The sequence below is a fragment of the Homo sapiens genome, chromosome 17 (genome assembly GCF_000001405.40).
Source record: "Homo sapiens chromosome 17, GRCh38.p14 Primary Assembly".
In the NCBI taxonomy this organism is placed as follows: Eukaryota; Metazoa; Chordata; class Mammalia; order Primates; family Hominidae; genus Homo; species Homo sapiens.
Genome location: NC_000017.11, coordinates 55,583,013 through 56,736,445, shown reverse-complemented (window position 1 = coordinate 56,736,445; position 1,153,433 = coordinate 55,583,013). Strand labels below are relative to the sequence as shown.

The window sequence follows — 1,153,433 nt, the reverse complement described above, 5'->3', positions numbered from 1 at the left end:
GTGGATCACATCTGTCCCTCTACCTGGTTTCCTGTGGCCCAAGAGCCAAGAAAGTTTTTGTATTTTCATTTTTAAGCATCAGGTTGGTGAAAAATGTATTTTTTAATGGCCGAAAAAATACCAGAAGAAAAATGACGTTTCATGACTCATGAAAGTTATAGAGAATTTAAATTTCTGTGTCCATAAATAATGTCATTTTGGTGCACAGTTGCACCCATTCATTTATCTATTGTCTATGGCTGACCTCGTGTTACAGTGGCAGAGTTGAGTAGTTGCAGCAGAGACTGTACGGCCTGCAAAGCTTCAGATATTTACTGTATGGTCCTTTACAGAAAAAAACCCAAGATTCAGTTCAGAGGTTGCTTCTACCTTGAGGTCTTATCTGGCTTCTCTGGCAGTTAGCCATTTCCTCCTCTGCACCTGTGTCACCTTCTTCCATTACAGCGATCACCACCAGTAGTTATTTGTTCACACATCTATCAGCCCAAAGCATGGTTGTTGGAGAGTCTTAGCCAACTTGATATCGCTTGCGTCTAGCATCGTGCTTAAGAACATAATAGGTGCTCAACCAATATCAGCTGCATGAATGAAAAAAAACAAGTGGTGTCTTTTTTCATCCTTTTCACCAGCCATAGAATAAAATGCCATCTTTCATATTCCATTCTGTAATTTTACAGAGTTGGAAGACATGTTAAACATGAAACAGCTCAGATGAATGTTGTCAAACATCATGAGATGGCTGCTTTGGCATTCTTGCTGGACCCCCATCTGCCTCCACTGAAGCTCTGGGAAGTGTAAAAGAAAAAAAAGAATAAATGTGTGGTACCAACTTCACTTGTTATTAACCCCCTATTTGAGCCCAGGGTTTGCCCCACATGGGTGAAGCTCCATCCTGATTCCATGTCTTTGTTCCTGTGGGCTCTCCTCATTGAATTTTCTCCCTGCTTTTTCTCTGTTTTACTATGCTTCCTTCAGAATCTAGCTCAAAAGCCTTTTCTTCCAGGAAGCCCTCATGGCTTTTCTCTACCCAACTTTGAGGGCTTTCTTTGGGCCAAATATCTATGAAACTTAAAAGAGATATAAAACTAAAAACTATGCGTTTGCTCATGTGCTTTGTGATGATGATTCTTCAGGTATTTCACAAGAGATTGAAATCTTTCAATCTTTCACTGAAAGAATCAACCAATACATACATATATTCTGTATTGAGCTGGGGGCTGGGGACAGAAAGATGAAAAAGACATAAACTTGCCCATAGGGCACTCATGGTCCGAGATGGTGGGTTTCAAACGGGGATCTATGGGGTCCTATGGTTTCTGTGCAGAGCCTGATTCTCCTGGGGGTGGGGGATGGCAAGGCCTGGAAGGATAAACAGATGAACAGAGGACCCCCCCACCTCCATCTCTTGCTTCAACCATCCCCTGATCACCATCATGAGCTGTTTTACACTTAGGCCTCAGCAGAAAGGCTTCTGCCACTAGAACAAACTTGGAAATAATATAGTTGGTTGTAAGCTCTCTGAGGGCAAGCATCAGGCCTCCTATATAATTGACTTCCTCCATCCTGCTTCTCAAAGAGTAATAGATACAATAGCAGCACTGGTGATTCAACAACAGCAGACACTTACTAAAGTGTCCTACTGAAAGGCAAGCACGGTGCTAGACTTTTCTGGGGTATGCAAGGGTTGCTAAGACTTAAGGTCACTGGTTTATCATGGGCATCTCTGGGCTTGTCTGCCCAGCTTCCCCTCCCCCCATGCCCTCATCTTTTGGGCACTATCCTTCCCTCCCTCCCTTATTCACATGAAGGCTGTGGCACTGCCCCGGCCCACAGTTGATTGGTCCAGGGATGGATGCCTGACCTGAGCAGCATGCATCAGTTTTCTTCCTTGGGATTTTTGGAAATGAAACTGAGTGACTTATTCTCTGGCAGCTCAAGCTATTAGATATAAACCTTGAGAATTGCCACCTTCTGTATCTCCTGCCATGTGGACTCTGTCTATGGATTCCTTGAGCCAATCCATGTCCCTTCTTGTTTGGGCTAGTTTAAATTGGCTTTCTGTCCTGGCAAGCCAAAATATTTCTTACTAACATCATATAGTGAGGGGAAACAGATGTGTGCATCATTCATTCATTCACTCCACAATAATAACTGGGCATCTCCTATGAGCCAAGTGCTGTTTTTGGCCCTGGAAAAAACAGCTAATAAAATGAGGTCTCTGCTCTCAGGGAGCTGAAACTCTGATCCCCGTCAACAAACACTAAGAGAGAAACACATAGCATATTAGGGGCTGTAGGCGCTGTGGAGAACTAAGCAGGAAAGTGGAGTATGAGGGGAGGGTTGAGGAGAAATGCGGTAAAGCCTCTCTTACGATGCATGAGAATGAATGACTCAGAGGAGCAGCAAGAAGAGGAGTCAGGACTTGCCAGGTGGAGGGAACAGCAAACATCAAGGCTCTGAAGTGGTAGCGTGATCATGTTGGTGTGGTTGAGGACTCACCCAGGGGCTAAGGGTCCACATGAATGAGTTGGGGCTGGATGGAGGCAGGAGCTGAGGTCAGAGAGATGGCTGGCCCTTGCTGAGGAGAAGCCTGTAGAGAGGTGACAGGGCCCTGTCCCGTAGGACCTTGTAGAGAGGTGACAGGGCCCTGTCCTATAGGACCCTGTAGACAGGTGACAGGGCCCATCCCATAGGACCTTGTAGACAAGTGACAGGGCCCATCCCATAGGACCTTGTAGAGAGGTGACAGGGCCCTGTCCCATAGGACCTTGTAGACAGGTGACAGGGCCCTGTCCCATAGGACCTTGTAGAGAGGTGACAGGGCCCTGTCCCATAGGACTTTGTAGAGAGGTGACAGGGCCCTGTCCCATAGGACTTTGTAGACAAGTGACAGGGCCCTGTCCCATAGGACCCTGTAGACAGGTGATAGGGCTCTGTCCCATAGGACCTTGTAGAGAGGTGACAGAGCCCTGTCCCATAGGACTTTGTAGAGAGGTGACAGGGCCCTGTCCCATAGGACTTTGTAGACAAGTGACAGGGCGCTGTCCCATAGGACGTTGTAGACAGGTGACAGGGCCCATCCCATAGGACTTTGCAGAGAGGTGACAGGGCCCTGTCTCATAGGACCTTGTAGACAGGTGACAGGGCCCATCCCATAAGACCTTGTAGAGAGGTGACAGAGCCCTATCCCATAGGACCTTGTAAACAGGTGACAGGGCTTATCCCATAGGACTTTGTAGAGAGGTGACTAGGCCCATCCCATAAGACCTTGTAGTGAGGTGATAGGAACCCATCCCATGGGACCTTGGAGACAGGCCACAGGGCCCCTTCCTGTAGGACCTTGCAGAGAGATGACTGGGCCCTGTCTCACAGGACCTTGTAGAGAGGTGACTGGGCCCCTTCCTTTAGGACCTTATAGAGAGGTGATAGGAACCCATCCCATAGGACCTTGGAGACAGGTAACAAGGACCTGTCCTATAGGACCTTGTAGAGAGGTGATAGGGACCTGTCCCATAGGACCTCATAGAGATGTGACTGGGTCCTGTTCTATAGGACCTTGTAGAGAGGTGACTGGGCCCATCCCATGGGACCTTGTAGAGAGGTGACTGGGCTCTGTCTCATAGGACCTTGTAGAGAAGTGACTGGACCCATCCTATAGGACCTTGTGGAAAGGTAACTGGGCCCATCCTACAGGATCTTGTAGAGAGGTGAGTGGGACCCATCCTTGGAGAGAAGTGACTGGACCCATCCTATAGGACCTTGTGGAAAGGTAACTGGGCCCATCCTATAGGATCTTGTAGAGAGGTGAGTGGCACCCATCCTTGGAGAGAAGTGACTGGACCCATCCTATAGGATGAAATGGGGCTGGGTGGAGGCAGGAGCTGAGGTCAGAGAGATGGCTGGCCCTTGCTGAGGAGAAGCCTGTAGAGAGGTGACAGGGCCCTGTCCCATAGGACCTTGTAGAGAGGTGACAGGACCCTGTCCTATAGGACCCTGTAGACAGGTGACAGGGCCCATCCCATAGGACCTTGTAGACAAGCGACAGGGCCCATCCCATAGGACCTTGTAGAGAGGTGACAGGGCCCTGTCCCATAGGACCTTGGAGACAGGTGACCATCCTATAGGACCTTGTGGAAAGGTAACTGGGACCCATCCTATAGGACCTTGGAGAGAGGTGACTGGGACCCATCCTGTAGGACCTTGGAGAGAGTTGCCTTGGTTTTGGTTTATGGATCCAGGAACCTTGCATCCCATGGTGAGGACTTGGGATTTTATTCTGAGAGAGACTTTGCACTGAAGATTAATATGCCCTGAGATCTTTAGCAGCACCAGTCTTTAAAGAAGAGATCTTGTGGAAGAGGAGGCCAGAATAAAAGGAGAACAATTAGGGGACAATTGTGAAAATCCCAGCAAGAGATGTGATGGCTTGGACAGAGTGTCCAGCAGTCTTGGAAGTGGCTGGAAAGGTCCAGCTTCTGGAACTATCTTGTAGGGAGACCCAGCTGGTGTTTCTGATTGTGTAACAATCATGGCAAGACAAGGCAAAATGGTATTAAAGGACTACCAGCATGTGGTAGATGCTGAGTGAAGAGGCAATTAAGGCTGACCAAGGGATTAGGGAAGGCTTCTCAAAGGAGGTCACTTCTGAGCAGAGCACTGGAGGCTGAGGGAAGTGTCAAAAGATGGGGAAGTGGGGAGAGTATCTGGTATTGGAAGAATAGTGTGAGCCAAGTCATGGAAATAAAAATGTATTACATGTCCATGGGGGAGTGGAGAGTGGCCCATAATAGTCAGTGGTAGGTGAATGGAGGAATGCAGTGGGAGGTGCACTTGGATCACGAAGGGCCTTGTTGGCAAGTAAAGGGATGTAGACCCTCTCCCCATGGGCAGTCAGGAGGCATTGATGGTCTTGGATGATGAATGACCCTATCTCTGATGATGGCATAGGAAGTTGTATTAGTCCATTCTCATGCTGCTAATAAAGATATACCTGAGACTGGGTAATTTATAAAGGAAAGAGGTTTAAATGACTCACAGATCCACATGGCTGGGGAGGCCTCACAACCATGGTGGAAGGCGAAGGAAGAGTAAAGTTATGTCTTACGTGGCAGCAGGCAAAGAGAATATGTGCAGGGGAACTCCCCTTTATAAAACCGTCAGATCTTGTGAGACTTATTCACCATCACGAGAACAGCACGGGAAAGACCTGCCCCCATGACACAATTACCTCCCACTGAGTCCCTCCCACAACATGTGGAAATTATGGGAGCTATAACTCAAGATGAGATTTGGGTGGGGACACAGCCAAACCATATCAGAGGTCATCTTCAAGGCCATGAAGGCTGCAGACAGAGATACAAGGTAGGAGGCCACTGTAATGACCCATGTGTGAGAGTATGAGGGACACGCCCTGCGGTTGGAGAGGAAGAGATGGAGTCTGATGAATTTTCCAAAGCAGAATTTGGAGCATAACTGATTGGTTCTTGTAAACCAGGAAGGTGGGGTAGACTAGAGGTGGAATCACAACTCCTGGACTCTGTGTCTGGGTAGATGGTGATGTATTGGCTCATGGAGGTCAGGCAGGTTTCAGGGTAAGGGATGGGGAGTCCAGTTTAGCATCTGATGAGTATAAACATGTGGTGCATATAAACATGTGAAATGAATGAAAGAATGAATCAAGGTCAGACTCTGAGTTTTGTAGTGAAAGAGTAAGATATCCCATGGGAGTCCTGACTGGCCTGACCCAATCTCTCGATAACTTGGATTAAACTGGACAATTTATAGCCAGGCATGCTGGCATGCACCTGTAGTCCCAGCCACTTTGGAGGCTGAGATGGGAGGATCGCTTGAGCCCAGGAGTTTGAGGCTGCAGTGAGCTATGCACTCCAGCCTAGGCAACAGAATGGGATTCTGTTTCTTAAGTAGATCAATAAACAAACTGGACAATTTACAGCAACAGCTGCAAGGATGCTCATCTCTGCCTAGCAGGTTGGGTGCAGGGAAGAATCCAGAGGTTGGGTGCAGGGAAGAATCCAGAGGTTGTGTGGGAGGGTATTTGGTTTTTGGTGATTTTTAAAAAGAAATCTTTAATCAAAGTGTAAGTGCAGAAAACTGCACAAATCCTAAATATACAACCTGAGGATTTTTTAGAAAGTTATCACACCTTTGTAACCAGCACCCAGATTGAGAACAGAACATTACTAGCTCCCTGGAACCCAGCTCTTTAATATACCTGGTGGCTTCCTCTGCATAGCCCAGGTGCTCTGCTATTCATCTTGCCCTTAGCCAGCCTGGACTGGGGAAAGTCTAAACTTCTGTCCCTGGGATCTGGGGAGGGTCAAAGTCATAAATAAGAGTAGGCAGCTCTCTTCTGAACTGTGCCTGCCCTCCTCTATCCCCTGCCCTCTTCCACAACACCTGGGACTGCAGTCCACCAATGAGACTGCTAGTGACTGGGGATTCTGGCCCCAGCCATGGAATTGAGTGACAAGCTGTGAATGTCAGGCCGTTTCTCTGCATCCCTGGACGCTGATGTGAGTGGGGTAAGACACAGCCCTGGGAAAGTCCCTTTTAACTTCTATGATGTTTAAAGCAGAGTCATTATAAACTTCATTTTGATAAAAATAATAATTGCAGCTACTTTTTGAGCATTCACTCAAAGCCAGGAGCCTTGGGCACCTGTCTCCTTTAACCCTCTCATCCCTCTCTGAGGTTGCTGCTTGTGTGTTTTCAGTGGGGGCATACATTTTCTTGTACTAAAATTATATATGCAGTGAAATTATAGTTCAAGGACAATTCTGTATAATAGATTTTCTCTTCCTCATGAGGCCCTTTTATTCCTGGAAGGTGGGGTTGGACAGAAACCATACATTTTAGTTCAATCAGGTAACCTTAGCCCAAGCCAGCAACTAACAGTCTCTTTGGGAACTAACCTTCTGCCTGGATGATTTAGGCACCTACTCTATCCGTTAGGGTGACCCCCCACCCCCACCTCCTTGTTCCTTTCTAACATGTCCCTGGGTGAAGAGCCTGCAGGGAAGGTGGAGGGCCTGGCAAACCACAGGATCACTTGGCGGTGATGTGTTTGCAAGGGGAGTGGGTGTGCTTATCACAGAGATGGGCTCCAGGTTAAACTGGATGGAAGTGATTCCAGAGCAGTGCACCTACCTTCATGTCCTTATAAAATGCATGTTTTTCTGGAACCGACAGCACAGAGGTGGCATCCAGGAGAAGGCAGCACTGAAGCAGAGGTAATGGAATTCCTGGGAGAAGGTTGGATCAGGGCCTCTGGGAAAGAGAAGCCAGTGACAAAGGTAAAGTGAGTAGCAAGTGACATGACATCAGCCTCTGGATATGCTTCAAATGCATGGTATAGGGGATAACTCATGACTGACAAGCTGCCTTTTCCCTAAGCCAGGGCTGCTTGTCATCAGTGTCTGTCTGCACAGACCTGACCTTCAGCCAGGTGAGAGCTGATGCCCTCCCATTAAATCTATAATTGCTAATTAGCATCCTACTACCCAGAACTCTTATGAAACATAGGCTGTTCTTTCCAGAAACTGAGGCTGGGATGTTAAAAGAGACAAAGACCCATTAATGCCACCACAGTCTAAACCTGGCCTCAGTATTATCCCCAGTTGTGGGAAAAAAAGCCAAGTCCACGTTTCTATCTTCCCCACCAGGTATAAAACTGGGAGGGTGACATGCACGATCCCCTGAGAACTTGGACCTGAGGTTTTCTTGGTATTGCTGCATCTGTAAGAGGAAGGGGGCAGACTCTCTAAGGTATCAGGTAGATTTTCTGCGACTGGTCATGGTGAGAGCAGTCTATGATGGTATATTGGTGGGTGCATGACTGTGCCAGACTGGCAGCCCTGACCTTGGGAATCCAGCTATACCTGTTGCAGCTGGAGGACTGCATTGGCTTCTAGGAAGCCATCGCATGCCATGGCTCCATGCTCTGCTGGAGCCACTGCCAATGGAGGGCGACAGAGCCTCAGGCTGGGTTTGCTCCTGGCTCCTGTGTAGGCAGAACACAGAGCACTTAGGACTGTGCATGAAACAACCTCAGTGCGTGGCTGGAGTCTGGCCATGGAATGCCAAGACACACAGGAACCACTGTTCCAGCCCAGGTCTCCAGGGACCAGGGCTTCAGGGAATGCATACCTGGACATTACCTCCTTCCCAACAGCCGTACCACACTGTGCACAGGCTGGGGTTTTGGAGGATAGTACTGGGAACTGGGATGGAACTGGCCCATGGATGTAGAGTGTGGCTCTAAAACTGTTCAGAGGAAGAGCAAGAGTCAAGAACTACCAGATAGTGGAACAATGCATCATTGCAAAGGGGCTGAGGAGACAGACAACAACGAGGTTATCTGGCAGGATGAGTCACGGGTTTGAAAGAATGAGGAGGAGTCAAAGACTGGAGTGTTCCTTGAGGTGTTGAAATGAGACATGTAGAGGTGTATGATGGAATATTTTATAAGGAGTTGACAAATTTAGACCATCCATCTATCTGTCCATCTGTCCATTTGTCCATTCATCTATCCATCCATCCATCCATCCATCCATCCATCCATCCATCCATCCATCCATCTTCCCACCAATTGAGCCATCCACGAATCATTCATTCAACAGCACTTGCTATGTGCATGGAAATGTGTTGAGAGCAGTGAGGGATATGAAACAAAGTAAGGCCAGTTGCTCTGATGGTCTCCATCTCCCAAATAGAGCCACTCTGAGGCTCAAGGAATAGCCCATAATGGCACCACATCTTGCTTGAACATCTTACAACATGCTGCCTCTTGTACGCATCTTAATAACAATTGCTGTATTTTTGAATACCTACTGTAATGCTGCACTAGGTGTTGTGCATACATTATCTCATTTAACATTCACAGAAGCCCTATGAAGGAAACAAGATCTGGAAAGTTTAAGAAGTTTGCTGAAGTAACTTCCCCTATTGTTGAGGGATGGAGTTGGAATATGAGTGAGATCTGACTCTGAAGTGAATGCTCAATCTACCCTGTCCCACTGCCTCCCTACTAGCAGGCCCCTGGCAGTGGAGCCTCCTAGGGGCATGGAGTGGTGTCCACAAAGCAAGTCCTTTTATTTCCAACACTGAGATCCTAGAGTGAGAGCTGTGAGGTGGAGCAGACCCACCCTTTCATCCACAAAAGGAGCTGTGCTATTATCTGGTTCCTTAACTGGCTTTTTGGGTATGTGACTTATTATTTAACGTTTGCTTATCTGTAGTACAGTAGTCTTCCCTTATTCATGGGTTTGCTTTCCACGGTTTCAGTTATCCTTGATCAACTGTGATCCAAAAATATTAAATGGAAAATTCCAGAAATAAACAGTTTGTAAGTTTTAAATTGTGTGCCATTCTGAGTAGTGTGATGAAATCTCGCACTCTCCCGCTCAGTTCACCCTGAATCATCCCCTCGTCCAGCTTATTTGTGCTGTAGACACTCCCTGCCCGTTATTCATTTAGAAGCTGTCTTGGTTATCAGATTGACAGGTCACAAGAAGAAGGGTGAGTCCAGTACAATAAGATATTTTGAGAGAGAGAAAGAGAGAGAGAGAGACAGAAAGAGATAGATACAAAGAGAGAGAGACCACATTCATGTAATTTTTATTACAGTATATTGATATAATTCTCCTATTAATTATTGTTGTTAATCTCTTACTGTGCCAATTTATAAATTAAACTTTGTCATAGTTATGTATGTATAGGAAAAAACATTGTATACAGAGTTCGGTACTATCCAAGGTTTCAGGTATCCACTGGGGTCTTGCAACGTGTCCCCCGTGGATGGCTATAAGTACCTGTTATGGGGTTGCTGTGAGGATTAAGTGAATTAACACATGTGAAACACGTAGACCTGTGCCTAATGTGTAGTAAGTGCTCAGTAAATGTGGGCCACTAACACCGCCCAAGATGCTTCCACAGAGGTTCTTATGGCTAACACATGTGCAGACCTGGTGGGGCAGCCCCTTCTGATTAGAAATGAGGAAACCCAGAGAAGCAGATCCCTCCCAGGGGTGTTCAGTGAACCCTGTGACCATATACCTTTGCAGTCTGTGTGTTGGGAGAAGTGTTTTGGGACAGGGGAGCCAGACCTGCTGGATAGATGAAGGCACAGAGTGGCTGGACCCATGAGTGGAGCTGGGTTACTTCCAGGAGCTGTCCCCTTCCTTCTAGCTCTCCTTGGAGGGCACCTGGAACCACAGCCAGCTTCCCTCACCTGGGAGCAAGTGTCTCCTTTGTGGTTTATCTGCAGTCCCGTTCCTCTTCCTCCTCTGCTGGGTCCAGGCTGAGTTCTTGCAGAGCAAGGGCAATGTCTCAGGATCTCCAATCCACAGGCATTGGCACCAAGTAGGTATCCGGTAAATCTGTCTTTGGGGACAAGAGGGAATTTCTCCAGCACTAAAGAAGTGACTGGGTGGCATGTTTACATGTGATGTCAATTTGAGGTTAAACCAATGGTAGCTAATTGGGGTGCATCCAATATTTGGGATTCTCCTTCAACAGAGAGAATGACAAAAGTGAGTTGATAGACAGGATCCAGACGCCTAACCAAGGGTCAGGTGGGGCAAGAAGGACCTTAAGACAATTTGATTGGAATTGCTTGTTTCTGTTGCTCTTTCATTGAATTCCAGGGTTCTTGGAATCATGGAGCATTGGCAATGTGTCTCTGTGTCCCAGCACCTTAACACAGGGCCAGGCACAGGATGGGCAAGTCCATGAATGGCTGTGGCCTGGAAAACCGCATGTGAGTCTGCAGCCCCCAAGCCAGTAGAGACCCCTCTGTTGTCCCTCAAGTGTTGTTTCTAATCCAACCAGACAGGCCTCTTCTTTCCAAGCCATCCCTGGCTACTTCATTATCCTTTCTGTCCCCTCTCCCTGAGTACCCCCTCAATCCCTAATAGAAACACAGGGAGACAGGGCTCTGAAGAAAAAGTCGCCTGCCCAGATTTGATCAAGACACAAGTGAGAGGCAATGATTTGTGAAGAAATCCCAGTGCTGTCTAATGGAATTTTCCCAAAATAAATTCATGTAAACAACTTCCCACAAAGAGGCAGTCAGCGGAGCTGGGTGTGTAAACAGCGTGAACAGTCACAAGTACTATGGGCTCCAGGGGTGCTGTGTCGTCTGGAGTGGGGGCTGTGGGGAGACTCCCTTTAGCAAAACACCTTTGGCTCCAGTCCTTCTGACATCATAATGTCAGCCAATTCATTAACTTTAAAAAAAAAAGTCCTTATTTTACTATCATCTCCAAAACATAGCAATACCACTTTGTAGCTAAAATGTCTGCAGGATGGAGTCTGTTTAAAATTTTTATTCCACTTCAAACCCAATCAGGCAGGAGACCATCTTCATGTCTAGAGAAAGTGGGAGGGGGCAGGAATGGGGTGGGTGGAGAGCAAGGGCGGCTGGAGAAAAGGCCCTGGAGAAATGGAAAACAACGCCGCTTTGGGCCTAGTGATGGACGTGAATAAACTCATACAGTTCCTAGAATTCAGATGCAAATCGGCTCTTCTTAAGACACTCAGAAGGACACTGAATTCTTGTAGCCCAGATGCTTCTGGCCACGTCCCAGTGGAGGACTTTGAGAGCTGGACTATGTTCAGCTGTGCCGACCAAACTTCCGGAGGGAAGTGTGTGCAGGGAATCTTCGTGGGACACACCTTTTCCCAGACGTTTCTCCCAACCGAGTCTGACTTGTCCAAACCCTAGCTGTTTTCAGGATCTGGGTTTGATGATTTTTCCTTCCTCCCATTACCAGGGCCTGGAGAGAGAAGAACTGTATTCAAGTTTGGGCTGGGCACTTTGACGCTCCCATGAGACTTTTAGCAAATCGTATCTTCTCTGAGCTTCAATATTCCCACCCATACAGTGGGAACCTGGAAAACAAGTCCAGCCCTGCGTACTTCATACAGTTATGAAGTTTAAGTCAGGAAATAGCTGCACAGCTGAGGGACTCTATTTACTTTGTGAATTGGCTTTTGAATTTTGCTGCAGTCCTGTTTTGGGTCAACTGGGTTTTGATGAGAACCTGTCTCTGCAATAGCCAGAGCCAAGGAAAGGGAAGGAGTTGAGAGGAGGGTGCCTGGAGGCAGAGGGAGAAGCCAAGATATCACTGGGAAGGAGGAGGAGGTGGAAGGGAGGAGGCCATCTGTAATCTCTTAGGCTGATGTATCCCCTGCAGCCCTCAGAAGGATATCAGGACTGCTCTCTGCCAACCTATTAACCAAGCTAGAAGCCTGCTGGTAATGATGGTGAAGACACTGACTGTGGCTGACTGGCTCTGGGTCTTATTTTTTTACCCCCTGCAATAGGATTGTATATCTCTACCTTTTTCCATGTGACTTTACAGTGCCCCCCAACTGTGAGTGGAGTACACGTTCCCACCTCATTGATGTCAGCTTGGCTAGCTGACTTGTTTTGCCCAATGGGATGCTAAGAGTGTTCGGAGGCCTTAAATGTTCTAGAACAACTTGGCCTCTTGTACAGAACTCCTAGGATCTTCCACGAGAAGAATACGCCCTGCTACCTGCTGGTCCAAGAAGAAGGTGCAGACACACGCATAGGTATGAACCCAACCCAGAGTTTGGAGCCAAGCACAGCTGCCCTGCAGCCTGACACAGAGCTGCCCCAGCCACCTCAGACACCCAAGAGTGACACAGATCAAATGCTTTCGGTGGTAGGTCACTGAGTTTTGGAAAGGCCTGTTATGCAGCATGATTGCAGTCTGATACTCTGATAATGGCAACGAGGATAACACAGGCTGTTCTCACTTTGCACAGCTCCATGGCAACTGAAAATTGTAAAGTGAGAGCATGGTGATGATATCCGTGAGTTTCAGTTAACATGGTACCATGCAAAACAAGGAGGCCGATGAGACTTGATAATAATGTTTCTCTTTTAAAAAGCATCAGATGCCCTACATGTGTAGAACAGATGGCCGATGCCTGTAACAACATAAACAGAAAATAAGATGCCATATAGCTTACTGAGTAAAAGAGCTTGGCCTCTGAAGTCAAGCAGTCATAGATTTGAATTCTGACTTTGCCACAATCAAGCTTTGTGATTTAGGACAAATCACCTGGCCTCTCTGAGTCTTAGGTGCTTCATCTTTGAAATGAGGATAATAAGGGCAAGCGCAGTGCCTCACGCCTATAATCCCAGCACTTTGGGAGGCCAAGGCGGGCGGATCACTTGAGGTCAGGAGTTCGAGACCAGCCTGGCCAACATGGTGAAACCCCTTCTCTACTAAAAATACAAAAATTTGCCTGGCCATTGTGGTGAGTGCCTGTAATCCCAGCTACTCAGGAGGCTGAGACAGAAGAGTCGCTTGAACCTCGGAGGTGGAGGTTGCAGTGAGCCGAGATCATGCTACTGCACTCCAACCTGGGTGACTGAGTGAGACTGTCTCAAAAGAAAAAAAAAAAAGAAATGAGGATAATGATAATTTTTGTGAGGACACATGGTATTAACATTTTTAATAAAGTCCCTGCCACCCAGTGAGTGCTTAATAAATGTACTAATTATTTTAAGCTATGATTATGGATGTGAAATAATTATTGTTTATTTCCATAAAGCAATGTCTCCATTAAGGACCAAATATAGTGAAGAAGGTAAGTTGCCATGGGGGGATGTAGGTCCCATTTGCTGAGAGCCTCCTTTGGAGGGGGAGATCAGCTTGTTCCTACGTGGGGCGTGGGCTCCAGGCAGCCTGGACTGAGTGAAGTGGACTCAGCCCTGCCTCCTGGGTGAGGTGGTAACACCCTTCACGTTCTCGGGTTCTGTTCTCCATCAGAAGTCCTCTTTCTCTTTTGTCATCAGGAGCATCTGACAGATCTCTAGGAAACAAGGCTGCTTTTGCTTGAGGAAGGGCATAGGGGTTGAGGAATAGAGAAGGAGCCATTTCTTCAGGATTTGTGAATTGGGATTATAGGCCTTTATCCAAGGAGTGGACATTCCCCCTTTTCCTTGGGCTGGCAGAAGGGTCTGGCCTTCCTGCTATAAATGTCCCCTGATCTGGACCCTTGAGATTCCTTCCCCATCAACTTTGGCCAAAGTTAATAATGATGATGACAGTAATGATATATTATATTTCAGAATAATTTACAGTTTACTATGAAGTACATTATTTGGTTTTGATTCTTACAACTCTCTGAGGAAGGAAGGACCACATTTTTAGCTCCATTATTGGAGAAGCAGCAAGAAAAAAATCTTAGTCCACAGACTCCAATGTGCAAATAGTCAACTTCAATTTCTATTTTGAGCTCCCATCGTTTTGTGGGGATAAAACTGGAATGTTGGCCAGTTCTATTTCCCTGTGGCCGCCTGCACTGCCTTGCAGTGTTTCCCTTGGGGTTTCGTCTCAAATTGTATTATTGAAGGCAGTATTAGATGCGAACGCCAAGAACATATGATAGTTTAAACACTGTAGAAGCTTCTTCATCAGTCATATGAAAGCCAAAATGGGTGTTCCTAATTGGCAGGTGGCTCTCTAGATACCTTCCATCTGTAGCTCCCTCATCCTCAACACGTGGCTTTCAAAGTTGCTGGGTATAACGGCATCAGGTCCTGAATTAAGCAAGAGTGTGGAAGAATCGAACTTGGAACACTTTCCAGGTCCAAGCCTGAAAGAAGTGCACACATCGGTGCCAATCACGTTCTGTTGGCTGGAACTCAGTCCCATGGCTATGTCTACCTGCAAAGGTATCTGGGAAGTGTAGTCTACCTGCACGCCCAGGACCATGGAGAAAATGAACTTGGTAAACAGCTGGTCTGTCTTTGCCTGGCATTGATTGATTGATTGATTGATTGAGATAGGGTCTCACTTTGTTGCCCAGGAAAGAGTGCAGTGGCATGATCATAGTTCACTACAGCCTCCGAATTCTTGGGCTCAAGCAATCCTCCAGCCTCAGACTCTAGAGTAGCTGTTATTCTGAATGTGAAATAATGGTTGCAACTACAGGTGCATGGCCAATTTTTTTCTTTTTTGCACAGATGAGGTCTTGCTATGTTACCCAGGCTGGTCTCCAACTCCTGGCTTCAAGTGATCCTCTTGCCTCCACCTCCCAAAGTGCGTGAGCCACCATGGCTGGCTCCACCATTTCTTCTTCATATGGAGGGATTCTTTAATCAATCTTGGCTCAATAACCTAATTCTGATGTATCATGTAATTGCTATGTCCTGAGATTCCAGGGTCTATCTATTTTTGAAAATCAAAAATGTTTGCTTTGCTTCTGATGTAGCTTTCTTTCTCTGAAGAAATAGATGCTGCAAAATCCTGTGTCTAATGGGATAATGGACCTGACAGACAGGAAATACTAGAGGAAAACCCGTCAATGAGTGTTTCATAATCTTAGAGATAAAGTGAGCTGGTGACAACTACAGAGCTAGCGAGTGATAGAGCTGGAGCTTGATCCAGAATCCAGGGCTGCATAATACCGGGGGGCCTCTACCTCTGCTGGGAATTCCCAATCCGTGACATCTGGCAAGCTAGGAATCCAGCGGAACCCCAGGTCATCTGTATTCTGGTGTGTGGTGTCTGGATCAAGGATGTCTAGGAAGTGTAGTCTACCTGCATGCCCAGGACCAAGGGAAAATGGGCTTGGCAAACAGCTAGCCTGTCTCTGCCCCACTGTTACTTTTTAGTGTAGTGGGATGAAAGAGGTGAGCTCAGAGACCGGAGAATTTCCAGAGGCCTTAGTGGAGATCTGCATCCCAGTGGATTTATGCTGGTCGGTTCCTCTTTTACCCACCTTTCCACCCTGGTCTCATCTTAGCTCTCCCTACTCCTTTCTAAGCAACCCCTCTCTACCAGCCCCTCTTATTCCCTGGGGATTCCATGCTCTGCTGCTGCCAAGATCCAGATCAACATCAAAACAGTTTGGGGTCAGTTTGTGCTTATAACTAAGACTTCATCCAACGAACACTTAGTGAGCTCCCCCTCTGTAATGAGTACTTTTTTGTGAGCTTTTCAGGGTAACATGCTGAAGAAGGCAGAGTCTTTTAAGTTGGACAAAGTCCAGTTTGAATTCTGGTTCGGCTACTCAACAACAGGACAATGGGCCAAGCAACTTAACATTCCTGGGCTGCGTCCCCCTCATTTCTCAAGTTGGGGAAATAAAGCCAATTTCCTAGGATATATGTTGAGGATTAAATGTGAAAGGACCGGCCTGGCCCGGTGGATCATGCCTGTAATCCCAGCACTTTGGCAGGCCGAGGCAGGCGGATCACGAGGTCAGGAGACCGAGACCATCCTGGCTAACACGTTGAAACCCCGTCTTTACTGAAAAATACAAAAAGTTAGCCAGGCATGGTGGCGGGATCTTGTAGTCCCAGCTACCTGGGAGGCTAAGGCAGGAGAACGGGGTGAACCCGGGAGGCGGAGCTTGCAGCCAAGATCGCGCCACTGCACTCTAGCCTAGGCGACAGAGCGAGACTCCGTCTCAAAAAAAAAAAAAATGTAGAAGGGCCTTGCACAGAGCTGGGGTCTCACTTCTCTACAGTTCAATTTGACAGACCTATCTCCATCGGCCACCAGCTTCTCCTCTATCTCCTTATAGGCCCATCCGCCCACACGTGCTCTGGACCCAGCCCCATATGACCTCTCAGGCCCTCTCTCTACTATTATCTCCTCTTTTGCTGTGTTGTTCTTTTGCTTTCTCTAATAGATCATCCCAGCCAGTGCTCTAACAACTGCTGAATTTTTTGAACTTTTTAAAGGGGTGAAAAACAGCTTTTGACCCCTTCCATCCCTATCTAGCTACTACCCTTCTTTTACTCCCTACCCATGCCAGACTCAAGCTGCTACACAGAACTGCCCACACATCTGCCCCTGTACCCACCCAGTCTAATCTAGCATCCACTCTGCCACTCCATGAGGCTGCTCTTTCCGAGGTCATCAACAACTGCCGTGATGCCAAATACAGTGGCTCCTTCTCTCTCTGTCTTTTTAAAAGTAGAGAAAGTGGTCTTGCTATGTTGTCCAGGCTGGCTCTCAAACGCCTGGGCTGAAGCCTCCTAAAGTGCTGGGATTACAGGCGTCAGCCAACATACCCATCCAATAGCTTCTTATTTGTCTTCATCTTACTTAACGTGGAAGTAGCTATAGACCCTGTGGCCCATTGCCTCCTTTTTGAAACATGAGTTTCTCCTGGTTTTCCTTATCTCTTTGGCTTCTCCTCGATCTCTTTTGCCAGTTCTTGTTTCTCTACTTGCTTTCTAAATGTTGAAGTCTTTAATCCTGATCCCACTTCTATTCTCTCTCTATAATTTCTCCCCAAGTAATTTTGTTCATTCCCATGACTTGACATGAAATCTATGTGCTCTCACTCTTAGACGTATTGCTCCTAAATGTACATTTCTTTGGAATTCCACATTTGCATCTCTAAAGTTGATTCTTGGTCTTGCTTGACATCTGTGCCTCCTTCAGTCTCTCCCCAGGTTAAATGTGATCTTCATCCTCCCTCTCCCTTATCTCTGGTATCTGTTCTGTCACCATATTCATTGATTATATCTGCAGGTGTATCTCCAGTGTCCCTGCACTAGCCCTGGCCACCTCCCTATTTATAATCACTTCACTTCTGATGCCCCCAGTTCTATTCTTATGGTAATCAGCAGAGTGATCTTCTGAAAATGTAAATTAAGTCACGTGTGAAAGTATACCTTGTCAGGAAACACGTCACTGGTTTCCCACTGACTGAGAGTAAAGTGCTCATTTCCTCGAGCCTTAGGGCCCAGGTGCAGCCGACTTCTACCTGCCTCTCCAGCCCTAGCTGGAGGGTCCTTTCTCTCTTGTTCACTGCAAGGCAGCCACACTGGCCCTCTCCCTCCAGTTCCTGATGGCTCAGTGTTCTTGGCTGCCTCAGGACCTTGGCATCCATTCCTACAGCTCCTCATTTCATTCCTACACATCCTTTCGGTCTCAGCTTAAATTTCACTACCCCCAAAATATTAACAATTCCATTGCCTCTCTTTATTCCTTTTATTTTCTCCATTAATACTACCCATTTTCTTCATAACGCCCATCACAGTGGTGATTATAGCAACATTTGTGTCTTACTTTCATGGCTTGTCTCTCGACCAGGTCTTTTTGGTTCACAGCTGCAGCTTCAGTCCTGGCTCATGGTAGATGCTCAAGAAATAATTATTGTTGTACAATAGCTAATGGTTAATGAGCTCTTGCTCTGTACCAGGCAGCCTTCTAAGTACTTTATGTTATTTAATCTTCACAAAAGCCCTAGTCTACACTTTACAGAAAAAGAAATGGAGGCACTGAGAGTCGAAGTGACTTATCCAAGCCCACCCAGCCAGGAAGTGATACAACTTGGATGTGAAATCCAGGCCCTAAGCCCTTAATTGCCTTGCTCGGCTGCCACTGAAGAGTGAATGAACACAGTAGGCTCTCAGGAAATGAAGCTGCCTGGGTGGTAGTTTCCACTCACTTCTCTTGGAACTGATCAGCAAGGGCACCTAGAACCTGTGGGCCCCTCTTCTACCATAGCACCCTTATAACATGGCCCTCCATCCCAGCCTCCTCCAGCTGGTAGGGCAGAAGGACACTGGAGCCTCAGGTAGTTTGGGGGTTGAGGGAGGACAGTGGTGTAGACACTTGGGGAAGCTGTCCCAGGCCATTGGTGAGAAGTTCACCTTGGAGAGAGGATTCACAACCGAGGGGGTTGGGGATGGAGGTGTCGCCCGTGCCAGGGCAACATAAGTAGGGAGTGGGCTTGCCTGGGCATGTTCTGGGTGATGTGATTCAGGCCTTGCACATCTGCAACCCCAGGGAAAAGGGACCAGAGTGGAGGATAAGCAGGCTTAAAAAATGGCATTGAATTTTAAAAATTGCATTTCCTGAATCCCAAAGCAGAGGAAGCACCTCAGAAGACACAAAGGATGAGTGTGGAGAAGGCACTTGGTGGACACTGCTCCGTCTCTACTCTAAGTCTTTCTTTGCTCAGGCTGTTCACTTTGCCTCAAGCTCCCCTAACCAACACCCCTGCAGTCCCAGACCACACATCATGTTCTCTCTGCATCTTTCCCTTACCCGGGTTGACCACAACCTCTTTGGGCAAGGGATTGGGTTTTACTCATCCTTGAATCTCCAGGTCCTCCCATTGTGCTCCACGCTTGGTAGGTTCTTTCCTGTGTTTGTTGAAATGTTCGATCCATCAGACTCCCCCAGGATGAATTGGCTACTTTCTCCTCTGTGCTATCTTTCTAAACAGTACACATTTCTGTCAGAGTACCTGGCCTGTCGCAATTCAATATTTCTTTCTCTCTCTCTCTCTCTCTTTCTTTCTTTCTTTTTTTTTTTTTTTTTTTGAGACAGAGTTTCACTCTTGTTGCCCAGGCTGGAGTGCAATGGCGCAATCTCTGCTCACCACAACCTCGGTCTCCCGGGTTCAAGCGATTCTCCTACCTCAGCCTCCCGAGTAGCTGGGATTACAGGCATGCGCCACCACGCCCAGCTAATTTTTTGTATTTTTATTGGAGACGGGGTTTCTCCATGGTGATCAGGCTGGTCTCAACTCCCAACCTCAGGTGATCCGCCCACCTTGGCCTCTCAAAGTACTGGAATTACAGGTGCGAGCCACTGCGCCTGGTCAGCAATTAAGTATTTCTTTATTATTCTGCTGTCTCGGTTAGAATGCAAGCTCCTTGGGGACAGGAGCCATGTCAAAACCATCCTTGTATCTCAAATGTTCAGTGCTTTTGTTAGATGAATGAATGAATGGGTGATCTCCTTCTTTGCCAGTGCCCGAGAACCCTAGCTTCTCACAGGTGCTCCCCAAGCAGGTCTGACCCTGAAGCAGTGGCCCCAGAGGCAGAGGGTGGCTTCAGAGGTAGGGAGCTGGGCCCAGGAGAGGGCTCGCTACTGAGTGTTTCTTCTTGAAAACTTGCCCCAAACACACAAGACATAATGTTGTCTAAAGATTAGGTAAAGCTTTTAGGGATCAGACACATGCAGTTGCTTCCTAAACATAAAAAATTGCCATGAGTGTTCACTAGATGCCTGCCACTAGACCTAGATTTATTTCATTTTTGATACTTACAAATAAAGTATCATTGTTTTCATTATACAAATAAAGAAATGGAAGCTCAGAGAAGTGAAATGTCTTACCTAAGGTGGATGGAACCCAGTGTTCAGTTTCTTGGACACTACCAGGTTTTCTTCTCTTAGGGAAGAAAATAGGTCAGGTTATGCTTCCTTCCTGACTGTGGGGCCTCTTTCAACCAGGTTCCTCTTTATGGGACAGTCTTTTTTTGTGTGTGTGACGCCAGCCTCCCTAGGACCAGACTAGGTCTGAAGCCCCGGGCGAGATTTGCCAGATCTTATACTGACCACCAGGTGGTGCTGTTGGCCCAACGTATAGTCTTACAGCATCGGCCTGGGAAACGCTAGACTTGATCAGGAAAAAAGCTTGCCCTGTTGAAATAAGAGCTACCAGTCCTTGAGTCCTGCCATCTGTCTAAACTGTGTTTCCACAAGTCACCTCATTTGGGCTCTAAACAGCCCAAGAAAGTTGTCATCTCCATTCAACTGAGGGCTCAGAGAATTTATTATAAATAATTGGAGCTAGGTTCTCAGTTACAGGTTGAAGAGCCAGGGACTTGAAGCCAGGTCTGCTTGATTCCAAATCTTCAGATTCTTGGGGTTCAAAGGAAGTGAGGCCTCGCCTGTGAGTTGCACAGCTCCCTTCCAGCCTCTACCTTACCTGGACTGGGTGGGGATAGATTGTCTGGAAAATGCCTGTGCAATGACAGGCCCCTGGGCCAAGTTTTAAAGAACTCGGGTTTGCCAGGGTCCTGTGAGGGATGTGGGCCCCTCTATGCTACCGTAGGGCACTGTACCATTTCTTTTCTTGAGAGATGACATTATGCATTGACCTTTACCCACCTCAGCGATTCTCTAGGTGGAAACAGTATGCTCACCTTATAGTTATGGGATAATTCATGTGGCCCCTCTGGTAAATATCACCTGCATCTTCTTGTTTCTGGACTTATAAGTCATCTTTTCATTTTCCTCATTTTTCAAGCATGTTTTGGCCTGGATTGACTGTTGTCATTGCATAAATGGAAATTTAAAAAATCAATATTTTTTGGCCCTGTGTAAGACAATGGGAGATATAGGAAAGGCATTACCATTTAGTAGAATGAGAGTATAACACAGCATTAACAAAGTGAGTGCCCAGCCATTGACATCCTGGGAGACAATATGAGGCTGTTCTTGTGTTGCTATAAAGAAGTATCTGTGACTGGGTAATTTATGAAGAAAAGAGTTTTAATTGGCTCCCAGTTCCACAGGCTTTACAGGAGGCATGGGAATGCCTTAGGAAGCTTACAGTCATGGCGGAAGACGAAGAGGGAGCAGGTATTTCACATGGTGAAAGCAGGAGCCAGAGAGTGAGAGTGCGGGGAAGGAGGTGTCGCACGCTTTTAAATGACTGGACTCTCCTGTGAACTCGGAGAGGAGCACACTTAGCACCAAAGGGATGGCCTAAACCATGCATGAGGGATCCACCGCTATGATCCAAACACCTCCCACCAGGCTCTACTTCCAACATTGGGGATTACATTTCAACATGATATTTGGGTGGGGACAAATATCCAAATTATAGCAGAAACTGATGGGAATGTGGCCCAGGCATGGTCCCACTGGCCATGATGAAAGCTTTGGTGTATGGTCTAGGATGTGCTAGGGAAGGTGAGTGGGTTGTTTCTAATTCCCAAAACAGCCTGTGAGAAAGGTGTTATTGTCCTCATTTTATAGATGAGGAGGGAACACCCAGTATCCTTGTTCAGAGTATGGGATCTGGAGTTGGGTACCTAGATTTAAACCTACCTCTTCCACTGATTGACAGGCTGAGGTCTGCCTGGCCCATCTCTGTACTTGTAGGTGCTCCAAGGTGCCTCCTACTTCTGCAGCCATCAGCCTCGGACCCTCAGGAGCCCCAAGGGGGTTACTTAGAAGGGGAGGTCCAGGCAAGAGAGGGGTCAGCCTGGCGAAGATCAGACTTGAGCTGAGTGTTTTCAGGTGCCCTCAGGGCGGCCTTTGGGATCTGGGACTTTTGACTGCCTGTTTTGCATCCTACACATTTCCCACCTCCTGTGGCCCCTGGATTCTTAGCCTTCCTATGTCTCTTTGCCCAGACTGGTAATTCCCATCTTCTTTTCCCAACTACCTGGAATCCCTACGACTTCTTGCTCTTTATACTCTTCCCTGCAACCTCAAAAAAGGGGCTGGGTATGGTAGCTCATGCCTGTAATCCTAGCACTTTGGGAGGCCGAGGCGAGAGGATCACTTGAGGCCAAGAGTTCAAGACCAACCTGGGCAACATGGTGGGATGTCATCTGTATGAAACATGAAAACAATAACCTGGTGTGGTGATGCATGCTTGTGGTCCCAGCTACTTGGGAGGCTGAGGCAGGAGGATCGCTCGATTCCAGGAGTTTGAGGCTGCAGTGAGCTATAATTGTGCCCCTGCACTCCAGCCTCGGTGACAGAGCAAGAGCTTGTCCCCCCATAAATGGAAAAAAGAGTCACTTGAGGTTGTCCTGCCCATCCTGTGGCCTCTTTGCGGGTCTGACCCTTCTGCTGGGACTTCATGAAGATGCTCTTCCTTCTCTTCCCTCAACTCCCCATATTCTCTTTGTCTAAATAATCAAATAGAAAATATCTGAAAAGAATCAAATGTTTGCTTGATTTTTCGGAAGAAAGTGGACCCCAGGTTTTTTCCAAGGGGACTCCTGGATGCTCCAGGCCTTTTGGCCAAGATGAACACTGCCTCCTAGTTGGGAATCTTTCTCAAATTCACTCCCTTTAGAGCTGGCTCCTCTCCTCAAAACTCCAGGCATCCCATCTTGTCCCCAAATGTCAGGACCAGGCTACACAGGAATCTGAGCAAGGAAGAGGCCTGTGTTCGGCTCAATTCCTGGAGCCCAACAGGACTTGATGATTCCCTCTGTTGTTAAACCCGAGCTAGGCATTTTCTAGTTATTATTTCTAATCCTCTAAACAACCCTGTAAGGTAGAGATAGTTGTCCCCATTTTACATATGAGTTAATAGGGTACAGAAAAGTATGGTTCTAGGAATCACACAAGGGTTTGCCAGGGTTTCTGTGGGGGGTATGTGGACATCTCTATGCCACTATAGAGCACTGTACCATTTTTTTTTCTTGAGAGATGATGTTATTCATTGGCCTTTTCCCACCTCAGCGACTCTCTTGGTGCAAACAACATGTTCACCTTATACTTACGGGATAATTCATGTGACCCTTCTGGAAAATATCACTTGCATTTTCTTGTTTCTGGACTTATAAGTCATCTTTCCTTTTAATTTTCCTTCTTTTTCAAGGAGATACATGTTGGCCTAGATTGTCAGTTGTAATTACATAAATGGAAATAAAAAATTCAATACTTTTTTATCCCTTGTAGGACAATTTACTCAGATACTCACTGGCAGAGTCAGATTCAGAGCCTACTTTGAAGCGCTTGTTCTTTCTACAGCTCCACAAGGCAGGAGCCTGGGGCAGGAGCACTGTGGAATGGACGATATATTTGTTTCCTAGGGCTGTTGTGACAAATAACTGCAGATCGAGTGGCTTACAACAGAAATTTGTTCCCTCACAGTTCAGGAGGCCAGAAGTCTGAAATCAAGGTGTCGGCAAGGCCAGACTCCCTCCAATGGCTCCAGCAGGATGTGTTAGTCTCTGCTAACTGCTCTAAAGAACTACCTGAAACTGGGTAATTTATGAAGAAATGAGGTTTCATTGACTCACAGTTCCACCGGCTTAACAGGAAGCATGACTGGGAGGCCTCAGGAAACTTACAATCATGACGGAAGGTGAAGGGAACCCAGCACCTTCTTCACATGGCGGTAGGAGAGAGTGAAGGGGGAAGTGCCACACACTTTTAAACCATCCGATGTTGTGAGAACTCGCTATCATGAGAACAGCAAGGGGGAAATCTGTGATCCAGTCACCTCCCACCTGGCCACTCCTCCAATTTGACATGAGATTTGGGTGGGGACGCAAATCCAAACCATCTCGGCAGGGATCCTTCCTTGCTTCTTCCAGCCTCTGGTGGCTGCAGGCCTTGCTTGGCTTGAGGCTGCATCACTCCAGTCTCTGCCTCCATCTTTACAGCGTCTTGTCTTCTCCCAGCATGCCTTCTCTGTGTGTTTCTTATACATGTATTGTCATTGGATTTAGGGCCTACCTGGATAATCTCAGGATGATTTCACATGGGGATACTTAATTATATCTTTGGAGACCCTTTTTCCAAATATGGCAACATTCAGATGTTCTGGGACGTGGACATATCTTTGGGGGCCACCATTCCACCCACTACAGACAGCTGACCTCCTACAGGACAGCAGGAGCTTTCTTTTCTCTGTACTTAAGATTGGGGCCAAAGACAGTGGAAGCTCAAGGGACACACGTTTTTCTCACTGTAAAGAATGGTAGACCCAGTGCGGTGGCTTGCACCTATAATCCCAGCACCTTGGAAGACTGAGGAAGGAGGATCGTTCAGGGTCAGGAGTTTGAGACCAGCCTAGGCAACATAAAAAGACCCCATCTCTGAAAAAAAAAAAAATAGCCAACCATGGTAGTGCACACCTGTAGTCCCAGCTACTGGGGAGGCTGAGGCGGGAGGATTGCTTGGGCCCAGGAATTGAAGGCTGCAGTGAGCCATGATGGTGCCACAGGATGGGCAACAGAGCAAGATCCTGTCTGTAAACAAACAAACAAAAACAACACACAAATTATGTTCTAAGTCAGAGTTGATCAATACAGAGCTGGCCTGCCCTGTGGAAGAGGTGAGCAAAGGGAGGCTGGAGCAGGGCCAAATTATCCCTTGGGTACCACACACAGGCACAGTGCTCAGAGGATATAAGAATAGTTTTAGGGTCCCATGAATGTATTTTAATTTCTTTTAAAATCAGAAAAAAAATGAACTTTTAGGTCAAAGAAAATGTTTTATGATATATTGACTTTTGTCTCTATACCAAGGCAGTTGTAAAATACGTGCGTTCATGTTAGTTTCATGAAGGAAGGAGCCCACAGGAGTCATCCTGTGGTTCCAGCTAGACTGCACCTTAGTGGGAAAGGGAGGGGGAAATCAGACCCTCCGCACTGGAAGGGGGCCTGTCACCATTCCTGAGCAGCTCATTCACGTTCTGACACCTGCATGGTTGCTTTAGTGTCTCATCGCGCTGGAATGAGTGCCCTCCACCTCAGAGGACAGAGTTCCCCTTGCAGGGACAGCTGTTCCGGAGTGCCTGGAGCTGACACTGGAAGATGATGCCTCCTGGCTGGCTTGTCAGTGAAGACATCTGAACAGTGTCCATCCTCTGTGGGCACTGGTTAAAGATGAAACCACAATAATAATGCATAAAACTCTTGGCAGAAAGCATAAGAGAATCAACATTTCCTGAGAACCTACTTTCTTCTGGGCACTTTACAGAGGTATTTTATTTATTTATTTATTTATTTATTTATTTATTTTTGAGAAGGAGTCTCACTCTGTCACCCAGGCTGGAGTGCAGCGGTGCGATCTGGGCTCACTGCAACCTCGGCCTCCTGGGTTCAAGCATTTCTCCTGCCTCAGCCTCCTGAGTACCTGGGACTACAGGCACCCACCACCACACCCAGCTAATTTTTGTATTTTTAGTAAAGACAGGGTTTCACCATATTGGCCAGGATGGTCTTCATCTCCTGTCCTCGTGATCCACCCACCTTGGCCTCCCAAAGTGCTGGGATTACAGGCATGAGCCACTGTGCCCGGCCAGAGCTATTTTATTTATAAGCTCCATTTTACAGGTGAGGAAAGTGAAGCTCAGAGAGATTAAGAGACATGCCTAAGCTTCCTGGTTCATAAGGAATAGACACAGGCCTATTGGAAGCCAGTTGTGTCTGATTCTTGAGCTGGCTATCTTTCTACTACATGGCATTGCCTGTAAATTCCCGGACAGAGCAGGGGGTGGGGAGGGTGAGGCTAGAATTAGGATGGACTTTCCTGCCCTGGATTTTTGGAGTTAGGGGCCCAAATGCATTTGGGTTGAAAGGAAACTGACTGAGACTCAGTGTGCCCAAAGCTGTCATTTGGGCTGAAAGGAGAGAGAGCTTGTCCCCAGGAGGCGGGACGTGGGGTTCTGCTGTGACTTCTGCTGCTGGCCGCTCTGTGGCCTGGGAGAAGTCACTTCTGCCCTCTGGGCTGCGGCATTCTTATTGGTGAAACGAGAGGAGGCGGACGTGATCTCCAACATTCTGGGACACGATTCGTCCTTTCTTTAGCCCTTCTGCAGCTAGTTTCACCAGCTAGCTTGAAGGTTCCACAAGAGCAGGGAATATTTATGTCCCCAAGTTTAGTATTTCAATATCCCCATCTTTATGATTTTTGCCTCACTGGGTACCTCTTGTATTACTATTTACTTAATATGTTCCTTTAAATTTACTCACTTTTAAGAAATGTTGCTTCTGTCCTAAACAATAATATTCATGAAATCATGGGCTCACTAATTCATTCATCCATTTGTTCAACAAATATTGATTGTATGACTATGGGGTACAGGCACTGTTCTATGTGCTGGGGATGCAGCAAAGAAAAAAGGAACAGGCAAAGTCTGTCTCTTAGGGAGATTACGTTTGCTTGGAGGAGATGGAGAATAAATATATACAGAAGAGAGTTTCAGATAACATCCGCTGCTCTGAAGAAAACTCAGCAGGGTAATGTATTAGGTCAAAATTTTTGATTCCTAGTAAGAAACTGATTTTACACTGCAGCCCAATGTACACACAAGCATACAAAAAAGAAAAATGAAAATGTGAAGAAACACTACTTACCTTTATTACACATGATGTGTTCTGATATTTTCTCTTCTGTTTTATTGTAGAAGATGCTGGTTATGGGCCACATTAGATAGGTTGTACAGTCTAGGAATGGATTGCAGCCTGCAGTTTGAAAAACACTGGAACAGCTAGGGAGTGGTGGTGACATGCATGGCACAATTTTAGATGGAGCATCCAGAAAAGGGTCTTTGAGGACCTGAAGCTTGAGCAGAAATCACAGAGGTGAAAGGAGGGAGCTGTGTGACGATTTAGGGGAAGAGCTTTCCTGGCAGAGGGAACAGCGTGTGCAAAGACCTTGAGTGGAATCAAATTGGGTTGATGTGTTGTTCTGTATACAGATACATGTGTCTTTTACCTGGCCCATGTGCTGTAATAGAGTTAAAACATCCTAAGTCTGCTGTAACAAACCGCCACCAACTTAGTGGCTTCGAACAACACGGATTTATTCTCTTACAGTTCTGGAGGTCAGAAGTCCAAAATAAGTTAGCAGGGCTGTGTTCCTTTTGAAGGCTCTAGGGGAAAATCTGTCCCTTTATCCTTTCCAGCTTCTAGAGGCTCATGTCCTGCATACTCCGACCTCCGACCTCTGCTTCCAGCATCACGTGGCCTTCTCTGACTGATCCTTCCACCTCCCTCTTTATCAGGACCCTTGTGATTATATTGGGCCCACCTGGAGAGTCCAAGATAACTGATTACAAATGTTAATCACATCTACAAAGTTGCCTTTTGCTAGGTAAGGTAACAGATCCACAGGTTCTGGGTATTAGGATGTGGATTGCTTTGGGGGGCATATTCAGCCTCCCACACCATGCTCACCGATATATCTGACCCCCCAGAGCACTTCTAGAAGGGCTTGCCATGGGAAAGAATGATCCATTGTGTTTGTGTCATGCCAAGGAGTAAAAGTGAAAAGTTTTAAGGAGACAAATTTAATTCAACATATGGGGGAGCAGTCTAAGAATCAGTAATGTCCAAACTAATAGGACTGGCTTCCCAGGGAGAAACAGGGAACTGATTCCTTGCCACTGGACATTTCTTAGCAGAGGCTGGACTTGGAAATTGTTAACCTTATTTCTATTGTCTTTGAGTTAAAGGTTTAGCCACAGGCTTTTGAGAGCTTAAAAGTGCACACCCCCACACTGAACATTCCATTGCCTTCTCCAACTGGAGCTGGTTGTAGGGCTTTGGAGGAGGGGAAGGGGGAAAGGGGGACAGAAAATGGAGCCTTGAGTCTTACAATGGGGGGGCGGGGGCTGATGTAAAAGGAAACTTTGAGCAAGGAGCCCTTCCCCATAGGAGATAACAATCAAATTATATACATTTTAAATGGCATTCTGGGGTCTTAGTGATTTTCATAAGAAAGCTCAGCTTGGAGTCCTTGGCATCTGTTTCTCCTTTTAGGACAGAAACCAAGAGACTATTTACATATTCTTAGGGCCCTATCACCAATTAAATCTTTTCAGAACCTCAGCCCTCCCTGTCCCCCAACCCCCATCAACTCTCTCCACATTCAGGATTAAATTTCTTGGCAGACAGTGGTTGCTGCTCTCTTTGGTGATTTATTTATTCAGTTGGATTATTTTTCATCTCGAGCCTGGGCATTTCAGGCCCCAGCGTCCACCTTCTGATCATCGGGAAGTGACCTGCTTGAGGACCCTCCCCAAACTCGGCCAGGCTAGAACGCATTCCTTCAGGCGCCAAGAGGCGGCCTGTCTCCGTGCCATCCCTCTGCACCCCCGCCCGTCCCTCCCCCTTCCTGACTGTGACAGAGCTTCCTTCGGGAGATGAGGGAGCACAGCTGGGTGACGTCACCAGGAATGCACAGGGGCCTGTGCAGGGGCCCGGAAGGAGCAGAAGTAAGATGTCGCTGGGAGCAACTGGACGGTTCATGTCATCATTTGCCGTAGAGACAATATGGTCCTACAGGGACTGAGGAATCCGTTGAAATGTCTGAGAAAGTTGTATCTGATGGAATGCTTCTCATAGCCTCCCCCTCCCCTCTGCCCCGCACCATCCCCTCCCCACCTCTGTCTCTGGTGCTTCTATTCTCAGTGTAGAAGAGAGCCTGGGAACACAGCCCCCAAAGAGCAGGGCTCCTCCACTGGCCCTGCTTCTAGCCAGCTCTGTGACCTGGGGCACATCACACAACCTCTCCGAGTCTCTGTGAGACATCTGAAAAATGAGTCAAACAATGGGCCCTGCCCCAGTGGGTTTTGAGAATAAACAAATTGATGCCAATGGAGCCCTCAGCACAACTCCTGGCACATAGTAGGGAGGTAATAGCTCCTAGTTATTGGAAGTTGCAATCTTGTATTAATAGGTTGTATTAGAACTCAAATGTAGAGGCCTACAATGAGACACTCAGATTAATCAAACAGATCATTGAGTCTTGACTTTGCATCTTGACTGTGCTAAGTAGTGGAGAATTTAGGGTAGGGGTGGGTGACTTTGGGTGTTAACTTCACAAAGCCTATAGATAAATCAGATTATTTATAAAGTAAAAATAATACACGTCCTCCTGTGGTTGTTGAGTTATAGAGAAGATAATGCATTTACACACACAGAGAGAATAATCCATACATATGTGAGAGTAATTGTAATTTCTACTAATGTAGTGATCTATTAATAATACTGAATAATAATACTTAGACTATTGTAATACTTATAATAATAAAAGACAACTCCTGCATTCAAGGAGCTTGGTGTTTGGTGGGTAAGATTTCCTTTTTGGTTTTTCTTTTTTCTCTATTTCTCTACAATCGAGGAAGAAAAGAAAAGGTAGCACTATGCGGTGGCCTATAGCACAGTGGATTCTGGACCCAGGAGGCTGGGGTTCAAGCCTTCCTTCATCAGTCATTAGCCGTGTGATCTTGAGCAAGTAATTTCATGTCTCCTTGCCTCTGTTTACTCATCTGTAAAGTGTGGATGATACTAATACTTACCTTGAAGTGTTGTGGTGAGGATGAAATGAATTAAAATATGTAAAATTACCATTTATGTGGCAACTACCTCATGGTGAATGCTATTGAAGGATGGGTTTTGACTATCACCAGGAAACAATGAATACGGTGTGGGGCAAGAGAGACATTCATGTTGAGCATTGAAAGTTAAGGAAAACTTTCCTAGGTATGGGTGGGAGCAAGGTTCGGCATTCCAGGCAGATGGAATAGTTGGAGCCCCAAAGTCAAAAGAGGTGGTTTGTTTAGAAAATGAACATCCAGCCTGGTCGCAGTGGCTCAGGCCTGCAATTATGGTACTTTGGGAGCCAAGGAGGGTGGATCACCTGAGGTCAGGAATTTGAGACCAGCCTGGCCAACGTGGGGAAACCTCGTTTCTATTAAAAACAAAAAAAATTAGCCAGGAGTGGCGGTGGGCACCTGTAATCCCAGCTATTCGGGAGGCTGAGGCAGGAGAATCACTTGAACCCAGGGGGCAGAGTTTGCAGTGAGCCAAGATAGCGCCACTGCACTCCAGCCTGGGCAATACAGTGAAACTCCATCTCAAAAAGAAAAAAAAAAAAAAAGAAAGAAAATGAAGATCCAACCAAGCTAGGTGGGTCACGCCTGTAATCCTAGTACTTTGGGAGGCTGCGGCGGGCAGATGGCTTGAGCTCAGGAGTTTGAGACCAGCCGGGGCAACATGGCAAAACCTCATTTCTTCTAAAAATACAAAAAAATAGATGGGTGTGGTGGTGTACGCCTGTGGTCCCAGCTACTCGGGAGACTGAGGTGGGAGAATCGCTTAAACCTGGGAGGCGGAGGTTGCAGTGAGCCGAGATCGCACCATTGCACTCCAGCCTGGGTAACAGAGCCAGAGCCAGTCTCAATTAAAAAAAAAGACGGAAAAAAAAAAAAAAAAAACCAGGCCAATGACTAGAGTGTAAGGAGGAGTGAAAGCAGATGGGGCAGAAGTGGAGGACTAGGTCAGTGGAGAAGGAAATTGGACCCCAAGGGAAGGAGTTGGGGTCCCTCCCCTTGGATGTGTTAACAGATCCGTGCTTTGGAGAGAACAGTCTGGCTGCAGTGTGAAGGGTGGATTGACTGCAGAAGAGGCTCCCACCATGGCTGCTCACTGCTGTCTCCTGCGGGGGGGGGCGGTTTGAAAAAACACCAGTGTCAAGATTCTGGACCTGGGCAGCATCCCAAGTTTAGCCCAAGTTGGGGACCCCTGGATGAAAGGGAGAGCAAGTTCTGAGCTATTTTAGCAAGTGGGATTGAGAGGGCTAGTGGCTGGGAACCCACCTGCCTTCCCCATGGATGCCTTTGACCTCCTCTCTGGGGCTTGGGATCCCACTCTGTAGGAGTGTAGGAGGCAAGAGATTTGCTGTCAAGACCCAGAAGTTCTGGGCATAGGCATTGTGACAAGCAACTGGGAGTGTGAGCTAAGCCAGGGAGTCCCGAATTCTCCCCAGTTGATGAGGTTGTAACTCCATCCTCCGCCTCTGTAGATAGTGCTAATTTACCAGACTATCTCCCCAGGGCAGGCTCTGATGTCACGGGTTAGTTGTTCTGGTGGGATGGGCTGGGCCTGGGTGGGTAGGGGAGCAGGGGCAGCCTTGTCAGCCTTTGAAATTGGAGCTGATGGTTTTTAATAATGTCAAATTTAAACATTCATTTCTCATGTTGGTGCTTTGGTGAACATTTCTTAGGCAGGGCAGGTGGTCTGCTTTGGGGACCTCAAGGCCGTAACGGCTCAGCCTTAAACACTGGCCTAATCCCCTTTCTCTTTCAAGGCCCACAGACACCCGCCATTCTTATGACGTCGTGGTTTAAAGGCTCCTTTCCTTAATAACTCCCAAGTCACTCTTGTTATAGCTAAGCCATGGGCTTGGCTCTGTGAGGGACAAGGCTGTGGGCCTGCTTGTTGCTGCTTTCCCGCCGTCTCTGGGGCTGTTTTTCTTTCCCCTTTCAGTTTGCCTCAAAGTCTTTGCTTTTAATTCTTCACAGGGATGGTTCTGCTAGCACAAGTGTGGGCGTGAGTGTATTTGATGACTAGAGAAAGGGAACTTCAGATGGAGAAATCTACTGAGGGCAAATAAAGTGTGGCATAAACATTGGACTGGGAATCAGGAGAGGCAGGGTCTTGTTTCTGGGTTGGCCCCTTTCTCACATGGGTCTATTACCTCTTATCATTGGCCTCAGTTTCCCCCATCTGTAAATGATAAGGTCAGTGGGACTCCAAGTTTCCTACCTATTCTACCATCTTATGGCTTCTTGAGGATGAGTTTTTAGCCAATGATTGGTTCCAAGAGCCAAAGGGATGAGCTCTTTATAGGATACTTCTAGAGGTACCTTATGGGGAGGAGAATGGCTTTTTAGGAAAACAGTCAAGGGGCACCTCATAAAGAATGAGGGAGAAAAGAGTAAGCATTTGTTAATATTAGTGTCTACCAGGTACTGCTTGAGATCGCTGCATACATTAGCATTTGCACCAGTCCTGCAAGGAAGGTGTTAGAAGTACCTTGGCATAGATGTAGAAACTGAGGCTTAAAGAGTTCTCAAATGGGATTTGAGCTGATTCTACCCAACTCTGAATTGTATTAATGGCAATCGCAATAAATAGCAACTTGTAGGTGTTGAGTGTTTGCTATGTTTTAGGCTGTGTTCCGATAATCTTATTTACTCCACATCACAACCCTTTGAGGTTGATACTATGAGGATCACTATTCACAGATACGAAATCTGAGAGTCGGAAAGAATTCTTGCTTGAAACAAAGCAGCTGGTCAGTGGTGGGGCTGGGATTTGTGTCCCAAGTCTAGACCCTGAGGGCAAAGCGTAAGTACAGGTGGAGACTGCAGGAAGGCCACTTGGGAGTGCCAAGGTATCCCCACATGTCAACCACGGGGCCTCCCTGTTAGGGGAAAGCCATATCTCTCATATCCCTGCTCAAGGGGCAGCCAAATAGGTGGCTGATTACTCCATGTTCTGTCCCCATCCCAACTCTTTGGCCCCATAGAATCCCCAAGGGTGGGACTCAGTGGCATCCCTTATAGAGTCCACCATTAGGACACAGGTTCAGAGAAGGATGAGTGTATGCCATCATATTTCTTCCTTAGAGAATTTGACCTAGGAAATGATAGGAGAAGGAGGCCGGTGGCAGAGGTGGCTGAAGCTGAAGGTTTATGACACACAGACAGGGTGTCATAGCCCCCTGGGCCCTCTGGAACCCAAGAAGCAGGCTGTAGAAACCATAAGAAAACAGAAGCATACAGATGGAAGAGAGGGTGGGCCAGCTGGGAGCAGGAGAACAGCACATGCAGGAAAAGCTGGTCGCTGAGACCATGTCCCCATGAGAGAACCTGGTCAGTGGCTATCGAAAGGAAGACCAAGCCATCAGCTCCTGGAAGTGCCCTGGCATGGCAAAGGTTCCCTACTTCCTGTAGGTCTCAATCTTGCATCCCAAGCAAGATCCCTCTTTCCTCACTGGTGTCCTTTCCACACCTACCCCCATGCCCCACCTTCCTTAATATTCAAGAGATTCTGCAGTCAAAGAGCTTGACAACAACTTCAACCTAGCTGCAGAGTCTGGGAAAAACAGTCCTCATTTTAGTATTACAGTTGTTTGGTTTTTTTGACCTGCTCTGCTCCACAATATTAAGGTGGATTGCAACTCCCTCCCACAAACCTCACAAACACATACTACCATAAGATGAAAAGTAAAAAGATAGAGATTCTGTGAAATAGAAAAAGAAAGGTAGTTGAATGAAATGCAGTAAAAGAAAATTTAGTGGTCGGGCACAGTGGCTCACGCCTGTAATCCCAGCACTTTGGGAGGACCAGGTGGGTGGATCACTAGGTCAGGAGATTGAGACCATCCTTGCTAACACGGTGAAACCCCATCTCTACCAAAAATACAAAAAATTAGCTGGGCGTGGTGGCGGGCGCCTGTAGTCCCAGCTACTTGGGAGGCTGAGGCAGGAGAATGGTGTGAATCCGGGAGACGGAGCTTGCAGTGAGCCAAGATGGCACCACTGCACTCCAGTGTGGGTGACAGAGCGAGACTCCATCTCAAAAAAAAAAAAAAAAAAAAAAGAAAATTTAGTATACATAGTGTGTCAGGGTGCTGCTGTGGATAATAGTAACACCACCTATCATTTATTGATGACCTATTATATGCTAGGCACATGTGATCTATCTATCTATCTATCTATCTATCTATCTATCTATCTATCATCTATCTATCTATTATCTATCATCTAAATTTCACTTCCACATCTGCCGTATGAGGCAAGTGGTAATTAACTCTCTTTTACAGATAAGGTTCACAGAGTTTAAATGACTTGCCCAAGGTCCCATGTCTTGTCAGTGGGGACACTTGCAGGAGAACCTACATTCACATTGTGAGATCCTGAAAGGAAAGATGCAAAATCCACTCTCAACATTTTCAGTGACCAACGCAAACATGAGGACATGACCCTCTAACACGCTCGCTCACATCACCTACCGGGTAAAAGCAGCCACTTGCTGTTTGCCTTGACACTGAGGTCTGAGAGGAGACTCCTCACAGGTCTTCTAGGGAGACACTGAGTGATGTTGGGAATACTAGTGATATCCTAAGCCCTAGCAGTGATGCTGGGGGTGATATCCCTGGGAGAAGGAGAGAGAGGAATGGTGAGAAGTCTCTTGGGTTTTAGCTTGGCCGAGGAGGCAGTAGGATGACCTTCCTATGAGTGCACAGAGAAAAGAGTTCATGGTCTGCAGTTTGAGGATGTTGAGACTCAACATCAGTGGTAGCCTGCCTGCCTCTCTTCTTCCCCCCTACCTCCTTCCTCCCTTTCTCACCCTCTCCTTCCTTCCTGAGGGTGAATTAAAGAAGACAATAATTGACTTTAAGAGCCATCTTTTGTTTTCTGCTTAAAACAAAATAACTGTATCAAGTCCTACGAGGGGATTAAAAGTGATTTCTCGAGAGTTAGATCACTTACGTAAGAGAAGGATGCTAATGAGTGAAGTAACACTGAATTTAACAACAAGAAATATCATCACTATCAGAATTTTTTGAGAGGCAGTACACGTTGATGGCCTCTTACTATTCATCCCCAAATTAAATCATGGACCCAATGACACTAGGTGGGCCACGTGTGGCCTGTGGGGTGGGTTGCTCATCATGGCTTTACATATTTTGGGTAGAATTCACCCAATGACTTTGCGCTGAGTCCCTAGGAGCACCCACCCAAACCAGCTGTTTAAAAAGTGAGAAATAAGCCTATCTACAGATGGTTAGTTGCCTCATTCTCTCTTCCAATCAGATGAGCGGATTCTGACTTTTAAGTGCACCCCCCCTTCCCTGCCCCAGCAATCCACCATATTGCCGTAAGCATGTTTGTACCAAGTGTGGACAGCTGCCAGGGTTCCAGGCTCCAGCCCCTGGTGCTTTCCCTGCTCCTTCAACTTGCTGCTCTGCATCTGAACCCTGGCTCCGCCTCCGATTTCTTTATCTGTTCTGCTCCTTCCCCTCCCTCTGGCTCCCCAGTTCGTGCCTGGCCCAGCGCACTGCCTTGATCTTGTTCTCCTGCTGGGTACAGGCCCAGGCTGAGGGTTCCCAGCACAGGGATTTGAAAAGTGGGCTTCCATAAAAAATGATGAGTTCATGTCCTTTGTAGGGACATGGATGAAGCTGGAAACCATCATTCTCAGCAAACTATTGCAAGGACAAAAAACCAAACACCGCATGTTCTTACTCATAGGTGGAAACTGAGCAATGAGAACACACGGACACAGGAAGGGGAACATCACACACCGGGGACTGTTGTGGGGTGGTGGGAGGGGGGAGGGATAACATTAGGAGATATACCTAATGCTAAATGACGAGTTAATGGGTGCAGCACACCAACATGGCACATGTATACATATGTAACAAACCTGCACGTTGTGCACATGTACCCTAAAACTTAAAGTATAATAATAATTAAAAAAAAAAAAAAGAAAAGTGGGCTTCAGAGTTGGGGGAGCTGGAGTCTAATGTCAGCCTACCATCTGTTAGCTCTGTGACCTTAGGCAGCCCATGCCACCTCTCTGAGCCTCAGTATACTTGTCTAGAAGGTGGAAACGATTAGATCTACCTCACAGAACTATTGAGAGGGTTGGATGTGAGAGAAGTTGGCACAAGCCTGGTAAGTAAGAAGCACTCAATAGGTACTGGTTATTATTGTTACCAGTGTGAGATTTTTTTTTTGACCAAATCTCGCTCTGTTGCCCAGCCTGGGGTGCCGTGGTGCAATCTCGGCTCACTGCAACCACTGCCTCCCAGGTTTAAGCTATTCTCGTGCCTCAGCCTCCCCAGTAGCTGGGATTACAGGCGTGCACCTATTTATCATGCCTGGCTAATTTTTGTATTTTTGGTGGAGACAGGGTTTCACCATGTTGGCCACACTGGTCTCGAACTCCTGACCTCAGGTGATCCACCCACCTTTGCCTCCCAAAGTGCTGGGATTACAGGCGTGAGCCACTGCACGTGGCCACCAGTGTGAGATTTTGAGTCCATCTGCATATGGGGTACTGGGAGCAATACAGAAAACCAATGCTTTTAAACACTGCATTCTCAAGGTTTTTTTTTCCAAATGTACAACCTCATAATAATAATTCCAAGGTGTTATAATACTCTCAATTTGGTGATGAGGAAACTGAGGCATAAAGGGAGAAATGAGGACACTTAATGTCACAGCCGGCAAATGGTGAAGCCTGGACTTGAACCCAGGCCTCCTGAGTCCCAGTTCCGGAAAGCAACACAGGCGGCTGCTTTGATCTTCCAAAGCTGCTGTCCAACAATGTGCCAAGAGGAAGACAGAGCAGAGCTGCTCCTCTGGCCCGGCCCCTCCGCCCTGATTGCCGGGTGGCGGGCCTTGCAGGAGGAATTCGAGCGGCTGGCTTGTGCTCATGCCTGAGGAATGTCTTGAGAAGTCGTGCCTAAGCCCTCTGTATCTGACTCATCATCTCCCCGTCTCCAGGAGTGTCAGAGAAGAGCTCCCTTTATCCCTCCTGTCCTCGGTCCCAGGCTTTCATTTGTCAAACTAAAAATATTCCCTCCGGGAACCTCCTTTTGCCAGAGGCTGAACGAGGTATAAGGGGAAAGGCATTTTAGTGTCACTTCCTGACAGCGCCTTGTTATTGTTCCTGGGCCAGAGGAGCAGAGCCGGGTGGCAGGAGCAAGGCGCCTCTGTCATTCTTGGGCCGGGGCCAACCTGTTCACCTTTCTCCTGCAAGCAGCCTTCCCTTTTTCCTCTCTCAAAGCTCCAGACAATAGTCCATCAGTCTGACATGTAGCCTTGTCCCGGTCCCTTGGGGCTGTGTGTGATTCATGCCAGGTGAGGACTACAGAATGCCAACTTCATTTCCTTTGCAGCCTAAGGGCTGGCACAGTTTGCACTTGTCTGCAAGGCTAGTTTACTGATAAAGAGACGTAGAGCTCGAAGGTAAAGGAAAAAAAGGGTAAAACAGATGAAGGTGGAACTCCCCAAGTAGGACAATGGCAATATGGGGAAGCCATCAAGATTTGTCTCCTGTTTCTCTCCTTCCTTTCCTTTCTTCGTTCTGTCACTTCTGGCAGCCTGTTGGCCCCAGGGCTGATCCCAAGAGTCCATGACCTTGACTTGGCCTAAAATCTTGGCTCATAGCCATAGAGCCACCTCCCTGGCCCCACCAGGGAACCCACTTCCTCGGTGGAAATAGAGCATAGTGAAATCAAAGGAGCACAGAATTTGGATCCAGGCCCCCCTTACCAACTAGCTGTGTGAATTTGAGTAAGGTATCTCATTCTCTGAGCCTGTTTCCTCATCTATATGGGTGGATAATAGTACCCATTATACCAGGCTATTGTGAAGAATAAATAAGGTGGTGTGTATAAAATAAGTCATACTATGCCTGTCAAACAGTAGGGTCTTGAATCATCATCACCATCATTGTTCCTCCAAGACCTTGCAATGGTGCCACTGCACCACTGGAATCAGAAGACCTTGTTCTAGTTTCAGCTCTGCCATTAACCAGCTGTATGGCTCCAGGCAAATCCCCTAATGTCTCGGAATCACATGTATTAATTTGTAAAATAAAGAAGAATTTAGGCTTGATTTCCTCTAAGATGCTTCTAAGATCTAAAGTCTGTGGTCATCGAGATACCTGAGAGTAGACATTCATGGAAAATTTCATTCTTTTAAAGAATATAAGAATAACCTTAGTCTAGGCAACATAACAAAACCCCATCTCTAAAAAAATACAAAAATTAGACAAGCATGGTGGCACGTGCCTGTACTTTCCGCTACTCAGAAGGCTGAGGTGGGATGATCACTTGAGCCCAGGAGGCAGAGGCAGTAAGTTGAGATTGCACTACTGTACTCTGGCCTGGGTGACAGAGTGAGACCCTGTCTCAAAAAAAAAAAAAAAGAGTAAATTGGCCAGGTGCAGTGGGTCCTGCCTGTAATCTCAGCACTTTGGGAGGCTGAGGTGGGACGATCAATTGAGCCCAGGAGGCACAAGCAGTAAGTCGAGATCACACTACTGTGCTCTGGCCTGGGCACTTTGGGAGGCTGAGGTAGGAGGATTGCTTGAGCTCAGGAGTCCAAGACCAGCCTGGGCAACATAGGGAGACTCTGTTTCTACAAAAAATAAAAAAATTAGCTGGGCATGGTGGTGCCCTCCTGTAGTCTCAGCTACTTGTAAGGCTGAGGCAGGAAGGTTGCTTGAGCTGGGGAGGTCAAGGCTACAGTGAGCCGCGATCATGCCACTGCACTGTAGCCTGGGTGACAGAGTGAGGCCCTGTCTCAAAAAAAAAAAAAAAGAAAAAAGAAAAAAGAAAAAAAAAGTAACTGCTTGCTGTGGACTAAATTGTGTCCCCTCCAAATTCATAAGTTAAAGCCCTAACCCCCAATGTGACTATATCTTAAGATAAGATCTTTAGGACATAATTAAGGTTAAATGAGGTGGTACCCTAATTTAATAGGACTGTGGCCTTATAAAAAGAGGAAGAGCAAGAAATCTTCCCCTCTCCTGCCATGTGAGGACCCAGAGAGAAGGCAGCTGTCTGCAGGCCAGGTGGAGAGTCCTCACCAGGATCCGAACTTTGCCAGACTTTCGTCTTGGCTTTCCAGCCTCCAGACTGTCAGGAAATAAATTTCTGTTGTCTAGGCCACCCAATCTATGGTATTTTGTTCTGGCAGCCCAACTTGACTAATATACTGCTGAAGGAAGGCCATCTGGCAAGGGAGCATTGAGGCAGAGAACGTAGTATCCAGCAAATCCTGGATAACCCTCATTGAACTAAAGAGGAATGATGGAGTTTCTACAGGCAGAGGGAGAAGCCACACACACCCAGCCAACTTTGCAGTCAGAAACCAGCTGAAACACTGCTATTAAAAGAAGAAATTTGGTCGGGCTCAGTGGCTCATGCCTGTAATCCTAGCACTTTGGGAGGCTGAGGTGGGCAGATCACTTGAGGTCGGGAGTTTGAGACCAGCCTGACCAACATGGAGAAACCCCATCTCTACAAAAAATACAAAATTAGCTGGGCGTGGTGATGCATGCCTATAATCCCAGCTACTCGGGAGGCTGAGGCAGGAGAATCGCTTGAACCCAGGAGGCAGAGGTTGCTTAGGCAATAAGAGCGAAACTCTGTTTCAAAAAGAAGAAGAAGAAGAAGAGGAAGAAGAAGAAGAAGAAGAAGAAGAAGAAGAAGAAGAAGAAGAAGAAGAAGAAGAAGAAGAAGAAGAAACTCTATTTTCAAACATGAATAGTGATTAACTCAGGCTCTGGAGTGAGACAAGTTGAGTTTGAACCTGAGCCCTGTTGCATGCTGGCAGAGTGACTATAGAAAACTTAATTGACCTCTTTGGGTCTCATTTCCTCAGCTGTCAAATGAGTCGTTGCTGCTACTTCCTAGCTCTGTAGAGTAAATGTGATAATCTACACAACGTGCATAGTCCAGTGCTCCACACATAGTAGTACTTGATAAGTGTCGGCTGCTACTGGTAATAATGTCATATTGTAAATAATAATTATTAATTAATAATAGTTTCATTCATATAACTTGCTTCACGTGCTTAAGCTAAAAAATAAGCCCACGCTTCCTGTGTTATTCAAGCTGAAACTGATCATAACCCTGTCTCTCCATCAGAAGATTGCCTTTCCTTCCTGGTGTCTACGCTCCCACATTGAACTGAAGAGGAATGATGGAGTTTCAACTTATAGTTGCAACCCTCCAAATGCTTATTCATATTAGATCCAGTCCCACTGGGGATTCTATCAGATGCAGGTGTGCCACCAGGAAGCTGGTGAGGCCCTAGCTGTCCTGGGTCCACCTTTGCCACGTTAGTTGCTGGAGCAATGAATCTCCACCTGACATTCTCAGCTCCGGCTCTAGTCAAAGTCACGGCACGTTTTTCTGCTCCTTCTTGGGAGGGCCTTCATGTCCTTTCTGCTCAAGTGACCTCACTGTACAACCTCAATTCTTTAGGTTTTTGAATAATCTAAAATCCAAAAGCATTGATCTAATAGCCTTTTCAACAAATGATGCTGGAAAACTGGACACCCACATGCAAGAAACTGAAACTAGTGAGAGGCCTCCCACTCTTCATAAAAAATTAACTCAAATTGGATCCTAGATCTCAATGTAAAATATAAAATTATAAAACTCCTGGAAGGTAACACAGAATAAAATCTAGATAACCTTGAGTATGGTGATGACTTTTTAGATACCACAATAAAAGCATGATCTGTGAAATAAGTAACAGATAAGCTGGCTTTCATTAAAATTAAAAACTTCTGCTCTGTGAAAGACAATGTCTAAAGAAAGAGAAGACAAGTCACAAACTGGGAGAAAATATTTGCAAGAGACACATCTGATAAAGGAATGTTATTCAAAATATACAAAGAACACTTAAAACTCAGCAATAAAAAAGCAAACAACCTGATTAAAAAATGGTCCAAAGACTTTAACAGACACCCCATCAAAGAAGATATACAGATGGCAAATAAGCACATACAAAAAGGCTCTGCATTATATGTCATCAGGGAAATGCAAATTGAAATGACAATGAGATGCCACTACATACCTATTAGAATGGCGGAAATCCAAAACACTGATAACACCAAATGCTGGTGAGGATGTGGAGTGACAGGAACTTTCATTCATTGCTGGTGGGAATGCAAAATAGTATAGCCACTTTGGAAGATGGTTTGGCAGTTTCTTACAAAACTAAACATACTCTTACCATGCGATCCAGCAACCACACTCCTTGGTTTTTAACTAAATGAATTGAAAACTTATGTCCACACAAAAACTTGCACACAAATGTTTGCAGCAGCTTTATTCAAAATTGACAAAACTTGGAAGCAACCAAGATGTCCTTCAGGAGGTGAATGGATAAATAAACTGGGGTACATCCAGACAGTGGAATATTATTCATCGCTAAAAAGAAATGAGCTATCAAGCCACAGAAAGACATGGAGTAACCTTAAATGCATACTACTAAGGGAGAGAAGCCAAACTGAAAAGGCTACATACTGTAGGATTCCAACTACATGACATTCTGGGAAAGGCGCAACTCTGGAGACAGTGAAAAGATCATTGGTTGCCAGGGGTTAGGGGAGGGGGAAGGATGACTAGGCAGAGCACAGAGGATTTTTAGGCCAGTGAAACTATTCAGTATGATATGGTAATGGTGGATACATATCATTATGTATTTATCAGAGCCCACAGAATGTACACCAAGAGTGAACCTTCATGTAGACTGTGGACTCTGGGTGAGAATGATGTGTCAATGTAGGTTCATTGATTGTAATGAATGCTTCACTGTGGTGAGGGATGTTGATAGTGGGAGGGTCTAAACATGTGTGGGGGCAGGGGGTATAGAGGAAGTCTCTGCACCTTTCTCTCAATTTTGTTGTGAACCTAAAATTTCTCTAAAAAAGTAAAGTCTTTAAAAAGCATTGATTTCCATTTGGATCTGCTGATCTGCTACACAAATTTACCCGTTCCTTCACCAGAGCCTTTGAGCTCCACAAACAAAAGGTATGGGATAGGGTGGCCTTTGACAAACCTTCAAAACTCCTTCCCCAGTGACAATGAGGTGCCTATTTGCTTTATATATCTTTATGTCTACAGGACTACATAAGTGGCCCTTTTCACAGCAAGGAGATCTGCTCCAATAATAATTCCACACTTTGTCAGATCAAGGATATTGCAGGTTGTAAAAGCAAATCACCCAGAAAAAAATGATTCCAGTTACCTATGACACATACTATTCTCTGAAAAACATCATGGTTTGAGGGATGGTAAAAATATGAGCTGAACTATTCAGAACAGCAAATACATGGAAGCAATCTAAATGCCCACCAATGGTGGACTGGATAAAGAAAATATGGTACATATATACCATGTAATACTATGCAGCTATGAAAAAGGATGAGATCATGTCCTTTGCAGTAACATGGAAGGAGCTGCAGGCCATTATTCTAAGTGAATTATTGCAGGAACAGAAAACCAAATACTACATATTCTCACGTATAAGTGAGAGCTAAATGTTGAGTACACATGGACACAATCAAGGGAACAATGGACACTGGGGCCTACCCGAGGGTGGAGGTTGGGAGGAGGGTGAGGACTGAAAAACTATCAAATACAATGCTTATTACCTGTGTGAGGAAATAATCTGTACACCAAATCCCCATGACACGCAATTTGCCTATAAACCAAACTTGTACATGTACCCCCAGACCTAAAATAAAAGTTGGAAAGAACAAAATCCCTGAAAGTTCTGTGGAGTTACAAAAAGGGGGCCCAATGAGCTGTAAGTCAACCGTGAGGAGGTTTTGAAAGTGCCTGTCACAATGCTGAATGTAAAGTGTGTGCGTAAGTTGTACTTATATACTTATCTGGATGCTTTGTAGACACCAGATTTTCTCTGCTCATTCATCAACAGGCAGTTAAATGTTCTTGATTTCCACTTAACACATTAATGTATTTTAGAAATTTAAATACTGGAATAAAATTCAAAATCAATGTCTAAAAAAATAGTCTGGGTGTGGTGGCTTATGCCTATAATCCCAGCACTTTGGGAGGCTGAGGCTTGTGGATCACTTGAGGCCAGGAGTTCGAGACCAGCCTGGGCAACATAGAGAGACCCTGTCTCTACAAAAAAAAAAAAAAAAAAAAAAAAGGTAGCTTGGCATGGTAGTTCATGCCTGTGGTTGCAGCTACTCAGGAGGCTGAGGTGAGATGATTGCCTGAGCCTGGGAAGTTGAGGCTATAGTGAGCTATAATTGTGCCATTGCACTGCAGCCTGAGTGACAGAGGGAGACCCTGTCTCCAAAACACAAAACAAAACAAAACAAAACAAACACCCTAAGACAAACCTATGTGCATCTCAGAATCAATGAAAACATTAGGTAATATTTCTTGGGGATCTATCATGTGCTGGGCACTTGTTCTAAGACTTAATTCTAAATAAGAATTAATCTATTTACTCCTCACATTAACTCTATGAAGTAGAAGCTATTACAGATGAGAAAAGTGAGGCACATATAGGTTTTACAACTTAATTTCATATGGTTAGGGAGTAGCTAGATTTGAACCCTGGCAGTTGTTGAATGCCGTTATTAGACATGAAGCAATAGCAATTTTTAAACAGCAACTTTCTTCTCTCTCTCTCTTTCACACACACACACACACACACACACACACACACAAACACACACAGGATTTAAAGTCCCAACTTACTGATTCCTCCAAATGCAATTATAATACCAACTTGTATTGAAGAACAAGAAATTGGGGTTGGAATGATTTAGTAAGTCCTCTTCAGGAAGGAATTTTGGTGCTAAAGTCCCTCCAGTGGGAAGGGGTGGTATACATACCCTTAGCACCATACATACCTTTAGCACCTAATAGAGAACAGATCACCCAGGAGACCACTTCGTTTAAAAAAGAAGTGTGGTTGGCCGGGCGCGGTGGCTCATGCCTGTAATCCCAGCACTTTGGGAGGCCGAGGTGGGCGGATCTCCTGAGGTCGGGAGTTCAAGACCAGCCTGACCAACATGGAGAAACCCCGTCTCTACTAAAAATACAAAATTAGCTGGGCATGGTGGCACATGCCTGTAATCCCAGCTACTAGGGAGGCTGAGGCAGGAGAATCACTTGAACCTGGGAGGCGGAGGTTGCGGTGAGCTGAGATAGCGTCATTGCACTGCAGCCTGGGCAACAAGAGCGAAACTCCGTCTCAAAAAAAAAAAAAAAAAAAAGTGTGGTTGAGCTCTTTGTTTCCCAGCTCTTTCCAATGGCTCTTCTTGGAGCGGGGGCCTGTTTATGCCCTGCAACATGGCTTTCTCATGATAATACTAGTAACATCCTCTCTCAGATGCTTTAGGAATATTCTCAGCTGTAAGTAACGGAAAAACCCAATTAAAAGCAGCTTCAACAAATAGGGCATTTTATATCTATCTATCTGTCTGTCTGTCTATCTATCTATCTGTCTGTCTGTCTATCTATCTATCTATCTGTATATATATGTCAGAACTAAGAGAAACAGCCTGTGTGTTTGACACACTGAGCCAGAGCTGGACTGCCTGCCTTTAGACACTCATCAGATGAGACAAAAATATATATATTATTTATAAATAGACATTATATAAATAGATATTTATTTAATAAATGTATAGTATAAATATAGATTTCTATTTGGTCTCACCTGATGAATGTCTGAAGGCAGGCATTCCAACTCTGGTGCAATGGCTCGGTGCTGTCAAACATGCGGGCTCTTTCTCTTAGTCCTGCCATCTTAGCTTGTTGACATGTTGCCTCTTGGTTTTCAAATGGATTTGACACCTCTGACCCTTATGTCCATGTTCTAGTAAGAAGAAAGGGGAAGGGCAAAAGAGCTTAGCTCTCCCAGGAGAATTCTTATAGCTTTTTAGCTAAAACTGGGTCACATGTGTAGACCTTCAGGCCAATTACTAACCAAAGGTAATGAGGTGACCACAATTATTTTGGACCTGTTATGATGCATCCCCTAAGACTGGGAAGGTGTCTCCTCTCCCCAAGATCAAGGGATCCCTGACTGCTGCCTGAGCAAGAGCAAAAGCAGGAAGTATGGATGGGTGATAGGTGGGGAGCCACCAGTGTCTGCTACATGTCTCCTTACCCTTTGCTCTCCTTCCCTAGCCCATCGCCTACTCTTCTCTACTTAGGCTCAGATAAAAAGGGGGGACCTGCATCCCCTACCATTGTATGGCCCTGAGGAACGTCAGTACTGGGAAGGGAGGGGCCGCCTCTGCTCCCCACACCATCTGTGAGCTTCTGACTTGCCTGCTGCGTCGTAGGCACTCAGTGAATACAGGAGTGCACAGATGAATGAACATTGGCCTGGAGCCCGCGTGTGTTGGCCAACCCCTCAGGAGCCACCAAGGGAAGATCAGGCCTCCTGTGGCCACTGGCCTGTGCAGGCAGTATGTGTGTGCGAGTGTGTGTGAGTGTGCATGTGTGCACGCTTGCAGCTCCTCCCTGCTTCAGACTGAATTACTTATAAACAGGCCTGTGCCAACCCTGGCAGTGTCTGCATTTCAACACAACAGTTCCCGCAATTTCTTGAATTCTTTTGATTTGGCAAAATCCAAAAATAAAACAAAACCCCACCATCTTCCGCTCAGCATGCCTCTGGAGCCCAGTGCCCTGCTTGAGCAATGGGTTCCGGATGTTTGGGATGTCTCCCCAGAGCTGGCCAATTCGCCTTTCCTCCTCCACATGTTCCTGCCCTGGATCCCAGCCTCCGTCCTGGCCTCTCTCCGGAGCTCCATGTGCAGGACCAGGACTTGGAGCTTTGAGGGCTCCCTGGGCCCCTATTCCTTGTGGGCACTATTCCATTACGCATCCTGAGTGTCTCTATCTGGGACATCTGTTGACGTAAGTCTCTCGACAAAGGAATTGAGAACATTTTTCCCTTTGTCTTCAAGAATCCCACTGGCCCTGAAATGGAGGCTGCTGAAATCTCTCCAGCCTCTGGACTCAGGAAGCGGTGTGTGGTTGGGTAATTTCATGTACCTTAATTCCTAGACACCAGGATGTGCAAACCACCTTTTATTATTATCTCACCCATGTCCAGGATTGTATACAAATGGATTTGTGAGCTCCTTATCTATCTAATTAGTGGGTTAGATTAGAGTTTTCCCACAATTGTGAGTAGGTGGAATAGCAGGTGCTGTGATACTTAATATAACTGAGGAAACTGAGGCTCTGAGAGGTTAAGGGAAAGATTCAAGGTCACACAATAAGACAGGAGCAGAACCAAAGCTTAACTGAATTTTTGTCTGACGAGCTTTCTGGTATACCACCTTACCTTTCAAGTTAGCTTCCTCGTCAATCCCCAGTGCAGCTAGGAACAGAATCCAGCCTCTCTCCAGGAAGATTCCTCTCGTCTTCCAGCCCCTAAAATGTTGGTCAGGCAGGGCATGTCCTCCAGCCTGTGCCACGGTGGCGGATGTCATGTGGACGGGCCCCTATGACAAAAAGCATCTGGAACTTGGAGCCTGGCACAGTCAGTGACCTGGAAATCCCTTCTGAAACTCCCCCCTGCCACATCACCTGCCCAGCCCATGCCTCCTCTGTGTCTATGTTAATTAAAGCAATCCCTTTCTCAATGTCCATTCCCCTGTCCCAACCCCAAATGCATGGGCAAACAGCAAGTTCAGCACTCTACTGCTAGAAAGGAAAGAGCACAAGCCTGGGAGTTGAGAGGCAGGGGTCAAGGCTGACCTGACATGGCCACTCACTAGATGTGGGACTTTCTCACATCCTTTACTCCTTTAGGACCTCAACTTTCTCCTCTGTGAAATGGGTGGGTAGGGGTGTGTTGGATTAGTTGGCCTCTCGGCTTTCTTTTCTTTTTCTTTCTTTCTTTCTTTCTTTCTTTCTTTCTTTCTTTCTTTCTTTCTTTCTTTCTTTCTTTCTTTCTTCTTTCTTTCTTTCTTTCTTTCTTTCTTTCTTTCTTTCTTTCTTTCTTTCTTCCTTTCTTTCCTTTTTTTTTTTTTGAGACAGGGTTTCACTCTGTTGCACAGACTGGAGTGCAGTGGCTCGATCTTGGCTCACTGCAACTTCTGCCTCCTGGGTTCAAGCGATTCTCTTGCCTCAGCCTCCTAGGTAGTTGGGACTACAAGCGTGTGCCACCACGCCTGGCTAATTTTTTGCATTTTTAGTAGAGACAGGGTTTCACTATGTTGGCCAGTCTGATCTCGAACTCCTGACCTCAGGTGATCCGCCTGCCTGCCTCAGCCTCCCAAAGTGCTGGGATTACAGGTGTGAATCACGGTGCCCGGCCTCTTTTCTATCAGTATTATACTATAGTGTGTCTTTGTGGTGCTATTTAGCATAGAAATGCACAGACATACATGGAACCAGGAAGAGAATATTATCTATGCTGTTTGTTTCCATGTAGTTTGAAAACCTGGAAATATGGAAGGAGTTTATTAGGTGCAACCTGTGTGTATGAACCACAGCATTGTTAGAGAGAGTGGACACTAAGAAAGTGAACAGTTACGAACTGCTTTGTATGTGCTGGGCACATCATATCTAATCCTCATTATAACCTCACATGGTGGAACCTGAACCTGGCTCCCTTGTTCTTTCTGTAACTTCACACGGCCATGTATTAATGGTATCTTCTATTTACTGAGCATTTACTGTGTTTCAGAGCCTACTCCAAGTAATTTTTTTTTTTTTTTTTTTTTTGAGATGGAGTCTCGCTCTGTCTCTCAGGCTGGAGTGCAGTGGCGCGATCTTGGCTCACTGCGACCTCCACCTCCTGGGTTCAAGTGATTCTTGTGCCTCAGCCTCCTGAGTAGCTGGGATTACAGGTGTATGCCACCATGCCTGGCCAATTTTTGTATTTTTTTTAGTAGAGATGGGGTTTCGCCACACTGGCCAGGCTGGTCTCAAACTCCTGGCCTCAAGTGATCTGCCCGCCTTGGCCTCTCAAAGTGCTGGGATTACAGGCATAAGCCACCATGCCCAGCCCTACTCCAAGTAATTTAAATACAGTATTTTATTGAATCCTCACAATAATCCTGAAAAGGTGAGGATTATCCCTTTTATGGATGTGGAAATGGAGGCACAGAGAAAGGAAGTCACTTGCCTAGGGTCACAGGGCTAAGGAGTGTCAGAGCCTGATTCTCACCCAGTTCTGCTTGATTGCAACACCCGTGTTCTTAACCACTGGACTACCTTACCTCCACTCTGCTGTAGGGACAGCTGACAACCCTCAGCAGGGTGTCTGCTATGTACTTCCTACTATGTCTACTATGTACTTGCTACTTGCTACTATGTCTACTATGTACTTGCTACTTGCTGCTGCATCTACTATGTACTTGTCTACCTTGTACTACTATGTCTACTATGTACTTGTCTGCTATGTACTCTACTATGTCTACTATATACTTGTCTACTATGTACTACTATGTCTACTATGTACTACTATGTCTACTATGTACTTGTCTACTGTGTACCACTATGTACTTGGAGGGAGGTGTACAAACAATCTGTGAACATTTAAAAACAAGCACCATCCACCCTCTGTCCACTAATGATTTATATTCCCCCCACATGCAAAATACACTCACTCATCTCCCAAGGACACCCAAATATCATTTCATCACAGCATCAGAGCGAGTTCCAACATTTTTCATCTAATTTAGGAGCTGATGAGATGCCTCAGGTGTAATTCCTTAAATTCAGCTCTTTAAGGAAGACCTGTGAACACACACACTTAAAATGTAATGATGGAATGGGCATAGGATAATCACTATAGACATTTATGTTCAAAAATGTGGAAAATGGGAGGCATAAAAGTCACCAGTCCATAGAATGTCTGAAATACACTTAGAAAAATGTTGGAAGTTCTCTGATTAAGACTTGATTTACTCCTGACTGGAAATAACTTTTCATGGCTCTTTGCCTTGCCATCTGGGGTCTTAGTTTGCCCTCTGAGTCCCTTTTCCTTTTCCATGAGAAGTAGTCTTGTCTACGACTGTGTAGTTTTCTCAGCTTATTTCACACCAGGTTTTATTTGTAGGAGGTGGTGGGGTTGGGGGAGGAAGGTTCAAAGTTGTTTTCCATTTTGTACTGTTACTGTCTAAGCCAGTGGTGTTTCTGCAAATATAATTTTCTTAAAAAGTTTGTGAGTCTCTTCTGAAACATGTTGGAGTCATTCCATTAAACAAAAGTCATACCTAGAAATGTCTTTGAGGTAAACTCATGGTCTTCTGCTAAAATGGCTGAGGGACATTAAGCTTCTTAGAATCTCTATTATTTGAGAGTATCTGTGAGGTACACACACATTTTTTAGAGGTGTTTTGTCTGATTGAATAGTACTCTGAAATATTACCTTAGAGCCTTCCGAGGTCTTAACAAAGGGCTTTAACTGCTAGACTCTTGGCTTCATCTTCTGACCATTTTTTCCTGCAGTGTCCTGAAAGTGATCATGGATGGAAGACATTTCTTTTTATTTATTTTTTCCTTCAATATATTACCAAGTTAGGAAGCCTTTTTTTTTTTTTTTTTTTTTTTTTTTTGGAGGCAGAGTCTTGCTCTTGTTGCCCAGGCTGGAGTGCAATGGCATGACCTTGGCTCACTGCAACCTCTGCCTCCAGGGTTCAAGCCATTCTCCTGCCTCAGCATCCCGGGTAGCTGGGATTACAGGCGCCCACCACCATGCCTGGCTAATTTTTGTATTTTTAGTAGAGACAGGGTTTCGCCATGTTGGCCAGGCTGGTCTCAAACTCCTGACCTTGTGATGCACCTGCCTTGGCCTCCCAAAGTGCTGGGATTATAGGTGTGAGCCACCGCACCTGCCCAGGAAGTCATTTCTTAATTTTAGCTTTGATTGCCATCTTGGGAGGTTGAAAAATTTTAAGACTATCAAGTGCTGGCACCTCCATGTGTAGCAGTCCTTCTTTTAGCTTATCTGTCTCCCCTCACATTTTACTCTAAGCAGCAAGAAACCAGGTGGCACCTTTAACACATAGCTTAGTAATCTCTTTAGCTAGATCCAGTTCATTAAGTACAGGTGACAGTGTTGCTAAACTTTTTGCCACAATACAACAAGGACCCTCCTTTCTTCTACTTTCCAGTAAGTTTTTCCTCAATTTCCTTTATGCTCTCATCTGAAGCCTCCTCAAAGATAATCATGCATCCACCAGCAGTTTTGTTGAAGCTCTTCAGGCCTTCGCTAACACTGTCCTCGATATCCTTCTATTTTCTGCTTATTGCTTGGTTCTAAAGCCACGCCTACATTTCTAGATATTACTTTTGACAGCACCTCACTTCTGGTACCAAAATCTGTATCTATTGATGCATAACAAATTGCCCCCCCTGCCCCTAAACCCACATTTTAATCTCACCAGTTAAGGGCCAAGGAATCCAAAAATAGCTTAGTGGGAGGGTTCTGACTCAGGGTCTCTCATGAGGTTGCAGTCAAGATGTTGGCCAGGCCTGGAGGAACCACTTCCACAATGGCTCATTCACATGGCTGTTGGCTAGAGGACTCAGTTCCTAAAGGGCTACTGGCAGGAGGCCTCAGTTTCTCACCACATGGACTTCTTTACAGAGTTCCAAATGCGTCCTTTTAACATGGCAGCTGACTTCACCCAGAGTGAGTGGGTCAGGGAGAGCAAATATGAAGCTTCAGCACCTTTTGGTTTTGGAAATGACAAACCATAACTTCTGCTATGTCCCATTGGTCACACAGACTAACCCTGATACAGTGTGAGAGGGGACTACTCAAAAGTGTGATTATCAGGAGATGGGGGATCACTGGGATCTATCTTGAGGCTGCCTACCATTGACCTCCATTGATTCATCTTTCTGGGTATGGAAAATACTGTTGTGAGCTGGATTACAAGGGGAAGGAGAGGGAGATTGATTTTTTTATGCTTTGTGACAAGAGCCCTGCTTTCATGCAGAATTTCAGCAACATTTTTTTTTAAATTTTTTATTCAAAGCCTATCATTTCCTAGGATCTAGGCATGAGCCTATGAGGGAGGCTGGCAAGGAGACAAATCCAAGAGGCAGATGCTATTCTACAGTCAGAGCCACACTTCCTCCGAGCATAAGGATTTGTTTAGGTCCTGCTCCTCTGTCCAACTTCCTGTTCTTGTTGGGTGAGTTATTTCTTAGGAGTCCCCCTCAGCTTTGGATGTGAATAAGTAAACTCCAGGTAGGACTCTAGAGCATCCTGGATGCATGTTTGAGTCCTAGCTACAGACACAACTTAGGCACCAGCTGGGACTTTGTTAAAAAGGTCAAGAATCAGGATAGTATAAGAATGTGACCTAGGGGAGAAAAAGAAGCAGAATCCACCCTAAACATGCACTGTGTAGGCACACAGTCCCTCAGTTGAAAGGGGGCTTTGGGGTACATTTCTTGGGTAGAGAAGCCATGATGTCTCCAGGTGGTCAACTAGAATCCACTCTGGCAGCAAACAAAAGGTGTGATAAAATAATCTGGACTTCTCAATAGGTATAGTGACTTCCTGCATTTGTATCAATCCTTGGGTCCTCATTCCTTTTGTGGCCTTCTGCTTCGAACTTAAGATTTCTGATTTTTTCTTTTCTTTTCTTCTTCTTCTTTTTTTCTTTTTTTTTTTTTTTGAGACAGGGTCTTGCTCTGTTGCCTGGGCTGGAGTGCAGTGGTGTGATCATAGCTCATTGCAGCCTCGACCTCCTGGGCTCAAGCAATGCTCCATCTCAGCCTCAGGTCCAAGTAGCTTGGGCCACAGGTGTGTGCCACAACACCTGGCTAATTTTTAAAAATTTGTTGTAGAGACAGGGTCTCATTATGTTGCTCAGGCTGGTCTTGAACTCCTGGGCTCAAGCCATCCTTCTGCCTTGGACTCCCGAAGTGTTGGGATTACAGGTGTGAGTCATTGCACCTGGCCAAGATTCCTGATTTATTTCCTAGTCCAATGACCCCCTTCTGGAATGACCCTGGGTACCCTCTGTGAATGAATACAATCATTATTGACCTAGTGGCCCACTTCTGGTGCCATTTTTTGGATCTTGACATAATTTTTCCCTGTACCATGGTGAAATCTGATTACACCCTCAGTCTGGCCTCAGACTGCCTCTCTACCCGGGCCTGTTACACCAGGGTATAGTATTAAAGAGGGTAGTTCTAGATGTTTTGAAGAAATCTCAACTCAAGACTCACCCACCATCATGCTAACAGGCATAAGCTAGTGGAAGGAGCCCCCTCGCTCCAGGGAGGGACAGATGTATTACGGGAATGAGCACTCTCCTCCTGAGAGGCAATGTGGAATTTTCTGTGGGTAGAGCTGCAGCAACTTCACTGGAAAGTATTCTGTCTTTAATGTGTGCACCAGGCATGTTGAATAACCTGCCAAGAGTCATCTTGAAGACCTACCAGTCGCTACCTGCTTTTGGTGAGTTCCCTGAAGTCACTGGTGCAGTGAGCAGAGGTCTACACGACCATGACTATTTGGATGTTTTAATACTGTAGATTAAAAAACAGGACAACTTGAAGGCATATTCATCTCTATTTCTCTCTTCTTTTCTCTCCTGAAATTGGTGCTTTCAATTGCAAAGAAACAGAGACCTTTACAAAAAAATGAAATAAAATAGCGTTTGGTATCTGGGACCATGCTTATGGTAACAAGAGTGCCTGTTATAAAAACAACAACATATATGAGAGGAAACTTGCCTATCTGATCAAAACTCTTTAAACTAAGAAAAAAAAGCTAAGATAAAAGGTATGAATGATATGAATGAATGAAAACTTTCTGACGTCTTGAACCAGAAGTCCTCTTAAGAAAGGAACTGTTTTGATCAGGAAAATCCCTCGATAAGCAGTTTGCAATTGAAGGTAGGGTGCAGTAGAAATAATCTAGCATGCTTCAAGGGAAAAAAAGAATCAGCTAAAACCTCTGTATGTTAATAAAAAACAGGAATTTGCAGCAAGTGGAAGAGAGTGGGGATGAGAGCAGAAGGTAGACAGAGGACAGTACAACATTATGGCAGGGTAGATGAAGGACTTTTGAAATGAAGATGCTTCACGTTCATATGTAGTTGTTTTTCTGTTGTGCTTAGAAATACCTCGCGTGAGTATTTTCGTGTAGAAAATAAGTATAAGAACTTGGCTTTAAACGTGGGTCAATGTGATGAAGTAAGAGAAAGTGTAAACAAGATAGAGAGATGATCCATAAGCTGAATGCATGAGGCATAGCAAAACCTCTGAGCCAGGCTCTCCAGCAAAGGTAACAGTGAAACAGAGGTGTTCGGGAGTCTGCACAAGGCAAACTTGACATGTAACATGAAGAAGCAAGTATGATTTCAGAGAATTGGACATGTGCTGGGATCATGCTCATCTGGCAATGGAAGGAAGGAGTGGACGGTTTAAAAGGCAACCAGTCTGGGCAACAAAGCGAGACCCTGTTTCTACAAAAAATAAAACAAATAGCCTGGCATGGTGATGCACCTTTGGTCCTAGCTACACAAGAAGCTGAAGCAGGAGCATCACTTGAGCCCAGGAGGTCAAGGCTGTAGTGAGCCATGTTTGTGCCACTGCACTCTGGCCTGGGCGGCAGAGCAAGACTCTGTCTCAAAAAATATATATAAAATAAAATAAAAGAGAGTTCTAATAAACTCTAATAACTCAGTAGCTGGGATTACAGGCACACACCACCACATGCGTCTAATTTTTGTATTTTTAGTAGAGACAGGGTTTCACCATATTGGCCAGGCAGGTCTCAAGATCCTAACCACAGATGATCCACCTGCCTCTGCCTCCCAAAGTGCTGGGATTACAGGCATGAGCCACTGCATCCAGTCGGGCCTGATTTTTTAATGTGTCAACATTCCTCCCCCATGTCTGAGATGCAGTGATCCCAGAAGATCACTGTGGTTCCATTCTCCTCATCATGGATTGGCTTAAGGATGGGCATGAGACTTACTTCTGACCAAAGAGATAGGGGAATTGTCCGCCTGCCTGGGTTTCTGAAAATGTGTCCTTTCTTCTAAGTAGAAGACACATGAAACCAGAAGTCCTTTTATTGCTGGACGTTGTTGTATTTGCATGGCGTAGGTGGAGCTGTAAAAACTGTTTTGAGAATATGAGGGAATTCAACTGACAATTGACCACCTGAGGATGGTGGAACAAAAGGGTAGAGAAGTATACTTGGAGATGCAATCCACCTACTGAAGTAATCAATCTTGAAGCCCCTCTTCCTAGCCCCTCTCATTTCATGAGACAACCAATTTTCCTTATACTTTAAGCCAGTTGAGCCTAGGGTTTCTGCTCTTTGCAGCCCAAGGTGTCTTGGCTGGCTCAGAGCTCAAGAAAGCTGAGGAGATCAGATAGGAAGAGGGCAAGAAGCTGATTTAATTGGGTCTCAGGAACTGGCCTGATGACTCACATCTCGAGGTGTGGAAAGAACTTTCCGGTGGGGCTGGGGAGCCACAGTCAGTAACTTTTAAGTAATTGTGGAGAATAGAAGGTGGTGCCAGAATCAGGAACTGGTCAGAGATTATCCTGATTTTCATAAAAAGAAAAGAAATTGTTTCTGGAAACTTTAGACAAGTAGATTTGAGGTAGGTGACAACAGAGAAGCAGGATGCATTAAAAAGCAGATGGTGAGTGAGCATTTAGGAAGGAATGCAGTGGTCAGTTGAAAGCAACATGACTTCATTGAGCACAAGTTATTCCAAAGTAACCTCATTTCCTTTTTTGATAAAGTTACTATGTTTGTGAATCAGGTGTCTGCCATAAACATTGCAGGTCTTGATTTCAGCTTAGGGTTAACAGTTTCTCTCATGGTTTCCTTGTGGTTAAGATGGTGAAATGTGGGTTGGATGAGAGCAGTGGTTTTGTGTATTTGCAGCTGTCTCAACAGCTGAATCCAAAGAGTGTTGAGTATTGAATGGATGTCACAGACCAGGTGCTGAGCCCCATCAGGGTGGTAGGGAGAGAAGTCACACATTGGCCTGGGCCAAGGGCTTGGCTGGGAGCGAAAGTCTGACACTCTGGGTGAAATAGTCTAGAAATGGGCAGGACTAGTGCCAGCAAACCCCAGACCTGTCACCCAGGGACCAAGGGTTAAGCAGCGTGGATCAGGTGGACACAGGATGGGGGTAGAAGTGAGAAAGATCATGGAGAAGACCTAGAGAGGAGGATGCAGACAAAGACATGGATTTCAGGAGGGAGGAAGAGGAAGGCGGGATCAGAGGGAAGTCAAAGGAAGTCATAGGAGTGGGTGTGCATAGAGTCCTGCTCCAGGTTCCTGCTCCTTGCTTCTTGAAGGTGCATGGGTCCAACTCATGACAATGGATATCAACCTTCAAGGAGGTTTCTTACAAAGTGCCAGCAGCTCTAACCTTGATCCTGTCTGATTTATCATTAGATGAAAATTCAGGAGGCAAACTGATCAAAGGTGTAGATGTCACACATCTGAGAGGGAGAGTTAATACCAGAGGTGACAGAATGAGGGCCCAGAGTGGTCCTGACAGGTTGGAATGTTGGGTCAAAAACAATAAGACACAACTGAACAGGCCTGAATGGAAAGTCTGGCATTTACATGCAAAAAACAAGCGACAAAAAAACCAGAGGAGGGCTCATCGCCTTGGCAGGAAATCACGTGAAAAATATCTGAGGCTTTTCCATGACCACCAGCTCAGAATAAGCCAAGAGTGTGATATGATTGCTAACAATCCAATGCAACAAGAGACAGAAGTATTCAGAGAAATCTTCTGTACTCATGGGAAGGAGTGTTCTCATTATATTTTTAGTCAGATGATATCTGGAGTATCATATTCAATTTGGGGCATCAGATTTTGGGAATGGCATTGATGAATCAGAGTGTGCTCAGAGATAGACTGCTTAAGATGAAGAAAGTTCAAGAAATTATGTGGTGTGAGGAGAGGCTGAAGGATCAGAGAACATTCTGCCTGGAAATGCAAACAGGATTTGTGAGAGAGATGCATGCCATTGAGGAAGAAGCTGAGGTAGAACTAAAACCAAAGGGTGCAAGATATAGGGAATACACCTTCCTGTAAATAAAGACAACCTTTCTGATCATTATAATCAAGAGAAATAGTGTCAGTTGTATACCACTTACAAGTGTCAAAAGCAGGAGCCCATTTGTAAGGTGAGCTATTATTTCCATGCTATGGATCCAGGTAATTGGAACGATCAAGAAATTGCATCCTGCTGTATCTTCAGCACCTAGACCATGACCTGGTAAATACTTGTTGAATGAGTGAGATATCACAGACATTGAATGCCTTCCCCAAGATTGCACAAATGGATTCTCAGGGTTTCTGCCTTTCTGGCTCCACTGCATGCCTTGGAGCAACTCTCAGATGCCCCAGGCTGTCTTGGGGGGTTGAGGTGTCTTGTCTTCAGAGACCACGTGGACATCTGCCGGCATGTATTAGAGAGCTTCCTGGCATAGGGTGGCGGGGGTAGGGGGAACCAGAGTATCTAAAAAACCCTTCCAACTCAGAGGCTTCCCCCAGAATATTCCTAATCTAAGGAACTCTTAGTTGCTGCTTATGAACCCAGGAAGGGTGTGGAATCCGTCTTCACACAGACCCAGCCAGCGGCTGTGGTTGATGCTATCTTCCCCTGGAATCTCTTCAGTGCTCTCCCTCTAGATCCCTATCTGGGTGTGGGTGTGTGTATGTAGTGCTTCTAAATCCAGACACATAGGGTAAAATTTATACATACAAGTTACCAAGAAAGACAGAATTTCAGCTTACTGGGCTGCCTGATGCATGCTTTTGATTTGTCTTTGTTGCCAACCTCTGTAAAAAGTGTAAGTCTTCATATCTGCTTTGTTAAAGGCGAAAACTCCTTTTCTCCAGAACATGGATTCTACAGAGTTGAGGCCATGATCATCTTAAGTGAATTCAAATATATATTCTTTTTACACTGACCTCCAGGATGGGCCAAGGAAAGTGTTTTTCCCTCTTATAGCAAAAGTATAAATTATGATACACCTAGAAAGTCCTCACCCCTTTAATTGTGATGGGGATGAGGTGATCAGACCGAGGGTCATAAAATCGACAATGTCAGCCTATGTTTGCATCAAGTTCTTCTTTCTCCTCCAGGAGAAGTGCAAAAGAAGTCTCCAGTGAATGGAGGGTCCCAGTGGACCACCTTCCAATCCGCAGAGGCTTGGCTGCCTGTCCTGCAGCCGCGTGTATTACTAAGTGGTGTCCAAAATCTCCACTAGGTGGAGAAAAAGAGCGGTTACGAAACGTACAAAGCCCCAAATCAAAAACACAGTCCAAAGAGTAAAATCCAATTCTAAATGGAACTCGAAAACTTGAGAAGTAATTTAAAGGAACCACATTAAATACTAGAATGTTTAATGGGGCCCATGTGTCCTGAGCAGAGAAAGAGAGTGCGAGAAATGGAACAGAGGAAATCAGGGAGACAATATGTCTGTGCGACTTGTTCTAATTAGGGGCACAGCGCTGCTGAGGATCATTCATTATAATTTGGTTAAATCTTCAGTATGGCCAAGGCACCTCTGCTGAGTGGTGTAAAACAAAGGGCTCCGTCGTAAACGGGGTGAGCGTCTCTCCGTTGGAGGTTAACGCCAGTCACTCGGGAGGGCCCAGGGCTGTACATCACTCTCCTGCCAGCTCTTCTTTATGACTCCAACGCTGGGCTCCAGCTAGCAGATGTCTGCAAATTTCGGGGAGGAGGGGGGAGGGGAGCCGGGGGAGGGAGGGGGCCCCCGGCGCTCATTGTCTCCAACTTGTCTGTCGCTTAATTCAGTATCTCTGTCTGCCGCTGGAGCGGGATAGGAAGAGTTCAAAGGAGGAAATCAAAACAATCCATAGATCAGAGCTTGGGAGTGATCGGTGTGGCACCCAGAAATCACCGGCACTCCTCCGGCTCCGCTTTGAAATGTGGACGCCAGCGATGATTTAGTGCGCCGCGCCGGCGCTCGCACCAGCAGCACGTGGAGCGCTTCCTGGGGGGTTATTTTTTTAGAAAGGAGAAGGTAGCCAGAGGCTTGGGGGGTGGGGGGTGTGGTGGTGTGGGTCAGGTTCAGGTTTGTCCCAGGCTAGAGGCGGTGTTTTTAGCTCAGAGCTAACCGTGAGGTGTGCGTGATAAGAAATATCTGAGGTGGAGTTGAATTCCCCCCTGCGCTGCCCTCAGTGCGCACACAGTGCAGCTCAGTCGGGTTTTGAACACTGCAGCTCAGTTCCTTTGGCATGGGTGCTTCACCCAGGCCTCCTACCAAGCTCTCCAGCTTGGGAAGGTGCCGTTGTCTGGTTTATGCTGTTGCCTTCTATCCCACCCCCAGCCAACCAGCTGCTTTGCTGTGACACAGACAGGGCCTCTGCCAGCCTACGGGGTATCCTTAAGTACAACGTGCCCCCTCTGGAAATAAGGGCAGAGCTTGGCCAGGCTGATAGTGCCTTTCTTGAGCTGACACAGCCTTGAGTCAGGCACATGGCTTGTCAATTAAAACGCAGGTTGGATTTCTACCCCTGCTTAACCTTGCCACTAGGTATCTTTGTGCAAAACACAGACTACCCATCCTTAGGCATCTGTCCTGGGGATGGGCAGACTACTAGGCTAGGGCATTTTCCCAGTTACACTTGTGGGTTTGAGCCCCAGACTGATTGTACAAACAAATATTCCCGGCTGTTAGATCTTATGCTGGTTATTGACTGGGCCTGTTTCATTGGATGAGGAGGAGCTGCATTTCCTGGCTTCACCTCCACACCTAGGTGGTCTACCTGCAACTGGATGCTATTGATCAGGTTGAGGAGGAGGGAGAGAATAGATGAGTCAGAGTGACCTGTTCTGTGACTAGTGAAAAGCAGAGGTGCAATAACTTCTAAAGGTAGAATAAATGCTTCAATCCATGTTTCCACCTCCCCAGTTGGGCTAGATACCCTTGTTCTGTGATGTGTATTTGTCCATTCACTTGTTTGACTTCCCCCTCTTAGACTTAACTGTGTAGTCCCTGTTCACTTTTAGGTCCCGATACCCTTTGAGGTGCCAGATTCAATAAGTCCTTGCCTCTTCATATGCGAAGAAAGTACTTTCTACTCTCTTGGCTCTTATTTAGCTGAGTAATTGTAATTTAATTTATTGATCATTTATTGAGCACCTGTGATGCTGGCACTGTGCTATGTGCTAGGAACATAAAGATGATTAAAATTGGTACCTGACCCTAAAGAATTTATACTCAACGGTAAAGTAAGGAGAGAGCTATCTGGGGAGAACTGACAAGTACCCTGCTAAGTTGCAATGTGTAAGCCTAAGAATGCTTATGCACTAGCTACAGTGGGGTCCTAAACAAGGGAGTGATCCAGTTTGAGACAGCCCTAGCGGTAGCCCTGAAGGGGCTCTGGAATTGTCTTATCCAGAGTTCAAGCATGGAGAGGTGTCCTGCTTGGAAAATTGCATGCAGCAACCAGACCTATACTATACTATCCCAAATACTTGGATAGGACAAACTTGGTCGCTTTCTCTGAAGACTCTTAGAAGAGAGGTTCTTCTCTGCTAACCAAATCCAGAAAGCCACCCTGTGGCAGCACCAGGACATAAACCACTGGGTGCCAGACTAGCTAGAAAGGCTGATTCATAGCTATCTTTGGACAAGAACAGCATAAGTGTTTCTCTATTACCCCAGTTGAGATTGTCAACATAAAGACCTGAACTGCCCTGACTTCCACCTCTAAGGTCTACAATTGGTCCAGTCTTGGGCTTCTGATGAATGAGTGAACATGGGAAGAAAGGAATGAATAAACAGTGCATGCATCTGTAAAAATTGCATGCATAACTACAGAGGAGATGAGGAGCAGAGGACTGGGGGTGAAGAGTTCTGTGCTCAAGTTCTGCCTCTGTCTCCCTGACTTTGATCAAGTCATCTCATGCCTTTGAATCTGTTTCTCTTCTGCAAAGGGAAGGGGTTTAAAGAGATAAGCATGAATTAAACAGGGAAGTTGACACAGATGAGGTGGGCACTATCTGTGTTTTGCTTGGAAACCTTCTGGCTGTGGTTAGTGAGGGCAGCATATTGTGGAGGTTCTGGTAACCCAAACCATCCCCCCAGCATATACACATCTCATCAGAGCCTTTACTGATTGACATGCTGGCTGCAAGTCATCATGAGCAGCCCTCACTTTGTCTGACTTAATTTGTCTCTCCTTAGGGGACAGGGATTCAACCACATAGTCTTCTAATATTTATTCAACATCTACGGTATACTAGCCACAATGCTGAGTGTGAAGGAAACAAAGTTGAGAAAGATGTGGTCTCTCACCTGTACAAACCCACAGACCAGAGAATGTGACAGATAACAGATAAGCAAGAACTTTCACACATTTGCATTTTATTTGCTGCATCTAATTATAAATTTCTCAAGGATAGATAGGGATTAGGAGTGTTGAGAGCACCAACTCCAAGGTCAGGTTATCTGGATTCATACCCCAACATCATCTTTTGTTGCTGAATGAGCTTGGGCAATACACTTTTATCTCTGGAAGTCCTGATTCCTTTAGTCATAAGTTGAGGCTGATAATAATGTTTTCCTCAAAGGACTGATGTAAACATTAAATGAGATAATGCATGAAAGATACCTAGTATGCAGTAGACACTCAATAAATGTTAGCAAATATTATTTTTTGGTTTCCTTGATGCCTTTTTTGCAGCAACTTTAAAGATTCTCTGCAATTAAATGTTAAAGGGATGATTTCTTGATGGTTTCAGAAGTAAAGATTAGTTCATAAGGGCACCAAGATTCCTGTAATTCTTATAGCATGTATAAATTATACTGCACAATCTAGCTCCATAATTACATAGTAATTCATTCTACAAACACTCTGCACCTACTCAGTGCCAGGCCCTGTGCTAAATGATGAAGATAAATAAGAAGGGAAAACCTCAAAACATGTGGTTCCTTGCCATTAAGGAACTCAAAGTTCAGAAGGTGAGGCAGATGAGCAAGAAGATGTAATGTCCTGTAGTACCCGCTGTGATGGAGATCCATGTCGTAATGATGGGGACATCAAGAAGGAGTGACCGACCTGCTGGGGTGGCCAGAGGGGGATTCCTAGTGCAGGAGCTGCTGAGCTGCATCCTGAAGACTGAAGAGGGGTTTGGGTTGTTTTATGCCCTGACTCATCAATAGACTTGGAAGCTGCGATGTCTCATGTCAGTCTCCTAGCTATACCTGGCATGAGGCAGTGCATGGTAGTGCAAAGACCCAGGAGAGCTGGATTCAACCTTGAGCTCTTAGAGTGACTTGCTCCATAGCTTTGAGCAAATTATTTATCCTCTCTGGACTGGAGGTAGCTTGTTGATCCAGTTGGCAGGAGCCTCTCAGATTGAATTCTTTCATTTTATATCCAAGAAATATTGGATATTAAATATTGTTAAGTACCTACTGTATGTGAGATATGATTAAGTACCAAGGAATCAAAAGAGCTTGTTACCATTAGGGGTGGCTAGAACTTAATCCCATGGTGGAGAGAGAGAGAGAGAGAGAAGGAAGAAGAGGAAGAAGAAGAAGAGAAGAAGAAGAGGAGGAGGAGGAGGAAGAAGAAGAAGAAGAGGAGGAGGAGGAGAACAAGAATGAGAACAAGAACAAGAACAAGAAGAACAAGAACGAGAACAAGAACAAGAACAGGAACAACAAGAAGAGGAGAAAGTTAGAATTGCCTGTCTCTGGGCAGAGGAAGAGTACAGTTTTTGCTCTTGATGCAGCCTGTTGTACCCCATGATATTACTGCAGGTATGGAGAAAGATCTTCCACTTTTTCTTTGTCACCTGAGACATGTGGTTCCTGAATGTACTTGTGATCTTCAATGACTCATAAGAAAAATGAAGGGTGCATATATCAGTTTACCCACTGAGCCAAAGGTCTGTGAGACTGTCTCATTTTCTTCCTTTCAGAGCTTGGAGGAAAAGATCAGATTTACTGGCAATTTCTCTGGGTTGCTCCAGGATGGATGGGTTACTATGGGTGTGGTGGTGAAAACCCCAGGCAATTACACATAAAGAAATGCCCCCAACAAGTGTCCCCAAAATTCCCTGTCAGTAGATTTTGTGGGTAAGAAGTACAGGTCCTCAGGCCATTTTCTGGGACTGAATCCCTGTGTTAACACTTAGTCACTGCGTGACCTTCAGCAAGTTACTTAACTTCTCTAAACCTCAGTTTGTTCTTATCTGTAAGAATCAGGGGCTTACTGTTGAGTATTAAAGGAGATAATCCATATCATATACCTGGCATCTAGGATATATAAATGTTAGCAACTAGCATCCTGGCAAGGTTGAGGCTCAGCATGAGCTCTTCACAAAAGGATTGTCATTACATCCAGCCTTCAGATGGGTACACTGAGGCCTTAGAATTGTCAAGGAATGTGACAGAACATCTGAAAGTAAAATGGTCTCTCCTTATTCTATCTTTTGCAAACATCTGACCTTCAAGGGATGAAAAGGGCCTAGAGATTAATAGAACACAGTGAAAGTGATGCTGTGAGGCCAGGTCAGAAAAGGCAATATGGCTTTCCCTGGCTCTCTCTTTCCGTGCTCCATCTTTCTTACCATCCAGTCACCATGTGGTGAGGAGGCCCAGGCCTCATTGCAGGGCTTCTTAAACCCCCAAAACCAGAAGGCAAGATTTTGGTACATGGATTATCCCTGGAAGGGAGTGAGGGAGAGGGGTAGAGAAAAGACCTTACCACAAACACAGGAAGTGTCTTTGAAGTCTTATTTATTTCCTTAAAAATTAATGTGGGTTTTAAAATCTGACTTTATAATAAATCTTTTTTAAATCTAAAAATAATTTTTAAATGACATATTGTCCAAACAGACCCTCTGAGATGTGCCCTGTTTATTCTGTGGCTTTAGTTACTCCCAAGCATATTGGCATGTACCCTGGGGCCACATGGACTCCAGTGTGAGAAGAAGGGTGCCCTGTGCACAGCCTTTACCCTGTTTCACTTGCTTTCTTCACCACCCTCCTTCTTCTCCCCAGATTGCTCTTTCTTTTCCCCCTGTCCATTCCTTCACTTTGGTCGATAGCACCTAGGATGTTTTTGAACTTTACTTAACTGTGCTGATGATGTTCAGAACTGAGGAGATAAGCCACAGCTATAATATGTCCCCCATAAAGCATGCTTTGGAAACTTAATCCCCAATGCAACAATGCTGAGGGTTGGAGCCTAAGGAGAGATGCTTCGGCCATGAGGGCTCTCCCCTCATGAATTGATTAATGCCATTATTGCAGGAATGGGTTCCATTATCATGGGAGTGGGCTCCTTATAAAAGGATGAGTTTAGCCCACTTGCTCTCTCTCACCCTCTCTTTGCTCTTCCACTCTTCTGCCTTGCCTCAGAGGGCTAAAACATTCAAGGCGCCATTTTGGAAGTGTAGACCATGACCCATGACCCCTACTAGACACCAAACCCACTGGTATCTTGGTCTTGGACTTCCCAGCCCCCAGAACTGTGAGAAATACATTTCTGTTCTTTATAAATTACCCAGTCTTAGATATTTTGTTAGAGCAGCACAAACAGACTAAGACAGCCAGTGATTCTGGTTAGGAGTGATATATCTCCTCCAGTTTCATTCATCCAAGCATTGTCTGTGTGCCACGCTTGATGCTGTTCTTAGGGGATACTGTGACAAACAGGACAGACATAGACACAGTTCTGCCCTTGCCAAACTTAAGGTGGGGGCGGTGGAAGAAGACAAACAACTTATATCAAGTAATTACAGTAGTTTGTGCTGAGAGTTACAAGAGGAAAATGCAGGGCATAAAGAGAACATAAAGCCAAGATAACTAATGTTACTGAAGGGTCAAGAAAGGCTTTCCTGGAAAGTGCCTTCCAAGCTGAGAGCTGAATATTGAGGGGAAAGGGAAAGAATGCTCTGGTTGGAGGGAATTGTATGAATAAGGTAAGAGAGAACACAGACCATTTAAGGAGCCAAAAGAAGCTCAGCCTGTCTTAACGTGAAAGAAGAGTGACAAGAGATGAAGCTGGAGACACCCGCAGGACAAGACCTCAGAGCTGTTCATAAGTCAGGTTAAGGAGTTTGGGCTTTACCTTGAGGCAGTGAGAAGTCAACTAAGGGAGCATGTGAGTGTGTGCACTTGTGTGTGTGTGTGAGGGAATGTGTGAGTGTATGCACTTGTGTGTGCATGTGAGGGAGTGTGTGCATGCGAGGGAGTGTGTAAGTGTATGCCCTTCTGTGTGTGTGAGGGAGTGTGTGAGTGTGTGCACTTGTGTGTGCATATGAGGGAGTGTGTGCATACGATGGAGTGTGAGTGTATGCACTTGCGTGTGTGCGAGGGAGCGTGTGAGTGTATGCACAAGTGCGTGTGTGTACGACAGAAAGAGAGAGAACAGGGGGTGGACTTTTCCAGTGGCTGCCCCTTGAGCTCCATGATATAAGCTGGAACCTCATGACCAGCAGGAACATAATAAAAAATGAAGACGCTGATATTTCATTATTGTTGCAGAATGTAATTAAGGACAACACAGACCTAATGAGTCAGAGAACAAATTCAGATGAATCAGAAGGGATGGCCGGGCGCGGTGGCTCACGCCTGTAATCCCAGCACTTTGGGAGGCCGAGGCGGGCGGATCACGAGGTCAGGAGATCGAGACCATCCCGGCTAAAACGGTGAAACCCCGTCTCTACTAAAAATACAAAAAAAAAAAAAAATTAGCCGGGCGTAGTGGCGGGCGCCTGCAGTCCCAGCTACTTGGGAGGCTGAGGCAGGAGAATGGCGTGAACCCGGGAGGCGGAGCTTGCAGTGAGCCGAGATCCCGCCACTGCACTCCAGCCTGGGCGACAGAGCGAGACTCCGTCTCAAAAAAAAAAAAAAAAAAAAAAAAAAAAAAAAAAAGGAGGGATGTGTGAAAAACAACATGGTTTGGGGAAAGAGGGTTAATGTTCTTCAGATGGTTCCTGCAGTGAACTAGATGACTTGTTGAGTATTTGACCATTAAGTGGCCTTTGTCAGCTGGGAAGATTGACTAGGTCCTCCTACCAGTCTCTGGAACCACAGTGGGGTGAAGAAGTATGGGTTGAGGACACCAGGTTCATAATCAACTAACTCAGGCTGGAAGACTATCTTTCTAAGCCTGGAGGGTTTACCCATCACCAAAGATTAAGCAGAGGAAAGTGGCAGGGGGCAGAGTGCAGGGAGGAGTGGATGGGTAGGGAGCAAGAGGTTCACCTACGCATGGGCCAGGTGGCTGCCTGGGATTCAAGGCTGAAGGGTGTGAGAAACTCACCAGTCACCCACTCTGCCTCCCTCCTCCCTCCCAATTTGGTTCATTCCTCTCTCTGAAGTTCCCAAGGGTTGACCTCCTGGATCCATTAGTGGTGTAAGAGGGGCAGCCTTTCTCTCTCTTTCTTTTCTTTCTTTCTTCCTTTCCTTTCCCTTTCTTTTCTTTTCTTCTCTTTCTTTCTTTCTTCTCTTTCTTTCTTTCTTTCTTTCTTTCTTTCTTTCTTTCTTTCTTTCTTTCTTTCTTTCTTTCTTTCTTTCTTCTTTTTGAGTAGTTGGGATTATACATGCATGCCACCATGCCCAGCTATTTTTTTTTCATTTTTGTCGATACAGGGTCTTGCTATGTTACCCAGTCTGATCTCAAACTCTTGGCCTCAAGTGATCCTCCCACTTCAGCCTCCCAAAGTGCAGAGATTACAGGTATGAGTCACCATGCTTGGCCTAAGCCACCTGTGCCTAGCCACTTTTCTACAGCCTAAGAAGAGCCCTCTAGCTAAGCTAGTACTGTGTTAGAAATTGGTTTATCTATTAATCTATTACATCAACTCTTCTCTTGCAAAAGGCAGGGCTATGATAGATTGGGATGGAGACTGGTACATTTTGAATGAGGAAGCTAGAGAAGATCTACAGCATGAGGCTGTGCAATGAAAGACTTGTAGAGAGAGGCTTGAACAATGCTGAAAGGCAGTGAGGAAAGGTTCATTTGTTCAGAAAATGTATCAAGTACTATGGGAAATGGTCTTCTCCAAAAATGGCCACAGCAATATTTTCAGGCCCACATATTCTTCCAGAACCTTGCCATTTCCCCTCCAAAGGCTGAGCCTATTTTCCCCATCCTTGAACCTTTGTGATGCTTAATTAATAGCATGCTGTGGAAGTGATGCTGCAAGGCCAGGTCATAAAACGCAGTATGACTTTCCCTGGTTTGTTCTCGGTGGCCTCCATCTTGGAATCCAATCTCCATGGTGTGAGGAAGCCCAGGCCATATGGAGAGGCCACATGTGGGTGTTGTGGCCAATGGGTCCACTAAGATCTTAGCTGACCTGCAGCATCAACTGCCTGACCTGTGAGTATATTTTCCTACACTTCCAGTCCCCAGCCTTGGAGCTGCCTCGGTGGGTGCCTGAGTGGAACAGAGATGATCTACCTCACTGAGTCCTGACCAGTTACAATTTCTGAGTAAAATAAATGTTATTATTGTTTTAAGACACTAAGTTTTGGGGGTAATTTATTATGTAGCCACAGCAACTGAAAAAGTATCTGCTGCAAAATGCCTGAGAATGATGGGTAGCATTCGTAAGAACACTTTAGAGTTTACAGAAGGCCTTCACACAGTGATCTCAGCCAGATCTCTGAAGAAGCCTGTGAGGCAGGCATTGTTATGTCAGGTTCACAGAAGGGAAGCTGAGGCTTGGAGGGATGGAGTGAATGGCTCAGAGGCATATAGCCAGGAACTAGCAAAGGAGGGAAGTTGAGTCCAGGTTTTCTTTTTACAAAGGCATCTTCTCCTAGTTCATCTGACCAAAGCCCAGTACTAGGGTCTGTGATAGCTACCTCACAAAAGCCCTGCATGAAAGCATCCTGCAGATAGTGGAGGTTACACCTACATTACAAGGTACAAAGTAATAAGAACCCCCCAGAGATGCATTCATTTAAAAAAAATAGTTACTGAGCCCCTACCATGTGCTGGGCACAAACCCCTGTCCTCCTGGATTTTCATTCTAGTGAGCAATGGATAGATTGCAGTTACATGTAGAATTGCGTATCTCACCAAATTCATATGAGGAAGTCCTACTCGCAGGAACTTAGAATGTGACTGTATTTAGAGGCATTTAAAATGGTAATTAAGGTAAAGTGAGATCATATGCATGGGCCCCAGTGCAATCTGAATGGGGTCCTTATAAGAAGAAATTAGGGGCCGGGCCTGGTGGCTCATTCCTGCAATCCCAGCACTTTGGGAGGGCAAGGTGGGTGGATCAGCTGAGGTCAGGAGTTTTAGACCAGCCTGGCCAACATGGTGAAACCCCATCTCTACTGAAAACACAAAAATTAGCCGGGCGTGGTGGTGAGTGCCTGTAATCCCGGCTACTTGGGAGGCTGAGGTAGGGAGAATTGTTTGAACTCAGGAGGTGGAGGTTGCAGTGAGCCAAGATTATTCCACTGCACTCCAGCCTGTGAGACAGAAGAGGAAATTGGGACACAGACAGGCACAGAGTGAAGATACAGGGAGAAGACGGCCGTCTTCAAGTCAAGGAGAGACACCTCAGAAGAAACCAACCCTGCTGTCACCTTGATCTCTGACTTCCAGCCTCCAGAACTGTGAGAAAATAAATTTCTGGTGTTTAAGCTAAGAGTCCCCAGCCTTTTTGACACAGGGGACCGGTTTCTTGGAAGACAATTCTTCCAAGACCAGGGGTGGGGATTGGGGAGATGGTTTTGAGATGATTCAAGTACATGACATTTATGGTGCACTTTACTTCTATTATTATTACGTTGTAATATATAATGAAATAATTATACAACTCACCATAATGTAGAATCAGTGGGAGCCCTGAGTTTGTTTTCCTGCAACTAGATGTTCCCCTCTGGGGGTGATGGGAGATAGTATCACCTGAAGTGTGTTGCTTATAATCTCATTTTGTTTGCTATCACTGCAGAAAACCCTGCTTTACAAAGATAGGATGTAGGAAATGAAAGCAGGCTTTTCAGCACTTTTGTGGCAATCTCAGGATACTCTGCCTTGACTTTAATCCAGAATGTATAGAGATTTGAAGTTGTCTTAAACATACCTTTAAGGGCACCAGCTGCAGCTGTACAGTTGAAGTACATCAACTCACTTGCCACTATAAAGCCTGCCACGAGATGCTGCAGCTTAATTGTCACATGCCACTCACGGATAGAGTTTTGATATGAGTCTGCAAGCAACTGATTTATTATGATCTCTGTCCAGTCAAACCTCTCTGCTAATGTTAATCTGTATTTGCAGCCACTCCCCGGCATAAGCATTACTGCTTCAGCTCCACCTCAGATAATCAGGCATTAGATTCTTATAAGGAGTGTGCAACCTAGATTCCTTGCATGCACAATTCACAATAGGGTTTGTGTTTCCTATGAGAAGCTAGTGCCACCACTGATCTGATAGGAGGTGGAGCTCAGGTGGTAATGTGAGCAATGGGGAGTGGCTGTAAATACAGATGAAGCTTGCCTACCACTCACCTCCAGCTGTGTGGCCTGGTTCCTAACAGGCCACAGACTGGTACTGGTTCATGACCCAGGGGTTGGGGACCCCTGGTTTAAGCCATCCGGTCTGTAGAATTCTGTTATGGCAGATTAATATTGTTGCTGAGGGAGTTTGTGGTGGGTCACGATTACTTCTTCCAGGACAATGGTGGAGGTAGCATTTGAATTAGTTTTAAAAGGATGGATCTGAGAGTCACTATGACTTGGGAACACTGGCCTTACCTCCTTGGAAAACACATCAATACATGAATAAATAAGTGGATAGCTCCAAAGATACTAGGTTAGGATAAGAGCAGGGCTGGGGGAGTTAGCTGGGAAGGGGATGATTTACTAGATTAGGGACACAGAGAATTGCAATATTATATAGCCCGATTGTATAATTTTGTTAAAGGAGAGGAAGGGGCATTAGGAATTATGCCAGACTAGGCCAGGTATGGTGGCTCATGCCTGTAATCCCAGCACTTTGGGAGGCTGAGGTGGATGGATCATTTGAGGTCAGGAGTTTGAGACCAGCCTAGGCAACATGGTGAAACCCTCTCTCTACCAAAAATACAAAAAAAATAGCTAAGCATGGTGGTCCCAGCTACTTGAGAGGCTGGGGATGGAGGATCTCTTGAGACCTCAAAGCAGAAGTTGCAGTGAGCTGATATTGTGCCACCGCACTCCAGCCTGGATGATAGAGTGAGACCCCATCTCAAAAAATAAATAAATAAATAAAAGCAAATAAATTATGCCAGACTGTCTAAATTTATTCCTAGAAACTACCTACAAATTATCTTGGCTCAGCCCATCACTATTTAGGGGACAGGCACTTGAAAATTTCCTCCTTCTATCTATACAAATATAAGCAAGTAGGCACTCATTATTCTGGACAAGGCGATAATAAGACCTGGGGTTCCTCTGTATGCAGATCTGATTGCTGGGAGGAAAGGCATCAATTTCCTAAGGGTCCATGGCCTTCAGAGAAGGAAAAGAACAGACATGCCATCCTCTGTTCCCCTTAGTTCAAAGTGAAGTTGTTCCAACCAAGTTCCAGTGGCCAGATAGATAGGGGGCAAACTCCTTAAAATAAAATTATTTTAAGAAAGCAGAGCGTTTTTCCTGGGGCCTGGGGTCACCACATGGCTTCAAGTTTCCCAGGGAGGGCTGGTCTAGCAAGGCTTGTTGCTGGCACTGCTAGAAACATGTGTGTTCCAAGTTTCCCAACTCAGTGGTTGGCTCTAGACAATACTGGGGAGGGAATGTGAACTACAAAGAATTATCTTGGTGCATCATAGTAATGTGAGCAGGGGTCTGAACCAACAAGGACATTTGCTAACTGTGGATCCATCCCCAGTAACCACACCACTGGGCTGTGGGAACTAAAAGTAATGATGAACTGACCAAATCCTAGGAGTCTTTGGCTTGCAAGTTTAGATGGAGACTAGGCACTCTGGTTTGAGTAAGTTCTCAGTATTTTAGAGCAAATTGGAGTTGGGGGTGGTTCTCAAGAATGAGATACTGAACCTCTGTTGTTGAGGCATTGGGTACTTGAGCTCTTAATTGGAAAAAAAACTAAATAAAGTAAAATAAATTGAAATTAAGACAAGATCTATCGTTGTGTACACCTTGATTATGTGGAGCAAGACATAAAGCTGGGAGAAACTACTGAGTCTCTTGTCCCTTGAAAATTATTGACCCTCCCCACTTTGCAGCAGAGGACACTAAAGTTTAACTCCATGTGTTTCTCATTGGGGTGGGAATTCATGGAGGGCAGAGTGAAATCTGGCTCCCATGGGCAGCCCCCACAGCCCGCGTGCCTCATAGGGATGGGACTGTGCTGTCTGCATGGAACAGATCATTCTCCCCACTCCCCGTGTTGCCTTATCTTGAAGTGGCTCCCCTCCTGCCACCGAAGCTTGAGCCCCGGGATCGCCTTACAGTGTGATTCTCAGAATCTCCCAGCCAGGAATAGCCTTTCCTGGATTTCTCTCTCTCCACTGTCCAGATGGCTGCAGCACTGGGAGCAGGAAGCCAGGTGGCCCAAACACATGTGTGTGTGTGTGTGTGTGTATGTGCGTGTGCACGTGTGTGTGTGTGTATTTCAGTGTTGGCTTAATTCTTTCTTTGCCACAGCCTGATTCCTTTATTGGCATGTCTCTCTGTGCCCCCAGCCCAGGCTGGATCTCTGTGTGTTGGAGATGGGAGCTGAGGGGAGGAAGTAGGCTCCGTGTTCGCATCCTTGGCAGGCTTAGGACATTGGGTTCGGGAATCACCTCCACATTTCTCAGAGCTCAGAGTTTATTCAAACTAAGCGGTGTCTTGCCAGGATGTACACAAAGAAAGAAGCAGCCCTGGAAATAAATAAAACATAACAAATAAACACATACATAAATACATAGATAAATAAATAAATGGGTCTGAAGATACTAGATTGGGGTAAGGTCAGGGCTGGGGGTGTTAGCTGGGAAGGGGAGTGGTTTATAGGGTTAAGGATATAAAGAATTACAATGTTATATATCCCCCTTGTATAATTTTGTTAAAGAAAGAACTCCCAGAGTGTGGAATGGGCTCAGGATGGTCTGGTCTTGTAAATGATAGTTCTTGTCTTGGGCTGACATTTATTATCTCATCATTTTTCATTGTTTTCACAGTCTCTCTTGAGTGGAGATTTGTGACTTTTAACAGTACAGCATCAAAAGAGTAATAAATTTCACCTGCTTTTGATAGTCCTACTTCATTTCTTACCATTATTGTTTTTCTCCCTCTGGGATATTACAGTATGATGTTGGGGGGCTCACTGGCCCCTCAGCCCCCTACCTCATCTCTTTACTCAAGGGATGTCTATTTGGCAAGAGAAGACGACCTGTCTTAGCCTTGTGCTGGCTACCCTACATTTTACTTGAAGCATCTCATCTCATTCTCCAAGCATCTTTCGTGACAGGATTCTTACATAGGATATGGGAGGAGATGAAACGACAAGCCTGAGATCATGCAGGGAGTTTCGTGGAGGAGCCTAGATTCAAGCTGAGGTGGTTCTGACTTTAGAGCTCATGTTCTGTGCCCATCAACTCCACAGCCTGCCTGGGCACCGGTTGGGGGTGGGCATGGAGGTGCTGCAGCTGGATCCCTCCTGGGTGGGTGGTGTTGTGGGAGGGATGCAGAAGCCACAGTGCCCCCGGGCTTTGTCTCTGATTGGAAGAACCTGAACACCATATTCACATCTCTCTGCAAAGCAATGGCAGTGTCTACTCTGGTCTGAATGTTTGTGGCCCCACCAAATTCGTGTGTTGAAATCCTAAACCCCAGGAAGATGGTATTAGTAGGTGGGGTCTTTGGGAGATGATTAGGTCACAAGGGCTCCACCCTCATGGGATTAGTGACCTTGTAATGGGATTAGTGCATTTATAAAATGGGCCCTAAAAAGAGCCCTCACCTTTTCCACTCTAAAGGGCGCAGTGAGAATATGGACCTCAATAATGAATGAGCCCTCACCAGGTACTGAATCTGCCAGTATTTTGATCTTGGACTTCGCAGCCTCCAGAACTGTTGAGAAATAAATTTCTGTTGCTTGTAAGCAACGTTCGTGTATGACATTTTGTTATAGCAGCCTGAATGGACTAAGACAGTGCCCTTGGATTCTTCTGTAGCCTTCCCACTGGGTCTGGCCTAAGCCCCACCCATCCCCACCTCCTGGTGCTCATCTTCTTGGGACAAGTAGAGGCAGGTGGGTGAAAAGCCAAGAAAAAGATTTGCAGGGTGAGAAACCTCACAATTGCATCTCCCTCCTCTTTGGAAGTTGGTGTATTTTTATTGGAGTTATACTGGATGATAAATCACGTCCTATGTGTGGTTTCTCAAATGCGGAATAGGTATGCTGAAGGGAGTGAGTGCCCTCCCTCTAGGGTCTTCTCAGAGCCGCCTGTCCCCACCTGTTTTTGGCCAAGTTTCCAAAAGGAAGAAAGTTCACATTCAAAGCCAACCTGCAGAGGAGCAGCTGCTTGGGTTGGCAATCCTGGCCTCCTTCTCTGGGCAGGGTGTCTCGGAAGCTCTGATGTGGCTGATTTTTGTTGAAATGGGTGAGTTGGGGTGGACTGGGAAGATGGGGGGAAGGGAACTTGTATGAGTTGTCTCCCATCCTCTCCCCACCGTATGACGTTATGAGCAGTGCTGGGTAACCATTTACTTTGCACATCTCTGGGAGAGTTAGAGGGTGGGGGCTGGGTTTTGGCTGGCTGGCTGAGGTCCAGGAGGAGAATGACTTGGCTAAGGTCACTCAGCCAAATGTGGCCCCAGGCCCCTTGGCACCTGGCTCAGTGTCCTGCCCTTCTGGCAGTGCTGCCTGTGGATCCCACCTGAGGAGGCAGCAGGCTGTGCGGAGGACAGGATTTGGCCCCCCCGTCATTCTCCTGGGCATCCAGTCTGGTCCATCAGGTCCATGGAGCAGCGGGGAGCTGGACACCCTGGGGACAAGCCAGAGAAATGAGAGAGTCCTTGCTGGGGTAGTGGGTGGGGGGCAGTGTCCTGGGCTCATGGAGTCTGTGTGAAAGAAACAGCCAAAAAGCATTTACTAAGTAACTGGATAACAGACACATAATTAATCTAGGTTACCCTGAGTTTAGTGCCCCAGCTGGGTCAGCACTGAAGCAGAATCTGAAATTAGGTCAAGGACTTACCTGATTTCACACCTGGGGAGACACCTACCCTCAGTGCATTTAGCATTCTGGTGACACATTTTGGAGAGTCGTAGGACAGGTGGGGGCCTCAGCGTTGGCTCTTTGGGCAAGTGACCCACCTTCCCCAAGTCTTACTTTCCTCATCTGTAAAATGAGGTTCACATACATTTCTTCCTCAGGGAAAGTAGCGTTAACATCATGTCTGGCACATGGTGAGGCCTCCAGGTTGTTGTTGTTGATTATTGGGACCCTCTAAGGATGAAATGAAATAGGGGATAAGCTAAGTCATGTTGTAGTGTGTGGAACTCAGTAACCACCAACCTCAGCATCTCCCTGTTTCCAACATCCCTCTCTGCCCCTGCCTCTTCCGTATCCTCAGCTTCACACACCCCACATGCCATGCCTTATCCTGCCAGACAGGTGGAATGCAGCAGCCCCTGCGATTGACCCTGCCTGGGGAAATGCCCTTCAATAGGACCCTCTGAAGCCTAAGAGGCCTTCTCAGCCCTAAAGACACTAATCACATAGATGAGGAGGAGGGCTTCCTGCACCCTCAGATCCTACCTCTGGTTCACAATGACTTCCACAGATAGGCCGGTATATGTCAACTGTGGGAGGATTTTGCTCCCTCCCACCCACCTGGAGACATTTGGAAATATTTTTGGTTGTCACAAATGGAGGAGTGCTACTTGCATCTAGTGAGTAGAGGCCAGGGATGCAGCTAAACATCACACAATACACAGGATGGCCCCCCTGCAATAAAGAATGATTCGGACCAAAATGTCCATGATGCAGAGGGTGAGAAACCCTGAGATAGACCGTAACAGGGAGCTATCCACAGACACAGGAGCACCACCAGAAGCCAGTACGCAGGGACACATGGTTGGAGGAAACAGGACTGGGCATAAAGATTTGTGTCTATTAGGAAAAGGGCGGGGGGTGCCTGGAAGGAGTGCTGTTGGAAGGAAGATGCTGGAGTTGAGTCTTGAGTGTTCTAGGCGCTCCAGGCACAGAAAGCTTGGGAGAGAAAAGTGGGGAGGGTCCCCACGTCCAGCATGGGCCACAATAACCAGGCCCTGGGTACCATTCCTGTTAATGGCAAAGGTTGGCCCCAAACACCCCAGGCTGCTGGTCAGGACCCGGAAGCTGTGCTCCGTGGACTCTGCTGTCGTGTGGCAGCTTGGGCTGGGCTGAGGGGCTTCCTTGAATGGCATTGCTTTGGCATCAGGGCCTTGTGGACACAGCCGGAATTAATTGACCATTGTTTGGTGTGGGTGTGCCTCTGCGTGTGTGTGTGTGTGTGTGTGTGTGTGTGTTCTTTGTTGTTTTTCTAAATCCACTAGAGGGCATGTCAATGCTAAGATCTGGCAGGTTGGACAAATGACATTTGTGTGAACTGAGGCTCCTGGCCCTGGGTGGTGAGGGGAGTGAAGAAGGGGCAGGTGACAGAAAATGGGGTTATTGATTTTGGCCCCTCCCCACCACAGCCTTCCCCTACCCAGTGATGACAACAAGATGATTTGCGAATTCATAGAGAAAGCCAGCCGTGATTCTCCCCTCAGTGACATACACCATTAGGGAAGTTAAGCTGGGAAGAAGACAGGGATGGCAGAGGCAGGTTCTTGGAATAGAATCTAACCATGGTGTGACTCTGGGAAGGGAATTCCTCCTTCCAGCCCCCTCTCTCACTTCCCCAGGGGCCATGTCGCCATGGTGGCCCGGCCTGGCATGGCCAGGTGGCCTTCACCCCTTTGGGCCAAGCAGAGAGGAGCACGTAGCTGCTGAACCTCCAGAGGTCTCCAAAGGTTCTAAGTGCAGGAGCCAAGAGCGCTTCTGAAAACCCTCATTCTGCACAGCCTGGCCCACCCTCAGCCTTCTCTTGTGCATGTGGCTGCCTGGAGAGCTTGGCAGAAAGGCCCAGAGAGTGGGGTGACTGAGCCGGGGGCGGGCTAGGGTGAAGGTAAATGGAACTGTGTTGTTTTACTGTCCACCTTGATGTCAGGAGGGATAAGGGGGTGTCATCTGGGTGGAGTGAGTGGTGTGGGGTTGGGGAGGTGGGAGGCAGTGAGGAGAGGCTGGGCCAACGGTCATCTGCTTTAGGAGAGGAAATCACAGGCATCCTGGGGTTTGGACAAGAGAAACAAGCACCTCTGAAGGTAGTAGGTTTGGGCTGAGTCAGGAACAAAACTTGCTGTTTTTAATTCGGATACACAGTTGGGAGGGAGCATTTGCCCTTGAGGTCTGTATTCAGATGTAGCAGGCTCTTTTCTCTTGCTTCTACTGACACAGCCCAGAGAGAAGTAAACGTTAGACTATATACTTACATATACAAGATCTGGTTCCAGAGCCCCGCTCAGCCACTGGCTTGCTCTGTGACTGAGGGCAAGTCATTTAACTTCTCTGAACTTGAGTTTTCTCATCTATATATCTGAAGGGTTGCTATGCAGATTAACTGAGATAATGCATGGAAGTACCCATCCCACAGTGTAGTTTAAAAAAAGTCCCAGTAAATATTCATTCCCTCCTATTAACAATCTCCAGTCTATAAAGGGGTCACTTGGTCACCAGGAAATAGGTAAGAGGCCAAACCAGGCTCAAGGATCATAGAAGAACCAGCAGCCAGTAGGGTTGCATTGGTGCCTAACAATAGCACAAGCACTAGTACAGGTGGTGGGGGATGCTTATTGAAAACTCCTTGACAACTCACAAATAATGAAACTGAGTCTCAGAGAGGTTCAGCAATTTCCCCAAGGCCACACAGGCAAGCAGGGATTTTAAGAAGTGTGTGTGTGTGTGTGTGTGTGTGTGTGTGTGTGTCTGTCTGTCTGTCTACGAGTCTCCCAGATCTGCTTAAAATGACAGATGACTGTTGTTCTGGACTATTGCAGAATCCTACTGGAGCCTGAGGCCACTGAAAAAATCACTAATACCAATCCTGTCTATTTGAAATTTTGTATTAAAATTGTGGACTTTTTGCATTAATTTTGATTTTCAAAAATACTGCATTTGATCCTACATATCTATCTTGATAATTGAATTTTTGGCATCCCCAAGGTGAGCTCTTCCCTCGTCTTCCCCTGGTCCTAACGTACCACTGCTATTACGCCTACAATTCTGGGTGGTCTGGCCGGGGGATTGTGACTCTCAAAAAGGCAGTGCACAACAGCTAGAGGTCACTGCTCACTAAAGGAACAAAAAATCCCCCCCTGTCAATATTGAAAGAGGTCTTCCTGGGAGGGGCCAGGGCCTGTGGCTAATGAACACCATGGTGAAACCTACTGGCAGGCAATAAAGGATCATCCTTCTCTGCAATCAGGCAAGTGCCGAGGCAACCTCATAATAAGCCAATATTGCACGTCTGTTAATATAAAATTCTTCAATCTATAAGTCATCAACATTTCTTAACAAAAAAAAGATCAGAACCTATATATTGTTGATGCAAGTATAAGTTGGTATGGCTTCTTTCTTTAGCAATTTGGCAGTTTCTATTGAAACTAAAAATATGCAAATCCTTTGAAGCAGATAGTTCCTTTTCAGGTATCCATCCTAGAGAAATACTGGCTTGTGTACACAAAGGGGCATTCCAAGCATGTTCATTACAGTTTCAAAACACTATATATGTCTACCAATGGGGAAGTCATTACATAAATTATGGTACCTCCATACTGTGGAGAGCTGTGCAGCAATAAAAAGGCATTAAGTTGACCAAACATGTTGAAATACATCAAAAGTCAGAAAAGAAACAAGTCATAAAGTCAAAGAACAACAGGGCAGAATGGTACCTGCTGTTTGGCCCATTTGTGCCTCAGGACCAAAAGTACACTGAAGACTCAAAGCAAAACTATGTACCTTTATATGGATATAAATGCAAAGAACAGCCTGGAACAATAAAGAAAGGTGGCCCAGTGTGGTTATTCTAGGAAAGTGGAAGGAACTTCCCTTCAACTCTTTGGTTTGATCTAAAAAATATATAAATATATTGTAACGAGAAAATAATATTCATATATCTGTTTTTTAAAGGAAGAAATAATTTTAAAGGAAGAAAGTTAATTGTCTTGGAAGTCCTTTCTGGATATGTTAGAGCATATGGGTGGAAGGGGTACACTCCTGTTGCATAAAAATTCAGGCAGTCTGTGATCTGACTCTCCCAGATTGTCCACCGGAAGACTGAGATAGGCCATCTTTTCTCTTTCCCTGTCTCCAGGAGCAATAAGTCTGTTCTCTCAGGAGGAAGAGGATTAGTCTCTTCCAAGATTTGTTAACTGCAAATGACTGATGAGCTGAGCCACCTTTAAGCATCATTACCTTCACCCAGGTTGTTGCTGCTCTAAAGGTTTTTATTTCTCCACCACACTATGTTGACAATCATTATGATGGTTATTTCGGAATTTTAGCAAGAATGTCAGAATAAGATCAGCTCAGTTGTGGTAACAAAGAAAGGCCCAAAACTCAGTGGTTTAACCATATCAAGATTTATATCTATCGTACAACATCCCCATGTGAGTCAAGTGAATCTCTAGAGCACCTCTCTTCCGGGTGGTGACTCAGGGTCTTGGCTGTTCCTGTCTTACAGCTATACCAGGTCATCGTATAACGTGATCACTGCAGCATGGAAAGAGAAAGCTGGAGGACTACATAGGGGCTGATAGCACTAGGTTTGGAAGTTGCATACATCACTTTCTCCCATGTTCCATTGGTCAGAAATGGTCACATGGTTCTAATCCAACTGCAAGGGAACCTGGGAAAGGTAGGAGAGCCCATGGCCATTTAGTGAGAATTTAATGTCTCTGTCACAATAAGAGGAAATGAAAAATATTAATTAGACACTTCATAAATGCCATTTCTGTTAATGTAGCCAACATGGGAGGCCATTCAGTAGTTCATAGGTTCCTTGAGGGCAGTGACTCTTGTTACTTTTTACCTGCATCCGAGTCCTGTTGATGAAAACAATGACATCTTTGCAGAGAGTCTTCATTTAGTGTTAGCCAAATTGAACTACTACTCTTACTCAAAATCTTTTTTACAACTTCTTTTTGGGGAAATTTTCTTCTCAGCCAGTTTACAATTGCACAAGGAAATCAATTGCATTTTTTGTTGTTCTTTACTTTTTAATTTCCTGTACCTCCAAGTTAGATCTTTGAAAAGACTTTAAAGTAAGACAAACTAGCAATATTGGTCAAGATGAAGTGAGCAAAGGTGCAGATAAATAATATGAATGAAGAATGAGATATCATTACACATATAGCAGAGATGATAAAGATAAGAAAACACTCTCACTCACTTTGTCTCAATGTATTTCTTCCAAGTCCCACCTGTTTTGTTTATTTGTTTGTTTTAACCCAAAGGGCCATTACCTAGCTTGAGTGATTATCTCTTTCTCTACCAGATTTGGCTTGTGGTTATTTCTTAAAACAACAACAACAGCAATATTGTTAAAATATGATATGGCTATGTTTAAAATGGATATATTGAAGACTCTGAAGGTAGTCCCCAAAGAAATATGAAGACTTGATTGTTTGATTATTTGTCATTGGAACATGGCCTCCTTAGAGTCCAGGTTTGAAAGATGACTCTGTTCTTGGAGGCTTAAGGACCCATAGGTTTGTTTAAATAATTACTAGTCCCCATTAATCTTCATCTATGTCTTGAACAACCTTGGATTTAACCCACCTTACTCCCTCTCCTAAGAATGTGGAGTTTTAGAAGCTGGAAAGACAGTTCAAGAGGGACTTAGAGTCCCAGAAAAGATGGTTCTTAGGAAATAGTTTAGAAATATCATTGTTCCAAAGATGAAAAGGCTTGCAGTAAAATCTGAGCCTGGCTGAATACATGTGCCATTTTCCTTTATGCCTTTCTCATGGAGAGAGACCACCAGCTCCTCCTTCTTCCCCTCACAGCTTCATGGCTGTGAAAACTCCATAGCTGCTGTCCCTGTCTCAATACTGTCCTCAGGTGCTTCTACCAGATTAATCTTCCAAAAACTCCTCTTTGATCATGCTCCTCTTGGAGGAAAAACATCTTGGCCTGCAAAAGTGGCCCCACCCTACCTGGCCAACTTTATGTTCACCTGCTTCCTGACACAAGAGTCTCTTCCCTAGGCATGTTCATTCCCTCCACTTTCCATAAACATGCTGTCCTTGTCCTACTGCTTCTTTGCATTTGTTCATGTTACTCAGCAGGCCTGGGATGCAGTGCCAGGTCCACATCATAGGAATGCTTGACTTTACATAATGAATGGGTTCCCGGTTTGTCATTTAAAGCGTACGCGCATGTGTGTAAAGCTAATCCCACTTCCACAATGCTGGGTGTTTAGCTTCAGAAGTTAGTCTTGATTTGTGATTCGTCCTTGATTGGCTGTGAGCCCAATTCTTAGTTTTATATTTTTCTGCCTCTTAGTTGCTGCCAATTTATAAACCAACACTTAAATCCTTCAAGGAAGTTCCTTTAATAAAAGCATCATTTTTGATAGAAAGTGAGGAAGTCACCCCTGCATTTAAAAAATTTGTGGTTAAAAGCTTGGATTATTGCCAACTGGATTTTCTTCAAATGGGGCCTACTTCTATATGTCAAACAACTTCTTTCCAATTTGAGATTCCCAGGGTGCTATGCACTAAAGCCATCTTTAGGGTTTTATGTAGCCACATCCTCAAAGACTTTCCTCCTCACTTGACTTCACTTGTGCAGGCCTGGGCTTCAGCCAATTCATATATATCTGGTATACACCAGAGGGGTGGCCAGGTGAGTCTACTAGGGTTTTGCTTTGTTTTGTTTTGTCTTAATGGGAAAGGCTTATGTGCCTTAACATTTTGGGGCTGATAATGAGCTTTTGGACTAAGACTTCTTAGATAGTGATAAAAAAGGGTTACCTTGTCCTCCTAAGACTTTGTACTGGATGTGGGGAATGGGAACAGTTTGGTGGGAGAAGATGTCATAACTTGATGTGTAAATGACTTAGGAACAAGTTTGGGGAGTGCTAGTGATACTCTGGCCTGGTTCCCATGAAATAAGTTCCACAGTCCTCTGGGGGTGGGAGCTGTGAAAAGAGAGAAGAACACTCTTCGTGGTATCAGTGGCCCAAAGACCACTTGTGACCCAGCATAAAATGGATGGGTTGTGACTATAGCAGAAATGATGGCATGTGACTCAAGGCTTGGCTCTTTTGGAAGGCTAACTCCTGGGATCCAGGCACCATGATGTGAGGAAGCCCAAGCAGCCACATGGAAAGGCCATGTGTAGGTGTTCCTGCTGACATCCACTGCTGAAGTCCCAGTCTACAGCCAGCATTACCTACCAGATACGCTTTAAGATGATTCCACCTGCCAGCCTTCAAGTCAGCTCCAACATGAATCTTTTCGGCTGAGACCCTAGAGACATGAAAAAGAGTCATTTACTCTATGTGTCCTTTAAAAACTTCTGACTTAGAGAGAATCCCTGGACATAACAAAACCATTGGTATTTTTAAAAAGCTATATATACCACTGAGCTTGGGGAGATGTGTTATGCAGCAACAGTAAGTGGGACAGAGAACTACTTCTCTGAGATGGACAGAAGGGATTTGGAAGGTAATGGATGAATTATCCAGGGAATGAGGCTGGCAGTTACAATGATATCTGAATTCTCTGAGCACCTCAAATTATCCAGGTCCTACCCTTAAGACCCAGAAACCTAGAGATCAAATGGGAATAGAAGAAAACGAGGGCAATTTGTGAGACCCCCATGACTTTAACCTCTTGATCTAGAGAGGAGATTTGGATTGGGGCTGCAATTTCAATGATCTTTCTCTTGAGAGGGGGCCAAGGAAGAACTGCTTCCTTCCTGCCTTCATGATCCTAGTGTTTTCCAGGCTGGAGACCTTAGAAACACTGGTAACATCTGTTACATTTAGTGTAGAGTCAAAGAGGCTTGCAGGGCTTGTTCCTTATTGCTACAACAGCCAGGGGAGAAAACCTTGCAAAATAATGTAAAACTTTGGTTGATACTCATGAGTCTCTCTGGAAAATTCAAAGTAGCTAATACAGTGAGAGAGAAGAAATGACCTCAACTCCTTCCTGTGTTTTGCTTGCTGGTTTGGCATATCACTATCTGTGCCTCTTTTAGGGAACTTCCCTATATAGGAAGGACTGAAGATTTTGCAGGATTATGTTGGGTATGGGGTGCAGTAAAAACTAATACGCTTTGTCTCTACTAACCTCCTCTCAACTCTTCTCCTCAGCCATTCCCAAATGCGTTACGTAGGTGGAAGCTGGGTGAGTGTCAGGAAACTAAACTCTGCAAAATAAGATGACACCCTCTTGGAAGATTCGGAAAAGTGTATCAGACTTCAAGAGCCAGCTCAGCTACTACTTCAAGCTAACCTTTCTTGAGACCTCCCCTTTACCTGCTTTCATCTGTGCTGCCCGTTGACTTAACTGAATCACCTAGTGGACTGTGAGTTCCTTAGCATGCTGTCTTTAATCTTCGTATCTTGAATGCACACTCAGTTCTGAGCACATTCTACTCAAGAAATTTTTGCTGGGGGAAAAAACAACTCGTTGTCAGCATTTGATGTATATCTTTCAGAAGTTTTCTTCCTATGTTTCTTTCTTTGTTTTGCATAGTGAACATACTATTTTGCTGTTTTCTCTTTGCTTACTGTGGTTTCAGATGTATTTTTCCTGTTGTAACATAATTTTAAAGCTTAGGAATAACAGTAGTAACAATTCCATTTATTATATATCTGCTGTGTGCCCAGTATGGTGCTAGGGACTCTGCACACAGTTTCTTACCTAATCTTTTCCATTTTCAAGGTGGGTGTCATTAGCTCTATTTTATAGATGAGAAACTGAGGCTCAGAGGGCTTAAGTAGCTTGTCAGCAGTAACCAACTGATAGAAACCAAATTGGTCCCTCTTAATTTCCATATTCATATCCCTGCTATTTTACCATGCCACTTCCCATCATTTTAAGTGGCTTCATAATACTTACTCTTTTGTGTAGAGGTGCCATAATTTGCTTAACCATTTCCCTATTTTTGGTCACTTAGGATATTTACTAATTTTAGATATTATAAACAATGAGGCAATGAACATCATTGTGCTAACAGACTTTGCCTTTATTTTTGGATTATCACCTTGGAATAGAGTCCCAGAAGTGGAATTACTGGGTTAAAGGGTAGGACTGTGTTTATGGCTTTTGATACTTATTGCCAAATTGCTTTCCCAGAGGACTGTGTTTAGTAAAACAGGCTCACTTTATAGGCCCAGGGGAGTCACCTCATTCCTCCAGGATGTCGGGTTGCCCTCTAACCACTAGAGGGTGTGAAAGGATATTATTGCTGAAGTGACAAGAGCCTGGCCCCCTCTGGGAAATCCCCAAATTTGCTTGAGGAGCCTTCAGAGTTGCCTGAGAGGGAGAGAAAGATGCTTAATTAGTTAGACGCTCCATGCCAGGACAAGCTGACTTTCTTGGATTTCCACCAAAGGCAGGATGGTTTACTGTCTGGACTCAGGAGGAGAGGGCAGTAAATAGGGCCTCTGAGGCCTAGGGTTCGAGTTTGGCCATGCCACCTCCTGCTCTGTAACTTTGGGTGACTGACCTTCCTCTGCATGTCTCTGTCTAAGGACTTTGAGCCTCAAATCTCAGTGCCAATTAGACTGGCAGAAACTCTAAGCTTCTCCAGTGCAGAGAGTGTGTCTTGCATGTTTGTTATGTCCACAACAGAAGCACTTAATAAGAGCAGAGTAAATGGTGGCTGAATTAATAGATAAAATGAAACCGGAAATCAAGAGTGGACATGGCAAGGTTGGCATGGAGGCTTCCAGTCTGGGCTTCCAGTCGTCACAGATGGTTTATTAAAGAAGGGATGTTGATTGCTTAACTCCAAGGCATTGAAAATGGGAAGATACTTAGAGATCATCTTGTTCACATTCCTGGGACAAAACAGAGGCCCATACAGTTACAACGATGACAGGGCCATCATTTCCACTTTTTTTTTCATTTAACCAACATTTATTGGGCACCTATTGTATGCTAGGCTCTGTGCCAGGCATTGGGCATAGAAAGATGATCTTGAAAAGTTCTTGCCTTCAGGGAGCTTTAGTTTGTGCAGGGAGATCAGCTGCCCATATTAAACACTAAGCAAAGGCTGTGCCCTTTGAATGGTGAGGCTAAGGAAGGCACATAAAGCTGGGAATGCTGGACTTGCCTCAGATATTCCTAGAGGAGCACTTCTTAAAATGTGCTCCTTGGAACATTTGTTCAATTGGCCATTTAATAGATGTTAACTAAAATATGGTTTGGTGGTATATCAGTTAGCTATTGCTGCAATAATGCTGAGTAACAAAGCAGCCCCAAACTGAGTTGCTGACAATAATATTTATGACTATTTTTAAAGTATGCCTACAGACCTGTGGGGCAGCTGGATGGAATGCCTCTGCTCCACAAGTCTCTCATTCTTCTGGGATCAGTAGGCTTCCCAGGGCATGGTTTTCTCATGGTTATGGAAGAATAAGTGGGCAAACTAACCTGCATAAATATATTTCAAGCCTTTTCTCAGGTCATGCCCATTAACATCCCATTGCCCAGACTAAGTCACATGGCCAAGCCCAGTATTAACAAAGCAGGGAAATATACTCCACCTCTAGTGGCAGGAACTGCAAAGTCATGGCAGAGATTGTGGATACAGGGAGGGGTGAAAAATTGGGAGCAATAATGCAATCTACCACCGTGGTCATTTTTAGTTTAGGGAATCCTGGTGAGTTAGTTCGATTTATTGCAGGACTTTTCAGAATCTTTATAGATGATTCAATGTAGAGCCCTCATTTGAAAAGAAGGAAACTTAAACCCAGAGAGGAAAATAACTTGCTCAGGATTTGTAGCCACTTAGTAGCAGTCCTGCAGTGAGACCCTAGACCTTGTAATTATCAGACAAGGGCTCTTTCTCTCTCCCGACACTTGCTAAGGTGCCTTGACTACACTAGGCTAGGCAGAGAGGGATGAAGCAGTGCTCGAGTGACCCTCAGAAATATGACCCTGAGTGGGGCAGAGAAAATAGGCAGACAGAGTCTTGAGGAAAACTGTCATGAGGCCAAAATGAAGGACATATACTCTGGTGTCAGGTTGTCTGTCTGGGTAACCCTGGGCAAGTTATTTCACCTCTCTGTGCTTCCGTTTCCTAATCTGTAAAATAGGGGAAGTAGATATACCTACCCTGAAGAGCAGTTGAGTTATAACTTGTATAGTGCTTAGAACAGGACCATAGGTCTGCTATTATTATTATTGTATTACTATTGTGCAGGGAGATGAGCCACCCATATTAAACACTAAACAAAGGCCGTGCCCTCTGAACGGTGAGGCTAAGGAGGCACATAAAGCTGGGAATGCTGGACTTGCCTCAGATATTCCTAGAGAAGCACTTTCTAAAATGTATTCCTTGAAATGTTTGTTCAATTGGCTATTAAATAGATGTTAACTAAAACATGGTTTGGTGATATGTCAGTCAGCTATTGCTGCAATAATGCTGAGTAACAAAGAAGCCCCAAACTCAGTTATCTCCTCTACTGTTGTTTTCCCTGTTTCCCGGTTGTTCCCACCCCACCAACCTCCTTTTTAATACTCTATTCTTGGCCAGGTGTGGTGGCTCACACCTGTAATCCCAACACTTTCGGAGGCCGATGCAGGCAGATCACTTGAGGTCAGAAGTTCAAGACCAGCCTGGTCAGCATGGTGAAACCCTGTCTCTACTAAAAATACAAAAGTTATCTGGGTGTGGTGGCAGGTACCTGTGATCCCAGCTACTGAGAGGCTGAGGCATGAGAATTGCTTGAACCCAGGAGATGGAGGTTGTAGTGAGCTGAGATCACTACACTGCAGTCCAGCCTGGGTGACAGAGTGAGATTCCATCTTAACAACAACAACAACAACAACAACAACAACAATAACAACAACAAACTCTATTCTTGTTATTGGTTGGCAGCTAGTACCCACTAAGATGCATCAGAATAATTAGGTATCATTTAATATTAAAAAATGGGGACACTGGAAACATTCAAGGTCTAAAGGAAAGGCAGGGAGTGGAGTTACACTTTGGAAATGGGAATCTTGTCTGAGGCCATATCAAATTTCACTCTGGCTGAACACCTGTCTCTTTGGATATTTGGAAGGAAATGGGTTGAGTGTGACTAGGATGGCAATTCACCCAGGTCTGTGGTTCTTAACCCTGGATGCACATTGGAACTACCAGGGAAGATTTCAAACAATAACGAAAACCCTGATGCCCAATGCTACCCCAAACAAGTTAAATAAATATCTCTGTGAGAGGCACAGGTATGGATATGATTTAAAACCTCTGCAGGTTAGTCCAGCATACAACCAGGTTTGACAATCACTGGCTTAAGGCATAGGGTGGGTCCACAGGAGACTGTGAAGTCAGACACAAGTGGGTTTGCATCCCAGTCCTGCCATTTATTAGCTGTATGACCTTGAGCAAATGACCTAGTCTCTCTGAGCCTCAGTTTACTTCCTTACAAAATGGGAATAATAATTATTATCTTGCTGAGATTTTGTAAGAAGCAAATGAAAACCTACTCAATTTACTTCATGTAGCTGGTATATGGAATGGGCTCATTAATTATTTGTTAATTAAATGCATGATGATGGTCAATAACAGCAGCACTAAAGAGCAGGGTTTGTAGCATCTAATCCCAGACTGGAGCCATTTGGCCTCCTCCCTGTTTGGGGTTGTTGACTCCTATGCTCATAGGCCTAAGTCCTCTGCAAGAAGAATAACTGTGACCTGAAGGGGAGGCTTGCTCCCAGGTTATTCAGTCTATTAACTGATCAAAAGCACCAGGTCTTGGGGAGCACAAAGGCTGAAATTCAGTCCTTCTGATTGTCAAGTCGTGTGCCTTCCGGGTTGGGGCAGGCTAGTTGGACTACCTTTTCTAATCAGTTCTCCCAGAGGAGGCATCTTATTCTAAGTCACAGTGATCCCATTACTGGGTATATACCCAAAGGATTATAAATCATGCTACTATAAAGACACATGTACTCGTATGTTTATTGTGGTACTATTCACAATAGCAAAGACTTGGAACCAACCCAAATATCCATCAGTGATAGACTAGATTAAGAAAATGTGGCATATATACACCGTGGAATACTATGCAGCCTTAAAAAAGGATGAGTTCATGTCCTTTGCAGGGACATGGATGAAGCTGGAAACCATCATTCTAAGCAAACTATCACAAGGACAGAGAACCAAACACCACATGTTCTTACTCATAGGTGGGAGTTGAACAACGAGAACACATGGACAGAGGGTGGGGAACATTACACACTGGGGCCTGTCGGGGGGTTGGAGGGATAGCATTAGGAGAATTACCTAATGTAAATGACGAGTTGATGGGTGCAGCAAACCAACATGGCACACGTATACTTATATAACAAACCTGCACGTTGTGCACATGTACCCTAGAACTTAAAGTATAATAATAATAATAATAATAATAATAATAATAAGGTACTGTATAGGTGAGCTCTGGCCCTGGACTCTCCATCTGAGGCTGGAGACAAAGATACAGGAGGTCCTTAAGCTGTCCACTTTGCCTACTTTTCATTCTGGCCCTGACCACATTCAGCCAACAGCCCAGCTGGGCAGAAGGCTGGGATGCAGTGAGCAAAGATGGGGTAGCGCTTTGGAGCAGAGATATTAGGCAATGTGTAAGTGGTGGTCCAGTAGGTTCTTCCAGGTGGTAAGAGGCTTGGATTCTGGCCAGGTTCATATTTAGCCTGTGACAGCATCCATGCCTTCGTTCTGATAATCTATTAATAATTCAGAATATTTGGTAAAACAATTGGGTTCTTTAATTTCATAGCCTCCCACTCAAAGATAGAGGACTAGGAAACTAACATTGGGATAGACACTTCAAATCATTATCTCAGCAGTTAAGAAATCATTAAAATAAAACTTCATGGCCAGGTACAGTGGCTCATGCCTGTAATCTCAGCACTTTGGGAGGCCGAGGCAGGCGGATCACATGAAGTCGGGACTTCGAGACCAGCCTGGCTAACATGGTGAAACCCTGTCTCTACTAAAAATACAAAAAATTAGCCAGGCTTGGTGGCATGTGTCTGTAATCCCAGCTACTTGGGAGGCTGAGGCAGGAGAATTGCTTGAACCTGGGAGGCGGAGGTTGCAGTGAGCTGGGATTGTGCCACTGCACTCCAACCTGGATGACAGAGTGAGACTCTGTCTCAAAAAAACAAAACAAAACAACTCCTGCTACCTGAAACTCTTTCTTATTCTATCTTCTGCTCAGTGCCACTAGTCTGGAATATTTTGTAGCTTGACTCCTCTTTGTAGTTTGTTTTATGGAAACAATAGGTATACTGAAATGTGTTCCAAGATACTGACATGCCCGCTGGGGACTAGGAGGAGAATCCTAGTGTGACTCATGAAATCCTCTGGACCTTCCCTGTAGGTGTTTGGCGATGGTAGCATCCAGATGCCAGCCCAGCCCTTTGAATGCAGCCTGTGATCTTTCCACATTAATAGTAAAACAAACAAACAATACAAAGAAATTAACAGCAACAAGTTAGTTTTACAAATATAACAAATAGAATCTAAATTTTCAAAGTGCAATTTAATATGCAGGGTGGATGAAAATTAAGATTTGAGAGCAGCAAGTCAAAATACATTTCTTGTGAGCCAGGTTGACAACATATTTTTTTTTGTATGAAAGTGAAGTGGGTGACAAGTTTACTAAGTTGTCAAATGAGAGACAGATTTGAAAATACTTTGTAAACCAAAGAGCCATGCAAGTGTTGGTTATTTAGATCAGAGATATTTAAGCTGGGGTTCATAGATCCTTGAGAAAGTCATGGATGAGTAATTCACCACCAAGAACCACCTATATTTGCAAGCAAAACTTCGCGCATATTCACATATCTAGTTTTCTTTAGTGAGAGAACACATAGTTCTCGTCGGATTCTCAAAAGTGTGTGTGGCTCAAAAATGATTAAAACCACTACTCTAGTCTGAACCTTTATGTCATTTGCTAGTGAGAACAAAGCAATGATTTCAGAATCCAAAGTGCCGCCTAAACTCTCTGCAATTTTCTTTCCATGTCATAGGAACCCAGGGAAGAAGTAAAAGAAAATTTTCCAGGGGAAGGAAGATTGAGTAAAGATCCTGTTTTCCCAGTGGCCATAGGCCTTGGAATTCACCCTAGTGTTCACATACTTAGCTGGAGAGAGAGAGAGAGAGAGAGAGAGAGGAGAGGGAGATTTTTTTCCTTTTCATGAAGGCATTGCTGCTTAAGCAGATGGCAGAGACACCATCCCTTTCAAAGTGATGAAGTGAGATTGCTCAGACAAATGCTTTTCAAAATCTTGAACCTGTGAGGTTTTGCTCTGAGTTCAGGAAATAACAGGATATAAATCTCCCTGAATCATCTCAGCTCACGCAAATTCAATGCTGGGCCATAGTGGCTCTGGCAACATCTTGTTCTTTCTGTGTAATGACTTTTGATGCTGTGGATTTAGACAGATTAGGCCATTTAGGGGAAGGAGGGCAATATTAATATACAAAATTGTTAAATGTCAAATGAAATCCCTTAATAATGTGTGTGTTTAAGGTGAGTATACAGGCACTTTGAAAACACTTCTAGCACCAGCTCAAACATTTCAGAAATCCATTTTGCAAGTTCAAACAAATAATCCTCCACCAATTATGCCATACCTGTGTGAGTCCGATGGGTAATTCTGCACAGTCTCAGTTGGGAGTGAAGGCACATTCTCTTATTATTGTCAGTATCATTGGCACACCTAATTCTTCATCCAACGGGCTGAATGCTTAAATTCCACAGATAAGTGTACAGCTTCCAACCAAGAGTAGGTTTTAATATTTCCCACAAATTAATTACCTAAGTAGTTATTTTTACTTGTTTTAAAGGCCAATATGTGCTAGATCTGGGCAGTCTCTACCCTGAATATCCCTACCTTTTGGTCTTGACAAATAATGCCTGGGATTTGGAATAATTTTTGGAGGTTGGGGAAGATATTGAGAAGGGGTAAAAAAGTAGTTATGAGAATGTAATAATTTGTATTATATTATATTATATTATATTATATTATATCATATTTTCTAACACAAGTGCAGGCTAAAAACATGACCATTCTTTCATTTATTAATTAAAAAAAGTCATACCATCACAAAGCTGGAGACAGGAATGCATAAAATCATCTATGATTTAAGACTGAGCCTGGTAACTCCTTTAATAGATATTAATGAAGGTCTATGAGACACAGAGGGGTAAGATTCTGTGTCTTACGGGTTTGGGACAGTCAGAGGCTAGTCGTGGAAAGCATCTTCAAGGTAGTAATATTTGGACTGGGCTGTGGTAGAGATGTAAGGTTTAGAAATATCTTAATTCCCGTCCTGTAGTAGACGTTGGCTGAATCTAATGATCTCAATAGAAAAGCAACAGAACTACCTTAGAAGCCATTTAGAAAATAGAATAAAGAAGAAATATTACTCACATTTTCATACCACCAACTTTAGTTTGGTTGGCATTTGGCCGCTTTTCTTGTCAGCTTTTTCTCTGCTATTGCTTCTTCATAACTATTGTTTGTCACATCATGTGCTATCATATTAAGCAGACATTCTTGTGTTTTTTTTTAAGTGAATCATTAATTGGAAGCATTTTTCTTTTCTTACTGAGTCTCGCTCTGTCACCCAGGCTGGAGTGCAGTGGCACAATCTCTGCTCACTGCAACCTCAACCTCTGAGGTTCAAGTGATTCTCCTGCCTCAGCCTCCTGAGTAGCTGGGACTACATGCCAGCATCAAGCCCGACTAATTTTTGTATTTTTAGTAGAGATGGGGTTTCACCATGTTGGCCACGCTGGTCTCGAACTCCTGTCCTCAAGTGATCCACCCACCTCGGCCTCCCAAAGGGGTTACAGGCATGAGCCATCGCTCCTGGCCAGAAGCATTTCCATGTTGTCACAAGAACGTGCATATTTAAACGAGGAAGAGATGGGGAATCAGGATTCCTAGGGAAGGAGAAAGTGAAGGCAAAGTTCTCATTGTAGAAAGTGGCTGATTGGCAGGCAGTCCACTGTGGCTGTACCTTGGATTTTATGGAGGGTTGGGAATAGCCTGCTACGGAGCTGCAATTTTTTCATGTAGGTGATGGAGAGCCATAGGGGCTCTGAGCGAGATGGTGACATAATTAGAATTTCATCCTCTCTAGGGATGGCTTTGGAAGTTCTGAGATTCCATGGGGAACTTTGGGAATTCCAGAGTTTCTTGTGGAAATAAGTAAGCAATCCATTAATCAATAAATAGGACAAAAATCATTAACTAGCATCTGGATGCAAATGCCAATGTATTTTGTAAGTACTTCTTAGTGTCAGCTCCAATAGCACAGGACTGTTCATTGAAGACTTCATTTTAGGAGCATCAAACCTGTCATTTGATTTCAGTGATCTATCAGAGCCTAACCTCTGCCTCCCCTTGCCAAATCTGATCTCCTAGTTCATGGATGGCAAACAAGCTTTAACATACCTAACACTTTTAGTGGTAGGCTGCAAATGTCCTATGAACTGTGTTAAGAAGGACTCTGAGGGCATGTCCGGACTTAGCAGGCCACTGGTGTGGGAGTAAGAAGCCTCAGCCTGTATGCCATACACTGCTTTTTCCATCGTTATGCTCCCTCAGATGTTCAGTTTAGACGTCTTATATTTAAAATTCATATGGCCTAAATCTGTATAGTAGAGCCAAACCAAATGGAGTCCACAAAAGAAGCAGATAGAAGAAAACTCATACTAGTCAAGATCTCCATAAAGTACTTGATCCATCCATCTATTTATCCACCCATTATCCATCGATCCATCTATCCATTCACCCATTTATCTTTATTCTACATCTACAATGGGCCAGTCAATGTACCAAGCTCTGGGGATACAGAAATGATTCTTGTCTCCAGAATTCAGAATCTAGTAGGGGAGCCACTGAAGAGATGGTTAAGTATAAAATGGTGTTACAAGCTAGGCCAGAGGTTTGAACATAGTGCTATAGCACAGAGGCAGTACCTACAGAAGCAGACTACAGCAGGGGAGGGGATGAGGGCAGAGGTGGGGCTGTGGTTTACTTATTGAACTGAGAGCTCCATGTATTTTCTTCACATTGCATCCCCAGCACATAGCCTAGTGCCTGGCACATAGTAGGTGTTCAGCATATTTTTTTTGAATGAATGAGGTGTCCAAGGAGGGTACAAGACTCCCACAGGTCATCTAGTCCATCCACCTGCCTCTGGGCTGAGCCACACCTAAATCATCCCAAGTACTATTTTGGGTGCAGTTATTCTTAGCTGGCCTCTCTGACAGCTGGAAAGAATCAGAGAATCAACCTCTTCTCTGAGGCTTTAGTGCTACAGCCCACATTCAGGAGAAGCTCTGTTTGGTGGAAACAAGAGCTGGGAAGAGAAAGAGAGGCAAGTGGGTCCCAAGCCTGAAGCTTGGCTGGATGTAACTCAGAGGTGGGCCAGTCTCCTTTTCGTGGGCAATCAGAAGGTGAAGCTGAGACACTCTGATTCAGGAGAGGCTTGGAAGTTTGCAGTTGGGGTTCCTGAGGGACTGGGTTGTTGCTGGGTGCCTGGCTTGGCCCTGTCAAATGGGAGGAGGAATTTTCAAGGGCCGGAGTCCCCCCATGTGCAGCTTACATTAGGGCAGAGGTCTGCAATGTGCAGAGGACCTAGGAAGGGCTACTTCCAGATCCCCCTTCTTCCAGGTCAACTCAATCCCTATATTCCCTCCCCCCAACCCCACCAATATCATTGGTGAAATAGGAGTTTGAGGCTGCAGCTCCTTAAGGAGATCTTTTTTTTTTTCCAGGACCTGTTTTTTCCAGGGTATTTCGCAGTGGCTGGAGAGTGTCGGGGCCTAACACAGTCAGGCTGTACCAGGAGCCAGAGCCCAGGGTATTATAATCTCATGGGAAGATAGGAAGAAATGATTAGTGGGTGTTGAATGGCCCTGCTGTGAGCATTCTGAGCTGGACCGGTCCTGGGGCAAAATCAAGGGCAAGTTCTAATCTCATTTTCAGGTAGGGGAAGGGTAGAGAAGTGACTTTCTGGGGCAGTCTCTTGAAAAGCAGGCATAAACAGGGAACAATGGTACCATTCCTTTCTGACCTACTCAACCTGGTGCTTGATACGAAAGGGGTGTGTGCTTGTGTGTGTGTGTGCGTGTATGTGTGTGTGTCAGAGAGAGAGAGAAAAAGAGAGAGAGAGAGACTAAGTATAAACTTGTGAACCCTCTTAGGAGGCTAATGCTTGCTCCCAAATCCCCCCGGGATAGGGATGGATTTGCCCCTTGTTTTCTTATAAAAACCTATGTTTTCTAAATGCAATACAAAAAGTGGCTCAGAGGAGCCACCCCTGAGCTTCAGACCCCTTGATGACTGCACTGTCCCTATCCTTGCTTCTCTTGGCCCCACCCCCTGCCACCAAAGCTTCTTAACTAAAAATAAAAGTTACAGAACAAGATCAGAAAGACTTCTTCTGACCTGGGACAGTGGGAGATAAAGCAGTGACAGCTGGCTGAGCCCCAGCACCTAGGAGGATGGAAGTGAAGAGATAGCTGGCATTGGATTTGGCAGACATGATTGAACAGTGGCCTCCTACCTAGAATTGTGCTATGACCTGTAGACACCACAGAGAAGAATGTGATATCCTCTCTGCCTACAAGGAACTTCTACAACCCTGCTCACCTCATGCTTTTCTGCAGAAGGTCTTTAAAGACAAAGCCAGAGGCACCTGCTTTATTTAGGATGACAGTGAATATTAAGTGCTTCCTTTACTAGGAGCCTGACAATGTGTACACAGTAAAACCCTCCACGGTTGGCATTTCTGAGGTTCTAAGATATCCCTCACCAAACCTGCCCTCATCTGACCTACTCATAGGGGAGGCTTAAACATATTGGACTCATCCTCATTTCCTTACTCTTTAAATGGCATTGAACATATTCTGGCTTTGATACTTTCTCTGTGGCTGTGCAAAAATCACGCACCCTCTTTAAGTTCGATTTCCTCCTTGATATTAGGTTGGACCATATGAAATTGCTATATTCTGAGGTTAAAAACGACCAAATATCAGTAATTTCATATGGTCCAACTGAACAAAATGAAGGGGCTGTTTTGCTGTCTAAAATCCCTTCTGTGTCTGATGTTTGAGACTCTTGGCATAATACTCGATTCTTCCCTACTCTGCTTTCGACAAGGTGAGTTCACCACTGCTAGTCACTTACCTATCGATGCCCCTGGCTAAGGTGTACTCACTGTCATAACAGCTTTCAGGCAAGTCCCACTCCTGGATTAGGGGCTTATTCTGTTTTCTGGATCTAAAACAGCCTTATCACACTCCTATGCTGAAGAACTTATTTTTCAATGCCAGCTCCATGTTACCTGCCTTTAGGTGCTCTGGCTCTCTCAGCCAGAAATAATTTCCCCCTTTTTCATGCCCCAAGGCCCTTCTCATATTTTTAGTAACATTTTTTTCTTACTTTAAATGAAAACACAATCATTGTAGAATATTTGGAGATAGAAAAAACATAAAGAAGGAATAGGGATCATGTGTAATCCCCCATCACCCAGTGTCTACGTTTGATACATTTCCTCCCAGGCTCCCTTTTATGCCAAATTAAATGTATGTATGTTTGTTCTTCTAAACTGCCATAGGCCTTTAGAGTAGATTGCATTTCAGGTTCTAATTCCTCATTCCTTCCTGTAGCTATATTCTTTGTCACGTGACTTTGCAGTTCCTCCCACCAAAGAGGTGGGAATATATTTCCCTTCCCCTTAACTTTGGGTTTGGCCATGTGACTTGCCTTGTTTGTTTACTCTGCCAATGAATAACAACTTTACCATAATTTTTAGGTGAATTATAATGATCTATTCTTACTAGCTGACTCACAGATTGAAAATATTTAGAGGAGACGGAGTGGATCATCTCTCTTTTCTCTTAGAGTTATTGGCAAAGAGCAAATGTTCAGTAGGTATCAGATTAGTTGTTAGTATTAGATATCTATGCTGGTGTGGTTATTTACGCTGGTATAATAAATTACCCCCCTCCTTTAAATTCAGTGGTTAAAGGAACAAACACTTATTATTTCACAGTTTCTGTGGGGCAGGATTCTGGGTGTGGCTTAGCAGAGTCCTCTGGCCCAGGGTCTTGGGTGCTGGGGCTATCATCATCTCAAGCCTCAGGGGGAAGAATCTGCTTCCAATCTCACTCGGGAGGTTGTTGGCAGGGTTCAGTTCCTTTCAGGCTGTTGGACTGAGAGTCTCAGTTCCTCACTGTCTGGTGGCTGAGGCTGCCCTGCTTCATAAACATGGCAGCTGGCCTGCAATGAGAGCGAGCAAGCAAGAAGGCAAAGGAGGTGAACAAAGCAGAAGCCAGAATCTTTTGGTAACCTAATCTTGGAAGAGACATCCACACTCTATTCACTAGAAGAAAGTCACTAGATCCAACTCATGCTCAAGGGGAGGGAATTTTAAAAGGTCATAAATTTCAGGAGGCAAGACCTTTGGGAGACTTCTTAGAAGCTGCATACCATGCTCACAAAGATAGAGTCAGAGTTTGTATGACTTTGTGGAGCCCAGGCATTGGACTATGAAGAGTTGACACATGCAAAACAGTGAATATCACAACACAATGAATTAGACCACTTGTTCTCTGGGGGAATAAATCAGCTATGGTATCTGTTCTCATGAAGCTTACAATCAATAAAAGCAAAATTATGTACACACATGGAGTCTGTGTGTGTACATAATTTTGCATTTATGTGCATTTGGGGTATGGAGATCAGAATCAGGATCAGAGTAGCAGAAAGCTGAGCTGACAGACCACTGGGACACTGCCCTTACTTATATGATTTGGTTTTGTGTTAGAAAGACTTCATGCCCTGCCTTACCCAGCCTGGTCCATTCATCTCTGAGGGACAAGAGGTGTTAGTTGGAATATTCCAGAAAAGAAATGTGATGTATCAAGGAGTGTAAATGAATGTTATTAGAAAAGATACTGACTGTGCCTGTGTCCTTGAGGGTGGAGCAGATATTGGGGCTCAGATGTTCAGGGTTAAGTTTAAGTAGAAAATGCTGTGGAATGCCCCCAGGTAAATGCTCAGCCTCTTTAGCATGCTAGTACAGTGGAGAGAGTTTTGGGTCAACTTATACAGATCAAGATTTGGAACCTGGCTGGGCCCCTTCCTAGCTAGAAAAGAGGTGACCTTGCACAAGATGTTTTGCCTCTCAGAGTCATGGGTTCCCCATCTGAATTACAGGATAATCATAATACTTAACTCACAGAGCTAATGAGGGATAGTTTTCTTGTTTAAACCACTACTTTGTTCAAAGGGAATTCAAGGCAGTGTTTGAAGCATAAAAAGACATAAATGAACAAAAAAAAGGGCCTAGCATTTCATCCATCCCCTGACCCATCTATCGACCCATCCATCCATTAACCCATTGATGTACACGACTGTTCATCATCCTTTCATCCGTTCACCTACTGACTCTCCATCAATTCATCCATCCATCCATCCATCCATCCATCTACTCATCCATCCACATGTCCATCCATCTACATGTACACCTATGCATCCACCAGCTATCAGTCCATCTGTTCCCCCATCCATAATATTTATTGAGCACCTATAGTATATCAGGCATTGCACGGGCTGCCTTGGTTGCCTTAGACTCCGGGGGAATAAGTCAGCTATGGTCTCTGTCCTCATGAAGCTTACAATCAATTAAAAGCAAAATGAATGTTTTTCCTTTCTTCTGTCCCCCCTTTCCTTCCTCCCATCTGCCCTCCATCCTGTTTCCTCCCCCTCTCTCCTTTCCTTTTTCACCTCTGGTTTTGGGAAAGAATTGATCCCACACCAAGGTTGGGGGAAAAGCCAAAGTTGTGGGAGGCCTAGCTTCGCATAGAGAGAGATTTGCTGTGGTGGAGAGTGCAGTGGCCAGTAGCCGGAGTAAGACCTCGTGATGAAAATTAAGTCCTTGTTTGAACCACTGCGAGAAGCCAGCAGGGGTCCCTAAGATCTAGCTCCAGGCCTCTCTATGTATTGCCTCTCTGGGATTGGCCTGACCCATGGGTGGGGCAGGTAAATGCCTTATCTCTTCTGTCCCCAGCACCCCTCCTCATCTACTCTTTGATGCCTAAAGGGCCAACAAGTGAAGTGTATTTCTTGAGCTTAAAGCTTTGATCTCTGTGAAAATGAAAATCCCTGTGGGAGGGTCACAGTTTAAACTGGTACTGATTATTCACACTTGGTTGTGAATGAATATCACTTTTTGTTCCCCAATGGAATTAAATCAACAGGTATTTACAAGCCTGCTTGAGATCAGATTAGGTAGGCAATGGCATATTTGGAGAGAGCCCTAGATGGGGACACAGGTATGTTGGGGATGGTCCCTGCCAGACCACCTATGAGCTCCTAAGCCTTGTGCAGTCCCTCTGGGCTTCTGGGACTGGATGATCTGCAAGGTGGCTCCTAGGCTCTGAAGTGGATATGGAGGGAGTCACCGAGGGCCTGCTTCACGGGCATCCTCCTGAGCAGCTACACAGGGCTCTGTGCTTGGTTAATGTTCTCCTGTCACCATCCTGAATAGAATAGTTTTTGAACATGAGGCCCCACATTTTCATTTGGCATTATGCCAGGAAATGATGTAGCCAGTCTTGGTGGCAGCGGTGGTGGTGGTGACTCGGGAAAGGGGTCTCAAAGACAAATACTGCTCACTTTAGCCGCTTGCCCTCAGTGGCTGCTGCTCCCCATCCTCCACAGTCCAGCCTAGGACTCACCTCCTTGGGAAAGCCATTTCCAGATAAACTCACCTGCCGGGAATGCTCAATTCCTCCCTGGCAAGTAGATAGATAACAGGCTTGGCTTGGTGAATCTTTTGCTTGTTTGTGATGCTCAGGGGAAATATTGGGTGGTTTTAAGTGCGTGCCCCCATTTCCCTGCTAGCGGCTCTTGGGGTGCTCCCCACCTTCTCTGGATGCCCTGCTGCACGGTAGAAAAAAATTCTTTGGAATCACATAGTCCTGGGTTTGAGTTCAGACTTCACTTTTTACAAGCTGTGTGATGAAGGGAAGATGGCACCCCCTTGGAAGCTGCCACCTGCCCTCCTGGATTACTGTGAGGATGGAGAGATGTGTATGTATAGCACTCAGCACATAGTAGGCGCTAAATAAATAAAGGGGTCTTAAACTCTCAGAGTCTCACTTACTTGCCTATAAAGTGGAGAAATCACTCCTACCTCTAGGCCGAAGGCTCAAGGCCATTTAAAATCATTATCAACTAAAAATACCCAGATCCTAGTGCAGTCTCCCCCTGCCCCCACCCCACCCTCTGGCAGGCAGAGAGCTGCGCCCAGCGGGAGTCCCGACAGCAGAGCGCTGCATCTCTAGGGTGATCGTGCCTTGCGAGTTTCTAGAGGCTGTTGAGCCCTTTGAGGTTTGAGTTACATTTTCACTTGGCAGAGTCTAGTTCTCTGATTCAAAGAGAAAAGCTGTCAGAGAGAGGGATAGGAAGAGAAGGGGGGTGTGTGTAAAAAAATAAAAAAGGCTCCCACAGCTTCTCGGACTTGGAATGGCTCTGTGGAGACCAGGCGGGATGCATGCAAATCAGAAACACATGCATGAGGCTTTCCTCCCAGCACATGCGGGCTCCGGAATGAAGGCGCCAAGCCCTTGACATGCTGGCTCAAGACTGGCCAGGCTTGGGCTGGATTGGGATGTGGAGTTGGAGCCTGCACCTGTGTCCTCTTGTCCTGTCCTGGTGAAAGGGGAGAAGATGGGAGCAGTGGCTGGTTCTATGCTCGACTCTTGGACTCTGAAAGGTCCTGAGGCCTTGAGACCTCCTAGATCAAGAGGCCAGGGAAAGCTTTGGGGGTAATATCTGGCAGCACAGGGCAGTGGAAAGAGCATGGGCTTTTAAGTCAGAAAAACATGAGTTAGCATCTTGGCCATGTCCCTTATTAGCTGTGTGACTTTGGGTAAGTTACTTAAGCTCTCTGTGCCAGAATCTTCTCAGCCAAAACTTGAGGACAATGATCACTGTCCCAACAGGCTTTGTGAGAATAAAACCAAAGTTTGCATTTTGTTTATTTATTTAATGGAAGATTGATTTGATCCCTTATACTTCTTTTCTTTCCAGACAGGAGACAAGACAGCTCTTTTAAAAAATGTAGTGTATTAAAGAAACCATGGCAAAAAGAAAAGAAGGGCTGAACAGAAATATGAAGCGAAGGCAGGGTTAGTACACAGGCATGCACAACTTGGAATCTTGCACAATTATTAAAGTTGTTTAGTAAATTTGTTTCTGAGCTTTTAGTTGGCCAGAATAAAGCAGAAGACATCATTGAGAAGATTCATGTTGTCTATTAAAAAAATGGCTTTGGCTGGGTGCAGTGGCTCATGCCTGTAATCCCAGCACTTTGGGAGGCTGAGGTGGGTGGATCATCTGAGGTCAGGAGCTCAAGACCAGCCTGGCCAACATGGTGAAACCCCATCTCTACTAAATATACAAAAATTAGCTGGGCATGGTGGTGCACGCCTGCAGTTTCAGCTACTTGGGAGGCTGAGGCAAGGAGAATCGCTTGCATCTGGGAGGTGGAGGTTGCAGTGAGCCGAGATCATGCCACTATGCTCTAGCCTGGGTGAAAGAGAGATACTCTGTCTCAAAAAATATAAAATAAAATAATAAAATAAAATAAAATAAAATAAAATAAAATAAAATAAAGTAAATGGTTTCTCTGGAGAGCAACTTTCCTTGACATTGAAGTCGCTCGCAGTCTTTTTTCCCAGGGGTCCTCTCTTCCGGGTCATAGACTGGGAATAAGTGGAGAGCAGTTCCTTGTTGCGCTGGACTGTGCTTCTTATACTGACTCCCAGTGGAAGGCATTGGGAGGATTGCAATGCATGTGCCTGTCTTGGGACCCGGTACATAGCGGGTGCTCTCTCTAATGGGCTGCTTATGGTGTTGGGGCGATTGTCTCCTTGCAGGAGAAGGGCTGGAATCTAATACAGCTTTTATCCCACAGCTTTCCTCTGTGGCTTGATTTCACCTTCTGCCAAGCCAACCCGCTCCTCTCTCTCTGCTTTTCTGAAGCTTCTATCAGGGGTGCCTCTTGGTGGCTCTGAGATGGAGATGATGCAGACAGATTGGGCTGTTCTCAGGAAGCCCAAATCCTCCTCCTGGAACTCTGCATAGTTGGCTCAGTGACATTTCATCTCTCTGGGTTCTGTCCCAGGGAGAAAACATGTGGGCATTCTCTAATAACTTGAGCATAGCTCCCTCCTGCCTTCCTTTGTTTTTCCTTCCTGGGCAAATGAAAGGCAGAATGAATGAAAGTTTCTATTCTGATGGGAAAACTCACTCTGGCCTTGTAATGAGCTAGAATAATTGATTTGTCGATGAAAACCAAGTCTGTGGAATTGATGCTTAGTGTCAAAACAGTCCAGATCACTTTGGTACCAATTCAGCGTCGCTGGAGGGAAGCTGTTAGCCAGGAGCCCAGTGAGAAAGGAGTAGGCTGAGTTGAAACATGAAAAGATTTGATTGTACTAAAGCTCCCCAGCACAGAATTGCCCTGTTGGGATCTGATTTCAGCGCTCCAGATCGAAGGTCCCGGCTAATATTTTCTTTCTTTCCTTTCTCATGAGGGTAGAAATAACTTGGCAATTGCCCCATTGCAGCTACTGTTTGAACGTGGATATTAATTTAATCTGGAGTTCTGTTACTCTTTAAATATTTAGGGGTTTGGCTGAAGCCTTTATGCTTTTACAATGCAATAGACAGTAAAAATGGAATTGGAATGTTTCTACTCATTTCAGAAAGGACAGGGATTCTTGGCCCCGTTTCCCACACACCCTACCCCGCCCCATTTTCATTCCTTCATCTTCTGACTGCAGCTCCTGATGAGAATGAAAAGTTATTTCAACATACAAGGACAGAGGCCATGGGGTGGAGGAGAAAGAGAATATACTTTAGAATCAGACAGATCCACAAGGGAATGTTCAAATCCTGGCTCTTTCACCATGAGCTGTGCAAATTTGGGTGAGTGTTTAAGAACTCTGTCCCCTCTTCTATGGACACCTACTCCATAGAACTGATACAAATATTCAATGAGATATAATGTATATTTAAAGCAACCACCAGAATACTGTTATTATTTTATGAAAATGCCATTGACTTAAAACCATATATCCCCAAAGTGTTCCTGCAAAATTCTGAAAGGGTATATTTCTTATAGGATGAAGCTAGTTACTTCTTGGGTGACCTGGTGTTCTTTTAGTTTCCTGAGTTTGTTGAAGGAGTTGGGCTCTGTGCTGTTGTTATCTAGAGAAAGGCACAGAAAAGAAGGGTGCTAGATAGAGCCCTTCTATGCTTCAAGTGCCACCATCTAATTCTCTTGTTTCCCCCTTCCAACAACTGTGGAGTATATTTTTATTTGAAAGATGAGGAAACAAACTCATATATCTGGAGTCACTTGTCCCAGTCACACAGTGACTCAGAGATCACAGTGTGATTGCCTCCACAGTTCAAGTTCTTTTGGCTTGACTAAGATGCTGCTCACAGTTTCTGATGGTGATGGGAGATAAGGGGGGTCTTCCCCGTCTCCACTAGAGACCTGCACCTGGGACTCTCATTGTTTTGTTGTTGGCTTATTTTCCAGATATCTATCTATTGATCTATCTATGTATCTATCTATCTATCTATCTATCTATCTATCTATCTATCTATCTATCATCTGTCTATCAAGATAGGTTCTTGTTCTGTGGCCCAGGCTAGAGTGCAGTGGCCCCATCAAGGCTCACTGCAGCCTCAACTTTCTGGGCTCAAGAGATCCTTCTACTGGCTGGGCGCGGTGGCTCACACCTGTAATTCCAGTACTTTGGGAGGCCAAGGCGGGTGGGTCACCTGAGATCAAGAGTTCGAGACCAGCCTGGCCAACATGGTGAAACCTCGTCTCTCCCAAGAAATACAAAAGTTAGCCAGGCGTGGTGGCAGATGACCCCTATAATCCCAGCTACTCGGGAGGCTGAGGCAAGAGAATCGCTTGAATCCAAGAGGCAGAGGTTGCAGTGAGCCGAGATCATGCCATTGCACTCCAGCCTGGGCAACAGAGCAAAAACTCCGTCTTAAAAAAAAAAAAAAAGAAAAGAAAAAAGAAAAGAAAAGGGAGAGAGATCCTCCTACCTCAGCTTCCTGAGTAGTTGGGGCCATAGGGCCATCACACTCAGTTTTTTTTTTTGTTTGTTTGTTTGTTTGTTTGTTTTTTTTTTTTTTAGAGACAAGGGCTTGCTATGTTGCCCAGGCTGGTGTTGAACTCCTGGCCTCAAGCGATCCTCCCACCTTGGCCTCGCACTGTACTGGGAATACAGGCTTGAACCACCTTGCCCATCCCCAGATATTTATTAAGTGTCTATTCTGTGCCACATGTTGTGGGAAGTAAAAAGGAGCAAGACATAGTCCCTGGCCTCAAGGAACTAACAGTTTATTTAGAGAGACAGAGAGACACATAAGTAATTTTTTAAAAAGAGAAAGGAGGAAGAAAAGTTTTGGAAGGAGTGTTGGGTGCTTCACTGCGTCCCGTGTTTGTACTGGCACTGCTGAGCATGTGGATAGGAGTGTGCACAGAGTAGGTCTGCAATAAATGTCCTCTAAGTGAATACAGTCTTTCTCCCCCATCATCAGCCCCCAAATGCCAGAAATCCCATATCTGGTTTCCTTAGACTTAAGACCTGGAGTCTTCAGTGCACAGTCAGCTTGAGACTGACAACCCAGGAACCTTGCTGCATAATGAAAGAAAGCCATAGCTATGCAAACCAGACGAAGTGGATTCAGCCCAGGTAATAATAAGAACAACAAGGGCTGGTAGCTATTGAGACTGACTCAGAGCCAAGTTGTGTCTGCACGTTCATTTACTCTTCATGACTTCTGATGTGGAGGATACTTGCTATGGATGGAATCTTTATGTCTCCTCCAAAAATTCATGTAGAAAATGAATCCCCAATGTTATGGTATGAGAAGATGGGGCCTTGGGCAGGTGATTAGGCCGTGATATTGGAGCCCTCGTGAATGGTATTAGTGCCCTTGTAAAAGAGACCCCAGAGAGTTCCCTTGTCCCTTCCACCATGTGTAGACACAGCAAGAAGGTGGTTGTGTAGAAACCAGGAAGTGGGCCCAAATTAGATCCTGGATCTGTAAATGTCTACTGTGTTTAAGCCACCCAGTTGATGGTATTCTCTTATAACAGTCTGCACAATCCAAGATAGTAATCCCAAAGCCCAAGCTACAGATGGGGAAACAGACATGATGAGGTTGCCAGGCTACATCTCCGGGTATACAGAGAGGGTGGGGAAGAAGCCCCTTAGGCCAGGCCCAGGGAGAAACTGATGACATTTGGACACCTGGACATGAGGTGCCTGGGTTGGAGGGTGCCCTGAACAGCTTCAGGAAGGGAGGGTCGGAGCAGGCAGCTGTCCAGCATTCCTGAACTGGGCTGAGTACACACCTTCTCCATCAGCCACACCCAAGTCATCTCCACCTTCTGGCATACATGGAACAAGGGTCTCGGAGTCTGTGGCTCTTGAGACAAAACTGGCTTCGAGGAGTCCTCACTGGCTGAACCTGCTTTCTTGGGCCCAAGGAGCCTCCTGAGAATTTCTGGCAAGTTAATGGCCTCAGAGTGGGTACGGCTATTTATTTTGCTGAGAAGAGATGTCTTCATCTTCACTTTCTCTATTTCCTCTTCTGGCAATTCTTTCACTCACCCACCCCTCTCTTTTTCTTTTGACTCCTCCTCTTACTTTTCTACCCCCTTTTTCTTCTCTTCCTCCCTCACACACTTCCTCTTCTGCATTCTCTTTTCCTTTTTCCTCCTTCTCATTTCCAAACAGTTGTCTTTTATACACTCACATTTGTAGGCATACGTATAAGATGTAAGATTTTTGAAACAGATATTACATATGTGTATATGTATTATATACATATTTAAATATACAAATATATATTACAGATGTGTATATGTGTGCATACACACATATATGCATATATATGTACATATACATATAATCAGTGTAATTATACATCCAGACATGTTTTTCTGCTAAGAATATCGAAAATCCAGAAGCCAGTCTGACCAGAGCCCCATTAGGAGTCTCAAGGGGAGGCAGAAGAATGGTGGAGAAAGCAAGGACTTTTAGTGTTAGAGGCCACTTGGGCTAGAAGTTTCCGATACTAAGTTGCTACATGATGCTGGGAAAATGACCGTATCTCTGTTTTCTCTTCACATGGAAAACAAAAGCTACATACGACATAAAGTTGGAGTGATGCTCCAATTAGAGAATAGTATTACAAAAACTATGAATGTGTCATCCTTTTAATTATGTGTTGTTTCATTCTCTCCCTCATTTGAAACAACTGCAGAACAATTGTGTGTATGTGGGGAGGGGGCAGGGAGGAAAGAGGAAAGAAAAGGGAGGAAAGACTTATTTTCACAAAAAAGTAGAGTAGTTTTTACATAATTCCTATTGGATTACTTATCCCCACTGTCTAAAGAAAGATTTCTTAATTTTCTTTTCACTGATGTTCAATACCACATTTGTCTAACTTTTAGTAATTTGTATAATTGAAATGAAACCTATTTTTCTTTTTGCTAGGTATAACCTTATTTTGCAACACCCAGTATGCTTTTCTGTTTGTTTGTTTGTTTTTTGAGACAGAGTTTCACTCTTTCACCCAGGCTGGAGTGCAGTGGCGTGATTTGGCTCACTGCAATCTCCTCCTCCCTGGTTCAAGTGATTATTCTGCCTCAGCCCCCCGAGCAGCTGGGATTACCGACATGCACCAGTACGCCCAAGTAATTTTTGTATTTTGTAGATGGGGTTTCACCATGTTGGCCAGGCTGGTCTTGAACTCCTGACCTCAGGTGATCTGCCCGCCTCAGCCTCCCAAAGTGCTGGGATTATAGGCATGAGCCACTGTGCCCAGCCTACACCCAGTGTACTTTATCAAACTTTCCTTTCTGGAACTGTGGATCTGCCCCAGTCTTGGGGGAATAGAGTATTGATCTCGAATCGTTTTGTGAACTTGGCTTGGTTACTCACCTTTTCTGAGCCTCAGTTTCCCCTTCTGTGAGATGGGGGATGAGATGATTCCTCAGCACCTAGCAGGCCTGTTGTGAGGAATTGAAGTCCCTGCAGTTAATGATGCTTCATTGCAGAGGCGTTTCCTGCCACAATACTCAGGTCAGACCAGCAGAGGCAAGGCAGGGGTCCCTCAGTAACAACAGTTTCTCTTTGGGGACTGTCTCCTGGACATTCAATGTGATGTTTTTTCTCCCTCTCAGGAATCTGGCCAAACTCCAGGGCCACCTATCATGAGCAGCCTTGTTTGCTGGCAATTTGCAGAGTTGCAAGGGGTAAAGGACTGGCTTTGACTATTCAGTCTTTCAGGTGAGTGTGGGGAGCTGCCTTAGACCGGAGGTGTGGACTTTTCCTTCCCTTTTAGGAAGAAGGCATTCCCGTATGTGATTCAGTGGAAGCGTGTGTGCATGTGTGTGTGTGGTGATGGCAGTGGGGCAGGGGGGAGTGTAACAATTTTTTGAGTGACTGCTTAGTGCCTACACTGTCTTGCAAGGTGTCCTCTTATTTAATATCTCTTATTTAATCATGCTGCTTCTGGCCAGGCGCAAGCGGCTCACACCTGTAATCCCAGCACTTTGGGAGGCCAAGGCAGGCAGATCACATGAGGTCAGGAGTTTGAGACCAGCCTGGCCAACACGGTGAAACATCATCTCTACTAAAAATACAAAAATTACCCGGGTGTGGTGGTGGGCACCTGTAATCCCAGCTACTCGGGAGGCTGAGGCGATTCAAGGAGAATTGCTTGAACCCAAGAGGCAGAGGTTGCAGTGAGCCGAGATCATGCCACTGCACTCCAGCCTGGGCGACAGAGAGAGACTCCATCTAAAAAAAAAAAAAAAAAGATTGTCTCCTGGAGGCCTGATTATCCCCATTTTACAGAGGAGGCCCCAGAGGCTCAGAGATGGTATGTAATTGTTCCCAGTCATGTACCTAGGTCTGTAGCCTCAGAAGCCCAGGTGGGAATATAGGAGGGAGGGAGGAATGTTTCCAGAGGACAACAGGGCAAGGGCCTAAGCTATTTCCTCTCTGCTATTTCCTCTGCCCATTTTCTTGAGCAGAATGAATTTGAGGAGGGGATGACAATAGCAGCTGATCTCTGATTGTGCCCAACAAGTGTCTTGGAATTTTGGATCCTGCTATAGAGGAAGCCAGCAGTTCAGAATGGGCTCTGCTCTGCCCGAGCTGTGGACGGCCATCCTTCCTAAGAACCACAGGTTTTAATAGATGAGCCCCTGCTTGTCTTCTTTGATGTTCACAGGCCTTGAGTCCTTGTCAGCATAATGGCCCATAAAGCCAGAAAATGCAAGAGAAGGGAGCAAAAAAGAGTATAGACTTTATTATTATTATTTTTTTGAGACAGGGTCTCGCTCTTGCTGCCCAGGCTGGAGTTCAGTGGCGTGATCTCGGCTCACTGCAACCTCTGCCTCCTTGGTTCAAGCAATTCTCCTGCCTCAGCCTCCCCAGTAGCTGGGATTACAGGCGCCCACCACCACACCCAGCTATTTTTTGTATTTTTAGTACAGACAGGTTTTCACCGTGTTGGCCAGGCTGGTCTGGAACTCCTGACCTCAGGTGATCTGCCTGCCTCGGCCTCCCAAAGTGCTGGAATTACAGGTGTGAGCCACTGCACCCGGTCAAGAGTGTAGACTTTAGAGTCCAACCAATCCATGCTCAAGTCTTATTCTGCCACCTTCCAACTATATGGCTTCAGACCAACCCTGGCTCATCTTTAAGCCTCAGTTTTCTCCTCTGTAAAATGGAGATGAATCTCATTTACTGTAGGAGTGAACCAAGATGAGGAATGAGGAAGTGCCCTGCATGCAGCCTGGCACATGGTAGGGATCCAGGAGATGCTGGATTGTTTTCTTCCCGGTAGAGAAGATGTGTAGTCGGGAAACCCTTGGCAAAGGACAGTCTCAGTCTTCCCTGACCCCAGCTGCTCAGACCCAGGAGATGCTGGACTGTTTTATTCCTGGGAGAGAAATGTGCGGTCAGGAGACACCTTATCAAAGGACAGTCTCACCCTTCCCTGCCCCCAGCTGCTCAGAGTTAAAAGCAAGAGACATGCACCTCACAAGCACTAAACATCACATGGAGAGAAAAAAAACAAGTAAGAAAGGGAGAAGGCAAGACAGATGGATGAGTCCGGATCTGCAGAGCTTTGGTCATCACCAGAGTGATGCTCAGAGCTAGCTGCCCCCAGTGGCTGCTCTGCAACAGAACACACCCAGAGGCATAGAGGATGTTTCTTATCGCTCCAAGCTCTGCACTGGGCCTGAAGGGGGCTGGGATCCAGTTTTGATGAAGGGACACGAGGCCCTTGCCTTGCTGGCTGCAGAGGCAGGAAGAGCCCACCGGGGTGGGGCTCCCCATGAGGCTGTCTGGAATTGAGGAACACAGCCCACTGCGGATTCCAAGAGCCAAAGAAACGAAACTCTCCAAGCTTACAACTGTGGAGAAACACTTCTTCAGTCTGTTTTAAATCAAAATCCCCACGCTGACACTTGGACTCCATTCAACCATTAAAAAGTTCCACTAGCAAATAAACACTTAGCCAAATATTTGCTCCTATGTGTTTTCAATAGTAAATGCCAGCTATATTGCTCATCTCTGTATATCACCCTGGTGGCCCACCCCTGGTTGTCTGGAGCTAAGTGGCTTCTTTAAAGACAGGTGGAAACTCCTTCCAAACTTCCCACCATGGCAGCCAAGAGGGGTGGACTCAGACCCTGGTGGAAAAGAAAAAGTTCCCTCCCACCCTAAAGGGCAGACCAACTTAGGATCGTTCCGTGAGATTTGTACTTACATGTAGCACAGACCCCACAGCCCCCGGGCCCCAGAAACGTATTTCTGCTTTCCCCTCCTCTCGTGGGTCGTGCTCCTACCTTCCCCAGTGCTCAGTCACCAGCCCTATAATTGCCAGCACACCTCTGAGAGGTGGGTCAGGTTTTATAGCTGCTTCCCACCCCATCTTCTGGCCCCCGAGGACTTTAGGGGAAGGTTTAGAAACTGGGAAGGCAGAATGGAGATGAGAGTGAGAAGGCAAAGAAGGGCTTCAGCTTTCACAGGTACAAGGGTGTTTGGGACCTTAAGTTACACAAAACACAAACACACACACACACACACACACACACACACACACACACACACTACCATGCATCATGCCACACAGCAACCACAGAATTGGCTAGCGTTCCTTGGTTGTAAGCAGCAGATACTGATGGGTTAACTTAAATGAAAAAGAGAATTTATTGGAGACATTAAAGGGAGCTTATAAGAGAAGAGGTGACAAACTTAGGTTTGGAAAAGACAAGGCCAGACAGGAGCTTCAGAGGGTGTCAGCAGCAGGAACTCCTCAGCAGCCTCATCCAGGTGCTGCCACTGGAGAAAATGTTCTTAGTCCCGGACACTGCTCATGAATCAAGTTCTAGTAAGGGAATTTTCTGTTGACCTTGATCGGGTTCTATCCTTGATCGGGTTCCCTCCCTGTCGACCATTGAGGTCAGGATGCCTTGATAAATAGTCCTTCAGGGATTGGTTGCCTTTTTTCTCAACTGTTTTTGTATTCTGACATGCAAAGGATACTACGCTTATAAGACATGATGGAGTGAAAGGATAAGTTGTTCTTCCTTATCGTAAGGCTACTTCTGGTCATAAGTGACTGCTAAACACTGCCTCCCCAACCAGGACAGAGGGGATCAGTGTCTCACTCACCTGAACCTTTTATGGAAATCACTGGGAGATTCAACTGTTTCCAAGAAGGGGAGGTAATCACCAAAATATTATCAAGATGCCACCAAAGATGGCAAATGGAATGGTTCCTGAAGACTCACTCCCCTCCCTAACATGCACTAAAGCCTCCAGCATCATCAATAAAGCAATGGGAGGTTCTCTTCTGCCTCTACCTCTGCCTCCCACTCCTCCCCATCTCATTCCAGCCACAGTATATTGAATTTTCCCACCTAATTCGTTTCTCAGTACAGGGATAGCAAACACATACACTTTTTTTTTTGAGACAGAGTCTTACTCTGTCACCCAGGCTGGAGTGCAGTGGCACGATCTTGGCTCACTGCAGCCTCCACCTCCAGGGTTCAAGCGTTTCTTCTGCCTCAGCCTCCCAAGTAGCTGAGACTACAGGTGCACGCCACCATGCCTGGCTAATTTTTGTATTCATGGTAGAGATGGGGTTTTACCATGTTGGCTAGGCTATTCTTGAACTCCTGACCTCGTGATCTGCCCACTTCGGCCTCCCAGAGTGCTGGGATTACAAGCGTGAGCCACCGCGCCAGGCCTAACAAATGCATTTATATCTCTGCTCGCACATCACAATCTCTCCTTCAAAAGACTGTGGGCACTTGAGGGCCCAGGCTCCTTGGTATTTCACTGGCACCTAGACAAGTGCTCTGTACACAAGTCAGCCTTCAAAACAGACCCCAAGCTTAGACAAAATTTATACTCCAGATACATCAAATGCTTACATAGCTCCCAACATGCTCTGCTGTTTACAGGTCTCCTTGGAGGGCTTTCTTCAGTATTCACGATGTCTCTTGAAAGGGACTTTTGATGTACATTTATGGAATGAATGGAGAGAGTGGTAGAGTGGATTCCCCCCGAATAGTAATGAGACCAAAGCATCAGATCATACAAAGATGTTCATGATAGTCTTGTCTTTTTTTTTTTTTTTTTTTTTTTCTGGAATCTCTTAGGAAAACTTGATCCAGTCGGCTATATTCTTGGACTGGCAAAACTGTAATGTTGAGTGCTTCTACCAACTGATAATCTATGGGAAATCAAGACAGAGCTGCTCTGGGATGACTATGCACATTGAAGGAGGAGTGGAATTTCATTTACAAGACATTTTGATGAAGTCTCAGTAGGGAAGAAAACTAACTTCTGGAGAGAGCTTACCTGTGCTAGATAATTGTACTTGCATTATTTCACTGAATCTTTTTGGCAAAGCTTTGAGGTAGGCATTATAGCTCCCTTTGCACAGATAGAAATACCAAGGAGAGATGTAGACATATGCCTAAATTTATTTTTAAATAACTGGTGTGAGGCAGAGCTGGGAGTCAAACTCAGGTGTTCTCCCTCTGACCCAGAGCACTTTCTTTCTTTTCTTTTTCTTTCTTTTTTTTTTTTTTTTTTGAGACGGAGTCTCACACTATTGCACAGGCTAGAGTGCAGTGGCGCGATCTCGGCTCACTGCAACCTCTGCCTCCCAGGTTCAAGCAATTCTGCCTCAGCCTCCCATGTAGCTGGGATTACAGGTGCGTGCCACCATGCCTGGCTAATTTTTTTGGTGTGTGTATTTTTAGTAAAGACAGGGTTTCACCATGCTGGCCAGGCTGGTCTCAAACTCCTGACCTCAGGTGATCTTCCTGCCTCGGCCTCCCAAAGTGCTGGGATTACAGGCGTGAGCCACCGCATCTGGCCCAGAGCACTTTCTGCTCCACCTCTGCACCTCTTTGCCTGCTCTATCATTAATATCACTGGTTTTCTTTTGGGCTAGTTTTTAGTTCTGGCTTATGCTGAAACTAACGGACATGCCACCTGATGTGGACAGAGGTAGCTTAGAGGATGTGGTCATGTTTTGGGAATCCAGTATTGAGACTGAGATCCAGCATTAACTGTGGCTGAGATCTGTCTCGAACACATGCACACATGTACACCCATGTGCATTTAAGTAGAAACAATTGAGGGCTGATAAGCCAATCAAACGGTTGATCTCTTCCAGTCACTGGAAAGGCAGCAGAGAGGGCGTGGAGACAGACACATCTGGATGAGAAACTCCAGCTCCACCCACTTAACAGCTGTGTGATCTTGGATGTGCCATTTACTCTCTTGCCTCAGTTCGTTCATCTGTGAAATGGAGCAAACATCACATCCTTGGTGGTTGTGAAGATTAACCATGATCATGTGTATGTGGCATGTACTGTTACCTACCTGTTATCCCTTAAGTCACGGGTGAAGGTTTGAAAACAATTGTGAAAGAGGGTAGTGTCAGCTGATGTATACATGTCTCTGTTTATCTTTCATTTTTCTTACTGTTCAAGTGAAATGCCAGAAGGTTGAGCTTCAGTCTGGTGCCCAGGAGGACAAGGGGCACATGCTAGAAATAGAAGACAATGGTGCCTTGGTCCCTATTGGTAGATTGAATGATTTGTTCAAAACATATTCATGGTGCCTTTCTGTAGGACCCCGGCTCCTGCCACTTCACGGGAGAGGAGAGCACTCCCATGCCATTCAATCCGGCATGGCCGTGTGTCTTGCATTAGCCAGTGGGTTGTGAGCAGAAGTGACTATGCCCTGCTTGAGAAGAAGTTCAGTGCCATCCCATGATTTTACCTTTCCTTTGACATGAGGCCGCAAGTCCCAGAGAGGGGCTGCTCCTTCTGCTTGGACCTCAGAAAGAAGATAATAGGGGCAGAACTGCAGCTGACTTGTGAAGGGCATTTAATGGGAGCAAAGAGACCTTTGAGATTTGGGGTTATTCCTTATGGCAGCACAGCTGGGAAAGCTGACTAATTAATAGCATCGCTGATGGCATACTGGGGCTGCCACACTAGCTGTCACTGGTTTTACCTCCAGACTTCTTACTACATGAGAAAAAACAACTCCTACTTGGCTAAGCCACCATTTTTGGTGACTGTGGTCATGATATCCAGTATCATGAAAGTACCAGGCACATTCGCACTTAATAAATTAATGTTAGCTATTATTAGGGTAATATACAGACATGTATTTTAGAAAATACTCAACTTATGCAGTCTACATTTATGAGATAAATTGATGGTGGATTTTTAAAATGAAATTCGGCTTTGTTAATAACCTAATGAATTCACTTATTTTTATTTAAAAATTGAACATTACAAAACGCCGTAAAGTGAAGATTTCTACCTGCCATTCTTTCAACACTTCTCTCCATTGATAACCTGTGTTATCAAAACATTTTTCTGTGTAAGGGCCAGATTAAGGTGAGGCAAGTGAGGCACCTTGGGCACAAAATTTAAGGAGGCCCTCACTCTCTCGCCTGTGCAGGGCAGAGTTGATACTTCCATAAGCCTGAGAATGAGGGCCTCCTTAAATTTTGCTCCCTGGGTGTCCTTATTGCCTCACCCCAGTCCTGGCCTTGCTAAGCATTGCATACATTCACGCAGGTACTTACGTAGTTATTTTTCAAAACTAAAATCACTTTTAATGAACTGTGACTTGCTTTTTTGTTTTTTACACAATGAATCAGAACAATTTGTGTCAATTCCTACGAGTCTATCACAAACTTTTAATTGTTGTGTAGTATTCTGTACTATGAGTGAACCGTAGTTTAGCCATTTCCCTACTGATGAGCATTTAAATTTTAATCTTGCTCTTGCAGTGAATGCTACCAAAAACATAACCTAGCTCATATGTGCTTTCCAGTATTTCCAGGGGATACATTTCTAGAGGTGGCAATGCTGGGTAAAGGGATGTTTTAAAACTATGAAAGCTACAACCAAAGCACCTTTCAAAAGTTTCAAACCAATTGATGTTCCTACAAACAGTGCAGAAGGATATAATGGGAAACACTTTACATTAGAATTATCTGCATGATTTCTTTAAATAGCCAGCTTTCTTGGTACTTACGACTTCCCCAAATTAAAGTCACATGCAGTTTTCCAGCAGTCTGTTATTGCATAAATCCAGACAGGCTGCTGAAGTGTGTGTGCTGCCTTAAGAGCCAGCTTTTTCCCTGCTGTGTAGCTCAGCTGGGAAGTGGTTGCTCTGACTTCTCCTATAGGCCTGGAGCTGGTCTGTGTTGGAAATGGGGTGCTGGGCAATCTGTAAGGTTACACCCTGGGTCAATGTCTCACAACTGCTCTCCAATCTCTCCAAAGATGGGAGCAGGATCGTGAGTCCTGTGGGGCATCAACAGCTGTAGAAAAAAAACTTTCCAACACAGAGGAGTTTGTTGAATCTGAATCTCTACATTTTTGAGGAACATAACTTGATGTGGAATACTGCTAGGCCTTCTGGCAAGGAAGAAGTGCTGGACCTGGTGACCATTCGAGATAGTTGTATAGGATTCTGTATTATGAATGAACATAGTTTAGCCATTAGCCATAGCAACAGAGTGCTGGACCTGGTGACCACTTGAGGTTCTTGAAATCCTCCACCCTGGCCCTCCTCCTACACTTTCCCTACATTCCAGGATGGATGTGGATTCCTGTCCATTTGCCTTCAAATCAGGAGCTGGCAAACTCTGGCTTGTGGGTCCAATCTGGCCTGCAGCCTCCTTTTGTAATATAAAGTTTTATTGGAACACAGCCACGCTCATTTGTTTGCAAATTGTCTATGGCTGCTTTTGCAACAGAGGAGTTGAGGAGTTGCGGCAGGTTGTTTGGTCTGCAAAATCTGAAATACTTATTATCTGGCCTTTTACAGGTAAAGTATGCCAACCTTCTGCTCTAAATGTCTTTCAAGTTTGTTCCTTCTTTTTCCTTATCTTAGTTCATCACATCTTGCCTGGATGACTGCAGTGGCCACTAAGCTGGTCACAGAGTGAGCTTTCTTAAATGCAAGTGTAAGGATGGCAGAGCCTCAAGTGCTTCAGTTTCTCCAAGTGCCTGTTCCCTGAGTGGCATACCATTGAAGGCCATCTGAGTCTGCAGCTATGTTTCCACTCTCACTGGTGTGTGCACCTGGAGCTGTCACTTTTTCAATAATGCATTTCTGACTCCCTCATCAACAAAGGTATTTACTCCTTCCTCTTTGCTGCCAGTAACCACTGAGAACATGCCTTCCTTTGGTATTTCAACGGCATTTGTAATTATGTGTCTTTCCCTGTCTTTCTCACTGATCTGTGGACTCCAGCGTGCAGGAAACTTGTCTTATTCTCTTTCACATCTAACAAGGTCTGGCCCAAATAAGTACTAAAGAAATGTTTGCTGAATGAATAAACACTAATATTTCTTGAGCTCTTCTTGCTTTTTCTCAATACTATCTCTTAGAATCCTCACAACAGCCTTGTGGCATAGACACTGTTATATCCCCACTTTATAGATGTGGCAGCTGAGGGCACAGAGAAGTTAAGTCACTTGCCCAAGGTACAGAACTTGACAGGATTTGAACCCTGGCAGTTAGGCTTTATGGTATATATCAAACTCTAACTCCCATAGTAATAATGAGCAAATGAATGAATGAATGAATGAATGAATGAATGAATGCAGTGAGATTCCATGAACTGAAGATAGGAAAGGGAAATGCTACGTGACCTTATAAAACCCATTGGTAGCGTTTATAAAAGAAAAACACAAAGATTCCAGGAGACCTGGCAGGGATGGAAGCTATGGAGGATCAACAGCCCACAGAGTTCAGGCAGAGTTTAAAGCAAGTGGAAAATCAGACCCTCTTGTGAACTGCTGGGAGTGCTCAAAGAAGAAGCCATAGGGCTGGGCATGGTGGCTCATGCCTGTAATCCCAGCACTTTGGGAGGCCGAGGAGGGTGGATTGCCTGAGCTCAGGAGTTCAAGACCAGCCTGGGCTACATCATGAAACCCCATCTCTATTAAAATACAAAAAATTAGCTGGGTGTGGTGGTGCATGCCTGTAATTCCAGCTACTCAGGAGGCTGAGGTGGGAGAATTGCTTGAACTTGGGAGGCAGATGTTGCAGTGAGATGAGATTGCACCACTGCACTCCAGCCTGGGTGACAGAGCAAGACTCTGTCACAAAAAAAAAAAAAAGCCATAGGGCCACAATTAAACTAAACAAACAAAGCCTGCCCCTTGGTGCATTCGGTGAAGGTAAAAAAGCACCAGCCTTAACATTTATGGCAAGCCTCCTGTACGCGTAACACCACGCCAGTGAGCTGTACATATGCTGGCTCAATGAATGAAAATTACCTCCCCAAGCCCCACCACAAAACCTTTCTTATTCAATACATTTTCATTGATCAGCTATTATGTGCCAAGCCATTGAACTAGATGCCGAGAGAACAAAAATAAACAGAACTCTAGGAGCTCCCAGTCTAGCAGGGGAGAGTGTATAATTCTAACAAAGTGCTGGGCGTTATCAGAGAGATACAACCAAGAGAACAGAGGGGACCTAACTCTGCCTGGAGATATGGGGAAGATTTCAAGACAGTCATGACTGAGGTGGGTTTTGAAGGATGAATAGAATTTTGCCAGGTGGACAAGGCAGAGATGGGCTCCTTGAGAGAAAGCACAGTTAGTGCCAAAGCACAAAGGCAAGAATGCCAGGATGCACTTGGGGATCTAGGAGCAATTCAGTGGGGAGAAACAAAGAGTGGAGGCCCATCAGGAAGTCTTGTAAGGCATGCTGTAGAGCTTGGCTTCCTTCTGTGGAGTGACTGGGTTTTTAAAGCAGATGTTTTAAAAAAATGAGATGGTATTTGCATGACACTAACGTGGAAGAAACAGAAAGGTGCAACTGGAAGTCAGGAAACCAGCTAGGAAGCTGTTGCTATAGTCCAGTGGGGAAAAATTCGGGTCTGAGCTGAAGACATGGACAGGGGAGGTGAAAAGCAAGCCAAAGATCAAGAAGTGTTGGTCTTGAAATGTTAAAATATACACTAACCACTTGCTTTTTGAAAAGGCTGGTTATTAGAATCCTCCTTTGAGGGGGCTACACACACACAGAAGTGATAGTGTTGCCTTTATCTGGAAAGTGAACAAACACACCCTACAGAAAAATGGTAGAATAAAAGTATCCAACAAAAGAGTAAATATGTATAATAATTACAGTATTGGGCCGGGCACAGTGGCTCATGCCTGTAATCCCAGCACTTTGGGAGGCCGAGGCGGGTGGATCACTTGAGGCCAGGAGTTTGAGACCAGCCTGGCCACCATGATGAAACACCATCTCTACTAAAAATACAAAAATTAACTGGGTGTGGTGGCACATGCCTGTAATCCCAGCTACTTGGGAGGCTGAGCCATGAGAATCACTTGAACCTGGGAGGTGGAGGTTGCAGTGAGCTGAGATCATGACACTGCACTCCAGCCTGGGTGACAGAGCGAGAATCTGTCTCAAAAAACAAAACAAAACAAATTATAGCACTGGTGTAGTCTGAAATAAATGCATGTATTGTGTAGGATGCAAGTAGGTAGGTATGTAAGAGTTGGATGGTTTTAGCTTGGGGATCTCTTGTGAGGTTGTAGTCAGGATTAGGTGGAAGTTTTGGTTTTTGGCTGGAGAGTCTGCTTCCAAGATGGCTCGGTCCTGTGGCTGGCAAATTTATTTTGGTGTTAGGCAGAAAGCCTCAGTGTCTCACCACAAGAACCTCTCCATAGGGCTACTTGAGTGTCGTACCAACAGGCTTCCCCCATGGGGAGTGATCGAGAGAGCAAGGTAGAAGTAGCGATGTCTGTTATGATCTCGCCTTGGAGGTCACATGCTGTCACTTCCACAATATCCTTTTGGCTATTCAGGTCTGTCCTCTTCGCTATGGGAGAAGACTGTACTAGCATATGAACCCAGAAGGGGGGATCACTGAGAGCCATCTTGGAGGCACAAATGGGCCTTGGTCTACCTGAGAGTGGGCTAGGTAATGTGGTGCAAAGGAATGCAAGCAAGATTTGGAGGCAGAAATTGGTTGATTGACCAGTAGGATCCATGCCTTAGATCCTCATCTGTAAAATGAGGTGCATAATCAAAACCCTGATGGCTAGTGAAGGTCATTTGAGACAAGGCTTGTAAAATGCTTTTTGGGAACCATAAAGCATGATAGTATGACATACAGTGACTGCATAAATAAAAGGGATCATTATGAAGTCCCATATTTTATCTGGATGGGAGGTTTAGCCTTGATGAATCTCAGACCTTCAAGAAAGATACTTGATCCTTTATTTCTGTGGCTGTAGAAATCCAATAAATAACATTTATTGATCTTCTACTTCTACATGCCAGGAATGGCACCATAATAATTTCATTTCATTCCCTCAATGATGCTGAGAAATGGAATCTATAAACCACATTTTATAAGTGAGAAAACCAAGGCTCAGTGAGATTAAATAACTTGCTCTGAACATGGGAGAGCTGGGGACACCAGCCCAGTCCTGCTGGACCCCAACGCATAAGCATGAGGCAAATGGGAGATGGGCTTGGTGGGACCTGAAAAAAGTGTCCCCACCCTGCCCAGATCTGGGGCCTGGGATGTCCTCATGGCTGGGGTTTTGCAGGTCTCTGGCAAGGGAGGGTGAACGGTGAGTGACAGGCCTCTCCTACCCCTGCACATTCTTGGTCTTGAACTGATGAGGGGTCTTCTTGTGTGTGTCTGTGTGTGTGTATGTGTGTGTATGTGTGACCACACTGGCAACCGCTGCCATCCCAAAGCTGGGGATTAGGGTGACGAGTCCTACAGTGCCCTCCAGAGTTGGACGTAGGCCAGGGCTGCATTGGGCCTTGGCCTCCTTGGAGGACGGCTCCCAGACCATTCTCGGAAAAGCATTTGCAGCAAGGCTACTCCAGGTGCCAGGCCGGGCCATCAATCCCTCACTCTTCGGAGCAGTGAGTTTATAAAGTAGCAATTAAATAAGAGCTCTGTAAGTGCTTCTGGGAACTGCCCTGAATGCATTTTCCAAACATAAATAACGGGGACCTCCACTCTGAGCAAAGCACATACAGAGCAGAGAAGCAGTGCCAAAAAGAAGGGAGCCCTGTTGTGCTAACGAGTTGGGCTACGTGCCCCTGGTGTGCACGTGTGCTCCGTGTAGGTGGCAAGTCCATTTGTCTTGCCTGCCTGGGTGGCATGTCAGCCTGTCCGGACAGTTCGTGGTGAGGAGATGGTGGCTGTGACACTTGTTCCCCTGGGAAGGCAAAACATTGTTATTTCAGAGATAGTGATAATGATGGTGGAAGCAATGATGACAGCTGTTATTCATTGAGCACCTATGGTGAACCAAGAGCCCGCAGATCCCCTATTACTGGGAGGATTAGAGACTTGTCCAAGGTGGAAAAGCCTATAAGGTGGAGGGAAAGATAAATGAGAACTCTTCAGCAGCTTACATGTATTAGGCTCTTATTATACGCCACAAAGTGTTCCAAGAGTTTTACTTGCATAAGCTTACTTAGATCTCCCAACAAACCTGTGTACTAGGTACTCTTCTTATCCTATTTTGAAGGGGAGAAACTGAGGCATGGAGAAGTCATGTCTCTTTCCCAGGGTCACACTAAGCCAACATTCAGGTGCAGGCAGACTTGCTCCAGAAACCCTACTCCTAACCATTTCTGTGCTGCATTGGTCCTGAGCCCTGGTACCGGGTGCCATCCTATCTTTTCAGTTCAGGTTTGATTATTGTCAACAGTCTGTCCCTCCCCAAGTATGGGCAGCAATGTCTTTCTCAGAAAACAATACTCCCCTAAGTCCCCCTGCCTGTCTCAGTGAGCCCTCCTGGTCTTAGGCCTAGCCTTGGCCCGAGTCTTCCTCCTGTCCCCAAGAGCTGGCTCTCCCAGCCATGAAGGGATCCCGAAGGGCCATGCTCACTCTGCTCTCCCACTTCGTGCCTTTGCCCATGCTGGTCCTTGCCCCTGGATGCTCTTTCCCTGCTTGTCCACCTTGGGATTTTAAGTCATAGATGAAAGCTCACTCACTCTTAGAAGTATTTCCTGACCTCACCTCCACTTTAACCCCCACCGTCCAGCTGAATGCGTCCATCAGAACATATATCAAATTCTTATTATTGTTGATTTTCTAGTCTGTCTCCCCTGAAACAGTGTTGCATGTCCTGGGATGTATAGCTCCTCACATGGTGCCTGGCACATAGTAGGGATTCAATAGATATTGATAGGTAGGTGGAGCCATTTTCCAGAAAGAGTGGACACATCAGATCACACCTGATCCTGAGTTGCTAAGAGCTCCAGCCATGACTATGCCTGCTCCCCCCAGAGCAATGTGCAAGGAACAGGACTGAATAGAATGAGCCCTGACCTTGGCTCTGCCATGAACTTGCTGAGTGGCCTTGACCAAGTCATTCCACTTCTCTAGGCTTCCATTTTCTCATCTGTATAACAGGAACAATTATATCTTTTTGGCAGATCACCTGAGGCTTGAATAGGATACAGAAAACAAAGGCACCCAGCACATCATTGGAACTTGATAAATATTAATTTTCCTCCCCCTTCCCCTTACCGTGAAATGGGCTCTTGGTTTGGGGATAATTGAGTGGCACTGTAAGACACCCTTTGCAACAGATGCCTCTGCAGGTTTACCATTTTCCCTCCACGTCACTAGGGTATTGTCTCATTGTTTTCTGCAGAAGACCCTGCCACCACTAAGCTTCTTCCCTGCCTTTCTTGGGGTTCTGAAGCAGCCTCTGGCCACCAACTCTGTCATGCCACACCTGAATGCTGTCTTCCCTGCAGTCACTCACCAGAGAATCCCATCGCAAAAACCCCATCAAGAATCTAGCCCCTGTTCATTCCAGAGTCAGGAGTCAGTGATTTCCCTGTCTTGGACTCCATCTAAGTTGCCAGTGATTAAGAAACTCATATATTTTCACACACATTAAAAGAAACATGATGTTCACTTTTCCAAGAAAAGCCATCCTTGTTTGTAGACCCTGTAATATATTGGGAACGCCTCTTAATTGGCTTCTAGGTCTGAGTGTCAGAAGTCAGACCCAAGTTTGTTTATTGACACAAGAAAAAAAATAAAACGTCGTATAATTAGTTGAGTGACTGACTCTAAATTCAGTAACTCCCATTGGTATGTGGCCTTGTCAGGGTTTAAGATTCCATTTTGGGTTATGAAAGAGGCCGGGTCCTAGGTAGTCCAGACGCGGGCCGCACTGCATCATAGCTATTGTACAAATGGGCTCAGTGTGCTGTTTGTGTTAAGATGGAAAACTTTTACATGTTTGATTTTTATGCAAGTCAATTAACTTGTTTTTTATAACTGTAAGGGCTTGCTTTGCAAATAAGATTACTTACCACTATAAATTATGGGAACATAGGGGCCTATTCAGACAAAATGTTACACACCCCTAACCCGTGCACCAGGCTGCATGCCGGCCTTCTGCAGGGGGGACAGCCAAGGCGAATGGGACAGGGAGGTGAAGGAGGAGGGAGGGGTTATTTTGGTGGATTCTGAGGGGCCCTTCCAAGAAAGATGCAAAGGGGGAGTGGGGAGATCTGGGGGCAGAGATTAGGAGTGAACCGCAATACTCTTCTCTGTGCTCACCCCCACCCCAACTCTCCCAGGTTGACCAGAGCTGGCCAAGACCTTTCCTTACATGGCAACACAGGAATCTCCTTTGAGGATTTTTTTTCCCCCAAATGTTTGCTTCTTGGTGACAGCATATCCCCCTGAAGTTGGAAAGTTGGAGAGGGCTAAGTCTGGGCTTTATCCTCACTGTCATTTGTTGTCCTTCCTGCATGGTGGTTCCACGCCCATTCCAGCATTCAGTGGGCAGCCCCCTCCCAAAGCACAGGGAAGGAGCAAGGTTAGGACAGAGGGAGGGAGAGGAAGAGGAGCAGGCATTCCTGGGGGGCTGCCACTCAATGGTGGAGAGGGGGCTGGGAGGGTTTCAGGCAGGACTGGGAAAGAGCAGGGCCAGTCTTTGGTCCCTCTGACTTACTCCTTCCCTTCAGGTCCTTAGCAGAGGGCACTGCAGTTCTATACATAGGTGTTCTGGAAAGCCAAGTTGGGACTCTTGTTTCTCAAGCCCTTTTGTGAACTTGGATGGATTCCTTCCTGTTCTAGGTCTCAGGTTTTTTCATCTGTGAAATGTGAGCAGAAACCCCAGCCCGGCATACCTCCTACGGGTAGGTTGTGATCCTGATGTGATCCTCAACAAGGTAATTTTGCAATTTTGCATTCCAATCCCATGGACATGTAGCAATGTCCAGAAACATTGTAGCTGTTACAACTAAGGGGTGGGTATGGGCATCTAGGAGTTAGAGGCCAGGAATTCTGCTAAACACCCTGCAAGATACAGGACAGCCCCTGCTCCTTGCCTTCCAACAAACAATTGTCTGGCCCAAAATGTCAAGAGTGTCAAGGTTGAGAAATTCTGTTTATCCAAAGCATGTGAAGGAAAAGGAGACCTTCTTGGTGTGATCAGTATTTGGGACAAGATTTAATTTACTGAAGAATCAATATAGAATGTCTAGTCACTCAGAAATAAAGGGATGTCTTCAACAGTGGCAACAATACAATCCTTCACAAATAAATAGGACATTGCTGCTGATTCAGTGCTTTTAGATGCAAATTTCACCATTAGAGTTCCACAGTAACTGTATGGCGGTAGCTAGAGAAATAATAATTATTTGAATAATCCTAATAAGGATTATGATATTATTCCTATTCTGCTGATAAAGAGACTGAAACTTAAACATATGAAATCGGTGGGGCGAAGTGGCTCACGCCTGTAATCTCAGCACTTTGGGAGGCAAGGCGGGCAGATCACCTGAGGTCAGGAGTTCGACACCAGCCTGGCCAACATGGTGAAATCCCGTCTCTACTGAAAATACAAAAAATAGCCAGATGTGGTGGTGGGCACTTGTAATCCCAGCTACTCGAGAGGCTAAGGCAAGGTAATTGCTTGAACCTGAGAGGTGGAGGTTGCAGTGGGCTGAGATCACACCGTTGTACTCAGCCTGGGCAAACAGAGCAAGACTCTGTCCCAAAAAAACAAAAAGCAAAAAAGTATGAAATCATTAGTCTAAAATCACACAGCAAAATCTTCAAGCACAGGGTCTTTTTACATATTTGTTGAAGAAATCAGGACGCATATAATCATATTATCATGAAAAAACTGATTTGAGGCAAAGCCAAATGACATTGTCAGGCATGACTTCACTGCACTTGAAAATGCTTCCCAAAGGGAGGCCTTCCTTTTTAAGATAATTGTGCTGTCCTCCACACACCTTGAGTACTTTGTACCCACTCTTATTGGGTCATAGGTTGTGGCTTCTATGTCTGTCACTTCTATTGAATTGGGGGCCCTTTCAGGGTAGGGGCCGTATCTTAATCATGTTGACAGGCCTCTTCAAGCTGCAGTTTCCTCTTCCAGAAAATGAGACAATGGCTGCAACCTTACCAGATAGACCTCCATTAAATGTCTGTGGAGCACTGGGGTGAAATAAGAACGCTGGCTTTCCCCAGTGCCCCAAGCTTCTGTGCCCACCCCTTCATTCTTTCCCTTGGCTTGTTTGATATTGTGCCAAGTGGCAGAGAAGGCAAAAGATTTGTAAAGAGTATGAGAAGAGTCATTGAACTCTGAGGACCGTATTTTATTTTTTGAAATCTGGCTTATGGAAAACTGAGAATCACAGGTGTTAAGGGGAACTGATCTTTGAGAATCCAATTTTCATAAGAAATAGAAACCAGTGGTGAGATTTCAACTTGAAAATAAACTTCAGCTCTGGCTCATCAGATCATCCAAGGAATCAAGTGTCCCCAAAGAGATGAAAAATCAAGCTGTTACTTGGCAGATCTGGAACTCACAGAACTGTTAGCACTCAGCCTCTGCATTTGGAAATGGCAAGATTCAAATCTGGCCTGATGTGTTCTCCCTTAGGCTGCTCATGATGTGTGTCTGCTGGATGGAGGCCTCAGAAAACTCATTTGACATCTTGGCTGTAACTTTGTCCAAGTCTGTGTCTGATGTCATTATGCAATCAATTCTATACTAGATTCTGCCGGGTAAGATCTTAAAAGACAAAAGCTTTGTTCTCCAGATCGTCACTGGTTTTGAGGACGTACCTTGTTCATTCATTCATTCATTCATTCTGCAAATTATTTATTAGAGCAAATTAACTTCTGTGACTCTCAATCTTCTCTTCTACATAACAGGAATAATAAACCTTGCTTCATAGGGTTAAGTTTTAGGCATATGGCTGGTACTCAAGAAATGATTATTATTAGATTATTATTATTATTAGATTCTTCACAGAAGTCTTAGTAGTAGTCAAAGCATAAAAGACATTTAAAGGCTGGACGCTGTGGCTCACATCTGAAATCCCAGCACTTTGGGAGGCAGATGTGGGAGGATCACCTGAGGTCAGGAGATCAAGACCATCCTGGCTAACACGGTGAAACCCCATCTCTACTAAAAATACAAAAAATTAGCCAGGCATGGTGGCGGGCGCCTGTAGTCCCAGCTCCTCGGGAGGCTGAAGCAGGAGAATGTCGTGAACCCAGGAAGCAGAGCTTGTAGTGAGCCGAGATCGCACCACTGCACTCCAGCCTGGGCGACAGAGCGAGACTCCGTCTCAAAAAAAAAAAAAAAAAAAAAAAAAAGATTAAGTAGGGTCTACCCCTTGCCTCTAGTCTGGCATAGTAGAATTACTGTTATTTTCTCATTTTTTTAGTTGAAGAAACTGAAAGTGAGGTAAAGAGTCTTATACCCATGAACTGGACATTATTATTTCTTTCCTTTCACAAATGAGAAAACTGAGGCATAGAGATGATATTTAACTCTCCCCTAGGGACATATCACTAATCAGCAGTAGATCCCAAATAGGACTGCAGGTAGCCTGGCTCCAGAGACTAGGATTGTAGCCTCTAGACTCAATGGGATTAGAGGCTATAGTGAGAAGAATATTGGATTTGGAGTTAGAGCAATCTGGCTTCTAATCTCTGCTCCAGCACAGACTATCTTGAACCTGGGAAAGCCACTTAACTGTCTGAGCTCTGGTTTCCTTATCTGGGAACTGGAAATAATGATAATACCTACTCTGTAGGAATCTTGTAAGAAAGAGAAGTAACATATGTCATTCCTTAGGTAGTGTAAATTCTATCTTAGACCATCATAGACATTTTTGCTTAAAGACAGGGTCTCACTCTGTCTCCCAGGCTGGAGTGCAGTGGTGCAATCATAGCTCACGGCAACCTTGAACTCCTGGGCTCAAGTGATCCTCCTGTCTAGGCCTCCCACAGTGCTGGGATTACAGGCATGAGCTCCCATGCCCGGCCAGGTCACCACAGACTCTTAAACATCACAAGAACTTTTGCAAACATGACTGTATGGAATTAGTGCAGTCACATGAGGAGGAATATAGGAGAGAGATTTTTTATCCCTGTTTGCAGATAAGGAAAGTAAGCCAGAGAGGAAGAGAAAGGGGGAAGGGAACTCTTTTAAATGCTTTCATTTATTCAATCAATATCAGTTAAGCAGCTATTCAATTTATGTTGACTGATATCATTTATTTAATAAATGTCAGTTGAGCAGTATCACATCATGAGGGGTACAAGGATTGACCCTATTTTTTTCTGGATGAGGAACTGAGGCTCAGATAAAGCATAACTTGCACATAGTCACAGAACTAATCATGAGCAACACTGCAATTTAAACTAAGGTATGTGTGGACCCAGACATGCTCACAGTGGAGTGAATTTCCCCCAGGTCTCAGATGTAAGGGGCAAAGTCAAGGAAGGCTCTAACCCTAATCTTCTGGGTCCAGATCTAGTCCACTTTCATCCCACCATGTGGTGTAGCCCTACAAATAAGTTGAATTCCAAATTCTAAGCAAGCATTGACTAATGCAAAAATGGTTAAAAGGCCAGAACCCTAGAGGCAGGAAATGTCACCTTCCTTGATTAAACCTGGGAAATGTACCCATTATGGATAAGATTTGCTGTCTACAGGAAACCGTCTTAGACATAAACTGATCCTATCTTCCAGCCAAAGTGATTTGAAGATGGCTTAACTAAGGAGATTTAAGTAGCTGACTACCTTGAAGGTAATCTATGAAAAGGGACCTCTGTCTTCGGAAAGTGCGTCTACCACAAAAGTCTGTGAGGATGATGGGTGTGGTTCTGTGATAAGTGCAATCAGAAAGTCCATATGAGTTCTGAAAAAGTGCAGGTGACCTTGGAGCCAGAGAGATGGGGTTCAAATCCTAGTTTCTCTCCCACTTTGGACTTATTTGTGTTTAACCATCTTCATCTGTAAAATGGAGAGAGCATTGTTTTGTTTGTTTGCTTGAGAATCTAGAGACATTAGGATGATTAAACCATACTGTACACATCTCTGCTAATCTTTTAAGGAAAAATCATGGAGAATGGAAAAAAAATCAGTGAGTGAAAAGATTTCTCTGTATCTTCGTCACAATCCAGAGAAAAGAAGTTCAGAATCCAATGGTTTTGGACAACTTGGTCATCAGAAAAATGAAGTGTGTCCTGTCTTTGGTGTATTTCACTAGGTTCTACCTTATGAACATGATGACAATAATAATAAAAAAGTACTTTGCTGTTTACTGCGTGCCTGCACATACGGTTCTTATTTTCAATTTCCTGAGTTGATCCTGTACTCTCTTACTTTTTGACCTTTGTACAATGTTGTTACTGCTGGAACATCTCTCCTCTCTCTTTGCCAGACCAACTGTTTATCCTTCAATATCAATTTAGATCTTTTATTCTCAGTTCCCGATCCACTCTACCACCAACCTGAGCGAAGAGCCCTTCTGAACACCTTCTAATCCTGCAGCTCATGTTGCAATTGCATATTTGTCTGTATCTTCACTTCTTCTCTCCATGAGAGCTGGGGTTGGGTCTATTTGCCTTTGAACTCCCAGAGTCTAGCACAAAGCTAGGCACATGGAAGGTGCCTAATGGATAATGCTGTATGAACAAATGAATTTGATTTTCATAACAATTGCATTAGGAAGGTAATAGGGCTAGAAGACACTGGAGAGATGGTCCAGGCCAACTCTCTATTTCAGATGAGGGAATCAAGGCCCCAAATTAAATAACAGTCCTGACAGCACTTTTCCTATTGGTAGCAGAGCCGTTTGACTGGTACCAGGCTGTTCTTTTTGTCCCAAGTCTGTGGTCTCCAAGCAGCCTCAAGATAATTATACAGATTTAGATACCTTTGTATTGGACTGGGAACGCTCCAGACAGTAGTCATTATGCAATGGAAAGAACATTGGAGCTATCCTTGACTCCTCCCTTCTGTTTATCTTCTGTATCTAATCAAGTCCTGTCAGTCTAACCAAGTCCTGCCAATTTTAGCTCCTAAGTTCTTTCATCAATTACTACCTCTCCATCTAAATCCTTCCATGATAAAGAACCACCCAATCTTGAACCCAGGCATTGAAGAGTTTTGCTTATTTGTCTCTTCCCTGCTGCTGATTTACCCTCTACAATGACATACAGAGCTTTTTCATGACTTCACATGAACGCTTCAATGATCTACATGAAAGTCCTCTCCCATGAACTAGAGCACTTTAATAACTTCCAGTGGCCTTGCAAGTAAAGTCAAAATCCTGAACATGGATTACAAGGCCCTCCATTGCATGGCCCTTGACTTCTACTCTAGTTTTTATTTGTCCACCATTCTCAGGCTCCTGTTCTATGCTGCAGGGGCCTTGAATTGTGCAGCATTCCCAGTACACACCAATCTATTTTAGATCTCCATGCCTATGGTCATGCCAGTCTCCCTTTCAGGAGTGCCTCTTTTCTTCTCTGCCTCCCCATTTTGCCCAGCTCACTCTTACTCATCCTTCAACTTGTTGAAGCTCCTGGGCTGGACCAACAGTTGACATAGCAATACTTGTCCACCTTAAGATCAAGGACCATTTCTGATGTATCTCTGTGGCTCCAGCACTTAAACTGGAGTTTTAATCTCACCGTCTTACTAGCTGTGTGGTCTTGAGCATATCGCTTGCCCTCTTTGGACTTCAATGGATAGGTATTGTGTAGCTACTATGTTGTGTGCATGATGTAAGTCTTGACTTCCTCCAGTGTGAAATGGAGAAGGAAGGATAACTGCATTACATAATCTTTAAGGTCCCCTCAAATTCTAAACGATATAGTTCCTGCATCAATTTCACTGGCATAATATTACCCCATTGTAATATGGTGTTAAATGTAAGTGATGGCTTTGGAACAGGATTGACTGTAGCACAGTGGTCAAGAAACCAGATTTGAAATCAGATGAAGAGGTTGTGAACAGCTGATTGGTATTTTCTGGGAAGAATAATCTTGGACCACTTGGATACTCAGTTTCCTCATCTCAAAAAAATGGCAGTGATAATAAGGCTCTCTTTTGGTTGATGAGATCAATTGAGATGCTATGTATAATGTGCTTTGTGCACCCACATGCTCAGAATAACTGTAAGGAATGGCTATTATTGGCTGGGTGCAGTGGCTCCCTCCTGTAATCCCAGCAATTTGGGAGGCTGAGGCAGGTGGATTACTTGAGGCCAGGAGTTTGAGACCAACCTGGCCAACATGGCAAAAACCCATCTGTACTAAAAATACAAAATTTAGCCAGGCGTGGTGGTGCAGGCCTGTAATCCCAGCTACTTGGGTGGCTGAGGCATGAAAATCACTTGAACCTGGGGGTGGAGGTTACAATGAGCCTAGGTCAAGCCACTGGACTCCAGCATGGGCAACAGAATGAGAAACCCAAACACACCAAAACCAAACGAATTGAAACCAAACGAAACGAAACCAAAATAAAAAGAATGACTATTACTGACCTGTCTTACATAAGAAGGAACCACATGAGCTGGGAGGGTCAATATCTGATAGCTGGTGCATGGAGCGGATTCTACGATTCCAGATTTACAGGGACTGGGCTCAGATTTTTTATCCAGGGAAGCCCACCAGCCAAAAATGCTAGAAATAGCTGGTTTCCCTTAGTCATAGCATACTACTGGGGCAAGAGCTCCTCAGTGGCACCCATGCATGGAAAAGGCCAAGGTGGGTGGATCACTTGAGGCCAGGAGTTTGAGACGAGCCTGACCAACGTGGTGAAACCCCATCACTACTAAAAAGACAAAAATTAGCCAGGCGTGGTGGCCAACTCCTGTAATCCCAGCTACTCAGGTAGCACCTTCAAGGGCTTTGATTCTTTTGCTCTGTCTCCATCCTAGAAAGAGTTTTGTTGCGTTTGTTTGTTTGTTTAAGTGGAGATTCTACATCCTCTTTACCTTTGCCCCTCTCTTTTGGGAAAATGTCCTCTTGCCTTTGGGCAAGGCCAGCCCGGCCCTCTGAGCAACACTTTTAAGTTAGATGGGCAGCCTTGATCAGCAAAATAGGGGTGTGAGGGAAACAGCAACTGTGTCACCTCTTCATTGCTGCTGGGATGCGTTGCTATGGATACCAAATTCAGGGAAGCAAAGACAGCAGCAGAAGAAAAAAAAAGCTATAGTGTGTATATTGATGTGGCCACGTGTGTGCTCCTGCATGCTTGCACACTTGTGTATGAGAACCAGAGAAAAAGGAAAGGTGTTCATTGAGGAGGAGGCCTGATATTTTAGCAATTAGATTGGCATTACCAAAGGTGGATTAGCATTTCCAGATACTATATTAGTGATCCGCCCCTATACGATACTCCATAGTCAGAACAGGCCCCAGAAACTTGGCCTCTGTCTCTCCCCTTCTTGTTTCTTATTCGTGGTCCCAGCCCCAACAGGGGACAGAGAATATATTTCTTAAGTGCCCACATGTGGCAGACATTGTGCCAGGCACTTACATTTCTTACCTGCCTTTATCCTTGCAGTAACCTTGTAAGATAAATAATGTTACTGCTATTGCATAGATGAGGAGGTTAAGGAGGCTAAGGGTATAGGCTGTGAAGTCAGAATGCTTGAGTACATCCCAAATCTACCAATCACTAGCTGTGTAACCTTTGATCTCTGCTGTGTCTCAGTTTCCTCATCTGTAATTGGTAGCACCACCACCAGCATGGTGAAGGGTGAGTTGAGACATGCTTAGCTCAGTGCCTGACACATCATAAGTGCCCGACACATCATAAGTGCCCAATAAATGATAGTTGCTATTATCGATTGTGCCCATGGACAAACAGCTGGAAAGGAGGGGGTTTCTCATTTGTTGACACTATACAATACCTGCCATGGGGTAAGTGCTTAACAGATGGATGAAAGTATCACAGTACCTTGGTTTTGCCACTGTCAGGGAGGAGAAGGACTGATGAGATCATGGCTAGGTTATGAGTGGGCTGTCAATCTAGATGTCTCTTATTTCAATCCCAGGCATGGTGGCTCACACCTGTAATTCCAGCACTTTGGGAGGCCAAGGAGGGAGGACCACCTGAGGTCAGGAGTTTGAGACCAGCCTGGCCAACATGGTGAAACCTCGTCTCTACTGAAAATACAAAAGTTAGATGGGAGTGGTTGTGTGCACCTGTAATCCCAGCTACTTGGGAAGCTGAGGCAGGAGAATCACTTGAACCTGGGAGGCAGAGATTGCAGTGAGCCGAGATCGCCCCACTGTACTCCAGCCTGGGTGACAGGGTGAGACGCTGTCCCAAAACACACACACACACGCACGCGCGTGCACACACACCCACACACCATGGGCTCTTTCTACTCATCATGTTGGCCTGATTCAGAAACTAGACTGATTTCCCAGCCTCAGGAAGGTTGTATCCTTGGAAATGTTTAAGGGTAGGAGTGACAACATCCTGTCTTTGACAGCCAAACTGCCGTCTGGCCTGCAAGGAGAAGGTGTTGGTCCTAGGAACCTGCAGAGTACTGGTTCTTTCAATGCCTTCTGGGCTCCTCTCACAGCTTTCAGGGCTTTGGAGATGACAGATGTCTCTCTGACATTTGTGGTACAGTGGAGGTCTAATCGGCACATTCTTTAAAGAAATGCTTCATTTGGGAACCAAGAAAGAAGAGAATCATATAGAGCATTTTAAAAGAGTGATTTTAAGGCCAGGCGCGGTTGCTCACACCTGTAATCCCAGCACTTTGGGAGGTTGAGGTGGGTGGATCACCTGAGGCAGGAGTTCGAGACCAGCCTGGCCAACGTGATGAAAACCTCTACTAAAAACACAAAAAATTAGCTGAGTGTGGTGGTGCATGCGTGTAATCCCAGCTACTTGGGTGGCTGAGGCATGTGAATTACTTGAACCTAGGAGGTGGAGGTTGCAGTGAGCTGAGATTGCACCACTGCACTCCAGCCTGGGTGACAGACTGAGACTCTGTCTAAAAAAAAAAAAAAAAAAAAAGAAAGAAAAAAGATAAGAAATTGACTTTAATATTGGGAGGATGATTATCAGGCATTCCATGGGTGTTACTTGAATCTGGTCCCAGCTCCAGTGCCAACCAGCTTTGTTACTTTAGACAAGTCTGTGCACCTCTCTGGGTCTTGATTTCCTTACCTGTAATGAAGCAATGACTGGGACAAATGGCAACCACTTTGCTCTCATGTCCCCTTGGCTCTATTCTTCTATGACTTCACCCCCAGCTTCTCTGGGTACAAATAGGTCACAATTCCTCATTATTCCAGCTTTTGCTGAACCTGCTCCTTCTGGGACAGTAGTGACTATGGAAAGGCATCCCTCCCTGGTATTCACAGGCTTTTCCAAACAAGAGTCCAATGATCTCCAGGGTTATCTGCCTCCACTTTCCCTCTCTGTCTCAGAGGAAACAGCTTGAGTCCTCTTTGGAGAAGCACGTATTATTAATAACAATGGCTTGTGTTTGTTCAGGGTTTTAGAGCTTACAATGGAATTAATATTATCAGTCACACAGCTGGGATGGGATAGAGCCTAGAGCTTAGGTCCAACTTCAAAGTCCCTGCTTTTAACAACCCCACGTTACCTATGTCTTCAAAAGGTCTCCTTAAGTTAAAGTTGAAATTAACTGATGTTCATGAAACAAACAAACCATTGTATTTGGATTTAATTTTAAAAGAAAAAACTGGAGCCCCTTCTCATATCTAGTCACTGAGTTCCTGATTTACCACACATTTATTAAACGCCTACTATCTACAGGCACTATTTTGGATAATATGGTTACAAATTATAATCAAAAACAGTAGCTGCCTCAAAGGGCTTTGAAACCCAGAGGTAGCCAGATATGGTTCCATACACAGGTAGTGCAAAGTTATAAGTGCTGGACACACTGTAATGGGAAAAAGTATTCAAGGTTGGAAAGAGCATGGCTTTTGAATCCTGGTTTTGAGTCCTGGCTTTGCCATTAACTAATTAGGAGTCTTTGGGTAAGTCACACAATCTCTGTGAATCTATTACATAGTAAGAGTAATACCACATAGGATTACTGTTGAAGTTTAAGTGATACAATGTACATAAAGTACCGAGGACAGTGCTCATCACATGTGGGCAGTTCATATCTATTCGTATTATTATTAGTGACCAGTACTGTGGGAGGAAAGCATTGCTTGATTAATTCCACCCTGGCCAAGGGTTGAGGAGGTGCCATGAAGCTGGGCCCTGAAGTATGAGTAGGTCTCCCCTGGTTTGGGGTGATGGGGCAAGCAAGGGTGGGGCAGGAGGTCTTTCAGGGAGAGCAAATAGTGTGAATAAAAGCTCAGAAGCATCAAAGGGTTGGCAAGTTTGGGCAGCCATGAGTAAGTTGGTGTGGCTTGTTGGTGGGGGTGGGTGGAGCAGAAAATAGTGGCAGATTATAGTGGTAGGTAAATTGGGGTCATAGATTGTAAAGGGTTTTGGTGCCATGCTAAGGAACTTAGCCAGGGTTTTATAGAAAAGGGGAGACACTGAAAGTTTGGAGTGTGTGTTAGGGAAATGGCCACTCAAGTGGCAATGTTGAAGCTGGGGCAAGGCTGGAGGTGAAGACATGGACTATCAGGCTCAAAGGCCAAGGCAAAAGAGGACAGAGGCCTGAGGGCGAGGATGGAAGATGGACTGACAGACAATTTAGGAGCTATTGGCGGATACTTTGTTTGTGATAAAAGGATGCTGACAAGGATGAAAGACCAGAGATTTTTTATTTTTTTCGGTCTGTATACCTGGGTGAACAGTGGGGCCATTACTCAAGAATAAGAAAACTGAAAACAGATCAGAAGGTTTGGGGATAGGGTTAGGATTCAACTTTGAAAACGTATTTGATGTGGTGAAGTCCAGGAGGCAGTTGGCTCTGCAAGTGTGGAACTCAGGAGAGACATCTGCCTCGGGGGTGAGATTTGGGTGCTGGCCATCCAGTGGTGATGGCTCCCACTGTGGAAGGCCCTGAGTTTCTTTTCAGGCAAAGAGATGGGAAGAGCCTGACCAGAACTCTGGGGAACATCAAGCTCCAAGTGTCCAGCCAGAAAGAAGAATTGCACTGAGCATGACCCTGGGGACCCCAGGGGTTGGAGCTGCAGAGCAGGCCTATCCATGGTGCTTGCCTTTGAAAGGAAGAGGAAACAGCAGCAGAGGCCCAAGCCCTTGGTTAACCTGTCTCAGAATGTGACATTTTGGGGAAGTTGTCCGACCTTGAGGGTGTGAGGCCCTTGAGTCCACAAGTTAGTTACCAGCAGCCCATACTCTCATCAAAGTTTCTCCATTACCCTTGGTCTCTAACTTGAGGTTTGATATTGACTAGGTCACTTTTCCTCTATGGGTCTCAATTTCCTCATTCTCCACTGTGGTAGTCATGGGTAGACAGATGTCCTTTAAGGCACTGCATTGCTGTCATTGCATGTTGACTCTCTTGGGGCCCTTGGTCCTCTGTGGCTGTGATGATCTCACTGACAACCAGGTCTCTGCCCTTGAAGTGAGGCTGGAATGACACCAGTCAAGGCTGTTTCTGGGAGGGAGTCACTTCTGCATATTTCCAGTAAAGAGCCAATCACTAGAAATGAAGAATTTTTAGATTTAGAGCAAATTAGGGCTAGTTTCCCTAGGCTGGATTCCTGCCTTTGCTCAAGTAAAACCAACTCTCTGTTTTCCCAGTTTCCTCCCATCCTGATTTAACTTTTTGTCTTTTCTCTCAGCTTTGCCTTTGGTCATTGGTTTTCCCATCCTCACCCATTCTTTGTCTTATAATTTAAAAGAACAACAACAACAACAACCGCCACCAAAAAAATAACTGGAGCTAAATTAAAAGCCTTTGTCACCTGAAAAAAAGGTAGCAATACATTCCGATGGAGAAGAGCGCAGCACAGGCCTTGGAATTGGGAGAGAGGAGGAAACCATCATTGGCTGGGCAGGGGCTACACGTTTGGAAGATACTAGAACATCCCAATAGCCTGGTAAGATAGGTGTCATTATGCCCATTTTAGGTATGGAGAAACAGTCTCAGGAGATCAGGTGCCTTAACCAAGGTCCACAGTTAATAGAGCCAGGATTCAAACCCAGGCGGTTCTCACTCCAAAGTCCAAGGTGTTCTGTTTTGTTTTCCTCCATATTATCAAGCTCCCTCTCCGCAGAAAGGTTTTTGCCTCACGGGCAAGTTACTCTTCATGTCTCAGTTTCCTTATCTTTCAAATGATAATCCAAATTCTAGCCATGAGCTGTTGTGTGGGTTTGAAAGAGATAACAGATGTGAAAGTGGTTTGTCAACTGTAAAGCATTAGACGTGAGTTAGTCATTGCTTAATTTTATTATTCCCTGGGCAGGAAAGATCAAGTTTTAACTGTATAGCAGATAAGGCAATTTCTCCCATTTTTAAAGGATTTCAGATGTGGGGGCAGGTGATTCTTCTGCCCATTCCCTGGAGTCTTCTTAGAATTTTCTCTATGAAATCATTCAGTGCTATCTAGCTTCTGATGGGGAAGCTTGGACTCTCTCTGACTGGGAGGGTTCTTGATTGGCTAAAAGGGTTTATCTGGCAACTCAGCTCTCCCTCTCCGCCTATTGAAGGAGACGGGGGGTTTCGGGTTCAGTAACCTGGGAGTTCCTGTAATCCCCAGAACTGATAGTCACTTTAGGGTCTTCTGCTCCCTGCCCTGCATTTCACATGTGGGCACATTCTTAAATTCCCTCTGGATCACTATTTAACAGCAGCTGGACTCTGAACTCTTGGTATGCTTGGAGCCCCAGATAGAACCTGGCTTATACCAGGAAGGTAATTAATTAATATTTTTTCTTTTATACAGTGTATTCATTTATCTCTCTCTATATATTGTCTACATGTGCCCCAAACAGCACCAGTGATCAGGGATATCATAATGAGTACAATGGAGACAGGTGATCCATGTATTCGGAGAGAGAAGGCACACAAATAATTGTAAATTGTGCATTCCAACTACAAACCATAATACGGCCTATGAAGAAAAAGCACAGAGAGCTGAGAGATCATGCATCAGAGGGGACCCGATATGCTTCCCCTAAGACTGATCTGAAGGACAGGGTGACATTTAGGGGAGCTGGTGGCAGAGGAATTACCCCAGACTGAAGGTGGGGCATGTGCAAAGGCCCTGAAGCAGTGGGGAACTTGGCATGTGAGGGGACCTGAAAAGAAGGCTGAGCCCAGAGCCAGGGGAGAGAGGGCCTCAACTTGGTAAGGATCCTGGCTTTTATTCTCAAAGCAATGGGAAGCCATTGAGAGGTTTTAAGCAGGGGAGTGACAAGACCACATGTGTGTCTTAAGGTCACTCGGGCTACAGCGTGGAGAATGGATTGGAGCTGGGGTGAGCAGGGAATCAGGGAGAGTGGCTGGGATTATGAACTCAGGGAGCACTAAACCCTCTGCCTCTCCCAACAGCCCAGCAGAGTGCTAGTGCTAGAGCTAGAGCTGTCTGAATCTTGGCTCCACCACCGACGAGCTGTTTGATCTTGGGCGAGTCCCTTAGGCTTCCTGTTTTGCAAGTCTCTGCGTCTGCAAAATGAGGGGAGGTCTCCTTGCTTAACAATTTTTTTCCCCTCAATTGAATAAGTTGAACACCAGTCAGGAGTCCTTTACAACACTGGGTGGGAAGACGCTGACAAAAACAGCGACTATAAGGCCTGTTTTGTTTGGCAGGTGTAGACTCCCACCATCTTCCTTTTGTTGCATAGACTTACTGGGCAATCTGCAGATGTGTGGTTGGTTTCTGGAGCTCAACCCTGACCATAGAGAAATAGCAGCTGCTGGATCTCCCAGTGCTGATGGCACCAGCTCCTCCTGCCTCCAGCAACAGGAATGAACTCTGTGACCATCTGTCCTTAACTGAACTTCTCTGAGCTTCAGTTTTCTTATCTGTAAAATGAACCTATGTGCATTTATTCCTGCAGTTAATGTTTGTTAAGTGCTGCTATGGGCCAGGCCCTGTGCTAGGCTCTGGGGATATTAGACAAGCCTATTTCCTATCCTTGGGAGTTCTCATGCCTCATTTTACATAAAATTATGCATGTGAAAGTGCTTTTTAAATTCTAATGCTGTTTAAACCTATAACAACTATAAAGGGAGGGTTGAACTGAAAATCTGGAAACATTGCTTCTGGTGCCATTTCTGTTCCAAAGTAAATAAAACTGAGACAAGTCAATTGGCCTTGATAAGCCTTAGTTTCTGCAGTCAAATTAATGGGTAAAGAACTTTAAGGACACCCCAGCTTAAATATTGTGATTCTATCCTCTTTCCCTCAAAATTTGAATCTATTTTTAAAATTCTGTATATGGTTTCTTTTGGGGCCCCCTTTTCTCTTATTTCAAAAGAATAAAAATTTGCAGTCTCCTCACTATATCTAATCCAGAAGTCCCAATTGCAAATGTCTACAAAGGTCATGGTAGGTGATATAATGACTGAAGTATGCAATAGAGAGAGGTGGAGGCTGTGGCAAAACAAAGAGGGCACACCCTATTCAAAGGGGGCCATTTCTTTTCAGCTGCAGCAAATTATTGCTTCATACAAAAATGCAAGCTGGATCCAACTTCTGTTTTCCTTTAAATCATCTGTCAGTTTTGTCCTTTTATCTCTTCTTCCTGATTATCTGTCCTTCAGGATTAGATGCAATCTCTTACGTGGACTTCCAGTCTGGAGTTTTACCTTTCTAATAGTTTTGTTTGTTTGTTTGTTCGTTTTTATATAGTTTTAATCCAGAAAGTCTTCCCACCTCATCCTTTGCTCAATGACCTAGCATGACACCCTGTGGACCCCCAAATCAGTCCATATTTCTTTACCTAGTATTTAGTGAAGACTTACTATGTCAAGCACTATGTCAGGGACTTATATGAATGGCCACACGAGGGTCTAGCTATCTCTTAGTCTCAATGTCCTGTGTATGTGTGGGTTGGGGGTAAAGGAGGGACAGAACTCCTACATCTGAAATTCCTCTTCTGTGCGTGGTCCATTGCAGGCCTGAAGCATCAGGGGTCCTTTAAAATCTGTTCCTCAGCCTCGCACCCAGTCAGTGACCAGGTCCTCTCTAGTCTTCTGAGAAATGATCTCTGTATTTGTTGGTATTGATGCTCCTCAGGTATAGACTCTTATTTGACTCTTTTTTTTTTTGAGACAGGATCTCACTCTGTCACCTAGGCTGGAGTGCAGTGGCGCGATCTCGGCTCACTGCAACCTTTGCCTCCTGGGTTCAAGTGATTCTCCCATCTCAGCCCCCCGAGTAGCTGGGATTACAGGTGTGCACTACCACTCCCAGGTAATTTTTTTTTTTTTTTGTATTTTTAGTAGAGACGGGGTTTCATCATGTTGGCCAGGCTGGTCTGGAACTCCTGACCTCAAGTGATCCACCCGCCTCGGCCTCCCAAAGTGCTGGGATTGCAGGCATGAGCCACCACGTCTGGCCTTGACTCTTTCTTGACCATAGCAAGGCTCTCCTTAACTAATCTCCTGGCAGCCACTATTCCCATCTCCAATCTATTCAGGACACCGGCACCAAATTTAAATGGAAAATCACTGCATCGTTTCATTTGTGTGTCCTAGACATACAGTATAGAACCTGGACTTCAGAAGTGCCCACCATAAGATAGATTAAAGATGGGTGCCAATTATTTGCTACTCCTCCCATTGAGAGGTGATGTCTAATTTCCTTCCTCTTGAATCTGGGCTGGTCTTAGAGACTTGCTTAACCAGTAGGCTGAAGTGGAAACAATATTTTGGGACTTTTGGAGTCTATGTCACAAGAAGCCCTGCAGCTTCCCTTCAGGCCTCTTGGAACACTTTCTCTCAGGGCCATGAGCTACCATGTAGGTCCAATTAGCCTGAGCCACCAGACTGTGGGAAAATCCAAGCCGCATGGAGAAGTCCCTTGTAGAGGCTCTGGCCAATATTCCTTCTGAGCTCCTAGTTGGCAGCTGGGTGCTAGAAGCCATTTTGGAAGTGGATCCTCCAGCTCTCAGCTGACATAATGAGTATAAGAGATGAACTGCCCAGCAGATCCCTTCCCAAATTGCTCACTCACAGAATCATGAATAAAATAAAATGGTTTTTAAAGATTATTCATTTTGGGGTAGCACGTTATACACCAATGGATAACCAGAACAGTGCTCAAAAATATTTATTGAGTGAATAAATAATTCATTTTGCAGCAGTGCCCTAATGGGGGTCCCTGCCCTATTTAAGAACTCTCAATGGCTTCCTGTCACTATTCCCTTAGTTGGCATTCAACATCCTCCATAATCTGGCTTCAACCTGCTTTTCAAATCTTATTGCTTGCTCTTCTCAGCATGGATCCATCCTATGCTAAAGTTTGTTTGAGCTATTTCCCAAACACACACATACTTTTCCAGCACCATGTCTTCACTGATATTAATATATACTGCTTTCTCCATCCTCACATCTCCTCCTCCATCCTCACTTCAGTGGGTTGACATTCAGTCTGTTCTTTGAGGCTTCTGTCAAATGCCTTCTCTGGCTGTGAGCCCTCCTTTTTCCGGCCCAGGTTTATTTGATGCTTTACCTCCTCTTTTATCTCTTACCCAGTTCTTATTTATTTATTTATTTATTTTTTTAAGAGACAGGGCCTCACTCTGTTGCCCAGGCTGGAGCACAGTCAGGTCACAGCTCACTGCAGCCTTGAATTCCTGGACTCAAGAGATCCTCCTGCTTCAGTCTCCTGAGTAGCTAGGACTACAGGAATGTGCCACCATCCCTGGCTAGTTTTTAAATTTTTTGTAGACATGAAGTTGCCCAGGCTGATTTTGAACTCTGGCCTCAAGCAATCCTCCTGCCTCGGCCTCCCAAATTGCTGAGATTGCAGGTGTGTGCCACTGCACCCAGCCACCAGTTCTTCATTTCTTATCTCCTCTATTGCATTGCAACTTCCTTGTGGGGGTGTGGGGGAGGAAGTGGGGGGTGCTGGCACATAACAGGGTGTGCAAATATTTTTTTGTGTGGCTTACCAGGCATGAACCCCTACAGAACTTGACTTGAGACTTACCAGCTCACAGCGTGGCATGCATTTTGTCTCCCAAGATCGGTGTTCAAGTCCTTAAAGGAAGGAAGATTATTTGGAAGAAGCATAGGCTTTGGTGGTGTCAGCTTGGATTTTGAACTGTAACCGTGTCACTTACTATGAGGCTTTGGGGAAGATGCTTAAACTCTCTGAGCTTCAGTTTCCTTATTTGGACACTAGAGGCCTTAGTTGAAAATGAGTGTAAAGGCCTAACACACCGCTTGGCACATCACAAACCATTAATAAACACCTGCTAAACAGGTACAACAGAAGGATTGATCCGCTTGCTGATGATCAGTTGTTATAATGTCAACTTTAGGGAGAACTCGCTCCCATCAATTAAAAAAAAAAGCAAAGAAAAAAGAGAACAAGAAAAAGAGAATCATGATGAGGCTCACTAGAGAGGCACCACCTAGCCAATCTCAACTGTATTAATCTGTGTGATCTTCAGCAAGTGGCTGCTGAGGTCTTAGTCTTCTCATCGGTAAATTGAGCGGTGGACATTGGAATCCAAGCTCCCCTCTAGCTCTGACATTCCAAGAGCATTAAAGAAAAAGGATGAATCACCCCCTTCAAAATACCAATATGGGCTGGGCCCTCCCCCTGTAGTCCCCATCGAGCACAGCTAAGAGCTCTTAATACGCAGCCAGCTTCTTCTTGCAGCTGCCACCAAACTTCAACCCCCTTTCCCAGGGAGTCTCAGAAGCAAGACTGATAATGGACCCCTGGCCTTCTCCATCTCAACAGAGAACTAAATCCCGTTCCCAGACTCTGGGGGCCAGAGGACCCTCCATTGAGAGGGCTGGCTTTCCCTCTCAGTTTGGTCATTGGGCCTCAGTTTGCTCTTGTGTGCAGAGAGAGAGAGAGAGATTGTGTGCGGTGTGTGTGTGTGTGTGGTGGGGGGGGACATTGAAAGTGGAAGGAAAGAATAAAGGGGAGGCTTGCAAATAGGAGGTTGATGAGTGAATTCTCGAAATTCTAGTGGGAGGAATGGGTTGGTGGAAACCTTGCCATTCTCTTCCAGTATTTGAAAAAGTTGACACGTATGTATCTGTAATAGTTATAAATCTCCACTCTGGGGAGACACAGCCCCCCAGCAGCCGCATAAATTCATAGACACAGGTGTCAGAACCGCAGAAGTCACTAGATCAATTGTCCTCCTTACAGGAGATAGGCACTGGATGACCGAAGAGGACAGTTTTCTTGCCTCTTTACCCAGAGCTCTCTCCTCCTTTCCGCATTGATGCTATTATTAGTATTATCGGCATTAATAATAATGGAGAGGTAACCAGCTGCGCATTAGGCACAATGTTCCAGGACCAGCACTTCCTTCGTTAGCTTCTGGGACTGCCTGGGTCCCGCTGGGTCCTCTCCCGCGGCCGCAGCGGCTTCGGGCCTGCTCTCTGGTTCTGTGCATCCGGTGGTCTGTCTGTCGCCGGTCACGTCTGCAACCCGCGTCCTCCCAGCTCACACCGGCTCCTGCTCTGAAAGCCGAGAAGCTCGCCGGCTGCGGGCGGGTTTTCCAAGTGGGCAGGGGTGGGGAGGAGGGGCGCGGGCGGGCGGGCCCGCGGAGGGAGGAGGGGGCGTCGCGGAGGGGAAGACCTCGCATTGTAATCCAATGACATTGCCAACGTGGGGGTGGGGGCGCTGGCCTCGGCGCGCTCTCCGAGTTTTGGCTGCCCGCCCAGCTGGGAATAACTCTCTTCGCATAATTCGCGTGTTTACCAGGCATGAAAATTCTTGCTTTCGCCCCCCTCGCATAAGACCCCTCCTCTTCCCCACTCCCCACCACCTCCGCCCCTCGCAAGTGAAACTCTGTCTAAAAAAATATTGGCCCGGGGCACAGAAAGTTTTGCATAAATTCATAAGTGATGAATGGCTGATTTTAACGTTATTTGGGTATTTGTCAGAACTTAACAAATATACATGGGGACGGCAGTTCATAAACTTAAACATCTCAATATCCCCTTTCTTCTGGAAATAAATTACGTTTGTTTGCCCAGCTTGGAGTCTTAAGGTAGCCGACATTAGGAATATTTTAAAAGCCATCATCCATCGAGCATGTCTCCCAGGCGCCAGGAAGATTAAATGAAAGAATCATAAGATGGAGGTCTTTAACTTTTAATCCTTTTACAATGAAGCCTCAGATAGTCGCGGGGGCAGGGTGCCCTCTCTGGGGGGAATAATGCCGTTATTCCTCGGCTCTCAGTTAATGAATACCCTAACGTCTGTCCCACGGCTGACGGAGGCAGCGCCGGGGAGGGGGCTCGGCTCCGGGGCCAGGCTATTGAAATGAGGAGCCATCGAGGCTGCGTCGGGAGGGAAGAAAGCGCCGGGCTGGAGGGACAGGGCGGGCGGGGCCGGGGGCATTGAGACTGCGCTGGGGACCAGGCGCAGGTTTGAAATAATTAGCATAGATTCGCCGGGACTCCGGACTTGGGGGGTTGGGGGGGGTGGGGGGTGGGGTGGAAGGAACGCCGGGAGGGAGGCGCGGAGAGGTGGCAGGGAGGTGGGGAGGGAGCAAAGGAGAGCGACTTTGGAGTCCAAGATAAATAAAGAGAGCGCTGAGCAGTGTCAGGAGGCTGGCCCACGTGGAGCTGTGAGGACGGGCGCCACTGGGGACTGAGGCGGAGGGACGCATGCGAGAGTCAGGCGTCGGTCCCAAGGAGTTGGCTTTTTAAGGGGTGGGGTGGGAGTGATGTTTTGCACGTCCCTTTAATGGGTTACGTGCCTTCTGCCCCTATCTAATCTTAAAGCGCAAAGATTCCGGTTCCGATTTCTCCCTCCTCCCCACCCCTCAAGGGGAGAAAGTGCCCGAGCACAGGCATACTCTCTTCCCAAAAGCAGATGCCAGAGGTGGTGATTTTCACCCAGATTCGGACCCCTCCGAAACCATGGCCCTTAGTCTTCCTTAGGTCCCCGGGGAGAGGGGAGGCCAGTGTCAAATCTCCCTGATATCCCCAGCACCTCCGGCCGAGGGCCTGGGATTTCGGGGCTCGGACCTGCAAGATCCCGGAGGCTGTGAGCCTTGTTGATTCCAAGGGATTGCCTCAGTTCGTACCACCGTAGCTTCCGGGCATGCAAAGGGTTAACATGGGCTGGATATTGAGGTGGGGGGTACGAGGCGGGAGGGGTGGCGGGATCTGGGTGGGCGCGCTCTGATCTCCCCCCCTCCCCATTCCTCGGGGGTCAAGTTTCAGCGGCACTCCGCCCCCAGGGTAGGTGTGAAAGACACGTGTCCCCATTGTGAAGGGCCTGTCAGGCAGGACAAAGCGGCCGCCCACCCTCCCCCCGCCCCTCGGCCCAGCCTGGGGTCAGCTCCAGGGGGCCGGCTGGGTGTCGAGGTCACTACAGGCCCGAGCTTTGGTGACATAGGGGGAAAAGCTAGGAGACTAGGCGGAGGCCACGTGATGTTTTAGTGAGGGGTTAGAGAATATCGCCCCCCCCCCCAACGCCCTCAAAAAACTAAGTCACCTCCATCATACCACAGGAGGGGAGTCCGAGGGGATGAGCCCCTTCCCCAACGGGGTAGGAGGCACAGCAGCATCCCCTACCCGCCCCCTCCCACGCCCTCCCACCCCCATCAATCACCAACACAGAAAATCAGTGTGGAGCGCAGTCGGTTTTAGTGGTTTTCTTTAATCCTGCTCTGCACTTCTTTCTCATTTACTACACGGGATATTATAAAGAATAAATAGCAGATACTCTTAATTTACAATGATTAGTCATTCCATTTGTTCTCTATATTTACAATAACTGTAAAATAACATTGAACTCTATAGCTTCTTCGAGGTCCAAGGAAAACCAAAACACTTTCCGAAGAATGGAAAATAGCTTTTAAAAAGTCCTCTACAAAAGTTCCCCCGTCTCTTTGTACTTCAAGAAAAAAATAACTTTTCCCCCCTGCTTCGCCATGCGAAGGGCACTGGAATATAAATAGCAGGTTAACATTATTAGCAACAACCAGAATAAGTCTCTCTTTTCTCTGTTCTTTTTTTTTTCTTTTGCTTACTTTTTTTTAAAAATACAGTAGAAGCCGGTAACTTTTAACGTATAATACTGACCTTTTAATAAGTAAATTAAAACTGGGACCGTATATACACACACATATACATTCCTACACAGTTAAACAGTGCATTACAGGAACCAGAAAGCTAGGTCTCTGTAGCCCAGAAAAAAAAAAAAAAAAAAAAAAAAAAGTTCATTGAAAACCCTCGCTAGAGGGTGGTGGAACTGGTTGGAGGCGGTGCAGGGGGCGTCGGTGGGGATCGATCAAGTGTCCGGGTGCGGGCAGGGGGCCCCCGAGTTCTAGCACGAGCACTTGCACTCGGAAATGATGGGGTACTGGATGGGAATCCAGCCGCAGCGCTGGCCCCCGCGCCGCTGACAGCGCCACCGCAGCACCGTGAGGTGCACGGACTTGGACGGCTTGCACACCATGCCCTCGGGCACGGAGCACGAGCGCTTACTGAAGCAGCTGCCCACCTTCACGTAGCGCGGCCAAAAGCGGCTGCCCAGGTCGTTCCACGCGTACAGCACGGGGCAGAATGTCTGCGACCACAGCCACATCTGTAACTTCCTCCGCAGCTTCTTGCTTAGGCGCTGCTTCTTGCCCTGGGCCAAGCCCTCGGAGAACTCTAGCCCTTTGATCTCGCTCGGCATGGCCCCCGACGGCCGCTGCCGCAGCAGCTGGTCCAGCTCCGCCAGGTCCTCCGCGCCCCCAGCTGCACCCCCGCCCCCGCCGGGCCGGTCCTCGGGGGGCGAGGTGGCCATGAAGCCTGGGTCGTAGTGGCCCCCGAGCAGCGAGCGCAGCAGCGTCTCGTTCAGATCCTTTTCCTTGGGGTCAAAGATAGGGTCTGGGTGTTCGATGAGGTCCACCAGGGGCAGGTTGTCGCTGGGTGCCGGGCGGATGTGGAGATAGTGCTGGCCGCCGGCCGGTGTCGCCCGCAGCCCCAGGACCACCACCAGGGCGTAGAGGGTGACCCCTAGGCTGGGGCAGCGCTCCATGCCTCTGGCGCGCGCCCGGGGCTGCTGCTTCGTCCCGCGTCCCCGGAGGAGAGCACGCCGAGCCCGCGGCGCCGCCGCGCTCCCCCGTCTCTCCGGAGGCGGCTCACCCGAGGCTGGGCAGGCGCAGGGCCGGCAGCATGAGCCGCCGGGAGAGCCCTTCGCGCAGCGCCGGCTCCCACCGGGGCGGAAGAAAGGCACACAAGTTGGCCGCAACTCCTCTCCCGGGTCTACTGGGGAAGGCGGCCGCGGCTGGGCATCCGAAATTACTCCAGGGCGACCGCGGGGCGCGGGAGGCGCCGGCTCCTCGCTGCCTTCCCGGGCCGGCGGCGGCGCAGGGCGCGTGGACGAGCCGCTCTCCCCTCCTCCTCTCGCTGCTCTTCGTCCGGCCGCTCTGTGCAAGCGCCGCTGGCTGAGCTGGTTCTAGGGGCACTTCCCTCCGCCTGCTCCGGGCTCCGCGGCCGGCTCTGCCCGGCGGACTCCAGCGGCGGCGGCGGCGGCGGCGTCCGCGCACGTTGGCACCGGTTTGTCTGTCTCGCAGGGTCCAAGCCTTTAAATTTCCTGCACTTTCAGCTCCATCACCATGGAAACCACTGACTCTCTCGGCGTTGCCCCCTCCCCCTTCTTCCCCCCAAACAACAACCCCACCCCCCACTTCTCCACCCCCGAGGAGCTGGAGCTGCACAGGCTCCGGGGGAAGCCGCCTGTACTCGCCGCGGAGGCGGCGGCGGCGGCTTCGGCAGCGCCCAGGGCTGTGCCCCGCCGGACCCAGATGCCCCGGGAAGCCGACAGTCCGGCTGCCCGCCGGAGCTCACAGGCGGCGGCGGCGGCGGCGGCAGCGGCGGTGGCGGCGGCGGTGGCGCTTGGCAGGTCTCCGCGCAATTTTCTCTCTCCCCCACCACCCACCCCCCTTCTCCTCCTCCTGCAAAATGCACCGCCCCCCTCCTTTCTCCTGGAGCAATGCAACTGGGGCTCTAGGCGCCCCGCCAGGGCCAGTCCTGGGGAAAGCTCGCGGCGGCGCTGGAGCCGGGCTGGAGGGTGCAGAGCCGGTGTTTGGGGAGGGGGGGCGGTGCTTGAGGTGGGGCTGGAGGGTTTCTCACTAGCTGGGTGCTTTGCACTGGGAGGGGAGCAGCGGGGAAGTGCTGGGGGCTCGTTTCTCGGTGCATGCAGTTCGGAGCAAGAAATTTCTCCATGTGCATGGAGCGTTTTCCCCGAGCGCGTCTTCTTCTCTCCCGGGCTCTTGCTCTAAGTCCCCTCCCCCCAACACACATATATACACACACACACACACACACACACACAGCCCCTACCCCACCCCCCTTTGCACCAGGGAGTCCGAGAGCCGCAGCGTTGCGCAGCGTGATGTAATTCTTAGGAAGCACTCCTGTCTGTCTGCCCCTCGGGCCCACGAGGGGGTTCCGCTCCTCACCATCCTCCTCCTCCTTGGCCGGGTCCTGCACCCTGAGTGGCCTAGCCTCAGGGGCGCGACTGGCTCGCCTGCGGCTCCCCTAGCCCGCCCGGCTCCGCGCGGCCGCCGCTCGGCTCCCTGGGGGCGGCGCGCCCTCTGCTGGCCCGCTATGAGCCCTGCACCTGGCGCTGGCGGGGGCGGCCGTGCGAGGTGGGTCGGCCGCTGCCCGCTCTGCCCAGTTCAGCTTCTGCTTCTGTGTCCCTGTCACTTTGTGTGTGTCTGCGTCTGCTGACTGGTCCGTTTTGGTTCTGGCTATTTTCCCGAAGGTCTCCAGGCCCCCAGTGTAAACAAACTTCCTGAGATTCCTTCTCGGTCCCCTCAAATTTCACAAGAATGCGTGCAGCACCTTCTGCCTCAGGTAAATCGGTCTCTGGTCTCAGTGGGTGCGAGTGGGGACCAGAAACTTGAAAGGTGAGCTGACAGCAGAGGCACCTGAGTCTTGCCCGGGGTCCACCCTGATATAACTCGGACAAGTCATTTTTCTCACTTTTCGCATTAGTGACGTAACTATTAATAGATTTCTCTTCCAGCCCTACCTTTCTGTGATTTTAAATAAACCTCCACGATGCTTTCTCTTGTTCAGAAGCAGTTTCTCTTTGATGGGAGATGGGTACTGAAGGGACACCTCCGGTTAATTTCCCCTTGGACGAGGAACTCAATCTCAGCTTTAAAATGCAAACTCAGTTTTCTTTGTGGTGAATGTGATTGGAATCTGGAAAAAGCTGGAGAAGAGAGACTTGGAGTGGATGACTCAAGTATTTGCCAGTCTTCCATGGAGTGGGAGTTAAGAGGTCCCATTGTGACAACCTAAATCGCTTAACTTTCTTTCCCCAAAGATCTGGTTTTTCCTTTCAACCTGCCCCACCCCAACTCCCAAAGTTTATCATCTGTCTAAGGAAGAAAACACTTTGTTGCATACTACAGTCTTTCTGCAAAACCTCTATTAAAAGGGGTGGGCAGTTTCCGCTGAAAGCGTTTCCCTCAATTTTAAAGTCTAGACAACTAGAATTAGACTATCAAGGGACTGCTCAAAAGGAGATCTTGCTTTGATGGATACTGGAGTTAACAACAACCCATTGGTTGTTTGAATTGGGCTGACTTTGAAATAATGTGTGATTAGAACCTGGTACAGGCCGGGCACGGTGGCTCATGCCTGTAATACCAGCACTTTGGGAGGCTGAGGCAGGCGGATCACTTGAGGTCAGGAGTTGGAAACCAGCCTGCCCAACATGCTGAAACCCTGTCTCTACTAAAAATACAAAAAAAAAAAAAAAAAAAAAAAATTAGCTGGGCGTGGTGGCAGGCTCCTGTAATCCCAAGTACTTGGGAGGCCGAGGCACGAGAATCACTTGAACCTGGGAGGCAAAGGTTGCAGTGAGTTGAGATTGCACCACTGTACTCCAGCCTGAATAACAGAGTGAGACTCTGTTCCCACCTCCCCAACTCCTCCCCCTCCAAAAAAAGAACCTAGCACATAGTAGGCTCCTAAGCATACCTCTTTCTTTTTTATGTGCTTTATGGGGATTCAGCACTAGTTTGTTTCCTTATGAAGATTACATGTTCCAGAGCAATTTTGTCACTGATGTGAATTAACTAAGAAAATTATTTAGTGGAGTTCAAGGGCTAAACTCTAGCTCAGCCCTCCTGAGATGGTAGGTTCCAATTAATGACATTATATCATGCTGGTTTCTGTTCTTTTAATCCCCCTCTTCTCTCCTTCAAATCACCTATTTTTGCTTGAAAACCAACCCAGATCCTTTATTTAGTTGGGCTGAGCAGATTTGACTGAACAGCAAAAAAGGTCCCTCAGGAACCAGAAACAAATCATGCTTGAGAACAGATTGGGTGACCTGTTTATGGAGTATCTACTGGGTGAAGACCATCAGGAAAAATACAAAGAAGAAAAAATTCATAGTCAGTCTCCATCCTGCAAGACTTTTGTAGTACAGTTAGGGGAGATATGACAACCACAAGAAGAAATAGTAAAAGGACATCAGAAAAATTTATAAATTCCCATAACAGTGTGGACTAGTTTTTTATAACCTTTTCTTTTTAAAATCCATGTCCCCTTTTGATAGATATAACAATATCATGCTCTTCTTTGAATGTTGTTTAAAGTTTTTAAAATACATTATTATAACCAAAAAGAAGCCCAAGCAATTATGTTAGCTATACTGTTTTCAAACCATATCTACCCCTCTTCAATGTGAAGTTCTGAAATGCCACATTTGGGAAGCTTGCAACTCCTAACTCTGTGCCACACTGGAGTAGCCCATGCGCTTAGGTACTGAGTGAACCTGGGGATGTTGGTATCAGAGACTAGGAAGTACTAAGACCTTAATGGTAGAGCTGAATTTTAGCTGAGCTTCATGAAGAAGGATGTATTTATCTGAGTATGGAGAGGAAGAGATTTGAGAGATAGGATATACATCTACATGAAGAAGGGAACCACACTTGTATGAGGGACAGCCAGAAAATCTGGGGATATGAGAGGTGGAAGAGGAAATGTCCCAGACAGGGAAGCACCACGACTTTTGGACCAGGTGGATTTAAGTTGGAATTCTGGCTGTGCCCCTCACCGGCTGTGTTACCTTTTTAAAACAGTCATCTTAACCACCCCGTTTCCATTCTCTCATCTGTAAGATGGGGATGATACACACCTCTCAGAATCATGCCACGTAAAAGAGGTAAGGAATGCCTAGCCTAGTAAGGTGCCTGGGGCAGAGCCTATATCGGGCAATGGTTTTACAACACGTTACTTCTTCAGAGAACCCCACTGCCCTCAACTGGCCAACCATCTCAGGTTTGAGCAGAAGAGGGTTGAAGGGGTGAGGATGCTGCTGAAATCAACTCCAACACCTTTGGACTTGCTTTCTGTCCACTCCATCTGTGCAACTTGAGGGCTGCCAGGCTTCAGGAGTTTGAGGGAGGGAGGACTGTAGTTTCTTAGGAGATTCTGTAGTCAACCCATTTTGATGCTTCTGTGGTTCTGTTGAAGAGGGAGCTTGACAAAACTGGACAAAGAGGGTTGTATTTCTTGCAAAGGAAGCTGTGGGCGGAAGATGGGCCAATGGAAGTACGGCTATCAGCTTGACTCTCGCTGTGGGCGGTGCTTGGACTGTAGTGGGGCTTGGTTGGGGACTTAGGCCTCAGGAGGCTACATAGGAAGAGTTAATGAACAACATAAATGGAGGCCTGTCCCTGGGTAGCCCCATCCCAGGTTTCTGTCCCTGCAAAATTCTCTGGGCAAGGTAAATGGAAGCACTCCTTTAAACAGTCGCTGGGGCAACTCCAGGTCAAAGGCAAGAGGAGCCTGAGGGTGCTTTTATGTATCTTCTCTTATTTCTATCATGATTCGAAGAACAACTTGACAATCTTCTTGCTTCTTTGGCCCTGGAAACATAGACCTAAGGCAACTGTGGGTGACGCCTAAAGGGCATGGGGCTTGAGGTCAGAAAACTTGCAATCTACCAGCTGTGCGACCTTGGGTGAGACACTCTACCTTTCAAGGACCATGAGACGTCCTTGGAGAATGCATGAGAACTGCCATCTTTTACAGCTGGTGTCATCCCAGGCATTGAAATTCTCTACCCTCTGTTTCTGACAATCTCTTGGGACCCATAAATATAGAATCTGATGGGCTTTCTCTTAATGAGACCCCAAAATGGCATTCTTGGGCTTGACTTAAGTTAGCAAAGGGAGACCAAGTCAGCCATGAGGCTTGTCACATATCTCTCTTGACTGCCAGAAGGTGACAGTAGAGGTGGCACTGAGGTCAGAGGGTGGTGAACTCCATGTAGCCTCCTGGGTGCTGGGGAGCCCTGGCCAGTTCAGAACTCACAGTGAGGGTAGAAAGAACCCAGTTCAGCTTCACAGGGCATTATAATTGTGTGTGTGTGTGTGTCCCATTGGTGGTTAGATTCTGGTGAGAAGTAACTAAAATGGGCATGCTGGGCAAAAGAGGGAAACTAGGAGAGAAAGAGGAGGGAGAGAGTGGGAAATCACTCTAAAACGTGGTCTGGGGTGGGAACGTGGGCAAATACATGTGAAATACATTTCCCAAAATAGAGACGAAGTTTAAGACCAAAGGAGGAAAGGAGCTTCAGCGAGCTTATTCCAGCCCCGACAGCCCCTTCCCTTCCTCAGTCTGGCTCCTGCTCCGCCTGTAGCCCCCTCCCCATCTGGCTCCGCACTGGGGAAGGGGAGACGTCTCTGGAGCCCGGTGGCTCATTCATCTCCTGATAAACTGTTTATCTGAGTTTTAACGAGGGCGCCTCTCTCCAGCCCTGGAGACAGAAGCCTCGGCATGTTTAGCCTGCCCTGATGTGGGGGGCCTGGGGGTGGGTGGGGGCGACGCCAGCAGGCATATCTTCTCCGCTTTCCTGCCCTCAGCTCTCCTGGGCTTCACATTGCATTTCCTTGGCTGAAGTCTGGGTCTAGGATGGACCCAACGTTTTCCTATGGAAAGGAAATCCTTGTACAATCCTTCTCTCTCTAGCCACTGCTTCACACACACACACACACACACACACACACACACACATTCTAAATAAAATTTAAAGACCAACAACACTTGGTTCTGAGTTAACGGACTTTTACCATATGTGACCCAGTATTTCAAAAGGGGAATGAATGGAATACTACAGATACAGTATTGCTAGTGTGGGACAAGAATCTCCAAAATGATGGGGGGGCTATGATGTGAACGGATAACTGTCATCGAATAGAAACACAAACTCTAAATGCTCTAGGACTTGCTTCCCGCTCCCCACCATACACTGTCATAGGTTTGCACAGGCACACAATTTTCAGATATTGAAAGCCTACCTGTACTGAAGAGCCTACCTTCCCGACCCCAATACATATGTAGTTATTCAATACAAACACATGAGTGCACGTGCACACACATGCATATACACACATATCACACACACTCGCTATGCACTGCTCCCCAACAACACACCACACATACCACACACACAGACATACACACCACACCACACACACACCACACACCACACACACCACACGCACACACACACCACACCACACACACCACACGTGCACACACACACACACACAAACCACACACATACCCATACTTCTGCCTCTTCTGTTCCTATCTAGGCTTAAAGGTTTCTGAAGGCAGTTCCCTTTAGCGACCTGCCATGGGAAATTGATACACTGCCTCCTCCTGCCAAAAACACACAAACACCCATCTCAGTGTACACTTGCATTTCCCCCACATCCTCTCATCCCACTGCCTCAGATAGATGTGTATTGAGATAATAAGGTCTAGTCTCCCTTATCCCGTCAAAGGCTCAAGATAACAAGCAGACAGAAGCTCAATGGAGTGAAAAATAAGGTGAAAAATGACCCCATTTCAGGTGGGTGGGATGAATCACGGGTTCCAGCTACCGAATCCACCTAACACAAAACCTTCACGTCTCTGACTTTTTTCCTAGCCCCTACTCCGTCTCCTCACCATTCAAGTCATGGTGCAGCCTTGGATATGACTTGCTGTGACCACCTACTGTCATCCATCAGTCTTTTTCATTTATCTCATCACCAGGCATGTACCCCAATTATAGACACATTGCTCAACAAGAGAGAAGATGGAGTCTCATCTCTTGAGGAGGTCACAGATGATTGGGGAAAAAAATAAAGATTACAATTCAGGATGTCAGCTGCCATGAAGAGGCATAGAAATGTTGGGCTGGGGGATCCGAAACGGCTCCCTAAAAGATTTGATGTCCAAGTTGATTTTTTAATTTCTTTTTTTTTTTTTTTTCCAGAAAGAGTCTCATTCTGTCATCCAGGCTGGAGTGCAGTGGCATCATTCTCGGCTCACTGCAGCCTCTGCTGTCCAGGTTCAGGTGATTCTCCTGCCTCAGCCTCCCAAGTAGCTGGGATTACAGGCATGCGCCACCACGTCTGGCTAATTTTTGTATTTTTGGTAGAGACAGGGTTTCACCATGTTGGCCAGGTTGGTCTCGAACTCCTAACCTCAAGAGATCCTCCTGCCTCAGCCTCCTAAAGTGCTGGGATTACAGGCTTGAGCCACCATGCCTGGCTTGATGTCCAGGTTGAAAGACCTGAAAAATCAAGAGGTGGTTACAGAACAAATGGGTGAGGAGAGGCCACTGACTGGATGACATTTGGGGTAGTGGGGAGGAGGTGTGACATAATCCAAATTCTGGGGGTGGGTTGGCAGTGCCCAGAGTTAGGGCTTGAGGAATAGACTGGAAGACCAGAGGCCTTGCATGGTGGACCACTGAAGGGTCTTAAGCTGTTTTAAATAGGATTTGAATTTAGACTTGACCTTAGAAATATTTGAAACAAACCTTAGAAACCATCTAAATATGGCGATTATAGGTCTTAAATATTTCAAGACAGTCCCTATTAAGAAGTGGCTGGGCGCGGTGGCTCACGCCTGTAATCCCAGCACTTTGGGAGGCCGAGGTGGGCGGATCACGAGGTCAGGAGATCGAGACCATCCTGGCCAACATCGTGAAACCCTGTCTCTACTAAAAATACAAAAAATTAGCCGGGTGTGGTGGTGGGCACCTGTGGTCCCAGCTACTCGGGAGGCTGAGGCAGGAGAATGGCGTGAACCTGGGAGGTGGAGCTTGCAGTGAGCCGAGATCACACCACTGAACTCTAGCCTGGGTGACAGAGCGAGACTCTGTCAAAAAAAAAAAAAAAAAAAAAAGAAAAAAAGAAAAAAAAGAAAAAAAAAGAAGTGAAAACAAAAATTCATTATGTGTTACATCAAGTTTGAAATCTAGGATTTCAACTCTAGAGCCCTTGATTTTAGTCTCTATGCAGGGATTATTTTACGTACGAGGAAATATGTCAAAAAATGTTTGTAAGTCATTAATTGTAATGATTATCCTTAAAGAATGGGGTTATTACCCTTAAAGTGTGAGGTGACGAAGAGAGAGAAGCTCACTTTTTACTTTATGTAAATCTGATTTAAAAAAAGATGGCAATCAGTATTTTTGTATTTAAGGAAAAAATCAGTAAAAGATTAAAGTCAGTGAATTTAGAAGAAACAATTTGCCCCAAAGTTACTATTAGGCACTAGTAAAACTGAAAATGGTGCTTAAAGTTCTAAATGTTAAAAAGATTTTTGAAGCCAGCAGCAGGCTGCAGGGTAGGCACGATTCTTATTCTTAGGTGATCTTCATTTTTTGTTGAGTTAAATGGTGCAGTGCTCACCTATGATGGTAAAGTGAAGAAGCACATTTGTGGAACTTTCGTATGCATATGTGCGTGTGCATGTGTGTGTGCGTGTGCGCACACATATAAGTAAGTGACAGACACTGTTTCATGACACTTTGATTTCCTGTCTCAGGCATCTACAGAGAAATCAGATTGCTTTCCAAATAAAGTGAAAACCCACTGCTGGGCTGGGAAATAAAACTAAAATGAACCAAAAACCACTCTCATGCTTGATTGAAAAACATCTATGCAGTCTGGAATGAGTTTGGTGTGGAAGCAAATGATTGGAAATAAGTTACCTAAGTTGAGGGTTTGGAGGATGAGGTCCCTAAATAAGTACCAAAGGAACTTATCCTTTGGTAAAATGGGGAGGTAGGGACAACTACCTGCCCATTTTATAGATAGAGAGATTGAGGGCCAGAGAAATGAGGGGGTGTCTCAATGCTCTGCTCTTGACTCAAGGTTCATCTATGGAGGCAGAGAGAGGCTTGTTAGCTCAGAGCCGTGAGCCCAAAGCGGGCTTCTTAATGCATCTGATGTCTTGCTTTGAATCCACGTTTGACTCCGGAGATCATCAGTACCAGCAGGCAAGGGAGGTTTACTTGTGGGCAGTGACTTTTGGCAACCTGGTTGAGTAGAAGAGAGGGCTCGTTTCATCTTCCTTCCACTCCCCCGACCCCATCCTCATCCCCACCTCCCATAATGGAGCATGACTGTAGTAAAACAAGGCTTTTGATCAAGCTTCTCCACCTCACTCTTAAGACAAACAATGTCTCTGAAACCCCCAACTGTTTTTTTATTTTTCTTATAGCTAAGGTTTCATCTTAGTGTCTTTACTCAGCTTCATTTAAAAATGCCCTCAATTAAGGAAAAAAAAATTGCTTTTTTATTTTAATTCACAAAACATACCTACAACATATGAAAGGAAGGCTTCAAAGTTACACAAAAAACCACCTTAAAATTCTAAAAGGGGTTCTTACTTTTCCTGTAACCCACTGGGCAACCACAAATGTTTTACAATCTGTTCTTTGGCATAATAGGTTAAGATCATAAGTAAATTTATTAATTAAAATATGAATAAAAATAAATAAAGCAGTGGCCAGTCCTTTACCAGCATGGCTTGTGTTTCAACACAGGACTTTTTTTGAGATATGATTCATTATTCATTGGAGTTTTGGAAAAAAATTAGTTTTATAAATTGTTGGTATGCTTATAAATTTAAAGAAAAAAATTTTTTTTCACTCATGATAGAGAGAATGGATAAGGTTAGAGCTGGTAGCCAGGCTTGGGCCTCTTTGTCCCTTCCCTACAAAATGAATTCAGTACACTACAATTTCAGACAAATGTCTCTTTTCTCACACAAAAGCTTAACCATGTTAACTGGTTAATGTAAAGCTTGATTAAACTCGCAAAGATAATCCCTAAAATGCTGGGAGAAGGGCCCTTAAAGTGCCTGGAGGTGGCAGGGAGGAGGCGGGCCAGTAATGAGGCAAGGTGGTGATTCCAATCTCATTTTCCCTTTGCATTGTTTCAAAAGTGAATTACTGCAGTGGTTCAGCAGAATACGTTGAGAAAAATGCAAAGCTGCTTCCCGCACCTCCTCAAGGATTTGAGTCACCTCGGATAAGGCTTTAAATATAATAAGAGACATCGTAATGATCATGCCACGGGGGTAAGAAAATCCTGGCAGATCACATTTTATAGAACTCTGCTTTTCTTTCAAACCCTAGCCCAGAAGGAGAGGCAGCTACATTTTAGACTAAATGTTTATGGTTTAAGCTTCTTCAACAGTGTGAACGTTTACTGCTGAGCTAGTCCTATTGTTCCGTCTGTGATTTAAATATGCTTCTTCTAAATATTTTGACAGCAAAGCAAGTCTTGGGGGCACTTGTACATTTTCTAGGGACTTCAGGGCCGTCATTGGTTGCAGGGTAGGGGTTTGATGAGATCTCTGACTTGTCATTTGTAGCAGCTATTCTTCATCTCACAGGTATGAGATCCTAGATGGGGTCTTTATCTCTCACCAAATTTACCCTAAGGTCACCACTGAGAAGTAAGGCTTGCAGATGGTACTGGCCCACCCAAGACAGATAGCTTCCTGCTGAAGTTTAGTGAGGTGCCCTCATTTCTCCCAAAGTCTTAGTATTCCTGAAGAAGAAACAGGCTAAAATAAACTGCTGTATAGGATGGGAATTGTAATTATTCAAAAACCTCTAAGGATTCTTCTGGTTACTCTCAAGATAAAGTTATGACATTTGGTGCCATTTCCAACCTGACCACAATCTACCTTTCTCCTATTACCTTGTTCTACTCTTTGCTGCTTGCTGTATATTTAGCTTGGAGGTCTCTACACATAGCCTGCACCTCCTCACTGTTACGTGTGCTGTTTACTCACTTTCTCCCTTTTGCAAAATCACTTGCCACCCTCCGGATCCTGCTTAAACATTGCTTCCTCCATTCTTGATTCTGTCTGGGAAGATAAATTGCTCCCTCCTCTCAGTCCTACCCCTTCTCATTCCTTCCTCTAGCTCATCCATTAGTGACTGCATTCAGGCTGATGGCTGTCCTGCCTGCTGGACAACGAGCTCTTTATGGGAGTTCAACTCCTTATTCCCAGTGCCTGGCCTTGTGTTTATTATACAGTAGGTGCCTAGTAAATGAGCGAACATCTGAACTTGTTTAATTACTTCTGGTTACCATATTGGATGCTGGTAGTGGGTAGATGGAAGCGATGGTGGTCAAAACAATGCCCATTTCTTAATTAACAGCTTATGATGTTTGATCTTCTCTTATAAATCACATCCTTCTTCTTGGCTGAGTCTGTCTATTTACAGAAAAAAGTTTAATCAGATTCCTCATAGGTGTCTGGAAAATAAAAAGACCAGTTTGACCCAAATAGATGCTTTACAATTTAACTGGTACACACCAATGTCTTATCCATGTTGAACTAGAGATGGCCTGGTTGTTGTACCAACACCCTCAGCAGCCTGAATCCTCACAAATTAGCAGCTCTGTATCTTGAAGTCAGCTGATTTTGGCAGCAGAAGCAATTCAGGGCAGGGGAGAGGGTGAGGGATGGTTGGCTATATCCCAGGAAGCTGCAGCTTGGGCTGTTGTTGGGGTGGGGTGGGGAGTAGTTGAATGATCCCAGCTCATTCTGGAGAGGCAGCAGCTGCTGTGAGATGTCAGGCTAACCTCAGCCCATGTCCTCCGAAAGGAAGATGGTGCAGGCTGCCACTCCCATCCTTGGGACCCCAGGATCTAGTTTTTGCTGGAACTATTTTTCTTCCCTTCCACCCCACCGCTCCCAGTCCCTGCCATGTTCTTGGAGAGGTGGACTCAGAAGCCATTTTCCAAAAGGGCAGAATAGCACTAATCTCTCTGAAGACAGCTCTCCTTGGTGTCCAATTCCTCTTTGTGTAGCCAAAGAGCCTTGCTCACCATCTGGCATGGTCAGCACTCACTGGGGGTGGCTGGATCAATGGCTGGGTTCACTGTCAACACCGACTGGGTGCAATTCCCTAAACATCTTTTAGGTCCTCTAAACTGTCATTCCCCAGTCACAATTGTCCAGATAACCAGGTCAAAGGTGCACCTTTGAGTATTCTTTTCCCAGCCTGAATGACGCAGCCCAATGCAAGAGCTTCTCAGGAACAGCTCCATGTTATTCGGGCTCTGTCCACCTGGCACAAAGGGCAATGCTTTGAAGAAGAAATGGATTAAGATATTAGATTACAGTTTCTCTAGCCAGGCTCAGGGCCTGTGCTGAATGTTCTCTCCCAAGTAGAGTGACTTGGCAGAGTGGGTCAGGCCTCCTGCCTTCCTTACTTTCCTCCACTCTCCAGTGCCTTCTGGGTGGGAGGTGGAAGGGGAGAGGGGGACACTCACTCTCCATTACTTACATCAACATTTTTGTAAAAGTCAAACAGGGCTGCATTTTTTTTGTCTTATACTTTTGCACATGTTCTGTCCTACCTCGGGGCAGCATGAAGATGCAGGCAAAAATAGTCAGTGGATCATGGATGAGAAATGGCTGTGGAGAGGCAACAACTCAACAAGAACATTTAATTTATTTATTTATTTATTTTGAGACAGGGTCTTGCTGTGTTGGCCAGGCTGGAGTGCAGTATCATGATCATGGCTCACTGCAGCCTCAACTTCCCAGGCTCAAGTGATCCTCCCATTTCAGTTTCCCGAGTAGCTGGGATTATAGGTGGCACCACCATGCCAGGCTAATTTTTGAATTTTTTTGTAGAGAAGGGGTTTTGCTATGTTTCCCAGGTTGGTCTCGAACTCCTGGACTCAAGTGATCTGCCTGCTTTGGCCTCCCAAAATGCTGGGAATACAGGTGTGAACCATTGCACCTGGCCCAAGAAAATTAATGTTAACCTCTTTCTTCTCTTCCCCCTCCACCTTCCCAATTACTGAACTCTTACTATGTGCTGATATAGTGCATTATATTTGTTGTCTTATTCAGTCCTGCAGACATCTCAGTTTATAATCAAGGACACTAAAGCTCAGAGAGGTCAAGTGACCTGACCAAGGTCACACAAGTAGGAAGTAACACAGCTGAGGTTTAGCTCTCTGACTAACTCCAAAGCTCCTGATTTATTCCATGTGGCCTTTTTTGGTTTCATATGGAATTCTGCTTTTGGTATTCTTTGTACAACTTATAGATGTGGAAGGTAGTGATGGGGGTGGAGAAGGACACAAAAGTGGAATCCAATGTGACCCACAAAATAGTAGTATAAATTATTAATGAATGCAAATAGGCCTGGTAAATTTATACATGAATTGCAATCATACACACCAACTTGGGGACAGTGCTTGCCTCTGGGGAGAGGGACAGAATGTAAAGTACTTGGTGGATACTTACGTATATCTATACCATATTATTTCTTTGAAAAAGGAAAGAGATCAAAGAAAACATAAAATAAATACAAATCTTTGGTGTTCAAAAACCACAATGTGATAGCACTCATACCCATTAGAATAGTTGATATCAAAAAAAGGGAAGGAAAATAACAAATGTGATGAGGATGTGGAGAGACGCAAACCCTGTGTGCTGCTGGTGGGAATGTAAAATAATGCAGCCTCAGTGGAAAACAGTATGGCACTCCCACACAAAATTAAAAATGGAAATAGCATATAAACCATCAATTCCACTGCTGGGTATATCCTTCACATAACTAAAACAGGGACTCAGATATTTATACATCTTTTTTTTCATAGCAGCATTATTCACAATAGCTAAAAGGTGGAAGTAGCCCATGTGTTCATTGATGAATGGATAAATAAAATGTGGTATATCCATACAATGGGGTATTATTCAGCTTTAACAAGGAAAGAAATTCTGATGGCCTCAACATGGGTAAATCTTGAAGACATTATGCTAAGTGAAACAAGCATAAGTCACAAAAGGACAAATACCGTATAATTTCACTTATATGAGGTACCTAGAGTGGTCACATTCATAGAGATGGAAAGTAGAATGATGGTTGCCAAGGGCTGGGAGGAGGGGAAATGGGAAGTTACTGTGTAATGGATATGGAGTTTTAGTTGGTGTATTAGTGTGTTCTCACATTGCTAATAAAGACATATTTGAGACTGGGTAATTTATGAACGAAAGAGGTTTAATTGACGCACAGTTCCACATGGCTGGGGAGGCCTTACAATCATGGCTGAAGGCGAACAAGGAGCAAAGTCATGTCTTACATGGCGGCAGGCAACAGAGCTTGTGTAGGGGAGCTTCCATTTATAAAGTCATCAGATCTTGAGAGACTTATTCACTATCACAAGAACAGCACAGGAAAGACCTGCTCCCATGATTCAATTACCTCCCACCAGGTCCCTACCATGACACATGGGAAATATGGAAGTCACAACTCAGGATGAGATTTGGGTGGGGACACAGTCACAGCGTATCAGTTGGGATAATGAAAAAGTTCTGGTGATGGATGCTGGTGATGACTGCATAACAATGAGAATGTACTTAATGCCACTCAACTGTACACTTACAAATGGTTAAAATGGTGAATTTTACTTTATGTATATTTTACCACAACACAAAAATTAAAACTTTTAGTGGTGTCCATTGAGGGAGGAGCAGAACTTTGTAAAGAGTTCTCCCTCATAGGCCACCTTTCCATGGCTTGTTCCCCACCAGGAGTCCCGAAGTGAAGGGAGAGGCTCCCTTCCCTTGGGACTCTTAACAGGCAGCTTTCTTGCCTCTGGTAGGCCAGTAGCTGTGTGCAAAACGCATTTCTCCATTCTTTTGTCGCTCAGCCAAGCCCTGGATGCTTTCAGGCTCAGAGGAAGTTCATCTGAAAATAAAAGCGGTCCTTCAAGGGTCCATTTGGACTGAAAGACTCCCTTCCTGGTAGCCTCTGAGGCTGAAGCACGACTCCAGCCAGCCCCCTGGGTATAGTAACAGCCCTGTCAGCCAAGGCAAAGCTGCCGAACCTCAGAATCCCAAATTAGCACCTGGCCCTTCAATAGGGCAACTTTGGTTTAAAGTTTAAGTGAAACCTTGACAGTCCTACTGACTTGAGGGGAGGCCCTGGCCGGCTCTCATAGGATGCTCTTTCTTCAGAGGAATGTGAAGGTGTGTACAGTGCGGTGTCTGCAAACAGTCAGTGCCTACAACTGCAATTAGGGCCTTTCAATGGAGGTGTTAGCCACATTCAAAGTCTGACCGGTCTCACCCATGAAATTCATAATGGGATAAAAGTTCCATTCCGGGACTGACAACTTCAAATGGAATTTGGTGTAATCTTTTATTTATTTACAGGGTTGTGGGAGTGGGGGATGGGGGTTATGAAAATCCCACCTCACCCTGCACTCCACCCCCCAAGCTTCCAAGGATGAAATGAGGGTTGGGATTACATTTCGAGGGAAGCGAGGCTATATTTAAATATGCTTTGGAAAGTGTGGCTCCATGTCTGAGGCTGCCCTGGGTGACAGCTTCATCCAGCCTGGCCGGGGACATTCCAAAGAATCATATTGAGACCTTGTTGCTAATTGGTTCCAATTTATCAGTTCCAATTTCTCCCATACCAGGGCCAGCCTGAATGCTTGATAATTTCAGAGGGAAGCAACACACTGGATTTACTCCAGGAGCTCAAGACGGAGTCCATGCTTTGCCTCCGTCTGTGGTTTTCACTGATGACGATGGCTGTTTAATTAATTCCTGAATGTCCCTTCTTTTTAACCTAAGCTTACCCAAGTCATTATTCTATTAGCTGCCTCTTGGTAGATCTTTCAGTAACTTAAGTTCCTCGTATTTACGCAAAAGCAGCGGCTTTTTGTGGTATTAAGCGAGCTGGGAGAGCCAGGGGGTGGGGGTGGGTGGCGGATTTATTTGTAATTACAGTAGGGTTCTTGCTCCCATCCCACCATTCTGCCCATTCACAGGCTCCGGCCAGAGCTGGCGCCAAGATCTCCAAGTTGCCCTGTGTTTATGTCATTGAGACGAGGACAATATTTCAGTGTGGAGCCAAGCCACAGGGATCCACTCTATAAAACCCTCACTAAAAATAGACGTTCCAACCTCTGCCCAGCCCCCCTCCCCGCCTCCGCGACTCCCCCACGCCTGCCCCCAGCACTAGCAGCACCCAGCTTCAATTCGCAGGGAGACAAGCGTGCCAAATCGGTCGAATCTGGGGGCCCGGCGAGCTCTTTTCTTCCTGAGGAGTTTTAACCCAGAATAAAAGGCGTCAATTAGCAGCCTTTAGAGCTGACAGGGCAATTAAAGTTAAATTGCAAGACAGAGGGAGAGCTGGAAGAAGAAGGAAGGAAGGGAAAGGAGAGAGAGAGAGTGAGGAAGAGAGAGATTTCAAATGTATTTTTGGTGACAGCTGCATTTTTGAGGAGGGAGAGCCTCTCAAACTACAACTGGCTGTTTGGATATATTTTCACTTGTGAAGTGATATTTTCAGTGGACACTGATACTCCCAGTTTATTGCACTTTTCATGTTAGATCTGAGCTGCTTGGGAAAATTAAAACAAACACAAAGCAAAAGGATCTTGTCTTTACAAAGGCTCCCAACTGGCTGGGTCCCAACACACCCGTTGCTTTGCAGGGTGAGTTAGATGCAACATGGAATTGTGAGGGTAGATGTGTGGGTGGGTGAGGGCGGTTGGGATAGTCAGCCCTAATTCGGGTTTTGGGGCTCTCAGAGCTTAGAGCTGGTGACTTGGTCATAATGCTTCTGCACACCCCTGGGCTTTCAGCTCAGTTTCCTAGTCCAGGACACCAAGTCAGATTATAAAACTCTTGGGAAATAAAACCTTTTTTGGTCTACTTCTAGGTGACTTTCCTTCACTGATGACGATGGCTGTTTAATTCTTGAATGCTCCTTCTTTTTAACCTAAGCTTACCCAAGCCATTATTCCATTAGCTGCCTCTTGGTAGATCTTTCAGGAACTTAATTTCCTCATATTTACGCAAAAGCAGCAGCTTTTTGTGGTATTAAGCGAGCTGCGAGAGCCAGGGGTTGGGGGTAGGACCTGGGAGGGCTTTGGTTTGGGACCTGGGAGGGCCTGCAACTTTTTGAATGCAGATTGGAATTCATAACAAGAGCAGTATTGATTTGTGATTCAATCTTGCAACATGCCAGCTCAGGGCAATGAAGCCCATTGGAGCTGTGCACAGGGCTGGACCCAAGAGAGAAATGTAACATAATCAGAGCAGGGGTCAGCCTGGGGAAGCTAGAGCTTTGCCCACTTCCACAGCCTCCTACCCCACCACCACTCCCAGCCCCCAACCCCTGGAGGAAACAGGAACTACAGTTCCTGAGAGGGTGTTCTCAAAGTCACCCTTGCTTTGTCGGACCTCAAATTTCAGTCTCCCATCCTACATCTATAGTCCTTTTTTCATGACCCTCCTTCACTGTTTAGGGAAACTACCATTTCTGTCCATGCATTGAATGCAAGCTGGATCCCATTATTATACCTATTTGATGTAAGAGGAAACTGAGGCTAACAAAGATTCAGTAACTTGCTCAGTGTCGCCTAGTTCATAAGAGATGGTGCTGGGATTGGAACTAAGTCTAAATCTCAAGGCTGTGCTCCTTGGGCTGGGCACAGTGGGATTTGTAATCCCAGCAATTCAGGAGGCTGAAGTGGGAGGATTGCTTGAGCCCAGGAGTTTGAGACCAGCTGAGCAACATGGAGAGATCCTGTCCCTACCAAAAAAAAAAAAAATTAGTTGGGTGTCGTGGCACAAGTATGTAGTAGTCCTAGCTACTGGGGAAGCTGAAGTGGGAGGATCCCTTGAGCCCGGGAGGTCAAGGCTGCAGTGAGCCATCACGGTGCCACTGCACTCCAGCCTACACAACAGAGGGAGACCCCATCTCAAAAATAAAAAATAAAATAGGCTGTGATCCTAATCTTCACATGAATCTTCAGAAAAACCTTTTTATTATTTATTTATTTATGAGACAGAGTCTTGCTCTGTCACCCAGGCTGGAGTGCAATGGTGCAATCTTGGCCCACTGCAACCTCGGCCTCCCGAGTTCAAGCGATTATCCTGCCTCAGCCTCCCTAGTAGGTGGGTATTACAGGTGCCCGTCACCATGCCCAGCTAATTTTTTTGTTTTTTTTTAGTGGAGATGGGGTTTTGCCATTCTGGCCAAGCTGGTCTTGAACTTCTGACCTCAGGCGATCCGCCCACCTCAGCCTCCCAAAGTGCTGGAATTACAAGCATGAGCCACTGTGCCCAGCCTGTTATTTATTTATCTTTATTTTTCAAGAAAAAATTTAATGTCAGATTAGGAGAAAGAAAGAAAACTGCATTAAGTACAACTAATCAACTTGAAGGAAATAAAGAAGTGTAACATAAAGAAACCAGAATCAAACGCAATAATCTTACTTTCAGTATGTTTCTTTTTTGTCATTCTTATTACTAAACATAACTATTATATAAATGAATAATAATAAACTTGTGGTAAGTACTAATTGCTTAATAAAGTTTGAGATATGCGTGGTTCATGATTTCAAGAAGCTTATAACCTAGCAGAAGTAATCACCATAATTAAAGCTAGAACTTACTGAACATTTACTATCTAATAAATATTCAACCCATGTTAATTAATTCAAGATTAATTAAATTCTTATTTAATCTGCATAACAATTCTATGTAGTAGGAACTGTTATTATTCCCATTTTACTGACAAGGAAACAGAATTACAGAGTTTTAGTAACTTACCTAGTATCATGGAGGGCTATCTCACCTCTGAGGCTGCACTCTTACCCACAGACAATAAAAGGAAATGGAGCAATATAGGATAATGTATATCTTGATTATCTCAATACCAACCTAAATTCATGACATTAGTTCAATGACAAACAGAGAGAATGCTAGCTTGGTAAGAAAACCTTTTTAATCTAGAATCAGTGCTCACTTTGGAAGTTTTGAAGCTCTTAGTAGAGTGGGACTTGCTGGTCTTAGGACACTTTAAAGACAAAAGTCAACATGCCTGGAATCAGCACTTGTGAGCTGAAAGGACTTGAGAGTGATGTTTAGTGGAAGGTCTCTCCAACTGGGGTCTAGGGTTCCCGGATTTTGGAGAACCTGTTCTCAGGAGTATAATGAGATTAGATATTTGAGACATATCTATCTGGCTCAAGCCCTGCCATTTTGACAGCTCAGGAAGGTGAGAGGCCAAAGGTCACACAGTTAGTTATGGCAGATGAAGTCTTAGCCAGGACTCTATCTTTGTCCAGGACTATTTCTGCTAACTAGTATTTTTCTGACACTGGATTTATAGGTTTACTCACACAGCTTGATGGAAACCCCTTAAGGGCAGGGACTGATTCTTGGAGCTTTAATAGATATTTGGAGAGTGAATGCGTAAAAGCAATTTAGGAGTAGTTATAGGTACGTAAACATTTGATATGCTAATTACAGACCAGTGTTACTTGCACTCAGGGGTATTGATATTTGGCCACAGATCAGTTTCCTAATGTCAATTGCTTAAATCAAGTAAAATCACCTGTCTTTGTATACCCTGAGTTCCTCTCGATTCATTCCACATTCAATAATATTTTATGGAATACCTAATATAGGCCAGGCACTGTTCCAGGTTATAAACAAAATAGACTAATTCCTCACTTCCCTTCCCTATTAACTTTCTTCGTAAGATATTGACAGCCATATACACATGTACTTTTAATGAGATGGGGTCTTGCTATGTTGCATAGGTTGGTCTTGAACTCCTGGGCTCAAAACTATCATTCTGCCTCAGCCTCCCAAATACCAAATAGCTGGGATTACAGGTGTGCACCACCGAGCCTGGCTGATATGCCATATTGCTATTAAATGGGATTTGGTTTGGTTAGAGTTTGATAGAGAGAAGTCCAGTTTGATTTTTCCAACGTGGAGACAATGACTCATCTGATGTATTTTGTTGGCTTGTTTTTTCATATTTTCTTCTATTATGCCTAAATGAATGTTTCTTTCATTTAAAAAATTTAAAAATCACAAAGTAATACACTAAAAAAGTAAATGCAGGAATATAAAAGTAAAAATATGAACGTCTCCCTCATCTCTCCCTTGAGTAACCAGTGTTAATGATGTGGTGGTATATGTTCTTCCCTCATGGTACGTATATACAACAGTCATACAATACACAATATCTACTCATATATAAAGTGGACAACCATCCCTAGAGGGTACAGGGTTGGGGCAATTCAGTCAGTGGGGCTGGCCAGGATAATTATGCTTGATATGGTTCTGCACTTGTAGGCATTTTTTACAAGCCTCTTAGGACATCATTAAGAACAGAAATTTCAAAATTAAATTTTAATGATATTCAGAAAAGAGTAGTCAAATGTAGCACCTTACAGCTCCCTCTCCTTGCCCCACCTTCCCCAAAAGCCTAGGCCCAGAACAGCCTGCACTCTATTTGAGGCCCAAGGGGTAGGTCCCAATTTGAGTTTTCCTTTGTTTCTTTTTCATCTTCTTTTTTTAAACAAAAATGTTTGATCCTATTATCGATGTTATTTTTTTCAACTTGCTTTATTTTTAACACATTTAACCACATGAGTGTTTGTCCATAGGATTACAAGCAGAGTAGCACACTCTTTGTAATGGTTGCATGCTTTTCCGTAGCATGGAGGCATCATGATTATTTATTTATTTATTGAAACGAAAGGTCTCACATATTTATTACTGAACCCAGCCAACCAATGCATTCATAACAGATTCACAAGAGAAAAAAATGTATTCCTGATAAAACATGTCCAACTGTCCAGATAGTGACATTTTCAGCTTGATATGATAAGATGGTAGTGACTTTGACACAGCATAAATATGTGTGGCATCTCATGTGCAATTCCTTATAGACCCAGCTTCCTTCTTCTCCAATGTCTCCTTTTGGAGTTGTATCTGATTTTATTACCAGTTTTCATCCAAATCCACTGGAGAATGAGACGATTCTGCTTTTGTTTCTTGGCCAGGAAACATTTAGTCCTGAAAGTCTTGTGAGAAGACTTGATGAGAAGCGGAGTCAAGCATATACCACGATGGTGGAGAAAGGAGCATGATTTTTTAAAAAACAGTTTTCCTGATAAGAAGCATTTGGCTCTCTACGTTTTTTTCTTTTTATTGTTGTAATAGATAGAGCTGCAGTAGAACAGCTTTGACACATGTCTTCTGCTCACTCGTGAATATTTCTTTAGAATAGAGTCTTAGAAGTGAATTGTTGGATCTGAGGGCTTGTGCATTTGTAATTTTGGTACTGCCAATTTCCCTTTAAAAAGTTCCAATTTGCACACCAACCAGAAGAGTGCCCTTTACCTACTCATACTACACTGGGCATTTTTTGCTATTCATTATGCTAACTCCAGTCGACCATATTCAGTGGGATATGATCAGTGATAGGTCCTCAAGTGAGTAAGAGTGACAAACCAAGACTGTCCTGAGAGTTTACCTTTGTTAAGTTTCCCTTAAACAACCCTTCCCAGCAGAAGTGGAGCTGAAATAGTAATAAACAAAATAAACAAATTAGACTTCAGAGACTCATGGGTATTTGTCAAGTTCTGAAGCAAATGGATTACATCATCTGAGCTGGTACAAGAAGACCTATCCTCCTTGCTGGCCTTAATCCTGCTGAATTCTATCTGGATTCTGTCCTTGGAGCTCTAGGAAGCCTCTGAGGGCTGGAAGGGTACCTTTGGTTCACAGTTCCCCAAATAGTGAGGGCTGATCCCTAAGCAAGCCTATCTTTTTGAACATAGCACATGATGATTTTTCACCTATAAGAAGATAGTTCATAAAAGGTGCCCTTGGCCTTTGACAGGTAGCCTACTTCAGGAGAAAGGCACTAGAATTAGAAGGAAGTATTAGAAGACTGGCTTCCTGCTGGTGTTTGCCATTTACTAGCTGTAGCATCTGGAGCTGTGGCACCTGTATTCACTACCTAGAATTCCAAGAACCTCAGGTCCCTAACCCACTGAACAGGATTTTGTCATATAGTCTTCACACTTCACGGGGTTGCTATGAAGAGAGCATGCCTCAGTGTCCCAGTGTGGTATGGAAAAGTTTTATAAAAAGGTATGTCATTTTGACAACTGCAGATTTGATGGATCTTTGGTAGGAGGACTACTGCTTTGATACAAATACACAGAGCAGCTTGGATAGTATTTAAGTCTATGCATAGATATTAACGGACCCTGATATGTGAGTGCTTTGGGAGAAAGGGTCTTGGATTGAGTTTCTAAACCATGTTTCTTTGGGCTTCAGATAAGCTTTTGAGAAATTTGAGGAGTAGCAAGGAGCTCCTGGGGATGCTTTTGTAATACTGTGAGACATTTGGAAAGAGGATGACAGAATGGTGTGTAATTGCCCAAGACGATAAGGTTAACTTTTAGCTGTTGGGCTTGGCACATGGTAGGAGCTTAAGACATAATGGAGTGAATGCATGAATAGTGCTCATACTTACAACCCAATAGTGTGAGTATTCTCTTTGACCTTGAGTTGGAGATCACATGCCAGTCCCTGACATTTTGCTCACTGCTTTAATGACATGATGCTATGTTATAGCATAGCTATGTTATTAATAGCTATGTTAATACCTGGCATTGTGCTTGACTTATTGGAGGGGCCCATTTAATGTTTTCGTTTGGCTCCCTCTGTCTTCGTGGTCCTGCTGTCTTCATTGCACAGTTCGCATAGATTCCCCATTCCCTTCCCCCTTTTTTTTTTTGGCATATGGGATAATTATGTATCTTTATTGCAGCCAGATACAATGTGTTTCAGTTTCAACTTTGCCATGTGCCTTGTTTAATGACAGTGAGTAAAGTACTTAATGTAGCTCTGCCTCAATTTCCCCATCTGTAGAATAGATAATAAATGGTTCAGGATTCTTGTGAGGTTTACATAAAATGATGGTGCAGGGCGCTACTCCCAGGTTTACAACCCAGTATAGTGAGACATTTGAGATGGTTATCCTTCACATGATTTTAGTTTTGATGACAACAACAACTAACATTTTGGTGTGTAATTGCTTACAAGCCCCTGTAACCACTTTAATTCCATTCTTATAAGAAGTCATGGAATTATGTCTCAGAGAGGTGAGGCAGCTTCTCCAATGTCCCACCACTAGAAATGGTGGAGCTATATTTCTGCACCAGGCTGAATCCCTAAGGCTAATTCAATGGTGCATTCCTGACTTGGCTCCTACTCCAGTTTCAGAGACCCATGGGTATTTGTCAAGTTCTGAAGCAAATACACTGCATCATCTGAGCTAGTATAGGAAGACCTATACTTCTTGCTGGCCTTAATCCTGCTGAATTCTACCTGGATTCTGTCCTTGGAGCTCTAGGAAGCCCCAGGGAGCTGGAAGGGTATGGGTCCCCTCAGTTCACAGTTCTCAAAATAGTGAGGGCTGATCCTCGAGCAAGCCCATTTTTTTTGAAGTCTGTAGTGGGACGTGATCTCATGGGGGAGCAGGTCCCCAGGGAAGAGTGAGGTTAAAGAAAGCCAGACTGGGAATGACCTCCGAACACTGGCCTCTCCCTCTTGACCTCCATCCATCACTGCTTCCCTCTCCCGGTGTCTCCAATCTCCTGGGGGATGGCTGTCTCCTCCTTTCTTTTCTCTTTAGCATCAGGGAGGATGACTCAAACACTGCCTAAGGGCACCAAAGGCATCCACAAATTGGTCCCAATCCCAGCTAATGAGGAAGGCAAGAGAGGAGACAGGCAGGCTGGGTCCTGTGGCTTTGGGCTGTGAGAGGAGGGGAGATGGGGGCAGCCAGCTAGGCCCTCCTCTGACCCCACACAGCCCCGAGGCCTGAGGCCTGAGGCCCCATACCCTGGGCATGTGGATCAGACTTCTCTGAAATATCTTCTGTTCCAAACCAGTAAATAAACAGATCTGTCTCCAACCTTCCTCCCTCTTCTCATAGTCACACTTACCCACATGAGATCAAGTGGCTCTGGTGGTATAGAGGAGAAGTTAAAAGCACATCTTTCATTCAGAGCCCAGAAGGTCTTAGTGTCTATTCCAGCTTGCGGGTCCCAGCATAAGCCACTCGACGTCTCTAAGCTTCAGTCTTCTCATCTGTGGAATGGACCCAGTATTACCTGTTTTGGAGAGCTGTGAAGTAAAGGTTAGTTCAGACATGTGAATTGCCTGGAACCCAATCCTTCAGGAAGTGGTGTCTTTTATTAATTTAAACAACCTCCTTCCCCTGACACCACCTCTATCCCCCAACACACACATTTAGAGCAGGCAACTACAGCACTGACACAAATCCCAAGATCCATTTTTCAAATCATTGCCTTTCTTTTAAAATTGATCCTAATATGACTTCTTGTAGTGTTGGGACCCTGCCCTCCCAGGCCAAACTGCAACACCAGCATCACTGATTAAATGCTCTTAGTGTCAAATTGGCGCAGCCCACTCCCTTGAATGACATGGGTGTGGGGGAGGGGAAATACTAACCAAATAATGGCCAAGGGTGTTCTGAGGTCTTCCATGCTAACTCTTTCCTTTCCCCATCACTAAGTAATCTCTTCTAATTTAAGGTGGTCTCCTCGGTTGATAAACTCAGCTGACTTCCGTTTTTTTTCACTCCTGGCTTGAAGTCGGAAATTATATTGGTAAGTCTTACTACAGTGGATGTTATTAATGTGCTTAATGGGCACTCAAGGCAGTTTAAAGATCTTAGCCTTTGCGCTGTGCCTTTATCCCACCCTGGGGGTAAATAATGGAGATGCTAACACAGTCTGTAAAGGGGAAAGAGCAGAGGTGGCCTGCCTGCTTCACAGGGGCAGGATGCTTTGATGGCCTGTCTGTAGGCGGGTGATGAAATCAGCTTCCCTCATTTTTATATCCCTTTCAAAAGGCCAATTCTCCCAACACAATGCCCATTTCCAAGTCATTTTTAATTTGGCATGAAAATGTCTTCTTTATTCCAGACTAGAGGCAGCAGAGTTAATGGGAAACACACATCTGGGCAGCTGTGCTCTCCCAAGTGAGGAGGTGAGCACTGGGGGCAGGAGTGTGGTGAAGGATTAAAGATAATGGCACTCAGGCCCCATCAACCTACAGTGTTTAATCACACTGGAATTGTAAGTTTTCAGTGCTATCTGTGGCTCCTATGAGTGGCCATAGATGCCTTCTTTTCCCTCATGGAGGTGAGGTATGGGGTGGTGGGAGTGTCAGTTAACTTTTTGGTGGTCTTTAGTTCTTGATCCCAGGCAATGGAGGGCATTCTCCTTGAGCTCCCTACTAGGGGAGTCCAAACTGTTTCCTAGATGGCCCCTCTTTTGCTGTAGACATTCCCCATGTCTGATGCGGATAGTGGGCATGAGTGCTAAGATGGGGGCATTTGGCAATAGGATAATGGTGTAGGCTCTGAACACGTCCATGCCAGGCTTTCAGGATTCTTCCTAGTCTGTTTTCATTCCCTTCTCTGATGAGATTCTTTGTGTATGAATTCAAATTTAGTACGCATTTGTATCCAAGATGAGCAGGCAATGGCCCTGATAGACAACTTTATGTTGATAGTGGCCTTGTCCATGAATGCCTTGAGTTCTCTGCATAAACTTGCTCCATCATTATGTTGGCCTCAAGTTTTAGGCATACTTTTACCATATTTCAGTTTGTATATTATTTTTTAAAACTGTTCCTTAAGGCTGACATGTGTAGCCTAAGGAAACTTGGGGTCTATGAATCCCTTGGAATTGTCTATAAAAAATGTGTGTGCTCATGGCTTTCATCAGATTCTTAAAGGAATCTCAAAAGCTAAAATTAGGGTGTCATACATCCCCATTTGCTTGAGAAAGTCCAGTTTATGCCAGTTGTCCTGGTGTAATTGTTAATAACAACTCTTCAGTCATAAAAGTGTCTTGGTATGGATGATAAGTTACAGTCTATCCTCATTATTTGCAGATTTCCTATTTGTGAATTTCCCATTGCTAAAATTTATTTGCAGTTCCAAAGACAACACCCACAGTGCTTTTGTGGCCACTCACTGACCTATGCAGAATGGCAAAAAATTGAGTTGTCTGACATGCATGTTTCAACTGAGGTCGAACTGGGTGATACTTTATGTTCTTGTTTCAGTGCTCATATTGTAAACAAGTGTTTCTTTCATGGTCTATCTATTACCACGTTTTTTTGCATTAGCCGTTGTTGGTGATTTTGCTGTTTGAAATGGCCTTCAGGCATAATGCTGAAGGTACAGGAAAGTGTGATGTACCTTGCAAAGAAAACAAATCTGTTAGATAAACTTCATTCAGGCATGAATTATAGTGTTTTTGGCCATGAGCTCAATGTTAATGAGTCAACAATATATTAAACGAGGTGTCTGTATTGGTCAATGTTCTCCAGAGAAATGGAACCAATAGGATAGCAAGCTAGCTAGCTTAGATAGATAGATAGATAGATAGAGGAGATTTAGTATAGGAATTGTCTCATGTAGTTATGAAAGCCAAGAAGTCCCATGATCTGCTGTAATTCAGTCTGAGACTGAAGGCCCGAGAATTCCAGGGGCCAATGGTGTAAGTCTGAGTCTGCCTGAAAGCTGGAGAACCAGGAGTGATGATGACCAAGGGCAAGAGAAGATGGATGTCTCAGTACAAGCAGAGAGAGCAAATTCACCATTCAGCCAACACCATAACTACTTTCTTTGCCTGTTGACTCAGAGGCATGAGGAGCCCAAAGTGGCCAGGTGGCAGGCAGTTTCAACTTCAAGTTCAATGGAATCACTGTTGTGTCTCCTGGTGAAAGTATTCCTGTCTCTGGAACTAAGACCTCTAGGCCAGCAAGGCATAAAAGGTGTGGGAACGGTGTGCAAAAAGCAAAAATTTTGTTAGGTAGTCACTCTGGGTAATAGTGAGTGGTGCTACTCCCATTTTCACCCCTTGATTCTTGGACTCATGAATCCTGGCTATCAACTAACAGCACCATATATCAGACATTGATTCAAAGCATAGACAGCTTTCTGAAGAACGTTGTTCTATCCCTGCAAAGTACTACTACCTGGTTGGCACTGTAACTGAGTCTTCAAAATGTCATTCCCTTGTTCAATCAAGCAAACTGCTTAAGATGGTGGGAAAGATGGTAAGACCAGTGAATTGCATGAGCCTAGGCCCATTGCCAAACTTCTTTTGCTGTGAAGTAAATTCTTTGATCAGAAGCAATGCTGTGTGGAATCCTTGATAAGAAGCAATGCTGTGTGGAATACTATGACAGTGTGTAAGGCATTCTGTAAGCCCACGGATGGTAGTTTTGGCAGAAGCATTTCATGCAGAGAAGACAAAGTCGTAACCAGAGTAAGTGTTTATTCCAGTAAGGACAAAAAACTGCCTCTTCCATGATGGAAGCAGTCCAGTGTAATCAACCTGATGCTGGATAGCTCGCTGATCACTCCAGGAAATAGTGCCATATCTTGGGGTTCCGTGTTAGCCTCTATTTCTGCCAGATTGAACAACAGTGGTGGCCACAGGCAGGTCAGCCTTGGTGAGTGGAAGTCTATGTTGCTGAGCCCATGCATAAGCTCCATCTCTACCACCATGGCTATTTTGGTCATAAGCCTATTGGGCAATGACAGAGGTGGCTGGTATCACAGAATGGGTCATCCTATCTACCTGATTATTTAAATCCTCCTTTGCTAAGCCCACCCTTTGGTGTACATTCATGTGGGATACAAATATCCTCATGTTTTGCTCTTTCAGAGAGGTCTATCTACATACCTCTTCCCCCAATTTTTTCGTCACCAATTTTTCAATCATGTTTCTTCCAAGTCCCTGACTATACAGCCAAACCATTGGCTATAGTCCATGAATTAGTATATTACTGCGTGAAGGCCATTTCTCCTTCCAAGTAAACTGCACAACTAGGTGCACTGGCAGAATTTCCCTTCATCACAGTCCTTCAGGGGTGTCCCAAAGATGGACTGTAGTGCTGCTGTATGGTCTGCACAACATGCAAGCACCACCCAAAGTTGACAGCTTTTGAGTGGTGTTTGCATATTGTGCAGAACCAGCTGTAAAGCAGGCCCAAGTTTTTTCTTCCCCAGTCAACAGATTATAGGGAACTCCTCATGAGGCTGTAGGGGCAGCCTGGTAGAGAGACAGGAGTGTAGCAGGAGTGGGGATCATGAGCATTTGGGCAATTCCTTCATGTAAACTACCCGTTCCTTCAAGGCCTTCTCAGGCCTGATCATGTATGTATTACCTCCATTTGATGGTGAAGTATTGCAGTGCATGCCCAACTTTATGGTTTTGTGGATCAGCTAACACGCAGTTCATGATGGGCAACTCAGGTTATATGGTAACTTGGTGGCCCATGGTTAAGCACTCAGTTTCTACTAAGGCTCAGTAGTAGGTCAAGAACTATCTCTTAAAAGGTGAGTAGTTATCTGTGGATAATGGCTGAGCTTTGCTCCAAAATCCTAGAAGCCTGCACTTCAGTTCACCAATGAGGGCTTGCTAAAGGCTCCAAACAGCATTCCTATCTGCCACTGATACTTTTAAGCACCATTGGATCTGCTGGATCATATACCCTCAAGTGTCAGAGCAGTTTGCCCAGCAATCTGGACCTGTTGCAGAGCCTTCTCTTGCTCTGAGTTCCACTCAAAACTAGAAATTTTTCAGGTCACATGTAAATGGGCCAGAGTAACACATCCAAATGAGGAATATGTTGCCTCCAACATTCAAAGAGGCCCACTAGGCATGCTCTTTCTTGTCTGTAGGAGGGGCCAGATACAACACCTTATCCTTCACTTTAGAAGGGGTATCTTGACATGCCCCACACAACTGGACCCCAAGAAATTTCACTGGGGTGGAAGGCCCTGAAGTTTTTTGAATTTATTTCCCAAACTCTGCTGCAAAAATTTCTTACCAATAAACTAGAGTAGTTGCTAATTTCTTGCTCACTAGAGCCAATCAACATAATGTCATCAATATAATGGGTCAGTGTGATATCTTGTGGAAGGGAAAGGTGATCAAGATCCCTGAGAACTAAGTTATGTCATAGGGCTGCAGAGTTGATACACCTGAGATAGAACAGTGAAGGTGTACTGCTGGCCTTGCCAGCTGAAAGGAAACTACTTTTGGTGGTCCTTATAGACAGGGATAGAGAGAGAGGCATTTGCCAGATCAATAACTGCCAGGTAATAGGGGATGTGTTAATTTGCTCAAGGAATAAAACCACATCTGGCACAGCACCTGCAACTGAAGTCACCACTTGGTTAAGCTTAAAGTAATCCACTATCTTTCTCCAAGATCGTCTGTCTTCTGCACAGGCTGAGTAGGGAGGGTGAAATGGAGATGTGGTGGGAATCACTATTCCTGCATCTGTCAAGTCCTTGATGTTAGTACTAATCTCTACAGTACTTCCAAGGATGTAGTATTGCTTTTGATTTACTATTTTCCGTGATGTTAGTACTAATCTCTACAATACTTCCAAGGATGTAGTATTGCATTTGATTTACTATTTTCCTAGGTAGAAGCAGTTTTAGTGGCTTCCATTTGGTCATTCCCATGATACTAGCCCTCACTGCAGAGGTCAGGGAACCAATGTAGGGATTCTGCCAGGTGCTAAGTGTGTCTATTCCCATTATGCATCTGAAACTGTGGATATAACAACAGGATGGATTCTGGGGCCCAATGGACTCACTGGACCCACTGTAAGATGAACCTGAGCTAAAACTCCATTAATCGCCTGACCTCCATAAGCTCCTACTCTAACTGGAGAATCACAGTGATGTTTTGGGTTTCCTGGAATCAGTGTCCGTTCAGAGCCAGTGTCTAATCGCTCCCAAAAGAACTGATCATTTCCTTTCCCCCAGTGCACAGTTACCCTGATAAAAGGCTGTGAGCCCATTGTGGGAAGGCTGGGAGTAAGATTAATAGTGTGTGTGTTCAGTGGTGAACTAGGCTTTTCTTTGACGGGACTCTACCTCCTCTTCACTCAAGAAGTTTTGTGTTTGTAAACTAGCTCAAGTCTGGGAATTGATTGAGGGGCTGTGACTCTGTTTTTATGATTTGAGTTACACTGAGTTACACTTTTGTTCACTTGACCTAGAGCCTTTCTGCTTATATGGATCAAGTAAGAGCATTGTAGGCTTCTTATTTATTTCACTTCTAGGAACACCATGATGAACCAGCGAATACCATGGATCTGCATGAGTCAGACTATCCTGATTGTTGCATCTACTCTGCTATCCATGTTGGTAACTATGTCCATCTGCCTTTGACAGTTGAGTGCCACACTTGGATCCAATTACACAAATTGCATTTAGATTTTCCAACTGAATGGCTACAGTTCCTACTGTAAGGTCTGGTCTCAGAGAATAGTGATCATGAAGCTCTTCAAGGATGCTGGGGCTCCCCTCAGAAATTTACTTCTCAAAGTATTGGTGAAATTTATGTCTTCTGGACTCTCCTGGTGTGGGTAAGCAGGTCTTAAATGACAAATCCACTCTAACATTCCAGTCTCCCTAATTCTTTGAATCCCTTCCTCTACATTAAACCACAGGAGGCTGGAAATTTCCAATTTGCTCATGGTAGCCCATCTTTTGATCCAGGTTTCAGCCAACCAACCAAATTATTAGAGCTCTTTCTAACTTCTTGAGCTGCAACATTAAATGCAGAATCACTGCTTGGTGAGTTCATATCAATCAATTCAGCTTCATCTGACTTTGTTTCTTCCATCATTATCCCACACCCTTAATAACCATTCTTACACATGTTCCCCAGATTTCTGATTGCATAAATTGGAAAACTCAAGTACAGTTATGTGTTGCTTAAGGATGGGGACACGTTCTGAGAAATGCATTTTAGGAGATTTTGTCATTGTGTGAACATCGTAGAGTGTATTTACACAAAATTCTATATGGTACAGCCTATTGCTCCTAGACTACACACCTGTACAGCATGTTACTGTCCTGAAAACTGTAGGCAATTATAACACGATGTTAAGTACTCATGTGTCTAAACATATCTAAACAAAAAGTACAGTAAAATATGGTAGAAAAGACAAAAAAAAGGTACACCTGTATAGGGCCCTTACCATAAGTACATAAGTAGAGCTTGCAGGACTAGAAATGGCTCTGGATGAGTCTGTGAGTGAGTAGTAAATGAATGTGAAGGCCAAGGACATTTACTATACACTACTATGGACTTTATAAACACTGTAAACTTAGGTTACACTAAATTTATACTTTTTTCTTCAATAATAAATTAATTTAGCTTATTATAACTTTTTTACTTTGTAAACTTTTAGTTTTCTTTCAACTTTTTGACACATTTCTAATAACTTTTCTTTTTCTTTCTTTTTTTTTTTTTTTTGAGACAGAGTCTTGCCCTGTCGCTCAGGCTGGAGTGCAGTGGCATGATCCCAGCTCATTGAAACCTCCGCCTCCTGGGATCAAGTACCTCCTGCCTGAGCCTCCTGAGTAGCTGGGATTACAGGCACCTGCCACCATGCCCAGCTAATTTTTGTGTTTTTAGTAGAGATGAGGTTTTGCCAGGCTGGTCTTGAACTCCTGACCTTAGGTGATCTACCTGCCTCTGCTTCCCAAAGTGCTGGGATTACAGGCGTAAGCCACTGCGCCCAGTCTTTAATAACTCTTAACTTAAAGCACAAACATTTTACAACCGTACAAAAACAGTTCTTTCTTTATATCCTTATTATATAAGGTCTTTTCTATTTTTAAATATTTTTAATTTTTTTACTTTTTAAGCTTTTTAATTAAAAACTAAGACACATATACACATATTAGCCTAGGCCTACTCAGGGTCAGGATCATCAATATTGCTGTCTTCCATCTCTGCATCTTGTCCGATTGGAAGGCCTTCAGGGGCAATAACACACATGGAGCTGTCATCTATGATAACAATGCCTTTTTCTGGAATACCTCTGAAAGATCTACCTGAGGTTGTTTTACAGTTAACTATCTTTTTTATAAGTAGAAGGGGCACACTCTAAAATAATGATAAAAAGTTTAGTATAATAAATACATAAACCAGTAACATAATTGTTTACTATCATTATCAACTATGATGTACTGTACATGATTGTTATATGCTATACTTTTATACAACTGGCAGCACAGTAGGCTTGTTTACCCCAGCATCACCACAGACATGTGAGCAATGCATTGCTCTATGATGTCAAGACATTAAGATGGCAACATTAAGGTGTCACTAGGCGATAGAAATTCTTCAGCTTTATTATAATCTTATGGGACCACCATTGTATATGTGGTCCATGGTTGACCAAAATGTTATGTGGGGCATGACTGTAGTTCCTTTGGAGTGTAGCACACCTCCTCACAGCTTCATACTTTGTCTTTAGGGGCAAAGTATGTCCCCTCCTGGGACATGAGTCTGGTTATAGGTCTAGAAGAAAAGAAGAGTGATGGGGAAAGGTTCTGAGGAGAGCTAGCATCATATTGCATGGTAGCTGCCTCAGGAGAGGTTATTATCACTTCCTAAGGTAATGCAGGATTAACCCCTCAGATAGAGATGGAAAGGCTGTAGCTATTGGGAGTGGACAGATCACTTCCACTGCGGGTGAGGAGAACCTTTCTACTGGCAAAGAAGACTCATTTAGGGACTTAATGTCCCCATGTTCATCAAGGTCTTCCCACATATCCCCATTTCAACTTAAAGGATTCCATTTTTTCCCCCAATGAATGCCATCACTTTAACAGTGGACACCCTGTGATGCTGGGAGTTCAACTTGCATTGTAATTCAGCAAATTGCAAGATGAGGTTCTGCATTTGATTTTCAGAAATTTCAGCCCTATGGCTACAGGAGATAAGACTTTCTTTCAGGGCATACCCAGAAGCTCTTAGGTCATTTATGCAATGCTTGAGCTTTGAATTCACATCCTTAAGCTCATACTTTTCTTTCACCACTTTGCCCAGTGACATTAGGAGCAACCCACCAACATCATTATATTCCTTGGCTTTCAAAAAATGTTTGAAAGTATCACATATAGAGTTACTAGCACCTTACTTCTTCTTTTGTATTTTTTTAAACTTGGTACTTATTTTATTTGAATAATATATGAGGAATCACAATTGCTTCAAAGCTTCAGGCCTTTCTAAATGAAGCTTCCCTTGCATTCCTAATCTTGAGGAGATTAAAAGTCTCTGAGATCTTATTCTGTTTCGTAAACTTTATTACTCCCTTGGAGATAGCAGTCTTATGATCAGAAACCTGAAAGTTTGTCAGACTCCCCTTGGGATAAAGTCTCACTTAGATTCAGATAGTCAGACGCTGATGGCAATGAATTCAATTCTGTCTTGATGGTCTAACTATATAGTAGGGCTGCTTTCAATTTCTGTCTTTTTTCTTGATGGCTTTGTTCCTAAAGAGTTTACTGGTTCATTATAAAGAACATTGCAAAGGATACAGATGAAGAGATGTGGAGGGCAAGGTATAGGGGAAAAGGCATGGAGCTTCCATGCCCTCCCTGGGCATGCCACCCTCCAGGAACCTCCATGTGTTCAGCTATCTGGAAGCTCTGCACCTCGCTTCTTGTAAATAGGTGATTAGAAGTATCCCATGCAGACTTTTTTGTGTTTCTAAATAATTCACTCCATGGATTATCAGTGCTCATTTTACATTGGAAACATAGTCATCAGTGTCTTTAAATCTAATCAGATTGGAGAGTCCGTTTCAGAAACCCCAGAACCAATTCAGAAAACTTATCCTTAAAATTTTGTTCCTCTAGAACCATTCTCAGTACCGAACAAAATCTGTATTCGTCAGGGTTCTCCAGAGAAATAGAACAAATATTATATATTGGATAATATACATATGTTGGATACATATATATATAATATATATATCTCCTGTCCTTCAGATAAATCCTATTCTTCACATATGTATGTGTGTGTTCATGTGTGTGTGTGTGTGTGTATATATATATATATATATATATATATTTATAATCCTATAAAGATTTATTATAGGAATTGGATCATGCAGTTATGGAGACTGAGAAGTCCCATGATCTGCCATCTGCAAACTGAACAACCAGGAAACCCAGTGGTGAGTCTGATTCAGGAGGCAGAAGGCCTGAGAATTGGGGGTTGGGGGTGGAGTCGGGATGATGGTGTTAGTCTTGATCTGAGTCTAAAAGTCTGAAAATCAGGAGGATTGATGGCTGACAATAGGAAAAGATGGCTGTCTCAGCTCAAGCAGAGAGAGTAAATTTGCCCTTCCTCTGCCTTTTTGTTCTATTTGAGCCCTCAACAGATTGGTAATGTCCACCCACATTGGTGAGAACAATAATCTTTACTCAGTCTACCAATTCAAATGCTAATCTCTTCCAGAAATATCCATGCAGACACACCCAGATTTAATATTTTACCAGCTATATGGGCATTTCTTAGCCCAGTCAAGTTGACACATAAAATTAACCGTCATGGTGTCTTTAAACAGAAACACTCATAAAACAACATTATAAATTGATGGGATGATGGAGATCTTGTGACCAGAGGCTTGCAGGAACCTAATCTTGTATTTTGTTTAGGTGCAATGATTCAGTACTTGCTAATTCAGGTGACTTTATAGAACATAAAATGTGAATTGAGTGTGTTTTGTTACCCTTGTTAAAATTCTTTTTTTTTTTTTTATGAGACAACCAGTTTGCAATCAGTCAGACTTGGTTCCAGAACACTGCTCTGCTTCATGCTAGTTGTGACACCTTGAGTGGTCACTTCCCATGGGCAGACATCAGATTTCTTCTCAGTAGGATAAGAAGAATGCACTTGGGGTTCCCTTTCTTTTTGCCTTAAGTTGTACAGCTTGTTATTGTCTTGGAGAAGTAGATTATCTCTTGGAAGCCTGTTCCAGATGACAGTTGAAGGTTCCTTCTTGTATCTGGAACAGACTAGCCTGTCTGTTGAGTCCTCTTGTAATTATGACTGGAGTGGGCCCTTCCTAGGGCCTCTCGTTGGGAATACTGGTAATTGCACATCCATCCCCTCCCTTTCATTGCCTCCCTTCTCTATCACTTCCTCCTTTCATGGAGTATCCTTAAATCGAGAGAAGTTTTCAGTCCCAGGGAGCCCAACAAATAGACCTTCCATACTGGCAGCATCCTGATCTATTTTATAGGTACACAATAAAGCCTAGTAGAGAACATCTAAATGACCCAGTAAAAAACAAGAAAACAAAAGGAGTCAGAAGTTTCATGTACAGAGTGCCCACAAAGAGTTGGGCATTGTACTGTGTACTTCGATAAATTACTCTATTTCCCACAACAACTTTGATAGTTAGATATTATTATGTCCATTTTAAAAACAGATGTGGAAACTGAAGCTGAGAGAGTTAAGAACACTCAGTAAGTAAGTAGCAGTGTGAACAATTCAAATGCAAGTTTTTCTCACTCCAAATCCTATCATTTTCACTTGTTTGTGGTGTTTTCCAATAAAGGCTACTTTGGGGGAGTTTGAGGGGGAGCTTCGAAGTCACAGGATCTCTGACTCCCTGGGGAACTTTGAGAAAGAAAGCAGATCATCTTGTATAATGGAAACTCCAAGGGGTTCAGCAGTTTCTTAGGAACCCTGGATTCCAGTGGCCCATCTTCAGACCCTGGTGTAGGATCAATAGTGGACCTCCAAATTAGTTGTTTCCCAGACTGGCCACCCATGTCCTGTGGGCTGCTATTTGTGGAAGGTCATTCTCTTAGCTCTGCTTGCTTTTTGCTGCTTTCGAGCACCCTTTTTCAGAACAGGAGCTTGGTTGCAACACTCTCTTTTGCTTGGCCCTAGGACAATTTTTCCACTGTCACCGCCCTGTAGCCTCAGCTGGCACAGAAATTCCAAAATAAATGAACGTGTTGTAAATCGGGAGAAAATATTGTGTCCTTGTGGTGTTGATGTTGATTGCAGCTCAGCGGCTCAGGCAGCAATGACCACAGCTCAAGCTGCATATTTCTTTACCCAAACACGCAGAGGGGCTGCCGAGCCCAGAAGGTCTGCAGACGCCTCCATTCAGTATGCACTTCAGCTTCTTAGAGGTGTGTTGGGCTGACAAAGTGCCGTTGATCTGCAGCCACCAGCTAGGCCAGGGGCCCAGCCTGTCAAAGCCAGGCTGAGACAAGACGCACCAGTCTTCCCAATGTGGCGTTTGGGAACAGAGGCCTGCCGATAACACCTTGGCAGGAGGTACCCCCTGGAGCAGCGTGGTGCTGGCCTTGGGAATGGCCCTCGGGCTTGCATTTGATTGGGACTGGCACAGCACAGCCAGTAGCTAACTGAGGCCCTGTGGTAAGAGGCTTCATGAGCCAAGGGTGGGGCCTGGGTTTGCTTGTCAGAGTCTGGCTGCAGGTTCTGAGGGGTCTTGAAAGTTTGACCACCCAGCGTCATTTTGGTAGGGACAGGAATAAGAGAGAAACAAAATCTTCTTTGAAGAGGGTTATGAGCAGGCAGAAGGAGAAACTGATCGGTCACATGATTTTTTTTTTTCCCCCTACCCCAAAGATTGAGACTGAATTTTCCAGGCAACAATGGGAATTCTTGTATGGGTTACTTTCCCAGAGTGTTTCGGAGAGACATCTATTATTTTTTTCTGTCCAGCAACCCCCATACCCTGCTTTAAGACATTGTTCCCACTTCCCAATCATGGGACTCGGTGGTACAGCCAATCAGTTTCTCATGCTCCTGAGTGTAAGGGTGGGACATGGTCATGACCTGCCAATCACAGGACTGCATTTCACTGTCAGGAATGGACATTTAACTGCAGTCAGACCCATCAGAATCTTTCCCTGGAACTTTTTTTCTTTTTTTGAGATAGTCTCTCTGTCGTCCAGTCTGGAGTGTAGTGGTACAATGATAGCTCACTGCAGCCTCAAACTCTTGGGCTCAAGCCGTGCTCCTACCTTAGCCTCCTGAGTAGCTGAGACTACAGGTATGCCACCACACCTGGCTAATTTTTAAATTTTTTGTAGAGAGAGGATCTTGCTATGTTGCCCAGGCTGGTCTTGAACTCCTGGCCTCAAGTAATCTTCCCACCTTGGTCTCCCAAAATGCTATGATTACAGCCGTGAGCTACCACACCAAGCCTTTTTTCCTCTTTTTCTTAGGGACTTTGGATTTGAAGGAGAAAGTGGTGCCTTTTATGACAGAGAGCTAGGAGGATATGAATTGGGGATGGCAGGTGGCCATCTTTTTTACAATTTGGTGATGACCTATTTGCAGAATAGGAGAGAATAAGGCAATATGCGGAAAAAGCATCAGTACCAAGCAACGGGGAAAAAGGTGAGAGAGGGTCTTGAGGATTGTGCTTGAATTCCTGGACCTAGGCATGCCTGGAGCCAGGTTCATCCGTGATTTCCCGCTTTGACGGACCAATATAGTCTCCTCATCCTTCTTCTTTAATCCTAAATTAGTCTGAGAGTTCTATCTCAAATAAGGGTCATGGCTTGTGGCCCATCCTCAGGCAAATCAAAACTGTGTTTCTGAGGGGGAGAAGACAGAAACTGGGAAAGAAATTATGAACAGTCATTTTATGAAACCCATGCATGATAATGGTCTGTGGTCCCACCTCTATTCCTTCTCATTAATTTGTTCAGCATACATACATACATTAAATGCCCACTGTGTGCTAAGCTTGTGCCAGGGCTGGGGATATTAAAATGAAGAAGGTGAAATCTCTTGCCCTCAAGGATTTCACAGTCCAATTGGAAGAACAAACAAATAAACAGGCAACAATAACACACGGTGATATGATACAGTACTAGGATTAGACTACAATGCTAGGAAGGAACATTGGCACCCGGGGAACATGGGAAAAGGCAGCTAACTCAGCAGTGAAGGGAGATCAGAGACTTCCAGAAGGAGGCAGCACCTAAGCTGAGCCCTAAGGGACAAAGTCTCCTGGAGATGGAGGTGCAGATGTAGCTGGATGTTCACCAGTAGCTCACCACTCCAAGCACCTTCTGATGGGTTATTATTTCTGAGAATAATGTGGGAGTGCTAGAGAGGAGCAGATATGGTGCTATCCTGAGTTGCACTAAGTAAGTTACAACAGATTTGGTCCCTCTTGAAGTGAAAAATATCCAACAGACTAATTTGGTGAAGACAAAAGAGAGAAAAGACAAAGGAACATACAGCTATAGAATCAAATTTGGCAAATGTGTATCATAGTTTTTGTATCCTCTCTGGTGAGTTCTGAAATGATTGAATGGCCAAACCCCAGGCAGCAATAACCAAGGGTCAGTGGGGGAGAAGGTTGGGAACCATTTGCTTATATGAGAGTGGAACTAACCATAGAATGAGTTTTAAAGGTAGCTTTATTGTTTATTTTTAAAGTTTATTGATTTTTTTTAAATCAGAAAAAAACCCTCAAATCACTCAAAATACGATTACCCAGAGATTTCTACTACTAAGATTTTGCTGAGCTTCACCTAGGCATTTTTCTAAGGATATATTTACATAGATTATTCATACATAGAGATATATGGCTATAATTTAATAAAAATGGGATCGTACTGTGTGTCCATTTACATAATCTTTTTATTACTTGATGACATGCTGTGTTAATCTTTACATTCTAACAAATACAGAACTACACTATCATTTTTAATGGCTGCATAATATTCCATTAAATGGAAGTATTGCACATCAATAAACCCTACTGAACTACTGATGGACACTTAGAGGGTTCCCAAATTTTCACTCGGTTTTGATAGCAGTGCTGTGATAAGCCTCTCTGTAAACACAGTGGAGTTCCTTAGGTTATGCCACACTGGGGACCAGCACAGCATTTTTCAGAAGGTCACTTTATCCTGTGTCTCCTCGAGCGTTGGAACATATTGATTTTCTGCTTGGCTTGCATGTAGGGATTATGTTATAGGTCATGTATCTTTAAACACTAGCCTCACACGCAGCAGGAAGAGATACTTATTCTATGAGAGGCAGTTGGGAACTGAGGCCAGTTTGAGAGATCAAGAGATTCTTTGTCCCCCACATCAAGCTTGCCTTGGACTTAGGCTTATTGGGTGGAAGTATTTCAGAATGACACACACACTACTTAAATGATTTCTCTTTGTCCCTTTTATTTATTTTTATTATTACTATTTTCAAAACTTTAAGCCTGGGTCTCACTATGTTGCCCAATCTCGTCTAAAACCCCTGGGCTCAAGCAATCCTCCTGCCTCAGCCTCTTGAGTAACTGGGATTACCGGCACATGCCACTGTGCCCAGCCTACTTAAATGATTTCTTTTCCTCTCTATGTTGCCGTCATATATTTTTGAGTTCATATTTGTTAAATGTTCATGTAATGTAATCTTCCTTATCTGCTGCACATCATTTTGCACTTGTCCAATTATCTCTTTGGTGTAAATTCCTAGAAGTGAGATTACAGGCCAAAAGTCTGCACAGTTTACATGTTGATACATACTGTCCAACATCCCTCCAGAGATATTGTATCAATTTAGTGATCCCTTTTAACCATGGGGAAATAGTTTTTCTGTTCATGCTTCGTTTGGGGGGTTTTTCAACGTTTCTTCCTTGTGGAAAGCTTCATTTAAAAGCAACCCCTTTAGGCAGTGCTAATGAGGATGACTTGAATTGGGTGGCCCCAATGGACATTTGCATCCAAGGGCTAGGTAAATGACAGAATATCTTTGTGGGAAGGGCTCTGCAATAGATGCTTATGATGTAGAGATTAGCCGTCCCTAATCCTTGGCTTGGAGCTTATTCTGGGGTTGGGGCTGAAAAGAGTTGAGAAGGAGACTACAGCAGAAATTATGGTAACACATGACTGGCTGGGGAGGCACTGGGGGCCATGACTCATTACCAATCAGGAGCTATGGACACTCACAGACGTTCAGATGTTCCCATCAGGAAATGATATTTCCAGGTCACAATTCATGTGCTCTATGCCTTCCTCACCTGCCCTTTTGGCCACTGCCTTTGCTATCTGTCTGCTATTTCCAACAGTGATTTTCAAATATTTTTGATCATACCTTTCACTGGTAAAGTAATTTTGATGAGGTACCCACAATATTTGTTTATTTATTGATGTACTGGTGAATAATATATATAAATAAAAGCTGTTGTGTCAATAAATTATGCAATTATAAAATATATTCAGAAGCAAGAAATTTTAAAGCATCAGATAAAAATGAAATAGTGTTTTAAAAGTCTCCCTAACTGTACTAGCCAAATACACATCAGCAGCTACACAATCAACCTTTAGAGTAAGGTTAATTGTAAATGCAAGTGGATTTGTAGCCACCCATTTTTCAAGTAGATTTTATTTTATTTTATTTGTGATAGAGTCTCTCTTTTTCATACAGGCTGGAGTGCAGTAGTGTGATCGTGGCTCACTGGAAGCTCTGCTTCCCAGGTTCAAGCAATTATCTTGCTTCAGCCTCTGGAGTAGCTGCGACTACAGGTGTGTATCACCACACCCACTAATTTTTGTATTTTTAGCGGAGACAAGTTTTGCCATGTTGGCCAAGCTGGTCTCGAACTCCTGGTCTTAAGTGATCTGCCCGCTATGGCCTCCCAAAGTGCTGATATTACAGGAGTAAGCCACCATGCCCAGCCTCAAATAGTCTCAATAATTTGATTTGTTGGACAATTTTCTTATCATATTTGATAATTTAGTTGATGGAGAGCTCACTGGAAGTAGGAAAAGCAGGATTGTCATTTTCCCTTTTTTTGTTGTCACTTGTGCTTGTGTTATCAGTATTATCCTTCGTCCATACTTTCTTTGCAAAAATTCTTTTAAAAACCGTTTGTTGATTTTGTGATGAGTTTGGTTAAAATTAGGTAATATAAAACATTAATCTACTTAACTGGGTACATGTAAACTGCAATACACATAGAAATGCACTGAAATCAGGCAAACCAGGAAAGGCATGGCTGTCAGTCATCTGTATTTTGAGAGCCCCACTGAACCCTCAATACACCTTGCATGCTGTTTGTGCTACGTTTCCTCTGTCATATGGACCAAGGAAGACCACAAGTGACAACTTAGACATTAAATAACATAAAGCTCAATTAATTCATTTTTAAGAGAAAATAAATATGTATTGCAATGTTAATATTTTCTCTCAGTTTTCGGGATTGTTGTGTGCATCCTCTGGAATGTTAAAACTAATTGTGTTGACTGTTGACTGATATGGTGAGGTAGACAAAAGGTGGCTGCAAATTCTTCGTTCCTCCTCCCATTGAGCAGTGGAATCTTATTTCCTATTTCCTGAATCTGAGCTGGTCTAAGCGACTTGCTTGGCAGAAAGAACAGGTGTGGAAGTGACATTCTGGAATTTCAAAAGCATGATCATATGAAGCCTTGAAGCTTTGGACTGAACCTCTTGAGACACTCTCCGTGAGATCCCTAAGCGGCTGCATAAGAAGTTTGGTTACCCTGCCTGATACTGCAGGCTGAGCCTAGCCTTCTGGCAATCCCAGTGCAGATGTTAGAAGTGAGAGTGAAGCTGTCTTCTGTCCATCCACCCAGGTGAATTCTTTGTTGACACCATGTGGAACAGAATAACCAGCCAGCTGTGCCCTGCCCAAATTCCTGACCCACAAACACATGAGATATAATAAAATGGTGTTGTTTAAGACACCACATTTAAAGGCTATTTGAAGCAACAGAGAGCCTTAACTTGTGGCTTTACCCTTCCAGCTAGATGCATATATAGTCCCTCTTGACTTTAGTGAGAACTTCTTTTCTAGCCTTATTTTTTTAAATCTCTGAATATACTTCCCAGTAGTATTTATAGATTATAAATTACCATCTCTGGGAGAGAGGGCATCACCAGGAAAACTCACAGGGAGGTGTGATCATTCCTGTCTTATCCATGCCTATGGTTGGATTTGATCTGTAGCCGCTTCTCTGGATCTAATTCTGCTCAGAGATTTTCAGTCCCAGGGTGACATGATTTGGCTCTGTGTCTCCACCCAAATCTCATGTGAAATTGTAATCGCTGGTGTTGGAGGAGGGACCTGGTGGAAGACGATTAAATCATGGGAATGGACTTCCCCTTTGCTGTTCTCGTGATAGAGTTCTCATGGGACCTGGTTATTTAAAATGAGTAACACTTCCTCCTTCATTCTCTCTCTTTCCTGCTGCCATGTGAAGATGTGCCTGCTTCCCCTTCACCTTCCACCATGATTGTAAGTTTACTGAGGCCTTCCCAGCCATGCTTTCTGTACAGCCTGTAGACCTGTGAGCCAATTAAACCTCTTAATTTATGTCTTAGGTATGTCTTTATAGCAGTGTGAGAATGCACTAATACACAGGGCTTTTCCCCCTCCTCAGCCTACTGACCACGTGGAAAGGTTTGTCTGAGATCCTCAGCCAGTGGGGTAGAATCTGTATCCACTCTGGCTTTTCTTACCAGTGCCTAGTCCCATGGGTATTGCTCTTGCATTGACAGAATTCTCAGAACAACCTCATTTGAAACCTGACCTTCAGTGCTTCTCTGCCCAGGAGCCTCAAAGTTGTGCTCCTGTCTCCTCCCTAGAGAGTGACTTTCTTAGGCCCCCTAATACTTGACTTAGATCTGGTTTGGGCCGAGGAAGTTTATCAGGACCAGGTCTTTGGGCTGTTGGTCTTTCTTTGAGGGAGTGGAAACTTGTCCCTTAACGTCATAAAACAGGGACTTCTTGCCAACTCCTCCCTAACCAGGTTCCCTTTCCTCCTTACCACAAAGCCAACCTGGCTGGGCAGGCTTTACTTTCTCCCTGAAATGAAAACTAATTGAAACGTTGTATCGGTTACCTGCTGCCACAATGATGTTGGTAGAAAGTCACCCCAAAGCTCAGTGCTTAAAACAATACATAGTTCTTTACTTTTTTTTTTTTTAAGGCAGAGTCCCTCTCTGTTGCTCAGGCTGGAGTGCAGTGGTATGATTTCGGCTCACTGCAACTTCTGCCTCCTGGGTTCAAGTGATTCTTGTGCCTCAGCCTCCCAACTAGTTGGGATTACACGTGTTTCCACCACACACCAGCTAATTTTCATATTTTTAGTAGAGACGGGGTTTCATCATGTTGGCCAGGCGGGTCTTGAACCCCTGGCCTCAAGGGATCCACCCTCCTTGGCCTCCCAAAGTGTTGGAATTACAGGCATGAGCCACTGCACCCAGCCAACAATATATATTTCTTATCGCTCATGAATTGAGGGTTTACCAAATAGTCCTTGTGGTCTCAGTTGGGGTCACTTTTGTTCTGTAGTCAGCTGTGGGTCTGGAAGGTGGCTCTGCTGTTCTTGGTTGAGCATTCTCATATGCTTGGGACTTGGCTAGCTATAGGCTGGTACATGAAGCCTTGGTTGAGAAAACCGGACTCTCCTTATGATCCTCCTGCAGGCTCTTTCAGTCATATTGTGAGGCTATCACCATCTCATGGTAGAAGTAGAAACATGCAAGTGTTTTTGTTTTTGTTTTTGTTTTGTGGAGCTGTTTTCCCACATAGCCAAGGCAACATACAGAGTAGGAGAGGACTATGAAGTCACAGGCAAAAGATAGCCATAGGGAGGCCATTAATTGGCCATTAATGTAATTAACCTAACAATACGATCAACTCTCTTTTCTACCAAGCGGTTGCTGAAATCTCACCTGGAACAATACAAAGGCAATCATTTGGTGGGAGCTGTAGTCACGAGAAAATGTGAATATTGGCAGATACACAGGGGTGAAGCAGGGAAAGGTGACGAAGAAATGTCCTGCTCACAATCTCTCCCTAATGGACAATCTCCTATTAGTGCCTTCCATGAGCCAAACCCAACCTGAAGCCAGCCAGTAGAAAAGCCCAGAAGACACAGGCCAGAAAGGTCAGCCTCCCTGGTCACAGAGCATATAGATGAGGGCAGAGGGTATATCTGGGTGTATGTATCAAGCAGGTCATTCTTTCTTTAGCCATACCACAGGGACAGAACCAAAAAACCTTCCTCCCAACTCCAAGCTCAGGAACTTTGAGATGGGCTAGTTTCAAACAAAGCCACACTCAGCAACCCCCATCTTTCTCTTAATCCCTCTGTCCTTATATTGGCTAGGTACTCTGAGATGCAGATGCCAAGACAGGTTTAGACCTACTGGGAGAAATTACTGTAAGTAACAAAAGGAGAGGGAGCCAGAGGAGACTGGAAGAGCCATTAGACCATGATGCAGGTCTGACACCTTTGAAGGGAGAGGAGAGAGGGTTGGATACATAGAGTCTCAGACAGCAATGCACTTCTAAAAAAGTTTCAGCTAGGCCAAAGGAAAGTCCTTGAACCAAAGTCCATATTAAAAGAGTCCCATGTTTTGCAGGAACTATATGCCCAAGTATCACTGCCATGCTTACCCTTTGACTGAGAGCAGCTGTGAGATGTGTGGTCTGTACACAGAGTGCTGCATTTGGAGCTCGGCAGCTGGAGCCATCAGTCAATTATGCACTTGGTAGTAGTAGATCTGAGAGGCAAATTTTCATGGCTTCTACTCTTCTTTCCTCCTTCTCTCCCTTTCTTTCTTCCTTCTTTTTTTCCTTCAGTTAATATTTTTGGAGTGCTGTTTAAGTTCAGGCTTGGTGCCAGGTACTGGTCATAAATAACAAATAAGACAAACATGATCTCTGCCCTTATGGAGCTTACGTTGGTTCTTTTTATGATTTTTTTTGCTAGGGTTCTGTTGAGTGATCTCAACTGAAAGCATTTTTGAGTGGAAGGAGGGAAATTTGTCTAGCTGTATGCACTTTCTCCCCATCCTTTCACCCCACAGAGCCTAGCCAACTGCTTGGTACATCATTCAGAGAACCATATTACCTAAGCCCAAACCCAGGCCATTCTTATTTGTGAATTTACTTACAGCAAAAGTCATAAAAAAGTGTGAAAACTAAATCACATTTTTTCACAGTTTTAATGCATGCCCTTCAAGAATTAGGACAAATTCATGGAATTGAGCTGATCCTAGGAAATCCAGGTTATATGTTAAATAAAACAAAGAGGTTGACTTAATCAGACTTGTTTGGATGCAAACAGAGATTCATCTAAGTTACTCATAGGTTTGTCATAAGTTTACATGTGCATGGGAACTCAGGGAAAGCTATTTAGCTGGCCTTGGTAAGATGAAGAAGTCCAGCAGAATCTGAGCCATACAGAGACAGAAGTGGAATTCAACGTCATTTGGATCCTGGCTGGTTCCAGGAATGTTGGTCTCAGGAGTTGGTCTTGGATCTTGACTCTGGTTGTCCACCATTTTGATGACTCATCTCTTCCCCATGGCTTGGTCTTCTCTTCGTACTGACTGATTTCCTCAGCCTCTGTCCTTTATGTTCTTGACCTCATCTTTTATTTTGTATTTTTGAGACAGGGTCTCACTCTGTTGCCCAGGCTGGAGTGCAGTGGTGTGATCACGGCTCATTGCAGCCTCGACCTCCCAAGGCTCAGGTGATCATCCTGCCTCAGCCTCCCAAATACCTGGGACTATGGGCACATGCTACCACACCCAGCTAATTTTTGTCTTTTTAGTAGATACGGGGTTTTGCCATGTTGTCTAGGCTGATCTCTAACTCCTGGACTCAAGTGATCTACCCACATCCGCATCCCAAAGTGCTGGGATTATAGACTTGAGCCACCACACCTGGCCTCAACTTCATCATTTCTTTTGTTTTTTAGACTGAGTCTCGCTCTGTCACCTGGGTTGGAGTGCAATGGCGTGATCTCCACTCACTGCAACCTCCACGTCCCGGGTTCCAGTGATTCTCCTGCCTCAGCCTCCCGAGTAGTTGGGATTACAGGCACGTGTCATTGCGCCCTGCTAATTTTTTGTATTTTTAGTAGAGATGGGGTTCCCCCATGTTGGCCAGGATGGTCTCTCTCTCCTGACCTCGTGATCCGCCTGCCTCAGCCTCCCAAAGTGCTGGGTTACAAGTGTGAGCCACCACACCTGGCCCATCATTTCTGACTCTCATAATTTCACTTTGTTTGTGATGCATCATGGTCCCTCTGGTTTCTTTCTGTCTCATGATCTCTGGCTATCTGTTGCTAAATGCTTTACTCTCCTGGTATTTCTATTGTTCAAATACTAGACAGAAAAAATCTGATTGGCCCAGGTCTTCTTTTATGACAGTCCACCTAATTGGTGCTGGACTGAGGAACCTTGTTCAGAAGTCTGATTGTGGTTCAATCGACTGACTGAACAGATTACAAAACCGAGACCCAGAGAAGTTAAATAACTTGCCACAGGTCATAGAACTAGCAAACAGCTGGCCCAGGGTTCACACCTATATTCTTGACCCCAGGTCTGTACTGTTTCTTCTTCAGCACCCCACTTCCCTTGCCCTTCAAGAGAGACACTTATGCCTGGCTTACATACAACTCAAAACACTCACTTCTCTGCCTCCTTTAGCCTGACACACAGGTTTCCCCAGAATCCAGGGAATGCATGTATGTGCCTCTCTTTGTCCTTTACTTATCTCAGAATCCCAGTGACCATCTAGTCCATGAGAGTGATGACTGTATGCTGTCTACTCCCTTCTTCATGTTATGTTGGCCTCTACCACACACCTTCTTCTGGGGTAGTAAAAATAATTTTGGATAAGAAGGTGTCAGAAGGCCTGAGTTTAAGTCTTGGCTCTGCTACTAATGAGCTGGGTGACCTTGGGCCACATTTTTCTGGTGACAAATGAGAAAAGATTTTAAGTTTCTTGGAGTCTCCATAGGCCATGCCCCAAATAAAGCATGGGTTCTTTCAGCTTATCTCCATGTGTGAAAGCTCATTGGCTTTGGCTTAGGATCCTGAATCTCTGGTCCTTCCAGGTGGATCAAAGTTCTTTCATAGCCTTCTGCTGACCACAGCCACCATGTGTAGTTGTTTGGGAAATTGGAGGAGGCTGGGTTGCCCCTAAAGATGGCTTGAACTTTGAGTAAATGCTACTTTCCATCTGATTCAGGGCCTTTCACGTGGTTGGAATGTGAAATATAGCTGAGTGGGAGAAAATAATTCTCCATAGTATGAATTCATTTTCTTCAGCTGTTTCCCAAGACCATGCTTTTGATTCAGCAAAGCCCCACAGTTTCACATGTTATCATCCTAGTCTGTCTGGAGTCCCAGTCTGCAGATACAGAAGTCTAATCAATGGAGCGTTCATTGTCATCTCTTTCATTCATTAAAAATTGAGTGCCATGGCATAGTTCTTGGGTACTAGGCTTGGAATAGTGAGTAAAACAAATATGACCTTTTCTTTTGGATTTTTGGATTCCAGAAGAGAGATAGTCAATAAATAAGCGATACATATGTGGTTCTGACTTCTCAGATGACTCTTCTTTAGAAATCCCATAGGGAGTAAATCAAACGGCGCTAGTATCTTTTTTTTTTTTTAAACTGCCTCTTAGTGTTATGCATAACAAATAAGATCTCATTATGAATAATTTCTCCAAATATCCCAATGGCTTTGTCATAGTAAAATTTACTTACAAGGAGACCCAGTGAATCACAGTCCCATCTTAGGAGCTGATGCTATATTGAAGCAGACACACCCTCATGATCACCTGAGAAGCAGCAGGACACAGTCATATTTTCTTGGTTATATAGTCAGATAGGTTTGTGTTTAAATTCCCATTTCTCCACTTATTAGCAGTGTAACTATGGGCAAGTTACTTAACCTCTCTCAGCATGTGTGTATCATTTATCAAATAGTTTGGGTTATCATGTGGTTTTACATGAGATAAAAAGTCAAAATACTTGGTACATAGTAGGTGTTCATTAAATGTTCATTTTCAGTCTTTTCCCTAAAAGTAAATTAGTGACAAAATGGCTTCTGAACCAAACAGTGGAAGAAGGAAACTGTCATATAGACAATTTTGAACTAAGCCTATTTCTCCATTTATTAGATCATTTTTGCATATATTCCCATTATCATTAAATAATTAATTCTTGTTATGTACCAGGGCTACTAGGCCTGCTAGGTTATGGGAATGTAGTGGCAAGCAGGACACAGTCCTTGTCCCTGTAGAGCTGTTTTAAAATTTTTTCTTTGTCTTTGACTTCTTCCTCTCTCCCTCCTCCCCACCCTGCTCCCCTCCCCCACCCTCCTCCCCTCCCCCCACCCTCCTCCCCTTCCCCCCTTCCTCTTTCCCTCCCTCTCTTCCTTCCCTTCCTCCCTCCTGCCTCCTTCCCTTCCCTTCCTCTCGCCCTTCCTTTCTTCTTTCCTTGTGTCCACCAGTGGGCTTTTCATGTAGGGTTATATTTTAGAAAGCATGATTAAAATGATGTTTGAAATTACATGGGAAGTAGTAACTATAGAGATGTAGAAAATGGTAGGAAAATAATGGCGAGGAGGGGCAGTTTTGCTTTCTTCACCTTTTTTTCTTGTATGATGAAGAGCCCATAATCAGGATACTATTACTATAGAGAGTGACTCTTACATAGAAAGGATCCAGAGAGAGTGTTTATTGTATAGGAGCATTAATTATAACCATCCAGGCCAACAGCCTGTCATGGAAATAATCCTTTTATTTGTAGCTCTTTACAGCTCTTTACAGCAATGGGATGTGCCATCCTGGAAGCTGACTTGTGTTACTCTCTGCAGGGATGCAGGCCAGTGACAATTTACAAGTCTATATTCTAAGGTTGCTCTAAACAACTGGTAACTGAGGTGATGAAGGGATAGGGGCTTTGCATAAATAGAAAAGCAAATGTATATTTGTCGGCATTGCTCTCTTCTCCTTTGCTTTTCCCTCTTTCCAAAAATAAAGTACATTGTTCCCAGGGAGTGGAATTTGCAGTGGCAGCTGTCTGCCTGGCTGACTCCTTCTCAGAGAGCAGAGCTCAAGGAAGTAACTAGGGTTAATTTGAGTTTGTTCTGTCCTCCATAGACACTGGGATTGATGCTGCCAAAATAGCTGCATTCACAGGGTGTGTCAGACTGAGCTTGAAATGCCCATTCCTCGCACATTTACAAGTGACACACAAGCTCTGTTGGTACCTGGGTCCTTGGGTTCTACACAAGTGTTCCCCGTTGGAAAGTCGGCTCCAAATTGGTGCCATTTGTCAAGAGTGGCATAGCATTCCTTCTGCCCTTCTCCACTCTCTGAAAATCACCTCTCTTGCTCTGGGTCAACAACTCAAATGAGGTTTGATTTTGCCTTTGCTATTGTTTGTCCACCTGTTAAGCTGAGAGGCTAATCAAAATTGTGAAGGAAGACATGAACTTTGTACCATGCTATAGGGCTGGCTTTAAGTAAAATTTAGGATTTATGAGATGACAGCTCAGGGTTGCTGATCTAGGTTGTTTGCCCAGGAGAGGAAACAATTTATTCAGGCAAGTTCTGTGGGCAAAATTCAGGTGCATAGTCAATGTTTCTGGAATTGAGTTAAGCTGATTTGAATCAATTCAACAAACGCTTGGTGTAGTTACTACCCCAAGACATTTGTGTAAAACACTCTAGCCTTTCTTCAAATGGCTGCTTCAGTGTTTTACATTAGTAGAGATATTATGGAGGGATAATGTGGATGTGATCCCAGGAGTATCAATCTTAAGTGGTCGTGGGAGAAAAGATAGCATTGGCACTTGGGAAAAATTGTTCTCAGCCACATTTTGTTAGCAGGCACTAACTAAGTGTGTTAGGGGTTATGGGTAGTGACAGAACACCCGTCCATCCATTCATCCATCCATCCAACCCATTTAAAAAATTGACTCCCCAGCACTTTGGGAGGCCGAGGCGGATGGATCACGAGGTCAGGAGATCGAGACCATCCTGGCTAACATGGTGAAACCCCGTCTCTACTAAAAATACAAAAAATTAGCCGGGCGTGATGGTGGACACCTGTAGTCCCAGCTACTCGGGAGGCTGAGGCAGGAGAGTGGTGTGAACCTGGGAGGCGGAGCTTGCAGTGAGCCGAGATGGCGCCGCTGCACTCCAGCCTGGGCAACAGAGCGAGACTCCATCTCAAAAAAAAAAAAAAAAATTGACTGTATGCTAGCTGTTACAGTGAGAATAAAATATATCTTTACCATAATAAGTGCACTTATTGGATTGTATGGTAAACCTCCCCCCTACCGCAAAGACGTATATACATCTTAATCCCTGGAATCTGTGAATGTGTCCTCATTTGGAAACAAGGCCTTTACATATGTAATTAAGTTAAAGATCTCAAGATGAGATAATTCTGGATTATCTAGGTGGTCCTAAATCCAATGACAAGTGTTCTCATAAAAGACACACAGAGAAGAGACACAGAGAGAAAAGAAAAAGACCATGTGAAGATGAAGACAGTGATTGGAGTTATGCAGCCAGATGCCAAGGATGCCTGAAGCCACTAGAAGCTGGAACAGGCAAGGAAGGATTCTCTTCTAGAGCTTTTGGCAGGTCCTGCTAATCCCTTGATTTTAGACTTCTGACCTCCAGTACTGTGTGAAAATAAATTTCTGTTGTTTTAAGCCACCAAGTTTGTGGCAATTTGTTGCATTAGCTCTAGTAAACGAATACAGGGCATTAGCAAGTAATTTTATTATGGAAATCCATAGTTGGAAGCCAGCTCTTTCTGAGCTTTCACAGGCCTTTATAATTCATTCATTCACTCCCTCTCGAAGCACAAAACTCAGGGCCACTATGTGCCGGGCACTGTTCTTGGTGCTGAGTAAACAAAGACAGTAAGATACAGCTTGGCCCTCTAATGAGCTCACAGAGTGAGGCAAAGCAGTAACTTAGCCAACAGAGAAAGGCACTTAGAGGTGTGTGCTGTGAGAGCACAAAGTGGGGCTGGACACCTCAGTATTTTTGCAGGGAGATGATGAATAGCTTATTAAAACAGAGACACATGCTTTATGGCATGGATGTGCTCAAAACTAGGGCAAATCTGCTTCCACAGAAAGCACTTCTGGGTCAGGCACAGTGGCTCACGCCTGTAATCCCAGCACTTTGGGAGGTTGAGGCAGGTGGATCATCTGAGGTCAGTAGTTCAAGACCCTCCTGGCCAACATGGTGAAACCCCATCTCTACTAAAAATATAAAATTAGCCGGGCATGTGATGAGGTGCACCTGTAATCCCAGCTACTCAGGAGGCTGAGGCAGGAGAATCACTTGAACTCGGGAGGTGGAAGTTGCAGTGAGCTGAGATCACACCACTACACTCCAGCCTGGGCGACAGAGAGAGACTGTGTCTCAGAAAAAAAAAAAAAAGAAAGAAAGAAAGCACTTCTGCGGGGTGAGCGATGATTTCTCTACCCTAAACTTAGGCTCACTTAATAAAGAAAGGCTGTAACTTATAATTTATGGGGGCCCATGGGGAAGAAAACAAAAGCGTCCTTTCTTGAGTAGGCTGATTGTGTGTGGAGTTTATGTGTCAATCTCCCTCTGACATTGCCAGCCCTGATTTGAAATCCTTGTGAGCTGGAGATGGTAAGTGGTGGTGGGTGGGTGGGGATGAGAGGGTGTGAGAGGTTGGAGTGGAGGGAGGGAAATTTGTCTGCACAGAAAAGACAGCCCCATCATGAGCTGGGCCTCAGCTAGACGTAGAATGAAATTTCCCAAAGATGCTGTTTTGTCTTAGAGACTTGTTCAGATACAGTTACTCTTTTATTCACTAATAAAACATTCATTTACCGTTATGAGATTAACAAGATGGACTGTGTTAGGGGTCAAGATGGGATGATCCTGGAAGGCAATAAAATCATATCAGGAATGATTAGTTATATGGGGCATAAGACAAGACCTTGAGCCTGAGGAGCACTGTAAGGCCAGGCGTGTTTAGCCCCATATGTGAGTGTAGAGCCAGATGTGATGATAATGAATATCGATGGTTAGAAAAGGGAGATCAGAGATGGCCACCATGACCAGGAAAGGCATTGTGAGGAATGAATGACTTGAGGTGGAGAGATAGGTAGGATTGATTTATTGTTATTATTTCTTATTTTTTTGAGACAGGATCTTACTCTGTCACCCAGCTAGAGTGCAGTGGAATGGTCACGGCTCACTGAAGCCTCTACCTCCTGGGCTCAAGTGATCCTCCCACCTGAGTAGCTGGAACCACAGGATTGCACCACCATGTCTGGCTAATTTTTAACATTTTTTTTTTTGTAGATAGAAAGTCTTGCTATGTTGCCCAGGCTGGTCTTGAACTCCTGGGCTCAAGTGATCCTCCTGCTTCGGCCTCCCAAAGTGCTGGGAGTATAGGCGTGAACCACTGCACCAGTTGACATGGGTAGGATTTAGATGAGAGCAGGTGGAGGTTGATAGGTCTTCCTCCCTCCCTCCCTCCCTTCCTTGAACCCCAGGTAGGAAGAAGATAGCATGCTTAAATGTCTATTGTCAAAAAAATTGTCTTCTGGGGAAGCAGATGAAACATGTGTTAGCTGAAACATCAAATTCTGGTAAAGGAAAAAAATCTTGGGAGACAAGAAACAAATCTAATTTTTTAAAGTAGAAAATATAATTCATTGCCAGATTGTGAAGTCCTTGACTGCCTGCTTAGATGTTTAGATATGATCCTAAAGGCAGTGGGAAGCCATTGCTGTTTCTTTTTTCTTTTTCCTTAAAAAGAATAAAATTTATTTTTTATTCTAAAAGTAATAATCCTCATTATGGGAAGTAGAAGGATTATAGAAAAGAAGGAAAAATAAATAACCTGTAATTTCACCTTAAATAAATGATTACTGTCAGCATTGTTTCCTGCATATAATTTTTTAAATAGTTGAAGAAATCGTATATATACTATTTTATATCCTCTTTTTAATCTTACTATTATAACACAAGCCTTTCCTGTTATTTTAGTCTTTCAGCCACATAGTTTTTAATGCCCACATCTAGAAGATGCACATTAATTTACTTAATCTTTCCCCTATGGTTGAATATTTGATTTACTAGCACTTTTTCATTATTATAAATCATGCTGGGATAATCTTCTTCCATATTTATGATTATTTCTTTTGGCTAGATCCCTAGATGGGGAATCACTGGATCAAAGGGCATGAACATCTTTAAGGTTCTTTGAACGTTCTGCCAAATTGCTTCCTTGGGGGTTGTTGAGCTTTGGAAGTACATGATGAAAGATAAGTCTCATAGCCGAGGACAGGCAGAGCCAGGCCAGAGAGAAAGAGCATTCCAAACATTCTAGCAGGAAGAGACATTCCAGAGTCACCGAAGCCGCAGTCCTGGTGGTGTGCTGTCCTGATATGAAAGCATTGCTGGTGCCCCTGCCATTTATAGAAAGCTGGCTTTGAATTCTTCCCTACAAGGACAGTAGTACTCCAGCCACGATGGTCTTCTGTTCTGCTCTTGGAGCACACCAAGCTGACTTCCACCACAGGGCCTTTGCATTTGCTGTGTTCTACTGGGAATGCTCATTCCTCAGATTTTGCCATGCCTCATGCTTTTGTATCATCCTCTGCCTCCAGCCACTTCTATCAGGTTGATTTTATTCATAGCGCTTATTTTTCCTGACCCATAGTCAATGTTCAGTATGTATCCATAGAATGATTGAAGCCATTCACTCGTTCATTTAATCTATGAATATTTTCTGAGGGCCACTTAAAAATATTCTCATTGCTTTTCAGGTAAAGAACAAAATATTTAGCATAGCCTATAGAAGGGTTTCCAGAATGAATTTCTACTCAAACTCTCCTGTTTTATTTTTATTTTTTATTTTTTTAGACAGAGTCTCACTTTGTCATTCAGGCTGGAGTGCAGTGGTGTGATCTTGGCTCACTGCAACCTCTGCTTCCTGGGTTCAAGTTAGTCTCCTGCCTCAGCCTCCCGAGTAGCTGGGATTACAGGCACCCACTACCACACTCAGCTGATTTTTGTATTTTTAGTAGAGATGGGGTTTCACCATGTTGGCCAGGCTGGTCTTGAACTCCTGACCTCAGGTGATCTGCCCACTTTGGCCTCCCAAAGTGCTGGGATTACAGGCATGAGCCACTATGCCCAGCCTCTCCTGTTTTATCTTGTCTCGCATCCTGCCTTAGTCTCTGTTCATCAGCTCTACTCTCTTTATATTCTTGAATGTGTCCTGCTGCTCACTGCCACAGGGACTTTGCACATACTGTTCCCTCTGCCTGGAACATACTTCTTGTTTTTATCTCATTAATTTCAACTCAACTCTTATATCTCAGAGCAATGGCACTTTCTTGGAAACTTTCCTTGACCCCCCCAAACTAGATCATTTCCTCTATTTCAAAATTTTTGTGGGAGTTAATTTCCAAAGATGATCCCCAATGAACCATACATTCCAGCATTCATGTACTTTTGTGGTTCCCCTTCCTTGAGTCTACTCTGACCTTCTTTTTTTTTTTTTTGCCAATAGAATGTGGCAGATGTAACACTGTGCAGTTTCTGAGACAGTCATGAGAAGTCTTGCATCTTCCACTTGGTTCTCTTAGAGTGCTTGCTCTTGGGACACCTCCCCTTCTAGGAATCCAGCCACCATGTTCTGAGAAGCCCATGTTACATGGAGAGGCCATGGGTAGGTGCTGTAGTCAAAAGGCCCCGCTTGAGTTCCAGCCGACAGCCAATGTCAACTGACCATGATGCTGAACTTTCATGTGCCTCCACCTCCAGCTGCTATCTGACTGCAACTGCATGACAGAGGCCAAGTCAGAACCACCCAGTTGAGCCCAGTCAGTCCATAGAGCCATGAGAGACAAAAATACATGTTTGTCTTAAACTACTAGTTTCGGGATTGTTTGTTACACAGCAACGGATACCTGAAACACATTTGCAGTATTATATTCCTTGGGGTACATCATTCCTCTCCTTCGTTGTACTCATCACAGCTGTGACTGTTTCTTGCCTAATTATTTAATTAATGATTCTCTATGGATTCTTTTCTTACTAATCTATAAGCTGTATGAGGGCAAAGACCATGTTGACCATGTATTTTGCTTTTATTTTGGGGCTTTGTTTTGGCTCATCATTGACAATTGTCACTTCATGGCCACATAAGAAATATTTGGGGAGCCTTTTTTGGTGTAAGTTTCAGGAGAGGCAGGGATTTGCCTTCCAATAAGAAAGATGGAAAGTCTTTATGTGTCAGAGAATATCTGACAGATAGGGCACAGCGTGTCCCCAGAGCTCAGCCAGTCAGATGCTCCTGCCTGGGTCTTAGAATCTGGAATCAGTGATGCAGAGAAGCAGGGAGGGCTGAGGATTCTTTTCGGTGGCCCTGGTAGCAGCGTCTGGTGTCCAGTAGTGTCAGCCTCAATGCCCTAACTGACTCATCTGAGGTATAACCTTGGCTGTGCTATGGCTGCCCAAATTCCTTTAGTTCCTGCCTATCCATTTTACAAGTTGGTTCTCCAACCTTGCTGGTGATCCTCTGGGCTACTTGATATCCCTTCAGAATTTCATTTATGTTTAAGTTAGCCAGAGTTGCTTTCTGTTGTGTCTAACTGGTGATGTTGACTAGTCACATAGTACCCAGCATGTAAGTATTCCTAAAGAAATGAATATGAATGAGTGTCAGGGGCCAAGGTGGATATCAGAGATTCCAGGATAAATAAACTTCTAATTCAGAGATGCCTATTTCTTTTTTTTTTAGATGGAGTCTTGCTCTGTTGCCCAGGCTGGAGTGCAGTGGTATGATATTGGCTCACTGCAACCTCCACCTCCTGGTTCAAGCAATTCTCCTGCCTCATCCTCCTGAGTAACTGGGATTACAGGCAAAAGCCACAAAGCCTGGCAAAGTTTTGTAGTTTTAGCAGAGATGGGGTTTCACCATGTTATGGCCAGGCTGGTCTGGAACTCCTGACCTCAAGTGATCCTTGGCCTCCCAAAGTGCTGGGATTATAGGCGTGAGCCACTGTGCCCACCCAGCCAGAGAAGCCTATGTTTTGCTAAGTTATAGATATCCATGTAGAGTAATTAGAGGTAAGTGCTGCAAGAATGATGGGCACATAATTATGGGAACCAACTATAGCTAAGAGAGGAACGGGGAGGGGATCACCTTGACTTATGTCAGTGACTGTAATTAGATAAACTGTAAATATTTATTTGTTGAATAAATTGATGAATAAATAAATGCAATATTGAAGTAATTAAATGAAAAGCTTTGGCAATTGTACAGTAGTACATAAATGGAAAGTATTATTCTTAGACTAACACGTTGAATTCTGTATTATTTATGTTGCAAATATCAGAAAACCCAAGTCAAACTAGCTTCAGTAAAAAGAGAATTGACTGGCTCATATATCAGAAAAGTCCCGGAAGTGTAATAATTTCAGGTGCTTGGGTATTGTTACCAATATCTTCTCAGCTTTGATCTTATCTGCATTGGCATTATTCTTAGGTTCTCTCTAAATGGTGGTTCCCAGACATTCAAGACTTCCTGTCTCAGGTCCAGGCTCAGAAGACACAAACAAACAAGAAACTACGTTTGGTTGTTCCAGCATAAAACCTTGGGTTTGCATTGGACAAGATTGGCTTACTTTGGGTAATATATGATGCTTGAATTGGCCAGACCTAGTTCATGAGCCTGAAGTTGTGTTAGAGTTCAGCCCTACTGCAACTACTAGTGGTTAGGATCACAGGCACTGCATGCAGTCTACCTGGATTTGTAAATCTCAGTTCTGCCATTTAAGAGCAAATTACATATTTATTTGTAAGTTATCTGAGACATCTCTCAAATGGGAATAATAATAGTACCTGTACCAAAGAGTTGGTATGAGGATTAAATGAGTTAATTATGCAAAATGCTCAGATCAGTGCCTGCCATGTGGTTAGAGCTTAATGTATGTTAGTTACCATTCTTAGCTATTACTGCATGGACTGAGAATAGTGAAGAGATGGTTTCCAAAGGAAATTCAGGGGGCTGTTACCAGAAGACGGTACGAATGAATGCTCGAAAGGCAAGAACAACAAATGTCCACTACACTTCATCCCCAAGTTCTAACAACCAACTACTGGAGGTGGGCAGCCAATAAGCTCTTGCATGAAGCCAGCTGGGATTCACAGCTGCCTGTTGGTGTCAATCTTATCCCCCAAGGTGAAGTTCCAAAGCACAGTCATGACCACCTGATCAACACCCCAGGAGGGCTGAATGTCTCTCTGGCAATCAGCCCTCATTTTTCTAGGCTTCACCTTTGTGGCAGTCTTAGAAAATCCATGGCTTGGCCAGCCTGAGTGCACATTAAACCATTTCAAAATGTTGGAAGAGGAAGTCTGCATGCTTAATGTGTAATTTAGCTGAAAGAACTGGAACAACTTTCATTTTGGTATGTTCCTCATTTTGCAAATGAACGTTATTTTCATAATGGACCATAATGGCTTGCTCAGAGTTATTCTGGTCTGTCATATTAATGTGGATTACAGTGCTTTAATAAGAGTTGACTTTTGAGTCTTTGGTCTGTGCATCCCATATACCAAATCATCAGTCATTATTCTTGTGAACTGATATCTATTTCTTATTTCATTACGTCCATGGGATGAGAAAGAACATGAATAATACATCAACAAGCCCCAAGCACGTCAATGGGTTGAAGTGACAAAGGACTGTTTTTTTTTGTTGTTGTTGTTGTTGTTGTTGTTTTTCCATTTGTTTGTTTCTTTAGAGACAGGGTCTCACTGTGTTGCCCAGGCTGGAGTGCAGAGGAGAGATCACAGATGATTCCAGTCTTGACCTCCTGGGCTCAAGTTATCCTCCCACTTCAGCCTCTTGAGTAGTTGGGACTACAAGTATGCATCACACACCTGGCTAAGCTTTTTAAATTTTTTATAGGAATGAATCTCACTATGTTGCCCAGGCTGGTCTTGAACTCCTGGGCTCAAGGAATACTCCCATTTCAGCCTCCCAAAATGCTGGGATTACAGGCATGAGCCACTGCCCCTGGCCTAGAACTGGTTTTTAAGTCCTTCCAAAATTCCAGTTGAGGAATAATTGTGTTCATTTTGTCCAATTTTATCTGGAATCTCCATGTCTTCATCATTCTTCTTGTCCCTGGAGGTAGGCTCAAGAGATGATCCAGACTTCTAATTTTGCCTAATTCAATCTGTTTCAAGATGGGGGTGCTTATGCCATAAATTAACTGGGTGAGAAGGATATTCACAGTCAAGAATTCCTGGAGAGCACGTCTGGCAGAGAATTGGTTTTAAGCTAGGTTTCTGGAAAGAAAACTTAAGCCCTTGAAACAATTTCTTCGAGGAGTGCTGGAAAATCCACAGACTGCTCTGTGCTAAGAGTCCCACAGTATTGCTTGGAGACACCTGGGTGGTGACTGTGACAATCTACAGCTACAAGGCTTCTGTGACACACTCTTTCCTTTGCCTGGCATACAGCAAGATTCAAGGCTTCCTTTGGCTTCTCGGTGTAGCATCTCATGAGTTCTAGACTCACTGTTACAGGGTAACCATTAGCTCCTGTCTCTCCCCAGCACCCAATCTCTCCTCTCCCTCTCCACTTGGAAATGCATTCCCAAGTTCCATTCATCCCTTGCTTGTCCTGTTGCTTTCTACCTCAGCCTTACCCTCTTGTAGGGCAACCATTTATTTTATATATTCTAGGCAGACTCAATATCAAATGTTACACGGCTTTGTTATAACGTGTGTCCAGCTCTATATCGATTCTTAGTTTAGAACATACGATCCCATGATTTTCCCCTCATCAACTCCATTACTGAACAGTCCTCAAATGCTGCCCCAAGGAACAGTAGACAGCACACATTCAGCAGAGCCAGAGAGACTTGGGTTCTCACCTCAGCTGGACAAACTTGCTAGCTATGCAATTTAGGGCAGGTTATATCACCTCTCTGATTCTCAGTGTCCTCATCTGCAAAATGGTCATAATCACATATACTGCAGGGGGATTCAGATGAAAATAAATAAAGCTGGGTGTGGTGGTGTGAGCCTGTAGTCCTGGCTACTTGGGAGGCTGAGGTGGGAGAATGGTTTGAGCCCAGGAGTTCAAGTCCAGCCTGGGCAACATAGCGAGATTCCATCTCTTAAAAAATCTAATTAATTAAATGAGACCATGTCAGTAACACATTTAGTGTACTGTTTGGCACACAGCAGATTTGCAGTAAATATCTGCTGTTGTTATTTGTGAAATCATTCAGGAAGATAGGAGGTAGATTTGCTTCATTTGTGGAGGACACTGGTTCCTATTCTTCTCCTTCTTTTCTAAACTTCCTTGGAGCCTTCCCTGTCTTTTTCTTTTCCTTCCGTTTTCTTCATGCTGTAGTCTCTTCCACCTTTTTCAATCCCACCCACAACTTTGAGATGATGGAAAAGGATAGAGTTGTTTATTTTGAGAGTAAATTCAACATTGACCCTCAGAAAAAAAGACCCCTGCAATACGCTCTATTACCACATAAGTGTCACATTTAAACAAAGCCTTTTGGCCTGAACTGAAAATTACTGTCCCACTGGGAAGTATAAACTGGAGGGGCTGCCTGCATGAAGGAGGGATGCCTAGCAGCTGGCAGGGCTATGTCTGCAGGAAGGAGGAGCCGAGCTCTTTGCTTTATGCATTGATTTCATTTGGAAAATTGTGTTCCCCATTTTCCCTCCAAAGACAGGGAAAACAAGAGCAATCTGTTAAAATGTTGGAAAGGAGGAAAGCAACAACTACCATATAATAAAATCAGTGAAACCCGCCCCCCACCTCCCCCTTCAACTAGCAGCGGGAGAATTCTGTTAGGACTGCAGAAAAGGTCCAATGATACAGTCTAAAAATGGCATGTTGATAGGACTTTGCACAAAATATCAAACAAACAAAAAATGGCGGAGCAGAGGAACTTCCTTTGGCCTGGATAATAATAATGTTAATATTGATAAAAGCAGACATTTACTGAGTACTTTTCATGTACCAGGCATGAAACTAGGTGGTGACTTCACATATATAAACTCATTTACTCTTCGCAGCCACCTTGTGAGAGATGTGCTATTTTTATCCTCATTTTCGCAAATGAGGAAACTGAGGCAAGGTTCAGTAACTTATCCAAAGTCACACAGTTGATGATTTGAGCCCCAGCATTCTGGTTCTAGAACCCGTTCCCTTCACCCCCTTCTTATGCTGCCTCATTTGGTGGGAGATGGAAGTGAGTTTGCACACACTATATGTGCATACCTCCACACACCTAGCCAAGGACACTGAACAAACATCTCTAAAACTGCATGGATCTTTCTCATGGACCTGACACTATGCTGTCTTGGATAAAGTACAGTCATTTGCATGCACATCTTGTCGTCCCCTTAGAGATTGCAGAAACCTTGAGGATCTTTCCATTTCAGTGTTCTCTACAGGTCTGAATACTGCACCTGGCATAGAGCAGGGGCTCAATAAATAAATGCTTGTTGAGTTGAGAACAGGTAAGTGTTAGACAAGGCAATGCTGACTCTAAGTGTGAACTAGACATTTCAGAGAAGATTTAGATCCGTGCGGGACAGAGAAGCTGAAGAAAGTTATGGGGAAGAAATGGACCTTTAACATTTAGATAGATAGATGGCTCAAAAAAAGATGCTCAGGGTGGGGAAGGCACATGGGAAAAAAAGATGTTCAGGGTGGGGAAGGCACATGGGAAAAGGACAGATACAGGAGAGAGAATGGCATGGCAGGAGCTAATAGGGAGATCTGGTCAACCAGAGTGAGCACTTGAACCTGGTGCAGCTGGTGGTCACCTGGGCTGGCAGAGAGGTTCTTGAGCTAGGACAGTGCCTTGGGGAAGGCAATGCTTTCAGGATCCCAGGGAGCCAGTATGGCCCAGTGGTTAAGTGCATGAAGCCCTTGTCCAGGGCTCTTGGGTGTGAGGGACGTTACAGGAAGATATGTATATGTTTAAAAAATAAACCAATCTCTGCTTTATTTTTTTAAACATTAATATTTTCCTGGCACTGCTGGTTAGAATTACTTGTCTGAGTGTCTTCAACTCAGCCATTTTCCAGTTGTGGGATCTTGAGCGAATCACAAGCCATACATCCCTTTGAGGGTGTTGAGAGGATTAAATGAGATGATGTGTGGGCAGTGTCTAGCGCTGTCCCATAGTAAACAGTGCTGCCCTTATCTGTCTAAAGCCGTGAGGTCGAGGATGGTGTTGTGTGGGGGGTAAGTCTGAAGCCAACAGCAATTACAAGAAGAAGAGGAAGAAGAAGAAGGAAGAGGAGGAGGAGGAGGAGAAGAACAAGAAGAAGGAGGAGGAGGAGAAGGAGAAGGAGAAGAATCGTTAAGTAGCAGCTTTATACCCAGGCTTCTTGTTACATAATGGGGAGGTGAGTGGTTACCCTACAATTTTATAGGAGTTAATGAACTATTTGGGCTTACATGCACTCTGTCTGGCTTCCAGGCCAATGGGCTTTCTCCCACCATATCTTGCCAATGTGGTTCAGGATATGATGGGAGAGGGAATTTTACTGGTGGAAATATCCCTAGGCTACTAGTTGGAGGACATCAGGTAAGTGCCCTAACTTTAAGGAGGCCTCTTTTAATTCCTTCTGCCTTTTGAGAAACACACCAGCCTCCACCATCCTACCTCCTAAAGATTCTGCCAAAGGCACCTGTCCTCTTCTTTCTAAAGAATCACCATCTTCTGTGTTTCCCCAGTAAATGAGAAGCTTTGTGTGAAGCTTAACTTTCTGTAGTTTGTTTTACATTTCATTCCCGTTTTCAAACAAATTTGTAACATTGGGTTTTAAAATTTCTAGTACTAGAAGGTAAACGCCATGAAGGCAGGGCCTTTGTCCAGCTTGTTGACTGTTTTATCCTCTTCACTTAGAACAACACTTGGCACAGGGTGGAAGCACTATAAACACTTGTTGAATGAATGAACATCCGTTTTCAAACAACACATTATCCTTGGGGATTCTGTGTATCCCTGGCACATATCCGGAAGATGATAGCTAGTATTATTAGTATAGCAATACACTTGCTCATTTTCCCAGCCCCTACTCCACAGCTAGACTGTTCATTCTGTATGGTCAGTGTCCTGGGGTCTTTGGAATCTTTTATATCTTATTACTGAATTTTGTAAGGGGCACTGCACCAGCTAAGTGCTCAGTCAATGCTGAGAGATTGATTTGTTGGTGTTGTGTAAGTGCATGTGTATGTGTGCAGGTGTGTGTGTGTGCAGGTGTGTGTGAGTGTGCACACAGGTGGATATGGGTGTGGTTTCCATACCAGTCTGCCTTCCATGGGCTTGGAGGACATTTGCTAAAGTTAGTCAGAATGGCTGGGACCCAGGACTCTTGGGTTCTCTTCCTATGATTCATGGGCATTCTGGGGAAGTCTGTGAAGCCCTTAAACTGCAGTGAAAGCTGGTATTTAAAAAAAGAGGATGACTTAGTTCCTCGTTCCCTTTTGTACATTTTTCCACTAGCATACAGGCTCCTCCAGGAAATTTTGGATCTTTTGCCATCCTTAGAACAAGTCATTTCATTATTAGTATTTATTTTTGCTTTTTTTTTTTTTTTGCATTAGCTGTCTACTAATTAGGCATTTGCTTATAACGTTTCATTCATTGTTTAACACTCACTTACTCTGCCCCTACTGTGTGCCAGACACTGGCTGACACTACAGAAATGAGACACATCGCTGCCCCTGAAGGGCTCCTGAGGTGGGGTGACTGACAAGGGCCTGGGAGCAGGGACCCAGTAGAGAGGTTGGGAGGGTGGGGCAGGTTGAGGGTCAGGGTTCAGGGACGATTTCCAGAGGCGGGAGAACTCTCTGAATGAGAGCTCACGAGGTGCCAGGAATCATGCTAAGCACGTTACAGACATTATCTCATTCACTCCTCACCACTCTATGAGGTAAGTGCTATTATCCCTGTTTTCATGTCACTTTGGATGAATTACTTCACCTCTGTAAGTCTTAGTTTCCTCATCTGTAAAATGGGTTTCATAAAACCTCAGAGAGTTATGGTTTAAAATGTACACAAGGCATTTAACAACATGTTAAGCTGGAGTTACTAGATGGCTCATAAATGTTACCTACTGTTATTATGATGAGGGCATGGGGCCTGCAGAAGGTGAGTGGCTTCCCCAAGTTCCCCTAGAGAGTGAGGGTCAGAAGCCAGGTTTAGATTCTGTGCTCTTGGGTGCAGGCCACACCGCCTTGTATGTCTGCTTGGAAGTTTAGGAAGGGTTTGGAGAGTTTGTCCTGGATGGAAAGGTGTATTACTGAAAGATTTTCAGGAGGGAGTGGCCGTCCCACATCTAATCTACTCTACTCCATGATCCCATTCATAGAAGATGTGTTAGTTATCTGGTTAGCCTCTAACATGGACATGGCACCTCTTCCCTTGACTTCTAAACACTATAGCCCTTGAGCTAACGTTTCCTCTTTCTTTTGCATTGTCCAGGAATTATCTACAGTGGAAACAATGAAGCCAATAGAAGACTAGGGATTCTCGCCATGGAGTTTCTGGGTGGCAAATAACAAAAAGAAGTCATTTTTATGGGGGTGGAGGGTGGGTGGAGAGTAAAAAAATAAAATAGAAATAAAAGCAATCTGTTTCTGGCACTGGATTTGCTCATTGAAGTCATTTTTTATCCTCCGTACAGAGTCACTACCGAGTTCTTCTTGGAGCCACCTCCCAGGGCAGTTGTAAGGAGCCCTGATAAAGATTTATGTGGTTTGTTTTCTTTCCCCAAACTTTTGAAGATCAACAGAGGAGGTAATGTTTATGGTTGGTTGGTTAACCCTATGGCTCTCTGGGGTCTCCTTCTGCGACCCCTGGGCTGTTTCTCAAGGCAGGAGGCAGCAGGCCTTGGCTGCCGTATCTGGGGAACTGGCTGTTTAAAGGCCAGGGTTGGAGAGAGTTTCAGGCCCAATAGTTCCGGAGGCTTTGCTCACCACAACGGCGTCATCCCAGCCGAACGCCCCCACCATCTTCGGAATAGAACCAATTTATCTCACAGGGGAGTGAAGGCTTGAAAATCAGCGTCAAGAGGAAAAAAGAGGTTGGGGGTGATGCTTACAAGGTTGGGTTAGTGAGACACGAATAGATTTGGCTCTGAACTTGTTAATCCTGCTCAGGTGAAAGCAGAATTGTCCAGGGCTGTTGGGTGTGAGGGACGTTATAGGAAGATATGTACATGTTTAAAAAATAAACAAATCTCTGCTTTATTTTTTTAAACATTAATATTTTCCTGGCACTGCTGGTTAGAATTACTTGTCTGGGTGTCCTGAACTTCGTTTCTGAGACCCAGCTGAAAACCCTGGACAGCTGGAGGGAAGCAGACACCTTGGAGAACCGAAATAATTTGGTATGCCTTTCAGACCTTATTAAAAAACGAATCCATTTGGTTTTTTTTTCACATGTTCCTCTACATCCTAGGATAGCTACTGAGAGAACATTGGAAAAACATGTCTTTTTGGAGTTTCATTGGCCTACAGTTCAGGAAAACATAGTTCTTTGCTTCATGCAGGAAACTCTGATCTTAAAGATCCAAATCTTCCATTGCTGTTCAGGAACTCAGGAGCTAGCAGTGGGAGTCTTTAGATTACTCTCCTAACAGTCATAGGGGTTCCTTTGGGAACTTACACTCAGAAGAAATGTTAGTTTACCTATTTATTGATTCATTTATTGCTATTCTTTCAGTCAACAAACTGTCCACGAGGTACTCAGTAAATTTTCAAGTCATATCTAAGATTTCAGCTGGCCCACAGCAGTCCTATTAAGGGTAATGGTAGTAATTCTAACATATTATGGCCAAGGAAACTGAGGCAAGGTGAGGTTGAATAACTGGGTTGCACAGTATTTATGACTCTTTTCACTGCTCCAGGCTGCTTTTCCCAGAACCTATGGTAGAACAGTTCTAAACTTGGGAGCCAGAAAGACCTGAGCTCAAATTCCGTGCCTTCTATTTACTTCAGGTGAGGCCCTGGGCAAGTTGCTTAATTTATTCAAGCCTCAATCCATGCATCTGTAGAATGGGGATCAAAGCAACAATAGCAACTTTGCCAGGGTGGTGGTGAGAATCAAACCAGATGAGGTGTTCAGAGTCCTGTACAGATAGGTTCTCCATTGGAGTATGAATATTGTCATTATTAGGTTGAAGCTGTTATCTTTTGCTCTCCTCCTACAGTCCCAGAGGAGTGCTGCAAGTTGACAGAAAGCTTAACTGGCCTTTCTAAGGGGTAGATCCAATCTCGGGTGCTGTGCTGTCTGTGTTGGGCAGTGGTGGTCTTGAGAACTGTCAGCTTTGGTTTCTCCACCAGGAGGTAGAAATACTTAACATAACACAGTGACCTAATCAGGGGCATACCAGATGCTATCATCCATAAACAGCCATTTATTCAAGTCAAGCAGGCCCCACATGCCACAGGTAAGCTGGGAAAGAGAGATTGAATTGTTCAGTCCTGCAGGAGTGGAGGTCAAATAGAAAAGCAACACAACCCTTACTCATAACTTCCAATTGCTGCAATTTTTTTAAAGCAGGTTAAACAGGCTTTCCACTGGAAAGGTGTGGAAAAGACCCAAGGCGGGACAATGACAAAATTTTATTTTTTAAACAATCATCTTCCTCCTGGCTTTCTGCAAATTCTCTCATCTCAAACCATTCTGCCCCATCCCACATTTTAGCATTTGTCACTGCTCCTGTTTCCCACTCCTGAAGAAACATGGAAGGCACAAGTTAGCCTGATTCAACTCCAAAAAGGCACAGTCTTCCCAAATGAGCAAAAATATTGCCACCTAAAACTATACACAAAATGTTTATGAAACGAGAAGGGGGAGATTCAGAAGTTATAGGAGCCGGCAAAAAGTAAATAGTGCCCAATGTATGTGAGAGCACCTCTGATTGTTTCCTTTGCAATTGCCACTTAAAATGTGTAGACATGTTCTTGCTTCCTCCCTGGAAGGCCCCACCCTCCCCACCCCCAGTCCCAGCTGCACATGCACACAAGAACCCACATATATATGCATGCTCGCTCTGACTGAGGAATCCGGCAAAACACGGGGCTGTTCTTTATAGACCAGGGAGCTTGTTGTTTTAGTCTGTTGTTTTCATTTCTGTGCACCTGCACCCCTTGCCTAAGACCCCCACCACATTGCCTCTGCCTTGGCCAACAACACGGGGATGTGTGTTTCTGAATAAGTCACACATTATGCAATTTGGTTTCCTCAGGAATTTGGTAGAAAAACTCTGGATCCCGGTGAATTGGGCTTAATTGCATCCTTCAGGTCCTGGGCATGTTTCACCTGCCTTGGGTTTACTCTTTGGGATTCCCCAGTCCCCATCAGTTCCCTCCATCCCTCCCTCCCCCCAGGAGCTGCATGCATGATGAGGCTGAGGTCTTTACCTTTAGCAAGGCAATGAGCTGGGTATGTGGGTGGTAAGGACAGCCTGGGCTGCCCGGCATTCTGGTGGCCAAAGGGTGGGTGGAGGGTGGGCCCCAGACTCCAGGTTGATGAAGAGTTATTTCCATGTATTTGACATCCAGTCACCATGGGATCCTGTTTGCAAATGATAAGTAACCCAGTCAATATGGTACAAATTATCAATAGCAGCAGGGGGAATGCTGACTGCTGCAGCTTGGGCTTTGAAGAGATTACTGTGCTCTTGGTGCAATCCAGGGCCAATAAGGTCTTAAATCCAATTTCAACTTGGTAGGTCTCTAAATCATGGTGGAGGTGCCATTGCAAAAACAAAGCAATGGCTCCTCCATGGTGGGAGCAAGCCAGTCAGGCCCCAAATAAGATCCAGAGGAAAATCATGCCAGGGTTGCTTTGCATTGCTATGAAGGTGACCTTACTTTCTTAACCAGAGAGAAGATTGAAGGTTAGGAAATCAATGGTGGCTGGTTGGAATATGAAGAATGAGATGAAAAATAAAGAATTTGGGTTCTAAGCTCATGCTCATGCACCCAGTGTAGATATCACCTTCACAGTATCCTGAGAATTGGTGGTCCTGCTTCTGGTTGAACATAGGGATCTCACTGCTTCAGCTGTGAGTGGTACCATTCCACTCTTAGACAAAAGTTTTCATTTGCAATTATTTTTTCTGTTAAGGTTAAATTGGTTTCCTTCTCAGATGAATCTTTTGGTCACTGTATTGCTTATCTATCGCTGAATAACAAATTAACCTACAAATTTAGCAGCTTAAAAACAACAAACATTTATTATCTCACACAGTTTCTGTGGTTCAGGAATTCAGGAGCAGCTTAGCTGGTCGGTTTTGGATAAGAATAGCTCATGATGTTGAAGTCAACCTGTTGGTTAAGACTGTTGTCAAACAAGGCTTGACTGGAAGCTGGACAATTGCTTCCAAAATGGTTTGCTCATATGGCTGTTGGCAGGAGACCTCAGTTCCTTACCAGGTGAGCCTCTCCATAGGGCTGCTTGAGTATCCCTAGGACATGGCAGCTGGCTTCCCCCAGAGAAAGAGCATGGAGGAATCCACGATGCCTTCTATGACCTAGTCTTGGAAGTCACACATAATCATTTCTGCCACATTTTTAGTCAATAGAAGCGTGTCACTAAGTCTAACCCGCATTCAAGGGAAGGGGAATTAGGCTCCATCTTTTGAAGGGTATCACAGAATTTCTAAACATGTTTTTAAACTATCACGGTCAATTCTCCTAAATGATGCTACATAAAGTAAATCTACTTAACAATTGTCACAGTAATCCTTCAGATATTTCACTGCAGTTATCATACCTTAACACCTCTGGCTAGACAGCTTCAATTTCTTTGACTATTCTGTGCCTGACTTGGTATATATCTATTATCCTTGTATAGTGTGACAATGAAGATAAAACATGGTATCCCGGATTGAACATAAGACTCAAACTATGAATAAAGAGTACTATGTAACTCTTAGAGCTCATTAACACATTCTAAGCACAGTGCCAGGCATGTAATAGGTATTCAGTTAATGTTTGCTATTGAAAGAATGAACAAAAGAATGACTATATGAATGGATCTATTTCTGTTAAAATATCTAGAGATTGCACTAGTGGACTTTTTTAAAAAGCAGCTTTTTATACTGTGATTAATTCGAGCTTGTTAACTAAAACACCTGAATTAATTCTTTTTATCCCCCCAATCCTTTGCCCAGCTAAAATTCTCTCATCTTGTTCTTAGATTAACCAAATACAGAAATTATCTTTAATCTCTATTAAATGAAATCTGCTGGTCAAGACCATTTTGAATAATAGTCTATCATCTAGCATAAGCTATCTCTCAGATTTATATGGTCTAAAAGTGTAATCTAGGAGTTGTCCATACAAGTCATTGATCAAATATTGCTTCATCAGGCAACCAATTTATTTCTTCTGTGCAGGTCTGCTCTGCCACCAGGGCTCCTGATTTCCTGCCCCTCTCTGTCACTGGGCTCTGTATGCAATCAGCACTCCAAAAATGACAAACCACCCATAACTAACTTGTTCTAACTGCACTTAAATCCAAGCCATCCTCAACAGATGTGACTCGCTCCCTCAGTAAAGTCCTTTGGAGAGGGAGATTCCACTGCCTCCCACAGTTATCCATTTCCAGAGTCCAACATCTGGAGGTTAGGGAGAAAAGAGTAGGGAAAATGATGTATTGGTAGAATAATTGGGGTGGAGAGGATTTATTCTTGGCCTTTTTAGCAGGAACCAAAGTCTTTTTGGGGGTGAGTGTGTGGAGGGAAAAGTGGGAGTGGGAGGATAGTTCACAACCAAAATCTTAACATCCAGCAGAAGTGGCCATTTTAGAAACCAATATAGAGAGTAAAGAGGGGATGAGTCTCACACAGATGTCAGTGTCTGGGGCCAATTAAGAGAGTTCATTTGGATGAACCCAAAGATGTAAGGGAGGAATCTGAGTTTTCTTTGTTCAAATTAGACATGGCAAAATTCTGGGCTTAGTTTATTTTCTTTTTGACTTACTTTATTATTGTTTTAAATTACAGAAATAATATATGCTTTTAAAAATAAAAAGTCAAATAATTCAGAATCATATAAAAATGTTACTAATTTCTCCCTTCCTTTTCCTAGCTCAAACTCTGAAGTTAACAACTTATATTTCTTTTCATATTTATTTCTGTGTATGTTTATATATATACACACACATACACACACACACACACACACACATATATATATATATATATATATAAACATACATATGCATATAATAGAACTTAAAACAATGCTTATAGCAGGCTGGATTACAAAAATACATTTTATTCTCCCACTTTCCTTCCTTACCTTCTTCCAACCCATCATAGAGATCTTTCTATGTCAATGTAAATGGCTTTTACCCGTTCTTCATAACAATACTAAAGATGCAGCAGAATTTGTCCAATTGTTTCGCTATTTGTGGGCACTCAGGTTGTCTCCAGGTAGTTGTGTCACGCCCAGCAACTTTGCAATAAGCATGTTGTACAAATTTCTTTATCTACTACTGATTTTCTCTCTATTGGATACATTTCCTAATGTATTGGTTTTACCTGGTAGCAAGTTTTACATTCTTTTATGCTAGTCAATGGTGTGATAAACAACGTACTGTCTTCTCTCTCTTCTCTTTTTTGTTTTTTTTTGAGATGGAGTCTCATTCTGTCACCCAGGCTGGAGTGCAGTGGTGGGATCTCGGCTCACTGCAAGCTCCACCTCCTGGGTTCACGCCATTCTCCTGCCTCAGCCTCCCAAGTAGCTGGGACTACAGGTGCCCACCAACACGCAAGGCTAATTTTTTGTATGTTTAGTAGAGACAGAGTTTCACCATGTTAGCCAGGATGGTCTTGATCTCCTGACCTCGTGATCCGCCTGCCTTGGCCTCCCAAAGTGCTGGGATTACAGGCATAAGCTACCGCGCCCGCCCTCTCCCTCCTCTTTTAATTTGCTAAGTCATTATTTTATTTTGTTATGCAGCATTTTCTTTTTCTATTATTATTATTATTATTATACTTTAAGTTCTAGGGTACATGTGCACAACGCGCAGGTTTGTTACATATGTATACATGTGCTATATTGGTGTGCTGCACCCATTAACTCGTCATTTACATTAGGTATCTCTCCTAATGCTATCCCTCCCTTCTCCACCACCCCACAACAGGCCCCAGTGTGTGATGTTCCCCTTCCTATGTCCAAGTGTTCTCATTGTTCAATTCCCACCTATGAGTGAGAACATGCGATGTTTGGTTTTTTGTCCTTGTGATAGTTTGCTGAGAATGATGGTTTCCAGCTTCATCCATGTCCCTACAAAGGACACGAACTCATCATTTTTTATGGCTGCATAGTATTACATGGTGTATATGCAGCGTTTTACTTTTCAAAGTGACTATTTGTCTGAAGTAAAATCCAGGAAAATGCATCTGTTCACTGTTTGGGTCGGGGAGTGAGGTGGGTTAGTTTATTTGGATGCAGTTTTGAGATTGGTCTATATGTGTTGGTGAGTGTGTGTATATGTGTGTGTTTGTGTGTGTTTTAAATGACTCAGCTGAAATGCAAGGACTAACCATATCTAAATATCACTCCATGTTAAATAAAATAAACGGGTTTTAATATTGAGGCATGGTATAGGATTTAAAGTCAGAAGACCTGCATCTGAATTTTCTGTTTTTTTTTATTCCTACTGGCTATATTCTCTTAGAGTTGGTATCTTCATTAAAAAAAATGGGCACAATGACACTGCCCACCTTATACGTAGTGAGAATGAAGAGCAAGATTACATTGTAAACCATACGGCCTTTCCCATGTGTTTTAAATTTACTTAATGCTAGCAAAACACTCCAGAGGAAGGTGCTATTCTTTTTAAACAAGCCAGCCAGCAAGCAAACAGACAAACAAAAACATAAAATTAGAAAAAGGTCACCAAGACCTTATGTTGGAGGGGTCTTCCAGAGACCCAGGAAGGCACATTCCAGAGGCATCCAGGGACCACAGAGGGGATGGCCAGGTTGAGTGGAAGGAACCAGAGGCTTAAGAGTAAGAGTGTATTTCAAAACAGTCACACACAAAATGCTGTTCAAGCATTTTCCGCATTTGAAAGTTCTTAAATCACCTGGCTGACCAGGATTACTTTCTTTTGGGGAGCTGTCTGGTTTTGGTAATGGGTCTAAAGATGATTGCTGATAGATTGAGGCTGTTTGCTGGTTTCGTGCTAAGGAATCCTTGTATACTTTTCAGGTGTTTTCTTCTTTCATTGAGGCAACCAGTTCCTTGGTGTGCCCAGGACCATTCTGGTTTTAAAACTGAAAGTCCAATGTCCTCAATGCTAGGCACATTGGACAGTTGGGCATCTTATGTCTTGATCTTCATACGTGAATAATTAAAACTGTTTAAAGAAAATATGTCATGATCATGAGAGTTGTCCTCCATCTCTCACTTCCCTAGGGACTATTCTTGATTCTTTAATTTTGCTTTTGTAGAATATTAATGTTCTGTGAGATGAAAGAAGGGGCTTTTCCATTAAAATGGAATAACAGCTATTTTTTTCCAATTAACAGAAAAAATTAAGATGACAGAATTTTCTCAATTTTAAGTCCTGTATTCATAATATCATTTACCATATTATATTATAACATATGATTATATGTTAAATAAGAATTTTATATATAGATATGGCATACTATAAAAGACTGTGGCTTTTAATGGGCTTTATGCAATAGAGTAAACTTTAGGGCCATTTTAGAAGAGATTACCTTGATGGAGTGTTAAATAGGAACTTTTTGAAAGGCTATAAAAGAAGGGGATCCTATGTCCCAGTTTTCCCAGGTAGTCCCTGGTAAGCCAGTGTCCCAGGATTCTGCCCAGGTAGCACCCATTCTCACTATCAAAAGTCTGATTGATAAATTTTATTTTCTCCCCCTTTATAAGGGACCTGGCAGGATGGAACAATCTTTCTTTCTGGCTAACATTTGCCAGTGACACACCAGGCATTGGTTTGATCACTTTCCATACATTTTGATCATTTAGCCCTTAAGACCATAAGTAGGTGCTGTCAGAGACAAAGAACCTAAGTCCCAGAAAGGTTAAGTAACCTGCCCATGTTCAAAATGCTCTTAAGGGACAGAGTCAGGAGTAGAACCCCCGTCTGGCAAACTCCAGAGCCTGTGTGTTTAGCTGATATACTGGTCAGAGATGTTGGACTTGAGACCTACCTAGCCACCTGAAACCCTCAAGAATTCCAAGATGTAACCTCAAGTGGCCAGCAGGGCTTCCTTCTGGGGAAGCCGTGTTCCTTGGTTGAGAAAATGAAGTGTTTGTACTCATCTGAGTATTTCAGATAATCCCGAGGGACGCCTTGTCCATCCCTCATGGGTAGGGCTGGCTGTTTACAGGCATGCTTTTTTTTTTTTCTTTCGCAATTAGAGTATAAGGAATCTGCTAAGACCTTGTCCCACATAGCCCTGCCAGTTGGGTGTTTCAGGGTAGATAAAATGAAGAAGTAGGAGTCCAGTGGCCTGCCCCAGGGTGAGAAGAGAAAAGGGTAAATCTGTGTGCGCCCTAGCAGCCGGCAGCTCTCCCTGTGCTGTGGCCTGTTCTGGGACTGCCAGCCGAAGGAGGCTTGGAATGGCTTAGACCTGCCTCTGTGCCTTTCGCCGTCCGGGTAAAAACATCACCTCTCTGGAGGCCTGTGCTGGAGCACAAACCCACGTATTGTCTGGCCCCTGGCAGGCTGGTCTGTGGAGGGGACACTCTAAGAGCTCTATTTTAATCTTTTGGAGCTGGGCCAGGGTAGGAATTCAGCTGCCAGCCCCAGGCTCCCCACCCCCCTGCTCTCACCCTGCCCCCCACCCCCTTCTCCTGGTTTCATTCGCTCTGACCTCCCATCATGAGAGGTGCTGGTGTTCTTTCTTTCTCCCTTTCTCTTTTTTCAACTACCAGGGCTCTTTCATTGATTTGACCTCCCAAAGTGAGGCAGACCAGGGCTCCTCAGTGGGCTACTCGGGGCTCAGGGCTGGCATGAGGCCAACCCTTGAATCCTGAGATTTACCTCCAGATGTGTGTGCCTCTGTGCTTGTATGGACGTGCGTACTTGTGTTGTGTGTGAGTGAGAGATCTGCGTGTGTTTGTGCGTTTACGTGTGTTTTTTGTATCTCTATGACTTTTCTCTCCATGTGAAGAAAATGTATGGATGGAAAAGTTGAGGAGAGGAGCAATTAGAGGCAAAGAAAAAGGGTGGCCTAAGTCCATAAACCTCCTCTTCTCCCTCTGCCAACAGTGCTTTCCCTGCCAGGAGTCAGATAATTTCAGCTGTCCCTCAACGGGGTCTTCTTATCCCCAAGTTTCTTGGGTCTGCTTTTCTGCGTAGGCCTGAATCCTGCAGAGAGACCACGTAGTAGAATGGGCATTGGACTCCTATATTAAACTTGAATTCCAGGCTTGGCTCTGCCAGTTGCTGGTTGTGTGATGCTGGGCATGCAGTTTTGCTTCCTTTGAGCCTCAGTTTCTCAGTCTGTAAAATGTGGATGATAATGCTGTTGCTTTTCACAAAAAGTATAAGGTAGAAGATTAAATGGTACTCAAAAGATGACCCATAAATGTTAGCTCCTTTTCTGCTTGCCTATTTCTCCCAGGATCAAGTCCTAAGGCAGCAGTTGGGCCTGGCTCCTGGTCCCCGTGAGGAAGCCCTCAGCTGGTAAGGAGGGGCTATGTTCTTCCTAAAAGGGTGGAAGGGGGAAGAGGGTGTGGTCTTTCTCCCCCACTGGGAATCTCCCATCTTCCCTCACCCCCATCCTTCTGGCCTCTGCCAATGATGTGCATTTTCCCCTCTGCACCGGCCTCCCAAACTGACTCATTACCTCGACAGGGTAGCAACTTCCAAAACAAAACTCTTTCAACCAAGGAAAATATAACTATGGAGAGGAAAACATTTCAATATCAGGCCTCCTGGGACCCAGGGAAATGTACTGAATGTTTGTCAGAGAATGATGATGTCCTGACTTCACAGACTCTGCTGAGGGCAGAGGGAGAACAATGCCTGACACTTGGATCTAGCCAAGCCAAAATGGCCCAAGCAAAGTCCAAGCTGGTGCTCAAGTTGGCCCAAACTTGGAAGAGTCAGATGTGTGTCCAACACTGAGCTGCTAAACAGACCCACTGTGGGCTGATAAACATCCTTCATAAAGTGGGGCCCGGTGCCTTGTTCTATACCAGGCTCTCATCTTCCCCTTGACCCCAAAGGAGATGCCCAATTCAGGCTTGCTGTCTGGCAAAGGGCCAGCTTGCTTCATGCCTGGGTTCTGGGAAGTGGCTAATAGAGCACATTCCACACTTAATAATAGTGCCCCCTGGAGTTGTGCAATGCCTTGACCCTTTCTGGGACACTCCAGGGAAGTGATCTTACAGCAGCGATCAGGCAAAATCTAAGAGAACAGCTGGTGGGCGGTGCTGGTGTCAGATTAGATGCTGGGGAAGGTCCAAGGGATATTCCAGACCATAACCACTGTGATCCCAGTGACTTGGACAGCAAGGAGAGGGGAACTGAAATAGGTGAAATTGTTTTCTGAGAGAGACGGGGGTCAGGTGAGGCAGAAGCCTGATCTAAATCTTTCTGCGATGAAAGATTTCTTGCAGGGCAGGGGAATACTGGGGACACTGAGCATGGACTTCCCACAGTTTCTTTCTCTATAATAGATTCAATGTCATCTACGTAGCTCCCACAACCTATGCACCCCCAAAAAACAACAATAACACAAAACGCATCCCGAAAATAGAAACATTCTGAGAATCCCTGCTTATCTCTGATAGGTAATCAATGTGAGTGTAAATTCATGGAATTTCAAAGCTGAAATAGAGCTTACACATTTTATAAACGCCTTTATCTGTAAGTTCAGAGAGGAAAAACACACAACTCTTTCCCATGAGGCCCAGGTTCTAGCTCAGAGTCAGGCCCTCTGTGACTGCAAGAAAAAGTGTCTTGATTGCAGTCACAGAGTGCCTGACTTTGCCTTGGGGGAAAGGGTTTGTGTGCTTTGTTGTCTTGTTTGGCTTCATTTGCCATCGTTATCTGTGTCTGTGTAAATGTCGCTCGCATGTCTGGCTGTTCAGGGTGTCTTCCACAGAGACAGCTTCCAGTGGCCTTTTTAATTTTTTTTTTTTTTTTTTTTTCTCAAAGGACCTAACTCAATGGCACGTGGCACTCTGGAAAGTGAGGAGTCCTGGGCCCTAGTTTTCACTCTACTGAGCCTCACTCTTTTTATTTGTAAAGCAGAGATATACGTTCTTGTCCTGATAATCTCACAGGGCTATTTGTTAGGCTCAGAAAGGATGGTGCTTGTGAAAAGTGTTTTCTAAACATATAGAAAATTGCAGTTATTAAAGCTGGATGAGGAAAATGGTGTGTGCAAAAGCAGCCATACTGGGCACGAGGACGAGACTTTTGCAGGTTTTCTGGGTATTCAGTGGGTGTGGCTGAGCTGAGTGATCTGCATGTCAATTCAGTGGTACCCAATCACTGGGCAAGATATCATGACACTCTGAAAACTGCTGGCCATCTGGAGGTGCATCTTGCACCACAAGAAAGGGCAGGTTTCTCCTCAGACCCTTGGCTTCCATCAGGTGGGCCAGCTCCAGATTGGACGGTACATTCCCACCCAATCAAGGTTCTCTGGAGGTGATGTGTGGGGTAAGTGGTGCAAGTTTTCAGGAAATCATAGAGAAATACTTTCAAGGTACCCTGAGGGGACAAATTGAGCTTCATCTGAGCCACTTTAGAGAGTTGCAGGCTGGTAGGCATGTGAAAAAGTCTTAATGTCCATTCTTTATGGAGAAATTAAGCAAGGTATGGGATTTAACCTGATTTTAAGTGCGCGCTCTACAATTTCTGGTGGTCATCGGTTTATTACCCATTTAACAGATATTTATGTCAGGTGCTATAAAATGTGCTGGGGTGGGGTGACGGGTAACAAAGCAGCCAGTTGTTTTTCTCTTAGAGCATCGGATCTAGTCTAGTATGGAACTGGTACCTGAATTCCTGTAGTCAGTATCTAACACTAGTATTTTCTTTGGCAAAATATCTTAATGCAACGTTTGACAGGACAGGCCACTAGAAGGAGCATCATGTAAAGACGGGAATGCCACATGCTACCTGAAGAGGAAATGCATTTGCATAGTCAAAAAATCATTGCAAAGATCTAACTTGCTTGATATTATGATAATATCAGGTAAGATAATTTTCTTATGAATGTTTTTCTCCTGTCTAGGAGTCACTTTAAATTGATAAGAAACTGTTGGTTTAAACTTGCTTACTTCCCTAAAATGATTTGTTTTTATTATAGAGAAGAAGGAGTGATTTCTTGTTGGCAAACGGAAATACTGCATATTGCTTGGCATAACTTATCGAAAGGGTTAGGCATTCACTGAAGGCATACTTCTTACTTAGCAGGTTACATTTGAAAAGGCTCCTCTTACTCTTTACCTCATTCTGTCCCTACTCCAATACCACCCCAAGAGTGCTCATAGAAGACAGGGGATACTAGAGAAGAATGTCATCTGTTTGGTTTGAAAAAGAAGGTAAACTTTTATTTAGAGAAAGAATTAGGAAAATAAAGTAATGGTTTGCTTAGAAAGATGACAATTTACAGAGGGAAAACAGCATATTTGGCCAGGACAACAAAACAGCCCTCTGAGACTGTCAAGAAAGCCGACCACAAACATGCCAATAAAGAGTTGAATTCGTCTGTGTGTAAAAGAATTCTGTAAAACAGCATAAGACAAATGTGGTCCAAAGCAGCACATTTCCCACCCTTGGGAATTCAGGGGAAACTTTGTACAGGTTCCTAGGGTGGAAGCAATCTCTTTGTAGTGTTCTCAAACACAGAAGAAATCTCAGATCTCAGCCAGCGGGAGTGGGGGTAGAAGGAGCTTCATGGGTGTGGAAACAGAAGGGATGGAGAAATTGAGATGGGATAGCGCATGCAGCAATGCACCAAAGACATTTAAACGTGCATGCAGTGGAGGAAGACGCGAGATTATCATGGCCAAGCTCCTGGGTGCAACTTGGTGAGAGTATTTGCTGTGGCAACCTGCTGCTGTATTTTCAATTCTTGGCAATAACCAATTATGAAAGAGAAATAACTTGAATGGTACAGATTAATCAAGAGCCAGCTGGTCAGACTTTGCTGATAATTGCCAAAGCAATGCCACAAATGATAATTCTTCCAAAGTTTCAGTGAGGAGATTTTAAAAGCTCAGGATGAAAAATTTGTGTCTTTTTCATGACATGAAAAAGCATTAAGTAAGCCAAGTATTAAGAATTCTATTTGTTTATTATTGAATCAACATTTTTCCACACTTAAGACAAATGGGCTTGGAAACTGTCCCTTAAACAGCAAAAAATCTAATGAAGAATAAAAAATATTTTTTGACTTCATGCTTGACTTAGATATCAACAATATTAGGTAAGACATAAAGTATAATTAATGCTTATGAAATAAAGTCATTCCCTCTGATAGCTTAGATTTCTTCTGTCGACAATTTTTCTTGAAAATACACTTAGGCAGGTAAGAAATTACCAAAAATACTTGCCATTAGAAAAATTAACTTAATTCTCATTTATCCCTGACCTCTTATAAATTGGTAGGTTGAAGAGGCATACATTTTACCAGTGCTGTTTTTGATTGAGGGTACTGGACATTTACAGTACACATTTAGATTGTTCAAATAGTTTTCAAATGTACATACAAAAAAATTATTGTTTCAAGAGTGGAAGTCACATTTAACACACCATACATGATTCATCTGCATGTTTACAGAGGTTTAAAGCACACAAAATTGTGCAGATAGCGTACTGAAGTCTAAACTTTAACATACACTCAGTTGCATACATAGCAATAAGACACAATAAATTCTGAACAAGTAACAACCAATAATCAGCCAGATTGCTATGTACACATTAGGAAGGAAGCAATTAAATACTGCCAAATGAGAATGTCACTTAAATTACTTTTTCTATGAAACATCTCTCTGACACCACCACACACGCACACACACACACACACACACACACTTTTTTAAAAATCACAAACATCAAACTGATGCTTGTGGTCACATACATGGATACCCCCAAACATCTGATTTTCACAAGGCAAGAGGCAATACAGCGACTCAGAGTGACTTACTATAATTTGCCACACTTGGCTTTTGAAAATCAGTCACTGGAGGGTGATTACTGTGAAAGTATATTCAGACTTTCATGGCATGGACTGCAGGAAGAGGAGCAAAGAGCCTTAACTAATAGCTTCGTAACCTTTGCCACTAAGTTAAACATTGGCTTTTGCTAAAATAAAAAAAAATCTGTAGGAGAAAGACCCTATGATAATATTTAAAACAACAACAAATCTACTTCCTTTATCACAATAGAATATTTTTCACAGCCCACCTATCCAATTGTTAAACAAAGCCAACCATCCTTTTGAATAACTGTTTTACAAAGTCATTATTAGTGGAAATAGAAGAAATAATTGAAAAAACAAATATAACTACTGTGTGCAGATGCAGTGGAAAAAGCAGAGACCCGAAATATGGCAAAATCAGTGCTTCATAAACAGTCAATGGATTTTTCTAAAAATACTTTTTGCTAATGGCAAAGTTCAACACCTCAGAAAAAGTCTGAATTAAGATCTTAGAATAAGTTTCCAAGTGGTACAACATGGTTTCAAATACACTACCCTTGTTGTTTGTAAGGCCGCATTGAAGTTTAGCTTAACAGTCATAAGCCATGTGTTTGAACATCTTATGAGAGGTGACCAGCAAAGAAAACAGTTTTTTTCCTTGCTCACCCTATTACCTATGAAGAGATACCATTGCTTTCCAAATAGCTATTTTAAAAATTTCCTTGAAGATACGACCTTGAAGAAAAAAGTCCAGGTTTGCTTCATTAAATCATCTGGAAAAATATTTAGACTTTGTAAAGTGACCATGCAACAGTTTAAATTCTCAGAGAGTGTTCCTTTGTTAATCTACAGCTACCTTCTCTAATTGGTATGTGATAGCTTAATAAGCACATATACCAAGAAATACACACTCTTTGCTGTAGCTCTGCTACATACGAAGTTGAGAGAGCTGTAGAAAAATGTCATCACCTTCCTAACATGTGTACATTTTCAGAAGCCAGTGAATTCTGTGTCTTGTTGACATAACTAGGCAACTTAAATGCGTTGCAGACATACCTTCTCTTGGAGAACTCACTTAAGCTGTTAAGTGAGTTCTCCAAGAGAAGGTAAGTACATCTTGGTTGCAGGATGAAGAACCAGAGGAGGCCAAGCAGGTATTTTCTGGGATGCCTCCTCGTCTAACAGAGTTATCTTCAAGGGAAGAGCTCCAAACTCACCAGGGCGCACATTTGTGTGGCAGGATAACAATGAACGAGGGTCCAGTCCTCTTTTCCACTTCTCTGGCATGATCTCCTGGCAAGGACACAGTAGGTGTTTGCCAGGTGGCTCCTGGACAAGGTTTCTTTAGGGGAGTACAACAAGGCTTCAGTCATTGCTTTTCATAAAGTGCTTTGGGATCCTTCAGGAAAGAGGACTGGCGAAATATTATTACTAACTTGCTTCAATTTTCAAACCAAATGAAACAATTTCTCCAGTGTAATTATTGCTTCGAGCATTAGTGAATGTTCTTTAAAGGGAATGGCTCTCATCTTTAAGTACCTACTTCTTAAAATACTCATTCCCTGGAGTGAATGTTTTTAATTACTGTCTCCCAGGCACCCTCGCCAATTAAGAGGATGTTTTAGCTTTGTTAAGTAGTTGCCAAACATATACTTCCATGACTTGCATTTTCCAGGTTGTACTCCCTCAGGAGTCTGTACAGCAAGAAGAAATCAAAGATGTAGCCCAACATGCACTATGTCTGCCTGGCTGAGGAGACAGGCTCCTGCCTCTTCTAAGAGATTGTTGAGAAGATGTATGGTGAATGTATGGCTACATTCTTAGATCAGATTGTGAGCTTCTTGTGGCCTAGGACTATGTTTCACACTTGATTCTTTGGATCTCAATGGGACTTAGAATTGAGATAGACATATGGGAGAACCTCAGTCAAGGATTTTTGAGGATTTTCACAAATGATGAAAGCTGATCAAGCATGTTAGAAAACCCTGGAAAAGAAGACCTGGGACAGTTTCCTTCAGAGGCTCTCATATTGGATTAAAAAAAGAGTGAAAGACAAAAATCCATTGTATCCAAAATTAAACAAAACAAAAACAATAAAATAAAACAAAATATCCTCAGACATTGTAAAGTCTCTGTAAGTAGAAGGTCGGCCAAATGAATAAAGGACTGTGAATTAGAGAACACAGTTGTCTCTCACAAGAATGTATTAATTTAAACTGGGCTCACAAAATATTGCAAAGTGAAGGTATGGGGAAACCTACCTGAATAATAGCTAATTATGGAAGCTACAACATACCCACTTTTATTTAAGAATGTTGCTAAGAAAATGCATTTTCAATTGATTTAACTATGCCCATTAAAATGTAACATGCATTATTCTTTTTGTGGGCATGCCTTCTTTCCTCACAGAAGATGAAAAAGTAACCTTATGTCCCCAATATAAAATAGCAGGTTTAAAATTAATGCAGTTTTGGTCCAGTATGCCAGAACTTACTGACCAAATGAGGGGTCAGAAGGGTGGGTCAGTTTCTGCCTCTCCTGTTTGTTGAATGCCTCCCACCTGATTCAGTCACAAACTTCCTCCTATGCCACCAGAATGATCAGGATCAGGAAATACCTTGGATTCTTAGTTTTTCACAATCCTAGAATCTCATCTCACAAACTCATTGAACAAAGTAATCCATTTTATAATTAGAAATAAGTAGAAACTGAGTGCAAATGACTCTGCCATTCTTGTTATTAACTAAGAGGCATAATTTGAAATGATGTTTTTCCCAAATTTGCTGTTTAATTAAGTTAACTTAGATGTGTATTACATGAAGTCTGTATTCCTTGGCAACAAGCAGCTCTGTAATATTGGAAACTTGTTAGGTAAAGGTTGAATTTGAAATCAGAAGTAGGTAGATGATCTACAAAATAGGAGATTCCCTGTAGATAACAATCAAGAGGTAACTAGGTGTGGACCAATTCCCAATGGGACGGCCTGCTATAAAGGGAATAATTCTAGTTCTGACCCTAACTCTGAGACTAAACCAGCTCCGTGACCTTGAGCATGTTACTTAACCTCTCTGGGTCTTAATTGCCCTACCTGCAAACCCACGGACTTAGATAAATTTTATGGGCCCGTCTAGTTCTAACACTCTCCATGCACATAGAATTCACTTAGACAGAAGAAAATTGCATTTTAAAATCCTCCCAGTCATGAAAAAGGAGCTGTAGTGATTCTGATCAAGATTCTTTGAGGGTTTCATTGAGTATAAAATCTCTTAAAAAAATAAAGTCTGAGCTCTGGGCTTTAGTTTTCTAATGACCATAGGCCATGGGCCAAATCTGTACCTTTGCAGCAGGGTAATTATTTATGTTTAAATCAAATGTTTTTAAAATGGAAGGGATCAGAATAACATTGTGAACAGGGGACTTTGTATGAACTCCCATGAGGAGGAATGGTAGAACTCTGTGGACAAGGATAGGGCCATAAAGAGCAATATTTAACTGAAATGCCTGTGAAGCAGAAAAGGATCATTTAGAATGTCAGTGAAGTGAATGGGTCTTGGCTCCAGGAGATGAGGAAACTTGTGCCTTTTCTGAATATGCAGTGTGATTTGTCTAATTTGGATTCCTGTGAGAAATTCAGATAGGAGGTAATGAGACCAAAGCAAGATTTCCAGATGTTTTTAGCACATCCTTGGAATTAACCACTTGTAAAGGCTTCTGAGCATATTTTCCCTGATGCCAATTGGGCCAGATGATTTTGAGGCAAATTTGACCTAAGGAGAGGTAGGTTGAAAGGGAAAGGCAGCCACCCTAGCCCTGGACAATCTGCCCCTTGATCTATGATGTAGGGTGAGTGGATAAGCCTGTGGGGTTGTGAGGAGCCCATTGCTGACTGACCGTATCTGCAGGGCACTTTCTGGTTCAATGACAATTTCATCACCAAAGAATCTGGAGCTGATCCACTATGATTTTCAGAGACACAGCCCCCATGGACTTACTTTGCTTAACTTAGAATTGTAAAGGAAATATATTTCTGCCCATGTCTCTCTCCCTCCCCTGTCTTATCTGTAATTCAGGCTTTCACTTTGCTTAGCCATCTCCTTGACCCCTGTAAAAATCTATGGATCATTTTCATGCTTGGATGGGAGCTGAGTATACAGGAAGGGCTACTTTCTGTCCTATTCTATCTTTGCAAGGTAGAGCTGAAAGAGAATTCTCCACTTTTGTTTCTGGTGGTCTCCACACAGCACTATACGAAGAAAAAAAGGCCTGTCAAGGCCTATTTAATCAGATAAGTACTGATGGATAAATTGGATAAGGTGAGCCCTGAGAATTCTGCACTTTGGAATGACCTAGTTTAGCTGACAGGGAACCAAGGTCAAGCCCACCTGACCCCGTGCCCTAGAGACACAACCTGGTGTCTTTCCCTCAAACTCTTCTTAAGGTTTGGAATGGAGGGAGAAATGATGCTAATCTTATTTTCATTTATAGAACTTCTCTTCATCAATCACAAATTCATGAAAGAGCCCTAAACTAGGGGTCAGATTACAGAACCAGCTGCAGAACAGAGGGTCTCTCTTTGGGATGGCCAGCTTCAGTCATAGGTGCCACCAACAGGGTGGCATGTTTGAGTCACTGTATGTCGTATTCCATGTTGACACAACTCCCCCATGCCCTTTCTAGGCTGAAGTGGGAATGGCACTGGCAACTCTGGCCTCCACCCACCACTCTGTTCCAAAAAAAGAGGACCTTGAACTTGTAACCTTTGTATTTATAACATTCAAAACGCTTGAAAATGAGTGGGTACACAGTGGGGCAGGATGGGGGTAAGGGTGATGTAAAACGCAGGTAGCAGCCATGGAGGGGTGGACAGCCGGGATGGGCCTCCCTAAAGCATGCTGCTGAGTATTTCTGACATGGGAGAGGCGGTGGGGCCCTCCTGACTCACATCGGGGCCAGTGGGGCTGGGCAGGGTGATGCGGCCTCCAGAGGGCGGGCTCAAGCTTGCCCATGGTTTTTCGTCCTGGGCCACCACGGCCGCTGCGTAGGGCTCCACGTAGAGGCGGCGGACGGAAGGCCTCGCGTCCTGGAGACTGCTGTTCCGCTCCTCAGGAAGGCTGGCAGCGTGGGCCAGAGTTAGGCCCCTGGGATCATCAAGGGCAGGGCCGGCCCGCTTGGCCTCCTTGGGCTCCTGGGCCAGACCACAGGCCTGGGACAGGTGCTGTGTATAAATGCCCTCAGAGAGCGATAGCGACTGGGTCTCGCTGTGGATGCGCAACCAGCGATGATGGCGGCTGAAGCCGCCATAGTGGGGGTGCTTGCCTGGCTTCCGCTTTCCCAGGAAGCCTAGCGGGGGCCGCCCACCGGACACAGTCTTGGCGTGGTTCTTGGGTGTGAACCCCGTGAGGGTCAGGCTATGGAGAAACTCGGCACATGAGTGATCGGGATTTGGGCCCTCGCCCTGGGGATCCTGGCCCGGCCCCAGAGGGGTTTTCACGTCGTGCACTTGCAGGACGTCGGGGGCGCTGCCGCTTAGGCCGCTAAGGGTCTGCTGCGCAATGTCGTGAGATGATAGGTAGACCAGGTCCAGGTCTCTGGGGCTCAGGGCATCGCTGGAGTCGTAGTCACTGTTGGTGGGGAGGAAGACTTCTGAGCAGGCTTCTTCATCAGAGCAGGGCTGTGAATCTGCGAAGCCAGAAACTGAGGTTAGGAAAAATATAGTCTTAGCTAGAGCCTGCTTCACAGGCATAGGAACAGTGCATTTGACCCCGCACTTAGAAGGGGCCTGTGCTTCGTTTAATGCCCTGCTGTCACCTCCTGAAATGCTGACACATTTTGAACTAGGGGCCCCACATTTTCATTTTGCACAGGACCCCACAAATTATGTAGTGGGCTCTGGTCTTAGCGTAAGGGAAAGGAAAGAGAGGAACTCTGACAGGTTCAGCCCAGATAGAAGTAGAGGAACCTTCCCTCATTTCCCACACACGCTTTTATTATTAGCTGGGCAGCTGTGGAGAGGATGAAACAGGCTAGAAAGCTAAATGTTATTCATTTCTTCATTCCCTATTATTTCAGAGATGATTTTTGCATTTGACAAAGTAGCAGGAATTTAAAAGGGTGAACGAAGAAGAGGAGACTCCAGTGGTGGAAGTTGGTAAACCTGGTTTCAAATCCTAGCTGCCGTCCACCTCCATATTCTGAAGGACTACCTTGCTCATTAAAAAATACAACAGTTAATCGAAGAAAAAGCCCACATTCTAACCAGGTTACAGTTAGTCTGTTGATGGTGGAAAATCAGACGTGATTATCATCGGAATATTGCAAAATTCATGGATAAAGTCTGATTTGTTAGGGAGTCAGTATCAAGGTTTCTTCTATTTTAGGGACTAGAACTAGAAGGAATGCTTTTCTTCCTTACTGTAGGAGATGATGTGCGTACTTGCTCTTAATTGGCAGGGCAAGATGTCAGTTTTGCCTTTTCACTCCTTGTTGTTACCCAGTATCCATTATCCAGTATCCATTATTGTTTGTTTAGTTACAAAATCTTAATTTTAATTGGGACACCAACGCACTTATGTAAAAGACCGCCTTTTTTCAGCTTCCCCTGCAGCTAAGCATGGCGATATAATTAAGTTCTGGCCACTGAAATGGAAATGGAAGTATGGTATGAAACTTCTGGAAAGCTACATAAAGGGACCTGGCTTAGCTGGGTCATTACATTCTTTCTCTTTCCTTCCAGTTTGCCTGTAACTAGATGTGTTGGATGAGGTCATGGAGCAACCTTGGAGATAGAAGCCACATGCTAGGATGGTGGGGCTGAAAAATAGAGCTTGTTGCCTGAAGACCATTACGTCTGCATATCAACCTTGAATTGTCTCCTTTTGAGCTTCTTTCACACAAGAGAGAAAGTATCTTGTGTTTATGACATTCTTATTTGGGTCTTTGGTAACACGAACCCAAAATTTATCCTAACCAATAGGAGTACGGTTAAATAAATTGTGGCGCATCTGTATATGGAATATTATCCAGCAGCTACAAAGGATGAGATAAATTTATATGTTCTTTAAATAATGGCTACCAATAAAAGGATTCCCTCTTCTGCCTTTTTGAGCTCCACTGATCTGTTCAAGGTTTTCCTCAAACATAACCTCCATTAGGAAGGAGCTGCCCCAGCTGTTGGGGCAGAGATATTTAATTACTCTTGGGGCAGAGATATTTAATTCATCCATTCATTCACAATGAAGATTCTATATTACTTGAGATCCTGCTCTAATAGAAGCACTGTACTTGGTGCTTGAGTGGATATAAAATTAATAAGAAATTATATCTGTCTCTAGGGAGTTTACTGTTTTAATGGATGTATAAAGAAAGTATGCATCTGTGAGACTGTGGCAGAACATAGGTTTTATAAGAGAAGTTCAGCAAATAAGTGTAGGTATATAGGAAAGAGGGATTATATTTTATCGGGACAGGATTGATGAAATACTCTATCATCATTTCATTTATTTTTCTCCCTCCATTCATTCATCTCTATGTCTGTATTAATTTATGTCTTCATCCACTTTTAAAAATGACTGGAGGTAGCTTTTAATAGTAAATATACAAACGATAAGAGGATTAGAAACAAAGAGGATAAAGAAAGAGCACAAGTAGTCCCGTTTTGATATTATATGAGTTGTATAAAATGTTAAAATTGTGGGGGGCTGGAGGAAGGGTGCATGGGATTTCCTGTACATTTCTTTGTAATCTTCAGGGTCTATAATTATTTCAAAAAACATATTTTTAAAAACAGCATTTAATTTTTAAAAAGGTAGGGTGGAACCAGAGGAGGGTACTGAATGCTTAGATAAGGAGTTTGTACCTTATTTTGTAGCCAGTGGGTAGTCATCAAAGAATTTTGAAGAATTGACAAGATGAGAGCTATGATTTAGGATAGCAACTAGGATGTAAGATGAACATGCTGAGGAAGAGATAGCAGGGAGGCCAGCTGGGAAGCTGTGGTCCAAGCTACATTTTCCCTCCAAATATTTACCTTGTTCAGGCTGTGGGGCTAAGCAAGAGCTGTGGTTGTGTGGAAGAAAATAGAAGTCCAGGAAAGTCATTCATTGAAAGATGTTTATGGAACAGTTATTTTGTGCTAGACAGACATGGTCTCTGCTTTCAAATAGCTCAAAGAGAGTGGGTTAGACAATAAGTCAGAAAACACATAAGATTAATTTTGGGTAGTATGAAGTTCTGTGAAGACAATGAAAGTGGATTTTAATGAAAGAGTGACTTAGGAGGAAGATGCTTTCGATAAGGTGGCCAGGGGAGGAAGCATCACTGTACAAAGGGGAGTCTGGGTAAGAACCCAATGATCAGAAGGAACCAGCTATGTGATAGTTTTAGGGACAAGTGTTCCAGATAACTGGGAGAAGCGAGTGTATAGGCCTCAAAGTTATTAGTAGATATCAAACTGTGATTCCTGGGAAGATAGGAAATTAAACTAAAGGAGTTAAATTTCAGTCCTGATTTGGGTTGGGTGGTAGAATCGATGGTTTAATTTGGGACAGGTTGAGCTGAGGGGAAGCCAAAACATCAAGGAGGGGATGAACTGAGAGCATGTGGGTAGCAAAGCTGAAGGAAGGTATTTGTGAGTGTGGAGAAGAAGAAACTATTGGAGAGAGAATGGTTGAATATATGAGTGGTGAGGTTGATAATATAATAAGGAGGGGTGATCAATTGTGAGCACCAGTGCTGGCATTGGTGCTTAGTGAGAAAGATGGAAGGACACATTGTCCTCAGAGGTAAGGGGTTAGGAAAGAAGAAACATATATTTCCAGGTTAAAAGGAGAGAAATGTATAAAGACCTGGGCTAAATAACTTTGATATTCTTTAAAAAAGCCTTAGTACTTTTTCCAATCTTTAGTGGGAAAATTAGGACACTGCAAGTAATAGGATTTCAAAATTGTTGATTGTTTTTGATGATAGCAGGGGCAGGTGCCTTAAGAGTGAGGAAGAAGAGAACATAACTGAGGATTTGAAATTGCTCTTGAAATAGGACCCATGCAAAGAATTCATAATTGACTGTAGTTGAACTCCCTTCTTCATTTATCTGATCAGTGTGTTCAGCTGTGTGCATGTATCCACAATGGTAATAACAATATCTGATATTTACCTAGTGCTTACTGTGAGCCAGCCATGATGCTAAGAACTCTGAATGCTTTATTTTGTTTAACACTTACAGCAATTCTCATTTTGCAGATCAGAATACTGAAGCTTAGGCTTATCAAATTTTCCAATTTGTATTCTTGATAAGTGGTAGCATAGGCAGCCAAATGTAAATCTGTCTCACTACAAAGACTTGCTATGCTGCCATCCACCTTAGCATTTCCATGACTCTCTGTGGAAACTTCCTGAGGAGTGGCACTTAGTTCATCTAATTCACTTTTTGTGGTACACAGAGTTAAATTACTTAAACTCTTAGGGCTTCTTGACATTGCTGCTACTAGAGAAACATACTAGATCTTGTATTAGTTTCCTGTGGCTGCTGGAACAAATTACCACATACTGGGTGGCTTAAAACAACAGAAATTTATTCTTTTACAGCTCTGGAAGCCAAGAGTTTGAAATCAAGGTGTCAGCAAGGCCACACTCCCTCTGGAGGTTCTAGGGGGAGAATACTTTCTCTTGCCTCTTCTAGCTTCTGGTGGCTGTCAGCATTTCTTGTGAGCATGCCACTGCTATCTCTGCTTCTGACTTCTCATGGCCTCTCTTCTGTGTCTGTGCCTTCTTTTCTGTCTCTTATAAGGGAACTTTTCATTGGGTGTAGGATCCACCCATATAATCCAGGATGATCTCATCACAAGATCTTTAATTTCATCTGCAATGACCCTTTTTTCAAATAATGTCACATTCACAGGAAGGGGAACATCACACACTGGGGCCTGTCATGGGGTGGTGGGAGGGGGGAGGGATAGCATCAGGAGATATAACTAATATAAATGACGAGTTAATGGGTGCAGCACACCAACATGGCGCATGTATACATATGTAACAAACTTGCACGTCGTGCACATGTACCCTAGAACTTAAAGTATAATAAAAAACAAATAAACAAACAAACAAAAAAAACAAATAATGTCACTTTCATAGGTTATGAGGGTTCAGACATGGACATAGTTTTTGGGGGCCAGTAGAAGACTGATAGTAAAAATTACTAGAACTGGAAGCAACCACTGAAGTTTGCAACACTTTCAGTCCATAGTCAAGCACTTTGCAAAATCTGTCTGTATTTTGATCTCCCAACATACGAATAGTGAGAACATACTGTTTGGAGGGGACTAAGGAGTATACGAAATGTGCCTTAAATGAGCTGACAGTGTAATATTTTAATGGAGTATCATATTTTAAGACCCAGTCTCTCAAGGAAAGCCTGTATTGTTTTCCCCAGGTGGAGTTAGTTGCTCAGTTCTTTTGCCTCTTAGAGCATTGTATTTATATCTCTGTAACTGCATTTACCAAGTTTTATTATAAATTATCCATTTTCCTATTTGTCTTCCTCATTGGACCATGAACTCTAGAGAGCATGCAGTATGTATGTCTTACTCATCTCTGCTTAGTAAATATTGAATAAGTCAGTCAACAAAGGAATGGACTAAGGAACAAATTAAGCAAAGGGATGTGTAGAATCTTTTGTATTTCCCAGATCATATAGTCTGAACATGGACATATGAGTGGACTATGAAGACCTCCCAACTACACTGTGTCTTAATCATCATTGTATTAGTAACCTCTTGTGCTATAAATGGTACATAGAAGGCTCTCAGTAAAGCATGTTGAGTGGAATTGAAACTGAAACAAATATTGAAATCTGGGAGCATAACGAATAGTGATATTTGACTGTCTCTTAGAAATAATACTAAAAGCAACGCATCCTGAAAGGATCTAATTTACTTAATCTACCATTGATTCCTGAAACAATCACCCAGATAATTTTGCTTTATCTTTGCTGATATTTGACTGAAGAGCCAGCCCAAATATAGCAGAAAGAACAATTGTCTTAAAATTAGAGAAACCTGGACTGAAGTCCTGTCTTGCTAACTACTGCATATATGATCTTGAGCAAATCATTTAGCTTCTGTGAACTGGTACTATGAATAAGTACTATGAGGAGTAATTTAGTTTGTCAAAGATACTTTAAGTGGGCTGGGTGCGGTGGCTCACACCTGTAATCCCAGCACTTTGGGAGGCCGAGGCGGGTGGATCACTTGAGGTCAGGAGTTCGAGACCAGCCTGGCCAACCTGATGCAACCCTGTGTTTACTAAAAAAAAAAAAAAAAAAAAAAATCCAAAAATTAGCCAGGTGTGGTGGTGGGCACCTGTAATCCCAGCTACTCGGGAGGCTGAGCACGAGAATCACTTGAACCTGGGAGTCAGAGGTTGCAGTGAGCCAAATTTGTGCCACTGCACTCCAGCCTGGGCAACAGAGTAAATCTCTGCCTCATAAAAAAGAAAAAAAAGATGCTTTAAGTGCCTTAAAAACAGAAGATATTAATATTGAAATTCTCTTCACCCTAAATAGAGAATAACATATTAAGATCATTAAAATATAAACCAGTAATCAGATATACTTCAAGGTGAGAATGCTGTTGATAATAAAGGTGAATAATAATTTCTTGTATGGTATCTTCTGCTGGTGATGATCTAGTCCAGTAGATTTCCTAAACTACATTTTAGAGTGAATTAGTGAGTGATATAACTGATTTCCTGTAGCTCCCAGAACATGAGAGATAGGAGATTTCATTTCAGGAAAGATGGGGAGATGACATTTCAGGAAAGACTATTGACTTAAAGCTTCTCTTGATTTCAAGAGAAGACCTAGTTATAATCATGGTAACCTAGGAAGGAGATACAAAAGAGCTTGAATATTAAGGGGTAAATATTATCTCCTTGGTTCATGGACCCACACTTGGGAAACACTGCTGTAGTGGGAATCTAAATATTTGACTTGCATGGTGATTGTATTATTTATTAGAAGACTTAGTGGAACCTATTGCTTAGAGTGGGATACCCCTCCCAGAACAGTCTGGGAAAATCTCCAGGATGCCAGCCAGGGCACTGAGGAGAGTTTCCAAGGACTTAGGCCACTGCTGCTCCCTCCCTTCCTGGAAAAGAATGCAAAGTGCAGCTTCCATCCCCAGATTCAGGCCATATGCTCCATTAACCACTGTAGGCACCTTGCCCAGTTGTTATTTTAATAAACTTGCTTATGCTCCTCAATTTCCCTGAGAGGGCCCACTGGGCAGGCCAGGACTGGTAAAACCTTGAATTTCCCCTCTGGTTGACCCAGGAGCTGTTTGATGAAAGTTCTGCTCATAGTATTAGTGCTGGCTTAGGAAGCTTGGCTTTCTTGCCATTGTAATGAGTGTTGTAACTCCTGGTCTCTGTGGGTCAGGCCAACAACAGCAGAGTAGAGTTGATGTGGATTTTGAGGGCGTTATGGGGAGATGACATTTCAGGAAAGAATAATTGACTTAAAGCTATTGCTTTTTTCTTAAAGGCAGGGGGCATGGCAGAACAGAAAGAAAAGAATAATAATCCATATTTGCCCAAAAATCTATCTTCACAGTTTTAATGTACCACTGTCTATATATATATATATATATATATATATATATATATATATATATGAAATTTGTGCTTCAGTGAATTTATTTCCACTGTGTTTGAGTAGACTTTAAATAATTTATAAATGAAGACTTTTATTGAATCTTTCATCAGGCCTTCAGTAGAACCTCCGGGGTTTGTTCACCTTCTGATATCCCAAGAGAAATAATATCTCCAGATTCTTGTTGATTTTTTTGAGCTGTGTATTTTATGCCATAGTACTCTTAACATCATCTGGAAAAAGGTTACCAAGATTTACATTTGGAAGATCAGGATAACCTTCAAATGCATCTGAAGGAAACAACACCCCCCTCCCCTCTATTGCCTCACCCATGTGTCACTAGGAGAAACAGCAGTATTGGAAAAAAAAAAAATTGCTGCTGCCTGTGACCACTATATCCACAGAAAAGGAGCGGGAGAGAAAACACCAAAATACCCATGTGATGGACCAAATCATTCCACTCCCTGCCTTGAGCTGCATTTTCTAGAAGCCAACTTTCCCCCTTGGGTCCTTGAGAGATGCTTAATTTTAATTGACGCACAGGAGTTCTACTTTGTGTTTTGAAAACCACACAGAAATGGGAAGTAAGCGAAAGAGTTCCATTCTCCATCCACCTACTCCCAAAAGATATACACAAACCAATTCAAGATACTCAACAGCCTTAAAACAGAATCTTGGGCTGGCATCAGAGGCTAGGTTTGTGATAGGCTCTATATTTCTAGCAGGCTCCTTTGAAGTTAGTGAATCCTATACACACAGAATGGAATTATGCTGCAAACTTTGCCCTCTGGGTAACCCAGCAGGTATGTTCTTCTAAATTGCATTTCCCCCTTTTCATAAATGGCTTTTGAACAATTCAAAGTGGTCACACTTGTGGGAAGGACAGAGAATGCAGTGACAGATTTCATTGCTCTGAAATGCTTCTGCTTTTGTGAGGGGTAGGACACTAAATGTTTCTCCCCAGTTTTCAACAGCACTTCCCCATCATTAGGTTCCATTTGTCATTTGCTGCTTTCCACATCTTTGTGTTTCATAGCTCATGGAATCTTGGCTTCCAAGAAGTAAATGGACCCAAGAGAGCGTTATATTTTAAGAAACAGAATGATGATCGCTCACATTTTAAGTTAATAATAAAATCTGAATGTAATTGGCCAGATCCTCTTAGCAGGGAGTGGTGCAACCCGTCTTCAGGCCAACGTGAGAGTTTGGCACTTCTGTGGCATAGAGAAGGCCACCCTCATACAGCCAGGGAGGAATCCACTAAGAACCCTGTGGCCAAGAGAAGATTAAACACTGGGAAGGTTCTGTGAGCTGAGAGGGCAGACAGGGGCTGCGAAGGTGGAAATAGAAATGAAGAGTTGTTTGTAGAGTTAAACAAATTGTGGGACATCGTAGCATACATAGCTTTCCTGCCTTAAAAAATGCCCTTTCAACCCTACACTTCTCTAGCTACTACCTTCCCTCCTTCTTCCCTTTTGCAGCCAAGATTTTAAAAGAGTGAAAATTCCTGTCCTACTTCTTTACCTCTCATTTAATCCCTGATTAGCTTCTGTTCAGTTTCTATTTCTTTCTTTTCAAAAACTGCTCTCATCTAGATCACTGATGACTTCCTTGTTGAGAAAAGCAAAACAACTGAAGCTTTTCAGGTTTTGAATTTAACCTTTCTCTACACATTTTGATTCTGTGCCACTACTCTCTTGTTTTTTTAATCTTCTTTCTCTGGTTGTTCCTTCTTAGTCTAATAGGTCTTGATGCTCCATTCCACAGGGATCCTTCCACAGTCTCCTCTTCTTATTCTACCTCCTCTTTCCAGGGAATCCCAAGCATTTTCCTAGCTTCAAACATCATTCACATGTAAACAAATTCTTAAATCTATAATATTAGCTCAGTTTTCTTTCCTGAGTTCTAGACTCCATGCAGCTTGTTTTCTCCTGAATGTTTCTTTTTTACGGAATGTTCCAAAGCCAACGCAAATTCAACATGCCCAACCACCCAAGCTTGTTTTTCCTTCTCTCTTACCTTTTTTTTTGGCAAGTGCCATCATGATACCATGAGGCACCCAAGCCAGAAAACTTGGTGTCTCCTTTGTTAATAACTTTCTAAGTTGCCTCCCTGCTTCAATAATTTTCCCTTATGGTCTCTTCATACAGCAACCAGATTTGATTTTACAGATCAGATTATATCAATCCTTGCTTAAAAGTTTCCAATGGCTTTCCATCACAAGCGGGATAAAATCCAGACTTTTTACTATGACCAGCAGAACCCTGCCTACTCTGGCTTCTGGCTTCTGTCTTGCTCTCTACCCTGTCTCTCACGATCCGCCCTTTTGTTCACTGTGTGTCAAAGATCTTGGCCTTCTTTCTGTCCCTCACCTACCTCAGGGCCTTTTGCTGTTTTATTGTCTGGAATATTCCAACTCCAGAACTCTGCATTACTAGCTTCTTCTTCTGGGGTTGGTTCAAATGTCATCTTTCCAGATAGGTCTCTGCTGATCATCATCCTAGTGAATTCAACACACTTCCTGCCTACTCCCACCCCTACTGCTGTTTTGTATTATACACTGGAATTTTCACGATCTGAAATTATCTTGTTTGTTTATGTTTTCACTCTTTGTCCCTGTTTCTAGAATGTAAGTATGCTCTATGGGAGCAGATATTTTGCTTTATGTATCACTGTATCCCTGTTACTTCGAAGAGAGCCTGGCACATAGAGGGTGGCCAGTAAATATATAGTTTTTAAATAGAAAGAAAAGAATGAACAATGTTCTTAGATCCTGAGTTTCAGCCAAACTGCTTGCAATTCCCTAAACTACAAACAGTTGTACAATCTGCTTTCTCTGCCTATAATGCTCTTCTCTTTCCTGTTTTTCTGCTCAACTCCTGCTTATCCTTCATACCAGATTCTGTCATCTCCTCCAGGAGGCTCTCTTTGATCATAAGAGTTTAATACTGATAACTTCATAGCAGGTAGGCAATTACCAGGTAATTTTTTGTTAATATATCTGTTTCTCTTATTAGCCTAACTTCTGGCAGAGATGATATTTGATTTGTATCTCTAGCCCAGTGGCAGTCTATAAAAATGCACTCTAGAAACTCTACTTAAATATTTTGTTATTTGGTAAGTCATAGACTCCTTTGGTAATGTAAATTAGCTGTCTCCTAAGTTCTTCCACTTGCCAAGTTTTGACTTTACACATTGGAGTTTTAAAAATATAGGTGCAGACACAAACTTACTCATAGAAAAGGCTCAGATTCCCAGTAAAGTTTTCTATAATAAAAATAACATTAAATAGGGTATTGACAATATATTGTCTATTATATGACATGCATCATTGATATAGTTTACCTTATTCACAAGTAACTCTTCAAGGTATAGGTATTATTCTCATTTTACATACATGGAAACTGAGTGTCAGATGTAGTAATCTGTTCAAGCTCATACAGCTAGTAAAACAAAGCTGGGATTTGAATCCAGGTCTCTGATTTCTAAGTGCAAGCTCTTTCTGTTACACCATGCTGCCCCCTATGGGACAAATCCACAAATCAGGCCTATTTATTAAAAATATTATGAAGCTTACAAAATTGGAGCTCTTGCAAACTATAGAATCAAGAAAGATGCTTTGAATCGCCATTACTTTAATTGACTAGAAAATGGCACTAGCCTTAGCATGGCTAAGAGCTTTTTATTGCCTTTACCTAGTATGCTTTCTTTCTGCTTATAAGCATAGAGGTATTTTGTAGAAATTCATATTAACCCAGTCAGGTTTTTGCTGTTAGACTTCATACTCAAGGGTGGAGAGGTGCCTTGCTAGGTATCTTCTCCAGCTTGTTTAAAGTTCATTATGTCCATGATGAGGCCAAGCTACTTACATGGACTCAGTTTCAGGATTCTAGTTTATCCAAGGTTTCTCTCTTTCCCACCTTCCACTCTAGAACATTGTGCTATATGGATGGGAAGTTTTTCCCAAACTCTCACCCAGGTTTGGGCCTGTTTCCTGCCTCGTTCTTGTCAGATGCTATTTAATAGAGGTTGGGCCTGTTCTCTTTCCTTAGTTTGTCTTGCTCAGATTCCCTTGGCTTTTGTGGCCCTCACTTGGCATCACAGTGGTCCCCAGTCTGCATCTTTGAAGCTGTATCCCTGTTTTATATCCTTTTGCATCTTGTAAGTGTGACCTAGAACTGGAATGACTCTTCCCTGTCCCTAAATGGCATTGATCTTAGGTTACTGCTCTAGTTTTCCTATTCCTCTACTATTCTGATTTTGTTTCCTCTATGCTGTTAGACTCTTACCCCTGAGCAGTGTTTTCATCCACTTTCTGGAACCAATACCTCAGCATAAAAGTCCTCATCAGTGAAGAGAGGATCAAAAGTCCAGGGACTAAACAACAGAACTTCAGATCTCATTGCTTACCACTCACTGTCTTTCTTCTGTGCATCTCTGGGGATGGGGGTGGGGATGGAAGACAGTCTATATGTGATGATGATGTAGAATTGATCTTCTTTAGGCTCTGCTCATCTGAGGGGTCTATCAGCTTAGTGATGGGCAAGCCAGAAACTGGTTGTTTGTATCTTGCATACTGTAGAGCATCCATGATCCATCTCATTTCACGCCAGACTTCATCTATTTGCTTTGGAATAAAATGGTAAAAGACACTAAGTTATCAAGCAGTGATTAAAAAGGAATACATTTCCCTGAGAGTCCAAGATGATCCATTTTCCGCAATATTGGCTTTGAGCAAGAGTAAAATATTTTTAACATAGATTTGTTAAGCCAGAAAATACCTCTCTTTTTGTAATATTTTTTGTTTTGCGTATTTTTACCAGAGAAGCTCTGTCATTTAGTGAAAATAGTAGAAGACTTAGATGCTAGCTGGAATATATCACTTATTAGCACTATACTAACTCATAGCAAGTCACTTGACCTTTTTGAGCCTTAGTTGCTTTATTTGTAAAATGTGGCCAAAACATTTTCCATTTATACCTCCCAGGGTTGCTGGGATGATTAGTTGAAATAATGAATTCGAAAGTGCTTTGTGATGCCTCAGGGTACATTGCTCATACATATAAAGGGTTATTATATCCCAGATTATAATTAAATATTCCTCATTAAGATATTGTGAAGGCATATGATAAAGCCTGAATTTCAGAATATCTTAAGAAAGAAATGTAGTCCTAGTTCTTATATGTGAACTAGAAAAGCAAAGCTCTACTGGAATATTTTTGCTAAGTAGAGGTTTTTGGACCTATGTTAATAGAAAATAATTAACTTCATATATTAGACTTACTACTTTCTTACATATAGAGTAAGGGCTTCTAAAGTTCAAAACGGCCTTAACAGTTTAATCTTAAATAATTTAAACATCCTTACATTTCTAGAGTAGTCCATTTTAGGTTGTTCCATTTTGATTTTTGGGTTATCAAAGTCATTTTAATGATATTTTCATTATAAAGTACAATAGTAGTTTCCTTGAAGCCTATTTGCATAAAATTCACTCAGATTTTTGTGTCTCTCTGTATATATAGATGACGAAAGTTTTCCAGATCTTGATAGACATGGGCCATGAGCTTTTTTGTTATTCCATCTCAAGGAGGGGCTGTTGGTTAAACATATTTTTTCTTATGACCCTGGAATTTGTAGTAGGCTTTCTATTTAATTTCACTCGATGACTTGGGCAAGCCATTAACTTCTTGGGGCCCATTTACTCAACTGTAAGAAGAGGTAGTTAGTCTACATGATGCTTAAGTTCCCTTCCAGCTCTGAAACTTTAGGATTTATTTTTCAGGAACATTTGGAAATTTGGTATTACCTAACTTCCAGATAGAAGGTATTCATTATGTGAGTCATGCAAGGTTAATCTCTCTCTCTGATTGTGGAAGTTTTAAAACTAAAACACTACCCAGTGTTATATTTTATTTTCAAAATTTCTTGATAGGCCTTTAATCTGTACTTAAAACCTACTCATTAAGAATATCCACAAACCTGGTCCTCCCAACAAACACACAGTAGGTCTGACATTCAGTCCGCCAAGTTGAGTGAAAAGCTAGCTAGAGTGAACTAGTGAATGGCAGTGTATGGTCTTACAGCCGTTTTCCCCTGCTTTCTAGTTCTTGCCACTCCTGTGGTGACAAGACTCAGCAGAGTATTCAGGGCCAGTGATGAAAGCATGAGATTGAGCTTCAGGCTTTTTTAGCTTGGTCAGTTGGGCAGGAAGTTCAGCAGTAGGCAGGCCCATGAGGAGACACTAAGCCATTTTGAAGGGAGAAATCTAAAGTCTGGGGATAAAGCCAAAGTGGGAATCCCAGATGAGACTCAGATGAATTTTCCCAGTGAGATTGTTGTTCTCTCAGCTGGCTTTTACTGGCCCTACCTCATGCAACATAAGCTTGTTGAAAGTTATTTTAAAGGCACCGCATGACTGTGGATAGCTTTTAGAGTGCCCGACAAGGACAGGGATTGTGTTTTGGTATTTTTTTGCTTTCAGCTTTGCAGAGTAGGTATGTACTCAAAAAATGACTGTTTAATGAATGAATGAATGATCTAATTCTTTAGATCTCTACCCACAAACAGAGTTATTATAAGGATTAAGTAAGATAATATAGATAAGTGTACTTTATCAATTACATATTATAAAATTTTCAGTTTTTATAATGACAATCATGATTACTGTAGTGGGCTGAATATGGAACCCCCCATAATACATCCATATCTTAAGCTCCAGAACCTGTGAATATTATTTGATATGATACGAAGTAAATATTACTTTATATGGCAAAAGATATGATTAAGTTTAGGATTTTGAGAGGAGGCGTTTATCTTGGATTTTCTCTGTGGATCCTAATTCTAACAACAGATGTCCTCATAAGGACATTCTTATAAGAGTGAGGCAGAGGGAGATTTGTCAGACATAAGAGAAGGAGGCAACGTGAGTACAGAAAGAGTGAAATGATGTGGCCAGAAGTCAAGGAATGCTAACAGCCATCAGAAACTGAAGAGGCAGAGACTAGATTCTCCTCTAGAGCCTCCAGAGGGAGTGTGGCCTTGCCAACACTTTAATTTCAAACCTCTGGTCTCCAGAGCTGTGAGGGAATACATTTCTGTTATTTTAAGCCACCCAGTTTATGGGAATTTGTTACAGCAACCCTAGGAGGCCAATATAATTATTAATAAATAATCTACCTGCTCTCTTTGGATAAGATTGTTTCAGCTTTATTGCTGAGGATGAATAGAGGGATTTAGCGTAGAAATTTTTTTAAAAGTATGTAGAAACAATATTTACTTCTTAATTTTTCTCAGTGACGTGAAGAGGTCTTAACTGAAGAAAAAACTTAAAAACCATATGGGTATAGGGAGGCCTGTGGATTGAGTTTAATGAGACTTAGCTAATTGCTCCAAAAGAAGGCCAATTTTCACCCATTTTACCTTATACTGCTGATCTAAAAGTAACTGACAACATAATCCCCCTGATTTTAAGGTCCAAATTCACCTTCTAAAGACTTGCTGACACATTTTAAAAAAGAAAGACCATGAATTCCCTAGGTCTGTTGATTAAAAGTTATGCATCCATTTCTCACCCTGCCCCTTAAAAATTTCAGTTTTCATCTCGTAAATTATATTCCTTTCTCTTTACTCAGGCAAGATAATATTTTTATTAAAATGTAAAGGTGATTGGTTTTCTCACAGCACAGCTACAAGGTGCTCAAGGGGATGATAGATTGGCTATATTTAATGAGCTGTGTTTCTATTACAGCTTAGGAGCATTTGAAGCATTACAGTATATAAATTATAGCCTAATTGCCCTTTAGGCTTTAGCAGCTCAAAATATGCCAAGCTCCAGGTCTTCACACTTTGACATTTCTGCTGCATGTGCTGTCTATAAAGCCTGTATGCCTTATCTATGATTTTCTACACCTCCCGTGGCCCAGGCCTCCCCCTTTCTGGCCGCACTCCTTGGCTTCTTTTCCTAACTGTATTTACATAGACTCCCTTGCTCTTTACAATGTTTGGTTTGTGTAGTGACTTCAACACTGTCTTAGATCTGGAATCATACAAATGCTCTCACAACTGGCGGTCACTTCTGCAGGTTATGGTGTGTGGTGGGCTGAGCTGTGAACACCAATGGGTGAGTGGCTACAGCTGGTTTTCATTTTGAGAGACAGAGTGAGTGAGTGAGTGAGAGAGAGAGAGAGAGAGAGAGACCACAAAGTCAACATAAAGGGAGAGATGATATTGAATTGTCTCCACTCAGTGAAGTTATCCATGTTGGGAGAAGCAAGGTGGTTCATTGAAGGCTATGGGTGTAGGGAGATGGTCTTGTTTTACCCAGACCAAGAAGTTATATTTTGAACCCTTTGAGAATTGGCTTTTATCCAAGTCTGTGTGTACCTGGCTGACTGGAAGGGAAGTATGTAGAGAGGGCTCTCAAGTTACCTGCTTTGGGAGACCAGAGCGGGCTAGAACTTTGAAGAATTCCCAGCCTGGCCTGCCTTTATCCAACCCACTTAATGGTGTGACATAAAAGAAGAGAAAAAGGCAGTGGAGCCCTAGGCTACATGAAAAAGAAAGGAGCAAGGGTAGTAGTCAGGGAGTAGGAATAAAGCCAGGGAACTCTGGGAGGAGTTTGAGAACACAACAGACTGAAGAAAGTCAGCCTCCTTGTTGGAGGAACATACTGGATTCAGGGAGGCATAAGTGGAATAAGGCAGAAACAGAACCTAAGGCATGGGTAGAGAAGTGTTCCTCTAAAAATATCTCTGGTTGTTAAGTCATAAAACGTTAGAGCCAATTAGACCCACAGAAGTCATCTAGTCCAGTTCTTTCATTTTACATATGAGGAAATTGAGGTCCCCAGAGATCAAATGAATTGTCCAGTACTCCAGAGTTTATCAGAAGATTTGGGACTAAAAATGTGTGCTCCTTGACTTCTTTTTATTTTTTATTTTTATTTAATAGAGATGGAGTCTCACTGTGTTGCCCAGGCTGGTCTTGAACTTCTGGGCTCAAGAGATCCTACCATCTCAGCCTCCCAACCTCCTCTGGGACCAGCTTCTGATCTGTTGTTATTCTTACTATGCTCCACTATCCTTTATATGGGGTTCAAAAATGAGCCAGTCTTTCGTATTCTCCTCATGCTACACTCTTCCTTTTCCCACCCCTTCCCCACCATCTGTGTTCCATTTTTACTGGAAATGAAATCAATGAAGTAAATGTTTTGAATGTTTAAATTCTACATTCTCAGACCAATGGAGAAAGTAACTTCTTGAAAGTTCTTTCTCTATTCTGAGAGGTCACCTAAGATATCTCATTCACGGGATGAGGAAAGTAGGATAATCCTAAAGATTTTTCTGCTCTCCACTTTGCAAGTAAATTACAATATTTTCTTCCTGAGTGTTTCAAACACCTCGAATCTCACATATTCATATGTCAAAGAATTTCTCCTTCTTGTGAATGAATGAATATATAATGTATTACATACTTACTATGTGCCAGGCATTTTGCCGAGTGTTTTATATGTATTATCTCATTGAATTCTCTCAGTAACATTATGAGATAACCCTATTATTATCATCCCTATTTTACAGATGAGGAGATTGGGACTGTTGGGACTGAGAGAGATTTCTTTGCCCAAAGTTCACAGCGTTCGTTCATCTTAAGTCCTCATAACAAATTGTCTGGATAGTTATAATAGCTTCTTATTTGGTTTCTCTGCCTTTAGTCTTCTCAAATCCTTATTTGGTGAGCATGACCAATAAGAGTGAATGCTTATAATAAACAACCAGTATGGCTGTACCAATTATATGGGAAGAGTATCCTCACTGCTTGAATCTATCCTAAACAGAGTTTTGAGAGCCTGTGACTTAACTTTCTTCAAAACTTTGGGTAGCTCCCTACTGCCTACAGAAAAAAAGTACAGATTTCTTAACTATGGCTTTTAATAAAGCCCTTGTGATCTGCTATCATTGACATCTTTCCTTCTTGCCTAATTTCTACCTCTCATCACTCAATTTATGCCCCAACCAATCTTGACTATTTATCATTCCCCAAATACTATTTTTCTGCTCTGTCTGCCTCATCTGTTTATACTTTCTCTTTGAATGCTCTACATTCTGTTTCACCTTACTGTAATCTAACCTATCCTTGTAGGCCAGGCTATATATCAATTACATCCTTCATGGGAATGTTTCTGATACAAGTGAAAGTAAATTTTTACTTTCTTGTGCTGACACAAAACTTATTTGTTTGTTTGTTTGTTTTGCTTTGGTATATCTTTTTTTTGGCACCTAGCACATTTTACAAATTGTATTTACACACATTTCTTATCTACCCTGATGGATTTGAAACTCCTTAAGATCAGAGACCATGTCTAATTCAACTTTATGTCTCGCACACAGTGTCTGACACCTGGTTGTTTAATAAAGGTTTATCAAATTGAACTGAATATGTATCATAGTGATATTTATCATGGGGCTATTGCTATTCTACTCATTTTGTGAATTGAGTAACTGATGGACAGAAAGATTGAAAGATTTGGCTAAGGGATTCAGAGGCAATTTCAGGCCAGATCCAAATTCTCTTGATTACTAGTCAGTACCCCTTTCACAAGACCCTGAGGTGTTACCATAGGCTTTACCAGAAAAGACCATGGGAAGGGGAACACATTTTCTGATCTTAACAGCCACATATTAAAGTGTCAATTCTGTGAGAAAGAAGCCCAAAACATGAGGAATTTTAGTTCTAATTGGATCTGGGTTAACATAAACTGGTAGGTCATTTTATTTTCTTTTTCTCTGAGATATTGAATTAATTAATACAATTTTTCTTTCCATTAGAATTGTCAATGGGCTACAAGGTAAGAATAATATTCTAGTTACTGCTTCTGGGGGGTGATTTTTCTCTCCCGTATGGAAAGCTACCACTACCCACCATGGTGACTGATAACATTTCTTAGTAATATTGTGAATTATCTGTAACTTTTTCTTAAGGCTTTGTTTGAAAACTTATCTGCCTGAGCTCCACATTTTAACCAACTCAATAGGCAACTTACACACCGTGTTCTTTGAATCAGCCTGGACTGCTGTCCTTTCCCATGCTTGGCTTTTCACCCTTTCCACCCTGCCTCTTCTCCCTTCCTTTTACCCCAGAAGGAACAAACAATTACCTGAATGAAATCTAAAACTTGCTGGTGTCTTTGTTTGGCAGCTGCAACCTCGCTGTCTGAGATTGCTTCCCTGAGGGACTGTTGGGTGTTCAGAGAATCCAGCTCCACAACAGCAGAAAGGCGGCAATACAGACTAATAAATTTCTCTCTGTAGCTGCAAAAATGAACTGGAAAATGGACAAGCAAAATAAAACATGTTAAGATCTGGTATCAAAATAGAGAAATTCATACCTCAGAGAAAACAAGTTGAATGAAAACATGATTTATTAATCCTATCAGTGGAAAATATTAAGCCATAAATAAATTATAAATGTGCTCTTAAGGGGCCAGTTGTCTGGCTTTAGTCAGACAGTATTCCCTTTTAAGGTTTACCAACTCCTAGTAAGGTATGGGGAAGTGGGGTTGGCTAAAGCTGCAGTTATGTGGACTTTTCCCTAAAGTTGGGGCTGATTGAGTGTGTGTGTGTACACACACACATATACACACACATACTGGGAAAATAAGCTTGCTTATCACTTTAAAGAAAAAAAGCCAAGTAGCAATTTGAAACCTAGTTTTGGTTTTCATGTCTGATTTCCAGTACATATCTTGCCTACTCCTTTCCAAGGCCAGAACCCCCAGAAGACAGAAGACATGCTTTTCTCAGAGTGTCTTTGGTCTGACTACAAAACTTCCCCAAGGGCCTATTATGATAGGCTTTGATCCTCTTCTGCCTCTCCGCTTCTTGGCCCCTCTGGATGGATGATATGAGCTGTTGCTTGGACAGACCATTTCTTGTCTTCAGCAGACTTGGTTTTCTTCTCTCAACAGATAATTGGACAGATATCACAGGAAAGAGTCCAGCCTTCGTCTCCATCATTTCCTTTTTTCAGGAGGAACAGAGCAGTGTAGGATTGAGCCTGGTATAGGCAGCTTGAGATGGTCAGATTTCCTGTACTTCTCTGACCAGCTCTGATCTTATACCGTAACTTTGGATTCTAGTAGGATGAGGAAAGCACCCTGATTCAGACTATCATAGTACTGGTTTCTTCCAGGGCATTGATGAATTTGGAGACTCATTCTTCAAGAACCTCTTTTACTCTGTTTACCTCTGGCCTGTACCAGTGTGTTCCATGCTTTGGAAATAGGGCTGTTACAACCCAACAAGTCTGTTGAAACATTTTTATTCTGGCTTCTTTAGTGAGGAATTCTAGGAAGAACATCTAATTACAGGTAGTAATTACAGGTAGTAATTAGATGTTGATTCCTGAGACCCAGATCTGGCCATTTAGGGAAGCTAAAACCACACTACCTCAAAATGGGGCATTGGTCATCTCTACACCTCAATGAGGAAGCCCTACTTTTCTGCATATTGAGAGATTTTTGTCCACCCTACAATTCCCATGTTACCACTGGCTACTACTTCCTTGCTTTTTTTTCTCTGGGGATAAATCTTAGGTGAATGCCAGGGCAGTGTGCTCTGTCTTTCCTTCCATGGAAGTAGAAGAGAAGAATGGGGTGAGAGTGTGAGTGATCCATCCTTACTCCAGCTATGCCTCATTTCAAGGAGGTTTTTCTCAACTCAGGAGGCCTCTGTCCTGGTTTGATTTTTCTCTGTGGTGTCAGATCCTTCCTTCTCATCTTCTCTGCTCTGTTTAGCACTTTTTTTTGCCTGACACAGAGAACTGATTTCATATGCCCTCTCAGTAAATGACAAGCTATGGAGCTTCTCCCAAATGATCGAATTCTCATACTATTTCCCTGCTTAAAGACTTCTACAGAGCTCCCTCTGGACCTGAGGACAAAATCCAAACATCTCTCCATAAGGAAAACTCCCTGTGATCTAGGATTTGAGAATATTTTCAGTCATACCTTCCCTCATGCTGCCACCTTCCAGCCCTAGTTCCTCATCAACCCTAAGCTTTGGTCAAGCTGAACTTATTATGAGTCCTTTTATACTTCCATGCTTTGAAACATGCCTTTTCCTCCTCCTCACATACCTTTCTTTACTAATACCTCCAGGTCAACTTGTGATACTTGAAGATTCACGGTAAATGTTTTCTCCTCAGCAAAGTTTTCACTGACATCTCCCTGCCAGGTGGAACTAGTTTCTCCCTCTTTTGTGCTCCTAGAGCATTTGTTTCTAAACATTTCATGACACTTATCCTACTACATTGTACTTATGTGTTTACTTTACTGCCTTGGCATTAGATTGTGATTTCTTTGAGGGCAGGAACTATGCCTCCTATTAATTTTTATGTCCTTGAAACATGGAACATTGTAGCTTCTCAATTAAGGTTTATTGACCAAATGAATAAATAAATAAATGCATGAATGGATCTGAAGAGGCAGACCCTTCACCCGAAGGCTCCTCTTTTCTCCATTGTCTTTCCTTTACTGTGGGCTTGATTTTCCTGTTTGGAAAGGTGTTTCAGGTCTATAATATTTCCTGGCAGCTCCACAGGAAGGAATCTCAATGACTTTTTAGCTTACTCTTGACCCTAGTAGCTCCCTGAATGTGTCTTTATGCCTTTCAAGGAGGGATTATGTCCTGTTAGCACTTGACAGATGTCCTCTCTTGGCTGGAAAGTGACAAGAGTGAAGTGTCTCAAACCCTGCCTTTCTGAACCAAGAGGTAAAAAAAAAAAATTGTTTTTTTTCCCCTTTCTAAAATATGACTGGAAAAATAGGGAGAGGCACTGAATAACTTCTTTAAAAGAAACACTATCAGTCTGATCTGAATTCTTACAAGCCGGGGTGTTCACAGCTTTCTCTTGTTGTGTCCCTGTGGTGGGAGCCTGGATCAGTGGGTGGTCTCACAGCACCCACACTGTCCATGCCATGCACCACAAGTGAGTTATGAGGAGGTTTCAACTATAACGCTTCAGTTTCCCCGCTCTTGTGGTTTTTTTTTTTTTTTTTTTAAATCCAGACCCTTTAATGTTACTTTAACAAATGTTACTTTAACATAGTCTTTTGTGGTTTAGCAATGATACATTTGGTAGCCATAACTGAGGCAAGAAAGACAGACTGGAAGCTTCTAATTTTTAAAAATGTGAATCTCATGCATTTTACGGATAAAATGGTATAAGGCTACAATAATGTCATTAGCTGGACCACATGATTTGTTAATAATTCACAGACTAAGACTAATTTTCTATGGTATTTTTCTCCCTCTTTTTTCTACATAAGATAGTGGCAGACTAACATAAGGTTGGCATCAACACTAGGAATATAGTACAGTGGAAAGTACATGGGCTTAGCCATCTGACGGACCTGGGTTTGAACCATACTTCTGCCACTCACCACCTGTGTGACAGTGGGCACGTGACCTCTGGGAGTCTCACTTTTCTCATCTCTAACACAGGGATTATAATGCCTACCTAGGATTAAGTAATACAATGTATATAAAGTGCCCAGCACAGCATATGGCACATACCTGATACAAAATAAATGTTTGTCCTTCTGCCACACCTTTTTACTACCCTGAAAGAATGAGGCATTTAGTGGTAGTGATTAGAATATTAGAACAGGACTGGAATTAAAATATTCTTCCTAAGGATATCTAACTCACTAAAATCCTAATCAGTCTGGGCCATGTGGCCTAGTTTGGAAGCCAAGGAATCAACAAGATAACCTCCTGGGGTCCATTTAGTTCAATGAGTCTTTGCCAAGGTGTCAGAAAGAACTGGGGCACAAGGTGCCCCTCTAAAGATTCCTAGTAGTGAATGAGTTGACAGGTGGAATAAAGGAATGATCTCTTAAATCATGTAAAATGGGTATTAGGGATGAAGGTTGACACTATGCCATTTCTTGCAAGCCTGTGGCCTGGATTTCATTAGGCTCACTGCCTAGATATTCCATAGGTTCCTCAAAACTCATCATTTGTCATACTGACCTCACCATCACTCCCCTGCCCTAAACCTGTTCCTCCTTCCTATGGCCCATTTCAGTAGACGGTAACATTATCCGTCTCGGCACTCTTATTCAGACTCTCTGGCTCCTTCATCTTGCTCTTCAACCACATCCAATCAATCACAAAGTTCCATCATTTTAACTCCTAAATTCCTCATCTCTCTGCTCTCTCTTCTATACCCCCACCAAGGCTGCCTTGGTTTGGACTCATGGACCTGTGAGATATGACCAGGTGGACCCATGAGGTAGTCTCTTAATTGTTTAATTGTCTCATGATATCCAGTGTCAGCCTGATTTATTTGTTTTTTACTCTCTTGCAATCAGTCCTCCATGAGCTGTCAAAATCTAATAAGACCACATCATCCCTTTTCTTAAAATCTTTTCTTTGCTTCCTATTGCCTACGGGATAAAGTCATACCCTCTTAGTGTTATATAAGTAGCCATGTATGATTTTGATCTTTTAAACTTTTAGCTTCATCCTCTGTCACTTTTCCTCAGATGCCTTAAGCATCCATCACAATGAGCTATTAAGAGTGTACTTAATCAGGCTGCAGGTCTCTGAGCTTTTGTACATACTGTCCCTTCTGCTTAAAATGTTTTCCTTTTCTGCCTGCCTTTTCTTTCCCATTCTGAATGTCTGTTTATCCTTCAAGATACAGCTCAAGTATTATCTCTGTAAGGAAGAATTAGATGTCTTTCCTTTGAAACTCAATAGCCTGCCTCTTATAGGAGTGCTTTCGTTTTATGAAGAATATCGGTAGGGATACCTGTATCCTCTAATGGATTTTGAGCTTGTGATGGGCAGATGGTGCCTTATTAATGTCTGTATGGTTCAGTCCCAGCACAGTACCTGGCATATAGCAGAAGCTCAGTAAATGAAATATATACCAGGCCTCAAACTATTATTTTTTAAAATTCCCTAGTTTTTTTTTTTGTCTTTCTAGTCCAATTGGTTTAAATCATAAAGCCAAGGAAATCAACAAAGGCCAACTTTCCTTGTCATAGGCCGGCTGTCAGTTGTGAGCACCCACAAGGTCAGGGCAGGGTGACCTCCTCTGTGCAGGCTAGGCAAGTCCTCAAGGGGCCACGTCACCTGATAAAGTTTCTAAGGGCTCATGATGCTGCTTTTCCTTCTGTTCCTGGGAACTTTGTAAATAGTAATGCTTGTAGGACCCCAGGAACATGCTTTATTATTGCAAAGGGGTCCTATCCTGCTCCCACCCAAAGGATGGTAGAGTGTCAACCTTCAGGCTGTGGAAAGAGGAGTGGATTTTTGGTGAATTCATTTTGCCCCAGCTCAGTCTTCCTCAACCTGATCTCATAACATCCTCCAATAGGACAATTTATCTTGACCCCACAAGTAATCCTGTGAAGGAATAGCCTGTGGGTTTGCTACAGTCTAGACCTTATTCCAGGAGACAGAGAACTAAGCTCCTTTATCATTTTGTCTTTGCTAGATCTATGCAGTGCTGGAATAGGCACAGATGCAGTTTCCATAGCTGGTTAGCAAGTTATTTATGATTCACTTAGGCCACTGGCAGGAACAAGGTCAGTTTGCCAAATCTCAAATTCTTTCATGGGGACAGGGATGACTTATACAAGTCAAACTGAAATATAGTGCAATGCTTTATTCTATTATAATTTACATATTCCCATAATTCACACCTTTTTAAGTTTCATTAGAATTCCCATGTGGTTATTAAAATTTTCTGAGTTCTGACTGAATTTCCAAAAACATTCTCTCCTTTCTCAGAAATGCTTAGTGTATCTCTTGACCCTTTACTATGTAACTACCTATGAATAGAATTTCCTACTTATAGAAAAAAATAATGCTTAGCATCCTTCTTAGAGAGGCTTAGGACCACTGTAGCAGGCCCTTGGAAGTTCCTATATAAGGTGTCATTAAATGCTTAGTGGCCAGATGCCTGATGGAGGAAGTAGTTATGATAAACTTCCTCTTGGAAAGCTCTGATTGCTTGGGGATAAGATGGAGTTTGTCATGATTCTTATTGAGACCAAGGCCCAGAAGTGTTTTTGAAATTGTTGCTGGTGGTGCTCAAGTACAATAATCATTGTATTAGAGAGTGTATTAATTTTCTGCTACTGGCAACATTTCCTCCGGTCCCTAAAAAAAGACTAATAGAATTGTTTATGCCAATGGAACCGAGCCCAACCAAGTGGTCTTTTCTGGAAACTTACATGGTCCTCATTAATCAGTTGGATTACCAATGATATGGCAACAAGGGAGGACCAAGAAGGTGAGAAAGTATGTCTTACTCTAGGAAAAAACCATCTTAAAGTCAGGCTTTGATCTATGGCCTATTTTTCATAGATGAAAGAAAGTATCTGATGCTCTCATATTGCTTCTAGCAATGTGAAGAGGTAAAACAGGTAAAAAGGACAGGCACAGTTGAATTTGCCTGAATTCCTTTGTTAACCACATCTCTAGTTTTGTATTTATGTATTAATCTCTTTGTCATAGGCAATACTACTTAAATTGTAGTCCATGGATTAGCAGCATTAGTATTACCTGAGAACTTACTAGAAATGTAAATTTTCCAGCCTCCTGCTGGACCTACTGACTCAGCATCTCTGGGGTTGGGCTCCAAGAATCTGTATTTTAACAAACTCTCCAAGTGATTCTTATGCAGGTTAAAATTTGAGAAGCACTGTTCTAGGGCTATCACATCCCAAAGTATATGTTCTATGGATTATTAATAGGTCCCATGAAAAACATTGCTCTAGTCATCGTCAAATGAATTTGGAAAATGCTGGGTTAAACAAAGTTGAGCTTTAAAAAAATTATTTTTAAAATTTTTTATTTTTTAGGGGGATGACCACTGGATTTTGCAGAGCCTTTCATACGTTACTCTACCACTCAAAATCCTTCATTGGATTTCCAACATACTTAAAGTAAAAATTCCTTAACATGGCCTGTGAGGCCCTGCATGGTCTAGCTCCCATGACTCTCTGACCTCATCTCCTATCTTTCTTGCTTTTGCTTACTATGCTCCAGATATGCTGATCTCTTAGCCAAGCACACTCTTACTCTAAGGCCTTTGCACTTACTGTTCTCATTGCCTGGAAATATTAGGTCTCTGCTCAAATGTTTCTTCTTCAGAGACCTTCCCAGATCACCCAGCTGTATAAAGTGCAGCTTACTTCACTTGAGTCCCTTAGCCAGATTTATTTTCCTTCATGACCTTCACTTCTCTGATATTTACAATATTATGGTTTATTGATTGGTTTGTTATTTGTCCCTTCCACTGGAATGTAAGCTCTTTGAGAATTTTTTTCATTGTTGATTCTTCAGTGCCTGGAATAGTGCCTGGCACATAGTAGGTTACTCAATGAATATTTATTGATGAATGAATGAAAAACTGAATCAAGAAAAGAAATGGATGCTAACAGACTTCACCAAATTATAGAATGAAGAAAAATAACAGTGGGACAAAGGGTGGCTACTCAAGAAGAGTGTGTGAGTCTCACAGAAACAGGCTAGAGAGGATATTTGCATGGCTTGGACCTTCAGGGCCTTAGGAGTCACGTATATTATAACGATTGATACCAAGTTGTAGATTGTCCCCACCAAAGCCATTGAGGCATGGGGAAATGAATTTCATGTATTTTTGCCTGTAATCATGGAATAACAATGACTGTTTAACACAGAATGGAATCCTGGTTAGCTCTCCAGTGAAATGTTTTCTTTAATTCTTTTCTCTGTCAATTATATATCCCTGGGAAATCATTCATTTTCATGGCTTCAGCTGTTATTAATAGACACTGGACAGATCTCTGTGTTTAGTATCCAATTTCTCTCCTGCGTTTCTACTGCCAGTGAAACATGTCCACTTGGATGTTGACTTAGCACCTTCAGTCTCAACATATTCAAAGCTAAAAGCATCACTTCCTTCAGCAAACCATTTTTTCCCCTCTGATTTCCTTACTTCTGATAAAGGGAGCAATAGCCTCATAGTCATTGAAGCTGAAAACAATGAGAGTATTCTTTAGACTTCTCCCTTTCTCATTTAAATAGTTACCTACTTTGGGGCAACTTTTCTTTTTTTTCAAATATCTGTATTTCTTTCTTTTTTTTTCTTCTTATTTTCGTTCCTACCCTAACACTGGATGAATAAAATAATCTTTGAAGTTTTTGACCTCTGCTTCCCATCTGTCATAAACAGATTTCTCAGCCTGATGCTGGAGATATTGCCCAATATGGCCCCACCTTGTCTGTACAGATTTACATCCCACCTTTTCCTCACATTTCTCTGATCTAGCCAAACTGGACCACTTGTTCTCTTCCCGATTCTTTCTGAATTCTTCTGTTCTCATGTTTTTGCTCATTCTACTCCCCCAACAAGAAAGGTTTTCTTTTTATTTATGTTTATTAACATCCTGTTTGTTCTTCAACACCCCACATCAGATACCCTTCCCTCCATGAAGGCTTTCTCATATCTTCTTTGAGAGAATGTGCTTTCTTTTTTTCAATATTAACACTTCCAATTTCTGGCATATTCTACCTTGTTTTGTAATAATTTGTATTCTCATTTTACTCCTGCCACCATAAGAAAGCCCCTTGAGGGAAGAACCTTTGTCTTACTCACCTCTAAATCTCCACAGTGGGCACCGAATAGACACTTATGGAAATACCCTGCCCCAAACAGTGTTGTTATATTACAGACTAAAAATGCTTTTTGGCTGAGGAACTCATTAAATGGTCACATTCACATCCAGGCCTCTTGGGAGTGGTATGGCCAATGTGATTAATTGTGTGACACAGAAAAGGTGTAGAAAGGTTAAGCAATTGCCAGTGTCACACAATAGGGAATCCAGGACTCTCAAGTCCCAGTCTACGAGTCTGATTTGAGCTTCTTGTAAGAACACTCCCTCCTCTAGAAAGTAACAATTGCTGTTCATCAGTTTTTGGGCATCTGAAGTGCTTGGACCAAGGAAAACTGAGAGGCTTAAGCATATCATCCTTGAGGGATAAATTCAGATGCAGTTGCCCAGGGCTCAAATGAGACATCAGGCAGTGGCCTTGTCTGCTTCTAAATCTGGTGGCTGGGGAGCAATCCAGAGAGGGTCTGCCTCCATTCCACCCACCCACTCACTCACCCTCCTGCAAATTGTACAATTCATTTGAACTGACCGAACTCTTGCTAATTGCCTCTTACTGGCCTGTTACAAGATGAAGCATGGGAAGGGGACAAAGCCTCCCTATTCACAATCTCAGTGGGCAGCAGGGGTCTCTGCAAAAGTAGAGAAACTGGAGCCCAGGCTATTCATTTTTGAAAGTCAGGACAAGATCTTCCACCATTCAGAATCCCACATTATAATCACAATATTGCATCCTGGGAGATCCTGTCCATTTCTCAAATGGTCTGTCAGAAATTTAGAGTCTATTTAATAAGTCAGTGCTACTTAAAATTGTAGGCTTTTTTCCCCTCCAAAGTGATATGCACTCTACATTTAAATTTCATTATTATTTTTTTCTCTGGTTGGGGATGTGGGGACGGTGAGAGAGAAAGGGAGGAAAGGAGAGAGAAAGGAAGTGGGGAGAGAGAGGGAAGGGGAAAAAGAGAGTGAGAGAGAGAGAGAAGGGGCAGTGCTTTTCATGAAAACATCGGTTTTTATATTTACGTTTTAAGAAAGCAGAAGGGAGGCAAGAAGTCCAGCCTGATAACTGAACTTTCTGTTTAGAATTCCTTCTTCTCCATTGGGCCTTTGCTAGGTTTCAATAATTATTGCTCAGGCACATAGTCTTGGAGCTTTGCTTTTTCTCAGACTTGTACACAGTTCTAGGAAGGGTTGTTGCCAAAGCCATCATGTGATTTATTGACCCTCCACTGGGACAAGGGGGAACAGATATAACTTTGTGATTTTATTATAAGGAGGCTGGGTTAATATTTCTAGGTGAAACAAGCTACTATACCAAGTTCAAACATCTGAAGAGGGAGGTTAAGAAACCCTGAGTGTGGGGTGTAAGGATTATTCTGTCCTGGGGCTGTACAGACGTCGTCTGAGGCAGGGAGCAGGAGAAGAAAGGACACATTGTGACCCATTTCCAACACCTCCTGTGTGTAGAGGCGGAAGTTCCTTGCCTGCAGAGGGACACGCGCGGAGGAAAAATAGGAGAGTTACAACATGGCACTTACATAAACAACACCAAACTGGCATAAAACATCTCACAAAATTACACAACTTCAAGCTTGGAATTTTTATACAACATAAATATTAGGGTTCAGCCCATTTAATAATGCTATATAAAATCAAGATTTAAGGCAGTAATGTTCCACATAAACTCTGAAAACAACATTTATGCTTCTTATAAAAGCAGAAAATGATTGCATTCTGTGGGCTTTTCAAAATGATGACTATAATTACATGAAGCAACAAAAATGGATTGAATTAAAAATCCACTAGTTTCAATTTAAGTTGGTTAAGGGGGAAAAACGTAGTTTCTGGCCAAGGACTGAGAAAATTTTACAAGTATCCAAAAAAAAAAAAAGTTGTATGCACTGTTAGGCAGTTAGGCAGCCTTCTCCCAACATGTATATGTAGCCCAAGAGTCACCAATGAAATATGAGCTGCTTCAAACCTGCTAAGTCCAAGAAACGCTTTAATAGTATCTAGTGTCACAAGTGGAGCTCTTACTTTTTTTTCTCCTAGTGAACACACGGCCACCTTTAGAATAATCCAGTTGCTTCTCTATTGTCTTTATGGCATCTTGTGCAATTTAGTCTTCATTAGCGTTGGCTGTTTTAGACTTAAAATCGAAAGAGCACCCCAATGGAAGGACATTCTTAGAACTCTAATTTATTCCCCTGCCTCCATGGGTTAGAGGCCAATTCATGGTTCTCTCTCGTATTTAAAGAGAGCCAGTCGCTCCTCTAATGGTCTCCCAGTTTACAGGCTAAACTTGGTTCATTATGTGTGTGTGTGTGCGTGTGTGTGTGTGTGTGTGTGTTTTGGGGAGGGAGGCAGGATTGATGAACATAGGTCCCCCCGCCAAAAAAATTAAATAATGCTACCTCATGTTAACCTATTGGGCAGAGCCTAAAAAAGTTTTACTATTCTCCTTTATGCCAACAGTTTTTCTTGAAGTTGCTTATTAGTGGAGGTTAGATTTGTACATTTTGATTTAGATACAACAATAATTTTGACAGAAAGTTCTCTGAGAAAAAATAGCATGGCATATCCTTGGGACATTGCTGTAGATTATACCACCGTTATCCTTCTATTCTTAGAGAAATCATTTGTACATGTGAGTACACCTTTATTTATATGTTCTCTTTGCTTTATGCTATCTTGAAGCTGAGCCTGGTTGTCTTTTAAGGTAGACTAGCCATTGATTTTTTTTTTTTTTTTTTTTTTGCTGACCAGACCATAGTACAGTGGGGTCCAGAAAATGTGAAAGAGGTCCAACACAGAGGAGCTGGAGGAAAGGAACAGAAGCGCAGGCTGTGTCTACCTGTGGGCATTAATTCAAAATGTGCATGCACTTGCAAAGTGGTGTTTAAGTAAAGGAAAATTTACACACACACACACACACACACACACACACACACCCCACTTAATGTTACAATGCAGTTTCCATGAGCCATAAAAAAAGAAGATAAAAATGGTAAAGTCTAGTACCTGGTGTAGAGGTATATTGATCTGCTGAAGGAGAGCTTTCACTGCCATCTGGAGCTCGTAGAAGAACAATTGCATGGGGCAGTCAGAAGTATGATCCACACTTTCCATAGATTCAGAGCCAGAAAGCTTTTGGATCCATTCCCATTCCTCTCTGTATGTTGAGTCAAGTTAAAATTAGAAATATAACAAAAGTTCAGAACACAGCTCAGAACTTTCTTAGTGTATGTGTCCAGAACCTGGATAACCAATGCTTGGTGGTTAAAACTCAGTGTAATTCATGAAATTTGAACATTTTGCCACCCAAATGGAGCTTAAAATGATCTCTTTCTAATTTCAGCTTAGTTCACCTATCAAACCACATATACCTCAGAACAGTAGGCCTAATTTGTATGAATCAGTTTTTGAGATTGGGGTTCTCAAATATTTTGTAATAATTTCCTGACTGTCTTCATTTTTCTTTCTCTGCAGATCCCCTGTAAATTCTAAGATCCTACGTTTTACCACAGGGGCATCTACTGGCTAATTCTGCAGTTTAGTAACCACAGGACTCTGGTCCAACTCAGCCAACAAACCACTTGGCACATTTCAACCCTGGCCTGTTGTAATCATGGGGGATATTTTGGTTTTTCTCTCCTTCCAAAAGCTTGAGGAGAATCACAAACAGGAATACCAGACAATTCCAATATAAGGAACCAAGGGATGCATATCACTGCTTCCATCCTCCTTACAAACCAGTAATCTGTGTCTTTATTCTGCATGCTCTATAATCCTTCCTAATGAACTTTTCCAAATGTCACACAGAAGGGAAGGGAAAAGAATGGCAGTGGGAGGAAAGCACATCTGGTTTGCCCCCAAAGGCTGCTCTTCAAAAGGAGCTTGAAAAGATCAAGGTAAATGCCTCTTGGGCAACATTGTTTCCACAGGTCTCTCAGCACAAGTCTCTAAACACATTCAGTTGGCCCAGATTCTCCTTCGAACTCTGCAGGGAGCAGCAGTAGGCTCTCAGGAGCAGGCTAGAGAGGAAAGGAAAGCCCTCCTCTCAGGGGATGGAAAGAGAGGAGGTGCTGACATATGTTCCCACCCTAGTGAAAACTCTCTGAGGCTTTCCCCAAAGGGCTCTACCAGGCTGGGCTCCAATCTGTGGGTCAGAAAACCAAATTGAATGTGGCATGAGCTTTTCATCAAAAACTACTCTCTTTTAACTAACTACCCTCTTAGAAAAGTTTCTGTTTTCAAGATATCTGTTTTATTTCAAGTATCACACTGGACAAGACTATGGAAAATTTACCCTTTGTCCCAGTAAGAAAAGAACAAAACCTCAAAATTAAATCCTACTTCAATCTGGGCATACTGTTGGCTTCACAAATAATTGAAATATTTGAGAACCTGCTTGGGAAATGTTTCTTTTTTCCCATCACTGATATGGAACAAAATGAGAGTTTTGTGACTAGCATATGCACGCATAAACCTAAAGGACAACGTGGCTAACATAGCGTTTGTAATCAAGTTAGAAAATAAATTACCGGTAGGAATATCGTAAAAACACCTACCACTAATCAGTTTCTGCTAGAAGGATGAAGGAGATGGAACTGACAGAGAAAAGGCTACTGGAATCTTTTGTACAAATGAAAACTGGATCCTTGGCAAGGGAAAATTAGTTGGTATAACCACTAGGAGATAGAGTTCAAGCCTTTAAGACACAAATCTAGAAAATGGATGAGTGTAATGTAACCTTTTGGGAAGGACTGAGGCGATAACGAATGTTGATTGTGGCAATGACCACCAGATGGCAGACTTAAAATCCAGGTGTAGTTGATAAGTGAAGAGAGAATATGGTAGTCAGTGAGTTCCCTCCTCCTCCTCATCATCATTTCCTCCATTGTCATCAAGCAATACTTAAGAAACCTAGTGAGACATTAGAGTTGATAAAGTCTTGCCACTTTAGGGGTCACATTTTAAATGACCAAATTAGAGTCTCCTTTGGCTAAGCAAATCCATGAGTGTAACTAGAATCTAGTTTATACTCTTTGGGAGTATCTAGTTTATGCCCTTTGAGGTCTGAAGAATTCTGGATAATTTCTTTCTTTTTTTTTTCTTGTCTATTCCTTCCTTTCCTTTTTTTCTTTTCTTCTCTTTCTTTTTTTATGTTGAGCACAATTCAGTTCATTATAGCAGACTTTCAGAGGCCTGCTATGAGGGTTGTAAAGTTGAGCCAGATTACCAAGATTGGGCAACTTTCCCAAAGCTAACAGGGTAATTCACCAAATGCCAAACTGTAGAGCAAGTTTCCAGAAGCTCGGGCCTTGTTACTTCTTTTCTTCCATAGAGAATTATAAGGGTTGTAGAAAACATACAAGGTCCTCAGGCCAGAGGGTTAGAGTTAGGGAGAATGAGGGTGAGGAGATTTTTTAAGATCGGGGGAATCATTGGCTCTATGAAACCCATTCCTGTAGGCGATATTTAAAAACAGAAAGCAAAAAGAACATGGCTGTTTTAGATTATAAAGAAAATATACTGGAAATAGCAGTGTTGAAAGAAAAGGTCAGCTGTTCATTAACCGATTGAACATCAGTGGTTTTACCATGAGTAACATAGAGGGGAATGTGAAAGGACAGTATCCTCTTTAATGGGCTCATGCCTTCCACCAACCATCAGGCAAGCCCTCCTTATTCTAATGTTAAAACTAAACTCTGGCCGGGCACGGTGGCTCATGCCTGTAATCCCAGCACTTTGGGAGGCTGAGGCAAATGGATCACCTGAGGTCAGCAGTTCGAGACCAGCCCGACCAACATGGTGAAACCCCATCTCTACTAAAAATACAAAGTTAGCTGGGCGTGGTGGTGCACACCTGTAATCCCAGCTACTTGGGAGGCTGAGGCAGAAGAATCATTTGAATCTGGGAAGCAGAGGTTGCAGTGAGCTGATATTGCGCCATTGTACTCCAGCCTGGGTAACAAGAGTGAAACTCCGTCTCAAAAAACAACAACAACAAAACAAAAAAAAACCCCAAAACTAAGCTCTGCCCCACTTCAGTGTGGCATCTGAGGACACCTCACCATAAAAACTGCCCTGGAAGTAACACTTCAGTTTCCTTCTGGCACATCAAGCTGGTCACTTGAGCCACTGTTTCATCACAAGGAAAATCTTAACTCCTGATCACTTACCTAGAAATATTATTGTTTTCACGGATCTTCACGTGGCAGAGAATGTTGGGCAACTTTTGGGTAACAAGAACTTTGATTTGATCCACAGAGCTACAGAGCTTTAGGTAACCCAGATATAATCCAGGAAAGAGACGCTGATGACTCCTTTTGTGATAGGATAGAATATCCTGTAGGGTTAAAAAAAAAAAAAAAAAGAAAACAAGAAAACAACTCGAAGGGCAATCTCAAAACCTTTTCCTTTCTAAGGAAGGCTTGTCATGAATGAAAGGAGCTGTCACTAAGTAATTAGGTGAGAAACCTCAGGTATACCATGAATGCTGGGGAAATAGTGGTACAGCTACTCTTACCTTCAGCAGAATTCTTGGCCAGGTAATCAGTTTTTAATATATTCTATATGCTTATTTGCCTAAGATTTCTGTGCCAGTGTAGGTGTGTGAGTTGTGTTTGGGAATAGGTGGTGGTGGAAGCAGCTAATAAAGAAAAATTGAGTTGATAATTTCTGTCCTTGAAGATTTTAATGTTTAGCTGGGAGAAAACAGATATTTGCAAGTGTAAAAGCTGACAGCACAGTTAAGGAAGCGTTGTAATTTCTGGATTGTTAAAATGGAAAAGTCGTTTAAGAAAAATGATTTAAAATAGAATCCAAATTTTATAGTAAGTAGGTTCCTTATCTTGAAAATTAAAAAGGTACTGCCAAGAGGTTTATTGAATTTTATGTTAACATTTAAGTTGTAGCTATAATTACGCACTAATTCTGAGAATGAAGAAAGAATGAATCAAGCACTGGTTATTTTTTGGCTTGATTTTTAAAATTAAATTGTATGATAGCTAAAATGATACTACTTATATTTGACTTTTACAATGCAACCACGAAGAAGATAATGTTTATAAAAGTATTTGAAGTCTTCACATTTTTTTCCAGGCATCTTTTAAAAAATGTTGATATTCAAGTCACACTCTTATGAAATCCTTGCTTGTGTTATGTTTTTCAAATCCTTAACTGGTCTACCACTTCTAGATTCTCAGTTGTCAGTGGCTTTGCATGTTATTTGATTAGGTCTCTACATCATCAGCTTCACTGAATTCTGTATCTTTTACAAGATTTTAAATTTTGCCCTGTAATGGATTTTCATTGAATTTGCATTATATTGTCACATCATAATATTCCAAAAGCAGCAGAGACTGAACAAAGCTGTTGATTCAATAGTAAGTGTCAACCAAGTTAAGTACAGGGATGTTTGAATGGAATCTTGTTTTTTGTGTGGTCAGTTCTCCAGTGAACTATTTGGGTTGTGACTTTTGATTCTCTATACAACTGCAGGGACTCAGATAACGAATAATTACAAAATTCAGATACCATCCCTCCACATCAGTAGGTAAAACTTTTACATTTGGGCAGTGGGGGTTGTGACACAAAGTTAGGAGTGACGAGTCAGGTAACTTATTAATATGGTTTGGATTTGTGTCCCCACCCAAATCTCATGTTCAATTGGCGGAGGGGCCTGGTGGGAGGTAACTGGGTCATGGGTGTGGATTTCCTCCTTGCTGTTCTCATGATAGTGAGTTCTCACAAGATCTGATGGTTTAAAAGTGTGTGGCACTTCCTGCCTCACTCTCTTTCTCCCGCTCTGCCATGGTAAGACGTGTTTGCTTCCCCTTCACTTTCTGCCGTGATTGTAAGTTTACTGAGGCCTCTCAGGCATACTTCCTGTTAAGCCTGCAGAGCTGTGATTCAATTAAACTTCCTCATAAATTATCCAGTCTCAAGTAGTTCTTTATAGCAGTGTGAAAATGGACTAATACACTTAGTATAGGAGAAAGTTTCCTGTAAGTAGGAGCATATCCTGGTTTTCAAAAAAACAAGGGTTAAACAACTAAGAGAGTAAAGTTCAGGTGCCTTACCACAAAGAAATGATAAGTAAGTGAGGTGATGGATATGTTAATTAGCTTGATTCAGTCATTCTACATTGTATACATATATCAAAACATCACTTTGTACCCCACAACTATATCCAAATATAACTTGTCAATTAAAATAATACTAATGAAAATATTTAAAAGGGTAAGGTAAAGGGAATCAACTCTACCATTAAATTCAGGGAAGGTGAGAAAACAAACATTGAAATGTCTATAGAATTCTATATGGAATGGAAAAGTATGGGATCTTCCTTGACCATCATACTCTAGAGGAGTGATCTTTCCTCTGTAGAATTAACCATCTGCAACATCTAGCAGATGTTATTGTACATTGTCTCCTCTGTCTCATCCTTTATCAAACACATATTGAGTCCCTATAATGTGTCAGGCACCATGTGAGACATTGGGGTTTCAGATGAATATGATGTCATCCCTACTTTTGAGGAGGTCAAAAAGGAGAAGTAAACAGATGATCACAATATATTGAAATCAGTTTTATAATAGAGGCAGTGTAGGCTTACAGCAGAAGGAGTACTTATATTTTTCTTTCGTGTTATTTTCTTGAACTAAACTGTGAAATTAATGGTAAGGCTATGTTTTTCATTGCTTTGTGTCCTTAGTACCCAGTACTTTTCTGTATAAAATAGGTACACAACATGTGGAAAATTAGGACAGATGCCTTAAACAGAACATAAGGGAATAGTAGAAGAGGGATAGAATAAGAATGGTCACAACTGGGAGAAACATCTAATGAGCATGTGCAGAAAAGCAAAATCTAAACAATTTTTTAAAAGATCACTTGGCCAAAAGAATAGGCTAGAAAAAAAATTTGATCTCATGATCAAGAAGCAATTATTATTAATATCAGGATGGATAAGGCTGAACTTTTTAATGTCTTCTATCCTGTCTCTTCAGCCTAGATCACAAGTAAGTAGTTGACTACAATAAATTCAGTCAAGGTGGAATTTGGGAAATGAACACTAATCAAAGGAAGAGAAATTGTTAATGAGGGAAGGAAAAATGGAAGTATTCAAATTCACTGAATTTGATGATATGCACCTTGGGATACTTGCTAGACAAACAGATGTGGCTACAGACTCACAGGTCATTACTTTTGAGAAGTCATGGAGAACTGGAGAAGTCCCTAAAGACCAGAAAAGGACAAATATGGCTGTCTTTGAAACAGGAAGGGGAGAAACACGGAACGACCCTAGTAATTAAAGACCACCAACTTATTGATCTTTAGGAAAAATGAGAAAGAACCATCAAACAATCAATTTGCAGTCATCCAGGAAATCTTGAGACACTGAAGAGGAGTCAACATGGTTCTGTGAGAGCAAATCATACAGATTACCTTAATTTATTATAGCAATAGAACAAGACCAGAGAGAAGTCTCCAGTATAATCTGTTTCACTGTATAACCTCAGAAAAGTAGAATCTGGACTACGTTGCTTTTAACAAGCTGAATATCTGGGTGGAAGATTTGTAGATAATGGAGATGGTGAATAAATAGTAGACATATTGAGTGATGGTCCAGTAGGGATTGGTCCTGAGGACCAGTCTGTTCAGCTTATTTATTGACATTCTGGACAAAGAAATCAAGAATGTGTGCATCAAATTTGTGGGTCCCAAATTTGGTATGGTTTTGCTTTTCTGGAAAACAGTAATAAAGTTCTAAATGACCCTATGCATTGAAAAAATAAGGCTATGATAATTACGGTTGAAACTTAATATGAAAATGTGCTTATAAAGACCTACATCCAAGAATACAAATATAGGATAGGTAAGAGTATCACAGAAAAACATGTGGGGGTCAGAACTGACCACAAATAGAATGTGAGCTAGGAGTACACTGTGATTATATAAAAACCAACAGCATTCTGGGATGGAGTAACTCACTCTTTCATTCAATTTTTTAAGACTATTACTGAGCATCTACTCTGTGTTTTCTTGCCTTTATGTAGTCATTTTTTCCTCTTTAAAATGTTTTGGAGCCTGAGAAATGTGTGGGAATGGAAAGAAGCTGTCTCATCCACATAATCCATGATACACTAGAAAAGCCATCTTTTTTTTTTTTTTTTTTTTTTTTGAGACGGAGTCTCACTTTGTCGCCTAGGCTGGAGTGTGGTGGCTCGATTCTCTGTCTCCTGGGTTCAAGCGATTCTCCTGCCTCAGCTTCCCGAGTAGCTGGGATTACAGGCGTGCACCACCATGCCCACCCAATTTTGGTATTTTTAGTAAAGATGGGGTTTCGCCATGTTGCCTAGGCTGGTCTTGAACTCCTGAGCTCAGGTGATCTACCTGCCTCAGCCTCCCAAAGTGCTGGGATTATAGGTGTGAGCCACTGCACCCAGCCTAAAAAGGCCTTCTAACACCAAATTGAATGCCTGTGATTCTACATATTACCTGATTTGACCTCTAATCTGCTTTTCCAACCTCCATTTCCACTATAGCCCTTTTGTGTTCCTTATCTCTAGCCAAAATGGATTGTTTTTTCTTTCCCCATACATGCCCTAGTCTCACTGTTTTGATTGTTGTTTCACAAATTCACTCATTTTACCAACTTTTACTGAGCACTTACTATGTATCAGTCTTGTGGCTAGGATATTGATGACATCGAGATGAATAAAACATGATCCTTCCCTTCATGGAACTCACATTTCAGTGTGAGAGAATCATGTAAGCAAGTTTTTCTCACCCAACATCATAGAGGCCATAAGAAGACTGTGTAAGGCCTATTGTGGGCCTAAGGGAGGGTGAAATCCACTCTTCCAGTTTCTGCCTCATTTCTTTATCATGCTCTCAATTTAATTCCATCTATTTAATTCCTTCTTTCTTCTCTCCTTTATTTTGTTCTTTCTCTCTCTTTCTTTTTTTCCACCTGGTTAACTTAACTACCCTCATGGCTCAGCCAAATGCCATCTCTTCTGCAATGCCTTCCCTGATATTTTCAGGCAGAATTAATAGCTGCTTTGTCTGTGTTCCCCATAGTACACTGTTTGTACTGCTATCAGGCTCTGGTTTAATTCTGTCTTGTATTACCTTGATTTGTTTACAAATCTGTCTGTCTTCGTTTGACTGAATTCCTTAAAAGTAGGGACCTTGACTTATTCATTTGTTTTTTTCTGTAGCACCTAGAAGAGTGTCTGGTACCTAGTTGACACTGAAAAAATTATTCATTAAATATGAAGTGAGAAGATCAGAGGAGGTGGGGTCTGGGGCTGGTCTTCAGGGAGAAAATATGCTGTGCTTGCACAGTGACTAGGAAGGGTATATCCACCTTCTCGTCATTGATCAGAGATCCTGAGAGCTTGTTAGAGGAACAATAGGTAGTTGCTTTTTCAATAACTACAGCACTTTTATTTTGTTGGATGGAGTATGAAAACTCAACCATCCATGATGGTAGAGGTGACAAAATGGTGGCTAGTGGTCTTTGTAGGTCCAAGATTATATGGACTGCAAATAATTTAGTTTTCTGAATTATTTTCTAAATTATAAAAATAAAAAGACTTTACCAAAATTTTTGATTTTCAACTTCTCTTCAAAACACTGAAAATATTTCAAGACTGGGACCACATTCTTCCACTGTAATTAGCTGAGGCTGAATCGGAGCTGCTGTCTTTAAAGGGGACAAGATTAATGTAGTCTCTTTTACTTACACTTGTTTCTTTTTATTTTAATTGAGTTATAACTCATATACCATAAAATTCACCCTGTTCAAGTATGTAATTCAGTGGTTTTAGCGTATTCACTTGGTTGTGCAACTATCACCAGTGTCTAATGCCAGACCATTTTCATCATTTTAGAAAGAAACCACACATTCATTAGCTGTCATTCCCCTATCTCTCCGCCTGCTGTTCCTGAAACCACTAATCTACTTTCTGTCTGCATGGATTTGCCTATTCTGGGCATAGCATATAAGTGGAATCATACAACATTTAGCACTTTGTGTCTGGCTTCTTTCACTCAGCATTACATTTTCAAGGTTCATCCAAGTCGTAGCATGGATCATATGTGATTCATTTTAATGGCTGAATAATATTCCATTATATGGATATACCACATTTTGTTTACCCATTCGTCAGTTGTTTGCCATCTAGTTTACTTCTACTGTTTGGCTATTGTGAATAATGCTTCTATGAACATTGGTGAACAAGTTTTTACATGAACCCAATTGTTTCCTAAGTCCAGCCCAATTGCCTCATTTCCAGCAATCTTTCTGATTCCTGTAGTTTTTGATCCTTGTGTTTGGAGCTGCTTGGGGGTAGAAAGAGTAGGAATGTGCTGGAAAAAAAGCAGAAAAGGGAAGAAGAGGTCCTGGGCACCTAGGGTGTAAGAAGAAGACACTGAATACCTAGAGGTGATAAGGAATGCCTAAGCAGAAGAAAAGGAAAGCAGGGAAGAGAAGGAACAGAAGACATCCTTCGCCACAGCTTCCCTAGGATCACAAAGGATGCAGAGAAAAGCAGGGGTGGGGGCGGGGAGGAAGGTGTGTACAGCAGCATGGTGAAATGGGAAGGCCATCAGCCTAGGAGTCAGAAGTTGTGGGTTTGGTCCCTCTTCTAGTTGATATGACTTGACAAGGTACTTCCTTGAAATTCACGGCTTCTTCTGCAAACTGGACACAAAACGACTCACTCATCCTCTTTGGGTTTGCATGAGGATCAAATGATATCATAGATGTGACAAAGTGTTGGAAAGTTGAATATATAGTACACATGTGAGAGATTAAGCTTCAGGAAAAAGCTTGCATGTGAGGCTTCTAGGGACTGAAGTGATCCCTGAAGAGAATGGTCGGAGCAACTTAGCACCTGAGAGGGGCCTTTCTGTTGGAAATACTCTCATTGCCAATTACTTTGCTCATAGGGACTCTTGTCCACAATAACTCTCTTTTCCTTCCCAGGCAAGGGTGAGGAGGATTTTTTGCTCTTTCACAGATAAATGAGAGAGGCCTCTTTTGAAGGCCTGGGATTTGAGAAGGTCAGGAATTTGAGGGAGTTGGACACTGGAGTTTCCCTGGGGCCCTAGGGATTCGTAGATTATTTATGGGCCCAGATTTTGTTAAAGCCCTATCTGTTTTGAAAACCCCGTCGTGGATCATAACTTTTGTACAGCTTTTCCTTAGTTGTGATGGAAAGGTAGAAAACATGAAAAAATGCCCCACAGAATGATTAGGCCATTACCAGAGGTCTCTGTGGACTGGGTGTGTCCTGAGGGCAGCCTAGCATTGCTTAAAATTTTCTGAGACATGAATGGTGATTATTATTAATACAAATTCAAGAAACAACAGATGCTGGCAAGGCTGCAGAGAAATAGGAAAGCTTTTACAGTGTTGGTGGAAATGTAAATTAGTTCAATAATGTGGCAGATGGTGTGGCAATTCCTCAAAGACCTAGAATCAGAAATACTATTTGACCCAGCAATCCCATTACTGGGTATATACCCAAAAGAATATAAATCATTCTATTATAAAGACATGTGCACACGTATGTTCACTGCAGCATTATTTCCCATAGCAAAGACATGGAATCAACTCAAATGCCCATCAATGATAGACTGGATAAAGAAAATGTGGTGCATATACACCATGGAATACTATGCAGCCATAAGAAGGAATGAGATCATGTCCTTTGCGGGGACATGGATGGAGCTGGAAGCTACTATCCTCAGCAAACTAATGCAGGAACAGAAAACCAAACACTATGTGTTCTCACTTATAAGTGAGAGCTGAACAATGAGAACACATGGACACAGGGAGGGGAACAACCTACATTGGGGCCTGTTGGTAGGGGCAAGGGGAGGGAGAGCATCAGGAAAAATAGCTAATGCATGCTGGGCTTAATATCTAGGTGATGGATTGATAGGTGCAGCAGATCACCATGGCACACCAATGTAACAAACCTGCACATCCTGCACTTGTACCCTGGAACTTAAAGTAAAATAAAAATAAAAAGAAAAAAAATTTTCTGAGACATAATAAAAATCACTAATATTTATTGAGCACTACTTTGTGCTACTCTTTTAATCATGTATGTACTAACTCACCTATCTTCATTAGAACCCTATGAAGTAGGTTTTTTGCAGAGGAGGAACTGTGAGGGATGAGAAGTTAAATAATGCCCTGGACACATAACCAGAAAGGGTGGAGTCGGTATTCACACCCAGTCATCCTGATTTCAAAGTGGTGCACAGAATGTGATGTGATGTAGCAGACAGAAGCCCAGGCTTCCAATGAGAAGGCCTGGTGGTCATCACTCCACCACCCCTGAGAAAAGAGAGTGGTCTGTGGCCTGTTATTGTGGGAATTACCAGCCTGCTTTGGGTACCACCAAGACCTATCTCTCCCTTTATGTTGAGTTGGTGGGGCCAACTCCTGATATAATTAAATCTTAAGTCTAGGAGGGATTGGATACCAGCCCTCATAGTTTTATTCCCCATTTCCTCTCTAGTGTGAGACTTGTATGGGAAGGAGGGGAGAGAGAAGAAGTAGGGGGAGGAGAAGGGAGAGTGGGGGTGGGTGGGAATGACATCAGGTGGGAATGTGCCAGTCAGCGGGGGTAAATTTTCCACTTGGATCTGTGTGGAAACCCGATCCTGCCTCTATTTTTGGTTTCCTTCTCTAACAACCTTTCACCAGATTGGAATTTTTCTGCACCTGTAACACATTTTTAATGTAATAAGTCTAGGAGAAACCAGGTATTATATCATGTTGAGGCCTGTGCTGTGTTTCTAGGAGCAAAGGTAGCCCAGACCCTAGTTTATCCCTATAGGGGATTAGTGTATTAGTCACCCTGTAAAAGCTCAATTTATTATGATTTTTTAAATGTTTCTTTTAGCACTTGCTTATAAAAGGTGAAGAGGGGAGCCTCAAATGTGTCTGTGTTCCCTGCCCCCACCTCCTTCACACAAGCACATACTCTCTGTCAATTCCCTATGAACCCAAATTCCACAAAATTAAATCCAGAGGTATTGGCTTTGACCAATTAGCTTACCTTTGCTTCATTGGCCTTTGTCCTGGTTTGGGCCGGTGCAAGTAATGAAAAAATGAGATTATTGTACTTGCCACCCCTTGGCGGGGAATGAAAGTAACTTAGAAAGTAAGTTAGCCGTTTAGGGTGACCACAGATGGCTCCCAGGACGGAAGGTCAGATTTGGGTTGTTTCTGTGCAACTGGGTCCTTCCTTCTCTCTGTGGCTGTCTGTGGATATGCTACTGCTTGCAGGGGGCTCAGTGTAGATGTTTCTGCCAGCTTTTCTACCTAACCTAAGTGTCCTATACAATTCATCCCTATCACTGGATTAAAAAAAAAACAGAGAAAGAAAAAAAGAAACAGTTTGAAGCCCATGTTCACAAAAGAATGTGTGAGGCAGAGAGAGCGTGCTGGACTCAGGAGCATACATGGGTTGGTGTCCCAATTCCACCATCCAGGCCAAGGGCTGCATCTGAGCTACCTGGATTTTGAATTTTGGTGGCTATTCAGTATTCAAGTAAGTCTTTTATCCTTTATTTCATTTCCTGTCCCCCACTCACTAAAATCCTGACTTCTACCTCAAAATATGACATAATGTAGCAGAAAGAAGCCTGATTTGCAATCAGAAGATCTGAACTGAAGCCTCAGCTCTGTCATTTTCTAGCTGTGTGCCAAGGGACAAAATCAAGTTTTGTGGAGACTCAAGTGGATATAGTTTCTGGTGTCTTTTTTAAGGAAAACAACACAAAGTTATGAAAGCAAAGCTGCTAGGGTCCCTGCAAGGACATAGAAGAGGCTTGTACAAGTGAAGGCTGAAGGACATCAAAGCTTCATTAGCTTCACTAAATTGCCTCTGTGTGTAGCTCTATGTCATTTAACCTCTTTGAGCTCTAGTTCTTTCTTTCTTTCCCTTTTTCTTTCTTTCTTTCTTTCTTTCTTTCTTTCTTTCTTTCTTTCTTTCTTTCTTTCTTTCTTCTTTCTTTCTTTCTTTCTTTCTTTCTTTCTTTCTTTCTTTCTTTCTTTGTTTCTTTCTTTCTCTCTTTCTTTCTTTCTCTCTCTTTCTTTTCTTTTCTTTCTTTTTTTTTTTTTTAAGATGGATTCTCACTCCGTCACCCAGGCTGGAGTGCAGTAGCGTGATCTCGGCTCACTGCAACCTCCACCTCCCTGGTTCAAGCAATTCTGCCTCAGCCTCCTGAGTAGCCGGGATTAGAGGTGGCTGCCATCACAACTGGCTAATTTTTGTATTTCTAGTAAAGATGGGGTTTCACCATGTTGGCCAGGTTGGTCTTGAACCCCTGACCTCAGGTGACCTGCCTGCCTTGGCCTCCCAAAGTGCTACGATTACAGGTGTGAGCCACTGCGCCCAGCCTCTAGTTATTTCATTCCTAAAATGGACTTAATCATGCCTGTCTGTCCCAAGGGAGTATCGTAAGGAACATGCAGGAGTAAATATGTGTGAGAGTGTTTTTGTACATACACACCCATGTACACACACTCAAATACACACACATGCACACATATATATACAATTTAGAAATGTATTGTCATTACAGTTCATTCAGATATTGGTTTAATGTTTTGATTATACTATCTAGAGATTCCCTATCCCCTACTCAATTATTGGTCTCAATGTTTGTTTTCTTTTCTTTTTGAGACAGAGTCTTACTCTGTTGTCCAGGCTGGAGGGCAGTCGCACAATCTTGGCTCACTGCAACCCGCCTCCCAGGTTCCAGCGATTCTCCCCGCCTCAGCCCCCCAAGCAGCTGAGATTATAAGTGTGCACCACATACCCAGCTATTTATTTATTTATTTTTTTGTATTTTTAGTAGAGATGGGGTTTCACCATGTTGGCCAGGCTGGTCTTGAACTCCTGACCTCAAGTGATCTACCCACCTTGGTCCCAAAGTGTTGGGATTACAGGCATGAGCCACTGCGCCTGGCCTCAATGTTTCTTACTGGCTCATTGGCCAGGGCATGAAAATGCTTTATTAGGTGCCCACTATTTGTATGAATGAATTCCACATCTAGGGAGTGATAAATAAAAAATAAGCTTCTGCATTTGCAACAACATATCTCTGGACCCTCTCCACTCCATCACTGCATATGTAAATGGCTCTTGCAATATTTCACTAGACCTTCAATAATTGGGTTTGGAACCTTAAGTATACCCGGGAATTAAGAAAAAAACTACATACCTGGATGGTTATCAGTAGAATGTCTAAAGCTGTTGGCTCCTCAGGTGTTGATAGAGACTTTCTCTGGCTTTGCAGCTTTGAGATCTGCATCCATTTGCCATTAAAAAATGAATAAAGCATCTCCACCTCCCTGATGGTGACTATGAGTATGTTTCCATGTCGATCTTTAATGGGCTCATAGTAAACTCTTCCCAAGTTGTGTGTCCCAAGTAAATTCTGGAAACAAATGGATTACCGGTAGCATAGAGGGTATTATGCTAACAAAGCAACACAACGGCAACAAAAGACACCGTGAATAATAATCTGATTTCTGAGAAGCTGTTTGCTCTCTTTTTTTTTTTTGCACTTAAACCTAGAATATATGGCATCATAGACATGTACTTCACAGAAGCTCAAAGGTCTTTACAAGGCATTTGTAAAGATTGCAGAGCCTGCAAAGATTACAGCAAGATGCATAAAAATTATGTTTTTTTAAAAAGGCAAATTCAGTATCTGTACATATTTCTTACCCACATAGGCACACCAGTACATAAACCTCAGTTACCAGCACTTGAAGAGAATCCCAGATGTTTTAAAGAAAAATGTCTGATATTTAAAGTATGCTTCTGTGGAGTTCTCAGGAGATCTGCAGTAAGCTGGTATGAGGTGGGGTTGTTTAAAATGAAGAAGTGAATTGACAATGTAGCACATTGTACAGGTCCCCAAATGACTGCACATTCCCTTCAAGATACTTTAATTGGGAAATTGGCCTGATTCGACTTATCTGCATTTCAGGGGCTTCTGTTTATTTAAAAATCTGTTAAAATTGCTTATAAACTGGGTCAACTGAGGCAGACAATGCTTTTAGGAAGGTAGGAAGGGAAAGATGCCACACTCAATATGGAGGGGCTCAGGTAGTTATTCCTAAAATAAACAGGAGTTTTACAAATATGCAGGGTTTGAAGATTTCTAAGCTAGAACACTGGATGAATAGGATAAAATCCCCTCTAGCTTTAAATATCTGTGATTTCTAAACATTATAAATCATCCTAGAGCTCCTAGCTGTTACTTTTGTGAGCTCACATAAGAGGTGGTGAGATGCCCTGTTAGCATGAATACAGAAATAGAACTGGGATTTGTAAAAGTGACAAGGATGACCTAAAAATGAATGAGCCAGGAAGTCAACATCTACATCTATGAAAACCCCGGAATTTTCCCTCACAGGTAGGGACTGCGGCCGAAACCTTATCTTCTTCCTTACAAAGACCAGACATAGGACAAATAAGGAATTTCATAAATAATTTTTGACATAAAAATTCATTTGGCAAGATTATGATTTTTTTGCGATGGCCTAATCACTCAGTCATATTTTTTCTTTCCAATATTTGACTTCTAAATCATAGAGAAGTGGGTGTGGCTTTTAGTCCAGCCCTGTGGGGTACTAATAAGCAGTGTGATGCTGGTAAACTGGCTAGTGAAAAAGGAAAAAAAAGGAAGAAAAGAAAAGAAAGCCCTGATTTGTAGCATATGCCGGTTTCTGTGGTGTAAATACTCTTGCTGTAGTGGGATTTCAAACTACCCAGAGTTTGACAACAGGCTTTCAAAATCCCCGAATATTTAACAGTTGGCTCTCTCGGGCCAGTACAGGTTGGCTCCAGCCTACCATTGCTATTAAACCTTTACTTATATTTGGTATTGAATTTCAGGGTTGGCTACCATTTATTAACTGTTGGACTTCTGAAAAAATTATTTACCCTCTCTGGTCCTGAGTATCATCATCTAAAAGTAAGAGTCTTTACAGCTCAGACAGCTGTTATGCTAATCTTTACCTCAGTGAATGTTTGAGGGATTAAATCAAGCAACTCATGAAAAAGTATTTTGTAAACCCTCAAGCTCGATGCAATGTAGGGTGGGGGCTTTCTTTACTGCTCTAATTGGAATCCCACCCAGGCTTACATCTACTCCTTTTCAAGACCCATCCCAGATTTCACCTCCCCTGGGAAGACTTTTCCAACTCTCTAAGGAAGACTTTACCATCCCTCTTTTTTCCCTTACTGTTTCCTCTACAAACTTCCATCTTAGCATGTCTCTGGCTTTACTGCATGTATTGGTGTATGAGTTCACGTTATGAATTCATAGTTGTTTCATCTTTGTGTCTCTGTGTCCCTTGCACAGTGCCTGCCCATGGAAAGGACTCAGCCACTTTTCGTTGACTTAATTAACATATTGTATTATCATTAAGACGCCGGAAAATGTGATTCACTTTGGACCAAAGCTGATGGGTAGACATTGACTACGGTGGTCTTTTCACTTAAACAAAGTTATTATCAGTGGTTCACTATCAGCTGTAGATAGGTTTTCTAAGGGGTTGAATAAGAAAGCACTGTAAGTCTTCTTGAAATTTTTTATTGACATCAAATTAGGTTGGATAGCTAGCTTTGAGGAGAGCCCAATTTAAAAGTAGAATATTATTGTGAAAATAAATTGGAACCATCTTCCATGAGGGAGAATTCAAGGTTCTTTAGGGCCTAAAGCAAAAATAGACCATGTTAATACCTGTCATAATCAAGGTTAGGTGATCTAGGGCTCCTGATGATCCTATAAGAGCCACCTGATGGCTAACAGGAATGCATCTAGGTTATAACCAGGACAAATCACAGGGCTGTCAATAAGCCCTAGGCAGAGGCACAATATTTAGAGGTCTTTATTCAGTTTGGGGTGATGTGGACATGGGAAGGTGAAGGAAGTCCAGAGTTGGGATAAGGAGGCCTGAAAAAGAAGAGCAAAATTTTGGGAAAATCTTTTCTCCCCTTAACAAATGTAAAGAACACGGTATTCATATATTGTTACTTAGCTCTTACTCACTAACACTCATTTCTAAAAGCTATGGAGGAGGAAAGTTTAGCACAATCTGCAGTGTCAGATTTTTACTGTTTTGGGGGGATAAGTAGCTTAGACACCTTTCAATGTAAGAGCAATGTACACTTCTCCCTCTTTGGGCCCTCTGACATTTTCCTAAGAGAAAGAAAAACAATGTGGGCTTTTGGTCACTTACAGGATTTCTCATCTTAATTTTTTTTCCCACATGCTGAGATACTTATCTCTCCTCTGGCCTAGGAAATTTTAATTAAGAATAGACTTCTTTTTCTTTTTTACTATAATATGAATAATTTTTTCTCTTTAAAATTTTGTCTGCTTTTTTTGTAAATTACTACACAGTAAGATGATGAAGTACTGGAAAGGAAGCAGGCTTTGGAGTTAAATAAATCTGGATTTGAATCTAGAATCTGCTACTTCCTATCTATGTAACCTTGGGCACAAATGAGCATTTCTAGGCCCTAGTGTTATGATCTGTTAAAAGAATACCATAATAGTACTTTCTCATTAGGTTGTGGCAAAGATTAAATGACAGTAAAGTTTGTAAAGCACTCAACACAGTGCCTGGCACCTAGTCTGTTAAATAAATGAAAGTAGTCACTTCACGGTTACTATTTACTATTATATATTAAAGGAGCTCACTAGAGAGCAGAAACCCAGAAAACAAGGTGCAAATTGCACAGTGCTTGATATGCACTGTGATAAAGGTAGGTCCCCTGACTTGGACACAGTGACTAAGCCCAGTGACTATGAGCGCAGATGAGGGGGAGAAAGATCATGATTGAGGCCTTTGTGAGCCGTGATAAAATGTCTGAGCCACAGCTGGAAGAGTCTAAGTCAGAGAATGCCTTGGTCAGAATCTTTTAGATTGGCTACTCTGGCCAAAGTATGGAAAGTGGATTGGAGGCTGTCAAGACTGGTAGCAGAGGGATGACTTTGGAGGCTTTTGACCAAATTGGAGTAATCAGGCAGTAGTATACAAAACTGGAAAGGAGAGGAGAGTTAAATGAGATGCACCAGAGGAAAATCAATAGAATTTATTTATGGTTGATGCCAATCAAACTATGTATAATGCATTTTTACTTTCCTCAGAACATTGTTATTTTATTTTATTTTTTTGTGAGACAGAGTTTCACCCTTGTTGCCCAGGCTGGAGTGCAATGGTGCGATCTCAGCTCACCACAACCTCCGCCTCCTGGGTTCAAGTGATTCTCCTGCCTTAGCCTCCCGAGCAGCAGGGATTATAGGCATGCGCCACCACGCCCAGCTAATTTTGTATTTTTAGTAGAGACGGGGTTTGTCCGTGTTGGTCAGGCTGGTCTCGAACTCCCGACCACAGGTGATCTGCCCGCCTTGGCCTCCCAAAATGCTGGGATTGCAAGCGTGAGCCACCGCGCCTGGCCACATTGTAAAATATTTTAAATTAGTAGAGTGATCTAACATATTAACTATGTGTCAATCCTCAAATTTCTTTTTCTTTCCCTTCAGAAAAGTTTTTCTATAACTTACGCCTCCCTTCCACCGCTCTTACCTCCCTCACCAACAAAAGGTGCCTTCAGTATTTCCAGACATCTTCGCTGTACAGACTAGTAAATAGTTTGGGCAATAGGTCCTACCAAAAAAAGTGATGAAAGCAACTTTTATCATTGAACTAGGCATAAAGAAACTTAGAGAGAAGGGCATGCATACAGCACTCAGGCCTTGATGGGGGCACTGTGAAGGTGACCATTTATTGAAGACTATGAGGCTCTCCGGTCACGGTGCAGGACCGGAGAGCTATCCATCCAGGTGGTAACTATGCTACAAAACTACAAAACATTTCTGTGATCCCTTTTCCCTTTGGCTAGATAAAGTTTCCCTCAAGTGTGATCACTGGGGTACATGGGTTTGGATTGACAGATATATTTATTTATCCAACTTGTACTTACTGAGTGTCTACCACATTCCAGGCATTGGGGATATAGTGGTAGCCAAGACAGACACATTCCCTGAACTGAGGAACTCACAGTCCAAGTGGGGCACTAAACAGATAATAATACAAGTAATAAACTCTGGGATTCTGATCACTTTCCTGAATGAAGAATACAAGGTGCTATGAGAGTGATTCACTTAATCAAGGGATCAGAGAAAGGCTCTTTAAGGAAGTATAAAAGTTAAGCTGAGACCTGGAGGATATATAGGAATTAGTAAGGCAAAGTGAGGAAAGAAGGGGATTCTAAGCAAAGGAAACAGCTTGAAAACTAGCAAAGGATACGGAGAAAGACCAGCAAGTTGGAAGAAAATCGGAACAGTGTGAAATTGTGGAAGCCAAGGGATATGCCAATCTCCAAAAGGAGTATGGAACCAAGTGTATAAAATGTTGCTTAGTGAAACCAAAGTCATTGGCATGACTAGATCTAGGTTTTGTGGGTGCCTGAACTATACAATTTTGAGGCACTCTTTAAGACAGAGAACACAGAATTTCAAAAATAAGACTAGGTATAAAAGTGAATCTTTATCCAGAAGGATAAAAGAAATTTCCTTCTCTCCAGCAAATACTAGACTGTTTGGAATTTTGGGTCCCCTTTCCTCCAGAAATTTCTTTAGAAAGTTTGCGAGAAATGCTTCCTGACTGCAATCCAGCTTCCCTTCCCTAAAACACTGTGGGTTCCACACTTACAGGGGTCCCACACTCATAGCTCATGCAAGTGAGGGGTCCTGAAGCTCCAGCTTTGGCAGCATCATCTGCTTCTGGTTTCTGGTGCCCTTAAAGAGCAGTTTTGTATGCATCATGGTAGCAAAAGTCAGAGAGAGGTTTGAGAACTGGTAGGAAATGGAGATGTCAGTGGAGAAAGGGGATGTAGGTAACTCTTCCAAGAAGTTTGGGTGTAAGGAAGAGAATAGTTTGGTAGCTGAAGGGGCATGTGGGGCTATGAGAGGAATTTAGGGGGAGATTTAACTGGAAAGACTTGAGTATTTTAAAATAAAAATGAGAGGGAAGAGATGGGACCCAGAGCACATGTGGAGGAATGAACTTATGGTAGGAAATGTGAGACTTTACCTTCTGAAATAAAAAGAAAAAAAAAAAGAAGGTTCGGTCTGTGCAAGGAGGTTTATAAATTTGGCAGAAAAAATCATTAATTTCCATTTTTTTCCTTGATGAATTATACAGTGAAATCATCACCTGAGATGTGAAGGAGAGTGTGGGGAAGGAGAGTGTGGGGAAGGAGAAGGGATGTGGGAGAATGAAGAAGGTTTTATTTTATTTTATTTTATTTTATTTTTAGACAAGGTCTTACTCTTTCACCCAGGCTGGAGTGCAGGGACACGATCTCAGCTCACTGCAACCTCTGCCTCCCAGGCTTAAGTGATCCTCCCACGTCAGACTCCTGAGTAGCCAGTACTGCAGATGTGCACCACCACATCCAGCTAATTTTTGTATTTTTGGTAGAGATGGGGTTTTGCCATGTTGCTCAGCTGGTCTGAAACTCCTAAGCTCAAGTGATCCACCTGCCAGCCTCCCAAAGTGCTGGGGAGAAGGTTTTAAAATAGTTGCTTTACAGTGTGAGAAAGCAAATTTAGTAGAGAAAGGAAATTGGACCACTAACATTACGTGTGAGAATTGTAGTCATGAATTTAACATAAAACCAGTCAGCCCTTTTTTGTGATTTTTTTTTTTTATGTGGCAATGTGTAACTACTTTAGACATGTTGGATTCATCCAGGCGTGGGATTTTTCCAAATAAATAATATGAAGGAGAAAATGGAATATTTTCAAGGAAGTGATTAAGATGGGCTAAGGAATCTAAGCTGGTCAAGGAAGGAAATGACTTCAGAAGTGGGCTGATGCATTATGAAAAGTGGTGAGGTCTATAGATTTGGAAGCTGAGGAAGTCCAAAAGTATTGTAATGGGAGTAGTTGAGTAGGGTCACACTGGCCATCATTGCATCACTCAGCGTCTGACTGCACTGACTTGTAACAGCCTGATCCTTCTCACATTGCTGATATCAGATGAAAGTTCTAAGAAACCTCCAATAAACACATAATAAAGAGCCCCCCTTGAAATTCTAAGGTTTTTCAGTCTGTGATCCAGGCATGTCTGGGCTGTATGGTAGGATGATGGGAGGATCCACTAAGGAGTCTGAGCCTCTTAGGAATGTATTTATCCTAAAGAAAGAGTAGTGTGAGGTGCAGTGGCATGGTCCAACTCAAGTGGGTCAGTGATGAAAGGACGAGGCACTTTGAATTCAGCACAGTCATCATGGCCCGCTCCAAGAACTGCTTCTTGAGTTGGAAGAGAAGATTATGCAATCAAGAGTGAGTTGAGGCCAGGCACGGTGGCTCATGCCTGTACTCCCAGCACTTTGGGAGGCCGAGGCAGGTGGATCACTTGAGGTCAGGAGTTCGAGACCAGCCTGGCCTACACGGTAAAACCCTGTCTCTGGTAAAAATACAAAAATTAGCCGGGTGTGGTAGTGGGTGCCTGTGATCCTAGCTACTCAGGAGGCTGAGGCAGGAGAATTGCTTCAACCCAGGAGGCAGAGGTTGCAGTGAGCCAAGATCACGGCACTGAACTCCAGCCTGGGAGACAGAGAGAGATTCCATTCCACCACCACCACCAACCCAAAAAAAACCCGAGTGAGTTGAAATGAACAGCTGTTTGCTAAAATCTCACTGAGCATACAAAACAGCAAGCTACCTGTGTAATGGAATATATCACAGAGGAGCAAAATTTGCATTTCTGAATTAATTGTAATAGCAACAAAATATTGCAGGAAGTTGAATTATTATTATTGTGAGGGTTTAAGAAATGACATTCCTATAATTGTAGGTGGGGGGCAAAGCCATAGAAATTTTTTTTTGTTATTGTGACTTTATTTTTATGCTGTGACCTACATGGCCTGGCCAAACACAGCTTACATAGATTCCTGTTATGCATATTTCTGGGGTTGATGTAACTGCAGATTTGTAGGTAGATACCCGTTACTGATAAAGGCTCAGCGATCTCTTAATGGCTCCAATCCCATGTAGCAGATATTTTTTTTTCTGTGCTAAGATTCACAAATTCACTTAATACCAGAAAACAGTAAGAGGAAAACCCAGAAAATCTTGGTTAGAATTTAATGCTACTTCTAGGAGGAGCTCTGTAACCTACAAAGATTGGGGACTTGATCTGATGTGACTGAGAATATGGAAGGATAAATCAATTCAGGCTTAAAGATAATCTTTTAAGCGTTGTTCTCTATTTGTTTTTTTTTTATAAGTAAGCAAAAATGTCTATGCTTTACCAAAATCATCACACCAAGAAACTGTTCAAAATATCTGCTCGTCTCTTTTTTCCATCTTCATATACTCATTAATGCATAGGACGGCAGAGCAGCAACAGTCCTTCAAGAGATCTCATTAAACTTCTCTTATTTTGCAAGTGATGAAACTGGGGCCCAGAGAGGAGAACTGAGTCGGCTGACTAATATCAAATCTAGAACTCAAGTCTCCTTACTCCTTGTTTAATGAGTTACTCCTATATACTGTTCAAGAGAGACTCACTTGGAGGAGACTGCTAAAGGTACAGGTTTCCTATATGAAACCTGCATACCTACAGGTACGCAGCTCCAGCTGCTCAAGAAAACTTCATATTCTTAGGGGTCTGAAAGAGAAGGGAGCCCATCCTTTTCCTTTCTAGGTAGGACTGGTAACTGAATTTTCTACATTAAAAATATTTTCCTTGGGGGCCTGGGTTGAAACCTGGTCCCTTACCTGTAGCTGTGCTGTTGCTGCGAGCATCTTCTGCCGAGTTTGCAGCACTGTGGATGAGGATGAGGATATTGGTATGCTTTGCCTCAGCCACCTTATATCTTCCCACATACAAGACAGCTGCAAAAGAAGGCATGCAATCATGTCATCGTCCAAGCCAGTACATGATTTAGGTTGTGGCATCAAAGCAAAGCAGGGAGAAAGAAATCTGACCCCTGATGTTTATTCTCCAGTCCATTTTCAGACACACACGAAACAACTTTTTGATCTCTGTCCAATTGGAAAAAGATCTGAATGTTAATGAAACGGTCAGATCCACATTTTAGTCTTTGCCAAATGATCCCATAACTCAGAACAGTGGAGACACATTGTGACAGGATGCAAGTCTCTTTGCTTTGAAAATGTAGCGCACACGTTACTTTGGTGCTTTTTAAAATGACATAGGGCATACCAGGGCTGAAAAGGACCTTGGAGATACTTTATTTCTACCCCAAAACTCTGATCGCTGGAGACCCCTCAACTAATGTTTCAGAGATTTTTGTGCAGTAACATTGGTACAAAGTAGGGAAAAATGAAATCAGAACTTAGTATACCTTCGTGAACCACAGAAAATCTTGTGTAATAGAACTGGTGTGAGAGTCATCTATTTCAACAATTGGTACTTGATCTTCATTGGTGACTAAGATATTGTCTTTGTAATAAAATATAACGGCTATGTAGAGTCCCCTAAAAAGAAAAAGGAAAATAAAAGCATTGTCCTCAACCATCTTGGAAAAATATTTTTTTGGATGTGATAAAAGATGAATTTAAAATATACCTAGGAACGTATTCCTGCTAAGTATCATAAGTTCACTAGTTACAACTCAAAAGAGAGAAAATTACTGTCTTACACAAATTCTCAGGAGAAAAGTGAATTTTATTGTTTTGAACACAAAAAAATTTCTACCAAGTTTCTACTCAGAACCAAAACCAGTGCATTCTTGAAAAGTTAAGATTTCCTGAAAAAACTACATAGAACCCACCGTTTTAAGGTCTTCACAAACTTGTTCGAGGAATGGAACAGGTGTTTCAGGCTTCTTGAGACTGACTGCTTGCGGCCTGTGGTTTGTAATTTTGTGCTTTCTGGAATGTATTTTAAAAAATACAGTATAAATTCCACTGGGCAGATCAACACCCCCAATTCCATTTTCCTACCTTCCTGCCTTCCCCTCCCCCATCCCTTTAGTGTCACTTATCCTCAGGTTCATGTAGGGATTCTGCTCATTCATGCCTATAAGAAGCTCTTGTAGCCGGGCACGGTGGCTCTCGCTGGTAATCCCAGTACTTTGGGAGGCCGAGGGGGGCGGATCACGAGGTCAGGAGTTCAAGACCAGCCTGACCAACATGGTGAAACCCTGTCTCTACTAAAAATACAAAAATTAGCAGGGTGTGGTGGCGCACGTCTGTAGTCACAGCTACTCAGGAGGCTGAGGCAGGATAATCGCTTGAACCCGGGAGGCAGAGGTTGTAGTGAGCCGAGATCGTGCTCTCCAGCCTGGGCGACAGAGCGAGAATCCGTATCAAAAAAAAAAAAAAAAAAAAGAGAAAAAAAGAAGCTCTGGTATCTTGAGATGCCAGTGGTTAACTCAATGAACAACTCCTCAAAAATGCTGGAGATAAGTAGTCTTTATAACTGCAGAGGAGACCACGTAGGTGTTCTGTTGATACTCTCTGCTTTGAAATTTTTGATTTATTTTAAGGTAGGATAAAAAGACATGGAATCAACTCCTTTGCCCTTCTCCCAACTCCCGCAATTGCCTTCTAACATTCATACAATTCTCAATGTTGGTAAAGCATTCCCTGTAAGTCTACGTATTGTGTTAATTTTTTTCATTATAAAATTAATGTAAGCACATTACAGAAAGTCTGGAGAATAGAAAAAAAAGAGCAAAACCCCACCCATATCATCTCGTCACTTCTGTATAACCACTGCCAGCATTCTGGAACAGTTTTTTTCTTCATTGTGTATGTTGGTTTACAAAAATGGGTGTAGGGATGGGTATGATTATCATCCTCATTATTCAGAAGAAGAAACTGAGGCTGAGAAGTGAAAAGAATTGCTCAAAAAGTCAGTGCCTGGGAAAACAGACATTCATTAATTGGACAAATATTTATTGGGGGCACTACTATGCATCAGGCTCTGCAGGTACAATGGTAAGCAAATAATTCATTGCTTCTGTTCAGGTCTTCTGCTTATAACATGGAGCTTGCCCTAATAAAGGTAGTAGGCTTCCTATACTTCCTATAACAGCCTTTGCAAATAATATTGCATGGAGCTGGGCTACATAATCACTGATTTTAACTCTCATATTCTATGCAATGAAGGGAAAATGAGGTTGTTGGTATCACCACCAGACTGCTGACAGACATGTCACTGGAGATGAGAATATGGTCCATATGACTGCTGTTAGGCATAGAAACCTGGACAGGTGGCCCATGACTGAGGGCCAGTGTGTCTTTGGCTATGATTATATAGGAACAGCTGACTGACACAAGCATTCATGCCAGTTTCAAGCTTACGTTGGTAATGGTTATTCCTTGCAGAACAAAGCAAAATCATTCTTTTTTCTGACTTGAACATGAGTTTGGCTGCTTGGAAATAATGCTGCTGGGACTTCCAGTTAAATATGGAAGAGTGAACATATTCATTACATACTACCCTTTCCCCAAACCTCACTAAAAGCAGAGTAGAAATTAAGAAAAGAAGGAAACAACATAAATTTTTAAAGACAAAGAGATGGGAAAGGAGACAAAAGTAAGCAAATCTCAGTAGCTGGAAAGCAGATGGATAGAAAGATTTAAGACTTGAGATGGATGAAGTCAAAGACAGCAGTGGAGAAAGTTCAGAAGTGATCTGATTCACTCCATGGTCTCCATGGACTGCTGGAAGTGAGGGGTGAGTGTGAGCTAAAAACAAGGAGGATTTGTGAAAGCCTGTTCAAAAAGTAGTTAGACTTCTAGATCTCCTCCTCTACTACATGACTGGACAGATACCTCTTCCCTACTCTAGAAGAAAGCTAGTGGCTTGTTCTCTGGAAATCAACAGACAAACGAACACCCAAAACAACAACAACATACATCTCCGGAGTGGGAGACATCAGGTAGTGTTGAAAATGGGGTGCTGATGATGGTGGCAGTGTACCCCAAATGGGCAGATTTGTGCATAAGCTTTTATACATAATATTTCCCTATTGGGTTCTCAGAACACTGGTATCCAAACTTATACCTTCCAAGCAGGACACTGGAAGAAATTTCTGTGGAAAATTTGACCAGCCTAAGAGAACGTACCCAAAGATTCTGACATTGGGGATATCTCAATGGAAAGGTGGTGCCAGGTCACCCTACAATGAATCCTGTAAGTAAAGAGCCCTACGCATGTGCTCAGAACTTCCCAATGGCTATTGATTTCCCTTCTCTGAAATCTGAGCATTCATTGAAGGATCAACAGGCAGTTGAGAAAAGCATCTAACATGAAATACAAAGGCCAAAAATTAGTAAACCAAAGACCAACTTACAGAAAAGAAAGATTATTCTGAGGAAAGAAAATATAAAATGAAACAAAGCCTATCATTAATATTCTGAGAAGTAAGAGAAGACTTGCATCCCTTATAAAGAGAGTAAGAGTCTATAAAAATAACCAGAGGACAAAAGAGAGCATTGGCAATTAAAAACATGTTGTCAAAAGCTAAGAAACCGAATAGAAGGCTTAGCAATTAAAGCTGATGAAATCTCCAAGAAAGTAAGGCAAAAGGATGTAAGGATGGAAAGTAGAAGAAAAAAAGAAAATAAAATTGAAGGACGAATGTGGGAGAACCAAAATCTGAATAACAAGAGTTCTAGTAAGATAGAGGAGAGGAAAAGAAGGCAAAGAAATACTTAAAGAAGTAATTTAAGAAAATGTCTCACAATTGAAGGGTATAACTTCTCATGTTGAAAGGACTTTCCAGGTGCCCAATATAACAGACAACAGATGCCTTAGTACATCACTGTGAAATTTTAGAACATTGGAGTCAAAAGAAAACTTAAAACCTTCCAGAGAGGGGAAAAAAAGGTTTCATATAGAACCTCTGGAATTAGAATGACATCAGACTTAGTCCTGAAAGCTGGAAAACAATGAAACAATACCTTCAAAATATGAAAAAAAAAAAGGATTTCAACCAAGAATTCTATACTCATCCAAAACCTTGAATAAATGTTAAGTAGAATAAATACACCTTTAGATATACAATTTCTCTGAAAATTAGTTCCCAAGCCCCCTTTCAGGATGCTGTGAGGGGGAAAGCTCCACCATGCAATACAGAAAGAAGGAACCCAATATTGGAGAGCGATAAGAAGAGTCCTCAATATGGTAGTAAAAGGCAATCCAAGGGTGACAGTTGTACACTGGGCAACAAGTGACCAGTCTAGACTGGAGCAGGACAGAGGACTCCATGAATGTTTCCTTAAGAAGATGCAATAGAAACATCTAAAGCATCTGATTATATTGAGAGAAGACTGATTTAATTCAAGAATAGTTTGGGGATTAATTATTATAGCCATATAGAAAAACAAGCAAATGCACAATAAATGATTATTAACTACAGGGAAAACAAAAAGTTATCCAGGAAAGGAAAATAATCATATAATTTATCATTATAATGTAAACAGTAAATACTGATCTTACTAAAATTCAATATACATATATTAAGAGATTGAGAAGATAGGAACTATGCACGCAAATAAGGGAGGGGTGGGGTAAAAAGAGATACATCATTACTTTCTTTAGTGAGGTAATGACTAAAATCGAAAAACATTATTAGAAATATGAGCACGTTACTTAGAGATATGGGGAAAATACTAAAATAATTAGCTAAAGGTTAAGAGGTTATCTTTGGGGAGGAAAAAAATGGAAGAAGGAAGAAATTGCTTTTAAGAAAATAATAAAACTGTTTTAACTGCTTTACTGAAGTTATTCAATCCTTAAACAATGAATGAATGAGGTATATATAATTATTATCTGCATTTTAGAGACGAGAGAAATGAAGCACAGAGCCATTTAGGCAGTTTGCTCAAGGTCACACAGCCAGCAGAAGTAAAAGTACAGCCCAGATTTGAACTCAGGCAGTCTGGCTTCAGAGACACATTATAGTTATATATAGCTCACATAAAAATGAAGATTAAACTAAAAAAGTCAGACTAAAAATAAAAAGAGAAAATTAAGAAGTACTGCTACCAGTTGGGAAAAGGGCACATGCAAGCATTAAATATTCTAGGTCTGGTCACATGGTAAAACTGTACTTTGGAGCCCTTGTGGTTGGATGGGGCCATGTGACCACCTCTGGCCAATGAGTTTTGGGTGTAATAACATGCAGAAAGTCTTGCCCATATGAGACCTTCAAGAGTTATTTTTCCCTCTCCTATGGTTGCTAGCAAATATTTCCAGAGAGAGGATGTTAATAACACAGAAGGAGAACTCCCAGCTGATCAGTGGTAAACGCATAGCATGAGGGAGAGATAAAGGTTTGGGGAATCATTTGGTTACTGTAACATAGTAAGGTTCACCTTGACTGACACATCAGTCTAAACTAACTTTTCTCCTAAGAACCTTGTGGCTTCTATACTGTACTTCCCTACTTGGTTTGGAGTTCTGAAGCAACAGTTCATTTTCTGTACTCTGAATGCAGTAGTTCCCTAACTTGTAAGGAGCATAGGAGTTTACTTCATTCATGTTGGCATGTCTAGCCCCTACTATGTGACCTACAAATTACATAGTAGGCAGGGTTTCAGTTACTATTGTATTGCAAGTTGAATAATTGGATAATAATATAAATTCATCCCTATAGGATATTGCTATGATGAACACGATTGTTGTTTTAATATTGTAATTCATTATGTACATCAGTGTACCCACCTTGTGAACAATGAAGCTTGCTTAACATCTCCCTTGAATTTTCATCCCAATACTAAGCATGCAGATCAGCTTTGGCCAGTTCTTTAGCCAAAATGCAGAAATTAATGTAGATGTTGGTACCTCCTATTTAGGATTTTAGTAGGAGAAGTGATTTTTATTATTACTCCCATATTTGGAATATGTTGTATAGTTAGTGAGTCATTACACGGTCATTACAGTACAGTCACCAATTACACTTCAATTCTATGGAATATGCATAAAGTGCTGAGGATGGAGAGTGGCCCCTTTCTCAATGGGAGAAAAATAAGTTACAGTTTGCCAGGGAAAGACACTGTGTCAGGTGAATTTAATGCACCTAATTTACTCTTCATAGCAATCCTGCAAGATAGGTAATATTATCCTGACTTTGCTGATCAAGAAACTGTGGATCAGAGAGGCGAAATCCTCTTCCCAATAATACACAGCTTGTAAGTGGTAGAATTGGAATCTGAAATATTACTTTTTCTAATTGTAAAGTTGGTAAAAGTTTATGTCCCCAATAAACCACATAGTATTTCAATGTATTTGAATATTTTAAATAAAAATTTTGTAATAATAATAAAAAAAATTTGTAATTCTCTGTAAGCAATACTTATTCTTCATTTATCCTTCTGCATTAAGGGTTATGTTAAATCATCTTAGATTCATTCTTTTTGTGTGTGTATGAGGTAATTTATTTTGGCATATTATGAGTTAGCATTTCCCAAAATTTGTGCTTTGGAATACTAATACTGTGAAAAAGTTGTACATGGCTAAAGAAGTTTGGAAAATGCTTGTTTAAGCAAATGTGACATGTCTGTTTATTAGAGTCTTTAATATTCTAAAGTATATTTTAAATTTCTAAGAGAAGATGTAGAATTCAACATTTCCAAAACTTACATGACAAGAGAACCTTTTTCAGCTGAGCATATTATTGGATCACTGATCTTTGGAACATACTTTGAGCACTGTTTAAGTGTCCAGAGTATATTTCATATAAAATATATTCTTCTTTTTTGGAAAGTTCTACCTTATGCCTTACTTAAATCTTTCCTGATATTGTGTGTATATTTACATTCCTCTGGGGGAAAAGCATATACATGACAGAAGTTGGATGGAAACTATAGAAACAATTGGACCATCTAGGCAATCATTTTTTGATTATTAGATAGGAATCCAGTGGTAATGGGGAGAGCATGAATCCTCAGATAATATTAAAAAAATCTCTCATTCTCATGAGTAGTTTCAGCTTTTCCCCCTCTGATCAAGACCAAACACACAGTGGCTTATGAATTTCCAAGAATCATCTGTCCACTTGCTTTGTTACCTTTGCTGTCACACAGGAACCAATGGGCAGGGATGTGATGGAAAGGCAGAAGATGAGAAAGGAGCTTTGGTAACAACTGGCCTGGTTAAATGAGCCCTCAATAACCGAGAACTGACTAGACTTTGGTCAGTGTGGAATATGCTGAAGGTCCTGGTCTGGGTAAAGACTTCTTAGAGATCTGGGAATGGAAATCCCACTTGGGTTTCAGAGCTACTGCATGCATATTTACATATCCTAATGAACTGGTCATTAGAAGAATATTATTTTCTTCCAAACACTTGTCCTCATTTCTAGCTAGAGCCAACATTGCTGAAGGGTCCTACTGTGATAGCTATGTAGTAATTGGGAACAACCTTTTGCTAATGCTCAGTATGACTTATCTATAGCAAGCTCAAACTCAGTGAGTATCTCTTAGTTTCAACTGTGGATTTTTTTTTTCTTTTAAAAAATTTGCTATTTTTAGAGACAGAGTCTTGCCCTGTTGCCCAGGTTGGAGCACAGTGGCATGATCGTAACTCACTGCAGCCTCAAACTCCTGGGCTCAAGAGATCCTCCACAATAGTGGATTTCTTACCCAGCTGTTCCAGCAGTGTCCTAAATCTACAGCGCACAATGGAGTTAGAGATCTGATGGGGGCATGGAAAATGAAAACTTCATGTAGGCTTTAATTCTCCAAATAAAACTAAGTACCTCTTCCACGAATCGTTACACAGATCAGAAATCTGACCCTGTCCCAATTGAACAGCCCAAGTAGAAAAGAAGCTTTTAAAGCCTTCTCAGAGATTCTCTGGGTGTAGCTGGTGAAAGTCTAGGGAATATGTGCTCTACTTTCCTGTGAGCAGTGGTACAGAGGAAGATTAAAATTCAGGATGAGGTTACAGTTCAGTGCCCAGTCCTGATGTAAGGGAATGGGACAAAAATGAAGCGTGTCAGGAGGACTAGACTTAGAACCAGAAGAATCCAGCTTGGAGTCCTGATTCTGTCTTTTCCTGGCATTGTGACCTTGGGGAACACCACTTAGCCTCAGTGGTAATTACCAAAATGAGGATGAAAATGAGATACTGGGTGTGAAACTGCATTGTAAACTATATTATTAATAAATATGGAGGTTTATTATTACTGTTGTTATTATAATTGGCTGGGCTCCTGCAGGGATACTCAGGGGATTTTCCTTGGAGGCAAAATGTTTTTGGGTGAATATCCCAAAGAGCTAGCCCCGTTGAGGACTCTTGTGAAGGGACAATTCCGAGAGAAGGGAACTCATGGCAGCTGCTGTTTTTCTTGTGCTTGTTTTCAAACCGTTCATATGGAGAGAGGGAGAGGGAAAGGAAGTGAGCGAAGGAGAGGGAAGTCTCTTCTGAAGGGTTAAAGCAAGATAGTGCTGTAAAGTGATTCCAGATGTACAAATATTAATATCTCTCTCCCTGATGAATGAGAAGGTATGACCCAGTTAGGAAACTGCTAAAATTACCGGCGCCACCGAGACCTCAGTTGATGGCCCAGCACAGATTTTTATCCTTACCCCGGCAACTGTAATGCTGATGAAGGGCTCGGACCTGCTGCAGCAGACCTTCCAAAACTTCACTCTGTCCCTTGTGTCTGGGCTCTCTGTCGTCATAGTCTTTCCAGTCTATTGAACAAAAGAAATAAACATAGTGAAATTTTAAAACAGGGGAGGCCTCTTCCTTGCCCTGCGTCAGGAGCCGGAGTTTTGCTCATACTACCCACAGTCTCTGCGGATGAGCACCCCGCACATGCAGAGCAAGCAGGCGATGCCAAGGATTTGGAAGCTGCCATTGTTCAGAGCTCTGTGCAAAACAGTAATTGTGGTTGGTTTCTTGTGTCGGGCAGTCTTAGGGCAAGAGAAAATGGTAATTGAAAGCCAAAAGAAAACAGGAATTTGGGAGTCCAATCTAACCTCTTCCAACCCCTTCTCCCCTTTTAGCCTTCTACATCCTAACCAGTTCCTCTGCCATCTCTCCACTGAGCACCCCGAGTCTCAACTGGATTTTCACAGTAGGAAAGAAAGGGGTGGGAATGTGCAGACTAGATGAAATCCACAGTCCCAGTGCTTTTATTGTAGGTTTCACACTTTTGGCCAAATTGACATTTCTTTCCAAGGAAAGAGCCCATGTCAGATGCCAAGAAATGGAAATCTACATTTTGCTCTAATGAATGTCTGCTTTGGTGAGCTGGCACAGCAGCCCCTGCACATACTCTGAGCCACCAACCACCCTGTCTGCTCAGTCTCTAAATATACAGTATTAGCTTACAAGGCAAATTTAAATTGCAATACCCACTGAGATTTTTCTCCCCCTTCTATTTTCATTCCGTTTAGCTATAATGATATCAAGAGTAATAACCCATATGGGACTAATGTCAAGATTGTAATTCTGCTGTCTCCAACTCTTGTTTTTTTGTTTTTTTTTTCAGCAGGTCAGTCATTTCAGAGTCCATCCCTTCTTCCTTCTATTTTCTTTCCTCCAGTTTTCCTTTCTGGAGGAAAAAACAGAAAGCAACAACTTAATGTCTTTCTTAGTTGAGATGCTTTCTCTAAAATTGCTAGTCATTCTTCCCCAGAAAAGCCAGTTAGTTCATGAGTGTATCTTGGGCTTAAATTCTAGTTGAACAAGTTTCAAACTCCTTCCCCCACAGATTTATTTTAAAATACGGGGTCTCTTTCATTCAGAAACTTAATTAGATGTCATGACAGTTAAAGTTATATAAAAGCATTCCATAGTGGTTCATCCAAGGCCCAGGCATATAGCACAGTTAGGAGGACCATAGGTTCTGAAGTCAGGTAAACACAGGTGTGAATCCTGACTCCTACAATTCCTAGCTCAGTGTCTGCAGGCAAGTTACTTATACCAACAGGGCCTCTACTCCCTAACATGAAAAATGAGGATAGTATCTACTTTGCAGGATATTTGCGAGCATTAAATGAGAGATATCTTAGGTGTCTGGCACAATGCCTATTACATGATAGGCATTCTGTAAATATAACTTAAAAGGAAGGGAATTCATGACGGAAACACCATTTCTTACCCTATCAGCTGATTACCTATGAAGAAAGGGGCCTCAGAGATTTTCTGATCCTTCTTCCTTTCCACCCTCCCCCATGGACCTGTCTTTATTTTACTTTTCAGGATACCAGGGCTGATATAACCAATCCAGTTGTATATGACTCAGCTTGTTAGTGGCACAGCCAGGGCAATAATATCTCCTGACCCTCAATATATTGCTCATTTCATATACCATGGACATGCTTTTTATTTTTCTCTTTTCTCTTGGGAAGGAAGGTCAGAAGCTTGGTTGGAGTTTGTGTGGTGTGGCTTAATTGTGGTCAATGCTGGAGACAGGGAATTGGCACAGGTACCTTTTGTAGAGTCTTTGTTCCTTGTGGTCAAGAACCATGACTTAATTTCTCTTTGCCTCAAATTTTTTCTTTGTAAAGTGAGGTTTTTCTTTTTCTTTTTCTTTTTTTCTGAGAAAGAGTCTTGCTCTGTCACCCACGCTGGGGTGCAGTGGCACAATCTTGGCTCACTGCAACCTTTGCCTCCCAGGTTCAAGTGATTCTCCCTCCTCAGCCTCCCAAGTAGCTAGGACTACAGGTGTGTGCCAGCAGGCCTGGTTAATTTTTGTAGCTTAAGTAGAGACAGGGTTTCACCATGCTGGCCAGGCTGGTCTCGAACTTCTGGCCTCAAGTGATCCACCTGCCTTGGCTTCCCAAAGTGCTAGGACTACAGGCATGAGCCACTGTTGGCCTGGCCTATAAAGTGAGGTTTTTGTTTTTGTTTTTGTTTTGAGACGGAGTCTCATTCTGTTGCCTAGGCTGGAGTGCAGTGGTGCGATCTTAGCTCACTGCAACCTCCGCCTCCTGAGTTCAAGCAATTCTCCTGCCTCAGCCTCCCTAGTAGCTGGGGACCACAGGTGTGTGCCACCACACCTGGCTAATTTTTGTATTTTTAGTAGAGACAGGGTTTCACCATGTTGGCCAGACTGGTCTTGAACTCTTACCTCAGGTGATCCACCCGCCTTGGCCTCCCAAAGTACTGGGATTACAGAGTTTTTAAGTCTCTTTTTAGTTTGTCTGAGGTTTAAGAAAACAAAGCACCATCTGGGGCACAGAGCAGACTCGTTAAATGTTGGTGAGGCATTGTGAATAGAAGCACGATGATGTTCAGGTAGGATAAGATAGGAAAGGATTTTTACTGGAAAGTTCAAAAATGTTTGAGGAAATAAACACTCGGTATCCTTTAGATCATTTTTAGCACCCCCAGAATTGGGGCACAGTGAGAATAAACGTTGCTGTCATAGATTCCCAAAGGCCATTAGGAGTTTATTCTCTTAGTTGGATGAATGCATCTGAAGTGCTCATGATAAGATAAGCAAGGTTGTGTGTTTGAGTAAGACTCCTAGGTGGCTGAATTACTACGCGTCCCTGAACATGCCAATGCATTCTAAGGAGTGTGACTGCTGCCATCAATGTGAGGAGAGCTGAAATAGGCCTGTCTCTTTCAGCCCTATTACATCAGAGGCGAGCTCCATCTGATTACTTTATGATACATTAGAAAATTGCTAATGCTAAATTGCAGCCCAAGTGAGCACTGGACATAATGCCAAGGTTTTTGGAAAGAATGAGTTTTTCTCATAGATGTTTGGAAGGTTCTGACGACTACATAAAATAGGAGACTTTAGGGATGAGGGAGAAAATTGAAAATATATTAAGAAATCAGGAACCTGACAGGAATAAACTTAGCATGGTAGGAAAAGAGCAGATTGTGTCACATAATACAGCTCACTGTTCTGGTAATGAGACACTTCAACTGTGACACAATGCCGAGCTTACATTCACTGGCGATATCGGGATTTTCCTGATCGTAACTCAGACAAGCCTGTCTGGGTCCTTTTCTCTTACTATGTACCATACCATATAACATAAGTCTGTAAAAACACATTAAGGCCTTTTGTAAAAATATTTTTTAAAAAAGTTTTATAGCCTACTGGAACATATTACCAAATTTCCAATTACCCTGTCATGTTAGAATACATTGTCCTCTAGTAAATATCTGAATACCGATATATGTTACATCACAATGTCATACTCTGTTTATAAATAGGAGTGTTTTTATATTGTTCCTTCCAAGCGATAGGGCATGTCTGCAACAACTATAACCACGTTAGGATTTCAGTTCTTTGCCAGTTATCCCTACTAATCAAACATACTATTTTAGAAAGTAGTTGCTATTTGATATGTTAATTACCAGTTAATAAGTGACTCCTCCCAGTCCTGAACAACTAACTATTCTGGTCATTCTGGAGATGGCACCTCAAATGGGCTGTGACAGATAGTGTCTGAATGGAACGTGCAGCTTATGGAAACTGAACCTCTGATCTTTATCAGCAAATGCATCTATATGCAGATCAGAACTTGCATTTGGAGTGGGGTTCCCCAGACACCTCCTCACTTTCAGGTCAACTGAGACTAGCATTTTTGTGCATTTTCTGTCACTCCCATAATATACACACACTACTGCCCATCCCCAACATGAGATTGGTTCCTTTTATCCTAATCTTAGAATTCTGTTTGTGTTTCTGGCAAATCTTTGGTAAAAAGACAACTAGAAATAAATGACTAGAAATAAAAACATGCCTAGTCCAAATAAGTCTAGAATAATGAAGTCATCAAATGCCAGGAGAGTCAGGGACCTTAGGGATCTCAGGCATCGGTGGTCCAAGGCCCTGTCTGACCTGGTGTAGTTATCTGAATCTGCCAGAGATGGTAGTCAGGCACAGATGGCTGGCTCTTAGTCTGCCTGATAGCAGGGCACTAGTTACTGTAGCATCGGAGACATGCCAGATGACCAATTCAGGCTAGAGTCCTGGTTCAGCCATGTACCAGTGTTGTGACTTTCGGAAAGGCAACATCTCTGAACCCCAGTTCAAATGCTGGGCTCTGTATATATGTGCCTCTATGTTTATAGTTCCCTCATCAGTAAAATGAACCCAATAATAAAAATCACCTCAAGAGGTACCTTACGAAGATTAAATTAGTTAATCCATGTGAGGTACTTAGATTAATGCCCTCCATATAAAGAGTCTGATAAAGGTTATCTCCAATGCTGATAGAGATGCAGATGATAGTGACAATGATGCCTAGTTACAAGACAGAAATAATGAGGAAAGATTGCCGCAAGGATTAAGAGATACTGAATGTGAAAGCCCTTTACAAACTGCCTGATTCATGGCTGGTCTTGAGTAAATGGTTATTATAAAAAAAATACACAGGCATAGTTAAAAAAACTAAAAGAGACCATAATCTCATAACCCAAATGTCCACTGATAAATTTGGAGAGTTATGAAGACACATGGACACACTCTATCTAATCATGTACAAACCTACAGTTGAATGTTAGGTGAAAAAAAATCCCACATTTTGCATTTCTTTTTACATAAAACATAAAACTTACACTGTAGAAGTTTTTTTCCACACAATTTTTTTTAAAAAGACCATGTTTAGTGATTGTGTTTTATTTGTAGTTACTGATATAAAGATAGATATATCATACTTTAATACTAAATTAATACTGGATATTTGTTCTCCCTACCACACATGACGCTTCATTTTATGAGTGCATTGCTACACATCATCGTACAGACTGGTTTGTTTGCATTTCTTTTTACTTAGGGTAGAGTCCTAGACGTAGAATTATGGAGTAAAAAGAAACAGATTTTCTTAAGGCAGTTGGTATAACATAGCAAATTGTGTTCCATAAAGGATGTTAGCAGTTTTTACTCTCACAAGAAACATATGATATCACTTTTAACTCTCACATTAATGAAGTGTTTTTAAAAAATGAAAATACAATTCAGAGTACTGGGCTCATTACATAGAAAAATCTATGGTATGATATGTCTGGAGATATTTATTCTGGTTAAATTTTCTGGTTAATAGAGAATGCCCAAACATACCTGGCATAGACAATTAATTTTCAAATAATCGGAAGGCCTTTGCTGGGTTTCTCAGCCACCACTACAAATGCTATAGATTATGTTTGTGGGTTTGTAGCAGAATGCTGTTAGTAAGAAAGCTTTTTTTCTGACAGAGTGTCAGATCAGTAAGATTTGTTAGCTTTCATTTTCTTATCAGGTCGATGTGGATGTGTGCACTGCGGGTGAGGAAGGGAAGAGGAGAGCTACAATGGACTGTATGTACTCTGGGCCGCCACTCCCACCATGGCATCTGATCCATCCCCACAAAAGCCCTATGAAAGGGTGTGGTTGGACCTGTTCTAAAGACATGGAATTGAGTCTCAGAGACTTGGTTTTTGTTTTTTTCTTTAGAGGCAGTGTCTCAGTCTGTCACCCAGGCTGGAGTGCAGTGGTGCGATCTTAACTCACTATAGCCTCGAACTCTCTGACTCCTAGGCTCAAGAGATCTTCCTGCCTCAGCCTCCCCAGTAACTGGGACTACAGGCATGAGCCACCATGCCTGACTGTTAAACAACTTTTGAAGGCCACACAGATGATAAGAGGCATAATGGGTATCAAATTCAGCCTTTCTGTTTCCAAATTCCCTCTCCTTTTACTCCACTGAGCTGCTTCCCCAGGAGCATTTCTGCAGGGGAATCATTCATTATGTGGCCCAGATGCTGCCCTGAGAAGGTCTTATGGGTTGCAAGCAGTGGGGGAAGGGAATGGCAATGGCACCCTGAAGATGGAGTTGCAGTTGGAGTCTGTTACCATGCTGGAGAGAGTTCACAGCCACCACCTACTAGAAGGAGAGGCACATGCCGGTGTCGTGGTCTGAGCAGGTCCCCATCCTTTCATATTGTAAGCCGAGACTTGAACAAAATACTGTTGGCCCTGCAAAGTATTGAAATGATGCATCAGGCATTTTATTTAATCATTTTTACCCTAGACTCTATGGGTATAGAATTTAATAACTATGTGTGATTAACTCCTTCATCTCTTTGGAACTCTGTTGCCCATGCAACAGAGTTCATGGGCAACAGAACTATAGCCCATCTATAGCATTCTGGTTTTTCTTGACTATTATGTTTATATGTCACAGCAACCATATTTGAAGTTCCCTCTTAGTTTCTATGCACTTTCTTCTTTTCAAAATTTAAGAATCATAATGACTTTTCCTGAGCCCCCTGAAACTATATATAAATTTTTAAAAGTCACATAGTTCTACAAGGTTTACAAAAAATAGCAATTCCCACTCTCACATCATTCTCCTTATTTTCCCCTTCCTATAGGTAATAGCTGTCACTTCTTTTAGTGATCAACTTGCTTTAGAAAATGAATAAGTTATAATAAATATCTTTTCAGAGTAGTGCATTAAATAACTGCCTTGCTCTTTTTGTGTCTGCATACATTTCACTGTGAGCAAATATTCGGTATCATGTATTTAACCAGTCCCTGACTGGTGGACATTTAGATGGTTCCCACATTTTGTGCTACAATAAACATGCTGCAATAAACATCCTTCATTCAGCTGCATACACATTTAAAAAAATTAACATTTTGATGTGACTTCAATTTTAAAGCCATTGTTAAAACAATGGCTTATATTCTTTAATGGTCTTTTGTGATGTTAAGAATTAAGGAATTGTTTTTATTTGCTGATAATGTTTTAAAATCTTTTGTATAGTTTTTATATTTTGCTTGAATTTTTATATTTTACATTTTGCTTTTATATTTTTTTCCAGTGAACCCAAAGGGCATTTGAGAAGCCAGCATTTGATGAAACATTGCTTGTAAAAATTGTAAAATGATGTTTGAAGTTAAAAAAAAAAAGCACATCTTTGTAGAGACTTTTCTAGGGATCATAAAATATTGACCTTACTGTGTTAGGAAATCAATGTTTTAATGTTGAAAATGGGTTTCTATGACCCTCAAAGTTATAGAGATTGTGTAAAGTATAAATCTACTCCTAGGCTTTTATATGATTACAATAGTGTCTGCATTTCTTTCATTAGATGGTCAAGTGGAAAAACTTAATCCCTATGGAAATTAGTTCAGATATTAGAGAAACTCTTTATGGAGAGTTTTCCATTTTTATCACATATCACTTTTTCTTTTAAGCAATGAAAATTCCCTAGGGTTCCTTCTGGCCCTCTTCCATCTTGTGAGCCATAGGGTTGGAATCAGTCTTCTACTGATAGCATCTCTGGGGGCCACCCACTCAGGGGTTTGTTTGCTCTGGTAATCCACAGTTCTGGCCCCTGGTATAGATATGCGATTAGGACTAAACGTCAGGATTCCGTGGTGATTACCCAAGCATCAAAAATTCCATTAGAATAAGCAGGTTTAAACTTGAAGAAATGCAACCTGATGCATTTTTTTTTTAAGGGTGGGCTTTAGGATTATACTTTGTAGGTAACATTTTAATCAACAAACCTTTAAGAAAACAACAACAATAATAACAAAATTATCCCTCTACTTCCCTCATCTGAAGGTCCTAAGATATTAAATATTTGAATTGGACTGAAAAAGGTTTGATTTAATTTTACTTTTAAAATATTTTGAGAAAAAAGAATTTTATCTTTTGCATTTTAATTGCTTGAGGAAATACAGGGTTTGCTCCAGTTTGAACTGATTTACAAGGTGTTTTTATTTTTTTTGCATTTCATATGCTCATATGTTCATAATTCTAAATAATTAACTTTTGAGTTTATATTAGTTAAACAAATAAGCAGTTTGTTCCAGTTTTTCACTCACAGTTTAAATTAGTTTAGGTTGCTGAGAAACATAGCTCCACCATATATAGTTTCTTTTTTGTGAAAACATATTTAGACAGACTTCGTTTTTTTTTTTTAATCAAGGGAAAAGGATTTCTCTCAGGAAATTATGTGACTGCAATTGATGACTGATCTCAACCGAGGCTGAGGCTGTGGGCATGAGGGTGAGATGAAGCTGTTATTTTTACCATCAGACAGGGAGTCAAAATTGCATCTCTCAGAGCCTTTGATCCACTCCCTGCTTTCCCCCAGAAGATTAGACTGTGATCCAGAAAGCAGCAGCTTTCAAGGCTTGCATGAGGCCAGTCTTTTTCTGATCTCCTTAGAACACGACAGTTTATAAAGTGATTCATGCTGTCTGCTTACTCCTTTGTGAAATTCAGATTCTAGATACCAGACATATCATGCTTAATGAGTGGCAGTTGTTGCCAGAGGACTGGGCGTTGGCTGTTGCTTTCAGAATAGACATTTGCTACTGATATCCCAGCACAAATATCAGCAATAGGGAAATGAAAAGTCTACTGGGGACATTTACCATTGTAAGTCCTGTGATTGTGCATCTCAGAGTCTGCAGATTATCCATGATGATTTCTCCAGCCAAAGGAGAAAAGTCTTCGGACATACTCCATTCCACTGGAGGGAGTAGGGGGGCAGGGAGAGAGAGAAAGAGGGAGAATAAAATTCAGTCACACATCAAGAAGTACCATAGAAACTCTAGCATACAATCCCTCTCAGAAAGAGTTAAGTGCACCCTCCTTTCTTTATATTGGTGTATCAGACAACATTCCTTGAGATGTTAATTTAGTTTCCAAGTTCACATTTTTTTTAAAAGAAGAGCAGAAAAGAATAATAAAAACTTATCAGTTTTTTTGAGCCTTGATAAATATAATGTATATTGTAGTACATGCACATTTATGTGATGTTCTTAATGTCAGATGTAAGTTATATTAAATATATTGCTCATGAGACCATTGCCATATAAACACATTGTGTGTGTGTGCATTTGTGTGTGTATGTGTATGTGTATATGAATATACACACACATACTCAGGCACATTACATGTAACAGCTTGTTCTATATAGTAGATAACTTATTTACTGCATTTGAGAACCAAAGGATCCACTAGGACATTACCTTCTATTCGCTCTCCAAGTCTGACATCTGCTTCGCCATATTCTACTGAAAAGCCTCTCTTAAGGTCTGAGTGAGATTTTCACTCCAAATAAAGAAGCCTCCTTTCATTATCTCCACATCATTTGACACCTTCTTTTTCTGAAAACATTCTCTTCCCCTAATGCCTTATATACTGCTCCCTTCCCCTTCTCTCCTTCTTCTCCTTGATAGCTTCTTCCAAGCCTTTTCATTGGAAAAGGGGTTTGTGGCTAAGGTGTTTAATGTTCTTCTCCCTTGACATCCCCAAGGTGAATGTTTATTTCTAGTTAAGTCATACAAATTCTAACACCCCATTTTACTGTGATATCATATGCTTTCATCACATTTTCTATCAGTTGACAAAGCCATGGTCAGGAAAGATAAATTGTGCATCATCAGTAAAAAGTATCTTAAGTAATTGCTTATACCTGGTGGGATTTAAGGCAAGCATAAATGAAGCAGGGACTTAAGGGACTTAAATCCCATGGGAAGCAAGGCCTCTGTTTCTAAACTTTGTGATAAGCAATAGATCTTAAGATTTAAATGACATTCTCTAGGACACTTTAATATTTCAAAATCAAACCATCTCCAAAGCCTGCTGCGCCCCTCGAGTCACACAGTTCCCTTGCTCTGGATGATCCTGCATTCTCTCCTCTTCTTCAGAATGTTCCTGGGCATCTCGCTTGCTTTCCTCACACTCTTGAAACTGCTCTCCTAAAATTCTTGTGCTTTGATCATCAGCAACAGCCTCCCTTTGGGAAATCTTGCCATGTTTGGCCTTCCTTACTTTGTGCAACCATTCCCCTCCCCCGGTTTTGGTTGCACTTGCCTTTCTACTTCTCTTTTGCATTAACTGCCTCTTTCTAGACTCGTCCTGGTTTTGCCCCTTCTCCTTCTCCCTTTGATGTGATGTTCCTTGGGAGTTTGATGTTTGGCTCTCTTTTCACTCCACATGTTTGCCTTTGGTATTGACTTTATCCACTTTTTATGGCTCTAACTATGAGTCTTAAAACTGTGATTCTATGTCCAGCCTCCCCCTTGAGCTCGAACTTCCTTCTGTTAATCTCTACTTGAGTGCCTCCCATTCCGAGTGGTGGCATGCTCCTACTGTCCCAGCTACTCAGGAGGCTGAGGTGGGAGGATTGCTTAAGCCCGGGGGTTCAAGATTGCAGTGAGTTGTGATTGTACCACTGCACTCATCCTGGGCCACAGAGTGTGATCCTGTCTCAAGAAAAAAAATCCTTTTACTATACCCTGAATTATAGTTGAAAAATGAAGATTGAATGATTTTATTCCTCCACCTAGTATCTTTTCATAGAGTCCAGTTGCTTTGAAATAAAATGAAATCTTAGGAAGGCATTCAAGGACCTTCTTATCTGGTCCCAATTATATATTACTCTTCTAAATTCCTGCCATTTTTCAGAAGAAAGTCTTTGTTCTGTAAGTCTCTGTTACCTGATTATTTTGTGCATTTTCTGCTTCTGTGTCTTTTCCCCATCTTCCAACCTCTGCTTGGTGAAACTCACCAATCATTTAGGACCTAGCAAAGTCATCTCTAAATTCATCAGGAATAATTAATCAAATACACCAGTTTTTCTGCTCCCTAAGTCCCTTATTTCTGTAAAAACGAGATTTATTATAATGTATTATGTTTTACGCTATGTATCTCTTTCTCTTGAGCATGAGAAACTTGAGAACAGGAAAGTGTCATTCATTTTTTTCCTTTCTAGTGTGGGTCTGTGCTTGGTGCATTGAAGGTGCTTATTAAATACTTACAAATCAAATGCATATATATGTATACACACACACACACACACACACACACACACACACCTACAGTAGATTAGTTTTTCCAACACAAAAATATTTTTCTTTCATGTGAATCTTCTCCTTTTCTAGTTTCTTGCCCCTTGAAACTCTCAGGCATGTTATACCATCTAGTTAGAATCAAATGATTAAGATTATATATTAACTCAAATCGGTCTATACCTCCTTACAAATATGTATTCTAAAACACATATATATGTTTATATATATGTATATGTATTACATGTATGTTTCCATTTTTCAAAATGTTTTATTCCACTTACGAGCTACTAACTCTTGAAGAAGCCAAGTCTCTGAAAGTCAAATTGGGGAAGGTTTGTAATCAGAGAATAATGTTACACCTAATTTAGCTATAGAAGAAAAACGGTATGCTTGAGTAAGTTATTACAAACAGAACAAAACAAAAATGAGTAGCAAATTTGCAAAGAAATTTAGGAAGAGCAAAGAATATAGGAAAATTCTGGAAACAAAAATATCTTTGGTTGCCATTGAAACAGACATGATTAATTGCTGTGGTGGAGCTCTAAGCTGAAGGCTGAAAATCAAGGGCTGTGACTCCAGACTAAGAACTCAAGACAACTTGCCAAAAGAAGAGCAAGGGATTAGTGGGAATAATACCAGATTATTTGGCAAATGATTAATGAAAAGTTTTTCAGAGATACGATCTTTAGAATTTCTAAAGAAACCTCAATTTATTTTTGAAATTGTTCAAGTTTTACTGAAACATGTTTTACAAAGCAAGTTTCAGGTGGAAAAGAGTGTCAGGCTTCTTGCAGAACAAAACATAAACAGAAGCCGGTTGTAAGAAGATGTGGTTCTGTTTTGGGAATTAATAGAGGGTTTTAAACAGTTAAGTCTAATTAGATTTTATAACATATCTGAGTTTCAAAAGGGAAGGGGCTAGAGAAAAAGAAGATTCACATCAAAGGCAAACAATTCTCCATGTTAGAATGGCCAATCTATTCTGGGGCAACCAACAGTCTTTTTCCCTCTGTGTATTTCCTTGGGTTGGTGGACTCCTTTTGGCATGAAGCCACAGAAAGAAGAAAGGAATTTCTGGGCATTTAAAGAATGAAGAGGGAAACAGAGTGAGCAGGAGTCACTTTGAGAGTGACTGGGAATTCTTTTTTTTTTTTTTTTTTGAGATGGAGTTTCGCTCTTGTTGCCTAGGCTGGAGTGCAGTGGCACGATCTCAGCTCACTGCAACCTCCAACCTCCGCCTCCCGGGTACAAGTGATTTTCCTGTCTCAGCCTCCCAAGTAGCTCGGATTACGGGCATGCACCACCACACCTGGCTAATTTTTTTGTATTTAGTAGAGACGGGGTTTCATCATGTTAGTCAGGCTGGTCGTGAACTTGAACTCCTGATCTCAGGTGATCAGCCTGTCTCAGCCTCCCAAAATGTTGGGATTATAGGCATGAGCCACCGTGCCCGGCCGCAACTGGGAATTCTAAGAAGGTTAACTCAGAATGTTCTCTTTGGAAAGTTGTATATAGGTAGTTTACAGACTTACCATTAAAACCCTGAGAAAATCACGTATAAGCCGGTTCTAAAACTATACAAAACTTGTAATGTTTAAGATAAAGATGAGAGAAACTGTTTCTACTTAGGTCTGAGAAGGAAAAGCAGGGCTTAATTGCGCAATGGCTCATAGCAGTTGAAAATTAGCAAGAAAGGTATTCGACAAAACCTAGATATTAGTATTTCCTAAAATTTGGCTCTGGCTCACACTGTGATTCCTTGTATTTATATCAAGTAACTATGACTATTTTACATGGGATTCCTTGTTATTTTAACAAAACTTTAATTTTTATCTAGGTTTCAGATATGTAGAGTCATTTGGGCAGGGAAGTTCTACCTGAACACTGCCATTATCTGATGGCAGCTATGTAAATCACAGGCTGGAAGATTAAAATGAAAAAGAGCCCCTGAAGCCTGGCCCTGCCACCCTGAGGTCTATAATGTAATGGGAAATGTCACGGAATCAGTTACAAGACTAGAAAATTCACAACTCAGAAGAGTTTGGGTACCCAAGCAGAGAACATAGTATAAAGTTTAGGTAAATTTCAAGGCTTATGATGTGGATTAGATAATCCACCCTGTTTTAGCTGAAAACACTCAAATTGCAGGCCAGCTTTTGGAGAGGTGAAACTATGCTAATGTAAAGGCATAAAGATAAAACAGTGCAGCAATGCCTAATTAATTTTTATTCAATTGATCAAAAAAAAAACACCTCATAAAACTTGCTGTTGTGCAGATTCTCCCTAAAATCTCAAATGCCTCAAAGCCTAGAGTTGTTTTATCCTGTTCACACATCGGGAGGAATATACTGTAAAAGTTACATTCCTTCGTCTTAACCAAACATCACCCAAATCCTCCACTTAGCCTTATCAGTCACTTGCCCTTAGACCCAGCCATTGCTTGTGCTGTTTTCTCCTGTGATATGGCCTCCTCTTCCACAAAAACTTCTATCCTTTTATTCAAACAGTCCTGGTTCAAAGTCCTTTCCTTTTTCTAGTTTTCTCTGGCTTCCCAAGGGAATCATCCTTGCCAATTTTCCCTTAGCAATTTTAATATGTCTCACACATTGTACTTGCTTTATTGTTTTATGTTTTTCAATGATCCATCTCCTCTGTAGTCTATAAGCTCCTTAGGGCAAGGACCATGTCTGATTAATATCACTTTCCAAAGCACCTATCATAGCACCTAGCAGAGTGTAGGTGGCTCAGTAAATGTTTGGTGAATACTTGATTCTTGACTTTGGAATGCTTGAAGTCTACGGTAGACAGGAATTTCACGCTGGTACAGACAGCATAAGACAACTGTGTCAGAACGGAGGGAAAAAAGTCAAAAGGAGAATGGCAGTTACTTCTACTGCTCAGTTAGTGGTTGAAATGGAGATTAATAACTGGCCTTCAGATTCCAAGCATCCTGGACTCTTCACTTGTCCATACTGCCTCTCAGAAACCAAAAAAACTAAAAGTGTATTTCCTATTCCCTATCAGCTCTTCGATGGAACCAAAACAGCATTCTTACTGGCCACATTCACCCTGGCGCCTTAGCTAATGAACGGAATTTGGCTAGACTGCCCAACCCAGCACCAGAGCATTATGAAATCTTCCCCCGATCCATCTAATTGTGCAGTTTCTAACCTTTCAGGCCAACCATAGCACAAGAAGAAGAGAGAGAGAGAGAGAAGGACGTGCCGAGAAACCCAGACCGAGATCAAATACAGTCATTTCTAGAGATGAGAAGATGTGTCTTGCTGCAGCATGAACCCGCTCAACACTTGTGGGTTTTAAATTAGGAACTGACGTGAAAACTCTGGATCTGGGAATTCTGTTTAGCTCTGGCAAAATATGAGGTCGGAGCTGCTTGCATTTTTTATTTTAAATTCCCTTGGTAGTCTTAGGAACAGGGGCATGCATTACTTTCAAACAAGAATCTTTATTGTTTGCATAGCACACAGTCATCCAGTTAATTAGAAAAACATTTTTTTTCCCCAAATTAAATTTCCCTAGAAAAACAATGATTTAAATTAAGGGCAAAAGGCTTTTTCATCATCATCTTCTTCTTCTTCTTCTTTTTTTTTTTTTTTTTGACACTAGAAAAGCCTTCTTGCATCCACTACTTCTAGAAGATTAAAGCAAAGTTGGAATCAGAAGGCTAGATTCACTTATTTATTGGCAGGTTCTGCCATCCACAAAAATAATATGTGCTTCTCTACATATATCGTGTACTCTCCTAGTTTTGCTTATCATATGATAGAGCTACACACAGATACAGGTAGGGAGCAGAGGTGTCTAAATTTTCAGGATTTTGAAAAATTCATAAGCACTACAAGTAACCACAAAAAGTCTCCTCCATAGTCTGAACCATTTGCTTGTTAATTGCTCTCCTAATAGTTATTATATTATGGCTCTTACCTAAATTTTTTTTTGTTTAGATGGAGTCTTGCTCTGTCGCCCAGGACGGAGTGTAGTGGCACAATCTTGGCTCACTGCAACCTCTGCCTCCCGGGTTCAAGCAATTCTCCTGCCTCAGCAGAGAAATTTGCTGACCACTGGCTGAGACTTAAAAAAGTGATGGAGAAAATGTTAATAATGCAGACTAAATATTTCTGTGACTGTTACAGTTTTTTTTTTTTTATTTCCATAGGTTATTGGGTAACAGGTGGTATTTGGTTACATGAGTAAGTTCTTCAGTGGTGATTTGTGAGATTTTGGTGCACCCATCACCCGGGCAGTATACACTGCACCCTATTTGTGGTCTTTTATCCCTCACCCCCTTCCCGCCCTTTCCCCTTGAGTCTCAAAGTCCATCGTGTCATTCTTATGCCTTTGTATCCTCATAGCTTTAGCTTCCACTTATGAGTGAGAACAAACGATGTTTGGTTTTTCCATTTCTGAGTACTTCACTTAGAATAATAGTCTCCAATCTCATCTAGGTTGCTGCAAATGCCATTAATTCATTCTTTTTTATGGCTGAGTAGTATTCCATCATATATATATACATATATATAGTATGTATGTATATCTCACAGTTTCTTTTCTTTTTCTTTTAAATAGCACAAAAAATTGAGGAAATATTCTTCTAATACTCAAAAACTATTATTTAATTCAACAAAGAAGTTGCTTATGTCATTGATGAATAAGTTCTAAAACAGGTCTTTGTTGCTTTTTGTTTTACTTCCTTCAGGTAAATAAAAATAGCAACCAACATTTACATGGAAACTGCACCATTCCATTAATTGCAGCCACCATTTGGCTGCAGATTCAAAAGTTCAACAAAAATAAAAGCATTTTGATAGAATCAATGGGTGATAAAGAATCTACAATAAAGAGTATTGTGTGTTTTATTATTATTTGTGAATTGTGTGCTACACATTCTATCAGTAAAATTTACAATAGACTTATATGCATATATATGTCTGTGTGATTATACGCATATGTATATAATTATATGCACATATAATCTATATATATAGATTTTTCCTCTCCAGGGTATCAGTTGTTAAGCATTTACCATCATATCATTGTATAAATGCTAGATGATTGCTCAAGCAGATTTTGGAAGGTGGATGTATCATGATCAGCAGGTATAATGACTGTCTGAGGGGTGTAGACTTCTTGGGCATAATTTAGGTAACATCCTGACATCAGGAGTCAAGAATGAGGTACTCAAATCCCTTTAGGACACAGGAGTGGCACAGTGAGGGAATCTGGGGCAGAAGGTCAGTTACCAAGCAGTCACCACCTGGGAGGTCTGTGCAGTGGCCAGGCTCCAGGTCCTGGGCAGTACAAGAGTCCAGGTTCCCTGCATTAGCTCTTGTCTAAGCCAGGGCTGGCCCAGAAACTCGTGAAGGACACAGCCTGCAGGGTGGGCATCTGTGGACCTGACTGAGCAACCAGGGCAGCAGTCATGGACTGACAAACTAATTGCTGTTCTTATGGATGGCAGGCCATACCAGGGCGCTACTCCCGATAGCATAAAAGATTACGCCTGAACAGGACTAACCATGCTTCATTATTATTACATTTTATTACTATGTGTAGTAATATTTTATTATACATTATTACAATATTTTATTTCATGTTGTCTGGACCTTGTGAATAAGCACTTTTAGGACACTGAACTAAAAGTAGTCACATCACTAACTCAGACAAACTCTTCTACTTTCTCTTCTTCCTTGAAACCCTGCCATATCCTTGAGTAAGATGTCCAGATAGATCGTCACTTGTTTAGACTAGTTTTTTAGGAGAAACTGTCCTGATAATTTTTGTTCATGAAAAAAGTATGAGCTTTTAAAAAACTGTAATGGATGTAACTGAACAATAGCAAGAACTCTTTTAAAACCCAGTGACAATTGGAAATCAGCAGGCTTGGGCTGCTAACCCCACCACACCTCCCTTGAAAAGTGGCAGCCTCTGACAGCGCTTCCACAGGCCAAGAGCTCTCCTGGAGATGTTTCCTGGGATTCTGACATTTTTGTTTTGTTTTGTTTTCAGCAGAGCCATACCCATGTTGCTTGCATGGAGAGAGCTCCAGCAAGCTATTTTACATTCCTAAAGGAACAGAGCAAGGAGAGCACAGGATTAGCTGTCTGATTTACACACACAAAGACCAAGATACGTAGTCAGTTTACATTCACAGCTTTCTGAGTCCTGTTGGGCATTCCTGAAATTAAAATCACTAGCCACGGGGGCAAAAGCAAAAACAGTTCAACTTTCTTGCCAGATGCTGAGCCTTCATTTAGAAAGGGGCACTCTGACTTTTCTTTTATTCACTTACCTCATCCATTGAAAAGATCCCATTTTCCTCCTTATAATTTTAAGCAATGAATTAAACTCCTTGAGGACAGGATCAATGCCAGATTGATCTTTGGACACCCACTTTCTCTTGTAGAAGTACAGAATCGGGGCTCAGATTGAGTGGGTTTGACTTATGTGTGGACATAGATATGGGGAGGACAATCTTCATAGTTCCATTTTGCTCCCTGGGAGCCACAAAATAGGGATACCTTTGCTGAGCATTTAAGCTAATTTCTGAGCCTTAGGTCATATTATTCCCTGCATTTACCCTGTGCCCAGGGAGGAGAAACCATTTAATGAAAATCCACCAGCTTCTTTTACAGAAAATGTCATCATTATTTCTCATAATAAATAATTTTAACATTTATCCTCACAATTCCTGAAAGATGGGCTAGGTCAGTAATTTAGTAATTCTATCCATTTAACAAGTGGCATAACTGGGAATTAAAGCTAGGTCTGCTTCGACCCAAAACTCCCCTATCATTTCTGGAAGTTCTTGATCCTTCCCCTGGCCTACAAGGTCTGGATGGTCTGGGCCTTCTCCATCTGCTAGTTTTGGTTCTATCATGCTTACTTGTTTTGTTTCTGTCTCTGGTTTTTAGATCCTGAAACATGCCAGACTCCTTCCTGTCTCAGGAAACTCACGCATACTGTTCATTTTGCTGCAAATGCTCTTTCTTCCGACCTCCGACTTCTATTTCGTTATTTATTTCTTCCTTTTCCTTCAGCCATCAATGTAAATGTCAGTTCTACATGGAACCCTTCTCTGATCCCCAAGACAACATTGGGTCCTGGTATATCCTCTCAGAGCACCAAATACTGTTCCTTTGTAGCACAGTAATTATTGATTTGTGCAATTATCTCTTTAATTCTGATAAGCTCCATGAGGACAGTGACTATGTCAACTTTATATGGCACTATAGTCCTCAGCAGCTAGCATATGCCATAGCATGCAGAAGATCAATAAATACTTTTGGAATTGATGTTAGTTTTTTTAGCAGTTGCCATTAAATTTTATTTTCCTTTACATTTTCAAGGTTTACAATATGATGTTGTGATATTCATATACATAGTGAAATGATTACACAGTCAAGCCAATTAACATATTCATCTCTCACATAGTTACCTTTGTGTGTGTGTGTGTGTGTGTGTGTGTGTGTGTGTGTGGTAAAAGCATCAAAATCTACCCTCTTAGCAAATTTTTTTTAGTAGACAATGCAGTATTACTAACTGAAGTCTACCTAACTATAACTTTTTACCATTTGACTTACATCTCCCCATTTTCCCTCTCCCCATCCGACTGCCCCGGTTACTGCTATTCTACCCTCTTTTTCTGTTTGTGACCTTTTTTAAAAAATTAAAGATTCCACATATAGGAGAAGTCATGCACTATTTTTTCTGCATCTGGCTTATTTCACTTAGCATGATACCCTCCAGGTTCATCTGTATCACAAATGACATTAGATTATTGATCAGCTAGGTTGTAGGGTTATGGAGAGGCAAATGACATGATCTCTGACCTCAAGGAGCTTACGGTTTAATATCATGGTCCATTTCTTACAGATGAAAACAGGAGGACCAATATTTTCCAACATCAAAATGACTCTCCCTTCTCTTCTTGTCAAAAACCTACTCAAGTGAAAGACTCATGGTCCATCAACTTCAGGTCATTCTCTCTGGTCCTCCAGAATAATTTCAACTGTCATTCTTTCTGGCATTTATATACTCTACTTCATATTATAATGATTTACGTGCATGCATTTTCAACTCTACCAGCACAACATATTTCAAATTGGCCTCCTATTAATTTTTTAAACTCCATTGCTATAATTACCCTAATCCAAGCCACTATTGTTTCACATCCATACTCCTACAACAGTTTTATAGCTGAGCTAGTCTCTCTGCCTTTATTCATACCCCCACCAATCCAATGACACTGGAACAATCTTTTCAAAGCATAAATCCTATCACAATACTTTCTTACATAGAAACCTTGTACTGGTTCTCTAATGCACCTGGAATAAAATCTAAACTCCTCAACATAGTCTACAACAGGACCTGGCAAACTGAGATCTGTAGGCCAAATCCAGCCTGCTGCCTGTCTCTGTATAGCCTGTGAGCTAAAAGTGGTTTTTATGTTGAAGAAAAAGCAAAATATTTCATAACGTGAAAATTATATGAAATTTAAATTCAACTCATTGGCTTATGTATTGTCTCAATGGAAGGATTTAATAGTTGGCATAGAGACCATATAACCTGCAAAGCCTAAAATATTTACTATCTGATCCTTTACAGGAAAAGTTTGCTAAGCTCTGGCCTACAAGGCATCATGATCTGGGTCTTGCTTGTTTCTTTGAAAGCCCCCCTTCTACCGTTCTATCCATTTCGCTTCATCTGCCCTTTCAGTTTCTCAAACTTAGTAAGTGATTTCTACCAAGCCCATTTATGCCTCTCCCCTAACACACTATCTTATTTTATTTTTTTCACTTATCACTATCTGAAGTTGTTTTCTTTCTTTACTTACTTGTTAACTTAAGAAAATGTGAGATCCATGGGCTCATCTGTTTTTACCCCACTGTATACAAGAGGATCTGCCCATGGTAGGCATTTAAAAAAGTTGTGTTAAAGGAATATCTTATCTTCCCTGGAACTTCTTCAGTGCAGACTCTGCACCTAACTCAATTTTGCATCCCTCACAGTGGCCAACATCTGTAGAGTAATAGTTCCAAAAACAGCTATTGAATGAATAAAATGAGAGTCACTTCTCTCTCCTTCTGGGACAAAATGAAAAAAAAAAAAAAAGCACTTTTTGTCAGCTGGGTCCCAAGAAACCATAATGTGTGCAGCATCTTTTTCACCTCATCTACAGTCTGCTGGTTGAGAGCACATTTTAAGAAGGGGCCATGGGCCGGTGCTGTGGCTCATGCCTGTAATCCCAGCACTCTGGGAGGCTGAGGCGGGTGGATCACTTAAGGTCAGGAGTTCAAGACCAGCCTGACCAATATGGTGAAACCGCATCTCTACTAAAAATACAAAAATTAGCCAAGCGTGGTGGCAGGCACCTGTAGTCTCAGCTGCTTGTCAGGCTGAGGCATGAGAATCATTTGAACCCGGGAGGCGGAGGTTGCAGTGAGCCAAGATTGTGCCACTGCACTCCAGCCTAGGCGAAAGAATGAGACACACCATCTCAAAAAAAAAAAAAAAAGAAAAAAAGCTCCAATTATTTGAAAAGTAATCAACTTTTAAGATATAGCATATAATTAATGTCACAAAAGGTGAACAGTAAAAAAAATAAATCCTGAAACAATCAAAACTGCAATGGTTTATTGGAGCTAACAGTAATCTTTGGAGGATGCTGGGAGACCATCTATTAATATTTACTGGAGCCTTGTGCTTTAGTTATAAATACGTCTTTCTTTTCTTTTTTTTTTTTGAGATGGATTTTCACTCTTGTTGCCCAGGCTGGAGTGCAGTGGTGCGATCTCAGCTCACTGCAACCTCTGCCTCCCGGGTTCAAGCAATTCTCATGCCTCAGCCTCCTGAGTAGCTGGGATTACAGGTGCCCGCCACCATGCCTGGCTAATTTTTTGTATTTTTAGTAGAGATGGGGTTTCATCATGTTGGCCAGGCTGGTCTTGAACTCTTGATCTCAGGTGATCCACCTGCTTTGGCCTTCCAAAGTGCTAGGATTACAGGCATGAGCCACTGCACCTGGCCATAAATACTTCATTTAATCCTCCTAACACTCCTATGTGGTAGGTAATGTTCTCTTCATTTTATAGATGAGGAAACTGAGACTCAAAACTTTTAAATAACTAGCTCAGATCCACACAGCCTATCAATGCAGAAGCTGGATTCAAACTCCTGTCTCTCTTATCTGCCTCCCAAATCCATATGGGGAGAAAGTAATAAATGGATTAATAGCCATTTTGAGGTCTCTTTGGCTAGAGAAAGCTCCACTATGTAAAGCTCAGACAGTCTGTGAGATATTGGACTTTCGCTGACTGAACTTAAGGCAGGGACTCCTGGTTGGCGCCTCTGTCCCCTTTCCCCAGGGGCCAGAGTTGTCTCTAATACTGTGATTTCCTTGTTATGCATTTCAAGAAGGAGAGAGGGTTGGGGGCAGTGACCACCAAGCAGAACAAGGGGTTGTACTGAGTCTATGAGTCTCATAAAGGTGTTCTGTATGTTCATATCAGCTACATGTGGCAATAGTGGCCAAGATAAGTACTGAGTAAAAAAAAAATAAACAGCAATGTAAACAGTCACAGAAGACTCGTGTACATTGCTGGCCCATAACTGGAGCCTGGTTCATGTTATGGAGTCTTACTGGTGCCAAGTGTTTCTCCTCCTCCCCCTCTAAGAGCCTACTCTGAGCACTCCCAGTTCTGGATAAGGTTCATATCTTTTAGTCACCTGTTTCTCTCTCTTCTGACTACAGACATGTAAGCTAAGGTGAGAGACAGGATGGAAGACTTGGGAACAAAGCAACTCCGAAGTAGCAGCGGTTCCTCAGGACCCAAAGGAATTTGTGGGGAATTAAAGATAAATAAAAAAGAAAAAACCAGACCTTCTTGGGAGGCCAGCCCCAGTCTTCTTCCCTCTGTGTCTCACTAAAAAGAATGTGCTATTTTGGGCTTTTTTCTTCTGTATTTGTTTTCACATTCTCCTGTAAATTACTCAACAAGGTGCCTTACTGATCCTGAAAAATTCAATCTTCAGATTTTTCCCATCAAGTCAAGAAGCTTCCACAGCTTCCCAGGGAAACAAAGAGTCTTGTTCTCCATTCCCAGGCTCAGCTTCTGCTTTTGTGATGATCAGACTGGCTGATGTTGAGACATAAATCTCCATAAGGTCACATGGGAGTTCTTTTTTGGGGGATTCTCAAGTAGGCTTCAGCAGATCAAAGAATACCCTTTATGTTATAAGCAAGATATATGTATTATTTTTTTCAGAACCCTGTGAAAGGTTAAACATCTCAACATACATTGCATATCCTAGCAAGGGGTATTTGAAGGACCTAGTTACTTTTCTTGGGAAAGTGCTGTAGTTATCTCTATTTTGTGTGTTGCCTTTAGTTTCTCCATATCTGCTTGTATGTAATATCTCTAAATTTTCAACATTCACAAAACACAGTTAAAACAGTAGCTTTGACCTAAAATGCATAATGTTGAGTATTTTCCAGCTCATCTGCTTAACTGGTAGATTGACTCATGCATGCCTTTTACTTTGGTCCATGACAGCAGCTGGCACATAGTAGGTATCCAATAAAGGTGTCTTAAATGAATGAATGCAGTTGTTCAATTAGTAAAGACTGTCACATTGACAGTTGAACAGGAAGAACAAGACTGCTATTTGGAAATATTCAAAAGAGGTCACTGACTGTGGGGAGGAGAATGTGGTTGAAAGAAAGGAACTCTTCAGATTTTGAAAAATTTTATGTATTCTAAAGTAACCAAGGTGGGACAGGAAGGTCATTGACCAGGATTAAATCTTGGGAGTAAGGTACTTGGCCCATAGACAGGAAAGAGAATTATGTGGACTTATTGGAGGGAAATATACATAATAGCTTCCAAATAAACATAATTGAATTTTTTGAATTTTGTATCTTTTGGTCAAATACTCAATTCCAAGCTAATTGCTGGTACATTCAGGATAAGAAATCAAATCCAACTTTAAATATAGTGTGCTGATTGGCTGACTGATTCATCAGACTCTAACTGACACCCTTCTAGGGACAAGGAAATGTCCTGGGGATGTAAATATGAACAAAGCTCAAATCTTATCCTACAGACAGTAACAGTACAATGGTGGGAAGCGAGACGGTCAAGTCAATTTAAGATTATAATACAATCTGATGAGAGTAATGATAGAGGCAGGCTCAGATTAGGGTCACCCTAAACAGTCTGGCAGGGAGTGGTTAGGGATAACTTGCTAGACAGGCTGGCTCCTGGCAGACTTCTGAAGGATGTATAGGAAAGAGTGGCTAAAGGCATTCCAGGCAGAGGTTGCTGTGTGTGCAAAGGCACGGAGTCATGGTGTGGTCGGGGAATTGCAAGGCAATTACAAGGAACAGGAGAAGAGATGAGGTGAGATGGGAGTGTGACTTTAGAAATAAGATGGGACAGGAGACAGGAGCTCAGGTTATGCTAAGAAGTATCAACATTATTTGAAAGCATTTTGGAGCTCTTGAAAGATCAGCCATTATGTGATCAGATTTGCATTTTAGGAAAATTTCTCTTATATTTTGTAGGAGGAAAATTGGAGAGAGTCAATGCTGTAGTTAAAGAGACCAGAAAGACATTGGTGCAATGATATATGTCAGATGTGGTACCAGTTAAATTGTGGACATTATCTCCACCTTTGTGAGGGGGAGGAAATTTCCTGACTTCCTGTTACCCACCAAAACCACCTTTTCCTATTCATTGAGGCATCTGTGAGCCAAATTTCTATGTAAACCCAAATATTTGGCATCACAGCATCACAAGCTCTCATAGGAATGCTGAATACTGGAGTTCAGCTACTTTTTTTTTTTTTTTTAACTAAGAGCTGTTAGCAACAGTGTATACTTAAAAATTTCCAAATCATATATCGTGGTCATATCAAAAGCCATGCTCTCTCTCCAGGTGTATGTAACGGGTCTCAGCTTTACTCAAAGTTCAATTGCAAACAGTAATAAAAACATTGGCATCTCATTGCTCATTTAATATTTATGTAGCTGTCACCATCTCAATTCTACACATTTGAAACCTCAGAGTTGGTTGGAGTTGAGGTGAGCTGAAATCCCCTTTGACAGTAGGTTTTTTTGGGGATGCTTTCATCCTTAAATAACTTTCAAAACAACACTCAGATAGTGGCAAGAGATCAAAGAAATACTCTGTTACCACAGGGGCTGCTGAAACTGTTATTTCCCCAAGAAAAGTTTCCCCTTTGCAGAGAATAAAGTAGATCAGCCTTATTAGGGATTGGAGCAAATACTCCGTCAGGCAAAAGCAGACCCAAGCCCAGCCAGATGTACATTCATACTGCTTCTTCTGCAAGGAATCCAAGAGAGAGATATGGGGGATGAAGCAACCAAGGAAGGGCAGACTGGGGCTAACTGTCTACTTCTCATTACAAGAGTAACACCTTGCAGTTCCATAACATTTTTACTTTGTGACACCTTCTTCCACATTTTTCTCCTTTGATTTTCACAACAACCATGTTATGTATTTTTCTCATTTTAGAGGTGAAGTTAAGGCTTTGCCAGACTGAGAGCACACACTGTGAATGAATGCGAGGGCCAGATTTTGAACCCAGGTCTGTCTGGGTTCAAAATCCAGTGCCTCCTTCTCACACAGTTTAATGAAACTTCAGCATGTACTCAAAAGTGACGAAAACAGCAGTTGTAGAGAAGGAATCATGGAGGTACACAGGTTTGTAAGTTTTCATTTTGAGTAAGTCTGAGGGATGATACAGTTCTATAGATCAGTGCAGGTCCATGATGAAGGGTAAAGCTTTATGTCTTTAAGGGTGTCACCCCTTAGTGCACCCACCTTCTACCCTGTGGGACTCCAGAAAAATCTGTAGCATCTATATTTAGAAGGATTGTAACACCAGTTTCTTCAAGTATAAAACTCTGAGACTAAATTCTCCTTTTATTTAGGTTCTCCACCTTCAGTAATAGTAATTACTGCATTTTAATGACACTTTCCAGTTTAAAAACATCTTTATGTACTCAGGTTTCTACATATAAAGCCAATACATTCCTGAGCATCATTAAGATTGGTGGGTGACAGGGATGTAAACAAAAATAAGAATTTATCTTTGCCCTAGAATTATCATAGCCCAGCATGCAGATGGATAAAGATACAGATAATTACAATAAAAATGTGATGCTCCCTATAACAGGCACATGAGCAAATTGTTGCTGAAGTGCCAATGACCAACTAAGTTGGGGCAGGGAGGAAGATGGGATAAGGGAAGGTAACATTTGGTCTGGGTTTTGAAGATTGAGTAGGATTTCACTCAATCTTGGGGCATTCCAGGGAGAGAGATTGAGAGCTGAAAAATTTGGGCACAATCATGTGAAAAAATGGATGTACTGCAGAAGAGAAAGAAGAGGAAGGCAAGACGTAGGGGCTGAGGGATAGGTTGATATGCGGAAGGCCTTGTACGCAATGCTGAAGGTTTATGAGCAAGGGAATGAGGTGATCAGTTCCTGGTTTAGTTTGATGACCAGTGTTGGTGTAAGGAGGGTCATTGGAGACATTTAAATCTTACAAGCTCTGCTGTTCTTACTCATATTTCAAATCAGCGAGCTGCTTCTCATACTGTTTCAAGGACTTTGCCCACTGCTAGCTAGTAGGAGTAGGAATTGCCACAACTTAGCTATACAACCTCTGACTTCAATTCCTGTTGACCCAACGTGTCTGTGTGGTGCGTGGCTCCAGCCCACTTGCTTTCTGTAGAGCCTTTGGTCTGTAATATTTGGGGTGATCTGCTCAGCTCATTCACTATCAACACTGAACAAATAACCTAGATTTCCCTTGAAGGATTGCCCTACATGAGAATAGTGACATATCTACACTTTTTTTAAACTTCAATTTAGTTACTAAAAGGAATCTCCTCAGAATAATTGCTGGATGGTGTTGACAAAAGTTTGAGTCCCATCATCTGACTGCAGTTGTGTTGACAGCAGTCCCTGGAGAACTCTGCTGCAGGGACCAATGGTTGCTTTCACCCTCCTAGGGCAGCACCAGGACTTTGGGGTCTCAAACAACTATAGTTACAGACCAAGCACGTGGTCTAGCAAAAGCTAGAGTCCAGCAGAGTTAAAAAGAGTTATGCGGCTTTGGCCATCTTCTTTATGAAACAGATTCCTCCATTTTTTTTAGTGGAAAATGCTAAAACATTTTTAGCATTGGGTCAAGGGTGAAATCAAGAATTTCAGGGCATTGTAATGGTCACCACAATAATTTATTTCAAGTTATTTTGAATGGTAAGGGTTTATCAAACGTTCATCATCCTCATCTGAAGGCTTAAAATAAAAAAAAAGTAATGAGGATCTTGCGCTTCAAGGTTTCGAATTTCAAAAAGCATTTGCCAACATTGGATACTGAATATTTATCTAAAAATTGTAGCAGCATATTCAGAGAAGTAGTTGAAGTGTGTGCGTGCATGCGTGTGTGTGTGTATGTGCGTGTGTGCATGCGTGCGTGTGTGTGTGCATGTGTGTGCATGCATGTGTGTGGTGGCAGCAGGGGTGGGGGTTTGGCTAAATGCTGCCTGGGACTGGAGAATGAAGAAATGAAAGTTTGTTTATTTTAGTATTTATCAAAATATTTGGTATAAAACCACATGGTCCAATAAGGCTAGGAAAATCAATTTACAAGTAAAAGGCCAAGGAAACCCAATAAAACATTTGTGACAACCCAATAAAACATTTTGTGACAGATATAAGTACCATGCGTTAGCAAGGTGCAGTGTGAACATGTTGCAAAGAAACTCACTTTTAAAATGCATAATTTATGCACAAATTATCTGACTAGTATTAGGAGGCACATGGTTTTAAAATTATATATACATTTGGATAAAATTAGTTTTTATTTTCAGAAGACTTTGGAAATATCTGATTTTTCTAAGTGTACTCATCATTTCACCCATGAGAGGGATAAAAATACAGGTGAAAGTGGTAGATCTGACATATTTCTTTCAAAAAGAAATATGACATCACGCATGGAAAAAATGTAAATGTTGCAAAAGGTTATATCCCCCCTTAGCTCGTGTCCCAGAGGCATGCTAATATCAGTTATTGACTCTCCAAGATATTTTCCATGTATATAAAGACAGAATATATTCTGATGAACCAGAGTGAAATTATGATTCCTAATGAGTAAAATGAGGCGGTATTTCACTGATTGGGTCGTTAAATGACATAATGATATGAAAAATCCTTGACAAACTTTTGAAGGGTTCGCAAATTTTAATCGATTACAGACTTCTTAATCTGGAGTCTGTGGACCTCTAGAAAGTCTAAAGCTTGGTTTCTGAGTGTTGTGGACAAAATATACAGGGTATGCGTACTAATGCATTATTAGAATTTGCTTTGTTTTGTATTTTTCCTAGGCAGACAAAGCCATGATGGCCAAGTTTCTTAAAGGGAGAGTGATGCCAAAGAGGTTTAGTATCAGCGTTTAGAGCCTAGTGCCATTGGTTTGGGTTTGTGCCCTATTCATTGAATGAGCATCAGATGAATGAGAGGAGGAAGATGGCAAGGTAGTTAATAGTTGTCTGTGGGACCCTCCGACTCCCTTTTTCTAGACCTCTCTGCCTGTTCTGGCCTTCATCCAGAACTGACATACGTTTCACCCAGTGCCTATGTGTTCCTCATTGAGGCATCTCATTCCTCTAACTAAGCCCACTGTCTTGCACCATTGTGCCAAGCTTCCAGAATTACCTTCCAGCCTTCTTCCATCATCAAAACTCTGAACCTAGCTATCACAGAGGAAAACACTTCTAACTAAAAATTATAGATACTTCTAATGATAAACTACTTTTTATCAAAGTGTGATTAATGGTAAGGGCAGAAACAGGCCCTGAGACCATTTTCATTTTTGTATTTTAATTATTTATTCCCGCCCCCCAGCACACAAATATTTTCATTTTAAAAGAAGGAGTCGGCCGGACCCAGTGGCTCACGCCTGTAATCCCAGGACTTTGGGAGGCCGAGGCGGGCGGATCACGAGGTCAGGAGATCGAGACCATCCTGGCTAACACGGTGAAACCCCGTCTCTACTAAAAATACAAAAAAATTAGCCGGGCGCGGTGGCGGGCGCCTGTAGTCCCAGCTACTTGGGAGGCTGAGGCAGGAGAATGGCATGAACCCGGCAGGCAGAGCTTGCAGTGAGCCGAGATCGCGCCACTGCATTCCAGCCTGGGCGACAGAGTGAGACTCCGTCTCAAAAAAAAAAGAAAACAACAATAAAAAAAAAAAAAAAAAAAAGAAGGAGTCAGAAGAAGCAACATAGAATATTAATTTCTGCCACAGAGTTTCCAGGCTTTTATTTTTCAGCACACATAAATAATTATGGGTTCTCATATATGCTGAATTCCTATTGATGTATCCAGGGTTATGCACAATTACCTGCACCCTAGGTATAATTTCACTGCTTTCATACTAAAGATAGTATATCAGAATGCAAGTGAGTAAAAGTAATATTATATAGATAACCTTTAGTTTCCCATAACATTAAAAAACAAAAGAAATAGTTTGCCAACTTTGCCACTCCAACTTTAGTATCATAACCATTATTTTAACTATTTGCCATAGACCTCATAGGTGATAATCACAAGACTGGTGTGGCCCACAAGGATGCTGAGACTATTTATTAAGATAATAGAGGTGTAATTTTACTTTTTTGAATGGGAGCTAGAATTCCTCTAAGTCAGCAGGTTCTCTAGTGCTCCTTAAATTATATGTATTCATTCCTTCATTCATTTCCCATCCATCTATTCATCTATGCAGCCACTTATTCAGTCTAGATGTTGGGGAGAGGTAGAAAGGCATGTCATGCAGAGGGAATAACGTGGTGCAATGGCATGAAGGCATGAGTGTATATGAGATTATATATACCAAGGTAACATGAGCTGCTCTGGGGATTTGGCCGTAGACTGCAGGATAAATGGTAGGAGATGAAGCTGGAAAGGTATGGGGAACCAGGTTATTAAAAGATTGTCTGTCTATTTAGGACTATGGACCCATGTAGTCATTGCCCCATGAAGCTGGTTATGCTAAAGGGAATCCATATACAGAGCAAAATCAGATTATTTAATTTATATTTTTCTTCTTATTTCTTTCTTTTTTTTTTTTTTTTTTGAGACAGGGTCTCTTTCTGTTGCTCAGGCTGGAGCACATAGCTCATTGTAACCTATAACTCCTGGGCTCAAGCTATCCTCCGTCTTGAGTAACTAGGCCTCTTGAGTAGCTAGGCTGTAGTAGTAGATACTACAGGTATGTGCCACCATGGCTGGCTGATTTTTTTGTTTTTTATTTTTCATGGAGATAGGGTCTTGCTAGGTTGCCTCAGGTGGTCTAGAAATCCTGGCCTCAAGTAATTCTCCTGTATTGGCCTCCCAAAGTGCTGGGATTACAGGCATGAGCCATCATACTTGACCCAAATTTATATCTCTTTTTTTTTTTTTTGAGATGGAGTTTCACTCTTGTTGCCCAGGCTAGAGTGCAATGGCGGGATCTCGGCTCACTGCAGCCTCCACCTCCCAGGTTCAAGCAATTCTCCTACCTCAGGCTCCTGAGTAGCTGGGATTACAGGCGCTTGCCACCACACCTGGCTAATTTTTTGTAATTTTAGTAGAGATGGGGTTTCGCCATGTTGGTCAGGCTGGTCTCGAATTCCAGACCACAGGTGATCTGCCCGCCTCGGCCTCCCAAAGTGCTGGGATTACAGGCGTGAGCCACTGCACCTGGCCCCAAATTTATATCTTAACATCATGGCAGGGCCATGGAGAAGAAAGGCCAGTGGGCTGCTCCTATCCACTGACTGGGGGTTGGCCAACTGCCTGGAGATTCTGACCTGATGAGTTGGTTCCCATGGTCAACTCAGTTAAAAATGCAGACATCTAAGGGCTGAGGTGTGAACCAGTAGAAGTAGCAAAGTCCTAAGAGTTCTCAGCATGTTACTCTAATCCCCCTGAGATCGGAGTTGAACCAAGCTTCTCTTGTTGAGAATGTTTAACTTCTGCAAACTCAAGAAATCTCACCTCAGTTCTACAAATTGCGCAGATCCTGGGCAAGGTGCATTAACCCCTGAAGTTCCTAGCCTAGGCTTCGGACTCTCTGTGGTTTCTTGTGATTTTTTTTTTTTTTTTTAACTTAGAAAGTAGTATGCTGTAGGGGAAATATAATGAACTGGGAGTCAGGAGTTTTGCATTTTTGTCCTGGCTCTGCCAAATAATTTTGTGACCTTGAGAAAGTCCCTTCACCTTTCTGGGTCTCAGTTTCCTCAGTTTTAAAAGAATAAATTGGGCCAGATAATCTCTGCTTTAATTTTATTATTAAATTCCAGAATCCTGGGGTTTTCTTTTATTATTATCGCATATATATTAAATGGCTTCTAGTGTTTATGATTTTATTGTAGCTTTTTAAGATCTCATCACACTGCCATCTTAAGCAAAACTTCTAAGAAAATCGACTTGAACATTTTCATTTTTATTTTACTCTTTTCTTCACTCTGCATTACTCTTACTGTTTTAAAACAAAGGGGCTTCTCTTAAAATCATTTTAATCCCAGTTTTAAAAAACTGTTACGGGGTTTTGATTTTCCAGAATTATATCAGGCAATGTAAGCAAAAGATCCATAAGGCCAAATTTTTATCCTCTGATCTCAAAGAACATCAAATCAACACAGACACATCCTTCGCCTTTGTTAATTCCTTACCAAATAACAAAGAATTTATCACCACAGTGTCAAATAGTTTCGATTATTTAAATGTGGAAGAACAAAACATCAGGAAATAAAGGGAGGTCTTATTTAAAAGGATGCCTCCAGAAACCACTTAATAATTATGATCAAATAAATGTACTTAAAAGTCCTGGGGAAGTTTTGCCAAACGATTTCTATTGGATAGTAGAAGACTCCTCAAATAAAAGTTGAAAGAAATTAGATTCCCTGCCCCTGACTAGTAAAGCAGACAGAGTATCTTCTGATTCAAGAAAACACTCATGTAGAAAAGACGAAGCATCCCAGAAGTGCTCATCCTCCTGTGTGAACAAAACTATCTTAAGACCTAACGCCTTGAAGAAAGAAAAGAAGGTGGACTTCAGAGAGTTCTAGTAGGCTCCCAGTTATAACACAGGGCAAAAAAATGGAAAGTCTAGAGTGATGTCAGCAACATGATGGAATAGGAAGCTCCTGCTTATCCCTCCTCCCACAGACACACTGAATAAACACCTACACATGGATCAATTCTCTTCAGAGAAAGCTGGAATCCAGTTGAAAGACTCCTGCACACTGGGTGACTGAGCAAATATCCATAACAAAATGGGTAGAAAAAAGGCAGATACATTCATGCACTAACCCTACCTTGGGCACAGTGCCTTAAACTCGGGAGAAAATTTCAACTCCCAGCTTCTTCCCAAGGGGACAGGGACTTGTACCACACATATAGTGCCTGACTATATAGTCCCTGCTGCAGGGCTTGACTCTTAAGTCACCCTGCTTGAGAAACAGCAGGGACAAGGCATCAGTGAATTTCCAACAAACACAAAGAACAAAGGGATTTTAAATTTATGTATTTTAAAAAACTTTTGTGGGTACGTAGTACATGTATATATATTAATGGAGTACAAGAGATACCCTGATACAGGCATGCAATGTGAAATTATCATATCACGGAAAATAGGGTCTCCATTCCCTCAAGCATTTGTCCTTTGTGTTACAAACAATCCAATTATACTCTTAGTTATTTTTAAACATAAAATTAAATTATTAATGACTATAATCATCCTGTTTGTCTATCAAATACGAGGTCTTATTCATTCCTTCTAACTATTTTTATTTTGTACCCATTAACCACCCCCACTATTCCCCCCAACCTCCCACTACCCTTCCCAGCCTCTGGTAACAATCCTTCTATTCTCTATCTCTATGGGTTTAATTGTTTTGATTTGTAGCTCCCACAAATAAGTCAGAACATGTGAAGTTTGTTTTTCTGTGCCTGACTTATTTCATGTTACCTAATGACCTCCAGCCCCATCCATGTTGTTGCAAATGACAGGATCTCATTCTTTTTTATGGCTGCATAGTACTCCACTGTGTAAATGTGCCACATTTTCTTTATCCAATCATCTGTTGATGGACACTTAGATTGCTTCCAAATCTTGGCTATTGTGAATAGTGCTGCAACAAGCATGGGAGTGCACATATCTTTTTGATACACTGATGTTCTTTCTTTTGTGTATATATCTAGCAGCGGGATCGCCGGGCTGTATGGTAGCTCTATTTTTAGTTTTTTGAGAAATCTCCAAATTGTTCTCCATAGTGGTTGTACGAATTTACATTCCCACCAACAGCGTACGAGGATTTCCTTTTCTCCACATCCTCACCAGCATTTGTTATTGCCTATCTTTTGGATGAAAGCCATTTTAACTGGGGTGAGATGATAATCTCATGGGAGTTTTGATTTGCATTTCTCTGATGATCAATGATGTTGAGCGCCTTTTAATATGCCTGTTTTTCATTTGTATGTCTTCTTTTGAGAAATGCTTATTCATATCTTTTGCCCATTTTAAAATCAGATTATTAGATTTTTTTTCCTGTAGATTTGTTTGAGTTCCTTATATATTCTGGTTATTAATCCCTTGTCAGATGGGTAGTTTGCAAACATTTTCTCCCATTCTGTGGGTTGTCTTTTCACTTCGTTGATTGTTTCCTTTGCTTTTTAACTTGATGTAATCCCATTTGAGAATTTTTGCTTTGGTTGCCTATGCTTGCGGGATATTACTGAAGAAATTTTTACGTAGACCAATGTCCTGGAGATTTTCCTCCAGTGTTATCTTGTACTAATTTCATAGTTTAGGTCTTAGATTTAAGTCTTTAATCCATCTTGATTTGATTTGTATATGGTGAGAGATAGAGGTCTAGTTTTATTCTTCTGCATATAAATACCCAGTTTCCCCAGCACCATTTATTGAGGAGACTGTCCTTTCTCCAATGTACGTTCTTGGCTTTTTTGTTGAAAATGAGCTTACTGTAGGTGTATCGATTTGTTTCTGGATTATGTATTCTATTCCATTGGTCTATGTGTCTGTTTTTATGCCAGTACCATGCTGTTTTGATTATTATAGCTCTGTAGTATAATTTGAAGTTAGGTAAAGTGATTCCTCCAGTTTTGTTCTTTTTGCTCAGGATAGCTTTGGCTATACAGGGTCTTTTGTGGGTCTATATAAATTTTAGAATTTTTTTTCTATTTCTATGAAGAATGTCATTGGTATTTTGATAGGGATTGCATTGAATCTATAGATTGCTTTGGGTAGTACGGATATTTTAACAATATTGATTCTTCCAACCCATGAACATGGGATATGTGTCCTCTTCAATATTGTGTCCTCTGCAATTTCTTTCATCAGTGTTTTATAGTTTTCATTGTAGAGATCTTTCACTTTTTTGGTTAATCCATAGGTATTTCATTTTATATGTGGCTGCTATAAATGGGGTTACTTTTGAAATTTCTTTTTCAGATTAGTCACTGATGGCATACAGAAATGCTACTGATTTTTGTACGTTGATTTGGTATCTTCCAACTTTACTGAATGTATCAGTTCTAACAGTTGTTTTGTTTTTTCTGAGTATAAAGTCTTTAGGTTTTACCAAATATAAGATCATATCACCTGCCAACAAGGATAATTTGCCTTCTCCCTTTCCAATTTGACTGTCTTCTATTTCTTTGTCTTGTCTGATTGCACTAGCTAGGACTTCCAGTACTATGCTGAATAACAGTGGGCATCCTTGTCATGTTCCAGATCTTAGAGGAAAGGCCTTCAGTTTTTCCCCAGTCAGCAAAGGCTGTGAGTCTGTTATATGTAGTTCTTATTATGTTGAGGTATGTTCCTTCTATACCCAATTTTTTGAGGGTTTTTTTTTCTTTTTTTGAGACAGAGTCTCACTCTGTCACCAAGGCCAGAGTGCAGTGGTGCGATCTTGGCTCACCACAACCTCTGCCTCCCAAGTGCAAGTGATCCTCCCATCTCAGACCCCAGAGTAGCTGGGACCACAGGTACACATCACCACACCTAGCTAATTTTTTCTATATTTTGTAAAGATGGTGTATCACCATGTTGCCCAGGCTGGTCTCAAACTCCTGGACTTAAGCAATCTGCCCATCTCGGCCTTCCAAATGCTGGGATTAAACACATGAGCCACCATGCCTAGCCTTTTGAGGGTTTTTATCATGAAAGGATGTTGAATTTTATCAATGCTTTTCAGCATCAATTGAAATGATCATATGATTTTTGTCGTTCATTCTGATTATATGATATATTACATTAACTGACTTGCATATGTCGAACCAGTTCTTTCTCTGTGTTATCTCTCCACATCCCTGGGATAAATCCTGCTTGGTCATGGTGAATGATCTTTTTAATGTATTGTTGAATTTGGTTTGCTAGTATTTTGCTGAGGATTTTTACACCAGTATTAATCAGAAATATTGGCCTGTAGTTTTCCTTTTCTTGATGTGTCTTTGTCTGGTTATAGTATAAGTGTAATACTAGCCTTGTAGAATGAGTTTGGAAGTTCCTCCTCTTCCACCCATCCTCCTGTATTTTTTGGAATAGTTTGAGTATGCTTTGTATTTGTTCTTTACATGTTTGGTAGAATTCACCAGATGTACAAAGAAGAGCTGGCACCATTCCTATTGAAGCTATTCCAAAAAATTGCAAAGGAGTGACTCCTCTCTAACTTACCCTATGAGTTCAGCATCATCCTAATACCAAAACCTGGCAGAGATACTACAACAACAAAAAAAAATTCAGGCCAATATCCTTGATGAACATCAATGTAAAACTCCTCAACAAAATACTGGCAAATGGAATCCAGCAGCACATCAAACAGCTTATCCACAATTACCAAGTAGGCTTTATCCCTGGGATGCAAGTTTGGTTCAACCTATACAAATGAATAAATGTGATTCATGGCTGGATGCAGTGGCTTATGCCTGTAATCCCAGAACTTTGGGAGGATGAGGTGGGCGGATCACCTGAGGTCAGGAGTTCGAGACCAGACTGGTCAACATGGAGAAACCCCATCTCTGTAATCCCAGCTACTTGGGAGGCTGAGGAAGGAGAATCGCTTGAACCCGGGAGGCAGAGGTTACAGTGAGCTGAGATGGCACCACTGCACTCCAGCCTGGGTGACAGAGCAAGACTCCATCTCAAAAGAAAAAAAAAAGTGATTCTTCACATAAACAGAACTGAAGACAGAAACCATATGATTACCTCAATAGATGCAGAAAAGGCTTTCAATAAAATTCAGCATTCCTTTGTGTTAAAAACTCTCAATATAAAACTATTGAAGGAATATAACTCAAAATAATAAGAGCTGAATATGACAAACCCACAGCCAATATCATACTGAATGGGCAAAGGCTGGAAGCATTCCCCTTGAAAACTGGCATAAGACAAGGATGCCCTCTGTCACTACTTCTATTCAACATAGTAATGGAAATCCTGGCCAGGGCAATCAGGCAAGAGAAAGAAACAAAGGGCATCCAAATAGGAGGAGAGGAAGTCAAACTGTCCCTTTTTGCAGACAACATGATTCTATATCTAGGAAACCCCATAATCTTGGCCCCAAAGTTGCTTCAGCTGATAAACGACTTCAGCAAAGTCTCAGGATACAAAATCAATGTTCAAAACTCACTAGCATTCCTATATACCAACAACAATCAAGCCAACAGCCAAAACAGGAAACTACTCCCATTCACAATTGCCACAGAAAGAATAAAATACATAGGAATACAGCTAACTAGGGAAGTGAAAGATTTAAAAAAAATGAAGATCTCAAATTAACAACCTAATGTTACGCTTCGAGGCACTTGAAATAAGCTCAAACTTAGCAGAAGGAGGGAAATAACAAAGATCAAGGCAGAAATAAACAAGACACTATAGAAACAATAGAAAAGATTAACAAAACTAAAAGTTGTTTTCTTTTAAAAAAGATAAGCAAAATTGACACACTTTTACTTAGACTTACAAAGAAAAAAGGAGTAAAGACACTGTCAGGGTTCTCTGGAGGATCAGGACTAATAGGATAGACGCGTATTTGAAAGGAAGTTTATTAAGGAGTATTGACTCACATGATCATAAGGTGAAGTCCCACAATAGGTCATCTGTAAGCTGAGGTGCAATAAAGCTGGTCCAAGTTCTAAAACCTCAAAAGTAGGTAAGCTGACAGTGCAGCCTTCAGTTCGTGGCCAAAGACCCAAGAGCCCCTTGCAAACTACTGGTATAAGTCCAAGAGTCCAAAAGCTGAAGAACTTGGAGTCTGATGTTCCAGGGCAAGAAGCATCTGACATGGGAGAAATATGAAGGCCAGAAGATCAGCCAGTCCAGTCCTTCCACATTCCTCTGCCTGCTTTTATCCTAGCCATGCTGGTAGCTGATTAGTTGGTACCCACACAGAGTGAGGGTGGGTCTGCCTCTCCCAGTCCACTGACTCAAATGTCAATCTCCTTTGGCAACACCCTCACAGACACGCCCAGGAACAATACTTTCATCCTTCAATCCAATCAAGTTGACACTCAATATTAAACCATCACAGACACAAATAAAATCAGAAATGAAAGAGGAGACATTACAACTGATACCACAGAAATACAAAAGATCAGACTACTATGAACAACTATAGTCCAAGAAATTAGATAATCTAGAAGAAATGGCGAATTCCCAGAAACACACAACATACCAAGACTGAATCAGGAAGAAATAGAAATTGGCAATAGACCAAAAATGAGTATGGAAATTGAATTAATGACAAAATGTTTCTCATCAAAGAAAATCCTTGAATCTGATGGCTTCATTGCTGAATTCTGCCAGTCATTTAAAAAACAGCCAATACTTCTTAAACTCTTCCAAAAAATCAAAGAGGAGAGAATAATTTCTGAACTTATTTTATGAGGCCAGCATTACCCTGATACCAAAGCCAAGGAATAACACAAGAAAAGAAATCTACAGGCCAATGTCCCTGATGAATATAGATGCAAAAATCCTCAAGAAAATACTAGCGAACCCAATTCAACAGCACACTATAAATATAATTTACCATGATGAAGTGGGATTCATTCCAGGGGTATGAAGGGATTTCAACATATATAAATCAATAAATGTGATACACTGTATTAACATAATGAAGGATGAAACCCATATGATTATCTCAATAGATACAGTAAAAGCACTTGTCAAAATTCAACATCTTTTCATGATAAAAAGTCTCCACAAAATCAGTATAGAAGAAAGCTGCCTCAATACAATAAAGACCATACACAACAAGCCGACAGCTAATGTCTTACTAAATGGTAAAAAGTTGAAAGCTTTTTCTCTAAGATCAGGAACAAGTAAAGGATGCCCATTCTTTCCATTTCTATTCAACATATTACTAGAAGTCCTAGCCACAGAAATTAGGCAAGAAAAAGAAATAAAAAGACATTCATACAGGAAAGCAAAAGTGAAATTGTCTCTGCTGATAACATGATCTTACATATAGAAAATCTTAAATAGTCCACCAGAAGAACCCAAACCTGTAGAACTGATACATTCAGTAGAGTGTAGGTTACAAAATCAAATTTAAAAAAATTAGTATTTTTCCATACACTAAAAACAAAGTATCTGAAAAAGAAATTAAGAAAACAATCCTACCTACAATAGCATAAAAATATGTAGCAGTAAATCTAACCAAGGTGAAATATCTGTACACTGAAAACTATAAAACAGTGATGAGAAAAATTGAAGAAGACAAAACATAGGTGGAAAGACATCCCATGTTCATAGACTGTAAGAATTAATATTATTTATACTACCTGAAGTGATTTACAGATTCGATGCAATCTCTATCAAAATTCCAAAGTCATTTTTTGGTAGAAACAGAAGAAACAACCCTAAAATTTGTATGAAACCAGCAAAGACCTCAAAATAATCAAAGCAATCTTGAGCAAAAATAACAAAACTGGATTTCAGAATATATTATAAAGCTATTGTAATCAAAATTGCATAGTATTGTCATAAAAACAGACACATCAACCAAAGGAACAGAATAGAAAGCCTAGAAATAAACCCATGTATTTACCATCAGTTGACTTTTGACAAAGATGCTAGGAATAATATAGTCAAGAAAAGACAATCTCTTCAATAAATCTCACTGAAGCAGAGTAGAAAGGTGGTTACCAGAGGTTGGCAGAGAGACGGTGGTGGGGGCTGGAGATGGAGAGATGGGGAAAGGGAGATGTTGATCAAAGGATGCAAAGCTTTGGTGAGACTGGTAGAAAAAATTTTAGTGATCTATTGCACTGCTTGGTAATCACAGTTAATTAATAATACATTATATATTTCAAAATTGCTAAAAGAAAAGATTTTTAATGTCCTCACCACAAAACAATAAGTTGGTGAGGTGATGGATATGTTAATTAGCTTTATTGAATTTTTCTACAATGTATACATAGATCAAATCATATTATACCCCATAACTATATGCAATTCTTTGTGAATTAAAAATAATAATAATAGGCCTGGCATGGTGGCTCATGCCTGTAATCCCAGCACTTTGGGAGGCCGAGGTGGGCGGATCATGAGGTCAAGTGATCGAGACCATCCTGGCCAATATGGTGAAACCTGGCCAACATGGTGAAACCCCCATCTCTACCAAAAAATGCAAAAATTAGCTGGGCGTGGTGGCACATGCCTGTAGTCCCAGTTACTCGGGAGGAGAATCACTTGAACCTGGGAGGTGGAGGTTGCAGTGAGCCGAGATAGCGCCACTGCACTCCAGCCTGGTGACAGAGTGAGACTCCGTCTCAAAAAAATACAACAATATAAAATTAAAATAAAGAAAATGAAAACTCTGTCATTTGGGGTTTTACCTCTTAAAATTGGCCTGGCTTTTCTTCTGCTTAATAGTACTCTACTTTCAGTTTTTTTAAAAAAATTATATATTATATTAAGTAATGGTGGATCAATTTTTATGATTCTGAAAACAGAGGCACTGCCTTCCTATTTTAAGAAGAAATTGAGGCAGAGGGGTTAAGTAACTTGTTCAAGGTCACACAGCTAAGTAGAGGAACTGAGAACAAATTCAAGTTAATGAAGAAGGTAATCGTGATTGCTTGTGTTTAAAAAATAGTACCTGTTTTTCCCTTATTAAACTAACATTTTAGAAAAAAGCTAGGCATATTAAGAGTATTATAATCATGATGTAGCTGTCTGGGAATAATTTGGCTCAATCAGGAGGAACAAGGGTCATGAAGTCCATTTGAGTCTCAGTTAAAGAGATGCTGATTAACTTCTGTGAGGCTGTCTTCATCACAGAGCAGTCAGCTATCAGGATTAATTTTGATGGCTTTAGGAACAAACTTTTAAATAAATGACACTAGTATGAGATGTTCTTCAACTCCAAGTCCCAGAAGTCATCTCCGTGTTGTTCTTAGGCTCTGAGGCCACTAGCTGGTCTGCTTTCTTTCTTCACCTTCCAGGGTCTTCTTATGCTTGTTTTATGTACAATGTTCAGTGTTTTTGGTTGCATTTAGCAGGAAGAATGAGGGAAAGTACATCTGCTCTATCTTCCTGTAAGTGCAAACAGTCCCAGGATGAGATTTTAAGATTACTGAAAGTCAGCTCCTTTCTTGGAATCTTATAAGGTGGGGAAACAAATCATAAGACACAGACATAAAAATAATCTTGGCCAGGCCTGGTGGCTCAGGCCTGTAATCCCAGCACTTTGGGAGTCCGAGGCAGGTGGATCACCTGAGATCAGGAGTTCGAGACCAGCCTGGCCAATATGGTGAAACCCCGTCTTTACTAAAAATACAAAAATTAGCTGGGCATGGTGGCAGGCGCCTTTAATCTCAGCTACTTAGGAGGCTGAGGCAGGAGAATTTCTTGAACCCGGGAGGTGGAGGCTGCAGTGAGCTGAGATTGCGCCATTGCACTCTAGCCTGGGCAACAAGAGCAAAACTCCATCTCAAAAAAAAAAAAAAAATCTTAAAAGCATTTACCATTTTGTATTCTAAGTAACATAATCTCATGACTGCCTTCTAACTCTATTGTTTTTACTTTTTGCGTTCAAACCCAGTCTAAAGTGAGAGGAGAAACTTTTGTTTTTACATCAATTTAATCATCTGTATAGAATCTGCAATGCTGATCTTTAAGGAGCTAGTTGCCTCTGTAACCAGGAAGGATGCTCACATCACAGACTACACCAAACTTCTTTCTCTCTTTTTTAGCCTGGTGTAAATAATTTGAAATAGGTAACAGAAATAAAATCTTTCATTAGTCCAATAATCTAACCTTAGTATCTCTGACCATCTCATCTCTTTTTCTGCAATATATGTGAGTTGAATGTAGTTTTTGAGAATGAAGAATCTGATTGCTCTTTCTTCACCACCAAGATAATTCAGAGTGTATCCCTGGTGGGTCCGCATAAGAGCGTCCACCATTTTCACAGGTGTCTATATCCTAATCCACTGCTAGTAATTTATACCTATATTAATTCATAACAGGAACCCAGAGTTAACTAGAGTGTCTCGAAGAAAAGAAATGGAGAAAATATGGTTAACAAACACTCACATAGGAAGATAAAATGTGTATAAACATCTTTGATAATATTCAAAGAGACACCCAGAATACTATAATGGGCCAACTGATTGACCATTATAAATAATTTAAATATTGGCTGGGTGTGGTGGCTCAAGCCTGTAATCTCAGCACTTTGGGAGGCCGAGGTGGGCAGATCCCCTGAGGTTGGGAATTCAAGACCAACCTGGCCAACATGGTGAAACCCTGTCTCTATTAAAAATACAAAAATTAGCTGGGCATGGTGGCCTATGCCTGTAATCCCAGCTACTCAGGAGGCTGAGGCAAGAGAATCGCTTGAACCCGGGAGGCGGAGGTTGCAGTGAGCCGAAATCACGCCACTGCACTCTAGCCTGGGTAGCAGAGCAAGACTCTGTCAAAAAAAAAAAAAAAAAAAAAAAGATAAAAAAGATTTTAAATATTTAGCTATTTGTGCTTAACACAAAGCTCTTCTAGAAAGTTTATATTGAAAACAGTTGTAGTAATTGGCGTTATTGAAGAAAGCATCAAGAAATTTTATTGAAACTTATCTCTAAGATCATTCTAGTTTAACTTATTTCTGATACAGAAATATGTAGCTAAAATGTCCTACAGTTAATGTAGCCAAATATTCTTTGTGATAGTGTTCTAATCTATTTTCTATTTGATTTTTAGTCCTATGGTACTTTGGGAGTTCTGAGATGGGAGTGGTCGGATTCCCTTTAATTCAAGCCTATGATTAAGAGGCCATAATCAAATACAAAGAATCTATTGATCATAAGTAAGCTTACAGAACAATAAAAGCCTGAATGTGTATTAACACTGATGGAGCTTTGATTTGATGTTATGAGCACACACTTCAGAGAAATATGTATTCTGGTTTCTTCACTTACTAATTGTTAGACTTGGGCAACTTCTTAATTTTTCTGAACCTGAATTTCCTCATCTACAAAATGCAGTTAAGAATATATCCTACCTCATAAGATTTTTGAGAGGATTAAGTGATATAACACATATAAAACATTTAGCTTGGCACCTGGTAAGAGCTCAGTAAATATTTCCTAGTATTACTGCTACTACTCCTACGTCATTTCTCTCATAAATCAATCTAAAGGATAGCACTTTGTTCAAAATGCTCTGTATGGTAGACTGTTTTTAATCAGATACAGATTTTGTTTACTCTGGTAAAATAATTAAACCTCTTTCTGGGTTCCATGCTTACCTCCAAGTTTGAAAACAGATACTATTAGACAATTTTAGCTTATCAAATGTTTATTTTTGGAACCCCTGAGCTACAGAATTATCCACATTTCCTTCCCCTTTTTCCCCTCCCTATTTATACCTGGCCCCATGCCAGATACTTCTTGGGGCTAATTCCAATTAGCATCCATTACAGATCAATCTAGAAAAGATTGGTTATTTATTGTCAGGTGGATACATGAACCATGGCAGTTTCAGAAACCAGAGCTAAAGTGATCTTATAAAGTTCTAGGTAGGTCAGCATGATACTATGCTGGTCTCATGATGACTTTCATGAAATTACCTCTGAAATGCTATGCATTTTCCCACTCAGAACCTCACTCTAACTCTATAACTTATACCAAAGATCACACTGTACCTGCTCCTAGCCTTGTAAGTCTTACAAAAGCCCTTGGCCAAAAGCAATAAAATTTGACCTGACCTAATCCTGGAGTCGCAATGGATAATGTGTGTATTTTTCATTCAATAATTTAACGTAGAAATTAACTGCATGTGTCACATATTCCCCATCTGAAAGAGAGAGGGTTTATGGTTCTAATATTACACAAAAATTAAATACGTAAACACTCCTGTCATTTAAGACTCTTCTCTTTCTCGATAGCTTAAATAAGCACTATAAAAGACTCTTTTGGGGAAATTTATTATTTAATTCAGTATGGGAGCCTGCTTCATGAAATTCACCCTCTATGGTTACAGAAATGATAGCCATGGAGATATTTTTCTTCCTCCCTGAAAGAATTGAAATAATTTGCCCATTTTAGCTTACTGTATTGTTTTCTCCTGTTTGTCAATATAGGGGGAAAAAACACTGTGGAAATTTACAGAAAACTTTGTTCTCGCTATCCCTTCTTTCAGGCATACTTTTGAATATTTTCTATTCCTGCGTATGGGATGAAAAGAGTCTGTACCTGACCTCCTCTTTTTGACTGCCCTTACGTGATTTTAAAGACTATTCCTTTATGGTAGCCTTCTGTCTGACCTATTTTTTCCCATTGCCTTTTCCTCTCTTGCCTCAGTCTGTTTCCTCTGTATCTCATTAACTTTATTTTTATTTTGATCCTTTTATTAAATGTTTTAAACAGATCTACATGGTTAAAAAACCAAAAGGTATAAACAATTATAAAGAGATAAGACTCCCTTATTCCTTATTTACCATCTTCCCAGTTCTTAGATTTTCCCTCCCACCATAGATATCCGTTGTTCTTAGCGTCCTATACATCTTCCAAGAGTTTATGTATATTCAAGCAAATGTGAATATAGATCCTCCTCCCTCAATTTTACACAAAAGGTAGTATATTACATATATGCTCTTTCAATTTTTTAACAATATACTTTGGAGGTCCTTCCATATACAATTCAAAATGAGATCCCACATTCTTTTTTATAGCTGTTTTATATGTATGTGTATGATAATTTATTTAATTAGTTCCTAATTGAAAGATACTCTATATTTTACTCCTTTAAACAACGTTGATGCAATTTACTTTTTAAAAATTCTTACAAACAACTCTTGTGCATGTTATTTTATATATATCTAGGTGTAGTTGTAGGATAAATCCCCCTACTTAGAATTACCAGGTCAAAGATTATTTGCATTTGTAATGTTGATAGATATTGCCAAACTACTCTCCATAAGGGTGACAATAATTTACACTTCTCCCAGCATTATATGAAGTTGACTGTTTCCTAGAACTTAATCTATAGAGCGTATATTAAACTTTTGAAGTTTTTGATATTCTGAAAGGTGAAAAGTGATACCTCAAGTTAGTTTTAGGTTGCATTTCTTGCATAATGAGAAAGTTTGAACATCTTTTTATATGCTTAGGAGTTGTCTGTGCTTCTCTGTGAACAATCTTTCCCTCATTTTTTCATATATATTTCAAGAGCTATTTATATATTAGAAATATGGATACTACTGATGGTCTCTGGAAAGGGCCACCTCCCGGCCGGAGGCCAACCAGCACAAAAATAGAGCGTTAAACCACCAGAGCTAAGAACCCTCATGGAGTTCATTGCACTACCCCCCACCACCACCTCCACTGGAACAGGTGCTGGTATCCATGGCTGACAGACCCATAGGTGGTTAACACCACAGGGCTCTGTGCAGACACTCCCCAGTATCAGACTGGAGCTAGGTAGACTCTCTGGGTTGCTAGACCCAGAAGAGAGACAACAATCACTGCAGTTCGACTCATAGGAAGCCACATCCATAGGAAAAGGGGGAGAGTATTACATCAAGGTAACACCCCATGAAACAAAAGAATCTGAACAACAGCCTTCAGCCCTAGACTTTCCCTCTGATAGAGCCTACCCAAATAAGAAGGAACCAGAAAACCAACCCTAGTAATATGACAAAACAAGGCTCTTCCATACCCCCCAAAATCACACTAGTTCACCAGCAATGGGTCCAAACCAAGAAGAAATCCCTGATTTACCTGAAAAAGAATTCATGAGGTTAGTTATTAAGCTAATCGGAGAGTCACCAGAGAAAGGTGAAGCCCAATGCAAGAAAATCCAAAAGGTGGTACAAGAAGTGAAGGGAAAAATATTCAAGGACATAGATCGCTTGAAGAAAAAACCATAAAAAAGTCAGGAAACTTTGGACACACTTTTAGAAATGCAAAATGCTCTGGAAAGTCTCAGCAATAGAATTGAACAAGTAAAAGAAAGAAATTCAGAGCTCGAAGACAAGGTCTTCAAATTAACCTAATCTAACAAAGACAAAAGAATAAGAAAATATGAACAAGGCCTCCAAGAAGTCTGGGATTATGTTAAATGACCAAACCTAAGAATAATCGGTGTTCCTGAGGAAGAAGAGAATCCTAAATGCTTGGAAAACATATTTGGGGGAATAATCAAGGAAATCTTCCCCAGCCTTGCTAGTGACCTAGACATCCAAATACAATAAGCACAAAGAACACCTGGGAAATTCATCACAAAAAGATCATCACCTAGGCACATTGTCATCATGTTATCCAAAGTTAAGAAGAAGGAAAGAATCTTAAGAGTTGTGAGACAGAAGCATCAGGTAACCTATAAAGGAAAAACTTGGATTAGCAGAAGATTTCTCAGCAGGACCCCTACAAGCCAGAAGGAATAGGGGCCCTATCTTCAGCCTTCTCAAGCAAAACAATTATCAACCAAGGATTTTGTATCCAGCAAAACTAAGCATCATATATGAAGGAAAGATACAGTCTTTTTCAGAAAAACAAATGCTGACAGAATTCACCATTACAAAGCTACCACTACAAGAACTGCTAAAAGGAGCTCTAAACCTTGAAACAAATCCTGGAAACACATCAAAACAGAAGCTCTTTAAAGCATAAATCACACAGGAACTATAAAACAAAAATACAAGTTAAAAAGAAAAAAACAAAAAATCAAAGTACACAGGCACCAAAGAGCATGATGAATGCAACAGTACCCCATATTTCAATACTAACATTGAATGTAAATGGCCTAAATGCTCCACTTAAAAGATACAGAACCACAGAATGGATAAGAACTCACCAACCATTTGCTACCTTCAGGAGACTCACCTAACACATAAGGTAAACTTACAGTAAAAGGGTGGAAAAAGGCATTTCATGTAAATGGACACGAAAAGCAAGCAGGTGTAGCTATTCTTATCTCAAAGAGGGACATTATATAATGGTAAAAGACCTTGTCCAACAGGAAAATATCACAATCCTAAACATATATGCACCTAACACTGGAGCTCTAAAATTTATAAAACAATTACTAATAGACCTAAGAAATGAGATAGACAGCAACACAATAATAGTAGGGGACTTAAATACTCCACTGACAGCTCTAGATAGGTCATCAAGACAGAAAGTCAATAAAGAAACAATGAATTTAAACTATACCTTGGAACAAATAGACTTAACAGATATATACAGAACAGTTCATCCAACAACCACAGAATACACATTCTATTCAACAGCACATGGAACTTTCTCCAAGATAGACCATATTATAGGCCATAAAATGAGCCTTAATAAATTTAAGAAAATTGAAATTATATCAAGCACTCTCTCAGACCACAGTGGAATAAAACTGGAAGTCAATTCCAAAAAGAGCCTTCAAAACCATGCAAATACATGGCAAATACAGGCATACTGCTCCTTTTGGGTCAAAACGAAAGCAAGATGGAAATTAAAACATTATTTGAACTGAACAACAATAATGACACAACCTACCGAAACCTCTGGGATACAGCAAGGCGGTGCTAAGAGGAAAGTTCATAGCCCTAAATGCCTACATCAAAAAGACTAAAAGAGCACGAACTGACATTCTAAGGTCACACCTCAAGGAACTAGAGAAACAAGAACAAACCAAACCCAAACACAGCAGAAAAAAGGAAATAACCAAGATCACAGCAGAACTAAATGAAATTGAAACAAACAAACAAACAAACAAACAAAAATACAAAACATAAATGAAACAAAAAGCTGGTTCTTTGAAAAAATAAATAAAATTGATGGACTATTAGCAAGATTAACCAAGAAAAGAAGAGAGAAAATCCAAATAACCCCACTAAGAAACAAAACAGGAGATATTACAACTGACACCACTGAAATACAAAAGATCATTCAAGGCTACTATGAACATCTTTATGCACACAAACTAGAAAACCTAGAAGAGATGAATAAATTCCTGGAAAAAATACAACCCTCCTTGCTTAAATCAGGAAGAATTAGATACCCTGAACAGACCAGTAGCAAGCAGCGAGATTGAAATGGCAATTTAAAAATTACCACCAAAAAGTCCAAGACCACACAGATTCTCAGCAGAATTCTACCAGACATTCAAAGAATTGGTACCAATCCTTTTGTCACTATTCCATAAGATAGAGAAAGAAGGAACTCTCCCCAATTCATTCTATGAAGCCAGCATCACTCTAATACCCAAACCAGGAAAGGACATAACCAAAAAAGAAAACTACAGACTGATATCCTTCATGAACATAGATGCTAAAATCCTTAACAAAATACTAGCTAACTGAATCCAATGACATATCAAAAAGATAGTCCATCATGATCAAGTGGGTTTCACACCAGGGATGCAGAGATGGTTTAACATATGCAGGTCAATAAATGTGATACACCACATAAACAGAATTAAAAACAAAAATCACATGATAATCTTAATAGATGCAGAAAAAACATTCAACAAAATCCAGCATTGCTTTATGATTAAAACTCTCAGCAAAATTGGCATACAAGGGGACATACCTTAATGTAATAAAAGCCATTTATGACAAACTCACAGCCAACATAATACTGAATGGTTAACAGTTGAAAGCATTCCCTCTGAGAACTGGAACAGAACAAGGATGCCCACTCTCACCACTCCTCTTCAACATTCAAAGAAGAATTGGTACCAATCCTAGCCAGAGCAATCAGACAAGAGAAAAAAAGGGGCATTCAGATTGGTAAAGAGGAAGTCAACCTGTCACTGTTTGCTGAAAATACGATTGTTTACCTTGAAAACCCTAAAGACTCCTCCAGAAAGCTCCTAGAACTGATAAAAAAATTTGGCAAAGTTTTCAGATACAAGATTAATGTACACAAATCAGTAGCTCTTCTATACACCAACAGCAGCCAAGCAGATAATCAAATCAAGAACTCAACCCCTTTTACAATAGCTGCAAAATATACAATATAATACAATACAGTACAACACAACACAACACAACACAACACAACACAACACAACACAATACAATACAATACAATACAATACAATACAATACAATACAATACTTCGGAATGTACCTAACAAAGGAGTCAAAAGACCTCTACAAAGAAAACTAAAAACACTGCTGAAAGAAATCATAGATGACACAAACAAATGAAAACACATCCCATGCTCATGGATGGGTAGAACCAATATCGTGAAAATGACCATACTGCCAAAAGCAATCTACAAATTCAGTGCAATCCACATCAAAATACCACCATCATTCTTCACAGAATTAGAAAAAGCAATTATAAAATTCATGTGGAACCAAAAAAGAGCCCACATAGCCAAAGCAAGACTAAGCAAAAAGAATAAATCTGGAGGCATCACACTACCTGATTTCAAACTACACTATAAGGCCATAGTCACCAAAACAGCGTGGTACTCGCATAAAAATAGGTACATAGGCCAATGGAACAGAATAGAGAACCCAGAAATAACCCAAATACTTACAGCCAACCGATTTTTGACAAAGCAAACAAAAACTTACAGTGGGGAAAGGACACCCTTTTCAACAAATGGTGCTGGGATAATTGGCTAGCCACATGTAGGAGAATGAAACTGGATCCTCATCTCTCACCTTATAAAAAAAATCAACTCAAGATGGATTAAGGACTTAAACCTAAGACCTAAAACTATAATAATTCTAGAAGATTAAATTGGAAAAATCCTTCTAGACATTGCTTAGGCAAGATTTCATGACCAGGAACCCAAAAGCAAATGCAATAAAAACAAAGATAAACAGCTGGGACCTAATTAAACTTTTGCACGAGCTTTTTGCACAGCAAAAGGAACAGTCAGCAGAGTAAACAGACAACCCACAGAGTGAGAGAAAATCTTCACAATCTATACATCTGACAAAGGACTAATATCCAGAATCTACAATGAACTCAAACAAATCAGTAAGAAAAAAAACAACCTCATCAAAAAGTGGGCTAAGAACATGAATAGACAATTCTCAAAAGATGATATACAAATGGCCAACAAACATATGAAAAAATGCTCAACAACACTAATGATCAGGGAAATGCAAATCAAAACCACAATGTGATACCACCTTAATCCTGCAAGAATGGCCATAATCAAAAAATCAAAAAACAGTAGATGTTGGTGTGGATGCAGTGATCAGGGAACATTTCTACACTGCTGATGGGAATGTAAACTAGTACAGCCACTATGGAAAACAATGTGGAGATTCCTTAAATAACTAAAAGTAGGACTACCATTTGATCCAGCAATCCCACTACTGGGTATCCACCCAGAGGAAAAGAAGTCATTATTCAAAAAAGATACTTGCACATGCATGTTTATAGTAGTACAATTCACAATTGCAAAATCGTGGAACAAACACAAATGCCCATCAATCCACAAGTGGATTAAAAAAATTGTGATATATATATATATATCACTGTATATATATCACTATATATAATATATATATATAAAATGGAATACTCAGCCATAAAAAGGAATGATACATATATATATATATATATATATATATAAAAAATGGAATACTACTCAGCCATAAAAAGGAATGAAATAACAGCATTTGCAGTGACCTGGATGAGATTGGAGACTATTATTCTAAGTGAAGTAACTCAGAAACGGAAAGCCAAACATCATATGTTCTCACTGATAAGTGGGAGCAAAGCTATCAGGACGCAAAGGCATAAGAATAATACAGTGGACTTTGGGGACTTGGGGAGAAGAGTGGGAGAGGGGCGAGGGACAAGAGATTACAAATATGGTGCAGTGTATACTGCTCGGGTGATGGGTGCTCTAAAATCTCACAAATCACTAAAGAACTTACTCATGTAACCGAATACCACCTGTACCCCAATAACTTACAGAAAAATAAAAACCCAAAGCCTAAATAAGGGGTTATGACTTGTGTGATGAGAGATTAAAAAAAAAAATGAGCCTGTGTCCATTGTTATGAATATTTGTCTTATTTACTTTGCTCATAGTTGTTTTTGTTGAAGTTCTCTTAAAAAGTGAGGTTGAGTTTTTTTCTCGATATTAAACCATACTATGGTATAAATGCCTTTCCTTTTGTAGTTATAAAAGATTTCTCCCATGTTTTATTCTAGAAATTTTATTATTTTATTTTATATGGAAATCTCTGGTCCCCTTATAATGTACTCTGGAATACAGTGTGTTAACTATGGCATGATATAAACTAATATTATCATGTTTCACATAATAAAGTGAAACATGAATACAATTTTATTTTACATTTAGATGGTAGCCCAGTAGCCTTCTTATTGAAATTTATGTATTTTCCTCACTGGTATGTGACATCATTTTTATTTTATACAAAATTTCTGTATTTGGAGCTACTTATGAATTTTCCTTTCGAATCCATTGGTCTATTATGTACCAGCATGGCATTGCTTAATTATTTTGGCTTTATGACCTTTATGTTAACCTAATAGTGATAGTATTATCTTACATTTATACTGCACATTATAATTTACAAAGCATTATAACATATTATCTCATTTGTTTTGTTCTTCATAATATCACATGGGGCAGCTGGGACAGTAATACTCTCCTTATCAGAAGAGATGAAACGTTTTCCAAGATCACAAAGATGTTAGGTGGCAGAGTAATGACTTGTCTCTTGGTTCTGTGTCTTTGCCAATTCATGGTTGTATGTCTCAGGGCATCTCATATAATCTCTGGGTATCTCTTCACCAGAGAGAGCTTGTTCATTTCCACAGATTAACTCTATGCTATTGAATACTAAATTTATGCAGGATCATCAGCTTTATTTAACTTTTGGATTGAGGAAGAGACTAAATAATGAAATTATGGAATGCTATAGAAGGAGACCTGAGATATCACAAATTAACCTAGTTGTTTTAAAGAAAAGGAAACCAAAGCTCAGAGAAGTTATGACCTTTGTACTCAAGGTCATATAGTTAGCAAGGAGGTAGGGCCAAGCCACAACTCAGACACAGTTCTTTACACTTGGTGTAGTAATAAAGAGGAGGAGGAAAACAATGTGTTTTCTTTACTGAGACTAATCATATCCATGTTCACAGGCACTTCCAGGGCCAGAAATGAGAGGTATTAACTCATTCATGTATTCATTCATTCAATAATGTATCATGTACCAAGTGCCAGGTACTGGGCTACTCATTGGGTTTGTAACGGTGAATTAAATAGGCATAGTCTCTGCTCTCATGGAGAATATAATCTAGAAAAAAACAGATATTAAGTAATTAATATATAAATAAAGATGAAATTACAAAGTGGGAAAAGGACTGTGAGAGAAGCTTACATGGTCCCCTGAAAGAATACAACAGGAAGACCTAATTTAGAAAACGGAATCTGGGAAACCCCCTACTGCCACCTCCCCTGTCACTTCATGTTGTCCCATAGGCCATAGGCATCTCTGTGGAGACCTAAGTTTCTATAGATGTTTGAAAACCGCTGATTTAATCTTATTCCCTAATTTCTTCACAGGGAGAACTAAGGTTTAAAGACGAGATATGACTTACTCAAGGTCACACAGGTAGTTACGGCAGGACCAGAACTAGCACAATAGCCTCCTGACTTCAGGCTAGGTCTCTTTCCTCTACATAATTCTGTCTTAGTGAAGACCGTGGTTCTGCTACCAAAGTTTACAATGACCTCATCCTTCCCAGGTCATGGGCTCACAGGGGATTGTATCACTTTGGCTTAGTTTATATCATGCCATAGTTAACACACTGTATAGAACAGACAAGTCAAGATTTTGACAAACACTTGCCATTGATGTGAGGCATTTTTTAGAATATAGTTAATCTCATTTTTCTTGACGGGTTCATCAGTCATTGTAGTAAAGAGTCTGAAGAGTGGGATGGACTTTCCTAAACCAAATGCACATTGTCAGAATTTAAAGCACTTTGTAGAACAGACTAAATCCTTCCTTTGGCAGTGGACAGTTCTTTGGCAGTGAACAGTTTAACCACCATTCCCTTGATGAATTATTTCTATTGATTGGTGTAGTTCTTAGCACACACGTCATCAGAAATGGAAATGGTTGATTAGAAGATCTCCAAACCTATTTATTTAGATGCGGTGAATGTGTAGGCAGCCCATCCTGTTTAGCCTGCTCTCAGCATTCATGGATGTGTTCCTGTTTAACATCTGAGGCAGTGGGATTAGTTGGGGGTGATGGATCTTCATCTATTTAGATGTCAATTTTTGTTAAAATTTAAGCTACTTGACTCATGTTTTTGAGTATGAGTATAAAATTAACTTTATAATTTTATAAAACTATATATAATTTTTCTAATTTTAAAAATTTTATTAATTTTATTTTTCTTTTCTTTGGAGGTGGGGTAGACTGGTAGACTAGGAGAGTTTGATATTATTTCATATACTACATTTAGCTTTCTGCAACTATATGATTTGAAACTAGAAAAATCAAGATGGGGGAAGAAACTATTAGAAACTTCCTTTAAGCTGATGGGTGGTGGAAAAGCTGGTGGGATAGTGTAGTCCTTAAGAGGAAAGACCCTAGGATCAATGATTGGGATTAAATTTGATTCTGGCATATACTGGCTGTGGGACCTTCAGCAAGTTCTTGTCTTTGCCTTAGGTTCCTCATTCATTAGGAGAGGATAATAGTAGTACCTACTCCACAGGACTGTATGAGGTTTAGAAGAAGCAATGCCTATAAAGTCCTGACCCAATGGCTAGCACATGGTATGGGCTTGACAAGTATTCATCACTATTTTTAGGTAGGTATAATAATATTATAATAATTATTAAATGTATAATCTTAACTTTGTTATAAAATGTCAAAAAAAAACCAGAAGTTTCTTCAAGGAGTAGATTTCTTTGGGATGTAAAAGTAAGAATGATTTTTTCCTGCTCTTTGCAATGTTCGATGTTCTTTTTTTTTGCAGACGAAGTCTAGCTCTGTTGCTCAGGATGGAGAGCAGTGGCGCAATCTCAGCTCACTGCAACCTCCGCCTCCTGGGCTCAAGTGATCCTCTTTCCTCAACCTCCTGAGTAGCTGGAATTACAGGCGTGTGCCACCATGCCCAGTTAATTTTTGTATTTTTAGTAGAGACGGGGTTTCACCATGTTGGCCAGGCTGCTGTTGAACTTCTGACCTCAAGTGATCTGCCCGCCTTGGCCTCCCAAGTGTTGGGATTACAGGTGTGAGCCACCGTGCCTGGCCCGTGGCCCCTTCTTAAAATGTGCTCTCAAACAGTAGGGTGTAGATGAGGTGAAAAAGATGCTGCACACATTTTAGTTTCTGGGGACCCAGCTGACATCAAGCATTTTTTTGTTTTTTTTGTTTTGTTTTGTTTTGTTTTCATTTTGTTCCAGGAGAGAGAAGTGATGTCATTTTATTCATTCAATAGCTATTTTTGGAACTATTACTCTACAGATGTTGGCCACTTGAGGGATGCAAAAGTGAGTTAGACGCAGAGTCTGCACTGAAGAAGTTCCAGGGAAGGGAATCATGCTTCCCCCCACCTTTGTTTTTCTTTTTTGAGTCAGAGTCTTGCTCTGTCGCCAGGCTGGAGTGCAGTGGAGCGATCTTAGCTCACAGCAACCTCCACCTTCCGGGTTCAAGTGATTCTCGTGCCTCAGCCTCCCGAGTAGCTGGGATTACAGGCATGCACCACTATGCCTGGCTAATTTTTGTATTTTTAAGAGAGGTGGGGTTTCTCCGTGTTGGCCAGGCTGGTCTCGAACTCTTGACCTCAATTGATCTGCCTGCCTTGGCCTCCCAAAGTGCTGGGATTACAGTTGTGAGCCATGGCACCCGGCCTACAATGTTCTATGATTATTATATTGGTTTTTCCATTGGTCCTCTAGAACAATTTGTCTTTTCAGTCTTTTCACCCTGGAATTCTTTATGGACCTTCTCTGTCCCACTCTGTGTCTTTGGGAGGCTGACACCTATGGACTGCATCACCCAGGGCCCCTTGCCCTTGGGCTGCTAGTTGGGTACAGCCAGTGCCTCCGTATGGCTGTGGTTGTGTCTTTTCACACAACAGCGTCTGATTGGTGCTCCTCTCACCCCACGTTTTACCCCACTCCTTTTCAAGTGTAGGGGTGATAAGACTGGCCCAATGTTGTTAGTCCCTAAGTGCTTTAAAATCCCTTGTCCTTTCATGAACCCTCGTCACCTCTCTGTAAATAATCCCTTCATTAAAATTTCTTCAAAATTCAAGATGAGCATGGCTTCTGTTTTCTGCTGGAACCCTAGCTGATATAAGGAGCCTACATTATTTTTATAATTGGAAAAATTGTATTAAAACAACACAAAGGGACACCTTCCACCCCCAACCTCCCAAAGGGAAGTACCCTTCAGGGACTGGAGAGGCCCTTCAGCTTCCAGACTTGAGGGTGATTATTTTTGTTTCAGTTTTGAGCCTTCTCATGAAATTAGGCTTCAGGCTACAACACCTATTTCTTAGAAAAACACACTTTTTCCTGGAGAGAAATTCTAGAAAGCAGTCGCGGACTATTGACAAACTATAATGCTGCAAAGGGATCTGGCCAAAAATGATTCAAGAGAAAAATCTCTGCAGGGAGAAGGTGACCTAGAAAGCGGCTTATCATCTCCAGTGCCAGCTGCGTGTCCAGTTGGGTAGTCACAGACACAGCTCTGCTTGAGTCTGCATGTGCCTTGAGTGGAGACCTGCCTCTGTGGCCACTGGAAGCTCACCAGTCCCTGAGGCGTATGGGCTCAGCAACTGCCAGGCTCCCAGGGGATAAGTGATGCCATTTGTTCAGTCCAGGGGTAGGGATGGTGGGGATGGCGGTAGCTGGGGGGCAGGGGAAACTTGGCAAGTCACTATGCACTACTCCACTGTTAAATCTCCACTGGCAGGCTGACTTTTCCCCAGGAGGAAGTGTGGAGAGGAATCTCACAGTTGCATGGCAATAAAGAGCTGCCTGGTGGGCCTCCATCTCCGCCAAGGCTTCATGGCTCCAGAGTTCCCGAGGGGTGTATGACAGGGAAGAGGGAGGAATAAGCTGCTCTACTAAGTTGGTGACATAATCACCTTTGCAGAAACTTTCCAGTGGCAAGTGTGTTGAAGACAGTGAGCTTGGAGGAGCCACCATAGTGTAAGATGAAACTGAAGACAAGGGGCAGGGGTCTGAGAAGAGAGCTGTGAACCACAGTACTTACAAAAGAAAATGATTTGAGGTGAGGCTCACTGAAAGAAGGGTGTTGGACAAAGTCAGTTAAAAAGGCTTGCCTCAACACTTTGGTCAATGACAGGTTTTATTTTCTTTACACTGCAAAGTGAATTCTTATGTTGGTGAGCTTTGTTTTCACCACTAACATCCAAGCTCCATAAACAAGGGGACTGTGTTTAGTCTGTTCATTGCTGCATACTCAGAGGCTTGTGCACTACCTGATACATCATGAACACTTAGTATTTGTTGACTGGTAAAGGAATGGATGCCTAAATATTAGTAAATTCCTGCACTGCTTGGCTAGGAACTCCACTATTACGGCAGCAACTGTGCTGATCTTATTTACTGCTGCATTTGTGGTGACTAGAAAAATGCCTGGCACATAGTAGGAACTTCAGTGGTGCTTGTTGAATGATGGGTGAATGAATGAGTGAATGAATGAGTAAATGACATCTTAACTATATGCTCCCTACAGGGAGAAATCACGTATAGCACATCTTCACTGTGCCCACATTACCTAGCTGAAGGTTTTTTGAATAACAAACAAATAATACCTATTCTTATGTTTTCCTTTTGCTTTTACACAGAATTTTTGCTTTCATAGTTGTTTCTTATCAAGAGTTTAGTTCAGCTCAACAACTAGCCAGGTACTGTGCACTGACAGTTAATGAGGTGTAATTTCTTTTTGCCCTCAAGTTATCCATAGAGACAGGCATGCAAATAAATGTCATGTTGTCTAATGTGCTGAGTGAAAATAGTGTTTGCAGGCCACTGAAGTGTTACAGAGGATGTAAGTGGCTGGTTCTGTATGGGTGGGAGGTGGGGGCCAGTGAGGGCTTTGTTTTGAAGGATGACTAAGGGTTTATTGGGCAGAGAAGAGGTTTGGAGGAAGGAAAGAACATGTCTAAAGAATGAGAAATTTCCACTGGACTCTTCCCTGCAGTGATGTTAGGTAGGAAGAGTTTTAGGTGGATTCCTCAGAGGTATTGTATACAAATGGCCAAAGACTCAGTTCTGTTGGTATCAGAGCCACTCAGGCCACAGGACTGAAGGTTTTGTTTAACGGTGGGCCTTACACTTAAGAGAAAGAGTCACTATACCATATGAAGGCCAATGAAAGGAACAGGGGATATTTTATAGCCTGGAACAAAATGACCTAAGGCAGGAAAAAGAGGAAGGTGATAGCAATTTTCAAATATTAGAAGAGCTGCTATTCAGACTTCCTGGGTGCTCTCGGAGGTCAGAGCTAAAATCAGTGGAAAGTCATCAGGGAGCTTTTGCATATGACAAGAGCTGGCACAATGCGAGGCATATAATAGTTAAATGGTAAATATTAGAGAAAGTTTTCTGAAATATGGTTCCTCTAACTTCTGATGCTGTTCCTGATTCCACAATCTGGAGCAAAAGGATTGGCAGATGGTCCTGAGATTGAGAAAGCCAGATAGACCCTGAGCCTGCTTATTGGCCAGACTGTAAATCATCTCAACAGTTGTTTATTTATTTTTGGTTGGTTCTGAAATTTTTCCATATCGTGTGAAATATTTGGAGAAGATTAGGAGTTTCTGTAGTGTGTTTGCTGTGCCCACGGTGTGTTTATTTTATCTGTGACTCAGCCCACCTGATTTTAAAATGAATGATACAAGCCAGAAAGGTTAGAAACTCCTATTCAACAATGGAAAAATCTGCCCTACTGGGAAGTGCATCCCTTGTGTGTAGCGCTATTCACTCCAAGGCTGGAGATGCCCTCTAAGGGGACCTGTGGGGGTAGAGCAGAAGATGGGAGATGGGGCTAAATGACTGGCTTGCCATCGTGAACAGGATACCTCCTTAGGCTTTAGGTGATTCAGAGACCAATTCATGCATTTGTTTGTTAATTCAGAGACATTTTATTGCCCAGGATTTGCTGGTGGTTACTGATGGGCCCTTGCGTAACAATGCGTGGGTTCAACTCCCTGCTCAGCCCCTACTTATTATGGGACCTTGCACAAATTTCTTAACCTCCTTGTATCTCAGTTTTCTCAACCATGAATTAGAGGCAATAATGCCTCCTAAAGATACGCTGTGAGAATTAAGTCAATTCATGTATATAAAGTCATAAGAACATGGCTTGGCATGTAGGAACCACTTAGTATGTATTATTATTACTCCATAAAATGTAAGCTCCACAGAGATGGGGATTTTTGTCTGTTTGTTTATGGTTACATCCCCGCTGCCTAGAATACAGTCTGACACGTAATAGCTGTCACTAAATTGTTAATGAGTAAATACATTAATTAACTGAGTACCTATTTTATATATGGGTATGTCCTATGCTAGGAATACAGGAATGAACAAAACATTATGGCTTACATGAGACTTACAGCCTGGTGGGAGGGATAGATATTAAAAACTTGACCTTATGTTCTCAGCCTACATGAACATTAACATCACTTAGTAGCTCTTAAAAATTATGTATTCTTGGTCAGGCGCGGTGGCTCACGCCTGTAATCCCAGCACTTTGGGAGGCCGAGGTGGGTGGATCACGAGGTCAGGAGTTCAAGACCAGCCTGGCCAAGACGGTGAAACCCTGTCTGTACTAAAAATACAAAAAATTAGCAGGGCATGGTGGCACATGCCTGTAATCCCAGCTACTCCAGAGGCTGAGGCAGAGAATTGCTTAAACCTGGAGGGGCAGAGCTTGCAGTGAGCTGAGATAGCGCCACTGCACTCCAGCCTGGGTGACAGAGCGAGACTGTCACCCAGTGAGACTGTGTGTGTGCACATATATATATGTACACACACACACACACACACACACACACACACACACACACACATATATATATGTATTCTTGGGCCTTCAAGAATACATATATATATATATGTACACACACAGAGCGAGACTGTGTGTGTGTGTACATATACATATATATATGTACACACACACACACACATACATATATATATATATATATATATATATATATATATATGTATTCTTGGGCCTTCACCCTGCAAAGACTCAGATTTGATTGGTCTTAGAAGGGATCCCCAGTGATTCCAATGTGCAGCTTGGTTTGAGAATTCCTGGTCTAAATCTTCTGAAGTGTCCACGGAACATTTTCCCCATGAAACATGCAGTGATGGTCAAATTAAATTCGGGAAATATTTTATTATATATATTAGATGTGAAAGACTCTAAGAAGTTCTATAATAAAGAAATCTGTTTAAACTTAAAAATATACTATATAAATAAATAGATGCTTGCAGCTGTAAATATTACTTCGAAGAAAAGGTGGAGGGCATAATAGCACTTATGATAGGCCTGGTCTAGAGTAAATACTTAGAAAATGCTTCTCTGAAGACATTTATGTGGCCAACGAACATATGAAAAAAAGCTCATCATCGTTGGTCATTAGAGAAATGCAAATCAAAACCACAATGAGATACCATCTCATGCCAGTTAGAATGGCAATTATTAAAAAGTCAGGAAACAACAGATGCTGGTGAGGATGTGGAGAAACAGGAACACTTTTACACTATTGGTGGGACTGTAAACTAGTTCTACCATTGTGGAAGACAGTGTGGCAATTCCTCAAGGATCTAGAACCATAAATACTATTTGACCCAGCAATCCCATTACTGGGTATATACCCAAAAGATTATAAATCATTCTACTATAAAGACACATGCACAAGTATGTTTACTATAGCACTATTAAAATAGCAAAGACTTGGAACCAACCCAAATGCCCATCAATGATAGAATGGATAAAGAAAATGTGGCACATATACACCATGGAATACTATGCAGCCATAAAAAAGAATGAGATCATGTCCTTTTCAGGGACATGGGTGAACCTGGATGCCATCATTCTCAGCAAACTATCACAGGAACAGAAAACCAAACACCCCATGTTCTCACTCATAAGTTGGAGTTGAACAATTAGAACACATGGACACAGGGAGGGAAACATCACACATTGGGGTCTGTCAAGGGGTGGGGGGCAAGGGGAGGGAGAGCAATAGGACAAATACGTAATGCATGTGGGGCTTAAAACCTAGATGATGGGCTGATAGGTGCAGCAAACCACCATGGCACACGTATACCTATGTAACAAACCTGCATGTTCTACACATGTACTCCAGAACTTAAAGTAAAATTAAAAAATAAAAAATAAAAAAAAAAGAAAATGCTTCTCTGAAGAAATGTCTTTTAAAAGACACCTGAACAATCAGTGGGCAAGTGAGTGGGAGAGGCAATGTACTCAGCACAGGGACCATCGTGTACAAAGGTCCTGTGGTGGGGGAACTGGTTCAAGAACAAAAAGAAGGCCAATGCTTGTGTAATGTAGCAGGTGTGGAATAGAAATGAAAAAGACACAGTTTCTGCCTTCAAGGAACTCATATCTCAGGAAAAAACTCACATATTCCAAAAACTTCTTATTACTCCATGGGTCTATAACTTTTCAAATATTACAGGAAGAAGAAGAAATCAGTGTCAGGAATAATCCTTCACCAACTGACATAAAACCTTAGTTTTGTGTTTGTCTCTAGCTAACTTACACAATTTTTTGAAATACCAGATACACTTCCACAAGTGTTGGCTTAAGCTAATGTTAGTCTGAGGTCATGTTTACTGAGCATACAGCTGAATAAAAAGGAGAAGTGACTTAGAACTTGAATCAAGAGGCCAAACCAACACACATGCCTACCTATCCCTTTTCTCTCTAAATCCTTTAAAAGGTAAACAAGGTATTTTAAAATGCATCCATTAGCTAGAAAACAAGAAAGGGAGCTATACACACCCTCTTCTCCTCTTGGCAACCGCTAATCTGTTCCCTACTTCTATTATCATTTTAAAAGTGTTACATAAATGGAATTGTGCAGCATTTAGACTTCTGGGATTGCCTTTTTTACTTAGTAGAATTCTCAGAAGATTCATCCAGATTGTTGTATGTATAAATAGTTTGGTTTTTTAGTTGCTGAGTAGTATTCCATGGTATGGATATACCACAATTTAACCATTCACCAATTTAAGGACATCTGGATTATTTCCAATTTGGCTATTAGGTATAAAGTTGCTATAAACATTTGTGTACAAGTTTCTCTATAAAAGTAAACTTTCATTTTTCTGGGATAAATGCCAAGTGGTAGGATGTATGGTAGTTGCATGTTTAGTTTTTTTTTTTTTTTTTGAAATTGCCAAACAGTTTTCCAGAGTGGCTGTATCATTTTACATTCCCACAAACAATGTAAGAGCAACCTAGTTTCTCCAAATCCTTGCCAGCATTTGCTGTTGTCACTATATTAAAACGCTTTGTTACTGTGATAGGCATGTAATGATAGTTCATTGCAGTTTTAATTTGCATTTCCCTAATGGCAACCCTAGTGAGTTATTACTATGTAGTGGAACAGGAGTAGAGAATACGCTGAGAGGGAAAATAGATACTACTCTTGGGGAAATAAGTAATACTCTGAAAGGAACATTTGAAAGGAAATGAGAATATGTTGATTGTAAATAAAGTAGAAGAGAAAAAAGGTAATTAGAGATATGAAGAAAATACATGGAAAAGGAAATATAATCATAGTACACTATTTTGCAATATCAAAAATGTGCACACTCATAATGTATAAACATAGTTGGCAATTAAAAATAGAAATATAGCTATGTTGAGAGAATAAGGGAGTGCAGAGGAGTGCAGTATTAAAAGAGTTAAATGCTTTTCTTTTGTAGCTATAATTGCACAGATATTGATAAATCAAGAAATAGCTGACTGGGTGCAGTGACTCATGCCTGTAATCCTAGCACTTTGGGAGGCCAAGGTGGGTGGATCACTAGAGGTCAGAAGTTCGAGACCAGCCTGGCCAACATGGTGAAACCCCGTCTCATTAGCTGGGCAGTGGTAGTGTGCACCTATAGTCTCAGCTACTCGGGAGGCTGAGGCATGAGAATCACTTGAACCCAGGAGGTAGAGGCTGCAGTGATGCAGTGAGCCAAGATCATGCCACCGAACTCCAGCCTGGGTGACAGAGTGAGACTCCATCTCAAAAAAAAAAGAAAGAAAGAAAAAGAAAAAAAGAAAGAAATAGCCATAGAAGCTTATTAATTAGAGAGGTAACTGCTAGAACTAAAAAATGTTAAAAGTGGCTGACTATGAGAAGAAGAGAGTAGGAAGAATGAAGAAAACCACTGCCTATTTTTCATTATAAGCTTTTCAGTACAAATTAAAAAAAAGTCCCCTATATCACTTTGGACAAAACAATTAAATGTGTATACAAAAAAAGACAGACTCTTAGATTGAGTATATAAGTTAACTATATACCCTTTACAAGAGACAAATGCATTGCAAATGTCCTAGAAAGGAGAACAACAGGTAGAGAAAAGACAGCAGGCAATGGAAACATAGAAGAAGAAATGTGAACTACAACTGAAATAGAAATCAAGTCAAACTGCATGAAACAAGACAAATCAAGCAGGTTTTTCAGAGATCAAAGACCAAAGGGACGAATATTTTAAGGAAAAAAACCAGGGTACTTAAACAACACACACACACATTCATACTTTATAACCTAATGGAGTTTACACACTCTTTTCAAATATCACATATGGCACATATACAACTGATTCAGTAGTTAGCCACAAGTAAGAATGTTAAATTCCCAAAAGGACTGTAGTCCATATTTTTGGATTTTTAACATATGATATGTGCATAATAAAATTAGACATTAACGATAAAAATACACCAGATAAAATCTGGCCACTTGGAAATTTAAAGTGATTCCTTGAAAAACTCTTGGATTAACATGGAAGTGAAACAAATTACAAATTGTTTACAAATAAGTGATAGTTACAACACCACATTTTAAACTTTTTGGATATGGACAAAACAGTACTCAGGGGAACATTTACAGCCTTAAACCCATGGATTAGAAAACAAGAAAAATAAAGGAACAAGTAAATTAAGTTTCAAATAAAAGAAAAGCAAAACTAGTAAGGAAACAATAAAGTAAGCCCATAGAAAGTAGCAGGAATTGGTAACATTAAACCCAAAATTAATAAAATAGAAAATAAGCATAAAATAGAATTTATGAATCAAAAATCTCTTCAAACAAACCAACAAAATAGTCAAATGTTCAACAATTATAAAAGAAAAGGCACAAAAGCATAAACTTTTGAAATATTAAAGGGGCTATAATCACCATGATTTAAACATTATGTTCAACAACACTGTATCAGTAATCGTAATCCAGATGAAAATGATGATTTTCTAGGAAAAATATAGTAAAATCATGATACAATTTAACATATCTTTCTTAAACAAAATAAAACAAAAACACTTCTTACTAAGCTGATAAGAAAATAAGACTTCTTAAATCCGATAAAGGATATCCACCAGAAACCTACAGTAGATGTCATACTTAATGGTAAAATATCAGATGAATTTTGATAAAAGACGATAAGAGAGACAGATAGAAACTCTCACAGCTACTATTCACAGTATAGTAGGAACTGAATTCACATTGATTCTTGTCGAACAAGTGAGACCAGAAAAAGAAAAAAAAATTAGAAAGAGACAAATGCATCATCCTTAAAGACAATATGCAAAAAAAAAAAAAAAAAAACTCATGAGATGCAAGATAATCTATTGATAAAGAGCTATTACTAAGAGATTTTAGTAAAGCAGCCAATTAAAGTTTTTCTTTTTTTTCTTTTTTATTTTATTTTATTATTATTATACTTTAAGTTTTAGGGTACATGTGCACAATGTGCAGGTTAGTTACATATGTATACATGTGCCATGCTGGTGTGCTGCACCCATTAACTTGTCATTTAGCATTACGTATATCTCCTGATGCTATCCCTCCCCGCTCCCCCCACCCCACAACAGTCCCCAGAGTGTGATGTTCCCCTTCCTGCGTCCATGTGTTCTCATTGTTCAATTCCCACCTATGAGTGAGAACATATGGTGTTTGGTTTTTTGTCCTTGCGATAGTTTACTGAGAATGATGATTTCCAGTTTCATCCATGTCCCTACAAAGGACATGAACTCATCATTTTTTATGGCTGCATAGTATTCCATGGTGTATATGTGCCACATTTTCTTAATCCAGTCTATCATTGTTGGACATTTGGGTTGCTTCCAAGTCTTTGCTATTGTGAATAGTGCCGCAATAAACATACGCGTGCATGTGTCTTTATAGCAGCATGATTTATAGTCCTTTGGGTATATACCCAGTAATGGGATGGCTGGGTCAAATGGCATTTCTAGTTCTAGATCCCTGAGGAATCGCCACACTGACTTCCACAATGGTTGAACTAGTTTACAGTCCCACCAACAGTGTAAAAGTGTTCCTGTTTCTCCACATCCTCTCCAGCATCTGTTGTTTCCTGACTTTTTAATGATTGCCATTCTAACTGGTGTGAGATGGTATCTCATTGTGGTTTTGATTTGCATTTCTCTGATGGCCAGTGATGGTGAGCATTTTTTCATGTGTTTTTTGGCTACATAAATGTCTTCTTTTGAGAAGTGTCTGTTCATGTCCTTCGCACACTTTTTGATGGGGTTGTTCGTTTTTTTCTTGTAAATTTGTTTGAGTTCATTGTAGATTCTGGATATTAGCCCATTGTCAGATGAGTAGGTTGTGAAAATTTTCTCCCATTTTGTAGGTTGCTTGTTCACTCTGATGGTAATTTCTTTTGCTGTGCAGAAGCTCTTTAGTTTAATTAGATCCCATTTGTCAATTTTGACTTTTGTTGCCATTGCTGTTGGTGTTTTAGACATGAAGTCCTTGCCCATGCCTATGTCCTGAATGGTAATGCCTAGGCTTTCTTCTAGGGTTTTTATGGTTTTAGGTCTAACATTTAAGTCTTTAATCCATCTTGAATTAATTTTTATATAAGGTGTAAGGAAGGGATCCAGTTTCAGCTTTCTACATATGGCTAGCCAGTTTTCCCAGCAGTGTTTATTAAATAGGGAATCCTTTCCCCATTGCTTGTTTTTCTCAGGTTTGTCAAAGATCAGATAGTTGTAGATATGTGGCATTATTTCTGAGGGCTCTGTTCTGTTCCATTGATCTATATCTCTGTTTTGGTACCAGTACCATGCTGTTTTGGTTACTGTAGCCTTGTAGTATAGTTTGAAGTCAGGTAGCGTGATGCCTCCAGCTTTGTTCTTTTGGCTTAGGATTGACTTGGCGATGCGGGCTCTTTTTTGGTTCCACATGAACTTTAAAGTAGTTTTTTCCAATTCTGTGAAGAAAGTCATTGGTAGCTTGATGGGGATGGCATTGAATCTATAAATTACCTTGGGCAGTATGGCCATTTTCACAATATTGATTCTTCCTACCCATAAGCATGGAATGTTCTTCCATTTCTTTGTATCCTCTTTTATTTCATTGAGCAGTGGTTTGTAGTTCTCCTTGAAGAGGTCCTTCACGTCCCTTGTAAGTTGGATTCCTAGGTATTTTATTCTCTTTGAAGCAATTGTGAATGGGAGTTCACTCATGATTTGGCTCTCTGTTTATCTATATTGGTGTATAAGAATGCTTGTGATTTTTGTACATTGATTTTGTATCCTGAGACTTTGCTGAAGTTGCAGCCCTGAGATTTTGGGCTGAGACAATGGGGTTTTCTAGATATGCAGTCATGTCATCTGCAAACAGGGACAATTTGATTTCCTCTTTTCCTAATTGAATACCCTTTATTTCCTTCTCCTGCCTAATTGCCCTGGCCAGAACTTCCAACACTATGTTGAATAGGAGTGGTGAGAGGGCATCCCTGTCTTGTGCCAGTTTTCAAAGGGAATGCTTCCAGTTTTTGCCCATTCAGTATGATATTGGCTGTGGGTTTGTCATAGATAGCTCTTATTATTTTGAGATACGTCCCATCAATACCTAATTTATTGAGAGTTTTTAGCATGAAGGGTTGTTGAATTTTATCAAAGGCCTGTTCTGCATCTATTGAGATAATCACGTGGTTTTCGTCTTTGGTTCTGTTTACATGCTGGATTACATTTATTGATTTGCGTATATTGAGCCAGCCTTGCATCCCAGGGATGAAGCCCACTTGATCATGGTGGATAAGCTTTTTGATGTGCTGCTGGATTTGGTTTGCCAGTATTTTATTGAGGATTTTTGCATCAATGTTCATCAAGGATATTGGTCTAAAATTCTCTTTTTTGGTTGTGTCTCTGCCCGGCTTTGGTATCAGGATGATGCTGGCCTCATAAAATGACTTAGAGAGGATTCCCTCTTTTTCTATTGATTGGAATAGTTTGAGAAGTAATGGTACCAGTTCCTCCTTGTACCTCTGGTAGAATTTGGCTGTGAATCCATCTGGTCCTGGACTCTTTGGTTGGTAAGTTATTGATTATTGCCACAATTTCAGAGCCTGTTATTGGTCTATTTAGAGATTCAACTTCTTCCTGGTTTAGTCTTGGGAGAGTGTATGTGTCCAGGAATTTATCCATTTCTTCTGGATTTTCTAGTTTATTTGCATAGAGGTGTTTGTAGTATTCTCTGATGGTAGTTTGTATTTCTGTGGGATCGGTGGTGATATCCCCTTTATCATTTTTTATTGCATCTATTTGATTCTTCTCTCTTCTCTTCTTTATTAGTCTTGCTAGTGGTCTATCAATTTTGTTGATCCTTTCAAAAAACCAGCTCCTGGATTCATTAATTTTTTGAAGGGTTTTTTGTGTCTCTAATTCCTTCAGTTCTGCTCTGATTTTAGTTATTTCTTGCCTTCTGCTAGCTTTTGAATGTGTTTGCTCTTGCTTTTCTAGTTCTTTTAATTGTGATATTAGCGTGTCAATTTTGGATCTTTCCTGCTTTCTCTTGGGGGCATTTAGTGCTATAAATTTCCCTCTACACACTGCTTTGAATGTGTCCCAGAGATTCTATTATGTTGCATCTTTGTTCTCGTTGGTTTCAAAGAACATCTTTATTTCTGCCTTCATTTCGTTATGTACCCAGTAGTCATTCAGGAGCAGGTTGTTCGGTTTCCATGTAGTTGTCTGGTTTTGAGTGAGTTTCTTAATCCTGAGTTCTAGTTTGATTGCACTGTGGTCTGAGAGACAGTTTGTTATAATTTCTATTCTTTTACATTTGCTGATGAGGGCTTTACTTCCAACTATGTGGTCAATTTTGGAATAGGTGTGGTGTGGTGCTGAAGAAAATGTATATTCTGTTGATTTGGGGTGGAGAGTTCTGTAGATGTCTATTAGGTCTGCTTGGTGCAGAGCTGAGTTCAATTCCTGGGTATCCTTGTTAACTTCCTGTCTCATTGATCTTTCTAATGTTGACAGTGGGGTGTTAAAGTCTCCCATTATTATTGTGTGGGAGTCTAAGTCTCTTTGTAGGTCACTCAGGACTTGCTTTATGAATCTGGGTGCTCCTGTATTGGGTGCATATATATTTAGGAGAGTTAGCTCTTCTTGTTGAGTTGATCCCTTTACCATTATGTAATGGCCTTCTTTGTCTCTTTTGATCTTTGTTGGTTTAAAGTCAGTTTTATCAGAGACTAGGATTGCAACACCTGCCTTTTTTTGTTTTCCATTTGCTTGGTAGATCTTCCTCCATCCTTTTATTTTGAGCCTATGTGTGTCTCTGCATGTGAGATGGGTTTTATGAATACAGCACACTGATGGGTCTTGACTCTTTATCCATTTGCCAGTCTGTGTCTTTTAATTGGAGGATTTAGTCCATTTACATTTAAAGTTAATATTGTTATGTGTGAATTTGATCCTGTCATTATGATGTTAGCTGGTGATTTTGCTCGTTAGTTGATGCAGTTTCTTCCTAGCCTCGATGGTCTTTACAATTTGGCATGATTTTGTAGTGGCTGGTACCGGTTGTTCCTTTCCATGTTTAGTGCTTCCTTCAGGAGCTCTTTTAGGGCAGACCTGGTGGTGACAAAATCTCTCAGCATTTGCTTGTCTGTAAGTATTTTATTTCTCCTTCACTTATGAAGCTTAGTTTGGCTGGATATGAAATTCTGGCTTGAAAATTCTTTTCTTTAAGAATGTTGAATATTGGCCCCCATTCTCTTCTGGCTTGTAGAGTTTCTGCCGAGAGATCCGCTGTTAGTCTGATGGGCTTCCTTTTGTGGGTAACGAGAGATCCGCTGTTAGTCTGATGGGCTTCCCTTTGTGGGTAACCCGACCTTTCTCTTTGGCTGCCCTTAACATTTTTTCCTTCATTTCAACTTTGGTGAATCTGACAATTATGTGTCTTGGAGTTGCTCTTCTCGAGGAGTATCTTTGTGGCGTTCTCTGTATTTCCTGAATCTGAATGTTGGCCTGCCTTGCTAGATTGGGGAAGTTCTCCTGGATAATATCCTGCAGAGTGTTTTCCAACTTGGTTCCATTCTCCCCGTCACATTCAGGTACACCAATCAGACGTAGATTTGGTCTTTTCACATAGTCCCATATTTCTTGGAGGCTTTGTTCGTTTCTTTTTATTCTTTTTTCTCTAAACTTCCCTTCTCGCTTCATTTCATTCATTTCATCTTCTATCACTGATACCCTTTCTTCCAGTTGATTGCATCGGCTCCTGAGGCTTCTGCATTCTTCACGTAGTTCTCGAGCCTTGGCTTTCAGCTCCATCAGCTCCTTTAAGCAATTCCCTGTATTGGTTATTCTAGTTATACATTCATCTAAATTTTTTTCAAAGTTTTCAACTTGTTTGCCTTTGGTTTGAATTGCCTCCTGTAGCTCGGAGTAGTTTGATCGTCTGATGCCTTCTTCTCTCAACTCATCAAAGTCATTCTCTGTCCAGCTTTGTTCCGTTGCTGGTGAGGAACTGCGTTCTTTGGAGGAGGAGAGGCACTCTGCTTTTTAGAGTTTCCAGTTATTCTGCTCTGTTTTTTCCCCATTTTTGTGGTTTTATCGACTTTTGGTCTTTGATGATGGTGATGTACAGATGGGTTTTTGGTGTGGATGTCTTTGTGTTTGTTAGTTTTCCTTCTAACAGACAGGACCCTCAGCTGCAGGTCTGTTGGAGTTTGCTAGAGGTCCACTCCAGACCCTGTCTGCCTGGGTATCAGCAGCGGTGGCTGCAGAACAGCAGATTTTTGTGAACTGCGAATGCTGCTGTCTGATCGTTCCTCTGGAAGTTTTGTCTCAGAGGAGTACCCGGCCGTTTGAGGTGTCAGTCTGCCGCTACTGGGGGGTGCCTCCCAGTTAGGCTGCTTGGAGGTCAGGGGTCAGGGACCCACTTGAGGAGGCAGTCTGCCCGTTCTCAGATCTCCAGCTGCATGCTGGGAGAACCACTGCTCTCTTCAAAGCTGTCAGACAGGGACATTTAAGTCTGCAGAGGTTACTGCTGTCTTTTTGTTTGTCTGTGCCCTACCCCTAGAGGTGGAGCCTACAGAGGCAGGCAGGCCTCCTTGAGCTGTGGTGGGCTCCACCCAGTTCGAACTTCCCGGCTGCTTTGTTTACCTAAGCAAGCCTGGGCAATGGCGGGCGCCCCTCCCCCGGCCTCGCTGCTGCCTTGCAGTTTGATCTCAGACTGCTGTGCTAGCAATCAGCGAGACTCCGTGGGCGTAGGACCCTCTGAGCCATGTGTGGGATATAATCTCCTGGTGCGCTGTTTTTTAAGCCTGTCGGAAAAGCACAGTATTAGGGTGGAAGTGACCCGATTTTCCAGGTGCCGTCTGTCACCCCTTTCTTTGACTAGGAAGGGGAACTCCCTGACTCCTTGTGCTTCCCGAGTGAGGCAATGCCTCATCCTGCTTTGGCTCGTGCACGGTGCACTGCACCCACTGTCCTGCGCCCACTGTCTGGCACTCCCTAGTGAGATGAACACGGTACCTCAGATGGAAATGCAGAAATCACCCGTCTTCTGCATTGCTCACACTGGGAGCTGTAGACTGGAGCTGTTCCTATTCGGCCATCTTGGCTCTGTTTCTAAAGTTTTTCTTAATTAGCAATACTCTTCTACTGTCCCGCAACTAAATGTCCTGAAAAGAGAGTTCATTCATAACAGCCGTAAAAACTGTAAAATATAGCTAGCATGAAACTCAATAGGAAGTATAGAATATCTATGTAAAGAAAATAATTAGACTGTTCTGAATACACACAATTCAGCCTGATTAGGAAGACAGCTCATGGATGAGATTCTCCCCAAATTAATTTAGGAATATGATGTAAATCCAACAAATAAGATTTTTAAAAGTGAACTTGACAGGCCAATTCTAAAATTCATTTGTAAGAGACAATGCGCGTGAATAACAAAGACATTTTGAAAAAGATTTTAATGGGGAGGAACTTGCCTTACCAGATGTTAAAATATGCTGTAAAATTATGGTATTATGATAGTAACACAGGTATAGACAGATCAATGGGACAGTGTGTGAATCCACAAACAGTCCCTTCTGCTTCTAGTTAACCATAATAGAAAAATATTCTCTAGATAAAAGAGAGATACATATAAGAATTGTAACATTATATAACAGAAAATATTAAAACAACCAACATCCATCAATAGGAGAATGATGATACCTCTTTCTGTGGAATAGGAATACTATACAACTGTAAGAGGAGCCAAACACATTTACATAGATTTGTAATTTATACTGTTGAACTGTAAAAATATCACTGAGTTGAAAAACATCCAGTTGTAGGATTAGAAAAACAACATAATATTTGTATTAGAGCACATAAACAAAATTTTGTATATATCCATGTGCATATACATATCAAAAAAGAATTTGTAAGGACATACATCGAACTCACTATAGAGTTTGAGGTATGAATACGACTGGAAGAAGGGTGAAGGACTTTGACCTTTTTTTTTTTTTTTCTTGAGATGGAGTCTCACTCTGTCACCCAGGCTGGAGTGCAGTGGCACGATCTCAGCTCACTGCAAGCTCCGCCTCCCAGGTTCAAGCCATTCTCCTGCCTCAGCCTCCTGAGTAGCTGGGACTACAGGCGCCCGCCACCATGCCCAGCCAATCTTTTGTATTTTTTAGTAGAGACGGGGTTTCACTGTGTTAGCCAGGATGGTCTCGATCTCCTCACCTCATGATCCATCCACCTTGGCCTCCCAAAGTGCTGGGATTATAGGCATGAACCACCGCGCCCGGCCTGACCTTTTATATGTATATATTCCTACACAATATAGTTTGAGGGTTAACATTTTGTTAAATGATGAAAATTTAACAAAATTTAAATGTCAGAAAAGCTATTCTTGACAATATACATTATTGGAGAAAGGTTTTAAGGTGGTTTACAAGATGGTTGGAGAATAAATTGGCCGGATCCTGACAACTCAGCAACTAGTGAATGAAAGTAGGATGAGTAAGGATGTAGAAGCCTTAGTAGCTTAGAAGTGAGTCTTGAGCACTGTTGCCTTTCATTTTTCATCCTCTCACCCCCAGCAGACTTGTTATTTTTCCCCATCACACATTTTAATCACTAACCCCACTTTCATATTTTCACCCTAACACAAAAAATGTTAATCCACTAAGTTTCATGTCCTCTGGACGTAACATTTCCTGCTCCTCCTCGTTGCTCTCATCTGCAAATCTTTGGCCTCCTCCCCACCTCTCTTTCCCCAAACAGGCTAAAGAAAGTTATAAATACTTTTGCTTTGTGGAATTGTATCACTTCAACCTAGTAATGAAGGTAGCTACCTCATACCTATGACCAGATTAGTCCTTCAATTAATTAAACATATAAATAATTATATTCTTTAATGGAATGCATTTTTCTTGATAGATAAATATCCACCCAACTACAAGGTGTAGGAGGAAAAAACAGAAAGGGTAAGAAGAATATAAATCACAGAGCAATGGGAACCTGTGCTCTGTGATGTCAGGGTTTTCTCCATTCTTGTAGAAAAGATAGTCCAAGTCATCAGGTTATGATCAAGTTCACACTATTATTATTATAAATGATCGACCCTGAGGGTTTTAATGTCCCAATGGTAGACTCTCCTTCTTAGAAGCTGAAATGTCCCCTCATACACCGCCCTGGAATTTTTTGGCTGCTTCTCCTGAGAAAGAAACTGAAGGTGATGGTCGGCAGAGATATGGGCCTGGTCACTGCAGAAGCAGATACACTATGAGCTCCTGAAAGGCCCTGTCAGTTTCTGCAAGGAGAGATGCTTTTTAATTTTAAAAAATGTCATCAAATGACGAGCAGTTAAACAATTTGCTATTACAAATCTTTGTAGGGAGGAACTAGGGTGGTGGTTTCTAATCTGTTAGGGAATGAAGTAGGAAAAGACACGGGCAAGGATACCACCCAGAACCCGGGTACTGCACTCAGGCAATGCAGCAACTACTGCAGCATGTTGTAATTAGCAAACCCCAAGGTGTGGCCACTTCGAGGCCCAATTAAGAAAAAAAACACAAACTCGAAAATGTTTCATCTTGTGGATGGAAAAGAGGTTTTGTACTGCACCTCTTTCAGGATGCCTTCCTAACCATCCCCCAACCCTGCAAGGAGCAGTAAAATCACTTTTGCAAATGTTTTCTGTCTCAGGCCTGCAGAGAAATGACATAATCTGCAAATGAGAGGTTCAGGCAGGTGACCCAAGGCAGTGAGGAGAAAATGTGGTACAAACTTCTGGCAATTGTCCAAAGCATCGAAGCATCTGAAATAACTGTAGGTTTTCCTCTGTCAGCCATAAAAATGGGTGAGATGAGACTAAAAGATGCAAGCCTCCTTTGAATCCAGAGAGAAAACACCTAGAAACAGAGAGTAGATCTCCTAGCCCCGTTTTACTGCATTCAGGGGAAATTCAGAAAAAATCATGTGGGTCTCACTGAAAACTGTTTCCTAGGTTTGATGTGGAAATTGATGCCTTTAATCTCCGAGTTGTGATGGCAGTTGGCCTGGTGCGTGCCCCCACGGTGTGAAGAAAACTTAAAAAGTGATGCTCTTAAAAAGATGTCAACATATCAACAAACTCTTATAAAACAATATGTTGATGGGTTGAGTGTAAACAAATGAGAAACAGAAGGATTTAGATTTCCTTTGAAATACACCCTAGCTTAAGCATGAAGGAGGAAAACATTGAGTTGTCAAAATAGGCTTGAGGTTTTGCTGAACCCAGAAATTCTGGAGAATAGTCTGAGATGTTTTTGCCAAACCCTAAATGCTGCAGGGGTAAACTTTCCCTCTAACCAATTAGATAATTGCCATTTCATTCTGTAGATTTCTCAATTGTTTCTTCTTTTTCTTTTCTTTCTTTCTTTTTTGCAAACAAAATAATTACACTAATATTTTCATAATTAAATAATTACTTCAACCCCTGAATTAAAAACTGCACTGCTGTTCCTGCGGATACAGTAGGCTGCCAGCTGTTTTAAATAACCCTTGAGAACGGTCAGGTTAAGGACTCAATTTATGACCTTATAAATTAACACAAGGAAACCTACTCCATAATGCAACAGACAATTCTATTTATAATGCTTAATTAATCCCCTCCAGTCTCTAACAGAACCCACTTGTGACCTTTCATTTCAACCTCACCCAAATGCAAGTCTCCTGAGATGAGAAGTGTTAATATGTGAATGCGGATAGAATTTGCCGGCATTGTGGGCAAGTATTAAATTGCTGACAGTCTGGACTGGTTGGTTCCTGATAGCTCACTCATCAAAGTAAGAAGGAAATGTCAAGGTGGGCAGCACTGATGAAACTCTTCATCGAAATCCTGAGCTGGAGAGAGGCAGAAAGAAAGAAAACGTCCATATCTAACATTGCCCAGAAATGCTTGCTCTGAATTTCAGTCTTGGCAGATGAGACAACCAAGAAAAGGTATCAGAGTTGTTTCAAAGGATGGCTGTGGGGGGCCATCCTGGGTGGTTTCATTTATCTGCTGTCCTTAGTACCCTAAGGCTGCTTTCTCTTAGACTGATACAGAAAATCCAGGGATAATCAATTCAATGCTGTCTTATCTAAGGTATTACAAACACAGTGGCGTTATCTGGAAAATTCTAAGTACCCAAGAAAGCTACAGGGTGTGGGCAGAGTAAAGTTTGCAGAGACATATGAAGTTCCCCAGAGGGACAGGCCTGAGAATGAGAAAGGAAGGCATGTGCACTACTTGAACATGTTTGTGGGCAGAGAGAGCCATAGTGACCTGAATGCAAAGAAAGTCCACACTGTAGCCTGGAACCTTGGAATATGTGTGGAGAGCTTTATCAGCTTTTAGGGCTGTTCAGTGTAATTCCATATGTCCTTGTGAATCCAGAAAATAGCTTTCCTTTTTTGTTCCTCGTATTCAAGAGTCAGCATAATGTGATGATTCTGTCTCTGTTGTAAGCATTTAGGCAAATTCCTTAACTTCTCATTGCCTCTGTTTTTCCATCTGCAAAGTTGGAATCATAACAATACCTGTCTCATGAGATCATTGTGAGGATTAAATAGAGTTAAAACTTTAAACGGCTTTAAATGGTGCCTGGTGCATAGTCGGTGCTACGTAAGCATTAGCTGTTGTCATCACAATACCTCTGCAGTACATTTTTCCTTTGGGCTTTCCCTTTCTTTTCCCAATGCTGCCATTGTAGCCAGGTCAGGCTATCATGACCTCCCTCTTGAATAGGTTCATAATTCATTTCCTTCTTCTAAATCTCTATTTCTCTCAATAAATCATACACAGTATCACCACTCCAATCTTTCAAAAGTCTACCTCTGATCCTGTCCCTACCTTATTCAATGGCTCTGCTGAATTCATCACATAAAGTCTAAACTCCCTAGCCTTAATTTCGAGCCTCATTCTGTCCTTTTCTGTTGATCATAGTTTCATTCTTTAATCTTAACATCTTACTGTACCTTCTCACGACCCTATGCTTTTTCGGAGCCATGCTATTTTCTATTCCCTCTACTTGTTCCCTTAGTTTGCTCTACCTGTCCTGGTATGTTCTTGGTTTTATACCTGTGTTGACTGTCCTTTCCATTTGGAATTTACTTTCCCCCCAATATCTTCCAGGCCAAAGCCTACTTATCCTTCATAGCCAGGCCTGAATGCCACCTCCACCCTAGGGAACCCTTACTGATCCCACCATTTTATCTTCCCCTTGCTCTTTCCTGACCTCCAATATACTTTATCTGCATTTTTGAAAAACCCCAACCCTGTTACCTAGCTTTAGTTATTGTTTTTTTTAACCCCTACTTAGTATGTTCCATATCACAACCCCTCAGATCCTTGGATCAAGTCTGATTCTTCAGTGTTTCCTACTCAGGCCTGTCCCCAGCCCTGTGCTATGCATAGAGCAAGTCCTCTGCAAAGATGAATGAAACAGTAATTGAGGGACTTGAAATGACAGCCTGGTCTTGTGGTTCTTCCTTTCTGTGACATTCTCAGTCACTTGATTGTTCCTTTACATGAGTGCCTATGGAAATATTTCAACTTCAAAAGTCAATGGGATAAAAACATTCCTATCAGTAGGAAAAACAAACACACAAAATGCACTATTGATTCTCAAACAGCAGATGCTTTTTTAAGAAGGAGTGATGAAAACATGTCTTGGGTCCAGTACCTTTATACCTGGTTACTACAGCTGCATTGACGCTAAGAGGCTCTTGGAAGCTGACAGTGAGTGATGTGCTGCTGGTTACCATGAGACAGACATTGGTTGGCATCTCAGGGGCTCCTGGGACAGAAGGAAAAACACAAGGATCTTAACATAGCAAATCCTTTTCAAACAACGTTCCTCCCTCTTCAAAGGATACCCTGAAATGAATACTATGGAAACATTTGTTTGTGGAGCCTAATAGCTTTCGCTTTTGAACATTTTCATTAGACGTCTCAATGGCTTTTATTTGTTGCCATTGGGGTCTTATTTGAGCATTAGAACATTTTCTGAAAAGGTAAATAATACCAGTTAAGCCTTCCTAAAGTATCCTGCAAACACGATAGGAGATTGGGCTGGATCAGTGAAGAGAAAGGCAGGAAGTGATAGCAGGATCCTATATTGTCAGTGGACACCCTTACGTTTTATAAAGTACATCGTTTCACTGGAGGCTTTTTGCAGCCCTCCTTGGTAGAAAGGGCAAGAAATAGCACACTCACTTTTGGTATGAGGAAACCGCAGCCCCAAGTGGCCAAATTCCTTGTTCAAGAACACAGTGAAGACAAACAGTCAGGATGAAAGCCCCTGGCTTCAGTTGCCTACTTTTGGGCTCTTTCCAGTATTGATAGAATTCTAACTCACCTTGCTCTCAGGCTTTCTCCTATTACAAATGAGCAGTATTTTCCGAGAAAAAAATTTATGGGTGGATGTCATGTCCACTAACCTCAGGTTTTAAAGGACTCCTGATGGCTTTTAGTATTGCTTAACACGTAGAAGGTGTTTTATAATTTAGCAAATTACAAAAATTGACATCAAATCTGAAAATATGTCTGTTTCTAGTGTTAATCTGTCCTAAATGAGGCATAATAGCAAATGCATTTATTAAAGCAAGCGCTGAATCTCTTTAAACAAACCCATGCACCAGCCTTGCTGGAGAGTGTTGATGTTGAAAGCAAACTTTCATTAATGTTGCTAAGTTATTTGCTCCAAGAGAAAGGATTAGGCCTAGATTTGGTATTTAGTGTACTTAAGAAAACATCATCACTGTCTTTGGTCTTTGTCTACATCACAACTAAGTTTCCTGCAGCAGAGGCAGAGACCTTTCAAACTAACGAACTTTCCCTTATATTTAAAATTTCCAGCCTAATTTTTTTGTTGTTGTTTAGTTACGATCTCCTTCTAGAATGAGAGTTTAATATTTCACAAGTGTTTGAATTTTATATTTTGTTTTTGTATCAGGAGCTACACTCAGCATTACTTTCCAGTGCTAATGAGTATTATCCAAAAAGAAGGCTTTTCTTAAACTAACAAAAAGAATTGGTAAAGAAAATGAAAGTGCAGACAAAAGCGTAATTCTTGAGTTGATTGTTCTTTTCGGTTGCCTGTGTTAACTGAAGTTCAGTTTATAGCTCTATATAAAAAAATGCAGTAGAGCGTTGAAAACAACTTAAACTTGAGCTTGGAGCAGAAACTGGACAAACAGGCAAACAAATATTTTTCCACCTCCCTATCCCAAAATATAGCCATCTAGGGCATCAGACCATCCAGATCATTAGGCATTAGGGCGTAGCGGATGGAAAGTGCTAGATGAGTGTGACATGGTGGAGAGAGGCCAGAGGCATGAAGCCTCATGGCTGTGGTCAGAGCACCCATCAGGAGCCAGAAACTCAAGCAAGATAAAAGACCCTTTGACAGCCTCTCAGAGCCCTTGCTCCATACAGGCTGACAACGGCCATCCATGACTCTGTAGAGCTGAAAAAAAAAATCTGTAAAAGAAGACCTGGCTGTCTCAAACTGAGGCTCAGTCTAGTGAAATGTAGACATTTTCTGCTTATACTCACTGGCATGCTCAAAGCCTGTTTTCATGCGTCTGTAGAGCCGATACCTCCACTCCCAAGCTTTCAGCTGCTTCTCTTTCTCTGTGTTGTCCAGAGTGAATCCTTCATTCTCCACCTGGGCAGACAGTTCACTCACCCTCTCCTGGGCTTCCTGGACCAGTGTGTTGAGGTGCATTGCTCGGCTTTCCAGGCTGACAACTAAAGGGAAAGAAATGGGATTACTTCTCTTTCTTTCTGGGGAAATGCTGCTTCATTGGAAGGATATATCCCAGAGTTTACTATGATTTGAAAAAAAAAAAAAAAATGCCTGGGAAAAGTGGGATCTGTGTTTGTTATCAAGTATCTTACTATGATAAGGTCTAATTAGTGACACTTACAATCAGATTAAGTGGTAAATTCATCACATTAATATATTCCCATTGCTCTCCAGCCCTGCTGTAACACATACCTCACTTAGCTGCTTAACTTAGCTAATTAGAATTCCACCATCAAGTACCCAGGAGGACCACTTCTCATCCAGAGAGTACACATTTGTTGCCATGACCTCTAGAAGGACAAACATGTAGGGGCAAAACTCCGTATGGCCAGGAAGACCCTAGGAAATGTTATCCATGAGGCAAGTTGCATTCTGATGAAGTTTTGTTTTGCTTTTGGTAGAACCTGATTCAAATTTTCTGCCTTTAACACATTCTTCCCAGCTTATAGACATTTTTGTACGTACATCTTAGAGGCATAATTTTATTATTGTTAATCAATGTATTTATTGCTTACAAAGAGTTCCGCTACTGCTGCCACAGTTGAGCTAGTGAGTTCTGATGACTGGCTGACTTGAATGTGATCAGAAATTGATCTTTGATTGTGGTGTAATGGTAGGAATGATCTCCAGAGATACCTATGCTCAAGAGGATAAGTTATATAAGCCCCTCTTGCTGAGAGAGGTTGTAGAGCTTGCTATTTCTATTTTACCCAATATGTGATAGTCTTCATTTGATTTACATCAGATTGTTTAGCCATCCTGCTCTTGCGTTCATGTCAATGAATGGGAAGGAATGTATGTCTCCCTTTCTTGTGCTGAGCAGTGAGGCTGCCTCTTATGATCTCCTCATGGCTGTTATGCATATGAGGGCCTGCCACGATGGTCACTTGGTCACTTCAGAGCCCCACCTGGTTAAGTGATAAAAGAGCCTCAGCATGGGAATATGGTAGGGGATCACAGAACAGTCAAGTAAACCAGACTAAAGTCCTACAGATCTGTTGCTGAAATGTGTTTGACACTCCCTGTGACCAAAACAATATTTCTCCCTGGTGGGTGGGAAAGAAATCCAACTATTTCATTCTTCTAATTAAAGGGGAAAATATTGTGAAGATAACTCAAGTGAAAATTTGTTAGGTGTATTTTGAAATGGAAATTAGGTGGTTATATATTCATATTCTCTGTGTTCATGGGCATGTTTGCATTAATTACAGGAAATGAATACTAATTTATTATTGCCTCTGTGCACCATCGGTCTAAATTTATTTACAGACGAGGTCAATGAAAAATTAGTTGAGTCTTTTTTCTTTTTCTTTCTTTCTTCTTTCTTTTTAAAGTTGCTGTTTAGAACACTCAGGACTGTGTTTTGCTGCAGATTTGTCATGGTTAATGAATGTTGCTGTAGCAGTCAATCATGTACTCTAAATACTGTCACACTTTTTTTTAAAAGCCTCAGTCATGAGCCATGACAGAAAAATAAACAAATAAATATAAAGCTAAAAAACTCTTTCACTGAGCAGCTACACTATGCAGAATCCCTGGGGAAGGCTAAAGGAGGCCAGAATAAATGATAATATAAGTGCTGTGGACGTAGGGAAGCAATGATGGGGTATGAACGCAGAGGTTCTGGAGAAAAAAAAAACACATACACACACGCGGGCGCACACTCCAGTGGAAAAATTGGCAATATTAGTAGCCTCAAGGTGCAATTTCCTGGAGCAGTGAGATTGACAAGTCAGTACTAAATGCTGTTAATTTAACTAACTTCAGATTAATGGTAGAGTCTGCTATGACTGAAGCCCTCAAACACAGTCTCATTATAGCCTTGCTGGGAAGGTCCTAAATATAGGCATTGACAGTTTAAAACAAATTCGTATACATTTGTGTATTTTTAGACATAGGTTAGGCGTCAGAGTTTGTGTCACAGTTTTCAGGTTGATTAATTGACCCAGTAACTGCACTCTCTACCCACTCCCCCCTCCTTCTTCCACTCCAAATTATAGAGAAAATGGGGGAATTGTCCTTGTTAAGTTATCCAGTGAGCTTTTTATTGTATGCCTGATGTTTGAATTGCATGCATGCGTCAACACTTGGGTGACAGACACATGATTTATAAAAATAAATTTTTCTAATACTATGAAATCCCCACTATTAATTTTTATATCCACAACAGTTATTACTGGTGTGAATTCCAGGTGGCATTTCAGATGGACAGCTTCTCTTGAACTATGCTTGGCTCCTTCTGACAATTTTTCTGCTTTCCCTAGAACCACACATTTTGTTTCTGCATTTTCCCTTTCCTTCTAGGCTTTAGATGCAATTTGAGTTATAATGATAAAGGAATTCCACCTCTTCAAGATAATGCATTTTGCCTCTTCAGAGACTAAAGACAGAATTTTATAGCTGGGTGAGCTCTGCAAGATTATTTACATCCCAGCGCACCTCAAACTGGGATATCTAAACTCTAATGTAATATAGTGGTGACGGTGGGTGAAGTAGGGGGTGCAATGATCACCTCTAAAAACACAATATGAATGAATGTGTCTTCTTGGAGCATCAAATTTTACATGCAGATTTTGATTAAGCATATTATTTAGAAATTAAATAGGTCTATTATGGAGAAGAATGGAAAGTGTTTTCAAAAATTGAAGATTTTGAAAAAAGGGAAACTTTGTAAAACTCTATCCCTTTTTTCCAGGTTAAGAACACAGGTGTCCTTGAGACTATCATTTGCATCTGTTGTTAAAAGTAATTGCATGGACAAGTCAGAGAAGCACTGACTGAGCCACTGGTTTCCAACCATTTCGGCAAGCAAACTTTTATTTATTTTTTCCAGTGGATTTTTTTAATAGCTTAATAAAACACCCTCTTTTGAAAGATTTTTTTTGTCTACTAAACCAGCTGACTTATAAAGTGATCATGTTTCTCCCTATTATTAATGACCTATATAACCATCAATAGAAGCATCTGTTCAGAATGAGATAATCAACCTAACAAACTGGGTTAATATATTTTAAGCAGAAGCAAGTAAATATGACAATTATATTAGACTGTGTAGTTTATCTTGAGTAATGGTGTGATAGTTAGCCTTTTTGAAAGCTTGAAAATTGTTCTGGGAATCCAATTTCTATTTTTGCCACCCTGGAATGGGGGCATTTTTTTTTTACAATTGAGAAATCATATTTAATAAATCATTTTCAATTTTTATAATGTTTCAAGCCCATTCTTTGTTGATAGCCTCCACATTTATATGGTGAAATCATTGATGCTGTGCTTCTTATCTATGACATTATTTTTATATCCCTTCATTTGTGGATCTTAAGATGTTGCAGAAGGTTCATTCCTGTACCCCAATACAGATTCACTTCCTTTAGCTGCCTTCTCTAGCACCAATGTGCTTTAAAAAAAATGTGCAAACAACAAGCAGTGACAGTGGCCAATTCCTTGAATGTCCAGATTAATAACTGTAGCATGCTAAAGAAAGGTGTGCGTAAATAGCTGGAGATGGTGTATGGTCCAGAGTCTAGAATAAATGTATTTCCTTTCTGAGCATTCCTTCCATTCCCCTAACCCGAATACATGCATTAGAATGCAGCAAAACCCTTCAGGAACTTCTCTTAGCCAACTGCAAACTTATCTGTTGCCACAAGTGCAAAGGGGTAGGATGTGAACCAGTATATCACAAAGCTCTTTAGCCACTTCAGTTGGCGACAGAACACAAAAGGAAAAAATTCTTATGTATACACCTCAGTCTGTCTCCACTTTTTATGAAACTGGAATAAAATGGGAAAGTGCCACCTTTATTAATCCTAATTGAATTTTAAATGTCCTTTTGACACAACAAGGTATATACATGACACAGCTACACAACCTTTTTTCAACTGGACAACAAGTGTCAAAACCCTGTGGATGTATAGGGTAAAACAAGATTGGTCAGGAAAAGAGAATTGTTGCTATAACTGGTAATCTGACACAATGTCCTATTGCCATTAAAAAAAAAGGTCCATTTTCAGCCGGGCGCGGTGGCTCACACCTGTAATCCCAACACTTTGGGAGGCTGAGGCAGGTGGATCACCTGAGGTTGGGAGTTTGAGACCAGCCTGACCAATATGGTGAAACCCTGTCTCTACTAAAAATACAAAAATTAGCCTTGCGTGGTGACCGGCACCTGTAGTCCCAGCTACACGGGAGGCTGAGGCAGGAGAATTGCTTGAACCTGGGAGGCGGAGGTTGCAGTGAGCCAAGATCGCACCACTGCACTCCAGCCTGGGAGACGGAGCGAGACTCCTTCTCAAAAAAAAAAAAAAAAAAAAAGTTCATTTTCAGTTTATTCAAGTTTGTTTTCATGGTGTTTTATACCTCTTGATAAAAAAATTTCAGACTTTTGTAATTTGTGTATGCTGATCTTCATCAAAAGGTTCATTCTCTGGATCAGTCAGTGGTGTCAGAATATTTATAGTGATCAGGCTCATTGTCACTAACATCTGGTGTTACAGAAGTGTAACTACTAGCCTCTGGATCTGATGGCAGAATGGGGCTATTTTCAACTTCCTTATTTTAAAGATGAAGAAATTGAGACCCAGGGAGATGGGATGACTTATTCATGATCTTCATCTAAACCTTAAAGAACTCGGTGGATTTTCTCTAAACCAAATAGAATACAAATCAACCTATTATTTATATATTACAATTTCCTGATTGTTATCTATTTGGTATGAAATTGGTGAACTCAGTTTGGCTGGTTGGTTTGATTTAGAAAATAGAAAGGCTATGTCTGTTTTATCATTCCTGCCCATCCACTTCTCTTTTTCTTGGATTCATTCCCCTTTCACTTCCACCCACAGGACACTTTTCCCTGGAGGCCATACTCCTGATCTCTGCAAGGTTTGGTCTTTTCTCTCATTGCAGTTGGTTCCTTCTCCAGCCAAGCAGCTATCCCTCTGAGCAGCCATACCAGCACAATGGAGGGTCTGTGACTGTGTGGTAAGCAGTCCAGCAGGGGCAAGACCACTCAGTGGCTCCTGAAACAGGCTCTGTGCTATTGTGGTGTTTAATTATCAACAGCATTTCTACCTCCCAGTGCTTCTGAGTGGGCATTTGTTATAAGACCTATGCAGCTAATTAACCAAGGGATGGGGTGGGGGATGGGGCAGGAATTTGTGTTCAAAGAATACAATTAGAGTTACTGTTTAAATCCCGAGATAAACAATGATCAGGGACTGAAGGGATTTTCTTCACCATTAGAATCTAACCTATGGATTGCTACTTACAGTTTCTTAACTTTGCCCTTGCCTGCAATTGCTAAATTTGGGCCTGGCTGATAATTGCTCAAAGCTTGAAAATACAATGAGTGTAACATGTAAACTAATTTTAATTTTTAATTAAGAATTTTAGGGAACAATTTGTTTGGTTTGCTTGAAAAAGACGGACACATTTGTCTATTACTAATGATGTGCCATTTTTCAATTTAGTAACAGCTTTTCTGTTATTATGGGTATGTTCCTGTTTTTCAATGATGAGAAAATGAGGCACTAAGACAATCATTTAATCTCAGAGTTAGAAGGATACCTTACAACCAACCTCAGTTACCTCCCCTTTAGTACCCTTGGTCCTGTGTAATTTCCTACATGAGGGGAACTCACTGAGATGACCTTGTCCATTTTCATACAACTCCGAATTTTAAAGTTTCCTTATCCTGAACTGAAATCTGCTTTCCAATTACAGTCATGTGTCACTTACTAACAGGGATATGTTCTGAGAAATGCATCCTTAGGCAATTTCATTGTTGTGCAAATATTACAGAGTATACTTACACAAATCTAGCAGGCATAGCCTACCACACAGCCAGACTCTATGGTATAGCCTATTGCTTCTAGGTTATACACCTGTACAGCATGTTGCTGTACTGACTACTGTAGGCAGCTATAACACGATAGTATTTGTATATCTAAATCTATTACAACATGGAAAAAAGTACACTAAAAATACTAAAAGTATGGCATAAAGGATAAAACATGGTAGAGCTGTATAGGGCATTTACCCTGAATGGCGCTTACAGGACTGGAGGTTGCTTTGGGTGAATCAGTGAGTGAGTGGTGAGTGAATGTGAGGACGTAGGACATTACTGACACTGCTGCAGACTTCATAAACACTGTACAATTAAGCTACACTAAATGTATAAAAAATTCTTTATCAATAATAAATTAGCATAGATGGACAGCTTCTCTTGAGCTATGGTTGGCTCCTTCTGACAATTTTTCTGCTTTCCCTAGAGCCACACATTTTGTAACTCTTTTGCTTGATAAACTTTTTAAAACTTTTTGGGTCTTTTGTAATAACAGCTGAAAACACAAACAAACAGTACCACTGTACAAAAATATTTTCTTTATATCCTTATCCTATAAGCTTTTAAAAAATTAAAAAAAATTTTAAACTGTTTTTGTTAAAAATCAAGACACAAACACACACACTAGCCTACGCCTATGCCTAGGGTCAACATTATCAACATCATCATCTTCCACCTCAACATCTTATCCCACTGGAAGTTCTTAAGGGGCAGTAACACGCATAGAGCTGTCATCTTTTATGGTAACAATGCCTTCTTCTAGAGTACCTCCTGAAGGACCTGAGGCTGGTTTACAGTTAACCATTATTTTTTAAATAATTAGAAGGAGTGCAGTCTAAAATAATGATAACAAGTATAGTAAATACATGAAACAGTAACATAGTAGTTTAGTGTCATTATCAAGTAGTGTGTCCTGTACATAACTGTATGTGCCATACTTTTATATGACTGGCAGCACAGTAGGTTTGTTTAAACCAGCATCACAATGAACATGTGAATAATGCATTGCACTGTGATGTTATGACAGCTACATCATTAAGCAATAGGAATTTTTTAGCTGCCTTATAATTTTATGGGACCACCTTCATATACATAGCTTACCATTGACTGAAATGTTATGTGCATGTGATTGTACTTCCAAACTGCAAGCAACGTGGTAAAAGGGCTTTGGGGTTCTATAGCTCAAGCGCTGCCCTTACATATGGGTGATCCTAACTAGTTACTCTGCTATATTGAGCCCAAATTTCTCATTTGTAAAACTGGCATTGTAACAACACTTGTCTTATAACTTGTAACAAATTAATGATAATCTTTACATAGAAGACTCTCAGTGGAGGGTTGCTTATTATTATTACATCCATTGATCTTATACTTTTAGAAGCACACAAAATAAATCAAAATACTTGTTTTATAAAATAACTCTATGTTCTTCCATCAAAAACCCCTCTTGCCTCAAATAAAATTTTTCCATCCTAGCTACTGTTCAGAAATATACACTAGCAAGTGATATCAATTTCAACCCCATCTGCTATTTCAAGGCAGAAAACAAGGTCACTTAGATTTGAACGTTGCATTGTAACAAATATACTCTGGGCAGTTAATAAAATTTATTTTTGCTGATTATAAGCGACAACCTTCTAACAACTTCACTACTGACTTGTTTTAAGGTAGGAATGGCAAAGTAATGTAGGGGAATTCTAAAAATTAAATACTTTTAATTCAAAAACTCTTATACCAGAGAAACACAAAACATAGTTCCAATTTATCCATCTTAAGATTCAGGACGCAAGACTCATTTTGGCTTCACTTAGGTCTCAAGCTGTTATTACATTTTCAGATTTTCCCAAGGACATTGAGATGTGGTTCCAAAAAGGTTTTAGAGATCTGGAGATTAAATGTTTCATTTTAATGACTGTGAAACTTTCTTCTCCTATAACTTATTACACCCAGACATGGGGCTCTGAAGTGTTCTCTGCAACTTTCCAGGAGGATGTTGACTCACAAAGTCCTTATATAACTTAGATTGTAACTGGTGATTTCTTAAGAAGCCAGAACAAATGACACAGAAAGGAACTTTTGGAACTCATCAAACTCAAAGGGGAAAATGGACATCTTCTCTAAAAGCACAACATGCAAGCCACTTGAGTGGATTATTTAGAAAATTCAAAGGAAATTGCCCCATGGCATCATAAGAGGTTTAAGTAATGAAACAAGATAACCATGTTTTCTGCCAATATTTTCAGTGCTGTTCATAGACATATAGTGTGAGCCACATCATTTAAAATTTCCTAGTAATGACAATAAGAAAGCAAAAAGAAATAGGTTGCATTAATTTTAATAATATATTTTACTTAACTTGATATATCCAAAATGCTACCATTTCATCATGCAATCAATATACAATTTATTAATTTTATATTTTATGTTATTTTTGGTACTAAGACTTTGAAATCAATGTAATTTTACACTTAGAACACTTATTCATTTGCACTAGACACATTTCTTTTTTAAATTTTATTTTATTATAAATTGATAATAATGTCATGTATTTATGGGATACAAAGTAATATTATGATTTGTGAATACAATGTGGAATAATTAAATCAAGCTAACTAGACATATTCATCACCTCAAATATATATCTTTTTTTTGTGGTGAGAACATTTGGAATTTACTCTTTTACCAATTTTGAAATGTACAATACACTGTTATTAACTATCTTCATGACACAGTGCAATAAATTTAATAAAACCAATTATTTCTCCTGTCTGAGATTTTGTACACTTTGACTGTCATCTCCCCATTGTCCCCAACCCCCTGACTCTGTAACCACCATTCCACTTTCTGCTTCTATGAGTTCAATCGTTTTAGAGTCCACAAGACTCTAAATAAGTGAGAACATGAGACATTTGTCTTTCTGTGCATGGCTTATTTCATTTAGCAGAATGTTCTCCAATTCCATCGATTTTGTCACAAATGACATTTCCTTCCTTTTTAAAGGCTGAATAGTATTCAATTATGTATATATATAATATATAACATTTTAAAAATCCACTCATCTGTTAATTGATACTTAGGTTAATTTCATAACTTAGCTATTGTGAATAGTGCTGCAGTGAACATGGAAGTGCAGACATCTCTTTGACAAACTGATTTCAAACCTTTTGGGTAAATACCCAGAAGTAGGATGACTAGGTCATATGGTAATTCTGTGTTTAGTTTTTCGAGGAAACTCCACTTAGTTTTCATAATGGCTGTGCTAATTTACATCCCCACTAACAGTGTACAAGCGTTTCCTTTTCTCCACATCCTCACCGACACTTATCTTCCATCTTTTTGATAATAGCCAGTCTGACAGGTGTTAGATGATATCTCATTTCTCATTGTGATCTTAATTTGCATTTTCCTGAAGATTAGAGGTGCTGATCATTTTTTTTCCATATATCTGTTGGTCATTTGTATGTCTTCTTTTAAGAAACCCTATTCAGGTTCCTTGCTTATTTTTATTTTTATTTTTATTTTTGAGATGGAGTCTCCCTCTGTCCCCAGGCTGGAGTGCTGTGGTGCGATCTCGGCCCATTGCAACCTGTGCCTCCCGTGTTCAAGCGATTCTCCTGCCTCAGCCTCCCGAGTAGCTGGGATTACAGTAGCTGGGATTACAGGCACCTGCCACCATGCTCAGCAAATTTTTGTATTTTTAGTAGAGATGGAGTTTCACCATGTTGGCCAGGATGGTCTCGGTCTCCTGACCTCATGATCCTCCCGCCTTGGCCTCCCAAAGTGCTGGGATTACAGGCATGAGCCACTGCACCTGGCCACCTATTTTTAAATTGATTTATTTATTTTGTTCCTGTTGAATTGAATTCCTTACATTTTTTGGACATTAACCCCTTATTGGATGTACGGGTTGCAAATATTTTCTCCCAATACACAGGTTGTCTCTTAACACTGTTGTTTCCTTTGCTGTGAAAAAGCTTCTTAGTTTGTTTTACTCCCATTTGCCTACTTTTGCTTTTGCTATCTGTGTTTTTGGGCTTATATGCAAAAGATCATTGCCTGGACGAATGTCATGTAGTTTCTCCCCTATATTTTCTTCTAGTAGTTTTACAGTTTCTGGTTTTATGTTTATGTCTTTACTCCATTTTGAGTTGGTTTTCGTATATGGTATGAGATAAGGGTCCAGTTTCATTCTTCTGCATGTGGATATACAGTTTTCCCAACACCGTATATTGAAGAGACTATTCTCTTTCCATTGTATGTTTTTGGTAACTTTGTTGAAAAGCAGTTTACCGTCCATTCATGGTTTCATTTCTGGGCTCTCTATTCTGTTCCATTGGTCAATGGCATCGATATATTTCAAATGTTTGATAGTCATATGTGGCTAGTGGATTCTGTGTTGGACAGTGTAGTTTTAGAACATAAAAATTATACAAATTTTAAAAAGTGCTTCATAGGAAGTGTTTTGGAATACAAACTATATAACTAATGGGTAAAATATTTAAATTCTTTACCAGAAACTCTTGGGTCATTTTATTTTGTTTTTGAGAGTTATGTTGGCTAACAATTTTTAGAAATCAATTACAATTGGCCAGGTAATGTGATAAATGTTTTAATGGTATTATTCCACTTAATTCTCAATAATCTTATATGGGTAATAAGGTAGCCAGCCTCCAGGAGGGCCTGCAGTGACCTATGTCTGCTTGCATTCACACCCTTGTATAGTATTCTCCTACACTGAACAACCAGGGTTGTTCTGTGAGATCAGCAGAATTCTGCAGAAATGACACTATGTCACTTCTGAGATTAGGTTATACATGTCACTGTTGCTTCCACCTTGGCTGGTCTCTCTTTCTCTCTTTCTCAGATCATTTTCTCTGGGGGAAGCCAACTGCCATGTCATAGAGTAGCCATATGGAGAGACCCATATAGCAAGAAATGTGGGGCTCATGCCAGTAGCCACTATGAGTAAGCTCGGAAGTGGGGTCCTCTAGCTCAATCAAGCCTTAAAATGACAGCAATCTCATGGAGTCACATGAGATTATGACTGAGCCATAACCAACCAGCTAAAGCCATTCCCAACTCAGACTCACATGAGACAAACATTTACTATTTTTAGTTGCTGTTTGGGGGTAATTATTACACAGCAATATATAATAATACAAGTTAAGTACAATTATTATATCCATTTTACAAATGAAGAAATGGGGCCACAGAGAGGGTAAGGAATTTTCCCACAGCTACCAAAGGTCAGATGTGGGATTTGAAGCCAGAGCTCTCTGACTCCAGAAATTTAATTTTTAGCCTTTTCTAAGGGTTTAATTTAAAAGCTGCTCCCCAAACAATTCTATTGTTTTTATGTTTATGTTAAAACTCATGGGGAAAAGTCTGCATACCCTCTAAACTGATAACAATGGATATATTTTGGGTTTTGGGGGATGGGAACCTAGATTGTGTGTGCACGTGGGGATTAGTTGGGTGGGCTATCAAAGATACCTTTTAACTTTATCTATAATCTTTTCATTTCTGACAAGGAGAAGATATTCTATGTTGCATGTATATTTAAAATTTTTTTAAAAAGAAAAAAAAGATGGCTATAAAACAACATGGATGAACCTGGAGGACGTTATTCTAAGTAAAAAAAGCCACACACAGAAAGAGATAATGGATGATCTCACTTAAATCTGGAAATTTAAAAAGTCAAACACACAGAAACAGAGAGTAGAATAGTGGTTGCTATGGGCTAGGGGTGGGGAAAATAGGGAGATATTGATCAAAGGGTACAAATTTTCAACTAGAAGATGAACAAGATCTGGGGATCTAATGTGGAGCATGGGTTGTGATGGATCTGTGAATTAGTTTGATTATGATAATCTTTACACAACACATATATCAAGTCATCACATTATATACCTTGAATATATACAGTCTTGTCAATTAAATATTTTAAAGCAAAAAACCAGAAAAATGCAACTATCAACTCAAAGAATAGGTGACATGAACTTAGGTTTTGGCCATCTGATGTTTAAATAATTATTTGAAAACATAAAAAAGATCAATGAGCCCAATACTAACTAAAATCATTCTTTTCATAAGGGATAATATATTGACACCCCTCAAAAGAAATAGGCTTGGGATTGATTCAATTAAATTCAGTTGAGTGTCTACTGTTTGCTGGGGACTCAGTAATAAATGAGAGAGGTGCTGTCCTTTGGAATTTATGTTCTATTGCAGAGGAGATGAAAATAAGCAAATAAAAACATTGAGAAAAATTGTCAGTGCTATGCACAAAATGACAAGAGAGTGATGTGATGAGAAAATGTCATTTTAGACTTTGGACTTGGTGGCCAGAGAAAGCCTCTCTTGAAGATGTCACATTTAAGCTGAAATGTGAATGTTAAGAAGGATTTGGCCATGTAATGAACAAGATTAAAAGCACTCGAGCATTCCAAGTAGATGGAATAGCCAGTACAAAGGCCCTATGGTAAGATAGCCTGGCATGTTACAGGAACAGAATGGAGGGTGGTGTGGGTGAGGAGTGCACAGTATAAGAACAGATTTGTAAGTTAGGGTGAAGATCTATACCCCTATTTTAGTGAAGCAGAAAAAAATATTGAGGGCTCATTATAGAGACCTGTCTAAGGCTTGTTCTTTACATATTCTTATTGGCTGCAAATCTTTGTCCTTTGAGGGTGGATTTGATTTCAGGAAATCTCTCTAAATAATTTGAAGCCAAGTCTGGTGAACACAGAGGGTGATGACGCTAGGCAATGCTGTTTTGGAACAAAAATCAGGTGTGACTCTCAGCAACGAGTCAGATTTTCTCATAAACTGACTCTGAGGACAATTCCAAAGTGTTCAGAGCAATGGCAGCACTGTTGGAGCAAGTGTGGGGTCTCCCAGGAGGACCATGTGGAAGGGTAACATTCGCTTGGATTGTAGACTTTCTAGTGTGTTTGTTTACATAAAACCAGCCTCATTAGTTTATAGTCACACCTCTTAGACATGCCCTGACCAGTCCCAGCACAAACACGAACCCCTTACTACTGCAGAAATGAGTGGTGCATCCTGACAAGACTGCCAAAATTGTAACACTGGTGTCTGCACCATACTCAAATGACAGCAATTCTGTAATTGCATTTTATGAAGTAACTGGACATAACAAATTCTGAGTGACACTTTCTAGTTCCACAGGCAGCATCTGAGAGAAAGTTAGAGGGAGGCATTCACCAAGAAATGCAGAGGGAGAGGAGAGGGACTAGAGAGAAGGAGAATGTAGCTAAGGGAAAGGGCAGAAAGACTGAAACAGAGAGGTATTCCACCATTCTTACTGGTCTGTGTAATTAAATAGTGTAAAAATAAAAACAACTAGGCTACATCTACAACCAAATTCTGTAACAATGTCTGGAAAACAATAACAGCATTATTAACAACAAAAGGTGCCCCAAAGTTTAAGTTACTAGAAGACTTGAAGGTTTTTTTCCCTACATTCTGTGTATGCATGTGTGTGTGTCTGTGTCGATGATACACATAGTGACTGTGTATGTGCACACTAAGACTTGACATCTGTGACTCCCAGTAGCATAAGACAAGGCTGTCACAAAGGCTAAAATTTCAACTGTAATTTTCTGAGCATCTACTATGTACTAGGTACTGGAGTCAAAGAATGAAATAAAATCTCTGTGAGTGACCAGATTTGTACACAATAGGCAAAAGAGCTGGTTTCTTTATGATTACTATCTATGGGGTCTTAATGGCCATCTCAGAAAGGCAAGACTCCCATCGATGATTCAGCAAACTCCTCCTGGAGGCTGTTGGTTTGAGGGTGGGGGCAGAATACGAGTTAGTCAGAAAAAGGGAGGGGTTTATGACTGGGGGCTTTTATATACAGAGACAACAAGTCTTTCTTTGATAGCAGTTGTTCAATTGAACATGAGTCATAGCGACTGGGATCCTAAGTGTATGAAACAGTCCATGGCATACCCATGGGTGTCCTGTGGTGCCTCTATACATTGGCTTTCCTAGTTGCAGTCCTTTCAGATTCAGTGGTTGTTTTCCTAAGCTCAGCACATCAGTCTGCAAGAAAGTACTTGGGACTCTACTTCAATAATGGCTGATTGTTTTTCTGCAAGGAAAGAATATTATTTTGTGCTGTTTGCAAAAAGGTAGGAGGAACAGAAAAAAGTCATTGAATAAAGATAGTAGATTCGTCTAATGAGTAGGCTGGGGTTCTGTATATATTTAACTTGAGAGCAGTGTACAAGTTTAGATGGCTGCTTCTGGGATTTTTCTATGAGTAAGGAAACACAGATGGTTGAGTTTCAAGCTATGCCTATAAAGAACACATCCATGTGGCTCTGGCATCGAGGGGTTCAAGATAGAAGACAGGCCTGACCAATGGTTTGGGAGTTAGTTAAGTCCCTAAACCCTGTGTGTCACGGTGATTCCTGTTAAGAAATGGAGAAAACTACAGAGGATGTTCTTCTGAATTGTGTGAGGATACTTGGTTGGCATAGTGAAAAGAATACTGAGCTAGTTTTCAGAAGAGAATACACAGAGAAAGAGAGGAAAGAAAATTAACCTTGTTAGAAACCCTGGAGTCTGCACTCTGCTTTGAAATATGTAACTGTCATTAGAAGAGGAGCAGATGGAGAGCCAAAATAGGGAGGAATTGAGCATCTAATGTGTAACAGTGAGCATGCCAAAGCTTTCTCACAAACACCAAGGCAATTAATACAGATCTGGGTTCAAATCCTGACTGCACCACCTATTAACTTTGTTGTGTTGGGATAACTATTTGACCTTTAAAATTCCGATTTCTTTATTGATAAAGATGAAGAAAACAACGTCTCCCTCACAAGCCAGTTGTGAGGATCAAGGGAGATGATGTAGACAAAACCATTTTTGTAGGTGTAAAACACTCTAAGAACTTCAGACCTCATCATTAATTTTCCTCTCTTATATATCCTGCCTCTTTAGCTTCTGGGGAACAGTTTACGGCAGGTGTTTGCTTATCTGGTTCTGGCTGGCAGACTGGTTTTCCTCTTGGGCCTGCTCAAACTCACGTACAGAAGCATTCTGCTTCTTTTGTACTTGATATATAAAGTGAATTAAAAATGCCTGAAAACACTATGTTTTTCTATCCTGCCTCTCTCCAACACGACTGACACCTTAGTGCGCAGAACAGAACAAAGAAATACATCATATGACTTTAGCAAACAGTAGAAAGGGAGAGATGCAGGGGCCCAGAGGCCACGGCCCTCCATATTGGTTATGTGGAAAGGCAGTGAGTTTGTGTGGAAAGATTCCAGGTGTTGGCATCCTACAGATCCGGGCCTGAGTCCCTGGCATCCTTATTCATTTCCTGGATGTGTGACCTTGGGCCAGTCAGTTAACTTCTCAGAATCACAAGTTCCTCCTCTTAAAATGGAGTTAATAACTTTATCCTGTAGGGTTAGTGTGAAAACCAGAGATGTTGTATGTGGAGACTTCATAGGTACACAACCAATATTGCATTGCCATTTTTACACATGTAAGTCTATATGTGGTCGTATCTCTTTGCCTTCTTAGGTAGCCAAGGTGACTTAGGTGTCATGTTTCCTGGAGGCTGAAACCTGGGTTTATCTCCCACCATTTGTCCTTTACAACTTTGTGATGGTAACATGGCTATCATCCCAGAGAGAATGAGGAGGAAAACCAGGGATCTCTTGAACAAATTTGCTTTTGGTTTAACTAGATATTTAGTACTTGAGTTCTTTTACAGAGGTTTAATTATGCACAGGGGGCTTTGGGAGGTAGGGAGTCTTACTGTTTTCACAGAAAATGCAGAGTTTTTTGTAGTGTCGCAGGTAAGTGAGTAGGACTAATGTTTCATCCAGCCCAGTGCAGGATGGCCATGGCAACATCTGGATGAATGGTCTCCTTGTTCCTGTAGAATGGGGCTCAGTCTGCATTCTCCATGTTCAGACCCTCTGATTCTCTCTCCACCCTTCTGTCACTGGATCTTTGGGACAGACGTTGTTGCAGAATAAACCGGAAGGCAGCAAAGATGCCATTTCAATTTCTTCCATCCTCATTTATCATCCTTCCAAATCCTCCAGTTCCACTAAAAAGGGGCAGCACTTTGACTATAGAGCTCTTTTGAAGAGCTCAAATCCTACTGAATCCAAATCTTCACTGTCTCTGACATGGATATGGTAAGCTTAGCATTTTTATAGTAAGAAATTTTCTGATACAAGGATCTGCTTCTGTACCTAGTCTTTGGGTGGTGGCGATTTACGAAATTTAGGAGCAGAGATGTGACCTCTAATTATATATTTGCTTGCTTCTCTTTCAGCCTTCTGGGTCTCACCACTTGGAAGTAAGTGAATCAGTATTAGTGAAACTAACAGTTTGATGAGTTTACTTTTTTCTTTTAGGAAACATAAAAACAGTGGCTCACAGCCATTGTGGTCAATGGGTCAGAGAGTTTTCACTAAGGGGAATGTGAGTGCCTACTTCATAATGTTGCTGTGAGGATTAAAGGAGTCAATACATGGAAAGTGCTCAGAAAAGTGCCTGGCACAGGGTGAGTGCTGCATGATATTATCCCACCCACTCCTGGGTGGGGTCTGCCATTAGCCCCAGTGCAACTTTCTTCCCCAAGTACTATCAGCTCTACTTCAAAACACATCCAGAAAGAAGCCAGTCACAGAAGACCATATATTATATAATTCTGTTACATGAAATGTCTAGAACAGGCAAATCTATAGAAACAGAAGGTAGGTTCATGGTTGTCAAGAGCTGAGAAGAGTTGGGGAGATTGGGGAGTGATAATAGTCAATGGTATGATGTTTCTTTTCAGGGCAATGAAGCTCTAAAATTGATGGTGGTGATGGCTGCACAACTCTGTGCATATGTTAAAAACCACTGAATTGTATACTTCAAAAGGGTAAATTTTATGGTATGTGAATTGTATCTCAATAAAGCTGTTAAAAATATATCCAGAATTCTGACACTACTCAACATCACTGTGATGTTAGTCCAAGCATCCAGTCTGTCTCCTGCACCACTAAAATGACCTTGTAACTGGTCTTCTCAATTTCACAATTACCTCACCACTGTCTCTTTTCCATAGAGCACTGTGGTGATCTTCTAATGTAAATCAGAATATGTCATTTACCTTCCTAAATTGCTCCACTGCCTTCCCATCGTACTCCACAATTAAAGTTGAACACTGACCATGGTCTCAGGGTCCTGCATAATCTGGTCCCTGTGACTTCTCTCTCAATCATCATTCTCCCTCTTGCTACTTTGCTTTGGACCCACTGACTTTTTTTGTTCCTCCAGTATGTCAGTCTTATTCATGCCTGCCTCAGCATCTTTCTATTTGCCATTCACTCTGCCGAGAATTTGACCCCCACATCTTCTCATAGTTCATTCCTTCATATCTTCTAGAATTCAACTCAAATATCACCACATCAGAGAGGCTTTTCTTGCCCAACCCTATTTATGTATTCATTTTTTAATTGACATATTGTAACTGCCCATATTTATGGGGTACAACTGGATGTTTTCATATACATATATGTTGTATAATCATTAAATTAGGGTATTTAGTGTATCCATAACCTCATGCATTTATCATTTCTTTGTGGTGAGAACATTCAAAAGCCTCTCTTCTAGCTACTTTGTAATATACAATACCTAACTGTTAACCATTCCAACATCACCCTACTGTACAGTAAACACCAGACATTCCTCCTACCTAATTGTCAAAATTAAAAATAGAACTACCATATGATGCAGCAATCCCACTACTGGGTATATATCCAAGGGAAATAAAATCAGTATGTTGAAGAAATATATGCTTCCCCATGTTTATTATGGCACTATTCACAATAGCTAAGGTGTAGAATCAACTTAAGTGTCTGTCAATAGATGAATAGATAAAGAAAATGTTGTATAAGCCAAGCAAAGAAAGATAAACATGGCGTGATCTCACTTACATGTGGAATTTTTTTAAAAAGTTGATATCATAGAAGCAGAAATTACAGTGTTTACCGAAGACTGAGGGGTGGGGATTGTGAGAGATTGGTCAATGGGTATCAACCCTATTTAAAATAGTCCCTTCCCTATCAATCTACAGCCACTCATCCATTTTATTTTCTTCACAGCGTTTATCACTATTTTGAGTTTGTATTTTATCTATTTACTTGCTTATTGGAAGTATTCCCAACAAGCATGTAATTTCTATGAGAATAGGGACTTTTGTCTTGTTCACTGTTACATTCCTAGCACCTAGAACAGTGTCCCACACTCAGTGTTTATTGAATGAATGAATGAATGAATGAATGAAGCCACCGCATTGACTGTGGATACAAAACAGAAACACGCAAATGCTCATTCTTCTATATATATCTCCTATTCTATATCCTCACTTGGAGTATCTCACATATTTTAAAGCTTGCAATAAAATTCTTAGAAGTTCTTTGGGGGTTCCTTTTTAATGCCATTCGGCATATTCTATTTAGAAAGGAACTTGATGCTTAGACCAATAAATGCTGTCACTATTTGCATGAAAGCCCATGAAAACATCCAAAGCCTATCAGAGTCTATGCTTAGTCAACCATTCCTGCTCTGAAAGTCAGCAATGGCTATTTTGGTGGCATAAGGCTGGAATCTGGCTTTAATAGTACATGTGTTTATTCTCAGGTTACTTACAGTGTGGACTTTCTCGGGCCCCTGTCCTCAGAAGAATCCTTGCAATGGGCACATTGTTGGTCATGATGGCAATATCCAGGGGTGTCAAGCCCTCGCTGTTAGGTGTGTTGAGGTCAAGTTCTTCTGGTGTGTACTGATACAGGAGGATCTGCACAGCATCCATGTCCTGCTGTTCGACTGCCTCAAACATGGCTTCATTGCCCTGGAAATTCTAGAGAGGAGCAAAAGTAGATCAGCACAATTTCTTAAACCAGTGTGTCTTTGTAGCTTAGCTCTTTTGAAGTTTAAAGACTGTTTCAGGGACTGCATGTCCACTTATAAGTGGAATAACTACAATTTATCCCAAGGTCTCCAAAGTAAACACTCTGTTAGGCTTCCCCTCCGTCATTTCTAATGGACATTGAATAAGTGCACTGAGAGAATACAGGATAGCCTGGCTGGGCTGTAGATAAGAGCAAACCTCAGCTTTTCTCAAACCAGTCTTCTGAAAAATACTCTAATAGTTCATTTGGCTGGGCATGGTGGCTCACACCTGTAACCCCAGAATTTTGGGAGGCCAAGGTGGGCAGATCACTTGAGGCGAGGAGTTTGAAACCAGCCTAGCCAACATAGTGAAACCCCATCTCTACAAAAAATATAAAAATTAGCCGAGTGTGGTGTTGGGTGCCTGTAATCCCAGCTACTCTGGAGGTTGAGGCAGGAGGATCACCTCCTGCCCAGGGGGCAGAGGTTGCAGTCAGCTGAGATTGCGCCACTGAACTCCAGCCTGCACAACGGAGAGAGACGCTCTTAAAAAAAAAAAAAAAGTAATTAAGAGATGTTCTATGAAGAAAATAGCATGTGGTCAAATCAATTTGATAAACATTAGATTAAACCAAGTGTACCCCATTACTTCCCTGTAGGCTTCCTCAGGGTCTTTAATAATTTTAACATGTATTTTATTGCATTTGCTTTGACTACTCCTGGAATAGTGTTCTACAGAATACAGTTTGAGAAATGCTGGCATAGGTAATGTTAGCACAGGTAGCAGTTATGGCTAGCTTGGAATTGAGAGTACACTTTCTCTGTTTTTCCTCAAACTCACCCCTCCCTCTCCATCCCCAGCCTCTACATTGTCATCTCATGTCTGGACCATGGCAATGACCTGTCTGCTGCTAGTCTTGGTCTCCCCCAGCTCTCACTCTATACTGATACAAGAATAATCTTCCTAAAATATACATGTTACATGTTACTTCCTTATTTCCAAATATCTGCTAGCTCCTGTGGGTTGATAGTTTCTGAGCCCTGAGATGAGGAGTCCAAGTGGTAGTGTTCAGGGAGGGTTTCAATGGCTGGATGGCAAATTGGTTTTGGGCCTCATGGGACCAGAGTTGAATATTTATAGAATACACTTCACTTGTAGAAAAAAATAGCTTAAGAAAATATGGTTCCTTTGAAAAGTTCTTTCCAAGGATTAATAGTAAATAAAAGAGAAGAACTCCGGAATTCTTTTAGGTACATATTTCTTAGCACATGGGAGAAGACCAACACACGTATTATTTACACATCTATCTGGTATCTTCACCAAGAGTTGCTTGGTCTTTAAAAGAGTTGGAATACCACTGGTTTTAACCTGCATAGGGGTCACCTGATTAACATGTGGAAGATCTCCAGTGACCAAATGTTCAGGTGGTCAGGTTTTATTTTTAGTCTCATTAAAAATCAATTCTCCCTATCAAAGGCTGCAGGTCAGCTTTAGCTGAGTACATAACACAAAATTGAAATTTGAGGAAAATACAAAGCTATTATGCAAATGCTTGTTTTGACAATGGGGACCCAGGGAATAAAGCTATTTTGGTATGCAGTTTTCTTTGCTACAAGACAATCTGCTGAATGGTAAAGTGTTTTATCCACAATCTGCTAAACTGAAGAGCCTCTGATGCTTAGGCCCCGATTTAACCACAGCCAAGTCCTCCCAAAAGATGAGTTTGAAATGCGAAAACATATTAGAAAACAAACGAGTTCAAAGTTAAAGTGCCACCCTGTCCACAGTCGTGTATTTGTTTTTGGCTCTTAGTATTCCTAATTTCTCATGTGCCGTATTTACTCTCACTCTTAAGTCATTTCCTCCTCCAAGCTTTTGTTGGCAAACTTTGGCATGCTTCTATCTGGAAAGGCTAGGACTCATTTCTGTTTTAAGAGCAAACAAATGGTGCCATTACTCCCTGCAAAAATCCCCTTGCTGAGCATGTTAATATTATGCTCTCAGCTTTTACTGAGGGCTGTTCTGAGAAACTATTATATGAGAATACCTGTAACATCATGAGTTCCACTATTTACGCCATTCTCTATTACATAACTCACTATGACATCTACAAGGTCCAGAGGACTGAGCAACAGGTGAATATTCATTCCTCCTGATGGACTGAGACATTTTTAGTTATCAACAGATGGGATGCTATAACCAATTGTGTTTCTTTTTCTGCTTTGACTTTCTGGGAAGTCAGAGATGAATGTAATGATAAATTTCAGGTACAGGTACTATATTTGCCTAGAGTTTTTGATATATCTATTTTTATTCTTATACCCAATATTTTCTTTTCCTAGTTGTTTTTTTTTATATTTTTCCCTTACTTTCCTTCCTTCCTCCTCTCTCTTTGTCTATCATATAATACATGTGCATTCTTTGGATTCTATTTTGAATGCCTTTGGAAAGAATGTGTGGTATACATCAGAAATAAGTAATAATATCATTATTTGAATGAACACTGGAACTCTCAGAAAGCCCATTTAACCTGAGACTTCATAGTTGTCAAGCTGCTTTTTTTTTTGAGGTTTATTTATTTTTTGGTGTAGTGGTGAAATAAAAATTAAGAGAGAAGAAAAAGAAACAAAAAGAAAGAGAAACAGCTCACAATCACTCAGACTTTGTCTAACAACATAAATATGTACAGTTACTACCCTACCTGAATCTATTCCAGCATTTATAAAATTGCAAGCATCAACTTCTGAAGTAAACATGAATCATCTTAGAATATCCTTAAACCCAAACATAAATGAATAAATCAAACTGACACAAGAATAAAAACAGTTTTGTTACCACCGAGGTCTTCCTGAGACTCAGCCGATCAGTTCTTGTCCTAAAATAGGCCTCATCGAAGGAAGAGTGGCTCCCTTTCAGTTTCTCAGAGAGGTTCCTGTACAGGCGTTTGGCTGCGTTGGGAGATGAGGGAGCACTATGTTTTTTTGACTGACAGAGATGTAAATTTTGCATTTGTTGCGTCATTTTCACACGACAATTCCTAAGAAGAGGAAAGTCCGATGTTATATCTTTTACACCACAAATTATAAGTTGACATATGATTTTATCATCTCCAGTCAGTATCTGGAATCCAAATACAATATTAGAGCTGGTAGGGACCTTAGAGATTATCAGACCCAGCTTTTTTTATGTTTTAAATGAGAAAGCTGAAACCCAGGGAAAGGAAGCAGCTTACTCATGGCCACAGAGCTAATTGGTGGCAGGAATGAAACGACAACCTCCATTTACTATATAAACATATTCATTCACATACAGACATATATATGATTGAACCTCGACTCAAGTCTTTACTTCTCTATCCCAAGTGAGGAAGTGTCTCTCTGTAACCTAGGGGGTCTGTTCAATTCCTCTTGGGTATATATAATTGGGACTTTTCTACTTACATCCACCTAGATGTTGGCTTCTGTTGGGTATATAAGAAAGTGAGGCTTTGTCTCAGATGGACAGACACAAGTTACCTTCTGCATAGCCCCAATCTCTTGAGGTAGCAGTTAACTTGCATCTGTCCTCTGTCCATCTGAGGCTTGGTGAACTATCCCAGTATGCATAAATTTGGGGAATTTGTACCCATAGGTCCATCCCTGCTTACCCCAGATACCCTGGCTGGGGCCCACCAAGGCACTCACTACTGGCATTCTTCAATTAGTACTTGACCATTGTTTCAGAAATCTCTAACGAGGTCCTCACCAATGTCACAACTGAAGTCAGTTTCCAGATCAGCCATGCCATTCAAAAGCCATCCACAATAACTGTGGGTATTGCTCTTGAAATTTTGATGCTATCAAGACTCTGGCTGCCTGGCATGTGTATATGTATTGGATGAACAAAGGAATGAGAGAAATAACTAGCCAAGGTAATTATGTGCAAAGTGTCTCCCTGGTAGAGCCTCTGATGCACTGGGCCCAGCGTTCTCTGGAGCATGTCACTGCCTTCTCACCACTTCCCCTCAGATGTTTTAAATTTAATTTTTAAAATTGGTATATAATAAATATACACATTTTGGGGTATATGTGATAATTTAGTACATTTATATAATTTATAAAGATCAAATCAGTGTAGTTGGGATTCCCATCACGTTAAATATTTAGGAGCCTAGTATCTAGGAAGACTCATAGTAGCTAATATTTTTGTTGTTGTAGGCTTTCAATAGATAATTTAGAATAAATGAGTGCACATATGAGAGTCTATTATATTTAATATACTAGAGCACTACCCAGAAGTTAATTTCATCCTCATGCCTTTGAACTGGGTTCCATGTCTGCTAGCACAAACTAACTTTGATTCGCCTTGACTTTAAGAAATGGAGATTCATCTTCATTATATTGTTAAATGTCCTCAGGCTTTTTTTTTTTCCAGCTTTTAAGTTCGTGGCTACATGTGCAGGATGTGTAGGTTTGTTACATAGGTAAATGTGTGCTATGGTGGTTTGCTGCACAGATTATCCGTTTACCTAGGTATTAAGCCCAGCATCCATTAGCTATTCTTCCTGATGCTCTCCCTCTTCCCAGCCCGCACTCACTGACAGGACCCAGTATGTGTTGTTCCTCGCCATGTGTCCATGTGTTCTCATCATCCAGCTCCTACTTATAAGTGAGAACGTGTAATATTTGATTTTCTGTTCCTGCATTAGTTTGCTGAGGCTAATGGCTTCCAGCTTCATCCATGTCCCTACAAAGAACATGATCTCATTTCTTTTTATGGCTACATAGTATTCCATGGTGTATATATACCATATGTTCTTTATTCAGTCTATCATTGATGGGCATTTAGGTTGATTCTGTGTCTTTGCTGTTGTGAATAGTGCTGCAGTGAATATATGCATGCATGTATCTTTATAATAGAATGGTTTATATTCCTTTGGGTGTATGCCCAGTATTGGGATTGTATTTCTGCCTCTAGGTATTTGAGGAATCACCATACTGTCTTCCACAATCATTGAACTAATTTACACTCCCACCAATACTGTAAAAGTGTTTTGTTTTCTCCACAATCTGGCCAGAATCTGTTGTTTTTTGACTTTTTAGTAATAGGCATTCTGACTGGTGTGAGATGGTAACTCATTGTGGATTTTATCTAATGATCAGTGATGTTGAGCTTTTTTGCATGTTTATTGGCCACATGTATATCTTTTGAGAAGTGTCTGTTCATGTCTTTTGCCCACTTTTTAATGGGGTTGTTGTTTTTTCTTATAAATTTGTTCAAGTTCCTTGTAGATGCTGGATATCAGACCTTTTCAAATGCGTGGTTTGCAAATATTTTGCCCATTCTGTAGGTTGTCTGTTCCCTCTGATGATAGTTTCTTTTGCTGAGGCACCTTTTAAGTTTTGTCTGCAACTTTCTTCAAAACAAAAAGACTTCCTAGATCCTTTTAAGGTGGTCCTACTTAGTCAATCTTAGTAATGTCCAGGAGGCCCTACCCAGTTTTAGCTAAATGGACATATTTACATTTGGAAGGATGATGCCAAGCATTGTCTGTAATGTGTATGTATGTGTATGTTTTTATAAATCTTTAATAACATTCTCAAAAGTAGAAATGGAAAGGGAGGTTATCTGGCATCTTTTTTCTTCCATCTACAAATCCTTTACCTTTGATTCAATAGCAAATAGGAGGTTTTCTCTAACTTATTTTTTTCCATTCTCATAAAAATTTCAGATTCATATGCAAGCTGGCTCACATGGGGATTGCCTTAACCTCTTTCTTTCTGCCTTCTGTCTCTAGCTTTTTCCTTCAGCATTAATGCCCCAGTTCAAGCCATCTGTTTTCTCTACATCATTATTGTTCCCAAAATAACTCTACATTCTTTTGTATCTCCCACAATGCCCAGAAGTCCAGTAAATAAATTCTTGTCTATTGATCAAATTCCAGCTACTTGCCCTCTAACTGATGACACCTACCCACATGGCCCCTTTTGTCTTTGCTCATCTCCCATCTGTTCCCTTCAGTCAACATAGGTTGACTTTCTCTGTCTCTCTGACTTCCTTCTCATCCTCCCCCAGCTGTCCCTTCCTTCCAGGCTATTCTGTAGCCGTTTCCACTCTTCTAGCTTTCATCTATCATTATGTTTTCTTTTTCTCCTCTATATTTAAAATTTTGTCAGATAAGATGGTAAGAAAGACAACTTTCTGTTATTTGTTATTACAAATATGCATGACCCTCCCAACTAATTGTGCTCTTAAATTTTTACCCTTATGGAAAGAGACAAGCATTTGAGAATCAGTGTAGCTTTAGTTTTGGGATTTGGTAGACCCAATTGGAATCTTGATATTGTTACCTATAATCTGTGTGACTTTGGGAATCTCATTTCAATTCTATGAATTCATGTCATCATTATCAAAAGACACTTATCAAAACTCTTTTTTTCTAGAATTGTGAAGATTAATCAACAAATGAAAGGTACCTATTCTGTTTTGTGCATAGTATCCACTCAATAAATAGTAGAAATTATCACCTTAAGTCTTTTTCTCAAAATAGAGACACCAAAGTATATCATAACAATTTAAATAGTTTTATTGCTTGTCTTAAATAATGTCTTGAAACTAATTTTATGTACTCAAGTAGAGACTTCTGTGTGTTTGTTTATAGTAACATATACTAAAACAGATATAGGAAGTGGAAACTTCAAACTATTAGAGGGAAGGGTGGAATAAAGATTAATCTAAAATAATTTAAAAATAAAAAAATAAAAAAACATAATAAATAGAAAATGTAAAATGAAGTCATAAGGTTAATGTCCTAATATTGTCTTTTCATAAATGATAAAATAAACTCAGGGAATTTAAATAAGGTGCCCAAAGTCACAGAGATTGTAGGTAACAGTATCAGAATTTCATTTGGGCCTGCCAAATTCCAGAACCAAAACTATAGGTTGAATATATCTGTGTGCACAATATATTCAAAAGTTTACTTTTCCTAATAAAAGACAAAGACTCTCCAAGCAGAATTCCTAAAAAGCCATTTACAAATGGTACACCTAAAAAAAATTTCACATAAAGATTCAAAATTAAAAAAAAAATAGTACGTCAATGGGAATGGCAGAGAAAGGACTTCCAAAAGTCCCTTTCTCCATAACAGCAAAGAGAACCATAGCAAAAATGGCTAAAATTAACTTTTTCAGGATCTGGGATATTAACCAAAGGCTTGCAGCAATCCAGGATGTCTTTATTCAAGAAAAATGGCTAAATTTAGTAAGAACAGCAAGCTTTGTGGCATTTTAACTTGCCCTATTCCCATCTTCTCCAGCTCTGTGGCAGTCTTGGAAACCAACAGTTTACATTCATGGTAAAAGCAGTGGCCTGTCCCATCAAGTTACCATTGACTTTCTTGGCAGAATTAGAAAAAAATAATTTAAATTTCATCTAGAACCAAAAAAGAGCCCGTATAGCCAAGACAATCCTAAGCAAAAAGAACAAAGCTGGCGGCATCATGCTGTCTGACTTCAAACTATACTACAAGGCTATAGTAACCAAAACAGCATGGTACTGGTACCAAAACAGAGATATAGACCAACGGAACAGAACAGAGACCTCAGAAGTAACACCACACATTTACAACCATCTGATCTTCAACAAACCTGACAAAAACAAGCAATGTGGAAAGGATTCCCTATTTAATAAATAGTGCTGGGAAAACTGGCTAGCCATATGCAGAAAACAGAAACTGAACCCCTTCATCACATCTTATACAAAAATTAACTCAAGATGGATTAAAAACTTAAATGTGAAACCCAAAACCATAAAAACCCTAGAAGAAAACCTAGGCAATACCATTCAGGACATAGGCATGGGCAAAGACTTCATGACTAAAACATGAAAAGCAATTGCAAAAAAAGCCAAAATTGACAAATGGGAGCTAATCAAACTAAAGAGCTTCCGCACAGCAAAAGAAACTATCATCAGAGTGAAGAGGCAACCTAGAGGTTGGGAGAAAACTTTTGCAATCTGCCCCTCTGACAAAGGTCTAATATCCAGAATCTACAAGGTACTTAAATAAATTTACAAGAAAAAAACAACCCCATCAAAAAGTAGGCAAAGATATGAACAGACACTTCTCAAAAGAAGACATTTATGTGGCCAACAAACATATGAAAAAAAGATTATCATCACTGGTCATTAGAGAAATGCAAATCAAAACCACAATGACATACCATCTCATGCCATTTAGGATGACAATTATTAGAGAGTCCTGAAACAACAGATGCTGGAGAGGATGTGGAGAAACAGGAATGCTTTTACACTGTTGGTGGGAGTGTAAATTAGTTCAACTGTTGTGAAAGACAGTGTGGTGATTCCTCAAGGATCTAGAACCAGAAATATCATTTGACCCAGTGATCCCATTACTGGATATATACCCAAAGGATTATAAATCATTCTACTATAAAGACACATGCACATGTATGTTTATAGTAGCACTGTTTACAATAGCAAAGACTTGGAACCAACCCAAATGCCCATCAATGATAGGCTGGATAAAGAAAATGTGGCACATATACACCATGGAATACTACGCAGCCATAAAACAGAATGAGCTCATGTCCTTTGCAGGGACATGGATGAAGCTGTAAGCCATCATTCTCAGCAAACTGTCACAGGAACATATAACCAAACACTGCATGTTCTCACTCATAAGTGGGGTTGAACAATGAGAACACATGGGCACAGGGAGAGAAGCATCACACACTGGGGTCTGTCGGTGGGTGTGGCCAAGGGGAGGGAGAGCATTAGGACAAATACCTAATACATGCGGGGCTTAAAACCTAGATGATGAGTTGATAGGTGCAGCAAACCACCAGGGCACATGTATACCTATGTAACAAACTTGCACATTCTGCACATGTATCCCAGAACACAAAGTAAAATTAAAAAACACGCAAACAAACAAACAAAAAAACAGTAGCCTGTCAGCCACTGGAAGGGGGCAGAATGGGGTTGTAGCTCCTTTAAAATGCCTCTTCCAGAGAACTGTCATTATTTCATCTGTCTGGGGGTTTTCTAGAAAATCCTACTCACAAGGCTTATCTTCATTCGCTCTGACTTAGAGCTCATGAAGGGCTAATAGCCTTTTTTTCTGTTGTTTTTTTTTCTTTCCAAAAACAAAGATTAGTAATTGTTTAACAGTAGTTTAACTATGTTAGATGGAGAATTAGATGTCCACAGAGAGCTTTGAAAAGCTCTGTCATTTTCCTGAGAATCTAACAGACTACAGGGCAGGGAGCATGCTCAGAAAAGACCTGAGAAGATCCTAAAATCTCATCTCTGTCTGACTTCATGGCTCTGCAAGCAGGAAGTGAAGACTAAGGTGGTATTTTCAGCTGCCTGGCTGAGTATTGAAGGTGTGCCCCAACACACACATGCAGAGCTCTTCAGCAAAAACTAGGATGCTTATCAGTTCTAGGCATTTAAGGAAATCTCTGTTCAATCATTAACTCACCACTAAGTTAACCAAGTAGCAACTTCAGTGGCCACATATAACAAAAAAATATAGATTTTACAAATTTAATTCTGAAAACTCATTAAACAACAATGAACACTGGGGAGAAGGGGTAATATAGTTTCCAGAGTTGCTACATCATTAATAAAATGCTTAGTTTTCAAGAAAACTATGTATGAGGCATGTACAGAAACAGAAACTATGTCCCATACGAGGAAATAAAGCAGTCAATAGAAATGATTCCTGCAGAAGCCCAAATATTGGGCTTACTACACAAAGACCTTTATATTAGCTATTTTAAATATGTTCAAAGAGCTAAACCATACCCAAAGAAATAAAGAAAATTCTGAGAATGATGTCTTGCCAAATAGAAAATATAATAAAGAGATAGAAATTATGAAGAAAATCAAGAACTAAATAGAAATTCTAAAATTTAAAAGTACATTAACAAATGAAAAATATACTCAACAGCAGATTTGAGCAGGCAGAGGAAAGAATCAGCAAACATAAAGATAGATCAATCAAGATTATCCAGTATGAGGAGTGAAAAAATATGAAGAAATGTGAAGAGTGCAGAGATCCTTGGAACACTGTCAAGTATACCAATATACAAATAATAGGAGTCCCAGGAGAAGAAGAGAGGTATAGAAAGGCTATTTGAAGAAATAATGGCCAAAATATGCCCCTATTTAACTATGCATCAACAGGCTCAATGAACATTAAGTAGAATAAACTCAAAGAGAGCCACATCTAGATACATCAAAATCAAACCATTAGAAGCCAAAGACATAGAGAGAAAGTTAAAGATAGCAAGAGAGAAAAGACTCATCACATTACAAGGATCCTCAAAAAGATTAACAGCTAATTTTCACCAAAAATCACAGGGGCCAAAAAGAAGTGGTAAAACATAATCAAAGTGATGAACAAAAAAGACTGTCAAGAATTTCTCTACCCAACAAAACTACATTTCAAAAATACAGAGGAAATTAAGATACTGCCAGATAAACAAAAACTTTGATATTATACCTACTGTACAATAAACACAAACACGACACCTTCAGGTTGAAATGAAAGAACACTAGATAGTAATGCAAATCCACATGAAGAAAGATAAATAATTGAGCAATGACACATATAGACTCAAAATAAAGGGATGAGGAAAAGCTACCAAACAAATGGAAAACAGAAAAAAGCAGAATTTGCAATCCTACTATCTGGCAAAACAGACTTTAAACCAACAAAGAACAACAACAAAAACCAAGAAAGACATTACATAATGGTAAAGGGTTCAATTCAGCAAGAATGTCTAACTATCTTAAATATCTTAATATATATGCAACCAACACAGGAGCACTCAGATTCATAAAGCAAGTTCTTAGAGACCTTCAAAGAGACTTAGACTCCCACACAATAACAGTGGGAGACTCTAACACCCCACTGACAGTATAAGACAGATCACCAAGACAGAAAATTAACAAAGATGACCTGAACTCAACACTGAAACAAATGGACCTGATAGATATCTATAGAACTCTCCACCCCAGAACAACAGAATATACACTTTTCTAATCACCACATGGTACTTACTCTAAAATTGATCACATAATTGGAAGTAAAACACTCCTTAGTAAATGCAGAACTGAAATCATATCAAACAATCTCTTGGACCACGTTACAATCAAATTAGAACTCAGGACTAAGAGATTCACTCAAAACCATACAATTACATGGAAATTGAATAATATGCTCCTGAATGGCATTTGGGTAAATAATTAAATTAAGGCAGAAATCAAGAAGTTCTTTGAAACTAATGAGAACAAAAATACAATGTACCAGAATCTCTGGGACACAGCTAAGGCAGTGTTAAGAGGGAAATTTACAGCACTAAGTGCCCCCATTAAGAAGTTAGATCTCAAGTTAACAACCTAACATCACAACAAAAAAACCTAGAGAACCAAGAGCAAACAAATCCCAAAGCTAGCAGAAGACAAGAAATAACCAAAATCAGAGCTGAACTTAAGGAGGTAGAGACATGAAAAACCATTCAAAAGATCAATTAATCAAGGAGCTTTTTCTTTGAAAAAAAAAAAAGATAAACCATTAGCTAGAATAATAAAGAAGAAAAGAGAGAATATTCAAATAAACACATCAGAAATTATAAGGGGGATATTACCACTGACTCCACAGAAATACAAACAACTATCAGAGAATATGATAAACACCTCTATGCACATAAACCAGAAAATCTAGAAGAAATGGATAAATTCCTGGTCACATACACCCTCCCAACACTGAACCAAGAAGAAACTGAATCCCTGAAGAGGCCAATAATGAGTTCTGAAATTGATGCAGTAATAAATAGCCTACCAAGCAAAAAAAGCCCAGGGCCAGATGGAGTCACAGCTGAATTCTACCAGATGTACAAAGAAAAGCTGGTATCGTTCCTACTGAAACGATTCCAAAAAATTGCAAAGGAGGGACTTTTCCCTAACTGATTCTATGAGGCCAGCATCACCCTGATACCAAAACCTGGCAGAGCTATAATAAAAAAAAAAACTTTAGGCCAATGTCCTGGAAGAACATTGATGCAAAAATCCTCAACAAAATACTGGCAAACTAAATCCAGCAGCACATCAAAAAGTATATCCACCATGATGAAATAGGCTTCATCCTTAGGATGCAAAGTTGGTTCAACATATGCAAATCAATAAATGTGATTCATCACATAAAGAGAACTAAAGAAAAAAAGCCACATGATTATCTCAATAGATGAAAAAAAGGTTTCTGATAAAATTCAACATCTCTTCATGTTAACAACTCTCAATAAACTAGGTACTGAAGGAACATACCTCAAAATAATAAGAGCCATGTATGACAAACTCACAGCCAACATCATACTGAATGGGCAAAAGCTGGAAGCATTCCCCTTGAAAACCGGCATAAAACAAGGATGTCCTCTCCCACTACTCCTATTCAACATAGCACTGGAAGTTCTGGACAAGGCAATCAGGCAACAGAAAGAAAGAAAGGGCATTCAAATAGGAAGAGAGGAAGTCAAAACTATCCCTGTTTGCAGATGATATGATCTTATATCTAGAAAATCCCACAGTCTCAGCCCCAAATCTTCTTAAACTGATAAACAACTTTAGCAAAGTCTCAGGATACAAAATCAATGTGCCAAAACTACTAGCATTCCTATATACCAACAACAGTCAAGCCAACAGCCAAAAGAGGAATCTACTCCCATTCACAACTGTCACAAAAAGAATAAAATACCTAGGAATTCTGCTAACTAGGGGGGTGAAAGATCTCTACAAGGAGAACTAAAACCACTGCTCAAATAAATCAGAGATGACACAAACAAATGGAAAAACATTCCATGCTCATGGATAGGAAGAATCAATATCATGAAAATGGCCATACTGCCCAAAGCAATTTATAGATTTAATGCTACTCCTATTAAACTACCATTCACATTCTTCACAGAACTAGCAAAAACTATTTTAAAATTCATATAAAACCAAAAAAAGAGCCCGAATAGTCAAGACAATCCTAAGCAAAAAGAACAAAGCTGGAGGCAGCATGCTACCCAACTTTGAACTATAACACAGGGGTACAGTAAACAAAACAGCATGGTACTGGCACAAGAACAGAGACATAGACCAATGGAAAAGAATAGCAAACCCAGAAATAAGACTGTGCACCTACAACTATCTGATCTTCGACAAAGTTGATAAAGACAATAGGGAAAGGATCCCCTATTCAATAAATGGTGCTGGGATAACTGGCTAGGCATAAGCAGAAGACTGAAACTGGAACCCTTCCTTACATCATATATAAAAATTAACTCAAGATAGATTAAAGACTTAAATGTAAATCCCAAAACTATAAAAAAAACCCTGGAAGACAACCTAGGCTGTGTCATTCAGGACATAGGCATGGGCAAATATTTCATGATGAAGATGCCAAAAGCATTTGCAACAAAAGCAAAAACTGACAAGTGGGATCTAATTAAACTAAAGAGCTTCTGCACAGCAAAAGAAACTATCAACACAGTAAACAGACAACTTACAGAAAAAGAGAAATTTTTTGCAAACTATACATCTGACGAGGTCTAATACCCAGCATCTACAAGGAACTTAAACAAATTTACAAGAAACAAACAACCCCATCAAAAAGTGGGCAAAGGACATGAACAGACACTTTTTCTTCAAAAGAAGACATACATGCAGCCAACAATCATATGAAAAAAGCTCATCATTACTAATCATTAGAGAAATACAAATCAAAACCACAATGAGATACCATCACACACTAGTCAGAATGGCTACTATTAAAAAGTCAAAACATAACAGTTGCTGGCAAGTTTGTGGAGGAAAAGGAACACTTATACACTGTTGGTGGGAGTGTAAATTAGTCCAGCCATTGTGGAAAACAGTGTGGTGATTCCTCAAAGACCTAAAGACAGAAATACCATTTGACTCAGCAATCCCAATACTGTGTATATACCCAAAGGAATATAAACCATTGTATTATAAAGACATACATGCATATGTTCATTGCAGGACTATTCACAGTAGCAAAGACATGGAATCAACCTAAATGTCCATCAATGATAGACTGAATAAGGAATATGTGGTACACATATAACATGGAATACTATGCAGCTATAAAAAGAACAAGATTATGACCTTTGCAGGGACATGGGTGGAGCTGGAGGCCATTATCCTTAGCAAACTAACACAGGAATAGAAAACCAAATATTGCAGGTTGTCACTTATAAGTGAGAGCTAAATGATAACACATGGACACATAGAGGGGAACAAGAGATACTGGGGCCTTTCAGAGGGTGAAGGATAGGAAGAGGGAGAGGATCAGGAAAAACAACTAATGGGTACTAGGCTTAACACCTGGGTGATGAAACAATCTGTACAACAAAACCCCATGACACAAGTTTACCTATATAACAAACCTGCACTGATACCCTGAACTTAAACCAAAGTTAAAAAAGAGAAAGCATCGAGAAGGAAATTATACAGAAAAATATAAAATACAGTATAAATATAAAGAGAGCATAAACTTATCTTTTATTTTTGTATTTTTTCTCCTTTCTGATTTAAATGACAATGAAATGGAAATGAAATAAAGAAAACAATTTAATTTACAATAGCATCAAAAGATTAAAATACTTAGAAATAAATTTAACAAAAGAAGTAAAAAAACTAATTTTCAGAAAATACAAAACACCATTGAAATAAATTAAGAAAAATATAAACAAATAGAAAGACATTCCTTGTTCATGGATTAGAAGCCTTGATATTGCCCACCCAATGGGAGGCACTGGCTGGAAATTGGAGAGTAAGGTAGTGATATTTACCCCTCTTCATCTGTGGGGTATCCCTTTCAATACAACTTATTTCCTCTGCATTACAGAAATTGCTCCTCCTTTTGTCCCTTCAGGCTTTACCATTCCTTACTGGTTTTCACTAACTTGCCCATTCTTTTGTAAGTGTTCTTATTAGTAACCTCCCCTCTGTTCTTCTGTTTGAATGCACTATATGATTCTTGCTGGGATCTTGAATAATACATCATGTAATCTCTATAGCATCCATAAGAGTATCTTGAAATGGATAGCAACGGTACTCTTTGCAACTTTAAACTGAACTGAAAAAAAGAAACCTCAAGTGTTAAATAAATATACGGCAGGTAAAATAAATATAGAGTCCTTTAAAAAGACTGGACAAGGAAACTGTATCTGTTGTGTTAAATCTGGGATATCACTCTTAAGAGAGCGTTCCTTATTAGCCATTTTCACTGAAAAACCCACAGGTTGAAGTCTATCATTACATTTTATTCCATTCTTTAAAATTATACTTTAAGTTCTAGGGTACATGTGCACAATGTACAGGTTTGTTACATAGGTATACATGTGCCATGTTGGTTTGCTGCACCCATTAACTCATCATTTACATTAGGTACTTCTCCTAGTGCTATCCCTCCCCCAGCTCCCCACCCCACTACAGGCCCTGGTGTGTGATGTTCCCCGCCCTGTGTCCAAGTGTTCTCATTGTTCAATTCCCACCTATGAGTGAGAACATGCGCTGTTTGGTTTTCTGTCCTTGTGATAGTTTGCTGAGAATGATGGTTTCCAGCTTCATCCATGTCTCTGCAAAGGACATGAAATCATACTTTTTTATGGCTGCATAGTGTTCCATGTGTATATGTGCCACATTTTCTTAATCCAGTCTATCATTGATGGACATTTGGGTTGGTTCCAAGTCTTTGCTATTGTGAATAGTGCCGCAATAAGCATACGTGTGCACGTGCCTTTATATAGCATGATTTATAATTCTTCGGGCATATACCCAGTAATGGAATCGCTGGGTCAAATGGTATTTCTAGTTCTAGATCCTTGAGGAATCCCCACACTGTCTTCCACAATGGTTGAACTAGTTTACACTCCCACCAATGGTGTAAAAGTGTTCCTATTTCTCCACATCCTCTCCAGCATCTGTTGTTTCCTGATTTTTTAATGATCGCCATTCTAACTGGTGTGAGATGGTATCTCATTGTGGTTTGAATTTGCATTTCTCTGATGACCAGTGATGATGAGCATTTTTTCATGTGTCTGTTGGCTGCATAAATGTCTTCTTTTGAGAAGTGTCTGTCCATATCCTTTGCCCACTTTTTGATGGGGTTGCTTTTTTTCTTGTAAATTTGTTTCAGTTCTTTGGATATTAGCCCTTTGTCAGATGAGTAGATTGCAAAAATTGTCTCCCATTCTGTAAGTTGCCTGTTGACTCTGACGGTAGTTTCTTTTGCCGTGCAGAAGCCCTTTAGTTTAATTAGATCCCATTTGTCAATTTTGGCTTTTGTTGCCATTGCTTTTGGTGTTTTAGTCATGAAGTCCTTGCCTGAGCACCCAGATTGATAAAACAAGTCCTTAGAGACCTACAAAGAGACTTAGACTCCCACACAATAATGATGGGAGACTTTAATACCCCATTGTCAATATTAGACAGATCGACGAGACAGAAGGTTAACAAGGATATCCAGGACTTGAACTCAGCTCTGCAAGAAGTGGACCTAACAGACATCTACAGAACTCTCAACCCCAAATCAACAGAATATACATTCTTCTCAGCACCACATCGCACTTATTCCAAAATTGACCACATAGTTGGAAGTAGAGCACTCCTCAGCAAATGTAAAAGAACAGAAATCACAACAAACTGTCTCTCAGACCACAGTGCAATCAAATTAGAACTCAGGATTAAGAAACTTTCCCAAAACTGCACAACTACATGGGAACAAAACAACCTGCTCCTGAATGACTACTGGGTAAATAACGAAAGGAAGGCAGAAATAAAGATGTTCTTTGAAACCAATGAAACAAAGACACAACATACCAGAATCTCTGGGACACATTTAAAGCAGTGTGTAGAGGGAAATTTATAGCACTAAATGCCCACAAGAGAAAGCAGGAGAGATCTAAAATCGACACCCTAACATCACAATTAAAAGAACTAGAGAAGCAAGAGCAAACAAATTCAAAAGCTAACAGAAGGCAATAAATAACTAAGATCAGAGCAGAACTGAAGGAGATAGAGACACAAAAAACCCTTCAAAAAAATCAATGAATCCAGGAACTGGTTTTTTGAAAAGATCAACAAAATTGATAGACCTCTAGCAAGACTAATAAAGAGGAAAAGAGAGAAGAATCAAATAGATGCAATAAAAAATGATAAAGGGGATATCACCACCGATCCCACAGAAATACAAACTACCATCAGAGAATACTATAAACGCTTCTACACAAATAAACTAGAAAATCTAGAAGAAATGGATAAATTCCTGGCCGCATACACCCTCCCAAGACTAAACCAGGAAGAAGTTGAATCTCTGAATAGACCAATAACAGACTCTGAAATTGAGGCAATAATCAATAGCCTACCAACCAAAAAGAGTCCAGGACCAGATGGATTCCCAGCCGAATTCTACCAGAGGTACAAAGAGGAGCTGGTACCATTCCTTCTGAAACTATTCCAATCAATAGAAAAAGAGGGAATCCTCCTTAACTCATTTTATGATGAAGCCAGCATCATCCTGATACCAAAGCCTGGCAGAGACACAACAAAAAAAGAGAATTTTAGACCAATATCCCTGATGAACATCGATGCGAAAATCCTCAATAAAATACTGGCAAACTGAATCCAGCAGCTCATCAAAAAGCTTATCCATCAAGATCAAGTTGGCTTCATCCCTGGGATGCAAGGCTGGTTCAACATACAAAAATCAATAAACGTAATCCATTACATAAACAGAACCAACGACAAAAACCACATGATTATCTCAAAGATGCAGAAAAGGCCTTTGACAAAATTCAACAGCATTTCATGCTAAAAACTCTCAATAAACTAGGTATTGGTGGAACATATCTCAAAATAATAAGAGCTATTTATGACAAACCCACAGCCAATATCATACTGAATGGGCAGAAACTGGAAGCCCTCCCTTTGAAAACTGGCACAAGACAGGGATGCCCTCTCTCACCACTCCTATTCAACATAGTGTTGGAAGTTCTGGCCAGGGCAATCAGGCAAGAGAAAGAAATAAAGGGTATTCAATTAGGAAAAGAGGAAATCAAATTGTCCCTGTTTGCAGATGACATGATTGTATATTTAGAAAACCCCATCATCTCAGCCCAAAATCTCCTTAAGCTGATAAGCAACTTCAGCAAAGTCTCGGGATACAAAATCAATGTGCAAAAATCACAAGCATTCCTATACACCAATAACAAACAGAGAGCCAAATCATGAGTGAACTCCCATTCTCAATTGCTACAAAGAGAATAAAATATGTAGGAATCCAACTTACAAGGGAAGTGAAGGGCCTCTTCAAGGAGAACTACAAATCACTGCTCAACGAAATAAAGGAGGACAGAAACAAATGGAAGAAGAGTCCATGCTCATGGTTAGGAAGAATCAATATCGTGAAAATGGCCATACTGCCCAAGGTAATTTATAGATTCAATGCCATCCCCACCAAGCTACCAATGACTTTCTTCACAGAATTGGAAAAAACTACTTTAAAGTTCATATGGAACCAAAAAAGAGCCCGCATTGCCAAGACAATTCTAAGCAAAAAGAACAAAGCTGGAGGCATCATGCTACCTGACTTCAAACTATACTACAAGGCTACAGTAACCAAAACATCATGGTACAAAACAGTGATATAGACCAATGGAACAGAACAGAGACCTCAGAAATAACACCACACATGTACGACCATCTGATTTTTGACAAACCTGACAAAAACAAGCAATGGGGAAACGATTCCCTATTTAATAAATGGTGCTGGAAAAACTGGCTAGCCATATGTAGAAAGCTGAAACTGGATCCCTTCCTTACACCTTCCACAAAAATTAATTCAAGATGGATTAAAGACTTAAATGTTAGACCTAAAACCATAAAAACCCTAGAAGAAAACCTAGGCAATACCATTCAGGATATTTTATTCCATTCTTTATGGTGGTTTTAAGCACAGTATTAAAAGTATGGCTCTGATATAACACTGATTGAACTTTATTTATGTTTTGACTTTTTAACTTATTAACTGTATGACCTTGAGCAACTTATTTAGCTTCCCTGAACCTCAATTTCCTCATAATTAACATTATTCCTCATGTTAATAGTAGTCATGTATTGTCCAAAAAGGGATATCAGAATTTTAAATGAGCAAATACGTATACATTGTTTAGCAGAGTGCTTGAAAAAATAGGTGTTCAATAAATATTAGTTATTATCCTTTAACAGGTCTTTTGAGGTATAATTAACATAAAATAAACTGCATGTTTTAAAAAGTACAATTTGATTAGCTTTGACATAAGTGTTCACTCATGAAACCATTTGTCACAATCAAGATAATGAACATATACATTATCCTTAAAAGTTTCTTTGTGTCTTTTTGTAATCTTTTCCCCCCTCCCCTGATTAAAATCCCTTCACTGCCCCCACAGTTTCTAGGGAAGTATCAACATTCTTGCTGATACTATAGATCATGTTTCATTTTCTTGAATATACACATGGAATATTCAGTATGCACACTTTTAAAATCCACCTTCTTTAAATCAGCGTAAACATTTTGAGATCCATCTATACTCTTCGTGTCAGTAGTCCTTCAGTTTTTATTGCTGAGACGTATTCCATTGTATGGATATGCCACTATTCATTTATTCAATTGTTAGATGTTATTTTAATTTAATAATACTTAATATTTAATAATGAAATTAAATCCCATGGGGTTTGCTTTAAGCAACAAGATGTATCATTTTCTTCCTTAATAAAGATGTAGGGGACCCGAGTTCCAAAGAGAGGGAAACACACGGTTGGTCAAAGGTGGGCTGGTCTCTACAACTTGGCTATAGGACCAGGCTTTAGGAGATATTAGCTAGGAGACCACCTTTTATGGGAATGTTAATTTCTAGTTTTACATTTTCTTTTTCCGTATGCTAATACTTTATCCTAAAATCTTTAATAAATGTCATGTTAAATGTTACAGCCTACCAGACCTTTAAGGAATGATACCAATTCGACATACAACTCTTCCAAAACTTTGGCTTCATTTTCAAGGCTAGTACTGCCTTGATACTAAAACCAGGAAAAAGGCAAGACATGAAAAAAAAGGTATGGACCAATGTCTATCATGAACATGGAGGCAAAAAATTTCAACAAAACGTTAGCAAAATTAAATCCAGCAATGTATATTATAAAAAGGATAATGCATCACGACTAGGCAGGGTTCATTCCAAGAAGGCAAGGTTAGTATAACATTTATCTACCCATTAATGTCAATGTAATTTAATATATTAAAAGAGAGGACAAGGAGGAAAAACTATATGATTATCTCTATGGATTCATAAAAAGCAATTGGATTTAATAATATACAACATTTATTCATGGTAAAAAAATCTTTCAGGAATGTAAGGGAACCTCTTCAATCTGATTAAAAGAATATTTTAAAACCTATAGCCAATATCATACTTAATGAGTAAAGACTAAGCTCTTCTATCTAAGATCAGAAACAAGGCAAAAATGTCTACTCCTACTTTTTCTATTGTACTGGGCATCCTAGCCAGTGAAGTAGGGCAAGAAAAATAAGTCGAAGACATATATATTGGAAAGAAAGAAATGAGATAGTCTTCATTTGCAGATAACATGAAAGTTTACATAGAATAATCTAATAAATCTATAAAAATCTACTTATGAAAAGCCTGGATGCTGAACATGACATGATATTAAATAATGAAATTAAAGAAGATATATATATATATATATATACACACATATATACACACCTTGTTCATGGATTGGAAGAATAGGTATTGTTAAAGTGTCAGTTCTTCCAAACTGACATATACATTCAATGCAATCTCAATCAAAATCCTAGCAGGCTTTTTATTTCAGTAGAAATTGACAAGCAGATTCTAAAATTTTTACAGAAATGGAAAGGATCTAAAATAGCCAAAACAATTTTGAAAAAGAAGAACAAAGTTGGAAGACTTACACTATGTGATTTCAAAACTCCCTAAGAAGCTACAGTAATTAAGACATACAGGATTAGATTAAGGCTAGCCATATAGATAAAGACAATTTCATAAAGATAGAAATATAGATGAATGACACAGCATAGAGAGCCAGGAAACAACCTGTACGTATATGATCAATTCATCTCTGAAAAAGATGTCAAGGTAATTCAATAGGAAAAAAGATAATCTTTTCAACAAATTGTACTAGAACAATGGTATATCCATACTGAAAAATGTAAAAACCCTCAATCCCTATTTCACATCATATACAAAAATTAACCTGAAATAGATCATCCTAGACCTAAATGTAAAAGCTAAAACTATAAAATGTTTAGAACAAAACATAGGAAAAAAATAGTACATTGGCCTGGAGAATGCAGGTCCAAAATGGGAAGAGTAGCCTGTGCAGAGTGGAGCCTCCTCATGTTGGCTTCACAAGCACCTGTTCCCTGGGCTTTGCTGCTTACATAAGCAGAGAGCCTCGATTGCCGCCATCATCCTGTCTCCTAAACTACCAGCTGTCTCAGGGAGAGGGCGTGTTTTGATATGGTCTCCATCATGCTTGTTGTGACAGTAGCTGCAGCAGCCCTGACCCAACAAGACCCATGGAGGCCTTCGCTTTGCTTGTGGCTACCCTAAGAGACTGAGTAACACCACCGAAAATGGAGAACATTGGACCAGTGAGACACAGGAGACTTTCAGTAGCCAGTAGATAATTTCTTCTCTATTGCTTGCTATAGACTGTTCTGAGGGCTACCTGGAAGCCAACATATATAAAAGAACAACAAGATGTGTTTTCTTGTGAAGCAAGTGCTATTTCAGTTACAGCCACCTTTGTTTTCCTTTCTTCCTTGACTCACTTCCCTTTTTTCTTCACTCTTGATGCCCTGAGGTTGTATCTCCCAATACCCAATAGATAATTTGCAATTGGCTTTACCTTAAGTTTTGTTTTTACATGCTAAAACAAGATATAATAATAATTATCTGAGGAAATAGCTGCTTTGACCATATTCTCATTTTACTGAGGCCCAGAGAGGTTAGCTAACCTGTCCAAGATGTTACAGCCAGTAAATGGAGCAGCAGGATTTGAACTCTGGCTCCAAAGTCCATACTTACAACAACTCTGCTATTATTATTTCTAAGGGAACTTGATCTGGCTGCCTGTCAGCTTCATCTCCCTAGATCTTGATTCTGAAGTCAAGACTTCCTGTCATGTTGTGAGTTCTGGCACCTCCAGAGTTCATGTTTCAGTGGAGCTTGGTTGTGGGACTTTCTCAGCATATTTGTACTATGACAAAAGGTCTGAGCCAGTCTGGATGAGAAGCAGTTGTAAGACATAGCATATTCAAAATAGGAGTTCTAACCATGCTTGACAGGTGGGTAGACAGATATAGTCAGTGAGAGGGACATTTCTGACTGGGATTGAAATATTTTTTTCAGAGGGTAGTTCAGGTATGGGTATAATCCATGTATAGAACTTATGGCAACTTTCAGTTGCTCAAATTGCTCCTGTTCCCATGCATATGGAATTAGCAGCTGCAAATGTACTATGATTTGAGAAGCTCTAGAAGCAATTGGCTTCTAAAAGCAAAAGATTGCTTTTCTAGCTGTGATGTGAACTAGGGGACCTTAAGGCTTCAACCTGCCTGTCACTAGGCAGAAAAGAAAGTTAGACTCTTTCCATTCCCCACCTGCTGTTAACATAACAGGTGTGTCTTTGAGTGCTAAAGGGTGGCCAATCCTATTACAATGATGACACAGAGTGGAAGCCACCTTTCTAGTTCCTGTGCACTTTAATGTATATATATTAAGTGATAAGTTTTGAAAAGTCAGCAGTAACTCCTTGGCAAGAGGAACACTATTTTTGAAGTATGAAAGCATACATTTATGAAGAAGAGGATAGAAAGATGATTAGTATTGATTCTACAGTTCAACAAATACTTATGGATGATCTACTTTGTAACCTGTGTATCCTGTGATAGACCCAAGGGATTAAAAAGTAAGTAAGATAGTATCCCACATAGGGTAACCAACTGTCTTAGTTTGTTCAGGACTGAGAGAGGGTTTCCAGGATGCAGTACTTTCAGAGCTAAAACTGGGAAAGTACTAGGCAAATTGAAATGAGCTGGTTACCCTACCTGTTCCCAAGGAGCTCATACGCTAGAAAGGAAGTCAGTTATGCAAATGCATAGCTATGAAATAGTGTGGTATGCGAAATTATGGACTAATAATACTAGCTTATATTTCTTGATATGGCTTGGCTGTGTCTCCACCCAAATCTCACCCTGAATTGTAATAATCCCCACATGTCAAGGGCAGGGCAAGGTGGAGATAATTGAATCGTGGGGGCGGTTTCCCCCATACCATTCTCATGGTAGTGAATAAATCTCATGAGTTCTGATGATTTTTTAAATGGGAGTTCCCCTGCACAAGTGCTCTTGCCTGCCGCCATGTAAGATATGCCTTTGCTTCTCCTTTGCCTTCTGCCATGATTGTGAGCCCTCCACAGCCATGTGGAACTGTGATTCCATTAAACCTCTTTACTTCATATATTACCCAGTCTTTCCTTTATACATTTCATTTAGTAGCAGTGTGAGAACAGACTAATACACTTCTATAACACTTTCTATGAGCCAGGTGCTATTTAGAATAATACCTGTCTTAGTCCCTTCAGGCTGCTGTAACCAAATACCATAAACTGGGTGGCTTGTAAACAGTAAACATTTATTTCTCACAGTTCTGGAGACTGGAAAGTCCAAGATCAAGGCAACCAGTAGATTTGGTGCCTGGTGAGGGCTGACTTTCTGCTTCAAACACAGAACCCTCTTGCTATAGCTTCACATGGCGGAAGGAACTAGTTAGCTCTCTGGGGTTGGGCACTAACTTCAATGATGAGGGCAGGGTTCTTATGACCTAATATCTTCTTGAAGGCCTCAGTTCCTAATACCACCACCTTGGGGGTTAAGATTTCAACATTTGGCTTTCGGAGAAACATAAGCATTCAGTGTGTTGCAGTGTTTTTACATGTATCAACGTATTGAATCCCATAATAGCCATGTGAAGGAATGACTATTATTATCTCCATTTTACACAGATAGAAATTGAGGCACTATTAAAGAGTAGTAAATCTGGGATTCAAACCTAGGTAGTATGATTCTAGATTTGAGATCTTAACCTCTAAACACTTTTCTCAAAAAACCTAAAACATAGAAGTAGCACAGAGGGGTGAGTGATGAACTTTCTGTGTGACAGGATGTGGTCATTGGATAAGAGGTTGTGGGAAAATGGGCTAGAGAAAGTGATGCCTGAGAAGGATTTTGAATGATGAATGAGGAATTAACTAGCAGGAAGGGGAAAAGGGGCATTCTAGGTATAATAGTTCAGCTTAGGATATAGAGATGGGAAACATCATGGTGTCACTGGTAAGTCAGTACCAGTGAGGGCCCCCATGAAGTTTTTCTGGGCTTTGACACTCACAGTGGTACATTTCATCAACCACACCAGGACCTTTGGAAAGAAGCCTGAAGAGGTAGCAGGGCCAGACCACCAAAGAACTTGCATGCCATGATAAGAATCATAGACTTTAACCTGTACCCAACAGGGCAGCATTGGAGACTTTGAAGGAAAAATTGAGATTTGCTTTTTTAGAGAATTGCTCTGGTAGCAGCTAGAGGATTGCTGGAAAGGGGAGGGATGTAGGAACAGTGGTGGGGGACAACCAAGTATGGAGCTCTTAAAAAATTACCCCATGAGAGCTGGTGACTTCAACTAAAGCTTGTGGCAATGGGGATGGGGTGGGCTGGACAGATTCAAAAGATGAAGGAAATAAAATAGACTACATTTTGTTAGTGATTGGATGAAGGGGCTAGAGAGATCAGGAAACCCAGTGACAAATTCTGTGAGCCTTATTAGCTGACTGGGTGCATGATAGATTCCTGCCCCCCCTTTTTTTTTTAAAGGAACATAGGCAGAGAAGTGAGTTTAGAAAGGGAAAAGATAATGAGTTTGGCTTTCCACAATGTGACTCTCAAAAGCCTATAGGAAATTGAGATGGTATTGTCTAATCCAGATATTCCATAAAAGAAGGAAATAACTTGCCCTAAGCGTACTTATTTTTCTGATGAAGAGTGAAATAATAATTATAAGTGAAGTTCTTAGAGACAGGTATGAAGCAAATACAAAGCAGAATAATTAATAGAATACTAATTCCACATCCTTTGGGTTACCTTTGAGGTAGAAACAATTTAATACATTCATTTATCATAAAGTATCAGTGGCTTACTTTACTATTTCCCCTAGGAATGTTTGAATTTTATAAAAGACATCAATACTTAATTGAGTCTCTGATGAAAGAATTTCAGGTGCCCTAATACTAAGAGATGGGACAAATTTTGGGGGGTGCAAATAAGCCTTCTAGAGCTTCTCAAATCATAGTACATTTGCAGCTGCTAATTCCATATGCATGGGAACAGGAGCAATTTGAGCAACTGAAAGTTGCCATAAGTTCTATACATGGATTATACCCATACCTGAACTACCCTCTGAAAAAAATACTTCCATGTTTGTTTCAAAATACTAATGATCTTTGGGATCTTGGGGTCGTAAGTATAGCAAATCAGTTATCACTAATCAATATTTTTTAAAATCCTTTTTATTTACATGACCTATTTATTTGAATTTGAATTTTTTTAACATCACTTCTCAGCTCCATTCTCCTCTTCTAATTCCCTAAGTGTGATCATGCTTCCTTCAGAGTGTTCTGGATCCCTTAGATGAGGGAAGGGACATGTATCCCCTCATCCTCACATAAACCCTCATCTGTGTATTTCTGATGAACGACCTCTGGATTAAAGTACATGAACAATGATCTTGAATACTTAGTTCATCATTTAACAAAAGAACCTAAAGTAGTTTCTCATGAAAACATTAACTGAGTTTAGCATGTCTTCTTTGAAACAATTAGGAATAGAAGGAATGGCAGAACAGAGATCCACAGAGGCTAAGGAAATTTCCAAAAGACACATCTTTAATCTGGGAGCCAGCACAAATATGCAACTATCCTGACATCTCACCATTCCTGTAACCAGTAGGCAACTCGGTCTCCTTGCTATTAGAATGCCATCATTTGTGAAATAGCCAAATCACCTGGGAGAATGACCTTGGCTCTTGTGATTGAGTGGCTTGGAGATCCTTTCCACCAGGCAAAACTTCACCCATCTCTCCAGTTTCCTAACTTTGGTTTTTATTTAGAGAAGCATGCTGCTCACTGTTGTGACATCATTCATCTTTGTCACACCCAAGGCCACAACTTTGTCTGAACAGCCAGTGATATACTGCAGATAGAGTGCACCAAAGACATTAAACTCTATATGACACTTATATGGACTCTGAGTTCACCAGAGATGGATTGATGCTGCCATAAAGCCTTGGGGTAGCCAGGCAAACAAAAGACTAAGGAGACTGGTGGGGGCGGGGATGGTGGTAAGAAAAGCAAGATCTTTCTACATTCACTTTCTCTATCTGCTGAGGTTGGCCTACCTCTTATTTAGGAAATGAAGAAACCAAGTGAGTATGGGGATTTTTGGAGCCCAGTACAGAAGCAAATTCAGTCTTGATTATCAGTGGAGCTCCTGATGGCCGTGACCAGGCCAATGATCAGCACGGGTAACTGGATACTTAGAACATCCCACTTTGAACCCAGTACACCTCAGCAACCATATCTTTATGAAATAAAGAAAAGACTTAGATAACACAGATGCAACAGTAGTGGTGGATCAAGCAAGGATTTAAATACATGTCCATTGATTCCCTTGGCAGATATCCTCAGTATCACAGTCATAATGTTATTTATGGGCACACTCACCCAGGATGAACAGAGTGCTGGCATTCCACTCTGCTTGCCCAGTCTGAAAATTGGATTAAAGACAGTAATATATCTGGGTTTGCATTCAGGATTATCAGCATGATGGAACCCATCTTTACCTGACCCAACAGGTGTTTTGTTAGGTACTCAGGAACCTGACTGGAAAATGATTTTATACAACAAAACAGTAATTTATTTTTCATAGCCAATGCTAATCAGTTATGCAAGCACTTAATGTGATTAAGCTTACTGCAAACAAAATGCCCAATTATCAGAAATGGGGCTTCCCTACCCCCATCCTCTCTCTCCACAGGGACGTGTATGTACAATTGCAGACCACTGTGTGTGTGTGTGCTTGTGTGTATTCTTCATGGACCACCTGCAGCTAACTTTGGAAGATGCAGATTTTTAAGTATCATTTAAGCCACAGCAACATATACACATTTAAAAATAATCAGTAATTAAGAAAGCTCCATATTCACATGAAGAAAGACAACAGTAAATTTGACTTACCAGTTTATGCTGTTCGAGGCAGCAGAGGAACAAGTTGTTGGTAATTGTCCAGTGCTTTCATTCAATAAATCACATTGGCTTTGCTTTCTCCTGTGGCTCAGCCTCTGTGCAAAGCAAGCGAATCTCCTTCCTATTCTGTGTAAAGAATAAAATGCGAACAGGATCACTACAGGCAAGAGCCGAAGTCCATGATCATGAAGATACTCTTAATGCAAAATAAAAGAGGAAATGATGCATAGGGAGAGAAAGGGAGAAGTAAACAGCTTGGCTCAGAGGCTAGGTGTATTCTCTAGACTGCAGCCTGGGGAAGGCTTGATTCCTGTAGCTTGTGTGCGTGTAGTGAAAGGATACCATGACTTCAGTGTGTGCTTAGCCTATTGTATCCGTGAGGACCATTTGAAACGGCTTGCGGAGAAAACTAGCTACATAGTAAACAAGACTGAATCCGAACCGACTGTCACTCAGGGGTGAGCAGAGGGGCAGTGGGTCACTACATCAACCGGCAGGGAAAGAAATATTGTCTGGCATCCAAGAGCTCATCCAGCAATCTGTGAGTGCAAATGATCTACAGCCCTTCTGGGGCCAGACACCGCCTTGTTTCCACAGCCGTCTGGGACCAGAAGCACACAAGTGGCCGTCACATCCCTTCACCACAGGGCACCTGCGCAATTCCTTATAAGCTCCTAGCAGGAGCTAGGGGGCATCTTAAGAAAGCTCTAAATCCAGTCAGGGCTGCTGAAGCTGTGCATGGGCTTTTGTCTGAGCGGGTTCTGAGAAAGTAGTCAGCAGATGTGGGACTTAGGACAGCAAGAGGCTCAGTCTCAGGAAGAAGATTCCAGTGCTGCTTCTATGCCAGACACATATGGGTATACCCGGCTCCTTTCACAGCATTGTGCTTTACATGACTAATGAAAGACACAAATAGATTTCCTAGAAAGCTGCATATGTAGGCATTTTTAATGGCTCTCACTGAAATAAAATGGCAAATGACCTTCACAGGCTGTTTATTATGTTGAGGGGTGGGACTTGCCGATTGATAGCACATATGAATACTGCACACGTGCACACACACACACACACACACACACACACAGCGACACTAGCAACAGCATTAAGAATCTTTCTAAAGCTCTGTTCTGATTCTTTCTCTGCCAAATGAATGTTTAGCTGCTGTGATGACTTCAGGAGTAATTTTGGACTCTTCTGCTAGGCACTGACTAGTCTGTTATTTATACCTGGAGCCAAATAAACTCTCAAATTTTGAATGAGACTCTGTAGCAAGTCAGGAGAAAGTCTCTTGATCATAAACAAGAGGGTGGAGAGTTAATCTTTGGCCTGGTAATTGCTTAGAATCCTGGAAATGACATCTTGTATTCATGAAACTCTCCCCCTTTCTAGAGACATTATCTCCCCCTGATAGCTCGCTCACCCCCAACAGGTGTCTGTTCTGGAGTTCCGATCTGAGGCAGGGCTCAGTGACTCATAAAACCTGGGTGGCCAAAGGAAGAGCTTGGTTTAGCTTTTAACAATTGTCTTACTTTTTCTTTTCTTATTAAAAAGGCAAAATCTCTCCTTCGAACATTTACTATCACTTTCTATCCTTGGATTTATTTGTCCATGGAAGTGTTGCTATGAATAATCTAATTTAGGAATATTCATGCCCTTGAGGTTTAGAGGGCTATGTTTTTCATCAAGGATTAAGAAAGAGTCCGGCTTCTCTTGCACACCTTAGGCCAAAATGATTGCCAGGTAAAACTTTACCCTTTCATCTAGAAAAATTTTGGCTTGAATGCAGACTTACTTGAATTACATCTGCTGTGGTAAGCTAGGTGACTGAGTAACTCTACTAAGGTTAGGGGGTTGCCTCACAGGGGTCATGAGTTACACGTGCCATGCAGACCTAAGGGGAGAGTGCCACTGATAATAGTAGCAACACTTTCTAGAGCAAATACTCAAGTTGAGTCAAAAAGCCCATGTTTATTGCAAAGGAAATTCATTAATTCATCCATGTATTCATTAGTCTACTCTTCAATAGACATTTAGTAAGTATTTAGTAGGTTAGATTCATTGTGCTACATACTTTAACGTTACTTAGAGCCTATTGATGAAGTATAAACTCCCTGACATACCCTAGAAAAATTTCCCATATTCTGGCTCTTCCTATCTCTCTAGCCAAATTTCTCACCACCTTTCTATTTGCATTCCATGCTGTAGCTATTTTGAATATCTCTTAGTTCCTTGGACATGCTATATTCTTTCTGAATACCAGATCATCAAATATGATGGGTGTTCTTCTGCCTGGATGCTCAGTTTCCTATGTCTGGCTAACTCCCGTACAGCCTTGGAATCTTGGCTTAAACATCAACTCTCAGAGATATTTTTCTAGCCCCTAGGCTGTTAGGGTCCCTGCTCTGTGGTCTGAAAGCACGACACCTTATACTCTGCCATCATTATATCCCTTATATTTTATTGCACTTCATTGTTTAGCATCAGTCATCCCCATTATATTGTAAGAGTTTAAGTGCAAAGTCTCTTATTCTCTGCTGTATGTCCAGGGTTTAGCAGAGTTCCTGGCACATAGAAGGCATTCAATAAATATTTGATGTTTTGTTGAAGTGCTTAGCATGTATTTATTGAATGAATACATAAATCACCTCAAGTAATAATGGGAAATGGGGTCTCAGAATTGAAAGGAACCTTAAAGTTCTCTTGGTATGTCTAATCTTTCTTGCCAAGTGACCATCCACAGAAGGCTTGCCTCCTCCAATTAATCCTTCTGGATTAATCTCAGCCCATATTGATCACACTCTTACTTTGTCTCCCACTTCCTAGCACTTTTACAGGATGTTCTTCCTTTTTGTTCTCTGGCTGTTTCCTGGAGTTCGTCTCGTCTCTGCAGACTGGTGCTCTATAACTCTTAGCATAAGCCTGCAATTATTTGATGCTTGATTCATTGAACATCAAACACTTGAACAGGGAGTTAAATGATCACAGTCTTGTTTTAGGAAGATTTCTCTGGTTCTGAGAGAAGTATAAGTGAGATTAGCCAGACCTAGAGAAGACTCTAATAATGACTACAGCACGAGATGGGATCTAAAGGCAGCTTTGCCCTTTCTTTCCTTCTACTCCTCCCCCATTACTCCACCCTCCATGTCATAATACTAATGTTCTCATTTGGAACACTGAGAATGTTTGTTCCACACTCAGAACTTCCCCTCCACCCAATTCCACCCCCACAGTTATTTAACTTGCTTAGGATATTTGCGAATGTGTCTCACTGATTCAATTAAAAGCTCCTTTAAATACAAGGATTGTGTTTTATTTTGCATCTTTCTCCTTCAGCCACTACACCTCCAGCCCTAGTAAGTGCTCAGTAAAATTAAGAAAGAAAATCATTTATTATATGCAGATATTAAATGAAGCAATGTGGTTGGGAGGGCGCATTGCTCCCATTCAAAGATGAACAGGGCATCTTTTCAAAGATAAAAGAGATATACTTAGCATGAGATATGCAACCAATTACAATAAAAGGCAGAATTAAGTAAATGCCATAAAAAAGTATGAGCAATGTGCTAAGGGAACATAGAATTATTACTTCTTTCTGTAACACATAGAAAATGTTCACAGAGAAGGTGGCGTTTGAACTGGAACTGGAGGAATGAAGATCTCTCTACAGGTTGAAAAGAAGAAACAGGTTCGGCGTCACGGCATAGTGTCAAGGCATAGAGTTCCGGGGCTGTTAGGGAATGACAAGTAGTCCAGTGTACTGGAGTGAATAATGCAGGGAAGAGCTGATGGAATTGGTCTCAAAAAGTAAGCAGGAGCTAAATTGGGGAGAGCTCGAACACCATGTTAAAGAGTTTGGATGTTATGCCATAGGTGACAGTGAGCTGAGCAGGAGAATGCCAGAACAGTTGATTAGGATCCACCTGGCCTGGCCATTGTGGATAGTGGTGAGAACCCAGAAGCAGGAAGACACTGATGGTGTGAAGGCCCGTGAAGATGTAAATTAGGAGATGAAAGTCTTATATTTGGAGATAGAACTTACAGGATTGTCAATAGTATAGGTGGGGGATGGGGAGGATGAGAGAGAGAGACACGTTGAAGGTGACTTAAAGTTTTAGCCTACATGATGGCGGATGATGATGACATTAATTTATTCCAGTACATACACCTAGAGATAATTATGGCATGCAGGTTGTGGTCTGTGCTCTTTTTTTTAAGACAGAGAAAAGAACAGAAGCTGAGTCCTTGGAGTCATGTCAATGTGCCTAGACATTCATAGAATGCTTTGAAGAACCCATTTAGCACCAGGTAAAGATTTTAGCCCAGGCTGTGACAGATGAGCTGCCTCTAGCAACATTGAGGGCCATTTCCAGGGGGCATGGGTACAGGGTTTCCATGAAATGTGAGAGTCTGCGGTTTCCCACTACAGTTGTTTAGCTCATTGGAAAGAACCTGGGTCTGGGAAACGGGAGTTTGAACTTCAGTCCTTGAGCTGCCCCTCACCAGCTGTGTGATCTTGGGCAAGTTACTTTTTATCATTAGGCTTCATTATTCTCACCTGTGAAATGAGAGCATTGGACCAGTTAAATTCAAAGGTCTCTTTTAGTATACTCTCCTCTGATTTGTGACATATGATGTATAGAATTTCAGAATACTTGCAAAATTAGGCCAAAGCCCACCAACATCAGAAGCCAGTAATGTCCACTTTCCCCTGCAAAATCCTGACCATATTTTGAGAATGTCCATATATCGCTGCAAATGCATGTCTGCCCTGTGGTTAGTTCCATGTGGTTTGTTTGTTAGACATAAATTTAAATTGATCACTTTTTGATGGCTATTTTCTAACAATTTTTCACTTTTTTTTCAGCGAAGATTTTTTTTTTTTTTTCTTAGGGAGTGCCTTTTCATCAGGATCTCAAAATTAAATTATAAGAAAGTGGCATTCCCTTACTGTGGTCAGCAAAGAGCCTGGCCAGCCTACTTCCGTTCCCTAATCTCTTGACCTTCCTTAGGGCGAGGCTGCTCAATAACGGCTCCGATTCTTTTTTTAAAAATAAAATGTGCTACTTACCGAAAGCTGCTAAAAAGGAGACAAAAAAATAGGAAAAGAAAACTAACACCCCAGGGTGTATCTGAATATGCTTATTATGTGCGAAGTTGTTAGTAATGAATGTGAAACTCTTCTTCCTCCTCCCTCTCAATTTCTAATCCCCAAAGAAAAAAGAAAAGGGGTGGGGGAGTGCATTGGCTATTCAATCCAAAGCAGACTTTTTTTTTTTTTTTTTTCCTAAAGAAAAGATGCAGACTGCTCACGGGCATGCTAGTTCTTGATTATTTTGTTTTAAGCACCAATTGACCTTTCAGACTAAAAGTAACGGTCTCAAAATATCCTGAGAAAGCCTCTTTTAGAATTTTTCTCTAAGTCTTGGAGACGAGACACATTGCATTCAAAAAGACTCTTCGAAAAGAGATGGCCCATATTCCTCGTAGTGCAATCCGATGACAGAGTGTTTATCTGAACTAATCATGTGGGATTTTCCAGTGCCACATTTTTGAGAAACGGGATTCTCTTAAAGGAGGTTACAAACACTTCACTGAAAGCTTTCCAAGAACAGCTTCATCCGTCCTCTCAGCAGCCTCTCACCGGGCTGTAGCACCGACGTGATAATCGGAGTCCATGCTTCTGAAAAGCCTTCTTGTCCTGGCTGCCACCCTCCTTTCAGTCATCATTAGAATTCTCAAGCTATGAATCCCCTATTGTCTGTATGAGCCCAGGATCCCCCACACCATGCCGAGGAAGGAATGTGAGCCTCCTGGGTCTGGCTCTAAGTCTCAACCTTATCCAGCAGGTCACAAAGCCCCATTTATATGCAGTTCCAACATTTTATCATAATTCTTTATCTGCTCGGCCCCATATATCCTCTAGGGCAGTCAGGAGACATTTGGTAATGAAGCCCATTTATCCTTATTTTCTCAATTGGCACACTTCAGGTTATAATATTTATGTTCACACTGTCTTAATTTTGGATGTCAAAGATACTATACTAGACAAGTAGCATTGCCAAAGGATAATTGAACCATGTGGAAGAGTTCACCAGAGTCTGATACATGATGTGGTTTGTCATATTACCAATCATTGCATCAAAATAGTTACTTTTAATAGCTCAGTGGAAAAATAAATGCTGCCATTTATCAAATACCTTCTATGTGCCATGCAATGGTATCTCTGAATTCTCACACTCTACAAAGTAGGATTACCCACTTTTTATCGATGAGGAAACTCAGGTTCAGAGAGATTAATCAGCTTGTTTATGTGCATTTAGGGACTGAGCTGAGACTCAGACCCAGGTCTCTGCAAAGTTTGTGGTATTTCCACTTCATTCCTTTGCCAAGAAATAAGAAATAATACATAATATGTATAATAATATAATAAGAAATATAATACATTTCGTTAGTTGTTTTACATTAATGTAACATAATTATTTTTCATCAAAAACATGTAAATAATTATGAAGTTCGGGCTGATAAAATGCTTTGGCCAACTGAGAAATGAGATCAGCTCTGATAAGCATTAGCACATCAGTAGGAATTTGTAGCATAAATTTCACCTATCAATAGGTGGCAGTATTCACCTAACTCTCTTTAAAAGGAGCCAGCACAGGTTGCTTCTTATGACCAATCCCTAGGCCATCTGTATTCTTTGATGCACTAGATTTGGTCATAATGAATAAAGTGTGTAATAGGTTGGTGGCTAATTGGACCTCAATCATGCCTTTGTATAGGGATATCTGGACTGTAGTGCGGTTGTGGTAGAGGACTGTTATCCATGGCAGAGATGTTGGGATCCCTCTCCATTTACAACACTCATTTTGGCCGTTCCTCTGGGGAAGTCTTTTATTGGTGATTCAAAGCCAAAGATGATTTTTGTGCCCTGGTTTACTTTAAGGATGTTGTGCAGAATTCTCAAACAATTTGAAAATGAAATAGTTAATACTCTAGGATTTGATAACTCATAAACCAATGTTTGTCTAGATTAAAAAATAGAACATTTATCAGACTTCAGGGTTTCAGCTTTTTCAAAACCCTATGTATGTGTACAGCTACCCATCAAATCATATGAATCTTCACCAGTAGGCACGGAAGCTGGAATCCATGAGGTGACTATTCAATAGACAAGTCAAAACGGTTTCGTTGATTAGTCAAAATACTGAAGGATAAATGACTACTCAATTTTAGGCAGACCCCTCCTCCTCTTCTTCCTCCTTTGTCTATGTTTTTTCTTCCTCCTCATTTTTTTTGTAAAGAAAATCTTAATATTGAAATATCTGCAGTTAAAAGTCACAGATTCAGTCTCTATTTTCTACTTGCCAACAGGAGTCCACTTAGGAGAATTTAGCTTTATAAAGTCAAGAAAACAGGTAGATAAAAAGATAAAAGAATAACCTGAAAGACTCTTTGACCTATCTTTATGCTATCTTCTCCATTTTCATTTGAGATACTTGGGAACAGATCATTATCAATGACGACAAACAAGCACTTGGAAATCAGATAGGATGAGTAGTCCTAACTCAGAACTAAGACGTTGACTCCAATAAGATTCTCAGCAGACCAGATTTTCTTAAAAGAATACAGATTGGCTGGTGGAATAAGGAAGGTGGCCCTGAAGACAGACTATTTACCTCTCTTTCATGTTCCCGATGGAATGAATGTCTTTCTCCTCTCTCCTTGTAGTATTTATAACGATGTTAAAACTCTCAGCACAGCCTAACTTCATTAGAGTTACTTGGGGCTCTATGTAATTCCCTTACTGGATTGAAATCTCCATGAGGGCAGGACCCGGGCCTCATTGATTTTTGAATTTCCCTCTCAGCTCTTGGACTGGGGCCCTGTGCATGGTAGATAATTTTCAATACATATAGGTTTAATTGAAAAGAATTAAAGAGAACTCAGAGGAATGCATTTTATACTTTTTCCCAGTTTAAGGAAAAGGGCAGCTTTGGTGTTGGATGCTATGCATGCTCATATTTCTACTTTCTTATCTGCTTCTTCCATTTCAGGACAGTATTGGTGAGGGTAGAGGTATCATGCCAAAGGCCAGCACACCCCCCCCAGAACCATTAATTATCTATTTTTACATCCTTGGCAAGGCCATCTGGTTTTGTAGAAAAATGCCCTGGTTATATGAAGGTTAATTGCAGAGGCAGGCCAAAAAATAAAAATAAAATTTAAAAAAAGGCAGTTACAAGGGACATTAAGTGACCTACTGTGTCATTCCAATCACTAATATTTCCTGCCTTTGTGGTCTGGAGACTCAATCTGCACTAAAGAGCTGAACAAGGCAATGCTATTTCCTGGTGGTGGTTATCATTGTTTCCCATATTAGGACAAAGCTAAGCACAAGGGGAGACAATGTGTATCGTGTCTCACAAGGGAAGGGTAAGCATCTTCAAAAGCTTACAAAATTACATTGAACCCATTTAGGCATATCAGGAGATATTGCCAAGCTGGAGAAATGAATTACCCAGCTGAATATCACAGGCATAATGAAGTTGTCAACAGCAACAGTGCAGCTGTAGATTGTCTGATTATGTGTTGACTGCACTGGCCATTCAGGGACACACCAGGAAGGAAATTGTTGTCATATTGTCCACCACATTCCAAGCCCCATCCCAGCCATGGTGATAAACCCGATACCCTTAGGAGTATGTGGAAAATAAAAATAACAACAGCAAGCCAGAAAGAAAGAGCATCCTCTTCTGATGGTCTCTTATGTCTAGCATTGCTGGAGTCTCTCCCCTTCTGTTACTCTAATCTGTCATCTTCTTTTAAAAAAATGACCATGACAAGGAATGCAAGTTTAGATTCTGGCCCTCCAAACAAACATTTCACAATGGGCTTTTTAGCCTTTGTTAAATTCAAAATAAGCGGGAGTCCAGCAAGAAAGCTTTAACTACGTGGGTGGGATTTACACCTTTCCTATGAGTCAAAGATGAAGGCAAGCTGGAGTTTTCCCTTTTGCTAAAGCATCTAAAAAGGTTGATTTGCAATGTTTCTGGACAGCAACTGGAATGTTCTTGAAGGTTCTTCTGGCTTTTTTCTTTTTTAAAAACACCTTCAGTTTTCTCCTCTAAGTGAGGGGGTCATGCTAGATGACGTTGAAAGTCACTTCTAGCTCTAACATGTTATGATGTCAAGAAGCCATAGAGCACTTAACACATAGAAGAACTTCTCTGCCACAAAGAAAAAAATGCTTTATTTCAACCCAGCTAGTCTTGGTTTGTATTGGACATATGGTCTGATATTTCAGAGTCAATATATGTGATCTCTCTTTCCAGAGAGTGTGCTGAAATCTGCTTTAAACGTGTGTTATTTATCAGGAATGTTTTCTTTTTTAAAAAGGAACTAATGTAGATGTGCCTCACTCATTAATAGAATTCTATTCTCTATTCAGGTTTTCTTCAGAGAAAGCCAACAAGATGTTTCTATTAGTGGGACTGGTGCTTTTTAAATGCTTACAGTATAGCACAGGAGCATTTGATCCTTTAATTACCCTAGGTGGCCCCACTCAGTGGGTGGTGATTTGGGTGAGGAATCTGGATAGCTTTGGTGGTCAGTCAAGCCATAAAGAAAACTCTCCTCCTTCCACCCTCATTTATTTTTCTCTCCTGAGTGCCAGTCAAAATGAGATTTTTTTGTTTTTTGTCAATTCTTCTAGGAATACTTCTGTTTGGCATTTGAATCCAGGCTTAAGTTAAATTTTAGGCCCCCAAGACCAAATTTCCAAAAGGGTCCTCTACCCTTGGCTAACTGCTAAATGAATAAATCTCTAAAGAAGCCTTCCGTATTTTCCAGGTCCTTTTCTCCATTTATTTCACAGCCTAAGTGTTCCTTAGATGATACTTGAGTGGGTGGCTTATGACCCAGTCTCCTGCCAAATTGCTCAGCTTTCTACTGCCATAAGAAATACCTCCTCCATTTTACAAATGGAAAAGTCTCCTTGGTTTATCTCCACAACTTCATGGAATCAGATCCTTAGTATTAAGGAGAGAATTCTTTGTAATTAATCACAGTGAGAATTTGAAATACCAAGAGAAGCAAGGAAGTTAATTCTATTTGCACATTCAAGCATAATAATAAAGACGCATAACTGTGTAATAAGACCCAGCAATTATAAAGGCCATCTGCACTATCAGTTAAACGTTGACTGTAAATGCCACTTTACCCATTAAAATTACTCTCAGCTGAAAATAAAAACTTTGTCCCCTTTCTTCTAAAAATGTCAGATGAAGTTTGCTGTACAAATGTCAGGAGCGTCTGACCTAAGGCATATAGCAGCAAAGAGGCATTTAATGAATTGGAGAAGAAAGAAGAACAGAGGAGGAAAAACAAAAAGAAAGTTGAAGAGGTTGTAGGAACACTTTTAAGAAGCCTTGACTGATTCATCTTTTTAAATTGTAGCCTCATCTCTATTATTCCCATCTTCTCTTCACAGACATTGGTGTGACCCTTTTATTTCTGGCCTAGTTCTTCTGTCTTCAGACTCCTGTCCAAATTCCCTTTCTTCATTTTGTCCCAGACTCTGAACTCCTATGAAATCAGATAGAGCAGAGTCTGAATGGGCTGCTCTGGCTACTTTCTAAGGAGTAGAGGAGCTTTCTAAGCTCAGAGGAGCTTTCTCAAGGACTGCATATGCCAAATACTCAATGTCATTCTTCTGCATTGTGAAACCTACTGGATGCACCTTGCAGCACAGCAAAGGCGTTGAATGGAATTAAAAGGTCAATGGCTTATTCACTTCCTTCACTATTTGGGAGAAAAGTACAAGATTTTGCTCAGAGAGGATTAAAAGGACAGCAACAGGCACCTTCTGTCTGGGCTGCCCTGCTAGCTAGCATAGTCTTCTCTTAGTTTGAAAGGGGAGTCACAGTGTTTCACGCATTTGTCAGATGCTCAAACTCAGTCTGTCAAATACAACTACAACCAAGGCTGATTATCCATTCTCATTGTTCCTTCAGTGATTTATCTTCAGCATCAAGGAAAAGTGGGAGTTTTCTGTGACATTTGCAACTTCAAAGTACATTTAATTCTTAAAGAAAGAGAGAGAGAGAGAATGAATCATGCTACATATTCACCATCTCCTCCAGCTATATTAGTGAGAAAATCAAGCCTCAGGAGCATTTACATTTCATTAAGCAAACATTAACTTACTGCAATGTGGCATATGGACAGGAGAAATTGTGGCTGTTTTAACTGATTGAATTAAAAACAAATAGGCTGAAGAGAGTTACATGTAGCCCAGTGAAACACATTTGCACCTGAACAAGAAGGGCTTATTTCGAGCTCGGCAGCATTGAGGAGTTGAGACTGAGAATACATCTCTGCCTGAGAGGGTATCAGGTACCAAACAAGAACTCCAGAATTAGAGTGATGGTTTTGATGACTAATTAAAAAAAATTATGTTGCTTTCAGTTAATGTAAAATCATTCATGTCTTCTTTTGTCTACATCTATAAATTTTTTGACTGTGCCCTTATCTAAAAGGTCCTGAGGTTCAGGATGCTGTAAAGATTACTGATGAGGGCAGCTTGAGCTTGAGAACCATTGTAGGAAAAAGTCCAATATATTGGAAATGAAACACCAGTTAGAGTCAGGAGATATGAGTAAAAGACTTGGGTTTCCTACTTATTAGCTGTGAATCTTTGCAGTCTTTGGCCACTTGACCTGAGTCTTAATTCTCTTATCTATAAAGTGAAATTAATAGTAGTCACCCTGCAAATGCTAGAATAGTCATATTACAATAGAAGATATACAAATGGTCAATAAGCACATAAAAAGGTGCTCAATATGATTAGTCCTCAGAGAATTATAAAATAAAATTAAAATGAGATACTAGTTTACACCCACTATGATGGCTAAAACCAAGAGTTGGTGAGGTTGTGGAGCAACTATAGTGCCTTTAGGTTGCTGATTGGAGTATAAAATGGTATACCTTTGGAGAACTGTTTGACAGTCTTTTACAAAGTTAAATATAATATACCTTATGACTCGGCACTTCGACTTCTGGGTTCTACCCACAAGAAAGAGAAATAAATGCTCACGGAAAGAATTACACAAGAATATAGCAGTCTTAGTTAAAACAGCCAACCTGGAAATAGCCCAAATATCATGAATAGAGTAATAGCTAAACAAATTGTGGTATATTCATTCTATGGACTATTACTCAACAATAAAAAAGGAATAAACTACTGAGACATACAATAATGTGAATGAATCTCAGAAACATCAGATTAAGCAAAAGAAGCTAGACACAATAGAATACTTACTACACAATTACATTCCCCTGATGACCAAGTACTGAAAAAACTGATCAATAGTGACAGAAATCAAAACACTGGCTGCCTAGGTTGTACTGGGTTGGTGGGATATTTGGTTGGACAGTGGCAGAAGGAAACTTTCAGGCCGGTTGGAAATGTTCTGTATCTTGATTTAGGTGTTGGTTAGGGGGTATATACAATTATTGAAACATAACTAACCAAAACACAAAATCTATTCATGGTATTTTATGCAAATTATAATTAATGAATAATGCCTGCCTTAGCTACCTTACAGAGAAATTGGAAGATCAGATGAGATTTGAAGCAAATGTAAAATGCCATGTAAATCTGAGTTGTTATCATTTGATAGATAAGATCAAACATAGACTAATCTAAGAATGGGCAGGCATATGGGGATGGGTATTTGTAAGCTGAGTGCAAGATCCCAGGATGTGAACCCAGGCTGCAGCCCAAGGACCAAGAGAAAAGGACTGAGAGCCATCCTCTTTCCACCTCAAGGCTCAGATTACTACTAGCTCACACAGTGTCTTTATGAGGCTCAGAAAAAGAACCTGTTCCTTCCCCTTACTGTGGCACACTGCTTGGGGAACAGAGCCTGGCTGGGTTTCAGCACTTCCTTTACCTCCATGACCAGGCTTGTTTGTGCCCTGAACAATCTGCACAGCTTCATATGAGGTCCTGTTTAAGATCTTTGCACATACTGTTCCATCTGACTAAAACATCTGTCCCTGTTTCATGGGACTGGCTCCCTTTCATCTCTCAGGTCTTGGCTTAAATATCATTTCCTCAGAGAGGAAATACCCTTCCCTCATGTCCATTAATCTTTATTTCAGCACCCTGGTTTTTTTTTCTTTTTTTTTTTTGAGTTGGATTCTCGCTCTGTTGCCCAGGCTAGAGTGCAGTGGCATGATCTCAGCTCATTGCAACCTCGCCTCCCCGCTTCAAGCAATTCTCCACCTCAGCCTCCTGAATAGCTGGGATTACAGGCGCCCACCACCATGCCTGGCTAATTTTTGTATTTTTAGTAGAGACGGGGTTTCATCACCTTGGCCAGGCTGGTCTTGAACTCCTGACCTCGTGATCCACCTGCCTTGGCCTCCCAAAGTGCTGAAATTACAGGCATGAGCCACCGTGCCCGCCCCCACTGTTGTTTTTCTAAAAGCACCAACCATAGTTTGTAACTACTTTCTTTACTTGTCGTTTGTTAGTCTGCTCCCTTTTAGACTGTGAGTTGCATGGGAGCAGGGAATCCATCCCTTATTCACTATAATACCCCAAGGTTTAGCATAGTGCCTAGCACATAGTGGGTGCCCTACAAATATGTGATGAACGACAAAATCAGATGCAGGTTTGGAGAGGTGTGAGGCTGGAAGCTAGTGACCTTTCCAGCAGGCGACAGGTAGCAAAGACTGAAAAACTGGAGACGAGCAAAGGAAAGGAGGTCTGTGGAGGACCATGGAGGGCCAGAGATTTGGCAGTTAGGGCAGCCGGGATTAGGAGAGAGGCTCCGAGAAAGTGGGAAGTACCTATGTTAGGGATTCAACTAAAGGAGTGTGAAAGGAGGTACTGGGAGAATGGGTCAGAGTAAGATCAGCAGAAATAATGCCTAGATGCTAACCCTGAGGTCTCCTGGGATTGGCTTTCTTTTATACTCTGGGTCTAGACTAGATAGGCAGTGCTGGGCCACAGACAGGGTCAAATCAAAAGGCCTCTGGGAATTGGCAGCCAGACACATGTGGAATATCAAGCACCTTCTCACAGAAAAGTATCATTTAATTTTAAGCAAATCAGAGCCAAGGTGGGAGTGGGCAGAAGCACAGAACACAGGTCTACTATCAGATAGGCTGAGGATAGCTTCCAGTAACCACATGGTAGCCCTCAGGATATAGAGGGGCAGACCCACTGCAGTCAGACCAACACTGGGTGGTGGGGGTGAAGGAAGATAACGTCCAATGGGAATAGAATATTTAGGAATGGCTCTTTCTTTTTAGAACCAAGTTTTCAGGTGAACCATAGGCCTGAAGAGGAGACCGCGAAGAGTTCTAGATTCTGTGATCAGAGAGTGATCACAAAATAACAGCACCGATATCACAAAATAATGGGACTACAAGTTGAGTATCCCTTCTCTGAAATGCTTGGGACCAGAAGTGTTTCAGATTTTGGATTTTTTCTTGGAGTTTAGAATATTTGCATATATATAATGAGATACCTTGGGGATGTCACCCAAGTCTAAATACAAAATTCACTTACATTTCATATACACCCAATGCAAATACCCTGAAGGTAATTTTATACAACACTTTTTGCTAATTTTGTGCATGAAGCAAAGTTTGTGTACACTGAACCAACAGAAGGCAAAAGTATCACTATCACAGCCACCCACGTAGACAATCTGTGGTTGTTTGGCATCACTGCCATTCCTGTCTCTGAATTTATATGCTACCAATAAGCAATCATGTTTGTATACATTTTCACACATAAGTACTTAACAGTAAAAAAAATGACATACATTAATACAGTGAAAATATAACGTACTCAGGGTAGTTTGTAGCATCACATTGGCACTGAAAAGTTTTGGAGTTCGGTACATTTTGGATTTTGGATTTTTGGATTAGGGATGCTCAACCTGTACTTGATGAGTCCCTTATACTCACCAATTCTTTTGAACCCCACAGCAACCCTGTGATGGGAAGTAGCATTAGAAGCATCTGAATTTACAGATGAGAAAAGTAAGGCCCAAGTCTCATGGCTAGTAGGTGGCAGAGCCAATACTTTATAAAAAGAATCACCTTCACATGAACAGTGAGTAATGGATAAAAGAAATGTGGTACACACACACACACACACAAACACACGAGAGAGAGAGTGAGCGAGAGAGAGAGAGAAATATTATGTAGCCCTAAAAGGAGGAAGTTCTATTATTTGTGACAACATGTATAAACCTGGAGGACATTATGCTAAATGAAGTAAGAAATAAGCCAGGCACAAGAAGAGAAATACTTCATGACGTCACTCTAGTGTAGCATCTAAAAAAGTTGAACTCAGAAGCAGAGAGTAGAATGGTGGTTGCCAGGATCTGGGGGCAGGGGGAGGAAATGGGGAGACGTTGGTCAATGGTTACAAAATTTCCGTTACACAGGCTGAATAAGTTCTAGAGATCTAATGTACAGCATGGTGACTATAGTTAATAATACTGAATTGTACACTTGAAATTTGTTATTAGAGTAGATCTTCAATGTTCTACACACACACACACACACACACACAAAGTAATTGTGAGATGATGGATATGTTAATTAGCTTGCTAGTGATAATCATTTCACAATATATATCAGAACATGGAATTGTACACCTTAGCTATATCCAATTTGTAATTTTCTTTTTTTCTTTTTTTTTTTTGAGATGGAGTCTCACTCTGTTGCCTAGGCTGGAGTGCAGTGGCTCGATCTCGGCTCACTGCAAGCTCCGCCTCCCAGCTTCACGCCATTCTCCTGCCTCAGCCTCCTGAGTAGCTGGGACTACAGGCACCTGCCACCACATCTGGCTAATTTTTTGTATTTTTAGTGGAGATGGGGTTTCACCACGTTAGCCAGGATGGTCTCGATCTCCTGACCTCGTGATCCGCCCGCCTCGGCCTCCCAAAGTGCTGGGATTACAGGCGTGAGCCACTGCACCCGGCCCAATTTTTAATTTGCAAAAGCACAGCAGTCTCTCCTAATTTGTGCTTTTGCTTTCTGTGGTTTCAGTTATCCGTGGTCAACTGCAGTCTGGAAATATTAAATGGTAAATTCCAGAAATAAACAATTCATAAACTTTAAATTGTACACCATTTTGGGTAGCATGATGAAATCTTGCACCACCTCAATGTCCTGCCCAGGACGTGAATCCATCTCTTTGTCCAGCGTATCCATGTGGTATACACTACACGCCCCTAGTCATTGATTTCATCTGCTCCTGATACCTAACTACTGACATCATCATGGCTCAACGATCCAGGATCATGTGAAGCGGATGATCCTCTTTATGATGTATCATCAGAAAGTCAGGAGTAGTTTAGTGCTACATCACAACGCCCGTGCTATTCACCTCACTTCATCTCATCCTGTAGGCATTGTCTCATCTCACATCATCACAAGAAGAAAGGTGAAGAGAGTGCAATAAGATATTTTGAGAGAGAGAGAACACATTTACATAACTTTTAGTATAGAATATTGTTATAAGTATTCTATTTTATTATTAGTTATTGTTGTTAATAACTTACTGTGCCTCATTTATAAATTAAACTTTATCATAGGTATGTATGTATAAGAAAAACATAGTGTATATAGGGTTCAGTATTATCCAGGATTTTAGGCATCTGTTGGGGGTTTTGGGATGTATCCCCTGTGGATGAAAGGGCACCATTGTACCACAAGAAAGCCAAAAAAGATTTTAGAAAATTCTTCCAATCTATGAATCAAAAAAAGAGCAGAAATCTATAACATTGATAATAGAAAAACAATAGAGAAAATCAATGAAACAGAGAAAATGTCTTTTAAAAGATAAAATTGGCACCTCTATTAACTGTTGAAGAAAAAGAAAAAGAGATGCAATTTACCAATATCAGGAATTAAGTGGAGATGTCATTACCAACTGTACAGATATTAAAAGGATAATAAGGGACTATAATAAATAATTTTATAAGTATAAATTTGATACCTGTAATGAAATGGACCACTTTCTTAAAACACAGACTATCACAACTCACCCAATATGAAATGGATGATTTTAACTGTCTTTTAACCATTAAGGAAATTGAATCTATAATTTAGAAACATCAAAAAAAGTAATGTCTAGTCCAAGATTGTTTCACTGGAGAATTTTCTACCAAACGTTCCAAAAAGAATTAAAGAATTAACACAAATTCCAACCCAAAAGAGGAGGGAACACATAATATTTTGTCTTATAAACCTGATATTATCTTGGTAACAAAACTGGATAAAGACAGTGCCAAAAAAGAAAATATTACTCACAAATGTAGATGCAAAAAATCATTAACCAATATTAGCAAATAGAATTCAGAAACATATAAAAATAATTATATACCAGGACAAAGTGGTGTTTATTCAATGGATGCGAGGCTTATTCAATATTTGGACACCAATCAATGTAATTCACCATATTAACAGATAAAAGGCGCAAACTCACATAATCATATCAATTGATGCAGAAAAAGCATTAAACAAAATTCAGCATTCATTCATTCATGACAATAACGCTCAGAAAATATCAACAGAACGAACATCCTCAGCTTGATAAGGAACATCTACCAAAAATCCAACAGCTAACATGAACAGTAAATGGTAAAAGACAATGCTTCCCCCTAAGATCAAGAATAAGTCAGGCAGCTCTCATCACTCTTATTTATCATAATTTTGTGAGTTCTAGTCAGTAATAGTAAGCAAGAAAATGCAATAAAAGGCATTTTATTGAAATGCTCACTAGAAAAAAATCACTGGCATGAAAAAATAAAACCATTCCTATGTGCAGATGAAATTATTGTCTGTAGAAAATCCCAACAAATCTACAAAAAGACCACTAGAACTAATAAATGAGTTCAGCAAGGTCACAAGATACGAGATGAACATACAAAAATCAATTGTATTTATGTATACTAGTAATGACTACATGGATGCAAGTTAAAAGTGCAATACCATTTACAATTGCTCAAAAAAATTAAAATCTTTTTTTTGCACTCCCATGTTTATTTTTTTATGCTTTAACTTCTTTTTTTTTTTTATTATACTTTAAGTTGTAGGGTACATGTGCACAACGTGCATGTTAGTTACATATGTATACATGTGCTATGTTGGTGTGCTGCACCCAGTAACTCGTCATTTAACATTAGGTATATCTCCAAATGCTATCCCTCCCCACTCCCCCGATCCCACAACAGGCCCCGGTGTGTGATGTTCCCCTTCCTGCGTCCATGTGTTCTCATTGTTCAATTCCCACCTATGAGTGAGAACATGCGGTTCTCTTCATGTTTGGTTTTTTGTCCTTGCGATAGTTTGCTGAGAATGATGGATTCCAGCTTCATCCATGTCCCTATAAAGGACATGAACTCATCATTTTTTATGGCTGCACAGTATTCCATGGTGTATATGTGCCACATTTTCTTAATCCAGTCTATCATTGTTGGACATTTGGGTTGGTTCCAAGTCTTTGCTATTGTGAATAGTGCTGCAATAAACATACGTGTGCATGTGTCTTTATAGTAGCATGATTCATAATCCTTTGGGTATATACCCAGTAATGGGATGGCTGGGTCAAATGGCATTTCTAGTTCTAGATCCCCGAGGAATCGCCACACTGACTTCCACAATGGTTGAACTAGTTTACAGTCCCACCAACAGTGTAAAAGTGTTCCTATTTCTCCACATCCTCTCCAGCACCTGTTGTTTACTGACTTTTTAATGATCGCCATTCTAACTGGTGTGAGATGGTATCTCATTGTGGTTTTGATTTGCATTTCTCTGATGGCCAGTGATGATGAGCATTTTCTCATGTGTCTTTTGGCTGCATAAATGTCTTCTTTTGAGAAGTGTCTGTTCACATCCTTCGCCCACTTTTTGATGGGGTTGTTTGTTTTTTTCTTGTAAATGTGTTGGAGTTCATTGTAGATTCTGGATATTAGCCCTTTGTCAGATGAGCAGATTGCAAAAATTTTCTCCCATTCTGTAGGTTGCCTGTTCACTCTGATGGTAGTTTCTTTTGCTGTGCAGAAGTTCCTCAGTTTAATTAGATCCCATTTGTCAATTTTGGCTTTTGTTGCCATTGCTTTTGGTGTTTTAGACATGAAGTCCTTGCCCATGCCTATGTCCTGAATGGTATTGCCTAGGTTTTCTTCTAGGGTTTTTATGGTTTTAGGTCTAACATTTAGTCTTTAATCCATCTTGAATTAATTTTTGTATAAGGTGTAAGGAAGGGATCCAGTTTCAGCTTTCTACATATGGCTAGCCAGTTTTCCCAGCACCATTTATTAAATAGGGAATCGTTTCCCCATTTCTTGTTTTTGTCAGGTTTGTCAAAGATCAGATGGTTGTAGATATGCGGCATTATTTCTGAGGCCTCTGTTCTGTTCCATTGGTCTGTATCTCTGTTTTGGTACCAGTACCATGCTGTTTTGGTTACTGTAGCCTTGTAGTATAGTTTGAAGTCAGGTAGCATGATGCCTCCAGCTTTGTTCTTTTGGCTTAGGATTGACTTGGCAATGTGGGCTCTTTTTTGGTTCCATATGAACTTTAAGGCAGTTTTTTCCAATTCTGTGAAGAAAGTCATTGGTAGCTTGGTGGAGATGGCATTGAATCTATAAATTACCTTGGGCAGTATGGCCATTTTCACGATATTGATTCTTTCTACCCATGAGCATGGAATGTTCTTCCATTTGTTCATATCGTCTTTTATTTCACTGAGCAGTGGTTTGTAGTTCTCCTTGAAGAGGTCCTTCACGTCCCTTGTAAGTTGTATTCCTAGGTATTTTATTCTCTTTGAAGCAATTGCGAGTGGGAGTTCACTCATGATTTGGCTCTCTGTTTGTCTGTTATTGGTGTATAAGAATGCTTGTGATTTTTGCACATAAATCTTAAATGTAAATCTAACAAAACACATACAGGACTTGTATGCTGAAAACTACAAAATGCTAGTGGAAAAAAATCAAGATCTTAATAAATAGAACGACATACTGTGTTCATGGATTAGAAGATTCAACATAGTAAAGATGTCCATTCTCCCCAAGTTAGCATATACATTTAATACAATTCTTCTTAAACTCTCAGCAAGACGTTTTTTAGGTATGGAAAAGATTTTTCTAAAATACAGTTGAAAAGGCAAACGAACCAGAATAGCTAAAACAATTTTGAAAGACAAAAATAAATTGGGAGGAATAAGGTTACTCAATTTCAAGAGTTACTGTGTATCTATAGTAATCAAGACTGTCTGATGTTGGCAGAGAGATAGACATATAGATTAATGAAACAGAACAGAGAATCCAGAAACTAACCCATACTAATAAGCCAACTGAGTTCTGACAAAGGTGCAAAAATTATCCAACATAGAAAAGGTAGTACCGTAACAAATGATGCTGGTGCAAGTGAACATCCAGAGGCAAAAAACACCAAACCAAAAAAACAACCCTCAACTTAAGCCTCACATCTTATATATGAAATTTAATTCAAGATGGACTACAAATTTAAATATAAAATGTAAAATGATACCACTTGTAGAAAAAACATAGAAAAATATCTTCAGGGTCTAGTACTAGGAAGAGTTTTAAAACTTGGCACCAAAAGCACATCCATAACATTAAAAAATGACAAATTGGACTTTAACAACATGAACTTACTTTTTGTGAAAGATCCTGTTCAGCAGCTAAAAAGACAAGCTACAGAGTGAGCAAAAATATTTTCAAGGCATACCTCTGACAAAGAACAAGTGTCTAGAATATATAAAGATTTCTCAAAACTCAACCATAAAAACCAAATATGCCAATGAGAAAATGGGCAAAAGACATGAAGAGATATTTCACTGAAGAGGATACATAGATGGCAAAAATGAAATCAGCATTTGAAATAAATATGTGAAATTATATTCAACACCATAAGAAAAGCTGCAGAGTGAGAAAAAATATTTTCAAGCCATACGATATGGTTTGGCTGTGCCTCCACTCAAATTTCATCTTGAATTGTAGTTCTCATAATCACCATGTGTCATGGGAGGGAGCCAGTGGGAGGTAATTTAATCATGGGGGTGGTTACCCTCAGGTTGTTCTCATGATAGTGAGTGAGTTCTCACAAGATCTGATGGTTTCATAAGGGGCTTTTCCCTCTTTTGCTTGGCACTTCTTGGTGCTGCCATGTGAAGAAGGATGTGTTTGCTTCCCCTTTTGCCATGATTGTGAGTTTCCTGAGGCCTCCCAAGCCCTGCAGAACTATGAGTCAATTAAACTTCTTTCTTTTATAAATTACCTAGTCTCAGGTATGTCCTTACAGCAGGCTAAGGATGGACTAATACACCATACATCTGACAAAGAACAAGTATCTAGAATATATAATGACTTTTCAAACCTCAAGAATAAAAACCAAATATTCCAATGCGGAAATGGCCAAAAGACATGAAGAGATATTTCACTGAAGAGGTTTTATAGATGGCAAAAATGCAACAAGCATTTTAAATAAATGTGTAAAATTATACTCAACACCATTAGCCATTGAATAAGTATGTGAAATTATATTCAATATCATTAGCCATTAGGGGAATGCAAATTGAACCACAATCACATTAAACCTATCAGAATAACTAAAATAAAAAAAAAAGAAAACACCAAATGTTGGTGAGTTTGTGAAGAAACTGGATCACTCATACATTGAGTAAGAATGTGAAATTGTACAACCATTCTGGAAAACAGTTTGGGAGATTTTTTTTAAAACTAAGCATGTAATTAACATATATTCCAGCAACTGCACTACTAGGCATTTATCCCAGAGAAATAAGGACTTTGGTTTGCACAAAAATCTGTACACAAATGTTTATTAAAGCCTTATTCATATTAGCCAAAACTGAAAACAACTCAGTTGTCCTTCAACAGATGGTTAAAATAAACTGTTATTTACATCAATTCCATAGAATATTACCTAGCAATAAACAAGAACAAAATTTCGATACACATAACCACCCTGATGAGTTATCCTGAGTGAAAAAAGCCAACATTAAAACGTTACATACTATATTATTCCATCTATATAACATTTTTGAAATGTAAAATTATAGAAATAGAGAACAGATTAGTGGTTGTCAGGAGTTAAGGAGGGGGTAGGGGCAGGAGGGAAGTGGGTGTGATCATAAAATGGCAAGTTAAAGGATTTTTGTTGTGATGGGAATGTTCTGTTTCTTGACAATATCAATATTCTGGTTGTGGTACTGTTATCATTGGATGGAAGATGTTACCACTAGAAGAACCTGGGTAAAGAGTACATGGAATCTGGCCAGGTATGGTGGCTCACGCCTGTAATCCCAGCACTTTGGGAGGCCAAGGTGGACGGATCACGAGGTCAGGAGATCGAGACCATCCTGGCCAAAATGGTGAAACCCTGTCTCTACTAAAATTACAAAAAAAAAAAAAAAAAATTGGCTCAGCGTGGTGGTGTGCACCTGTAATCCCAGCTACTCGGGAGGCTGAGGCAGGAGAATCACTTGAACCCGGGAGGTGGAGGTCGCAGTGAGCTGAGATTGTGCCACTGCACTCCAGCCTGGCTGACAGAGTGAGACTCCATCTCAAAAAAAATAATAATTAAAAAAAGAGCACATGGAATCTCCGTCTATTATTTTTCTCAACAGCATGTGTGTAGAGCTACAGTTATCTCAAAATAAGAAGCTTAATTAAAAAGTTGATCCACTGTGAAAATAGCCTGCTTCAATAGTCTGGTTTAACCTCCTTTAACATACCTCCCATTAGTGGTTCCTTGGCATAAAAACTAAAGTGAGCATTGTAGAGTGGTTCTGGTGATATTATGGCTTCGTCAGCTTGGATGGCAACAATTTGGTGTTGAGCAGCAGATGAATTTTGTACATACTATTTACTCCAGTGGCCTAGAGGTATGCTACCAGATTTACCACTGTTTAACCAGGATCCAGTGCAGCACTTTGCACACGCCTGTACCCTCATCCCCAACACCAACAAATCAATAGGTATTTATTGAATGTAATAATAAATAAAAGGACACTTTCATGACTCTGCTAACTGTACTGCCTCAGAGTTGGACTGTGTTGATTTTACCTCAAGTCTAATGGAATTGTTGGCTTTTAGATTCCCTAGGGATGAAGTCCAAAAGAAAGATAAAATTACTTGTCTGAAAATTTGGTATCCAACTTACTGAGAAATCAACAACATCCCTTGGTGGAAGCCAAAGGAAGTGCCCTTGTGTAGTAGACAGAGCATGAGTTACATATTATCCTATAATTATCCATCACTAAATGTGCAATAACATATAAACAGGCAGCATACATTTCATTACAGTAGTGCCTCTAGTCACCAAAAGTTGAAATCAGTCAAACTATTTAATGGACTTTAAACCATGACAATTCTTAGAATAGAATACCATGCAGCTATTTAAAGGGATCTGGTAGGTATGTATTACTTGACACAGAAAGATATTCAAGAAGAATTTTAAAAAGCAAGTTCTAGAACAGTTCTCATTTTTGTGTAAAAAATTTATATGTATGTCTCTTGGTTTGGTAGCCTATGCGTAGAAAATATAGAAATATATACTCTGTCTTATTAACATGGTTATCTTGTGGGGGTAGGATTATGAAGAACTTTAACTTTTAACTCTGTTCTCTATCTCTTTAAGTTTGAATGGGTTTCTATTAATATCAAGAACTTTTGTTGTAATTAGACAAATACGTTTTTCTTTTTTCTTTCTTCTTTTCTCTCACTCTCTCTCTCTTTTTTTTTTTTTTTTGTAGAGGCTAGGTCTCACTCTGTTGTCCAGGCTGGAGTGCAGTGATGTGATTATGGCTCACTGCAGCTTTAAACTCCTGGGCTCAAGCAATCCTCCCACCTCAGCCTCATGATTAACTGGGACTGCCACCATGCCTGGCTAAGTTTTTAATTTTTTGTAGAGATGAGGTCGTGCTATGTTGCCCAGACTGGTCTCAAACTCCTGGTCTCAAGTGATCCTCCTGCCTCAGGCTCCCCAAGGAACGGGATTACCGGCATTTTTCTTTTAAAGAAAGAGTACAGGCTTTGGAGGTTAACAGACTTGTGTTTGAATTCCAGAAGATTACACAAATTTGGACAAGTTTTTTTAACTACGCAAATTTGGACAAGTTACTTGGTCTCCCCAGTAAGTAATTTTAGGAGCCCCAGTTTCCTCATCTGTAAAATAGGGAGAATGATACTTACCATAAAGTTCTGTAGATTCAGTAAGGTAATATATGATCCAGGACCAGGCTTAAAGTGGTTAATCTATAAAGTAAATTCCTGCCAAGGAATTCCTTTTTCAATTGCCAAGACTGTTGAAGAGTGGTAGATTTCTGATCATTGCACTTGCCTACAACATCTTAATCATGTAAAACCTTGATATCCACCTGGCCCTGTAGACTCACTGAATTTCTAAGACTGGCTACTTCCTGTCAGTTGTTTTCTATTCTCTTCCAAGATCCAAAGTCAATGTCATATGCAGTCTCAGTACCCTGGTTCGGTGTTCATGTTCTACAGACATGCTTATCAATTATTCTTCATTCAGCCATTCAGGTTCAGAGTTTCACCATTCTATCTCTATTATAAGCTAATTTAGTGATGGAGAGAAGCCCTTCAAAGCTCTGTGTCTTCATCATTCAGTAAATCCAGCTAAATGGGGCTAGGTGTAGAAGCCACCAGGACGTTCTTTGATTGGATCTCTTATTTGCAGCTTTGTTTTGGGAGACAAGTGTTCCCCTAGCTTTTGGCCCCTGGGGCAGAGAAAGCCTTAGCTTGGGCCATTGCACTACAGAGTTCTGATGCTGTGTAGTGAAAATGGGTTGAGATAAGCCAGCCAGATGATTTTAGAGCATTTCAGATTAAACCAAGCCATTATGGTTGATTAGTTCCAAACTATTACATGTCACACAATGTAAGACTCTGTGACCCTTAGTGTCCAGAAAGATTCAGCCCAATCTGGCGGTGAGCATGTTGCCAGGAAGGAGACAAATAAAGATGAATGCCAGCTGAGGGTGGAAGAGGTGACATGGCTAACAACGTGGAGCTGATGCAGGTCAAACAACTCCAGATATCCCCTCTTATGGCTGAGAGGTGGTACAAATACATGGGACATTTCTGCCTGCACTGTGGATATCTGGGACATTGTGTGAATCCTTTCAGTGACAGGAAACTCACTAACTTTGGAGGAATGTCATCTTCACCAAGCTTTGTGAGAACATTGCCTATGGCTACTAATACAAGCATGCCAAATTCTGTGTTTTCTCTCTAGGGACGATGTGGAAAGCTATCCTACAAAACAGTTACTATGTTTTGGAATTAGTGGCTACAGTTCTCTTAGACTACTTGTATGCATGAGTTTCTAATGCTGAACTTCAGGATTTGATTAAGGTGGAGGGACCCAAATTCTAAGCAACATGGAACAGATCTCTCAGTACAGAAGCACAAATAGGAGAAAGACTCTCAGGCTGGTGGGCAACCAATCAAATATCTGAGGACTCCATCACAGCACATTGCCAATGATTGACATCTGCCTAAGTGTGGAATCTATCTTCCTATCAACCTTAGGAGCAGCAGTGAAAGATGACATTTTCTCAAATGCATTGCTCCTTGAGCTTGTCTGTCTGACCCATCACTACTGACTTTGAGACTTTCAGTTCAATTCGTTTTCTTTAAAAAAAAAAAAAAAACAATTTCCTGTGTCTAAGGGAGAGAGGAAAGGCTAAAAAATATCATTATAAAGGCTCCAAAGATTTCTGGGACATCAAATTGCTCTGACAAACCATTTTTATGAGTTAAGTGTAAAGGAAACAGAAACATGTGGATTAAATTTCCCTTAAAATACACATGGGCTTAAAAATTAAGGGGGGAAAGAAGGACTTGGCAACGTGGATTTCAGGCTTTGCCAAACCCCAACTCCTGAGAAATAACTTGAGATGCTTGACAAACCCAAAAAGCAGCTGGTTTTGCCCTGTGCCCTCATCGAGCGACATCTAGAGTCCTGTGTGATTGGAACCTCTGTAACTGAAATGTGCTAATTTACAAACTCATGCTCTGATTCTTCAAATTACCCTAAGCATTCCCTGTTTATAAGATTTCTCCCTAAAGGCCTAGTCTTCTTCAGGTTTTCCTTGTACCCAGGCAGAGTCAGAGATCAGCGTTATAATTCACATTTCATGGGTGAAAACACGGAGCTCCATGAGGTCTAAACTAGAGAACTGGTGGCAGATTTCTCAAGACAGAAAATTTACCATATGCACCTCGCACTTGCCTTAAGTACAGAACATCCTTGGTTCATTAAGTTCTGTGGTGAATTTGTAGACAGATGACAAGTATAAACTTTTTGTTGAGCATTGAGAATTCAGAGGGGTGTGTATAAATTTAACTAATAGCATTCATTCATTCATTCATTTAGCCAACGAACAAATGCTTATGGAGTCCAAATGTACTATTTGAATCACAATGGAGAATAGAAATAAAAACTGCTAGCTCTTATTGGGGTTTACCATGTGCCAGCTATTGTGCTAGCCCCTTTACATGTAGTATCTCATTTAATGCTCACTGCAACTCTCAGGGGTCTCTGCTACAACTATCTCCATTCTACAGATGAGGAGGGAGACATAGAGGAATTTGATAGTTTTCCTAAGATTGGCCAGAAAGAACAGATCTGTGATTCAAAGCCCAGATTGATGTTAGAGACACCTGGATGCTGCCTTGTAGAACCTTGGGAGTCCCCTGGGCAAGCTAAGTCGTATTCAAATGTAAATATAATAAAGAGGCATAAATATCCCAAAGACATTCAGAATGTACAGGGATTACTTTCTGCTAAGATTGGGGAGGCTTTATGTAGGAGGAAGCTTTTGCAAAGAATTTTAAAGGATGGGTACAACCTGAAAACCAGGAGAGGGGTCAGAGTCCTTCCTGCTGGGGAGACTATCCAAGGGTGGGGGAGAGGATATTAAAGAGAGAAGCCCAGGGAACACTGGAAGGTATTGGAGAGATGCGGGGAGACCTCACCACATGCAGCTTTGACCCAGGCAAATGCACTTCTGTACTATCAGCCACCACAACAAAAAACAAATCCTCCAGAGTAATTTAAATAGCTCAGGCAATTTCATCTGCTATTGCCCAGAAAATGAGTATAAGATAGAAGGAATCTGTTATTTCCTCATTTGGGTTCTGACTGAGACTCTCTTGTGGTGTGAGCATCTCACAGTGCTAAAGTGATTAAAGGTGTACGTTTTTGCACAACATAGCCTCTTGCCTTGTTGGCTGGGACTCAGATGAAGTCTATTCCAAGACTGTTCCAGTCTAAGCTGGTATCACTGAGATGGGGTAAATGTGATCATATGTGATATTGGCTGTATCTTCTGATTTTAGAACTTAACTCTCCTGTATAAATGCAGATCCACTATATCTGCTTACTTTGTAAATGAACTCTTGAAATTAGAAGGGTCAAGTTGTTAAAAATGCTTTGAGAAGATGTAGCCAAAAACAGATAAATTCAAAGAAACTGTACATTGTGTGTGAAAATATATGCAAAACTTAAAATTGTTACTAATGGATGAAAATATATTAATCTCTCTCTCTCTATATATATAAAGAAATATTGTGCTTAAGGAAAAAACAACTATTTGCTTGTTTCTGACAAACAAAGCATAGAGATCTTTGATGAAAATGTTGTTTATAAATAATAGCAGGGGGCTTTAAGACTTGGGGGTGGGAAAGTCAGTAAATAAGCAGCGAAGCTGAGAAAATTCATCAAGGAAAATACAGGGAAGTTGATTTGTAAGAAAAAGAAATTGAAAAACACTGAAGATGCATGAATAAATCTTCAAGACAATCTTAATATGGTATGAGTTGACATGACACATGTGTAGCAGAAATACATGATAACTATTATTTTGACTTTTTTATCTAAATATAAAAGCAAAATATACTCATTTTTTAAAAAGTAGAATATACAGAAAAAATCTCACAAAAGATAAACAGGAAAAAGCAAAAATCATCCATAATTCTATAATAGAGAGAACTACTATATCTTTTGGTGCATTTTCTTCCATATGTATGTATTTTCCATTGATTTGGGCTCTATATCAATTGCTTTCAAAATTTAACACACATCAATTCACTTGGCTATTAAAACACGCAATTGCTCACCCTTGGAGTCTCTGACTTAGTAGTTCCAAGGTAGGGCCTGAGAATTGGCATTTTTACCAAGTTTCCAAGTTTCCAGATGCTGCTGCTTCTAGTCCATGGACCGCACTCTGAGATCCACTGCTCTACAAGGTCTTGGTTCTTGCTGTTTTCTCTGTATATTGCCGTAGGAGCATTTCCCCCCAAGCCATTAAAATTACATAAAAGTATATTTTCTAATGGTTGCAAAATGTTTTATTACATGATTTATTAACCACTCCCCAGTGTTGTACAGTTTTTCTATACTCATTAATTGGAGGTTTCATATTTCTTTACCAAAATAATTCTAAGATGACTGAGATATAACTCTAGCCTTGAGACAGAAGCACACCTAAGGTTGTGAGGCACTAGGAGACTTCTTATGGTTATTTTGCATTTTAGAGGATCAGATCACAACACTCACACCATCAATAGGAAGGTTCCTGATTAAATAATTTTAGGTGTGCAGCAAGGACCTCGTAAGCTGAGGAAAGCTGCATCTCCCATGAGGTTGCTACCAGTGACTTCTACAATGGACCAGGTGGTTCTTTTGAAGGAGATTATCAAAATGAATCTCAGAGGCTGTTGTTTTGAAGTTCAACCAGCTGAAAATCTTGTTCTGGAAGCTGCTTGATAAACCTTTGGTTCCAAAGAGACCTTTGAAGCTCTTGGTGAGCAGACTCACCACAAACAGAATCACGAGTAGATTGCTCTCACCCTCCTGCCCTTTTCTCATCCTCAGCAATGAGCAACAGAAACAGTTAAACCGCCAGCAGCTCCCAAACAGTGGTTTCCGCCCTTAGCGACTGCCAGCCCCTGCAGGCTCACCACACACAGCCTCAGAGGTCTGGCTCCGAAGCTCCTCTCTGCCCAGACGCCGTAACAATAAGGAGAAAGGAAAACTGCAGCCACCACAGAGCTTCAGAGGCCAATGATCCGAAGCAACCTCCACCCTTACCCCATGGCCTGTGCCTTTCTTCTCATCCATTACCTTTCCCCAAAAGTTCACCAAAATCAGTGACTCTCTTTCTCATTCATTGTCTCACACTGTCCCTGAAGAAAAATTCCAAAGAGATCCAATGAATCTACATTTCACAGGAAGGATTCTTTGGACACTCTGGTACTATTCACCATGGGTGAACCCAGTAAAATAACAGTAACAAGGAGACCAAGTGTTGCTTGAACAGTGATATTTACCAAGCATGCTATGTGTGGGTATTATCTAATTTAATCCTCATATGAGCCCTGGGAGTTCAGCACTATTACTTTTCCCATATTACCAATGTAGAAAGAGGACCACAGAGGCTAAACCACTTGACCAATGACACTCAGCAGTGGACTTAAGTCTGTCTGACTCCAAAGCTCATGCGCTTCACAGCCGTTTTGTTGTTGTTGTTGTTGTTGTTTGTTTGTTTGTTTTTTGAGACGGAGTCTTACTCTGTCGCCCAGGCTGGAGTGCAGTGGTGTGATCTCAGCCCACTGCAACCTCCGACTCCTGGGTTCAAGTGATTCTCCTGCCTCAGCCTCCGAAGTAGCTGGGACTACAGGCATGCGCCACCACATGTGGCTAATTTTTGTATTTTAAGTAGAGATGGGGTTTCACCATGTTGGCCAGGCTGGTCTCAAACTCCTGACCTCAGGTAATCTGCCTGCCTCGGCCTCCCAAAGTGCTAGAATTATAGGTGTGAGCCACCTCGCCTGACCCACAGCCTTTTTAATCAGCTTCTTTTACAAAGATATCTAGTATTTAATCTTCTGTTCATCAGACTCATTTAAATGCCAAAGGCCAAATGTTTCACTTTTTTTTGGAGAATCTTAAATGGTAGAGTAGATTCTTAATAATCTAGTTTAAATTAGTCAATAGAATGTTCTCTGATTTCTTAGGTTGCTGGTTCACACCCTGCCCCCTCACCTCCGTACTCAGATCACAGGGAACATGTGCAGGTTAGTGTGGAAGGGACTTAGAGTTATCACATCAAACAGCAAGAGGTTTCAATAATAGAAGCTACTACCTTAATTTGAAAAAAAAACCTGAATTTAAAAAATCCATAATTTAGTACATATACATCCATACTTTTATATATTTAATACATGTGTATCCATAGTGGTTTGAATGTGCCCCCCAAAAAGTATGTGTTGGAAAATTAATCCCCAGTGCAACAGTGTTAAGTGGTGGGACCTTTAAGAGAAAGTTGGCCCATGAGGCCTCCACCCTCATGAATGGCTTAATGCTATTATCTCAGGAGTAGGTTCATTATAAAGGATGAGTTTGGCCCCCCTCTTCTCTCTCTCATTCTCTCTTTCCCCTTCCACCATGTGGTGCATTCTGCAAGATGGCCCTTGCCAGAAGCTCGTGCCTTGATCTTGTACTTCCCAGCCTCTAGAACTGTGAGAAAAAATTCCTGTTTAATATAAATTAACCAATCTGTGGTATTCTGTTATAGCAGCACAAAACTGACTAAGACAGTAACTGAACACACACACACACACCGCCCACACACGGCTTTTTTTAATATCATGGTGGAACCCAGATTTCTTAATGAAGAGTAGAATAGTGGTTTTCATGTATCAGTGTGCATTGGAATCATCTGGAGGGATTGTTAAAAACTGCTGGGCCCCATCCCAGAGTATCTGCTTCAAGAGTCTTGGGTGAGACCCAAGCAGCTGCTGCTCTTCAAGATTCCCAGGTGATACTGATACAGGTATTACTGGTCTTGGGATCACCTTTGAGAATGATAGGAGTAGAGGATATACCAAGGCTTGACTCTGGAGAAAGGAGACTCTGCCACAATATTTTAAAGGAAATTGCCTTTCTTCCTTGAATTCATACTGCATTGCCTTTTTGCTGAAATGAGTGGTGATACAACTAGAAAGGATGACCGTCTCAAGAATTGGGCCCACTTCAAACCGAGTCTTTCATATCATGACATGGGGTTTCCCCAAGGAAGAGTTGTAGCCCTTAACTCCCAGCGGTGGTCATTTACAGATAAAAGCCAGAGGAAACCCAGTGTTTTCCAATAGGCTGGCTTAACACAGTCTCCTCTTTGTCAATAATGGGAAAAGATATTGGCTTCTTTGTTACCTGACGTAATTTCAGAGATGGTCACAAACAAACTCAGTCATTTTCTGTAGCTGTCACAGAAATTGGATTTTCCTCCTGCTGCCAGAAAGATCATGGTCTCTTGCTAGAATGGTGATTGCTTCCCATATTTGCCCATCAAAATGCCTTGTGAAAGTTCTTCCAGGACTCAATGGCTCAAGCCTTGTTCTGTATGCATTGATTCTGGAAGTTTCTTTGTGTACAGAGTACAGAAAGTTTAGAATTAGCATTTAGTAATAGTTTCATCTAAATTAATGGGTTGAGTTATGTGGCAGAAAGTTTCTGCTATTTCTGCCAGACTTGGGCTGTCCCTGAATGACACAAACAAGCAGGTCAGACCCTTGTTCCAGTTTGAACAATTCTTTGTGTCTTGAACTATTCTGGTAAAGTAGAATGGCATCCTAAGTGCTGCACTAGGCTACACATTCTGTATTACCAAACAATCAAATTCTCAAACCTCTACTCCCTCTGCTTAGGATGGAGAAAGCCAGTCTAATTTCTAAGGCTTGCAGTCTGAGAGAGAAGCAGAGAACTAGAAAATGTAAGTCTGTTTTCTTCTTTGATAAGCTTCCTTGGCAAAGTCCAATGACCTGAATTATGGTGTGGCCTGTGGCCTAAGAATCTTGAAGTCGGCTCCTGGCTTCCCCTGCCTCTAGCCTCTCTTCAGGCAGTGGTGCCTGGCCCATAGTGCTGTGGATCTATCACTTGGTTTCCAGGGGCAATCATGCATTCTCTTCTTGATTACCAGCCACTGGAGGGAAACAGGGCCACAGATAACCCTAAACAGAGCTAAACCAGAAGCCAAGTCTAGTGTTTGGTTTGAGAAGGCATTATTTGGTTTCTTTATATAGCTATTTTGCCCTTCTAGCTGATAGCAAAACAAATTTTTGCTCCCTGAGTACACAAGGTCTCACGGTGATGGAGGTGAACCAACAATTTGCTAATCAGGGAAGAAAACAGAACCCGAAATTTAACAAAGATGACTGAATATGCCCCTAAAGGATTCCTCCTTTGCGGAGAGAATCTGCCAGGTGGCTAAACCCCATGGTGAAAACGTTTATGCCTAGGTTATTAAGAAGAAAGCTTGTGGGGGCCTGCATTCCAGATCTGTTCCCTAGATCCCTGGAGAAGGGACAGAGGTGCTGGGACTATAAGAGATAATTAGGGCCCAGCTCTCTCCCTCAAGGAGCCAAGGACCAACAAATGGCCTAATACTTAGTCATTCATGTAGCGAATATTTATTGAAGACTTAGTATGTGCCAGGGAGACTGTTTTGGCAATCAAATCTCAGAGTAGAAAGTCTTTCGATTTGGGGTCACAAGTCTCCTGGGTAGCATCTGTTCTGTGCTGTCCTTCGTGGGTCATCACCTGACCTCCAACCACATCTCACTTTTGTGAGACAGCTTATCCCACTGTCCCACAGTCACCAACACTTAAAGGTTCACTTTGTACTGTCCTGAATCTGGGATCTGCCTTCTAATATCTTACCCTGCACGAAACCAGTGCATATGTGCAAGAATACATTGGAATAACTCAATAACCTTACTCACCCATCTGAAGCCTACCCTCCTCTCCCTTTAAAATGACCACAAACATAAACACACACCAAACCTGAAAAGTTGTTGGGTTTGTTTTTGCTTCTGTGCTTGGTGGTGATGGTGGCATTTGTGTGATACAATGAATTCAAAACAAGATGGGGAGAAGATTAGGATAAATATGTTTGGCCCTGTGCCTAACATGGTGCCTGGCATGCAGTAGATCTTCAGCAACGATCTGTCAAATGAATAAGCAAATGAATGAATGAATGACCAGATGAATGAATAAAATGTGAATTACTGACTAGACCATAAATTTTTAATGTTATGGACTTTGTCTCCTATATCTTCATATACCCAGTAGCTAAGACAGTACTTGGCCCATTTATAGGGGTTCAAAAATGAGTAATTTCTGAATGAATAAGTGAAGTCATAAAATTGATGACCATTGGCATATAAATGGGCATGAAATAAATGTTGTCTGAACAAATGAATGAATGAATATGCAAGGCAAGGAAAGATGCTTCACTGGTGATAGTTATTAGATTTCAGCTGGAAAGACATTGTAATTATAATGGGCAGGTGAGCAAAGTATGACTGTTTAGTAGGGCTATGGTTGCTTTTTCAGCATGAGAAACTTTTTCCTATTGTTGACTCAGCAGCCCAGGCAGTCAGGCTTCATCCTGTGCTCTTTTCTAGCATGCTAGTTTTCACCAGGTGAGATGGCAGTGGTTTTTTTTTCCCCCTAAATCAAACTGCTTTGCTTAGAGATGCTACATTTGCTTGATTCACTTCCCAGTTGCTTAAGGGAATGTGGATGTTAACTAGAAATGGTTACAGATGCTAACAGAGAAGCTTTCTGGTTTGGTATTGGAGAAAAGAAAGATATGGAGGAAATGAGCAATGCATACTGACATCTGTGCCTCTGTCCTCGTAGGACCACCTGGAGACCCAACACAGACACAAGAAAAGAGTGGACATTCCATTTCTTCCAAGAGATTTCTTCTTGATTCTGGAACACTCTTGGTAGAGCAAGTTTATTTCCCCCAGGCACGGTCCTTAGCTTCTCAGAGCCACACTCTCTGAAGAGGAGATGGCATTTTTCTTTTGATCTCATCACTTCTGGCTTCTGGAAGGCAGCCCTAAGATGATATAGGATTAAGAGTACTAAAATCTGATTTGACTTTCCTGCTGCAATTGTTAGATCCTTAACCTCTGAGTCAGTTTGGCTACACTCCCCAGGAAACCAAGTTTTACTTTGTCCTAGCAAAAATCTGACTCAGCCTCTGCCTCTTTGGAAGGCATTGTGATTTCCATGCCAGTCATGAAAAGGAAAACGAGGGAGGCACAAATGATGCCCACTACTTAGTAACAGACATTCTCACCAATCTCCTCCTTCTGAGATGCCACCTGATTGGCTCTCCTATGCTCTACTAAAATGAAGAACAAAATACTGGCAGCAGTATTTGGGAGATACGAAAGGTGCAGCCCTAAAGATAATAAAAATTTGTCATAAACTTTAGGAGAATTACATGTAGCCTAGTGGATTAAGTACCTTCCTCTCTAAGCTAACTAATTCCTGGTTCTTTGTTAAACTAGGGTCATTTGACAATTTATTTGTGAGGCAAGTATTTGGTGCTAAAAAGATACTTTAGAGAAATAAGCGAATAGGCTACGGAAGCTCAACAGATGTCCTGAACCATGTGTCAGAAGCTGTCACCCTTCCTTGCTTCAGAAGGACCCCTGAAGAATTTCTGAATGGCCCACAGGAAGAGCCAATAGCATCCTAGTTGGCTAGGCCATCTGCAGCAAAGAACTACAGGCCAAGTTCACAAGAGAAGTGAAGGTTACTCTAGGCCACTGTTATAGGCAGCTGGCCAGTGTTCAGGTCAGCCCAGCTAAATGAAGCCAGTTAAATTAGCTGGGATGAATCATAATCATCATCATAATAAATAAATAATACCATAAGGCCCCTAAATGTGTGGCTATTAGACATCTGGGTATCAGAAGGTCAGTTCTGTGCAGTAGGGTAGCACATGTCTATTGACATAGGCTTGACCCAGATTGATTTGCCCTACTTGGACATTACTTGTCATTGTAAGCAGGTATCTCCCAGTCATAGAGTGTCTTCTAAGAGTGAATCCACTCAAAATAGACAATCCCATATGTTTAGTCAATAATGAGTTAAAATACCATCCCAGACAAGGAATTTAGGGAGATATAAAAAAGATTCTGAAGAGACATAGTCCTAGAATCAAATACACATAGATTTTTGAAATGATCCAGTGACATTCTCCTGTAGATGTTTTGCCCCCTCAGAAATTACTGACAGCTTCCACAGGGGTCTATCTATTCTGATCATTTGTCAGGATAGAAGGGGCTGACTGATCCAGACTCTTCTTTTCAAACTAGAAATAATACTTTTAAGAGTTGAGGGACATGGTTTTGAGATATTGCCTTTCTTTGCCTCTCTAGGATGGAACTATTTAAATCCTCATTTATTAAGTCATTGTTCTCTAAGCATTCCAGTCCCTCATGGCTTGGAGGCTGGAGACAGGTGCTCATGAAAGCTTGTCTTCATGTCGTTAATTTTCAGAGGAGGGGAGGAAATGAGATCAGACACTGTTCCAAGAGTAATTTTGATATCAGATATTCTTTCAAACATCTGCAAATCAATAAAAATTGAGATGAGAGGGGTCACTAAGAGGCATGGTACAGTGGCTAATGAAATTAGTTACCATCTGCCTGCCTAAACTGGACTGCAAATAGAGAATTTAATACTTTCACTTTCAATTTCTGAGATATCCTTATTTACAGTACCAAATAGACTCAACTCTTCACTGGGCTCTTAAAATATTTAGTTTGCATGTTTCCCCAAGTAGAAAGGATGGTGGGGGAGAATGCCCTGGCTGCAACTCAAATGTGCCAGTTTAACATTATTCAGAATGTTAAGAGAAGGTTAAATCACTACATCAAGGTATATATAGATTCGATCTAAAGAGATAGGTTACATGTAGGTCCTATATCAATATTTCCTTGGGCTCTTCTGGCTTAAGAACCCTTACAATTCTATTTTCTTGTAAATACAAACATGATATTCTTATTTCATAGCTGGAGAAAATGAGTCACAGAAAAGCAAAGAGATTCCCTATGAGTTATTTAAGTTCCTGTTTAAATTGCTGGGTGAACGGTAAAGTTGGTGCTGTAATTCTAGAGGGTTCTTGGTCCTGCCTGAAATCCTTTGTAGAACAAGAGAGTTGAAGAGAATGAAGAGAAACATATTGAGCAGGAGGAAGAAGGTAAAAAGGGAGCAAGGAATGAGCAGAGGAAAACAGAATTGGAGAGAAAAGGGAAAGAGGAAAATTAGAAGGGTGGAAAGGAAGAGAAAGTAAAATACTCAGCCATGGCAGTGAAAGATGTAATGATCTGGGAGTTTGCATCCCAGCCCTACAACTAACTAGCAGCATGATTAAACTGTGTGAATCTCAGTTTTCTTATCTGTGAAATGGGACTAACTATATCTGCCTTGCTTTTTTTTCACAGGGCTTGCCAGACCACAGGAGACCAAGTATATGAAAGAGCTTTGGAAAACACAAAGTGCTGTTCAGCTCCTTAAGGCAGCACTATGGCAGAAACAGTTACTCCATATTAGGGATTTGGGATTTTGGTTACCCTGGAGGGTCACTTAAGACGTTTTGAACTCCCCATTGCTATTGAGTGAAGAGTGCCACACATTACAACGGGGCCAATGTGGGCTTCCTTTATAAACAGTGAGGATTCCAAAGCAATCCCGAAGGGAGGAGGGTAAGCTGCCCTGAAGCATGGGCTCCAGGCGCCAGGAGAAACGGAGCTGTCTCCCTGCTTTTGGATGCCAAGACATCAACACTTAAAGCAGCCACAGGGCAAGTTTGATTCTGAACCAGCAAAGCAGAGAAAGAACTCAATTGAGATGCCCTGCCCTGTAGGCTAGCTTCCTGCTGACGTGAATGAGAACTTCACACTGGTAAGGAGCTGAGGACTGGCTCGTAAATTTTAAGTATCCCTTGGGTTTTCTTATGAGCGAATCTGCTGTCCTTTTGGCCTTGGAAGCAGAATTAGAGGCCTTCTAGTCAGACCTAAGTGATGGGCAGAAAAAAAATGGAAAACTGTTTCTGAACACCAGCAAAATAGCTCTTTCTGAGTCTACAAAGCAACTTCTAGGACTCTAAAGTGAGGCTCTCCCCTACCCTCATGGCATAACTCTCAGGAACTATAAGCACTGATTAATTTAGCCCCTTCACTTGCCTCTCATTAATGGCAAATATCAGACTGCCTTTGTGGGTAGAACACTCAAGAACATTTTCTTGAAACAATGAGAGAAAAATGCAGGGCCTTTCCATCCCTGCATTCTTCCATAACCCCCATTTTTCACTTGGGTGAGGTTGAGTGGGTTTCTTTCCTTAGGTGACTCAGACACTACCTGTGTGGTTGTCGGTGCACACACATGGGTGATTGTGCTGAAGCTACCTGGACTGGAGACAAGAATGTGTGTCTTGCTAACCCGTGGATGATAATTAAATTCATGGAAGCAGCAGCAATGACCCAGGAGCACGTATAGCTGGAGAAGAAGGTCAGAGGTAGGGTGTGACCAGGAAATAGATTAACAAAATGGGGAGGAGGGAAAGAGGATGGTGTCACTTCATAAACCATGGTGTGGTAGAGGGGAGGCACACCGGACCTTTTTGGGGAGTCTACTACTCTAAAGGCTCTTCCTCTGGGCTAGCCCATAAGAGAAATATATTTGTTATTTCCTAGCATTTTTCCATGGTTATTGGTCTATGTGGACTCTTGTAGGGTAAGTTTTAGTTATTTATATTTGCCTATTTCCAAAATAGTGGAATCACACTACATATTGAGGTGTGTGGGATCTGCTACTATCATCATTGTCTCCAACATATACTTTTATCTTTTCTGATTGTAAGAATAATTAAGTTACAAATAATTATTTAAATAAGCAAACAAAAAAATAAAGAGACATTCACGTGGCAGAATCCAGCATAACAGATAAAAGAAAATATATACTCCTATGGGAAGTTCTCAAGATATATTGTTCAGCTAAAAAAACAAAACAAAACAAAACAAAAGCAAAGTAAAAAACATATTGTCTTTTGTATAAAGGGAGGAATAGATAATGTATATTTAACTCATCTTATTTATGCATGAATTAATTTTGAAAGCTTACACAGGAAACTAATAACAGTTTTCTGGGTGTGAAATTGGGTGCATGGAAAAGCAGGGATAGGAGAGAGACTTTTCTGTATATCTTTTTCATTTTTTGTGCTGTATGAATATATTCCTTGAAAAATTAAAATGGAAATTGTGCATTGTGGAAAAATTAGGAAATTGATTAAAGAATTTTAAAATTAAAAAAAAAAATGCAGGGCCTTTCAATGACTCTGGGTCCACCATCACAGAAACGGATACATACACAGTTACATTTAAATGGCATCTGAGGGTAACTTACTGAAGGCCTGGCAATTGTGTTAACCTTGTGCTCTGCCCAGCCATCAAAGCTTGGCCCACTCAAAGATCATTATGTAGCACCCATCCCCACACTGTGTAACAAAGCAAACCTCCCAACCCCAGCAGCCTCTATATTCAGCCTTTTGAGCTGGAGATTTAATATTGGCCTATATCCCATTCAGTAATGTCTGTTTAGAGGAGTTTGAGAATTGGTTGCCCTTTTTAAGGTTTCATTTACAAACTTATGAAAAAGAACAATATTTTGCTATGAAAAAAGATCTAAGATGATTGGCTTGCCATGTGATTTGAGGATCGTTCCCACCTATACCCAGATGCAGAATATCTTTTGTTTGTTGTGGCCCAGATCAGCGTTTACTTCTTCAAGATCTTTTTAAGAAAGCCTGGCTCTAAATGTAGTGTATCAGCTGTTAGGTCACACACCATTATTAAAATTAACTTCTTAGGTGCTGTTTGGGGGTCAAAGGTGTGTTAGGCAATGTCCTATGCACTTCACGAATATCATTTAATCTAATGGCAGGAACTAAACGCATGAGGTAGGTTGTATTGCCTTCATTCCAAGGATAAGAAAACTGAAAGTCAGGGAAGTGAAGCTCTTTGTCCAAAGCCATGATGCTGTAGAACCAGGACTCAAAGCCAGGCTTGTCCAATCCAAAGTCTGGGCTCAGACTACAGTACTGTGCTGCTTTTCCGTTCGTAGAGGTTGGTTGGTAATGGAAAGAAACCCGATGCCACATCTCACTGACTGCACTGAGTCCCAGCTCTGCGACTTTGAGTAAATTATTTACCTCTCGGTATGTCCTTTCTCACCTGTAAAATGGGGAGAATAAGGCCTGCCTTATCTGCTTCACAGAGTTGTGAAGACCAAATGCAAAGATCTTGCAACTGTAACACACCTCACAACTATAAGGGATTAAAGTATTTCTGATTAGAGAAGCCTCGCCCCCAGGTCACAATATCAGGGAACTCATCCTAGGAAAATTTTGATAGAAGAGGGTAACAAGAATGGTGACCCTTTGCCTATGGTTGGCAGAGTTCTTGGAAGGGGTGGCTGATTATATTTCCCAAATATATACATATATACACATATATGTATACATACATGTGTATGTTTCCATGTGCATATATATGTATAGATGCCATATCATATGATCATCTTACAAAAAGGAGTGTAAAGGTAGTAGTCGAATGTTCTTTGCTCTTGAATCTTGGCAGTGGGTTGCAACTTCCTTGATCAATGTAATATGGTGGAAGTCATGCTATGTGACTTGAGAGTTAAGTGAGTCTACGTCATATAAAGGATACAGACTCCACCTGGCTCAGCATACTTGCCCTGGGAGTCCTGCCGCCATGTTGTAAGGAAGCCCCAGTCACATGGAGAGGCCATGTATGGGTGTGTTCTAGGCAACAGACACAATGAGGCCCTCAGCTGACAGCCAGCATCAACCTCCAGACATGTGAGCAAATGAATTTTCAGATTATTCCAGATATTTGATATCTTCAACCTTTGAATCTTCCACCTTAGGCCCCAGGCATCATGAAACAGAGACAAGCTATCCCCAGCACGTCTGAGCTGAATTCCTGAATCACAGAAACTATAAGGGATAATAAATGACTATTGTTGTTTTAAATCACTAAGTTCAGAGTGGTTTGTTATGCAGCAATAGATACCTAATGTAGGGAAACACTAAAAATAGGGTCAGATAGACTCCAGGATAACATCATAGTTTTCTCTAAGATTCATCCTGCCAGGGGAGCTTTCCATTCGTAATGTTTGAGATGATGCTGGGAGTAAGAGATGTTGAGTCTAGGCCAATTTGGAATTATAGACTTGAAGGATGGACCAGCTGCAGACCACCAGAAAATAGTTAACCAAGCAGGCAGAGCAGGATACTGGATAGGGTAACTTTTCCACACTGAGATGCTTTATACATTTTTTTTGAAAGTGAAAGGGGGTATAATTAAAATAAAGTCACTCTGGGACTCTGGGACAACAGGTATAGATGGAGATGTCCTGGGTAAACTAAAATTTATGTTACAAAGACTAGGTCAACACTGGGGAGATCAGTAGGAGGTGATCATCATCATCATCATCATCATCATCATCATCATCATTGTCTGACAGGCTGGCCAACAACAGGAGGGGGAAATCAAGGAAGAGGATTATTTGGAAAGGGAGAGGAATCTCTTCTAATTAGACTATTTGGAGAATTGAGGAAGAGGACTATTGGGAGGAAACCGAGGAAGAGGACTATCTGGGCAGGGAAGTCTGTGTTTGCAACAGTTATGGAGTCACAAGCTGTGGGTAGAAGCAGGAGTTGAGTTATACATGGGGAGAGAGGAGCCCAGTTTTAATGACAGAAAAGCTAAGAAGGAAAACATGTCAGCATTATACTGCTCCAACACTGAGCAGTGTCTTAACTGAGAGGGTGAATTGCATCTACATCCATTTTCTTTTGAGAAACTCCTTAACAAGAAGTGGAATAAGGAGGAAAAAGGCATAAAGGAGTCATCTGGAGTTTATTATGTATGGAGAGCAGGCAGGCAAATAAGAAAAGGAGTAGAAGGAAGTTCTAGAGGGAAGATACCTTGGGCTAGGGTGCTGGTAGCTCTAGATTCTTAAATACATAAGGATGGGATGCCACCTCCAGCCCAGCAGTTCCAGGGAATAAGTCTTTAGGAGCTTGTCCAGTGTCTGCCTCATACTCTTTAGAGACTAGGAGTTTGTCTGCAAGGCAAAGACCACACACAGTCCCCAACCGCACCCCTGCTGTCACCCTAAATGACATTGGTGTGGTTCAATTAAAATTTTGTGAGAGAGGAACAGATTACAAGGACATTGTAGTTGTAGATTTCTCCATGAGGTGATTTACCGAAGTACTCAAAGATTCCTTTCTATCAAAAAATACTGTAATATTTATAGGTCACAGAAGAAATAAGATCTTGACTTGTGCCATATATTTTACATGGCTCATTCCAGGTAATTTAGGTTCTTTCTGACATGTTTCTGACACTTATGGCAATTGTTTCTCCTCTGGGGAGTTGGGGAGAATTTTCCTGCTCTTCTTTACTCATCTCACTAAGGCTGTGCTCAATGAACTAATGAAGCCTCTCTTTAGGGCTGACTGGGAATTTCCTGTTTGTTCCTGGACCTCTTGCACTTCTACACGTCGACACTCCTAAACCCCTGTTCTTATGCCAGATTTGAATTTTCTCACCTCTTTTGTGGAGTGGACATTTTGTGCCATTGCATGGTGCGGTGGCCTTCAAATGTTTCTGCCCATGACTCAGTAAATGCATACACTGCATATGTAAAGCTGAAACAAAAATTTCACAACATGTTATTGACCTCACATAGCACCCTGCTTTGTACTCTAATGGTTTCCATCACATATTGTTTTGAGCTGTGCTTTCCTATGCTGGGCGATTCTATTAGATTAAGTGAAATTCAATCACTATAAATTGGAAATCATTAGCCCTGATAGGAAACATTTTACACTTAAGAAGATTGACTATGTGTTTACTTGTGAAGAAAAAGAAAAAAAAGGAAATATCATAGGAGTATTTTCATCTCATACTTTTAAAGACAACTTTAAAAGGTGAGTTACAATTGGAAATTTTATGCTTCTCAGTATCCTAGGAATGAAATTTGTAACAATTAAGTCTATTGCTGAAATTTTACAAGCCAATTTTCCCACAGAAATTTCCCAGAGGAAATTTGAGTATGTTGTTTGTATGAAAGTAGGACAGAGCCTATAGTGGGCTTTAAGGAAAATCAATCTCTTCTCTCATACATGAACATGAGTGTTTGCCTGTGAGCATGTGTGCACACACACACACATTTTCCAAATCTCTATGAAATTCTTATCAAATACCAGCATACAGAGCATTTAATTTATCAGTCAGATGTGTCTCTGAAAGTCTATTACTAGGTGAGGAAACACACAAACCATAACCTAGTCAGTCTTTTGAAAGTGGTAAATAATATCAGATAATTTTCTATTTTTAAAGTTATTGGGTTGTGGTGGTTAAAAAAGAATAAGATTTTTTTTTAATTTATTTCCATAGGTTTTTGGGGGAACTGGTGGTATTTGGTTACATGAGTAAGTTCTTCAGTGGTGATTTGTGAGATTTTGGTGCACCCATCACCTGAGCAGTGTACACGGAACCCAATTTGTAGAGTTTTATCCCTCACCCCCCTCCCACCCTTTCCCCTGAGGTCTCCCAAGTCCATTGAATCATTCTTATGCCTTTGCATCCTCATAGCTTAGCTCACACTTATGAGTGAGAACATATGATGTTTGGTTTTCCATTCCTGAGCTACTTCACTCAGAATAATATTCTCCAGTTCTATCCAGGTTGCTGCGAATGCCATTAATTCATTCCTTTTTATGGCTGAGTAGTATTCCATCATATATATATATATCACAGTTTCTTTATCCATTTGTTGATTGATGGGCATTTTGGCTGGTTCCATATTTTTGCAATTGCAAATTGTTTATAGCGATAAACATATGTGTGCAAGTTATCTTTTTCGTATAATGACTTCTTTTCCTCTGGGTAAATACCTAGCAGTGGGATTGCTGGATCAAATGGTAGTTCTACTTTCACTTCTTTAAAGAATCTCTACACTGTTTTCCACAGTGGTTGTAGTAGTTTACATTCCCTCGAGATCATGTCCTTTGCAGCAACATGATGGAGCTGGAGACCATTATACTAAGTGAATTGAGGGAGGAATAGAAAACCAAATACTGCATGTTCTCACTTATAAGTGGGAGCTAAACACTGAGTACACATGGACACATGTATGCTTAAGGATGGAGAGTGGGAGGAGGCAGAGGATTGAAAAACTACCTATTGAGTACCATGCTTATTACCTGGGTGATGAAATAATATATACACCAAACTCCCTTGACATGCACTTTACCTATGTAGCAAACCTGCACATGTACCCCTGAACCTAAAATAAAAGTTAAAATACAAAATAAAATCATATAGGGTAGCAGTTCCTTTCCATCTGCTACCATACCTAAGGGGAAAAAAGGATGTGATTTCCAGTATGACATTTCTTATACTTTTATTTTTTTAACTTCAATTTAAAGGTACTTTACTAAAATTGCCAAGAATAACAGTTAATAAAGTGAATGTGCCAACACTTTGTCAAAGCTTAAAGTTTAGGTACAGGTAGATACAGATCACTCCTAGCACCAGGCCTTCAAAAAAAAAAGTCCTAGTTAGAGTGGGTTAAAGGGTGCTGCATTCATTTGCTAAGTTATAAAATAAACTCATTTTGTTGGATGTAATCACTTCAAATATGCAGATGAAAACTGGAAACTCAGAGCTATGTCATTGTTTAGCATTAGTTCACTATTGCAATCATTTCAAACTCATCTTTGTCATGAGAGACTTCAAAAATTAAAACACTTTATAGTACTTATATAACACTTTATAGTTCACAAAAATGGTTTTTGAAATTTTAATTTTTGGTGTATGCTTACATACAAATTTTAAGTCTGATGAGTTTTAACAAATGTTTTGATAAATGTATATACCTATGTAACCCACACCCCAATCAAGATAGGACATTTGTAGCACCCCAGAGAGGTCTAGTCTATTGCACACCCTCTTCCCTCCAACACACACACACACACACACACAAACACACACACACGGCACCTGTTGTTCTGATTTTTATTATTATATAAATGCACTCATACTGTATGCATACTTTTGTGTCTAGCTTCTTTCACTCAACATGTTTTTGAAATTCATCCATGCTGTTGTTTGTATTAGTAGTTTATTGCTTTATATTACTGAGTATGAATATACCAAAATTTATTTATCCTTATATCTGTTGATAAATATTTGGGTTGCTTTCACTTTGGGGCTATGATGAATAAGACTCCAATAAATATTCAGGTACAGGTCTTTGAATGGACATACGTTTTCCTTTATCTTAGGTAAATAGCTAAGAGTAGAATTGCTGGGTCCTAAGGTAGGGATATGTTCAATTTTATAATCAATTACCAAATAGTTTTCCAATGTAATGATTCCATTTTATACTCCCATGAACAATCTATGTGAATTCTAGTTGTCTACATCTTTACCAACATTTGGTATTGTCAGTATTTTTAGCCATTAAAATAGTGTGAGGGGTATTTCATTGTGATGTTAATTTGCATTTCCTTGATGTCTAATGAATTTCAGCACTTAAAAAATGTGCTGCTAATTATTTTTATATCTTCTGTGAAGTGTTTGTTCAAGTTTTTTGCCTGTTTTAAAAATTGGGTTGTCTTTTTGTTGTTGAGTTTTAGTAGTTCTTTATGTATTCTGAATATAAGTCCTATGTGACATGAATATATTTTTCCAGCCTGTGGCTTGCTTATTCACATATTTTTAAATGGAGTCTTTAATTTTTAATTTAGATGAAGTACTTTTTTAATGGGTAGTACTTTTTGTGTCCTGTTTGAAGTCTTTGCAAATGGTTTATCTTATATTTTCTTCTTTATAATTTTAGCTTATACATTTAGGTCTGTGATCCATATAAAATTAATTTTTGTATGAGATAGGGGTTGAGATTCTTTTTTTCCCTTCAAATTATGATCTAGTTGTTCTAGAACCATTTATTGAAAACATTTTCTTTTCCTGATTGAATGATTTTGGCACTTTGGCTGAAAAATCAATTAATTGTTTAATAAGGGTCAAGTGTTACATTATCTGTTCTCTATTGGCCTACTCATCTGTGCTTACACTAATACTATATATCTGGATTACTGCAATTTGATAGTCTTGAGGCCTCTGTATTAGTCCATTTTCATGCTGCTGATAAAGACATACCTGAGACTGGGCAATTTACAAAAGAAAGAGGCTTATTGGACTTAACAGTTCCACATGGCTGGGGAGGCCTCACAATCATGGCAGAAGGTGAAAGGCCCATCTCACACGGTGGCAGACAAGAGAAGAGAGCTTGTGCAGGGAAACTCCCCTTTTTAAAACCATCAGATCTCATGAGACTTATTCACTATTATGAAAACAGCATGAGAAAGACCTACCCCCATGATTCAATTACCTCCCACTAGGTCCCTCCCACAACATATGGGAATTCAAGATGAGATTTGGGTGGGGACATAGCCAAACCATGTTAGCCTCCAACTTTGTTCTTTTTTTGCAAGATTGCTCTGACTATTCTATATCCTTTGCATTTTTATAACATTTTGGAATCAATTTGTCAACTTCAACAAAAAAAAACTCCGTGATTTTGTATTAGCCAGGGTTCTCCACAGAAACAGAACAAATGGGATATATATAGATATATCGGAGATTTATTATGGGATTGGCTCATGCAATTATAGAGTCTGAGAAGTCCCACAATATGCCATCTGCAAGCTGGAGAACCAGAGAAGCTGGTGGTATAGAATTCAGTTCAAGTTCAAAGGCTTCAGAACCAGGGCATCCAACAGTGGACAAAGACCTGAGAACTGGAGGAAAGAGCAGGGTCATTCTGGTGTAAATCCTGGAGGTGGAAGGCCCAAGAACCAGCAACTCTGATGTTAGAAGGCAGGAGAATATGGTCATCCCAGTTTAAGAAGCAAATCGCCCTTCCTCTGCCTTTTTATTCTATGGGTTCTCAGTGGATTGGATGCTGCCCTCCCACATTAGTGAGGGTGGATCTTCTTTACTCAGTCTACTGATTCAATTGCTAATCTCTTCTGGAAAAAAGCTCACAGATACACGTAGAAATATATATATATTTCTATACATAAAAGACGAAAAATGAGCTGGGCATGGTGGCATGCACCTGTAGTCCCAGATACTCGGGAGGCCGAGGCAGGGAAATTGCTTGAACCTGGGAGGCGGAGGTTGCAGTGAGCTGAGATCGCACCACTGCACTCCAGCCTGGGCAACAAAAAGAAACTCCGTCTTGAGAAAAAAAAAAAAAAAAGACATTATGTGGCTCCCAACCTGAAATATTCTGATTTAATTGGTTTGGCAAGCAATCTGGGCATCAGGATTTTTAAAAGCTCTCCTTTTAAAAGGTGATTCTTGTGTGCAGCAAACTTTGGGAACCACTGGTTTAGTGCTCATATTTATAATGTGAGAACTGAGGCCCAGAAATGATACGCGAGTTGCCTAAACTTTCAAAACTTACAAACAGATTCACTTTAACTGTCATATGAATATTTTGTTCAATAATTGTGTGTAGACCTTAAAAATCAACAACCACTGCAGCTTCCAACCCAAGCCTAATAGTTGTCACTTTTCTGCCAGCAGACAATGTCATCTAGCTCTTTGTGTTGTACTGAGCAAAGTTCTGTATATGAATATCCTCAGGGAAGCAACAAAGAGAAAAAACAGAGAGAGGGGGAAGATTGGAAGAAAAAACACAGGCATTAGGACCAGGTGTGTTATTCTGCTCCTGGATGCCAAGTCAATAGCTGTCTTTGTGTTGTCAATTTTCGAGCTATAAAAACAAAAGACTGTCTGAAGAAGCTCTATGAAGCCTGAAGCCTTATGCTTCTTGGGTGAAAACACAGAATATCTGATAATATTACTAATTTCAATATTAGTAATTTCTATTTAAATTTCATTTAGAGAAAACTGCTTTTAGACATCACAAGAAAAAAGAACATTGCTCAGCATGAACATTTATTATTTCTCTCTGTGGGATTCCACTTCTTTCTGTTTAGAAAATGGAAATTATAGGACAATAGGTAGAAAAACTGATGTTATATAATTTTTAGTTCTTTATATTGGGTATATTAGAATTTGTAATACCATTTTTTCCAGCATAAGAGTTTTTAATCTCCTCAAAGGCAGAGGCTACACTTTCCTTAGCTGGTATATTCTCATTAGCACTGTGCATGGCACAGAGAGGGGTGTCAACAAATGTGGAACTGACATATCTTACTAAAGAAGAAAAACTAAAGGACATATTAAAATGCTTCCAGCAAAAGTCTCACAGCTTTTACTTTAAGAATCAGACACTGTTCATTTTGAAGCTTAAAAAAAAAATCCACACTAAATAGATCTTTCACCTTTAAGCTTCATGTTGTACATCTTTCAAAATAAATATCGTAGTTTCACAGTTTTTATCACTTCAAGGCATTTCAAGACAACAGAAGACTATTCTAATGTACTTGTTCAGTTCAAATGTCTAAGCTGTTAGGCTTTGTTTTTGATTATTTGTATTTGGTCATAAGGCATCTTTTAAGATGTCTTTCAAGCTGTCTCTTGGTCATCTACTCTCAGAATTATTGTTACCAATAAAAGATCCATTCTCTAGTTTTTGAAATAGAACTTAAAAAAATACTGGTGATGGGCAAGATGCATATTCAAAATCAGTCTGCATATTCCTAAAGCAATAGGAATTTTTTTGAACTGGAATTGTATGTGGGGTCCACCCTTAAAGCTGTCCTGCTTGGACTGGGGTCAAATGAAGAAAGGAGACCAGCAACATTTTGAAGTTTACTTTTGGGATAGTAGAGGATAAAATGAGACTTCAAAGAGATATTTCTTTCTGTTATTTTTATCTGCCAGATTAGAGGAGAAAATCATGATGGAATAAACATGTACTTAATTCCTAATTTGGGAATTTTGCAGAACTTAGATCCAAGAGGATGGCTGAGGAGGGGAGTGACTGAGGGAGGGTGTGTGGCAGCAGAGAAGGAATCCCTCAGGGATCCTCTTGCCAGAACCTGAATTGTATTCCCCAGTGGTTACCTTTAAGAAGGAAGAGAGATTGGCAAAGAGGCATTTAGATGAGTTAAGGCTTCATTCAATGTGAGATATAAGCTGCTTTGATCATTCTGATATTGTTGTGGATAGGTAATTCAAAGGGGCTTTTATTGGGAATTGCTTTTAACAAGTTATCAATTGATAATATAGAGCCAGTTTATCTCTTGATATTTGCTCTATAAATGTTTACCTTCCTAAGGAAGCAAGGGTTTTTCAAATGACCCTTATCGGACATTCTGACCCACAGAGTGTGTATCATGTCTTGATCTTATTCGTAGAGTCATATATTGAAAAGGTCACCTGTGATGATGCCACTGATGGTGATACCACTCTCTCATTATTCGAAATACTGTAGATCGTGTGACTCAATATTCTCCTACATAAACATATACCTATACTGCTAGCTTTCAGGCTTTGATAAAATCTCTCTTTGAGTGTACAATTTGGGGCTAAAAATATGATTTTATGGCAGTGAGTGAGCTAGATAAAACTCAAACTCTGAAGGGTTGCAAACTCAGTTCTCAAGCAGCGTACACTATGGCTAATATGGAGTTAGCCATATTTGGGTTTGATTCTGGTCCTGACATTTATTATCATGAGACTTTGTACACCAGTTTTTTAATCTTTAATGACATCCTCTGTAATGGGAACACAAATACTGACTTCTCAGGTGTACTGTGAGGATTATATAAGAAAATGTACATGAGGCATTCAAGATAGTGCCTGGCACATTGTAGGTACTCAATACAGGAGAGTGATTATTATTATTATAATTAGCATTATTATTATTATGCTACTACAGGATAACTCTGTAGGTCAATAAATGAATAAGAAATAGTTTTAAATAAAAATAAAGAGCTTACAAGATTGATGTCCTGCAAGTCAAACATGTAGAATTTGGAATTGTAAATTCCTATACTTCTCATTACCAGTTTGTCTAGGAAGTGCTTAGTCATTACTCTAGAATGAGATCAAAGTTACTTTAATTTTATTAGTGTTGATTCAAATAGGTATTTTATTCTATTGAACACTGTAGGAATAATTAACAGAAGCTGGACATACCAAACAGCTACCATTTGATAGTCATTCCCTTACATGGTAGTGGGAGCTTGGCATGAATGGCTTCTATATTTCATATCATTATTTTTTAGCTGAGATTTTAGGAGTTAGTGGGGGTAACCCATAAACACTACTACCATTGTGCATAGAGTACACTTTTGTTTAAGAAGCCTCCTTTCCCTTAAACAAACCTCAAAACGGAATTTGCCACAATTCAAAGGAAATGCAGTGAAGCTGGGGCTCCCTCAGCAAAAAAAATCATCTCATTCAAAGCATTTAAGTTATACCCTATGATGAATTGAAATACATCATGGATGAGAAAAAATTGGAGGAGAGGTAAGTTATTAAAAATAAAGGGAATGATTTGTCTGTGGGAAAAGGAATAAGAATAAACTCCCTTTCAGCTAATATCCAGAATCTACAAAGAACTTAAACAAATTTACAAGAAAAAAACAAACAACCCAATCAGAAAGTGGGCAAAGGATATGAACAGACACTTCTCAAAAGAAGACATTTATGCAGCCAACAGACACATGAAAAAATGCTCACCATCACTGGTCATCAGAGAAATGCAAATCAAAACCACAATGAGATACCATCTCACACCAGTTAGAATGGCGATCATTAAAAAGTCAGGAACCAACAGATGCTGGAGAGGATGTGGAGAAATAGGAGCACTTTTCCAGTGTTGGTGGGAGTGTAAATTAGTTCAACCATTGTGGAAGACAGTGTGGCGATTCCTCAAGGACCTAGAACTAGAAATACCATTTGACCCAGCGATCCCGTTACTGGGTATATACCCAAAGGATTATCAATCATGCTACTATAAAGACGTGTATGTCTATTGCAGCACTATTCACAATAGCAAAGACTTGGAACCAACTCAAATATCCATCAATGATAAACTGGATTAAGAAAATGTGGCACATATACGCCATGGAATACTATGCAGTATTCCATGAGCTCATGTCCTTTGCAGGACATGGATGAAGCTGGAAACCATCATTCTCAGCAAACTATCCCAAGGACAGAAAACCAAACACCGCATGTTCTCACTCATAGGTGGGAATTGAACAATGAAAACACATGGACACAGGGTGGGGAATGTCACACTCTGGGGCCTGTCATGGGGTGGGAGGCTAGGGGAGGGATAGCATCAGGAGAAATATCTAATGTAAATGACAAGTTGATTTACAGGGTGCGGCAAGCCAACATGACACATGTATACCTATGTAACAAACCTGTATGTTGTACACATGTACCCTAGAACTTAAAGTATAATAATAATAGTAATAAAAAAATACAGTGCTGATCTAGGCCCTATTCATCTCTTGCCTGGACTTCTGCAGTATGTACTCTCTGTCTTTCCTGCCTTCTGTCTTTCATTTCAACAGTTTCTCCTGCATTAGGTACTAAGTCCATTTCTTAGAAATATTCTGTGCTCCCCAATGTTTTCAAGACTAGACTTCACCCTAAAAGTCTTTAACAATTTGGGGGTCATCTGCCCAATCATTCACCTACTTTTTTTGCCCAAAACAGTCTCCTTGCTATACGTTTTAAACACTGTATTTGACACCTCCTTAATCTTTTTCTTCATTGTGTGCTTAGCCTTAATACCATCACACTTAAACTTTCAACTAAATCTTATTTTTCCTTTATGGCTCTACTGAAATTCTTCATTAAGCCTTTTCTGATCACTCTGAACAGCACAGTCTTCTCCTAATCGTCTATGGTAGTGGTTCTTACATAGAAGTATTCAGCCGAAACCTCTATTTTAATCTAAATTTTTAAAGTACAGATGCTTGGGCCCTCTGTCTGGAGGCTGTTAAAAAAAAAAAAAAGAATAAACTCCCTTTCATAATGTTCATCTCCTTGGTAATCAGCAGATACTCCAATTTTTAGCAGGGTTAAATCCTCTTCTGTGAAAGAATGGCCTTTCTTAATTTATCTGTCTCACTGTCATGCATTATGCTCAACTTTAGATATTGGATCTGGAATTGGAAGCAACCGTTTCCTGAGGAGAGGTAAGGATCAGTGATTATAGCACATGAAGGGGTGGTGATGATGCCTGTGGTGGGGCGTTGGGTCCCATCACTAGCCAGTAAAAACGAGGAGGCAAGCATGGCCCTAAACAGGTTCCATGCATTAGCTCACTTAATTCTTTTTAGGAAGAGAAGGGACCGTTATTCAGTCCATTTTACAGATGAGGAAACTGAAGCTTAGCTTAAGTGATAACCGCAAGGTACATTTTTTCAGGGATAAGATTTGAACTCAACCTGCCTGCCTCCAAATCTAATGGCCTTTAACCTTGGGTCCATTAAGCTACCAGTCAGAATAAGTGGGAGTCACCTCCTCTGGCTGAATGAATGAATACATTCAGCTTGAACAATTATAACTATGTGGAGACCACAGCTGTATGCAAAAAACCCAGGCAAATTGCCAGCCCCAAAGGGACTAGAGTTAGGTTACCCTAGGATCGCAGGTGTGAGGGCCTGGTCAAGCTTTTCAGTGCCTCTAATAGGGTGAGACAGATGGGAGCCCGTGTTTCAATCGCTCTCTGCTACTTACTAGCTGTGTGATCTTGGAGAAGTCAAATAAGCTCTCTGAGCCTCAGTTTCTGATCTAATAATGTGGTTAGCAAGAGCTTCTGCCTATAGTAGAATTATTATTATTATTATTTTTTTGAGGCGGAGTCTCGCGCTGTCGCCCAGGCTGGAGTGTAGTGGCGCGATCTCAGCTCACTGCAAGCTCCGCCTCCCGGGTTCACGCCATTCTCCTGCCTCAGCCTCCTGAGTAGCTGGGACTACAGGCGCCCGCCACCACGCCCAGCTAATTTTTTGTATTTTTACTAGAGACGGGGTTTCACCATGTTAGCCAGGATGGTCTCGATTTCCTGACCTCGTGATCCGCCTGCCTCGGCCTCCCAAAGTTGCTGGGATGTAGAATTACTTTTGCTGCTCAGCATCCATTGACTCCTCCCTTGTCAAAGAGTCCCAGATTTCTTTAGGGTTCTGCTCTCTACCCCATTCCCAGTTCCCATGCTTTGGATGCCCTTGTATGTGACTCGGATCTATCCAATAAGAATGTCCTATTACTATGGTTACAGAAATGTGACATGCTAAGAGTCAATGACATGCAATGAGATTTTGGCCCAGGCTCTTGGGGAACCTGTCATTGATGAGAATGAAGCAAACATAGAAGAAGTCAATGTCAAGAAATAGAGGGAGAGACAGTAACATTTGGGACCCTGAATCAAACTGTACCTGAAGCTAAACTTATCCCAGTCTTTTTCATTTAAATGAATAATTGCTTGGGATATTGCAACTGAAAATGTCCTAACCTTACTATATAGTTCTGAAGATGAAAGATGTTTTTGTACATAAATACTCAACAAAATTTCTGACACACATCCAATACACAATAATATTAGCTATTTTAATTTTTCTTATGTTTTAGGAACTTAAACATTTTTATACTTTTAGTTTTTTCTTTATATCTTTTTTATTTCCTTTCAGTAATATTCTTTATTCAATGAGTTGTGTTGCAGTTAGTAACATTTAAAAATGCACTAATTACATATGTGAATAAAAATAAGATTCCCTATCTGGTGAGTGTCTGTAATTGTATTGTATTCCTGGAATCTACTTGACAATATTATCAAAATCCTTAAAAATTTCCATTGTTTTTAACTTAGAAATTCAGTTCTGACACTCTTCCTTAGAAAAACTACATAAAATTCAGACAAAGATTTGTGTGTCAGCACATTATTTATAATAGTAAAAAATTGGGAAAAAAATCCAAGTGTCAAACAAAGAATGGCTAAAAAATTATGATATGAGCCAGTTATAGTACTGGGTATAGTATACCCATTAAATAAAGGTATTTACAAAGAGCTGTTTATAACAATGAAAATGAACACACTATACTGTTAAATGAAAAAGGGATACTGAAGGTACATATAAATTTAGTCATGTAAAATATTTTATCTGTCTTGTATTATGTATAAATATAAAAAAAGAAAGGAAACACCAAAGTATTTTTTAGAGAGATTCGGAGTGTCAGCCATGTGCAACATGTCCCGGAAAAGGTAGAATTTGCTGTCTTTTGTGTCAAATTGATGTCTTAGGGTGTTAAGATGCACTAACAGCTGTATCTAGAAAAAATATTTGGGCTGTTGAATCAGGGGCCCAATTCAGGCATCAACTATCAGTTTTCCCTGGCAAAAATGTAAAGGAAACAAATGGAAGAAACATTTTCCCAGACAGTCAGGGTAACTGTGGAATTAGGATCCCTTCTACTTGGTATTCTACTCACTCATTGCATTTCCCTCCTTAAACCTCCACTTCAAAATGTAACCGGTGCACCATTGGTGGGAGTGTAAAATGGTAAAACCACTACATAGTGAAAAATATTATGGTAGTTCCTCAAAAAACTTAAAAATAGAATTAATATATGATCCAGCAATTCCACTTGTGGATATACCCTCAAAAGAATTGAAAGCATGGTCTCATAGCAACCCATCTTCATAGCAACATTATCCACAATAATCAAAAGGTAGAAGCAACCAAATTGTCCATGGATGGATTAATGGATTAACAAAATATGGTATATACATACACTGGAATATTATTCAGCCTTAAAAAGGAAGGAAATCCTGACACATGCTATAATGTGGATGAACTTTGGGGACCTTATGCTAACCCTGATGATATTATCCTAAGTGAAATAAGCCAGTTACAAAAAAGACAAATATTATATATAATTCCACTTATATGAGATTCCTAGAGTAGTCAAATTCATAGAGATAGAAAATAGAATTGTGGTTCCCAGGAACTGAGGGGAGAGGAAACAAGGAGTTGTTGTTTAATGTATATAGACTGTCAGTTTTGCAAGATGAAAATAGTTCTGGAGATGAATGGAGGTGATAGTTGTACAATCATATCAATGTACTTAATGCCACTGAACGGTGCATTTGAAGTGGTTAAGATAGTACTTTCTAAAGGTATTATACCGTAATAAAAAATAGAAAAATAAATGCAATTTTTGGATTGGTTAATTTTCCAGGTCATTATTAGGACAGGTGTTCTAATATTGTCCTAATATTGTAACAAAACCATGTTTTCTGGGCTCATTATAATTAGAATGTTTGCGACTGTAGTCTCTCCAGTAACAACAGCTACTATTTATTGGGTACCCTTTTTATATCAGATCTTGTGTTTGGTACTTATACATCTGATATTATACAACATGCTGCTATCATGCCCATTTTGCAAAGAAGGAAACAGCCTCAGGGAGGGTAAACGGCTTGCTGAAAGGCAAATTGCCAGTGACTTTCAGGGGCAGGATGTAGGCCTTGGCTTACCCAGCCCCGGATGCAATCTCCCTGAGCCACTCTGGTCTCTTGCAGGTCCATGTCCCAACTTGTCTTATAGCATCAAGCCTTCTAATATTCCAAGGGTTTGGGTCAGAAGTTGGTCCTCTATAGTCACCTGTTTTAGAATCCCCTGCCCTTCCTGGTCACCCTCACAGCAGCTGACTCAATGGCCAAATACTTGAGAGCAATGCATCGATACTACCTTATCCAAGACAGAAATGGGGTTCTTCTAGGTCTGCTTGCTTCTGCTGCTCTAAGACCAGGAGACATTTATTTCCCTGGCTTCTTAAGCTTATGTATGACTCTGGGTTAAACAGTTGTCAAGGACAGTCATTCAGTCACACACTCATTTAAATATTGAGCTACTTCCCTGTGTCAGGTATTGCTCTAGACACTGAAGATTCAGTGGTATCTAAGGAAGAATGGTCCCCGACCTGGAGCTTACAGTTTGGTGGCGGCCAACAGAAATAACCATATAGGCCAGGCATGGTGTCTCACACCTGTAATTCCAGCACTTTGGGAGGCTGAGGTAGGTGAACTGAGTCCAGAAGTTCAACACCAGCCTGGGCAACATGGCAAAACCCCATCTTTACAAAACACACAAAATATTAGCTGGGTGTGGTGGTGCGCCTGAAGTCCCAGTTACTGGGGAGGCTGAGGTGGGAGGATCGCTTGAGCCCAGAAGGCAGAGGTTGCAGTGAGATGAGATCATGCCACTACACTCCAGCCTGGGTGATACAGCAAGACCCTGTCTCCAAAAAAAATAAAAATAAAAAAATAATTTTACAAACAATGGCACAATTAAAATAATTTTAGGTGGTGGTGCTAAGTGCTAAGAAGAAAATTAAACATTAAAGAGCAAGTTAGGGTGGAGGTACTACTATAGCTGGAGTGATAAGGGAAGAGGAGTATCTGAAGAAAGAAAGAAAGAATAAGATGGAGGCAGCCATATGACTGCAGGAAAAAGAACATTACAGGCTGAGGAAACAACAAAAAGACCCTGAAACTGAAATGAGCTGGACATGTTCAAGTTAGAGAACAGAAGCTCTTTCACTGCAGTAGAGTGAATGAGGAGAATCGTAAGGGCTGAGGTTGGAGGAGCCAATGAGGCTTGGTCATGATGACTACTTTGGCCGTAGTGAGGAATTTGGGTTTTACTTAAGGTGCTCCAGGAAGCCATAAGCCAGGGGAGGGCATGCTCTGATTTATGTCTGGGATGAAGGAAGTCAAGAGTGGACGCAGAGCCACCAACTAGGAGGGGGTTGCCAGGATCTAGAGGTAGGATGATGGTGATTAGGACAGCTTACCTTGCGAGCAGAACTGTCTTTCCCTGGGATGACTGTCTTCTTCTGAGCCAGCAGTTATGTAGCTTTTCTCTCTTCCTGTAGCCCTGGAGGCTGGGCAGGACAGAGAAAACCCTTTCCCTCAAGTCTGCAGCCTTGTCTGTTTCTTGCTGGGCCTTGTGGTGGTCCACATGGGCCTGGTCATGGGCAAGCTGCCCTGTCTCAAGCTTCTTCAGGCTCCCTTTGTGAAGCCCCGTGACTATGGAGCCTCGGAGACTCTGCTAACCAAAAATGTCCCTCTCAGTCTCTAAGCAGATTGGGGTGTGCCTGTCCACTAGGCTCTTTAAGTGCCCTGCTTTGTTACATGTGCTCAACTCAAGCACGAACATGCCAGTAAAAACAAAACAAAACAAAACAAAAAACAAACAAGAAATAAAAACAACTCCCAATGGCTTATTAAAAGGAAAGGAAAATATTCCAAAAGATTTTGGACACCAGATAGCTCTTCTTAAACAGAGCTTGATGAGTTAAGTGTAAATGAATCAGAAACATGTGCGTTGGATGTCTCTTTGCAGGCACTGGGGTTTAAAAATGAAACACAAGGGTTAGGGGAATGAGGGAAAACATGGCTGAGTTTTGCAAAGACCTGAATGAGAACTTCACAGAACAGAGGGCCCCAAACACGGTGCAATTTTTCCCTACTCTAATTTCTTTCATCCCCAGACTGTGAAAGCTGCTTGATGTATGTGGCATTCTGTTGCATTTTCCTTGCAGACACTATGTCCCTAGTATTCCTTGTTTCCTTGCCAAAGGCCTTGTTATGCTGCGGGTTAAAATTATGCTTCACCAAAACTATTTTGACTTAAGCATCTTAAGAAGTTCACAGACTTTTTTTCTCATGAAATCCAGGCTTTTGATGGCAAGAGCTGACTCTATCTTTTAGGCTGTGCTCAAGCCTCATGTAGTTGAGAGAGGACACTGTTTTGGCACCATTCAGAAACTTACATGAGCTCCATGACCTTGGGCAAGTCAATAATGATAATATCTCAAAGTCAGCTTTCTCATCTGTAAAATGGGTGACAACTCCTCCATTACCTGCTTCCAGAGTTGTTTGGGAGGGCTGTGTAAATTGCAGAACACATATAAATAAAATGGACGATTACAATGAATATGCCAGAAGGGTTGTGAGTGACTTTAAAATGGTACAATCACCTTATCTGGAAGAGACGTGTAGTAGAGGGGACAGTGAAATGTATTTGTCTTCTTTTATGCTGAGGAAGGGTCAGAATGAGAGAAGAGTTCAAAGTCAGCATGGCTTCTGGTTCATATTAAACAGCTATCATGACCTAGAACCCTGGAATTCTAGGGCTTGGAGAAGATCGTGTTAAACTCTTTATTTCACACTTGAGAAATCTGAGTCAAATGGGGAAACAACTGGCCCAGGTCATATAACTACCCCCAAAAAACTGCCAGGATGCCTGTACCTGATAGAATAAGGTGCATTCTTAGCAGTGGAAATGTCACAAAGAATAGGAGTCAGTTATTTGTGAAGCATTTTCTGAGCATTTTGTGTCTTTATTTATTTATCTTAAATCTCCAGGGCTTAGCATAATTCCTGGGATGACATACACATTTAATAAAAATTTAATAAAAATTTGCAGACTGAGAAAGAGGGAAGAATGTCAGGTAGGAAGAAGATGAGTTGAAAATAAAGGGAAAGCATGATTTCCATCCTGGAGAAACTTACAGTCCAGCTTACAGTCTTGTCTGTGGAAACAAGATGTATTTGGAAAAAAAAAAACTTTTATTAGTCTAACTAGCAGTTTATCAATCTTATTTATTCTTTCAAAAAACCAACCTTTGATTTTGTTAGTCTTTTGTATGGGTTTTTGCATCTCAGTTTCATTCCACTCAGTTCTGATTTTGGTTATTTCCTTTCTTCTGCCAGCCTTGGGATTGGTTTGCTCTGGTTTTTCTAGTTCCTCTAGGTATGATGTTAGGTTATTAATTTTAGATCTTTCTAACTTTTTGATATGGGTGTTTAGCACTATAAAATTTCCCCTTAAAACTGCTTTAGCTGTATCTCAGAGATTCTGGTATGTTGTGTCTTTGTTATCATTAGCGTCAAAGAATTTCTTGATTTCTGCCTTAATTTCATTATTTACCCAAAGGTCATTCAGGAGCAGATTGCTTAATTTCCACATCATCGTATGGCTTTGAGATATTTTGGTATTGATTTCTATTTTTATTGTGCTGCGGTCCAAGAGAGTGGTTGATATAATTTTAGTTTTTTTAAAAATTTGTTGAGAATTGCTTTATGGCCAAGCGTGTGGTGAGTTTTAAAGTATGTGCCATGTGTAGATGAGAAGAATGTATATTTTGTTATTGGGTGGAGTATTCTGTACATATCTATTAGGTTCATTTGGTGAAATGTTGAATATAGGTCCTGAATATCTTTGTTAGTTTTCATTCCATGCTCATGGACAGGAAGAATAAATATTGTTAAAGCAGCCATACTTCCTGAAATAATTTACAGATTCAGCGCTATTTCTATCAAAATGCCAATATTTTTCACAGAATTAGGAAAAAAAATTCTAAAAATCCTATGGAACCAAAAAAGAGCCCAAATAGCCAAAGCAATCCTAAGTGAAAAAAACAAAGCCAGAGGCATCACAAGACCTGACTTCGAATTATACTAGAAGCCTACAATAACCAACACAGCATGATACTGGTACAAAAACAGACACATAGACCAATGAAATAAGTTGGAAAACCCAGAAATAAAGCTGCACACATACAACCATCTGGTCTTTCACAAAGTTGACAATAACAAGCAATGGGGAAAGGACTTCTTACTCAGTAAATGGTGCTGGGATAACTGCTTAGCCATATGTAGAAGATTGAAACTGGACTCCTTCCTTTCACCATACACAAAAATCAACTCAAGATAGATTAAAAACTTAAATATAAAACCTAAAACTAACCTAGGAAATACTATTCTGAACAGAGGCCCTGTCAATGAGTTCATGATGAAGACTCCAAAAGCAATTGAACAAAAACTAAAATTGACGACTGGGACTTAATTAAATGAATAAGCTTCTGCACAGCAAAAGTAACTATCAACAGAATAAACAGACAACTACCAAGGGGAGAATGCACCCAACAAAGATCTGATATCCATAATCTATAAGGACATTTAAAAAATTAACAAACAAAAATCCAACAACCTCATTTAAAAAATGGGCAAAGACATGAACAGACACTTCTTACAGTAAATTATGTCCTTTGCCGCAACACACATGCAGCTGGAGGCCATTCCTAAGTGAATTAACACAGGAACAGAAAACCAAATACCACATGTTCTGACTTATAAGTGAGAGCTAGGAAGGGAGCAAGGGACACTGGGGCCTACTTGAGGGCGAGGGTGGGAGGAGGCTGAGGACGGAAAAACTACCTATTGAGTGGAGAAAAGAAGAGTCTGGATGAGTTCAGAAACTAGGATAAGGATCAATGACAACTGAGTGGAAGACTAGGCATTGAACTTCTTGGTAGCCAAGGCAGAAAAGAGGAGAGATGAATCCCTTTCCTAAATTAAAACAAAAACAAAAACAAAAACACTCCTCTAAACACTCTTGAGTTTTGTGGCTGTTAGCTACTAAACACAAACAAAATGATTAATTGAGACGGAAAAATAATTTTTGTTTTTTTAGTGATGAATCCTAAGGAAAATTGGTCACATGGTTCTTCATATAAGGGATATTGAATTACACGGTCTTTAACAGCAAATTTACAAAAGATGCAGAAACATTCTTCATATGACTGTTTCATTTATTGACATTCAACAAAAACCAAGGACATTATGCAATTATAGCTCCTTGTAGGAATGTCTACACTGGCAAACTAAGGTCATGTAGCCTGACACACTGTTTAGAAGATCTCAACTTACACAGGGATAGATAGGCTTAAGGACTCCTAGGAGGGACATTTAACAAGTTAACCCAGTGGAAACCACCAATGTGCACAGAGTAGGTTATCACCTTAGTTAATTGCTAGTGGAGAAAGATGAGAATAGGGTTTTGAATGAAAGGTATGTAGGTAGAGTGATTTTGACAGTAGAGGGAGGGAGATGGACGGGCAGGATGGAAGGGCTCAGGTTGAAGCAGCATACAGACTCATGATGATTCAACAACAATGTGTCTGGGAGGCCACAGAATTAGATTCAAAGGTAGGTAAAATTCTCACAGAATATACAGTGCTCGTGCAATGAGGCCTACCTTTGAGGCCCCAAATAAGAAATTAAAGAGACAATAAATAGCCCAGGGTTCAAATGATTGTATTTCCAAATGGAAGATATCTCCAATGCCCAGATAAACAGTGTTATTTATGATTCAAGCACTACTGAAAAATGTCAAGAAAATCAAATTTTATCATTTACAGCTTATAAAAGTTATCTACTCTGGTGTCCCAGAGAAAAGCCAGTAGCTAGATACTCTTCCAGAGACCTTTTTACATGTGTGCCTCCCCTATCAGATAATATGCCCTTTGACTGGTTACTTTGCCAATAGAGTAAGCTCTTTATATCTACAGGTTCTGCATCTGTGGATTCAACCAACTGAGGACTGAAAATACTTGAAAACAAAAAGACAGTAAAACAATAAAAAGAATACAAATAAAAACAATACAGGATAACAACAACTTATATAGCATTTGCATTGTATTAGGTATTATAAGTAATCTACAGATGATTTAAAGTAAATAAGAGGATGTGTATATGTTATATGCAAATACTATGCCATTTTATATAAGGGATTTGAGCATCCATGGATTTTGGTATCCATGGGGGTCCTGGAACCAATCCTTCTTGAATACTGAAGGCCAGCTGTACAGTCCTATACTTGGCTTCCATGCTGTGAAAGTCCTTTTCAGGCTCCCGAAATCTCTAACCACAGCCTAAAATTTTGACTTTATTAAACATTGCACATGATATGGTTTGGCTCTGTGTCCCCATTCAAATCTCATCTCAAATTGTAATCCCCACATGTCAAGGGAGGGACCTGGTGGGAAGTGATTGGATCATGGGGATGGTTTCCTCCATGGTGTTCTCAAGAGAACTGATGGTTTTAAAAGTGTTTGGCAGTTCCCTTCTTCTCTCTTTCTCGCCTGATACCTTGTGAAGAAGGTGCTTGCTTCCCCTTTGCCTTCTGCCATGATGGTAAGTTTCCTGAGTCCTCTCCAGCCTTGTGAAACTGAGTCAATTAAACTTTTTGTTTATAAATTACCCAGTCTCAGGTAGTATCTTTAGAGCAGTATGAGAATGGACTACTAGAACACTGTTTGCCCAAATCTTGAGATTGTTCTCAGAATACCTGTGATTCTTTACTTCCCACAAAACCCATGAGCCTATATCAACATTTATTATTATTTTTAAATAACATTAAACTGGCATGGAAAGGGATGTGTGGAGCAGAGAGAGTCAAGAGGGACTTTTCAGAGTGGGTATAATTTAGATGGGGTTATCACATAAAAATGTGAAAAAGTAGATGAGGATATGGCCTGAGCTAGAGGGCTGGGGAAGGGTAATGCTGTTTATGCCAAAAAAAAGAAAAAAGACCCCAAAGTATTTGTAGAGGGAAAATATAGCACTAATAAGTTTCCTGGGTCCCAAATAAGATGGACTACGAATCATGGAAAGGAATTTTGAGGTCATTGTTAACAGCCCAATGTAGTCATTTACAAATGAGAAAACTGAAGCCCAAGTAGACTGCCATTTTTCTAAGGTCAGAAAGTGGCAGAGCTAAGGTTAGAATCCAAACCTGTAGAACCCAAGGTCAGTGCTCTATGCTCACTATGCTGAAGAGCTGTGAGTATGGAAGAGCTGTCTTGTTATTCGTTATTCCTGAGAACTCATTGACTTTGAGGGGCCTGAAAAGCACAGGGAACATGAGATATGTGTGGGAAATGTTCCCAAATCAATAGAAAAGGAGGGAAAGAGAGTGTATGTAGACTGCAAACTTGAAATTTCCTTCTGATGTCTTAATGAGCTCTTGAAAACCAGAGCTGCTGAAAAATAGCGAGAATCCTGTAAGTTTGGGAGGTCTAACAGGCAGAGTAGGCTTGTGATGCACAAAAGATGCCCATGTCAGCCCAGGCAGGCATGTAGCCAGCAGACCTGGCTGTTCATATTTCAGAAAAAGGGCAAAGAGATCAATGGAATCCTTCTGCAGAGGAGAAGAGGCTCCAGCATATGAGTAAGTTACATAGCTCAGCCTCTTCAGAGACAACACAAATCCACTGTGGTCACCTGACTTTATTCTGTGGCTTTTCCACAGATTTGACCAACATTTAGCAATCCTTTTCCCAGAGTTCCATGGCATCTTTCTGTCACCTTGATTGGTGGACAGCTCCTATAGGAACTTGGGTCTCTATGTTATCTTCAGTGGGACTACAGTACTGTATTACCTGTCTGGAAAGTGAGGGGTACGGGAGTCTCACACAAAACACTTTCTCTCCTCCTTTCTTTGCTCTCTTTGATTTTTAACAAAATGTAATGTCACAATGGCAGCCTCAGAGGTCAGACTTCCATTGTTACTTGGCCCCTAGAAGGGGTCTTTAAATCTAGAACTGTTGAAAGTCCTTTGGGATGGAGGTTAAGGTACAACAGCAGGTATCAGGGGGACTATGACAAATGAGAATGGTATCAAAAGAGACTGCTCAAATAAACAGTTGGATGCTTGGAAGTATAGCCTGAAGACCTCGGATCTTTCTCTCCCCTCTGTTATTCTTTCCCCCTAAAACAGAAGATTAAGTTTGCTGTGAACATGAGCTGATGAAAAGAATTCAAATAGTGCTTTGAATAGGACTCCAGTCAGACCCACAGGAGAGCTACAAATTGCTTTTGGAGACACCAGTCTCCCTTTACAGAAAGTTAGCAGAAAGCCCACATATCTTCTTTCTATAAGGTACTAACTTGTAAATTAACCTTTAATGGTGTATAAATGATGTTCTGAAAGAACTGCTTATGCAGCTATATTTATGATCTAGAAAATTGCAAATATTTACAAGATTATAGGTGTTAATGGTCTGTCAAAAATGTTTGTATATTGTACATACATTAAACCCCAGTTTCAGACCACCCTGGTATAAAAGACCACCACTCTCTAGTCCCATATAGTGTTTCACTTTGAATCCATATATGCCAATCCCTATAATTAGCCTGCTCCCTAATATAGATCAAGTCCACTTTATAGGGAATTCTCTCGATAGCTTTCATTTAGTTTACATCCAGTACCCAGGCTGCCTATGTAAACTGTTTGCTAAATGGCCCAGGATGGCCAATCGATCTTATGTCAGCAATGGCCTGTGAACTTGTTCGTCTTGTTTCTGAGTTGGCCCCACTGTAGGGCCTAAGTGCCCTTGTTTGATTGCTTTCCGGAAATAAAATTAAGCATATATTCGTGCCTCTGTGACTCAACCTTTCCGCTAACGTTTGGTCATTCGAGCACAAATGTACATAAGCCACAGACATAATTCAGTTCCAAGAGCTGCTTAATGTTACAAAAGCACCTTAACAATGGTGCTTGACAATGGGAAAGGGCATAGACAAAGGGGGGAAAAGTCTTCTTTCTTCCGTAGTTGTTACTCCTTTTGTGGCTCGTCTCTCTAACTATCTTGCTGTGTTACTGCTCTGTGAGGGGGTATGGCAGGAAAAAAATAAAAAAGGTCACAGGTTGTTTTGAAATGGTTCTTCCATCCTCATTTATTATCTCATTTGCACATTTTCATTAATGTCAAACTGTTTCTATGGCTGTCTCAAGATGATCGTTCTCCCGAGGCATTTGCCAGAGCTATGTCTGCTTCGTAGGAATTTATAGAGCAAACTTATTTTCAAATGCTACAAAAGAAACTGCCTTCCCACCTACTCTGATAAAAAAACATGCAGGAATACGGTTGCTGAAAGTCTTGACTTGAAATGGGTAACTTTTGAATTTCCATATAAATCTCCAAATAATCCCTCCAACACTCCTCCCCCATCTCACCCTTAAAAACAGAGCAGGGAAACAATAAAATCAAATTTCTCTTAATCCCTTTAACGAGCCTTGACGACATATACTTAATTTTCTTGAAAATAAAATAGGTGTTTGGGTGGCTGCGACGGATTGAAACCATTGAAGTTACTGCAGAAGTCTTAAATGGAACAGGCCAACTGGCTTCAGACTCCAAATGAGGAGCAGGATGCCCCAGATGGAAGGAAGAGGCTGGTGACTGCCCTGAGGCATCAGAAACTCTGTGTTGGGGAGAGGGTCGTAGAGCCTTCAATCCTCTCTAGCTTCTCTCTGAGATGATTCTCAGAGCTACCAAGTCTTTCAACCTGCCTAGTATTTGGGAAAGATTTGTTAAAATTATATCAGAATTCTTGGAGGGCTCGGACCTAGAGAATTCCACTGGAGCTGGTCTGGAAATCTCTCCACGTTGATCTTGAAATGCCTTTCAGATCCCTTAGGCTAATGATTCTCCATCTAGAATCATGGCCCTTGGGGACCTGGGCAGGGAGAAATGGTCTTCTCTATGAGATATTCCCAACATGTCTGTGATGGTTAATATTGAGTGTCAACTTGATTGGATTGAAGGATGCAAAGTATTGTTCCTGGGTATGTCTGTGAGGGTGTTGCCAAAGGAGATTAACATTTGAGTCAGTGGACGGGGAGATGCAGACCCACTCTCAGTCCGGGTGGGCACCATCTAATCAGCTGCCAGCATGGCTACAATAAAAGCAGGCAGAAGAACGTGGAAGGACTAGACTGGCTGAGTCTTCCAGCCTTTATCTTTCTCCCATGCTGGATGCTTCCTGCCCTTGAACATGGGACTCCAAGTTCTTCAGCTTTGGGACTCTTAGACAGTTGACCACAGACTGGAGGCTGCACTGTTGGCTTCCCTACTTTTGAGGTTTTGGGACTTGGACTGGCTTCCTTGCTCCTCAGCTTGCAGATGGCCTATTGTGGGACTTCACCTTGTGATTGTGTGAGACAATACTCCTTAATAAACTCCCTTTCATATATACATTTATCCTATTAGTCCTGTCCCTCTAGAGAACCCTAATACAATGTCAGAAACACTCACTGGAGTTATAGAGCTACCCAGGTTCAACTGCAAAGGGGAACTAACACATATTTTCTTTCTGTTAACTCAAATGCTAGCAACTCAATGTGTTTCATGTTGGTCTTCTAACAATGGCAGTTTTTGATTAATAAGAAAATGAGAAAATTATTTCTCAATAACAGCATCTGGTGTGTAGACAATATTGTTCAAAATATAGTATCTGGGAGGAAAGGAAGATAACAAGGTCCGTACAGGTGACAAGTGGGGTGCCACTGGCTTAGGGGTGGGACTCTGCACAGGCTGCTAAGCACCAGGTCACTGCTTTTTAATTTAGGTGCCAAATGAGGAAGCCAAAAAGCAAATGCAAGATGCAGAACCCATTTAGGGACAGATTCCGATCTCTGTTCAATTACCTTGTATGTTTATCTAGGAGAACAAATGGCTGAACAGTCTACTGTATTTGCATGCTCTCAAAAGAGGAGTAAGTTAACTCTCTCTGTCATTTGGGAATTAATCCTCTTTCATGTAGAAAATGTGCATATTAAAATTAGGAAGCCACCCAGGCACTAAGCAGGTGACATCGTTTGGACCTGGCTGTTCCCTAGTGTTGTTTAAAGGAGAGGTAACTGGAGTGATCACCCAAACAGCCATGCTTCTACTGTGCCTGGTGAGGCTGGCAGGGCCTGGGAGGGATTCATCAATTGTTTCAAACTATTTTTTTTGAACATTATGGGTTTGGCAAAACCCCAGACATACTTTACCGAGTACTTTTTTCCTTCATTTTTAAACCCCATGTGTATTTCAAATGCAATCCGTATGTTACTGATTCATTTGCACTTAACTCATCAAAAATGCTGGTTGGGATGAATTAGTTGATGCCCAAGGAGAAGTATGGCCTCCTTTTAAAGGAGATGTTAGAAACCTTGTCCCCACCCGCCCCTATTTGCCAAAGGCGGTGCAAAGTGAATCAGCACCCCTACCCCGCCCCACCACCACCACCACCGATTTTTAATAACATTAGAAAAGGCAATTCCAAGGAGCACTAAATTTGGGGAAATTCTTTATTCCACTCTCCCTCATTTAAAAATCTTGTGCATTTTAAGGGAAATCTAATCCATATGCCTCTGATTCATTTACACTTAAATCATTAAAATGTTGTTTTGAACAAGCCACTTGGTGAACAGAAATGAATATGAGCTTTCTTTTATTATTATTTCTTCCAGCTCTTTTCTGCAAAACAGGAAGTCACATTGGGAAAGCTGAATATCCTCCAAAAGTTTAAATTTGGTACGATAATTCTTAGGCCACCATGGTTTAGATAAATCTATTTTTGCCTATCCTTGCATGGAACCCAGTGCAGCTCTCTGCTTGGATGGCAGATGTATGCTTATAATTGCATGTAATCAGCTAAATTGCATGTGCAAGTATGTTACTTCCTTTTAGTAATTTGAAAAGAGTGTGTGTGTGTGTGTGTGTGTGTGTGTGTGTGTGTGTTTGGAGGTGGGGTGGGGGAGTGATACCAACTCTTTTGGATCCTATATATACCTGGTAGAATGGGACTGAAAAAGAAACTGTATGCTGAAAACAGAAGAGAATTTACTTGAAACTGTTTATATATTTGCCACAAGCATTAACAGGAAACACATTAGATACAGTTTTCATTAACTACGGAGTCATTGAACTAGTAGTATTATCAAGCTCACTGGCAAACTAGAAAATTTTTAGTCTCCTTTTTCTCCATCCTCTGTGATGCGAGATGCCAGTGAACTTCACTCTCTTTTTTATCATTTTATTTCCCATTCCTGAATCTCATAGTAGCTTATGGTCATTCTACTGGGAACACCTCCCTACCCCAACCTTTTCATTTTATGGAGGAGGAAACAGAAGTCTAAGAGTAAGTGACAAAACAGGGACAATCCATAGAAAATTGGGCTCCTGAAGTCAGGGAGTTTCACCACTTTGCCCTAGTAGTACTTACCAAAAACCAAATGCCTATATACAGATATTTGGCATATCATATACATTAATCTCTTCCAATCCTTAAAGCAGTCCTAACGTAGCAGCCACTGCTACTCTCCTTTTTCAGATGTGGAAATGGCAATTTTGAGCAATATTACAGAGTTTGTAAATAGAAGAGTCAGGATCTCACATGATCTCCCACAGAGGCAGCCTAGCATGGTGACTAAAAAGGAGGTCTGTGAAGTGTGTTTGAGTACTGGCTTCACCATTCAATAGCTGATGATTTTAGGCCTGTTACTTCACCTTTCTGCATCTTTGTTCCCTCAAAAATGGAGATAATAGTACCTATACGACAGAGCTGTTGTGAAGATTACATAAGATACTCCACGTCACAGTGTCTAGATATAATAAGCACTCAAGTCACATGGACACTTTATATCTCTAATACTTTGGAAATTTCATGAGCGCAAAGGAACACCTGTACCATTTAATTCCATTTATTTATTTATTTATTTATTTACTTATTTATTTTTCGAGACGGAGTCTCACTCTGTCACCCAGGCCAGAGTGCAGTGGCCCGATCTTGGCTCACTGCAAGCTCCGCCTCCCGGGTTCACGCCATTCTCCTGCCTCAGCCTCCCGAGTAGCTGGGACTACAGGCGCCCGCCACCATGCCCGGCTAATTTTTTTGGTATTTTTATAGAGACGGGGTTTCACCGTGTTAGCCAGGATGGTCTCGATCTCCTGACCTCGTGATCCGCCCGCCTCGGCCTCCCAAAGTGCTGGGATTACAGGCATGAGCCACCGCGCCTGACCTCTACCATCTTATTAATAAAGATGCCAGTACTAGATGCTGTGGGCCAGTTAATTTGTATGTATCCTGAAGTATTGCGTCTCTACCAGCCCCTTATTCCAAATTCTGCCCAGTGGTAAACAGGCTCCAGGTGCACACAGGTCTGTGGCAGAAAGTGCGTGTTGTCACCATCTTCCCAACGTGGAACCCAGCATCAAACCCTCACACCTTATGGGAATGTGAAAGCAAAATTGACATAATTTAGAGGAAAAAAATAGCATCATAGCAACCATTTTACAATATTGTCTTTATTTTCACATGAAGAGCCTAGTGCTGTCTTTAAAATACAATTTTTAAGCTAGAGTAGAGGGCGAACATTTCTAGTTTAGACCATGGGTCATGAAAGTTCCTAAAAGTTCACCTAACAGGTAAAGCCATCAGAAGCCCATTTAAATTGTGGAATGAAGATTTCATGGCAAATAAAAATGCTATATCACTTTAATAAAATCATCATGTGCAAGTGAACATGGAAAGAAGAAGGAACTGAATTTGTAAGTCCTTATCCAGCTCTTCTTACTCTGGCTGAAATTGAAAACCTCCAAGAGAAGAGCCTGTTAGCAGCCACGTCATCAATCTGCTGAAGAAGCTGGTGTTAGTGTCGAGATCTTTCTCATATTCTAAGTGGAGTAATGACAGTGAGGCTTCCAGGGCAGCATCTGAATAGGGACAGAGCGAGCAGCTGACAACGTGCTCTTAGAAGGTGGAGGGGTTAGAGAGAGGGAAGAGGACTTCGCCAGGTAAGAAACCAACATGTTTCCCCTTTGGTTCCAAAATCCTCTCCTGGAGCTCCAAATACTGCTTGAGAAAACCTATGGCAACCTGTTTTCTAGATCGAGGGTGTCACACCCTTTAATAATAATTTCTCGAATTGTCCAAAGGAAACTATGGCTGTCTGTTTCCACTGTGCTAAACACCTGGATGAAGGCTGCTGAGAGGGAGTCCCTTGAACAGGCCCCGTGTCCTCATTTCCCCGTAGCCTGGAGGGTCGGTGACTGTGAGTAAACTGGCAAGGGTTCTGAGAGGGCACCGTCCTGGGAGAGAAGCTAAGTTTGGTGTGGAGAATGTTGGAAAATGCTCCCACCACCATATCATCTGGGTGTCTGCAGGGCCTGAGCCTGTGAGATTTGCCCTCTTTTTCCAGATGTATGAGCAAGACAGAGACTGTTAATGTTGAAGGGCCAGTGAATAACCAGATGCATAGCACATCACATTAATGTGGCTCTATTGTTTGCAGTTCCATCTGCAGCCAAAGGCAAGGAACAGTGACTCCTATAGATGCTTATGGGCTCCAGGATTCTAGGATCTCTGATCATTAACTTAGCCCTCTAGTGTCGGTTTTTCTTAGTAGAGAAATGACATCTCTACTCCAAGTACCACTGCATTATCATCATTGTCATCACCACCACCATTGACATAAAAACTATTGAGTTCTTACTATACCAGGCACCAAACCAAGGACTTCAAATGATCATTTCACTAATCTACTGTAACACTTTGAAGTTGGTCCCATCACAATATTGCTATTTTAAATCAATAACCCACAGTTAAGTGAGTTAAGTGACTTCACTAAGGTCACCAGGATAGCGAGTGATAGGTCTAAGACTTGACAAAGCCTGTGATGTTGCTGTTAGGCAATCTGGGACTAATATGAATGAATCAATGAATGGGTAGACAAATAATTATAAAGATCCATTCTCACCTGACTTCCTTTAGTGACTCTTGATAATATCAGGGGATAGTAGTATTTGGTAAGAGAGCTAGGCTTGGGTTTGAATTCCAGATGAGTCACTTTCTAGATGTATGGCCTTAGGCTGGTAATTATATATGTGAACTTAATTTTCTATCTGTAAAATGGAGGATATTAGCCACTCTGTAGATTTGTTATAAATATTCTTGTGTATAATAGATAAAGGGCTTGTTTCATAATTGGTCCTTAATATGGGGTACATACTATTTTCTAACATTTTAAATGTTTATTTTAATTAATCATTGCATGTGACCTAAAGCTATCATTCAGAAAAAGAAAACTGTCAGCTAGCAGTCTCATTTTCTGCCCCCTCACTTCCTACAATTCTTACACCTTCAAAATGTGAGACTCTTCTTCTTCTGTTCTTTACTCCAGGTTTCACAACCCCAAATAATTCTCCACCATGAAAAAGCAAAGCCCGCACACTGGAGCCTCCTTTTATGAGGACAGAGAACTAGACAAGAATAGGCTTTTGTCTGCCATGAGGAAAATGCCTGAGTTTTGAGAGACTGAAAGAAATATTACATTGTTCTTATTCCACAATTTGCAAATAATTATTTCCTTCCAAGCTCACAAACAAGGGATTAAAATAAATACTTTCCCATTTCCCAATAAAATGGCTTGACTTGAGTTTTTGAAAATGTTTTCATTAATCTTTCCTAACTCCTTCACAGCTGTTCTCAGACTAACTCTAGCACTGGTGATGTACATTGCTAGAAAATGAAGGAATTCAGAGTGGAAATGGCCACTCTTGGGGCAGGGTTCAGCTCATGATACATTCTTTCTTCAGGCAAAATTACTATCTCTATATTTTATTTATTTATTAAAATTAAAATAGATATAGAGTTTTGCCAGGTTGCCCAGGCTGGTCTGGAACTCCCGGTCTCAAGCAATCCTCTTGCCTTGGCCTCCCAAAGTGCTGAGATTACAGGCATGAGCCACTGCACCCAGCCCCAAATTTCTATCTCTAATGAGTTTTCTCCATGGTAATTTTCCAGTTCCTACATAAATTCCTAATATTAGATTATGGATGCTTAACAAGTAATGATAAAATATAATCACGGTACCCAAACGTTTTAAACTTGATGGTCTTGAATGTCTAACATTTAACAAGCGTGTGTAAATGCTGTGCGATATATAATAGCCCAGTGAAAAGTTGACTCATTTACAAAGCATGATTGGGTTACACTGCCACACTGACCTTCTTGCTTTGTAAACAGGCCACATTTTCATAGGGTAACATGTAGATAAAATTTCCATTAAAAAATAACCACTTCTAAATGTATGCCATTAACTGTGACTTCTTTATGGGGCCAAGGAAAAGATGGAAATGCAGTATTTTCATTTTCATTTTTCCAGTCTGTTTCTCACAAGGAATATCCCTCCCACACTGCCTGAGTCTAAAGAGAGTAATGATTGTCTTTTGTGGGGGCAAACCTCTGTGGTTAGGGGATTGTGCTGGCAGAGAGGGATAAATCCTACTCCTAGGTGTTGGGACCTGCGCTATGCCTCAAAATAGGGAGGAATCTGAGAAAAGCTGAGACTTACTTCTGACTCTATCCCCTCTGCATCCCAAGCCACCAATCTTCCCTCCAGTATATTTGAGGGCCCCTGGTTCAAGGACTGTGGAGATACAACCAACAGTACCATCTTCTCCAAAACACCATCAACACAGGGCTGGCATAAAAGGGAATCGTCCAAGAGTTGCAAGGCCATGGTCAAGGCTGGTTTAGAATGGAGGAATTCCTTCCATGGCTACCTTTGTCCCCACCCTCAGTCCTTTCTATAAGGGTTTGTTGTCTCATTGCTCACTCTTTCTCTTTTGGACCTTCTCTGACAGCAGTCATTTAAGTCTAGTGTTAATGGATTTCAGAGGCCAGACTGGTCTGATGGCTGGAGGCAGGATGTGCAGAAAGGGGTGAAAGAGCAGGGTTCTTTGTGTCTGGGGGTTGCCATATATTTGCAGCCATGGCTACAGAATTACATTCCTCCCTTCTAGAGCACAGGTCCTTCACTCCTTCATCAGCCTCCCTCCTCACTATCCCTTCTTTCCAGGGATCTGGGGCCCATGTTCATGGTGTCCTCTCCTGGTCTCTGCTGTACCTCTGTCTTGTGAAAGTTCCATCCAAGAGTGGCTGAGGTCAATGCAACCTGGATGGAGGGCTTTTTCAAAGCTTCCCTGGTGATTCTGATGTGCACTAGGGGTTGAGAATCTCTGCTATAAAGGAATCAGAAAGAGGACCCTTGTTTCTTTCAGAGAATCAGCATGAATGCTAGGGAAATTAGACTGCTGGAAATGCCAGAGGAAAGCAGATATGGAGCTAGAACCAAGGGAAAGGACATACTGGGACATCCTGGCTATGGAAAGGAAGCACAGTCATTCACAAAATCTGGTAAGTACAACTAACCACCCTTAGATAATGAAAGGTACACTCAGACAATGTCAACAGGGCAGCTTTGTTGTAACTTTCAATGCATAAAACCACAGTGGTTCATTTACACTTAGGCTCCCGTTGGCCATGTAGCACTATCTCATTGTTATAACTTTAAAATTGGTAAAAACATTCACACTTCTCACTCTCTTGGCATTGCAGTGCTCCAGAATAGTATAAATTACCAATTACCTGGGATAATGGTGAGAATGGGGCAGTGGTTCAGAAATCCAGTGTGCTGAAGGATTGTTTTATTTGCCTTTGCTCCTCTAAGCATTTTCTGACGCATGTTCTGTTCTGGTAAAACATTAATTTTCATAAAAGGCTATTGGGGTCAGCATTAGAAAAATTTCAGCAATACTGAATATTTGTTCCCCAAATTCTTGACAGAATATATGACCTTTATAACCTTGAATGTTCCATCTCACAGTCGTTGTTAAAAACTCAGTTTAAAGAGATAATAAATAGGGCTTACACAGAAGATATGAAGATACATATGTAAATACCCAAAATACAATGTCTGGGCACACTCCAATAGTCCAATCAAAGCAAATCCTTTATTATTGCTCTAGGTGGTGTAAGTGTTATCCCGGATAGCCCTGAATAAAGCTGGGACCTCAGTGAGCTGTACACCTGGACTCATAATGTTCTGGCCTTTTTATTTTTATTTTTTTGAGACAAGATCTTACTCTGTCGTCCAGACTGGAGTGCAGCGGGGTGATCTCGGCTCACTGCAATCTCTGCCTCCCAGGTTCAAGTGATTCTCTCGTGCCTTGGCCTCCTAAATAGCCGGGATATAGGTGCATGCCACCATGCCCTGCTAATTTTTGTATGTTTAGTAGAGATGGGGTTTCACCATATTGGCCAGGTTGGTCTCAAACTCCTGACCTCAAATGATCTGTTTGCCTTGGCCTCCCAAAGTGCTGGGATTATGGGTGTGAACCATTGCGCCCGGCCTGGCTTCTTGTCCAGATGTTTTCATTGTCCTGGGCATTGTACACCCACTGGCCTTCAGAATGGCTCAGGAAACAACCTGTCAGAATTCACTGCTGAATTAATAGAAGCAATGTCTTTTCTGAGGCCCTAATGGAGAAATTTCATAGAGGCTTTAGGGTGAGAGCAGTTGTATTTCTTCTGAGAGTCTAGACTCTTTTGATTTGATGCCAACCAAAATTTATGTTTTCTTCCTTTCTCTGCTGCTAGGAAGTACAGCATTAATTGGTAGCCCATTTTTAGCAACTGTGTAGAACTTTTTCAGTGCATTTAGTTTACTAAAGCTACCTATTGCTTCACTTGATTTTCCTCACTCTTCTTTCTCACTCTAGATTACATCAATTATTATTATTATTTGAAGACAAGGTCTCGCTCTGTCACCCAGGTTGGATGCAGTGACACAAACATAGCTCACTAACAGCCTCAAACTTCTGGGCTAAAGCAATCCCCCCACCTCACCCTCGTGAGTAGCCAGGACTACAGGCATGCACCACCCTACCCAGCTAATTTTTAAAAATTACTTGTAGAGATGGGGTCTCACTATGTTGCCCAGTCTAGTCTCAAACTCTTGGCCTCAAGTGATCCTCCCTCGTGGGGCTCCAAGAGTGGTGGGATTACACGTGTGAGCCACCATACCTGGTCCATCAATTATTATTTTTATCTTATTATACTGTAAGTATTTTTATCTTATTATACTGTAAGTATTTCAATTATCTTATTATACTGCAATCCCCCCACCTCACTCTCCTTAGTAGCCAGGACTACAGGCATGCACCACCCTGCCCAGCTAATTTTAAAAAATTACTTGTGGAGATGGTGTCTCACTACGTTGCCCAGTCTAGTCTCAAACTCTTGACCTCAAGTGATCCTCCCTCATGGGACTCCCAAGAGTGGTAGGATTACATGTGTGAGCCACCATACCTGGTCCATCAATTATTATTTTTATCATATTACACTGTAAGTATTTAAAATTTAAAAGAAGAAACTTGTAAGAAGTAGGAGGAAACCAAACAAGCAAACAAATAAATGCAACTGGACTAGAAATACATTTAAATAATTATGTTGCAGATTTTATGCCCTCATTTTCTCTGTAGTGAAAAGAGCATATTACCAAGAATTCTAGTCTTGGTTCCATCATTGGTTAGCTGTGTAACTTGAACAAATCACTTTATTACCTCCAGGTCTTCTGTTTCTTCAGCTATAGAATGAAGAAGTGGAAATACATGATGAAAGTTACTTTCAGTAGTCACAACCTTAGATTTATAAAGGAATTTGCATTCTCTGAGCAGATATAATCAACTCACAAAGGCTCTGAATAGCAAATGGAAGCTAGCTTATGATCCTCCATTATTCCGTGGTTAAGCCAGAGTCTGTAATTCACAAATAAATATCTGACAGTTAATTGCCTTGAGCCAGCTTGGCACCTTCTAGGGAGTTTATATTCTAACAGATATCTCTGCAATTCATCCTTCTCCATATCCTAAGGAGAGTAGGCATGCAGTAAGCATTTACTAAATAGATAGAAGGATGAATGAGTGGATGAATACATTCTTGAATAGCTTTTCAAATTTAGGATTCTTTTGTAGGGTCTCAGAGATCTCTTTTTACAGAGGCTAGGAGTATTGGTAACTTTTTTTCTCTTCTTTTAACTCTCCTGATAGAACATGCATTTCCATGTTAGCTTTCAAATTTCACCTGGAGTGGGAATCAAAACAAATGAGATGAGGTCAAATGCTTGGTTGTTACCATCAAAACAAGTAAGTAAAAATAAACACTGTGCAGTTCTGAGGTGGATGCCTAATCTGGAACCTTGGACAATGGGGACAAACCTTTTGAGTAGGGAGAGATTCACATACTCTGCTAGCTGCTTCACAAAAGTCTCTCCTGATCTATGTGCAATTAAGTCAAATGTTGGCTTATTTAGAAAAAAACCTGCCCCAAACAGAGGCTTCATTTTTAAGAAAACCAATTGCATGCACTTTAATAAGATTTCATTTATTACTTTACTCTTTGGGTCAGATATTGTGTTGTCAGAGTCTCACTCTATTGCCCAGGCTGGAGTGCAGTGGTGTGATCTCAGCTCACTGCAACCTCTGACTCCTGAGTTCAAGTGATTCTCATCCCTCAGCCTCTCTAGTAGCTGGGATGACAGGCATGTGCCACCATGCCTGGCTAATGTTTTGTATTTTTAGTGGAGACAGAGGTTTCACCATGTTGGTCAGGCTGGTCTCGAACTCCTGGACTCAAATGATCTGCCCACCTTGGCCTCCCAAAGTGCTGGGTTTATAGGCATGAGCCACTGTGGTCAGCCTTCAGAAGCACTTTTTCTATGTGACAGCTGAAACATTATTTTATGCCATTGCAAAGCTATGCATAGCTCTCATGTTAAAGGAAACCAGTTAAAGAAATACTGACTAAATACAATTTAGCTTTCTTTGGGAAAAAAAAAATTACCAATCTTTATTTTGCTGTTAACGAGATTATATCTGGCTCTGTGGTAAGCAGTTTCAACTTGTTTCTGGAAAGAGTTGAAGTATAAATACACTCAATAAATAAAATGATGTGATGGGTTTAGCTTGTCCTCCAACTTTCCTGCATGGGAAAAATTGTCCAAATTGTTAAAAAGTAATAAAGCTTCAGATGATAATCAATGATAGTTATACCATTTTAAAAAATGGTCATACATAATGGTCTATTGTACTGAGAAGGGAAACCTTGGGCTGAACACCATATTTCCTAATCAACTGTTGGCTTGCTCAAGGCAATTAACTCTTGAGGGTACCCTTTTCCCATCACTTAAGAAGAGCTGTGATATGATGTATAGATCTAGTTTGTGTGGCATAGATGCTTTAAGAAAAAATACTCTGTGTGCAGAAATTGATAGTGATTTACTATTTTCAATATTAATATCAAGCTCCCTGGGTTAATGATGTAATAATCATGTTTTTATTTTTGGATAGGAACATGTCAGTTAAAGAAGGATAAATTCTTGGCAAGTATGCCATCACCTTCCCCTAGTGTGCCTATGGCAGACATGACTCTGCCCTTCTTTTTCAATAGCTGCGCTGTGGCTTTAGGATCATTTGAACCACTGTTGCAGTGGATTGTAGTGCTCATGTAAGATGAAGCCTTACTTGCCATGCATTTTGAAGTGGACAAAATATACGAGAGGAGGGTCCATGGAATGTTTTAAATAGGTGTATCTCAACACTGGATTCTAAATGAAGAGTAAAACTGGGTTTTTTGGACTCCAAGTTTCCAAAGGAAATACAGAAGGGAGTATCCTTGGGTTATTGTTGTCTTTTCTGCTCCATTTTTTAATGAGAAAATGGGCCTCTGTTCCTATGGATATGCTGGGGGTGGGTGTATCAAGGGGAAGCTAAGCAAGTGGGGCTCCAACGTCTTTACCTTTGTTTCAACCACTGTATAAATGTGTACAGTAACACCATTCCACAGAAGTTTGTTTTTTCCTTGGAAATAATGCTAACAATGGTGCAGCAGAAAATCCAGAAGCCCTGGAAACTGCCCCAGTGACTACATCTCCATCAGTGAGGTGGGGCAGTTGGCTTTCTATATGGGAAAAAGTAAAATCCTCTCCTAATTTACCTCCTTACAAAAAACCAACAGATCCACAGCACTGAACAATCTACCATTCCCCACTGATGTCTCATGACCTCCACTTTTGTTTACCAGGGCCCTCTATGGGTCCATGTCTGAGATCTCTATCCTAGTCCAGCATCCCTGGGACAATACATACTACCTTAATGGCTGCAACTTGGTAAGTCTAGCTGTCTATTCATAGAAAGTTTGCCTAACCTTTATTTTATTTTTTAAATTGTCTTGGCTATTCTGGGACTTTTGTTCTTCCATATGGAGTTTCAAATGAGTTTATCAAGTCCTATGAATAATCCTGTTGGGATTTTTATTAGATTTCCTTTGAATTTGCAGATGAGAAATTAATTTGACTTTTTTTTTTTTATTTTTTTGAGACAGAGTCTTGCTCTGTCATCCAGGCTGGAGCACAGTGGGGCGATCTTGGCTTACTGCAATCTCTGCCTCCCAAGTTCAAGCGATTCTCCTGCTTCAGCCTCCCAAGTATCTGGGATTACAGGCACCTGCCACCATGCCCGGCTATTTTTTGTGCTTTTAGTAGAGATGAAGTTTCACCATGTTGCCAGGCTGGTCTCGAACTCCTGACCTCAGGTGATCTGCCCACCTCGGCCTCCCAAAGTGCTGGGATTGCAGGCATACTTCAGAGTTTCTTTTATGTCTTTCAACAACATTCTCTTAGGAAAATTTCAAAGGTTAGGATGATCTTCACTATAGGTAAATTACTTGCTGAATGATACCCCGAGCTGTTCTAACCAAACTGTAGGTGACCTGGAATTTTTCAGCGCTATTCTAAGCTGTTTCCACATGACAGTGTTCTCCTCACCACCTCCCCTGTGCAATTGGTCCTAGTCACTCCAGCCGGATTAAGTTTGGTTGCTCACAATGTGAATTTGTTGGATAATGGACCTTTTTGGCTGTCTTCCCTTTTGTCACTCACTTCCCTACTCTCTTACTCATGTTTCCTGGGATCACCTCCTAATAAACCACATGTACTTTCATCCTTCCCCTAGGATCTGCTTCTGGGGAAACCATGACAAGTGTTAAATAGATTTCCAAACCAAATGTAATAAAATCTAATTCTCAGAGCCTAGAAGCAAAATCTCCATTAAGAGTAATCTCTGCGTAGAGTCATTCCTGGGCAGAGGATAGGCTTTGGGGTCTGGTAGATGCTTAAATTCCAGATCCTCTACTCACACTGCATGGCCTCGATTCACCTCTGCCTTCCACCTATGTGAAAATAGTAATGTAAGCCTCATAATATTGTTCTGATCATTAAATGATGTATAAAGTCTTATATTCATTCAACAAATATTTATCCAGACATAATATACATTAGGAACATAGTCAAGTAACTGGCACAGACTGTTGTACAATAAATGGAAACTATGAGATTGTGTATACTAATGAATGAGAAGCAGAACAAACTTTGGGGGAACATGAGACAACAGCAATATTTGGTAGTAGAGGGACACACATCTGCCAGAGAAGAGGTCTATTACCTCTTCTTCTCTCTGCAGGTGCATGCACCAAGGCTTCTCATACTCTGTATCATGAGGTGAGCCTCTAAGGGCAGAGGCTGGGTTCAAGTACCCAGTGTGTTAACTTGATCTTGTTAACTTCTCTAAGACCATCTGTGGGATGGTAATCATGATATCTACCTAAAAGATTATGGTGAAGAGTCAATGATGTAATGGACCAAAAGGCCAGGCTCCAGCAATGTTACTTCTTTTAATCTGTCTTCCTGAAGACCTCATGGTTGCTGACGACTAAGTAAATTGCATCATTTTCTTCTGAAATGACAATGTGTTGCATTCAAATGTTGTTTAGACAAGTCTGATTGGAAGACACTGCTCTGTCCAAGTCTTCTCCAGAATTAACAGTAGTTAAAACAATATTGCTTTTTATACATTTGATATAGGCAACAAACAGGACCCTGCTAACCATTGTCTAAGAAATTTTCTAGAATGGGGCTTTGAAGAAAACATACCAAGGTGAAGTTAGAAGTCTGGGGAAATGTAACAATTTTATTTAGTTTTAATAGACAATCTTAAGAAGGAGGCAAGTCAGTGTGGAAGAAAGCATGGGTTTTGGTCTCAGACTTGATTTTGATTCTAGTTCTTCCATTTTCTAGTTACATGTGATCTTGGGCAAAATGATTCCTCTTTGACCTTCAATTTCTTCTATAAAATGTAATCCTTATTTTGTGGTGTTATTGATAGGATTAAATCAGGTAATTAGGAAAAATCACTGGTATAAAATACTCATTTTAATGCCTGGCACCTAATAAATGCTCAAAACAATAAATTTCTACTATGTAGCTACTTGCATCACTCTGAAGTATTTATCTTCGTTTTGTTTGTTGATTTGTTTGTTTGTTTTTACCTAGGGTTGTTAGCCCAAGGCCTGAAATATCTGTGAAAAGTCTGTGTCTTACTTCCAATACATGTGGTGCTCAAGTTTTAAAAGTTTAACTTTCAAATGACCTGTATTTTTGTATACTATACATTTAAATCCCTAAATTTCCTTTCCTGTGTCAAATTCAGACTTGTGCCTTAGCTTATCAAAGAACCATTTCAAGTTTTCTTTATGTGGTGCTGCTTGCCAATCAGATTTCACGGCAATGCCAATGTTTTCTGCAAAGCAGCGTTTATTTGTCAATTATCTGAGTAGCTTATTGTATTTTTGTTGTTATTTTATAAAAATGAATGGAAAATGAAAAAATGATAGATAGGATTCTAGTAATAAGCACAGATTTAAGAAGGAAACCATTCTACATGTTGAAAGCAACAGATCTTTAACTTCAGCTTGATGTTCTTTTGACATAAGCTAGTTAACTGTGTTTTCTGGTAAAGAAAAATTAAACAGAACTCTGGGATAAGTAATTGATGCTTGAAGCTTGTACATAAAAGGGAAGATGTAACTGGGAATTTTATAATGCTTTTTCAGTTTCTCTGAATAGAAACTCCCCTACAACATGTATGTCTACCCTTTAACATTCACGTACCAGATTACATCATAATTATTAGTTATGTATTACATATATCAAAGGAAATGGCCTGCGTTTTTTTTTTAAATCTAATTGAAAATGTGAAGTTTCTTTGTTTTTTTATGGAATTGTAACAACTCACATATGACATCAGCCAAATCAAAGTTCTGATTGGCAATTTCCAGTTTTGATTAATAAAAATTATAACATTTATTGTTAATTAACTATTTACTTAGTAGGCTAAGTCCTTCAAGGCATGTGCTCCACCAGGGAAAAAAAATTGCACAAGGAGTTTGTAAAGAAAATACTAAGAAAAGGCTAGAAACCAAATAGGTCCAACACGCATAGCCTGAGCTGTAGCCATTAACTTTAGTTACAAAAGCGGGTCAATGGCTAATATTATAATGTATCTGTTAGGGACTTGATATCTTTGAACATATTATTTTCTTTCTTTTTTATTCACAGAAGGGAATAGAGCAGATTATTTTCTTAGGAGATGAACAGATAAAAGTTCTCGGTTCAACCCTCACTAAGCCGCTGCCCATGATACTACACTTGATCATAGCCAAAAGGCCAAGAAGTGATTGCCCATGATACTGTGAATGAGTCAGACTTGCTCCAAACAAGCAAATTAGGAAGAAGACCTCTGAGTATCCCAAGTTATATTTCGGTTGCAGTTTGGAATCACATTGTAACTCCTACTGACTCATCTGATTAGAGGCAGTGGTGGTGTGGAACTATAGAAAGGAGGAACTTTGATTGCAGGTGCCTGTTTCTGGAAAAATTATATATATGTGTCTATAAAGAGATGCTATCTTCTGATAGGCAGGACCATTTTAACTTGATTCAGGGGAAGAGGTCCATCTGCTTTTTTCTCTTTGACCTTTTGGTAGATTGATGCTACCTGTCTTTGTCTTCTTTTTTAATACATTGTAACAAAGCTCTCCTATTAAAAGAGTCCATAAAACATGACTTAGTGCTATAACAAAGCTACAAAAACCAATTACCAGCAGGGCTCCTGAAGGTCTGTGTTGAAATGTCAAAGTAGGACTCTCTGGTTTCCTCAGAAAAGTGCTTTTCCCTTGATAGTGTCTCCTAGCTTCCACTTCTGTTTCTTCTTCATTTTAATGACATAATTAAAGAGGACTAGAATGTTTCTACTTTAAAACGTTATAAATGAATTTTTATCCAGATAAAACAGTATTACTATAAGTGTTTGCTATCAGCTTTAAAATATTACTGATGAAATTTTAGAATTGCTATCAAGTCACAGTTCATATGGGATTTAGGGTTTAAAGTTAGCATGTAAGGTAAAAATAATCAATTGTCAAAACTAGCAGTGAAATTTCATTAAATCACCCATAAAGTACACTACAGAACCATCTTTCAAGAAGTCCAGCAGAAGTGTGGCAGGAAGGATCACTGGTGAGAACCAGATAAAGTAGTTGTCTTCTGTTGAGGTGCCATGATGTTAGAACAAACAAACAAAGGAAAAAACCCTCTAAATACTAGATTCACTGTCTACCTGACAAGCTCTTTATGAGAGTTATAAAGGGCAGGGAATCAATTACATGAGGAACCACAGGTTCAGATCCTCCACTGATTCCTGTGCCTGGTAAAGGATCATTGTGTGGAAAGGCATATAACATTTCTCACATGATTTAGCTGTTTTTATTTTCCAGAATGACACACAGTTAAATTTGTCTATTACAGAAATAGACTACTGAATATAAAGAATTTGAAATAAAAATAGGGTTTTTTGGAGTTACATCCAAAAAATGTGGAGCAAATTTCAAGGGGCTACAGACAAGTAAGCAATGTATGGTTCATATATTCAATATTATTGAAAGCCTCTTTTGGGAAACATATGTTGAAATTAGAAAAACCTTAATTACAAAGACTAAGGAAATGTGTTGAAATTTGAATGGAACAAAAAAAATGGCCATCTGAGTGATACTTGTCTAAATTAAACCCTTCCAAACACAAAGCGGTGGCTTAAATTCTCTATTTTACTGAGGAGCAAATTGGGACAAGCTTCAGAGAGCCACAATGGGAATTCTAGGAAGCTTGGTCTCTTTACGCTCTATACCCTGCTGGTACTCTTAGTAAGTACAGCTCTAACTGCTCTGCTGAGGTTGTCTGGAACCAGCAATGCTCATTCCTTACCTGCTGGCTATATGCAGCCTGCCTGGATTCATGAAATGACTCAGCATATAGTTTCAAGCACAAAAATCCAAAAAACATAAAGATGAATGGTAACATCACTCACTCATTCAGATTTCTCATATCTTGGTATTGAGAAAACCCTTCTAAGCTGAGTAATTTCATTCTCTCCTTTGGCTGCTGGACCCTGAGAGTTGAAGATTGAGAAGTTCATGATGTGATCACTTTGAGTCATGGAACCTAGTCCTGTCTTCTAGGCATGTGACTTTGGGTACCAGCACACAGGGAATGCTATGTCAAATCTTACTGAGGAAATATTCCCTTACAGCTATTCTGCCCTATCTTCACTTTACCTTTTCCACTGGAATATAAGCTCCTTAAGGGAATAGGCATTGTCTTGTCTTTTTTTATTGACTTCACCTAGCACAGTGTCTGACAAATAGTACATGTTGATACATATTTTTGAAATTAATGTATTGAAGTTTACAAGATATGAGTAGAGAAAGAAAGCTCATCACTTACACAGTATTTTATAGTCACCACTCCTTTTCTGCCACATGCCACATTCTATGTATGCCACTCAGAACTTCTCTCCAAACAGCACCCTATCTCCACCTTCCTGCTTTCATAGTGACCCCCTCCACTCCCCACCCCTGATAGTTCCTGAGGGTCTGTGGCTAAACTAGGGCTAACTGGCTTCTCCACCCCAATACAATGAAGTTTCATTTAACTAAAAATGTCTTCAAAGGCCCAGAACTACAGAACATGATAATTACATAGATTTCTAATTTTAATTAAAAACCTAACATTCTTGAAACACTCCTTAGTTCATTTGGAGATTAAACCTAATTCCAGATTTAAAATGCATGCCTGTATGTGTGTATGTGTGCGTGTATACATCATTCTACAGATCATAAGTTAAACCGAAAACTAAGGAGATAAACAGGGGATGGGATGGGGGTGAAGGTGAAGCCCTTAGCCACCTGGGCTTCCATCTGGAATCAGGGCTAGGAAGGACTAGAATTAGGGAGGGCTAGGAGTTTAGCAACTGTAGTTTACTACAAAGTAAAAATGCTTCATATTAAGTAGGTATCTGAAGATGGGCTTACTACTTGAAACCAGGAGTTAATGTAGGTCTTCTCAGTTTCTCAAAGGAGGCAGAAAAAGTTCGCTGTCCTTGGGACTATTGAGTTGTGGCCCAGGAAGGCTGGAAACACTGGCTTCACCTTACAGGCAGCAACTGAGCCAAACTATCACTAGCTTGGAGGCTTGGCTCTTGGATATTCCCAATATCACCATGGAGCAGGAGCATAATCCCCTATTAAAGGTATTGTTGGACTGGCAGTCTTGGGTGAGGCCCTCAGTAGAGGCAACAGCAAAATCTTTAGATAAGGAGGGCTAAGGAGAGTGAGATGGAGGGAGGAAGAGAAAGAGAGGAAAGTCTCAAAGAAAGTAAGATATTCATAAAATTCCCAAAGCACAAAGAAATTCAATGCTAAATAAGTGTAAAAAAGAACATAATGACAACCACAACAACAAAAGAAAATTATAGACTATTCTTACAAGTGAACATAAATGAGAAAAATTGAATGGAACATTTGCAAATTGTATAGCAATACATTTTAAAAAAGCATTACCAAGTAGAGTTTATGCCAAGAATGCAATAATAGTTTAACGTCAGAAAATCTATGAATATTTCACATGAAAGGAACACAGAACAAAATCATAGCATCATCTCCATAGAGGCAGAAAAAGATTTGATAAAATTAAATACACAATCATGTTTTTTTAAAAAAATCCTAGTAAACAAGGAATGAGAAGACTTTTTCTTAACCTAATAGAAGTCATTTAACAAAAAACATACAGCACACATTATTCCTAACTGTGAAATTTTAAATAAATTCTTACTAAAGTCCGAGACAAGTCAAGAATGGCTGTCATTATCCTGGTATTCAACATGAATTAAAGACCCAAGGCAATGCAATAAAACCAACAAAATCAGAGGCTCAAAGAATTTTAGAAAGCATGATACAAAATTATTCTTATTTGTAGAGTATATGATTGTAGACAATCTTTGAATAATCTACAGATACATTAAAAATTAGAGAGATTAGTAGTGTTGCTGCATTAAAAATCAAACATGAAAATCAATTGTATTCCTAGATAGCAAAATAACTATTTTTAAAAGTATAGAATAAAGATCATTCACATAAAAACCTATACTAATAAATATATCAAAAGATGTTTCAGAGTTTTGTAGAGAATACTATAAAACATTTTTAAAGTTTATAAAAGATTAAGTATATTATACAATATGTTATACCCATGGACGGAATAGTACAGTATAACAAAGATGCCAATTCTCCTGAATATAAATTCTATATAATTTCATCAAAATTCTTATAGAGATTTTTGTGGAAATTGACAGACCAATCTTAAAAGTCACACAAGAAATTAAAAGACAGAGAAGATATAGGTAATAGTGAAGAAAAAGATCTAGGTACAGAATCTTGTCCTATCAGCTATGAAAAATTACAGCAGCCCTACCTTACTCACAGTTTCATTTTCTGTGGTTTAAGTTAACAGCGGTCAAACAGTATACCAAGAGTATTAAGTGAAAAATTCCAGAAATAAATAACTGTTCATTTTAAATGGTACACCATTCTGAGTACGGTGATGAAGTCTCACACCATCCCACTTTGTCCCAGCCTGGCATGAATCCTCTCTCTGTCCAGCATATCCACACTGAATATGCTACCTGCCCCTTAATCACTTAATAGCCATCTTGGTTATGAAATTCATTGTCTGAGTATCCATGGTATTGCAGTGCTTATGTTTATAAGTAATCCTTATTTTACTTAATAATGGCCCCAAAGCAGAAGACTAGTGATAGTGGCATATTGTTTTAATTGTTCTATTTTACTATTGTTATTAATCTCTTACTGTACCTAAGTTTTAAATTAAACTTTATCATAGGTACACTCGCATAGGAAAAGACATAGTATATATAGTATGGGTTTTGGTACTTTTTGCAGTTTCAACCATCCACTAGGGGTCTTGCAACTTACTCCTCATGGATAAGGGGAGATTGCTGTAATTTAATGCTACAGTATTTTAAGAGAATGTGCCTTTGGGTCAGACAATGATCAATAGACTATTTGAACAGAGTAGATCCCTCAGAAAAAGATCCAGACATATGGAAAGCAAGTTCATGATAGAGATAGCATAGCAATTCCATGGGGAAATCATGGACTATTTATTTGTTACATCATGCTGGATGAGTTGATTTTCTGCAAGAAAAATATAAAGTTAGACCCCCTACTTCACAGCATACAAAATGTAACTTTCTTTTTTTTGTTGTTTTATTTGTTTGTTTGTTTGTTTTAGAACAGGGTCTCACTCTGTTGGTCAAGCTGGAGTGCAGTGGCACAATCATAGCTCACTGCAGACTTGAACTCTTAGGCTCAAGTGATCCTCCTGCCTCAGCCTCCAGAAAATGTAACTTTCATATAGATAAAAAACACAAATGTGAAATCAAAACTTTAAAACTTACATAACAGTGTACAGAAGCATATCTTTACATCATCAAAGTAGGAAATTAAAAAGTCTTAAATGAAAATCTTAAAAATATAGATTATGTTAGAATGTCAATGTCTCTATAATTAAAATTATTCTACAAAAAGTTAAAAAAAACAGGCCAAAAACAGAGTTGGAAAATGTATTTGCATATAACATACAATAGATTACTAAATGGAAGAGATAATTCACTTATACAAAACCATAAAAATAAAATAGTAACTCATTAAAAAATAGTAAAATATGTGAATAAGCAATTCACAAAAATATGACCAAGAAACATATTAAAAGATGCTCAATTTCACTAGAAATTTGGGAATTGAAAACTGGAAAAATGACACACCATTTTACTCCCATCATATTGAAGAAAAATTTTGAGGTCTGAAAATAACCCATGTTGGCAAAGATTTGGAGAAACCGAAACTTACATGACCTGCTCATAGGAATGTAAACTGGTCAACCCTAGGAGGGTAATTTGGCATTATCTGGTAATATTAATGAGATATATACCTTATAATCCAATAAGTTTACATCTTGGTATCCTGGAGAAAATTCTGCCCAGGTACATGAGGCTACAAGGATAATCATTGCAGTATTTTTTTATAGCAAAAATTGGCAACAACCTAATTTTTCACCAATAGAATGAATGAATGAATGAAAATAGCAATATATTCATGCAATGGAATACTACCTAGAGATAAAATAGCAAATCATACCCACATGTTCAGTTGGATAAATCTCAAAAACATAATGTTGACTGACAAAAAATACAGAATGGCACATATGGCTTGGTATCATTTATGAAAACTTAAAAATTATGAAGCAATGACGGATATTGCTCACTGATAGAGAAAAACAAGGATAAGCATACAGGATTGTGATTTTTTTGTGGGAGAATGATAGAGCAGAATCAGACCAGGAAAGGGGGCATATGAAGACTTAATTATATTTAAAGTAATTTATTTCTTTAAAATCTATAAAAATCTGAACCAAAAATTGATGTACTCAAATTAGTTAAATGTGCATGACAAAACATAGTTACTCATTATATTATTTTCCTCTATGTTTGAAATATTTCATAATGCTTCTTCTTTTTAATGAAAAAGCCTATGAATACTATGCTAAAAATGTCAATCATTATGTTTTTCTATTCACAGCTCCCGAATGTGTAAGCTGTCCTTGCCCATAGTCCTGGATGTTCCTCTGACCCTATCCCTTCCCACAACTCTGCTAGAGTCACATCTAATGGAACCAGAAGTGTTTCAATCTGAGGAACCCCATTTGTATGCTGACCAGTAGCCTGCCAAAGAAAAAAGACTTGAACCATGTGAATTTTTTTTCTTCGGAGTTTAGAAATCCTTGTGGGTTTCCCAAGTGGAAAGAGGAGCGAAAATGTCTAATCCTTGATGCCTGTAGCTGCCATTTTGGGACATATGCAATCTGGAGAGTAAATAGATTGGCCTGGTCAACAGAGGTAGGTGATACCATGAGGCCCCAGAGAGAAGAGAGCAGCTCTGATTCCTTTTAAAAAATATGTATTTTAGCTTTTAAAAAGTGGATACATTTAAAAAGTTGCACACATTTATGGAGTGAAAGTGATATTTTGATACATGCATACAATGTTGTAATGATCACATCAGGGTAACTGGGATATCCATCATCTCAAACATTTGTCCTTTGTGTTGGGAACACTTCAATTGTTAGCTTATGGCTATGTTGAACTATTGCACCATATTATTGTGAACTACCTTTCTCTACTTCACTATTGAACACTAGATCTTTTCCCTTCTATCTAACTGTATTTTTGTAGCCATTAACCAACCTCTCTCCATTTCTTATGGAGCTCTGCAGTTCAGATTAATATGATGCAACTAAACATTTTTTTCTATTTGTGGATTTCATTAAATATCTATATCTTACAATCCTCTCCTCCCCATTCTCTTTAACTTGTGATTCTTGTAGTCTAAAAAATTATTTAGAAAAGATAGAATGATGAAATCTTTGAATCATAATCAATACTAAAGATGAAAACATTTTCATGGCAAGGATGGTAGAAACTGCCTGCTGAAGACTTAGGAGATTGTCTCTGATCTTGGCAAAAGTCTAAAACAGATTTTTTAAAAATTGTAACTTGAGAAAAAAAATCAACTTAATATTCACAATCGTATCCCAATCTCTTCTTCCCACTTCCTACCCTCACTGCTCTCTAAAGAGGAAGGACCAGTGTTATGCTAGATTTGTACCAGTTTGCCGGGGAGCAATTGTCAGATTTTCAAGAATTTGTAAGCTATTCGTTAAACACAATAATTGTTACAAATTAAATTATTCAAACTTACAGTTAAACAACTTGCATTAAATACAAGGGACTCATGGTATGCTGTCTTCATGAGACCCATCTCACATATAATGACACCCATAGGCTCAAAATAAAGGGATGGAGGAAATCTGCCAAGCATATGGAAATTAGTAAAAAAGCAGGGGTTGCTACCCTAATTTCAGACAAAACAGACTTTAAACCAACAAAGATCACAAAGGACAAAGAAGGGCATTACATAATAGTAAAGGGTTCAATTCAATAAGAAGGTCTAACTATCCTAAATATATATATACTCAACACAGGAGCACCTTGATTCGTAAAGCAAGTTCTTAGAGACTTAGTCTACAAAGAGACTTAGATTCGCACACAATAATAGTGGGAAACTCCAACACTCCACTGACAGTATTTTTGAGGACAGATCATTGAGGCAGAAAATTGACAAAAATGTTCAGGACCTGAACTCAACATTGGACCAAATGGATCTGATAGACCTCAACAGAACTCTGTCCCCAACAACAGAATATACATTCTCCTCATTACCACATGGCACATACTTTAAAATCGACCACACAATTAGACATAAAACAATGAGCATATGCAAAAGAACTGAAATCATATCAAACATACTCTTGGACCACAGCACAGTAAAAATAGAAGTCAAGACTACAAAAATTGCTCAAAGTCATGCAATTACATGGAAATTAAACAACATGCTCCTGTATGACTTTTGGGTAAGTAATGAAATTAAGGCAGATACCAAGAAGTTCTTTGAAACTAATGAGAACAATGATAAAACATACCAGAATCTCTGGGACACAGTTCAATCAGCCTTCAGTGGGAAATTTATAGCACTAAACTCCCACATCAAAAAGTTAGAAAGATTTCAAATTAACAACCTAACATCACAACAGAACGAATTAGAGAAGCAAGAGAAAGCCAACACCAAAGCTAGCAGAAGACAAGAAATAACCAAAATCAGAGCTGAACTGAAAGAAATTGAGACACAAAAAAAAACCATTCCAAAAGATCCAGGAGTTGGTTTGTTATAAAAATTAATGATATATAAGCTACTAGCTAGACTAATGAAGAAGAAAAGAGAGAAGATCCAAATAAACACAATTAGAAATGACAAAGAGGATGTTACCACTGACCCCAGAGAAATAAAAATAACTATCGGAAACTACCATGAATACCTGTATGCACAGAAACTAGAAAACCTAGAAGAGATGGATAAATTCCTGACATATACACCCTCCCAAGACTGAACCAGGAAGAAATTGATTCCCTGAACAGACCAATAATGAGCTCCAAAATTGAATCAGTAATAAATAGCCTACCGATTAAAGAAAGGGCAGGACTAGATGAATTCACAGCAGAATTCTACCAGATGTACAAAGAGATGTAAAAGATGTGGGTGTTTAGAGCTGGTACAATTCCTACTGAAACTGTTCCAAAAATTGAAGAGGGAACTAATTCTTCCCCACCTCATTCTATGAGGCCAGCATCATCCTGATACTAAAACTTGGTAGAGACACAACAACAACAAAAACTTCAGGCCAATATCCTTTATGAACATTGATGCAAACGTCCTTAATAGAATACTTGCAAACCAAATCCAGCAGCATATTAAAAAGCTAACCCACAACAATCAAGTAGGCTTCATCCCTGGTATGCAAGGTTGGCTCGACATATGTAAATTAATAAATGGTATTCATCACATAAACAGAACTAAAGACAAAAACAACATGATTATCTCAATAGATGCAGAAATGGCTTTCAATAAAATTCAACATCAGTTCATGTTGAAAACTCTCAGTGAAGGAACATAGCTCAAAATAGTAAGAGCCATCCATGACAAACCCACAGAGAACATCATACTTAAAGGGCAAAAGCTGGAAGCATTTCCCTTGAAAACTGGCACAAGTCAAGGATGCCCTCTCTCACTCCTCATAGTCAATGTATTAGGTTGGTGCAAAAGTAATTGCAGTTTTTGCCATTATAGTAAATGTAAAAGCCACAGTTACTTTTGCACCAACCTAATAGTATTGGAAGTCCTGGCCAGAGCAATCAGGCAACAGAAAGAAATAAAGGGCATCCAAATAGGAGGAGAGGAAGTCAAACTACCCTTGTTTGCAGACCACCTGATTCCGTATCTAGAAAACCCCATAGTCTTGGCCTAAAAACTCCTTCAGCTAATAAACAACTTCGGCAAAGTTTCAGGATACAAAATTATGTTCAAAAACCACTAGTATTCCTATACACCAACAACAGACAAGCCAAGATTCAAATCAGGAATGCAATCCCATTCACAATTGCCACGAAAAGAATAAAATATCTAGGAATACAGCTAACTAGGGAGGTGAAAGATATCTACAATGAGAACTACAAAGCATTGTTCAAAGAAATCAGGGCCAGGCGCGGTGGCTCACTCCTGTAATCCCAGTACTTTAGGAGGCCGAGGCAGGCAGATCATGAGGTCAGGAGTTCGAGACCATCCTGGCTAACATGGTGAAACCACGTCTCTACTAAAAATACAAAAAAGTAGCCGGGGGTGGTCGCACATGCCTGTAGTCCCAGCTACTCAGGAGGCTGGGGCAGAAGAATCGCTTGAACCTGGGAGGCAGAGGTTGCAGTGAGCCAAGATCATGCCACTGCACTCCAGCCTGGGTGACAGAGTGAGACTCCATCTCAAAAAAAAGAAAGAAAGAAAGAAAAGAAAAGAAAAGAAAAAGAAATCAGAGATGACACAAATAAATGGAAAAACATTCCATGCTCATGGATCATGGATAGGAAGAATCAATATGATTAAAATGGCCATACTGCCTAAAGTGATTTGCAGATTCAGTGCTATTTTTATCCAACTACCAAAGACATTTTTCACAGAATTAGAAAAAATGATTTCAAAATTCATATGGAACCAAAAAAGAGTCTGAATAGCTACAGCAATCCTAAGCAGAAAGAACAAAGCTGGAGTCATCACCTTAGCCAACTTCAAACTATAATACAGGGCTGCGGTAACCAAAATAGCATGGTACTGGCACAAAAATAGACACATAGGCCAATGGAACAGAATAAGGAGCCTAGAAATAAGGCTGCACACCTACAACCATCTGATCTTTGACAAAGCTGACAAAAACCGTCAGTGAGGAAAGGACTCCCTTTTCAAGAAATGGTGCTGGGGTAACAGGCTAGCCATATGCAGAAGATTGAAACGGGACCCTTTCCTTACACCATGTACAAAAATCAACTAAAGATAGATTAAAGAATTAAATGTAAAACCCAAAACTATAAAAACTCTGGAAGACAACCTAGGCAATACCATTGTGGACATAGGAATGGACAAAAATGGCCTGATGAAGATGCCAAAAGTAATTGCAACGCAAGCAAAAGTTGACAAATGGGATCTAATCAAATGTAAAAGCTTCTGCACAGCAAAAGAAACTATGAACAGAATAAACAGACAATCTACAGCATGGGAGAAAATATTTGCCACCTATGCATCTCGCAAAGGTCTAATATCCAGCATCTGTAAGGAACTTAAACAAGTTTATAAGAAACAACAACAACAACAAACATTAAAAAGTGGGCAATGGACATGAACAGACACTGCAAAAGAAGACATACATGTGGCTGACAGGCATATGAAAAAAAGTCAAATATCACCGAACATTAGAGAAATGCAAATGAAAACCACTGTGAGATACCATCTCATACCAGTCAGAATGGCTGTTAATAAAAAGTAAAAAAATAACAGATCCTGGCAAGGTTGCAGAGAAGAGGGAACACTTAGACACTCTTGGTGGGACTGTAAATTAATTCAACCATTATGGAAAGCAGTGTGGTGATTCCTCAAGGAGCTAAAAACAGGACTACCATTCAACGCAGCAATCCCAATACTGGGTACATACCCAGAGGAATGTAAATCAGTCTACCATAAAGACACATGTATGTGAATGTTCATTGCAACACCTGTCACAATAGTAATTATATGGAATCAACCTAAATGCCCATGAATGACAGATTGGATAAAGAAAATGTGGTACATATATACCATGGAATACTATGCAGCCATAAAAAAGAATGAGATGATGTCTTTTGTGGGAACATGGATGGAGCTGAAGATTATTATCCTTAGCAGACTAATGCAGGAACAGAAAACCAAATACTGCATGTTCTCACTTATTAGTAGCAGCTAAATGATGAGAACTTATGGACACAAAGAGGGGAACAACAGACACCGGGACCTACTTGAGGGTGGAGGGTGGGAGGAAGAAAAGGATCAGAAAAAATAACTATTGGGTACTAGTCTTAGTACCTGGGTGATAAAATAATCTGTACAACAAATTCCTGTAACATAATTTTACCTATATAACAAACCTGCACATGTACCTGTTAACCTAAAATAAAAGCTAAAAAAAAAAACCCCAAAGGAAATAAATGCTAAAAACTCATCACTTCTTAATTATTTTGCTGCATTTTAAATTACCTATGCTTTTTAGTTTATTTGAATGCTTTGTATCCGTATGGTGTGAATACCATATAAAGGTGTGTTACTGCACATCTTCCTAATTACACATTTAGTGACATCATGTTGGTAACTTGAAAATGGCCATGGCAGCAGCATTTACACCACAGAAATTGGCAAATGCTACCAACCAGGTCTTGATTTATTGTTTTGTTGATTGTCTACGTTTAAGAAAGTGATGAGAATGTTAATGATGCAGATTAAACAAAAAGGAATGTTCTGTCTATAGCTGTCATATTGTGAGTAACATGGAAATTTGAGGAAATATTCAACTGTATTCAAAACTCTTATCCAGTTAAGCAAAGAAGTTGTTCACATTTATTGATGAAGAGTGGACCTGTGAGGTATACCTTTTCTGTTTCATTTTTGTCTTACTCATTAACATATATATAAATATCAACCACATTTACATGGAAACTATATTCATTCATCAATCATAAATTTTGTTACACATCTATTTTATCAGTGAAAGTCATAATATATTTTATATATTAGGTATATAATATATAATGTACACACACGTACACACAGGCAAACATACACATCTTTTCACATGCCACCTGGAAGGGCCACATAAAATTATATAGGGAATGGAGGAGTTGTAGACAGAAAAGATTAGGCTAGTAATTTAGTAGTTCTGGAGAACTGGACATGATTAGGAGAGAAGAGGTAAGTGAGAAAAAAACAAGAACAAAACAGCACATTTTGTTTTTATAAAGCACAGACAGAAAGGTAAAATGTTTGAGTTGTTACTCAAAATGAGAAATTTGGGTTAAGAAGATCTTTAGAATATTTTGCTGTGGAATGTAACATAATTCCCCTTTGAAGGACTTCAGCAAAAATGTACATTGTTGTCATCTTTTTAGATGTTTTGATTTTCCATTTTCGAATGCATGTCTGAGCTTAAATGGCCCATGAAGCAGTCGGTTATATTCAGATCACACTAGCATTTTGATAATAAAATTATTAGTTGAAGTCAATATGGGTTTAATATGAACAAGTTCTATCAAAGTTGTTTTTTGTTTCTCTTAGGATTGGGTGGCTCTATTAGCATATATTGAAAATAATAACAAAAGCAACAACAATACAACTATTACTACTATTATTATTTTTATATTACCAGAATTTTTTCTATATTCTTTACATGTAATTTGAGCTTGCATTTACATGCCTCACAAACACCTTATGACGCAGATACAAATAATTTATTACTATATTTTATTTGTCAGGAACAGACAAGGTAATCTAATTTGCTCTAAAGCACATAACCAGTAAAGTCTAGCAAGATTAGAATTCAGACTATCTAGCCCTTGAGGTGGCATTATTAATTAACTCTACAATGCTACAAAATTGCCAAGCATTAGCAGTATAATGTATTTTAAGTATTTATCTTAGTTTCTACAGGGCACAGATATCAGCCTAAAGATAGGTCCCAGTCTGGGTGTTGGAAAGCTACTTTGTATTTGATTCTGTTGATTGAGTTAATGTAAGCATTTACTGAGCATCTGGTTGTTTAAGAGAATATCACAGACATTTCAGGAGAGACAAAGATGAATAAAACATGGTTCCACCTTTGAGGAGCTTAAAATCCAGATATTCACTGTCTCTACCAATCTCTTGAATGAAGCCAAGAGGCAGATCAAACTGACAAAGGATTTAAAATAATTTAAATTCAAAAAACTCCTAATAGTTTTACTTATATTCTGAAATTACTACGTGTTGCATGGATAAATATATTTTGCATCATATTCAAAACCAAGTGCAAAGATACATGACTGAAAAATCTGTTTTAGTAGCAGCTTTTGTATCTAGGGGTTTTAGATTAGCCTCAGGACTAAAGTGCTATTAAAATTTTTGATGTGCTCTTAGTTATTGTAATAAAACTAACACACCAGAACGAGAATTTCTTTTTGTTTTTGTTTTTTTCTAGAAGCTCTGTACTGGTCAGCCATCTCAGCAGTATTCTTTTCAGTTCAGGCTGTAACATTTTAAAAGGAGCATTGAAAAATGCAACTTGGATAAATGGAAAAGGATAACTAAACCAAGTCGTGTGAAGAATGGCTGAAGAAATTGAGGATGTTTAGCCTGGACAAGGAAGACTCAGAGAGTATACGGGATCAGATTCCAAAATATTTGGAGGGTTGTCATGTGGGGAAGGAGTCAGCTTCTTCTGAGCTGCTCCAGAAGGGATAAACTAGCACAAATGACCCAAAGTCAGAGGGAGGTTATCTCAGGTTAGCGAAAGAAAGTTTGAATACTGAGCTATTAAAAAACGGATTAGGCTACCATATGAGATAGAGGAAGGGCTTCGAGAGAAGATGTTGTGAGGACAGCTAGGGGTGGGCTGTTGAACTGCATCATATTGAAAGCATCTTCCAAAATTAAAGTTCCATGATTTATGATTCCATAACAGAAGTAATTCCCTAAATGTTTACAACACACACACAGTAAAATCATATTTTCCCGAAATACGTGAAATTTGGGGGATTGTAATTAACATATGAGTAGCAATTACCTTTATTGTCCTTTTAGAAGTACAAGAAGCAGTGACATTTAGGTCATGACAAGAGAAGAAATACGTGGCCTTTGTGCATGGAAAGCCCAAGAACGATGGGCATAGGCCCTGGGAATCCACTCCTTTGGAAACAGAGGACTGTTTTGATATAAAAAAGTGAACAGAGAAAGAATACAAGGTTAACACTGGATGCAACTTTAAATCCTTCAGCACAGTGCCTAGCAGCCATAAAAAAGCAAACAAAAGTCTGCAAACCCTTTCCAGAGGCGATGAATAGAAACAGAACAAATCACTCTTGCCTACATAAATGCTACATCCCTGTACTGCTTTGCTGGCCATAGACCTCCTCTGCAAAGGGCATTAAAGCCATAGGGAAGGGGAAGAAAAGGCACCCAGAATGAGGGCAAAAAGTTCTGATGCATAGATCTTGAGCTAAATTACACAAACCAAGTTAATGTAATTGGCAAATGGATACTTAGAGATGGAATACTTAAAGAAAATCCCTCTAGAAGAGGCCAAGGAACCAGTGAAAGAGACTGCTCTAGGCTTGTTGAATACAGGAAAAAAAATGAAGAAAAAAGATTGACATTGTAACCCAAACAAAGCTCAGTGGAGAGGCAAGAAGAATTAAGAGAACAGGTCTTTGCCCAGACAATGAAAGCCTCAGCTAAAATCCTAGCCACACCATGCAATTTATTAAAAGTTGTTTCTTCCCCCAAAACCAACCAGCTTCCACTAGTCTCTAGCGTTCTTTTCTGACTTATTTCATTAACATTTCCTTCTTTTTCTGGAGCAGTCAGGGCCCCAGGGAATCTTTCTTTTTCCCCACCTCACCCCCACCAATGGGGCATTGAATGAGAGCCAGGGTGTTGTCTGTGAAAAGAGAAATTGCAAAACCACAAATTGCAGAAAATGGTTCCTGCCAAAAATCGAAAGGAACACACGATATCACCAAGCCTCTTAAAAAGCAATTGCGCATTTTACAGGCCTCTAGATAATTCAGGTTTCTTTGGCAACTTTCTCACCCATACCACCCAGAAGATAATTCTCTTCCACCAGAGGCAGTGGTCCTAAAGAATATGAGCGGTTGAAAAGAAAAGAAAGAATGTGGGTGCAAGTCTTTCCAGAGCAGTGACCTGGCCCAGTAGTGTTCTATTTTCTTCTATTGTGTAGCATTAATTTGAAGGCCCAAAGCTTGCCACCAGAATCCCAAGGACTCCCACTAAAACAGGGAGGGTCTCCAATAATTTAATAAGATTATTGGTAATACAAAGCATTTTCAGATGGTAAAATTTTTCCAAAACATTATATCATGTGATTATCACAACAACCCTTTGAAGGGGTCAGGAGAAAATGTCTTCCTTCCTCTCTCCTTCCCCAAAAAGATACTTTGAAACCGAAGGGTTAAGTAACATACTCCAAATTATACTACTGAAGGAGTGAACTGGGACTTAGCCATTAGCCTTTTGATTTTTGCTCCTGAGTTCCTTCCATCGCCCAGCCTTATTCCTCTATGGAGGCATATTTTCCTGACTTGGCTAAAGCTGTCCTCCATCCGTGGGTTGGGATTTTATGTGTTGCATATACATTTCCAGGACCTTTACTTGGAAAGTCTCCTGTCATTCACTATAGATCTAAGTCTTGTCTGAATGGAACGTTGATTAGGTCGTTTTCCATTTGTATTGGTTGAATAATACAATCATCATTAGGACAAAAAGTCAACTCCAGAGGGGCTGGTTCAATGTAGCTGCCAAAAAGAACCCAGGTCAAGATTGCCTGGTGATTTTAATATGTTTCCGTGACTCCATGGGTCAGACCAACCTTTCCCCGGTTGCTCAGAGATTGCTTGGGGAGCTGGGTAGACCCATTTTGTCTGGATTGTTTATAATCCCAGTGCAAGCTTCCTTCTCAAAATGTTTACTAATGAAATAGGTCACTAAGCACCCTGTATGTGTCTGAGAAAAAAAAAATGTGAAAAGAAAACAAACAGTCACAAACTGAGACCTCTAAAGTAAAATAGCCACCCCCCAACCCCCCTTTTTTTTTTTTTTTTTTTTTTTTTTTGCAATCTGAAAGGTAACGGGTGCTTTCAACTGAAATTTTGATAAAGAGATCCTGCGGTAACACGTGGGTGTTTAAATTTACATATAGTGACTTAAAATGCGGCCTTAAATTGCCCTTCATCAAATTTTCACGATTAATATATACCAAGTATCTTTCGGTATTTAACATTAACTGATTTAAAATACTAGTAAACCTAAATAGGCAGTAACAGTATGGTAAAGAGCTACCAAATATGAATATGCAAGAAAGTAAACATAGGCAATTTCCCCTGAACAGCTTTCTGTGTTCAAAAGAAATAATACAGTCAAAAGTTAACATTTGTACAAACAATATACTCATGACAGCACACGAAAAGGAGACTACTCATAAAATCTAACGTGACTTTCTTGGTAAAAGCTGCTTAAAACATTCATAGCATGCAGGTGTCTTGATAATGCAATAAAGACTAAAGCAAGATAATACAGAGACTGACATTTTAAAAAATATCAGTGAATGCGTAATACGTTGACATTAAATCTGAATGTTTTGAGGGTGAATGTCTTTTGTGCTAACGCTTGAGTATTTGATGTACAGCAGTGGGATCAATTTATTCTAGAGAGCAAACAAAAAACCAACCCCTAGGGAAATCAGTAAAAACTAAGTTTCTCCTGCAGTTCAGCTGAACACATAATCTTCTCAGGAACTGAATGATTCAAAAGAGAATTTATTAGAACATGTATAATATATATAATTCAACTGTACTCTTTGGATTCTGATAGGTACTAGAATGTCTAATTAAATGCTTCAGTGACTACTGAGATGTATTCTCTGCTGGAAATTCTACATGAATTAGAAGTTGATGTATCCTCCATGAGGGTACATGACTCAACCATCTACCTTATAGTTGTTGATTACTTGCTTAGTGACAAGCAACTTACTACATTTTGAGCTACTTTTGAACAGCTAGGGTCTTTATACTAAAGCTAAATCTACCTCCTGCTTTTGTAAATTGGATATTATTAAATTACACCAGAGACATATGAAACTTTCTTTTTTTCCTTTGTTAAAATTATTCTTACCTTCATTTCATTAAAAAAGAAAAAAAAAATCACCCTAATTCCAAAGACAAAACTCAGAACTCCCAGTTCAGATCTGCTAAAATTTTCTTTGGTCTTTCAGAATAGAGGGGATTTGTAATTTGGGTATAGACACTGGAAGTACTAAGAATAAAGAAACATAATACACAGGAGATTAGTTCTGGAGAGAATACGGGTTTACAGAGTGGCCATAACGCAGTACACACAGGAAGGAATTATTAAGGTTACCACCATGCCGTTAAACAAGAAACAGTCTGTGACCACACGGTGAGGAGCAACTGGGAAAAGAATAATAAATTAGTCATTTGAGAGAACTGAATATTTAAATGTTTAGTGTCACATGGTCATAATATATAAATGAATATTGCCTATTTTTTTACTCCTCACTTTTATCTACCTTTAGACGTAATATTGTCACAACCACAATTAAGTTCAATCTGCTTCCAAATTGGTTTCTGAAATGTTCCATGATGTTATACAAATCAATAGTATGAAATGTTAGATTGGCTGTGTGTGCTGAGCTAGACTTTAAAAATGCAGCAATGTGAGATGGGAGCCTTAAAGATTAGGAGGCTTTAGGAATTACAGCTGAGAAGTAGATACCATTTCAAGGAGGAAATGTACTTACATTTTGCTGCAAGTAAAATGCCTGTCTTTAAAGAGTAGCCTCTGAAACAAAGAAAGAAAAAAAGAATGTTAAAAAATTGTACAGTAATCAATTCAAAATGAAAAAGGAGTCACGTTTGAAGCCACTGATTGAAAAAAAAAAGAGAGAGAAGCCTAGCCTACAGATGAATATATATTTATTGGGAGACTTTTCTTGGGGATACAGGAGGCTGTAGCCCAGAAAGAAAAAACATTCATGCTAGCTGCTGTATCTCATCACATGCTCAGCTCCCTGCTCCTTAGTATCCTAGAATTTCAAGACTACTTGATGCTCACTTTGTCTCCCAGGTCCAATCTTGGAGACAGAAAACATGGTAAGTCTGGCTGGCTCATTCAGTGGCTTAGACGCTCATCATTCTCTTGCTTCTGGTTCACACTGACATTGTACCTTGTTCTTGTTGGCCAAGTTCTGACACATTGTTCCTTTAAATGAAACTTCTCCTAAAGATTATGGTTTTCTCAACTCATACTTATTAGGATAAATGGACAGTTTTCTTTTCCAAGAAATAGAAAGCTTTTGTGGGAGATGCGAGGAGGGGGATTGAAACCAATGCCAAGTTTCTATTTATTCAAGATGTTGGTAAAAGGGGAGGGACAATTAGACTGTGCCTATGCTTGGAAGGCCAATTGTGCAGGCAATTTGTTCAGTGTGGCAGCCCACCAGACAATTCAGCTTGCTTCCAAATCCATAATTTATTGGACCTATTGTGGTTATATTGAAAGGGGTACTTTTTAGTGTAGTAGGTTTAATAGGAAATGGCAGGAAAGTCCCTATGATTGATATGAACTATTTGCATTCTGAGATTCAAGTGATTCCAGATCATCTCTAAGACTAAGCACTCAAATCATGGTGTCCTCAGACCTACAGAAAGATCTTTCCACACCACCCACACTGATCTGGATAGGTCAGATTAGTTACTTCAGTGACCGATGTTTTTCCAAGCTCTACCATTTCTTAATAATAGTGTGATTTGGGCAAATTGGTTCAATGCTCTGAGATTGATAGAAATATTACTAGTGGCTATTTCAAAGAATTGCCATAAAGGTTAAATAAAATAATATATATAAAATAGTTAGATAAAGTCCTCCTAATGTCAGCGTGAACCAGAAGCAAGAAAATGATGAAAGTCTTAAGCCATTGAACTAGCCAACCAGACTTATTGTATTTCCTCTCTCCAGCACTCTCTCCAATTCCACCTGGTGTTGTTACTGCTGTTATTATTACTATCAGAAGGCCAAGTTGTAAAACCAAATTAAGAACATATGATAAATCCATGAAATGGGAGCTGGGAAGGTAGCTATGGAGGTTTTGCTTGGGTAAGATGTCTCCATTTGTGACAGTCAAAGCTATATCCTTGTCCCAAATTCCTCATCCAGATTGCTTTTCTCCAATTTTCATTCCTCCAACTACTCAATATCTCCAATCAACATCCTTATTAAAAAATCTCTACGTGTTTTAGCAAGCCACCTAATTCCTCATTTACTATCTGTGAAGGTGGTTAGGAGTGGGGCTCATGGATTGACAAATTGTTAAATTATTAAATTTCTGGGCCCATAAATAATACAGATAATTCCTCTTTATACAGGTAAGAGGTTGATACATTTTTATTGGACTGAATTTCTTAGATGGATTCTATAGTTTGACCCGACAAGATCTCACATGTGTCACTAACTGGAAGAAGTTATTATTATTAGTTGTTAGTTATTATTCTATAGTTTGACCCAACAAGATCTCACATGTGGCACTAACTGGAACACTGTTCTGATCACAACCTGACACACATTTCCTCCCACCCCTTGCCCTTCCAAACAAAAAAAAAGTCCACTGAAAATTCTTCTGAAATTGTGTACCCTTCAGCTCCTTTGAAGAACCTGTTGCTAGGAAACAAATTTGGAACATTCTCACCTACTGAGAAAAGTTTTTACTGCTGCCTCACATAATGCGTTCTTTGGCCACAAAAGTATTCACAAAGAAAATTATCTGTCTATTACTTCACAGATTCATTGGACAAGAACTCTTCATTTGGGCAACATTTTCACAGCAATATCATTGATTACTTTGAAAACTATTCAGGGATGTCCTTGAGACTGCATTATGTATCTATTCAATTCAATGTTACTGATCATTTTTCTTGAGGTACAAAATAAATCAAGCTGTTAAGCATACTGTGGCAGTGTGCTTTTTCAGACCAGAGAGTTACATAAAAACTCACCTCTGCTTTTTTAAAGCTTATTTCCACAACAGACAAAGAAAAACCTGAATTCTTAAAGGAGAAAGAGAGGCCTTCAAATTATTAACTCCTTCACTGAATGCTTATTGAGTGCCTACTATGTGCAAGGCACTGTGTTGGGCCCTAATAACACATCCCCTCCCCTCGTGATTAACCTCTGTCTGGTTGGAGGGACAATTGGACAGTTTAGAGGGATCACATCACAATATAACACAAAGTTACAACAGTGGCCAGTGAGGAGGCAAGATGGAATTGGGTAATCAATCCAGATAGAAAGGTCCAGGAAGTCTAATTTGGGGAAGCATTGAAATAGCATCTGGTAAAAAATTCATATTTAATAATAATAGTTAATAATATGGAGTGCTTAATGCATCAAGAACCTCCTAATGTACTGAGCAGTTAATTCCTCATAATAACCCTAGGGAGATATTATTCTTACGCTAGAGCAGGACATAAGAAGGCAGATGGGGAATGTGGAGCAGACCAAGCAAGGGAACATCACTGAGTGCAAGACCCTGGGCAGGAGGAACTGGCTCACTTGAGGGACCACCATTTGTATTATTTGCATATACTTTGGCAGAGACCATTCTCTCACCACACAAGGGTCTTTAAGAGATCATAAATGGGGATCTTCTTATGTGGATCCTAGAAGACTTTAGCTAGGGAAGCCTAGTCTCTCTGCTCCCACCTCAGGGGAGATGTGAGGTACATCCCGGCTCTGCCCTGTGCTATGCCCACCTCAGAAGATCTGCATGGCCAGCAGGTTACCCTCCTCGGATCACAGTAGGACATGTGCCTGATTCAGTAGCAAGGTTCATACAGAACAGACTTTGACCGAAGCCCTTGGACACATTCTTTGGTCTCTTTGCTGGAATCCACTTTCATATGAACTGTGCTGAACACTGAGGATACATCTCTGTCTGTGATCTCTTCTGAGAACATCTTATCTTTAAACCAAGTGCTCAACCAGGGGATTCTTCATACCATTCATTGATCTCAACTTCTCACCCTGGTTCCTGTGGTTGATCCCATCTGGTTGTCATCTGTAACCTACAATTGACACTCATTAGAAAATAAGATCACTTAGAAATTTCTGAGTGTTCTATGCTGATTAGGCTATCTGGCTTGAGTTGTCAGTTATTTAAAATGTTTATGGTTTGTAAAAAGTTGCATCAATGCGAGTATAATTGTATAATGTAACCTATGGAGTAAAATCTTCTATATACCTATTCCTCTTTATGATACACAATAATCTAGCTCCTATATGTTCAAGATTATGAATGTTGAGATGAGGTGGCTACTGTACTCTTATTCTGAATTTTGAATTAATTCTATTTTATGTTAATTTTACTTACTTAATGCTATGGTAGGACTACCTATTCTCTATCCCACTGATTCTCAGGAGTATAGGTAACCACGTAAATTACCTGTGAAATTAATTTAAGAATGAAGGTTTTATTTAAGATAGAATATGCCAGTGATCAGACAATAAAAATAATTTATGAATAGTGTATCTCCTCTTTGCTTTGATCAAGTGTTCTTTAAAAGCCAAGACTATGTGATGAAGGCATAGGGATGTGATGTCAAGAGTTGTAGGGGCTCTGCCCATGACCCCCACTCTGGGGGCAGAAGCAAGGTCAGAGGGCCAGGAGTTCAAGTCTCGATTCTTCCACCAACCTCCAGTGTGACCTCTGACCAGTTACTTAATCTGTCTAAGTCTCAAGGCCTTCAACTGTAAAATAGAAATAAGAGTAGCACTGTACTTCTCCTAAGATTGTTGTGCTTATTGGAGGATATACATATAAAGCATTTGGAAGAGAACGTGCCCAATCCTAGTGCTTACTATGTGACAGTTATGTTGTCTTCATTAAGTCCAAATTGAAAACTTATTGTACAAAGAACGGTACCATCCATTGGATTAAAATATTCTGTACTAGTTCCTTAAATGGTTATAATCGGGGGACATGACCTCTTTTGTCTCTGTGGGTTCTGATTTGACCCACAATGAGCTCAACTTTAAAAAGTGATATCAGATTGTTTTTCATGACTTCTAATAATTTTTCTCACAGTTGCTTTTTAATCCCTTGGCCTCACTCGTATTTTACTGATTTTATAAACACTGCCAATGGCTTCTCCTACGGTATTGGAATTTTGCTGTTTTTTGTTTTTTCCTAGCCTTGACTCTGTGCCTTTGCTGAGGCCTTGGTGAACCATTCCACTGACTTAGCGTGTTTATTTATAAATGACTCCTTGTGTTTTGATTTCTTTATACCTTTTTAACAGTTAAAAATATTTGTAATCGAAATAAGCAATTTTCATTATCAAACATTTAGAAAATATTTAAAAACCCACTTAAATAAAGTAAAAGAACTCAGAACTGCACAGATTTATTTTGAAGCACACAAAGAAGTGAACGCTTTGCCCAACACCCCCGTTTTCCAGAAGTAATTCTATCAACAGCATGTGAGGTTATCCTTCTAAATATTTTTATGCTTATGAAAGCATAAGCATATAAACTTTTATCCATAGATATGTATGTCATGAAAATTTTTATAACAAAAACAAGCTCATGCTAGATAATTTTCTATAATATGCTTTTATCCTCTTAATGGTATTTTTGTGGACACAGATTCCAAGTCAGTATATAGAGATCTCCTTATTCTTGTTAGTGGCTAAGTAGGATTCCATTTATGGACATGTCCTAACAAATCCCATATTCATAGACATTTAGGTTGTTAGTAATTTTTTGCAATTACAGTGGGCTTGTAATGACCAAGCATTTTGAACATTTACTTTTAGACGTGTGGTCTTATACTCTAAAGTAGTTCTTAGAATTGCAAGTACTTTATACTAGGGTAGATGCAGCTTACTATTAGATGGGTTGTGCAAATCACTCTTCAAGAAGGTTGAAACTATTCACCCTCTATCAACAATAAGATGTGTCCTCTATGTGTATTTTTCACTTAGCATGCATAACTTCCATTTCTTCAAGTTTTTCTTCTCTGTGTGCTAATCTTCCACCTGAACTTCAAGATACCTTATTCAGTTTTCAGCAATATTTTTGAGTTTCAAGAACTCTCTTTTTCTCCGATCATTCCTTTGTAATAATTTCCCTAGTCTCCCTAGGAATTTGCATTATACTCTTTTAGTGTCCTTTGTCTTTCTTTCTTTAAGACTATCTCACAGACAGCCACCTGTTCTGATTGTGTTGTTCTTTCCTCCTTCAAACTGCTGAGTCATCTTCAATGCCTTGTGCATTTTTTCTCCTCACTGTTACTTGTCTGCAAACATCCAGATCTTTCTGACCCATTACAGTGAAATAAGTCCTCAGCACACATGTAGGCAGGCTTTTGGGGTCTCCTAACTAGTAGTGGGTCTGCAAGTTGTGAGAGGCAAAGGAGGAATATTTTCCTGGTGAACAGCCTGGTAGGCTAGAACCCCTCAACTGAGGGTGTAGGGGAAGCCTCCAAGTTCTCAGGATCCTCCAGGCAAGTGCAGAGCGTGGCAAGTCTCTTCGTGTTACACAAAAAGAGTCTTTTGGGCTCCTCCTCAGCCATACATCTAAAACAAGCAGTCCTGCTGAGAACAGCCACTGAGGCCAGTGCTCCTTATACTTGAATGTGTCCACAGATCACCTGAGACCCTGATAAAAAGCAGATTCTGATTTGGAAGGTCTGGGGTGGGGACTGGAATTCTGCATTTCTTACAAGTTTCCACACAGGGCAGTAGGCTCTATGGGGTGGGCCCCTTGGACTGAAGAGAAAAAGAGCCTGTGTTCCCTGTTTCCTGGGAGGCAGGCATTTTCCCAGGCTTCAGTGCCCTCACCTTCCCCAGCCCTGTAAATGATGGTGTCCAGAAGATGCCCACCAATGGCTGAATCTGACCACCACTTCCAAAACCTGCAAGCCAGGGTGTTGGGGACTCCTGTACTGCAAACAAATGTAGGCCGAGCTTCAGCTTTTCCCATCTACAGATAACTGTGTTCGAAATCGCTTTGTCACATCTGCAGAATGCTGGGAGAGAGTTTCTTCAGGTAAAGTTCATCCATGTTTCCAACCACTTCAAATTATATTTGGACTTCTGTATATCTTGATTGCTATAAGAATATTTGAATGTATTTTTAACCATTTAAAATTGTTCTTGGTATACACTTATATCTGGCTATCACTGAACTTCTTAAAAAAAGTATTAATTTCTTGTACATCGTATAAGGCTCTGTTTGATTCTAATGTTTATTGACATTTAATTTTCCTTATAAATTTTCATAATTTGGTCACCTTTCATCTACTTCAGGCCCTTCATCAATAGGCATATATACAAGCAGATGTATAAATATGGCATATATTTATATATTTGATATAGTTTGGATGTGTGCCCCACTCAAATCTCATGTTTAAATGTAATCTCCAGTGTTGCAGATGCAGCCTGGTGGGAGGTGACTGGATCATGGAAGTGGATTTCCCATGAATGGTTTAGTACCATCTCTTGGTACTGTCCTCACGGTAGTGAGTTCTCATGAGTTCTGGTCATTTAAAAGTGTGTGGCATCTTTATGCTCTCTCTCTCTTGCTCTTGCTCTGGCCATGTGACCTGCCTGCTTCCCCCTTCACCTTCTGCCATGATTCTAAGTTTCCTTAGGTCTCTCCAGAAGCTGAGCAGATGCCAACATCATGATCCTGTGCAGCCTGCAGAACCATGAGCCAATTAAACCTCTTTTCTTTATAAATTACCCAGTCTCAGGTCTGTCTTTCTTTCGTTCGTTCGTTCCTCCCTCCCCCACTCCCTTCCTTCCTTCCTTCCTCCCTCCCTCCCTCCCTCCCTTCCTTCCTTCCTTCCTTCCTCCCTCCCTCCCTTCCTCCCTTCCTTCCTTCCTTCCTTCCTCCCTCCCTCCCTTCCTCCCTTCCTTCCTGACTTCCTCCCTCCCTCCTTTCCTTCCTTCCTCCCTCTTCCCTTTCCCTTTTCCTTTTCCGTTTCCCTTTCCCTTTCCCTTTCCTTTCCTTTCTTTTCCTCCCTTCCTCTTTCTTTCTTTCTTTTTAGATAGAGTCTCTGTCACCCAGGCTGTATTGCAGTGGTGAAATCATAGCTCACTGCAGCCTCAACCTCCCTGGTCTAGGTGATTCTCCCACCTTGGCCTCCCAAGTAGCTGGGACTACAGACATGCCCCACCACACCCAGCTAATTTTTGTATTTTTTTTAATAAAGATGGGGCTTTGCCATGTTACCCAGGCTGGTCTTGAATTCCTATATTCAAGCCATCCACCTGCCAAGTTGGCCTCCCAAAGTGCTAAAATTACAGGCGTGAGCCACCGCATCCAGAAGCTATTTCTTTATAATAATGGGAGACTGGACTAGTACAATATTTAAATGTGTTTTGTTTTTGTTCCCATTGCATTAACATAGCTTCAGGGCTACTGTTTTATCATTTTATTATCTGCATTAATTAATTCAATATTTATGAATATCTCTTTTTCCAGGTATTGTATTAAGCATGAGAGTGATCAATAAGTGATGACCTCCCCCTTTGAGGGGCTTGCATTTCATTTGGGAGTGCCTTGTTGAATGCTTTCAAGCTTACACAGTTTTTCCATAGATCATCTCATGTAATTCTCACATCACCTTCGGAAGACAGAGAATAAGTTTACCAGCATACTAAGTTACTGGAGGAAACAAGAATCAGTGAGATTTAATGATCCTCTCCAAATCATGCTGCAAGTGATTTGAACTAGAATACAGATTTTCTGACTTCAATGTTACTGCATTTTAAGGTCATTTTGGATTTGAGCTTAATATTAAAAAGCCAAGGGCCTCCTAATACCTTTAATGAAACTGCTCTGACAGTTTGTACTGGTTTCAGTAGCCGCCATTGGAGCAGAAAATGACCCCAAATAACTCACAGTTGAGTTGTGGTCTTCTTAAAAAACAAAACACAAAACAACAGCAACAAATTCAAAACTGACTCCCAAAACAATAAAAAGATTTCCATGCCAATCCCAGATTAAGAAGCCAGACCAAGCATAAACCCTTATCTTCAGGATAGAGACACTAAGAAATTCACTTAAACATGGCATTCTCAGAAAGCATGTCAATATCATAAATTACATTCTATCTTGAATATTAAAATATTTTATCAAAACAATTATATTGATTGGCCACAGTGGCTCATGCCTGTAACTCCAGTACTTTGGGAGGCCAAGGTGGGTTCATCAACTAAGGTCAGGAGTTTGAGACCAGCCTGGCCAACATGGTAAAATCCCATCTCTACTAAAAATGCAAAAATTAGCCAGGCATGGTGGTGCACACCTGTAGTCCCAGCTACTTGGGAGGTTGAGGCAGGAGAATCACTTGCTCCCAGGAGGCGGAGGTTGCAGTGAGCTGAAATCACACCACTGAACTCCAGCCTGGGTGACGGAGTGAGACTCTGTATCAAAAAAAAAAATAAACAAACAAAAACAAATAATCAAAAAATGCACCTACTCTTTAACATAGGTGAATTATTAATAGTAATGAACTATATTGTCCTTTGTCCAATAATGTATTTATTTATCAAATATTTATCAGATATCTAAAATGTGTTCTAGGTATTGGATGTATAATGCTGATAAAAACACGGTGATTATTTTATTATTGAGGCATTTGTAGTCAGTCTATTGTATATGAGACCTATTAGAAAATGACTCTGCAATTACAGGGATGTGTGAAAAGTACTGTAATAGACCTATGCCTGGGGTACCTATAGGAGCAAAGGAAGTTCTTCCTAAATCAGATGAAGGCAAAATTTTCCAAAAAAAGATGATAATAGGTTTGCAGAAAAAATAAGTTAAATGTTCAAGTAAGTTTGGGAAACATTGGATCAAAGATCAAGAAATCTTTTTATGGCAGTCTTTTTTCAGAACTTGTAATATTCTAATATTGGGTATGAATTCCAGGGAGAGGGACTGTCACAAATTTATGTGATGAAAGTACCCTTTATTCCAAGGGAATTTGAGGGAAACACATGGTGAAGGATGGCTCTGGTGATCCAGAGACACTCTCCCAGAGCAGTGATGTTCATGGCAGAGCTGAGATTTCAAGATGATTAGGTGTTGGGCAAGAAGAAAAGGTGGAAAAGAGTATTCTTTGCTGAAAACAACATGTGTGAAGTCCCCGAGACAGGGCATGTGCTGAAGTACAAAGTAGCTCAAAAAAGTTAGACCAAAGAATTCCACATGGAAGAGTGAAAAGAGATGGGACAGAGACAAGCAAGAGTTAGATCATCTCAGCCAGGTAAAGGGTTGAACATTATTCTGAAAGCCAAGAAATGTATTTAAAATTTCCTAAAATAGGGAAGAAGTATGAATGGATTTGTACAGCATGGATTTATAAAGGTCAGCTTGGAAAAAGGAATAGTCAGAAGGAGTTATTTAATTAACCCAGATATTTGTGTTGAGGAACTGAATCAGAGGAGTAACATAGGGGAGGGAAGAGGGGAGGGAGGGAGGGTGGGGAAGAGAGAGAGAGAGAGAGAGAAGGGGCTAAGGAGAAACAGGTTGCGGGACCAGGTGATCTATTGGATGTGGATAGGGGATTAGGTGATGCCTGGAGAATGGGGTGGTTGATATGGTTAGCCACAGAAATGAGCAATATGAGAGAAGATTTTGTTGGAATCTAATGACTCACTAGGAGGTAGAATGCAGGTGAGAAAGGATGAAGTTCTAAGCTATAGCTGTGGCCAAAGTAGTTTTAGACACGTTGAATTTGTGGAGCCACTGGGACATGTAACTGTTGAGATCCTAGCAAGTAAATCTATTAGAGATAATAGTGCTAGAAATCTAGAAGTCACTAATTATTCTTCAGGGAACACAGACATCATTTAAAAGTTCTATACCCAAAACCCCTTAACTGGGGAAAGACAAGTACAAATTATTTTTAAACATAGTATGCTGAAAAAAATTATTATTCAAAAGCTAAACTGACTAGCTTCCTTTGCCTTTGAAGGGGAGATGAACTTACTCATAACAGTGGGAAAATAAATTTCTATATTGGTTTCTCAACCTTAGTACTATGGACATTTGGGGCCTGATTGATTCTGTGTTGTGGAGGCTGTTCTGTGCATTGTAGGATATTTGGCAGTGTCCATGGCCTCTATCTGCCACATGCCAGTATTATCCTCTTCGCCATTTGTGACAACAAAAATGTCACAAAACATTGTCAAATGTTGCTGGAGGGGCACAATTGCTGGGCCCTTCCTCCTCAATTAAGAACCACTGCTCTATGCATTCTGTTCAACACAATGCGGTGGAATTTTGAAGAACTCTGCTAACACTTTGGAGTCACTAAAAGTGAAACCATGAGGAAATGGTCTTTGACTTAGCAAATGCACAGTTGGTCTAGATCTTGAATTGGTGGTCTAGGAGCCAAATGCTGCTACAGAAGACAGTGAGAGGGATGAAATTCCTAAAGTCAGCTAGGGGGAGTTTGTTGAACAGTAGAGAGGTGAGATCTCTGGAGAAGAGAGGGCAGTGTGAAATTTTTGCTGGCTGGAAGGATGGAGGGAGGTCCTTTAATGACAGGGATGCTTCGTATTCAATCCTCAATTATTCACTGTTCTGTAGAGTAAGATTCCTCCCTTGTCCTAAAGTCCTGATGTGGGTGAGAGAATGTTATCTCCCAGGATTTTGCAGAGATTTTAAGTGTGGGGTTTAAGCTTATAAGCTTTGACTGCACCATTGTCATCTTCTCTTTCTTTTTATATTTTTCTTTTTCTTCCTTTTATTTCACATCCTACAATAGAAGCTTTCCTTGTTTGAGCATTATTTCTCTGACTAGAATTCCCAGTAAGCTTAATTATCCCATGGGTTGCTGAATTTGAGGTGTAGGAGGCCAGAAAGGCCCTTTAGGCTGATCTGGGCAGAGTTTCACCTAAAGAGCGGCATCATTAACAATGTGGGGTCCTCCACCTGAGGCTTTGCTTTACAGATAGGTAAACTGAGGCACAGAGGAGTGTGCCTTGTTTAAAAAATAGAAATTAGGTCTTTTGGCTCCCATTTTTATGCTTTTTCTAGCAGAGCACATCATCTATGGAAATCACCCTTCTCCGATTAACTGACATCAACATTTAGAAAGGTCTTTGATTTCTGCACTAGCCACTTCAATGTAATAACCCTGTTAGAATAAAAAGGCAGAGTAAGAGCTGTTTGACTGAAGACTCTCCAATGATGCCTTGAAGTTCCATTTATATTCAAATCTTTTCTACATGACATCATTATGATCCGACTCTGAATATTTTCAACTTTCAGACATTTCAAATCTCTAACTCCAAGTTGTCAGCTGACAATACAGACTCACAGAAATCTTTCATGTCTCGTAGGCTACTGTCCAAATGTTATAATTAAATAATAAATTTCCAAGGATTAGTTATTCCAATATCAAAGCAGTAGTTTTTGGCAAGGAATAAAGGATCCGCTTTCAAAACTGCTGTGGATAATATGAAAGCTGATCAATGAGCAGTGTTTACATATTTAGCTATCAATTTTAATAGAACATTTTCTTTGAGGCCACTTACAAAATATTATGAAGGCTTCATACATAAAATTTGGGGGAAAAAAGCCCCACTGAAGTTCTTTCTCACAAAAGGTGACCTCAATTGATGCTGCTCTAAAACCCTTCTAACAGGAGAGTAAATGGCTTGAATTCCTTATGAATCGGAGCATAAACTCAGGCAACTGTTTACTCATCTTTTTATCCTCCATGGTGTCTAGCATATTCAACATGTCATGGCTATTCAATAGAGTGCAGTGAGGTGAATGAACCTCTAGGCTTCTCCGGCAACACAATTCTGTCTGCCCAGCAGCCTCCCACCCACGCTGCCTCTGGCACCGATACCTGTGCCCGGGACCAGGTACTTCATTTGTGGGGCTCTGTGAAAAAATGAAAAAATGGTGCCCCATGTTATAAAATTATTAAGAATTTCAAGACAGTGACAGCAGAGCATTAAACTGAGCACAGGGTCCTGTGTGGCTTCACTGAGTGCAAGCCCATGGAGCTGGCCCTATCTGTGCCCAACTAGTTTTGCAGTTTTCTGATTCCTTCATCTACATGAATCGCACCTCCTCTGCCAAGTGAAAAACCTATGCTTGGGCTACCCTGAGCTCCTTCTTTCCTGTCTCAATCAGATTCTTTCTTCTCGGGCCCATGCCCCTCCATCTTCCTGTTCTTGTCCCTTTCATTGTGTTTTCTGGACCCCTATTCTAAGTTGAGAAAACTCACCTCTGTCTCAGCCTTCTCAGTGTGTCTGCTCACCTTATTGGTAATGGGCTTTCTCACACAATAACCCTGTAGGGTAGGTGCTATTCTCATCCCAATTTACAGATGAGGAAACTGGGTGTGGTGAAGGTCAGACAGAGAAGTTAAATACAATGCCCAAAGTCACAGCTGGTAAGCGATAGATTCTGGATCTGGACTCATGCAGTGTGGTGCTCTCACACTTAAGCACGGTGCTCTGCTGCTCCAGGATCATCCCCAGTCAGGGCTAAAGTACACAGCTTCCTTGTACAGAGCCCAAATTACTTGGCCACAAAAGATGACTCTATACCAGAGGCAGGAGTTTGGAGACGAGGATGATAGATAACCATAAGTGAACATAAGCATCATGCAGGAAATCTTCAGAGATATTGGAAAAGTGAGTGGATTTCCTCCAGTTATGTGGATGGGGACTTATTTATTTAACTTGGTTATGAAAGGAAAGGGTTACTGCCCCAAAAGCTAGAGGCCTTGGGGCAATTGGGTTATACATATCAGTACACATTGCTATACATCCTTATTTTTAATAGCTGTATATTATTTGTTTGCATGTTAGCCCATTTTTTTCCACAGAGGACAACAACAGCAGATAATGGAAACCATTAGGAGAAATAGACTCAAATGGGCTGAAGAGGACAAGTGGGTTAAATATTCCAGAGGTCTGAGAGAATGAGGGCTGACTAGTAGCCTTTGGGATTAGTGATGGAAAGGTCAGGGGAAATCTTAGAGAAAGATATTTTGCAGAGTTGAAGGAGTGGAAACCAGGTTAGAGAGAATGAGGAGTTAGTGGGACCTGCAGTTGAAGAAAGAATGACGGGGGAGACACTAGCATTCTTTTTCGCTAACCATGTATGTATGAGGCATATGCATTATCTAATTTGAATCTCCAAATCACCTGTGCAATAGGGAGCATCATCCCATTTTTTAATACAAGAAAGATGTAATCTCAGAGATGTAACTATCTCAGGCCACACTCCTGGCTTATCTATTTTCAAAACTTGCTTTTCCTACTCTTTGACAAATTTTGGCTTAGAAAGGCAGCAGCCCCTCTGCGAAGCTTTTCTTGATGTCCTCCACCCTCAAGCTTCACCATCTCAGACAGAGATCATCACTGTGTATCTTGGATGTATTCTTATTAACGCACATTTGGTTCCTCTAAACGTTTTCTACTAAAAGAGCTCTACAACAGAGGTGAGTTAAAGGCACATCCCTAGAGGTTTCAGGATATGACAAAGAGACCTCCCCACATTTTTGTGAAGTCTGATGTATTCTCTTAATAAATACAGGCTAATTGTGCTTCTGCTCCCAAATACATTCTAGTTTGTGTTAATACTAAAATGTTTTAAATTAATTGCCACTGAGGTCACTCAATCCATCTTTTATACCTACATCTGGAGTAAGAGACACCCTAGTTTTAAACTTTCTGCCATACTACTCTCTTGCTTCCTGGGGCACAAGAATGTCCATTTGGGATGTGTGGATATATGTTAAGAACAAGTCTTCAGGACTGTCCTCCCATCCTTTGCCTCCCTGGGCACAGTACGATCCCTAACATATGAAATGTTTAAGTGAACTGAAGTGAACTCAAAGGGATTTCAGCATATATTAAATAGCCATGTGCTTATTGCTTTAAGAACAGCTTTTGGGGTAAGAGTTATGTGGACTGAAATCCCAAATTACTTCATCCTCAATTTCCTTTGTAAACCAGAGATCATATTAGTCTTCCCCCAAGATTGTTAGAAAGTTGAAATGTGTTACTCTATGGGCAGCACTTAGGATGGCACCTGGTACATAGCAAAGCTTTCTTAAATCAGGGGAAAGGTGTAGATAGCTTAAATAGATAAGAGGGAGAAATGTTTCTCCTTCCTCCTGCCTCCCTCTGTTTTCCTTGAGGTGGAGGCTTCCACACTCCCACATATGAATGAGGGATGTGAAGTGAGAATGACTGACTTCTCTCTTCACCCTTTTACTTTCTCCTCTGTCTAGGAGGAGATTGTCTTACTAGACTGTGAAAAACCAGGCATCCAGCGTGGGCCATGTTTCTATAGGGGGTAGGCTTGTTGGTTACAGCCACCGCTCGTGTGCACAGAGACCGGGGTTCCTGTGTTAATGCTGCAAGTCAGGGGCCTGCTGTCTTGGGGCCAGCTTTTCAGCCTGTGACGGGATGGTTGAGTCACATTGCTCTGGTGCCAGCTCCAGCCTCTTCAATTCAGAGAAGGGTAGTTAGAAACCCTGGTCTGGCTTCTTTAGTCAAGCGTCCCAGCTGCTCTGTATGTTAAAGTTACTGGATACTCCCTGGCTATCAATAAAGTTGATACTTTGATACCATTTAGTGAAGAAGAGGGGGTGAAGGATTAGCATCTCAATCCTAATAAGTTAGTGCACTGCCTGGAATAAATACAAAGAACTTCAGATGTGAGGCTGCTGCTCTTGGTACAGCTATTGTGAACAGCTTTAGCATGAATGGGCAATGCCAGTCTTAGTTTCTGGCTTGCTTTGGTAGCAATGACTTGTAGTAAATGTGCTGCTGAGACCAACGTTGTGTTATTTGGACCAAGTAGCAAAAAAAACACCAGCTAAATTCCATGCAAGGTAAAGAACTAGAGCGAGTGGTTTGCGCCTTTGGGTGTAGTGCTAGGCACTGGAACTACTAGCTCAGCTGATCCAGCTTGGGTTCCTTTTTCTTTTGTATGGAGTTGCATAGGCTCAAGGAGGACTGCGGAAAAACTAACCTTCTCATTCATGTAGCCTGCCCACAGGCTCCTGGTCTCAAACTGGATTTCTTCATACAGCTTATTTCTTATCCTATTGGCACTATTCCAAAAGAGAGAAAGAGATAATCCTCCCTAAATTACTGTATGAAACCGGTATCACCCTAATATCAAAACCAGAAAATAACATAGCAAAAAGAGAAAACTACAGACCAATATCCCTGTTGAACATAAATGCAAAAATCCTCAACAAAATCCTAGCTAACAGAACCCCACAGCACATCAAAATGATAATCCACCATGATCAGGTAGGTTTCATACCAGGGATGCAGGGATGGTTTCACATCTGCAAGTCAATAAATGTGATACACCACACAAACAGAATTAAAAACAAAAAGTACATGGTGATCTCAATAGACACAGAAAAAGCATTTGACAAAATCCAGCATCTCTTTATAATTAAAACCCTCAGCAAAATCATCATAGAAGGGACATACCTTAAGGTAATAAAAGCCTTCTATGACAAACCCACAGCCAATATTATACTAAATGGGGAAAAATTGAAAGCATTCCCCCGAGAACTGGAACAAGACAAGGATGCCCACTCTCGCTGCTTCTATTCAACATAGTACTGAGGGAGTCAAACTGTCACTGTTTGCTGATGATATGATCATATACCTAGAAAACCCTAAAGACTCATCCAGAAAGCTCCTAGAACTGGTAAGTGAATTCAGAAAAGTTTCAGGATACAAAATTAATGTACACATATCAGTAGTTCTGCTATACACCAAGAGCGACCAAGCCGAGAATCAAATCAAGAACTCAACCCCTTTTATAATAGCTGCAAAAAAATTAAAATACTTAGAATTTACTTAACCAAGGAGGTGAAATACCTCTACAGGGAAAACTACAAAACACTGCAGCAAGAAATCATGGATGACACAAATGGAAACACATCACATGCTCATGGATTGGTAGAATCAATATTGTGAAAATAACCATACTGCCAAAAGCAATCTACAAATTTAATGCAATTCCCATCAAAATGCCACCATCGTTCTTCACAGAACTAGACAAATCAATCCTAAAATTCATATGGAACCAAAAAAAGCCTGCATAGCCAAAGCAAGACTAAACAAAAAGAACAAGTCTGGAGATATTACATTACCTGACTTCAAACTATAGTATAAAGCCATAGTCACCAAAACAGCATGGTATTGGTACAAAAAAAATAGGCATATAGACCAATGGAACAGAATTGAGAAGCCAGAAATAAAGCTAAATACTTACGTTCACCAGATCTTTGACAAAACAAACAAAAATATAAAGTAGGGAAAGGATACCCTATTCAACAAATGGTGCTGGGATAATTGGCAAGCCACATGTAGAAGAATGAAACTGGATCCTCATCTCTCACCCTATACAAAAATCAACTCAAGATGGATTAAAGACTAAAATCTAAGACCTGAAATCGTAAAAATTCTAGAAGACAACTTTGGAAAAACCCTTCTAGACATTGGCTTAGGCAAAGACTTCATAATCAAGAACCCAAAATCAAATGCAACAAAAACAAAGATAAATAGATGGGACCTAATTAAGCTAAAAAGCTTCTGCACAGCAAAAGAAATAATCAGCAGAGTAAACAGAAAACCCACAGAGTGGGATAAAATCTTTGCAATCTATACATCTGACAAAGTACTAATATCCAGAATCTATAAGTGATATGGTTTGGCTCTGTGTCCCCACCCAAATCTCATCTTGAATTGTAATCCCCATTATCACCATGTATCATAGGAGGGACCCGATGGGAGGTAATTGAATCAAGGGGGCGGTTTCCCCCATGCTGTTCTTGTGATGGTGAATTCTTATGAGATCTGATGGGTTTATAAGTGTCTGGCATTTCCCTTGCTGGCTCTCATTCTCTCTCCTGCTACCCTGTGAAGAGGTGCCTTCCGCCATGATTGTAGATTTCCTGAGGCCTCTCCAGACATGCAGAACTCTGAGTCAATTAACCTCTTTTCTTTATAAATTACCTAATCTCAGATATTTCTTCATAGCAGCATGAGAATGGACTAATACAACAAATAATTCAAACAAATCAGCAAGAAAAAAACAATCCTATCCAAAAGTGGGCTAAGGACATAAATCGACATTTGTCAAAAGAAGATATACAAATGGCCAACAAACATATGAAAAAAATGCTTAACATCATGAATTATCAGGGAAATGTAAATCAAAACCACAATGTGATACCACCCCACTTCTTCAAGAATGGCCATAATCAACAAATCAAAAAATAATAGATGTTGGCATGGATGTGGTGAAAAGGGAACACATTTACACTGTTGGTGGGAATGTAAATTAGTGCAATCACCATGGAAAAGTGTAGAGATTCCTTAAAGAACTAAAAGTCAATAAACCATCCCGATCCAGCAATCCCACTCCTAGGTATCTACCCAGAGGAAGTCATTATGCAAAAAAGATACTTGTACATGCATGTTTATAGCAGCACCATTCGCAATTGCAAAAATATAGAACAAGTCCAAATGTCCATCAGTCAACAAGTGGATAAAGAAAATGTGATGCATACATTATCTATCTATCTATCTATCTATCTATCTATCTATCTATCTATCTATGTATCTATCTATCTATCTATAATATACATATCATGGAATACTACTCAGTCATGAAAAGGAATGAATTAACGGCATTTGCAGCAACCTGGATGGAACTGGAGACCATTATTCTAAGTGAAGTAACTCAGGAATGGAAAACCAAACATTGTATATTCTCACTCATAAGTGGGGAGCTAAGCTATGAGGACACGAGGCATAAGAATGATACAATGGACTTTGGGCACTCAGGGGAAAAGGTGGGAGAGGGGTGAGGGATAAAAGACTACACATTGGGTACAGTGTACACTGCTTGGCTGATGGTGCACCAAAATCTCAGAAATCACCACTAAAGAACTTATTCATATAACCAAACACCACCTGTTCCCCAAAAGCCTATTGAAATAATAAAAAAAGTCACTCTCCTAAAAACAATACAGCTTATTTCTTATATAAGATATTATTTATTAAATGCATATCTGGTTATGACCTCTGATTTAGGAGACTCTGTTTCAGATAATGGTTAAAGAGAATTGGGGCTCCTGGTTTGTTATCTTCAGGCATTCAGCCAAGAAGTATATTTAAAAGGCTGTTTTCTTGACAATCTGTCTCTTTGACACTAGGGTAATTCCATTCTTCCTTAACCTTCTAAGTAAGTTTACCCTAGTGCTGTTATCCTATTGATATCCTATCATCAGGGATATTGATCTGTAGTTTTCTTTTTTTGTTAAATCCTTTCCTGGTTTTGGTATTTGGGTGATATTGGCTTCATAGAACAATTTATAAAGGATTTCCTCTTTCTCTATCTTTTGAAATAGTGTCAATAGGATAAGAGCACTAGGGTAAATTTGCTCAGAGAGGTAAGGAAGAATGGAATTGTTTAAACCACAGGCTTTGATCTTGTATTTAGAACACGAGCCGGTGGAAATGAAAGAAAAATGATGGAAGATGCTTTGATGAATGGAAGAAAAGGAGTTACTTCTTTAGGAAAAATGTTGTTATTTTAGAGACTAGGTTGGAGGATATAAACCTGAAAAGTTTTAAATGCTCTTAAAGTCATGTGCCTGTAGTCCCAGCTAACTCGGGAGGCCTAGGCAGGAGAATGGGTTGAATCCAGGAGGCGGAGGTTGCAGTTAGCTGAGATCGTGCTACTCTAGCCTGGTGACAGAGCGAGACTCTGTCTTAAAAAAAAATAATAATAATAATAAAATAAAAGAGGCATCATGACTGGTGCCTAAACATCCAACAAGCAAAGAAAGAAAAGAAAGGAGACCTCTGTCCCGAAAGATTGTCCAGATGTGGGGGACTACTAGGAGATGTACTCTTAAAGCTGCTGCATTGAGGAATAGGACAGCCACACTGAATAGGGATGTAAAATTTGTATTGGACTATAAAGGATGACCAGGAAGATCAGAGTGAAATTTTTCAGGGATTATTTCACTAGTGCCAAGATGACACAGCTATTATAGCAGTAAGGCAGGATCAGCGGATATCATGAGGAACTGCATGCAGGTAATCTTCTAATGGAAGGTTCAGGGAGAATGAGATAGACAGACTAAGGCACTGGCTTTACCCCTAGGAGATTTTGCACCTTATCCCCGGGGGACAGCTGCCAATGTCTGGAGACATTTTTTGATAATCAGGATTTTGAGGGGCAGGGAGGGGGTGAAGTTACTGCCTGCTAAAAATCCTATAATGCACATACAACAAAGAATTATCTAGTCCAAAACGTCAGTAGTGCTGAGATTGAGAAACCTTGTCTAACGGCCGGGTATGGTGGCTGATGCCTGTAATCCCAGCACTTTGGGAGGCCAAGGCAGGTGGATCACCTGAGGTCAGGAGTTTAAGACCAGCCTGGTGTTGGTCAGGTAACATGGTGAAACCCCATCTCTACTAAAAATATAAAAAATCAGCCAGGCTTGGCGGCATGTGCCTGTAGACTCAGCTATTCTGGAGGCTGAGGCAGGAGAATTGCTTGAGCCCGGGAGGTGGAGGTTGCAGCAAGCCAAAATCGCTCCACAGCACTCCAGTCTGGGTGCAGAGCAAGTGAGACTCTGTCTCAAATAAGAAAAAATAGAAATCTTGACTAAGGAAAGCCAGTCTGGGCTACAATATTTGGGTCCAGATGGAGTCAGATTTTGCGCTGATGGGTACAAGTATCCTGCTTGGAGAGTTAGACGTGGACAAGATTTGCTTAAACTATGGATATTTTGGCAGCTTCTGAAGTTACTGGCTTCACATCTATTATTAAGGAGGATCTAAAAGGACAAAATCTGGAATAGTGTCATGATGAAAACAAATGAATGGGGATGAAAAGCAAAGAGAAAGAGAAAGAAAAAGGAGAGAGGTGCTATGATCCAGCGAGGGTATTAGCACCATATATGGAAAAGGGAGGGAGCCAAATTAGGAAGAATATTACACCTTTACAAACAGCTGAGTTTGTCTGAAAAGAGTGGAGAATGAGAAGACAAATGAAACAGCAGAGGCATTTGCCACTGCAATAGGAATGAAGGTGGCAGAGATGAATGTTCTGGCTATCAATGAAGTAGCATAATTCAATCAAGGCCTGGAGATTTAAGGACCAAGGAAAGGAAAAGCACATGGTAGAGGATGGAATGCCTACCTAAGCAAGCCAGCTGCAGCTGCATCCGTAAGAGCTTCAGTTGGAAGATCTGTTGAGATAACTACACCAGCAGAGGAGGTGCATCACTCAAAGACATGACTACAGCAGTGGTTCTCAAACACAGTGTGCATTAGGATCACCTGAAGAGCTTGTCAAAATCCAGATTGCTGGGCCCCAGCTTCAGAGTATCTGATACAATAGGTCTGCAAGCAGTTTGAGAATCTGCTTTTCTAATGAACTCCCAGGTGATGCTGATGCTGCTGTTCAGGGGACACATTTTGAGAAGCACTAGTCTACAGAATTCCAGTGTAGGAAGCAAAGACAATAGATACTGCCTCCTGTGATTCTGCTGCAGATGGAGAAATATAAAAAGTAGAACAAGATTGAAACTCTGGGGAAGGCACAACCATGCACCTTGCTTAGACAGGGGCCTCTCCCTCTTGGGGCACTCTGCTCTGAGAGGTAGAGGATGCTGGGCTATTGTAAAAACCTACCCTTGATTGAGCATTGAGGAGGGGGCAACATGTAGGGCTCAAACCTGGAATGGAAATTAAAAACATTAAAATGTATAGCATAGAACTGAGTCACAAGAAGACCCAGAGACACAGGCCACCTTTGAAATTTCTTAACTTTGCAAGTAGAGAGGAGTGTCTCAAAGGCCAGTCTGGGAGAAAGGAAACAGGATGCATGGGCCCATCCCCATCTCTTGCCAAAGGATATGGGAAGCACGGGGATAGTATTAATTTCTTCATATCGCTTGGCACAAAATTTCTATGTTCAATTATTTATGCTCCCAGGTCACGAATGCTAGACCAGCATTCTTACGAAACTGAAACCAAAAACATTTTCTCTTTTTTCCAGGTGTTTCTGCCAACCCTTCTCACCCAGATAACACTGTGATCCATAGCTGATAACCACAGTGTGGGCCCGGTACTTTCCATCCCATTGTCTTCTTTGCCGTTCTTCATGCATATTTCCTACCAGCAGAAAGAGGGGGTTGAATAGTTAGATTCAGGCAACAAACTCCATCCTGTGCTTCTCAAATCTAGTAAGAGACTGCTCAACTAAACTGTATACATCCATCTACTAAGGGACTATCATGTAATCATGGGCCATGGGGAGGGGAGAACTTTATGAACAGTTGTAATTACTTGGAGGAAAAGCTCATGATATAATGGAAAATAAAGCAGAAGAAAATTGAATAGATAATAATATGACAATTACACGAAAACATAGCAAATAAAATACTATATACAGACAAAACTATAAATGGAAATACACTGAAATATATACTAGGGCTATTGGTAAGTGGTGGGCATTTTCTCCAAAATTTTTTATCATGAATTTAAATTTAATATATAATAGGAATAATAAACTTCATCAGCTTTAAGTATTTTAATGCAAATGTTAACATTATAAAGTCATGAGGATCTTTATTTCTCAAAGACAGGAAAAGCAGAAAAATAAATTTCAAAATGGCAGGGAAAATGTGGATGGAAGCATGCTTTGAGGTGATGAAGAGACTTGTGATCTGATAGAGGATGTATGAAGAGGAAAGGGTGATTACTTCTCCTGTAGGGGAGGGATTATTAACCAAGAGATTCTGACATTTCTTGATATTTCAGGACTAGTGTAGATTTGATGCACAATAAAAGATGTCAAGCAAAGCGGCCTAATATTGCTAACCAATTGCAGAAGTGTGAAAGAAATTTTAACACTCTATAGATATAATGAAAATCAACAAAGTTGAGAATGACTTAATGAATACCACATGGAAAAATAGAATGAATTGGCTATGAAAAAAAAATCAGAAATTTCTCCTTGAAGGGATGGCTATAGTATCACTTTTCGTTATAAATGAGGAATATAAACACACTGCCAAAAATACACATTGTCAAATGAATTCAAACAAAAATATTTTAGCTTTCTGTCAGTTGAGTAGAATAAGTTTAGGTTTTAATTTAAGTATCAAGAGAAAGGATCTAACGGCTTATGAGTAACTTTGCAGAGAGCAGGAGCAATAAAAATTGCAAACAGATGATATGTAAATAAATATTTGCATCAACTTTTATAAATATTTAGAAGTGCTGACAACTCCCAATTATTTTGTTTTAATTGGTTCACACAAAAACTAATTTTTGACAATTGTACCCGCTAATTAATACTTCAGTAGCTCAGCTAATGTCTTTGATCTGAAGAGTGCTTTGGGGAACAAGACTGGGTAGTCACCCCTTTGTACCACGGAGAAATAAACTCTTCATTCAGTCCTGAAATCACAGTGATTTGCAAGCCTCCTTCTGCAGCCAAGGAAATCTTGATTTAGGAGAATGGAGCCAAGAAGGGTATAATACAAAGTTTTTGTTTTGTTTTGTTTTGTTTTGTTTTTGAGACGGAGTCCCGCTCTGTCGCCCATGCTGGAGTTGCAGTGGTGCAGTCTTGGCTCACTGCTAGCTCCGCCTCCCGGGTTCACACCATTCCCCTGCCTCAGCCTCCCGAGTAGCTGGGACTACAGGCACCCGCCACCACGCCTGGCTAATTATTTTGTGTTTTTAGTAGAGACGGGGTTTCACCGTGTTAGCCAGGATGGTCTCGATCTCCTGACCTCGTGATCCGCCCACCTCGGCCTCACAAAGTGCTGGGATTACGGGCGTGAGCCACCGCGCCCAGCCAGTACAAAGTTTTTAAAACCAGTGGTGCTGGGATTACGGATGGGGAGGAGGTACAGGGGCAAAGCTCACAAAAAGGGTTTGACATTGATTTTGAAATGTCTATATTATGACAGTGGTTTCCAATCCGTAATGTATGATCATAAACAGTGCCTGAGCCAGGCACAGTGACTTGTGCCTGTAATCCCAGCACTTCGGGAGGCCGAGGTGGGCAGATCACTTGAGGTCAGTAGTTCGAGACCAACCTGGCCAACATGGCGAAACCCCAGCTCTACTAAAAACACAAAAATTAGCTGGGCGTGGTAGTGGGCGCCTGTAATCCCGGCTACTCTGGAGGCTGAGACAGGAGAATTACTTGAACCTAGGAGGCAGAAGTTGCAGTGAATTGAGATCATGCCACTTCACTCCAGCCTGGGCGACAGAGCAAAACTCTGTCTCAAAAATAAAAATAGGCTGGGCGTGGTGGCTCATGCCTGTAATCCCAGCACTTGGGAGGCCGAGGCGGGCAGATCACCTGAGATCAGAAGTTCGAGACGAACCTGGCCAACATGGTGAAACCCCAGGTATACTAAAAATACAAAAACTAGCCAGGTGTGGTGGCGGGCACCTGTAATCCCAGCTACTCAGGAGGCTGAGGCAGGAGGATCACTTGAACCCAGGAGACAGAGGTTGCGGTGAGCCGAGATCGTGCCATTGCACTTCAGCCTGAGCAACAGAGTGAGACTCTGTCTCTAAAAAATTAATTAATTAATTAATTTAATATAAACAAACAAACAAACAAACAGTGCCTGATTTCCTAAGGGGGACCATTAAGATATCATTTCAGGGAAAAAGCAGGCATAGTCTGAAAGTTTGCCCATTTCTTGCCCCTCTTCCTCCCAATTTATATCCCACTACGAGCTTCCTTTGCTAGTTATATCTTTTTTTAATAAAAATAGATGCCCCGGGCTAGATTATGCCTAACTTGTATTTTAAACCAATATCCAACTTTTATTGAGCCTCATAATAGTTACTTACATTCTTTGCCAACATTTCTGTCTCTCCAGCTTCTAGGTACACGGAGAGCTGACTTCCTGACTCGTTTGTACATGAATGAAATCACATGACTAGTTCTAGCCAATGAGTAAAGAGCAAACACGAAGAGCAGGAAGTTACTTCCTTGACAGCTCATTCATTTGCTGAGGCAAGACTCTGGAAACTGTTTGCCCTCTGGCATGGCAACCAGTCCGGCTCAAGATGGTGGGCATTCCCTCAGTCCCTGAGGTCATGTTTTAGGAAAATGAAGCTGAACACAGTATGATGGGCAGTTTGGAGACTGGCCACGGAGATCAAAGTCCTAGAGATCAGGAATGAATATTGAGGGCCTAGACTTGGCTAGGGCAGTCGGAAAAGCACCATGAGGGGAGCATCACCTGACGATGGATGTGAATGGGCACAGGAGATGGACGGGGAAAGGAGATGTCTTCATTATGTCCCTTATTAAAAGTGTGGGATGTGTGCACTACAATTTGAGGCACTGGGGATGAAAAGGCCTAAGATGTATGTATGTCCCGTGGAGATCTTAGATATTTAGGGAGACCTTCAGAATGATGATATATTCATAAAAATAAAAAATGTCCCTGGAAACTTACAGTAGATTACCTATATCATGGTATGAATTAAGAGAGAGAGTATTCATCAAAGTCTGAAATGGCCTGTGTGTATCCAAAGTCCATGTTCATCGTATCTTTTATTTATTTTCCTTCATAATAAAAGCAGAGCAGTTACAGAAAGTTTAGATACCACAGAAATCTAAAAAGACAACAGTGATAGTAACTCAAAATTCCCTGACCCCAAAATAATAAGGGTTATTTTAGCTAACATTTCTCATTAGTATTTTATGTGTGTATGCATGTGTATGTATTTTAAAAAAGTATAAATACAGTTTTGATTTTTTACTTTTTACAGTTGGATGATAATGAGCATTCTTTCGCATCATTATATTTTTTTCAAAACCTTTTTGAACAGTTCCAGAATATTCTAATATATGGACACTTCATGGTATCTACCCCCTATTATAAAGGACAATCTACAAATCCCTATACAAATCCATGTTCTTCCATTATGAATCACTTCATCTGAGCTGATGAAATCAAGGATATCTTCTTGGAGGAGGCAGAATATTTATTGGTCCCCAAAAGATGAATAGGTGAATGGTGAAAAGGGTGTGGAGGGGGGAAATGGAACAGGAAGAGCATGGGTGATGTATGGGCTTCTTTGGTTCATCATACATAGGTTAATTGGAGAGGAGAGTAGGGGCAGACTGGAAGGCTAGCAATGCTAGGATAAGAAGTTTCCTCAATATTCCACAAACTGTGGAGAACCTAAGAAGGCCCCCACTAGTGTCCTCTCTGTGCATACAAGTATTTTAGGAAGATTATGCTGGTAACCATACAAAAGCCACCCAGACTGGAGGCATGGAGATGAGTTAGGAAAGCCCTGCTCTAGGCTAGGCTGAGGAGGAGAAAGTCTTTGACTCTTACTAATCACTTAGGTACTAATTCAGTAACTCTTGGATGTGATACTATTGCTGATTATATAATTTACTCTGGGTACCATGAGGGTTAACTGTTTCTTTGAGCTCACATCCATTTCCAACTCTCCCGCTGCTCTGTTGTATATCAAGTGTAATCGCTTCCCAGGCTACTTTGCCTTCTGGCCTCTGGAAAAGGGTTGGAAAAGATTAAAGGACTGGATGAATGGGGAAGATAGGACATTTCTGCCCTTTGCACTTTGCCTCCAGAAGCATCTCTGGCAGAAGCAGTTTTTCCTCTGTGCTCTGGCTCCCATGGACATATCCTCCCACCATGGTCTCAGTGCCCACTGGATGGACCTAGTTTATTTCTTCTTCCAGTGCAGGGGTAGTGGTAGTTTTCTGCTATTGCTAATTTGCGAGTTGCCTTATGGTCTCCTATTTAGTTTTTCAGTGGTTTTACCCCTGTGAAAATACTTTATTAAATTTTCTGTGTTAAAAACGCTAGAGTAGTCTTTCCCCACTTGTGGCTGGTATGAATAAAACATTAAGTCACAACGATTACAGATATATAGAGAATTAGATATACTGAATAGCTAATTTTTTTTTTTTTCACAAATAACATTCGATCAGCTAAAGCACTCCTTAGTTCTTAACTCTTGTGGCAAATCTTTGTAAAAGGTATGAACACATTTTTCTATCTCATAAGTAATTTAATCAATAAGTATTTATTAAGGATACATTATATGTCAGACACTGTGCTGCTGGATTCTTATGGGGTTTACAGTTTATAGTTTTGTAAAGAAGATAGACATTAATCAAACAATCATATGAACAAGCATGGATATACAATGATAACAAGTGATTGTGAGGATATGGGCCACTATGACAGTGTACAATAAGGCAGTCTACTTACAGCTGAGAAAGGAGCGCTCAAACAAAGGTCTGCTGGATGAGTTGGTGTTAACTTGGAAAAGAGAGGAGGGAATAGTTTTCTAGGTAGAAGAACAGCGATGTAAAGGCTTGATGGTGGGAGGAACTATGGTGGGTTTGAGGAGGAGCATCCTGGCTAGAGAGAGAGTGCTTGAGAGGTATCCAGGACTGGGTGAGTTTCACTGAAGGCTGTTCATTTTATATTAAGAGCAATGAAAGGCAACAGTAATGGTGGGAAGGCTGCAATGTGTGTGACATGATGGGGTGGTCATTTAGAAAGGGTCACTCTTGAGGAGGCAAAGAGATTGGACTGTGAGGGCTCCACCATTAGAAGATGATTGCAGTAGTCCTACCCACTGGGGCTATTCTGGAGAGATGCAAGGAGAAATCTAGCATACCACAGAAATTAATCCTTTTATGCAATGCTTCAGAATCTTCTGATGACCTTGATCATCGCTATGACTAACTATTTTCATTAAATGAGACTGTAGCTATAGAGGATTGGGATGACTTCAGACTAATAGATTGCCTCTGCTTCATCAAAGAGGAATCAAGAGTAGATATCAAGCACTGGTTACTTGAGATGTTACTCTCTATATATCTATATGCCTATATCTTCTCAGGTAATCTGTACCTGATTATTATACTACAGTAACATGTACATATGTCAAAGCAGATTGGGACGCTGGTCTTGAAGACTGTACAGCCCAAGGGTGTCCAATGTTCTACAGAGTTCCTTAAGGGGCCACTCCGAAGGGCAAGAGGGAGTTGAGCTGGGGGACCTTGGACGTGCTGCATCTTCTTCAAATAGAATTGCTCTCTTTTATCTGCATTAGATGTTGAGGTTCTGTGTAATATTTCATTTCTAAGGACCTCACCGCTAAAACAATGCTTGATAACCACTCCTATTCCAATGGTCTTGTTTTATGGATGAAGCAACTAAAACCAGGAAGTTGAAGTGACTTGTGCATGGCCAAATAGCCAATTCATGGCAGAGTCAGAATTAGATTCTGGGTCTCTTGATTCCATTTCAGTGCTCATGGTTCTTTCTAATAATAAAACGATGAAGTGATATACTCACTTATCTTCTGAATTTAAATAAAATTCCACTTTTGAAAATTTTAAAAACTGGCTGTACTTTTCTCTTTTTCTTGGATTCTTTGGCAGTTAGTAAACTCATTCACACCTGTTTGTTCCTCTACTTAAGCCTCAAAACATTTTACAGTTTATGTGTTCCAGTAATACTCAAGAGTTGATGATCTGCTTGCCATCATTCATGCATTTTGAAAATTCATTTAACAACCAAATGCCTAGGATACATCAGCTGCCAGTAGCTTCGTAGGATATGAAGTAGCAAATGAACATATCATTATAGCAGAATATTAACAAAATGATAATAGACAAATGTGCATAGAGATGTGTGATCCCAGATGTGAACTTGGCTTAGGAACTGGAACTGGCACTAGGGTTGCCAGATTTACCAAAGAAAAACACAGGATTCCCAGTGAAATCTAAATTTCAGATAAACAACAAATAGGTTTTTAGTATAAATGTGTTCCAAAGATTGCATGGGACACATTTATACTAAAAGCGTATTTGTTGTTTATCGAAAATTCAGATTTCACTGGGTGTCCTCAATTTTATCTGGCGACCCTGCCTGGTACACCTCGACAGACTAGAGGATGAAGTTCATGGGGTGAGTGTTAGAAAAGGGAGCTCTTTTCCAAGACACAGAGAGATGCTGGAATGCACTAAGTGGAGTCAAATCAAATGCCAGGAAAAGGAGGATATTTAGGGGCTGGGCTGGGGAGAGAGAAACATCAAAGTTGGGAGATCAAAATTGATTTTGTGATTTCATATTGTTCTGGAAGTTCAGGCCAATGTAATGAAAACCAGAGCAGAAATGAAGAGCATGACCTTTGCGTATTGGAAAAGAGAAAAGAAAATCATTATTTTCAGAAAATATCTTCTTAAAAATCCCATAAGAATTGACTGAAAAAAATGTTGGAATAGAAGAGAGTTCAGTAAGGTCATAAAGTATGAAATAAACATTTAAAAGTCTGTGTCTTTTTTTTTTTTTTTTTGTAACAGCAATAACGAGCTAGAAAACGTAATGGGAAAAATTGTATTTGGATTATCAACAAAAAACATAAAGCAACTATAGGTAAACTACAAAACCACAAAATGTGCAGGACTTATAGGAAAAAATTTAGCAGAGACGTAAAAGCAGATGAAAAGATGGGGGCCATGCCATATTCTCATATGAGCAGAGCAAATATTGTAAAGACATAAATTTTCTCAAAATTTATTTTTTAGTATTAATGAAATTTCAACCAAGATCTCAGTGGAATATATCCAGAACTCCTAAATGATTCTAACATTTATCTGCAAGAACAAGTTACCAAGAAGAGCTAAATAATTATTAAGAAGAAGGATTAGAGAAGGTGGTAGCGATCCCTACCTGACATTAAAACATTCCCAAAGCTACATTCCTTACATCAGAGTTGTGTTTGGGAAGGAATAGGCAGGAAGACAACAGAATGGAGCTGAGAGCCCAGAAACAGACCCAGGTGTCTGAAACATCTCCTTACACAACATGGGAGAAAATACAGATCAGCGGGGAAGGAAAGGATCACCTAAGAAAAGGCGTTATAAATAGTTGAATATTGGGAGAAAAAATGGTAATTTTTACCTCATAGAAAACACTAATTTTCAGATACACTAAAGAGTGAAATGTGGAAATAAAACCAAAAAGAAGAAAATAAGGACAAATGTTTAGCTCAGGGGTCCCCAACCCCCAGGCTGCAGACTGGTACCTGTTGGTGGGTGGTCTATTAGGAATGGGGCCACACGGCAGGAGGTGAGCAGTGGGTGAGCAAGCAAAGCTTCATCTATTTATAGTCACTCCCCATCACTCATATTACTGCCTGAGCTCTTCCTCCTGTCACATCAGCAGCGGCATTAGATTCTCACAGGAGCGCCAACCCTACTGTGAACAGTGCATGTGAGAGATCGAGGTCATGAGGTGGAACAGTTTCATCCTGAAACTGTCCAATGGTTTGTAAAAGGGTAGTTTTAGTAAAACCTATTTTTATTATTCCCATATACGAGACCTCCCCACAATTCAGGTATTTTAACCTCTGTGCCTAGCACAATCAAATTCAGTGTTTCCTAACTTCTATGTTTTGTCTTCTCAGTCTCTGGAAACACAGTACAACTAAGTTCCACTGTAATCATCCTGAAACTGCTTCACCTCAGATCATCAGGCATTAGACTCTCATAAGGAATGTGCAACTTAGATCCCTCACATGCACAGTTCACATTAGGGTTGTTTTGTCTTTTCTGAGACAGTCTCCTTCTGTTGCCCAGGCTGGAGTGCAGTGGCACGATCATGGTTCACTGTAGCCTCGACCTCTTGGGCTCGACCACTCTTCCCACCTCAGCCTCCTGAGTAGCTGGAACTACAGGCACATATCACAGGCATCCTCTGCCTTCCCACACCCCTGTGCATGGAAAAATTGTCTTCCACGAAACTGGTCCCTGGTGCAAGAAAGGTTGGGGACTGCTGGTTTAGCTGATCTTTGGATGTAAATTATTTTCCACTTGGTTTAAAAGTCTTTGAAGGATATAAATCCAGGTAGTCAGAAGACAAAGTGTTTTTAAGGGGATTTGTCCTTTTCAGAGCATTTGCTAACTGAGGAGAGAGTTCCTGCAGTCAGCAGGTTAGTTAGAAGACCATTGGAATAATCATCCAGAGACGCCAGGAGCCTAACTAAAGTTTAGCAGTGAGGAAAATGCAGAAGAAAATGGAAACTAACAGCAGCCTCCCTAGGAATTTGCTGTGTGTACTATGTGTCTAGACACAAAGGAATACACTAGGGACACCTCCATCCGATGGTTTGTAAAAGGGTAGTTTTTAGTAAAACCTATTTTTATTATTCCCACATACAAGACCTCCCCACAATTCAGGTCTTTTAAACTCCACGCCTAGCATAATCAAATTCAGTGTTTCCTACTTTCTATGTTTTCTTTTCTCAGTCTCTGGAAACATGATATAACTAAGTTCCACTGTAATCGATAAAATATTGTACAGTGTGTGCAGAATCAGATAGGTCTGTGTTTTTATAAATGTACATTAGAGAGGGACAGGAATGGAACAGAACAAGGCTGACTTGTTCATGCTTTTTAATATAGATACGCTGTACTAAACAGCATGATATGTCATAAAATGAAACCTAATATTCGAAAATGAGATTGCAGCCTCTACATGTTTAAATGGTTTTCCTGGGAGACAAATCTTCTTTCATTTGAACAAGCACAAAAGTGTTTTTTATGAAGTACTAGGAAATATCCAATAGTAAAGTTGTGTCAGTGAAGTAAATACCGACACAATTCAAATCAAGACACACTTAGACCTGCTCACATTAGGATTTCAAATTGCCAGGTTAGAAAGGGTCATTTGCATGACACAATGTGCATGACCTTTCTGATGGGCCATAACTTCTTCCCAAGTCCTTAATATTCTATCAGGCACCAGAACAGCTATGGCAGCTCAAAATGAAAAAGAGCATCAGGGAATCTTCCTTCTCAGGATTTTTTGTTTTTTTCTTTGTGACAGGGTCTTGCTCTGTCACCCAGGCTGGAGTGGAGTCATGCATTAATAGTTCACTGCAACCTCAAACTCCTGGCCTCAGGCAGTCCTCCCACCTCAGCCTCCTGAGTAGCCAGGACTACAGGGTATGTGGTGCCATGCTCTGCTAAATTTTTTTTTAAAAATTTTGTAGTGACAGGGGTCTCATTATGTTTCCCAGACTGGTCTAGAATTCCTGGCTTCATGCGATCTTCCTGCCTTGGTGTCCCAAAGTGCTAGGATTACAGATGTGAGCCACCACGCCTGGCCCTTTCTCAGGATTGAAAGGCACTTGATCCAGTCCTCCTGGCTGCAACTCTGATTAAACCTTCAATTCTCATACTTGATTCCCTAGTAGAATTACTTGACTGAGTACCTGGAGGAAACAATAATTCTTTATATCTACATGTCCCCTAAATGGTGTCATGACTTCACTTTTGTTGTGGTGGTGGTGGTTGTTTTGCCTTTTTTGAGACAGGGTTCTGTTGCCTAAGCTGGAGCACAGTGGTGCAATCATGGATAACTGCAGCCTCAACCTCTTGGGCTCAAGTCAATCCTCCCAAGTAGCTGGGACTACAGGCACGAGCCACCATACTTGGTTAATTTTTGTATTGTTTTGCAGAGATGTGGTTTTGCCATGTTGTCCAGGCTGGTCTCAAACTCCTGGTCTCAAGCGATCCTCCTGCCTCAGCCTTCCAAGGTGAGAAGGCCCATAACTTCACATTTTGAATGCTTTACTTGATATCATCTTTTCTCTTAAGTATCCCTTTTTATGTTAATAAGTAGTGTTAAAATATTTGAGGGAGGAACTAATTATGCTGTAATGTGGCATATATATATACTATGCCTGAGCTTTTTTATTTTTTCTCCTTATTTTATTTTTTCTTCTTATTTAAGTACATGGGAACATCATCAATAAAGATACATGCCCTGTTATGGAATGGAAGCTGAAAAGCTGTAGGAACTCGCAGAGCAAAGAGAATAATACGCTGAGTGATACTTTAAGTCATTTGCCCTCAGTCTGGCTGCTGTCATAGACCCTTGAGAGTTTACTTGATGAGGAGAAGGAAATGGGCTCAGAGTTATTCTTTTTGCTTTGAGTATATAAGCATCTACTTCCTTCTGGGTCCTGGGTTTTCCTACAGAGCTAGTTGTTTAAGTAAAGATTGGCTGTTTGACACCAGGGTTAGAGACAATGACATGGAGGAAATAAGGCAATTAGAGATGGAGGCCAAGAAAGGGGAACCAGTAAGAACTGAATTTGCCTCTGGACCTGTGATTGTGTAAAATAAAATCCTCTATAACGCACTCGTCCCATATACATTTACCAAGGACTTGCCTGCAGGAGCTAGGTAGACCCTTGAATAGGCAGAGATGAATTAAACACAGTCTTCGAGAAGCATAGAGTCTAGAGAGGGAGAAAACATGATTTCTGGATTACAAGTTAGTTTTTAACATTCAAAATGGTAAATGTTCTATTTGTATTGTGTGCAAAGTGCATGGGAGCACCAAAAAAGCCATTCAACTTCCGAAAGGGCCAAGGAAGATGCCAATCTAGATGGAGGAGTTTGAAGGCCAAAGGAATATTAATGCTCTTAGGGTGAACTGTTCAAATAGGTTGATCAAATATTCATTGTAATGCAAAAAAGGGAGCTAAGAGATGCAACTCATGTGCCTGCTCCTAAGGTGTCTTCTGTTTCTTCTCCCCTCTTTCGTTCATGAAACATCTTCAGTTGTCTACATGAGTCATAGAGAACAGAGATGAATGATAGGAAGGAGGGAAAGGATGGCTCATCTATATTGTTGTTTTTTGTTTTAAATAGATTTTTATCTTTTAGAGTAGTTTTAGATTCACAGCAAAATTGATAGATGGTACAGGGATTTCCCAAATATCCTCTGCCCACACACCTGCCTAGCCCCCCTCACCAGAGTGGTGCATTTGTTACAATTGATGAACATTGACACATCATTATCACCCAAAGTTTACAGTTTACATTAGGGTTAACTCTCAGTGTTGTATATTCTGTGGGTTTAAGACACATGTATTAATGTGTATCCAACACTATAGTATCATACAGAGTATTACTACCTAAAAATCCTCTGTGCTCTGCTTAATCATCCTTCCCACCCTGCTAACCACTGGCAACCACTGATCTTTTTACTGTCTTCATAGTTCGGCCTTTTCCAGAAAGTCATATAGTTGGAATCATACAATATGTTGCCTTTTTCTTACTTAGTAATAAATATTTAGGTTTCCCCATGTCTTTTCATGACTTGTGAGCTCATTTCTTTTAGTATTAAATAATACCCCATTGCCTGATGTACCACAGTTTTTCCACTCACAAACTAAAGGATGTCTTGGTTTCTTTCAACCTTTGGCAATTATAAATAAAGCTGCTATAAAAATCAATGTGCAGGTTTTTGTGTGGATATAAGTTTCCAACTCCTTAGGATAAATACCAAGAAGTGTGATTGCTGGGTAGTACAGCAAAAGTATGTTCGGTCTTGTAAGAAATCACCAAACTGTCTTCCACGATGGCTTGCATTGCTGTCAGCAATGAATAGAGTTCCTATTGCTCCACATCCCCACAAGCATTTGATGTTCTCAGCATTCTGGATTTTGGCCATTCTAAATAGGTGTACAGTGGTATATCATTGCTTTAATTTTCGTTCCCTAGTGACAAAAGACATGGAGTACCTCTGCATGTGCTCACTTGCCATCTGTATATCTTCTTTGGTGAGGTATCTGTTAAGATCTTTGCCTCATTTTTTAAATAAACTTGTATGTTTTCTTCTCATTGGGTTTTAAGATTTCTTTATTTCAGATGACAATCCTTTATCAGATATGTCTTTTGCAAATATTTTCTCCAAGTCTGTGGCTTGTCTTTTCATTCTTTTGACAGTATCTTTTGCAGAGCAGAAATTTTTAATTTTAATGAAGTCTGGCTTATCAATATTTTCTTTCATGAATTGTGCCTTTGGTATTGCATTTAAAAAGTCATTGTGAAATCAAAGACCATCCACATTTTTGCCTATGCATCTTCTGGGAGTGTTATGCTTTTTATTTGGGTCTGTGATCCATCTTGAGTTAATTTTTGTGAAATGTGTAAGGTCTGTGTCTAGATTCTTTTTTTTTTTTTTAAAACGCTACAAATAAATTATGCACTTTTACATTATACTAGCTGTATTTTTTTTTAAAACGCTACAAATAAATTATGCACTTTTACATTATACTAGCTGTATTTTTTTTGTTTTTTTTTAAAAACGCTACAAATAAATTATGCACTTTTACATTATACTAGCTGTATTTTTTTTTTTAATTATACTTTAAGTTTTAGGGTACATGTGCACATTGTGCAGGTTAGTTACATATGTATACATGTGCCATGCTGGTGCGCTGCACCCACTAACTCGTCATCTAGCATTAGGTATATCTCCCAGTGCTATCCCTCCCCCCTCCCCCCTCCCCACCACAGTCCCCAGAGTGTGATATTCCCCTTCCTGTGTCCATGTGATCTCATTGTTCAATTCCCACCTATGAGTGAGAATATGCGGTGTTTGGTTTTTTGTTCTTGCGATAGTTTACTGAGAATGATGGTTTCCAATTTCATCCATGTCCCTACAAAGGACATGAACTCATCATTTTTTATGGCTGCATAGCATTCCATGGTGTATATGTGCCACATTTTCTTAATCCAGTCTATCATTTTTGGACATTTGGGTTGGTTCCAAGTCTTTGCTATTGTGAATAATGCCACAATAAACATATGTGTGCATGTGTCTTTATAGCAGCATGATTTATAGTCATTTGGGTATATACCCAGTAATGGGATGGCTGGGTCAAATGGTATTTCTAGTTCTAGATCCCTGAGGAATCGCCACACTGACTTCCACAATGGTTGAACTAGTTTACAGTCCCACCAACAGTGTAAAAGTGTTCCTATTTCTCCACATCCTCTCCAGCACCTGTTGTTTCCTGACTTTTTAATGACTGCCATTCTAACTGGTGTGAGATGATATCTCATAGTGGTTTTGATTTGCATTTCTCTGATGGCCAGTGATGATGAGCATTTTTTCATGTGTTTTTTGGCTGCATAAATGTCTTCTTTTGAGAAGTGTCTGTTCATGTCCTTCGCCCACTTTTTGATGGGGTTGTTTGTTTTTTTCTTGTAAATTTGTTTGAGTTCATTGTAGATTCTGGATATTAGCCCTTTGTCAGATGAGTAGGTTGCGAAAATTTTCTCCCATGTTGTAGGTTGCCTGTTCACTCTGATGGTAGTTTCTTTTGCTGTGCAGAAGCTCTTTAGTTTAATTAGATCCCATTTGTCAATTTTGGCTTTTGTTGCCATTGCTTTTGGTGTTTTGGACATGAAGTCCTTGCCCACGCCTATGTCCTGAATGGTAATGCCTAGGTTTTCTTCTAGGGTTTTTATGGTTTTAGGTCTAACATTTAAATCTTTAATCCATCTTGAATTAATTTTTGTATAAGGTGTAAGGAAGGGATCCAGTTTCAGCTTTCTACATATGGCTAGCCAGTTTTCCCAGCACCATTTATTAAATAGGGAATCCTTTCCCCATTGCTTGTTTTTCTCAGGTTTGTCAAAGATCAGATAGTTGTAGGTAAGCAGCGTTATTTCTGAGGGCTCTGTTCTGTTGCATTGAGCTGAAAACCAAGGCTCGAGAACTACGTGAAGAATGCAGAAGCCTCAGGAGCCGATGCGATCAACTGGAAGAAAGGGTATCAGCAATGGAAGATGAAATGAATGAAATGAAGCGAGAAGGGAAGTATAGAGAAAAAAGAATAAAAAGAAATGAGCAAAGCCTCCAAGAAATATGGGACTATGTGAAAAGACCAAATCTACGTCTGATTGGTGTACCTGAAAGTGATGCGGAGAATGGAACCAAGTTGGAAAACACTCTGCAGGATATTATCCAGGAGAACTTCCCCAATCTAGCAAGGCAGGCCAACATTCAGATTCAGGAAATACAGAGAACGCCACAAAGATGCTCCTCGAGAAGAGCAACTCCAAGACACATAATTGTCAGATTCACCAAAGTTGAAATGAAGGAAAAAATGTTAAGGGCAGCCAGAGAGAAAGGTCGGGTTACCCTCAAAGGGAAGCCCATCAGACTAACAGCGGATCTCTCGGCAGAAACCCTACAAGCCAGAAGAGAGTGGGGGCCAATATTCAACATTCTTAAAGAAAAGAATTTTCAACCCAGAATTTCATATCCAGCCAAACTAAGCTTCATAAGTGAAGGAGAAATAAAATACTTTACAGACAAGCAAATGCTGACCGATTTTGTCACCATCAGGCCTGCCCTAAAATAGCTCCTGAAGGAAGCGCTAAACATGGAAAGGAACAACCGGTACCAGCCACTGCAAAATCATGCCAAAATGTAAAGACCATCGAGACTAGGAAGAAACTGCATCAACTAACGAGCAAAATCACCAGCTAACATCATAATGACAGGATCAAATTCACACATAACAATATTAACTTTAAATGTAAATGGACTAAATGCTCCAATTAAAAGACACAGACTGGCAAGTTGGATAAAGAGTCAAGACCCATCAGTGTGCTGTATTCAGGAAACCCATCTCACGTGCAGAGACACACATAGGCTCAAAATAAAAGGATGGAGGAAGATCTACCAAGCAAATGGAAAACAAAAAAAGGCAGGGGTTGCAATCCTAGTCTCTGATAAAACAGACTTTAAACCAACAAAGATCAAAAGAGACAAAGAAGGCCATTACATAATGGTAAAGGGATCAATTCAACAAGAGGAGCTAACTATCCTAAATATATATGCACCCAATACAGGAGCACCCAGATTCATAAAGCAAGTCCTGAGTGACCTACAAAGAGACTTAGACTCCCAAACATTAATAATGGGAGACTTTAACACCCCACTGTCAACATTAGACAGATCAACGAGACAGAAAGTCAACAAAGATACCCAGGAATTGAACTCAGCTCTGCACCAAGCGGACCTAATAGACATCTACAGAACTCTCCACCCCAAATCAACAGAATATACATTTTTTTCAGCACCACACCACACCTATTCCAAAATTGACCACATACTTGGAAGTAAAGCTCTCCTCAGCAAATGTAAAAGAACAGAAATTATAACAAACTATCTCTCAGACCACAGTGCAATCAAACTAGAACTCAGGATTAAGAATCTCACTCAAAGCCGCTCGACTACATGGAAACTGAACAACCTGCTCCTGAATGACTACTGGGTACATAACGAAATGAAGGCAGAAATAAAGATGTTCTTTGAAACCAACGAGAACAAAGACACAACATACCAGAATCTCTGGGACGCATTCAAAGCAGTGTGTAGAGGGAAATTTATAGCACTAAATGCCCACAAGAGAAAGCAGGAAAGATCCAAAATTGACACCCTAACATCACAATTAGAAGAACTAGAAAAGCAAGAGCAAACACATTCAAAAGCTAGCAGAAGGCAAGAAATAACTAAAATCAGAGCAGAACTGAAGGAAATAGAGACACAAAAAAACCCTTCAAAAAATCAATGAATCCAGGAGCTGGTTTTTTGAAAGGATCAACAAAATTGATAGACCGCTAGCAAGACTAATAAAGAAAAAAAGAGAGAAGAATCAAATAGACACAATAAAAAATGATAAAGGGGATATCACCACCGATCCCACAGAAATACAAACTACCATCAGAGAATACTTTTTTTTTTTTTTGCACATGGATGTCCAGTTGTCCCAGCATCATTTGTTGAAAGGGCTGTCTTTTTGTCATGATAATGCCTTTGCTTCTTGGTCAAAGATCAGTTGACTATATTTATGTGGGTTGACTTCCGTGCTCTCTATTTTGTTCCATTGAAACCACAAGCCTTAGAATTGTATTTATGAATGATAGAGCAGAATTACAAGTTCAGACTGAAGTTTTGTTTATTCCAGCTGGGGTAGGCTGAATCATAGCCCCCTCAAAGATGTCCAAGTCCTAATATCTGAAACCTGTGAATGTGCAACATTATATGATAAAAGGGACTTTGCAGATAGTGTTTTTGGAGCTGTTTATCAATCATAAGCTGGCATTAGATCCCACAGTTAAAGGGTTCAGTCCCATGAGACTGTATCCAACTTCAGATCCCAAAAGTCCCAGGTTATCACCTGCACTTCTGACCAACTGGCTATAAAGTGAGGGTCCCTGCATCCCCTTCCTCACATTTGATACTTTGCTATAATGGCTCACAAAAAGTCAGGGCAGGCCGGGCGCGGTGGCTCACGCCTGTAATCCCAGCACTTTGGGAGGCCGAGGCGGGCGGATCACGAGGTCAGGAGATCGAGACCATCCTGGCTAAAACGGTGAAACCCCGTCTCTACTAAAAATACAAAAAATTAGCCAGGCGTAGTGGCGGGCGCCTGTAGTCCCAGCTACTTGGGAGGCTGAGGCAGGAGAATGGCGTGAACCCGGGAGGCGGAGCTTGCAGTGAGCCGAGATCCCGCCACTGCACTCCAGCCTGGGCGACAGAGCGAGACTCCGTCTCAAAAAAAAAAAAAAAAAAGTCAGGGCAACATTTACTTACTTAGGTTTACTAGTTGATTATAAAGAATACAACTCAGGAACAGCCAGATGGAAGAGATGCAAAGGGCCAGGTATAGGGAAGAGGTGTGGGGTTTTTATGTTGCCTCGAGATGCACCACCCTCCCAGTACCCCTATGTGTTCACCAACCCAGAAGCTGTAGTTCAGGGATATTTACAGAGGCTTCACCACATAGGCAGGATTGATTAACTCTGTCTCCAGTCCCTATGCTCTCCTTAGAGGATGGGGAAATGGGACTGAAAATTTTGAGCTTCTAATCAAGGTTTGGTCTTTCTGGTGACTAGCCCCCATCCTGAAGCCATCTAGGAGCTCATCAAGAGTTGCCTCATTAGGGCAAAAGACACTCCTATCACCCAGGATATTCTGAGGGATTTAGGAGTTCTGTGTCAAAGACCAGGTCAGAGACCAAATATTAGCACAAAAGATGATTCTAATACCCCTGTCACTCAGAAAAGCATACGTGTTTCAAGAGCTCTGTGTAAATAACTGGGAGCAGAGACCAATATGGATATTTCATATATATATATATATATATATATATATATATATACACACACACACACACACATACACACACACACACACATATACATCTTATTTTATTTCTTATATATAATAAGAAATGCATATGCATACACATATTTAAGAAACATATACTTATTTAATACTTAAAATAATTATTATCTCTTATTATTTCATAAGCAGCCTCTAGAAGCTGAAAAAGGCAAGGAAGAGGAACATCTTTTAAACCCCCTAGAAGGAAGAAGATTTTAAGAGAGATTCCTCTTCCTTGCCTTTTTCAAAATCAATGACATTTTGATTTTAGACTTCTGGTTCCAGAACTGTGAGAATAAATTTACGTTGTTTAAAGCCATTAAGTTTTGGATAACTTGTTACAGAAACACTGGGAAATTAACCCACCAGCTCCTCATTAATATAGATAGAAAAAGCTACCTCAAAGCCAGTGAGTTCTCAGGCAATATCAAAAGGCACAGTAACTTACATTAGCCTCATGCAATGTATTTATTTATTTATTTATTTATTTTTGATTCTTATACTTTAAGTTCTAGGGTACATGTGCACAACGTGCAGGTTTGTTACATATGTATACAAGTGCCATGTTTGTGTGCTGCACCCGTTAACTTGTGATTTACATTCAGTATATCTCCTAATGCTAGCCCTCCCCCACCCCCTACCCCACGACAGGCCCCGGTGTGTCATGTTCCCCAACCTGTGTCCAAGTGTTCTCATTGTTCAATTCCCACCTATGGGTGAGAACATGCAGTGTTTGGTTTTCTGTCCTTGCGATAGTTTGCTCAGAATGATGGTTTCCAGCTTCATCCATGTCCCTATAAAGGACATGAACTCATCCTTTTTTATGGCTGCATAGTATTCCATAGTGTATATGTGCCACATTTTCTTAATCCAGTCTATCATTGATGGACATTTGGGTTGGTTCCAAGTCTTTGCTGTTGTGCACAGTGCCACAATAAACATGTGCATGTGTCTTTATAGCAGCATGATTTATAGTCATTTGGGTATATACCCAGTAATGAGATGACTGGGTCAAATGGCATTTCTAGTTCTAGATCCTTGAGGAATCACCACACTGTCTTCTACAATGGTTGAACTAGTTTACAGTCCCACCAACAGTGTAAAAGTATTCCTATTTCTCCACATCCTATCCAGCACCTGTTGTTTCCTGACTTTTTAATGATCGCCATTCTAACTGGTATGAGATGGTATCTCATAGTGGTTTTGATTTGCATTTCTCTGATGGCCAGTGATGATGAGCATTTTTTCATGTGTCTGTTGGCTCCATAAATGTCTTCTTTTGAGAAGTGTCTGTTCATATCCTTTGCCCACTTTTTGATGGGGTTGTTTGATTTTTTCTTGCAAATTTGTTTAAGTTCTTTTTAGATTCTGGATATTAGCCCTTTGTCAGATAGGTAGATTGCAAAATTTTTCTCCCATTGTGTAGGTTGCCTGTTCACTCTGATGGTAGTTTCTTTTGTTGTGCAGACGCTCCTTAGTTTAATTAGATCCCATTTGTCAATTTTGGCTTTTGTTGCCATTGCTTTTGGTGTTTTAGACATGAAGTCCTTGCCCATGCCTATGTCCTGAATGGTACTGCCTAGGTTTTCTTCTAGGGTTTTTATGGTTTTAGGTCTAACATTTAGGTCTTTAATCCATCTTGAATTAATTTTTGTATAAGGTGTAAGGAAGAGATCCAGTTTCAGCTTTCTACATATGGCTAGCCAGTTTTCCCAGCACCATTTATTAAATAGGGAATCCTTTCCCCGTTTCTTGTTTTTGTCCATCTACAGCCCCGTGCGATTTTTAACAACACCTTTAGGTAACAGGATGCCATACACTAGTTCCTCATTTTGCAAGTGTGTCCTAAGCAACACGCAGCTAGTCTGTGCCTGAATCAGGCTGTATGTGATCCTTAGCACTGTGCTCTTTTCCTGGTGTAGACCATTTCTCTGATAGCTAGGGAGCCAGGGGATAAGTCATTTCCTGTGCCAAATAGTTTTCTTCTACACAAAATGACCTTAGAGATTTTTGCTACGATTCATACATTTTTGCTCTTTTGCGTCACAGTGGACAACGTGGAATGCTCTGGCACCAGGATGTTGTTGGAATCACTGACTGATCAATTCTTAGTAGCTGCTTGGACAAGCCGCTTAACCTCTCTTGAACTGTAAAATGGTATCACAACACAGATCATTCTTAACTCACGTTATTGAGGATCAAACATGATAATATAAGTGAAAGGGCTTTATAAGTTCTATAATGCTATTCAGATGTGAGGAATTATTATTTTTATATGCTCAAGAAGGCTGGCACGGCCCCTCTCCCAGGTGACTAAAAAGCATATGTGATTTTATTTGCTCCAATAATTTTATTCTTATTAGTACTTGTTCAGTATACTACATGGGCATGCACAATGCACAAAGCATTTATTCTTCTGGCTACAGTAACTACCCACCCCCCTCCAAACTTACCCTTGTAAAAACAAATAAGACTTGTAAAACAAAACAAAAGTAGAAAGCGGGGAGATGGCATTATTTGTAACTGCGTGCCATCAAACAAACTCACCTCTCACTTGAAACATGAGCTGCCTTTGAGAGTGGACAGTTAATTCTTTTGACCAAACAACTGCCCAAACTAATGGGTCTATTGCTTTTTCTTATTTTTTTTTTCACTTTAATTTTTAATGCGGTTTCCTAACCCTCCACTTCAGGAGGTAAATACAATTCTGGCAGAGTCCTGGTCGAATTTAGTTTATTAGGGCTTTTACTACAAGTTTTTAAGCACTTGCTGATTTTCAAAAACATATTAAAATGGCCATGGCCAATCTCGTAGATTGGTACAAGTCCACATTTCCCAAACGACTTAATAGTCTGCAACTTGTGCCAGACAGAGAATGATTTCACCATTCTCTTTCCCACAACTTAAAGGCTGGACATTGTTTTTAACTCTGTGGTGGGAGGGAGCAGTTTGCTTTGCCATGTTAGTCTCCTCCCTAGAATTCCCTCCTACAAGTTTTATAGGTCCCACTGTCCTGGAGGGCACATTAAGTCCCCAAAGAACATATTTGTAGGCCATTTTTGGAACAACCAGCCCTGCTCTGACCCATTCTTCGACAGAGAAGCTCTTAGGGATGTTTTTCCACACAAAGTTTGGTATTATGGGAAGGGGGGTTATAAAGGTTATGGAGACCCTGTCCTATGGCAAAATAATTAAAACTGGGATTTATGTCTCAAACTTTTTTCCTTTTCTATTTCTCCATTTCTTTTCCAATTGCCAGTAAATTCAGCAAAAATTTATGCAGAACAAATACATGAATGGATAAATATTTGAGACCTTCTACTGTCAGGCTCTATGCTGAAAACTGGATCACAGGAGTGAACTCACAATCTAGTGGGGGAAGTCACATCAGTATATATGTACCATATAACACCCTGGGATGACATTTGGGATTGGAGTTTAGGTCAGGGTTTCAAGGTGGTACAAGGTGAACTAGTTAACTACGTGGACAGAGATTGATAAAAAGCAAAGATGGCGGATTCTCCACAAAAAAGACAAATTCACCCATGAAATGGTATTACATGAGCACTGTGCCTGAGATTCCTGTTCCATCGCTTACTTGAAAGAGTTGACATTTTATTTCCTTCTGTTAGCTCATGTGCAGCCCAGAGTGTTATTCTGTGCCTGAGGATCTGTGGAAGACAGCACAGTACTTTAACACTCTGGCGTAACAGCTGAGGGGGAGTTCTGGTTTGAGTTTTACCACAAGTGGTGAACTGACCTTGGACGTGTCGCTTCATTTCTCAGATGAGACAATAGCACAGGATGTACCGACCTCTCAGGGCAGATCTGAGGATCAAATGAGATCACGAGAATGATGATTTATATTTAAAAAGTTTGAAACTTTTCTCAAATGACACTGAAGCACAAAGGAGTGCATATGTGTATATGCCTTGAGGAATTACAGCAACAAATATAATTAAGTGGTTTTGAATATCAAAATCAAAGTTAATATCATCTGCATGTAGGAAACAGGCCTACCTTGGGATAGGGCAGGTTGAGTTCCAATGAAGCAAATCTCACAGTAAAACAAGTCGCATTAATTTTTTTGTTTCCCAGTGCATATAAAAGTTATATTCACAATATACTGTGGTCTATTAATTGTGCAACAGCATTATGTCTAAAAAATAATGTACATATCTTAATTTAAAATATTGTTTAAAATTGCATACAATCATCTCTGAGTCTTCAGCAAGTCTTAACCTTTTTGCTGGTGAAGGGTCTTGCCTCTATGTTGCTGGCTGCTGACTGATCAGGGTGGTGGTTGCTGAAGGCTGGAGTGGGTATGGTAATTTCTTAAAATAAGACAACAATGAAGTTCACCCACATTGATTGACTTTTCCTTTCACAAAATATTTCTTTCTACAAAATGCTGTAGAAAGATAGCATTTTACCCACAGCAGAACTTCTTTCAAAATAAGAGTCAATCCTCTCAAACTCTGCCACTGCTTTCTCAAGTAAGTTTTTGTAATTTTCTAAATCCTTTATTGTCACTTCAACAACGTTCACAGCATATTCACCAAAGAGTGGATCCCATGGCAAGAAACCACTTTCTTTGCTTATTCATATGAAGCAACTCAATATCCATTCAAGATGTATCATGAGATGACAGTAATTCAGTCACATCTGAAGGCTTTACTTCTAATTTTAGTTTGCTTAATATTGGTACCACATATGCAGTTTCTTCATCCGCTGAAGTGTTGAGCTTCTCAAAGTCATCCACAAAGGCTGAGATCAACTTCTTCCAAATGCTGGTGGTGTTAGTCTGTTTTTGCATTGTTACAAAGATATACCTGAGACTGGGTAATGTATAGAGAAAAGAGGTTTAATTCACTCACAGTTCTTCAGGCTGTATAGGAAGCATGGCACCAGCATCTGCTTGGCTTCTGGTGAGGTCTCAGGGAATTTTTACTCATGGCAAAAGGTGAAGCAAAAGCAGGCATATTACATGGCAAGAGAGGGAGCAAGAGTGAGAAAGGGGAGGTCCCAGACTGTTAACCAACCAGATCTCATGTGAACTAACTTTGAGAGAACTCACTCATTACCAAGGGATGCTAAGCCATTCATGGGGGATCTGCCCGCATGATCCAATCACCTCCCACTAAGCTCCACCTCCAACACTGGGGATCACATTTCTACATGAGATTTGGAGGGGACAAACATCCAAACTATATCACTGGCTAATGTTGGTATTTTGACTTTCTTCCATTTATGATAGATGTTCTTAATGGCATCTAGAATGATGAATCCTTTCCAGAATTTTGTCAATGTACTCTGCCAGGATCCATCATAGGAATCGCTATTGATGGTAACTATAACCTTATGAAATGTACTCCTTAAATAATAAGAGTTGAAAGCCAAAATAACTCCTCGATCCATGGGTTGCAGAATGGATGCTGTGTTAGCAGGCATGACAACAACATTAATCTCCTTTGCAGATCTCTATTAGAGCTCTTGGATGATGAGCTGCATTGTCAATAAGCAGTAATATTTTAAAAGAAATCTTTTCTTCTGAGCAGCATGTTTCAATAGTGGGCTTAAAATATTCAGTAAACCGTATGCTGTAAACAGATGTGCTGTCATCCATGCTTTCTCATTCCATTTATAGAGTACAGGCAAAGTAGATTTAGTCTAATTCTTATGGGCCTTAGGATTTTCAGAATGATAAATGTCCACTGGCTTTGACATTGACCACCAGCTGCATTGGCCTCTAACGAGAGAGTTGGCCTGTCCTTTGAAGCCAGGCATTGACTTCTATTCTCTAGCTAAAAATGTCATGAATGGCATCTTCTTTCAATAGAAGGCTAGTTTTCCTACATTGAAAATCTGTTGTTTGGTGTAGCCATTTCACCAATTATCTTAGTTAGATCTTCAGAATTACTTGCTGCAGCTTCTCCATCAGCACTTGCTGCCTCACTTTGCATTTATGTTATGAAGATGGCTTCTTTACTTAAACCTCATGAACCAACCTCTTCTAGTTTCAAATGATTCTTCTGCAGCTTTGTCACCTCTCCCAGATTTCAGAAAATTCAAAGAGTTAGGGTCTTGCTCTGGACTAGGTTTTGTCTTTGGGAAATGTTGTGTCTGGTTTGATTTTCTATCCAAACCACTAAAACCTTCTCCATATCAGCAATAAGGCTGTTTTGCTTTCTTATCATTTGTGTTTTCACTGGAGTAGTACTTTTAATTTCCTTCAAGAATTTTCCCTTTGAATTTACAACTTGGCTTACTGCTTGGCACAAGAGACTTAGCTTTTGGCCTCTCTTGGCTTTCGACCTGCCTTCCTCACTAAGCTGAATCACTTCTAGCTTTTGATTTAAAGTAAGAGATGAGTGGCCCTTCCTTTAACTTGAACACTAACAGACCAATGTAGGGTTATTAATTGGCCTATTCTCAGTATTGTGTCTCAGGAAATAGGGACATCCAAGGAACAGGAGACAGATGGCAGAAGGGCCCATTGGCAGAGCAGTCAGAGTACATGCATTTGTTGATTAAGTTTGCTATCACATATGGGAGCACTTTGTGATGCCCCAAAACAATGACAATGGTAACATCAAAGATCACTGATCATAAATCACCACAACAGATAAAATAATAGCAAAAAAGGTTGAAATATTGTGAGAATTAACAACATGTGACACAGAGATACGAAGTTAGCACATTCTATTGGAAAAATGATGCCCATAGGCTCACTGCAGGGTTGTCACAAACCTTCAATTTGTAAAAAATGCAATATCTGCAAAGCACAATAAAACAAGGCACAATTAAATGAGTATGCCTCTATACATAAGCATATAAAAACATATATACGTACATATATGACATATGTGTGTATATGCATTCATACATGCATACGTAATGGTTGTACATGCTAAGAAGAGAAAGAAAACAATAGGCAATAAGCAGTGATCTGATCACTGGAAGTTGCACTTGACTGGTCTACAGCTGTAATGGATGATTGGAAATTCATCCTCGAAAGCCAGCCTACCTGAGCTTAACTAGTAGTGCTCCCACTTATTGTCGTGTCATCTTAGGTTAGTCACTTCATCTTTCTAAGCCTCAGTTTCATCATCTGTAAAACAGACACATAACAGTGCCTTCCTTGTCAGGTTGTTGCAAAGAAGAAATGACACACTATTTATATAAAGTGCTTTGTAAAGGATTTGGCACACAGTACGTGCTTGATAACTAGTAGTTATTGCTATTATGAAAATGTGTACTTTTTTTAAAAAAGCTTTGGGGGAAATCCTCCAGTCCTGGAGATCAGAATACAAAAAGAATTTTAAAAATATGTAGGAATAGCTCTAAAACTTTCCAGATAAAAAGGCATTCATGCAAGAAAAATGAAACTTCTTCGCTGTGTTATGCTATAGATATATTGACATTATACAGAATTAACATTACTTTTCTAATAACAAAGAGCATCACTCATTCCCTAGACTCAAACAGCCAACTGGACTCTGGGGAAAGGCATATATTATGTTAGCAACTTGGAATAGAAACTGCCTTTGAAAGTTGCTCAATAAAGAGCCCTTAATGTGCTACACATAATGTAAGGCAACATGTTTTGTAGTTAATGAACCTAGAAGCTAAAGCCATTGGTGTGGCTTAGAGAACAGCACTCCTTCCTCGATGCTACAAGGTAAATTAGCATCAAGTCCTGTGTCATGAAACTTTCAATAAAGAACTGATTATATAAGGCATTAAGTCTTTCTCTAATTACCACTATAAATATAGATAATCAAGTCATTCTGAGTACTAAAATCAATTTTACTGTTTATGCTTTTTCCATTTTATATATTTAGCTGTTGACTTTTAACTTGAAGACATAAGCAGCTGGTGAAAAATATGCTTAGAATACTAATTATGTTGTCATGGGGAATACCAATATATGTTGCCTGTAGGAGAGTTAATAAGGATTGAAAACAGTATAATTGTTTTACCAATGAAAACACTACATACTGGGGGAACCTATGATTTCATTTTATAAATTAGATGCCAAATACTTTACTCTGGTGATTTTCAGTAGTGTCATCTCTATAATAAAGTTCGTTTTAACTGCTTAGTTGAATGTTATGTGGATGCCTGAGGCTCAGATGAAGGCTTCTAGCCTGAATCTTAGGGTTTGCACATTTGGGTAATGTGAGGAGGTAAGAATGGGCTTACAGAAGAGACCTTGAGTACCCTTACACAGCCATAAACATGGATGAGGACCACAGACACGCTGACACGCCTAGCAACAGATAGAACAAAGAATGGCAGGTCTGCTAAATTTGGCTGTATTCTACTTGTAGCTCAGAGACAGAATATGACCTTGCCTCCTAGAAAAATGTGGTCTAGTGAACTATCAGAGTAACTACACTTCTCTCTTGGAGCAGGTTGAGTAAAGGGTAGAAAGAGAGGCCAGAAGAGTGCCCACCAATACTCCATGTATGAGAAGAGGAATAGAAGGCTACATGCATCCCCCAGAAATCACTTCTTCCTCTGTGAATCTATGGTTCTCTTTGTTGACTTATTTATTCACATACGAGTATTCAGTCATACAAAAGTATTTATCGAACACCTTCCCTGGTTAGACATCAAGCTATGAGATGAGCTCAATCTACTGGTTTTCATATAATAGAATGTGCGATGAATGCTTCTTGAATCAAAGTCAGCTTAAAGAAAATTGCTTCCAGATTTTGGGAAGGAAGGAAGGAATGCTTTATTAGGCTTAGTATGTGTCCACTAAACACCAGGCTCTGTTCTGGGCGTCTTACAAATATGATTTCATTGGTTCCTTAGAGAACTCCTATGTAGGTAGACAACTCAGTTTTACAGATGAAGCAACCAAGATTTGGACTGGTAAAGTGACTTGCTTGAGGTCACACAGTTTGCAAGAAGCCAAGCAGGGATTAAAATTCATGCCTCAGATGGCCTTTCTTCCTAACATTCAGCTCCTTCAGGTCTCTGTGTTTTCCCAGCCCGAGCTAGGGGCAGAAAAGCCAAAGCTCATTCTGCTGCCCTACAAATGGCTCTTGTCTCAATTTTTGCCTGTTTTTTTATCCCCCCTCTAGCACTTTGAAAAAATGCGTTCCGTTCTTCAAGTTGTCTGGAGCAGGAGTACTGCATTTCAAACAGGGCAGGGATGTACCAAACAAGGCCAGGTCAGCACCAAAAGAGCAATGATGACTGGCAGGAGCCTGGCCTATTTCTCCTGGCTAAGAAAACACAGGAGAGTTTGTTTTCCATGCCCTTGTGTGACTAAAAGCTTAGAAAGTGTTAACAGGGAGTCTCTCTACTTTGTCTTCTCCTTTCCTAAGCCTAGAATTTCCTGAAGTATGTTTTAAGGGATATTTGACCTATGATCATGAAACATGTTCAAATATGCTTTAGAGCCTGGTTAAAATAAAGTTGGTATGGATTTGCAGAGGAGGGTGAATGACATCTCACCACCCTCAAAAAACTGATAACCAATTTTAAGGGCTGGCTACATTAATACACAAGAAAAATTAGTAACTGGAAATTTCTTTAGCAGTTATTCTGCATTTATAATCGATTCCATTGTTACTTTCCTTAAGTGACAGTGAAATCTCACCTAAATAATGAACTTAATTGGAGAATATTGCGTAGAAAATAACTTAATATTAATAATAGAATTTCTCAAAATCTGTTTTAAGGGACATTTATCCTATGATCAAGAAACATGTTCAAATAGGTTTGGCAAATGCTACACGTTGCACCCTTCAAATGCTTTATGATGTCCATCAGCATATTAAACGTCTGAGAAGTTCTGCTGCAAAAACCAGGTAAATGAAACGCATTATCTTTCCTTGACCCATGCCTTTCAACTAAACCATCATGCCCCCTGGAATGTCATTCCCGCCCACCCTGAGGTTAAAAATCCTACTCATTCTTCAAGGTTGAATTTTAAAAATATATAGATCCTCAGGCCCACACCGAGAGAGTCTGATTTGGGAAAAGCCTAGAGAATTTTTAAGTACCTTCTTAAGTATAGATTTTAAGTGACTTTAATTCTAATAAACAACTGCTGAATTCACAGCTCCTACCTTTGAGATTCTCCACATGCAGCCTCGAGTCTGAATCTAGGTTAGCACTCTATGTATTCAGGAATCCACAGGCTAAAATGTGTTTACATCAGCAAAATTAGCTTATGTTGCCAAATTATATTGGGAACTTTACGTATCTAATGATATGATTTATAGCGGGGCATATTTAAATGAATGTCCCCCAAATAACTATTTTAAATTTTTGAAGCAGTTCTTATGATTCTCTTGGTGCCCTCAAGTCATACGATACATGAAGCAGACTGATGGATCAGATCATTCTGGGGTCTCATCAGAGTTTAATCCAGGCCCAGTTCACCTAAGTCTGCACCTCTCCCTCTGAAGAATCCTACAACCTTTTAGGACTTTTCAACTTGGTGAAGACAAAGTTGGTATGGACTTCCAAGGGAGGGCGAATGACATCCTGCTACCCCCAAAAGACTGGCAATCAATTTTAAGGGCTGGTTACATTAATACACAAGAAAAATTGGTAAATTTCTTTAGCAGTTATTCTGCATTTATAACCAATTCCATTGTGACATTCCTCAAGTGACAGTGAAATCCTAACTAAATAATGAACTTAATTGGAGAATATTGCATAAAAAATAACTTAAATATTAATAATGTATTAAAATAAATCCCAGGATCTCACAAAAACAAACAAAACAAAACAAAACAAAACAAAAACAAAAACAAAAACCTATGTTGGCAGTTATAGTAAAATTAGGAGCTTAGGCAGTTAAAATACCAATATCATAGAAAATAATATTTTCACATCTTTATTTCTGCTGTTGCAGACATCACGTACTTCAGCCTATAAGAGGAATGTGGTTTCTCAAACAAATGTTATATTGATCTTTTATTTTGTGAGGCACATTCTGATTCCTGCAACTAAGTCATCTGGAACGTGGGAGTCACTGATGTGTGGGCTTGAGCATCAGCCAAAGCAGGAAAATTCATTGTAAGTGGATTATGAAAAATATTCCCTTGTAACCTATTTCAACAGGGAAGATGGAACAGGAGTCTCCAGCTTGTACTTGGCTCTTGCTTCTGAGAGGCCTATTTAAGCCCAAGGTGAGATGATTTTTCACATCACACATATGCATCATGGAAAATGGGCATTCATTCCCATGCTGGGAAACCAAAATTCCATCTGTGTTGTTGGGCAGTGGCAGAAGGGCATGCACACAGTGGCCTGAGGCTGCACCCCCTTAAACATGGACCCCGTGAAGCTTGGCAAGATCATGTAGCTCTGGCATAGGCCTGTGGTTAGATGGGAACCCCCTTGGGAAAACCAAACCAAATGGTTGAACAGAATCCGTGGTGGCTAGTCAACTGTTCACTCTGCCGGTCAGGCTGGAATCATGTCATTCACCAAGGAGAAAAGGGCAGGGGGGCCTTTCACCTGGGGGCTCTGGGGAAATCCCTACGATTCTACAGTCAAGGAGGGCAAAGTTGGCATGAGTTCCTGGAAACTCCAACCTGGCCTTCTTGGAATTACCTGGCTTGCTTGTTTTAAGTTATAGGATTGAGTAACATTCTTTAGGGGAATAGCAAGTGTTTCAATCTGGACAAAAGGCATTGTGTCCTGTGAGACTCCATACTCCCAATGATAGGATGAATTTTTTTCTCTTACAATATGTAATCAGTCCTGAGGCAGTGACATTACAGGAAAAATAGAACATAAGCTGGAGTGTTCAGCTCTTTCTGGCTCTACCTTCATCTTTGTCCTTTGCTTCATATTATCTACTCTCTCCTCAAAGAAGTGTTTTCCTACATACAAGACAGGTGACCTAGTTCAAGGCTCCATTTGCACATAAGTCTTAAAAAAGTGCTTTGAGTACCTTGGGCCAAATTCTCTTTCTCATTTAATGTCTTTTGAGGGCCAACGATATTCGAAATAAGGGATCAAGTACAGACTTTGACATAGTGACCACAAAGAATGGTGAAGACAGTCTGCTTTGCTATAAATGGAGTTCTCTTAACTCCTTGTGCGCATTGAATGGGTTCCAACCTATAACAAACACTCCGATCCCGTGCATTCCCAAGTGCATATCCATCAAATCCAAACTTTAAACTTGAGTAAATATATCTGTCTTACAAAGTCCAAGGTATTTATTACAGGGATCACCCACTTCAGGAATTTAAACAATGTTCAGACCAAGGAAAAATTCCTTACCAGGGGTTTTAAACTCCATTTCCCCTCTCTCCAGCTGGCTAGCAGAACCTGGCATGAAAGCAAGTGAACCAAGCGATTGCCATTCTTCCCTCCCTCAGTCCCTGACTCCCTAGCCTCTTTAACCCCTCCTTGCCCAGCCACATGGATTCGCATCATTTACTAGAAAAATGCATTAAGTTGGTGCCAAGCTGGCTGGAGCCCCCCAGTGGACTCACAGCAGGGTGATAAGAACAATCCTCCCCTCCCAGTACCCCCCTTCATGTCACACTCTGCAAAAATCAAATAAATAGATTTAAATTAGGAGATCATAAAAAAGGTATTTTTTTGTCTCTCTCTCTCTCCTGCCTCCCTTTCCCAGACCTCCCACCCCCAACTCCCCCACCCCCCTACTATCTTATAATAGGCTATTAATTCTAGCCATTTCAAACCGTCTGAAGTGTGGAGTGTAAACTGTGGCTGCATCAATCAGAGTTGTGTGTCAAGTTATTTCAAGCATTCCCTGTTGGCATAAAGAAAGGCTGGTTTGTCCTGCTCCAGCCCAAGTGCAGCTGAGATCTCCATTGATTGATAACTGAATGCATAGGGCTGGAAAGTTCTACAGCTGGGACTGCAGGAGTAAGCATATCTGAGTAGTCCAAGGAGGGAGTGGGGAATGGTGGAAATGGATGGTGACAAGGCATTTTATCCAGTGAAGGCAGGTGGGGATCTGGACTTCACCATCGCTTGTCAACTGGCCTCACTGGCTCTGACTTCATGAGCTGAGTTGCTCATTTCTGAAGATGTCTCACAAGGGCTTTGCAATGTGTATAGGAAATTCCCCAAACAACTCAACTCACCACCTCACAGCACCAGGTACAGTGGCATCATCTTTGTGACAACACAGGGGATTTCAAGGTGTTGATGTCCATGAGTGTTAGTGTCTTCACTCCCAACCAGTTATATCTAGGTGTTTTGTTAGTTGTTATTTTTTTGTTTGTTAGTTTTACCTCTCTCCTTGTAAAAACAAAACAAAACAAAAACAAACAAACCAACAAGAACTAACTGTCTGGCACTCAAAATTCCTACCCTGTCATATTATAAGTAACCTTTTCCAGACTGAAAAATGACAATATGAAGTAGGTCCTCAATCAATAGAGCACTTATTTTGATATCTTACTATGTATAAGTAAAATCCTGCAGACATCAAAGAATAATGGTAGATGGTAGTCTGGGTGTAAAAGTTAGAAAATATTTGCTTAATACAAACGTGGATATAGGTTTTTTTCCTGTATTACTCTTCATTTCAAAAGGTGGGTGGGGGTGATCAGCAAACAGGAATAGAAATTATGGCACAGAGAGAGATAATTAACTCCCTCCCACTTAATAAAAAAATAAAGAAAGAAGGTCCACTTAAGCTTATGTATCTTTTAGACTCATTTTGACCTGAGTAAAACCCATTCCCTGCCACTCCCTCTCAAATCCCCAGGGTTAAGCTTGGCTTTCAAACACTGACATTCAGTCTGGGGGAGGGGAAAGATGAAGGGAATCATAAAGGTGGGAGGAGGGACTCCGCTAGGGAGATCAATCTTTGTTCATCTTTATTCTCTGACGTGGGAGTCAGTGAATAGATTTGAGAGTGAGTAGGTAGGGGTCTGAGTGTCCCTGGAGACTTCTCTGGGCAAAACACAAACAGGGAGCTGTAGCTCTTGTGCTCTGTCTAATTATAGGACCCTTAGCAGGAATGAACAGCTGATCCATAGGCAGAAAACAACCATGAATCACCAAAGATGATGGTGAGAAGGGGGAGAGGCTGTCCCAAAGGCACAGAGAGACTCCATGGAGGGGGAGCACAAGTAATTGCACCAGGTCTAGCCAGAGAACCCTCAAGCAATTCACTAAAAAGATCACTGCTTGGAAGATTTGGAAGCCAACCTCAGCCTCTGCTCCCTCCTCCAATCCAGCTGTCCCAGAATGTGGCTGCTTTGCACACTTGGTAGGGATTCCAGGTGGCATCAGCTCCAGGGTCCCCTGGCTAGGCTGCCTGAGGCTTTGCAGTGAAGAGTGTCTCTGGAGGGCTGAGTGGGCTCACAAGTCTTTGAAGAGCTGCTGGCAAAGAGAGAACCCTGCAGGCATCTGGCTCTGTGGCCAGCCCAGGAAATGAATGCAGCCTCCAGAGAATGAATGCAGTCCCTCCCCTCCCAACTGCACCACCCACAATGTCAAGCTGACCCACGGATTCTTGGAAGGCAGCAATGGCACCTGATAGCACAGCAAGTACAGGGGAACCTGGCAGATGGCATGGACCTGCCTGGCCCCAGGACTCAGCTGTATCAGAGAAAGGAGGCAGGAGTCTACCCTGATGAGGAAGGAATACTCAGGGCAGATTGTGGAGAATGTCAGCCAAGTAATTAATATTTGGGATCAGTGGGTCTCAGATATCTGAATTTTGACATTTCCCAGCTGATACTTACTCATTCATTCACCAAATATTTATAGAGTATCTTCTCTGTGCCAGGCACTGTTCTAGGAGTTGGAGAGACAGTACAGTAGTAAGTTAAAAGGACAAAAATCTGGCTGGGTGTGGTGACTTACACCTGGAATCCCAGCGTTTTGGTAGGCTAAGGTGGGAGGAACGCTTGAGGCCAGAAGTTCACAACCAGCCTGGGCAACATAGGGAGAACCTGTTGCTACAAAAAAAGAAAATAAAAAATAGCTGGGCATGGTAGTGTGCATTTTTAGTCTCAGCTACTTGGAAGGCTGGGGTGGGACCATAAAAAAAAAAGAGCCAAAAATCCTTCTTCTCCTATAATTTCTATTCTTGTGGGAGAGAGAGTGAAGTATATGGCAAGGTGACGCATGCTGAGTTCTATGGGGAAATACAAAGGCGTAGGAAGCACAGGTGTCTATGCAGTATAAACCAGGGTGGTAGGAAGGTTAGGGAAAGCCTCACTGACAAGGTGATACTTAAGCACATACTTGAATATGGTGGTGAAAGAAGCCATACCCATGTCTGGGGAAATACATTCTATGCAGGGGGAACAGAAGGCAAAGGGTGAAGGCAGGAGTGTGTGGACAACCGCCAGGTGGCAAAGTGGCAGAGCCCAAGAGTGATGAGGAGTGACCAGAGAGGGGAGCCAGGAGCTAGCAGTGGACAGGCACACAGAGAGATCCACAGGCAAGCTGACATTTGAGGACATCATTCTAAAACTACAATTATTGGAGCTAGTTGATAAAATCCACTTTCACAAATTTTACTTAGGGTCAGATAGAGGCCCAGGGAATGGATGGAGAAAGCCAACTCACAAGTGTAATTGGCATTCTTGCTCTCAGCCTGCCCTCTAGGACCTTGTATCACAGTGGTGGGGACTGAAAACTAACCACACAGCATGACGTTTGCTAAGAGCTAAGTGTGCAGTGCCGACAACAGATGATACAAGTGCTCCAGGGAGGGATCAGTGTGTCCCTGTCTGCTGGCTGGTTCCAGAGGACTTCCTGAAATGGGCCTTGCCTGACCGGTAGTATCAGTTGTCAGGTAGTGCCTTTAAGACAGCGTGGGACAAGAGCCAGCTGAGAAAGTGCTCCCACTCCAGCACTCCCTGGATGCCCCACATCGGCTCTCCAGGCCAAACAGCTTGTTTCAGCAAATACATCCCATGCTCCTGTCTCCAATTACTTGGCAGCTCCCCTGGCTCTTAATCCTGGGCTCAGCCTCTAGACTCTGAGTTGGCACCTCCCATGTCCTGCTCTTGGGACCAATAAGAGCTCTCACTGCCACCTCCTAGCACTGAGCATGGCAGCTTTCATGGCCCTGCCTTTTGTATCATACTGAGCTTGTCACCTGCTTGCTGCTTCCTGGTCCTGAATCTGCTGGATACAGTTCCTCCCAGCCTGATGTCTTGGTGTTTCACTTGATATGATAATTAAAAATCAGATAAGTGAAAGAGTGAGAAGAAGATGCTGCTTGCAATCAAGGATGCAGAATAAGAAAGCTACAGGAGTTGTTGAGGGAAAGAGGAGTAGACATACCATTTTCCCTAAAGTTAAAAGGCAAATAAAAGGAATAGTGCATCACAGCCTTTCCAAAGGATGCATTCTTTCAAATTAGACAGGCATGCATTTGAAATCAAGTTCTACTTTGTCTCATCAGAGGCTAAGAGTTATTTATCACGTTGAGATTAATTTTTCTCATTCATAAAGTGAGGATAATAATACTTACCTTTCAGAAAAGCAGAGAGTATAAAATAAACTATATTAGTCATTCATGTATATAACAAGAACATGGTAAGCCTGCAATTAAACACAGAGTTGTTTTTGTTTTTTTGCTATTATTATTATTGTTCCTGATAACAGCAAATACCAAAGGATGCTGGGGATTAAGTTCTAGAAGATCTTGATCAAGGAGGTTAAATGTTAGGGTGATAAATAGAAAAGCCAGGACAGAGACCTTCCTTGATTCTTTTGCTAGCCCTGCTAGCTAGGAGTTTCTTCCTTAAGACCTCAGGGTATGTCTGGGTAGAGTTTGCATTGCAATCACTTGTTTCCCTGCTGTTTTCTATCTTCTCATCTGTGCCTGGACAGTTTTAATGGGTCTGTGTGAAGACTCAGACTCAGTGTATGTGACCCAGCTGTGGACAGCCTCTTGTTTCAGAGAATTGGCCTCTTCTCAGAGGGATACCAAAATGAAGAAAACTTTTCCTTGGCAGTTTCTACAAAGTGAAATGCCAGTCCCCAGCCTTTGGATTTTTTTCCCCTTCTGTTCACCCACGCTGTTTATGGAAAATGAATCATGCCACTCATTCACACAAATGGAGAGGTAGTTTGGGGATAAACAACACAACTTCTTGGAATGCCCTTGGCTGCTCATCACACTGCTGTTTTAACCATTGCTGTAGACCGTTGGTTTGCAGAGAGCCTCCTGGGGTATAGAAGGTGCTGCTTAGGTCAGTGGGAGAAACACAGGCTCCTGGCCCATCCACCAGGCTAATTAATCCTGGAGACAGGATTCCCGTCTGTACATTGTTCCTTCCCTGCCATGAATCAAAACCACTGGCTCCGGTCTCCCCAGCACTAGTCCCTCACTTCCTTCAAAAGGGAGAGTGAGTACAAAAGGCCAGGGGAGATGGAAATAAGACAATGCTTCCTGGTACTTCCACCTTCAAATGGAGGGTTCCTAGTGAAGCCCTGAGGCCATTTCCCATGTTATGCATTTCCCCGCCAGTGCCGGTCCCTGCTTCCTTCAGAGACTCTCATTGAGTTTCTAACTCCTGCAAATAACTTTCTTGAGGATCAGCCCCTGCCACACCTGGTCCTGAGAAAGCTTTACCATGCCTGCTCTCCATTTCCTTCCAGCTCCCCCAAGATAAGTTTAAAAGTTGTTCTTATTCCAGAGACTTACATCAACTTGAGAAAATAGGGATGTATGTGTGTATGGCGGTGGTAGTAAGGGCAGGTAACTAGATATATAAATATGGGGACTATACATATATATATGTGTGTATATGTGTGTGTGTGTGTGTGTGTGTGTGTATATATATATATATATATATATATATATATATAAAAAATTTTTTCTTGACAGAGTCTCACCCTGTAGCCCAGGGTGGAGTGCAGTGGTGTGATTTTGGCTCACTGCAACCTCGGCCTCCCAGGTTCAAGAGATTCTCCTGCCTCAGCCTCCCAAGTGGCTGAGACTATGGGCACGCGCCACCATGCATGGCTAATTTTTGTATTTTTAGTAGACATGGGGTTTCACCATGTTGGCCAGGCTGGTCTTGAACCCCTGACCTCAGATGATCCACCCACCTTGGCCTCCCAAGGTGCTGGGATTACAGGCATGAGCCACTGCACCCGACCTGTTAGGTTATTTTAATACATTTAATGAAGATTGGCATTAAACACATCCCGATACTTCCTGATGAACCACTTAGCTCCAGCAACCTGTCTGCCTCCTGCAGACTCTGTCGCTCCCTCTCTGAGTTCTTATAGCTCTTATACGTACTCCCGTATTTGCATTGGTAATTATTGGCTTAGGTGTCTATCTTACTCTCTGGGCAGGTATCCCTGAAGGGGCAGGGAGCCTTCCTTCTTCCTCCTGGAGGAGGAATACAGTAGGAGCTCAATAAATGTTGACTTACTGAGTGAATGGGTGCCTTCACTAATCATTTTCTTTGACGCCAAGGTCATTTTTTGAATATTCTTCCATATTTGTTTTTCAAGATGGAGCAAAGAAGGTGAATGAATCCCTCAGTCTTAGAACAAGGGACACTTTCAGGACCTGGGATGGGGGCTTGCAAGGTCTTTTTTCTTCAGCAGAGCTGCCACCGATCCATGTGGATTTACCAGATCGACCTGATCAGGGCCTCTGTCTGTTAACCCAATCTCTGCAGTCTAAGCTTCTGGATAGATCATCAGATTGACCAAAGTCAATGTACCCACTTGATTAGGATTACAAAGAGCAGCCTTAGGGGACTTGCTCTTGCCTGCTGCCTCCCCAGCAGGAGCACCTTTAGGGTTTGTCACTGAGGCTGCCAACAGGGCAGAACAGGAGTAGCAGGGCAGCTTGCCATGATGTGTTATTAACATCTCTACACTAAGCCCTCAGGATGGCTTGGCGCTGTCTCCTGGGATCTCTAGGAAGCCTGTTCTGCCACTCTGATCAATGCCCATCTTACTTTTCTGCCTTTCTTAAATCTCCCACTCATCCTGCTACCCTCCATCCCTTTCCTTCTCACTTGGTGGATGTACTACTTCATAAAAATATTAGAAGGCTGGGCTTCGTTGCTCATGCCTATAATCCAGCATTTTGGGAGGCTGAAGTGAAAGGATCACTTGAGGCCAAAAGTTGGAAACCAGCCTGGACAACATAGTGAGACTTTGTCTCAATAAAACATTAAAAAATTAGCTGGATGTGGCGGTGTTCCTGTAGTTCCAGCTACTTGGGAAGCTGAGGTAGGAGGATTGCTTCAGCCCAGGAGTTCAGGGTTATAGTGAGCTATGATTGTGCCACTGCACCCTAGCCTGGGCAACTGAGTGAGATGTCTCTGAAAAAAAAAATAATAATGATAATAATTTTAAACGGAATTAGAAGTTCTCTAATGGAAATTAAATTTTTCCTGCCAGGGCTACACATCTCCCTGCCTCTGCACACTTCCTCTGCGCCTCTCCTTTAGCTTCAAAGGAGAACATGCCCCTTCTCTGGTCCAGGGCCAGGCCTTCAGATGATTTCTGGATATGCCTCTTTGATGCTCTCTAAAGACCATTGTTTTCCCCGCTTTCTGTTACATCTCCAAACTCCCCCTGCCTTCTGGATCATTCCTCACAGTATTCAAGCAGGCTCGGTTCCCTCCATATTAAAATGAAAACAAAACAAGACTCCTTTGAAACCACATCTCAGCAAAGGCAGTGATCTCTAGTCAAAATTCTAGAAGCAATGGTCTAAGCCTACTGTCTCCACTTATCCATTCACTCCTCAACCTCCCTTTCCAAATAGCCTCTACCCCTCTAAAGTAACTGTTCCAATTAGGGTGATGTTGGGATTCATTAGCACCTATATGAAACCAGCATCATCATGCTAAAAAGATGCCTCATAATAATAATGAAATATAGGCTTATCAATAAGTTGTGTGAATTCTAAAAGCGTTTGTGAAAACAAACGAACTAAACCAAAACTAAACAAGAAAAAACAAAGCTAAGAGCTTACGATGTCTATCGATATTCTAGATATGACAATTATCCAAAATGGTAAGTTGGTCTTGCAATTGATTATAACCACAAAAATACATTTCCTGTGAATTTAAAATAGCCTATGAAAAACAATTGCAAATTTCTTATTTAAATTATTTAGTGAATATTTACTGAGTAATATGTGCAAACACTTGAGTTTGAAATGAAAAAGGAATAATAAATACATATACAACTTGTCCCAATTCATTAGGAAAAAAAGAGGAAAAACACCAACAGTTGCTGAAGTCCTGTCCTATCTGCCTGATGAGGTTATTACATTTCATTCTCCTAAGAGTCCTACACAGTAGTCACACTAGTCATTATTATCCTCATCAGCCTTTTTTTTTTTTTTTTTGTGACAGAGTCTCACTCTGTCTTCCAGGCTGGCAGGATCTCCTCTCACTGCAACCTCTGCTTCACGGGTTCAAGCAATTATTGTGCCTCAGCCTCCAGAGTAGCTGGGACTACAGGCATGCACCACCATGCCTGGCTAATTTTTGTATTTTTAGTAGAGATGGGGTTTTGCCATGCTGGTCAGGCCGGTCTCAAATTCCTGGCCTCAAGTGATCTGCCCGCCTTTGCCTCCCAAAGTGCTGGCATTACAGGTGTGAGCCACCACGCCTGCCTATTCATCAGACATTTCTAGTGGTCACTGACATCTGGTTCCCCTCTCTTTCTGAGTATGTGGAAGCCTGCATTTTCCAGGCCCACTGAGGTTGGGTCTATGACTAAAAGTGACATAGGTCACTTCTGTGTTGGCCATTAATTGCTTAAGTGAGAGCCTTTACACTCTCTCTCCCTCTTCCCCTGCTGTAGCACTGGAAGTTTCCACGTGATCCAGATGACATAGTTGTAAGGTGGTGAAGCCTCCATCAGCCTAGGTCCCTGAGTGACTACATGGTGCAGAGCTTCCTGCTTGCCTGCAATGGATATGTAGTACGAGTGGGAAACTTTTGTCATGCTAAACCACTGAGATTTTGGAGGTGTTACTAAACTATAGTGTAGTACATTTGAATATACACAATGAAGGTATTCAGGAGTCAGGTAACTCACCCAAAGTCATCTAAGGCAGAAAAGTGGGGCTACAAACCCAGATTTAATTGGGCTCCAAAGTTTGCACTGCTTTACCACACCATGCCAGCTTTCATAATTATGTGAAGTCCTTGGCATACAATTGGATTTAATAAGTATTTTATCCCTTATTATTGTATTATTAGTATTGATAGTAACTTAGACATTTTCAACATTTGAGCCAAGGTTTTCAATTACATATATATATATATATATATATATGTGTGTGTGTGTGTATATATGTATGTGTGTGTATATATATATATGTATATATATATACACACACATACATATATACACACACATCTATGCACACACATATGAATGTATATATATGTAACATATATGTATACATGATATATGTTTATATAGCATGTTTAACATATAATATTTATGTGTATATGTATATTTATTTAACTTCCACACTAAGCTCATGAGGTAGATCTTAGTAAATTTCTCTCTTTATCTCCATTTCTTCCTTTCTTCCTTCTGTTAAACAAGTCATTATTGATTTTCTAAGCTAGGCCAGGCACAGCACTAGGGGCTGGGTATATAGTGATGGCTGATCCAATAATTAAAGAGATTCAATGATTTATCTCATGACAACTAATGGGAAGAACTGGACTTTGAACATAGGTTGTCTGATTTTAAATTTCAGGAGTTTATAATCTAATGGAAGGCAAAGAAAGCTACACAAATATTCAATACAGCAATCAAAAAGCTCAGAGAGGGGGTATAGGGTTTGTCATCAATAAATGTTATAACTAAACAAAAAAATACTATGGGGATTCAGGAGTGAAGGGCATGGTCATGTCCAGCTTCAAGGGAGAGTGGAACTCACCTCAGCTTTGTAGGGTGGGTCAGATTTTGACTGAAAACTGTGACTGAAAGCATTTTAGGCCATTCCAGTGGCCTAAAATGTTCAAAATGCATTTAGAGGAACTGTTCAAAATGCGGTTGGCTGCAGTATGGGCTTCACGTTAGAAATAGTAGGTGGTTAAGATGGAAAGAGACTGTAGAATTGTGGAATGTTAGAGCAGGAAGCAACCTCAGAGATCATCCCATTGAGGGAGGTAAAGGGCTTTGATTTCAAAAGTTAACTGGTCTGTTGGAAGTGACGGCATGGATGATTTTGAAGCTTATTAGCGCTCAGTGGGAAAAAGCCAAAGATCAATTAATGATGAATTCCAAGGACACTATAGGAAAGTAGTGGTGACTGAATGTCATTCATCTGGCATCTCTGATCTTGTCCAATCACTTCATTCATTTCACATTCACGAAAACTGAGATCTAGGGAGGAAAAGCAACTCTTCAAAGGTAACTACAACCTAGAGAGGGAAGGTAGCTCTTCCAAGGTCACATGGTTACATTGTAGCATAACTGGAACTAGAACAAAGACCACCTGATTACTTTTTTTATGCATTTTTTCTTCACACTAGGCACCAGATTTTGGAAGATCTAGTGCATTTGAACTATTGGTAGGTGAGAGGGAAGCTCTGCAAGTTTTTCAGCAGGGAGATTGCATTGAAATGATGGTGAGAGTATGGTAGGCAGACTGAAATGTGGAAAACAGAGGCAGGGAAGGGTTAGGTAAATTCCCAAGGAGAATTAGGACTCATGGACTAGGACCTGAATTGGGGCACTAGAGGTAAAAAGGATGGATGAGTGTGATTTCAACAGACGAGGAACAATTCTTGTTGTTAGTAACAACACTGGCACTGTTGTTCATAAACAGAATCAGATCCCTGTTCTGGAAAGTGATGTTGAAAAGAACATTTTCCTCCAGAAAACCCAGACTAATCCCATGTTTCAACAATCCTTGGATCCTGTATTCCAGGCTAAAGTTGATTGTTTCTCTGAGTCCCAAACACCCATATGAAAACTAAAAAAAAAATGAGTCCAACATCTGAACGTTTGGTCTATATGACGCCAAGCATCCCACGTGGCCGATTCAGAGGCAACAAGAGGGTGTGTGGTGCTGACTATTGGTGTAGACATTTTATAAATTCCACTAGAACTCTGAGAAATTTGGGTATGTAGAACATGTTACCTAGACAACATTTATTTGAATCCTTTTGGCAGATCTACTTCACTTGACAAGGAAATGAGACATAAAGCATACCCTATCTCATTTAAATAAAATCCTGCTTAGAATAGTGAGTGGCCTAGTTAATAGTGGTCTTGTGTAATATAGAATAGCAGTCTATGTAATAGCAAGTATAATAGCATGGAACACGGACTCGATGGGTGATTATGAAATATTTTCTTAAAAAAAAAGTAATTGGTAAGCCATGAGCTAGATAGAGGATGGTATAGCAAGAAACAGGTCCTACGTGACCCTAAAGGAATCTGCATTTGGATTTACTCAACTTTAAAACATTTAACAGAATGAAAGGCACGTAGCAGTTACTCAAGCAATATCAATTTTCATTCCATGATACTGACACAGAGCTTAAAGTTCATAAGGCAACTGGAGTGAACCTATTTTACAGGATGAAAAGCAAATTAGGTGGGCTCTGAAACATTAACTAAGTTGTCCAGTGCCACCTAACTAGCAAATGATGGGGACCAGGTTTGATGCCTTTTGGCTCTAAATCCAGTGTACTTTTCACTACACCATAACAATGAGCATTTTGTGTATACTACCATTTCTTCTTCGTAGGTTATAATTTTGGCAGTCTGAACTGGATTTTATTTTCCAGTGTGGCTTGTCCAATAGTTATCACCATCAAGTATTTTCAACTGACAGAACAGATTTCTATTGAGAAACAAATTGATGCATTATCCTGAGAAACTGGCTGAACTTTATGATAAGAGGCCCCAAGAATAATCTACAGGTCACAGACAATTTTCAACTTGGAATCTTGGGGGCATTTGACTGTGTTAAAAAGACTTTGCTATTTTCAAATAAAGAGGCTTCCAGAACTTCCAGATTGTTGATATTAAGAAAGCTGTGTCTCTAAATCTTTTTTTCACTTAATTAATTCATTTCTTCATTAAATCATTGATCTAGCCAGTAAACATTAATCATGTGCCAGCTACTGTGCTACGGGCTGGAGAATAAGAGGTGAGATAGACAGTCCCCACCCTCAAGCAGCACAGAGTCTCGATAGAAACAGACAAACTCACAATGAATTAGGGTACAACATGAGAACAGATCCAGTAGAGATGGGCAGCGAACTATGGCGTGTTGAGGAAGGGCATCTGACTGAGACCAAGGAGTAGGGAGATGGGCAGAGTATTCCCAGAGGATCTGGCATCTAGGCTGAAATGTAACACATGAGTAGAAGTCATCTAGGTGTAGAGGAGGGTGGAATGCAACGGAGGTCTTTCTGGGCCAAGGGAGCAGCAGATCCAAAGGCACAGAAGGGTGGAAAAGCAAGGTGAGTGGAGTATGTGGCCAGAGTTGAGGGGAATAAAATACAAGACTGGAGATATGGATGGAAGACAGATCATGAGAGGCCTTGGGGGTCCACATTTTTACTGTTTGACTCACATGGGGGATTACTTTTTACACCAAAGTCACACCTGCTATTGCTGATGCAGATTTACCCAAATTCCATGATGATGTGTACAAACACCAAAATACACACACCACACAAAACACATCACATTACGCCTACACTGAGGAAAGAGTAATAAACCAAAACTGTTCTGCGTGTCTAGATGCTTTCTCCCTCATAGATGGGAGTTGGCACCTTCAGTCATGTAGCTTGTGTGTTTGTTCAGATTGTCTTCTAAGTCTGATGGATTAATATTCACAGGCATTGGAAGGGAAGGAAAAAGAAGTCAAACACTATTAGGTAGAGCTAAATGGATGAGTTCCCATTGATGGGCAGGCCTCTGCTGTGCTACTCTTCCCCCTACAAAGATGTCAACAGCATAAACTACCTCTAAACTTTCAGGAGTAAGCTACCTCTCAGTTCCTTGGTCAGTAGAAATCTGTTGCCAAGGGCACATCTTTCCAAGGAAACATAGGTATGGAAGTATGAAAGTCGGCATGGGTCATGGAAGAAGCCCACAGGTATGTGTGCTGAGAAAATGTGAATCACAGAATTATAAACCAGGGGAGCTGGAAGTTTTAGGAAGCAAGCTAGATAGCCCAGGAGCCAGCCAGGGCTTTCTGCACCGCTACATGACTATTACTTGCTTCATGTATTGCTCGAGGCTGGACAGTGTCAAGTTTAAACAGTGGCTAGTGTCCAAATGAAAATCTGTATGCGTAGTGGAGGTAATAATGAGTCATTTCTGCTTGGCTCTGCTCTTAGAAAAATCTCTGTGAACAATGTTATAGGCAAAACTGGCACCTCGGTTAGAAAGGGTTTTACCAACTTTCATTTCTTAAGGTTCAAGTATGGGTTTAAAAGAGAAAGAACGGGCTGGGGGAGAAAAACCTGTTTATCTCTGTTCTGGTGAGCTCAACCAGCAAGTTTGGAATGTTAAATAACTCTGTAGACTTTACTAAGTGATTACTCTTTTTTTTTTCTTTTTTTCTTTTTTTTTTTGAGATGGAGTCTCACTCTCGTCACCCAGGCTGGAGTGCAGTGGCGCGATCTCGGCTCACTGCAACCTCTGCCTCCAGGGTTCAAGCTCTTCTCCTGCCTCAGCTTCGTAAGTAGCTGGGATTACAGGCGCCTGCCAGCATGCCTGGCTAATTTGTGTACTTTAGTAGAGACAGGGTTTCACCATATTGGCTAGGCTGGTCTCAAACTCCTGACCTCAGGTGATCCACCCGCCTCAGTCTCTCAGAGTGCTGGGATTACAGGCGTGAGTCACTGCGCCTGGCTGATTACTCCATTTTTACTAAAAGTGTTATAGATAAAATAGGTGTTTGCTAATTGATATTTCCACTCATTTGTGTTTACAACATGCAGTTACAGCCTAAATTTTGTTCCCTCACCCAAATCCATATGTTGAATTTCCACACCCCAGTACTTCAGAATATAATTCTATTTGGAGATAGGGTCTTTAAAGAAGTACTTAAGTTAAAAAACAAAGTCATTAAAGTGGACCCTACTCCAATATGACTGTGTCCTTATAACAAGAGGAAATGTGGACAGATATGTATGGAAGAAGGACCACACGAAGACCCAACGACAGGATGGCCATCTATAAGCCAGAAGAAGAGCTTAAAACAGACCCTTCCCTCATAGTCCTCAGAAGAAACCAACCCTCTTGACACCTTGATCTTGGGCTTCCAGCCTCCAGAACTGAGAGACAATAAATTTCGGTTGCTGAAGCCACTCAGTCTATGGTAGTTTGTGAGGCGGCCCTAAGCAAATAAACATAGATGCATACTTATTATGTATAGATATTATTAAGTTTATAATGTGGACATTTTAAATTTGGTTACAGAATCCTGACTTCTTTTAGGTAGGGGAGAACTACCTCTCCTTAGTTTTATGTATTCTTGGTGAGACTCTAAATAAGACCCCCTGCCCTGACTACACTTGGGGGTGGGGTGGACATGTGACCCAAGCTAGGCCAATCAGACTCTTTTCTGGGATTTTGACTTTGAAGTGGAACTAGGATGAAAATAACAACAGAAACTTACTCATGGTGCTGATCAGTGAAGCTGGTAAAGTTTCTGCTCTCACATCTGTGTTGCTGCCTGCATCCTGCATTTTGGCAAGCATGGTTGTCCAGCATTCCCATAGACCCTGAGAACTGTCCCAAATCTTCTACAAATTATTTTCTTTTAAGTTAGGAAGACACATTTTCTATAGCTTGCAAGCAATTATATTTCTAATTCAATTCATGAATTTTTTTTTTTTACTGAAATCTAAGAGAAAAGTTAATTTTTTTTAATGTAAAATCTTTTCCTTGTCTAGGTCTCTTTTAATCCTCTATAGGGTTTATGCAATAATTCATCATTCAATAAATGTTTATTAAGCATATACGTGTCACACATTATGTTAGCTGATTTCATCAAACAAAAAGATGTTCTGAGTAATGTGGGGAATTACAGAAATTTGGAAATTAGTTATTTCATATATCAACAAATTGCATTATATACAGCCTGTATAAGTTTGTATCAGCAGCTCAAGCAAATTTCATTTAAACCTAGAATTTTTAAATCAGGAAGTATTTATTGAGTACCTACTGTGTACGAGTTTCATATCAAAGTAATACAGAGTGGGATACGAAATGGAAATAATGACTATCTTCCCTGAACGCAGTTACTAGGACCCCTTCAGGTACATTTCTCAATTAGTAAACAAGAACAAGTTCTATAGTAAATGCCAAACCTTAAGACAATGAGAAAAGTTATTCTGAATCCTGTTAACCCTAATGATACTACCACGATAGAATTTGCTGTATTTATACTATGCTAAGCAATTTAATGCATAATCTCATTTAATCCTTACAGCAAAACTCTGAGGTCGATACTATTACAATCTTTATTTTACAGAGGAGGAAACCGAGGTTGAATGAGACTAGGAAACTCTCCAGCAACCTTTATAGTTCTTAAAGTGGCATACAAATCTCCTCTAATTCTATTTGACCTTTGGCATCACCACCATCTCAAGTATTAGAGGCCAAAAGAGCCCTCTGGTTTTTTCAAAATAGTTATCAAAACAGAACAACTTCACACCCCAAGGTTCAACAGCATTAGAACCTGTGCACTATGTGCCACTGTCTCTTGTCTTCTCCTGGGTTTAGAACTTTGATTTATTTGATCATTCCTTCTTCACCTCTAAGGTATCATTACTGTTTTATTTCTGAGCCTGGAGGGTGTGAGCTTTGGCAGCAGTCTCTACCAAGACTGGAATTTCAGAATAAATCAATAGGCATCTTCCACGGGATTCATTACAATGGGATTTCATACTTACCATTACTTGGCTCCTAGACTAATTTAATGGAAGCAATCGGCAGCTCCCATCTCTTATAAAAGTTTCCATAAGACAAAACATGAGAGCTCTGTTCCATTTTTTTCCTGGAACTCTTTATCTCTTATGAGCATCAGTAATCAAAGTGGCATTTACTAGCTTGGCAAATGAATAAACCTTTACTTTCCCACAAGTTCAGTTGTAGGCATCAAGCTCTCCTAAAGTTTCCATAGCAAACAGACCGCTGAATGTAGTGGAAAATAAAGAAAAAGAAAGAAAAAAGAAAAAAGAAAGAAAGGAAGAGAAAGAGAAAAGAAAGTTAGCCATAAGGAAAAACTGTGTAACAAGGACCACACTGATCCTACATTACTTTCCTAGAAACTTGCAGAGTTTGTAATTTTTATCATTTACCTTTCTCTCCACTACACCAATTCCTAGGGGAGGGTTCATTTTTTATTCATTCTGAAAGTTTACCATCAATCATCCTCTTAAAGAGCTTGCCAGAAACTTGGACAGAGCCTCATAATAAAATTGCAGAGACAGAGGACTAATTGATTTCTATAAATAATGTTTAGCTGTAAAGATATGAAAGGTGGTTAGAACCACATGTATTAATCTCCCTTTTGCTCCATCTGTGTCTGCAAAAGCAGACTGTACCTTGACAAAGTACCCTGACTATTTTGCCCTGCAAACACACAGCAGGAGATTAACACCAGATGGCCCACCCCTCCCATCTCTCTGCCCTGCCCTCCTGCCCTGCCCCCACCCCTGGTCAAATCCTCTAATTACTCCTATCCCCTGCCCCGCCCTGGCCCCCTTGGTTATATCCTATAATTTTAAAATGCTATTTCCATTACTATCCCTGCTCTAACAACATGCAGGAAAGCTGACAGTGCCCCATTTCTCTCTGCCCCTCTATCTTTCTGTCCAACAAACAAAAATACAACCCGAACCTCAAATGCAAAAGCATTTAATCAGACTGCAAGACTGACGATGTTCAAGAAAAACAGTAACTACTGGTGCTAAAGAGTTATTAATACGTGTGTCTTGGAAAGGGGGAGGGTAGAGGTTAGAGTGTGTCTCCAATGGACACTGTCAGGTACTACTAGCTTTAATCACATTGCATAAAAACACTTAGCAGTTATTACTTGTCAACATCTTATAAAATGGGAACAAAATTATATCTGGGGAAATATATGCTGGTTGGACAAAGATAATGCTATAAATCTCATATTTATTTCAGAGTTGCTGAAGAAATGTTCAGAACTCACAGAAGTACTATCTGCTCAGGCTAACTGTGATATGCTGAAATAAAAGGCAAATTAGAGACAGGGCAGAGCCTGTGATAGATGTTCAATTCTAAATTATGAAATTAGGTCATTACAGACTCAAGTGCTGATTCATAAGGGCAGCACTGTAGCCTGTTCAGTCAATCAGCTGGTTCCAATCCCAAGTAAACACAAAACAAAATGTCGCACTTCACATGGAATATCATTTTCTGGATATTGATTAAATGCAGAATGATGACTTTCATTCAGGAGACAGCTGAAGTTTTCACACTAGACAGAATTCAACAAAACTGGCCCATTTCTTCCTCTTCTTCTACTTCTTCTTCCTCCTCCTCCTCTTCCTCTTCTTCTTTCTTCTTCTTCTGCTTTTTTTTTTTTTTTTTTTTTTGGCCTAGACCATTCCTAGATGGTGGTAAATATTTTCTATCAATAAGAATGCTAGGGAATCTTGTTAATGGGGCAACACAAATGACTAAATTGCTGTAAATAAAGCAATTCTATATTAGTTTACTTCTGATGGCATCAAGTATTCCTGATAATTATCCTACTTGAAATATGGTAATAATTTTAAAAGCTTTCACACATACCTTCCTTTTCTGTAGCTTTTCATGTGAGGCAGATCAAAATTCCCCAAAGCTTTTATTTTAGGGGGGAAAATACATGCGGTGTTTAGCAATTTTAGCCTCAGTAAAGTTAACCACACTTATAAAAAAATCATTTATTTTCAGCATAGGCTCCTCTATAACATCCCCTCCCTCCCCACATGCTGTGTTGTTGTCTGTCTTTACCCCCTTGAATCTGCTTGCTCAATTCATTTCAGCAGTTTCTTATTTTGATGGTACATTCCAAGAAAGCAGAGGCTGTTCTAGCTCCACTTGCTTTGTCCAAGCCCCCAGTGGCTTAATGAAGGCTGCTAGCACTGATAACAGGCAGCAGTGTTTTAGATTTGCTGACTTTTTCTTACAGTTTCATTTCATTTCATTTCTGCTAGGGCCGTAACCTCATCTAAGCACCAGGATGGAAGAAGGCAAATGGAAGGGAATCATTGTGGAGGCTAAGATTGCTTTTCTTCTTCCCTTTCTTTTTAAAAAGGTCTTGGGTTGGGAGGATGAGCCCATGTTGGAACTGGATTGTCATGCCACTTGAACTCAGTTACTGACCAACTTCTAGGAATTAGGCAAGATAACCACTGGGGTGTATGTGAGGGGAGTTGCTCAGCCTGTGAATTAGCTTGAGTGTTAGGGCACTGGGTGACTGATCCAACCCCGAGTCCATGGTGTTCAAATGGCTGAAGCATTCCCAGCAAGTGAAAAATTAGCACATCTGTTCATTGGATCAGTGGGAGGAGCCTAATGAGCCTGAAACACCATGGCAGATGCATCTGGCGGATTATTTAGCATTCCTGAAAGCTGGGGTGTTCTCCATGTAGGCTGGCTGGAAAGTTATGAGTGCCAAGAAATACATGGCACTATATTTATATTACCTGGAGTTGAAGAACTGTGTAACCCAGTTTCCACTGCTTAAGGCAATAAGCCTGAAAACGGGAGTGGAGAGGAACAGGTACCGGTAAAGCTAAAATTCGGATTCCACGTATCCAATCAAGTGAAGCCTCCACTGCTTTCTGACCTATAGATTTACACCTACAAATGTACCCTCAAGCCCTAGATTAAAACCTTGAGGTAGGTAAGTAATCACTTGTCAAGACTGAATGCATCAGTAGGTTTAAAGGAAGTGGAGTCCATGTAGGAGAGCCTATTTAAATGCCTCAATGGGAACTTGGAAATCCAAACACCTGAAGCCAAGCTGTGAGCTTCTTGAGTGCCAGGCAGGGAAATAGTCCCTGGTAAGACGCCATAGTCCACACATACTCCTAAAGTCTCGAGAGAGGAAGGAGGAGTCACCAGGAAGATCCATTTGCATCTGAACTGTGGTCTCTGGGAATAAGCAAGCATTGTTTCCCAGTGTGCTAATGATGGTCATCCGAGGGTATAAAGTGATGAGCAGCCCTGAGGTCCAGCTAATCCCTGATAGGTGTGTCCCAGAGAGACCCACTCAGCAGTGCACATTCAAGTTGTGGTGGTCAGATAAAGCTGCTGCATTGCTCATTTCCTGAGCCCTCTACATTCCTCCTCACCTGTTTTAGATAGCTGTCTCTGAGGTCTGAAATAGTTAAGAGCAAGTATTTGGGATTCCCTTCTTCTCTACCCAGGTACCATGCCCAGAGTCCCCATCCTCTCCCTTTGCTGTCCCCTGCCAGGTGACCAGTGTGTTTCTGCTGGCTCCCAGTGGCCTGAGATCTCTCACTGCAATATTCTACCAGTACAGTGCTCTCCTCAAAAGAACCTCTGAATCCCACTGTTTTGGAGACCTAGAGAGGCCAGCCTTTCCTATTTGGTAATATCTAAGCTAAATACAATAAAGCCATGCCAATTAAGGGAGAAGAATGGTGTAGATGGGGGGCTGGCAAACTTTTTCTGTAAAGTTCTGGCAAGTAAATATTTTGGCTTTTTGGGGCTACACTGTCTTTGTTGTAACTAATCAACTCTGCTGCCCTGGTGTGAAAGCAGCCACAGATAGTCTATAAATGAGTGAGCATGGCTGTGTTCAAATAAAACATTATTTATAAAAACAGAGGGCAAGCTAGGATTGCCCTGTGGGGCTGTAGTTTGCTAACTCTAAGCGTAAAAGAAAGAACATGAGGCAGGAACAAAGAACCTGGCCCCTAGACACAGCCCTGACCTTAACCAGCTGCAAGACTTGGCACAAGTCACCTTACTCCTTCCTTTTCCACCTCCCACGTTCCCAAAGGGAGCAAGGTATAAAGAGGATAATATATGAAACCCACCATGCATCTTACGTTTCCAGTTGTCTTGCTCATCTGTGGCCCATAGTGCAAAGGTCATGGGATTAGTTTGGACAATAACACTATCATTTTAAGCAGCTGCTTTGAGATAACATATGTAATCTCTCTGCTTTCATCTTCACAACTCATTGAGGTAGATAATGTGGTCCCTCTTTAAGAGGTGAGGAAACAGGCTGGGCGTGGTGGCTCACACCTGCAATCCCAGCACTTTGGGAGGCCAAGGTGGGTGGACCACTTGAGGCCAGGAGTTTGAGACAAGTCTGGCCAACATAGTGAAACCCTGTCTCTACTAAAAATACAACAACAAAAAAATTAGCCTGGAGTGTTGGTGCATGCCTGTAGTCCCAACTACTCGAGAGGTTGAGGCATGAGAATTGCTTGAACTCTGGAGGTGGAGGTTGTAGTGAGCCAAGATTGCACCACTGCACTCCAGCCTGGGTGACAGAGTGAGACTCTATCTCAAGGAAAAAAAAAAAAAAAAAGAGTGAGAGAGAGATGAGGAAATGGAGAAGAGGGAAGTTAAATAACTTGCCCAAATTACACAATAGGTCAGCCTCAAGATCAGGATTCAAATCCAGGCCTATCCAACCACATCCAAGTTTCCCAGACACCATGTGACTTCCCACGTAGGCTGCTTAGTTTCCAAGCCCTTCACTCTAACCAACCACTTTGCAGATATCATCTATAGAACACTATCCTCTGCGCATTTGCTGGAGTGATCAGATATAATTATTTCTATGTAAAAATTTATCCAATGGCTTCCCATTGGTCCCTATCATGACCTACAAGGCCCCTGTGATCTGTGTCATCTCACTCCAACCTTCTGACCTCTCCTCTCTGCTTCACTCTGTTTCTGCCCCAGGCACCTTGCTTTGCCTTAAGACATGCCAAGCTGACTCCCCAAATCAAGAGCCTCATACTTACGGGGGTCCTCAGACTCAAGCCAGTGCTATTCTCCCACTGTAAGCACAGCTTATTCCTTCACTTAATTGGTGCCTCAGCTTAACTGTCACCTCCTCAAAGAGAACCTTCCTGACCACGCTATCCAGAAAAAAGGAAAGTTATTGGCTTTCAATAATTACCTGTTGATTGTCGAATAAATGAAAGACTATATTGGAATGAAGAGACAGAGCGTGGCTGGCTTAGGACCAGCTGCTTGGCACATTCCAAGGGCAGAGATTCAGACCTCTCAGCAGTGAGAAGCCTTGTCTCATGGAAGAAAGGTAGCTTGCTTGCCTATATCAGAACAAATGACAGTACTGCTTTGTGTCATCTTCAAAAGTACCTAATACAGGAGAGGTGACACAAAACTGGGAGAGATAAGTCTCATGACTCTGAATAAATGTCAGAGTTACAAGGGACCTGAGGAGTCCTCTAAGGTCCAGCATTTTCCAGCTTCCAGTCTCTGAGCCACTTTTTGCTCTACTTCCTCCTCTGTCTGCCATGTTCCTTTTTGCAGCAGCTGTTCTTGACCAGACGGGCCTCCCTCTCCCAAACCCTCCTATCCCCCAGGGTTGAGGGGGGCATGAAGGCTTTAGATAACTACTTTTGTTGGGAAAACACTGTTCTCGTTTAAACTCTGTCACTTCATGGATGAAGAAACTGAGTGTTAGAGAACTGAAATAGTATGGTCGAAGTTCTGCCACTAATTAGTGTCAGACCTGAGCCTAGAGCCTAAGTCTTCTGACCACAAGACTAGTCCTAGCTCTACACTTCATGGAACAAATGGTAATCATACCCCACACTGTTCATTCAATTCAATTCTACAACCATGAATGGAGCCCCCCAAATGTACCTGGCCCCTAACTGGTTAGAATCAGGGGCAAAATATTGAAAACTGTATAGTTCCTGTCCCCAAAGGGTTTACTGAAAGTTTGAATACATAGTAAAAGGAATAAGTTTTTTTTTTTTTTTTTGGTGTTGGCATATTGGTTAATAGGTTAATGCAGTAGCCAGTTTAAACTCAGCAAGTACTTCAAGATACCTTCTCAGAGGTTCCATAAGCAGTTATGCTTAGGCCTCACTCTGGATGTGATTTTATAAGGAAGGAAGGAAAAAGAAAGAAAGGAAGGAAAAGAGAGAAAAGGAAAGGAAAACTGAACGGTGCTCTGGCCTCCTCCTTTCATGCCTTACTTGCACTTATCTCTGGTTTTTTCAAAGGTCTTAAGCTTCAGGTTCATTCCTGAAAAGCTTTTTGGTAAGGTCCTCACCTACTCTGAACTCCTGAGGGGAAGTGAAGTAGCTGAATAAGTTCCTCCTATTAGTATCCCCTACCAGGACCTCAGCCAGGACTTCAATAATAACCTTCTGAATTATTGTAGAAACCTGTGATTAGTATTAACCAAGTCAATAACAGGCATTTCCTCCATCAACCAAAGGCACATTTGAGGTCTTCTGGACCAATCTGGGTCAGTAACAGGGATTCCGATACCACCGACACAACCCACAGGGTTAGTATGTGTCAATCAGTTCTGTCCTGCCTAGCCCTGGCTCAGCTCTTCAGAGATGACCTCTTACAAAAAAAAAATCCACTTCCAACTTTAGAAAAAATTTTACTTCTCCATCATCATGACAATAAAGTCCATAAAAAGTGAGAGAGAGAGAAGGAGAGAATCCATGTGGGAGACAGTGAGAGCGTGTGAACAGTCAGAAATCATGAGCAAGAGTTGGCATTAACATGGAGACAAGTAATCCCTGGTTTCCTTGCTTTATATAAATAAAATGATAAGGATAAAAGAGAAAACAGACCATAAAGTAAAAACTTGTCTCTAGAAGCCTCTCTCCTTTAATCTCCCCATTCTCCCACCTCCCAAAAGACAAAGACACACATTACAGACCCAAACTACTTCAGATCAACATTTGCCTGTTTACAGAAATGAAACCAGCTTTCCCTCTGCCTGACCATGGATGCTCACCAGCTAACGCCCGAATTCACTCGCCCACTCAACTCACATTTTCCTGCCTGTTGAATGCAAAACAATGGCCTCCAAACACCAATTACCGATATTTAGAACTATTGTTTTCCTACCCTGGTTAGAGACGCCTCCATGAGAGACACAGGACTGAGCTCTTGAGTTGAAAGAGGACCTGGGGGGTGGAGGGAAACCCCTTTGCGAATGTCCACACGGTCCCGTTGCCAAGGGAACCCTGGCTTTATCCAGGGAGACTGAGCATGGCTGCCTCTCCCACGGCTTGGCTCCAGGAGTGTCCAGATTACAGTGCAGGGTCAAGAGGAGAGGCAGGGGAAGTGCCACACAGGCTTGGTGACAAAGAAATCGTTTTCAAAGAATGAAAGAAATGGTGAAAAATATCTTAGGAGGTGCCCGGTGGGGAGGGAATAAGTTGATTGATAATGCTGCGATCAGATTTGAGTTGGTCTTTGTGCCCCTGAAAGGGGTGGGATTCGAAAGTATATCTGAAAGGAGACAGGGTGGGAAGGAAAGAGAGAGTGAGACTGAGAGAGGAAAGGTTGAAAGGGGTGGGTTTTAGCCTCCTTCTGCGGATGCTGAATACTAATCAGGTAAACAATTATTTCATTAAGATGCTCAGTTGAAGCTTTGGAATGGATTATTTTGGCTACTGGATTGGTTGGAGGAGCTGTCTGGCTGTTTCCTAGAAGTCTGGTGGGAACTGGAGGGGAGATGATAATATAATCTTGATAGTCAAGCAAGTTTTTATTTGGCCTGCACTTTAAGGGCTGAGGCTGGCCTTTCTTTTCAGAGTGAAATCTCTTGGGAAGTGTGCCAAAGGAGGCACATTATGTGCATGCTTATTTTGAAAACCCATTTGTCAAAGGAGGAGTATGTTGAGCAGTGGTTTGGAGAGTTTGATTGGACCCTGATTCCTCACCTAGTGCCTGGCACAGTGTAGATGTTCAATAAAACATTTGCCACCTGAATGGTTGCTGAAGGAAAACTTGTTTCCAGCAACTTGCCTGTCCAGCAAGGATGAGTACTTTGAAGCAGTTGAGGCTCAGCAGATGTGGCTTACCTATTGACCCACAGATGAATGGGAACAAAATAGAGGACTTGAGCCCAGAGCCCCATTACCCTTGATCATGAATGTCTAATTGCTTTTTTAAAAATAGAGAATTCAAGGGAACTCTCTATCTAAATGTTGCTGCTACTATACAATAGGAAAAAAAAAGACAAGTAAATGAAAAGAAGTAATAATAGGTATCTCTGCAGGTGATCTGGGCTTAACATGGAGTGAGGATATTCGTACTGAGTTACAGTGAGGCACTCAGAAAAATTAAACACACACACACACACACACACACACACACACACACACACATATATATATATATATATTTCCCTGCAAGATGGTGAGCTTCTTATATTACTCATCTTCCAAGGCTTAGCTCTGGCATCAGTTACCCCAGGAACTTTCCATTACTATCCCCAACCTCAGCTTCCATAGTACTTTTTACAGTTTTTCCTCAGAATGCTTATCAAATGGATTTAGTTGTTGCTGCATGTGTACATAATCACAGGAATGGCCCTCTACCAGAATGGAATCTCCTTGATGGAAGGCACCATGCTTCATTCCTTTTCTTTAAAAAAAACTCTTTAATACTTAGTAAAACGCTTGTTACATAGGAAGTGCATGATACATATACTCAAGAATTGAACAGCAATGAGTCAATTTGTGAGTGTTTTGTTGAGTGTCAGCTGCATTAAGCTCAAGGGAAGATTCAAGTCAAGGTGAAGGTATAGTATCTGCCCGCTTCAAAAAGTTTAAAATCTATGTAAGATGAAGGTGACTTGGTCTTTAATGTTACTTAGGCTTACTGCAGTAAGTGTAGCTGAGAGTAACGGAAGTAATGCTTTTATTTAATGGATAAAAACCAGCTCTCTCAGTGGTGCTGTTGGTCAGATTGTGGCTATGAAACCCCAGAAACTCAGAGTTGCAAAAAGGCCCAGTTAGGCTTGCATGGTACGTGCTTATTTCTTCTTTTCAATACCCTTGGCTTTGTCAGCCCATCTACTCTAAAGAGGCCCCATTTAAGGGCGTGTTTCCTAGTAGTAGACAGGCTGGAAATAGCCCCAACCCAGCACTTTCTCCACTCTACCATGCTGCTTATTTTATAAAAAGACTAATCTAAATCCAACAAAACCTACTACCAAAAAATGCACAAATTACAACTGGCACATAGCCACAAACCCAGCATTTTAGACATTCATATCATTTGGGAATATCTGGACCCAGATTCCCTTCTTATTTTCTTCAGGGGATGATGACACAATACAAACTTTGCATGGCTGACAGCACTAACCAGGGGAAGATTCCAACCAAAGGGAGCAGGTCCTGTCCTCACTGCACCTTCATGATGAAAACAGCAGGTAGAGGGTGTTAGGTGCCAAAGTGAGTAATAGAGGACCAATGCTATAAGGTCATAAGGAGGTCACAGATGAAGACTGAGGACCAGAGAGGTGGCTGCACACTGAGTGAGCAGAGATGGGACTACACTCTTAGCCTGGAAACACTCAGCCACAACTTCCCTAGTGGGCTCCCCATGTCAGGTCCTTGTCCCTCCATCCTGCCTCTCACTCTGTCCCCAGAGTGAGCTCTCCAGGCTGATCATTCCACCTGGTCAGGTCACTCTATTCACTTCCCCGGTGTCCCAAATCCTTTCCCAAATAATCAACTAATTACTTCATCACATTCTTTCTCTTGCACTTTCCTTTGCCAATATTGACTCAAGTGACAGCAATGTCACTGATATCTCCCTGAGTCAGCTCTCAAGGTCACTCTGCTTGGGCTAGGGAGTGATAAGCGAGACATCATGGAATGAGAGTCTTGGTGGAAGGAGGCTAACCTGGGGTTATGTTACACTACAGTGGCAGGAAGGGACGATATTTTGGTGCTCGGCATTCATCATAAGGTGCTGAGCATTTTGGGAAGAGAATGTGATGAGCAGAAGAATGCCTAAAGGAAAGGGAAAGGAATTAGAATTCAGTTGTATCTACTACCCAAGTGCATTTATAACTTGTGGGCACCAACTAGCTTCTGCTTAAACCAATACCATTACCACACATTGGGATCTCAAAGTTAAATGCCTACAGAGGCCAGCTAAGTGAGACAAATGAGGGCAGTGGGCTTTGTGTCAGGTAATAAAGAGTGGTGGAGACTGTGGCAAAATAGGGACCGAATGCTACGTCTAAAGGGGGTATCGGTAACCCAGCTCCAGCTGCTTACTGACATGTGGGGTTCTGACCCAGGACTGCCACGTCTTTTCATATTTTTAAGAGAAGCTAGAAATGTGAAAATGTGTGAAATTTCCCAACTTAATCATGTTGATTCCAAGTGTTAACAAACATTGTGTAGGTCAAAGAAAATTACATATTGGTGGACCACATCTAGTTTCTGGGCTGCCACTTTGTGACCTTTGCCCTATATGGAACTTTCCAGTGTGTGCATAGGTGTCTGCAGGCAGGGATTTGTAGCTGTTGTCAATAATTCAGGCCAAAAAACTTACGTAGAAATATTCTTAGGGTAACAGAGAGTCATAAAAAATGTCAACATGCTACTCAGCAAAAGAGAGGGTGATCCAGTGAACTGATAGAAAAGAATGGAAAACAAAATAATATAATAAGATCTACACCTCCTCAGAAAGCATGGCTTTGTTTGAAGTGGTGATGGGATTGATAAAGGCTTCCTTCCAACCCTGGAAGCTGGACAGCTCCAGAGGCAGTCTTCCCGAATCCTCCTGCAGGGAGGCTGGGCTTGTGGAGGGGTAGGGAGGGATGTCGTCATGGAGAACAGGATTGCCATGCCAGGTGTGTAGACACATGTGTGGCTCAGCACAGGTTTTTCTTTTTCTCACTGGCCTCAAGCATACTTCTCCCAGCTCTTAGCCAGCATAACCTCAAGGCTTCTCATCTGGGGAGGGACTGAGAATGGTGAAATTCTCCTTTCCAAGGAAGCTCTTTCTTTACCTGTGACCACCTGTAAAGGCACTGGCACAAGTGCATGTGGCCCAGTCATTCACAGTGGCTGCCCTGCCTCTAGCCCTCTCTGTTTAAGCCTGAGGAGGAAACAATGCTGGCCTTCAAAACCCTTTTCATATCCTTTCTCACAGTGATGATACTGTGACTGTACCTCCTGAGAACTTGCCGTTGGTGCCATTTCAGCTCTTCCTTTTCCTTTAGTTATGATTCAAGTCTCACCAGTTATTTTTCTACAGAGCTTACTCATCCCAAGACATCATTTTCTATTTCTACAGCCACCATCCTTTATCCAGGTGCCCAAGATTTCAAATTCCTATTACTATTCATGGCCTGTGAAAAAGGGGTTTCTTGCCTCCAGTCTCTCCCCACTTGCCCCAAACACCACTTTCATCATGTCATCTCCTTCCCTATTATTTATTATCTCAAATTAAAATACACAAACATGACCGGAAAAGACTACCCCCTCTCACCCACCCCGCCACTGCCTCCATGTACAGCCTATCCAGTTACCTTCAGGCAACAGAAAGAGAATATATTTTGGAATCACACAGACCCAAGTTTATGTCTTGACTCTGCCATTTGCTCCCCGTGTGACCTGAATGAATTATATAACCTCTCTTGCCTGCAGTTACCTCATCTGAATATTGGGATAAATAATACGTACCTTTCATGGTTGTTGGGAGAATGACGTAAGCAAATGTGTGGCTACCTCATTGTAAGTACTCAAAAAAATAGTAGCAGTCATTAACATTACTCTCCACAAATGTAGCCTTAGAGAGACAAAATAAGAGGGTGTTTGCATCTGTCAGCACATGATAGAAATGTCAAAAGAATCTGAAGGAAAGTAAATAATTAATGGAAATGTGCAGTTATTTGTTCTGCTATTGGGCAAAAGAAAACTTTTAAGAATTTATCAAAAGAGAAGATAAAAGTCTACTGCTACCAAGTTTTGCCATTTTTTTTTTTCCTCCTAAACATTTTAGCTGTGTCATACCTATGTTCTCCTCCAACACAGATAGGTGGTTCTGATCAAAGTCCCTGCAGGTCCCCTTGTAAACGACTAGAACATGCTCAACCTTGTGCAATCTGACCTGCAGTCACCTTCCACCTTCATAGCACAATTAAGCATGGCAGAGCGGAAACATGTGAATTGTCTGAGGTCAAACAAACCCAAATGTGAATCCTGTCTCTATGTCCTAGCTGTGGGACTGCAAGCAGGGTATTCAATCTCTCCAAGCCTTAGCCTCTTTCCTGTAAAATTAGGAGAATCATCCCATTCGTGTAAAGAATGCTAGATTAGTGTCACTTCTAAAGGGATTCACCTATTTTAACTATGCAATAAATGTTACCTTCCATTTTGTTTCCATTTAAGTGGATGCCAATGTTTACATCTGCTAAGAAATTTCCTTGATCAAGTCCTCTAATGCTAACTGCTACTTTACTCTGCACCCTCTCATCAAATGAAATTTTAAAATCTTAGAGCTACAAGAAAAAAGAGTTTTTGAGTTAGACAGACTTGGTTTTGAATTCTGGTTTCAACAATAACTAGCTGTGTTATCTGGATAAGTCTCAGTTTCTTTATCTGTAAGACAGGAGTAACACCAGTTCTTCCTTTAGAGAGCACTTATGAAGATTCAATGAAATAATGCTTAGAACAGGATCTGGCAGAGAAGAAGGATCCAGCAGAGGGTAGCCACCCTTATTAAAGTGGCAAGTAGAAGTTGTAGCTAACAGGTTGAGATTTTTATCTTAACTTGACACAAGTAGTCCATTCCCATAACCTCTCTGTTTCCATATCTGGAAACTGAAAGTCATACACCTGCTTTATATCCCAGGAATCTTCTGAAGATGAAATAACATCATGGATATGAAGATTTCTTGAAAAATGAAAAGTACAGTGATAAATTTTGGCTGTGTCCCCACCAAAATCTCATCTTGAATTGTAGTTCCAATAATCCCCACACGTCAAGGGTGGGACCAGGTGGAGATAAGTGAATCATGGGGGCGGTTCTCATGATAGGGAATTAGTTCTCATGAGATCTGATGGTTTTATCAGGGGCTTCCCCTTTTGATCAGTACTCACTCCATCCTGCTGCCCTGTGAAGAAGGTGCCTGCTTCTCCTTTGTCTTCCACCATGATTGTAAGTTTCCTGAGGCCTCCCTAGTAATGTGAAACTGTGAGCCAATTAAACCTCTTTCCTTTATAAATTACCCAGTCTCAGGCAGTTCTTTATAGCAGCATGAGAATGGACTACTACAATAAATTGGTACCAGTAGAGTGAGGTGCTGCTATAAGGATACCCAAAAATGTGGAAGGGACTTTGGAACTGGGTAACAGGCAGAGGCTGGAACAGTTTGGAAGGCTCAGAAGAAGACAGGAAGATGTGGGAAGGTTTGGAACTTCCTAGAAACTTGTTGAACGGCTTGACCAAAATGCTGATAGTGGTATGGACAATGACATGTCCAGGCTGAAGTGGTCTCAGATGGAGATGAGGAACTTGTTGGGAAATGAGGCAAAGGCAACTCTTGTTATACTTTAGCAAAGAGACTGGTGCCATTTTGCCCTTGCCCTAGAGATCTGTGGAACTTTGAACTTGAGAGAGATGTTTTAGGGTATCTGGCAGAAGAAATTTCTAAGTGGCAAAGCACTCAAGAGGAAGCAGACATAAAAGTTTGGAAAATTTGCAGCCTGATGATGCCACAAAAAAGAAAACCCCATTTTCTGGGGGAGAAATTCAAGCTGGTTGTAGAAATTTGCATAACTAACAAGGAGCTGAAAGTTAATCACCAAGACAACGAGGAAAATGTCTCCAGGGCATGTCAGAGACCTTCAGTCCCTCCTATCACAGCCTTGGAGGCCAGGGGGTAAAAATGGTTTCCTGGCCCAGGGCCCAGGGCCTCCCTGCTTTATACAGCCTCAGCACACAGTGCCCTGCATCCCAGCTGCTTCAGCTCCAGCCACAGCTAAAAGGGGCCAATGCACAGCTCAGGCCATTGCTTCAGGGGGTGCAAACCCTAAGTCTCAGTGGCTAACACATGGTGTTGGGTTTGTGGGTGCATAAAAGTCAAAAACTGAGGTTTGGGAACCTTAAAAATTGAGGTTTGGGATGGGTGGAAATGCCTGGATGTCCAGGCAGAAGTTTGCTGCAGGGGCAGAGCCTTCATGGAGAACCTCCACCAGGGCAGTATGGAAGAAAAATGTAGGGTTGGAGCCCCCACATACAGTCCCCACTGGGGCATGACCTAGTGGAGCTGTGAGAAGAGGCTCACTGTTCTCCAGACCCCAGAATGGTAGATCCACTAACAGGCTGCACCATGCACCTGGAAAAACTGCAGACACTCAATGCCAGCCATGAAAGCAGCTGAGAGGGGGCCTGTACCCTGCAAAGCCACAGGGTAGAGCTGTCCAAGGTCATGAGAGCTCACTTCTTGCATCAGCATAATCTGGATGTGACACATGGAGTCAAAGGGGATCATTCTGGAACTTTAAGGTTTAATGACTGCCCCACTGGATTTTGGACTTGCATGGGGCCTGTAGCCCCTTAGTTTTGGCCAATTTCTCACATTTAGAATGGGTGTATTTACACAATGCCTATACCCCCATTGTATCTAGGAAGTAACTAACTTGCTTTTGATTTTACAGGCTCATAGGTGGAAGGAACTTGTCTTGTCTCAGATGAGACTTTGGACTGTGAACTTTTGAGTTAATGCTGGAATGAGTTAAGACCTCAGGCAATTGTTTGGAAGGCATAATTAGTTTTGAAAACTTGCCTTGTCTCAGCTGAGACTTTGGCCTGTGGACTTTTGAGTTAATGCTGATGTGAGTTAAGACTTTGGAGGACTGTTGGGAACGCATGATTGGTTTTGAAATGTGAGGACAGGAGATTTGGGAGGGTCCAGGGGCAGAATAATATGGTTTGGCTATGTGTCCACCCAAATTTCACCTTGAATTGTAATTCCAGTAATCCCCACGTGTCAAGGGTGGGACGAGGTGGAGGTAATTGAATCATGGGGGTGGTTTTCCTGATGCTATTATTGTGACAGTGAGTTAGTTCTCATGAGATCTGATGGTTTTATCAGGGGCTTCTCCCTTCACTTGACACTCAATCCTGCTGCTCTGTGAAGAAGGTGCCTGCTTTTCCTTTGCCTTCTGCCATGATTGTAAGGTTCCTGAGGCCTCCCCAGCAATGTAGAACTGTGAGTCAATTAACCCTCTTTCCTTTATAAACTACCCAATCTTGGGCAGTTCTTTATGGCAGCATGAGAATGGACTAATACTACAGGTTTTACACATCTGCTAGCAAAAAACATTCTATTTTTCTGACTCCCTTTATGTCTGTCTGTTGGTCTGACAGCTCACTGAAGTCAGGGAAAGATCCTTTAATTTCTTTTGTACCCATTCCATGGTTTCTAATTCCCATTGCCTGCTCAGTGCACACTCACTGCTTGTTTCTCACCCATGCCTGCCTTATAGAACAAGATAAAATTAAAAACACCTACCCCTTTTGTGTGGGCAGTGTTTCTGCCAAGGCAACGATTCAGCTCCTTCCTGGTATGAGGGCCTGAGCTGCCCCAAGGAGAGGGGAAAGATTAAGCATCTGTAATAAATGTTCCCTAGGCAGGGAGGGAAAAATCACCTAACACTCTTGTGGTTTTTAGAAAAAAAAAAGGGTAAGAGAAGAGAAGGAGGAAAAAGAAAATCCTGAGCTTTAAACAAGTGGCCAGGCTGTTTGTCACCTGTAAAATGAGGCGATGGAAAGCAGGAAAGGGCAGTGGTCCCTGGGTCTGCTTCAGGGATTTGTGCCTCAGACATCTGCTCCAATGCTCCTCGGCTGTCCATCTGCAATTTCTTTTTCTTTAACAAAAACAAAGAACCCTCACTGGACTGAAGTTTCCCACCTGGGCTGAATTTTCAGACCTGGCCTAGGTGGTCCCTAAGTAAATAATTTTATCCTCACTCACTCACCTCCTCCTGAGGAAAAAAACCCATCTTTTTGCTCAGTGAGAGAAGAAAGCACCCAAACCAAACAACAGATTCTCTGCAGCATTGGAACTCTCATTCTAGGGACTCCCGCGAGGGCATGCGGTTTAAATCAGAGTACCCAAGCTACTTGTCTATCTCCTGGGTAAACCTGATTAACATGGACTCAGAGAGAAAGGTTGGATGCATGCCAAAGTACTTTAGTGCCTGTGTAGACTGGTGCATGGACTTTTCCCATCACCCAATAGTTCTAGAAGTCCACCTGCAGGCAAAAAGTAAAGAAACAGCCTGACCTAAAGTGCAACCTGTGGTGTACTCTTGATTTTTCACATGGAGCCCTTCATGATTTCACCATAGCTGATAGATTCAATAGAAGTCCTCCTGCTGTAGAGAGAATTTCTGTGGTCCTTTTGCCTCTGCATTCATTTGGTTTGGGCTGTTTTTTTTTTTTTTTTTTTTTTTTTTTTTCAGATGCGCCTCTGTTTGTGTCAGGCACTTGTGCTAGGCTGGAGGGATCCAAAGATGAACAAATGACAACCTCTGCCCTCTGGGAGCACACAGCTCTTGTGATAAGGATAAAAATCCAGACTGATGATTATAAAGTGATCAGTTTGCTAGGGTTACTATAGCAGATTATCACACACTTGGTGGCTTGAAAAAGCCTCCACTTAACCTCTCACAGTTCTGGGGGACAGAAGTCTGAAATCCAGGCGTCAGCAAGGTTGGTTCTTTCTGGAGACTTTGCAGAAGAATCCATTCCATGCCTCTCTCCTGGCTTCTGGTGGCTGCTGGCAGTCCTTGGGATTCGTTGGCTTGTAGCTGCGTAATTCCAATCTCTGTGTTCGGCTTCACTTGGCCTTCTCCTTGTGTCTCTGTGTCACATATCCCTCTCCTTTATCTTATAAGGACGCATCACTGGATTTATAGCCCATGCTAAACCCAGGATGACCTCATCCAAAGACCCTTGACTTAATTATATCTGCAAATATCTTATTTCCAAATCAGGTCACATTCATAAAGTAATGGGGCTTAGGGTTTGGATATATCTTTTGAGAGAACACAATTCAATCTACTGCAAAGATCAAATATGATAGGTACTATAAAAATAGAGGCAAGCACAGAACATGATTGTAGCAGAGAAGAGAATGGTCCATTGCAGCTGAGTGAGAGTCAGGAAAGGGCTCTAGAGGAGGTGGCTCATAAGGGGAGTTTTGGGGGGACAAGCTGGCGTGTGTCCCAAGGAGGGGCTGCTTGTGTGAAAGTGAAGAGGTTTGCAAGTGTCATAAAGGGGATGACTCCAACTTTGGCACTTGAGTGTTGGCAGGATCCTGGAATCCCTTCTGTGCTCAACCATCCTCTCCACCACTGCCTTTGATACCTGACAAGAAAGACCTCTCTGAGCTGGCTGGAATTTCAAACAGTGCAGCCTCTAGCCTACCATGCGTGAAGCCCCCAAACTTGGCCTCTCATCTAAACATAAAAAAGCCCCAAACTACCCCCCAACCCCACCCCTAATTGTTCTCCTTCTCATCATTGGAATTCTTCGCAATGTCTTCTCTTCCTGAGAATCTCAGCTTCCTGTGAATACTAACTAAACATTCATTCATATTCATTGGTGAGGGTCATCTGTCTCAGCCTCCAAATGCATTCCTGGGTGAGTGATCAGATCGCGCCTCTGGGAAAACTGACCAAATAGAAAAAATGGTGGGAGTGGGGAATCATAGAGTATTTGTGTGAATGGCTTGTGTGGAGTGTGAGTAGGGTGGAGGAGAAGTTAGTTCGCATTGGAGAGGTAAACAGAAGGCAAATTACAGAGAGTCTACAATAACAAAACTCCTACAGCAAAACACAAACTGGAAAAGGTGTATCAAAGCCAAATAGCTCAAATTCACCTGTAAAACACAGGTGCTGCTGCTTTGGGACCACCCTGGTTCTCAAGAAATGAAGGCTTCAGCATGAGGAAATACAGGATAGGATGGATGAAGAAACAAAAGTCTGAAGCGTGGAGAGCCTTCTAGAGGTGGAGCTTCCTGTCTTTAGAGCCAGAATTTTCCAGGGTCTGAATTTCATTCTGTAAGCCTGTTTGAGGTGAGTTAGCCCTTTAGGCATGTGGTGCAGATGATTAAAGTTCTTGGCCAGTGTCCATTGAGCCCATCACTAGCTTACAAATGTTATGTGTTGCAAAAGAACCTTTTGTTGGGCCAGAGGAATGATTTACTCTTCATGGAGTGAACTTGGCCAATAGCTACTCTTGACATAAGTGTGGAGGGACAAAACAATAAGGAGATTTGCAACTTGTCGTTTCCACCCAGTTGACAAAATTATCAGAGCAGCATTTGTGTGACTTCTTTTTTGACTCCCATGAAACTCCCTAGACCATAAAGTAAGCCCTAGCTGGCCAGGTGCGGTGGCTCATGCCTGTAATCCCAGCACTTTGGGAGGCCAAGACAGGCAGATCATGAGGTCAAGAGATCGAAACCATCCTGTCCAACATGATGAAACCCTGTCTCTACTAAAAATACAAAAGTTAGCTGAGCATGGTGGTAAGGGCCTGTAGTCCCAGCTACTGGGGAGGCTGAGGCAGGAGAATCACTGGAACCTGGGAGGCAGAGTTTGCAGTGGGCCAAGATTGCACCATTGCACTCCAGCCTGGGCGACAGAGCCAGACTCCATCTCAAAAAAAAAAAAAAAAAAAAAAAAAGTACACCATCGTTATGAAAAAGAGGGGGCTATCTTACACACTCACTGATGTGTGGTTAGAAGTGCTTTTTGATTAAGGATGTCTGAGCTTGCTTTAGTGTAAAACAGTTCATGAATTTGTGGAAATTATCCACCCCCACACTGATTGTTCTGCTTCAGCTGAGGTCACAGCATCAGGGTGAGGATTTGTGTGGAAATTCAAACTGCACTGGAACGCTGTGCTCAAATAATTCCTGCTCCCCCACCCCCCACACACACCCTGATGAGTTTTTGCGAATGATCCTTTATCCTAAATATCCCACCACTCCAGGAACACTATATGGGTGATTCAGAAGGCCACATCCCATGCATTCTTGTTGCCCTTCCAAACTCATTATTTATGTGTGGCTTTGGATGGTCTTCAGAAGATTTGCTGAAGCATTCACACCACTCCAATCCAAAACTTCACTCTATTGCTAGACCATTCTTTATGTGACAGCTATGGCATCCCAGATCATTTTAGAGTCAAATGTCAGGCACATGCCCTTTCAAAGATAGAAAATGGAGGGGAAATCGCCAGCTGCCCCAATCTTCAACTACTTCTCCTTAAAGGCCCTATGGTATTCCATATTAGAGGCTTGGAAAATCACCACACGTCTGTCAGCAAACTGCGGAATTGTACTGGCAAGATTGGCTTGTGGTGGCGCTGTCTACAGATTTGTGTTTCTTGTCTGCCTGCCAACACCCACTGTCCCTGATAAATGTAGCGCTCAGAGATGGCTAACAAGAGAGGTGGATTGTAGCACACACACCAAGCCCCTGGAGAAGATCAGTGAGGGGAGGTTTAGAAATAAAGCAGAGATGGTGAGATTGAGAATTAGAGAATCTGGGTGCACATCCAGAAAGCCAGGAGCAAATCAATGCTTAAATCATTACGTGCATAGCTCCAGTAGGTAAGGCTGATAGTAGGGACTGTGGAGATATAAAGAAACACATGATGTGACCTTTACTTTCAATGAGCTTTCAGACCATGTGTGGCTAACAGATGTCCTACTTGGGAGTGTAAGCGACAACATAATTTAATAAATGGAGGAGATAAAGGTTATATCTATGATATATTAGTAGTGAACATAGGGTAAGAGATATATTCCAATTTGGCATACTTAGGGAACATACACATTTGTATTTATTTAATGTGTTATATAGCCATTACCAGTTCTGAGTGCTCTAACCAGATGCTAACTCATTTAATTCTCCTCACAATCCTATGATGCAGGCATTATTAGAATATTCACTTCTTTTTAGATGAACAAACAGAAACAGAGAGCTTAAGTAGGTTGCCCAAGGTCATCCAGCTACTAGGTGGCAGAGTCGGGATTCAAAACATCATGGAAGGGAAAAGAAGTTTGGTTGGACTTTGAAGGCAGGTTAGAATTTGAAAGACAAGAAAATAAGAAAGTCTTTCAGCTGCAGGATGGCAGGCCACTAGTGAGAAAGGGAAAGACATAATGAAAGAGTCATACTCCTCCCTTTCGGATGGTTGATCTTATGGTGCCATGCAGGGGATATTGGAAAGGGGAGCTGAAAAACAAGCTGAAAGACTATGCAGTCATTTAACCCACACTTGGCTTAGGAAATGGGTATTAATGGACAAATTCAAAAGAATCTATAAGTGAGGAATTGACACAAATTGGTGACTAACTAGATATGAAAAAAAAGGTTATGGAAAGTCAGTGCCTTCTCTCAAGTTTTGACCTAGGAAACAGCAGTGCCATTGATGGAATTAAGGAAGCCAAGATGAAGCAGGAGTTCTAGAAAGATCAGTAATGTTTTAGATGTTTTGAGTTCGAGATGATTGCAGACTTCTAAATATACACGTCCATCAAGCAATCGCTTAAGTGGGACTTGAACTTAGGAAAGTGGTCAAATTTGAGTTTATAGATTTAGGAACAATTAGTGCAGAAGTAATACAGCTGCTCCAAGGGATAGAAGAGCAGAGGTTAAGGACTGAACTTTGTTTCAATCCAGTTGCCAGAGGAAATGGATTAACTAATAATCAAACAGAGAAAAGGATATGAAGAAACGTATAAAACCGAGATAGTGTAACACTGTGGAAACCAAGGGACGATGATACAAAAAAGTTGGTAATGTGGTCAGTAATGTGTAATGCTGCAATGAGGCTACGGAGAATAGGAAGAAATGTCCTATACAGCATTTAAGGGCCAGAAAAAAGACAGTGACTTCTGAGCAGCCTCTATAAGTGGGGTGGTCCTTTTCTCACTTCTTCAGGCTGAGTTTGACTGTTCCGTTAACATTTCCTGATATAGAATGGTTTTAAAGTTTTCAACCTTCTATCACTTTCCTCTGTCTGTCGGCAACAGAGCATAATGGGGGGAAAATCACATGGGCTCAAATCCAAATTTGTTTTTACCTCTGCCGGTAAAAACAAATTTGGCAACCAACTGAGCAGGTCACAAGCTGAGGGCAGAACCCCTGATTCTAATGGCACAACATTTCCTCAAGCCTGTCAGTCTTTGAATGCAATATTCAACCAGGTGTGAATCCACTTGAGATACTTTGTTGAATGCCTGGTTGAAATTAATAAGTGCTATGTTTGGGAGTAGTCCCTTAATTTATCAGTATAGTAAATTTTAGCTCAAAGGCAAATGAAGTTAACCTGCCATGATTTGTTCTTAGTGAACAATGGTGGGTTCTTGGTGATCACTTTATTGTTTGTTTGGTTTTTTAGCCTACAATTTAATCATCTTTTCTAGAATTTTGTCAAGGATTTTAATAATGGCATTAAAAATAAAATAAAAACATACAAATGTTAACGAAAATTTAGGTTTAAGGAATTAGATTTTAGTAAATTTGGATAGCTTCTGATCACTAGCCTTTTGAGAACTCTCCCATTCATTGTATCATCTGATAGATTAATAATAAGGTTGTTAAGAGGACATGTGTATATTTATTTTAGAGCTTAAAACTTTCCAAGGCCTAAACGGTTGAACTCATGAGTGCTTAATTGTTCTCCCTCAATCTTGACTTGAATTCTTTTTTATATTGTTTGTTTCATTGAGTATAAAGATAATTATTGCTAGAAAATTGAAAAACCAAATAGAAGTTGAGTGTTGTGGCTGGGTGCAGTGGCTCACACTTATAATCCTAGCACTTTGGGAGGCCAAGGTGGGCAGATCACTTGAGGTCAGGAGTTCGAGACCAGCCTGGCCAACATGATGAAACCCCGTCTCTAACAAAAATGTAAAAAATTAGCTGGATGTGGTGGTGCACACCTGTAATCCCAGCTATTGGGGAGGGTGAGACAGGAGAATCGCTTGAATGCAGGAGGCAGAGGTTACAGTGAGCCGAGATCATGCCACTGCAATCCAGCCTGGGTGACAGAGCAAGACTCTGTCTCAAAAAAAAAAAAAAAGAAAAGAAAAAAAAATGTTGAGTTTTCTTCCTACTATCTGTTATTTGGGAAAGCAGTTCAGTTTGATAGCTGTTCAAGCACCCACTCTGCTGTATGAGTACTATGAAAGGCTTCAGTGACATGAAGATCTTACCCAAGATTTACTTCATTCTGTTTTTAGTGTCTCCAGTGGTCAGCAAATAACTGGCACTAATACTGCACCTTCAGATTCAAATCCATTTTCTGGATGGACTTTTTTTGAGATCTAAATGCACAAAGCCCCGCTATATATCCAATAGGGTTCATGAGTTGCCCATTTCCTTTTATCTTCAGTGGGATTATTTTCAACTGAGTAATCATAGTGTTAACTCTCAGTATTCCTCAAATTTAGAAGTCCTCATTCACTTTAGATGTCTTCTAGATGTGGGCTTGCTTCTAGCTATTCTCTGAATTTCTTGAAGCCTTGGGTAACATGTCCAGCAATCCGTACTGTATCTTTTACCTCTTGGAGAGGGTTCTCTCAAAGTTCCTGTTAATTCAAGACTGTTTTGAAGGCCAGTTCTAAGTCAAAGGGCAACTCATCTATTTTTTCCCTCTCTTTGCTAAATGATAAAATTGTCAATGAGGCTAATGTTTGTGAGATATTCTAGTTTCAATGGAATCAGACTTCTGGTAAATGTATGTAGAGTTAAAGTCTCCCATCCTATTATCTCTGTATTTTTAAAATATAGTCTGTATTAGGAAATAATTTTAAATAATTTATATAAGAAAAATATCATCCTTAAACACTATCTGGCTAGGTATCCTATGATATAATTCCACCAAAACAGAACTTTTGATTCTCTTTCCCTTTATTGCAATTGATATGATTTTTACTTTATTTCCCCTCTCCGATCGGTAGGTTTTTATACTAGTATATGACTCATTATTTACAGGTCTAAATTCTTCTGCTGTTCCTACCCTTGATAGGCAATATCCCACCTGGTTTCTTCAGATGGGATTAAGAAAAGATTTACAAGTAAGCAGGACTAGCCACAAGCCACTGTCAAGCAAGAAAGGCTTGAAATGGGTAGATTGGAAGTTTCTACGAGGGCTTATCAGGGCTGGCAGTAAATAAGGGAAACTTGGGCAAGGGATTTGCCTCATGAGAAACTTCTTTAGCATTGCTGAGATTGACCCTGCTCAAGCATCCAACTCCTGATGTTTTCTAAGATTTGTGTCTTATAGAGCCAGGCCCCTAAGGGAATACATTATTTTCATTCATCCACAAACCTCCAAAGCCAGTATTCAAAGAAGGGTCACATTTTCTGCTGGGAAACTCATTCCCTTTCAATCCCCTATGATTTTCACTTTTTCCCCCATTATACTTCCAAATACATCTGACCTGCTGGATTTTAAATATTCATTTTTCACATCTCTCTTCCCTAACAGATTGTAACCTCCTGGAGGGCAAAGGCTGTGTCTGCCTCATCTGTGCATTTCCACCACCCAATCTGTAGTAGATGTTTCTTGAATAAATGGTCTTATTTCCTTTGTGGGCAGTATGATGGATCCCAGGTAAGGGTGTCTGTTTGTATGTATGAAGAGTAACCCTAATCTTTCAGAGCAACAGAATCCCCATCTTTTGTGACTTAGCCAGGGCAAGAATTCTGGTCAGAAGTATTTGCCATTTAAATGTGTTTCTCTGGATATGATTAATATTCTTCTTTTGGCTTTTTTATAATGGTTCATTTATCATATGTTCTAGTCATAGGCTTCACCATGCAAATAGAGAAATATCTAGAAGGTTGCATATATCTTTGAATCTTGGCATGTCAAGTTCAACTGTTTGTCCCCTCTATTCTGTAGGTTTGGTATATAAATGACATTTACTATTGCCTAAGAACTACTAGGAACTTCTGCCCACACTGTGCTGCATCTTGCTATGTCAGATATAGCATCTTTCATATAATTCTGTTTTGCAATATATTTGGTCTTTTTTTCCTCTCTCTGACAAAAACCCTGTTTCCACTCTGTTGATCAGGGCAGAATTGTCTGCCAAATACATTCTTCCCAGTCTTTGTGACGTGTAGCCAGATTCTACAGATACTAGCCAGGACATTTGTTCTGGTGTCAGGCCACAGTCCAGGAAATTAACATCTTCTCTTCAACACTGTCTCTAGCTGTTCATTCCCTTAGTCTCCTTTCTTTTCCAAAGACATGACCTTCAGCTGGAATAGCTGAAAACATCACCTGTGTCCTGAGTGCCCCTCTACAATTTTCCATACAGAACACTGGGATCTCTGGGCCCCCAATCCACCATTCATTTCCATGGGGGGCAGTGAATGGTGAGATTCAGGGGTCTTATCTGTTATATTGCCACATACCCTGTCTACTGTGGTCTTTTGACTGACTGTCCATGCATAGGTGCCTCTGGATGGCACAGGTCAAACTCTTCCTGACAGATCATTTCCTCCAGGAATAATAATGGGGTTCTTTTATGTGATGGCCCCTAAAAATCTCTTTTATTGTTCTTAGAGCATGAAATGATACCTTTTTATCAAAATATCTCATAGCATGCTCCACTACAATCTCTGTGGAATTTCCTCCTTTCTTCTCATTCACATAATTTTTGACATCTATTTCTATTCATAATTTTGGCATCTTTTTCTACTTGGTTGCTTACTTCCTGGATTAGTTTTTTACTTTCTATTATGTTCATTCTTGAATAAACTAGAATATAACAAGGTGATCCTCAAACTTTTTCTTTCATTTTTAAAGGCCACTGAAGCTTAAACATAGAGTAAATAGAACCCTTAATCAATAACTTCAGAGGAAGAGAAACACAAAACAGATTCCAAAGGTCAGAAAGCTCTAATCTGTACATCACTTCCGAGCCTGAAGAACAAGAAAGCATCTTGGAGCTGCAGGGAACAATTGTTTTCAAGCCCCACTGACTGGAACAAGTTAATGACCTTCTCATTCATTTTCTCTTAAAAGTGCTCTGTATATTTGAGAATCTTCATGTGGCTTCTCAGCAGCTGCTACTGAGACATTAGAAAGCCCATAATCAGCACCATGATGTTGTTAAAAGAACACCAGGTAAGGAATCTAGAGACCTGGGTTCTAATCCAAATTCCTCCATTGTGTGGTTTAGGGCTATTTATTTGAATTCCGAATCTCATATCCAGATCTATTGACTTGGGGCAGAAAATAGTCCCTATTGTTTTTCACTGGGTAGTTGTGAGGTTAACTCACACACACACAAATATATTTTACAAAGTGAATAGTGCTGCACAAATACTACATTTAAAGTAATTATCATTGCAGCTTTAAGGTAGCTTGCCAACCTATAGCCTTTATAAAAAGGATAAGCTAGAATGAATAATCCTAGATTCTTTGATTTATTTTATTTTTTATAGCAGAGGGGCTATATGAGATTGAGCAGGCCACTCATCCTGTCTGAGAATTCCACTATCTGTGAACTGGGGATGATAATAATATCTGGCTTTCTAAGTTCTACTTTCTGGCCTGAGGCTCAACCTCTTCACCGCATGAATGATACCAGGAAGATTCAGCCTTCAGGAAAAAGAGTGCCCCTACTCAACTCTGAAATCACAACTTTACCCAAAGAGTCCATCAGGACAACACATCAGAAGAAAAAAATAATAAAACCAACATCTATACAAACATGACTTGCATAATAGTTGATTGAGATGGAGGTAGAAAGAATTGACATTTCTTTGCACTAGGGTATTTTATACTAGGGTACAAAATAGCTTGAAGTAGAACCTATCTTTTCAGCTTATAGCTTTGGATAGCTATGCCATCCTTAATTAGTTGATTTTCTGTCTACAATTCTTTATTATACTGTGAAATAATAAGAAATACACGTATTGCCCCCAGTTTCTGGCATAGAGCTGCTAAAACCCTTGCAATTTCCTGAACAATAGGGATGCTAGGAGAATCTTTAGTTCTAATATTTGGTCTTTGAGCCCAGTTCTTGACACAGAGCTCCTAAATCTCTTGGAATTTCCTGGGTGACAGAAGCATCTTTTGTTCTTTTGAGGTTACTCTTGGTGGGCTCCTGGATAGGGGCCGGTCACCAGAAAGATCAAGCCATGATTACAAGCTTGGAGCTTTCAGCCCCAGCCCCCATTCTCCGGAGAGGGGAGAGTGGCTGGAAATGGAGTGAATAATAAATCATGCCTACATGATGATGCCTCCATAAATATCCCTAAACTGTGGACTTGGAGAGTTTCTGGTTTGGCAAATGCATCCATGTGCCAGTAGCACAGCACACCCCAATTCCATAGGGTCAGAAGCTCCTGCACTTTGGGACCCTTCTCAACTTCACCCTACATATCTCTCCCACCTGCCTGTTCATCTATATTCTTTATTATATCCTTTATTAATAAACTGGTAAATATAAGTTTCCCTGAGTTCTGTGAGCCATTCTTAAACCCAAGAAGGAAGTCGTCAGAACCACAATTTACAGCCCATATACCTATACAGTATACTTGTATAGTATAGGTAACATCCTACTACTTGCGATTGGCATCAAAAGTTGGGGTAAGTCTTATAGAACTGAGGCCTTAACCTATGGGATCTGATGCTATCTGCAGGTATGTAATGTCAGAATTGAATTGAATTGTAAGACATCCAGCTGGTGTGTGCTGGAGAACTGCTTGTTGTATGATAAAATATCCCTGCACATCTGGTGTCAGAAGTATTATGTTGAGTGGTGTGTGAGAGTGGAAAAAAAAAACACTTTGGATTTATTTTTCTTATCTCTAATAGTACAGTTCAGCCAGAACTACAGATTCAATGATTGTCTACACTGACAAAGCTTGAGAATCAAAGAGAAAATGACATTCGTGGGTACAGACTGAGGCATATGACATGGAAATGTAGAGTGATGGAATGTAGCCCAGAAAGTCCAAAAATCTATGAGCACACAAGAGGAGATATAGATATGTGTACACACACACACACACACACACACACACACACACACACACACACAGGTATACACATCCCAAATGGTATCAGAGCTGAGAACAAATAGGCTCTGCTATTCTATTTTTAAGGCTGTCATTTTTCAGCACATCAGAACAAAGGAAAACACAGTAGGAGACGAAAGCAAACTGAGGGTTTTATTGCTTTTGTTTGAAGTCATCCATGCTGAAGTTGATTTTAATTTAAATGTGGGGTTAGTTTACTTTGGGGGTCATAGTGCACATGCAAGCTAGGACCCTCAGCAATTATCTTGCACCATGTAAAAATTGATGAACCTGTTCACTTGAGGAAAGGCTATTTCTTGTTTTTTCACCAGAAATAAATTAACCAGCCAACTCAAGGATATATACACCTAATGACAGTGACAGAAATGAGTCGATATCATGTTTACTGACTTCCCCCAGCAAATGTAACAGAGAGTTGACTTTCCTGGGTTGGTATCTAGAAAGGTAAGCCTGAATGGTTATTTTTTAATAATCTCTCACGTGTAAACAGAATGTACTTCCCTGTTTTGTGTTTGGCACTTGCACCAACATAGTGATTTTCAAGTAAACAATTCTGAACTAGAATCCTCATGACTTGCTATGGTCTGAATGTTTGTTTCCCCCCAAAATTCATGTCTTAAAACCTAATTACCAAGGTGATGGTATTAGGAGGTGGAGTCTTTGGGAGATGATTAGGTCGGGAGAGCTTCCCACTCATGCATAGGATTAGTGCCCTTATGAAAAAGACCCCAGAGAACTAGCTAGAGGGCTACCCTTCCACCATGTGAGGACATGGCCAGAAGTCGGCAGTCTGCAACCCAGAAGAGCGCCCTCATCAGATGCTGAATCTACAGGCATCTTAATCTTGGACTTCTTAGTCTCCAGAACTGTGGAAAATAAATTTATGTTACTTATAAGCAACCCATTTGAGTATATTTTGTTATGGCAGCCTGGACCGACTAAGGCATGACTTTTCCCAATGACCTACTCTGTTTGCGATTTATTGATATATTCCGATTTTAGGAAAACCCATTAGAGACAGTCTTTGCTTTATAAAATTGAAGAATTGTGAATAAAGAAAATATTGGTAGATTGAATCTCTTATGAAATATACTAGATAACTTATTACAGTGGGGCCTTCACATTTGCAAGAGGTGCCCTGAGAGCAGGTGGCCACATATGGCTATGCAGAGGAGCACTGCCCCATGCCAGGTCACACGTCTCAAACAGACCTGAGATCTCCAAAAAGCACCAAAGTTGCTTTAATGTCATGTTTCTTCATTTATCAAATGGGGAGAGTAAATGCATCCTCAATGAGCTGAGAGGATTAAAAGATACTTTTATATTAATTGAGAGCAACGAGGCTGGACTAAGATGTGGGTTTTTGTTTGCACTAAGTGATCAGCCTCTGCACATCATCTTTGTAGCTCAGAAGATTCAAATTAAAAAGAAATCACGAACTACCTATCATGAGTCACTTGCAAATAGCTACAACTGTGAACAGTAAATGAAGCCATGAATTCTTACATTGAAAGGAATTCATGATTACAAGTTTTAATTTGAGGGTCCATATGATTCGATTCTTAAGTTAGAGTACACATTTGTAGATTTCAGAATAATTCTATTCCTCAGAGGAGTCTTCATATGATCAAAGATTCACTATAATGTTCTCATCTTTAAAAGAAATTGTTCTTAGAGACAGGGTTTTGCTATGTTGTCCAGGCTGGTCTCAAACTCCTGGGCTCAAGAAATCCTGTCTCGGCCTTCCAAAATGCTGGGGTTACAGGAATGAGCCACCACCCCTGACCATAGTATTTTCTTAATAGTGAGATTCCCACATAATTTTAAATCTCTTTAAATAGCCTGACTTTGTAGAACCACACTGCGGTGAATTCTTGCTACATCCGTGTCCAGAAGGACATACTATTGATCACATCATGAGATAGTTCTGGATTCTTGGGTGATTAATGTCCTTGGAACAGGTTCAAGACTGGGCTCCACTAGAACAGACCAAACTCTAAATGAGTGCATTTTGTAAAAAGAGATACAAATTAGAGTCAGAGATTTTTTATTTTTTATTTTTGCCAACTGAAACAATTATGGTGGCTTCAGAGATTTCTGATTTAGTGGCCTTAAGTGCTTCACGCAAACTTTCATTTAGACAGTCCTCAGATCTCCAGGGCATCCTATATGTAGTAATGGGTTATTTCAAAAGCTGCTTCTAAAAACCTCCTGAATATTCTCCATTTACACATATTGAGGCTATACAGATACAGTTTGTTTCAAGACATAAGAAAGAAAATAATAAACAGCATTATGGATGGTGTATTGGGAATCACTATCTTATGTTCTAGCTACCTAGAGAGTCAAAATATTCAATTGCAAAGTGACAACTTCCATTTGCCCTTTATCTGCCTGGAATTTTCTGACAGTTTCCCCTACAGATTTTTTGAGCTCTTTGGTATCATACTGGTTTAGTCTTTACGGCACAAAGCTGGGTTTCTTTCAACTGCTCCTCTCTTTGTCTCAGATGCCCCATTCAATTTAAGACATATGCCTTTTTGCTTTTGTGAAAATGTAATCTTTTAAGTGACTCACAGAACAAGAAAAAAAAAAACTCAAGTTAGAAGCCTGACAAACACCCAGATCAGCCAGCCTCACCCAATTCAGTCCAAGGAGGTTTGACAAGTTGCTATACAGAAAAGCAGTCTTTTGGAGGCAAAACTGCTTGCCAGTGTGCACATCAACTCTGACAGAGGGCAAAACACCAGCTGCCTGAATACACTCTCAGGCTGCATCTCCAAGAGCAAAAAGGGCTCTTCAGTTTCAGCAAAGTGAACTGTCCTCCCCCCATCTAATCAAAATGCCCCTTGGTTGGCAGATCGAAATATCCTTCAATCCAGTAAACCTGCATGACTTTTCACAGCTAACCTCTGCCCAGGGAGAAGTCAATAAAGAAACAAAATGCAAATAAATTAGCATTCATCACTGCTGATCTAGTATAAATATTTATAAGGGAAAGATGCAGCGATTTTGAGTGATACCATGATCCGGACCCCACATAAACAGTTAAAAACAGCCATACTTGAGATATTGCACTTTGCATTTTTTTTTCCATTTCACATCACCATAATCACCTAATAAATATTTAAATGGACCTATTTGCTGTAACTATAAAAGAACCGTGTAAACTTGTTGTCATCTAGACACATTAGCCGTGGTGGAGTCAATGAATTTCAACAGTCACTTAATATCGCAGCCACTAGCTACCTTAAAACTGCCAGCGAGGGCCTGCCAGGAAGCTACTGTAACAGCCCAGATCACTGCCTCCTGAGCAAGACACGAGCTTCATTATGAATGCGAGCATTGCTGCTCTAATTAGGCCTGGGAGAGGTTTAACAACCATCCTACAGTCTTGCTGCTGACAAATATAAAAATAAAGCCTTGTTCGAATTAGCAATGTGAAGTGAGAAGGTCTAGAAGCACCAACTGTCTGAGCGGCCCTGGGACGGCTCTAATCTATAGCGAGGTTATTTTGGTTCATAAACTGCTAGTATGTTACCTGCAGGAGGTCTCCCCTGTAAAATGAATTATAGTAAGCTATATGTGATAATTAACCATGCATTAGCAAATATCTTGAAACAGGGAGGCTCTGTTTTCTCTGTATTTTGACTAATAAAAGCATGAATTTGTTCAACAAATGATCATTTAGGTTGTGGAATTCTAACCATATTGGAAGGACACAGTGAGCAATACAACATTGTGCTGGTCTAAGGCTTTCCTTACCCAAACAGGCTGCTTAATAGGCTGGCTCCATACTATGATGCTATTCACAGACCTAAAAACCACAGCGTTGAGAAGACAAATACAATATACATTTAAAATAATATGAACCTTGTGTTCTTATTTACTTTAAAATCACCCTATATGTGACAATTAAAAAAATACATGGGTAAAGTTCTATTTCAGAAAGTAACCTTATGTTTCATTTAAAATATTTAAAAAGAATTCCCATGACTTTTCCACAATTAAATAAATATATATCATTGTACTTTTTTTTTTTTATGGAGTGGTTTGCTAAGAACTTTCTTTAGATGGTTTCAAACATGCTCTGGAAATAAAAACTAGATCACAACATTGAATAAGACTACACCATTTTCTGAATTACTTAATGCATCCTCCAAAAGAGTACCAGTGAGTATATCATATAGGTATCATTGACTTTGAAAGAAGTGTTTTGGGTGCTGCATTGGGGCTGAAGAGTGGACTGGGCTGAATAAAAAGAATCCTGGGAGGTTGATGAGAAGAAGCGTCATCTCCAATTGTCAGGGCATTCATGCAGAACAGGAGTCTAGGTGTTTTTATCATTATAGGAAGCCACATGATGCTAATTTTGTGACCAGAGCCTGCCAGTAATAGAAGGTACCAATGATGCCTTAAAATTAATAGATTTTTCCCTTGTCCTGCAAGACACTGATTGCTTCTTTATAAAAAGCAGTATCTTCTCCTTTTTTCTCCTCATCTTCTAACCTCACAGCTAAAATGTATATTTATATGTAGTATATATAAACACATGCACACATACTTACACAGATCTAAAAATAATGCAGACAGACCACGCAGGCAGCTTCAGTGTTTATCCCAAATATGTGACCAATAGTTCTGCCTTAAATAGTCTATCCAAATCCATCAATAAGTTGAGGTTATCCCTTCTAAGCAGTTCCAAGAGTTTATATGTTTATACCCGAACTGTTTCCATGGGATATTAATAGATGTTAGCTAAAAGGGTTCTGTGGTCAGATATATATGAGAATCCCTGGATTAAGTAAAGTGACATAGGTTTCTTTACTGTAGGACTTCTCAGAGCCTTTACTACTGCCTTGGGAAATACTGCCCCAGTGCAAACATTAGGTACACATAGCCAGCTCTCATTAGAAAGAGCATCTAGTTTTATAAAAAGTCTCACCAGTGACGCAGAGATGGAAAGAGATGTTGTTTCTGAAGATCCTGAAGGCCTTGCAGGGCTAAAAACCAGGACATTGTTACAGAACAGAACACCCTATACTCCTATACTCAACGAAAGAACATTCAATCCCAAGTGAGATTGAAGGCTTTCTTCGTTTGGCTAAGGGGCAACACTCCTGATAATCAAAACATCCTTCAGTTGCAAGTCTTTCACCCACTTCAGGATTGCAAGGAAAATCACAAAGCAAACACATTTTGTAATCTTAGCAAAGAATCCCGTCTTTCCATTGCATATCAAGTCAAAGCATTTTTACTCTTAATCACTGAGCACCTCCCAGGAAAAAAAAAAAAAGGGCTATTGGCTTCCAGGAGGGAGGTAAAAACAAACCCCTTAGGCTCTACAGTCTTTCTAGCTCTTTCTGAGCAAGAGCTCTCTTTTTTTAACCTGTCGATGTATTGGGTGGTTACAGTGCAGACTACAAACTCCTATGAAAGCAGAAATCTTCAAGTTGAGTGAAGATCCTGGGAAGGAAAAGGGGAGAGGACTGGTGCTGAAATAAAGTGAATTCTTCTGTGAAGTTTGAGGACTTGGTTTTGGTGTGTTTCATAACAATAGTTTTGCTATTACATAGCAGGTGCAGAAGCCTGGAGAGACTCATTGAAAGGAAAACAAGCAAGGATCTTCCAGATACCAACAAACATCTTTGGAGGCTGATGGCATAGGAATTACCTTCACTACCTAGCCCCCAGTTCTTCCTTTCTCCACAAACAAGCTTTGCTGAAAAAGTTAAGAATTTTAGTTAGGATCTTTGAATAGAAATGGAATTGTATCTACAAGGGATTAGAGCTTTTTGGCACTGGCTTCAGGCTTTGGTAAAGTGATTGTGGGGGTCTGAGACTAAGTGAGAAACTAATGCATTATGAGCAGAAGATCCTAAACTGTGTTTTTTGTCTGATAGAAAAAGCTCAGGCTGGCCGGGTGCGGTGGCTCACACCTGCAATCCCAGCATTTTGGGAGGCCGAGGTGAGTGGATCACCTGAGGTCAGGAGTTCAAGACCAGCCTGACCAACATGGCAAAACCCCGTCTCTACTAAAAACGCAAAAATTAGCTGGGTGTGGTGGTACATGCCTGTAATCCCAGCTACTCAGTAGGCTGAGGCAGGAGAATAGCTTGAACCTGGGAGGTGGAGGTTGCAGTGAGCGGAGACCGTGCCACTGCAGTCCAGTCAGGGCAACAGAGCAAGAGTCTCTCAAAAAGTAAAATAAAATTTTAAAAAAGGAAAAGCTCAGGCTTGGAATCAATCAGACAGACCTAGGTTCAAATCCCGCCTCTCCTACATATGAGGACAATATATTTAGTCATCCTGAGCCTCAATTTCCTTATCTACAAAATCATGATAACAAGATAATTTATGCAAAGTGCTCGGTGCACTGTAGGAATTGAGTGATTACCTGTTAGCCCTCACTTCTAATGGTATTCAATATAAAGACCCATTTCATGATTACACTCTTGTGCTATGAGCCAATCTGGACCTAGCTTCAGTGCCCCTTTTAAGAGGTAGTAAAAGTTGAGTATGTAATAGCTACTCTTTTTGAGCATTTATGATAGATATGCCAAGGCATTGTGCAAAGCAATTTTTTGTGCATTTATCCCATTTAATTTTAACTGTCTCCCCATGATTTAGAGCTTCTATTTCTAGTTGATGAAAAGTCAGAAAAAAAATTTAAATATCTAGTAATGAGGGTGGTTTCTTTCACCCCATTCTGCTTTCATCAGGACCAATCTTAAAGCCTGGTGCTGTTTCTGCACTATTTTACTTATCAAAATGGTATTATTGATTGGGCTTGGGAGCAAGTGCTAAGAGTGCCCCCTTTTGGTCCTGGAGAGCCTTACAAATCATCTGGGAGAATTAGGTGTGAAGCCTCCTCTTTGCCAGCGCATTCAGGGTTATTTGTGTCTCCTACTGTTGTGTCCCCTGGTCGGTCTGTATGTGGCTTTTACATTCCTTAATAAAGTAATAGACATGAAAGAATTCTGTGGCCGACGCCAGCAGCCACAGAGAACACCAAGTCTAAAGTCAGCAAAAGGTAAACATATGGAGCCATCCAAGGAATGTAGCAATAAAAATTGGAACATATGACGAAGCCTCCCCTCCCCCCTCTATTTTTCTGGGATAATTGTGTCAAGAAGGGGGAGAAAAGCATCTCTTTGCAGACAGCATGCCTTCATTGTGATCCGCTGTCGTCTGGCAGGGGGAGCCAGTCAAGGAATCTTTCAAGAAATAGCCCCCCCTTTTTTTTTCCTGAGTGTTCAATGACCAAAAATCTCTCAAATCAAATCCAAAGACAATTATTTATTTTCCAGACTTAATTTAATAGCAAAAACACCCCTGGAGGACTGAATGTGGTATTTGACTTTTATTTGGGCCACTCTGGGCATCACCAGCAGCTTTATTCTCCAAAGTGTGACTTTGCAGTGAGCTCCTTGGCCCACAGAACAGTCCAGGGGCACTGGCTGGGATCCTCGTTCCCCACACAACAGCAGCCCCGGGCGGGGCCAGAGACAGCACATAAATAATGCTTCCCCGTGCAAATTTGACTCGGTATTTCTTTTCTGTGGCTCATAGTCTTCATTCTCATGAAGGGAAAACATGACCCCGGACTGTCCCCAGACCACCTTCCCAGCCTTGTCTGGCACCATGGTGGCCCCTGCCGGCCTGTCTGCCCCTGCTGTGTGGGGTGCATTGCTGCTTCCCTCTCTTGTCTTGCCTTTGCTCATGGCTTTACCTGTGCCTGGAGCATTTCCATCTCTACTTAGAACATTAGTATTCAAAGTGTGTGCTGTGGAGTTCCAGTGATGGATTCAAATCATAACTTTATTACCGAACGATCCACATGCCTGGAGAAAGTGAACTGGCCTCTCTGTGCCTTTCCTTGTGTTTCCTCATTTGTAAAATGGAAACTATCATAGAAACAACTTACTTTACAGGGCTATGATGAGGATAAAATGAGCACATGGTCTAGCCAGTATCTGGAACATGGTAAGCACACAATACCTTTTAGTTATCATTATAATTATTAGTAATCCCACTATGGAAGTCCTACTCACCCTTCAAGAGAGATCAATCTCATTTCTTCTATGAGACCTTCAGGGAGTCTTCTCCTTTTTTCCCAGGTTCCTTTTTATTCAACTGTTCTTCCACCTCTTTGGTTTTTGTTCCTTCATTATACCAAGTATTAGTCTCACTTGGAATAATTTCATACATTTAACAGCCATTTACTAAGCACATACAATGTGCAAAGCATATTGCTGGAGATAGGAGGACCAACCAGATTTGGAGCTCCCTTTGAGGAACCAAAGATACAAGGGAAGTCACAGCTCAGGCTGCCCATAGTGAAAGGTCAAAAGTGTCAATTCCTATGAGACACATGAAAGGAAGATGTTGTTGGGCAGAGGGGTATAGAGAAAAGAGAGGTCAATGTAAGTTGAGGTGATTAGGAAAGGTTCTATGGGAAAATGGTGTTTGCAGTAGATTCCTCAGGTTTTATGCATTTAAAGATGGGAAGAGTGGGGAGAAGAGCAAAGCAGAGAGACAAGTGACTGGTTATTTGCATTCATTACCCCAACCAAAATGTTAGCCCCAGGAAGCTAGAGACCATCCCAGAAATAGTGTCACCTTGCCATTAGGCATGTCAGGAGGTCACACGGAGACCAGGAAAGAGAACCAAGGACAGCATGGGTTAAAAATATGGGGAGAAAAGGGCTGGCCCCTTGAGGGTGTGATTGGTAATGGCAAATGAATAATCCCAAAGGCAGGCCTGTTACTCTAGAATATTCCAAGTGGTATTCTAATTCATTAGTTCCATCCAAGGGGCAGAGTGAGGGCCTATAGTTGTGTCTAGTGGCTAGTCCAAGAAAAGTAATGAGAGTTGTTCCGAGCGTCTGATTGGGACAATAGAAAGTGGGCCAAACCCTAGGTTAGGATTTGACTGGGGTCCTGAACAAGAGGGTTAGAGTGGATAAAGCCAGACTCCTGTCCCAGCATACACTAAATCCAGGGACCCAAGAAAACAGTGGGCTGAGTAAACCGGCAGGGACACTGGGGCCTGTCCTGTGTCTCAGTACCAAGGACCACGTTTGTATGCCACCACACTGAGTCTCAAAGAAGCTGCAGCTTGAATGTGCTTATATGCTACAGTGGCGTATAACAGAAGCAGCATGGATTCTGTGGCCATCACACATGGACTGAACCCACCAGCTCCGTGACTGAGCAAATCATTCAGTACTCTATGCCTCAGCACTTTTATCTGTCAAATGTGGAAATTCACACACATTATATTAGGATAAAAAGAGAAAATTATGTAGAATTTAGAGTGTGGTTCACAGACCAGCAAAATGTTTGTAAATTTGTTAGAAATGTAGTCTCAGCCCCCGTCCCAGACCTACTGAATCAGAACCTGAATTTTAACTCGACACCCCAGGTGATTTACATGGACCTTAGAGTTTGTTAAATACAGGCCTAGATTAAAAGTTGGTATACTTGTTTGGTTTTCTGCGCACCATGGACCCCTCGTCTACTGGTCAGCAGGTGTGACTAATTGCCAGCCCAAATTCAGAAGAGATGCCTTCTGGGGGTTCTTACTGAATCCCTAGAGTGGGACTAAGCCTACTGGGGAATGCCTCTCATAATTCATGTAGACTTGCAGTGACTTGCACAGTCTCTCTCTCTCTCTCTCTCTCTCTCTGTGTCTCTCTCTGTCACACACACACACACACACACACACACACAATCAGTCATGCACACAGGCTCACACACATAATGTACACAAGGCCTTTAGAAAAAAACAAACTTGAGTTTGTTAATCCATGAGCAGCAAGGTCTCTCTTTACACCTAATTACTCCTAACTTCTTGACTCATTTCTTAGATTTTCAACCTAGCACACCTACTGATTTCACACTTAAATGTGCTTTTCACTTACAATACTAATTTAAAGTGCAGTTGTCTTCATTCTCACTGGATAAAGGCCCATGCGGCTCCCTGCTATAGTGAAAATCTTCTGTGTGTTTTTGGGAGTCCTGAAAGAGGCTGAACTCTAAACCTGCCGAACACAGGTCACACAGGTCACAGAGCACTCTCCCTCACTTTCTGCTCTGACCCACCAGATGGTTCTGGCATATTCCTACCGCTGCCCTCCCCATCATCTTCAAGCCTATCCATTAAACTCCCATACTGTGATGTTTCAGCCCCATCTCTCTGAGATGCTCAAGGCAGGAGCTGTTCTGCATTCTCAGAGTTCGCTGATGGAAGATGCAGCCACTCTGGTTAACATGGTATAGGCAGAAACAGTCAAGAGCATGGGCTACAGAATGCAGCTGGTAGATTTAGCACTAGCTAAAATGTCTCTGACCACATATTTAGCCACTTATTGTGTGACCTTGAGCACGTTACCTAACCTGTCCATGCCTCAGTTTCCCTGTGTATAAAGTAGGGGAAATAATGGTAGAGGATTCAATGAACTCCTCCAAGGAAAATGCTTAGTAAAGTTCCTGGCACATAATAAGTACTCAATAAATGTTTGCTATTAATATTAGGCTCACCTTATACAAAGAGGTTACTCTCTGCCCTCCTTTTCCATTTAATAAGCAAACAGACAGCTCAGACTTGGAACAGAGTTCTGGTGAGCTCCACCCAAATGGAAGCCAAGTGGTGCCTCATAATCCCTGAAAAAACAACAGGTAACCTCCAAACTACACACCCACAAGAGCCAAGACCAATGCTTTAGTGCCCATTAGTCCCTGTCTGGCTTTCTATAGGAAATATGACCACTTTTTTTCAGTGACTATAATTTGTGGATTAATTAGACTATTTGATTTTCTTTCTCTTTCTTTCTGATGGCCAGAGGGCCTCATTAGCACCTCCATTAGCATTTGGTCAGGGGCGGAAGAAGCAGTGGTGAGTTCCAATAGTCTGAAGCAGAAGAAGGGAGTAGGGGATGAATGAAGTTTTCTCTGTGGGATCCTGAGTTTGAGATGTGGACAGGGATGAACAATCTATCCATTCATATATCACATGCTTATTAACATCCTGTGTATACATACTATGCTTCTAATCATTATAGGGAGTAGAAGAAGTAAACTGCAGCTGAGAGAGCAAGACAAATATACATAGAAAAGCAAATCCATGATATGGAAGTAAAACAGTGACAACAAAGAAGATCTCAGGCACGTTTCCTTCCTTTTAGGTTCCTCATCTATAAAATGAAGAAAGTAGGTTATGATAAAGTTATAAAACTGTAATTTCAAGGTTTGAAGGAGCCATAAAGGTCTTCTAGGCCAACATTATGCTCTATTAACTCCAATGGTTAAAACTTAGATGATATTTTACTGAGAATATATCTCCCTATATCTTCCTCCTGTTGGTAGTATTTCTGAAAGCTGTCCAAGTCTCGGAAAGCCACTACTCAGACTGTCCAATTCTAGGGGTAGGTTCCTCCTATGCCAAGTTTCAGAATGTCAACCTGTTAACTGGCCAGCTCTGATCTTCAGCTAGCAGGTGCTAGTGAATGTTTGTCAGTTATAAAGCACCTCTGTACTAGTGTTAGATAACCACTGCCCAAACTACCTCCCCCCAGCAACCCCTGCTACCCTAAAACCCCAGCACCTTCCTGAGGAATGTCTAACTTTGTCATGATCCAGAAACCAAAGGCTTCACGTCTAGTACAGCAAGGAGGCCCTCTAGGGCTCTACATTGGACCTACAGCCAATATCCTTTCTAATTGATTCTTGTTTCTGCTATACTGATTGCTAAAATATTTTCATATAACCAATGTTAATGATCCCTTTATTCTCTGGGTCACATGGACTAACTCTAAATATTTTTCTATAACTATGCGGAGACAACTGTCCAACCTACCAACCCTGAATATTCCCATATTCAGACCTCTCCCCCACCCTTTTTTTCCCCTAGCACTCTCCCTCTGTACGTATTTCATTTGGTCACTGTCCTTCTTTGATGTGACATTCTTGGTGGAGGCTGAATCACACACAAGAGAGCAAAAGTCCCCGTATAATGAACACTTTACCTCTAGCAAAACAGCCAAAGATAATGTCATCTTTAAGAAGCTGTCAGATGTAAAATTCTAAGAAATGAAAGACAGGCAAACACAAGGCATTACATGACTAACATCCAGGACATGATTAAGCTAGCTGAGTGCTCTTAGCTCATAGAATGGGAATCATTAACACTAAGGCGCTGATTCTCTGAAAGACGTTCAACTGAAGAGAGCCTTGAGGAAGATGATCGCTTTTGAGTGAAACTATATGAGCAAAGGAGAGAAAGCAAGAACAACTCCTGGGCGACACCAAGAAAAAAACAAGTAGAACACGCTGCTTGGAATAAGATCTTTTAAAAAGAAGCAGGAAGACATTAAAAAGATGAAAGGGTAGGATGGGGACATCTGGACATTATTTTTCAAATATATGGAGTCACAGGGATTTTTATCTGGGTGGTGATATGATCAAAGTGCAGTTCCGAGAAGATTAATCACTAAGTGCTATAAGTGAGGAACTAGGAAGACTAGGATATAGGTTAAAATGTCAGGGAAATGGGAAAAATCGATAAATTCAAAATCATTAAAGAGTTTGAGTAATGATGACTAAATGGATGATGGTAGAGTTGGTGGTATGGGGCAAGGGTTATAGGTATCAAACCGATATTAGAGTTTTGACTAATTCTAATATTAGTCTGGACTGGAAGAACAAATAGCATACTGCCAGGAAGTGAGCACTTAAGAAATGGAGCTGATAATGGCAAGTAATACTCAAACCTCCTGAATTCAAGGTGATGCTGCAACCATCATTGGAGGTGTCAAGAAGACAGTTGAAGTTGTGAAACAATTAGTGCATTCTAGGAAGTTCTCTATCAAGGTAAATTACTCATCGTATCAATTGGCATTGCAATTTTTCTCTTATTTTCATGCTTGTCCAAGCTTTGTCCAGAGGAGGCGGCAGTAATCAGGTGGGCATTTTTCCTGGGTAGGAGAGTCATAAGAGTTGGCTTCCATTAGGCATGGCATATTCCAAGATTGCCAAAGACCATTAGAACCATTCTAAAAGAAATCCTAAGGGTTGGATTAAACTGAGGATAGCATATCCCAAGATTGCCAAAGACTATAAGAATCATTCTAAAAAGAATCAAGGTCAACTCTAGGGAGAAAATATCATAGATCAAGTCCGAAGGGTGATGAGAGGATAGGCATAAGAGAACAGTGGAAAACGTGGCTTGTAGAAGGGCAGAATGGAGTGAGATGTAGAAACAGATCAAGTAAAGCAGTGTAAGCCCAGGGCTGTGAATGGCAGGTTGATGCTGGGGAACTCCCTTTTATGGAATGATAATGACAATGATGACAAGAGTAGATGATTAAAAATATGGCTGAGTAATGTAATCGAAATGGTAAACCCATGTTGAAAAAATGAATACATGTTGATGATGGAAGAATGAAGCATCATTTGAGAATTAGGCTTAGGAACAGGAAACCTAGTTAGCTATTTGAAGCTTAGATTAATGGAAACAACATCCCTGCCAGCAACGAAAACCTGAGAAAGGATTTGACGAACACAAATCACACAGCTGTGTGGAGTGAAATAATAAGTGCTGCCATTTATTGGGAGCTGTCTATGTGCCAGGTGTGATAATAATGACTTTTCATATGCTATTTCTCATCATTGCAATAATCCTGAAAAGTAGGATGAGGAAACTGAAGCTTAAAGCTATTAAATAACTTAATCTATACATGACAGGTCCAGGACGTAGTTCATGTTCTTCTGCTACCCTGTGCTTAGTAAAACTTTCAACATTTGCTCAGTCTATACACAAAAGGTGCAGGCAAAATTAATAAAGTATAATTGAACTTGGAACATAAATCATTACTTTCATACTTCACTTAATTCTTACCAATAGCCATAAGTACTCTTTTAGCATTTTCTGTCAAAGGCAAAATGAACCATGTTTCTTTCCCTGCTAGTTACTGCCCTATTCCAGATTCTTCTCTACCAAGCTTTTAAAAAGAGTTATAACATTTTTCTGCCTCCATTCCATCATGTTCTACTGGCCTGGTGTACTCTCCCACACTACCCTACCACATAGCTGTCTAGAAAGTCACTAATAACCGCCAGGCCTCTCAATCCAAAGCATCTTCACCCTTCTGGGCCTCTGAGTGGCATTCACAACTGTTGATGGCTCTTTTCCAGGAAATACACTTTTCTTCTGACTTCAGGAGCATTACAAGCTCTTGTTTCTTGAGTGCCTTGTCTTTCTTTAACTCGTCTTTAAATGTCAAAGTTCCTCAAGGTCTAGTCCTAGAAGGTCTTATCACATCATTTTTTTACCCTTCCCCTAGGCAATTGTGCCCACGATTTCAGTGATCTATGGGACTCCAAAATTTATACATTGAGCAGATCTCTGTTCTAAATTCCAAACCCGTATTTCCAACTGTTTATGTCTCACAGATCCCTAAAGATCAACATGTTCAAAATAGAAATCATATTTTTTTCTGTCTTATACCCACCTTTTCACCTCCTCGAACCTCCATGCTCCTTAAGAAAATAGCACAACTGTCTTCCTGTTGCCCAAACTGGAAACCTTTTTGTGCATCACTTTCTATATCAAGTTAATCAAAAATGCATCTTGATTTCATTTCTTAAATATCTTTCAAATCAATAGATTACAAATCCATTAAGGACAGAGACCAAATCTCTTTTGCTCATAACAGTCAACTTGGTAAACTACACGGTATGCCTAGCAGAGAGTGCATGCTCAATAAATATTGTGGACTGAGTAAATAGACAAATAAATGATGTAATATGTTCGCTTCTTAATATCTCACTACTGTTCCACCAGTACAAGTTATCATTATTTCTCATCTATACTATCTATTTCAGAGGATTGCTGGGAAGATTAAATGTGTGTTAACACATGTAACATACTTGAACAGTGACTGTAATATCATAAGTCCTTAATAAATGCTATGTATCATCATCAATAGCAGCAGTAGTTGCAGCAGCAGCAATATTAGTAAGGGACTAATAAGGGACATAAGTAAATATCACAGATTCTAAGATATAAGTGTACCCATTTGATTTTATGACAGATATTTATATGCAAATCAGGTATTACAAAAAATGTATTTGAAAGTTAAAAGACTATGTGGAAAAACAAAAACTTTCATTCATTGCTGCTGGAAATGTACTATGTTGTGGCTACTTTTGAGATCAGTTTAGAAAACAGTTCCTCAAAGAGTTAAATACAGAGTTACCATCTGATCTAGAGATTCCCCTTGTAGATGTATATCCAGAAGAAATTAAAACATATGACCTCGCAAACTTGTGCTTGAAAGTTCATTGTAGTATTATGCATAATAGCTGAGAAGTAGAAAAAATACAAATGTCCATCAACTGATGAATGGATACAATAATGTAGTATATCCACGTACTGGAGTATTATTTTACAATAAAAAGGAAGGAAATACTGAAACACAATAATGTAAATGAACCCTGAAAACATCATACCAAATGAAAGAATCTAGTCACAAAAGACAACATTTTGTATGATTCTATTATAAGAAATGTGTGGAATGGGCAAACCTATAGAATCAGAAAGTCAATGAGTCTGGTAGCCAGGCCTGGAGAATTGGCAGAGATGGATAGGGACTGCTAATAGGTACTAGGTTTCTTTTTGGGGTGATGAAGATGCTCTAAAATGGATTGTGGTGATGGTTGCATAACTTTATGAATATATTAAAAACCATTGAATGGAACACTTTAAATGGGTAATTTGTACAGTTTGTAAAATATAGCTTAAAAGAAACCTTACAGAACAAGAAAACGGAAGAGTCTGAGAAAATTGCCCTCCTAGGATACTATTTGTCTTTGCCTATTCCTTTTCCAGTTTTCGTCTTGGCTATCTCCTGTGTAATTGGTAGATCATGAGAAAGAACAGAAAGCCTAACTTTAAAGTAAATCAACATTTGAAGCCTTCTTGAGACAAATTTCTTACTCAGTAAAAACTTCTCTAGAAGATAATTAGATTTTGCAAATGCCCTGGGTAGTATTTTTGTGGCCCATCCCATTTGGAGGGAAAATTTAAGGACATTTATTTAAGTACTTTTGCAGTCCAATGATGACTACCGTGAGCTCACAATCTATCTCCTTCTATTTTTCATCCATTAGATAAGAATAGTCTCCTAATGATGCAACTAAAATCAGGTGTCCTTTGTGATGTTACTGAGCAAAAGTCAATACTTCATTCCTTGTCACTACATGTATTCATAGAAAATTCAACAAATAGTCATTGAGGGCCATGTGCTTGGCCCCACTTCAGGCTCTGGGGACATGGTGATGAAAAAGACTGACAGTGGTCCAATCCTTATGGATTTAATAAAGGCATAAATTTATAATATAATACCATGGGGTGACAAGAATTATGAAGAAAAAAATAAGGAAAATAAGGCAAGAACAGGAGCTATTTTAGATAAAGTGGTCAAGATGGACCTGTCTGAGGAGCTGAAAAATTTTTAACTTTTTTATTGAAGAAGAACATACATACAGATAATTGATAAATTTTCACAGAATGAGCACACCTGTATTACTAACTCCCAGATCAAAACAACAGAATATGACCAGCATTCCAAAAGCCACCTTCATGCTCCCTGCAGTCACCATCCCCTAGAAAGGTAACCATCACATCTATCATGAGAAAGTCACATTTTAACTTAATGCAATCTTTTTTGTTTTAACTTGCCTTCTGTCTTAGCCTGTTTGTGTTACTATAAAGGAATACCTGAGACTGGGTAATTTATAAAGAAAAGAGGTTTATTTGGCTCAAGGTTCTGCAGGTTGTACAAGAAGCATGGCGCCAACAGCTGTTTCTGGTAAAGCCTTCAGGGTACTTCATCTCATGGTGGAAGGTGAAGGGGAGCCGATGAGAGAGGAGGCAAAAGAGAGAAGAAGAGGTGCCAGGCTTTTTTCAACAACCAGTTTTCATGGGAACTAAGAGTGAGAACTCACTCACTTTCTTGAGAATGACATCAAGCCAGACATGAGGGATCTGCCCCCATAATCTGAACACCTCCCATTAGGCCCCATCTGCAACACTGGGGATCAAATTTCAACATGAGACTTGGAAGGTCCAAACAAACCATATGCAAACAATACTACCTTTTGTTTATCCACTGGATTGTAAATCCTTTGAGTGTAAAAAGGTACATCCTGTTTATAATAATCCAATACTTGCTATATAAGGCCCTATTATCTGGAAGGCATGAAATACCACAAAGAATAAAGCATTATGCCTGAATTCAAGAGATTGTATGTCTAGTTGAGGAGACATATGTAAAAACAATGAATGCAATCTAGCATTCAGTATAAATATAGATAACATTAAGAAAGCTGAAAAAAGAGGATGCTCGGTTCTACCTGGGGACATGGCTGGGAAATGTCAGGAAAGACTTTGGAGAGGTGGTGATGTTTGAATTGAGTTATGAAAGATTTCCATTCCCCATATTGGCCACTGCAGTGCTCTATGCACAAAAAAGTTAATGCATATTTGGGAAATGGAACATTCAGTGTTGTCCTCTAAAATGTAATAGGATAGCTAGTAGGGAAGGTGCTAGAAAGCCTTGACTGTGCACCCTTGATTCCTGCCTGGCCGTTCCCCTGTAGGACCAGGGGCTCAAGAGAACCAGAACTCTGCTTGCTAGAACTAAGAAAACTGAGAGTCCTGTGACTTCTAGCCCCAGTGAGAATTCAGTCATTCAAAATTATCCTTTCTCCTGTATGCTGGAGCATTTTCTTCCCAGACATGTTAGCACAAGGTCCTTTTGCATTAAAGTGGACCAAAGCAAAGGAGAGGTATATGTGAGCTGGGGAGAATGAGTCTTCAGATGATCTCTCATTATTTTTCAATTAAATTTTGTTTTAAAATTATATAAGGAATAAATTTTTCAAACTCAACAGTCTTCCACATGGTTATAACTGTTTTGTTTGTTTTCTGCATGGTTATTACTGTTTTATTTGGCATGCATCCTTCCATTTACCTGTATAGATTATTAACATATATAATTTCATTGTGTGAGAGTAACAATTTTATATGATTGGTATATACTGGATGTGATATTCTCCAACTTGCTTCTTCTGTGTGTTTTGTTTTGAAGAATTTGGCATGTCAGTACTTACAGATCTGCTTCATTCACTTTAACATCTGCTTACTATCCCATTTCATGGATAACATGCTGAAGTCCCTGCAATTGTTCATCAATACAAGCAATGTCACCGCAGACATCCCTGACTGTGGCCCCTCAAATACAAATCACAGTGATTCTCCAAGGTAATAACAAGAAGAGTAACTGCTGAGACAAATGGCACAATATATTTCCATTGAAATTTTAATAGAACTATATTAGTTTTCTATTGCTGCTGTAATAAATTACCACAAACTTAGTAGCTTAAAACAATACAAAACCTATTATCTTGGAAGTCTGACATGGATCTCACTGCACTAAAATCAAAGTGTTGCTACGACTGCATTTATTTCTGGAGGCTTTAGGGGGAATCTGCTTGCTTGCCTTTTCCAGCTTCCGGGGGCTGTGCATACTCTTTGGCCCATGGCCCCTTCCTCCATCTTCAAAGCCAGCAATGGCAGATTGAGTCTTCAAAGCACATTGACCTTGCTGTCATTATTTCTCCTTCTCTGACTTTGATTCATCTGCCTCCCTCTTTCACTTTTAAGGACCCTTGAGATTGCATTGGCTGTCACTGGATAATATAGGATAATCTCTCTATTTTAAGATCGGCTGATTAGCAATTTTAATTCTATTTGTAAACTTAATTCCCCTTTGCCATGTGACCCAGTGAATTCACAGGCTCTGGGGATTAAGACATGGCTATTTTTGGGGTAGGAGCATTATTCTGCCAAGAGCTGTCCAAAGTGCTTTCCAAATGTATGTATTAATTTCTCACCCCTCACACTATGTTTGAGAGTACCTATTTCCTTATACTCTCACCAGCACTTGATGTTATGCTCTAAAATATTTGCCAATCTGGATGATGACAAATGAACCACTTCTAGTCCATTACAGGCACTCAAAAATTCCTGTTGACTGCATAAACGAAGGACTAGTGTTTTGTTTTTCCCTGATTACTAGCAAAGTTGAGCATCTTTTCACATGTGTGTTAGCCATTTGTACTTTCTGTTCTGTGAATTACCTGGTCTTCACTTTGTTCCATTTTTATCTTGAGGTGTCATTTCTTTATTGATGTGCAAGGGTTCTTAACTTGGTTATGTTTCTAAAAGCTGTCATCCAAAATCAGAAACAAGAAATAAAAAGGTGCTTTTGCAGACTCATTCTTCATTATATCTTTCTCTGTTTAACTAAAAGATGAAGAGTAATATAGAAAATATGAATATGGAGGAAACATGGACTTGCAGTTGGAGGCACAGATCCCTGTTTTGGTTCTCTTGCTTGGGTAGCTGTATAATCTTAGGTAAAGTCACTTCTCTCTGAGTCTTGGTTTCTCATCTACGCAACGAAATTTTTGTATTCCATGGCCTCTAAGATCCTCTTCTGTTCTGACGTCCAATTAGTTTGCAATTAGAAGATAATTAATCATTCCCCTCTGGCTAATTGGACTCTGCTCTACAAAGGATCAATGAATTTCCCTCTAACATCTATCTCTCCTAATCATATATCCATCTGACCTTCTCAATTGCCACTTAGTCACTGCTCAAAGACTCTATTTCTCCCTGTGGGTGTATGACTGCCTATTTGACTTATGATAACAATAGTAATATACTAGCTATTGTGTTTACTATTATTATGGTTAACAATTGTAGAGCCCAATGTTTATTTTCCAGGCACCGTGCCAAAGATTACACATGCACTGCCTCATTACAATAGTCCTAAGAAAATGACAACATTAGAGTTCCATTTTACGGATGAGAATGTTGAGATACACAGAAGGTGTGTAACTTGTCCATGGTTCCACAGTACATGTCCAGATATTCAATCAAAGCTTGTACAGTCTGACTTCACCAGCTTGTTTTCTACACAGCATGTAACAGGCTAAATAGGGGCCCTTTCCATTCTTTTATCTTGCTAACTTTTAACATAATTAGTGCTGCCTCATTAAAGAAGTCAGCCTGGGGCTCCTTTTCATTGTGCATGCAGTTCTGAGCTTAAACGGTCTCATTTTCTTTCATTTTTTGGGTTCTGTACAGTTCTCAATGACTATATTTTGTTTCATCTGAAGGTTTATTACCCAAAAATCCTAAAGATAAGGCTAGGTCCACCTCACTCCCAACCTTGGAAAAGCAGCGGAAATCAGCATTGGCATGTGATTTTCTACCCACCAGGTTGGCAAAAATGAAATGATGAATAATATCTAGCGGAGTGAATGCATGGCAAAAAGGGCACCATCACACACACCATCACACAGTGTAAATTAGCAGAGCACTTTCATAAGGTCACATGATAGTATCTTTGACGATATCAAAGTTTAAGTTGCATATACGATTTAGCTCAGTTAATTGCTCTTTGGGAAATTCATCCTACAGAAATACTACGTCATATAGAAATGCTATAGAAGTACACACATACACACATCAATTACATGCACACATATCGACATGCATATGTATGCATGTGTATATATATCTGATACATATTTGTTATTGTGAAGAAATAGGAACCATCTAAACTCTAACAATAGAAGAAAAGTTAAATAAACCATTGCAATCTATAGAATGGAACACTATACAATGTTTAAAAGAAATTAGGGTGTATCTACACATATTGGCATAGTTCTCCACGACATATTCTTAAGTGGAAAAAAGCTTGTTGCAGACCAAAATATATAGTGTGATTCTATTTAAAAGTTTAAGATAATCTAACCCCATGTGAATTTATTTTCATATATAATCTCCATGTGTGTGTTCCTGTTCATTTTTAGAAAACATTATCCAGCCAATGGTGGTTATATCTAGAGAGGGAAGGGAATAGATTTGGCTTGGATACATGGGTTAGAAAGAGAATTTCACTTTTTACTCTTTATACCTCTGTTCTGCTTGGCTATTTTACAATCAAGTATTACTTTAGTAATTAAAAATCAAAAATGGGAGAAAAAAGAAAAGACCAGAGTCTGGATAAAATTGATTTTAGTTGTAACCCGACTAGATCCTCACATTATGACTCATAAACAGTAAATCAGATTAAAGTAGAAACCACAGCTAAACTTCCTCACCATTCTGGAGGGAGGCCATCCTTCTGTAAGTCAACTCCCTCAGGAATGATATTAGAATGGTTTTTAGCCATGAACAAGCTCTGGAATTATACAATGCATAACTCTTCCTGGACTGTTAAAAATGACTTCTTGCTCTAATAAAAGACAGCATCATAATAGCAATGGCCCTAAATGTCTGAATAATTTTTATATCACTATAACAATTTTTTGTCAATAAAGCCTTGCATGAACAAATTTAATCTATAAGGTGAAGATAATTTCATCTGTAGCTAGCCCCTTGAGAATTTTGCCATGCACTTAAGTAAAAATATATAGCCCAGGCAACATACTCTTGATTCAGACCATAGATTTCTCCCTCAGATTACCATTTTTGTCCTTGGTTCAGCAGGCTGTGCCGCTGGAACAGCAGCCATTCTGCTCGTTATGATTTCAAGTGCTCTTCAGAGTTAATGGAATAAACTCAATGAGTTATGCCACCAGTATTTTGCCATCCTCTTTTTTTAAAGATGTACTTTATAATTATGTTAGCTAGTTACCTAATAACTTTAGCATTAATTATCAGACTTTTTCTTTCTGACCAACACCATCGATTTTCATTTTTACATACCCCAAACAGGTAATTTAACAAATTTAGAACTATGGGAGATGTCACCTAAGATGCTTATTTTGGGGGTTTGTTTGTATGTTTTTATTCCAGCATACATTTGTACCAAGGGATTTGTTCCTAGTAATCCAGCTTTACTACAGCAAATCTTTTTTTTTTTTTTTTGCCATTTATGAGAAGTTTTGTCTTAAATATTTACTTGTATTACATTTAGGTATGGCATGCATGGCTTCAGCAAAAAGCAGTATGATCATATTTCAAAGGGAGAAAGAGACTCACAGGCACACAAGGAGAGGCAGAGAGGTGGTAGGCAGAGAGTAAGTGGCATTTGAGCAGGTCCAATTGATGTGTGCCTGGGAAAGATGCAATGAGCATCTGATTCTCTGCAGACCAGGGTCCAGTTAACCAGGGAGAAAGTGATCACTCCTTACTGGAGGTGGAGGTGAGCACATGGGTGTGAATGGGCCCCAAGCCAGTGGGGAAGAGATTTGGATTCCCTCCAGGTTAAAGGAAGGAAGAAAATGGATTTCCATTCAAGTTTGAAAGGCCAGCTGCCAGGCTGTTAAGGGGCAGGGGGAGTGGGCCAGATGAATGAGGCCAAGAGCTACCCCTAAAACCTGAGAAAGAAGGGCAGACTTACCACCTGGGGCTCAGAAGCGGCCTGTCAGTGCTCCCAGCCTTCAGGCTGTTCCCCAGGGCTCCAGCTTGAGGCTGCCCAGCCAGCTCTGTTTAGAGACTTTTCACCATGGTTCCCAACCAGGAACTGGGAGCTCTGTGCAAACACAGCTACTGTGGTGGCATGCCGGGGTGAGGCACTTGGTCACTGTGTGTGCAGGTGGCATACCTTCTGCTAGGAGTGTCCTCAAGGAAATGAGGGACCTGACATTTTAGGTTAGGACTTTTTCCAACTTTCCTTTCCTGCAAAAGGTATTGTTGGGGTGAGTACATTGTTACCTGCAGCATGGTTTAAAGGAAGGAGTTCAAAGCAGGTATCAGTAGACCCAGAGTTTAGTCTTGGCCTTCATTCATTCATTCATTCACTTTGCCTTCATTCATTCATTCACTTTGCCTTCACTCATTTGTTCATTCATTCATTCAATCAATCTATATTTATTGAGAGCCTATTATATTCCAGGTGAAAGGCCCTGGGGTTATAAGGCGAGCAAAAGAGAAAAAGTCATGACTGATTTGGAAACCAGTAAGGGAGACAGACACTAATCGACTAGTCCCACAAGCAAATATATAATTACAAATTGTGATGTGTGATGAAGGAAAGGCTTCAGGTCTATGAACATTTATTAGAGTGAGGGTGGAGGAGGGAATATCTAGCCTGAGAAGTCAGGAGTGCTTTTCCGAAAAGTAAACAAATTAGTAAGAATTAACTAGATAAATGGGACGGGAGCCTTCTAGACAGGAGAAATAAAAGACCCTGAGCTAGAAAAGATGGTATGTATGGTGTGTTCAGGGAAGAAGGCTCGAGTGGCTAGAACACAAGAGTAAGAAGAAGGTTAGCTTAAAGTGAGGCTGGACCGCTTTCAGGCAGGGCTCAGTCGGGTTCTTTGTTGATGCTGTTGTTGTTAAATAATAACAGGAATCTTCAACTGGCCAACAATATTGGTTAATAAGAGCACTCTTTGCAATTAAGCACCACAAACTAACCAACCTCTCCTGGCCTTTAATAAAAGAAAGCTCTGACAAGTGAGGTGCAAGTTCTATGTCCCTATGAAGGAGCTGTTGGTAGAGCTAGCTTGACCCATAGCTGCATTCTTCCCAGCCTGGCCAGCCCTGCATTGTGTTCTAATATCAACAGTTCCCAAGTAGTGAACTCTTCTTATTAGCCTGGCACTGTGTTAAACACATCACACGCAGTATTTCATTTAATCCTCTCAGCAGCCTTAGATGGTTGTTTATTAGAACTGTTGACAGGTATTTCAGCTCTCCCCTTCCCAATTTGTATTAATACTGTACTTCCTACCTCCTCGAAGTTAGGTTTGGCCAAGTGGCCAGCTTTAGTCAATCCAAAGTGAGGAAAAGCAAGTATGTCATTTTCATGTGGGAGCATTTCATTGCCGGTGTTCTGTTCAACCTTTCCTTTTTTTTCAGCCATTCTGATTGTTCTGATTATGGCAGTGCATGTGTAAATCAGTGATTCTCAACCAGGGGTGATTTTTGCTTCCCATGGGACATTGGAAATTTCTGCAGATAGTTTGGGTTGTCACCACGGGGGAGGTGGTACTACTGGCAGCTGGTCGGTAGAGGTCAGAGATGCTGCTAAACATCCTGCAATGCACAGGACTTCCCTCACAACAAAGAATTATCTGGCCCCAAAATGTTAATAGTGCTGAGGTGGAGAACCATTTGTCTCGATGGAGGCTCCATCCACCCATGTCCCTGAGTAACCATAATGGGCAAATCCCTTCTGCTAACCTGCAGTGAACATAAGTTTGAATGAAAAACAAACCTTGGTTGTATCGAGCCACTGATAAATGTGAGATGCCTGTTACTCTGACATAAGCTCATTCTGACTGATAAATACAGTGGTAGATGCAGTGATTATCCTCATTTTATAAATCAGGAATCTGAGACTCAGAGATGTCAAGCAAGTTGCCCAAGACCACACAGCTAGGCAGAGCTGAGACTTTTACCCAGATCATCTGAACTTTAAAGCCTATGTGTTAACCACTCTATTAATGATTAACCAAATGTTAGTCATTCAGGATCCTGTTCACAGACCTCAGGGGAGAATGGCCTTAACCAAGAGCCACTTGGAAGAAAGTGGCTTACAAAATTACTCCTATTTATCTGATACCTGTTTGCTGAAAGAATTCAGAAAGATGCCGAGAAACAGGTTCAGCTTATAAAGCAAGATGGTATCTCAACATTGTAATATTTTGCTTTTGTTCCCCATACTTCCTTGTACATACAAAATAAAAAACCTTCTTCCTAGTGCTAATTCTAGTACTTTGGAGATATCCTGTTACTCCAGAAAAATTAGGATTGTTAGTTGTTGTTCATTTGCCAGAACTCTGGAGTCTGGGTTTGAACGTCAGTTCTGCCCTGTACTAGCTGCGTTATATATTGGTTAAGTTACTTAACCTCTCCGTGACTTAGTTTCCTTATTTGTAAAATCAGATGGAGTAGCAATAGTACTCTTCTCATGGGGTTATCAGGGGGATTTGAATATCCAATGTTTGCAATGGTTATCATATAGTAAGTGTGTTCTAAGCATTTGTTAAACACATGAAGTTTCTGGTGAAGGAATGCAAGGAGAAAAGAAGAGTCGAAAGAAGAAAAGCCCTGGTTGCCATCTAAGATGACTCAACGTGTAGGCATGTAATGAAAGTGCTATGGGAGGCCAGGCGCCGTGGCTCACACCTGTAATCCCAGCACTTTGGGAGGCTGAGGTGGGCAGATCACGAGGTCAAGAGATTGAGACCATCCTGGCCAATGTGGTGAAACCCCGTCTCTACTAAAAATACAAAAATTAGCCGGGCATGGTGGTGTGCACCTGTAATCCCAGCCACTCAGGAGGCTGAGGCAGGAGAATCACTTGAACCTGGGAGGCAGAGGTTGCAATTAGGCTGAGATCACACCACTGCACTCCAGCATGTGCAACAAGAGCAAGACTCCATCTCAAAACAAAAACAAAACCAAAAAATTAGCCAGGTGTGGTGGCGCATGCATGTAGTCCCAGCCACTTGGGAGGCTGAGACAGGGGAATCACTTGAACCTGGGAGGTGGAGGTTGCAGTAAGCTGAGATTGTGCCATTGCACTCCAGCCTGGCAACAGAGCAAGACTTTGTCTCAAAAAAATAAAAATATTTAAAAAATAATTTAAAAAAGGTGCTATAGGAATGCAGTGACAGTGAATGCGTTTGAGGGCAGGAAGTTCAGAGAAAGCTATTCAAAGGAACCACTGCTTGGGTCTAAAGAAAAGAGTAGGAGTTACCAGGTGAACACAGGGGAGGGGCCAGGTGTGAGACTGCCAGAAGAAGGCTAATGTGGACTGAGAGAAAAGGCAAGTTTGGATAATGTGGAGCAATTCCCCCTGGATGACTAGCTCAAAGGTGTGATAAGAGAGAACACTAGCGGGCTCTTTGGGATCAGGAAATAAAGAATTTTGACTGTAGCTTAGTTTCCCAACAAGCTCCTTAAACACAGCCCCTTAAAAATAAAGAAAACAGAGCCAGGCCCTAAAGCTGTGGGAATGAATAATTGCTCTGCCTTCACTCAGATATCACCTTACCTGACCTGTCATTGTAAAATTCATTGCTATGACCCTCCAAAAACTATCCAGATTAAATGAATGATGGTCTAGCGATTGGCCTTTTTTTGGGGACATGGATGGAGCATTTTGACAAGATCTAAAACCACCAAGCTAGATGGGCAGAATTCCTGGTCTCCATTTACTTCCTAAGTTCTTGGGCACCTTGAAACCTCCTTGGGACTTCAGGCAACTCAAGCCCACCCTTCAAGCTCTGCAGCCCCAGCCCAGCCAGCGCCCAAACTCCTGGGTTCTTTCAGCAACTTAGCTGCCCCCTGCCATGGCTTCTGTGGTGAGAGGAAACCAACATCCACCAAAGTTCATCCAGAAATCCAGGCACTTGATCCCTGACATCAAAGAAATGGAGCACTTTGCCCCCTGGATTATATGATTTTCTTTGGTACAGGGGTTGAGGCACATGCAAAATTGAAGCTTCCATGATGTTCTTGGGGACAGTATGAGAGTGAAGTAGTATTTCAACTGTAAAAACCTCTCAGTGTGTCTCTCTTCAGTAGATTCCTGGGAAAATGCCCACTGCTTCAGTTACCTAAGCTGGCTCCCAATAACAATCATTGTTATACAGAAACATAACCATTTCACTTTATACATTCTCAGGCGCCCTCCCTTGGATTTTCTATTTACTCCTCAGCAAAATCCAGAGGGAGAAATTGGTAGGACTGGACGGCCTTCAAGATGAGATTTTTGAGGAAAAGCAAATATTATTATTCCCAAGTGAGAAGATGAGGGAAATACTTCCCAGAAAAGGTAAATACTTGCCAACATGTCATGATTAAATTATGACAGTTCTGGGATCAGAAATTGGGATTTCAGATTCCAACCCTCTATCCAAGCTGCTAAGAGAAAATGAACCCACAGATTAATTTGGTGTTATCATCATCTGGCAGTGAAATCAATCCGCAAAGCCTAGCGTTTGAGAGCCAGGTGGGATTTTGTAGCTCAGTCAGTTCTGAGGTCTCTGTTTTATCGGTAAGGGGATCTGAGGTCCATGCTTACCTTTGTACACATGTAACATAAATTGCATTTCAGCTTATGTGCTGCTTTCACAACACTCATCTCACTTACTGTTGTCCTCATGACAACTCTAGGAAAGGGCAGAGCTGGTATCACTGGCCATGGATTTACAAAGGTACAAAAGGGATGGGTGGGGCAGAGGTTATTGGAACCCAGGTTTTAGAAACACACCTGGTTGGAGTCCTGGCTGTGTGACCCTGGGCAAGGTGACAGAAGTCATCTGTAAAATGGAGACAATAGTATCCTCCTTGCAGGGTTGCTTTAATGAATATATATTATAGTATTTAGAAAGTCTTAGCTCTATGTTGGGCACAGAATAAATACTCAGTGGATGACAGATAGTATGGATATTATTATTTTTAAAGTCTAAATCAAGGTTTCTCAACTTCTGCACTACTGACATTTTGGGCCAGGCCATTCTTTGCTGTAGGGGCTGTCATGAAAGTAACAGGATACTTAGCAGCATCCCGTGCCTTTACCTCCTCTCCCCAGTAACACCACCACTATCCTCTCACCACCCCAATGGTGACAATCAGAAATGCCTCCTGGGGAATGGGCAAAACTAAGTCTGGCTGAGAACCACTGATCTAAGGCTTTCTGACTCAGTTCACTGTGATGTAACTCTCTCTCTCCCTCTCTCCCTGTCTCATACACACACACACACACACACACACACACAGACAAAAAAACCCCCAAAACTCCAAAATTAACTGAAAAAAAGCAATAATAAACCCCAAGAAGGAGACAGACAGGAAGAGAAAAATGACAGACAGAGAGGAAGAGAAAAATGAATAAATGGAAGGAAGAAAAGAAGGAAGAAATAGAGAGAGGAAAGGAAGTCAGGAGGCAGGGAAGGAGGGAGGGAAGAAAGAAAAAGAGAAAGAGAAAGAAAAAAAGATACAAAGGAAGGATGGAAGGAAGGGAGAGAGTGAGAGAGAGAGGGAACAATTTCATCCAAAGGCACTGAATTGTTCCATAAAGCCGAGTATTTCACACGTGCCTCGGAGGTGTGCAGGGGTAGCTAGCAGACTCCCGTGATCAAGTGCACATCATTCTGGATTACTCTTTGCATTCCACCTCGTCCTCTGCCTGTCCTCTCAGCCCACACAGATTGTGTTCCATACAGAACCAGTCACTCATCAATCCCTCCAAATCCATGCTCCTTGACTATTGTTTCCACTGCTTGGAGAGGGTTTCCACATTCAGTGCGCCTGGTAAAAGCCTAGTTCTTTTTAAAGATGCTACCCAGGTTCATCTACCTGTGTGAGACCTTCTCACCCATTACCATCCAGGCAAAGTTGCTGCATATTTCCCTCTGTACACCCATTATATGCTCTATTCTTAAACTATTTGTCATTCTCCATGAAAATGACCAATTTCCATATTTCTCTTCCCCACAAAACTGTGACATGCTTGGGAGCAAAGATCACCTCTCACTCATCTTTGATTCTCAATACCCAGCCCCTGGCTGAAGGAGGCTTTGCAAAGCATATCTGAATGCATGAAAGTTTTTTTAATGTAGTTGTCCTGTGACCCTCTCCTCAAGGACTCTAGAATCCTGAAACACCATTGTGCAAAGATTTACAATACTACCTGCCTCCCTTCTGTCACCTCTTCTCTTCTCAAACATTACTCAAACAATTAATACCAGGGAGCAGAGCAGAAGCACAGGGCTCTGCCAAAGGGAAACGTGGACAGGACAGCACTGCTATCTGTCTTGTATTTGTCATGCAAATCACCTGAGCCTCCATGACTACTGTGGACACTGGGGCAGGAACCAGGGGAAGGGCTAGCTCTGGGCACCTCCAGCCAGCAGCCTCCCCAAACCTGATACCCACAGGGGACTATGCTTCTCTATTCTGAAGGTTGAAAAAAGGGTGGCACAGCAGTAAGTGTGCTGAACTGGGTGTCAGAAAACCCTGATGGGACCTAGGTTCCATGACTAACTTTCTCTGTGACTTTGCTCAAGCCAGCTCCCCTCTCTGGGTCTCAGCATTCTCATCTATGAAATGAGGAGCTTGCCTTTGACAAGTGTTTCACAAATTGAGAATTGTGATCCATCAAGAGGTCTAAAGCCATTATTTAAAAAATGAAATAGACTAGAAAAGAAAGTATTGGAATGCCTTGTGCTTTGCAAAGGCAAGTATATTTTTTGAGAAATGTTTCCCAGGTGAGTGTATGTGTATACAATCTACATATTAAAACGGGTTGCAATGAAGTTTAAATGACATCAGGTCACATGATTTCTAAATTTCCTTTCAACTCCAGCTTTTTTATTCCATGAATGAGCCAAGAAGAAGACAGAGACATCCTCAGAACCAGAACCAGAGGATATCAATGGCTTGCTCTGCTCATAGTCCTATTTTATATTGGAGCCACATCAGAGAATATTTATAATTACTGGGCATGCCACAAACAGCCAATCTATTTCCTTTGCCAAGAATATCCCTCCTTTCCTCCCCATCTTACTCTGACCGCTTGGTACCTGGTGAAGTCCCACAGATCCCTGAAGAGCCAGTTCAAATATCACTTTGTCAATTTCCCCAAGGCCCCAGGCAGAATGAACTGCTGCTTCCTGGATGGGCCCTGCAACTCTGTACATAACCCTCTACCAACACTTTTTGTTTTATTTGAGGCAGCTGTTTATGTCTGCTTTCCCCTACAGACTGGGAACTCTGGGAGCAAGATCTGTTTATTTCATTTCCTTATCATCAGCCTGAGACACAGTCTTGATTATGCTGGTTGAATGAAACTGAATTCTCTTTTCAGCAGATCCTACATCTGCTGGGCAGTTCAGGAAAAGAAATCACTTTTACCTCATGGAAGAACCACACACCCAATGGGACTCGGTGGAGCACTGTCGCCCAACCCTCTGCAAGCCCCTGGGCTATTGCTGGCAAGGAGAAGCCATTGCTCAAACTCCCCCATGATACATGCTGCTCTCCGGTCCTCCTCCAGCAGATGTTCTCTAGAAGAAGCTGCTGTGTTCCACTTTCCTGCAGTGCCTTTGGCTTTGGCCTTTTCCAGACTTGATAACCAGAGGCTGCCATTAATGGCATCTGTGCCTTCCATCCTGCGCCTTTGATCCTGCTCAGCTCTGCTCCTCTTGTTCTTTCCAGGGATGCAGCCTGCAGAACTCAGGGTGTACAATTCTAGGCAGGATACATAGCATGGCAGAATGAGATTCCTTTTCATGTCGCTCATTACCTGAATTGCCTCACTCTCTCCTTCAGTGCTGATTGACTTTTCAAAGGCGACTGCAGTCAGCATTTTTGCTCATTTTGTAGATATCCAGATGCACACAGTCCCCAGGATCATAGAGGTAGCAGCCCTATTAAATGTCCCGCTGTGTTAACTACCAAACAGCAGATGCTCATTTACATATTTTGCTGCATACTATTTATGTAATATTTAATTATCAAACATCCATGTTTCTCAGAGCTTTGATTCCCCCACCAGACACAATTCTCTCATTAGAACTTCAATATTTGGGTTACAATATTTTAGCGATAGGCTGGGCACAGTGGCTCATGCCTTTAATCCCAGTGCTTTGAGAGGTCAAGGCAGGAGGATCGCTTGAGCAAGGGAGTTTGAGGCCAGCCTGGGTAACAGAGTAAGATCCTGCCTCTAATAAAAATGATGATGTTATAGGAATAGTGTTATTAATTCAGTGATTTCCAAAATCTGCATGCACACCTCAGTCATGTGGAGAACTTGACAATACAGATTCCTGTGACTCTATTTCCTGAAAAAAAAAAAAGGCTAGGAAGGGCTTGGGCATTTTTCAGGATCTCCCCCAGTGGATTCTAATGCTTGTCCCTGTTTGAGAGCCACTGCTTCATATGACACTGTCAGGGAATGAGATGTTCCCTATTCATGAACTCCAGATTAATACCATTTACAAATTCAAGAATTTAACCATTTAACCATTTATGTAATATTGCTGTAAAATGTAATTTATTAAACAGAATGTAGGGAACATAATTAGCCTTTATATTTATGACAAATGTCACCTTGAATCTTAAGTACTATGATGTAGTCTAGTATAGACTAGTATAGTCTAGTATAGACAATTATACAAGTATTTATAATTGACCGTATAGTAAAAGAGGCATTGTTTGCCCCTTCACTGAATGGCTCCAGATAAAATGATGTTAAAAGAAGGAGTATCTCCAGATTTTGACTGCAGGGCAGGGGGCGATGCATTACTGTCTGTTAATATGTAAAAACTCTTTACAATGAGTTCTTTTTTGTACACACATAGGATGTGGCTTCACTAGTATATGGAGTTTGAAACATTTCCCAAGCGTTGGAGGTGGGTTTCCAGGGGTACTTCTTGGTGATAAATGCAATCTCTGCCCTTAAGGACAATCATTTTAAATGGCTGAAACAGGAATGGAATCTTTGAAAACTATGTTCAAATCGACATAACTAATTGCTTCTCAAACATTACTGTGAGGGAGCATCTCAGTTGCTTGTTTGAAACACAGATCTTATAGCCCTACCTCCAGAGACTCTGATTCATTAGGTAGTAGGATGAGGCCCAGAATCTGCATTTTAAATAAGAGCTTCAGGTATTCTGATGCAAGAGACTGGTCAACATGTGCTTCTCAAACTATTTCTGAATGATCAGTTTTATTTTTGCATCTCAATTTGCTGCCAATACCCGGTCCCTCAGCTCATTCATGGAACTTAACCACACAAATTTGACTAGATCCAAACTGGTCTATGTCCCATTCTACAAAAATTATCTACTGATGATGTCTTGGAGGTTGTGCCAGTGACAGGTTGCTTAAAAAGTTTCTAAGTACTTACTCTTGAGGACTGGCACTGGTGCACAGAGCACACTTTGAGTAGTACTATCATATAACATGCTAAGAAATACTTCATTAAAGTATGAGTTGCTGAGAAGTCCCTAATCCTAGTAATCCTAGGGGACCTAACAATCATGGCTTTTGACACAAATGAATAAATAATTGGTTAAAGTGTAGGTTAATGAGGAGGGAAGTTTGGCAGTATGTGATTTAGCTTGAGGAGAAGAGAATGGAAAGATTCATCTGTGACATTGATTTGTTTCCTATATGGTAAAGAAGAAGTGGGGAGGAAAGAATTGTAAGAAGACAATTGTCTTTGTCATTTCAGGTTGCTGTAACAGAATACCATACACTGGTGGATTAACCAGTGTTAATAGACATTTATTTCTCATAGCTCTGCAGGCTGAAGAGTCTAAAATCAAGACTCTGGAAGATCTAGGGTCTTGTGAGAGCCTACTGTTCACTTCCTGGATTGTAGAGGGCCATTGTCTCATTGTATCCACGTACGGCAGAAAGTGGGGGTGCAGGTGGATCCCAATGTCTCCTCCTCCACTCTCATGACCTAATCTGATTACGTCCCAAAGGCCCTACCTCCAAATACCATCACATTGAAGGTTAGAATTTCAACATGTGAATTTCAGGAGGACACAGTCAGCCCATAATAACAATGGTACAGAACCCTCTCTAAAGAGTTCTGTGTTCTTAATCCAGGAAAACCTAGATAGGATCCAAACTACAGGTGAAGTTTGGGGGAACCCCAAAGGACAAATTCACTACATCCTAAATTTGGGAATTGGGACAGAATAGACTTTTTCTTTAAGATGCCCCTGAGGATGCTCAGGTCTAAGGCTTCAGCTGGAAAGCTTGGCTTGGAGAAGGGAAGGGGTATCTGAAGACTACTAAGTCTCTGTTACCCTACTGCCTCCTCTGATCTCCTCTCTCACTAGGGGATTGCAAAAACACTGGAATTAACTTTAGAAATAGAAGGCCAAGAGCTATCATTATAGCAACTGTTTACTATTGCTACTTAATTAATACGTCATAAAATAATCATCATGTGGTTCACTAGATGCATGTCAGGGTAGCTTTGATGACTACACTAAAACATCTCTGCTACATTTTTCATGTGTAATACATTGATCTGTCCACAATCTGAAGGAAAATATTGTCTCCAAACACAACAGGGATCCATAGGTTATGCTCACTGGCTCCATTTCATCACCTACAACAATCATCAGAAAAGTTGAATGGCACAGACATCTAACCTTAAAATCCTAGGAGCTCCAGCAGGCTCCTTCCACAATCTCATTTTCCATATCTGATTCATCCGTTACTTGTATAACAACTTCCTTGCAGAGAAGATGGGACAGATACAGAATACTTGAGAGTGCACAAGTTCTTTCTGGTTTCTGGTCCTGCCTTCACTGCCATTTTGCAGCAGAATTGTGGCTTGAATATTGGAGAGAATAATTATTTTGATCAAATTATTAGTGCCTGTGGGGTTCACTTGCATCTAATTTGCTCCATCTTTTCTGTGTTTGTTGCCGCTTTCTTTGTTAGAGTTTCGTCTCTTCCTTCTGAAATTGGCATAGCCACCAAACCAGTCTCCCTCTTCTGCTCATTTCTCTCATCTATCTTCCATGTACAACCAGAAGGGTGAAGTGACTGAGTCACTCTCCAGTGAATGTCCTTCTGTAAAGTTACCCATTGGCTAGAGTCCCAGTACTTGAGCACGGTGGAATGCCTCATGACTTGGCTTTTGTTGCCTCTCAAGCAACAGTTTCCACCTCCATCATTACCCTACCCTCCGGCCATGCAGAATTATCTTCTGTCTCTCTAATGAAGAACAGACTTTCTTTAATCTTGTTGGTTCTCTACCAGGAACCTCCTTCTCCTTAGATTCTGCCTGGAGAATTTCTACTCGTTCTTTAAGGCTGTGCTCCAATGTCTAAATTTCTGGCTTCTCCAGGATACCAAGACCCATCTGGCAAATAAGGACTGGGTTTAATCAACCTTTATGTCCCCAGAGTACAACATCTGGTGGCAGAAATCTAGTAAGCACTTAATCTACACGTGTTGAACATCCTTAGAAGAATCTAAAGGTGTTGAACACCCTTGGAAGAATGGTGGAAGCATGATGAGTTAGAGTGGAATGAGAAGGAGAGGAAGGAGGAAAGCTTGGAATTCTAAGATAGTACCAACTCCTCCCAGTCTAAAATCAGCATTCTATTCACCTGAGATTTTTCAGATATGTTACATGAAACATCAGTGAAGGAATAAAGCCAGAAAATTAAGCATCGAAGTAACTTGTGATCTGATCCATCAATCCTTTTCTGTGTTCTTCAGAGTGAAAGCCTCAGTTCTGCCCTGTTTGACTAACAAGATTCAGTACTTAAATAGGAACCACTTTCTCTCCCCTTAATCCATTGCTCATAAAGCCTCCTGGGGTAGAAAATTGGTGCACAGAAAAATAGCATGTCACTTCTGAGTTGTGACAAAGTAAGACTATCCCTCCATTACAGCTCCTGTTCTAAACCTGCTGGGCAAATAATAAAATAGTAAAGAACAACTTGGCAGGTGTGGACGGGCTGGAAAGATGCAGCTCACTTTTCTCTTAACCTCAGGGCATCTGAGCTTGGCAGATGTAACCGCAAAGACATTGTGTCCTTCTCTTCCTTTTATCTAGCACCCAACACACACACACACATGCACACACGCACACACACACCCCTCTGACTTCTAGAGATTTACTCTCGGCAGCAGTAGAATAAATGTATTTATTGCTACTTTTCTGGTCATACATTTGAAGGTGAGGTTTGGGTTGCAGTGAGGTCTTCAAATATAAATTATAATTTCAAAGTTTCTAAGGTTCTTTATGCAGTTAAAGGGGAAGGCTTTCATTCATTTACTCAATAAGTAATTAGAGAGCTTTCACTTTGATCCAAGTGCTTTTCTAGGTTCTGGAGATATATCAGTTAATAAAACAAAGGGCCTGCCCTTATGGAGCTTACGTGATAGAGTAGGAGATAGATAATACATAAATGAACTCATAAGTATATCACGTGTCAGAGAGTGATGAATGCTATGAAGAACAGTAAATCTGGCTGGTGGAATGGGGATAGAGTATGTGCGCGCGCGTGTGTGTGTGTGTGTGTGTGTTTGTGTGTATGTGTGTAGCAGGGGCTATTTTTGTATGAAAGTGTCAAAAGACATCTCCCTGAGATGAAATATGAACAAATGTAAATAGAGACTACATTAGTTTCTTATGACTGCTGTAACAGATTACCATAAACTATGTGTCTTGAAACAATGGAAATTCATTCTCACACAGTTCTGGAGACCAGAAGTCTGAAATCAGGACTTCAGTAGGGCCATCCTCCTTCTCTAGGCTCTAGGGGTGAATCCATTCTTTTCCAGCTTCTGGCAGCTGTCAGCAATTCTTTGACTTGTGATTGCATCACTCCCACCTCTGCCTCTATGGTTATATTGCCTCCTCCAATCTCCTTCTGCTTCTCTCTTATAAAGATATTGTGATGGCATTTAGAGCCCACCCAAGAATCCAGGATAAGCTCCCCTTTTCAAGATCCTTAACTAAATCTTATCTTTTCTATAGAAGATAACATTCACAGATTTTGGAGATCAGACCATGGATATATTTTTGGAGGGCTACCATTGAGTCCCCCGAATATGAGAAATAATATTACCCAAATAATATGATAAAGATAGGAAATCTGGGGGAGCAGCACTTCAGGCCAAGAAAACAGCAAGTGCTAAGGCTCTGAACCAGCATACCTTGCCTGATAAAGGAGGGGCAAGAAAGCCAGTGTGCCTGGATGAAAAGACGAGGCTGACAGAGTGTAGCTGTGAAGATCATGTAGGCTGGAAAGGACTTTCACAGAACTCGCTGGAAGGTTCTGAGCAGAAGAGTGATATGAACTGACTGTGTTTCACCTAAGGACTCTGCTTAGACTGCGGAGAGAGACTGTGCACAAACTCCACCCTAACAGACCACTGATGCATTTTTGAAGATGTGCAGATAAGCCTAGAACAAACTTTCAGTGGGCCTGGAGTTTGAAGAATAAAAATTCTCAAGTAAGAAAGAAACAAGCATTTTGGAGGTTACAAACTGGTGGCAGGAAAGAGAGAAGGGAGGATGGTGTGGACTACAGAGACACGTCCAGTAAGAGGAAGGCAAGTTGGAATCTAAGGCAGGGCAAACCTGGGGAATAACCAGCAGTAAATGATCCTTGGTGGGCAGGGATACCTGGGTTATCTTAGCCATACAATCTTCAAAATCTTCATTTTTAAGTTATTGCCTATATTGTCCCTTTAACTTTTATTTTAGGTTCAAGGGTACATGTGCAGGTTTGTTATATAGGTAAATTGCATGTCATAGGAGTTTGGTGTGCAGATTATTCTGTCACTCAGGTAATAAGCATAGTACCTGATAGTTTTTTGATGTTCACCCTCCTCCTACCCTCCACCCTCAAGTACACATGTATCCGTCTGTACTCAATGTTTAGCTCCCACTTATAATCGAGTATATGTGATATTTGGTTTTCTGCTCCTCTCTTAATTCACTTAGGATAATGGCCTCTGGCTCCATGTATGTTGCTGCAAAGGACATGATATCATTCTTGTTAGTGACTGCGTAGTATTCCATGGTGTATATGTACCACATTTTCTTCATCCAGCTTACTGTTGATAGACATTTAAGTTGGTTCTTTATCTTCACTATTGTGAATATTGCTGCAATAAACACACATATGCATGTGTCTTTACGGTAGAATGATTTATATTCCTTTGGGTATACACCCAATAATGGGATTGCTGGGTCAAATCATAGTTCTGTTTTAAGATTTAAATTTGAGAAATTGCCACACAGCTTTCCACAATGGCTGAATTAATTTACATTTCCACCAGCAGTGTATAAACATTCTCTTTTCTCTGCAACCTCGCCAGCATTTTTGTGGTTTTGATTTGCATTTCTCTGATGATTAGTGATGTTGAACTTTTTTTTTCTGTTGTTCCTCTTCCATTATCCTAAACCATCAGTAAAGATTTACTACCAAACATACTACCCTTGGGTTAGAGTTCCTTTGCATAAAAGCAATTCCAACTGTTCTAAAGCACTTTGGGACTATTGTTTGGAATCTGAACCAAAGTCTGGTAGACTTTAATTCAAATTTCATCTCTAGGACTATTTGGGGTGGGCAGAGGCAGGCAGAAGATACTGAGAAATGAAAACATGAGAGAATGGTAACTAACCATTGTAGAGCACAGGACAATAAGGTACCAGTAATAGGTCAGGTCATTTTACATCTCTCTCTCATCAGACAACCACATCCTGGCCTCTGGCTGGTGTGGGAAGAGCTATGCCCTGTGGAAACGTAGCTCATAGCAGCTGTAGAGAAGGGACAAATGTGGACCTGTCATTTGTTGGGCACTTAACATGTGCCAGGACCTGTCCATAAATTCTCTTTAATTTAGTGCTAACAACAACCTTACAAGTAAACTATTATTATGGCCACTTTACAGGCAAGAAAACTGAGGCCTGGGGAAATAAGGTAAAATCGTTCAAGGTCATATAACCAATAAACAGCAGGGTTGGGATTTCCACTAGGCATCTCTGATTCCAAAGAGCCCACGTTCTTTACATCAGACTAAAATCCTAGGGCTCAGTTAGGCCACTCTGGTCCAAGGACTTCTTATTTCTCTGGGAATTTGTTGACTTAACTAAGTCAGACATTGCACAGATCCTGCATTTTGGATTTCTGCTTCCATCGTGGACACTCCTGTGAGTCACAGACCATCTTTCAATGCCTGCCCAACCCAGTGACCTCCCCTGGCTTTCACAAGGAACTCAACATGCTTTGCGCTCAGGGCATAAGCACTTCCCCCAGACATAAAGCCTGGCTTCTTTCTGTATAGCTTCGCTAGCTCTCTAGGACACCTCATCCAAATTAAAGCATTCAGACCAGATGTGATGGCTCTTGCCTGTAGTCCCAGCACTTTGGGAGGCTGAGGCGGGAAGATTGCTTGAGGCCAGGAGTTCAAGACCAGCCTGAGCAAAATAGCAAGATCCCATCTCAACAACAACAACAAAAAGACGCAAAAATTAGCTGGGTGTGGCGGCATGCACCTGTAGTTCCAGATACTTGAGAGGCTGAGGTAGGAGGATTGATTGAGCCTAGGAGTTCAAGGTTGCACTGAGCTATGATTCCAACACTTCCCTTTAGCCTGAGACCCTGAATAAGACCACGTATCAGAAAAAAAAAAAAAAGTAAAGCATTCAACAAGCAGCTGGGTGAGTTTCCTCTGAACTTATCCTGATGTTAGTCAATCACAGGGCTGAAAATAGTTACATTGCTCTTAAAAGGCCTATTTTTCCAAATCAGCAATATTCCTTATCAACACCCAGTTTGGGCAAGTGTTGATGTAGGCCCTATATTTAGCATCTGTATTCTTTTGCTTGCACAGTACATGGGTCTCTCTAAAGAAGCTGTTTCCACAAGCTTATACTAGAGTGAGCCATTGTATAAAGATTTTAGGCTGTTTACTTGGGACTTGGAGCACAATTTAACCCTTACTGCTATTTGTAATTAACCCAAAATTCAGTTTTGAAGCAGGCAGTTTAATTAGGATAGCAATGATAGCCAGCATTCACTAGTGCTAATTTCATTCTGAATAGCTTACGTGCACAGTCTCATTAAGTCCTCACAATAATCATATTGGAATCCATTTAATAGAAGAAACAGGCTGGGCGCTATGGCTCATGCCTGTAATCCCGACACTTTGGGAGGTCAAGGTGGGTGGATCACGAAGTCAGGAGATCAAGACCATCCTGGCCAACATGGTGAAACCCCGTCTCTACTAAAAATACAAAAAAAAAAAAAAAAAACCCAATTAGCTGGGCGTGGTGGTGTGCGCCTGTAGTCCCAGCTACACGGGAGGCTGAGGCAGGAGAATCACTTGATCCCAGGAGGCGGAGGTTGCAGTGAGCTGAGATCATGCCACTGCACTCCAGCCTGGCAGCCTGGCAGCCTGGCAGCCTGGCGACAAAACAAGACTTCGCCTCAAAAAAAAAAAAAAAAAAAAAAAAGAAGAAACAACTGAGAACTGAGACAGTATTTAAGTACAGTCATTTCTGCTATAATGCAATATATACATTCCTAAGTGTTATTATCTTTCTATGCTAAAATTATGTTGAAAATTATGCTGAAAATCATAATTTTACTCTGCAAAACCATGAAATAATATCCATAGGGCTTATGAGAAAATTTGGCTTGTGTCTGCATTAGTTTCCTAGGGTTGCCATCAAAAATACCACAAAGTGCATCTCACAGTTCTAGAGGCCAGAAGTCCAAAATCAAGGTGTGGGCAGGGTTGGTTCCTTCTGAGGGCTGTAAGGTTCACTCTGTTCCATGCCCCTCTCCTGTCTTCTGGTGGCTTGCTGGCAATCTTTCACATTTCTTGGGATGTAGATGCATCACCCTGCTCTCTGCCTTTATGGTCATACGGTGTACTCCCTGTGTGAGTTCACAGATTCTTCCTCTGTACCTGTCCAAATTTCTCCTTTTTATAAGGACAGAAATTATAATGGATGAGGACTTACCCGATTACTTCACTTTAAATTCATTACTTCTGAAAAGACCTAATGTCCAAATAAGGTTACATTCTGAGGTATTGGGGATTAGGACTTCAACATACTAATGGTTGGGGCGCACAATTCAACTTATAACAGGTACCACACTCAAGAAACTTCATCAGTTACACATTAAAATAAAGGTAGGGAACTCATAAAAACAGTAGTATAGTTTTATGCACATTACCTAGTTAAGAAATACACAAATACTACAATAAATACGGAACTTCACCTTGGGGCTTGACATTTACTTGCGAAAGCAAACTTGGGAAGTTGTAGAAGGGGGATCATCTGAAATCAGAAGGCAAGTTGTAGCACTTCTTGGATGGGTGTGGCTCATAACGCATGCAGTGAACTGAGGAAGTTGTTTGAAATGTGTGCATTTCGTGTATTCCTAAATGGCAGTTTTTATTCCTGGGTGCCGTTTTTTGCGCTTAGTATTCCATGAGAAGGAAATTGTGCATAAGCAAATGGGAAGACTGCCTGATGCTTAAAATCTTCCCTATATGCCAGTGTCTCTGGAGCCACTGGCACGTTCAAAACAAGCACTACGGCAGAAGGGACTTTACTTTGCCCAAGGTCACACAGTCATAGTTGAGAAGCTAGGTTTTAAGCCCAAGTAGACTGACACCATGGCCCACATCCTGTCACTAAGCTGCTGAACTCTTTGTGCTAGAAGGAAATTAATAAAATAAATGATTTAATATCATGCCATCATGACAGGTCTTGGTCATGTTCCCTGTGGAAAGCAGAATCTTAGGATACACCTCTCTCCCCGCCAAGGTGGCCCACCCTGATTCCTGGGACTGTGAACATCATGAGATATCATGCCTGAGATCACATTATGCTGCCTGGCATAAAGGATTTTGCAGATATGATTAAAATTATTAATTTGTTTGATTATGAATTAATCAAAAGGCATGCTAGCCAGGTGAACCTAATCTAATCACAGGAACCCTTGAAGAGTAAAGTGTTTTCTCTGGCTGCAGGCAGAGAGAATCAAAGCATGAGAAAATTCCAAGCAACTTGGCAGGCATTGAGTCTGGAGGTCCCCAGGGAGAGTGGTCTCTAAGAGAAGAGAACAACCCCACACCCACAGCCAACAAGGAAAAAGGGTTTTCAGTCCTACGACCACTTGAAACTGAATTCTGCCAACAAAATGAGCTTGGAAGCAGATTCTCCCCCAGACCCTCCCAGATGAGACTCTAGACGGCCAAAACCTTGACTTTGGCCTGTGAGATGCTGTGTAGCAAACTCACCTGGCTTCTGACCTGTAGAGCTGTGAGCTAATAAATGGGTGCTGTTTTAAGCTGCTAAATTCACAGGAATTTGTTGCACAGCTTAAAAAACATACTACCGACTGGGCGCGGTGGCTCACGCCTGTAATCCTAACACTTTGGGAGGCCGAGGTGGGTGGATCATGAGGTCAGGAGATCGAGACCATCCTGGCTAACACAGTGAAAACCTGTCTCTACTAAAAATACAAAAAATTAGCTGGGCGTGGTGGGGGGTGCCTGTAGTCCCAGCTACTCGGGAGGCTGAGGCAGGAGAATCACCTGAACCCGGGAGGCAGAGCTTGTAGTGAGCCGAGATTGCGCCACTGCACTGCACTCCAGCCTGGGTGACAGAGCAAGACTCCATCTCAAAAAAAAAAAAAAAAAAAAATACTACCTCACTCCCTGTGCCTACATTGTGATGCAGACAAATTAAAAGAAAAGAAAGAGCAAATTCCTTACTGGTTCCTCTAGGCAGATGGGTCTCTATATAGTGCAGACCATTTCTAATTTGTACCAACCCTTTTTTCCAGCTGCCCTGGGGCACTTGTGCAGAAAGGCTACATTGTTTTTCTTTTGTAAACATATGCTTTATGATAATTTTTCTTTTGTCTTCTTTTCTTCTTTTACATATCTTGTTGCAAGCTTTCGAGGTAACAGCAATTTGGAAATGCCATCCAATTAAGTTTGTTTCCATAAGTGACATATTTAACTTAGTTCTAGAAATTATTTGAGGTGGGGGAAATGATACTCTCCCTGTCCCTCTCCATGTACACACATGAAGTTTACATATACATTACAGGGGATTACATATCAATTCAACTAGTTAATACATTTACCTCTGCAGCACTAGCTGGAATCACAATCCTCTCAAATAAAGCGGTTTTCTTGACCACATAGTCTCTGGCTGCTTTAGCTTAGGTCAATCCTGAGCATCTCCCTCTTTGATTGAAATAATTCAAATCTGAACGTTATCAGTGTGGAAAAATGAGCTGGCTCCCAATTTGCTTTATAAGGAAGTCAATGCTTTGAACACAGTGTTCACTTCTTTTCAGAGAAAAACATTTCTTGATAAGTGGAAATAGTTTTTCAACAAAGAACCTGCTGCTCCACATTTGTTAAAAAGCTGGTTCAACAATCTGTTTCTATTCCTATGTCAAATGTTGCAGTGAAAAGAATGTTGAGAAATGAACTCTGTGTGTGTGTGTGTGTGTGTGTGTGTGTGTGTGTGTGTGTGTGATTTGTTTGGAAGAAAAATGAAGTATTTTAAAAATAAATTTTAATTGATAAATAAACCCTATTCATTTAAAATATATATTGCAATATCAGTTGCACAATTTTACTCAATGACCTTATTGTATCATGCCTACAGTTTCATTGTGTTTTACAGTTTTGATTAACGTTTTTATTATATGTCTGTCATTTTTGTTGAACCATTTACCAACTTCTTTGCTGGGTTGGTATAGGACTTTATATCTCTCTTTCACGTTCTACCATTCTCTACAGAATTCAGAATATTCTACTTATTTCAACAAGAATTTTTTGAGGCGCTACTACGTCTTATGCTTTGGACCAGCTTCTGGGAGGAAAACAAGAATAAATAGTGCACCAGTCTCTGCCCTGAAGATGCTCATAGTTTGTAACAATTGTTCACAAGTGTGTCCCAGAGATGGAGACACAGAATTCCTCATACTTTTTGCAAACACCACGTTGGTATTGGTATAATATATTCAAATTAAAGCAAACGCCTAGCCAGGCACGGTGGCTCACACCTGTAATCCCAGCACTTTGGGATGCCTTGTTGGGAGGATCACTTGAGCCCAGGAGTTTGAGACCAGCCTAGGCAACATAGGGAGAGCCAATCTGTACAAAATTTTTTTAAAATTAGCCAGATGTGGAGGTGCGTGCCTGTAGTTGCAGCTACTCAGGAGGCTGATGTGTGAGGACCACTTGCGCTTGGGAGTTTGAGGCTGCAGTGAGCCATGATTGCACCACTGCACTCCAGACTGGGCAACAGAGTGAGACCCCATCTGAAAAAATAAGCAACACTTTACAATGTTATGATGAGCCAGATACAATTTTGTATTAGAATCTAGAGTAGACAGTGTTTGTGACTATCAAAGATTAAAGAAAGAAAAGCAAAAAGGCAGGAGAATACCCTAAGCACAGAGACAATTCTACACCTAATTTTCTTGTAGATTGGGAAAGGGCCATTGCTACTTTAGGTGATCATGGTTTGGGGTCATTGTTTCATTAGGATAAGTCAGTACGGAAGCAAATTGAATATGGTGGGTTAGAAGTCCTTACAAAGTTTACCTTTCAGGTGACATACTGCTTGCTCTCTTCCTGTGCTTTTCTCCTCCAAAATTTTCAGCTCTTCTCTATTGCAGATAGGTTGGAAACTTAACGACTTACCCGCACCTGCTACTCAGTGCTCACATTCTGGCTCATACACTATACAGCGCCCCATTTCACTCCGTGACATGCTCTGCCCTAGCCACTCAGAACTGCATTCTGTCCCCACTCCCACCTCGTCATGCTTAACATCTTTCTCCACACATTTTCCTACAACAGTTCTTCCCTCGCAGCCCCATCTTTCAAAGAAACAAGTCCAACTCAAATCCACAAATCTTTCCCTGATATCCTTCCGCTTTCAACAGTAAGCATGGATGCTTTCTTTTCTATCTTTCCCTTTCATATTGCATATACTTAGCAAAGTCTCTCTTGCCATGGTGGTAGTAGATGCCATTTTCCAGCCAATACGTGCCAAGTACAAGGTTATTATCATGCACATATTTGGATGAGGAAACAAAGGCTCAGGGAGCTGCTGCTGGAGATGACCCGGCTGGTAAATAGCAAAGCTGCAGTTCGAATACCAGGCTTTCTTTCAAAGACAGTGCTGCTTCCATTACACCCTAGAGCCTTCCTTCACTACCTTTATGGGGATATAGGCAGAGATGGTTCTTCTTCCTGTCTTTGCGCCTTATGCCTGGCAGCCACGCAAAATACATCTATTTAATTGAATTGAATTTATATTAGGGGGAGAAAAAGATAATATCACTTTTCCTAGCTCCTACTGGCAAATCTTAAAATAACTGATACTATTCAGTATTGGACAGCAGGTAGAAGAAAAATAATCTCTTTAATTCATTGTTAATGGGAGTGTTAAAGTAGCACTTTAGAACTGTGTATCAGAATAAAATTATGTATATGCTCTGGCATGCAATTCTGCTTTTAGAACTTTCTTCCAGAGAAATAATTAGAATCAAGTGCAAGGACATGTATATGGTGTATTTATCGCAGTATTATTTATGGTAGTAAAACCTTATGCAATCTAAGTGTTCATCAATAGGAAAATTAGTAAATACATCAGAGGATGTAGTATGATGGAGTATTATGCAGACATTAAAAAGGTTAATGTAAATGTATACATACAAAGACAGAAAGGTATTCACAATATATCAGTGAATAGGTAAAAGCAAGTTTTGACATGATAACTAGAACACTTTCCTATTTTCTTCAAAACAAGAAAAGTCCTTCGCCCTTTTAAAATCCTCTCCTCCACATATGTTCATACAAATGCAAACTTTTGAAATTGACAAGTGATTTTTTTTTATCAGTATAGTGGTTACAATCCAAAGATGAGAACAAATGCTAAGCATCCTACATTCTAAGGAGAGCCACTAGCAACTGGCTGTGGCCACCCTCCTCTAAGCCATGCTAGACCAAGCCAGAATTGATTCTACTACCATTATACATGTGCCTCCTTTTTCCCTCTGGGCCAATAACAAGAGATGCTAAAGAAGCTATTAGCCTTGTGAGGTATACAGGGGTTGAAGTGAGAGGTTATCATTCCTCTTCTCAAGGGGGAGGAGAGCACAAGGGAGGACAAAGCTTACAGAAAATCCCATCTTAAGGTGGGAAGTGTGTGCTGTAAGGAGGAATCACAGTAATTTTCCCTGGAAGGATGTCAGCCAGGAGAAAGGAGAACAGGAGGAAGATAGGTGGAGGGAGTCATGCCCCAGAGGTAGCTGGGGAGGGGAGAGGAGATGAGAGTGGAGGCTGGAGACAGGGCCTATGCAGTACTGGGGGATGGGGAGGCAAAGAGGGACATATCAGAGAGATGTGTGGTGACTGCCACCAGCTAGAAACCAGCTAGAAGAAGTGACCGGATGCCTCAGGGGGCTTCCAATGCCTGACAACTAATCACTCATTCCCCCACACTGGAGCCACCAGCCATCTTCATGGGGCTGACAGACAGACAGCAAGATTGGTAAGTTTGTCTAACCAAAGAGAGAAATGCAGTATCACCAGCAAAGTAAGGAGTTTTAAATTTTTCCACCTCTCCCTCCTCATTCCTCTAAAATTGTTTCATGAGTAGAAAAGGGAGATGGGATGTATCTTGCAGCCAGGGAATATGTTCTGAACTAGCTAGGGCCACACTTCTAGCTGGTGCTAAAAAACGAGATGTGTTAATCAGTTTACCAGACAGAGACTTTTAATAACTGAAGGTGGTTGAAAATTATAAAAGTGGACCTAGATATCATTAAAGAAGATTCTACCTGGAGGGAAAGTAAGAGCAACGTGACTTAGGTGAAGATGGCTACTGGAATTAATAAAACCTCTCATGCCTATGCCTAATGGATTGAGTCTCAGTAAAATGTACACACACACAGACACACACACACAAACACATACACACAAACACACACACACATATAGAGGTATGTACATAGAAAATATTCTATAGTCCAGGGAAGAGGTCAGCAAACTCTTTCTGTAAAGGGCTTTGTAGGCCATACAGGCTCTGTTGTGACTACTTAACCCTGACATTGCAGTGCCAAAGCCGCCATGGATTATAGGCACACAAATGAGCATGGCTCACTTAATAAAGTTCCAATAAAACTTTATTTATAAAAACAGGCAGTTGTCTAGTCTTGATCAGTGGCTGTGCTTTGCCAACCTCTGTTTTAGAAGAACTAGCAGAACGTCCATCACAATGTTAACCCTCAAGGACTGGGAGGGGTGTTCCAACAAAAATTGCAATGAACAAGTGGGTCAATGGGAACTTTTGAAAAATTTTCTGGAGGCTAGAATGGAAACAGATGTCACCATCAAGTGCAGGGGAGTCCACTGGCGTTGAGCTAAATTGAAGGGCAAAAGAAGCAGTAGGTATCTAGAGCAGAAGGCAGGGGATTTTAGAGAGTGCTGAGTAGAGAGACACTGCCCGGATAAAGAAACCACAGTCTCTCTGAAAGGACATAGTGGGTTCCACACGTGCTTTCCAAGGTCAGGTGAGGCATCATGGTCACTGTTGTCCACAGTCACTTCCCTTCTAAGAGTGAAGAGTTACTGTGTAGCCCACAGTGCCCTTCTGGGGCAATCCAGGTCATGTCAGTGACCAGATTCACCCATGGCTAAGGCTTAGCCATTGCCTTGTTCCCCATGAAAGACCTGGGAAATAGTCAAAAGTAGTACAGACACAGAATCAAACAGGTCAAGGAACAGATCCTGGCTCCATCAGTGCCATCTCTGTGACCCTTGGAGAAATTACATAACCTCCTGAGCTACTCTCCTCAGTAGTAGTAGTGGCAGCAGCAACAACCAACATAAGTGTTTCCTGTGTACCATTTTAGACATATCATCGATGATCTTCAAAAACTTTCTGCCAGATAAATACTGTTAATAATAAATGCCTGAAAAGGAGATGATACTATCCCCCTGGCAGAATTATAATGAGAATCCAAGATAATTCATGCTAAATTCCTACTCTGGCACTTGACTTGGTATTGGAGTTCAAGAAATGATACTTATTGTTATCCTTTTTATTAATCATTTTTCAGGAGTAGTGTGAACCTGGCACTAGGCATGGAGCTAGAACAGTCATCTACTGCCGGTCTCTGTGACTTTTTAGTAAGTTTCTGTAGGACAATGTGCACATTTCTCAGATAACAAAAAAAGAAGACATCGTGGGCTAGGCCAGTGTTTCTGGAAGCCAGGACTGCTGTCCAGGATGGGATTATCTCCAACATATGGTTCAGGTAAGAAGCCCTAGGAGAAGAATCCAGGTGAAGCCTCTGGCTAGCCTGATAAAAACCTTAAATGGGGGAAACCTGAAAATGCACTGACAAATGGGGAGAGTGGCAAGAGAAGACATTGGAAATGTGAACTTTGAAACAGTAATCCTTTTCCCAGTGGGGGCCAATCCACTTTCAAACATAACAAATTGATTTTTATTTTCATTTGATTTTTGAGATGGAGTTTTGCTCTTGTTGCCCAGGCTGGAGTGCAATGGTGTGATCTTGGCTCAGTGCAACCTCTGCCTCCTGGGTTTAAGCGATTCTCCTGCCTCAGTCTCCTGAGTAGCTGGAATTACAAGCACTTGCTGCTACATCAGGCTAATTTTTGTATTTTTAGTAGAGATGATTTCACCATGTTGGCCAGGTAGGTCTTGAACTCCTGACCTCAAGTGATCCACCCACCTTGGCCTCCCAAAGTGCTAGGACTACAGGTGTGCGGCACTGCACCTGGCACAAATTGATTTTTAAAAGCATATTTTCTCTACCATAAATTCTATATTTTATTTATTAAATTCTAAATTTTATTTAGAATTATTTATTCTAATTATTTATTTAATGCTATATTACATTTATTAAATTATATATGTTTTCCACCACCTTGTAGGTTCTTCACATTTCCTTCTTTTGCATCTTCTAACAACTAATTTTTTTGTGTGTCTTAAATTCAAACTCTGCAAAGAGAAGAATTTAATCGATCCAATTTGTTCATCACAGCCTGCTTACAAGCTTGAGTCAGATGTTTTCTCCTGGTAAACCAGCTGCCTCCCTCAAGAATGACATCATCATGTGGTGGGGACCATGGTAACCTGAGCAGAAAGAACCACCTTGGATTGTACCCTCAGCAGGGAGCTTTGAGTTGAACCAAATGGTGTTGCTGCTTCATGAAAGTCCCTTGCGCATCCACAGATGGTCATCCCACAAAAGAGGAGAAGTCAGTTGCCAGTTGGTGGGCCTGAACCTCATTGTATTCATTTCCTAAAGCTGCCATAACAAATTACCACAAACTCAGTGGCTTAAAACAATAAAAATTTATTCTCCCTCAGTTCTGGAACCCAGAAGTCTGAAATCGAGGTATTGGTAGGGCCATACTCTCTCAGAAGGCTCCAGAGGATAATTCTTCCTTGCCTTTTCAAGTTCTGGTGTCCCCAGATATCCTTGGCTTGTGGCCACATCACTAAGTTCTGCCTCTGTTTTCACATGGCCTATTCCTATGTTGTTCTCTCCTCTGCGTGTCTCTGACAAGAATACTTGTCAAAGGGTTTAGGACTCACCTGGTAATCTACGATCACCTCATCTCTTAGTTATATCTGCAAAGAGCCTTTTTTCAAATAAGGTCACATTCACAGGTTCCCAGGATTAGGATGTGGAGATATATATATATATATATATATATATATGCTTTGGAGGGCAACATTTAACCAGAGAAATAACTATGAAATATTTAACATTAGTCCAACTCCTGAACAACCTGGCACATATTAAGAGCTCAACAAATATTTGTTGGATAAATGAACAACTCAGCACTTTAATTTTACCAATTGGGAAACTGAAACCAGGAGACGTGATCTACCAAAATCACACATCTAGATTATATTAAATCTTGAACTGAGCCCAGATTGTCTGCCCTGGGTCTGAGGCTCCCGACTTCACAGTAGGCCATCACCTTATTGCTGTTGCATTACAAGTAAGAATAACTGAGTTTCAGAGACACTTGACCAAACTCAACTTATTATCAACTGGCCTAGGTCCCCAGATCCCCAGCCCAGAGCCACTTTCATCTCATTCTACAACTTGAAGGCTTTCTTCATCAAGCCTGGAAAGGAAGTTTCAGATAGTAAAATGAAGTTCCAGAAAATCCAAGGAGAAAACAAAGAATAGCATGAGGTATATTTTATCTGTACTAAAGAAGGTTGGTAACACATTCTGTTTTCCCACCTTTTCCTACAAATTCCTCAAAGATACACTGTCAACACGCAGGAAGGACCAGGCCCTTACCCGGTGGAAAAGCTTTTGGAGCACAGCTCGATATTTTCAGATACACAGCCAGCCCACACGATAGAGGCTCAGTCACCTCAGAACTAAGAGGGCCTCTCCCGACTTCTCCAAGGTGCTGCAAAGCCAGGAGAGCAGTGTGAGAGAAAAACCAAATGTGTCTTACAGGGAAAATCAGGTCTTTATTCACACAATACCCTTCATGGTTTTTATCTAAATGCCAAAGCTACAAAAGAAAAAAGGGAAGAAGGAAGTTATCCTTTCCCAGTACCCCATTCTTGGTTGCCGTGACAACATCCAACTGCTGCACGTCCTGTTCATCCTCTTGGTTTCCCTTGTCCCCACTCTCTGAGGTGGCCATTTGCCTTCTGGTGCCTCCCATTGGTTAAACCTAACCAAAATATGTCTCTAGAGGGTGCCTATTTCTTTCTTAAATATTGAGAAATTTCGATAGAAGTCAAGATTTCCTGCTTCTCTTGAAACATCCTAGGCTCATACCAGAGTCTGAATTCCCACAGGGCTATATAATGGGCTTGAATTTGGAGTTTGATGATCCTTCCCTCTGAGTACAGGCTCTCTAGGTCACCACTGTTCCCACCTGACTGCTTCTTTCCTTCATGGTACCAGCCTGAGGACATTTTACTTTGAATCCTTTCTTTTTGTCAACTGGTATTCATTCAGTAGGTTTCAGCTAAGCATGTCATTTACATTGTTGTAAGATGACTACTCAAGAATAGGCAAGTGCTATTCATAGTTCAAAAGTGACTTCCACAAACAAAGGTCCTATGTAATCTCTCATAAAAATTTGAGCTTGAACATCTGATTGGATTTTCCCTCAGCCACCTTAGCTCTGCGTCCCCACAATACCAGAGGTTTCTGCTGTTGGATGCCGGTTTCTGCTGAGTACTGGACAGCTCCACTTTTTGCTTAAAGTCAGAACATGGGCATCTAAAAATATCTCAGTCATCACTGCACTGACATAATGCTTCTGTTGCTCTAAGAGCAGATCCTCTGTCAAAAGAATCATTTCAAGAGCCAGTTTGGTTTAAGTTCAATAGCTACATGTGAAATGACTTTGAGCTTTCATTTTCTCTCTCTCTCTTTCTTCCTCTCTGGATGTAGAAGCTCTTTTTAAAGGATCTGGATATGGCAAAATAGTAGGAGGGAGTGTGGAGAACAATTCTGCCTGGAATTGTAGAGCATGCTTTGACTTAGCGTGTGCAAAGGCATTAGTCCCAAGCATATGTCTAACACATGATAGGTGCACAAAATACATTGGAAGGAAAATGGAGAGGAAGTTACCCAGTGTGTAGGCTTCAGTTTCTCCATTTTGTTTTAGTGACCTTTATTGAGCACCTGCAATGTGTAAAGCATTCTTCTCGGCACAGTTGAGTTTCATTGATTCACTTATTCATTTTTCCGTTCTCTGAGTGTCCACTTAGCTTCCCTACTGTTCCATTTGCATATGTGATTTCAGTTCTCGACTGTCAGCTCAGAATCTTATCACTCACCCAAATATTCTTTAAGAGCAAAAGGCTGCTCTTATCATCAGCAGTTATCACAATACATTTGCTATCTAAATTTAACAGGAAATTTCCTATATTTGTTCTACATGGTATAAAAGAGAATCTCTGCAACCACTCAGGAAGAAAATTCTCCAGTAGCTTTGTCTGTGGGCTGGAGTGACTCACTTCATCTCAAATTTACCTAAACCCTGGAGAGCTCACTGGGACAGGTGCAATGGCAACTGGTTGTCCTCCATTGGACCAAGTTCACTGAACGGTACATCTAACATCTAGAGAGTAACTCACCAACAAGGAAGTCATTGTGTTGTCTCACCAGATTGTGATCAAGCCCATCCACCTCCCCAAAGCATAATACTTGACAGGGACTAGGCACTCAACATACTTTTGATCAATGAATGAATGAATGAATGCACAGAGAATGAATGAACAAACGAGGCACCAGTTTTTCAAGTAAAATGGAGACCTAGAAATTCCTGGGCTTCTGTTCTAACCACTAAATCAATCAATGTCCTCTCCATCAGCAAATCTTACTCTCAGTGGGCTGAATGCACACCTCTTTTCATTTTATATAATAAATTCAGAACTCTGACAAGGCTCAGTGCCTCGTGGTTTTTTTTTGTGTGTGTGTGATAGGGATTTGAGGAAAAAAATGCAGCAGGTTTCCTTTACCATCTGACAATAGAGCCCGTGGAGATTCAAAAATATCAAATCTTCCAGACAAAACTTGGAGAAGCCAAGAGGACAAAAACAAAAACAAAAACAAAAACAAAAACAAAACAAAACAACAACAACAACAACAAAAACTTGGTTGTATCAGGAAGCAGCTTGGGCAGAGGGGAAGATGAACTGAGGTCTAGTTTCCATAAAGGCTTTAGCTGATTTGTATGGGGAGCTTGGAAACTGGGATGTGTTACTAACTGGTAGCTAGTCAGACATGAACAGGGCAGGAGAGGGCCCCCAAACCCCACCAGGAAAGTCAGGCGCCCATCAAGTGATGGTCAGGCAGTTGTCACACTGCCTCTGTAAAATAATAATTGGTCGCAGCCAGCACCAGGGAAAGGCAGTTTCCCTGTAGATAGAGAAAACCTAAAATTGGTGATCAGAAGCTTCCTGATAAGATCTCAGGAGTTCGGTGCGTGGGCTCACACACGCCCACTAAGAGGCAAATGGCAGAATTTAACTGGTATATGACCTTCCAGGGGCATTCCACCAGAAAAGGGAAGAAAGCCTCAGGTGAGTATGTGTACAACTCCAGTGTGCTTGCTCACCTCCTAAACGCACTGTGCTTGCTTACCTCCTAAATGCTAGCAGGCCACCAAGCATGCAGGCAGCTTACCCTAAGGGAAGAATCAAGGGAAATGGAATACAAGATGCCGGAAGTAGGTCAGCATATAAAACCCTAAGTCAGGCCAGGTGCAGTGGCTTATGCCTGTAATCCCAGTACTTTGGGAGGCTGAGGCAGGCGGATAACCTGAGGTCAGGAGTTCAAGATCAGCCTAACCAACATGGTGAAGCCCCATCTCTACTGAAAATACAAAAATTACCTGGGCGTGGTGGCGGGTGCCTGTAGTCCCAGCCACTCTGGAGGCTGAGGCAGGAGAATTGCTTGAACCCTTGAGGTGGAGGTTGCAGTGAGCTGAGATCACACCACTGCACTCCAGCCTGGGCAACAAAGTCAGACTCTGTCTCAAAAAAATAAAAATAATAAATAAATAAATAAATAAACAAATAAAACCTTAAGACAAAAGGTTAAACCCCACACTTGTCCTTCAAGTCACCAGCTTGGGCCTCTTCCAAGTGTACTTTCCTTCCTTTCATTCCTGCTCTAATGCTGTTTAATAAACTTTCACTCCTGTTCTAAAACTTGCCTTGGTCTCTTCTTCTGCCGTATGCCTCTCAGTTGGATTCTTTCTTCTGAGGAGGCAAGAATTGAGGTTGCTGCCGATCTGCATGGATTCACCACTAGTAACAAGATAGACCTTCAGAATCATTTTAAAAGGAGGCAAGGGGCCAGGTCTTTGTATTCCACGCTCTTCCAGCATCACTGGATGTGAGTTGCCCCTCAACCCTGCAGAAGCGGCTTTGAACATGGAGGAGGCAGCCCCCTTTGACAGAGGGCAGTTTCTGGGGAGGGATTGCGTGATAAGCCATCAGTAGCTAATGGCTCAAGCATGTGGGTGAATGTGTGCCTTGTTATTTAAAGGGCAACTAGGTGGCACACTATAGACATATACTGCATTATATGCATTTTCCAAAACACACACTTTCTATGTCTCTATGAAAACATAAAACGTGTATACATACAAAAATAAGGGGCAATAGAGCATAATAGTTAAAGACACATACTCTGGAGCCAACCTCGAAAATTTACTTAAGCTCTCTGGGCCTCAGTTACCACATGGTTAACATGGCGGTGGGTGGGGATGGTGTAGAAACAATAGCATCAAGTCTTAGGAGTATAGGGAGGATTAAATGAGTGAATTAGTATAACATTCTGAGAATGGAGAATGACACACAGAAAAGCTTAGCAACATCCTTGTGCCACTCAACGATTATCTTGGACAAGCTTCTCTTTTATTTACACAGATGCACCTCATTCTTATTAGTGGCTGAATAATATTCCTGAATCCTGAATCTTGTGGATTAGCCATAATTTCTTTAATAATTCCCTTACTGTTGGGCATTGAAGTTGTCTCTGGTTTCTCCCAATTACAAGTCAAGTAATAGCAAACAATCCTTGTACATATATTCTTACATACTTGGAAGGAAATCTATAAGATAGATACCTGACTGATTATCAAAAGACAAGCACATTGAATACTTTGACAGGTACTGTTAATTGCTCTCTGAAAAGACTGTATGGTCCTAATTTGGACTTCAGCATCATGAGATGAGAGTATCTGTCTCCCTCATTTCCATATCAACATTAAAAATTGAAAATCTTTTACACTTTTGCCAGTCTGATAGGTGAAAAACGTATTTTCTTGTTTTATTTGCATTTCCATTAATCTCTGAGTAACCAAGCCTTTTTTGTTTCTTGTTTCTCAGACATTCATCTCTCCGCTTTTGTGACTTGCCCAACTGTTCCTTTCCTCTGAGTTACTTTGTTGACATGTCTTTTAATTTATTTATTATAAATAGATTACCCTGCCCTCTTATGTGTCTTTTAGCCTATTGAGAGTACCTCCCACCTTACAGAGGTTAAATTTCCATGTGCTCAAATGTGCCAATGTTTTTTACAGAAACTAGATTCAGAGTTCTGTGCATGTAGGCAGTGCAAAAAGGGAGTCACCACCTTGTCACGTTCTGATGCAAAGCTCCCTTTTATCCTCAGAACTGTGATATTTTTTACTGGCCCCAAACTCTTTATCTGCCTAGAGCAGGAAGCTTCTTTTTTTGTCATTTCTCTTTTTCTTTATCCAGCCCAGTCCTGATAGTTAGAGTCTTAGACAATGTCTAATCTACAATCTCATTCTCACAGTGTCTTTCACATGGGTCTTTCCTCTCCTCTTCTTTCTGACTCTATTTCTTCTTTTCACTTATTTTGACTGTGCCTGGCTTGTGAGGATGAATGGGGCAGGTCAGCTTCCAGGAGCTTGTGCCATCATCTGGCTGTGGTCACTTCTCTGCTAGGCCCCACTGCTGGTATCATCCTCTGTTTGGTCTTGGCACTAATGATGCTGGTTCTGGCTCTGACTAGTTGCTAGGTATGTGATTGGAGCCAGTATGGTGGGGAGGCAGAATGGAAGTGTCTACGTTTTCAAACTGTTTTAGTGCATTGGGAGTGCTTTCTGATGCTATGGAGGCATCTAAGAAGTGAATCATTCTCAAGCAGCATCTGTTTCTGCTGCCTTGTGGCATGAAAGGCCTCCTCGGGGGCAGTTATCTTTCCTTTTGGCCCTCGTCACACTCCTTATGAGAAACAACCTTTGGCTCCTTTTCCACAGATAGACTTCAAGCTCTGGCAGCAGGGTTTAGAAGAATGAGCTGGCCCTATTTGTCAGCCCCACTCGTTTAAGAGCTACAGGGAACTTGGATGGAGTCTTCTGCCCTCTTGATCACTCTAAAATGCTGGCTTGTCCCATCCTGCCAGTGTGGTGTACTTTGAAAATCCTCCTGTCTCTAAAGTGAGAGCTGTTTGCTATGTGTCCTCCGTGGGTGAGGTGGCTAGGAGAGACTTAACACCTCACCAACTGTGCTTTACTCAAGAAAATAAGTCTTCCTCCTTTTCTCCACATACATCGAGACTCAGAAAGGGTGATGTTCCCACACAGCTTCTGGAGAGAACCACTGCTGAGTGATGTAAATATTCCAGAGATACATTTTGGATCCTTTTGTCTGTCAGCTCCACGATGCCTGCCCAGGGTATCTGTGTTTCTGTGACTTTCAGAAAGAGAGGACTTATTATGAGAATAATAATAAGAGTGTTCACTTATTGAGCATTTCTGGAGTTCTGCATTCAGTATAGTGGAATAATTACCCAGCAATCTGACATGCACAAACAACAGTTATAAACTCTGGGCAAAATATTAAAAGACACAATATACGCAAAGACTATGGACAGCTAACAAAGGTATGTGGATTTTAGATGGGAGCTAAAACTTGGAAGAAGAGATCAACAGAGCATGAGCTCCCCCATTTTTTTCCTGCAATTTTGTCCTAGGAATGGTCCATAGTCATGGTATGACACAGGCTGGCTGAAGGCATAAGAGAAGATTCACCATCTCTGTGGCCTAAGGAATTGAAGATAGAACCCAAGGTGACCAGGGCTTCAAGAAAGGGAAGAAGGAAGCCCAGAAAGGAAAATGATGGAGTAGGGGAGCCCCAGTTTCTGTGTCAACTCTGGCCAGGTCTGTGCCTTACTCTCAAATCACATATGCATGAAGAAGACTAAAAGTAGCCCAGCTAAAAGAGTTGAACTGAGATTTGAGCTGCTGCCTACCACAGGTGTCTTACTAGACAGAGTATGCAATTTGAATCTAAACAAATTTACTGCCCGCTACAACAAAAACATTAACACTATTTAGAGGAATATAACAGAATCTAGAATCTCCACGGCATACCAACACAATGACTAGAATACAATCTAAAATTTCTCCATGAAATAGAGATAACAAAAACTTCTTCTTAAGAGTGGTTATGAGACTTAAACGAGATGATGTATTTAGCATAGTGTTTGTAAAGTAAGTGGCATGCAGCTAATGGATGAGTGACAACCTGTCTCTCCTTGGTTCTGGAGGTGATATCACAGGAAACTCCCACCAAGAGGCTGCCAAATGCAGTAAACATTCCAAGGTGGGAGAGAAAGCACATCTGTCATTACCAGCACATTTAGGATCCAGAACCCTAGAAGTAGGGGCAAGGCATACGTTGAAAGGAAGATCAGCACTTGAGTTACTTGTCAAAGTTGCCAATGAGTTGGCCAGAGAAGGGGAGTAAAGACTGGTTTAGAAAATGCACAAAATAAGCCAAATGTGAAAACAATAGGAGCCAGAAGGCCAGTCCAAAAAGTGCCAGGAGGGTAAAAAATCACACACAGGTATGTACATGTCAGGGCTGGAATAAAGACAAGAGCAGGGCCACTTATGAAAAAGTTGGTGAGGGCCAAGGATTTGAGAATTTGGGAAGGCAGGTTTAGATCGGGTCCATAGGTTGCAGCTGAATTTTCCTTGTGATGGTGGACATATTTTGGCTATCCATGAAGGGCATCCTAGCCCTGCAACCCAAGGTTCTTTATCCCTTTATTGTCTCAAGAGGAAAGCATTTCAGAGGATGAATCAAGGGTTACTATTACCCTCCATGGGTAAAATGGAAGAATACAATGGTTGACCAATACAGTGGGGAAGTCTGTCTATTCTAGATGAAGAAGTATCCCCTTCCCAATTCAGGACCAAGGCCAGCATAAGGCCAAGTTTAATTTCTCTCCAATATTATCTACCTGCCTCACACAACAAAGCCATTGATAACATTTGGTTTGGGTGGATAAGTCTCCTTGTGTTGCTGTTACTCCTACTCAGTGTTAGATCAAAGTTTTACTTCCTTATTGAAAAATAGATACCATAAGAATATAAAATCTTAGCAAAGATTTTATTTCTACTAACTTTAATACCACAACCCTAGAGATATCCCAGAAATCAAATCTATCATAAGACTGATGCAATTCTTATTTTTGGAAAGGTAGGTTGGTGACAAACAGAAGAGAATGCTACCTGATGATGTTTACTCAAAAATATTTTAGTTTTTTTTCTTGTCTTTCTGCTTTCTCCACCAAATTACCTGCATATGATAATAATTATAATAATTATTAAATTGTATCAAATAGTACGCTGGTTGCATTACAAAAGTTACTTCATTTAGTCCTTATAACAATACTATAAGGTAGAGGCTATTGTTATCAATCCCATTCCACAGATGGAGAAACGGAAGCTTAAAGAAAGCAAGCTGCATTTGAAGGGCACACAGTAAGCGGCAGAGTCAGGATCCAAACACAGCAATGTGGATTTAGAGATGGTAATATTAATCATTGTTCTCTGCTATCCCCATGTAGTGCCCCCATAGTAGAGGCTCACTAAGTGAGGGTAATTATAACAATAATGACAATTATACCTTCATAACATAGTGAAGGCAATTCCATCATGCATTGTCAATGTATTAATTCAACTAGCAGATTATGCAAATGTGCTGAGAGCTTGTATAATGAAAATGTGCTTCCAAAATGTGAAAAATAAACAAAATCATTTATCTCTCCATGTACTTCTGCAATACCCATCTCTGGTATAGTAGCAGCACCTGGTGTCCTGTGGGTGTTGAACAAATGCATATTAATTTATGGCTCACACTGGTTATAGAACAAAATGATATAAATATTACTAGTAATATTACAATTGTCATGGTTGAGAATTCCATATTACAGAAAAGTGCTATTGAAATGTTAGAGTACAGAATGGACCTTACAGAAGTTCAGACTGAATGACCTTTCCAAAATTTAGCAAAGTCCAAATTGTGTATCAGAGATAGGTAGAGATGCCAGAGCAATTAGTTCTGTTCTGCCCTGTAATGGTTCAAGAGGGTTAGTCTGTCTTTGAGAACCAGCATTTTCTGAAAAATGTGTCAAGCCTCTCAGTCTTGTCGTCAAGTTTGTCCAATTCAGAAATTGTACAAGGGGATGAAAAACTATCACTCGCCTATGTCTGCCGTCAGTGCTTGACATGGTCAGTCTTCAGGATCCCAGTTAACTTCTGTTTGAGAAAGCTTGCAGAACTAGGAACAAAATAATTACTAATGCACAATGTACCAGGCTGCAGTGTTCCAGCCCTTCTTCCCTTTCATGTTAAATTCACTGCCTTAACTAAGTGGCCCTTTGCAAAGCCTGCCTTGTGACTAATAGGCCTTTGATCAGGTTTTGCTTCCTGACAGCTATACATATAAATGAATGTTTATCCCAATTATGTAATGAACATTGATTCTTTCTACCTTCTGACTGCAAAGGGGCCCCTCATCTCAAAGTACCTCCATTGTTCTTATGCCATGAATAATATTTTTCATTTGGAAGAACTCTGCTTGGGGCTGGAGCATGTGCAATTTAGGACACTATGGAGAAAAAGAGCCAAACTTGAGGAGATGCTGAGAACAGATTTTCTAAAATTTGTTAGCATACTCTAGTTTGGGCAAGAAAACTGCAACTTTTGAACACCTGCAATTACTAGTATGCAAGGTACTTCACGTACATTGTTACATTCTAACTACACATTAACCTTATGGGTTAAGCATCGTTAGTTCCACTGTACAGAGAAGGAAAATGAAGCTAGGGGCTAAATGACCTACTCATGGTTATGTGGCTTGTCAGTGGCTGAATCACAATTAAAATAGCACAATTCCAGGTGCTACATGACTCCACAGTTTTATTTTCCTGATAATTTGGACTCTCATGATCTCTTCCTCATACAGCAGCAATAGTACTGGGCTTGAGGTTTGGGTCTGTTTCCTGCTAGCTTAATGACCTTGAGTAAGTTCCATATCATTTTTAATCTGGACCTCTTCATCTGCAAAATCAAGATCCACCAGCACCTTCTTGCTTTACCTGACAAGGTTGTTGTGAACCTGATTTGCACATGATAACATGCTGTACAAAATATGGTGGGTTATTGGCATGCTTACAAACAGCCTTTGTGGCTGGCTCTGCTCCGCTCTGACTCTCCCTTTGCTGCTTCCCTTTCCTGACTCTCCTAAAGCAACACTTGGGTACGCTTTGCCAATAACAGATTTATTTTCATTATTAAGGATGATTCTGTCTTGAAGTTGGAACAGAAATGGCAATTGAATGTGCTTTCTTGGGAATTTCAAATATTCCATTTTTCTGGGAGAAAGAAGAAATAGGAGCTGATGGAACAGCAATTAAATCCATAGTTTAAAAACAAATGCTACTAAGGCACAGATGATATCATGCAACAGTTGGAATTTCTCCTGTTTTCTCAGGCTCGTGGAGCAGGGGCAGCCCTATGAAATCCCTCACCAGCTGTCAGCGCCTGTTTCAGAAGCTGCCACTCCCAGGCATTTCTTTAGCAAATTACTCTCTCCAACTCAAACCTGTTGTACTTAGCTCCTAGTAGAACCCAGGAAACCATGAGGGGGCCTGGTGCTGCTTCAGCCATCAAGGGCTCACGCAGTGTCAGAGGGGTCTCGCTCCATGTGGCAGTTCCCTGGAATGGAGACTCATTGATCATTCAACAGGAACCATTAATGGAGCCGTGGGTGCCCCTGCAGGTTATATCCGCTGGGTCCCTCTAATGCCAGGTGAGTTGACATGCCTACAGGAGATGAGAGGAAACTGTAGCCTGTCTAGTCAGTGCCTCTTCTCACATGCCACTAAAATCCCTGCATATTTTATCCAGAGAGGAAGCTACTCAAGGGAAAAACTGAAGAAGAGAATGATCCAAATTGAGCAAGTGATTTCCCAGGGTTCAAAAACCTCCTACCAAGAAAATAGTTTGACAGTTCCTCAAAAAGGGAAACACAGAATTACCATATGACCCAGAAATTCTACTCCTAGGTATATACCCAAACGAATTGAAAACAACCTCTGAAACAAATCTTTATACACAAATGCTCAAGTAACACAATCTCCAAAAGGTGGAAACAACCCAAATACTCATCAATGGATAGATACACAAATCATGATATTTGCATACCATGATCTCATTCAGCCATAAAAGGAACGGACTACTGATACGTGCTGGAAGTGGATGAAACTTACAAACATTATGCTAAGTGAAACAGATCAGACACAAATACATATTGTATGATTCTGTTCACATAAAATATCCAAAATAGGTAAATCCACAGAAACAGAAATCAAATTGGTGGTCACCAGGGACTGAAGGGAAGACAGAATGAGGAGTAACAGCTTAATTGGTAAGAAGCTTTATTTTGGAGTGACAAAAATGTTTTGAAACTATACATAGGTGGTGGTTCTACAACATTATGAATATACTAAATACCAATTAATTTTAAAGCGGCTAATTTTGTGTTCTATGAATGATATTTCTTTAAAGAAAAACACTACTAAAAGTCTGCTGCTTCCTTTGAAATGCATAAAATATAAAGATGAACTCACAAATGAACAGACATAAATATGGAACAAAGCACGAAAAGTAACATGCTAATTGTAGAACCCAGGTGGTAGACACGTGAGTATTCACTGTAAAAGTCAATGTTTCGATGTGTTTGAAAATTTTCATAATAAAACGTTAGGATGTTAAGAAAATAATAGGCCGGGCGCGGTGGCTCACGCCTATAATCCCAGCACTTTGGGAGGCCGAGGCGGGCGGATCACGAGGTCAGGAGATCGAGACCATCCCGGCTAAAACGGTGAAACCCCGTCTCTACTAAAAATACAGAAAATTAGCCAGACGTAGTGGCGGGCGCCTGTAGTCCCAGCTACTTGGGAGGCTGAGGCAGGAGAATGGCGTGAACCCGGGAGGCGGAGCTTGCAGTGAGCCGAGATCCCGCCACTGCACTCCAGCCTGGGCGACAGAGCGAGACTCCGTCTCAAAAAAAAAAAAGAAAATAATAAAACCTTACTTATCTCAGCAGACAGTTAGAAAGGAGGTACCAAAATCCTGCTTTCTAATATGGGTCTTCTGGTCTTGGTCCTGGCCAGGATACATTTGGGAATTTCTCAGGATAAATTTTTTGGGCTTTGTCCACTGCACATATTCCTTTCCCTTTCCCCACCTTCTCCTCTCCTCATCTGCACTTCACCCATCTGTAGATAATGCCATCTTTTCATGATAATAACTGCGACTTACACACCTCAGTTACAGGCCAGAGCCTGTGCTAGGTGACTTACATTGATTGTCTCCAATTCTGAAAACACTCAAAGTGAGTTACCGAAGAGAAAGCTGCTACAAGGATAGCAACATCAGACACAAGAGTACATATATTTCATATAAGTAGGTTGTATATAAAGTAGGAAAAGAGACAGACAAAACGAATTTATGCTGTTAAAAGGGAAGATCATGCTACCTTTGGGAGGTAGCATTAGAAGGTCTCATGAACGGGGGTTCTGGGAATTTTCCTGGAATGGAGGCTCATTGAACATGCAATAGGAACCATTAACTGAGCTGCGGCAGTACTGTTTTGTTTCTTGATCTAGTGTTGATTACACTTGTGTAATCAAGTGTATTTACTTTGTGGAAATCCATTGCGCTATACTATGTGTGCCTTCTTATACGTACACTACATATCAATAAGAGTTAAAAAAGGAAATGAATGAAAGACAGTTAAGTAAAATTAATCAGTAAACTAGAAGCCAATTTACTGAACAGATTAATTGAAAAAATAAGAAGAAAGTGAAAACACAAGTGATTAATATTAGGAATAAGAAGAGATATAACTACCAATACAGAGAGAGTTAACATTTTGCAGCAGAATACTGTATACAGATTTATCCCAATAGCCTCAAAAATCTTACTGACATGGATGCTTTTCTAAGAAAATGACTAAAACTAAGATTGCAAGGGCGCAGCAACCAATCACAGATGTGGCTGCTGCCTGGAGTCTGAACAACAGCAGAATTCACAAATCCCTGGTCTCTTGCTGTGCCCGGAGGGCCCAGAACATGCACTCAGAATGACCAATCAGCAAATGGCTAGGGACCACTGTGAATGGTGAGTGCCTTGTTCTGCAGAAACTCCAAAACCCTGCCTATAAAAGGTGGTGAAAGTCACTGTGGTTAGAGTCTAAATCCATTTCTTATGAAATTGCAAAGCACTGGGATATGTCCTTGTCTTGGTTGCCTTCCCAAAGCCAGGTGAAGACTAGATTAGACTAGGATGGCTCAAACCTATTGAACAGGTGTGAAGTTACACTGGGAGATGGATATAATGTTTTTGTTGTAATAGATATCCTTTTATAAAAACAAACAAACAAACAAACAAAAAACAAGAAGCCACCTTTTGTCCACTTTACAGGCAGTTGGAAATGTTATTTTGGCATTAGGTTGATTCTTAAAGAAAAGTCAACCCAGTTGATATGTAAAGGAGGGAATACAACAAATGTTAAGTTTGGAAAATAATCCATTAGTATCTAGGCAGAGTATTATTGAGGGAGTTTTTCTTTTAGCTGGAGAACCCCTGTAAGGCCTAACTTTATACTCCAAGGTCAGAGAGAAACTTCTTCAAACAGGAAGAGTCATTGCAGAGGGAATCACAAGGATGAAAGAGAACCAAAGTTTATGGGGTTAAGTAGGGGTTGAGCAACCTGAACTTTCCTGGTAAATACAGAAAGGCAGTTTTTGCAATGAGAGCAAAACTCAGCCCAGAAATGGGTGCAAAATGAAAAAGAGAAGGGATCCTTCCTTGGAATGGTTGTGGAGGGGGAGGCTTTTGTGAGGTGTTGGTGGTGTTAGAAAGGAGTTTCTATGTCAAATATAGAATCAGTCAGAGAGAAGCTTGTTTGTTTAAGGTTAGAGCATACTTGCAGGATGAAGGGAAGGATCAAGTCAAAAATGTTAAAAATGCAAAAGAGACAAGGCACGGTGGCTTATGCCTGTAATCCCAGCACTTTGGGAGGCTGAGGTGGGCAGATCATGAGGTCGAGAGATCGAGACCATCCTGGCCAACATGGTGAAACCCCATCTCTACTTAAAATACAAAAAATTAGCTGGGCGTGGTGGTGTGCACCTGTAGTCCCAGCTACTTGGGAGGCTGAGGCAGGAGAATCGCTTGAACACGGGAGGTGGAGGTTGCAGTGAGCTGAGATCGCGCCACTGCACCCCAGCCTGGTGAGAGTGAGAGTACGTCTCAAAAAAAAAAAGAAAAAAATACAAAAGAGAAAATGGACATTATCAACAGAACAAGATCCTAGATTCAGGAATATGAGACAACATGGACTCAAAAGGAAGGTTTGGCTTTGGAGAGGTGGCAGGTTAAGAGAACAAACATAAACCTCTATAGTGAGGGTGTACAGTGGCCCCAAAAAGGTATATTCATTTCTTAGCCCCCAGTACTCATGAATGTGACCTTATTTGGGAACAGTCTTTAAAGATATAATTAAAGATCTCCAGAGTAGATTATTCTGAATTGAGGATGGGCCCTAAATCCAATAACTGGTGTCCTTATAACAAAAAAGAGTGGAACATTTGACACAGGCACAGGGGAGACACATAGGGGAAAGGGCCATATAAAGAAGGCGACAGAGTCTGGAGTCACACAGCTCCATGCCAAGGAACTCCTGGAGCCACCAGAAGCTGGAAGAGGCAAAGAACAATTCTCCTCTAGAGCCTTCTCCCCTAGAGGAAGGGCAGTCCTGCCCGGACACCTTTGTCAGAGGTGTTTGAACCAGAGCAACTCCATGTTGAGTAGGGGTGAGGTAAAATGAGGCGGAGACCTACTGGGCTGCATTCCCAGATGGTTAAGGCATTCTAAGTCACATAATGAGATAGGAGGTGGGCACAAGATACAGGTCATAAAGACCTTGCTGATAAAACAGGTTGTAGTAAAGAAGCTGGCAAAATCCCACCAAAACCAAGATGGGCAAGAGAGTGACCTCTAGTTGTCCTCACTACTATACTCCCATCAGCACCATGACAGTTTACAAATGCCATGGCAATGTCAGGAAGTTACCCTATATGGTCTCAAAAGGGGAGACATGAATAATTTACCCCTTATGTAGCATATAATCAAGAAATAACCATAAAAATGACCAACCAGCAGCCCTAGGGGCTGCTCTGTCTATGGAGTAGCCATTCTTTTGTTCCTTTACTTTCCTAATAAACTTGCTTTCACTTTACTGTATGGACTCGCCCTGAATTTTTTCTTGTGGGAGATCCAAGAACCCTCTCCTGGGATCTGGATCCAGGTCCCTTTCCAATAACACCTTCATTTCAGGATTCTGGCCTTTAGATCGTGGGAGAATAAATTTCTGTTTTCTAAGCCACCTAGTTTGTGGTAATTTCTTATGGCAGCCCCAGGAAACAAACATACCCTCCAAACTCCAGTTCAAAAATTGACCTAGTAGAGGGAGCAAACCAAGATGCACCAACATACTTCAGAGATATAACCTCATTCAGTGGTTTGCTTAGGAGGAATGTCCAGTTGTCACAGTGAAACCTTGTTCCTGGAATACTCGTGCCTGTGTCAACCTCTCCCTTAAATGTACTCTTCATGGTCAAGGTCCAGTCTCAGGTCAGCCTTTGCTTTTCACTGTTTTAACTGGCATTTCGCGCTGTACCCCAGACACTCCATCCCCATCACTTTAGATACAAAGCATTAAACCCTCTGGTCTCTCTCTTCTTGCCACATAGGTTTATATGAAAAATCCAATTAAACAGGCCAGGAAAAAGTTTTATTATATATGAAACTTCTGCTCCCCAGTTTTTATTCAAACAACAGTATTGTTCTTTGTGAGCACCCACACAAACATTTTCATGGTTGGCCTAAATTACTGCTAATTCCTTCCACTTAAGTTCCATTTCCTCAATTCCTCATGACTTAATGTGCCACCAATTACACAATAATGAGGCACTAATAATCTTTCATTTGAATCATTTTAACTCCCTAGCTGAGATTCATAGGAGGGGGACATTAATTCTATATATCTAATTCATTGAGAAATTCCCATTCTAGAATCAACATACATCATGTAGATTTCAAAGAGGGTTTTAGAAATACATACGTGATAAAGGAATACATTCATTTACTCTGTCTGTATTTAACACCTACTCTCTACCAGGTATTTTGCCAGGTGTTAGAAATATGTGTATGAATGAGAGGAAGGAGTGTGACCTTCAAAGAACTCATTGTCTCATGTGTAGTTGGGGAAAAGGCATTTCATTGAACGATATGAATACAATATGAAAAAGATTATCCTGCAATGTAAACGGTGCTGCTAAGGAGTCTTGAGAAGGGAGTGTTTCTGGAGAAAGAGTTTGTGGAATTGTGCTGGACAGTTTCTGCTTGCCCTCTAAATCTTTCACTACCTTCTTCCACCTGCTGTGTGCCCTGGGGCTGGTGAGCTCTATGGGCACTCATGCCATTTGCCTTTCAGATAGCTCAGTCAGTGGGAGACAATGGAAAGACATGAGAAGATGTAAGAGGGACATCTCTTTTTCTGCCACACTAGGTGCAGCCACTGCTCTACCTAGAGCACTCTTATGAATCTGGCCATGTCCCAGCAACTCCTTCCTTCTTCCAGCTTCCAGCAGCAGCCTTAGGCTGCTTCACCTTCTCATCTCAATTTCTCTTAACACGGCCCACACCTTTGTAAATAGTTCCATCATTCAACTCCCTTTAACCACTCATTGGAGTGTGACATCTATTTCCTGCTGGGACCCTGATGGATACTGGGGTCAAGGGATGCTTCACAGAGGGGTGACCTTTGAACTACGTCCTGATGAATGGGTAAAGTTTCCCAGATGCATACAGGTGGGATGGGGTCTCCCAGGCCAAGGTTAAAAGAAGTATGAAGGCTGGGAAGCCCAGGAGTGCACCGCATATTTGGGCAGTAATAAGGAATACTTGTCTTCACATAGAGAGGTCTGCAGGGAGTGGCAGAAAAGGAAACTGACAAGCAGAAAGGCCTTAGATGATAGGCTAAGGCTTTGGGGTTTTATTCTGGAAGTGACGAGAAATTCCAAAGACACTGATGACATTCCAATGCCTTGCATCTCTAGATGCCCAGGTCTTTCCAGGAAAACTGTATTCCAGAAATGAGAAGCTGGTGTCGATCTCTGCTCTGAATTTATGCTTTATTGGTTTTTGCACTCTTCCCTGCCTCGTAGTTAATAAAATTTACTCGCAGCTGGTAAGCTGAGGAAAGCTGTTGACTTTTTAAAAAATCAAATTACTTCAAAAGCTTTTCCTTCTCAGTCCCAATTTATTGGGTCTTCTACTTATGCATTAAGGAAGAAAAGGTAACATTCCTCTTGAGAAATGTCACAGTTTCATCTAATTACAAAAACACTTAGCTAAATGTGACAGCCTTTCATAGATCCTTATAATCTTAGTGGTTGATCAGAGCTGAGATTCTTGACTTAGGTCTTAGGGAAGGGGAAGGAGAGAGGCCAAACTAACACCTGGTGAAGGGTAGTTGAGGCTTCATGTATGGGAGTGAGAAAGAGAGGCCATGAGATAAAGAAGGCACCGAGGAAGGCAGAAAAGTTCAGAGCAGCACTGTTCAATAGAGATAAAATGTAAACCACAAATATGAAGTACTCATATAATTTTAAATATTGTAATAAACACAGTCAAGAAAGGAAAAAGAGGTGGAAGCAGTCCAAGTGTCCACGGATGGATAAATTGATAAACAAAATGTGGTATATATATATAATGGAGTACTATTCAGACTTACAAAGGAAGGAAACTTTTTTTTTTAGATGGAGTCTCACTCTGTTGCCCAGGCTGGAGTGCAGTGGTGCAATCTCGGCTCACTGCAACCTCTGCCTCCCGGGTTCTGCTGATTCTCCTGCCTCAGCCTCCTGAGTGGCCAGGACTACAGGCACTCTCCACCTGGCTAATTTTTCTTGTGTTTTTAGTAGAGATGGAGTTTCACTATGTTAGCCAGGATGGTCTTGATCTCCTGACCTCAGGTGGTCTGCCAGCCTTGGCCTCCCAAAGTGCTGGGATTACAGGTGTGAGCCACCACACCTGGCCTAGGAAGGAAACTTTTTGACACACGTTACAACATGGATGAACCTTGACAATGTTATGAAGTGAAATAAGTCAATTACAAAAAGACAATATGATTCCACTCATATGAGGCATGTAGAGTAGTGAAATTCAGAGCAAGAAAGTAGAATGGTGGTTTCCAGGGGCTATGGGGAGGGGAAGAAGTTGTTTAATGGGTACAGAGTTTGTAAGAAGAAAACAGTTCTGGAGATTGGTTGCACAGCAATCGGTGAATGTACTTAACACTATTGAACCTTAACCTAAAAATGGTTAAGATGATACACGTCATGTTATGCATATTTCACCAAAATTTTTTCAAAAGTAAAAATAAATAGGTAAAATTAATTTTAATAATATATTTTATCTAATCCATTATATGTAAAATAGTTTTGCCTCAATACGCAATCAATGCAAATCTATTCAGATAGTCTACTTTTTTATACTAAGTTATTGAATTCTGGTATGTATATGCACATTTATAGCACATCTCAATTTGGACTGGCCACATTACAAATGCTCAGCAGCCACCTGTGGCTAATGGCTAGCATATTAGACAGCATAGGTACCGAGCACTGAACAGAGGTGGTGGCTCAGCTGGGGTTCTTCTTTCTCTTATAAGTGTACATTGACTTCCCCAATGGTGATATTTCTCCAAGCCTTCTTCCTTTAGGAACTTGCCTTTGAGCACTACCAGGAATGGGAGGTGATCTAAGTGTTTTGTGTAGCACCATGCATGGGTGATCTAAAAGCCATCACAGAACTCTAAGCCAAAAGAGATCAGAAGAGGCCACTGAGCCACCTCCAATGTCTCAGGTAATCCTTTGTTGTTGCTGTTCTGGCCTTTGTTCTAGCTCTAACCTGTTGGTATGTCATCAAGGTGTGGTCATAGGCATAGGCATACCTAATTTTGTTGCTTCACTTTATTGAGCTTTGCAGATATTTTATTTTCTATAAATTGAAGGCTTGTGGCAATTCTGCAGTGAGTAAGTCTATTGGGGCCATTTTTTAAACAGCATGTGCTCACTTTGTGTCTCTGTGCCACATTTTAGTAACTCTCAGAATATTTCAAACTTTTTCGTTATTACTGTATCTGTTATGGTGACCTACAATCAGTGATCTGTGATGTTTCTATTCTTATTGTTTTGGGGTGCCATGAACCATCACTATATGAGACAGATAACTTAAATGGCAAATGTGTGTGTTCTGACTGCTCCACCAACCATTCCCCCATCTCTCTTCCTCTCTTTGGGCCTTCTTATTCCCTGAGACACAACAATATTGAAATTAGGCCAATTAGTAACCCCAAAACAGCTTCTAAGTGTTCAAATAAAGGAAGAATGGCAATTTTCTCACTTTAAATCAAAAGCTAGAAATGATCAAACTTAGCGAGAAAGGCATCTCAGAGGCTGAGATAGGCCAAAAGCTAAGTTCTCGTGCCAAGCTGCAAGACAAGTTGTGAATGTAAAAGAAAAGTTCTTAAAGGAGATAAAAAGTGTTACTCCTATGAGCACATGAATGATAAGAATGCCAAACAGCCTTACTGCTGATATGGAGAAAGTCATACTCATCTGAATAGAAGATAAAACCAGCGACAACATTCCCTTAGGCCAAAGCCTTGTCTAGAGCAAGGCCCTAACTCTCTTCAATTCTGTGAAGGCTGAGAGAGGTGAAGAAGCTTCAGGAGAAAAGATGGAAGCAATAGCATAGATAAGACAATGAGGTGCAGGGCCAAGATGGTCGACTAGAAACAGCAGCAATCTGAGGCTCCCATTGAAAAGAACCATAATAAGCATGAGGATCCTTCACCACCAATGAAGGCATCCAGGTTCTCTCCTCAGAACTGACTAGGCAGCTGCTGTGATCCACGGCGAGGAAGGAAGAACAGTATGGTGCAGTGACCCACCTGAGAGTCCCACGGGCAGGGGAGCCCCCACCCCTGCCAAGGAAGGTGGTGAGTGAATGTGCTACCTAGGTGGGGAAACCATGCTTTTTCCACAGAATTGTGCGACCCACAGATTGGAAGATCCCATTCGTGAATCCACACCACCGGGGCCTAGCATCCCAACCCTGGAGCCGCACAGAGTCTCAACATCCTCTCAGCTGGAATCTGCTTAAGCCTACTTAGCTCCTGGGGGGAGGGGCAACAAGCACCACAGCTGCGGCTGCCTGCTGTCTAAGCCATTTGAGCTCCTTAGGGGAGAGGCAGCAGCCAGTACTTGGAGTCACAAATGCCTAACATGCTAAGCTGCCTGGGTGGGGGAAAGGTGGCATCTATTGCTATAGCTCCAGGCTGTGCTTTTCCCCTGCTGGAGCCAGGGGGCCTGGACGGCTTGGTCTCAAGATGCTGGTCCCACAGCCCAACATACCAGCAGTGGCAGACTGCGGCCAGAGTGCCTCTTCAGGCCTGACCCTGGCTCATCCTTCCTCACTGGGCAGGGCTTCCCTGCAGGGACTCCGATAACTCCAGCCAGAGGCTCAGGGACAGAACCCAGATGTCCCTGGGCCTGAGCCCCTAGCGGGAGTGGTGGCCGCAGTCTCCGCAGACCAGCACACTTAGCCTTTCCTCCTGTTAGTACAGAGGAATATGGGCAGCCCAGACGAGTGGGTTTTCCCCCAGCACAGCACACCCCTTCCATCAAGGGACAAAGTGCTTCATTAAGTGGGTCCTACTCCCCATGCCACCCAACTGGGTGAGACCCTCCAACAGGGGTTGTCAGACATCTTATACGGAAGTGATTCTACTGGCATCAGGTTGGTCAGAGATCCCAGAAGAAGGAGTACGCACCCATCTTTGCTGTTCTCCAGCCTCCTTCAATGACATCTCCAGGTATGAGAGTGAACCAGATGAATAGGGCCTGAAGTGAACCCCCAACAAACTGCAGCAGCCCTACAGAAGAGGGACCTGGCCATTGAAAGAAAAGTAAACAGAAAGCAACAACAACAGCATCATCAACAACAACAAAATCACCCACAAATCTCTATCCAAGGGTCAGCAGCCTCAAAGATCGAAACTAAACAAACTCATGAAGATAAGAAAAAAATGCTGAAAACTCAAAAGGCCAGAGTGCCTTTTCTCCTCTAAATGATCACGATCTCTCTCCAGCAAGAGCACAGAACTGGATGGAGAATGAGATGGATGAATTGACAGAAGTAGGCTTCAGAAGATGAGTAATACAAAACCATGCTGAGCTAAAGGAGCATGTTCTAACCCAATGCAAAGAAGCTAAGAACCTTGATAAAAGGTTAGAGGAACTGCTAACTACAGTAACCATTTTAGAGAGGAACATAAATGACCTGATGGAGCTGAAAAACAGCACAAGTACTTTGTGAAGCATACACAAGTATCAATAGCCAAATCGACCAAGCAGAAGAAAGGATATCAGAGTTTTAAAGACCACCTTGCTGAAATAAGGCATACAGACAAGACTAGAGAAAAAAGGAATGAAAAGGAATGAACAAAGCCACCAAGAAATAAGAGATTTCATAAAAAGACCAAACCTATGATTGATTGGAGTACGAGGAAATGGGAAGAATGGAAACAAGCTGGAAAACACATTTCAGGATATTATCCAGGAGAACTTCCCCAATCTAACAAGACAGGCCAATATGCACATTCAGGAAATACAGAGAACACCACTAAGATACACTATAAGAAGATCAATCCCAAGACATATAATCTTCGGATTCTCTAAGGTTGAAATGAAGGGAAAAATGTTAAGGGCAGCCTGAGAAAAATATTAAGGGCAGCCTGAGAGAAAGGCCACGTCACCTAAAAAGGGAAGCCCATCAGACTAACAGTGGACCTCTCAGCAGAAACTCTACAAGCCAGAAGAGATTGGGGGACAATATTCAACGTTCTTAAAGAAAAGAATTTTCCTCTGAGAATTTCATACCCAGCCAAACTAAGCTTCATAAGCGAAGGAGAAATAAATTTCTTTCCAGACAAGCAAATGCTGAGGGATTTCTTTACCACCAGGCCTGCCTTGCAAGAGCTCCTGAAAGAAGCACTAAATATAGAAAGGAAAAACCAGTACCAGCCACTGCAAAAACACACCAAAATAAAAAATCAATGACACTATGAAGAAACTGCATCAACTAGTGTGCAAAATAACCAGATAGCATCATGATGACAGGACCAAATTCACACTTAACCTTAAATGTAAATGGGCTAAATGCCCCAATTAAAAGACACAGACTGGCAAATTGGATAGAGTCAAGACCCATTGGTGCACTGTATTCAAGAGACCCATCTATGTGTGCAAAAACACTCATAGGCTCAAAATAAAGGGATGGAGGAAAATTTACCAAGCAAATGGAAAGAAAAAAAAAAAAAAGCAGAGATTACAATCCTAGTCTCTGACAAAAAAGACTTTGAACCAACCAAGATCAGAAAAGACAAAGAAGGGCACTACATAATGGTAAAGGGAACAATTCAACAAGAAGGGCTAACTATTCTAAATATATATGCACCTAATACAGGAGCACCCAGAGTCATAAAACAAGTTTTTAGAGACCTACAAAGAGACTTAGACTCCTACACAATAATAGTGGGAGGCTTTAACACCCCACTGTCAATATTAGACAGATCAATGAGAGAGAAAATTAGCAAGGATATTTGGGACTTGAACTCAGCTTTGGATCAAGTGGACCTAATGGACATCTACGGAACTCTCCACTCCAAATCAACAGAATATATGTTCTTCTTAATGTTACGTGGCACTTTTTCTAAAATGGACCACATAATTGGAAGTAAAACACTCCTCAGCAAATGCAAAAGAACTGAAATCATAACAAACAGTCTCTCAGGCCACACTGCAATCAAATTAGAACTCAGGATTAAGAAACTCACTCAAAACCACACAACTACATGGAAATTGAATAACATGCTCCTAAATGACTCCTGGGTAAATAATGAAATGAAGGCAGAAATCAAGAAGCTCTTTGAAACAATGAGAACAAAGAGGCAATGTACCAGAACCTCTGGGACATAGCTAAAGCAGTGTTGAGGGAAACTTACAGCACTAAATGCTCACATCAGAAAGCTAGAAAGATCTCAAATCAACACCCTAACATCTCTAAGAGCTAGAGAGGCAAGAGCAAACTATCCAAAAGCTAGCTAAGATCAGAGCAGAACTGAAGGAGATAGAGTATGAAAAACCCTCCAAAAATCATAAATCCAGGAGGTGTTTTTTGAACAATTTAACAAAATAGATAGATTGCTAGCTAGACTAATAAAGAAGAAAAGAGAGAAGAATTAAATACACACAATAAAAAATGATGAAGGGGATGTCACCACTGACCCCATAGAAATACAAACTACCGGCTGGGTGTGGTGGCTCATGCCTGTAATCCCAGCACTTTGGGAGGCCAAGGTGGGCAGATCACCTGAGGTCAGGAGTTCGAGAACAGCCTGCCCAACATGGAGAAACACTGTCTCTACTAAAAATACAAAAAATTAGCTGGGCATGGTGGCAGGCACCTGTAATCCCAGCTACTCAGGAGGCTGAGGCAGGAGAATCATTTGAACCTGGGAGGCAGAAGTTGCAGTGAGCCAATATCATGCCACTGCACTCCAGCCTGGGTGACAAGAGTGAAACTCCATCTCAAAAAAAAAAAAAAAAAAAAAAAGAAAAACTACCATCAGAGAAATCAGAGAATGCTATACATACCTCTATGCAAATAAACTAGAAAATCTAAAGACATGCATAAAATTCCTGGACACATACACCCTCCCAAGACTAAACCAGGAAGAAGTTGAATCCCTGAATAGACCAATAACAAGTTATGGAACTAAGGCAGTAATTAATAGCCTACCAACCAAAAAAAGCCCAGGACCAGACAGATTCACAGCCAAATCCTTCTAGAGGTACAAAAAGGAGCTGGTACCATTCCTTCTGAAACTATTCCAAACAGTTGAAAAAGAGGGACTCCTCCCTAACTCATTTTATGATGAAGCCAGAATTATCCTGATACCAAAACCTGGAGGAGACACAACTAAAAAAGAAAACTTCAGGCCAATATCCCTGTTGAACATCGATGTGAAAATCCTCTGTAAAATACTGGCAAACTGAATCCAGTAGCACATCAAAGAAATATACACCACGATCAAGTTGGCTTCATCCCTGTGATGCAAAGCTGGTTCAACATACACAAATCAATAAATGTAATCCATCACATAAACAGAACCAAAGACAAAACCCACATGATTATCTCAACAGATGTAGAAAAGGCCTTTGATAAAATTCAACATCCCTTCATGTTAGAAACACGCAATAAACTAGGTATTGATGGAAAATATCTCAAAATAATAAGAGCTATTTATGACAAACCCACAGCCACTATCATATGAAATGGGCAAAAGCTGGAAGCATTCTTTTTGAAAACTGGTACAAGAAAAGGATCCCCTCTCTCGCCACTCCTATTCAACATAGTATTGGAAGTTCTGGCCAGGGCAATCAGGCAAAAGAAATACATAAAGGGCATTCAAACAGGAAGAGAGGAAGTCAAGTTGTCTCTGTTTGCAGATGACATGATTTTATATTTAGAAAACCTTATAATCTCAGCCCCAAAACTCCTTAAACTGAGAAGCAATTTCAGCAAAGTCACAGGATACAAAGTCAATGTGCAAAAATCACAAGTGTTCCTTTACACCAAAAATAGACAAGCAGAGAGCCAAATCATGAATGAACTCCCATTCACAATTGCTACAAAAAGAATAAAATACCTAGGAATACAGCTAACAAGGAATGTGAAGGACCTCTTCAAGGAGAACTACAAACCACTTCTCAAGGAAATAAGAGAGGACACAAACAAATGGAAAAACATTCCATCCTCATGGATAGGAAGAATCAATATTATGAAAATGGCCATACTGCCCAAAGTAATTTATAGATTCAATGCTATTCCTATCAAACTACCATTGACATTCTTCACAGAATTAGAAAAAAAACACTTCAAATTTCATATGAAGTCAAAGAAGAACCTGTATATCCAAGACAATTCTAAGCAAAAAGAACAAAGCTGGAGGCATCATGCTACCTGACATCAAACTATACTACAAGGCTACAGTAAGCAAAACAGCATAGTACTGTTACCAAAATAGACATATAGAACAATGGAACAAAATAGAGACCTCAGAAAACCACACATCTACAACATGTGATCTTCAACAAACCTGACAAAAACAAGCAATAGGGAAAGGATCTCCTATTCAATAAATGGTGCTGGGAAAACTGGCTAGCCATATGCCAAAAACTGAAACTGGATCCCTTCCTTACACCTTATACAAAAGTTAACTCAAGATGGAATAAAGACTTAAATGTAAAAACCCCAAACCATAAAAACCCTAGAAGAAAACCTAGGCAATACCATTCAGGACATAGGCATAGGCAAAGACTTCATGACAAAAAACATCAAAAGCAATTGCAACAAAAGCCAAAATTGACAAATGGGATCTAATTAAACTAAACAGCTTCTGCACAGCAAAAGAAACTAGCATCAGAGTAAATAGGCAACCTACAGAATGGGAGAACATTTTTGCAAGCTGCCCATCTGACAAAGGTCTAATATCCAGAATTTACAAGGAACTTAAACAAATTTACAAGAAAAAAACAACCCCTCAAAAAAAGTGGGCAAAGTATATGAACAGAGACTTCTCAAAGAAGACATTTACATGGCCAAAAAACATATGAAAAAAAGCTCAACATCACTGATCATTAGAAAAATGCAAATCAAAACCACAATGGGATACCACCTCAGGCCAGTCAGAATGGAGATTATTAAAAAGTCAAGAACCAATAGATGCTGGTGAGGCTGTGGGGAAATAGGAACCCTGTTACACTGTTGGTGGGAATGTAAATTAGTTCAACCATTGTGGAAGATAGTATGGTGACTCCTCAAGGATCTAGAACCAGAAATACCATTTGACCCAGCAATCCCATTACTTGGTTTATACCCAAAGGGTTATAAATCATTCTACTATAAAGACACATGCACACATATGCTTATTGCAGCACTATTTACAATAGCAAAGTCATGGAACCAACCCAAATGCCCATCAATGATAGACTGGGTAAAGAAAATGTGGTACATATACACCATGGAATACTGCACAGCCATAAAAGTGAATGAGATCATGTCCTTTGCAGGGACGTGGATGAAGCTGGAAGGCATCATCCTCAGCAAACTAACACAGGAACAGAGAACCAAACACTGTATGGTTTCACTTATAAGTGTGAGTTGAACAATGAGAACACTTGGACACGGAGCGGAACAACACACAGCAGGGCCTTTTGGGGGGTAGGGGGCAAGGGGAGGGAACTTAGAGGATGGGTCAATAGGCACAGTGAACCACCATGGCACAAGTTTATTTATGTAACAAACCTGCATGTTCTGCACATGTATCCTGGAACTTAAAGTAAAAAAGAAAAGCTGGAAGCTAGCAGAGGTTGGTTCATGAGGTTTAAGGAAAGAAGCTGCCTTTGTAACATAAAAGTGCAAGGTGAAGCAGCAAGTGCTGATGTAGAAGCTGCAGAAATGTTTCCAGAGGATCTAGCTAAGATTATTCATGAAGGTGGCGACACTAAAAACAACAGATTTTCCATGCAGATGAAACAGCCTTCTATTGGAAGAAGGTAACATCTAGGACTTTCATAGTTAGAGAGGAGAAGTCAATGCTTGGCTTCAAAGCTTCAAAGGACAGACTGGCTCTCTTGTTAGAGACCAATGCAGCTGGTGACTTTAAGTTGAAGCCATTGTTCATTTACCATTCCAAATACCCTAGGGCCTTTAAAAATTATGCTAAATCTACTCTGTGCTATGCAAATAATGTAAAATAATGCCTAAATGACAGACAGCACATCTGTGTACGGCATGGTGTACTAAATATTTTAAATCCATTGTTGAAAAGTACTGCTCAGAAAAACAGATTTATTTCAAAATATTACTGCTCATTGACAATGCATCTAGTTACTGAAGAGCTCCGATGGAGAAGAAGATGATCTCCGATGGAGATCTAGAAGGAAATTAATGTCATTTTCATGCCTTCTAACATAACACCCATTCTGCAGCCCATGGATCAAGCAGTTATTTCAACACATTTTTTTTTTTTGAGACAGAGTTTCACTCTGTTGCCCAGGCTGAGGGCAGTGGCACAATCTTGGCTCACTGCAACCTCCGCCTCCTGGGTTCAAGTGATTCTCCTGCCTCAGCCTCTCAAGTAGGTGGGACTGCAGGTGTGTGGCATGAGACCCGGCTAATTTTTGTACTTTTAGTAGAGACTGGTTTTGACCATGTTGGCCAGGTTGGTCTCGAACTTCTGACCTCAAGTGATCTGCCCGCCTCTGCCTCTCAAAGTGCTGGGATTACAGGCGTGAGCCACTGTGCCCAGCCTTCAAGTCTTACTATTTAAGAAATATACTTAAGTCTATCGCTGCTGTATATACTGTGCCCAGCCTTCAAGTCTTAGTATTTAAGAAATATACTTCTTAAGTATATCGCTGCTGATGGAGCTTGACAAACTAAATCAAAAGTCTTCTGGAAAGGATTCCCCATTCTAGATGCCATTAAGAACACTTGTGATTCATGGGGGAAGGTAAAAGTATCATTAACAGGAGTTTTGAAGAAGTTGATTGCATTCTTCATGGTTGACTTTGAGGGATCCAAGCCTTCAGTGGAGGAAGTAACTGCAAATGTGGTGGAAAGAACAAGAGAACTAGAATTAGAAGTGGAACCTAAAGGTGTGACTGAATTGCTGCAATCTCATGATAAATCTTGAGTAGATGAGGAGTTGTTTCTTATGCATGAGCAAAGAAAGTGGTTTCTTTAGATGGAATTTACTCCTAGTGAAGATGCTGTGAACACTGTTGAGATGACAACAAAGGATTTTGAAAATACATAAACTTGGGTTGATAAAGCAGTAGCAGGGTTTGAGATAATTGATTCAAATTATGACAGAAGTTCTGCTGTGGACAAAATGCCATTAAACAAAATATGCTACAGAGAAATATTTTGCGAAAGAGAGTCAAAGTCAAACAATGCAGCAAACTTCACTGTTATTTTTTAAAATTGCCAATTTATCTATTTTCATTTTTGTTGCATTTGCTTTTGGAGTCTTCATCATAAATTCTTTGCCTAGGCAAATGTCCAGAAGAGTTTTTCCTAGTTTTCTTCTAGGATTTTTATAGTTTCAGGTCTTACATTTAAGTCTTAATTCATCTTGAGTTAATTATTTATATATGGTAAGGGATAGGGGTCCAGTTTCATTCTTCTGCATATGTCTAGCCAGTTTTCCCAGCACCATTTATTGAATAGACTGTCCTATCTCCATTGCTTATTTTTGTCAGCTTTGTCAAAGATCAGTTGATTGTAGGCACTGGGCTTTATATTTGGGTTCTCTATTCTGTCCCATTGATCTATGTGTCTATTTTTATATCAGAACCATGTTGTTTCAGTCACTGCAGCCTTGTAGTATAATTTGAAGTCAGGCAATGCAATCCCTCTGGCTTTTTTTTTTTTTTGCTTAGAATTGTTTTGACTATTCAGGGTCTTTTTTGGTTTCACGTGAACTTTAAAATTGTTTTTTCTAATTCTATAAGAAATGACATTAGTAATTTGACAAAGATTGTGTTAATCTGTAGAGTATTTTTAGCAGTATGGGACTTAATTAAAATAAAAAGAGTCTGCACAGCAAAAGAAAAGAATCAACTGAGTAAACAACCAACCAACAGAATGGAAGAAAATATTTGCAAATTATGCTTCTGACAAAGGACTAATATATCCAGAATCTACAAGGAACTCAAACAACTCAACAAGAAAAAAGAAAAACATTAAAAACTGGGCAAAGAACATGAACTGATATTTTTCAAAAGAGGAAATATAAGCAGCAAAAGAAAAAAAAACATGAAAAAATTCTCAACATCAATAATTGTCAGAGAAACACAAATTAAAACCACAATGAGATATCTTATGCTAGTCAGAATGGCTATTATTAAAAAGTCTAAAAGCTACAGATGTTGATGTGGATATGGAGAAAAGGGAATGCTTATACATTGCTGGTGGGAATATAAATTATTTCAACCTCTATGGAAAACAGTATAGAGATTTCTCAAAGAACTAAAAATAGAACTACCATTCAACCCAGCAATCTAACTATTGAGTATCTACCCAAAGAAAGAGAAATCAATATATAAAAAGACACCTGTACTCATATGTTCATTGCAGCATTATTCACAACAGCAAAGTCATGAAACCAACCTGAGTACGTCTCCATCAGTGATTGACTGGATAAAAAAATGTGTATATATACATATATATATATATATATATATGTATATATACCACACACACACATATACCACATTAGGCATACACACACACACACACAGACATACATACACACACACATATATATATACACACAGACATAATGGAATAATACACACACACACACACAGACATAATGGGATAATATACAACCACAAAACAGAATGAAATCATGTCCTTTGCAGCAACATGAATGAAGCTGAAGGCCATTATCCTAAGTGAACTAACTCAGAAACAGAAAACCAAATATCTCATATGTTCACACTTATAAGTGGGAACTAAACAATGGGTACACATGGACATAAAGATGGAGATAATGAACACCACTAGGGACTCCAAAAGGGAGGAGAACGGGAGGTGGGCAAGGGTTGAAAAACTACCTATCAGGTACAATGTTTACTATTTGGGTAATGGGTACATTAGAAGCCAAATCCCCACCAGTATGCAATATATCCATGTAATAAACAACCACATGCACCCCCTGAATCAAAGAAAATCAGAGGAAAAAAAAAAAAGGAAATTGCCACAGTCACCTCAACCTTCAACAACCACCACCCTGATCAGTCAGCAGCCATCAACGATGAACAAAAATGTTATGACTCCCTGAAGGCTCAGATGAGCATTTGTATTCTTTAGCAATTTAAGTTTTTTATTTGTATTTACTTATTTTTATTTTTATTGTTTTTGAGACAGGGTCTTGCTCTGTCACCCAGGCTGGAGTGCAATGGTGTGATCACACCTCACTGCAGCCTCAACCTCCCAGGCTCAAGTGATCCTCCCACCTCAGCCTCCTGAGTAGCCGGGACTAATTCTTGTATTAGTCTGGCTAATTTGTTTATTTTTTGTTGCCCAGGCTGGTCTTGAACCCCTAGACTCAAGTGATCCACCCGCCTCAGACTCCAAAAGTGCTAGGATTACAGGTGTGAGCCACCATGCTCAGTCTGCAATTAAGTATTTTTAAATTCAGGTATATACATTGATTTTTTTTAGACATAATGCTATTGTAAACTTAATAGACTACAGAATAGTTTAAATATAACTTTTATAGGCACTGGAAAACCAAAAAATCATGTGAATTTTGTTATTGCAACATCCACTTTATTTTGGTGGTCTGAAACCAAACCCGCAATGTCTCTGAGACATGCCTGTAACAGGCATCAGGGTCAGACTCACTAGCTCTACGACCCAGGACAAGTTGCAAAACATCTCAAAACCTGAGTGAGTTTCTTGGTGAAATAAGAGATATGGATGGTGGCTATTTTTCATGGCTGTTGTGAGGATTAAATAAAAATTCATGCACATGTTTAAGTGTCCTTTTCATATAATGAATTATTTTCCTTTGGGTACATACCCAGTAGTGGGATTGCTGGATCAAATGGTAGATCTACTTTCAGCTCTTTGAGGAATCTCCATACTGTTTTTCCATAGAGGTTGTACTAATTTACATTCCCACCAACAGCGTAAAAGCATTCCCTTTTCCCCACATCCAAGCCAACATCTATTTTTTGTTGACTTTTTAATATGGAGTGATATAACGGACTTCAGAGAATCAGAAGAGGGAGGGAGGAAGAATGGCTAGGGATAAAAAACTACACATTAGGTACAACGTACATTACTTGGATGGCAGGCGCACTAAAATCTCAGAATTCACCACTATAGAACTCAACCACTTGTACTCCAAAAGTGATTGAAATAATTTTTTTAAAAAATACCTTTTTTCCTCATTAATTAAGGAAATTGATTAAAAACCAACATCAAATGCTGGTGAAGATGTGGAGAAAAGGGAACCTACATGCACTGTTGCTGGGAATGTAAATGAGTACGATCACTGTGAAGAACAGTTCGGAGTTTCCTCAAAAAAAACTAAAAATACAGCTACCATAAAATCCAACAATCCCACTGCTGGGTATATAACCCAAAGAAAAGAAATCAGTACATTCAAGATATCTGCACTCCCATGTTTTTTGCAGCTCTGTTCACAATAGCCAAGACTTAGAAGCAACCTAAGTGTCCATCAATAGATGAATGGGAAAGAAAATGTAGTATATATACACAATGGAGTACTATTTAGCCATAAAAGGGAATGAGATCCTGTCATTTGCAATGTCATGGAGAGAAATGAAGTTGTGATTATGTTAAGTGGAATGAGCCAGGCACAGAAAGACAAACTTTGTATGCTCTCATTTACACTTGTGGGTGCTAAAAATTAAAACAGTTGAACTCATGGAGATAGACAGTGGAAGGATAGTTACCAGAGGCTGGGAAGGGTAGTGAGGTGGGGTGGGGGATAAAGGCATGAGGTGATGGATGCCCCATTTATCCTGATGTGATTATTACAAATTTTATGCCTATATCAAAATATCTCATGTTCCCCACAGATACATACACTTCCTATGTACCCACAAATATTAGAAATAAAAAAAGTAAAATAATATATGCTCAAAGCCCCTACAAAAAGTATCCGGTACATAGTAAATAGCATTAGTCACTATTGTGATCTCATCATCATTACTGTTATTATTATTATTACTAGTACATTTTAGCTACACAGTAGTGTTTCAATGCTCTTTTACATTTTTTATCATTCCCTCATCCCATGTTAAATGAGTTGACGGTCCAGTGATTAAGAATGCAGACTCTGGAGCTAGACTGTTTGGGCTCAAATTGTGGTCCTACAACTTTCAAGTGGCATGAGACCCTTTTCTCTTCTGCAATGCCTTCTTATCTGCTGGCTGGCATACGTGAGACCCCATCTACTCTCTGGTATAACTTCCTTGTTTCTCAATTTTTAAACCTGTAAGAGGGAAATAATAATAGTGCACACCACATAGGGTTGTTGAGAGGATGACATGAAACAATGTAGCTAGAACACTTAAAGCATGGCCAACACACACAGCAAGCCCTAAGTGGAAGCTGTCATTATTAGGTGAGAGATGGGAATGCATGCAGTGAATAAAGCAGAAACCACACTTGCCCTCCTGAATATAATTTTGCAGAAAATCTAGACCTTAAACCAATAATACACTAAAGATTGAGAAGTGTTATCATTTAGAAAGTCCTCCTAATGTCTTTCTTAAATACTACCATTTAAAAGCCTCTTATCTTCTCCTTAGTGGACCAAAGCTTTATTCTTTTCTGCAGGCCACGGGCATGCCATTTCTCCTGGTCTGTCCATCCTAGGCTTCCTTTCCTTCCTGAACCACTGCCCCACCACTTCCACTGGAAATCACACTCAGATCAGAGTCCAGCTTCCAGTAGCTCCCCAGTTTTGTAAAGCAGTGCTTCTTCTAATAAGCCCTCGCAGACTGAAAAAGTCAGTAAAGCTTCTAAAAAAAATCATTTATCTATATCTCTGTTTTGGTACCAGTACCATGCTGTTTTGGTTACTGTAGCCTTGTAGTATAGTTTGAAGTCAGGTAGTGTGATTCCTCCAGCTTTGTTCTTCTGGCTTAGGATTGACTTGGCAATGCGGGCTCTTTTTTGGTTCCATATGAACTTTAAAGTAGTTTTTTCCAATTCTGTGAAGAAAGTCATTGGGAGCTTGATGGGGATGGCATTGAATCTGTAAATTACCTTGGGCAGTATGGCCATTTTCACGATATTGATTCTTCCTACCCATGAGCATGGAATGTTCTTCCATTTGTTTGTATCCTCTTTTATTTCTTTGAGCAGTGGTTTGTAGTTCTCCTTGAAGAGGTCCTTCACATCCCTTGTAAGTTGGATTCCTAGGTATTTTATTCTCTTTGAAGCAATTGTGAATGGGAATTCACTCATGATTTGGCTCTCTGTTAGTCTGTTGTTGGTGTATAAGAATGCTTGTGATTTTTGTACATTGATTTTGTATCCTGAGACTTTGCTGAAGTTGCTTATCAGCTTAAGGAGATTTTGGGCTGAGACAATGAGGTTTTCTAGATATACAGTCATGTCATCTGCAAACAGGGACAATTTGACTTCCTCTTTTCCTAATTGAATACCCTTTATTTCCTTCTCCTGCCTAATTGCCCTGGCCAGAATTTCCAACACTATGTTGAATAGGAGTGGTGAGAGAGGGCATCCCTGTCTTGTGCCAGTTTTCAAAGGGAATGCTTCCAGTTTTTGCCCATTCAGTATGATATTGGCTGTGGGTTTGTCATAGATAGCTCTTATTATTTTGAGATATGTCCCATCAATACCTAATTTATTGAGAGTTTTTAGCATGAAGGGTTGTTGAATTTTGTCAAAGGCTTTTTCTGCATCTATTGAGATAATCATGTGGTTTTTGTCTTTGGTTCTGTTTATATGCTGGATTACATTTATTGATTTGCGTATATTGAACCAGCCTTGCATCCCAGGGATGAAGCCCACTTGATCATGGTGGATAAGCTTTTTGATGTGCTGCTGGATTTGGTTTGCCAGTATTTTATTGAGGATTTTTGCATCAATGTTCATCAAGGATATTGGTCTAAAATTCTCTTTTTTGGTTGTGTCTCTGCCCGGCTTTGGTATCAGAATGATGCTGGCCTCATAAAATGAGTTAGGGAGGATTCCCTCTTTTTCTATTGATTGGAATAGTTTCAGAAGGAATGGTACCAGTTCCTCCTTGTACCTCTGGTAGAATTCGGCTGTGAATCCATCTGGTCCTGGACTCTTTTTGGTTGGTAAACTATTGATTATTGCCACAATTTCAGCTCCTGTTATTGGTCTATTCAGAGGTTCAACTTCTTCCTGGTTTAGTCTTGGGAGAGTGTATGTGTCGAGGAATTTATCCATTTCTTCTAGATTTTCTAGTTTATTTGCGTAGAGGTGTTTGTAGTATTCTCTGATGGTACCAAAACAGAGATATAGATCAATGGAACAGAACAGAGCCCTCAGAAATAACGCCGCATATCTACAACTATCTGATCTTTGACAAACCTGAGAAAAACAAGCAATGGGGAAAGGATTCCCTATTTAATAAATGGTGCTGGGAAAACTGGCTAGCCATACGTAGGAAGCTGAAACTGGATCCCTTCCTTACACCTTATACAAAAATCAATTCAAGATGGATTAAAGATTTAAACGTTAGACCTAAAACCATAAAAACCCTAGAAGAAAACCTAGGCATTACCATTCAGGACATAGGCATGGGCAAGGACTTCATGTCCAAAACACCAAAAGCAATGGCAACAAAAGACAAAATTGACAAATGGGATCTAATTAAACTAAAGAGCTTCTGCACAGCAAAAGAAACTACCATCAGAGTGAACAGGCAACCTACAAAATGGGAGAAAATTTCCGCAACCTACTCATCTGACAAAGGGCTAATATCCAGAATCTACAATGAACTCCAACAAATTTACAAGAAAAAAACAAACAACCCCATCAAAAAGTGGGCGAAGGACATGAACAGACACTTCTCAAAAGAAGACATTTATGCAGCCAAAAAACACATGAAAAAATGCTCATCATCACTGGCCACCAGAGAAATGCAAATCAAAACCACTATGAGATACCATCTCACACCAGTTAGAATGGCAATCATTAAAAAGTCAGGAAACAACAGGTGCTGGAGAGGATGTGAAGAAATAGGAACACTTTTACACTGTTGGTGGGATTGTAAACTAGTTCAACCATTGTGGAAGTCAGTGTGGCGATTCCTCAGAAATCTAGAACTAGAAATACCATTTGACCGAGCCATCCCATTACTGGGTATATACCCAAAGGACTATAAATCATGCTGCTATAAAGACACATGCACACGTATGTTTATTGCGGCATTATTCACAATAGCAAAGACTTGGAACCAACCCAAATGTCCAACAATGATAGACTGGATTAAGAAAATGTGGCACATATACACCATGGAATACTATGCAGCCATAAAAAATGATGAGTTCATGTCCTTTGTAGGGACATGGATGAAATTGGAAATCATCATTCTCGGTAAACTATCGCAAGAACAAAAAACCAAACACTGCATATTCTCACTCATAGGTGGGAATTGAACTATGAGAACACATGGACACAGGAAGGGGAATATCACACTCTGGGGACTGTGGTGGGGTCGGGGGAAGGGGGAGGGATAGCATTGGGAGATATACCTAATGCTAGATGACGAGTTAGTGGGTGCAGCGCACCAGCATGGCACATGTATACATATGTAACTAACCTGCACAATGTGCACATGTACCCTAAAACTTAAAGTATAATAAAAAAAAATCATTTATCAAACCCGCTTCTATATGGTAGGAAAGTCTTGCTCCCAAGACACTGTTATTTCCCACTTGTGCAGGTCAGGGTGGGCAAATGCATGCTGAGCTGCTGTGTGGTTGCCACTGGGCATTCTTGGCCTTTGCACAAATCATTAGCGAATGAATAAAAGAGATAATCACTGAAGCAATTTATAAGTGAGTTACCTAGGAGGTCAGGGAAGCACAGATTAATCTCCAAATGGATAAGACACAAAGGAGGAGAAAATAAAAGAACACTTGAAAAAATTGTCCCCACAGCAGGTAGAAACTGAAAAAGAAGTATTCTACAAATCTGATTTGATAGGGGTTGACATTCAGAAATCCTTGCGCCCTGTCTGGCCTCCATCACTAAAGCACATGCACTTGTGAGATCATTACAGGGCAGTGGAAACTATAAGACATGTTATTTTTTTCCCCTGATTACCTTTGCTAGTCTTCACCTTCCCCCAAACCCCACACCCACTCTGCCAGACATCAGCTTCAAATCCTGCCCAAGAAGTGCGCTTAGCTCTATGCTGGCTCTGTTAGGGGAGGGAAGGAAGACAGAGGCCCCAAGGCATCTGCCAGGATTGAGCTCTAGGGCTTGGAACTAGGCTGGCTTCCCCTCCTGCATACCCTGGCTCATGATTTTCAGGTGCCCTGGGACAGGATAGAGATCTTCTACCTTTCCTTTCTTCATCCTTTACAGGGATGGAAATGAGAGGCTGCTGAGCTTGATGCTTGATTTCCTCATGCCTGTCATGGACAGAGTGAAGGCACCTGGGAAGCTGCAGGCCTGTCCTGAGGAGGACAAGAATGCTTGGCTCACTAGGACTCAAAGCAAGTTTTAAAAAAGGGGGCCAGTATAATTTTACAGCTCCTAATTTAGGGAGAGAAAAAAATAAAGAATCTAATGTGCATCAGGCTCTAGATAATTGGTGTTTATCTGGACCATATTATTGATGATTTTGGAAAATAGAAACACGTTTCAGAGAAGAGTCTGGTAACAGGCATGAAAAGCCATAAAAATTCATATTTTCTTAGTAATATCAATGTTAAGAATTCATCCCCCCAGGAAGTAAAAATGCTTTGGGCACAGAAATATTCATAAGTGGCATTATAATTATGAAAAAAACTATAAGCAATTTAATTATATCCAACAATTGCTAAACAGATTACAGCATATCCATATCAGGGATTAATTCATTCAATCCAACCACAGATGATAATCTCTATGAAAGTTGTACTGGAATAAGGGAAAGTATTTTGGAATAATACTAGGGAATAAAGCAAAACAAATACAAATATCTAAACCACAGTTACAACCGTGTCAAAAATGTATACATGGACAAAGATTGGGAGATGGCACAGGGAAAAATCAGAGGTGCTAAAGGGGTGAGATTAGGAGAAGATCCTTTAAAAACACTGTAACGTTTCTGCAATGCATTAATAGTAACGGGAAAAAATAAAGAGTCACAGGCATCAGATTATTCATATTGCCCTATTTTGTTGGCTTTTCCTGGGTTGCTTAAATTAGGTCTTCTCAACCTGTCTGCCAAGGCACACCACTGTGTCATGGAAGGGTCCAGATATGGTGCTGACCCCTAGCATTGAGCCCTGTCCACTTGGATGGCCACCTGAGCCCTCTTGCTACTTATCACCTGATTTGAACAGCTTTCTCCGTTTACCCCCATGTGTCATGGTGGGGGCAGGGAGGGGAAGCGTGGGGAGAACTGCTTCAGTGAAAGGATACCTTGTAGAAGACAGATGGCTCTTTCCTCTCCCCAGTTCCCATCCCCTGGTTCATATTTCATTTTATGTCCCATAGCAACTTGGGAGCTGGGGCCCTGACTCCCACATAACAGCATTCAGTTGTGCACCCAAGCATCCAGCCAACCACGCCACTCCTGGCCAAGTCCCAGTGCAGAGTGCCTCAGACTCTTCAACCCTCATTACACACAGCTGCTCAAAGCCAGCTCTAAGGATAAGCAGAGTGCTCCTCCCGTGCTCCTTCGTTCTCCCCCTTTCCCCCTCTCTTGGAGATGAACTAGTATGCATTTACTGCAGATTCCCAAATATCTAGACATTCAGCATGACATGCTGAGAAACATCAAAGCCTTTAAGGAAAGAAAGAAGCAGGGCAGGGAGGGGGATCCTGTGTCTCCAGATAACCAGGATACAGGCAACTTTATGACCAGACACACTTTTGCTCAGCACATTATTTAGCATTAGTAACGACCATTACCCAAAGGTATACAGCACTGTCTTATACTAAGACAACCTGATGCTCACTGCAAAAGTGCTTTACAGCAAAATCATTCTTACCTGTCTCCTTTCAACTTCAATCTATCCAGTGTTCACAGATAGCAAATTTCAGGGCTTAATTTAAAAAAAAAGAAAAGAAAGGAAAAGAAAAAACTTTCCCATAGTTCAAAACAGGTGTCAATGTTGAAATACCTCGTTATTTTCCCCAGGCTGAGAGGATGGGTAAAATGCAACTCATGCTTTTCCGTGCCCAGACTGTGTTCTTTGAACACATTCAACATTGACAACTGAGAGGTTAAATCATATTGGATTTGGTGCTGTTTATTACAGGCAACTCCAGCTGAGAACCAGAGATACAAAAGTCACCCTCATCTTTTTGCAGCTAGAGGGATGTAAATGCCCCTCCACATTAAGGCGCTTGATAGCAAAGAAATAGAGATCCACACATCTGCAAAAGAAACTTGGGAAAGAAACCCTCTAGGGAGTTCTTTCACCTGGGAAAGCTCCTCTGGACAGTGATGTCTTTCTGCCATGCAGCCCACTTTAAAGACTGAAGAAGAAGGAAAAAAAAGAAAATATGTCCCACCTGCTGATTTTTTTTTTATAATCTGCAGAGAAAATGCAAGTGCGTGTGGGCACACTCCTGTACCTCCTTTGGAAGAGGAGGACAGATTTCAAATGCACTTGTTAATTACTGCCAGCCCCAACCCACACACATATGCCCACCTCACAGCCGAGACCCCTCCCCAGCATTCCTTTCCCAGCTGCAAAGAAATCACAAAATGCTACTCACATGCGGCAGCCTCAGCCTCCCTTTACCTCTTCCCAGCCTGTGCACGGGCTCCAGTCGCTGCTGCTGCTGCTGTTGCTGCTGCTTTTCCTGTTGCAAATGAAACAAACCTTCATCGACAGAGATGGTTTTCCTCTGGGCTGCTTTGTCTGAGATTCCCCAGATGAACACCGACTCGTTTATGTCATTATCCGTGTTCGATAGCTCCCCTAACACAAGCAGGGCTTTGGGGCTGTTAGTTTCCACCGGCTGGGCTTCTGGTGAGAGAAACAACAGACCTGAAACTGACAACTGATCGCATCAAAACACTCCAGGGGATGGCAACCCAAGACTATGAAGTAACACATTAGCTAACAATGATACCATACAAAGCCGTAGATCATCTGTCTACATTGGCACTGTGAGCCTAACCAAGTTGAAGAGACATTATTTATGAACTTATAGCATCCAGAATGGCTCCAGGTAAAGCCATATAGGCATAGTGTCATAGAAGGATTCTGCAACCCTCAGACATGTTCAACATTGTGGAAATCAATAAGGAGGTAATACCATTTAAAGTTAAAGGCTTTCAAATAGACCAGGGCTTATAGAAATTTAAGTGGACTTAGGTTTAAATGTGAGTTCTATCACTTCTTAGCTGTGTGTATTTGGGCAAAGTCCTTGTCCTCTCTGAATCTCTTTCTTCATCTGCACATTAGAGATAGTAATACTTACCCCATAGGAGGGTTGCAAGAAGTAAGTGAGATAGTATATATAAATAATAGCATTCAATGCATATCATATAATAGGCACCCCATAAGAAATATAAAGATCCACCACTCTGCAGCAGTTCACTTTGGGGACTCCTCATTTCTTAATGAAAGTCCTTGTAGTTGTATTATAAAATACCAGGATCATTCCAACGGTCCATTTGAACCTTAACTGCTTCCTCAGAGGAAACAGGTTATGACACTTATACATATTTGGGGCAGCCCTAAATTCCAGGTCTCAAGCATGTAAGAATCCTGGGATGTCCAATTCTCAGTTGTGGGAAACAGAACCACAGATTGATCAAGATTGCTCAGTACGAAGAAGACACTGACTTCTGCTGCTTACTCTTAGAAACAGCCTCGTAAGTACAGAATGGGAATCTACTTTCATGGAAGCTCCTTGTTTAGAAAGGCTGGGGGTTTCTCATGACTGACCGGTTTTGACAAGGGGACCCTCAGTAGAGAAATCTGTATTCACTTCAAAACTTGAAAGAGAGTGTGTTCAAGTGATGAAAAAAAAAATACAGAGTGTTAATGCCTGAGTAGATCTCTAGGGCATTCTCATCCTAACTTCTCTTTTCCCAACTGAGAACATTGATGTTCAGGGTCTGGTCTTTACTGACTTCTCTCCTGCCTCCCACTACCCCAAAAACAGCAGAAGAAAGCTTGTCCTGTGCCCCAGCCCTTGGAAAAATGCCTATTGCCCAGTTTCAAGGACTTTCTACCAGTGGAGCCAACATAAAGTAGACCCAGGGTTGGCAAATAGCTTAGCCTAGTCTACTGTGCCCTATCTAATCCCACAAAGCACGTTAGATGGAAAGTATGCTTCTGTGTCCTGGACACTACTCTCTCAATGAATCAGGGTGAATGAACAAATGTTAGAAACCTCAACCAGATAAGTTCCTGGAAAGTCTTCTCTCATGGGGGTGACATGAAGGGATATATCATCGCTCATGGCTTTAAAAATGAATTTGTAAATTTGTAAATGAATTTAAGATACAAAGGGAAGAACTGAAGAGGTAATCAGTCAACTAAGTTACACACTAGTTCCTTCTAAGAGCTTAGAGAGCCTTAATAAGACCCACCATGGAAATGCCATTTTGTGAGGAATGTATACCAAGTACTTGTACCAGTGTCTGCTACATTGTAAGTGCTCAATAAATTCTGGTAATAATAATAACCAATAAGGACAAAGATGAAAGAATTCCTATAATTTGAGCTCATAAGTTGTACCAGGCATCACACCAGCATTTTACATATGTTGCCTTATTAAATGCTCACAACCACCATGGGAGAGGGATATTATAATTCCAATTTTATGGATGAGGAAATTGAGGCATAGGAACTGAAGCAATTAGAAGAGAATGTTCACAAAGTTCCATGACTACACTTGCCCAACTACCAGCATCTGTGCCTGCAGACTCTGCCTCCTCTACTTACTGTCAATGAATTGTTGCTTTCCTCATCTAAGGAAACCTTCTGACTACTCAAGGACATCACTGCAGCAATATTCTTAAATCTTTATTTCCCTATCAATATTTCCTTCTCTACTGGATAATTCTCAACAGGTTTATGCTATTTGTTCTCCTCTTAAAAAAAATAAAAACTTCAGCTGATCCTATATTCACCTCCAGCTTCTGCCCATTTAGATATTCCCCTCTATTTCAAAAATTCTCTCAAGAATAGTCAAGATCATTGTTTAAATTCCCTTTCTCTCTTGAACTTACTCTAATCTGACTTTTACTGCCACCCATCAACCGAAGTACATTTGTGAAAGTCATTGATGACCTCTAGAATTCTATTGTCAATCCTCATCTTTTTTGACCTACCAGCATCATTTGATACAGGTGATCCCTCCCCTCCTCTTTGAAACACTTTCTTCAGTTGGCTCTCAGAACCCCACGTTGCCTGTTTTTCCTTCTCCCTCACCAGCTGTCCTTTCTCAGTCTCCTCTGTTGCTAGCATCTCTCTTCTAGTTATAGAAGAGTGTCAGAAAGCAGTCAAAAGCCCAAACTCTAAAGGTAGAAAGCCTAGGTTGAAATCCTGGCTGTGCAAGTCAGTAGGTGATCTTAGGAAAGTTACTTAATCTCTTTCTCCTAGTTGTCTCATCTATCAAATAAGAATAATAAATAGTTCTTACCTTATGGGGTTGCCGTGAAGATAGTAAATGAATTAATATATGGAAGCACTTAGAACAGAGCCTGGCACCTGGTAAGCACTGCATGAACGGCAGCTATTTTGATTACCCACCTCTTAACATTGAGCACCTGAGGTCATAGTCCTTGCATGACTGCTCTTCTCTGAGTGATCTCATCTCTCATTGCTTTAAAAATCGTTTACAGGCAGGTTTAAATCTACAGTCTAGCCCTCTCTTCAACAAGGTGGTCCCAGTGGCCTAATTAGTATTTCCTCTTAGATGTTTACTGGGCACCTCAAAATTGAGATATCAAAAACCAAACACCTGTTTTTCTCAACAAACTTGTTCCTCCCTCAGGTTTCTTCATCTCAGTTAATGACAAATCCTTCTTTCCAATGGCTCAGGTCAAAAACTTTGAAGTTATTATCGACTTATCTTTCCCTCACACCCAACATGCAGTCTATCAACAAATCCTGGTGGCACTATCTCTAAGTATATCTAGAATTTGCCCCCTCTCACTTTATCCATGGCTGCCTACCTGGTTCAAGCCACAGTGATCTCTTGCATGGATCATTTCAATAGCCTCTTACCAGTTCTGTGTGCTTCCATCACTTCCCTCCTGCAGACTATTCTCAACATAGTGCGATCTTTCAAAACCTGGGGCCAGATCGCTGGGCGTGGTGGTTCATGCCTGTAATCCCAGCACTTTGGGAGGCCGAGGCGGGCGGATTGTCTGAGCTCAGGAGTTCGCGACCAGCCTGGGTAACAAGGTGAAACCCCCGTTTCTACTAAATACAAAAAAATTAGCCAGGCATGGCGGCGTGCGCGTATAGTCCCAGCTACTTGGGAGGCTGAGGCAGGAGAACTGCTTGAACCCGGGAGGCGGGGGTTGCAGTGAGCCCGAAGCCGAGATCGCGCCACTGCACTCCAGCCTGGGTGACAGAGTGAGACTCCGTCAAAAAAAACAAAAACAAACAAAAAAAACCTGGGGCCAGATCATTCCGCTCCTCTGCTCAAAACTCTCCAGGAGCTTCCCATTTCACTCAGGAAACAAATGCCAATGTCTTCTTAATAGTTTCCAAGCCCCTAAAAGGTCCAGCTCTCTGCTTCCCCTCTTAAATCTCTTGTAGCTCATTCCCTATTAACTCTCCCCATCACTTATAGTGCCCTAGACACACAGACTTCTTGCTGGTCTTTGAACACACCATGCTCCCTTCTGACCCCTGCCCCTCCAGGGCTTGTAAGCTTGCTTTCTATCTGCCTGGAGCACTTTATTCCCATATACCTACCTGATTCATTTCTTTACCCCTTCAACCTTCTTTCCAATGTTACTTTCTCAGTGATACCTTCCCTAATCATCCTATTTCAAATTGGTTTCTTCGGCCAGGTGCCGTGGCTCATGCCTGTAATCCCAGCACTTTGGGAGGCCGAGGTGGGTGGATCACCTGAGGTCAGGGATTTGAGACCAGCCTGGCCAACATGGTGAAAACCCATCTCTACTAAAAATACAAAAATTAGCTAGGTGTGGTGACAGGCACCTGTAATCTCAGCTACTCAGAAGGCTGAGGCAGGAGAATTGCTTGAACGCGGGAGGCGGAGGTTGCAGTGAGCTGAGATCACACCATTGCACTCCAGCCTGGGTGACAAGAGCAAAACTCCATCTCAAAATAAATAAATAAATAAATAAAATAAAATAAAATAAAATTGTTTTTTTCTCAGCACTCTCTCTTCCCCAACTGTATTTTTCTCCATAATACTAGTCACTGAATAACATGCATTTTCTATTTGTGCATGTGTTGTTTTTCTTCAGATGTCTCCCTTTATAAATATGTAAGCTTGATGAGAGTAGTTTTCTCTCTCTCTCTTTTTTTTTTAACTGCTACCCATCCAGTGCCTAGAAAAGAGCTTGCACTAAATAGATACTAATTAAATATTTCTTGAATGGATGGATGGGACTAAGAGGATGAAACCTCTTGTTGGAGGCCACAGAGGTAATACATGATGGAGCTGGACTTAAACAGATCTTTCCACTTTCCCAGCCCTTGTTCTTTCCAATGCACCAGTACTGTCTCTACCGAAGTGTTGTGAAGACCATACTAGACTTACTAGTGCCACCTAAACAAAGTTTTAAATTCTTAGTGACTTGTAGATCTTATGCTACATTTCACTGGCTTCAGGCTGCCTGGCTCTCTGTCACTACTTGCTAACATTCTATCAACAAAATACTTAGTGAGCTGTGAGTGTATTTTACCAAAAGGCAGAACAGCCACTTTATTCCTTTGAATAGATTTATTGGAAGTCAGCATTCTGACTGAAATGAGAATTTGCCTTATGGCAGATGTCCTTGGCTGTCCATTCAAAGACAACATGCTGTCTGCAAGGCCCTTTAAATGTCTTTTGTGCACAAAATTATTTGACAAAAAATAAACAATACCCTGGAATAACTGAGTTTTTGAAGCATGTTTCAGAACCAGTGGTTGAGCACTATGAGGGATCAGAGACTTTGTGAGTTTTTTTCAACAATATGTGAGAAAATAAATTTGCTTTTCATTGATTACCTTTTGAATCTCTTTAGTGTCCATTGGGAAGGACATGCTGTCCTTACGGGGCAGTCTAGGAAGGACCCTCCAGTAGGAGAGAATTCTGGTGCAAAGTGCAAAGACTTCTGGCTTAGCAGTCAGAAATCCTAGGTTTCATTCCCAGTTCTATCCTTGACCATCTGGGAGGCCTTGGGGAAAGCTCTTCAATCCATTTGGCTTCTGCTTCTTTATCTATATAAAGCAAAGACTGAACTAGCTTGTCTTTGTTATCCCTTCTAGGTTTAAGTTTCTGTTAGATGATGAGTTCCATTCCCAATTGTGAGGGTGAGTGTGTGTCGTGCTACAATCAAGTGACTGGTAACTGAGTTTAAGCTTGTAGACTACTCTGGTTATAAGCAGACCAAACCTACCTGGTCAGTGTCAGAATGTATTCATTCATTCAGCACCTACGAGATATTTGCCACTCTGTTACATGTTAAGTATATAAATAGGAGCAAAACATTTTGTATATTAAAGGAGTTCATAGGCCAATGTACAATGCAGCAAAGCACATAAACAATTATAATCCTATGAGGACGAGGGAAAACAAAGGAGGGCCATTTGATTAAGTCTAGGACTTAGGGATGGCTTTTTGGAGGATGTGACCCTTAGGCTGAATCTTGAAGAATGAGAAGGAGTTGTCCTGGAGGAGAAAGGCAGGAAGGGGTAAAATGGGTGATCCAGACAAAGAAAAACATCACCTGTAAAGGTAAGAAAGCTGCAAGAATGCGACCATGTTTAACCAACCGAGATTTTTGGGTAGAATTCTGACTTTATATCTTATTTCTCCTACTCTTTTCTGTAAATTTAAAAACTCTTATCTTTGTTCATCCCAAGGATAAGAAAGGAGATTTGCATTTCAAATTCTATTCAATAGCATTGTATAAGAAAGATGGTAGGGAAATTGACCCAAAGTGATATCTGATCATTATTTTTATATTTCTTTGCTAATGTTATCTTTGTGTCCTGCCATCTGTGTCTCCCACTCTGGCCCCCACTATTCTGCTGAATAAATTATGTACATGTACCACAACCTGCCAGAATGTGTCAGCATTCATCAAGTAAAGGTGTAACACAGCCAAATAAATCTTGCATGAGGAAATGTTTTATCATGAGAATTAGGGTGGGAGGCTCAAGGCACACACATCCTGGCCTTGAGTTCTGCCTTGGAACTCATGTTTTTCTCATCTATAAAATGGGAGAAAATGACAGCATTTACTTCAGAGGTTTGTGAATTAAAAGAGACAACTCATATAAAGCTATTGGCCCAATGGCTGGCATAGGGGAGGAGCTTGATGAATTTTAGTTGATTAATTCAAGTACTGGCATTTTCTTAGAAATAGACATCTGAAACTCAAAACTTATTTAGTGTTGTGTCACTTGACTCAATGCACTCCCTATATTAAACTATGAAACTTGGAATTTAATGGTTAGGTTTTAGCTAGAATGCAGATATCACTGTTCAAGCAACTGTGAAAGTAATCCTATCAGACCCTAACTTGCCAATGTTCAGTTACTGGGCAGCCAGCGGCCAAGACTGAGGTACATGTTTAGCCAGGGGATCCATGAACTAAGACCAGGGCTAGATCTGCCAAGGATGTTTCTTTTTTTAAGGTCAATTACAGTTTACAAACCTTTTTTATTTGAGTTTCTGGGGCATGGATTGTCTTCAACTTTATATCTCCAGTGATTAGCACTATGGCAATTGTAGGTGCTTTTCGAGGCTTTGCATTCATCTGCCATAATTGGTACTGCTTAGGCCTCGTAGACAATTAACTGTACATGTCCACTGACATCTATCATTGCAGAGTTACACGGTAATTGTGCATCTATGGTGTCCAGTCACTGTTACAGAACTTGTGGGCAATGTAGCAAGATGGCATGTAGGTGCATACCAAGAACTTGGACCCTCATCCCAGATATGTATCATGGACATGAGACTTGAAAGGCAGTTTTGCAACCATTAAGGTAACCATGTTGAGATTTCAGGGTCCATGTAGGGAGTCTAAGAGGCTTGGCAAGTCTTTCTCAGGGCTTTCCAAGATCTGGCAGGAGCTCGTATTGGGCAGGCAAAATCCCCTAGCCACCGATCTGAGCATATTCTTCATAAGGAACAGGGGAGACTTAACGCCACACTTTCTGAATTCCCCCAGCTCAATGTCTCCTGATACTCTTCCCAGAGAAAATATCCTTTCAGTTAACTATGACTTCTATAAGATGTACAAGTATGCAAGTATATGTTGAATTGCTCATTTTCCTCAAGCTTAACCCAGTACTCTGCCGAACAATTTCAGATGCTCAATACATATCTGTGGAATAAGTAAAAGCATGCATGAAAGAATGTTTTCATCCCTGTGATTAAACAGGGGTCATTTTCTTTCTGTCTCTCCAGGAAACAGAATGCTCTAAATAAACCAGAGGCCACTTGCTGATAGGTTTCGGGCAGAAGGGGCCATTGGCTCTCATATTTCAGGGCTGCTGTGTGGCGCCTCCAGTTTCATCGGGATGTCACGTTTTTGGTAACAGCATCTGCTGTGCTTCTAACGAACAGCCAGTGACAAACACAGAGCCTCTGCCTCTCCCCAGGACCTGCAGAGGACAGGGAGGCCGCAGCTGGGAAAGACAGAACAAGCCCATATTTCATAACAATTACTCTGGATTATCAGGAAAGGTGGCAAGAAAAACTATTAGCAAGTTGGTGGAAAGAAGATTTATGGCTTGGCAGCCCAAAGGTGTGACAGGTTTCTCCTCTGATGAAAAATGACTTCTCTGGAGGTGAGAAAAGGGCAGGCTCCCTGTTCAGCAGACAGGAATCTGTCAAGTTAACCTCACTTTTTTGAATAATTATTAGTCTCAGTCCAAAAACATCCCTTCAACTTCTTAGGGCAAATAATTTCCTTTTTATCCCAGGGAACGTTGTAAGATTCACAAAGTTTAACATGGCCACCTCCACCAAAATCCTGTCTTATTACCTATACATTTATGAGTGCTTTTTAAAAAATTTTAATTGACATACATTTTACATATTTATAGGGTACATAGTCATGTTGCATACATGTATAGTGATCAGATCAGGGTAATTAGCATATCTACCATCTCAAATGTTTATCATTTCTTTGTTGAGAACATTCAACAACATTCATTCTTCTAGCTATTTGAAACTAGGTAATATGTTATTATTACCTATAGTCATCCTATAGTGGTAAAGAACTCTAGACCTTATTCCTCCTATATAGCTTAATTTTGTAAGCTTAAACAAATCTCTCCCTATTTCTCCCTTCCCCCCTACCCTTTAAATATTTGAATTTACACAGATTAGCTCAGGAACCAAGAAAATTTCAAATACCATATACTTTCTAGATCCCTGTGTTTACACCAAAATAAAGTGTTGACACTCACAGAAAAGGGAAACAAGGAAAAAAGGAAGGACCCTTCAGAGTAAATAATTTTTTAAAATTTGTAGAGACGAGTCTTACTATGCTGCTCAGGCTAGTGTTGAACTCCTGGCCTCAAGTAATCCTCCTGCCTCAGCCTCCCAAGGTGCTGGGATTACAGGCATATCACAGTGTTTTAAACCAGTGGACCATCTACTTTGAGAGGAGTAAAGAACATATCAAAGCTAACATATTATAGACATCGTTGGGGGACATTTTTTTGTAGACAAACTCCACCTTTCTCCAGTGAGCAAACAGAGGTGGCTGCAGTGTGTTGAAGGTAGTGTGTTGCACCTATTCTCATGAATCCTTATGCTGTGATATCTTGTTGAAGCTTGAAGCTGAGAAGTGGTAGGGACTGGCAGCTCCAGCAACTCCTACCTTGTCCAATAGCTACTAAACATTGTATATTTCATTATTTTGACATACATCATTTTACTTCCTTCTCATGGCAACCTCATGAATTAGGCATTATCTTTCATTGTGCAGATTAGAAAATTGAGGCACAGTTTCCCAAGGTTAAGTCAGCACTAGGTCTCAAGCTCTGGACTCCTTTGCTGATGCTCTTTCCATGACACCTCCTTCTGGCATTGTGCAGGATGAGGAATGCTCATCCTCACTCTTACACACACACTTCTCCTTGGAATTGACCATTTGGTATCGGTGTCCTGATGGGAACATATTATACATGACAGCAGACAGGCTGAAGCCAAAGAAGCCAGCAAAGTAAGGAGCAATGGAAAGTGCCTTGGGCTATCAGCCTAGTGTGGTTTAGCTTCAAATCGGATTCTGTGTGCTGCTTTGATTTGATAATAATAGCAATAATAGTATTTCATTTGTGCCTCACAACCATTTGCCAAGAGGGTTTTCCCATCCAAGATTTACCTATGGCTGAGGCTAAAATAATTTTTGACTGAGGCTCTCAGTTTGCGAGAAGTTACCAATTCATAATCAAATTCAGAGTTTCTTGGCTCCAAGTCCAACACTTTTAAAATAACCTCTTAAAGCTTATATGAACAAAAATCAGGTTCATTAGACAGCCTGATAAGAAAGGAGCTTATAAATTTTCCAGATCCTGCATGGAATTACATAATATGGTTAATCTGAACAACAAAAAGAACTGTATTAGGAATGACCCTTTAATGATAAAAGTGTAATGCCTCATACATAGGAGGTAGTCAAGAAATATCTGTTAAGTAAATGAATGTATGAATAAATGAATTCAACTATACTGGCACATTAGCATACCTTGAAAGGCTGGACAAACCAATGACAGGATTCACCGGTTCACAACTGACCAATTCTCTGAATACTAAGCATTAAATATCAAGTCTTCTGAAGTCATATGAAGCATCTTCTTACAACCCATTAGGGAGGACAGACAACTTCCCCAAATCCAAACAGTCGTGATTTGATTTCAGGAGCACACAGATGGTAGAAGGCCAGGAGGCAAGGGGTCTAAGCAACTATCAAAATCTTCCCTGGGTGACCCTCACTGAGAGCAGGAGGTTTAACAGACAGGCACTTTGCTCCCATGGCCCTCCAGTTCTTACAGCTGCAGCCACTTGACTTTGACCACAAACTCAGCCCCATCCAAGCCTCCTAGGTCAAAGTGCTGCTGCTAAAGGCTCTTTAAGGAGATAGAACTTAGTAGTCAGGTTCCTAAGGGTCAAGACTATCTTGCTTCCAGTCCAGGGCTAACCTTGTGCTTTTATTGAGGACTTACCTCATTCCTATGCTTAATCTTTTGCCACCTTTTATTTTATTCCCTTGAATGCAAGTCTCTATTTTGATAAACTGAGAAGTATCTTATGTTCTTCAAGCCAGGCACTGCCTTGTTCTTATCAACTCTGTAATAGGCATGGCAGACCTGCTTCAGGCTACTGTTGGTAACACTTCCAAATTCTGTCTCATGGAACAACTCTTCTCATTGCCAGCTCCCATCCTCCCTAGAGCTATCATGCTCTAACTTCTTTCTCCTATAGTCCCCCCTTCCCTACATCTATCCAATCAGTGGGTCTTGCTAGACACACTATTGCATTCAGCTGTCACTGCATTAATATAGACCTATCTTATATGTCATCTGATGATTATAATAGGCATTCAAAAATGTAATCTCTCCCCACAAGATGGTCTACATTGTCAGCACATGAATCTTCCCTGACCAATACCTATATGTATCCTCCCTATAACCCTGCTTAAAATATTTCCATGGTTCTCTACTATGTGTAGTGTGCTTGGCAGCATAATGGCTTCTTAAAGATGTCCTAATCCCCAGAACATAAGACCATATTAGGTTACATGGAAAAGGAGAATTAAGTTTATAGATGGAATTGAGATTTCTAATCAGCCGACCTTAAAATAGGTAGATTATCCTGGATAATGTGAGCCCAATCTAATCACAGGAGTAGAAGAGAGTAGCAGAAGATGGCTCACAGAAATATGACTTAACAGGCATTCAACCTGTGATTAGTTGTTTTGAAGATGGAGAAAGGGAACCACAGTCCAAGAAATGTGGCAGCCTCTAGAAGCAGGGGATGTCAGCTTACAGCCAGCAAGAAAATGGGGGATCTCTGTCCTAGAACTGCAAGGCAGTGGATCCTGCCAACAGCCCCAGTGAGCAAGGAAACAAATCCTTACCTAGAGCTTGAGTTTAGACCCGTGAGACCTGTGCTGAGCATATGACTTACAGATGAATAAGATAATAAATTTACGTGGTTTAAATCCTAAGCTTGTAGTAAATTTGTTACAGCAGAGATAGAAAACAAATACTAAGAGACAAAGATAAAGCTCTTCCCATAGACTGCCCTGGAATATGGCCCAGGGTGATGTCTTCAGCCCTAATCCTGGTTCTTCCTAGCTGCTGCTTCTGCTCCAAGAACACCAAACTTACTGTGACATCCCCATGATTATCTGCCAGCAACACTCTCCTTTGTCTGCTCAGCCTGGGAGATTCATCTCTGGCTCTAGAAAGCCTCCTAAGTGCCCTACATGTCTGTCCCTCAGTCTCCCAACATCCTGGCCTTGGGACCTCTTCTTTGTGCTCCCACGACCGCCTGAGACTGTAAGTCTCTCTCTTGCCATGTGACGCTCACTTTATCTGTTTATATGTCTGCTACGTGTCCCCGCCCTATTCCAATCTGTAAACTCCTTGAAAACAAGGATCTTACGCAACTCTCTGGTGTTTTAAGCATTTAGAAGAGTGCTTAGTATATAGTAAGGCCTGAATAAATGGTTTTTAAACAAAACCTTCTGGAATTCTCTGGCACTGACATTTAAAGTTAGCTCTAGAATATGTGGTTGTATTGGGGCAGTATTGTGGGGAATTGGGAGAAGGGGGATTATACAGAGCAGGCCTCATAGTCTACTTTAGGCTGAGATTATTTGATACTTAGGGAAATAAGAATCCCCATTACTAGTCATGCTTCCCAAACCAGCTTATCAGATTATTACATTGAGGCTTGGACCAAACCCTAATGATTATATAACAATTTATAGATATAGATAGATAGATGTATAGATTTGGAGGGAGGGATATCCTTAGGTCCCCAGATACAACATCATTTAATAGCATCCCTCAGACCCTCTGGATTGCACCTTTCCTTTCCTCATTCACAGTTCCTTCCTTTTTGTGAACTTGGGTTCTTCTGTTTACATCTCCAATGCTCGTATGGGAGTGTATCTAATATCTAAGTTGGGATCCCTCTTTCACTGCTATACATGCAAGAACTTCCCATTCTGATAGAAAGAGTGGTTCTGAACACCTTGCTAGAGCCTTTCTACAGAGTCAGGAAAAGGCAAGAGTCAGGAAAAGGTATTTTCTTCAATTCACATATTGTCAACTAAGCTGCAAACTTACATAACTTTGATGAAAAATTCTAGTGATAGTTTTAAAATGTCCTTTGCTGACTTCCTGGGCCTGTCCTCTTTGCAGGATTCAGCCCATCTGGAAGTGTCTTGGTGTCTGGCTGTGGGGACTGTGGGACAGCCAAGATGGGCCAGTGGCCATAGACAGGCAAACAGAGGAAGAACCAACCTGAACAGGCATAGTTCTAAATTTTTTCAGAGAGATGCATGCAATTACAGATCACAAACGGTCGACTTACACATGCATCGAGTGGTTCTGTGGGGGAATGTATCTTGGCCTTCCTTGTAGGGATCTACTTTGTCAGCTCTCAAAATGTTCATGGGGACCAGGCACGGTGGCTCACGCCTGTAATCCCAGCACTTTGGAAGGCCGAGGTACTTGATGTCAGGAGTTCGAGACCAGCCTGACCAACATGGTGAAACCCTGCCTCTACTAAAAATACAAAATAAGCCGGGCATGGTGGCAGGCACTTGTAATTCCAGCTACTTGGGAGGCTGAGGCAGGAAAATCACTTGAACCTGAGAGGCAGAGTTTGCAGTGAGCTGAGATCATGCCATTGCACTGCAGCCTGGGTGACAGAGCAAGACTCTGTCTCAAAAAAAAAAAAAGTTTGTGGGACTACAGAGAAATGGGCAGCTCCTGCCCACATCCAGAAGGTTCAATTTCTTGGTTCTGAAGGAAGGGCTTCCCTCTGCTCCTTTCATTGTGCTCTAGAACTCACCCCTCCCACCTCTTCAAGGTATTTGCTTCAGCAATTTCTACTCCATCTCTAGCATCACAATTATTTTCCTCCCAGCCAGATCATTTTCATCAACATATAGTAATGTTTTCCCAGAGAAAATCTTTTTGATGCCATGTTTGTCTTTAGCTACTGTCCCATTTTTCTCTACCCTTTCCAGCAAACTACTCTTGAGTTGTCTGTGCTTGGTGCCTCTCAATCCTCTCCTCTCATCCTCTCTTGAGCCCTTCCAATCCTGCTTTGGTTTCCACACTTACATTGAAACAATTATTGTCAAGGTCAAACATGACAGCCAATGGCCCCTTCTTAGCCTTCATTTGACCTATCAATGGCATTTTACATTGCTGAATTATTTTACTTGAACCATTTTCTTTGCTTATAGGACTCCCCTCTAACAAGCCATCCCCTACCCAGTTTCCTATGTTAATTTCTTATTTCTGTCCAACTTCTTACACAGGAGTTGTCCAGTATACTCTTCTCTGTCCACGTACACTCCCTTAGCACATTCATCCAATCTTAGGCTGCCAAATATGATCTGAACACTGTGGAGTATACTCTTGACTTTAGTGTGGATCTTTCCTTTGAACTCCAAACTAATTTGTTGAATTGCCTACTCACTATCTCCATGTGAATGTTAACGCACATCTCCAACTTAACATGGCTTAAACAAAGCCCACCTTCAAGCCTATTCCCTCCTAAGATGTCACCATCTTGAAATTGTCATGTTCTGAATCTTGTTCTCTTTCTTTCATACATCTAACCCATCATTCAAAGCTGGCTCTCCCTTCAAAATACATCCAGTACTTTGCCATAATCCCACCATCCTCACCTCCTGCACATCTGCCCCAGGTCCAAGCAAGTCATCTCTTGCCAGGCTGTGAACGAGCCTCATAATTGGGCTGTCGGCTTCTGCCTTTGTCTCTACACAGCAAGAGGGAGATCTTTACAAAGGTGGTTCTGATTCTAAACACAAAGCCAGAGTGATCTTTTCAAAATGTAAGTTTCATTTCCTGAATCACTCAAAATAAAAGCCACAGTCCTGACCATGGCTTTGAGGCTATAGGGGATTTGGTTTCTGTGACCCCATCATCCACCACATCTCTCCTTCCTCATTTTACTCAGCCATATTGACCTCCTTTCTCTTCCCAAAAAAATGAGAAGCAGGCTCCAGCTCAGGGTCTGGCACCTACCCTCTCCTTGGCTTGGAGCACCCTGTTCTTCTTATATTCATGACTCATTCTCCTGCTCTCCAGATTTATCCTTCAAAGTTCTTCACTCAGGGGACCCTTCCTTGGTCACCCTACATAAAATAGTCTTCCCTTTCCCACAGCAAAAGACCCAAACTTCTGCTTTTCTTCCCTGTAGCAAGAACAAAATATGATGGAGGGGGAAGAAAGAGAAAAATACAGAGAAGGGAAGGGAGATATATCAATATCACAAAATAACCTCCAATCACAAGAGAAACAAGAAAATAAGGAGGGAGAAGAGCCAATTTCATATGGGTTTGGGGCACATTGAGTGTGGGGGTGCAGGGAGGACTCCAAGGTGGAAATACCCAGTGGTCAGTTATTTTACCAGGTATGTCCCGCAGAGACAACGCTTTGAATTGCTGGAGCATGAAGGAAAACTGAACAGGTAGCCTATTTTGTCAAGACTGGACTTGAAGGACATGATCACACCACCAAGGATGATGTGAATCTGGAATGCAGCCCCTTATGATTGACATGCCATCATCAAAACCCCTTGTGTGTGCACAGCACTTTAGAGTTTGTAACTTGCTTGCATACATATGGCTTCGTGTAACCCTCCCCATCCTGTGATTTCACCGGGGCCGGCATTACACGTCCACATCACACAGGAAGAATGCTTGTCATGTAAGCCTACCAGAAGGGAAAGAGGCAGCTGGCAGCTTGCAGGAGCACCATCCTCAGCAAATGACAACAACAACAACAACAAAAACCAGCATACTTTTTAAATTAAAAAAAATACAATTCAACTGGTAGTCTCTTGGTGTATTCAGGAATCTGCATTATTCCCAGGTACTCCAGGGAATTCTTAGGCACGCTAATAATTGTCAAACAACCTCCATCTTTGTTGTTTATAGTTGATGTAAAGTGAACCCCCAAGTATATTTGTAAAACTCAGGCCACACAGGTTGCGAGTTATGAAACTCAGGCTACATTCAGCAGGGAGATTATCCCAACGACATAGCAGCTTTCCTGTCACAAGAATCAGATTGGCTCTAAGGCAACCTCCAGACCCTGCAGGATCCAGCAGATCTTCCCTGGGCTCCTATCCCATGGGAGCAATGAGCACAGGGTGATAAAGGAAGGCCCCGTGGAGCCCTGATTTCGTGCGTGTTATCTTCATTTGCTAGGTTATTCCACAAGCCAAGCATCCATTTCTGTGAAGCCCTGGCCACCTGCTGGTCTTAGGAGTAGGTGGTAGCTATCAGTGTTGAGTGAGAAAAGAACACCTCTTGGTCTGTTCTAAAGGCTAGCCAGAACAGGGATTACTGAACTTTTTCTCTAGCACGGAAAATAGTAAATATTTTCAGCTCCATGGGCCATCTGGTCTCTGTCACAACTACTCAGCTCTGCCACTGTAGCTCAAGAGTAACCATACACGATATGTAAACAAATGGGCATGGATATATTTCAATAACACTTGACATACAAAAACAGGCCATGGGCTGGGCTAGGCTGGGCTGCTGGCCCTACATTGCCAACCTCTGCACTGGAATCAAGAGAGACGTCCCATCTTCTTGATTTTCTAAACTAATAAAGGTGATATGAATAATTCGAAGCAAATGAAAATGTCTTTTAAAAAGCATAAAGCCCAGCATTCCCCACACTCACTATATAGCTTTGGAAAGCATTATACTATTCTTGTGGCCGCTGATTTAGCTTTCTAATTATGTTTTGCTCAGGATATTAATATGGGCTTACATTCTCTGAGCAGATCCCATTCGGGACTCAGGAGGAGCCCACAAGTGAACATGCAGAGCAAAATGAAAAAAAAAAAAACAAAACTGGTCTTGCATTAAAATCAGCCACAAGTAATTGAGAAAAGACTGCCTATAACCTGCCAGTGGGAATGAGAGATGCACTGTGAGTGGCTGTGTGTTTATTAAATTTGAAAATGGCATCTCTCACCTTCATTTACTTGGTTCCCAAAGTCCCACGTTCAAGCAGGTGAAAGTCACAAGGGCAGGGAGGTCTCTCCTGACCCAAGGAGGATATTATCCTGATGTGCACATTCTAGATCAGGGAAGCAGGCAATAGTGGAGAGTGTTAGCATTTGTTGATTGCCTATCACCTATTAGGCATGTTGTAAGTGGCTTTACTAATAATAACAGCTAATATTTATTGAGCCCTTCTCCTTACTAATTATTTTGCATAGGTTATTTCATTTATACCTCCCAAGGACACCACAGATTAAGTACTATTATTATACCCTTTTTACAAAAACTTAGATTAAATGACTTTCTCAAAGTCACAGAACTATTTAAAATAAACAGTCTGACTCCATGGTGCTCACTTTTAACCACTATGTTAAATTGCCCCCAAACTATCTATTTCACACACACACACACACACACACACACACACACACACACAAAACCTTTCTATAAGGGAGGTGTTAACAGCTCCACTTTGCAGATGAGAACACTGAGAATATAGGTGACATCTGCAGCTGAATACAACATCGGGGCAGCCCCAGATCCAGGTCTGTTTAACTGAGAGTCCATATTCCATTCACTGCCAATTGCTACCTGGTGACCTAGGCCGTGTCATTGACCCACCTAAACCTCCTGCCCTCTGCTATTAAATTGAGATAACAGTGTCTGTCCTGCCTACCTTCCAAGACTGGTAGAAGGCTTAAATAACAATCCTACACTTTCAAAATCATGTACTTTAAAAATGAGAAAGCATCGAGTAATTGCAGCTTATTGATTAGAGATAGGAGCTTTGGAGTCTAATAAATCTAAATCCAGCTTCTGAATCTGTCACTTGCCAGCTGGGTAACCTTGAGTGAGCTCCCAAGTCTCTCTAGTTTTACATGCTTTTATCTGCAGAGTGGCTATAATAGTATTACCTTTCCCAGAAAGTTGTTGTAAGTAAAAAATGAGATCCTGTTAGATCTTGCCACCTAGATACCCAAAGTATATAATTCTTTACCAATTTTATATTGACTAGAGAAATGGAAGAATTCAGAGGTTTTAAAACATGAGATTAAGAACTCTGGGAGTACAACTGCAATAAAAAATTAATAACTTAGAGAAAGAGACTTTTGGCAGAGGTCATGTCCTTGCCTCCTGCCAGATGACTCCTTTCTTCTTGTTCAGATACATCCACAGCTGTGGTCATATGAATACTTCTGCTGACACTATGAAAATAACTCACCTGGATTCTACTGAGTGATCTAATTCCATTAACTTAAAAACATATACAGCCATAAAGACTAGGCTTATAGCATTTATTGCAAGCAGGAGAGTGAGTGGGGAAGCCCAAACTTGGTTTCCCAATTCTGGAAATAAGGAAGTGACTGCAGACCCAACTCCCTTGCCTTTGAGCCCACTGACAGCCTCCCCAGACAAATAGAATAGATTAGGGATTCCCATAGATGTGTGCAGGCTTTGTCAGAGGTGAGGCAATTGGCCCACCAATGACAGAGACCCTGACCTGCAGAGTGTGTTCCAAAGTCATCTTCCTGCAAGTCATTTCATTCAAAGTTAGGACCAATTCCACCCCTATAAAAACAAGATGGTGGTTTGCTTCCCAGTCCAGGCCTCACGTAGCCTTGATTGAGCTGAGGAATAGCAGCCCTAGAGTAGAAAACTCATTAGGACTGCCAGTTTCAGCCTTTGTTTCCCCAGGAAAATGCGTTACATATTCCATAGCAAGGCAGGCATGAAGGCCCAGGGACGAGCTGAATTACCAGCTGCAGCAAATGAGCCATTCAGTACCATGTTTGGAGAGCCAGGAAAATTAGGGGGTCAGAGAAAATGAGACAATTTTTTTGTAAAGCACTAAACACATAAGAGGCACTTTTGTTATTGCTGTTGTGATGGAGATGATACAGACCATGGGGGACCAAGATTATGAAAGAGATCTTCCTCCATAACCATGAAGGCTGCTTTCCACTCTGTGCATTTTAGGACAAAAAAAGGACAATAATATTAGATATCCTTATCCTTTTGAGGACTTTGGAAAACTCTATATAATCTCTTTTACAGCAGTGCTGTTGGGAGATTAGCACTTTTCTTAAACACTGACTGTAACTATTAATATAATGTCCATTTTCATTGAGTACTGACTGTGTTCCAGATATTGTGATTTATATTGACTGTTTTGAGTATTTGTAACAACTCTGAAAGGTAAATATTCCCACTGTCATTTTACTGATGATGAAATTGAGACAACATCAAATTTGCTAACTGTCCCAAGGCCATGTAACTAATAAGTGTTTGAATTGGTATTAGAGCCCAGATCATTGTGACTCCAACATTTGCCTTTTTCTACCACATTATCACTCTGTTTCCTTAGCCTTTTTCCATTAGACTTTCTTTCTATATGGGTCAGTTGGAAAAAGCCATTTGCTCTGTGCTGAATTTAGAGCCTGCTAAGTTGTGTAGAAACATGGCTCTGTCTCTTTGACTAATTATCAAGAGTCATCGTATGACCCCACACACACTCTGCTCTGTCAAAGAGCTTGAGGAAAGGATTGCAACATGAGTGCGTTTTATGATAGTCCCTGGTGAAATCAGTGACCTTGGATAATGTTTCAGGATAATTCTTTAGGCCATTGTTCTATATCCACTTCCTTTACCAGCTGTCAAGGTAGTTCATATCATATTCTTCTTAATGGAATGATACAGTTCCACCTCCACCTTGCCACCACCAACATATACACATACATATTTTCACACTGCTTTCAAATAACTCTATATCAATTAGCTCTTTTAGTTCCCCTTATAAAGGAAGAGAAAGACATCCAGCAATGGAAAGTTAAAGAGATATAGTTTATAATGCAAGAGCTAAGTCACTTCTACCTCAGTCTTTGAGATGTGCTTCTCCTGGCTTTGAAAATTCACAGAAAATTTTAGTCAATCAATAAATCAATAAAATGGATGCCTCATCCCCTTCTATCCTATACTCCTGCAGTTGCTAAAATTATTTTGCAATATGCAAAGGATAGTAGACATGTTTTTCCCTGTAAGAGTATTTGCATAACCACTTCTAGTTTATATAAGCAGTGCACCTATTTATCCCATTTTTCTTTAGAGAAAACATGTTCTGCTCAGAGCCTGGCTCTGGTCTGCTTGGAGGCACATGATATCAACTTCTCCCAGCATGATTGTCATCTTAGCCTCAGTTTAATGTAGCTCCCTGGTCCTTGTGCCCTTGTGTTCTCTTATATCATGTCTTGCATTGAAATGCTATTTTTTTTTTTGCTGTGGTTCAATTTGTTACAATTAATGAACCAACCCATACATTATTATTATTTACTAAAGTTCAGAGCTTATATTAGAATTTTATGTGATATATTTTGTTTTATGGCTTTTGACAACAGTATAATGACATGTATCCATTATTATAGTATCATACAGAATAGTTTCACTGCCCTAAAAAATCCTCCATGCTCTACCTATTTATCTCTCCCTCCCCATACCCACCTATCCCCAGAACCTGGGCAACCAGTGACCTTTTTACTCTTTCCATAGCTTTGCCTTTTCCGGAATGTCATATGCTTGAACTACATATTATGTAGCCTTTTCAGATTAGCTTTTAAATAGTATTTTAACTTTTTAAAATCTGTGAAACTAGCTCTTAAATTCACTAGGAGTGGTCTACCAATTTGTATTGATTTTGCAAGGTCCCTAAACAAGGCAAAATCTACAGGGCTGATTTTACTGCTGCTATCGATTTCCGGGTTGCTGCAGAAATGTTTTGAAGAGTGAGGTGGTTTAGTATAAAAAATTGAGTTAATCATCTTCCCCAATTCCATAATCATTGGCCCATTCAAAGTCTGTCATTTTTGTTTGATTTTTAAAATTTATCTATCCATCCATCCATCCATTCATCCATCCTACTACTTCTGTACACTCTTAGGCCACTATTCTAATATGTTGAATATGAAACTCTAAATTTTATGTACTCTTGTAAAATTCATAGTATTTTTATTGCTGTGAGCATGTTATACATTTACTTAAATGGCACTATGTTAATAACATCATTTTGTTTTTATATTCTCCAACTGTTTCTGGTAAACAACATAGTTTGTTGCTTCTTCCTGCTAAATGGCATCCAGATGGATGTTTTCCATTTTGGCTTACCCATTCCTCAGCGATGGGCATTGGGTTGTTTCTAATCCCAAACTCCCACTAACAATGTTGTGATGAACAATTCAGAAACTTTACATTGTTTGAATGTAGTAACTCTTGAACAGTCATTGTTCCTGCAGCAAAACCAATTTGAAGGAGAATCCAGTACTTTCCTTTAACAAATTCAAGGAACAGTTTCATGTCTGCAAGGTCTTAAGGAAAAACATGATTATTTTACTGAGGATTGGGTAGACAGGGAAAGATGAGAATGAACCATTTACTGTCTTATCCTTATCTCCAGATTCCCCAACAGCAACTCTGCTTCAGTTTCCATGCTTTTTTTTTCCCTGTACCCCTAACATTTATATCCCTTTTCAAAAAAAGTGCTTTCACTCTCAGACCTCTTCACATTCCTCTCCCTGACCTGCAATTACAGGATCCTCTTAGGGTGATGTTTCCTTCTTAGAAAGGATATGTGTGCTGGAAGGTGGGGTTTCCCATGGGATTACAGTTATCTATCATATGTAAGTATACATATATTTGATTTTTACTTGATTTATTCTTTATCTTAATTTAATGCAATAATAAACACACACTAAAACTTTTACATTTATTATGGGAGAAATTAGTGGTACCTTATGCAAGATTTTCCATTTGAACAAGAACATAGGAAATTAAGATTGTTGCAGAGCTGCCATGAGTACAGTAAGCACACAATTGAAAGACTTCATCATAGTGTGCATCTTTAATTACTGCTTATGTTACTTTGATCATGCTTTACATGAATTAGCATAGATTCTTCTCTAATTAACCCAAAGAGGAAAATGAGATTAATTTCATCATGTGTGTATTGTTTATAAGTATTTATTATGTAGCAAGTATCTCTACGTTTAGTGATTTGCATACATGGTTTTATTTAATTCTCTGAAGAGCCCACTGAATCTTTTAAATCCCATTTTAAACATGAGGAGCCCTAGGCCTAGAATGGTGACACATTTTTCCGGGGTCACAGAGGCACTCCACCAGCAGAAGGTCAACCTGCAGACTTGCCTGTCTCTTCTACAGCTTACTGGTTAAATGTTTAAAGTAGAATAGTCCATTCAGTATTGAAGGAAAGAGTTCCACCTCCTTTAGCACTCAGTAGAATTTATAATCACCCATGCACAGATTTTGAGAGCCATAGGGTGTCTTGTAATCAGTGGGATGTTATTGGCAATTTGGGCGAGAAAATTCTTCCTCAGGCAGTAAGTCCTCAGCATCCCTTGATGTTTAGCATCCCTCAAAGTTGCCCACCAAATGCTAATAGGCATCTCAATTTATCTTCTCACATATCCCCCACAGTTCTAAACCTCACTTCTCTCACTTTCAGAGGAAGAAACTGAGGCACAGGAAGTGGAATAACTGAGTCACATGGGGTTTCACCTCTGGCTGAACTTCAGATTCAACCCAGGAAGTGCTTTTTAAAATACTGATGCCCTAACAGAGTAGTTAAGAAACCAGGTGTTAGAATCGTTCTTTCTAGTTCAAATCTCAGTTCCACCAACTTCAGGCAAGTTGCATCATATCATATATTAAAGTGCCTCGGCTTTAAAATGTAGTTAGTAGCATTGACTTCCTGGGATTCTTGTGAGGATTGTATGAGCTAATATGTGGAAAAGTAGCTGGCTAATAGTAATAATGAATATTTATTATTATTATTATTCCAGATTCCAAGTCTCCTTATTTGCTTACTGATATTCCTTCCCCTAAGCTTTCAATGATTTTTGGTGCTTTATTGACAAAACACAAACCTCAGGTCTGCAAACTCAGCCCTAAATCTACATGGAGGGTAGGAAGGAAGAACAAGTATGAAATGGTCTCCACAGATGAGGAAGAAGGAGCAGAAAAGTCCTTCAGGTACTGGATTGTCCTGGATAGTGTCCCTCAGTGGGACAAATGATTCAGTGAACTGCCTTGAAAAAAGAAGGGTCACTGACATCTATTCAGTTGGAGGTGTCTTGTGAAGGACACAGCCTGATAGCAGGGAAAAAATATGAACTTAAGAATCAAACCAGCCTCCAAATCTTAGTTCTGCAGCTTCTTAGCTGTGTAACCTTGGGCATGTTCCCTAAACTCTTTGAGTTTCATTTTCTTTGATGGAGATAAGACAACCTGCAATGCAGTATTATTGTGGGCATAAAATTAGATAATGAGTACAATGTTCTTGGTACAGAGAAAATACTCAATGGGCATTAGTTCCCTTCCTTCAAATGCTTCTCAGAAACTGTCTCTCCCTTGCTCTTAACTCTGGTTTTCCTTTTTCCCTTCACCTGCACCATCTTCCTTGACTCTCACATTTCTGAGCCACCCCAGAAACTTGAACACAGAGTGGAATTAAAGGCTACCATGTCAGACTCACAAATGCACAAGGATTGAAGAGGTTTAGGAGAACCGTTTAAGATATTTTGAAACTCTCCTGGATACCAAGAGAGAAAAGGCAGGCAGGAAAAAATTGCATAACACATTAAAGCAATTTTGCCTCAAAAAAAGAGGTAGCATGTCTTTTTTCCCCCTTGTTTAGCTCAGCTAGTCTTTTCACTGAGAGTTTCCAGCTGGGCTCACTCTGCAATATTATGGGCTGTACCCCATACTCTGAAGACAATAGAAAAGAAGAATTTTGGACTTCTGCTCTGGATCCCTAAGAAAAAGGCCTGGAAGAAGCTTCCACTTTGGACGTTGAGCTTAGAAGTGAGAGTACGCCAATGCCCACATTTTTGTGAATATGTGTAAATGTTCAGTTGAAGGACATCCTGAAACTGGGTCTGGTGAAACCCAAGGTGCAATAGCAAATTGTAACTTCCTGAGTCTCTGTTTGGTTTCCAAAACTTTGTCTTGTAATATCCCATTTGATCCTCAAATAATTCTAGAAAGGCAGTCTTCATGTTACAGATGGGGATACTGACACTCTCAAGAAGTTAAACTGATCTGCCCGGGGTCATGGAGAACAACTAGGTGACTTAAGATTTAAGACTCAAATCTAAGATGGTACCTTAGTCTGCTCAGGCTACATTAGTCAGGGTTCTCCAGAGAAATAGAACCAATAGGTCACACACACACACACACACACACACACACACACACACGGAATTTATCATGTGAACTGGCTCATATAACTATGGAGACTGAGAAGTCCCTTGATATGCTGTCTACAAGCTGGAGAATCAGGAAAGCTGGTGGTATAATTCAATTTGAATCTAGAGGCCTGAGAATCAAGGGAATCCATGGTGTAACTCCCAGTCTAAGGCCAAAGCCTAAGAAGAGGTGGGGGTGGAGTGGGTGCGGCAGGCTTGTACAAGTACCAGAGATACTGGATAAAGGCCTGAGATACTGGAGCTCTGATGCCCAAGGGCAGGAGAAGATAGATATCCCAGCTTCAGAAGAGAGAATGAATTCCCCTTTCTCCACCTTTTTGTTCTCTCTGGGCTCTCAACAGATTGGATGCCGCCCACCCACATGGGTGAGGGCGGATCCTCTTTACTCAGTCCACTGATTCAAATTCCAGTCTCTTTCAGAAACCCCCTCACAGACACACCCAGAAATAATGTTTCACCAGCTATCTGGGTGTTCCTTCACTCAGTAAAGCTGACACATAAAATAAACCATCACAGGCTGCTATAACAAAATACATGGAGTAGCTTATAAACAAGAGAAATTTATTTCTCACAGTTCTGGGGTTGGGAAGCCCCAAATCAAGATGCTGGCAGATTGGATGTCTGATGAGGGTCTATTTCCTAATCCGTGGATGGCACTTTCTCTCTATGTCCTTACGTCGTGGCAGGGGCAGATGAGCTCCCTTGAGTCTCTTTTATAAAGGCACTAATCCAATTTGTGATGGCTCCACTCTTATGAGCTAAATACCTCCCAAAAGGTCTCACCTCTTAATACCTACACCTTGGGGGTTAGAATTTCAACACACAAATTTAGGGGAGACAAACATTCAGACCATAGCAGATGGCTAGCTAATTTCCATTCTTAGTATTCCCATTTATGCCCGTCTTTATAAAATAGCATGGAAAACGTGAAGTCATTACTGCTCATAAATGTGTTCCTATTTCTCCTCTGAAAACTTGGGATAATTATATCTCTCTGGCTCCTGAAGGCATAGCCATATAACTTGCTTTAGCAAATAAAATGTGGGCAAAGTGATATATGCCATATCCAGGTAAAAGCATTTCATTGTCACTGAAAGACTCTAGACCGGGAGTCAGAAAACTGTGGCCTGCTGGCCAAATTCAGCCCACTACCTGTTTTGTAAATTAAATTTTATTGGAACATAGTCATACTCATTTTGTTTATTTATTTTCTAAAACTGTTTTCATGCTACACTGGCAGAGTTGAATAGTAGTGAGAGAGATGTCATGGCCTGCAAAGTCAAGAATATTTACTATCTGGATCTTTAAGCTTCCCAACCCCTGTTCTAGACAGTTCTTTCCTGCCTGGTGAGTATACCTGTGATACAGATATAAGATGATGGAGGCTTCTTCTAACTGCATTGCTTAGCTTTTGCATGGAGAACAGTTACCCTAAAGAGTTGCTCGACCCATTGTGGACTTTGTGTAAGTGAAAGATAGGTCTTTGTTGTGTTAGGCAACTAAAATTTTGGATTTTTGTTAACATGGCATCATCTGGCTTCGCTTGACTGACACACAAGCTGAGTCAGTAAATGCCGAGGATAAAATAAAAATACACTGATTAGAGTTTGTTGAGGTCAGGACGCATTGAAAAAGCTGGACGCTGAGTGATGGAAATGAACATAGCAGGGGTGGATGGGTGTTCCTGCTTTTGAAACTGGCACATCCTGTGATTTTAAAATGGAGAGTTGTGGGCCAGAGATTGTGGGGAAGTTTACATTGTTGATAACTCTGCCTACCAGGTTTAAGGTCAAGGGAATTTCCAGGTTACTCATTAGTAAGAAATAGTCATGTTTCCCTAAAAAGGTATGTAAATTAAGTTTCTGCCTAAAGATTTTGAGTACTGATGTGTGAAAGACAAAATAGGTTCCCAGTTCTGAATTGTTCAGGTAACACTCTGAGTGAATGTTCTGTTCCTTAGGCTTGACTATTTAATCTCTTATAGTGGTTGATGTTCAATATTGAACAACAGGTTAACTCTGATGTTGAGGCTAATGTATCTTTGTTGGAAGACTGACTCGTCTACACCAGGTTTAGCTGGTTATTTGCAGGTTACTCTTGGTCCCAGTGCAGCAAAATAAATCGGGGCTGCTTCAGTGGTTTTAGAATTCTCATAAGTGAATAAAAAAGGCACACAAAGAAATAAACATCTCTGCCACTTCTAAATCTGGTAAATCCCCAAACTCAAAGGAATTTTTGCCAGAATATCAGAAATGAGTTTCTAAACAGTTTGAGACAAATTCAGCAATGTTCCAGGGACACGGTGAACCTAGATGGAGGAATAATTGTGATCATAATGCATTCTGTCCTATGTTGTATGTCACATGCTTAGACCAAAAGGGCCAAGGGTAATGTAATTTAGACTTGAGATTCTGAATGAGGGCTGACCAGTATAAGCCCTTAGCTGTGTTCAGTGACAGTAAAGAATGGGCACTATGGATCCTAGAGGCATGTGTTACTTGGTGGGTGAAACAAACACATACCCAATATAACTCACAAGGCATTCAACTTACTGGATTCATAATATTTACCTCCTGTAACACCTATTTCCAGCCATTGTCCTGCCTCTGAGGTTGGTTCCATCAACTTCTGGTGTAGAGAAATGCAGACTAGTTCAGAGGAGAAAGAGGATATGAGTACACTTATGGGACAAGGCTGACATGGGGCATTACAGAAAGCATGAATAAAACTGGCTCCGGCTGCATCTGAGGAAGGGTTGCTGTTGACCAGTAGAGATGGTCGTGACAGAAACCTCGGACAATATAGCTGAAGAACTCCATAGACAATCCCTCTCCCAACCTCCACTGTTTTTTTTGTTTTTTTTTTTTTATGAGTTGGAATGTTGCTCTGACTCCCAGGCTGTATTGCAGTGGCACGATCTCTGCTCACTGCAACCTCCATCTCCTAGGTTCAAGCAATTCTCCTGCCTCAGCTTCCCGAGTAGCTGGGACTATAGGTTCACACCACAACACCTGGCTAATTTTTGTATTTTTAGTAGAGTCGGGGTTTCACTATGTTAGCCAGACTTGTCTCAAACTCCTGACCTCAGGTGATCCACCTGCCTTGGCCTCCCCAAGTGCTGGGATTACAGGTGTGAGACACCATGCCCGGCCTCCACTGGTTTTTAAAGAAACTACTTCTCGTTTACCACGATTCCAGAAGAAGAAATACGAAAATGCTCACCAAGTATACTCCTAAAATATAACCATTTTATCTTTGTCTTAACAACTGAAAGCAGCAAAGAACCAAGTACCTAGCTTGTGTCTTTAGAAACTTTTCTTCATGAAAAAAAATCATTAATAAACATTTCAGAAGACTTGCAGGAACAGGATTCAGCACACTACACATGAATGTAACTGGAGACCCAAATTCTTGTCAAGAGAACAATTGAGATATCTTGTAACTACAGTGGCCTCCTTAACACTCTATTAAACTCAGTTTGCTATCAACAGAGGGCTGCTTTTCTTTTTCTGCAATTAGGGTCATTTTCTTAATTATTTTAGCACATTACAAATATCCCCTTTGGATCAAGAGAATCTTCCACCAGCTTTCTTATTATTTTATTAATCCACTTTCTTCTTCTGTGCATAATCTAAGAACGCAAAAATAGCTCATGTGTTGGAATGCATAGATCTCAAGTGTCAAAATGTAACTGCTGAAGCCAAGTGGGGAGCAGCTTTAGAGGACGGAGGAGTGAGGAGACCAGGGCTTCCCCCAGCACCCGCTTGTCTCACAAGGCACAAGACAACTCTTGAGCTGCTTTGATATGGGAGAAACGTGGTTATAAGGGAGGAAGTGTGCACATTTCAGTGCATACTTAATTGTATTAAAAAATGAGAAACCAAACACACAGCAAAGGGGATGAGAATCAGGAGGAAAGATCCGGTTTCCATGACAACTGGAGAAGCACACACATCAGCACAGTGAGAGGTCTGACCTGGGGCAGTTGTGATGACAGCTTCACCTAAGGCCTGTCATCAGGTTTTCCCTTACTCTGTGTGACTTTTTCAGTCACCCTCTATCTCCCTAAAGTCTTGGGATGAATGGGGACTATGCACCTTCCTGCCTGCAGATAGGGATGGTGCTGGCCAACATCACTTAGCTTTTACTATTATAGAGGGAGATAGAAAATAGGAGTTTTCTTCAGATTATTTACCAACTCAAGCATCTGGATTAGAGTTCCATGCTGTCACTTCTGTGACCCTCGGGATTCCATATTCTCACCTCCCAGAGATAGACACACACAACCACACACACACACAACCACACACACATGCTTGCACATGCACAGAGAGTGAGTTTCTGCTAGGGTTTTTGGTTATGTGTCTCTATGGACGGCTGCACCCAAATCCATCACCCAACATGCACATCTTCTGATGCTCTTCATGATGCTCTGATGCTTCTTCACAAGGAATCTGTTTTAACCCTCAGAAAATTTCATCATGAAATCACTCTTGCAAAGCAGATTAATTAAATAAGCAAACCTCAACCCAGGATGCATATTAGAATCATGTGCTATTTTATTTTTTCTCTAAAGTTGAAAGAAAGAAAGAAAGAAAGAAAGAAAGAAAGAAAGAAAGAAAGAAAGAAAGAAAAGAAACCTTCTCTGATGCCGAAGTCCCACCTCTAGATTTGATTTAGCGTGGCTCTTAAACATCATCGTTTTTCAAAACACCCTCCCATGTTATTCTAATGTGTAACCTGAGTTGAGTATATTTTGCTAATTCATTCAGTGATGATTTACTTAGCATCTATTTGTGGGCTGGACTGTGGGCTAGGTCTTAGAGATCTGAAGATGAATAAGGCACCAGAATTTCCAGTCTACAAGTGGGAGACAGATGTGTAGGCAAGGAAATGCATGGAATCTTGTGGAGGTCTTAGGCTGGTCTGTAGGAGGTAAGTGAGAATATATGAGTAACTGGGTCTGTCTGGGGTCAAGAAAACATCATGCAGGAGTAGATGATGCCAGGGATCAGTATTAAAAGATGAATGAGGGCAGAAAGATCATTCTGGACAGAGAGGGTGGTGTGACAAATGGCACAGAGAGCATGACATGGGAACTGAAATAGTTTGATACCACTGACATGTAGGCTTGAGGGATGTTTTGTATTGAGAGATGAATATGAATTTGTGAAAGAAGAGGTCGGAAGAAAAGATATGGATTAAAGTATGAATGGAGAAAAGGATAAAAATTATCCCCACTGCAGAAAAACATGAGATATATGGCATGTAAAGGTCTAACGTAAATGAAATCCTAAAAAGAAGGACAGAAGAAAATAAGGAAGAAGCGATGTTTAAAGAGATAGCGGCTAATATATACGGAATTGACAAAAATATCAAGCCACAGATGTAAGTACTATGAAGCCCAAACAGAATAAATATAAAGAAAATAAATCTAGACCTACTATAGTAAAACTATTGGAAACTAAAAACAGAAGGAAAATATTAAAAACCAGAGAAAAAAATAAATATTACCTTCAAAGGAATAAAAGTAAAATTGGCAGCTCATTCAACAGAAAACAAAAACCACAAGCTTGACAACCATAGAGCGATATGTGCCATGAGTTAAAAGAAAGTAAATGCCTAAAATTGGCCATCAGCAGACCCCACTAAAGGAAATAGTAAAGTTCTTCAGAGAGAAGGAATATGATTCCAGATAGAGGAACAAAAATGCCAAAATTAGAAAGAACAATAGAAAAGGCAAATACATGAGGGAAAATTAACTGTATAAGACAATAATAACACATATTACATAATTTTAAACATACATTGAATCAAAACATATGGCAATAAAATTATGTAAGTTGGAAAGGACTAGGGTATAAGGGCTAATATATTTAAAGTTCCTGTACTGTCTGGAAAGTAGTACTAATTTATGTTAGATATCAACAAACCAGGGATATGTGCTATGATTTCTAAGGTAAATTCTAAAAGAAGAATAAAAAAGAGAGTAACGTCCAAGCCAAAGAGGAGGGCAGATGAAATAAAAACAAACAAAAAAAAACTCCAAGAGTAGTCAAGAAAGGAGAGAAGAGGGGAAAAAGGATATGTGGAACTAATAGAAAATGATAAATTTAAACTCAAATGTATCTATAATTACATTAATTTTGAACTAAGTTTTCCAATCAAAAGATAAATACCAGACTGAATGAAAAAAATAGAACTACTTCTATGCTGCTTACAAAAGAAAGAACTTAAATACATAGATACAGATTGAAAATGAAAAGAAAATTTCCACTTCTACGCATTTATATAAGAAAAATGAAGGCACATATTCACAAAAAGCCTTCACAATGTCTACAAATGCTTTATTCTTAACAGATCCAAACTGGAAACAGCTCAAATGTTCATCAATAAGAGAATGAACAAAGAACTTTGCATACCTACCGTTATACTACTTGTCAATAAAAAAGAACAAACTGGTGATTACATGTAACAAAAAGATGAGTAAATTCACCAAGTGTTAAAGAAACCAGACATAAAAGAATAAGGAAAAAAATAAACATATAATAATTTTAGTAGAGGCAGAGCATTCAGTAAAATTCAACATCCACTAATGAGAAAAACTTTTAACAGCTTAGTAACAAAGGATACATCTTTAAACTGATCAGTAATATATATGATGAACTAATATATACTTAATGAAGATATGACAAAAAGTTTATTTCCGAGAAGTCAAGCAAGAAAATAATGTCAACTACTTTATTTAATACTATACTGGAAGTCCTGCACAGCTAAAAAGGCATCATACTGGTGCAAAAGTAATTGTGGTTTTTGCCATTGAAAATAATAGTAAATATAATAAATGTATAGAGTCAGGGGAATAACAAATTAAATAGTCTTTTTTTGCAGATAGCTCGATTATACATGTAGAATATACACAAGAATTTTCATTAGAATAAATTTAAAAACTTAGCAAGGTTTTTAGACACATTGTCAGTATACAAAAATGCATTGTATTTCTTTATAACAACAACAGATGGTCAGAAAAGGACATCTAAAACATTTGATTATTTATAATAGTGTTAATAAGATCAAATACTAGGAATAAATCTAACAAAAGATGAGTAATAACTCTACCTCAAAACACTGTGCACTTTTATTGAGCGAAAATAAAGGAGCCATAAATAAAGGAGGGAAACACCATTCTCATGGATTGGGACATTTAGTATTGTAATGACATCAGTTCTCCGCAAACTGATCTATAGATTCAGTGCAATGTCAATTTAGATCCCAAGAAGTTTTGCTGTTTGTATTTGATAAGCTGATCCTAAAAATTATCATGAAAATAAAAAGTCCCAAGAATAGCCAACACAATCTTTTTTGGCACATCATGGATGAGGTGCCTTTAATTTTCACCCAGATATCCAAAGGGCTAAGAATAACCAAGACAATCTTGCAGAGGAAAAGGAAGAAGGGGAAGGAGGAGAAGTAGGAAAGATTTACTATAATCAATACCAAGATTTATTATAAAATCATAGCAATTAAGACAGTGCACACTAGTGCAAGGACTTATCAATAGGCCAGTGAAGCAATATAGAGACTCCACAAATAGAACCACAAAAATCAATACTTTATTTATTTATTTATTTTTATTTCAAGACAGAGTCTGGTTCTGTCGCCCAGGCTGGAGTGCAGTGGCGTGATCTCAGCTCACTGCAACCTCTGCCTCCCAGGTTCAAGCAATTCTGCCTCAACCTCCTGAGGAGCTGGGATTACAGGCACCTGTCACCATGCCTGGCTAATTTTTGTATTTTTAGAGGAGACAGGGTTTCACCATGGTGGCCAGGCTGGTCTTGAACTCCTGACCTCAGGTGATCCACCTGCTTCATCTCCCAAAGTGCTGGGGTTACAGGTGTGAGCCACTGCACCCAGTCAACACTTGATTTATAATAAAATTAGCCCCAGCAGAGCAATGGCGACAAGAATTGAGTTTTCAATAAGTGATTCTGTGTCAATTGGATAGCCATAGGAGAAAAAGAAACTCAGCCCTTTTTTCATACTATACACAAAAATAAATTCCAGAAGAATTGTAGATCTAGCTGTGTAAAGCAAAAATGTTTCTGGGAGATAAAATAGAATATTTTCATGACTTCGAGATAGGGTAGATTTCTAATGATGGATACTGAACTTTGTTAAAATTATGAACTTCTAGTCATCTAAATATTTAATTAGAAAGTAAATATTTCTAAATATCCTAAATATTTCTAATTTATAAATAAGAAATATAAATATTTGATTCATGTAAGTCATAAACCAGGAGAAAATATCTGCAGCACAAATAATTGACAAAGCATTTTTATCCATGATATATAATACCCACAAATCAATAAGAAAGCACAACACATTGTAAAAATGGGCAAGACAGTTGAACAGGCTCTTCTCAGAAGAGAATATTCAAAAGGCAATACAAATATTTAAAAGGGCTTATCTTCAAAAGTAATCAAGGAAATGCAATTACAACCACAAGGAAATCCTACTTCAATCTATTCATGGAGATGGAAATTAAAACCATACGATACTGCAAAAATAATCAAAAGATAAAACTCCAACAATAATGCCAAATGTTTAAAGGATGTGTAGCAAAGGGAATTCCTATAAACTGGTGGTAATATAAATCCGTAAAACTCCTTTGGAAAATAGTGTTGCATTATCTACTAAACTAAACACACACCCCCTATGACCTAGCAATTTCACTGCTATTCCACCCAATAGAAATGTGTGACTGTATAGATTAAAGACATAAAATAATGTTCATAGCAGGATTTTTCCATAATAACTAAAAATCTGGAAACAACCCCAAATATCCACAAATGTGACATATTTATAAAAAGGAATATTACACAGCTAGGAAAATGGAAAAACTATAGTTGCACAAAACAATAGGTATTATTTCGAATGAGATAATCCAGACCTGAAAGTGTATATAGTGTATGCTTCTACTTATTTAACTTAACAAAAATGAAATCTAATATATGGAGTGCTGTACTTTGGATGTTTGTTCCCCCAAACCTCATGTTGAAATATGATCCCCCACGTTGGAAGTAGGGCCTAATGGGAGGTGTTTGAGTCATGGGGGAATATCCTTCATAAATGGCTTGGTGCTGTCCTCACAGTAGTGAGTTCTCACTCTGTTTCCAAGAGTGAGTAGTTTAAAAAAGTCTGGCACCACCCACCTCCCTCTCTTACTTCCTCTCTCACCATGTGACCTGCACACGTAGGCTCCCCTTTGCCTTCTACCATGAATGGAAGCAGCCTGAGGCCCTCAACAGCAGCAGATGCTGGAGCTGTGCTTCTTGCACAGCCTGCAGAACTGTGAGCCAAATAAACCTCTTTTCTTTATAAATTGCCCCATTTCAGGTACTCCTTTCAAGCAACACAAATGAACTAAGACTGGGTGGAAAAGAAGCATAGTGATTGGGGAAGGGTATGGAATTGGGCTATTAGAATTCTCATAAAGTTCTATTTTTGACCATTTGACCAGGATGGTTGTTGCATTATACATTCAATATGTGAAAAGATCATTGATATGTATACTTGTGATTTGTGCACTTTCCTTATACTTAAGAATGTTTTTTAAAAGGATTTTCATTTGACTTAGAGTGTTTTTACCCACTTGAATTCTAGAATCATTACTGAAGATTTCAGTTATGATAATAGAAAGAAATCATGGGTGAACAAAACAAAACAATATCTACCATATTCTATGAATGTTTTTGATCTGAAGTTTTAAAATTTATTTTGATTTTATCATTATGGATAAGCTGTAAGCAAAATGATTTTACAACTTGTTTACTGGCCATACAGACTGAAGTAATGTTATAGAAAGTCAAGTTTGTAGATTTATTTGTACTTTACTCAGATATACTAAGAAATACAATATCTCAAGTTTGTAGATTTATTTGTACTTTACTCAGATATACTAAGAAATACAATATCTCATATTTCTCTGTAGCTGATATGGTCTTCTTTATGAGCCCCCATCCATTGAATTGCGGAAGAAAAAACAAAAATATAGTCTAATTTATTCAACTTAATTCAATGCCAAAACAAAAGCCTTTTTAGATAAGTTCTTGACATTTTTAGGTAATATATGCATTCTTTTACATTTCCTTTCTCTCTCCCAGATCTTCTCTTTGATAGCATCTGGGTGTCTGGAGGAGGGTATGTGGCTGATGGCAATGGATGACAGAGGTCTTAGAGTCTGCAGAGCAGACATTTATACTTGCTGCATAGTGGCAGGGCTGGTTTGTTCCCTTCAAGCACCACTAGTTCTATCCCTGAGCATCCTGCCTTGGCCTGCTGTGAAGCCCACCTGTGGTGTGCCACAGGATCTGGTCTCTCTTGCCTTGGCCTATGAGTTTTCCCAACATGACTCAGTTTCATCTTTGATATGTCTTATGCTGCATAGGCCTCCAACATTCTACCCCCCACTCTACAGCTGGCCCATGGCTTAGGGTTTCTATTTCACCTCTCAATACCACAGACTTCATGGTAGTCTCACAGCTCTCCACTCAGATATATTATGCATCCTCCCCTTTAAAGGCAAGCAGAAGTGGATAGAAATTTGGGAGTGCTAAATATCGGTCCTTCCTCTACATCTCAAATTATGGTGTGCAGCAAAATAGCTAATTTAATGATAAAGCTCATTAAAACAGAGATTGTTGGTCCCCACCTCAAGTTTCTGATTTAGTAGGACTGTAATGATGATGCTAGTCTGTTGACTTCGCTTTGAGAAACATTGCTTACACGAAACCAAATGACCTTTGATTAACTCACCCCCAGACTGGTGTGCCTGCAAGGTGACTTCCTTCCAAACTCCCAAATGTTAAGTGGGGCTATGTCCTCTCCACCTCCGACTGCTCCCTGACCTTTCCCTTCTTCCCACAATCTCTTGGGTCAGAATAGGCTAGGTTTTTGTTAGAGCTTGTTTTTTTTTTAATTTTCTTATCTATCTAGGGCTTCTGCAAGTATTTCTCTCATTTGAAAAGACTTTCTTCTCTTTTTTTCTCCTACATTATACTCCCCTTCTTCCCCATTCCAGACTTGAAAGAAAGCATTAGTGGTAGATGATATTCAAGAGAGAGAGATGAGTTTCCTGATAAAGAATGTAAATTAGTACTTCAAAACCTTAAATATACTTTAATAATAAAAATAATTTGAGGCAATATTGAGGGTCTGTGAAAATCTTTTTCCTTTTAAGTGAACCTAAACAATATTTAAGTTTGAAAACATGAAAGAATAAAAGAAAGACCAAACTTAGAATGAGGCAAGAACTTATAAGAGCTCATAGGAATGTGAGAATGCAGGATCTAGCTCTATCCCTCCAGAGCCTTTACTGGGGGCTGGTAGATCAAGACCAAATCTGAATGATGGCAGGGGAGCTTCTGTTCTAGGCCAGAGAGCACTGAATGTCCAGAGAGACTTTCATCCTGTGAGGACTCTGTCCCAGCAAGGATATGAAGACCTAGGACCATTCCCAGGCAATAAGCTCGATGGGTTCATGTGCTCTGCAGTGCTTAGGTACCAGAGAACAGGGACAGAACCCCATACCCAGAGACCTGGTGGTTGTCACCAGCCAAGTGTAGAGCAAACCCCAGTCAGCTGGTGAATGATATTAGATAGACTCTGTTTGACAGTCTTATGCCCAGGAAAGTGTGGGGTCTCAGAGAATGCACAGTATCTTGGACTCCAGAGGAAGGGATTCGGGCAACAGCTGGGCTGTCTCACAGGGTATTGGATGGGATTGTCCCTCTATTATGGCCAGGGGTGCAACCTGACACCACCAGCTCATTCTGACTCTTGTAATCTCTGGCAAGGGCTGAACAAATTCCAGCTCTGGGAGAGGAGCATAGCAACAGCTGCAGTGGGGCTAAGATGAGCGTGAGGATTGCCATGGGAAGTAGAATGCCAGGACTCCAGGTCAACCCTTTCCCCTGACATCCCAGGCCAGGAAATGAAGCTCTGCACTGAGAAATGTGGACTGGCATTCCTCCTCTATAGAGGCAGCAAAGTGGCAGCTCCTCACTCCTGCTGTGGCTGTCCTCTAATGTGGTTACCAGTCACTTTCCTGTCTCTTTCACAGAGTTGCCATATGAACCCAAATGCAATGACTCAGGTGAGAGCATTATTAAGCTCCTACGCAAATGTAAAGTGTGACATACTGGGGATAACCAGGTTTATGCTCTATGCCAGCTTTAATCCTTTGGCTAAGATAAATACTTTTTTTTTAACAGCACTTATGGCTTTTCAACTGAATCTCACACCAGCTCCTCCGGTGAGGACACCTATAGTCCTGCATTCAGCTTCCTCTTGAGTCAAATCCATTTCACATCATTTCCTCTTTTCAAATGAGAGAACAAGTTAATACTAGCATTTGGTTTAAGACACAGAAAGCAGCTCATATTTAGTGTTTGGAGATCGGGGGCAACACAACTCCTTGGTTTTTGGTTTAACACTATGTGTGGCTATTCCTATAGGGTAAGATGCTGAGTCTGGTGTGTTGGTGAGCAGGTATGGGGAGTTACTGTCTTTTAAAGCAAATGCAGCATAACCTCCTGAGCTAGCGTTGCACAGGGAGAGAGAGGTATGGACATGTGAACACAGTGCATGCTGTTTGACCTTGGCTCCAGTCTTTAAACCGGGCAGACTCTCCATTCACTATGCCATTGGAGCCATTGCAATAAAAGGGCCTCTTTTTGCTTTTCGCTGAACATTTTCTACATTTTATCATCTAATTTCTACTTCTGCTGCTCATCCTTTTTTCTTGTTTGTGTCTCAGCTTTTGATTTTTTGGCTTGCTTAGCTGTCTTATTTGTGCACACTCTTTGAACTTGATGGCACTAGTGAATTTAGTCCTGCCACTCTTCTTCCAGCTATTTACCTATTCCAGCTCTGGCATCTGGGACCCAGCCGTGGCATGCTCCAGCTTTGCTATTGCTGCTAGAGGCCTGTCTCAGTCTCCTGCAGTGGATGTAAGTACTTCCTTACAGAATTATTCAATCTGAGGTCAAAATTAATGGATCCAGGCTATAAGATAAATACTGCTATATTATTATATATCCAGCAAGAAATATGGCAGTGAGGGTTCCATTTATTCCTTTGCCCATTGTTTTAATCTCACCCACGTTCAACTTCACAGCTACTCTTTGCCAACTTGGAGACCATAGAGGGGCTGTTCCCCGCCTGGGTCTTCAGAGAGACTGGAGGAATTCCAGGAAATGTCAATGTTCAGGATTTCAAAAATCCTGATAGGAATTAAGTATTTATCAAAGATAATGTTTGTCTGCTCAGGCAAATTGGAAGTCAAAATCATTTGCTGTTGCTAAGGGAGATATCAGTTATTGCTGACAAGCATTTACAGGCGTAACTCCGTTGGCCTTTTATGTGACCCTGTGGCTAAAGAAATCATTAGAGAACTTCTGATCCGATGGTCATAATGGAAGATGTGGGCAACTTGTAAATTCTACCAACAGTGTCTTGGGTGACCATGTAAGAAATCCACTAAAATTATCTTCTCTTTCCAAAAAAGTACCCAAGAAGGCTCCCTAAAAGCAGCAGCATTAAATAATCAGTGAATCTATCTCTAATCTATATGTCATTCCTTTACCAGTTTTAAGAGCAGATATGTAGATTTAACAATTTTCTTACCTATGATTGCTTACTAATTTATTTATTTATTTTTATTTTTATTTATTTATTTTTTATTTTATTATTATTATACTTTAAGTTTTAGGGTACATGTGCACAATGTGCAGGTTAGTTACATATGTATACATGTGCCATGCTGGTGTGCTGCACCCATTAACTCGTCATTTAGCATTAGGTATATCTCCTAATGCTATCCCTCCCCCCTCCCCCAACCCCACAACAGTCCCCAGAGTGTGATGTTCCCCTTCCTGTGTCCATATGTTCTCATTGTTCAATTCCCACCTATGAGTGAGAGTATGCAGTGTTTGGTTTTTTGTCCTTGCGATAGTTTACTGAGAATGATGAATTCCAATTTCATCCATGTCCCTACAAAGGACATGAACTCATCATTTTTTATGGCTGCATAGTATTCCATGGTGTATATGTGCCACATTTTCTTAATCCAGTCTATCATTGTTGGACATTTGGGTTGGTTCCAAGTCGTTGCTATTGTGAATAGTGCTGCAATAAACATACATGTGCATATGTCTTTATAGCAGCATGATTTATAGTCCTTTGGGTATATACCCAGTAATGGGATGGCTGGGTCAAATGGTATTTCTAGTTCTAGATCCCTGAGGAATCGCCACACTGACTTCCACAATGGTTGAACTAGTTTACAGTCCTACCAAGAGTGTAAAAGTGTTCCTACTTGTCCACATCCTCTCTAGCACCTGTTGTTTCCTGACTTTTTAATGATTGCCATTCTAACTGGTGTGAGATGCTATATCATTGTGGTTTTGATTTGCATTTCTCTGATGGCCAGTAATGGTGAGCATTTTTTCATGCGTTTTTTGGCTGCACAAATGTCTTCTTTTGAGAAGTGTCTGTTCATGTCCTTCGCCTACTTTTTGATGGGGTTGTTTGTTTTTTTCTTGTAAATTTGTTGGAGTTCATTGTAGATTCTGGATATTAGCCCTTTGTCAAGATGAGTAGGTTGCGAAAATTTTCTCCCATGTTGTAGGTTGCCTGTTCACTCTGATGGTAGTTTCTTTTGCTGTGCAGAAGCTCTTTAGTTTAATTAGATCCCATTTGTCAATTTTGGCTTTTGTTGCCGTTGCTTTTGGTGTTTTAAACATGAAGTCCTTGCCCATGCCTATGTCCTGAATGGTAATGCCTAGGTTTTCTTCTAGGGTTTTTATGGTTTTAGGTCTCACGTTTAAGTCTTTAATCCATCTTGAATTAATTTTTGTATAAGGTGTAAGGAAGGGATCCAGTTTCAGCTTTCTACATATGGCTAGCCAGTTTTCCCAGCACCATTTATTAAATAGGGAATCCTTTCCCCATTGTTTGTTTTTCTCAGGTTTGTCAAAGATCAGATAGTTGTAGATATGCAGCGTTATTTCTGAGGGCTCTGTTCTGTTCCATTGATCTATATCTCTGTTTTGTTACCAGTACCATGCTGTTTTGGTTACTGTAGCCTTGTAGTATAGTTTGAAGTCAGGTAGCGTGATGCTTCCAGCTTTGTTCTTTTGGCTTAGGATTGACTTGGTGATGCGGGCTCTTTTTTGGTTCCATATGAACTTTAAAGTAGTTTTTTCCAATTCTGTGAAGAAAGTCATTGGTAGCTTGATGGGGATGGCATTGAATCTGTATATTACCTTGGGCAGTATGGCCATTTTCACGATATTGATTCTTCCTACCCATGAGCATGGAATGTTCTTCCATTTCTTTGTATCCTCTTTTATTTCATTGAGCAGTGGTTTGTAGTTCTCCTTAAAGAGGTCCATTCGCGTCCCTTGTAAGTTGGATTCCTAGGTATTTTATTCTCTTTGAAGCAATTGTGAATGGGAGTTCACTCATGATTTGGCTCTCTGTTTGTCTGTTATTGGTGTATAAGAATGCTTGTGATTTTTGTACATTGATTTTGTATGCTGAGACTTTGCTGAAGTTGCTTATCAGCTTAAGGAGGTTTTGGGCTGAGACAATGGGGTTTTCTAGATATACAATCATGTCATCTGCAAACAGGGACAATTTGACTTCCTCTTTTCCTAATTGAATACATTTTATTTCCTTCTCCTGCCTAATTGCCCTGGCCAGAACTTCCAACACTATGTTGAATAGGAGTGGTGAGAGAGGGCATCCCTGTCTTGTGCCAGTTTTCAAAGGGAATGCTTCCAGTTTTTGCCCATTCAGTATGATATTGGCTGTGGGTTTGTCATAGATAGCTCTTATTATTTTGAGATATGTCCCATCAATACCTAATTTATTGAGAGTTTTTAGCATGAAGCGTTGTTGAATTTTGTCAAAAGCCTTTTCTGCATCTATTGAGATAATCATGTGTTTCTGTCTTTGGTTCTGTTTATATGCTGGATTACATTTATTGATTTGCATATATTGAACCAGCCTTGCATCCCAGGGATGAAGCCCACTTGATCATGGTGGATAAGCTTTTTGATGTGCTGCTGGATTTGGTTTGCCAGTATTTTATTGAGGATTTTTGCATCAGTGTTCATCAAGGATATTGGTCTAAAATTCTCTTTTTTGGTTGTGTCTCTGCCCAGCTTTGGTATCAGGATGATGCTGGCCTCATAAAATGAGTTAGGGAGGATTCTCTCTTTTTCTGTTGATTGGAATAGTTTCAGAAGGAATGGTACCAGTTCCTCCTTGTACCTCTGGTAGAATTCAGCTGTGAATCCATCTGGTCCTGGGCTCTTTTTGGTTGGTAAGCTATTGATTATTGCCACAATTTCAGAGCCTGTTATTGGTCTATTCAGAGATTCAACTTCTTCCTGGTTTAGTCTTGGGAGGGTGTATGTGTTGAGGAATTTATCCATTTCTTCTAGATTTTCTAGTTTATTTGCGTAGAGGTGTTTGTAGTATTCTCTGATGGTAGTTTGTATTTCTGTGGGATCGGTGGTGATATCCCCTTTATCATTTTTTATTGTGTCTATTTGATTCTTCTCTCTTTTCTTCTGTATTAGTCTTGCTAGTGGTCTATCAATTTTGTTGATCCTTTCAAAAAACCAGCTCCTGGATTCATTAGTTTTTTGAAGGGTTTTTTTGTGTCTCTATTTCCTTCAGTTCTGCTCAGATTTTAATTATTTCTTGCCTTCTGCTAGCTTTTGAATGTGTTTGCTCTTGCTTTTCTAGTTCTTTTAATTGTGATGTTAGGGTGTCAATTTTGGATCTTTCCTGCTTTATCTTGTGGGCATTTAGTGCTATAAATTTCCCTCTACACACTGCTTTGAATGTGTTCCAGAGATTCTGGTATGTTGTGTCTTTGTTCTTGTTGGTTTCAAAGAACATCTTTATTTCTGCCTTCATTTCATTATGTACCCAGTAGTCATTCAGGAGCAGGTTGTTCAGTTTCCATGTAGTTGAGCGGTTTTGAGTGAGTTTCTTAATCCTGAGTTCTAGTTTGATTGCACTGTGGTCTGAGAGACAGTTTGTTATAATTTCTGTTCTTTTACATTTGCTGAGGAGAGCTTTACTTCCAACTATGTGGTCAATTTTGAATAGGTGTGGTGTGGTGCTGAAAAAAATGTATATTCTGTTGATTTGGGGTGGAGAGTTCTGTAGATGTCTAATAGGTCCACTTGGTGCAGGGCTGAGTTCAATTCCTGGGTATCCTTGTTACCTTTCTGTCTCGTTGATCTGTCTAATGTTGACAGTGGGGTGTTAAAGTCTCCCATTATTATTGTGTGGGAGTCTAAGTCTCTTTGTAGGTCACTCAGGACTTGCTTTATGAATCTGGGTGCTCCTGTATTGGGTGCATATATATTTAGGATAGTTAGCTCTTCTTGTTGAATTGATCCCTTTACCATTATGTAATGGCCTTCCTTGTCTCTTTTGATCTTTGTTAGTTTAAAGTCAGTTTTATCAGAGACTAGGATTGCAACCCCTGCCTTTTTTTTGTTTTCCATTTGCTTGGTAGATCTTCCTCCATCCTTTTATTTTGAGCCTATGTGTGTCTCTGCACGTGAGATGGGTTTCCTGAATACAGCACTCTGATGGGTCTTGATTCTTTATCCAATTTGCCAGTCTGTGTCTTTTAATTGGAGCATTTAGTCCATTTACATTTAAAGTTAACATTGTTATGTGTGAATTTGATCCTGTCATTATGATGTTAGCTGGTTATTTTGCTTGTTAGTTGATGCAGTTTCTTCCTAGCCTCGATGGTCTTTACAATTTGTCATGATTTTGCAGCGGCTGGTACCGGTTGTTCCTTTCCATGTTTAGTACTTCCTTCAGGAGCTCTTTTAGGGCAGGCCTGGTGGTGACAAAATCTCTCAGCATTTGCTTGTCTGTAAAGTATTTTATTTCTCCTTCACTTATGAAGCTTAGTTTGGCTGGATATGAAATTCTGGGTTGAAAATTCTTTTCTTTAAGAATGTTGAATATTTGCGCCCACTCTCTTCTGGCTTGTAGAGTTTCTGCCAAGAGATCCACTGTTAGTCTGATGGGCTTCCCTTTGTGGGTAATCTGACCTTTCTCTCTGGCTGCACTTAATATTTTTTCCTTCATTTCAACTTTGGTGATCTGACAATTATGTGTCTTGGAGTTGCTCTTCTCGAGGAGTATCTTTGTGGTGTTCTCTGTATTTCCTGAATCTGAATGTTGGCCTGCCTTGCTAGATTGGGGAAGTTCTCCTGGACAATATCTTGCAGAGTGTTTCCTGAATCTGAATGTTGGCCTGCCTTGCTAGATTGGGGAAGTTCTCCTGGACAATATCTTGCAGAGTGTTTTCCAGCTTGGTTCCATACTCCCCGTCCCTTTCAGGCACACCAATCAGATGTAGATTTAGTCTTTTCACATAGTCCCATATTTCTTGGAGGCTTTGTTCGTTTCCTTTTATTCTTTTTTCTCTAAACTTCCCTTCTCGCTTCATTTCATTCATTTCATCTTCCATCACTGATACCCTTTCTTCCAGCTGATCACATCGGCTCCTGAGGCTTCTGCATTCTTCACGTAGTTCTTGAGCCTTGACTTTCAGCTCCATCAGCTCCTTTAAGCACTTCTCTGTATTGGTTATTCTAGTTATACATTCGTCTAAATTTTTTCAAAGTTTTTAACTTATTTGCCTTTGTTTTGAATTTCCTCCTGTAGCTCAGAGTAGTTTGATCATCTGAAGCCTTCTTCTCTCAACCCGTCAAAGTCATTCTCCATCCAGCTTTGTTCCATTGCTGGTGAGGAACTGTGTTCCTTTGGAGGAGGAGAGGCACTCTGCTTTTTAGAGTTTCCAGTTTTTCTGCTCCGTGTTTTCCCCATCTTTGTGGTTTTATCTACTTTTGGTCTTTGATGACGGTGATGTACAGATGGGTTTTTGGTGTGGATGTCCTTTGTGTTTGTTAGTTTTCCTTCTAACAGACAGGACCCTCAGCTGCAGGTCTGTTGGAGTTTGCTAGAGGTCCACTCCAGACCCTGTTTGCCTGGGTATCAGCAGCAGTGGCTGCAGAACAGCGGATTTTCGTGAACCGCGAATGCTGCTGTCTGATCGTTCCTCTGGAAGTTTTGTCTCAGAGGAGTACCTGGACATGTGAGATGTCAGTCTGCCCGTACTGGGGGGTGCCTCCTAGTTAGGCTGCTTGGGGCTCAGGGGTCAGGGACCCACTTGAGGAGGCAGTCTGCCCGTTCTCAGATCTCCAGCTGCGTGCTGGGAGAATCACTGCTCTCTTCAAAGCTGTCAGACAGGAACATTTAAGTCAGCAGATGTTACTGCTGTCTTTTTTTTGTCTGTGCCCTGCCCCCAGAGGTGGAGCCTACAGAGGCAGGCAGGCCTCCTGGAGCTGTGGTGGGCTCCACCCAGTTTGAGCTTCCCGGCTGCTTTGTTTACCTCAGCAAGCCTGGGCAACGGTGGGTGCCCCTCCCCCAGCCTCGCTGCCACCTTGCAGTTTGATCTCAGACTGCTGTGCTAGCAATCAGCAAGACTCCATGAATGTAGGACCCTCCAAGCCAGGTGCAGGATATAATCTTCTGGTGCGCTGTTTTTTAAGCCCATTGGAAAAGCGCAGTATTAGGGCGGGAGTGACCCGATTTTCCAGGTGCCGTCTGTCACCCCTTTCTTTGACTAGAAAAGGGAACTCCCTGACCCCTTGCGCTTCCCGAGTGAGGCAATGCCTCGCCCTGCTTTGGCTAGCGCACGTTACGCTGCACCCACTGTCCTGCACCCACTGTCTGGCACTCCCTAGTGAGATGAACCCGGTACCTCAGATGGAAATGCAGAAATCACCCGTCTTCTGTGTCGCTGACGCTGGGAGCTGTAGACCGGAGCTGTTCCTATTGGCCATCTTGGCTGCCAGCCCCGATTGCTTACTAATTTATAAAATCTGCTCATATAAAGGGTTTTTATTTGAAATCAGTGCCATGTGGTAGGTAAGTTTTATCAAGTCCATTCTGCAAATGACAATATTGGAGCTGCAGTTGGCAAAGTGGCTGGCTATCTCCAGTAGGCATGTAATTATTTCCTAGTAAGCATGAGACATCTTGAGCTTAAGGGCACTGTAGACTCCTACAAGTAAATCTGGGCATTTCAGAATGATTTAAAGCTCTAATGATTTTGTTGCAGTAGCTGGAAAGATGATCACTAAATGACTTAAGCCAACAAGCAAAGTAAATAATGAAAACACTTAAGAACTAAGGCTTTCCAAAAGACAGAGGCAAGTTTTTATTCTAGCATTTTCTAAACTATGCCTCAAGAACATTAATGTCCCAAGATATGTTAGTAGATATTCCAAGGGTAAGAAGAATTCTGAGGTCAAACAAGTTTTGAAAATACTGACTATCATATGTTTTTATTAAAGATGAATATATTAAAAGTTCTGAGCACTTCTACAGTAAAGAAACACGTTCAAATTTGTTTACCAACAGTTCCCAAACTTATTTGACCATGGAATGACTTTTTGCCATACAATTACTGTTGCCAAAATGTGGAATACATGTATTCCAGCATATGGGTTGATAACACTAATTTGGACCAAAAAAAGTGGAAAATTGTCTCCAGTTTACAACAAAGAACAGGGCTAGGAGAAGAAATCAGTGGCCGTGGTCATTTGCTGTCATTCTGCAATATTCTATGACCATGTGATTTTTAAAAAGACACAATAGTGAGGTACTGTCTGACTCAACTCAAAGATGACTATCTCTAACTTGACATTTCTAGTTTACAGTGATTTATAATCATTAGATGGGGTATAACCTCTTTGAAGAAAGTATATTGGGAGACTTTCTGCCAGCATGGTTGCACTTGAAGTCCCCCAGACTGCTCCTGGCTTTGGAGATTCGCTAGAGGGACTCATAGGATGCAGCATAGTGTCCTCCTCACAGCTAAAACTCATTTTCTCAGCAATGAGTATGGCAACACCTGTGAAATGTTGTATACCAGGGAATCTTATTAAAGACTCAGTGGCCAGGGCTTTTATTAGGGCTTGATCACTTAGAGGCCCTCCACCTATGATATGTCAAAATTTCACAATTCTGGAAGGAAAGTAGGTTTTCAACATAAACCCCATGGCTTGTACTGTTGTAGGCACAGTGAACCACTATTACCAGTTTTGGGAATGGTGAGAAGCCTCCAGATACTAGCCAAGGGCTAACTTTGCAAACAGGCTTCTGTAAGGACGGTATTCTCAGACTTGCTATACTAACTCTTTTTTGAGTGATGATAGATGATTAAAACAACAAAATGCTGGATGAAATGTTGAAATCTCCTTTGGAAGTGCATCATGGATCTAAGACTATAAAAAGCAATCTACAGAGGCCAAAAATCAAGTGAAAGAAGAAACCTGGGAGGTAAAGAAGAAACAAAGCCATCTTTTGCCATGAAGGTTCTGCTGAACTTAGGAGAATGTGAGCTTCTGCTTTGACAATCATGCAGAGTGCCAGGGAGGCTTAGGGAGGGGAGGAGATAGAATCCAGGGTTCACTCCAGACGGACGGTCTAGTTAACAGAATACTACTATAAAAAGTCAGTACCTATACGGACTGCAAAGGACTGCATCTTCTTTGTTAAGAAAAATAAGAAAAAGCCTGCTGAACAGAAGATAACTGTAAGGAAATGTGCTGGTTTCTACCTTAGCATTGACTGGAAAGGAAAACATTTCTCTTAGAATTTGAAACCACAAGCCAGGCCTCATGCACCTTTGTGGTCCAAATGAAAGTTATTCTTGTGAGTTATCTATCTGCCTATCTATCTATCTATCCATCTATCTATCTACCTAATTAGATACCTGTGGGATATATATGCAGCTATTCTTGTGATATATACATAATTATATATGATATAATTATATGTTAAATATATAATTATATTATGTATATATTATATACATATCTAGATATCTATATATCACAGGTATATAAATATGTGATGTGCATGTATGTATCATTATATAATTATGTAATCTCTGATATATACCTATGTATAATTATATATGTTATACCATTATTATGTATATCACAGGTTATATAATTATATAACATATATAATTATATACCTGTGAGATATCTCACAGATACATATATATATATTTATGTGTCTATATGTATATCTCTCTCTCACACAGGTATATAATTATACATAGAGTGATACATACACACATATCTCACGTCTATCTATCTATCTCTCACAGGTATATTATTATATTTAGAGATGGTACAGTTTGATAGTGTTCCCAAGACAGGAAAGAGCTAAAAAATATATAAATTCTCTCTGGAGAAACATGACTTTGATCTAGTCCTTAAAATTAAATACCCTCAGATAAGTTCCAAGAAAAATAGCAACTTGCAATCAAATATCACAAAATACACATAGAAACAAACCATCCTGTGAATATCAGCAGTACAAAAATAGCTGAATCTGACTTATAAATATTTTAGACATTGGAATTATCAGACACAGAATATAAGTTTTATGTTTAAAGGAATAAACAAGTTTTAAATATGAATTAAAAATAAAAAGATTTAACAAATGACAAAGCAAAATTTAAAAAGAGCCAAATACAATTTTAAAAAATGAAAACCATGGCAAGGGAAATTAAAATCGTGACAGAAAATTAGACACAGCCAAATAGAAAATTAGCGAATAAAAAGTTAGATAAAAAAATTATCTAAAATATAACACTAAGAAGCAAATCTTTGGAAAATGTGAACCTAATATTAACAGATATGGTAATAATTTAACAAATATTTTAATAACAATTCCAGAAAGAAAGGTCAGAGAGAATGGAATGGAGGCAATGTTTCAAGAGAAAATAATGGGTCAGAATTTTCCAGAATTGTTAAAAACATAAGCTTCAGATCCAGGAATCACAGCACATCTCAAGCAGGATAACCTTTACAAAATGTAATGGAATAGCAGAAAAACAAAGGAAAAGGAAGACCTATTTAAAGCAGCCATGAAATAAAAATGAAAATACAACTTATCAAAAGTTGTAGGATGCAGCAAAAGTAGTGCTTAGAGGAAAATTTATAGCTTTTAATGCATACATTCAAAAAGAAGACATTTCCAATGATGAATAGAATGGTAAAGATATTTTTTGTAAACTGTCAATGATGCAACCATTCTAGAAAAAACACTGAATTATTTTTTCTATTTTCTCTATATTGAAAATACTGCCAAAAATGTAGGAGAGAGTGTTATAGAGACATATAGAACAGTTGGTTAACACAAATATTCTGCAATCACAATATATGTGGTATTGACCAGCTTTTCAAAGTTTCTAATTTATTGTGACTTCCAAATAAATATTGAATTGCCTAGTTAATTTTGGATTCATAATTTTGCATTATTTTTCTTAAAGAGATCCTCTCTTCCTCCCTCAGTTCATATAAACTTCAGCTTCTCCAAAGCCTGGCCTCATCCTAATACCAGTAGTGACATTAACGCCGGGCCACCAGGAGATAAAACAGCCAAGCTGTATCTCAAGAAACTGGACAACGTAGAATGAATACCTTGGAGAATTTACTATAGTCTAGCATCTGACTATAGTAGTTCTACAGGCTCAGATCTGATTTTGTTAATACATCCTGAACAGATCCATCTCTCAGAAAGAGACTCATATTTTCTGAGCTCATGAGACTGATGTATTAAATTAGGATGGCATTTAATTTATTTATAGGGAGAAATTACTATCATAAGGGTCAGAAATATTTGAAGTACATCTGTTCAGTACATTTTCTTTCTGTAGAAAACTGCATAGGAAGCCAATAAATTTATAATGAGAAATCATTGACAGAAGGGCTAGAAATACTTGAAACTGGAGGAGGGACATGTTCTTTCCCTGAAGGCAGATCTGCCTGGAAAACCAAATTCTAATGAGAAGTTTACTTGATGAGCATGCTAGATAAATTGCATATTTAATGATATCAGACTAAAATTCTGTCTTGAATGTTTTTGTCAATGGGATCTGCATATTTAAGACCACTTGGCTACAAACCAATTCTAGGTATTGTTCTGTTAGTGGGACTGGAACTACCCCAGGTCTTAATATTGAGGATACCCCTTCCACCGACAATGTTTAGATGTGACTTTCCTTTTCTCTAAGCTTTTATGGCTGGACTTTTTTGGTCATAAATACTGTTACCTGTAAGAATATGTGAACTTTATTATGGATCTTAATATTTCATTTGCTGAAAAGCATACTGTATTTTTTTTAAGAGACAGAGTCTCAACTGAGGCTGGAGTGCAGTGGCATGATCACAGCTCACTGCAGCCTCCAACCCCTGGGCTCACACTATCCTCCCATCTCAGCCTCCCAAGTAGCTAGGACTACAGGTGCACATCCCCATGCTTGGCTAATTTAAAAAAATTTTTTTGTAGAGACAGGGTCTTGCTATGTTGCTTAGCTGGTCTCAAACTTCTGAGCTTAAGTGATCTGTCTCAGCCTCCCAAAGTTCTGGGATTACAGGTGTGAGCCACCATGCTCAGTCATACTGTATTCTTCATGTATTGGGACTGTCCCCTAGCAAATGTCACTCACAACATTTTTTTTAATTATCACAATCTCCAGAAATGGCCTAATGTATTATGATAAGGACATGACCCAGAACATTTTGGCTTACCTCTTCAGTATACTATCATATAGTTCATAAGATTTAATATGTTGTAAACTAGATTGACAAAAATAGAATGCTTATGTTAAATGTTGAGTGAATAAAAGGCACACAGTGCAATTGCATATATGAGACATATACCAAATGTAAACAATTATGTAAGCTTTAGAATTAGTTGGTTATGGATAAGAATCAAAAAGGGTAACTTCTTTTATTAAGAATTTTATTTATATGGTTATAATCTTTATGCATCTAAATCATTTTCTAAAACCTTTACTTCTTTCTATTAATAGAAAAAAGCAGTTATCTGAATTCTAGTTGATGTAAAAGGGTAGTTATCTGGATTTCAAAAGTATGAAACAGAATGTAGTCACATATTGTCACAAGTATTTGAAAACTAGGTTTTCACTGATATCCATTCATTTGGTCATTTGTTTGTTAAACACTTTTTAGTAAAGGCCTATTATGGATCCAGGGCAGATCATCTTATGGATGAAAGCATGGACATCCTACTAATTAAGAAAAGGGCAGATTTACCTAGTCCCAGAGGCAATCAACTGGAATAGACAGAAAATTGCCTGAAGTAGGAAAATAAGATAAAAGACTTTGAAATGTGGCCATCAAGTGGTTAAAATTCATTATTGCATCTGAAGATGTAAATTAGTTTGTTCTGGGAAGTTAGAGGTGGAATTCATGGAAAATCCAAGCTCCAAAAGCCAAAAATAAAAATTCTGACTCGGCTAGGCACGGTGGCTCACACCTGTAATCCCAGCCCTTTGGGAGGTCTAGGTGGGTGGATCATTTGAGGTCAGGAGTTACAGACCAGCCTGGCCAACATGGTCAAACCCCATAATCCCATCTCTACTAAAAATACAAAAATTAGGTGGGGGTGGTGGTGGGCATCTGTTATCCCAGATACTCGGGAGGCTGAGGCAGAAGAATCGCTTGAACCCTGGAGGCAAAGGTTACAGTGAGCCAAGATCACGCCACTGCACTCTGGCCTAGGTGACAAGAGTGAAACTGTCAAAAAAAAAAAAAAAAAAAAAAAAACTAACTCAATGTAATCTCTCCAAAATTTGGGAGACCACAGTCTGCTTAAAAAGAACCACAGCTTATGAGTGAGAACATGCATTGTTTGGTTTTCTGTCCTTGTGTTAGTTTGCTGAGAACGATGGTTTCCAGCGCCATCCATGTCCCTGCAAAGGACATGAACTCGTTCTTTTTTATGGCTGCATAGTATTCCATGGTGTGTATGTGCCACATTTTCTTTATCCAGTCTATCATTGATTGGCATTGGGTTGGTTCCAAGTCTTTGCTATTGTGAACAGTGCCGCAATAAACATACGTCTGCATGTGTCTTTATAGTAGAATAATTTATAATCCTTTGGGTATATACCCAGTAATGGGATTGCTGGGTCAAATGGTATTTCTAGTTCTAGATCCTTGAGGAATTGCCACACTGTCTTCCACAATGGTTGAACTAATTTACACTCCCTCCAAAAGTGTAAAAGCGTTCTTATTTCTCCACATCCTCCCCAGGAGTTGAACAATGAGAACATATGGACACAGGGAGGGGAATATCACATACCAGGGCCTGTCGGGGAGTGGGGGCTAGGGGAGGGATAGCATTAGGAGAAACACCTAATGTAGATGACAGGTTGATGGGTGCAGCAAACCACCATGGCATGTGTATACCTATGTAACAAACCTGCATGTTCTGCACGTGTACCCCAGAACTTAAAGTATAAACAACAACAACAAAAAAAAAAAAACCTAAGCTAGTGAAGGGATTGACTTGTTAAAATAAACTTGTTAAATATACAATCTGCAATTTTCAATATAGGTCAGCCTTCACCAATAGTTAATGAAAAGTTGTGGAAGTTTCACTTTGATCATCAGAGAAACAAATGGACTAACCCTAAGATACTACTTCCCTATACCCCCTCCCCCTGAAAATAAAATCAATCATGGGTTCTATGGGTTCTGTTTCTTAAATATGCCTGGAATCTGTCTGTTTTTATTTACTCCTACAGCCACTGTCTTTTACCAGGATTACTGCATCAGTTTCCTGCTTGAAGTCCCTGCCTCTGGTTTTATACCCAGTTCCTTCTCCACCTTACTATCAGTGTGAGTGTCCTAAAACACACCAGTGATTCTCCATAACCCTTAGGTTAAGTGAAACAGTAAACAGCATGACTTACCCGGTCTTTTGTGAACTGGCCCCTCCTATTTCTCTAACCTTTTTTATTTCCCTGGCTGTGTCATACTCCCTCTTTCTTCTGAGTCTTTTCACCTGTTCTTCTTCACAAGCTTGGTATACTGCAGTACCCTCTTCTGTCTACAATACCTTGTTTTTCTTATGGCTTGCCATCAATTACACAGTGTGTTAATAATCCCTTTACTTGTCTATATCTCTACCAAGACCATAATGTTGGTTGAGACCATGGTCATCTCAGTAACCACTGTACCCCAGATACCTCCCAGAGACTAGGCGCTCAATAAATATTTGTTGAATTAAATAATCCAATATAATATGTTTCTAGCACATTGGAAAAAAGGATACTTATTGTCTGAGGATCTATTTTCTGCCATAACTTATCCCAGGGATCTTGCAACATAATTTTGTTAATCCTCAATACTACACTGTGTGATGATAATATTCACCACGTATTGAACACCTGCAGAGTGCTGGGTTCTGTACTATGTACTTTTAAAGAATGTCAGACAACAGCCTTCATTTGTCCCTTTTTTCAAAAGGCAAAATTAAGGTGCAGAAGGGTCCCTTAACAAGTATTTATACAAAGCTAACGAAAATTACAAAGTTGTGGCTGGCATGGTGCCTCATGCCTGTAATCTCAGTGCTTTGGGAGATTGAGGCAGGAGGATTGCTTGAGCCTGGAGCTTGAGGTGACAGTGAGCTATGATGGTGCCACTGCACTCCAGCCTGGGCAATAGAGTGAGACCCTGTCTCAAACAATAATAAAAATAAAGTTACAAAGCTGAATTATCTATTTTCATACCCCTCCCTGTGTCTCAAAATTAATGATGTCACAGCCCCACTCTTATCTCGTCTCTGCCTCCCACCCTGACTTTAAAACTGCCGTGAGTCCTTTTCCTAGTCTTATGCTTAGAAACCACCCTTCTGACAGAATCCTAGCCTTAGAGGCAAATTGACCTGGAAGGAACTTGGGAGACAAATTAAACCAACCCTCTCCTAACAGAGGTGAGACCACTGAAGCCCAGAAGAGTAATTTTCCCAAAGCCTCTGAGTTCCTTCTTAGCTGGTCAAATAAGGTTTTCCTACTTGCTGTTATTTCTTAGGGTATGATATTATTTGGCTCTGTCCCCACCCAGATCTCATCTTGAATTGTAGCTCTCAAAATTCCCATATGTTGTGGGGGGACCCAGTGGGAGATAACTGAATCATGAGGGCAGTTTCCCCCATACTGTTCTCATAGTAGTAAGTCTCACAAGATCTGATAGGTTTATAAGGGATTTCCCCTTTCAGTTGGTTCTCATTCTCTCTTGTCTGCCAACATGTAAGACGTGCCTTTACCCTTCTGCCATGATTGTGAGGCCTCCCCAGCCACATGGAACTGTGAGTCCATTAAACCTCTTTTTCTTTATAAATTACCCAGTCTCAGGTATGTCTTTATCAGCAGTGTGAAAACAGACTAATACAGTAAATTGGTACTGGGAGAGTGGGACGCTGCTCTAAAGATACCCCAAAATGTGGAAGTGACTTTGGAACTGGGTAACAGACAAAGGTTGGAGCAGTTTGGAAGTCTCAGAAAAAGACAGGAAAATGGAACTTCCTAGAGACTTGTTGAATGGCTTTAACAAAAATGTTGATAATGATATAAACAATGAAATCCAGGCTGAGGCAGTCTCAGAAAGAGATGAGGAACCTGTTAGGAATCGGAGTAAAGATGGTTCCTGCTGTGTTTTAGCAAAGAGGCTAGCAGCATTTTGCCCCTGCCTTAGAGATTTGTGGAACTTTGAACTTAAGGGAGATGATTTAGAGTATCTGGTGGAAGAAATTTCTAAGCAGCAAAGCATTCAAGAGGTGACTTGGGCTTTTTTAAAAGCATTCAAGTTCAAAAGGGAAACAGAACATAAATGCCCAGAAAATGTGCAGCCTGAGGATGCGATAGAAAAGAAAAACCCATTTTCTGAGGAGAAATTCAAGCTGGCTGCAGACTAGGTTAGTTAGGTATGCATAACTAATGAGGAGCCAAATGTTAATCACCAAGACAATGAGGAAAATGTCTCCAGGGCATGTCAGGGACCTTTAAGACAGCCCATCCCATCACTGGCCCAGAGGCCTAGGAGGAAAAAATGGTTTCATGGGCAGGGCCTACAGCCCCCCTGCTGTGTGCAGCCTAGGGACTTGGTGCCCTGAGTCCCAGCCACTCTGGCCATGGCTAAAAGGGGCCAAGGTACAGCTCGGGTCATGGCTTCAGAGGGTGCAATCCCCAAGCCTTGGCAGCTTCCACATGGTGTTGAGCCTGCAGGTGCACAGAAGTCAAGTATTGAGGTTTGGGAACCTCTGCCTAGATTTTGGGGATGGATGGAAATGCCCAGATGTCCAGGAAGAAGTTTGCTCCAGGAATGGGGCCGTTATGGAGAACCTCTGCTACGGCAGTGCAGAAGGGAAATATGGGGTTGAAGTCCCCACACACTGTCCCCACTAGGGCACTGCCTAGTGGAGCTGTGAGAAGAGGGCCACCATCCTCCAGGCCCCAGAAAAGTTGATCCACCAACAGCTTGCACCGTATGCCTGGAAAAGCTGCAGACACTCAACATCAGCCCATTAAAGCAGCTTGGAGGGAGGCTGTACCCTGCAAAGCCACAGGGGCAGAGCCACAAGGGTGGGTTCCAAGACCATGGGAACCCACCTCTTGCATCAGTGTGACCTGGATATGAGACACAGAGTCAAAGGAGATCATTTTGGAGCTTTAAGATTGGGCTGCCTCACTGGATTTCAGATTCACATGGGGCCTGTAACTCCTTTGTTTTGGCCAATTTCTCCAATTTTGAATGGCTGTATTTACCCAATGCCTGTACCCCCATTGTATCTAGGAAGTAACTAACTTGCTTTCGATTTTACAGGCTCATAGGTGGAAGAGACTTATCTTGTCTCAGATGAGACTTTGGACTGTGGACTTTTGAGTTAATGCTGAAATGAGTTAAGGCTTTGGGGGACTGTTGGGAAGGCATGATTCATTTTGAAATGTGAGGACATGAGATTTGAGAGGGGCCAGGGCCAGAATGGTATGGTTTCGCTCTGTCCCCACCCAAATATCATCTGAAGTGCAGCTCCTAGCTCCCATAATTCCCACATGTTGTGGGAGGGACCCAGTGGGAGATAATTGAATCATGGGGGTGGTTTCCCCCATACTGTTCTCATGATAGTGAGTAAGTCTCTCAAGATCTGATGGTTTTATAAGGGGTTTCCCCTTTCACTTGGCTCTCATTCTCTCTTGCCTGCTGCCATGTAAGATGTGACTTTTGCCTTCTGCCATGATTGTGAGGCCTCCCCAGTCATGTGAAACTGTGAGTCCATCAAGCCTCTTTTTCTTTATAAATTACCCAGTGTCAGGTATGTCTTTATCAGCAGAGTGAAAATGGACTAATACAGGGTATGTTTAAAGTTTCAGTAACAATACCACTGGTTGCCAGTATTTTTAAAATACATGGTTTTCACATTTTATTTTCATGGGATCTACATAAGAAAGTTATTTAAAATGTGGATACTGAGTCCTTAGTTTGGTGGTAGGGCTCAGGAATGTGTATCTTATAACTAGTGCCTCTGGTGATTCTGACTCAGGTGCCACAGGGACCCCAATTTGGGAAACTGCTTTAACCACTCCTCGAGTGTGGTTCTTATCACATTCTTTTAAAATGGGTGAGCCGCTGCTTCCTACCAGATTGTGTCTCTCCTGAAGGCAGGTGTTAGGTCTCACTGCTCCACCCCCTATTTGATGAGACCTGGGCAAACCTTCTGAATCAGTCCCAGGTAGGTCCAGGGTCAGGAGTCCTGATACTAGGTAGAAAAAAAAAGAGACTGTCTTAAAGCTCAGTATAGATCTGGTCTAGAAACATAGCCATGATCAAGTTTCAGAGACCTAAATGAAGCTGGAGGAGGAAGATGAAGCCATAGGTGAGAGGCAGAAGCTTCTGAGAATGTGTGAGGAAGGTAGGCTTAGGTACCAGGGGTCAAAGTGGGACAGCAAATGAAATAAGAGTGACTAAGACTGTCGCCTATGAAAGCCATGTTGTGTGTGTGAGGGAGAGAGGAAAGGTGTCTGCATGCATTCATCTGTGCCTCCCTAGTGCTTATTGCAGGACTGGGCCACACAGGGTTGCTGCCTTGTGTTCTGATTCCTCAGGACAGGTGGCCAAAAGCTCTGCCTTCAATCTATTATGTTTCATTCCTTCTTTTTTAATGATAAAAGGAGGACTTACTAACCAAAGAAAACAGAGCAGCAAGGAGAACCCACAGATAACCCAACGTCAAAGCCACAGGGAGAAAAAAATGGACAGATGACCTACTGGAAAGAGGCTCTGTTGCTTTTCCCCTAAAAAGTGAAAGAATGGCAACTGCCTGGAGCATTGTTCTGGCAGACTTCAGCGAGGGGCTTTGTTCAGTCTCAGGGGATGTTTCAGGAGGAGCTCCTCGAGCAGTCTCCCTTGAGCACAACAGAGAGAAGTTTGCTCCCCACAGTGCCACTTTGCTGGTGTCCATCACCACACTCCATGTGGCAAGCTGTAGTGGAGGCTGTGGAGGGTGCAGCGAGGACTTCAAAGGAAAAGCCGACTATAAATAATCTGGTGACAGAAGGCTAGTGCTGTCTGTCCCTTCCCTTCCCTCATCACGTCAGCAGACAGCGGGGGGAGGCCAGAGACTTCAGAGTGGCTCCGTGGCTCTTCTGCCTGGCTCTCCTACTTGAGAGATAACAGCACAACACTAGGGAAACTCAGCTGCTTATGGTCACTGTCCTGGTACCAACTGTTCTTTGTGGGAACCCTCCTTATCCATGCCTGTGTTCATCACATACCTAAGATGCTCGCACAACAGGGGCTGACGCAGCAGGGTTTAGGACACAGCCGGGTGCTCATGATGGCTCTGAGAGAGGTGGGAGGAGGCAGCATAAGGAAGTGCAGACTTCCTGGCCCACAGGTGTGTCAGTGCACTCAGGTTGGCTGTGAACACCTGGAGGGCTGGGAGCCAAAGTACCGTCAAATTCCAGAATCTACATGATCAGCACTAGGTGATCAATTAATGTTGGCTGAAAACAGAAATGGTTGATGATGAAATAGCAGGATATAAAATGCATTCTGAAGCTTAAACGCCACTTCAGAATTGCCAAAGTCACAAGAGCTATGCCCGGCATGGTGTTAGTCTCTTTACTTGAATCATCTTATTAACTACCAAGACCTTGAGCTGAGGAAACCGAGGATTGACATAGTACTTTCCTGTAGCCTTGTCTATTGTTAAACAGTTAATCACTAACAGATAAAGGATCAGTGCTCAAGGAGCCCTTTGCAAAGCCCTCCACTCTGAAGTACTGTGCTATCCCATCCCAGTTACATCTCAGGTCTATGTGGTTTCATTCTTGAATAAATAAGTACAAGTTCAAATGTCACCCCATTTTACAATTATTTTCTCATGGGGCATCTGTTTGTATGAGAGTCAAAGTCGTTTCTCTGAAGTTTCCCTGCTGAAGAAAAAGGCATTCTGAAAAATTCTTATTGGAGTGATGTTTAAATTCATAGATTTGATTGAAAAGCTAGAGCAAAAAACCACCAAAATGCTTAGGAGGTGGCAGGGAAGGAGGGTAGTGATCAGTGCTCTAAAGCACAGCTGTCTGGGAACCTGCAACTTTTTGAAACAAGATTTAGGGACCTGTGGTGGGGAAGCAGACTTCAAGGCACGTTCCCACCTTATTAGACTGATAAATAGAATGCTACTCTTGCAGGGCAGGATATGTTCTTGTTACTTTTGTCAGTACAGCTCCTAAAGAGTAAGGTTATCCTTCTCTATCTTTCTTTACAGAAGTAAGAGAGGGGAAAGGAACAAAGATGATGTTTACTTCAAAATTCACATTAACAAAAATATCTCAATAGCAAAAGTCACCTCTTCTTCCATTCCACCCCCTCAGCACTTCTGTCTAGTTTTCACCAGTCTGATTTTAACTCATGGGAGACCAAGCTAAATCCAGCAGCAAGGTTTTCGTACACCAGCCGGAATGACTTCAGAGTTGCAGGCGAATGAAGCAAACTCCCCCAAATGCAGCCCTTGAAAAATCAGATAAACACTGTTCTTCATGTGCTGGGAAAGCTGATGAACAAAAATGAGAAGCCTTGAAACCTGATAAAATTACTTCCCTGAACCCCTGTGAGTCCTTCCCTCTGGGAAGAGAGGAGAAAGGAGGAGAAAATGTCTGACACGCACAGCAAATGGGTCATCTATTTGTGAGTTGTGTGTGAGATTTCCTGTGGGAGGGACACTAAGTGATAATAGGAACACCTGTCTCGGTAATGCCAACACAGAACTTGTCTATCAACACTTGCTTCATCTCCAGCTGAACTTGGTGTTGTTTTCTCTGTAGAGGCAGCTGGAGTTTAGTGAAGAGAGGTGGACCAGCTTCGAGGAGGCTGGACTTGGGTTAGAGTCTTAGCATATCTCTGTGACTTTGGTCTGATTATTTGAGACAATGAATTCTGGAGAGACAAGCAAGCCAACAGACTTCTGCTGAGATATTAGATGGCTTTACTATCTTCAACTTAGCCCACAGGAATCAGGGCAGCCCTGTCTCATGTCACCTCTTAAGCTGCATCTTACATCATGCTTCCTTCTCCTGGTTCTTTATGATTCAGGCACACTGGCCTTTTAGTACCTCAAACTCCGCTCATGTGACATAATGCCCTGCACATACTCTTTCCTCTATCTGAAGAATGGATACGCCACTGTCACCCCAACCCCACAACTCTGCGTGCTGAACTCTGACTCATCACCCACCTGGTGAAGCATTCATTCATCCCTGTGCCAGGCTAGTTATTGGCTCCCATGTACAGCATCTTGGAGCTTCATTTCCAGCATGCTCCAGAGCTGTAATTTCATATTTGCTTGTATATTGTACACGATCATAAGCTCCATGAAGTCAGGGATGTGTCTCTGTTTTGCTGAATCCCCAGTTTTGACACTTAGCAAACAGTAAATAGCTAATAGTCCAGTCACTGAGTAACATTTACTGAGCCTCAGTGTCCCCTTTTGTAAAATGTCAACATTAATACCTGTTTCACAGGATTATGTCACAATTAAATGTGTTAAAGTATACTGAAGTCTATAAAAGCACCTAACATGGTCCTGGTTTCCAGCCTCATTGCTCCAGTGAATGTGCTCCTGTTAAAATCACCAAAGACCTATGGATAAGACAAATCCAAAAGTTACTTCTTTGTTTCTGTGGTGGAGACAGTAGTGCTCACCACATCCAAAATCCCATTGTGTCCCTTACATTTCTTAGTTTCCTTGTAAACAGTCAGAATCATGTGACTAGTGCTGGTCAGTGAAATGTGTGCCAAGACATTGTGTCAGCATTGTCTCAGCAATATCTCAGCATCTCAAACTTAGCGTGTCCGGGAGTAAATATGTTACATTTTCTCCTATTCTCTTTTAGATGGAGGCAGTGATGTGCTCATGTGTGGTCTCCAGCCTCTTTTCTTCCATCCCAGTGGCTAGGATGGTTCAGGATCCATATGCTGTGGTTATAAGATGGGGAAGCCTCAGCCGTCCCAGGTCCTTGAGTAACAACATGGAGTATCAACCAGCAATGGCCGTATAATACAAGTAAGAAGTAAACCTTTGTTTTCTTAAGCCAAGGGGGTTTTGGAGTTAATTTGTCATTGTAGCATGTACCTAATGAATACAGACCTTATCATACTCCACTTCTGCATCATTTAGGATTCTTATCCAGAACAATCTCTTTGGAATAATTTACATCTCTGGCTTCTGGAAGTCCCCTCTCTCCTTATTCTCTTCCCTCTCAGACATTGTCTCAGTAGCCTTGAAGCTCTTCTCTTCATCTACCCATGTTCCTTCAAGAGATTGTTCCCTAGGGCTTTTTCCTTGGTTTCTATTTTCTATTGCTCTCCATACTTTCCATAAATTATTTTATAAAGGCCTGTATCTGCAACAATCAAATTTATCCCAACAGGCTCTAAATTTATATTGCCAGATCATTCCTTTCTTTTGAATAACAGGATCATATGTTTAATTACCCCTTGGACATCTGTGCCTGGGTGTTCCCATAAGCATCTCAAACTTAGCATGTCCAAGAGTAAATATATTACATTTTCTCCCAATCTCTTTTCTTCCTATAATCTACATTAACCTAAACACCACAGTATGTTTTTCAATACTCTGGGTGCAATTGCCATAAATACACCACAAACTAGTACAAACAAAAAGAAATATACCGGTTTATATAATAACTAGAGTGTTTAGGGGATGGAACTGGCTCTGAGGCTTCTGAGAATCCAAATGCTGTCTCTATATATGGACCTCTATATATGTCCGGTGCTCTCTTCTCCCTCTCTCTCTTTTCTATGTCTCAAACTCTTTTAGTCTTTTGTAATGGGGAAGTGAAAAAAGTGGGGGCAGAATACATGGCCGTAGACTTTTCTAGCTTAATATTATCCCAGCTTAATGACCTCAGGAAAAGAATAAAGCCACTTTCTACTGGTATCTGTATATAAAATATCAGGGAAGAGCCTGATCGCTCCTTGGCAAATCACTGTATGCAGGGGATTAGTGAACTAAGATGGTTATAAATGCATCACAAGCCCTATTCTAGAGCCAGAAAGCCTTGTACGGTTATTGATAGAGGCTACACAAGGGCCACATGGAGTGGAGAGTTATTCCAGTGGAAGGGGCACTATTTGTAGAGGGATGACAGAATATTGAGTGGACTTCTGTTTTATCTATTCTCCAGCTTAGCTTGTACTTCTCCTTACTCACAAACTCTACATTCCAGCCATGGAAAACCCATCAGTTTTCCCAACACACCAACTTGATATATGACTCTACTTCCTTGGACACTCATTTATCTTTTCTTGAAATGCTGAGATATCCCAAAAATGATTTGGAAAACTCCTACTCATCCTCAAGAGTTCCCTTGGGAAGCCTGTCCTGATTCTTGAAAGGAGACATGATCATTGCCATCTAGGGCCCCAAGTGCTTTTTTGTTTTTTTGTATGCATCTACTACAACACTTATACCATATGAGAACATTCCTTCATACAGCAATCCTTAGTACAGTATTTGGGCACTTTGAGGGTGAAGTGGATCATAATCATGTTTGCAATTTCCATACCTACATGGCATTCTTGCTTGAATGGCACAATAAATATTTGTCAAATCTGAACCTAACTGTGCAATAACTCACCTCTTTGAGTGCACTCATTCATCTATTCATTTGGGAAATTATTGTTTTGTTCTTCCTGTGTGCTAGGCATAATTCAAAGTGATGTACATACATAGACAGCAAGACTGATGAGATGCAGGCCCTCAAGCAGCTTCTATTTTAGTAGTGGGAAACAGACAATAAATTCCTAAATCAACAAATAAAAATATTTTTTCAGACAATGAGGGAGATATGAAGAAAATACAATAGAGTAATGGGGCAGAGCTTGTAAAGGCTGAGGAATACTTTAGTCATGGAATCTGAGTGATAGTGCCTACTGATAATTAGGCAGCCCTGCATAGGTCTGGGGCAGAGAATATATATCAGGAGCAAAAGGTTTGATGAGTGTGCTTGGGGAACAGAAACAGGCCAGAGTGAATGCAACATGGTGAGCCAGGGAGAGGCTGGTGGAAGATGAGGCATGACAGGTAGGCACAGTCAAATTATGTAGAACTTTGAAGAACATTGGATCTTGCTCCACTTGTCAAAGTAAAGTGAAGAGTGAGCAATGACATGATCTGCTAAATATCACTGTAGCTGTTGTGTGGAGAATGAACTGGTGTATACTGGATGAATGTGAGTTTAAAAGGCATGACTGAAAGCCAGGTTCCTAAGAAGCGGGGCAGTGTGTGGGTTCAAGGGAAGATGATGGTAGATTAGAATAGGGGCATGGCAGACAATGTTGTAAGACTAGGCCAGATTTAGAGTGTGGAAAAAATATACATATATGTGTGATATGGGTTGGCTGAGTCCCCATCCAAATCTCATCTTGAATTGTAGTTCCCATAATTCCCACATGTCATGGGAGGGACACAGTGGAAGGTAATGAAATCATGCGGGCAAGTCTTTCCCATGCTGTTCTCATGACAGAGAATAAGTGTCACAAGATGGTTTTATAAATGGGGTTCCTCTACACACACTCTCTTTGCCTGCCACCCTGTAAGACATGACTTTGCTCCTCTTTGCCTTCCACCATGATTTTGAGGCCTCCCCAGCCACGCGCAACTGTGAGTCAATTAAACCTCTTCCTTTATAAATTACCCAGTCTCAGGTATATCTTTATTAGCAGCATGAGAACAGACTAATACAATGTGCTTCTCCCAGTTTCCCATCTAAGCAGACCCATGATCACTCCTTTCTCCCTATATGAACAAGCAGTAGAGGGCTTTCTTCATTCATCATTCACTCACTCAATAGATATTTATTGAGTATACCCCAAATTCAATTCTTCAGGCTAAGAGCCAGAGAAGGTAGTGTTTAGTAAGATCAACACAGCCTCTGCCATTCTATAGCTTGCAATTTTGGGGGGAGGGCGGGCATTAAACAAGTAAATATTTAGATAAATTAAGCAAATATCACTGTGATAAGTGATTTAAAGGAGAATTAGAAGACTTAAAAGAGGACAAAAAGTGATGTCAAAATATGACCTGAAGGATGAGAAGGAAGTATGTCAGTAAAGAAGAGAAATAAGAGTAGTCAAGGTGGAGGAAATCGAACTTGCAGAAGCTCAAAGGGGGGAAGGAGAATGTACTTGGAAGAAATGAGAAATGACTTGTACTGAGTCCTCCATCATGAGGCTGTCTGGGTAGAAAAAGATGAGGAAAATAGAGGCCAGATTGATTGGGCCTTGTAGGTACTGATAAGGAGACAGGGAGTATTTTTTAAATTCAGATTTTTAAATTTGTTATTATTTTTTACTTGACATATATAAATTATATATATTTACAGTATATAATATGATGTTTTGAAATAGGTGTATATTGTAGAATGACTAAAGCAAGCTAATTAATATATTTGCCTCATATACATCTCATTTTTTTGTGTGGAGAACACCCAAAATACTCTTTTAGTAATTTTCAAGAGTAAAATACATTACTCTTAACTTTAATTATCATGTTGTACAATATATCTCTTAAGCTTATTCCTCCTGTCTCTTAAACTGATTCCTCCTGGATAACTGAGATTTTATCTCCTTTGATCAATATCTCTCCAGTCCTTTCCTCCAACCTCAGCTCTAATAACCACTATTCTACTTTCTACTTCTAGGAGTCTGAATTTTTAGATTATACATATAAGTGAGATCATGTCATATTTAATTTTCTGTGCATGGTTCATTTCACTTAACATAATGTCTTTTGGATTCATCCATGTTGCCACAAATGTTAGGATTTTCTTCATTTTTAGAGGCTGAATAGTTTTACTTTGTGTATATGTATCACATTTTCTTTCTTTATTCATTCATTGATGAACAACTTAGGTTGTTTCAATATCTTGGGTGTTGTAAATAATGTTGCAATGGACATGGAGTGCAGATATCTCTTTGACATACTGATTTCATTTCCTTTGGAGATATACCCAGTAGTGGGGTTGCTGGGTCATATGGTAGTTCTAATTTTATTTTTTTAAGGAAGTTCCATACTGTTTTCCATAGTAACTGTACCAATTTATGTTCCTGCCAATAATGTACAAAAGTTCCTTTTTTTCCACATTCTTGCTGACACTTTCCTCTTTTTTCTTATAGCCACTATAACAGGTGTGAGGTGGTACTTCATTGTAGTTTTAATTTGCATTCCCTAATGATAGTGATGTCGAGTGTGTTTTCTCATATTCCTGTTGGCCATCTGTATGTCCTCTTTTGAGAAATGTCTATTCCAGTCCTTTGCCCATTTTTAATTGGGTTATTTCTTTTCTTGCTATTGATTTGTTAGAATTTCTGAGATGGAATCTTGAGTTGTACAACGGCAAGCCATCAAGGCATTTTAATGTAGCACTGAAGAAAGGTTTTTTTTTTTTGTTTTTTGTTTTTTTTTGTTTTTTTTAGCATGTGTGCTGGCAGAGTGTCATGGAAGACCTGAGAAGACTTCTTACGCATTACTGTATCCCCATCTGCACATGCAGATGGAGAAATTCAGCATGCAGTGAAACATTCATTTTTATTGCCCTCAAGTCTCCCAGGGAGAAAGGGGTTTGGAACACAAACGGAGCCTATGGAGGGAAGAGTAAGATCTGGTGTGTTACAGCAAAGCACAGGCTCTGGGGTCATACAAACTTCCATATAAATCCTGCTTCATCATTTATTGAATGCAAAGTTAGGCAAGTACTCAATTTGCTTGAACCCTGTTTTCCATCTCAGCATCATAGGGATGACAAATCTATCGGTTAGGAAGCTTTGAGCTGCAGGTCACACACACAAACAACACCCTGATTTACCTGAATTGATACAGAAAATTTATTATCTCACACTGCAGGAAGTTTTGAGGTAAGAAAAGTAGGGTTGGTGAATTAGCAACTCAACATCATCATGCCCTTGGGGTTTTCTCCCCTCTATTTTCTCTCTATCCACTTTAGTGCTTGTCAGACTCCCCTTACTGTCATAAGAGGTAGTAGTCATTCCAGGCATCACATACAGGCATAACAATGACCAGTGGAGGAAGAGGATGTTTTCTTCCTGTGGACTCTAAGTCAATGAGGAAGCAACCCTTTTCAGAGTTCCTGTGCAGTCTGCTTTTCATATCTTATCAGCTAGAATTGTGCTATATGGCCGTGCCCATCACTGGTAAGAGTGGCTGCATCATTATAACTGGCTTAGTTTCATGATGATTCACCCATAAGGCTGCAGTTTGAGCCCGCTTCACTTGCAGCATAAAACCACAAAAGTAAAGTGGACAGTTCAACTAAAATTGTTAAAAATGGAGAGGAGGACAATGACTCGTTGAGAAGGCAATCCATCAATATCTAATAAGTTAGTGTCTATCTTCCAGAGTTGTAGTCAGTATTTGTGATAATGTCTCTAATAAATGGTGACTTTTATTACTATTTCTTTTTGTTTGTTTCTGATGCACGGTTTCACCCTGTCACCCAGGCTGGAGGGCAGTGGTACAATCGTGGCTCACAGCAACCTCAACCTCCTGGGCTCAAGTGATCCTCTCGTCCTAGCCTCCCAAGTAGCTGGGACTACAGGTGTGTGCCACTGCATCCAGCTAAGTTTTTGTTTTTTGTTTTTTTTTTTCTGGTGGAGACAAAGTTTTGCCATGTTGCCCACACTGGTCTTAAACTCCTGAGCTCAAGGGATGTGCCCACTTTGGTCTCTAAATTGCCGCTGGGATTACAGGTGTGAGCCACTGCACCTTGCCTATTGTTATGATTTCTAACAAGTTCTTTGCAAGCCCTTTAAATCTATCTGTGCAATTACAAGTCTGTCTTGGTAATCATTAAAATAAATCCTCAAGGATCTCTATTGACTAGCCTAATAGGAGACGCTATTTGTAATTAAACATGATGGAGTGGAACTAATATTTTTTAAAATATGTGCAGTTAAGACTTTGCCCAAATCTAGTCCACAATCTTCCACTTCCTCGAGGTTAGTCTGATTTTACTCATCTTTTCATATACAGTTGCTGTTAAGGATATGAGCACTAGAGTTAGATAATTCTTATTTTAAGTCTTGCCTCTCTCATGTACTATTAATGTTAGTTACACTTTTTAAATCCTCAGTTTTTTTCATGTTTAATGCAGGGATATTATCATATTATGAAGAATGGGAAAGATTAATAACACATGTAAAAATTTGTGGAACATAGTGTATGCTCAACAATATTAGCTCTTTTTGTTATTATCTAGCTTGTATAGTGGGCAAGAAGATAAAATGAGATAATTCATTAATAGCAATGGCACATAGTGAATTATTAATATATAGCATCTATTATGTCTTCCATAAGCCAGAACAGTAACTGCCTTTATTAGTACTATGGAGTTTTTTTCTACATTTTGATTGGTGGAACCCTGCCACTCTAATCATGCTACACGTATTAATTTTTCAGACAAAACACATGGTTAGTGTTTCAAATTACTGACTACTCCCTTCAGGGCCTGTCACGTTACACTAAATGGTCTGGTGTGGTCATTCACCAAACTAATAATTAAATGCTGGAATTTTGCTAAAACAAGTTATAAGCAAAAGATACTAGTCTTCAGCCTATACCCAGAAATGGGTGTTTTGGAAACTATATACTTTATCCTTTTAAAGATTTGACTTGTCCTTAATCACCCCTAGCTGCCTGTATTTATTGAATTCCTCAACCCTGTAAGCTCTCATGTTCACTGCACAAAGAGTAGTTTCCCTGCATTTCATTATTTAAAAAAGAAAAAAAAAATATCTTTCACAAGGGGTTTCAATGGATCCTGACCTAATTAATGTCATTCTGACGTAAACTGCTTTAAATTACTAAGTAGAGAGAGCCTTTGTGGTGAAGAATAACACACTAGTTGTGCCAAGAGGGAAATAAGAGTTTAAGAATGGGCTTTTAAAGTGGAATTAAAGGAAGATGGGATGGGGTGTTGCTGGAAGAACTAAGGTCAATAATGGCTCTCCAGTTTCAAGTCAGGAGAGAAGCTGGCACAGTCAGATTTAGAAACTGAAGTTTCAGTCTCTCTTCCTCTAGTTTAGTACCCTCAGACTCCCCACTCAGCCATACTAACCAGTGATGTCCCAGGAAGCAGCTGCCAATCATTGCAACCTCATTACCAGGAGCCTCCTGAGAACCCTTGCCTAAAAGGCTTCATCCAATGACATACTCAGAATGAGAGTAATAGATGATTGTCAATCTCTTCTAAGTGGTTATAAGGACCAATCCACAAAATAAAAATGCAAACTATGGAATGGGTGAAAGTATTTGCAAATATTCTCTATCTAATAAGGGGTTAATATCCAAAATATACAAAGAACTTACATAAGTTAATAGCAAAAAGAAACAAAACACACCAAAAGCCAAATCACATGATCGAAAAATGGGCAAAGGGCTTGAATAGACATTTTTCCAAAGATATACAAATGGTGAATAGGCATATGAAAAAACGCTCAGTATTACTATCACTAATCATTGAGAAAATGCAAATCAAAATCACAATTAGATATCACCTCACACCTGTTATGATGGCCATTATGAAAAAAGAGATAAGTACTAGCAAGAGTGTGGGGAAAGGGGAACTCTCCTGCCTTGTCCCACCAACCCTACTCATGGAAGTGTAAAATAGTACAGCCATTATGAAAAGCAGAATGGAGGTTCCTTAAAAAATTAAAAATAGAACTCTGTACAATTCAACAATTCCACTTCTGGTACATACCTAAAGGAAAAATCAATATCTCAAAGGGATATCTGCACTCCTATGTTCAATGAAGCATTATTCACAATAGCAAAGATATGGAAACGATTTCAGTGTGCATAGATGAATGAGTGGATAAAGAAATGGTGGTACACATATACAATGGAATATTATTCATCCATAAGGAGAAAATCCTGCCATTTGTGACAACATGGATAAACCTGGAGGACAGTAGGCTAAGTGAAATAAACTAAACCCAGAAAGACAAATACTGCATGATCTCACTTATATGTAAAATGTAAAAAAGTCAAAATAATGCAAGTAGAGAGTAGGATGGTGGTTTCCAGGGGCTGGGAGTGGGGGAAATTGGGTGATGCTGGCCAAAGGGAACAAAATTTCAGTTATAAAATTAAAAGTTTTGGGAATTGATATGGATTGGCTCTATGTCCCCACCCAAATCTTATCTCAAACTGTAATCCCCATGTGTGGAGGAAGGGACCTTGTGGGAGGTGACTGGATCATGGGGGCAGTTTCCACCATGCTGTTCTCATGATAGTGAGTGGTTTCTTATGAGATCTGATGGTTTTAAAAGTGTTTAGTAGTTCCTCCTTCACACTCCCTCTCTGTCCTGATGCCTTGCAAAGAAGGTCCTGCTTCCCCTTCCCCTTTCTCCATGATTATAAGTTTCCCGAGGCCTCCCCCGTGATATGGAGCTGTAAGTCCATTAAATCTCTTTCCTTTATAAATTACCCAGTCTCAGGGAAGTTTTTTATAGTAGAGCAAAAACGAACTAATACAGGAAATTGGTACTGTAGAGAGTTGGGTGCTGCCATAAAGATAACCTAAAAATGTAGAAGCAGCTTTGAAACTGGGTAACAGGCAGAGGTTGGAACAGTTTGGAGGGCTCAGAAGAAGATAGAAAGATGTGGGAAAGTTTGGAACTTCTTAGAGACTTGTTGAATGGTTTTGACTAAAATGCTGATAATGATATGGACAATGAAGTCCAGGCTGAGGTGGTCTTAGATGGAGATGAGGAACTTAATTGGGAATTGAAGCAAAGGTCACTCTTGCTATGCTTTAGCAAAGAAATTGGTGGCATTTTGCCCCTGCCCTAGAGATCTATGGAACTTTGAACTTGAGAGAGATGATCTGTGGAACTTATGTTTAAAATGGAAGCAAAGCATAAAAGTTTGGAAAATTTGCAGCCTGATCATGTTGTAGAAAAGGACAACTCACTTCCTTGGGAGGAATTCCAGCTGCAGGAGGTTGCACAAGTAATGAGAGCCAAATGTTAATAGCCAAGACAATGGGGAAAATGTCTCCAGGGCATGTCAGAGATCTTTGTAGCAGTCCCTCCCATCACAGGCCCCAAAGCCTACTAGAAAAAGATAGTTTCATGGGCCAGGCACAGGGCCCCACTGCTCTGTGCAGCCTCGGTACTTGGTGTCCCCCTGCATCCTAGTTGCTCCAGCTCCAGCCATGGCTAATAGGGGCCAAGGTACAGCTCAGGCCATTGCTTCAGAGGGTGCAAGCCCCAAGTCTTGGTGGCTTCCATGTGGTGGTAGGTCTGCAGGTGTGCAGAAGACAAGAGTTGAGCTTTGGAAACCTCCGTCTAGATTTCAGAGAATGGATTGAAATGTCTGGAAGTCCAGGCAGGAGTGTGCTGCAGGGATGGAGCCCTCATGGAGAACCTCTGCTAGGGCAGTGCAGAAGAGAAATGTGGGGTTGAAGCTCCACACAGAGTCCCCACTATGGCACTGCCTAGTGGAGCTGTGACAAGAGGGCCACCATCTTCCAGACCCCAGAAAGGTAGATTCATTGACAGTTTGCACTGTGTGCCTGGAAAAGCCACAGGCACTCAACACCAGCTCATGACAGCAGCTGTGGGGGCTGTACCCTGTAAAGCCACAGGGACTGAGCTACCCAAGGCCTTGAGAGCTCACCCTTTGTATCAGCATGCAATGGATGTGAGGAGCTTATTTTGGTTAGGAGATTATTTCAGAGCTTTAAGATTTAATGACTGCAAGTTGGACTGGCATGGAATCTGTAGCCCCTTTGTTTTGGCCAATTTCCTCCATTTGGAATGGGAGCATTTACCCAATGCCTGTACCCCCATTGTATCTTGGAAGTAACTAACTTGCTTTTGATTTTACAAACCCATAGGTGGAAGGGACTTCTCTTGTCTTAGTCAAGACTTTGAACTGTGGACTTTTGAGTTAATGCTGGAATGAGTTAAGACTTTGGAGGAATGTTGGGAAGACCTGATTGGTTTTAAAATGTGAAACAGGCATGAGATTTGGGAGGGGCTAGGGGTGGAATGATATGGATTGAATCTGTGTACCCACCCAAATTGCATTTCGAACTGTAATCCCCACATGTCCAGGGAGGGACCTGGTGGGAGGTGATTGGATCATGGGGGTGGTTTCTGCCCTGCTGTTCTTATGATAGTGAGTTCTTATGAGATCTGATGCTTTTTTTAAATGTTTGGCAGTTTCTTCTTCACTATCTTTTTCTACCACCTTGTGAATAAGGTGCCTGCTTCCCCTTCTCCTTCCACCATGATTGTAAGTTTCCTGAGGCCTCTCCAGCCATGCCAAACTATGAGTCAATTAAACTTTTTTCTTTTATAAATTACCCAGTCTTAGGAAGTTATTTACAGAAGTGTGAAAACGGACTAGTACAGGCATCTAATTATGTATAGCATGGGTGGGGATGAGTGCATTAATTAATTTAATTGTGGTAACCATTACACAATGAATATGTATATCAATCATCACATTATGAACCTCAAATATATTCAATCTTTGTCAATAAATACTTTAAAATAAAAAAAGAAAAGAAAAATAAAAACATAATCCTGACAAAGGACCAACACTAAAAAAAAATCTGTATAAGGGGATGATGCTGACTTTGTAATCCTAAACAAAACAGTATTCATTCCCTGGTACTGAATACATGATTGGGATTTTTGAGCAACAGGAAGGGATGGAACTAGTCTTAGCTAAAGAACCAGCAGCATTTGCTAAAAGTCCTCTCAAGCAGAAACTTTATTTTTCCAACTTCCATATATTCTGGGATAGGTAGGTGATATGCCTTGGCTCTGTGTCCCCACCCAAATCTTACTGTGAATTTTAATAATCTCCACATGTCAAGGGCAGGACCAGGTGGAGATAACTGAATCATGGAGACAGTTTCCCCCATGCTGTTCTTGTGATAGTGAGTGAGTTCTCATGAGATCTGATGGTTTTATAAGGGGCTTCCCCCTTCACTTGGCACTAATTCTCTCTTCTGCTGCACTGTGAAGACGTGCCTTCTGCCAGGATAGTAAGTTTCCTGAGGCCTCACAGATACGCAGAACTGTGAGTCAATTAAATCTCTTTTCTTTGTAAATTACCCAGTCTTGGGTATTTCTTCATAGCAGCATGAGAACAAACTAATACAGCTAATACCAGAGGTAGGGTCAATAACCTCCTGGCTCCTCATTCCTATTTTTATAGTTACTTCTATTATCTCTTGAAAACCCTCTATTTATTTGAGGTTCCCTCCATGTGGATATACTCTCTTTGTTGCTATCATTTATCTAGTCATTTGTAATATATTGTAAAAAAAATTAGCTCTTGGCTCATGCTTCTCCTCCTCATCTGATTTTTTGCATCATTCTTACTGATATTAACACCCCTATGTTCCATCCAATGCCCCAGCCTTTCTGTTTTTCAGCTCTGAAGACCTCTACCACTACACTTGCAACACTCTTCCTGAATTTCCCATCCAATATTATGCTCTGGGTTTGCCGTTACCAGGAAGACAACTCCTTCCAATGACTAAGTATCTCATGTTTGATCATCACTTCCTATGCTTTTAGCCCACCTTCTCAAGTTCCATAGGAACAATAATTCTTCAGTCTCTTCCTGTCATACAAGCCACTAATCTCACCTCTGAAGAGGCATACTTCCTCCTAAATGGCTAATCCCTCCCTTTGTTCTCTGATGCCTATCTTTTCTTGTCTCCTCAACTGTTTTCCTTTGCCCATCTCTCTTTCTCATACCTTTTCCATCTTTATCTCTTTACTGGCTCATTCCCATCATTTCCTAGGAGTAGATTCTCTCATGACTCTGGTCTCAGCTTATGTAACCCATTTGGAAAAGCCCTGCCTGGTCCTCTTATTTAAATAGCCCTTCCTCTACCGTCACTCTTGCTCCCTCCTATGATTTTGTTTTGCTTTCTTTATAGTACTTACTACTCTAATGAATTATCCTTCAGTTAATTAATTCACTGTTTGCTGCTTATTGTCTTACTCACACAATAGACTATAAATCCCATGAGAAAAGTGATATTGCTTGTCTAATTCAAAGCTCCATCCCCAAAGTGCGGAACGGTGCTGAAACTTCATGGTGCTCTATAAATATCTAATGATTAAATAAATGAATGGCATCTTCCATTCCCTCAAATAAAACACTCTTCTCTTAAATTCTCATACTTCTGTCACACTCATGCCATTTCTCTATTTCCCTTCAGGGTCAATATTCCAGATGTACCACGCAAAGCCTCTGTTTCTATTTCTTTGTTTTCTCAACCTATACTTGACTGGCTTTCCCCTCCAATTTACCATCTCCGTGGTCAGTGGCAACAATTACCTCTTGCTGCCAAACTCAATGGCCACATTCCAGTTATTTTCCTTTTACACCTGGACTGTCCTATAAGAAACAGTGTTTCAATAAGAAAATCAGATCTGCATTGGACAGTGCAGATGGAAACCATTTCCATCAGCACACAGAGTTCTATTGTACATCCTGCTCCAGATCCCTCAGCAGCATTTAGTATTCTTGTAGTTTGACTCCTTCCTCACTACACTTTTCCTTCTTTTTCTCCTTTGAAGAGTTTTTCTCTTTCAATCTATCTTTAAATATTATAACACCTCATGGCTAAGTCATAGGCTATCTTACCTATCTCTCCAAATTCTCTTTAGGTAAATGCATTTATTCCTATTATTTTAAATGTCTTCTATAAGCCATTAACTCAGGAATTTATATCTCCCACCTTCTCTTTTGAGTTCCAGATTCATATAACCAATGGTCTACTTGATATCTCAAATCTTACATATCTAAAAGCAAGTTCTTGATTTTCTCCCCAAGTATGTTTCTCTCTTCAGTCTTCATTGTCTCAATAATGGCACTACCATATACCCATGGCACATGCCAGAAACCTGCAACTGCCTGATTCCTCCTTAGACTCCAGGCCAGACCCTGTAAGTCTTGGCTCCTCCTCCTTCACATCTACTTATATACTCTATACTATATAGAGAGTCCACTATACACACACACACACATATATATATACACACACACACACACACACACACATATATATACATACACACACACACACACACATGTAAATATATTCCCCTACTATATATGCCAGTCACACACACACACACACACACACACACACACACACACACTTATTATCCCCTCTCTAGCATGAGCCATCATCTTGGCTTTCCTGGCTAAGACAGGCTCACCTTACTCTTCCATCAAATACTATCATCATGGAACAGCCAGCATAACCAATTTCAAAAGAAAATCATATCCTGTTTTCTGCTTGTTCCTCACTGAATCTAGAATGGAATCCAAATTTATTTACATAACCTCCATTCCCTTTAAGACCCACACCTGCCTGTATCTGCAACTTATCTCATGACCTTCTTTCCCAGAAACTCCTTTCCAGCTGAACAAAACATCTTTCTGTCCCTCAAACACACCAAGTTTTTTTACTGTCATGGAGCCTCCACACACTGTCCACACACTGTCTCCACACATCCTCCCTGCATTCTGTCCCTGGCTCCTTTTTCCAGACCCCTCTTCCTCAGCACAATTCTCAGACCACCTGTTTTCCCTAGCTTCTCCTTTGAGGTAATGTAACTAGAAACATAATAGATGACACACTGTATCCTATATTTCCTGTCTAAGGAGATACCCCAGTTTTTCTTTTTCAAATTAGTACATATTATAATAGTTACTTATTTACTTGTTAGGCATTGCCTGTTTCCTGTACTAGATAGTGGGTTCTGTGAGAGCAAGACTGCGTCTATTTTATTTACTAATTTATACCTAGGTTCTGCACATACTCAGGTTCTCGTTAATATTTGTCAAAGAATTAACAGTGGAAATAGAAGATGTTTTTTGATGGAAGACAAATCTGGGTTTGACTTCCTGCTCTAATCTTACCGGGGTGATCTTGGATTAAAACCTGAATAAGGTTTTTTCTTTGTTTTTTGACACCATTAAATGTACTTAAAAAAATAGAATTGGATACATGTTTTTAAAAAACCTCTCTGAGCCCTAGCTTTTCAATCTATACAGTGTATGCTGATAATACATAGCTTGCTAGACTGTTGTGCTTGGAGTGTAATATGCACTCAAATGTTTTTGCATTTCCTTCACCTTCTCTTAGATGCAAAAAAAAAAATATGAAGAGAAGGGACTGGGAAGACAAAATGGAAACGAGAAGTCAACAAAGGTCTCCCCTTTATTTTTTTATTTTTATTTTTATTTATTCATTTTTTGAGATGGAATTTCGCTCTTGTTGCCCAGGCTGGAGTGCAATAGTGCGATCTCAGCTCACTGCAACCTCTGCCTCCTGGGTTCAAGCAATTCTCCTTGCCTCAGCCTCCCAAGTAGCTGGGATTACAGGCATGCGCCATCATGCCCCGCTAATTTTTGTATTTTTAGTAGAGACAGGGTTTCTCCATGTTGGTCAGGCTGGTTTTGAACTAGCAATCGCAGGTGATCCGCCCACCTCAGCCTCCCGAAGTGCTGCGATTACAGGCATGAGCCACTGTGCCCGGCCAGGGTCTCCCCTTTAACTGACAAAAAGTCAACTTGGTCCTGGGTGTAATCAATGTATTCTGGGAGAGGAAAATCACTAATCACTAGGATGGACGCATTTCTCAGTGAGTCAAAGTCATGGAATCATTGACTGTACAGAGTTCAGTTCAGGAAAATAAAATAAGAAAAAAATTCATTCTACTTTGGTCAGATCTAGACCACAGTTGAGCCATTGTTTCTGTCTTTTACTATCAGGATTGACGCTGGATGATTGTCTTCATCTTAGAGAACCTGGGTTTCTCCATCTGTAACATGGGAATGATGGGATCTACTTCTAAGGTATCATTATGATTGAATGAGAATAACATTGTAGACTGCTCAGCACAGTGCCTAAAAAACACTTCCAGATATGCAGGAGATGTGAGTTTATTTTCCTGCCCTCTCACAACTGTAATGAATCTTTACAATATTCCACTGCAAGTTGGTGATAAATGCTCTGAAAAGTGATAACAGGCAAACCTAGAATCACAATTTAGAGTAATAATAATAATACTAAAAAATAAAAAATATTCCCTTCTGTTCTCCAACTCTTTTTACTGAAGTATAAATAAAGCCTTTTTCAATTGTTACTTAACTTTCAGCTTCACAAGTTCCTAGTTAATTTCTTTTGCTAACGCAGGTTGTGTGACCATGTACTTTGCTGAACTCAATGAATTTGCCACCACTGCAACTGCTGACGGAAATGACCGAATTTTTGCTTGCATGCTTCAAATTTAGCAAAAGATCATGACACTTAGATATTTCTTCAGGGAGTATTAATTGTAGGGTGAAAGTGACGGCATCCTATTTAGGTTGTCTGGAAAGTCAGAGAAAGATTAGAATTTATAGTTACTATGGTAGCTAATTATACGTTCAAGAATATGCTAGTTGCTGTTTTAAAAAAGGCTTTGATCATAGATGAGACCCTTGTTGGGGGATCAAAGAAAATAAGAAGGTAGAATTTGCCAACTTGAAAAATACCTGGCTACTAAGGCCAAATTTCTCTATGGATAGAAAGTCATCTCCAGTTGTTTTCTTCAGAGTATTAAGGTTTACAAGAAGTTCCTAATAGCGTTGGAATAATATTATAAAATGTTAACCCTTGTGTTTTCACCTTTACTCTCTATTTAACACATGGGTCTCCTTTATTCAAGGAGATGGGCATCATTCATCACATTTATGGCTTTGATCAAAGGTTTGGTCCAGATTATACCAGGACAAGACACTTCTGGCAGAAGATTCCATTAGGGAGAACTAGTTTTCCTACAAACACTCTCATCACTGTAGAAGTCTAGGTGAAGATCTGAGCTCAGGAGGTAAGTCGGGTGGAAGGAGAAGAGAGAGCTGGAGCTGGGTCTGGAGGGCTCTCCATTGTGCCTCTTCTCTGTGGATTGAGTCCTGGGATGGGTCAATGAGGGAAGGGACTTGTGTTTGCTTTCTCACTGGAGCCTGGGAAAATCAGCAAGGTCTGGCAAAACCTACCTAGGCCCCCAAGTCTTGTATGGCTCCAGAATCATGTGAAAAGCGTTTGAAAACTCCCCTGAGAGGGAAGCAAAGGGTAGAAGGAGCCTAGAAGGCCGTAAGGAGACAGTCAGATTGAGAATGGTGCAGTTTATGGCCAAAGAGTGGAGAATATTGCAAGGCTAAACAGATAACAATGACCAGTAATCAGATACTTACCTCCCCATCTCCTATTCCCCATCCTTTCCTGTTTTGAAAGCCTCTTACAATTTAGATCCACCCCAAAAAAGAAGTAAATTCTTATTTAAATGAGGTTAATCCTAAAACGCCTTTAAAAAATTATTGAATAAGACTATCTTTTCTGTCACATAGGGATTAAGTAGGATTCTAGAAGAATAAAGTACCTTGTTTTTTGCATACCTGAATGCATAGCTACTAAAAGTAAAGTTAAATTTCAGGTGGACCACTTATACCTATTCTGAAAAGGAAATAATTTCAAGTCCACAATCTGAAGTTCTAACTTTTGCCATATGTTTGAAAACATGGCGGATCCAGGAAGCCCATTCTCATTCTCATTCTCATTACCTATCCAGAGATATTTCCAAAAAGATGCACTCCTTCATGTCACATTCTATCTGATATATCTGCTGTGGGTACCCATAATTTATAGAATTATAAATTAGGGTGGGTGCAGTGGTTCACTCCTGTAATCCCAGCACATTGGGAGGCTGAGGTGGGCAAACCACCTGAGGTCAGGAGTTTGAGACCAGCCTGGTCAATGTACTGAAATCCCATCTCTACAAAAAATACAAAACTTAGCTGGGTGTGGTGGTGTGCACCTGTAGTCCCAGCTACTCGGGAGGCTAAGGCAGGAGAATCGCTTGAACCCAAGAGACAGAGGTTACAGTGAGCCAAGATCACACCATTGTACTCCAGCCTAGGCAACAGAGCGAGACTCCATCTCAAGGTTAAAAAAAAAAAAAAAAGAGACTTCTTAGTATGCCATCCAATGTTCTCAAAGATCAAACCCTGTCTTTCCTGTCCAATATCACATAAAATTCCTCAGGATAATCTAAATTAACTTCTACAAAGGAAGTGCCCCTTCTTGACGCTGTAGTGTAATTTCACTTTCCTATGTTTTTCCCATTTTTTATTCCTTTACTTTGCATTGTCCCCTGAGGGCAACTCTTTAATATTTAATAGGGTGGGCTTTGGAATCTAACAGATATGGATTCAAGGCTCCAATCTGTGGTTGTCTCACTGACTAGCTAAGCAACTCTAGACAAGTTTCCTCTGATATAAACTTAGGGTAGACTCTAATGTATGAGATGGTTTTGAATTATAAATCAGATTATGAGTAGAAAAAGTTAATGAATGATGCCTACCACCTAGTAATGCTTAAGAAAAGGAGGGGGGCGGCTATTAACACAATTAACAATTCAAAAGAAACCTTTCTTCTCACAATTGTTTATTTACTCAGCTTGCCAGGTAGGCCATATGTTCCCTGGTGGTAAGAACTCCTTCAAAATCTGCACTGTCTGGCATTTACTAGGCATTGAGTAAATGCGAGTGAAATGCATGTTTGTATGGATATTTAAAACCCAGTTTAAACTACATGAATTTTAACATATCTGAGAATCCCGCTCTGATCCCTCAGGCAGAATTAACAGCTCCTTCTTCTGGGAGCTGCTAATGCCACTATATGCCTCTTATTTCAATTTGCTTTCTTACATGTGGATTACATGCTATTTTCCAGTTATTTATATCCCACTTATTTAAACATCTCTCAATAAAATACTGGATACATTCTTGAAATACAACTTCTTCATCTTGTTAGCCAACCACTCTCTCCTTGAACTTAAAACTATCACTGAACTTAAAATCAGAGCCTGGGGCATGATAGGTGCTTACTTAATGCTTGCTAAGTTATGCTGAAAACCTCAAATCATCTTTCCCATTTGTAGTGAGTCAATAGCATCCTGTCTGTACTTGAAGAGCAAGGTAGGGTGGGGACAGGAAGGGGGAAAATTGCTGTGTATGTATTTAGGACACTCTGTCTCCACACCCCAGCACGGCTGAGCAGGGCTATCCTTGACTCCACAGGACAGCTGGACTCAACATGAGAGGAGAGCTTTCACTTTTGATCTTCAAGATAATATTTTTAAATATAAAGCAAAAAGAATTTGAGATAATGTGCATGCTGTCCTTTCAAACATGCCATATGGAATCTGAGGCCCTTGGGTTAAGAATTACAAGATACATTTACTAAATAAAGACAGCCAGGCTCCTGCAGAGCCAACAGGGAAGGACACAAATCATGGAACCACAGTAAAACTTATACTAGAAAAAAAAAAAACAGCAAGAATTAACCCAGGAGTCCCAGCCTCATGCCCTCAGCAGGTCAAATCATACTAACTTCCACTTCCATTTCATTTCCTGCACTATCACTAAATATTAATGGTCCCCAGATCCCTAATGAATCAGGTGTGTAGAAGATAGTATCCCTATTTGAAAAAGTAGCATTCTTATTTGAACCAGCACTTGTGATTTTCAGTACTGACCATTCATGCCTGTACAGGTAGCCAGCTAAGGTAAAGGTTTAGCAAGGTTATTCCAGGTCCTAGTGGAGGATGCTCACCACAGGCTAGCTATGGCGAATTAGGACAATTAAAACACACACACACACACACACACACACACACACACACACACACACACACCCTGTATTCCATTTTGCCTGGGTGGGTCAGTGGGTCTGGGGTTGTAATCATCATCCCAATGAGTCTTCTGTAAGTTCTTTCAGGTTCAGGCTGAATTCAGTTGCTATGTCAATACATTCTCCCCAAACTTTCCACCTACGGTCACCTCCCTGAACACCAAACCTGGTTCTTCTGTACAAATTCTTATCTAGAACTGAGCCACCAAAATGGATTGTTTTATGATATAAAGAAAAGCAATTAGGACAAGACTCTAAGATGTCTGGATAATGAGAACTCTCCTCAAGAATCTGTTTGTAGAGTATAATTCTCAACACTTTTCATAAGGATAATGAAATTGGAAAGCATGCTGGAAGAGAAAACTTCAGGGTCTCACAAATCCCAAGTGCCTAGAAAAGTCTATGATAAAACATACTATGTAGATCATGTGTATGTGTTTGGGAAGAGGCATGGTTAGCTCAGACATATCACCTCGGTTTTACATTTAAGATGGTGTTGAAGTGTCTGATTCTGGGAAGATATGCAACATACAGCCTGGATATATACAAGACTCCATCACTAATCTCAAATCATCTAGCATGAATTTGTGTGAGCTCCCTGTGTATACAAGGTTAGCAAGAACTCCCCTACATTTTATCTATGCCTCAGTTTCCCGACCACTGTAGTTGGGCATACTTTTATTGGATGGCATTGGAAAAGAAAAAAAATAAACTTTTCACTTAAGATTGCATCTCTAGTCCATAAAAATGTTAAGAGAGGAAGTGGAAAGGGGATCAAACTCCCAGGAGGAAGGAGAATGAAGGGGGAGAGAGATACACAAAATCAGCTCATCAATCCTTTTCTCTTATTGATCTTAAGCTTTTCAAAGCTGATAGTTGGTGGATATTATTAAATGTATATATATATATGCTGGGCACGATGGCTCACACCTGTAATCCCAGCACTTCGGGAGGCCAAGGTGGGCAGATCACCTGAGGTCGGGAGTTCAAGACCAGCCTGACCAACATGGAGAAACCCTGTCTCTAACTAAAAACACAAAAAAATTAGCCAGGCCTGGTGGCAGATGCCTGTAATCCCAGCTACTCAGGAGGCTGAGGCAGGAGAATAGCTTGAACCCGGGAGGCAGAGGTTGTGGTGGGCCACGATCGTACCACTGTACTTCAGCCTGGGCAACAAGATTGAAACTCCGTCTCAAAAAAAAGAAAGTATATATATTTAATATATATACACATCCAGAAATTTGTCCATCCATGTAAACACAAGGCTTACTGCTTTGAGAGAGGAGATTAATATAAAAGATATCCAAGAAGGAGCAAGAGACTATTCAGGAGCTAAACATTCCCCAGTAGTCTGACCTGTGCTGCCAGTGTTTAAGTTTATTTTCATTTAGTTTCCCATGCTCTCTAGGTAGCTATGCTCCAACAGGTGATGCCATCACAAGGAGTATGATGCAGTTTTATTTACAACAAATTTGACCCGGGAGGGGAGCAACCAGGATTTTCAGGGTTCAGCTCACTACATACTACTGACCAGGAGCCAGGCCCATGAGGGCAGCCAAAGAGGAAACCCAGTCACTGGACTGGGAGAAAAGCTTTTGATAATAATCACAACGTGGGCCAGGCGCGGTGGCTCACACCTGTAATCCCACCACTTTGGGAGGCCAAGGCGGGCAGATCATGAGGTCAGAAGATCGAGACCATCCTGGCTAACACGGTGAAACCCCATCTCTACTAAAAACACAAAAAATTAGCTGGGTGTGGTGGCGGGCACCTGTAGTCCCAGCTACTCGGGAGGCTGAGGCAGGAGAATGGTGTGAACCCGGAAGGCAGAGCTTGCAATGAGCAGAGATCATGCCACTGCACTCCAGCTGGGCGATAGAGCAAGACTCTGTCTCAATAAATAAATAAATAAATAAATAAATAAATAAATAAATAAATAAACTAAATGCCATAAATTGTAAGAACTTGAATAATCCTTAGATACTGTTGCATGCCTGCCCCCATTTCATTTGTAGTGTGGCCATCATCTCTGTTTGCCTGGAAGTCTCCATGTGCACAAATTGCTCTGGCACAGTTATTAACAGCAATTCCTCTTACTGTAGGAAGTATCCTGGTTTGGATAACAAATTATCTGGTCATCTATGCATTTGGCAAATTGAAATCTGAGGCCCAAAGAAGGAAGACAAATTAGTGGCAGGGGGAACAGAAATAGGAATGGATTATAGGTTGGTTTGCTGTGGCCAAGAACAACAAAAATCAAAACAAACAAACACAACCCAACTGCCACACATTGCATTAATACTACCTATGTCTCTGTCTGCCTCTTTGACTAGATTATAGGGTTGCATCATAGCATCATATTTCTCAATGCCAATCCCGTATCAGGTATTTGATCAATATTTGTTTGACTGTTACATTTATTAACATACTTTCATGTATATTGTCCCATCTAATTTTCCACTGACAATAACATCCATTGTAAGATGGATATTATTAAATAAAGATGAGAAAGCTGAAAATCTGGGATGTTAAACACTGAGAAAGTTAATAGCAAAAACCACTGAAACCCAGGTCTTCAATGTTTCTTTCCATTACATTATGCTTAGTGTTAGAAGGAGTCTAAATGTAGAGGGAATGTTTGCTTAGAGGGATGGAGCCCGGAAGAGCCAAGAAAAATGTGGCAGGAGAGAAACACGGCTGTGGGTCAGAGATTTGATTACTGGACCAGCAAAATTGTTTTTTGGAGCCCTGTAGCTTCTTCCAAGATGGCTGCTTCTTTGAAGAGAGGAAGCACATCATGTGTTGTCGGCAGCGGAGTGGAAGGGGGGTTTGGACGTAGCCAGGATGCCGCAAGGGCAGAGTTTCAAAGTACAGGCTAATGTAGAACTGAATGGACCTACACAGCAGCAAGACTTGGGGCAGGCCGACAAGGGTTTCCCCTCACAAGGGCTTCCATATGGCACATCCAGGGCTCCATTCAAGAAAGTATCAAGCCTGGCATTTTCCCGGCTGTTTACTCAAAAAAAAAAAAAATTAAGGCTTAGCATTTTGAAAAATGTATTTCTTGGAGACAAATATATTTTGGCCCAATTCACATCCCACTAGTACTCACCACACAAAGTTTCCAGTTCTATCCCCAGGCCGCAGCACTGCTGTACCATGAAGGATGATATTTTATTTATTTAATTTGTCTCTTTTTTTCTTAAATAATCCCCCTTTCTAGCTCCTTTAGCAACTAGTCGGTTTGTATTCTTTTGTCTCTACATTGTCCTCTTTGCTTGGACCCATGAAGTCAGTGTTATGTCTGCTTACTTCCAGGAAAACTTTTTCATTTTCAGTAATGAAAAAAATACTACCTGGCATGGAGCTATAGATGTCCTGTGGGACCATCGGAAGCCTCCTTGACCTCTTCCTGGTCCAGATGCCATCAGGATTCAGCCTGCCGTAGGCTACCCTAGGAAACAGAAGATGTACACACTTGTTCAGAAGGGAGATAACTAAACATTGGAAGAACATCTTTTTCTCCTGCCTCAAAGTACTCTGTGTGGATTGTGGCTTCTCTCTCTCCTTTTCCCATTTTACCCTCCCCCCATCACCTTGAGTAAATATCTGCCAGTCCCATACAGAGTTATCAAAAGAAATAAAAGAAGATTTCTAATAAATTCTCACACCATGACACAAATCCCAATCTTCAACAACTGACATTTCTGGATCTTCCATCTATGTTAGGGGAACTAATAGGGTTCCTCCTGGGCAGTAGAGGGCACTGTGCCTTGTACCTTAGGAATCTGACCACAGTTAATAGAAACATATGTTGTGGCTGCTTCCCCAGCAAGAGCATCTTTTGTATCAAGAGGTCCTCTTGGTTCATCTTGCTGTCATGATTCCATGGAGGCAACAACAATGACACTAATGAAAGGTGATAGTTCTTTAATTTTCTTCTTCCAAAAACAGTCAGCTTTGGTGGTGAGGGACCTGGACTTTGGAAACTGCAGACTTTGACTCAAATCCCGAGTCTGCTACTTCCTGGGTCTGTGACCTGAGGACCCAACTTCTCTGAGTCTAGATTTCCTCATGTGAAAAGTGGAAAAATCGGCCGGGTGTGGTGTCTCATGTCTGTAGTCCCAGCACTTTGGGAGGCCGAGGAGGGTGGATCACAAGGTCAGGAGATCGAGACCATCCTGGCTAACACAGTGAAACCCCATCTCTACTAAAAATACAAAAAATTAGCCAGGTGTGGTGGTGGGCGCCTGTAGTCCCAGGTACTTGGGAGGCTGAGGCAGGAGAATGGCATGAACCTGGGAGGCAGAGCTTGCAGTGAGCTGAGATTGCGCCACTGTACTCCAGCCTGGGCGACAGAGCAAGACTCCGTCTCAAAAAAAAAAAAAAAGTGGAAAAAAGCAATATTTATTAACTGGGCTGTGGTGAGGATCAAGTAAGACAATACAGATGCTTGCCTTCGGCACCTAAACATGCAATCAGGGTAGCTGTTGTTATTATTAAAATTACTAGTTTTGTAATATAATCAGGAGGAGGCAAGACTCTTCCGTGTTCTCTGAGGCCTCACCTTCTTGTTACTTTCTCCTATTCAACGCGTTGCCTACCCAAGTCACACAAGGGTTTAGTTAGTTCTAGGAACATTCCTATGAGTGTTGCAAGAGAGGTGCCTTAGGGAAGGGATGGCATCTCACCATAGAGGGCAATGATGATTCAGGAGGGCCTCTCAGGGTTATTTTGAGGGGACAGAGGATCAGTCCAAGTACAAGAACCCTTATTCCCATTCCAGGCTCAGGATTCAGAGTCAAACCATAATTATGTCGTGCCTCACTAGGGGTGCTATGGATGAATGTGGAGGTTATGCACTGCATGGTAGTCTATAGAAAGCTATGGCCTCAGGACCCAATCTAACCTCCTGCCTATTTTTGTAAATATGGTTTTGCTGATATATAGCTATGTCTATTCACCTACCTATTGTTCATGACTACCTCCCCACTACAATGGCAAAGCTAAGTAGCTGCAACAGAGATCATACAGCTCTCAAGCCTTAAAATATATATTATTTGGCACTTTACAGAAAAAGTTTGCAGACCCCAGTGCTTAGTTTTTTAACCTAGTGTACCCAGTGGATGCTTAAATCATAGTTGTTGAATAGATGAATGAATGAATGCATGAGTATAGACTCAAATACCAACTCAAAACAGTCAAGCAATTATTCCTAAATAAGTTTTAGTGAAGAAGATAAAAAGCAAAACAAAACAAACTTTGTAATGAGGAGACTTAAGTTCTAATTCCTACTCTGCCCCTTATTCGTTTGTGTGGCCTCAGATCAATCATTTCCCATCTTTGTATTCCAGTTTCTTCAATTGTAAAAAACATAACCCTAAGCCCATTTTATTGGAGCTATAATATTGAATAAAATAAAATCACAAATGTCCAAGCATCATGTCCAGTGACTGGCACGTAATAGGAGCTCATCAAATTTTTGAAGTCAAAGCAAAGAGAAGGAGGAATCCTTTGCTTCTGAATAAAATGTCTTCCCTGTCACACAGGAGTAAACAGAGTAATTCATACATTTAATTGGCAGATGTCATGGAAAAAACTTCAAGGAGCATTCTACACAAAGACTCCCAGGCTAGTTTGTGTTCAAACAAACCAGACAGCCAGCCCACAGCCGGAGCCAGGAGCCAAATATTTCAGACACCATCAGGGCTGGCTGCTTCAAGCTAGGCTGTTCCGCATGCGGCTGGAGCCAGGCCACAGGAAGTCCTTGGTGTCAGCTCTCTAGAGCCTAGGGAGGCTTCAGCATTTTCCTGTTCCTCTGTGTAGACCACTACTCAGATAAGCGAGATAGGGAGAAAGGAAGGGGGGGTCTCCGTTTATAAAGGCAGCTGCTGTCCCAGCTGAACAAGAATGCACAGCTGTTTGGGGGCTGTCTCCAGACTAGCATGCCTTTTGTTTCCATCTTCTTCTGGGGCAGGGCTGGGGATGGGGTGGGGTGAAAGTCTATCATAATGTTTACCTTGGGGGATGCTTTGCCACATCTCCGCCCAGATCTCATTTTATGGTGTGTGGAGTTTTATGGACCAATTTAACGTGGGAGAGGAGACGAGAAGGCTGATGTGCGAACTGAAGTTGAAGAGTCATAAATTCAAAGGAAAATTATTCCAGAATTATAAGCCCTACTTACCAGTGTCCAAGGGTAATAGCCACTGTTCAGGCAGGGGTTGGACTTCCAAAGTTATTTCAGGGGCCATTTGTAGGACAAGCACCCTTTCATTTCATTTGGATGGATAAATATTTTTAAATGGGGTCTCCTAAATTGTTAGGATCCAGCCAAAGTCCCCAAATTCTGATCGCCCTGAACACCCAAGTACTCTTTTCTCAGGACAGTTCGCTTAGGAAATAAAATCATACAGAAAATGATTTACACTTTATCTGCACAAAATAACAACCAGGCCTACAGTTTGGTTTGAACTTGAGACCCAAGGAGATTTCCAAAAAGCCTTTTGATTACTGGGTGTTGGATAAGATATAACAAAGCCAACTTACAAAGTTACCAGAGGATACAAGGCAGAAAAACAGATATTTTGATGAAACCTTGGTCTTGCACATTTCTCTGTTTGTAGCAATAGCCTAGGAACCTATGTGGATGTTTTTGCACAGAGCTGCAGAAAAGCCAGAAAATATAAGGGCTAGATGAAACAACTGATCCAGCCAAAGTTATACACAACAGTTTTTTCATCTTTATGTTTCTAAACACCTGGAAAAAAATACCTAAGACATTTTAGGATCATAATGAGGAAATAAAAGTCATTCTGAAGTCCTCTGAGCATTACCCCAACACACCCCTCCCCAGAATACCTGTTGCCTGTCACCGTGTACCGCTGGCTTTTCCAGGGTCCTTTCTTGCAGGCATCCGATTTCCGCTGATTTTTCAGCAACAGCCCCACCAGTTTCTCTAAACATAACATCTCTCAAATTTCTCATGCAAGACATATCATAATTAATATTCTCAAAAGCAATGACAAGCCCTATCCTTTCATGTCTGCTGGTTGCTGTTGGACAATGTCGGGTAGCCCTCATGCAAAATGAATAGTGGAGCTGCTGAAAATCTAGACAGTAAGAAGACTCTCTTACTGGTATTACCATAGCCTCACACCTGACTTGAAAAGCCCTCTGCCAAAGCCCTTTCCTTCCTAAATTTTTATTAGATTTTCATTTAAGAACTATAGAGAGTATTTTACCATTACCAGAGGTGGTGGCTTACGTAGGCACAAAGTCATGAAAAAAATTCACCATCCATCTCTACAAATTCATGCATTTTGTATCCAAAGCATAATGAAATATTCTTCTGCTTGCCAGTGTTTAAGTTACAGGTTGGAAAACATTCAAAGAGCTTGAAATTCAAGCTGATGAGATCATGAGAGGACAGGGAATGCAAGCAGCCCTGGCAGACATTCAAAATGGATCTTCTCCATATGAGGTGTTGAGACGCATTGATAAACGGCAGAAAGTACTATTGGACTTCAAGAGATTAGAATAGAATCTAATAAGTAAATGTTAATAATTGATAATGTCCCAGGCTTTAGCTTCTATAGTTAATTCATGGTTGTTCTTTATTATTTATTTATTTATTTTTATTTATTTATTTCTGAGATGGAGTTTCGCTCCTGTTGCACAGGCTGGAGTGCAGTAGTGTGATCGCAGCTCACTGCAGCCTCTGCTTCCCAGGTTCAAGTGATTCTCATGCCTCAGCCTCCTGAGTAGCTGGGATTACAGGTGCATGCCACCATGTCCAGCTAATTTTTGTATTTTTTGTAGAGACAGGGTTTCACCATGTTGGCCAGGCTGGTCTCGAACTCTTGACCTCAGGTGATCTGCCCACCTTGGCCTCCCAAAGTGCTGGGATTACAGGCATGAGCCACCGCGCCTGGCCAGTTGTTATTTTATAAATAAATACATAAAGTAAATGGGGATATGAATGGACCAATGGCGATAGTGTGCCCTGAAAATGGTTGCTATAAATCTAGTTTGTATTGACTGTGTTTTCTTTCTTTCTTTTTTTTTTTTTCTTTTTTGATGCTCTGGCATTTGGGCCCTTCATCCTAGATAGATTGCCTCTTCCAGGCTAGCTAATTCCTAGAGATAGCAAGACTCCTCTGGGAGTGCACCTGTGTTATACAAACCAACCAATTTGGAGCTCACAACCTCAACTATCTCCTTTATCAACTTCTCACACACTAGGCCAATACCCTCTCTGTCCTAAATTACTCCAGGGACTGGTACTAGACAACTGGGGACCAGTCTTATAGCCCAGAGCCCACTGAAATTATTCAAACTATCCAATCCTAAACTTAACAGTGTACCTACTCTGCCTCACCCAGTCATTCCCAGGAGAACCCCAATAGGAACTCTGGGCATGCCCTGCCCCCTCCTGCTTCTGTCTCCCAGCTGATTTTGTGCTTCCCAATGTCCTGCATGGCATGTCCTGACTTCTGTGTCCAAGGATCTGTGATTTGTGAATATAGGCTTCTTCCTTGATCACAATCATTTCTGTCTGTGTGTCTTACCATATTTGACTTAAACAAATCTCAGGTACATTTTTAGAGCAATTTTGTGCAGTGAAGACCCAACTAAATAAAAACTGAGTAGAACGTGGATGGAGAGGAAGTTCATTGGGTTTCCAGAGCAGTAAAGTCCAGATGGTTAGTTATAAGAAGGCATCTGTAATGCAAAAGAAAAAACAAAACAGCTGAGCTGACAGAAGTCATGCAGTGTTATAGTGTATGTGGAGAAGGGGTGCAGAGGACTAGAAAGAAAGATGAGTGGAAGATGATACATTTTCCATCATTAAAATTAAAAGCCTTCCCAACATGAGCCATTGGGTCTTTGAATTGGGAACAATTAAAAGAAGAAGCAGGGGGAGGAGAAGAAAAAGGAGGACGAGAAGGAATGAGGAGAAAAGAGGAAGTGGGGAATTTCAGAAAAGGGGCACCGTTAAAGTCTTTGCTCTCAGGCATGCCTCTGGTTTGTGGTGCCATTTCATCACATGGTGGGAGTGCCCAGGAGGCAGAACATTGTTTGCTGGGTTACTTCTCCAAGCTTTCTGCCCAACTCTGATGTGGTGGTCTGCTTCCAGTTAATCTAATGTTTATGGTTGAACTCCACTGGCTACCGTGAAATGCTTGGTTGATTCTGCATTCACCACGAGATGCCTATCATCCCTGCACATCCGCTCTTGTTGGCTTCTCTAACACCTAAAGAAAGCAAACTTTCCTGCAGTTTGAAAGAGATCTGTGCAGAAAAGTTCATTTGGCCCTGCATTTTCTTTGCCCATATGTGTTTTCAACTAAAGGAGACCAGTCCTGAGGCAATTTCCACAAGTACCTCCCTTTCTGTTTCTTCTGAACCAGTCATCCACAAGGATCTTTGTGGCATGTCCAGTGGAGGTTCTAAGAAATAATAAAGACTTTCTAAGAAATCAGTCTACTTAACACTTTGAGTTTTTGGAACAAAAATCTCTGCCTCAGAAAAATGTGGTGGAACTTGAACCCATTATGTAACAATGAAAGCCAATAAGGTCCTGCCTTCTCCGTGGTTATGGGATGGTGATGAAACTTTCATAGGGAAGATATGTAACTTTTAATTTTTTTGTAACTCAATTTCGATTTTGAACCCAAATTCTAATAAGGTGGCAAAAAAATCAGTCTCAGTCAATTCAGTAATTCAATCCCTATGCCCTTCCTTTTGCAGAGTTTGTCTAAGTTCCTCAGAGGTTTATGCATTGCTAAGGTGATGGCCACTGCCCATGCTAGTCTCCTTGGAGATGCCCATTTCCCTTCTGATTGTCTGTCCAGTCCACTGGGCCCTTTCCATTTGGATTCTCTATACTATTTCTCAGTCACTTTTGGGGGAATTTTTCTGTTGCATCCAAATCACACTGCATATGGAGAAAATCTAGGAGGTTATCTCAAGTCCTATCAGCCTAGACTCACCACACTGTGCACCTCCAGAAATATGCCTCAGCAGTGAAATATAAGGACCCTCAACATACTGACCTGAAGTCATTCTCCTCTGCTCACACCAGGTTTGGCCCAAGAAGCCCAGCACAGAACTCCGCTCACCCCAGGAATGGCCAGCGTCTATATACTTGACATGTCCTCCCTTACTTTTCTCCTCCCCATTCTGAGGAGAGGACTCTATTATTCGAGGATAATAGAAGCCTGGCTTCTGCTCCTCAGCTATTCTTTTAAAATCTACTCTTCACATGCTTGTGTCCTTTCTATTTCCCTCAGTATCCAGACTTTGGAAACTCAAAAGCCAGAGGAAAAAAACGTGTGTGAAACTTGTGTATGTTGAGTGGTTGGGGGAAATAGTTGGTTGGGAGAAAGACCAAGGAGTAACAATAAATAACAATAGAAAACCCACTGGGTACTATCAGAAAACATACAATACCTCTAGACTAAAGCTCAGCTGCCTTCAGGGACTTAGAATGGGACCTACAGAAAGCCTTGTCAGAACAAATCTTGTTTTCTTTTTCTGAAATTTAAAACTTTTTCTTGATGCAATTTTGATTCAGAGCAAACAAGAATGAAAGGATTGAAGTTAAAATCTAGATTTATTTTCTGTCAATGTTAGACACATCAGTACTTAAGTAAGTGCTGCTAGGTGGGTTTCCCGAACCAGCTCCCTTCCCTTTCCATCATCAGTCTCTTTTTCTTTCTCCAGTTCTTACACACATACATACACACACACACACACACACACACATACACACACACACACGACACTGCTCCAGGTGGCAAAGAAAACAAACCAAGGCAGATTTCCTCAGCCTGTTTTCTAGCCAGTTGATTATACAGCACACGTCTTCTGCACACTTGGTAGTAAAGACATGTTTTCCACTTGTCACACAACTTTTGAGACCCTTTAAATGTAAGAATTATGAAAAAGATTGGCACATTTGCTGAGGGCATTAAATTAGATGACCTCTAAGGTTGCTTTCCTACTCTTTTCATCATTCAGATGAGAGAAAATGTCATTTCAGGAGAATAGACTGTAGGCAGTTCTCAATTATTCATGGGGGGCATATTAATTTTCCTAGTAGATTTTTTCCATTTTGATTAAATAAGCTCAGAAAGAGCTTTTAACACTTCAGTAACCTTTTCTACTGCCACCCCCAAAAGTTCTGGGTGCCTGGGCATCTTTTTTCTGTTTATCTCCATTTATTCACCATAGAGAACAAATCCCTCACCCAAAACCATTTTATTAGTGACCCTTAAGATTCTTGCTCTCACTCTATGAATTTTCTCTTTTATTTTAATAATCAGAAATGTATAAATAAAAATATTAAAACCTCTGTCTAGTTCTATCTTCAAATGTAATTACTGTTATCTGTTGAACATATATTCTTTGAAAATTTTCTATGCTTATATAAACACATACACATGAATTACTGTGTGTGTGTGTCTATGCGTGTGTATGAATGGAATTGTGGCAGACAATGTCTTTTGATAAGCCGACAGCCATAAGCATCAAACTTCCACCTTCTAGCTAAAAGAACCCCCATTTTCTAAGACAGAAAGAAGAGATCTCTTTTTTCTGGTTTGAGGTTTTTGTTTGTTTTGTTCTTTACAACTGAGATGTAGCATGCATACTGCAAAGTTCACAAATCTTAAGTACAATGAATGTTTACATATGTATGCAGTCATGTTCCACCACCCAGCTCAGGAAACAGATTACGTGCATCACCACCCGGAGGCGTCATTGTACCCCTTGCCGGTCAATATCTCCTGAAGGTAACCCCTATCCTGGTCTCTATCACTGTAGATTAGTTTTTCTAGTTCTTAAGTTCATATAAATTAATAATATTGTATATAATCTTTTGTGCCTGACTTCTTCCAGCATTCACATAAAATTAGTTTATGTTTTATTGCATGATTCAGTAGTTTATTCTTTTTCATTGCTGTGTGGTTTTTTGCTACATGCATATTTCACAATTTATTCATTCTCTTGTGAATATATTGAACACCTTGGCTGCTTCCATTTTTGTGATATCATGAATAAAGCTATTGAGAACATTTCATGATATATAGTTTGTGATATATAGTTTGGTGAGTATATGGATTCATTTCTGTGAGTGTATACCCTAAAGTTTTAAATTTCAGAACAAGAAATTTCAAAAGTTGCAGAACGAATTTACATTTCCACCAGCAATGTATGAGAGTTCTACTTGCTCTACATCCTCACCAGCATTTGATATTGTCAGTCTTTTTATTAACTACTCTGGTGGCTATAGCGTGAATTTCATTGTAGTTTTTATCTGTATTTTCTACATAAACTTTAATAACCTTTTCACGTAAGTTTCTTGACCATTTGGATGTCTCATTTCTGAGGTACCAAAGGCTTTGGTCCATTTTTAATTATTTTTCTTTTTCTTTTTAATTTATAGGAACTCTTTATGTCTTCCAGATCCAAGTCCTTCATCAGATATATTAATTATAAATATTTTCTCCCAGTCTCTTTGTACTCCTTAATGATGTCTTTTGATGAGCAGAAGTTTTTCATTTTAATAAGGCCCATATTATTAATATTTTATTTTATGGCTAGTGTCTTTGAGTTCAGAGATCATTTAATTTTAGGGCAGCAGGCTCCTCCTCCAACTCTGTGGATAGATCATGAGACCTCTAAGCTGGCCATAGAATTCCATTCTCCTTTGTATGGTGCTTCTGCAGGCTGCTGTGCAGGCAGATGTGACGATGTGCCTTAGTTCCAGACTATGAAATTAGGGCAACTCTGATCAGGAATTCAGGTACACATATTGATCTTCAACTTATTTTTCTCTTAATATATCATAGACGTCATTGTAAGTTAATATATTCAATTCAGATTTACTTTTCTCTTTAAGGGTCCCACAGAACTCCATTCTGGGTGTACCATACTTTATTTATTGTTCTTCTTATTTTTAGACATTTAGATTGTTATCATATTTCTACTAAACAATGCTGCAATAATTTGTATACACATGTCTGCCTAAGTACTTGGGCCTATTGATAGGAAAGATCCATTCTTAGAAATGGAATTGCTAAGTCAAAGTGTCTGCACATTTAAATTTGGATAGACATTGCTAAATTGGCTTCCAGAAATGTCATTCCCATTCAGATTTTCACAAATCGTATGTTAGAGAACCTGTTTTCCCACACAGATGACTGCATAGCAAGTTACTAATTTTTTAAATTTATACAAATTTTATAGACAACTGAATTGTATTTCATTGTGTAAATATGGACTTAAAATTATTGATAAGTTTGCTAATGTTTTCCTGTCTTGTGCTATTCATTTGCATGTGTGAACTACCTATTCAAAACTTTTGCCCACTTCCCTATGGGGCTATTTGTCTTTCGTATTGCAGCATTTCCCATGGCGATTATTGTTCCACTTATTTTAAAGGTTGTCTGGGCAAAACTGAATCCGCAAGATGACTCTTCTCTAAACAGGTTTAAAACATGTGGTTGGGCTAATCTGAACTGGGTCTTTACCAATGTTAATTATATATGCTATAAATATTTCCTTCTTTTAACTTTGCTGTGAAGGATTTTACTATACACAAGTTTTACAAGTTTCTATATAAACAAATCTGTCTGTCATTATGCTTCTTAGCTTAGTGGTAGTCTTTGAAAAGCCTCCTCTCTCACAAGATTCTAATAATAGTTTTCTATCTTTTCTCTCCTCCAGTTATTTTGTATGTTTTAATCTTTTATTTAACATTTAACATATATCTATTCAGTGCTTAGTATGTGCCAGGCTGTGAACAGTGATAAATAATACAAAAATTCTCAACTCTCATGAGCTTTTAGTTTACTGGGAAGACAGGCAATAAGCCCTTATGCAGATACATAGTATGTCAGAAAGTGATCAATTCTATGCAATAAATGAAATAGGTCAAGGGGAAAGATGAGCTTATGTGTAGGCACCTTAACTGGGAAGCACAGGAAATGCCTCTCGGAGGAACTGATATTTGGAGAGACCTGAATCCTTGGAAGAATCTAACTTATAATGACATTATGGGAGAGGGGCCCAGACAGAGGTGACAGATAGGGCTCAGGTCTTGAAGCAGAAGTGAATTATGTCTCATGCCTGTAATCCCAGCAGTTTGGGAGGCTGAGACAGGTGGATTGCCTGAGTTAGGAGTTCCAGAACAGCCTGGCCAACAAGGTGAAACCCATGTCTACCAAAAATACAAAAATTAACCAGGCATGGTGGTGTGTGCCTGTAATCCCAGCTACTTAGGAGGCTGAGGCAGGAGAATTGCTTGAGCCTGGGAGGCGGAGGTTGCAGTGAGCTGAGATTGTGCCACTGCACTGCAGCCTGGGTGACAGAGCAAGAGTCTGTCTCAAAAAAAAAAGAAGAAGAAGTGAATTACATATGTCCAAGAGACAGAAAGAGTCCACATTGGCAGGACAGCAAAGAATAAACGGGAGGTCAACGATGGGACCAGAGAAGCCATCCATTAGCCACTTCAGTTTATCGTCATTTCATCAGAAAACTTTAAGCAGAGTACTAATGTGAAGTGAATCATTTAAGGGAACAAAAGACACTGGAGCCTCCTTGAGGGAGGAGGGTGAGAGAAGGGAGAGATTCAGAAAAAAAATTGAGGTACTATGCTTAGTACCTCGGTGATGAAATAATCTGTCACCAAACTTTTGAGTTTACCTATATAACAAACCTGCATGTGCGCTCCTGAATCTAAAATCAAAGTTTAAGTATTTAAATATATATGTGTGTTGCATGTTTATAGCAGCACAATTCACAATTGCAAAAATATGGAACCGTTTTCACACTGCTGATGAAAACATACCCGAGACTGGGCAATTTACAAAAGAAAGAGTTTTAACTGGACTTACAGTTCCACATGGCTGGGGAAGCCTCACAATCATGACAGAAGGCAAGGAAGAGTAAGTCCCATTTAATGTGGATAGTAGCAGGCAAAGAGAGGAGAGCTTGTGCAGGGAAACTCCCCTTTATAAACTCATCAGATCTCATGAGACTTATTCACTACCACAAGAATAGCACAGGAAAGAACTGCCCCCATGATTCAATCACCTCCCACTGGGTTCCTCCCACAACACATGGGAATTCAAGATGAGATTTGGGTGGGGACACAGCCAAACCATATCATTCCACCCTGGCACCTCCCAAATCTCATGTCCTCACATTTCAGAATGAATCATTCCTTCCCAACAGTCCCCCAAGGTCTTAATTCATTTCAGCATTAACTCAAAAGTCCACAGCCCAAAGTCTCATCTGAGACAAGGTAAGTCCCTTCCACCTATGAGCCTATAAAATCAAAAGCAAGTTAGTTACTTCCTAGATACAATGGGGGTACAGGCATTGGGTAAATACAACCATTCCAAATGGGAGAAATTGGCTAAAACAAAGGGGCTACAGGCCCCATGCATATCTGAAATCCAGCTGGGCAGTCAAATCTTTAAGCTCCAGAATTATCTCCTTTGACTCCATGTCTCAGATCCAGGTCATGCTGATCCAAGAGGTGGGTTCCCATGGTCTTGGGCAGCTCTGCCCCTGTGGCTCTGCTGGGTAAAGCCTCCCTCCTGGCTGCTTTCATGGGCTGGTGTTGAATATCTGCAGCTTTCCCAGGTGCTCGGTGTAAGCTGTCAGTGGAACTACCATTCTGGGGTCTGGAGGACAGTGGCCCTTTTCTCACAGCTCCACTAGGCAGTGCCCCAGTAGGGACTCTATGTGGGGGCTCTGATCCCACATTTCCCTTCCACACTGCCCCAGCAGAGGTTCTCAATGAAGGCCCCACCCCTTCACTAAACTTCTGCCTGAGCATCCAGGTGTTTCCATACATCTTCTGAAATCTAGGCCAAGCTTCTCAAACCTTAATTCTTGACTTTTGTGAACTCACAGGCTCAACACCATGTGGAAGCTGCCAAGGCTTGGGGCTTGCACCCTCTGAAGCCATGGCCCAAGCTCTGTGTTGGCTCCTTTCAGCCATAGCTGGAGCAGCTGAGACACAGAGCACCGAGTCCCTAGGCTATAAGAATTAAAGAAAGAGAAAAGAAACATGAAAGTGGCTTGGCAGTCAAGACAGGTTCATTTTAGAGAAAACAAACCTGAGAGGGGCATCTGGCCAGGTTAGGTCAGAGGCACACTCTCTTACAGACTAAGAGTTTTTAAGGATTCAGGGTGGGAGACCTTATCAGAGGTGTGGGCTGCTTCTGTATCTCTTTGTTGTGCTTATCTGGGAGAGAGAGTTGTGTGTCTGTTCCCATACATCCTTGTGCAGCTGCAGGCATACCCCCTGAGTCTGCTTTTAGCCTCCCTATCTTAGTGCACCCGAAGGGAGAGGAATGTGCTTATTAAGGCCCACAGTTTTACTGGGGCCCATGTATGAGGGTGAAGTTGGGCAGTTACCCAAGAGACTTTCCCCCCACCTCCCTCTGTGCCCAAGCTGTCTTATCTGTGTCCTACTGTCTGCTCTTTCTGGCTGTTTGTAGTTAGAAGAGAAGTGATTTCCTTGAAATGCATGAGGCTAGAAAGGGAGATGGAACTTAAAGTGGTGGTGTTTTTCTGAGATGATGGTACTTCTGCTCTGTCATAGGCTGCACACAGCATGGGGACCCTGGGCCCGACCCAGGAAACCATGTTTTCCTCCTAGGCCTCCAAGCCTGTGATGGGAGAGGCTGTTGTGAAGACCTCTGAGGTTCCCTGGAGACATTTTCCCCATTGTCTTGGGCATTGACATTCAGCTCCTCGTTACTTATGCAAATTTTTGCAGCCAGCTTGAATTTCTTCTCAGAGAATGGGATTTTCTTTTCAATCACATTGTCTGGCTACAAATCTTCTAAACTGTTATACTCTGCTTCCCTTGTAAAACTGAATGCTTTTAACAGCACTTAAGTCACCTCTTGAAAGCTTTGCTGCTTAGAAATTTTTCCCACCAGATACCCTAAATCATCTCCCTCATGGTTAAAGTTCCACAAATCTCTAGGGCAGGGGCAAAATGGCACCAGTCTCTTTGCTAAAATATAACAAGAGTCACTTTTGCTCCAGTTCCCAACACGTTCTTCATTTCCATCTGACACCACCTCAGCCTGGGCCTTATTGTTTGTATCACTATCAGCATTTTTGTCAAAGCCATTCCACAAGTCTCTAGGAAGTTCCAAACTTTGCCACGTTTTCCTGACCTCTTCTGAGTCCTCCAAACTATTCCAACCTCTACCTGTTGCCCAGTTCCAAAGTCACTTCCACATTTTTGGATATCTTTTCAGCAACATCCCAGTCTTTTCAGTGCCAATTTACTGTATTAGTCTCTTTCCATGCTGCTGCTGAAGACATACCCAAAACTGGGCAATTTATGAAAGAAAGAGGTTTAATTGGACTTATAGTTCCTCAAGCCTGGGGAATCCTCACAATGATGGCAGAAGGTAAGGAGGAGCAAGTCCCATCTTATGTGGATACCAGCAGGAAAAGAGAAAATAAATTGTGCAGGGAAACTCCCCTTTATAAACCCATCAGATCTCATGAGACTTTTTCACTACCATGAGAATAGTACAGGAAAGACCTGCCCCCATGATTCAATCACCTTCCACTGTGTTCCTCCCACAACACATAGGAATTCAAATGAGATTTAGGTGAGGATACAGCCAAACAATATCACAACCCAAATGCCCATCAATCAACAAGATAAAGAAATTGTGGTATATATAAACAATGGAATACCACTCAGCCATAAAGAAGAATGACTTAATGGCATTCGCAGCAACCCGGATGGAATTGGAGATTATTATTCTAAGTAAAGTAATTCAGGAATGAAAAACCAAATATCGTATGTTCTCGTTCATATGTGAGAGCTAAGCTATGAGGATGCAAAGGCATAAAAATGACAAAATGGGCTTTGGGGACTCAGAGGGAAAGGGAAGCAGAGTGAAGGATAAAAGACTACAAATTGGGTTCAGTGTATACTGCCCAGGTGATGGGTGCACCAATCTCGTAAATCACCATTAAAGAACTAACTCATGCAACCAAATACCACCTGTTCCCTAAAAACCTATGGAAATAAAAAATAAATAAATAAACGTGTGTGTGTGTGTGTGTGTGTGTGTGTGTGTGTGTGTGTGTGTGTGTGTATCAGGACTTCCACTTCCAACTAGGATGAGGTAGGTCACAGCGGGCCAATGATTCCAATGCAGTAAGAAAAAAGTCATAAATTATTATCATTATTATTATTATTATTTGCGTACTTTTAAATTTTACTTTAAGTTCCAGGATACATGTACAGAATGTGCAGGTTTGTTACATAAGTACACATGTGCTACGGTGATTTCCTGCACCTATCAACCCATTATCTAGGCTTTAAGCCCCGCATGCATTAGGTATTTGTCCTAATGCTCTCCCTCCCCTTGGTCCCCACCCCCTGACAGGCCCTGGTGTGTTGTTCTCTTCCCTGTGTCAATGTGTTCTCATTGTTTAACTCCCACTTATGAGTGAGAACATGTGGTGTTTGGTTTTCTGTTCCTGTGTTAGTTTGCTGAGAATGATGGTTTCCAGCTTCATCCATGTCCTTGCAAAGGACGCAATCTCATTCTTTTCTATGGCTGCATAGAATTCCATGGTGTGTATGTATCACATTTTCTTTATCCAGTCTATCACTGATGGGCATTTGGGTTGGTTCCAAGTCTTTGCTATTGTGATTAGTGTGCAATAAACATACGTGTGCATGTGTCTTTATAGTAGAATGATTTATAATCCTTTGGGTACATACCCAGTAATGAGACTGCTGGATCAAATGGTACTTTTGGTTCTAGATCCTTAAGGAATCACCACACTGTTTTCCACAATAGTTGTGGAACAACACAGCCTCACCAGCATCTATTGTTTCCTGACTTTTTAATAATCACCATTCTGACTGGCATGAGATGATACATTATTGTAGTTTTTGATTTGCATGTGTCTAATGACCAGTGATGTTGGACTAGAGAAGCAAGAGTGAACAAATTCAAAAACTAGCAGAGGACAAGAAGTAACTAAGATTGGAGCAGAACTGAAGGAGATGGAGACGCAAAAAACACTTCAAAAAAGTAATGAATCCAGGAGCTGGTTTTTAGAAAAACTTAACAAAATATATAGACTGCTAGCCAGACTAATAAAAAAGAGAGAAGAATCAAATAGACACAATAAAATATGCTAAAGGGGATATCACCCCAATCCCACAGAAATACAAACTACCATCAGAGAATACTGTAAACACCTCTACATAAATAAACTAGAAATTCTGGAAAAAATAATACATTCCTGGGCACATACACCCTCCCAAGACTAAACGAGGAAGAAGTTGAATCCCTGAATAGACCAATAACAAGTTCTGAAATTGAGGGAGTAATTAATAGCCTACCAACCAAAAAAAGCCCCGGACCAGACAGATTCACAGCCGAATTCTACCAGAGGTATAAAGAGGAGCTGGTACTATTTCTTCTGAAACTATTCCAAAGAGTTGAAAAGGCGGGACTGCTCCCTAACTTGTTTTATGAAGCCAGCATCATCCTGATACCAAAAACTGGCAGGGACACAACAAAAAAAGAAAATTTCAGGCCAATATCTCTGATGAACATCAATGCAAAAATTCTCAATAAAACACTGGCTAACTGAATCCAGCAGCACATCAAAAAGCTTATCCACCACGATCAAGCTGGCTTCATCCCTGATATGCAAGGCTGGTTCAACAAACACAAATCAATAAACATAATCCATCACATAAACAGAACCAATGATAAAAACCATATGATTATCTCAATAGATGCAGAAAAGGCCTTCGACAAAATTCAACATCCCTGCATGTTAAAAACTCTCAATAAAGTAGGTATTGATGAACTGTATCACAAAATAATAAAAGCTATTTATGACAAACCCATAGCCAATATCATACTGAATGGGCAAAAGCTGGAAACACTCTCTTTGAAAACTGTCACAGGACAAGGATGCCCCCTCTCACCACTCCTATTCAACATAGTATTGGAAGTTCTGGCCAGGGCAATCAGGCAAGAGAAAGAAATAAAGGGTATTTAAACAGTAAGGGAAGAAGTCAAATTGTCTCTGTTTGCAGATGACATGATTGTATATTTAGAAAACCCCATTGATTAAGCTCAAAAACTCCTTAAGCTGATAAGCAACTTCAGGAAAGTCTCAGGATACAAAATCAAGCTGGAAAAATCACAAGCATTCCTATACAACAACAGTAGACAAGCAGAGAGCCAAATCATGATGAACTCCCATTCACAATTGCTACAAAGAGAATAAAATACAAAGGAATACAACTTACAAGGGATGTGAAGGGCCTCTTCAAGAAGAACTACAAACCACTACTCAACGAAATAAAAGAGGACACAAACAAATGGAAAAAAAATTCATGCTCATGGATAGGAAGAATCAATATCATGAAAATGGCCACACTGCCCAATGTAATTTGTAGATACAATGCTATTCCCATCAAGCTACCATTGACTTTCTCCACAGAACTAGAAAAAACTACTTTAAATTTCATATGACATCAAAAAGAGCCTATATAGCCAAGACAATCCTAAACAAAAAGAATGAAGCTGGAGGCATCACACCACCTCACTTCAAACTATGCTACAAGGCTACAGTAATGAAAACAGCACAGTACTGGTACCAAAACAGATATATAGACCAATGGAAGAGAAGAGAGGCCTTGGAAATAATGCCACACATCTACAAGCATCTGATCTTTGACAAACCTGACAAAAACAAGCAATGAGGAAAGGATTCCCTATTTAACAAATGGTGCTGGGAAAACTGGCTAGCTATATGCAGAAAACTGAAACGGGATCCCTTCCTTATACATTATACAAAAATTAACTCAAGATGGATTAAAGACTTAAACTTAAGACCTAAAACCATAAAAACCCTAGAAGAAAACCTAGGCAATACCATTCAGGACATAGGCATGGGCAAAGACTTCATGACTAAAATACCAAAAACAATTGCAACAAAAGCCAGTATTGACAAATGGGATCTAATTAAACTAAAGAGCTTCTGCACAGCAAAAGAAACTATTATCAGAATAAACAGGCAACCTACAGAATGGGAGAAAATATTTTCAATCTACCCATCTGACAAAGGTCTAATATCCAGAATCTACAAGAAACTTAAACAAATTTACACGAAAAAAACAACCCCATCAAAAAGTGGGCAAAGGATATGAACAGACACTTCTGAAAAGAAGACATTTATGTGGCCAACAAACATATGAAAATTATTTTTAAATCATATTTTTTTACAAAAGCATCAGTTTGGTGAGAAATTAAATCACATTTTAAGACATTGGAAAGATGTATAAAAAATTACTAGAGAACCTAAACGTTTATAATAGAGGATATCCCAGTGACCGAAAGTCTATCAAAAGGTTTTGTGCAACAGTAATCTTCAGGGAAATGTGAATTAAGACCACAACTATATATCAGTATGTACCCACCAGGATGATTATAATTTAATATCATTGACACCACCAAGTGTTAGTAAAAATGTAGATTAACTTGGACTCTTATGCAATGCTAATGGCAATGTAAATTTGTAAATCTGGCCTTTGAAAATCTCATTAGCTGTATCTATTTTTTTTTTTTTTTTTGAGATGGAGTCTCACTTTGACTCCCAGGCTGGAGTGCAGTGGCGCAATCTCGGCTCACTACAACCTCCACCTCCATGGTTCAAGCAATTACCCTGCCTCAGCCTCCTGAGTAGCTGGGATTAGAGGTGCATGCCACCATGTCCAGCTAATTGTTTTGTATTTTTAGTAGAGATGGGGTTTCACCATGTTGGCCAGACTGGTCTCAAACTCCTGACCTCAGGCAATCCACCCGCCTTGGCCTCCCAAAGTGCGGGGATTACAGGCGTGAGCCACCATGCCCGGCCAGCAGTATCTATTAAAGCCAAACATGCTTACCTCAAAATAGCAATTTCCTCTTCCAGAAGCCCGAATCTTCCTGGTATTTTGGAAAGGGACACAGGGGAACTTTCTAGCATGTTGACAGTGCTCTATATTTTGGTTCAGGTTACAGGGTGTATATGTTTGGGTGACGGTAAGAACAGAAGCAAGACAGCTAGTTTGGAGGCTTTTGCAATAGAGATTATTGCAGCTCGGAGTAAGGTAAAATGCACACTGGAGTGGCTAATAAGTGGTTGGATTGGGGATATATTTTTGTGGCAGAGCTTTCCAGTTAGATTGGAAATGGGTGGTTAGGGAAAGGGAATAAGTAAAGATTTTTAAGCCATTTATAATTTGTTTTGTGTAAGTGTGAAATAAGAGTTTAAGTATTTGCTCAACTACATGTTCCAAATACGTTTATTGAATAATCTATTCTTTCTTCACTTAATACATATAAGAATATATATATTCATATGCATATATAAAATGCATCTATTTCTGGACTCCTATTTGGTTTCTCTGATTTAATTATCTACTGCTGTTCAATATCACCTTTTAATTACTGTAGCTTCATAGCACATTTTAAGCATTGGCAGACAACATTTTCAATTATTCTCGTTTTTCAAGGCATGGCGATTCTTATGCATTAATTCCCCTGATGAACTATATTGACTAACATTAATTTAGCATTAATTGTATGCTAGGCAAGTAATTTATATGTATTAACCCAATTTAATCTTCCCAACAAAATAATATCAATATTATTATTAATATTTCCATTATACTTATGAGGAAACAGAGGCACAGAAAGTTTAATAACTTGTCTAAAGATACAGAAATATGCCATTCTGAAATAGATTTGAACCTGAGTGATCTGGCTCCAGAGTCCATTCCAGTACTCCATATTGACTTAGATGAGTTTGATCAATTTGTGAAGTTACCCGCAACAGCCCTGTTGTTTATTTAAATGGAATGTTATTTTATGGGGATCTTCTTTCACGTTTTAAGTAAAATTTTACGATTTTTCATTATAATGGTCTTCAGGGACAGACCTCATGTGGGCAGGCCGACTTGAAGACTGTTTGAGCTGAGAGATGGAACACCTGGACAAGCAATTTCTTTGTGACCACTCAGAAATAGGAATGGTTACCTTCTTCCTCCTCCTCCGCTTCTCTTCCTTCTCTTTCTCTTTCTTATCTTTATTCTCTCTATTTTCTCCCTTTAACCTTTAATATCCAAACTTAGTTTTATTATTTGTTGTTTTGCAGTTGCTTTTCTTTTTTATTTTTTACTTTGTAATTTTAGGCTTACAGAATAGTTACAAAATAATACAAAAAGCTCCCATATACCTTTCACCCAACTTCCGCTCACATTAGTATAATTATGGAAACTTAGAAATTAATATTGATACAATACTATTAACTAAACTAAAAACTGTATCCAGATTTCACAAGTTTGTCCACTAATGTTTGTTTTGGTTTAGGATTCCACATTGCATTTAAATGTCAGGTCACCTTTGTCTCCTCCAATCATTTCCTCAGTCTCTCCTTGTCTGACCTTGATAATTTTGAAGAGGTTTGATTACTTATTATGCAGAATAACTTTAGGTTTGGGCTTACCTAAAGTCTTGCATGATTATATGAAAGCTATGCATTTGTTTTTGGAGGTTTGTCAAGACGACAAGAGACATGACATGACCTCATTTTGTCATATCAAGAATTACATAGTGTTGACATGTCTTATCTCTTGGTTAATATGTTTTTATCACTTGGTGCCTACTTCTCTCTTTGTGATTAATAGTTTGGTGGCAGATACTTGAGACTATGCAAATATCTTGTTTCTTTTCAAATTTTGCCTATAAATTTTAGCATCCTTTTGTGGACCTTTCTTGCAACAGTTATTTTGGTGTTCTAATGGTGTTTGGAGCTGAATTATTATTATTATTATTATTATTATTATTATTATTATTTTACTTTAGGTTCTGGGATACATGTGCAGAACTGAAGGTTTATTATATAGGTATACATGTGCCATGGTGGTTTGCTGCACCCATCAACCCATCATCTAGGCTTTAAGCCCTACATGCATTAGGTATTTGTCCTAATGCTCTCTCTCCCCTTGCCCCCCATCCCCCAAGAGACCCCAGTGTGTGATGTTCCCCTCTCTGTGTCCATGTGTTCTCATTGTTCAACTCACAATTGTGAGTGAGAACATGCAGTGTTTGATTTTCTGTTGCTGTGTTAATTTGCTGAGGATGATGGTTTCCAGCTTCATCCATGTCCCTGCAAAGGACATGAACTCATTTTTTTTATGGCTGCATAGTATTCCATGGTGTATATGTGCCACATTTTCTTTATCCCGTCTATCATTTATGGTCATTTGGGTTGGTTCCAGGTCTTTGCTACTGTAAATAGTGCTGCAATTAAACATACGTGTCTTTACAGTAGAATGATTTATAATCCTTTGGGTATATACCCAGTAATGGGATTGTTGGGTCAAATGGTATTTCTGGTTCTAGATCCTTGAGGAATGGCCACACTGTCTTCCACAATGGGTGAACTAATTTACACTCCCACCAACATTGTAAAAGCATTCCTACTTCTCCACATCCTCTCCAGCATCTGTTGTTTCCTGACTTTTTAATGATCATCATTCTAACTGGTGTGAGTTGGTTTTGATCATTGTGGTTTTGATTTGTATTTCTCTAATGACCAGTAATGATGAGCTTTTTTTCATGTTTATTGGCCACATAAATGTCTTCTTTTGAGAAGTGTCTTTTCATATCCTTTGCCCACTTTTTGATGGGGTTGTTCTTTTCTTGTAAATTTGTTTAAGTTTCTTGTAGATTCAGGATATTAGACCTTTGTTAGATGGGTAGCTTGCAAAAATTTTCTCCCATTCTGTAGGTTGCCTGTTTATTCTGATGATAGTTTCTTTTGCTGTGCAGAAGCTCTTTAGTTTAATTAGATCCCATTTGTCAATTTTGTCTTTTGTTGCAATTGTTTTTGGTATTTTAGTCATGAAGTCTTTGCCCATGCCTATGTTCTGAATGGTATTGCCTAGGTTTTCTTCTAGGGTTTTTATGGTTTAAGGTTTTAAGTTTAAGTCTTTAATCCATCTTGATTAATTTTTGTATAAGGTGTAAGGAAGGGGTCCGGTTTCCGTTTTCTGCATATGGCTAGCCAGTTTTCCCAACACCATTTATTAAATAGGGAATCCTTTCCCCATTGCTTGTTTTTGTCAGGTTTGTTGAAGATCAGATGGTTGTCGATGTGTGTTATTTCTGAGGCCTCTGCTCTGTTCCATTGGTCTATATATCTGTTTTGGTCCAGTACCATGCTGTTTTGGCTACTGTAGCCTTGTAGTATACTTTGAAGTAAGGTGGTGTGATGCCTTCAGCTTTGTTCTTTTTGCTTAGGATTGTCTTGGCTATACGGGCTCTTTTTTGGTCCGATATGAAATTTAAAGTAGTTTTTTCCATTTTGTGAAGAAACTCAGTGGTAGCTTGATGGGAATAGCATTGAATCTATAAATTACTTTGGGCATTATAGCTATTTTCACAGTATTGATTCTACCTATCTGTGAGCATGGAATTTTCTTCCATTTGTTTGTGTCCTCTCTTATTTCCTTGAGCAGTGGTTTGTAGTTCTCCTTGAAGAGGTCCTTCATGTCTCTTGTAAGATGTATTCCTTGGTATTTTATTCTTTTTGTAGCAATTGTGCATGGGAGTTCACTCATGGTTTGGCTCTCTGTTCGTCTATTATTGGTGTGTAGGAATGCTTGTGATTTTTGCACCTTGATTTTGTATCCTGAGACTTTTCTGAAGTTGCTTATCAGCCTAAGGAGTTTTTGGGCTGAGATGATGGGTTTTCTAAATATACAATCATGTCATCTGCAAAGAGAGAAAATTTGACTTCCTCTCTTTCTATTTGAATTCCTTTATTTTTTTCTCTTACCTGACTGCCCTGGCCAGAACTTCCAATACTATGTTGAATAGGAGTGGTGAGAGAGGGCATCCTTGTCTTGTGCCAGTTTTCAAAGGGAATGCTTCCAACTTTTGCCCATTCAGTATGATATTGGCTATGGGTTTGTCATAAATAACTCTTATTATTTTGAGATGTGTTTTATCTATACCTATTTTATTGAGAGTTTTTAGGATGAAGGGGTGTTGAATTTTATCAAAGGCCTTTTCTGCATTTATTGAGATAATCATATGGTTTTTGTCATTGGTTCTGTTTATGTGATGGATTATGTTTATTGATTTGCATATGTTGAACCAGCCTTGCATACCAGGGATGAAGTCGATTTGATCGTGGTTGTTAAGCTTTTTGGTGTGCTGCTGGATTCAGTTAGCCAGTATTTTATTGAGGATCTTCACATCAATATTCATCAGGGATATTGGCCAGAAATTTTTTTGTTGTTGTGTCTCTGCCAGGTTTTGGTATCAGAATAATGTTGGTCTCATAAAATGATTTAGGGATGAGTCCCTCTTTTTGTATTGTTTGGAATAGTTTCAGGAGGAATAGTACCACCTCCTCTTTGTACCTCTGGTAGAATTCGGCTGTGAATCTGTCTGGTCCGGGGCTTTTTTGTGGTTGGTAGGCTATTAGTGCCTCAATTACAGAATTTGTTATTGGTCTATTCATGGATTTGACTTCTTCCTGATTTAGTTTTGGGAGGGTGTATGTGACCAGAATTGATCCATTTCTTCTAGATTTTCTAGTTTATTTGCATAGAGGTGTTTAGATTATTCTCTGATGGTAGTTTGTATTTCTGTGGGATCAGTGATGATATCCCCTTTAACGTTTTTTATTGTGTCTATTTGATCCTTCTCTCTTTTCTTCCTTATTAGTCTGGCTAGTGGTCTATTTTGTTAATCTTTTCAAAAAATCAGCTCCTGGATTCATTGCTTATTTGAAGGGTTTTTCATTTCTCTATCTCCCTCAGTTCTGCTCTGATTTTAGTTATTTTTTGTCTTCTGAAAGCTTTTGAATTCATTTGCTCCTGCTTCTCTAGGTTTTTTACTTTGATTTTAGGGTGTCAATTCTAGATCTTTCCCACTTTCTGATGTTGGCATTTAGTGCTATAAATTTTCCTCTTATCACTGCTTTAGCTGTGTCCCAGATATTCTGGTAAATTTTCTCTTTGTTCTCGTTGTTTTCAAAGAAATTATTAATTTCTGCCTTAATTTTGTTATTTACCCAGTAGTCATTCAGGAGCAGGTTGTTCAGTTTCCATATAGTTGTGCAGTTTTGAGTGAGTTTCTTAATCCTGAGTTCTAATTTGATTGCACTGTGGTCTGAGAGACTGTTATGATTTCTATTCTTTTGCATTTGCTGAGGAGTGTTTTACTTCCAATTATGTGGTTGATTTTAGAATAAGTGCTATGTGGTGCTGAGAAGAATGTATATTCTGTTAATTTGGGGGTGGAGAGTTCTGTAGATGTCTATTAGGTCCACTTGGTCCAGAGCTGATTTCAAGTCCTTATTAATTTTCTGTCTCAATTATCTGTCTAATATTGACAGTGGGGTGTTAAAGTCTCCCACTATTATTGTGTGGGAGTCTAAGTCTCTTTGCAGGTCTCTAACAACTTGTTTTATGAATCTGGGTGCTCCAGTATTGGGTGCATTTATATATATTTAGGATAGTTAGCTCTTCTTGTTGCATTGATCCATTTATCATTATGTAATGCCCTTCTTTGTCTTTTTTGATCTTTGTTTAAAATCTGTTTTATCAGAGACTGATTGCAACCCCTGCTTTTTTTTTTTTTTGCTTTCCATCTCCTTGGTAAATATTCCTCCATCCTTTTATTTTGAGCCTATGTGTGTCTTTGCATGTGAGATGGGTCTCCTGAATACAGCACAGTGATGGGTTTGACTTTTATCCAATTTGCCAGTCTGTGTCTTTTAACTGGGGCATTTAGCCCGTTTACATTTAAGGTTAATATTGTTGTATCTGAATTTGATCCCATCATCCTGATGCTGGCTGGTATTTTGCACATTATTTGATGTGGTTTCTTCACAGTGTCTTTGGTCTTTATATTTTGGTATGTTTTTGCATTGGCTGGTACCAGTTTTTCCTTTCCATATTTAGTGCTTCCTTCAGGAGCTCTGGTAAGGTCATCCTGGTGGTGATAAAATCCCTCAGCATTTGCTTCTCTGTAAGGGATTTTATTTCTCCTTTGCTTATGAAGCTTAGTTTGGTTGGATATGAAATTCTGTGTTGAAAATTCTTTTCTTTAAGAATGTTGAATATTGGCCCCCATACTCTTCTTACTTGTAGGGTTTCTGCAGAGAGATCCACTGTTAGTCTGATGAGCTTCCCTTTGTAGGTAACCTGACCTTTCTCTCTGGCTGCCCTTAACATTTTTCCTTCATTTCAACCTTGGAGAATCTGACAATGTGTCTTGGGGTTGCTCTTCTCCAGGAGTATCTTAGTGGTGTTCTCCGTATTTCCTGAATTTGCATGTTGGCCTGCTTGCTAGGTTGGGGAAGTTCTCTTGGATAATATCCCGAAGTGCGTCTTCCAGTTTGGTTCCATTTTCCCTGTCACTTTCAGGTACACCAATCAAATGTGGGTGTGGTCTTTTCACATAGTCCCTCATTTCTTGGATGCTTTGTTCAGTCCTTTTGATTCTTTTTTCTATAATCTTGTCTTCACACCTTATTTCATTAAGTTGATCTTCAATCTCTGATGTCCTTTCTTCTGCTTGATTGACTTAGCTATTGATACTTTTATATGCTTCATGAAGTTCTGTGCTGTGTTTTTCAGCTCCATCAGTTCATTCATGTTCTTCTCTAAAGTGATTATTCTAGTTAGCAGTTCCTATAGCCTTTTATCAAGGTTCTTAACTTCCTTGCATTGGGTTAGAACATGTTCCTTTAGCTCAGAGGAGTTTGTTATTACCTACTTTCTGAAGCCTACTTTTCTCAATTTGTCCATCTCATTCTCCCAGTTCTGCACTCTTGCTGGAGAGACATTACAATCACTTGGAGGAGAAGAGGCATTCTCATTTTTGGAATTTTCAGCATTTTTGCACTGGTTTTTCCTCATCTTCATGGATTTATCTATCTTTGATCTTTGATGCTGATGACCTTTGGATGGGGTTTTTGTGTGGGGTTCCTTTTTCTTGATGTTGCCATTATTGCACTCTGTTTGTTAGTTTTTCTTGTAACAGTCAGGCCCCTCTTCTGCAGATCTGCTGGAGTTTGCTGGAGGTCCACTCCAGGCCCTGTTTGCCTGGGTAGCACCAGCAGAGGCTGCAGAACAGAAAAGACTGCTGCCTGCTCCTTCCCCTAGAAGCTTTGTCCCAGAGGAGCACCTGCCTGATGCTAGCCAGAGCTCTCCTGTAGGAGGTGTCTGTCAACCCCTGCTGAAAGGTGTCTCTCATTCAGGAGGCACGGGGGTCAAGGACCCACTTGAGTAGGCAGTCTGTCCCTTAGCAGAGCTCGAGCGCTGTGCTGGGAAATCTGCTGCTCTCTTCAGAGCCAGCAGTCAGGAATGTTTAAGTCTGCTGAGGCTGCGCCCACAGCTGCCCCTTCCCCCAGGTGCTCTGTCCAAAGGAGATGGGAGTTTTATCTATAAGCCCCTGACTGGGACTGCTGCCTTTCTTTCAGAGATGCCCTGCCGGGTGAGGAGGAATCTAGAGAGGCAGTCTGGCCATAGCGGCTTTGTCTTGCTGTGGAGAGTTCCGCCCAGTCTGAACTTCCCAGCCTCCTTAACACTGTCAGGGGAAAACCACCTACTCAAGCCTCAGTAATGATGGATGCCCCTCCCCCCATCAAGCTTGATTGTCCCAGGTTGACTTCAGACTGCTGTGCTGGCAGCGAGAATTTCAAGCCAGTGGTTCTTAGCTTGCTGGGCTCTGTGGGAGAGGGACTTGCTGAGTGAGATCACTTGGCTCCCTGGCTTCGGCACCTTTTCCAGGGGAGTGAGCGGTCCTGTCTCGCTGGGGTTCCAGATGCCATTGGGGTATGAAAAAAAAAAAAACTGCATCTAGCTTGGTGTCTGCCCAAGCAGCCTCTCAGTTTTGTGCTTGAAACCCAAGGCCCTGGTGGGGTGGGCACACGAGGGGATCTCCTGGTCTGCGGGTTGTAAAAACTATGGGAAAAGTGTAGCGTCTGGGCCAGATAGCACAGTCCCTCACGGCTTCCCTTGGCTGGGGGAGGTAGGTTCCCAGCCCCTTGCACTCCTCGGGTGAGGTGATGCCCCAACCTGCTTCTGCTCACCCTCCGTGGGCTGTACCCACTGCCTGACCAGTCCTAATGAGATGAACCGGGTACCTCAGTTGGAAATGCAGAAATCACCCTCCTGTGTTGGTCTCGCTGGGAGCTGCGACCGGAGCTGTTCCTATTCAGCCATCTTGCCAGATCTTTCCTGAAGCTGAATTATTTTGCACCAATTTCTTTGCCTGGTAAGCAAGAAAGCACAAAATCAGAGTCTCCAAAATAGTCTTGATTGGGGTGAGAGTACTATTATTTTCTAATTAAATGAATCTTTGATGTCATTTATAGCTGTAAGTTCTTTTGTTTATTTGCATTTAGCTTGAAACTTTCTTTTTTCATTTCTGAGAGTTGACTCTAAGGTGAGAATGAAAATATGAACTTGCACAGGTTGGAGCCAATATAAGAATGCTTATAAAATAGTCAAATAAAGAAAAGTAGAAAATAAACTCCCAGATTTAGAGGCAATAGTGATTCCTCTGAAAATTATTTTAAAAATTCAAACGTTCAATAAAGTTTAAAGAATTTTACAACGAACACCCATATTCACCACCTCCTTTTGTTCTATGACATCCCTCTCTACATCCATCAATTCAACTTGTTTTCTGATGCATTTTAAAATAAATTGTAGACATCTACAACACCTAAATACTGCAGCATTTATATGATTAGAGATCAATATTTATTATTTTTCATTTGATGTACATTTAAATACACAAATATTCAGCATACATTTGTTGGATTTTGACCAATGCGTATACCCAAATAACCCATATGCCCATCAAGACATATACATTGTCATCACTCCATAAATAAAGCATCATTCTTCAGGCTTCTTCCCATTCAATCTCCACTCCCATTCCACAGGCAACCACCATTCTGATTTCTTTTGTGTCAAAGATAAAATTGCCTGTTAGAACAGGCAATGTAATCACAGGGTATGTACTTTCAGCATGAATCTTTCTCATTCGAGGTTTTAAAGATTTACCTATGTTTTTTCTTCCCTTCTGTTTCTAAATAGTAGTCCTTTGTATGAATATATCATAATTTATTTACTCATATACTTGGGATATTGGCCATTATGTATATAGCCACTATCGACCTCCTTGTACAAGTATTTTTGTGTTCATATGTTTTTATTTATTTGGGGTAAATCCAAGGATTGAAATTGCTGGATCATAGTTTAGGTATATGTTTGGTTTTATATGAAACTTCCAGATATTTTTCCAAAATAATAGCACAATTTAACAAATCTTACCAACAAGGTATGTATGAGAGTTCCAGTTATTCTTTTTGTTTGTCTGTTTGAGAGAGAGTTTCGTTCTTGTTGCCCAGCCTGGAGTGCAAGGGTGCAATCTTGGCTCGTCCCAACCTCTGCCCCTCTGGGTTCAAGGGATGCTCCTGTCTCAGCCTCCTGAGTAGCTGGGATTACAGGCATGCACCACCATGCCCAGCTAATTTTGTATTTTCAGTAGAGATGGGGATTCTCCATGTTGGTCAGGCTAGTCTCGAACTCCCAACCTCAGGTGATCCACCTGCCTCAGCCTCCCAAAGTGCTGGGATTATAGGCGTGAGCCATCATGCGTGGCTGCATGAGAAAGATTTTTTAAAACCCCATATAACCCCTTAATATGATAGATACCACTTAATAAATAATACTTTATTGAATCCAACTTCTTTAGCTCATGGCATGAATGGTTAACCGCAAACAAACCAATTCCTAAATTCTTTGTGTTCCTGGGAAAAGGATAATTCAGTTGAAACTTTGAAGATACTTAGTAGTCTTAAGGGCATGAGGAGCTCAGTGAATAATTGACAGAGGAAGGGAAGAACCTCCCAATATGTAGAAAACTTTCAGAGTAAAGTCATGAGCTGAACCAGTCAGCTTCATCCAAATCCCAGAAAACTGAGTTTCAGATAAGTTTTAGTAATATTATTATAAATACAAAATCAAGCAGGTACTGCAATGTTGATGAAAAACTGCTTGGTATAACAGATTATAAACTAGTTAATGGCATAACTCATTTTGTTACCCAAGAACTTTATAATTATCATGAAAGTGAGAAGCACAGACCACATTCTAAATAATATTGTTAATCAAGCACCCATAGAGTTTGAAATGAAATAATAAAAACCTTTCTAGACCTAAGATTCTACCTGGGCTCTGGATTTGGGGAAACGGCTTCTTCACTGAGCTGCTGCAGATTTCATTTCCTGTCTCTGCCCCGGCACCTCGTCCAGTGGCTCAGGGCCCACTCTCTTACCCTTGTAACTTCTATTTAATCAGACTCCTACTTTCCCGTGTATCATTTCTTTGTCAGTCTTTTAATTCTTTCCTGTTCTCTGTGGGATGGCACTGGGGCATATTACTCCAAGCTAAACTCAAGGAAGGATCTCTTTTGCTGCAAAATTGGTTTTCTACAAAAAAAAAAAAAAAATTCTATCAGAAGCCGGTTATTTCCATATTCTAGCTGAAAATCCTTCTGTAACAGCTTGGAGGCCAGGCACGGTGGCTCACGCCTGTAATCCCAGCACTTGGGGAGGCCGAGGTGGGCAGATCACCTGAGGTCAAGAGTTTGAGACCAGCCTGACCAACATGGAGAAACCCTGTCTCTACTAAAAATACAAAATTAGTAAGGTATGGTGGCACGTGCCTGTAACCCCAGCTACCCAGGAGGATGAGGCAGGAGAATCGCTTGAACCCAGGAGGCAGAGGTTGTGGGGAGCCAAGATCGTGCCACTGCACTCCAGCCTGGGTAACAAGAGCAAAACTCCATCTCATAAAAAAAAGAGCTTGGAGTGTAAAGGAAAAGGCGAATAGGTGGAGAGTCATAATAAGATGGCACAATCTATTCCTCCTGTCTACCTGACACTCATACCCTTTGGCCAACATCTTTCCATTCCCCTTCACCCCCATTCTCAGCCCCTGGTAACCATCATTCTGCTCTCTGCTTTTATGAGTTTGGCTTTTTTTGATTCCACATGAGTGAGATCATGTGGTATTTGTCTTTTTGTGCCTGATTTATTTCGCTTAGCATATTGTCCTCCAGGTTTACCCACATTGTCGCAAATGACAGAATTCCTTCTTTGTAAAAGCTGAATAGTATCCTATTTTTTTCTTTTCTTTCTTTCTTTGTTTTTAGTGGTGTATTTCATTGTGTGTATATCCTAGTTTCTTTATCCATTCATCCATTGCATACCCAGTTAATTGCATATCTTAGCTATTGTGAATAATGCTGCAATGAACATGGGCATGCAGACATCTTTTTGACAGACAGTGTTCCATAAATATATACAATTATTGTTTGCCAGTTAGAAACTTAAAAAGTAATTTCTAAAAACGTACAATTCAGTTAGTATAAAGAGTACTTTCTCTGGAGTTAAGATGCTTAGATTCAAACCAAAGCTCTGCCAGTAACTGGTCTGTGACCATGGACCAGATTTTTGGTTTTTTACTTCTTTGAGCCTCAATTTACATAGATATGCAATGAAAATAATAGTAGTAGTTACCTACCTCATATTATTATTTAAAGTTTTATAGGATGAAATTATTGCTACAAATACATTAAACATTTGTGGGTGTCTTCTACATGTCATGCTCTGTACCAAGCTCTGAAAATATACAAATGCATAAAAACAAGACACATTCTGGAGTTGTTTATTGTCTAGTAGGTACTGAAATGGCCTACCCCCGATTATGGCATGCAGTGGATATTTGATTAGAGCTATATAGTTCTGAATGAGATAATTTTTGTCAGGAATTTATAAAAAAAGAAAGATAATTTGAGATCTTTTGAAAAATCAGGATCCATACATAGAGTTTTTAGGGCAATTCCAATTTTTTTTTTCACTCTAAGTAAAGTTATTCTGATCTTAATAATTGAAAGAAAAGGTCTTTATTTGTGTTTTGAAATTCTCCAGAAAGCAAGCGCAAATACTAGGCTTGCCATAATGTGTTGATGAGCTATTCTTTGCCTAAGAAAGCCATGCAAGCCATTTGCTCTCAGAGGATGAACTTGGCTTGTCTGGAAAATGAGTGGTCATCAGCTATCTCATTGTCCACTGCACCTCAGGACTGAAAGGTAAGAGAATCTATGTTGTAGAATTCCAACACCATTGAATGTTAGAGCAGGCAGGCACCTTTATGAACACCTGGTCCACTGTCTCGTTTCAAGTGTGGAAACAGGCCCACAGAGGGAACTAATTTTCCTGTACCATGATGGTTATTATATCTTTACTGGGGGAACAGAATTCAATGACGGGAATGAAAATTAAAGGCACACCTTTTAGTGTATTAGAACCACATCCCAATTAACTGAGTTTCAGCACACAGCTAAAAAAGGAGGCTTCTCTAAGCCAAAGAACAGAATGAAACTGGAAAAGAAGTGCTAAATAATGTATCTTAAAGATATACTTTTTGAAATCTCTGGGTATGTGTTTATTTATAAATGGCCACAGGACAGACATTACTTCCTTACCTGATTGCTTATCCAAAATTAATCATTTTTTTTCAAAAACCACTTTGAAGCAGCTTAAATGTTTCCTTGCCTGACATTTGCCTGAGTCATCTCCAAACCCTATCCCACTGTCACAAACACTTTCCTCTCTTCTAGTTCGTTCCCTTAAGTATCTCAGTCTAGTAGGGGATGTTTCATGAAGTAGCCAGAGAAAAGATACATTTCATATGATTCCAAGGAGTTTAGCTTGAATTATCTACCATTCATACTCCTGCCAAAAATGATTGGTAAGAAAATTGATGTGCATAGATAAATAATGTAAGTAAGGAGCATGCTAGGCATCAATTTCTCTGTTTTCTAAGCTCTATTCCTGTATCATCTTGAATACCAGGAAGCTATGCATCTGGACTGAGGTATTCTATACTGAGTACCTGGTTGTTTCATCATCTATTTAAGTCTTATACTTTAGGGTATAAAAACCTATACATATCCCCTGCTAGCATAACCATTGTTATTTTCTTAAAGGCTTAAAAAAAAATCTGTATACATACAGTCACTTTCCTTCCAGAACATCCTTTCAGTGTCCTAGCTTCAAAGTTTCTAAAGGTGCCAATGATCTTCATCTCTCCTCCATTTTTAACTCCCCTCTTATGGTATAGCAATCAGACATCATCTTGGCTGCAAGTACAAAATGAAAACAAAACCCAAAAACCCTGACTTTCTATGGCTTATTATGAGGTTTAATTTTATCTTGTAATAAGCAATATGGAAGTAGATGATCTGAGTTGGTGCAGCTGTTTATCTATGACATCAAAGATCGAATGTTCTTCAGCCTATATTCCACCATTCCCAGCATGCAGGATTTTCAACTTAACATAGCCAAAACATCACCTGCTCCTCCAGGTATCACTCCTGGATTTCAGGTAGAAAGAGGGCATGCAATACTAGCTGCATCTATCCCATTAAGTCAGAAAAGTAAAAGCTTTTCTAGAAACCTGAACAGACATATGCCTCTCTGTAGCAAATACGTCACATGTCCCCTCCTAGAGGCAAGGGATGCTGGGAATATTGCTTCCCCAAACAATATAGGAGTTTAGATATCCTATGATGAACCAACCAAAACTTTACATTATATCCCTTCCAGGCACCTGACCCCTGCTGTGGGGATGAGAATGACTTTATTTTAAATGCTAATCTGCCATGTAACTTCAGACTAACCCTGAGTCTGGGAGTGCCTCTGAAATGTCTAGTTGATGTATTATTCTTTATGTAGAAACACTTATTCACTCTAAGTTTCCTCCACAAGAACTCTTGATGCCATTGCAGAAATCATAGGTGGTGACACACATAGCCACCTACATATTCTTTCCAGAGCACGTATGCTTTCCCCAAGATATAAGCCATGAGCCTGAGGGTTGCAGTGTGGATCTCTAACTGTCTTGTGGCCACCAAGACCACACTTCTGTCTGTAAGTTCTAATAAATAACCCAAAAATGACAAACTAGATTTGTTTGCCTTCTTCTTTGATTTCTCAGCTCCTTCTGCATTTGAGGGCCACTTTGTATATACCGCCCTTTCACAGAACACCTGTCATTCCTACCTTCCCCCTCAGCGGACGATTATGCCAATAAACATCACTGAGCACCTACAATTTGCTAAGTTCTAAGGACAGAATGATCTATAATAAGACAAATGTGTGAATATGGAAGCATAGATAACCGTTCTCTTCCTCACTTCTTTGATAGCTTAGAGAAAAGGGTGCAGGAAATAGATGACAAAAGCTCAAAATTATGGGATACATTCCCCAAGAATGGCAGAAAAACAAGAGTAACTACAGTTCCTAAAGAATAACATTCTATGCCTCCACATTAGCATTAAGTGCAATATTTGCCCTAAAAAATTTGAAAAGATTTTGATAATTTTCTATAATTCCAAGTTGCCTAAGGCATAAATTACTGGCCACGTGCAGTGGCTTACTGCTGTAATCCCAGCACTTGGGAGGCTAAGGCAGGAGGATGGCTTGAGCCCAGGAATTCAAAATCAGCCTGGGCAACATAGTGAGACTCTCTTTCTACAAAAAAAAAATAAAAATAATAAATTATTAATTGTATTCTTGCAATTTAAACTTCATTTTTTAAATATCAAACTACCTGAACTGAGTTGCTGTTGAGTGGCTGGTATGCCATTATATGTTTTGTATATAACAACTTCTATCATTTACTTTTGCAGTTTGTCTTTCTTATTTCAGAGACCATCATTTTATCTTCAGGCCTAAAATATTTCCTGTGGTATTGAAAACAGCATAGGCTCTAAGCATTGTGTCTATAGCGTTCAATAATTAAAGGTACCCTGAACAAGGACATGTAGGAGTGCTAGTTACAAAATGTGTAAAATGTTCTCAATGAAGGGACCAGAAGGATTTTGTACTCCAGGGGCTGCAAAATTGAGTCAATTCAAGGGACAGGAAGATAATGTAAATGATTCATATCATGAGAAAAGGATCAACTATGGCAAACTAGAGAGCAATACCTATATAACCAACCAACCAACCACCTAAAAATATGTTTCTAATCAATCACAACATGGCAGATTGGGCCTGTAGATTATTGACCTCTGATTCCAAGGCTTAAGAATGTGATGTGAGTTGCCTGGGGTTTCACAAAATGTAGCTGCCACAGCCAGAACTCTAGCCCATGTCTCCTAAGGATTCATTCAGTATGTGCTTCCTCTTACTGCCATACTTCTCTTTTGTAGGTTGTCCACTTTCCCTAGAAAAGGGGAAGAACTTTGAGGACCTGTTATGTGCTCCAGACCTGCTTTTAATCTTCATCATATATTTGAGATTGTTGTTAATAGCCTCATTCTTCAGATGAGACAACTGAGATGCAGCAATGTTAAGTAACTTATCTGAGATTGACCTATTGATCTGTGGGCAGCGTAATTAGGTGTATATTTTGCATCCAGATCTTTGTGGACTTGAAGTTTATGTTTTTTAACTGTATTACATAGTCTTCATGAAATGCACCTCACCTCCAGGAAATATAAAGTAGTTTAAGTGCCTCAAAGTAGCAACTAGTAAGTAATCATTTTAGAAATGAGATCAAATGTGTATTAAGAATGGCTATCAGTTTCATAAATCCTGGTGATAATAATGAAAAAGAGACAGGGTTCTTTTTATAATCCTTTTTAAAAATAATTTCTGCTTTTACTTTACATCCAGGAGATACACATGCAGGTTTGTTATATGGGCATACCATGTGATGCTGAGGTATGGGGTATGACTGACCCCATTACCCAGGTAGTGAGCATAGTATCCAATAGTTATTCAACCCCTTTTCTCCTCCTTCCCTCCTCCTTTAGTAATCTCCAGTGTCTACTGTTGCCATCTTTATGTCTATGTTAACTAAATGTTTAGCTCCCACTTTTAAGTGAGAACATGCAGTATTTGGTTTTCTGTTCCTGCATGAATTCACTTAGGATAATGGCCTGCGGCTGCATCCATGTTGCTGCAAAGGGCATAATTTCATTTTTATGGTTGCATAATATTCCAGTGTATATATACTACATTTTCTTTATCCAATCTTGTGTTAATAGGCACCTAGGTTGATTCCATATCTTTCCTATTGTGAATAGTGCTGTAGTGAACATTTGAGTGCATGTGTCTTTTTTGATAGAACAATTTATTTTATTTTTGATATATACCAGTAATGGGATTTCTGGGCCAAATGGTAGTTCTAAGTTATCTGAGAAATCTCCAGATAGCTGTCCACAGTGGCTAAACTAATTTACAGTGCCGCCAGCAATGTATAAGCATTCCATTTTCTCTGTAGCCTTGCCAGCATCTGTTGCTTTTTGACTTTTTAATAATAGCCATTCTGACTGATATGAGATGGCATCTCATTGTGGTTTTGATTTGCACTTCTCTGATGGTTAGTGACACTGAGCATTTCTTCATGTTTCTTAGCCACTTGTATATCCTCTTTTGAGAAGTGTCTGTTCATGTATTTTGCCCACTTTTTAATGCTTTGCTTGTTGAATTGTTTAAGTTTTTATAGATTCTGAATATTAGATCTTTGTCAGATGCATATATTTTCTTCCATTTTGTAGATTGTCTAACCTGTTGGTAGTTTCCTTTGCTGTGCAGAAGTTCTTTAGTTTAATTAGGTCCCACTTGTCAATTTTTGTTTTTGTTGCAATTGCTTTTGAGGACTTAGTCATAAACTCTTTCCCAAGGCCTGTATCCAGAATGGTGTTTCCTAGGTTTTTTCCTAGGATTCTTAAAACTTCAAGTCTTACATTTAAATCTTTAATCCATCTTGAGTTAATTTTGTATGTGGTGAAAAGTAGGAGTTTCATTCTTCTGCATATGGTTAGCCAGCTATCCCAGCACCATTTATTGAATATGGAGTCTTTCCCCATTGCTTATTTTTGTCAACTTTGCCAAAGATCAGATGGCTGGCATTGTGTGGCAGATGGCTGGTGTTGTGTGAATTTATTTCTGGATTCTCTATTCTGTTCTATTGGTCTACATGTCTGCTTTTGTACTAGTACCATGCTGCTTTGGTTATCATAGCCTTAGAGTGTAGTTTCAAGTTGGGTTATGTGATGCCTTCAACTTTTTTCTTTTGGCTTAGAATTGCTTTGGATATTTGGGCTCTTTCTTGGTTCTATATGAATTTTAGAATAGTTTTTCCTAATTCTGTGAAATATAATGCTGGTAGTTAGATAGGAATAGCATTGAATCTGTAGATTGTTTTGGGCAGTATGGCTTTTTTAAAGATACCGATTCTTCCCATCCATGAGCATGGAATGTTTTCCCATCTGTTTGTGCCATCTCTGATTTCCTTCTACAGTGTTTTATAGTTCTCCATGTAGAGATCTTTCTCTTTCTTGGTTAGATGTATTCCTAGGTATTTTAATTTTTTATGGCTATTGTAAATGGGATTGTGTTCTTAATCTGGCTCTCAGCTTGCATATTGTTATTGTATATAAATGCTACTGATTTTTGTACATTTTTTTTTAATATAAAACTTTACTGAAGTTGTTTATCTGTTCCGGGAGCCTTTTGATAGAGTCTTTAGGTGTAGAATCATATAGTCAGTCAAGATAGTTTGACTTCTTTTCCTGTTTGGATGCCTTTTATTTCTTTGTCTTGTCTGATTGTTCTGGCTAGGACTTCTGAGAAAGGATTCTTGATATTGTTGTTGCTGCTGCTGCTGCTGCTTTTCTTTCACATGTTCAATTCTCATTTTTCTAGACCTGTAAGCTGCATTCCACACAGGCGATCTCTCCTTCCTGTCATGCTCTTGAAACACTACATTTGCTTTCTGGACAGCAATCTTTGTTTTTCTCCTACCTCTCTGGTTACCTCTTCTCAGTCTCCTTTTTTATGTCCATCTTATCACTCAAAACAGTGGAGTAGGCCATGGTCTAGTCCTTGTTCCTCTTTTTTTTTTGTCACATATATTCAACCCCTAGATATTATTATCCAGCCACTCAGCTTTATTAAAACGCAATCTATACAATCATAACTTTCACGTTTATATTCCTAGTCCTGACCTCTTTCCTGAAGTCTGGCTGGTAGAGCTCCCCAATCTCTTATCTGAAAACATACCATGCAGATGCACTTTAAAATGAATTTTTTTCAGATTTTATAAATTTATATCACAGAACACCCCCATCTAGGTCTGGGGCAGCATCCAATATTCAAATACATGGATGTTTCTGCAACAAGCACACCAAATTAGATGAACAATACTGAGAAATTGCCTCATGTCAATTCAAGTGACGTTTACTATCAAATGAGAAATAAAATCCACTTCTAAACTTTTCCTCTCCACCCCTATCCTGCTTTATTTTCTTACATAGCACTTACTAACTCTTGACATGTACTGTCTTGTTCATTTGCTTAAGGTCTGGCTTCCTCAAACCCAATGCAAGCTTCATCAGAGCAGGGACTTTTATATTGGTTCCTAGCTCTCTCCCCAATATCTACAACAGTGCCTGACACATATTTGGTGCTCAGTAATTATTTCATGAAGGAAAGAATGAATCCCCAAATACAGAGAGAGATGGCCAAGTGAAACACTTCCTTTTCACCCGATTCTGCTGGAGTGTGACTGAATGTTGGATTCCAACAGGTTCAATGTCACAGTTCACAAAAATTGCCCTTCTTGTCACCTTCACTGCTTTAAGTAACTTCGAGTAACTGTTGGCCAGAATTCCAAGGACCTTTAAATATTTACTAATTATATCCCTAAGTTCATTTTAAAAATAAGTAACTTGAAGCCCAGAGAGGCTACAGAACTAGTTCCTGGTTACCAGAGACCAATCTCTAGCAGAATTGAGACCAGAACTCTGGCTCAAGAGATCTTTCATCTCATTTATTTCAGACCTCCACAGATACAAAAAGTATTCATGGAATGTTGAATGGCTCTGAAATTTTAATAACCTGGCTTATTGAACTATTATAAGAAACCTGTAACCTTTTTGTCACTAAGCAATGAATTTTGTTTTCACAAGAAATACGGAACTTAATTCTTTTAGACCATAAAACATCCCTTACCTTTCTTCCTAGGATAGGGCATTTCAATCTGTAAAAGATTCAGAAGTAAATGTATATTAAAAAGAACTGGATAGTGCTGTTGTATTTCAACTTAATGCATTTGTCTTCAAATGCCATTCCCAAATTATGTTAATTATTATATATCTATATATGATGTAAAATTATATATTTTTATAAATATCCAAGTGCTGTACACATCAGACAATGTACACAGTATTACATATATAATATACAGTGCATATATATATATATATATATATAAAACCAGGATGCAGAATTTTCTTGCTCTCTCACTTACCAACTATATGAGCTTTTAAAAGTTACTTAATTACTTTGTGTCTCACTTTTATTATGGGAGAAATAGTAATATTAACAATAACTATGGTAGTATTTGTCCTACTTATCTCAATGGTTTGTTGCAAGTTTGAAATATAATAATATTCCTCACTTTGTACTATGAGGTGTAGTTTTCTAAATCTAACATCAACTACTAAATGCAAGTATTGTATACCAGTTAAGATCATAGACTATGGATCCAGATTGTCCAGTTGGAAATTCTGGCTCTGCAATTACCAGCTATGTGACCTGGAGCAAGCTGCTTAATGTTTCTGGGGTTTATTTTCCCCATCTATAAAATAGGGATTATAATAATAGCTACCTCTAAAGGCTGTTTGAAGTTTAAATGTATTGATATATGTAACATGCTTAGACCAATGCCTGATTCCTAGTAAATGCTAAGCATTAGTGTGACTGTAATGCAATTAAGAAACTGTTATTATATTTAGCAGATATACACAGCCAGATATAGAGCTATTGTATTAATAAAAATATTGCATTTATGTGGTTATACTCAGATGTAGAAAAAGAGTCATAGCTACGTAGCCAGTGAACTCAGTAGCTCTGTTATTTTTATTGCTTCTTAATGGAGACCACAGAAGTACATGGGAAATATGAGAGTGTGGTTCCAGCAATCTACTATAGTTAAGTTCATATTGCAAATCCCTTAAGTATATCACTAACTTTCCATATTGTTAGAATTTAGTCCTTGCAAATGCAGCCACTGCTTGGGCAGGATGTAGCAGCTGCCCAACAGGTGTTGAGAAATATGAGAATTGAGGGAGAAACCATAATTCCCTGCAGGGAGCAGACTCTCTTTTAATGCTTTATTGAGAAAAAAAAAAAGCAAAGTAACATAAAGGAAGCAGCATTGTGCCTAAAAATGAAAGTTATACTTTAGAAATGAAGGTAAAGCAAAAGATTCGCCCTCTCCTGGGAGGTGAACTTTTTCTAAGTCACCTCAGACTAACAGGAAATTGGCTTTGTTCTTAGCATCGCCTTGGCTAGAAAGTTTACCATCTCCCTTGACTTTAATGCAAACCATCATGACAGGAAGCTCTGCATTTGCTCTAAGTCCCTCCTGCTGTGAGTTACTGCAATGTTTGTGTTTGCTTATTTCAGGCACACAGTGGAGGTGGGAGAATCCTCCTCATGATCAAAAGCATTTTTTCCTTTCCTAGGAGAAAGATTATTTGACGTCTCATCCAATTCACTTGGACACTTTTCTTTGGCTATTGTGTTTTAAGATTGCACTGTAGATGTTTAGCCAGTCATTTAACTTCTCAGAGCATTGTTCATAAAGAATATTTGATGACTGATCACATCATTTACAGAATCTATAACATTTTAGATTATGTGTGCCCAGCATTGAGCCAGATACTACTGAAAGCATAAAAGAAATATATGGCTTTCAAGGAATATAAAACTTTCATGGAGATTTATACACAAAGAAACATTTAAGAGCAAAACAAGAGAGTATACAGTAGATGGCTTGGCTAATTGCCTGTTTTCCTTGCTAGAAATCTAACTATATGTCTTGTTCTATGTTACACCGTAGGGCCTATCCAGCACAGTAGCTATATCATAGCAGGCACTCAAAGACTTGTTGAATAAATGAACGGATGTAGAGATGATGATGTAATAAACATTACTAGCTATAAAAATTATTAAATTTTGAGGTAAAATAACTCCTCTGGAAATCAAGCCTAAACAAGTAATATAAAATAAAGAAAACAATTGCAGAGATAGTTCTAAATGCTCACCAAGACCATTTTCTCTTCTCTCCAGGTACATAGCAGGACTGCCTCTCCTAGCATCCCTTGCAGCTAGGTGAAGTCATGTGACTGCATTCTGGCCAATGGTGTGTGTGCATAAATCTTGCATATCCCTTCCAAGCAGACTCCTAAAGCCTCCTTTGAAATTCTTCATGCTTTGTTTTTTCCTTTATCTGTCTCCTGAATTTTGAGGACCATCCGAAACCTTTGAAATCCTAGAAGATGGCACAGCCACCAGATGAAAGAAGCCTGATCCCTAACTAATGTGTGGAGCTGAGTGGAGGGGAGCAAAAATGATGACCCTGGGCTGTGATGTGAGTGACAAATAGAAAAAGACTTGTATTTTTTTAATACATTGAAATGTTAGTCTATACTAACCCATATGATTGTATTAGCAAAAGATATAGATAGCAGCATTATTTATAATACAGGTTGAATATTCCTTATCCAAAATGCTTGGGAGCAGAAGTGTTTGCATATTGGTTCTTTTCAGATTTGGGAAAATTGGCATATACATAACGAGATAGCCTGGGAATGAGACCCAAGTCTAAATATGAAATTCATTTATGTTTCATATAAACCTTACACACAGAGTCTGAAGGTAATTTTTTATAATATTTTAAATAATTCAGTGCATAGAATAAATTTTGATTGTGTTTTGACTGCAACCCATCACATGAGGTCAGGTGTGGAATTTTACACTTGTGACATCGTGTCAGCACTAAAAATGTTTCAGATTTTGAAGCATTGCAAATTCTGGACTTTTGAATTAGGGATGCTCAATCTGTAATAAAAAAGCATCAACTACCATTTGGTAAAGACAAACTACCAAAGAGAATTTTAGTAAAGAGTATGAATTATTCATAATGTAATCCATTCATGAAAAGCAATTGTTGTGAACATTATGTTGTAATATAAAAAAAGCTAACATTTTGATGTAAAAATCAGACTGTTGTAGATGCATTCTTATATAATTCTTATTCATAAGCTAAAAATGCTTGTAATATTAAAACACAGGAAGTAAATACATCACAATGTCAACTACAGTTGTGTTAAAACATATAGATTGAGGTGATTGGTTTTTCTATTCTTAAATTTTTTATTTTTAACACTGTGGCACCTTTGCATTATAATTTAGAAATATAATTTTTTTTTAAAAAAATGTTATTTTGGGCCAGGCACAATGGTTCATGCCTATATTCACAGCACTTTGGGAGGCTGAGGTGGGAGGGTCAACTGAGGCCAGATGTTTGAGACCAGCCTGGATAACAAAGTGATATCCCATCTCTACAATTTTTTTTTTAATTAGCTAGCATGGTAGCACATTCCTGTAGTCTTAGCTACTTGAGGGGTTGAGACAGGAGGGTCACTTGAGCCCAGGAGTTCAAGGCTGCAGCGAGCTATGATCTTGCCTCTACACCCCAGCCTGGTGACAGACACTCTGTCTCTAAAAAAATAAGATAGGTTATTTTTTAAAGTGAAGTTAATTCTCAGATGGCAATCATACAAACCGTGAAGGCTTTTCCTCCTCTGAAATGGAGGGACCCACAGAGTCAGAGGAAACGTCATGGGAAGGGTATAACTAGCGTGGGACTTAGAAGGATAAAGAGGACTGACTTAGCAGAGAGAAGCAAATCATGTTCCAGGTAAATAGAGGAGGATTACAAGGTGGAAATGAAGGGCTTGAGGATATAAAGAGAGTCTGAGTCTGCCCCAAAATTTCAAGATATTGGACTGAGTAACCTTTTGGGGGTGTTCTGAGAGTTCTCTTCTTGCCACCACATTCCAATGATCCATTATTTTTGCAGAACTGCAATTCTGTCCGCCCATAAGCCAGATGCTTGGGCCTGCTCTTTTGGAAGTGGAGACTTGCTTGCAGGGTTGCATTCATCTCTGAATTGAATTCCCATTGTAGGGTCCCAGTGAAGTCAGGACCAGCAACAGTGCTACTCTCTAACTTGAGATGTTGACCTCAATCAACTCAGCAGTCTAACTGACTAAGTAATGTATAAATTAAGTAGAACGCATAGACTGGTTAAACAGAATTTTTCGATCCAGACTCATTTCTGTAGCTCATTTTCCTTATGCACTCACTAAACCTTGAACTGGAAGCAAACATGTGACAGACTCAGAGTCTGTCTTCACAGAGCCAACAGACTTGGGAGAATGGGATGAGGATGGAAAGCTAAAGAAACACCGCTTATTGAATATTCACTCTATGCCATGGATAAGACTGAGGACTTTGACAAACTCTTGTCATATCCTTTTTGAAATAGGCACTGTCATCTCTGTCCTACAAATCAGAAAATAGGCTTAGAGAAGCTAAGTGATTTTTTGAAGGTCACACAGCAAGATGCAAGCTGCCAAGATTAAATTGAAATCTAAGTCTGTCTAAATTCATTTTCTAAGAAGTTTCAATAGAAGCCAAATATCCTCATGATACTAAAGAAAAGAGGGAGAAATGAATTATTCTGGGAGTTCAAAAGAGATTCCAAAGGTAGGACTGGTAGAAGGATGTGAAACAAAGGGGCGGCAGTTTTTGTTGCTGTTATAAATAGATGGATATTTGGTGCAGAGTCTTAGTTTCAAAGCAAAGCTGTTGCTTTGTGGGTTACTTGGGGAGGGCTTAGGGGCAGCTGCCCAGCATTAGTTGGAAATGCTCAGGCCAGGCTTGAGTGTCCCTCAAGTCTCCTTTCTCTATTTGTGAAGGCCGGGTATGCCTTTGAAACTCAGCCTTCTAAAATCCTGTCTCTCCAGGCTTGGAAACAGGCTTGTCAGAGGCAAACAATCAAGACGTGTTTAGTCACCCCTTCACAAGTAAGCATTTTAAAAGGTACGACTAATCCATTCCAACTCCTCATAAATGACAAGAGCCTGCCCATTACCACAGTTACCAAATCAGCACTCTGAGTCTCCATCCATTTCCTTGCCTGTTACAGGACACTGAACGAGAGGATGCAGCTGAGCAGGTGAGGTGAAACCTCTTTCTGCTCCACTCACAACGCCGCCTCAGCCCCCGGTTGTATTAGAATCTTAAGCCACCAATTTGCAGAGATAAAAGTAAATCTATTAATTAGCTAGGACAATGGGACTGATGTCTCATAACGGAGGGCACAGCCACATTAATCAGTCAGTACAAGGGTCAGGAGACCTGAGGACCCACACATATTTAGCCATTCATATGATCTTTCTGAAACACAAGTCTGACAGCAGGCCTCCACTGCACCTAAATATGTATTGATTCCAATCTTCACTAGCAGATTATCTCCAAACTCCCTAGTTTGACATAAAGCACTCAGCAATCAGTCCATAGCCCACCCTTTCAATCTCATGGCTCCTTCAACCGTAAGGCTTATCTCAAGTGTCCCCTCCTCCAGGAAATCTCCCTGGTTCTATTCAATCTACTTTCTTGCACCCACTCATAACACATTTCATTTTGCTGTAGCTATCTTTTAGCTTGTCTGTCTCCCCCACCTGTGAGCAACCAAAGGAAAACAGTCTGCATTGTTCTCATCTTTCTTTTCTTTTACAGTGATTAGCACCCTACATGATATGTCGTAGGCATGTAATAAAATTTGAGTAAATTATGACTGTGCCTTTCCTCACTGTTGGTTTCAGCAACTCCAAATACCCTGGACCATTCCTAGAATATGCTCTGCATCCCATGACCTCAGTGCCATTCCTGATTCTCTTCCTTTCACCTGAAATACCTTCAACCCACACCCCCACACCCCCCACTACACTCTGTTTGAAGAAACTGCAACCATCTTTTATTTACTTCACCTAAAATGCTGCTGGAAATCTGAAGCCTTCTATGACTCTCCAAGGCAGATCTGGAGACCTCCAAGGCAGAACTTGTTGTTCTCAATCTAGGATTCCAGTTCTTATTCTTGGGCTCTGGTTAGCTGAATGTATCTGTCTCATCCATAGATTGCAAATTCCTCCAGGACGAAAACCAGTCCTTACCCATGTTTCTGTTCTACATCTGCCATCTAAGCAGATGCTTAATACTCTACGTGGAATTAAATAATAAAGTGACCAGCAGTCACTAAAAATGATCTTCAAATCAATCTGTCTCCCTGCAGAAATATTGCCTGAGCCTCCTCCTCTCCTAACCCCTCACCTAGCAATGAGACCTTGTTTTGACAGCTCACTTCACTTCTCACACCTGAGCTGCAAGCTTCAAGCAGTGGCTCAGGGAGGATAGGAAATGTGGTGAATGATGCTTTCTCCACTCAGGATAGAGGCAGGATTGGTTTTAAAGTGGTTGCCATTTGGAGCAGCAGCCTAAGATCAATCACTATCCTTGTTCTTGCCAAGCTGTGAGCAGTTTTTGTTTCCGATCTGCCTGTCAGGAAAACATGCTTCTCTTCGTAAACCTGTCTTTGGGCTAAGATGATTGAAAGGGAGGTGAGGAGAAAAATGAAAAAGAAAAAGTAGAAAAACCAAACAAAAAGGTAGGGAAAAATACAGTCCCCAAAACCTTCAGTTTGATTGAAAAAACCAAAACAGGAGTTTTGGGTTCAGTTAAGCTTATTCTTTGCTACTAAACTACCATGTAATCTTGGAAAAGTTACTTACTCTGCCTAAACCCCCATTTCTTTATCTACAAGGATGGATTGAGGACTAAATGAGATGATCCATGTTTCAAATAAAAAGCACTGAACAGTGTCTAAGAAGGTGCTCAATAAGTATATATTTTTGTCATCGCCAAGTTGCCAGCAGGAATTACACCATCATATCATGTTATATTTATGACTTAAGTCAGCTTCCCTGGAGCAGACTGAGAAAAGATTTGTGTACCAGTAACTAAATTATAAAGTGCTCCTCAGAGGAGCCTGTGAGGTATTGGGGAAGTAGGGTCTGGAAGGAGAAGAAGCCAAACCAGCACAGGATTTTAGGCAAAGTCTCAGGTTTGGTCTTCACAGGGACACTGGAATGTCAATTACATCTAGAGGATGTCCCAGCTCTGGAAAAAGGGGCTGCACTTTCATATATTCTCATCCTTAGTCATTGGCTAAGGTTACCCTAAAGGGATACACACTTCAAGGGACTCTGATTCTTGAAGCCTCAGGTAAAACAGCCCCAGTAACACAAGAGTGGTCTTTGCAAGAAAGCAAGAGCTACTGACCTTCAGGAGCAAAGCACACACATGCCAACACATGGGCACCTGGAAATGGTAAGAGGGGTCTGAGGACAAATGGATGCATCACTGTCTGTGTCCAGGATGCTTTGAATGAGGCACTTTTAAAAAAACAGTTTTATTGAGGTATAATTGATGTATAAAAACTGCACATATTTAATATATACAATTTTATGAGTTTGGACATATGCAAACACCTGTAATACCATCACCATAATCAAAGTAATTTATGACAAACGCACCTGCCAGCAATAACTTAAGCATGCCTTGAGGACAACCCTGTATCGCAGACACACCTGAATATAGTTTTGAGTTCCGAGCTAAGGAATCCAGGAGAGGCCAACTTGGAGAGTTATTCCTTATCTATGAGGAAAAACTGAGCCCCCGACCAATCCCACGGAATGCAGTCCATATGGGGGATCAAGGCCCTTTGTTTTGAGTTACGTGAAGGTTGCCAGGTGGAGGTTGTTAGGGGAATGGTATTAAGTTAAAATGCTGTATAAACTGCATGCCTTTTGCTGCCTACCCCGCCACAACTGGACTATGCAGTTATCCTGTCCAGCCTGCCACCACTGAACTCTTTCTCCTGGATATAAGTCCCCAGAAAAACTCCATGTCTTGTTTGCAGTCCCTGGGTCTCTTCTTTGGGCTCTTCAGCCTTGTACCATCCCCACTGGAGTTGACAGGGTTTCAGCACAACAGTAATAAATATACACATCACCTCCAACAGTTTCCTTGTGTCCTTCTGTGTTGTGGGGGGTAGAGGGGTATTTTTGTGGTAAGAACATTTAACATGAGATCTACCCTCTTAAATTTTTAAGTGAACAGTACTGTATTAACTATAGGCACTAGTTGTGTAGAAGACCTCTTGAGCTTATTCATCATGTGTAACTGATATGAACAATATATACTCATTGAATAACTCCTCATTTCCCTCTCCTCCTATTCCCTAGCAACCACCATTCTGTTTACTGCTTCTGTAATTTGACTATTTTAGACACCTTATATAAGTGAGATCGGACATTTGTCCTTCTTTGACTGACTTATTTCACTTGGCATAATGTCTTCCAGGTCCATCCATGCTATTCCAAATGGTAGGATATCCTTTTTAAGGCTGAATAATATTCTATTGAATGCATATACCCAATGGACATTTGGATTGTTTCCGTATCTTATATATTGGGAATAATGCTGCTATGAACATAGAAGTGTAGAGCTCTTTGAGATTCTGACTGCAGTTATTGTGGATATATACCCATAAGAAGGGTTGCTGGATCATATGGTTGTTCCATTCTTAATGTTTGTGAAACCTCCCTCCTGTTTTCCACAGCAGCTGCACCATTTTCCTTTCCCACCAATAGGGTACAAAGGTTTCAATTTCTCTGCAGTCTCACCAACATTTGCTGTCTTTTATTTTTTTGATAATGGCTATTACAGCAAATGTGATATCTCACTGGTTTTGATTTGCATTTCCCTGATTCTGAGTGATGTTGATGGAGCACTTTTCTTATAACTGTTGGCTATTTGTATGCCTTCTTTGGAGAAATGTCTATTCAGGTCCTTTGCCCGCTTCTTACCCAGATTACTCAGGGTTTTTTTTTGCCTTTGAGTTATAGGAGTTCCTTATATATTTTAGATATTAACCCATTATCAGATATATGTTTTGCAAACATTTTCTGCCATTCCATAGGTTGCCTTTTTATGCTGTTGATTGTTTCCTTTGCTGTGTTAAAAACTTTTTAGTTTGATGTAGTCCCACTTGTCTATTTTTGTTTTTGCTACCTGTCCTTTTGATGCCATGTCCAAGAAATTATTGCCAAGACCAATGTCATGAAGCTTTCCTTGATGTTTTCTTCCCATAGTTTCATAGTTTCAGATCTTACATTAAAATTTTGAATCTATTTTGAGTTCATTTTTGTGTATGGTGTAAGATAGGGGTCTAATCTCATTCTTTTGCATGTTGATAGCCAGTTCTTTCAACACCTTTTATTAACAAGACTATTCTTTCTTCATTGTGTATTCTTGGCACCCTAAGCACTTTTTCCTGCATTATGCAGTTGATCCCCACTACAACTCTGTATTAGATAATATGAGTATTATTAAGCCTGCATGGCAGACAAGTAAACCGAGGTTCAGAAAAGTAACATGATTTTCTCAGTCACCTAGTCATGCAGAGATGGAACATTGGCACCATTTCCTGATTCTTTGGTCCTTTTGGGAAAATCCTGAGCATTCCAGGGATCTCACAATTCTTGGTAGTAACTCCACTATGAGTTCATGAATGCTGTGAAAACACCATTTGGGGTACAGATGGTTGTGCATAAGGCTTATAAGGAGATATCTTTTTTATTTATAAGAATATTGCCTGTAATCCCAACACTTTGGGAGGCTAAAGCAGATAGAACACTTGAACCCAAGAGTTTGAGACCAGCCTAGGCAACATGGTGAAACCCTGTCTCTACAAAAAATAGATAAATACAAAAATTAGCTGGGCATGGTGGCACGTGCCTGCAGTCCCAGCTACTCAGGAGGCAGAGGTGGGAGGACTACCTGAGTCTAGGAATTTGAGGCTGCAGTGAGCCATGACTATGTCACTGCATTCCAGCCTGGGTGACAAGCTCTTTTAAAAATGTATATGTACACTTCTGTTCATGTATGTATTAGTGTGTATGTGTCTATGTATTAGTCTGTTCTCACACTGCTAATAAAGATATACTTGAGACTGAATAATTTATAAAGAAAAAGAGGTTTGATGGACTCAGAGTTCCACATGGCTAGGGAAGACTCACAGTCATGGAGGAAGGAAAAGGAGAAGCAAAGGCATATCTTACATGGCAGCAAGCAAGAGAATGTGTGCAAGCAAGAGAATGTGTGCAGGGGAACTGCTCTTAATAAAACCATCAAATCTCATGAGACTTATTCACTATCACGAGAACAGCACAGAAGAAACCCACCCTCATGATTCAGTTACCTCCCACTGGGTCCCTCTCACGACATGTGGGGATTATGGGAGCTATAATTCAAGATGAGATTTGGGTGAGGACACAGCCAAACCATATCAGTCTACATGTGTGTGTGTTTGTGAAGTCATATCCACCAAAGAAGAAAGACCAAAAGGATGTTAATTTAAAATGTTAACCATAGGTTGAGAGGTTAGAAAGTGACCCGAAGAGGATGGCCTGTGGTACTTCTAGGGAAGAGCCATCTGTCATGGCAAGTGCTAAGAGAACAGAGAAAATAGTAGAGTGTCTCCAGGGAGCAGTGGACACCCAGTCCTCTAAGCTTCTGAGGTTTTCTGCATCATGACTTAACTGACACTGAGTAAAGAAGAGCTCCCAGGGCACCATCTCGAGAGGGAGCAGCTTTGAGATGGGCCTGTGAGAAGGGCCCTGATGTCTGCTCTTTGCCCATGATCTCAGAGCTGCTTGACCTTTTGCCACACGTATGGAATGGAGGTGGGGGATTGGTGAGGGAGGGTGACTGTTTTTTTAATTCCAAGGAAATCAGTGGAGAAAAAGTCAGCACAGAGTCATAGTTGAATGTCTCCATCCTTCTTTTCTCACATCCCACTCCTGCCGCCTAGGTAGCTATTGGGAGGAGGAACAAAAGCACATTACTCCCAAGAAACCATAACGCTCCACTGTTGTCCTTTATTAGTTCCTTACTAGTTTCTACTGAGGAAGAAAGTTAAATGACCTCACTTAGGGCTTAGAAAGCCAAATCCAATTCAGGAGATATTCCTATATTAATCAGATAGTTCCAACACACTTTTAACTTCCTTAAAGTGCTTTCACATCTATGATTTTATTTGTAGACAGCTCTGCAAGACTGGCCTTGAAAAAAAGAAAAGCCAGCAACAATCAGTAGTGAGAATGAAAAGAAGAAAATGAGCCCAAGCAAGACACTGAACTCTAGACCAGGCTTCTCAACACAGCTGCACATCAGCACCAGCTGAGGAGGCTTCCAAGGTCCCCACACCCAAGCTGCAGCAAAACCACTTAAATGAGGATGAAGTGGGTGAAATCCAGATTTCAATAATTGTTAAAACCCTCAGATGATTCCAGCATAAAGACAGGTTTGAGAATCTCTATGCTAAAGGGAGCTAACTAGTCAAGGCATCCACATCTGACATTTTGTAAGAACCAGATGATTAAACCTACCAAGAAGGGGAGATCTTGAGTTAGTCATTCACCAAATATTTATTAAGCACTTCCTAAGAACAAGGCACCATGCTCTGTGCTCGGGGGACCCAAGATGAAACTCCCCAGGGTCTATGTTGTCTGTACCCACAGTCTTGGTGGGGAAGAGTGGTAGATAAAAAAAATAACTGAGAATAACTGTGGTCCTTCCTGAAATGGGAGATGTTGGGCAGGGGGTACAGACTTGCAGTTATAAAATGAAAAAGTTCTGGAGATCTACTGCACAGCATGGTGACTGTAGTTAATTATATTAGTCCGTTCTCACACTGCTATAAGGAACTGCATGAAATTGGGTAATTTATAAAGGAAAGAGGTTTAATGGACTCACAGTTCAGCATGATGGAGGAGGCATCAGGAAACTTACAATCATGGCAGACGGCAAAGGGGAAGCAAGGCACCTTTTTCACAAGGTGGCAGGAAGGAAAAATTAACGCGAAAGGAACTACCAAACACTTACAAAACCATCAGATCTCCTGAGAACTCCCTCACTATCATGAGGACAGCATGGGGGAAACCGCCCCCATGATCCAATCACCTCCACCTGGTCTCTCTCTCTCGACACGTGTGGATTATGGGGATTATAATTCAAGATAAGATTTGGGTGGAGACACAAAGCCTAACCATATTAATAATGTATTGCATACTTGAAATTTGTTCTTACTATACCTACAAAAAAAGGTAACTGTGAGGTGACTGACATGTTAATTCATTCGATTGTGGAAGGTATTTCACAATGTATATCAAAACATATACCTTGAAATTATAGGATTTTTATTTATCAGTTATACCCCAATAAAGCTGAAAAAAGGACATTGTGTGGGGTATGGTGATTCTGGTATGGGAGAGCATATCAGGGAATGAGGCTTAGGAGTATGGAGTGTATGGCAAATTCTGTTTGTGCGTTTGGACCTATCAGCCATGGAGAGGGCACATGTCTGAGAGTACTGTAAGCATAGGAAACATTAGTCCTTACCTTATCCTCGAGGACCCATACTGGGAAGGTGAACACACACATACATAATCACACGCTCACAACACATGCATGTTCCCACTTATTGAAATCAGCCCAAATGTAATGCCCAAACCCAACTTTCTGCAAATTCCCAGGGATATATGTGCTCCATGATTATTCCTATATACAAATTTCTCTTTCTGATAAACCTAAATTCTCTTTTTCATTTCATTCCCCTGGCTGGTACTTTTTCTTTTGTTTGGTACCAATATAGATGATGAGGTTTTTGATTTTCACCAGAATCTTTCATGCCAACATCTTGTACCCTTAGTAGACTTTTTGAAAATTGGGATGATAGAAAGCATTTATTTATTTATTTATTTTTAGAGACAAGGTCTCACTTTGTCACCCCGGCTGGAGTACAGTGTCATAATTATAGTTCATTGTAACCTCAAACTCCTGGCCTCGAGTGATTATCCTGCATCAGCCTCCCAAAGTGCTGGGATTACAGGTGTGAGCCTTTGTGCCTGGCTGGAAAGCATTTGTATTACAGAGAAACAAAAGTTAAAATGAAAGTTTTAGACATCCTTGTTTTCAAAGTCCTTGGCCAGAAGCCAAGATGGCCAACTGGACACAGCCAGGAGGAGCATCTACCAATGAGAGACTGCCAGTCTGGAAGACAGGTATACTCCAAGCAGATCTTTGGAGGGAAGGCATTGAGAGTTGATGGAGGGAGGATGTAGACACTGGGTTGAAGAGGGAGAAAGCTGGAAACACTGCACAGTGCTGCTGAGTGCTGGGACTAATTCCTGGCTCCCAGCAACTCCTTGGGAAGGGGTGAGTTGAACAGGCAAGGGGTAGCTGACTCTTGCCACAGACCTCTGGAATCCTAGCCGTAGGAGACCCCATGAACCCCGCAGACACTTCAGCCAGCAGGGAGAGCTGCTTAGAGGGGTGGCAGAGACAAGACTTCAGGCTGTGCAGAGATCAGAGGGTTTGACATGGAAACAGCTGCAGTGGAGCATGGCCAGGAATGTCCATCCCCTAAGGCTCACCATGTTCCTCTAGGAGACTTTAGCCTTTGGGTGACTCTTGGACCTGGGCAGAGAACAGTGGTCTTGCCAGTGCCAGTCTGATCTGAGTGCTCCCCTGTGTGCCAGCCTTTCCTAGGGTCCCAGCCCAGCCTGGCCATGCCTGCTTGCACCGTAGCCTCAGATGCCCAAGCAGGGTGCTTTCCAGGAGCCCTCATCATAGCTCCTTCATCAGAAGACCCCGCCTAACTGTTAGGTAGCTCCTGCTGGCCAGCCTGTGCTAATGTGTACCAGCCACCCACAGCCTTCCTGCACTGCAGCCTCCCCATGTCAGTTTGCTGGCATTCACTCACTCACACCTCACACCCCAACTGCTTTACTGGCATACATGAATGTGTGGACCTCACCTCCCTTCCCCTGCTTGTGCTCATGTGAACACACACCCTACTCCCCCCACCACCCTGCCTCTGCCAGTGCCATACTCCTGCCAACATTCAGACATCCCACCACACTGTTGCCACCAGCATGAGTGTGAGCACAGATGCCATTGCCCTGTCCCCACTGGCACTATACTCCCATTGCAACACTGCTGCCACCACCATCAGTGTGAGCACATGCAAGAATGTCACTGTTCCACTGCTGCCAGTGTGAACGCATACATGGTGCCACTACCCCACTACTGCAAGGGGCCAGAGAACAAAACAGGGCCTAGCACCAGGCCCCCAGAGTTAGAGCATACAGCTCAGGAGTGCTAAACTGAGATTTGGCCCCTGAAGTCTTCCAGAAATGAAGCCAGACAACTGAATCCACCTGTTGCCACAATCAAACCCCCAAGGCACCAAAGAAGATAAAAGCAAAACCCCATTCAAAGGACAGCAACTTCAAAGATTGAAGGAACATCAACACACAGAGAGGAGAAAGAACCAGTGCAAGAACTCTAGCAACTGAAAAAGCCAGTGTCTTCTTACCTACAAACTACCACACTAGTTCCCCAGGAATAGCTCTTAACCAGGCTGAAATGGATGAAATAACAAATATGGAATTCAGAACATGGATAGGAAAGAAGATCATTGAGATTCAGAATAAAGTTGAAACCCAATCCAAGGAATCTAAGGAATACAATAAAATGATACAAGAGCAGAAAGAGAAAATGGCCATTTTTAGAGAGAACCAAACTGACTTTACAGAACTGAAAAACTCACTACAAGAATTTCATAATACAATTGCAAGTACTAAGAACAGAAAAGACCAAGCTGAGGAAAGACTCTCCGAGCTCAAAGTCTGGGTCTCTGAATTAACTCAACTGGGAAAAAAGTAAAGACAAAAGAATTTAAAAGAATGAACAAAACCTCTGAGAAATATGGGATTAGGTAAAGGGACCAAATAGAGGACTCATTGACATCTCTGAAAGAGAGGAATAGAAAGCAACTTGGAAAACATATTTGAGGATATTGTTGAAGAAAATTACCTCAAGCTCACTAAAGCAGCCAACATTCAAATTCAGGAAATGCAGAGAACACCTGTGAGATACTATACAAGATGACCATCCCCAAAACACACAGTCATCAGATTCTCCAAAGTTGACATGAAAGAAAAAATATGAAAGACAGCTAAAGAGAAGAAGGCAGGTTAACTACAAAGGGAACCCAATCAGGCTAACAGCAGACCTTTCAGTAGAAACTCTACAAGCCAGAAGAGACTGGGGTCCTATATTCAGCAATCTTAAAGAAAAGACATTCCAACCACGAATTTCATATCTACCCAAACTATATTTCCTAAGTAAAGGAGAAATAAAATCCCTCTCAAACAAGCAGATTTTAAGGGAATTTGTTACCATCAGACGTGCCTTACAAGAAGTCCTTAAGGGAGTGCTAAATATGGAAATGAAAGGCCATTACTGGCCACCATGAAAACACACTTAAGTACGTAGACTATTGACAGTATAAAGCAACTACACAACCAAGTCTTCATAATAACCAGCTAACAACACAATGACAGAATCAAATTTGTGCATATCGATATTAACCTTGAGTAAAAGGGCTAAATACATCCAATTGAAAGACAGAGGGGCAAGTTGGATTAAAAAGCGAGACCCAACTGTATGCTGTCTTCAAGAGATCCATCTCACATATAATGACACCCATAGGTAAAAATTAAAGGGATGGAGAAAAATCTACCTAGCAAACAAACAAACAAATTAAAAACAGAGGTTGCTCTTCTAATTTTAGACAAAAAGAATTTAAACTAAGAATGATTTAAAAAAAAAAGGAAAAGAAGGGAATTACATAATTTTAAAGGGTTTGATTCAATAAGAAGACTTAGCTATCCTAAATATATATGAACCCAACATACGAGTGGCCACATTCATAAAGCAAATCTCGAGAGGCCTGCAAAGAAACTTAGATAGCCACATAATAATAGTGGGAGACTTCAACACCCCACTGGCCATATTAGACAGATAACTGAGGCATAAAATGAGGGCAGTGGCAGGCCATCTGGGGCAGCTGCTGCCATCATGCTGGCTGCAGTGGGGAGGTGTGAGCAGTAGCAGCAGGAATGGCTGCAGGCGTGGCAGTGGTGGCAGTGGGTCCCCTGTGCCCTGCATAACCAAGACGGCCAACTGTGTGGCCCCATTCTCTCACTGCGGGGTGGAATCCACTTCCAGTCCCAGAGCCTCTGTTGCTCTGGGCCCTGGCCCTGCATTTCTGCTCTCGCCCACTGCCACTGCAGGGAGAGTGTGGGAAGGAGGCAGACGGCCCTGGAGCCCACCCCTGCGAACCCCCTACAACCTGCCACCCTGGGGGCCACTGAAATGGGGCTGGGCCAAGTTGCCTGCCAATAGGGGAGCAGTGTGGTCAGGCAGAGAGGGACTCTGAAGCAGAGATGGGCCAAGGGCAGTCCTCTGCTTGCACATGGAGTGCGGGGGCTGAGCCTGGGGCATGAAGCTGGGGCCATGCCTCAGGGGCCTGGGACAGGAAGTGGGAAGGTTCCTGTGCCTCAGGAGGTGGCTTTGTGGGGGGCTGCCCTGGGCCACGTCCCTGGGGTCTGCCTCATATCGGGGTGACCGCAGAGCCTGACACTCCTGACAGCCAGGCCCAGAGCCCACAATCCACTCCCAGATGTGCCCCCTGGGCAGGGCCACAAGCCAGGTGATGGGGAGCCCTGTGCCTCCCCTGAGCACCAGGGCCATGGGGGAGCTCATGGTGATGTCACCCCTGCCCCAGACACCAGCCCAGGCCCAACAAAGACCTGGAGTCCCCACACCAGGCTGCGAGGGGGTGCAGCCAGGGCAGCACAGTCCATGGAGGCATTGGGAGCAGGGATAAGTGGGATCCCCACCCCTTCTAAGTTGGTGGGGTGGGAGCTCCATGAGCACAGCTGTGGCTGCCCCAGGTGCAGCTGCAGACCCAGGCATCTCTGCACTCCTGGGGGTCCTGGGAAAGCCCCCCTTACTGCCACAGGCTCAGAGGTATTATTCCCACGCTGGGCCTCTTCCCACTGTCCCATCCTCTCTGATCATGGAGCAGAGTTCAGACCAAGCACAAGCACTGTCACAGCCTGGCAGGGTGTGCACACACTTGGGGCAGCACTGACATGCCAGCCCCCTGCTACTTCAATCCCCTCCAGACTTTGTGCACCAACAAGCATGGGAGGGAGGCCAAGGGATTGCTGAGAACAGCCCAGACTGGCCTGCAGGTGTCCCTGGGCATGAATATTCTAGGCGCCATGAACAGCAGCAGGAGGCAGACAGGCTTCTAGATGGAAGGGGGTGGGTCCTCAGTGAAGCCCTACCTTCAAGCTGGGGAGGGCCTGAAGCCTGGGGACCAGGCTGCCTGTCCCACAGACCAGAGGGGGAGCTTGTGGTGCTTTACCCTGGGCCCACTCATGGCCACCCATGGACCACCCAGCATGTACTTTCTCCCCTCTGAGATCCATAAAAACCCCAGGCTCAGTCAGACTTGAGGAGAAGATGGAAAGATGATGGGATAGACAACAAGATGACCTGCCTGCAGAGAGGAGCCACCCACTCTAGGGCCTCCTCTCTGCTGAGAGCTGCAGAGACAATGGAATGATCTGCCTACAGGGAGGAGCTTCCCACTCCAGGGTCTCCTCTTTGCTAGGAGCTGAACACTTGTTGGGACACCTGGTTGTGGAAAGGAACTACCCAGTACTCACTGTGGGTCTCCTCTGAGCTGTTCTATCTCTCAATAAAGCTCTTCTTCATCTTGTTCACCCTCTACTTGTCTGCATACTTCATTCTTCCTGGTCACAGGACAAGAACTTCCCCAGTACCAGCCGGGGAAGCTGCTTGCAATGCTCTTGATCCAGCCACAGCCTCATAGAGAGCTGGTGCCCATGCCAGCACCTGGAGCTGCCTACCCTGCAGCAGCAGCCAACATGTCCGACTGCACAGTGGCAGGACTCCATGCTCACTCACACACCCCTCGCTCTGTGCCTGACTTGCAGTCTCCCTTGGAGATGTGGCATCCAGGCTGGTGGCGTGAGCTGAGCACAGCCTGCCAGCCTGAGTGGATAAAATGAACCTAGTGGGCCCGAGCAAGACTACTGTCCACAGAGGCCAGAAAAGATTCCATAGCCAAAACTAAGAAAGATACTTGAGACCTAAAGTCAACACTTGACCAAATGGACCTAACAGACATCTACAGAACTCTCCACCCAAAAACAACAGAATGTACATTCTTCTCATCTGCACATGGCACCTACTCTAAAATTGAACACACACTTGGCCACAAAATAATTCTCAGCAAAATTTATTTTTTTACAAAAGAAATTATACCAACCGCATTATCAGACCATAGTGCAATAAAAATAGACCTCAATACTAAGAAGACCACTCAAAAGTGATACAATTACATGGAAATTAAGCAACCTGCTCCTGAATGACTTCTGGATAAATAATGAAATTAAGGCAAATATCAAGAAATTCTTTGAAATTAATGTAAACAAACGTACAACATACCAGAGTCTCTGGGATACAGCTAAAGCAGTGCTAATAGGAACGTTTCTAGCATTAAACACCACCCACATAAAAAAGTTTTAAATATCTCAAATTAACAACCTAACATGACACCTAGAGGAACTAAAAAAAAAAAAAAAACAAAAGCAAACCAACCCCATAGGTAGCAGAAGACAAGAAATAATCAAAATCAGAGCTAGACTGAATAAAATTGAGAAGCAAAAAATCATACAAAAGATGAACAAAACTGGAAGTCTGTTATTTGAAAGAATAAAGAATAAGATCGAGAGACTGTTAGGTAGACTAATAAAAAAGAGGGAAGATCCAAATACACAATCAGAAATGACAAAGTGGACATTACCACTGACCCCATAGAAAATTTTAAAAACCTTCAGAGAGTATTATGAACACCTCTATGCACACAAATCAGAAAACCTACAAGAAATGAACAAATTCCTAGAAACATACAACCTCCCAAGATTGAAGCAGGAAGAAAATGAAACCCTGAGCACATCAATAACAAGTTCTGAAATTGAGTCAGTAATAAAAAGCATGCCAAAGATACAAAGCCCAGGACCAGGAGGATTCACAGCCAAATTCTACCAGATGTGAAAGAAGAGCTGGTACCATTCCTACTGAAATTCTCCAAAAATTGAGAAGGAAGAACTCCTCCCTAACTCATTCTATGAGGCCAGAATCATTCTGATATCAAAACATGGTAGAGACACAATAAAAAAGAATACTCCAGGCAAATAAAATATCCTTGATGAACAGAGATGCAAATATCCTCAACAAAACACTAGCAAACCAAATCCAGCAGCACATTAAAAAAAAAAGCTAGCCCATCATATTGAGTAGGCTTTATCCTTGGGATGGAATGTTGGTTCATGGCAATGTATCAAATCAATAAATGTGATTCATCACATAAACAGGACGAAAAACAAAACGCACATGATCATGTCAATAGATGCAGAAAAGACTTTTGATAAAATTCAGTATCCCTTCATGCCTCAACAGACTAGGCATTGAATGAACATACCTCAAAATTATAGGAGACATCTATGACAAACCCACAGTCAACATCATACTGAATGAGCAAAAGTGGGAAGCATTCCCCTTAAGAACTGGAACAAAACAAGGATGCCCACTCTCACTACTCCTGTTCAACATAGCACTGGAAGTTCTAACCAGAGCAATCAGGCAACAGAAATAAGTAAAAATTATCCAAATAGGAAGAGAAATCAAACTACCCCAGTTTGCAGATGATATGATTTTATACTTAGAAAACCCCGTAGTCTCTGCCCAAAAGCTCCTAGATCTGATAAACAACCCCAGTAAAGTTTCAGGATATAAAATCAGTGTATAAAAATCAGTAGTATTTCTATAATCTAACAATGTCCAAGCTGAGTTCCATATCAAGAATTCAATCCCATTTACAATAGCCACAAAAAAACCAAATACATAGAAATATAGCTAATACAGGGAGGTGAAAGATCTCTACAAGGAGAACTATAAAACACTGCAGAAAGAAATGAGAGATGACACCAATAAATGGAAAAATATTCCATGCTCATGGATAGGAAGAATCAATATTTTTAAAATGGCCATACTACCCAAAGCAATGTACAGATTCAATGCTATTTCTATCCAACTACCAATCAAATTATTCACAGAATTAGAAAAAAATTATTCTAAAGTTCATATGGAACCCAAAAGAGCCCAAATAGCCAAAGGCATCCTAAGCAAAAATAGCAAACCTAGAGACATCACATTACTTGACGTTAAACTATACTGCAAGGCTACAATAACTATAACAGTATGGTATTGGTATAAAAACAGACACATAGACCCATGGAACAGAAGAGAGAACCCAGAAATAAGGCTCCATACCTGAAAACTTCTGATCTTTGGCAAAGTTGACAAAAACAAGCAATGGGGAAAGGACTCCCTATTCAATAAATGGTGCTGGAATAACTGACTAGCCACATGTAGAAGACTGAAACTGGATCCCTTCCTTGCACCATATGCAAAAGTCAACTCAAGATGAATTAAAGATTTAAATATAAAACCCCAAATTATAAAATCTCTTGAAGAAAACCTAGGAAATAACATTCTGGACATAGGCCCTGCCAAAGGTTTCATGAAGAAGATGCCAAAAGCAATTGCAACAAAAACAAAAATTGATATAATGGGAACTAATTAAACTACAGAGCTTCTGCATAGCAAAATAAATAAATAAATAAAAGTATTAACAGATTAAACAGACAACCTACAAAATGGAATAAAATATTTACAAACTGTGCATCTGACAAAAGTCCAATATCCAGAATCTATCAGAAACTTAAATTAACAAGCAAAAAACAAACAACCTTATTAAAGAGTGGGCAAAGGACATGGGTAGACAGTTTTCAAAAGAAGACATACTAGTGACCAACAAGCATATGCTAAAATGCTCAGTATCACTAATTTAGAAAAGTGCAAATGAAAACCACAATGAGATAACACATCACACCAGTCAGAATGGCTATTATTAAAAAGCCAAAAAAATAACAGACGCTGGCAAGGTTCTGTAGAAAATGGAATGCTTATACACTGCTGATAGGAATATAAACTTGTTTACCCATTGTGGAAAGCAGTTTGGTGATTCCTCGAAAAACTTATAACAGAAATACTGACCCAGTAATCCCATTACTGGGTGTATACCTAAAGGAATATAATTCATTCTACCATGAAGAGATGCATGTTTATTGCAGCACTATTTGCAATAGCAAACACAAGGAATCAACCTAAATTCCCATCAACAGTAGACTGTATAAAGAAAATGTGGTGCATATACAGCACAGAATACTACGCCACTATAAGAGATAATAAAATCATGCTCTTTGCAGCAACATGGATGCAGCTGGAGGCCATTATCCTCAGTGAACAAATGCAGGAACAGAAAACCAAATACCACATGTTCTCACATATAAGTGAGAGCTGAACATTGAGTACACATGGACACAAAGAAAGGAACAGTAGACCCTGGGGCGCACTTGAGGGTAGAGGGTGGGAGGAGGGTGAGGACTGAAAGACTACCTATCAGGCACTGTGCTTATTACCTGAATGATGAAATAATCAGTACACCAAACTCCCACAACATGCAATTTATCTATAGAACCAACCTGCACATGTACCCCTGAAACTAAAATAACAGTTAAATAAGAAAAGAAAAATAAAATGTATCTTGAATAAGATCCTGAAAAAATAAGTAGATAAAAGTCCTTGGACTATGCCTCCGTAGAAAATCTCTTACTGGTCACATTTCTGGAAAGGTTGCAGCCTCCTGCTCTGTAGCTCAACACTACTCACTGGAACACACACACATTTTTATGCTCTTTTCATCTTAATTACCTAACTTAATTATGCAGAATGGGTCAGCTGTTGTGAACTCTCCACCCTCTATTGGATTATAGGTCTATTTTTTAAAATACCATTTCATTAATGTGCCTGCTAAAACAAAGGTTCATCTACCCTTGGACTCACTTTTTATCAGCACAAAAGAAATGTGAGAAGCTTTAAAATTTTTATCTTTCCTGTTCTTCCATCAGTCTCTGTAACTGGAAGAAGAGAGTGTAGATATTTATTTCCCTGCTGATAGAGATTACGCTATCCCACTCAATTAGAAGGCAGTAATAACTACAGTTTTTGTTTAAATAAATGTTCTTTCAATTCCATTCAATAGCAAATACCTCATTGTCCATAGAGAGGTTAAGTGACTTGCCAGCAAGCCTAATACAACAAAAGGAAGGCAACATTCATTGAGCATTTGCTGTGTGCTAGGCATCTTGTATAGATTAATTTGTCCTATGCCACACATTACACACATCTAAAAACTATTATTAAATGAATGAGTAAACAAAGAGGTTCAAATTACTTGCTTAGGGTTATTGATCACTATGCTATAGCCACATGTTTTAAACTGTTCAGTTTTTTTCTAATTCTTCATAGGGAGGTCAAATCCAAATACCCTTTATCGTTTACTCATTAGGCATTCAACAAAATTGCGAAGTAGTACAGAGAGTGTGTATATGCCCCACACCAATTTCCCCTATTGTTAACAGCTAACTTCACTATGCATATTTGTCCCAACCAAAGAACCAATATGGATGCATTATTAATAAAAAAAATCCACACTTTATTCAAATTCCCATAGTTCTTACCTAATGTTCCTTTTCTGTCCCGCGATCCCATTCAGGATACATTACATTTAGATGGCATGACTCCTTAGGCTCCTCTTTCTCCTCTTTGAGAAACTGTGATAGTTTCTCAAACTTTTATTGCTTTTTAATAGTCACAAGAGTTTTGAGGAATACAGATCGGGTATTTTGTAGAATATCCTTCAACTTGAGTTTTTCTGATGTTTCTCCTATGATTATACAGCACTTCGTGGAGAAAGTCCAAAGGAGAAGCTCCATTCTCATTGTACTATATGAAGGGTATCAACACAACATACCACTGTTGGTGTTAGTCTTGGTCATTTGGCTAAGGTGGTGTTTGTCATGTTTCTCCAGTAGACTTTTCTGCCCCCTTTTTTTTCCATACTGTACTCTTTAAAAGTGCTAAGGAGTACATTGAGATGTAGGAAATATGAAGAAGTAACCCATGGACTTTCAAGTTACCTCAAGAGTGGAGGGTAGACATGAATTTGCTCTGGTTGTAGAGAAAATGAAATTTATTCCAGCACTCCTTCTTTTGGGGGGACATTTTGGTATGATAAAGGGATACACCTTTGGCAACAGAAATTCCCTTAAGGGATGAACTCCTTGATAATTTTGAGGCTTAATCCAACATTTGTCGAGTGCCTCCCCAGTGCAAGATACTATTCTAGGTGAAGGGAGAGTGATGGGAGGAAGGGTCACAAAGATTTCTAATGTTTGTATAAAGCTCCTCATTTCACAAAGGGGTAAAGATGTGAGCTAAACTGCCATAAAAGCATGGATAGAAAGCACAGACATCATAAGATAAAGCCAGCAAGTGCTTTGGAGGCCCATGGAATAAGAAATATAATTCCAACTACGAGAAGTAAAATGAAGAGAGGTTTCCTGGAAAAAGATGAGCTTTGACCTGGGCATCAAAAACTTAATATGACTACATTAAAAAGGATTGGTTCAAGCTGAGGAAAGAACAGGAGCAAAGACCTAAAGGAATAACAATTATATGAATATTCTGGAAATAGCAAGTAACCTGGAAAGCCTGTGGCCCAGAATTTACCTGTGTGTGGGGATGCAGGCATTGGCAAGAATTAGGGGTGGAGCATTGGTGGAGACTAGATGGATGAAGGCTTTAATGCCTTGCCAAGAATTTTAGACTATCTTCTGTAGGTCACAAGAAGCATTTCCAAATTTTGGAGTGGTTTGACTGGTGTTATCCTTTAGGAGGAATGCTCTGAAGTATTTCTAAGGACAATTGTTGTGGTGAGGTAGAAGGGATTATCTGCAAGAGCATTTAGGAGCCCATACAATGGGATAGGTAAGTGTTGGTAGGTACTAGACGTAATACAAAAATTAAGTAAGCAATAATTCATCTACTTGGGGGAGTTATTCCCTAAATCAATACATGGTGTAATCCATTTTAGCCCCTTCTAGGTTTTCTGTAGTAGGAGTCAACATAATCTCTTATCTCTTTTGTTTTTTTTTTATCCTTCATAACAACCTCCTGAAGTAAATATTATTCATCTGAATTTTCCAGATTGAGAAAAAAGTGAGGCTCAGAAAAGCTAAATATCTTTTGCAAGGCCACACAGTGAGCAAGTAATGGAGACTGGATTTGAACTGTCATCAGAGTGACTCAGGAGTCTAACCTCTCAGGACATTCTGCATCAGAGCTGAGTTTATAGACTGGTCTCATATGTCCATGTGTGAATGATCTATTTATGGGTCACCCAGAGAAAATGTGTAATATCAGGCTGACTTCACCCTACCACCCAGCACGTTCCTGGACCGCCTCCCAGCTGGTGTCTACTTAGGGAACAAAAGCTCACTTCAATATTAGCCCAAGTCAAACCTAATTAGAAAGGCAAATCCACTCCCAGCCTTCCCAGTCCCAAATTGGTGGTACATGCCAAGCAGTAACTTTCCTGTGTTTTCTGCTACTTTAGTTTCTCAGTTCCAGTTTTGATTACCCTGTGTGATGCTCTCTCCAAAAACTGACCCATTTTCCCATTTTGTTTCAAGGTGAAAGTCCTCTACAGATTATCAAATACTAGTTGAATATTTAACCTTGCACTGGAACTCATCAGGCAACTTTATGCATTGATTTGAAAGACATTTTGTAAATGCATAACTTGTGCCAAGTTACAGGGGATAATGGTGACTATGGCAAGGTCTCTAGAAGATACACAACCTAGAGGGTGACACATGCTTTGTATTTTAACAACTGAAAAACTTAGTTATCCCTGATTATAATTCAGGTAGACCTTCCGATGTCTACTTTATGTCAATTAAGTCTTTCCAAAGCACCTGGTATGGACTGGGGTTTCTCAGCCTTGTCACAGTTGATGTTTTGGGCTTGTTAATTCTTTGTTGTGGAGATCTGTTCAGTGTACTGTGGAAAGTTTAGCAGCATTCTTTGTTTCTCTCCATTAGATGACAATAGCAATCTCCCCCATTCTCCCACAAGTTATAAAACTAAAATTGTCTCCAGATATCATCAAATGTCTCCTGAGGACCCTCAGTGAGGAACCATGGTCTAGACTATGCAATCTCTGTCTTCAGAAGCTATACGCAATCACAGCTTCACCATTGCTAGCATCTCAGTCAACTCTTATGGTGTTATTTATTAAGGCACTATGCTAAGTGTTTTTCATGCATTATCCCAACTAGTCCTCTTGATGAAAAAGTAGAATGATATGATAATCTTTTTATGATGGAATAAACTGAAGTTTAGCAATGTTAAGAAACATGCTTAAGTCATAAGCCCAGTACCAGGTAAAGCCAGAAATTATACCCAGGAGGAGACACTCTAACACCATTCTATGAGACTGCCCTTCCTATATACAACCTGTCACCTAACACGTGAAAAATTAGCAGCTAATTACTGAAAATTGACGAGGGCCAGGCACACCAAGGCTAACTTTTCATATGCAATACCAAATTGAGTACTCATTAAAAAACCACAATTTTATTCCCATTTGACTCATTAGGAAACTGAGGTTCAGACAACTTAAGTGACTTTTCCCCAAGAATCCAATGCTCATAAGTGGTGGAGTCTGGAGTGAAACCTAAGTCTGTCTGGCTCCAGAGAAAAGAAAGTTCCCTACTTCTCATAAGTCTCGCCACCCACCACCCACACAGGACACAGCCTATAGCTCCATCCCAAGTAAACCTGCAAAAAGGATTCTTTCAGCAAGGGAGACACAGCCCTGCCTTGGCCATTCTCCCCTTCACTCCTCCTCCCAAGCCCTGCTTTCCACAGCTCCCCCAGCCCATTGAAGGGTGTCCGTACTCTGTTTCAACAGCCTCCTGGGCGCTGCATACCCTATTCCAACACAAATAAGTATGTGGGTGTCTGGTGAGTGTTTTTTCTCACTGGGAGGCCCCGCACATCAGAGTGTGGATTTTGGTTTCAAGTCTTTCCTACCTTTTGGCCAACTCTTCTCTCACCTACTGCACTGGGCAGTCCCGCCTCCCTCCCAGCTTTAACTCTTTGCCAAACCCTGACTCTGGCTGGGAAACAGAAGGCTGCATGCTGCCCTCCTTGGATGTCGCCCTCTTTGGGTTCCATGAATAAGCCAACAGGAATGCTTCAAGAAAGCAAAGCCATCATTTTTCCACCAAGGGGAAAAAAATACACAACACTTTCATGGTTGTGCCCGAGTGAAAACACCCTAGGCCTCCTGCATGGTTGGTCCCTGGGATCAAAATGTGCACCAAATAGGACTTCAGAGGTGAAGTCATTCTGTCTTTCAATTCCTCTGTGTTTACCACTGGGACACTGAGGGAGTATGCCGGACCCAGATGCAGGAGTGGTGTTTGACCAACAGTCATCACCCACATCAATGGGAATTTAACTCACATAAAAATGAAGAAAAATGCCAGTAAGTGGCCCATATTAGGAAGAGACAAGCCTTCCCACCACAATATCCTTGTCATTTTATTACAAATGAGAGTCTGCATTTCCTTTCTGGACCTGTGGACTAAGAGGTTCAGGAAATCAGCTTGTGTGGCTGTCAGCACATCTCCTAATTCTGATTGATTCTTCAAGCACAAAAACTCACAAGGACAGCATAGAGAATCTTTGAGCAGCTGAAGGGGAAGAGCGGAGTGTGTGTGTGGACAGTGGTCCTCATGGGGGAACTGGCATACTTGCAAACTCTTAAGCCACCAACAAAGTAGAAGACAAAATATATGACCAGAGCTGGATGAAAATTTGATTGAGTACTTAAAAATCACTAAAGCATAACTGAAATACATATTATTTTAAGTTTTTTTAAAAGATGAGCTAAAAACAATTGAGGACAGGGGAATATAATAGAAGAAACATTGACTTTAAAATCAGTAAAACTGATTAAAATGCTGGATCCACCCATTGACTATAAACAGTGTCTATAATTGAAGAAAGTAGTTGTTAAAATTTATTCAGGATAAAGGAGATTTTTTAAATTATCTATTTAATTTAAAATTGTCTTGGTAACCTCAAAATTTTATTCACTTTTAAAAGCACTGAATTATGGCATTAGAAACAATTCAGTGAATCCTATCTGGTGAACCTAAGGTAACTAGGTTTAAGTAAATGGACTGTTCTCTGCAACAGATAAAAGTGAAGCTCAGAAGAACTTATTTTTTGTCCCAGGTCACACTAACAAATGGCAAATTGCAAAGTCAAGCCCAGCTCTGTCTGACCTATGCTCTTTCCCCATTGCCTGGCTCCTTCCTATATGGGGTATTGGCTATACCTTTCTGAACTGTGAGGACTCACCTTGGAGTGCTACTCCCAGTACTGCATATGAACTCAAAGCTCTTTATGCAAATGAGAATGCTAAGCATTGTTTGGATTAGCCATCCTCACTTGAATATCCAAGTTATTTTATGCAAGCCAACAACCACTCCTTTTTCATGTGATTTATAAGTAAAGAGAGTTGACATTATGCTAGAGATTAATTTTTGGCATGTGAAGTAGAAGCACTGAACTTCAATATTAGAAATAGTTTCAGTTCTTGATCCTGTCACTACCTGCTGGGAGACCATCAAAACCACTGCTGTGGAGATGGAGACCAACCTAACTAACACAGTGAAACCCCGTCTCTACTAAAAATACAAAAAATTAGCCAGGCGTGGTGGCGGGCACCTGTAGTCCCAGCTACTTGGGAGGCTGAGGCAGGAGAATGGCGTGAACCCGGGAGGTGGAGCTTGCAGTGAGCCGAGATCACACCACTGCACTCCAGCCTGGGCAACAGAGCAAGACTCCATCTCAAAAAAACAAAACAAAACAAAGCAAACAAACAAACAAACAAACAAAAAAACCACTGCTGTGCGTGACTCCAAGAGTACTTTTCCCTTTGTATTCTATGTCCTGGAACATAAATCCGGGGAGTACCATTTGCATGGGCTACTATGGGAATGGTATCCCTCCCACAAATTGTGCAATAGAGAGGGCCTAGTAACCTTGAACAAGTCGGCAAGCCTTTCTCGGTCTGAGTTTTTTCCTTGAGAGCAGGAATAGTTATGCCTACTTTTTGAGTATTAAATGAGATAAAGAGTATAAACTTCCTACAGTAGTGTAGTCTGTTTACATAGTGCCTGACACAGCACCTGGACCATTGCTGCTTGATGACTATACATTTGATTTAAATAAAGTTGAAATAATGTATTATTATTTGTTAACAATAAATTAGTCCAGTATATAATTTCCTGTCAGCTGTGGGCCCTTAAGTTCCTAGGACAAGCATATGGAGAAGAACGGCACAGGTGGAATGCTGTGGTGGGTGGCTTTGGCAGCCATGGCACAGAATGGCCCTGTGGACAGACAGTGAGGGTATGGCTGGTGGAGGTGGTGGGAAATACTAAGCAGGAAGTCAGGATAGGGCAGGAAGATACAATTTAAAGTTCTTCTTAAGGACTTCTCTTGAGCTTGAAAGAGAAGGAGCTTGAGGGAAAATTCTACCCTGTGCTAGTTAGTTCTTGCACTGCTATAAAGAAGTACCTGAGACTGGGTAATTTATAAAGAAAAGAGGGTTTAATTGTCTCATGGTTCTGCAGGCTGTACAGGAAGCATGAGTTGGCCTCAGGAATCTTTCAGTCATGGCAGAATGCAAAGGGGGAGCAAGCGCCTCACATGGCCAGAGCAGGGGGAAGAGAGAGAGAGGAAGGTGATATACACTTTAAAACAACCAGATCTCTTGAGAACTTTATTATGAGAACAGCACTAGGGGGATGGTGCTAAGCCATTAGAAACTGTCCCCAAGATCAAATCACCTCCCACCAGGCCCCACTTCCAGCATTGGGGATTATATGTCAACATGGTATTTGAGTGGGGAAACAGATCCAAACCATATCATACCCCACTGGACTTTTCATGAAGATGAAATCTTGTCCCATGTGGGGCTCTCAGAGTTGGGATGAAGGTCCCTCAACATACATTCCAAAGGGCCATGTTTGACCTTACCTATTACTGAAAAGCTGGTTGCTCCTTATGACGCCGAGAAGCCAGTTATAAAATAAGGTGAGAGGGAGGATCCAGGATCGAGATGGATCTTTACAAAGGCAATGATTGGCACCTAGGGCTGGTAATTCAGGAGATGACCCTTAGGGAGGACAATCCTCTTGTGACCCACCCAGTTAGACTGCAGCAGTAAATGCTAAAGAGGAATAAAAGCAGTTAAAATGCCTTTTGCATCACAAGAGGGAGACAAGTGGGTTCTCCACTGAGTCATAATCAGGGGCTTCCATTAAGCAGCCCGTTAACTCAGTGGTGAGGAAGCCCCAGGGGCCCACCTACAGAAACAGACACTCATAAAGAAGTCTCTCTGAGACACAGTTCAGCCTGCTCTGTTTCAAAGTGCACACCCCTGTCTTTTACTAGGTTCCTTAAAATGAGTCATGTCACTTACTTTGGCAACTACCACTGTTACAGAATCATCTTTTATTTGAACACCACTTGGAAGTGTACAATGAGTTTTCACATAATGGCTGAAAAAAGGCTAGAAAGACAGCAACTTACTGCATCACTGCTGTATACTGGGGACCTCACTAGAGGATTTGAGCCATTGTCCCATTTGACCCCAAAACCAAACCCTGGGTGGAGGTATCATTAGGACTCCCATTTTAGAGATGCATAAACTGAAGAAAAGAGAAGTTTAATACATTGGCCTGATTCACATGGCCTTTAGGAGATAGATTCTGGATTTGAACTCAGGTCTCTTTTCATGACAGCACACTGAGCACACTGTCACCCATCTGTAATATCATTAAATCCTTCAGCAGCTTTATGAAGTAGGGTTTATTAGCTTTGTTTTCCATTTAGAAAAGCTAAGACCCAGAGAAGTACCCCAGGTCACATTGCAAGTAAGAAGCCTAGGATTTTAATCCAGGTATTCTGATGCCAAAAATTGTGCTCCTTTCGTTATACCACAGCTGCTCTGACATACCACAGGACACCTTGGTGTATGTGGAGCAGAGAGTTCCTCAAGCCTGTCTTTACGAATGCATGTGAATGCATACATGCAGAAAGGAACATGCCACACAGAGACATAGAGGAAAAAAGAGACTACCAGTGTAACTGATTGCTAGACTCCAAAATTCTTTGGACTCCTTTGAAATCATAGGTTAGCAGGGCCATTCCCGAAAATGAAGTAAATCTGATGGCAGGAAATGTGGAGCTCTTGTCCAATGTCCTATTTCATTCTCATGAAATGCAATGCTTTCCATGTAGGTCAGCGGCTTGTGCAACTAGCTGCAGGCAGTGTAAGACAGGCTTGGGTCAGCCCCTTTGACAGTGCCAGGATCCCAGTGATAAGCTCAGCTTGCGGGGATTGCCTGATTGTGGTTTTGGTAAGAGCCAGGCAGGGGAAGGGGAGATCAGTGGCCAAGACCACTCCCCGAGCCATTCATTCTCCACACCATTACTCTTTCCAAGGCAAAGAGAGGACTGTGCATTCTGTTCTGTAATCTCCCACTTGGGGAAGCTATTGTCTCATATTCTGTAAGTTCACACACAGGGCATCTTGTTTTTTGTTTTTTGGGTTTTTTTTTAACTTTTATTTCAAGTTCAGGGGTACATGTGCAGGATGTGTATTTGTTACATAGGTAAACATGTGTCACGGGGGTTTGTTGTACACATTGTTTCATCACTCAGGTGTTAAGCCTAGTACGCATTAGTTATTTTTCCTGATCTTCTACCTCGTCCCACCCTTCACACTCTGATAGGCCCCAGTATGTGTTGTTCCCCTCTATGATGTTCTCATCCTTTAGCTCCCACTTTAAGTGACAGAAGTAGTTTAAAGCCTCTTGAGTAATCTATGCTAGAGAAAGACATGAAAGAAAACCTTTGTCAATGTAAAGGGCACTGATTTTGTTATCAGAGAGACCCGAGTTCAAATCCCATCTATTTCTCCTCCTGATATTGTGTGCACGTGTAACTTTAGGCAAACAAATTTGCCTTACCTAGTTACAGTTACTTTTCTAGAAAATTGAGATACTATTTCAGAATGTATAGGGTATTATAAATAATTTTTTGGAATAATACTTAAAGGACCAGGCAAATAGGGGCTTAGCACATTCTACTTTCCAATTCATTTACGACAACTTTGTAAAACAAATATTACTATCCCCATTTTTTTTCAGATGAGGACATTGAGCTCAGACGTTGTCACCACATATACAAATAACTAAAAAGTGACATCCCTAGGAAGTTCTTGAGCCAGAATTTAAATCAGTTTGGGAGGCTGAGGTGGGAGGATCAGCTGACGTCAGGTGTTCAAGACCAGCCTGGCCAACATAGTGAAACCCTGTCTCTACTAAAAATACAAAAATTAGCCAGGCGTGGTGGTGTGTACCTGTAGTCCCAGCTACTTGGGAGGCTGAGGCAGAAGAATCGCTTGAACCCAGGAGGTGGAGGTTGCAGTGAGCCAAGATCGCACCACTGCACTATGTCCTGGGTGATAGAGGGAGACTCCATCTAAAAAAAAAAGTCATCACTAGCAAGATGTCATTCACTTCAGAGTAAGACCTCCAGGATCATCGCATAGGGGTCCCTGTGCATGTGTGCTCATGGGAGATGGTGTTGGTGGCAAGGCTACTGAGGACAAAAGAAAAAGAGAACAAAATCCTGAAAGAGAAACATATATTGGGAGTAGTCTATATATTGGGAGTAGTTCCAACATTGGCCCAGACACAGGGTTGTAGAGAATCATTTTTATTAATATTTATGTATCAGAATGACTTAAGACTAAATCTCAGTGTGAAAGACATAGGCCCAAGTGCTTGGGAATGGAGAAGCAGGAGAGAGATAAGGGTAATATTTACTAAGCATTTACAATATAACTATGCTAGGTACTGTAGGTACATTATTATATTTAATTGTATAACAATTCTGTAAAGGTAATGAGGCTTCTAAATGCCTCCTCCCATTATTCATATTTCCCTAAACCTTTTAGAAATAGAGGCTCCCTGATTTTTAGCAGACCAACAATTTATTTGGACCTCCCTTGTGGCTTACTGTTGCCAAATGACCAAGTTTTAGCACAAAGACTATGAACATAACTGATATGTGTAACCTTTACATAACTCTCCTAAAAGCAAATTGTTTGCCTTCCACTTTTTCTCCCTCCTCTAGCCTATGAACTAGAGCTTGTCTTGGTGAACCAGCTTTAGATCACGTGACCAAAGACCACATCCTTAGGCAGTGGATCTCAACCAGGGAGTGGTTTTGTTGCTCCAGGAGACACTGAAAGTGTTCAGAGACATTTTTTTTCATTGTCACAACCAGGGAGAGAGTGCTAGTGGCATCTAGTTAGTAGGGACCGGGGATGCTGCTAAACATCCTACAATACACAAGGCAACATCCGTTCCTGCCCCCACTGCCCAGCGAAGAATTATCCGGCCCCAAATGTGAATAATGCTGAAGTTGAGAAACCTTGTCTAAAGGACAGTTGAGCAATAAGATGGAAGGAACAGAGCCTCTTGCACTCCCAGGACTGTTAGAAGAGAGCAAAACAAATATCCATCTTGTTTGACTCACTGTTGTTTTGGTCTCTGCCATGGCAGTTTAGCTAGCTAATGCAGGGCAATATTATCATTATTCTTCCAGCCTCAGAAAAATTAATTTTTCAAGGTCTCAATGTTAATAAATGGCAAAATAAGGATTAACACTCATGTCCGTTTGAATCCAACTCATCTTCTTATATTCTGTAATAACTCTCCCCCTTGATTGCCATGGGAGAAGAAGAGATGACAAGAAGAAAAAAAGAAGGAAAAACTGAGAATACCTTGGGGACCCACTGGAAAAATACTGGTCCAAGGGAGGGAGCTTCCTAGCTTGATTTTAGCACAATTACTAAAAGTATCGTACTGGCATAAAAACAGGCACATCAGCTAACAGATTAGACTAGAAAACCCCGAAATAGACCCATGCAATATGGTCAAGAAGGGCACCAAGAATACACAATAGAAATGAATAGTCTCTTAAATAAATGATTCTGGGGAAACTGTATGTCTATATGCAAAATAATGAAATTGGATGCCTATCTTACACCATACACAAAAATCAACTAAAAATAGAATAAAGTCTTAAACATAAGACCTGAAATCTCCTTGACATTGGTCTTGACAATAATTTTCTTACATGACAACAAAAACATAGGAAACATAGGCAACAAAAGCAAAAATAAAAAAGTGGATTATGTGAAACTAAAAATCTTCTGCATAATAAAGAAAACAATTAATAAAGTGAAAAGGCAACCAATGGAATGGGAGAAAATATTTGCAAACCATGTATCTGATAAGGAGTTAATTTCCAAAATATATAGGAAATTCCCACTGTTGGTGGGAATGTAAATTAGTTCAGCCACAGTGGAAAGCAATTTGGAGATTTCCTGAAGAACTTAGAACTACCATTCCACCCAACAATCCCATTACTGGGTATCTATCCAAAAGAAAATAAATCATTCCACCAAAAAGACATGCAAACTTGTATGTTCATCATGGCACTATTCACAATTGCAAAGATATAGAATCAACCTAGGTGCCCATCAGTGGTGGATTGGATAAAGAAAATGTGGTATGTATATACTATGGAGTACTAGACAGCCATAACAAAGAATGAAATCATGTTCTTTGCAGCAACATGGATGCAGCTATCCTAACTTAGGATAACTTAGGATGCATTATCCTAAGTGAGATAATGCAGGAACAGAAATACTGTATGTTCTCACTTATAAGTAGGAGCTAGACGTTGGGTGCTCATAGACATAAAGATGACAACCATAGAAACTGGGAACTACTAGAAAGAGAAAGAAGGGGGAGGAGCAGGGATTGAAAAGCTAACTATTGGGTACTCTGCTCACTACCTCAGTGATGGGATTATTCATACTGGAAACCCTAGCATCATGCATTATACCCATGTAACAAAACTGCGTGTGTAGCCCCGATTCTAGAATAAAATTGAAATTATTAACAAAGAAGCTCAATAGCAAAATCATAAGTAAATAAATAACCCAATTTAAAAATAGGCAAACGATCTGAATAGGTATTTCTCCAAGGAAGACATACAAATGGCCAAAAAGTAAAAAGATGCTCAACATCACTAATCATCAGGAGAATGCAAATCAAATGACAATGAGGTATCACCTAACACCTGTAAGGATGGTGTTGTTGTAAAAACAAAAAACAAATGTTGGTGAGGTTGTGGAGAAATTCAAACTCTTGTACATTATTGGTGGGAATGTAAATGGTGCAGCCACTATGACAACATTTTTCTCTATCTTGTTTCAAAACAGTGTCATCCTTCTCAAAAACTGTGCCATAGTCTCCTACTGATCTCTCTGGATTTACTGTTGCCCACGTCCCATCCATTTACCCCACAGCAGCCAAGGGTATCTTTTCTTTCCCAGCTTTCTCAACATATGATTGACAAATAAAAATTGTACATATTTAAGGTGTACAATGTGATTTTTTGTATACATTATATGCATTTTAAAATCGTGACCACAATCAAGCTAATTAATATATCAATCACTTTCAGTAGTTACTTTTATTTCTTTTTGGTGGTGAAAACACTTGAGATCTACTCTTTTAACAAATTTCAAGTATGGAATACATTATTATTAACAAAAGTTATCATGCTGCACATTAGGTCTCAGAGCTTATTAATCTCATAACTGCAAGTTTGTACCCTTTGATCAATTTGTCTCCATTTCCTAACCTTCTGACCCCTGTTAACCACCCTTCTAGTCTGTTTCTATGATTTCAACAATTTTAGATTTCATAGAGAGATCTCCTAAAAATGTCAATTAGAGCTTCTGTTCCAAGATAGAGGATTGAACCTGTACATTTACTCCTCGACCTTTGGAAGGCCACTTTGCAATGAAAAATTAGGTAAAAATTCATGTGCCTCCATAAAAACAAAAAGAATGGGAGTAAAGTCATTAGGAACAGAATGCTTCAACACCTGTCTGCAGACTCAAAGTTGATGGAGAAATATTGACTGGTATAACAGATTAGAGGAGAAAGCTGAACCCCAGAAGAACTCCAGACAGACTCTTGACTCAGAGATACCTGAGGTAATGGAGGTAGGCGGCATGGTAAACACGGGTGTGAACATGTGTACACAGACACTAACTACCTTTTTCCCTTCTCTGATCCTATGTCTACCACAAAACAGGCTTTTATATGCTTTATGGAAAAGGTAGTTGTTTCTTACTTTTAAAAAAGTGGAATAAAATGTAAAATATTGCTTCCAGTGAGAGAAGCAATGTGGCCTTGTGTTCTGGCACATTATGTGTCCCTCCATGCACAGCAGGACCCACTCCTACTACACTTAAAATGAATGCTATTAGTAAACAAGCTTTACTCCCAAACCCTGTCTCAGCTTTTCTAACACTTACTTCTTAAACATAAATGAAAAGTCCAGGATCTATTGACCCTTGAGGAAAACTTTCAGCATGAAGGAAAAATAGCAAGAAGGAAACCATTATCAAGTTAATCTTGAAGGAAATACATAATTCAGGAAACTGAAAAGGAAAACCAAATTAAATCTAATTACAATTCTCAAAAAACATCAAAAACTATTTCACCTATTAAATTAAGGAGAAAGGGACAATCAAATAATGAATCTTTGAAAATTCAAAATATGGTCAAGAAGAGAAAGAATGGAAGATTTTGAAAATTAAGGAAATCTCATATACTGTAAGAGCAAAAGGCAGTGAGAAAAAGTTTGAGAGACTGGAGGTCTACCACTTGACTAATAGGATTTTGAGAGAGAAATCTGGAGAAAAAGCAGGAAAAATCTATCAAATAAATAATAGAGGTAAATGTTCAAAAGTTAAAGAACATGAATATTCTCATTAAAAGGCCCCTCTGAGTACCTAACTTGGTGAATTTTTTAAAAGGAGCTACCTTGTTATCATTATGAAATATCAAAACACCTAGGATAAAAAGATGGTTCTAAGTGTCCAGAGAGAGGAAAAGCTAAAGGCAACAGTACAGCTGTAAAAGAAGAAGAGCCATGCTGGTCTCAGACTTCTCCTCTGCAACACTGCTCACCAGAAGAAGGTGAATACGGTCCATTGGGCAGAGGGGACTCCAACTCCAGCCAAACTACCAATTAAATGTGAGGATAAAATAAAAGCAAGGCTAGGACATTACTGCCAGTGGATTTTGTTCATAGGAAGTTGCTGGAAAGTTTAAATGAAGAGAGAAGAAAAAGTGGGATCCATAGAATCGTGATTCGAATCCAAGAGAGTAATGAAGGAAATTCCCAGGTGACAGCTGGTCATCAAGCCTAGAGAATACTTCAGGATTGAGCAGGACTCCAGAAGGGATGGAACTCAAACAAAGGAGGACTTTGCGGATTTGATGGAAACCTTGAGATAGAGATCAAAAGACCTTAGGGACATGATAAAGGTACAGAGGAGGGGAAAATTAGAAACCAGATGAAGGACAAGTGATTATGTAAGTAAATGTGCACATAGCACATTACTTGGCTCTGCAGTAAATAATATTTATATTATTTACTGATGAAGACACTGATGATATTTAAATTTTAGAATCAATCTATACACATGGCATGGAAAACTCATACTTACAGAACAGAATGTAAATATGATCAGTCTGACATTTTAAATGTAAATTTAAAGAAGACAACACGGGAAGTATGGAAGTAGAGTCTAAGAGGGCATAGAGGAGAGTGGAAAGAAAGAGGTGTTAATATCCCAGTCTTATAACTTGAGGGGTCTAGAGGAAATATCTATACTTGATAGAACAAAAACATGCTAACTTTATCTAACATTAAAGCTCAAAAATTAACTAATAGAAGAACTAAAAAGAGTGGTTAACTATTTTAAAGATTGTGATGACATTGAAGATAACATAAGAAAGCTGAGTCCTCATCTATCATACTAAGAACTTAATAAAGTCTAAATTTAATAACTAGAGATAATTTTATAAGCATTTTATTTCGATACAGTTAAGTAACTATTATATGCGTTCAAAAAAACCCACTAAACAAACAAAAAATCTGAAGAGATAAAGTGTTGCCTCTAAGAAAGAGAGCTAGGAATGGGAAGAATAAGCCAGAAGACTTAGTTTTTTCACTAGAAGCCCTTCTATATTTTAGGAAGGAATAAATCTGATCATCTGGAGCAAAAAAAAAAAAAAAATGAGAGTGGGTTAATTCATTGACTTCAAGACACAACAGAAATATGTGCCACAAATGAGATGAAAACATGGATGGTTCCATGTTAAAAAATCATTGATAAAAAAACAAAAACTAGATGGATTGTCCAGTTAGGCACAGCACTGGAAGAAATGGGAGGCTTTGATTAGGGGTAGTTTAGAACCAGTGTGAAGCAGTCAGGTATGGGGACATGGAGGTCACATGAGACCTGGCCCCATTGGAGATCTTATAAGAGTTGGTGAAAAATCCAAGCAAAGATGGCATGTTGGAGTATTGGGAGAAGTACGTGCTTTAGATTCAGGCCAGAGTTTAAATTTTACTTCTCCCTCTTGCTGGTTCTCTGACCTTGGACAAACTACTTAACCTAATCTCTTTGAGATTTAGTTTCCTAATCTCTAAAAAAGTGATAATAATGAAATTTTATGGGGGTTTTAGAGGACTAAAGGAGGTAAAGAACACAGAGCCCTACCATAATAACCGCCCACAGAACTTACCATAATAATTCCCATTCTGCTCTTCTTCCTTTTCATAAGAGATTGTTAGGTTATTGTTAAACTATTTACTAGTGTAAATGTGTCCTGCAAATCAAATAGACCTGCAATATGGATCAAGGTGAATGCAAAAGATCTGGACACAGATAACATCAAGCACGTTGAAAGGGGTAACTATAAATCAGTGCAACATGGTCTGAAGTCAAAGGAAGGAGCTTAAAACCAAATACTGCTAGAGACTGGGTTGACAAGAGTAGGATAACTGCTGGAAAGAAGCAAATAATAGCCTGGGGCTCCATGCTTAGGACTAATACGAAGAACAACAGATTTCTGGAAAAAAAAAAAAAAACCTGACAATCCTTCCAAACCTACCTTAGACAGGTCTAGTTTACAGCATGAAAATGATAAAGAAGAGGAAGAAGAGGGAAGCTGGGGGTCATGACACCTTTAAAATGTGCCAGACTAACATAGATAAACATCTGGATGAAGGACTTGGCAGAGCATCAGAGGAATCTGCAATATATGCAAGAGCCCAGAGGATGCTGAGTCAACAGGGACGTGTTATTGCAGTGGTCTCCAAACTTGCTGGTACCAGGGATGGGTTTTGTGGAAGGCAATTTTCCACAGATGTGGGCAGGGTGTGGTTTGAGGATGATTCAAGCAAATTATATTTGTTGTGTGCTTTGTTCCTATTGTTATTAGTATATACTCACCATAATGTAGAATCAGTGGGAGTCCTGAGCTTGTTTTCCTGCAACTAGATGGTCCCATGTAGGGGTGATGGGAGACAATGACAGATCATCAGGAATTAGATTCTCATAAGGAGTGCACAACCTAGATCCCAACAGGGTTCCGGCTTCTATGAGAATCTACTGCCGCCACTGATTTGACAGGAGGTGAAGCTCAGGTGGTAATGCCCACTCGCCCACTTCTCACCACCTGCTGTGCGACCTGGTTCCTAACAGGCCATGGACTTGGTAGCAGTCCATGACCTGGGGGTTGGGGACTCCTGTGCTATTGGGCCAAAAATGAATAGACCACAAGGTCATCAGCAGAGGATGTTCACAGAATGCCTAATGATGGTCTAGTCCAGTGCACTCCCAAGGAGTGGCAGGTGGGTGGGGGTACTCATGAAAATGGTCAGACATGCTATAGAGGAAAAAGGAGCTGCATATCATATTCACCTCCAACTTATAGTGGGGGAAAATTGGTCACCTTGTGCCATTGTTATTATCATCACTACCATAGGTGAGCTACAAAAGGAAATTGTGTCCTTAAAGGAGAATCAGGCTGCTGTTAAAATCAACGGTCTTTGAAGAGGCTGAGGATATAAGATCAATTGGAACCATGAAATGAATATTACGAAGAGCATCATGGAGAAATTTTAGGCTTACATATCAATCAAAAACAATGGAAAAAAAGGCAGGTTTGCTCAGTTTTCAAATGTTTCCAAGAGGATGGAAGAAGGATGGGATTTGGGGAAGACGGAAGGAAGAGATAGGCTTCTTGGTAGGTGTGGGCACACTGTGCATACCATACTTCTGAGAGTAGGACAGGAATCCTGATCTCACTGGAAAGAGTGAGCTGTGGTCTGGGCTACTTAGTGACGATATGGGTCCCAGCCAGGCTGTAATGGTGTTCTAAAATTTTGCTCTTCACTCAAGCTTCACATTCTTACAGGAACCATTCCTAAATCTCACAATACAAGTAAGGTTCTATTAGAGGGAAAAAAACAAACAAACAAACAAACAAACAAACAAAAAAGAGCCTCAAGGGAGATCTCTGGTTCAATAAAGAATCTAGTGGGCATTAATCAGAGTCAACCATGGATGACTCCAAACTCCCAAAGTGAAACTGTCTCTGTAGGCACAAAACTGTTCTCCTTTAATGAGAGAAAAATATAGCCATACAGATTTTCCACAAAAGATAGAACAGACAGGAGGTGAATATTTTTATTGTTAAATTACGTTGTCTGTGGTAGCTTTAAATTTCTCCATTCCTTTTTTTTTTTTAATTAACTGCAGTATTCTGGAAGGACATAGAGGTCAGGTCACAAGTTAAAAAAGATGGACATGTCTTCTTTTCATAGATTCCTCAAGGGTCATGAAGGAGTCAACTCTGGTACTAAGCGAGTATCCTTTTGCTAAGTAGACCTTGATTCCTTGGTAATTAAGGAAGGGATATTATGCAGAGTTGATAATCCAGGAATGTGGCCGGAGCTAGAGCTCTATTTGTCTGTATGACTCAGTATACCATAAACCTCTTAGCTGGACCCATCCAAAAGAAGAAAAGAAATGCATACACACATACTCCAAGCATACCCCTCTCAAGAGGCCACCCACAGGCAGTGACAAATTACCAAGACCCAAACTAACTGCCTTGGTCTAGGAATTCAATTGGAATTTAATTGGAATTCAATTAAAATGCTCTTTCTTGCTAAAAGCTTGAGTTGTGTGAATTGGGGGTCACTCTGTCCTGGAGTTGAGAGAGGAGGATATCCCCGAGGGCCAAGGGTGCTCAGTCAAGTCTGAACAAGGTCCAAGCTGGACATTGAATTAAAAGCTGTGTTATTCAGAAGTGGTTGCTTCTTAATCAGACAATGTTTCCTGGAATATTGAAAATATCCAAGGTCTTTTGAGGTCCTAGGGAAATGATATTTATAAAGTACATCAAAGCAATGGAAAAGAAATTACATAAAAACATGAAAGGTATGAAGATTATTTATTTAAAAGTAGACAAAAATATTTAAAAGGCTTAATTTCAAACTTAAAATATTAAACTTAAAATATTTAAAAGGCTCATGAAAGTTGGATGCTGAGTTATATGGCTGAGGTTCAGGTCATGTCAGAACATTGGAGGTCCTAGAAGACTGAGATGAAAAGATATCTTCAGCATTGAGCAGAGGTGAAGAGTCAAAACATAGGAGAACAGCCAGGCATCTGTTACTTGAACCTCACAGGAATGTGGAACCCAAAATGAAATTCCAATAATGAGGTCCATTCAAATTGCAAAAGATAATCACAAAGTATATTTGTAGGATAGCTGAAAGTCCTAATTTACCAATGACAATCCCATGTTATACCTATTGTCCCATTCAGTTTAGCATTTGTTTTGGAGTTTCTATTTTTAGCCAAATATTATTATTAATGTTCACATTAAAATAAGCTTGGATGGATTTGAAGAACTGCACTTTATACTTCTAGTTTCTGTGAGGTTCTCATTTACTAATGTATGAGATGTCTTAGCACCAAACATGGTTCTCAATTTAACCTGTGATTATGTCTGAAAGACAATCAATACTAATTCATCTCTCTTTTCTCAACTTTTTTTGGTCCTCCAAAAGCAGATCCTGAGAAAATGATTCTCATGGAAGTAATTTGTTTTGGAGGTGAAGGAAAATGCAACTCGAGGAGTAAGGATGTGAAACAAGGGAAGAAAAAGAGCAAATAAAAGGTGTAGAGTCAAGCCAGCTACTCTGAAGGCAACTGAAGCGTAATTGTGCTGGGAAAACTCTGGGAGCCAGTGTAAAATGCTTGCCTTCTGGTTATCCTACCCACAGTGTGAGGAAACTGAGATATGTATACCCTGACTTTGATCAGTCATTGGTTGAAGACTTCTTCCAAGGGGTATTAATCCCCTGGCACTCATTAGCTACACTGCAGACAGCAAACAAAGCTTTGGCAATAAGAAAAAGCCTTCAAGAAAAGAAATACAGGTATGTGCTACTCTGGACCAATGGGATAAAAAGAGGTGGTTTATGGACTGGGCACCAACAGCATCTCATATAGTTTTCCTCTTGCACTCTTTATATCCAAGTGATTTCATTATCTTTATATTTTACCACCTGTTCTATATTCCCCTTACCCTGATCCATAACTTTTGCTAGTTTCAGTCCTTTGTCTGCTAGGGTAGCCACACCTTCATCTCTGAGATAACTGAACTCCTGGCTATACCATTGCCTGGTCATTGTTGTTACAGTGTACACATATGTTTTCCACGGTACATTGAAGTGCAAATGGATGTCCCAGTGAACCTCTTGACTTCCACTTACCCACCCTGGTTGCGTTAAGTAACAGCAACTCAATATCTTCATGATAATCAGGGTTAATCATCTCTGACAGTATAGTAACTCATTATTTGTCTATTGTTGGTATATGGGCACAAGAAGCCTAAAATAAACAAGTAGGAGTTGTGCTTTTAGGATTAGTGAAGCTCTCTGTCCCCTTTTAGAAGCATCCTTCTCTGGAACCAAGAAGATTTAGTCCAATAAATTCTACAATTGTAGAGACAGAGAGCACATATCATACAAGTGAGTGACTATGAATGATGGTGAGAGGGATCCCTCCTACTTTTACCTTTTGGTTTCCAGACCCATACATCTATCTATAGGGTGCTCAGCACTATGAAATTGTTATTAGTTCAACATACATAACATATCTTGAAGGATAATACCCAGTCTGATGCCTTTGGGAGACAATTCCATTATTTTATCAGGCTACCAGCTTCTAGGTCACATTGTTTATGGTAAGCTCAATGGACCTCATAATGTATAACCTTATTGTACCCCCTTCACTGTAATATAGGTCTTTTGATCAAAGTCAGCGTCAGATTACATGACAATAAACCAAACAATGAGCCCTTGGATAGTGGTTCTAGTCAAGAAACTGAGGACAGGGAAGACAAACCCAACCTTGGATGATTGTTAATTCAATAGGGATAAATCACTGCCAGAGGTATATCTTAGTCGATTTGGGCTGATATAAAAGAAATATTGTAAACTGGATAGTTTATAAACAATAAACATTTATTTTCACAGTTCTGGAGGTTGGGAAACCCAAGATCAATGTGCCAGCAAATTCAGGCTCCACCTCTGAATACTTTCTTTTCTTTTTTTTTTTTTTCTAGTCTCCTCTTTCCTGATTGTTTTTTTATATACTTTAAGTTCTGGGGTACATGGTCTGCTGCCTTTTTTTCAGAGATGCCCTGCGTAGAGAGGCAGTCTGGCCACAGCGGTCTTGCTGAGCTGTGGTGGGCTCTGCCCAGTTCAAATTTCCTCTGAATACTTTCATATCAGGGATTAGGTTTAAAAATATGAAAGCCATTTTGGCCCATTCCTCCTAAACGGCCCTTCATGCTATGTCCTCACATGGTGGATGGGGCTAGTCAGCTCTCCAGGATCTCTTTCATAAGGGCACTAATCCATTTCATGATGATAGAGCCCTCAATCTGATCACATCCCAAAGCCCTCACCTCTGAATACCATCACACCTATGAATTTTGTTAAACACAAATATTCAGATCATAGCAAGATAGATGTGATTCAATGTTTTCAATTTCCATTAACTAATATCCTTCAAGATTTGTCCAATATATCTAGGGCTCAGCATGAATCTCTGCTGATAATAGGTTGGATGTTCATCAACGTCAATAACTAAATCAGTCTTAGTGAGGGAGAGTTCATCCTTTCGTACACATACATAGACCCCATCTCTATCGTCATGGCTGCTCTGATTGTGGGCACATTATACAAGCCCTTGAGTGACCCAAAACAGAGGCTGGCTGACCCCTACTGAACAGCTCATCTATCCAGCTCCTTGTTCGGTGTCTTCTATGCAATGGATACTCTCTGATAGGCATTAATGTGAAACATAAAGTTCTGTGTGCTTTGTGCCCACTGTACAGGTTCATCCACAGTCTTCTTTTCTAGACCAATGTCTCTGATTTTGTAACATTTCATCTTTGTAGTAATCTGGCTGTCAAGTGACCAGTTCTATAATTCCATTCTGAGGATCTACTTCCTAGGAACACTTCTGGTACTGTATGTCTTTACTTGGATTTCTCCATAATCAAATTCTGAGTAAAACAAAATTGATGTAAAAGCAGTTTAAGAGATGAAGGAAAAACTAGGAGATGAGTAGGAAAGTATGATAAGGGAAAACATCCAATAAGTAATGCATTAACAAACTGTAAGAACTTAGAGCTTAATGCTGCTAGTAAAATTCTGGGAAACCATTGCCAAACATGCCTTAGAATGATCTCCTCGGCCTGGCATGGTGGCTCACGCCTGTAATCCCAGCACTTTGGAATGCCAAGGCGGGTGGATCACGAGATCAGGAGATCAAGACCATCCTAGCCAACATGTTGAAACGCTATCTGTACTAAAAATACAAAAGTTAGCTGGGCGTGCTGGCATGTGCCTAAAATCCCAGCTACTCTGGAGGCCGAGACAGAAGAATCGCTTGAACCAGGAAGTTGGAGGTTGCAGTGAGCTAAGATGGCGGCACTGCATTCCAGCCTGGAAACAGCAAGACTCCGTCTCAAAAACAAAAAAGAATTCTTTCCTCAAGGGGAAAAAAGCTGGGGTATGTATATTTCAATCCCTGGCAATCATTGGTTGTGGGATGCTCCCACGTGTGTGGGGGGACTTTTGCACCTTAGATGACGGCTTCAGTGGAAAGAGATAGCCTTTAAGCAAAAAGATGCAAGAATTAGCAATTGGAAACTGGGATGCTGTAAAGTGAAATGGTAAAGGTTATGGGGATATGGACTGGAAAGTTGAGAGCATATGCTATACCACCCCTTTCCAGCTGCAATTAATTAGCATCTCCCTTTCATGGTCAGCATGATGGGCGGTCACTGGTAAAATGTATTGTGTTCTGACTCCAGAGGCTAGAGATAGCTAGCTTTCATTTTCCAGTGTCTGGGCCTAGTAGGTATTCAGGCCTGCTGTCCCTGCTGGCCACTTGGTGGACTCACACAAGTCAGTTTTGCCATGGCCTGTGCTTATCCTGGGAGATGTAGGAAGCTGCCAGACCACACAAGATTGAATTAGTGGAGAATGTAAGAAAATATAGGTTAAATATACATCAAACATGTGAGGGTAATAGAAGTATATAGACATTAATCTAAATATTTTTGATAGAGTGCCTTGTCATTTTTTATATATTAATTTGCAACTGTTTATTTTACTTTTTATAATGTTTATTTGGATGCAAAGCCTTTCCCAGCAATGAGCTTAAAAAATAGAAATGCATATTTAATAAAATTTAAATAATGAATTTCCATTTATCAAGAAAGTTCATCCTAAATATGTGACATGCATAAAATGTTTGTTGACATTTATGAATCACCAGTGGAGCTATAATGATGGTTATCACATGAAAACCAAAGACCCAGGTCCGCTGAAGAGGCACTGATATCTGCCTCAAAAGTTAGTAGTTACTGTATTGAATGAAAATAATCTAACACTGGATGCTACAAAAGGTGTGTGTCTATAACACTCTGTAAAACATGAATTTTAAGGCAAATAATTTAACTTTTACGTTCAGTTCAAATTTTCTTGTGCATGTAAGAAAGCTAATGTGATATCTATTAAAAATATTGGGTCCATCAGCAGAAGACCTTCATGAAAAGTTAAAATATGTCAGTTTTATGTCAGAGGGATGATTCAACTCAACAAAGTCAGTTAACTTAATTCCAATAACAATACTTTTTTTAGTCCAAATAACGGATGCAATGTAAAACATTTGGAGGTTCATCCTACCAAAAGTGAAAAATCTGACATTAGTCACTTGTATTAGTCTGTTCTCATGCTGCCATAAAGAACTGCCTGAGACTGAGTAATTTATAAAGAAAAGAGTTTTAATTGACTCACAGTTCCGCAGGGCTGAAGAAGCCTTGGGAAACTTACAATCGTGGCAGAAGGGGAAACGAACACGTCCTTATTCACATAGCAGCAGGAAGAAGTGCTGAGCAAAGGGGGAAAAGCTGCTTATAAAACCATCAGACCTTGTGATAACTCACTCACTATCACGAGAACGGCATGGGAGTAACCACTCCCATGATTCAATTACCTCCTACCAGATCCCTCCGATGACATGTGGGGATTATGGGAACTACAATTCAAGATGAGATATGGGTGGGGACACAGCCAAGCCATATTATCAGTTAAAAGTCAGCAGTGAAGATAAAATTTTCAGTTTTACAGTAATAATAGGAATACCAATTTTGGTGGAATATAGTATCATACTAAAGTTAAGAAACAGAACATGATGTACTTGGATCAGTTTGATACACACATAATACATTGTTGTGTCCAAAAAAACTGTGATTGCCTAACAATCAAATCAGAAGCTGCAGTTGTAAGAATTTACAAATATATATATATATGTGTGTGTGTGTGTGTGTGTGTGTGTGTAACATAACTGAACTAAAAAATTTTGTAATGGAAAGAATGTTGAATACAGGAAATGCAGCAACATAGAAATAGTTTCTTTCTTTGCTTCCCATCAGCAATAATATCTTAGAAATATTTGAGCCATTGAAGAATTAATTTGTGCATTAACCTAAGTTTCTTTCAATGATATTATATGTTTTTTTAATAAATGAGTCTTTTAAGTTTTGTTGCATTTTATTCAAAATTAGCTGAAAACATTTAATCAAAGTATTCAACAAATAAAGAGCCATTCGTTGAATTTCAATTTCAGCTTTTGGAAACTTTGAGCATATGGCAATTATTGAAAACAAAATTTGCAAGCAGGAAGTTAGTGAAATTTATGCCTAAGAAAGCAAAGAAGGAACACAACAAATTAAATAAGTGATCAAATGGTATACAAGAATTAATTTTGAATTTCATTGTGTTTTTATTCTGTTGATATTTGGGAGCAATCTTTTGATGGATTGAATGCATTTATATTGTATACTGAAATTAAATTAAATTGAGAAGGTTTATGATTTTACAATATCTAAATGTAGCCAAACATTCAAAAGGATCTATATACAAAAACAACTTATTTGATGAATTTTGTCATGTAAAAATATTTGTCAAAGAAAGGTTCCTCTAAATGAGGAGGAAAAGACAGCACTGTGACAATATTAGAGTAAAATTGTTATATATTTCAGTATACAGAAAATTTGAACTTCAAATAATTTCCATTTATCAGAATTTGCTTCATGCTTGACACTTACCTCAGCACCCGTGGACAAAACTTTTTTTTTCAGCTTTCTTGAAGTATAATGCAGAAATTAAAATTGTATGTATTAAAGTTGTACAACAGGCTGGGCGCAGTGGCTCACGCCTGTAATCCCAGCACTTTGGGAGGCCAAGGCGGGTGGATCACGAGGTCAGGAGTTCGAGACCAGCCTGGCCAGTATGGTGAAACCCCGTCTCTACTAAAAATACAAAAAATTAGTTGGGCATGGTGGTGCATGCCTGTAGTCCCAGCTACTCAGGAGGCTGAGACAGGAGAATTGTTTGAACCCAGCAGGCAGAGGTTGCAGAGAGCTGAGATCATGCCACTGCACTCCAGCCTGGGTGACAGAGTGAGACTCCATCTCAAAAAAATAAAATAAAATAAAGTTGTACAACATAAAGTTTAGGTATACATATACACATTGTGAAATGATTACCAAAGTCAAGTTAATTGCCGTATCAGGCACCTCACCTCACATCATTACCTTTTTTGTCTGTGTGGTGAGAATATTTAAGATACACTCTCTTTAGTACATTTCAAGTATACAACGTTATTATTAACTATAGTCACCATGCTATGCATTAGGTATCCAGAACTTACTCATCTCATAATTGCAAGTTTGTACCCTTTAGCCAACATCTCCCATTTCCTCACCCTCTGACTCCTGTTAACCATCCTTCTACTCTTTGTCTATGAGTTCAACTGTTTTTGATTTCACATACAAGTAAAAAAACATTTTCTTAGTTTAAAAGAAAATGGTTTATTTCCATAAGGATATCCAATTGATCTAAGCAACATTTATTGAAAAGTCCATTCTTTTCCCAACTGAACTCCAATACCACATGTCATAATTAACTGAAGATATATGGTAACTCTTTTTTTTTTTTTTTTTTTTTTTTTTTTTTTTGAGATGGAGTCCTGCTCTGTTGCCCAAGCTAGAGTGCAGTGGTGCGAGCTCGGCTCACTGCAACCTCCGCCTTCCGGGTTCAAGCGATTCTCTTGCCTCAGCCTCTCGAGTAGCTGGGACTACAGGCTTGCGCCACCATGCCCCACTAAGTTTTGTATTTTCAGTAGAGACGGGGTTTCGCTATGCTGGCCAGGCTGGTCTCCAGTGCCTGACCTCAGGTGATTCCCCTGCCTCGGCCTCCCATGATGCTGGGATTACAGGCTGAGCCACTGCGCACGGCCAAAGATACATAGTAACTCTTTGTATGCAACCATGTAAGTCCTCCAATTTTCTTCTTCTTCAAGGTTGTTTGAATTTTATTGGTTCTTTGTATTTACATATAAATTTTAGAAGCAGTTGTTCAATGAGCCCACATCCCAAAAAACCCTTTATGGTTTTTATTGGGATTGCATTGAATCTATTGAATGTATGAATCAGTGTGGAAAACAAATCTTAAAATTATGAGGGTTGTTTTGGATATATAAGCATGATACATCTCTATAATTAAGTGTCTTTAATTTCAGCAATTTTGTAGTTATCAGTGTGGAGGTCTTACACACCTTTTGTTAAGTGTATTCCTTAGTATTTGACGATTGTGATGCTATTACATATGGTAATGTTTTAAATTTTTATTTTTAATTGTTTGCTGCTAGGAGGTAGAAATGCATTTTTTATTGTTTATTGAACTTGTATTCAGTGACCTTGCTAATTCACACATTAATTTGAATATTTTGTTTGTACATTATTTCGGATTTTCTACATACACTTTCTGATATTTATAAATTTTATTTATTCATTTATTTATTTATTTATTTTGCTTTCTGTGTTAGCTAGGGCTTCCTGTACAACTTTAAACAGAAGTGTTAAGAGAAGACATTTTGTCTGTGTCAATAGATATTTGTATGGAAAAATGTAAAACACTGTTTCCAAAAATGAATTTAAGGTAGCTAATAGACCTAAATTTTAAAGTAAACTAGTTAATCTTCTAAAGAAAACACAAGAAAATATCTTCATTATCTTGCAGAAGGCAAAAAATTCTCAAACCAAACATGGAATATTCAAAACATAAAAGAAAATATTGAAAAATTGAAATTCATTATAATATAAAACTTTTGTTCATCAAAACACACCACTAACAGAGCAAAAAGGCAAGCCATAGAGTGGGAGAAAATATTCACAAAATAAACCCAATAATACTGTATTAAAGAGAGAGAGAAAGAAAAGAGAGAGAAGGACACATTGTGATAATCTTAAAAAATAGCAGAAAACGTCCCTGTCTGACAGCTCTGAAGAGAGCAGTGGTTCTCCCAGCATGGAGTTTGAGCTCTGAGAGTGGACAGACTGCCTCCTCAAGTGGGTCACTGACCCCCGTGTAGCCTAACTGGGAGACATCTGCCACTAGGGGCTGACTGACACCTCATACAGCGGAGTGCCCCTCTGAGATGAAGCTTCCAGAGGAAGGAACAGGCAGCAATATTTGCTGTTCTGCAGCCTCTGCTGGTGATACCCAGGCAAACAGGGTCTGGAGTGGACCTCCAGCAAACTCCAACAGACCTGCAGCTGAGGGTCCTGACTGTTAGAAGGAAAACTAATAAACAGAAAGGAATAGCATCAACATCAACAAAAAGGACATCCACACCAAAACCCCATCTGTAGGTCACCATCATCAAAGACCAAAGGTAGATAAAACCACAAAGATGGGGAGAAACCAGAGCAGAAAAGCTGAAAATTAAAAAAGCCGCGTGCCTCTTCTCCTCCAAAGGATCGCAGCTCCTCGCCAACAATGGAACAAAGCTGGATGGAGAATGACTTTGATGAGTTGACAGAAGTAGGCTTCAGAAGGTCTGTAATAACAACCTTCTCCGAGCTAAAGGAGGATGTTTGAACCCATCGCAAAGAAGCTAAATATCTTGAAAAAAGATTGGATGAATGGCTAACTAGAATAAACAGCATAGAGAAGCCCTTAAATGACCTGATGGAGCTGAAAACCATGGTATGATAACTATGTGACACATGCACAAGCTTCAGTAGCCGATTCGATCAAGTGGAAGAAAGGGTATCAGTGATTGAAAATCAAATGAATGAAATGAAGCGAGAAGAGAAGTTTAGAGAAAAAAGAGTAAAAAGAAATGAACAAGGCCTCCAAGAAATATAGGACTATGTGAAAAAAACCAAATCTGCGTTTGATAGGTGTACCTGAAAGTGACGGGGATAATGGAACCAAGTTGGAAAACACTCTGCAGGATATTACCAAGGAGAACTTCCCCAACCTAGCAAGGCAGGCAAACATTCAAATTCAGGAAATACAGAGAACACCACAAAGATACTCCTCGAGAAGAGCAACCCCAAGACACATAATTGTCAGATTCACCAAGGTTGAAATGAAGGAATAAATGTTAAGAGCAGCCAGAGAGAAACATCGGGTTACCCACAAAGGGAAGCCCATCAGACTAACAGTGGATCTCTCAACAGAAATTCTATAAGCCAGAACAGAGTGGGGGCCAATATGCAACATTCTTAAAGATAAGAATTTTCAACCCAAAATTTCATATCCAGCCAAACTTAGCTTCATAAGTGAAGGAGAGATAAAATCCTTTACAGACAGGCAAATGTTGAGAGATTTTGTCACCACCAGTCCTGCCTTACAAGAGCTCCTGAAGGAAGTACTAAACATGGAAAGGAACAACTGATACCAGCCACTGCAAAAACATGCCAAATTGTAAAGACCATCAATGCTAGGAAGAAACTGCATCAACTAGCGAGTAAAATAACCAGCTAACATCATAATGACAGGATCAAATTCACACATAACAATATAAACCTTAAATGTAAATGGGCTAAATGCACCAATTAAAAGTCACAGACTGGCAAATTGGATGAAGAGTCAAGACCCATCAGGGTGCTGTATTCAGAAGACCCATCTCATGTGCAGAGACACACATAGGCTCAAAATAAAGGGATGGAGGAAAATCTACCAAGCAAATGGAAAAAAAAAAAAAAAAAGCAGGGTTTGCAATTGTAGTCTGTGATAAAACTGACTATAAACCAACAAAGATGAAAAGTGACAAAGAAGGCCATTACATAGTGATAAAGGGATCAATTCAACAAGAAGAGCTAACTAACCTAAATATATATGCACCCAATACAGGAGCACCCAGATTCATAAGACAAGTCCTTAGAGACCTACAAAGAGACATAGACTCCCACTCAGTAATAATGGGAGACTTTAACACCCCACTGTCAATAATAGACAGATTGTCAAGACAGAAGGTTAACAAGGATATCCAGGACTTGAACTCAGCTGTGCACCAAGCAGACCTAATAAACATCTATAGAGCTCTCCACCCCAAATCAACAGAATATACATTCTTCTCAGCAGACATCACACCTACTCCAAAATTGACCACATAGTTGGAAGTAAAGCACACTTCAGCAAATGTAAAAGAACAGAAATCTCAACAAACTGTCTCTCAGACCACAGTGCAATCAAATTAGAACTCAGGATTAAGAAACTCACTCAAAACCAGACAACTACATGGAAACTGAACAACCTGCTCTTGAATGACTACTGGGTAAATAATGAAATGAAGGCATAAATAAAGATGTTCTTTGAAACTAATGAGAACAAAGACACAACATATCAGAATCTCTAGGACACATTTAAAGCAATGTGTAGAGGGAAATTTATAGCACTAAATGCCCACAAGAGAAAGTAGGAAAGATCTAAAATTGACAGCCTAACATCACAATTAAAAGAACTAGAGAAGCAAGAGCAAACACATTCAAAAGCTAGCAGAAGGCAAGAAATAATGAAGATCAGAGCAGAACTGAAGGAGATAGAGACACAAAAAACCCTTCAAAAAAATCAATGAATCCAGGAACCAGATTTTTGAAAAGATCAACAGAATACATAGACCACTAGCAAGAATAATAAAGAAGAAAAGAGAGAAGAATCAAGTAGACACAATAAAAAATGATAAAAGGGATATCACCACCAATCCCACAGAAATACAAACTACCATCAGAGAATACTATAAACACCTCTATGCAAATAAACTAGAAAATCTAGAAGAAATGGATAAATTCCTGGACACATACACCCCCCCAAGGCTAAACCAGGAAGAAGTTGAATCCCTGAATAGACCAATAACAGGCTCTGAAATTGAGGCAATAATTAATAGCCTACCAACCAAAAAAACTCCAGGACCAGATGGATTCACAGCCGAATTCTACCAGACTTACAAAGAGGAGCTGGTACCATTCCTTCTGAAATTATTCCAATCAATAGAAAAAGAAGGAATCCTCCCTAATTCATTTTATGAGGCCAGCATCATCCTGATACCAAAGGCTGGCAGAGACACAACAAAAAAAAAAAAAAAAGAGAGAGAATTTTAGGCCAATATCCCTGATGAACATCAATGCGAAAATCCTCAATAAAATACTGGCAAACAGAATCCAGCAGCACATCAAAAAGCTTATCCACCACAATCAAGTTATCTTCATCCCTGGGATGCAAGGCTCTCTTAACATATGCAAATCAATAAACGTAATCCATCACATAAACAGAACCAAAGACAAAAACCACATGATTATCTCAATAGAGATAATCTTACACCTTATACAAAAATTAACTCAAGATGGATTAAAGACTTAAATGTTAGACCTTAAACCATAAAAACCCTAGAAGAAAACATAGGCAATACCATTCAGGACATAGGCACGGGCAAGGACTTCATGACTAAAACACAAAAAGCAATGGCAACAAAAGCCAAAATTGACAAATGAGATCTAATTAAACTAAAGAGCTTCTGCACAGCAAAAGAAACTACCCTCAGAATGAACAGGCAACCTACAGAATGGGAGAAAATTTTTGCAATCTACCCATCTGACAAAGGGCTAATATCCAGAATCTACAAAGAACTTAAACAAATTTACGAGAAAAAATCAAATAACCCCATCAAAAAGTGGGTGAAGTATATGAACAGACACTTCTCAAAAGAAGACATTTATGCAGCCAACAGACACATGAAAAAATGCTCATCATGACTGGTCATCAGAGAAATGCAAATCAAAACCACAATGAGATACCATCTCACACCAGTTAGAATGGCGATCATTAAAAAGTCAGGAAACAACAGGTACTGGAGAGAATGTGGAGAAATAGGAACACTTTTACACCATTGGTGGGAGTGTAAACTAGTTCAACCATTATGGAAGACAGTGTGGTGATTCCTCAAGGATCTAGAACTAGAAATACCATTTGACTCAGTGATCCCATTACTGGGTGTATACCCAAAGAATTGTAAATCATGCTACTATAAAGACACATGCACACGTATGTGTATTGTGGCACTATTCACAATAGCAAAGACTTAGAACCAACCCAAATGTCCATCAATGATAGACTGGATTAAGAAAATGTGGCACATATACACCTTGGAATACTATGCAGCCGTAAGAAAGGATGAGTTCATGTTCTTTGTAGGGATATGGATGAAGCTGGGAACCATTATTCTGAGCAAACTATCGCGAGGATGGAAAACCAAACACCGCATGTTCTCACTCATAGGTGGGAATTGAGCAATGAGAACACTTGGACACAGGGCGGGGATCATCACACACCAGAGCCTGTCATGGAGTGGGGGGAAGGGGGAGGAGAGAGGGACAGCATTAAGAGAAATACCTAATGTAAATGACCAGTTAATGGGTGCAGCACACCAACATGGCACATGTATACATATGTAACAAACCTGCACATTGTGCACATGTACCCTAGAACTTAAAAGTATAATAAAAAAAATAGCAAAAGGTTTGAACAGGTACTTCTCAAAAGAGAAAATCTAAGTGGCCAAAAAGTAAATGAAAGGTGCTCAATGCATTAGTCACTAGGAAAGTACACATTAAACTACAATGAGACTTATTACCGTATACCTACAGAATGGCTAAAATTTAAAAGACTAACAATATCAAATGTTGACAGACATGTAGGGGAACTAGAACTCTGTTCATTAAGTGAACTACTTTGAAAAACGTTTTGGCAATATCTCCCAGAGTAAACAAATGCCTACCCTACCCAGAATTCCACATGCCAGTAGTAGGAATGTGTATATATAATATATACGTGAAATGACTTTCTATGTCCATCAGGAATGGTATGGCGTCTACTGGGTGCCAACCCTTTGCAGAGCTGAAGTAATGCCCTCCAAGATATGTTATATGCTGTAATTCATCATTCGGTATATGGTATTATTTACCCATAGTTAGAAGACATATGTCTGGACATCAAACAATGGAAATGGGAGTGGCTCCTTTCACTATTACCCCTAAAAATTCAATAGCAAAATTTTACAACTTTTGAACCATGCCCCAAAGAGTTAAAGAAACCAGTGACTAAGAGAAATTCTTGAATTTACAGGATGGCAGATAAAAAACAAAACAATTTGTCGAAACTCTGAAATTCCCTCAGCTTGTAAGATAACAAAACTAGCTGAAATTGTAACCAATATACCAACTGGAGTCTGCACAGAACAAGCTTACTGATATCACAGTCTGAACTTCCACCACATGTTTCATACTAATTTCCCCTGGATTTGCACATGTAATCCATGAAATAGCATGAAGAAATAACTGCATATGGCTGAGGACTTTCTAGACCTCCCCTTTTCAGTCACCAGTCATCTACTAATCCTAGCATCCACCACCTAAATCTTTCATAATAAAATTACTACCTAAAAGCCAGCACAGGGAGACAGATTGTAGCTGGACTCCTGTCTCGTTGGTCAACCTACAATAAAAAGCTTTTCTTTTCTCAAAAACCTGGTGTCATAGTTTTGGCTTCTAACCCATTGTTTAGTAAGCCCTTTTGCTCGGTAACACTTTGACCTCTGCTGGTTCAAAGATCTTAGTGCCTAGGAGGTGTGTGTTTCCACCAGAGTACATAAAAATGGTTTTATTAAAATAGAAGCTGAGACTGCCACCTGGCCACCTTGCGTTCCTCATGCCACTACATTGGGTAAACAATAAAGTTAGTGACTGAGATGACTGATCCCAACTATCAAGTGGAAATTGAGTTCTTACTCTGCAACAAGGCAAGGAGGAGTGTTGTATTTATTTTCTATTGTTGCATAACAAATTACCATGAATTTAGTGGCTAAAAACAATACCCACTTTTATAGCTCACAGCTCTGTAGATCAGAAGTCTGGCACTTTGTGGCTGAGTTCTCTTCCCAGGGTATCACAATGCTCAGAGAAACATCCCATAAATTGGTTCCAGATTGAGAAGGTATGGTGGATAAAGCGATGCTGCCTTGGGAAAATATCCAAATGTACGTACGTTTTCCTGGTTGAAAAAATGCTTAGTGTGCTGTGGCTGTCAATTTTGTAGCAGAGAAACTGAAAAGGTTTTGTTGTTGTTGCAATAAACAATGGTTAGATCACAAAACAGGTTGGGACTGTGGCTGATGAAGCAGAGAGCCTTGTTAGGAAACACAGGAATTATGTTTCTGCAGAGTGCTCCTTATACGCAGGTTCAAAGCCTGTCTCAGCTATTTGCTTATTTTGTGGTTAAAGAAGATACCGTCCCTCTCCAGACTCTAGTTTCATCACCTAAAATAACGGCATAGTCAAACTAGGTCATTCCTCTGCCCTATTTGCATGTGACCTGCAAGGTGAGAATGGTTTTTACTTTTTTTAAAATGATTTAAAAAAAAAAGAATATGTGATGGGAATATGTGGTCCTGAAGTCTAAAATATTTACTTTCTGGATCTTTACAAAGAATGTTTGCCAACATCTGAACTGGATCAGTAGTTGCCATCGTGGGCTTTTTTCTAAGGCAGAAAAGTACTAGTTTATATTAAACAAAATCTCATATGGAATCCCAGCAAAACATAAAACAAATAGGTAGAACTGCTCTGGTTGAAGGGATGAGAGGTTTTATTGGACTATTTCCTCAGCTTCCCCCTAGTTCTCCTCACACCTAAGTCTCTCTTCAGAACCTTTGGGCTCTACAGAATGTGGGTTGAAAACATTGATTCTAGAAGGACTCCAAGCTCTTCCAGTGTTAACATTTTGATATTGTTTTTCATATTGGCCAGTGCTGCCAAGGAACACTTTGGTCTCCCAAGAGCTGAAATTGGTTTAATAATATGGCCCAATAATTATTAATGTGGCACAAGGGTGTGAACAACCACAGAGCTCCAACAAAATTACAGAACTGTGAACAAAGCAATTAGATCTTTGCCCTCTTTCCCCAAGAGTTTCTATTAGCTTCCTGAAAGCGTCCATTTTACCCCTAAAATCAGTCTTGCTGAAGCTGAAACCACCCCCAGATACAGACCTGTCTGATAAAAGGGACCAGTTTGGACTTGTCTTTTCAGTTTGAAAAGCCTACTTTTTAAGTGTAAGAAATAAGCTTATACTTAAGCTTTTCTGAAGGGTTTTAAAATGCAGAAACTAAGTTTAATGGGAAATTCTTCCTAGGCTGTGTACAATTCACTCCTTGCCAAACCAGAGATAAATACCAGTTCCTCAGTTCATAGGGGCTTTCCTTTTTTGGTCTAAGGGGAGAAGTTATGCAGCCAGAGAGTTGTACAAAGGTTCGGTTCAACTGTCTTTCTGGCATATTCTTTGTGGAATCTGCCTCCAAGGTAATGGCGTATATCTCAAAGCTATAATCTTCCCACTAAGCCAGAGACTCTTCTGTGCTGAAACCTAGGAAGGAATGGGTGAAGTTGATTCTTCTTCTACATCCCTATCTCATATCCTGGAGATTCTAATGCTCTCCCAAGATTTCCATAAACTCCCAGGGAACTAATATTTTTACAATTACCTCTGGCTCTGACTTCCTGCCTCTACTCAACTCTATAAAGGGTAGATGGTTCTCTGTTTCTACCCTGGCATATGCTCAAACATAATTTCTATCAAAAGCCATTACAAATTTCACCAGGATGACAGTATGAGGAGTCTCTCTTCCCTTAGGTCCCAGTCAAGAGTCTGCAAAACCACTCCCCAGAGAAATATGCATAATTGATTGATACATATTTGGAGAGAAAGACAGAGACAGGGAGAAATAGATAGTATATAGATGTATTTTATCTATCTATTTATCTACCTATCTGACTATCGCCAACCGTTTAAAGTGTCTGGAAGTTATCCTAAAGTCTTGTAGAAATAAATAAGCATTTACACAAGAAAATCTACTAAAACTCAGTAAGACAAGTGAGGCATTGCATTGGAGCCAATGTCCTCCCCAGAAGCTGAGCAGATGCCAGTGCCATGTTTCCTGTACAACCTGCAGAACCTTGAGCCAATCAAACCTCTTTTCTTTATATTAGGTTGGTGCAAAACTAATTGTGGTTTTTGCCATTACTTTTAATAAAAGTGCATAAGAGAGCATTAAAGGTTGGAAAATTTACAACATGGCCATGTGGCAGAGAAAAAAAAGTTTTTCTGGAGAAGAATTTGGCCAGGCACAGTGGCTCACGCCTGTAATCCCAGCACTTTGGGAGGCTGAGGCAGGTGGATCACCTGAGGTCAGCAGTTTGAGACCAGCCTAGCCAACATGGTAAAACTCCATCTCTACTAAAAATACAAAAATGAGCTGAGCATGGTGACAGTCACCTGTAATCCCACCTACTTGGGAGGCTGAGGCAGGAGAATCTCTTGAACCTTGGAGGTGGAGGTTACAGTGAGCCAAGATGGAGCCATTGCACTCCAGCTGGGTGACAAGAGTGAAACTCTGTCTCAAAAAAAAAAAAAAAAGAATTCAAGTGGGCAGTGGAGCAACCACTTGCTAGAGATATTTGCATAACTAAAAGACAGCCAAGTGCTAATAGACAAGACAATAGGGAAAAGGCCTCAAAGGTATTTCAGAGAACTTCAAGGCAGCCCCTTCCACCATGGGCTCATATGCCTAGGAGGGAAGAATGGTTTTGTGGGCCAGGCCCAGGGCCCCACTGCCTTGCACAGCCTCAGGACACTGCTTCCCACATCCTTGCCTCTCCAACTCCAGCCAGGGCTCAAAGGGGCCCCAGTATAGCTCAAACTGCCACTTTAAGAGAATACAAACCATAAGCCTTAGCAGCTTCCATGTGATGTTAAGCCTCCTGGTGCACAGAGAGCAAAAGTAAAGGCTTGGTGGCCTCCACCTAGATTTTACAGGAGGTATAATAAAGCGGGTGCCCAGGCAGAATCCTGCTGCAAGGCAGGAGCCCCCACAGAGAACCTCCACTAGAGCAGTATGAAGGGAAAGCGTGGGGTTGGATGTCCCACACAGAGTCTACACTGGGGCACTACCAAGTGAAGCTGTGGGAAGGGGGGCCTTTGTCCTCCAGACTCCAAAATGAAAGATCCACTGTCAGCTTGCACCCTGCATCTGGAAAAGCCAGAAGCACTCAACAACCTGTGAGAACAGCTGTGGGGGCTGAACCCTGCAAAGCCACAGGGGCAGAACCTTCCAAGGCCTTTGGAGTCCATCCCTCACGGAAGTGTGCCCTTGGTGTGGGACATGAAGTCAAAGGAGATTATTTTGAAGCTTTACAATTTAATAGCTGCCCTGCTGGGTTTTGAACTTTCTTGGGAACTTTAGCCCCTTTGTTTTGGCTGATTTCTTTCCTTTGGAATGGAAATGTTTACCCAATTCCTATACTTTCATTTTATCTTGGGAGTAAATAATTTGTTTTTGATTTTATAGGCTCATAAGTGGAAGGGACTTGCCTTGTCTCAAACTAGACTTTGGACTTTTTTTTTTTTTTTTGAGATGGAGTCTTGCTTTGTCGCCCAGGCTGGAGTGTAGTGGCGCAATCTTGGCTCACTGCAAGCTCCGCCTCCTGGGTTCACGCCATTCTCCAGCCTCAGCCTCCTGAGTAGCTGGGACTACAGGCACCCGCCACCATGCCCGGCTAATTTTTTCTATTTTTTAGTAGAGACGGGGTTTCACTGTGTTAGCCAGGATGGTCTTGATCTCCTGACCTCGTGATCTACCCGCCTCGGCCTCCCAAAGTGCTGGGATTACAGGTGTGAGCCACCGCGCCTGGCCGAGACTTTGGACTTTTGAGTTAAAGCTGGAATGAGTTAAAACTTTGGGGGACTGTTGGGAAGACATGATTGTATTTTGCAATATGAAAAGGATATGAGATTTGAAGGAGCCAGGGATAGAATGATGTAGTTTGGATATTTGTCCCTACCCAAATGTCATGTTGAAATGTAATCCCCAATGTTAGATGTGGATCTAGTGGGAGGTGTTTGGATCATGGGGATGGATTTCTCATAAATGACTTGGCCCATCCTTTTGGTGATAAGTGAGTTCTTACTCTGAGTCCATACAAGATCTGCTCATTTAAAAGTGTGTGGCACCTCCCCACCCCTACTCTCTCTCTTTCTTCTGCTCTGCCATGTGAAATATCTGCTCCCACTTTACCTTTTGCCATGAGTAAAAGCTCCCTGAGGCCTCCCCAGAAGCTGAGAAGATGCCAGTGCCATGTTTCCTGTACAGCCTGAAGAATTGTGAGACAATTAAATCTCTTTTCTTTGTAAATTACCCATTTACAAAGCATATTTTATATAACATTGCAAGAACTGCCTGACACAAGTATCTCACTGAGAAGGCCAGGCCACAAATTTTACTTATCCCTCACCCAACTCCAAAATGCAGAGATTAAATTCTTGGTGAATATGCCCTAAAGATCTGGGTTTCCCTTCCTTTTCCCACCCAGCCTTCATGCATAGGATGAAAGTTTTCCCCCGAGCATGGAATACCAATAATGATGGGCCCCTGATCACTTTCATTCCAGCTCACTCAGAGTGCAGAAGTTTCACATTGAAAGAAGTAAGACAAGTAGACCAGAGGCTATTGCCCTACCAAATACCTAACATAGTGGATCAGAGATGTCTGTCCAGGGCAACAGGCAGTCCATAAGAGCAGAGAGCTTCAGATCTCTTCTCAAAGAAACTGACTGTTTGAAACAAAATGTGGGAAGTGTAAACCTAAGCTTCAAAACAATAGTTTCTCTGAATTAAGAGTGACAAGCTAAACCATAGGCCAGCTGGTTCACTAGAGAGAACCAGAGGGAAAGACAGTTTAGAACCCTCCTGGTGTCAGAAAACATTCAAAGATGGGCACTGAAACTTACCCTTCCCCAACCTTAATTGGATTAAGCCATGGAATAAATTTATGCCCCAGGGCATTTTTTAAAAAAATAATAGAGCCATCAGCGTGCAATTAGTTTAGCCTAACATGGATTTCACTATTCTTTCAAGTCTGTATTTGCTTTATGAATTTTGAAACTTTATTGCTGGGTACACACATATTGAAGACTTTTATATTTTCTTAGAGAATTGACCTGTCTATCATTACCTAGTATTTTTCTTTATTCCTAATAATATGTCTTGCTTTGAATGCTACTTTGCTTTATATTATTAATAATTATTCCCACTTTTTCATTAATGTCTGCATGGTATATCATTTTTAGCACTTTATTTTTAATCTGCATATGTTTAAATTAAGTTTCCTGTAGGCAGTATGGGGTCTTGTTTCTTGCCCATTCTGACAATCTCTGAATTTTAATTTTAAAATTCAATATATTGATATTAAGAGTGATATTAACATATTGAGTTAATATCTTCTATCTTGTCAGCTCTTTTCTGACTTTAATTACTTTTACATCCTTACATCATTGCCTTTGGAGCATTAATGAAAACCTACTGCATATTGGGGAAGGATTTAGAAAGAAAAACTCCTATATGTACAAGAAAAACAGGAATAGTGTGGAGTCCAGGCTACAGCTGTAAGAGGAGGAAGAGAAGACCATATCTATGATCCCCTAGGATACAATGCCTGCCATATTACTTTTATTAATAACTGCAAAAAACACAATGCCTTTTGCACCAATTTAATATTGCGTTCATTTTTTTTTCTTTCTGCTTCCTTATTTTTGCGACTTCTCTTGGGTTAGTTGAACATTGTTTATGATTTTATTTTATCTTCTTCTTTGGCTTATCCATTTATATCAATTACAAGCCAAGACATAAACAAGACTAGGTGGATTTATAAAGAAAAAGAGCTTTAATGGACTCACAGTTTCACATGGCTGGGAAGGACTCACAATCATGGCAGAAGACAAAGGAGTAGCAAAGGCACATCTTACATGGCAGCAGGCAAGAGGGCATGTGCAGGAAAACTGTTTTTATAAAGCCATCAGATCACGTGAAATTTATTCACCATCATGAAAGAACAGCATGGAAAAAAACCTGCCCCCTTGATTCAATTACCTCCCACCAGTCCCTCATAATCCCCAACACAAGGGGATTATGGGAGCTACAATTCAAGATGAGATTTGGGTAGGGACACAGTCAAGCCATATCAGGCATGCTACCTATGTGCACAATGGATTGAGGCAGATCCCCAGAGTCCCCACATATACCAGTGAGAAGCTGGAGGCAGTGGAACAATTTCCTCTGTTTCCAGGAAACCACAGAGGAAGGCTCTTAAACAAACCCAATGCATTCCCTTGATTTAGAGAAGTCTAGGACAGCAGCAGAATTTCCCCTGTGTCCTCACGGGTGGTAAAGAAGCAGATGAGACAAAGTCTAACTTAAAGTGATCTTATGGTTTAGAATAATATAACAGTGACCTGCTTGACCCATGACCAAAGGATAGTCACAATTATGTCTTTCTCAGTGGATACCAGTGTAGACCTGTTAATGACATAGAACTAATGAAGTATCCCCAAACACCATTCCAATGCACCACACAAGTCCCTAGAAAGCAGATGCAACTTGAAGGAAAGGAAGTTGGGTGGGGACTGAATTGACTTGAATTTATCTTTTGTCAAATGGTAGAATATGTACTATTAAGAGAAATTAAATGGAGTCACATAAAAATAGATAAATTACAATTCTTATCAACTGACTCTGTGGACCAAGATTCTTACCTGTTAAACATACAATGGCATTACTTCATGCACACAACTATGTTCCAGGCATCCAGCTAAGCACATTATATACGTTAATCCCCTTAGCAACCCTGTGACATAGATCCTGGTGCCATCTGCATTTGAAGGATGGAGAGATTGTGGCTTAATGAGGTTAAATAAGCTGCCTAAGATTTCACAGGTAGTGAGGGCAGGGCTGGAACTCAGCATAAGTCTTTACAATGATGAAACTTACATTCTTAACCACTAGAACCTAGTAACTCTACAGGGCCAGTGATAGGTTTCCTTTTCTTTACTTTCTGAGCTCCAGGGCATAATGTGTCTTTATACCTTAGAGCTCAGAAAGTTAAAAAAAAAAAAAAAAAAAAAAGGAAAAGACACCATATTCCCTTCTATAACATTTCTCTAGCTTTTCTGATCTGGCTTAAAAACAAAATTATCACTTCAAATAGTATCATATTGGATAAAATTAGTCTGAGTTACAAATATAAGTCTTTGAGGTCTTTTTAATACCAAATATCATTGACTATCATAGCTGAAAGAATTTTTTAGATAATCTAGCCTAGAGATTCTCAAAGTATGGTCCCTAGACCAGCAGCATCATCAACATGTGGGAAATGAATAGGAATGCAAATTCTCTGGCCCAACCCTAGACCTAATGAGTCATAAATACTGGAAGTAGAATCTATCAATCTGTGTTTTTGCAAGCCTGCCAGCTTATTCTGATGTATGATAAGGTTTGAGAATCACTATTCTAGTTCAATACTAGAGACCCACTGTGCATCAAAATATGTGTCAAGAAATGAGCTTAGGAAGTTTTGCAGGAGTCAGATCAAATTAAAAGATTTGAGCTATAACCTGTATGTAATAAGGTTGGAGGAGCTTTTAAGCAGGGAAGGCATATTTGGATTGGTATTCTATTACTTATTATACATATTCATCTATTCACTGACTCACCAAATATTTATTGAGTGCCTATATGTTGTGAGTCTTTGAGCTAATAAACTGAGCTCTTAATCTATCAGTAAAATTGGTTGGATGGATTGAGCAAGAATGAAAGAATAGGAGGCCAATTACAGGTTTATTGTAAAAGTTCACATGGGTGATGACAAAAGCTTGAACAATATGGCACTGGAGGAGTGAAAAGATTAGTAGACACTTGGTACATTACATGCACTTCTCTAAGGCTTTCATTTCTACCCAATTTGGTATGTGTCTTAGTCCATTCAGGATGCAGTAACAAAATATCCTGAACTAGGTACCTTATAAACCACAGACCTTTTTTTCTAAAACCTCTGGAGGCTGGGAAGTTCAAGATCAAGGCACTGGCTGGTTTGGTGTCTGTCTAAGGCCCACTTTCTGGTTCAAGAGGGAGTCTTCCTGCTGCTTTCTCACACAGTGGAAGGTGCTAGCTAGCTCTCTGTAGTCTCTTTTCTAAGGATGGTAGCCCCATTTATGAGAGTTCCACCCTCATAACCTAATCACCCCCTAAAGGGACCACTTTCTAATACCATCACCTTGGAAGAGATTCCAACCTATGAATTTTGGGGTGACACAAAGGTTTGAACTATAGCAGTATGAGGAGGTGGAATAAGGCTAAAATGACCTTGAGATTACCAACTGAGGCAACTGGGTGGAATACGGTGATATCATTAACTAAATTGGAAATAAGGAAAGAAGAGCACATGAGGGGGTGGGATGACCAGATACTACATGGTATGGGAGCTTCATCAACCCAATTGCAATGGCATGACCTCTGATGGGGCCCCATAGTGACTTGAGTCATTAGCACAGAAGATAGTCCAAATCCATTGAAAATATTCTTAATGAATAGAAAAAAAATCTTTACATTGAAATGAAATGCTGACTTTTTGTAGCTTCAACTCACTAGTCTTGTTTGGCTAGCAACTCAGAATAAATCTAATTTGGAGAGTCCCTAAAGCTGAATTCCCAAAGACATGGCTGTAAACCAAGTGTTTATACTCTAATCCTGTTGACTTCTAGTATCATTTGCCTTCATTTCTGAGGATCTGCAATTTGGCAATGATTTGTTCACACCCTAATTGTTTCTTTTTCCATTGCTTTCTTATTGACTGTTTCAATGATTAAAAATTGGACATTTTTATGTATCAAGAAAGCTTGCTGTTAACTCTAAAATCATCTCTTTTTGAAAAGTAAGTCATTATCCCCTTCTGTAGTCATCTTGTAAAATTCTCTTTTAATCGGGTGAAAATGAACAAACATAAACAAAACCCTTATGCTTACCTTTATTGAATTGTAGGCTATTTCTTCATCATTTGGCCTCTTAACATAGATTTCTCTTAGGTGTTTTATTCACACCTAGAGGTCTGTGTTTTACTGTCTCAAAAAATATCATTATCACAAATTTTTCTTACGAAGTAGCACAGTGCAGACCTCCAGGCTCCAGTTATCCTTCTAGCCCTAACATTTTTTACTGCACTCATCCTCCCTGGGCTAGAATAAAATCAACAGTTAAAGGTCTGCCCTTCAGATTCTCCCAGATCTATGAGTTGTTTTAGGTTTAAAGGCCAATTTTTACCATCTTGTTGAGAGGCTACTGATAATATTGAATAGAATACACATCTAGAAAACATCCATCGCTCAGTGCTTTTCCTGCTTTTTAAAACAAATGTTATTTTCTGATACTAAAATCAACACATATTCATAAGAAAAAAATGCAAAATAAATAAAGCTTACAGAAAAATATCAAGATAACCCCAACACAAAGAGAAACAATTACTGCATTTTATTGCAGTTTCTTCCTGAATTTTTTCTATGCATATATTTTTACAGTTAAGACCAGATATCTTTTCTTCTGCTTTTTAACTTTATATGGCACTGTATCTTTGCATTCAAATTAATATTTTAACATTATTTTTAAATAGCCACGAAATGGTCAATCATATGAATATATCAAATTCTAGCTTAACAATTCCTGAACTTCTGGTCGCTTAGTTATTTTCCAGTGTTTTGGCTGAAAAATTGGTGAAATCGGAGAATCTGCTCCATACCTCTCTCCTAGTTTCTAGTGGTAACCGGCAATGCTTCACGTTCCTTGGCCTGCAGAGACATCACTCCGATGTCTTCTTCCATCTTCACAAGGTGCTCTTCTTCCCGAGTGTCTGTGTGTTCTTCTCTGTTTCTTACAGGCACTTTCATTGGATTTAGGGCCCACCTTGATCTAGTTTAATCTCATCCACAATCTTGCTTTAATTGCATCTGTAAACATCCTATTTCCAGATAGCGTCACATTCTGAAGTTCTGAGTGGACATGTTTTTTGGTTTTTATTGGGAAAGACACTATAAAAACCTGTAACACAGGGGTTTTATTTCCTTAACCACAGCCGTGTGAATGCCAAGGAGACTGTCTGGCATGGGTTAAGTGTTTGCTAAATGTTGAACAAATTGAATTCCCTTTACTCAAAAATTAATTACAGCTGAGTGGTGACTGTTCCCTTTACATGGCATTCGGTCTATATCTCCTTATAAGGCCTACACTCATTCATGTCATGAGCCTTATAGGTGTATAGATTTAGGACCCCTGTTCATCAGGTTTATAGTACCTTTTTCTCCCACTGAAGTGGGAAGAAAGGATGAGGGAAAGTGGAGAGGGGAGAAATGCCCTGGGGAACTCAGGAAGGGCAATGCAAACCATAGCCAGCCAGCCTGGAGTGCGATTCTGGCTCTGTCGCTACCTTAATGTGAGTCCAAACTGACTCAGTTTCTTCATCTGTAACGTGGGAGTATAATAGTGTCTGTCACTTTGTTGTGAGGACTAACGAAATTGATTCTCATAAAGTGCGTAATCAAAAAGTACAGAGCAAACTGCTAGAAAATTGTTAGCTAGCATCCAAATATCTTTGTGCCCAAAGTTAATCCAACCTCCAGGAATGCAATAGGAATCAGAAAGATAGGAAACCTACAACCACGTCTTTTCAACCTTCCAATTAGAAGAGCCAAAGTATTTCTTATTAGACTTTGAGACAATCTCACACACTTAAACCAACATTTACATTTTTAAATGAGAACCACACCAGTCTGCTTCCTTATAATAACTTTCAGATGAGAAAGAGATTTTCTTTTTAAACTAAACATTTAATCATATTACAGTCATATTTTAATTACTCTAGGGAAAGGATAAAGAAACCAGAGAGTGAATCTCTTGGATAATGTATTTGTAGCTCTAGCTTGAAATTTTTTCCTACTGGGTTTCCAGAATCTCATTTTCTTTTCTCTCTTACTCCCACTTTGTCAATTATTAGCCTTACAAGCAATTTGGTAGAGGCTGAAAGGAAGAAGAAGATAATGATATTCAAATACCAGAACTTTCTCTTAAACAGCTTGCTAACATTTTTCATTTGATGCTATAAAATGTATATTATTACTCTCATTTTACAAATGAAGAAACTAAGACTTAAAGATAAGTTGAGAAGTAGCTTGCCCAAAGTTATCCAAATGTTATGTGATGGAGCTATTTGATATAATCAGTTTAACTTCGAAGTCTGTAATATTTATTATACAACACAATGTCCAGCAATTAAAATATAGTGTTATAAATGCAGTTACACACAGACAGACATGCATACACCACCCCCCCTACACACACAATTCAGCATGCATTTTTGCCCCAGTACTTTGGCCCATTTAAATACAACCTCTGTTACTAAAATGACTTTAACAAATTGCCTTATATTTTAATAAAGATTAGAAATTAGAGGAAAGGTTAGGAGACTTGCTAGCTTTGGTAATATTCACTTTGCAAAGAAGACAAGGCTCATTTGGGATTAGCACTTTTTCTCAAGGCAAAACCGCTGTGCCTCATGGTCCAAAAACCTTATTATATAAGCAGATTAATTTTAATAGGGCACATTGGCTCATATTGTTATTTTTATGCAAACATGTTTTGAATCACCACTTTAAAAGGAAACAACCTAATTTTCTTTTCCTTAAGCTTCTTTTTAATTTTCTCCATTCTGTAAACAAATGAGCTAGTATTGAATACTTGAAGGAATCAGAAAGAATAGGAAACCTAGAACCATGCCTTTTCAACCTTCCAATAAGGAAAAACAAATTATGTGACCAAAAATTGGCAAAAAATATAGCCAAAGACTTACAAGTGATGGGATAACTGTCTGTAATATATGTCTTGTGGAAAAGTTGTTTACATTCATTCTCTGAGGCCTGCCAAAGATTGCAAAATAAGGATCCTAAGTCTTACTGGGATTCAGAGTCCTTTTTTATCCATATATTTGTAGGAAATAAAAGTACAAATTTAATGAAAATGTCTCTATCCAACAATAAAGTGGGCTGCCTTGGGAAGTTTCCAAGTCCTGCCATTGAAGGTGACTGGGTCAGTTGGTTGAAAATGACCTGAAAGTGAAGCAAATACCCTTTAAAGGCATTCAAGGCCTCTCTGAGGTTTCTTCCAGCAACAACGTTCTTCAATTCACACAGCAATGGGCGTGCAGTCATCTATGCCAGATGGTGTTCTGTCTCTTCACTTTCAACATCAGCCAATTGACCCTAGTGACTTGAGCCTCTCCACTGTCAACTCTCTAGATCAGGAACCCTACAGGCCATGGATCAAATCTAGACACCCACAAGTTTTAGTACTGCCTATCAGCTAAGGATGGTTTTTAACATTTTCAAATGGTCAGAAAAATTCAAAAGAGGAATGGTATTTCATGACATGTAAAAATTATATGAAATTCAATATCTAGTATCCAGAAAGTGTTATTGGAACACTCCAACATTCATTTGTTCATGTATTGCCGATGGCTACTTTTATGTTACAGCAGAAGAGTTGAATAGTTGTGACAGGTACCATGTATCTGCAAAGCTGAAAATATTTGTTATCTGGGTCTTTTCAAAAAATGTTTGCTGATCCCTGCTTTAAAACACAAACCTATAAAGACAGACATTGTGGTCTTTGTTGTTTGTCTTTGAAGCTTTACTATTCAGCACATAGTGGCTTCAATGTTGTGGGTTGTTGAATGAATAAGTGAATGAAAGATGATCGTGTTCAAAATTTATAAAAAGTAGTTAAATCTGACTATAAACAGTTTCATCTTCTAGAGAGACCACCAAAAGCTTCTACCCTTCTTTCTAAACAAGCAGAGGTACATTGTATGCAAAAAAGGAGATTCAACCAGAGCTAATATTGAAGTATTGTGTACCTGTACAGCATAATGCCAAGCTTCTATTCTGATTGGCCTGGACCGTACCTCAGTAGTCATTAGCAATTTTGGACATCACCCTGGACACACTACAGGTTACTATCTTAAAAACTTATGACTTATTCAGACCATGCTAAATTCCCAAAATTCTTTGAGAAACTTTGTATTTTCTTGCCTTAATCAGTTGGCAAATTTAATTCTCCCTGGAGGAATAATTGGAGGGAATTATTCTTTCCTTTCAGCACAGAGAGAAAGCCAGCTCAGCAATCCAGTGACACTTGCTGCAGGTTGGATGAATGTCAACACCTCCTCCTCCCTCCACACAAAAAGAACATTAATACATGAAGCCACATTTAACAAAAATCTTGCAAACATTTCAGCAGCAACATTTTTGGAAACCCATTTTAGAATGTTAAAGTGTGTTAAAGATGCTTACACTAATTCTTGTCTCCCCTCCCAGCTTTTTTAAACTGTTAGCCACATAGTACTAATTATCCAGCTGGCATTTTTGCAACAGAAGTTTTCCAAGTTGCCTCCCCAATTTAAAGCTGTCAGGAGAAGTGCTGAAGACTTGCATTTACTCCTACAGCTTGGTGCTCTAATTAAAGCAATAAATACGGTTCCCTTCAAGGGAGAAGTAGGCAGAGAGGAAAGATCTCTTCCGATCCATTAGTCTCACAATGTAGTTTGCAGGATTTAAATTCCAATTTACGTAAGACCATGGAAGAACCTTTACGCAGAGACAGCAGAAGAGGCAGCTACTGGGTAGAGGTGGGAGGGAGGATAGATCCAGTTCCAAGGCAAGAGTAGACAGGAGATGGGATGTCCTCTGAGGGGCAAGGACAGCTGTCTCATGAGTTTTCTTATTGCTCATTAGTTAGAACCAGACTGATATGGTTTAGAATTACAGAAATCTCAGTGATCATTTGGGTCACAATTAGTATATAGAATGAAGCACACAATTTTTTTCATGTGTTTGTTTGATATTTGCTTTATTTTTATTTGAAGAAGAAAAATGATGAGTTAAAGTTCTTGTAACATTATTGCCTGATCTTTTTAAATAATTTTAGACATGGAGAACAGTAGAAAGAAGAAAACACCTTTGTCACCTTAAATCTTCCACCAAGAAATATCCATTATTATTGGGGGACTATCATCTCAAATACCATTTTTATATGCATAGAACAGTAATGGATTCGAAAACTTATTTTAAAAAGATCATGCAGTGATTTTGCATAAAAGCATTTATTTTAACTTGATTTTCATAGAAGGGGGAAAAGTATAATGACCTCATTTATTATTTTCCAAAAATATCCCTCTAAGACTGATGAAAGGCTATGTAGTAGTTGAAATCTATGTGTTTGATATTTTTAGCAAATTTCAGTTTTGACCCTATTACTCTAACAAAGAAAAATCTCACACCTTCTCCTACCTCTTCTAACTGCATTTTTAAATTTTTGAAGTAATTTTATTATGTTTATCATTATCTTTATTATATTTTGTCGCATGACTAATCTGTTCCATAAATATTATTTGCATAATTGGCTTATATTAGTTTTAGATTTAAAAAGATTCAGCACACACCACTAATACTTTTTTTACTATGGCTCCTTCAGTTCTCATTTAATTTTTTTTTTTTTGCTTTATGCTTTTAAAGCAGAACTTGTCAGCAAGTGCATGTATGCATTTGGGATAAGAAGGGTCATTTGGTGCTGAAATGCTTCATGTTTGAGTATATCTAATTGTTGTCTTATACTTGAAATACATACTGGCTCTATTCATTATTTTTAGACACACTCCTAGAACTTCATAGAAAGCTTTCAAAATTGAACACTTCCATGGGAAAGAGAAATGTCAATCTGGTTTCCCTTTTCTGGCTCCTGTAGGCATTTGAGTTTGTGACACCTGACTCTGGTCCAGATCTTTCCTTAGACAAAAAAAAAAAAAAAAAAAAAAAAAAGCCATCTAATTTTAAATACAGATTCTCACTAGAAGTGTATAAAAATACTTAATATTTGCCATTCTGATAAATAAAGAAAATTATATGACTCTACTGCTTTAACATGCATGTCTTTGATCTTCAGGATGGGTTGAATATTTTTTACTAGATTACTTGATAACTAGCTATATTGGTTTTTATAAAACTTAGCAGACGTCCATCTGGTCATTCACACCCAGATCATATATGTACATTAACATAATAATAATGTAACTGGATAAGTTTAATGAATCAACTGTATGGAGGTCAGCATACCATGTCAACCTGATTAGATCATTCTGAACCCAGAAGGGTAATATGATTTTTCCGAATAGCAAAATATATAGAATAATGAAATTTTATAACTAAACTACTGCAGGATATTCTAATAATACAGTGGTTTATAAACATTTTCAGCAGTGAAATCCTTTTTTTTTTTTTTTTGAGACGGAGTCTTGCTCTGTCTCCCAGCTGGAGTGCAATGGTGTGATCTCGCCTCACCACAACCTCTGCCTCCTGGGTTCCAGTGATTCTCCTGCCTTAGCCTCCCAAGTAGCTGGGACTACAGGCACACGCCACCATGCCTGGCTAATTTTTGTATTTTTAGTAGTGTCAGGATGCGAAATTCTTTTTAAAAAAATCTTACACCAAAACCTAGTCAGTAAAACAGATAAGGTAGGTGTGCTGTAAATAAAATGAAATAGGGCAGGGGGAGAATAGAATTCAGCCTGATTTTTCTCTTTCTGACTCTTAGGTAACTCAAAGAACCACAAGACCCTATAACTCTCAATTTGAAGATGGCGTGATAATTTTATACCCTGAACCTGTTCTCTGCTTGGGACACAGAACAAGGATAGATACACCATTCGGAGCCTGTTTTCTGACCACAGGAGAATGAACCAACACATTGAAAACAAACAGATCACCAGAAAATTTCTACTCTTTAAAAAATAGTCAGCATACTTCCAAATAATCCACATCAAAATAGAATTAACAAAAAATAATATAAGGTATTTGAGCTAAATAATGATGAAACTACTGCTATTAGATGATGTGAAGTAAAGCTGAAGCTATTAAGGATAAAATTTATAGGCTTAAAATGAATATATTAGAAAATATGAAAGTATCCAATCTAAAAAAGTTGAAAAAAACCTTACCCTAAGAAAATGAAAAAAAATCCAGAAATCTTGATGTGAACAAATTGATAGAAGACAAATTTATTAATATAAAAATTAAACAATAAAATGGTTCTTAAAACAAAACAGGCTAATAAAATTCATGGACTCAGCTAAAAAAGCTGATCAAAAACAGAGAAGGGGAAAACCCCTTAATATCAGACATTAAAATGAGGTCATCGCCACAGATAGATGTTGCAGATATTACTAGAAAATAAAAGGATATTAACAACTTTATATAAGTAAACTTGAGAGTTTTAGTCAAATTGATACCTTTCTAGAAATCCCCAAAACTGAAATGAGAAGAAATAAATATTAATAATTTCATATATATTAATTAAATTGATCTATAATTTAAATTCTTTCTGCTAAATAATCTCAAGGACTAGAAGGCTTTCACAGTGATTTCTTCCTAACATTTAAGGATGAAACACCACCAATTTCTCACACACTCTGGAAGAGATTAGGGGAGGAAATGTTTAGAGTTGGGGAGGGGAATATTCTCATCTCAAATTATTAGGTCAGCATAGCTTGATATTAAAATATGACAAGGGCATTACAAAAAAGGCAATTTAAATGTCAACAGGCTAATGAACATAGATGTAAAAATTGTTAAATCATTAGTCTAAATATTAACAATTAGAATTCAGTGGTATATAAAAGGATAATATAACCAAATGAGAGTTTATTCCAAGAATGCAAGTCAATCAGGTGTCTATTGAGGCAATAATATTGTGTGACAAACTACCCTTAATCTCAGTTGTTCAAAGACATAACCATTTGTTTCAACTTCAAGTCTGTAAGTGGGTTTTTTAGTTCTCTGGACTTGGCTGGCTTCTTCAAATATCTAAAGACAGCTGAGGGGAGTGTAGATTGGCTTAAAAAAAAGACTGAAGAAACTATTTGGAAGTATCCACTAATGCTGAACACATGCATATCCTATGAACTAGCAATTCTACACCTAAGAAATGCATATATATGCTCTCAAAAAATCTACAATATTGTTCATTCATAGCTGTGTTATTTGTAACAGCTACAACATAAAAATTATCAAAATATCCGTCTAGAGTAGGATTAATACATTATGGCATATTAATAGAAGAGAATTCTATTTAACAATAAAATAGTTGCTCTAAGCAACTGCTATGGTCTAAATGTTTGTGTCTCTGCAAAAGTCATATGTTGTAAACCTAACCTCAGAGGTGATAATATTAGGAAGTGAGGACTTAAAAAGGTGATTAGGACAGGAGGCTTCTACCCTCATAAATGGGATTAGTGCCCTTATAAAAGAAGCCCCAGAGATCTGCCTTCTCCCTTCCACCTTATGTGGATGTAGCTAGGTGTCATCTATGAACCAGAAATGAACCCTCACCAGCCACTGAATCTGCTGGTGCCCTGATATTGGACTCCCCAGCCTCCAGAATTGTGAGCAGTAAATTTCTGTTTCTTATAAGCCATTGAGTTTATGGTATTTTGTTATAGTAGCCCAAAAGGACTAAGACAGCAACAAAATCTATTATTAAACAAACTAAACCAGACACCCCCCAAAAGAAGTATCACATTATTTATATTAAATTTAAAAATATGAAAACCCACTCCATGCATTTAGAAGTCAGGTTAGTGACTCCCCACCCCCACCTGGAAAACTGTGACTGGAAAGAAATGCAAGGAAGACTTGGGACTTACAGTATCCTGTTTCATCTGGGGCCTGGTTATGTGGACATGTTCAATGTGTGAAATTTTGAGTTATGCACTGAAGTGTGCCTTTCTGTGACTATGCTATGCCTCAATTTTTAAAAGGTAATTTTATGATTCAAGATATATAGAAAATATAGAATATGTAAATATAAAATATAGAAAGCATAGAAAAGTCATACAGTGAAGAAAAAAATGCCATTAGGGATTGAATGACAGATCATTGAATGAGGGAAGATACTTTATACACACACACACACACACACACATATAAAAATATATATCATATATTATGTATGTATACTTACATATGTGTATATATATTTCTGGGTGAATATACATATTCATACATACACAAACATGTATAAAATATATACATACCTATGCATGTTTTACACATATACAACATGCCATATGTAATATACATATACATACATAACATGTATATGTTAAATATTTGGGTCTAGAATATACAAAGAAAAGGTAAATACAGACAACCATTACTTCAAATAAACCAAAGACTTGAACAGCCCTTACAAAAGATGAGGAAATTCAAATTCCAAAAAACATAATTTTAAAAGATATTCAGCTTCATTAGTCACCAGAAAAATATGTATTACAAATACCAAGAGCCTATACTACACATAAAGAATGGCTATAATGAAAATTATTGTCAATACCAAAAGACAGCATTGTTGTGGAGCAATAGGACTGTTTAGGCATTGCTGGTAGAAATAGAGATTGGTGTAAAATTTTGAAATAATGTGTAGTACTAGAAATACTGTGTGGTACTGTGCAGACTCTAGGACCAGCAATTCCACTTGTAGCTATATGTCAAACCAAAATGTTCTGTTTGCATATATTCTCCAACATGTATAGGAATGTTCATAGGAAAACTATTTGTATTAGCCAAGAACTGAGAAGAAAAAGTCTATTAATAGTAGAAAAAATAATCTATGGTATATTCTAATAATAAAATAAAGAATTAGGAGAAGGAACAAACTATTGCCTTACAAAAAAACACAGAAACATTTAAGTAGCACCTTATTGAGGAAAATAATATATTTTGCACTATTCTATTTATATGAAGTTCAGAAAACAGACACAACTAAGTAGTAAGTGTAGATAGATGGTGTTCACCTTTGTGGGAAGGTTTGTTGAGAGGGAGCATGATGGGGCCTCTGGGGTGCTGGCTACATAGGTGTGTTCTTCATGCTGTACACCTATGCTGTGTGCAATTTCCTGTGTATAGCTTATGTTTCAAGTTTTTTTAAGTAAATACTTGTGTAGGACAGAAAACCACCATAAGCAAAATTAAAAGACAAGTCATGAACTGAAAGATAATATTAATACATATATGTTAATGTTGTTATATTTATAACATATGTTATAATATGTAACATATAAATATACACGTTTTATATGTTAAAATATGTATATGTTATAAATTTGTTATAATTTAAATATGTTATGTTGACTATTAACATATTACTTATGTTAATGTATGTGTAACAGATAACACATAACATATAAAATATGCTATATATAATATAAATATATTTTAATATTATATGTGTAATATATAACATATAACTATAAATATGTTATATTTATAACATGTTATAAATATGTTATGTAAGTAACATGTTTTATATAAATAAATGACATATGTTACATAAACATATATGTGTTGTATACATAAGTTTATATAGATATATGTTATTTAAAATATAAATTCATATGTTAATATATTATAAACAGATCTATGACATATTAACATAACCAATAATAAAAAGACAACTGTTCTTTTAAAAATGTGATAAATATGTAAACAGTTAATTCGCAGGTGGTAATTGAAGGGACCAAAATCATTAAAACGTATTACACCTCCCCAGTTATCAGGGAAATGTAAATTAATACCAAAATGGGATACCTTTTTATGTTTATCAGATTTGCATCAATCTGACAATGCCAGTAAATGCTGAATGAAGTCGTGGATCAATGAGAAGTTTTGTAAATTCTAGTGTCTTAGCCCAGGCTGCTATAACAAAATACCTTAGACTAGGTGACTTAAACCACAGACATTTATTTCTCACAGTTCTGGAGGCTGGGAAGTCCAAGATGAAGGTGCCAACAGATTCTGTTCTTGGTAAGGGCCCTCTTGCTGGCTTGCAGACAGCTGCCATCACTCTGTGTGCTCACATGACCTCTTTGTGTGCATGCTGACAGAGAGAGCTCTCATTTCACTTCCTCTTCTTATAAGGACACTAATCCCATCATAAAGGCTCCACCCTTGTGATCTAGTCTAAACCTAATTACCTCCCAATGGTCCCATCTCCAGATACTATCATACTAGGGATTGAGGCTTCAACATATGAGTTTGAGGAGGGCACAGATAATCAGCCCATAATGGCTGGTTAGAGAATAAATTAGTACAATCACTTGGAGGAGATCTGCAGAGCTGTTTATTCAACAGTTTCACTCCTAGATGAATTCTCTAGAGAAATACTCAAACCTGGGTAGAAGAAAACATAAAATGATATTAAAAACACTAGGAATGAGTGATTAGAAATGACCAAAATATTCATCAATAGGAGAACATATAAATTAACTATTGTACAGTAAAATCTCTCTAAAATACAATAAATGAGGTTCAAACATTCAGCCAGGTAAAATAAGGATTTTAGTTATGAGATCTTGCAGTTCTTGGGTCTCACTCTCTATGGTTTGGCAGTACCTGGTGAAGTTGTATGACTCAGCTTAAATATCAATGGGAGTGTTTCTTGGCCTTATATTTGGAATAAAATTCCAGGAGAGTGGTTACAGTACCACGACTTTTCCAGTTCATTGTCACCTCCTTTTGTTTGAGGGTTATATTCAATGAAATTATGCTGAAAGGATACTGGAGATAAGAAGACATACTCTTGTCTTATTCTTCAAAGATAAATTCCATTGCACTTGAATTTCACACTTATTCTGAGATTCTAGTATATATTACTTCAACAGAATAGTATATAACACTTAAAATGTATGAACTGGAGCTACAAATGTCAAAATGGAAATATCTCAAAAATATAAAGTTGAGTAAAAAAATAAATTGCAAAACAATATGTAGAGTCTGATCAAATTTGATTTAACTCAAATTCCAAAACTTGTAGAATTATATTGTATTTTTTGATATATACGTAATAAAAGTCAAAAACAATAATGACACACAGCAGCTTCAGGATTGTAGCCTCCTCTGGAAGGCAGGGAGATGAGATCAAGATAGTACATACAGTGATTTTCAATTGTGGTTGTTCCATTTTACCTCTTTTAAAAAACTGGAAGCCAATATGGCAGAATATTAAGGTTTTTTGATTCAGATGGTAAATATATGTGGGTTTGTTATATCATTTCATTTAGTGTGGTTAAAATATTTTGAAATTAAAAACATAGTCAGAAAAAAAATAAATCCATTGCTCTGACCCAATAAGTCCCTTCATCTTATGAAGAAAACTGAGACCCAAGGATGTATAGAGTTTCCCCACAGCCTGTATTTTATTTTCTGTCACTCTTTGAGAAGGAAGGTTTCCATTATTATTTGTGAGCCAAGTAATTAAAGTTTAGACATAATATGTTAGATTACCCTCCTTTAAAACGAAAAGAAAAGAAAGCTGAATGTAGTAGAATAAACTCTGCAGTGTGGTTGGCCTCCAGTACTACCCAATATCATCCAATTCAACGTGCTAGCTGAGAGCTTGAGTGGGTCACCTTACAGACAACCTCCATAGTCCATTTCAGCTCATCTGAAAGCTCTGTTTTAGAAATATTCTAAAAAATCTTTAACTCTCTGAAACTGTCTGTGAAATGTTCTGAATTTCCTGGAGAAAGGGTCTATCGATAGCACTGATAAGATTCTCAAAGTCATTTATGCCTCAGTAATGACTAAGATGACTATGTCAAACAAACTTTCATCACTCTACACATAATCATACTTTTAAGAAAAAATAGGATCTAAGAGCTTTTTTGGCATCAATGGCCAGAGCTCCTTCCCCTTGCCCTAGTCCATTTTCATAAAATAACAATGCTTTTTCACATGAGTGATAGTTTGGATAGTTGAGAAGATATTGGTTTCCATATCTGGTCAATCATTAGAATCACCTGAGAGCTTTTAAAATAATTTATCTAAAAAACCTGAATCAGCAGAGTGAGAGACAGTGGTTCGTATTAAAAAGCAACAACCCTCTGCTTCTGTAGGTGGGTTTTAGAATCACTAAATTAGAACATGATGCCAATCAGACCAGTTTGATCCAATAGGATCAATGAATTTCATACGGAGAAAAATCTCTGACCAATGATAACAAATTATATCTTTAAAAGCTTTTCTACCATTAAGTGATTTTTTTATAGAGGAGAAAAATAAACAGAGGACTAAGTATAAAGTAAAAGTGGGTGAATATAAGTCATTTTTCTGCTACTGAGAAGATAACTGAAACCTACGTGCCATAGAAAGTATATGACAGAATCATCATCCCATAAAAAGCCCACAGGAGTTGGTTGGATCTTCGTAGATCTTTGCATAAATGCTAGGACGGGAATTAGCCTGCAAAGTATAACTGCAGTTTTTAAGCCTTATGCAAACTTTGTGAAACTGGAAAAGAATCTCCAAAAATGTATAATGTCTTGTAATACAAATGTCCTAACCCAATTTAACTGATAAACTAAAAATACAGAAAGTTTAAGCAAAGTACATATCATATCATATATATGCATTTTAAGAGCAGCTACCATTTATTGTTATTCCTTATACAAAAAGCAGTTTAATAAGCTTTTAGGTATTTGTATAATCTTTTGAAAATCGACACTCCTATGAAATAAAAACTATTCATTATCTCCTATTGTATAGATGAGGAAACAAACTGATATATTACAGTGATACAACTTAAGATTACCAACTAATTATTATCTATATAATTCCAGAGTAGGATTGCTTTATGACTTTCATAGGACCTAGGTACATTTGCTTTTGTGGGTCCCTTTCTCAATAAAAGATACTAAAGGTTACATTTTATGACCAAATTGGTATAAAAATGAGTATAATTTAGGCCACATTATATTCAATTTTGAATGGCTTTTCTGCATGATTTGACATGATCATGAAGTCTTTCTTATTTAAACTGTTTATATATAAACTAATAAATATAAACTTTAGTTAATATAAACCAAAATCCACTGTAATATGTCAAATTACATTGATAATTTTTTTGAATACAAAACCAGTCTTTGTATTCCTGGAATAAACTCTTCTTGGTTGTGGTATACTTTTATATGGATGAATTCAATTTGCTAAAATTTTTTGAATTTTTGAATCTAGGATAATGAGAAATATTGGTCTATAGTTTTGTTTTTTTGGCATTGATCTATGTCTATGTTTGGTCTTAGGGTAGTGTTCGTCTTATAAAATGAATTGAATCTTTCCTTTCCTTTTATTATTTGGAAGATATTGTGTAGAATTAGTGCTATTTTTTATTTCTATTTATTTATTTAATTTTGAGACAGAGTTTCGCTCTTGTTGCCCAGGCTGGAGTGCAATGGCACAATCTGAGCTCACTGCAACCTCCACCTCCTGGGTTCAAGCGATTCTCCTGCCTCAGCCTCCTGAGTAGCTGGGATTACAGGTGCCCGCCACCACCCCCAGCCATTTATTGTATTTTTAGTAAAGATGGGGTTTCACCATGTTGGCCAGACTTGTTTCGAACTCCTGACCTCAGGTGATCTACCCACTTCAGCCTCCCAAAGTGCTGGAATTACAGGCATGAGCCACCGCACCTGACTGTAGTGCTATTTTTTAAATGTTTGGTAGAATTTGTCAGTAAAACCATCTGGAGCTAGACATTTCCTTTTCAGCCATCTAATATGTATTTATTTTAGCTACTGTATTTTTTAGCTGCAGAATTTCTATTTTGGCTCTTTTTTTTAATACTTTCCAAACCTCTCTTGAGATCTTTGCCTATTCATTTACTTTTTCATCTTTTCCTATGCATCCTAAAACGTTATTATAATAATATGTAACTCCTTGTCTGCTTGTTGCAATATCTAGTTCATCTGTGTTTCTGTTGAATTATTTTTTGATGATAGATATTATTTTCTAGCTTCTTCACATCTCATAATATTTTATTGTATTAAATTGTGCATAGAATTACAATGGAGACTGAGTTATACCACTATTTTTTTTTATTTATTCCAGTAAGCATGAACTGTTTTCTATGTGTGATAGCTAAATTGAGAGAGTGATCATTTACATTTTATTATGAGATAAGTTAATTTGGGATTGGACCCCAGCATTAGAAAGTCAAATACATTTCTGGTTAGCACAATTCCCAACTTCCAGCTCTGTTGCTGTAGGCCCTGATGATTCTGGGTTTGCCTTTCATTATCAGTGTTTTATCCTGAAGCTGGTAAGGGGTTGGGCCACAGTTATCACCTTTGGATTGAATGGGTTAAGGCCAGTTTCCAAGCCTAAAGAATGATTGAGAGTGAATAAGTTCTTTCTGGGTTTTGGTCCTGCCTTCACTGCCAGTTCACAGCAAAATTGTGGAGGGGGTAAGTATTAGAAAGAATAATTATTCAAGCAAATTATTAGTGCATGAGGAGTTTTTCTGAATGTAATCTGTCCCATCTGCTCTCATGATTGCCATTAGTTCCACAGGTTCCTCTGGACCTAGTAAGGGTAAAACTTTCTTCTCCCTCTGCCTGTATACAAACCCAACCAATTACCCTCCTCCCAGAAGATGCCACTAGCTACTTCTCACCTATGAGGTACTATCTCTCACTGTAAGTTAATTCTTCAAAGCTTCCTTACACACACTTTTCTTTGATAGTCTGATAGGTAATATGATGGTTAATTTTATGTGTCAACTTGACTAGGCTGCAGGTTGCTCAGATAGTTGATCAAACATTATTCTGGGCCTGGCACGGTGGCTCACGCCTGTAATCTCAGCAACTGGGGAGGCTGAGGAGGTCAAGAGTTCAGGAGCAGCCTGGCCAACATGGCGAAACCCTGTCTCTACTAAGAAAATGCAAAAATTAGCCGGGTGTGGTGGCATGCACCTGTAGTCCCAGCAACTCAGGAGGCTGAAGCATGAGAATTGCTTGAACCTGGGAGGTGGAGGTTGCAGTAAGCTGAAATCTCACCACTGAACTCCAGCCTGGGAGACAGAGTGAGGCTCTGTCTCAAAAAAAAACAAAAACAAAAACAAAAACAAAAAACATTATTCTGGATATGGCTATTTGGAGATGAGATTAACATTTGAATTGGTAGACTGAACAGTAGATTGCCCTCTGTTTTAATATGGATAGACATCATCCAATAGGTGAAGACCTGAACAGAACAAAAAGGCTGACCCCCCCTTGAACAAGGGGGAACTCTTCCTGTCTGACTGCTTTGAACAGAGACATTAGTCTTTGGACTCAAACTGAAACATCACCTCTTCTTGAGTCTTTAGACTGCCAGCTTTCAGACTGGAACTTACACTACCAGAGACTAGGTAATTTATAAAGAAAGGAGGTTTAACTGACTCACAGTTCCACATGGCTGAGGAGGCCTCAGGAAACTTACAATCATGGTGGAAGGCAAAGAGGAAGCAAAGCATGTCTTACATGGCAGCAGGAGACAGAGAGAGAAAGAGTGAGGAAATGCCACACTTAAAACCGTCACCTCTCCTGAGAACTCACTCACTATCACCAGAACAACATATAGGGGAAACGCCCCCCTGATCCAATCACTTCTCACCAAGTCCCTCCCTCAATACCTGGGGATTACAAGCAAGATGAAATTTGGGTAGGGCCATGGAGCCAAAACACATCAGGTGACTGGTCATGTCAGATTGAATCCCAAATAGTGATCAAAATGTTGAGAGTTTCAAAACTACATACTTGGAAGTATTTAACAGAGAGAAGAGAATAACCAGAAAATGATGGCTATTTTTAAATGACCATAAGACTGTCCTTACATAAGATGTTAGGTTTGTTCTTTGTTGTTCTAGAGGGCAGAACTAAGGCCAGTGAGCAAAAATCTAGGGAGGCCTATTTTAGTCTCAGTGAATTCATTCAATAAATGTGCTTTGAAAGGCTACTACATGGCAATCACTGTTCATGACACTTGAGATAACACCATTGAACAAAGAAGACAAAATTCCTGCCCTATGGAATTTACAGTCTAGCAAGGAAAATCTAAGTAATGGGAATCTAAGAACTCAATGGCAGGAAAATGACTTGTCAAGAGTGGGAAAAATGACTCTTGAGTAGCTGAGACTCCTGGCAGAATCTTGATAATTGTATAGCATATTTTGAAGGAGATTTTTAAATCAGAACAGATTTGAGTCAGGTGACCTCTGAGGTTTCTTCTCACTGTGAGAGGCTCTGAATCTTTGACAATATAACTACCTATAAGAACTATCATGGACTTTGCTATAAGTGTTCTCTGAGAATTAGAGTGACTTAATTTCTTCCTTGGATGCCAAAAGAGGGGGTTTATCACTCTCAAACAGCCATTCTATGGCAGTAATTTGGTTCTTACACATGATGTACCACACAGACACTGCTTGGCCACCTTCCACCTGTCCTTCATATCTTAGCTAGAAGATCATTTCCCCTTTCCCTGACCCCTAATGCTAAATTAGATCCTCTTTACACTTTATCTTACCCTTTACTTTTCCTGCAAAGCGCTCACCTCTACTTGTAATTTCACCCCCTTTATGTGTGATTATTGATGTAGCAGCGATATCCCCACGAATCCTCAAGGCCCATTAGAGCAGGGAGTGTACCTGTTTTCTTCACCACTTTATGTGCAGAAGCCACCCCTGTCCCTGACACAGGACAAAGTGCAGTGAATCTATATTTGGTGGTACATGATGGGTGAATTGAGCAGGATATCTGGAGAACAGGAAATTTTCATCTTTAAGTTATCAAGAGCATTGGGTGATGGTTTCACTGTGTAAAGCCACAGAGAAAGGAAGGAGTTCCCCAGGGTTGGACTTTTTCACAGATTCCTCTCTATTCTTATATATCTAGAACTCTGGAATGTCAGAGATGCAGGAGACCTTAGAATTTACTTAATGCCTCGTTTGACAGAAAAGAAAAACCTGAACCTACAGAGAGGAACAGGCTATGAATATGCATGAATCCATGGATACACAGGGCGCATTTCAAGAGCACTTTCTCAGTAATATTTGGGAACACACACACATACACACACACACACACACACACACACACACACACACACACCCCAACCCTCTCAAACCATCCAACTTAAGTTTGAAATTCATCCTAAGCTGTTGATCCAAAAGTGGCTAAAGATGGGAGAATGGGGGGAGGGGGTGTTGCTGGGCTGGTGCGGAGCCAGGGGCCTCACGGGGGGGCTCGGCCCTCACACGCCCGGGGTCCCGGGGGTCCCAGGTGCTGAAGGAGGCCGCAGGGCCCGCCGCGCGGAGCTGAAATGCTGACAGGCCTCTGACTGCGCTGGGCACCACAGTAACTTTCCGAAACCTCCCACGGCGGGGTGGGGGAGGGGAAACCCAAAATCCCAAATATAATTTAATTTCCAGGGTAAACATTTTCCTGTGAAAATGGCCAAGGCGTTCCTCGAGGCGAGGCGGCCCTCTTCGGCAGGACCACACTGCCCCCTTGAGCATCCCGCGGAAACCCTCCGCAGAGTCGCTGAGGCCCGCGGACGCCGTCCTGGGAGCCCGCGGGGAACGGGGATGGAGAGACGCTAGGGCCTGGCTGCACCACGGAGACGGAAGAGGCTGAAGTGGTATCTCTTCTCAAGTGGGCACATAACCAAAACATTAATTATTAGGGACGTTCCGTTTATCTTGAAAGACCTATGAGCAAAGTGCATTACTGGAAGTGGTCAAAATAAACACCTATTGGCTGAGCTGAAGGCTAAAAGGGAACCCTGCTCTAAAGCATCTCCTCTAAGATCCTGCTCCAAGTTGTTCAGCATTTATTAAATGTTTAGTGCACGTCAGAAGCTGTGCTAAAACCGTGTTAGATGTCTTTTTTTTTTTTTTTTTTTTTTTTTTTTGATGGAGTTTTGGCCTTGTTGCCCAGGCTGGAGTGCAATGGCGCATTCTTGGTTCACTGCAACCTCCGCCTCCCGGGTTCAAGGGATTCTCCTGCCTCAGCCTCCCGAGTAGCTGGGATTACAGGTATGTGCCACCAAGCCCGGCTAATTTTTTGTATCTAGTAGAGACAGGGTTTCACCATGTTGGTCAGGCTGGTCTCCAATCCTGACCTGAGGTGATCACCCGCCTCGGGCTCCCAAAGTGCTGGGATTTTAGGCGTGAGCCACCGCGCCTGGTCTATATATTGTTATTTAACCTTTATAACAACCCTGTGAGGTGGAAGTTACCATTTTCTGGATTTTACAGAGGACAAGGACAGAGACTTTGAGAGTTTCAGCAAGTTTTCCATAATTATATCAGTAAATGGCTGAGCAGGGATTAGATTCTATGTCGGTGAGTCTATACTGGAATGTCAGGGAGAACCTAAATGATAATTCTGCCTGTCCGCGGTATGAATTTGGGCTGGCTACCTCCCCTTCTCCAGATCTTCTATTTCTCCTCTGTAAAATGAAGGTCCTGCATTTGACCTCAAGGGTTAAAACTCTAAGCTTCTATGAATCTATGGCACTGGCAGCTTAACAGGAATTAGTTCAATAGATTGGCGAATCAGAAGCACTGAAAAGAGCCTCAAGATGGGAAAGTTTGGACAAGCAGTAGTGTAGCAATGGAGGTCAGCTTTGCACAGGACACAGTGCTGGGGACCCAGAGCCTGGGCAAATGGAATGGATGCATAAAGAAAGGAGCCAGGTCCAGATGTGTGTCCTATAATTACACAGATTCCACCTGCTTTCTAATTTGCACACAAAATGGCCTTGCACAGATAGAGTTGTTAGCTGGTCCATCTTAGATCAAAGACAAACTATTCTGCCATGTTACAAGGTGATAATTCCATTTATAATACGATGTCTATGCTGGTTGGAGTTTATATGAAGACAGTGGGGATGTAGCGTTTAAAAACTGTGGAAGTAAATGGAATTGAAAAGCCATTTATCGCTTCCTCTCTCAAATCTGTCTCCTGTGGGTTAGGGAGAAAGTCAGTAGGCTCTCATGGTAAACTGCTGACCTTGGAAAATTGCTTCTTAAAATAATAGTTATAACTTTCTGAGCTCCATCTCTGTCACTGACATTAGTGTAATGATTGCCAGAAAGTTCCCAGATTCATTACCTTGTGGATATTGCAATATTTGAGACCTTCAGTGCTTCAATTTAATTTCATATACACACATATACATTGAGCCACTATATATACTAAGAACTATTACTCTATTCTGGAAGCTGGGGTAAGAGATCATTTCAATTTTACTCTCAAGAAATTCTTAGTCTTTGGCATAAGAAACAAAAAGAGCAACTGTTAACATTTCAAGCTGGTAAGAGTCATGCGAGAGGTTTGCCTGGGGTCTTATGGGACTCAGATCCCTATTCAGTCTGACTGAGAAAGAAAGGTTAGAAGAACTATGCGGAGGAAGAGATAAATCCAGTCCGGTGAGTGAGGGCAGGAAGAATGTTCTAGACAAAGGAACTATCACGAGCAAAGACACTGCCGCATGAAACACCACGGTTTATTCGTGGAACTGCATAAAGTTGTTCTGGCAGCAGGAAGGATGCCTGTGGGACAGTGGCACAGGATGAGTCTGGAGAGGTAGATGGGGAGGGGGGCAGATCAAAAAGACTTCCTAGTGCTTCATAAGCCATTTGAATCTTATCCTAAAAGAAGTGTGAGGCCTCTGAAGGATTTCATGCAGTGCAATCATCCTTAAACATAATCAGAAAACATTTTAAATGCCCTCATGGCTAAGACCTGAAAACAAACAAGATCAAGACTAGAAGAAATAAGATAATATAACATTATTATAATATAAAATATTATCAATATTATACCTTATTACACATCATTAATATGACAAGTAGTTAGAATTTTTTTAGACTGTTGACAATTTCTGGACTTTACCATTGTAAGATGAACTGGGTACATGTAATATAACCTGTATTTGATTTTTAATGTGTTTACAGGGCCATGATAGCATCTATGAATCAGTGTCTTGGGTTTAGAACACTCTCTTACAAAGAGTAAATAATTACTTTTTATTTGTGTCTTCTCAGCTTTGGCAGGACACCGTCACACCACATGTGCTTTCCAGGGCTTGTCTTATTTATGTGTCTTCTCTCTTTGCAGTTAGTTGGTCTACAATCAAAAACAATATTCCCATGGTTATAGACAGGAGGAGCCCTCTTCCATCCGCCGCTGCCTCTATGAAATTCCAGCATCATTTTTCTGGTTTTCATTTGGAAACAAAGCCACTGAAGAGTATTTTGAAGAGTCTGAAATCCATAAAACAGAGAGCAAATAAACTGAAAATAGAACCGGAAAACTTATTTGTTCTTTCCCTTGAGTTCTTGTGCAGACTAGGAATTATGATGCAACCTGACTGGCTGACCATAAATTGTCCAATTTCTTCACGCCTCCAAGCTGATGCCAACCTGTCATCAAGATCTGGTCTTGATCTCTCCAGTCTGGTTCTTCACTTTTTAAACTAAAGCCTGGCTCTTTGCAGTCTCTTTCTGATTAACTTAGGATCTGGCTTTTCTCAGTCAAATTTCTGCCCATTCAAGAACTGATATAACAATACACAATTTCCTGGGACTTCCAACATCTCAGTGAAAATAAGGCAATGGAAAAAACACGTAACTTAAACCAAACAGTTCCCATTTGCTCTGAAGTTCAAGAGCCAGTTCTGGATAATATACGCCTCTACTTATTCAAGTGTACCTTCACTGTAGACTTTCCTGACCCTCTTATTTAAAATTGCAACCTGCCCCCATGCCCCATTCCATTTGCCCCACACTAATTTTTGTGTATCTCTTATTGTAACTTGTTTATTATAGTTATTGTTTATTGCCTGTTGCTCCCCTCAACCCCAAAAATGTAAAGTTCACAAGGACAAAGACTTTTTCTTTTTTTATTCATTGAAGTATTTTAAGAGTATATGAGAGTACCTTGTGCATAATATATATTCAGTAAATGTTTTCTGAATATGGGAGGTGTACTTATATATTTTTTCTATATACACACATACTCAATCTATATCTCAATAAAGAGAATTAGCTAGATAGGTAAATAGAGGTTCAGAGGGAGGGAGGTAGGTAGACAGAGATGGTTTTGTGTTTATATGGGAGTATAGGAAAAGGTATAAGGAGAGAGAACATTAAAACAGTCAGCCAGAATGAGAATCACCATGTCATATCTCTAGAAACAATGATTTCTGTATGAGTAATTTGCATACCCAATCTAAAAATTCCTTGTGGAATCACAGAGGACTGATTGGAATTGAGATTCTTCCAGGAAATGCAGGATAGTCTCTGTGCTCATTATTTTGATCTCACCCAAGGTATGACCGCCCCCTCCTCACTTGGAATATTCACCCGAGATCCAGAATTATAGATCCTAGAGAAGCTTCAAAACCACAGACCGTGGCATTAAAGAGGTAAAGGAGAAAACTGGAGAGCTCTTCTCAGTGGCAATACCAAAGTAGTGACTCAAGAATGTTTTATCACATCTCCATTTCCAAGTCAAAGTCAGTAAAAATATAATCTGCATAAAAGCCATAGTAAGACTTCAATTCAAATATTCTGAGACACCTCCATGCTCACCCAACTCTACTGCGCCCTTCTCACCAGATGGCGACCCACAACCTCTCCTCTGTGGAAGTTCCACAACCACAGTACTACTTGTCTTCTTTCCCTGCATGATCTGCAGCCTATAGTGCAATCTCCAAGCTGTGAACCCGTCTAGTACCAATGCCTCAAGTGCTTCAATAATCAGAGTACTTTGAGAGCTTTAATTCTGAAAGGAGGCTACTAATGACGTGGATTTCCCTCTAAAAATCTCCATGTACTATGATTTCAAGTCTTTCTGTGTCTCTTTATCTTTTTCTGTTTCTGTCTCTGTCTCTTGCAAACACACATACACATACGTATCAATTACAGTAGTCCCCACCTTGTTCGTGGAAGATATGTTTCACGGACCCCCAGTAAATGCCTGAAACTGCAGATAGCGTTAAACCCTATACATACAGGTTGAGTATCCCTTATCCGAAACTCTTGGGACCAGAAGTGTTTAGGATTTCAGACTTTTTTGGATTTTGGAATATTTGCACTGCTTGAGCATCCCAAATCCAAAAATCCAGAATCTAAAATGCTCCAATGTATATCATGTTGACACTCAAACAGTTTCAAATTTTAGAGCATTTCAGATTTTGGATTTTCAGATTTGGAATTCTGAACCTTGTACTCTTGTTTCTTTTTCTATACCTATGTACCTATGATAAGGTTTAATTTATAAATTAGGCACAGTAAGAAGTCAACATTAATAACTAATGATAAAATAGAACAATTATAACAATATGCCATAATAAAGGTAATGTGAATATGTGCTTGCACTCTCACTCTTGCGCTGTCTCTCTAAATATCTTAATATTTTTGGATTGTAGTTGTCCATGGGCAACCAAAACCATGGAAAACAAAATCACGGATGTGCACTACTGTATAGGGTATTTTTCTATGGCCTCAGTGAGCACATCATTCATTTCTGGTGGTTATAGATGAATTTGGATTAATTATCTACATGGATGTAAAATACTGTTTATGCAACTGTGGATTGGAATTATACAAGCTTTATTTTTCTTTTTCAAGTAAAGTGTACAAAGATACAGTTTATTCCATCTTCCCTCTGGGGAATCTACATATTCATGTTGTATGTGATGAGTGTGTTGCTATGGAAATAATTATGGCTTTACATTAAGTAGCCAGAAAGCCAGCAACAAGAAAATTGGTTTTATTTACCATTCAGTCATGTATTTCCACCCCCACCCTGTCCCAGCAGACTCTATGCCCTGAAGTTTTCCAGAATTCCTTGCTACAAGAGCAATTCAGATATGACCACTGGATGACCACTTTGGGCAACGGTGACTGGTGCAAAATTTTAAAAAATCTGTTGTTGTTGTTTCTTTGAAAAAATAAAAAGACATCCATCACTTTAAACTAAATTAAGGACAGGAATATACATTCCAATGGATCTCACCTTGAAAACGTGCTTCAGTTGTTTTTTTTTTTTTTTTTTTTTTTTTTTTGAGACTGAGTCTCGCTCTGTCGCCCAGGCTGGAGTGCAGTGGCGGGATCTCGGCTCACTGCAAGCTCCGCCTCCCGGGTTCACGCCATTCTCCTGCCTCAGCCTCCCAAGTAGCTGGGACTACAGGCGCCCGCCACTACGCCCGGCTAATTTTTTGTATTTTTAGTAGAGACGGGGTTTCACCGTTTTAGCCGGGATGGTCTCGATCTCCTGACCTCGTGATCCGCCCGCCTCGGCCTCCCAAAGTGCTGGGATTACAGGCGTGAGCCACCGCGCCCGGCCAGTTGTTGTTTATCACCAAACCTTTGACTTCTTATGAGGACACTCGTCCTGCACCCCAGTTAGCTCCATGCTTTTCCACCCTGGGTGGTCATTAGAATCCCCTGGAGAAACTTTAAAAACCTATAGATATCTTGTCCCTGTATAAACCAGGCTCCATGGGGTTGGGACCAGACATCATAATTTTTCAGAAGTTCCCCAGGTGATTTTAACATTCAGTGCAGGGTTGAGAAACGTGGAACTAGTTGGTGGGCAGAAGCCTCCCCTACCATCAAGTCAGCTTTCCATTTGACTTTCCTGCTATTTTTATGAAAGTAGTTGGAATCCTGGCCCAATAAATAGCTCTTATTACTGAGTGCTCACTGCAGCCAGAGACTTTGCATACCTCATCTCTACAAAATCGTTATTGTTCCCCTTTTATACAAAAAGAAATTGAGGCTCAAAAGGGATTAAGAAGCAGCAGCAATGAAAAAAAATCTGTTAAGTCACTGCTGCTACTCTTTACTAGAGGATTAAAATGACATATGATAATAGAAAAAACAAAGTCAAGAGAGATACAGATTCTATCTGCGCTCTCCTATGGATGTTCTATGTGAATGTGTATGTTTTGTTTTGTTTGGTTTTTGTTTGGTTTGGTTTGGTTTTGTTAACCATGAGCCTCAGCTTCCTTCTAGCAAGATGACAGAATTAGATCAAATGCCTTCCAGTTTCCCCCGAGCCTTAGCATTCTGTATGCTATGGTTGAAACTGCACAGCCCATAGAAACAGATAGACTAGCTTTTTAATACTGGATAGGTTAAATAGCTCATTTATGAGCTCTGTAATCTCCGATAAGTACACTTCTTTGAGCTCCAGTTTTCTTTATCTTTAAAATTAAAAAATAAATCCGAGTTGTCTTCCAGATTGTGGTGAGGTCTGGGATAATGCACATAAATTGCTTGGTTCACATTAGATATTCAATAAAAAGCATCATTTGATATGTGTTTATTCCGTCACTCTTCATTCAATAAATATCATGGAAGGTCTTTGAGATTCTGGGCTATAATGATGAGCAAAAACCAGTGCTAAGTTTTCCCTCACAGAGCTTACAATCTAGTGAGGGAAGAGAAATTAACTGAGACAAATGCAAAATTGCAACTGCAACAAGCACGAACATGGAGCTAAGAGATGTTATAGTAGGAGAATTTGACCTGGTCAGGGAAGTTAGAAGAGGCTTCCTGAGGAAGTGAACCTTTAACTGAGATGAGATGTAGGAATATATGCTAACAAAATCATGACAATAGGGCAGAGGGGACAGTAGGGACAACCTCTATTGCAGATTTCACTGTGGCTGGAGCAGAGATGAATGCGGCTGAGAGTGGTTATTGACCAGGCACTGAATAGGGCTTGCAGGCTGTATTAAGGAATTCTGTCTGAAGCTTACGAGCAAAGAAAGTTGTTACAAGATGTTAAACAGGATTGAAATATGATTAAGTTTGCATTTTTTTGTTCTCTTTTGTTTGAGACAGGGTCTTGTTCTGTCACCCAATCTGGAGTGCAATGGTGCAATCATAGCTCACTGCAGCCTCAATCTCCTGGGCTCAAGAGATTCTCCTGTCTCAGCCTCCAAGTAGCTGGGACTAAAGGTGCACACTATCATGCCCTGCTATTTTTTATTTTTTTATTTTTGTAGAGATTAGGTCTTTCTATATTTCCCAGGCTGGTCTCAAACTCCTGGCCTCAAGCGATTCTCCCAGCTATGGCCTCCTGAAGTGCTGGGATTAAAGGTGTGAGCCACAGCACTCAGCTTGCATTTTGAAAAGAACACTCTGGTGCAAAGATCAGACTGGCAGGGAGTCGGCAGAGTGAGGACAATGAAGTGAATGAGGAAGAAGTCGACCCCTGGGCAAGAGAGATGATGGTGGCTCTGTCAGAAGATGGTTACAGACATGGAGAGATATGATGGATTTGAGGATGTAAGGGGGATTAAATAGACAATTTTGGCAAAGGATTTGGAGTGAGAGCTGGTGAGGGAGACAAAGAGAAAGGAAGACATATGAGGATTCTGGATTACGAAACCTAATGAAAATTGGCACTATTTGCCAAGACATGTGACCCAGGTTGGGAGTTTTATGGGGCGAAAGGGCATTGAAAAAGATGATGAGATAGGTTTTAGACATGTCGAGTTTTAAGGGCATCCAAATCGTCTAAGAGGCACATTTATCAAAGGCAAGTACCATTATAGGTACCCAAGAAAGGAAGTTTCCCAGTGATGATTCAACACCGTACGAATACAATCTAAGAGTCTAGTGCACACGTTCTTGTCTCTCCCCAATCCATTATGCACATGGAAGCTAGAATGGCCTTTACCAATGCAAACCCATTTAGGTTGCCATTGTCTGAAATCTTGTTATTACCACCCACTGCTTGCAGCATTATGTCTAAAGTTCTTCATGCGGCTCACAAGACTCTCCCTCATCATTGGCTGCACCTCCATCCTTGAGTGAGCTCATCTCACTTTCCTTCTACTCATTGCTGCCTCCATGTTGTCATCCTTTCATTTCTCAGATATGCCAAACTGCTTCCTGTAACTACCATATCTATGATCAAACTCCACCATACCACCATACAACCTTCACATCACCAGACTAGTCCTGCTACTCCTCCAAGATTCTATTTAAACACTACAGTCTCAGGGACACCTTCTCTATTCCCTGCTCCACCATCGACTAGGTTAGATCCCCTTGATGTACATTCCCCCAGCACTCTCCTTTTCACTGCCTATCACAACAGGAAATATAGAATTATTTGTATAATTTTGGCTTATTATTAGTCACTCTTACTAGAACAAGGTCTATGTATTTATTTCTTATTGATGTAGTCTTAGCATGGAGGTGACCAAGGAAAATTTCATGGCAGAAGACAATAAAGCTATAACTTTGTCTTCAATGTGTTCCAGGAAGAAACAATGGCAGGACAAAGGTATGGAGTTGAAGCTAACATATATTCAAAAACATACTTGATAGTTTAGCCCTAGGCCCGGGAAGAACTTTAAGGAGAAGAATGCTGTTTCTGTGAAGAGTAGCAGTCTGTTTTGCTGAAGATAACCCAGGAAGTCTCCCAGTTCTGCAAAGAATATGCGTTAGGTGGCCATTGAAGGAAAGTGCTTCAAAGAGATAGATAAGGCAAGGATAGAGAAGACCCTTCACCTCACAGGCAGACAAAAGTCCACTGACTCAACCTTGTCTTTGGGGCACTTGGTATATTCAATGAAAAAATAATTAAAGACATAATGGTGGACTAAACCACTCTTTTTTAGTTTACAGTGTACACAAGTAGTATCAGTTGTCAAAGATTTTAGAAAACTTTTTTGGGCTAAAAGCATGTAGTTTATCAAATTCTATCCACTAGGTTATGTCATTTTTTATGAATTGGAAAATATTAATTATGTCATTTGATTGAATTTTTATGAGTAAACATGTTGGTTGAACTCATAAGGCACTCATTCTCCTACTTCTCCTTCAGGGTGGGAAAAAAACTAAGTGAACCTACAAGGTTGGGTCATGTTATACCACAATAGGTATTTGCTAGCCTATTGCAACACAGAAGAATAAAGAATCTAAGTTGAGGTTGAAGATGCACTAGACACTTTTTATTTTTGCCTTCCCAATATCAATCTCCCATTCAGCAAGTGTTTTGTGGGCACATTTGATTCAGATTTAGCTGACTTCCTTCCAAATCTCCAGGGCAGGACACATGACCCAGTTGGAATCAATTAAAATAGTATGTTCCCTCAGTTTTCATTACTGGTAAATAGGCAGACTGTGGTCTCCCAACTCCTATTGGGACTATCAAGAGAAAGACGTCCTACTAGTCAATCTGCTGGTCAGACCTCAGCCTGGCACTTCAGGTAGCCACCTTGTACCAGACAGGAGAGCCTGATGGGGGTTTGGGACAGTGATAAGGAAGGCAAACCCATGGGATAAAGGAAACATTGTCTTAGCGACAATGTCTGAGTTTTTATCACCAACTCTTCTTGAAGTGAGACTATCTCTGCATTTTATACTTCTAAGCTAATAAATCCTCCATATTTAAGTTTCTATCCCTTGCAATGGGAATAATTTGAAACTGGCTATATCAAATAGTAAAGGATATCAAAATCCAAAGAATGATGAGGCCAGAAGAGGTAATAAGTCAATAAGCCAGAAGCAAAGTAGAAATCAGAAAATGAGGAAGGAAGATTTTTAAGCCAAAGGTGAATGGTTGTCGTGAACCAAGCTAGGAAAAGTGGGACTGCAGGAGTTTAGGCTTTTGTGGTGCTTGAAGCATGGGACAGGTAGCAGTTCAACATGCATGAAAGGGCTAAAGAATACTGTGTTTGCTGCCATAATGAAGTCCCATGAACTGGTGGCTTGGGATGGCAGGCATTTATTGTCTCACACTTCTGGAGGCTGGAAATCTGAAATCGAGGTGCTGGTGGGTCATGCTCCCTCTGAAGTCTCTAAGGGAGGATCCCTCCTTGCCTCTTCAAGCTTCTGGCAGCCCCAGACTACTTAGCTTGTGGCAGCATCACTCCAAGCTCTACCTTCAACTTCCCATAATTGTCTTCCCTCTGTGTCTCCGCATCTGTGTCCAAATTTCCCTCTTCTTATAAGGCCATAATCGTATTGGATTTAGGGCCCACCCTATTCTAGAATGACCTTATCTTAACTCATTACATCTGCAATAACCCTATTCTCAGATAAGGTCACATTCTGAGGTACCTGGGGCTGGACTTCAACATATCTTTTTGAGGAACACAACTCAACCTATTACAAATACTGACTTGCCTAAACCCTTAGAATTACCACCTGGGAAATTTATTCTTTTGCATCCCTCTGCCCCCCTCCTCTTTTTCACATCCCCTCCACCATTCAATAGAACTCTTTCTAATTACTTTCTTATCCAAGATCCAAGCTGTCTGTCTATCAGGTTAACTTTCCAGTCCTCCCCTATTTTCAGAAAACTCTACCCATACACCATCCACACCATTATGTGCATGGGGCTCCCAAAGGGCATGTTCCTATACACACACACAAGCGATGGACCGCAGGTGAAAAGCTGATCCTTCCTAAGCTAAAATCCCCTTCTAGGAACTTGGAATTGAGACTGGGAAAGACATGTGGGCTCTTTCCTGGTGGCTAGATCTTTTCCACTTAGGAGTTGCAGGCTGTAGCCATTTTTTCTCACATGGACTGAGAGGCAGAGAAAGCCAGTTTTGACACAGGGAGGGGAACAACACACACTGAGGCCTGTTGGGGGTGGAGCAGGGAGAGGGAGAGCATCAGGAAAAGTAGGTAATGCATGCTGGGCTTAATACCTAGGTGATGAGTTGATAGGTGCAGCAAATCACTGTGGCACATGTCTACCTATGTAACAAGCCTTCACATCCTGCACATGTACCTCAGAACTTAAAATTTAAAAAAATAATAATTTTTAAAAGAGAGAGAACAAAACTGACTCCAAAAGCAGAGTAGATACAAGAGGAAAGTAGGGGTGCTGTGGGCATTCTAGGCTCTAGTTTCAGTCAGCTCCTGAGACTCAGGGGCTTCCTCCTTATGCTTGTGTTTCGTGAGATACACCTCTTTCATTATTCTAATTCACCTACATTTTTGTAAGTCAGTCTTCAGACATAAATAAGTTATAAATATGTTATAAATATACTCTATCAAAATCTGCTATTAAGGAAGTTTCTGATATGATTGTACACACTGATATGTGAAGGATTTGAAGGCTCAACATGTTTTATAGTCCAGGATAATCTAGAGCTAGAAGTCTTAATCCAAGGATATGAAACTAAGGAACGGCAAAAAAAGGCAGGAGGCAAGGTCTTTCAGCGGGGGATGAGAATATTCCAATTGCTTCTAAATAACATTGTGCAAAGAGAATTCAAAATTAATAAGTGGTTCTCAAACTTGAGCATGCGTGAGAGTCACCTAGAAGGCTTGCAAAATACAGAGATCTAGGAACACCTCTGAATGTATGAATTGGTAGATCTGCACACAAGGGTTTGCCTTTCTAACAATTCCCAGGGTGATTTGATGCTGTTGGTCTAGGGAACATACTTTGAAAACCACTAATTTTGAAGTCTGGCATTGGGTGAGGAAACTGTGCCAGGCAGTGCATGCAAACACTTACAAACTTTTCTTTGTGTGGGAGGATACTTCCCTTATTTGGACCAGCACTGTGGATAAATTGTTCATTTTTGAAAAGCCTTTAGAGAAATTCAGAGGAAGTATGTAGAAGGCATAATTTAAGTTTCTTTGCAGATTGTTCCTTCAAAAGTATAAATTTTGGAGGTTACTTGTTGTATTCAGAAAAGATGCTGGATTCCAAGCCTGAGAACTTTGCTTCTGTATCTATACTTGCTGTGGAACGTCTATTGGGTCTCAAGTTTCTTATCTCTCAAATAAAATAATTGAATTATTTTATCTCTTAGATCACTCTTGGCTCTAATATCCTCACATCTATGATGTTGCTCAAATATTGCTCCTGCAACTCCCCTGAGTGATATTTCCTAAGCGAACACATTCAAAGACCATCTCTAACCACCTCAGTCCACACCCCTCTGAAGGACAGAGTGGCGGTGAGTGTGAAGCATTCAGTACTTTGCAGTGTTCCCAGGGAACATATGACAAAAGTTGAACCAAGAGGAAACTGCCCCAGAGGAGAAGGATGGTCTCTTTAAACTCTTAAACCATTTACACTGAATTGTGCTGAAGTTTTTGCAACCATTTAGAGCCCCAAAAGCCCTCAACTTAGCTTGGGGTGCTGATCAAAAAAATGGGATGTTGTAAATCATACTCCAATGTCCAGGGCCTAGCAGAACACAGGCAATATTTGATATTCAGCAAAATTGTTTTAGCCCATCGAACATATTGATCAAGGGAATATTCCTTTGTGCCCAGAAGGCTCAGACAAGACACAATTTGATAGACACATGTGTCAGCCATAGCATTAGGGATTACATGCAGCAGCTCTCAAAGGCCTAGGGGCATAATACATTGCATGAATTTGGAAAACACACTCAGGTTGAAGCCATCGATGCTCTTTCAACCAAATATTCAGGCATTCTTGCCTTTGTAAGAACTGCAAGCAAAGAAAGAACACCACCAATGAGTTTGCAGGTGAGAGACTTTAAAAACTGGGAGTAGAGGTGAAAGGAGAGAAGAACAATTTGCTATCTGTGTTCTTCATTCCAAGCCTTCCTGGAGCAGAAATTTCTCTTCTTCTTTTCCCCCTTCAAACGTCCTGAGGCAGTAGCCATTTTAGAAGAAGGATGTATCTGGACATTAAAATAGTAAAAATAATAATAGCATGATACTTTGTGCAATCAGCATTCTAGGTACTAAGGAATACAGATAATTGAGACACAGAGCTTGCCCTCAAGGATCTCATATCCTCACCTGAGAGTGAGCTTTCAAAATATACTTCCAACGGCGTAGTGACAGAACTATTGTGGTGTGCAGAAAGGAGAGACAGAAACTCAAGCTTGCTTGGGTGTTTCTGTTTTTGTTTTTTGTTGTTGTTGTTGTTTGTTTGTTTGTTTGAGATGGAGTCTCGTTCTGTCGCCCAGGCTGGAGTGCAGTGGTGCAATCTCGGCTCGCTGCAAGCTCTGCCTCCCGGGTTCATGCCATTCTCTTGCCTCAGCCTCCAAGTAGCTGGGACTACAGGTGCCCACCACCACGCCCAGCTAATTTTTTGTTAGTGGAGACGGGGTTTCACTGTTTTAGCCAGGATGATCTCGATATCCTGACCTCGAGATCTGCCTGCCTTGGCCTCCCAAAGTGCTGGGATTACAGGTGTGAGCCACCACGTCCAGCCGGGTGTTTCTGTTTTGATGGCAAAATGTCTGTTTGGCCGGGCGTGGTGACTGGTAGCCTAATCGTATCTGGGACTCTAGTGCAAAGGAATTTGGGAAATACAGGGTTTAGGTAGTAAACTTGACGTTGGAACAGATATTGAGTGAGACAATCTATTATATACACCACAGGCATGCCTGGTACACAACATTTTCTGAAGTTATTTAAGGACACAAAACCCTTTTTTTAAAGAAGCCTCTTGAAAAGCAAGTGTTTCAGGTAACACCCTTTCGCAAATACTAACCCAGGTCTGTCTCCTCATTGGCAAGGAAGGAAGCTGATGCCCAAAGCGGTTGGCTATTTGGCTGATGCTACCCAGTGAATTAGCCGCAGAACAGGGAGGGCATGGAGCCAGGTGTGACCCTCCTCAGTTGTCCAGCCTTGCTTCTTGCACCACAAAGTGGTGCCTTTGCTTCACTTTTAAGGAAGTTTGAACTGAACTCCTGAATTATGCAACAACAGAGCAAGCTAATAAGCTCTCCTGAACCTCCAATTAAGTACAAGGATAATTATACCCTGGAGTTAGGAGAGCAGCTGAGACTGGGAGTATTACAAGAACTGTCAGCTACCGAGTCGCTTTTTAAACCTGGCATTTCACCCTTGCTGCTTTTGGAGGGAAAGTGGGAGGAGAAGAAGAAAAGCTCTCCGGTCTCAGCCCACTTTGGACAGCCCGTAATCGATTGAATGGGCTCTTCTCCTATTTGGGCAAAAGGGAAGAAGGCTGCTGCCCCTGCCCTGCAAACCTGGCAGGAAGAGAAGGCGCCGACAGCTGGCAAGAGGGTTTTCTGTTAGGAACAAATCTGCCTTTGTATCAGTTTTGACCTCATGTTTTCAGCCACCCCTCTGAAATCTAATTTTTCTCCTGCAGGACTATTATACTGCTGCCTCACAGCAGCCGGCCTGACACCACTTCATGTGCTCCCAGGCATGTCTAAGCCTTCTCCCAGAAATCTGATTTCATCATGGCAACCTCCATCTCCCCTAACCCCTCAACTAAAAAGATTCATTTTTCTGTGTATTTCTCTGCTCAGCACTTACAAATGTGTTTGTTTTGCACTGTTTTAATTATTCTGATTTATTAATGTCACGTGTTTTTCTACAGTGTAATTGCAGTCCTAAGATACCTCAGATTATTAAAAAATAAAAGCAGTTGTTCCAGTGGTGGAAAGGAAACCATCTTTCAGATTCACAAAAACGATGTTATTTTTCCTGTCAGAATGTGGAATTTTACCAACCAATTTTCATTTTTAAGGTGACAGGTACACTTTTTGTGTAGCAAGCAGAAAATGATAAAGTAGTTGATCAAAACTGGCAAAACCTAAAGCTAAAAGAAAAAAAAATCGCTGACTAGCCAGAAAATCACACCCAAATCAACATGTTCCTAGTCCATCAACAAAAATTGCAGTGCAGTTAAAAATTGTCAGAGGTAAACAGAAAAACAAAACAGATAACAATGTGGCAGTCAGTCATTCAGCCACAGCAGCAGAACTTTCTACTCTACGGTTTTCAAACCACCTCCCCCTACCCCGCAGCACAGTCAAATCTCCTGGGAGCTTGGAAAAATCTCCCTGATGCCCAGGTTTTTTAGCCCAGACTGATTAAGTGGCGATCTCTGGGGATGGAACCCAGACATTAGTATTTTTAAAGCTTTCCAGGGGGTTCATATTGTACAAGGTTGATTGCTCATTACAAATTCTCATCAACAGAATTCAAGTAATATAAATTCTTACATTTAATTCAACATGCTGCCGCTATTTGGTGTCATAAAAACACAGACGATAGGAGACATGCCTGAAATGCTTTGCAAATATAAAACAATTTGCAAAATAAAAAAGCAATTTCACATCTCATTTCATCTTTCCATTTGCCCCATGACTCATGGCCCTTTTTTAAAAATGAGAAAGCTGAAGCTCAGAAAAGCTGAATGCATTGTCTGATACCTATAACCAAACATGGAAACACAAGCCACCATCTGTGGATTCTGGTCTCAGTGACAACAGCACCTCAAACATAGAAAGTTCTTTTACAAGCTTGTAGAGGGTGTGTGTGTGTGTGTGTGTGTGTGTGTGTGTTTAAATTATTATCCAAACTGTATAGATGAAGTAGTTGAGGCTCAGAGGTGGTAAAAGATTGGTCAAGATCACACAGTTTAGGCTGGGAATAGTGGCTCAAGCTTATAATCCCAGCACTTCAGAAGGCCAAGGCAGGTGGATCACCTGAGGTGAGGAGTTTGAGATCAGCCTGAAGTCAGGAGTTTGAAACCCCATCTCTACTAAAAATACAAAAATTAGCTGGGTGTGGTGGCATTCACCTGTAGTCCCAGCTACTCAAGAAGCTGAGACAGAATTGCTTGAACTGGGGAGGCAGAGGTTGCAGTGAGCCGAGATCGCACCATTGCACTCCAGCCTGGGTGACAGAGCAAGGCTCCACCTCAACAAAAACAAACAAACAAACAAAAATCACACAGTTTAGACTTTAACACCTATAACTCTTCTACCAAACTGATTCACTAGGTGAAGTGTAAGTATGTCTTTATTTTTTTTTTTTTTCACATATTGGCCTTTGAAGCTCCTTTCTGCACCTCTTGATCATATCTTGGGCAAATCTCAACCTGTATATCCACTCAGGTTTCACAAAGTCTGGCTTAACTATCAATCTCATCTTGAACTCAGCCCCACTGTCTCCTCTTCTCTCTCTGGTGCTAGCTTTCCCCATGGCTGTGGTCCTCAGTGATGATTATTACAGGTGTCTGCTCCTTTGTTCCTGGGACACTTTCTCCTTCTGCATCTCTTCCGTTTTTAACATGTAGGGGGGACTGGGAAGAAGCCCTTGAGGGAAAGGAGCAAGAAGCTCTTTTTCCTGACTGGGGCCATATCCGGCACTCCCTTGGCTGTTATGCCCATTGGGAAGCAGAAGTCCAAATATCGGTTTCCTTAAAGTGATTCGTGCCCACTTTTCAGTAGGCCCGCCACTGCTGCACGCTCTCATCTTGCCCCCTCCCCCATCTTCTGCTATTGTCTACAGCTCTTACTACTGGGCTCCATCACCCAGAAGCCAGCCCTTTTGGGCACTGTTTTGGGTTAAATTGCTTCCCACCCTCCCCCGCACAAAGACACATTGAAGTCCTAATCTCCATACCTGTGAATGTGACTTTACCTGGAAACAGAGTTTTTCTAGATGTCATCAAGTTAAGATGAGGTCATTAGAGTGGGTCCTAATCCAATGACTGGTGTCATAAAAAGAGGAGATTTGGAAATAGACATACAAAGAGAAGAGAATGCCATGTGAAAGCACAGAACAGAGGGGGAAGACAGCCATATTAAGATGAAGGCAGAGGTTGGAGTGATGCTGCCACAAGCCGGGAACGTCTGTGCAGGCAGAAACTGGAAGAGGCAGGCAAGGGTCCTCTGCTGAAGGATTCAGTGGGAATACAGCCCTGCTGACACCTCGGTTTCAGATGCCCAGCCCCCAAAACTGTGAGAGAACACATTGTTGTTGTTTTAAGCCACCCAATTTGTAGTACTTTGTTACAGCAGCCCTAGGAGGCTAATACAGACACTGTTCTGCCAAAATGTTCCAATCCAATTACCTATTCCTTTCTCACGTAGGAAACTTACAGCTCCTTGCTTCTCCAATTAGTTATAGAAGGGTTTAGCATACCAATTTTCTGTTCCTTTGCTTCCCACCCCAGAGTGCCCCTAGAAAGTTTCCTGCCTTCAAAATTTTCCAAGTGAGAAGCAGTACCAGGCACTATATTAATATACACCCTTGAACGCAAATAGCATAAAATTCAGCTCTATCAAAAACTACTCCATCATGCTTGCTTTGCTGGGAGTAACAGTGGTTTTACAGGACCTGCATCCTAATAAGCTTCTCGTCAGGGAGGGATAAGCTAAGCCCCAATTCCTGCAGGTCCTCTCTCTGACTCCCACCGATTTCTACAAGTGGTTTTCTCAGCGCTTCCCTTAATTAGCCTGGACTTTCACTGAAAAAAGAAAACACCTGTAATCTTTTCCCAGAGAGGCAGAATGGAGTAAGTTCTTACCAGGAACATGGGATGCTCTAACCCCTCTAACCCCTGATCCCAGTGATGTCTCCTCTAACGGGGAATGTTCCAATTTTGGAGACTGTGGTAGGTTGATAACAACAAAACAAGTTCTGCTAGCCTCTTAGTAAGTCCTGCTGGGTTATGAGCAGTAGGTCTTTTTAAAATATAGGTGTTTCAGCTAACGCTGTGTAACAAGCTTCCCCAAAATCCAGTAGCGTAAATAATAAGTATTAAAACACACCATGCCATCAGCTGAGCATTCTTGTTTCTGTGGGCCAGGCTTAACTGAATTTAGCTGAGCTTACTTATGCTTCAGTGGTCAGCTGTGGTCAGTGGCAGGAGGCTGGCTGAACATTGAACTAGGATGGCATTAGCTGGTGGTTGGCTGGGGTGTCTTGACCTCATGTCCCTCCTTATCCAGCAGGTCAAGGCTTGTTGTCACTGGGGCTGAGCAGGATTCTAAATGAGTGGCAGAAGCATGCAAAGCCTCTGGAGACCTAGACTCCTAAGTGGCACACGGCTACTACTTGCATGAAAGAAGTCACAGGTTAGCTCAGACTCAAAGTGCAGGGAAATAGACTTTGCCTCCCTAGTGAGACAAAGTGCAAAGTCAAATTGCAACGAGCTTGGATACAAGGAGCAATAAAGAATTCTGGCCATTTTTTTTTTTTTTTTGGCTGTTTACCACAGTAGGTATCTTTTGTATCTGTTGTTGTATATTAACAGGTTAAATTACATGAAATGCTATAATAAACAACAAACAAAAAATCTTAGTGGCATTTTTCTTATTCACAACCCAGTCCAATGAGGGGCTGGTGTGTGTTGGAGAGAGAAGAGTGTTTGCACCAAGTAATTTTTCAAGGCTCCAAATTGGATTCAGAATTACCCTATGAATACTCCACATGTAGCCCTCAGGGGAAAGAAGAAAGAGCATGTGAAGGATCACGTAGGATGTCTCAGAGCCCAAACCTAGACAGGCTTACATCGTTTCCATTGGCCGGAACTTGGCCAAGATTTCATGAGCCATCTAACTGCAAAGGCATCTGGGAAGGTTCTTTGATGCCAATGAAGAAAACTAAATACGCTTTGCCTCATGTCTTTAGCGTTATGGCTGTAGCCCAAATCCCAAGGCAACAGAAATCCCGAACTATATCCTTTTCACCAACTTCAGTGTTCTTTCCTCCATATACCTAAGGGGACTGCTGGTGCCAGGCTTAGATCAGATCACCTTCTTTTTTTTTTTTTTCTTATCTTTTTAATCCTTCGGAGATGGATACTCTCATGAAGCATGGCGTTTCTTCAGATGAGGGAAGGGGATGAAATTAGCACCCTAGAGTTACCATCTGTTTCTGGCAACCCTGCTCTAGATATGGATTTGCTTGTGCGTCCAAAACCTGCTAAGCCTTTACACTCAAGTACTTCTGTACCTTCCCAGCTTTTCTGTACCTGCTCCAGAGGAGGCCACATGAGGATGTTCTTGAACTCTGCCCTTTGATGAGCAGAGAACATTTCCCACTGTTCCACATTCAGTGTTCCTCTCCAACATCCTACCACTGTGCTTACCAAGCCACAAAAAAACTCCTCAGATGATGAGACCAGGTACACTGGGTTCAAATTCCAGCTTTGCTACTTACACTTAACTGTGTGATCTCTGGCCAATTACCTAATTTTTCTGATTCTTGATTTTCTCATCTTTCACACTGGAATGATGCCGATTTCTGGGATGATAGTGAGGGCAACTATGATTGTAAAGCATCTACACAAGGTAAGCACAGTATCATCTTCTTTGCTTCTTCCTCTTCCCCACCTCCAGTGACCACATGAGTGCAGTGAAAATGAGGAGAAATGGGATTGGAATTAGCGCAGTCAGAATGAGGAGGAATGGGATTGGAGCTCTATTAAGTGATGTGTAGAGACAGGGTTTGGAGGCAGATGCAATGGAGAGGTGGCATATAACTTGCCTGTGAATGTTTAAATATGCGTTAAGGATCCTGGAGTCATGGAGTTAAGAGAAACCTGTTTTCATTGTTGCAAGGAAGATTTTTTTAAAGAAATATTATGGGCAGAGAGGCTTAGGATTTAATACGAATACATGCATTTTTCTCACAGTTGTGGGACCTTTTCACCATAGTACCATCCTCTGGTAATTTGGAAGTTTACTCAGATGTCACCTTTTTCCCAAACCTGCAAGTCTGTGATAGGCCCTAAGGCGATGCCTATGTAGCAAAAAGATGACTCTACCTTCCCCTGGCAGCCAGGTGTTAAATCATCACTAGATGGCAGTAACATCTAACGCTTAATTTGGTGAATGATCAAAACATTTTACCTTTGTTTTTCTTTTGCTTCTCTATTTCAAGCAAGCATTCACTCAACACAAAACTGAGACAGCCTTGAGTTTTTCTCAATCCTTATTTTGAAGTTGACTTAGAGACTCACAAAATTTTAAAGGGAAAAGAATGGTCCATGTCTCAAGCTACAAACAACTAACTTCTCACTGGGCTCTCAGAGCTCGGATTAAAAGACTTCAGCCATGCCCTCGACATAGAAGAAAAGATCAAGTATCTAATACTCTCCATATTGGACAAAGGGTCATTAATTTGGACAAATTACTTTTTTTCTTAAACAAGAAAAGACATTAAAAAAATTTGTGCACCTGGTGGGGATGAGCCCACTCTTCTTAACGTAAGAGCCATTTAGTTCCCCAAACAAGTTTATTTGAACTTCACTTTTATTTTTTCTCCCAGATCCCTCTCTCTTACTCCCAAATTCATTTGTATACTCAATGCTGTTTTTTCTCAAGGCACCATTAGAATAAAGATGAAAGAAAAAGATTGAAACATTAAAAAGGACTGGCAGTGTTATAAAGTCTATACCGTGCTTTGGGTGTACCAAGGAATCTGTGGCTATGGATCCTAAGATGTTCCAAGAGGGAGTTTAGTGAGGCTTTGAATTAGTCCCAGAGAACTTCCAGGCCATTCCTGGGCCCAAAGCCTTGGTCTTCTCCAAGGCTAAATTTGTTCTGCAAGGAGACTAAATATGAAACCCAGGTCCACTTATCTCTGTGTTCAGGGACCGAGTGACCTACTAAAGGTCCAGCAGGCCTAATAAATGTTGATAACAAAAGCTTCTCTCCCACCATGAAGTAGTTCCAATTACAATTTATCATTGTTTGAGACTTTGATGTTAGATACTTTGCATTGTTGCCTATAGTATTATCAGGCAAGCTGTAAAATGGAGCAGGAATTAATTTGAGACATGCACTAATTAATTTGAGACATGCACTGAGATGGAACAAGGAATAACTCTAAAGGTACAGGAGGTCAGGTCATGCCTACTGTCTTTGGGGCTGTACCTGTTTCCATCTTCATTTTAGAAATGGCTATACCAAAAATTTGCATCTAGTTAGTGGCACCTACACTTAGATTGGTGGAAATTAACCAGTTTAACAGGCAGGTGGGTACACTCTCGGAGGTCTTTGTAAGCAAGAAGACCCAGGTCAGTAACTGGGTCACTGAAACTAGGATCTCCAGAATTGGGACTAGTGCATTAGACAAGTTGATTGGTTGGATTAAAAAGAGAACATCAAGTTTGCAGTTCTATTCTATGGACTGAGTGAATGTATGGGAAGAAGGTAAAAGAAGGGAGCTACCACCCGAACTTAGTCCCCTATGGTCATGAATACCACCAGTAGATCTGAGATCTAATTGGCAGCAAGGAGTGTGGGAGTCCCTCAGACATCTGGGGCCATTAAGTCTCAAGTCTAGACAGTAGACCTAATGTGAAACCAGTCTGCAATAGGGAGTTATGCAGCACTATTCATCTCCATCAGGAATAGCTCAGGCGGAGCTGTGCCTGAAGCTGTGGAGCATCAGCAGAGCTAGCTGTGACCAGCTAGGGATACAGAAGCAGTGAAAGCCAGGCTGGGGCTGATGCAGTGTTGAAAAAGTTGTGTCTCTGGACATGTCCAAAACAGTTGCCACATAGGAGCTCTCTTGACAATTGCCTGGACTACAGTCCACTGAAAATAACATTTCCTATCACAAGGAATTGATATACAAGATTGACATGCAGAAGGGGACACTAGGAGCCATCGTTTTGCCTTGAAGTGAAAACCCAAGACTGCTGTTTACTTCTCTTGCCAGTTTCTAATTTATATATTTACTTTCCAATTTTGCTTCTTCAGTGAATAAAAAAAGATCTGCTGATGAGAAGACAGGGAGAAGAAAGGAGAGCTCTGAGGCGGAAGCTTTGCTGCCATTTTAATATCAGCACTTCCCAGTCGCTACTTTTTAGTCATTTGAAAAAAATGTTTTAAAGGATGAACTTAATTGTGTTTTCTTCTTAGAAATTTTAACTTTGGGTGTAGAATATTCTGTCAATGGTAAGACAACATATCCCATCTGGAATGACACTGAAGGCCATTTTTAAATTTATCAGCAAAATAGAATAAATATTTGTAATACTAGGGTAAAAATTCTGACAAAGCATTGTAGCTACTTACAGGAGAAAAATTTAAATTCTACTGCTCTTTGACCAGCTAGGCAACTGACCTCTAAAAATTTTGATAAGCATATCCTCCAAGTGACAATGGCATTTTATTCATTAGAATGCGAGCTCCAAGAGGGCAGGTAATTTTGTCCATTTTATTCACTGCTATCTTTCCAGTACATAGATGATAGTGAACACATCTGTGAATAATATGTGAATTTCACATCTGCGAAAATACTGTGAATAAATGAATTAATTCAGGGCTTATGAGAAAAAACAATGAGATAAGAAATGATACCTGCACCCATTTCAGTGTTTCAACAAAGACTCAGCTTCTTTTCTCATGTCTTTATCTTTATGTCCTTCCTCTTCCTTCCACTCAATCTATTGCAGAATGTTTGGGTTTGCCAAAAACTTGATGAGGTCTCTCTGATTCTGAGCTTCCCGCTTGGTTCTGCTCTGATTCTAAAGAATCAAATGGAAAGAGCAAAGGATGAGAGTAAGTACAGCCACAAAAATTCCTGGGGATACTTCAGGATGCACAGAATAAGGGGTTTGGATAGTCATGGAAGGATGCAATTCTACTTCTAGCCTCTGGATCACGAGGAATAGAATGAAAGAGTATATTCTTAAATTGTGTTATGTGAGCTGATTTTTATCCTCTTTCTCAAAAACCCTGCAAGAATAGCCATATGCATATTTAATCCCCCCACTGAAATATTCCAACTGACAAAGGGTACCATTGTGCCATTTCCCACAAAAGGGTAACCATGCCTGTGGCTTCTTTCAGGTTTGGATTATTGTAGGCTCTTCGGTCATCTTTTGTCCAAGAAGAGAAGGCCACAGTCAAGGTACTGATTCTGCCAAACTCAGTCAAACATCCTGAAATGTGTTCCAACATTTGGAATTTGACAAAATCCCAGCACATTTGGCTTGAGTCCCCCTTTCCCCTTAATTACTGAGCCCAAACAGAAAATGTAATCCATCTGCTTCACAGTCATTTTCCCAAAACTCATCCAAATGTTCCTTGGTGAGAACTATTTGACGTCTTTGTTTTGTGGGCTTAACACCTTCCTTCTCACGTTTTGTTTCTTGGAACTAGGAAGCAGACAGAGCCAACAGTAACAGGACTCACTTTCAAACGCAAGACATAATCTGTAAAATCAGGTGCTGGGGGTGGAGGGTCAAGAGTCTCACCTCCAGAATGACAGCTGTGACATATCTGAGGGAGAATTAAGGAATTAATTCAGTTCACTGAGGATAGATTCCTTGCCACCCCATATCCACAGCGCCTGGGAGCCAACACCTCACCCCAGTTCCAGGGTGAGAAAGTCAGAGGCAGAGATTTCACTAATTTCTACTGTTTCGTGTTGGTCACTATTGTGAACACCCCAGCCTTGTACACAAGGATGCTCACAAGATCCATCTAATGGCATTTTGTAAGACCCTGAAACTCAAAATGAGACAAAAATGAGTTAAAATCCTAACTAGTATGGTAATTACTAGTTTTGTGACCTTGGGCAATTTCCTTATCTCTGAACTCATGTTTTCCCTTTGTAAATAAAACTAAAAGTTTCCTGGCATATTTATTATGAGACTTAGGTAAGATTACATAGTTTAGCACAGTACCTAGCATTTAGAAAGTGCTAAATTAACAATAGCTATTTGTATTGTTGGTTTTTATGACAGCTTTATTGAGATATAATTCACATGCCATGCAATGAACCAATTTATGTGTACAATTTAATGGTTTTTAGTAAATAACAGAGTTGTACAACCATCATTACAATAAATTTTAGAACATTTTATCACCCCCAAAAGAAGCTCCATATCCATTAGCATCACTTCCCATTTCTTCTTAATCCCAAGCAACTGCTAATTTACTCTTTGTATGGATTTGCCTATCCTGAACATTTCACGTACATGAAATGATATATGATCCTTTGTGAATGACTTCTTTCATTTGACATAATGTTTTCAAAGTTCCTCCATGTTGTACCATGTATCAGTACTTCATTGCCAAATAATATTTCATTGTACAGATATATTATGTTTTATTCAATCATCAGTCATTGGAAATTTGGACTATTTCCATTATTTGCCTATTATGAAAAATGCTCCTATGGACATTTACGTACAAGTTTGTGTGTTGACCTGTGTTTTTATTTCTTCTGTATCTATACTTAGGAGTAGAATTTCAAAGTCAAATGTTAACCTTTTGAACATTAAACCTCTGTGTTCAACATTTTAAAAAACTGCCTTGTATTTTCCAAAGTGGCTGCACTGCCTAACATTCCTTTTAGCAGTGTATGAGAACTCCAACTTCTTCATATCCTTGCCAACACTTGTTATTATTCATCTTTTTCATTATAGCCATCCTAATGGGTGTGAAGTGGCATCTCACTGCAGTTTTAGTTTGCACATCCCTGATTGCTAATTATGTTGAACATACTGTATGCACTTATTGGCCATTTGTATATCTTCTTTGGAGAAATGTCTATTCAGATTATTTTCCATTTTTTAATTAAGTTTTTGTCTCTTGTTGTATCATTTCTTTATGTATTTTAGATACAAGCCCTGCTGTAGCCTGAATGTGTTTCCTCAAAATTCATATGTTAAAGTCTAATCACCAATGTGATAGTATTAAGATGTAGGGCCTTTAGGGGTGATTAAGTTATGAGAGTAGAATCCTCGTGAATGAGATTAATGACCTCATGAAAGAGGTTCGAGGGAGCTATTCATCCCCTTGGCCCTTTCATCCCTTCTATCATGTGAGGACCTAATAACAAGGCACTATTTTGGAAGCCCAGAGCAGCTCTCACCAGCCCCTAGATTTGCTAGTGCCTTGATATTGAATGTCCCAGCCTCCAGAACTATGAGAAATAGATTTCTATTACTTATATAAATTACCTGCTCTTCAGTATTTTGTTATAGCAACAGGAATGCCCCTTATCAGATATATGATTTGCAGAAATTTTCTCCCATTCTGTGCATTGTCTTGTCACTTTCTTTATGGTTTCTTTTGAAGCACAAAAGTTATTAATTTTAATAAAGTTACATTTATCTATTTTGTTTATTTTTTTGCTTATGCTTTTGGTGCTAGATCTAAGACATTATTGGCAAATCCATAAAAAAATTTGCCCCTATGTTTTCTTCTAAGAATTTTATAGCTTTAGCTCCTACATTTAAGGTCTTTGATCTATTTTGAGTTAATTTTTATATACGGTGGCAGGTGATCTAATTTCATTCTTTTGCATATGGATATCCGGTTGTCTCAGTACCATTTGTTGAAAAAGATTATTCTTCCCCCATTGAATTTTCTTGATACTCCTTCATGGAAAATCAATTTATTGTAATTGAGAGGGTTTATTTCTGGATCCTCAATTCTATTCTATTGATTTATATATCAATCCTCATGCCAGTACAACACCATCTTGATTACTGTAGATTTGTAGCAAGTTATTTGTAGTAAGCTATTTTTTTAGGCAGGGTCTCACTCTGTTAGTGCAGTGGAATGATCACAGCTCACTGCAGCCTCAACCTTCTGGGCTCAAGCAATCCTACCACCTCAGCCTCCCAAGTAGCCAGGACAACAGATGCACACTACCATGGTTGGCTAATTTTTTGTTTATTTATTTTGTGGATTTGGGATTCCCTATATTTCCTAGGCTGGTCTTGAACTCCTGAACTAAAATGATCCTCCCACTCTCCTACCTCAGCCTCCCAAATTGCTAGGATTACAGGCATGAGCCTCTGCACCCGGCCTGTAGTAAATTTTTATATCAGGAACTGCAAATCTTCCAATTTTGTTCTTCTTTTTCAATATTGTTTTTCTATATATAAAATTATGTATCCTCAGATAGTTTTGCTTTTTCCTTTCCAATCTTAATGTCTTTTATTTCTTTTTCTTGCCTAATTACCCTGGCTAAAGCCTCCAGCACAATTTTGAAAAGGAGTGTTAAGAGCAGACACCTTGGTCTTATTTCTGATCTTAGGGGGAAAGCTTTTAGCCTTTCACAATTAAGTATGTTAGCTGTGGTTTGTTCATAAACACCCTTTAGCAGGTTGGGGAAGTTCCCTTCTATTTCTAGTTTGTTATGTGTTTTCTATCATGAAGGGGTGTCGCTGTTATTAAACAACAATGCCGCTGTTTTCTTTTTCCCGTTTTTCCTCTCTTCTTTCCTTTTCTTTTTTTTTTTTTTTTTTTTTTTTTTTGATTTCTTTCCAGAGCCTGGTAGGACACCAGGACAACATCAGGAAAGAGGAAGCCACAGGCTGCCATGCATTCACTCCCTGAAGTGCCCTGTGAGCCAGCATCTGCCACCTCCTCCCTCCTGGCCACCCTTCTGACCGTGCCCTTGCTGTTCTGGCACAAGATGCACCCCTCCCACTTTGATCTGCTTCACTGGCTTACCATCTTCTAGTTTTGGGGTCTGTGGCTTCCTGTCACTCTTCTTCATGGTTCGGATCTCTTTTCTACCTCTTTCCAGGTGTCCTACACTGCTTTGGCAGCTACTGGTGTTTGGAAAGCTAAAGGCTATTTTCCAGACAGAAGAATTTCCTTTTCACTCCTGTACCCAATTTAATTCCACAAATATTTCATGACCACTTTTTTCTCATGCCAGTCATTGTTCTTGTTTGATCCTAGTAATACTCACAATAACCCTATGAAGTTGTTTTTTGTTTGACCCATTTTACAGAAGAGAAAACAGAGCCTCCACATAGCTAAGTAGTTTGTCCAAGATTACATACATAGTAAGTGGAAAAACCAGAATTTTTTACAGATCTGCAAGATCTATCTGCTTAGAGCAAAAAAGAGTGATACTCACACAGTGACAAATGCTGAGATAGAACTCAGGGCACCAGTTGCCATGTTGGAATAGCCAGGAGGAGCTAGGAAAGTGGTCTTGTTTAAAACCCAAGGCTGCTATTGATCTGGCCTCTGCCAACTTCTCTGACCTCATCTTTCAAAAAATACATGCCTACCCACCCAAGACATGCTGAATCACATCATGCGATCTCCGTTTCTGTGCTTTTTCCCTCTATCTCAGCCAACTGCCTCCCCCATGCAACTGTGAACTTCCAGATGCCTGGCTAACTTCTATTCTTACTTTGAGACCCAACCTTGGATTCGTTTCTCATGAAAAGTCTTTCTGACCCACCCCAAGCTGTGCTGCATCATATCCTGTACATACCTGTATCATGGTACTCACCAAACTTAGGTCTTACTCCCTCTCCCTCTCCCCTATGACCAATCACCAATAAACTGTGAGCCCTTCAAGGTAGAGTCATGGTTAGTTTTCCTCTGTAACCCCTAGGACCCAGGAGAGTTCCTGGCTCATAGTGTGTTCTTAGCCATGGTTTCTTGAATAACTAATTGAAATCTTTGGGATGAGCTCTTGTAGACAGATACCCTCTCTGACTAGATTTAAATTTTCTTTCTGCCCAAATAGATTAAAAGGTGCGACATTTTCTTGTTCTCTTTCAAACTGAGGAATCTGAATTCTAAACCAAGGAGTGCAAGCCTGTGAAATTTGAGCTTCAGACAATAAAGCTACTTTTCCACTTTGTACATGACAACTCACAGTCATCAGTTCTCCATAAGGCAAACCTCACCAAAGATGATAATCCAAAGGAGGAAACCAAGGACCTCACTTTAAATGCACAGCAGGAGCACCCTCCCATTCTACCGGAAGAACTGACCTTCTTAGGTGCTTCCCCACATCCAGGGATCTGCAGTCAAGGCCACCTTTAGGTTAAAAAGCACAAGATGGTCATTTCTTCAGCTATTAAACAAAATAATAACTTGACTTCTGGCTCAATGCCAGCTCAGTGAAAATAAGCCAACTGCAAGAAGAGGAACTTTCTGGACTCTGTGGCAACTCTTAGAGCAAAGTTTTAGCACAGCTACTTTTTGCCTTCTCCTCCAAGAGAGAAAGCTGTGAGGTCAGGTCCAGGATGACAATACCCAACAACCCCCAAAAGACTCTTGGTTTTAATCCTTGCCAATTTCCCTCCAAGCCCTGGCACAACTTGAGCTGAAAACACACATGCTATTTTCATTTAAGCGAGAATGCTGAACCACTGGGTATTTTTTTCCTGGGTTTTCTGTTAACTCTGTCTACAAAATGTGGTTTTAAGAAATATTACTCCTGGTCATTTATCTAACAGACCATACTGTGATCTGTAAGCTCCATCTTTCTTGCAGCTTTCACATTCTATTAAAATGGGATCTTTTACCAGGAAATTTACTCAGACGGGGGAGTTCATTTGAGGTTAAAACTGTAAAGTGGCCAATTATCTCTCAGTCATTGGTTGCATATGATCTTTACCCCAAGCTTTGGAAATAAAGACAACATTTAGCAAACGTTCTGCTCCAAAGCTAATGTTTTGGAAAGAATAACAGCATGTTGGGAATAAATTACATGGTCTTTAGTGCATTTTAGTGTTATTGCCTGTTAACACACACCGTGGTGTGCCAACTTATAAGAGAACTCCAGTCTTCTAGGGAATCGATTTCTGATTTGTTGAGCTGATGGCGTCCGTGTTATATCATTGAACAGACAAGTAGTACAGGGGGCCATGTCTGTGGGACCTCACCTAGGGGAAGCTATGACTCATAGGCTGTCTTTTCATTCTGATACTGTCCAGACCATTAACACGCCATGGGTAATGGCATATGAGGTCTTTCATCTAGGACTATCCAGTTACCCACTCATGAGCTATATTGATCCTAAAAGAGTCATTTAATATACCTAAATCAAGTAACTAATATAGCCTTGCTAAAAGGCCTACTAGGTACCAGGTTTTTGGCCAGGCTCTGTAGAAGAATAGTAGGATGCTTAAAGAGAGCCTTGATTCCATTTGTATGAAATATCCAGAATATTTCATAGAGAAATATCCAGACAATTTCATAGAGTCAAAAATTACATTAGTGGTTTCCTAGACCTGGGAAGACAGGAGGATTGGAGAATGTTGGCTAAAACATTTGGGATTTCTTTGGGGGTGATCATGAAAATGTTATAAAATTGATTAAGATGATGGCTGCCCAAGTCTGTGAATATAATAAAAGCCATTGAAGCATATACTTTAAATGGGTGAATCGTATGTGAGATATGTGAATGATATCTCAATAAAGCTGTTAAAAAATTAAAGAAGAAGAACCTTGTCCTCATGAAGAGAGGAAATGTTAGTAATTTCAGGTAGACAGCACTAAGGACTAGAGACAGGTACCACGAAATGCCAAGGGAAATCCAAAACTGTGTAACTTCCATTAGACTTTGTAGGATTTCCTTTCTTTGGGGACTGTTTCACTCTGTCTTTGGTTTCAAAAGATGAGAGGTCTTGTTTAGGTCTCTGAGGGTAGGAGCAGAAAGACAGCTCCTAATAACTGAATAAATAAAAAACTCATGATAAGACAGCAAAAGATGTCCTGGGAGTAGGAACATCAGACTTGAACCTGTTGGCAGGTTCCCGATGCAAGCCAACCTCAAACCTCTCTTATAGCTGGTTGCAAGCAAGGTGTTTTATTTAAAGGGGAAAGGAGTCAGGGATTTTTTTCCTTTAGACTAACAAGAAGCTGCCTGTTACTGTACCTTCTCCAGTCTAAAGACAATTTTACCGAAGAGCACCATCCCCACACCTACTCAATCTCCCACATTCCAGGGACAAAGGTATCTAGGATCAGAGCAGCCCACGAAATAAATAAGCAACAATTAGCCCTGTGGTAACTTGTAAGCCAAAATGTTACTCCATGCACAAACAGCTCAGGTGTGCACTGTTGTTCAGGCCACACCTGCTGCCATAGAAATTCTTTAGGCAGATAAATTGTATTTCAGGCTTAAGTGATCTATCTTTTAGCGGAGTGGGCTTGATTAATTTTAAAAGATGTATTTCCACATTTACCTTTGCTGAACTCCCTCTCTACTATCATTTTTTGGATTATTTCCCCAAATTTCCAATATTTAGCCAAAAGCAAAATTATCAAGTGTATTTACTATAAATAATTCCCAATAATTTCAAATATAATCATGCTTTTTAAACTCTTAAACTAATTTAAATATCTTAAATATTATAGTAAATTGCTTTTGTGCATAACATTGAACTTCCAAGCAGCAATGCACATAAGCATTTTAGAGAAGTTTACAAAGAGATTATTCTACTGGGCTGTAGACCTGAATTCCAGGCTTAGTTTACTCAGTAAGTGTGGGCCTCTTTTCTTCCTGAGGATCTGCCACAATTTTTCACTGTTCTTGGTTTCTGAGTTTCTCAAAGCTGAAACAGAGGCTGAGCTGAGGGTTCAGTAAAAAAGATGGTAGAGCATGCATCAGAGAGCCCCAAACTCCGCTTGTCTTCTAGAGTTGTCTATGACACAATCCTGTCCCCTGGATGACAGTTCTGCTAGTTCCACACAGGAGTACTTTGAAGCTTATGGGTCAAAGTAAACTGAGTGGTGTTGTGTCTGTCTTGCCCCTGTGAGCCCCATTTCCCTGGGACATGCAGAGAGAGCATTCCTTTCTCCAGTGTTCACCACCACCTGCCTTCCATGACAGTGCAAGCATTGGCTTCGGGAAGCTGCCAACTTTCTAGTGTGGTTCTTGAACCCTTGACCTTCCAGGCAAACGCAATGATGCTACCAGCTGAGCGACACAGACCTATTTCCTGCGTCAATGACTAAACAAATCCAAAGGTATGTGAAGCATTTCTTTCCCCCCGACCTTGTTCAGCCTTGGCACAGCTGCTGGCACAGCCAGAGGTGCCTGGCCCCAGGAGCAGCTGCTCAGTGTCTGCCAAGCCTCCGGAGGGCAGAGCTGTTTGTCAGCTGGTTAGTGCATTTTTTCACCTTGGTTCTCCTAAAATTGAAAATAACTAGAATACAACTCATTTTAGTGAACACTTTTGATCTTTTTTTCTTCTGTTTCTCCTCTTATCTAATCCTCATCTATTTTGTTATTAATGGGAACCATTAACACATGACAGGGTAGACAAATGTGCATGTCCCTTCATTTTCAAACCTCCTCCTTCCTCTAGAATGGATATGAATAAGCTCACACTCTAGAATGGAGATTAAAATATCAGAGTGTCAGCAAAATTAAGAAAGGAAAGAAGCAATAGGCTTTGTAATCGACGCATTGAATTCTCTTTTGAAACAATTTTTCTTTTTTTTTTTTTTGACACAGGGTCTTCCTTCCTCTGTCACCCAGGCTGGAGTGCAGTGACACGATCTCTCAATCTCTCATAACTGCAGCCTTGACTTCCCAGGCTCAAGTGATCCTCCCACCTCAGCCACTTGAGTAGCTGGAACCACAGGCATGTGCCACTATGGCCGGCTATGTTTTTATTTTTAGTAAAAACAAGGTCTCACTATATTGTCCAGGCTGGTCTTGAACTCCTGGGCTCAAGAGATCCTCTGGCCTCAGCCTCCCAAAGTTCTAGGATTACAGGCGTGAGCCACCATGCCCAGCAAGGAATATTTTTAAGGAATATGGGACAACATGGAAAAATGCTCACTCTATTGTCTGATTACAGTTACATAAGAATAGATGATGCACGAGCAAAGACTATGCTGTATTCTACAAGTGGAATGTGAATATTTTCTTTATTAAACTTCTGGCCAGGCACGGTGGCTCACAGCTGTAATCCCAGCACCTTGGGAGGCCAAGGCAGGCAAATCACCTGAGATCAGGAGTTCGAGACAAGCCTGGCCAACATGATGAAACCCTGTCTCTACTGAAAACACAAAAATTAGCTGTCTCTACTGAAACACAAAAAAACCTGTCTCTACTGAAAACACAAAAATGTTGGTGCACACCTGTAATCCCAACTACTCGGGAGGCTGAAGCAGGAGAATCACTTGAACATGGGAGGCAGAGGTTGCAGTGAGCCGAGATCGCACCACCGCAGCACCCCAGCCTGGATAACAGAGCAAGGTGCTGTCTCAAAATAAATAAATAAATAACGTACTTCTTTTAATGTCATTATAATATTGTTTAAATAGCATTTTTTAAATAAGAGAGGAAAGGAAAACAGTGTAACAAATCACAAGCACACACAAAACTGCCCTGCTCATTTTTAATTTGGTGTGTTGATTACTGGATATAAAACGAAACCTCATTCTACTCTTCTTTTCATTCTTGCTCTCCCTTTGCAAGGCACAACCCAACCCCTTTGGTACCAAGAAGTGAGGAACTGAGTTCAGTTCTGTTCTCAATCACTCTGGGAGCAGCTCCCATTTCCAGGATTCACCGTGACTGCCCACTCTCCCCGTGGGGAGGAGTGATAACTCTCATGACTGCGGAAAGGCACATCACTGATTATCTTCCAGAAGGGGTGACTGAGAACTTTTTCTAACTAAAGGATCCTTCTCATCTCTGAGTGACAGGGCTGTGAATTCCCAAAGCCTTGGCAAAGCACCCGAATTTTCTTTCCAGCTTACTCCCAATAAGATGGGGTGAAAAGGACTAAATGACACAGATTTAGCCTGGACATCCTGGCTCCAAGCCAGGTGAGGCTCCATCTCAACAAATCCATCATCTTCCTCAGAGTCTGTGAGTGTAACGTTCCTAAGTCAGCCTTGCAACATGGAGGTTAACGTTGAAAATGGTGACTTTGGCTGAATGGGCTCCACTGGAAATGTTGACAGTCTGATTAATTTTTTCAAATCATTGACCTCACACTTTCTCTTGGTGCTTTCTTTGAAGATATGGGGCAGGTGAGGAATCTAATCTGGCACTCCCACATTGCATGTTTTCATACAGCTGTTGTAGCAAGCCTTGGCAACAGAATGTCTGGGCTTAAAACTTGGCACATCATTTGCTAACCTGCTTAACGTCTCTAAGCATCATTTTCCTTCTTTGTACCATGGGGGAAATACTAGTGCCTACTACCTCTTATGGGTGTTGTGAGGGTAAAATGAAGTGATGCCTGTAAGGTATTCCCATAGTGCTTGGCACACAGTGCAGACTTAAGAAATGTTGGTAGTGATGTTTGTAATTATTATTATTATCATCTCTATTATATTACCCCTCCATTCTTTACTTTATTCACCTCAAAGTGAACTAGAAGCACCTTGATATGGAGATGAGGGCAGGAAACCTGGAATCAGATCTCTTTAGTTCTACTCACTGAATGGCCTTTGGCAAGTTACTTTCACATCTGAATCTACTTCCACATCTGTAAAATACAGATCACAACACCCACCTCAGAGCGCTACCAGGAAGATTCAATGTAATAAAATACAGGAAAATGCTTGATACATACTGAGTGCTCAGTAAATAATGGTTGAATCAGGACTCAGGTTTGGGTCACTCACCCAGATTGTCCCATTTTAACTTGGGTTTCAACTAAAGGAGAAGGCATCCCACGCTCCTCTAGGTCACTTCCAGCAAAAACCAGCAGGACAAGGGAGCCAAAACATTAGCAAGCTTTTGGCAGATGCCTGACAAGGAGTGTGATCACAAGACCTCCGTGCAGAATTTTCACAACTGAATGTGCAAATGACACTTATTCAAGCTGAAATATCACCCAAGTGTGTTTTGGAACCACAGTGACGACATCCCAGCTGGACTGTGGAAGTGAAGCTGTCCAGCCAAGGGTTTTATTATTTTTATTTAAAAGTGTGAATCATCAGACAGGCAATGCTCTCCAGCCAGGTGCTGTATTCAGATTCCACGTCAATATCTACTTTTTTGGCAGCCGAGCAAAGTGAAGGTGCCAATGAGAAATTGTTCTGGGTGAGAGATCTCTGTTTTAAGCAGAGTAACCTTGGGACTATCTCTTACACTGCCTAGGACTCAGTTTCCTCATATGTAAAATAAAATGACAATAGGAAATACTGCATAGTTGGTTGTCAGGATTAAATGAGATAATATGTGAAAAGTGCTTGGAAGAGAACATAGTAAGTGCTAGATATGTGTTTGCTATAATGATAATAATTGATTTGCTAAGGCCTTTAGGATTTTCGAAAGGCATCATGTTTTTGCCTCTCTATAACTGGTTTATATTCTATTTGGAGGAAAGACTTTGTATGTAACAAAGGAAATGGTGACACAGAACTGTTTGAAATATATGACAACTGAGCATGATTCCTATAGTCTGAGTGGCTAAGAACAATTCTCTGCAGAAGAAAATATTAGAGGTAGGCCATGCAGAAAATGTAGAAATCGAAGTAATTAATAGGGAGAGAAGGGCATTCTATAGATGGGTAATAGCTTGGAACAACTATCCGGCCTCCCCTGATGTCTTTAAAGAACTCTGGCAGCTTGGGTGTAACTCTGCAATAAAAGAAAAATCCAAGGTTTTAAGATGGCTTAAACTGCCTAATTTCTCCTGCTCCATACAGCAATTCTTGCTTTTATTCTCCTGGTCATTAAGCCACTAACTCTCACTGCCCAGCTATTGTTTTATCCTAGTGTTGCCCCATTAGCTCAACACATAGTTCTGCGTTTAAATTTTAAACCCCAATTTCCCTCCTGACTATGGTTTCCTCTAGTGGACTCTTAGGGAAGCATCCCAACAGGTTGACACAGTTATCCAAAATCTTTTTTCCAAATACTACATCCACAGGGAGCTCCTACAAGTCTCATGAACTGGATATGGGTAAACAGTGAGAGGCTCTGTTATGTTTTAGGGACAACGAGTAGATGAGGTTCACTCCTGTGATAAAGGCAGTAGAGGATAATAAAAGCACATTAGGCTCACATACAATGAAGGAGCTTCCTAGAAGCACAGACAATTCAGTGGGACAAGCCCCCTACCCCTGGAGTCTCAGTAGATGGGAAAGCCCGGGCTCTAGATTTTATAGGTAGGTGGATATTCAGCTAGGCCCAGAAACCTCCCCAGTGACTCTCATCCAAATTTTACCATTGGTTTGCTCGGCCTTCCCAGTACTTAACTACATTGACTTTGCTCGGCCAGGCACCATGGCTCAAGCCTATAATCCCAATGCTTTGGGAAGCCAAGGCAGGAGGATCACTTGAGGCCAGGAGTTTGCGACCAGCCTGGGCAACATAGTGAGACCCTGTCTCTACAAAAAATAAAGATTAGCCAACATAGTGGTGCATGCCTGTGGTCCCAGCTACTATGGAGGCTGAGGCAGGAGAATCATTTGAGCCTGGGAGTTTAATGTTGCAGTGAGTGATGATCCCACCACTGCACTCCAGCCTGGGTGAAAGAGTGAGACCCTGTCTCTTAAAAATAATAGTAATACTGACTTTGCTTCCTGCTTTGAACAGTGTTATGTATCTACCAACTAGAAGGTAAATTTCTAATAGTAACAGCTTTAGTCCTTTCTGCTGTTTTGTTTTCAATGTTTTTACAGAGCTAAACTCTGTACTTGGTGTGTATAGAGAAAACACACACACAAAATGCAAAAACAGTAACAACAAAAGCAAAATAAGAACACTCTGGCCAGATGTGGTGGCTCATGCCTGTAATCCCAGCATTTTGGGACGCCGAGGCGGGCGAGTCATGAGGTCAGGAGATCAAGACCATCTGGGCCAACATGGTGAAACCCCATCTCTACTAAAAATACAAAAATTAGCTGGGCATGGTGGCCCACACCTGTAATCCCAGCTACTCAGGAGGCTGAGGCAGGATAATCGCTTGAACCCGGGAAGCGGAGGTTGCAGTGAGTTGAGATCGCGCCATTGCACTCCAGCCTGGGTGACAGAGCAAGACTTCGTCTCCAAAAAAAAAAAAAAAAGACTCTGAGAATGCTCTGATTTTGGAAACAATCTCAAACAATCTCAAGTCAGAAGCTGTAGGTTCCAGTCCTGGTTCCACAATTTACTAGCTGAGATATCAATATGTTACAAAGTTTTCTAAGCATCCCTCCCTATCCACAAAATAGAGATTATGACATCTGCTTACCTTAAGGGGTATAGTATACAGAGAGATAATAGATGTAATATCATATATAAAGAAACTTTTCAAATAAAGGAAAAATAAGTCAACTCAATCTAAATTTATAAAGAGTTTGTGTTTTGTTTTTTGTTTGAGAGAAGGAGAGACAATGAGGACAACCACTATTTTGAAGACTATAAAGGGAAAATTCTAAATATTATTTTTTCATGTCAGAATTTTATTATATCATTTGGACACAGAGAAGAAGTAAGCTAATAAAGAGCATTACTTCATAGTCTTTGGCCAAAAATGTCTTTTTTACCCCAAGGTTGGAGAAGACTACTGATGTAGGATTTAGGATTAGCTGGTTTTTGCTCACTTTGCATTGTGTAGATGTTTCTTGAACACCATTGCCTCACCAGATATTGAGGAGAAATACTTTAGAGTAGCTGGCCAATACGGGATTGGCTCAAGCCCATTATTCTTAGCTGACCTCTTAGAAACTATACATAAAATATGCTGGGTGGGGTTGAGGGGGAAGGAAATTCCTTTGTTTTTTGAGGAAGTGTTAGCTTTGGCTCATTCCAGGATGGACCTTCCAGGGTTCTTCAGTTTTCCTTTCTCTTAAAGATTTTTCTTTAAGACGTATTACTGCCCCTTAGTTACAGCAGGATTAAGGTCCAGTGTAATGCTGCTAAGCTTTGGACAGAGAGAAAAGAGTACGACTTGCTTGCTAATCTGAGTGATTAGGAATAACGTGCGAACATCCAAACTCTGTGTGCTTTGGGTTGATGTGACCCTTGTTTTGCCACATGTGCTTCTCATAATTGCAATAAAGCATAAGAAGGCCAGTGGCCAGTGTGGAAAGGTGAACCACAACCTAATAAATGCATATTATTTGCCAGACTTTTCTAGCCTTTTGGTTAAGTTATTGGATCTTTGCAGCAAAGACTGAGCCAACATGGATGAGTTACCTCCTTTTTATGGATGAGTAAACTCATGTCAAATAATTTGCTTAAAATCAGATGGCTGATAAGTGGTAGAGAATGCTTCTCAGAGAATGTGAAGTTAATCCAAGTTCTGAGGGAGGTGAGGTGCGTCAACCATCCTATGGAGTTGTAAAGGCATTTTATGCATTGCATTTGGCAATTCATAGATTACAAATAACTTGGCCCAGAAGACTTGAAGACTTGGGTTCCAAACCTTGGTCTAATATTTATAAGCTATGTGACCTTTGACAAATCACTTCATATATTTGAGTTGAGGTACTCTACCTCAGGTTGTTGTTCAGAGGATTAAATGATATAATATATATAAAGCTATCACAAGACTTGGGACCTAGGAGGCATTTAAATTGTAGTCACCACCATCATTATCATCATTATTAAAAGCATTATTTTCACCAACGCAGTAATTATCATTATCGCTAATATCTACTTTATTTGCCCTTAGAATTTTAGAGGGTTATAATAAGATAATGAATGTGAAAATGCTTTGTACCAAAAAAATTAGAAGCATTTATATCTGGGGGAGATTCAAATATAATTTTCAAATGTAATAGATTGAATTCAAGAGAATTATTGTGAATTCCATGGTAGTCTCGACTCAAGTTGCTCTAGAGTCTTAACCCTGAAAATGCTGAAAGTTGACTTAAAGTGAAAAAGCAAACATATTTCACCAATCTTCAGACCATGGTGTTGGCACTTATAAAGGCCAACTATATATTGATTACTTGATTAATTATTGACTTCATATTAAAGCTTTAACAAGAAGGTCTATCAAATATTCTACAGCACAATTCATCAAAAAGAGTGGGGTATCAGTCAGAGATTTACTGTTTTATATAAGGCAATGTTCTCTTAAACCTATGAATAGGGAGAAAAATAAGGATCTAAAAATTCTCTTTGTGCCCAAAGGAGATGGGAAGGACGGAAGGAGAGTCCATGTTTAACTAAAATTGTACATATGATTCTGATACATATGTCAGTCTTGCCAAGCCGCATGTGAAAAAGGAATAGCAACTAAGACATAGAATGCCAATGACTAGCTTCTGCCAGTAGAAATCTATGGGTTGTTTAGTTTTATAAACACTTCTGAGAACTCAGCCTTTAATGAACACAGCTGCTGCCAACTCAGTGGTTTCCAAGAAGCAGTCATGGTGATGATAAAGAAAGAAATCCCATAACCTATCAACATGGTTTTACTGCTGTAAAGACTAGACTATCATTAATAGTTCATTTCTGAAGACTATTATGGCCTAACTTCTGCATCAAAGGAGAATTCTGGAAATCAGAAGGAAACTTCCACCATCACCATCACTGTCTCCCTCATTCTTCACATGTTCTGATTTACTTTGTTTTTCTATACATCTATATAAGTTTCATTTTTGATACAGGGAACATTGCATCAAATGCAGTCTGAGTCATTAGCAGATTAGCACTCATCCATGACCTGTGTGAAACTTAGCAATATAAAAGTCAAGTCTTCTCAGGTCTCAATTGAGAAATCTCTGTCTCTTCCAAAAACCTCTTTTTCATGATGAAGCTGACAACATTTTCCTGTTCTGTAATATATATGAAATGGAAGACACAATCTTGTATAAATACTTACACAAACACAAACACTGTAATAGTGATGTCTACACTCCCATCTAAAACTCAGCAGGTATTAGCATGTTCCTGTCCAGTACCGAGGTTTAACTGGGAGACTTCCTTCCTTAATTCCTCACACTGCCCTCATTAGTTGTACAGATGTTCACTTGAAACTTGAGAGAATTCTCAAGTTATCAAGGAGGGTCATCATCCTAGGGTAGGATGTTGTTTCCTACCTGGCAGTCTTATTCTAGTCCTATATTCAGATGGTATTTTCAGAGGGTAAATTCAGTGGTAATTTTCTGGCTATGAATTCATAAATGTTTAAAAACTAGCTTCCCCAACACACAGTCTTGTTTTGTACCATTTGCCAATTTCTCTGATATAAATACTTCTACCACATTATATACATTTAAGCCACCAACGTAATGGTACTGAACTTGGATTTGGGAAGATATACACACAACAGTTTCTTGCAAGCCAGTAAGAACCAGTACCTCCAGCACACCACTGTCATAAAGTCCTTCTCCTGGTTTATTGCTCTGGCACTCTCTGTAGAGGATCACTCTCAAATATGAAACCCAGATCTCCAAATTTTGAGTCTAGATCCCCTCTCTTTCTGTTTTTCTTGCTTGCCTATACTTCTATTTTCTAATAATAGGACTCTGTGATCCATGGCCCATTTTAAAGGACTTAAGACCCTTTGGAAAATAACTTAAGCACTTGGCAAGTTATTTATCTTTCTAAGGAGGTAAGGAGAACCCACCCTGTATTAGCCTGTTTCCCATCACTTGGAGAAGAATAAAAATGTTTTCATTCTTTAGGATGTATCACTCTCACCAAAAATGAGGCCAAAGAGATTTCTCTAAAGTCAAACACACACACACACACACACACACACACACATACAGATTGAGAGAGAGAGACCATAACTGGAGTTCTCATACCCTACTTCAAAAGCAGGGCCAAATAAAACAAAATTCTCTTCCAAAAGATTTAATAGGTACAATATGAGGAACTACTCCCAGCAATGGGAAGAGAGTCAAATCTGGTGCCAAATGGATACACATTTTTAAATGGTATTGTGTAGATCTGTATTCTTACTAAATGTGTGTTTTGTCTTCTTGTTTTTCACCTTCTGTCAGAGGTACATTAAAATCTCCTATCATATATATGTGTGTGTATATATATGTATATATATACATATATGTGTGTGTGTCTACACACACGGAATACTATGCAGCCATAAAAAGAATGACATCATGTCCTTTGCAGCAACATGGATGGTGCTGGAAGACATTATCCTACATGAACTAACTCAGAGACATCAAATACTGAATGTTCTCACTTATAAGTGGGAAGTAAACAATGGGTACACATGGACATAAAGATGGAAAAATAGACACTGGGGACTACAAAATGGGGGAAGGTGGGAAGGAGGACAAGGTTGAAAAATTGCCTACTGGGTACAGTGTTCACTATTGGGTAATGGGTATATTAGAAGCCCATTCCTCACCCATTATGCAATATACTCATGTAAGAAAAAAACACATAAACCCCTGAATCTAAAATAAAATAGTTTAAAAAGAAACGAGGAAAATAGTTTGATAATGAGGAGATGTATACTTCTGTTTATCTATTGATGTAAAACAACCCATCCCCAAATTCAGTTGCTTAAAGCAAAACAAAACAAGAAGTTCCCCACAATAATTCTGGGCTTGTCTATTTCACCTGATTCTATCAATTTTTGCTTTACAAATTTAAAGTGATCTTACTGGGTGCATACAAATGCATGGTTGTTCTACCTTTCTGGTGAATTGACCCCTTTACTGCTATAAAATGTTTTTTTAAAAAAACCCATATTAATAATTTCACCTTAAATCTATTTTGTATGATATTACTGTAGTTATGCCATCTTTTCAATTTTTTTTATTAAATTTTAAGTTCTGGGATACATGGGCAGAACGTGTGGTATGTTACATAAGTATACACATGCCATGGTGGTTTGCTGCACCCATCAACCCGTCATCTACATTAACTATTTCTCCTAATGCTATCCCTCCCCTAGTCCCCCACCCTGTGACAGGCTCCAGTGTGTGACGTTCCTCTCCCTATGCCCATGTGTTCTCATTGTTCAACTCCCACTTATAAGTGAGAAGACGTGGTGCTTGGTTTTCTGTTCTTGTGTTAATTTGCTAAGAATGATGGTTTCCAGCTTCATCCATTTCCCTGCAAAGGACAGGAACTCATCCTTTTTATGGCTGCATAGTATTCCATGGTGTGTATGTGTCACATTTTCTTTATCCAGTCTATCATTTATGGGCATTTGGATTGGTCCCAAGTCTTTGCTATTGTGGATAGTGCTGCAATAAATATACATGCGCATGTGTCTTTATAGTAGAATGATTTATAATCCTTTGGGCATATACCCAGTAATGGGATTGCTGGATCAAATGGCATTTCTGGTTCTAGATCTTTGAGGAATTGCCACACTGTCTTCCACAATTGTTGAACTAATTTACACTCCCATCAACAGTGTAAAAGCATTCCTATTTCTCCACATCCCCTCCAGCATCTGTTGTTTCCTGACTTTTTAATGATCGCCATTCTATCTGGAGTGAGATGGTTTTGATAATTGTGGTTTCTGATTTGCATTTCTCTAATGACCAGTGATGATGATCTTTTTTTCATATGTTTGTTGGCTGCATAAATGTCTTCTTTTGAGAAGTGTCTGTTCATATACTTTGCTGACTTTTTGATGGGGTTGTTTTTTTCTTGTAAATTTGTTTAAGTTCCTTGTAGATTCTGGATATTAGACCTTTGTCAGATGGGTAGATTGCAAAAATTTTCTCCCATTCTGTCGGTTGCCTGTTTACTCTGATCCTGGTTTTTTTTTTTTTGCTCTGCAGAAGCTCTTTAGTTTAATTAGATCCATTTGTCAATTTTGGCTTTTGTTGCAATTGCTTTTGGTGTTTTAGTCATGAAGCCTTTGCCCATGCCTATGTCCTGAATGATATTGCCTAGGTATTCTTCCAGGGTTTTTATGGTTTTGGGTTTTACATGTAAGTCTTTAATCCATGTTGAGTTAATTTTTGTATACGGTATAAGGAAGGGGTCTACTTTCAGTTTTCTGCATATGGCTAGCCAGTTTTCCCAGCACCATTTACTAAATAGGGAATCCTTTCCCCATTGCTTGTTTTTCTCAGGTTTGTCAAAGATCAGATGGTTGTAGATGTGTGGCACTATTTCTGAGGCCTCTGTTCTGTTCCATTGGTCTAAATATCTGTTTTGGTACCAGGACCATGCTGTTTTGGTTACTGTAGTCTTGTAGTATAGTTTGAAGTCAAGTAGTGTGATGCCTTCAGCTTCGTTCTTTTGGCTTACGATTGTCTTGGCTATATGGGCTCTTTTTTGTTTCCATATGAAACTTAAAGTAGTTTTTTCTAATTTTGTAGAGAAAGTCAATGGTAGCTTGATGGAGATAGCATTACCTCTATAAATTCCTTTGGGCAGTATGGCCATTTTCACAATATTGATTCTTCTTATCCATGACCATGGAATGTTTTTCCATTTGTTTATGTCCTCTCTTATTTCCTTGAGCAGTGGTTTGTAGTTCTCCTTGATGTGGTCCTTCAAATCCCTTGTAAGTTGTATTCCTCAGTATTTTATTCTCTTTGTAGCAATTGTGAATGGGAATTCACTCATGATTTGGCTCTCTGTTTGTCTATTATTGTTGTACAGGAATGCTTGTGATTTTTGCCCATTGATTTTGTATCCTGAGACTTTGCTGAAGTTGCTTATCAGCTTAAGGAGATTTGGGGCTGAGACGATGGGGTTTGCTTAATATACAATCATGCTATCTGCAAATAGAGACAATTTGACTTCCTATTTGAATACCTTTTATGTCTTTCTCTTGCCTGATTGCCCTGGTCAGAACTTCCAATACTATGTTGAATAGGAGTGGTGAGAGAGGGCATCCTTGTCTTGTGCCAGTTTTCAAAGGGAATGCTTCCAGTTTTTGCCCATTCAGTATGATATTGGCTGTGGGTTTGTCATAAATAGCTCTTATTATGTTGAGAAACATTTCATCAAAACCTAGTTTATTGAGAGTTTTTAGCATGAAAGGGTGTTGAATGTTATCAAAGTCCTATTACACATCTGTTGACATTATCATGTGGTTTTTGTCATTGGTTTTATGTGATGGATTACATTTATTGATTTGCATATGTTGAACCAGCCTTGCATCCCAGGGATAAAGCCGACTTGACCATGGTGGATAAGCCTTTTGATGTGCTGCTGGATTTGGTTTGCCAGTATTTTATTGAGGATTTTCACATCTATGTTCATTAGAGATATTGGCTTGAAAGTTTTTTGTTGTTGTTGTTCTGTCTCTGCGAGGTTTTGGTATCAGGATGATGCTGGCCTCATAAAATGAGTTAGGGAGGAGTCCCTCTTTTTGTATTGTTTGGAATAGTTTCAGAAGAAATGGTACCAGCTCCTCTTTATGCCTCTGGTAGGATTTGGCTGTTAATCCATCTGGTCCTGAGCTTTTTTTGGTTGGTAGGCTATTACTTACTACCTCAATTTCAGAACTTGTTATTGGTCTATTCAGGGATTTAACATTTTCCTGGTTTAGTCTTGGGAGTGTGTATGTGTCCAGGAATTCATCCATTTCTTCTAGATTTTCTAGTTTATTTGTGTAGAGGTGTTTATAGTATTCTGTAATGGTAGTTTGTATTTCTGTGGGATCAGTGGTGATATCCCCTTTATCATTTTTTATTGTGTCTATTTGATTCTTCTCTCTTTTATTCCTTATTAGTCTGGCTAGCCATCTATCTATTTTGTTAATCTTTTCAAAAAACCAGCTCCTGGATTCACTGATTTTTTTGAAGGGTTTTTCATGTCTCTATCTCCCTCAGTTCTGCTCTGATCTTAGTTATTTCTTGTCTTCTGCTAGCTTTTGAATTTGTTTGCTCTTGCTTCTCTTGTTCTTTCAATTGTGATGTCAGGGTGTCAATCTTAGATCTTGCCCACTTTCTCCTGTGGGCATTTAGTGCTATAAATTTCCCTTTAAACACTGCTTTAGCTGTGTCCCAGAGATTCTGGTACATTGTGTCTTTGTTCTCATTGGTTTCAAGTAACTTATTTATTTCTGACTTAATATCGTTATTTACCTAGAAGTCATTCAGGAGCAGGTTGTTCAGTTTCCATGTAGTTCTGTGCTTTTGAGTGAGTTTCTTAATCCTGAGTTCTAATTTGATTGCACTGTGGTCTGAGAGACTGTTTGTTATGATTTCCGTTCTTTTACATTTGCTGAGGAGTGTTTTACTTCCAATTATGCGGTCAGTTTTAGAATAAGTGTGATGTGGTGCTGAGAAGAATGTATATTCTGTTGATTTGGAGTGGAGAGTTTTGTAGATGTCTATTAGGTCCACTTGGTCCAGAGCTGAGTTCAAGTCCTGGATATCATTATTAATTTTCTGCCACACTGATCTGTCTAATATTGACAGTGGGGTATTACAGTCTCCCACTGTCATTGTGTGGGAGTCTAAGTCTCTTTGCAGTTCTCTAAGAATTTGCTTTATACATCTGGGTGCTCCTGTATTGGGTGCATATATATTTAGGTTAGTTAGCTCTTCTTGTTGCTTTGATCCTTTTACCATTATGTAATGCATCAAGTAGGTCCCTGATCCCTGTGCCTCCAGACTGGGAGACACCTCCCAGCAGGGGTCAACAGACACTTCATACAGGAGAGTTCCAGCTGGTATCTGGTGGGTGCCCCTCTGGGACGAAGCTTCCAGAGGAAGGAACAGGCAGTAATCTTTGCTATTCTGCAGACTCCACTGGTGATACCCAGGCAAACAGGGTCTGGAGTGGATCTCCAGCAAACTCCAGCAGACCTGCAGCAGAGGGCCCAGACTGTTAGAAGGAAAACTAACAAACGGAAAGGAATAGCATCAACATAAAAAAAAAGATGTCCACACAGAAATCCTATTGAAGGTCACCAACTTCAAAGACCAAAAGTAGATAAATCCACAAAGATGAGGAAAAAAACAGTGCAAAAAGGCTGAACATTCCATAAACTAGGTTTTGATGAAATGTTTCTCAACATAATAAGAGCTATTTATTACAAAGAATGCCTCTTCTCCTCCAAAGGATCACAACTCCTCACCAGCAAGGGAACAAAACTGGATGGAGAATGAGTTTGATGAATTTACAGAAGTAGGCTTCAGAAGGTGGGTAATAACAAACTCCTCTGAGCTAAAGGAGCATGTTCTAACCCAATGCAAGGAAGCTAGGAATCTTGAAAAAAGATTAGAGGAATTGCTAACTAGAATAACCAGTTTAGAGAAGAACTTAAATGACCTGATGCAGATGAAAAACACAGCACAAGAACTCCATGAAGCACACACAAGTATCAATAGCTGAATCGATCAAGCAGAAGAAAGGATACCAGAGATTGAAGATCAGCTTAATGAAATAAAGTTTGAAACCAAGATTACAGAAAAAAGAATGAAAAGGAACAAACAAAACCTCTGAGAAATATGGGACTATGTGAAAAGACCAAACCCCCATTTGATTGGTGTACCTGAAAGTGATGGGGAGAATGGAACCAAGTTGGAAAACACTCTGCAGGATATTATCCAGGAGAACTTCCCCAGTCTAGCAAGACAGGCCAATATTCAAATTCAGGAAATACAGAGAACACCGCAAAGATACTCCTCGAGAAAAGCAACCCCAAGACATATAATCATCAGATTCACCAAGGTTGAAATGAAGGAAAAAATGTTAAGGGCAGCCAGAGAGAAAGTTTAGGTTACCCACAAAGGGAAGCCCATCAGACTAACAGCAGATCTCTCAGCAGAAACCCTACAAGCCAGAAGAGAATGGAAGCCAATATTCAAGATTCTTAAACAAAGGAATTTTCAAACCAGAATTTCATATCCAGCCAAACTAAGCTTCATAAGTGAAGGAGAAATAAAATCCTTTACAGACAAGCAAATGCTGAGAGATTTTGTCACCACCAGGCCTGCTTTACAAGAGCTCCTGAAGGAAGCACTAAATATGGAAAGGAAAAACTGGTACCAGCCACTGCAAAACATACCAAATTGTAAAGACCATCAACACTATGAAGAAACTGCATCAACTAATGTGCAAAATAACTAGCTAGCATCATAATGACAGGATCAAATTCACACATAACAATATTAACCTTAAATGTAAATAGGCTAAATGCCCCAATTAAAAGACACAGACTGGCAAATTGCATAAAGAGTCAAGACCCATTGGTGTGCTGTATTCAGGAGACCCATCTCATGTGCAAACACACACATAGGCTCAAAACAAAGGGATGGAGGAATATTTACCAAGCAAATGGAAAGCGAAAAAAAAAAAAAGAAAGAAAAAGAAAAAAAAGCAGGGACTGCAATCCTAGCCTCTGATAAAGCAAACTTTAAACCAACAAAGATGAAAAAGGTTATGCTATCTTTCTGTACATTTTTACTTTTAACCTTTTTGCATTTAAATTATGTCTCTTTTAAGCAGCAAATAGTTGTGCTTCTCTTTTCATCTAAAAATCTTTGTCTGTTTGAATAGTTAACACACTTACATTTCAGGATATTATTGATATATTTGGCATTAAATCAATTTCTATGTCCTTTTTCTCTCCTCTCTAGCTGCTGTTGCATTAGTCCAGCATTCTTTATTATTGCATTCCCCCCCCATTAGCTTACTAATCCTTTTACAAATTCTTTAATGTATATCCTTGAGATTCAAACATAAATATTTTATTAATATTTAACATAAATATATATTTTTATTACTTGCAAGACAATGCAAACAATTAAAAAATATTTACCCTTGCTGTCTTTTATGCTAGGGTTTTCACTTATTTTAATGACACAGATATTGTAAACCTTATATAACATTACTGTTGTTGTTTTATACAGTCAATACTCATTTACATTTAAGCACAAATGTAATCTTTATGTTGTTCTTCATTATTTTCTGCATTTTTCTTTTTTCATCTGGAATCATTGTTCTTCTATACAAATATCTTCTTTTAGTATTTTATGTACTATAACTCTGTTGCTAATAAATTCCCTCAGTTTGCATTTTCTAAATATGTCTTTATTATGCCAATATTTTTGAAGAATATTTTTCTGGGTATAGAAGTCTAGGCTGGTAGTTTTTTATTCTTTCAGTATTTTGAAAATGTCATTCAATTGTCTCCTGGTTTTTATAATTTCTTATAAGTTAGCTGTAACTTTTAGGATTCTTTCGTTAATGCTAACATATCTTTTTTTCCTTTGGTTGCCCTTCATATTTTCTTTCATTTCATCAGTAATTACTGTGATGAATTTAAATATGAGTTTCTTTATGGTTTTTTGGAAGGATTTTTGTTTGTTTGTTTTGCTTGGTGTTTGTAACACTTTTTGAAGCTGTAACTAATGTCCTTCAACGATTGTATAAGCTGTTCAGCCACAATCTTTTCAAACATTGCTTCTGCTATATTATCCCTCTTCACTCTTATGAGATTGCAGTTTAGACATTTTTATGTTGTCCCATATATCTCTTAGACCCTTTTCTACATTTTCTATTCTTCTTTTTATTATTCTATCTGTATATTTCCAACTGACATTTTTACATTCAGTAAGTCTCACTTCACTTGTGTTTAATCTGTTAGGCTCATATAATGAGTTCTTAACTTCAGTTTTATTTTTTCAGGTCTATGAGTTTATTTGTTTTTTTAATACAGTCTGATTCCCAGCTAAAGTTTTCCATCTTTTTATTTAATATTTTGGACATATGAATCCCAGTTTTTTAAAAGTTTGTGTCTTATAAATTTAGTATCTGGATCTCCTACCAGTCTGGCACTCTTGTCTGCTTTTATTCTTCTTTTATTTTTGCTTTTTAATAACTAGACCTCATATCCTTGCATGCCTGGTAAATTTTTATTGAAGGCATTGTGTCAAAAAAGAAGTGTAGCAATAATTTGAGTTTCTGGATAACATTTTCTTCCTCCAGAGAGGACTCAGTTTTGTTTCTCTCAGGCAGTTATACTAGAGGCAGGTCTCAATACAATTCTGACTCCATCTCTTTTAGCGCTAGTCTTTATAAAGAGTGATCTATTTCCAGTTTTTCTGTAGTTGTAGACAACCTTCCAGGTATCCCAGTGTGAGTCAGGACTAACATGAGGCAAGTAAGCCACCTAGGGCACATGATTTAATGAGTAAGTGCCTCCTAAAATTTTGTGCCATACATGCCTCATTTGCCTCTTACCAGTATTAACCCTGGTACCAACAGAAATCCTGTGGTATTTACCAGACATTTATCTTTGGCAGGTTCTAAATTCCACATTTTCCTTCATAGCCCCATGAGAATGTATGAGCTCTGCTTTCTCTTGGCTTTTTTGCCTTCACTTATAAATTCACAAAAATCTCAAGAGGAAATACAAAGCCTTAACACTAGGTTCATATCTCTGCACCTCTCCTTTTAGCCCCTCAAGTTATCGCTTTCTTTGTAAATCTCCCAAACTTTAAAGCACATTTTTAAAAATTGAATCTAGCTTTTCCAGTTATTCTCTGCAGGATAGCTGCTCAGATGCTAGCTAGTTATCATAGTCAGGAATGGAAATCCCTTTTGTTTTTCTGTGTGATAATGAAAGGTAGAGGGTCGAATTTTACGTTTTTCTCAAATTGGAAATATTCTTTCTGGAAATGTGAAGTCATCTGCATGGATCTTCCTTTTCTACTATCCATTATTTGAATGCTGGTGTTCCATTGGACTTCTCCTTCAGTAATATTATCCTTGAACTATGAGACATGTTGCCTATATTCAGATAAATCCCAGGTTTAAATCTTCATTTCAGAGCATTCTCTGGGATTCAAACTCATGCTACAAACATTTTGTGACATTTTTACACTCATTATGTGTAAAAATCATACAGAAATAATCTTTTTTTCCTCTTTACCACTGTTGATTTACTTTTCCCCATCTTAATTAATTATGGTTGCTTTTCTCAAGATCTGTCTTAAACTACAAGCTTCAGAAAGTCATCCTCTATTCTATTTTAAACTGCACATAATTCATCAAGTCATATGTGCACAGGAGATCATAATCATATATAAACCTACACCTATCATCTCCCATACATTGAAGTTGTCCTAATTAAAGACTAATGATATCTCATCTAGACCTTCCCAATGTCCTGCTAATCCAGGGATGGCAAATGCTTAGCTATGTCTGCTGACGCTTTCCCTGCTTTCCTTCTTACACTCATGGTAGGCATCATTTCTTTAGATTGAAGCCTTTCCCAATGAGTCCAGATGAAGTTTTAAAATCGTTCTCAAAACAGTACTCCAAAGAGACACTACCAGACATAAACAAATTTACACCAACTTGTCATCTCCTCTCTTTCATCTCCACCAGATGGTAAATAGTATAGACTGTGCTACCAGAGATATATCCCTATGAGAAATCCAACCATGTAATGTCCATGTTTAAAAATTTATGAGAGTCTCTTCTTGCTTACAAAATAAACTAATAGCTCACTAGTTGAGTGTATTATGCCTTTCACAATCCAGTTCTAAGAGAAATTTTCAGATTTATTTATTATTACTGACACAGTACTCTAATCTCTGATGGCAACATATTTATCTCATTCCTGCAATCCAAAGGTCTTTCATGCTGCCTTAATTCGTACTATTACTTCTCCCAAAAATTCCCATCCTCATTCACTTTCTGTTTAACTCCTACTTACACTTATCCTTTCCTAGACGCCTCTGTGCAGAATTAGTTGATCCTTCATCTCTATCACCAGAACACTTTTTTGAACCTTTAATAGAGCATATATTTCATTAACATGTTTTAAAGTTTTCACACATATGTATAGGGATCATCCCAGGTAATAACTGTGACTTTATTCAATGCAAAATGCCTAATGGATGCTCAATTAATATTTACTGACAGAATAAACAAAGTGGGCAATCAGTCTTTCTCTTTGAGAATAGTAATATTTCTATTATGATTGTTTATTTCCCTTTAGTCACTAATTCAACAAGTACATTTTTTAATATCTACTATGTGTTAGTCAATGAGCAACATCTATGAGTGAAATCTGCAATTTCTTGCAAGGCATCACGCCACATTTAAAGCAACAGGAATCAAGTGAGAACCTCTTTAAGTAGCTTTTATGCAAACATTTCAATCTGTCACGCTCCCTTCCATGGGTGAAGAAACTGTAAATGAAGTATTTGGCTCTCAGAGAGTTACGGCACAATTCTTGGCTCACCTTGATAAATATTGATCTTGTATAAATTACCCAGGAAAGGCAGACGATGGTTCTCTGGGCAACACATGCAACCCCCACTCCCCTTTATGCAAAGACATAAATCATTTATGAATAGAGCCCCACATGCTCTATGAATAAGTCCCTTGGATTCCAAGATGACTGATACTCAAGTATTTTTCTCGTTTGAGTGCAGACCTAAATTTAAGCAAGCAGTCAGACTACGTGAAGTTACAATGCCCTTTTGTTCACTGTAAGGTGAGAGATGCATAATAGGCTTTCAAGGGTAAACATCACATGTTTCAAAATAAACACCATTAAATGCGACTGCACATTTATGCCTTTAATAAAACTGATGGCAGGGGGATAGCTCTTTAGAAACATCTCATGTCATGTTCATTCAATTTTAAGTTTTAGGCACTGGTGAAAAGAGGAGGGTTAGTGTGTGTATGTGTGTGGAATTGGGTAGAATTCATTTTCTTTGACTACAGTTGAATCAAGCCTTTGGTTTCATCTGGAAAGTTGTGAATAGCACAATAAGGGGTCTGTGTGTGGTGAGGAGTCATTAAAATAAAGAACCAAAGGGCAGCAAACATTGGTTTTCTGGGATTCTTGTGGTAAGATTAATAATGAGAGTGTTTAACCTCTGGGGACTTCATCACTGAAGGGACAAGAAGGAGAATAAAAAGACAAACTGACAAATAGCTTGTGGTCTCTTGGCAGGAGCTGGAATTTGTCGTTAGAGCTCACACAAAGGGTCAAAATGCGGAAACTTCTTGGGAAAAATAAAAGAATGTGACTTATGCTTTTAGGTGCCTTTATTTATGTGACTTGTTCCACCTTGAATGTTTTTGCCCTCTAATTTCAAGTTTTTCACATTCTGTGCAATTCTGTCAGCTTCTTTTATAATTTAAATTGCATATAACCCATAACTTAAGAATTCCTATTTTAGGAATTGATGGACAGAAAATCTTTAATGAGGACTCAGAGATGTATATACAAGGAGAATTCTTATAGAATTATTTATAAGGGAGAAAATTTAAAAAAAAACACCCAAATGCCCATAACAAGAGACGGGTTAAACAAATTTTAGAACATTCTTACAAAGGAATGAAATGTAGCAGCTAAAAATCAGGAGGTAAATATAAATATACTCCATATAAGGTTGTCCAAGTTATACTGACTTAAAAAAAAAGAAGAAGACTATTGGACATTTAGAGTATGATTTCATTTAAATAACATAAAACCACCATATCATGTATATAGATAGGCTTTATGATGGTTATGTCTTGGGAATGTAATTAGAGCAAGAGGGGAATGAGCTTTCACTTCTTACATTAAATATGGCTGTATTGGTTTAATTTATTATGATGCAAAAAAGGAGGTTGGTTTTGTTCTGGCAATTGAAAATATTTTTTAAAACAAGTTACTGTCTTTCAGATCTAAGCTTAAATGTCATCTAGGAGTAACTCTCTCATTTCTGCAATGCAGCCAACTTTTGTACCAATTTTGCAACAGTCATTGCATATTGTTGCAATATTATGGAGAGAACACTTAACTTCTACTGTGAAGGCGGGCATTCAAATTCAATTCCGCTACTTTCTAGCTGTAAAATAACTTGATGATTGATATAACTTCTAAGGCTACATTTTTCTTTCTGCAAAATGGTAGAAACAATGCTATCTCCACAGGATCCTTGGGAGTTGTAAAATGAGAGGCATCAATATATTGGTTATTTGTGTGCTTATCTTGTGCATTCTATAGTATTTTAATTTCTTTAATGAGAGCAGCGACTACCGCCTTTATTAATTTATTCAATAGAGACAAGTTAAGCAACTATCGTGTTTCAGGTACTGTGTGCTAAGCTCTAGGGCTACAATAATGAACAAGAATGATGGCATCCATTAAATGAAGAAATCATGTAAATAATCAGACAATCACCAAACAGTTTAGTAAGAGTTGTAGTAGGAGAATCAGAAAACTCTCTCTGTAGGAAGTGGTTTTCAATTGAGCCTCAGATGATGAATCAGCTTTATCAGGCAAAAAAGGTAGAGAAGATTTGAAGAGTGTGTTAAGTGGAGGGAAACGGGGTGAGTGAGAGTGCAGAGAATTCGGAACATTAAGTATGTTCAGCATTGTTGAAATTTAAAGGGTTAGGAAACAGGGGTGAAAATGTGAGGTCCTGCACCTCCCTAACATGCCCCCTCATCCTCCCCAAGTGTTTCTGACTGTCCAGAATAATCAGATGAGGCTCACAAATATGGAAGGTTAGAATCAAATATCTTCCAGCAACTCAAACTCAGCATATGCTGAAGGATAAAAGGGTCTAAGACTCAGAGGCCAGCATCTTCTTAATATTAATCTAGACACCCACCAGACTCCAGGATATGTGAATCTACTCAGCCTTTTTCAGAGAGTTGGGACACAGGACAGAAGAGATGTTCTAAAATAGGTGATCTGCAAAATGGAGGGGATGGCAGGGTGAGGTTGAAGGGCATGGGGAGATGCGTTTTTGTTTGTTTGGACTGGAGTATATGTTGGGGAACTATGATTTGTTGGGGAACTCATCCATACCCTTGGTGCAAAGCCATTGAGAAAATCAGAGCAAAGAGTCAGAGAGGGAATGTATGAGCATCCATCTCTATTGCTTAAAAATTAAGAACCTCCAGATCCATACATAAAGCTCTGACATTAAGACAAATACTTGAAATGAAAAAGGTATACTGCATGTGAGTGAGTAACATAATAGAAAGGCTAAGAATCATAAAATTTCACTGCTTACTTACATAGGCTTTTGAAGTCACCTGGTGACCTATTTTATTTCCTGGAGGAAGAAACTGAGGCCCAGGGATAATTAACTCTAATCACTCACCTCCCCAGGTATCCACGAATTATCTCTAAGAAGTACCTGCTGACTGCTTCTAGTCCCATACACTAGGGATAGAAAGGTTAAAAAGTTCTTTTTTCTGGCCGCACAGTTCTTACTATCTAATGGTAAGTTATGTGAGATATTTTATTTTATTTTATTTTATTTTTCTGTGGAGAATTTATTTTGTATCAAAAGATGTAGTGTGAATCCTTCTTACTTTTAATATTTCAGTAGCTACATTCCCTCCTTTTCAAACTTTGAGAAAGTGTTTAGAAATATGAGTATGTGTGGTTTTTTCTTTTTTTTTTCTTTTTTTTATTTATTATTATTATACTTTAAGTTTTAGGGTACATGTGCACAATGTGCAGGTTAGTTACATATGTATACATGTGCCATGCTGGTGTGCTGCACCCACTAACTCGTCATCTAGCATTAGGTATATCTCCCAATGCTAACCCTCCCCCCTCCCCCCACCCCACAACAGTCCCCAGAGTGTGAGGTTCCCCTTCCTGTGTCCATGTGTTCTCATTGCTCAATTCCCACCTATGAGTGAGAATATGCGGTGTTTGGTTTTTTGTTCTTGTGATAGTTTACTGAGAATGATGATTTCCAATTTCATCCATGTCCCTACAAAGGACATGAACTCATCATTTTTTATGGCTGCATAGTATTCCATGGTGTATATGTGCCACATTTTCCTAAGCCAGTCTATCACTGTTGGACATTTGGGTTGGTTCCAAGTCTTTGCTATTGTGAATAATGCCACAATAAACATATGTGTGCATGTGTCTTTATAGCAGCATGATTTATAGTCCTTTGGGTATATACCCAGTAATGGGATGGCTGGGTCAAATGGTATTTCTAGTTCTAGATTTCTGAGGAATCGCCACACTGACTTCCACAATGGTTGAACTAGTTTACAATCCCACCAACAGTGTAAAAGTGTTCCTATTTCTTCACATCCTCTCCAGCACCTGTTGTTTCCTGACTTTTTAATGATTGCCATTCTAACTGGTGTGAGATGGTATCTCATTGTGGTTTTGATTTGCATTTCTCTGATGGCCAGTGATGGTGAGCATTTTTTCATGTGTTTTTTGGCTGCATAAATGTCTTCTTTTGAGAAGTGTCTGTTCATGTCCTTTGCCCACTTTTTGATGGGGTTGTTTGTTTTTTTCTTGTAAATTTGTTGGAGTTCATTGTAGATTCTGGATATTAGCCCTTTGTCAGATGAGTAGGTTGCGAAAATTTTCTCCCATTTTGTAGGTTGCCTGTTCACTCTGATGGTAGTTTCTTTTGCTGTGCAGAAGCTCTTTAGTTTAATTAGATCCCATTTGTCAATTTTGGCTTTTGTTGCCATTGCTGTTGGTGTTTTAGACATGAAGTCCTTGCCCATGCCTGTGTCCTGAATGGTAATGCCTAGGTTTTCTTCTAGGGTTTTTATGGTTTTAGGTCTAACGTTTACGTCTTTAATCCATCTTGAATTGATTTTTGTATAAGGTGTAAGGAAGGGATCCAGTTTCAGCTTTCTACATATGGCTAGTCAGTTTTCCCAGCACCATTTATTAAATAGGGAATCCTTTCCCCATTGCTTGTTTTTCTCAGGTTTGTCAAAGATCAGATAGTTGTAGATATGCGGCGTTATTTCTGAGGGCTCTGTTCTGTTCCGTTGATCTATATCTCTGTTTTGGTACCAGTATCATGCTGTTTTGGTTACTGTAGCCTTGTAGTACAGTTTGAAGTCAGGTAGCGTGATGCCTCCAGCTTTGTTCTTTTGGCTTAGGATTGACTTGGTGATGCGGGCCCTTTTTTGGTTCCATATGAACTTTAAAGTAGTTTTTTCCAATTCTGTGAAGAAAGTCATTGGTAGCTTGATGGGGATGGCATTGAATCTGTAAATTACCTTGGGCAGTATGGCCATTTTCACGATATTGATTCTTCCTACCCATGTGCATGGAATGTTCTTCCATTTGTTTGTATCCTCTTTTATTTCCTCGAGCAGTGGTTTGTAGTTCTCCTTGAAGAGGTCCTTCACATCCCTTGTAAGTTGGATTCCTAGGTATTTTATTCTCTTTGAAGCAATTGTGAATGGGAGTTCACTCATGATTTGGCTCTCTGTTTGTCTGTTGTTGGTGTATAAGAATGCTTGTGATTTTTGTACATTGATTTTGTATCCTGAGACTTTGCTGAAGTTGCTTATCAGCTTAAGGAGATTTTGGGCTGAGACAATGGGGTTTTCTAGATATACAATCATGTCGTTTGCAAACAGGGACAATTTGACTTCTGCTTTTCCTAATTGAATACCCTTTATTTCCTTCTCCTGCCTAATTGCCCTGGCCAGAACTTCCAACACTATGTTGAATAGGAGTGGTGAGAGAGGGCATTCCTGTCTTGTGCCAGTTTTCAAAGGGAATGCTTCCAGTTTTTGCCCATTCAGTATGATATTGGCTGTGGGTTTGTCACAGATAGCTCTTATTATTTTGAGATACATGCCATCAATACCTAATTTATTGAGAGTTTTTAGCATGAAGGGTTGCTGAATTTTGTCCAAGGCCTTTTCTGCATCTATTGAGATAATCATGTGGTTTTTGTCTTTGGTTCTGTTTATATGCTGGATTACATTTATTGATTTTCATATATTGAACCAGGCTTGCATCCCAGGGATGAAGCCCACTTGATCATGGTGGATAAGCTTTTTGATGTGCTGCTGGATTCGGTTTGCCAGTATTTTATTGAGGATTTTTGCATCAATGTTCATCAAGGATATTGGTCTAAAATTCTCTTTTTTGGTTGTGTCTCTGCCCGGTTTTGGTATCAGGATGATGCTGGCATCATAAAATGAGTTAGGGAGGATTCCCTCTTTTTCTACTGATTGGAACAGTTTCAGAAGGAATGGTACCAGTTCCTCCTTGTACCTCTGGTAGAATTCGGCTGTGAATCCATCTGGTCCTTATGTGAGATATTTTAAGACATAACACGGTGCAGTGAGAATATTTTGAGTAAGACCTGAAGGAAGGGATTTAGGAAGCCTTCACAGGAGGATAGAGCATTGAACTTGTTCTCAAAGGATGCACAGGATTTTCGCAAAAATGGAAGAAAGGAGATAACATTGCAGACACAGCAATTAGGACACAGACCACATAAACCTACTAAATCAAGACAGGAATTGGCAATAAAGCGTTTACAACTTAACAGCAATTACTGATCACTTAGTCAGGATATTAATGGTACTTTCCTAACATTAATCCTGTATCTGAACAAAAAGGAAACTTGAAGGTTATGGATGAATTCATATCTTCTGATACCATATTTGCTAAACAAAACTATCCAATAACACATTAAGGATCTGAGTTTCTGAGAATTTTATTTTTCAAAGAGGAAAGAGAAAAGCATAAATGGGTACTCACCACTTAATTCTGATTTGTAAGAAAGGAAATAATGGTGATGTGTGAGGTAGATAGATGGATAAAGTCATGGAAGTGGGGAAGGGTGCATTTTAAATATGCCAAGTGATTACATACATAATTTTACTTAATTTTCACAACAAAGTGTGAATATAATTACTCCATTTTAGGAATAAGAAAAATCGAGGCTCAAATACATTAAATGACTTATCCAGAGGCAGGAAGCCAGTAGGTGCCAGGCTCAAAATTTGAGTCCTAGCTCATCTCCAATGTCTGTATTCTTTCTACTATGTCACAATTTCTTCCAGGAACCCTGGGAGAAAAAGGTGAGGGTATCCTGAAGTTCATAAAAAGCAAGTAAAACAATCCAAAGAGTTTAAAAGAAAGACAAGTACCATTGCATAGCTGAGGACTATAAAAGAAATATAGCTCATGAGGGACAGGCAAATTTCCCCCGAACATTTTAGCATGAAAAATTTCAGATATACAGAAAAGTTGACAGAATCATACAGTGAACACCTGGATACCCCATCACCTTAATTCAGTAATGAACATTTTGCTATATTTGCTTTATCGAGATTGGCAATTTTTTTCAGTAAAATTCTGACTATATAATCACTAGCAATCATAAGTATAATAAGTCTATACATAATTATAAATATGTAAATACTGGATCATAAGTTCCATGAGGTCAAAGATGATGTTTATTTATCTCTGAATAGCCAATGCCCAACTTGGTTCATGGCACAGAGTTAGCCCTTGATAAATCTTTGTTGAGTAAATAAATAACATAATCCCCATAAGTAAATATGGGGTTTGGCTAAAGAAGCCAATAATATGGTCTCTAATCAGTTAGTAACATAGGAGAAGGTGTTCCATAGAAGGAAGGAACCACAATTCACCAGAGATCAATATATCAGAGGCTTGTCAGTTTGTTAAAGACAAGAATAAACTGAAACTTGCCTTGATGCATATTCTGACACACACTACAAAAGGATGTGGAGAGGTTAAAGTTAGCATGGTACAAATCATTAAGAACTAGTGTGAAGTCCTTCATTTTGGTTGGTAATCAATTACACAAGTACAGAATAAGGAACCTGTTGCTTGGCAGAGTTTAGATATATAAAATTCGGAAGAGAGGTAGAAAGGAAATTGGTTATTACAATCCAGTAGTATAAATATGTGGTTTTAAAAGGATAAACCAGACTTAGACAGCATTGATAGAAAAATAGAGAGAGAGTACAAGCAGTAACAGTCCCATTGTACTCTGAGTGTCCCTCTCAACTCTGAGGGCCATATTATATGACAGTGCTGTTGAATAAATGCTATGTGCCGAGAAGAATAGAGAAGGGAATTTTAGGGGATAAGGGGTCAGAAAATTATTGTACATTATGATCATTAAAGGAACTGAGGATGTTTAGACTGAGGAGGAAACAACAATGGAGAATGTGGTAATTATCTTTAAATATCTGACGTGCTGACTGATCGAAAAGACAGTGGAGATAATGGCTTCAAGATGGTAGATAAGATGACCTATAAAAACATACACATATTGATATAAAACAGAAATATATTCACGGCCGGGTGTGGTGGCTCATGCCTGTAATCCCAGCACTTTGAGAGGCCGAGGCCAGTGGATTGCTTGAGGTCAGGAGCTCAAGGCCAGCCTGGAAAACATGGTGAAACCCAGTATTTACTAAAAATACAAAAATTCACCGGGTATGGTGGCGTGTGCCTGTAATCCCAGCTACTCAGGAGGCTGAGGCAGGGATAATTGCTTGAACCCAGGAGGTGAAGTTTGCAGTGAGCTGATTTCATGCCACCGCACTCCAGCCTGGGTGACAGAGCAAGACTCCATCTCAAAAAATATATATATATATTCATATTTTATATACTTAAAAAATATAAAATATTACTACACACACAAACGCATGTATAAATACATTCATAAGAATTAAAACACAAGGATTGGAACATAAGAGTTTTCACATTTTGTGGTCCAGAAACAAGCAGAAAACGCATGAGATAAAATTGCAGAAAAAGCTATAGCTTAGGACATTGGTGGAAAGTGCAGCTCTTAAAGATGAGAAAAACAATGAAGACGATCGATGTTCGGAGGTAGTCTACCTCTGGGGTCTCTGATGAGAGCAGTAAGGTAGCCAGGTTAACTAACCAGTCTACCACACACACACACACACACACACATGCTCACACATGCATATGCACAAGCACACACATACACACATATGCCAGAAACAGATGAATCTGCCTTGAGATGTATTTTCTCATGAATGTGGGAGCTTGAGACAGAAAGATGGGGTAATTCCTAGGTACAGGTGATGCAGGATCCTATCCCTGGAAGCATGGCTGATGGTACCAGGAGCCCCATTGCTCTCATTGGAAACGGTGGAGAGGGAGCCACAGTGATAGCTCTCAGATCTGCTCTCAAATAAGCAGAAAGTTAAACTTGCAATCTTAACTGCACAAGATGACCACAAAATGAAGACACACTAAACATCCAAGAAAAGCCTATTGCACAAAAGAGGTAATAAACTTGATAAATAGAACTTACACCCAAAGAGATAGAGTTAACAGAACAATTTTAACTGGATTTGAGAAAAAGAATAGACACTTTCTATATTATTTCTGACAGTAAATCTGAGGTCAATAGATGAAAGTAACAGATAGGCAGATGTCAGCATAGCATAAAGTGAGAACTTTTCTTTTTTTTTAATTATACTTTAAGTTCTAGGGTACATGTGCACAACGTGCAAGTTTGTTACATATGTATACATGTGCCATGTTGGTGTGCTGCACCCATTAACTCATCATTTACATTAGGTATCTTTTCAAATAATTATGTTCATTCAACAATGGACTTCAACAGAGTATACACAAGCTCTACTCTTGACTCTATCACACATGGCTATTTTATTCTATTTTATTTTGGGGACAGAGTCTTGCTCTGTCGCCTAGGCTGGAGTGCAGTGGTGATCTTGGCTCACTGCAACCTCCACTACCTCCCGGGTTCAAGTTATTTTCGTGCCTCAGCTCCCGAGTAGCTGGGATTACAGGCCTGCGCCACCACGCCTAGCTAATTTTTGTACTTTTTGGTAGAGAAGGGGTTTTGCCATGTTGGCCAGGCTGGTCTTGAACTCTTGGCCTCAAGTGATCTGCCTGCCTCGGCCCCCCAAAGTGTTGGGATTACAGGCATGAGCCACCGTGCCCAGCCCACATATGGCATTTTAATCAAACACTCACTGAAAGATACAGAAAGGTGCATTATCAAAGAGCAGCTGAGCTAAATTTAAAACAAAACAGCTGAACCAATATACTAAAATTAATTAGCCTAGATACAACAGAACCAAGAACAAATAACCTATAAATATGGAGCCTGGTACAAAGTAGCCCTATAATCAATATTTGTCAAATAAACTGAAGCATCATCAGGGCAAATGCATGTCCATCTTGTTCACCAGCAAAAGGACAGATATTTTGTTCACTGAATTTTCATTCTAATAGGGAAGATAGCTAACAAATAAATCTGTGATATAAATGTAGGTAGTGATAATTGCTATGAAGAAAAAACAAAACTGGGTAAGGTGTGAGAGAATAATGTGTGATCATTTTGTTTGGTTTGGTTTGTTTTAGAGAGAGACGACTTTGGAGAGGAAAACATTTGAGCAAGATCTAAATAAATGAGGCATTGCTTCAGTTATCTATCACTACATAGATCTTACTGGCTTAAAACAGTATTATCTTGCAGTTCCAGTGTGTCTTGGCTTAGCTAAGTCCTCTGGCTTAGCCTGTCTCACAGGGCAGCAATCAAGAGGTCTTCTGAAGCTGCAGTCACTGCCAAGCTCTATTGAGAAGGATCTTCTTCTAATCTCACTCAGGAGGCTGTTGGAAGGATTTAGTTCCTCCCAAACTGCTGAACTGAGGGTCTCAGCTACTAGTTGGCTCTTGGCCAGAGGCCTTGTCACATTGACCTTCCATAGGACACTCATAATTAGCAACTTGCTTCATGAGAGAAAGCAAGTGAGACAATCCAGACAGAGAAAGTGAGCAAGAATGGACGAAGGCAGAGTATTTTACAATTTAATCTTGGATGTAACATCCCATCACTCTTGCTCTATTCTTTAGAGGCAAGTCACCAGGTCCACTCCACATACAGAGGAGGGCATTACACAAAGAAGTGAATATACAGATGTGGGGATTATTGGGAGCCGTGTCAGAAAGCTGCATACCATAGGCAGTGTGCTATATACAGATGTGGGGAAGAGCATTCCAGATGTTGGGGACAGTAAATGCAAAGACCACTGTATGTTTGAGGAACAGATAAAAGACTAGAGAGGAATAAGTCAAGGAGGAAGTGGAGCTTGAAGAGCAGGCATGGGCCAGATCGTAAGTAATATGGAATTTTTTAGGTCTCAGTAGTTTGGATTTGATTATAAGTATAAAGAAAAGACTTTGGATGCATTACAGCAGAAGAGGTTAAACCTTTCTTTTATGAAATCATAGTGATGGTAAATGGTATATTGGATTTACTTTTTATTTGTCTTATTTTTAATGACCTTTCTATGGGGAAGCTGACAATTACATGTCAGCTGCTCCCTGTATTATGAAAAATATTTTATTTTACTGGTTCTTAATACCCCAAGTCTGACAAGCTAGTGATCTATAAGGAGATTATTTGAAATCAGATTGTTTAGAATTTGACTTCCTCAATGTTGTTTAGGGAAGAATAATTCATTGATATTATTATTATTATGGTTGTTATTATTATTACACTGCAATTGGTTGAGCTTGTGCCATGTCAACCTTATGCAAAAGCCAGGGACAACAAAAAGTTGGGATGGGAAGAAATATGGTGGACGCAATCCTGACTGTGTATGTGGAGCCATTGGGGGAAGGTCTCCTACAGCCACAGATATTTAGGGAGTAGAAAGGAGGCCGTCTACTTCCTGCTGGAGAACAAACACTTAGATTGCCAATTCCTTCTCCCTAGTTATCTGGGTCAGTTAATCCCAGCTCACAGCTGCCAGCTGAGCTCTTCCCTGGCCAAGCTGCTCTGCTTTGAAATTCTCCCCCAGGCCACCTCGCCCAATGATGTCAGACGGGGTGAGTGGCCCGCCAGCCCTCCCCTCTCACAAGATGATGTGCAAGAGGAAACGCATGCTGTCTTTGCTCAGGAAACATCTGGTTGATCCGCTAGTCCTCAAGCGGGTCACTGGCTGTTTTATAAGTTAGTGGAACAGAATAGGATGGGAAGACATGGAGCTTCAGCGATTACTCAACCTCGCCATCAAGTTACAAACTAAAATGAGAGGTGAGGAAACGGCCTCCCTGGCAGGCGCTCTCCAGGGACTCGGCACCGTCGCTGAAGTCACATTTCCTAGCTTGTAATGGAAAACGAATGCTGTTTACAACAGCTTAAAGTAGCCGAAATGGGAACATGAGCCAAACTGTGTAGTGAAGGGCGAACTCCTACTTGGAAGCTTTCAGCAGTCCAGTAATTATTCAATACCAGGCCTAAAATATAGGCTCCCCATGAAGAATATCATTCACTCTCCCTTGGAAAATGAACCACCACATTCACTGGTAAGCAGAATCCATGACCACTTAAAAGCAGATCCAGCCCCTCATAAGCTGTTTGACATAAAACAAAAGTTGCTGTATGCCCTGCATGGAGTTCTAAGTGCTGTTTTTGTCCTGATTGGTTTCCATTGACTTTTTCTCAGTTTATGAACCACTAGAGAGGAATTGGATAAGATAGATTAGAGAAAATGAATTCGGCGTGCTGTCCTTCCACCCACAGTCCCCTCCCCATATCTGTCCATGGGGGATACAGGTTTTCTTCTTTCAGGATTCTGGCCTGCAAATGAAAAGATCTTCTCTTCTAGCCCTGTTTTGCCTCCAGCCTCTCTCCCTTCCCTAAGTTACATCAGTAATATCATTCTGTTGAGTAGACTTTTACGGGGCTAGTATGAGCTCTCCAACGGTGTTAAATCAGAATGAAAAATCAAAAAAATTAATAAAGAACAAAACCCTGGAAAACAAAGCAATTCTAGCTTTAAAAAAAAGAACTAAAAATTTGTCCTCAGTGTTCCCTCTTTGGTAAAAATTAGGTGGAACACAAGATTGAGAATACATTTTTTTTTGGACCTATCTTTCAGGCATTATTGGTCAAATTGAGATCATGGGACTTTGAGCTTGTTGCCCCACCATTGATTCATTTATTCCTTCAGCAGATACTTTAGAATATTTTTGTGCTCTATCTATTGAGTATATAATTTGGGAATGAGACAAAGTTCTGTACCCTTTTGGAGCTGAAATAAATGAACAGAAAATAAATACATTTAATAGAAAGTATTACATGCTATGCAGACAAGGTAAGGAATAGGGATTGACTTCAACTGCAAAACTTCTCAGAGGAGGGGACATTTAAACAACGACTTGCATGATTTAAAGATTTCAGGCTTGTGTGGATCAGGGAGCAGGGCACTCTGGGCAGAGAGGACAACTGGTACAATGACTGATGTAAAAACAAGCTTGGCACATTGATGGAACAGAAGGAAGATTAAAAGTGTTGGAATGTGAGGGGGAATGTGGAAGCATGGGATCTAGGATCAAAGAAGCCTAGCTTTGAGTTCCCAGTCTACCACCTAACTAGCCAAGTTACCTTAAGCACATTATTTAGCCTCTCTGAGCCTATATTCATCATCAGTAAGTTGGAGATAGTATTTCCTATCTCATCAAAGACTAAGCTGTAAGTAAAGCATCCAATCTAGTGCCTCGCACACAATAAGAGCTTCAAAATGTTAAATCTTTTTCCTTATCTGAGAACACTGGGCTCTCACCAAGTATAATGTTTAATCTTATGTGTCAACTTGACTAGGCTATGGGCTGTCCAGATATTTGGTAAAACATTATTCTGAGTGTGACTGTAGGGGTGTTTGAGGATAAGATTAATGTTTGAATTGAGTAGCTGATGGCTGTCCCCAATATAGGAGGTTCTCATCCAGTCAGCTGAAAGCCTGAATCGAACAAAAAGGCTGACCCTCTTCTGAGGAAGGGGCAATGCCTCCTGCCTGACTGCTTTGAGCTGAGATACTGGTGTTTCTGGCCTTCAGACTTGAACTGAAACATAATTTATTTGACTTTCCAGCTTGCCAGCTTTTGGACTGGAACTATATCATGAGGTCTCCTGGGTCTCCAGCTTGCCAACTGAAGGTTTTGGGACTTCTCGGCCTCCATAATTGTATGAGCCAATTCCATAATTCCACACATACATGTACACACACACACACACACACACAATCAGGTGCTGTTTAACAACAGAATACATACTGAGAAATGTGTCAGGTGATTTGGTCATTGTGCAAACATCATAGTGTATACTTACACAAACCTAGATGGTATAGCCTACTACAAAAATAGGCTATATGGAGTAACCCGTTTTCCTAGGCTACAAACCTGTACATGTTTTAATTGCCTACAGTATTCAGTACTCAATGGTATGTATTAGTGTAGCTTAAAAAGGTGCATTAAAAATATAGGATTATAATCTTATGGCACCACTGCCATACATATTGTTGGGGTTTTTAGTTTATTTTGTTTATTTGTTTTTAGTTAGTGGTATGAATTGGAATGCAGTCTGTTGTTGACTGAAACATCATGATGTGGTGCATGACAAGGTGTATATCCTGATGGTTTTGTTTATCTGGAGAACCTGGACTAATACAGTGTCTATCAAAGGTGATTCATAGAAGTAGCTCCAATCTGAAGGTGCTGGATTTCATTTATTCAGCACCATCATAGATTAAGTTTTTTCTAAATCCAAGGAATATCTTAGAGGGAATAGATTTATAGTAAGCCTTCAATTTTGACAGAAATTTCACAAAAGTTGGGGAAGATTTCCAACATAGACAAAAAGAGTAGCCTGAGGCAAAGCATGGGGCAGGAGAACGGGAGGCAGATAGAGATGTACAATTGGGAGTAACAGCTAATAACAGCCAACATTTATTGATCACATTAAATGAAACTGGAACAAGTCAGAAATTTGCAGATCACTTATTGTTTGGCACAGGCCAGGAGATCCAAAGTCTATAGATGAGGAGGATTTGAGCTGGTTCCTGATCTCCTGGTCCAAAGGGACACTCTTTTTGAGCTATTCATGAGTTGGTATAGGCAAAGCTGCTATTTTTTTTTTTTTTTTTACATGCTGTGGCTTAAATAAGAAAGAAGTCTATTTCTCTCTCTTGTAACAGTCCAAGGGAGGCAGAGTTATTTTGTCATCCTTAATCCTAGGCTTTCATCCTTGATTCCAGGGCATTTGTTCCAGTTCTCATCATTTCCCAGACATGGTGAAGGAGGCAAGAACAAGCTGAGTTCATACCTTTTCCTTTTAAGATCCTGAGCTGGAAGTGGCACATATTATTTATGCTCATATGATATTGGCCAGAATTACATACCATGGCCACACTTTACTGCAAGGGTGGCTGGGTGGCTGTGCACTCAGCTAAAATGCACTGACTTTGCAATCATAAGATACAATAACACAACAACTAAGCAGTATGCTATATGAGTGACTCCAAGTTTTCTACATGTCATGCCAGGTCCATTGCTAAGCAGTGGACTACATGAATGTGGGGCAGATTCTTCCATTCAGGAATTATAGCAGTCTGCAGAGGACATGGAATATGTGCACAAGTGTTTATAATAATCAGAAAGGATGCAACCACCATCGGATGGAAGGAAAATGTAATACTTTAAGAGCTTGTAGCAAACTGCTCATTGTCCTACAGGATCTGTTGTCTACTAATTCTAAAGTCACTGCATCCCACCTTTATGTACTCCACTGCCTGGCAGTGGGCCTGGCATATCACACAGGAAACTTAGAAAGTTTACATAGTGTACTTACATAGTGTACTGTTTAATTGTTGTTCCATTATTATATCTTATGAAATGCAGCATCTATTATGTGTATCCAAAGAGACACACATGGACATACACATATATAAATAGATGAGCAATGTAAATAATTTTTCTGAAGTCCTCCCATTTTGTTGGTTCTAAACTCTGCAACCTAAACAAACAATATGTTATGCTTCTGTCTTCTCAAGCAAAAAAAAAAAAAAAAGTTCTTCCTTGCAGTTAAGGATGAATATAAAAAAAAGGAACTTGGGGAAAGTGGACCTGCTTACATTTTTTTGCCTTTCATTTTTTCTCTCCCACTTCTGGCCCCTTAAATGGCTCTGCTCTGATGGGCTGCATGATGCAGATGTGTGGGAGGGTATGCTGCGCCCCAACATGGGCCAATAGAGACAGAGGGGATGTGCATGGGTGGTCCCCTCCCTCCAGCCTTTTGTTTTTCAGTTAAACTTCAGAAGCTGATGTTCCACTTTGGAAACTTGATTTAAGTATGGGCTACTCTGCATGCTGCCTCACAATGGAGAGGATTCAAAGTAATAGGGCTTAAAGCACCTTGAGTAGCCCCACACAATGCTACTGGAGAGGCTGTCAGAGATGCTGGGGAATCATGGAGAAAAATGAATGGTGTTAAGAATAATACATATTTTTAGGTCACTCCTCAATCTCAAATCTTTCAAAGCTTATTGAGACTCTTGGGATAAAGTCCCAAATCCTTGCCATTGCTCTCAGGACCCTACATGGCTTGTCTACTTCTCCAGCCACATACAAGATGCCTCTCCTTCATGTCAGCGCTCCAGCCACACTGGCCTTCTGTCATTCTTCACATGTGACTGACTCTCCTGCTGAGTCCTTCCTCCTTAGAGGTTTTGTGCAAATGGTTCTTCTGTCATGAACAGCTTTCTTCTGCAACCTTCATCCAGCCACAATTCCAACATGTTCTCCTCTGCTCCTCAAACTTGGTTACTGCCCTTTTTTTGACAGCACCTTTTATTTTCCTTTTCTGAGCACTTATCATCCTTCAGCAGCTTATTCACTGAGTTTTCATTAGACCATAAGCACCTTAAGGGCAGGCACCATATCTTTCTCATTCATCCCACAAATGCCATGCCTATCCCAATGCTGATGGACTCCAGCCTCTTGAGAAATATCTGTTAAAGAACTAAATGTCTCGATGCATTTAAAGATAATTCTCTGAGGTGACTGGGTGGTGCCACTAGAAATGTGAGAACTGAATGGGGCTCTTCCTGCCTCATCTCTTGCAAGTCCAGCTAGGAAGTGGGAGGTTGGAAGGGCAGGCATTATAGATGGGGATTCTGGGTGAGGAATCTCAGCCAGGGAGTCAGGCCAGGACTCTTGCTGTGAAATAGGAACATTTTCAAGGGAAGTGACCCTCTGCTGGAACTCCTCGGTTCCAAGGTGGTCATTAACTTTGAATTGTTATGCAGTGTGAATAATTTGCCTGTGGAAAAAATTTACCACCAACAGTAGTGCTACTTTTGCCATTAAATTTCAACTGGAATCCTGACTAATCTCAGCCGGACTCAATTCAAACTGTGCCATTTCTCTAACATTATACTATAACCCATAGCCACACCAGCAAAGCCACCCCTTAACAGAGAGAGGACCTTGGTACTTCAAGGAAGGACCAATGGGAACCTGGGAAATCTAGAAACCGCCCACCCCGCACCCCACAAAACGCTGACTTGGGGAATAATTTGGCTTGAATCCATGGGGATTGAGCCTCTATAGCTGAATGGATTTAGTCTTCCAGGTTCATGCCATTTGGTCAATCTTCTCTAAATCATTCATTCACTCATTTAGTCACCATTCGAGTGCCTACTATATACTACCCCAAGGACCAGTAATCAAAGTGATATAACTGCTTCTATCCACAAATGCTGGTTGTCTACTTGGAAACACAGATATGGGAAAAATAAGTAAAACAAAGTGCTAGAGGAATGACAATATAACTTACAAATTCCAAGTGATACATCCAGCTGCTGCAGAAAAACACACCCTGAGAACTCAGGTGCAAGTCCCTCTAAGTAAAGGCCTAAACCACCAGTTCTATTTTTTTTTTTTTTTTTTGACTTTGGCACTTACTATAGCTCAAGAGTTTTCAGTTTCCTACATAACCTCAGCTCGTGAGGACTGTCCACTACTCTAAATTAGCAAGTAAAAATGCTAAAAAGTCTTAACTCCATTCATTACAGCAAACACTGTAACCTTTTAAAATAAGTACCTTACCTAGAAACTCAGCATTCTTAGTATTTTCAGAGTTCTTAGCAAATTATTTAATGTTATTTAAAGAAATGGTTTACATGACACCATTTCATGCCAATTCTCTTTCAGTGACTATAATCTCAGTGCTTTTATTTCAAATAATCTATTCATAAGATTTCAACTTGACTTCTATTAACAGGAAGTATTCAGATTTAGTTTATCTAGAATAGATTTCAGCTACATTATTGATAATGATATTTTAATGATAATTTTATGAGGCATTCACTTACTTGTATAATTCTATCCAGATGACCATAATGAGCAGGGCATAGATAAGCATATGTTTTAGAGGTGCTCTAAGTTATGGAAAGTGCAGGTCCTACTAGAAAGAAACATTGTCTTTTTTGTTTTGCTTGGCATGAGCCTAGGAAGATGCAAACCTACCTATTGCTGTTAGCGACAATGCTACCAGGAAATGCAGACCAATACTAAACGATCTGAATTCTAATCTCAGTTTGAGCACCTGTATTGATCCCTACATGAAGATACCTACACCTGATCATGCATATAAGTAAGCCCAAAATTATGTTTTATGTTTAAGTCTACAAATTAGGCTGAATATCACTTGCAAATAAAGGAGATCTAACTGATGCACACTCACAAAAGGAAGAAGGTAGGAAGGAAGTGGTACACAGGACAAGTAAAAACCACTCTATATTTATTCATTATAGAACACACTTTTCTTCCCAGAAAGAAAACAAACAGTCTGAGGTATCCCACATTAATAAATCCCATTCTGTGGCTTTACATCCTGAATTTCTGTTATTAATCAAGGTTCAGTATCATTATACACAGTGATTAAAATTTTTCCCTGAGATCATCAAGGCTGTGCCTTTGACATAGAAATACCTTACCCTACCAAAATTCAGGAGAAAGCATAGAAAACTAAAAGTCTTTTTGGTGGTAGAAAAGGCAGACAACTTAGGCAGAATTCCTGAGAAAAAGGTGCAGAGTCATTAAGCCACCAGTTAAATTTTACCTGGCTGTGAACTGTTATCCCTTCTACATTTCTAAATATTCTGGGAGGAAAATTCATCTTATTGCATAGAAAGATACTTTTTCACAAGGCTATGCACAAAGCATCTTTGCTTTTGCTAGCTGCCACAGCCATCTTGACGCCTCAGTTTCCAGTAAAATGCAAAGCTTGAGAGGTACAGGCAGCCTTTCCCCCAGTGACATATGGAAAAGAGAAATCATCCATTTCCTCATGGATGATGAGGAAAAATGTGGTTGTCATATTATGTGTCCGGTCAGGCCTCTGATACTTCTCCAAATGGTCTGGCATCATAACAGCTACTGATCCTCCACAAGTAGGAACGAGGAAAGACTTACTGGATTATCACCTCAAATCCCAGCCTAATCAGCTCCACAAAGCATAAGGCAAATGGACATTGGCACGTCATCCAGTTTGGGTGCACTGAAAGTCAGCTCTGAACGAAATGCCACTTCCAGCAGCCCCTCCCAAGCTGGAAGAAATCACAAGCTGCAAAAGAGCCAGCCCGCCCAAATAGTCATTCTTAAATTTTGTTGTGTCCCTCCGCCCACCCATCCCCGTAAAATTGCACAATGGAATGATCGTGTTCCCTACTGAAGACTTCCCCTCCTAATAGTAAGCAAGCAAAGGTTTCCCTAGTCTGCCCCATATTGAACTGTAGAAGAAGGCAGCCCAGCCCAGGATGGGGGGAGCGAGAAAGGAAGCAGACGAGTGAGCTGGATGTCAGGCAAACATGCTTAGAAAGGATGTGGTAGTGTGTAGGCCTCTGAAGACAGAAACAGCAGGGGAAGGCTGAACAGTGGTGGGTGCTCTTCCAGAGACACTTCCAGGTGGCACTTCCAGGTGGCACTTCCAGAGACATTGGGTGGTTGCACTTCCAGAGACATCAACCCATGGATGCAATGTTCCCAGTTCTCTTTCTTAGGTTTTCTTGAGGTAGTTCTGACAGGCTCTTGCCATGTCTTTCAAGAAGTTAGGAACTCCATTCTGCAAAGGAAATGAGACTGTCATTTCTATGTCTTCACAGTGGTCACTCTTGATTCTTTGGGATGTGGCAGAAGGTAAACAATGTTGGCTTTAGGACGAACAAAAATGAATAGGCTCCCTAACTGGATTTCAACAGAATGTTGTTGCAGATGATGACAAAAAGTAGGACTGAGGACAAAAGTAAGACCAGTCAACAGGAACTTCTGTTGCAAAAAGGCCTTATATGTTAGCTTTTTCTAGGAAAAAGCGAAGATGTTTCTGAAACAGTGTTTCTGGAAAAAAGAAAACACAAGAAATGGGCTTGGGCTGGATTGTTACATTCTTCCAAAGAAATGAAAGCACTTGCTTTACTGAATTAGAAAATGGTAAGGATTGGGGATCAAGGAGCAGGATATATTATTATTTAGTTAATGTTGAGCACTGGGCAAGACTTTTCCTAAATATTGTCTTATTTACTCCCCCTCTATGCAGTAGAAGACATCTATCTTCATTTTTAAAAAGGAAGAAATGCATGGCTTCCTTAAATAAAACAAGACAGTCAGTAGCAGAGCCAGGATTTGAAATTGCGTCTGTTTGACTCCAAAGTTGATGTGCTTTTTCACTCTTCCAAGGAATCTGTTGAGCTCTCTAGTAGTAGATCTTGTGCAAAGCAGGCTGATGGTCCCCATAATGCCAGGCTCCTGGGCAGTCTCTAGTGATACAAACTACCACTGCAGTTCCCTCCCTTATAGAGAAAAAGAAAAAAAAAAAAGGGCAACAACAACAAAAGTGGAAGCTTTCCTCAGGCTTGGACACATCTGGTTGTCTCCAAGCCAGGTCAGTCTGTCTTATTCCCCAGTAAGCAGAGGAATATAGGCTCCAAAGGCACTATTGTTCCTACTAAGAGCAGACTATTGTCCAGAAGTTCCAGAGAGTGATTCTGGCGGGGTCCTGGGGCACAAGCAGGGAGAGGCTGGCATTCCAAGCTGACAATTCTTTGTCTCTTGTCCCAGCCTCCGTCTTGGATGTTGGCAGCCCCAGCCCTAACCAGAGTCACTCAACCAAACTCTTCATAAAAGAGCCTCATTACGCCTGAGACAATGTGTCTCTTCAGCCTGACAGCCCCGCGGGCTAAGTCAACATTTGTCAAACACACTCCCCCATCCCTCCCCCCGCCCCACCTCCTGGGATCTCACCTTGGCGGCCCAGTTAATGAGCCAGGACGGAATTTGGCCACCCGGGTTATCGAAGTAATACATGAAAACTAGAGAGGGAAAGAAAGGACAATTCAGAAAAAGGAAAAATACCAGAAAAATATAGCAACAAAACTGTGCAAACTTTATATCTTCATATTCAAGCTCAGAAACTGCAGAGGGAGGTAGCATATAATTCAGATGGACTTCTCTCCATTGACTGCCCTTATGGCATACTTAAATATAGGCACTTTTGAAAACAGCCATAGACACATTTTGCTGCTATTTATTAAATACCTGGCAAGTGCTGGACACTTGAATATAGCCTCTCATTCAATTATTCTAGCAATCCTAAGGAGATGGTAAAATTAATCCCATTTTATAACTGATGAAACAGATACTCATAAAAATTAGGTGACATATTCAAGGTGACCATCTAACTATAGTTCAGATTTTTGCCTAGGACTCAAGGCCACACTCATTCTGGTAGAGCAGGTGGCCTCGCACCCCACTCTCTGTCTGCAGCTTTCCTCCCTGGGGGCTGAAACTCAAGCTGGGCAGGTCTTGAGTAGCTCTGAGTTGGTACTGAGCCAGAGCTGAGACCTCCAAGACAAACCTGCCAGCTTTCTTGCCTACCCTTAGGCCCAGCGTATGTATCCACAGGACCAGCTGGAAGTGACTTTCTAAACTCTCTGGCTTACTTATAATGGTCTGGTTTCATCTGGACAATCCATGAGTCTGGAGAAAATAGACTGGGTCAGAGTTAAACATCAACCTCATACTCTACTCAAGTTTGTTGGGGTGGAATGAGGCTCTCTCTAGGTGCTGATCCTGGTTTGCTCTGCAGCTTTGCCTGTCCTCTGACCTTCAGGGATACGCTTCATGTACTCGACATGTCCCCCCATCAGCCTGGCCCTCCCGTGGGGGACCCCTGGCTGGGTGCACTGACAGGCACCATGGGTTTTACCTTTGCTCCCCTTCTTGCCGTCACTCTCGATCGCCAGGCTCTGCTTGTATTGCTTCACCCGGATCACCCCAGACCTCTCGCCAAGCTGAGGCATGGAGGTGCTCCGGGCCAGGATCACATGGATCTTCCTCCCTTCCATGTCCAGGTCTCGCCGCTGCCGAAGGTAGACATACTGCATAGCCAGTTAAGGCAAGACACCAACGCCAGCATTGTAGACAGACAGAAGGAAAGCGCCACAAGCTGGAAGCAAAGGGAGGTGATTCTGTGCCTCCCACTTGGCATTTGCTCCTTTCTACCACTAGTTCACTGACGTGCCCTGTCTCCATACCTGCACTGCAAGACTGTGCCTCACACCACCTAGTATTCTCACCAAAGAGCATGTATTACTTACCTGTGAGTGATCCCTTCATGCTTTTAATTATGTGAGGAAACCACATTTCCTTTCTCCAAGAAGGCACTGGGAGATGACAGAGGAATGGTCACTTAACAGCTGTGTGGTCCTAGGTAAGCTACTCAGCCTTGCTGAGACTCAGATTCCCTATGTAGGAAAGGGAGTAACACTGCCTTGCAGACAGGCTTGGTGGGGGCATTAGAGAAAGACCTGGGCAGAGTAAGCACTCGACAGACAATGGTGTCATTCCTCTTTGTTCTGGCCTCACCCAATGCTCTAATTACTGACCTTTATGCATAGTAAATGGTCAAGCAATGTTACAGCTGATGACCATAGGAAGACATGGGACTACATGAATATTTCGTAGGCAGATGTCCTCTCTGGGCTAACACTAGTTTACCAAGAATAACAAAACCATTTCATGTCCATCAGCCTTGACAGAAGAACCCTTAAGTTTACGGCACTATTCTAGGGAGGATAATGAAAGTCTATGAAACAACAGGAATCACTACTTATCGAGCCTTTATCATGTAACATCATGCACTTGACATACAGCTTAAATTTGGATCCTTACAAAGACCCTGTGAGTTTGGTATGAGTATCCCCATACTACAGATGACAAAAGTGAGGCTCAGAGAGGAAAAGAACCTTGCCAAAAATCCCACATCCCAGCTGAAGTGATGAAACATGAATTTTTATCCCAGATCTGGCTCCAAAACCTACTTAGAATTTCATAGTTGGATGGAGCTCAGATATTTAGTTTGTTAGTTACACTTTCATAAAACAGAATTTTGGGTTTCCCACTCAAAGGAATCAAAAACCTAAAATAATCAAAAAGTCACTACGCACAACACAATTACACTTACTATAACATGGCAGCCGTCTCAGCCTCCACCCACCTCAGTGTCTTTTTTTTTTTTTTTTTTGAGACAGAGTCTCACCCAGACTGGAGTAGAGTGTCACGATCTCGGCTCACTGCAACCTCCACCTCCTGGGTTCAAGTGATCCTCCCACCTCAGCCTCCGGAGTAGCTGGGATTGCAGGCGCCCACCACACCCAGCTAAATTTTTTTGTATTTTTAATAGAGACAGGGTTTCTCCATGTTGGCCAGGCTGATCTCGAACTCTGACATCAAGTGATCTGCCCACTTTGGACTCCCAAAGTGTTGGGATTACAGGCGTGAGCCACCCGCGTTCAGTCCCACCTCAGTGTCTTGACAGCGCCCCCTGTTGCCCCACCCTCACATTGGACAGTCTATTGCTCCATGCTCTTATACACTAATAAGTAAAGTTCTTAAATGTTTCAGGAAAGAGATGTTGATTTGTCACTGGGTTCCTTTCTCCTACACCTTTTACTTTTTCCTTTTAGCAAATATTGTTCCACTCTCTCCCCCAACTTTCTCAGCTCATGTGATAGATATCATCTGATACTCCACGGAGGAAGAATTATCTTGATATAGTGATTAAAATTTGGCAGAACACCTTTGAAGTGTTGGCAGTTCATCTAATTCAGTGGCTTCCAAACTTTTTTTTGACTCCAAGAGACCCTTTGCTAAAAGGATCTTACATGGAAATTGAACCTGTAAAACACTCCGCTGCTGGGATTGAAGAGCATGGTGAAGGAGTCAAAATCTTACCTAGGAGTCATCCTACTTCCATCCTACCCACCCCCAAAATTCCATCCTAGCCCCCCAGCTTAGTCCTAAGGGGGCTTCTGAAGACCTTACAGTGCCAGCCAAGCCTCCCTACATTTCATTCAACTGCTTCATTTCATAAACAAGGACATTGAGGGGAAGAAGCTTACAGTCAGTGTCCAGAGCCAACAATCAAGGAGGGATTTCTGTGGGGTCTACTGAGATGGGGGAGGCGGAGAGAGCTGGAAATGCAGAGGCCTGAGTTCCAGCACCTGCTCTGCCACTAACCACCTATGTGCCTCTGTCCTATCACCTCTTTGGGAGCCCTTTTTCCTTCTGTAGACTGAGGGAGCTGTAACAAGCACTTTTTATAAGAAGTTCCTTCCAGATCCCCAATTCTGTGGCCTGACAATTTCAAGGCCTAGGAAACTTCTTAGGAAAGTAAGAGCTGCTCTCCAGTGACCAAAATTACAGACACTTCATGTGGTTGGGCCCAGAAATCACACTCTGAGCTCTCCAAACACCATACAAGAAGCAATATCTTTAGCAAATGCTGCTGCAAGAATCAGAGACAATGTTATCTGTGCCTGCTGAGAAACCAGCTCTACCTCTCTGCAATAGACTGCAGCTGAGGAACACAGAAACACTTAGAGGGCCAGGGAATGAGTACCTTGTGGAAAGGATACGTCTCTGTTGGACATGGGAAAAGGGTACTTCACTTCCCAGTAGACCACAGTCTCTCCGTTGCATTCTTGTTCATAGAGTTCTAAAGGAAAGCAAAAGAAGTTAATGCATCTGGAAGCCTTTTTAGCTACAACTAATAAGGGTATGACCTCTTAGGCCAAGCATGGTGGCTCATGCCTGTAATCCCAGCACTTTTTGAGGCCAAGGTGAGTCAATTGCTCAAGTCCAGGAGTTCAAGACCAGCCTGGGAAATATGGTGAAACCCCATCTCTATATATAAAAAAAAAAAAAAGCAAAAAAATCAGCCAGGTATGGTGGTGCATGTCTGTAGTCCCAGCTACTCTGGAGGCTGAGGTAGGAGGATCATCCAAGCCTAGCAGGTCAAGGCTGCAGTGAGCCAAGCCATGATTGCACCACTGCACTCCAGCCTGGGTGACAGAATGACACCATGTCTCAAGAAAAAAAAAAAAAAAGATGACCTCTTAGGTTATGATAAACCACTAACTCATAAGGTATAAAATTCTAGAAAAAAGTCAAACCGATTAATTTCCACTGAAAGCTTATTGCCCAGGGACAGAGTCTAGTGGATAGAAAAACACAGCACAAATAAAAGAAGCCAACAAATCTTGGCCATTCTATAGCATAATCAATATTCTTGATAGAATGCAATGAAACAAAATCAGACATCAAAAAAATAGTCAGAGGTTTTAAATTCAGGATAACCACCAGATGTCACTAGAGTACCAATAGTTTTGCTTCTGAGCCCTTTAATTCCCCTTTAGGATTCCTTGATCCATTACAGCTAACCTGGAACGGAGTCACCCAGTCTAGCACATTCATAGGTCGGATATGAAGGTTCCAGAATGAGCAACGTCCTTCTTGAATAGTTAGAGATCAGCAGAACTATGGCTTACCCCAAGTTTCTTTCTTCTCTCCCATGTTTCTTTGCACTATGCCACAGCTAGGGTGACCAAATTTCCCTAATAATCCTTCCGTCTTACTATTATGTGCAAACAGCAGCCAACTCTTGGAGGGAGATAGCAAAGAAATTTAATGGCATGCACACCCTCTGTCCCCAGACTGTGCTGTGCAGTAAACTTCTTTCTACCTCCAGTTAAAGGAGCCCAAAGTCCCTGGAGGAGATGGTAAGGAGGGATAATTTAGGTTTTGAAAGAAAATCTATTAGAAGCACACTGTAGATTAAGGAGTGTGCCAGCCCATTAAGGTCACAGGAGGCTGATGAGAGTCCTTAAAAGAAAGGGAGAGGTGGACATCTGTTGCTTTTACATGCTCAGCATTGATCGCCCCTTGAGCATCTCAATTTTCCTTCAGGGCATCACCCTTCCCCTACTTCTCAGCTGCATGGTTTCGCAAGACTGACTCTGCAGTAATTTCAGGGCTGGGAAAATGAGCAAGACACGGCCATGGTGACGAATTCAGGGATGGCAGATCTGTCCAGAGTCGTAGTTAGTCACTCTAGCAAGTTGAGAGCAAAAAGTGATTTAGTAAAGCTCTCGGATGGACCAGAGTGAGATTTCCAACCTCAAGATTGTTCCAGCAAAGCCTAACTGCTGCTTCCACTGGATGAGAACCCAGAGTGAAAGCTGTTGATGTTGGGGAGCAAACATCAGAGACTCAGCAGTTGTTTTCCCTAAAGTCAGATGCCATCACTGGTCACTGAAAAATGGATCTTCCATGCTGCCTGCTTCCTCACATGGCTCTTTTCCAAATTGAAGCCACATGTGGGTCTTATTGGCAGAGTCTATGTCACATGACTGTATCTTGGCTGCAAGGGAGGCCTGGACAGACAGTGTCTGGCTGTTCCCTTGGATAGGTAAGCATCCCACTGCCCCCTAAATAGGAAGAGTATTTGAGAACACTAAGTTGCCCAAAACCATGATGAATGTCCACAGAAAATAAGCACAAACTCCAAGCTGAGCTGACAAGAGCCAATCCTGGCATCTGGCTGTCATCCCTAGAAAAGTAGAATTCTCCTTCCTCTGGGGTTATTCATATGGTTAGAATATAAATCTGGATCTTCTGGCAGACATCTTGGCCATGACATAAGAATCTGCCTAGGAATTAGGTCAACACAGAAGAAAACAGAGTCTACAGATGGAGAAAGAAACAATCCTGATGAAATTATTTAAGTTCCCTGTTGCAGCTGTCCTCAAAGTTAGAAACCCCTGGACTTTTTTCAATGCCATGAACTAATAAACTCCTTTTTCTCTTCTTACACTGTCTTTAGTTGGCTTTCTGTTACTTGCAACCAAGAGTCTTGACTAAAGGCTTTATGTGCCTTTGGCTAGTTTCATAGTTCCATTCCACTATGACTGGGTTGGCAGAGGCTACTCCAGCTCTAAGTGGCAGGAGAAGTCCCTGTGTGATGTCTTTCATAACACATAACTTACAGGGAAAAATCTAAGACCGATAGCCTGGTCGCCATGCTAGGCCCTGGAGGATCTGGACCCAACAGCTGCCCTAGTTCGCCTAGTAGTAGAAGAACCTACCCTAGCTCTTCGACTACTACTAGTACTAGTTCTATTAGCTAGTTCTACTAGTACTAGCAGTACTAACAATAGTAGTAGTAGAACTAGTACTAACAGTAGTCGAAGACCTAGGATAGGTTCTCTTACTCCAACCAACCCAACAACACCAAACTGCTGGCGGCTATTGAACATATTGCTTCACGCTTTCCTGACCTTACTAATGCTGATCCCTGAGCCTAGAATGCTCTTAACCAGTCATCCTGTCCCTCTCTTACCTCCTCACATACATGTATTCTTCTCTGTTTGGAAAATTTTGATTCAACTCTCAAACCAAAACTTGGACCGCACCTCCTCCCCTTTCATGACAACCTAGATACATGGGAGGATCACACAACTTAAAAGTGGCAGCAAAGGAGCCCCAAGAGCAAACTGTGGAGAGGATCTAAAACTAGGTAAGGAGCAAGTCCTAGCAATAGCAAAAGTGCATTTCAGTCCAACATTTAAAATGCTTTTGTGCCAAAATTTAATAGGAAGCACTATGTAGTAGAAGTTAATTTTATTTTTTTCTACTGGCAAGAATAAATAAAAATAGATTAGACTTTTTTTTTTTTTTGAGACAGGGTCTCCCTCTGTTGTCCCTGCTGAAGTACAGTCTTGGCTCACTGCAACCTCTGCTTCTTGGGTTCAAGCAATTCTTAGTGCCTCAGCCTCCTAAGTAGTTGGGACTATAGGCATGCGCCACCATGCCCAGCTAAGTTTTGTATTTTTAGTAGAGACGGGATTTCACCATGTTGGCCAGGCTGGTCTCAAACTCCTGGCCTCAAGTGATCTGTCCGCCTCAGCCTCCCCACGTGCTGGGATTACAGGCGTGAGTCACTGCATCTGGTCAGAATAGATCTACTTTTTAATGATCAAAAAAAAAAAAAAAAAAAAGCACTGGGTGCAGCGGCTCATGCCTGTAATCCTAGCACTTTGGGAGGCCAAGGCAAGCGGATCACCTGAGGTCAGAAGTTCAAGACCAGCCTGACTAACATGGAGAAACCCTGTCTCTACTAAAGATACAAAAATTAGCCAGGTGTGGTGGCGGGCGCCTGTAGTCCCAGCTACTCAGGAGGCTGAGGCAGGAGAATCGCTTGAACCCAGGAGGCGGAGATTGCGGTGAGCTGAGATCCTACCTTTGCACTTCACCCTGGGCTACAAAAGTGAAAGTACGTCTAAAAAAAAAAGAAAAGCAAGCATCACTCACCTTTAACATACTGGTCCCATTGTTTTCTGTAATCTGAGTCCATATAGATGTCTGCCAGTAGAGTTGGTGAGCAGTCCTCCAGAACACCAAAGACTTTATACTCATAAAGTCCAGTCTTCTATAAAAACAGAACAGGTAGAAATGTCTATTGGTTCCCAAGTTGAGAGAAAGCTGCATTCCACATAATTAAACTAAAGAGCTTCTGCACAGCAAAAGAAACTACCATCAGAGTGAACAGGCAACCTACAAAATGGGAGAAAATTTTCACAACCTACTCATCTGACAAAGGGCTAATATCCAGAATCTACAATGAACTCCAACAAATTTACAAGAAAAAAACAAACAACCCCATCAAAAAGTGGGTGAAGGACAAGAACAGATACTTCTCAAAAGAAGACATTTATGCAGCCAAAAAACACATGAAAAAATGCTCACCATCACTGGCCATCAGAGAAATGCAAATCAAAACCACAATGAGATACCATCTCACACCAGTTAGAATGGCAATCATTAAAAAGTCAGGAAAAAACAGGTGCTGGAGAGGATGTGGAGAAATAAGAATACTTTTACACTGTTGGTGGGATTGTAAACTAGTTCAACCATTGTGGAAGTCAGTGTGGCGATTCCTCAGGGATCTAGAACTAGAAATACCATTTGACCCAGCCATCCCATTACTGGGTATATACCCAAAGGACTATAAATCATGCTGCTATAAAGACACATGCACACATATGTTTACTGCGGCTCTATTCACAATAGCAAAGACTTGGAACCAACCCAAATGTCCAACAATGATAGACTGGATTAAGAAAATGTGACACATATACACCATGGAATACTATGCAGCCATAAAAAATGACGAGTTCATGTCCTTTGTAGGGACATGGATGAAATTGGAAATCATCATTCTCAGTAAACTATCACAAGAACAAAAAACCAAACACCACATATTCTCACTCATAGGTGGGAATTGAACAATGAGAACACATGGACACAGGAAGGGGAACATTACACTCTGGGGACTGTTGTGGGGTGGGGGGAGGGGGGAGGGATAGCATTAGGAGATATATCTAATGCTAAATGACGAGTTAATGGGTGCAGCACACCAGCATGGCACATGTATACATATGTAACTAACCTGCACATTGTGCACATGTACCCTAAAACTTAAAGTATAATAAAAAAAAAAAAAAAGAAAAGCAGCTGATGACGACGTTCATGCCACACCAAACACTGACCTCCTCTGTGGTCTTGGTGACACAATGATAAAAAAGCAGGTGCAGGCCCTGCTCTCAGAGATCTTAAATTCAGGTAGGCAGCAGTGCTAGAGATAGCTATAAGTGCCATCTAGGTAATTTAAATAGGGTAAGAAGAGTTGTGTGATAAATGATGCCTTGCAAGGGCGGGGATGGGGAGGACATCTATGTAATCAGGTGATCAGGAAAGGCCTCTATGAGAGTTAACATTTATCAGAGCATCTTGTTCCAAATGTTGGAAGAAGCCAGCCATAGGAAGATAGGAAAAGCCCGTTCCTGGTAGAAGGAAGGTCCTCAGATTGGTGGGCTGGCATCTTTAAAGAACCTGGGGTCTGGAGAACTCTGGATAAAAGAGAGAGTGGCAGGAGCTGAGGTTAGAGAGTTTGTCAGGGCTGGACCCCAAGGACTTTGTAAACCAGGGTAAGAGGTAAAGATTTTATTCTCATTGCTATGGAAAACTAATGGATGGCTTTAAACAGAGGGATGACCAGATCTGATTCGTAATTCAGTTTAAGAATGACGCAATCAAATTAATTTTTTAAAGGTGATTCTTGCTGCTTGGTAGAAAATAGATCATCAGAGAACAAGGAGATGGGTGAGAAGACCAGTGCAATAGTTCAGATAAGAAATGATGGTGATTTGAACAGGGAAGTAACAACAGTGATGGCGAGGAGTCAGTGATTTAAGGATATATTTTGGAGGTAAAGTAAAAAGGAATTCCTGATAGATCCTGGGGAAAGGGAAAGCAAAGAATCAAGGATAACTTTCATAACCCAAGTTGGGCAGATGGGAATGCCATCTTCTAAGACAGAAAAAAAACTTGGAGAAGAGGTGATTGGTGGGCTTTTGGGGTAATTAAGAGTTCTCTTTTGAACAAGTTGAGTTTAAGATGTTTATTAAGCATCCAAGTAAGGGTGTCACATAGGCAGCTACAGTTCTCGAGAGAGGTTATATTTTAAATAGCCATGTGGCATAGTGAAACCCAACACATTGTTTTATCAATTCCAAGACAGAATTTTTCAACAACTGCTTCTTTTTGATTCTGTATAAAAGACTGAAAATGAAAAACAAAAGAAATCTGCTTCAAATCATATAAGTTCCTTTGATTTGGGAAAAGGCCTTTCTAGATTCCAAAGTACAAGAGAGTTCCCTTGTTTCCTTGGTAAGCCATATTCTTGTCCATGAGGGTCCTGGCCTAGAGTTGCCCCATCACACATTTCACTCTCTGTACGGTGGCAATTTACAATTCCTGACCCTCAGCTTTGCCTAAAGGCTCTATTATTAAAATTAAAGCAATGGCTATTAGATTAATTTCAACACAAAGGCAAAGAAACAAATGAACGAACATAAACTTTTGGATGAACTCTTGCATCCATGTGCTAAGGCCGTGTTACTGGTTAATCATGCATGAATGAAGCCCTCTCTGTAAACACTGTGCCATGGCCTGAGGGGAAGTCAAGGAATAAACATGCTGAATCTTTCTAGAGATCCTGAAGCTTTAAGGGTCTTCTAGCTTGGGTGGTATAACCTAGGGATAAATACATCCCGGTTTAGGAATCTCAGATGTATGTGAAAGTACCTGGCAAAAAATGAATGTAAAATTGAAAATGAATCCATAAGAATCTTCCAGCTCTAAAAGCATGTGATTTTATACCAAGAATTTCCAACCAGCAAATATCAAACTAGTCTATCTGAACCCCTTATGTGCCATGCCATGGATGCCCCAGTAGAAGGGCAGACCTCAGGGTCTGATGAGAGATGTCAGGAAGATAAACATCTTCTCTCTCTTGCCCCCTCCCCTCACACACACAATTGAACTTAGTAAGGATTTATACATACCCACACATTTACACTCATACACACTTGTTTTCATCATAGGCTTTGGAAGGGAGACAAATAGCAATTATTCAAGAAAACTGAGGCCTTGTTTTCCACACATTCTAAGCAACAAGAATTCTTATGTGTTAAGATAATGACCTCCCCAACCTTTAAATAAGTTAGCATTGGATATCTGCATAAATTAAAACACACTGTTCCCTTACACTGGTTCTCTTCTTCTCCTGAATGTAGTTACAACCCATAGTGACTTCCATCCTGTTATATGGCACAGACAATGAGAACAGGAAGTTCTCAAGGAAGAGAAAAATAGAACAACCATAATTTGCGTGAGTACAGAAGAATGAACGATTGCGACAACTTCCTTTAAACATTCCCTTCGAGGCAGAACTGAGCAATGCCAGAGCTCCAGAGGAACCAAATGCTCCATAACACGGCAACACCTTTCCTACTTCATCAATACAATGTCCAAGCGCTGAACAGCCTGGTCCACATTCTTGAATCAAAGCATTTTCTCACCCATTATTTCTTTTTAAAAAGGATCTCAGCAACCACACTCATTTTTACTTCATATTTTAAAAAATAGTTTTTTATAATTAAAAAGTTTATAAAAATGACAAAAAGAATTTTTAAAAGGTGACATGTAACCCCATAATCCAAAAATATCTACTGATAATATTTGACATATTTCCTTTAAGTAAATAAATACATCTGTACATTATCAAACGGGAATCACATGGTATAAATAGTTTGTATTCTTATTTTTAACTAAATATTATACTGAGGTTATGAAGACTCCATACCTAACTCAATTATTCTCCAAAAAAATTTGTTTCCAAATATTTTTATGAAAAAAAATTTCCAGAATATTTATGTTTGTATAGAATAATTGGTCCATAATTCTATTTTTTTTTTTACTACAAATGTTTTCTTACAGATAAATTTTAGGATAAGTAGATTAACATTTTAAGGCTCTTTATACTTTTTACAAACCTTGCAGAACGTGTGCACCAAGTGTGTACTCTCACCAGTTCCTCTCACCAGTTCCAAAGGAGCATCTCACCAGCGTTGGGCACCATTGTTTATACAAACAATTTGATATGAAAAAGCAAAACTTATTTGGCAAAACTTTTATTGCTACTATAATAAGATCTGATGTGTAAGATCTCTTAAAATTAGAGATATAAATCTTTTGCAATATCGGTTTTATTTTTCCAAGCTTACTAACATTTGAATAAATGACTCCAAAGAAGCTTACTCAAGAGATTCTTGGCTTTTCCTGAAGCTCCTCCAGAAAACCACCTCTAACAGTGGCTCAATTTCCTTATCTAGACTAAAATATAATGGATACTTTTCTAATGCTCCAGTTATAAGACATTTAGTTTCCTACAATTCAAATAGTAAAAGGATTATGTTGGAAGTAGAGAATTAGCCAGTATCATGTACAGAATGCAACTGCCAGAAGAAACATAAGACTTGATGTGGTAAACACTCCTTCTCCTTATTAAGAGAACCCCGTGGCAATGTAAACAGCCAATAACTTCCCTGGTCTCCTCTGCAGGGAGAGGTAGCCGTGTGACTTATCCCTGTTTTAAATGTGGACATGATGGTTGGAACTGCTGCAACTATCCTATGACCAAGAGGCAATCAACATGAGAAACAGAGTAGAAAGACTCAGAGGGTTGCTGGCATCACTGAATGCTAAATCAATGACAGCAAACTCTACCAATAGGTAGAACTCTGACCTATTTATTAGGTGAGATAAACATGCCTCTGTTTGTCATTGATTGTCCAATTTTCTATTACTTGTAGCTAAAAACAATCCTAATTGACATAGTGGTCCTTATCAACAATGCTGAATTTTATTTGAACCCTGTCATCCTAGATTACAGTGAAGGTTAAGAAATCCCCTACCTTTTGTGTTTCATAAAGTTTACTGTGAAGATCCACTACCCTTCCCCATATGACTTAGATAAGACTCACGGATGCCCCCGTTTACCTATGACAAGGCCAGACACAGACCCTCCAGATTTCCCTTTCTTTGTCTTATAAATGATTAGCTAAGCTGCCCACCCCCACTGATCAACCAGAACAAAATGCTTGTTAACCCAACTGGTTGAACTTTTCTCCTTCCTCCAGGCCCCTGAACTTTGGCCCATCCTAAACCTGAGCCAGCATACAGTCCCTCCTGAAAACAGGCTGGGCTCAGGGAAAAGTATTCTCTGATCTGCTATCCGATCATGCCATCCTTTCATCCCACATCCCCGCATATGGTTCTTTCTAACGTTCTTTGCTCCTCTTTATAAAAGAACGGCTCTGCAACTCCCAAGATGCCTGCAGAGCTTATCGGCAAAGCACTTTTCCTACTGTAATACTTCTTTCCCTAACTCCTTGAAATAATCCATTTGAATACAAGTCTCTCCTTACCAAGTCCAGATTTATTTTTAAAAATCTGACATCAAGGTAAAAAAGTAGACTGACAGAATAGTGCTGGTAAGACTTATGAATATTTACAAGAAATATAATTATACATAAATTCATTAAAACAGTACAGAAGTACATAAATGTTGCTAAAATGTACTGTCAAGGAAGAGATAATGGACACTTTAATGGATATTAAATTGAGATACAACATTTAGTTTTGCACAAATGCGTACAAGACCCTACATGCCATGTTATAAAAAGTACTGTCTCCTTTGAATAACTAACTCAGAAAAAATATATATAAATATATATAGAAATATTATTCTACATAAATATAATGTTATATATAGAATATATATTACATATATTTATATATTATATATTTTATATATAATACCAGCAGATATATATGTGTATATATAATGCCAGTAGGTATATATATTTTTATATATACCTGCTATAGTACATATAGTGAATACCAGCTGGTATTCACTATATCTTGATCCCAAGAAGAAACCAGGCAGAGGCTTCTACTTGACTGCAGACTGGATTCTGTTTCCCTTGATGATTTATTAACAATACAACAAAAGTCATGTATTTTGTATTTGAAGGAGTTTTCTAATCCCTTTGACCTGCTACAAATTCTTTCAATAATACTAGTCATTGTTTTTCTAAGCATGGTCCACTTTCCAACGTTTTATATTCATTCTCTCATGTAACAGCTAAGATAGCCCTGTGATGTAGATAGGGAAGTTGGTGTTATCTCTACCTTTACAGAAGGAAATGATGCTTAGAAAGGCCAACTTACTTGCCTAAGTCCTACAGCTAGTAACAGGACAGACAGAAAGAAATGGTGTGTCTTTGCACACTGGCCCCTTCTATTCCCTACAATGTCTCCTTATTTAGCTGTATTTTCTCTGCATGTCATTCCCAAATCATTGTTCCAGACCACAAACTAATGATAAAGATAAAGAAGACCCATCACACAGGATCTTAGAGCAGGAAGGGGTCTTAGCTTAGCTGTGTAATGTGAGTGACTTGCCAAGAGTCAGCTGATGACGCTGTTGGTGGCAAAGCCTGGATGGGAACCCTTTCCTTCCCTAAGCCAGTACTCCTGCTCCAGGCCACCCAGAACGGACCTCCCACTGAGATGCTCCCCTGAGTCCCTAAGCCTGGTGTGTTTGCCCAACAGGCCTCCAAAGGGCCAGAAGAAGTATTTTTTTTTAGATGCTGCTTCTGAAGGGTTCAGAAAGGAACCAGGAGAAAGGCAGGTATAGAGAAAGATGAATATTATCACTTTCAACAGATGAGGTACTGTGCCAAGTTTTTCCATATACTATTCCAAAGTGCTGTCTCATAAATCAGAAAAGCTAGTCAGAAAAGACAGTGTGGTGGTAATAGCATGGGCTCAGATTCACCGTCTGGGTAGAATCTAACCTCTTCCACTACTAACCTGCAAAATGGGTCTAATAAGTTTCTACTTCATGGAATGATTATGAGGATTAAACTAGATAATCCATCTAAAGTTCTATTATGTGGTGCACATAATAAGTACTTAGTAAATATTAGATATCATTCCCATTAATAAGGTAGGTTACTATTTCATTAACAAGGTAGGTACGATAATCTCCTTTTTCCAGATTAAAGAACTGGGATTCAGAACTGTAATGTACATTTTCAGGAAAACCAATATCTACAGTGAACCTGCTCTAAGCCAGGCTGGGCTTAATCATGAATACTTGCAATAATCCTGTGATGTAAGCATCATTAACTCCACTTTATAAGTGAAGAAATGGAGGCTGGAGACAGGGGAATGCATGGCCAGGAAATCTGTTACTGTTATCACTAATTTTTGAGATGCTATCGTGCTGGCTAACTTGTCGAAACATTAAACTGGTATATTTCTCAGCAATGGTGATTCAAATGCGTGAAAAAAAACATCTGTGCAATTTGTTTTCAATTATATTTACAAGGTTAAAGTATTCTGAGAAATATTATTGTCAACAGTACACTTATTTGTCCCAAACAGAATAAACTCTGAAAGAGATGCTATGCATTTACATATGAGATGTGTCAAAATGTCGTAATGTTTGCAAATGACACTTGCAATCCCCACACAGGAGTAATCTCCTGTAGATGTCCCATCACCCATCCAGGCCTGGAGAAAGGCACCACTCATTACCTCCAATTTATGGTGTTTATCTGAATTTACACCACTAACTACAAGGTGGTCTTGATAAATCACATATTCTCAAATCCTGTGAATGCACTCATGAGTGTGCATTGAGTTCTCTTTGCCTCTCACAGAAGCGCTCATTTCCATTCCTCAGAGGGACAGGAAACACCCCCAATCTATTTATCTAAAAGCTGTCCAAGTCCATCCACTTTGGGGCAAGTAATAGACTCAGATGGTATGAAAAATAAGTATTTTTCATCAAAGTAAAGCAGTTCTAATGGCAGAAGTCAAAGCTGCAGCTGCTGCTGGGAAGTATGTGCCAAGACTCTACAAAGACAGATAGTTGGCTAAATCTGATTTAATATTTAAGACCTCTCTAAGAAAATGTGATAGGTCTAATCCTTCAGGGTTGCACACAGCTAGGTAAAACAATACTCATAGCTGATGTTTACTGAGTATTAACTGAACAGCAGGCACTGATCCAAGTGCTTTTACATGGATTATCCCACTTAATCCAAATAATGATACGAGGTATGGACCATCAGTAAACCCACTTTTCAAACAGGAAAACTGAGGCTTAAAGATGTTCTGCAAAATGTCCAGAAAAGGCACATGTATAGAGACAAGAACCTCTATTCAGCATTGCCCCAGATTCACCTGCTGGTTCACTCCAGATGTTGGTATGGTATTATGTCCAAGCATTCAGAATGCCTATACCCTTCCCTACAAGTCATCTCTCTTCTCAAGGGATTCCCAAGGCTGAATGAAATATCAGTGTTTTGTTTTATTAATAGCCACCTCCTGTAATCGCCATACAGCAATCTGGTGAAAGACAGAGTGAGAGCATAAAGCTTGGCTTATACCTGGAGACAGAAGGGAGGCATCTTACTCCTTCCTCTCCCCTCCTTCCACCAAATCTGAACCTTGAGACCAGCATTCTCGCATGGCCTCATACCCACAGGCTTATCCTAAGACAGATGCGAGGAGAGGGAAAAACTGAGACTCTAACTTATCTACCCAGTTGCACACTCAAGGGAGACAGAAAAGAAGGAGCTGGCCTTGGTCTATGGTGGGAAGTAGAATGCCACAGACGGGTGTCCTGGAGACATGGTGGCTCTGCCCACAAGTAAATTTCAGCTCCATAAGTGACCAGGGCTCAAGAATGATTCTATCAATCACGCTGGTAATCAGAAGGATGACAGAAAGGAGCAGAACAGTTTTACAATCCTGAAGTAATGGGGCTCATGATGCTAATTGGCTTATTATCCCATCTGGGGAAATAGGAGTAGGGATTTCACATCTATAGAGTGAAATCTCTTCTCCTGTGAGATGGATCTGTGTTTCTCTCTAAAGGCCAAACTTTCTCTCAGCCCAGCCTGCCCAAATGCAGTTTTTCCAGTCATGCTGGTCTTTGAGAATTTTAGTAGGTCAAGAGCACAGGGAAGAACAGTCCCTGGGAAAGTACTGTCTGCTCCTCACCAAACTCTTTGATTAGAAGCCCTATTCAAGGACAAAAACACAATTTAGGCTGCCCCTTCTCACAGTGCCAGATATTTAGATTTAAAAACTTAATAAGTCAAGCCATCAGCCAGAGCTTTTCAGTCCAACATTTATTTTCTCTAAATTGAAGCTGTGAGCCTCTGCGCACTGGTTCCACACTCTATGGGCAGTGGTTAATGGCATGGTAACGAAGCCTGAAGTTCCTGCAAGGGCCTGACTTGCAGATCACTGGAAGAGCTTTTCTAAGTGACCCATGGCCCTTCTCTCAGGGAAACTTCTCAGCACTGCTCAGGGGACCACATTTACTCCCAAGTGACCACTAACTTAAACATCAGGGAGAGGGAGCCCTAAAATGGATGTTGCTTTTGTCTTAAGACATTTTTTGGTCTCACTTTCATCTTTCAATTTCCATTGCATCTCATCTCTAGGGTATTCTCCTGCCTCTGACTTTAGCTCTCAATGTCAGAACTGCCTCAGCACCATGCTAGATGCTCCCCATCCACCAGTGGTTCTCAAAGTGTGATTCCCGGACCAGTAGCCTCAGCATCATTCAGCAGCTGGTTAGAAATATAATGCATAAAAAAGAAGAGTATCTATCTATCTATCTATACACATACATACATGAACATAGAACTTATTCATTGATGAGAACGTGGATCACATTCATTGATGAGTGTGATTAGTATATATACACACACACATATACATGTGTATATATTCATATATACTATATGTGTGTGTATATATATACACATATAGTATTTTCCACATATATATATACATACGTGTGTGTGTGTGTGTGTGTGTGTGTGTCTCAGTTTCCTCATTTGCAAAACCAGGATACTACTTACCTTTCAGAGTTGTTGAGACGATTGAATGAAATGATACATGGCAGAATGGTTCTCAAACTTCAGTGTGTATTAGAATCTCAAACTTGAGCATGCATTGAGTGTGCATTAGAATATATATGCACACACACACATGCTTGTGTATATACACATATATGTGTATATATGTATACATGTATATATGTGTATATATATACATATATACACACACAAGCATGTGTGTGTATATATATTCTAATGCACACTCAATGCATGCTTTTGTGTGTGTACATATATATATCCAAATGCACACTCAATGCATGCTCAAATTTGAGATTCCAATACACACTCAAGTTTGAGAACAATTCTGCCATGTTATCATTTCGTTCAATCCTCTCAACAACCCTGAAAGGTAAGTATTATCCAGGTTTTGCAAATGAGGAAACTGAGATTTCAAAATGAAAAAGTAACTGATCAATATCACCTGGCCAGTAAGTAGGGCCTGGCCCCTGGCCACTCTTCAATCTCATATCCACTCCAGTCCTGTGGGCCTCCTGGCTCCTCCTGGAAAATGAGGCAAGCTCAGCCTGGCTGAGGGACTAGAACCCAGTGTTCCCTCTATCTCAGTGGCTTAAAAGCCAGCATGTTCATATGAATCTCCTGAGAAGCCTAAATATATATATACATATATACACACACACACACACACACACACACATTCATAATACACACACACACACGTGTATAAAACGGTTTTATTATGAAAGATTTCAAACATACACGAAAGTAGAGAGGACAAAATAATTAACCCCTATGTGAAGGGGGAGCCTCTCAAAAGGACCACCAAAGCCCCACCCTAGACCAGTTAAACCTGAATCCCTAAGGTAGGGCTTGGTATGGTTTGTAAAGCTGTCTCGAGTGATTCCAATGTGCTTGAACTTTGAGAAACACTCTCAGATTCATTTCTCCTCCAGATATTTGCATTATTCAAATCGGCCAAATGTTACTTCCACAGAGGGCCTTTCTGGACTCCCTTATCTGAAACACATCACATCACCCCTGGCTACCCTGCCATGCCATCTCTCTATCCTTTTATCTCGCTTTATTTTCTTTATAACATTTTCTTTAAAGTACTTTATAGCATTTTCCACTGGACATTTCATCATATACTATGGGCTTATTCTCATCAATGAATATGATCCATGTTCAAGAAGCTCATTCATTGAAGCAGCAGCACCATGTTCCTTCTTCACCACTTATCCCCAGGGTCTATGAAGACAGTAGCACATGGGAGGCAGTTGATGAATATCTCCCAAATGCTTAAATGAATGATAGAGGAACAGAGCTGAGACTCTCACACAGGACTATCTGACTCCAAAATCCATGCTTTTCCCACAATACCCATGGCAGCCCTGGTCTAGTTTTGCTTTAGCCTCCGGAAACAGAATGTAGTTCTTGTATGGAAGCAAGTTGTGTATTTGGTACTGAGTTTATCATAGTAGACTGTTCACATTAGTTATTAGTTATGAGGTCTCATGTGGCTCGCTCAACAACTCTGGATCTTATTTCCATTTGTAAAGTAAGCCCATTTTTGCCTATCTTCCACATCTCTTTAGAAGGATAAGTGAAAACTTATATGACAGCATTTATAATTTGCAGCATCAAATAAAGTTATTATCATTACAACATGGAGAAGAAATAAGAGAGGAAGGAAATAGAGTAGGCAAAGAAAGAAGAAGTAGAGGAAAAAGATAATGGTGTTGGACAGCATGGCTTAGAAGAAACTTTCCAGTCCAGAATTTTGTGATTTAAGAGAAAAATAGAAAACAAAAAAAAATTATCAAAAGCTGTACATCAAAATTGCCCACTTGTCCAAGAACAGGATTCAGAATAATTTGTGTCTACTAAAAAAAAGGACACAATTCTATTATTTTTATTTCAAAATACAATTTGCTACATTGAAATCTCTTTCAAGAGCCTCTACTCTTCTTTCAGTCTTTTAAAAACATGTAACAGTAACTTTGTTACAGCATCATTTAAATCATGGTCACAATTTTCTTTTTCTCTATTCTTGTTTCAAATCTTGCTCAAGAGCCCCAAGAAGCCACATAGCTTTGGCCTTAGGTTGGCCACCTCTATGCTGAGTGTGGGAAGCAAAGTGAAGGGTCGTCACAACCAGCTCGTACCACACAGTGGCAAGCATGCTATGCACAATCGGGTCCTTAAAGGACCATCAGTCCAACCGACGCCCATAACTTCATAACTAAGCCACTAGAATCTTCAGGGGAGCAACTCTATCTCAGATCCATTTCCATAGATGGAAATCTGACCCATTGCAGATCCTCAATAAAGGCTCAATGAAGTATATAAACAAATTGTCTCTGGTCTCCTTTCTGAATACAGTACTTGTGATATTATGAGCTATATATACAAAATGTATACATATACATACATATGTATATGTGTGTATATAAATATATAATTTACATATGTGTGTATACATATGTGTGGCGGCGTGTGTGTATTGGACATAGAGTATACACACACACCCACATACATACTCCAGTACTGTACATCCAATACACACACGCGCGCACACAGGTTTCTATCCACTGTTCCTGGTTCATAACTCTCATAGCCCTCGTTACAGTCTTTTGTACGTTGGTGCACTTTAGGCCTCAGGAGTTGAGCCAAGAGTTGCAAGAACTTCATTCCAGGGAGGGTCCTGCCTCATACCCTGGAAGAAGGAATGTCGCATGGAGAGGCCAGAAGAATCTGGACAGGCCTTCTTGGGTTTCCCCAATCAGTCTATTAATATGAGATCAGACCCTTTCTGTCCAGTCATATTTCAACACTGTTGTCCATGCTTCAATCATGCCTAGCCAATGAAGTTTCCATAAAGGACCCAAGAGGAGGGGGTTCAGAGAGTTTCTGGATAGCTGAACTCATAGAGGTTCCTGGAGGGTGATGCATCCAAGGAGGGCATGGAAGTTCCAAGATCCTTCCCCCATATCTCATCTTATGCATCTGTATACTTTGTAGTATCCTTTATAATAAACCAGTAAATGAAAGCAAGTGTTTCCCTGAGTTCTGTCAGCCTCTCTAGTAAATTAATTGAATCCAAGGAGGGGGTCATGGGATCCCCTATTTACAGCCAGTTGGTCAGAAGCACAGGTAAAACAACCTGGGGCTTTCAACTGGCATTACAAGTGGCAGGGAAGAGGGGGTTAATCTTGTGGGACTGGGACCTCAACCTACGGGATCTGACACTATTTCCAGGTAGGTAGTGTCAACACTGAACAGGAGGACACCTAGCTGACGTCCACCGCAAAACTGACTGCTTACTTGGTGTTTGGAGAGAAATCCTCAGACATTTGGTCACAGGAGTCTTCTGTGCTTCTGTGTTGTTGGTGATGTTGAGATAATGAAAAAAACAGTTTGAGTTTTTTCTCCAACACAGTACTGTACTTCCAATAATGAGGACTCACCCTCCTAAGACGGTCCATCCCACATGCTGGAAGCTTTATTAGAAAAAGAGTGTGTGTGGCTTGGGGAAAGAGTAGGGGCTTCATGGGCAGATGGACTTGGATCTAAATCCCAGTTTTATTCACCACTTCTTAGCCGTGTGCTTTGTATATGCCACTGACTTTCCCTGGACCTCAACTGCCTCGTCTGTATACAGGGAAGATGGCACAGCGGTCTGGGCTCGCTAGAGGAGAAGATGTCAGGTCTATGGTAATGGGAGAGAATGATGGAAATGTGAGTTGAGACCAAATTAGTTCAGTGTACCCACCAGGCAGCATTTGCCTTCTGTTTGGAGAGGCAATGCAGGAGCATGTTGAAGACACAGGACTGGAGGCAGACAGCTGGGTTTGGATCCTAGCTGGAATCTTGAGAAACCAACTTAACCTTTCTATGCATTCATTTATATATAGGTAAAAAGGTGATCATCATAGTACCTTATCATAGGGTTGATGCAAGGATTGAGTAAATCAATACTTCCAAAACACTTAGCACCTGAATTATAAGAAATCATGCAATAAATGTTAGCTATTACAGTGATGATTATTATTATTTCTGCAATCAATAGGCCACTGAAAAGGTAGTGATAAGATCACTGCTTCTCAGATGTTTGACTGCACTGGAAGGTGTAGGATAGACAGGAGCAGAGAGCTGGTAGGCCAAAAACTAGTTAAGAGGTCACTGCAATTCTAAGTGAGGGGTGCTGAGTACCCAAAGTAGCAAAGATAAAGGAAAGAAAATGGGAGGAAATAAGCCAGATGCTAGACACGTCTGAGCAGTTGAATCAACAAAACTTGGCCAAAGCCTTGATGTGGCTGGTAAGAAAAATGGAATAGCAGAGAAGATAAAAGAATTTTGCCTGGCTGGGTGTGGTGGCTCATCCCTGTAATCCCAGCACTTTGGGAGGCTGAGGGCTGAGGCAGGAGGACTGCTTGAGCCCAGGAGTTCCAAGACCAACCTGGGCAACATAGCAAGGCCTCATCTCTAAAAAATAAAAATTAAAAGAAAGACTTTTTCTGAAAATGTATCAATTTTCAAACTAAGGTACCTTTTAAAGTTACCCTAAGAAATTAATTCTGCCTGTTCTAGACTGTGAACTTCTTGATCATCTTGTTAAACCCAATGGTCCTAGTACACAGCAAGCATTCAGAGTTTGTTGAGTGAGTAATCCATCAAGATATAACATCTGTATACAGAAAAAAAGTAAATATGGCAGCTTAGCCACTTGCAGTATCTGCTGTGTTCTGGATTATGTAAAGGCCAGCCCTACTAATTTGTAAGTATTCCAAATAGCATGTTTTACAGTCCCACTAACTGGAGAGGGACGGACTGCATCCAAAGCAAATATATATGTATTTAGACAGGAAATTTCTTCATAATACCTATATTCTCCATTTATTTAGAGTAGGGTTTCTTGACCTTGGCAATATTACAATTTGGGACTGGATAATTCTTCCCCGGGAGAGGTATGGGGTCACTGTCCTGTGCATTGTAGAGTTATTTACAGCTATCAAATTTTCACACATATCTGACAGATTGGATTTGAACCCCCTAACAACCCTGCAATGAGACAGGCAGAGTTTTCATTCCTGCAATGAGACAGGCAGAGTTTTCATTCCTGTTTAACAGGTGAGCAACTTCTAAATATTGCAAACGTTTGTTTTCTGTTTTAAAATATAAAAACACTATATTTGATGTAAACAAAAATGCAAGTGCCTAAAAAGGCAACCACATGTTTGACATTCACAAGATCATGAACCCTCCAATCCCACCTCTGCTATTCACTTATCTGGGCCATTTCAGGAGTGACTTCACCCTTGAGGCCTGTTGCTTTCACCTATGAAACCTGGGGTTTAACCAGGTGAGCATGAGGTATCCTCCTAACTCTAACACTATAATATCCTGGTCCTGTATTAGGAAACTTCAGTTTCACCCACATTACCTGCAGGCGACTTTTAACCTACTTGCCATGCTGCGACTATTACACAAAGCAACTGATGACAAGCCTTGGATGACAGGCCTCAGGGGCAATGCCTTCCACCTGGATGGCTACCTGATTCCAAAGACTTCAACAACCAATCCCATTCCTCCTACATCTTTACTCCTGCCTGAAGATTCGGACTCAACTTATTAAGAGCAACTTGGAAGGAAGGGGCAACAACCAAAAGAAACGAGTCACTAAAACAGTAGGGCCCTTCTCGGCAACCCCTGACACCACCCTGCACATCCAGTCCTTGAAAAGTTCTGTTTCTTTTCCTCCTATATCCAAGCCCTAAGATACCGCCCCTCCCCCACCCCAGCCCCCATATGCCACTGACACGCATTGGAGAGTGAGGATCAACGTCCCTTGCAGACGTGTGCACGGGCCTAGGAACCAGCTGACCCACGTTTCAACTGTCATTAACTTCTAACTACATGCCCCGTCGGGCCTGACCTGAGGCTGAACTCCTGTGACCTTCCAACTCCCCTGGATCTGCACGGCAGTCACTTGGAGGCACCGCCCCTGCGCTAGCTCCAGAGCTTGAGACAGGGTCCGGGCGGAGCTCCTTCCTGAGCCGGAGAAGACGCGCCCCTGTCCCTTCCGCGACTGCCGCCCCGCACTCCCTGCGGGGAGGTCGACCCCGGCGCATTCTAGGCCCCGCGGTCCTCCAGCGGGTTGGCCGCTACCTTGTCCAGCAGCCGGTAGATGCTGATGCCCGAGGTCTCCACTAGGAGCTGCCAGTCGGCCCCGGCCAGAGCGGGCTGCTGGAGCTCGGCGCAGGCCTCCCAGAACTGCTCCTCCGAGAAGCTTCCGGCGGCCAGCTCCATCCTTCCGCAGTCCGGGCTCCTCCGCCTGGAGGGCAGGCCGCGGACACCCTTAGTGTGGGCCTGGGGGCGGGGTGACCGGGCTGCCCCGGCTGCCCCGGCTGCCCCAGCGTCATTGGCAGGAAACTGAGGAGAAGGCGGGGCCTAGACTGGAGGAGCGGCCTGAGGGTGGGGCCCTGGAGGGGCGGGCCTAGAAAAGCGGGCGGGGCTGAGCAAGGAGTGAGGAGGATAGACAAGAAGTAAAAGGAGAAAAATTGGACTTGATGTGGGGAAGGAAGGAAGAGCTGGAGAAGTAAGGAGGCTTCCAGAGGGAAGGGAAAAAGGAAGGGAGACAGTGATGTCACCTCAAAAACAGCTCCTCAGTAGCCTATCCCATACTCCCTGCTACTCCCATAACCTACAGACCTGTTTGAGTGTCTCTCATTTACCTTTCTGAATAAAGTAGAGAAAGTCTCTTTGGTAGACATGAGAGGAGAGGTGGGCAGAGTAGAAATGCTGGAAAAATCCTAAGGGGTCAAATGCCAGAAGTGTATTTCAATATAATTTCTCTTCTTTCTGCTATACATTGTAAAACATTATTCTGAGACGAGGTCCATTGGATTCCCCAGAAGACTCTAGGGGTTCATAACACCAAAACAGTTTAGAAACCTAATCCATAATGGATCTACAAGGTTGTTGCCACCCTTGAGGGTAGAAACTGATCTGAAAGGTGTCGTACTATCCACCTAGGATTTCTGCAACTTGCATAATTTAGCTCACTGTGCAACTCAAACATCTTCTTGTTCCTTTGAAGTCCCTTGAGTAATACTGTATTTCCCACCAGCAGACTGTACTACCTGACTTTGAATAAAGTAGGTCGTTTGAACATCAAAACGATGTAACAGCCACGTGAGTGCCAATAAACTCTGGAAACTCATGTTTCCTAATCTGTAAAATGGGTCAAGAATTGTGCTACCAGTTACAGCTGAGGAGGTGGTTGGACAAGGAATAATTTTCCACAGTGCCCGTCCAAGTAAATGTTCAATAACAATTTCCACTTGTTTTGCATTACTATATTGAAATGCTTTTCTTTCCTTACTTGAAAGAAAGTTGATGGCAAAGTCTTAATTTATGTGATTTTCCAATCAGGCAAATGATCACATTTGGCAGCTTGCTTAGTTAGACACAGCAGAGATAAATAATTGCTTTCCTCAAGTCAGTCCTGGTTCTGTTTGGCTTTATAGGTGTGGAAAGAGGGATGTGAAATTTTCCTAGACTAAATGCACAAAAGTTTAGGCTAGACATACTTTCCCACTGTTTTATAACTCCTTGTAAATTTTCTATGTATTGTAAATCCATATTTTATTTAAATGGAAATTCATTGCTTGAAAAACCAATTGTGTAAAAACTATTGGCTATGAAGTATTTTCAAGTATCTTCAAGGAATCCATTATAAAGGTTTGATTTGATAAAGCTTTATTACTATATGGCAATAGACTAATGGAGACAAGCATAAGAACACAAACGACATCATGCAAGATATAAAGCACGCACTTCAAATTGTATTTATTGTATGTGTTTAAAAGTGTGTTGCCTAATAAACTCAGGAGAAAAATAAATATATCCTTGAATATGCTGAGATTTACACTCAGTTATTTTATTACAGTTAATGAAAGAATAATGTTAGGAAATATTTTATGGTATCTCTAAAGTCTAAAAACAGCTAGGAAAGGGATCCAGGAAGGCCTGTTCTTGAGAAGTTGCCTTAATAGCCTGTTTCCTTTGTGAAAAAAAACTCTCTGAAACAACTTCTGGCAAAATGGCAACTAAAGCTCCTGGCTTCAAACATGGAAATGTTGGTTAAAACGTGTTGAAAATAGTTGTAAATACATGGTTTAGCTGAAAAGTGAAAAAGGATACTTCCAGGTTTCAGAAAGGGAAGAGAGAATGAAAGCCAGCAACACCAGCTCCTGAATATTCTTAGAATGGATGATTGGTCCTCTCCCCACCTCCCCATGCAGTGTTTCCCAGTGGAGGAACTTCCATTAGGGAAATGTTTGACCTCACTCATTTGCTCAACTCCTACTCTGGAGAAGATGGGTGATTTAAATGCAGCCATGCATTGCTTAATGACAGGGATATATTCTGAGAAATGTGTCATCGGGCAATTGCATCCTAAAGCATACATCATAGAGTGCACTTAAACCAACCTAGATGGTAGATTCTACTACATATGTAGGCTGTATTGTAGAGCCTATTGTTCCTGGGCCACAAACCTGTACAGCATGTTACTGTACTGAATACTGAATGCAATTGTGACACAATGGTATTTGTGTATCTAAGCCTAATTAACATAGAAAAGGTAAAATAAAAATATGGTGCTATAATCATATGGGACCATCATCATACAGGCAATCCAACATTGACCAAAATGTTATTATGATGTGCATGACTGTAGTTGATGAGTTTAGGAGAAGGAACTACTGGTCAGGTCTAGATCAACCCTTCTGGCTCTTCCTTTTTGGCAACTGTCTACTCATAGAAAATATGCATTCTCATCTGCCTTAGGTTTTATAGTAGACTCAAGAGGACAGGCTCTGACACCAGAATCTAGGTTTCCTAATGATGCCTGTGCCTGGATGGCAAGTTTGATTATAGGCAGAGTGTTATAATTCTATTGTTGCCACAAACCCAAGCCCTGTTCTCCAAGCAGCTTTATTTGTAATAAAGGTGAAATGCTGATCCATTGTCTGATTAGCATCTACCTTTAATGTGATTCAGAATGCAGATGGGGAAGAGAAGAGCATTGACTTTGAAAAATAACCAAGTAGACCCTCCATAAATACAAAATATAGTTATTAAAATTAAAAATTTAAAAGAAAGGTAAAATGGTTGCCCTACCACAGTTCAAGAGAGATCAGGGAATAAGAAAGTAGCTGTGATGAGTAAATTCCCAGGAAGCAGAACAGAGGTATAAAGAAATGGAAAACATGAAAGAGTAATTAAGAAACACGAAGGACACATTGAAAAGGCTAAACACTTCTTACTGAAGCCCAATAATCAGAGAATAAAGAGGCCAGGGGATGGGATGGGTGGGTGGGGAGAATACAGAAAAAAAAGGCACATATAAAAATAAAGTGGAACAAAAGTTCTAACCTACAGAAACCTGGAACAAGGGAGGGCAAGATCAGAGTTGTGTTAAGGAGGCAGATGCAAGATATTAACTTTAGTGTTTTTTAGTTTACTTTAACTGTGCATATTAAACTTTGAGGATATGAACTCTCACAAATCAATGATAAAAAAAAACCTACCCAATAAAAATAGGTAAAAAAAAAAATTTAAACAGACACTTCACCAAAAAATATATACTGGTGGCAAATAAGAATATGAAAAGATGCTCAACAACATTAGTCAATAGGGTCATGTAAATTAAAATCACAATTAAGTGCCACTATGGCTATTTTAGAATAGCTAAAATTAAAAAGATTAATCAAAGCAAGTGTTGGCAAGGATGCTGAGGAACTAGAACTCTGATACATTGCTGGTAGAAATGAAAACAGTACAAATGCTTTGGAAAACTGACAATTTTTTTAAAAAGTTAAACGTACACTTAACATACAATCCAATCATCATACTCCTAGGTATTCACCCAAGAGAAAAAAATAAAGCATTGTTCAAACATTGACTTGTACACAAATGTTCATGGAAGCTTTATTTGTATTAGCCCCAAACTGGAAACAACCCAAATGACCTTTAATGGGTGAATGGATAAAACGAGTTGTGATATATTCAGCAATGCAGTACAATTCAGTGTGTGTGTGTGTGTGTGTGTGTTCCTTGATCTGTCCATTAAAATGATCTGGAAGCCTAGAAGCATTGGCATGCCATTAGCATTGAGCGCACCTGTGGCCAGTTCTTGGCTTCTGTATATCATTGTCTACTAAAAGATTCTTGGAAAAAAGACTGATTCTAGAACTGGGGCAGGGAACTTCTAAAGTAAGCCTAAAACATGTTGTGCCTGAGAATAAGGAGAGACGTTCAAAGACAATTAGAGTTATGTCTAAAAGATATGGGAGTTGGCTTGAAAGAGTTCCCAGTCTCCAAATTTTGGGAAATTTGAGATCACAAAGAATAGTTATAGTAATAGATTATAAAATATTGGATTTAAAAAGAAATCTGTGTGTCCACAGTGTTACTCAATTAAAAAAAAAGTAGGGAAGAAAAATAGGGAAGACAGAGAGGAGAAAATTTCTTCTTTAGAAAAGAATGCCAAAAAATTCAGGTAGAAAGAATGTCAACATTTGAAAACTTGCATTCTTTGACCCCCTATTAATAATTAATAGATTTAGGCAAGGATCATAAATGGATGCTGCAACCACTGGGTGAAAGGGTATGCAGATTAGACTTTTCATTTGATTGCAAAGAATCACCCATTGATTACTTACTACGTACAGTCAGGAAAGTGTAACTTTATAATGGGAAGATCTAGTGGTTGCCACCTTAACCAAGCTATCAATTGCATCACAAATAGTGGGACAACTGACATCACAGCCTCCATGACATGATGCAATAAGTTTATAATATCACCTAAACATTTTTGCCAAAATATCTAACTTGTAACTAGTCATAAGACCCCAATCAGACAAATCCAGTAAGTGGAAAATTCCTCAGAATAACTACTAAAACAATTCAATATGAAAGAAACTATTCTAAAAGTCAAGGGAAATAACAATTATGTGTCATGCATAAATCTTGAGTCGTGGATTAGGAAAAAGCCATTAAAAGGCATTTCTGGGATAATTGGGGGTATTTGTTTATGCACCACTTTTAGAAAATATTATAAAACTATTGTTAACTTTGTAGGTGTAAAAAATGTTATTGTGGTTGAGTGGAATAATATTCTTATTCTTGAGAAATGAATGCTGAATTATTTAGGGGTGAAGCAGCATGATACTTGCATCTTATGTTCAGATGGTTCCATTAAAAAAAGTGTGATTGATATATAGATAGAGAAGCAAAAGTGACAAAATAAATAATTGATAAATTTAGATGAAAGGTAGCCAGGATTTTATTTTCTATTTCTTCAACTTTTCTGCATATTTGAAATTATTCAAAATAAAAATTTAGGAAAAACCCAGATATATGTATTTATAAGAGACAATAACTAAAACATAATTACACAGAAATGTGAAGTTAAAGGTATGGAAAATATATACAAGTAAATCTGAAACAAAAGAAAGCTTGTGTGACTCCTAAAATATCAGACTAAATGGACTTTAAAAGAAAAAAGTTAATAGAAGTTTCTGAGTTAATGGTAAAAGGATAACTCTTCAGGTACTCGGAATGCTTAAATTTGTATGTATTCATTTTACAACTTAATCTCAAATATGTAAGGCAAAAATTATCATCAGTATAAGGAGAAATCAGCAAATTCATCATTACAGTGGAACATTTTAAGGCTCTTTTTTAGGAAATTGACCAAGCAGACAGAAAAACTGGTAGATAGGGAAGATTTAAGCATAAAACTCATACGCTTGATCTAAAGGTCATATATAGAACCTCATACTCAATAAGTAGAACACACCAACATTTGCAAATCCTCATAAAACATTCATTAAAATTGGCAATCTTGTAAGCCACAAAGGATGTTTTCAACAAATACAGAAGAATCAATACTGTTCTCCAATGACAATGCAAAAAAAGAAAAAAGAAAAAGAAGAAGGAGCAAATGAACAAAAATAGCCAGTTTCTGCCCCCTATACATCTGGAAACAACAAAAAAAAAACAAATACATACTTATTCCAGGAGCTAGCCCACAACTAATTCCTTGTATTAAATTCATTTCTGCTTAGATACCTAGAGAGTGTTTGTTTTCTGCACTGACCTCTCACTGATACTATACATATGGCTTAAGATATTTAATATTTTAAACACCATTTCTATCTATACAAACTATAAATCCAATGGTATTTAAATAGATTTCCATAAAGGGTGTTCAAGGAACTTGACACACCAATTCTAAAATTCATAAGGAAGTGTTAAAGGTCATGCAATTTGAAAACATAGGAAAGCAATTTTTTAAAGTAGGAGGGAAAAAATAAAAATATTCCCTGTAAGATATTAGGATTTATCATAAAGAAAATAATATCATATTGACCTAGGGCTAGGGAAAAAGTGATTTAAAAAAAACTCATGTAACAGCTTTCTATCCATCATCAAGTCCATGTACATTTCGAAACACAGTACATAAGCACGGATGGACAATTTTAAAACTGCTGTTGGAACAACTGGCTATTGTTATTTTTAAAATTATATTCCTGTATCATATCATACAATAATGGAAATTGCAGACATGTAAAGAACCAACTGCATAAGGCAAAATGTGGAAACTTTTAAATTATAATATAGGAGTAAATCTTTATGACCTAAAAGTTAAAAAAAAATTCTTAAAGACACAATACAGAACAAACCATAAAAGATTAATTATTGCCTACTTTAAAAAGCAAGAGTTCCTGTTCAGTCATACACTATAAACAAATTAAAATCCATCACATAGATTGGTAGAAGACATTTGTTACTCACATAGCCAACAAAGGATCAATATTGAAAATATACAACAAAATTTCAGAAATCAATAAGAAAGCCCAAATAATGCAACTGAGAATATGAACAGTGGAAAATCCCAAACAGCATATATACAAGGAAAAGCTGTTCTACTTACATAGTAATTGGAAAAATGCAAAATCAGTTGTACCATTTCATTTACAGAAAATTGGCAAAAACTTTAAAATCTGACTTTAGGTGTTGGTGAATTTTCAGGGAAATGGAAGTTCCAACATAAAACATTCTGGTTAAAGTGCAAATAGTAGTTTTAAAAACAACTCAACAAGACCTATTAAATGTGAGAATACACACAGTCTGACCCAGCAGTTCCACTTTTGAGTATACCTGAGAGAACTGATAATACTGCATAAGGATGCACATTATTTTAGTGGAAAGAACTTGGAAACAACATAAATATCCACCAACCACAGAGTAAATAAATAAATAAATATGTTCATCTGATAGTTTTTTAAATAAACAATATATATACTTGCATATCATGAATAAATCTTGAAAACTGTTAAATGAAAAAGGCAAGTCACAGAAGGATGTACAGGGCAAGAAACTTCATAGTGTTTATAAACTATACATATGCCCTGAAGTGTTTAAAATGTAAATAGGAGGGATTCAGATTAACTTCAGTGGTAGCTGTAATATTTTATTTTTTAAATAAAGTATAAAGTAAATAAGGCATGATATTAATGTATATGCTGGGTGGTGGGTTCATGAATGTTCTATTACTATCTGCCCCTTTTGGTGTTTTTGAATTACACATAATTTAAATTTAAAAATTCTAATAAAGGTATAATTGTAATGAAAAAATAGCAGAAAAAAAACACCATTTTGGAATGCTATTAAAAATAAATGAATGAATGTTCACAGATGTCTAACTGCATAGAGAACACACATGCATTACCTGTTGATCAACTTTTTTCAAGAAATTGAGATACTAAAAGTATACAGTATACATCCCCTTATCCTCAGGGGATGTGTTTCTAGACCCCCAGGGGGTACCTGAAACCACGGATAGTATTGAACCCTGCAAACACTATGATTTTTCTTTACTGAACCCTACATACACTATGATTTTCCCTGCCTATACATACCTGTGATAAAATTTAGTTCATAAATTATGCACAGTAAGATATTAACAACAATAACTATTCATTACATAGGATAATTAAGTAAAATAAGGGCTACTTGAAGAAAGGCACTGAATTATCAAGACAATCTGATAACTGAGCTGGCTGCCTTCCAGCAGGTGAGTCACTCAACGTAGACAGAGTGGATACACTGGACAAAGGAATAATTCATGTCCCAGGTGGAAGGGGTTGAGATGGTGCAACATTTCACCACGCTGTTCAGAATGGCACACAATTTAAAACTTATGAATTCTTTTATTTCTGGAATTTTCCCTTTGAATATTTTCAGACCTCAGTTGACAAGTAACCGAAACCTGAAAAAATGAAACCATGGCTAAGGAGAGGCTACTGTATCTGTTCTTATTTACTAGTAAAAGCTATTATGCACCGAGCAATTGAGAAGTGAATGAAATACGTGGTATCATAGAGAAAACATCTGGGTAAGACCAGAACTTCTCACTTCCCCTAAAGATATTTTTCACATTGTAGAATTAATTTTGTATGTGGATTCCCAAGACAAGAGTCAAGGACAAGTTCTAGTCACTTTAAGAACCAGACAAGTCACTTTAATTTTTTAAACCTGTTTACTTAACAGTGATGTAAAAATAATAATGCCGATCTCAAGGATTTGCTGACATGATTAAACAGATAATATGAGCAAAAGCACTCCGAAAAGTGAAAGTGAACACTTGATAGGCATTTCTAAATTCTGCAGCAGAGTCGATTTTAATGTTTCAATTGCCATCCAAATCAGTTTAGTTCTAGTCTATTCAACTTTTACTATTGCATGTCTACTCCTATTAAAGTACAGTAGCACGCCTGTAATCCCAGCTACTCGGGAGGCCGAGGCAGGAGAATCACTGGAACCTAGGAGGCAGAGGTTACAGTGAGCCAAGATCGCGCCACTGCACTCCCACCTGCGGGACAAAGTGAGAATACATCTCACACACACACACACACACACAAAAGCACTAGAGTTTTATCATGGTAGGGCAATGAAGAAGCAAAAAAAAAAAAATGTCATTTTATAAGCTTTAGAGACCACTGTTCCTGGCCTCTAAAGCTTATAAAATAACTTGCAACAGTCAGTTAATAATAGTTTAAGCCTGCCGAGTACTCATTATGGACCAGGAACTATGCTAAGTGTTTTCATTTAATTCCAACAATTTCACCGTGAAGTCAGTTCTATTATAATCTCCAGGTTGCACAGGAAGAAACTGAAGTTTAGAGAAGTGAAGTAAGTTGTCCAAGGTCTCATGGGCAGGTCAAAGGCAGAGCTGGAGTTTAGAGTCAGTTCTGTGAGATTTCAGAGCCCCCTTTCTCATGTTTTGGGCATCTATTATGGATGTCAAATCTGCAGGCATGAAGCAGTGAACACAGCTTCTAACCTCATTACATTTATAAAGGTCTTCATTACCAAAAGGCTTTTTATGAACCATTATAGCCATAAATGTCATATAATGTCATGCTGAAAAATAATTTAGATATCACCTTTAATGTATTCTCTTTCTTATTTATGTATTCATTCATTTGACAATTGTGTATTTATCATTAATAAATATTTGTCAAATGAGTGAGTACACTAATAGATAAAAGAATACATTAAAGGCTACATCTGAAAGCTCCTTCAGTATAAATTTTTATGGTTTCATGGCCGTAATGGCTGCTGTAGAGTACAAAGATGTATCAGATGCCAAATCTCATCCTTAACCAGTAGTCCATGTAAACACATGAACACAAACAACGAATTGCAGAAATCATTTTATGTACATGTTATGTGTTATCGAGTCTACCACTTTCATTTTACAGATGAGGGAATTGAGGCACAAGGATTGGATAATAACTTTGTTATTCAGTTAGTCAAACCATGTTGTCATACATCCATAAAGACTGAGAGTCCATGGTATATTTAGCCTGCTAACGTAAGTAAAATAAGAACATGAAAATCAGATGTTAGGAAAGATGAGTTTACAGTTTTACCTGTTAATACAGATACTTTATGTGAAACTCACTAAACAAAATGACAGTTCAGAACACTAGGTTTGTTTGAATCCTGGAAGGGATCAGAGAATAAAGTCATCATTCACCTTTCTTCCAGTAACGGGATTCCACAGACAAGCTGGATGTATTGTATTACGAAGTCCCTTCCGTTCCCTGATTCATTATGGCAGGAGATCCAAGTTCAACACCAGGATATTTCAGCCCGAAAGTCTAGAGTTACACTTGGGCTGTGATCCCCAGACTACAGAACTGCACCCTCATACTAATCTGCATAAATATCGATGTCTTTTTTCCTGCACCTGAAATCTTCACTTTATAGTGGAGGTCTCAAGTTTGAATCAGAGTCCTGGCTGTCTTTCTCTGGGAAAGTAGACTATGCTTGGGTGACTTCAGCAGACTTAATATAGACCACTTCCGCCAGGGAAGAAAACTTATTTAGGCGCCTCCTGCTTGCTTTTTCACTAAGGTTGTGTGTCCATGAGGACAAATCAGATTTGTTTGGAAGTTTGAAAACCTTACAACTATATTTTTCTGCTTTCTTCAAACCCTATATCTGATTTGTCAACAATTTTTCCATTTCTACTTCCCACATAGCTAAAATCTGTTCATTTCTTTCTATCTGGACTGCCCACCCAGCTGACGCCACTATCAATGTTGCCCTGATGATTCAGTGACCTTCTGACATCTCCCTGCTGGATCCACTCCCTACACAGAGACAGAGAGAGCTGTGTTAAAATGCTAAGGAGATCATGCCACGCCCTCCCTAAAATCCTCCCATGACATCACAGAGCATTAAATATAATTCAAACTCCTTGCCTACAAAGTCCTGTGTTCTCTTCTCAACCCCCGCACCCCCATGCTGTCCTCTCCACTTCACCTGTCCTCCTCAGCACTTCAGCCATCCTTACCTTTTGGGTATCAGCTTGAGCACTCCTTCCATAGACTCTCCTCCCCTAACCCCAACCCTCCCTCAACTCTTCTTTTTTTTTATTTCAGCCTTTTCTTTTCTTCTTGCATGAAATTTATTGCATTTATTATTGGATTTGTACCCCAGTGGGGGTAGGAGGAAAACAATAAAAAGTAAATAAGTAAATAAATATTAATTGCTTTCCAACACTAATCTCAGTTAGTTAGTAATTAGTTAAGTGTCTGTCTCCCACATCAGAGCATAAGCTGGACAGTGAGACCTGCTACCCTACTTACCACTGCCTCCCCAGTCGCTAGCACACACCTGGCACATAATAAGTATGCAAATATCTATTGGGTGAAATAATATAAGAATTCTGGATATATATCTAGAATATATATATATATGTACATACAGAGGGAGAGAGATTTGGATCTAGGGCTATAGATATATGTGTATGTATATATATATGTGTGTTTATAAATGATAAATGAATTAGTCACCAAACTAAATTCTTTTGTTAGTTCTATTAGTTTTTAAGTTGTTCTCTTCAGTTTTCTAAATAGACAATCATATTGTTAAGGGGAAAAAAGGAGATAACTTTACCATAGCTTTTCTAATAGCTGTACCAATCATTTTTCTTTCCCATGATATTAAATGAGCTGGGCTGAAACAATGGTTTTCATAATGTCTCAGCAGATGCTCCTGGTGTCTTTGCAGGAAGTAGGGTAAACTAGCAGGTACAGAGCTCTAGGCTCTGTCATCTTTGCTTTACAAATAAAAGCTAAGTTGTTGGTTTTCTGCATTCAGACTCTGAAGAAGTGTTTATGAGAAGCAAAGGTTTTTATTTATTTATTTTTGGAGAGACGAGGATCTCACTGTGTTGCCTAGGCTGGTCTCAAACTTCGGGCCTCAAGCCATCCTCCCATCTTGGCTTTCCAAAGTGCTGGCATTACAGGCATTGCACCTGGCCAGAGAGGCAAAGGGTTCTACTGATAAAAACAAACTTGACAATCACTGGGCTGGAACTCCCAAGCAATGTAAACAGTAGTATTGCAGTCTTTCTTGTCTTTTTAAAAACTACCATTTAGGCCAGGAATGGTGGCTCACGCCTGTAATCCCAGCACTTTGGGAGGCCGAGGTGGGCGGATCACGAGGTCAGAAGTTTGAGACCAGCTAGGCCAACATGGTGAAACCTCGTCTCTACTAAAGATACAAAAAATTAGCCGGGCGTGGTGATGCGCGCCTGTAGTCCCAGCTACTCAGGGCGCTGAGGCAGGAGAATCGCTTGAATCCAGGAGACGGAAGTTGCAGTGAGCCGAGATCGTGCCATTGCACTCCAGCCTGGGTGCCAGGGCGAGACTCCATCTCAAAAAAAAAAAAAAAAAAAACACCAAGAAACAAAAAATACCGTTTATTGACAGTATAATATGTGTCAGTGACCATGCGCAGTACTTAAAAGTATATTATCTCACTACAAACCCAGTGAATTAAGTATCAATATTTCCATTTAACAGATGGTTTAAGAAGACTAAAGGACATTTTTACAGATATACAGAAAGTAAATATTACAAATGGGATTCAAATCCAGATCCCTTTATTCCAAGGCATTTCTCATAACCACCAAGCCAAATAAGGGCATCTATTTGGGGATTTTAAAAATACTTTTTTGTGCCAGGCATGGTGGCTCAGGTCTATAGTCCCAGCTATTTGGGAGGCTGAGGCAGGAGGATCACTTGAGCCCAGGAATTGGAGGTTATAATGAGTTATGCTTGTGCCAGCGTGGGTGACAGAGTGAAACCCATCTCTAAAAATATAAAATTAAATTTAAAATTTAAACAAAGCCTTTTTTTTCCTTTAGCATTTTGAAGATAGACTCATTGTATTTTTCAAAAATGGCCACAACAGTATTTCTCTTCCCACATAATCTCTTATATGACTTTAACACTTCTCTCACCAAGAGGTAGAGCCTGTGTTCCTTCACCTTAAGTTGGAGCAGACTTCTGACTACATCAGAAGTGATGTTCTGTGACCTCCAAGACTTGGTCATAAAAGATAAACAGCTTCCTGTTTCTTTTGGAGCTCTCTCAGAACCCAGAGATCATGACACTCCCTCCCTAAAATGCTCCAATGACTTGACAGTGCATTATATACAATTCAAACTTCTTGCCTACAAAGTCAGAACTTGGACATCATTTTAGAACCCAAAACCCAGACACCATCCCAGGAGGAAGCCCAAGCATCTTATGAAGACTATGTCTTGGAGGACATCTAAAGCGCCTGACCAACAGCCTGGCCTCAACAGCTCTGGAGCCTGAGCTCCCCAGTCGCAGTTAGCACCAACTTGCCAGCCATATCAAGGCGTCCTCTTGAAAGCAGATCCTCCCACCCACCCGTCCAATCCTGTTGGACTGCCCCAGCTAACACTATCTGGAGCAGACAGAGATGAGCTCTCACCACTGAGCCTGGGCTAAATTACAGATTCACAGGCAAAATAAATAACTCTTGTTCTTTTAAGCCACTGATATTTGGGGTTGTTTATTATGCAGGAATAGACAACTAAAATAGACATCCATCCTATATGACTGTCTTTTAAAAGAAGGAACATTAGAAATGAAGAAGTGAAATTATTTAAAAAAAAGAGACAATCTTATTTATAGTTACCTTTAGGTTTTGAATAGATATATCATGTATGTTAGTATAAAGAAAAAAATTATTTCTGACTCTCTCTGTGTAAAATAAATATATTAAGTTTATACTTCCTCTCACTAACATCTGCCGTTTCCTGGATTTGCTTATACCTCGGAATAAAAATCTGGATTAGTATTATTGTGGTTTAAGACATGCCTGTTCTCTGTAAAGAATTATAGTTTTACTTTTGTAAAATGTTTTTAAAGTATGACCTTATTGCTTACTTTGAGTACTTGTAAACTACATCTTCACTATTCATGAGTTCCTAATTTGATTTCACGCTCAAAATTCTGTAAACAGTGACTGCTTGGCATTCAGCTTTGGGGAAAATGGCTTGACTTCTATTCCCTTATAGAATACATGAGGCTTTTAAAGCCTTGATTCTTTTTATTTTTTATATTTATTTATTTTTGAGACGGAGTCTCGCTCTGTCGCCCAGGCTAGAGTGCAGTGGCGCGATCTCAGATCACTGCAAGCTCCGCCTCCGGGGTTCATGCCATTCTCCTGCCTCAGCCTCCCGAGGAGCTGGGATTACAGCCGCGCACCACCTCGCCTGGCTAATTTTTTGTATTTTTAGTAGAAACGGGGTTTCACTGTGTTAGCTAGGATGGTCTCGATCTCCTGACCTTGTGATCCGCCCGCCTCGACCTCCCAAAAAGCTAGGATTACAGGTGTAAAGCCTTGATTCTCATAGAAAGTTTTGTCTTTTATATTCAAGAATTTTGCCTGGATATATCTAGAAACATGGGGATATTTTTTCCATTTCTTTTCAGTTAATCTTTTTAAGTATCAAATTTAAATATTTCTTTGGCTCAAAATGTTCTCCTTCTATTGTTTTCACCTTTGCTTGTGTTCTTTCAGTTCCATTATATTCTCTGGAATTTCTACTTTGCATAGACTAAATCCCTTGTATTAGGAGCCCTTATTTCTTATCTTTTTCTCTCATTATTTTTATGTATTTAGATTTTACCTTCTTCATGAAAGCCAACTCTCATTTTTGGAGGTGAAAATTCTTGAATTTTATTGAGAAAAAAATTTACATCTTTACAAAATGTTCACTATTGTGTGCACACTAAATGTGAACTAATACTGCATATTTAGATGCAATTTAGTAGGAAAGAATAAGCAGTATAGGAAATGGAATGAGGCAGAAGTATTTAACAAAAGAGTGTGTATATTGAGATACCTGTCATTTGTAGCCCCTGAGATTAATTATTATCACTATTGGCCCTAGTTTCTATCATATATTCATGGAGAAGATGAGACATGAGAGGAAATTTTTTAAAAAAAGCAACAAGAAAAGCTGGAAGCAGACTTAATGTGTGCCCACAAAGATATTGTGGGACATCCTTGCAATGGAACACGATGTAGCCATTTCTGATTATCCGTTTATTGACATGAAAAGAGTTTGCCATGGATGGTTAATACAAAAAGAGAAAGTTTATACAAATTATATACAAAATATATAATCCCATTTTTATAAGAAAAATAACGTACATATTATGTAGAGAAGGCAGAGTGAAGATACAAAAAATATTGGTAGTTCTGTTGAAGGTGGAGTTGATGTGATTTTTATTTTTTACTTAGGTTTATCTATATTGTCTCATTTTTTACATTATAGCTAGGTTTTCCTGGTGCCACTAAAAAAAGAAAAAAGACAACATGATTCTTTAAAGCAATCATTTGTGTTTTAATGACTTTCAGGCATAGGCTGGGGAAAATTGCTTTTTTGTTGTTCAAAACAGTTAAATTTGCTAATTTAATACAGACTTGCAGTTGGTAGTCGGTAGAGGGCGCAGAAGAGAGAAGGAAGTGAGTGGGTAAAGCTGGTGTGTAGCTGGATTGAAAGGTTTCCTAACACTTAAAGGTTATTTTTATTTCCTTTTCACTCATTTATCCAAGAACATTTCTGAAAGATCATAGAAGCATAATTTCAGTTTGGCTATCACATCGTGAAATGTTTGGCATTATTTTATAGGGAAAGTCAAAACATATACTTTTAGTGGGTATAGGGAACTAAAAATAAATGAGTGTCTAGTTTATGCCAGGCACTGACATATAATTTATACACTGTAGTCTCCTATTGAAAATTTATTTTGAAAACTTTAATCGTAGGTTATAAACAGATTAACACAGCCTTGAGAAGGATTTTTTTCAAAGGATAGCAAATGATGTATTAAGGTTAATGAGTACTATGAGTTGGCCATGTCCCCACCCAAATTTCATCTTGAATTGTGGTTCCCATAATCCCCACATGTCCTGGGAGGAACCAGGTGGAGATAATTGAATCATGGGGGCAGTTTTCCCCATCCTGTTCTCATAATAGTGAGTTAGTTCTCATGAGATCTGATGGTTTTATAGGTAGCTTCCCCCTTCGCTGAGCATTCATTCTTCTCCTTGATGCTGCCGTGTGAAAAAAGACACGTTTGCTTTCCCTTCTGCCATGATTGTAAGTTTCCTGAGGCCTCCCCAGTCATGCTGAACTGTGAGTCAATAAAACCTCTTTCCTTTATAAATTGCCCAGTCTTGGACATGTCTTTATTAGCAGCGTGAGAACAGACTAATACAATGAGCTAAAAAGGAAATATTTAAATAAGAATTTCCATGCCTTTAGGAAAAATATAGTAAAATGCACATTGAAAAATTTTTTCAAAGTGAACATACTTTACTGGATAATATGGAAAACTGACTCAATTCTGATATAGCCAACAATAATTAAGTAGTTCTCATGTTAAGTGTTCTTACCACAATAAAATTTTAAAATAAATAAATAGATGTACCATAGTAAATCTAAACATGGATATATATTCTCCCATAGCTAAATATATGCAAAAAATAAAAACTTGTTAATTACCCTAAACCTTGTGCTACTTGTAAAAACAGATACATAGAACTCAGTGTTTTAAAAACAACATCTATCACCTCTTTCAGATGAAACATCTCCAAAGCCTATACTAAAAGGAACTTACTATTTCAAGCTTAAAAGAGGGGACCATGAAGTATAGGAAAGATTGGAAAATAAAGATTAGTCATGATACACTAAAAAGATTACAGAATGATTCAGATTGCCTTTTGAGATGATTAGAAATGCAAAGAAAATGGTAACGAGTGAGTCACTTAACCTCTTCAGGTTTCAATATGCCCAAATCTAAAGTGAAAGAGCTAGATTAGATAATTTCCAAGCCTTCTTGTTGCACTGTCAGTATATGTGTTTAGGACTTTTTGACACGTTTGTAGAGAATGTTACAGTTTTTAAGTGCTTTTGTACTCTAAGTGTTTGGGGCATGAAATGGTTAACAAGAAAGCCTGGCCAGCTGCAGCTGGTGGGGGGTGGGGGTTGATGGTGGTGAAGGGAGAAGCACAGTCCACATTTCCATGCAACAGGGGTGCTTCTTAGCTGAACACAATCTGGAAGCTAATTATTTCTGTAAAAGTAGGGAGAGTGATACTGTATATAAATCAGCTTACCACAGTGCTTGGATAGCACGGAGGCAACAGTAGTGGAATGGACAAAGTATAAAAGGAAGTCATAAAATAATCAGAGAGAGAGAGAGAGACAGAGAGTCAGAGAGAGAACGAGAGAGAGAGATGAGAGAGAGAGAGAGAGAGAGAGAGAGAGAGATACAGAGAGACTGAGAGAGACAGAGAAAGAGACAATGAAAGAGAGACAAAGCTCTTCTTGAAGGTAATAAATAATAGGAGAGGCATCCCAATGCAAAACCTGCTAATTTCCTATAACTGATATTAAGAGTCAGGAAGCAAGGAAGCAGCTGGCTGTCCTAGCACAGAGCAGAAAGGAAGAAGGACAGAAGAGGGTGCAAAGAATGGGATTTGCAGTTCCTCAAGAACAGAAAATCAGACAGGTCTGTAGCAGAGAAGGCTCCTTTAGGCCTGGTTGAGTCTTTAGCAGGAGGCATAACAGATACGGATGAGAGCGTTTGACCTTTAGGATATTCATAGTGTGCTGTACAGCATTATGTTAAGAGAATTCTTTTAACAATTATGTTGGTCTCATTCCATACTGGAGGTTCAATCATTTTCCATAAGATTTCTCACATTTATAATGTTCTGCATTAATGAAATCCTCCAGCTATTGTTAAAGTGGATGATATTGTGTGGGTGGCCCTGAACTTTCAATGTTTCCAGAGAAGGCAAATATGAGAGCAGCAACCTTTAGGTCACATTACTATAACCAGGGTTCTTCCTGCACTTTATACTTTCCCATACCTGCATAATGACCCAAATATGCAAGGAGGGCACTATTACCCCCATTTTCCAAATAAGGGAAACTGAGGCACGGAGCTGTTGACTTATTTGTCCACAGTCACAACGTTGCAAGCAGTAGAGCCAACCAAGATTGGCTAGGGTTTCTGACATCTAGTCCATCAATAACGCTTTGCTCAAGAAATGTGTATTTTATGTCTAACTATGCATTAGATGTTGTGCTTTAGTGTAGGGGACACAAAGGTTAATTCTGTACACTCGTTACTCTTAAGAAACTCTCAGTCTTTTAGATTAGAGAAGATAAACAAGCAAACAGCCACTTTCCACACTATTTTTTGAGGGCTATGATACATGTAAGCACAGAGCAGTATTTTCAGCCAGGAACATTTTCACGCCAGGGTGATTTGGCAATGTCTGAAGACATTCGTGGTTGTCACAACTGTGCAGGAGAGGAGGGGTTGCTACTGGCATAGAGTGGGTATAGGCCAGAGATGCTGCTAAACATTCTGCAACGAACAGGACAGCTCTTCACAATAAATAATTATCCAGCCCCAAATGTCAAAAGTACTCAGATTGAGAAACACTGGCATAAACATTACGGGAACATGGGGGAAGGGACCTCATGCTGCCTAGTCTGAAAATAGAGGAGGACTTACCAGGGAAGGTTTCTAGAAGCAGGTGATGCTTGAGGTAGTCATGAAAAGATGAGTAGACATCATCTTGAGCCTCCAAGAGTAGGAACCAACAAAGCATGACAAACATAAAATAATGTGTTGTTTGTGATTTGTAATTTGATCCAAGCTGGAGCTGAGACTGGAAAGAAAGGGAGAGGCCAGCTCATGGGAAGACTTGTGTGTCATGTAGAGATTCTAGACCTCAGATGAGGGGGAATCATGGATGGGTTTTAAAGAGGGGTGAGGCCGGATTTGCAAACTTGATAGCTTTCTGTATTAGCATTAAGCAGAGGATCTCAAACTTCATATGGATGCAGATAAAAAACACAAGTTTCTGACCTTTCAACACACACACACACACACACACACACACACACACACACACACACACACTATCCTGATGCAGTAATGTAGTAGGTCTGGGGTGGAGCCCAGAAACCTGTATTTTTTGCAAGCACCCTGTGTGATTCTGAGGCAGGTAGCACAAATCCTCCCTGGTGTACAGGACATATTTGACAGTGGTAAGATTGTAACCTTACCAAAAAGAAAATAAGAAAATTTGGAGAAGAGAGGAATATACAGTGTTACGTTTTTCTCTGCTTATGAGAACTGTGTGCTTATAAAGGAATCCACTGCACTGATGGAGGTCACACAGCAGCACAGCAGCTTCTTTCTGGATTCCGTGGGCTGGGAAGGGAGGTGCTCTAAGGAAATGCACAGTCCATGTGATCAGAGCACACCCTCTTGGCAGCCTCAGGGGAGCCCAGTTGCTTCTACAAAACCCGTGAAAGTTCTCTGTCCAAAAGCCTTGTTGGTCCCGCGGTACATGCTTCCTGTTCCCAGAGAGATTCACCCTTGGGCTTTCCTATCAGTCTTCCCTAAAGTTGGCTGCTCCTGTGTCCTGTCACATAAAACTGTGAACCGAGGTCTCCGACTTACGTCATGTCAGTCACAGCAGGGTGAGGCTCCACAAGTGTGAGTTCTGGCCCCTGCTGCTTTCCTTTCAAATGCAGTTTACAGTTTATTATGGTATTGGACACCCCATGCTCCTTACTGCATTGGCTTTGGGTAAGAAGGAGTGAAAATTAGTGTGCGAACCTGAAAACCTAGAATTTCTGATTGGGACTGAAGAAAACCTTTGTGCTGCAGTCAGTCCCCGAGCCAGACGCCTGTGACTCTCTTCACATGGAAATAGATGACTATCCACAGTAAAAGGTCAGTGGCTTTGCTGACAGATGTTGCATCAGGGAATATTTTTTTAAAAAAGAGGCTTCCTACAGCTGTTCTGGTAGCTTGTGTAGTAGTGTTAGCTATTTCCCCAAGTTGTCTTGTCTCAGTTCTCTGATATTCTGAGCCCAGATAGGATTTTTTTTTCTAAGAAAAGAATAATGAAGTATCTACAGATGGAATCCTGAGATCTGACAATAGAGCACTCAGAAGTTGGGTGACTTGCCCAAGCCACAAAGAGGAAAAGAATCAAACTCAAGTTTCTCGACTTTCAGTTAATGGCTAATTTTAATTGCATAATATTGGAGAGTCAGAAATGTTCATTTTATTGTGGAAGCGATCCAAAACCTCATGCTATAACCTAGATTCTAGAAAAAGGATGATCAAGCCCTATTAGCGCTGTAAAAATAAGGTAATCAAGCCCTATCAGTGCTGTAAAGAAAGTTTTGCAAACTAAGTTAAACTTAGAAAATAAATAGCAAGAAATAAATCAGGGAAGCAAGGTTTCCCTGAGACTACTGAGTCCATCATACTGGAAGTCATCCAAAGTTATCAACAGCAGATTCATTAACTGGGTACAAATGTACAGCTGGAATTCAAAGTAGACTCGGTGCCCTTCTGTGTGCCCTGATGGAAGAAACATCGTGTTCTCATTCTGTGGCTGTGTACTCTCTGGGGATCATTGGTTTTACCAAGTTTTTACATTGCTTTTTCAAAGACAATAATGCCTGTTTCCTGTATAGTTTATTTAAGTAAACAAGAAGGAGACAGCAAAGTTCTGTCTCCTTTACAAAACGAGACTTTAAAAATTTTATCTAAAGAAAGAGAGCAAGAGATCTGTTCTCTGCATTGTTCCATAAGATAAGTTCATTAGATAAACAGTTCTATTTTGAACTCAGTTCAGCTGGGCAAAGTGTTCTGTTTCCTACTACCCACACACATCGTGAATATCAAAGACTTTTTAAGAGGATAAAAATGCTCCCAAAAGATTTGTTGAGCTAGTTCTATCCTCAATTAATATAACACTACAGAGGTTCTGTGGGAAGGCAATGGCATTTTTTTTTCTGGTGAAGCAATCATTTTAAAACCCAAGAGATTATTTGAAGGCAAGTTTACTCCTTATGAGCTACAGAAAGCATGCCATCATTTGAACACAGAAACAATATTCCACAGGGATTAGGAAGACATGCTTTGGCATCAATCAGACTTTGGTTCTAGTCCTAGGCACCATTTTCCAAATGTAATTGAATAATTACTATAATTACTATTCATTTATAAATTACTATTTATCATTATAATGATAAGGAATAATTAATGTACTTAGCACTAAATATCTGGGTACTTTAAAATAATCCATTTAAATAATTATCTAAGTTTTAAATTTACATCCGATTTCAATGTAGAGTCATTATTTTATTTATTCATTGACTTATTTGGCAATGACTTTCTAAGCATGCAAAATTGTTGATAATGTCCTTGAGGAACTGACAGATGATTTCCCAACCAACATGTTCATGGTAAACCCCTCAACATAAAGGCTTGCTTCCATTGCATGAGGCCCAAAACAGGACATTCCAAAATAAATCTGTAGTGGATTTGGATTGCTATTTTTTTAAAGTATTCACTCATGGGGGCAACATAAAATTAGTTCTTAGTAAGGCAAAAGCGTTTCTCCATATGTGAAGTGGCAAGACAAGAACCTTCTATATATTCCTTCCTCATGAGTAGTACCTTAGAGTAGTAACCACTGGAGAAAATATTTTCATTACCAGAAGATATCTATGTAGTGCTTATTTTAAAATAATGTCTAACACTGTAAAAAAGAATTGCATAGTTATGTTCTTATTTTCAAGCAATTTAAAATTGAATGTATCATCAATAAATTCTTTGCATATGGTCAGTAAAAATAAAGTCTCAAATTGGAATACTTAAATTTTTTTTATTCTATGCAAAACATTAGCAATCTCACAGCTGGTGTGTATATATTGTATGTGTGTCAGCAAAATTGTGTGTGTGTGCATATGCATATGGAATGAAGTGAATTATAAAATTATTCATAATTTTACTCGAAATTTTATTTGTGAGCCTATGACAGAATTTTTTGACAATTCACACAATGCATCATAACTTACTAGTTAGGCAGTAATGCCAACCTTCTCTAGCATTTGCCTCTCCACCGGAGAAGTGAATAGCTACGCTAACAAAATTATCACATATTCCTCGCCCCACATCTACTCCTTGTCCTGACCTATTTCTGCTCACAGCAACCTCAAGCTATTAATTACTTAGTTTAAAACCTTACAAACTCCTCTCCCTTGATAACTTTCCCCACTTGAAATTCATTGCTGAGTTTTGCTGATTCTACCATTGCAGTGATTTCCTACCTGTCCGCGTTTGCCAATATCAGGTGCCCATTGCCTCTTACCTGGACAATCACAGAGGCATCCCAACTGGTGTCTCAACCTGCTTTCCCTCTTCCCCATATTGACTTTCCCTAGGACATGCCAACACTCTATAAAGTCAGGCTACTGTTTATAATGCACAGAGCTCACTGTGCAATCCTGTTCAAAACCACATTGCTCTCAAAAGAAAGTCCAAACTCGCCATCGAGGCGATAATCCGACCATAAACTATTTCCGGTCTTATTTTGACTGCTCTCTGCCTGCCCTGTGCTCTTTAAAATTCTGCCAAACAGGCTACTCAGTGCTCTTTGTAGAAGACTTGCACTTTTCAAAGCTATGCTTGAATACAGGCTGTTTCTTCCACCTAGAATCATGTTCTTTCCTTTTCTATTTATAATGTTAAATGCCTGTGTGCCATGAAGATTCCAACCTCCACCACCCCCTACCCCCTACACACACACACCCCTGGGCCTGAATTGATTTCATCTTCCCTGGGCCTTCCACAGCCGTTTGTTATTCCTTCAAGAAAAGGATTACCCACGTTGGTGTCCCTGTGACTTTCCTGTTCTGGATGGTAAACTCCATGAAAGCAGAGACCATGCTTTGCCCACTGTTTTGCATCTGCTCAGCTAGAGCATTTAGCAAGTTCCTGGCACCCAAAGGAGCACAGGAACTAAAATGCTTCTGAAGGCAGAGGAATGGCCTGGGTGACTTTTGAAGTGGCCTGACTGCTATGGCATCTTCCACGGATTCCGCAGGTACCAGGCCTATGTCTGTCCCGGCCTCAAACCTACCCAAATCTGCTTAGTAATGCAGCTCTATTTTAATGCTCAGATGTATACAAGGCAAAATACATGGCTTAATCATTCTAGAAGCAGTAGGCACCCCTTTTCAGAGCACTTTTCCCAAACTAAATCTAGTTAGAGGATATCACCCTGAACCCAAGAAAATGAGACTTAAGCTAAACTTAGGAAAATGTACATAATATAATTTTAAAAATGAATTCCTCACAACACAACATAGAAGAAGAAAGAGGTACCTAGATTTGAAACCTGGCTCTGCCACTTTAAATAAAATACAAATACCTGAGAGATGACTGTGTTATGGGTAGTACATGTTAGATGCTTGTGTTAATGTGTCCCTTTCCTCTTCAAACTGAGCACATTGTGTGCGTCAGTTCAGAAGGAAGGAGCCCAGGTTCTGGAGTTAAACCCAGAAACAGGGCCAGTCTCTGAACCTCCATTTCTTTTTTTCCCTCCCCATTTCTTTCTCAGCAAAATTAAAAAGTGACTTGTGAAAAATATCCTCCATGCTCCTCTTACCAAGCCTGCAACTTAAAACCTATGGTTTAAACTGTGCTTTCAATTATCTGGAGGAGGCCAGCACTGATGAGCCCATCCTGAGCCAGTCATTTTAAGGCCAGTGCTACCTAACTGAGACAAGGCTAATCTGGTCGGTAAGTATATTCTGCTCTGTGACTATGGAATGGGGAAAAGCTAACTGACCCTTACAGAGATACCATTGATTATCCGTTTTTAGGACACTTTACATGTTGCGAGGTGATTTCCAATTTCCAGTATCAGATTGGTGTCAAAGCCTAGAAATTGTACAGCGATTAGGAGTCGACTGGGTGCCACACAATGTTTATGTACATAATTTTATGACCAAGACAAGTGATATTTGGCACCTGAGACTAGGGGGAGATTTCTCCTGTAAACGAGCACCAAAGGGCTCCATGCTATCAGGTATAGGGAGGAGTGGCAAAGGGGTGAGGTCATTGTGATCCCTTCCCTTCTCCTCCCTGAAAAAAAAACAAGTATGGTGTGTTTCCTGCAAGCCCCAGAATATGTGAGCCTTAGCTCACTCACTAAGGGAGGCTGACCCTAGGAGTGTGCATTTGTCTTAGGAAAGAAAGTGTCAGCCCATTTTGAGGTAACTCTCGAACTTCGGGCTTCCTCATCTTTGGCCTCCAAAGAATAACGTACATAAACATAAAATGCGATGCAAAATGTATGGGGTTGTATCAGGATGGCAGGAGTTTCGGTGTATATTCTGATTTTGAGACAAGAAAATCAATTCTTCTCATCTGAGGCCAGAATGGTAATTAGTTCTTGTTGAAGTGAGAGATTATTTACTCAGCTCTATTTTTTTATGTTTATGTGACCTTTCATAGTTACTCAGAACAAAATGGGGTAAGAGAATGGGGATTGTAATGTGAATCTAAAAGATGTATGTTTCCCTTTCTATATTCAAATGGATCTTATGAGATTCCCATACCTAGAAATTGACCACCAATTAGTAAAATACAGATTTATATCTAAGGCACATTCATTGTTCCTCTTGGTACTATCAGATCTCTCTATTTAATGTCCTAGACCTCAAAGAAAAGTGTTTTGGAGGAGAAAAAAAGAAAAGGAGGAATAATAACATGACCTGCTATCCAAAATGAACACAGAAGCACAGATCACTTTCCAAAATGTCCATGATTTCAGAACATAAATGCAGGCACACCCTTAAAAGAAGCATTAGAGAGGAGAAAACCTGGCCAGCTTCCCAAATCTCCCTGCATCCAATTGGACTGGGTGATGACTGAGATCAAAGGCATGTGGTGATTGGACAGAAGGCCAAGAGGAACTGGCATCCTCAAGGCTGCTGGAAATTAGCCAGCTCAAACACACCAAGCAAAAGCAAATTGGAAATAAAGACAGGCGAGTAATCAAATGCACATGGGGGCATGCTTCACAAAATGCGAACTTCATGTGTTCCCAGAGGAGAAATTGCCAGGTCTTCAACAGCACAAACTCAATAGGAAAATCAAAACATCCCCTTTTGCAACCTTAGAGCCTGAATCTTTGGCTTCCACTTTAGGGAAATGGGCAAAATGACCTCTTTGTCATAGTACACACCATGCTCCCTGCCCTCCTCCACTCCCAGACCCCTCTCCCCTAAGTAACTTTGTCTTTCATTTTGTTTCTAAAGAAAAAAAAATGAGATTTTTGCAATTTGGGGCATTCTCTCTGGAACAGCAAATGTTCCCAGCTCTGCCGTTTACAATGCCTTTGGTGGAAGGTCACCTCGGAGGTGTGATTTTTCAGTATAACATAATTTCTATGGTGCCTTGACATCCTCCAATGAAGAGCACCAATAGGACCACTCCTCTGACATTAGGGAGAGGGTCCACTCAGGCACCAAATGCCATTCTCACCACTAATCCTAATCTTCCTTGTACTCCTTTTATTACCTGCATGTTATTGGGAAAGAGGATGGTTTATGGTCCCATTCCCCTACATACACACTTTCCAACCCCATACTCCCTTAGAAATGTAGAGCAAAGATTACGAATTCTTTTCTGCAGGTTCTGATTCACAGAGGGAGAGCATCAGAATGGGGGCTTTGGATAGGAAAAACCTTGCAAATTAGTGCCTGAATAAAGATATAAAAAGAGAAAAGTGAAGGAAGATATTCTTCTCAAACTTGATGCCCTTTCTCTCTGTCTCTGTCTGTATACACACACACACACACACACACACACACACACACACACACACACACACATATATATGGGTTACATTTTCATGGAGGACAACAGAGTAAAATCCAGCAGCATTTAAGGGATTTCCTCTTGCCAAATTGTCTCCGGTCCCTTAATTGTGTTTAAGCCTTGCTGAGTACTTTGTTTACGGTCCCTAATGTGGTGATTTGCATCCCCCTGTCTGGGTTGCTCTTGGCAGGGCAGGCAGCTGTCTCAGTCTAACTCTGGCTGGGAAAGGTAAGGATCTTTGCTTTGCTTTTTGAAAGATCTGGGAAGGAAATGTTGAATGTCTATGGGGGTTAGGGGCATAGATATAATTCATGCATTGGAGGCTTTGAGAAAAGTTCTCCAAACTTAAAGGAGTCTCCTAAAGCCATGTGCTTTAGAAAGAACTAGAGAGATTTCCTCTTCTTTGTGAAAATAGAGGGCTCGCAGAAATAAGGCTGGTTGCATTGTGGATGAAATTTTGCATTTGGGGGCAGGTGTCCCCAAAGGATGCCCAGGGGTGTTTAATACTTTGTAGACACAGAGTGGAAGGAGGAATAAACATTCAGAAACAACAGGCATAGATCACTAGGAATTCTCTTTGAATTTCAATTTGAAGAGGTAAAGTCAGTTAAAGCTGCATGTGTCAGTGGTTAGGATGACAGGCTTCTATTCTTCTGATACAATGTCTGCTTTATACCAAAACTTTCTACCTCTTTGAATTTAAAATACAAATCATTGGTTGTCTACTCAGAGTCTAGAGATGTGTACCTGTGTATCAAGGCAGGTGCACACACCCTGTGGAGGAGCATTGGTGTGAATGAGGCACCTGAGCCTGACAAGGTTGAAGAAAGCTTTGGTATTGGAAGTGATGACAGATTTGTGCTCCTAGGACACAGACACACTCACTGCGCCTCATTATAGACTCAGTCAAGGGCTTACTATGAAAAAAGCTGCCATTGTCCTCTCTCTAGACGTTCAATGTTTGCACCTTTAGCTTTGGTAACAGGAAAGCATGCTTTTCAACAGAATAAGGTGATATTCAGAGCTTCAGTGCAGTTATTGGGCTATCTTGCAGGCAAAGTGGTACTAGAAAATAGAGGGGAATTGCCCTCAAGGGCCAGAGTTTGCAGGTGAGAAGACAGCTCTGTTAAGGAGCTTCTCAAGAACCTCCATTGTACGTAGCCAGCGGCCCCCATCTTACCATCTTCCGGGGGCAACTTTGGCAAGTTCTGAAATGCCCTGGTTCTAAGTATTCCTGACCCTCAACACCAAGTGACGGTACTCCTCAGATATGAAAGCTGTCTCTTTAGGTCTGACATTTTTAAAGTGTGAGGATCATGGTGACCAAGGCCTCCAGGTACTTGCCATGACTCCCCCAACCTCAGGGACTTTTCAACTTTATTTTTTATAAGGACATAACCCTCTCTCTGGCTTTCATTCCAGAATAAACAACTTCTGGTCCCTCTCTTTTTGTGACAAGTCATCAGGGTATTGCTACAAGGCAAGGCTGGAGAGAGTGTGCTGTGGTAGAGGAGAGGCGAGATGTTTGAGAACATCCAAGCCCTTTGCCAGCTATTAGAGAAATCTAACAATTTGAGAGAAAGATGGAAAACAAATCTCTTCCAAGAGTTAATTTGGATTTGTGGTTCACAGTATTAATTAGAAGAGGTTATTAACACTTGTGCAGATGAAAAAATGGAGGATGTAAACTTTTAACTACAGAGTGTAGGATGAGCTCCCAGTATTATCTTTTCTCCTCAAAAAGACAATCTTGGGCTTTATATGTTTCAAGGTTTTAAAAATTTCACAGTTTGTCTGTAAGAAAGCATAAACCTATAAAGTCACTTACAGGTTTATGGGGTGGGAAATAGATGTTTAACTTTATTGTTTAAGTATGATGTGTCAAGTTGTATATGTTTGAATGTTTAAAATACCTTGATCCTTAAAGTGGGCCAAGGAACAGAGGTCTCAACATAGGTAGGGAGCTTGTTACAGACTTACTGAATCAGAATCTAAATTTAACAATCTCCCCAAATGATATATATATCCATTAAAGATTAGGGTTCAAACCAAGGGTGTCTCTGTTACTGGGTGATCTTTGTTAAATTACTTAACCTCTCTGAGCCTGTTTCCTCATTTATGAACTAGTGAGAATTAACATTAATATGTGACATTTCTTAATATTGTGCCATGTCCACAGTAGGTGCTCTATAAATGGTAGCAATTATCATGATGATGATAATCTTGGTGCTGCTAAAGTTACCTCCTTGCAAAAGCAGTAAACAATCATGTTTAAATCAATATAACTGGCTTTCCCCCTTAACCACAAACATTTGTGCCTCCCACCCTCATTCCTAAATGAATTAACACTCAACAAGTGGGGTTTTAAGCTTCAGATGACTATCACGCACATATAAAGAATAATGGAAAACCTAGGAACATGGATTTTTGCTGGCTTAGAGACTGAATTCAGCTGCCTGATGACTTCACAGCTGTTTCTGCCACCCTAGAGTATCTGTCCCCTCGGCTCTGTCCCCTCAGCCGGGTCTGCAACGCTGACTCTGGGATTTTCTTATAAAAATGCCTGATGGACGGGAGGAAGATCTGGAGGTCGGCGGGGGAAAAAATGAGTCATTCAAATTCACAAAGCAGTCCGCTTAGTAAATGCTGCAAGAGAAAAAGTAAAAGCTGGCTCCTGTCTCTGGGGAATCTGTAGAAATGATTCGGACTCATCATGTCACTGAGCAAAGCTGGGGGAAGCCAAAACTCAGAATCTGCTGGCAAGGAAAAGAACGAAGGAAAAAAAAAAATGTTAGGGAGGGGCAAACCCGAGGGGGAGGGAATAAAAAGAGAGAGGGAGGGAAAGACAAGCGTCATTTAGGAACAGAGGTAGCCTGAAAGAAGCAGGAACTCCAGGATCCCAAACCAGAGCAGACCCTATAGTAAAGTATTTTTACATCTTTTCCTTTCCCCAGAAGAGATCCCTAACCTATTGTTTTATTGACAGCCTTGCTGTTAGAGGCTCTTTCCCAGAAGTTGGACGAAGAGGCTCAGGCGTTGCTGTTTCTTGTCTTCCAAGTCAAGTGGTTACTCTGGTAATGGATTGCCTCTCTCCGAGGTGAGTGTAAGTAATTTGGGGACAGATCTTGATTTTCAGGTTAGCTCAATCTCAGCTTTGGGGTGAAGTTATTTTTTTCAGACATAATCTCAAATATCTTTTAACTGGCCTCACCAGAAGTTAGGGTGTCATTGGACAACAGTGATTAATTAGTTTGGTGATTAAAAATGACATGTGAGTAGGCAGCTCTAAGATTTAGTTTCATTGCTCAGGGAGTGATATTTTGACTTTCCAGAGCAGGGAAGAACCAGTGAGGTTTGATTTGGAGTTGAATTTGTTTTCAGTGGATGCTTAATATATTTAAAGTATGAATCTCATTGAAATGGTCTCAAGTATCTTTCTTTAAACTTGTTCGGTAACTACAACTGCTCAACTGTGTAGCAGCTAGACAGCTTTTTGAGAATGGAAGACAGTGACTCAACCATGTCTGAGCAGCAGACAAGTTTTCACTGATTTCTCATAGACAGCATTTCAACCAGATACTTTTGATCAAAAGTCTCAAGCTTTGTCCTGAAATGTTCAGGTACGAAATACTTAGAAAGGGTCATTGCAGCAAGTTTTATACACAAAGGCATGGAGGAAAATGAAGGTTGTGAAAGTTTCCTGAAAACCTAGCATGCTTATTTGTTTCTGCATGTTGTAGTATACATAATATCGAAATTTTGTGTTGAGCTTAATAGAAAATTTGTGAATTGACAGCTAATTACTCAAATAATTGATTTTATTTTGCCAAGAGAAAGCACAAAATTATATCCTATGAAGGGGTTGAATTTTTTTTTCTTATTTTTTCTCTTTTATAGCAGATTGGAAGATATTGTTACACTTCAGACCACAAATCCCCACCTCATTTTCAATGAATTTTTTGCTGAACTGTCCACCTAAAGTGGGTAATAAAAAGATCCCAGGGAGCAGGTTGCACTGTGTTTAATAGTAACACAATAAAGATTTGTTGGCTGTCATTCAATGGAGAAGAACATCATTTGTTGCTGGCCACTTGCCTTGACATTGATTTTGTGGGCAGCCAATGGGTGATAGTTTGCAAAGAATGCATGTTATGCCCAGCAAGATTGGCGGAGTCTGAGTTGCTGTAAGTTCTGGGATTAATGGTACGAAATATTGTTTGTAATGTATTCTCCTCTTGAATGAGACCATCTTTGGATTAGGATTCAGGCATTTCTGTGTATTCAGAGGAAGGAGAAGCAATAGACAAAGCAGAAAAGCTTGTAAAACTTTTGTAGACCGCCAGGGTATATTAAACACTGTAAGTGCTTCCTGCTTTTTCTGTCTTCCCTTCATATGCATCTGCTTCATCTTATTTTTTGCCTAAATGCAAAGAGAATGCAACCAATTCAAAAAAAGAGTAAAGTTGCTTTTCACATGGATCTGTGCCTCCTAGAAAGGAGGTGCCTCCCCAGCTTTTCATTTCTGCTTACAGGGTGTACATTCTGATACATGTAGCTGACATCTCCTGTTATCTTCACAGCTTTCACCCTGGTGAGACTGTCCAGATCTAGTCTGTAAACCCAGCTTAGAAGCACTGTTGTAAAAATGACTGAAGAGCCCATCAAGGAGATCCTGGGAGCCCCAAAGGCTCACATGGCAGCGACGATGGAGAAGAGCCCCAAGAGTGAAGTTGTGATCACCACAGTCCCTCTGGTCAGTGAGATTCAGTTGATGGCTGCTACAGGGGGTACCGAGCTCTCCTGCTACCGCTGCATCATCCCCTTTGCTGTGGTTGTCTTCATCGCCGGCATCGTGGTCACCGCGGTGGCTTACAGCTTCAATTCCCATGGGTCTATTATCTCCATCTTTGGCCTGGTTGTTCTGTCATCTGGACTTTTTTTACTAGCCTCCAGTGCCTTGTGCTGGAAAGTGAGACAAAGGAGCAAGAAAGCCAAGAGACGGGAGAGTCAAACAGCTCTCGTGGCAAATCAGAGAAGCTTGTTTGCTTGAGACTGAATACGACCAAATGGGCCATTGGGCCTGGAAAACGTGCTCTGACTTTGTCACCCAATTCACCCAGAACCATGGTGGGAGAGAACAGACTTGGCGTTGGAGCAGACTGGAAGAATGGGGGTGGGAGGGTGGAGGGGCTTCTCCTTTGTGAGGAATGACTCATGTCTTCTTTAACGACAAACTTAACCCTAAGGGCTACTTCTGAGACTGAAAAATCAGCTTTCTATTTACATGAAACACTTTGGGGGTCATGGGAGTGCACAGCATTAGACAGTATTTGGTTCACCCTGTAAAGTAGCCAAGAAAAGATGAGAAAAATCAAGATAGGCCTGGCACACTAGACATTTGCCTCCAAAAGAAATAACCTACAGTCTTAAGATGTATCATAAAAATGTTCTGCCAAGGATCTAAATTACCTTGGGTTTCGCATATGTCTATGAAATTCTGTGATAATTTTTTTCAATACATTGATTCACTGGCGTCTGTTTTCATTTTATACTTTTAATAACTCATCACTGGTGGTACTTTATCTTGAAAAGTAATATTTTTTATATTTTAACATTGGACAGTGTTAGCCAGTTGTAATGATGTATCAGAAGTAAAGAAAAACCCATTAAAGTTATAGCTAATAGATGCTGTTGGGGGTTAAATTAATAGTAAAATAATCCAATATAGCACTTTTGATGATTTTTATATAAAAGTCAACTGTACATTTCATTCAGAATAATAAATACTTATTGCTGCTAAAACTTCTTAAATGGTTGTTTCTGCTATAGTTATTTCTATTGCAGTTCCAAATTGCCATCTTCCCTTGTCTCATTTGCAAGTTCTCAATTGTATTTCTCTCAAATGGACAGGTTCCTTCTTTACTGGAGGATTTTTGTTTTTATCATATTGGTTTTTCATTACTTCTGAATAGTCTTAATTACGTTTACTAAATTCTAAAGGATTTCTGTGCTATTATAATTAGGAAATCAACGTCTTTGGTCAGGAACTTTATAATGTGCTATTAAATGTATATTACATTTTTGTGGAATCAGTTGTTAATTATTTGCTTAACACGTATGCCAGCACCAACTATATGCCAGGCATAATGTAGATTCTCAGGTTTCTTACTCAGTTAGATCTAATACAATGCAAATAAAGTTACTGCTTGAATTCTTCAGTGGACATTGAGCTAGTCCACAGCTAGGACTCTACCCTGTAACTCCAGCCAGAAATACAGCTCATTCATGTAGTTTAAACCACCTTAAGCTAGAATCGAAAGATAGGCATGAAGGTTTCTTAAAACTTGGAAAACAAAATCAGCCTAGCATAGCACACTCATTGAAAGTCTTTCTGTCCAGAAATTTAATTAAACATGACAGGAGCCCTGGGGCCCTTACTACTCCCTCATGCTCAGGTAGTTTTGGTAAGTGGAAACACCCTAAAAATGACTTTGCAGGTCAGATGGTGTCACGTACAGATCAACATTCCTCCCAACCAAATGCAAGTTTAGGGGGCTGTGCTCATTTCAATGCAAGTGAGTCTGTGCCTTCACATGCCTCTTCTCCGTGCAAAGATACTCAAAGCCCACCCCCCACCCCGCCACCGCATTGCTGTATTAAGAAATTACTCAGACAAGGTTCAAGATTCTCCAGTCTGATCCAAAAGGACGTATCCAGTTTTCATACTCACTCTAATCCCCAAACCTCCTTATGAGTTAGCCAGAATAGACTATTCACCATTCTTGCACCCGACTTTGGTTTTCCTGCCTCCATGTCTGTCCAAACTTGTGTTTTCCCTCGCTTATAGTGCCATTGTTTCCTTGATTTTAATCTCCCCAAATCCTGCTTCTCATCAGCACTCAGCTCAAATGCTACCTCTTCCCGGAAGTCTTCCCTTTTATCTGAAAGTAAATGCCCTTTCGTGAGTTCATCTTTTATTCTCTGATGGCATCTTTTATTTTCTGTCGTGTTGGTGGCATAAGTTTTATCCTTATTCCAAAGCTCCTTAGAAGTGTGTGATAGATCCTCTTTTTAACCCTAGTGAAATGCCTAACATAATGGCTTACGGAGATTAAGTACTCAATAAGTACCTAATTAAGGTGCTAAATGAGCCAAAAAATAAAAAATCAGAAAGTGAATGGTTTATCCAGAATTATAGTCCATTCTAATCTCGTTAAAGAAAAAAGTTTAGTTCTCATTTTTCCCCCAAAGAGGCCATCTCACTCTCTATTACACCTCCACTGTAAGCAGCAGTTGGAGGCGAATATTTACTCTCTATTCTTCTCTAGCCTGACCTGGCCTTCAAAATGCTTGAAAAGCAAACTCATGAATTATTTCCGGCCACCAGGGGGCCCCATGCAGCTACTTGAGTCCCAGAAGAAACAGTTCTATGGAAAGACCTAAATTGTAATAACCAAAATGGGATCAAATCTCTCCTAAACGTGAGGAGTTGGTGGAGATTCTCCATTTATCCCACCCTTACACACTTCCCTAAGCCACTTCACAGTGGCTATCTTGGGGTTCTGTTAGTACGGGAAAGACTTGCTCCATTTAGGGAGCTTCTAGTCACATTAAAAGGTATATACTGTTACATAGCTGCACGGCGCAGAGATAGTTCTACACACTGTGAACCCCAACTCCCACGAGGAGAATAAACTCAAATTGGGATTACAAATTATCACAATTATCTCATAAAATGTTTTTATTGGGTAAGGTCTATCTTTACAAATGGTTGTATTATATACAAATATGCAGGTGCGACAGAAAATAAATGAATGCATATAAAATGCATGCATAAATGTATTAAAAAGATAATCTGACTCCTCCCTAGAATATCAGAAACCAGCTATATCACCTAGTGGAATTCCCCCTAAACACAGACATCCCAGAGTGCACAGAAACAACTTTTAACCTTGTTCTGTGCAGCTGGTCTCTGGCCCAGGTGAGAATCATAGCTGTATGGTGGCTCTGCTCCCCATCTTACTCTCTTGGTTAATCTAGGGAATCCTGCCTGGAGAAACTGCACAAGGAGATCACGTGATAGCACAGAAGTTTGAGGCCAAAGGATGAACCCCAGAGAGCCAGATCACAAAGCCTCAAACCTACTTTCCATCACCCGCTCCCCCCCACCATCCCTAAAGAGAAAGAGAGGAATACAGGTGAGAGAGATGTTAAATAGGCGATACATATTCTGGTCTCCAGGCAAGTATTACGGTTCTGAACTTGGAAGATCTTGATATTATAGTGCTCGATAGTGTAACAGCACTCAACTGTACCTGATATTCTTCACCACACTCTGAGGCTGGGAGTATAAGTGTTCACTCCACTTTACAATTGAGGAAACTATAGTTCAGAGAGGTTAAGGGACTGTTCAGCTAAGATCTCACAGCAGGCGAGGCCTAGCACCAGGAACAATAGGTTGACCACACATTGTAGTTGCCCCAGTGTCTTAAACCTCTGGGCTGCTATAACAAAAGTACCATAGACTGGGTGGCTTATAAACAACAGAAATGTTTCTCTCTCACAGTTCTGAAGGCTGCGAAGTCCAATATCAAGGTGCCAGTATATTCCATGTCTGCGGAAGGCCCACTCTCTGGTTCATAAGTGAAGCCTTCTTGCTGTGCCCTCAGATGGTAGAAGGGGCAAAGGAGTTCTCTGTGGCCTGTTTTACAAGGGTGGTAATCCCATTCACGAGAATTTCACCTTCATAACCGAATAAACTCCCAAAAGCCCCACCTCCAAATACCACATTGAAGATGAGATTTCAACATATAAATTGGGGGGTGGAAGGGAACAGACATTCAGTCTATAGCACCCAGTTGTTTTGTTTGTTTGTTTCTTTTTTGAGACGGAGTCTCACTCTATCGCCCAGGCTGGAGTGCAAAGGTGCGATCTCGGCTCACTGCAACCTCTGCCTCCCCGGTTCAAGTGATTCTTCTGCCTCAGCCTCCTGAGTAGCTGGGACTACAGGTGCCCGCCACCACGCCTGGCTAATTTTTGGTGTGTGTTTTTAGTAGAGACAGGGTTTCACCATATTGGTCAGGCTGGTCCCCAACTCTTTACCTCGTGATCCGCCCGCCTTGGCATGCCAAAGTGCTGGGATTACCGGTGTGAGCCACCACGCCCAGCCTATAGCACCCAGTTTTATGCTTAGCCATAACCAAAATCATTTCCAGAATGTCTCTTTAGCAAAAGGAGACAATACAGGTATTACAACATCTACTTTTGAAAAACTCTTGTTAAAGTATAATTTACACAGAGAAAGTTGTACAGCTCAATGAATTTTTATAAACTTGTGGAATTAACATCCAGACAAAGATACTGAATATTGCCAGCACCCAAAAGCTCCCTTTGTATCTACTTTCCATCAGTATCTCTCCAGGCGAAACCACTATGTGGCCTCTAACACCCAGAGTTGTGTTGCCTGTTTTTTAACTTTGCATCAGTGGAATCGTATCAAGTATACTATTTGTTCCTGGCTTCTTCTTGCAACATTATGTTTATGAGCTACAATCTATATGGTTGTACGTAGTTATAAATGGTTCATTCTTATTGCTGTGTAGAATTCCATTGTACAAATACAGTATCATTTATTTAGTCTTTCTACTGTTGATAGACATTTGGATAGTTTCTAGTTTTTAATGACTGAAGATAGTATTTTTGGTAGCCAGCCTCTAACGGTATCACATGATCCCGGACTCCTGGTATTCACAGATTCTGTGGCCTCCTCCCACATTGTCCCAGAGTTGGTTTGTGTAAACAATAGAATATGGCAGAAGGGGTAGTAGTTGACTTCCAAGATTAGGTTATAAAGACATCTTGTTTTTTCTCTCTTTTGATTGCTCCCACTCTCCCTCACTCCCTCTTTCTCTGAGGGAAGCCATCTACCATGTCCTGAGGTCACTCAGGCAGCCATGCAGGGGCCCATGTGGTGAGAAACTGAGGTCTCCAGCCAACAACTAGAGAAGAACTAAGAACTGCCAGCCACTACCTGAGTGAGCATAGAAGTGGATCTTTTCCCAGGGGAGGCTTCCAAGGACTGTGTTCCCGGATGACAGCTTGACAGACCTCATGAGAAACCCATCCAGCCAGGGCTGCACGGTGACTTTATGGGACCTATGCACTTTTGTCTTTGTGGGCCCCTTCCTCCATTACAACAAAAAGGAAGTATCTCACTCACTGGAAGGAGGAAATTGTACTAACAAGCATCGTGGTCCCTAGGCCTGGTGCCTGCCGTACCTAATGGGTACCTTGGCCCTGAACCCAGCTAAGTTATTCCCAGATTCCTCACCCACAGAAACTGTGAGATAATAAATGTCTGTTGTTTTAAGTTGCTAAGTTTGGGGGTAATATGTTTTGCAGCAGTAGGTAGCTAATATTGTGCTATGATGAAATTTGTTCTACATGATTTTTGATGTACGTATGTGCATGTTTCTGCTGAGGGTAGACCTAGGTGTGGAATTCCTGGATTAAAGGACAGTATGTGTTCAGCCTTATTGCCAGAAAGTTTTCCAAAGTGATTGAGTCAGTGTACTCTCCTGCCAGCACTCTTCAGAGTCTGGATGCACTACATCTTCAGCCATTTTTTAGTATTTTTCATCTTTTTTCATTTTAGCCATTTTTATGGGTGTAACATCTGCTTTTAAAGTTTTAAGAAAGGAGACGTAGCACAAGAATGTGGGCTTGATACAGCATAGCAAGTTAGAGATAGGAGAAGGATTTGGAATGGGAAAGTAGGATTTAGATTTGGACTTTGGAGGAGCAAAGCAGCGAAAGAGAAATTCTCGGGAAGTGCTCTGGAGATCAGGAAACCAAACTAGAGACTGGAAGTTTAAGTCATCGCAGTCCCAGCTTCAGCATTTATCAAGCATCCATTATGCTCCAAAGGTCATATTCTGAGCTCCACATGGAATATCTCATTTGATCCTCACAGCAGCCTAGTGAAATAGATACCATTATTGCCTTCATTTCACGGATAAGGAAACTGAGACATAGATGAAGCCATTAAATGAGATCACATAGTGAGCACACTTAGGGCCTGAGTTCAAAATCCAGAACCCACTCACTTAGCCACACTGCCTATCCTGCCTGGTACACAGTAAACTGTCAGTACCTGGTTCTTGAAGGAATGTCTCAAGTAGAAGCTGAGCAACACAGTCTCAGGTGTCTAAGCTAAAGAGTGGGGCCAGGTGGAGTGGCTCACGCCTGTAATCCCAGCACTTTGGGAGACTTTGGGAGACCGAGGCAGGTGGATTATGAGGTCAGGAGTTCGAGACCAGCCTGGCAAACATGGTGAAACACAGTCTGTACTAAAAATACAAGAAAATTAGCCGGGTGTGGTGGCGGGTGCCTGTAGTCCCAGCTACTCAGGAGGCTGAGGCAGGAGAATCGCTTGAAATCAGAAGGCAGAGGTTGCAGTGAGCCGAGATCGCACTGCTGCACTCCAGCCTGGATGAAAGAACAAAAAACTCTGTCTCAAAAAAAAAAAAAAAAAAAAAAAAGAGTAAGGTCAGCAACAGTTTTGAGAAACCCGGACTAAAATTAGAGATTATTATGGAATGATTTGCCATCTGAAGCCAGGATTTTTTCTGACAACCTCCATATATTTGCAGCATTTAACAAATATCAAAACACTCTCTCCTGAGTCTTGTGAGGCTCAGGACCCTAGCCACATCTTCTGCCACCAAACATATGGCTGATGCTTTCATTCTCATCCTCCTTGAGTTTCCCTTGTGGAAAATTCAAGATTCAGATTATAAGCCAGCCTCAGCCTGCCACTAGATGCACAGTGCGAAGGAAGTGCATATTTGGAAACCGTAACACATGTCAGGGGAAATCAAAGAAGGCTTCCTGCAGGTGGTGACTTGATAAGCCCAGGACAGACAAAGGAGTTAACCAGGTGATGGGAATTGAGGAGGAGCAATCAGGAGCACTCACAGATGGAACACCATAAGTGAACATCAAAAGGTGATGGTGAGAGCTAGCCTTCAGCCTCTCCACCTTACTGGGTGAAAATTAAAGAATTTGTTAAGGATATCTATCAACCGCAAAATTCTGTCCAAGCAAAGGGGTTAAATAACTCCAATATCCATAGAGCTCAAACCTATAATCAGATAATGAAATGTTCAGGTTTTTTTTTTTTTTTTTTTTTTTTTTTTGAGACAGAGTCTTACTCTGTCACCCAGGCTGGAGTGCAATGGTGCTATCTCAGCTCACTGCAATCTCTGCCTCCCAGGTTCAAGTGATTCTCCTGCCTCAGCCTCCCAAGTAGCTGGGATTATAGGCACCCACCACCACACCACCACACGAGGCTAATTTTTGTATTTTTAGTAGACACGGGATTTCGCTATGTTGGCCGGCTGGCCTCGAGTTCCTGACCTCAAGTGATCTGACCACCTCGGCCTCCCAAAGTGCTGGGATTATAGGCGTGAGCCACTGTGTCCAGCCAAATATTCAGGTTCTTATATTGCACAAGCACTTGGGGATCATTAATAAAAAAAATTATAACTAAAATCTTTCTCCTCATCATCATATCACATACTATCTTCCTAAAGACACCATAGCACTGTGGTTAAAGTACCTGGGCTTGGAATCCAGCTTTATCACTTACTACCTGTGTATCTCTGCACAAGTCAGTTTCTCTCTGCCTCAGTTTCCTCATTAACAAAATGGGAATAATGTTGGTTCATAATACGGTTGTAGTAATTACTAATTGAGTTAATAGATATAAAGTGCTTATGGCAATGCCTGCTACTCAATACATTAGGTAGGATTACTGTCTGTCTCAAAGTTGACATATGCTTTGAGTGAATCTGTGTGACATATAAAACTACGGAAGCTACAAGAAAATCAGTCAAATAGGACATTAATAGAAAAACAGCAGCTTATGTCACGTGCGAAATTGCAAATACTTAAGCTCATAGTAAAGTCTAGAAAAAAAGTAAATTGCAAATACTGAGAGAAAATTCAAATCCACGCATAGATCAATTTTTTTGGCCAAACTAAAGGTTCTTTGTGTTCGGCATATCTATATCCAAATTTATATAGCTAAAAAATAACTTTGATGCTATCAAACTACCTAGTAGAGGGCCAATTAGCATTTGCCTGGTGCTTTAAGGTGGACATAGCATTTTCACTTGCATTGCCTTGCTATTTCCTTCCAGACGCTCTATAAAATGTTATCCTCATTTTTTGATGCGGTAACTGAGACTTGAAGAGATTAAATGGCTTGCTCATGATCAAATAGTGCATATGTGATAGAAACAATTCACACCCAGATCTAGACCTCTTCTGGCTGCAAATTCTTCTTCTTTCCATTGCAATTTTGCCACTGTCTTGCTAATGCAGGCATTGTAGGTTCCCATGGAATGTCCTCCCTTGGGCCATGCAGTTAAGGATGGTTCATCAAGTCTTGAAACTGGTTGTGTCTACAGCTACATTCTTTCTGATGGTACCAGATGTGAAAAAAAAAAAAAGTTACAGTGGTGAATTAAAATTTGCATCAATATCTATAATACGTGTAGAAATCATGTAGAAAATATAACATGATCATGCAATGTGGTTTTTTACTAACAGGCTCTTGTTGCTTTTGAGGTTTCTGTTATTGTTGTTTGGGGCTTTTCATTTTTGTTGTTGTTAGTTTTTTGTTTTTTGTTTTTTGTTTTTTTTCTGAGACGACGTCTCTCTCTGTTGCCCAGGCTGGAGTGCAATGGTGCAATCTCGGCTCACTGCAACTTTCACCTCCGGGGTTCACACCATTCTCCTGCCTCAGCTTCCTGAGTAGCTGAGACTACAGGCACCCGCCACCACGCCTGGCTAATTTTTTTTTTGTATTTTTAGTAGAGACGGGGTTTCACCATGTTAGCCAGGATGGTCTCGATCTCCTGACCTCGTGATCCGCCTGCCTCAGCCTCTCAAAGTGCTGGGATTACAGGCATGAGCCACCGCGCCTGGCTGTTGTTGTTGTTTTTAATAATAGAAGCTTACATCTCAACAGAACTTAAGAGATGGTCTTGACTGGTCGTTTCCAAATGCCTGCCTGAGTAGTGACTGCATCAGAACTTAAGAGATGGTCTTGACTGGTGGTTTCCAAATGCCTGTCTGAGTACTGACTGCATCAGACTCAACTTAGGTGCTGACCCCAGAAATTCTGGTTCAGTAGGCTCAAAGTAGGATAAAAGTAATAATATTTTGAGCATAAAAGTAATGGGAGTAAAACCTACTTTCTGTTCATATCCCCTTCCTTTCCAAGTTAATCACAAATTTTCATGGGCCATAGCCTCATGTGTATTCTAGTCTTATGGCCTTAGTTGTGGTACAACATTGGTACCTAAATGAATCAGCGATAATAGAGACTATTCATGATCCAGCCACTCAGGAGATAGTCACATCTTAAAAATACCCTCTGCCTAAGGAATCCTGAAAAGTAGTGGGCACAGAGAAGAAAACCAAAACAAGAGGAGTTGAGAAAGCCCTCTGTGTTGTTTTAACATGGAGTGGATCATCCACTGTTGAGCAGCCGTGGATCTGACACCCATTACTCACAAGTTCTCAAGCGTTTTCAATGGGAAGTGTAGGCCATGTCCAAAAAAAATAGAATGACACTTTTGCTCCATCTCAGCCTCCTATCGAGAAAAGCAAACACAGAGGATTTTCCATTTCAAGTTCAAATACAGAATGGATTGCTTCTTGTTTTGCTTGACTAGAGTAGTTGATGAGGGTTCAGAGACTGGCAGCCTGCCAGTCATAAATCAGTTGTGATCACATTGTGGTATGAACTCAGAAAAACAAGTAGACAAGAGTAAAGGGGTAGAGCCAGAAAAATTGTAAGTATAGAGAAGATGTGACTGTGATTATGAGTATTTCAAGTGCCCAGCACGTGGATAGAGCATATTGCCTTTCTCTACCGAGTGGCTAATTCAGAGACAAAACAGGTATTTGGAGACAGAGTTTGTGTTGCTACACTTCTCCACAACTAGGCCCTATAATAAAAGTGCTTGCATCAGAGGAAGGCTGACTACACATTTTAGCACTTTCACAGCTCTAACTTAATCATGGCAGGAAGCTTTTCTGCTACTAGGAGAACAAGTTGCGTCACTAGGAACATCTGACTCCAGGATCTAGTGTCAATCACTTTCCCTAAGGTCATTAAAAAATATGAGGGTGTCCCCTTACAGCATAAAGGCTTTGCCCAAGTGACAATTAAGAGGAAACCCACAGCATGATAAATAATTGAACAGGTGGATTAAAGAAATGCCTTTCCTGTGTAAAATAAGAGGGATGATTGACAGTTGTAAATCCAGGCTCTTTGGTGCATCTTCTTCCACAGTTCAAGGTTCTAACCATTTGAACTGCTCTTTTTCCTTATTTTGCCTTTCTTGGCTGTTCAAGGAATACTCTTTGGCCTCATAGAGTCAGACAAACATTAGAGAAAGGCAAAACCTCAGAGGTTTCCAAGAGCAGCTTTCAAGGGATGCGTGCCAACGAGTGGTGTTGCAAAGAGCTGCCCACTGAATGGAATAATATTTTGGACTTGGTTTGTACAGAACAAGCTCTGCTGTGGATCAAATGGCAAGTCTGTCTGCTCATCTGATTTAATAAATGCCCTGTTTGACTTGCTGGTGCCAAAACACCTGCGAGGTACAACGTGTGTGTCACCTTTTTCCCTAGGGTCTTATGTTTGGTTTAGGAGCTTGTTCTCCTCCCAGACCAACAGTATGGTACACGTCTCCAAAATGAGGACAAAGGGTGGCAATTTACTATGTCATTCATAGCAGTCCAAAGAGCTTTGCTATTGAAGTCCTGGGAAATATTTAACACCAGAGAGTTCTTGTACCCCCGAATTGCTAATCGCTCTCCAATAGATGCTTTTCCAACAGAGGAAAAAAGAGAGAGAGAGAAGGAAAGAGAAAAGAGAAAAGGAACAAACACTGTGACTTTCGGAAACAAGCCACCATCCTAGTTTCTATTTGCAGCCCAGCGGCGGTATTTGAAGTTCCCAGTGAAAATAAAACCCTCGAGCTTGGAGCTCCTGCTACCATGGAATATTTTTAAATGGTTACGAAAGGAGTCTGAGCATTCAGTCTGGCAATATCCAAAGTTCTTGGGCCATTCTGTGGACAGTAATTGAGATTCACCAAGCAGGTAGAGCCCTGTTTCACCAAGTTAGGTAAAGAAAGGCAAGGATAGAAGTTGAGAAAATGAAGAAGGCAGAAGGGGCAGAGAACTCAACTAAGTGATTCCCATATTCCAAAACAGAAAAATTAACCACACTGCAATTTTGGTGACAGAATTTGAAAACAAAACCAATTTTTTTAAAGAAAAGAACTTATTAAGAAAAAGTTAAGAACCTATACTAAAGCAAGAGAGAATAGTGTAATGAACCCCAAGGAACTATCTTTGGTTTCAACAATTCTCAACTCCCACCTACCACCAGATTATTTTGTAGCATATCCCAGACAACATGCAACAGATGATTTACAATCAAACTTTTATAAGGCTTATGATTGGCTGTAGTTTAATTAGTGAAGTTAGATATTGTCTACAGGAGACCAATTAGGTATTTTTTAAGTATTTTTACTTTTTAAACAGTACTTTTTTAAAAAAATGTTTAAACAAATTTCCCCTGAATTTTCATAAACAAATTTCCCCTAAATTTTCATCGGGTTCATATCAGTTTTGTTAACCTCTTTTTGGTGGTACTCTGATGACTGGACAATGGGTTATACAAGAATAAACAGCAGATCTGTAGTCTTGCAGGAGGTGGAGCTTTGGAGAAGCAAGGGTGGAGTGGAGATGTGTAACTGAGATGAGTGCTGACCCCAGGAAAGGGTGCAAAATGCAGCGTGAGATTACAGGGGGTACCGAGGAGCACGGAGATCAGAGAGCCTCTGCCGGTTACTACGGTCACTGCGTGGTCTACAGCCAAGGTTTCTCTTTGATCTTCATCCTTCAGACCATATTATTAATCTCCCCAGAGAGCTGCTCTTTCCCTCCTCACACACTCAATCCAATCCGGAATCACAAAAGGGCAAGGAAGGTTGGGAGTGAGCATCCAAATACATTCACTTTCTAGGCAGCTCTGCAGCTCTGTCTCATCTATGTAATGGGGAGAAGTGAAAGCAAAACATTGAAAACACAGTGGCCATTTATTTCCAATTTTTTAATAAATGCAAATACAGATTTAGCAAAGATATAAATTATCATGTTTAAAGAGTTTTTTTGTTTTAATTCCATAAAGATGAATCACAGGGTTACTCATTTGCAGCACCTAACTTCCCCAGTGCATTCAATTATATTCTCATAAATGCAAACTAAGTTATACGTGTTTCAGTATTGCATACATTCAACCCAATAGGTATTTTTAAGCTCATAGTATATGCAAAGCACTGTTGTAAACCCTGGGGGAAATAAAAAGTTGAGTAATAAATGGTCACTGGTCAAAGCTAGACCATATGAATAAGAAAAGCAAAAAAAATAAAAAATAAAAATAAATGGTCACTGGGCTCAGGGAGTTTGCAACATAACAGACATCGTAAGGCAAATACAAACACGGCCATAATGCAACAACAACAACTAAATCCAAGAAAAGGAAACAAACTGAGTGACAAAAAAATGTTATCAGCAGAATGTGATGAAGATGCAAAGTGGAGAAATGTTTCTTATAGATGAGAGTGGAGGAATGAAAGACTTCTTGGAAGAAATAGCATCTGACATGGGCCTTGAAGCTGGGGCAGAATTTCAGTTGGTAAAATTGGGATTAAGAGAAAGAAAATTTCTTCAAGAAGAAGAAAAGGCTAAAGAAAAAGGAAGTATATAAGAACAGGTAGAACAGGTTCAGGGAAACACATGCAGTTCCTGTTAGAGAAAGAGTAGGTTATCTTTAGGGCAGAGGAGGAGAATAGGACTTAGAAGACAAGTTGATTGCATCAAGGCAAATAAAATAACCTCTGATGGGGTTAAATGCACAAAATCTGGAGCAAGATTATCAAGATCCTGGCTCTGACTCTGAGCTGAGTGACCCTGGAGGAGTCACTGAGACCTTAAACCTCAAGGTCTTTGTCTATAAAATCAGGATGTGAACAGTGCCCATCTCTGGCTGTTGTTATTTCATTACCTTATCAATGGGGCATAATGAGGTTTCCCCGCATTATGCAGGAGAGGTAAGGCCATTGCAGCTCACGGTGTGTTACAGTGGGGTGGGATGCAGCCACTGCAACTACCTACCCTGAGCTGAGCTGATCCCAGATGGGTCTGAAGCCCAGAATCCCTCATGATAAGGAGATTCCTCTGGAAGACCGTCTGCTGGCAGCACGGCAGAGCTGAGCTTAGAAAGCATGTTTGCAATTCCAGAGAGGCTCAGCCAGCAGCAGCATTTTGTGTTACTTTGCTGGAAGGGCCACCTGCAGTTAACGGCTGGAGAGGGACCCAAGTTCTGAGGAGCTATGACAAAAGTTTCCAGTTTTTATTTTGTTTACGTTATAACACGGTCAGCTCTGTCTTCATTACACACCTCAGCCCCTGAGCTGAGCACGATTTCCAGTTGAAAAGGTCTCCAATGTGGAAAGAAAAAAGGGTGGGGAGTGAGTACCTTGTGATGTGACCTGACAGCATTGGGAGAGATGGGTCACCTCTCGGCTCCCTCCCCTTCCCAAGGTTTTAAATCCTTTCCTACCGGAAGGGGTGGAGTAAGAGCTGATGCCAATTTATTGGGTCACAACTGGGTGTCTCTCCCTTCCTGAAAGACCTGGCAACATCTCTCCTGCCATTGTGATTATGAAGAAAGCATTCACGAGGATAATTATCTAATCAGGGAATTAGCCTTGGTTCATGTGGCAAGCATTAAAGGACTCTTAAAAATCTAATAGGAAAAAAAAAAGGCCCAAGTCAGGAAATAGCACTGGTAATTGCACCCTAAATGATTATTATACACAAACACTATTAAGATCTAGGATGAATATTTATAAATAATCAGCAAACAAAATTGGCAGATATTTATCATGAACACTTACCCCATGAAAGACACTGTCAACTTCTCCTACTTGATTTCCTCCATTTAAGTCATTGCACTGTCTAGTCTAATTTTCTCACATTGTGGTCTTAGTGGCCATCTGATTCTGAATTCCCTTGAGTGCTTGTTAAAAATCCGGATTTCTAAGCACTACCTTAGGTCTATGGTATCAGAATTTCTAGGAGATGAAACCAAAACATCGGAATTTAAAATACCTTTTTCTAGGAAAATTTGAAGCATATTCCAAAACAAAGAGAAAAATACAATGGACTACATGTATCTATCACCCATCTTTAATAACTATCAAATTATGCCCAATCTTATTTGATTAATATCCCATCCGTGATTATTCTGTGGCAAGTCCCAGATATCATTTCATCTGTAAATATTTCAGCATGTATTTCTGAATGATAAAAACTTAAAAATCTAAAAACCATGATCATACCTTAACAAATTAACAATATTCCCTTTATATCAAATATCTAGTCAGTGTTCAAATTTCTTATGTTGTCTCACCATTTTTTGCATCAAAAACCAAATAACTGTCCTGCATTGCAACTGCTGATGCATCTCTTGCCTCTTTTGTTTGCTCTTCTGTATTAGTCATCTTCACACTGCTATAAATAAACATACTACCTGAGACTGGGCAATTTATAAACAAAGAGGTTGAATTGACTCACAGTTCTGCATGGCTGGGGAAGCCTCAGGAAACTTACAACCATGGCTGAAGGCAAAGGGGAAGCAAGGACCTTCTTCAGATGGCAGCAGGAGAGAGAAGGAGTGCAAGCAAGGGAAATGCCAGATGCTTATAAAACCATCAGATCTCATGAGCACTCACTCACTATCATGAGAACAGCATAGCAGGAACCGTCCCCACGATCCAATCACCTCCCACCTGGTCCCTCCCTCGACATGTGGGGATTATGCACATTACAATTTGAGATGAGTTTTGGGTGGGAACACAGATCAAACCATATCACCCTCCATCACTCTTTTCTCCCCCTTGCTTCTTATTTGTTGCAGAAACTGGGTTGTTTGTCCCATAGAACTTCCTGCAGTTTGCATTTTGCTGGTTATATCCTTGTGGTATCATTTAACATGTCCTTTAACCCAATGTTTCCTTTAGTTTATATAATAATTTATAAAAAATTAACTTTGTATTCCGCTATATATTTTATTTTATTATAGTATATAATAGCTAATAACAATTTTCTTATTATTCATTAATTGTAAAGTTTTCATTAGATTCAGAGTTGATGTTTTTGGCAAGAATATAGGTGGTATGAAGTTTCAAATGCTTCCATCTGGGGGCACTACGCATCTGGTTGTCTTTTTGTAATATGAGTAGTTATTGATGATCATTCCTCAGTTCCACTAACTTATTGGGGACTATGGCTCTTTATTTTTAAAGCAATCTAGATTCACCTAATTTTACAAGAATTCTGCTCCAGTCCTTCCATGCTGCTGGCAGAGTTATCCTATAAAAATGCGAATAGACCATTGCCCTCCAATAAACTCTTCTAACACAACAGATTAAGGCTAAGCAAGACAATCCTTTTGAGTGTGGAAAGACTATATTAGCCTTTCATTTAGTGTTACTTTTCTACTTCAATATGAAATATTATTAATACATCATATATGGATCGATCATAGCACTATATAAAATTTATAAGTAAGCGTACATATATTTAGGGGGAAGCTCAAAGCACTTTGTTGATGGGATGCACCAGCAAAACATTTTGGTGTCTGTGGCTTAGAGGATGGGTCCACATCCTTCAATTTGTCACATAGGGAATCCACTTCCCCGGCTTTATCTCTCACTACCCTCCTTCCCCTCACACCTCATGTTGTAGTCACACTGAACCTCAGCCATTCCTCAGCATTGCCATGTCCTTTCCCACCTCTGTTAAATTAAGTTTATCCTAAAACTGCCTCCTTACATATTTTAAGTTCAGCTTAAAGGTTTGTCCATACACAGTGAATAGTCACCTAACTGGATGTGTAAACAGACTGTAACCTACTCTAGTATCAATCACCAAGTTTCGGCAGCCAACTGTTCAAACTATGTTGCAATAAGACAAATGATGAGCTGTAACCAATCTGGCTGTTTCTGTATCTCACTTCTGTTTTCTGTACATCATTTTCCTTTTTCTGCCATAAGCCTTCTTCCACCACTTTGGCTGTGTTGGAGTCTTTCTGAACCTATTCTGGTTTGGGAAGCTGATTCATGCAGTGTCCTTTGCTCAATTAACCTCTGTTAAATTTAATTTGTCTAAGGTTTTTTTTTTTTTTTTTTTTTTTGACACTTCATGGCTCATGCCTACCTTGTGCCTTCATTGCCCTTCCCTGAGTTCAATGCCTGGTAGGCTCCCTCTCTATGGAAGCTTACCAGAAGTAAGAAGTTTTGCTTCAGCACTGTAACGTGCCTAGTGCATACCTCCAAGCTGGCTCTTAACTCTTTGAAATGTGACTGTTCTTTACATGTGTGCCATTCACTATACATAACATCTTCATGAGTACAGTGGCTATATCTTTTTTGTCTCCTAGCCCAAGACCTGGTTCATAGAGTGGACTCAGAAAATGTTATGATGATCAAGAAAGATGAAATTTGAGCTGGATATGGAAAAACAGAGAAGTGAGAAGGGCGATCTAGATGCACCATTGGCATGGAAAAAGCACAGTGGTGGAAACAACAAGACATATTTGGAAATATACAAGTTAGGATTCCTGGGGTTGAAAGCAACAGAAACCATCTCCATCTGTAAGAAGAACAATGAGAATGTACTGGAATAATAGCAATGGCTTACAGAACCATCAGAAAGCTAGAGGACCAGGCTTAGAAGAAGTTGGAAGCAAAGGTATTTCCAAAGGCCCAGTGTCAGGAAGCACAACAGACTTGTAACCAAAAGAATCTAGCCAGATGCTACTGCTACTGCAACTGCCAGAGGACCCAGCCAGCCCCATGGCCACAGCTTTCAATGAATTCCAACTTTCATTTTGTCTTTGCATCATTCACTCAGTTTTCATAACACTGGGAAGAGAGCATCTGACTGGCTAAGCCTAAGTCAATGCTCCTACCATGGAAGCAGGGAGGGGAGAGATGGAGCATTTGACACCACCTCCCACCAAAAATAACATAACAGGGGGATTCTCCCCAAAATAGGAAGGTATGGTGATTGAATTGTTGCATAGCCAAAAGAGAGTATACTTTACTTAGACAGTAAATGAATTAGATTGACATTAGAGCAAAAATTCATTTGGAGTAATGGTCAAGGATTTTCTACCCAGACTCTCACAGTAAGAAAGGCTAACATTTCTATAAATTATTATTTACTAAATTTTTATACTTAACAGAAGGTAAAATTTTTAAGAAGGAAAAAGAAATTGTGAAATAAAGCAGTGGAATAAGAAGAGAGCATGTTCATTTCTTTAGGGAAAACATAATTTAGACTTTTGAAAAGTGTTGAGCATATACTGAATGAATAACATTGCTCCAGAGTATTCGTCAGATACAATGGCCATATTCTTCTCTTCTTACCCATACTGGCTTGACCCCTTGTAATCTGGCTATTGAAATGGCTCCCTCATCAGTCTGTAAAGCTCTTCTGGTTGCAAAATCCAGTGGCTTCCTCATTCTCTTATCTTCTCCCATGTCTTTGTAGACATATCAAATGAAAAGATTACAAGTATCTGGGAGGATAAAACCAATGGGGCTTTGAGACTGATTATTTGTGTGGGTGGGTGGGACATGAGGAAAAGGAACCAATCAAACATGGTACCCATGTTCCTGGCTTGGACTGGGTGGATGGGATTGTACCCCATTCTTAAACATAGGGGTACAATACACAAAGCAAATTGGGGCAAGGCAGGGTGGGCAAATGATCCCTTCAGTTAGAAAAGTTGATGACTGTATGCTTTATGCCTTTGAGTACATTAGAATTTCCTTAGGAGTTGCAGAGTCATGAGATTTTTTCTTTTTTCTCTTGTAATCCCTCCTGTATCCAAATATCCAATTCTTTTCAAACATGCTCTCCCTCTGTGTCCAGAATTCATTCCTTCCCGTGGGTTCTTGGTCTCACTTACTTCAAGAATCAATCTGCAGACCGTCGCGATGAGTGTTACAGTTCTTAAAGATGGTGTGCCCAGAGTTTGTTCCTTCACATGTTCAGATGTGTCCAGAGTTTCTTCTTCCCGGTGGGTTCCTGGTCTCGCTGACTTCAGGAATGAAGCCACAGACCTTTGCAGTGAGTGTTACACATCATAAACATAGTGCAGACTCAGAGAGCGAGCAGCAGCAAGATTTATTGTGAAGAGGGAATAAACAAACCTCCCACACCACAGAACAGAACCCAAGCGGGTTGCAGCTGCTGGCTCCGGTGGCCAGCTTTTGTTCCCTTATTTGGCCCTGCCCACATCCTGCTGATTGTTCCATTTTACAGAACACTCATTGGTCCATTTTACAGCGTGCCGATTGGTCCATTTTACAGAGTGCTGATTGGTCCATTTTACAGAGTGCTGATTGGTGTGTTTACAATCCTTTAGCTAGACACAGAATGCTGATTGGTGCATTTACAATCCTTTAGCTAGACACAGAAGTTCTCCAAGTCCCCACCTGAACCAGAAGCCCAGCTGGCTTCACCTCTCACCTCTGGTGTGTTTTTGGAAAAGATCTTTTGTTTCAGACTTACTCACATCAAGAATGCCTGGACTACTCTTCTTCTTAAGATGATGCTATTAAGAAAACAAGGATCTCAGTCAATGAAGAGAAACACAGAAAAGCTCTGATTCCTAAAATGCCATTCCCAAAAGTCTTTAAATTTTACCAAAGCATTTTTTTAATAAAAGGGGAATCACAAAGGAGAAATCAGCCTTATAATTCCCCTCATAATAAGACAGGACTTACAAAGGAGAAATAAATACGACTGTTTTGTAGAGCAAAGCAAGGGACCAAGATAATTTAAAACCATCACAGAGGAAGCCCCTTGTGGGCATAATCTCTACTCTCTAGCTAGCCTGACTCTTCTGTCCTAAGACTGGCCTTTCCTCTGAGTGATGCTTTTGGCTTTTGTATTAAATCTTTACATTGCAAATAACCTTAATCCTTTGGGATCTTTGATATGGTTTGGATTTCTGTCCCTGCCTAAATCTCATGTCAAATTGTAATCCCCAGTGTTGGAGGAGAGACCTGGTGGAAAGCCCCTCCCTGGGGGTGGACTTCCCACTTGCTGTTTTTGTAAAGTAAGTGAGTTCTCATGAGAGCTGGTTGTTTAAAAGTGTGTAGCACCTCCCCCTTTTCTGTCTTCCTCCTGCTCCAGCCATGTAGGACGTGCTTGCTTCCCCTTTGCCTTCTGCCATGATTTTAAGTTTCCTGAGGCCTCCCCAGCCATGCCTCCTGTATAACCTGTGGAATTGTGAACCAATTAAACCTCTTTTATTCATAAATTACTCAGCCTCCGGTAGTTCTTTCTAGCAATGCAAGAATGGACTAATACAATCTTCCACTCTCCTCAGAGATAGGATTCATTTTCATCTCCGTTCCAATCACAACAGCATAATTACTACAACACAATAACTTACAGTAATTTTACAAAGCCTCATCTATTCCTTTTGGAATAATACCTCAGGGAGGGAAAGGGAAAATAGGGGACATGACAGGGACCTTGGCAAGGCAGTCAAGGGTGGACTTTCAGATTTCAATAAGATCCAATAACATCCCAGGGTGGACTTTGGGACTCTGTTGTCCCTTTTGATAAATCCTTAGCAATGTGACATTCAGATATTCTTTATCTTTTTTCCTAGTTTCTAAGCAAATAAATATTGTTTCAAAGGTACACACAGGTGTATGCACATACATAAATACTCCCCTCCTTTCAAGAATAAACATCAATAGTTCAAAAATGTAATCTAGATCCTTGTTTAAAAGTGAAACATTTTCCTATATAAAACATAATCTTCAAGTACCTTATTACCAAGAGGCAGGTATTTTACATATGCACAGCTGAGTCAGTCCCTGTGCTCATCCTTTTAAATCTTGTCCAGAGAAAGTAAGAGAGTTTATTAGCCTTAAATCCAAGTTACCGCCCCATTTCCACCTGTGGATGGGGTGGAAGTGGTTTGGGGTGGAAGATGGTTGGCTCTTCTGGTTCATTCCTTTTCACTAATGCTATAGCATGGGGAGACATATTTGATATTTAACCATGGAGGTAACAACAAAAGTAAGCTATTTAGATACTAGCCGGGTCCTTGGAATACATACATCTATCCTAAATAACTTCCCCCCCAGATCTCTAAGATATCTGTGAAGTCTAAAACTAGCTCCCACAGGAGCCATTCTGATTCTTGGGAACTTTCTAAGGACTTCTGAAAATGCCTACTCAGTTAGTGCCTGAGCTCATAGTAGTAGGAGGTGGTAATTATTTAGTACCCAATGAGAGCCCAAGATAAATAGATGTTGACCCTAGCCCACAGGTTGTAGTTTTACCCAGTCACCTTTCTGACTGTCAGTTCCATTAGCAGGCTTACTACCTTAAAATCTGGGGTCAGACCCATCCTAATCTGGCATTGTTTACCCAGAATTGGAAAGAGAGCAACTGTCATTCCCTCAGCATAGGGAGTGGACAAGAAGCCTCTGCATGGTTATTTGCCCTATTAGCTCACAGTTTTACTTGAAAAAAAAAAAAAAGAGTCACAAGTATATTGGATGATCAGCCACTTTTACAATCTCCAAACTCTGTTCAAATGAGATAATTTACCTCTCTAAACGTAATCTGGCTCTCTAAATCTTTCTGGATTGCCAATTAAGAGTGCCAATTGTGACCTTTTTTATTATTTTATTTTTTGCTTTTTTCTATCTTCTCCTTCCACAATCAGATTATCAAATAACTCTGAGACTTTTCTTGCTAGAGCAGACTGAAGCCATCACAAACCCTCACCCCCACGCTCCACAATGGCACAGATTGTTTTCCCCTCCGGTTCTCAGTTGTGGGTCATTGGTTTGGAAATAAGAGCCATGAGTTAAGTGTCTTTGTTTCTTGCATAGGCCTTGGAAGCACTTAGAACCCTGGAGTCTGAGTAGGGAGTCGCTTATACCAGCTGGAACAATCACAGGATTTAGACTGGAGACAGAGGGTAAAAAAGCAAGGAAAAAAAAATCAATTCTGCACCATTCAGCTGCCTCCTCATTCAGCCTAGGGTGGTGGGAGTTGGCTTAGTTTGTGAATCCAGTTAGCAGCAGCATTCCTGGAAAAGTGGCCCATTGCAGTGCTTTCTCGTGAACTTCATCCACCTGTCATGTTTAGTCTTGGAGGGGAGCCAGGACAGGCAGGAAATAATAGGCTGCAGGATACTGGTGTGTGTCAGTGGCCCCGACCCTCCCATTCCTGAACACAGATGAGCTGGAAGCCTGCGAGGCGTTGCCATTGCATGGATGGGCTTGGGAGGCCACAGCAAGACAGGCTAAGGGAGGGGGAGACACAAAACGGATGACAAGAGGTTTAACTCATAGTGGGCCCATCTTTGGGACTGCGGAACCATTTCTGCAGGGAAATGGCCTTGGCTGTTGCTCAGACACATCCCTTTGTTCTCACTGACCTAATGTTGCACACATAAGGCTGAGCCTCAGATCTAAAGGAGAATGTCTGAGTCCTTCTCACCTTCACATCCTCCCTTCCCCTGGCCTCCCTGGCCAGAGAACTAGCTATAATGACATCAACTGGCTAGAATTACATAAAACTTCCCTTTTCAACTCCCAGACCCCTGGATTATTATTATGTTTTGTTTTTAATTTCCACATGATTTCTCTTTATGCAATTGGGCTTCCTCCTTGCCAACTCTTATCACCTTTATCCCTGTCAATTTGATTTTCTATTTCTTATTAGCAGGTTTTAGGCAACAAGGTGAAAGAAACATGGGTTCTCAAGGAGTTGTAACTATAGGCTGGTGCAAAAGTACCTGCCTAGGAGCAGTAGAAATGCCAATATGATTAAAAATATGATACCTGCCAGTGCTTCTCAGTGAGAGACCCAGGGAGAGACAGACACACACTCATATTAGAATAATTTACCCGTACATGTACCCCCTGAATCTAAAGTAAAAGTTAAAAAGAAAAAAATAGGATAATTTGAGGGTAGTCTATAAAGGAATTATCATCAAAGCTATCAGTGAGCTTCCTCAGGGATAATAACGGAAGACGAAGATGTGTTATCACTCAGGGCTCAAAGATATGAGGAAGGCGAATGATGTGGTTTGGCTGTGTCCCCACCCAAATCTCATCTTGAATTGTAGCTCCCATAATTTCCACGTGTTGTGGGAGGGACCCAGTAGGAGACAATTGAGTCATGGGGACGGTTCCCCCATACTGTTCTCATTGTAGTGAATAAGTCTCACGAGATCTGATAATTTTGTGAGGAGTTTCCCCTTTCACTTGGCTGTCATTCTCTTGTCTGCCACCGTGTAAGAGGTACCCTTCTGCCATGATTGTGAGGTCTCCCCAGCCACGTGGAACTGTGAGTCCATTAAACCTCTTTTTCTTTATAAACTGCCTAGTCTTGGGTATGTCTTTATCAGCAACATGAAAACAGACTAATACAGAGAGATTTAGGGAATCCTAATAGGAGATCAATCTGTAGAGGACCAACGTGAGAGGAGCAGCAGCCAGGGTAAAGCAACCTGCAAGGATGGAAGTGGGGAAATAAACACCTGGGCCTCATTCTCTTCCCTCCCTCTCATCTCCTGAGAGCATGCCCCGCTGACTATACCCATCAGGAGCCAGAGGGGTTCCTGCAAGCCAACGCCCTGGGACAGAGAAAAGGGTGAGTGGAGAGTGGAGAGAGGGTCTCAAGGAGCAAGTGGAAGGCATCTGGCACATTCATACAGTTTCTGGTGCACAAATAATCAATACCACAGGCAATTTTTTTCGTTTCATCTAAGTTTTGACTTCAAGTTGAACTCCTGAGGTCAGAAATATCTTCCAACTCTGGATCCCTTGTGAATTTGGGGGAACTAAAAAAAAAGCTTAGGCTGGGCATGATGGCTCATGCCTGTAATCCCAGCACTTTGAGAGGCCAAGGCGGGTGGATCACTTGAGGTAAGGAGTTCAAGACCAGCCTGACCAACATAAAGGAACCCTGTCTCTACTAAAAATACAAACAATTAGCGGGCATGGTGGCACATGCCTGTAATTCCAGCTACTCCAGAGGCTGAGGCAGGAGAATCACTTGAACCTGGGAGGCAGAGGTTGCAGTGTGCAGGGATCACGCCATTGCACTCCAGCCTGGGCAACAAGAGCAAAACTCCATCTCAAAAAAAAAAAAAAAAAAAGCTTAGTTATTGAAACTTAAATATAGTCCTTAATAGTTTTATGACAATGTTCACATCTATTCAATCATTCATCCTTGTCACTGTCATTAATAAATGACATATACATGCTAAATATAGCTTCTTAGTTAATATTGTCTTCTGATTGCCAAATTAGTCAAATTTCCACAAACATTTCTTACCAATGTCTTACAAGCTCATCCTACAAAATCTGCCTTTGTTTTGGTTTCTCCCATTTCTCTTCCTACTATGGTATTTATTACTTTACTTTCTGGAGTAATTTTTTTTCATAGTTATATTATAGGTCTCATTATTTCTGCCATGTTAGGTACAATATACCCTTTAAAAAATTTTTTTTCCTAAAATATTTATAACTATACTTTGTTATTATTTCTAAGCACAATCTTTTTTATGACCCAAGCAGAGAAGCAGCCCAGTATTAATTTACATAAGTAACCCTCTCTTGATTCACTTACGTATTCATTTAAGAATATTTATTCAGAATATTCTAGACACTATATAAGAACTAAAGATACAATGGTGAATAAAAATAGACCTGTTCTCTTATTTTATGGAGAAGTCAAAAAACAACCTGGAAAATTAATTTTTATTTCCTAGCCTTTTAGAGTTGTATATTGAAATATTTAAAAGTTCTATGATATAATACGATATTTAGAACTTGCTTCAAAATAATCTGAAGAGGAGAAAGCAAAGGGAAGTACAGGTGAAAGATTGGCCAAGAATAATGATTAAAACTAGGTTCAAGGAAGGTCATTATACTACTGTCTTTATTTTAATATATGTGTAAAATATTCAATAATAAAAAGTTTTTAAAAATTCATTCTTTAGAAGCAGGGTTGGCTTCGGAATTTCTATCTGGGGGTCCTTGGGGGCAGCAATCAGGTTGGTAGGGAGTGTTTGATCCTGAGTTTGCATAGCACCATCTCACAAATTTGAGATAATTCCTCAAAATGAAGAATCGGTTTCAGGTATATGAAGGGGGAGGGGATTGCTAATGGAAATTATAGAAGATAAAGCAATCCCCTCTAACCACAATTTTGAAGATGGTTATAAGTAATAAGTTAGTTTGACAGAGGTGTGGTATCTAAAAAGAAACAATGGTGGTATTGAATGAATCATCAGTAAAAATAATTCACACAATTCACTACAATGGCCCATCAATTGCCAAAGTGTCCCAGCAAATGCTCTTTAGAGGCTAGTAGGGTTAGAAAATTTAGTTTGGTAACTACTGAGGAGATTAATTTGTGGAAATAACCATATTTTTTAATTCTGTAAACTAGTTGGTGAGAACGTGGCTGTATGTTATGTTTGTATACCTGAAATATTTCTCTTTTTTTGAGAAAGCAAAAGAGAGAAAGACAGGTAGAGTGATATTATTTGTTGCCTAACATTTCAAAGCTATTGCACCTTCATTATCATCTTTGTCTAATATGTATATTTTTGATATTAAGAGTTATCCCTCTAATTAATGTTTGCTTACAATATCCTTTCACACCTTTAATGCATGACATTTCTGTTTTGCGTTGTTTTCCTTGTATTGCCTGAAGATGGCATAAAGTTTATTGTGATTTTTCAGCCCAATGCAAGGGTGTAAGATTTTAGTAAAAAAAAGATAATCCTGTCTACATTACTGTCATAATTGATTTATTTGATCTTATTCCTGTTACATTTGCTTATTTTTTTAGTTGTCTTGCTGTTTACCTAGTTTTCTGCCTCATAGTATGGCATATGTTTTCATTTTTCCCTTGTTATTTCTAAGGAAACCATCTACTGTTTTTGTAATTGAGAAGTAGGTTTGTAAACATTTTAATTGAATTACAACATACAATAAAGAGCACAAATCTTTTATATACAGTTTGATGAATTTTTACAAAGCATATATCTTAGTGCTGAATGTGTATCATTAATTCTGTTATTTTTGTTTGTTTGTTTGTTTGTTTGTTTTGGGTAACAAGGCAACAAGTTACATCCTTCATTGTCAGCAATAGAAAACAACGCTGGCCCAAAATGGAGATTTACTGGGAGATAATTGAGGAGTCAGAGAATCAGTGGAGAAGCTGGACAAATAGGCTTAAAATATGATAGGAACTATCAATCTTCGAAATGCTGCTGGAATGAACTCCAGCCATTTCCTTAGCCTATGTCTATCCACTTAATATTTAAAGTCCTAAGAGATGGAGTGTGATTGCCCAAGCCTAGGTATCAGGGAGATTTTAGAAAAGATCTGGTAGAAATAGCCTCCAGGCATCCCTTAAACTCCCATACAGAAAAGAAAGGGGCAGCCTTTTATATTTACAACCCCAACGAGATTAAACAAAATGGCTTGGGTGATTCTCCAACAGGAAATTGGAGTGCCGTCAGGAAGGGGAATGAACAGGAAGGGGACTGAATGCCGGTAAACATAAAAATGTAGGTGCCCAATATGAGATTTTAGTCTCCTGTCTTTCTTTTGCAAATCCAGGTAGACACGCTACACTCAGTTGGCCAGGCTTTACTACCTTAGTTCTTTTCATTTCCCTTTCTTGGACACTAGACACTGGTTGTGCTGCATCTGCTACTGTACTGGAAAGAATGGAGATTTGTGGCTCTATAGAAGTTGCTTAAGCCCTTTGAGCCTCATTTTTATCCCCCATAAAATTGTAACATGCTTCAAGAGTTTTTGTGAGGATTATTCGTGGTAAGATAGTACTTGGCACAGTAGTCACCCAACAAAATGTTAGTATTGCTCCTCCTCTTCTTAGGGCAACCTTTTGGGTGATTTTCACATTCGTGGAGGCTTATTCACAATCTCTTTTCACAGAAAACTCTGCCAAGGCCTTGTTCTTTGTGTCGGAAATGTTTTTGCATTCTTACACCCCCTATGCAGATTATTTACTTGGCATGCATTTGGCTGTCAGCTCTTCCAGCTAAAACTGTTCTCTGTTTCTAATGAAAATGACATGGCAGGTGCATCCTCTCCTTGTCACAGTGCTACCGCTCATTTGTTGTCCATCCAAATTTCAAATCTGTCTGCTAAATTTACTATGTGCATTCCTCACAATATCTCTTTAAGTGACCCATAGTCTTTCATAAAGTCAGATGATGTTGTCAGTGCCTTTACCCTCTTTTCTCCTAAAATGTGCTCCAAATTAAGTTCAGTTTCTTCTTTCTGGAGCTTTATATCAAACTCTTTACTTCTAGAAACTGGAACTGTTAAAGATATGGCCTCTAATTTTCTAAACTCAATTACTCACCAGTCAGTGGCATGTGTTCATTCTGTAGCTAGGCAATAGAGCAAGACATACAGACCTTGAGTATTAAGTGCTTACAGTGATAAATAGAATTTATTGTCCATTCATTGCCAGGGACACTGGGGCTATTACAGAAATGAGTAACATATGGTATCGTCTCTCCAATAGCCTATGGTATAGTGAGGTATGAGAGACATATGCAAACAGGTAAATTGTCTACCAGTGTGATAAGTGAGAATACAGGTTCAAGTGAGATTGGTGAAGGAAGTTCAAGTGGAATCACAAAATAACTGGAGGTTAACTGGACAACGAGTTAGGTGGAAGTTGACCTAGACTGAGGGAAGATTATGTGCAAAAGTACAATATTGAGAGAGAGCAGAGCATGGTTAGGGAATTGCAAGTCATTCCATGGGTCTTGGGTACAGGGATTTAAGGCATTGGGTGAGGGAGTTGATTTTGAGACTATGGGGCAGGAGTCAGTAAACTAAGGCCTGGGCCTGCAGGAGGGTCCCAGTTTTTGTAAGTAAAGTTTTGTTGGAACACAGCCATACTCATTCGTTTACATATTGCCTAAGCTGCTTTCTCGCTGTGACAGCAGAGTTGGGTAGTTGCCACACAGACCATTTGGCCTTCAGAGCAGAAAATGTTTACTGGTTGGGCTTTTACAGAAAACATTAGTCAACCACTGCTAGAGGGATATGACACAGTCAGATCATGATGGTCATTCAACTTTATTCTGAGGAGCACTGGGAAGGCTGACGAAGGAGTTTAAGCAAGAGAGTGATGTGGCCATCAGATTTGTGTGTTAGGACAATCACTTTAGCTGCATATGCAGAATGCCATGAAGGAGGCAAGATCAAAAGCAGAGGCAAAAATTAGGACTTTATTGCAATCATCCAGACAGGTGAAGACTGTGGCCAGAACTAGTGTATGTCCAGAACTATGATAAAAGATACTTATGGCAGATAATAGCAAGTCAAATTTTCTTTTTCTTAGAGTTGTCCTCTGCGACCTCACTTCTTTTGTTCCTCTCTTCTGGGATCTTTCCCTTCCCTGTTCTCCTCCACACTTTTTTTCAGTGTGCTTGTTCTTCTCTTTTCTTTAAACATTCTCTTTGACAATACACCCCTTGTCAACGTCAGACAAGAAGAAATTTCAGGAATCCATGGATGCGAACTTCTATAGTTGCACCACTGCTCTTGTGGCTTAGTTGTCTCTTTCCAAATCTTCACCACTGACTTATTGTTATAGAAGCCCTCAAGATCGTCCTCCTCCGTTTCCTCATCTTAGGGGATTGATTCGAGCCACTGCAACAATTTCTGGAATCTCTCAATATTCCTCGGCTCACCCCAAGCACCGTGTTGCTTCTATCTCAAGGTGCACCAGCACCTTAAAATTCAAACTTTGGAAGATGGAACAACCGTCTTAATTATTTCGACTTTTATATGATGAAACACGTTGAGAGAGGTTAAATGACTTTCCCAAAGTAACAGCAACTTAGTGGAAATCCAGGTTTCCTAAACCCTTACATCATGCTCTTGCTATTTCCCTACATCTAACAGTTCTAATCCCCTGTCTCCAGTTAGGGAACTAAAAGAGTAATCACCATTTCTGCCCTGAGACACTACACAACTTGATCACTAGAAGGAAGTTTGTAAATAGCCATGTGTCTGTCCCAACTACTTGACTATACACAAACAGTTTTCTTAAGAAATTCTACTGAGTAGATCAATTGCTTCCTGATGCAGGGACCTAACTGGTAGTGTCAGAAACCATCCAGAACTCAATTATGAAATAAAAGTGAGGTTAATATCCAGGTTGCAAGTAGGAAAATTATGGGTGATATTCCAGCTTTGAAAGGTAAAAGTGTTATGGGATTTTATACTTTTCATTTGGTTTTTATTTCCTATCCCTGTGCCTTTTAAATATTCACATTCTCTAGATAAATCATTCACCTCAAAAACTGATGGTCTCATAACCTTTTGTAACCCATAAAAATGTCACACATTTATTATCATCATTTCACAGTGACTTTGATATTTTACCTCTGTTCCAAGGGTTGCCCATGACACAGGGAAGCCAGATGCTGTCATGTTTATAGTGCTGAGTTTGAAGAAAGGTATGAATGTTGCTGAAAGGCTTGATCCCCTCTAGTCAGCTCCACAAGAAAGGGCTGTGGAGGACAGCCACTACTCCTGGAAAATATCAGGACTGTCAAGGGCAGAGTAGCTGGGAGCAGGCACCTAATGCCTGGCTTGCCCTGGCCAGGGCAGCATCTGGTTGTGGTCTTCTAAAGTGGCACTGTTCAACATGGCAGCTATTTGTCACATGTGACTATTCAATTTAAACCACTTACAATTAAACAAAATTAAAATGTAATTCCTTAGTTGCATTATTTATATTTCAAGTCCTCAATAACCACATGTGGCTAGTAGCTACTATATTTGAAGTGGGCAAATATAGAGCATTGCTCTCATGACAGAAAGTTCTATTTGACAGCACGGTTATGGAGAAAGGCAGAATAGAAGAATGAAATAAACAGCTGTGCAAAGAAGAAAATTGGTAGTTGGACTGGTCATAGCACAATGGATGAACCAAAACATTATGACACAGCAGCTAGAAAGACATGTGAATGCTACACGTTTTAGCCTGTTAGAAGCTGGTTGGTTTGAACAAGTTACTTAAACTCTCTTCCTGATTTTCCTTTACTACAAAAGGTGGGTACTGATTTGTGTTATTTTCCTATAGCCTTGTTGTCAGGAATTAAATGAGATCTTGTATGCAAAGGGCTTAGCATGATGCCTGGCACATTGTGTGTGCTCAAAAAACAATAGTGATTGTTCTGAGGACGAGGCCATCTCATCAAATATCTTCTGCAGACTGAGAACTACTAGTAAGTCTAGTAGCTTGAACTTGCTCCAATAATGATAGAGGAAGCCGTGCCTCAGGCCCCTACTCATCTTGGAATTTTAAAAAGTGGGATGATTATCAAAGGAGGAGGTGAAAATAAACTAACAGTTTGTGAATACAGTATCAGAAAGTATTTCAGTCAGCTACAAGCAACAGAAAACCTAAACTAATCTGTGGCTTAAATTAGTAAAAAGTTTTATTTGTTGAGTGAATTATTCTTCTAGCTTTCTGTTCCACATCTCTATTGCATGATTTTCATTCTCACAGTTGAAATATGTCAGTTGTTCCTCCAGGCATCATGTCCATATCCTGGAATGATAAAATGGGCTTCACTTTTTTATTTAGAAAAGGCCACCTCCATACATCCCCCCTCTAATACCTCATTGACCAGAAGAACCCTGTGCCACCATAAGCTGCAAGAAAGGCAAGAAAGAGATATTTGTTTGAGAATGAACCACTTGAAATAACCAATATTTGAGCATTTTTAACCAACAAAGAGGCAAACTCAAATTCAGAGTTGGGCCTATTAGGGTCCTGAAGAAAACTGGGGTTCTAATGGAAAAAAGAGGGGGGGCATAGACACTGGGCAGGCAACTAACTGTATCTGCCATGAGCTCCCTCCTTCACTGGGCATGTGTGAGTCTCAGAACCCCCTAAAGGCAATTGTTACCTCATTTCTGAAAGAATGGACTAAAATTGTTCAGTGGAAACCTGCAGAGCTGGGAGATAAAGCTAGACCTTTTGTCTCAAAATCCACGTGCATCCTACCATTTTTCTCAAGCAAAAGCAGAACTGAAAAAGCTCCCTTTTAAACAACACAAAATTCAAAGAAAACAAGAGTTTTCATCATAACAGAGTGTGTGTTGCATAACACTGTGTAAATCAGTCACAGATGCATGGCTGTTTTATCCGAGGCATCAGTCACAACTGGGATGAAACAGATTGCACATAAGTGGAGGGGAAATACATTGGCTTGTTTTGTTAGAATTTAATTTAATTTCCATGCTTGCCTTCTTCCCTTGGGGGAAATGATTATTTGACTTGATGCTGAAAGGACTCAGCAAGATAAGCTTGTTTAAAAGCAATATTATAAGGAAGGTAGTATCAGGTTTTTGTTTTTGTTTGCTTTGCTTTTTTTTCTGGTTGAATTTTTCCCCCAAGGGAAGAAACTTGAATGTTAAAGGCAAAAAAGAAAAAAAAGCCACAAAATGAAAAATGCCTTGCCTAAATAGCAAAAACTACTCCCTCTGTATAGATTACTGAATTCCATGGTACACTTCTCAAAAGACACGTTTTTCCAGCTTTGTGACTGTTATTATTTATTGACAATTTCCCGACATTTTCACTAAATCTCTTTTGAAATTCCATCCTGTATTCAGTTGCCTATTGAACATCGCTTGAATGTCTATAGACAGCTCTATCTCAACATATCTGAAACAGACGTCATGATCTTTTTCCTAAATGAGACAAAATAAAGCAAAAACAAAACATTTTGTTTCTTTTCCAGTGTATTTCCTCTTAGTAAATGGCACTGCCAATCACCCCATTGCTCAAACCCAAAGCCTGGAAATTATCCTTGACTCTTCCATTTCTTCATCCCCTTCATATCCATGCAATCACCAAAGACTGTCAATACCAATTCCTAAACATTTCCAAAACTCATGCAATAAATTTACAGTGTATCAGGAAGATTTTCTTCACTATAAGTGAATATTTGTCAAGCTTAACTAACTAAAGAAAACCACACTCACAAGCTGAACCAATGATGGCGTGGCTGGGAATGGTACCATTTGATTCCATCGCTGATGCTCTGCATCAAGTAGCATCTCCATAGAGACCTCTGGAGCAAGCTTATTCACAAATTCCTGGCTGACACCATACCACATTTCTGTTAAGAACCCAATTGCTATGAAGGAACTGAAAGTGGATGGTATAAGTGAAAGATTAAATGTACCCTCATTTCTTCAAAAGGAAACTTCCAGAGGACATTGTGTCTGTCTTGTCGCTACTATATCCCCAGAATCCAGCTGGTACCTGGCACATAGTAGGCTCTCAGTTGAATAAGGTGAGGAAGAATGCTCATTTTAATTCCTAATCCCTTGTTTATAATCATTTAAGTTTCTCACAAAACATCCTTCATCTTGCCAATATCTGGGACACTTTAGATTCAACCCAAAATAGAAGTAACTTGGATAATTCTAGACTTCCTGGCACCTGGACTGCAATTATTAGTTCACCTGTCTGCTATTATAATCTGGATAATATGTCTTAGTTCTCAAAATTGAAATATGCAATAGCGTGAAAACAGGCTTTGAAATCTCTGATTTGTCATTGACCAGTTTTGTAAGTTTTTGCAACTTACTTGACTCTCCTCTGTCTCAGTTATTTTATCTACAAAATGGGAAGATGCTTTGTGAGATTATTGAGATGCTTCAATGAGATAATCTGAGAGAAGCACTAAGCAGTGCTCCCAGCATAGAACTCTGTATGCCTCTGTACTGCCAAGTAGATAAATAGTATTGACATCCTTAAAAGCTATCAGTCTTATCCAGGGAGCCTTTAATTATCTGAAAGTCACCCCCTCCCATCCACTAATCAACCACAAAACTCTTAACATTCAATTCATTCTTCTTTTCAGGTTGCATGGCCAGGCAATTTGGAAATACCTGCATGGGTGGGTTTTTGAAACTATAGTGTATTAGTCCGTTTTCACAGTGCTGATAAAGACATACCTGAGACTGGGAAATTTACAAAAGAAAGAGATTTAATGGACTTACAGTTTCACGTGGCTGGGGAAGGCTCACAATCATGGTGGAAGGTGAAAGGCAAGTCTCACAAGGCAGCAGACAAAAGAAGCTTGTGCAGGGAGACTCCCATTTTTAAAACCATTGGATCTCATGACTCATTTACTATCAGGAGAACAGCACAGGAAAGACCCGCCCCTGTAATTTAATCACCTCCCACTGGGTTCCTCCCACAATGCCTGGGAATTGTGGGAGTCACAATACAAAATGACATTTGGGTGGGGACACAGCCAAACCATATCATTCTGCCCCTGGCCCCTCCTAAATCTCGTGTAATCACATTTCAAAACCAATCATGCCTTCTTAACAGTCACCCAAATTCTTAACTCATTTCAGCATTAACTCAAAAGTCCACAGTCTAGTGTCTCATCTGAGACAAGGCAAGTCCTTTCTGCCTGTGAGCCTATATAATCAAAATCAAGTAGTTACTTCCTAGATATAAGGGAGATACAGGTATTGGGTAAATACAGCCCTTCCAAATGGAAGAAATTGGCCCAAACAAAGGGGTTACAGGCCCCATGCAAGTCCAAAATCCAGTGGGGCAGTCAAATCTTAAAGCTCCAAAACAATCTCCTTTGACTCCATGTCTCACATCCAGATCATGCTGATGCAAAACATGGGTTCCCATGGTCTTGGGCAGCTCCTTCCCTGTGGCTTTGCAGGGTACAGCCTCCCTCCTGGTTGCTTTCATGGTCTGGTGCTGAGTGTCTGGAGCTTTTGCAGGCACACGGTATAAGCTGTCAGTTAATCTATAATTCTTTGATCTGGAGGACGGTGGCCCTCTTCTCACAGCTCCACTAGGCAGTGCCCCAGTAGAGACTCTGTGTGGGGCTTCCACCCCATATTTCCCTTCTGCATTGCATTAGCAGAGGTTCTCCGTGAGGATCTCACCTGTTCTGCAAACTTCTGCCTGGACATCCAGGCATTTCCATACATCTTCTGAAATCTGGGAAGAGGTTCTCAAACTTCAATTCTTGACTTCTGTGAACTTCCAGGCTCAACACCACATAGAAGCTGCCAACGTTTCAGGCTTGCACTCTCTGAAGCCATGGCCCAAGCTCTATATTGGCCTCTTTCAGCCACAGCTGAAGTGGCTGGGACACAGGGCACAAAGTCCCTAGCCTGCACACAGCACAGGAACCCTGGGCCTAGTCCATGAAACCACTTTTTCCTCCTAGGCCTCCAGGCCTGTGATGGGAGGGGCCGCTGTGAAGACCTCTGATATACCCTGGACACATTTTCCCCATTATCTTGGGGACTAACATTCAACTGCCAGTTACTTATGCAAATTTCTGCAGCTGGCTTGAATTTCTCCTCAGAAAATAGGATTTTCTTTTCTATCATGTTGTCAGGCTGCAAATTTCCTGAACTCTTATACTCTGCTTCCCTTATAAAACGGAATGCCTTTAACAGCACCCATCACCTCTTGAATGGTTTGCTGCTTAGAAACTTCTTCCACCAGGTACCCTAAACCATCTCTCTCAAGTTCAAAGTTCCACAAATCTCTAGGGCAGGGCAAAATGCTGCCAGTCTCTTTGCTAAAATATAATAAGAGTCACCTTTGCTCCAGTTTCCAACAAGTTCCTCATTTCCATCTGAGACCACCTCAGCCTGGACTTTACTGTCTATATCGCTATCAGCATTTTGGGCAAAGCCATTCTTCAACAAGTCTCTAGGAAGTTCCAAAGGTTTCCATATTTTCCTGTCTTCTTCTGAGCTCTCCAAACTGTTCCAAGCTCTGCCTGTTACCCAGTTCCAAAGTCACTTTCACATTTTTGGGTATCTTTTCAGCAGCACCCCACTCTACTGGTACCAATTTACTGTTTTAGTCCATTTTCACACCGCTGATAAAGATATACCTGAGACTGGGCAGTTTACAATAGAAAGAGATTTAATGGACTTACAGTTTCACATAGCTGAGGAGGACTCTCAATCATGGCAGAAGGTGAAAGGCACGTCTCATGTGGTGGCAGACAAAAGAAGAGAGCTTATGCAAGGAGACTCCCATTTTTAAAACCATCAGATCTCATGAGACTCATTCACTATCACAAGAACAGTGCAAGAAAGACCCACCCCCATAATTGAACCACCTCCCACTACGTTCCTCCCATGACATGTGGGAATTGTGGGAGTTACAATTCAAGATGAGATTTGGGTGGGGACACAGCCAAACCATATCATATGGTCACTAAAAGTACCCTGCTGTGAACATAATGAAAGTCATCACAAGCCTTTAGATTTGTTTACTACTATATCTCTATCACTGAAGACATTTATGCATTTCATCATTCACGTACCTACCAACCACCTTACTGTATACTAGCAGTGTTGAGGCCCCAGGGAAAGTAGTGAATAAGACAGATGGATGTCTGCTCTAAAATGAACAAGGTTTAAAACCATGATATGTGCAATGAAAAAATTAAAACAGGGATATGAAATGGTGAGTAACGAAGGGAGGGGAGAAGAAGGTTCTTTCCAAAAGGTAGTGAAGAAAAGTCTCTCCAACCAGATAGTAAAGAGCTGATCATAGAATAATCTTGTGGAGTCGAGTGTGCTATGCTGAGAGAATGGCAAGAGAAAAACTCTTAGAAAAAATCTTCCTGTATTTGCAAAACATAAAGCAGGCCAGAGTGGCTAATGTGCAAGAAAAGACTGATAGGACATAAGATCTGAGAGAGAGAAGAAAATGAGGCCAGATCATGCAGAGAGGGCCCTGGCGGCCAAGAGATTTTTGATAGTTTGGATTTATTTTGAATGCACTATCAAGCCACTGAATAGTTTAAAGTGACAGGATATGGTCAACAACTTAATATCACTCTGTCCGCCATGTGGAGAATGAGTTTAGTGAAAGTAGGAAGCGGGTAATAATGCAAGCAAGGAAACCACTTCAGAGGCCATTTCAGCAGGCTGGCTGGTGATGTAAAGTGAAGTGGAATGTTGGAGATGGAAAAAATGTGAACAGGTTGAGAATATGTTTGAAGTAAGGTTGAAGGGACATGCTGGTAGATTGAATGTGAAGGTTTGAGGGAATCAAGACAATGAAGAATCAAGGACAATGTCTGTCTCTTTAGCTTGGACCACTGGATAGTACCATTTACAGAGGTACAGCTGAGGAAGGGTCAGACTGGAGCAGAGAGTGACAGGGAGTTCTGTTTTGACTGTATAAAACTTGACATAACTACTAGACATCCAAGTGGAGATACAAAGTCTGTAGGTGAAGATACAATTTCAGTCCTCCAAATTGAGATGACGACTGGAAATATCAATGTGGGAGTCATTGGATATAAAGTGGATAGAAGCCATGAAATGAAATGAGATCTTCTAGGAATTGAATAGAAAGAGGGGGAGAAAGAAGGTTCTGACGTGCCCAGAGGCAGGTTGACATTCAGAGAGCACACAGAGAAGAAATAGATTGCAAAAGACATTAAAGAAAGACAACCAGTGAAATAAGAGTTTGTGGGATCACAGAAGCCAAGGAAAGAGAGGCTTCTAAGAAGGAGGAAGAAATAAATCGAAATGAATGCTGATGAGACATTGAATAAGACAAAGACACAGAAGTGACCCCTGGTCTAGGCAACACGGAGGATTTTGACAATTCTGCATGAGTGGAGTCATGGGGACAAAAGTGGAGGATGGAAATAATGGGGGTGAAGTAGGTAAGACCATTAATAGAGATAAATACCTCTTTAAGTAGTTTTGCTGTGAAGTGGAAGGGTGAAACTGGATATCAATTGAAGAGAAATGTCCAGGAAAAAGATATTTCTCTGCTGTTTTAAGATGGAAGGCACTCTCCCTTATGTCTGTGTACAGATTGCAAAGGGATACAGAGAGAGAAAAAAATTGATGAGGCAGGATGTGGGGTATTTGGGAATTCTGTATCATCTTCCTTTTTTTTTTTTTTTTGTAAATCTAAAACTATTCTAAAACAAAAGGTTTATTTTTTAAAAATGAGGCAGGAGAAAGAGAACATTTAGGAGCAAAATCCTTGAAAGAACCTGATCTTCAAATCCCAAATAGAGGAAGCCTGTCAGAAAATATTGTTCACTTATTAGTAAATAACTGAATGAATTTTATTACATTTTAGAGTTTATAGAACTTATACCCATTCACTCATTTGTATCATAACCTTAGGAGAAAGTTACTATGATGCTTATCTTCTAAGATGAGGAAACTGAGGTTCCAAAAAGTAAGACTCTGGTTGAGCACAACACTTTTCATTAGCTGGAGCAATTTGGAGGACAAAGGTTTTTGAACACTTCATTTCCTTGGGATGGGCTTCAACATGTTGGTCCTGTGAGGGTTTATCCAGTCAGGCATTCCACAGATGTTTATGTTGGGTCTCAGTTTCCTCTTCTGCAGGATGAAAAGATACAAAAATATATATATATTTAGGGATCCTTTGGATCTAGAATTCCCTCACTTTAAAAATTGTATTGCATAGCTGCTTGTGATTAAAAGTGAGAATGGTTAGGAGTGTTTCCCAGGAAGAAAAACGTTAAGCAGTAGAGAGGGAGGTCTGAGAGCTCATCACGCCATGCCCACTGCACGTTGCTTGGAGGGACTGTTTACAGCAACATGCACTGTGTTGGAATCTTCCATGTTGCTCCATGAGGAGGTGTTGACAGCATCATATTTGCTCTTCTGCATATGTTCAGTGATTGTGAATAGATGCATTAATGCTGAGTCAGCCTTCTTTGCTGAGTCCCTAAAGCTGAGAGACTAATGCTGAGTCCCTCCTCCCCGGGGAATGACATGAGGAATCAAAAAAAACTCTGTCTACAAATGACAGGTCATTCTTGAGAGCCACTCACAAAATCTCTTAGTTATCCAATTACATTTTTTCAGCTCCTTATTCAGTTTCTAGTCCTACAGTGAGCCTGGAAATCTGAGAAATTTGGAAGCATCGCCTGCCAGATGACTATTATATTTCTAAAACATTTTAGATTGATAACCCTCAGGTGGCAAAATTCCTTTATTAATTCAAGTCAATTTAGTAAGCATGTATTAACAGCCTGCTAACATTCTAAGCTTCATGTTCAAATTGGGAATAGAAAGACGTATGAGATATAATCCTTTAACTTGAAAAACTCAGCCTATCAGGACAATTTGGAAGTTCATTGTTGTATGTAGGAATCATAGCAATATCAAGCCTAATGGTCTCAGCCAAGGCACCGTGATGCTATTTCCCATGTTCCTCTTCCTTTTATTTGCAGCCTCCTGAAGATCTGCCCTGAGCCAAGTCAAGTTTGGCCAATGGAGAGCACAGCAAGAGATCAGTTGTTGAGTGGAATGTGGTGTCACGATATTTATTCCCATGTCTCCCGCCGTGCAGGGTCATTGTTGGCTGGCTGCATCCTTCAGTTTCATCCTTCAGGTGGTCCTTTCCTCACAGCTCTCTGCCTCAGGTCTTGGTGACCACTCCCTCCCCTACACCTTCAGCCTAGGGTTGAGTGGCATCTTGCTGTTACTAGCCCCCAGGGTACTCTGTCATTCATTTCTTATCAATGACATGATATTGTTGCCTATGGCTTTATAAGGAGTTCCTTTATTCAACTCCCAATTATTTAACTAATTGTGCCCTGTGTTTCTCATGGGGATCATGACTGATCTGCACCCACTTCATTTGAGTTTGCTACTAACCCAATTCTTCTTTAGTAAATGCTGAGGCTCCTTAAGAAGGAACCCCTTGAGGTAGGGCCAGAAATCCAGAGGTTTAAATTCCAGTTTCGGCTTTTGCTGCCTTCTGGGGCAAGAAGTTGGCCAAGTTAATTAACTTATTTAAACCTTAGTTTCCTCATCTGTAAAATGGAGGTTAAAAAATATCTATCTTATGGGTTTCTTGTAAATATTAAATAGATAATGTACTGTAGCATCTTGTAGCTCCTGGAACAATAGTTTCTGTACATACACTAATCTTCTTCACCTTTGGAGTTTTAAAGAGAGGTTTATGAGGTCTCTATATAGAATTTCTGACGGAAGGTATGAGGCAGCTCCAAAACTTCTCCTACAGAGAGCCTTTTTTGATATTGAAACTGGAGTTGACCTCTCCTTATCCCTAAATCCCTGGGCTCTTTGTTTAAATTCCTTTCATGGCATGGTTTATATTTTGCCTTATATGTCAAATATTTGCTCCCATCTTATTCCAATTGTAAATTTTATTTTTCTTGGAAGTGCTTTCTTTTTATAACAATTTTGTTTATTATACATAAATATATAGATAGATACAGATATAAATAGGTTATATAGCTATTTTATGTTTATATAGCATATATGTGTGTATATATATATATATATATATCTTTATGACATTTTGTTGTTTGAAAGAAAAAAAGAGATTCTTTCTTCTTAGCTTGTTAAAAAATTATTTCCAACACTTCTAGGCCCTTTTCACCAAAGATCATTACACATTCTATGGATGCAACAAGATATCACATGTACCCGCATAAATATGTAAAATATTATGTATCAATTTTAAGAAAAGCAGTTTCAGTTTCCTTTTCAATCTGGAGTTCACTGAAAGTTCCATATTATATCTACAGATTATGTTGCAATGTAATTGAACATCCATCTCCCCACTGCATAATTTCTCACTCAATATCTGCCCTTATCCCAGAGTAAGCCTACATCCCCAGATCTTCAGAGGGTGACGCTCAAGACCTGAGAGCAATGCCTGCAAACCTCCTCCCACAATTTTATTTATTATTCTTTGGCCTCTCTCTGCCACTTCTCCCAGGTCCCTGCAGCTTCCACAGGTCTATCCCACACCATACTCAGATCTGAAATTCTGTCCTCTGTCTTTTCCACAAGAAATTCATTCATAAGAAAGGCATGTTATTCAACCACTTTATGCAAAATATGGGAATGTCACAGGACAGTGGATCTCATTGCATGCCCATCATTCTTTGCCAACTTTTTGGCTCTCTTTCCTGCTCTGCTACTTCCCATGATGGGGTTCTTTGGAAGATGTGTTCTAAGTTCCCTCTCCTGACCTCACTCCACTGCTTCTCTCACAAGGAACAGACTCACCAGGTCGGCTCACCTCCCCCATACTGGAATACAAGTTAATCACACGCTTTCCACCTTCTTACAAGGTCATCATCCTTTAAATAAGTCCTTTCGGAGTTCTCTCCTCATAGAAGCCTCTCTCTTTCCTTGTCTCCTAATGCTCTTTTTGAAGCTGAAATGCTTATATGAAGTTTTGTATGTTTGTAACCCTTATTTTCGTTTTGTGCTTCTTCTTTCTTCTTGGATAGTTGTATCAGCTTTCTATTCTCCTGCCTAAAGATTTTAACCTTGTCTTTATAGATGGTACCTGCCATGTTTTTGGCCATCCCAGCCAGGGTGTGCAGGTGGTTCCAGTCTATGAATATCTCACTCCTGAGCACTGTTGCTACTGTTGCTGTTGCTTCTTCTCTGCGGTGACTGAAGCTATGCTACCCCTTTCTCTCCAGATCTGCCTCTGCACAGATTGCTGCATCAGAGGCTTTTCACCACCATTCTTCATGCTTTCTATGATTGATCACAGAGTGAAGCACATTTATTTCTCATATAACCCAACCCATGGAAACAGAATGGATTAGCATTCCTGACTTACAAATGAGGGAAAAATGTGTGACTTATATCAGTAACTTTATAACAGATGAAGGGCTCAGAAAGCCCAGGTCTCTCCTCCTGTCTTATTTCCTTTGCCTGCCTTCTCCCTGCTTTTCCTCTTTCTTCCTTCAAACAAATTTTCAGTTGACTTAACTCTGAGCTAGGCACTGAGGATAAAATGGCAAGCTACATAGGCATGGACTCTACCCTCAAATGATACATTATTACAAAGAGAGGTCCTTTGAAGAAAAGCAATGTGCTTTGAGAAAGGTTGACAAGGAGTTCTAATTTTGGCAAAGAAATCTCCCGAGTTGTGGCCTAAAACAGAGTTCCCTCACCTTAGAGGTAGTGACATTTAAGGCAAAATAATTTTCTGTTGTTGCTGACCATCCTATAGGACTGGGAGATATTTAGCAACATCCCCGTGCTCTACCCACTAGATGACACTAACACCACCAACCTATTGTGACAACCAAAAATGTCTCCAGACATTTCCAAGTATTCTCCGGGGAACAATCCAGTTTTCACACACACACACACACACACACACACACACACACGAGAACAGCTGACCTAAAGTATGCATAAGTTCACAGCCATGGGTGTGTGTTGGGACAGCGGAGCGTCACATAGAGGAAGCTGCAGTATGTGCGAAGGCCCTGAGGCGAGAGGGGACACAGGAGGTTCCAAAGACAGAAAGAATCTAGGTTGCTGAGGGCTCAGAGCAAGAGGGAAGGGGGCAATATGAGGCTAAGAGTAAATGAGGAACAGCTTCCTTCCTGGGTTCTTTCTTACTTGTGATACAAAGTGAGAAAGTGATACCAGTGTATCACTCACGGAGCAAATGTAATGGTTGTATTAAAACATACGGTATTAGATAAAGTCTACATAGAAACTTACACTTTGAATTTTTATTTTATTTGGCTAAAAAGTAGCCGCTTTAAGTTCATATATTTTCTATTCCCAAAGAATTTCTATGGAGAATTTTGTAAGTACTCCACATGCCATCTTGAGATTTCATTTTGTGAGTTGATCACTTTTGTAATTACAAGTGTAATAAAGGGTCATTGTAGGGAATTTGGAAAACACAGAATGACAGTCCCTCTAATTTTGTATATTTTTGCATTCTCCTGTTTTACCAATTCTTTACATGTGAAGTATTGAAATTATTTTTTTAAATGAACATTTTGTCCCCATGAGATCCTGAGTCTTCTAAGGCTAGGAGTTGATTCTATACACATTTATATCCCCGGTGCCTAGTATAATGGATGGTACCTCAGAGGAGCTCAACAAAGGATTTTTGAGGTGACTACATGGCTAGAGGAACAAAATGGATGTGATAGGTAGAATAATAAGGAAAAAATATCTGGGGTTCATGAATGGGCTTAGTTCTATGGGGATACTAAATATTATGCAGAAATATTGAGAATAAATGAGAAATGCCCAAAAGGAAGTCCAGTTTTATAAAGTAGAATCAGTCCTAGGGAATGCAGAAGAAGATAGAAAGTGCTATGACTTGTAGGGTCTCTTACATGCCCTGGGCCTCGTTGGCTGCAAAAAGTATGGAGACATCTAAAAGTACAGCAGTCACAGCTGGGCTTCCTAGTCAACATAACAACATAAACAATCCTGACATTTAAAATGTTAACTCTAAAGATAATTTGAGTTGAAGAGGAAGATTTGGGGGACAAAGAGGCCATTAAGAAGATTGAACAACATAGGAGAGAAGAAGAGAAATCAAAATGAGAAGAGGATAGAAAATATGAAAAGGAGAAAAGAAAAAATAGATTTGAGAGGTACTTAGGAGATAACTATTTGAATGTAAAGAATGAGAAAGAAGAAATGGATGAAAAAGATTACAGAACTCCAAGCTTAGACAAGCGCATGTATTGTTTTTATCACTGTATTAGCCAATATAGGGAATACAGTACAAGATGTGGGTTTGGGATATTGGGTGAGTGTGGGATGGAGGAACTCATTATTCTCACTTCAGCATATTGAGTTTGTGGCGACTGAGAAATATTCAATTAAAGATGTTGGAAATATACATGTGAAATTAAAAGGGAGATGGAAGCTAAAAGAAGGTGTTTTTCTGTGTTCACGTAGTTCTTTAAGCATAATTCCATTTATGTCTCTGCCTTTATCCCTCTGTTTGTATCTGTTTCCACACTGAACTTCGAGGTCCATAAGTCAGATACCCTGTCCTGTTCATTATCTCTCCATTGCCTATCACACAAAAGTTGATCGATGAATGTTGAACGTATAAATGGTCGTTGAACTTTGGGAATCATGGGATGGAAATTAGTATTTGTTAAACCCATGGAAGGAGTGAGCCTGTTCCTAATGGCTGAGTAGAAAGCTAGGACGGAACCTACTGGAATGTTGACGTCTAAGGAAGAAGAAGGGAAGCCCACATAAAAAAGGGTGGGAACCAGAGATAGGAGGAGACCCAGAAGGAAAAGGAAAAGTTCTCCAAAATTCAAAGGAAAAGAGGATTTTTCAAAGAAGCCATGATATTGTTAGTACATTAGAGATCAAAGAGGATGAGGATGTAGGGCACTCACTGATTTTGGCATTTGGAAATTAGGAAGTCATTGGTGACTTGAGCAAGAGACTTCATTGTAAACATAGATTTTAGCCAATTCAAAAATATACAGATAAGGAAATACATATAACAAAAGCATACTAATCTTTCAGACATTTAAGGATGATAGGAAAGAATAAAAGCAATAGCTCTACAAATAAATTATCCTAACAGAAGCTCTAAAAACAAACATTTTCACAGGTTGAGAGGAAGGAGCGAAACTGAAAAGCTGAAGACACAGGCAGGGAAGTCTAGAAAACAGTTGTAGGTTTCTATACTATTAGGATTTATAGAAAGTATGTCACATTCCTATTCATATCTACTATCCGTTTAATATTTTTCTGGAAACCTTATTTTGGTATTTTGTTGGTTCATACCCACCTCAATATTTGAGCTGCTATATCACAATATCCAGGGTCACTGAGATGTCTTTTAGTGTCATCTTGTTGGAGAAAGTTACAGACTTTCATGAGACTCACTGCTAATGAAAACATTTCTCAGTCTTTCCTCACCACTTTTCTTGTTTCCTGCAGCAGTAAGAGACTCCAAGGATAAGCTGCCAACATAATCATCGGTTTGTGGAGCCCAGTTTCACTGTGATCACAAATAGCAGTCCATGTTATTACTTACATCACCCAGCAAAAGAGCATGTCCATTGGGTTTTGATATTATTATTAATTGCAGTGGTTTGTGAGTACCATTAGGAATAATTTTCATTACACATGCATCAAGACTGACTTCAAATTAGACTCTGCTCCATATTAAACCTTATGTTTCACCATGTGTCTCTAAGTTTATTCCACAACACTTTGAAAGAACTGACTAATTATAGACGATTTTTGTACATTGCTAAACTCTCTCAGCACGTCTTAAATCTGGTTTTGAAGATAATCAGCCAGCTTGAAACAAAATGATATCTGAGCGTTTCTTTAATAATGCACCGAATAACATCAAAAGTTTACCTCATTAATGCTAACATGATAACTATTGTTATTAACAGCTTTTAGCTCTCCTTTTGTGGTCCAGGATAAGTTAATAAGGTAAGGTCAAAACGTTCTTTGGGAGTTGACCTAATTGGAAATCTTTCCCATTTCTCTCTCTTCTGGGTAATAGAGTTGTTTTCCACCAATATTTTATTTTGTTGGCTCAAAAGTAAACAACATTAAGCTTCTTACCATTTTAATCTGTTCCAGATATTAGGTCCTGTTTGAAACTAAGAGACCATTTCTTCAACTCAATAAGGTTTAGTTCATTCAATTTGAGTTTGGAAAAAGATAATGTGTGCACTCTCTTATTTCCAATATTTAGTGAATACACCCATTGCTTAATTTTTAAATTCTGAAGTGGAGCATAAATTCTTCTGGAATAAAAAGTACAAATTGGTTTCATGAGAACTTTTAGCCTATTTGAGGTGACAGGACTGGGATTTCCATGACTAGCCTGTGTTATGATCTTCCTCTTTAATTTTAAATAGTTAACACAATCTAGAACCTTCCCCTCACCTACAAATACCGCATAGGCTAGTGCAGCACAAACATATTAGAAATTAAATTTTTGGACCCACAGGTTATAGCTAGCTCTTGGTGAGCTGAAAATCAAGACATCCACTAAACCATAATCGAATCAACCTACACACTTGGTCAAATATCAGGATAATCAGACCTGTTGGTGCTGCACAAAAGGCTGCTGTTAAATGTCAATCTTTCTATCACCAACAGGAAAGTCTACTTCCATAGTGTTTACAAGTCCCACTTTGGAAAATCTGGTCCTAATCCCAGACTAACTTCCTCTGTGATAATTGCTAACATAACAGTACAACACAGCAACCTTGTTAATGGAACTCTTATTTTAGAAATCCATCAGATACCCAGCTGCCTCCCTAAAAAGGGCTTCAATTTATGCAGATGCCAAAGGTTGTGTTTCTTGAGACCCAAATTAACCCAAATGGCTTCCTTCTCCCAGTGATGTGACTGATCTGAACCACAAACTCAGCATACTCTGAGCCCAAACTCCTCACTCCCCAGTATGTGATGTACCTGAAAACCATTGAAATACTTTGTCTGATATAACCACTATAGAGAAACTGGATTTGGGATATAGAGAATTTAGTATGGGATGAGCCAAGGCAAGGTTAAACAAGTCAAGCAGAGGGATCTTTGCCTCTCAATATTGGAATCCACGGTTAGCAGTAAATATAAAGAGGGAATGTGCTTCCTTTAGCACACTGTCCAAATCTCTTTCAGAGCATTAACTGGAGGGAAGGCAAGAGGAAATTTTTTTTTTTTTTTTTAAGACAGAGTCTCCCACTCTCGCCCAGGCTGGAGTGCAGTGGTGCGATCTCGGCTCACTGCAAGCTCCGCCTCCTGGGTTCGCACCATTCTCCTGCCTCAGCCTCCCAAGTAGCTGGGACTACAGGCACCCGCCACCAAGCCCGGCTAACTTTTTGTATTTTTAGTAGAGACGGGGTTTCACCGTGTTAGCCAGGATGGTCTCGATCTCCTGACCTCGTGATCTGCCCGCCTCAGCCTTCCAAAGTGATGGAATTACAGGCGTGAGCCACCACGTCTGGCCAGGCAAGAGGAAATTTTTCAATCCCTTGTCTAGTCGACTCATTAGACCATACATTTATTTCTTTAATTTTTTTACTTTTAGAAACAGAATCCTGCTCTGTTGTCCAGGCTGTAGTGCAGTGGTGCAATCATAGCCCACTGTAGACCTCAATCTCCTGAGATCAAATGATTCTTTCACCTCAGCCTCCTGAGTAGATAGGACTATGGGAGTGTGCCACCACACCCACTAATTTTTTTTGGATAATTTTTTTAGAGTCTCACTATGTTGCCCAGGCTGTTCTCAAACTTTTGGCCTGAAGCCATCCTACCTCGGCCTCCTGAGTAGCTGGAACTGCAGGCACAAGCCACCGCTCCTGGCTAGATATTCTTTACATAGTTTATCTACTCTTAAAACAAGTAATTTAAAACAACAGAAATGTGAAAATTCATATATTAATGAAGAAAAATAGTCATGATACATCATTTAGTGAAAAACAGAGTTAAAGACTAATAAAAGGTAGGGTATTTTCAAATTTTGAGTAAAAACATTACTTGTATTCATCTATTTGTGTATACTAAGTCACTGGATACCTCCCACTGTGGGACTGGAGGAGGAAGACATAAGACCATTAATTTGATTGTAGAGCCTTTTATGCTTTTGAGTTGTTAAAACATGTACCTTTTACTTTTATAATTCAAATAACCAAAAAATTTTTAAAGTAAATCCCCCCAGATATATACATGAGTATGTCTTCTTTAACGGACAGAGGAAGAAGAAACTATACATGTGTGTCAATTTTAGTTTAAATAATTAGGTTTTATATATATATGCATATTTATATTGACGATCATATGGAAATGGAAACTGTTATTCAAATACTTCAATGACTTGTGTGGCGGGTTAAAAACTACAAGGATTTGGAGAAATTGCAGGCAAAAATTCACACATTGTCTGATGACAGAAGTGCAAAGGGCAGAATAATTACTGAAAGAAAGAACATCTTGGAAGTATATTTCTTTGATTTTTTCCCCTTGGGGTCTATGCCGTGAAAGGAAAACTCTATGTCTGGAAATCCTGGGGGTATAACACAGAGAAACTTCCAAGTCAAGAATTATTTTATTTTGAGGAGAGCTGTCTTGCAGAGACACAGCCTACGAAGTTGAGATTCATCTAGAAAGACTCTTGTTTGTCTTTGATAGCTGAGGATGAAGGGAGAGCATAAGAGAGATTTCTCACTTAAGAGGCAGGAAAGGGTAGTGGAGGGGGTGGTAGATAGCATGGAATAGGAAGTTGAAATGCAGAGGATGATGAAACTATCCCTGCAGCAACCGGAGCTGAGCTGAGTAATGAGTGCAGGCGCATCCTTACTCAACAGGAGAGTTATAGCCTGATATTTTCACACACTGTAGTAAAGTCAGCTCTGACCATCTGGCCCAAGAAACAATGGGGAGGAGCCACAAAAGGGGTAGGGTGATGTTCCCAGAGGCCTTGTCTTTGAAGAATAAACCCTTAATGGGAAGAGTGACAGCAAAGGCAGGAAATTACTCAAATAGCAGCAAGAACAATTAAAGAAATGTAGCTTTATGGGGCTTCCTGGAATCTCAGGTGTTCTGGTATTGGTTTTCCTAACAGTTAACAGTCTTGCACATATTACTGCCCAAGCATAGTATCTACACTCACCTCAGTGTCCATTTTGACTGTAAATTATGCACCCTGGGATATTGGCAGGACTTTACAAAGGGAGGTTCTGAATGAGAACATGTATATCTAACATTCTTCCACATTCCTGCATTTCAAAGTAGGACAAGTATCAGAAAGTTGCAGCATTTGATAGTGTCTCATTTCTAATACTACCCCAGTGTATCAAGTCATAAAAAGTCACTTGGCCTTGTTTTTTCACTGTGAAAGAAAAAAAGTTTATTGACATAAGTCCAAGAGATCTGGGGGGCAGTCATGATTATTACAAGGCATTTGAAGGAGAAATGAGAGGCCAATTCTGTTCTATCCCAAGCATTTGTAGGCATAGTAAAAGGTGTATTAGTTCATTATCACACTACTGTGAAGAAATACCTGAGACTGGGTAAATTATAAAGAAAAGAGATGTGATGGACTCACAGTTCTGCATGGCTGGGGAGGCCTCAGGAAACTTACAGTCATGGCAGAAGGCACCTCTTCACAGGACAGCAGGAGAGAGAAGTGCCTTCTGCTGTGAACGTAAGTTTCCTGAGGCCTCCCCAACCATTCAGAACTGTGAGCCAATTAAACCTCTTTTTCTTATAAATTACCCAGTCTCAGGACTTTATTCATAGCAGTGTGAGAACAAACTAAGATGGTAAATTGGTACCACAAAGAGTGGGGTGCTGCTATAAAGATACCTGAAAATGAGGAAGTGACTTTGGAATTGGGTAACAGGCAGAGGCTGTTTTTAAAAACAGTTTGGAGGGCTCAGAAGAAGACAGGAAGATGTGGAAAAGTTTGGAACTTCCTAGAGACTTGTTGAATGGTCTCGACCAAAATGCTGACAGTGTTATGAACAATGAAGTCCAAGCTGAGGTGGTCTCAGATGGAAATTAGGAACTTCTTGGGAACTGGAGCAAAGGTGAGTCTTTCTATGCTTTAGCAAAGGACTGGTGGCATTTTGCCCCTGCCCTAGAGATCTGTGAAACTTTGAACTTGAGAGAGATGATTTACAATATCTGGCGGAAGAAATTTCTAAGCAGCAAAGCATTCAAGAGGAAGGAGAGCACAAAAGTTTGGAAAATTTGCAGCCTGATGATGCAATAGAGAAGACAAATTGAGAAATTTAAGCCAGCTGCAGAAATTTGCATAAGTAATGAGGAGCTGAATGTTAGTCACCAAGACAATGGGGAAAATGTTTCCAGGGCATGTCAGAGACCTTCACAGCAGCCCCTCCCATCACAGTCTCAGAGGCCTAGAAGGGAAAAATGGTTTAGTGGGCCTGGCCCAGGGCACCCCTGCTCTGTGCAGCCTCAGAACATGGCACCCTGTGTCCCAGCTGCTTCAGTTCCAGCTGTGGCTAAAAGGGGCTCAGGTACAGCTTAGGCTGTTGCTTCAGAGGGTGCAAGTCTCTAGCCTTGGCAGCTTCCACGTGGTGTTTGTCCTGAGGGTACGCAGAAGACAAGAATTGAGGTTTGGGAACCTCCACCTAGATTTCAAAGGATGTATGGAAACACCTGGATGTCTAGGCAGAAGCCTGCTGCAGGGGCAGAGCCCTCAGGGAGAATCTCTGCTAGGGCAGTGTGGAAGGAAAGTGTTGGGGTTGGAGCCCACAAACAGAGTTCCCACTGGGGCACTGCCTGGCAGAGCTATGAGAAGAGGGCCATTGTCCTCCAGACCCCAGAATGGTAGATCCACCAACAGCTTGCACTGTGTGCCTGGAAAAGCTGCAGACACTCAATGCCAGCTGTGAAAGCAGCCAGGAAGGGGGCTGTACCCTACAAAGCCACAGAGGCAGAGCTGCCCAAGGCTGTGGGAGCCCACCTCTTGCATCAGCATGACCTAGATGTGAGATATGGAATCAAATAAGATGATTTTGGAACTTTAAGTTTTAATGACTGCCCTATTGGATTTTGCACTTGCATGGGACCTGTGGCCCCTTTGTTTTGGCCATTTTCTCCCATTTAGAATGTCTGTATTTACCCAATGCCTGTACCCCCATTTATCTAGGAAATAGCTAAATTGCTTTTGATTTTATAGGCTCATAGTTGGAAAGGACTTGCCTTGTCTCAGATTAGATTCTAGACTTGGACTTTTGGGTTAGTGCTGGAATGAGTTAAGACTTTGGGGGACTGTTGGGAGGGCATGTTTGTGTTTTGAAATGTGAGGACATGAGGTTTAGGAGGGGCCAGTGGTGGAATGATATGGTTTGACTCTGTGTCTCCACCAAACTCTCAACTTGAATTATAAAAATCCTTATGTGTCAAGGGCGAGATCAGGTGGAGATAATTGAATCATGATATTAGATCATGGAGGCCATTCCCCCATGCCTTCTCATGATAGCGAGTGAGTTCTTATGAGATCTGATGGTTTTATAAGGGGCTTTCTCCTCTTTGCTCTGTAATTCTCTCTCATGACAGTCTGTGAAGAGGTGCCTTCTGCCATGATTGTAAGTTTCCTGAGGCCTCCACAACCATGTGGAACTCCAAGTCAATTAAACCTCTTTTTTTAAAATAAATTACCCAGTCCTGGTTATTTCTTCATAGAAGCATGAAAACATGAGAATGAATACAGTAAATGATTCAATTATCTCCACCTGGTCCCACTCTTGATATGTGGGGATTATTACAATTCAAGGTGAGATGTGGGTGGGGACACAGAGCCAAACCGTATCACAAGGATAAGGGCTATATCTCCATTAATCTCTTCATGTAATAATTTATGAAGAGTGTAATGTTTAAAGAGTTACAGAAGTATGAACATCATAGACGTCTGTTGCCAATGCTCTCCAGGTACCATCAATCAAAGAATTTGAAGTTGAAATACATTAGAAAGAAGAAACTAGACCAGGTCATTTTACAATTTAGTGAATCAGGAGCAGCATCTGTTTTCTATCCTGATTCATTTCTTCTAAGATCTCCTTCCTCACAATCCATTTTCTCACCCAAGTCATTTGCTTTAACTTTTATTTTATTTTTCTACAAATGGGCATCAGCTCTGAGCCCCACTCCTTTCCCCACAGCTCTTGGCAGCACCTCACCACAGAAGTGGAGCAAGGACCAAGGCTATAACTGACACCCCTCACATAGGTCTGGCTCATATCAGGGCAATGGGAATGATCTGTTATGAACAGGGACAAAACAAAGTCGGATGACAAGAAAACAAATCAACAAGCCAGTGATTCTTTCCCCAAATGAATTCCTGAATTAAGTTTTCCATCCCTTGACACTTCACTGGCCATGGAACAGAAAGGCTGATATTTTCTTCATTTTGTATCCTACAGAGGGAACTAAGACCAGAACCTTGGTCTAGGTGGGCAGAGTCTGTGGTAAAGATCACCCTCTTCTCTGCAGAAGGAGGGTGATCTTTGGTGGGCCCCTGACCATTGCCCCGCATTCAATAGATGACTCTACTTTTGTAAACATTGATCATATTCCCATAAGCCAGCTTTGGGGATTGTCAGAAGTCTTGTGGTAACACTGGAATTTATCTTCCATAAAAATTGGAGGAAGCAAGTCTTCCAAGACAGTCTGAAGATCTCATCAGATCTGGAAACTCAGTTGGCCCCCAAACAACCTAAATCCAGAGTTTATCTGGGCTTGGCACCCAAATATATTCGGAAGCTTGAATTCAGAAAGACCTTTTTTCCCCTTGTAGTATTGCCTTTAGTAAATATTCATTTTTTAACCTCCAGACCTGCTTCTGAGTTTCTAAAAGGAAGATTCCCCCAAAACACACACACACACACACACACACACACACACACACACACACACACACAGACACACACACACACAGACACACACACACAGAGACACACTGGAGAGAGGAGGAGGTCAGCATTTTCTGGGGCCAGTGGGTTGTGTCAGTAAGAAAGGGGCCACTGGGGTGGGAGCCAGAGACTGCAGCAGCTGGGAAGAAGACAAGGTGGAATCTGCAATCCATAGTCCTGGGGTCAAATCTGCTTCCCTATCTCTGCTTGGAAATTCTGTCAAAGCCACTCTCATTATAAGCCTGTTCATTCGTCGAAGAGGATAACATTTATTACGTGGGGATAAAGCCTGAAGTTTTATGGCAATGCTAAAACAAAAGGGATCAGAAATTAAGGAACTGGTAAGGCTGTTTGAGTCCAGCATTATTATTTTTGCAGCTAGAACTCTGAGGTGCGGAGAGGGAAGGTGCCTACCCAAAAGCTCACAAAAAGGAAAGTAAGGATCAGATCACAGGTTATCTGATTCTCTCCAGGTTCCATGCCCTCCCTCTCCTTAACGCCTGCCCCAGGGAGTCTACCCAGCGATTTCTGCCTCCATGTCTCACTCTTGAAGTCTGTCCAGCTTCTCAGTGGAGAGATGAGTTGTTAGCAACTTATCTGAGCTCAGTGCTCAGACTCATGAACACCAGAGGAATGAACTCTTCCCTCTCAGTTATGAAGGACCACTGGACTCTGATCAAGAAGGTGAGATTCTAGATTAAGTGGTCTTGTGCCAGCCTCTGCCAAAGTGCAGCTCTGAGAGGATCAAATGTAAGAGAGAAGAGGAGGGAGGGGAGAAAGAAAAGAAAGGAGGAGGGAGAAAAGTGTGTGGGAGGAACTAATGGTAGGAAGGGGAGAGGGAGGATGAATAAGAGGTGGTAAGAAGACAGAACATAAAGGAGAAAAAAACAAAGGAAAGGAAGGAAAGAGAAGGGAAGTTACTAAATAAGAAGCAGAATTGAGCATTATCTTTTTGTTGTTGGTTCAGAAACTCCAAATCTGAGCATCACATAAAGTCTGCTGTGTGCTCCAAGGAGCAAAAATAGACTCTGGGTTAAATGCATTCTGGGATCCCATTTGCATCCTGAGCAATCAGGAGTCCTTGCCATTTGCATGCTGAGAAGAGGGTGGACAGGGACCCTCATTTCCTGACCTTTGACGGATTTCACTCTGGACACTGCATAATTTCGCTAAGGGTGCTTCCCAATCCTATTCCAAACCCATCTGAGTTTGGGCTCAGAGCAAATGTTGCAGGCATGAATTTTCTTTGGTGACTTTCCATCTAGAAACTCTACCGAGAACCCTCTAAGCCCCTTAAACAGACATACATGTTAATATCCTTTGTCCAGCCAGGAGCTGACTCCAGCTTTTCTTTGCTAAAGTCTGTGGGTGCCTTTGAACTCCAAATAGCTTCCAGATCTTGTGTGAATGCTGTGAGTGGCAGCATTCAACCAGAAATGCCTGGGGCTGCAGGAACAAAAATAGCTGCGGGGACTAAATAGCTGCCACTTTCCCTGACTCTTAACATGGTTTGCTCTGGCTCTTGAATACACAGTGCTAGTAGGACAGAGATGCCAATTTGAGACCCTGACCACTTCTGGAGTCTGTTAAATCTGTGAAAACTGGCCAGGCTCCTGGGCAGGGCCAACCGTGGATCTATTTGCTTGAGAGCTTGAGGAGACCCCTGGGAAAGGACTGAGGGAGGCAGACAGATGAGCTTACCAGAAACAAAGTCCCAGTGTCCAAAGGGGTCTGGGGTTTGTGAGTACAGCTTTGTATCTGTAATTTGGATGTCTTCCCTGTTAAGAGGGATTCTATGAGTAGTAAAACAAAATAAAAGTGAAAGAACTGTTTATACTGAAAACTCCGCTTTGGTAAGCCTTCAACAAACTGTAAAGCACAGGGGAGGGAGGCATTCTCCCCTTGGTGAGAACACAGATGGGCTGGTGTATAAGGCCTGAAATTCAGGGTCAGTGTTACGTGCTTCTTTGACATTTGGTGAAACCAGGAGCACCTCAAAAAGGCGTAACTACACGTTCCTCTCTTCACTCTGCTCCCACAGATAATGTCCCCCAGCCAAGCAATATTCATCAAACGGACCACATGCAGTTCCTGCTTATTCCTGAAAGTGGATTTCAGATCCCTGCCAGCCCAGGGAGTTATTTAAATAAGCCAATCATTTTCTCCCATAAGAAACAGGGGCACCTTGCCCTTTTGTTACTGCAAAGCCTGTCTCCCATACCTTGGTCATTCACTCTGTTCTTAAGGGCAAGCACTGGGTGGTCCTGCATGGTATGTGTTGTGGTCCTTTGCCAGACTGTGAGTGTATGTAGCTACTGAACTGTAAATATCATCTGTCCAGTGCCAGACACTCCCCAGATCCTAAGGTGGTAATTCCTCCCTCACCAACAAGGGGATTAGGAGGTGACCAAACCAAGGTTTGGGGCTCCCATTGTACTAGCAATGATGGTGGAGGTGTCCCGTGGTGGCGGTGCCACCTGGATGCAGCAGAAGGAAGGACCAGCATCAGGAGACAGGACAAGCAGCTTTGGGAACAGCAGTACATAACATTCCTTTTATGGAAATCAACATACTAATGGTGAAAACTTGGAGAAGTGTGTGAGGAGGTAGTCTTTGCCATTTCTTGTAAAATAGAAGACTTCACTGAAAAAATACCTAGATTCTAGCTTTTATTAACTAGTTATGTGACCTTGGGAAATTCATTTCACCTCTCTGAGCCATGGTTTCATCTCCTATGAAATGCACAAAGCAAACTGGACTGCATGTGCATGGATGTAAAGGCTGATGTAAAAGTTCTGGTTGAGGAAATGGAAACAACAACACACACAAAAATCTGGCATCTATCTATTAAAAATCTGACATCTATCTATTCATCAACTCCTGTCTGAACCCCATTCCTAGTTCTGTTTTTTGTTTTTGTTTTTGTTTTTTTTTTTTGAGACAAGTTCTCACTCTGTCACCCAGCCTGGAGTGCAGTGGCACAATCTTGGCTCAGGGCACCCTCTGACTTCCTGGGCTCAGGTGATCCTCCCACCTTAACCTCCCAAGTAGCTGGGAGGCTGGCATGCTCCACCAAGCCCGGATAATTTTTGTATTTTTTTGTGGAGACAGGGTTTTGCCATGTTGCCCAAGCTGCTCTCCACCCCATAGGTTCAAGTAATCCACCCACATCAGCCTCCCAAAGTGCTGAGACTACAGGCATGAGCCACTGTACTCGGCCCCAGCCCACTTATCCCTGTTGTTACATCTCCTTCCTTCCTCATTTAGAGCCCAATGTAAGTTAGGGTTTTTAGAAAATATTTGCTAATGCAGGTGACCTCTGTGCCAAATTATAAAAGCATGAAGTGGACAAGGGAGAAATGAAAAAGTACTCTAGATAAGGTGCCTGAGTAAACTGGCCTGGCTTGAGTAAAAAGTCTATATTGGAGAGAAAGAAGAGATTCATTTAGACTGAGAAGAAACAATGAGTAGAGAAGATGTGGCTGGAAATAAAACTCTGGCAAGGATAAGCACCAGTGAATCACCTGTTTCCTGGGTGGTCTCATGCAAGTCACTTAACCTGGATAGGTCTGAAAAAGAGACTAGAATGTGTGCATAGGGTTGGTCACCTGGCTACATCGTACCTAGGTTGTGTGGCAGTGTGGAGAGAAAGGAGTCCAACTTTCCCTGGAGAAACTTCTCTCAGAAACAGGTTTGCTCCAGCAATGTGTTTTATCACCCCAGGCATATGTTACAATGTTGGGATTTCCATCTGGATGATAACCATGTTGTGTGCAAAGGATTATGATCTGCTAGCTGTGGAGCAATTGGTGGTGTCTGTTCTAGACTCAGGCAGAATGCAAGCTCTTTGGTCTCCACATCATTTTCTTTTCTACCTCTCTCTAGATGCCAATGATGGACCAGTTTCTGGATGGATAGAGTTTGTTTCTTCAAATTCTTCTGTTCCCTTTGCGTGGTGTTTCTGGGTGTCCTGTGATGCTGATATTTCAATGATAGGCAAGTATGTATGTTCTTTGACACAACTTGAAAGTATCCGGGTCAAGAGATCTGGTCTCACTCACACATGGAGGCTTAATGAGATCCTGATGCTTAGATAAGCCAAAGCGCAGGCCCCTGGATTCCTTCTGGAAGGCCATGAATGCAACTGCCAAAGGGTCAAGCCCCTTTACCATCCTTTATCTATATACATGGAACATCTAGATTAAGAGCCATCAGAAGGCAGGCAGAATGACACACTCTTCGCTGATCTGGCAGCACCCACATACAGGTAGATACTTAATAAGAATCCTTGATAAAGGTCACATTTTCTTTCCAAAATCTCATTTCTCAAGTTCAATCAAGCCTATGGCCAGTTAGCTCAGTTAAGCCAAAAACAGGCCTAGTGGATATAGCCAGAAGAGGCTCAGTTATATCCTTATGAGGTACGGTACATAGAGTGGTTAGCTGTAGGGTTGCTCTTATTTCTGGGTCCTTGGGCTGATTAGGATCTCCAATGAGTTGGACCATATATAGTGGCAAAGAGAAGCCTGCAAAGGACATATGTAAACATTTCCGGGAAATAGTTCCTTCAAACCAACAACAACAACTACAACAACAACGATCTGGTTGAAACACTTCTTACCTGCAGAAAAATGGCATAGCATTGTTTCCTTTCTCTACATATTTTTTATGTTTCTTAGGGTTCAGCGTCTATTGTTTTGCTAAGTTTTCTAATGTGACGATTTCCATTAGATTTACACTACAAACATAATGCAAGCTGGGATTTTCAGATCAATTCCTTCACTCTGTTGTAATGTCAAAAGTTGAACACCCCTTGTGTCCCCGAATCTCTCTACATTTCCCACTTTCCTTACTGGATTCTGGGCTCTTGAAAGCATCAATTCTGTCTCTGTCTTTGCACTCCTGGCATCTGCTATCGTGGCTGGACCATACTCGGTTTTTAATAAGTGTTTCTTGAGAGAGTGAAGTACCAGACACCTAATGAGATCCTGATAAAAGGAGACCAAAAGAAATGAATCATCAACCATCCATTTATTCAACACATTTCTAGTGGAGGATATAGCAATTTTTAAAATCCCTGCCTTAAGACACCTTGCATTCATGATATTTTGTTGTATATAACCAGGGGTTGGGGGGTGGATGAGAGACAGGCTTTTTGCTGTATATGTATGATGCAGACATTATTTTTCCTCCACTCAAGGAAAAGTTGAAGACCTCTTTGGAGGTAGAGGAGGAACAATAAAAGGAGTATTAGCAAAGAAACCCCAAACTATTGTGGGGGAATTTGGGTTAAAATTATGCCTTTCTTCCCATCCTAAAGAGCAAGTAATGTTGTAGAATCGTTTATAGGAGAAAAACATGAGCTTTGGTTTCTGTATTTAGACAGCTTCATTCTTACCCAGACCATTTCCCCTTGTTTCCTCAGGCCTCAGTTTCTATGCTTGAAAATCGGGGAAAATAACTTCTCAGACATTTTGCAGGATAGATGTGAGATTGAGGAAGGAGAGCAAAGAATGTAAGCCCTTCATTAGATTTTAGGACATAGAATAATAGATAACTCTTCCCTGAGCTCTACCTGTAAATAGCCACTGTTCTAAGTCCTTTAAGCATTAGACTTCACTGTGAAATCAGCAATATTACTAACTGAGGAAAACGGAGTCTAAGGAGATAAATAATTTGCTCAAAGTCACCCGGCTAGGAAATAAGAGGTTCAGGGCAGAATGAGGAAGTAGGCAGCCTGGCTCTACAGACACTGGCCTCAGTGCTAGGTTGTACTTCCTCCAGGGAGAGCATGTGTACCCTGTCTTCTATGCTTCACCGATTGCTGAATATGGTAGAAGGACAAGATCTTTTCAAGGCTGATCCTCAATAGACTTTCTCATCTTCTTCACATTTTAGAGCATGCTCATCTGCCATGAAATAAAGTCTGGATGGAAAGACTGGGAGCCTGAGAAGCAGCCTCTGTAACAGTTTCATTTGTCTGCCTGGGAATGTAATGGCTTGGGGGTCCTTCTACCTCTTGGACTGAAGAGCAACTGACCTCGCTCCTTCCTGTCAATGATGGCATTCAACTCCAAGATCCAGAAATCAGTGCTTATGTCCCAAACACAAAAACCTGTATTATAAGGAGCTCACTGGTGCTTGCATCTGCACTTAATTGTAGAAAAAAATATAGAGGCCGACCTGTCCACTCACATACATAGCATGACATACAATGGCCATACAGGTGCAGAAACTTCCCAAAAGACATTGGTACACCTCTCTACATTGATTAGTGACAGAGATAAAGGCAGAGACAGAGACAGAGACAAGATGGAGAAGGAGATGGAGATGGACATAGACTAATACATAATGGGGTAAATGTCCCATTTGCCTTTAAAGATCAAGGACAAGGATATTTATTTAGTCATAGTTCTGGAAGGTAGAGGATAAAAGCCAAATTGTTGAAAACCTGGGCTCCTTCTGACATACTCTTTTGATTCCATGTCTTGGAATGCACTCTTGGCTTTTTTAACAACCCCTCAAATTGCTTCTCTTTCTTGATGCACCCACACTGCTAGTGTGTCAACAAAAGATTACAAATTCCTCCTCAAGAGAGCATCAGGGTCAGGCTCAGGCAATAAGGAACCACTTAGACCCAGATGACTAAGGCAAAAATTAGGCACACACAAAGGCAGTATAAAATCCTTAAGGTAAAAGTAAAAAATAAGATAGCCAGAACAGTCCTACTTGAGACTGTTGGAAATGATGTAACACATCATGAGTCCTTTCTTGCTGACCTTGATTCTTTTGGTATTATTATTATCAATACCCGGATTGATGTCATGTTCAACTGTCAATGAGTTAGCTGCAAAATAATTGGCATGCATCAGACTGGGGGATACTTCAGTGTTCCTGAGATGAATTGAGAGAGTGAACAGGAAATAATCTTTGAAGACCAGGAAAAAGCATCAAAGATAGGTAAGCCTGGAATGTCCTTAGGAAGGGGCCTTCCTAATCCTTCTGCCTTAAGAAGAATATCACATTGACACTCGGGCCTGGGAGGAAACTGAGGCCACATGAGGGAGAGGTGAGAGAGGAAAGAACTGCTATTTTTTTAATGTTATCTTCCTCTGAAGCGCTTATACATACATTGATTCAAGTTTGATTTTCACAAGCACCTGAGGTAGGTACTACCTCCATTTTTACAGATGGGAAAGTAGGCAAAATATAGGTAAAATCCATTATCTGAGATTACGCATTTGGTAACTGCTGTACCTGGAACCCAGACACCTCAATCCCATCCTTCTTTACTTATCCAAAGTCTCCCTCCCTAATGGAAAACTGGGGACCTGCCTAGGCTGAGAGTTTCTTAGAGAGGAAGCCACCTTGTGGGAGTTCTTTACTTGAAGTCGTACATGACACTCAGGTCAAGTAGACAGAAACAGCAGAGAATAAAGGTGGAAACAAAGATCAGATATGGGCGCCACAGCCAGTCTCTAGACCTGAGAAGGGTCAGGCACAGAGACAGAAACCAGAGTAAACACAGGGGCTGGAGAAGCAAACTGAGGAGTATGGGGACCATGGGTGAAGGGAAGGAAGGAGGGTGTTCTTGGGTGGATTTTTGGGAAGATGCTTTGGCCAAAGTGGGCTTTCATATGACCCTCAGCATTATGTGAGGCAAGGTCATCCGTGTTTAAAATTCCAGAGTTTGGTTCTTCTTGTTTGTTTTTGATAATTTACTCATTTCATTGAATTCCCACCCTTTTCAGGGTCACGCAAAGATATAAGTTCTCAGGGGTGAGGTTCCAAGGGACTTTATCACTACCCTAGCAGCTTGCCTAATAGTATGCAGGATCAGATATCGAGCAGTAACTATTCAGCTATAGATACCAGCTTCCTGTGTTTGGAAAAGGTAAGGAAATTGTTCATTCATTCTACAAATACTTGCGGAGGATGCAAAAATGGAACAGGGCCATCATGGACGTTCAGATAAAATGCTGGGGGAGTTGAGAGGAGGAAGCTGGCATTTGAGCTGGGACTAAAATCCACCCTAGCTCTCGTATGTGTGTGCAAGTGCATGCTTTCAATGCCTTCTTATAGGAATGACGTTTGCACTAATCCCACTGTATTACAATTATCCAGTTACTTTTCTGCCTCTCTCGATCAAACTGAAAACTCTTAAAGGGCAAGGACTGAAGCTTGTTCATCATAGACCATATACTACTAGTAGTAATAGTATACATGTGGAAAATCTTTACTCAATTTTAATTGATTTTAAATTAATCATCAGACCTAGAGTTTGGAAAACTTGACTCCAATGACAAAAGCCAGTCCTAGGATTTGCAATGCATAATCCTATGCTTTCTCTATGAAATGGCAGGGCTTCTGATGTTACCCTCCTGAGCAGAGTCTACAGCATGGTTTTCTTGAATTTCCCACAGAATCAAAAACAGTGCCACAGACATGGGAAAACTCGACAAATATTTTATCAGAACAATCAAGTGATTTGACTTACAGCAAAACACAAATTAGTGTGACTTCAGAAAATATTTTCATCATATCTTGGTCATATTTTTTCATCATATATAATCCCTAGCAAAGAAACAGAGGACATGCAGACCATATGACATGAGGTTTCACATTAGCTTGATTTGACAAAGATGCAAATAATGCACAGACCATCTGTACATGAGAACCAGATGTCTCATTTGCATTTGGATTTTTCCAGTAGAAATGAATGTGGAGGCTTTGAGAAATGCATTAAATTTATTTTAATTGACATAGACTTAGAATGTTGAGACAAATTATTTTCCAGGCATCAAATGCAAAGGTCAGTGTGTGCACTTGAAGGGATAAAAATAACAATGAAAGAAGGGCAAGGCAGCTGAGGTCGGCACTAGAAGCATCTGGAGGATATGGAAACTATAAGGAGGCAGATATTGGAGGCACAGATAAACACCCAACTTTAACTAATATTGCTTGAGACCATCTCATATACCAGTTGTTGTAAAAGCAACTTCTGTATTCATTATTTCATTTAATTATCATAACATCCATATGGAGAAACTCATGAAACCCCGCTCTGCAGATTAAAAAATAAAAAGACATAGAGACTCAAAGAGGTTAAGCTGACTTGCCCATGCAGCCACAACTTTCAAATCTCTGCATCAGCAATCAAACCTATGACTTGTCGCTTACTGACCAATGCTCTAAAGCAGACAAGGCAGGGAGGAACAGGCAGGTTCCCTGGTGTCAAAAGCTAGCTTGTCACTTACTGACCAGTGCTCTAAAGCAGACAAGGCAGTGAGGAACAGGCAGGTTCCCTGGTGTCAAAAGCGAGACTCCAGATTCACAGAGTCAGCAAGACCAGCCTAACTAACAAGAAGCACCAAGGTGGAGTTTGTTAAAAGGTCTACCTAAGAGAGTAGTCCAGGAATCACAGGTATCAAGTCCTTGAGGCCTTTAGGTAAAACCTGAACCTTGAACCCTGGCAGGGCAGAGATACCGTGGCTGTAAAGTGTGGATGTACTTTTATCCTCTGGAGTCCTGGTCATTTTTGTTCAGTACAAATGGTGAGTCAGAGATTTTGAAACAGCAAAGAAGAGCCAAGCTCTAAGGAAAACTCAAATGGTCTATTTTATCCTGTTCTGTTTCCAGTTTTAGAATGAATACACTTCAGCTAGCTCAGCATTTGAGCCCCCTTGAGCAGAAAGAGTTAATCCATTTGGAATTTCGTGGGAAGCTGGGTTGGTTAGGCTGTGGGGGAAAAAAAAAAACCACCAGCATTTAGCTCATTGAAACAGAGAAGGGGCCTGTGGGTCACTGTTGTTCAGCACCAAGACTAGGAAATGGTTTATTGTACAACATTCAATAAGCATTTTCTCTGAAGGAAGTGGGCTGTAAATGTGTCAAATGACAGTTATGGATTGGTCTCTGGGGAGAGGAGATGTGTTGAATTGCTTTACTTGATAAATTGACTTAGGAATTAAATGAAAACTTCTACTCTGAATCACATGGACCTAGTGCAGTTCTTAATTCTATTCCAGTAATGCTCTATTGAGAATGGTATTCCTTAATATTTGTGTGGTTCTTTATGAATTTTCCAAGGTATGTTTATACTTATCATTCCTGAATTTCTTGTTGCTTGTGTTGAATTGAACCAAATTTGGCCTGAGAATGACTCTATACTTTGATTCCTTATGTAACAACTGCAACCTAACTTAGTACAGAAACTAACTGAAAGCCGACTTTAGGAGTATACTTTTGTAACAAATAGCTGAGTCTTGGCCCATCACAGCAGCTAAGCTCCAATCCATCACTGATCAGACCTTATTCAAATAGGGCAAACACCAAGCTATAACCAATCAAGCTGTTTCTATGCCTCACTTCCATTTTCATAAATGCTGTCCGCCCATGTTGTAAAGGGGAACTCTCTGAACCTCTTCTGGCTCTGAGGTTTGCCCAATTTGTGAATAGTTCTTTGCTCAGTTAAATTCTGCTGAATTTAATTTGCCTCAAGTTTTTATTTGAATACATGGGAAGAGCAAAGCATTATTATTCCCTCTCCCTTTAAAACAAATTTTTTTAGAGATGGCGTTTGCTCTGTTGCCCAAGCTGTTGTGCAGTGGCGTGATCATAGTTCATCGTAACCTTGAATTTCTGGGTGTAAGTGATCCTCCTACCTCACCCTCACAAGTATCTGGGACTATAGGCTCATGCCACCGTGCCCCTCTCCCTTTCATTTTAGATGAAAGAGCAGTGGTACAGGCCAGGCGCAGTGGCTCACGCCTGTAATCCCAGCACTGTGGGAGGCCAAGGAGGGTGGATTGCCTGAGGTCAGGAGTTCGAGACCAGCCTGGCCAACATGGTGAGACCCTGTTTCTATTAAAAATACAAAAATTAGCCAGGTATGGTGGTGCATGCCTGTAGTCCCAGCCACTCAGGAGGCTGAGGCAAGAGAATCGCCTGAACCGGGGAGGTGGAGGTTGTAGTGAGCCGAGATCATGCCACTGCACTCCAGCTTGGGCAACAGAAGTGAGAATCCATCTCAAAGGAAGAAAAAAAGCAGTGCTACAGATAGAAGAATGAATTATCAACATGACCAGCGTGAGGCTGCTATGGATAGTAATAATAAGAAGAAGAATAACAAATAATTTGTTGAACACCTCATACTCAGTGCCAAGCATTGGGCTAAGCACCCGATAAATACTATCTCATTTAATTGTCATCTCAGTTCTATGATATAGGTACAATTATGATCTCCATTTGAATAAGAGAAAAAAACTGAGGTTTACAATGGTAAACATTTACCTCTACAAAGGTTTACTCAAGCAGGCCCCACAAGCAAGAAATGACAGAGCTGGGATTTGAGACCCTGCAGTCTAGTTTCGGACTCATACTTCGAACCAGTGTGCTCTAGCTTCCCTTTCCCTCTCTCCTCCTGCTCCTATTTAGCCCCCTCTCTACTGTGTCCCACCTGGTAGTTTAGCAAGCATCACCTGATTCCAAGAAAGTTGGGTAACATAGAGCTATTGAGCATAAATGATAATGGGTGTAAAGTTCAAGACATGGGAGTTAGCACATTGTAAGTGCTCAAAACAATTGCTAACCAGTATGTAAATGTATGGAAAACAATGTTACTTTTCTTAGCATCAGGATTCCTTTTAGGGAGAGGATTCTAAGTCACTGGAAAGAAACTTTGATCATTGGTTTAAGGGTTAGAGGACTATGTCCAACTGGCAATTAAGCGACCCTACTTCATTCTATGGAAGATGGCTCCACTTACTTTTGGGGCTTTATTTGCTGAAAGGGGTGTGCAAGTTTTCAGTGAACTTAATTCCTTCAGATCATAGGACAGAAATTGAGGGAAAGGAGAATCTAAGTACCACTGGGAAGAGAGAATTTGGAGAGAAGGGAGCAGAAATATCTAAAAGGGGATTTCTATTAAATATTTTGCTGTGTCGCATGGAAAATAGACTCTGTCCTGCATCTCCTACAAATCTACAATGTAGTCCTCAATGCTCATTGATGATCTGTGGAAGGTATGTTCTTTCTGAAGAAGTGAAGTTTCCTAGTTTGAGGAAGGTGCAGGAAGTAAGAGGTTACAATTTTATTGTGTAAAGTGCTGAGAAGTGCTTGGTACAAGATCAAGCATGGAGCAGGCATTGAAGAAAACCAAAATTACTCTCTCTATTATCATTATAACCAATGGTACCTTGATTTCTAACAGAATAATAGGAGACACAACAAAAGAGCGGAAACACTGGTTCTGCTGTTCGTTAATCAATTCATTATTCAATCATAAGACTGAGGCAAACGCTGCTGCCCCTAGGGATGAGAAAGACCAAGAAGCAGATGTTGGTTCTTACTTGATGTTTGAAGCATATTGTAACTCATGATAAAACCTGAAGAACAAATTCGATGACATCTTACTGTTTACTGCTTCCCTAATTAAGCTTTGATACCTTACGGCAGAGTTTGTCTGCAATTATATTTCAATTTTAAACATATATATGTATACATTACAGCATACATATACATAAGATGTGTATGTTACAGCACTGAATAGTGACATATATCCATACGTATATGTATATCTACATGTATACATACACACACACATACACACACACACACATATGTATATGTCATCTAATGGCTGGTCAAACAGCATGGAAGAATGAGCACCCTTACCAGCCAGTGAGAGTATTTGTTGTTGTTTCTTTTTAATCTTATCCTCATATAGTACTTATTATGAGTCAGGTATGCTTTATCTGTATTAATCTATTTAATCCTCAAAATAACTCTATGAGGTAGATGCTATTATCCTCCCCACTTTACTCATGAGAAAACTGAAGCACAGAAAGATTAAAAATTTGCCCAAGGTTACACAGTTGGCCAACAGACAGAGGAGCCTGTTAACAGGAAGTCTCTGTTCTTGAGGGATGTTCTGGGAGTGCCACCAAAATGCCAAGAAGAAGTATTAAGCAGGATGACAAAATTCATACGTTTTTCCCAGCGTCAAGGCATCTCCCAGGAAATGGCTGAGGAAGGAGAGGATAAAGATAGGCAGACAATTGTGGGTTGAGTGAAAATCCTTTTGCAATGGCCAGCATAAGCCTTACTGTAGCCTCAGAGGAGGGGCCAACAATCCAAAGTACAGTAGCTAAAAGAAAAACAATTGTCAGAGGCATGTCACGACTTCAAGGAATTTGAAGAAAAAAAAATGAGGGCATGCAGGTGCAGGACGTCTGGAACACCAATTCAAAGGTACTATGCTAGAACCACCGGGAACAAATGCTGATTCGGTTTTCACTGTCATTTCCAGGAACCCATTCCCCAGACCCCAAAGGGACACATGTAATGTGCCCTTTTCAACTTGAGTGGCACAAGAAAGCAGCCAACAGGATTTGCAGGGACATACCCTATTCCTTCCAGCTCCAACACCCACAGAAGCAGAGAGAGGGAATTCTGCATAGAGAACCCCAGACCAGGTCACAAGGGTAACCTGCTGCAGTGTATGAAAACAGACTACTTGTTGACAATGTCCTGAGCTCACACTGATGGACATGCTTAACCTGCACTGTCCTTCTCCAAGGATATATTTCTCCTGGGAGAACATGACATCTTTATTCTGACAGAATGTCCTGAGTGGGAGATGAAGACAAACTAGAGTCCTCTGGCTGCGGCTTCTTTGAAACTGACTGCCTGTTCATTTGAACAAGAAGTCCAGTTCTTTTTTCCCTTGAACCAATGATGTAAGGATTTTCCATAATTTGAACATCATTTTAGCATTTAATAGACACACAAGCTTATCCCTCTCCTGATTTATGTGTGAAGATCCTCTTGAGATCCTTTAAGGATGTGTAGAAAAGATACGTATTCTATGTGTGATCTAAGTTTGAACCCAGAAGGATATCAAAAAATGAAATGGTAGAAAAATGGCAGCAACGTCACTATCTTTTAGTTGATATATTTCTATAGTTGATATATTTCTATGCTAACCAACTGAACTGAATTTGGAATAGACACAGAGTTCAATGAAAGAGCAGATCTAGCCATCCAATCTGCACTACTCATAAAAATATGACTCTGGAACTGGGGCCAGTGCTTTCTGGGCACCACTAAGGAGAATTGGCTGCATGACCCTGGGCTTTTCTGAATAAGTTTCCTAATGTATGATATTGAAGATAGTACTATTGAGTTAGCAGCACTATTCTAATTACTATTCTTGCAGTGTGATCCACATGCATGGCATCTTATCTGAACTTCTGTTGTGCCATAATCATTTTACTTTTATAATGATTAGTGGTTTTGTATGCATCATCTCCTGTTTAGGCCAAAATAACCTAATAGCTTCATAGTTTACAGAGGTGTTCATGCACATTAAATCAATTGATCCTCACAGCAATCCTGGTAAATAAGACAAGTAAACATTATTTCATTTTAGAAACAAGGACATGAAGCCAAAGGAGATTTCAATAATTTTCCTAAGCTCATGCAGCTAGAATGTGGTATAAAAGAACACAAGTCTGGCACTTCTGACTTACAGAAGCCGAGTCCCCAGGTCAAATGTTGGCTAAATAGGAAGGGCATAGACTTTCACTAACATAGGACTTTTATTTCATCCTTGATCCATTTCCTTTTCCATCCCCACTCCCAGGGCCTAGCACCATTCTTCATGAATATTAGGCTCTTCACAGATATTTGCTGAATTCATTCACTCATCCATTCATTCATTCATTCATTCAATTATTTATTGAATATCTATATGCCAGGCACTCTGTTTGGTGCTAAGATACTGTGACAAAAAAAGACTGACTTGATTGTGCCTTCAAAGGAGCATATAACGTAGTGGGAGAAAGAAAAAGGGAAGGAAGGGAGGGGTGGAGAGAGAGAAGAAAGAAGGAAGGAAGGGAGGGAGAGAGATAAACTGGTCATAAATAAATATTATTTATTTTTTAATCTGGATAAAATACAGTTTAGTTCAGCCTGGGTAATTCTCCTTAGTGGTGCCTAGAAAGTACTTGGCCCCCCGCTCAGAGAAGTATTTTTATTAATACTGCAAAGATTTCCTAAAGGTGGCTGTTGCAGGGCTTCTGGATTGCTGGGGAGGAAATGTGAAAGGGTGTCCAGTGTGGCTGGAGAAGGTCACGTAATGAATTGCAGTGAAATCATGGGAAGCTTGCTAGCTTCGTCTTCTGTTCCTTCTCTTTGTCTAGATGAGAAAAGTGTTTATTTAGGAATGTTCTCTCTGCCCTTGACTTAGAAACAAGTCATAAATTTTATAATTCCCATAGAAGCCTTCAACTTTTTGTGTATTTTCTCTTTGCTACAAACTGATGGACACTCTCTGAAAATCAGCCCTGAATTCACACCACGGCTTCCAATGCATTTCAGTTACATAACGTTTAACGATTCTGAATCATAATTTTTTGGCACAGTGATTTCATCCAATAGCAAGGGAAGGGAAATAACATGTTTGAGCTCCTGCCTTACAGCAGGTTCTCTACCTTCTACTGTTTTATCCTTGGTCCAGGACATAGCAGCCCTCAGTAAATAAATGTTTAATGAATATATGAATAAATGATGTTAGGGCAATAGCGTGACTCTACTTATTTTACTTAAATTACTCAAGGTATACCCATTAGAAAATTACTTTCCTACATACCATGAAAATATTTGTAAAAGAATAAAACCAACATCTTCATGCAGAATGCGCTTTTAAAAGTAATGAGTTTTAGTCTTTTGTTAAAAAAAATCAGTCTTTTTAAAAATATTTGCCAGATAATAGACACTGATAAAAATTCATTTCTTCCCAGGCACGTTCATTATGGCATATTTATAAACCTGACTGCATAACCAGTAGATAGAAAAATAGCAAAGTATACATCTTCTAAGAATTCAGTGCTTGAGTAGCATGAATAATTTCAGAACCCAAACCATGTTACAGATAAATAACTCAGGCTGTTAACACTTCTCCACTGATGGCATATAAATCAACAGCAGTGACGATAAGCAGGAAAAAAATGCAACAGTCTTGCAATCCTTTGTAATGTCATATTTCTATTTCTACTGCATCCATTTGGGAAAAAATTATATTCATCACTACTGGAAATTAGTTACTCTTGTTAAGGTAAATCATATGATAAAATTCTTAAATAATTTTGATGAATAAAGGAAATAATGACAAACAAACACCAAAAGACATAAGTTTGTTTCTTGGCCAAGTTTGTAAGAAAAAGTTTACAGGTAGGACTTAAAAAAAAAAAGACTACTTAGTTCTGGAATCCTTATGTCTTGACTTATTCTCTCAGTTTCTTAAATATTTGGGGGGAAATCGTAAACTTCTTTCAGAGTTGGAAGCCCTCTCCTTAGAAGAATGTGCATCTGGACAGAATTTTGAAATTTTTGTTATTTTTAGTTTTTTGGGTACATAGTAGGTGTATCTATTTATGGGGTGTATGAGGTGTTTTGACACAGGCATGCAATGTGAAATAAGCACATCATGGAGAATAGGGTATGCATCCCCTCAGGCATTTATCCTTTGAGTTATAAATAATCCAATTACACTCTTTAAGTTATTTTAAAATGTAAAATTAAGTTATTATTGACTATAGTCACTCTGTTATGCTAATTTGCATATAATCTCACAGGGTTAAATCACATTTGAGCCTTTGATGTCCAGGTTCACTCCTTTCTATAGGACAGCAACAACAAAGCTAACAGGAGAGAAAGGAAGTCGCCCATGTGAACTCATGAAAACTCACCCAGTTTCAGCTTCAGGTTCCCACCAGCTGCTACCATCCAACACGACCTTTCATTTTGGAGACTCCAAAAATACCTCAAGTTTCCAAATGAAAAACTTTAACAAATTATTTCCAAGAGTTCCTACAAAATATTGTTGTGGGAACTGTCTCCAAGACGGCCCCATTTGGCAAGCAGGCCTCAGCATGCCTGAGTGTGCCATGGGTGAATAATAGTGCCAGCTCTTGTTTGTTATGTGTGTATAATATGCCAGGCACTTGCAAAACACTTTACCTTAAGAGGCAGGTTCTATTTGCATTTTACAGAGGAAGAAACTGAGGCTTAAAATGTCATATGACTCGCCTGTGGTCATACAACCTGGACATTCAGATCCAAGTATTCTAACTCTGCTAGGAGCCATGAGTACAGGCTGCCTGGAGGGATGGAGATGGGGCGCCACTTGTAGAGACTGTGGACTGAAGGTGAAAGGACACCCTTGATGAATACTGCTTTGGGATGAGGCATGCAATCTTTTTTTAAAAAATAGCTGCATTTAGATATAATTCACATACTATAAAATTCATCCATTTAAAGTATATAACTCAATGTTTTTTAGTTCATTCACAAATATGAACAATATCATGACAGTCAATGTTAGAACATTTTCGTCACCTCAAATAAAACCTGTCATCTCTCTGTACCCAGCCCTAAGAAACCATGAACCTACTTTCTGCCTCTGCAGATTTTACTATTCTGGACATCTATATGAAAAGAATTACATAATATATGTACTCTTTGTAACTGGCTTCTTTCACTTTGCATAATGTTTTCAAGGTTTATGCAAGTTGTAGCATGTATCAGTACTCTGTTCCTTTTCATAGTTGAATAATATTCCACTGTATGAATATACCACATTATGTTTATTCATGAGTCCATTGATGGATACTTGAGTCAATTCTGCCTTTTGGCTATTGTGAACAATACTATTATAAATATTCAAGTTTATGTATCAATGTACACTTTTATTCCTCTTTGGGTATACACCTAGGATGAGAATTGCTGGGTCATATGGTAACTCCGTGTTTAATCATTTGAAGAACTGCCAGACTGCTTTCTAAAATAGCTGCACCATTTCATATTTCCATTAGCAGTTTCTGAGGCTTCCTATTTCTGCATGAGGCATGCAATCTTTCTCATGTTGTACCTTACTTAATGACTTCCTGGGTTGAGTGTGCTATGATGCATTCCCCTCATGACTCTTGGGTTGAAAAGTGACAATCTTTTTTTGGAGGGGATTTAATTTTTAATTTTTGTGGGTACATGGTGGGTGCATATATTTCTGGGTTATATGATATAGTTTAACACAGGCATTCAACGCATAATAATCACATCCGGGTGAATGGGGTATACATCACCTCAAACATTTATCCTTTGTTTCAATGCAATTATCCTCTATTAGTATTTAAAATGAATGAAAACTGACAATCTTAACACTGAATTCTCTCCCTTTCTCAATCTGTCAGAACCTTAATATTGTTTTAATGGCACTTTTTATGCTTGGTTTCCTTTTAGGTTCTTTGGTGATGTTAAAACTCACACACAAAAAAAGTTCACATATAGACACACACAACACACACCGATTCTTAGTTGTCAGTCACTGACACAAAGCCTGGGGCTTTGATGAGCATCCACAAATTTTGTCTGCCATCTCCAACCAGCAAATATTGATTGAGAACCCACAAGTATAAGTGATTTGCATTCTTGTAAAACTCATGGTTCCCAAAGCACTTATTTATACATACTCCTGTTTGATTCTCTCTGATTGTTTAGTGTAAAAGGTTTTGACATTGGGTTTGCACAGCTCAAATATAAAAGTGAAAACAACATTCAGCATTTGCTTTTTGGGTTTTGTACCCTCTGATCTGCTTCATTCTACTTCATTTCTGCCTGATCTAAATCTTTCCCTTTTTAAAATCTTTATACTTCAGAGAAACACTATTTTCCCATAGGTGTTCCAAAATCCAAACTGTGGTCCCTCGTCAGCAGCATTGAGCTCCTAACAATACCTGGAGGGAATATTACAAGTCCCTTTGCACTGATGCCATGCCTCAAATTTGTCTGCTTTCTGTATTCATACTAAAGTGAACACAAAGCCATAGGCTGATGCCACACCAGGCTGTGCTGTCAGTGAAACCCCTGAAGAAGTATACCAACAAAGATACAACAGAACAATAAAATCAGGCTTGGTCTTTTCTCCAACAATAACTTTAAAACCTCTGGATAGCTGGTTCTCTTCTGCTGCCTTTTTTTCTCCCCAGTTAAAAAATATATTTTTGCACCTACACTCTTATTAACGTTTTATTGTCTTTGCTTTTTAAAATAATCTATTGTGCGTTTGCATTTTTAAACTCACTTTGGTCCATTCAATAAATGTTTATTGAAGAAGAAATGTTATTTTGGTCCATTCAATAAATGTTTATGCTTTACAACTTGAGCATCCAAGGGGAACAAAATAGACACTGACCTTGTCCTCATGGAGTTTATATTCCAAGTTCTCTGGTAGAATCCATGTGCTTTAAATGCTGCTATTGCCAGAAAGATTGTATCTATACATGTTGTGGCTGGACAAACTTATGTCTCTCCTATCTCTGTCCTTTATTTACAAACCACTTCTTTGTTGTCTGATATATGTAAAGCCTACTCCATTATGAAGACCACATGGGGAACTTTCTCTCTTGCCCTTTATGGTTTTAGTTTCTTTTCCTGCCCATTGAGCATAAAGATGCTAATCACATAACATCAATTTATATTCATATTTTCTCACACAATTATATTTTGGTTTGTTTATTTATACTGTTTTTGCAAAATGAATTTGGTAGTTTTCAAAGACAAAATAAAATATGTTTAAATCATTTCATTAGTCCGTTCTCACACTGCTATAAAGAACTACCTGAGACTGGGGCATTCATGAAGAAAAAAGGTTTAATTGACTCACAGTTCTGCAGGCTGTACAGGGAGCATAGCTGGGATGCTTCCAAAAACTTACCATCATAGAGGAAGGTGACAGGGAAGCAAGCATGTCTTACCATGGTGGAGCAGGAGAGAGAGAGAGAGCGAAGGGGGAAGTGCTACACACTTTCAAACAACTAGATCTCATGAGAACTCACTATCATGAGAATAGCAAGGGGAAAATCCACCCCCATAATGCAATCATCTCCCACCAGGTCCGTCTCACAACATTGGGAATTACAATTTGACATGAAATTTGGGTGAGGACACAGAGCCAAACTATATCAATCATTAACATCAAATAAAACACAGCAGTCAGATACTAACCCAAGGTTTAGGAAATTTGCAAACACTGATCAAAGAACTTTTCTCCCAGTTCCCATTAGTATGATGACATCATCAAAAAAAATTTGCAGAAGCATTTGAAGCACCAAATCTTTTGCCTGGTCCTAAGCTTTATGGAAATCTTTTTTTATTTTTCTTTTTTCTGTATTATTTCTTGCTCCCTCTCTTCTTTGGCATGCTTGATAGTTTCTCAGAAGCTTCTCAACAAAAGAGACTTTCCCTGATCTTTTGGGAACATTCCCATATTCTTCTTTAGGACCCTTCTCATTTTAATCAGTCTTTACAGCCTATGATAGACACTGCATATTTTCAGTCACATTCAGTATCTAATATTTTCAGTGGAAAGAGCCAAGCTTTGGGGTCATAGAGAATTGGGTTCTATTCTAAGTCTGCTTCCGAAAATAACTGTGTCCTTGGGTAAGGCACCTCCCTTCTGAGTGGGCTTCTTTACCCATAAAATGGAGTTAATGGTATCTTGAACTAGGAGTTCCGATAGGATAATATTTGTGGCAGGGAAATTAATGACCCTCACCCAAATATATCCATGTCCTAATCCCCAGAACTTGTAAAAACGTTAGGTTTCAAGGCAAAGGAGAATTAACGTTACAGATGGAATTGAGGTTGCTAATCAGTTGACCTTAAGACAGAAGATTACCCTGGATTGCCTGGGTGGGCCTAATGGAATGACAAGGGTCCTCGTAAGTGGAAGAGGGATACAGAACTGTCAGTGTCAGAGTGGTGCGATGTGAAAAAGACTGGACTGACCTTTACTGGCTCTAAAAATGGAAGGAAACCACGAAGCAATGAATACAGGTAGCCTCTAGAAACTGGAAAAGGCAAGGAAATAGATTCTGCCCTATAGCCTCCAGAAAGGAATGCATTCCTAACAACACCCTGAGTTTAGCCCACTTAAGCCCATTTTGCATTTCTAATGTCTAGGACCATAATATCATACTTCTGCATTGTTTTGAACCACTTCATTTATGGTAATTTGTTACAGAAGCAATAGGAAACTGGTAGGCAGAATAACGCCCATGCCCCAAAGGTGTCCACACATCAATACCGGGAACCTGTGGATATGTCAGCTTAGATGGCAAAAGGGACTTTGCAAATGTGATAATGTTGAGGATCTTAAGCAGGAGAAATTACTCTGTATTATTTGATGAACATATTGTTAACAGCAGGGATCCTCATAAAAGGGTGGCAGAAGGGTCAGAGTCGGAGAAGGAGATGCAACAATGGAAGCAGAAATCAGGGTGGTGTGGAGTCACGAGCCAAGAAACACATGCAGCTTTGAGAAGTTGGAAAAGGCAAGAGAACAGATTCCCCGTTAGAGCCTCCAGAAAGGAACACAGCCTCCCAACACCTTGATTTTAGCCCAGGGAGACCCATCTTGGACTTCTGACCTCCAGAACTGTAAAATAATAAATTCATGTTATTTTAAGGCAGTTTATAAGTTTATAAGTTTGTGAGTTTATAAATGTGCCAGTTTATAAGTTTATGACAATTTTTGATAATTTATTACAGCAACAGGAAACAATAAAATATATACTTCCCTTTCCATTTAAATATCACTCTTAACCTTCCTTGTTACATCAAGCTTGTTCATCTCTTCTCCCTTAGACCATTGAATTCTGCAATCTAAAATCTGCTCCACAAATATATACAAATATTATGTATCGATAGAAAACATTTTTTAAATAATAAAAAATAATAATTAACAAACCAGGGCTTAAAGAAGAAAACTGCTCTGACAGCTCTCTGAAATGCATTGCTCCCTGGGAGGTCAGCAAACCCCAGGGACCAGTCTCTCCTCACTGACAATCGAGTCATGGTTTTCACATCTGGAGCTGTGGGCTCTGCTCTTAATCATGTTTATTCTTTGAGGACTCCATCTTTATCTTTCTCTTTGCTCTCTTTGTTGCCTCAGACAAGTTCTGGAAAGAAGAAAGACTCTTAGTTATCAACAGATTATTTCTTGGCACAATTTTAATCCATTCTTTCTAAAGAGAATCCTTACCCTTTTTCCTCCCCACCTCCATGGACTCTGGAATGTGTGTATTAGGCAGTCTTTTGTCCCACTTGATCTCTTTCTTCCCTCGTCACCTTGAACTTAACGGATATGTTTCAGTGAATTTCTGATTTTCAATATCTGGTCTCATAGTTCTTCACCATCTTCCTCTCTTTTCTTCTGCTGTCATGCATATCTGTGTTTGTTCTTCAAAGGCATCAGCATTTCCTTTTATTCACTTGAAAGCTTCCTTTATAAATCACCCAAAAATTCCTCACTTATGATACATCAAGAAAAGAGACTACAGATTCCATGCTTTTGAGATTCACCATTTTAAATATTTATCTTTTTTCCTTTCTATTCCCAAAAGATTTTTGTAGGATTTCATAGAAAGAACTTCTTAGCTTTTGAGAAGGTGAAATGAATTATTGTATGATCAGAGATTACAGCGGCTTTCAAGTTATCTATCACAACCTTAATTGTTCATAAACAATAAAAATTCTACTGGCTGACTTGTCAGCAAGCAAATACAAATCAGCACTATCTAGTCCTTTATTATTATGAGCATTTTTAAAAAGATTTCAGTGTATGTCTTTTAAAATATTTTATATCCAACTTTCTTTTCCTACTTTGACATGCTCGTGAAATTCACCCCAGCAACAATCTTTTTGCTTGCATTGAAGTTCTCTGTATCATAAATCAAGTTTTCATTTATAAATATATATATTTATACACCTACATTTCTATTTTAAAAATACATAACATTAACTTTTTTCCTTTCCACATATCACCCTTTAACAAAACTTCTCAATAGCTTATATTCCAACTTGAGTACTGTTCACATTCAACAGTTTCTCACCATGAGCCATAAGCTTCTCTTTGACCAGCCACTATCAGTCCAGGCATTTCATAAGCAAAAATTTCCCCCTTTTACATGAATTCATGTATCTTTCATAATAATTATTTGCAACTGTTGAAGGAATAGAGGGTCTACAGGTATTTTACAACCAAATAAACTACATTCATCAATATTTGATTATTGACCACCATCTCTGGGCTAGGCAAAGCGCTCGTGTTAGGGATAAAATAGTAAGCAAAAAACAGCATCCCTGTCCTCATGCAACTTACAATCTAAGTTTATAAAATCAAGATATACTTATTTCAGCTTGTTTTCTCATGTGTAAAGCAGGAATTGAAGATATGGAAAATAAAATGCTTAGAATATAATGCTTGGTACAAACTGGATGTTCAATTAATATCTACAACAATGACAGTGATAATAACCATTATGACTATTATGGTGAAGAAAATTATTGGTCTCTTACTTCACAGGCTATGGCTGTAACCCCAAAGCCTTTATACTATCAGCTCCATGATGCTTTTTGGAGTAGCAAAAAAAAGCTTACACAGTTCTGCTACTGTATTGCTTCCATGAGAGCTTAAGTCCCAGGATTAGATGGGTATGGATTCAAACCCTGACTCCATCCCTGAATGTGTGATTTTAAGTCTGATTTTAAACAAGTTACTAATTTTTGAGCTTTATTTTCCTCATCTATAAAATGTGTATGAGAGTTTCCATCCCATAGGGTTTTTGTGAAGGTTAAATATGAAAATAAATACAATGCATTCAGCAGAGTACTTTGGATCTAGTAAAGTGCTTAATAAACAATTAGTCAAAAATAACATTCTTAACTCTTAATTCTAGTCTTCCAGGAACCTGGGGCCTCCAGGATGGGAAATACTACCAGAAAGGGCCATTAAAGAGGTGAATGCTTTTGTTTGTTTGTTCTTTAGGTGTGTGAATTGAAAGCAATTTTGAAGCAAACAGATATTTTGGAGGGATTAATTTGGAGGCATTCTTCAGAATAAACTAGGAGTACAAGACACAAGAGAGCAGTAAGAAAGCTATTCACATATAGAGATCTAAAGGGTCTAAATTGATGAGTTCAATATTCCTTTAGTCAAATTGCTTGATTGTATACAGTACAGTACTTCAGGACATTCTTTGAGTTTCTTTTCTCATGGTTTGCCTTTTTTTGTTTGTTTTTTGACACAGGGTCTTGCTCTGTCACCTAAGCTAGACCAGGCTAGAGGGCAGTAGTACCATCACTGCTCACTGCAGCCTCAACCTCCTGAGCTCAAGTGATTCTCCCATATCAGTTCCACAAGTAACTAGGACTATAGGCACATGCCACCATGCCTGGTTATTTTTGTATTTTTTTGTAGACACAGGGTTTAACTGTGTCACATAGGCTGGTCTCATGGTCTCGAACTCCTGATTTCAAGCAATCCACCCACCTCAGCCTCGCAAAGTACTAGGATTACAGGCCACCACACCCGGCCTCTCATGGCTTTCTTGATTCTACACCTTACCCATACAGGCAGGTCAAAACTCAATAAAAATGAATTGTAACCTCGCTTTCTTGTCATCAATAGTCCTGGTCCTTCTTACTTGTACCTTCAACTACTTTGTTCTTCTATCACTTGTGTAGTTCCTGTGTCTACGGTTATCTAATCTGTTTAACATAGACTTTGGAGCCAAGCAGTTTCCCAAAGCCAGGCAAAAGATGCAACTCAATCATCAATGTCAAGAGGCCAAGCTGAGCAAGAGATCCCAGGTACCAGGAAACAGGCCAAGAATCTGAGAAACCAGACATTTATTTGTTGCTCCATGATCCATCTAACTGATGTAACAAAGAACCTATACAGCTCCATAGGGTGAATTAGGATCTGGGTGTGCAATGCTCTGCAAATAGGCATGGCTTTGTGCAGCCTACACACTATGGGAGAGGCAGGCACCAATAAAATCATTGTAAAACCGGGTAAGTGTTACACAGGCAGTGTCCCCCAGGGCTGTAAAAGGAGGATTTGACCTGGTCAGGGAGGTCACAAAAGATTTCCCTGAGTAAGGGACGACTGAATTGAGAAGGATCATTGACTAGTGTTGAAATAGAGGGCAACCTAGGTGGTATCTGGAGTAGTTTCCCAAGTCCCAGGTGCCTCTTATAGGACCTGGTGGAAGATTTGGTTGAAGGTGTGATTGGAAGTATCTAGAGCCCTTAGATGCTCTATATCTTTAAATCTGAATTCTCTTGACTTTGTTTGCTCTTCTTCCCTTAGACTTCTACTTCCTGGAATAGCAAACCAGGACTTGTCCTGACTGTGGCCTTTCCAAATCTTGGTGGCTTTGAGAAGACACCAAACAAGGAACAAGGACAGTGAACCCAGCTCCATGTATCTAGATCTCACCCCAGCAGTGATCTGTCTGTGCAGATATTCTCTCTACCTGGCTTAGCCCTTGCGTGGAAGGGATTGTACACATTTGCTTTTGATCCATCTCTTGTAACTCTTCCACTTATCTCACACTCCTCTCCTATGTTTTCACTGTGAGACTTGGGTAAGGTCTGTACTTCATTGATATCCCTTAGGTATTGTCTCTTCTAATATTCTCTTTAGTTGTGAGCAGATCCCCTACTCTACTGACTCATGCTAAAGAATGAGCAGCAAACAGAGACCGAGTCTATTTGAAACCCATGGGCATTGAGATGCATGATCATCTCTCTCCGATGTGCTGTCTGGCAACTAGGCAAGAACAGCAAGCAACCACAAACTGAAAATAGTTAGTGTTCCTTTTACCCGGGAATAAACAGAGCCTCCCTATCTTCTCTTGTTAATGCTTACATCTGCAGCTGTCAGTGAACATCCCCCAATGCCTTGCTGAACATGAGAGGAGAGGAACGTCTCGGGGTTTGGCTTAATCTCATAATTTTGTTCCTCCTGCCCTTATTCCTTCACCATCAGATTATGAGTGTCCCCATTACTACTCTTCTCCCTCTTCCTAAGTTACAGCACCTGTGGCTGCTTCCTCTCCCCCATCTCCTTACCAGGGCTCCAGCTGTTCTTTTCACGTTCACCACTCACCTGTACTGATAAACCCTCTTCATCCACACAGCACCCTAGAGAAGGGAGAAGGGAAGGTACCAACACATAGGGGTGCCACGTGGCCAACCCAAGACTTTTTGGCAAGTCAGTAGCAGAGCTGGGACTAGATTAGAATGTTGGTCTTCTCAATCGTGGCTCTATGCTCTTTCTACTAAATCATGGTGTTGTTTTTGTTTGTTTGGTTCTCAAATAGGATATTTTAGACAACAAAAATATGCTGGATATGTTCCATTTTCCTGTCTGAAAGGTTCTCGCCCCCCGCCCCGGGACTATGTGCAGCCTCCACATTTGTTCTTGTCTTTTGGCTTCCTGTTAGGTTCGGCCAATGGGAAGCCCTGGAAGGAGAAAAAAGGGTGGGAAGATAACGAGATAGGGTAGCCGTATCCCTGCTCCCTTGTTGCTGGACTAGGGGTTTTAGTCACTGTGTTCCTCCACCCAAGCCTTCGGTTCCTATTCAGTGTCTCTCTCCTACACCTTTCTTTGTACTCACATAACCACTCTCTCCCCTTACCCCATCAGATCTGAGGATGATAATGGCTCCCAGCTATTGCTAGCTCTTAAATGCTTTCCTATCCCTTGTTGATTTCCTTTAACTGTTCCACTTCTTTGTAAATAGTCATTTCATTAAATTTCCCTCAATTGCCCCACTTAAGGGTGCCCTCTCTTTCCTACAACAACTAGGAGTGAGACAGAGGGTTGAGAAAGAGCCTTCTGAAGTTAATTCTTATCAGCCATAGGCATCTATTTCCTGAACTCCTTTGCCGTCCTCAAGTTTGTTAATGGATATATTTCACATCTTGTAAAATATGCTTACTGTGGTGGAGCTCCTGAGAGATGAACAGTACCCATAGAATTCCATCTTTCCCAACACTGACATGTCCTATAGAGCCTTTTGTGGGATTTGTACCAACTTGAAGGAGAAAATACCCCCCACACACATAAAGAAACAGGATGGGCATTCATGGACAGGAACCTAACTTCAGGGTAACAGAAAAATGATGGATTAGTGAAGGAAGGCCCTCCTGGACCTGTCTTTGGGAAGACTAGTCTTGGTCCTGTACCTAAAATTGCACACAAGCCCTTTAGTTTTAATGATTAGGTCCCCAGTTATAAAAAATGGTATTTGCCACTGAACCGGAAGTTCTTGTTTTTTTTGTGGTTAGCCTGAGGCCATGGAACTGCAGGGTCTCTTTCAGGGAGGTCTCCATGGTATCTAATTCCAGGGCCCCTCCCACTGCCACAGTAAACACCCTTGAAAGGCCCTGAAGGAATGTTCCCAGTGACCACCTGGGGATCTCCAAAAATCTGTGGGAGGCTCCTAGGCATAGTGGTTTCAGGGTTTTCATACCACCATCATCCAGAACCACATCTTACTCCTCCCCACACTGTCTGAACTGCTTGAAAAGTGTCAGTGAATGCAACTCCAAACAACAGAGGGCCCATTTAAGCAGAAAGCCTGGACAATGTCAGTTTGCCATGATCATGGCCCACTCTCTCAAAAGACTGCTACAAGACCATCACCTGGTTTAGCCATTGTAGCCCAGATAACGCCAATGTTATTGTTATTCTCTGCAAAACTATTTTAAGTTCCCCAAACTTTTCCAAATCCTCTGTTTCCTTAGATCCACCTTGCAAATCTATACTCTTGGCAGGATAACTACTGTTATCCTGTTTTTACAGAGAGATGAGGAAACTGAGATCATGATTTAAGTTCTCAGAGCTAGCTGTTGGCAAGACTGGAATTAGGAATCAGATCTGCCTATGTTCCCTGCCATCCCACTCCCTCTTTTTCACTACATTACCTTTCATCCATGATGTTTGTATGCACAGTTTATCAGTTTTCTTATTGAAAATGCTTCTAACAATATCTTAATGGTGTTCTTATTCTTGCTACTATGATATAAAATTCCAAATAAATTGTGTATTCAAAAAATTTGTATTCTTTAAGTTAAAATTTTTATTTACAATGCATTTTACCATTGCAAGTTTGAAAACACTGTGGTTAGAGTTTCAAAGTGGCCCAAGAAACCCAAAGATAGTAGAAAACGTAGTACTAGCAGTAGTACTAGTACTACAATCTACTTTCCTAGCCTACAGCAAGAATCTCTGCAAGTCCACAGCCCTGTTGAACTTGAAGCTTCCCAGAGGGAACTGTAGGTTCACTGAAGATGAAGTGTCTCCATGTCACAATGCCAGCAGGGGGCCCCATAACAGCTTTCACAAAGACTGGCTTCTGCTAAGTCAAGTATCGTAAGTGGATAACCAGCCTCCCTAAGTCAGATCCAAAGCTTCCTGCTTTGAAACCCTCCCACTCACAAAGCTGTGCATATCATGTGTCGTGGCACTAAATTAGCAAGGAATAAAGAAGCTTCATTGCTGTTGATTGTACTTCCCTTCTGTGATGGGGCCAAAAGGAATTACTTGTTGAGAGAGCTGGCACCTCCTCTAGAGATGCTGATTGAGTGTAGAAGAGATATGCACGAGCTGTGGGAGGGAAAGAAAGAAGGTATTTCCATTTAGCACTGGTTTTCTTTTCATTTCAGGGATGGTCACATTAGAGAGGTGAAGTTCAGACATAAGCTCCACACACTCCTCAGTGTTCACAACCTACATGGAATCTCAAGAGCTGGGAAGAGTCTCAAGCAATCCTCTCTCCACATCTGCACCAAAATAGGAAAACAGCTCTTCAGTATTCCTTGATCATCAATAACGTACCCAACACTGTCCTAAGCCCTGAAATATAGATAAAGGAGTTTCAGTCTGTGTTCTTGAAGAAAGTGGTTTTGAGATGGGGCATCAGATAGAAAAATATAATAAAGGGAAAATAATTGCTATTTTTTAACCAAACCTGCCTTCCAAGGTCATTCTGGAAATGTACTGCTCTTTGTTTTTCCTTCTGAGTGCTTCAGTTGATATGCTTGAGCAAAGGTGGACACAGATTCGAGTTGAGGGAAAGGAGGAAGGCAGAAATAAACACAAGAAGGTGAAAATAAATTAGATTTCTTGGAGCTAATCCCAGAGGGAATAGGTGAGGTGGAGGCAAGAGAGTCAGGGACAGAGAGAACCACTAGTGTGGCTGGTGCTGCACCGGGAGCACAACATGGGAGGCAACTTTGGAAACATCTGCTGGGTGAAGTGGCTGAAGCTTTTAGAACTGAGATGTCCAGTGTCCACTTTGAAATTGTTTGCATTGCTGCAGAGCAAACTGCCTCCCCACCTCCTTCCAGTAAAATTTACTCTGCTAAGATTGCCTTGTGTGAGTAGGGGTTTTGAAAATACGGAGGAAAGGCCTGCATTTCCTCCTGTTTGGGCTGAGGTGGTGTAGCACTGACTCTGGCACACACAGTATGGTGACAACCCACAAGCCAAGGATGCAGCCAGCTGAGCTCAGTGTGACTTCAATCCGCAGAAACCCTCGGGACAACGGGGTGTGGTATGAACTCACACCAAACACAGAATTGGAGGTTTAAGAAGATTTTCTGAGTTCTAAATGAGAAAGTAACCCTTGTTGTCTATTCTTCTTTCAAAAAAAAAGTAAAATGTTTAAAGTATTTTAATAGAGGTTAGGACATAATATTAGACCTTAGGACGTAATATTACTACCATATTGGACCAAGAAACTAAAGCAGCTGGGCGCGGTGGCTCACGCCTGTAATCCCAGCACTTTGGGAGGCCGAGGCAGGCGGATCACGAGGTCAGGAGATCGACACCATCCTGGCTAACATGGTGAAACTCCGTCTCTAATAAAAATACAAAAAATTAGCCTGGCATGGTGGCGGCGGGCGCCTGTAGTCCTGGCTACTCAGGAGGCTGAAGCAGGACAATGACATGAACCTGGGAGGCGGAGCTTGCAGTGAGCCTGGGAGGCGGAGCTTGCAGTGAGCCGAGGTCACTCCACTGCACTCCAGCCTGGGCGACAGAGCGAGACTCCATCTCAAAAAAAAAAAAAAAAGGGAACTAAAGCAACAAAAGAAGGGAAGTGGGGTTGAGAAAGGCTTCACAGAGGGGGGAAAATTAAAGCAGGGCTTGGAAGATGAATAGCATTTCACCAGTTTGAGAAAAGACAGCAGGAGAAAGGAACAAGGAAGGGTATTTTAGGTAGAGTTAAGTGCTTATGTCAGAGTTTCTGTACCTTGGCACCACTGACATCTTGGGCTGAATAACTCATTATTTAGGGCGAGGTCCTGTGCATTGTATAATGTTTAGCCGCATGCCTGACCTCTGTCCACTAAATTTTCAGTAGCACATTCCTGTCCAGTTGTGACAAACAAAAATGTCTCCAAACATTGCCAAACCAAATGTCCCCTGAAGAATAAAGCAAATGGCATGTTTGGGGGATAAAGGGCAATGAAGTTGAAACCCAGTGTTCATAGACAATGGTGGCCAAAGATAAGGTTGGTAAGTAAGTTATGACCAGATGGTGGAAGGAGACTAAATGCTTGCCATGGAATTGCCATAATTCTCTATGTCCTGGCAATTCAGATGTGAATTTTAAGCAGAAATAACGCAGTCCAATCTGTGTTATCAAAAGATAACCAGAAGTCATATAGATAATGACTTAGAAGGGCAGAGAATTTAATTAGACAATTGCTATGTCCTGTAAGAAAACAAACACAGCTACCTTGCTTCTTTGTCACTTTGGTCTGCAGAATGGTCCATGACCGTCCATGACTATTACCCTAAGAACTTTCTCTTAGGCCCAGCCAAACTTGCCCAGCCTTGACTCTGCACTAGTAGCTTGTTCTGAAGGCTGAGAACACCTGTAGCTTTGACCCCCTTATTTTAGCAACCATTCTTGAAGCAGCCAGAAGTTCACACCCAGAAGCCCTTTGTTTGTTGTGTTGTTGCTAACAGAGCCTGAGGTCTAACAGGGGTTTCCCGGGTGTGTTGATTAGCTTTCTGCTACCAGGGGAGCCAGGGACACAATGTGCGCAGGGGCTGCTCAGCTTAGGAGCCCACAGTCAGAACTGGTAGTTATTTAAAGCCTCCAAAAGTAGTGTCAATGTCGCTGCGGCAGGTTTTTTTTAAAGGTGCTTTAAGGGGCCAGGAGTAATGGCTAGCTGATTCTTCCACTTTGCCTTGCTAATTTGGGATTTGGGTTGCAATTATAAACAGCTGTTGCAACATCACCAGATTCCTAAGCACAAAAAGGGGTGACAGAAAATCTGATTTGGGCCTGTTCAAAATTTTGATAATTGAATTTTCTCCCTTGGGAATGAGACCCTATGGGTAGTAGGCTCAGAACTCCTATCACATTTGAAGCAAATAAAATGTTCCCTGATTGCGAAGAACACTTGCGTTCGATGAATATGTATTGAATACCTACCATGGTCCAAGCTATGAAGACAGCTTATTAAAATCCCATGCTGTTAGAGTTTACAAAGTCACCTCCAAATATGGCCCACAAACGAGTCCAGTCCTTCATTTACTCATTAAGTTATTTAATCAGTTATATGTTGAGCACATCTTCTGTGCAGGCACCATAGTCCTAGGTCTAGAGAAGCTTATAGGCTGGATTAATAAACCTAGAGGCAAAAAAAGAGCTGTTATACAATGGGGTAATGATTATAATGGATCTGTCTCATATGTGGGTTGAATAGACAGGTCATAGAGTTGAAGTTCTAAAACTCTTCCTTGGAATCAAGGACAGCTTTACAACATGACTGGCTCACTGAGAAGCTGAGAGCAGGTCTGTTTTTGTATACCACTTTATTTCTGGTGCTTTGTATAGTGGCTCTCACATAGTGGGCACTCAAATACCTGTTAAAGAATTGAATTAATTAATAATTAATTAATGCTGACATTTGAAGAATCCAGATGGTCTTGGCACCAAGAAATAGTATGCTCAATTCTAAAGTCCTTCTAAATCATCTGGTGATCTGAACCATCTAATGGTCTAATGCCATTAGAGGGGTACCTTCAAAAATGCCAAGAACCCTAATTTCTCTAATAAGCTCAGATTAAATTTGAACAGCCAAGATACTCATGAGAGTGAATGCCTTTGAAATAATGCCTTAAGGCAACAAGTTTGTCATTTTGATCTTATTATAAAGCAAAGGAACATTTTCCTTGATTATCTTGTCCTTCAGAAATGGAGCAGGAAAAACAAGCACGTAAGTCCTAATGTTCTGGAAAATACAAAATGGAACTCAAAAGTCTCGGCATTGTTCCCCTTGGTTTAGAACCATCAGAACCCTCAAGGTCTTTTGCAACAAAATTCCACTCAAAGTTAAGATACTTTACATCCTAATCCTTGTCGTGGAGAAAGCGCTAATGTAGTGAAAGCATACTGGACTGGGAATTATGAAGCTGTAGAGATTATTGCTTTTAACCCCAGGCAAATCTCTTCTCCTTTTTGTGCTTTAGCTTCCTTCTCTACCCTATCTCAATATCTTGGTCGCAGTGAAGCTCACCTGAGATCAGGGCAATGAATGTTTTGCAGAAGACCAAATGCTTTACAAATGCAATTCAACCCAATAAAAAAAGTTTTTTTTTTTTTTGGTTTTTTTTTTTTTGAGACAGGGTCTCGCTTTGTTGCTCAGGCTGGAGTACAGTGGCACAATCATAGCTCACTGCAGCCTTGATCTCCTGGGTTCAAGGGATCCTCCCATTTTAGGCTCCCAAGTAGCTGGGACTATAGGCATGCACCACCACACCCAGCTAATTAAAAAAAAAATTTGTAGAGACAGAACCTTGCTATGTTGCCCAGGCTGGTATCGAACTTCTGGACTAAAGAAACCCTCCCACCTTGGCCTTCCAAACTAACAAATATTTATTAAGCCCTACACTGGACTATTTAAGGAGGAACAATGAGAAGAACTAGACTCCATCTTCAGCTAGCTTACAAGCTATTTAGAAAGACATGCGTGAAAATACATATCTATAATACCTGGCAGAGCTGGGTAAGTCCCGTAATTCCGAAAGGCCATTGAAAATCTTCAATGAGACTGATAAGAGACCCAAACAGATCAGATTAAAAATACTTTCTATAATTTTCTATTGCTGCATAATAAATTACCACAAATACAGTGACTTAAACAACCACTATTAATGTCACAATTTCTGTAGGTCAGAAGCCCAAGCACGACATAGCTAGCTTCTCTACTCCGGGCCTCAAAGGCTGAAATCACTGTATCATCTGGGCTGCATTCTCATCTGGATCTCGTGGTCCTCTGGCTCACATGGTTGTTGGCAGAATTCAGTTGCTTCGTTCTTGCTGACTGTCAATGGGGGTTTCTCTCAGCTGTTAGAGGCTGCTGTTACATCCTAGAGATCTCCCTCAGATCCTTGCTACCTGGGCCTCTCCATCTTTAAAGTCTCGTATGACACCCAGACACCAATCTAAATATTGTTAGGCAGATTCTTTCTTTACATGGTTAATGTATTTTTCTGATTGTGATTATCTGAGATCTTAAGGAATTGAAATACTTCATCAAGAAATATAGAGCTATTATCTAGGTGAGCTAATATCAGTGTGAGTTACTCAAACTTAATGTTATCCAGAGAGGATCATCCAACCTAGTCCAACTTTCACATCAGGCTAAACAAAGAAAATGATGACACATGTAGGAGCACACTAAAGTGGTTAGATAAGGCTGCTTACAGGAGGAAGCCTCTGCCTCGGGGGCTCTGTCCACTTTCAGAAAAGCTTCTTAACAACTAAGGAAGGCAGTGTATCTACATATCCCTAGCTCATTCTACATATAAACACACTGGGTGGGGAACTCTTCTTGACTCAATAGGGAGTGCTTAATCAGCAATTGAGCATTATCAGGTGTTCTGTTTAATAACTATTTACCGAGTATTTATTATGTGTCAAGTACTGAGTCTGCGTGCTAGGAACACAGAGGTGAATAAAACCTGTCATCACCCTTAAATAACTCACTGTCCAATGTGAACATATATACTCCATTGTTAGGATAGAAAACCTTATTTTACTTTTTTAGAGAAAACTAATTGGCTGATAATGGCTACCCGAAGAACTGGTTGAGAAGGATTCAACCAGTGGACAGAGCTGTGAAGCTTTCAGGTACAGATACGAAAATACTGTGATTACTTAACAATTTTTGCCACATGAGGAAACAGGGAAAATAGCATAAGCACGCAAGCCACGTACCTCCCAACTCCGTTCCTTTAACTGCAGTAAATGATATTAAAAGCCCATTATAGGTTCTACTTTCAATTGTCACATATTATTTATACAACTATACTGTGTTTTCATTATCCTCCCTAGTAATTACCATTGTGTTTAGTAATCAACACCACTGATTTACGCAAGTTACTTTCAAGTCAATCACTCTAGCACTTAAAAACAATAGCTTTGAATGGGGTTATTTCCTGGGAGAATGTTAAATGTTTCCAGGTTCAGATATCCAAGGAAAGGCGGCTCCCTGCATGTAAGGGAAGAGAATGAAAGTTTTCTGGCAGCTGGACCAAGATAAAGTGTTCAAATAAGTGCTATAGTTGGTAGGGAGTGAATGGGAGTAACTCACTGTTTCCTGCCTGAAAGTGTACTGTTGGATGCATTCAGCTGCCTAAGGCAGCATGCTTTTAATTACTGATATAAATCCTGATAAGGTCCCTCAAGGGATCAGAAATAACCTTTAGCCATTCTGTCTGCAAACAATAGCAAGGCTGCAAAGGAAAGGTAACTGGTGCAAATGGTTGCACGGGAACTCTGTTATGTCCAATTTATTGTGTAAGCTTCACACCCCTGAGCTGGCTGCCCACACATCTGGGTTCCAATCCAAGATTTTTAACCTACGAAGACAGACTCTAAAGTCTCATGTCTCAGCAGACTAAAGGCTGAACCTAAATCCTGGAAAGGGATGAAAATGAAAGTTAGACATGATCGTGGACAGAGCTGTGATCTTGTGCTGTAACTGAAGGAGAGGAAGTGGGAGAAAAGATCCACTCCTTAGTGTATACTTTGTACCAAATGCTTTAGTTCTCACTCTAAATGTAAAGGGGTCAAGCTTTTAGGTTCAGATAAATGGATTTGAGGACATTCTCAAACATGGGCCAAGAAAGAGACATGGCATCCCTTGTCGACAGTTGTGGAATAAAAACCCTACAAGGAAGATATCAGATGCACCATCTGAGAAGGGAGGCAAGTCAGAAACAAACAGATCATATGAAATCTAGACACCAATCTAAATATGGTTAGGCACAAAAGCAAGTTCAGGTTTGCAGATTAAAATGGCAGGGAGCCGTGAAAGCTCTTGCCAGATTTTCTATCTCTCACCATCCTAAATCTGACTCCTAGAATCCCAGCCAAAGCCAGAAGCGGCCTCCCCATCTTCATGTGAGAGAAATTCAGTAGGTATTTGGCCCTGTCAATGTAAAAGCTTTTCAATGAGACTGCAACTTTATCAAGGAGAATGATGAAATGAATGAAGACATATGCTTGTCTCACGAACAAGGTCAAACTTGCTTTCCCATTGCATTTGACCTGGGGTGGTTGATATTTCCTCTATTAAAATCTTGGTAAAGATTGAATTTATTTTCTTCCTGAGGGAGTAATCCTTCAAAATAAAAACAACAACAACAAAAGACAAACCAATTTTAGAAGAAGAGGAATGTGTGGGAAGAAGACTGTGAGAGCTATGTTTCTTTGGAGTTGATTCTCTTAGGCTTTAGTCGGGGACTCATAAAGTTGCCTTTCATCTTAAATATGAAAAATATAGCAAGTTCACCCCATCTATCATCAGTTCCAGGGAGGCATGTGTTTATGAAAAGAGTTTATTAACTGGATGTCACTGGATTTTCTGGAAGAAAATATGGTATTCTCAATTTAGGAACTCTCTGTTCATTTATGCCCTAACTAGATAAAATCTGCAATATTAATTTTGGTAAACAGAAACTCTAACTCTACATTGGACAGAGATTCAACCTATTACCTCACCTTTGAAAATAAAATAAAAACATCTCTTTCCTCAGGCATACAAATTTGCAAGGTACAAATGTCTTTATAACTGCCATCAAGTATAACACTCAGCCTAATCCCCACGATACAAAATAAGTAAACTGGGGTTCATTCAGGCTAAAAAATGACTATTCAAGGTCACTTAAAGCTAGAATTTTAATTCAGTTCTTCAGACACTGCTATGGTCTAAATGTTTTGTGTCCCACCAAAATTTACATGTTGAAATCCTGAGCCCCAATGTGATAGTATTAAGGAGTAGGGCCTTTGGGAAGTGAGTAAGTCATGAAGACTCTGCCTCATGAAAGCCATTAATGCAGTTATAAAAGAGGCCTGGGGGAGTTTGTCACCCTTCCACCACTTGAGGACACAAGTAAAAGACCCTGTTTATGAGGAAAAAGACTCTCACCAGACACCGAATCCGCTGGTGCTTTCATCTTAGACTTTCCAGCCTCTAGAACTGTGAGCAATAGATTTCTGCTGTTTGTAAGTTACCCAGTATTTTATTATGAGAGCCCAAACAGACTAAGACAGACCCCAAGTCTGGAGCTCTTTCCATCACACCAGAGAGATCTTCAGAAATGTCTAGCATCCCATCTTCCATCTCCCTGGGAACACAAGCAATTAATGAAATCTGTATCTTTGCCATTTGCTATTTGCACTAAATAAAATGGAACTGGGTCCTTTCCATTGAAAATTAAGTGTGAATTGAAGAGCTGATTTCCATTTAACTGCAAGCAGAAAGAGAAAAGATTGACTTCACCTACAGCTGCAGGGATTTACAAACTATAAGGCAGAGAAGGTTGAATATAGATCATGAGCATGCTGAGATCATGGTGCTTGGAAAGATTTGTGGTGGGTAAATCCACAGAATGTGGCATCTGGCAAACGGAATACTTTTGTTCTTCAGGTCCTAAGGACTTATACAAAAACCCACACAGATGTTATCAGGGGCCATTTATGTACTTTCAGTTATCATAGTAATTCAGGTTCAGAACAGTCAGCCAACTTGGGTGGACACAGGCCCAACTGGGTGTCCTCTCTTACTCTTGGGCTTTGGAGGGCTAAGTCCAAATGACTTTGGAAACCACAGGCACGTGCCCAGCCTCCTTGGAGGATGCCGGCCAAGGAGGCAGGCCTTGGACACAAAGGGAAAATGGGGAGATGGAGCCAACAGCCAGCTGAGATGAGTCATCCTTTGGAAGTCTTCACTTGCCCCATGGCTTGCTAAGTACAGGCCCACACCTTGAAGGACTGCAGTTTTCCCAGAGAGCCCAAGCCTTACTGGTGGTAATAAGACTCTCAGCCTGCTGGGAATGGATATAGGTAAGTTATGCATTTCCCTCATCCCTGGGGTAGGTAGGGGTAGTCCCAAATGATGACTTACATATCTGATCTTTTGCCTGGGGGACCCAAGAATATATTTCCTCTCCAGTGGCAACAGACCTAGGAAACACAACTGAGATATACATATCAAACCATCCCTTCTCATAATTGCCAATATTACCTAGATGCTGATAACTCCACAATGTTTATCTTCCATCCAGACCCTTTTTCAGCACTCTAGACCAGGGGTCAGCAAACTTTTTCTGTAAAGGGTCACAGTGTTTTAAAAATATAAAAAGCATTCTTAAACAGGCTCTGGCCCTGTTGGCCCTCAGGCCATAGCTTGCCAACCACTGCTGCAGATCTCCTCTACCCCATTCCTCATTCCTCCCTCTTCTCCCTAGCTCATCTGCTTCTACCATCTGCCACTTATTTTTTGCTTTTCCTCAATAGCAGTAAATCTTCAAATCTGAAAGCAGCATGATTTTTAGAGGTACCACATGTCATGCCAGGACACGCTAAATAAAGTTGGGTGGTTGTATTAGTCATCTGTTGCTGTGAAGCAAATTACCCAAAATTTTGTGGCTTAAAATAAAAACTAACATTTATGATTATCATCCCTGACGGTTTCTGTGGGTCAAGGACCCAGAATAACTTAGCTGACAGTTCTGGCTCAGGGTCTCCCAGGAGACTGCTGTCAAAATATTGAGCAGGTTGACAAGCACATCCTAAAATGTATATGGAAATGCAAACACCTAGAATAGACAAAACAATTTGAAAAAAAAGTTAGAGGAATTTCCCATCCTAATTTCCAAGCTTACTTTAATAAAGCTATAATTATCAGGAACAATGTGGCACTGTTCCATAAATAAATCCTTAGATTTATGGCCAAATCACTTTTGACAAGGGAGCAAGGCACTTCATTGGGGAAACAGTAGTTCAAAAATGGGGCTGACACTGTAGGGTGACTATAGTTAGCAATATTATGTTATAAAATTTCAAATAGCTAGAAGGAGGATATTGAATGTTCCCAACACAAAGAAATGGTAAATGTTTGAGATGCTATGTATGCTAATTAACCTTATCTGATCACTACACATTATATACATACATCTCAACATCACTGTGTATGCCAAATATGTGCAAATATTATATGTCAATTTAAAAAATTAAAAATTAAAAAAATTTAAAGTGGTGCCAAGGAAATTGAACTTAGACCCTCACCTTATACAATACACATAAATTAACTCAAAATGGATCACAGATTTAAATGTAAGTGCTAAAGCAATAAAATGTTTAGGAGAAAATATTCAAGATCTTAGGTTAAGCAAATAATTCATAGATACAACACTAAAAACATGGTCCACAAAAGAAAAAAAAAGTATACATTGGACCTCATGAAAATTTAAAACATTGGCACTTCAAACAAAAGACTCCACTCAGAAAATAAAAAGATAAGCAACAGACAAAGAGAAAAATATTTGCAAAACACTTATCTGATAAAGGACTTGCATCAAGAATTTACAAAGAACACTTCGAACTCAACAATAAAGACAAACAACCCAATCACAAAACAGATAAAAGATGTAAACAGACATTTCACCAAAGAAGATATATGAATAGCTAACAAGTGCGTGAAAAGATGTTCAACATCATTAGTCATTAGGGAAATGCAAATTTAAACCACAGTGAGATACCATTTCCCACTCACTAAATAAGCTACGATAAGTTAGACAATTAATAATAAATGTTGGTAACAATGTGGAGAAATAGAAACACTCATACACTGCTGGTGGGATTATAAAAGGATGCAGCACCACTGTAGAAAACTTTTGCAATTCTTCAAGTAGTTAAACATAGTTATATTGGGAAAACATGTGCACAAAAAGACTTACGTGTGAAAATTCATAAGAGCAAAAAAGTAAAAATCCCAAATGTCATCAATAAAATAAAATGTGATATATTCATAGAATTGAATGCTATTCAGCAAAGAAAGAAAGGAACAAACTACTAATAAACACTACAATGTGGGTGAACCTCAAATACATTATGTTAAATGAAAGAAACAAGACACAATTGACCACATGTTATTATCCCATTTATATGAAATGTCTAGAGAAGGCAAAATTATAGATGCAGAAAGTAAATTAATGGTTGCTTAAGGGGAGATGAGGGAAGGGGTATTATTATAAATTGGCATGAGGAATATGATTGAGAGGATGAAATGTTCCCAAATTGATTAATTGTGATGGTTGCATCACTCAATAAAGTTACTAAAAATCATTGAATTGTAACACCTGAAGCGGTTCAATTCTATAATATGTCAAATATACTCCACTGATGCTGTGACTGGGTGGGGATTTAGTCATTAGAAGTCTCAACTGAGATTGAAAGATTTACTTTCAAGGTGGCTTACTCACCAGGCAGGCAAATCAGTGCTGGTTGTTGGTGGGAGGCTTAAGTCTCTCCACAAAAAAGGCTCTACAAAAGGCTGCTTGAGGTCGGGAGTGGTGGCTCACTCCTGTAATCCAGCACTTTGGGAGATCAAGGTGGGAGGATCGCTTGAGCCCAGGAGCTCACGGCCAGCCTGGGGAACATAGCCAGACCCCATCCCAAAAAATTTTTTTTTATTTAAATTTTTTTAAATGCTGCTTGAATATCTTCACAATAAGGCAGAGCAGAACTCAAAAGAGAGAGTGCCAGATGTCATCTGTTATTTTAATGACCTTTCCAGAGTCAGAGCCTCACATCTGCTACATTCTACTCATTGGAAGTGAGTCACCAAGTTCCATCCTAAATTCGAAGGGAGAAGACCTAAGACGCACCTTTTGAAGTGCGGCATGTCGGAGAACTTGTGTACCCATTTTAGACCCTCTTCCCTCAGTCTCCCATCAGACCACGAATTGCTTATATTCATCCCACATGCAAAATACACAGACTCCCTTCCAGGGCATCTAACATTTTCATCCCATTACAGCACCCAGGTCTAAGATTTTGTCATCTAAATTGTGTCCCAGTGCAAATGAGGCTCCCTTGGGTATGGTCCCAGAAGATCAGCTGCTCACTCAAGTACAGGTCCCTTTGATCTATAAATCTGTGAACTATAGAGACAAGTTTTTCCACCCCCAACACACAATAGTGGGATGATATAGGATGATCGTAATAGACTTTCCCATTCAAAAAAGGTGGGGGGAAGGAGGCTTACAGGAGTATCCATACATAGCAATTCTAAAATCGATTAGAATACATGTTAGCAGTTCCTTGATTAGGCTCTAGGTCTAATCCATGGTTCTTGGAGTATTATCAAGAGCTTTTGGGCTCTTGATTTCTGGCCTTCTTTTTCCTTGAAAAAGAGCTCAAATTTGCAATTCACTAGTATTCTCAGGCTATTTGCTGCTTATAGAAGTTTTGGGGTTCAGCTGATTTTTTTTCATTCCATATTATCTATTCCCCTTTCACTCTAAGCAAACAGTGTTTCTGACAATGTTATTATCTTAACAATGTTGTGAGTCTTCTATAAATTTTATTAGGCTTTACTCCATTAGACAAAAGCCATACTCACAAATGTCTTCGAGATCTGCCCTTCTCTACCTTTGGCTCTGATGAAGTTCCTGAGGGGCAACAGCCTTAGAAGCACTATTGTTTGATGAAAGTGTCCTTGAATTTTTTTGAGATCTTAAAGAATTTCATAATTCCAGGCTCCGCTTCATATTTAGATGATGTTTTCCTGGAAGTGCCCTAGATTTGATCTTGAAACCATACCTTGATTTTAGCATTGATTTCCATTTGAAGGGCTGGTAATTTTAAAAGCCAGCGACTTCTGCCCTTTTTTGCTTATCAGTCTTTCCTTCAATTTATCTCTTTCTAATTACATATAGCATCTCTTTTAGCAATGACAATCATTATTATTGTTACTATTACAATCATTAAATTAGCTGAAAGTTCAGAGCAGAAAGCATTATGCTAATTGAATCTGATCAGTATAAATTATGTATTGAGTTCTGACCCCAGAGATTTTTCTGAATTTTATTATCTTGATAGTCAAATATTAGACATTTTATAGTGCTTTAAAATTTACAAAGGCCTTCTTAAAAATCACTATCTCTTTGTTATGATAGGTGTAATTTTCTTTAGTTTTATTTATTCATTTCCTACGTCATAAGTTTTTCTTAAATTCTACTCATAGCCCTTTTCTTCATCTCCATTTTCAAGTCACCATAAATTGAAGCCATTTGAGTTCTCCTGGAAATGGATACAGGCTTTGCCAATTCCAGGAATTTCTGATTGATCAAATAACTTCCATTATGTCAAGTCAGAAGAATTTTAAAGTAAGAAGAAGCAAATCCTCAAAGACCACTGTAATTTCATAAATGTCTTAAATGGAAGAGATAGGGAGTGCTTTTGGTTTAAAGAAAACAAAATTAACCCATTAACATGTTTCCTTAAAACTTTAGAAATCCAAACTCTGTTATAAGCCACATATTGAGTTTGCTGGATTCAGAATAAATTGCTTATTAAACAGACACAATAGAAATAGCCTCTTAAATTTAAATGGTGCCTGTATTAGTCAGTTCTCACACTGCTATAAAGGACTGCCTGAGACTGGGTAATTTATAAAGAAAAGAGGTTTAACTGACTCACAGTTCTACATGGCTGGGGAAGCTTCAGGAAACTTACAATCATGGTGGAAGGCAAAGGGGAAGCAAGGCATGTCTTACATGGTGGCAGGCGAGAGGGAGAGACAGCAAAGGAGAAACTGCCAAACACTTATAAAACCATCAGATCTCATGAGAACTCACTCACTAACATGAGAACAGCATGGGGGAAACCGCCTCCATGATCCAATCACCTCCCACCAGGTTACTCCCTCATCATGTGGCGATTAAAATTCAAGATGAGATTTGGGTGGGGACACGAAGCCAAACCATATCAGTGCCTTAAAATTTCCCAAACACTTTTACAAACATTCAAAGCAAAGTACACATCTAAATATCTCTGGTTAGGTGTAATGGTTCACACTGTAATCCCAGCATTTTGGGAAGCCAAGGAGGCAGGAGAATCATGCGAGCCCAGGATTTGAGACTAACCTGGGCAACATAGGGAGACCCCATTTCTACAAAAAAAAACCTAAAAATTAGCTGGACCTGGTGGCACGCCCTGTAGTCCTAGCTATGCAGGAGGCTGAGGAAGGAGGATCTCAGGCCCAGGTGGTCGAGGATGCAGTGAGCCACAGTCATGCCACTACACTCTAGCGTGGGCAACAGAGAAAGGCCCTATCTCAAAAAATAAATATCTCTGCTTCGGTGCTATATTCCCTCATTTTAAAGATAAAGAATCTGAGAATCAACCAGGCCGTAGAACGACTGTAAGTGGCTTGCCACAGATGCCACAATTAGTCAGGCCCACATCTTCTGACTTTTCCTCAACTCTGCAACTCAGATTTTGGTCCCAGGACCAGCAGGCTGCAATCCCGGGAAGCTTATAAGAAAGGCAGAATCTTAGGTCCCACTCCTGACCCTGAAAATCAGAATTTGCTTTTTACCACCACCCCTGAGAGATCCGTGTGCACACTAAAGATTGAGAAGGTGCACTACACCATGCTGCTCCACTGTGACTGGACTCTGTCCTGCGAAAGCCTTCTTCACCCTCACAGTAGGAGCCATCTAGTCTCTCCTCTCACCAGGCACAGCCAAGAGCCTTCTTAACTTTCTTCCTTTGCCTCAGTTCCGGAAATCCTGTAATATCTCAGAACCCCCTAGTCCCACTGCCCTGACTCCTCAGCAGTTAGACCCTAAGCAGATACTGGAAGTCCTTGTGTGGCATAATCCCTATTTTATGTTTGTTATGTCTACGTGAAAGATGTTATTACCTCCATCTAGCAGGTGGGAAACCTGAAGTAAAGTCATTTGCTCGAGATCTATAGATAATGTCCACTTTTAATAAAAGCCAGATCATTTTTACCTCTTAGCCCATTCTAAGGCCTGATACATACCGAACCATGTGATAAAGGATTTCCATAGTAGATTTTTTTTTTTAACTGAGAACAATCAAATCTTCCCTTAAAAAGGGAACTAGGCTTGAGTTAGGTCCAGAGGTCTGGGTTGGAGTTCCAGTTCTGTGGTTTTTTACCCATGTGACCTTGAGTAGACATCTTCACCAATCTGATTATGTGCTACTTTATCTGAAAAGTAAGGAAGTCTCACGTTTACCTTTGTCTTAAGGCTGTTTTAAACCTTAAGCCAAATAATAAGTCTGCATGTGCCAATCATAATGCCTGGCACATAAAAGACATTTATACATTAAAACCTAATTCATACCTACAGTTTTGCTTTGTTTGTTTTTTGAGACATGATCTGGCTCTGTTGGCCAGGCTGGAGTACAGTGGTGTGATCTCTGCTCACTACAACCTCTTCCTCCCAGGCTCAAGCCATCCTCCCACCTCAGCCTCCCAAGTAGCTGGGACTACAGGCATGCACCACCACACCTGGCTAATTTAAAATAAAAAATCATAGAGATGTGGTTTCACCATGTTGCCCAGGCTAGTCTCGAACTCCTGAGCTCAAGTGATCTGCCCACCTCAGCCTCCCAAAGTGCTGGGATTACAGGCGTGAGCCACTACGCCCAGCCCATACATACAGTTTATACATTTATTGGGATACATTTCTGATTCTCTCCCATCCTCCATGCTCCAATCTTCATCTTCCTCACCCAACTGACAGTGGCCCAAGATAACATTTTCCCATATATCTTAGTTTCATATTTGAAAGGTTGATGGGTCTCTCCTGGCTTCAACACCCAGGCCAGGGACAAAAATCTCTGGCCCACATGTGATGGTCCCCAGACAAGAGAGGTAACTGGATTCCCACTTCACACAAGTGATGAACAAGTAAGAGGCAAAGTGGAGTAACAACAGAGTAGTCTGAAAAGTAGACCTCCTGGGTTGCTCTGCCACGTACTTTCCAAGACTTGTGGTCTTGGAAAGGTGCTAAGAATTTTCTGTGGCTCAGATGCTTTTATCTCTAAAATAGAGGTACAGTTTAATAATAATAATACATTCCTCATAAGGTTGTTATGAGAATTAAATGAGACACATCACATGTAATTGCTTAGCCTAGTGACTTACACATCCAAAACATGTTGGCTGTGGTTTTTGTTTGGTCCCTGAATTGGAGGCACCCAGAGGACTTAGGCTGTATGTGACTCTGCCTGTCTCTGTGTGAGAAGTGAATCTGTGGGGCCCCACAGCAGCCAGGGCTGCTAGCTGCTTACACACTTTCTAGAGTAGTACTAAGTACACTTTTATCCTGCAGGTCAAAAAGGAGGGACTCTTCAGCCCACTCCTTGGATCTCCTCAGGGTCATCTAGAAGGAGATTGTTTTTATCTCAAAAGAAACACTCAACTGTTCCTCACCAGGGGAAAATATACAGGCAGATTTCTGGTTAAACATGTCAAACTCAACACATATTTACTTCCCTGCCCTTTCAAAACCTTAATAAAATGATGGTAATGGGGGAAAAGGTGAAAACTCATAAAGACAAAGAGAATAGAAAAAAGGACAATAAATTTTTTTAATGTTAACAACATTTTTGAAGATTAAAAAGGATAATTGTGTGGTTACAGATTTACTAAAGAAGAAAGTGAAACCGAAGACTGCTAAGAGAAAATCAAAATAAGCTAAGCTGATTTGGAGTCTAGAAAGGCTCTGGAATTTGAGATACTAGATACCTCTGAGAGCAGAATTGAGCCATAAGACTGAAAACAGGATGGGTTGACAGTCTGTATATAGGGCAGTTGATTCCCCTCACCCTCTCCTTACTCCTAAGCAACCAGGGGAGTTCCTCCCCAAGCCAGACTAAAAATTGGAGGCTGGATCTCTGGAGCAGTGAACCACAGTAGCTACGAACTGCGGATGTCAGGTGCAGATGGGAGCAGGGTGAAGTGTCATACCAAAAACAGGACTATAAAAATGAATGTCTGCATTTTGCTTGGTAAGACTCTTAGCTCTTTTTGACTCTGTAGCTCCCAGACTGTCTCTGTCAGGCAGTCTTAAGATACTCCCTAGACAGGATGTAGATATTTCTTCTCTCTGGGCTGATCCCAGAAAAGCACCTACAGATACTAACATTTCATCTGATGAAAAAGCTGGCCCAGACCTGATCACCCTATCATGATGCCTAAGAGTCAACATACTTGTCCTTTGCACCCAGAGTTCCTTGTCAGCATCTAAGCCAAAGAATGCCAAAAGTTTGAGAAGAGTCTCTAACATAAAAGACAAATTGACAGAAAAATAATAGGAAAAAGGGAGAATTTGCATGGAGCAGAAGAAAACCAAAACTAACAAACTGCAACCTCCATCCTCAGATAATATGAAAAAATATTGTGTCTATAGAGCAAGAACTGATGAGTTCAGGGACGAGTTCATGGAAATACACCAATATGGTTAACTTTTTTGTTGCTGTTAAAAGTCAATTGAATGGTTGGAAAATAAAGTTGAGAAAATCTAAAAATCTAAGGAAAAATCAGAAATGGAAAAATATGGGAGAAATATATAAAAATTAGAGGAATGAGTGCTATGGTAGATTAAAGATGGCTACAAATTTTTTGCTATTCCTCTCATTGAGAGGTAGAGTCTAATCCCCTGCCCTTGAAATTGAGCTGGTCTTAGTGATTTGCTTGACCAATAGAATTTGGTAGACATGATACTGTGGGACTTCCAAGGCCAGGTCATAGGAAGCCCTGCAATTTCTATCCAGGCCTCCTGTAATATCTAGAACCCAGACATCATCTCTGAGAAAGTTCAAGCAGCGCCATGGAGTCTCATGTGGAAAGTACCAAAGCCCCCAATCAAGAGCCACCACCACCCTGCCAGCCCTGTGACTGACCCATCTTGGAAGCAGATATTCTTTTCCCAATGGAGATAACCCAGTGATGCCACATAAAGCAGAGAAAAAGCTACGCCAACTGAGGAGTCTCTGAATTGCAGACTTGTGAGCCAAATAAACGACTGCTACTGTTTTAAGCTACTTAGCTTTGAGATGGTTTATATCAATAGATAACTGGAACAAGAGTCAACATTCGACTGATAAGAATTTTAGAAAGAGAAATGGGGGGAAAAAGAAAACAATAGAAGGAAGGAAACTTTCAAAATACAAATACAAGAGAAATTCCCAGAACTAAATGTCCAGATTTAAACCAAAAGAAAAACAAAATACTGAGTGCCCAACAGTAGCCCAAGATACATCATCCTAAAATTTCAGAAACTAGGCTAAAGAGAAGATCCTAAAAGTTTCCAAAGAGAAGGGAAAAGCAACATACAAGTATTAGGAACCAAACTTTTGCGTAGTAGTGCTGGGAGCCAAAAGACCATGAAGCAATGCTTCAAAGCTATTGGAGAAAGTAATCTGAACCCAGAATTCTATTCCCAAATTATCGATCAAGTATGAGGAGAGAATAAAGACATGGTTGTACATGCAAGGTCTCAAAGATGTGTTCTGTCCAAAGACAGAATAAATCAAGAATGACAAAATCCTGAGATTGAGGACACAAAGATGAGGCACCAGAGATGGGAAGCAATTCCCAGGAGAAAGATGAAGGGCAAACTCACTGTGCCTGCTGAGTAGCAAGCCCAGAGATCCGGCACTCTAGTGTGCAGAGTAGGGGACTCAGGGGCTGGGGGAGCAAGGTGAGAGGAGATGGAATCAGTAGGTTTCCTGGTGTTTAAGCCTTATTGAAAGGACTTTTGCAGTTCTGACAATGATTTATGCTTCAGTTATGGTAGGTAATTGAAAAATGAAGCAAACACAAAACGTTAAAGAAATCTTTAATTCTAAGAAAAGCAAAAAGTTATAGAGGAAGGAAATGCAAACACTATATTCTACAGACTTAGCTATAATAATGCTTAAGTGTTCGTGATAATGTAAACATAGACTGTTTAACCCAAAATTGTGAAATTGGGATGTGATCACGTTGTAAGAATGTAGGGAGAAAAGCATGTGTGCCTGGTGTAGGGGACAGTTCTAAGAGAGCTGAACTGTCTTGTGCCCAGGTAAGAGATCATTAGCTAACATCTTAAAATGAAAAATCAAGAGAAAGCAGTCTACACATAGGATTTGCTTGTAAAGCAGTGCAGTTATACTTAGATCGATATGAGTCATAACAGTCGTTCTCAAGAGGATTTTTCTGGGACAGCAGGTCAGGATGAGGACAAGGAGAGTGAGATGCCCAGGGCTCAGACCTGAAGTGCACAACCCTGAAAGTGAGCACTTCCTTACGTCTTGTACCCTAGGCACCTCACTTGCCTGACCCTGGTTCCTGCTCTAGGAGAGAGCACTGGATATCATAAAGGTGATGGTAGAAAGAGCAAATTGTGGAAAAGATATGGAAAACATAGAGGTAAGGAGGCTGAAGATTATGTACAACACCTCCTAAGGGATGGATTGAAGAAGGGTTCTTTAAGTCAAGCCTGAAGAGATGATAAGCCTTTTTGCAAGGCAAAGAGAAAGGCATTCTAGTTTCAACAAACAAAACCAAAGAAATGAGGATATATGAACACCTGGGTGTGAGGTTGGGAAAAAGTGAACATAACTATAAAGGTCAAGTGCAAGCATCTAATGGAATCCTGCTACACATTACAGATGCTAAAACACTATCTTGCATTCTTAATACATGGTTAGATTCTTGAGAAAGAATTTGCTTAGAAAGCAGAAGGAACTAATTTAAGCATACCCTGTAGTTGATTGCCTTTCCCTCCAGGTCTGAAAAACAAAATCTAGAGATTTCAATTTGTCAGCATCAGTTGACTGATAATATTAGCCCAGAGAGGGACTTGTCTTGAGGCATTTGGCATGAAGAGCATCTAGACAGATAGATAGATAGATAGATAGATAGATAGATAGATAGATAGATAGATAATGGTTTGGCTGTGTCCCCACCCAAATCTCATCTTGAATCGTAGCTCCCACAATTCCCATGTATAGGAGGAACCTAGTGGGAGGTAATTGAATCATGGGGGAGGGTCTTTCTCGTGCTATTTTCATAATGGTGAATAAGTCTCATGACATCTGATGGTTTTATAAAGGGCAGCTCCCTGCACACAATCTCTTACCTGCTGCCAGGTAAGACATGCCTTTGTTCCTCTTTCGCCTTCCACCATGATTGTGAGGCCTCCCCAGCCATGTGAAACTGAGTCCATTAAACCTCTTTTTCTTTATAAATTATGCAGTCTTGGGTATGTCTTTACTAGTAGCATGAGAACAGACTAATACCTATATATTAATATATATGAGATGCTTCCACTGAGAATTGAGTTTTATGAGTTTGCACAGTGGAGCTTGGTAGACAAGAGCTTGCTGAGAAGAGCTATCTCCCTTGCCATGAGGAGCACAAGGTATTAGGTGCCAATGGGCTCTCCCAGCTCCAAAGCCTGGTTCTCAAGAGTCCCTGGGAAATAGATCAGGAAGTTTAGGTAGGAGAGGCTCAGAATTTGCGATGACTGATGATATCATTGTGAAAACAAACAAACATTTAGCCCCAGATCCTCTAAAGAAATGGAAGACCATGTTTTGTTTGCCTATTGAATGGCTTAACATAATATTTTCTCAATCTCGGTCCCGTATCAATTTCTGACAGTACAGTTGAGGGCTGATGCAGGACTGCATTGTCTCCAGAGCCAGCCAAGGAAATTGGGAGTTTGGTCAGTGGCTGTAAATATCCTCTTGGTATTTCACTTTGTTTACTCTGAAGTACTCTCTCAGAGGCTGAGAGGGTTCTGGGACACACTGGCACCAGGTTTTCAGTGGGAAAGATCAGCTGCTGAGATAAGGGTTGGGGTCCGCCTTGAGACGTGCCATGAAAAAAGATCTGATTTAGCCATTAAATCCCTAGAAAGGGTGGTGAGTATGACTATAACAATGGGGTATTCAGAAGAACACTTGGAAAGCAGGAAAGGGATTTTCAAACATAAATGCAGCAGAGTCTTATGGGAGTGAAGTGTCACTCCCTCTTCTTACTGGGACACTGACCAAACTTCAGCAAGAAGACTCTTAGAAGTAGGTTCCTACTTTCATGGCCAAGAGATGGCAAAGACCAAACACTAAAGCCAGAAGACAGCAAAGTCTGCTGATGATTTGTTCCCAGTGGAAGTTTAGTCCTGATCCACATGATTCACCATTGGTGGTCCTGGCTGAACTTAGGGGGAATGAGCTCACTGATCCTTTTTGTTTCTAAATGTCCTAACAGACTTGCCTACTCCAGAAGCAAGGTCCTTGGCAAAAAAGAAAAAAAGAAAAAAGACAAAGAGAGACATCAGCACATAAAGAAGTCAATGGAAAAAAACATGTGCACACACAAAAAACCATATGTAGAAGGAGAAAGAACCCTGGAGATACATTCACCAAGATCTATGCAGGGCAGCAGAAGGATTCACACATATCCTTACTGGGTGGTCCACTGTAAGTCCAAGAGATACTCTAAAACTACACACATACACACATGCACGCATGTGCACATGTACACACACACACACACACACACACACAAACCCCAAGAACTAAATCAAAGGGATTATTCAGTATCTGCAATTCTTCAGTTTGAAATCTCTTGTTTGTATTTAGTGTGGAGTGTTTTCCCTAAAGGATATCCTGTTTGAGATTAGTATTGGCTGGTTCCTTTTAACATCCCTAAAGAAACATCCAGGGAAGCTAAATAAACCCCCACCCCTCCAATAGCAGGCCAAATGATTTGTCTAGAGGGGGTCAGAGAGAAAGAGTTAACATGAAGCAAGACATATTCTCGTCTCCTCCTGCAGCTTCCTGCTATAACCCAGAATCCCCAACAGCTTCCCAAAGTAAGAAGGAATCTCGATCTCAATATCGGCATAATCCAGAGAGGCAGTGTGGCATTGAAACTGAACCAATATAAGACTCATTCCTGGCTTAGCTACTGTTCAAGCAAATCTGTGCCTCAGTTATCTTGCATGTAAAGTGAGCATAAATGGACTTTTCAAAAGGCCATTGGGAGAAATCAAATGAGCAAATGTATATAATGGCACGCTATAGTTTCTAATGTACTTTAGCTCACATTATTATACACATTTCTCCCATCAACCTGAAAATATCATATTGACTTCATAGAATGAATGAACAGCTGAAAAAATAAAATGATTAGAAATACCATTTTTACCACTTAACTTGGCAACAGATAGTGTATTCTTTATATGCTAAAAAATAATGTTATTGTTGTTATTTTTATCAGATTTAAAATATCAAATTTCTCAACCAATGTTCCTATTGCCTCTTTTTTTAACAACATCCCTAATACTGCATAGGAAGTAGAAATTAAGAACTACAGTGACAGATTCTACGTAGCCCGGTAAGTGTACATTGTTATTTTGAAGGTTGTATCTCCTTCAAGTCTTTTTTTTTTCCTTTCTTTTTTTTTTTTTTTTCTTGAGATGGAGTTTCACTCTTGTTGCCCAGGCTGGAGTGCAATGGTGTGATCTCAGCTCACCGCAACCTCCGCCTCCTGGGTTCAAACGATTCTCCTGCCTCAGCCTCCTGAGTAGCTGGGATTATAGGCATGCGCCACCACACCTGGCTAATTTTTTGTTTGTTTGTTTGTTTTGTATTTTTCGTAGAGACGGGGTTTCTCCATGTTGGTCAGGCGGGTCTTGAACTCCTGATCTCAGATGATCTGCCTGCTTTGGCCTCCCAAAGTGCTGGGATTACAGGCGTGAGCCACCACACCTGGTCTCTTAAACCTGGCTTTTCTCACTTTGCCCCAGCCATTAGCTTAGACTTTCAACATAGTCTACCTGGATTACAACAGAAACTGCTTTTTTCTCTGTCTTTGGATTTCTTTCTTTCTTTCACTTTCACAGGGCTAAAGCCGGACGATATGTCTATTGTCCACCACCTCAGTCCCTTCAGCATTCCTCATGATATCTATGCTGAGTTTTGTTTAACAACTTTCACTTTCCCAAATCATGCTCTCTACCTCTGAGTTTTTGCCTGAAATGAAATTTCAAAACCCCTTTTCACCTTTGCATGTCAGGTTTCAGGTCAGGTGTCTGCTGCCATGGAAGCCTTTCTAATACTCCCTCTGTGTCATCCATCTCCTCCCAAATTCTAGAAGATGCCCATGCTGTGTAATCTGGAATAGACTGTGGGTATCTTTTTATCATAGCATGAATTCCATGGCACTGAGATTGTTTTTTTCCAGATTTTTCCTATTTATGAGCATTTTAAGGAAGGGGATTATGTCAAACATCTTTTTACATTTCGAGACCTTGCCTAGTCCTGGCACAGTATAAGTCCAATGTATGTTTCTTGTGAATAGGCAAATACATGAAAGGACAAATCTGGTGAGGTGAAATTATTTACCAAATAGTGGCAATTTGCTTGTTTGGAGATTTTTAAGACAAGGTGAGACAGCTATCCTTTTAGGGTGCTTTGAGGTACAGATTTGGCAGAGGTGGGGGAGACTAGATGGTACCCACATCCCATCTGGTCCTCTGCCTCTAGGCCTGAGCCTGGCAGGGGGGAAAAATTTCTTAAGAAAGGGAGGACACAGAGTGAGGGGAAAGTAACTGTTGTTGGGCACTCAGCACACCCCCAGGACTGTGATGGTCTAAATATACTATTTTGTTTTTGCAATAATCATGTGAGTTTAGTGTTTTTAATCCCCTTTTTACAAATGAAGAAACTGAAATTTAGAGAATTTAAGTAACTTTCCCAGATCGCATAATTCCTAAGTGACTCAGTTGGGATTGAACCCAGTTTCTCCTGGGTCCTTTTTCCGTGTTTCTGCAACTGGAGCTTAAGTATTCTCTTAGTTCAATAGTGTTTGGGTTACACAAAACAACAGGATGTACCTAGGGCACATCTTCCTGGGATGTTTTGCTTAAAAATTTTGGAGAAAATATTATGTCTGTGCTCAAAAACCACAAAATTAAATACATAATTTGTATAAATGTTTAGGATGAAGGGAGACATAAAACATTTTTCAGATCTAGGGTTGGCTGCTCTGGGATGGACTTCCAGACTGCTAGTTTCTATACACTCCTGCTCTGAGGCCATCAGAACCACTGTGCAGAGAAGTTTTGAGATGCTCTGGAGGACTGTCAAGAAAGCAGCAGAGGATGCCAAGAGTGAGGATGAGTTGATGACGCCATTGCCCTCCAAACTGTGGGACCTACTGCTGCAGAAGGGGCTCCCGCTGGGACACTCATGGCCCGGGGTGGAAGAACAAAACAGCAGGAGCTCATCTGGGAGCTTACCGGCTTAAGCTTGTCCAAGAAGACATTTCCAAACCCTGGGCCCAGGACATCTCCCCTTCCAGAATGAGCAGCAGACTTGAGCTCTGGGTGTGCTGTCTTCCCAAAGGGATGGAGCAAAGCCGGTGGTGTCTGGACCATCCAGAATGAGAACATTGAGAAGAAAAGTTTGAAATATCACTTTTTAAGCTGAACTCAGATGTTTAGTTAGCAAATAATCTTCTACTGGAGTTCCTCTTTCGTTAGTATTTCATTGGTCACCTTACCCTTTGAACAGAGTCAAAAAATTATCAAGCAAATCTAGGACTTTAATTCTAATTGATACCTAACAAGTGTATGCCATATTTATTCCACATTAAGATGCAACTATTTTTCACATTTTAACATCTCTGATATTGGTATGCCTCTTAAAATCTATGGCATATCATATTTTAATGAACCATTTTATTTCTTAGTGCCACATTGCATAATGATGTCTCTTGTTATCAAGGGCTTCCTGGAGTCAAAATAATGTATTGGGTTTTTACCACTGGATTTCTGTCCATGTATGTAAGTTTAATAAGTTTAACATTATAAGGACAGTTTACATAAGGACAGTTTAACACGGTCCATGTATGTAAGTTTAATAAGTTTTAAACATTATAAGCTGTTAAGACTTTTCTTCCTATAAAATTTTCAAATGAAATACTATATACAAAAGAAATTAGAGAAATTATCATGGTTGAGGCAGGAATGGGGGCTTTCCACCTAAAAGGATCCACTGAGAATCCCCTGGTCTTCCCTGAGGCAATTCCATGGCATACGTCAAAGTAAGGTATACATACAAGACACAGTATAAGTGTTAAAGTTAATTTTATTGCCTTTTTCCATATCTGCTTCCAACCATGTGCCAGGAGTAGGAATTCTTGTGTCATTAATAAAGCCTTATATAACTATTTGACCATATAGATAACATGAAGGCATAACTTTTATATATTTTAAAAATGCAAATATTTATAAAAATCTCAAAGACATATAAAGCTGTATTTAGAACAAAATTAATGACTAAAAATATTAATAAATATATTAATTAATTAAGCATTTGACACAAAGAAGCAGAAAATGAATAACTGAAAAAAGCTTAAGCAAAGGGATATATAGGAATCAATAAAAGCAAAGGCAGAAATTAATTAATTATAAAATAGAAAGAGTAGAACTGGTACATATACAATGTGATTCTTTGAAAGAAAACAGTAGCTAAAATAAACAATAATAGGTAAACCACCTATTATTATTACCTAAATTAATCAAGAGAAAAAAGTGAGAAGGAATAATAATAGAAAAACAACCATGGAGAAAGAGGAAATGAAAATAATTATATGAAATAGCTGCAAAGGTCTAAGCAGCAGATTTTAAAACCTGGAAGAAATGAACTCTTTTCATGGAAAACAGAAACTGCCAAACTTGACTCAAGGAAGAAAAAAATAAACAGACCAATTGTGCAAGCTGTCAAAGAGAGTCTGGTTTTTTAAATCTTGCTGGAATACACAGTAAGAAGTTTCCAAGTTATTATTTTACAGTCATCATAATAATAACAAAAATATCAAAGATAGCACTTAAGACCCAATCTAGTGCGTATCAATGCAAAAATTATAAAATAAGTCTTACAAAGACACTATAGCAGTGCACTGTGTAACAATATATCAGGACCATCTGAGACTTGTTTAGAAATCTAAGAATAGTTCAATGTTAAGAAATATGTTCTTACAAGTCACCCACATTAATAGGTGAAAGGGCCAAAAAGCGTACACTCATTTTAATAGATACTGAAAGTTATGAGGAATTTTTCTTTAATATGAAAAAAATTAGTATCTCAAACTATGCTACCTGTTTAATAGTAAACTGTTATAATAAAATTCCCATCAAAGGAAAAAACAGAGTTGGAAGGGCCATTATCACCACCTTTATGTAACATCTTTCTGAAAATACTTTCCAATGCAGTGTGACATAAAAAATAACTTAGAAGTTTAAAAAAATGGAGAAGGAAAAATGATCATTATTTACAGATAGTGTGATTTATACTTGGAAAGCTTAAGAAAGGCCATTTTAAAAATATTTTTTAAAAATAAGAGATTGATTTAAGTTCTGGAGTTCTGTTGCACAGCAGGTGACTGTAGTCAACAACGATGTATTGTTTACTTCAAAATAGCTAGAGGAGAGGATTTTAAATGTTCTCACCACAAAGCAATGACAAGTGTTTGAGGTAATGGATATGTTAATTACCCTGATTCGATTATTACACAATGTATATATGTACTGAAATATAACTGTGTACCCCATAAATATGTACAATTATCATGTGTCAATTAAAAAAAGTATAACATATAATAAATTAAGTTAAAGCCAAAAATAAATAAATAAGAGAACTGAGTCAATGGTTGATAACAATTTAACCAAAAAAAGGTTAGAAAAATGTAACAAAATTTTTAATCTAATTTACAAAAGGAAAATGAAAGATTAAAATACTCAGGAATATTTACTTAAGAAATGTGAAGGAACTTGACTTTAAAACATTAAAGTTTATCTAAGGAACATAATACACTTGATTATTCCTTAACTGGAAGGTCTCATGTTCAAAAGAAATGAATTTCCCTAAAGTAATTTGTAAATGCAATGAATAAAATCACATCACATAAGTGACTTATATCATGGCATCAGAAATGTGGGAAAATCAGGGAGATTCTGACAAAGAAAAATATTGAAGGAGCACTAGTGAGATGTTATTTTAAAAATTATAAAGCTTCATTAATTTACACTATTTGCTGTTGGTACTGAAAAAGACAGATATCACAGAGACCTCAAAAGCATACCAAAATACATGGGGATATGCAGTGAGTAATATGTATGAGTAGGGAACAAGTAAGGTATTCATTATATAATATTAGTATAACTACCTATTTAGAAAAAATAATAAAGCTAGATGCCTACCACCATAACCATTATTCAAAAATAAATTCCAGGCATATCAAAGATTCAAACGTTTTTTAAAATACCCTGAACATAAGAAATGAAACAAAAGTACTTTTTCAAATTAATCTTCTAGGGTGAAAGTCCCTCCTGATGATGGTACAAAACCCAGAGACCAAAAATATAAAAGAACAATAAATATAGCAATAAAAATACTTCAAATAGCAAAAATACCATGAACAAAGATTGAAAATAACAAATTGGAAAATATTTACAATTGACACCCAAATAATAGCCTTATAATAAGATCCCCTAAACATTATTTATTAAAAAGAGAGAAACAATCCTATATAAATGATGGCAAAGGACATAGATCTGAGGAAAAAAGAAAAATTAAAATAGTGATAAACATGAAAAGATGCTCAACATGACTGGTCATTAACGAAATGCATATTGAGCAATAGTGGAATTCCATTTCCATCTCAAAAGTGATTTAGTGACAAATGTGGGGAAGGAAAAGCATGCTCATAAATTGGTTGGTGAAAATAAAAATCGGTACAATTCAATTGGAAAGTAATTGGGTAGTATCTGTCAAAATATAAAGTGCATGTAACCTTTGTCTCAGTTACTACATTTCTAGAAATCTATCCCACAGAACTGCTCTCTAATGTATATAAACATAAATGTTCACAGGGATTTGTAACAGCATTGTAGCCATAGGAAAAGTCAGGAAATAAGCCAAATATCTATCAATAGGGAACACTTAGACTGTGACATATACACATACTGTGAGGCATTATTCAGCTATTAAAAAAGTAAGATAGGTTCATATATGATGATATGGGAAAATGTCCAAGGTCTCTGATGTAACAAAGCAAGAAAGATACAAAACCCTGTTTAGCATAACTCCATTCGGAATTTTTTTAAAGCATAGATATATATGTGCAGATGCTTGCCTACACGTAGAAAATCTCTGAAAGTTAGGCAAGAAGGGGTAAATATGATTACCTCTGAGGGTTAGGACTTAAAGCAAAGGGTAATAGCACTTTTACCTTTTACTTTATGCCCTTCTCAACTATTTAAATGTTAATCATGATCATGAATTTTTTTGATTTTAAGAAATTATTTTTTATAATATATGAGACCTTATTTTCTTGTGTCCTTGAGTTTCTAAGACCCAGGACATTTGTGCTTCACACATTATTTATTATTTAATTCTTATAAAGACAACACTGTGGGATAAGACTCACTTTGTAGATGAGAAAATCGCATTTCAAAATGGTTAAATAACCTTCTCAAGGTCACAGAGGGCCTCTGTCATGGCCAAGATTTGAATTTGAATTGAAGTCTGTCTAACTTGAAGCCACTGTAAAATACCAGACACGGCTCCACTTCTTCACGATTGGTATATGCATAAGGACACCCCTAGATCTATAAGGGCAAGCATCTTTCCCTCAGTCTTTCCTGCTTACCCAGGCTCTGGCAGAGAGTAGACACCACAAAAACTATCCACTGAGTGGTGGGTTGGTGAAAGGCACAATGGATTTAATAGCTTGAATCATGGATCTCACTGATTTCATTACAACAATTAGATAAAAATCAGAAAACAAAAATATAAGGAAGTAATTATAAAGCTTTTTACCTCATTCTATCCTTATTACTATCTTGTTTTATGGTAAAAATCACCAGCTGTCCAGCAGGGTAGCACTGTTGCTGAGAAACATCTTCCCCAGGCTGCCCCACTCCCTCGCGTAAATGGAGCCACATGGCTGAATTTTAATCAATGAAATACGGGGGGAGGTGAAAAATGCTCCTCTTGGACTGGCTGACGGAAAATTCCTGTGCAAGTTTCCACCCTTTCCCTTCCCTTGTCTGCAGGCTGGATGCAGAGGTTTCAGCAGAAAATTCAAGGTCTTATGGCAGAAACGCAAGTTGGAAGGAGCCAGAACCTCTTAATCACAGCCTGTGGAAGAAGTGCCAACTGACCAGGACCTTCACATGAACATGAAGTAAACCGTTATGAGCAGCCACTGAAATTTGAGAGCCGAACCATAACAAAGACTAGTCTTTTCTTAAATATATAATACTGACCTCTTCCACTAGATTATAAATTTCTGGAGGACAGAGCTTATGTTTTGTATCTACATCATGCCTCATATAATACTGAACATAAAGCAGATTCTCAACAAACATTTGCTGTAACGAAAGGATACTGAGATCTAGCAGGTAGAGATAGATGGAGCCTCTACATTGTGAATGGAATCAAAAAGGATTTCCATAAGAAAACAAAAATATTTTTTAAAACATTAAACTCATCTCCCTGTTGAAAATATATTACTCCAACATACTTAGGATCATTTCTACCTTGCTCAGGGCATCTTATATAAAAAAAGATATCTTTAAAATATATTTTAGTATTAAAGTTAATGCTTAATAATGTGGATTATTGTTTTCATTGCACATATATAATTTTCTTTATTATCATAAGAGGGATTATTGCTAATTAAAGGAAATTGCATGTGTAATAAAATATGCTAAGGTATAAAGAATGAAAATTGCACCCACATTGCCACCATTTAGCAGGGGTGTCCAATCTTTTGGCTTCCCTGGGCCACACTGGGAGAAGAATTGTCATGGCACACATAAAATACACTAACACTAGCAATAACAAATAAGCTAAAAAAAAAAAAAAGACAAAAAAACTAATAATGTTTTAAGAAAGTTTACAAATTTGTGTTGGGCTGCATTCAAAACTGTCCTGGGCCACATGTGGCCCAGAGGCCGCAGGTTAGACAAGCTTGATTTAGAGGTTGCCACTGTTACCATGAATATGTTTCTTTAATATACATGTCATTAGACAGTGTGCATGAGCATTCTCATATATTATTAAATATTTATTTATATCATTTAATGGTCATAGAGCATTCCATTGCAAGACATATGTAATTTATTTAATCAATATCTTTTGCTGGAAATTTTCACTACTTCCAGATTTTTACATTCATAAGTAAAACTGATGAATAACTTGTGTACACTTTCTTACTGTTTTTGAAGGAGAAATTCCTAAAAGCAGAATGACTGGGTCAAAGATTATGAATATCATTAAGTCTCTTAATATGGGTGGTTAAAATATCCTCCAGAAATGTTGTACCAATGCATTCCTGAGGAATATTCTTGTAAACACACGTAATTTACAAGCACAAACCTACTCAGCACATTTGTCTAAAATGATTATGTCAGTGAAATATAGAACTACTCCGGCAAAGCCAGTCAAAACTAGAAGGCTGTTAGAAGAAAAAAAAAAGTAGCATTGAGGTGCAGCTAAAATAGCCTCCCTTCAACAAATGACCAGCGTCAGGAGCTCTTAGGAGTTTTGCTCATACACTATGCTTCCTCAGTCAACTGTGCCATTTAAAAAGCTAAAGGGGCCAGATATTTTTTGTGTTTTTTCTGCCCCCCACCTTCAAGCCAGATTTAAACATACTCAAAACATCTGGTCCCCAGGACCCATTTCAAAAATAAAAAATTCCAGATAGTGCAGAAGCATCAAGATCCGAAGACTGTTGGGAATGCAAATCTCATCCATAAATTATGTCCATTATCACAATACAGTACTGTATGAGGGAGGGAGGGAAAGGGCAGGAGGGAGGGAGGGAGGGAAGAAGGGAGGAAAGAGGAAGGAAAGGAGGAAGGAGGAACGAGGAAGGAGAGACAGAAAGAGAGAGAAAGAAAAGAAAGAAAGAAAGAAAGAAGAAAGAAAGAAAGAAAGAAAGAAAGAAAGAAAGAAAGAAAGAAAGAGAAAGAAAGAAAGAAAGAAAAAAGAAAAGAAAGAAAGGAAAAGGGAAGGAAGAAAGAAAGAAACTTTTATTAAAAATTTTAACATAAGTGGCCGGGCATGGTGGCTCACACCTGTAATAACGGCACTTTGGGAGGCTGAGGCAGGCGGATCACAAGGTCAGGAGAGCCAAAATGATGAAACCCCATCTCTACTAAAAACAATAAAAAAATTAGCTGGGCGTGGTGGTGCATGCCTGTAGTCCCAGCTACTCGGGAGGCTGAGGCAGGAGAATCGCTTGAACCCAGGTGTCGGAGGTTGCAGTGAGCCAAGATCACACCACTGCACTGCAGCCTGGCAACAGAGCAAGACTCTGTCTCCAAAAAAAAAAAAAAAAAAAAAAAAAATTCTAACATAAGTCTGAGAGGTGGTTTTACCTTGTGAGCCTTCTAAATCACTTCTAAAGCAGCTTAAGTCCCTCATTGCTTTCTTAACTGCAGCCTGTGTCTGAGGATCACAGGATGTCAGCTACCCAGCAAGTCATGCATTGAGCAAATCAGCCAAATGTGAAAGAGAGAATGAAGCCTCCTTCAGCTAATTTGCTGGATTCAATTTTAAAGTATCAGAGCTAGAATTCCTTAGAGGCCACCAAGTCAAGCTCCCTCAGTTGGTGGAGGTTGGCCTGCTGATTAATGCTCAGCCTGGGTCCAAACTGACTCAGGAACCAGAAGATGCATAGAGCAAAAGTTAAGACAGGCCGGATCTGACATCCTCAAAAAGAGTGAAGGCTCAGTCCTTCCATCTGCCCAGCTGCTTAGGAAACCACAACAGCAAACAGCTACAAATACCAGTTATGACCTGGAGTTGTCTATGCTTTAAGTCCCACAGAATAAACACAGAAGAGAACAGAGAGTCACAAGGATTAGGTCACTGGCCTCTGTGGTCCATGTGTCCCTCCCTGCTGACCACAGGGACCTGTGGAAACTGACCGTAGAATGCACTTTTTATTCTGCCCCAGTGCTAAGAAGCCAGCCCAGCCCAGGCCACTTGGACAACCTCCAATATGTGAATGGATTCATCATACTCATTCAGTTCAAGGACTAGAGTCTCAAGTGTATCACCAACTTGTCTTCCCCTCCTAAGCCTGTTCTTCGTCTTGGCTCTAACACTTTCATCTGTGTTTATGGAACTAAATTTATCCCTCAGGCCTGGTGTTTGACCCATGTTCTCTAGAACTGGCCTCCAAATTCCACCTTTACACCCACGCCTGAGTTAACGCCTGTCTCAAGGCACTGTCAAGAAACCTTCCACTCAACTGGGCCTGGTCTCCAAGATCTTACCCCAGAACAAGCCCATCATGGCTGTAGCAATAGTGAACTTCTCCCTTGGACCTAGTTAAGAGTGGGCTGGAATAGGTGATGGAAAGTAGTGCAGAATATAGTGGGATATTAGGTTAGAAAAGCAGTTTGGGACCAACTTGTGAAGAGCCTTGAATGCTAAGATGTTTAATTTTACCCTAAAGACAACCAGGAGCTTTTAGAGGTTTTTGAGAAAAAGGTACCCTTGATTAGATATGTCTGTACTTTTAAAAGACCTCTCTGGAAGCAATGTGGAGAATGGATATGAGTGAGACCAGAGAAATGTCAGATCAGTTCACAGGGTAGTAGAGTCACACAGGTGAATATTGCTCTAAGTCATGGCAGTGAGGATGAAGAAAAGTGAGCATAGTCCCCCCAACATCCCGCAAAAAATTCATGTCTACGCAGAAACTCAGAATGTGACCCTATGTGGAAATAGGACCTTTGCAAGTGAAGGATCACAAGATAATATCATATTGGATTTATTTCTTTTTTTTATTTGTTTGTTTGCTTGTTTGTTTTTGTTGAGATGGAGTCTCACCCTGCCACCTAGGCTGGAATGCAGTGGCATGATCTTGGCTCACTACAATCTCCACCTCCCGGGTTCAAGCCATTCTCATGACCCAGCCTCCCAGGTAGCTGGGATTACAGGTGCTCACCACCATGCTTGGCTAATTTTTTTCTTTTTTGTATTTTTAGTAGAGATGGGTTTTCACCATGTTGGCCAGGCTGGTCTCCAACTCCTGACCTCAAGTGATCCTCCCGCCTTGCCCTCCCAAAGTGCTGGGATTACAGGCATGAGCCACCATGCCCAGCCCCATACCAGATTTAGAATGCACTGTAAATCCAATAACTGGGGTCTTTACAGGAAGAGGAGAGGCCACAGCGACAAGAGAGAAGGCCATGTGGAGACAGATAAAGCTTGGGATTATGCTGCCACAAGCCAAGAACTGCCGGAAGCCCCAGAAGCTGGAGGAGGTAAGGATGAATTCTTCCCTAGAAACTTCAGAAGGAGCAGGGCCCTGATGACACTTTGATGTCAAATGTCTAGCCTCCAAAACAGTGAGGGAAAAATTCTGTTGCTTTAAGCCACCCAATTGGTGATATTTTCTTATGGCAGCCCTGAGAAGCCAATACAGTAGGAAAGCAGGAGAGAGAAGATTGACATAATTGGCACAGATAATAGCTAGGAGCAGAGAGAAAAGATAAAAATAGTTAAAGAGATTTACTATATGAAAAGTATCTCTATTAAAAGCTTTACAAGATTGGTTTCATTTAATCTGTAAAATAACCCTATTAGGTAGTTATCACTATTATCTTCCTATTATCTCCTTTTTCCATATGAGGCAACTGAGAAATAATTATCTCATTACAGATTACATGGCTAGTAATCCAATTCAATATTTGAGTCCGTATGACTCTAAAATCTCATGTAATGCTTCCAGATAGAAGGAGATTGGAACTTGGGTTAATATGATTGTATCAGTGAGTCATTAAAGAAGAATCATGAGATGAAATCTGAGAGATGTTTCTAAGACATTGTTAAATGGAGGAAGCTTTGAAATAAATAGGCACTTGGGTTTAGTTTATTTAAAAAGATAGTCAAAAGCCACTGTCATTTCCCACTTACTATTCTGTTTACTTAGGTAGGATTAACAGGCTGCCTCAAGTCATTCTTCCTCATACAGAGCACACAACCTTCTCATCAAGGGTGGGCAGGTGGCCAGGGAAGCAGTGTTTGTAAATTCAACAGAAGACTGTGTCCTCTCCCCCACGTAAGCCCCAGGAAGTGGCTTCCAGGAAAAAGACCTCCACCAAGCCAAGAGGAAATATTCACATCTACAAACAACCCTCTTTGCCAAAATTCTGTTCAGTTTCTTGCTGCACACATACACATAAAGATAGATAAAGTGAAGCAAATAAATTTTAAAAGGTTACCTTAGGGTAAGGAAAAGGAGGCTGTGGATAGGAAAATTAGAGGAAAATGGAGTAAAGGACCAGGCGTGGTGGCTCACACCTGTAATCCCATCACTTTGGGAGGCCGAGGCAGGCGGTTCACAAGGTCAGGAGATTGAGACCATCCTGGCCAACATAGTGAAACCTTGTCTCCACTAAAAATACAAAAAATTAGCTGGGCGTGGTGGCAGGCACATGTAATCCTAGCTACTCGGGAGGCAGAGGCAGGAGAATTGCTTGAACCAGGGAGTCAGAGGCTGCAGTGAGCCGAGATCACGCCACTGCACTCCAGCCTGGTGACAGAACAAGACTCCATCTCAGAAAAAAAAAAAGAAAAAAGAAAAGAAAAAGGAGTTAAGTTCTGATTGTCAACACACTACCTGCATGACACATGCACACAAAAATTCATGTATGCCCATTAAATGTACATATAAGAACCCCATGTGTGTGCACACATGAGCATGCATGGGGGCACACACACATGCACGCGCACACACACACACACACACACACCTGTCTCTCTCTTTCCTCCATGACTTATGGGATTGTTGTGGGTTTTTTTTTTCCTGATGGACTTTTCTTCTTTGACGGATGAAACACCTCTTATCTCAGAGCCCAAACTGTGAGACAGCTGTAGTGGGAGGGTGGGAAGCATGGAGGCTCAAGCTGAGTCCCTGAGAGCCTGGCAAGTGTGTCCTCAGGTTCAAAACTCAGCCTGCTGGGGTTCTTGGCTTAACTTTCTCTGGGTTGGTATGTGCATTTTCTAGTAGGGATTGAGTGAAAGGCATGTTATTTTTAAGAAGCAGGAGGAAGGAGGAGGTTGCCTCTTTCTACTAAGTGCTGACCAACAGCTGTAATTTTAGTGGTAGTAACTGACGAAGGAAGAGGAGGGAGGAGATTGCCTCTTTCCACTAAGGGGTGACCAACAGCTGTAATTTTAGTGGCAGTAACTGACAGGAACAGCTTGATGGCATCATGTTTAATGGGAAGAGACCAGCTCACCTCATGCCCTGGTTGCTATGTACAGAGATCTGAGGAGTCCATAACAAAGGCTGTGAGAGTCACTGCTTAGAGTAGAAGGAAACAGGGGCTGTCCCAGAAAAGGGGGGCTTGCTTTTGTCCAGCCCTGTTGGAATTTATGAGGTCTGTAGAGTGGAGTTTATAGAAGTGACTTGGGAGGCAACGAAAGCCCCTATGAATTTCTCAGATATCCTTCACTCCAAGAAGCTTCCTAAGTAATTATTGAACTTGGGAGAACATAATTAAAGAACACATGTCTCCTGCGGCCATATTTAGACATAGTGGAAGACTTTTTGGCATTTTGAAAATAGCATCAGTTTCTATCTTATGCACTCTGGGAATTCTCTGACCCATCAGCAATTGGCCACTTCTTGGAGGAGGATGAGAAATGAGCCACATAATTTTAGATGTGAAAACCAAAGGGAAAATAGGTTTCATTAGCCCTGAGGGAAAAAGAAGCATACATTTCAAGAATAAATATGCATAAGTTTAAGAAATAAGCAGACATATTTTCTTGGCTTCCCACTTCATATCCGCCCTGAGAAGAGAAAATTGAGGACACATGTTGCTGAGGCCCCACAGTGGATGTAGCTGACCATAATGTTGCCAGGTCCACTGCAGAAATCAATGTTGCTGACCACAGTGGAAGCCAAGTACCCAGGGCAGGGGGGCTGACAATCAAGTGACTCAGAGTCAAAGCTCTGTCCCCAAGAGCCCTCCAAGCAAGAGAGGAGGCAACAAGTGTTTGTTCTGTTGCGAGCAGGTATAGAGTGCTGGAGGGTGCTAATATTAACACAGATCATTTGGAACTAGAAAATGCAAGGCAAAGGTCCTGATCCTCCATCCTACAGTGAGGCATACTTTCCCTTAATGTCAAATCAGAATTTTCTATCTCCTATCTTGCTACTTTAGGAATCGCAGTCTTTTATCATGTTCCCCACCCCAAGTATTTCTGAGAATCCCTGAGGCCTGTTGGGCTGCCCCACAGGTCCACTCTGTTTGTCAGCTCAGTCAGTCATCTGAGATTGGACCAGCTTTTTGTAGACTCTTCTTACTATCTCATGATCAAACTTCTCAAGACTCATCATCCCCAAAATGGACAGTTATATCTCTTAATTACCCAAGCACAAGAAAGCCACTCTGTAGTATGTAATGTTCCTTTATTGAAGGCATTGGGCTCTAACAGAAAGGAATTGAAACAGACAAGAAGGAAAGTAAATGCTGGATCTGAATATGGCTATTCCCAATATCCACAATGGTCACCCACACCATTCCTTCTGCTTTTGATCATGTTATAGGGGTCAGTTACTTCCCCTCATAAGACAGCTGTCAGGTACATCTTCATTTCCTGGAGCCCGGACCCCCAAATCCTCTGAGTGGTTATACATAGCCCCAAAGGAAAAATAAACAATCTCAGTGATGTTATCCTAAACACAGTAAAGATGACCTTTTATACGAAGAGCACAGCAACATTGCATCCCATTATCCAGAACATCCCATTGCTGAACAGAAAGGCAGGCTCAGCTCTAATTTTCTGTTACAACAACAGTAACAAAAGCAATAATTATAATAGGAGCTATGGTTTATTGAATTTCTACTCTATGCCAATAACAGCACTAATGACTTATATGTTATTTCTAATATTTACATCAATATCAAGGTTAGGTATTAGTCCCATTTTATTCTAAGAAAGCTAAGGGCCGGGCGCGGTGGCTCACGCCTGTAATCCCAGCACTTTGGGAGGCCAAGGCAAGCGGATCACGAGGTCAGGAGTTTGAGACCAGCCTGGCTAACATGGTGAAACCCCGTCTCTACTAAAAATACAAAAAAATAGCCGGGCAGGGTAGCGGGCGCCTGTAGTCCCAGCTACTCGGGAGGCTGAGGCAGGAAAATGGCGTGAACCTGGGAGGCGGAGCTTGCAGTGAGCCGAGATCACGCCACTGCACTCCAGTCTGGGCAACAGAGCAAGACTCCATCTCAAAAAAAAAAAAAGAAAAAGAAAAAAAAATAAGGAGAAATAAAGTAAACTGTCCAAGATCAAACTTTTGGAAAAATTAGAAATAAGATTAAAATCAAGATATTTCAAGACGCTGAACCAGTATGATGGCTGACTCCTTCCTCTGAAGTACTGAAGAGGGAAAATACCTAGAAATTTGTCAAGAGAGCTGGAGTTATACTGTTTAGGACTGGTGTATGAGTGAGGCTTTGACTTTGAATAGAAGGAATAACGGCATACATTGGGAGAGTACAATAAGATAGGAACTCTTGGTGTTTTCCTCTTGCTCTTCTCTGTTGCTGCCTCGGACAAACAATTTCTGTCCTCATCCTTATGGCTCTCAGCTCTGGTCCAGGTGTGCAAGGTAATACAAACAAAGGAGTGCAGAAGATATGTATTTGTGAGGCATTAAGAAAAACAGGTAGAGACTAACCTTGAGCAGAGAATCCCCATTCATCCCCTTCCAAACTCTTTAAGACTGATTAGCTTTTACAATCTCAGGATGCTACTTCCTCTGGGCAAAGAATGAGGCCTTGACCTAAGGGCCAGAAGTAACTAATTGGTTTTTCTGTACCTGGCCTTCTCCCATGGCCATATTTAGGCATAGTGGAAGACTCTCTGGCATTTTTTAAATAGCATCAATTTCTATCTTATAGCCCCTGGGAATTCTCTAACCCACCAGAAATTGGCCACTTCTTGGAGGAGGATGAGAAATGAGCCACATCGTTTTATTAATAGATGTGAAAACCAAAAGGAAAGCAGGTTTCATTAGCCGTGGGGGGAGAAAAGAAGCATATACTTCAAGAATAAATACATGTGAGTTTAAGATATCAGCAGACATTCCCCCCTCCCTCCCACCACCCACCCCGTCCCCCACCTACCATGCCCAAGGGCTTAGCTCCCTAACCTGAGCTAATTAGGGCTGCTGCAGCTTAAGATCTACCCTTCTCGACAAAGTAGCCAATATCTCCTGGGGAAAATGATCTCACAAAGCAAAATAAAAATACATTTGAAAAGCACAACTATTTTAAATAAAAACAACTTACGGGTTACATATGGTGCCAAAGAAGAAACATTAGAACCGAAAGAGATGATAAAAGTTACAATTAATAATAGATATAAAAAAACCTAGTTAAAATAAAGAAAAAATCAAACAAATAGCATGAATTAGCTAAGGAATAGATTCAAAATGTGAAAAACCGGATTGAGAAAAATCTCTCAAAAGGAAGGATAAAAAGGCAAGAAAATATAAAACATAAAAGAAAATCTAAGAAGTGGAGGGAGAGCAAAATACAACTAGAATTAGTAATATGAGAATAATAGAAATCCCAGAAAGAGAAAGCAATAATAAGAAAAGAAAACATTTGAAGAAGTAATGGAGATAAATTTTCCCAAATAAAAGAAAAGAAGGAAGAAGAGGACACTTTACAGTAAAAGAGTCAGATAATTCCAAAGAGGAGAATAAAGAAAAACCCACATTAGACATCTTATTAAAAAATGTAAGAATATCAAAGGCAAGGAGAAAGTTACAAAAGCTCCTAGAGAATAAAAAGCAGATCCTGCAATACTGATCGAGAATCGGATTAATTTCAGATGTTTCAACACCAACACTAGTAACAACCAACAGCAAAAAAAGAATTTCTAAAAATAGAGTAGTATTTTTAAGTATTGGGGGAAAAATGTACTTAGAGCAAGAAGTTCATATTCAGCCAAACTGTCATTTAAGTATGACAGGATGCTAAACATATTCTCAGGCATACAAATCCTCAGAGTGACACAAAAATATTCATACTGAAATAAATTTTGTATTAAGTATTTTAATTAGAATACAGAACATTCCAGGAGATGGCACAGATTTATATAAAGTAACGACCATCTAATACCTTGGTAGATTTTGATGTTACCTTAAAAAGTAGCTATAGAGTGATATCAGCAAGATGGTGGAATACGAAGCCCAAGACCTCACTCCCCAACAAAAACCTTGACTCAACAACAATACATGCTCCAAAATGCCTTTATAAGAATGCCGGAAACCAGTTAGGAAGATGCAATATCCCAGGCAAACTGAAAGCCAATAACATCTCCCCTGAAACAGGTAAGAAAAGCTATTTCATGTCAACTGCATCAGACCTTCCCCAAAGCTAGCACAGATCATGATCAAAAGGAAAACTCCAATATATAGCTTCTCTTTGGGAAATAAAAGAGAGGAGTGGAATGCACATTCAACATTTCAGCTTTTGAAGGGAATGCCTGGACTGGTTTTTGTCTTGCCTAGCACAGAGCATTGATGGGGAAACCTACATACTTTGGATTCCTGGTAGCCTCTGAGAACAAAAGAGAGCTCAACAACTTAGAAGCAGCACCAGAGAACTTGCAATACTGCAGACAGAGCCAACATAGCTCATCAAGATAGGGAGAAAGTACCAAGATCATGGCTTTTCCCATAGGAGGAAAAAAGGAGAGAAATGTGTGTCCAACCTTCTGGCTTTTGTTGGGGGCTTCCTAAGAAACTGATTTCTGTTTCACCTGGCTCAAAGCACTGATGGAAAACTGGCATATTTCAAAGTCCTGGGGGCCATTGAGAAGAGAGAGAGCTCAGTGGCTTGTGGAAGTGCCAGAAAATTGCAGTGCCATAAACATCCACCAGAGTGAGTAAGAGACTACAGCTCCTGAAAAACCAGCAAACCTATCTAATTGAGAAATAAACCCAGAGAAAATGCATCCCCAAGAAAGGTTTGAAAGACCTCTGGAACCTCCAACCAGGCTGACTGATGAATGTCTTCTTCTATGTGAAGCCAGTCCTTAAAGACTGGGAGAGGTGGTTATTTTTTTTCAAATGCAAAATCACAACAAAAATTACAAAGCACACAAACAAGGAAACATAACCCAATCAAAGAAACAAAAAAACTCCAGAGACTGACTCTCAAGAAATGGAAATCTATGAATTAGCCAACAAAGAATTCAAATAATCTTCTTAAAGAAGTTTGATGCATTACAAGAGAACACAAGTAACTAAACAAAGTCCGAAAAACAGTGCATGAACAAAATGAGAATATCAAAATAAGATAGAAACTATAAAAAAGAACAAAACATATTGGAGCTGCAGAATACAATAACTACATTGAAAATTTTACTACAGGGTATCAATAGCAGACTTGATCAAACAGAAAAAAGAATTAGGAAACTAAAAAACAGTTCATTTAAAATTATAAAGTCCAAGGAACAAAAAAAAAATAATGAAGAAAATAAAAGAAAGCCTAAGGGACTTATTGGACACTATCAAGCTGACCAATATATGAATTATAGAAGTCAAAAAGTGAGAAAAGAGAGAATGGAGCAGAGAGTTTACCTGAAGAAATAATCACCCAAAACTTCCCAAATCTGAGGAAGAAAGTGGATGTCCGAATTCAAGAAGTTCAAAGGACTCTAACTAGGATGGACCCAAAGAGGCCCATGGGAGACACGTCATAATAACACCTTCAAAAGTCAAAGACAAAGACAATCTGGAAAACAACAAGAGGAAAGCAACTTGTCATTAAAAAGTGAGCTCTCATAAGGTTATCAGCAGATAACTCAGCAGAGACATTTTATAACAGAATGGAGTGGCATGATATAGTCAAAGCACTAAAAGAAAACAAAATTACCAAAGAATTCTACATCTGGGGAAACTGTCCTTCAAAATGAAAGAATAAGACCTTCCCAAATCAATAAATGTTCAGGGAGGTCACCACTACACCTGCCATATAAGAATTGCTAAACAGAGACCTTCAAGTTGAAATAAAAGAATGCTAACACCAGCAGCACAAAAGTATATGAACATTTAAAGCTCTCCATAAAGGTAAATATATAAATAAATACAGAAACAAATTGTAATGCTGGTGTATAAATCACTTTTAATTCAGGTATAGAATTAAAAGAAAGCATATAAATAACTAGCTATAAAACTATATTAATGAATATAAAATATTAAAATATGTAATTTATGACATCAATAGCATTAATGGGTGGTAGAGAATGAAAAGGAGTAGAGTTTTAAATTCTATTGAAGTTATAATCAGTTTAAAATATATTTTATAACCAGAAGACGTTTTATGTTATCTCTATGATAACCACAAGAAAACATCTATGGAATATACACAAAAGAAAATGAGAAAGAAATCAAAGCATGTCACTACAAAAAAATCAATGAATCACAAAGGAAGGCAGCAAGAAATAAAAATGGAGAGAAAACTCCAAGACATACCAAAAACAATAAAATGGCAATAGGAAGTCCTTCTTTATCAGTAATTGCTTTAAGTGTAAATGGATTAAACTGTCAAATTATAAGACATAGAATGACTGAATAGTTTCTTGTTTAAAAAAAAAAGATCCAACTATATACCCTCTACAAGAAACTCACTTTAGGTATAAAGACATACATTGGCTTAAAGAGAAAGGATAGAAAAGGTATTCCATGCAAATGGTAATCAAAAGAAAGCAGAAGTGGCCATATTTATATAAAAAATAGACTTTAGTCAAAAACTGTCTAACAAGAGACAAAGAATGACATTATATAATGATAAAGAGTACATTCACTAGGAAGATACAGCTCACAGTAGAGTACCCAAATATACGAAGCAAACACTGACAGAATTGAAGGGATAAATGGACAATAACACAATAATAGTAGGATAATTCAATATTCCACTTTTAATAAATGATAGATCAACCAGACAGAAGATCGACAAGGAAATAGAGGACTTGTACAAAATTATAGACCAAATGAACTTAACAGAAATATACAGAATATTCCATCCAACAGCAGCAGAATACACATTCTTCTCAAGAACACATGGAACATTCTCCAAGTAGATCACATTTTGAGCCATAAAACTAGTCTTAACAAATTTAAGAAAATTGAAATCACACCAAGTATCTTTACTGACTACAATGGAATAAAACTAAAATTTAATAGCAAAAGGAAAACAGGAAAATTCATAAATATATGAAAATTAACACACTCTTGAATAATCAAAGAACAAATCAAAGGGAAATTTTAAAATATCTAGAGACAAGTGACAATGAAAACACATTACACCAAAACTTATGGGATGCAGCAAATGTACTCCTAAGAGGAAAGTTTATAATGTTAAACACCTATATTAAAAAAGCAGAAAGATCTCAAATCAACAACCTAACTTTTTAACTCAAGGAATGAAAAAAAGAAGAAAAAAATAAAACCAAAGAAGGGAAAAAAATAGCAAACATTAGAGCATAAATAAATGAAATAGAAAAACATTAGAAAAATCAGTGAAAATAAGAATTAGTTCTTTGAAAAGATCAACAATATTGGAAAATCTTTAGGAAAACTAAGAAAAAAGAGAAAAGATTAAAATAACAAAAAGGAGAAGACATTACAACTAATGCTATAGAAATAAGAAAGATCATAAGACTACTATGAGCAATTATACAGCAACAAATAACCTAGAATAAATGTATAAATTTCTAGAAGGATGTAATCTACTAAGACTAAATAATAAAGGATTAAAAATCAGAACATACTTATAACAAGTAAGGAAATAAATCAGTAACCAAATCCTCCCAACAAAGAAAAGTCCAGGATCATAAGGTTTCATTGGAGAATTCTGCCATACATTTTAAAAATTAGCACCAATTCTTCTCTTAAAAACAAAAAGATGAGGGAACACTTCTATGAGGCATGCTATGAGGCTAGTGTTAGTTACACTGACACCAAAATGAGACATAAATACTACAAGACAAGAAAACTACAGACCAATACCCCTGATTAATGTTCATGTAAAACCCTCGATAAAATACTAACAAAGAAAATTCAACAGCATATTTAAAAATTATAACTTATAATCAAGTGGCATTTATTGCTGGAATGCAAGGATGGTTCAACATATGAGAATCAATCTAATAACCACATTAATAGAATGAAAAACAAAAACCACATAATTATATCAAATTGATGCAGAAAAAGTTTATGGCAAAATGCAGTACCCTTTTATGATGAAAAAAAAAAGCAATTAACAAATTAGGACCAGAAGAAAAACTGAAAACTCCCCCTTTACAAAAAGGAACAAGTCAAGAATGTCCACTCTCAACACTTCTAGTCAAACTAGTACTGGAAGTCCTAGCCAAAAACAATTTTTTTAAAAAATCAGGCAAGAAAAGAAATGAATAGAATAGAAATAGATAATGAAAATGTAAAATTATCTGTATTCTCATAATCACAGATGACATGATACTATATGTAGAAAACCCTATAGATTTCACAAAAGACTGTCAGAACTATTAAATAATAAACAAATTCAGAAAAGTTTCAGGACACAAAAATCAGTTGTGTTTCTATACACTAATAATGAGCAATCCAAAAAAAAATTAAGCAAACAACCCCATTAACAATAGCATCAACAAAAATGAAACACGTAGGAATAAACCTAAACAAGTAGGCAAAAGACTTGTACACTGAAAACTACAAAACATTGCTAAAAGAAATTCTAAAGACACAAATAAATGGAAAGACATCCACTGTACATGGATTGAAAGACTTAGTATTTTTAAATGTCCATATTACTCAAAGCAATCTACATATTTAATGCAATCTCTATCAAAATTGCAATGGTATTTTTGTAGAAATAGAAAACAAAAATTCTAAAACTCCTGTGGAATCTCAAAGGACTCTGAATAGAAGAAATAATCTTGAGAATAAAAACAAAGCTGAAGGCCTCATACTTCCTAACTTCAAAACACAAACCTACAGTAATCAAAACGGCATGGTACTGGCATAAGGGCAGACACATAGACCAACAGAACAGATAAGAGAACTCAGAAATAACCTTCACATATATGGTCAAATGATGTTCAGCAAAGGTGCCAAGGCTACACGATAGAGAAAAGATAATTTCTTCAACAAATGATGTTGGGAAAACTGTATAACCATGTGTATGTCCTTGCCTTACACCATATATAAATACTAACACAAAATGTATTGAAGACCTAAACATAAGACCTGAACCTATACAACTTCTAGAAGAAAACAGAGAAAAACCTTCATGACTTTGAATTTGGCAGTGGTTTCTTGGATATGACACCAAAAGTAGAGACAACAAAAGCAAAAATAGTCAAATAAGACTACATCAAACTTAAAAACTTCTGTGCAGCCATGGAAATAATCAGCAAAATGAAAAGGCAACCTATGAAATAAAAGAATATATTTATAGCCATATATCTGAGGCAGATTGAGTATATCTTATTTGAAATGTTGAGACCAGAAATGTTTTGAATTTCAGATTTTTTGAGATTTGGGAATATTTGCATTTACATAATGACATATCTTGGGGATGGAAACCAAGTCTATATATGAAATTCATTTACATTTCATACGCACCTTATACACATAGCTGGCAGGTAATTTTATACAATATTGTTAATCATGCATGAATCAAAGTTTTGACTGGTTTTTGACAGTCACCAGTCACATGAGGTCAGGTGTGAACTTTTCCATGTGTGACACCATGTCAATACTCAAAAAGTTTCAGATTTTGGAGCATTTCAGATTTTGAGTTTTTGGATTAGGGATGCTCAACCTGCAATAGGTTAATATCTAAACATATTTTAAAACCCCTGCAACCCAGCAACAACAAGAAATTCGATTAAAAAATAAGCACAGGGCTTGAAAGAAGATAAACAAATGAACAACAAGCATATGAAAAGATGTTCAACGTCACCAATCATTGGAGAAATGAAAATAGAAAGCACAATACTATATCACCTCATATTCGTTAGGATGGTCATTTGTTCTGTGGTGAACATGTCTATGCAAACCTACCTCCAAAAGACTGAGGAAGCTGAGAGGCTGAAGAAAGAGGCTGACATATCCAGTTTCTCAGAAAGAAACATTTAATAGGGATTTACAATGCCATGTCTGTGTCTCAGGCAGCGAGACAAGATGGCGGATCCTGGCACCATCTCTTTTACGATCCAGGGCTTATGTACCATAAAAAATGGTATTCATGGTTCAGAAGAGATGTGTAGGGCAACTGAAGTATGATAACATCAAGGTTGTTTAACCTAAGAGCAGGCTTTACAACAAGTACATGCTCTTACACAAGGAACAATAGATAAAATGAAAATTTATGAGGCCTTCCCAGAACTGGAGTTAATCAGAAGTCAACATGGCAGATTAGCATCCAAGATGCAGTTGCTTTTGCCCCCATGTCATTAACCACAAATAAGCAAACCAAACAAACAAACAGAAAAGAGAAAATAACAAGTTTTGGAGAAGATATCAAGAAACTGGAATCCTTGTGCATTATTGGTAGGAATTTAAATGGTCACTGGGCATGGTGGCTCACGCCTGTAATCCCAACACTTGGGAGGCTGACGCAGGTGGATCATTTGAGCACAGGAATTCAAAACTAGCCCATGCAACATGGCAAAACCCCATCTCTACTAAAAATATTAAAAAATTAGCTGGGCCTGGTGGCATATGCCTTAATCCCATCTACTCAAGTGGCTGGGGTGAGAGGATCACCTGAGCCTGGGAAATCGAGGCTGCAGTTAAGCCATGATCATGCCTCTGCACTCCAGCCTGGGCAGCAGGAGTAAGACCCTGTCTCTAAATACATAAATAAAATGGTGAAGCCACTTTGAAAAACAGTATGGAGAGTCCTCAAAAATTAAAAATAGAATTGCCATATGATCCAGCAACCCCACTCCTCAGTACAGATCCAAAAAAAAAAATACTGAAAACATGATCTTGAGAGAATATTTTGCATACCCATGTTCATTATAGCATAATCACAATAGCCAAGAGTTGGAAGCCACCTACAATATACATCAACAGATAAATGGATGAAGAAAATGTGGTATATACAAACAATGAAATATTATTTGCCTTAAAGTAGAATGAAATCCTGTCACATGCAAAAACAAAAGTGAACCTTGAGGACATTATGCTAAGTGAAATAAGCCAGTCACAAAAAGACAAATACACCAAAATTCCACTTATATGAGGTATCTAAAATATTCGAACTCTTAGAAACAGAAAGTTGAATGGTAGTTCCCAGGGCCTGAGGGGAGGAAGAAAAGGAGAGTTGTTGTTTCATAGATATAGATTTTCCGTTTTACAAGATAAAAAAAGTTCTAGAGAGCTGCTGCCCAAGATGAATAAAGTTAACACACTATACTGTACACTTTAAAATGGTTACAATATTAAATGTTATGTTATGTATTGTTGATCACAATTTTAAAAATAGCTACAGTTGACTAACTGGGTGCGGTGGCTCACACCTGTAATCCCAGTACTTTGGGAGGCTGAGGCAGGAGGATCACTTGACATCAGGAGTTCGGGACCAGCCTGGCAGACATGGTGACATGGTGAAACCCTGTCTCTACTTAAATAAATACAAAAATTAGCCAGGTATGGTGCCGCATGCCTGTAGTCCCAGCTACTCGAGAGGCTGAGGGAGAAGAATTGCTTGAACCTAGGAGGCGGAGGTTGCAGTGAGCCAAGATCGCACCACTGCACTCCAGCCTGGGTGACAGAGTGAGACTCTGTTTCGGAAAAAAAAAAAAAAAAAAAAAAAAAGGAGTAGCTACAATCCAAGACAAAGAGAAATTACATCCGTAATAACCCAGAATTAAAAGTCTAGATCAGTGATTCTCAAAGTATAGTTCCTAAACCAGCTGCATTGGCATCACTTAGGAATTTACTAGAAATGAAAATCCTCAGGTTCCACCCCAGACCTACTGAATCAGAAACTCAGGTGGGGTCCCAGCAATCTGTGATTTAACAAGTCTTCCAGATAATTTGAATATACCATTAAAGCTTGAGAATCACTAGTCTTGGTCAGCTATTTTTAAAGTGTGGTTTGTGAGACCCTTTCAAGTCATCCATGAGAGCAAAACCATTTTCATAATGCCAAAATGTTATTTGCCTTTTTGCTCTCCCTCATGAGCGTGTAGTGGAGTTTTCTAGAGACTAATTTATGAAATTATAAAAAAAAAGGAATGTAATAGCAAATATGAGAATCCAGCTGTCTTCTCTAAAGCAGAATTTTTTTTAATTGGCTGCAATGCAAAATGATGCCCCTCTTGTTTGGGAAAATATAGTTATTTTTAAATAAAAATATATTACTTATGCTCTCATGTAGTGGTTTTTTCAATGAATTAATGAATATTTTAAATTTTCTTAGTTTTACTTTTTAATATAAGTTTTCATAGATATAACTCTCATAAACAAAACGTTTTTGGAATTCCCAATACTTTTTAAGGGGATAAAGAGCTTCTGAGACTAAAACTTTGAACTATTGGTCTAAGTATTATCAACATAATGGAAGATGGGAAACAGTGTATATGAGAGTAAGCTAACATCCTGTTATAAAGGGGTATAAAATAAGAAAGGATTAAAAAGAAACTTTAGTTAGATAAACAGAAATTTAAAAATTTGATGGCAAAACAGATACAAGTATATTAATAATTGCAACAAATGGACTAACTATTCCAATTAAAAGACAAAGACTTTCAGACTGGATAAACAAAAGATACAAATCTGTGTTACTTATAAGAAACACAGATAATACCATTTAGAAATTAAGCAATTAATATTGAAAGTACAAAAATGGGGCCGGGCGCGGTGGCTCACGCCTGTAATCCCAGCACTTTGGGAGGCCGAGGTAGGCAGATCACGAGGTCAGGAGATCGAGACCATCCTGGCTAACATGATGAAACCCCGTCTCTACTAAAAAATACAAAAAAAATTAGCTGGGGGTAGTAGTGAGCGCCTGTAGTGCCAGCTACTCGGGAGGCTGAGGCAGAAGAATGGCTGAACCCAGGAGGCGGAGTTTGCAGTGAGCAGAGATCACGCCACTGCATTCCAGCCTGGGTGACAGAGCGAGACTTCGTCTCAAAAAAAAAAAAAAAAAGTACAAGAATGGGAACATACCATGCAAACACTAACCAAGAAAAAGGTGACATGGCTATATTCTCGTCACTCTAATCAGACTTTAAGGTAAGAATAACTATTAGAGATAAAAACATTTCGATTAATGATAAAAGGTTCAATTCAACAGGAAGATATGCCAATTCTTAATCTGTATACACCTAATAGTTGAGCCTCGATATAAAGCAAAAAAAATGACAAGACTTGCATGCAATATCTACAAATCTAAAATTATACTAGGAAATTTTAACACACATTTTGCAGTAAATGAGATCACAGGCAAAAATAAATGGGTAAGAATATAAGTGATTTGAAAAATGTAATTATCAAACTTGTCCCAATTTTTATGCATTGAGCAATTACTCCAAAATTTTCCAAGACCCATTCATTCTTCCCAGTTTTCTTGGGAATTTAACAAATATTGTCATATGCCAGTTTACAGAACAAGTTTCAAAAATTTCAAAGGATTGTAGTAATCTAGAGTATGTACTCTGGCCATAGTGGACTTAAGTTAGAAGTATGTAATAAAATCCCTATATGTTTGGAAATTAAGCAACTAATTTCTAAAAACTTAACGGAGCACAGTAGAAATCACAATAGAAATTAGAAAATATTTTGAAATTATACTAATGAAAATATGACATATCAGAATTTGTGAGATGAAGACCCTATTGAATAGAAATGTACAACATTACATGCACATATTAGAAAAGAAGAAAGGCTGAAAATCAAATAGCTAAGTATTAAGTTAGTTTTTAAGACTAGCAAATTAAACCCTCCCAAAATTTTTAGACACAATTTTTAAAAGAATAGAAATAATGAACTAGAAAACAAACAAACACTAAAGAGTTTCAACAAAGCCACAGGTTGATTCACTGAAAATACTTCTTAGTAAGATTGATAAATGCCTAGCTAGATCAATTTTTTGAAAGATTAAAAGCAACAGGAATGTTAAAATGGACATCGCTACATATCACACAGATATAAAACAATTATGAATAATTTTATACCAATATATTTGAAATTTTAAATAAAAGGAACAATCCTAAAAAAATTATATTGTGCAAGCTAGTATAAGAAGATATAGTTTCCAAAATAAATGCAAGAAAGATATAGAAAATACATCTTCTGGACATTGGCCCAGTCAAAGAATTAATGACTAAGACCCCAGAAGCAAATGCAACAAAAACAAAAAATAAATAAATGGGACCTAATTAAACTAAAAAGCGTCTGCACAGCAAAAGAAATAATCAAAAGAGTAAACAGACAACTCACAGAGATGGAGAAAATATTTACAAACTGTGTATCTGACAAAGGTCTAATATCCAGAATCTACAAGGAACTCAAACAAATCAGCAAGAAGAAAAACAAATAATCCCATGAAAAAGTGGGAAAATGACATGAACAGACATTTCTCAAAAGAAGATATATGCAAATGACCAACAAACATGAAAAAATGCTCAACATCACTAATCATCAGAAAAATGCAAATTAAAACCACGAGATACCATCTTACCCCAGCCAGAATAGCTATTATTAAAAAGTCAAAAAACAAGAGATCTTGGTATGTATGTGGTGAAAAGAAAATGCTTATACACTGCCGGTGGGAATGTAAGTTAGTACAGCCACTACGAAAAACAGTATGGAGATTTCTCAAAGAACTAAAAATAGGTCTACCATTTGATCCAGCAACCCCACTACTGAGTATCTACCCAAAGGAAAAGAAGTCATTGTATCAAAAGACAACTACACGTATATGTTTATGGCAGCACAATTCACAATTGCAAAGATATGAAAGCAATCTAAGTGCCCATCAACCAATGAATGAATAAAGAAAATGCGGTATATATATACACCATGGACTACCATACAGCCATAAGAAAGAATGAAATAATGTCTTTTGCAGCAACTTGGATGGAGCTAGAGGTAGAGGCCATTATTTTAAGTGAAGTAACTCAGAAATGGAAAATCAAAGACTGTATGTTCTGACTTCTAAGTGGGAGCTAATCTATGGGTATGCAAAAGCATACAGAGTGGTATAATGGACATTAAATACTCAGAAGTAAGGAGAGTAGGAGGGGGATGAGAGATATAAACTTACATATTGAGTACAGTGTACACTACTCGAGTGACGGGTGCACTAAAATCTCAGACTTCACCACTATACAATTCATCCATGTAACCAAAAAAACCACTTGTACCCCAAAAGGTATTGAAATAAACATATACATATATGTTTATATGTACAAATGTCCTGTACTCATTAAATAAGTTGAATACTAATTAATAAATGAAGAAAAACCTTAGGCCCTGGTATCTTCACCAGTGAATTTTTCCAAACATTTAAGAAAGAAACAAAACTAGTCTTAGCTAAACTCTTCCAGAGAGTAGAAGAGAAAACAATTATAAACCCATTTTTAAGCCAATAGAATCTTGATATAATACTAAGCTAAATGCACCAAGGATTTATGAAGAAGGAAATGTATAGGCCAGTCTCTTACTCATGTACACAGATCCAAACATCCTCAACAGAGTATTAGTAAATCCAATTCTGCAATCTCCCAAAAAGAATAACCAAGTTGCGTTTATTCTGGGCGTGCCCTGTTGTTTCATACTAAAGTTAACCAATACGATTCCGCAAATTAAGAGAATAAAGAAAAATAAACTCATATAATCACCTTAATAGATGAAAAAGATATCATAAAACTTTTTAGTATTATATGAATAATTTTTAAATCTTTAGCAAACTGGAATACAAGGGAACTTCCTTAATCTGATAAAGGCTATCTAGAAAGAATGAGAGGGTGAGCATCTACCACACACGGGGACAGGAGAGAAAAATGGTTCATAATGCCAGCTATGCAGTTTGGAACCTTAGGGTGGGTGGGACTTATTCTCAGCCAACACTCAGTTTTTCTGGACTACCTTTTCATCTCATTAATTCATATCCCTTCAGAAAACTCAAGGCCACTTTGATGGAAGATCAAGTGACCTATTTCTCTCTATTCTTATACATACCTGACCCATGCTTCGCATATAGTCACATCATGTCTGTTAGAAACAGTAATTCAGTAGATCATAATCCCTAAAACATCACTACTAAGTTTTATTATTCTTCCCTATCCACTGTCATTGGAGTGGAATGTTTCTTTTTTTTTTTTTTTTTTTTTTTTTTTTTTGCAAGTGGGAGTTAAATCTCTCATCTGGACCATAGTGTGTTGACTTCGCTCTTCCCTGTACCCATTAAATTAACTAAGCAATAATTTCCTGACTGGGGAAGTAATCGGGATAGCTTCACTTTCCCAGGTTTCCTCCCTCCTTTTTGGTGTGTTAGGTTTGTGTTTTGCTCTTTTCCCTTCTCTCCTCTTGTCCCTCTATCTGATTTGGCTGAGGATTATTTTTACTTTTTCCCATCATTCTTTCAGCTTTATCTACTTGGAAATATCAGTCAACCAAAGTTTAAGTGGATGGAAGTCTTATCCTATGATTTTAAAGCTTTCATAAGCTAAAGTTCTATGTCCAACATTATTACATTTAAAGAAAATAACAAAGAGTTTGAAATTACAAGGGAGAGTGTAATCTTCACATTCCTAGCCACCATAACTCTGGAAAAACACACATCTTTTGTTCCTGATTCAAAATATTAATTTCCTACAGAGCTCCCAGCTTCATAAATTCACAGCTTCCTTGGGAAAATCCCCATAACACTAGAAAGCCACTTTATCCTGTTTCAGTGAACATAGTTGTTAAGGAGGCTTGCATAGAAAAAAAGGAAACCAAAATATTTAAGGACTGGTTTTAGCATTAATTACATAATTTATAAATTATCTTACATAGTTATGAATTCTGAACAATTCTGAAGGGCCTAATCCACTTAGCCCTTAACTCTGCTAACATGCAGGTCTACTTATCTATAAAGAGAGGCAACAATTTGAACATTGCTATGGACATCTGTAGACATCTTTCAGTGGGAAGCTGAAAAATTTTCACTATAGGAAGACATTACCATTTCTGGCAATGGTCAGATCACCAGATTCCAGGGGGAGGTCAGGTAAGTGGACTTTTCTTTTTCTCTCCCTCTTATCCACTCCTTTTTTCTCTATCCCAACTCCACTAATTGAAAATGGTAGTAAGTAGATACCTTGGAGCCTCTAGCCCTCTGACTACAATAAGTCCTGAAATCATCTTTACATCACTAGAAAAGAGATATTTGCCTCCTGGTGGTTTAAAGCAACAGCATCAAGACTTCCTCTGCTTTCTTTGAGTTCTGTACAACTGGAGTCAGATTCCTTGAGGAGGAGGGGAGAGAGGACCATATAATGAGTAGATAGACCAAAGTCAGATCATAGGAAGGCAAGTTGGTGCAAATGCTTCCTCAGCCCTCTCTTCATTTCTTCTGCATTTGGAGATTTTGTTACAACTCGAGTTCCCTTTCTCTCAAATGAAAGCCTAGTGTGGAGCATAGGTTTTTCAAGATACGAGGGCAAAAGCATACTAATTAAACCCAGCTGTTGGCCTCTGCTCTCCCTCCATGAATCTGGCCTTACATCAGAAGTCTTACATTTGGGGAAAGGAGGGCTGGTAACTCCAAGTGCACAGGGGAAGGGAAGTTTGATTTTCATGTAAAAAGCACAGAGGGATTTTTGAAGCCATAATCCTTTGTTTAGCTGCGTTGTAATAGATAGTATACTTGCTTTGCAGCAAAAGGATTTAGGGCTTTCCAAAGGGTTGAGAGGTCTTGGAACACGTCTCCACTGCAGGCTACAAAATCATGTTGTCAAGAAACTTGAAATAATATAAACAATAATTATAAAATCCACATGCCACTTGGAAAAGGGATGTGGTAAGAAGAAAATGAGATAATATCAGTTAAGTACTTAGGAAGTAACAGGGACCTGTAATAGCAGCAGTAATTGTCCCTATTGTATAAATTTAATGTTTATTTTCCTATGCTGTTCTTCATTAGAGGTAACAAGTCTTGATGTTTTGTTAATACTAACCCTTCCAAGGCCATCAAGACACTGTACATAACTTATGTTACATCATCATCCTCATTTCCTTGGCAATATTCATGAATTCATTCAACAAATATTTACTGAATACCTGTTACATACCAGGCTAAGTACTAAATGCTGGAGGTTCAAAGATGGGCAAGATCTGGTCCTTGCTCTTAAAAGGCTTACAACTGAGTTAGAGAAACAGACACATGAACAACTAACTCAAACATAAAGCAGAGAGAGGTAAACACACCAATAGTGAAGAGGTTAAGGTGAAGATTCTTGCAAAGCAGCGCTGGAGAGTTACAAAGCAAGCAGCCAATTCAAACTAGGAGGGGACAGGGAAGGGAGTTAGAAAAAACTTCCAGGAATAGAGGAAGTTTGCACTACCTTCCTAACTGAATGAGGACTTGGTGTCCACCAAATCAAAGAGAGAGAATTGGGTAAGAGAGTAGCCTAAACAAGGTAGGGAAAGCCACAGGACCATGGGTCACCAAGACGTCTTAGTACAATGGCAAATCATATCTGTGCCTCGAACCAGGGAATGGGAGGAGTTCAGGCAGGAGTGGAGGAGTAGGCTGGAACCAGATCATAAAAGACCTTGTTTGTGCCTTGTCGTACTCCCACCTCTTCGTGGCCAAAGAGAGGCGGCCAGCCAGATACTAAGGAGCAGCTCGAGGCATGAGATCACAAGCACATAAGCACAGAAACCCCATTATACGAGCTTCCAGAGGGGACACCAAACAGTCCAGAGATACTCCAACTCACAAGTCCAGTTCCAAAACTCAGGAACTTGGACTTTTGTTTTTGCTGCAGGGCTGGATTCAGAGAGCACACAATGCCCAGTGTTGAAAGCCCCTTTTTGGAAGGAAGAACAGTTGCACATCTGGGAAAGGTTAGGGTCAAACATATAAATGAGGGGAGCGGAGCACATTACTCTGAGACACTCCGTCTGTGACGTCAATCACTGCTGGGTTTGGACAGAGGCTCTCTCTTGTGCAGCAGTCAGGGACCCATTAACTTTGCCCAGTGCCTGAGTGTTTATGTGGAAAATGTGAGGCCAGGAAGTCTCTCCTAATTATGATTTGGAGGTTGTCAAGCAGCTATTCTTTAGTAATTGGTTTCTGTCTTTTCTACCTTCCCAGCACCACTCAGTTTCTATTTTCTCTTTTGTTCTAGCCCTATTTCTCTCTTTCTCCTTCTCATCTGCTCTTAAAAAAAAAAAAAATCCATTATAGACCTTGGTGATTGCCTCCACTCTTCTCCTCTCCATGGCTGCAGGCCCAGCTGGGAAGTGAATTTTCAGAGCACATAGTCACATATAACATAGTGAGTGTCTGATTATCGATTACTTTCTTTTTCAAACTTCTGGGAGCAAGCCATACTCTACACAGGCACCAGCATGGCCACTCTCCACTGCCAAGTCATAAAGAGACAGGAAATTGGGCCAGCACCATCTCTTACCCTCTCTGGTATCAACCAAATCTAAAGAAAAGGATGGCAGATGCCAAAATCTGTATGTAGGAAAGTGTTCTCAGCCCGTATTTTTCCTCCCTATTCTTACCTCTATCCTATCCCAACACACCCAAGGCCATTATCACATACTCAGATAATAACTTGGAGAACTAAAAACCTGCATCTTGTCACTACCATTATTCTATGTTCTTCTGGGCCAGTGTGAGACACCCCAGTGCTCCACTGCCAACTCCAAGGGAAAAAATTGTTAACATCCCCTTATAACAAGTGATCATCTATATACAGATGACCCACTTTAAGAATGACTGACGATTGACAGTGCAGTTTAAGTTCAAGTCTACCTTTATGTTTGCTCAGCTACTTTCCCCACCACCCATTGATCAGCCTCCTCCTCACTAAGTGCTGCTGGGAAGCCTGAGAAAGGCAGAGAAGAGTAAAAACACTTGGAAAACACAAACAAAATTTAATGATAAAAATTTAATGATGCCAGCATCAACCAAGCAAGAACTGAAAGGCAAATAAGAAAGAGAGAGAGAGAGAAATATGTATATATTATTATTCATATTTCTATATATATACAATATACATTCATATATACAATATACATATATAGTATGTATATATACACATACATATACACACATGTATATATACACATACATATACACACACTATATATGTATATATACACACAATATATATGTATATTTATATATATGCACACACACTATATATCAGAGAGAGTGAGAGGTCTATACAGATACCAATATGGTTTGGCTGTATCCCACCCAAATCTCATACTGAATTATAATCCCCGTAATCCCCACATGTCAAAGGAGGGGCCTGGTGGGAGGTGATTGGATAATGGGAGCAGTTTCCCCCATGCTGTTCGCATGATAGTGAGTGAGTTCTCATGAGATCTGATGGTTTTATAAGGCAGTTTTCCCTGCTCTGGCTGGCTCTTCTCTCCTGCTGCCATGTGAAAAAGGTCCTTACTTCCCCTTCACCTTCCACCATGATTGTAAGTTTCCTGAGGCCTTCCCAGCCATGTGGAACTGAGTCAATTAAACCTATTTCCTTTATAAACTACCCAGTTTCAGGTAGTATCTTTACAGAAGTATGAAAACAGACTAATGCAGATATTTATTACCTAATTTTTAATTTATATTTTATTGATGTAAATGTTACATTTGATAATGTACACGTATCTTCAATAAACACCTTGGTAAATTTCCGTGCATGTGCACACACATGTGTATGTGTGTATGAATTAAACAAAGCTGTTTATCTATCTGTCTATCTAACTATAAAGCTTCCTTCATAACCTGCTCAATCAATACCCACCACTGGAGGGAACCACTATGCTGACTTCTGTCATCATGGATTAGTTTTGTCTGTCTTTGTCATCATATACATTGAATCATACAGTATGTACTCTTTTTGCCATCTGGCATCTTTTGGCCAATATAATATTTGTGAGATTTCCTCTTTGTTACATTTAACAAGATCTCTTTCATTGCTGTGTAGTATTCCATTATATGAATATACCACAATTTATCCATTCCACTGTTCAATCACTTAATTTTGAAAATATTATTAGTTCTTTAGGACAACCTGGCCTACTCATCTCCTTCAGTCAGGTACTAACTACACTACAGTAGACTCTACACCAGTGGTTTACAACCTCAGTTGTATGTTGGCATCATTTGAATACATTTTTACATTACTGTGGCTTTTAACTGTAGCTAGATGCTCATGGGGATCACGGAAACCTCTGTGAGAAGACATATCTCCCAAGAATTCCTATAATAATTCAAAGATTTATTTATTTTGATTTGGATTAGAGAATTTAAAATGTAATTATTTTATTTACATTTTATATAAATATATTTTATAGAAAATGTATTTATTTTATTTGTAATTAATTTATTGAATTATTCTGTGCTTATGTAGCATGATGTGGAGATGATGATGATGATGATGACATACATTACATGTTCATGCTTCCTGTACACCAGGCACTGTGCTAAGCACCATACACTTGCACTCTCTAGGTGGCTCACTATTGAAATCCCAGTACCTTGCACTATGGCTGGCACATAGCAGGTGTTCAAAATTTACTACGTAAGCAAATTTAAGTTGATCTCCACAACAACCTTTTGAAATGAGTTTCATTCTCTCTATTTTAAGAAGAAGAAAATTAAATGTCAGAAATTTAAAAACTTACCTGAAGTTACTGAGCACAAACATGGGGAAAAGTAGGAATCAAATCCAGGTTTTCACCATTCTACTAGTGTATCCTTGCATAAGGCCTAAAGATATGGCCTTTCTGGTAAGGTAGGAATAGGAGGAGAGCAGTGTTGATCCCAGATCAGAATTTGGATGACCTGGGTGGAATCTGAAAGAAATTTAGATACGAGGAAAAAGTGGGGTGCTTGTTTTCAATAACAATTGACTATGGGCAAGGCACCTTGCTCACTGGAGTGGGAAGGGTGAGGATATCTATTAATTTTCAACAACCTCTATAAGTTTGTTTTATTATCTCCACTTTATAGGTGAGGAAACTAAGGCTTCAGGACATTAAATATTATACAATACAAGGCCATGAGTTCACAAAAGTTGTGTAAGCACAGTTCTGAACTAGGTCTATCACATTTCCAGGTCCATGCTCTTTCTACTGCATCCTGCTGACAAGAAGGGAAAGTGTGGGAACTGATGGAGGTTCAGCAGGCTCTGTTGTCAGCCCAACAAAAGCACCAAAGAAGGTAGGAGGAAAATAGAAATTGAAATAATACATAAAGTTACAGCTTTTGTTTACTGAACACTTATGATATGCTAGAGAATGTACTAGGATTTTTCATGCGTTATCTAATTAATCTTCACAACAATCTCTGAGGAAGGAAGTATTTTTATTCCCGCATTATAGATGAGTCACTGAGAGTTAGAGAGGTCAAATCACTTACACAATCACTGTTACTAAACAGCCAAGCCAAGATTAGAAGTCAACCATTTGGCACCCAATTGCACACTCTTAACCCCTATGCTACCTGGACTCTTGAGGCAGAGATTGGGTAGAAGCAAAGCACCTACCCATGTGGGTAGAAGCAAAGCACCAGGAGAAGTTCCAGGAAGCTGTGGTATACCAGATCTAAGAGAACTCTAGGTCCAAGGCCAATCCATGGCATGGAGGTTAAATCTGTAGACCTGTGGTCATGACCTAAAGGTGATAGGTGAACCTAGGGACCAAACAGTGTATTTCCAGGGATCAAGATGGTTGAAAATGAAATATAAACAGTATGAATACGTTTTCAAGAATAGATAATGACCTTAAAAGTTGCAATTAGGTGAGGTTCCAGCTCCCTGGTTCTCCCAAACAAAAGAAAATCAGGAATAAGTTAAAGAATGTTTTAAGCCTAAACCAATATATTGATTGTTGTGAGATGCTGAACTGAGGACACTCCTTTAGGCCACCTAATAGAAGTGGTGAGATATCCTTGTGTTCATCACCTGTGCTTCTCAGACTTAACAATTTGCACTTAAAAATGTCAGCCTTACCTCAGCTCGACTATCTACTAAGACATGTGTATTTGTAATAGGCAACCTTAAATAGCTACATTCCAGACACTTCGTGGGGTTTATAATCTTGGAGAAGATAGTCTTGTGGAGTACTCTGCTGCCAAATACCTACCAAAAGCCTATCAGAGCAAAACAAAATTTGAGAATTATTTTTAGAAATAAAAACAGAATCTTTAATTAATCTGATTATAAAAATAACACATTTACTGCATGCATACAATCCCCGTGCCAGCTGTGGTCTCCTGTATTTTAAGATTAAAAAAAGATTGTATGAACCCCTTCTTTTTGCCTTGAGGTAAAATCCATTATCTTCCCCGTGATTTCAATGAAATACTACAAGGTTTACATGCCTGTAATCACCAATGGATCTGTCTTCTGGCTTTCTCTGAATCTTTGTTCTTTACTGTGCCTTACTCTAATTCCAGTCTGGTGTTGATCTACATGCAAAAATCAGTTACATTCTTCTTGTACAAGTTCTTGGTGTGTGCAACAGACTATAATAAACAGACATGGCAGCAATGCAAATAACTAAAATCCACCACATCACTGAGTCATACTCATTTCTCCTTTCTCTTGCTCCCACCCTCAAATTTTCT

At 40.6% G+C, this 1,153,433-nt stretch overlaps 4 protein-coding genes, 5 long non-coding RNA genes and 1 pseudogene across 43 annotated transcripts in view, besides 24 other annotated features; 3 read left to right on the top strand and 7 right to left on the bottom strand.

The window, feature by feature from the left end:
• Positions 35,770–36,746: an enhancer, noted in NCBI's record as "H3K27ac-H3K4me1 hESC enhancer chr17:54777061-54778037 (GRCh37/hg19 assembly coordinates)". NCBI's record gives its function as "activates a minimal SCP1, AML or CMV promoter by ChIP-STARR-seq in naive H9 embryonic stem cells {active_cell/tissue: H9 hESC(naive)}" and the evidence as "EXISTENCE:reporter gene assay evidence [ECO:0000049][PMID:30033119]".
• Positions 35,770–37,723: a biological region, named in NCBI's record as "CDK7 strongly-dependent group 2 enhancer GRCh37_chr17:54776085-54777284".
• Positions 36,523–37,722: an enhancer, noted in NCBI's record as "CDK7 strongly-dependent group 2 enhancer chr17:54776085-54777284 (GRCh37/hg19 assembly coordinates)". NCBI's record gives its function as "activates an origin of replication core promoter dependent on BRD2, BRD4, P300/CBP, MED14 and CDK7 cofactors, with strong dependence on CDK7, by STARR-seq in HCT116 cells {active_cell/tissue: HCT116}" and the evidence as "EXISTENCE:reporter gene assay evidence [ECO:0000049][PMID:35650434]".
• Positions 36,747–37,723: an enhancer, noted in NCBI's record as "H3K27ac-H3K4me1 hESC enhancer chr17:54776084-54777060 (GRCh37/hg19 assembly coordinates)". NCBI's record gives its function as "activates a minimal SCP1, AML or CMV promoter by ChIP-STARR-seq in naive H9 embryonic stem cells {active_cell/tissue: H9 hESC(naive)}" and the evidence as "EXISTENCE:reporter gene assay evidence [ECO:0000049][PMID:30033119]".
• Positions 97,268–97,768: an enhancer, noted in NCBI's record as "H3K4me1 hESC enhancer chr17:54716039-54716539 (GRCh37/hg19 assembly coordinates)". NCBI's record gives its function as "activates a minimal SCP1, AML or CMV promoter by ChIP-STARR-seq in naive H9 embryonic stem cells {active_cell/tissue: H9 hESC(naive)}" and the evidence as "EXISTENCE:reporter gene assay evidence [ECO:0000049][PMID:30033119]".
• Positions 97,769–98,269: an enhancer, noted in NCBI's record as "H3K4me1 hESC enhancer chr17:54715538-54716038 (GRCh37/hg19 assembly coordinates)". NCBI's record gives its function as "activates a minimal SCP1, AML or CMV promoter by ChIP-STARR-seq in naive H9 embryonic stem cells {active_cell/tissue: H9 hESC(naive)}" and the evidence as "EXISTENCE:reporter gene assay evidence [ECO:0000049][PMID:30033119]".
• Positions 140,372–140,572: a silencer, noted in NCBI's record as "peak2904 fragment used in MPRA reporter construct". NCBI's record gives its function as "represses an SCP1 promoter by STARR-seq MPRAs in K562 erythroleukemia cells {active_cell/tissue: K562}" and the evidence as "EXISTENCE:reporter gene assay evidence [ECO:0000049][PMID:32103011]".
• On the bottom strand, positions 140,835–142,747 carry NOG (noggin). Its single transcript, NM_005450.6, has one exon. The coding sequence runs from the start codon at positions 142,220–142,222 to the stop codon at positions 141,524–141,526; it is 699 nt and encodes a 232-aa protein (NP_005441.1). The 5' UTR covers positions 142,223–142,747; the 3' UTR covers positions 140,835–141,523.
• Positions 143,685–143,894: a silencer, noted in NCBI's record as "silent region_8738". NCBI's record gives its function as "represses an Ori minimal core promoter by ATAC-STARR-seq in GM12878 lymphoblastoid cells {active_cell/tissue: GM12878}" and the evidence as "EXISTENCE:reporter gene assay evidence [ECO:0000049][PMID:35858748]".
• RPL39P33 (ribosomal protein L39 pseudogene 33) lies at positions 163,055–163,451 on the bottom strand (annotated as a pseudogene).
• On the top strand, positions 197,507–203,593 carry LOC112268194 (uncharacterized). The gene is made up of 3 exons (XR_002958121.1): positions 197,507–197,750; positions 198,612–198,755; positions 203,330–203,593. It is a non-coding gene; the product is annotated as an uncharacterized LOC112268194 (long non-coding RNA).
• Positions 203,594–219,429: 15,836 nt separating this feature from the next.
• ANKFN1 (ankyrin repeat and fibronectin type III domain containing 1) lies at positions 219,430–690,369 on the bottom strand. Of its 16 annotated transcripts, none has more exons than XM_017024263.2 (22): positions 625,400–625,472; positions 551,630–551,697; positions 529,868–529,960; positions 508,489–508,529; positions 410,091–410,225; positions 385,479–385,680; positions 382,400–382,610; positions 363,606–363,800; positions 361,732–361,845; positions 296,022–296,119; positions 293,513–293,603; positions 287,260–287,367; positions 279,486–279,585; positions 279,057–279,189; positions 278,467–278,583; positions 269,875–270,090; positions 258,792–258,958; positions 255,628–255,778; positions 253,922–254,090; positions 244,093–244,259; positions 237,348–237,564; positions 219,430–225,973 (listed from the first exon to the last, which is right to left on the bottom strand). In XM_017024263.2, exons 3-22 carry the CDS (start codon positions 529,949–529,951, stop codon positions 225,177–225,179), a joined length of 3,513 nt encoding a protein of 1,170 aa, XP_016879752.1. In that variant the 5' UTR covers positions 529,952–529,960; positions 551,630–551,697; positions 625,400–625,472; the 3' UTR covers positions 219,430–225,176. The 16 variants fall into 16 exon arrangements, with proteins under 16 accessions (XP_016879752.1, XP_016879754.1, XP_011522732.1 ...); XM_017024265.3 differs by lacking the exon at positions 625,400–625,472 and adding an exon at positions 554,897–555,202; XM_011524430.3 differs by lacking the exon at positions 529,868–529,960.
• Positions 307,680–307,889: a silencer, noted in NCBI's record as "silent region_8737". NCBI's record gives its function as "represses an Ori minimal core promoter by ATAC-STARR-seq in GM12878 lymphoblastoid cells {active_cell/tissue: GM12878}" and the evidence as "EXISTENCE:reporter gene assay evidence [ECO:0000049][PMID:35858748]".
• Positions 376,246–377,445: an enhancer, noted in NCBI's record as "MED14-independent group 3 enhancer chr17:54436362-54437561 (GRCh37/hg19 assembly coordinates)". NCBI's record gives its function as "activates an origin of replication core promoter dependent on BRD2, BRD4, P300/CBP and CDK7 cofactors, and independent of MED14, by STARR-seq in HCT116 cells {active_cell/tissue: HCT116}" and the evidence as "EXISTENCE:reporter gene assay evidence [ECO:0000049][PMID:35650434]".
• LOC124904035 (uncharacterized) lies at positions 478,087–482,715 on the bottom strand. The gene is made up of 2 exons (XR_007065856.1): positions 482,226–482,715; positions 478,087–478,510 (listed from the first exon to the last, which is right to left on the bottom strand). It is a non-coding gene; the product is annotated as an uncharacterized LOC124904035 (long non-coding RNA).
• Positions 506,118–506,728: an enhancer, noted in NCBI's record as "OCT4-NANOG hESC enhancer chr17:54307079-54307689 (GRCh37/hg19 assembly coordinates)". NCBI's record gives its function as "activates a minimal SCP1, AML or CMV promoter by ChIP-STARR-seq in naive H9 embryonic stem cells {active_cell/tissue: H9 hESC(naive)}" and the evidence as "EXISTENCE:reporter gene assay evidence [ECO:0000049][PMID:30033119]".
• Positions 513,584–514,783: an enhancer, noted in NCBI's record as "MED14-independent group 3 enhancer chr17:54299024-54300223 (GRCh37/hg19 assembly coordinates)". NCBI's record gives its function as "activates an origin of replication core promoter dependent on BRD2, BRD4, P300/CBP and CDK7 cofactors, and independent of MED14, by STARR-seq in HCT116 cells {active_cell/tissue: HCT116}" and the evidence as "EXISTENCE:reporter gene assay evidence [ECO:0000049][PMID:35650434]".
• Positions 579,212–579,418: a silencer, noted in NCBI's record as "fragment chr17:54234389-54234595 (GRCh37/hg19 assembly coordinates)". NCBI's record gives its function as "represses an EF-1alpha promoter that drives an FKBP-Casp9 reporter gene in an ReSE screen in K562 erythroleukemia cells {active_cell/tissue: K562}" and the evidence as "EXISTENCE:reporter gene assay evidence [ECO:0000049][PMID:32094911]".
• Positions 745,626–746,236: an enhancer, noted in NCBI's record as "OCT4-NANOG hESC enhancer chr17:54067571-54068181 (GRCh37/hg19 assembly coordinates)". NCBI's record gives its function as "activates a minimal SCP1, AML or CMV promoter by ChIP-STARR-seq in primed H9 embryonic stem cells {active_cell/tissue: H9 hESC(primed)}" and the evidence as "EXISTENCE:reporter gene assay evidence [ECO:0000049][PMID:30033119]".
• Positions 746,981–747,191: a silencer, noted in NCBI's record as "fragment chr17:54066616-54066826 (GRCh37/hg19 assembly coordinates)". NCBI's record gives its function as "represses an EF-1alpha promoter that drives an FKBP-Casp9 reporter gene in an ReSE screen in K562 erythroleukemia cells {active_cell/tissue: K562}" and the evidence as "EXISTENCE:reporter gene assay evidence [ECO:0000049][PMID:32094911]".
• Positions 765,808–766,499: an enhancer, noted in NCBI's record as "OCT4-NANOG hESC enhancer chr17:54047308-54047999 (GRCh37/hg19 assembly coordinates)". NCBI's record gives its function as "activates a minimal SCP1, AML or CMV promoter by ChIP-STARR-seq in naive H9 embryonic stem cells {active_cell/tissue: H9 hESC(naive)}" and the evidence as "EXISTENCE:reporter gene assay evidence [ECO:0000049][PMID:30033119]".
• Positions 766,596–766,780: a silencer, noted in NCBI's record as "fragment chr17:54047027-54047211 (GRCh37/hg19 assembly coordinates)". NCBI's record gives its function as "represses an EF-1alpha promoter that drives an FKBP-Casp9 reporter gene in an ReSE screen in HepG2 liver carcinoma cells {active_cell/tissue: HepG2}" and the evidence as "EXISTENCE:reporter gene assay evidence [ECO:0000049][PMID:32094911]".
• Positions 865,845–866,438: an enhancer, noted in NCBI's record as "OCT4-NANOG-H3K27ac hESC enhancer chr17:53947369-53947962 (GRCh37/hg19 assembly coordinates)". NCBI's record gives its function as "activates a minimal SCP1, AML or CMV promoter by ChIP-STARR-seq in primed H9 embryonic stem cells {active_cell/tissue: H9 hESC(primed)}" and the evidence as "EXISTENCE:reporter gene assay evidence [ECO:0000049][PMID:30033119]".
• Positions 883,731–985,395, bottom strand: PCTP (phosphatidylcholine transfer protein). Of its 11 annotated transcripts, XM_047436500.1 has the most exons (8): positions 985,202–985,395; positions 968,994–969,111; positions 965,261–965,340; positions 962,551–962,722; positions 961,587–961,654; positions 913,519–913,685; positions 893,480–893,719; positions 883,731–883,803 (listed from the first exon to the last, which is right to left on the bottom strand). In XM_047436500.1, the coding sequence occupies exons 1-6, from the start codon at positions 985,340–985,342 to the stop codon at positions 913,605–913,607; spliced, it is 660 nt and encodes a 219-aa protein (XP_047292456.1). In that variant the 5' UTR covers positions 985,343–985,395; the 3' UTR covers positions 883,731–883,803; positions 893,480–893,719; positions 913,519–913,604. The 11 variants fall into 11 exon arrangements, with proteins under 11 accessions (XP_047292456.1, XP_047292458.1, XP_047292455.1 ...); XM_047436502.1 differs by lacking the exon at positions 883,731–883,803 and having other exon boundaries at positions 892,939–893,719; positions 984,969–985,395; XM_047436499.1 differs by lacking the exon at positions 883,731–883,803 and having other exon boundaries at positions 892,939–893,719.
• Positions 972,244–972,538: a silencer, noted in NCBI's record as "tiled region #14534; HepG2 Repressive non-DNase unmatched - State 7:EnhWF, and K562 Repressive non-DNase unmatched - State 15:Elon". NCBI's record gives its function as "represses a minimal TATA promoter and a strong SV40 promoter by Sharpr-MPRA in HepG2 and K562 cells {active_cell/tissue: HepG2 | K562}" and the evidence as "EXISTENCE:reporter gene assay evidence [ECO:0000049][PMID:27701403]".
• Positions 985,258–985,597: a silencer, noted in NCBI's record as "silent region_8736". NCBI's record gives its function as "represses an Ori minimal core promoter by ATAC-STARR-seq in GM12878 lymphoblastoid cells {active_cell/tissue: GM12878}" and the evidence as "EXISTENCE:reporter gene assay evidence [ECO:0000049][PMID:35858748]".
• Positions 997,867–998,563: a transcriptional cis regulatory region, noted in NCBI's record as "candidate enhancer chr17.3823 targeted for multiplex CRISPR interference". NCBI's record gives its function as "positively regulates PCTP gene expression with high confidence in K562 cells {active_cell/tissue: K562}" and the evidence as "EXISTENCE:mutant phenotype evidence [ECO:0000015][PMID:30612741]".
• On the top strand, positions 1,004,365–1,016,819 carry TMEM100 (transmembrane protein 100). Of its 7 annotated transcripts, XM_047436341.1 has the most exons (5): positions 1,004,365–1,004,775; positions 1,008,464–1,008,645; positions 1,009,565–1,010,958; positions 1,013,717–1,013,827; positions 1,015,311–1,016,819. In XM_047436341.1, exon 5 carries the CDS (start codon positions 1,015,376–1,015,378, stop codon positions 1,015,778–1,015,780), a length of 405 nt encoding a protein of 134 aa, XP_047292297.1. In that variant the 5' UTR covers positions 1,004,365–1,004,775; positions 1,008,464–1,008,645; positions 1,009,565–1,010,958; positions 1,013,717–1,013,827; positions 1,015,311–1,015,375; the 3' UTR covers positions 1,015,781–1,016,819. The 7 variants fall into 7 exon arrangements, with proteins under 7 accessions (XP_047292297.1, NP_001093110.1, XP_047292298.1 ...); NM_001099640.2 differs by lacking the exon at positions 1,009,565–1,010,958; XM_047436342.1 differs by lacking the exons at positions 1,008,464–1,008,645; positions 1,009,565–1,010,958.
• A 28,609-nt stretch (positions 1,016,820–1,045,428) lies between these two features.
• LOC124904099 (uncharacterized) lies at positions 1,045,429–1,048,086 on the bottom strand. Its single transcript, XR_007065976.1, has 2 exons — positions 1,048,032–1,048,086; positions 1,045,429–1,045,563 (listed from the first exon to the last, which is right to left on the bottom strand). It is a non-coding gene; the product is annotated as an uncharacterized LOC124904099 (long non-coding RNA).
• Positions 1,082,092–1,082,292: a silencer, noted in NCBI's record as "peak2903 fragment used in MPRA reporter construct". NCBI's record gives its function as "represses an SCP1 promoter by STARR-seq MPRAs in K562 erythroleukemia cells {active_cell/tissue: K562}" and the evidence as "EXISTENCE:reporter gene assay evidence [ECO:0000049][PMID:32103011]".
• On the bottom strand, positions 1,087,814–1,123,486 carry LOC101927389 (uncharacterized). 4 transcript variants are annotated; one of them, XR_934869.3, is made up of 6 exons: positions 1,123,378–1,123,486; positions 1,118,793–1,118,921; positions 1,099,159–1,099,216; positions 1,097,596–1,097,794; positions 1,094,881–1,095,002; positions 1,094,226–1,094,753 (listed from the first exon to the last, which is right to left on the bottom strand). It is a non-coding gene; the product is annotated as an uncharacterized LOC101927389 (long non-coding RNA). The 4 variants fall into 4 exon arrangements; XR_243722.5 differs by lacking the exons at positions 1,094,226–1,094,753; positions 1,094,881–1,095,002 and adding an exon at positions 1,087,814–1,088,253; XR_001752944.2 differs by having other exon boundaries at positions 1,094,226–1,095,002.
• Positions 1,110,651–1,110,720: a silencer, noted in NCBI's record as "silent region_8735". NCBI's record gives its function as "represses an Ori minimal core promoter by ATAC-STARR-seq in GM12878 lymphoblastoid cells {active_cell/tissue: GM12878}" and the evidence as "EXISTENCE:reporter gene assay evidence [ECO:0000049][PMID:35858748]".
• Positions 1,134,024–1,134,318: a silencer, noted in NCBI's record as "tiled region #8574; HepG2 Repressive non-DNase unmatched - State 21:Repr". NCBI's record gives its function as "represses a minimal TATA promoter and a strong SV40 promoter by Sharpr-MPRA in HepG2 cells {active_cell/tissue: HepG2}" and the evidence as "EXISTENCE:reporter gene assay evidence [ECO:0000049][PMID:27701403]".
• LOC102724732 (uncharacterized) overlaps positions 1,146,643–1,153,433 on the top strand; it is a 9,234-nt gene continuing 2,443 nt past the window's right edge. The window contains exons 1-2 of the long non-coding RNA XR_429997.4: positions 1,146,643–1,146,839; positions 1,151,923–1,152,026. This is a non-coding gene — a long non-coding RNA (uncharacterized LOC102724732). The remainder of the gene's footprint in view (positions 1,146,840–1,151,922; positions 1,152,027–1,153,433) is intronic.

Coding starts and splice junctions, on each gene's coding strand:
- NOG (NM_005450.6), bottom strand. CDS start 142,222: ATGGAGCGCTGCCCCAGCCTAGGGGTCACCCTCTACGCCCTGGTGGTG.
- PCTP (XM_047436500.1), bottom strand. CDS start 985,342: ATGGAGCTGGCCGCCGGAAGCTTCTCGGAGGAGCAGTTCTGGGAGGCC. Junction 965,341..968,993: donor ATGGGACCAGTATGTTAAAG/GTGAGTGATGCT, acceptor GCTTTCCTTTAG/AACTCTATGAACAAGAATGC. Junction 913,686..961,586: donor TCATTAACTGGGCCGCCAAG/GTGAGATCCCAG, acceptor TTGATTCTTTAG/AATCAGAGCAGAACCAAGCG.
- ANKFN1 (XM_017024263.2), bottom strand. CDS start 529,951: ATGAAGAACGGCAAAGAAGACAATGGGATGGAAAGTACCGGGCCCACA. Junction 255,779..258,791: donor GAAAACAATAATATTTCTAG/GTAAGTGATCAG, acceptor CTCAACATACAG/AGAGGAATGGGAATGGATCC. Junction 237,565..244,092: donor AAGTTTTAGATTTCATTCAG/GTAATTGTTTGT, acceptor TTTATTCCAAAG/CAAATAGATGAAGTCTGGCG.
- TMEM100 (XM_047436342.1), top strand. CDS start 1,015,376: ATGACTGAAGAGCCCATCAAGGAGATCCTGGGAGCCCCAAAGGCTCAC.